The sequence below is a fragment of the Hyperoodon ampullatus genome, assembly GCF_949752795.1.
Source record: "Hyperoodon ampullatus genome assembly, chromosome: 17".
In the NCBI taxonomy this organism is placed as follows: Eukaryota; Metazoa; Chordata; class Mammalia; order Artiodactyla; family Ziphiidae; genus Hyperoodon; species Hyperoodon ampullatus.
In genome coordinates this window covers 7,925,275-9,078,707 of record NC_136930.1, presented here as the reverse complement: position 1 = coordinate 9,078,707, position 1,153,433 = coordinate 7,925,275, and the positions used below count along the sequence as shown (strand labels likewise).

Genomic DNA, 1,153,433 nt, shown 5'->3' with positions numbered 1-1,153,433 from the left:
ACATTCCCCTTTCCTAGTCATGCCAAGAGCAGGTATCTGACAACTAAAGACAGCCCCTGTACCCCAGAGACCACTAAAATTACTCAAACTGGCCAATCCTAAGCATGCTTACCCTGCCTTGCCGTGCTTTTCCCTGCAGAAACCCCAGTAAAGGCTTTTACCCCTGCTTTCCCCTCACTCCTCTGCCTCCTGGATGGCCCCGGTGCTTCCTTGTGTGGCCCTGCATGGCTTGTGATGCTTCTAGGGAACTGTGAGTAAAAACTTCTTCCTTCATGACAGTCATCTCCATGTCTTCATGTCTTGCCATGCGAGATTAAAACAAATCTAAGGACTTTTAAAACACATGCCTAGTGTGTTCAAGGAGCAGCAAGAAGGCCAGTGTGGCTGGAGCAAAGAAAGTAAGGGGATTAGGATGAGGAGAGAAAATGGGAGAAGGAAACAAAGGAGTAAGTCATGTAGAGCCTTAGATACAGTTATAAGAATGTTAGCTCTTCTGCCAGGTGAAATAAAGAGCCAGTGAGAGATTTGAAACAGAAGAATGACATGATTTGACTTAAATTTCAACATGATCAGTCTGGCTGCTATGTTGATAATAGACTAAATGGTAGCAAGGGCAAAAGCAGGGAAATAACTTGGGGATTTTTTACAATAAACTAGGCAAGAGGTGTTGGTGCCCTGGACCAGGATGGTTGTAGGGGAGATAGCAAAATATAGTTGAACTCTGGATATAAATTCTTTTGAAGGTAAAGTCAGTAGAATTTGCTGATGGATTGATGTGGGTGTGAAAGAGAGAAAAGTCATAGATGACTGCAAGGTTTGGGGCATGTAAAACTATAAAAATGTGATTGCCATTTACTTAAAAGGTAAAAAACTGCAGGAGGAGCATATTTGGGGTGGGGACGTGGGTCACAAATTAGGAATTCATGTTAAATTTGAGATGCCTAATTAATTATGTTTAAACATAATTAATTTTATGATTAACTTGCAGCGAGCAGCAATAGGTACAAGTATATCTTAGGTAAAGAATGATAAAGTAATTTCCCATGTGAGTGAGGCTCACATGGCGAGAAACTGAGGGTGACCTCCAGCCAACAGCCAGCTAGGAACTGAGGCCCTGATTCCAACAGTTCAAAGGAACTGAATCCTGCCAACAAGCCTGTGCAGGACACACATCCTTCACCAGTCAAGCCTTCAGATGAGACCCTAGTCTCTGCTGACACCTTTATTGCAGCCTCATGAAAAATCCTAAATTACAGGATCCAGCCATGCTGTGTCCATATTCCTGACCCACAGAAACTGTAAGATAATACATGTGTATTGTTTTAAGCTGCTGATTTGGGGATAATTTGTTATGCAGCAATAAATAACAAATACAAGATCATTAGAATGAATGTATACATAAGAGAGAACTGGGGTTTGGCCCTGGGCTCACCACTGTTCAGAAGTCAGGAAGGTAAAGAGGAAGGTACAAGGGGTTGGAGGACACTCAGGGAAGTAGAAGGGGAACAAAGAGACGGGAAGACAAAGGGGTCAGCGAAGAGGGGGAAGTGATCAACCAGTAAATGCTATTGATGAGTCAAGTGAGATGAGGGCTGAGAATGTGTCGCTGAATGCTGAGAAAATACAGTGATACTATAAAAAGAATAGGGCAAAAAACATATTTAAAAACTTAACTTCTTTTATAAAGATAGCCAAAATTTCACAGATGGGGTTTCCTTTAAGTCAGATATAGCTCTATCTATTCCTGCTCTGCCGCAGTTGATCATAAAATTCTAACACTGAAAAAGAATTTAGCGACTTTCAACTTCAAATGTCTCTTGCATCGATGAGCACAGTGAGCTAAGTAAATTATTCAAGGTCACGTAGTTAACTAATAGAGGAGTTAGGAATCAAAATGAGAGCAAAGATTCTTGACCTACTGATCTTTCTGCTACATCACATTCCTTCTTCGATTTCCTAGTGCAAGGTGGATGATTAAAAATCCTAAAATGCTGTATAGCAATATTAAGTATAGCTAACCTTTCTTACCCGAAATCTGGTTTATTTGTGCTCTCCTGTGTTTAAAAGTTTGTAAACATCTTATTAAGAGCAAGTCTGTGGGCTATTCTTTAAACCATTGAAAGAATCAACATGTAAAAGACACAGGGATACTGATGTGGGAGGTGGCAGAATTTAAATTAAAAGCTCAGTAAAGCCAATAAAATTATTTTAGTTAAGACAACTGCCAATGATCGCACTATTTTAATGAACATTCTACAAAGTTAGTCTTTAACACATAAAATAATTTGCTTCAGAACATTTTTCAGAAATCATTACCTTGCTTATTTAATTATTACTCTTGTTTCCATTGTATTAAAATATTGGCTCCATGAGAGTGAGGATCTTACATGTCCTGCTCACTTCTGTTTCTGGGAACATATAACTGTCCCTGGAAACCAGTAGAAAGTAAGATATATTTGAAGGATGAATGAATGTTTGAACTGGGCCTTGAAGAACATTAGTGGAGGCATGTAAAGCAGAAGAAAAGCCATGGACACGGGCCTGGAAGCATAAGAGTTCCTCACATGTTTGAGGATGGGGAGGGGCTCTGGTCCCTGGACAGTGGATGATTGAAAGAAAATGATGGGAAACGTTAGAGTGGAGCCAGCTCACATGATTCTTGAATGACCGGTGAAGAGTTCTGGCCTCCATCTTGAAAATTCAGAGGACCCTCCAGAGATTATTGTTAGGAAGAATGATAAACATCTTGAAACCTGAATTTTAGAGAGGACTTGTATTTCCGTGTGGACGAGAAGTTGAGAATGAGACAGGAAGGAGGACAATTTATTAGAATAATTTGGATTGGTTTTTAAAAACATGTCATCTGTGTGCTTGAGCTACAACCATGATCAAGATATTTGCCCTCAGGGAAATGACAGTCCAGTGGGAAGGCAAACGCATAAGCAAGCTACTGCAGCTCAGGGTCATGAGTATAATAGATGGAGAAAACCCAGAATGTGGTGGGTGCATAAAAAGGATTCTGAGCTCAACTTTAGTTGCAAGTGACATCTATTGTGATGGCAAAAATATGAGAAGTATCAGCAGTGTAGGGGGGTGGTCTAGGAAAAGAAAAGAGCATAGCCCAGGAACAAAAGGGCTACTGTCCCAGAGGCAAGAAATGATGCTCCCTGGACACACAAAGCAAGAAGGCAGTAAGGGCCATTCAAACCACAGGAGCATAAAGATTCTGTTAGTGCACACACCAGTGGGGAGGGCATAGAATATTTCCAGAACCCCGTAACTTTCTTACAGGCCCTTTCCCCAGTCTGAATGTTGCATCCCCACTCCCATGCCTGCCCCCAAAGGTAACCATTATTCTTACTTTCATCATCACAGGTTAGTTTTGCCTATTCTTAAATTTCACATGAGTGGAGAGGCCACAACAGTGAGAGGCCCACGTACCACAAAAAAAAAAAAAAAGTTATATACCTAGTACTACTTAATTAATAATAGCTCTACCAATGGTTGTACACTTTGCTTTCATTACTAGCAGATATATCAAGATTTGCACATAGAATACCACAAAGGTGGATTTAGATATGGTGTTAAAAGTTAAGCAAAGGAAAAAAGAAAACTAGTCGAGAAGAGGCAGCAGTGAAGTGAAAATACTATTGCTAATATTTTATGAAAAATTTAGAAAGACAAGATTTTGTAAATACCAAAAAGACAACCAATAAAGATCTTGTTTCTTCCATCTGACTAATCTGGGAGCAGCAGAGAATATCGTTCATTTTAACCATCTTAAAAAAATGATCTTATAATATTGCCATCTGTTGGCATATGACAGATACAGCAATCCAACAATGCAGATAATGAGGCAAAAATACAGAAAATAAGGGACAGATGTGAAAAACTCACACACTCATTTGGCTTAGCGTTTCACTTCTGTAATCTCCGAAGCCTTCCCAGTGACACAAATCTAATTCCTGGATGCAATATCTTGAAATGTTGTGCTGTGCAGCAAGCAGTGTGCCCGTGACTTACTGAAGGTCCACCCATTCCAACACATCATGTGTTCCCTCATCAATATTGGGACTCTTCTATCCAAAACTCCGTTTCTGTCATCAAGGGAGGGTCCGTGTAGGTATACATAGGTGTATATTACACTGAATGTATTTATCCATCCTTCTAAAACTTGGTCTCACTGGCGTTTGAAGTTAACTGTGACAAGAAATGCAAAAAAGGCTCTCATCCATGTGTTCTACACACCATTGTGAGATCATTCACATTTTTGATTGGCAGAGAAAAAATGAAAAGTCATAAAAATATTAACCAATTCCTGCATAGTGTATAAATCTGTTCATTTAAACACCAAATCTCCTTTTTACCCTTTTAAAATTTTGGACCATAAGTTGCCTATTCAAAAATGTTTAGTTTAAAATGTGATGAAATAGGGACTTCCCCAGCAGTCCAGTGGTTAAAACTCTGCGCTCCTCGTCGGGGAACTAATATACTGCATGCCATACGATGCAACCAAAAAAAAATATAATGTGATGAAATAAATATTTAATTATTTCACAGCACTTGCTGCACCCTTGCCAGAGCATCACAGCTTGCAGAGGTCCCCGACCAGGGCTTGAACCTGGGCCCTGGAAGTGAAACTGCCGAGTCCTAACCACTGGACAACCAGGGAATCCCCGCCAAACACTTTCTATACACCTTCACTGTTGAAGCAATGTTGTAAAGCTCAGTGTTTCCCAATATGGAGCCCACAAACCACAGGGAGTCCTCAGCTGCATTTTTTTCCTTTCCCCAGCTTTATTGAGATATAATTGACAACATTCTGTAAGTTTAAGATGTATAAGGTGATGATTTGATATACATATATCTTGTGAAATGATTCCCACTCTAAAGTTAGTTGACACATCCATCATCCCACATAGTTACTATTTTCTGGGTGCAGTGAGAACACTTATGATCTACTCTCTCAGGGGGGACCTACAAGGTGGAAGAGTAAGACGTGGAGATCACCTTCCTCCCCACAAATACATCAGAAATACACGTGGAACAACTCCTACAGAACACCTACTGAACGCTGGCAGAAGACCTCAGACCTCCCAAAAGGCAAGAAACTCCCCATGTACCCGGGTAGGGCAAAAGAAAAAAGAATAAACAGAGACAAAAGAATAGGGACGGGACCTGCACCAGTGGGAGGGAGCCATGAAGGAGGAAAGGTTTCCACACACTAGGAGCCCCTTCACTGGCCGAGATGGGGGGTGGGCAGGGGGAAGCTTCAGAGCCACGGAGGAGAGCGCAGCAACAGGGCTGCAGAGGGCAAAGCGGAGAGATTCCCGCACAGAGGATCGGTGCCGACCGGCACTCGCCAGCCCGAGACGCTTGTCTGCTCCCCCGCCGGGGCGGGCGGGGCTGGGAGCTGAGGCTCGGGCTTCGGAGGTCAGATCCCAGGGAGAGGACTGTGGTTGGCAGCGTGAACACAGCCTGAAGGGGTTAGTGCACCACGGCTGGCCGGGAGGGAGTCTGGGGAAAAGTCTGGACCTGCCAAAGAGGCAAGAAACCATTGTTCCAGGGTGCACAAGGAGAGGGGATTAAGAGCGCCGCTTAAAGGAGCTCCAGAGATGGGCGTGAGCCGCGGCTGTCAGCGTGGACCCCAGAGACGGGCATGAGATGCTAAGGCTGCTGCTGCCGCCACCGAGAAGCCTGTGTGCGAGCACAGGTCACTAACCCCACCTCCCCTCCTGGGAGCCTGTGCAGCCTGCCACTGCCAGGGTCCCATGATGCAGGGACAACTTCCCCGGGAGAACGCACGGCGCGCCTCGGGCTGGTGCAACGTCACGCCGCCCTCTGCTGCCGTAGGCTCGCCCCGCATCCGTACCCCTCCCTCCCCCCGGCCTGAGTGAGCCAGAGACCCGGAATCAGCCGCACCATTAACCCCCTCCTGTCTGAGCGAAGAACAGACGCCCTCAGGTGACCTACACGCAGAGGCGGGGCCAAATCCAAAGCTGAACCCCGGGAGCTGTGAGAACAAAGAAGAGAAAGGGAAATCTCTCCCAGCAGCCTCAGGAGCAGCGGATTAGATCTCCACAATCAACTTGATGTACCCTGCATCTGTGGAACACCTGAATAGACAACAAATCATCCCAAAGGCAGTGGACTTAGGGAGCAACTGTAGACTTGGGGTTTGCTTTCTGCATCTAATTTTTTTTGTGATTTTATGTTTATCCTAGTTTAGCATTTAAAGCTTATTATCATTGGTAATTTCTTTATTGATTTGGTTGCTCTCTTGCTTTTATATATATATATATATATTTTTTCTTTTTTCTCTTTTTTGACTGTGTATATGTATGCCTCTTTGTGTGATTTTGTGTGTATAGGTTTGCTTTTACCATTTGTCCTAGGGTTCTGTCTGTCTGTTTTTTCTTTGTTTTAGTATAGTTTTTAGTTTTTGTTATCATTGGTAGATTTGTTTATTGCTTTGGTTGCTCTCTTCTTTCTCTTTCTTTTATTACTTTTTATTTTTTTATTTTAATCATATTTTTAAATAACTTTCTTTTATTTATTTTTCTTTCTTTTTCCTAACTTTTCTTCTGAGCTGTGTGGCTGACAGGGTCTTGGTGCTCTGGCCGGGTGTCAGGCCTGAGCCTCTGAGGTGGGAGAGCCAAGTTCAGGACATTGGTCCTCCCAGCCCCACAAAATATCAGATGGCAAAAGCTCTCCCAGAGATCTCCATCTCAAGACTAAGACCCAGCTCCACTCAACGACCAGCAAGCTCCAGTGCTGGATGCCCCATGCCAAACAACTAGCAAGACAGGAACACAACCCCACCCACTAGCTGAGATGCTGACTAAAATCATAATAAGTTCACAGAAAACCCAAAACACACCACCAGACGCAGTGCTGCCCACCAGAAAGACAATATCCAGCCTCATCCACCAGAACACAGGCACCAGTCCCCTCCATCAGGAAGCCTACACAACCCACTGAACCAACCTTAGCCACTGGGGTCAGACACCAAAAACAACGGGAACTACGAACCTGCAGCCCGCAAAAAGGAGACCCCAAACACAGTACGTTAAGCAAAATGAGAAGACAGAGAAATACACAGCAGTTGAAGGAGCAAGGTAAAAACTCACCAGACCAAACATATGAAGAGGAAATAAGCAGTCTACCTGAAAAAGACTTCAGAGTAATGCTAGTAAAGGTGATCCAAAATCTTGGAAATAGAATGGATAAAATACAAGAAACGTTTAACAAGGACCTAGAAGAACTAAAGAGCAAACAAACAATGATGAACAACACCATAAATGAAATTAAATATTCTCTAGAAGGAATCAATAGCAGAATAACTGAGGCAGAAGAACGGATAAGTGACCTGGAAGATAAAATAGTGGAAATAACTACCGCAGAGCAGAATAAAGAAAAAAGAATAAAAAGAACTGAGGCACTCTCAGAGACCTCTGGGACAACATTAAATGCACCAATATTCAACTTACAGGGGTCCCAGAAGAAGAAGAGAAAAAGAAAGGGTCTGAGAAAATATTTGAAGAGATTATAGTTGAAAACTTCCCTAATATGGGAAAGGAAATAGTCAATCAAGTCCAGGAAGCACAGAGAGTCCCATACAGGATAAATCCAAAGAGAAACATGCTTAGACACATATTTATCAAACTATCAAAAATTAAATACAAAGAAAAAATATTAAAAGCAGCAAGGGAAAAGCAACAAATAACATATAACGGATCCCCATAAGGTTAACAGCTGATCTTCCAGCAGAAATTCTGCAAAAACGTAGGGTGTGGCAGAACATATTTAAAGTGATGAAAGGGAAAAGCCTACAACCAATATTACTCTACCCAGCAAGGATCTCATTCAGATTTGATGGAGAAATTGAAAACTTTACAGACAAGCAAAAGCTAAGAGAATTCCTCACTGCCAAGCCAGCTTTAAAGTAGCAGGATACAAAATTAATGCACAGAAATCTCTTGCATTCCTATACACTAATTATGAAAAATCTGAAAGAGAAATTAAGGAAACACTCCCATTTACCACTGCAACAAAAAGAATAAAATACTTAGGAATAACCTACCTAAGGAGACAAAAGATCTGTATGCAGAAAACTATAAGACACTGATGAAAGAAATTAAAGATGATAACAAACAGATGGAGAGATATACAATGTTCTTGGATTGGAAGAATCAACATTGTGAAAATGACTATACTACCCAAGGCAATCTACAGATTCAGTGCAATCCCTATCAAACTACCAATGGCATTTTTCATAGAACTAGAACAAAAAATTTCACAATTTGTATGGAAACACAAAAGACCCCGAATAGCCAAAGCAATCTTGAGAAAGAAAAACGGAGCTGGAGGAATCAGGCTCCTGGACCTCAGACTCTACTACAAAGCTACAGTAATCAGACAGTATGGTACTGGCACAAAAACAGAAATATAGATCTATGGAACAGGATAGAAAGCCCAGAGATAAACCCAGGCACATATGGTCACCTTATCTTCTTTTTTAAATATTTATTTATCTTTGGCTGCGTTGGGTCTTTGTTGCTGTGCACAGGCTTTCTCTACTTGCGGTGAGCGGGGGCTACTCTTCATTGCAGTGCAGGAGCTTCTCATTGTGGTGGATTCTCCTGTTGTGGAGCACGGGTTCTAGGCACGCAGGCTTCAGTAGTTGTGGCGTGCAAGCTCAGTAGTTGTGGCTCATGGGCTTTAGAGTGCAGGCTCAGTAGTTGTGGCACATGGGCTTAGCTGCTCCGCAGCATGTGAGATCTTCCTGGACCAGGGCTCGAACCCCTGTCCCCTGCATTGGCAGGCGGATTCTTAACCACTGCACCACCAGGGAAGTCCCTGTGGTCACCTTATCTTTGATAAAGGAGGCAAAAATATACAATGGAGAAAAGACAGCCTCTTCAATAAGTGGTGCTGGGAAAACTGGACAGCTACATGTAAAAGAATGAAATTAGAACACTTCCTAACGCCATACACAAAAATAAACTCAAAATGGATTAAAGACCTAAATGTAAGGCCAGACACTATCAAACTGTTAGAGGAAAACAGGCAGAACACTCTATGACATAAATCACAGCAAGATCTTTTTTGACCCACCTCCTAGAGAAATGGAAATAAAAACAAAAATAAACAAATGGAACCTAATGAAACTTAAGAGCTTTTGCAGAGCAAAGGAAACCATAAACAAGACGAAAAGACAACCCTCAAAATGGGAGAAAATATTTGCAAACAAAGCAACTGACAAAGGATTAATCTCCAGAATATACACACAGCTCATGCAGCTCAATATCAAAAAAACAACCCAATCCAAAAATGGACAGAAGACTTAAATAGACATTTCTCCAAAGAAGATATATAGATTGTCAACAAACACATGAAAGGATGCTCAAACACATGACAGGATGCTCAAACACATGAAAGGATGCTCATCATTAGAGAAATGCAAATCAAAACTACAATGAGGTATCACCTCACACCAGTCAGAATGACCATCATCAAAAAATCTACAAACAATAAATGCTGGAGAGGGTGTGGAGAAAAGGGAGCCCTCTTGCACTGTTGGTGGGAATGTAAGTTGATAGAGCCACTATGGAGAACAGTATGGAGGTTCCTTAAAAAAATGAAAATAGAACTACCATACGACCCAGCAATCCCACTACTGGGCATATACCCTGAGAAAACCATAATTCAAAAAGAGTCATGTACCACAATGTTCATTGCAGCTCTATTTACAATAGCCAGGACATGGAAGCAACAGAACATGGAAGCAACCATCAACAGATGAATAGATAAAGAAGATGTGGCACATATATACAATGGAATATTACTCAGCCATAAAAAGAAACGAAATTGAATTATTTGTAGTGAGGTGGATGGACCTAGAGACTGTCATACAGAGTGAAGTAAGTCAGAAAGAGAGAAATACCGTACGCTAACACATATATATATGGAATCTAAAAAAAAAAAAAAAAAAAAAAGGTCCTGAGGAACCTAGGGGCAGGACAGGAATAAAGATGCAGACGTAGAGAATGGACTTGAGGACATGGGGACGGGGAAGGGTAAGCTGGGACAAAGTGAGAGAGTGGCATGGACATATATACACTACCAAATGTAAAATAGATAGCTAGTGGGAAGCAGCCGCATAGCACAAGGAGATCAGCTCCGTGCTTTGTGACCACCTAGAGGGGTGGGATGGGGAGGGTGGGAGGGAGACGCAAGAGGGAGGGCATATAGGGATATATGTATACGTATAGCTGATTCACTTTGTGATATAGCAGAAACTAACACACCATTGTAAAGCAATTATACTCCAATAAAGATGTTTAAAAAAAAGTCTACTCAGAAACTCTCAAGTATATAATACAGTATTGTTAAGTATAGTCACCATGCTGTACATTCATTATATGCCCAGAACTTATTCATCTTATAACTGTATTTGACCAACATCTCCCATTTTCCCTACTCCCCGGCCCCTGGCGACACCAATCTATTCTCTGTTTTGACGAGTTTTGTTTTTGTTTTTTTTTTTGGATTCCACATATAAGTAAGACCATACAGTATTTGTTGTTCTCTGTCTGACTTATTTCATTTAGCATAATGACCTCAAGTTTCATCCGTGTTGTCACAAATGACAGGATTTCCTTCTTTTTAAGGCTGAATAATATTCTACTGCATTATTACAGTGTATGTATCAGATTTTCTTTATCCATAGGTACTTAGGTTGTTTCCATACTTTGACTATTTTGAATAATGCTGCAATGAACATGGGATTGCAAATACCTCTTCAAAACAGTGATTTCCTTTCCTTTGGATATATACCTAGAAGTGGGGTTGCTGGACAGCTCTATTTTAAGTTTTTTGACAAACCTTCATACTGTTTTCCGTAGTAGCTGAACCAGTTTACATTCCCACCAACAGTGCAGGTAGCTTCCCTTTTTTTCCACATCCTCACTCAGCTGTATTCTTGATAGCATGAGGATTCCTAACAGAACATATAAATTTTGTGCCTCTGTTAATAGTCTTTCAAAAAGAAATAAAAGCATATTTTCCATGATATGGATAACAACCTTATAACCTAATAGGAGCAAGAAACCCTATTTTTCCTTTAAAAGGATCTGTCCATTATGAAAATTTGAGAACATTGGTAAAGTACCTACCTTAGCATTTGTTTTTATGAATGTGTCAGTACCAAGTTGCTTTGCATCAAAGCCTAATGTAAAATCAACAGAAGTGAACTTAATCTGGAAATCCTGCTTTTTAGCCAAATGACATCAAGAGCTGCAAGACAAAAGGCTTTACAGCAATTCATAGGGAGAAAAGTGGCAGAATTAAACTATCACAGGGCTTGTGATAGGAGAGTTGTGCTGATCACAAAAGCTTTTACAGCTTTGGTCATCGGCACCGTATTCACACGGGAAAGAGTAAAGCAACAATATGTCTCCTATACTATCTAACATATACTTAATCTTCAGCTTGTGGAAATTTACAACATTGAAGAAAAACAATTCACATCCATAATAAGGAGCCGAGAATCTTCTCCCCCAGCCTCCCACACATTAAAAGGGTTAGTGCTGTTCTCAAGCTTGAGAAAGACTTGTGTCAATGTTAGGACCACACCTTTGGGACATACCAGCCTGGTTTCCCCCAGGCTCTGGCTCTCCCCAGCTGTTTGATGTAACGGAAGTTCCTCAACCCCAGTAAACCTGCTCTCCACTTGTAAATGGGAATAACAAGAAACCACCCTATAGCTCATCAGGATGAAACGCCATCGTTTGTTTAAATCACATGTGTTTATAAAAGACACAACATGGAGCTGATTAAGAGCAAGATCTCAATATGTTTTCATTAGTTATTTTTCTTATTATTGATTCCTCACAATGAAGTGTCAAGGTAGAAATTATGGAGCCTATTTTACAAGTGATGAAACTGAGACTTAGGAATTTCTAGTAACTGTTACACAGCCAGGAACTGGTCTGGGGGCTCTGGAGCCTGGAATCTGTCCGTTCTACCACACCGCCCCTCAGGCAGTAGCCCAAGAATTCTCACGCTGTGGCTGAAGGTTCATGGGCCCAGCCAACGGCAGCGCCACCAGCTAGAGCTTCCTGTCCTTTGTTACTAGAATCTGGGCCAAGACTTCTGACCATGGTGAGCAAAGTTTACCAGACACGCGATTACCAGTGATAATCTTAGCGATCGCAGCTCCGAGAACAAGACAGAAGTGACTGTTGTCGTGAAAGATAAAAGCTCTTCCTCCACCTCCCCCTCAGCTTCCTCGGGCTCCAGGAACCACGAGCAGAGTGGCAACGTCTCACCTCCCTTCAATCCGATGGCACTGAGATAAGGAAGCATGAACACCCAACATATGTTTCCTGTTCCTGCCAGAGAATTTTCCTTGTTATCTATTCCAGTTAGAGGCTTTGTGGTTTCCATTACCAGAGTAAAAGTAAATCAGTGTGGGGTTTTTCTGTTTCTTTTTTGGAGGGGGAGGGGGAAACCTTTTCTATACCTTGATGTGCCCTCAGAAATCAACTGCAGAAGCAAATGGATGGAAGAATTGGGCGTGTAATGAATGCGGTGGCTCCCACGTCAGACATGACACAGTATTCTCTACACAACAGGGAAATAAAGCTCTCTAGACTATTAAAGGTGACACTCCTGTAGTAACAGTCAATCCTTTTTATTTCTTGTCATTAAATGTGCTCTACATCAGTATAATATGTAATCATCGTCCATGAAATGGATGTCTTTAGACTGACTTAGTTTCAGCGAAGGAGAAATCACAGATTTGTGATGTGGAGGTATTAACGGTGATGAGGGGGAGGAGGATGGTGTGGGGTTCTTGAAATGTCCTCCTTTGAAGAACCAAAGGCAGAGGATCTAAAAAGGCCTTGAGCACAATCAGCGAGCAGGGACTCCACAGTCATTTTTTAAGATAAACCCTTGCAACATTATCTTTTACCTTCATCCAGTTTCTGAAGGGTTCCTGTTAGAGACCTGAGACACAGTATGGACTGGGAGTCCCATAACCATAAACACTCGCCTTTGCTCCCATGGACACACGGAAGCTGGAGGCTCGCCAGGGTCATGAGGTCCATGCAATGATCCCTTCCTCTGATGGTACCCTGCTCCTACCCACGGTGTCAGGTTCAGCTTCCTAGAAGGTAAGTCACAGCTCCGTGACACATTCAGTCCCTATTTATGTGAGCCTGTGTCATGCCAGGTGCTGGGAAAGGCATATGAAGGGTACAAGTCCCAAGGAGCTTGCAGTCGGTTGAACTGGGCTCTGCACTAGCATGTGGTAGGTGTCACAGTAGGATTAAGTGTGAGGATGGACCAGCAGGGTCCTTCCCAGGTGCTGTGGAAATGGAGCTGAAGAAAGAGCTTTTGTCCTCTCCTAATATGGGCTCTGAAATGGGAACCTAAGAGCTGCCAGCAGTCATACTGAAAAGGCCAGGAAACACTTGGCTGGAATAAAGCCAATATACGAAGAGAAATCAGGACAAGTGATTGAGGCAAAGTCCAATGCACTAGAGTCCCTGATTCCAGGTGTCCAGGACTTGGTCACCTAATCCTATGAATTCCCCATTTTGGCCTAAGCAAGTTCAAATGTGGTTTCTGTTCAATATGAATTTGCAACCGAAGAGTGCTGGACAATGTAAGTGACAAGTGGGCCCAGCAGGGCATCCAAGTCGGTATATTCAGCAGGCAGCTGGCTGGGTGCAAGGTTCAAAAATAGAATCTAGGGGCCTTCCCTGGTGGCGCAGTGGTTAAGAGTCCGCCTGCCGATGCAGGGGACACGGGTTCGTGCCTCAGTCTGGGAAGATCCCACATGCCGCGGAGCGGCTGGGCCCGTGAGCCATGGCCGCTGAGCCTGCGAGTCCGGAGCCTGTGCTCTGCAACGGGAGAAGCCACAATAGTGAGAGGCCCGCGTACCACAAAAAAAAAAAAAAATAGAATCTAGGATAGAAATATTGGTTCAGGAGTCATTAGCCTATAAAAGGTAACTAACTTCATGAGAGCAAAAAAGATCTTCTGGAAAGAAGATATAGAGTAAAAAGATAAGAGGACATAAAACCAAACTTCAGGAAACAGAACTATTTAATGGACAAAGAAAGATGAACTAGAAAGGAGATGAGAAAGTGAGCCAGACCCCAGGTGGCCTCTTGGAGATGACCGTTTCACTGAGGAGGGCGAATGGGACCACCAGCTTGAAGCATCCTGGCTTGGCCGGGAGGCAGATGCCACGGCAGATTTTCCACAATACTGTCAGGTGGCAGGGGTGCCCCAGGGTGGAGAGGTAACACCTGCTGCCTAGCAAGCAGTGAGTTCTTGGGTCTTCTCTGCGGGTGTAGTGAGTGGTCCAGGCTGGGGTGGAGAACACAAGGGTTTCTTGATGCTTTGGGTGAGTGTGGGAGACATTTCTGTCTTGGTTTTCTGCAAGTTCCATGAAAATGGTTCTCTTCAAAGCCCATTGTATCTGTCTGTCATGGTTTCCGTCTGTCTTATAAGCAAGTCATTCCTTTATTTGGCATCTTGAACGTCCCAGCCATTAAAAACCCCATGTTCTCTGCACTGTTTGGCCAGCATAATAGCTGGCAACGATTCAAAGCAAAGAGTTTTTAACCTGACGGCGTGGAATGGATAAATGAGGGTAGGTCCTTTGGTATGTACTCCAAGCACTGTATTGCTATTTTCTATAAAACAACCCATAAGTCTTTAACCTTTAGAGAAAAAGAAAAAGGTTAGTGTTTGGGGGGAAAGTGACCTCTTCATTAAGTCAATATGTCTGAGCTGAGTATGTTTTAATAAACCTTCTGATTTTTCTTGAGGAAAAAAAAAAAAAAGACTACCAAGCACTTGAGTAAAAGCAATTCCAGAGACATATAATCAATATTCCCCTCATCAGGAGTGAAGTGATGGAGAAAGATGGGGAAGAAACTGAGGAGGGTAACGGGAACAAGATGGTTCTAGAGTTACTCTGATTCTACGACTAGTCATGCAGCTTTGGGCAGGTTGTTTAACTGTACTGAGCCTCGGCCTTCTTATCTATAAAAACACGAAAGGTAGACTGTAATTGTGAGCTCCAGGCACGCCACACCTTTTGCAGAGGTCTTGATGATTATTCAGATGGACTGACCAGGTTAGTAAACCCACCCACTCAGGGACCTCTCAAAACTTCCACTGAGACTTCCTAAAATCCTTTTGCATAAGTCCAACTAGGCTTCCTTTAAAAAAAAAAAAAATGGTTGGACTTCCCTGGCGGTCCAGTGGTTAAGACTCCATGCGCAGGTTTCATCCCTGGTCGGGGAACTAAGATCCCGCATGCTGCGTGGCACGGCCAAAAAAAAAATGGTGACAAGGACTTTGGGATCTGTGGTCGGTTCTGGAAACTTCAGCGATCCTACATTGCAGATGCCCTCAGCCCCTGAAGGGAAGGTGGGGTGAATTCCCCCTTAGGGGATACTGTGGTGTGTGCGCCCGGATACCCTCCTTAGGACTGGAGCACATCTCCGTGCTGAGAGCTTTGGTGGCAGGCAGCACTCAGCTCCATGCCCACCCAGAGATTGCTCCTAGTTAAGGAGAAGCACGTTCCCGAGGTCACACTTCCCCACACAGTCTGCATCCGATAACTGGCTGGTGGTTATAAAGGCCAGAAGGCCGTCCCTACCTCAGAGCCCAGCTCTGCTGCCTTCACCAACCTCCCCACCTCCCGCCACACAGGGATTGATTCCGAGGGTCCACCCCGGAGAACCTCCTGCATCCAAATCTCCATCCAGAGCCTGTTTCCTAGGAAACCCCAGCTGAGTCACCAATATTTAGAAAGTATATTGCTGGGCTCCCCTGGTGGTGCAGTGGTTAAGAATCTGCCTGCCAATGCAGGGGGCACGGGTTCGAGCCCTGCTCCGGGAAGATCCCACATGCTGTGGAGCAACTAAGCCCTTGTGCCACAACTACTGAGCCTGCACTTTAGAGCCCGCGGGCCACAGCTACTGAAGCCCGCGTGCCTAGAGCCCGTGCTCCGCAACAAGATAAGGCATTGCAATGAGAAGCCCGCGCAGCACAACTAGAGAAAGCCTGCACATAACAATGAAGACCCAACGCAGCCAAAAATAAATAAATAATTTTAAAAATTAAAAAAAAAAGAAAGTATATTGCTGATGAGAAGGAAATGCAGACAGACAGGCGTTAGGAGTGAGTTATTGTCTAATGTGATCCCAGATATTTAGGGCACACAAGAAGAACTTCTGAGTGGTATTTTTCAAGTGCACCCTGGCCCACTCTCAGGAGACTTAAAACCTGAAAAGCCCAGCACCCCTTTGGAGGACCTAGTACCAAATTTGTGTGAGTGAAAGGGGTCATAATGGACAAATTTCCAGTTCTGAGTCCTGGGGATGTAATGCACAGCATGGCGACTATAGTTAATAATACTGTAATGTGTATTTGAAAGTTACTAGAAGAGTGGATCTTAAAAGTTCTTATCACACACACAAAAAATATATAACCATGTGTGGTGCTGGATGTTAACTAGACTTGCGGTTCATTTTGCAATGTATACAGATATCGAATCATTATGTTGTACCTCTGAAACTGATACAATGTTATATGTCAATTATATCTCAATTTTTAAAAATCTGTAAACTGAAGCAGAGGGTCTGCTCCCAACTGGCCCTGGTTGGAGCCACAAGTCTCTCAAGCCGAGAGTGACCCTGGAGGCAACAGTAGAGTCACTTACCTGTCACTGAGAACAAAAGTGCCACCCGGGGACCGGCCAGGGACCCTGAGGAGAGCAGGTGAGGGCTGGGGCTTGAGGGAGTGTGGCAGACGTTGGTGACATCAGCGTCCACCCATGGGCAGGATGCCTAAGGTGACTTTCCTGCACGCGGGGGCCCCATTCCACCTATGGCCAATAAGGAGAAGCACAATGTATATACTGATACTTCCTCAAACTGAGGCAACTTGCTTCTACACAAAGATTCTTGGGGGAAAAAAAATCCATTATCCTAAATAGCTGAAAAATAATTTACTTTTTATTCTTTTTTTAAAATTTAGGTGATTTACAGCTGTAGTTGATTTACTAGTATTATGCTAGCTTCAGGTGTACAGCTTCAGATTCTTTTCCATTATAGGTTATTACAAGATACTGAATATAGTTCCCTGTGCCATACAGTAAACCCTTATTGTTTATCTATTTTATACATAGTAGTGCGTATCTGTTAATCCCATACTCCTAATTTATCCCTCCCCCAATAATTTAGTTTTTTACCGTAGTTTCTGGGGGGAAGAATATCAAAACCTTGGGAAGTCCTCTTCGCCCATTTCGTCACCTTTGCACCCCCGGCCTCTCGCCTCTAGTCCAGCTCCTGCCTCTTGAGCTCGGGGTGCTTCCTTCTCCCTCCTGTTCCTTCACCCTCTCTGTGCCTTTCTTTTCCCTGCCAGTGGCTCCCTAACCTCTCAAATATACCTCGCTGCACCCTCTCACGCTTCCCCAGTCTGTGCGTGTGTGTATGTGTTTGGGGGGGAGAGACACCTTACCTGTCACCCCAAGGCATGGGACAGGAGGTCCTGGCCTTTTACTGCTTGTGACACAGGGTCTTTCCTTCCTCACAGAATCTCAGCAGCAGCTTTGCTTACATTCCTGTCATACTAGATGTACTACATTTAAAGCTGTCCTTTATTTCAAAATTACAACCTCTTTACCTTTTGGTTGTTAAAATGTCATACCTTTTATTAAATGATGGTAACAGTAGATGGTAGTGTTTTGTTTTTTTTTTAAGTACTTGGCTAAATAAAAGGTCTGCAACCTTATATCAGCCTTCAAAACTTTCTTTACATTTTACAAGTCCACTAAATCCAAGACTCTTGGAATCATTATAGTAAAACAATATGCACACCTGAAACTAATAATTTTATGTCAGTTATACTTCATTCAAAGAAAAAGACAATATGCAGAGAAAGAACACAAAGCAGAAAGAAGGAACCACTGGGGACTGTCAGTCTGCAAAACGTTGACTGCTATCCCCCTTGGAAGAAGAATTTGAGGAAAGATTAAAAAGAACAGAAAGGAGCAAGGGGGTTAGGAACATCCCAGGCAATATATGAGGGCTCTTTGCATACATTTGCATACATGATAACATGTAGGTGTTCACACCCCGACATTACTGATGCTGAAACAGGTTCAGAGAGCCTAAGGAAGGTGCTCAAGACAACCCAGCAGGGGGTGGCCCAGCGGTGTGGAGTTCCCCTGGTAGTGGGGACAAGAGGGACATCCCTGATGAGCAGCTGGATTTTAGATACAGTGGAACTGCTGACTAGGTCCTAGGACACAGTATATACGACCCCCCAACAAAGAGCGGGGAGCAGAAAGTCTGCCCTGTCTATCCTCTAAGGACACACAGGGACATTCTTCTGAGATAGAAATCAGTTGGAGGGCCTCAGATATGGAGCCAAGCAAAAAAGGAATTATCATCCTTAACTGACTAAATCATCTACTCACATCCACATAGAGTCACACGGAAATTTAATTCCCTGCCCACCAAGTGTTTCTGCTGTGTTCTCACACTCAGACCTTTGCCTCAAGTTATCAATAGCTTTTCTTCCCTCTCTTTCTTTTTAACTGAGCTAACTCCACCACTGCATCCTGACAGTATAATTAGCGCTAGCCTTGGGAGAGGAATTGTTCTGCATTAAAAAATAAGTATTGTAGACAGATACTTTTAGATCTTCTTGCATGGCTGAGGAAGAATCAGTACTGAGTATGAATCAAGACAAGTCAAAGAACAAAGGAAAAGGAACACTAATGAATTCTCAGATGTGCTGGAAACCTGTTAAGTCACAGGTTTGACAGTAGATGTGGAGTTAAGTGATTTTTAATTTTTTTAATTGTAATTTCAAGTTGAATATAATCCAAGAATGCTGTCTGTCATTTCACAAAACCTCACTGATGGTTACACAGGAGGGACACAGTAACTCCTACCAAAGGGATTCCCTTAGGAATCAATCTTCTAAGAGCTTGAGACAGAGGTGATCCTCCATAAAATTATGCATCTATTTTCCTCCATGTTTTTCAAACTGATCTGTTTATGTTGGTCAGGAGAGCCAAATCGTCATCTAGGAAAGTAAGAAAGAGTTAGAGAAGTATTTCCTGAACAAATATTTTAATATCTTTCTGTAATATCTGAACTTATACATAAATCAGTCTACCAGCTCTATCAATCACAAAATGAGAGAGGTTACAGGAAAATGCTCGGTCGACTATTCAGAACTCCTTTGATGTGATATATTATTATTGTCATTATTATTGCTACTTCTGCCATAACCATATTTGAATTTGGTATTGAAACGTATAATAAAATAAACACTAATTCAGACTAACTGGGAGAGAACAGCCTAAATCATACACTGGGTTATTAAAATGTAGTGTTATTATCATAAAGTCTGCAGTCTAACTTAAAGCTCCTGCTAACAAGTGCAACCAAATACAGTTTTGTCTGTTCTACTTCAAGATAAGAACCATTTGTACTTGAAATTACACATTTATATGCTATAATGAATGTGATAGATTCTTTAAAAAAGAATCTATCCTGTTAATTATTGTAAACATGTCTATATATTAAAACCTCATTAATCCAGGCTTCCAGTAATTCAGAGTTTAATCTCATTTTCCCTATGCCAAAATGAAATATACCTTTCTCTCAAGATAATGTAAAGGTATATTTCAGTAGAGCACAAGCTGAATTAGTAAAATTTTAAAATATATTCTCTGAAAGAGATTTTATTTGAAAGGCTTTCAAAATCCTGCATTGCTGCCATCTGGTGGCCAAAGTGGTTCTCTACAATAATTTTAAAATTAAAACTACCTGTATAGAAACATAACAATTTGAACTCTACCAATATGGGTATGCTGTTGCAGATGTAAATATCTTGCCATAAAGTAAGTGCAAGTAGGGATTTAGATAATTACCTGTAAAAACGCCCATTTATATTTGTGATATGCCCAAAGAAATTCTTCAAACATGTTCTGTAGTGGATTGTTAATTGCTGTACAGAGCAAGGTCCCTGCCTATGAATACAACCCCAAAACAATGAGGAATAGTCTCTGTAAAGGCCGCTTCATGTTCTTTTTTTAGCATAATATAGAGTTTTTAACAGTTCATGGGGTTTTGAGTTCTATTGCCATAGATTCAAGCTGTACCAGGTACTGCTACTTATTAGCTAAGTGACTTTTGGTAAATAACATAGTTGCTCTATACGCTCTGTACCTCATTTTCTCATCTGCAAAATGGGGACAATTGCATTTATCTTTCAGTTTTGTTGTGCGGATTCACTACGGATATTATAAGCGTATAATTAATGGTAGCAATTACTAGCATTTCTGTCCTAAATGGCAACACAGATGAGACTCAAGGAGAGAGCAGACTTCTTGTTTGGACTCTAACCCTAAATTTTCAGTCAGTTTCTACCTAAAGTGCAAACCGATCGCCAACTTTCTACCCTTCCCGTGTAAACACTTAGGAGGAGTTTCTTCGTAACTGTGACTCTGGCCTCTTGAAAGGCAAATATTTCTTGGTATTCTCAAATAGCCAAGACTATAAGGAATCCACACTCAAACATGGGGAAAATGGGAAACAGCCACTGAATTCAACCTACACTTTTAAACTACTTCCTTAAAGGGCAGAGTTCTCAGCCGAAGGCACTGCTCCCCATGACCAGCGTAGAGGGACGTTCTGATTCTGATAATTCGCCACCTGTCTGAGCATCCTGAAGCAGAAGAGGGCACCATCTGGACATCCAACTGTTACCCCCTGCTATGCCCTCAAAGAGGTAATTTGCTGCCCCCTTCCCCCCACCAGGCCTCCCTGTTCTCCCAGAGCGAACATTGACTCATCAGATCTGGTTTCCGAAAGGACTTGACTCAGATGTTTAGCCTTAGGTTGTTATCTCTGTGTTAAGATGCTTTGGTAGCAGGAAAACAGCATGAGAGGTTTAATCGTATTGATGTAGCACAACCAGCAACTGCATAACCCCACCCAGGACCACCTGGCCAGGCTCAACCCTCCAAGCCCACACACCAACTTTCATTAAGTGTCATATATATGCTTGTGTGGCTCATGGGCTGGGTGATAAAGATTGGTCAGAAATCAGTAAGTAAAGACATAGTTTTTATTTTCAAGAAACATCGTGTCCACCTTGGAGAACCCAGTAGTAATAAGGGAAATACTAAAAAATTGCCTTAATATAATGCAAAGAGTGCATGGTCCTTTGCAACAAGGAGAAGGAAGAGATCAGAGCACACCGACATGATTCTAATCTCTGAGTGTCTCTCACTCACAGTAAGCGTGATTATCAGACCTCAGCACTCTTCCGTCTGCCATGTAGTTCATCCTGTAGTCTACTTGGCCCCCCCAAAAGTTAAATAGCTAAATCACTTAAAGAATCTTTTCTTGGGCTTCTCTGGTGACGCAGTGGTTAAGAATCCGCCTGCCAATGCAAGGGACATGGGTTCAATCCCTGGTCCGGGAAGATCCCACATGCCTCGGAGCAACTAAGCCCGCAAGCCACAACTACTGAACCTGCGTGCCACAACTACTGAAGCCCGTGCGCCTAGAGCCCATGCTCTTCAACAAGGGAAGCCACCACAGTGAGAAGCCCACGCACCACAACGAAGAGTAGCCCTCGCTCGCTGCAACTAGAGAAAGCCCACACGCAGCAACAAAGACCCAACACAGCCAAAAAGAAATGAATTAATTTATTAAGTAGGAAAAAAATGTTTAAAAAGAATCTTTCTTGATCAACAGTTACTATGTACATGGAGCCTCTGAAACAATCCAGCATCATATCCTTATTCCAGAGGTGTGTGAACAGAAATTGCTTTATAAATTTCAGTTAATAAGCTTGAAAACAAACTAGAGAGGGATTAATGCACAATTCAGATTTGTCATAATCAACCCCTAGATGTGAGAGTCTAGACAGGCAATAATAAAGATTAACAATCTTATCAGGATTATGAGGCAGCGAATTATTGGAAAAGATATCTTTGATTTATTATAGTCATCAAAGGAATTATTTCAGAGCTGTAGAAAATGATGTAAGTCAAACTCCAGAAGAGACAGAGTCAATTGTTAACCACTAAAATGACTTGTTTCTTGGTATCTCAAAAATTATCTGAAAACACAACAAGGAAATTAATTTTGTCTATCTTGGAAAGAAGGATATGTAGCCAAGTTATCAGCACATATTTATAAGAGCCTGAGCTACATCAGAGCACATCATGTCTTTTGACATAATTGAATGAGTACATAGGAGTACCAGAGTAATAATAATCTATTTACACCTTAACAAAGCACTCATGATGAAAATCCATGAAAGGTCTACAAATATATGGATAAAGGAACTAAAGATGAAAATCCATGAAAGGTCTACAAATATATGGATAAAGGAACTAAAGATGACATAGTAATTAACAAATTGGTTTCTAGAAAAGCTTAGATAAATAACAGTACTGTTTCTTGTTACCTTTCTTCTTGAGTTCCAAATGGCCACACAAGGATTTTGGGTGCATCCCAACTTCATAAGCGAAAAGGTTTGTCTCAGAGCACCTACATTCTGAAAGCATGTGACATAGAAAAGAAAAGATGTCGTGGAGAAAGAGAGGTGCACTGAGGGGGAAAATTGTGGAAAGCTCTGGACACAGCACAGAGAATTCAGGAAAGTCAGATTGTGAGGGAGACTCACTCTCCTAGTTGACTGTCACTTTGCCATATCCTGCAGGACACCACTAAGTCATATAAATACCCTGAGTTTGTTCCTTCAGCCTATCATGCCACTCATTCTCAATGGTTGAGACCATATGCCCCACTTTGGTTACTATAAGCATTAGAATGTGAGTTCCATTAGGGCAGAGGTCTTGTATGTTTTATCAACTGCTCTATCCCTAGTGCTTAGAAAAGTGCTCAATACATAGCTGTTGAATGGATGGTAAATATGATCAATAAACTCACTGAAATAATCTGTCTGATGGGTCTAAGATAAATACTAACTCAGTAGCTTTTCTCTGCAGAAATAATAGCACTTACAAATACAAATTGAAAAAATATTCCATTCACAGAAGTGACAAAAACTACAAAGCAGTAACAATACAAGAACAGCAGAGATATGAAGAATAACAGTACAAATATTACTAAAGACATAAACCAAAATTGGAACAAATGCAAAGATATAACATAGTTGCATAGGAAGACAATAATAATAATGTCAATTCTCCCAAAAGTAATAATGTAAATCAATGTAATTCTAAGTATCCCAAAAGAATCTTTTATTTCATTAGGATCATCTTGAATTTCATATGGAAGAATAAATATCTGAAATAGCCAAGAAAACTATTTAAAAATCTAATGACAATGGGAGATGTACTGTAAAGCCACTGTAATAAAATCATTATGGTATTGACATGAAAATATATTAAAAATAATAAATCAGTGGAATAATATAGACAATCCAGAAATAGATCCCAGTGTATATGTCACAAAGGGATACATTAATTTCATGAGTAATGAACTGATTCATTTCAAAAGTGTAATGGCATAGCCAGTGCTCCATAAGGAGAATGTAAAAGTGGGTGGGCCTTTATTTACACTATATACAAAGTCATCTCCAGGTGTATACAAGAGTTATCTGTATAAATAAATAAGATAAATGAAAATGTTTGAAGAAAATGTAAGAGACTGCATATATAATCTAGGTATGGAGAAAATTTATTAACCAAGTGAGAAAAACTGAAATCTGAAAGAAAGAAACAAATAAACTAGACAGGGAATGAGGAAGGGAGGAAAAGAAGATTTGACAATACAATTTTTTTCATTAGGGTGAAAGTGTCGTAAACAAAATCAATAGATGCACAGGCAAGCAGTGCTTTGGGGGGGGAAGTCACAACTTTGAAGATTGACAAAGTGTTATCATCTGTAATGTGTGAAAAGTGCCTCCAAAACAATGTGCAATAACATGGGAAAAGTTATAAAAATAGGCAGTTCACAGAAAAGCAAATCTGAGTGACCAGCACACACACAAAACGATTTCAGATTCACTAGTAGTCAAGTAAATGCAAAAAAATAAAAAACTGGGCTTCCCTGGTGGCGCAGTGGTTGAGGGTCCGCCTGCCGATGCAGGGGACGCGGGTTCATGCCCCGGTCCGGGAGGATCCCCCATGCCGCGGAGTGGCTGGGCCTGTGAGCCATGGCCGCTGAGCCTGCGCGTCCGGAGCCTATGCTCCGCAGCGGGAGAGGCCACAGCAGTGAGAGGCCCGCGTATTGCAAAAAAAAATAAATAAATAAATAAAATAAAAATAAAAAACTAAAATGTAACAATGAGATATCACATCCAGCAAAAATTAAAGTGCAATAAATGCCTACTACTGACAAGAATGTAGGGGGAAAGGAGACTCATACTACTAGGTGAAATGTAAATTTTATAGTCTTTCTGGAAAACAATCTGGCAACACCTAATAAAATTTAATAGACTTACCCCCTTTGATGGGAGCAATTCTACTGGTAATCTATCACATAAAAATAAAGGCACCTAAAAATATCTACAGCTATGTTTTTTGCAGTACTGTCGATATGGTCACAAACTACAAGCAAAGTGGCTGTCTATCAATCTGGGGGATGCTTGAATATATTAAGATAAAATTACATCATGAAATAATTTGCATCACTTAAAACAATGGTTAGAATGATACTACATACTTGCAGAGATTTCCTTGAAGTTTTCTTGAGTGAGAAAAAGAAAACACATAAAAGTAGGAATAATATAATGCCATTTTTAAAGAGAACTGAAAAATGGCCTTCTGTGTGTATACATGTGCGTACAGAAGTGTATCTATATGTAGCTTGTTTATAATTATAGAGCATGGAGTAAAACACATTCATAAGGGGTAAGGTCTGCCTGATTTAGGGAGGAGCAAAGGAGAGAAGCAAGAAGAGGCAAACAAAGGAGAAAAACATGTTACAGCCTCCCCAGATTATGATGTGATTCCATTTAAGCAGTTACATTAAATTATTTACATATATATGTGTGTGCAGACATATAAAGAAACATTACAGCCTCCCCAGATTATGATATGATTCCATTTAAGCAGTTACATTCAATTATATATATATGTATATATATATGTGTGCATACATATAAAGAAAAACATTTAATTAAAAAAATTAAAAAGTGAGAAAGGGAAAGAGGAAGAGAGGAGAAGATGGGAGGGGTAGAGGAGGGGAGAAGGAGAGGGAGAGACGGGGAGACAGAAGAAATTGGCTTCGGTGACCAGCCTTTTCAGACTTACATCACATCAACTACTTCACTTACTAGTGACTTAAGACTCAACCTTGACTGCCTTCAACAATATCAGATATTTAAACATCTTAGTCCAAAATGGGAGTGCATTTTTAGTTTTTGTAATTTTTCTTTTCTTTATCCTTCCCTCCTCCACTTCTTCCTTTTTTAAAAACAAGAACAACCCATTGCCAATGTTGAACATCGCCTCCATGGCTCAGAATCTTACCTGACTACGTTGAAATCTTTTAAGCCAATGTGCCTACAGACTGATTTTCTAAGCTTTTTGTGGTATGTATGAAATCTCAGATAATCTATTGATGAGAGGCTTCTCCTAAAAGCAGAACTACCCAGCTCCAAGAAAAGCTCGCTTCTGCAAAACAACAACAAAAGCTTCCATGTCTTCTGAGTTATAAAAGACAAGAGGCTATGTTTCCAACACAGAAGAAACAGTTTCTGAAACACCTTAATAAATCTCAGTAATTGTTAGCACACCATCAAGTCAAGCAGAAAACAAAGAAGGATATCAGTTTCTCAAAAGATCAAGGTCAATAAAATTGGTTCCAGCAACCATTCAACAATTTATAATGAGATCAAACTTGTCACCAAATATCTTGGGAAAGTAATTACAGTGGATGTACTTTGAGGCTATGGGTTAGCATAAGGCGTCACCGAGGAATTAAGAATGATGAGAGTATTAAAGGTTTAGAGAACAATGGACGAGGAACACGAATACCAGGGAAGGAGGTTTTAACACAGACATCGAGTCTGCAGACGAAAATTAACTGGAATTCAGGTTAGTATCATTCAAATAATCTATGTCCATTAAAATTTTATATTCAGCCCTCATCTCATCATTCATTCAAGCTGCCTCCCTCATCTTTTCTCTGCTTTAGCAAGAGTTGAGGACTCGACTAATACTAACCCCAGCTTCTTTTTGTTGAGCCCCTCTTCTAATAGAATCACACTTCCTATCGTATCTCAGTTAAGCATACTTGCAAGTTTGTGAAATAGGTATTTATTTCACCATGTTAAGATGAGGAGACGGACGCTTGGAGAGGTACAGAGAATACGATCAAGGTCAAACAGCTAGTAAGTGCCACAGCAGGGATTCACAGCCATGGCCAGCTTCAAAACCCGTGCTTTTTCTGCTCCACTGTCATGTGTCTCTTGTTAAGTCAATGTTGTCCTGGAGACAGCCTAACACAGAGAACCCACCATATTCACAGCCATACTCTAGCTTGGAGTCACTGACTCGGTATTATTCGTACAAGGCCATTGTGGCTGTTAACATCTGTGGGATGGATCTGAAGACGTAACTGCCCACCCCCATCAGTTCATCTTCCTTAGACACTCATCTAGTAGGAAGACACTTGGTCCATCTGCCCCAGTCAGTGAATGGCACCCCACCCTTTCCCTACCAGCCACTGTCAATATCTCAGACTCCCAGGACTTATAGGCAAGTGACCTCAGGGAATTAGTCACGACCCAACTCCATATTATCTTTTCTTGGGGAAAAAAATATACATTTCCTCCTCCTAAGCTCAGAAAATTTCATGGGAAGAAGAATATTAAGGCTAATGGGTAATTAAAATAAATTTACAGAATCTTATCCCAGAGAACATCGTGGATTGTGGAGTTCTGAGATTCTATGAGCTAGAGGTCTCCAGGCCAACATGCTCACTTTGCAGCTGAGGAAACAGGGCTCAAAGAGGTGACATGACAAAAGCTCCTCAGTGGTGCAGCCCTGCCTACCTTTCCAACCCTAGCCCACGCCCCTCTGCCATCCGTCACGTGCCAGAGCAGAGCAGCTAAGTGCAATGGACAGATTGCATGTTTCTCTTCCTCCATTTCCTCGTTTTCGAAACAGGGATAGTTCACCTTTTGGTCCTTCAACACATCCTTACTGAGATTCAACAATACTAAGAACTTTCTAGCCAACCTCACAGGGTTTATATGAGGATTACTTCATTAGAATTGATTAACGAGGCTTAAATTCCATGTACAATGAACAATTCTTAGCCTGGTGAGTGCTATATATATAGTAACTTCTCTGTAAGTTATTAGTATTATTATTTCCTTATCTCACCACTACATCTTTGTACATGCTGCCCTGTCTGCTTGAAATGCCCTTCCCCAGCTTATTCATTCTTCAGGCCTCAAAATATCACCTCCTCTGTAAAGCCTTTCTTTTTTACCAGAACAGTACAGTAACTGGTTTCCTTCTCCTCCTCTGGGCTCTCTTTGTGCATACATCAATTATAGAAATATTATAATACTTTGTCCTGTATCTGTCTTCCCCCATCTCCACTAGACACTGAGTTCCTTGAAGGCAAATGGGGATGGTGTCTTATTCATAGCAGAAGCGCCAACATTTAGTGCAATAGCAAGGACAAAATCGCTTCTCCGTACACGGATGCTGAAGAAGTGAATGGCCTGCCTGAACTTTTAGAGTCAGTTGGTCATAGAACCAGAGATCCTGGTCCCCGATCCTGCCGCTTGTGCTTGTCTCTCTACCACGCTGCTTCTCTGCATCACTGGGGAAAGGGGCCACAATATGGTGGTGTCAAGGTACCACAGAGCAGCCAGTGCTTCTCAACAGGCCTACGTCAGTCTGGGTCCAATCAGGAGACAGAATCTACACAGCAATTTAAGCAGGGGAAGTTTAACATGAAGTTTAACATAACTACACTATGACTTAAGAAAACTATATAAGACAGAGTACCCGAGGGAAGACAAACATAGGAGGTGGTCCCCTCCCCAAGGCTGGGGTCCAGATCTCAGTGGAGAAGGAAGAGTTTCAGGCCACTAGTTGGCAGACAGATTTGTGGGCCCACAATCACAGGGCAAACAGGAAGCAGCCTGTGTGACACAAGCAAGCTGTGGCTGGTGGGCATGCCCACGGGTGTGCAAGGGGGGAGGGGCACCAGTGCAGGTAAGAGGTCTCCAGTGCCTAACGTTTACATCAGGAGAGCTGCAGGAGACAAACCAGAGACAGAGGGAGCAGGCACGCAGAGGGAGGTGGGGTGCCAGTGTGGGCAGAGGGCCTAGGGTGCAGTGTCTGTGATCATTAGTCCAGGCCAGGGATGCAGGATCGTCAGAGGACCATGCGTTCTGGACTCATGGCTGGGGCAGAACACCAGTGGCGTTCTCACACCCACACTGCTGACGGACAGGGTGGCACCAGAACCAACACAAAAGCCCATTCCTCCTGCAAACTCCTTCTGCTGCCCTCTATGAGAAAGCTTAATATGCTCACTATAAAAGAAAAATGTTTAAAGTTGGCCTGTCCATTATGACAGAGTAGATATTGAAAGATGAATTTGGAGCTGACGGGCAATAAATTGATCACTGGCACAAAGTCTAAATGGAAAGTTCAGAGTGCAATAACTGCTTATGCTAATTTTTTGAAGTCCATGAAATTGCCAGTCAAAAGTGAACAACAGGTTGGAGCTGAGGAATAATGAGATAATACAGATAAAGGTGTAGTACAAAATATACCTTCAACTAATATTTTTACCTAATTCCCTTAATATTATTATAAAAGTTTGCTAGATGAGTGATCTATTGCTGTGTATCAAATTTTGCAAAAATTAGCAGCTTAAAACAACATGTACTTATTTGCTCATAGTTTCTGTGCATCAGGAATCTGGGCCCAGCCTGATATGGTCCTGTGTCAGAGTCTCTCACAAGGCTTCAATCAAGGTGTCACCTTGGGCTGCGGTCTCACCTGAAGGCTCAACTGGGGAAGGTTTGCTTCCAAGCTCACTGCAATGGTTGTTGGCAGGACTTGTTCCTCAACAACTGTTGGACTGAGGGCCTCAGCTTTTTAAAGGTGATGGGCTTGAGGCTACCCTCAGCTGCTCCCCACATGGGTCTCTCCAGCTTGTTTCGTCAAAGCAAGCCCATGAGAGGAGCCAAAGAGAGTGCAAGCAAGACAGAAGTCACAGTCTATTATAACCTCATTTTGGAAGTGATGCTCCTCACCTTTGCCATTTTCTGCTCATTAGGAGCAAGTATCAAGTCCAGCTCACACCTAAAGGGAGGAGCTCCCACAAGGACAGGAATACCAGGAGGTGGGGTAATTGCAAGCTCTGTCAGAAGTTGTCTGCCACATTGCCTTTTGCTCTTCACCTCTCACTGTTTTTCCTTAAGAATGTAAAATTAATGCATGAAATTATATTGTTTAAAATCCCTATTAGAAATCTAACTATGTTACTCTGATGGGATAACATATTTAAAAGATCTTTGGTAATGCAGGAAATGAACACAAAATTTTTTTAAAAATGCTTTACGATTGAGGCGCTGGCTACCAATCACAAAATCTTCCTCAATTTAGACAAGTTCAGCCATTTGAAACCAATTTTGAAATGTTTCAAGATTAATCCCTAAATTAATACATTGTGCAGTCATACACACTTGTAAGTTCTTTCTCAAAAGTTTAATTAGACATTCTAATTTTATATTTATTGTATTCATAGCTACCCCAAATAATTGACTACAAAGCACAATTATCATAGTGAAAGAGTATTTGTTAAGCATTCAGTTTTGTCCACCAGTGTCCATATACACATGTAAGGGTCTTACATTCTAACAGTTTACATTCTAGAAGATTTGACCCTGATGTGACTAAACATAGCTATGGCAGCGGTAACAGAGTCTTATATTGCACTTTCTTAGATATTCACAGCACTCTTGCAGGACCAAGACATCCTGCACTGATAGGACTTCCTCTTAAATGGGAAAGTTAAATGATAAATATATAAACAAGTAAGTGCTAAAAAGGAAATCAACATGGTTATGTAATAACTGACAGAGGTTAGCTTATATAGAGTGGTCAAGAAAGGCCTTTTTGAAAAGGTGATCTTTAACCAAAGATGTAAAGAATGAGAATGAATTAGACTTCCAAAGAGCTGGAGAAAAGTGTTCCTGGCAGAAAAATGTAAGTACAAAGACCCTCTGTGGCAAAGGGTATCTGCTTGGAAGCAGATTCTTTCCTAGCTGACCCTCCAGATGAGAGCCCAGCCCTGACCCACACCTTGACTGCCGTTTCATGAGAGACCCTGGAGCAGAAGATGCAGCTAAGCCATGCCAGGTAGCTGATACAAAGAAACTATGAATAATAAATATGTATTATTTTAAGCTACCAAGTTTGTAGTAATTTGTTACCCAGAAATAGATAACTAAGGTAGGGCCTGTCTGCATAATGCCATCATTGCAGTGACACTCAGTCCCCTGAAGGGAGAGAGATTTACTTCATGTCTCAGGTCACCTACTGGTGGCAAATAACTTGAGAATTCACATACTCCTCTTGTGGTACCATAAATATCTATTGAAGCCCCAGCCAGGTAAAGGCAATTGATCTTGATCTCCTTAGGCCAAAGGCATTTCAAGAAAGGAATCAGCAATATCCTAGATGACATTTCAGGTGCCACCAGTTTTGATACACTACATCTGGGTTAGCCAGGGCTATAACAACTGAATTCAGTGGCAATAATCCACCTGAAGTGTCCAGTCTCCATTAGCCTTTTCAATGGCCACACTGAACTGTTACAAAGAATTACATCTCTCAATACCTCTGTTGCCTTAAAGTCCTTAATCATGGCTTTGAATATGTTTATTTCTAGATAGTACTTCTATATCACTTTTGTTGCATAACATGGATGGAACCGGAAGCCTAGTTAGTGCCTTCATCCCACTATCATCCTTCTACAAGCAATTCCTCTCCATTGGGAAAACCCTCTTATGCTTTATAAGCATTATCAGCAATGAGAGCAACAATGGTGCCTCACAGGGGTGAGACAGCCCCATCCAGTTAATGACAGTGTTATTAAAAGACAGTCACTTCCTTTCCACATTTCACTCCTATTGTCAAATCCAGCCAATTGAATGAGTGGCACTCAACCCCACAAAAGAACCTGAGAAGATAGACAAAAGAGCCATCAAAGTTTGTACCCCCAGCCCTTCCATTCTATCCCATTGTACCCTCAATGGAGTATAAGGTCTTCAGTTCCTTCTAGGGTCAGAGAGTTCCTTCTACGGTCAGTTCCTTCTTGGTCTCACCCTTAGCCTACCTTTTCCTTATAGGCTGTTAAAGCAGGACACAGGAATGCAAGGTCAGGCAGCTCCCTGATCAGTTCTCTCCAGTAGCTGGAGGTCAAGTACCATGGAGGAATCTGGCTCTAAAGAGGCACTTTCTGTTTCAGTTAGGTGGACAGCTGCCTCCTGGGACCCACTTCCCCCAGTTGCTATATGGGCCAAATTTCTCCAAAGCTCACCCCCTCCATCTCTCCTTGGGAAACTCCTGTTAATCCATCACCATATTGCCTTATGGCTGGGTTCCTTTGAAGGGGGGCTGGTTTTAGTCCCATTCTTGGGTTTTGATTCAGATTACAGAGCCAGTGCTTCATGTGGAGGGTGGGAAGGTCAGTCGTTGTCCTGGGCAGAGATCACAGCCTCCAGCATGGGGACTCCAATACCAGCAGCAAAACCAGTGGAGTTCTCCACACTGAGGGGCCGAGTTTGAGAACTCATCAACCATTCTGTAGGAATGGGGCTTGTTATTCGAGGTGCCTTTTTTGTCCATTGTGCAGCTAGTCAGGGAAACCTGTAGGTCTCGTGCTTTGAAGAGCTTACTCCATGGCATTTTCAGGGATTTATCAGCCTGGAGGAGGTCTCCCTGTGTTGGCCATGACATAGTCACTGAAACAGAAATCCAAAGCCTTTCTGTGGAGCATGATTCTGTTCCAACTAAATCATTTGCATAATGGCTCAAGGCATTGGCCACGAGTGAGACAGCCTAGTTACTGCCAGTCACCCTCTTACAACAGAACCTTCCCTTTTCTCTTGTCAGACACACTGGCTGAGTTTCTAAGAGTTTCCTGCTAAGAAATATCTCCTTTAACTTCTCTCAAAAACTCAATAATTTCTTTCTTAGTTCCTCTTTCGCCACTGATACCTTTTCACTTACAGCTAAAAGGAACCCACTGGAACTTTTTATTCCGCCTGGCAATCCCGTTACCCAAAATGTGTTGTAAGCATGACTCTGCCACTTACCAGGTGTGTGATATGGGGCAAAGATATTTCATCTCTTGTAGTTTGAATTTCCTCACCACAGTAATAAGGATATCGATGGCATCCTTGCAAAGATGTTGAGAGAGCTATAGTGAATGCATGCATTAAGCTCTAACCACAAGTTCATTAGGTGTATTTTCTATTTTCCATATTTTTCTTTTGGTCACACGGCTTGCGGGATCTTAGTCCCCCGACCAGGGATCAAACCTGGGCCCCCCTGCAGTGGAAGTGCAGAGTCCTAACCACTGGACCGCCAGGGAAGTCCCCTATTTTCCATACTTTTGCAGATGAAGAATGCGGCCTGCTAGATCAGTAAACAAAGGATGTTGCGGCCATCAAGCCATCAGCCATTGTAGCTCCCCTGACTGTGCACCCTGAAGGGATTCAGGATGGGTGGAAAGAGGATACTGGCCCTAGATGGCTAAGGTGCAGATCAAAGGAATGGTTTCAGTGAGCCCAGGCTCTTGCATCTTCCCGTACAGAGAAAAGCGCTAACTCATTAACTTGAGATGCCTGGGTTTCTTTAATAAACAGTCATCTTTTGATGTTCCGATTGCCTGGTTTTTTCTGCCCAAACTCCTGCACGTCCTGGCTCCTCCCTGACCTCTTTGGAGGAGTCTCTCAGAGCCATCTGAGAGGATGTCTTCCAGAAAGTCTGCTGAATAAAACATAATTTTCAACTTATAGGTCGTACATTTTTTTTCAGTCGACACTATCAACTTTCTGCCAAGTTTTCAGCCACAGGTAACTTGGGTCACCTCTTCTCCAACCTCCAATGACAATTTTTCTCTCTGTCCTTCCAGGTCTCACTAACAATCCCCTTGAGTCCCTTCTAGATTCTACCCGTCCCAAAGCCAAATCCATAGGTCCTAAGTTTTTGTGATAGACTGTAATCAGGAGGGGAATGAGACTGAAATTATTTAGAGGTTTCCCTTGGACATTGGGATGGATTGGACTTTCTCTCCATGTAGTGTCATGTGGTCTCTCCAGGGTGGCCAGATTTTTTATATGGCAACTTAGGGCTCCCCAAAATGAAGCTTCCAGACCTTAATGCTTGGATCCACATAGGCAAGTGCCACTTGAGCTGCCTTCTGTTGGTGAAGCAGTCACAGGACAGGACAGATTCCAGGGGAAGAGAAACTCTAACTCCCAATCAGGGGCATGACAAAGGAACTGTGGCCATTTTTTTTTCATCCCAAATAGGCTTATTGAAGAGGTACTTTCGGAAGTATCTCCTCCCAGGTGTATAACTTGGCATCTTGACTTGATTGGCAAAAGTTTTGGCCGTGGTGATCTGGGAGAATCATCTGACCTCTTTGTTGAGCTCCGGGCTCTTGCTAGAGCAATGCACTTCATTAAGAACAGATTTTGCTACTGCTATTTTATGCAGACACATTTTCACGGACTCATTTCCTGGGATAACAATCTTAGCTATCAAGAAAAAGAGACCTTTAATTTGTTCTTGGCATCGGGGGTGGGGAGGTCGGTTTAAAACAGATTAAAAACAGAAGATAACACAACACGTCTCTTGTTGCTGATAAAAAGCAAAGTGTCAAAAGAAACAAAGCTGAAACCAAGCACACTTCCAGCTTGTTGCTGAAAGGAACTAAAGGAGACGGGCAGCACTGAATTTTTATAGGAGATATTTCTGACATGTATTTCACTCACCTGGATACATCACCTTATCACATTCATGCAGTACCATGTTCCAGAAACATCTTCTAAATAAGTGAACTCTGCCAGTAGCATTTCTATCTTTATGGAACAATCAAGTTGATCTGTGGTTCTTGCCACCTAAATGTTTCCCAAGAAGCAAAAGAAAATGTTTGATTATACCTCATTAAGCAAAATGACATAAAATTAGATGCTTGGGAAGATTATCAGACTTGGGCAAAAATCATGGATTCATTCATTCATTCAAACATTTGCATTGACAAGATGCTGCCGCAGGACAAATGCTACTTACAATTTCAAAAGAAGGCATCATAAAAAGCAGTATGGGCGAAGTGCCTTTAAAGACAGGTCACTCATAAGAGGGGGTGACACTGTTAAAATTGTGAAACCACCCACTATCCCTGATGCAGGCTGGTGCTGCCCTCAGGAGCAACTCAGCTTAACTGCTCTTCTCTGCTCCATGCCAGCCACACAAAACTCACACCATCGGTAGTAGAAACTACCTATATAGTTGAGTTGAGAATGCCAAATTTTCAGGCTGAGTTTCCTATAACTGTGCTCTTCCTAATATAGCGCCTGGATGTCACCACTGGATTCACCTTGGAGGTAAGCCACTAAAGGACCACGGGACACATGGCGGCAGGCTTTGGTATGAAGCCACAATCAAGACTGTCCATCCAAATATCTAGCTGAGAGACAGCACAGCTTGAAGTGAATGAGACACAGCACAGGTAAAATTCGATACAGAAGTCTAGAGAATGATGTCATGCCACGGAAGAAAAACCTGTGTAAAAAGCATTACTACTTTTATTTGACAAAGTAGCAAGGCTATGAGAATGGAGAAAACAATCTCCATTCTCTAAAAAGTCCCCGTTACCTCTTATCGGACACCTGTATCTGCCTGTCATCAGATGAGCTTTCGCATAAATTCACTCCGCCCCTCACAACCATCTTGCAAAATGGCATCTATATTCCCACTTCTACGGTGAAGGAACTCAGGCTAAAGGAGAATAAATGTGTTGTCCAATATCACACGGCAGGTAAAGGTTGAGCCATGATTTTCCCCAGTTCTGCCTGACATCAGAACCCCTTCTGGTTCTAGTGTACAATCCACCCCAAGCAGAGAGGAGGATTCCAACTGGGTGACCGCAGAGGAACACCATCTAAAGCAGACCCAGGGGTACGTGAAAGGCTTCAGGGAGACACTGATGCTGTGATTCAATCTGGGAAGGTCAGTAGACTTAGTCATTTGTTTGTTTTTTAATTTTTATTTTATCTCGGAGTGTAGTTGATTAACAATGTTGTGTTAGTTTCAGGTGTACAGCAAAGGGATTCAGTTATACATATTCATGTATCTATTCTTTTTCAAATTCTTCTCCCATTTAGGTTGTTACAGAATATTGAGTATAGTGCCCTGTGCCATACAGTAGGTCCTTGTTGGTTATCTATTTTAATGCTCTTTTTTTTTTTTACTAAATTTATTTATTTATTTTTGGCTGCATTGGGTCTTCGTTGCTGCATGCAGGCTTTCTCTAGTTGCGGCGAGCAGGGGGCTACTCTTCATTGCACTGTGCCGGCTTCTCATTGCGGTGGCCTCTCTTGTTGTGGAGCATGGGCTCTAGGTGCGTGGGCTTCAGTAGTTGTAGCACGCGGGCTCAGTAGTTGTGGCTCATGAGCTCTCGAGCGCAGGCTCAGTAGCTGTGGTGCACGGGCTTAGTTGCTCCACGGCATGTGGGATCTTCCCGGACCAGGGCTGGAACCCGTGTCCCCTGCATGGGCAGGCGGATTCTTAACCGCTGCATCACCAGGGAAGCCTGTTTTAAATATAGCGGTGTGTATATGTCAATCCCAAAATCCCAATCTGTCCGTCACCCCCCCTTCCCCTTTCATCTGCATTTAAATTATGTTCTTAATTACAAGTATAAGCTCTCGGCAGATAGTTCAAACCAAAGAAAGTTATAAGACAAAAAGCAAAGCCTCTCCTCCTTCCTCCTCCACACCCAGAAAGCCTAGCACCATGCTTCAGAAGTCGCCATTGTTATGAATGTCCTGTGTATATTTCAAAAATCTTCAGCTATAAAATCCTTTTAAATTTGCTTAAATTATGTATTAAAATTATATGTGAATCTTTTATTTCAATTAAAACTCATGGTACAAATCATATGTGCCGTGAGTTTTTTTAATTTAAGAAAATTCATCACCATCTTCTCACATCAGCATTAACGGCTACCTAGTGTTTCATTGTTAGGAATTCCACCATTTACTCTTTAGGCAATGTTTCCATTGTTTAGTTTGCTATTACAAACAACACTGCACGGAGTATCCCCACGTCCCCACACCTTTTTTTAGGCACTTATGCACAAAAGGAGAAATTCCTAGAGGAGGAATTCCAAGCTGTGTTGAAAAAATGAAGACGATGGCTGAAGTGGGGAGGGTGGGCTAGGAGTGGGGAGAGCTCCGAAGCTGAGGGTCCAGTTAGGGGGCACAGGGCCAGCAGGGACCAGGGCCAGCAGGCCGCAGGGCCATGGAGAGCAGGAGTAAATCATACACATGGGCGTGACCTAAAGACGATTGTGGAGAAAGGCCCGAAACAAACTTTTCCCACCTCCCTCCCCGTCACCCATCCACACACTGCACATGCCACCCACGCATGCACACAGCGTGTCTCGTCTAGGTCAACCGTGCCTCCTCATAAGGAGGGTGTTTCACAAACGCTGTGAATTTCAAGCCTTTCAGGTCTCATACCATACAAGCAATCCCTGTAAGACTCTGAGGCCCAATAGAAGTCTCCGGGAAGCCAGACAAAAACACAAGTTAGGACAGTGGCTTGTAGAACAGCTGATCCTGATGACCCAGATTTACACTAATGGAGTAGATTCATTTCTAAGATTACCACTGTAAAATTACCATGACTTTCCTTATACCAATTACCTTTACAGGAGTTTGGGGAATGATCAAGAATGGAACGGGGCCAGATGATAGAAAAAAAAAAAAAACTAATTTTTTGCAATCCTCCAAAGTGCATATGTATCCTCCAATATATTCAAACTTTACCTGTCTGTTGACAATTGAGAAAATCTAAGTCAAAATATTATAGTTTAAAGAAAAACCTCAACCAGGGCAATGGAAAATGTAATCAAACCTCAATAGCTCCCTCTGCTGTCATTTTATGTAATTAAAAAATTTTTTTGTTTTATTTTGTAATTGCTCAATTACAAACCACATTAAGCTGGGCAGTACAGAAGTCAGTTGATAAAATCCTTACTACTTTATCTGAAATTGGAAGCATCACCCCTGTATCATGAATACGGATTCTCTTATGGTGGAACATTTTTCTATACGGTAGAGGTATTAGGGTAACTTAAAGACGTAGCTACATTTCTGAAGTGATATATATGTTTCAATAACAAGGAAACATCAATCTCTAAAAATTAGACTCATTTTTTAAAACAAAACTTTTAACAATTCACTTGTCTAGATGGCGTTGGCCCTCTGAAAGCTGAAGAGCCCACCCATGGCTTTGAAAAGGGTGTGGAAGATCTACAGTTTGAATGCAGAGAAGGAGACAAGCACCAGGCCAATTAGGGGAAAAAACAGGTTCTTCTACTTGAGGAGCCAGCACGGCAGGAGAGAGGAGAGGAGGGAGCCAGTGCTGACGCACCCTGGAGGCTACAGGATGCCCCGCAGTGCGCATTCTCACTGAAGGCCCCAAACAAGTCTGAGCAAGGATTTTTCTCACTTTACAAACAAGAAAACAGAGGCGTTTAATTGTTTGGTTGGTCAACAGCTATGGAGAAGGTGTGGGCACAGGTTTCGAAGCATTTGGCTTTGAAGTGGGAGCTAGAAACTCTGGGCTGGGAAGTCCTCCTTCTGTGATTCACTGGGACCCTGGGAAAGTCGTAGCATCGCAGCCTGTCTCTTCCTCTATAAACTGAAAGATGCGAGTCAGTGGCCTCCCCGGTCCTTCCCAGAACTCTTAACCATCGCAGGGCCAGTCACACTCTATTCCCCCACTTTATCGGACCCAGACAAAATCCAGCGTAAATGACAATCAAAGGCAATTTTGGAAAAAAAGAAGGAAAGGAGGGAGGGAGGGAGGGAAGCTGGCGGATTTCAAAAGAGCAGGCAAGTAGAATACTTGAGATGGAATGGAGATATGGTCAGGCAGTCAACATGTCCCTTGGTAAGGAAAATGAAAGTCACATGGCTTTTTTTCAAACAATAATTAGCAGCAGCAACTTTTTCCTACTCTTTGCATCACCAGTTCATAGACTGACTTCTGGATCTCAAGCAACGAAGGCCACCATCGCAGATCAATAGCAAAGGCTCCATCCATCCCAAACCAGGAGCAGATGGGAGGCGTCAATGCCTCATTCAACCAGTAGCTACAGAGCAGCTTATGTGCCAAAGTCCCTTCCCTCCGAATCTCACAGTTTACAAAGCCATACATAAGGGGCTTCCCTGGTGGCTCAGTGGTTAAGAATCCGCCTGTCAATGCAGGGGACACGGGTTCAAGCCCTAGTCCGGGAAGATCCCACATGCCGCGAAGCAACTAAGTCCGTGTGCCACAACTAGAGAGCCCACGAGCCACAACCACTGAAGCCCGCGCACCTAGAGCCCGTGCTCCGCAACAAGAGAAGCCACCGCAATGAGAAGCCCGCGCACCGCACGAAGAGTAGCCCCCGCTCGCCGCAACTAGAGAAAGCCCGCGCGCAGCAACGAAGACCCAACGCAGCCAAAACTAAATAAACTATTGCCTTAAAATTTTTTTTTTTAATTTCAAAAAGAAAAAAGCGATACACGAACACTTCTGGATGAGTGCTAGGAAGAGGGCAGAGGGTAAGAGAATGGAGTGGCCGAGTAACTGATTCAGCTGTGGTGACCGGGGACGTCCTCTCTGAGGAAGTAAACCTAGCGGAGCCCCGTAGAAGAGAGCAAATATCTGACCCGGGCAGAGGACGGAAGAACTCGGAAGTGGGAATGAAACTGAAGTCTGTGGGAAGAACGCAAGCCAGTGTGGCTGGAGCACGGGGCCAGGGCAGAAGGAAGGAGCTGGAAGCTGAGGCCGGAGGGCAGTCCGGGCTGGTTAAGGACACGAGCAGGACGGCCGACCCGGACGGGAGAGAAACACAGCTGAGCAAAGTGGGCAGGGGAACCTCTCCTCGCCTGCCGTTGTCCCTGCGTTTGTCACCACCGCCTCTGCTTGCAGCTTGGTAAGTTAAAGCAGCGGTGCGGTGCGGAGAGAAGAGCAGAGGAAAAAGGAAGCGAGAGGATGCTGAGCGGGTCAGGACAGGCCAGGAGGACCAAGGATAAGAGCAAACGTTCCCCTGCAGATATCCCCACACAAACCCCTTACAAGTACAGATCAAAACTAATGTGAGCGTTAAACCACTCATGTTCTTATTTCTGTAGGCAATAAAGCAGCGGGTAGGCTAAGGAAATGATATGAAGTTACAGGAAAAAAGTTCAGCATTAACTAAAAGCTATGAATCAATAGGTCCCTTGTAACAAAGATGTTAACCGAGATGGGTGTTGGACTTTCTGTTAGTAGATCACGAAGGAAAAAGACTGGTGTGTGTCTGTAGGAAGGTGGGGGGCTGTGTACCCGTGAATGGCGGAGAGTTTCCCAATGAGACCCAAAAGATCTTAGGACAGCCATTCACACAGGGGACCACGAACACCATGCAGTCCACCAACAGTGTCCACAGAGCCGTGGTTCCCAGAGGGCGTCTGCAGTGACAAGTTTATACTCAGAATCATACCAGGACTTTTCACTCTCATTCTCTCCTGAGTGTTCAGTCCAGTTCTCCAGAGGATTACATACACAAGAAAGAGGAAACTCCAGCTGCTATTAAATAAAACAATAAGCGCTTCAAAATTTTTCAGTTTTAGTTTCCAGTAGGGTAAATATCGATAAAACCCACATGAACAAAATCTCTTTGGGTTACTCAATCATTTCAGGGTAACGGGGTCCTGAGACTAAAGAGTTTGGGAACTGCTGCCCAAGCTGTTAATAAATTTGAGATTATTAATATTATATATTATTGTATTATAAACATGATGGAAATGTTACAAGTATGATATTGATTGGTGATAATTTTATTATTAATACATTAGGGGAGTTCCATTAAGACTAGATACCAGGACCATAGATCCAAGCATCAAAACCATCCAAGAACCACTGTGAGGCAGTAATCTGTCTAGCATTGGGCCTGTGCAACACTCCTGAATGATGTAAAAACAGATCTACATTGATGAAACATTGGAGGCTTTCCTTTAAAACAGTGAAAGTTGCGCTTTCATTGTGAATGGATGTTTCCTCACCAAACTAAACACAGGAACTGAAGGGGAAGAGGCTGTGTCTATATGTGAAAGAAACTCAGCATTAATGTCTTTTGTTGTATCTGAACCTTTGTCAGAAAGCTGTTTAAAATGTCTTCTGTGAAATCTCTTTTTAATCTGGTTGAAAATAAATACAGATGCAAATAAGTAGTTTATTTCTACACACACACACACACACACACACACACTCACATACACACATATGCTACTAATATTCATTCCTTTGGTTTTTCATTGGGTTTTAACACATGACCTTTCAACTATTGCCTGGAAAGCTGAAGAAATTTGAAAAATAAAAATTAAAAAAAAAAAAGGAAGAACAAAACCAAAGAAACAAGCCAAGGCTACATAACTCTAAGACAGGTACTGAATAGCTAACTTCCTCTTTCTCAGGCCTTTTTTTTTCCCCTTATTAAAGGAGTAATGGCAGGGGTGGGAGGGGGAGGACCATCCATTTACATAAGCTCTGTGCCTTTCCAAAAGAGGAATGGTTTGACTCAAGACTTGACATGGTTTCAGTTGGCTTTAAATTTAGATACAAGAAATTATTAGTGGGTACATTTCTTCTCTCCAACATTTCATACAGAAAACATTGCTCATAGTTTAGATATTTGAAATAAATATGTAAGTGCTGGCACATTATATTTTCCAAGTGGTATGAATACTTCTCTTTATTACATTTATTTGCAAAGATATCCTAGCAGCTTATTATTACACGTGGACACATGTAGTCATGTTAAGCTATTTAATGCAGAAGGAAAAAAGTTTTGGGACTTTAAAAATAATTTAGGTTAAAACTTTAAAATAAAGTGTTAAATAATGAAAGAGATGTCAGTTAACAAGTAGATTCATAAGTGATACAAACAAACTTTGCACATTTTAATTTAAAACACAAATACTTCAGGAATTCCCTGGAGGTCCAGTGGTCAGAACTCTGCGCTTTCACTGCTGATGGCCCGGGGTTCGATCCCTGGTTGGGGAACTAGTATCCCACAAGGATTTGATTTAGGGCCAAGACTTCTCTGAATAAGAATCATGTCTTTCTTCTGTGAACCATACCTCACCTCTAAGGCACCATCTAACATTTCCCACTGGAGTGAGAACTGAAAATACACTTGCAAACTACACGCAAATTCTACATTTTAATGATTTTCCTGCCAAGTTTTTACGTTTTCTGATCTATACCTAATTAGACAACTCACTTTTATCAGGTATTTCCAAAGAAGTCAATTTAGTTTTCATAGCAACAACTATCAATCACATTTTATCAGTTTATGTATTTAAATCTCATAATAAAAGAAATAAGTACAACTGGAATAAACAAGCTTAGAAAGAACCACAGATGACACTGGTAAGCATACATACATGGGCAAACTAGAAAACAGCTCTGAGATGCAAGTGCTAACTGTGCTGTAAGCACTGGGTGCTTTACAGAGGAAACAAAGTCAGTGACTGCAGCAAGCCCAAGCAGAACAAGCTTAATATACTGGAGCTTTAATATTAGCATGCAACCGTATTATGTTGAAGCTTTATTTGTAAACTTTTTACCTCGAAATATAATCTTGAATATATACTAGTTGGAACTACTGTCTGTCAAATACCTCTTCCTTGTAAAGTTGAAATATGGAGGTAACACATCCATATAGTGTTTCCATTTTGAATTGTTACTAAATATTCATAGTGAGTTCTTATAACTTACTAATACACTTAAGTGGCATTAATATCAAGGGACATTTGTAACAAGCAAAGCAAAAAAATTCTTGATCTAATTTTCATCTTTGGCTTAATTTTCTTCTATTTTTCATAGATTTTCTTGTTATTCCTCCTATTTGCTTTCCTTTTGGTCTAATTTGCCTTTGGTTTTGCCACCTGCTCAGCTCTAGCAGGATAAACTATGTCATTTGATTTTTTTTAAATAAATTTATTTTATTTTTGGCTGCATTGGGTCTTCGTTGCTGCGAGCGGGCTTTCTCTAGTTGAAGCGAGCGGGGGCTACTCTTGGTTGCGGTGCGCGGGCTTCTTATTGCGGTGGCTTCTCTTGTTGTGGAGCACGGGCTCTAGGCACAAGGGCTTCACAAGTGGTGGCACATGGGCTCAGTAATTGTGGTGCATGGGCTTAATTGCTCCACGGCATGTGGGATCTTCCCAGACCAGGGCTCGAACCCGTGTCCCCTGCATTGGCAGGAGGATTCTTAACCACTGCACCATCAGGGAAGCCCCTCATCTGATTTTACGTACTTTGAAAAAGCATGGCTGACAGTCACTGAAAACCCCGGAAGTCAAAAGTTGCAAAAAACGAAGATAAATGATAATTTAACAAAGCTTTATTCAGGTAGTGCCTTTTCTCAGGATCTCAATCATATAATATGAACTGAAAGTAATCAACTTTCTACAACCTCTATACTGCATCTAAGCAGTAAAGATTACCGTAATAAATATTCAATGGTAAACAATAAATTCTAAATTTTCCATAAGAAACAAAAGAGGAGAGCCAGTTAACAATCGGAAGGCTTGCCATAGGCTCAAGGTTTGTGCTCACCACTTCCTATTACTTCGTTTAATCGTTATAGGCTCCATTCTCATTCATCTTTTTTAACTGATGAAGAAATCTAGGCTTGGAGCCTAGTGGATCCAGATTCCATTACAGGTTTATCAGCCTCCAAAGTCCATGCTCCCGGCCAGAATATTATGCAGTAGCCTCAGAAGTATTTTAAAAGCATTCCATCAAAAAACAGAGGCAGAGCTATTTAGATCACCTTTTAAAGGAATGCATCTTTCTAACCATAATATACTGTTTAACTCCTATCTTTGGTTTTTCAATCCAGGCAACTTTGAATGACTATCTGTTCTTACCTATACTCGTTAAGATCAGGCTATTTGGCCATCATCTAAATTTTCTCTCCTGATAAACCTTCAATCCCTTTACTAAAATCTCCACACACAATTAGAATCCATTCAGGCAGAGGGTATGAGTCTCTATTAGAATTCCTCCAAAATCCAACTATTCCGCTGAGAAATGAGGAAAGAGTGGGAAGGGAGGGAAGTTCTAAAGAGATAAAAGCAAAAAGGATGCACAAGCCTGCCAGGATGAGACTATGTTCTAGTAAAACAGATTCCTGTATCCCTCTTTACAAATACAAAGATAAGGGAGAGCATAGTTGCCTACTCAAGTGTGTACTGTGACTTCCTTCCAAAGTACAGTGTGGAAAGGAGGGGAAAGGGGTGGCTTCATAATGGAGAAACGTGACACCACCAGAGCCAAGTGGTCAGTCAACATCAACAGGCATATGTTGGTGGTATGCATCCTTGACATGATGTGATGGAAACGGCAACTTTACCTATGTGGTCTTCCTCCCAAAAACTCACAACCCCATCTAATCATAAGAAAGATACAAGATAAATTCCAAAGGAGTACTCTACAAAATATCTGACCACTACTCAATACTGTCAAGGTCATCAAAACCAAGTCTGAGAAACCATCGCAGCCAAGAGGAACCTCAGGAGACGTGACAACTAAAAGTCACGTGAATCTATCCTTGACGGCGTCCTGAACCAGAATAAGGACAATTTGGTTAAAAAAAAAAAAAAAATCTGAAAAAAAAATAAGGGATCAATATTGGTCCATTAATTACAACGTATGTACCGGACTAATGTGAGATGTTAAGAAGAGAGGAAGCTGGGTGCGAGGTATATGGGGACTCTCTGTACTGTCTTCCCGATTTTTCTCTACAACTGTTCTAAAAAATAGTCTCTTTGGAAAAAAAAAAAAAAGGATAATGTAAAACGGCAGTAGAATTAAAAAAACAAACAAACTTGGACTGGATTTCTTTGGGACACACATTCTCTTGATTCTTTTTACCAACACTGTGGAAAAGATGAAGATTTTGAACCACTAGACTTCAAAACTCACTAAAGGGAAGTAATAGTTATCTTTTATCAGAGTCAATGAATAAAATACAATTGGAGGTATTCAGTACTTACAAAGAATGACTATCACAAATTTCACTGGTTTCCAAACTTATTTTAAAAAGAACATTCATTATTGCTAGAATAAGCCTACAAAGCTATATACATCATAAAAGTATAAAAATTCAGAACTGCAGAGAACCTAAGATGCATTCTATGCCAATCTCCTGAATTTACCAAGTGCACTAACAACAAGGGAAGTGATCTGTTCAGTGTCAATCCACCAGTTAGAAGTAACTATGTAAGTCTGGTCTTTCCAACTCCCAATTCTAAGATCTTCCCCTATACAGTAATTCCATTCTGGTTACAGATGTGTCAGAAATAGCCAATGATGTTTTCAAATGACATTCAGATATTTAAACCTCTAAGTGTGTTCTATGTAAGGGGTATTCTTTGAAGCGGCCCGGGGTGGCAGGCCTGTGTTTCGGCCCCCAGTGTTTCCAACTCTGCACTCACATCTTCCTTGTACACTGACTTTTATAAAGACAGTTTTCAGTTACATTTAGTTCCAATGTTATACAAGTAACTCAAAATGTGGAGTAGAAAAGTTCTGAATTTAGTGCACAATTTATAAACAAAGTGTATTTAAACTGCCACTGCTACCTGTGGGTGATCTACAGGGGAGTTCTGCCCGTCACTGTCATTGCACCAAGAGAAATGAGGACAGAATACACATCAAGATTACACAATGACAAGTACAAGTGACCCTTGAAAAACACAGGGGTTTAGGGGTGCTGACCCTCCACGACATACAACTTAAAGTCGGCCCTACTCACACACGGTCCCTCCACATCCGAGGTTCCTCTGCATCCAAGGATTCAGTCAACCTCAGACTGTGCAGTACTGTGGTATTTACTACTGGAAAAAGTCTGTGTACAAGTGGACCCATGTAGTTCAAACCTGTGTTCACGGATCAACTGTTCTGTGATTAGAAAGCAAATGACCTTGAATTGCTCAGTTAACGTCTAACTGCAAGAATATTTTAGTTCCTAGACTACAATTACTAAATCTAATGTCACTAAGCAAGATAAAGCAAAGCCAGTAAGAATTAGGGTCCCAACTAAAAATGAGTAGCCTCAAATATAAGTACACTGAAGAGATGCAAACCCTCTTTAGGGAGATGATGCTGCAATGCGGGGCATCTGGGGTGCCTGTAAAACTGTGCCCTGATCGCAGGCTAACAGTGTTGTATGCAGCACAAAACTAAAACTCTTTGGTTTCCCCCACCTGAACGAGTGCCTTAGAGAGCCCAGCAATGATTATCAACGCACCATTCAGAGTCACCCCGATCCCATCTCCACAAGCTCTATCCAGCCCAAAGGATAACGTACACACTATTAAAAAGCATTCCTTGGTACCAAGAATGGGGGATTAGGGTTATGAGACAGCTGGTGCCAAGACTTCCTCCTATTAAATAAGCCTCTTTCTCTTTTGCTCTAAGTTTAGCGTTAAGAGCATGTAATTCAATGAGCTCACTGGAGTGGATAAAGATTAGGATAAACTGTGATCCTTCCTCTCTCTAACTTCCCCACTTAATTTCAAATGGCCAACTAAATCGAATGACATAATCTATTTGTACTTGAAAGGTATGTCAATCAGGAAATTCATAACAGAGTTGACAAGAATGGTACGTTTTCTGGAAGGCAATCTGTATTTATAAAGATAAAATGGAAAGAACACAGATATGAGTGAACAATTTTTATTGAAACCCTCAAAGATTAAAGAGGACCAAATGGTGAGTTTGGGTACCATAACAGAAAATCTCACCTAACTGTACCATCATTCACAGGAATGAACAAACCCAAACACGACAAAATTTAAATTCTCATGTAATTGCTACAAGTGAATGTAAATGAACTAATCATTTTATCATAACCTTTCTTTAATCATATGAAAAAGAAGGGAATTTACATGGCATAACAAAAGATATGCAAAACTTAATGAAACACAATTCTCTTAAAGTTCTCAAACTTATTTTTATAGGATGCAGAATGCACTTGAAATGATTAAATGACTTAAGCTGATTCTTTTTTTTATTGCAAACTGTTTTAACATCAGCTTAACCCCCATGCATGGTATTCAAAAAGAACACAGCTTTTGAATTAGAAAGATCACTTAAGTTAAAACGAGGATTGAACTTAGGAAAAGGCTGGGGTTTCTTCTGAAAGGAATCTTCAAGTACCAATATGTATAGAGAAAGAATACTAATTTTGGTTACATTTTCCCCCTTACTGTTAAATATACAAACTATATAATACCTTTCAAAATAAAACACCCACATAAGATAACTTTAATTAAGAAACATTCAAACCAGATCTTGGAAAAACATTAAGCAAGAAATTTACTGGGCCGATAATGTCTTAATTTGTGATCACTCAAAACACTGGATCGGTCTCCTGCTCTAAGAGCCCAGTTTCTCTCCCTCTTGGTCCCTACAGTTAAGAAACCTTCCATTAGTTGTGCTACTGAGACAACCTCTGATCATCTCACTTAGAGGAAAAACACTTTGCTGTACACTGACAGGCCAAGGAGGGAGAGGGAGCAGGCGCTCTGAAGAAAATTTACACGAGGAAAAAAAGCAATTTACCAATTGGAAAGTTTTGTTTTGCCTTGTTTTTTCCCCAAAGGAATGCTGCACCCATTTCACTTAATATTAGAAGTCCAGGGTAAAGGCACTGGGATGTAGTCCTCACCGTGAGCAGACTACTGAGTTACACCTGACATTTCTGAGTCTGCTACTGCAATCAGCCTGCTTGCTGAGTGTTTCCGTGACACCTCTTACACAGAAACCTAATGTAAATTAAACAAGTTTCAATCCGTGTAGAATGTAACTAGTTTTATAAAAATATTCAGAGTTGCTAATAAAGCACCAAGAAGAAGAGAACCTCAGAGAGAAGACTCAGATCCTTTCCACAAGGTCACCCCTGGACAGTTTTCTGTAACAGGACCTCCCGAGTGACAGTGGTCCCCTCTGACATATCCTACCTATATAACCCTAGGGATGTAGAACGTTGCTGTGGTGACTATACCCAAATGCCAATTTTCATTACAAATAGTTACGAGACATGTTACAAGATTTCATGGCTTACTCTTAAAAAAGGTAAAATAGGTGCAATTTTCCTTTAAGAAAGTCTTTATTTTGTAATATACTATTAACATTTTGATGTTCCCTTCAGTAAACACTGATAACTATCCTGGGACTACCAAAGCACTGTGAAGTAGCTACAATTTAGCTACAAATACTGTATTGGTTTTCACTTGAATACAGTATTTGTACATTTTAAGAAAACATTGTACAAAAAAAAACACAAATGAAAGCCTCAAAGAAATATCTGTCACTAAATTTCTGAATCAAAGTGACCAAAGACCATAGTAAATGAAAACATTTCTAAACATGATGTAAACATAAGTGGAGTAATGCAAAACATCAAGGTACTCAAATCTACTGTATTGCTATTTTCATCCTTAACAAATCTTTCTACATAGCTTTCTCCTTTTGGAACAGTAATATAAGGGGCAGTACATTATTTCATAACCATGTGCCATCAAATCAGTTAATACAGATGTTTGACACATAATTATACAAAATCAATTTGTTTCAAGATACAAAATTAATGTTGATATGTAATTAATGAAAAAAATAAGATGTTAAAAAGATAACTATAAGAATACCCAGATATATGCTGAAATTCCCATTTATATAGATCTGATCAATAAAACATCAACACATTCACTTAGATACTGATTTAATCCATGGATCAAGGCCATATTTTCAAATATTTTAAGGATGCCAGGACACTGCAAAAGCTGGAGAAAGGAGTTGAGGAACAATATATGCTTGCTAAACAAGAACTATGTTTATTTAGCTAGTGAATACCTAGAGTAATAAATTTTTTACTTCATGATAGCAATCAGGCTCGCAAACACCCAGAAATAGGAATTAAGGGTTTTAAATGTAGTTATAAAGGTCATAAAAAGTCTGATTAGACTGAGGTACATTACTCAAAATTTTGAAATTCATTAAGTGGTAGCAAACAAAATAATTCCTCAGACAAATGCACATTTTTCAGTCTACATATTATTGGGGGGAGGAGGGGGGAGAAGAATGTGCATTAACTGGTGAAATCCACCAAGCTGCATATCAATATTCTGTTACACCAAACAGTTTGAAGACAAGGGAAATGTTCTAATATAATCTCAGATTATGTTTCATTTGGCTAAAATAGAGCATAAGGTTGCTTTGCCATATTAAAAGTTTACTACAATAATTTTCACATAAACATTTAGACTTGAACTCCAGGACTAAATATGGCATGATTATTTTGCTTTTCATCTGTCAAATAGCTAGAAATTGACAATTTAAAAACTACAACAAAGAAAAAGTTGAAGCAGTGTGACTCTTACATCATTGAACCACTTCTAATGGTTAACTGTTAGTATTTAACAAATTCAAAGAGTTAATGAATCCTTGCATTCATTCAGTCTTCTGTGCCTTAGCTAGGATGCATAATTACAAAAGACAGCAGATACTGGTAAAAGCTTCAGGACAGAAAGTGCTTGACGAAGTTACAGTTCTCAAGTGTGTTTGGTGAGAGTATAAGGGCAGATGCGCTGATGAAAACCATTACAAGAAGAGTCAGTTCTGTGTTAGAGTTCAAAGATGTCACCTTAAGCAGAAAAAAGCTTTAATAACGTCTTCTTTGACTTATTAGGCATTTCCAGAGTCTACATCATTAGTGTTGTATAATTCTAACAGGACATCTTCATATGGTTATTGTTTGTTTCTATTTCTCTCCTGAAAGAAAAGCACAAAGACCTTTAACAAAACACTATCATTATTTAATGATTTAAACTATATGCATTTATAATGTAAACCATCTCCATAAGAAGTTCTTCAAATACTAATTTTCAAGTAATTAGCTAAAGACGATTTACTATTACCTATACACACCTTAGTGGGATTACCACAAACTATTTTAAAATAAAGAAGTCCAAACACAAAGACCTAGTTCAGGAGATTATAGGTCCTCTCCACAGCTCTGTTTTCCCACAGAATTTTGTTTAGGTGAGACGATTACAATAATGTCTTTCTAGCCCTTTCAATGAGTTTTTGATGGTGAGGTATCAAATAGACCAGAAGTCCTCTGAAGCAATTTGAAAACTATTGGCCGAGGTAGGGTTAGGAGGAAAGGAAAAGAGTTGCATTAAACTGCATTAAATTAAGCTTTCACTATTAACTTAAAAAAAAAAAAAAACTGAATCACAAGCTTCCTCCATATCCTACTCTCAGATTCAGCATAATTTTTCACATGAAGAAATATTAATAATACTTATTATTATAATTTCTTTTAAGAAAGCAGAAACCCCTTGAACCGAAGTTAAGCTGAGTGATGTTTTCATGATGTTTATTAACCAAATTATCCACATGTAATACTTATCCTTGATAAAAAGGATGACTAGCACTCTGCATGCCTATCGAGTGAATGCATTACGTAGTTTGTTTGTGCCATCTGTTTTAATGTGTCCTTCACTGGTTCTCATACTTCAGCAAGCAACAGAATCACCTGGATGGCTGTGGAAACACTCACTATTGGGCCCCAAAGGTCTGAAGCTGAACTTGTGAGCCTGCAGTTCTAACAAGTTCAAGGTGATCCTAACACTGCTGGTCCAAGGACCACACTGAAAGCCACTTGTGTCTAACACATTATAAGACTCTCTATTTGTGGTTTCACTACTCCCACTTTTCCATAAGTAACACATGCTCCATAATAAATATGTATATACATTGCCAATGGTCAAATTAATGTCCCATCCCCTGTGACACCATCAGAAAACTGTATTTTAAATTCCAAAGAGGGCACTTCCCTGGTGGGGCAGTGGTTAAGAACCCGCCTGCTAATGCAGGGGACATGGGGTTCAAGCCCTGGTCCAGGAAGATCCCACATGCCGCGGAGCAACTAAGCCCCTGTGCCACAATTACTGAGCTTGCACTCTAGAGCCCTCGAGCCACAACTACTGAAGCCTGCGCGCCTAGAGCCCGTGCTCCACAACAAGAGAAGTCACCGCAATGAGAAGCCCGCGCACCACAATGAAGAGTATTCCCCGCTCGCTCGCTGCAACTAGAGAAAGCCCGGGCGCAGCAACAAAGACCCAATGCAGCAATCAATCAATCAATCAATTTATAAAAATAAATTCCAAAGAGAACTTTAAGTTCTTTGTTACTAAAGTCCTTTCTTGGGGCTTCCCTGGTGGCGCAGTGGTTGAGAGCCCGCCTACCGATGCAGGGGACACGGGTTCGTGACCCGGTCCGGGAAGATCCCACATGCCGCGGAGCGGCTAGGCCCGTGAGCCATGGCCGCTGAGCCTGCGCGTCCGGAGCCTGTGCTCCGCAACGGGAGAGGCCACAACAGTGAGAGGCCCGCGTACTGCAAAAAAAAATAAATAAATAAAATAAAGTCCTTTCTTTTTCATCTTTATATATTCCTAGAACTAGAATAACAGTATTTAATACAGAAAGCTAACAAATAAATGCCCTACTATACGATAACTACAAATTAATTATTTCATACACCCATAAGCATCAGTGAGATATTCCTAAAGAAAAAAACAAAAATGAAAACAGACACAGAGCCAGCTAATTAATCATGTTTCAAAAGGATAAACAAAAACAAAAATCCAACAACATAAATAAAGGGAAAAAAAGACAAAAAAAGAATTTGGAACCAGGAAGCTGTAGTCTAATTTTACAAAGGCCCTAAAGCTTTTAAAAAACCAGCCTAAACATAAAGGAAATTTATTTCTCAGCTGAAGGAAACAGATTTGTATGAGAAATGTTGAAGCCTGCTTTAATTAGCTGGATATAACGCACGGTATTACAGATGAAGCAAAAAGTGGTAACAGCTCACTGCTTATTCCTCCCCATGAAAGGACTGATCAAAACTAGAGAAATTCATCAACTCCATGAAAAGCCCCAAAACTACAGAAAAAAAGGGCAATACTACTTAAGGATAAGCTAGACAAAGAGAGGTTTAACCTGAGGGAGATGATTAGGTACATGAATGAGGACCCTGTTTTATTTAAACAGAAGTTAGAGATGCTGTTTCAGTTTGAACTGTAATCAACTATGGCACCTTTAACTGAATCGATAAAATATATAGATTAAATCTATGTACATAATGCATAACTTCTAACTCAGTGGACAGGAAAAGAGGAAAAGTTTCAAAACTCCTTGCCTGTGGTAGGACGGGAAAGGAGGGAGGGGGAGCTTGAAAGATCTAGGTGAATTAGAAAGCACAAAATATAAAATGGCAGAAATACACATTTATAACATTCATACACTTTTATCAAGCAATCAAAAAATGGAGGTTCATTAACGAAAACACAAAGGAGCTCAAAATTAAAAAAAGAAAAATCTAGGTTCACATGATTTACAGGAAATTAACCCTAAACACAAGGACACAGAAAGCTTAAAAACAAGCCAAATGAAGACTTAGTCAACTATATTAATATCAGATAAAGTGGATTCGAAGGCAAAAACCACTGAGGCAAAAACCGCTACATACTGAGTAAGAAACATTTTTTATAAACAGCTGTAACAGTATTAAACTAAAAATACAACTTTACATATATTAAAAGTTTTCAGAATTACAAAGAAAACCTGACAGGTTCCTAATTATAGCAGGAGAATTTAACACATTTCTCTTAGTAATTGATAAAGCAGACAAGTTAGTGAAAATAAAGATTGAATATACAGAATACAGAAAACTGAGCCAAATAATCACAGGGTACACAATGAACCACCACAGAAAGGAACTATATGCCAGACCAGAAAACCAATCTAAATACCAAAGAGTCAGTATCATACATATCACATTTTCTGACATCAATTATAACAGCAAAACAGGTAACAAACAAAATCTTACCACATTTGGAAAATCTAAAACACATTTCTAAAAGTCTCCCCAAAAAACATAATAAAAATTCAAAATTTTTTACACCAGTACAATATACTAAATCTAATAAGCCCTGAAAAATAAAATTAGAAATTTACATGTATAGAATTTAAAAAAACCTTTTTTTAAAGCTGAAAAATAATGAGCTCATCATCCAACTCAATATGTTAGCAAATAAGTAGCATTGAGTCCCCCAAAGTAAAATGAATGAAATAAGACAGCAGGAGAAAATAATGAAACAGAAAACAAAGATAAAGAGAGCCTAAGAGAACAAAAATAAAAACTGGTGTCTGGGGGGGTAAAAGAAGCTGACAAAAGAAAAATCTCTGGAAAGGCTGATTTAAAAAAAAGAAATGAAGCATAAATAATATCGTGAAGACTCACACAGCTAAAAATAATTAAAATACTATTAATGCCAATGTGAAAAAAAGCTTAAAACAAAACAGCTTCCTAAAAATAAAATTTATCAAAACAAATTCAAGAATACAAAGAAAACTTGAAGACTTATAATAACTTAAGAACTTTAACCAACAATTAAAAATCTACCCCAAAGAAAAACTCCCAGGCTCATGTGGTTTCACAAGAATTCTGTACTTATACCAACTGTTCCAGAGACTAGAAAAAGGAGTATTTCCTGATGTATCTTGAGGTTGGCAACACTTGGATACTACCTTCAGAAAAGCAGGAGAAAACTGAGTCCAGTCTCACTTGTCACAGAAGGACCTCTTAAGGGCTGTTCTGATGGTAACGGAGTGCATAGAGGGGCAAAAGTAGAAGCCGGAAGGCCAGTAAGGAGGCCAGCACAACCATCATCCAGTACAATAATAATAATGGAGGATGGAGAGCTAGTGGAAAGTGTTTAGATTCTGGATCTATTCTGAAAGCAGAGCCAACAAGACTTACTGATAGACTGGTTAGCTATGGAGTGTGAAAGAGAAATATTGCGAATTAGCCCAGTATTATTGGCCTAAACTGGAAGGGCGGACAGTGGTGCCCTCTACAAAGAGGGAGAAGGAAGACTCTAACACATGCTTGATCTTTCTGCATGACCACACTATAATAAAGAACTACTTGAAAAAGATTCCAGGGCCCACATTTGCATCTGATGCTTTACTGTGTGTCAAGTTTAAGAAAAGAATAGATGCAGTCTAATAATATAAAAACTATTCATCTGTACCAAAGATCAAATAACCTCAAAGTGTACTATAAAATGGAAGAGTTAGGAAGAAGGTCAAATAGTGAAAACGGTAGAGGACAGTCATAAACGTGTTAGTTTAGGTGGTCCAAATGAGAGTAAAATCAGGGTTCTAAGACTTAAGACTAATTCATGCTTTGAGCTGTGATTTAGTTTTGGAAAAATAACATCACTCATCACACTAAATTTTTTGTTTATGTGCAGTTTTATTTTGGGTTTAGAGTTTTCACTTAATTTTATGTTTAAGTGATACAAGTAATAAAATTACAAGAAAAAAAGCATAAAGATCAAAAAGAAATAAAACGGTCTCTATTAGCAGATGATATGATCTGTTAGGCAGAAAATCCTAAGGATGTTCTATTAGAACTACTAGAACTAATAAGTGAATTTAGCAAGGTCACACAATATAGGACATTCCTATTGATATAAAATTGTAGCAAACAACTGGGAAGACTGAAAATACAAATTACATTCACAATAGCAGTAAAAATTATATAAAATACTTAGAAACAAATTCAGTAAGAGCCATGTGGTTTTCAACAGTGAAAACTACAAAATTTTACTGAGAGAAATTATGTCTGTCTCTCCAAGACCTCTGAGTTCTACAAAGAAAGGGTTATTGGGGCTTCCCTGGTGGTGCAGCGGTTAAGAATCCGCCTGCCAACGCGGGGGACATGGGCTCGAGCCCTGGTCCGGGAAGATTCCCACGTGCCACGGAGCAACTAAGCCCGTGCGCCACAACTACTGAGCCTGAGCTCTAGAGCTGCGAACCACAACTACTGAGGCCTTGCGCCACAACTACTGAAGCCTGCGTGCCTAGAGCTCGTGCTCCACAACAAGAGAAGCCACCGCAATGAGAAGCCCACGCACCTCAACGAAGAGTAGCCCCCGCTCGTGGCAACTAGAGAAAGCCCGCACACAGCAATGAAGACCCAACACAGCCAAAAATAAATAAATGAAATAAATAAATTTTAAAAAGAAGAAGAGCTATTTATCTTAAGTGGCTTCCTGGTAACCTTTAATATTTATCTGTTGAATGAATAAGGGAACAGTTAAGAAAAGAACACGCAGGCTCTAAATATATGGTGATAAAGGTTGACTAGAACACAAGACATATGCTAGAATTCTCAGTGGGGGGTGGGAGGAGCGGGATGTCACTACTCTGGAACCTAGTAACAAGTTCTTAAAGCCAAGCAAAGGAATCAATATGCAACCGTATTTTGGAGTGAGATTTTGGACCCTTTATGATAAAATGAAAGTAATAAAATTATTATACTCCAGATTGTTGTTCACAAGTGGAACTGTCCACTTGTAGCTTTTTTACATCCTAGGTATATATATATATATATTACATATACTACACACACACACACACACACACACACACACACACACATATAGTATATATCCTGCAGGGAATTGGTTCCAGGACCCCAGTGGATATCAAAATCCGAGGATGCTGAAGGCCCTTAAAGCTGGCCCCCTGTATCCACAGGTTCCATATCTGCAGGTTCATATCTGTGGATATGGACGGCTGACTGTAATCATGCATTTGTTGCTAAAGAAAAATAAATAACGGAAATACCATTCAATTTAAGGATGACTGTTCACACCATAATCGATGTGAAACAAATCTCTCCCAAAGATCTATGATTAACCCAATAATCCATCTCCTAAAAACTCATAAATTTCTTTATCAACATTGGAACTTAACATAGCCACTATTAACTCTCCTATGGGGTGCCAAGATAAATCTGAGGGGGAAAAAATCAATGTTATAAAATGCTAATTGAAGTACCTCTTTTCCCAATTCTGGCTTATAAAGAATTATTTACTAAGCTCAGAACAGAGTATTACTACAACAAAAACAGAATCATCTTGATTATTCAAATATCACTCAATGTCTTATCATAGAATTACTCACTTAAATACGTAATATAAGTTTATTCTGTCAACTGTGATACATCCTGGGCCAAAAACTGTTTTCCAGAGAAATATTCTTTAAATTTTACAGTGAAGATGAAAGGAAAAGCAAGATTTTATACACTGAATTTGTTTCTGTTCATCATAATCAACTCACAAATAGACAACTACAATTGTAGAAGAGTTTACTGTAAGGTCATCAGATAGAGACTTCAACCATCTTGATCCTAAGAACTGCAATCTGATTAATGGGAAAGCATTCAACTAAATGTTCCACTTGAGAAAAAAGAAGTATAGAACTGTCAGGAAAATGCTCACTGCTAACAACAGCAACTACTACTAAAATAACTACAACTGAAGTAATTTCTTGTATATTAGCACAAACTTGATTACTCTGAGACAGAACTAAACATCACCTCATCTCAGAATCAAAATTATTCCAATTGTGAAAAAAATTATATCAGGGACTAAACTTTACTCTTTGGAAAGGCTCAATGACACAAAATAGCACAAATGACTAAAATACACAGATGATTCTGGAAAATAAAACTATTTAATAAGGATTTTATTACAGTTATGCCTTAAGTTCATCTCAAAGTTACAGGTACCTGAAAACACTAATTGTTCCTATATGGAATTTAAAAAGCTATTAAACTAAAAATCTCACCTCAGACTGTTTACTGATCAATAAGGATTTATAAGAATGAAAGAATACAGTAGAAGCTAAATGATGCACGTTCAGTACAACAAAGGTAAAATTTCAGTAAAAGGTTATCTAAATAGTCAAAAGTAGACTCTACGGCTATGTAGACTACTCGAATTTATACTGGACATAATATACTCAAGACATTAGCAGTTTTTTGTTTTCTTTATTTTCCAATCAAACTAGCTTTATCGTTAGAATACGTACAATTGCAAGTTAAAGTAAAAAAGTAAAGCTCCCCTATCCTCCTCTAGTCTGTTCTATTTCAACTTCCTCTGATAGGTTACCACTATGGACTTTAAGTGGCATGCTAATATATACATTTCTTGACTTGTCAACTCAGACACCATCAATTCCCATTGTATATGATGAGCAATTTATCACAGTGAACGTTATATATTCTCCTCTTCCCCCTCCCTACAATAGAACTCACTCTATCTTTAGTTCTGGTGACTGTCCTTATGACGTCGCCCACTACGCGCCAAGCATTAGGTGCTAAGGATTCAGCAAAGAACAAAGCAAGTCCTGCTCTCACAGAGCATCTCCAAGGTCAGTGCTTCCCAACTGAGGGCTCCTGTCGTTTGTCTAAGACCACAGTGCCATTTAGCAGACGGAGGCTTACAGCCCTGAGGTCCACTGTATACAATGAGAACCTTCTGACTCAAAATGCATACGGAGTCCCTACTGATGGTTCTAGTATAACCAGCTACCAGACGTTCTCCTTCTTGAATTCCTTTTTCATTCTGCTGAAATACCTCAAGTTTCTCATGAAGGATATGTAGCTAAGCTCTTGTACACCTGAACTCTTTATTTTGCACTCCTCCCTCACAGATATTATTCGACACTCATCTTTTTTTTTTTTTTGCGGTACGCGGGCCTCTCACTGTTGTGGCCTCTCCCGTTGCGGAGCACAGGCTCCGGACGCGCAGGCTCAGTGGCCATGGCTCACGGGCCCAGCCGCTCCGCGGCATGTGGGATCTTCCCGGACCGGGGCACGAACCCGTGTCCCCTGCATTGGCAGGCGGACTCTCAACCACTGCGCCACCAGGGAAGCCCGACACTCATCTTTAAGAACGTAATTCTATGCCCCATTCCCCTATACTACAAAATATGATTTTATATGTGTCCAGAGTTGTAGATGACAGAATTCTGGTAACAGTCTGACTCTCCTTCCTGTGTAGCTTACCTACAGGCCTTTTGCTCGGAACACTTGTCTCTTTCTCGTATCTTTTTTATCTTTTACAACTTTAACTAATCCTGCTGGTTACTCAGTGAGCCCGTCATTCTGAAAACATGTATCTTTTGGCTCCGGAAACTTTTCCTTAGTCGCTCTTCCCGCCAGCTGTTTCCTCCTGTTCTCTTCTTAAAGCCTCCTTTAGACATAGTGGACCTCCTTCCCACCACATCTTTCACGCCTTATATTTTCCATCTCTATTTTTCCACATTTGGAAATTTCTGATTTGAAATTCCAGATGATTAACTGGACCTAAAACATTAACATTTTATTAATCCACTTGCTTAAAAAGAAACATTTTTAAAAACTGCTGACAATCCTGTTTCTCATTTCTAAGAACATTTTCTGGTTTCCTTTTCTTTTTACATGTGAATCCTAACAAATCAAATTTTGTTGTATAAATTACCTTCTGCTCTCTGAAATACCTATTTCTTTTAGAGGATTTGTCTTGGTTTTTTCATCAAGCTTGATTTTAATCAAATATATCAAAATTATGTGTTCAAATCTAAGATTGAGGAACTATACAAACACTGCAATAACTGGCATGGATTTTTCCTGCAGTTTTAAGTTTCACGACTACCCCTCAGTCTAAGATAGAGAGCCTGACTTTCCAAGTTTTATATGAACAGACAGGATATGTCTGGTCAGCTCCTCCATAGGCTGCTGTACTGGCAAAGCAAGCGGGGGAATTCCTCCTCTGCTAAAATAACCAGAAAAGGGGCAAGAAAACAGTCAATAAAAAAGACCCAGCAATGACAAGATGGAATTGGCTTTTTTAAAACTTCTTTTCTGCTATCACAAATAGGCTGAAGAACTTAAAGAGAAAAATGAACACAGTAAGAAGAGAAATGAAAGAAAGCTACAGTAACCACAACTAAATGTAAAATTTTAAACTACAAAACTTCTATTAAAGAGTATACAAAAAAATTTTTCCACACTTGGGGAAGGCAAAGATTTGAAGTCAGGTTAGTATAAGCCTTCTAAAATAGTTCTTATTCAAGACTGTTTTGGTTATTCTTTTTTGTTTGTTTGTTTGTTTTGTTTTGGTTATTCTAATCTTAGCCTGGATCTTATACTACAAAAAAAAGTTAAAAAAAAAAAAAAAGGCTTAAAGGACACTGGACCAACTGACAGAATATCATGCTTACATGAGAGAATATCCTTATTCTTAGGAAATATATACGATACTTTTTTGGGGTAAAGAGCCATGACATATGAAACGTACTCTCGAATTGCTCAAAAAAACCATAAAGCAAGCATTTTTCCTGCTGATTGCATTTGAGTTGTTCCCTGTTATTTACTAGTATCAACTGAGCTCCTAAGAACATTCTTATATGTATTCTGGGGTATGCGCGAAGTTTCTCTTAGGTATAGATATATATCCTGGAGGACAACTGCTGAATTACAAGGTACTGAAACATTCAGCTTTGTAAGAAAATGCAGAACTACCCACCCACATGGCTGTATCAATTCGATGCTCCCACCTGCAATTATATAAGACGTTTTGTTGTTGTACAGTCTCTCCAATACTTGCTATTATCAAATTTCTTAATTTTTCCAAATGAGTGGATACAAAATATTTTCTCATTATAGTCTTGATCTGCATTTCCTGAATTATTATTAAGACTGAATATCTTTCTACACTTATTACCCATATTTATTTCCTCTCTCATGAAAGGATTATCCGTATCTTTTGCCCATCTTTGTAGTGGATTATTTTTTTCTTAAACTGATTCACAGGAGTTCTTTAAATGCTCTTGACAACTGTCTCCGGTCACTTATGTTCAAATTCCTCCCAGTTCCTAACATGTCTTTTTACTTTCTTTAAAGCATCTTTTGATGAACAGATTTTAATCTAGGCAAATTTTTATCGATCTTTTCTTTTATAAGTAGTGCCATTTTTTGTCTTGCTTAAGAACCCCTACTTTACCCAAGGTCTCTGAAGGATGTGCACCTGGGAAAATGTGACCTCGACATATCAGGAGCTTTGAGGAATTTCAGCTGAATACAAGACAGATGGGGTCACGTTAAAACATAATGACTTGCAACTCCTTTTACTTAAGAAAGAAAAAAGGCATAACCAGTGAAGGAAATCCTAGCAAAACACCACTAATTTGTCCTTTTTGATGGAGCCAAGGAGGACCTAGAATAGACAGGAGGCACATCCTTCATCACTGGGATGCCAAGAGTATTTGAAAGTAGTTTTGCTGGAAAGCCAAAGTGCAAACACAAGCGTACCTAAGAGGAAATCTACAAATGAATACCTACAATTTCTGCCTGGACAAGGACTTAACAGCTCCAGAAAGAAAACGGCAAGAACACTTGATATCCCAAATGCCAAACAGTTAATAAGCAGGGGAAAAGGTTTCCTGACATGATGGTTTCAAACTCAAAGGAAAGTCAGATTTTACCGACTAGCATGTCCACTGCACTGGCTCTCCCTTCTTACTCTTCACAGGTTGATGAATCACTTAACTGGTAAAGTCAACATACATCATGGCTCTCCCATCTCCACATTTGCAATGGAAAGAGAATATGCAACTAACACCAAGCATTAAAGCACACACACAAAAACAAACCTATCTGGGGGCAAATACCTGATCCGGATGATTCTCTGCCTGGTTTAACGGTGACAGGACAAAAAAAAAAAAAAAAAAAAAAAAAGAAAAGCAAAGAGTCTTAAAATATTTTTTCAGAAAAAAAGGATACTAACAAAACTATAATGAGTTCAGATAGACACTGGGGAAAGATAAAATACAAAGGGGAAAGAAAAGATAGATTGGGGGGAATACTGTACCCTGATAGTGGTGGTTACACAAATCTACAAATGTGTTACAATTCACAGAACTGTACAGCCCAAAAAAGTGACTTTCACCGTATGATTAAAAAAAATTTTTTAAAGGATATATACACAAATATTTATAGGAGCTTTATTTACATTCTTCAAATCTGAAAGCAACCAGATGTCCTTCAAAGAATGAATGGTTAACAAACTGGTAAATCCATACAATGGAAAGACAGAATTAAAAGGAACAAAGAACTGATACACAAAGCAACATAAACTGCAAGGACATCGTGCTGAGTACAAGACTCCAGTGTTAAAAGATTACACATTGTAATTTCATTCATGTGAAATTATGGAAAATGCCTTATATAGAGAGAGATCAGATCAGTCAATTACTTACTAGTGGAGGGGAGCATGTGACTAGAAAGAGGCAGCAAAAGGTAATTGACAACTTTACTGCATGTTAATTTAAAAAAAGAAAGAAATTAAAGAAGGTATGTAAGAGGAAGGAATTTAAAAATGGTAATGACAGGAAGCAGAAATACGCTTTCAACAGTCATCTTTGTGCTCAATAAAATCAAGGTGAGAATGGCCAAGAAGGGGAAAAAAAAAAAAATCAAGGTGGACAAGGGATTCAGGTTAAGAAAACAACAGGTGTGAAGGGAGAACTAGATGTGGTAATGTAAGCAAACTAACACTGTCACTGAAAAATACAAAACCTCACAAATCACTGAACCAACACAAAGCAAATCAAATCAATGACATGGAAATTCAATTTTGAGGAACTCTCCAAACACAAAGAAAAATAATGAAGGTAAGAACCAATGGCATTCAAGGACAAAGATTCAATATATTTTTTGACATTGCTAGGAAAAAGAAAAAAACAAATTTGGCCTACAGATGAAGGAATACGGAAAATTGTAAGGGACCCATACTGTGCACATTCCATATACATGTTCACATAGCAAGAATAAATTTTGTGCACACAGACAGAAATAGTTATTTCCAAAGAAAGAAAATTTAGGCTGGCCCCAGACTTCTCCATAATATAAAACTATAAATAATAGACTATAAATAGAAAACTATAAAACAAAGCCTGAATGAAAAGACTGTGACCCAAGATTTCTATATCCAATAAAACTGTTGTTCACATATCATGGCCAAAGAAAGGCATTTTCGGGATTTAGAAGCGCTTAATAAATATATTACATCAAATTACTCTTCCTAAAAAAAAAAAAAAAAGATGATGGTAATAAAACAAGCTAGGCTCCAAATTAAAATGTCAAAGGTGGGTTCAGACACATTATAAAAAGACTGGCAGTAAGCCATGAAACAATTTAAATGTAAAAATTTTAAGTTTAAAAATATAAAGTTTAAATCATTGTTGTATATATGATTATAAAACATAAATAATTCCTGAGACAATTATATAATAAAAAAAATAAAACTAAGATAAATTTTCAGACTGGGTAGAGGAGAAGTGTGGGAAGATGTACAAGGTGACCTGTCCTGGTGATGGGAGAAAAGAAAAGAATCATTTCTCCTGATTCACTATTTGTAAAGGCACTTACAGTGGGACAATCTACTCAACTGCTGAGCTCAAAAACTCAGAAGGTACTCTTGATCCTCCTTTTTCCCTCACTTCCCACATTTAACCTGGAGATAACTCAATTATATTCAGCAATTCACTGGAAAGGTTGAGCAGGGCCTTTAAGAGTCATACGTGTATTATTCCAAAGCAAAGTTTCTAACAATTCAGTGCAGCAATCACTAGCACCAGAATCACCTGAGGTGCCTGTAACACTACCAGGTTCCTTATCAAATATATCAGATTTTCCTTGAGTGGGTCTCAAGAAGCTGCATTTTCAGGGAGCACCCTGATATTTATATGCCATAAGGTTTGGTAGGATCATTATTTCAACATTACTCAGCAACGAGGATTGTTATTTCAAACAGTTCCCTCTTCTGTACAGACTAAAAAGCCACAGGATACTCAGGCTCACACACACAGAAACGCATCACTGATGTTTTACATACAGATAAAGTTGAAGTTCGTGCTTTATCTTAATTTCTACATAGAAGTTTTCCATAGTAACCAACATAATTTACTGGAGAAGATTCTAACTTAAGCCCTGCTTCATTTGAAATTTAAAAGTATTGTCTATGGAAAAATCTGCTAGTTGCCTATTCCATCCATTCTCTTTCCCTCCTAAAAATAGGACTCTGCAATTTACTTTTGTAGCTTGGAACAGAAAATATTCCTCAGCCTGTCCTGCTCTATGGGCTCTGTGATCAAATCCCGGCCAACCTGATGCAAGTATAAACAGTGTGTAACTTCAGGATACATCTCCCTTAAGAGTCTCACAGTGGGCAAATAACAGAATTAGAAATCAAATTCTGCAGAGTTTTAAGTCCACTTCTCAATTCTAAGCTGCCTTCCTATAAAGTCAAATCCTTACTATATTTTGTACAAGTGCTTTAAGTGTACAAGTTATGAACATGCCTCAGGAATCTTGGGGGAAAATATCTATTTATCATAAATACAAAATGTGTAGCACTCAAACATTTATTTAAAAGCTGTTTGTCTCAAACTCCAAATACATTTTCCCATAAAATTAAAGTCTAAGATTAGCGACTAGAATCCCTAGCCAGTTCTTAAGTCGGCTTAATTACAAATGCAGAACCCCTTTATCAGGGGTCTGATAAAGAATAAAGACCTTTATCACCGGAGGAGTATGAATAGGCAGGAAGCAGATTCTGAGTAAGGGTTTTACCCTTGGAAAGGCATCCGAGGCCTTCACGGGGTTCTGCAGAGTTCTGTTTCTTAAGCTACGTGGTTGGTTGCCTTCAGAGTAAAGTTCTTAAACTCAGAATGTAATATTAAGAGGCATTAAAGATGTCCATCCATACACACCACCCCAATAAAAAGACCCTACACACAAAAATTGCTGTACTCTTACCCTACGCATGGCTTCCTCCTCTTCTTGACGCTTTTCATAATGTGCAAAGTCATCAAAGATTGAGGTGGTGTGCTTGAAAGTAGCAATTATTTTAAGCACTTGCTTAGCTTTTTCTAGGGGTACCTCTTGGGTGTCCCTTGAATTGGTAACTGGTTTGTTGTCATTATTTTCTAAGCGAATATGCCGTAACTGGTTATTGGGAACATCTTTGACAAAGATCCATTTAACTTCAAATTTGCCCTTCCACTTATCCTGAGACCAGACACCGGCATACGCGTTATAGTCCACAACAGACTTCATCTCAGCCACTCCACAAAAATGTCCACTGCCATTCACGCTGAAGAGCAAATAGAGTGGGCCCTTCCCATTCAGGGAACGGTAAGCGGCATCCAAACGCTTATTACCATGCTCAGTACTACACCAGATAGAGTACTTAATGGAACGGTGTATGTCATCCTCAGAATAGCTTTTAATTATAAACACCCGTCCGTTCTTCAGGTTCCAGTCAAAGTCTTTGGGATTGTAGTTGTTTATGGCCTTTAGCTTTTCCAGCACTGGATGCACTTCTACACTTGAAGGTGAAGCACTGGCAGGAACAACACCTAAACCAAAGTTTTCCCCTCCCCCTCCACTGTTCTGGTGGAAGCCCGCCCCCCTGTTCCGAGGGGCGAGCCAGCGATTCTGCAGCGGCTGCGGCTGCGGCGGCGCTTGGTGAGGCTGGGCCTGTGGCTGCGCTCCCGGCTGCGGCTGTGGCTGCGGCTGCGGCGGGGGCAGCTGGCCTTGCACCAATGGTGGCGGCTGAATTAACGGCTGAGGCTGCTGGACTAGAGTCTGAGGAGGCAGAACTGGTTGGGCTGCTGGAGCCTTTACCACTGACCCCTTTTCATCCCAAGTTCCAATATTCATGTTGTGTTTTATAGGAGGTGGTGGCACGGCGGAGCCCCCAATCCCCACGCTGCCCTTGGGTTTGAGTTTCGGTTGAGGTTTGGCAGGCTTTCTGGCAATGGCAGCCCAGGAGGTTGGCTTAGGCGCTGCGCTGCTAACGGGGGGCACACTATTGGCTGCAATGCTAGTCATACCACTGCTGCTCAAAGCTGTTCCTACAGTTTTTGTCACTGCGGCTGTCAGGTCACCACCAATTTTCAGTCCAGTCATGCCTTGCTCAATACTGCTAATGCCAGGCACCTTACTCAAAGTATCATTGCCAAATCCAGCCTGTCCATCAGTAATAGCTCTCCCAAGAGAACTAGGTGGATAGCCGTAACTGCTACTATAAGCAGAACTTTGTGTTGATTGTCCCTGAGATCCACTTGTCCCCCATGTAGAGAAATCAGCATTACCAGGAAAAAAGTTAAATCCATGTTGACCAAGAAATGGAGGGGTATTTCCTAATGCCCCAGGCTGACTAAACACACCATCTGGTATATAATGATGTTCTCCATTACTCATTTGTCCATAGGTTGTCAGATATGGCATAGGTTGGTCTCCAGCTGTGGACCATGCTGCTTCCCCAAGAGAATATGGAAATCCAATGGATGGCGCATAGTAACTAGGCATGTATGGATCTGACATTGGTGGATAGCTGTTATTCTGGAAAACAAAAGATCACAATCAGGACAGAAATAAGATTGGGGGGAGAGAAACATCTGAAAGAGTAAAATCAAATAGTTTTAAATAAATGGAAAACAGATGCACCTGTTCCAGGTAAAGTTAAAATTTCAAATCCAGTTTTATCAAGGAAAAACTTTACTAATGACTCTTTTTATTTTATCTGTAATGAAAGTACAGGGTATTTTTTTGCGGGGGTAGGTGGGTGGGGGGATATGGTGGGGATTATTTTTGTTTAAGAGCCAGATCCTCTGCGCACGATTTAAAAATACTCTAATTTTTACAAAAAGCTGATTTATAAAGTTTGCAGAAACAATGATTGTTAGCTTTATTTTTAGCAACTGATGAACAAAAAATTTATGTGCAAGGGTTAAAGAAACTTGGAAACTATGCCCAATAACAGAGGAACTACAGTGTATCTCTACGATGGAATCCAGTTCAGCAATTAAATTCTGTACTTTCATAAAGAAAAACTAGAATAGAGAAATGTTCACACTCTGAGAGGAAAAACAAAAAAAGATTCAAGATTATACTTAGAGCATGATCCATATTTGTTTGTTTTGTTTTGCCTTGCTCATTTTGAAAAAGAAGACAAAATCCTAATGGTTTCTTAATGGTTGGTTACAGGTGCCTATTTTCTAAATTTTACATAACAAATTTATCACCTTCCTGATCAGAATTTTAATTTAGAAATAGTAAGTTCCTATCATTTTTCCAGAATTCCTGTAATTAAATTGGCCTTTATTTTGAATAAAATTAATCATCCATTTAGTGATTTGCCAAAAATCAAAGCTTATTAAAGAAAAAAACTCAGTCAAATTTGTTACTAGCCAATGTAAAAAATAAAATATTCTACAGATTTCTTTTGAAAGTAGGTTTCTTATGCCAAAAATATGTCTGATACAGCCGGCCCTCCAATCCACAGGTTCTGCATCCGTAGATTCAACCAACCATGGAGCGAAAATATTCAGGAAGAAAAAAATTTCCATAAAGTTCCAAAAAGCAAAACTTGAATATGCCACACGGGCAACTACTTACATAGCACTTACATTGTATTTGGTATTATAAGTAATCTAGAGGTGATCTGAAGTATACAGGGGGATGTGCATGTTATATGCAAATACTACGCCATTTTATATACAGGACTTGAGCATCTGTGGATTTTGGTATCAGCGGGGGTCCTGAAACCAATCCCCTAGGCACACCAAGGGACAACTGTAATACATTTTCACTCTATGATTTAGGTGTGATTTTTAAAGCTTTGGACAGAGCTTCAGAATTTGTAAAATTAAGCAAGATGAAAAAACTAAGCTAATATCTAGTCAAGACAATTTGTATTCCCCTCCCAAGGGTCAAAACCATTTTGAAGGCTGATTATTCATTTTATCTACATAGACATTCTAAGTTCCCTGGAGCAAAGTGGAGAATGCAATGGAGCAAAGTGCAAAATGGAGCAAACCCATTCCAGTTTTTTTTGGCTGTTACTCTCTTGGGATTATTCTGCCACTGCTTTCCCATTCAACAAAGTATATAAATATGTGACAATTACATCATAGATACTACCTGGAATTCATTTTATTTTTTTAAAGGCCTATTATTGAAAACTAAAATGCTTTACTATTACTATTAAGTTACTTGTGACATACCTTACAACTATTAAAGCTGTCCACTGTCCATAAGAAAGCTAATTTCATATTTTGCCTTTTGAAAGGACTCTCATATAATTAAATGAAAATGACAAGAGAATCAAATAAAGGCTGCATTTAAGTTAATAATTAAGACATAGATTTACTGAGTGTTTTCAGTAAAACTTGAACTTAAAAATAAAAAACAACTGTGTCAGCATTATTTAAAGAAAAAAAATGACTTTAAACACATTTGATATTAAGTATATTCCACTGTATTCAAAACTGGAAATATATGTGTCAACCATTTACTAATTTAGTTGAACATATTCTCTAACTATATTGGATAATTATTAACCATATTTGAAAATATATTCAAAGAATGCTCGCAATATTAGTATGAAGGAAATGAAGCCTGAGGGAAGCTCAAAGTCACCAACAGTGGTTTTCAAAGAAAAAACAAAATTCTTGAAGAAATTAATAATGAGTAAGCTTCAGTAGCCATGGATATACACACACACACCTGTTTATAATTAAATCACCAAATTATTTATTGAAAGTAAAAGTATTCATAGTACTTCATACTGAAGTCACTGTTGAGAAAGTCCAAAAATTTAGCCAATATTAATGAACATACACAATCAAGATATTTTTAATTTTTAAATTTTTTGAAGTTATTAAAGGTTTCCCTTTATTACTTTTTTAACCACTTACTGAATGCGTACATTGTGAAAAATACTGATATAAAATATTCATTCTAAAAGAAAACCTACAGTTAAAGAGACACATTGCACAGGGAAGTGAATATATTCCACATGAGGGAATAAGGAAGCTGAGTTGAATATGGAGGTAATCAGTTTCAGTTTCAAAGTTTTAATTTAGAACGTTGGCATTGAAATCTGGACTTAGTAAGTCTTTACCTGGATGTGGGAGTGGAAAAACAGACAAGGTGGAAAATTTTTAAGTTCATTCATCATGATAAAGTGTTGGCAACATTACACTCGTAACTTATGTTGAATATTCTTACTTCACCCTCACAAATGCTGAATTTTGCACAACAGTTACACATCAGGTTCCTAATTTGTCTATATCCATCATATGATTCAGGGATCAGCAAACTAAAGAGCCAAAGAGCAAATATTTTAAGCTCTGCAAGCCAAATACGGTATCCGGTTGCAGTCACATATTCATCTTCTTTTTAACGACCCTTTAGAAAGCTGCTAGCTCAAGGGTTTCCTCAAAGAAAACAAGTTTTGGTCCCTGGGTCACAGTCTGTCAACCCAGTTTTAATAGATTATCTAATATATACTGATTCCTATTTAAAAAAAAGCCCCCCCAAGCTATATTATTAGATTAAATGGGTAAGAAAATTTCACCAATTCTGCCACTTCTGGGGCTGGAGCAGGTCCACACCCTTTTGCTGTGGGGCCTTCTATTAAATATCTTTTCAATTATTTTTTAAATCATGGGTTTTACTACTTCACCCCTAAACTACTGATTTTGTCAAAACGGTAAGTTTAAATTACTTTAAAATGTGCTCCATTAATCACAAGGCCTTGTCAAACAGTCAGCTCAAGCTAATGAGCAGAGATGCACTGCTGTCCCTACCTGACTACAGAGCTATCCACAGTGCTTCTATGCTACCAACCTAGAATCCTTGAGTACACTGGATAAATGGCCTGCTTTCTCCAGTTTATCAAACAATGCTATTTATTCCTCAGCTTTACGAAAGTAACTTAAGCAGTCTCCTTCCAAAAGGCAAGGGTTTTGGTTTGGGTTCTAGTAAGAACAAAGTTGTAGGAAACTACTGAAGTTTAAAAAAGTAAGATATGGTCAACACATTTTGTATGAGCAGAGCTTCGATTATAATTGGAAATATTTTTAAACGTTTTGCTAAATGTAAGATACGTTTTTAATTGCTAGCTAAGTGGAAGGAAGGGGAACACAATCTCCACCTACTGATGATGGAGAACAGAAACTCAAAACCTTCCTTCACCTGTTACGTCAAACCCGGTACAACGAGGTACAAGCAATTTAACCGTTTATGTCCAAATAATCACTTTAAAATAGTGTATTCATAATTCTCAAATTGGTAGTAGTGAAATTTTACTTTGTTGTTTAAAGATATATAACCTTTAACAAAGTGAAATGAAATGTTGGGCATTTCCCTCTTACTCAAAAAACTAATTGAAAAGGGGAAAATAACAATAGGTACACATAAAAAACTATATATAATAATCAATGGATATAATTAAACATACTTGTAAAGTAACAGATCCACAAACCCCTTACCTAGAGCATAAACTCAGAAACGCAACCTGAAGGTGGATGTGAAGCCACGAGGTAACTAAATTCTAATCCCAACCCAGGACTTATCAGCTGTGTGAAGCCAATATCAAGTTACTTAAAACTTGAGTTTTCTCGAATATTAAAAAGAAATAATGTACCTAGGACACACTAAATATTCAATCAACAGTCGTTATTCCCTACTTTTGCGGTTTCTATGTCAGTGATCATCAGATCATTTAATTTCTCTAACCCTGTTTCTTCGTCGGTAAAATGGGAAAATACCTGCTGCTCTAATCAATTACATACCTTTAAAAATCTAGTTGTTAACTGCAAAGTGCTATACTGAAGTATAGGAGTTAATCTTGTTTTAATTTGAAAACTAAAATATAGAAAAGATGAAAAATTCTTCCTTTGAATTTCAAAATCATTTGTAATTATCATTTCTTAGCCTTGTGAGTCAGGTCAATTGTTTTTCTATTATCTCAAAGAAAACTGGAACAACACTAAGAAAAAATTCATGATTACTGTTCTGACCTGAGGACACTTTAATACAACTCAATTATAACTGAGTCTTTCAGTTATAGTAACTTAATACCTATTTTTACTTCATAAATATCCAAACTTCCAAGAAAGAACATTGTACAATGTCGTAGAAATTCAATAAAAAATGGTTGAGGTATTATTCACCAAAAACAGCACGTCTGCATAGAAAAAAGGAAACTGTTTTCCATTAAGAACCTGAGGTACTTCAAACCCCAGAACTAACTACTAGATTACAAAAAGTTAAGTGAAGTGTAATATACTTTTAATGTTTATGTACATTTTCTTCTATTATTTTAAAAATATTATTGTACTTCTCAAAAAGTAAAATACATGCATATTTAATCACAGAGATGTCATAAGAAAAAATGTATCATACATTATACTCAATTAACATGAATATTTCATCAACCATACTTCTTCATTCCCTAATTCTAGTAGTTAACCTAATCTACTTATTTAATAAATACTTAATGAATGCCTACTACATGCCAGATACAGTGCCAGTCAACCTAGAATCAACCTAGAATCCTTGAGTACACTGGATAACCTAGAAAATAAGATAAAGAACATGGAGAAAATTAGATAAAGAACACGGTCTCTGACCTGGAGCACTTCACAGGTCTAGCAGGGAAGACATATTTACCCTGCAATTTGATAGGTATTGTTACAGAAATAAGAACAAAGCAAAACAAAAACTCTAGTACAAAGAGGAGGGGGCAAGTAACTGGAAAATCAGAAGACTTCATGAAGTGACAGACATGAGAGTCTGCGTGTGTACATCATACATATAAATGGAAAGCTTGAGATCATGCAAGAAAATATTTAGAAAATACTTATATTTTCAGAAAATAATAAGTCCTATTCTCTAAATAAGTTACATGGATAAAGTTGACCAAAGATGAGGCAGGGAGGGAAGTGGAGCCATTTTAAGGGCACTCATATAATGAATATATCCACTGTGGTGAAGCTTTGATAAGTCTTTAACGTGACGACGGCAGCAGACTTGGACTGTAAGAGGACTGCTGAGCGGCAATATGGAATTACCAGTTCAGAAATCATTCCAACAGCAGAGCTAATGAAAACCTCACCTAAGGGCAGTAGTAACACGGACAGAAAAAAATCTGTTACTGTCTTAGTTCTCTATACCTCTTCTCTGATAAGCATGGCTCGGAATTTATTTCCCCATATATACAAGCAGACCAATTCAAACTTCATTTTTTTCAATTTATCATTCAAATTTGTATGCACAAATTACACAGCATCTTGAACAGTACCAATTAAACCTGAATTTTTAATCAACTTAATCGTCAGATTATTCCGAGGAACTATAGAGAACTAATTTTAAGTCCTGAAGGACATAGGTTTACTTTTTAAATTACTATGAAAATTATTCCCTGAGAAATTGAGCATGAGAAAATAGAATATGCTGCCACAGAAGTAAAAGGCCAACAACCTGTTTTAAAACATCCCTGGGTTTGATTTGATTTAGATCTAAGCATATAAAACAAACATTAAAAACTTTTCTAGACTAAAGAATATCATTTTTATTATTTATAATATTAAAATCAGATGAAGGGATTTAATTTTAAAGACATCCTGTATATTAGTTGAAAAAATTTTTAATTAACCAATTATTTCAGCTAGGTCAGTACAAGAAACAAATACTTGCATAACTTTACATCTGAAAATAATTACTTTAGATATTTCATCAATAAATCCACTTTTCAATAGTGTACTTTAAAAGGTCAATTTGTAAAAACTTTTCTATTTTAGCTAAGTAACTACGATAAATTTAAATTCTGTACAGCTTACCTTTAAGATTTCAGATAATTTTCAATTCTGCTCTCCAATAAACCCAGTTTTCAATATTCTATAGTGTTAGTATTCTTTAAAAGGTAAATATGTATCCTGGTTAGACAATTATTTTTAGTTATTACAGAAAGATAACTGCTGAAAACCTATTCATCAGCACTGGTAAGGAGAGGGAGTTAAAATATAGCCGTACTGATATCAAACTTTAAGACTTCTCTTTAAAGAGCACATAACATTGATTCTAACATCAGTAAGTGATTTAATTAATATAAAGTATAAGACCTTCCATTTAAACATCACATTAAAACAAACCTTTTATAGATGTTTTTGCCCCAACACAAGGAAACTTTTATGATTCAATTTAAAAACTGGGTTCACTAAGGTAAATGCCCTTATAGTCTTAAAAAATAATGACTTTCCAACACTTTATGTGAAATCTTATGCAGAATTACAACATATAAAACACATGAAAAGCAAAGCACAGCTCTGGCTGCTGCACGGGTAGGATCCAGGTTACCCTCCCCAGGTCTCCCCTAGGCAGACCTGAAGCATCTCTGTGGAATGCCAAAAAACCAATCTTCTAAGCCCCTGTGACAAATAAATTATGAAACATCTGTTACCAAATAAAATGAGAAGATTCTCACAGGTAGCAATTCTCAAACATTTATAATCCATTAAAATTTCTTGAAAATAGAGTTTGAACATGTCAGTCAGAGAATATTCATACCATACCCCTGTCTTAGAAATTCATTTTACATTAAAATACAAAAAGTATAAAATCAAGTAGCAAAAAATAATTATGTAAACCAAATAAATTTCCCAAACTTATTTGATCATGGAGATCTTTTTAGGAAAATATCTACTACACCTCATTATATCAGAATTCCTCAAAAAAAGTTGGTAACACTGCCATAGGATGTTAACTGAGATTACTGTATGGGACCAAATAGAACAGAATATATTTCTTTTAAAACTTGCACTACACTTCATAACAAATGATCTTGCCCTATTTTCCAGTGATATATTCTTTCACAACCTTTAGGTGGAAAGTAAATTTGTTATTGAGATCATAAAGGTAGATTACATAAGAAGGAAATGAACTTTTTCATTTTTTTTAAAGTAGCCTAACTTTCATAGATTTTTATCACCCATTTTTATTCTTTATTATTTATTTATTCCCTCCCAACATATGCTATGGATGTAGATCAACAGATAGTAGGGGGTGGTTAAAGAGAAATAAATGTAGATCAGGTTGAACATAACCATGGCTCTCCAAAGTCCTAAAAATAACTGTACATTCCACAAATTGGAAACTACTCGTTTTTCAAGTTTTCTCTGCAACTGCAAAGTTCTGTAACAATATTTGGTTCCTTATTCTTTTATAAGTTAAAAAAAACTAGGTTAAGATTTCAAGGTACATTTTTCATGTCTTTTTATAAGCAAAACAACAAAGCAGTTTCATTCCAGAATGTTCTCTCTAAAGAAACTGTTTAATAATGAAAGTTTTTTTAATTTATTTCTAGTAGTGACATTTTTATTAACAAACAGAAAGAGATGCAGAATTGGTATACAGAGACGAAGAAATACCATTCTTTTTTGTCAATGTTTAAATCTAAATTATTCCTATATACAAAGTCACAAGATTATTTGTGAAAAATTCAAACACAGAAGAACCTAAAAAGCGACCAGTTATTTGATTTGATGAAATTCTCCATGCCTACAATATATAAGCAAGTGTGTTTATAATATCTTTAATTCTATTTCCTATGCTACCAGGTTACATACCAGGTTATATTAAAACTTTAATTATACTAACCAAAAATTTCAGGCACAAACTAGTCCTCTCCTACAAACTTCTAGCTAATTAAACCTTATAATCTGCTTTAGCTATGAAGATATGGCAGCAGCATTAAAAGATTAAATTCAACAGTCAAAAAAAACAATCTAACCACAATATATACAAATGTTCATCTTCATATCTCTGTATTTCATAATCCAGTTTCAGCCATCTCCAATTTCCAAAGAACTCTCTTGTGCCAAAAGCCTGCAGCTGCTATTCACTATTATGTAGGCACACTAGGTTAATTCATGTTAGGGTTCGCCTCATTCAACTAAAATACCTACTTTAAAAAATCAATTAATACTAACGTAAGTTTAATTTCCTAAATATGTGACTGTCACACTTACCTGATTTGTCTGGCTACTCAAGTATGGCTCAAAATCATCATCATTTACAGCATCTTTTTGATGAATCGAACCGTTTTGTACTGAAACTAAAAAATATGTTTGTATTAGATGCACTGTAATTATCTTTATGAAACTCACAAAATAACCTAATATTTTCAATATTTTTCAAATCAAATAGGAAACTTATCCTGGGTTCTTTGTTCTTTTCATTTAAAACCCCCTTTAGGATTAACTTAATTTTGGATATAAATATTTATGTGCCACCAAAAACTTACAAATCTTGTATATATAAGCCCAAGATTACATAAATACAAAGTATATATATACTTCTCATTACTAAAAACATAACATAAATATCCCAATTTCAACACTGTAGTAAGCAGTTAAATTAAAATGTTGGAAGGGTTTGCTAATGCTATATTTGAATCTAAAATAACCACTTTAAGCAGTGCTATTGACAAGATAGATTTCTCAACGTTCTCTACCTTTGTTAAATCACTTTACTACTCAGTCCAATAAAAGTAAATAAATAACCTCGTTTGGTAACCGACGTTAAAATAAATATCTTAAATGTCTCCAAAGAAAGTGGCTAAAATTCACTTGAAGCAATATCACAATAAATAAATATTATCATAAAAAAATCTAAATAAAAAGGGCCTTTACTCTAAACAAAAAATAATGAAGACTTTCACAAGAAAGTATAAATAAAACTAAGACACTAAAGATAACCATGATTACTCTTGCAACATACGAGAAAACCAGTCAAGTGTGATTTATAATGCCGTATTTGTTCAGAGATCACTTCCATAAATGCTCTATATAAAGCTATTGTTCTGCACACTGTCTCAGTGCTTTTGAGCACAGACTCAAGGTAAAAAGATCCTGGGTTTGAATCCCAAGTCCAACACGGAGAAGCTGGGGGATCTCTAGTTAGTAACTTAGCCTGTCTAACTCTGACTACTTCTCTATTCAAGGAGGTTATTAATAGTACCTAGCTCATCTCATCTGAGTATTCAATGACAGTATTTAATAATCTTGGATATTATTATCACATAAAATATTACAAGATCCAAACAGGACTAAAAATTACTTTAGGACCACATAAACAAGCTTATGACTAATCGACTAATCTCTTGGAAACAAAAAAAAAGCCCCTCAACACCTGAAGATTTGTTGCTTAAAAATACAGTATTTTTAAATACAATACTTAAATATAAAATATTATAAATTAAGGTTAGGAGCAATGGATTTACGTTGTGTGTTCTTCTATAATATCATAACATCTTTATTTTCCCTAATCATTCCAATGAGTTCAGAAACATAAATGAAATATACAAGTTGACAGAGTCATGGGAGCAAAAATAGGTAAAATCCCTTAGTTCTTTGCCACCCACTGAGTAGCAATGATCACTCAAAAAAATACTATTCTGTGAAGCCTTCAAAGTAGACCTCTCATGATTCTACACTGCCCCTCAGAGACTACAAGAGAAACCTCAAGGTCACCGTGATCCTGGCTCCACTGAGGTGGCTTAACTGCATTTGATAAGGAATGCATCAATGCCAGAGTTGAGCTCAATGTGCTCCCCAGAATTTAAATATGTAACAGCCACTAGAAACAAAATTAAAGCGGAGGGTACCTTAGGTTATTTCAGGTGGGCTAATCATTTCAGCCCAAGAGATTCTAACATATCTGTTCTCCTCTACCACTCCTCTATCAAGGATAGTTATGCCTGGTCTATTACCTCCTGAAAAGTAATCCTTCACTACGTGCCTGGACTGGTACATATTTGTCACTGTTACGTGCGTATTTGACAGTATCTGAAACAGCTACCCATTTCAAAATTACAACTATTATCTCTTGTATTCATTAGATTATCAGTTTAGTCCACACTGCTGTAACAGTAAAAAAGTACCTACTTAAGAGTTATCCAAATATATATTATACTGCTCTTACTCATCCGCTCTATTCTATCTTTCCTTCTAATTCTAAGAGACTGAGACTAAGAAAATATTCTCCTACACTAAGTAATTACAGTCTATAGTCATTTATAATGATGCATTAAAATGTCTAAGTCCTAAAAGATTATTCAAGGACTATGTCAATCTAAGGAAAAAATGTTTTATTTTGTTTTAAGTATTTCACGCATACTGATAAGCAATGTGCATCAAATTAGAATCTGAATAAGAAGCTAGCCCTAGAGTTTCAGAAGCACACCTTTCTTAAAGAAATTCAGTTGTCTTAAAGACTTCAGGTTTTGAACATTACTTAATGACAATCAAATGTCTTGGAGACTGAAAGCCACTAAATAGTAATGAAATCCAAGCTAGTCCCATAGTCTGTACAAGTTCTTCAGGGAAAAAAGAACGGATGACTTACATGATTCTTCGCCTGTTTCCTCTGCTCTATGAAGCAGAGTCAAATCAAGATAGAACATGGGCCTTAGGAGCCAGGTGATTCTTTGCTCTGGTCCTGACTACATCAAGTTAGGAAAGTCAACAGATCTGTGCATCATGTTTTCCCACCTACAAAAACAGCGACAATACCATATACCCTCTATCTCCTTATAGGAATGTTTTGAGGATTAATCAAATGAAGCCTAAAATAACAGTAAAGTGCTTTGCAGTCATTTCCCGAGGGGTTGGGGTAGGGTGGGGAGAGGATACAAAAGATATTGCCAAAATACAAGGCATTTTCCGCTACTTTTCTGAAACGCTAAAAGATAGCCAAATTCAGCCTAATTCTTTTAAACTGCAGTACCAAACACTGACTATGTCCCTCTGTCGGGACGGACAGGTGAGGAGAAGAGGGAAAAGATAAATTCCTTTCCATGTATTTGACTATTTGTAAACTTAAGGGGTAGGAGGAAGCAGGCAGCAAGGCCTGAGGCTACTAGAAGCGTGGGATCTGACACTTTTATCTGTGGTGCCTGCAGGGAAAGGAATGGTACACTTGTATTCCAGCAAGCAAAAATTCCACTTGTTAGATAAATAAAAGTGATATGAAGTCAGTTTTAAATTATGGGCCAACAGGTACATAACTATCCTTAAATTTCTACTATCCTTCAGTACTACCCTGGCCAAGGATAAAAGAGTTCTAATATTTAACATAGGGACAATCTATTAAAAAGAATTCAAACTTATAAACAAGTAAACCTAGAAGTATTACTTATACTACAAAAGCATTTTTGCCTTACAAAGAGACTGATATAGAATTCCTTTTAAATTTTTGCTCCTTTAGTGCATTTAAGGACATACAGAAAAATACTTAGTAGAAAATCAAAGACACTGAAGCCAGGTGTTGGGCTAATGCTGTCAACTTATTAAGAAAGGAAATACACAGTCCCTGAAATCATTTTAAGTCAACTAAAAAGGATTATGCTTTCAGAATTCTGATAATTCCTCAGGGGCATGCCTTTTTCATGAGGTTGATAAGTTCTGAATTCAAGTTTAATACTCATATTCTTAGGACACCGGGACTGTAGTTCAAGAAAAATCACTTTGCTTTCTGCTTCATAAAAGTAAACAGAAACATTATAAAACAATTTTACTAGCTTGAAAACCAAGTCAACTAAGGCAGATTAGTTTTTCTTAAACTCACATATAGCTACTTGTACCAGTTCACTGGAGCTGCTGCCTTTTCCTTGTAATTCTCAGGGGCATAAAAATACAAGCCATGTGTATGTGTATTTGTACACTTGCAGCATCTACCGATTTAAAGCAGCTTAACTGATTACCAATACTTTTAGGCCAATAGAATTTCTCCCTCCTGCCAGGTCTTAGGCAATAGTCTTCCTGCACCTTAACAATAAATAGATGAGGCGAGGCAGCAATTAGCATGGCTACTAGAGCAACGGACTGTTTTAACTACAACAACCCTCATAACATACAATAGGATTTATGGCTAGAACTGTTACTTTTCTTTTACAGAGAGAGGGGAAATTCTGACCCAAAGGTGCAATGTGTTCAAGCTCACTTGGCAAGTCAGCAGTATGAGAACACAGGTCTCCTAGGAATCCTAGTCCATTGTTCTATCCATGGATGAAATTATGAACTGAAGAGGAAGGGGGAAAGTAAGAAAAATTTCTTGGAATAAACAACTATCCAAATAAATACTTTGTATGTGTGTCTAAATACATCTAACAGAGGTGATACAAATGGATTAAAAAAAATTTTACTAACCAATAAATATTTGTAGTTGATACACAATTTTGTTTATAGAAAATTTATATCTCTGATATCAAAGATGTCATGAGGACATACCTAAGTGAAATAACTGTCATAAATCAAACGTACAGTAATACAGTAATGGTTTACAATGCTGTAGATACTCTATTTTGTTTTGTCAAACAAGTACTTCATAGAACTTGCACTTACCTTAAAGCAGGTAACACAAAACACTTAGCATTTCAAATAGCCTTGCAAAGTGCCACCTCCCCACAGATCTAGGATAAAATAATTTATGCTAGGCAATAATGACCACAGATTGCACATATGTCCAAGTCTATATACTTCCTAATGGGCAGACTAACAAAAAAAGAAATTAATGGATCATTCTTTTTAGATTTACAAATAAATTTTTAAAAACTCACTTAAAATAAACCAACAATATCAAATTCTGAGCTTTGTGCTTACGCCACAGAAGATAATTCTAAAATTAAAATTAAATTCTAAAATTTAAAATTGCTGTTTATATACATCTTTAATCAAAATAAAGCAATGAATCTGTTACCTAATACGATGCCATATAACTGGTATGTAAAACTTCTCAAAAAAATTGTACTACAACTCAAAAGAAAATTAAGCTGTGCGTACAGAACCCACGCCTTTCAAATGTGCAATAGCTAATAAAAACCTTAAGAACATAAGGAGCACCAATAAAAGACATTAAACTTTACATCTAAAAGGCTACTGTAGATCTTACTTGGTAGGCAATACTTCACTACAGAAATAAGAAACTGGAAGCATAATTCTATTTAGTCTGATTTCAAGCCCTATTGCAAAATGTAATAAATACATAGTTCACTGTAATGTTATTTAATTGGCGCCGTCCCAAGAAAGCAGTTATTGTTCTACACTTACTAATGTCACATGATTAATGTCATGTTTCAGTCAGCTGACTGTATGGCTCCATATTAATAAACACAAACCACACTCATTTTTTTAAAATGCTTGACTTTCAGCAGTACTTTTTTTTTTCTTTTTGCTAAAGAGTAAATCATATAATCCTGGCAGGACCCTCACAAATTATTTCCTTCCCAATCCTTTCTAAAGTACCATATTGAGTCAAACCTCGCAAGACTACAGAGCAAGATGACATGCCTGTTCCGTTCTGATCCCTAACGGGCTATTGCCTCAATGGGACCGACTTCAACAGAACCAGTGACTAACCGTACAATTTCCACTACTGGAACACAGAATTCTATGTGGGCTGCGCGTTCCACGTAAACCAGACAAGGAAGAAAATGTCCACTTATCTACATACATTGGGAGAATCTGTGGCAGAAGTCACGTAATACAGACTGTAAAATTAAAGAAATGTCACTACATTCATAACAATACCTCTTTAAGTGAAATACAAGCTAATAAAACTGTTCCTCGTATCACTTTGGTTTCTATAAAAGTGGCTTCTAAGCAAGGACCTACCAAACTTTCGGACAGCATTTGGCTGCCTTAGCCGAGACGAACTGTTTCTCTAATCCTACATTTCAAAAAAACAAAAACAAAACAAAAACAAAATATCAAAACCAAAAAGGCCTTCACATAGTTTAGAAGTAACATCAAACCAACAATGAGAAATAAAGGTAAAAAAATATCCGAACTCACCTTTATTTCCTTGTCCTTTAGGTCTCTGTGTAGCAAGATGAAAGATGTGGTAATAAGGAAAAATAAAAAAAAAAAGGGAAGAGAGGAAAAGCGTGTTAATCAGAGACGTTATCCGAGACAAGTTATTTTAAACAATCCGCGTAGGAGTGAAACCCACCACATCCTCCATCGCCACCGACCGCCCACCCATGCCGGGACTTAGCCCTCCGACCCGCCACTCGGAAGCCGTCCCCAGCACTCGCCCGGGGTCAGCCCCACTTCTGCCGCCCGCAGGACGCGTCCGAAGGCCCCGGAGCGCAGTCCTGCCTCCACCCTCTGCGGCCCCCGCGGCCGCCCGCCTGGACCGCAGGCTCCGCGGCCCGGGCGCACGCCCCGGCTCGGGCGGCGGGACCGCAGCCAGTCCTGCCCGGGGCACCGTTACGGGCCCGGCGGCGACGGGGAGGAGCCGGAGCCCCACGCGAGGGTGGAGCTCCGGGTCTCGGGCCTTCGCCGAGCCTGCGGCCTCTGCTCCCTCACCTGATCCACGCTAGTGGCTGACATTCTTCACCGCAACCCGAGAGCTGCTGCTGCTACCGCCGCCGCCGCCGCCGCCGCCTGGGCCTCTCCCCGTGCACTCACAGCAGTTGGCTGCCGCCCTCAGCCGAGAGGCTCTTCCAGCCGCCGCCGCTCGCTAAGAAGCCAGAAAGCGGGCCTCGCACTCGGGAGTCGGTGGAAGGGGCCCGTCTCTTCCGCTTGCACGCTCTCCTCCCCTCTCGCTCTCCGCTTCTCGGGTCCACAATGGCGGACAGGCTCCCTAGTCTCACTTCCGCTCTGAGCCTCCCTGACCTTCCGCTCTCCACTCTGACGTCCGCGTTCACCTCGCTCTTCCTCCCCCACCCTCCCGCCACAGGCCTTGGCTCCGCCTCCGCACCCTCACGTGATCTGAGACGGGCCCGAGCGGCCGACCTCTCGGCGCATGCGCCGCGTACAGAGGGCGCTTGTGCGGCTGCGAGCGCCAGCTTTATGGGGCGGTTCGGCAGCTTTCTTCTTTCCCGCTTGGAGGCGGCAGGGCGCGCATCGGTCGGCGGCAGCAGAGGGGAGCCGGGCAGAAGCCGGAGTCTTGTCTCATTCTGGGAGGGAAGTGGGCGTGGGCGGCAGGCGGGGGCTGCCCGGGATTGTAGAGCCCGGCCGGCGGCGCCCTCCCGGCGGCGGAGTGAACGTTGTTGGGGTAGGAGCGCCGCGGCGGCAGCCGCGCCCACCCCTAGGTGATCGAGCCGCGGCGGCCAGGCCTCTACCGCGGCCGCCCGAGGCCGTCCAAGGCCACGTGGGCGGCGGGATGAGTCGGCGGCCCTCGGGACGGAGTTGCTGGGCGAACCGCACGTGCAGCGAAAGTGGCTGGGTTGCGGCTCCGGGCGCCGACACTTAAAAGCACATAGGAGGTGCCCCGGCAAGTGTTCGTTCTCTCCAAACCCCAGGAGCATGGTAGGAATAACTCACATTAACCGTCACCTCTGAAGTCAGACTTTACCCTCCCCTAACGTTGATTTTGATGAATGAATAAAGTTACCTTGGGAAAAGTAAGCACAGTTGCAGGACGTTTTTTCAGTCCTAAAAGGACAGAAGTTTAAAGGTTCAAGAGAAACTGGTAAAGTTACTTTTCTGCAAATTGGCAAAACCAAAGGAGCTGATTTACAACATTTTGAATGGTTCGTTGAAACAACGTCTTTGCAATAAAGGCAAAGATTTCTTAGAGTCTATGTAAAGAAATAACTTAAATGGCCAAATCCTTACTTTACTTAAAAGCCATCGGATAAGTGATAGTTTATAAAATATAAAATTGCTAAGTTATAGGATTGACTTTGTGTTTAACAATGCAACAATATTTTAGAAGCAATGAATAGAAGTTAATCTTATCTCGAGAGTCCAGTGTTTCATATACATCACCAAGAGGCATTTTGCAGGTCTGCTTCGCTCCCCAGGCTCTCCCATTTTGCCACAAGTCCCAAGTGGGACTCTGCCTGATTCTCAGCTCAGGCTGAATGCTTTTGCAATTTCCCAGGACCGCCCTGCCCCACCCTACCCCACCCTTCCAGTTGCTGCTCTTAATCTCTACAGTCTGTCCATCCTCCCTCCTTACAGACCTTAGCCTGAAAGAGTTTGCTACTACAGTACCTGTTATGAGTGGGGAAACAAACGGAGGGTATGCAAGAGGAAGCATGTGAAATCTTACAGGCTTTGCCTTCCAACCTTGACTATCTTAGTTAAAAAGCATGGCTTTGGGATCCAAACCAATCTGAGTTTGAATTACAGCTGGGCTAGATACATTAGTTGTATAACTTTGGGAAAGTCACTGAACCTTTCTAAGCCTTAGTTTCCCCATGAGTAAAATAAGGTCAGGGGCTTCCCTGGTGGCGCAGTGGTTGAGAGTCCGCCTGCCGATGCAGGGGACACGGGTTCGTGTCCCGGTCCGGGAAGATCCCACATGCCGCGGAGCAGCTGGGACCCTGAGCCATGGCCGCTGAGCCTGCGCGTCCGGAGCCTGTGCTCCGCAACGGGAGAGGCCACAACAGTGAGAGGCCCGCGTACCGCAAAAAAAAAAAAAAAAAAAAAAAAAAAAAAAAAAAAAAAAGAAAGGTCAGATACGGATAATTCCTGGCAGAGCTTAAGCCCTCAAGAAGCAGTGGCTCTACGGGGCTAGTTTCTGGTTCCTTTGCTAAAGAATTCCCAGGATGTGGTAATAGCTTACATTTATTCATCACTACATGTCAGGCACTGTAATAATCATTAAAATCCTCAGTGCATCGTTGGGCATTAAGTGCTGTTAACAAAAACTGACACACAATGAAGTTAAGAAAAGTGCCTCAACACAGCTGATCACTGAGAGCCAGGATTTGAACACAGGCAGTTTGGCTCCAGAGCTTGTACTGTAGCCACCATATAATGCTGCCTAATGACATGTTCTGGTGAGTTTCTGTTCTCTTTCTGTCCCCCAACAAACTCCTTCCTTCCATATTATCCTAACTAGCCTGGAGATCTGAAGTCGCAGAATGCAGCACTACCTACCATGAGATGTGGCCCATTTAATATTAAATATGTTTTAAGTACCTGTGGGAACTACCTCAGATCCTCCCCACTGCCTCCAGAAGTGTGCAGACTCTAGCTGTAGAGTCTAGATTCTAGACAGTGCTTCACTTGCACAGGGCCGCAGGCATCTCAGCCTCCTGGTGAATACCCGCTCTGGTCACAGCTTGGAAAGGAAAGGCAGGCTGGATTTCAGCCCCCTTTCACCCCTCAGCCACCTTGCTGCCTTTATCCAGTGAGCTTCCACTCTGCACAGCGGTAATCGTGGGCCCTGCACTTCTGCATTGACTCTTTGTATCCGTTCCAGTTAGGTTCAGCTGCAGGTGATAGCAAGTCCAAGATAACGGGAACTTAAGACAGGTCAGTTTTTCTTTCATACAAAAGAGGTTTTGGAGGGGCTTCCCTGGTGGCGCAGTGGTTGAGAATCCGCCTGCCAATGCAGGGCACATGGGTTCGATCCCTGGTCTGGGAAGATCCCGCATGCCACGGAGCAACTAATCTCGTGTGCCACAACTACTGAGCCTGCGCTCTAGAGCCCACGAACCACAACTACTGAGCCCGCATGCCACAACTACCGAAGCCCACACGCCTAGAGCCCGTGCTCCACAACAAGAGAAGCCACTGCAATGAGAAGCCCGCACACGGCAACAAAGAGTAGCCCCCGCTCACCTCAACTAGAGAAAGCCTGTGTGCAGCAATGAAGACCCAACGCAGCCAAAAATAAAATTAAATAAATAAATTGAAAAAAAATTGGTCTGGAGGTAGTCAGTCCAGGGCTTGGGCTGCTGTCACAGAGTCAGGTATTGGGCTTCTTACAGCCTGTTTCGCCACCATCCTCATGATAACACTTCCACCTGGGGTCCAAGATGACTGTTCAACTTCCAGCCATCATAGTCATTCCTACCAGCAGAAAGCAAGGTGAAGAAAGGCACCTTTCTCCCCTTTAAGGACATTTTGTAGAAATTGCATTTCCCACTTCTGCCTGTCTCCTAACTAGGACACAGTCTTAACGAAAATACCAACTTAAGCAAACTTGGAGGATATATTTTGATGTATTCTGGTTGGCCATGTGCTCAGTTAAAAATCAAAGTTTACTACTAAGGAAGAAGGTGACAGTGGATAGTGAGAGACAAATTATAATAAACTGTGTGCATAGTAATTACCCAGATTCACTTCCTCACCTAGCAGCATTTAAACTTCTCTTTGAATTTTTGCCAATATTTAAGACAATTTCTAAGGCTTTTTGTTATCATTAAGTAACATAGTATAAGTGAAACAAGCATGGAAAATTCAATGTGAGGGTTGATTGATGCATTTTTAGAAGGAAGGAATCCTTAAATATGCTTAAGGTAAAACTAATAGCTGAGCAGAACAGTGAATAAACCCCTCCTCCCACCAAAAAGGAAAGTAAACCTGCTTTGAAAGAGAAAAGTCAACAACTTTTTTTCATTCTTGTGTCTACTACAGAGAAATTTACAATGACAGGAAGAAACAGAAAACATCAAGTAGCCCTAAGGTTTCTGTAAACCGGTGTTTTCCAGAGCGTTTCCCTAGTAACAGCATCTCTGGGGAACTTAATACAAATGCAAATTCTCAGGACCCACTGTATTTACCAAATCAGAAACTGGGTGGGGAACTTCTTTATTTTGAAATAATTGTAGATTAACAGAAATGTTGCAAAGATAGTACAGAGAATTCCTTTGTACCCTTCACCCAGCTTTCCCTAATGTTCACAAATTACTTAACCAGGTATATTTATCAAAACTAGGAAATTGAAATTGTTGCAGTACTATTACCTACAGACTATCCGAATTTCCAATTTTTTCACTAACGTTCTTTTTCTTTGTCTCCCCCAGTTTTTGAGTTTCTTTGTCTTTTTTTGTCTCATGGCCTTGACACTTTGGAAGAGTACTGGGCAGATATTTTTAGAACGAACCTCAAATTGAGTTTTTCTGATGTTTCCTTCCTCACAACTAGGTGGGGCTCGTGGATTTAGGGGAACAATACCAAAGGTGAGATGCCTTTCTTATCACATCATGACAGGGGGCATGTGACATCAATATGACCTGCCACCGATCATGTTAATCTTGGTCATTTGGCTAAAGTGATGTCTGCCAGGTTTTCCATGGCAAAATTACTATTTTCCACTTTCTATACTATAGTCTTGGGAGGTGAGTCAGGAAATCCAGCCCACAGGCAAGGAGAAGGGAATTAAAGCTCCACCTCCTGGAGTATTTAGAATTCTTGTGCAGGGAAGGTTTGTCCTTTCTTCCATATTTATTTATATCACTATGGACTCATGGATATTTATTCTTTGGGTTATAATCCAGTACTGTTGTAATTTATTTAGTTGCTCAGATTGTTCCAAGCTTTGTCCACTGGGAGATCAGATTGATTTTTGCCATACCCCTGTTCTTTTTTTCCCCCCCCAAGCACTTCACTTTGGAGCACAACAACTAGTTGATTCATTCTAATGTTTACTACAGGGAAATTTACAATGACAAGGAAAAGGCAACAGAAAACATCAAGTAGCCATAAGATCTCCCTAAAGCATCTCAAAGTATGGTCCTGGGATAACAGCATCATTGCTACCTGGGGGTTTGTTAGAAATGCAAATTCTCCAGGGCTCCACCCCATAGTTACAAAATCAGAAACTGTGGGCTTGGGTCCCAACAAGCTATATTTTATCAAGCTCAACAGGTGATTCTGAGGCACACTAAAGTTTTAGAACCACTGCACCTAAGTTTCCCCAAAGATCCAGGTCAAAAACCTACCCAAAGAACCCATAAATTCTGTTACTAGCCTTGGTGAAAGAGTTTCTGAAAAACTTCTGGTTATTTGCATTAAAAATAAAGCAGACAAGACATGGACAGATATTTCACCAAAGAGGATATACAGATGGCAAATGAGCATGTGAAAAGATGTTCAATGTCTTTTGCCATTAGAGAAATGCAAATTAAAATCACAGTGACATATCACTACACACCTATCAGAATGACTAAAATGAAGTGACCAAATGCTTGCAAGGTTGTAGAGAAACTGCATCACCCTTACACCGCCGGTGGGACTTATGGATAACAGTTTCTTTCCTATAAAAGTAAGCATGCAACCACCAATGATAGTTGGATTCTTGAGCACTTACCCCAAAGAAACAAAAACTTGTGGTTGGCTACATAATGGCTTTGCCGTGAGGCCCACATCCTAACGCGTAGAATTTGTGAGTATGGTACCTTATATGGCAAAAGGGTCTTTGCAGTTGTGATTAAGTTAATGATCTTGACATGGAGAGATTATTTTGGATGGTTCAAGTGGGCCCAATATAATCAGAAGGGCCTTTATAAGAGGGAGGCAGAAGGGCCAGAGTCAGAAGATCTTGTGATGTTTTAAGCAACACTTGGAATGCCGCCACGAGCCAAGGAACGCCAGCCAACTCTGGAAAGAAAAGGCAGGGATCAGATTCGCCCCTAGAATTTCCAGAAGGAACTCAGACTTTTTTTTTTTTTTTTTTGGCCATACCCCATGGCATGAGGAACTTCCCTGACTAGGGATCAAACCCTTGCCCCCTGCATTGGAAGCTCCGAGTCTTAACCACTAGACCACCAGGGAAGCCTGGAACTCAGGCTTCTGATCTCCACAACTGCAAGATAGTAAATTTGAGGTTTTTAAATTAAGTGTGTGGTAATTTATTACAGCCACAATAGGAAACGAATGCACTTTTGTGGCACAAAAACCTGTACGCATATTTTTATAACAGCTTTATTCATAATAGCCCAAAACTGGAAACAACCTAGGTGTCCTTCAGTGGGTGAATGGTTAAACATTCTGTGCTATGTCCACACCTGGAATACTAGTCGGTAATAAAAGGGAAGGAACTGCTGACAGACAAAACAACTTGAGTCTTATGCTGAGTGAAAAAAGCCAGTCCTGAAAGTTTACATACTATGTGATTCCATTTATATAACATTCTTGAAATGACAAAATTATAGAAGAAGGACAGATTAGTGGTTCCCAGGGGGTTAAGGAAGATTTGGGGGCAAAAGAGAAGTGGGTATGGTTGTAAAAAGGCAACGGGAGGGATCCTCCTGTTGATGGAAAGTTCTATCCTGACCGTATGGACATCATCCTCCTGGTTGTGACATTGCTCTGTAGCTCTGCAAGATGTTCCCATTGTGGGGAACTGGGTAGAGAGTATACTGTGTCTTCTGGATGATTTCTTACAGCGTATATGAGTGTACAATTATCTCAAGATAAAAATGAAGCAGACAGGAAAAAATGACATGCCTCTTACTAAATGAGATGATGTACAAAGGATTATTACAATTTATCTTATTTTTGAGGACTAAAGATATGGAAAACTGGCTTAATGTTAAATGAAGAGGGAGGAGCTAATCAATATGGTTCCAATCTTTCTGTTTATGTGTAAAAAGACTGAGAAGAAATCAATCAAAATGTTAACTCTATCAATTTATGGGGTTAGTTCCTTCTTTGTAACTTTGTTTTCCAGATTTTTTACTCTTACAGTTTTAAAGAGTTAACAAGAATTTACCTATAAGATAGTTATGGATGAAATGGTATATGTCTGGGACTTGTGTCCAAATAATCCAGCTAGAGAGAGAGGAGGAGGAAACGAGACTGGCTGTTGTTGAGTCTGGGTCCTAGGTACCTGGGGGTCCGTTTACTATTCTCCCTCTTTCAGTTTTCTGTAATAAAATTTTAAAAGAAGAGTTACCTTATCTTTGTTGTTGTTGTTCATTAAAAACAAGCAAATGTACAGTCGATTCTCTTTATTCTTGGTAGTTAGGTTCTATGAAGTCTCGGGGAAACTGAATTAGCAAACAATGAGCCGTGGCTCCCAGGGAATCACAGGGTTAGGTTCCTGCAGGCCTCTAATCATGACATTTTTGTCAGCCAATCAGAACATAACCTTGTTTTATTTTTATTTAGTTATTTATTTTTTTAAAATATATTTCTTTTTGGCTGCATTGGGTCTTGGTTGCTGCGCGCGGGCTTTCTCTGGTTGCAGAGAGCGGGCACTACTCTTCGTTGCTGCACGCAGGCTTTCTCTAGTTGTGGCGAGCAGGGGCTACTCTTGCTTGCGGCGCGGGTTTCTCATTGCCGTGGCTTCTCTTGTTGCGGAGCACGGGCTCTGAGCGCGCAGGCTCAGTAGTTGTGGCTCGTGGGCTCTAGAGCACAGGCTCGGTAGTTGCAGTGCACAGGCTTAGTTGCTCCGCAGCATGTGTGGGATCTTCTCGGACCAGGGCTCGAACTCGTGTCCCCTGCATTGGCTGGCGGATTCTTAACCACTGCGCCACCAGGGAGGTCCCTAACCTTGTCTTATTTATGTTCCATATATACTGTTGATTCATTAACATTGAACTCAGGGCCAACAGCACTGAACTCATGCCTGAACAGAGTTATCTAATGCGCGTATTTTCTCCTTAGGGCACATCACAGCCTTCTTGCACTTAGGGACACTAGATAGCATTCAGCGCTACAGGTAGGGGCCATTTTAAACAGCAAGATCAGCAACAAAAAGCACAAAAATGTGATAATCGGCACTTTAAATAGACTACAAAAATGATGTACGTATACAGTATGCGAGCTGAAACCAGAAGAGAGTGTGTAGCCGTGTCAGACCTCAGCGGGGAGCGTGTGCCTCCCTTAGCAAATCAGATGCCCCCAATCTGCCCATGTGTATGCCCACCATCTCAAAACTGCTGGAATATTGATCTGAGGGTTACAAATAATTTTTTAAATTTAATTTATTTATTTATACAGCAGGTTCTTATTAGTCATCCATTTTATACACATCAGTGTACACATGTCAATCCCAATCGCCCGATTGATCCCACCCCCCACCGCTTTCCCCCCACAGATACATTTTAAGTAGGCGTATCTGCAAATACAGAATTCAGGAATAATAAGCGTCAACGAGTTAAAGTGACAAGTATAATGATTGACACAATATAAGTGATAATTAAGTGTTCCTTTCTCTTTTTGTAGGTACAGACGAAGATGCTGAATTATTCAATAAAATTTGATATGAGTACTGTGGTTCTCATGTAAGTGAGTTACGTTAGTGAGTTAAATATATTAGAAAGTAATGTGCAGATGAAACAAATGTCATCTGTAGTTGGTTATAAGTGGTGGTGGGGTTATAGAAAGTTGGACATAACCTCCCAGCCCGTGAGAAAATGAGATTTAAACGTTTGAAAATTACAACATTTGGGGGAGTTCCCTGGTGGTCTAGTGGTTAAGATTCGGCCCTTTCACTGCCGTGGTCTGGGTTCAATCCCTTGTCAGGGAACTGAGATCCCGCAAGCCATGAAGTGCGGCCAAAATAAATAAAGTTACAACATTTTTGTCAATACTAAATCCACCATAAGCTGCAAGACTCACTACATGCTATTAAATGAGATTTGTGCTTCCCTGAATTTCACAAATGCGTCAAGTAAAATACTTTAAAAGGAAAACTATTCACTTTAATGTGAAAATGCTGAAGAATTTCAGTTTTATTCTGTTTTTTCCAAAGTGATTTTTTTAAATCAGGAACTTCAAATGGAAAATATTGATGTTTCTGATAAATCTAGCATAATGAAATTAGATTTAGGTTGTAAAAGAGTACAAAAAGACAATGCTTGCAAATGTCATTCAAAAGTCAGAAAAATCACTGGATCTTTAAAATGCTAAATATGTTCATTAGATCTTGTTTACTAAAACTAAGTGTATAAAGCTGAAACTTTACACTAAAAGACCTCTTTTTTGGTAAAAATATTGTTTCCCATTAATCAACAAATACTGAATGTCTTCTGTAATTGATGCACTTTCTGAGGCATTTTGGGGGATGCAAATCAGACATTGCCCTTATCCTCTAAAGAACTTTCCTAGTTATGAAGATAAAACCTGCCCTTATCACCTCAGTTGGATAGTGGCTTACAATTTTCAGGAATGTTTTTGCATCTATTCTTAAATGAGCACGTCTCAATCCTCTGAGGCAGGACAGTTAGGATGTAATCCATTCATAAGAGAAGAAAGCTAGACTTAGGTTGTAACAGTACGTGAAAATGATAGAACTGGAATTAGAACATAGACCTTTCAGATGGTTAGGCCAGTCTTCTAATCAAGTTTTAGGCAATTTTTTTAGGAAAGTCTCTGCTTTTTCCAAAAGAGTAAAACTCATGTGCCAAGTGCCATAGGAGTTTTACAAGATCAACAGAGGTTGCAGAGTGGAAGGCATTTACATGGGCAGTGAAGAAAAGTCTAGGTAGCGGGAAAGCAGTGAGCAGAGCGTGGAAGCCGGAACTCGGCGGTGGCATCAGGTGATGGGGGAAGAGGGGCGAGAATCCTGGATGTGCTGACTTGTGAAAAAGGGCTGATTCCCAGGCCACCTTAGGACTCTGATGGAAAACTCCACTTACTCTCACCCTCTCCCTTCCCCACTCCCAGTAGTGCAACGGGACTAGACCAGAGAGTGCTGTCCCGGGGTCCCTGGATCATGGCTGGTGAGAGATGAGTTACCACGGGCTTCAGCCCAGGGTGGATGTGGAAATAAGTAACTGCCTTCCCCGCCAACTCCAAACCCGAGGGAGTGCCCTTCTCCATCGTAGGTGTGGTGGCCACTGTCTCAGGCAGCAGGCGGGACAGTCCTTAGGCAAGAAGAGGATCAGGTGCCTCAGGCGCAGGATGCGGAGGCCAGAGGGCCAGTGCGGAAACCGGCTCTTCCTGCCGCTGCAGGAGTGGCCCTCCGTCGGTAAAGGGAGCGGTGATACGTGGGTGATGGCAGTGGTCCACACGTGTGAATAGAGAGTTACAGACTCGATGGCTGCAGATGGGATGGCTTCCTTAAGTACCCACAGCACAGGCAGTTGGGGGTCACAGCTCCTAATTCCGTAGGGGGTGCTCAGTATGGTGACCCCTCCTGATCTTACAGGCAGGGCGCACTTGTTGGAACCGTCATTTCATTTGTGCAGGATTCTCTGCGTACAACGCCTTGTTTGTTTGGGCTGCTGTAACAAAGTACCACAGACTGGTAGCCTATACGTGTGTACAGGAGCGAAATGTATTTCTCACAGTTCTGGAGGCTGGAAGTCCTCCAACTGCCGACACAATTGCATTCCAGCTAGGGCCCTCTTTCCGGTGCATGGCCTGCAGCTTCGCCGTGTCTCCACGTGGCAATAGGGGCAGGGATCTATGTGGGGTCTCTTTTTTTTGTTTTTTTGTGTTTTTTTTGTGGTACACGGGCCTCTCACTGCTGTGGCCTCTCCCACTGCGGAGCACAGGCTACGGACGCGCTACGGCTCTGTGGCCATGGCTCACGGGCCCAGTCGCTCCACGGCACGTGGGATCCTCCCGGACCGGGGCACGAACCCGTGTCCCCTGCATCGGCAGGCGGACTCTCAACCACTGCGCCACCAGGGAAGCCCTATGTGGGGTCTCTTTTATCATAACACTAGTCTCCTCTCAAAGGCCCACACTTCCTAATACCATCACATCAGGCATTAGGAATTCAACATACGAACTTCGGGGGGACCCAAACATTCAGACCACAGCATGCCCTTCACCTGTTAACATTTTTTTATTCTTAAGTCCCCACCGTTACTTTTCCCCATAACATCTCCAGTCCCACCCGTCAAGATTAATTGTCCCCTCCTCCAACCCCCAGAGTACTTTTTAAACAATAAATTATCATTATCAGCCTGACTCATAAGTACAATTAATTGAGTGCCCGTTACCTGGCTGATGTGTGCTGGGTCATTTACATGTGTTATATAACTTAGCCCTCACTGCAGTATATCTCCATGTGGCACATGAGACAGCTGGCAATGGAAATTTTAAGTCACTTGCTTCAAGTAATTGGGCTAGTCATATATTGGTTTGTAAGGTGCCAATAAACACCGTCACGCTGGTTAGTAATGGTGCAACAAGAACTCGGGTGACGAGGACTCTGGAGTAGAGACTGCCAAGGAAGGCTTCCTAAGGTCAGCTAGGCGTATACAAGTAGTTAAGAGGGCAGGCTCTGGGGAAGGCCCACCTGAGTGTGCATCTCGGCTTTTGCATTTACTAGCTCTGTGGCCTGTGGCTAATTCCTCACTGCCTCTTCTGTGCTTGCCTCTTAGGGTACTTGGAAAAATTAAATGAGAGATAATTCTATGGAGTGCTTGGCACTGTCCTTGGCAGATAGTAAACATTCAGTAAACATCAGCAGTTATCATTATCATCATCATCATTATTATTAAATATTAAAAGGTACCAAGATGTGTGGCAAGAGCTCCAGAATTTTACTAAGAACATCTGGATTCATGTCCCAAGTCTGCCTCTTTAGAAAGCCTGTCTTAAACAAGTATTTAACATTCTCCATTCTAATTTCTTAATTTTCAAAATGAGAAAAACATACTAGGGTTCTTTTGAGAGCTAAATGAGAAATCACACCCAAGAGTACTTGGTGAAACTATCAAGTGCTTCACAAATATGTTGTATCAATAGTATTTATTATGAACTAATCTTTAAATATTTTGCAGCATTTTATACACTGCTTGCACACTTAGGTTTAAAAACGTTACTAAATCCAAAAGTATGTGGCTAATGATGAAAAATATGAGATATTTACTAGTATCTTTGTTCTTCGCACTTTATGAGATGCTGATGGCCAGTTGTTAGTTCACTGTATACACAATAGTGTCTCTGCTGTTTAAAGTACTTAGGACATTCTTACTGTAGGTTGAATTATGTCCCCTAAAAGATAAGTCCTAACTGCTAGTACCTCAGAATTTGGAAGTCGGGCCATTGCCGATATAATTAGTTAGAAAGAGGTCGGAGTAGAGTGAGCCCACACTCCAGTACAATTGGTGTCTCTTATAAGAGGAGACCTGGGGAGAAGGCCCCGTGATGCAGGGGGCACAGGCAGAAGTGATGCAGCTTCAACCCGAGGCCTGGTAAGGATTGCCAGCAGACCGCCAGAAACTAGGGAGAGGCAGGAGGGATTCTCCCTTATGGGTTTCAGAAGGAGCACAGCCCCACGGACACCTCGTTTTTGGACTTCCAGCCTCCGGAACTGTGAGACAAAAGAATTCTGTTGTTTTGAGCCGCCCAGACTGTGGTACTTTGTTACAGCAGGGCTAGGAAGCCAATATAATACCTTATGAATCACTTTCAAGAATGTTCGATAATCTTAATTTTTAAAAAATAAGAGAGTTACTTTGGAGAGTTAAAGAACCATAAAGTGGAAAAGAATAAAATACTATCTTAGACCAATACTATTCATGAGTCGAAAAATCTATGAGAGGCAACGAAAAATAATAAGAACGCATGGGTTTTTCAGTCATATGTGTCTGGCTTCAAATTCTTGCCAAGCCACCTAATAGCTGTGTGAACTTTAGTTAAAACGTACTCAGTTTCCTAATTTAAAAAATGGAATCATCAAGCCTATGTCACAGGGTTGTTGAGAAGCGTTTTTCCAGCACCTGAGGCCAAGCAGGGACTCTGGCACATGGTAATTCTGAGTAGACGCCAGGGGATGTCCTGTCCAACAGCCTGGTGGTTGTAATTTACCACAATCTCAGATTAAGAATATGTAAATAATCCCTACATTCCCCTTTAGTGACTCGTCACAGATATTCCATTCAGGAGTCAAATTTTTACTTGTGAATATGAAGCAGAACAGTGATTTTACAGTATCTGTCAGTATTCATCCAACCCTCTCTCCTCTTTCTCAACATTTCCTTTTTTTTTTTCACGTAAAAAGAATTTAATCACATCTTCATTTGTAATTAAAAAACTGGAAACAGCTTACACATCTGATAGAAGCAGGTCATTTATATTGTACAATATGCAACTTATTTGAACAATAATATGGGACTATATGACATGGTATTGTGATATGTATATATATTTACACATTCATATGAATATATGTAGCAAATACACATATATTTAGGATACAACTAGAACACATACAGCCTAAAATAGCATTGAGGCCTTTATTTGAACAATTAAAAACAACTGTGTTTTCATTCGAGAGAAGCCATTGTAGGGGTAAAGAAGTAGAATTCAAGAAGAGCTTCAAGAAGGCTTTAACATCTGGAATCAGATGTCATGATTTCAGAAAGGTTAATACTCCCAAGTCGACGCTTGTTATAAATTGTCCAGTCTCAACATTTCCTTTTGTCTTCTTGGTCCTTTATCCATTTTAAAGCAGCACCTAGGCGCTTCTGTTTGTACTCAGGGAAGGAATGTAGCTATGTGGGGGGGGTGGGGGTTGTGCTGGCCTTTGAGTTTCAAGGATAAAAACTAATGAATTAATAGACAAAAGGCTGGGGAGGGAGCACCAAAACGATTACAGCTTCCCCGCCTTCTTCCACAGTCTCTCGACAGCCTCAAACAAGAATCCCCAAGGCTGAGAGGGGTCCTGAGTGTCCAAATGAGAGGCGCCTGGGAGGGTCCCAGAGAAGACCACTCTCCCTGCCCAGTGAAGAGTCAGCACCTCCCAGGTAGGGTGGAGGTCCCAGAGCCAGCAGTTCCAAGCTTCAGCTCTGGGGGAGACCCCTGGGCGTTCGCGGGACCCAGAGGGAGCGGCTGCCTGGAGCAGAATGAGTCCCACTCATCCTTGGGAACGAGACCCAAGGATGGAGGCAGAGAAGAGCAATCCTAACTCACACGAGTCGTGGGATAGGAAAAAGACAGTCTCCAGGGCAACCTGCTTGGCCTAATCCAAAAGGTCCAGGTGGGGAATTGATATCTCAAGTGATCGGGGGTCCAGATGACATTGAAGAGAAATGAGCTTCATCTCAATATCTCGGCTTTATGCAAATATTAGGGGAAAAGAGGGGAAGCTACTGAATTGACCAAGACAAAATTTTTGCCAGCCTTGGAAAAGAAATTGAATGGTAGTAGTTCTACAATTTCTATGTGTACATTTCACGCACATAGGAGTTTGTAGACGGAGATTCTGGCCTAATATACCTGATTCATCAGTTTGAACTATAAAGCTCAATTTAATCCAATCAATGTTTTTTGAGTGCCTGCCATGTGGCAGGCAGTGTTCTAGCCCACATGATGTCTACTGTCCAGTTGGGGTGGTGGGTACTAAAAAGTAATTGCAAGTCAAATAAATGTTACCAAAAGGGAAGTTCGTAGAATCACATAGCAGAAGAATTTAGACTATATAGCGGTGTGGTAAATGCCTCCTTGAGAAAATTACGCTTAAGCTGAAACATGAGAAATTAGAAGGAATACGCCCAAGGTGAAATGTAATCAGGAGAAGAGTGGTAGAGGGAAAAAAGGGAGAGCCTGTTTCAGAACTGCGAGTGACAGGCGGCTCGGTTGGGGCCTAGAGGGCAGAGGGAAGGATATTAGTGCTTCAGCTCAAAAAAGTTTTTAGATTTTTATGATATTATTTCTTTGCTAGGTAAGTTGGCTGGAAAATCAGATAATGCAGCATACTTAGGTCTAAAACCAGGGGGAAAGTCTAGCCATCATTTAAAGTAGCATTCTATCATAATGCCCCAAATTCACTTGAAATGACTGATAGTTCTAGAGTAAAAATATTTTCACTCCTACACCCTATGCCTATTTCTAGACATTATCTGTAGTTTCATAACTGTGTCCAGATGGAGGTTCTCTTAAGGTCGTAAAGACTGTGTGCTCTTGTAATTATGTCACTATCTTCCCAACATGTTATGGTGTTTACAAGTGTAAATGAATTCAGAACTTTATACCACTTCCACTGGAACTCAGTACATTTCAAATGTTCTTTTGATCAGAATCTGATCATTTATTTCACTTCCGGGTTGGCAGTCTTCAACAGCACATTTGTTGTGTTACATCTGTGTGGGCTGGAAATTTACAACTTAAAATGCATGCCTGCATTAAACTACTATTATAAACAGTGGCTTCAACGAGGGTATGCATCCTGTAGTATTTGCTGAATTAATTTATCCTGCATTTGACTTTTGATTCGGCCCACTTGTGGTTACCTTACAAAGCATCCACACCCTTCTTCTTTTTTTTTTTTTTGCGGTACGCGGGCTTCTCACTGTTGTGGCCTCTCCCGTTGCGGAGCACAGGCTCCGGACGCGCAGGCTCAGCGGCCATGGCTCACGGGCCCAGCCGCTCCGCGGCATGTGGGATCTTCCCGGACTGGGGCACAAACCCGTGTCCCCTGCACCGGCAGGCGGACTCTCAACCACTGCGCCACCAGGGAAGCCCCAAGAAGAATTTTTATACCAGTAATAAAATAATTTAAAATTATTTTTTATATTACACTTGCTTGTCTATATTTTATAATGTACATAATTTATAAGTATATAAATATAATTAGAAGTATCCTTGAACAAATCACTAAGTCTCTCTGGATTCCTATATTCTCATCTGTAAAATAAATGGTTTTGCTTCCATAATCTGTTTAACTTGCTTGAAAATTATTTGATTTTATAATTCTATGCCTAGAGATTCCTTTTTGGCCTGTACATCTACATCTTTTAAATGATACTATCATCAGGATTCTTTCACATGTTTAAAAACGTTAAAGACTGGACTTCCCTGGCAGTCCAGTGGTTAAGACTCTGTGCTTCCACTGCAGGGGGCCTGGGTTCTATCCCTCGTCGGGGAGCTAAGATCCTGCATGCTGTGCGGTGTGGCTAAAAGATAAAAATAAAAAATAAAATTTAAAAAAATCATAAAAAAATTAAAGACCTATATTTTCTTTGTAATTCAGACAGCTCAATTCCCCCTGCCAGAGGTCAATCCCAAAGTTACAGAAGTATCACTTGAAGTAAAAATTAATTCTTTTCCCCCCACTGGGGAATATTGGTGAAAAGACCCGTTCGATAGCACCACTAGCACCACTACAACTGGGGAATGAGAAGAGGGATTTTCTTAAGACAGTGGGGAAAAAAAAAGGAAAGAAAAAAAAATCAGACATGGGGAATGACAGAGGAATTTATTTCGAAGAAAGGAATGACAGAACCTGGTGATAGGTTGGGTATAAGGGACTTTGTAGAGAGAAGAGTTAAAGGTAATTTAGGGGATTCTAGCTTTGGAGACTAGGAGAAAGACAGTATTATGAATAGATTTATGAACATATTAAAAGGATGCCGGTTTGTGACAGGAGAATATTGAGCACAGTTGCAAAAGTTAAATTCGAAGTAATTTTGGTACATCCAGTTATGATTTTTCTCTCCTTTTTTAATTAAAAAATAAATCGCAGATTATGGGAAAAATAGATGAATGTCCCTAATGGATAAAGAGCATGTACAAATCAATAGAAATAAAAATACATTTCCAATAGAAAAATGGGCAAAGACAATGGCCAGCGATTCACCAAAGAAGACACCTAAATGACAAATAAATGTGAAAAATGCTCAACCACATAAACCATTTAAAGACTGTGAAATTAAATTAATAATTTAATTTAGTATAGATTATCAGGATAGACTTTAGCCGTAATAATGTTGCTTCTTTGGAGATATGGTTCTTTTCTCTTACAGAATTAGATTTGCATGTGCTTACAATGTACTTCAGAGCTGTGACTCTGTGCTCTGGCTCGTGGAAGTGAGAGCCTGAAACGGAGAGAGAGGCAGGCAGCCTGGCTGGAGCAAAGCAGGTTGACGTGACGTAACAGGTGGTCCGGAAACGTGATGAGAAGAGCTGAGAGTTGGAGGGATTAATGATGACTACATCAAGTGACAAAGATAATCTTTTACAAATTGAAGTGATAGATCTCGTTTCTGAAGATGAAGAAAAAGTGAGATATATCTTCCTAAGCCAGCTCTCCAGGAATCCATTAACACAGTAATCCCAGCATATCTGGAGGAGTTGAGGAAGCACCAGATAAATACTGAAAAGCATGAAAGGTGCACAATCTTAGGTACATGAGTACAGAAGATAAAGTTTGTCATGTACACTCATATCCAAGAAATGGAATTTGGCTTGAAAATCCTAGAGGATGCCCTAAGAATTCATAAGAGAATGATAGATCCTGTTAAAGAAAAAAACATCGGGAGAAACAGCAGAATTTCTCCAACTCTATTTGGAATCTATAGAAGAAATTAAGGAACAAAACAATGATGAAGAAACAATTTCACCAGCTTCAGGACTTGTGGCGTATTTTATGACAAGTCTTAACTTCGTAATAAGTAGTTGCAGTTAATTTTCCTTCTTATACTGCTGATTATTTATATGTCTTTAGTGACTACCTGCTATTCTAACTGAATGAAGCTTAGAATTCTAGGAAGGCCTCCTCATTTTTCAGGCTGAAATTTCTGAAGCCATGCTAACGTACTACATAGAGTGAAATTTCAGGGCCTAAAGCTCTTAATTATATATGCTTTGAAAAGAAATTTTTAAAAGAATTCTAATGAGAATCTGAACCTGACTTTCACTGTACTTTCTTGGATCATCTATCTCCTTGGAGAGGTAGTAACCTTCATTCAGAGCAATGTTTTATTAGGATTCTCAATTGTCAAAGAGGGCGTCAGACTTCTGAATCGTTTGATAACGTGTGAGTCTATATTTAAATGACAACACAGAAAATCTATAGTTCAGGTAATGGTCAAGCATAAAATATTAACTCACTGTTTGCTGAGATGTTATCAATGTCCTAGCTGAGAGAAGAAATGTTTTGGGAAGACTGACTGGAGAACTTAATGCTCTATAGTGATGCTGTGGTGTGCCGTCCAGACCCCCTGTAGGACTGCGGTGCTCATTTCCACCTCTGCCCACACTCACGGCTGCTGATGGCTCATGGTCCCCTCCAGGAACTGCCTTCAGCGGAAGCCGCTTTGCCCGAGGTCACACCACCTCCCTGAGACAGCTTGCAGCAGTTACTGGTTGTGGTGGGGCACAGACCTCCTTCTCTCATCTCTGAAGCTCCCTCTGGGGCTGACCGAGGCTTCTCCAGCAGCCGCATCGTGGTTCAAATTCTGCCAGCTTTACATCCCCAGTGGTCGTTCAGGTGCTGCTCGTGAGTACAATCCTTAAAAAATCTCCGGCATGCAGATTGCCCCCTCAAATGCTATCTCCAGAGAACCTGAACTAAGATGTACTCCAAATATTCCTTCAGATATTTCAACTCAATCCCTGGGTCGAGCTAGATATTAAGAAAGGTGGCTTTCTTGGTAATTTAATATCAGCCAGCGTAGAATCGCTTAGTTTAATTTGCATGGAGGGGTCTTTCATCTGCCTTTGAGGAGTGATGCTATAAAGAATATACAGCTCTGTGAAGCTTGTCATTATTTATTCTCTAAACTATCATTATTTCTACGATTTCATTTCTAGGGAGTTTATCCTAAAGAAATAATTTGACTTGCACGCAAAGCTAAATAAAGATAAAGATGAACAGTGTATAATAAGGGAATATTGGAAACTATATAAATATACACCATATATTCATTATTTAAGTTTTAAAAACACATGTAACAATATAAATAATCTCATTTTTAAATGCCCTAAATATGTTCATAGATGAAGTTACCTGAAATTTGTCAAAACAGATCATGACATTAGATGTAGATATAGTAATTACCTACATAGATGTAAAAGTTGCAGTTACATCATTCTTACAACTCCATAAAATTATATATATTTGACTCATTTAATTTTAGATTCTAATGTATATAAAAATTGAACATTTTCTTGAATAGATATGTTAATTTTTAAACAAATTTTACTAATGTTGTTTGTAATAAAGGAGTTTTAAGGTTTAGGGGACTTCTCTGGTGGTCCAGTGGTTAAGAATCCACCTTCCAATGCAGGGGACGCGGATTTGATCCCTGGTCAGGGAACTGAGGTCCACGTGCCACAGGGCAACTAACACGCCACAGCTACTGAGCCTGCGCACTCTAGAACACGCATGCCACAACCAGAGAGCCTGCGCACCGCAACTACTGAGAAGCCCACCACCGCAACGAAAGATCCCGCATGCCACAACGAAGATCCCATGTGCCACAACTAAGACCCGACGTAGCCAAATAAATAAATAAATAAATAAGTATATTTTTTAAAAAGTTTAGCTGTGATAGCCAGTTATTCTAATAACCATAAAATGAATTTCTGGCACAACTGAATTATTTTATATCTATTTAGTTTGTATCAACAAACTTAAATATTTAGTATTCATCATCTCTGTATATAATATTTTTTAACATCTTTATTGGAGTATAATTGCTTTACAATGTTGTGTTAGTTTCTGCTGTATAACAAAGTGAATCAGCTAGATGTATACATATATCCCCATATCCCCTCCCTCTGGTGTCGCCCTGCCACCCTCCCTATCCCACCCCTCTAGGTGGTCACAAAGCACCGAGCTGATCTCCCTGTGCTATGCGGCTGCTTCCCACTAGCTATCTATTTTACATTTGGTACTGTATATATGTCCATGCCACTCTCTCACTTTGTCCCAGCTTACTATTTTATCTACACTGTCATTTATTCCTATCAACCTTGCAGATTCAACTTTATTCCCATTTTACTGAGAAGAAATTGACCTTCAAAGAATTTTAGTACTAGCCTGAGGTTGAATAACTAGTTCATGGAATTGTTCAGACTCAAGCTCAAGGCTAACTTTTTCAAATTTTTTGCTCTTACTAATCTTCCAAAGTAGAGGCTCAATTTACGTGTATTTTTAGTGGATTCATCGTGAAACAATGTTACAGATTGTGATATTGTGATTTATAATAAATATATAGTTTGGTCTTTGTCCAGGGTTCTTGGCTTCTAACTGCCAAAACCCTTGGAATTTCTTGAGTGATAAGAGCAATGGGAACATCTTTTGTTCTATTTGGTCTCTTGGCCTCAGTTCCTGAAATTGCTTCAGAGCCATAAAAGTGGAATGGGTGTCTTGTTACTCATAACAGGGCTCTTTCAGCCACAACTGAGTTTATGTCAATGAGGTGACTCTTGGAAATCACCTGGAGATGGGAGTGCTGGTCAGGAGAATCAACCATGAATAAATCATGGAACTTTCACTCCCGCGCCGATTTCCAAGGAGGAGAGGCTGGAGGTTGAATCAATCACTGATATCAATAATTTAATCAATGATGCCTGTGTAATGAAGTCTTCATAAAACCCCCCAAAAGGAGGAGGTGCAGAGAGCTTCCAGGTTGGTGAACCAGATCGCTTCCATGTACCACAGTGCTGACCCCAAACTCCAGGAGGGCAGAGCTCCTTTGCGTGGGACCTCTCCCTATGTATCTCTTCATCTGGCTATTGATAAGCATCTTTTAACATCCTTTGTAATAAATTGGTAGCCTACTGAGTAAACTAGTTTCCTGAGTTCTGCGAACCACTCTAGCAAATTAATCAAATCTGAAGAGAGGGTCAAGGGAACCTCTTATTTACAGCCAGTCAGTCAGAAGCACAGGTAACAACTTGGACTTATGATTGGCGTCTGAAGAGGAGGGTGGTCTTGTGGGACTGAGCCCTTAACCTGAGGATCCTGATGCTGTGTCCAGGTAGATATGCCAGAACTGAGCTGAATTGCAGGACACTCAGGTGGTGTCCAAGATTGCTTTTTTTTTTTTTTTTTTTTTGCTGTACGCTGGCCTCTCACTGCTGTGGCCTCTTCCGTTGCGGAGCACAGGCTCCGGATGCGCAGGCTCAGCGGCCATGGCTCACGGGCCCAGCCGCTCCGCGGCATGTGGGATCCTCCCGGACCGGGGCATGAACCCGCGTCCCCTGCATGGGCAGGCGGACTCTCAACCACTGCGCCACCAGGGAAGCCCCAAGATTGCTTTTTGGTGGAGGGGAAAAACCCACACATAGAATTGGTGACCAGAATTATTATATAGATAAATATTTAATAGCTTGATGTAACCAAAGAAGCGTTAAATGAAACCAGTACAAATATATAAACTCTATTTTAAAATATCAATATATATACAGACATAGAAAAAATGTTAAAATGATATACATTCTTGAATGGTGGAATTATGAATGACCCTTATCCTAGTATACTTTTTCTTAGTTTTGTAATACGCATAAGATGAGTATGTCGAAATTATAACTAGAAAAATTGGATTTTTAGTTATAAATATAAAGCTGCTTCTTATTTTTAAAGGGAGCATATCAGTCTCCCAGATAACTTTAGGATGTGCAATTTGTGTTGAGCTTACTTTTAATGAATCCTGGTTCACTTTACATTTTTCCTTGTTTCCAAGACTGTAGAAAAACCAACTGATTTCTTCTAAAGTTCCACTAGGTGGTGCTACAGTGGAATTAATCATGGCTTTTTTTTTTTTTTCTTTTCTTTAATCCACTAGCTCTCAAACTTTAGATCCTGTTTTGGAATTCCAGGCACTATTCATTTCCCCCAGTCAATCTCTTCATGGTGCCATTACCAATTAACAGAAACAAATCACCTCGCTGCAACTCTAGTGCTGATTTAATGTGATATTATGGAGGTGACATCTATTAAATATGATAGAAAATACATTGATTTATGCTGAATGATAATATAAGCAATGGTCTGTTGTAAACATTAAACAGACATATATCCAACCTTGATAACCATGAGTGCTTGGAGATAACTGGAGGTATCTGTACCATATTTTGTGAACCACTAATTTACAATACAGTACGTTAAGAAATTTGGATTGTTAATTTTCCAATTACCAGTCATTCTCAACTTTCAGATCTTGAGCTACAGTAATCCAAAATAATGGCATACTGATGATTAAATCCATGCTATTATGTATGGCATTTAGAGCAGTCTGTGCAAAGGTCATAAGTGTTCTGGCCCAGAGGTCCTTTATTGATGAGGCTCGGTAAATTTCTCCTTTTGCTGCACTTTTGTCCCCCAGCGATCTTTCTGGCTTATGGCTTCAGACATCACAAAATTATCTGATTCTAATAATATATGCTCTTTAGCTTTTTTTCCTGGTAATTTTGTCAATAAATGTCATGAGTTGTAATACTGTGCCATTAGAAAGATTTAGCAAAAATATGTCACAATTCATTACTTGTAAATAAATTTATGTAGTAAAAAGAAAAACCCCATTTTTTTTTCCTGTGTAGGGAAAAACCCAGTTCTTCCCTACTGTGTGTTTCTCTCCTGTGTGTCTCCTTTCCCACTCTCATCAAACACTTCACACCTGACACTTCTGGTCACGAAATGTGGGTCTTTCCCCCAATAACAAAAAGCAAGTCTTTTGGGATGCCAGCTGGGCTTCCTACGATTTAACTAAATTCTAATCCTATTGACCTGGAGGTAGGTCACATCCCATAGGTTAAGGACTCAATCCCATAAGACTTCCCTCAACACACACTCACAGTCACACACTTCAGATGCCAGTCACAAGCCCAGGTTCTCACCCGTGCTCCTGACCAAACTGGATATAAATCAGACGTCCATTCAACCCCCTCGTCAGCTTCCATTAATTTGCTAGAGCAGCTCACAGAACTCAGGGAAACACTTACTTACATTTACCATTTTACTAGGGGGTATGATAAATGATACAGGTGAACAGCCAGATGAAGAGATAGACAGGGTGAGGTCTGGGAGGGTCCCAAGCCCAGGAGCTTCTATCTTCATGGAGTTGGGGTGCATCACCCTCCCGGTGTGGATGTGTTCCTCCACCTGGAAGCTCTCCGAAGCCCCTCCCATTGGGATTTTATGGAGGCTTCCTCACATAGGCATGGTCAATTATTAACACCATTTCCAGCCCCTCTCCCCTCTCTGGAGGATGATGGATGGAGCTGAAATTCCAAACTTCTCACCAGGAGCCCACTCAGACTCACCTCCACAGAACAAAAGGTGCTTCTAGTGCCCTTATCACTCAGGAAGTTTCAAACATTTTAGGAGCCTTGCACCAGTGATGGGGTCAAAGACAAATATTAGAACAATAGGTGCTCCTAGTATTCTTATCACTTAAGAAATTACAAGGGTTTGGGGAGCTCTGTGCCAGGAACCCGGGGCAGAGGCATACATATATTTTTTTCTATAATCTAACACGTAGTGTCTATAAAAGATTGATGTGGTAAACTAAATAATGACCTCAAAATGTCCACATTCTAATCCCTGGAATCTGTGAATGTTATTTTATATGGCAAAAGGGACTTTACAGTTGTGATTAAATTAAGGATCTTGAGACGCGGAGAATATCCTGGATTTTCTGGGTGGGCTTGATGTAATTACAAGTCCTTATAAGAAGGACACAGGAGGAGTCAGTGGCAGAGGAGAAGGCCACGTGACTATGGAAGCAGAGATTGGAGTGATGTGCTTTGAAGATGAAGGAAGGGGCCACAAGCCAAAGAATACAGGCTAGAAGCCGAAAAATGCAAGGAAGTGAATTCTCTTTTAAGAACCTCCAAAATAATGCAGCTCTGCAAACACCCTGACTTTAGCTCAGTAAAACTGATTTTGGACTTCTGGCCTCCAGAAATGTAAGAAAATAAATTTGCATTGTTTTAGGCCATTAAGTTTGCAGCAGTTTGTTATAACAGCGATAGGAAATTAAAATATTGATAGTTGTATATCTGATTCTTGCTCAATTACCTACCCTTATTAATATAGCATTGTTGCATCTATTTTGAAATCCTAACCTGCCTACTTTATTGTAATACAAACATTGTAATACATTGCAAAAAAAATATGTGCTACTTCTCATGGATTTAATAACTAGTTCAATTTTTCTGGAAGAAGGTTTAGCAACATGTATCAAGATATTTTAAAATGTTCATACCCTTTGACCCAATAATGCTAGATATCTCAGGAAATAACCATAATTACATAGATTTTATACAAGAGTGGGCATTGTAAGAATATAACCAATATTAGAGGAGATATTAATAAAAGAGAAAAAACAAACAAAATAAATACCCTGCTTTCAGTAATGAATAAAATAGTGTGGCAGAAGGTTGACAAGAAGTAGAAGACTTGAATATATTATAGCTCAAATAGACAAATAGACATCAATAAAACACTCCACCCAACAATAGCAGAATATACATTCTTCTCAAGTACACATGGACTATTCTCCTGGATAGACCACATGTTAGTCCACAAAACAGGTATCAATAAATTAAGAATATTGAAATCATAGCAAATTAACTTCTCTAACCATAATGGAACCAAAATAGAAATCAATAACAAAGGGAAAACTGAAAATTTTACAAATCTGTAGAAATTAAACAACACACTCCTAAACAACCAATGGGTCAAAGGAGAAACCATGAAAGGAATTAGAAAATACTTCGAGATGAATGAAAACTAAAACACAACATACCAAAATGTATGGAATGTCTTGAAAGCAGTGTTCAGAGGGAAATTTATAGCTATAAATGCTTACATTAAGAAAAGCAGAAAGATCTAAAATCAGTAATCAAACTTTCCACCATAAGGAACTGTTGTTCTAAGGAACTGCTGTTCTAGGAAAAAAAAAAAAAAAAAACAGCAAATTAAACTCAAAGGTAGCAGAAGGAAGGGAATTATAAAGATTAGAGTGAAGATAAATAAAATCGAAAATAGAAAAACAGTAGGGCTTCCCTGGTGGCACAGTGGTTGAGAGTCTGCCTGCCTATGCGGGGGACACGGGTTCGAGCCCTGGTCTGGGAAGATCCCACATGCCCCGGAGCAACTGGGCCCGTGAGCCACAACTACTGAGCCTGCGCATCTGGAGCCTGTGCTCCGCAACAAGAGAGGCCGCGATAGTGAGAGGCCCGTGCACCGCAATGAAGAGTGCTCCCCGCTCGCCGCAACTAGAGAAAGCCCTCACACAGAAACGAAGACCCAACGCTGCCAAAAATGAATGAATAAATAATTAATTAATTTTTAAAAAAAAAGAAAAAGAAAAGAAACGTATGGGATTGCAGTTTTTAAAGTATATTCGACAGCCTAGATAAGGTTTGTCCTGAAATGAAACACAGGCGTCATTCATCACATTGATCATCATATAGTAAATATTAGAATACACAAGAATCATAATTTGAAGCTATGATAATATGTTCATAAATCTTTTGCTCAGTTCTGATCATAAGTATTTTCATTTTAAAAATATCAATTTTGGGGGCAATAAATTTGAATTCTTAGATTATTTTCTAATGTTCAAGGCATGTACTACCTGTGTCCATAGGAAAAATAAAATACTCAGAACTTGAATAAATGATATTATACTTACATATATTTTTTCAAGAATAATATTGGTCAATAGCAGGATTTGGAATTTTCAAACTGTTACTATTTCTATTAGCTTAAAAGTTTTTTTCAAATTCCATGTCTGGGTAATGTAATCTATCTACAACAAAAAGCAATTTAATATACTATTAATTTAGAGTCAGTTTCTAAAAGGAGAATGACAGATCCCCAACATTTGTGGCCCTAGAGTCTAGAAGAATTTCTGGCACATAGTAGGTGCTCAACTGTTTACTGAATGAGAGACAGTCGAATCCAAAAATGTTAAATCTGTGATTGCCAGTTGTATACTTAAAACTCTAAAGCATGCAACTCCCATAGCTCCAACTCTGCCCTGTTTTTAAATAAAAATTAGGTCATATCGTATTAATACCTGAATCTTCCCTTCCCGCAAAAAGTCCTCCCTCCAACCAGGTATTTCAGAGAGGCCCAGGCAGGTACCACACACACTCACAGATCAGGGGCGGCTATCCTCACTGTCTCTCTACTGGCTCAACCAGACAATCGCTTCTTCAAGCACTCTGCCTGAGAGTCTGGTACCCACACCCCCAGGGTGTGCTCTGGGCACATTCTCCTTGCCACGGTCCCAGCCTCTCATGGATAGCACAGCACGGCCAGCCCGCCAGGGGCCGGAGCCAGGAGGATGCCTCCTGTCCCATTTGTTACGTCCAGTTAGAGGGACCCCACAGCAGAGCCTTGGGGCTTTAACTTTTAAATATTTAGTGAGAAATCTTGGAGCTCACCACCCCCAAAATGAACATTCTTTTATGTAGATCTTTGTACTCTTAAGCAATTATTTCCTCAGAATAAGTCTCTGGGTTGAACTGCATGTCCTCTTTTTTTTTTTTCTTTTTTTTCCCCAGGGCATTTTTCAGGGCATTTTTTTTTCAGGAATGTGGATTGCCAAACGATCTGGAGAGGTTGTGCCATTTTACCCTCCCACCAGAAACTTAGGTTGATTTCCTAATGCTTTTATCAGCAATCATTTACATCTTCCTTTTTAATCAATTCCAACTAGATATATTCAAAATAGTACTTAACTGGTTTTTTAAATTTTTTTATTACAGCTTACGCAAGCTTCTTAGAGATGCATGAATATCAAGTTTTACAGAAATACATTTTGGAAACATTTGAATTATGAAAATTCGAATTTCATGTAGTACAAACTGAAGCAAATACTATCTGAAGCACTATTTGAACTTGGTTAATTTGCATAACTGATTGCCAGAACTAACTCACAGGGCAAGGCTAAGTAAACACTCTCTGGAGTTGGTTTTTGGTTATTTACAATGCTGGGTAGTGTACTAAAGGCCACCATCAAGTAAACTGACTGTGGGTACCTGATTGCCTCGTCCCTTCTAAAAACTTCATATACAGACATTTACTCCTGTTTCCAGAATGAGGCCACCTATATAAATAATTTTCATGTAACAAGAATATTATGTATTAACATTTATCTATGAAACAAGACAAATTAGCTTTCTTTTTTTCCTATTCTTAATCTGATGTTAAATAATAACTGTAGGAAAGGAAATGGCTTCCTTCATATAAAACTCCTTTCTCAGGACTTCCCTGGTGGCACAGTGGTTAAGAATCTGCCTGAAAGATCAGATCAGAAATAAATGAAAAAGAAATGAAGGAAACGATAGCAAAGATCAACCAAACTAAAAGCTGGTTCTTTGAGAAGATAAACAAAATTGACAAACCATTAGCCAGACTCATCAAGAAAAGAAGGGAGAAGACTCAAATCAGTAGAATTAGAAATGAAAAAGGAGAAGTAACAACTGACACTGCAGAAATACAAAAGATCATGAGAGATTACTATAAGCAACTCTATGCCAATAAAATGGACAACCTGGAAGAAATGGACAAATTCTTAGAAATGCACAACCTACCAAGACTGACTCAGGAATAAATAGAAAATATGAATAGACCAATCACAAGCACTGAAATTGAAACTGTGATTAAAAATCTTCCATCAAACAAAAGCCCAGGACCAGATGGCTTCACAGGCGAATTCTATCAAACATTTAGAGAAGAGCTAACACCCATCCTTCTCAAACTCTTCCAAACAATATCAGAGGAAGGAACACTCCCAAACTCATTCTACGAGGCCACCATCACCTTGATACCAAAACCAGGCAAGGATGTCACAAAGAAAGAAAACTACAGGCCAATATCACTGATGAACATAGATGCAAAAATCCTCAACAAAATACTAGCAAACAGAATCCAACAGCACATTAAAAGGATCATACACCATGATCAAGTGGGGTTTATTCCAGGAATGCAAGGATTCTTCAATATACGCAAATCAATCAATGTGATACACCATATTAACAAGTTGAAGGAGAAAAACCATATGATCATCTCAATAGATGCAGAGAAAGCTTTCGACAAAATTCAACACCCATTTATGATAAAAACCCTGCAGAAAGTAGGCATAGAGGGAACTTTCCTCAACATAATAAAGGCCATATATGACAAACCCACAGCCAACATTGTCCTCAATGGTGAAAAACTGAAACCATTTCCACTAAGATCAGGAACAAGACAAGGCTGCCCACTCTCACCACTCTTATTCAACCTAGTTTTGGAAGTTTTAGCCACAGCAATCAGAGAAGAAAAGGAAATAAAAGGAATCCAAATTGGAAAAGAAGAAGTAAAGCTGTCACTGTTTGCAGATGACATGATACTATACATAGAGAATCCTAAAGATGCTACCGAAAAACTACTAGAGCTAATCAATGAATTTGGTAAAGTAGCAGGATACAAAATTAATGCACAGAAATCTCTGGCATTCCTGTACACTAATGATGAAAAATCTGAAAATGAAATCAAGAAAACACTCCCATTTACCATTGCAACAAAAAGAATAAAATATCTAGGAATAAACCTACCTAAGGAGACAAAAGACCTGTATGCAGAAAATTATAAGACACTGATGAAAGAAATTAAAGATGATATAAATAGATGGAGAGATATACCATGCTCCTGGATTGGAAGAATCAATATTGTGAAAATGACTCTACTACCCAAAGCAATCTACAGATTCAATGCAATCCCTATCAAACTACCACTGGCATTTTTCACAGAAGTAGAACAAAAAATTTCAAAATTTGTTTGGAAAAACAAAAGACCCCGAATAGCCAAAGCAATCTTGAGAACGAAAAACGGAGCTGGAGGAATCAGGCTGCCTGACTTCAGACTATACTACAAAGCTACAGTAATTAAGACAGTGTGGTACTGGCATAAAAACAGAAAGATAGATCAGTGGATCAGGATAGAAAGCCCAGAGATAAACCCACGTACATATGGCCAACTTATCTTTGATAAAGGAGGCAGGAATGTACAGTGGAGAAAGGACAGCCTCTTCAATAAGTGGTGCTGGGAAAACTGGACAGGGACATGTAAAAGTATGAGATTAGATCATTCCCTAACACCATACACAAAAATAAGCTCAAAATGGATTAAAGACCTAAATGTAAGGCCAGAAACTATCAAACTCTTAGAGGAAAACATAGGTAGAACACTCTATGACATAAATCACAGCAAGATCCTTTTGGACCCACCTCCTAGAGAAATGGAAATAAAAACAAAGATAAACAAATGGGACCTAATGAAACTTCAAAGCTTTTGCACAGCAAAGGAAACCATAAACAAGACCAAAAGACAGCCCTCAGAATGGGAGAAAATATTTGCAAATGAAGCAACTGACAAAGGATTAATCTCCAAAATTTATAAACAGCTCATGCAGCTCAATAGCAAAAAAACAAACAACCCAATCCAAAAATGGGCAGAAGACTTAAATAGGCATTTCTCCAAAGAAGATATACAGACTGCCAACAAACACATGAAAGAATGCTCAACATCATTAATCATTAGAGAAATGCAAATCAAAACTACAATGAGATATCATCTCACACCAGTCAGAATGGCCATCATCAAGAAATCTAGAAACAATAAATGCTGGAGAGGGTGTGGAGAAAAGGGAACACTCTTGCACTGCTGGTGGGAATGTGAATTGGTACAGCCACTATGGAGAACAGTATGGAGGTTCCTTAAAAAACTACAAATAGAACTACCATATGACCCAGCAATCCCACTACTAGGCATATACCCTGAGAAAACCATAATTCAAAAAGAGACATGTACCAAAATGTTCATTGCAGCTCTATTCACAATAGCCCGGAGCTGGAAACAACCTAAGTGTCCATCATCGGATGAATGGATAAAGAAGATGTGGCACATATATACAATGGAATATTACTCAGCCATAAAAAGAAACGAAACTGAGCTATTTGTAATGAGGTGGATAGACCTAGAGTCTGTCATACAGAGTGAAGTAAGTCAGAAAGAGAAAGACAAATACCGTATGCTAACACATATATATGGAATTTAAAAAAAAAAAAAATGTCATGAAGAACCTAGGGATAAAACGGGAATAAAGACACAGACCTACTTGAGAATGGACTTGAGGATATAGGGAAGGGGAAGGGTAAGCTGTGACAAAGGGAAAGAGAGGCATGGACATATATACACTAGCAAACGTAAGGTAGATAGATAGTGGGAAGCAGCCGCAGAGCACAGGGAGATCAGCTCGGTGCTTTGTGACAGCCTGGAGGGGTGGGATGGGGAGGGTGGGAGGGAGGGAGATGCATGAGGGAGGGGATGTGGGAACAGATGTATATGTATGACTGATTCACTTTGTTATAAAGCAGAAACTAATAAAAAAATAAAATAAAAAAAAAAAAAAAGAATCTGCCTGCCAATGCAGGGGACACGGGTTCGAGCCCTGGTCCGGGAAGATCCCACATGCCATGGAGCAACTGGGCCTGTGAGACACAACTACTGAGCCTGAGTGCCACAACTACTGAAGCCTGCGTGCCTAGAGCCCATGCTCCGCAACAAGAGAAGCCACTGCAATGAGAAGCCCGCGCACCGCAATGAAGAGTAGCCCCTGCTCACCGTAACTAGAGAAAGCCCGCGTGCAGCAACAAAGACCCAACGCAGCCAAAACTAACTAAATAAATAAATTTATAAAAATAAATAAATAAATAAATAAAACTCCTTTCTCAATTGTCATTCTGCTGTTGTCAACCTGCTGGCTGGGGCTGGGAGACCACTATAAGAAGCAGCTTCTCATCGTGTTAATTAAACATACCATGGGCTATGTAGATGTAACTACTTATGTTCATTTTACTTTTCTACCTTATAGAAGCACTTTCACAACAAAGATTTTTACATTTCCCAATGGATATTATGTTAGCCATATAGATGCTGTCACTGAAAATATTACAGGAGAGAAAGCAAATTTTAGGTAGATGAAGTTTATACCTAAGATAGTATGTAACCCAGTTCTTTCATTTTTTAGATAAGGAAAATAGTTTGAACAATTCTCTGTCACTTAAGTTTTGAAATAAGCTGTTTTAGCTTAGTGATTCCAAAGTAACGTTTCACGTGACCTTGTACAGTGGCTACACACAGAAGGCACTTTATAATTATTTGTAAAATGAATTACTGCTGCTGGAAGATGTTTAAATGATTTCTCTCAAAAAGACTGCCAATGAACACTCTATGACATAAATCACAGCAAGATCCTTTTTGACCCACCTCCTAGAGAAATGGAAATAAAAACAAAAATAAACAAATGGGACCTAATGAAACTTAAAAGCTTTTGCACAGCAAAGGAAACCATAAACAAGACGAAAAGACAACCCTCAGAATGGGAGAAAATATTTGCAAATGAAGCAACTGACAAAGGATTAATCTTCAAAATATACAAGCAGCTCAGGCAGCTCAATATCAAAAAAACAAACATCCCAATCCAAAAATGGGCAGAAGAGCTAAATAGACATTTCTCCAAAGATGATATACAGATTGCCAACAAACACATGAAAGAATGTTCAACATCATTAATCATTAGAGACATGCAAATCAAAACTACAATGAGATATCATCTCACACCGGTCAGAATGGCCATCATCAAAAAATCTACAAACAATAAATGCTGGAGAGGGTGTGGAGAAAAGGGAACCCTCTTGCACTGTTGGCGGGAAGGTAAATTGATACAGCCACTATGGAGAACAGTATGGAGCTTCCTTAAAAAACTAAAAATAGAATTACCATATGACCCAGCAATCCCGCTACTGGGCATATACCTTGAGAAAACCATAATTCAAAAAGAGTCATGTATCACAATGTTCATTGCAGCTCTATTTACAATAGCCAGGACATGGAAGCAATCTAAGAGTCCATCGACAGATGAATGGATAAAGAAGATGTGTCACATATATACAATGGAATATTACTCAGCCATTAAAAGAAACGAAATTGAGTTATTTGTAGTGAGGTGGATGGACCTAGAGTCTGTCATACAGAGTGAAGTAAGTCAGAAAGAGAAAAACAAATACCGTACGCTAACACATATATATGGAATCTTAAAAAAAATGGTTCTTAAGAACCTAGGGGCAGGACAGGAATAAAGACGCAGACATAGAGAATGGACTTGAGGACTCAGGGAGGGGGCAGGGTAAGCTGGGACAAAGTGAGAGAGTGGCATGGACATATATACAGTACCAAATGTAAAATAGATAGCTAGTGGGAAGCAGCCGCATAGCACAGGGAGATCAGCTCGGTGCTTTGTGACCACCTAGAGGGGTTGGATAGGGAGGGTGGCAGGGCGACACCAGAGGGAGGGGATATGGGGATATATGTATACATCTAGCTGATCCACTTTGTTATACAGCAGAAACTAACATGCCATTGTAAAGCAATTATACTCCAATAAAGATGTTTAAAAAAAAAAAAGAATGCATGGACAATGGGGTCCTACTGTATAACACAGGGAACTTTATACATGTGTATATAAAACTGAATCACTTTGCTGTACAGCAGAAATTAGCACAACATTGTAAATCAACTGTTCTTCAATAAAATTTTAAAAAATGTTAAAAAATTAAAATAAAATAAACTCTCTGAATATGAAAAAAAAAACATTAAGAGCTTAGTATGATCCTTGTCACGTGGTTAGTGAGTGTGTATGTCTATGTAATATAAAATCCCGTCTAAGGTACATGGGGATCATCTGTTCTGCATCGCGACAGTATTGAACTGAGGCAAGTGATTTCTCAAGGAGAAGGTGGGTTGAAGTTAGGATCTCAGTGTTAGTCAGCCTTTTATCATCTATATTATTTATCATACTTATAACTTGCACCTGAAATTGGTGACTTTACTAGGAAACAGAGCCACGTGGTCCAAGGTTATTAGCCAGCATTCCTGAAAGATCTGATGGTTCTTTCAACCCACTGTGGTTTGCAAGTCCGTTCTTGTAAGTCTCTTTGATGAAATGAGGTTTAGGGTAACCCCAATAGCCTAAAACTCCAATTATAAATCTAGAGCCAAATAATCGTACACTTATGAATGATTGAACTGATACATATTTTCTTATGTATATTTTTCCACACACAAAAAAGTTTGCACCAGTATTTTATCTTCAGATTGCTTCCACGTCATGCACACCCCCTCTGCAAGTCTTCATGCTTGCCTTTTTGCGGCATGCAAGCAACATCTACTGTGTCACAACCATGGCCTGAACAATAGCAATTGTAGGAAGCCATTTACATGTATACCAATTTCAGAGATGAAAAATGTGGAAAAATGTGTGCCTCAGAAGGAATGAAATGAGGGTCAGGGACTTGGGCTAGAATTAGGTGTCAGTATTGAAGGTCACAAGGGCAGTAATCAGAAGAGACTACATGTGATCCTGAGATAAATTCATTTGGCGACGTGGGTAGCAAAGTAGCAGACACAAAATTAGCTGATTTAAATTAGTAATCAGTTCAGTTAGAACTCAGTGACAGAGTCACAAGGCAAAGAATGTGTGTGAGCATTTTGGCATGTTGAAGCAAAAAAATTAATAATGACATATAATATACATAAGTATATATTAAATACATGTAATATACGTAATGAATCTGACAATGAACAGATCTTGAACAAACATAAGGATGCTCTTTTGATACCCTGCATCTGTAGTTACTACAACGCACTTTCACATATATTATTTCATTTGACTTGACCCAATGGTCAACATCCCAATGAGGTAATCGAAGGAACCCCTTTCAGAGAGGAGCCAGGCACTTCCTCAGAGTCATGTCTGGTGGCAAACAGAGTCAGAGACCAACTCTGGCTTTCTGACTCCAAAGCCCAAGTCCTTTTCCCTCACCACAGGGACGACTGTGTTGTCTGTTATCACTGAATATGAGAAGCAGTGTGTGCTTGGGGTCTGTGAGTCCAGATAAGCCAAAGATATGCACCTGAGTAAGTAGATGTATTCTAGGATTCATTTCTGGCTATTGGACTTTCAATGTAATCAAGGTCAAATACCTTGTCCCAGAGGGAGTAGTCTAAAGGATCACATGTTCCTAAAATGCCAGTGGCTCAGGTAGGCAGATCCCTCAGGTAGGCAGATCCATAATGCAAGAATGGGGTTTGGTCATCTTGCCCAGCACTCAGGAGCTGAGTGGCATTAGATTTCACAGCAATAACCTCTTGAGACCCAATTTCCTCATTCCTAAATAGGGATAATATTACCCACAGTGCAGCACTGTGGTGAAATTAAAGTTAAGGTATGTAAAATACTGAGCAGAGTATCTGGAAAAATGATAAATATTAGTAATATTTAATATTTACTCAATGGTTTTATTTTTACTCATGACAGCTACATTGACCCAATCAGTCAATTCTATATTAAGATAATCTGGTTTCCACAATTTAAATTCATGTGAGAAATAATTGCACATTTGAGGCAAAATAGCATGGTGGTTAAGTGTATGGACTCAATCATAAACAATCTTAAGTGGACTGACTGCTAGCTGTGTGATTTTAGGCAAGTTACTTAACTCCTCTCTTCCTTGGTTTCCTCAATTATAACATGGGAGTAACAGAACCTACCTCATAGGATTGTGGTGAAAATTAAATGAGTTAATATTTGTAAAGAGCTTAGAATATTGTTTGGCACACAGAAAGGAAGTCTAAGTCTTTGTTTAAACAAATAAACTTTCATCTAGGCTTTAGCACATGTAATTTTCAAATGAATGACTGATGCCAGTATAAGGGATAATATTCCTAACAAGAGGAACAAATTTTTGCTTTTAGTAGCCCGCGTGATCCTTAATGTGTGGCTACAGAAGTGTTTGCATGGTTCAAAAATGGACCAGTAAGTACCCAGTTTACACTCTCAGTCCACAGTCCACAGATGTGGGGATACTTGATTGAGGGGGAAGCTAGGTCCTTCTGGGACATTCCCTGTTCTGCAATAGGTGTATAATACGAATCTTTCCCCCAGATCAAGCCCAGAGGGACCTGAAGCTATCTATCAGAGTAACAGAGCAATGGAGGAAAGGGACCACGTTGAGCTTCTAAGGGCTCCCAGATATTATGAAGCTAATCCCCAGAGCCCCAAAATACCTCTATGGTTTCCATCAGAACGAGGCTTATGGAGATGAGTGATAGATGAAGTCTTGACCTGAGTTTATTTTAGTGAATCTGATGGGCTAGAAGACTGATCCTATGGTCATTTCCTCACTCGCAGAATAGATAATGGGAATAAACATATTTGGCATCTGGTCATATCGGTCATGACCCATGGAGTACGTGCTATTTTAGTAGAAAGAGCCAAAAAGAAGCCCTCGAAATGGACCACCTCGCTCTCTCTCCCCACCCCACCCCCCAATGCCAATCTCCCGTATTATCTCCAAGGTAGTAACCCAGAAGCAGGACCACATCCCTAGGTAACTGCAGAAATTGGGGCTATTTAACTTGCTCCTTCAGTTAACAAAAGCCAAATGGTTCTTAGAAGGTGACTGTGAATTATTACAAACGTGATCAGGTGGTGATGCCAGTTATAGCTGAGGTTCCAAGATGTGGTTTCTTGACAGGAGCAAATAAACATTGTGCTATTGACCTAAGAAAAAGGGCTCTCCAAGTTCCTACCAGTGAAGATAATCAGAAGCAGGTTGCCTTTAGGCAGCTGGGATCCAGATCTTACCCCGGGGCTGTGCAAACTCTCCTGCTTTCTTACTTCATCCAGACGCCTTGATTGTCTTAATATGCCACACTGGTTGGTCAGACAGAGTTCTGACCAGAAACAGATGGCACACTCAAATTGGATAATTTAGGATATAGTTTAATAAAGGGACTATTTACAACAGCAAAGAGGTGGAAAACAAAGTCGTTACCACCGTCAGGTTTGGTACTGGTTTAGTGTCCACCCCAAATTCATGTCCTTCCCAGAACTCAGAACGTGACCTTATTTGGAAATAGGAGAGGACAAATAAACTCCTGTATTAAACTGGTCGCATAACCCCACAGAAAAAAGCATTTCTTAAGTGAATTTAAAATGCAAGTTTTTTTTGTTTTGTTTTGCGGTACGCGGGCCTCTCACTATTGTGACCTCTCCCGTTGCGGAGCACAGGCTATGGACACGCAGGCTCAGCGGCCATGGCTCACGGGCTCAGTCGCTCCGCGGCATGTGGGATCTTCCCGGACCGGGGCACGAACCCGTGTCCCCTGCATCGGCAGGCGGACTCTGGCAGGTGGACTCTCAACCACTGCACCACCAGGGAAGCCCCATAAAATGCAAGTATTTTGACTATATATCCCTAATAAGATATAGTTGGAAAAAAAAAGATATAGTTGGGTTTTTAATATTCACCTTTATTGATTTTATCCTGTACACACAATGTGTTTTGGGTCAGAAACAGAGTTCTTACTAAATATTTACAGTAAATTAAGTGGGTTGGTTCCCCTTGTCCCAGTCCTTGACCCCAGGGCAACTTGATGAATACTAAAGGATAATTTTCCTACATGAGTGGCCAAACACCCCTACTAAGGAGTGTTGAGGAAAAATGATTTATCTTTGCATAAAAGGAGGTTGTCCTCCACCCCTCCTAAAAGGGTCTCCTCCTTAGACCTCCAGACCTTTGGTATGTAAATAAAATCTCCCCAGGAGCCAAAGAGATCTACTCCCTTTGATTCTCAGCTTCTACTATTTAGAGCTGTCTCCTCATTCTGGGATAGCCATTCCAGTCTTCCTGGCACCGTGGGGACTTAACCTAGGGACTGAGATGTGGTCATCTGGCTTTCTCCAGGAGATTAGAGAAGTCTTCCTATCCTTTCAGGTCAGAGCAATTAACTAGACACACTGCTACATAATCTAATCCTCGTGGTATGTAAAGATGTTTCTGTGAGTCTAGGTCTTTTTATAGAAACACTAAGCAATCCAGGAAAGTTTAATTTCCCCACAGACATATCCTAAGGACAAAAAGGACCACAAGGAAATCTTTAACAGCATTCAGTGATCTTATTTTTAACAGTATTATCGATACTGCCAATTTTAAACTTTTACATGTAAATTATATGATTAAAACATATAAGCATGTCAATATCAATAAGTGGTAAGATTTCGAGTGTAAGAAAACAGGGTTACAAATATAAAATCAAAGATCAGTAACACCATGACAGTCTTAAGTTTGGGAAAAATAGGTCTGAACTCATGATGCATTTTCTGCTTTAAAAAAATGCACTTTCTGGTTCTGTTCACTAAAGACACCTAGAAACCAAGACACTCCAGTAGAAATGAGCAAGAATGGGAGCGCCTTTGTGCCTGTCCAATCACCATCTGCCCCCCATGGGGACCCACTATGCAGGTTTCTGATACACAGTACTTCTGCCAGGTTTTATGCTTGTTATCGATGGAACAATCCAGCATGAACTTTTCTGTGCCTGCCTTCTTTAACTCTACCTATGTTTGTGAGATGCATCCATGCTGTGTGTGGTTGGTTTGTTCATTCTCATTATATAGAGTGCTTGAGTGTCTGAATATACCAAAATGTATTCATCCCCCCCTATTGTTGATGGACAGTTTCGAGAAATGGAATATTTCCTGCCATATCAATAAGCAAAGGATTTCACAGTCATCAGCAATTGCAGCCCTCCAGCGTGAGTCGGTGAGCTCTGAGTAGACTCAGGAAGGAAAGAATACCTGCCATCTAGCAGCCATCAGACTGCAGCCACTCCCTACGGTGAGCCCTGAGGAAACTCAGGATGTGAAAATACAGGATACTGACCCCGGATAGCTCAGGTGCGTATCAAAGGAATGATTTCAGTGAGACCAGACTCTTGCATCTTCCCATACATAGAAAAGCGCTAAATTCCTTAACTTGGGATATCTGGTTTTCTTTAATTTACAATAATCTTTTGATGTTCCTGACGACCTGCCCTTTGTTGCAAAACTTCTGTATAACCTGGCTCCCCTCTCGCCTTGTCTCCTCGGAGAGTTTTCTCAGGGTTACTTGAGATGCTGCCTCCTGGGCTTGAAGTCCTAAAAATTCTCTCCAAATGAAACATAACTCTCACCTTCTAGTTTGTGAATAATTTTTTAAGTCCACAGTTTCATTGCTTCCAACTTGGGATACAACAAATAGAGCTCCTACAAACATTGTTTTACATTTTTTTTGTTGAACATATGGTACTTTTTGTTGAACATATGTATTCTACATATATAGACACGTTTTGTTACACCCAAGTTATACATATGAATATATGTGCACATACATAGAAGTGAAACTGCTGGTCATAAGGCATGAATATTTTCAGCTTTAGTAAATACTGCCAACCAGTTAATGAGAACAGTCAAGCATTTATCTTACCTTTCCCATAAAAACTAAATTTCAAGTTAACGAAATAGTTGATAAGGGCAAGTTCCTATTCACAGAAAGTTTCTTTCTAATAAATTAGGAGAGAATGGTAAGATAGAAAATGACCATTTTGCAATCCCTATTAAAGTAATGGGCCTAAGCAAAGATTGTCATCAGCAAATGCAAAACCACTGGGTAAAAGGGAAAAGGAAAACTTTAAAATGGATGGATTGGGGTGACAGCATCTAAACCAGCTAATCCATCAGTACTGTAAACCAAATGGACCACACAGATATTATGCAAAGAAGATGCAAAGATCCAAGGAAGAGTCACCTCATGAAATAGTCTTCCCAGAGAAAGACTAGCTAAATCTAATCAAACATCTAGATCTACTTATTGTAAACCCATCTAACACCGTTCAGAATAGAGAAGCGCCTGTCAAGGGCCACTATCAAGTCTCTTTCAGACACCTAAGGACTGGAAAATTACTGAAGACAAAAAGTTACAGATTATCAGCACATCCTGTCGAAGCACAGCCAGCGCAGATACAGCTGTGGACCAGAACAGATGTGAACCACCTCTCCTTGCTGCACCTTGCTCTTTGAAGCCCAATGAAAGACTCAAAGCCCCACCATTTGGGGTCAACGCCACTCTGTGCGTCTGGCCCCTTTCCTCCCTTGGAAAGTGAATAAAAACTTTCTTTTCTTCCCTTGTTAATACTTCTGTGAATTCTTTCACAACCCACATCGACTCACCTAACACTTATCATAAGAAATGCAGGGGAAAGAGGAACAATTCAATGATACCACAAAAAAGCAATCCACCACATCTAGACTGTGGTAAATCCTAAGGAATACTGACCTGGTTACTCCAACAAACTATTTAAGTTAAAAAAAAAAAAAAAGAGGAGAGCTACTTTTTACACTTAGGCTAACCAACCAAATGCAGTGTGTGCATTTAGGCGTATCCTAATTTGAATAGATTAAAAGGGGGTATTTTTGAGACAAGCAGGGAAATTTGAATATAGACAGGGTATTAGATGATATTGGGGAATTGTTGCTAATTATTTTAGGTGTGAAAAATGGTATTTTGATAATGTAATAGAAAGAAAAAAATGCACATTTAAGTATTTACCAGGAAAATGATTCTTTAAAATGTAGGTAATATTTAAAATATTACAGTTTATTAAAAAAGCAGAGGAGGGCTTCCCTGGTGGTGCAGTGATTAAGAACGCACCTGCCAATTCAGGGGGCACGGATTTGAGCTCTGGTCCGGGAAGATCCCACATGCCGTGGAGCAACTAAGCCTGTGCGCCACAACTACTGAGGCTGCTCAGCCCCTGCTCGCCACAACTAGAGAAAGCCCGCATGCAGCAACAAAGACCCAACGCAGCAAAAATATAAATAAATAAATAAAAGCAGAGGAGACAGATAAAACAAGACTGGCAAAATCTCATTGATTGCTGCAGCAGGTTGTTCATTAGTGTTCGCTAGTAGTCTCTTTTTGTTTAAAATTTTCCACCATAAATATTACTTTAAACATTTTTAAATAAATTTACATCATTGCAAGTGATGTAGGATAAAATTGTGCTTCAGGGGAAAACTGTGCACTGTATGGACTCCACAGCACTCCCTCTGAATTATCTGATTCTGATTCTATCTAGGTTATTTCACAGCCCCATAAATTATAGCTCACTGATGGCAATGACAGCTATCTAAGGGCATGCAAATTCTGCCCTACCTGGTAGAGTTTCAATTGGCCTCCTTCCTACACGGTGGAAGAAGTTCATTTTGTCTCCATTTGCACATTCATTTCAACATCCTTTACTCCACGTAAATGTGTGCTATTTTGATTTCTCCTTTGAGCCTCATAACATCTGCCTGGTTCCCTGCTTACAAGTTAAATAAAAAATCCTTAACACACGTTCATTTTTATACCTGTATGAGAGTCATAATTGTACCTTTTTGGAAGTTATCTCTTAATGATAATAAATAGTATTTATGTCTTTCTTGTGAAGCTGAAAGTAAAATAATTGGTAGACTTATGAATTATTACATGTTAATAAATAGTTGCTAAATAATTTCAGAGTAAACTGTAAGTTAGTTGTACAAATATTAACTAATTTTCCTTCCATTTTTTGGTTTCATTTCCTTATGCCACTAGTTCCAGAAACCCCTCTGGAACCTTTGTATCTGAGGCCTGGATGTATGTGCAGGAAGCAGGTGAGCTTGCCAGAGCAACATATGAGTGAAGACACTTCAAAACAAAGAGTGAGTAACATCTCCAGAAAACTCATGCCAGGCATTCTAAAATGTTTTTTCGGATCTAAGATACATTGTTGAAAGACAGAAGGATGGTCTGCATTACTTAGCAAAACTGTCTGTTTAGGTCTTCTGCCCATTTTTGGATTGGATTGTTTGTTTTTTTGATATTGAGCTCCATGAGCTGTTTGTATATTTTGGAGATTAATCCTTTGTCTGTTGTTTCATTTGTAAATATTTTCTCCCATTCTGAGGGTTGTCTTTTCATCTTGTTTATGGTTTCCTTTGCTGTGCAAAAGCTTTTAAGTTTAATTAGGTCCCATTTGTTTATTTTTGTTTTTATTTTCATTACTCTAGGAGGTGGGTCAAAAAAGATCTTGCTGTGATTTATGTCATAGAGTGTTCTGCCTATGTTTTCCTCTAAGAGTTTTATAGTGTCTGGTCTTACATTTAGGTCTTTAATCCATTTGGAGTTTATTTTTGTGTATGGTGTTAGATAGTGTTCTAATTTCATTCTTTGACATGTAGCTGTCCAGTTTTCCCAGCACCACTTATTGAAGAGGCTGTCTTTTCTCCATTGTATGTTCTTGCCTCTTTTGTCATAAATTAGGTGACCATATGTGTGTGGGGCTGTCTCTGGTCTTTCTATCCTGTACCATTGATCTATATTTCTGGGGTTTTTTTTGCCAGTACCATACTGTCTTGATTACTGTAGCTTTGTAATATAGTCTGAAGTCAGGGAGTCTGATTCCTCCAGCTCCGTTTTTCTTTCTCAAGATTGCAATAGACATTTCACCAAAGAAGACATACAGATGGCCAAGAAGCACATGAAAAGATGCTCAACATCACTAATTATTAGAGAACTGCAAGTCAAAACTATAAAGAGGTATCACCTCACACCGGTCAGAATGGCCATTATCAAAAAATCTAGAAAAAATAAATGCTGGAAAGGGTGTGGTGAAAAGGGAACCCTCTTGCACTATTGGTGGGAATGTAAGTTGATACAACCACTTTGGAGAACAGTATGGAGGTTCCTTTAAAAACTAAAAATAGAACTACCATATGACCCAGGAGTCCCACTACTGGGCATATACCCTGAGAAAACCATAATTCAAAAAGACACATGCACCCCAATGTTCATTGCAGCACTATTTACAATAGCCAGGACATGGAAGCAACCTAAATGTCCATTGACAGATGAATGGATAAAGAAGATGTGGCACATATATACAATGGAATATTACTCAGCCGTAAAAAGAAATGAAATAGAGTTATTTGTATACAGAGTGAAGTAAGTCAGAAAGAGAAAAACAAATACCATATGCTAACACATATATATGGAATCTAAAAAAAATGGTATTGATGAACCTAGTGGCTGGGCAGGAATAAAGATGTAGACATAGAGAATGGACTTGAGGACATGGAGGGGGGTGGGGGAAGCTGGGGTGAAGTGAGAGTAGCAGCAACATATATACACTACCAAATGTAAAACAGATAGCTAGTGGGAAGAAACAACATAGCACAGGGAGATCAGCTGGGTGCTTTGTGACCACCTAGAGGGGTGGGATAGGGAGGGTGGGAGGGAGACAAAAGAAGGAGGGGATATGGGAATATACATATGCATATGACTGATTCACAATGTTGTACAACAGAAACTAACACAGTACTGTGAAGCAATTATACTCCAATAAAGATCTATAAAAAGAAAGTAATCAAGATTTCCTGTAGGAGTCTACCACTTCTCCATCTATTTTTCTTTCTCTTTTCCTTTTTCTTCAATGGTACTAACTGTAGGCACTGGAACTACTTCACATTTTGGTCACAGATATGCCCCGCTACCACTGTACCTCTTGGCTATTAGGAGCCGTCTCTGGGCTCTGGGCTCCATGTTGGTAACATTTTCACTGAGATTAATGGTTATCAATCAAAATCAATCAATAAGTATTCTTTTGTGCTTATCTTATAAGAGTTTTACCAGTGCAGACCTAGCGAAATTGGACTCCACACCCCATATAGCTCACTTCCAAAAAAGGATGCTATAGCCATGATACTATAGCTATGTCCATGACCTCTCACCGAACTTTTTGGGTTTTTTTTGGCCACGCTAAATGGCTTGCAGGATCTTAGTTCCCCGACCAGGGATCGAACCCACGCCCCCTTTATTGGGAGCATGGAGTCTTAACCACTGGACTGCCAGGGAAGTCCCTCTCACTAACCTTTCTGCCTTATTTCAAAATAGCAGATGCTAATTACTAAGAACAGGTAGAAAAATGTGTTTAAAAAAATTGAAAGAGAAGAAAATATGCTATATATACTCTTTCTTCTACTAGAGAAGACTGGCTTCCCTTGTAGTTCTCATTAGTCAGGGCTCCAGGTAAGGCTTTGCACAGTCTACACCTTTTGGCTAGTACTTTCTTCCTGATCTCCCCATCTCGCCCTCACCTGGCATACTTTCCCAATGCATCCACTAAGCCCAAGCAAATATCCCCTCTTTATGAAGCCTTCCCAGATGCCCTAGGCAGAGTCAGGAAGGCTTCCTCTGTGTTCTCTACAGCACTTTCTCTTTACCTCTTTCATGACAGTTTTCATGTTGAATTGTAAGCCTTTACTCCAATAGCTTTCCCTCTCACTCCAAGTAAAAATCAAAGCTTGGAATCTCTAGCCCTCATTTAAGTAAGTACCATAGCTTATTTACTGGATTCTGATGATTTATTCCACTGGCTTCCCAAGCCTGCTCCACCCGTCCCCCGCCCCGCCCCCAACCCTGGTCCAGGCTATCCCTGGTCCAGCCTCCTCACCCCTTGCAGGTGTTGATTCAAACATCACTGTAGGTGCTATCCTTCTTCACAGTTTTATGCTTCCCCAGAGCACTTATCACCACCTCTCATATTGTTTTATCGCTTATTTATCTCATTCCTTGTCTATCTCCCTCCACAAGAATCAAAGCCCCCAAGAAGAGGGTTTTCTCTGTTTTGTTTGCTGGTGGACTCTCAGTACCTGGAACAAGTTCTGGACACAGAAGCTGCTCAATAACTATTCTTTTCATGAATGAAATGGCAGTCTCTCTCACCTGCCACTAGACATCTTAAAGGCAAAGATTTGGTTTTATTTGTGCGATTCTAGTATTTACCTGTCGCATACCATATATTCAATAATAATTCGTCTCATGGGTTCCCCCTTGGGGAAACAGGTCAACTCTGGGATAGGACAGAGATCAAGAAAAGACCAATTTAACGACCTTTCTGGCTTCCACATCACTTTCCTGCTCCGTCTTCATTACCCAGGATCACTTAGATGAGGTCACATAAGGACTCTGGACTCTCTGTTGAGGGACTAGACATGGTGGTGAAGCATAACAGAGGAAGTATAGAGTGTTTAGAAAGATTTGGTTTTGGCACTTACTAGTCATTTATTGGTATATGTCACTAACAGAGTAAAGTGCCAAGAACTGAGAAGACTTTGCCTGGATTGGGAGGAAGGGGAAAAGCAGTGAGTCAGTGAAGGTGCCATTTTGGGATGTGTATTTTGGAAACCACTGTTGTAACACAGTTTGAGGCGAGGACTCAGTGTGAAGCCTTAATGGAAGGGGTAGGGAGAGGGGTTCCGCGGCGAGTCTGCCACCGAGATGTGAAGTGGTGGTTCTAAGGCTCCTTCCATCTCTGGGACAAGGAGGGAAGGAAGAAAGGGAGGGAGGGGGGAAGGAAAGGAAGGAAGGGAGGGAGGAAGGGAGGGAGGAAAGGAAGGAAGGGAGGGAGGGAGAGAGGAAGGAAGGGAGGAAAGAGGGAGGGAGGGAGGAAGGGAAGGAGGAAAGGAAGGAAGGGAGGGAGAGAGGAAGGAAGGGAGGGAGGGAGAGAGGAAGGAAGGGAGGGAGGGAGGAAAAGGAAAGGAGGGAGGGAGGGAGGGAGGGAGGGGAAAAAGCTAAGTACTCTAGCAAACTATTCTTAAAACAGCCAACCAATCACAATCAACTGAGGCAAACAAACCTTGTCATCTTCCCCTTGACGTCGAGCACCAGTGCCTTCCTTACTGGGCATGCTTGGGTTCCGACCTGCCTGAGCTTGCAGAGCGCTGAGCACGTCGGGGCTGCCACGTGGTTCGCGTGAGGAGCGGCCGGGCTCACCCCTGCAGGCGGGGCGGGCGGGGGGCGTGCGCGGGCTGCCCGCAGAGGAGGGGCGGAGGCGGGCCCGAGCTCTCCGCGGCGCCCGGGCCGCGGCGGGAGCGGGGCGGCGGGCATGGCGGAGGCGCGGCCGGGGCCGGCGGCGGGGGCGCAGCTCAACGGGCTGCCCGACCACTCGCCGCTGCTGCAGCCCAGCCTGGCCGAGCTGCGGCGCCGGGCCGGGGAGGCGGGCGCTCGGCCGGCGCGGCGGCCGCTCAGCGACGCCTTCCTGCTGCGGTTCCTGCGCGCCCGGGACTTCGATCTGGACCTGGCCTGGCGGGTAAGGGGTTCTCCCCGCCGGGCCGCACCCGGGGGACGGGCCGGGAAGCCGCGGCTGGGCCCGGACCCTCGCCGACGCCCGGCTCGCCGGCCGGACCTCGGCGGGGACGCGGCCCGAGCGCACCGCGCGGCGGGAGCGGGAGCTCTGAGGATTCCCGCGCTGGTCCTTGCAGTTTCTCTGGGTTGTGGAAACGGGAAACCTAGAAAAACGCTGGAGCCTCCTAGGGAGAGGGCCTATTTGACCCCAAGCACTGGAACTCTGCCCTGCACGAGTCTCCCGAACGTATAAAGTTTGGGGGAAATGCCTCACTCTCCGCGGCAGAGCGGGTGAGATAAAAGAAAATGACAGCTGAAAAGTGGGAAGCCTAGAGTTATTCCATCTTAGCAGGTAACTCGACGTTTGGTGGGGGAAATGAAATTGCCAGTAAAACTGAAGATCCAAAGCCAAATCCTAGCAAAAGAGTATTATTAATAGTAACACTGAAGTGTCAAGACGGTAAAGCAGTCCAGAGTGTTTTGAGTGGGAGGATGGGGATGAGGCGCTTCTTTTTTTTTGCGGTACGCGGGCTTCTCCCTGTTGTGGCCTCTCCCGTTGCGGAGCACAGGCTCCGGACGCGCAGGCTCAGCGGCCATGGCTCACGGGCCCAGCTGCTCCGCGGCATGTGGGATCTTCCCGGACCTGGGCACGAACCCGTGTCCCCTGCATCGGCAGGCGGACCCTCAACCACTGCGCCACCAAGCAAGCCCGGCGCTTCTTTTGTGGCTCCAGGTGTGTTATTACAGCTGGTTGAGAGCAGGGTGGTGGGAAGACAGGAATCAGAAAGAGGGGTACGACCTTGAGTTCTGGCACTTTGGACTCAGCATCCTCACCTGTTAAATAACGGTGAAAGGGCCTCCCGCGATGACTGGTTTCCAGGACTGAATATTAACCAGTTTAACGGAACAGGACGTACCCAGCACAGGGCCTGGCACTTAGGAAGCGCTCTGCAGTTGAACTTGATCTAGCCCTTTCTCCAAGTGGCTCGCTCAGTGTCACACGGCGAGCTGGGAGGCAGAGGAAGTATTATAGTGCAGAGTCCCAGCTGTCTCAGTATGAGGATTTTTGTTGTTGGTAACTAATTTTTAATTGGAAAAGTAAGAAGTACAGACGGTAAAAAAATAATAATCCATAAATAGTAAAGAATGCAAAGTAAGTTCCTAAAAGTAACTTTCTAAGGGAAAAAATTCCTCACCCCAGACCTTAGCTTGCCAGCCTCCTACCCAGTGGCAGTTACTGTTACCTGCCTCTTACCTTTCCAGGTGTAATCTACAGTCGCACAAGCATATGTATGTGTTTTAAATTTTGCCTTTTTAACATAATTTATCATAGAGATGAATCTGTTTCAGCATGTGTCTTATTCTTTTGGGGGCTGTGTACTATTGCATTGTCTCAATTTCTTATATTAAAATGTATTAACCAGTCTCCTGTATTGGACATAGGAATTGTCATCAGACATTGGCAATGCTGCTGTGCATGCTGTTCATTCCTTCATTCAATGATTATTTTTTGAATTTCTACAATTTGCTTGGCAGTTCACAAAACACAGAAACCGAGACAAATAGGGTTTCTTCCACATCAGCTGGGTATTCTAGTATGTCTTTGTCATTGTATCAATACAAAAATAGGAAAATCCTTATAGGGTAAGTTGAACTTGCACAATTGCTGGATGAAATGCAATGTGCATTTTCAGTGTCGATGAATAGACCAACTGTCCTCCAAAGTGTTTGCACTTATTTTATCACTTCTATATTATCAATACGTAATGGTGTCTTTCCCCGTATTATCACCCATGCTGTGTCACCAACCTTTATGATCTGTGTGTCAACCTGCTAGGAACTGTTTCTCATTATTTTAATAATAATGAGGAACTGGTTCTCATTATTATTATAATATGCATTTATTTAATTACAAGTGAGGTTAATCATCTTTCATATATTTAACATTTAAAAATTCCTTTCTAATTAACTGCTTGTTTTGCTATTTTCTTCCACGTTGTTTACATAAAATATAAAACATCTTATTCATATCTTCATGTATTAAAGAAAATAGGCTGTTGTCCTAGTTTGTGGTTCGTCTTTTGGCATCGTTAATGCTATTTTCTTTCTGTGAAGAATTTTAAAGTTTTTATGTAATCAAATGTATTGATTTGATTGTTCTGTGATTGCTTCTAGTTTCATAAGCTCTTCCCTTCTGCAAAATTTTCTCTAGTAATTTATGACTTCTCTTTTTTATGTTGGAGTTGTCGATCTACTGGACTTCATTTTGACATTAAGAATGAAATAGGAGCCTACCTATTTCTTTTCTTTTATCAGATGGCTACTAAGGTGTCCTCATACTTACTCAGCAGCTACTAGATATGAAGACACAATCTCAGGTCCAATGAAAAGTGTAGCTCTAATGGGGCGTTAAACATTTATAGGTAACTAACAATTACAAGTGTATAATTTACAGATTTCATTTTGGTTACTTTAAAAAAATTTTTTTTTTAAGTTTTATTTTATTTTTGGCTGCGTTGTGTCTTCGTTGCTGCGCGCGGGCTTTTCTCTGGTTGCGGAGCACCGGCTTCTCATTGCGGCAGCTTCTCTTGTTGCGGAGCACAGGCTCTAGGTGCACAGGCTCAGTACTTGTGGCGCATGGGCTTAGTTGCTCCGTGGCATGTGGGATCTTCCCAGACCAGGGCTCGAACCCATGTCCCCTGCATTGGCAAGCAGATTCTTAACCACCAGGGAAGTCCCCATTTTGGTTACTTTTTTAAAGTAATGTCTACTATGTATAAAATAGATAACTAATGAGAACCTACTGTATAGCACAGGGAACTCTACTGTTATCTGTGGTGACCTAAATGAGAAGGAAATCTAAAGAAGAGTGGATATATGTGTATGTATAATTGATTCACTTTGCTGTACAGTAGAAACTAACACAACATTGTAAAGCAACTTTACTCCAATTAAAAAAAGTAATGTCTAAATAGAAGATGAAATAAAATTTACCTCCATCCTCTGTGTTGTATATTTTTTTCCTGTATTATTTATTTTCCTGAATTGTTTTCATTGCATCATGTCTTTGAGGAGCTGGCTAGCAGGACTGTGTCCAAATCTACTGGATAGGAATCAAGTTTCTGTGAACCCTTTGCCCTATTTTTCTGCCAACTTGAAAAAGGGACAGTTAAGAGTATGAAACTGTTTTTTTTTCATTTTCCTCCACAGAGGCAGTTAATTCAGTTTACACTCCTTTATTTAAAATATGAAAGCCCTATCGTTTTAGTGTATGAAGAAACCTTGATAAGTCCCTCAGTTTTAATGAAGTTTCTCATTATTCTAGTTTTTGTATTTGAAGTTATAACAAATTAGTGACTTTGGTGAATTCTAATAGCTTTGGGAGTGCCAGCTACTTTGGTAAGTAGTGTTTACATGGATTATCTCATTATTTTCTCATTTTAGAAGGAACTGAGATGTAACGAGTAAGTAACTGTCCTAAATCGCCGTTATCAAGGGGTAGAGCAAGAATTTGAACTTGAGCTGAACTCAGGGGAGCCTGCACTCTCAAGTGAGCTGTACTTGCCGCATCTGTTTAAAACAACCAACCGTTAACCTCTGTCTGTTCTATATATTCTTGTGAATATACAGAATCTTATCTTTCACAAGTGAATATTCCTCCTTATATTTTTGCTCTATGTGATACGTTTTTTATTCTTTAATTATTTTTATAGTTTTCCCAAATACTTCAATGTTTTCAAAATTCCACTGACGCTCCCTGCTCATTTCCCACTAAATGCAGCTTCTTTTGTAAAATTCACCGAATCAAGTGTCAGTTTCAGACTCCGCTCTGCTTCTGGTAGCTACTACCCTGAAACAAATGTGTAATTTCTTCCAGTTTAGTTTTCTTACCAATAAAATGGGGTAACAATAGTTACCTCTTAGAATGGTCGAGAGCAGGAATTGAAATGATGCCATTAAACCCCAGAAAAGTGGCACAAATATGGTTGTAATTTTGTTGGAAAGTACACAAAAAATGTAAGGAGAAATCTACTCTGTTACAAAGCAGAGTTAAAATAAGCTGTAACTTTTTATATTTGTTTATTGCTAGTGGCGGTACAAAACAGGTGCCTTTCGGTAATGAATATTCACCCGCAGGCAGTTTTTTTTCTGCTGTGCACTTTATGTGGTTTGTTGGAGAATTGCTGGGTAGCAGTTTACGTCATTTACATAATTTATTTATGTCAACCAGACTTTTGAATTTATCAGTGGAAAAGTAATAATCAAAGATCCAGGTGTAGAGCCTTCAGTTTGCAAAAGTCAAGTGTCAAAAGTATGAGGGCAATTTGTGCATTTTTATCAAAGTCATTTTTTTCAAGCACGTGGATCCAGCTGGTTTAATCATGTATTAATTTATTCTTTCATTCAACACATTTACCTATCTCCTAAGTGCCCAGCACTCTGCAGAGACCAATAAGCTGAGGAACCTGCCTCTATTCCCTAAAAGATCCCTTTAAAAAAAAATTTTTTTTTAAATTTATTTTTGGCTGCGTTGGGTCCTCGTTGCTGCGCGGGCTTTCTTTTAGTTGCGGCGAACGGGGGCTACTCTTCGTTGCAGTACGCGGGCTTCTCATTGCGGTGGCTTCTCTTATTGCGGAGCACGGGCTCTAGGTGTCTGGGCTCCAGGAGTTGTGGTGCATGGGCTCAGTAGTTGTGGCTCATGGACGCTAGAGCACAGGCTCAGTAGTTGTGGCGCACGGGCTTAGTTGCTCCGTGACATGTGGGATCTTCCCAGACCAGGGCTTGAACCCGTGTCCCCTGCATTGGTAGGTGGATTCTTAACCACTGTGCCACCAGGGAAGCCCCAAAACGATCCCTGTTAATGAAGCTATAACTTTTATTATTCCATGGGAAAATAAAATTGTTATTTCTGTATTGGAGCTCCTATGCTGCTTCTGGTGTTTTGCTTGAATTAGAATTAAAAGGACTAGTTTTCCATCCGAGGGAACTATGAAAAAAGTAATGAACATTAAAAATGCTAGTAACACTTATTCTGATGCCCCCTAAGACAGGAGAAGGAAGAGAAATTCATCTTATAGAAGAGAATGAATATGTCAGGATCTACAAGGTGTCTTTTGTTCTTACTGCTTTTGGAATCTGCTATTTAGGTCACCAATTATTTCTTTGTTGGCAAATTTACTGACTTCTTTTCTTTCTAGCCTCTCTGTTGCATTTAACTCTTAGTAACATTCTCATTTTTTTTAACAGTTAGGGAAAGTTTCTTCAATGCGGAAATGACAGGGAGAAAGAAAGAGAAAGAGAGGGAAACAGTATCAGAGAGAAAGAAGTGAGGAGTAGACCAGCACAGATGCCTTTCCCTCCCTTCTGTACATTGTGGTGCCAGTTCTCCTGTGGTCCAACCAGATCCTCTCTTCCTCCAGCCACTCCCAGCCGTTGACCTCCCCCATGGCTTGGAATTTCACCCTTTACTTGGTTTTTTAAACTTGTTTTTGCAGTTTCTCCTCCAGATCATGACTACTTCATGATTACAGTTCTCGTGTTCATTCCAGTGACTCTCAAATGCAAAATTTGTCCTTTCCTTTCATCTGAACTTTGATTCCACGTTGCTAATAGATCTCTTTAAACTCAAAACAGATATATTGTCGTTTTAGAAAAACCGAGAATGCTGAAAATCATGGAAAGGTAAATTGAAATATAATAAATTTTAACTGTGTAATTTGATGTCAGTATTCTCCACAATACACTGACAATGTTTGTATTATTTGTAAATGCAGAGTAACCATTAGTGGGTTTTTTTTTGGAAAAAAAAAAAAGAAAATGCGGTGCTTTCAAACCATATTTTGCCAAGACCTAATATCCAGACAGACTGTTCCACAGGCTCTCCGAGGGCATACCACCGTTAACAAAGTCGATTTTTGTTGTTTTCTGTTAGTACGGTATAGAAATGTTCCTTTGTATCTTTTTTCTAGGAGAAAAAATAAAAACCAAAAATGTTTAGTTATCTTTAATATAAACCTGCACTAAAAACTCGGATGAGCAATTAATCTAAATAACTTTCCCTATTAAGAGAACAGCAAGGCTGACTACCACTCCTTATGCCCAGGTATGCTTTACTCAGAACCCTGCAAGACACATGTTGAGAAAACATGACTCCGCGGTTAAGTACATGCCAAGACCAAATGGGTAGTAGGTGGTGGAGTCAAGGTTTTCCTGAAGCAGCAGCAGCCTGTGTGCGAATCAAGCTCTTCACTACATAGCATGGCCTGTATGATCCAGTTGTCACCAGCCGGTGAGGTCCGAAGAGAGCAGGGATTTTATTCTGCCCACTGCTATACCTCAAGGGCCTCACTAAGTGTGTGGAACGTTGCAGATGCTCAAAAACATTTGTAGAGTTAATTCATCCGACTGATTCCTTTTCTTCCTTATTCACAAAGACTAAAATGTGGATGTTTCAGCCTTCTATTGCTAAGTAACAAACCAACCCCAAATTTAGTGGCTTAAACCACGGCTGTTTATTGTAATGTGCCACTTTGGGCAGGGCTCAGCGGGGATGGTTCGTCTGTGCTCCGCATTGCATGAGATGAGACCATGGCTGAGGTCAGGCTATCTGAGATGGCCTCTCGTTGTCCAGGGCCTCTCTCTGCAGAGATTCATTATTTAATAATCCTACGTGGTGTCTGGATCCCAAAAAGCAAAAAGAGAAGGTCTCAGGCTTCTTAACCAAGCACGGTGTCACTTCCATCAAAGCGAGACACGAGGCCAGCTCAGCTTCAAGAGGAAGGAATCAAATGGACTCCACCTGCTGGTGGAAGGAATGACATGCACACCAGGAGGGGAGGCATCGTTGACAGCTATCTTTGGGAGACTCTTTACCACAGGAGACAAATAAAAATTCCTCAACTTTGAATTTGTGACTAACTCCTATCAACTGAGATCCTGCATGAAGTGTGCTTTTAGCTTTTACAGCTAAAAAGATACCCCAGGTTAGAATCCTGACATAATACATGGCGAGGGCCCTACATAATGCCAAGGCTTTCCTATCGCTCTTAGAAAATGCTTACCATGTATGCTATCTGTAGATAAGTTTTATTTTATTTTCCAGTTACTAAAAAACTACTATAAGTGGAGAGCAGAATGTCCAGAAATAAGTGCAGATCTCCATCCTAGAAGCATTCTTGGCCTTCTGAAGGCCGGCTACGTCGGCGTCCTGAGAGCCCGAGACCCCACTGGCAGCAAAGTTCTGATTTACAGAATTGGTAGGTCACACACAGCACTTCCTCTTTTTTATTTTTCTTGACCGCCATATCGGAAGCTTCCATGAGTTCATATTTAAGAATTTAGCTTTTTAGGTTTTAACTTGGGTTTCATTTAGTCTTTAATAAATTTTTTTTTTTCAATTTTAATTTTTTATATTTTCTTGGCTGCACTGTGTGGCATGTGGAATCTTAGTCCCCCAACCAGGGATTGAACCCACGTGCCTTGCATTGGAAACCTGGAGTCTGAACCACTGGACTGCCAGGGATGTCCCTCATTTAGTCTTTAAGGTCCCCCAAATATAATAAAACTGGACATTGTGAGAAAATTATCCAAAACCAATGAAAATCCTACTTCTATTCTTCCACACAGTTAACTATATAAAATAAGAGGAAAAGAAAACAGAGAAGAGAAATAGGTGGAAAAGGTAAAAAACATCAAGGTAAAGTGTTTCAAAAATTCAAATAAGAATTCTGAACCATAATAATACAAGCTCCACGAGAGCATAGATTTTGTCTGTGTTCTGTTCGCTGAGGTTTCCCAAGCACCGAAACCAGGGCGTGGCACATGGTAGGTATTTATGAGACATTTTTGGAGTGAGTGACAGTGAACGGTGGTTGGGTCCTGCCCCAGGCTGAGGAGCGAGGGGCTCACTCTCCAGGCGGAGGAAGGGGCCGTGGGAAGCAGCACCCAGGCAAGCGTTAAAGAACCCTTGTTCCACGTTCCCCTCTTTCTTTTCACTGCTTCCTCTTTTCACCCCTAGGTCTTCCTAGTGTTTCCTGGAGGCTGGAAACCTATAGCTTCTGCCCCTCCCTTCGACCTGTGTGTGATTAAAAATGGCACAAAACAGAGGATTCACACTGTCCCCAGCATCCTTTCCTGGCCCGGTTGGAATGACAAAGATAACCAACATTTCATGAGCAGAATCTTATGAATTATCCTCTTACAGAAACGTTCACATCTGTAAATATTCTAGGGAACTTAAAGATATTTATAGATTTGCTTTTCCTGCCTGCTTATAGATAAGATACCTGCCTATAACTCAGCCCTTGGCTGTCTTGCAAGAAGATCCTGCATTTAGTTCTTGAAAAGGTAGCAGAAGACTAAGAAGAATGATTCTGTTTTTCTGCTCCAGCTTCTGCGTCAAATACAACTGGGTTAATCGTGACGTCGTTGTCTGTAAACCAGACGTGACAAGTGCTCTTCTGCCCTGTCGTTGCCTCACCGGTGTTATAGGAAGTTGCATGAGGTTCCCGAGTTCCTGAGGAGTAGAGTTGCCAGATTCAGTGAAGTATCTGTGTTTTATGTAGCAAGTGAAACTGTTTTATAAAAACTACAGTGTCCAGTTACATTTGAATTTCAGGTAAACAACAAATAATTTTTTTTAGTATGAATGGGGCATACTTAGACTAAAAAAATATATCCAGTTTATCTGAAATTCAGCTTTAATTGGGCTTCTTATATTTTATCTGGCAACCCTACTCAGGGGTCCCAGGAGCACAAGAAGGAAACCTACAGGTGATTCCTTCTGCGAGTATCCTGGCTCTGCACGCCTGGCTGGAGGTTTTTTGGGGTTTGCTCATGTTAAGAAGTAAAAATGAGACCTTAATAGTGAAAAAGCAAATGTGCTACTTTGATCAGAAACACCTTAAATAATAGAAGTCAACAGTCTTCTATTGTTTAGCGAGGGCCTCTTTTTTTTTTAACATCTTTATTGGAGTATAACTGCTTTACAATGGTGTGTTAGTTTCTGCTTTATAACAAAGTGAATCAGCTATACTATACACACAACCCCATATCTCCTCCCTCTTGCATCTCCCTCCCACCCTCCCTATCCCACCCCTCTAGGTGGTAAAAAAGCACCGAGCTGATCTCCCTGTAGCGAGGGCCTCTTGCAGTTATTAATTTATAAGTGTACTGTTTAACTCAAAGAGATTTTAAAATCAAGAAAACATATCAGTTTAGTGACGGTCAGGCAGGAGAGTATGCAGCAAATCTTCTGAGTGTTATGTAGACTAACATGTTACTCCAGGGCGGAAGGAGAAACTCAGAAGAGTTTTATGAGTAAAATGAAAGAATAGGATAAATTTATATTTATAAATTTTCTAAATTTAATTCAATTAATGGGAGGAACTAAAAAAAGGAAATCTGTGGTAGAGCTTTTTGGGTAGAACGTCAGCATAACTCCTTCCCTGGTACCATCTCTGTGCAGTGTAAGCAGTGAGAATGCAGAGAACCTTTTCCTCCAGTCCAGCAGGACAACCCAAGGTGAAACTAAATGTTTGCCATTATTGGCCTATAAGCCAAAGGATTTAATTTTATGCCTTTTGAGACTCACTACTGTACTACAGCAGCAAAAGTAAAATTTAGCAGCGAGCATTAAGTTTTGACTGGCTTGGTTCTCAGGAACACAGGTTCTAGGGCATGCTGCCTGGGTCGGAATCCCAGCTCTGCTACGTCTAACAACATGGAAAGCTGTGCAGCTATAATTCCACCTTCTCATCTGTCAAATGGGCATAGCAGAAACTTTCCTCATAGGGTTGCTGTGAGCATTAAATCTTGCAATACAGTATATATAAAATATAATTAGAAAATTACCTGGTATGTACTAAGCACTCAATAAATGTTAGATAGTTGCTGGAGAAGGAATTAAGAATGTACAGCAATTTTTTCTTTTGCCTTAAAGGAGCTTAGAGTCTAGACCAGCAATGTCCAGTAGAACTTTCTATGATGGTGAAATTGTTCTCAGTAGCTACTAGCCGCATGTAGCTGTTGAGCACTTGAAATGTGGCTTGCAACTAAGAAGCTGAATTTTTATTTTATTTACTGTTAATTATTTTGAATGTTAATTAATTTAAATTTACATAGCCACATATGGCTAATGGCTACTATTTGGACAGCACAAGTCTAGACAACTATGCTGGTGGGCTCAGAAATTTAGGTCAGTCACTATTTTCTGAACTGCAGACTTTCAGTCATTCTGTTTATATTTTGCACCATTGTAGCTTTCAGCCAGTGTCTGAAGTCATACAGTATACGTGAACTGGTTTATCCATGGATTGATTATTCAAATTCTTACCAGGAATCTGAGGCTTTTAAAAATAAAGGGCAATTCCATTGTACCTTTCTAGGAATACCTCTAATTATCCCTTCTCTTTCTTCATCTCTAGATTTTTCCTTGCTATTACACACTATCCATTAACATTTAGATCTGTTAGGATCAGCCATCCAAAAGCTCCTTAATCCCGTAAGACCCTCCAGCCTCCACCCTAGCCGTCTCCCCACACCTCTCATTCTCAGCCACATTTTTAGAGTTAGTTATGTTCACCATCCACATTTTCTCACAGGTCCTCTCAACGCCCCCTGGTCTGGTTTCACTGCCACCTCTCTGGTGAAATGACCTTAGCAAATCATCGGTGACCTTTCCACCAAATCTAATGGATGTGTTTAGTGCTATTTCACTTGACCTCTTTACATAGCAAACCTCTTCCTCTTTTTTGAGGTATCTGCCTCCCTTCTCTGATGCCACATTCTCCTAGTGTTTTCCTCCAACTTAACTGTTTCTTCTTAGTCTCCTTTGCTGGCACTATGTATTCTACTGTAAATTCCAAAATTCTTTAGGACATTGGCCTCAGCCTCCTCTTCTTAAGCTACTTACCTCTCTACCATAACAGAGAGAAACATAAGTCCATGGTACTCCCTGCTATAGACCTATAAGCACAGAAACTCTGAGATTTGTATCTTCACCCCCATTATCTCTTTGTCCCCAAAGCTCCGTACGACCAGTTCCCTATCTCAGCTGTATCCGACTGGACATCTCACAGTCACCGTTCTAAAGTGTTCAAAACTGCCCATGATCCTTCCTTCCTAAACACTTTTCTTGCAGTGTTTCCTATCTCAACAAATGGTACCACCATTCTACCCAGTTGTTCAAGCCAGAAACTTTGGTATTTTTAGAATTTTACCATTCCTTAGTCATGAATCTTTTTTTTTTTTAACCCTTCATCTTGTTAGGTATTGCATGAACCTTGTAATCTGAAAATTTGCATCTTTGTCCAGCTTTGGAACAATTTTCTCTTCTGTTACTATTCCTTTCTCCTCTGTTCACTATTCTCTGTATTTTTGCCTTCCAGAACTCTAATGAGTTGGATTTTGAAACTTCTGGATCTAGCTGCATGTCTGTTAACTTTTTATTCATACATATTGACTCCTGGGTCTTCTGTGTTGAGACTGAGAGACTTCCTCAGCTTATGTTCCAAACTATTATTCACTCGTTGGCTGTGTCTTTTCTGACATTTATCCCATCAACTGAGATTTGCTTGAAGTGTCATCTTTTTATTTCCAACATCTCAACTGATTCTTTTTCATAATAGGCTGTTCTTATGACAATAGCCTACGGTGTCTTTTTTTCCTCACTGAAACAATTTTGTTTCTTTTAATGTTTCTTGCTTTATTAGCTGTTTCCTTCCGTTTTAGTGCCTTTGTCTACTGAGTTTGGATCCTCTCTTCTTTGTGTGTCTGTGTCTTTAAAATTATTAAAATTCTTCGTGGTTGAATATCTTTTTTAAAGATCACCTGCTTGCCTATCCATTACTGTCAATTTTGCATGACGTGGCCTGCCCCAGGACTGGTGGGGGAGGGGAGAGGACAAGAACTCAGTAGCTCCTCTTCTTAGCACAGGTATTCCTTGTTTTTCCTGGGTGCGGGGAGCTGGCTACCCGAGTGCTTCCCTGACTCGGCTTTCCGAGCGCACACTTCTGTTCTAGCCTATATGGACGTGCCTCTCCTACACGCTGCTCGTCACGGAGGGTGTCAGAGAGACCCACCTGCCTGTCTACTCCTCGCGCATTTCCCTTAGCGGCAGCCTCTGTGGTTACGATGGGGCCGTAGCTATTCTTCATAATCCAGAGCCTTGCTTTTCCCATTTGCAATACCTTCGAGCGTGGAGCATACCCAGAGGCATTCCCACCTTCAGCCACAGCTCCATCCTGCATATTTTGGGCTGTAGTTTCCTCTGGCCATCAAATCCAGGCTGCATTTATTCTCTTATTTTCTCCATGCTCTTAAGAATCTGTTCTTTGCTAGGGATTGGAGGGAGGGAGGGAGGGAGACACAGGCACATGTTCTTGGACCACCAATTTGATCTGTTACTCAATTCATGATCTTTGTACGTGTTTTATTTCTATTGATCCTTTAAGTCTAAAAAGAATTCGTTTCCTTTTGTAAATCTTTCTGATTCTTTACACAGTGCTGAGATATGATTTTTTACATTTTTTTTTTTTTTAGCACACTGGGACCCAAAAGTTTTCACAGCTTATGATGTGTTTCGTGTAAGTCTAATCACATCCGAGCTTATTGTACAGGAGGTAGAAACACAACGGAATGGAATCAAGGCTGTCTTTGATTTGGAAGGCTGGCAGTTTTCTCATGCTTTTCAAATTACTCCATCCGTAGCCAAGAAGATTGCTGCTGTTCTTACAGTAAGTGTGTATTTTAACTGTTTGGGATAATACTTCCAAATAAGAGATACAAATTTAGTTATACGTTAAAGAGAAGGGATAGTACATTTATTAGAAAATTAAATAAAATTTTAGAAATGATACATAGAATTCAATAACGGTAAGAGGAAGTAAAGTGTTATGAATTTAAAAAGAAAGAATGTTGCAACAAACTGTGAAAATATGTTCAAAATTTCTAACCACAGAATTCATATATTTAAACAATAATGTGGTGATTTTATCTTTCAGTCACTAAAATTTTCTTCCTAAATTAAAAATTGACTCAAAAAATAATATTTATAACAATGATACAACAAAATGTCATGTAGGTTTTGGTTGGTATAGATTGATACAGTTCTTTCCGGGAAAAAAAAAAAAAAGTTTTAAAAATGGCCATCATCTTTGACCCAGTAATCCTGCTTTTGGAAACCTAGCCAAGGAATAATCTTAAATATAGCAAAGACTTTGTGTAGAATAATAATAGCTTACTGTGTGCCAGGTATTTTGCTAAGTGTTTCAAGTGCATTACCACTTAATGGCTACACCAAAGCTTATGACATATGACTATTAATTTTTCCACTTTACAAATTATTTTACTATGTCAGAGAGGTGACATAGCAATGCCCAAGCATACACATTTTGTCAGCAGTGAAACAGGGATTCCAATCTAGGATATCTGAAGATAAAAGCTGTACTTAGAACCACCATTGCTTCTATTCGTAAAGATAGTTACTATAGCATCAATTTTTTAAAAATAAATTTATTTATTTTATTTATTTTTGGCTGTGTTGGGTCTTCGTTGCTGCGTGTGGGCTTTCTCTAGTTGCAGCAAGCGGGGCCTACTCTTCGTTGCGGTGCACGGGCTTCTCTTTGCGGTGGCTTCTCTCGTTGTGGAGCACGGGCTGTCGGTGCACGGGCTCAGTAGTTGTGGCGCATGGGCTTAGTTGCTCTGCGGCATGTGGGATCTTCCCGGACCAGGGATCGAACCCATGTCCTCTGCATTGGCAGGTGGATTCTCAGCCACTGCACCACCAGGAAAGCCCCCTATAGCATCAATTTTTATAGAAGAAAATTAGAAACAGCTTATTTGTCCAGAAATAGGAAAAGGGTTACTTAAATAATGGTACATCCATTTGATGGATTATAGCATCAATATTAAAGCTCACAATGTTTACAAAAATTGTATTATGTCAGTGAAACAAAACGGGGTGCAAATTATTTAGAGAGCATATTAGCAATTATGTTTAAAATAAAATTATTCATAGAAAGAACCTGAAAGGAAAAGTCACAATTGATAACACATCTCTAAAAGCTATGTGCAGAAAAAAAAAAAAAAAAAAGTTTTGCATGAAAGAAACTTGGCAGGAAAAATCTCTATATTAACAACACATCTTTGGGTAGGGAAACTACTGATGAGGTTTTTCTTTGAACCCTTAACATTTTAAACCTTAGAAAAAAGCCGATATTACTTTGATGTGAAAGACTTATACCCGTGTCAAAAGTTTAAAAGTGTGTGTTTATTGTACTATTCTTTCAAATTTTACGAAAGTTTGATTTTTCTTCCTCAAAATAAAAATTTGAGGGGAAAGGTTAAATATCCAAATGACTCATTGATTTTTCAAAAGCACATTTATATGTGATTGGGGAAGATATTTTCTGTGTCCTGCTTATGAAAGATGCAGGTATTTCTTAAAATACTTTGCCTAAACTACAAGGTGAAACCTTTTTAGAGACCTTTTCTTAATCTAGGGACAGTGAACTATAAAGCAGGCTATTGTGTTGATGGAATAATTTTGAAAATAAAATCACACTTTAGGTGTTGCTGTAAGTTTAGCAAGTGTTCAAAGAAGGGGCTTGTCGATAGGATTACATATTGATTTATGCTTTGTTATTAACAAGACATTTTCTTTATTTTCAAAGGATTCCTTTCCATTAAAAGTTCGTGGTATCCATCTGATAAATGAGCCAATAATTTTCCATGCTGTCTTTTCCATGGTTAAACCATTTCTGACTGAAAAAATTAAGGAACGGGTAAGTAAAATATATCCAAGTCACTATTCTTCTGTACCAAATGTTCCACTCCTTTGTTATTTAAAACTTGCTCTCTTATTTCCACCCCTCCCCACAACACACACAGCATTGTCCCAGTGTTTTGAATATTTATCTAACAACCCAACTACTTTTATAAAATTTCTTTTTAGTTTTGAAAAATCAAGTTAGTGAGGCTGTGGAAAAACTGGACCTCTAACACATGGCTGGTGAAACTGCAAAATGATATATTCCCTATAGGGGGCAGTGTGGTCATAGTTATCAAAATTACAGCCTTCACATTTCTGGGATTTTTATCCTACAGATATACATGCTCATAAACAAAATTACATATACAAGGGGATTCATTGTAGCAAAATATTGGAAACCACCCAGTTTTCATCATGAGGGAACTGGTTAAATAAACTGTGATGAATCTACACAATGGAACACAGTCAGATTTGCAGGATGTATTGTGAAGGGAAATAAGAACATGCAGAATAGTGTTTATACTATCTTTTGTATAAAAAGGGAAGAAATCAGAATCTATAGTTATATTCGCATAAAAGTTATTTTTAAAGGATATGCAAGGAAACAACCAAAGTGGTTACCTGTATGGAACAAAAGAGAGGTATGGATGGGGTAGCTGAGGATATGGTTGGGAGGAAGACATCTCACTATGGATCTTTTATCTTGTTTTGATTTCTAGCCGTGTGAATGTATTATCTATGTAAATAATAAATATGCTTAAATTAGACATGTGTAACTGAAAACCATAGTACCCAAGGTATGTGACTTAATGTCATGTTAGTTAAAGCAAATAGATTTGATGTTGTTTTTTTTTAATTTATTTATTTTATTGATTTATTTTTGGCTGCGTTGGGTCTTCGTTGCGGTGCGCGGGCTTCTCATTGCGGTGGCTTCTCTTGTTGCAGAGCATGGGCTCTAGGCATGTGGGCTTCAGTAGTTGTGTCATGCGGGCTCAGTAGTTGTGGCTTGCAGGCTCAGTAGTTGTGGCTTGCTGGCTCTAGAGCACAGGCTCAGCAATTGTGGCGCACGGGCTTAGTTGCTCCACGGCGTGTGGGATCTTCCCGGACCAGGGATTGAACCCGTGTCCCCTGCATTGGCAGGAGGATTCTCAACCACTGCGCCACCAGGGAAGCCCGATTTGATGTTTTTTTACCTATCTTGCGGAGTCTTATCTCAGGTGAATATCTAATATTACTTGGGATTTTTCAAGTGTTGACAATAGAGTGTGAGTTCCCAAACTGGCAACCACTCTTCTGCATGAATCTGTAGAGGATAATTTTTAGAGCATTTATTTAGACAAACGTTGGCAACATCTAATGCATGAACACAAACAGGTTTTAAAGGCTTTGACAATTTAAGTCTCAAAAACTATTTAAATAGAAATACTGGTAATGTGAGTGATAATAGCATATTTGGAATGTTACAAAGTATATTCTTTCATACTAAGAAAATGTAACATCTTGCATCTGGTCAGAAAATGATGACCCTAGAGCTTCTTTTGAGGTTTTCCAGTAGGTATTTCTGTCTGTCTTCAAGAAGAACCGCCCCTATGGAAGATTCTTTTATTCTTATAAAAGCCGGGTTCTTTTGTTTATTCTTTTTTTCCTCTCTTCAGTATAGCTTGACAATCGCTGGCCATCTTCTGTTGAATGCTGACAGACATAAAAATAAGTATTTCTATTTTGGGTTATATTCTGGACCAAAAAACGAATACAACAATAAACTGAACCTAATAAACAGGAGAACATGAGCAAGAAGAGAAGAAAAATTTTAAATTGAGAAGTGAAGCATTTCAATGAAAGTTAATTGACATGAAACAGACTTGCCAAAATGGGGAGGGCAGGGAGGACCAAATCTAGCCACTTTCTCTCTTTAAACATTTTGGCAGTACTCTATGAATGATTTTATTTCTCCCTTCCTGAAGAGATAGTTGAATTTCTTTTCAATTAGCTGGTAATATTTTAAACATTTCAGAAAAAAATCAAGGATTGGGACTGCAAGGTTCCTGAGTGCAAAAAACTTGTTTCATTCATCTTTCAGTCTTCATATCCTAAGCACATAGTAGGTGCTTATTAAATGATTGTTGAATGTACAGATGAATCCTAGCAGATGAATAAAGATATTTATGTATTTATTTTTAACAAGATGTGCTTTTAATCAAAGGTTCCAAGTCTTTATTTTAACTTCAGGACATTATATGATCAATTTTTATAGTTTAAAATGTTCAAAAATTTAAAGTTCTCAACCATCATAATTTCTCTTAATTTTTTATTAGCCAAGACTATCTGTCAACTGTACCACATAAATTATTCCCTGCGTACCTGATTGTGTGCTCAAATATATGCTTTTATTTAATATGAACTAATAAAAGGAAGAACATTTTTATCATCTACAGAACCATCCCAGGATATTCGATCTTTTGCTAAGAATCGCCTGTACATTAGGGAATAGAATGTATAAAATGATTTTATTTAGAGTTTTAAAAATCTACTTTTGAAAGAAAAAAGAATAGCTTTTTGTAAATATTGTATAGTTATAAGGATGCAAATATAAGAAAACAGTAAGATGATCAGATTCATAAGCAGTACAATCTAAACATAAGTAAAATTATTAGCTTCATAAGCAGAGGAATAAATGATGTATCAATAGTATCTATACATGCACTCCTATCTTACAAGTGATGAGAGCACCTTATCTTACAGTGTTGATTTTCCATTGGAAATGCATCTGATATACTGAGAGGCAGAGGGCATACCTTCTAAAACATTTTGGCTGTTTCAGATTCATATGCATGGGAACAATTACAAACAAAGGTTACTTCAGCATTTCCCAGACATTCTTCCAGTGGAATACGGTGGTGAAGAATACTCCATGGAGGACATTTGTCAGGAGTGGACAAATTTTATAATGAAGTCTGAAAATTATCTCAGCAGCATTTCACAGACCGTTAAAGGAGAAGTTATTTAATGTGAAAGACTTCCTAATTAAAAATACATGAGTAAGATCCTACCTGGTTATATGAATGAAAGAAAAAGAATTATTAAACTAATGCTTTTCCGATTTTTTTCAATGTAAAAATCTTCTAACTTGAGCAACATGGGTATTTGGGAAATTTCTTTACTTTTTAAATATCTTTTCTTTACCTTTAAAGTAATTAAATATTATTATACCTTAAAAGCATAAAAGAGGTTCCTGATTTTTGCACTTGGAAGAAAGTTATCTCTAAAGTATCTTTTCATGCGCACTTTGGTGTGTTTCTCAAAAGTTTTATTTTAAACAATTTTTCTGGTCACACTGGTTTGATTATAAATGAATAAATAGTCCACTGAAAAGAAATATTAGCACAAATCAACTGATTATAAAAATCTATTCATACTCATTTTGGGTGCGTGTCAGATAGACTATAATTCAGATTAAAATCTGAATACAGTTTTATATAGTTATTTCTGTGGGCCAGCAAGGTAGTTCACCTCAGGGAAATTCTATTTTACCATATTTGCACAATAGAAACTTTTGATTGAAGGGTCTGTATGCCATAAACTCTTATGTGTAGCATCAATAGGTCTCTATGAAATTATTCATGTTGATACAGTTAACTACATAGAGATTCAGAGGTGGAATAATATTTGGTTGCCGTATACGTGGACTCTATTTTTAATTGAACAGTAACACAACTACACAAGGGAAAGGAAATGTTTACATTTTAAAATCACTGTCAACTACATCTGGAACTTTTCAGATTATGCATGAAGAAATTTGGGTTTTACTGTATTATCAGAACATTCTAGCCAAATCCTACAATTCATATTTACTTTAAAAAAAATCAGGAGTTAAAATGTGCTGTTTGTACTGTAGCTATGTTAAAGCATATTTCATTTATTGAGAAAGATATGTCAATATAGCTTTCAACTTATAACAATTTTTATAGTATTTTATAATTTTTAAATTTTATTTTAAACTTAAAAATGAAAGAACACAGTGTACAAAATTTGTTAAACATTTTTTAGCTTAGTTGGGTTTCAACATTAATCATACAATAGTAACTTTGTGAAAGAATATGTAAAGGGTGTTTTTCTTTATAAGAAAATTATTCTAATCAGATGAGCTGAAACTTATGATTCTCTGTACATATATCTGTGAAAAACTGAAAGTGTGAATGTTCTTTAGAGAATGTGTTTGATTTTGATTTAGCATTGGGAAGGTAACTTTACATTATAAATTTAATTTAAAATATTAGATCATGCCTGTTTTCTAAAAAATGTTAAAATCTTCTTTACAAAATCATACAATTTAAAATTGTATAATTAAAAATGACAGCAGAATAAAACTATTTTAAAAGTATAAATAATAGCAACAACAAAAAGTTCTAGTTTACCCAACTTTTATTCCTAGAAGGTTTACATCACAAAGTTCCACTTCATTCACATTTGGGTGCTTAAAACACTTTCTTCGGACTCTGTGAAGGAATGATTACTTTAGCACAAGAATAAAGGATAGTATTTTAAAATGTCTTTTAAATATGATTCATTGATGATGTTACTAACAGTAAATAGAATTAAAATAAGTCAATCAATAGAAGTACATTTCATAATAGGACGTTGAATTTTTTATGAAATGCAGCGATTCACTGAAGAACATTAAAAGAACAATGTAAAATGAACAGGCAGTTTTATAAGGTGGCAAGATAAATAACTATTGAATTGTCTCTATTACTTTACTGTAATTGCACCAGAGGTGCCTTTTAAAAGATTAACTCTAACATGTGCTCATTGTGTTACTGAACTGCCCGATAATTTGTTTTAATATTGTTCAAAACAAAATAAAGACCTTTCACACAAACTATAGCTGTTTGTTTTTCATTTTTAAGTATGAATATTAGGCATTCTTTTTCAAAAACTGCTTTTCCTTACAGAAGAGGTTAAGAAAACAGTATCGCATCTAGTTGTCCATTACAAAAACGCCAGTGTTTTCTTTAAACGTTTCAATTGCAGACTGGCTTTCCTGCTGCTCAGTTCAATACCATCTTCCCCTGTCTTCTTGTGCTGAAAGGGACCCAAAATTAACTTCATAAAACTAAGCCATGCATACTTCAGAAGTTAAAACTTCTAAGTGAGAAAAGCCAGAGTGTGTCACTAAATCAGATAATTGGATTCTGAAACTGCTATGAGCCCAGATCATGATTTCATTTGTCAAATTATGTTTTCCGGGCTTCCCTGGTGGCGCAGCGGTTGAGAGTCCGCCTGCCGATGCAGGGGACACGGGTTCGTGCCCCGGTCCGGGAAGATCCCACATGCCGCGGAGCGGCTGGGCCCGTGAGCCATGGCCGCTGAGCCTGCGTGTCCGGAGCCTGTGCTCCGCAACGGGAGAGGCCACAACAGTGAGGCCCGCGTACCGCAAAAAAAAAAAAAAAAAAATTATGTTTTTCTTACAGAAATAACACTTAAGTCCTAGAGCTAAAAATATCTTTGTCTCCCACCTAAATTAAGCCAGTAGCTCACGAAACAGGTCAAACATACAGACAAACTCAAAACTCAACAAACTAGTAAGGTGGTGGTGTCTGAAACACTCCTTCCTGGCCTATGTGTTGAATTTTGCCCCACCTGGATGCTGTGGAGGAATTACAAGTTACAAAGATTAAACCAGAAAGATGGCAGTAAAATGAGGATCGGCAGCAGTGCGTCCCCACTAATGTCTGGCTGGCAAGGGCACATCCCATCCTTCTCCCTCCCCCACAGCGAGCACTTGATTGACTGCTCGCCTCTTCTCTATCCAAGTCAAGCATATCAGTCTATTAAATATCTACTTTTGATAACACTGTACATTGAATTAAGTACTATAGTGAATAGAAAAACTAATTGGATGCTACCTAGACGAGAGAAAATACTTATCTAAAAGAGCCAGGTAGGACTTCCCAGGTGGCACAGCGGTTAAGAATCCGCCTGCCAGGGGCTTCCCTGGTGGCGCACTGGTTGAGAGTCTGCCTGCCAGTGCAGGGGACATGGGTTCGAGCCCTGGTCTGGGAAGATCCCACATGCCGCGGAGCAACTGGGCCCGTGAGCCACAACTACTGAGCCTGAGCGTCTGGAGCCTGTGCTCCGCAACAGGAGAGGCCGCGACAGTGAGAGGCCCGCGCACCGTGATGAAGAGTGGCCCCCACTCGCTGCAACTGGAGAGAGCCCTCGCACAGAAACGAAGACCCAACACACCCCAAAATAAAAAAAATAAAAAAATAAAAAAAATCCACCTGCCAATGCAGGGGACATGGGTTCTAGCCCCGGTCTGGGAAGATCCCACATGCCACGGAGCAACTAAGCCCGTACACCACAACTACTGAGCCTGCACTCTAGAGCCCGCGAGCCACAACTACTGAGCCCGCATGCCGCAACTACTGAAGCCCGCATGCCTAGAGCCTGTGCTCCGCAACAGGAGAAGCCACCGCAATGAGAAGCCCACACACCACAACAGAGAGTAGCCCCTGCTCGCTGCAACTAGAGAAAGCCCGTGCGCAGCAAAGAAGACCCAACGCAGCCAAAAATTAATTAATTAATTAAAAAATAAATGGATATTTAAGGGAAAAAAATACTAAAATAGCCAGGTAAAGTGCAGTACAGGTTCCTCCTGGTATCTGAGAGTACAGCTTTCCTACCAAACCTTGCTTAAGCCAAAATGGGGTAACACTAACGGATGCACAAAATAAAGAGAGAAAGCACAGGTGCTCATAGACACAGTTCAAAGCTATGGATGCTGGATGCTGAGATGCTAAGTGTGGTTCCAGGAAGGAGCCTGGCAGTGTCACTCTCACTGCTCTGGGTGGTGCCGCCTCTATAATGGCAAAGCAAACACTGAGCGCTATTTTGGCTTTTAGCCTTTTTTGTAAAAGCAAAAATCCTTGTGGGATTTCTTTCGGTTAGTGAAAACAGGTACTAATGTAGGTTTTTGCAAAAGTGAAGTGGTGTAAAGCAGCCTTTCGAAAAGCAGCGGATACCTGTATAGTGTAAGAATCTTTAGAGTGGTTGCAATAAAGTGCTTTAGGAGTTTACCAGAAGGAAAGATCATTTCCACCTGGGGATCTAGAGGATGTGTTTTTAGCGGAGGTACTATTTGAAGCACAGCCTTTAAGAAGAATGGACTCCCCCAGAAAGCAATCAGAAGTGAGGAGAGGGAGGCTAGTCCAGGCAAAGAAATGGCATGAGCAGAGACTCAGAGATCAGAAAGAGTAGGTCACGTCTGAGAAATCGCACGTAGGCCTATATTTTTGGAGGGAGGGCAATGCTACAGGAGTGTGGGCCTTCTGTCTAGAAGGATGCTTGGGAAACAAAATATGGGAAGCCTTGAATGTCAGCTGAAGGGCACTCAAATGTATGAATTGCTTATTTTGTGCCAGACCCTATATTAGATTCACATACATGTCATTCAATCTTTGCGGAAAAAAAGAAGTAAGTGGCATTATGCCTGTTTTTACAGAAGAGAACTCAACTCTGAAAGTGTCCATTCCTTGCTCAGAATCACAGGGCTAGTAAATGCCAGAATCATACTGAACTCGGCTGGCCTAGCTGTAAAGTCCACGCTCTCTGCAACACCACCATGTTCTAATAGACCCAATTCCACAGGCCACAGGGCTCAATGGCCACCAGATTCTATCAGTCCTACCTGCAAATATCTGACCATGACCCATTTCTAAGGCTAATCATCTCTCATCCTACCTGCTGTCATAGCCTCTCTTGTTAGACTACCAGCTTCTCACTGGTCCTGCCTTTATATACCCCTCCACTGCTGGAGTTATTTTTCTGCAAGATTTCATTCTCTGAACTTTTGGCAGAGCAACACTGCATGCGGGTAAATTACTAATTGGCACCTGAGGCCCTTCACGATGAGGCCCAATCTGTTTTTCCATCCTTAAATCGCAGGACTCCTAACCCCACGTATACGCTAGGCACACCAACCTTTTTTTTTTTTTTTATTGCAGTATAATTGTTTTACAGTGTTGTGTTAGTTTCTACTGTACAGTGGAGTTCCCTGTGTTATACAGCAGGTTCTCATTATCTGTTTTATACATATTAGTGTATACATGTCAATCCCAATATCCCAGTTCATCCCACCCTTCCCTTCCCCCCTTGGTGTCCCTTTGTTCTCTACATCTGTGTCTCTATTTCTAGGCACACCAACCTTTTCCAAAAATACCACCCTTTCTACACAAGACCTCTCAGAATCAGCAGCAAGGGGAAGGGGCAAGGGAGATGAAGTGTGTGTATTTTGTATTCTGGCCAAAATTCCTCAGAAATTACTCTAATCCCTACATTGTTCTGAGACAAGTTATGTTTGTTTGACAAGATCAACAAACACAGACCTTTCTCTTCTGCCCAGACCTGCTGACAAAGTCTCCAATTTCCTGCTCTATGTCTCATTAGTAATTAGCTATGATTAGAACGACTTATCATGACTGGTTAGGCAAGGTTAGACCCCTTTGTCCTCCTGAAACTTGTTAACTGCGGAGAAAGACATTTCCTGTTCAGATACCTGACAGACTTCTGCTTGCAGAACAACCCCCAGAAGCCACTGCTCACCCCTTTCCATGAAGGTCTAAGGCAAAACCTCCTGAGTGAAACACCCTGACAGTCAGATCCGGGGAGCTGTCTATATTGCAACAGCCAGAATAATCAACCTCTTTACTTGTCCAGTTTTTGTTGTTGATAGAAGCCACCCAATATTCCCTGACAGGTAGGCAGGTGCCCCGTCTGGAGTCAACAGAGAAGTTCTAAGGTTGTGAGCAACTGTTTTACCTCAGCTTGACTCAGCCCCTGGCCACAGGAATGTTATACAGAACTGATGTGTCTGGGCCTCCCTTGGCTGACTCTGACCTCACTCAATCAATGTGTCAGACTAACTTTACTCCTGCACACCCAACACACATATACACACAGTACAGCACCAATGAAGAAGACAACAATTGAAATAAAAAATACACTGGAAGAAATCAACAGGAGATTAGATGATATGGAGGAATGGATCAGTGACTGGGGACCACACAAGCTGAACAGAAAATAGAAAAAAGAATTTTTAAAATGAGGATATTTTAAGAGACCTCTGGGACAATGTCAAGCATACTAACATTCTCATTATAGGAGTTCCAGAGGGAGATGAGAAAGAGAAAGGGGCAGGAAACTTATTTGAATAAATAATAGGTGAAAAATTCCTTAACCTGGGGAAAAAAACAGACATCTAAGTCCAGGAAGCAAAGAGAGTCCCAAACAGATGAACCAAAAGAGGTCTACACCAAGACACATTATAGTTAAATAGCAAAAATTAAATATAAAGAGAGAATCTTAAAAGCACCAAGAGAAAAGCAACTACTTACACACAAGGGAACTCCCGTAAGACTATCAGCTGACTTCTCAGCAGAAACTTTGCAGGCCAGAAGGGAGTAGCATGCTATATTCAAAGTGATGAAAGGAAAAAAACCTACAGCAAGAATACTCTACCCAGCAAAGTTATCATTCAGATTTGAAGGAGAGATGAAGAGTTTTACAGACAAGCCAAAGCTAAAAGTGTTCAGCATTACTAAAGCAGCTTTACAAGAAATGTTAAAGAGAATTCTCTAAGTGGAAAAGAAAAGGCTACAACTAGAAATATAAAAATTATGAAAGGAAAAAATCTCATTGGTAAAGGCATAATACATTCAAGGTTTAGATCAACTACTTATAAAATTAGTAAGAACATTAAAAGACAAAAGGAGTAAAATCATCTATATTCACAATAAGTAGTGAAATAATACACAGAACAAAAAGAGGTAAAATTTGACTTCAAATACATTAAAAGTCGGGGGAGGGAGTAAAAAGGTAGTGTTGTTATAATGAGTTCAAACTTAAGAGATCAATTTAAAATAATTATATATATATAATTCATATATCTATATAATATATAATCATATATATGTTTATATATGTGTAATTTATACAATAATATAATTATATGTATATATGTGTGTGTGTGTTTATATATAAACTTTATGGTAACCACAAAATGAAAACTTACAGATACACAAAAAAGAGAAAGGAATCCAAACATAACCGTGACATAGTCATCAAATTATAAGAGAAGAAAGCAAAAGAAGAAGGAACAAAAAATATACAAAAAACAACCAGAAAACAATTTAAAAATGGCAATAAGTACCTACCTATCAATAATAACTTCATTGTAAATGGATTAAATGCTGCAATCAAAAGTCACAGAGTGGCTGCATGGATAAAAAATCAAGACTCGGGCTTCCCTGGTGGCACAGTGGTTGAGAGTCCGCCTGCCGATGCAGGGGACGTGGGTTCGTGCCCTGGTCCGGGAAGATCCCACAAGCTGCGGAACAACTAAGCCCGTGTGCCACAACTACTGAGCCCACGTGCCACAACTACTGCAGCCCGTGTGCCTAGAGCCTGTGCTCCGCAACAAAGAGAAGCCACCACAATGAGAAGCCCGCACACTGCAACAAAGAGTAGCCCTTGCTCGCCACGACTAGAGAAAAGCCCGCACACAGCAACTAAGACCCAACGCAGCCAATAAATTAATTAATTTAAAAAAAAGGATGAATCAGGAAGAAACAGAAAATATGAACAGACCAATTACCAGTAATGAGATTGACTCAGTAATAATAAAACTCCCCCAAAACAAAAGTCCCGGGCCAGGTAGCTTCACAGGTGAATTCTACAAAACATTTAAAGAAGAGTTAGGTCCTTCTCAAATTATTCCAAAAAAATTGAAGAGGAAGGAACACCTCCAAACTCATTCTATGATGGATTAAAGGCTCAAATATAAGATCTGAAGCCATAAAACTCCTAGAAGAACATACACCACCACTGCACCACCAGGGAAGTCCCTGTTATTTATTAAAAGAAATTTAACTCTGTTTATAAGCAGCTCCAAGTTATTAATTTTCATGCATCATAATTATCTATTAATTATACAATTTTTCATTATTTTATTGATAATGATGTAAGTTGCACGTAATAATTCACTATTACAAAAAATGCTACAAAGAACATACTTGTATATATTTAGTCACACATGCAAGCCTTTTTCTAGGGTACATACCTAAGTCTAAAAAGTGTTTGTGTTACAGAATATGTGCATCTTCACCTTTACCAGATATTGTCTAATTGCTCTCAAAAACAGTTGTAATACTTTACAATTCTACCAGCAGTGTTAAGAGAATTCTAATTTCTCTATACCCTTGACTTAGGTTCACATTGTTGTCATTCTGATGGATGTGACATATTATCTTGTCTTTAATCTGCATTTCCCTGATGACTAGTGAAGGTCTGATTTGTCTTTTCATATTCTTTTCCAATTTTTCTATTAGGTTGTTTTTCTTCCTTGTTGATTTTAGTTCTTCAGTATGTGCTAGAAATGAACACTTATGAAATTCTGTATTTTGTAAATATACCTTCCAAGTTTGTGCCTTATCTTTAATTTACTTAGTTACATGGAAGTTTTCAAATTATAACATCATTAAATCTACGATTTTTTTCCACTACGATGTCTTTTTTAAAAATATAATGTTGGGCTTCCCTGGTGGCGCAGTGGTTGAGAGTCTGCCTGCCGATGCAGGGGACGCGGGTTCGTGCCCCGGTCCGGGAAGATCCCACATGCCACGGAGCGGCTGGGCCCGTGAGCCATGGCCGCTGAGCCTGCGCGTCCGGAGCCTGTGCTCCGCAACGGGAGAAGCCACAACAGTGAGAGGCCCACGTACCGCAAAAAATAAATAAATGAATAAATAAATAAATAAAGTATAATGTTGTATGAAATCCTTCTGACCACCGAAGTCATGAACATACACGCCTATATTTTCTTATCAAAGTATAATATTTTGCCTTTTACATTTACATCTTTACTCACCTGGAGTTTTTGTATTTTTGCCAGGTAATACTTTAATTTTTTCCTACGTGGAGAGTCAATTTCTCCAGTACCACAAATTCACACTTACAAAGGTTCTGTTCAATTGTGTTCAAAACCAGCTGAGAATGTGGGGCCTTTCACAACATCTTTAACCGCACCCATGGAGCTTATCACTCATCATGCCCTTCTACAGCAGCATTATTTTCTTGCCAAACCAGACTACATATTGCATTCACTCTTCTTGAAATACGTTCTCTTCACAAGTCTGGTTCTCTTTTTTCCTTACTAAGTTGTAAACTTATGAAAACAGACATTGTCCAATTCGTCTTTGCATCCTCCATACTTGGCATTGAGTTGATTTTCAAACACTCTTCAATTTTATTCCGAATTTGACCCTTATAGGTGGGAACGCTCACCTAGTATAAGCCATATCTTTACATTTTGGTTTTCACGCAGAAAGAAAAAGCTGTCTTTCTTCTACTTTCCCACCAAAAGATGCCTAGTGTTTCTAAATCTCTTTAAAATTTTAAACAGAAACCTCAAAAGACTTCTAATGACTAGGAACCCAACTCATCCTTTCTGCCCCGTTTGTAGGACAGTCTGCGCTTGGGGTCAACAGCGAAGTTAGGAGGCACCGTCTGCGGGCCTGGCCTGGCCTTGCCCCTTTGCCGCGATGCCAGCAGTGGGCCGACGCAGTTCGGAGCTGGGGCGATGCGTCCGTGGACGTGTTCGCATCCATCGTCCTTCCCTCGTCTTCCCGTCGTATCGTCCATAAGCCTCGACCCTGAACACAAATGGCGAGATGTGGAAATTACCTCCCAAGTCACCGTCCATCCTTGTATGGAACGCTGGGGTGTCAAACTTGGCTGCCAGCCTTCCTAAAGACGATTTTAGCAGCTCCCGACGATTTTAGGCAGGAGCTGCCGATGGCGCAAAGTTCTCAGGCGACTTCTAGAACCTCTCGTCAGCTTCCCCTGCTGCCAGGTTACCATTTCGGTCAGGCAGAGACCCTGCGGTTCCCCTTCGACCGCTGGACCGGGCGCCCCAGTTAGTTCTCGGTGACTTAAGGTCACGTCGAGAAAACAACTGAAAGAGCAGATTCGAGGACGCGGAGACCGCCCCTTGCCCACCCGGCACTTTCCCGAGTCTCCGCAGGCGCGGCGGGGCAGGGCGGGGTCGGGGTCGCAGAAGCAGCACCAGCGGCAGCGGCGGCAGCGGCGGCAGCGCCTTGATGGGGCGAGCGGGACCTCTGGTACCCAGGAGCCGCCCGGCGCCGCCCCGCGGCAGCCGCGCGCACGCGCCGGGACAGCTTTTTCCCATAGGCCCCTGCGGCGGAGCACCGCCCTCGCCCTAATCCCCGGTTCGGCCAGGAGTCAGCGGTTGAGTTACTTGGCTGAGCGCCGGCAGTGCCTTTGAAAGGCGGCGGGAGGCGGCGAGCGCGATGGCGAGCTTGGGTCTTCTGCTGAGAGTGCTGGTCCTGGTCCTGGTCCTGTGCGGGGCGGCGAGCCTTGGGCTGTCCGCTCCTCCCGCCCCCACCTCCAAGAAGCCCATCATCGGTGAGGAGGAGGCGGGGGCCGGGGGCCGGGACCGCGGTGGGCGCTTCCAGCAGCTGTGCTCTGGCGGCTACGTCCTGTCCTGGAAGACCCAAGTTCAGGGTTAGGATGTGTGCCTTCCTGTGTAGCACAGGGGCCAAGCCATCATTTGGATCGTGCTGAAATATAGCTAATTAATGCCTCGTTGATTTCCTCAACTCCAAGGCTCTTAAAATTGGAAGGGAGGAAGGTGCACTGTGAAGAATGCTGCGGATGGTTTTCTTGTTTGTACTTAGCTAGGAATTTCTACTGATCAGATGGATTCTGTACATGCATTATCTTTACTAAAATTTCACTGGCAGGGGGCGCATTTCGAGGAACGATGCATTATAACGTATAAAAATCGAATTGGCTAGATAATCAAGAAATAATGGTATACCTTGGTCTTTGTCATCTCCAGCAGAGGAGGCCAGCAGCGGCTGGTGTGATCCTAATGGCAATTCTATTCGGTGTTAAAGTGAAGCATGTCATTTTTCGTTTTCGACAAATGTATGTTTTAAAAAGAGAGTAAAATCAATTTGCATTGCCAGAATAGACATTTGATACTGGGCAGGGGAAAGCAACCCAGGAGAAATCAGCCCGGATTTTAAATTTGCAGAAAGTAACTTGTGTGTGGACAGTTAAGATGGTCTCATTTTAGCTGTAGTGTTATGCTTTTCGTATTGTTTTTTGTGTGTTTCCCCCCTCCCGAAGATGGGCACTGTATTGTGTAACTAAATAGAAAGTAGATGGGCATTTTTTCATGTATTTATTGGTAGTGCCCAGTTTTCAAATGTGTTGTGTATCAGTATTTGGAACTCGGAATGCCTTATTTTATAAGCTACTTAAAACAGTGGTTAGACTCGCCCAGGGGAATTAACTCAAAGTGTAATCGCATGTAGTGTGCTGGGAACTGTGGGTGCAGAGGGGAGGGAAAAAGGAAGGAAGAGGAGTGGTTGGTTTCCCTTTGCTAGAAACAGTGGTTTCTAGGAAACAAGTCCAGGGTCAAATACAGAAAAAGTAAGGAAGCTTTTGGTTTACCCTGATCAGTTAAGACAACATAGTTAACTGAACACCTGTGTGCAAGGCACTGAGTTAGAAGTGCAGAGGATTCCAAGAAAAGAAGCCGCGAAATTCATGAGATGGCCTCAAAGTATGGGTAGAATTTTGGTCCCATTTTGAGGGGCGGGAATATAGCCGAGCTCTTGTCCCAGGATGGAGAGGGGGCGGGGGAGAAGTTGGTGGAACTTACCTGCTCTAATGTACTTTCCTCCTTTCTGGTACCTTGTGTCCACATGTCCCCTGCCCGCCTTTGTGGCACCTCATCCCTGCCTGCCCTGTAACCACTGCATTTCCTATGACACTCCCTAATTCTTTCCCTGCCAAATTGTTATTGTCCTTAATAAGGGCGATCTGACCGCTCCCTGAGGAGAAAAGCAGTCTTACTGAACAAAGTTTGGCATGTGGCATAGATGTTAACTGAGTGCCTGATGAATGCCAGTTGTTGTAAGAAGCTGGGGATACAGGTGACTGACTGATAAGGACGGCCCTGCCTGTCAGGTGGCCTACAGAGACACTGAAGGTGTTCCAAGTGGTGAAGTAGTGAGCGGTACAGGCACAGGTATCCTCTCCGGAGAGATGTGTTTTGATGTGTCCTGGATGCCAGTGCTGTGCTGGGGCTGAGGTTTCAGGGGTAAGAGGCAGCCAGAGTGGTAGGTGGGCCCGAGCATCAGGGTCTGTAGAGTATGTGAAAGTTTAGGAGCCCATCGAAGTGCTCAAGCAAGGAGGTACCCCCTGCTGCTTTGATCTCTCTCTCTCTCTCTCTCTCTGATTTCCTTTCCTGTCACTTTGTCCCCTTGCCAATACAGGACTCTAGTCACAGGCACTCCTTGCCGTGGGTCAGGCACAGAGCTGACTCGGGGTCTTTGCACTTGCTATCCCTCACCCTGGAACCGTCTTCCTCCAGATATCCACATGTGGCTGACTCCCTCACCTCTCTGAAGTCCTGCCGACAGTGTCATGTTCTGCCTTCTGAGAGAGGACTTGCCTGGCCACCGCCTTTAAGAGACTTTCTTCTCTCCTATAGACTGGAACTTACCCAATCCTTCCTTCCCCAAACACACACCTTCTGCTGCTGCTTTACTTTTCTTCTCGGCTCTTACCACCAGCCGTCACACTATTGTTTACCCTTTTGATCTTGTTTACTGTGCTTCCTCTCTTCTCTCCCTTCTGCACACTAGAGTTAAAGCCCACAAAGCAGGGATTCGGTTTGTTCAGTTCACTCATGTGTCCCCAGCACCTAGTTCAGTGCCTGGTATATAGTGTGATTCAGTAATATATGCCAAAACAGTGAATGGTGATACCATCAGATTTCTTTCCATGTGGAGAACTGGTTGGAGTTGGAAGGCAGTTGTTTAAGAAAGGATGCAGAGAGACCTTTTAAGGGGCTATTATAATAGTCTGGGGTCGGGGGGACGCAAGATATTAGTTGCTTGGATTAAGGTGGTGTGGATGACGTTGGAGAGATATGGATAGAAGATATTTTCACTCCTTTACTTTGTTGTCAAGGAAACGATGTGCCTTAGAGTGTGTGTGTGGGAAGGGAGAGGCCTCCTTCTAGACTGAAGGATCTGTACTCTGAAGTTGATTCTAGCTTTTGTGAAAAAGGCTGGTGCTATTGTAGACCTACTTTGGGGGCTTATTTGGCCTCCCTAACGAGGCAAGAGAGAAGGCTACTTAAAACTCAGATCAGCCTCCACTACTCCTTCCCCAAATTCTATAGATGTGCTTTCAGGAGAAGCTTCATATTTAATTCTGTGAATTAAATGAGTAGAGTAGTGACATTTCTAGGGTGATGTGTTTCCGTTTCTGAGCAGGAAAAAAGGAAATTGCTTGAAACTGAAACTTTTTTTTTTTTTTTTTGTAATTTAGGAATATTAATGCAAAGGTGCCGTAGTGAGAACATGAAAATCCTGGGAAAATACTATATTGCTGCATCCTATGTAAAGTATCTGGAGTCCGCAGGTGCGAGAGTTGTACCCATAAGGTATGATTCGATATTTTTTACACTGAGTAATAAAACCTACAACTGCTGTTTTATCTCTAAAATTATCTTTTATCTCTAAAATGAATGCTTTCTCTCCTATGATCACGTCATTCAAGTGTGTTAACATCACACCTGATTTTTGTCACAACATCTAATGCTTAGGACTCTCTCATTAAGTCGTTTAAAGTGTGAAGCTCTGTGCGTCTATGATATCGTTAGACGTGTGGCATATGTATTAGACAGAGAATGAAATGAGTGACCTTTACCCCCAGAAAAGGTGATCCTCATCAGACATCGTGAAAGTAATGGAGTGAAAGCACCTACAGCTTCACCAGCTTCATCCCGTAATATTAGGATAAGGAAACACTTAGGGAATCAAGGAGTGTTCTAGAAGAGGACTTTTAAAACACCTTTGCGCTCTACTCTGGAAGTTTGGAAATGACTAATACAGCAGTGTTGCGTCAATATAAAGTACAGGTATTGCAGTTTTAAAGGAGGTGCATTATCTTTGTGGTATAATGACCTAGAATAATAAAATGATTCATGTCATATTCATGACATGACATAATAATAAATGATGCATGTCATTTTGATTTGGAAAGAGTTGAATTTTTTAACAAAAACCTTGTAAGCATTGATATTATCTTATCATCCAAAATTAGTTCTATTTTAGGGTCTTCCAGCACCCTCACCTAATCCATTATAAGTGATTTCACACACAAAACACAACTGTTTGCTCTGGGCAACTTGTTTTTGTAAATAATTTCGCATTAAAAAATTGTAACAAAGAAAAGTACTGCTCAAAAAGAACATTAATACTAAAAATGCAAATATTACAGTTTTGAGAATGGTTCCACCAAATGGTTTTATGTTTAGATTCATAAGGATTGTCTTTTTGCTTGATCTTTTACATTTAACTGTCTCTACTCCAAGATGAACGTTCGCTTTTGACATGAGTCTTCAGTTTTTTAGTAGCAGGTCTAATTTTTCAAATGAAATCTTATTTGGAACCCAGATAACAGCAGCATTTTAGAGCTGAGGCAGAGGCTCTGGACAGTCCTTAGGACAGTGTTGCAAAGTTTTGATCCTGGAAGCTTTTTCTGCAAGCTCTTCTTTTAGGACATAGTGCTGATAACACAGTGGGAGGTGGAGAGTAAAAAGGCAGGTAGGCCAGTTCAGAGGTGGCTGCTAGGTGTGAGTAGGCTAGGTGTGAAGTGAGAAGGGCTTGGCTTAGAGCAGTGGTTGTAGGATCAATGGGTAAATATTCTTTAAAAAAATCAATAAGACCTGACGAGTAATAGAATGAAAGGGCACAGGGAGGAATAGATGAGAATGACAGAAGTTTTGAAATGGGAAATTTTGAAACTAGGGAAGTTTTGAAACTGATGATTTGTAGAATACTGGGACTTAAGACTGAGATACTGAAAACGTGACTGTCAGCATTCCGGTTAATTTCCAGCTTGGGTTCCCCAAGTTCACTTGAAGGTATATTGCTCAGAATTAGAATCATGTGATCCTATAACAACAATGTAACGCATGGCAGCTAAATTCCCAGAGGAACCTGCAGAGGATTGCCTAATGTAGAATGAGACAAGTGATCACACCGATAACATTGGGTTCATTTCTGAATTTCGGATGCTGGGGACCAACTTCTGTAGTGTAGAAGGGAAAAGGAGGAGGATGGGAGACCTAATCCTGGAGCAGTTGAAGAAGTTTGTCTCTGGTGTCCTTCCTCCTTCTGTCTGCTGCCTTCGCCCTCAGGTGCCCGGTGCACTCAGGTTATGATGGTCTTCCGCCACAGGACTAGTGAGACCCACAGAGTGTCCCTCACCTGAGAGCTGGCATGTGGCTGCCCACAGGCTGCTCTTGGCTTAAAAATGTGTTTCATTCACACAGTGCTTAAAATATGTACAAATCAGAAGACTTGGTAAAAGTCTGAATTTTTGGCTTCCTTTTTTCTTTCTTTTTTTTTTTTTTTTGCGGTACGCGGGCCTCTCACTCTTGTGGCCTCTCCCGTTGCGGAGCACAGGCTCCGGACGCGCAGGCTCAGCGGCCATGGCTCACGGGCCCAGCCGCTCCGAGGCATGTGGGATCTTCCCGGACCGGGGCACGAACCCGTGTCCCCTGCATTGGCAGGTAGACTCTCAACCACTGCGCCACCAGGGAAGCCCGTCTTCCTTCTTTTTTGAAGGCAATTATCTGGAGCTCATTTTAAATGGAGCACGTGCTCTCCGTTGGCAACAGTGCCTGTCACTCCTTTTCACGTTGCTGAAGCTGTGTCATTTGCCCTCATTACCAGACTTTCGCTGTTTTCTTTAAAAAGAACGTATTGAGAGGGTCTTTTGTTTCAAGAAAGTCTGATAACATGGAAGCACCATCTGTGTTCAAAGAATGTGACCTGGTCTGTTTTGCCTGCAAGGCCTCTGAGGCGCTTAAGTTTATGACACCCCCTGCCCCCAACCAACAGTTAAGCCCCTTAATAGTGATAAACAGGGCCCGAAAATTCAGTCATGGACAATGGGGGAGCCATTTACTTAGAATGACTGAAGTGACTGGGGGCAGGCTGCATGGCTAGCTGGTAGGAGCTCCTGGAGCGCAGCCGAGCGATCTGAATCCATTCTGGTTCCTCATGGTGGTAGTTGGCCCTCTGGTTTAAATATCCATGGGGAAGATTCTGGGTCCCTGCTGGTTCCTTCTTTGTTGACACAATCTGGGGAGATTGAACTGGCAGAATACTGGGACTCACATTTCATCTTCCTGTCACTTCCCAAGTCACGGCCACCTGCCCATTTATCCTCCATTTAAGATAGTGGTAAGCACCGTTGCAGTGTCACCCACTGCTTTGTGGCTCTCTGCCAGAGGAGGATTATTATGAATTTCTGAACAGCACAGCTTATTTGGGCTTAGAGGAGAGCCTAGAGGAGTTTTCTGGCAAAGCACAGCTATGTTCTGGGCATCATAGGTATCTCCTTAATAATGGGAGAAGTGTCCTAACGCCCTCTAAAACTTTCCTGTGGGGCAGAAATGGACTGTGGTTGATATTTGCCTATTTCTTTTTCGGCAGGTTGAGAAGGCATTATGCCTTTTTATTCTCTTATACAACCAGAAGACTGCTAAACGTAGAACAGATCTTGCAGGAATTCGTAAATAGGATGCTCTTTTCCCTCGTTCTTTCATTCTGTCAAACTTCTGGAAGAGTAACCTGTCTTACTGTGACATAATTCAAGGTTGTAGCTAGTTGTCACAGACTAATCCCATGGGTTTTCTCTGGAGAAGGGAAAAAAATCATCAATAACGTGGTGATTGTTAGGAAAGCCTTACCAGATGTTTGATGAAGGGAACTTCAGAATAATTACCTGGGCAAATTAGGCCCATCTATAGGGACCTGCATGCAGTCTGTACCACCTAGATCTGAACTCTTCTGACTTGTGAATACACAGTAGTTCCGAGACCTTTGCAGTTGGCGGTAGGGGTGGGTTGAAGCAGGAACTTGGCATTTATATTTTTTGCCAAAGCTTCCTGTAGTTAAGATAGGTACGCTAATAAATTTCTCAGTCTTTACTTAAAACTACGGAATATCCTTACCTTTCTTTTTTTTATCTTGGCTAGCAGAGAAATTACTGGTACCCAAATCTCGTAGTCTTTAATGTTTTGCATATTAACACGTACCTCACAATATCAAATTACATTAGACCAGAGGAAAACATGTTTACTTGTCTGATTAGCAAAACAAGGCTATAAGTATGTGGCTTTCACGTAGTTTGAAAAAAAATGCCTCTAGGAAGGCAGAGAGGTGATGTAGTCCAGTATTTAAGAATTATTTTTCACCCGGCTTTTAAAAATTAATGTGGTGACTTCATTTAGAGGCTTACTTTTCTTCTTAAGTTTTGGAAATGGATGTTTTGTAATTATTTTTATTGTTTTCAGGCTTGATCTTAAAGATGAAGAGTATGAAAAGCTTTTCAAATCTATTAATGGGTAAGTTGGCAACATTGGTTTAATATGGTCTAAGCAATGCAAAGAAGTACATATAAATTTAATACATGATTCTATGTAGCTATCTTACAGTGGTGTAATATTAGTTTTCTGAGTTGAGAGGTGCGGAAGTCCTGCAGAGAAAAGGCAGGTTAAGAAATAAATGTTACACAGTAGACAACATACAATTTTTTTTAATGTGCGACATAATCTTTATTCTTTTAATGCTTGTCTTAAATGTTTTGAAGCCACTTCGTGGCATACTGCTTGCTTAGGGGATGTATAAGTCTTAAGAATGAGAATATTAATTGGTTATTTTTCAGAAGGTGACTTGGATAGAACTTGGAAAAAAGTTTTATATCCTCCAGCTTCTTCGCAAAATATATGATTGCTTAGCTCGCAGGGAAAAAAAACCCTCTTAATCATATGAAAAAATGTGCAACATTACTCACAATTAGAGGAAAGCTAATTATAGCAATTAAAAACCATCAAGTCAGCAAAGAGCAGAAAATGTGCTCGTGTTCTGTGGTGAGGCTGTGAGGAAACAGTGTTCTTATCCTTTACTTACGGGAGTTGTTGATCCAAATAATCAATAAACAATTATTAAGGAATAGAAGAGAGTTTTATTCTAGCCAAATGGAGGACTATAGCCCAGGAAGAAAGTGCTCTGGAAAAACACGGTTTTATATCTTGACAGAGCGAAGAACGTACATCAAACACAACAGGGGTACATTCCTTCAAGGTTTTGACAGACAGATTAGCACATATACAGCGAGTCAGCATGACCTTGGTGTCTGGTCTTTGAAGGACTACTAGCATGGGCATCATAGGAAGGGGAGACATTTATCCCTGTCTTCAAAGTGGACTTATTTTGAAACTTCTGGATAATGCATTATTTTCTTAGTGGTTAAAACAGTTGTACAGCACTTGTTTGATGCACCATAAGATAGGCTGTTCTAGTTAGCGTAAAGTTCAAGCCAAATCATGTGTAAGCCAGGATGATGTCCCCATACCTCAATAGGTGAAAATTTCTTCCATCAGGGTGTAAGTTATATAGTCTTTTGGGGGCAGTTTTTTTTTGGTGTTTGTTTGTTTGTTTGTTTTTTGTGGTACACAGGCCTCTCACTGCTGTGGCCTCTCCCGTTGCGGAGCACAGGCTCCCGACGCGCAGACTCAGTGGCCATGGCTCACGGGCCTAGCCGCTCCGCGGCATGTGGGATCTTCCCGGACCGGGGCACGAACCCGTGTCCCTTGCATCAACAGGCGGACTCTCAACCACTGTGCCACCAGGGAAGCCCTTGGGGGCAGTTTTACAGTATCTATTGAAATTTAAAATGCGCATACCATATGACCCAGGAAATCCTTCAGAAGGAATTTTATTTTACAAATATAATCACCCCTTTTAATATATACACACTACTATATATAAAATAGATAACCAACAGGGACCTACTGTATAGCACAGGGAACATACTCAATATTTTATAATAACCTATAAGGGAAAGTAATCTGAAAAAGGATATATATACATACATATACATACATATATGTATAAAAAAAAAGAATCACTTTGCTGTATACCTGAAACTAACACAACATTGTAAATCAACTATACTTCAGTAAAAAAAATAAAATAAAACAGAAAGAAAAATATAAGCCCCCCTTATGTGAAGACTTAGGCCCAAACATATGCATTGTAGAATTGTTTGAAATACTTCTGATTTAGAAGCCATCCAACAGTCCATCAGTTGGGAATTGGATAAAAAAATAGCCTATATGCATATAATAGAATATTATGCACAGGTTAAGAATGAGGCTACCTATAGATGTTGCCCTGAATCACTATTGTTCTGTGAACCATGTGATAAGCAAGGCACATAGTGGTGTGTATAGTATACTACCATTTACTTTTGTTTTTAAAGTTGGGGTGAGGAGATATGTATAACATATATGAGGTCAACATAACAAATTTTAATGGTGGTAATTTCTTTCTTCCTTCTTTTTTTTTAGAGAACACCCATCTTTTTAAAAATTAATTAATTAATTATTTTTGTTGCAATGAGTCTTAGTTGCAGCAGGTGGGCTCCTTAGTTGTGGCTTTGTAGGCTCCTTAGTTGTGGCATTCAAACTCTTAGTTGCAGCATGCATGTGGGATCTAGTTCCCCAACCAGGGATCAAACACACGTTCCCTGCATTGGAAGGCAGATTCTTAACCACTGAGCCACCAGGGAAGTCCCATAATGGTGGTTATTTCTGATCAGGAGTGGGATGGAGGGAGTCTATTTTACTGTAAAGCTTTTATAAAAAGAACTTTTAAAAAATTTTAGAAAACTGTTCATTTATTACTTTTTTTTTTTTTAAAGCTATGTTCAAAACAGTCATTTGTATTCACCTCAGTTTGGATCAGTAAACATTTACAGTAAAGTTAGTTCAATTTAGTGAAACATTTACAATGCCTGTTATATGCAGTGTACTTTGGCATGGACAAAGATAAATAAGTCCAGGAGAGAGTATATGGTAGAACCTCAAAAATATACAGCAGGCAACGAACAGGACTCTAATGCCACTTCAGAAACACCTTTACTGAGCCTTGTATGCAGTTTTTATTTTGGGGGCGGCAGGGCTTGCAGAGATGAAAAGGCAGAGCCTTGCTTTGAAGGAGTTTGTCAACCGAGAGGGACAGTCAAGTTTTACTTTATGAATGGACTTTGAGATTAAACATACCAAGTTTGTTCAGAGGCAGCTTTTTAAATACTGAGTCAGTGAAAAGGGAGAACTGCTAATGAGTCTTCATTAAGCCACTTTAAACTGTAGGATTTTCTGCTTGGTTTTGTGGCAGATGTTCTGCCTTATAGTTTATATATTTCCTACTAGACCATGATCCTACTAACAGCAAAAATTACCCATCTTTGTCTCTGTGGGCTAATACCTATTACTGAATGAACACAGTCTCAAAAGTGATATTTCACATATCTCAAATTCATATTTAAGTATTTTCAAAAATTTTAATATATTTAATCCAACCTTTGTAATCTCTTTTGAATATCCTTAGTTACTTTAAGAGCTTTTTAGAGTTAGTTTAAAAAGTTGATATGAAAACATAAATATTTTTCTATCTCTCTCCTTTATGGGTAGAGTAAAATAAAGTCAAATGTTTGTGACTCTCCCCTTTTTTTTCCTAGAATTTTTTTAGAATGGTAATTGTGTTCTTTTTCAAATTTTTCTAACACTATTCTTATTTCTGAAGAGATTTCAGGGTAATAATAATACATTTAAAATTCCATGGATATTTAATTCTAGCCTACTTTATTTTTATGACTAGTTTGTTCTTTATTGTTAAAACAGATTTTTTTTTGAGCTAAGCCTGACTCATGATTATGGACCTGCAATTGATTTTGGCATCTCTGATCATCTTAATTTAAACCTAGCTATACTTGGAATTTTATTTCTACTTGATTTCTAGCTGTGTGTACTCTCCTCCCTTCCCCCCATTTATTTTACTTTAATTTATCCACACTCTATTTCAAAAATAAACTTGTTTATCCAAGAGGTTTCGTAGAATATGCACAAATGCATTGTTAACTGCAATAGTTTACAAATGGGTGGGATTGTAAATATTTTGTATTTTCTTTTTGCCTAATTTTTCTCATTTTCTCTAATGATCTTGCTGCTTATGTAATAAGGAAAAGTTGTTTTAAAATAAAAAGATTGTTTATTTTCTGGGAGTGGGGAGGGGTTGAAATGCACCCTGTTTGATGTTGTTTCAGGATCCTTTTCCCTGGAGGAAGTGTTAACCTCATGAAGTCAGGTTACGCCCGCGTGGCCAAAATATTTTACAAGTTGGCCATACAGGTAAACCTCAGTTATTTCTTATTATTCCAGGTTAGTTTTTGTAATTTTCCACGAGGATAATTCTTTTTTTAAGCACGTGGTAATACTTCCTGCACAATTACCCTAGTCTCGTCACACCTTTAACTTTTTTATTTTTATTTATTTATTTTTTTTGCGGTACGCGGGCCTCTCACTGTTGTGGCCTCTCCCGTTGCGGAGCACAGGCTCCGGACGCGCAGGCTCAGCGGCTATGGCTCACGGGCCCAGCCGCTCCGCGGCATGTGGGATCTTCCCGGACCAGGGCACGAACCTGTGTCCCCTGCATCGGCAGGCGGACTCTCAACCACTGCGCCACCAGGGAAGCCCACACCTTTAACTTTTGCAGTGCCTGTTCTTTTCCAGCCAGTGGCAGCTCTTGCCCATTTTCTCTGTGCTTCATTTAATTCTGGGCTCCAGGGAGCCTTCAGAGCCCTGCTGGCCGGCCCTCTCTGTTTGAGCTCATTAACGTGAACCAGGCCCTCATGGTGGCTGAGTAAGCTGTCTTCATTATGTACTGGGCATTGTTCATGTGTTGTGTTTTTGTTTTTGTTTTTTTAATTATTTTTTTTGGCTGCATTGGGTCTTTGTTGTTGCGTGCGGGCTTTCTCTAGTCATGGTGAGTGGGGCTACTCTTCATTGCCATGCGTGGGCTTCTCAGCGCGGTAGCTTCTCTTGTTACAGAGCACGGGCTCTGGGCACGTGGGCTTCAGTAGTTGTGGCATGCGGGCTCAGTAGTTGTGGCTCGTGGGCTCTAGAACGCAGCCTCAGTAGTTGTGGCGCACGGGCTTAGTTGCTCCGCGGCATGTAGGATCGTCCTGGAGTCCCCAGGGCTCGAACCCGTGTCCCCTGCATTGGCAGGCATATTCTTAACCACTGTGCCATCAGGGAAGTCCCTGTTCATGTGTTGTTAATTCTCATCTCCTCTCTGTGCAGTGACTTGCAGAGCCTCTCGATTCCTTTTTATTCTCCTAAAAAGACTGCTCCTGCCTTTGCACCATAGCTCAGACCCTGGCTATTTCTCCCCTGAACTGTTAACAGCAATTTTCTAACTAATCTTGCTGGCCCTACTATCTCCCCCAACCTTAAATATTTCCCTAAGAAGCTGCTTTTAGCATATGAGATGCTTGTTTGAAAACTTTTAATGGCTTGGCTCGATGACCTGTAGCCTTTTATAGTCTTTGAGTCAAGATATATAGTGTGTCCACAGCTCACCTTTCCCAGACTTTGCTTGAGCAGGTAATTGCAGCCAGGCTGGTATTTCCAGCACATACTCTGTGTCCTCCTACTTTCAGATCTGCTTAGGATGTTTCTTTCTACCCCGTCCCTAATTTGTGCCTTAGCCAGCTTTTCAGGGAAGCCCAGAGACAGAATATCTTGAAGTTAGCTGTTCATGTCTCATCAGATTGCATGGTTCTGACTCCCTTCAAGGCATTCCTTATTTCATATCATATGGTTCCATGTACTTAGTACATGCTCAGTGGATATTTTTTGGAAAAACTAGTGAACAAAATTGAAATTTTATAACATGAGTGATTTAAAATGCATTTGGAAAGCATATATATGAACATTATAAAGCCACTCTTCCTTTGCATATAGAGACTCATGTAACTGGCTTGTTCAATTAAAAAAAAAAAAAAAGGAGCCACCTAACCCATAAGACCCAAAGGCCTATTTAAAAAAATGTAATTAGGGCTTCCCTGGTGGCACAGTGGTTAAGAACCTGCCAACACAGATTCGAGCCCTGGTCCAGGAAGATCCCACATGCTGCGGAGCAACTAAGCCCGTGTGCCACAACTACTGAGCCCACGTGCCACAGCTACTGAAGCCCACGTGCCTAGAGCCCGTGCTCCGCAACAAAGAGTAGCCCCTGCTCACCATAGCTAGAGAAAGCCTGTGCGCAGCAACGAAGACCCAACACAGCCAAAAATAATAAATAAATAAAAATAAGTAAATTTTTAAAAATGTAATTAGCTACTTGAAGATTTCAAAGCAAAGAAAAAAGCTTAGCAACCTTGAACTTCCATTTAGCTGTAGCCACTGGGGTCCACAGGCCCTGATGAAGAAGCCCTGAGAAGTGATTTCTGTGAGATCTATTCGGTTTCACTCTGTGTCCTTTGCTCTGCTGATCACAATAAACAAAAGACGTGGTCCCAGCAAGTGGGGATTTAACATTTAGTTCAGAAATCAAATTTGGTGCGCATATGGAAACAGAGAACAGTTCAACCCTCTTTTGTGTTTACTGTAAGTGAATGCAGTAAGACCCTTCAACATAACATATACAAATTCTAACTTCTAAAAATAAAATTTTCCAGACTTGCATATAAAAGTATTAAAATCCTATCTTGAGATAGGAAGTATAGGAATTAATGCTGTTCTATATTTTTCTCATTGAAGAGCAGAAAAAAGCTCCCTAACAATTTCCTCATTTAAAATGAGTTACTGTTAGGTTATATTTTACAGTCTATGCAGGAAAACCACTGCTTTTAGAAAAGTTACAAAACCCATTTTTGTAACTATCGGCACATATGGGTTTAATCTTTGGTTAATCAGAAAATTCAGTCGCTGGAATGCTTCTCCCCCAGTCACACTGGTTGTTGTGATTTCCTCTGAAGAAACCCAGTACATTTGTACTTTTTTAGTTGACAACTTTTACTCTCTGAAATTTTATTTTACTTTTGCTTGCCGACTGTTCCTTTCCTTCCAGATCATGGCTTTTACCTGATTTAAATCTGATTAGCTGAAGTTGGTATAATGCAGCTGTTACTATAAATTCTGAGATAATGGAGGAAAGACTTCCATTCAGAGTATGTTCAAAACTGGACAGTCCTTTAAAGCAACAAGATTTGTAGAAAATGTATAAATAGGCATTTACCTGGCATTATCTTTGATATTTACAGTCCCTGAATGTTACATGTGTTGTTTGGTAGTTGACTGGCAAATGTCTGTATCTTTCCCAGCACAACTGAGTTTGGATAGTTTGGTTAATTAAACCTGAACTATTATGTGGGAGCTTGATCTAAGAGAAATTAGGTGATATCCTACTGATAGAAGAGAAAGTGATAGCCTACTACTCTTGATCCTGGAAAACTCCTTAGAAATCCATGTATACCTCAGGTGCCAATCTTGTATGACAAACCAAATGTATAATTTTTATTTTGAAAAGTTTGAGTAAGCTTAGTTTTCTCTTTATTCTGCACAGGGTTTTGATAAAGGAGACTATTTTCCCACGTGGGGGACCTGCCTTGGATTTGAAGAGCTTACGTATCTGGTCAGTGGAGAGAGCTTATTAACCCTCACAGATACTGTTGGAATTAAAATGCCACTGAACTTCACTAGAGGTAAGAATTCTCTTTTGATCCTTAAAAAAATATTAACTGGGCAGGATTAGTAAGTTGCAAATATCAGAGTAAAAAAATGTTCATAACATTTGTTAATTTTTAAATTATTTACACAGGCTGAAGATGTGAATGATCACTTTTCGTACTGAGTTATAAAGTTGGCGTAAGGAATTTTGAACGTTGATAACTTATTGCTTCTAGTGACGTCAGGACAGTGCATGATTAAAAACTCTAAAATCAGACTTGGTTTTGAGTCCTAGCTTTGTCACTTCTGCCTTGGGGAATCATTTAACCTCTCTTAGCTTTAATTTCCTGATTTGTAAAAGCGTTTACCTCTTAGGATTTTTTTGTGAGGATTAAATAAGATAATGTTTTCCAGGTACTCTGATAAGCACTTTAGATATTACTCTAATAAATGTTAGCTATTATTATTATAGTCAGCATTTTTCCCTTGGCTGTGTACTCTGTTCCGATCCCAGCTAGGGTGCACTGCAATTCCATTCTAGTACTGACAACCTGGAGTTAGCACAGACTCCAGTTAGAGGTTATCTCCTTGACTAGACTGCCCTTATGTCTGATACCAGCCATGAGTCACACCCCCAGTCCACCCATACGTCTGATCAGCTGGCCATGAATCTTGGGATTCCCACAATCCCCCTCAGGTCTAATAATTAACTGGAATGACTCTCAGAACTCAGGAAAGTGCTATGTTTGCAATAAAGAGTTTGACTGTAAAGGATCCACATGGGACAAGGTCTGTGAGGGAATATAGAACTCCTTGCCCTCTCCCTGTTGAGTCAGGGCACGTCACCCTCCTGACACATCAATATGTTCACCAACCCTGTAGCCCCGGTGAGCTTTGGTCCTCAGAGTTTTTATCGGGACTTTATTGTGAAGGCATGGTTGATTAAATCATCGGCCATGTTATTGAACTCAATCTCCAGTCCTTGTCTCATCCCTGGAGATCAGGCTAGCTCAAAGTCAGACCTACTCTAGAAGTCCAATGCATGTCCATTGCACTACATAGCCAGGTAAAGTCAGACCTGCTATAATCACGTGGTTAGTTTTTCTGATAACCAGCCTCATCCTGAAGCTGTCCAGGGGCCACCTTGTGTCACCTCATTAGCATTACAAAGACACACCTATCAGTCAGGAGATTCCAAGGGTTTAAAAGCTCCCAGTCAGGAACCCAGGACCAAGACCAGACAAATTCTTTATTTACCAATCTGTGTAAATAGATAATGATTCTTGTAGGTTACTTGATTTCTGAATCATCAGAATTGAATGCTACCAACCACTCCTGTTCTCATAAGGATTTTGGATAGAAAGTAGTAGTTGTTATACATAGAATCTATAAAATGCTCTATACTTTTCAAAGCTCTTTCTCACATTATCTCACTTAATTACTGCAAGAATCCTGTGGGAGGTGTATGTATTAGGTCAGTCTCTTTTGGTTGTATGTGGTTAAAACCGAGTTTATACAAAAAAAGGAATGAAATCCGCTGAAGTAAGGTATCAGCGGATTTTTATTATGTGGGGCTCTGGGATTCTAATGGAAGCCATTGCATCGTGAATGAGGGGTTCATTTAGGGACAGCTGGCATTAGGGCCTTGAACACCATCAGGATTTTCTTAACCCTTTGCTGGTGTATGTCTGTGTCAGACTCCAGAGCCTTCATTGAGGTAAATTGCTTCTTTTGATCTATTTAGTGAGTAGAATTATCTTGGCCTGGTTAGTGTTTTTTCCTACATTGTTGGTATTTTTAACCGTTTAAGTCCCAGATACCTTTGAAAATGTGTTAAAAGTTCTGGGTCATTTCCTGAGTAAACAAATATATACACATATGGAAAATTACCTCTGTTTCAGTGCCGTCTAGAGAACTCATTTCAAAATGCTCTGCTTACTCTATGACCAGCCTGCTCATTATCCCGTCTGAAGAATTTCGGTTATTCATGTTACAATTCTAGAAGAAAAGTACTTAAGTATGGAACATATTTGGAATTGTGTGTTAAACTTATTTTGTGCTTGACTAGAATACTTCTGTGGAAACGATATGTTTGCATATTATTTAGTCATCTTGATTATGTCTTAACAATGGCCTCTCTCTGGCTGTAGATCAGTGACTTCAATGGATTGTATGTTTTTTGTGTTTAAATTATTTCTTTTTATGCTTAAATTATTTCAGGTCCACTGCAGAGCAGAATGTTCCAGAATTTTCCTGCTGACTTGTTGCTGTCATTAGCAAGAGAACCTCTGACTGCAAATTTCCACATGTGGAGCCTCTCTGTGAAGGTATCACATTAATAACACAATGAAATTAATGCATTTAGATTTACTACAGAAGTAATTATTTTGTTCTTATTTTTGTACTTTAGAATTTTACAATGAATGAAAAGTTAAAGGCGTTTTTCAATATATTAACTACAAATACAGATGGCTATATTGAGTTTATTTCAACAATGGAAGGTATGTATCACTGCAGATGTACACTTTATTTTACTTATTATATTTATTAATTTTGATTTTATAGTTCTCTTATGAATAAGATCATGTTACTTTGGGGACTGAAGTTAGAAGTTAGGGCATTTTTGGAGACAGGAGACCTGTTTTGCCCATGTTCCAAATCAGTTGTGGTTTACCTGGGTCACCTTCTATGATAGGGTGATGAAACAGGGAAGTGAAGAGTAAGGGGAGAGTGGATGAAGAAATAAATGGAGAAAGTGATTTCTGTTTCTAGCAATACTGCAGATTAAGTACGTGCTGCAGACAACGCAAAAAGTGTGATTGACATACGGAAAAATATCTTCCTAAGTAAATACATTGATGAAGTGACAGTAAGGGTATTCAGGCCCCAAACCTCAGGAGGTAAGTGGAGTGTTTAAACCAGCCTTATTACTGAGTCAGGAGCGCTTGAGATGAAGCCCAGGAGCCCCCTCCCTGGAGAGCACCCCCATGGAGCAGGACTCGGAAGGCTGGACCCTCAGTGAATCCTGCCTGCAGAACTGCAGGGAGAGTTTGCCATCCTGAACCGTAGCGCTAAGGGGGTGGGCTGGTAAATCGGTAAGCCTCGAGTGTTTTCATGACAGGCCGGTCTAGTGTGGCCCGCGCTATACTAACTGGGAAGTTCGGCACATCTTAAGTCAAAAAGTGTGTTTGAAGTTATCTCGGACTGATAGTGCCTCAACGTGCGTGGCAGAAACAAATATCAGTAGTGCTCTCTGGAGGAACCTGCATTTATCCGGGACTTTTAAGAAGTTTCCTTATGAAGTTTTAAGGAAAGTGATTGGTTCACTGCCAAAACATCACAAGTGCACAAGGAAGCAAAATACCATGAATGAGAGCTTGCAGAAGCAGTAGGTGGTCTTTCAGCTGGTGAGACTGATTGGCGCTACTGGCAAGGCCCGAGCACTGGACTGGAATTAACTGGGATGAAGCGGAAGTAGTTCACGCTATTCACAGGTTGTGGCCATGTCGCTGGCTCTCTTTTTGGGGGAGGTCAGATGTCTGAAGGTTCAGAAACCACCTCCCCGGAATTCTGGGAAGGCTGATGAATCCAGTCTGAAGTGAACCACTCTGAACGTATCTCTCTAACCCTGTCCCCTCCTGTATTTCTTACTTGAGTTGACAGCGTTGTCATTCACCACATCATCTAGTGTGGGCTGCCCTCATCCTCCACATCTAAGAAGTCCATGCCACTTTCTACTTCCCAAATCTTTCTTGGGAATTCTTCTTCCCAAATCTCTCTATTCCTCCTGTCCGACTTCAGCATAAACCACCTGCCACCTGTGTTGCCGCAGGAGCTCCTAACTGTTGCACAAACCTGCCTTCCAGCTGGTCACCAGCAATGCCCCGAGATTCCAGTCTGACCACATTGCTTGGGGAGAAAGCTCCTCAGTGGCTCTTCAGCACTTGGAGGGTGGAGTCTGGATTTCCCAGTCATTTACTCATGGTCTCCCCCGCCTTCATCGCTAGCCTGGATTCCATGCACCCTGTTCAGTGCACACAGCCCTCCACAGAGCAGCACTTCTTGCCCCTGTGCTTTTTCTTATGTTCTTTCCTCTCCTCTGAAAAGCTTTCCTTCCTCCACATTCCCTTCTGCTGATGACCTCTTAGCTAGCTTTAAGAGCTCAGGTCAGTGGGCAGCTCCTGGAGCCCATCCCTGCCCGTTATCCTTTCTCTCCACATCCTCAGTGCTCCTGCTTTATACTTGCTCTGCACATCCTAGGAATGTCTCTTTGCACTTACTTGCTCATGTTCTATCTTTCCTCCTAGGCTAAGAGCTCACTGAGAGCTGGGACTCTGTCATTCTTTGTGTTTCCAGGACTTTATGGAAATCTCAGTAGATGTTGAATAGATGAGTAATTATTTAAATGAAAGAGTTTTGGCTTGGAAATTAGGGAATAGGACTTCATGTTGGTTCTGTTCCTGGCTGTGTCATCATACCAGGCTCATTTGAAATTTTTATCTTCGGAAAGTTTTCTGACACCTACTGGATAGAAACACTTGAGATGCTCCTATTTGCACATTTCCTTCCTGTTCTTGATATTTTGTTCTAAATTAGTGAGCCAGGGCATGATTCCTAGAGTTGTCAGGAGCCTGCATTGATCTTTTATTGACGCAGTTTACAAAAAAAGAGTAAATCTCAACTTGTTTCTGAATGTCAGTGTGTATCTCTGTCCTATCCATTCATCTATCTATATATCTATCTGAAAAATCTTTATTACAATTTATCACTTAGGGTATTTCTTTTTTTAAATAAATTTAATTAATTAATTTATTTATGTATGTCTGTGTTGGGTCTTTGTTGCTGCACGCAGGCTTTCTCTAGTTGCGGCGAGCGGGGGCTACTCTTCGTTGTGGTGCGCGGGCTTCTCATTGCGGTGGCTTCTCTTGTTGCGGAGCACGAGCTCTAGGCACGTGGGCTTCAGTAGTTGCGGTGCGTGGGCTCAGTAGTTGTGCCTCTTGGGCTTTAGAGCACAGGCTCAGTAGTTGTAGCGCACGGGCTTCGTTGCTCCGCGGCATGTGGGATCTTCCCGGACCAGGGCTTGAACCTGTGTCCCCTGCATTGGCAGGCAGATTCTTAACCACTGCGCCACCACTTAGGGTATTTCTTATTCTAAATAATACTTCTCGTATCTCAAAGAAATACATTAGAAGATCTGCCTTTCAGTTACCTATGTGTAACAGTTAATTTCCTGGTCATCCCGCCCACGGGTCTCCTGCTGGTGGCATCACATGTGGTTCAAGACAGAGAAAGAGAGTACGTCACAAAGAAGGAGGGAGGGGGGCAGGGGCGCAGTGGGGAGGGTTGGAGTAGAGTGACCGGAGCTGCTTGCTGGTAGGTTGTTTCCTCTTGTGAATCTAGACTGAAGAAGCCTAGGATAAAATAGGCTTCCTTCTTCTGACGTGATCTCTCTCAGCAGAATCTCATGGGATATGAGGACAGTGCCCTTTTCCCTAGATATCTCTACTTTTGGATAATTCATTTCTCTAAGTATCTCCCCATGGTAGTCAGGGTTATAATTTCAAAGCAAAAATAATAGAGGGAGGATTTTCTTTTCAATTAAAATGAGGAAAGGCATATGTGAAGAGAAAAAGAGATGAGTATAGATATTTCTCAGAAGGTAAATATTATACATATTTTTTTTTTAATTATGGAATTTTAAAACCATATTTAGAAGTAGAGAGAGTAAGATAATGATCCCCTGGGTACCTTTTTCTAATTTCAACAACTATCACATTTATGTGGCCATTCTTGTTTCATATCTGTTTTCTCCTCATACCAGCTTAGGTTTTGGAGTAAATCCTAGGGATCGTATCATTTTTGTATATAAAGATATTTAAGAATTCTAAAAATAAGTGAAATACATTACCAAAAGTCTTCCACACCAAATTTAAACTTTTAAAAACTATTTAAAAATTGGCAGCATGAAACCATGAACCTTTCCATAGACTGAGAGAGAGAGACACAGTTTAGCCTGAGACTTACGTAAAAGGACACTAAAGATGCTGGCGTAGTTCATGCTCATGTGAATGTCATTATAGGAGGGGATGAAAATGCGGTATGAAGTGGGGGGAAGAGAGTTGTAGAAGAAACTTGTGACCAATCAGATGTGCACTTGACTGTTAAGCTGGGATATATTCAAAGTCTCAGTTATTTCTCTCTACTCTGATCACCTAGTAAAGGGAATCAGGTTTCAAATTATAAAAGGTTATAAGTCAGTGAAATATTGTATTGTGAACTTTCACATTGACTATTAACTGAAATTGTTTGTGTCTGAGAGAATGCACAGTTTAATTTTGTCTGACATTGGGTGTTATAAAAATAATGTTTTACACGGGATGTAAAACATAATTTAATTGTAAGTAACATCCCAGACCATTGTTACTACTTAATACTCACCAGTCTATGTTCTTTGTGCAGGATACCAGTATCCAGTATATGGTGTCCAGTGGCATCCAGAGAAAGCTCCTTATGAGTGGGGAAACTTAAAAGGCATTTCTCATGCACCTAATGCTGTGAGGGCTGCATTTTATTTAGCAGAGTTCTTTGTGGCTGAAGGTAATACGGGGCAGGGGTTATAATTTTGTCACCCTAGTGTGGTTTTGAAGGAAATTGCCCTCATCTGAACTTCTGTGTACTTTTACTCTATAAATGTTCTGTAGGTTTAACTTTTAAAAAAACTAATTCATTTGAAGGCCCTGAAATTGAGATATTAGTCATTCAAATCAAACCAGGACAGTTATTTCAGTTAACAGTACTGTACAGTCTAAAGTGGGCTGATTTCCTGAACAACAGCATAAAGATTGTTTTGTTTTGTTTCCTTGAGTGCTTTTTTTTTTAGATTCCCCTCCAATTACTCTTTTTAGGGATAATGATTTAATTATGACATTCTCTGAGAATTAGATCTTACTTTTCCAAGACAATTATGTAAATTGACTCTATACTCATCAGTCTGTGGCTTTAAGGCTGCCTATCTGTCGGTATCGGCACACTGGAGAAAGTTAATACGCTTTGCCTGCTTTTTCATGATGAAAACACAGGCACAGTCATGCTATGTTATGTTTGTGGGTAAACTGAGAATTTGGTTATAGATGCTTGAGCTTTAGTTGAGTGATATGGGTGTAAGACAGAGCTACGAACACAACTTTCAAGGGATAGGGCGTCACTCTGGCAAGTCGCGGCCCCGGGAGGATTTCCCTGAGCTTTGTTTGCATCCTCTCTTCACGCTTGCCCTGAGGTTTTATCAACCCTCCGTCCACACTCGCAGGTAAAGTGCTTCCTCCTGAGTTCACTGTGGTTTAGAATTGTGCTCCGTTGAATGGGTCGTTTCATTACAAAAGCCCCAAATTAAAAAACAGTTCTCCCATGTGTAGTGTTAGCCCCAAGAAACATCTTCATGTCGTGTGTGTAGGAGTAAGTGAGAACAGCAGGGGGCGGAGCAAGGCTCTCTGCAGCAGTGTCACAGGAACGGCTACGTGGCCTTCATTGTCCAACATCCCTCTTTCTAAAAATGCCACGGAAGCCCGTATTTACTTTATTTTGACTTTAGGGTAAAGTCTGAGCCCTCACACCTGAAGTTTAGCCGTGCGACTTCTTTGTGCCTCCTTGCTTTTCAGATTTCTGCCTTACCTGGGGGAGATGCCTCCCTTCTCCCCCACCTCAGCTTTGCCAGTGTCTCCATCCTCTTGAAGTGTCTTCCTGATTAGCCTATAAAAACTTCTGTGTGGTGACTAGACAAGACTTCTTGAGCGTTAGGACCTTGCCTTGTGGATGTCGCCATCCCCAGGCCCTGCATCAAGCCATGCACACAGTAGGCGCCTAGTAGACATTTGAATGAAGGGGGAGTGAGCACCACGTGGGGTCTGGTGCGGGGTAGGCACGGCTGCTGTCAGGAAGGCTGTACTGCAAATCAGGTGCTGCTTCATTTGGGGGAAATTTGGTAAGACGTTTCTCCTTTTTGCTGGTATTATCCCACTTAATAATGCTGATTATAGGAAGAAATATTTTAAAGTAGCCTTTTGAAAATTGTATCCTATCTTTTTAAAAATTAGCGCTTTCTTTTTCTTGCAGCTCGGAAAAACAATCACCATTTTGAATCCGATGTTGAAGAGGGCAAAGCACTAATTTATCAGTACCGTCCAGTTTATACTGGGAACATTTCTTCGTTTCAGCAAAGTTATATATTTGATTGAAAGCCTTCAGTGTGTTAACAGAGAAATTTTGATTAACTCCATGATTAAACTGTTGTAATAACTTGTTACTCATGATGATAATAGAAGGCCACAGAGATTCCGTTTCTATGATGTGACTGGCTCTGATTCTTCATTCAGTACTTTTGACTATTTATATCACATTTGATAATCAGTCAGTGAGACAGATACATAATCTGAGTGTTTTTCATGGAAAAGCTTTCTTTTATCTGAAGATTAGAAAAAAATAAATTTATTGAAAATACAGATATTTTATTTTTTCTAACTGATTGATTCTGGAAGTACGTACCACTCCCTACCCATCCACCTGCCTCATCCTTGCTGAAGACTCTTTATTTTTTTATTAATTTTTATTGAGTTATAATTAACGTACAACATTATGTGAGTTTTAGGTGTGCAACATAGCGATTTGATATTTGTATACATTATAAAATGATCATCACAATAAGTGCAGTTAATGTCACCGTAGGAGATTGTTACCGTGTCATTGACTGTTTTTTCTCTGTGTATATTACATCTTCAGGACTTAACTCATTTTGTAACTGGAAGTTTATATCTCTTAATCCCCTTTACCTACTCTGCCCTACCCCCTGCCTTTCTCCCCTCTGGCGACCACCTGTTCATTCTCTGTATCTATGACTGTTTCTGTTTAGATGTGTTTGTTCATTTGTTTTATTTTTTAGATCACACATATAACTAAAATCATTCAGTATTTGTCTTTCTCTGTCTGACTTACTTCACTTAGAATAATACCCTCCAGATCCATCTATGTTGCCACAAATGGCAAGATTTCATTCTTTTTTTATAGCTGAATAATATTCCAGTGTGTGTGTGAATACATAATGGGATGTATACGTATATATGGAATATATGTACATACATATGTACATATGTTTGTATATATGTATATTTATTGGGTTGGCCAAAAAGTGCCTTCAGTTTTTAAGTAAAAATAAAAGACACATTTTTCATTTTCACCAAGAACTTTATTGAACAACATATTCACCCTTTTATTCCACTACCTTCTGCCATTTTTCAGGCAACTTCATAATTCCATCTTCCCAGAACATTTTACCTTTTTGAGCAAAGAACTGTTCCAGGTACCTTTTACAATCTTCTGGGGAATTGAAATTTTTTTCTATTAAGAGAATTTTGTGAAGACCTAAATAAATGGAAATCCGAAGGTGCAATGCCCGGTGAGTAAGTACGGCAGATGAATCAGAACTTCCCAGCCAAGCTGTAACAGTTTTTGCCTGGTCATCAAAGAAACATGCGGTCTTGCATTATCCTGATGGAAGATTACACGTTTTCTGTTGACTAATTCTGGGTGCTTTTCATTGAGTGCTGCTTTCAGTTGGTCTAATTGGGAGCAGTACTTGGAGTTAATCGTTTGGTTTTCCGGAAGGAGCTCGTAATAGAGGACTCCCTTCCAGTCCCACCATATACACAACATCACCTTCTTTGGATGGAGACCAGCCTTTGGTGTGGTGGGTGGTGGTTTACTTCACTTGCCCCATTATCTCTTCCGTTCCACATTGTTGTACAGTATCCACTTTTCATCGCCCACCACAATTTGTTTTAAAAACGGAACATTTTTCTTAACGTTTAAGTAGAGAATCACATGCGGAAATATGGTCGAGAAGGGTTTTTTCCGTTTAGCTTAAGTGGAACTCAGACATCAAAACAACATAACCAAGCGGGTGCAAATGATTTTCAGCCGTTGATTTGGATATTTTGAGTATGTCGGCTATCTCCCACGTGGTATAACATTGATTGTTCTCAGTTTAATGTCTCGACTTGATCGCTATCAACTTCAACTGGTCTACCTGACCGTGGAGCATCATCCACTGAGAAATCTCCAGCACAAAACTTCGCAAACCGCTTTTGACATGTTCGATCAGTCACAGCACCTTCTCCATACATTGCACAAATCTTTTTTTTTGCGTTTCAGTTGCGTTTTTACCTTTCTTGAAATAATAAAGCATAATATGCCGAAATGTTTTTTTCTTCCATATTCAATATTAAAATGGCTACACAAAAATTTGCCAATTTTGCTGTTTTTTTTTAATGCACTTTGATATGACAGCTGTCACGTTAAGAATCTAATAAAATTGTTTTGAATGATGTTGAAGACAACTAAGTGCTACTAGAGCCATCATAGGCAGAAAACCAAACAAACATTTTGGCCAACCCCAATATATGTATATGTGTATATGTGTATATATATATATATATATATATATACATACACACACTGCATCTTCACTCATTCATCTATCCATAGACACTTAGGTTGCTTCTGTATCTTGGCTATTGTAAATAATGCTGCAGTGAACATGGGTACATAAATCTTTTCAAATTAGTGACCTTTGTTTTCTTCAGATAAATACCCAGGAGTGGAACTGCTGGATCATATGGTGGTTCTAATTGTAGTTTTCTGAGGAAACTCCATCCTGTTTTCCACAGCGACTCCACCAGTTTACATTCCCACCAACAGTGCATGAGGGTTCTTTTTTCTGCACATCCTCACCAACACTTGTTCTTTCTTGTCTTTTTGAAAACAGCCATTTTGACAGGTGTGCGGTGGTATCCCACTTGGTTTTGATTTGCATTTCCCTGATGATGAGTGATGTTGAGCATCTTTTCATGTGCCTGGTGGCCATCTGTATGTCTGAAGACACTTTAAATCCTATCTCTAGTTCACTGTGATATATTCCTCCTCTGAGTCTCTGGAGTAGTGTGGTGCGCGCGTGTGTGTGTGTGTGCGTACACACACATATTTCTGTTTCAGCTCTGCAGTTAAAGTGCACTCCTCTTGAAAGCAGAGTGTGTGCTTTTATCTCCCACAATGTTCAGCACAGTAGGTCTGTAATGTTTGTGATCATTTGTGAATGTATTTTCTTCCATGGAAAATAATTTGAATGCTGTCGTATATTTACCTGGTTATATTTTAATATAGTTCTCAATCTGTGTTTCCCTCTTCCACCCCTCACCATCCCATATACCCTCACAAACACTGAAACGTAGGCATTCCTTGGGGACAACCAAACAGAAGAGAGGATTTTTTGAGCTGTTTCTGACACCGTGTAGGTATCTGCTGTCCTTATTCTTCCAGAGATGCTGCTGGAGAAGGGAACATGGGAAACAGAGTGATTGGGCAAGATGCTGGAGGAGACTAGGCACGATTTTATGTACAGAAAGATAGGAGCAATAATTTGAAGACACTGAGGTAAACTGTACACTTTGGGCAGTAAGGCCAAACAGAACATAAAAATCAAAGGGGGTTAACACACTTAATCAGTTGAAAGACCTTAACGGGAGTGCGGCAGATTTCGTTTTTGTCTATGAGCACGAAGATTCCTTGTTAAGTCTTGACGGATGTGCTGTTTCTGGCTAATTTCATGTCTTTCACCAAGAGAAAAAGGTAGTGACACTGTTCTTACACTGCCCGGGCTCTTCCCAGCCCGTCTGTTGCAATGTTGTAGATGTTCTTGTCTCTGAAGTTCCCTAGTAGCCCCGAATCCCAACGGTATCATTACTCACAGTGCTGAATCATCCATCCTCCTGCCCGTGAATGCTGGCTTCTCATTGCTCCCAAGGATTCTCACTGTGCTCCACCGATCATGGCCGCAAATGGCCATCTTTTTTCTTCTTCACTCATGCTAAGTTTTCCATTTTTGCCAACCATGTGGTTTTTTTAAAGTCTTTTCGCTGGAAGCACTTTATTCCAAGAATGGAATCTCTTGCAAAGTTGGCAACACCCCTGCCTTCCCCACGCCACCATGCAGAGGCTCAGCAGGCAGCCCGAGGGCCAGTGAGGAGGGCTTCCCATTCGGGCAAGGCGTGCCTGTCCCTGGTCAGCTTGGCTGGAGTCGGACCCAGGGCAGCCGGACGTCGCTACATCAGCGGAGCCAAGCGAGGACGTGCCTTAGAAGCGCCTGTTGATGTTACGGACCAAGTCAGGAAGTCCCGGGAGGGAGACGGGCGACCACGGCCAGGAGACCGCCTGACGCGCGGGGTAGCCTGGGGGTAGGGCGCCAGCGGCCGGAGGCCCGAAGGCCGAGAGATGGGTGTTGCCACCCCACCGCCTTTGCGTGTGTAAACCGGCGGCGACACTAGCTGGAGAAGTAGAGCCCATACGCGGGCCCACGTGGGGCTCAAGCCCAGGGGTTAGCAGATCTCCCGTTGCCCAGATCCCTGAGCCTGTCCTGTGCCCATCATGAGAGTCACTTAGCACCAGCATGTCAAGGGACTTCCCTGGTGGTCCAGTGGTTAACACTCGGCGTTTCCAATGCAGGGGATGCAGGTTCGATCCCCGGTCAGGAAACTAAGATTCCGCATGCCGCGCGGTATGGCCGCCCCAAAATAAAAAAGAATCAGCATGTCAACAACACTGTTCTCGCCAGGTGGCCCTCCTGGAGCTGTCCCGTCGGCATGAATCCCAGAGCTGCCCAGGGCATCTTGCTGAGCCCAAGGATGCTGGGCAGCACCTGGAAGGGGAGAAGTGGGAGGCGGGACCCGTGCAGCTCAGGCCAGGCTCGGAGTGGCCTGCCCGCGCGGCCCTGCCCTGGCTGGCTTGTCCCCACCGGCGGCTGGGGCAGTGCTTATGAAACGCTGAGGTGCGTGCCTCCTGGGACCGGGGCCCGCACAGGACCAGCTCCAGGCGTGGGGTACCCAGCCCAGAGAGCACTTCTGCCCTTGGCCAGTCTCAGGCACTGGAAAGGGGCTTAGGCAGCTTGGAGGAAGGTACTCCACAGCGTGGAGACCCCTGATGGGCCAGGTCTGAGCAGGGGCTCCGCTTGCCCGAGCCTAAGGGTGATACTGCCTAGCTCAGGGCGGGCCCAGTGACAGCTGCAGCTGGGAGGGTAAACGCTAAGAAGTACTAGAAGGTTTGTTTCTGAGCACAAAGTATGGGTGCCACACTGCCTACCGCGCTCGAAGAAGACATCCCTTACTGTGCCGGCGCTGTTGCCTTGAACCAGTTGGTGGTTCCAGTCAGCTCCCCCTGTTCCTGGGGTTGGCTTGTCAGCTGAAGCTCATTTGTTACCACTCTTGGTGTCGAGCAGTGCTTTCCAAACTTATCTGCATCAGAATCACCAAGATCTAGGGATCTTGTTAAAATGCAGCTTGTGACTCAATAGGTCTGGGGTTGAGCCTGAAGATGTGCACTTCTAACCACCTCCCAGGTGACGATGATGCTACCGGCCACTGAGTCCCACTTGGAGGATCAAGGATCCAGACCTTGACGCAGGAGAGGAGCAGACGCTGACAAAGTGTGAGTGCGGGAACGTGTGTGGATTAGGAAAAGGGAGAAGGAAACAAAAGGAGGCAGGAGTGGGTACATCTGGGGCTTCCTTATAAGTAAGAGACGCCAATGTGCTCCCAACAGCTGCCAAAGTTCTTCCAGCGTTTCCCATTTCCTTTCCCTCGTGGAGCATCTCCAATGGAACGGGAATGTGGGATTTGAAGGACAGGCCCAGTCCCTCATTTCTATTCGAATAGGCCAGCTCTTTCTGACTGCCCACAAGTTGCGTAACTTGTAGCCTGGCACGCGACGTTTCAGGAAGGGATGTTGACTGTCTCCATTTCCAGCTGCAGAGTGGGAAAGTCCTCAGCACCTCATCAGGGTGAGTGTCCGCGGTTAGGACGGTCCTGTAGCTTCTAAAAGCACAGTGATAACTCGCACTAAAGTATTTAGGCCCAGTACCTGGCACATAGTAGGCCTTCAGTAAGTGCCCCTCCCTCCTCTGCAGTAATGGGCAGCCCTACATATATGCTGGGAGCCTCTACCTTGCTATCAGAATAGCAAGAAAATCTTTCTCATGTGGGAAGAATTAGGAGAAAAAATCTTTTGCTCCTTAGAAACAGAAACCTTGTTATTATTTAGCTTGTAGTTTTATTGCACTTAACAAATTTCCTTCTAAAATGAACAAAGTTTTTATTCCATATAACATTTTCATTCTCATAGTTTAAAATTAAATGGAACTATTTTGCAGTAATGAATCAGGAACACTAGATGTCAGGAGAGAATCAGCTAACCTGATGTTGAACAGGTGTTTACGTTCAACCGTTCAGGATAGTAGATTTTATTTATTTCTTTTTCTTTTTTTTATTAATTGAAGTGTAGTTGATTTACACTGTTGTGCTAATCTCTGCTGTACAGCAAGTGACTGCTGTACAGCAAAGTGACTCCGTTATACACATATATCCATTGTTTTTTTCATATTCTTTTCCATTATGGTTTATCACAGGATATTGAGTATAGTTCCCTGTGCTATACAGTAGGACCTTGTTTTTTATCCATTCTAAATGTAATAGTTAGAATAGTCGATTTTATGTAGCTCATGATTCTGTGGGTCTGCTGGGCAGTCCTTTGGTCTGGGCAGGTAGTGAGTTAACACCCAGGTGCCCTGCCTGAGACCCAGGTCCTTCTGAAGCAAGCCTATGAGGCACTGAATGCATTGAGAGGGGATTAATTAGATAAAACAGTCACGTCTCCCAGACTTTACCAGCTGGTCTCCTGTAGGAGATGGACCTTGTCAATCAGCCTGGCCTAAGCTCCTGGTTGCCTCTCAGATCTTTGTGATTGTCTAAGCCACTGTCTTTTTCCTTAGTGGCTTCTAGTAGTCACAGGTGTGTCAAGACTGTCAGTGTACCAAAGGGGAGGGTTGCAGTCAGCACCTATAATGCAGGCTGATTAAAAACCAGACCCTCAGGCAGCAGCTGGGAAAGTATGTAGTCAAACCCCTTCCAGGGAGAAATTGGGAGGGGGCATTTTGTCTCCTCTCTCTGTGCCAACAAGTGTTTTGCCACAGAGCATGCTCCTGCATCTGTTTGTTTGTTTGTTTTTTGCCGTGCCATGCGGCTTGCGGGATCTTAGTTCCCTGACCAGGGATTGAACCGGGCCCTCGGCAGTGAAAGCATGGAGTCCTAACCACTGGACTGCCAGGGAAGTCCCTGCATCTGTTTAAAAACTGCTATAGTCCTTTGGGACTTGTGAATGCAAGCCTGTTGGTTCTCAGGGGTTAGGACAATTGAAGCCTGCCCCTTGGTCGACAGTCATAATGTTGGGGTGCTAGATGTGTGGACAGCTCCTTCCAGGGAGATACTGTTGTATTGCTGGAGTGATCCAGAGGGAGAAAGCGGGGGAAGTGCACATCAGCTCTCTGGGGCAGATCACAGTCAGCACCTAGATGCATGACAGTCAGAAACAAGACTCTCAGGCGGCAGCTTATAAAGGATGCAGTTAAGTCCCTTCCGGAGCTGGATGTTTCTGTCTGCTCGCTCTGCACTGAGCCCTAGGGGATAGCCAAGTTGAGGGCACGTGCGCCCACTAACAACTCTTCTTCGTTTGCTATAGTACTGTAGGGCTTGTGAATGCAAGCCCTGTTGGCTTTCAGAGCTAAGTGATTTGGGGGCCCTCCCTCAGGAGGCAGCCTTCAAAGTTGGGGCGTCAATCCAAACCTTTTGCTCCTCACGGAGCAGCTGGGAGTTGGGGGGTCCCTTCCAATTGTATGGTGCTGTGCGGGGTTTGGGGTTATTGTAAGTGTGTCTCGGCCTTTCCTACCCGTTTTGATGTGGATGTTCTCTGTTTGCCACTGTGTAGGAGTCACTCAGCTAGTTTCTGGCTTTCTCTCAGAGGGAATTGCTCCGTGTGTAGCTGTTTATTAGGTGTGTCTGTGGGAGGAGAGAAATTCAGGAGCTTCTTATGTTGCCACCTTGGTCTGGACCTAGATTTTTTTCTTTTGATATTTATCTCTTTCTTTAAGCCTAGAAAATCCTTTCCTCTTTTTAATGTTTTCTTCATCTTTTTTTCCCCTGATTTTCTGTGGTATAACTTTTAAACTCTGTAATGCAAATCAAAATCCATTTTACAGCATGGTGTGGAGTTAGCAGCTAATTTTTTTTTGCGGTACGCGGGCCTCTCACTGCTGTGACCTCTCCCGTTGCGGAGCACAGGCTCCGGACGCGCAGGCTCAGCGGCCATGGCTCACGGGCCCAGCCGCTCCGCGGCATGTGGGATCTTCCCGGACCGGGACACGAACCCACGTCCCCTGCATTGGTAGGCGGACTCTCAACCACTGCACCACCAGGGAAGCCTGCTAATTTTTATTCTATATTTACAACCAGCTTTTCTAGCATCATCATCAAATAATCATCTCCTTCCCTACTTATTTACAATGCTGTCTATAGAATATACTAAATGTTGGTAAATGCTGTTTTGTATTATTTTGTTTCCTTAATTTCTGCTTATTTTTATACCAGTAGTACTAATTTAATTATAATGGCTTTGTAATATATTTTAATATACGGTCAATCCTTTTTATTGTTTTCTTTAAAGAATTTGTTTTGATATCCTTTCCCTTTTATGTGTTAAATGAATTTGAGGATTGATAAAAACTCACAGCTTTTCAGTGTTTAGCTTTTTTCATAAAGCAATATATAATGCATCTTTTTTTTTAAGTTGGTAATTTCAACTTTTCTTTTTTTTTTAAAATTAGTTTCTGCTTTATAACAAGGTGAATCAGTCATACATATACATCTGTTCCCATATCCCTTCCCTCTTGCGTCTCCCTCCCTCCCACCCTCCCCATCCCACCCCTCCAGGTGGTCACAAAGCACCGAGCTGATCTCCCTGTGCTGTGCGGCTGCTTCCCACTAGCTATCTACCTTACGTTTGGTAGTGTATATATGTCCATGCCTCTCTCTCGCTTTGTCACAGCTTACCCTTCCCCCTCCCCATATCCTCAAGTCCACTCTCAAGTAAGTCTGTGTCTTTATTCCTGTCTTACCCATAGGTTCTTCATGACATTTTTTTTCTTAAATTCCATATATATGTGTTAGCATACGGTATTTGTCTTTCTCTTTCTGACTTACTTCACTCTGTATGACAGACTCTAGGTCTATCCACCTCATTACAAATAGCTCAATTTCGTTTCTTTTTATGGCTGAGTAATAGTCCATTGTATATATGTGCCACATCTTCTTTATCCATTCATCCGATGATGGACACTTAGGTTGTTTCCATCTCCGGGCTATTGTGAATAGAGCTGCAATGAACATTTTGGTACATGACTCTTTTTGAATTATGGTTTTCTCAGGGTATATGCCTAGTAGTGGGATTGCTGGGTCATATGGTAGTTCTATTTGTAGTTTTTTTTTTTTTTGCAGTATGCGGGCCTCTCACTGTTGTGGCCTCTCCTGTTGCGGAGCACAGGCTCCGGACACGCAGGCTCAGCGGCCATGGCTCACGGGCCCAGCCGCCCCTCGGCATGTGGGATCTTCCCGGACCGGGGCGCGAACCCGTGTCCCCTGCATCGGCAGGCGGACTCTCAACCACTGCACCACCAGGGAAGCCCCTATTTGTAGTTTTTTAAGGAACCTCCATACTGTTCTCCATAGAGGCTGTACCAATTCACATTCCCACCAGCAGTGCAAGAGTGTTCCCTTTTCTCCACACCCTCTCCAGCATTTATTGTTTCTAGATTTTTTGATGATGGCCATTCTGACTGGTGTGAGATGATATCTCATTGTAGTTTTGATTTGCATTTCTCTAATGATTAATGATGTTGAGCATTCTGCAACCAAGATTACTCTACCCAGCAAGGATCTCATTCAGATTTGATGGAGAAATTAAAACGTTTACAGACAAGCAAAAGCTGAGAGAGTTCAGCACCACCAAACCAGCTTTACAACAAATACTAAAGGAACTTCTCTAAGCAAGAAACACAACAGAAGGAAAATACCTACAATAACGAACCCAAAACAATTAAGGAAATGGGAATAGGAACATACATATCGATAATTACCTTAAATGTAAATGGACTAAATGCTCCCACCAAAAGACACAGATTGGCTGAATGGATACAAAAACAAGACCCATATATATGCTGTCTACAAGAGACCCACTTCAGACATAGAGACACATACAGATTGAAAGTAAGGGGATGGAAAAAGATATTCCATGCAAATGGAAATCAAAAGAAAGCTGGAGTAGCAATTCTTATCTCAGAAAAAAATAGACGTTAAAATAAAGAGTATTAGAAGAGACAAAGGGGCTTCCCTGGTGGCGCAGTGGTTGAGAGTCTGCCTGCTGATGCAGGGGACACGGGTTTGTGCCCCGGTCTGGGAGGATCCCACATGCCGCGGAGTGGCTGGGCCCGTGAGCCATGGCCGCTGAGCCTGCGCGTCCGGAGCCTGTGCTCCGCAACGGGTGAGGCCACAACAGTGAGAGGCCCGCGTACAGCAAAAAAAAAAAAAAAAAAAAAAAAAAAGAAGAGACAAAGAAGGACACTACATAATGATCAAGGGATCGATCCAAGAAGAAGATATAACAATTGTAAATATTTATGCACCCAACATAGGAGCACCTCAATACATAAGGCAAATACTAACAGCCATAAAAGGGGAAATAGACAGTAACACACTCATAGTAGGGGACTTCAACACCCCACTTTCACCAATGGACAGATCATCCAAAATGAAAATAAATAAGGAAACACAAGATTTAAATGATACATTAAACAAGATGGACTTAATTGATATTTATAGGACATTCCATCCAAAAACAACAGAATACACATTTTTCTCAAGTGCTCATGGAACATTCTCCAGGATAGATCATATCTTGGGTCACAAATCAAGCCTTGGTAAATTTAAGAAAATTGAAATTGTATGAAGTATCTTTTCCGACCACAATGCTATGAGACTAGACAGCAATTACAGGAAAAGATCTGTAAAAAACATAATGCACCTTTTATATCTCTTAACTGAGTTTTATAGTTTCACATATGTTTCTTATTAAGATTTTTCTTAGCTATTTCCTTGTCTATTTCTATTCCTCAATGGAGTTTATTAATCTACTTTCTTAAATGGAAATCTTTAAACATATGTCCCTTAAATTCATCAGAATAGGATGTATTTTTTAAATTTTGATAGGATTTTGTTTTTTTCTTGTGGGTGTGGTGAGGACTTGGCTTACTGGCATTCCACTGACATTTGTGAATTTTGTGCCTGTTCTTCTTACTGAGCCATTTGTTAATTCTAGTAACTTTTTAATTGATTCCTAAAGGCTGATCATATTTTATTATGTAATATATGTATACATAAATATCTATAATTATATATCATGCATAAATATAATATAGTAGGATTATTAACTCACATTTTCTTTTTATACATATATGCATTTTCCACATTCTATGTGATGATCCTTTCCTAGAAATAAAGACTGGAATGTGCATGTTAAAGTAAGGAGGGCTGAATCATTTGGATATTTAAATGGTGCAATTAAAGTAGCATGGTTAAGGTTTACAGACTCCTACTTTGCATAAATAAAAGCATGAATAAAAGCATTAGAAGTGACGGAGTGATCACAGTATGTAGTTTTCTGGTTGGCATCATCCCAAACCAGCTATTTAGAGGTAGGATCAGATGTGTGTGGATTATTGCTGCTCTGGTACTACAATTAGGCTTTTATCTATTTTTCGCTTTCAAACAGAAAGGTCTGACAAACTATGTAGTGCCTTCAAGGCCTCTTGAAAGCCACACAAATGATGCCCTTGTGTTGAACTGTAATTTAAAGAAAGAACTGATGCTGTGCTAGTGAACTTGTGTCAAGATATTACAGCTCAGGTCTCATCACTTCTCATTAAGGCCTTGAGAATTCTATGAACCTTGCCAGTCTCTACCTTGGGTCATTTTAACATGTTTCCATTCCAAAGTCTGGCTGCTAATTTTGATTTTTTTTTTCCCTCTGTAGGAGTCCCTGAATAGTTATGGCATAAAGTCATTTACTTTCCCCTTCATAATAGAAAATTTCTGTTTTAGAAACTTTTTATTTTGAAATAATTTGTCTTAACAGAAAACTTGCAATTATTGTACAAAGAATTCCTGTATATCCTTCACACAGATTACCCAGTTGTTAACATTTTACACATCTGCATTATCATTCTCTCTTTCTCTGCTTTGTGTATGTGTGTGTGTGCATGTATGTATATACACGCACACACACACATTCTTTTTTAACTATATGAGATTAAATAGCAGGTGTGTTGCCTTTTAACCCTAAATACGTCAATGTATAATTCCTAAAAACAGGAAATTTTTTTACATAATAATGTATAATTATCAATATCAACAGACTTTATTAAAATGTTGCCAGTTGTCCTGCTATTGTTCTCTATAGCAAATGAAAAAAAAACGGGGGGTCTGGGATCTAATCCAGAATCACATGCTGCATGCAGTTGTCATGTCTTCTTAGTCTCCTTTAATCTGTTCCTCAGTCTTTGACTTTCATGACCTTGAACTTGTGAAGACTGTAGGCGAGTTGTTTTGTGGAAGCTTTCTTTAATCTTAAAAATCCTAAACCTTCAACTAATTCCAAAGGCATGACCTTTAATTTGCAATTGAGTTCTTGTTATCTTAATTTTCCCAGATGTAACCTGAAGACATTTACCTCCTAATTATGATAAAAGAAGTCAATGTACAAGGGCAGAAACATGGGGAGGGAATTGACATTTGCTGGGCACCTGCAAAGTCCCTGGACTGGGTAGCTGATATACATTTCATTTAATTAGCACATCCATCATGTAGCATAAATTATTATTATTATCGCTACTACCCACATTTTGCAAATGAGGAAACAGATACTCAGAGATTGTAACCTGCTCATAAGTAAGATAATGCTGAGAGGAACACTGAATGTAGGCATAGAACCACAATCCTTAGAAAGGTGAACAAATCGCCAAGTAAAAGGGGAATTCAGGGGCTTCCCTGGTGGCGCAGTGGTTGAGAGTCTGCCTGCTAATGCAGGGGACACGGGTTCGAGCCCTGGTCTGGGAGGATCCCACATGCCGCGGAGCAACTGGGCCCGTGAGCCACAACTACTGAGCCTGCGTGTTTGGAGCCTGTGCTCTGCAACGAAAGAGGCCGCGACAGTGAGAGGACCGCGCACCACAATGAAGAGTGGCCCCCGCTTGCCACAACTAGAGAAAGCCCTTGCACAGAAACGAAGACCCGGCACAGCCAAAAATAAATAAATTAATTAATAAAACTCTTACCCCCAACATCTAAAAAAAAAATTCTTTTTCTTTAAGTTAGCAATCTAAAAAAAAAAAGGGGGGGAATTCAGGGCTTCCCTGGTGGTGCAGTGGTTGAGAGTCTGCCTGCCGATGCAGGGGACGCGGGTTCGTGCCCCAGTCCGGGAAGATCCCACATGCCGCGGAGTGGCTGGGCCTGTGAGCCATGGCCGCTGAGCCTGCGTGTCCAGAGCCTGTGCTCCACAACGGGAGAGGCCACAACAGTGAGAGGCCCGTGTACCGCAAAAAAAAAAAAAAAAAAAGGGAAATTCAGTGGATGTCATCATATGAGTGTTTAATTTTTCAAATTCAACTACACATAACCAGCAAAAAAAAAAAAAAAACCCCAAAAAACAAACAAAAAAATACCAAGCACAAAAAAAACTGTAATGATGAAAAAAATCGCAGGGTGACAGCTCAATCCCTCCTCTGTGAAGACCTCTAACAACTAACTCATCTGATTGGCACCCACAGAATCCAACCACCCCTGACCAATTGTTGCCATCACTTCTGTGGTCACAGCCACTCCCACTTCTCACCTGGAATATTGCAACAGTCTCCTCACCTGTCACTTGTTTCTGCTTCTGCTCTCCCAATTGTCTCTTCTCAACAAAGGAGCCAGAGAGATTCTTCTGTATCATTTTTTTTTAAAGTTTGCATGTAAGTGATATCATATATCTGTCTGTCTCTGTCTGGGTTATTTCACTTAGTGTGATCATTTCCAGGCCCATCCATGTGGCTGCAAATGGCATTATTTCCTTCTTTTTTATGGCTGAGTAGTATGCCACTGTATATATGTACCACATCTTCTTTATCCATTCCTCTGTCCAGAATGATTCTTTAGAAACCTGGGTCCCATCATATTACTCTTCTGCTCAGAACTCTTTGGCTACTTCCTAAATCATGCAGAGTAACAGCTGACCTTGTGCACCGGCCTCTGAGGTCTCAGGGATCTGGCATCATCTCCATCCTTCCCGCCCTTCCTCACTCCTACAGCCAGCTGTGCCAGCCTCCTTCCTGGGTCTCCCCCTCCCAGCCGCTTCCACACCTGACCTTTGCCCCTGTGCTCCCAGTCTGAAATGCCCTTCCCCACAGAGCTGCTGGCTCACGCCCTACCTTCCTTCCTCCCTTCCAGTCTCTGCTTAAATGTCACCATCTGAACGAGCCTTTCGCGATCACTCTACATAAAACTCTCGTCCTGGCGCTGCCTCCTCGCTTTCCCTGCTTTCTTTGTTTCCACAGCACAGAAAATGATCCGATGTAGTTTTATGTACTTGCTCACGTCATTTTTCTCCGCCGTATCACCTAGAACATCACCTAGAACGTACATGACGGTGAGGACTATGTTATCCTTTGTCACTGTGTGTGGTTGGTGCCGATTAAATAACCAGTGAAGAGCTGTGTGTTCAATGCTGAAAAACTCCTGACAGGGCTCAACTTAGGTGTACAATTCCCAAGTACTGGACTTCAGGGGTGAATTACAGTATTTTAAATGGAGATTTTGACTATACTTAACTTGTGCTTTATGCACTCACTTTACAACTTCATCCCTTGAATAAGAGTTGACTCCACTATAGAAGACCATGGCTGTGCGACCTCTTTCATAAAATAAATAACAAAAACCTGGCAACCCAAAGGTCTTTAAAGCCTCTGACGACAATTAGTAAGTAAGTGCTGGTGTTAAGGGCCTCAAGCATCCGATATACTTAAAAAATGTACTAGGCTCATAGTTTCAATTTTAATAATTCAACCCCCAAAACATGAGGCTTTCTTTTTTATTTTGAATTTTTGAATTTTATTTTATTTATTTTTTATACAGCAGGTTCTTATTAGTTATCTATTTTATACATATTGGTGTATACATGTCAATCCCAATCTCCCAATTTATCCCACCACCACAACCACTCTACTTTCCCCCCTTGGTGTCCATATGTTTGTTCAAAACATGAGGCTTTCTTGCTTTCAACTCAAAACCCTTGTCAGCCCAGCACCATACACAGAAAGGAACATAAATCTGACTCCATAAAGCCCTGAGGAGTAATAGGTCTTCAGGTGGAGTTTTCATTTTATTTTTTTATGAGGCTATGGAGGCGGGGGCGATTGCATGGTCACAAACACACTAAGATTTCCTACCACTCTCTGTAGACACCGTGCATCATTAAAGCTCCTTAGTTACTCCAATTTCCTTCCCTTTCTGCTCCTGCAAGCTCTCCCGGACCTTGCCCTCTTCCTCCTCGGTCACCCGTCCTGTCCCCAGTCTTCTTTCTTCCATGTGTCTCATGACATTTGTAGATCAGTCATGACTAATGTCGATCAATGTAGCTTTTCTTGGTTTTCTTGGCAACAGTCTGCTTCCACGCTGAGCACCACAAAGGGTGAGAAGTGGGAAGGAGGGTTTTCCTCTCCCTCAGACACAGGCTGAGCTCCTCCATCGCTGGTAGCACAGTGAATTCTCTCTCCTTCTTAGCTGAGTTCAGTGCCCCTGGCTCTTGCCCTGCAGCCTGCACCATTTGAATGAACTCCCGAAGAGCACGGAGGACAAACATCTGAAAGATCCACTGCCCATGATTAAGCATGCAGCAGGCTGTGCCTTTGCCACGCCCATCTAACTGTGGTTCATTTGTTTAATATTAAAATACTCTCAAATCTACATAAGCCATCTGCTTTTCCTCCACGTTCACTGAACCCTGATGCATTAAGCATCTGTAACACTATTTCTCTTTATGTCATTAAAAATGGGTGGGTGTTAATGTAAATACCAATTGGAAAGCTTGAGTTGTTTCTCAGATTTTTCAATCATGCTGTTTGCTGTATTATTATTGTGGGTTAGTCTACTTTTGGCACAATTTCACAGTGTCATCAAAGTCCTCCTCTAATACTTAGATCCCAAAGGAAAGATTTAATGGCCACAGTTAACACCCCAGTGACGTGGGTTTAATATTATGGTTCACCTGTTTTTGCTGTTTACTTTCCTGAGCTTCAGCCAAACTAAAGAAACTATGAAAACAGAGTCCAATTGCCCGTGAAAGAAAATGCCACCTTCCTCGGTAAAAAGAAAACCTGGATTCTTCTAGGTTGGTGCCTTAGGGAGGGACTCGGCACTTGGTGCAGAAGGAAATGCAGACCCCGCGGCTTCTCTGTTCTTCCCCACGTGATGCCCGAGTCACACTGGCTTCAAGGACAAGTCCTGCCCTGGAACGTTCTCACTCAAAGGAAGAGCTGTAGCCCGTGGCACGGCTGGTTTAAGATCAAAACATTTTGTTTATTTATTACCAACTTGAATTTTCCTGAACAGATTATAAAAGGAAAGTCTAGAGTTCCGGAGTTTGGAGGTAGGGCCTGGGTGGGGTGTGTGGGTGGGGCTTAGTCCCAGCCCGGCTGTAGGGGGTCTCAGAGGGGGTCTCCGAGTGTAGAGGTGGGGCCCTGGGTAGGGGTGTAGGGGTGGGTCTTGGGCTCTGCGTGCAGGACGGAGGCTCCCAGGGCAGAGGATGAGGCCCGGGAACCCAACAGGCTTCCCAGTGCCTGGTGGCCCCGTTCCCTTCCGGTCCTTCACGCCCATCCCCCACCATCTCCCCCAGGGTCTCCCCCGTCCCCGCTGGACCCCTAACCGCGGGTGGGTCCCGCTGGGTGTAGGAACTCCTGCCCTCCCCCAGCCACCCCGCAGGGGTGCAGGTCCCTGAGGTCCGGCCTTTACTTGTGCTCCCTTTTCCATCCCTCCCACTCCCTCAGGACCCGCACGGCTGGAGGGGGCCTCGGTGGGCAGAGGGTCAGGCCCGGGATCTCAGCAGGTTCCCAGGGGCCCAAGTGGGCAGTGGAAACCTGGCCACGCTCCCTTTTGATCCTCTGCCCTCCCAGTGGTTCCCCAGGTTCCCCGCGTGGGTGTGGGATCCCTTCCCCTCCCCCAGCCGCCCCTCAGGGGCGCCAGTCCCCTCCCTCCTCCACTCCTCCTCCCCCTTCACACCCCCCACGCCCCACGTCCTACCTGGTCTCTGGGGGTTCCTCCTGTCCCCTTAGGTGTCCGTGGTCCCCCACTGGTGCCTGGTAGGTGCCCTAGTTGTGAGGAGATGGGAATTCCGAGTCCTTCTAGCACAGCATCTTGACTCCGCCCGGAAAATACTTTTTGAAAGCAAACTTAATGAAGTCATTTCTACATCATCTGGAAGCAGAACTATCTTTTATGATTGAATTTCTACGTCCAACACATTGACCAATGTCGGGGATTATTATGTGTCATGGTGAGATGAACAAGCACGCACCTTGCTCTGCGTGGGCCTAGGTGTATCCTCAAAGGATCAAATGAAATTAAATTTCAGCCTAAGTAAGAGGCGTCATGCAGTGCCTTGTCCTTCACCAGCCATTTTGGTTTTTGAAGATGCATGCAGTTCCTAGTATTTGCTGGTATGTGTTACCCATAGAGGTAGCATTGGAGACGACTTGACTTACCCATGGGACCCAATGCCCTTCAGTGGTTTCCCGCTGGCTGCAACCCCCACTTGCACTGACCTACAAGGCTCTGAATCTGGCTACTCCTGCCTGCTCCCCCCCTCCCAGCCTTTTCTCATGTCTCTCTTCCACACTCACTGCACTCCAGCCACGGCGGGTTCCGTTCAGTTCCTTGCTGGCATCCACCTCTTTCCCGACTATAGTCTTTGCACTTGCAATGAAATCAGAGGTGTCACCTGGCCACTCTGTCCAAGATAGGGCCTCATTCCATGTCCTTCCCTCTCTACCACGTCATTCTGTTTGTGTTTTCAAGGCACTTATCATAATCTGAATTTATTTTTAATGTGTTCATTGGCTTTCTTGAAGTTTACATACCATGTGATTATTGGGTTTGTCTTTGCTCATCAAGACGTGAGCTCCTTGAGGGCTGCTAGAGACCAAGTCCCTGGAACTGTTCCTTAGTCTTTAGGAAATTTTATAATTGCAAATGACTATTGGTCAGCAGTTCTTCACCTTCTCTGGTGAGAAAGATAACTCCCCAGACAAACACTGGTAAATGTTAGCTGAAGTCCCATAGTGCTGGAGCAAGGATCTAGCTGGCTCCCCATACTGTAACCATTCAAGACACAGAGAATCATAATGTGAACCCCTTGAAAGGAGGAATCGTGTCTGTTTGGCTCAAGGCTAACGCCAGTGTCCGGCCCAGAGCCTGGCACGTTATAGACGTTCAATATCTCCTTGTCGAAAGACAGTAAATAAAACTGCAGTAAGATCCTTCTTCTGGGTGAACCTGGAGGATCTCAGAGGATGGAAGAGGTGCCAGAAGACTGAAAATGGGCCATCAGTGTGAGAATCTTCAAGTGGAGGGAAGTAGATTTCACAAATCTTAAACTGATGAACTTAGTGAAAAATCCCAAGTAAGACACTAAGATATGACTTATAAAAATCTTGTAAAAACCAAGTGTGGTCTTTAAGAACTAATATCAATTCAGGTCAGATATATTATTTCTTCTTCATAAAATTAATACATTAGACTACACTAGAGAGATAGGAAAGTGAAGAATCTGGGTTTCAGAATGGTAGTCTATCTAAAAGTAGTGCATCCTCCCAGATTCTACGGAGGCATTTGAGGACTGGCTGATGGGAATAACGGGATAATTTGGCAATAATCACTGTCTAACGTGCCTTATTCAACAATTTGTAGCCTCTGGATAAAAAAAATGGTTGAGCATCTGTAAGTCACATGAATTTGAGGAGAATAACCAATAGTTTGGTTTAAAAAACCAGAATTTAAAATGATATAATCATATTGAAATGATTGGCTGAATCTAACAAATTAACTTTAATAGGAGTCAGTGTAAGTACCTGAGATTGAATCCAATAAACCTATTGGACAGATGCAGGATGGGGAGTTCCCACTTAAAATTAGGAGCATATAGGGCGGAAAACCTCAACCTTATGGCTCTAGGTGATAGAAGAATTAGTGGGGTAATTACAGGGTAATATGACTGCCAGAAAAGCTAACGTGATTCATATTTATAAAGCACTCATAAAACTCACAATGTAGTAGGTGTAGTTAGGGCTCCACATGTAATTATGGAAGCAGGATCAAAGTTCTTAGAGTATAGAGAGACCGATTCTGCCTTGTAGATTTGGAATCTTCCACATAGTAAGTGCTACATAATTGTAAGTCGAGTGGGTTTTTAGTGGAATAACGTTTGACTTGAGTCTTGAAGATTGAGTAAAATATATCTAGCGTTCAAGACAATAGGAGCATTCTACAATACTTACAGAAGAGGACTCCCATGAGAAAGCAGGGGAAATGTTTGGACAAAAGCATGAAAGAGACATGGAAAAGGGAATAGTAAGAGGCGAGGCTGGTACTGTCGTTTGGGTCAGATAATGGAAGATCTTACATACTAAGCTTAGGAGTTTGGATTTGTTTTTTTATTCCATTTTACGATTTTAAGTAGGGTGATAAAACAACGCTCAGATTTGTTATTTTAGAAATATATTGAAAGCAGAGTTTGTAGGGAAAGGTGGAAGGTCTAAGCTCCATTTGGAGGCTGTTAAATTAGAAGATGATGAGGGCCAGAACTAAGGCAGTGAGAGTGGGATTGGGGAGGGGGGCGCTAAGAGATGATATTTGAGTTATTTTCACACATGTGAAAAACAGCAAAAAAATAAAATTCAACATATGCTTAGAGTAGGGAAAGGATATATGCTAGTCTGTTGTTTAAATTCGTAGCCATGATTAGACTATAGGAATAGCTTATCAATACATGATTTCTATGTGTCCAGCTAGGCATAGGCATTCAAATGCCCATTTGAGGGAAAAGGCAATAAGATTAGCAATTAAAATTTTTCTTCATTTTGCTTGTAAGTCCTTGGGTGCTCTGAGGCTAGACTATATTCCAATTTTTCTTGATAAATGGAAAAGGGGAAAAACTTATTATGTTTTAGGTTGTTGTGCTTGCATCTCTAAGGGTAGAATCTGGGTTATACCACTGAAACAAGCCCCCTGCCCCCGCATTTTAAATAAACTTACTTTTAGAATTACAGAAATATTGCAAAAGTAGAGTTCCCATGAACCCCATCACCCCTCCTTCTTTTTCTTAGGGATGAACCCACTGTGAGCTGCTAGTCAGTTGGTTCAAGACAAATTCATTCACTGTTCTTGGGGAAGCCTGATTTGGGGACAGAATCCCAGGGCACAGGCTTCAGGCCAGGTGTTTAGTACTCTGCTAAATTGTGTAAATAACAGTATTCTCTTAAATAATCTCTGTGGAGATTACTCTGATGTTAAGGAGATTTTACTCCCTGATTGGGGTGAGGTGAAGGTGTTTTTGCTAACCCGACCCAGAAACAGTGCAGAAATCAACAGTGGGTGGGTCTCCCTGGAGGAAGGAGGGAGCAGGCGGGAGTTTAAGAAGGGAGGGGCCGGCAGAGACCACCCCTCCCCCGTGAAGGTGAACTCAGAACGACTCCAGGCCTGCTGGTACCTGACATGCACTTAAAAAAAAAAAAATTAATTGATTATTTAATTTATTTTTGGCTGTGCTCGGTCTTCATTGCTGCGTTTGGGTTTTCTCTAGTGGTCCGCGGGCTTCTCATTGCAGTGGCTCCTCTTGCGGCAGATCACGGGCTCTAGGTGTGTGGGCTTCAGTAGTTGTGGCACGTGGCCTCAGTAGCTGTGGCTCACGGGCTCTAGGGCTTAGTTGCTCCGCGGCACGTGGGATCTTCCCGGACCAGGGCTCGAACCCATGTTCCCTGCATTGGCAGGTGGGTTCTTAACCACTGCGCCACCAGGAAAGTCCCTGAGATGCACTTTTAAGCTTTTCCTTTCTGGGGTGGAATCTGCTTATTTATCATCAAAGCTTAGTAAAATTTATTAGTTACAAAGGTTTGTTTCGCTTTGCTTGGGAAATAAAAGGAGAGCCCGAGGTCCTGCTTTGGAGAGAGGTTGCCTGGAGTGGACTGCAGGGACGAGAAGTTACTAGAAAGTTAGAGTCACTGGCAGAGCGGCCCAGAGCAGCTGTCTGCAGGGAGCCCACCCAGGTATCACCTGCGTGGATTGGAGGAACATTTGAACACTCCCCAGAGATGCTCAGAAATTTGTGAAGAGATTGGTTTCCTATAGTCATGTAGCCTGAGATGTAACTTTTATTTGTGTGTGAAATAGAGGGCTTTTCTAATTTTACTATAACAAATACACATTGGAATGGGGAAAAAACTTATTAAAAACAGTAGTCATCTTTTACTTCAATGTACATTTTTATTCGTAATTGAAAAGAATAGTCTATTATACTGCTAATTTATTGTAAGTGTACCCAAAGCAAAAGGTCCATAGAGGCATAAAAAATGTATGTGATTTCTATTAAATAACACTTTCTGGTCACTTTAGAATATGAGTATAATATACAGATATTATATGCACAAAAAATGTAAAAAGGAACTGTGAAAACAAGTCTTGTTACCAGTTTGTATAAGAAAAAAGACATTTCTTTTTCACAGGCTACCAACATCACATACGATGGTTCCTAACAGAATTCGACTTTTTCAGTTGATTCACCTGGTAGCTCAAATACGTGTAAGAAAAGAAGTTAATATACAATGAAGTCACTACACTTTGTTAGGGGGCAGTAGAAATTCATACTGGTACAAAATATTATTCAAGATTTTTACATGAAGCTGTAGTGTTGAGATTGAGACACATCTTGGTTGGCAAGTAATCTAAGAATCGTTCACGATTGAAAGTTTTGTTTAAAATGACATTTGTTAGTAAAAATGTTAAAGGTTAAAAACATGTAGAAATACACAGGCCATGTCCTTCTGTCCTGTTACCAGTAGATCCTTGCCTTTGTAGAGTGAAATGCTTTAAGTACTTCCAATATTTTCCATAAGATGGCAGAGTTGCTACTACAAATGTGAGAGCAAACTAACTTTCATTCTGTTGGTCACAGTGACAAAAAGACTTAGAGGCATTCCCACCATTTAAATACTGCTACCCCGCTTTCAATAAATAATAATAACAATATTGAGTTTGTTAGAAACAATACCAAAGAAATAATGACACGTCGTGTAATCCCGGCAACTTATGCCATCTTGCATGGGGATTGCTTTCATCATCGCACTGCTCCTGTACTGAGTCCCCTTACTTGTCTGCTCTGGGTTTTATTTTAAAGTGATCCATCAAATTAGACCAGGGGTCCCCACCCCCCATGCTGCGGACTGGTACTGGTCCGCGGCCCGTTCAGAACCGGGCCACACAGCAGGAGGCGAGCGGGCAGGCGAGTGAGCGAAGCTTCAGCTGCCGCTCCTCATCGCCCCCCATCTCTCGCATTAGCGCCTGAGCCATCTCCCCCCCACTCCACCCACGACCCATCCGCGGAAAAACTGTCTTCCACGAAACCGGTCTGCGGTGCCAAAAAGGTTGAGGATCTCTGGACTAGACCCTGTGCACCACCCTCGGGTCATCAGAGGTGGAACAAGAAAATGTCTGTTGATAATCACGTGAGTGAGTAGTGGCCACGATTGCTTTTGATTGCGAGGAGCTTTGAATGTGAATTCAGAGGCGCTTCAGACTTGCTTTGGCTTGTCTGGGATGGGTGACTGCAGTTCTGGCATTTGTTATTCGGGTCCTGAGCGGTAGGGGGCTCATTTTGTCCATTCGCCCTTTCAGCCAGAGTCACAACAGAAAAGATGGTACAGGTTTGGCCAGATGGACGGGGCAGCCTCTGGCCTAGCGAGACCTGGGTATCATAGAGTGAACAGATGTCGTTTCTAGAGGCGGAACCCAAGGAAAGCAACTTATTGACCACCTGAAAGCTACTAAGATTTCTCCTGTAAACTTCTCAGGGCAAAGGTGTGATTTGTTTCTGTCACTCCCCCAGCTTCTGGCACAAAGTAGATGCTCACTGTTTGCTGAATCACTGGGAGAGAGAGAGAGGTTGTGAATGGGCTCTCCTTCCTCCTCCTGGGGTTGCTGGGGCCCAGAATCTGGAGGAAGGAAGGCCCTAGCCTCTCCCTTCAGGACCTGGCTTGTACAGAGCCACAGGTTCAGGGTGGTGCGGTTAATACTCCACAACCGACTGTGAGCTCCTTGTGGGCAAACCCCTTACATCTCTAGTGCCTGCCAAGCCCCTCACACACAGCAGGCGCTGAGCAGGGTGTTTTGAAAGGAAGCAGCAGCAGCCGTAGCTAGACACCAGGGTGGGGGGATGCTGGCACACAGTGTGGCTTCAAGACGGTCATTTAATCCCGTCTCCCTGGAGGAGCTGGTGTACCAAACGTTAGTGTGGTCCCCACCTGCACGGAAACTTCAAGACCAGCAGTATCTTCTGGATATTGTCAGTTTTACACATCCAAGTGCAAATCAGACTTATCCATGAATGAAGAAGTAACTACACATTCGAGTTTGCTGTAAGCTGCTATTATCAGGAAAGAAGAGATTTCTTTTCATAGAACGCTGATAGGCCAAGAATGCGCCAGGAAGAAGTCTGTTTTCACAGAGGAGGAGGGTAACACTTCCCATGGAAAAAGCATGCTGCACTCATGCTTGCTGCAAAGGCTTCCCTTGTCTGTGAAACATACCAGGACTTTGATATCTTTGCAACTGAAAAAATCAGAGCATTCTACTAGAAGAGATAATTTGGCAACTACAAGATGGAGAAAAATTTATCGAAGGGGAAAATTCCAGAGAACTAATGCCAAAAACCACAATCTTGAAAACCTATTCATTTTTTCCCCCGAGAGAGCATCTCACTAGAACATGACTCCTATTCAGAATATTCAGGGAATGTCTTTGCTATTACTGATACTTTAACTTTTAAAATACCTAAGCATCTTTATTTTAATCATTTTGGATGGTTAGTTTTCCAGAATCAATTTTATGTACCCAATTATTTAAGAAGAGTTTATTCACCACAGAGCCAAAGTATAAAGTTGTGCAGGTTATACAGGGCACAGCAATGCCACATTTAAAGGGTTTCCATTCGAATGATAGACATTGAAGATCTGGATGGTTATTTGAACATTTTTCCAGTAGATGCTGAAGTGTCTAATTTAAATAAAAATCGATAATTTAATTTTAGGACAAATGAAAGGACCGTATCTTGATTAAGGGGTTCCTGTTCCTAATTTACAGTAAATGTTTTTATTGATAATCTGGATTTATCATTATATGAGTAAGATGCCGTCCTTTGAAGCAATACAATGTTACCCACAGGCTCTACTAAGTATATTCCTTCCCACCTTAAATGTCTCCAGACAACTGTGCTATAGATTTTTATATTAGTTTTCTTTCCCTGTTCTTTTAGTTAGGGAGAGTATGTTAAATTATTGTAAGTATTCCTGCATATTGAAAGTATTCCAATCTAATTTTCTGCTTTTTAGTCTGTCATGTGATTGACAATAATATCATTAAGATCATAAGAATTGTGTGCAAATTAAGAGTTAATAGGATTGAAACAGAGGGTTGAAGAACTTTTCTATGGGAAAAACTCAGGAGTTTCAGAGTGTGGACTTTATAACATTTATTGGGCTAGTCAAAGACCTTTTCTGTTTGTTCCTTGGTTCTCAGTTCTGTTGTGGGTAGAGGTTGCCAGGAAGCAGAGTTCTTGTCACATATAAGGGAGTCTCAGAAAAGTTTGAAAGGTAAGCACTACTGAGAAGACAATGTTTTCTTGTCTTTCTACCTACAATTGCAGAAATTCCTTAGTGTTTTCAGATTGGGAAGGTCTCAGGGGGAGTTCTCACCTATACTTTGCTACCATGGGATGAGAAATAACTATTATTCGGAAAGAGAATAAAACATGCATTTAGACAATTAATACTTTCCACTTCAGATGTTCCCCTAAGGACTTAGAAGTATTTTGAAGTGTTAACACCCAAATTCCCTTTGAGTTCTATAGGAGGAAATTGGAATATCTATGTCTTTACGAGAAAACAAGACGTAGCCTTATTACAGGTGTCACCGATGCTAATAATACTCTGTGCTGTTAGCATCCATCATACGGCATCTTAGATTTGCAGGGAAACTTTAATGAAAACGCTCCACTTTCTTAAGAGGTTTTAATTATCATGCGGCCCCATATTTACAGATATGGAAATGTGAAGATCAGGTAGACTAAAATCAAGGAGGGTTGACAGCCATGGGCCCTGAAACAAAAGAGGAAAGAATAAAACAGGATCAGAAGTCCTCCTGCTCGACCCTCCCCCGAAACATCCTTCTCGACAAAGATTAATGGGACCAATGTGACTCAGACTCAGAACTTTAGAGCCAAGTCTTTGCAGGCCTAGAGCACGAACAGAACTTTCCAGAGGGTCAAGCAATTTTGATTTCTGGGTGAACTTGAGATATTTGAGTAATGAATGGCTTTTCTCTGTGATGTTAAAATAATCCAAAGATCAAGCAGGTGATTTTTTTCTTAATTCGCCACACTAAACAAGTGGTTTAAAAATAATAAATAAAATGGAATTAACAAGCTTTGCTTGCCCTATTAAAAACAAGTTAAGCATGCCACGTGAATTGCCCCAAATTCCATTCTCTAAAATTACTTAACTTGGTGCTCTATAGATTATATTTTGCTTTAAAATGTTTAGCACAGGAAACTAATTTTCTTATTTCGAGTGATGGCAAAAATGAAAAGCTATAGAAGGACCTAAATAAATATTTACAGGTGTTGGTTGAATAAATGGGTTAAATGGGACAGTTTAGAATAATAAACACCCTGGACAATGCAAAGAGGGGTCTGCACAACACAATGCAAGTTAAGATGAGGGAACCAGAAAGCAAATTACCATTCACACATAGAATACTCTAGTTGTACCATCATGATCTGAGTGCAGTAGGAATGTTGCAATGGTGAGGCTGTTGATTTCACTTTACATAGGAGACCCAAGAAAACTATTTTGTAAAAGTGCATTCAATGAGTGCTGTTTTAGGTTTAAAAGACATTTAAGATAACAGAAGTGCAAGAGAGCAATTCCCTTTAAAAAAAAAAAGAGGTTTAAAAGAAATGAAATTATGGGAGGCAGTTAAAAGATGACTTGAAGCAATTATTTACAAAATCACTTCCTCAGGAGTAAAAGTCTTGAGAAGAGACTGATTATCTGGTAATTAATAGTAAACTATCTGCTGGCTGACAAAAAAGCATGAGAAGGCTCGACTGGAGCAGATAGGAGTATGTTTAAATCACGAGTCAAGAAAGAAGAAGGCAGGAAGGACTGAGCTGTTCTGTCTTTAGGAAGCAAAGAGCAGTGATCTGAGGTCTGCGATGGTTTTTTGTCCTGAGAAGGCAAAGTGGTAAGAGGCAAGCCCACTGGACAGGACTTTCTGACGCTCAGATCCAGGAAGGGGGGGGGGAAGGGAGGAGCCACCAGCAGGAACCCAGGGGAAAACAATCATAAGACTGCAGTCAACAGCCAAGGGATGGGTCAGTCCAGACTCGTGACAGCTGATGGCCACCAAATGCAGAGAAAAGAAGGCTGGACCAAAAGCTTGCCCAGCAGACCGATGGGACGAGGGACAAGCCTTTGCAGCTACCAGCCTCTGTCTCCTCATCTCTGAACCAAGTGAACCAATTGTTGAGGTCCTTTCAACTCTACAATCTTGCAGAGAAGGAACACGTTGTCCCAGGCATCTTCCTTCTTTTAATTCTCGCTCCGAAAAATAATGTTACACTATTTATCCTTCAGGGAAATGGCCCACAATGGTGCATTTTAACAATGTGATTTTAGAAAAGGATGTACTTAGTGAAGTTTGTGTGTAGATGTGTGTGTACAGCATGGATAAGTCACCCAATCTTATCTCAATGATCAGTGTCAGCTGCCAGATTTGCAGGCACCAGGTGCAAGGAGAATATAACCAACACTTTTCAGTGATGAAAATCACTTCATGAGATATTGTTTAATGAGTAACACCTGGAAGGTTTCTAGCTCTGTTGCTCTGGCTCTGTCTCCCTTTCACTCTCTCTCTCTCTCTCTCTCTCTCTCACACACACACACACACACACACACTCACAGAGCCTAGGAGGAATATACGATAAAATCTAATTACAAAAGCAGGTTACGATTTCCCTCAATTGTATGTTTTCTTAGAGAAACATACTATCAAGTAGTTTAAAATACACCCTCCCCTCCGTATCCACGGGTTTCCACATCCACGGATCTGGGGTGTTGGTGGGGGGAGGTGACTGTTTTCATTGTTTGCGCCGCTTTATTTAAGGGACTTGAGCATGGAGGATTTTGGTTTCCCTGAGGACTCCCAGAACCAATTTCTCACGGATACAAAGGGACGACTATACTCGTTTACCTCTAGCCAATATTATGTTCTTAAAGAAAAACAGATGAAAGGAAACACAAGTCTAACTTTTACTGAGAGAAAATAACAGAAAAGGACCATATACTTTTCACTTGAAAGTCCTTCCCCACCTCCCTAAGCACTGATGTCCATACATATTTGTTGAATTGAATGAAAAGAAAATAATGACACTACTGATCAATTCAGAAGAAAAGAGTTGGAGTTATGACCACAGAAGGATTAATGTACTTTTGTAGCAGAACAGTGAGAATCAAGCAATACATTAGATTGGTGCTTGAATTTTCAGTTCAAGTTTCAGAGAAGGAAAGTTAAAATATACTCTGCAGAATTATGGGAAACATTGAAGTATCTTGTGTCATAGATTTACATTTTTCTTTCTCAAAAGAAAGGCAGAAAGATGAGGTAGAAATTCTCATTTCACAGAGGTGATAATCAAGTCCTCACAGTATTGAAGAATATATGTATTTTTCTATAACGTATTATAATTAAAGTAAATAAAAACATTATTCCAAAAAATCATGCCCACTAGTTTGAACCTTGTGGCAGAGACTGCTAAGCATTCTTCAATATACATTTCCCTTTCTTACTAAGAAATGAAGCCCTTAGATTTTAGATGGGTACAAGGCCACCATGAATCAGGACTACAATTTCCAGCTTTCCTTGTAATTAAATTGGGGGTGAACCAAGTAGTGTGTGCAACTTGTGAGACACATCCTTAAATGAAAGAAGCACCCTTCTCTGTCCCTTTTTCCTCCTTTTTAGCTGGAATACAAAAGCAATGGCTAGAACTTTGGCAGCCATCTTGAATCATGATCTTGAGAATGGCAGGACACATAGTGAAGCAAGACAGAAGGAGCCTGGGTCCCTGTCTCTAGGGAACCCAAATCCACCTCTTTGCTATCTCCAGAATTTTGAAATATGAAGAGACATAGACCTGTATCTTATTTAAGCCACTGTCATTTTTCTGTTCTGCCACTTGTAGGTAATTCTAATCCTAACGAATATAGACTGACGACGTTGTCTGCCAAAGCAATTCTATGAGAATAACTAGATAGATTATTGGTTTCTTCAAACTGTTTTTAAAATCTTAACTCTGGAGAGCAAAGGAAAAGCATGCCCTAAATGGAAAATGGTCCAATGTTTTCAGTTACTCAAAGAAACGAGAACAATAACCCCAAGTTAAGGATTGATATGTCCAAATCCAAGTTAGGTAGAATTTCATATTTGAATTCTTCCCTCCTTCCTCCCTCCCTCCTTTCCTTTCTCTTTCTTTTCTCCTTTCCTCCTCCTTTCTTTCCTTCCTCTCTTATTTCTCCTTCTTCTTTTTATTTCATTTAGTTCTCAGGTTCAAGCCAAAGCATATTTTGGATTCTTCACATATTTCATTTAAAATGTTTAGTATTTAATGTGCTACTTGCTCTTTATATGCTTGCAAGTCTAAGGAAGATGATTCATTTATCACCTGACACCAAACTTTTCTACAAATATCAATATTTAAGAAGCTTTCCTACCTTCTAGAAACGGCATTTTTTCCTTAGCTCTCAATAAAGAAATTAAGCTTTTTCAGGATGAAAAGAGAAATGCTGCCCACAAATTGTGAATTTTTTGAGAATTCTGGTTTTTGAAGAATTCTTTATTAATAAATACATTCTTCTAATATTTAAGATATATCTGCTCCCTTTCTGCACTACACACTATGCAGTTACATGAGTAGTGATTCCCTGTATTAGCTTAACTTTTGGGCATAATATCCTTGAGTTATGGGCCTATTTATTACGAGTATTTGAGCAGCGTTCATAGGTAGACTATCTATCAACCAAAGATTACAGATGACCCTTAAATGGGAGGAAACAAGAAAAACAGACATTCAAGGTTTCTAAGTTTGAAAAGATCAATTATTGGTATTGTTTCCCACTTAATTCAGTTATCCATTGAAAGCAACTACTACCTTGGGCTAAAAGGTCAAGTCAGAACATTTGAATTCTAATCAACTGTAAAAGTTCTCCTAGTTACCTACTACAGTGACTCAGAAATGATAAGCAAGTATTTCCTTTAAGAAATAATTAGCCAGAATGTTTACACCATAGTGAATCCACATTCTGGGACACTATACATTTTTAAATTAGGTATGAAATGAAGATCTGTTTATTCTTGGCAAGAGTCCTTTCTAATTTGCAAAGATTGAAAAGAGCAATTTTGGTTTTCACTTGCTTCTCAATTTAGCAGTCACGATGGTTCTCTCCAGATTTGCACTGTACATTTCAGCTGATGTTGATGAAGACAAATTCCTCTCAATCACGAGCATCCCATCCATTAAGTCAGACAGATGGCAGCCCTGCCATATTTTGTTAGATCCAGCCTCTTGAAGCTGGCTGCTTCCCTTATTTAGGTCTATAGGAAATAGCAAGGCTTATTTTTCTGGAGGAAAAAAGAAAGAAGGGTGCTAGGCAGGATGTCAAGTTATCTTCAAAACAAGTGAGGCAATAGCCCCTCAGATTGGAGTGATATGGACATAACCTTTTGTTTCAGGGTTACATACCCTCACACTCTACGGCAGGTGGAAGGCTAAGATACTTGTGGATGTACTAGCTTAGAGCTTTTCCTAAGAGACGTTCTCGATTTCTCTGATCTAGGCTGTTCCACACCCCAGTATGTATTCTGTCCCTTGGGAATTCTCTAACTAACCCTCTCAACCACTATAATTCCATTGCTTAACTTTTGCTGCTTTGAAGGTAATCCCAGCTGCCTGTGACTGACCAAGATAGAAGACACGGCCTGGGGCAGGGTTGGGCAGGGTTCACAAGGCACAATGCCAGGATGGTTCAAGGAGGAAAAATCCTGTGGTTTGGGGCTTCCCCAGTGGCGCAGTGGTTGAGAGTCTGCCTCCCAATTCAGGGGACATGGGTTCGTGCCCCGGTCCGGGAAGATCCCACATGCTGTGGAGTGGCTGGGCCCGTGAGCCATGGCTGCTGAGCCTGCGCATCCGGAGCCTGTGCTCCGCAACGGGAGAGGCCACAGCAGTGAGAAGCCTGCGTACCTCAAGAAAACAAACAAACAAACAAACCTTGTGGTTTTAACTTTCCTGTATCCATTCCAGTCAGCACTAGGGGCTCATGGGCACTGGGGGACCCATCTCCAGCTTAATCGGGACAACTTCTGAGGAGAGCGCTTGAACCTGGAGTTGGACCATCTTTTAGGATGAGGAGATCGTAGCAAATGAATACAGGCTAAATATACGAGTTGCTCTGACCAGACACACACTTGCATACAGAGAAGCCAAGATTCAGCAAGAGTGTAGATATAGTGAACATGTTTTTGTCGAAAACCCTGCTGCGTGATGCACGGTGCAGCGTGCATTCCCTAAAACAGGAGGCAAAAGCTGCAAAACCTGGAAGCTCTCACTTCCAAGAGGCGGCAAGCTGGACAGTGCTGTGTTGGAATTACCCAGATCAAGCGGTGGCTGCTGAGTGTTAACTGCACAAGCCTATGCTTCTTTTCATCCCTTGGTCTTAAGTAAGCAGAACCTCTAAAGACTGGCCAGGAAGAGGAGAGGCAGGGAGGGCCCCAGTGGGAGGCAGAGGAGATGGGAGATCTATCTGACTTGTTTCTGATGAGTGGCAAATTTTCTGGAACTTTAGAATTACCATTATGGATTGCTGGGATTGGGGATTGAAACAGTTATAACTTAAATGAAGAAAGATTAAAAACTAAAAACACACGTACCATATTAAGTAGTTGCCTATATTGAATATCCATAGAAAGATCACTAATGTGAGGATTTCCTCCTCAAATCTGCGGTTAGACAAGATCTAGGACTCTGCGGTGCATTGTAGAGGTATGTTCAAATTTATACGAAGGTAAAACAGCAACACTAGTTAGTGTGGTACTGTTTTGTGAAGTGTTTACTGTGTTTTGTTTGTGTGTGTGTGTGTGTGTGTGTGTGTGTAATGAAATGACAGTTTAAAATATTTAAATGTTATTTATACTCTTCTGTCTTACTGATTTTCTACATTTTTTATATGCTATTAGTTTTCTCCATAATAATATGTATTCGTCTTGGAATTTGAATGTAAAAGTTATTTTTAAATTAAGAAATGCAGTGTTTAGTGTATACTATTTCTAATCTCTTAAATATGGGCAATTTTTTCAAGCTACTTTTTAGAAAACTTGGAAGAGTTTGGGGTTTGCATGGGCTTTTCACAGCACTTGAATGGGTAACAAGAGGTCCAGACAGGATCCAACTTGTTGTTCTGACATGACAGTGGTAACTGCCTCTTTCCATTGTGGCATGCTTCATTCACAGTTTACACGGTATTTTTTATATTTTCAGCTAATCCTCACCTTACCCTTGGGAGGTAGGGATTGTTGTTCTACTTTACAGATGAGGAAATCTCCAGGACCGAGATGTCTAACACTGCCCAAGACCACAGTGGTGGGCTGGGGACCCAACCCTCTCCCCCTTTTGCCCTCCGGCTTCTCCTTCCTTCGGTCATAGCCTGTGCCCTCTGTATACAGCAGGGCTCTGGACAAATCACCAAATCCCCTAGGCTCCACCCCCAACTGTACAAGCCGGCTTGGACTGGCCCTTCTCCCCAGTCCCTGCTACCTCCTCTACATTTTGAATTTGGGTTTATTCAGTGGAATGAAAAGTGATGGGATTCACTGAGTGTCAGCTGACTGACAGGGCACAGCCCAGAGGCTGTGAGTACAGTAGGCCTCCGGAAAGCCCACGGTGTCTGTCATGAACTGAAAGGAACCAGGGTCGACTTTATCGCATAAATTCTGATTCTTAAAAGAATCTTATAAAATATATGGGCTTCAAAGGAGAAGAAGGAAAAAAAAAACCTCTACACATACAAAAAATTGGACACAGTTTAAGATGGTTTGTAGACTGACTTAGAGATGTATGGGCCACGTTAACTTCTGGATTAAATGCTGCATGTAGACACAATTTCGGGCCCTATAGGAGGCCTCATCTTGGTTGTTACACAAAGTGAACAAAGCTTATTTTGTTATGGGAAATAATAATTGAAAGATATGAAGGAAAAAACTGTGAGATGTTTTCAACAGTCCTTTTCCCGTGGAATATTGTTTCCCATATTACTTTCTTGGTTCTTGGGATGGGGGAGGAGAAAGAAAAGTTGATTCAGAACAAATATAAACATCTTCTTTAGAAGTATTATAGAGAATCCCACACTAGTTTAATACTTTTTGGAATATCTTAAGAGCAACATTCCTGATCACAGATTTATGGTTGTGATTTCTGTCCCATAAACCTATAAGCTGTATATTTAGGTCTGACGCCAGTGTCAGGACTGGGATAAAGGGTAGAAAATCTGAACCTCAGAGATACCAGATTCCCTCCAAATGGGAAAGGTGTTCTACTGGTCATTTCACCCTTTCATATGCCCATGATATATATTTTTTCAGAACATAGGAAGAACAAGATATCATGCATGCATCTGAACATTTAGATTGCCATAAGATGATTCTGGGTTTTGGAAAGTCGAGAACAAAGGAGGACTCTCTATTTTGTCTGTGGTGTTGAAAAAATGATCTGTACTCAGTCTGAAAGCCCCATCCACTACCTGTACCCATTTATCAGCTGTCACCGCATCTAACTTCCTGCCGAGGAACCCCAGGTAACATCCTCTATGAGAACTCCCATCAGGCCTGAGACCACCGCAGTCAGCAATGGGGACTTGACATCTCAACGACACAAACCCACATTTCTCTTAGAACTGACTGTGGAAGGCTTTCACAGAATGTTTTTCATTTTGCATGCCTCACATTAAATATTGTTAAAAGATTAAAAACCAATTTTGGGGTACAATTTACAAGTATTCATATAAGAAGGAAATGACTAAAAAAACACCCACCCACGCACCTACAACTCATCTAGCGAACGATGCTAATAACACATAGGCTGTGCCTGGAGAACTCTGTGACTCGTGGGAAAGCGGGGAGGTGCAGTCCATCCTCTGGAAGAAAGTGAGACGTGTCAATGCAGAGAGGTGCTGTCATTGGTGCTTCGCTTCCTAAGTCAAGTTCAGCAGCCGCATATTCAGAGTCAGCGTCATTACTTATTTCGACCTGAAACAGAAAGGATGAAGGGCTTTAAAAGACTTCAAAATTGAAAACTAAATTTCCTTTTTATTCATCCAGGCTTTTCAAAAGGCAAAATGTGCCTTGTGCTCTCTGTGCCCGTGGCTGTAGCAATAAGCAAGCAAAACACCTGGGCTCCCTGCTTTTCAGACCAGGGTGGGGCAAGCAGGTGTAAACGTCAGAGGGGAGGACTTGTGGTTTCCTGGGAAAGACGTGCCAGCCACATAGCAAATGGGGAGTGATGTAAAGGTATTGCCTTTGGTGGCCTTGGGGTAAAGATGACAGGGTAGTATTATGTCTGCGAACTGCTAGCTACAGCCCTAGCCTAACCTTCCTATAGCCTTCTGTTGGTTGACTGCTGAAGAACCATCCAGGTCTGGCTTTCATACCACCTATGACCCTTACATACATCCCACCCTGTGATGGTTAATTTTATGTGTCCATTTGGCTAGGCCATAGTACCCAGATATTTGGTCAAACACCAGTCTAAAAGTCACTGTGAAGGTATCTTTCTTTTTTTGTTCTTTAGAAGAGATTAACATTTATATCAATAGTCTGAGTAAAGTAGACTCCCTCCATAATGTGGGTGGGTCATGTTCAATCAGTTGGAAGGCGTTAAGAGAAAAGACTGAGGTCGCCAGAGGAAGAAGGAATTCTGCCTCCAGACTGCCCTTGGACTCCAGATGCAATGTCAACTCTTCTGGGGTCTCTAGTCTGCCTGCCTACCCTGCAGATTTGGACTTGCCTGCCCCATGATCACATGAGCAGATTTCTTAAAATCTCTTTCTCTCAACACACACACCCTATTGGTTCTGTTTCTCTGGAATACACACTCTCATCTCCAGTCATTCTTGTCTCCACACATTTGACAGAGACTCTGTGCATCTTCCTGACTCCATACCAGCCGGTAAGCCTTTGGAAGGTGAGGGCTTTGGCTCTAGCACCTTCGTACAGTATCAACCTCAACACAGTGTCTGCTATATGGTTGGCACCTAATAAATATTTGTTGGATACTCTTGTTTCTCTCCTGTTAAAAGTCTTAGCTGATCCAAACCTATTCATCTCTGAGGTTCAGTTGAAATCTCTCCTCCATGAAGATTCCACTTCTACCGCAGCCGTGTTGTTTTCTCATCCTGCTAATGGCAACTCTTATGCTATCAGCTGGACCCCATGTGTAGCGAATGGCTTTCAGCTTCACAACTAGTTGTGCACTGATTGTTTCACTCAGGTATGTAAGTTTTTTCCTGCCAACTAAATTATAAGCAGGGTGCCAGTGGAGACGGTGTTTCATACTTATTTTATATCCCCATCCAGCAATTCTCTTCCATTAACTCAGTTCAATGACTCTAAGGCTTGGAATGGAGTTTTTCATCATAATTTGAAACAGCTGAAAAAAATGTTCAACTTCCCAGTTTTACTTTTTGGAAGCCACTCTTCTCCCTGTAAATTCTGTCCCCTCCTCACCCCTCAGGGGTGGGAGCCCTGCAGTTGTCTCCTTATCACTTATTACACTTTCTCTGCTCTCCTATTTCTCTACATTCTGAAAGACGTAGCCCAAATGTCTAGCCCTTTGACCCCACTGAGTTGAACAAGGATTTAAATGGAAAGATAAAGGGATGAGATTATAAAGGTGGGATTTTTATAGTTTTATATAACCTTTTAGTCTGAAGGAAGATTCAAGTTGTGGAAGTTTATTCATCCGTCCAACAGGTGACTCTTCTAGAATGGGATAAGGCAGCAGGGGAAGGCATTTTCTTTCTTTGTTAGTGATAATATTGGTGGGCGTCGGGGGAACGTCTAGGTACCCACTACATTTATCTTTCATGTCACCTCTACTTATAGCTGCTATTTTCTGCTTTGGGGCTTTAGCAACATGGATTGGAAAAGCTGTGAAGTAGGCTGAGCCTGTCCCTATGATGCCAGGTAGGAATGCTGGAGTGTTACTTCAGGCATTGGGAAATACGTCTGCAAGGAGTTTTCTAAGAAGACAATGAAGCAACTGTGAGAGGAGGCATTGAAAGGAAAGCTTATTGACCACTCTGCCTTAGGTTTTATTAACAGATGGATTTTTTAAAAGTCAAACATACACACACAGAAGTAAAGAGAATGGTATTATGAATCCCTATGTTCTCACTGTCCAGCTTCAACTAAAATAAAAATTATTTAAGTAAGTTTCATGTAGTCACCACAACTCTATTATTTATTTTTTGGCTAGAGTATTAAAAGCAAATCCTAGACATCATGCCTTGTGTGTCACTCATCAGCACATCTCAGTGATGATTCCCTAACTCGGTGATTCTTCCTAGCCAGGGACATTTACCAGTTGTTTGCCACAATTTGGCCGTGTGTGTGTGTGTGTGTGCACGCGTGTGTGTGCACGCCCGCTACTGGTGTCTAGTGGGCAGAGGCCAAGGATGTTGCTAAATATTCCAAAATGCACAGGACAGCCCGTACTACAAAGAATTATCTGGGTCCAGAGTTAACAGTGCTGAGGTCCAGAAACTCTGCTCAAGTGATAAAAATTTTTTCTTCTTTGGTAAAATCTATTTATTAGCATATCTATCAAAATAGGCAATAATTCCTTAATATCATTTACTATCCAGTCCATATTTGCATTTCCCCAATTGTCTAAAAGCATCTCATTACAGTTGGTTTGTTGAAACCAGAATCCAAACAAGGTAAACACACTGTATTTGACTAGTATGTCTCTTAAATCCCTTTTAAGTGGTAAGTCCCCCCCCCGGCTTCTTTTTTCATTTGCCCTGTACTATTTCCCACATTCTAGAGTGGCTGATTGCTTCCTTGTGGTGAGATTTAACTTACTGTGTTATTCTTGTATTTTCTACACTTTCAGTCCAAGATCAGTCAGCCCAAGATAGTTCATAGATGGTGCTATCTTGTTGCATCACCTCTGGAGACATAGAATGTCTAGTTATCACTCTTTTAATGATGGATCAATTAGTCTGGGTAGAAGAGTTTGAGTTTTGGGATCCTTAAGATCATTTTTTTTGGCAGATTTTGTAGATATGTTGGCAGTTACCTGAGGGTGCCTACCCTCGAGGCAGAATGAAATCAAATGATAAGATAGTGTTGTTATTTCAAAGTGTGTCTCCTGATAGGCCCGTCATTGTCTCTTTTTCTATTGCTTTTTTAAGTCTCTCTGTCACTTCCAGTGTGTGTGTGTGTGTGTGTGTGTGTGTGTGTGTGTGCTTGACTCTGTGCTTTGTACATTCTTTATTATGTCTTGTTTCTTCCCAGAACCTGTCATAACATGAGGATTATATATATTTTTGATGTAACTATAAAATGAAAAATATATATTAAATATAAAATTTGGTTTATCTTCATTACCTTTAAGTTTAAAATCAGTGTATACTTTCTCTTAGGAACAGGTGTGAATGAAGTTACTTTTACTTATGCTGATGAGTCTTTTTCGGGGGGAGATGCTCCGTATCTCCACACCACTACCGAAATCTATTTTCTTCTCATTGACATCAATGACAAGTACTGAGAAGGATCCTGAGATTCTGGGAAAGACAGGAATTGACAGCTTCCCTGGGGGGGCACCGTTCAGATACGAGCTTTCTCATTTTGGGAAAGGCTCTATGTGCTTCAGAAGGCAGCATGAGGACCGGGGTCCTCAAGGCTCTGGGGGCAGTGCGTGAGGTCATGTGTCAAACGAGAGGGTCTTTGTGTCCCCAGTGAGGATGACTGACCCTCAGTCGTGGAGGCCCTCTTGCGTGTGGCCGGCTGCACAGTTGGTGGCCTCGTTCCATCCTAGCAAGGACAGTGGTGCATGAACTGGCCAGTGTAGGGATGAGTCAGAACTGCGGGAACCATATAAACACAGCCATCTCACTGCTACTTGGTCAAATAGCTGCACATTAGGTGTGTTCTTACATTGTCCCTAAAATAGTATAATCATTTCCTAGGATGGATCAAAAAGTCATGAATGCCAGTGACAAAGGGAAGGCTCCCCAAAGCCAGGGAGAGCGGTGAGCCCTAAGTGCCGCCCCCTTTGAGCTAAGTAAGGCAGGCAGGCAGGGAAGCTGCCTCTCCTTTGGGGCCACTAAGAGGGCACTGAGTGCTATACAGCTGCAGTGCTCCGCATGCTTGAGGCATCCCGGAGAGTTAATGCCTCTGTAAGTGCCCATCTTTCCAGGGACTGATGGTTGCCCTCAGGCAACAGAACTGCACACTCAGTAATGGGAAAAGTGAGCCGCCATCCTATGAGCAGGTCACAGACACCTGGCTTTGCGTGCCACAGGGACAGACACATAGATAGATGAATAGGAAGGTGTGAAAGCCAATCAAGGACAAATGAAAGCAGGATATAGCCAGAGAGCTATCATTTTATTAGTCTTCAGGCGGCTGGTCAAGAAATGGAAGAGGGGCTTCCCTGGTGGCGCAGTGGTTCAGAGTCTGCCTGCTGATGCAGGGGACGCGGGTTCGTGCCCCGGTCCAGGAAGATCCCACATGCCGCGGAGCGGCTGGGCCCGTGAGCCATGGCCGCTGAGCCTGCGCGTCCAGAGCCTGTGCTCCGCAACGGGAGAGGCCACAACAGTGAGAGGCCCGCGTACCGCAAAAAAAAAAAAAAAAAAAAAAAAAAAAAGGAAATGGAGGAGGCATGGGGTAAATGATGGTTCCCCATTGGTGTTTATTGGTTGTTAAATCAGGGTTTCAAAGCACATCATTCTCACCTCCCCATCTCCCACACACACCCACACACATCCCTCTGATTTGTCCTCCTGGCTGGTTTTTAATGTAGATTTTGTACATGCAAAATGGCCTGGCACCAACTTGTAAGGATACTGATACAAAACACCCGTTCTCAGGAAAGAGCGGAGATGGATGTGACCATGTCTGGTTCCGTCCAGCAGCCCGATCGTCAGAGGCGGATGCCCTCTGAGTCTGTGCTGTGAGGGGTGGAGGTACAGTGGAGCTGACAGCAGTGCCAGCCTGAAATGGGAGGCAGCTGCATCTGTGTTCCGGTACTTGGTTGCAATAGCACACACTCCATCAGCGGTGACCACAGAGCATGTAACAATTTTTGTGAAGAAGCATTAGCCTCCTGCAAAGGCAATCAGACAAGTCAAGATACCAGAGAAAAGTCAAGTTCTCATTTGGAAACCTTAGAAAAAGATTGGCTAAAAGTAACAGGAGAAGCTTTTTTCATCACGTCTTTCTTAACTGCAGTCACAGGGTGTCTTCCTCATGGAAATTTCTAACATCATCAGATCTCTCTACTTCTCTTGTGAATCTCAGTTCTGAGATTCCACTGCTGTCTTTCTTTGATAAACTGCCTTGGTCTAATTATTTTTATGTGAAGAGTTACTGCTACATGCAGCTTAATTGTCCCACCACCCAGTGGCTAACGATTATGATGATTTTGACAAAACTTAAAGTAATTCAGTTGCTCGCTCTGACATCATTCCCTGAATATCTGTATCTCTTTCAGAGCTGCATGGATTTATGCCAAGCTATGCTTCTTCCTGAGAGGTAAACCTGCTTCTGTTAGTCCTCTCCCTTTGGGGCAGCTGCTACTTCCACCATGAACTGCTGCGGAGGTGTCCTCTTCACAGCCACTGATGACCAGGTGAGCAACCCTTGCCCTGACCCTTTCCCCATTGTGAAAGGGGATGTAGGAGCAGCAACGGAGGGGACCCTGGCAGAGAAGCAGGATGTACTTATGTTGAGAGTTACAGCTCCCTCATTCGCCGTCATGGCAAGACAATGGTCCCCAGAACAGGCTCCCCTTGACCCGTGTGTCACGTATCCCCAAGCCAGACCCAGATGACCATCACTGGAAGCATCTCCGTAGCCTTAGGCCTAAAGGATTCCATTGTTTAGATGGTGCAGCAATGGCTGTGGAGGGTCTCAGAGCATCCCCACCGGGAGCCAAGTTTCCTTCTCGGCTTAAACATCTGCTTCCTTGTAGGTTTGCTGACTTTATGTGAGAACTGTGGTGAAGGCCAGATTAGATATGCACAACTTTCAATTTGATCCTCTGCAGAGTGGCCCAAAAAATGAGCCTCCATGCAGGGGACATTCATCTTCTTCTTCTTCTTTTGATAAACTCTTCATCGTCTTTCCAACATCAGCTCAGGCATCCTCTCCCAGTGGTGCCTTCTCTCCCCAAGTGAGAAGTAAAGGTTCCCTCTTCTGCAAAAAAATTGCCTTGGGGACGTTGTTTTGTATCTACTTATTTCTATGTAGGTCTCCTCTACTAGATCATTCGCGGCTGGAGGTCAAGCTCAAGTATTACTCATCTTTGTATCTCCAGCCCAGGGCCTGGCACACATGTTGTGAGTGATCAACAAACAGTTGTAAATGGAAGCAAACCAATTTATGTAACCAGTGGGTCTTGATAGCTTGGTGCCATTACTTTTTTTTTTAATTTAAATATAGCTGATTTACAATGTTGTGTTAGTTTTAGGCATACGGCAAAGTGATTCAGATATACACCCACGCGTGCACACACACATATGTATATATCCCTTTTCAGATTCTTTTCCATTATACATTATTACAAGATATTGAATACGGTTCCCTGTGTTATACAGTAGGTCCTTATTGCTTATCTGTTGTATATATAGTCGTGTGTATCTGTTAATCCCAAACTCCTAATTTACCCCTCACTCCCTTTCCCCTTTGGTAACCATAAGTTTATTTTCTGTGTCTGAGTCTGTTTCTGTTTTGTAAATAAGTTCATTTGTTGATGCTGGTACTTTAAAGAGAGACAAAGCGTGAAAGACCAAATCCACGTGTGAACTGCCTCACATCACATCACCCCAGTGCACATATTCACACCCAGTTGGACTGTGGGCCCTGGAAAAGTGCACTTTATGGTTGCGAGCAATGACACAATCAAACACAAGAGTGAGGGCTCCCTGTACAAGTCTGCAGTGACTGTAACCACCCATGTGGAGTTGAAAGTTATCCATCTATGTCCATGTTCCCGGGAATATGATAAAGATTTTCCCAATCCCCTTCAAAAAGTGGCTTCTTCATAAACCTGGCTTTGTATTCCATGGAAATTAGAGCCTTAACGAAGGTTAAAAGCCAGGGTTCATGCCCCCTCTAACGATTTATTTCAGAAGATTGGCTTTTCCTCCAGTCTTGCTGGTACAATGGATGTGGCATCCCTGAACTGGTTACAATGGAATCCAATACAAAGGCTTTATTAAAAGAAATCAAGCAGGCTGGTTGACGCCAACTGGATAAACTCTGCCATATTTGCATTCCTGAGGGGAGCACCCACTGACCTCTTAAATTGTTTCATGCACAATGATTTTTAATTTGGGTTTAGTTTGATCTTGCAGATTCCTGCTCCCTCCATGGTTGAAAGGCATTCCATATTCATCTGACATAATGATATGCATCATCTATCAAAGCAGAAACTTGTTCTCTTGCTTTCTGCAGCCTGTAGTTGATGCCACATTCAGCTGAAAAGGTGTGGGAGGTCAGCAGTGAACAGGGTAGTTGAGAAAGCCCTTTGGTGCAACTAGAGATGATCATGCTAAGTGAAGTAAGTCAGAAAGAGAAAGATAAATACCATCTGATATCACTTGTATGTGGAATCTAAAATACGACACAAATGAACCTATCTATGAAACAGAAACAGACTCATAGACTACTGGGCATATACCCTGAGAAAACCATAATTCAAAAAGAGTCATGGACCAAAATGTTCATAGCAGCCCTATTTACAATAGCCCGGAGATGGAAACAACCTAATTGTCCATCATCGGATGAATGGATAAAGAAGATGTGGCACATATATACAATGGAATATTACTCAGCCATAAAAAGAAATGAAATTGAGCTATTTGTAATGAGGTGGATGGACCTAGAGTCTGTCATACAGAGTGAAGTAAGTCAGAAAGAGAAAGACAAATACTGTATGCTGACACATATATATGGAATTTAAGAAAAAAAATGTCATGAAGAACATAGAGGTAAGACAGGAATAAAGACACAGACCTACTAGAGAATGGACTTGAGGATATGGGGAGGGGGAAGGGTAAGCTGTGACCAAGTGAAAGAGCGGCATGGACATATATATACTACCAAACGTAAGGTAGATAGCTAGTGGGAAGCAGCCGCATAGCACAGGGAGATCAGCTCGGTGCTTTCTGACCACCTGGAGGGGTGGGATAGGGAGGGTGGGAGGGAGACACAAAAGGGAGGGGATATGGGAACAGATGTATATGTATAACTGATTAAATTTGTTATAAAGCAAAAATAAATAAATAAATAAATAAATAAATATAGTCAATTTGAGTTTTGTAAAAAAAATAAAAATAAAAATAAAAAAATAAAATAAAATACGACACAAATGAACCTATCTATGAAACAGAAACAGACTCGTAGACATAGAGAACACACTTGTGGTTGCCAAGGGGGAGGGGGGTGGGGGAGGGATGGACTGGGAGTTGGGGGTTGGTAGATGCAAACTATTACATTTAGAATGGATAAACAACAAGGTCCTACTGTATAGCACAGGGAACTATATTCAATATCCTGTGATAAACCATAATGGAAAAGAATATTAAAAAAGAATGCATATATGGGTATAACTGAGTCCCTTTGCTGTACAGCAGAGATTGATACAACATTGTAAATTAACTATACTTCAAAAAAAAAAAAAAAAAAGAAAGCCCTTTGAGGAGGGAGTGGAGTTGATCAAAGCCTTTTAGGTAAACTTACCAGGACGTTTCATGTGTTCTGGATTCACAGAGATTGAAGGGACTTTAGGAAACAGAGACAGAAGTCACTTGCCTCTGGGCCATGCCACAGGGCACCCTTTTCAGGCACATGGATACACAAGTGTCATTCAAGAAAGGAGATTCCATTACCATCAGTAATCAATTGCCATTTTTAAATAACCTCCCCTAATAGTAAGATCTTTCTGACATCTGACCAACATCTTTCATATTGCAATTTCTCTGCTGAGTTATATTTTTCACAGTGGAGATGAAAGACATCATTCATCATCCTCTTTTCACATAACAAATATATAGAAGACTCTCTAAGTCACCGCTAGGCATTGTTTCAGTTCTTTTCTCACTTCCAGTTGCTCTGATCATCTTTGTTATTGTTGCAATCCCTGCCAAGTTCCCCACATCCACAGATACCCACTTCTGGAGTCGATCATTTGTGAACACTCAGTAGCATGAGTAATGAGGTGACGGCTGCTTGGTCCTGGAACGTTATATAGGGTGAATGTTTTTCCAGATTCGGTTGGCTTTAAGAAACCAATGTTTAAACATCTCTCCTGTGACAGGCACAGTGCTGATTTGTGTAGCCTGTGAACTATGTTTCCTTCAGCTCATTCTGCTGGAATCAAGTTAATTCCACATGGGGAGGTGGAGGAGCCAGTGCAGGTTCCTCAGGGCTTCCATCCCCAAAGAAGCTGGGGAAGGGGGTGCAGATTTGGGCAGGAACCACTGTGGCAAAGAGGCAGCTGATGAAGACTTTCATGCGTGTTTCTTACACCAGTGACTGTTGTCCAAATTTCCTCTGTCTCCATGAAATTACAGACCACTGGGCCAAAAGAATCAGAAGGTCATCTGAGCAGGTCCACAATGTCATGTTGAGGGAAAGATCCCAGCTCCATTACTGACTACTTGAGAGACTTTGGGAAGGTTGTCTATCATCTATGAGCCTCAGGTTCCTTATGTATAGAATGGACTACTAATTAGTACATTACAGTAGTTCCATGAGGATGAAGTGAGATAATATACGCAAAGGGCACATGATATCTATTATTTTATACAGTTGTCTATTTGCTACTTAGAGTTTTCTAGGAATGGAGTCATGGTATCTATTTTCTTGTTTTCTAGTATTTTATCAATCAAGTGACCATGATTCCTTCCTTATACTCAACTGAAATCTATCCAGTTTGAGGTGTTTTTGTTGTAGTTGTTGACTTCCTTCTGGTTAGTCAAATATTTGAGTACTAGGCACAGTCATGGGCAACTTTACAGATGCTCTACATACCTTATCCCATTGAATCCATCCTCCCTCCTCCACCTATGAAACTATAGTCCAGGTGACAGAACCAAGTCTCAGAGACTTCAAGGGAGGCCCCTGGGACCACACAGATAGAGCCTGGATCCCAACCTAGTCTTTCTTCCCTTTTCCCTCTGCTCTGTTGCCCCCAAGACACATATTAAGTTTCTCTTTTGTAGACTAAATCATCCTTTTTTCCCTTCAACTTGGCAATCAACTACTGATAAGAAAAATAAAATAAAACTATCACTCTAGAAACATAAACCATGGTACCGACTTCAAATCCTTTTTGGAATGAACAATAATAATGATAATGTTGGGTTACATGTGAAAGGTGTGTTTCAAATATGAGTGGAAAATTAAACCAATGATTAGTAGTGGTAGGTCCAAATTATTTCAGGTTTGGTTAGTTTTGGCCAAGTTAGAAGGATTAATATTTTCCATCTCATCACACCTTTACTTACAGATGAACAGGCTTTAACTCAACATGATCCTGGTAGTAGGAGTGTGCATCAAGTCCACCTATGAAATCAACTGAAAATACAACATAGCCCAATATGAATAAATGTGCAAACTCATATGATACTAGGTGATTTAAAAAGAACACATAAAAATAATATTAACAAAAATATCTACCTATCACAAAAATGGAAGAATGTGTATTTAAGATAAAGACTGTTCAAAATATTATCAGTGGTCAAAAAATGGGGAAATTTTAAGAAACACACATAGAACTTGGGATCTTAGTGACTGAAAAATCACAGTTGTTACTGGCTTTAGTGACAAATGAAGTAACATTAAATAACATTAGATTTTAAATAATGTGTTTGTCCTTAGGCATACAGATATGCCCTTTCCCCCTATATATCAAAAGATATACCTTTTCTTCTTGTTGCCAGAATCCATTTTTTTTCTTAAGAATATTTATTGCATCATTAGAAAGACCTTTGAGAAGTCACAAAATCTATGTCCTTGCCTTCTGTCCTCAAGCCTTTCCTGACAAATAAGCACCTGCATTTTGTTGGGTCCCCTAATTTTCTTTCCTTTTTTGGCCATGCCATGCGGGCTTTTAGTTTTCTGACCAGGGATTGAACCCATGCCACCAGCATTAGGAGCACAGAGTCAACCACTGGGCTGCCAGGGAAGTCCCTAAGCATCTGCATTTTGCAGAGGAGGTTTCGACTTCTCTCTGGTGGTGTGGTACTTGCCTCACAGTCTGTATAGACTCACTATTTTTGGTAATATTCTTTCTAATTTCTTTCTGTTTTGATCAAAACCTCAATCTTTCTTTTCCAAACCTAATGTCTACAGCTAATCTTAGTTCATTTCTCCTGTTGTTGTTGTTTTTTTTGTCATAGTCCATTAAAAATATTAATTAGGTCATATCAAGCTCTGGTTATACTACAGCACTCTAACATTAACAGGTATGTGGGCATATAGGAACACTGAACTCTGTGTCTGTGTGTTTAGGTACACAGCACGTGAATATTATATTATATCCTCCAATCAAGACAGGCATACTAGTGAACTGTGATTTAGAGAGAGATGAATTAGCCTAGAAGTTCTAGTTGAGTCTTGACCTACTCTGACTTGCTCTATCCTTCCATCTCCACTGAAGGAGGTGAGGTGAAGCTTCACCAGATCACTGTGTACACATGAGCTTTGGAGTCCTCTGGGGCTCACAACAACCAGGTGACAAGGGACCATTTCCAGGTAATACCCCTGGAGACCAGAGGAGCCTGAGGCCCATCCTTTCCCTACCAAGTCACATAGGTTACCTGGATACAACCTCAAGGAGAGAAGCAGTGAGAGGGGAGTCAATGTGAGACACTAAAAAGATTTTCCCAGAGAGAATGAGCAGTGCCTAAAGGGGCCATTTAGTCAGACTGGATTAAGTTTTTATTAGATTAGATATTTAATCAAATATCAACTTCCTTACATTGTTGACCAATGGGTGGGAATTTAGAAGAAAGATCACTTGAACAATTAAGATCATTGACTAAAAGTTGAATGATCCTATAATTTATAGGGCACTTTTGGAAGTTAAAGGGGTGTTAAAATAAACAAAAGTATAAATATATACATTTGTGAATAAAATTATTCAATTGAAAAATTATATTGAAAATAAAATTATTTATAAAAATAAAGATTTAAAATGAATACCTGTATTCGTTAAAGCAAAATAAAAAGAAAGCTTCTTTACAATTATCGTGTGAACGTTAAAATGGAACATTAACAGAATGATTATTTTTGATATATATTCATGTACTGCAATGAATCTGCTCCTTAGCCCATCTCTGTCTCTAATATACCAAACCACTGATATTTTGGGGAAAATATATACATAATATATAGTTTTTTCAATATGGTTTTATTATTTTCATAAATTTATTTACAATCCTATTCAAAATTTCTTTTTATGATTAGTAAATTTGAAATTGTTGATACCTTAATTGACTGTAAATCACAGTATATATTTTTTACTCTATTTGCTTTATTGTTTGCTGTTTCTCTTCCATATACATCTAGATTGACATGTATTCACACATACACACACAAATAATATATATACATAACAGTTTTCTGAATGATTCAAGAGTAAGTTATTTGCATAAAGCCCTTCATTCCCAAATATTTCAGTGAGCATTTCCTCTAAATAACAATATTCTCTTACATTTACACAGTAGCGTTTTCAACTTCAGGAAATGTAATACTGATACAATATTTTTCTCTAAGCAAACAACAATATGCCAATTTTTTAGTTGACCTAATAATTTCCTATGTAGCATTAACTATTTTAACTGTGGAAATATCTTCCGTATAGGTGCTGCTAAATGCCAAGCAAGTTTGCTAAAGAGAGGACAAGTGCAATATAGTTTAGTCCAAATACCTCCCCAGCACTGTTATTTTACATCCACTCAGCACATCTTTCCTTGCCAAAAATGTTACAGGACACAATACTTAAATTGTATCTATTTATGATTCTTTGTAGAGCTTCTCACAAATCAACTTCTTTTCATTTTGGTGCAGAATATAAATTTGTTGAATAAAACACAGGAGCTCTGCCAAAAGAGTCTTTTCTCAGGTTAAGAAATTTCAGAAGGAAATTATAAAATTGAAAACTAAATTTTGTATAACCTTTAAACACTAATTTGTCCAGTTTGCTTGCTTTTGTGAGGATAAATTTCAGTGTTTTCCTTTTTTATAAGCTTTCATTTATTGCCATTTACTAAAAGCTTCAAAAGATGATTTGGGGGTGCTTTGTTTGATTTAATAACTTGATTTAATAATTTGATTTAAATTCCTTAACTGATCTTGAATGCAGGGCAGCTAAAATGTAGAAGAGTCATTTATGAAGTGCTCACAGTCATTGTAGGGAACTTAGATTAATTTACAAAGCAGTTCTTTAAAGGCTGAAATAATTCTACCTCTGACTGATGAAGAGCAGCAAAGAGAGAAAATGTATTCTGTCATCCTGAAGTGGTTTCTGTTTGTTTGCTTGTTTGTTTTCAACATCAACCTCATTACAAAAATATTCTCAGAGAAATGCAAACCAAAACCACAGTGAGATGCTACTTTATACCCACTAAAATAGCTATAATAAAAAAATCAGATAATAACAAATGTTGGTAAGGATGTGGAGAAATTGGACACCATGCACTGCTGGTGGAAAGGTAAAATGGTGCAACCACTTTGGAAGACAGTTAGGCATTTCTTAAAAGGGTAAATCTAGTTACCATATGACCCAGTAGTTCCACTCCTAGCTATATACTCGAGAGAAATGGAAACATACGTCCACACAAAAATTTGTACACAAATGTTTATAACAGCATTATTCATAATATCCAAAAGGTGGAAAAAGTATTGTAGTTTATTTACCCTAATGTGGGTGTGTGTGTGTATATATGTAAATTTTGGGAACTAGACAAGACTACCGAAAGAGTAACTATTAAGGAGGAATCATTGAAAAGTAGGTAATTAAGAAAGTGAAAACATCAAGAATCCTTTATGGATGGAACACAGCAATGTGGCCTCTTGACAAGAGAAGCCTGATGTTTCCATATTAGAAAAATAGTTTTTTATGCACACACCAGAGTAGGAAGATAGTTGAAGTAAAGTGGTAAATTGAAATGCAAATGGAGGGCAAGTTTATAGACTCTGAAAGTGTTTTTAAAATGATGCTTTAAAAAATGAAGCTTTTTTTTTTGTTTTTTTTTTTAAGATGACTTAACAAAATACTTGAAAACAACTCAGTAGGAAAGACCTTCATCTTTTACGTTTGCAGAAAGGTAGTTATATCACATTGTTAAGAAAGTGAAGCAACTGCGCATTCTAAAAGTCACTGTAATGAGAAAGATGTGAGAAGAAGATGCTGAATTTAAGGAGTTTCTCCAGTAGAAATAAGGAGATGAATTTCAATGAAACCTGGGAAGTAGCAGAAGAGGCATGGATGGGTTTTCAGAAGTATTAGAAAAGGAGGTTTAGAAAGGAAGCACCCACGGATTCTGCAGTCATTACAGTGAGAACACCACATAAGGGTCTTTGCCAGAAGAGTGCCTTGGAAGGGGCGGGGAAGACAGAAGGAGGGGGCGGGCACAGCTTGGTGGGTGACCTGCAGGATAATTGAGTTGAATTCAATATACTCCGGTTATTAAAGTCTTAAAATGTAGAACAAAAAACTTAGCACAATTAACACCTGGCATCAACGGTGCAGAAAAGCCAGTTATGCAGAGCATTGCCCCCTTCATCTGTTCTCGGAAACTGAGGTGTTACAATAAAAGATCCCTCAGGGAGAGACTGCAGCCAGGAAACCCCATTGTTTGCAGTCCTTTCAAACGTATTTCCTGTGCCAACTTCCACTTGGAAGAAATGATGTTACTTGGAATGGAATATCTTTGTGGTTACTCACTCTCACCACTGCAAAAACCTGTCAAGGGTTCTCTCCGACCTGGAGGAATTGCAAAGGTACTCTCGATTTACAGCATCATCTTACTGTCCAAATACAGACTTGTTACCACTTGTAAGAGATGCACAACCCACTGCAAGTTTTCTGTTTGACTACAGGTGACTTTCGGTCATCAGTCAAGTTTCCAACAGATAACTCAGTGCTACTGACGCAGTGCCTCACTCAGACATTGCAAACCTGATTGACACCGAAAGCAACACAGGCCATTTCCAGTGAGGAACTCAACCTATCATTTATGTCCCAGGTTTAACTATTGTATATTTACCAAAGAATGAACCAGAGGACAGGCCTCTTGTTTCTGATCCAGCTTTGTTGCATGCAGCCTTGTCTCTGAATTGGGAAACGCAGAGATACTGTACCATTGCATTTAGCTCAGAGAAATGAAAAGATTTGGGAAGATGGGGACCAATTAACATATTTATTCTTAACCTACTTCCTGCTCTATCACTGTTCCTGCAAGGTGGTTATGAGACTATTCTAATAAGCATTTATTGTATAGGTTGCCAACAATAATGTCTTAAGGAAGCGCTGCTCAGGACTTTTAAAGAACTCCAATATGGGGACCGTTATGTTGTGATTTACTTGTTCTGTGATATGCGTTCATAAGAGAAAAGCTGGGGTAGAGGTTCGACATCAACTGAGTTCACAAAGAGGGGCCCTTAAAGGACCTCAGGGAGGATTTTGCAGCACCCCACAGATAATGAGGGCTTTTAGGAGAGACCCGCTATTTCCGAGGTAGCTGGCAACTGAACTCTGCCTGTGTTACTAGGGAATGAGCTAGTCCACAGCATCACTAACTTGCTGCTATCTCCTGTCTGAAGAATCTGAGCTTTCAGAGGGCATGACCCGTGTGCCAAACTGCAGGCCACGGTCGGGCTGCTCACATCACACCAAGGGGTGCCCTGATGGGTCTGCTGGGCCCGGGGAACGTGAAACGCTGCTGATGCCAAGAGGAGCTGCTTGAGGCTGTGCTGCCACCTGCCCCAAATAACTTTAGGAGCTGTAAGAGCCGTTAAAGAGGCAGACGACACCCCAAGGGCAACGCTTATGGATGCTCATTATTGTTTCAAATCTCCTCCACCTTGCAGAAAGCACAGGAAACTGCAGAAGGGAAGGACGTGGGACCAATGAGATGCTCAGGGAGATGTCAGTCCCAGCCGGAAGAGCAGAGGCCGCAGTCCCAGAGGCTGCCTTGTCTGGATCAGAGTTTTCCAACATGTTTACCTCTTCCTGCCTGGTAACAGCAATGCAAAATGGACTCTTCTCACTTCATCTAGTCCCCCTCAGGCATAAGTACTGATGTAGCTCATAAAAACGGATATAGCTCAATGACCTGATGGCAGTTTGGTCTGGAAAACACTGAGAGCCATCACTGGGAGAGTCTGGAGGGTCTGGAAGCAACCCTCGGTCTGTCTGGGAGTCCAAGCTCCTCCTCATCCTGGGCGGATGTAAGGACTCCCCAAATGGTGTGTGGGTAAGTGTAATTTAAGGTGGCCAATTCCAAGAGCCTTATTCCAAAATTTATGTGTCCTGAGAAGGTACCTGTGGCTATTCTGGTCCTGGGTTCTCTCATCCTCTTCCACAATTGTCTTCTTTCCACTTTACTGAAAGGCATCCATCTCAACCATCTGAATAGGCACTTATCTTTTTGAACTACTCACGTAAAAGCCCCTAGTGCACTAAACAAAATGACAGTTTTAATTTCTTGTGATGGATGACAAAGTAATGGCTACTAATGACAAGGTAGGTGGTTTCCAATTTTTGCTTCCAAAATAATTGAAGGAGAACATAACTGATTTATCAGTTGTAGTACTTTAAAAATAATTTTTGATAATGGATCAGTATGTATTGTACTTTTTGACATATATTTCAGCTACTTTATCTATAATTTCATTCCTTCCCATTTGTCCTATCTCTTTTCCTCCTTTATTTTTTCTCTTTTGTATTTATTGCTCTTTACCATGCTGTATTATACATTTTACTTTAAAAATATCTTATTTGATGTCTGACCCCCTTCACTACAATTTAAGTTTTATGAGACAAGAATTTTTGTCTGATTTTGTCTGATTTTGTTCAGTTCTATATCCCCAGCACCTAGAACAGTGCCTGGTACAAGATAAGTCCTCAAAACTATTTGGGGAAAGAAGGAATTAAAACAATTGAGTGACATTGCTGTAATCAATTTCCTCCCATTCTCATTTTTTTTTCTGTGAAAGTACCTGTGGTAACCTATTGCATTCCAGCAAAACTAATTGAAACAAAACAACTCTGTCCATTTTATTAAGAGGTACCCTTCCAATGAATATTTCATTTTATGTTTAAGACTTGTTCATCAATATCTGTAATACATTTATGTTTGCTCAGTCACGTTGGTAGACAATAATTGCAATTATTGCAATTGCATCTAAAGAAGAACTTTAACACTTAAAATCTGGTCACAGGAAAATATTAAATTTTTATTCATGGGAATAAATCTAAAAAATTTGCAAGTTCTCTGCCCTGAATACAAGAAAATATCTTGACGGAAATTAAAGATGTCTTAAACAAATGGAAGAATATAAAACATTCATGGATTGTGAGACTCAATATTGTAAAGACACCAGTTAATTTGTGGATCAGTTAATCTATGGATTCAAAGAAATCTCAGTAAAAAAATTTCAGCAGTTTAATCAAAATGCTGATTCTAAAATGTATGTAAAAAGGCAAAGACTGAAGATTAGTTAATAATCTTGAAGAACAAACCATGAAATTTCCTAATTAAGATTTAAGATTGATAACTGGACTACACAAACTAAGGAGTTTTGTACACTAAAAGGCACCACTGAGAATGAAATTTCAATCTATAAATGATTTTTCATTGCAGAAATGTAAGGGTAGACTAAAAAAAACCTTTTAGAAACAAATATATAACATTAGGACGGAAGTTTATGGGTGAAGAGGAACGGAAGTACAAGGTCAACAGAAAATGGAACAATTTAAAATTTCAACTATTAACTAATGCTTGTTTAGGTGCCTTTAAAATGAATAATTAAGGATATTAAATTGCTATGACATCGAGATTATGTGGGATACGTTCAAGAGTAATGCCTCCGTTTTATTATTAAATACTGTAGTGATTTTGTGATGGGTCAACGTATCTAAGCTGGAATTGCATTGTTTCCTGACTTCCCCTCTCTCTGTGGGTCTGAGTCAGGGTTGGCCACACAAGACATTAGTGTGAGACGTGGAAGACTGATGGGAACAACAGTTATCATGCTCAGGAAGGTGATCTAGGGCCCAGGCCCCTCTGGACTTGTCCACGGAGTGAGGACAGCCAAGATCAAGACATGTTTGACAACTGAGACCGTGATAGGACCCTTGCACAGCTCAGTGGATGCTGGCAGGAAAGATGGGAAAAGACAGGGCTGCCGAGCCCTGCCCCTGACAGCCGTATCAGCACATCCACCTTCACCTCAGAATCAGTCCTGGGAGGAGGACAGCCTTCCCTGTGCTGACACCTGATGTGGCTGAGAAATCAGTGAAGTGGCTGAGGTTTCCTGGAAGTGACCACCATGAGAAGAAATGCTAAATCTCGTTTTGGGAAAAAAAGGGAAGGTACATTTTTGCTTCTTAAAGATCATACCCACAACATTTGCCAGATCATATTCTGTTACATTTTATTGAACCAGACTTTAATCATGACAGATTATTGATTAGAATTTCATCGTATAGCCATACAGAACAGCTATTAAAGGTCAACAGTTTTTTGGGGGGAGGGGCATTGTTTTCACAGTTGTGTAGTATTTGAATCGCATCCTAAAATTCTGTTATTCTCATGACAATATTCACATATTGAGTACTTGCTAAGAAGACATTTGACTTGGAGCAAGATCGCTGGGTGTGTTACATATGCCTGTCCACATCCAATTAAATTTTACTGGGCTAGCCCGTTATTTTTCTTACATCATGCAAGTAATTTATATTCTTACTCAATATTTAAATATGAATGCTTTAGTTTTAACCTAGTGAGTGCACAATTTATCTTTCTTTACCTATTTATGAAGAATTTCATTGCTATCCTTGTCGGCACAGCTGGGTGTTTGAAAGCATACGGATTTTGGTCCCTGAAATATCTGGATCAAATATTAGTTCCACTTCTTGCAGGCTGTGAGCTGGGAAAACTCTCAGTGTACTCGTCTGTACAATGAATACAATGACTGCCTGCCAGGGTGTGGACGCCCTAGGTGAGATAAAAGCCTTGGAGTGCATGCAGCAGACTACAGGCTGCTATTGATTTATTCACACATTTATCTTATTCCGATGACACATTCCCATCAACTACTGATTTCCAAAATTTCAAAACCTTTGTTTATCTTAGGATAACAATGGTTTGTGAGAATTCCAGCATTCTATTCCCCCCTTCCCCAGAAGAGAATCTGTCCTTGGGGAACTTGTATTGAGCTTGCTTCTAGCCTGATTTTCTCATATTTGGAAAGAGTAGCTAGTCTGGAGGAGGGAGGATTGATTAGTCCATCACGTTTTGAAGGCTGAGGTTTCACCTTCTCTGAGTGTTTTTTATTCTGGAAAATTAAGATTCACCATATAAGGACACGGCAAGGAAGAAAGTAAAGCTCAAGGGAGGCAGAATTTTCAGAGTTCAGTGTCACGTGGGATTGTGGCTCTCCCTCTGTCCAGGGGTGGTGCTGGGCACTCCCTGAGCACGTGTCCAGCCCATATAACCCGCCCAGTGCACCCGTGACCCGCCTGAGTGCACACGGAACACCTTTTTTTTTTTTTTTTTTTGGCTGCATTGGGTCTTTTTAGTTTAGTTTTGTTTTTTTTATTAGTTTCTGCTTTATAACAAAGTGAATCAGTCATACATATACATCTGTTCCCACATCCCTTCCCTCATGCATCTCCCTCCCTCCCACCCTCCCCATCCCACCCCTCCAGGCAGTCAAAAAGCACCCAGCTGATCTCCCTGTGCTCTGCGGCTGCTTCCCACTAGCTATCTACCTTACGTTTGGTAGTGTATATATGTCCATGCCTCTCTTTCGCTTTGTCACAGCTTACCCTTCCCCCTCCCCATATCCTCAAGTCCATTCTCAAGTAGGTCTGTGTCTTTATTCCTGTCTTACCCCTAGGTTCTTCATGACATTTTTTCCCTTAAATTCCATATATATGTGTCAGCATACAGTATTTGTCTTTCTCTTTCTGACTTACTTCACTCTGTATGACAGACTCTAGGTCCATCCACCTCATTACAAATAGCTCAATTTCATTTCTTTTTATGGCTGAGTAATATTCCATTGTATATATGTGCCACATCTTCTTTATCCATTCATCCGATGATGGACACTTAGGTTGTTTCCATCTCCGGGCTATTGTAAATAGGGCTGCTATGAACATTTTGGTACATGTCTCTTTTTGAATTATGGTTTTCTCAGGGTATATGCCCAGTAGTGGGATTGCTGGGTCATATGGTAGTTCTATTTGTAGTTTTTTAAGGAACCTCCATACCATTCTCCATAGTGGCTGTACCAATTCACATTCCCACCAGCAGTGCAAGAGTGTTCCCTTTTTTCCACACCCTCTCCAGCATTTATTGTTTCTAGATTTCTTGATGCTGGCCATTCTGACTGGTGTGAGATGATATCTCATTGTAGTTTTGATTTGCATTTCTCTAATGAGTAAAGATGTTGAGCATCCTTTCATGTGTTTGCTGGCAGTCTGTATATCTTCTGTGGAGAAATGTCTATTTAAGTCTTCTGCCCATTTTTGGATTGGGTTGTTTGTTTTTTTGTTATTGAGCTGCATGAGCTGCTTATAAATTTTGGAGATTAATCCTTTGTCAGTTGCTTCATTTGCAAATATTTTCTCCCATTCTGAGGGTTGTCTTTTGGTCTTCTTTATGGTTTCCTTTGCTGTGCAAAAGCTTTGAAGTTTCATTAGGTCCCATGTGTTTATTTTTGTCTTTATTTCCATTTCTCTAGGAGGTGGGTCAAAAAGGATCTTGCTGTGATTTATGTCATAGAGTGTTCTGCCTATGTTTTCCTCTAAGAGTTTTAGAGTGTCTGGCCTTACATTTAGGTCTTTAATCCATTTTGAGCTTATTTTTGTGTATGGTGTTAGGGAGTGATCTAATCTCATACTTTTACATGTCCCTGTCCAGTTTTCCCAGCACCACTTATTGAAGAGACTGTCCTTTCTCCACTGTACATTCCTGCCTCCTTTATCAAAGATAAGGTGACCATATGTCCGTGGGTTTATCTCTGGGCTTTCTATCCTGTTCCATTGATCTATCTTTCTGTTTTTGTGCCAGTACCATACTGTCTTGATTACTGTAGCTTTGTAGTATAGTCTGAAGTCAGGGAGCCTGATTCCTCCAGCTCCATTTTTCGTTCTTAAGATTGTTTTGGCTATTCGGGGTCTTTTGTTTTTCCATACAAATTGTGAAATTGTTTGTTCTAGTTCTGTGAAAAATGCCAGTGGTCGTTTGATAGGGATTGCATTGAATCCGTAGATTGCTTTGGGTAGTAGAGTCATTTTCACAATGTTGATTCTTCCAATCCAAGAACATGGTACATCTCTCCATCTATTTGTATCATCTTTAATTTCTTTCATCGGTGTCTTATAATTTTCTGCATACAGGTCTTTTGTCTCCTTAGGTAGGTTTATTCCTAGATATTTTATTCTTTTTGTTGCAATGGTAAATGGGAGTGTTTCCTTGATTTCACTTTCAGATTTTTCATCATTAGTATATAGGAATGCCAGAGATTTCTGTGCATTAATTTTGTATCCTGCTACTTTACCAAATTCATTGATTAGCTCTAGTAGTTTTCTGGTAGCATCTTTAGGATTCTCTATGCATGGTATCATGTCATCTGCAAACAGTGACAGCTTTACTTCTTCTTTTCCGATTTGGATCCCTTTATTTCCTTTTCTTCTCTGATTGCTGTGGCTAAAACTTCCAAAACTATGTTGAATAAGAGTGGTGAGAGTGGGCAACCTTGTCTTGTTCCTGATCTCAGTGGAAATGGTTTCAGTTTTTCACCATTGAGCACGATGCTGGCTGTGGGTTTGTCATATATGGCCTTTATTATGTTGAGGAAAGTTCCCTCTATGCCTACTTTCTGCAGGGTTTTTATCATAAATGGGTGTTGAATTTTGTCGAAAGCTTTCTCTGCATCTATTGAGATGATCATATGGTTTTTCTCCTTCAATTTGTTAATATGGTGTATCACGTTGATTGATTTGCGTATATTGAAGAATCCTTGCATTCCTGGAATAAACCCCACTTGATCATGGTGTATGATCCTTTTAATGTGCTGTTGGATTCTGTTTGCTAGTATTTTGTTGAGGATTTTTGCATCTATGTTCATCAGTGATATTGGCCTGTAGTTTTCTTTCTTTGTGACATCCTTGTCTGGTTTTGGTATCAAGGTGATGGTGGCCCCGTAGAATGAGTTTGGGAGTGTTCCTCCCTCTGCTATATTTTGGAAGAGTTTGAGAAGGATAGGTGTTAGCTCTTCTCTAAATGCTTGATAGAATTCGCCTGTGAAGCCATCTGGTCCTGGGCTTTTGTTTGTTGGAAGATTTTTTATCACAGTTTCAATTTCAGTGCTTGTGATTGGTCTGTTCATATTTTCTATTTCTTCCTGATTCAGTCTTGGCAGGTTGCGCATTTCTAAGAATTTGTCCATTTCTTCCAGGTTGTCCATTTTATTGGCGTAGAGTTGCTTATAGTAATCTCTCATGATCTTTTTGTATTTCTGCAGTGTCAGTTGTTACTTCTCCTTTTTCATTTCTAATTCTATTGATTTGAGTAGTCTCCCTTTTTTTCTTGATGAGTCTGGCTAATGGTTTATCAATTTTGTTTATCTTCTCAAAGAACCAGCTTTTAGTTTGATTGATCTTTGCTATCGTTTCCTTCATTTCTTTTTCATTTATTTCTGATCTGATTTTTATGATTTCTTGCCTTCTGCTAACTTTGGGATGTTTTTGTTCTTCTTTCTCTAATTGCTTTAGGTGCAAGGTTAGGTTGTTTATTCGAGATGTTTCCTGTTTCTTAAGGTGGGATTGTATTGCTATAAACTTCCCTCTTAGAACTGCTTTTGCTGCATCCCATAGGTTTTGAGTTGTCGTGTCTCCATTGTCATTTGTTTCTAGGTATTTTTAAATTTCCTCTTTGATTTCTTCAGTGATCACTTCATTATTAAGTAGTGTATTGTTTAGCCTCCATGTGTTTGTATTTTTTACAGCTGTTTTCCTGTAATTGATATCTAGTCTCATAGCATTGTGGTCAGAAAAGATACTTGATACAATTTCAATTTTCTTAAATTTACCAAGGCTTGATTTGTGACCCAAGATATGATCTATCCTGGAGAATGTTCCATGAGCACTTGAGAAAAATGTGTATTCTGTTGTTTTTGGATGGAATGTCCTATAAATATCAATTAAGTCCATCTTGTTTAATGTATCATTTAAAGCTTGTGTTTCCTTATTTATTTTCATTTTGGATGATCTGTCCATTGGTGAAAGTGGGGTGTTAAAGTCCCCTACTATGATTGTGTTACTGTCAATTTCTCCTTTTATGCCTGTTAGTATTTGCCTTATGTATTGAGGTGCTCCTGCGTTCGGTGCATTAATATTTACAATTGTTATATCTTCTTCTTGGATCGATCCCTTGATCATTATGTAGTGTCCTTATTTGTCTCTTCTAGTAGTCTTTATTTTAAAGTCTATTTTGTCTGATATGAGAATTGCTACTCCAGCTTTCTTTTGGTTTCCATTTGCATGGAATATCTTTTTCCATTCCCTTACTTTCAGTGTGTATGTGTCTCTAGGTCTGAAGTGGGTCTCTTGTAGACAGCATATATATGGGTCTTGTTTTTGTATCCATTCAGCCAATCTGTGTCTTTTGGTGGGAGCATTTATTCCATTTACATTTAAGGTAATTATCGATATGTATGTTCCTATTCCCATTTCCTTAATTGTTTTCGGTTCGTTATTGTAGGTCTTTTCCTTCTGTTGTGTTTCTTGCCTAGAGAAGTTCCTTTAGCATTTGTTTTAAAGCTGGTTTGGTGGTGCTGAACTCTCTCAGCTTTTGCTTGTCTGTAAACGTTTTAATTTCTCCATCAAATCTGAATGAGATCCTTGCTGGGTAATCTTGGTTGCAGGTTTTTCTCCTTCATCACTTTAATTATGTCCTGCCACTCCCTTCTGGCTTGTAGAGTTTCTGCTGAGAGATCAGCTGTTATCCTGATGGGGATTCCCTTGTGTGTTATTTGTTGTTTTTGCCTTGCTGCTTTTAATATGATTTGTGTTTAATTTTTGACAGTTTGATTAATATGTGTTTTGGAGTATTTCTCCTTGGATTTATTCTGTATGGGACTCTCTGTGCGTCCTGGACTTGATTAACTATTTCCTTTCCCATATTAGGGAAGTTTTCAACTATAATCTCTTCAAATATTTTCTCAGTCCCTTTCTTTTTCTCTTCTTCTTCTGGAACGCCTATAATTCGAATGTTGGTGCGTTTAATGTTGTCCCAGAGGTCTCTGAGACTGTCCTCTGTTCTTTTCATTCTTTTTTCTTTATTTTGCTCTCCAGCAGTTATTTCCACTATTTTATCTTCCACCTCACTTATCCGTTCTTCTGCCTCAGTTATTCTGCTATTGATGCCATCTAGAGTATTTTTTATTTCATTTATTGTGTTTTTAATCAATGCTTGATTCATCTTTAATTCTTCTAGGTCCTTGTTAACTGTTTCTTGCATTTTGCCTATTCTATTTCCAAGATTTTGGATCTTGGAAATAGGATCTTGGATCATCTCTACCATCATTATTCTGAATTCTTTTTCAGGTAGACTGCCTATTACCTCTTCATTTGTTAGGTCTGGTGGGTTTTTATCTTGCTCCTTCTCCTGCTGTGTGTTTTTCTGTCTTCTCATTTTGCTTATGTTAGTGTGTTTGGGGTCTCCTTTTTGCAGGCTGCAGATTCGTAGTTCCCGTTGTTTTTGGTGTCTGTCCCCAGTGGCTAAGGTTGGTTTAGTGGGTTGTGTAGGCTTCCTGGTGGAGGGGACTAGTGCCTGTGTTCTGGTGGATGAGGCTGGATCTTGTCTTTCTGGTGGGCAGGTCCACGTCTGGTGGTGTGTTTTAGGGTGTCTGCGGACTTTTTATGATTTTAGGCCACCTCTCTGCTAATGGGTGGCGTTGTGTTCCTGTCTTGCTAGTTGTTTGGCATAGGGTGTCCAGCACTGTAGCTTGCTGGTCGTTGAGTGAAGCTGGGTGCTGGTGTTGAGATGGAGATCTCTGGAAGATTTTCGCCGTTCGATATTATGTGGAGCTGGGAGGTCTCTTGTGGACCAGTGTCCTGAGGTTGGCTCTCCCACCTCAGAGGCACAGCACTGACTCCTGGCTCCTCAATTTGGGATGATTTGTTGTCTATTCATGTATTCCACAGATGCAGAGTACATCAAGTTGATTATGGAGCTTTAATCCGCTGCTTCTGAGGCTGCTGGGAGAGGTTTCCCTTTCTCTTCTTTGTTCTCACAGCTCCTGGGTCTCAGCTTTGGATTTGGCCCCGCCTCTGCGTGTAGGTCGCCGGAGGGCGTCTGTTCTTCGCTCAGACAGGACAGGGTTAAAGGAGCAGCCTCTTCCGGGACTCTGGCTCACTCAGGCCGGGCGGGAGGGAGGGGCACGGAGTGCGGGGCGAGCCTGCAGCGGCAGAGGTCGGCGTGACGTTGCACCAGCCCGAGGCGCGCCGTGCGTTCTCCCAGGGAAGCCGCCCCTGGATCCCGGGACCCCGGCAGTGGCGGGCTGCACAGGCTCCCGGAAGGGCGGTGTGGACAGTGACCTGCGCTCGCACACAGGCTTCTTGGCGGCGGCAGCAGCAGCCCCAGCGTCCCACGCCCGTCACTGGGCTCCGCGCTTTCAGCCGCGACTCGCGCCCGTCTGTGGAGCCCCTTTAAGCAGCGCTCTTAATCCCCTCTCCTCGCGCACCAGGAAACCAAGAGGGAAGAAAAAGTCTCTTGCCTCTTCGGCAGCTCCAGACTTTTTCCCGGACTCCCTCCCGGCTAGCTGTGGCACATTAGCCCCCTTCAGGCTGAGTTCTTGCCGCCAGCCCCAGTCCTCTCCCTGCGCTCTGACCGAAGCCCGAGCCTCAGCTTCCAGCGCCGCCCACCCCGGCGGGCGAGCAGACAAGCCTCTCGGGCTGGTGAGTGCCGCTCGGCACCGATCCTCTGTGCGGGAATCTCTCCGCTTTGCCCTACCCAGGTATGTGGGGAGTTTCTTGCCTTTTGGGAGGTCTGGGGTCTTCTGCCAGCGTTCAGTAGGTGTTCTGTAGGAGTTGTTCCACGTGTAGCTGTATTTCTGGTGTATCCGTGGGGAGGAAGGTGATCTCCGCGTCTTACTCTTCCGCCATCTTACCCGGAAGTTGCATTGGGTCTTTGTTGCCGCCCGCGGGCTTTCTCTAGTTGCAGCGAGCGGGGGCTACTCTTCCTTGCGTTGCGTGGGCTTCTCATTGCAGTGGCTTCTCTTGTTTCGGAGCACTGGCTCTAGGTGCGCGGGCTTAGTAGTTGTGGCTCGGGGGCTCAGTAGTTGTGGCTCACGGGCTCTAGAGCGCAGGCTCAGTAGTTGTGGCGCACGGGTTTAGTTACTCTGCGGCATGTGGGATCTTCCCTGACCAGGGCTTGAACCCGTGTTCCCTGCACTGGCAGGTGGATTCTTAACCACTGCGCCACCAGGGAAGTCTGCACACGTGACACACTTGATCACCATTTTTTTAAAAGCTTTTAACTGCCATTGTTTTTATTCTCTAGTCCTTTCCCCCCACAGTAGCACAAATACTGAGGGAAGATCTCTCTCTTTTTTTCTTGGTATTTCAAGTCACTCCGTGGGATTCTTTGTAGGTAATATATCCCTTTTATGCAAAGTGCACAGAGTGATTTTTCCTAATGCTTTCAGTGTTATTCCTTTAGATGCAGGGATGCACTTATTCTAGTTATTCTGTAAGAATCCCATGGACCGTCTCTAGTATTTTGTCTTTGATTCTTGCAAGGGGGAACCTGGTTATAGTGTCCTTACAGGGTCCTTTGATAAGAAAGCATCTGCCACCGTGGCTTCTTTCCTCACTCTTAGTCACTAGAGTTGTATCACCTCTATAAAGATGCCTCTGACATACCAGTTCCCAGCATCCTACTTCCTCAATACACGCATACACTTTTTTTTTTTTTGCGGTACACGGGCCTCTCACTGTTGTGGCCTCTCCCGTTTTGGAGCACAGGCTCCGGATGCGCAGGCTCAGCGGCCATGGCTCAGGGGCCCAGCTGCTCCGCGGCATGTGGGATCTTCCCAGACCGGGGCACGAACCCATGTCCCCTGCATCGGCAGGCGGACTCTCAACCACTGCGCCACTAGGGAAGCCCCACACATACACTTTTTAGTTTTGATTTTCTCATATTCAGAAAGAAAGGAGCTAGGTTCTCTTTTTTTTTCTTTCTTATTTGTGTTTTCATCTTTAACAGTGTATTTTCTATTCCCTTTAAAGTTACTCAGCTTTTTTAAAGTGACACAAATTGTGCTATTTTCCTATTGTAGACATACTCTTAACCCTTTGCTTAATCTTCATCACTAATTTGGTGGAATGGCTGTTTACTCTTCTCAACTACAATTTGGCTTTCCTGAAGTCTCTTTCAAAGTTTTTGTAATTTTTCTATTACTATCTGCTCAGAATCACTGGTGGATTTGTGTCACTACTGCTGGGCTCATTCAGAGGAACATTTTATTCTAGAGAAAACAAGATTTTTAAAAATTCTGAAAACACCTCCCTTTTCTATTTTTGGAGCTCCCTTTTCATTTTTATTTGGCTGAATTTCCAGCTTTTGTTTCTCTCATGGGTCCAGATCTCTGGAAGCAGATGTTCCCATAATCAGTGCTGACAGTTTCTTCCCACTTTAAAATTTTCTAAGAGTAGATAATATTTAAATAATGGCATAATGAATTTCTAAAATCTCTTTGGGGTCAATAAAGCAGAATAGAATGGCTGAGAGGAAAAATATTGCTTAAAAATGTAAGGACTAAAAACAGTTCTAAGAATCTGTCTAAACAGATATAATTTTTCCCTTATGTAATACATTTTTTCTCAGTTATCCAATTTTTTCCCAATATATTTTTATCATTCTCATTTAAATCTAGCTAATGTTCTACTTTGCTCGATAAATCAAGTGACAAATACTTGTTGACTTTGAAGTCTCTCTATAATTCATTTTTACTGTCTGCTTCTACAATTTTGAAAATTTCCCCTTTGAATATTCTTTTTTCTTTTTAAAAAATAGCCTCTATTATTACTTTTGGTTTTCCCATTTCTAGGGCAGACTCCATCCCAAAAATGCCATTTCTTCTGAGATCATTTTATAAATTCTTTTCCCTTTCTATGAATTACTGTTCAAAGAAAATTGAATCTGATTGTATTCTTCCCAAGATTAAATCCACTCATTGATTGCATGTCATCTAGCAGAGTGTCCCAGCTGGAGAGGCCTGAGTAGGGTGTGGGTGTGCACGTACACACTTGCTGAGCAAGCCTTGGGGTAGCTAGCCCTTTGGGGTGGTCTTTTATTGCTCGGAAAAAGTAATTTATTTACCACAGAGTGCCTTATAAATGTTAACTTTCCCTATAAGTGCCAAGATATAAAATAGGTTGGGACTCACTGGTGTTAAGACAGAATCCAAGGTCCCTCAAAGACTGACCCCGCTGTTCACTTAGTGAACTGAACATACCCCACTACTCATCACTTCCTGAGTATCCCATGGTTTTCCCAAGCTTTTTTGACATACTTTTTTTTTTTTTTTTTAAAGATTTTGTTTATTTATTTATTTTTTAATATGCCGTCTTATTTATTTATTTAGGCTATGTTGGGTCTTCGTTTCTGTGCAAGGGCTTTCTCTAGTTGTGGCAAGCGGGGGCCACTCTTCATCGCGGTGCCTGGGCCTCTCACTATCGCAACCTCTCTTGTTGCGGAGCACAGGCTCCAGACGCGCAGGCTCAGTAGTTGTGGCTCACGGGCCTAGTTGCTCCGCGGCATGTGGGATCTTCCCTGACCAGGGCTCGAACCCATGTCCCCTGCATTGGCAGGCAGATTCTCAACCACTGCGCCACCAGGGAAGCCCTTGACATACTTTTGCCAGTATTTAAAATGCGTTTCCTTTGTTCCCTTCCTCATGATGTAATATTCTTCATATAAGACCATGTTCTCATGCTCTGAGCAGCCATGCTTGGTGCCCTGACACACAGTTAGCCTCTGCTTATTTTTTTTGTGCTTCCAATTCACTTTATACAGACCATTATCTGCACTTTACTCTTCCATAATTATTTATATGCCTTGCTCACTTATTAGAATGTAAGATTTCCTGGGAAAGGGACCAAGTCTTATTCATTTCTGTATCCTTGTGGGTCTAATACACAGAAGTCTTTCAATAACTGTTTCTTGAATGAATGAATCAAATCAATACAGGATTAGCTGTTTAAACATGTTTAAAGCCCTAAAATTAATCACTAACATGCTGGAACTGGACTATACTTTTGGATATGGACAGGTTAATGACCTCAGACAAGAAGAGATTTGGGAGAAATGCTGAATCCAATCAAGCATTTAAATATCTACAAGAATTGGCAACCTACCTAGAATATAGAAAGAACACAGAATTCCGTCAGGAGCTATGGTTGAAAGAAGTCAGTGTAATGTCAACAAAGCATATGAGTCATGTGGGAAGACATTAAAATGTTTTAAAGGGTTAGTGAGTATAAAACCAACCAGAAAGAGACTCTTAATCGGAGTAAAGTCTTGTGTCTACTCAAGTCTAACGTCATCTGTGTCCTGATGCTGTGGGCGGCTGAATTAATCACATTTGAAGGGTATGGAATAAGATCTCCTCTTACTCCACCAACTATTTCAAAAAGCTCTGAAAATCCATTCGTGGAAAGTGAGAATCCCCTTGGAATTGAGGTCCTGCTTCCCAGCTGAAAATCCCTTAACATATAGCAAACTCAAATTGCTTGAGTTGCTTATTTGTTGGAGAAATAAATTTCAATATTTATTTCAACATTGTGGCTCCATCATTTTAAACATGTGGCTTCCAAAGCTTCTATGTTGGTCTGTATCCAACAGGCAGAAAGAGGAAGAGCATGGAGAACCACATGTGGAAGTGATGTGGGTGCTAGGCCTGGAAATGGGCATGTCCCTTCTGCTCACATTCCATGATCTGGAGTTCAATGTCATGGGACACCTAACTGCAGGGAGCCTGGAAGATGCAGCCCAGCTGTGTGTTGGAAAAAGAACACACAAATGGCAAAGACCTGGCCAATCTCTGACACAAGCATGTACATTCAAGCTTTGCAGTTGACTGAACTGTATGTAGCAAAGAAAGCTGTTCTCTGAGTACACCATTAACTCTAATCTGGACTTTTTGTTCTTATAATCAAAGAGAGAGGAGAGAAAAAAAAAAGAGCAAGTGAGTGAGAGAGCGCAAGCTCCTGTTTCCTCCTCTGAGGAAAAATGTGGACAAAACTGAAAGGCTAGTTAGGTATAAAATTTAGAATTAATTTACTTTGTGCCTCATACACCTTAGAAGGAGAGACAAATGCTTTTACTTCTCTCCTACTTTATCTTCATGTTGGCATCCAAGTTATTGGTACTCCCAAATACCTCACTTAGACCAGTTTCAAATATTGCTCCCAGAAAGAACATGAAATTATTCTTTTTTAGTCAGTAAAATGCTTAGTATAAAACACATGAAGGGACTTCCCTGGTGGTCCAGTGGTAAAGAATCCGCCTTCCAATGCAAGGGAATGCAGGTTCGATCCCTGGTCAGGGAACTAAGATCCCACATGCCACGGGGCAACTAAGCCCATGCGCCACAACTACTGAGTTCGTGCGCCTCAACTAGAGCCCATGTGCTGCAAACTACAGAGTCCACGCGCCCTGGAGCCCTAGTGCCACAACTAGAGAAGAGAAGACCTGCACGCCACAACTAGAGAGAAGCCCGTGCACCAAAATGAAGAGGCTGCGTGCCTCAATGAAGATCCCACGTGCCGCAACCAAGACCTGATGCAGTCAAAACTGAATTAAAAAAATAATAATAATAAATAGATCTTTAAAAAAAATAAAGCACACGAAGATGAGTGTTCTATATATGCCTCTTAGTGTTGGTTACTTGCATGACATTTCTTCAAAGGAATTATAAAATCTGACTTCCATTACATATTTGGTCCAAGAGTATAGCTCTTGAGAATATTGTGTGCCATTTTGCTATCTAAGAGGGATGAACATCTGTTTCATTGTTTGGTCTTACTTTAAAATGCCTCTGTTTCATTGATCTTACTTAAAATGCTTTAGTGTAACAGTGAGAGTATAAGCTATATACTGGGGATGGCAAGTTAACATTTTAAGGACTTAATGATAAAACATCACTCCAAAAGCAGCCAGGGTCAGTACTTCAATATGTGTTACCTATGTTTGCATCAGAAATCTGCTTAATTTGCATGAGGATAATAGAAAAAAATTTTAATTGGTAAAATAAGTGCTCTTTGGGACTTCACTGTTGTCGCAGTGGTTAAGCCCCGCGTTCCCAATACAGGGGGCCCAGATTCGATCCCTGGTCAGGGAACTAGATCCCACATGCATGACACAGCTAAGAGTTGGCATGCCACAACTAAGGAGCCCACGTGCCGCAACTAAGACCTCCTGCAACCAAATAAATAAATATATATTTTTAAACAAAAAGTGCTGTTCAAGAGATGGGACTGCCTGGGAAAACTCAAGAGATAGGGTTGCTTGGAAGCCAGAAGGGAGCAGTCAACAGTGACCTAAGTCACCCATTACAATGAAGCCCGGTAAGATCTAAGTGAACTTGACAATTAGGAGGTCATGGCTGGCCTTCGAGAGAGCACTTTCAGTGATAATATAGGACAGAAAGCCCAACGACAGAAGCCCAACAGCCGCGGCCTGACAGTGGATAGGAGGCGAGAAAGTTACACTGTCAGTCTGGACTATTTTGTAGAAAAGTCTAGATGTGGAGGGAAGAAGTGTGAGAGACAGGGAAGCTCAGTGTATACCGGGTGGGGAAACAGGGTAATTTCTTTTGTTTTGTTTTTAAACTTCTGTGGCTTTATTCATAAACTGAGGGAAAAGGGCCAATGAGAGGAAGAAACTGGGAGAGAGAAGGGAAAAAGAGATAAAGTTAGGGTGGCAGAAAGAGAATCATTAATGAAGCAGGCCCCTGAATACGTGGGAAGGATGGACAGAAAAGCCACAGAAGCCCGTGGACAGAGTGAAGGCCTCCTCTTATGTCAGGAAGGAGAACATCATGGATAAATATGGACAGTTCCGATGGGAGAGAGACCCTAGGAGCTTGTGGGCACCCATGCCTACTGGCTTTCCTGTTCTTTGCTGTAGAGTCTTAGCGGGAGAGTCTCAGCGCTGGGCGGGCAGAACAGAGGAGGACAAGGGTGCGAGGATCACGTCACCTCTCTGGGCTTCATGTCCTCATTGCTAAAGTGAGAGTAAGGACTCCAAAGGCTCAGGGTAGGGAGCACTCATACTGCAGTTTTAAGGGACCCAGAGCAGACACAGACTCAGAATGGCTGAGAGGAGGGGGGAGAGGTGGCCGGCGCACGTGCACACGTGTGACCTCATGGGGCTGCCTCAAGGCCAGTTGGTGCAGCACGTTCTTCTCTGCAGCTCAGGGCCGGCTGGAGAGACGAGGGCTCAGCCTACCCCTGTGGGGCGAGCAGAACAGCTCAGTGTGAGGATTGAGAAGGGGGTGTGTGGTGGGCGTTGCGATAGGGATATTGAATTTAGAATTAAAATGGAAACACACAGACCCTGTCGGAACGCTGTTAGCTGCTATCTCGCTTGGGCTCCTAAATGTTCCCACTAATAACCCACAATAAAACCATTGCCCAGGATCCACATAAAATCCTCACAGCCCATTATTTTTTTGTCACTGCATTTAGGGTGCCGTGAGGATGTGATTTTTTTTTTTAATGTTGAGCCTTCTTTTTATTTATTTATTTGTATTTTTGGCTGTGTTGGGTCTTCGTTTCTGTGCGAGGGCTTTTTCTAGTTGTGACAAGCGGGGGCCACTCTTCATCGCAGTGCACGGGCCTCTCACTGTCGCGGCCTCTCTTGTTGTGGAGCACAAGCTCCAGACACGCAGGCTCAGTCGTTGTGGCTCACGGGCCTAGTTGCTCCGCGGCATGTGGGATCCTCCCAGACCAGGGCTCGACCCCGTGTCCCCTGCATTAGCAGGCAGACTCTCAACCACTGTGCCACCACGGAAGCCCCTTCTTGAGCAAAGGGCATGCCACACAGCTTGGGGCTGTTGGTAACCAAGAGAACCTGACAGCTCCGACCTGTCTGACCAGGGATGGAGGGAGGTGAGATTATGTCTCCTTCAAGCTAACAGGCATCTGTGTAGAGCGCTTGCTTTAAGGGGTGAGGCTGATGCTTCATAATCCCTGGGCTGCTAATCTGGATCAGAGAGATCGAGATGTTCTGAATAGCTGCCTATATTTACCATTTGTAAATGAATGAAGGAAATGTGATGCACTTGATGGTACCTTGAGATAACCCCCAGCTCTGGGCGCCATCTACAGGGCTGTGGTGTTCGAGCTGAGTGCCTTGGGGATCCCCCAAGGGGTGATTCCATTTGTTAATGGGCGCAGACCTAGATATTGGCAGAGTGACGACCACCTTCATTTAAATAATTTCTAACATACAGTTTCAAGTGGGAACACAGAAAATTAAACCCCCTCTGGGGTGTCGGTGTTCTCTGCTTGTTGGTGCCAACTTTCTGTCAAAACAGGCCACAATTAGTAGCCAATGAAAACTTCCAGGAAATGTAAGTGTACAAACCATTTATACCTTATTGCAAATTAGTCAGATTTTTTTTCTATAGTGCAAGGAATGGGAAATTTAAATTTTCATAAGGTGTGAGGACAGAGATATGAGAGATAATGTAATGACATGAGAGCATTTTCCTTGCTATGTGTTTTGTACATATTTGCACAGAATTTCACATCTTATTTGTATGACAAATATTTACTGATTTCTTATGATGTTCCAGAAACTGAACCAGGTCCTTGGATCCCAGGGTGGGCAGGGTATGATCCCCATGCTCTACAAGCATGTGGGGAACACAGTTAATTAAAAAATAAATTGAGCCCAGGTTCAGAGGGTCTACTGAGGCATGGGGAAGAGGGTGTCCTGGGGAAGAATGTTGAAGAACACGTACTTGAAGGGAGGTGACCGTGTCTCATCTGGTGACTGAATAGATGTGGGAGGTGAGGAAGAGTCAAGGAATGTGCCCAAGGTTCTAGCTTGTTTGAAGAATGGTCATTCATATAAATGGAGACAGAGAATAGAAACGGAAGAATTCTCCCCCACCTCTGCCAATGGAACTGCTAACCAACCTTCCGAGTCCATTTGCTTGCACAGTTCTTCATTCAATACTCACTCGTTATCTATTGTACAGAGTGCCCATTATGTCAGGAAATGGACAAGGCCCTGGGGATATCATGACTTTTAAAAATTACAGTTGTGTTAAATGTTTCCAAGGAAAATGCAGTGTGCAATGAAACCATATAAGAGTATATCCTGGGTGCCCTCAACTAGCCTGGGGACGGTGAGAGGGAAGTGGCTAAATTGGGGAGAGACAGTTAAGCTGAGATCGGAAGGATGTATATAAGTTAGTGAGTCAACAGAGGGAGGAACGGGCTTGGTGAATGTAGGAAAACAGATGTAGCTGGAGATGAGGAAGTGAGGAGGGAAGAAAATACGGCTGTGGATAGTCCCTAGTTAGGTTGAAATATAGGGGTTCTGGGTTGGAGAGACACGACCGTCTGGGTTCCACTTCACCATGAGGTTAGCTGACTTTGGAGCTTGTTCTAGTAAAACGGCTTCTCTAGTCTCCATGGAAAGTTCCCCTCTTGAGTCACTGGTTTGGGTACTTTGGTGTTTATGACATTCTTCTTGAGAGATACTGTCTTCTTTTCATCTTTGATGAGGTATAATTGACAAAACTGTAATATACTTAAAGTTTACAACATGGTGATTTGATATATGTATACATCGTGAAAGGATGCCTACCATGGACTTAATTAACACAGTCGTTACGGAGACAGACTGTCTTGCTAACCTGCCCAAGGACTGGAATCCTCTCTGAACCAGAGCACTATAGTTAGAACCCTATTCTGTGCGGCCTGACCTTCCCATGTGTGGGGCTGGCTTAGGTCTCCACCCTGTTGGACCCAACTTTTTGACCGTACGTCTGTCCCCTTGGCCGTATTTTGCATTTGAGTTCACTCTATGGTGCATCTATCTTCCAAGTCTCTGTTGCCTCCCTGATGTCTTGTCCAGCAGTCCATAAACTCAAGCTCTTGCTCTAATGTGGTATAGTGGAGGTTTACTCCATCTCCCTATATCTGTTTTTCTTTTTAAATATTTTTTAATGTGGACCATTTTTAAAGTCTTTATTGAATTTGTTACAATATTGCATCTGTTTTACGTTTTGGCTTTTTGGCCCTGAGGCATGTGGGATCCTAGCTTCCCGGTCAGGGATCTAACCCACACCCCCTGAATTAGAAGGCGAAGTCATAACCACTGGACTGCCAGGGAAGTCCCCATCTCCCTATATCTTGACCTTCAAAATTACTAAAAATCCATCTGATTATGCTAAAGAGATGCAGGACCTCCATTTGTTAAACATAAATATTTGTAAGTTGGATGAATGTGGTCAAAAGGTACAAACTTCTAGTTATAAGATAAATATAATAAATACTAAGGGTGTAATAACATGATTAATATAATTAACACTGCTGTATGTTTTATATGAAAGTTAAGAGAATAAATTCTAAGAGTTCTCATCACAAGGAAAACTTTTTTTTCTTTTCTTTTGTTTCTACATGCAATGATGGATGTTCACTAAACTTATTCTGGTAATCATTTCATGATTTATGTAAGTCAAATCATTATGCTGTACACATTAAACTTATACAGTACTGTATGTCAATTATATCTCAATAAAACTGAAAGAAAAAAATTGTAAATGTACCAAGCATCTCACTAAATTCTGAACATAATCCTAACACTTCATCAAATTTGAGAACCTTGTAATTTTGAAATCCATTTTGAAAAATGAGTTGCTGGGCCAAGAGAATTTACTAATAAAATAAACTTAACTATCATTTAAAAATATTTTTATTATTTTATTTTTGGCCACGAGATGCGGCTTGCAGGATCTTAGTTCCCCAACCGGGGATCGAATCAGGGCCCCTGGCAGTGAAGGCACTGAGTCCTAACCACTGGACAGCCAGGGAGTTCCCTCAACAATCACTTTTTTAATTAGATGCTATGTGCAAGGCATTTTCTAGGATCTAGAGTTATATCTGGGAACATAAAGATTCTGACTGCAGAGATTTTGTATTCTAGTAGGAAGGTTAGGTAGTAATTTTGTAGCTGTTTGGCAGAGTTATTGGGACATGCTTCAGGCTCTAAATCTAAGCTGTGGTGAGGAGAGCTGTAACTCACCAGATTGTTACCAAAAGAAATATATACTCTCTGAGAACCAGTAGATTCTTCATGACTTATTGGACCAGTACTATGACTCCTTTGAAATATTGGCTGTGACCACGGGATCATCCTTACCTGGGTCTCCTGTATTTCTCCATCCTTGACTCTCACAAATTTCTCCTGTCCCTCCACCCTTGTATGGTCAGGCCACCCAAGATGGCTGTTCTCTTGCTCTCTGTACATCCCCTGCTGGACCAGTCCCTGCTTCACCTACCCCCTACCCACACGACTGACCTTCCTTCTGAATCATAGAGCTTAATCAGTAAATGCCGGTGTACTTGCCCCCGACCCCTGTTAGTAATTGTTCTAATCTTTATATCAAAATGTCTCCACTATGTTAGTTTGTCAAAGGGGCGGTGAGGGGAGTGCTTTTCTGCTGTTTGCCCTGGTAACCAATGAGTCAACCTGATAGTGGGGTGTCACTCCAGGTCCCTTTCTGCTTCAGACGTGTAAGATCCCCCATTCATTAAACCATTGATGTCTCTGTTGCTGACTCTGGGCTCTTTCTTCTGTCTTGAGGCTGGGCCTCAAGGGGTCAAATGGTTGTATAAAGAGCTATTTTGAGATTTTTCCATGTAAAATGTTGAACCCACATCTGGGGAGTTCATTTCCTTTTCAAAAACGAATGCTTAGGATTTTCGATGTACATTTCTCCTGCCAATCAACATATACAGCCCAGGCTGGCCTTTGTGAGCCCGACAGACATCCCATTCGCAGTTTGCAACCTAATATCAGAAGAAGTAGGGCTAGCAACAGCTCCTCTGAAAAAGCCTGGCAACATTTATACAGGTTAATACTATTTTTCAGTATTTTTTGCCTCCCCTCTACACTTCCTTGAATTAAAAATGTTCTTTTTCGTAAATCTGACAAGGCACTAACAAGCCCACAAGTTCATTTCAGCAGTAGATGGCTCACACACAAGATGTTGACTTTTTTTATGGTTATTTTTTATTTCATTTTTTTAACATCTTTATTGGAGTATAATTGCTTTACAATGGTGTGTTAGTTTCTGCTTTATAACAAAGTGAATCAGCTAAACATATATCCCCATATCTCCTCCCTCTTGCATCTCCCTCCTTCCCACCCTCCTATCCCACCCCTCTAGGTGGTCACAAAGCACCGAGCTGATCTCCCTGTGCTATGCAGCTGCTTCCCACTAGCTATCTATTTTACATTTGGTAGTACATATATGTCCATGCCACTCTCTCGCTTTGTCACACCTTACCCTTCCCCCTCCCCGTGTCCTCAAGTCCGTTCTCTATGTTGACATGTTTTTACGACTACAGGTTCTAAATAGCCTGGTCCCACAAAAGTGTTCACAGAGATTGATAGATTTTAAAAAAGGAAATAAAAAATGAAATATATATAAATAGGCTTTTTCATTAGAATGAATGATGAAAAGTATTGACCCTACCTAGCAGTACTCTTGCTTTTGTGAGCTTTTTATTTCATTGTCTTTGACCTGAAATCATAGTCTTTATAGGAAATGGCTAAAGAGGCTGAAAGGTAACTAAGAAGATGGGTGGCTGGAAATAAATGTTTCCTCAAGCATTTATTACCCTTCAGAAATGTCCATCAGCTGAAATGTTACGCCCATAGAACCACTTAAGCAGTGCAGAGGAGAGAAGCAGGTAGTTATTAATTTTTAAGGCTGGCTGACAGCTTTCAGTCCAAGAAAGGCTTAACTTTGCATTTTGAATAAGGCAGAGATTTTCATTAGTTAGAATAGAAATCGAAATGATAAACGATATATTGTCTGCCAAAATACTGTGACATTACATTATCTACTTGCAGTTACCTTTCAGAAGAAGCTTTCCAGAAGCATACTTAGATAAATTGGAAGGCTACCAGTATTATTTTCTTATTTTATGTTTAAATTTTGGAAACACAATTCAAAGGACACATCTTCTTGACTGTGGGTTGGTAAGGGCAGTTCATTTTTACACCCGAAACCCAAGTGTTGGCACAAATTTTACTAGTATATGAGATCATTGCAATTTGTTTCAGACATTTCTTTTTGCTCACATCTGCCTTCTGAAGACTCTAGGACAATTTAATTAAAATTGCACTTTGATTCCTACTGCTTTCAATAAAAAATATAAAATTACCCTCACTTGAGAACTATCAGACTAAAAGATTTGTGATTGCTTTCTACTGTCATCTTGCTCCCTGCTGATTATCATGTCAGGCTGGTCTAGGGCGTGTTTACTTTGTTTTGAGCACCCAAGACCCTTTTGGCTCTAAGTACTATTTGAATTGATGGTGACATAACTACTTTATACAGATGTCTCTTGGTAACTTAAGGTAGGGCCCTAATAACAAACAGTACAATTAAACCATTAATAGAATAGGCTGCTAGCAGGTGCTTCAATGCTGGTTTGATGGGCATTGAAATAGCTGATTCAGAGGTTTCTATAGAAAAACTTAAGCTAGTTAAAGACTCTAAAATCAATAAAACTACGATATCTGCCAGTAGCAATCTGATCCATATACACTGACATTATTTCTCTTAAAAAGGCTGATAGAAGGTCAAAAATCTTTTACCCAATTTGGATGAGCCTTTTATTTTGCATGACATTTTGCATTTCCAAGTTTTGCTTAAAATCACAAGCTTTAAGGAAAAGCCCTTTATATATTTATTCTACTAGATAAAAGAAGATTATTGATTAATCTACCTGTCCTCACACAATAAAATGGGGATGAAACATTAGCATCATTTGAGAACCTCTAATCGGTTCGGTGAGGAGAAGAAACAGGATCATTTTGGTACCTACTCAAAAGTACTTTATAAGGTATTCAGCTGGGATTTATCAATCAGTGTATCATTTTGGGGGAAGTATTTATTCAGCACCAATTCTAATAATTTTTTTTCGTTTTCAATTCCAGTTAAAATTGTTCTTGCTCAACCGGTTGTTTTTTCGCTGTCAGGCTGTCTTAGCTGTGAGTTGGAAGCATGCTGCTGATTTTTTGTACATTAACTTTGTCAAATTGTGGAGCTACTAAATGGAACACCTGAAAATGTACTTTTTGAAGTTAACCTCATAGTCAAAAGTATTGTCATTACAACAGCACTTTTGAAATGTCAGAAACTTTCCAGCTCATCTAGCATTAAAAAACAAAACAAAACAAAACAAAGCCCCAAGCAAGCACAAAAGAGATGATGTGGTACGTTTGCGTGTTTTCACTGCCTGATGAGTTTAATCTCAAGGTCTAATATTTCTGCCAGTTGGTTAAATAAATCCTCATTGTTAACTGGATTCCAGTTCATACACCATGCACTGTACCTATTTGTTGGCAAGCACTCATCAGACCCTTTTGGAGTTGTGTTCTATAAAGAAGTTGTAATGGCTAGCTAGACACTTATCCTCATTTTTTTAAGAGTCAACTTTGCAACCCAGAGAGTATCTGCAGTGGTATAACCAAATCCCTGGGACGGTTGGGTATGATTTGTTTATCTAATAATTTATTATTTTTTTAAATTAAATTTTTCTTTGGTATTACATGAACCCATAATGGAGTGGTGCCAAGAAGTGCCTTAGACATTAGCAGCCGCTCCATGAATGCCACTCGTTAACCTATGTTGCTAAACCTCTACCCCCATAACTTTGGGTAATATGTCTTTTTTTTTTTTTTTTTTTTAGTGTTCTGCTAAAATGTGACCACTTAGCTTTTTATCATTCCATTAATTCTTTTTCAGCATCTCTCTCTCTCTCTTTTTTTTTACATCTTGCATTGAAGGTTGTCACTTTTAGTTTTCTCAGTATTTTATGTAGTTTATGTATGTGTAGTTCTTGGTAGACTGTGTTATTGTATTGATGTTATTGCTATTAGTCAGATTACAAAATTCTGCAGCCAGCATACTTACAATTAGTGATGGATAAAACAACCCCAATTTTCTACTCAGAGAAACGTTTAGGTCTCTGATGAAAAGTTACTAAAATGAAACAACAGCCATCTGTAGGTGTCCCTGTCTCTGAGCATCCTCCCACACGACTTGGATTGAGAGTTTCAATACTTAGTGCCATCTTGTTTGTGTGCAGTATAGTTTGTAAGTGTTTGATTGTAACTTTACTATGCTGATTTTAATCATTTAAAATTCCAAATATAAAAGATTTCATGGTCCTGTAATGATTAGTTTTGGAAGCTATATCTCAGATAAAATAAACCCACAGGTAGGTAGAATAATACTTACAGGTGTCCTCTTCTTCCATGAAAATACTGATCACATAACAGGCATACACAAAACCAACCAACTGCAAAGGAGAAAAAAATATCTTAAAAACCTAGGACAGATGTCCATAATTAAAAAGCCTATGTAACCAATAGACAAAGAATACACAGTATTGTCGTCTATGAATTTGTAATAGAAAAAAATCTTAAACGCTATTTAAATGTTTTAAAATAATAGCCGTGATTTTAAAGAACCTTTTCATTTCTACTTAGGTTTAATAGCTTTCTAAAGTAGTACACAGAAATGGGAAAAAAATTGCAGATATTTCACTTAGATTTTGATTTGTGATTTACAGTTCTTATATTGCAAAATCACCACAGGTTATTCAGAACATCTATTTCTAAGTTTTGACTATTTGTAGAGCAATTTGTAGCAACTCTCATTATTACTACAACTATTTTAATGTTTAATTACCACAAAGGGAATCAAAATATGTTCACTGTAAATTAAATACCAATCATTTACTTAATTGTGGCAAATGCTCTGAGAATGTAAATTCTATTTGAATACTAAATTGTTTTGTTAATTATACACTGCCAGCCACAAACAGCAGATATATTGTTCTTCTTTCTTGACTGCTCCCCCTTTTTTCCTGCATCCCCTCCCTTTCCTGATTAGTAACTATCTGAATCTGTCCTTTGGAACTCAGGGAATGTTTAAGAGACTGAAACCTTTTTCCTACTAGGAAACAGGGACACGAAAAGGCTTTTGTACCCAAGGGGGCCTCACAGGGTCCTGCTTGGTTTCAAAGGCAGGGATGTGTATATGCGCCCATAGTCCAGGGGTAAGGCCTTCTGAAGAGAGCTGGCTGTGCTATTCTGGAGCAGGACCCTACCCAAGAGAACAATATTCCTTTGAGTTCTTCTGCAGCCACATCATACAGGGGGGCTCCTGTTCCCTCATGGGATATTGCTAGTACTTTAGTAACACATGAAGTCCTAACATGTAGCCCTGGTGAGGCTACCAGAGTCAAGCCACATGTTAGATATTGTTAAAGGCTGGGTTTTCTTAGGATTTTAGAAAATAGATAGATAGACAGATAGAAAGAAAGAAATAGGAGTAATATTTTCTCCTTATGCTCCTATGGATTATCTTGTTCATTCCTTTTAATACATGTGTTCTACTTTGGATTCCTTTATGTACCTCATTAGATTTATATAACCTACTGTGGAGAATTGACTTTGAAGATGACCCTTTTGCTTGAAGAGCAGTGCAATGAGTTCAGCTGACATGAGTCCTAGTGATAGAAACAGGCAGATCAGATATCTTTTGAACCCTAAAGAGCTAGACCAAGTGACAGCCAAACAAATCAAGAGTTTCTCTGTATGCAGTGTGACTAGGATGGCGGATACTTTGGGTCTCTTCTACTCACTTTGCAAGGAGAAGGGTAGTAGAAGAATGGATGAATCATGTTACAACAGAAAAATGTCTGAACTAGTTTTGTTACTTTTGTTACAGACCAACATTTAGATACTGCAGTGTTTATCTTGGACGTTGCTTATTGAATAGTTAGGCCACAGATGCTTGATAGCTTACGTAGTTCAATCATTTTTCCCCTACAGCAAACTCAGCTAAGTTAAATCTCACAAATCATTATTTTTCCATCTAAGTAGGTGAAAGATAAGCAAACTGTTTTGATTGAGTGCTGTAGAACTTTTCTAGTATAAAGCTAAGGCCTTCATGATACCTCAATACTACAATGAATATTATTTTTCTACTTTCCTAATAGGCTATACATCTCTACAAAAAAATCTATTTACACCTTTATGCTGATTTGAAGTAGAATAAATTATTATTTTGTCTTCATTGATACCTTTTGAGATGACAATGATGCCTAAAGTGTATATTAGCATATTATTAGCCTCTTTGACAGGGAACATATTTTGGTGTCTTCTAACATTAGCTCATTCCATTTGATATGCTGGGTCCATCGGCATTTACTGGTTGGTTCATTGGCATTTACTGGAAGAAAGTCCAGAGGATTGATGAGAAGGGTCCTTGAGAGCAAACTCGGTGAACTCAATGCTAAAACACTGTTTTCATACATCAATATGTAGAGTTAATTTGATGGGGTTGAAAAAAATCCCATCCTGATAGAGAGATTTTAACTTGAAAATGAAGTCTACCCCACCCTTCTCTGGTTTGCCTTCCAGCTGTTACAAGAGACCTGGAAAATAGTAACTGCTAATGACTGTTCCATAAATTGCTTAGTTATATATTTATACATTTAAAGGAACAAATCTAAGCAACCTCTAGGGACTCTTTTTAATACAAAATAAAAATTTATTTTTTTGCAAGAAACTTTTTAATTATTCCAATACAAGTTTCCTTCCAGGCTAAACAAAAAGGGGTTGACCAGATGGCTAACACTGAAGGACAAATGCAAGTTATTTAGTCCTGATTCCATCATTTGAGTAAGTGCAGTTGAAATTTAGGGAGAGGTTTGGGGTTAGGATGAGACATTGAGCAAGTTAGAAGGACTGCATAAGAAGATGATTATAGATGTACTTTTATAAAGGCAAAAGGAGCAAACTCAACTGAATAATTTTTCAAAAAAATGTTTTTAGGGCTTCCGTGGTGGCGTAGTGGTTGAGAGTCCGCCTGCCGATGCAGGGGACGTGGGTTCGTGCCCCGGTCCGGGAGGGTCCCACATGCCGCGGAGCGGCTGGGCCCGTGAGCCATGGCCGCTGAACCTGCGCGTCCGGAGCCTGTGCTCCACAACGGGAGAGGCCACAACAGTGAGAGTCCCGCGTACTGAAAAAAAAAAATGTTTTTACTTAAGTTTTAGTTATTTTGTATTTCTTCCCTGTGTTTTAGGACCATGGATTATTTTAAAATTATTGGGTTAACTGTGTTTCTGAAAAGATTGTCTATATACTGAAGATAATTCATTGATAGATTTATTTCTCTTTTTCCAAATGAGTCTTTTTCTTTTTTAAATAAATTTATTTATTTGTGGCTGCGTTGGGTCTTTGTTGCTGCGTGTGGGCTTTTCTCTAGTTGTGTTGAGCCGGAGCCACCCTTTCTTGCGGTTTGTGGGCTTCTCATTGCGGTGGCTTCTCTTGTTGCAGAGCACGGGCTCTAGGCACACCGGCCTCAGTAGCTGTGGCTCGTGGGCTACAGAGTGCAGGCTCAGTAGTTGTGACTCATGGGCCTAGTTGCTCTGCCACATGTGGGATCCTACTAGACCAGGGCTCGAACCCGTGTCCCCTGAATTGGCAGGCAGATTCTCAGCCACTGCGCTAACAGGGAAGCCCCCAAATGAGTCTTCTGACAAATAGAAAGTAAGATCAGCCTCTTAGTTATAGTGATACCACACTATCCTTCCCTATTCAGTGAATTATTTTTTATTAATGAAATGTGAGAACACCCAGTTTTTAAAGAACAGAGCAGTGCATAGCAACAGAAAATTTGTCATATCCAATTGTTTACTAATGGATCTTAATAATATCTTGAGAGATGTAAAGAAAGGAATTTTGGCTAAGTAACTGAAATATGCAATACCATTAACCAGAAACAATAAGATAAAGACATGCCATATTAGACATATTAGATCATTGTCCAGGCCTTCAAACAGAACTTGTCAGACATAATCTCAATATTATAACAAATGAATTAACTAAAATATATCCTTTTAATTTTGCTTTATTGACTGGCATACTAATAAAATATTTATTCCCAAAATTACTTTTGCTATCATGATTAACCAAATGACTGTTTAACTAATAATGTTATTCTCATGAGAACATGTCTAGACATCATGTTAATCACTTATTTGTAGAAGCTGACTGTTGTATAGTTCTTGGTTTCCCAGAACATGAGTTGAAATAGTCCCTGTGGCTTTCTGCTTATCTCCAAGAAATGGAATAAAATGCATTCTCGCCAATAGTGAAGACACATAAAATAAATAATATCAGGATAATAATCCTGATTATTTCTGCTTTAAATAAACCTTTGAGTCACTCGTTTTAAAGACACCTCTTTTCCATTAAAAACATCCATCTCTATAGTTGTAACATTTAAATGATTTTCTCCTCCATATTGTAAATTCTGACTGCATAAATTCCACCTGTTTCAATATATTAAATGGATGTAAATGGCATAAGACTAGATTCCAACACCATTTTTTTTTTTTGATGAAGGGATTGATTAGTTTTTGCAAGTAAGATTTGTATATGAGATTGATTTGTTTTGGCCTGCGGGCCTTGTAGAAGGATTGACAGGATTAGGTTTCTCACATGCAGATACTAGGATGACAACAATCCATTGTCTGTGTGTCCTGCTAATTGTGGGTCTTGGTAAAAATGAGTCATCTCTACAAGCCTGAGTGTCTTAAGGGATCAGTTTTAGGTGAAGTGGATGGGTGAGAAAAGCTCATTTAGGGAACTCAGAGAGAAGAGCTTTTTCAGACCTAGCCTTAGGGTGAGAGAACTGAGGGGTCTGAGGGAAGCCAAAAGGATTCTTGAACAATAATAACTCCCCAATACTTTCCCAAATTTCCCAGCATTCATACCAACATTTAAGCCCTAAAGCTTAAGAGAATCCCTAAGGAATGACAGAAGTTTCTCTATTTAACACAGGTTCTAAACAGCTCTTTGTTAGTCATCTCTTCCTCAAGTCCACAATGACTTTATAAAAACCTTGGCCATATATATGTGCTAGCATATTTGTTTCTGACGAACCTAAGAGCAGGACAGGAATAAAGATGCAGATGTAGAGAATGGACTTGAGGACACGGGGAGGGAGAAGGGTAAGCTGGGACGAGGTGAGAGAGTAGCACTGACATATATACACTAAATATTTCATATTTATATATGAAATGTAAAATAGATAGCTAGTGGGAAGCAGCCGCATAGCACAGGGAGATCAGCTTGGTGCTTTGTGACCACCTAAAGGGGTGGGATAGGGAGGGTGGGAGGGAGATGAAAGAGGGAGGGGATATGGGGATATATGTATACATATAGCTGATTCACTTTGTTATACAGCAGCAACTAACACAACAATGTAAAGCAACTATACTCCAATAAAGATGTTAAAAAAAAAAAAAAAAAGGAGAAAGATGGAGGAAAAAAATAGTCTTGGCCAAAGCTGGCCCTATTGGAGGCAGGCAGGCAGAGACTGACCCGCTTTGCTCTGTGTAGGACTTTGTCCCTATTGAAGTCATTAAGTTGGACACTTGTGAGCAGAAAGCTTCTGCATGTAATTTATTTGGGTTAAGGTGTTAAGTTACTTATAAAAGGAAGCATAGCTACCTAATGTCAAGAATGTGCAGGGTTTGGGATTTTACTCTACTTTATAAGCTAGCAAGTTAGCCTGTTACTCTTTCATGGGTGCTGGACCAGAGACCAAGGACTTTATTGCTCATGGCACAGAAGCCAGCACAAGCTTCACACCTCTTTGTTGTATTCCCCATGCCCCTTGGGCCATGATGGACCCCTGCACGTATAGTGGGTTGTGTTGAGGAGAGGAATATTGAGTTACTTTTTTTTAATTGGAATATAATTGCTTTACAATGTTGTGTTAGTTTCTGCTGTACGATGAAGTGAGTTAGCTCTATGTATACATATAGCCCCTTCCTCTTAGGCCTCCCCATCCCCCAATCCCACCCATCTTAAAGCATTAGTCTAAATAAAAAAAAAAGACAAACAATAGAAAAATGAGCAAAGAACGTAAATATCTAAGCTATACAGAAAGAAAGAAAACTAATAAACTGTGGAATGATGTCATACATCAGTCATAAATTAAATGCACATTAAGAGTACAAGGAAACTATGTTATCACCAAATTTGCAACATTCTTTTTTTTTTTTTTTGTGGGTGTGTGTTAGCAAAAGTGGTCAGATAGATATTCTTGTATACTACGTTTGGAAGAAAAAGTTGGCAAAAAAGTTATACTCTTTCACCCAGTAATTTTACCTCTAAAAACCCATCACACAGAAATATTTTAAAAATCTCTATAGTGATTATTATTTTTTTTTGAGTTACTTTTCTAGCAAGAGGAAGCAAGACTACTCTTTGTCAGGGGTGGGATGGGGGAGACGTTACCTCATCCCTAAGGGTTGCTAGTTGAAAACACAACCCTGAGAAATGGTTCAGGCAAAGAGTGATGATAAATTTGGAGGTCATCAGTGTATCTATAGATAGTATTTAAAGCCATGTGACTGGATTAGATCACTAAGGAAGTGAGTGAAGGGAGAGAAGAGGTCCAGGGAATAAGTCCTGGAACATATTACATTTAGGGGTTGGAGAGAAGTTAACTCACCAGCAAGAGACAGAAAAGGACTGACCCAAGGGATACAGAGATACAAGAAAGCCAGGGCTATTGGCCGCATCCAAGGCCTCTGATAGGTCAAGGACAACGAGCACTGTGTTACTGAGGGCTGGGCTGGGTAAAGTGGAGGAAATGGGAGACCCTGACAGAAGTGGTTTTGATGGAGGGTGGGGCAAAAATCTGATGAGACTGGGTTCAGGAGGAAATAGGATGTCAACGATTGTTTCAAGGAGTTTGCCTAAAAGGAGAGTAGAGAAAGGGACAGCAGCTAGAGAAAGATGTGAGGTCGATGGGGATTTTTGTTTTTGTTTTGAAAAGTGGGCATTACTACAACATGTTTGTTTTCTGATGGGGATAAACTCTTTTTTTAATCATAATTCACAATTTGGGGCCATGGAGACCAAAGAATCTCTCGCCTGTCCAAGCACACATGCACTTTTTATGTCTCCAAGCCCTCTCTAATCCTGCTTCAACCTGGCTTTCGAGGCTTATCCCCCACTCTTCTCTGCCATAGCCTGTGCTCCAACTCCCCACACATTCCTCATTCTCTGCCTGCCCACCAACCCCTGACCCGTTCTCATATCTCTGCTTGCCCATCCTCTAAGTCCTGAGGTTAATGGCACTTTCTTTGATCTCTCCAGTGGATACGCCTCTAGTTTGAACTGTCTCAGAACTTTGTTCTTATATCTCCAGTGGCGGTTCCCAGCATTGCTTTGTATCATAGCTATGTGTGCACTTCCCAGTAGACACTTGAAGGCAGGAACCCTCGGAGAGAGCTGATAGAATGGCCACATCCTCTGAGAGTCCTGACCTGGTTCCTTCAGGAAGAGGATCTGCTCCTTCCCTTACTTTGGCATGGCCTCATGTACCACGCTGAAGGCACATTTCACATGATTATACAATCTGTCTGCATGTTTGTCTCCACCACCAGGCTCTGGAGAGAACTTTTTGTCAACTCAACTTTGCATTTCGGACACATTGCCTGGTACAAAGAAGGTACTCATTAAATGTTTATGAATGAATAAATGATGAGAAGTGCTGTATTGCAAAGCAAATTGGGGGCAGGGAAACCAGTATGGCTGAAATAAGGCTGAAACCAGTATGGCTGAAATAACACAATTCCAGCATGTTAGCAACGCTGAAATTCCCACAGGGTTCCCGGGTCACTCAGCCAACATAAAAGCCAGCTCTGCTCACCACAGCAGTAGCTTTCGTATTGAGTTGATAAGTTCCACAGATTTTTGCTGTTTTGCTTTGATACCATCTGGGTCATGCAATAAACACGAGAACAAGCCAATGATTGTACCACGTTAGACAGATGGATGTATCATAAACATGTAGAAAGAAAAGGGATTTTAGGGATATTAGTCTATTTCCACTTATGAATTAACTATTGGTTGATTTTACATGAAACCAAACATTTGAAGTACATTAAAAGTAGCTACAGGTATCCCTGAATACTGGGGAGAGGAGAAATAATATGATGGAATAAGAATTTTCTAGCCAGTTTACTGAAGCGATCAGTGGTTTTCATAAGGAATGCTGGTGCTCCAATCCTCACTGCAAGTCTGAATGCAGCCTGCCCTCTTGTCAGGTCAGGATGACAAACAGAATGTCCAGGCACATGACACATGGTTACTGATTTGGGAACCTTCTGACTCCCTCTTTTAGAAGGGGTGTGGGCTCAGCTTTGTGCAATGGCTCACCCTCTGTACTGGATGGGACAGCAGGCATATCCTTCCTTCCTAGGTAGATACTTAAAAACTCCGAGACTGAAGAACAGGCTGCAAGTGGACAGTCTCATCACACAGAGCTGTGTGGACACGTTTCTTTCTCTATGACTTCCAGGAGGGCTTCTTCGTGCAACTGTCACCCATGTCTATCTGTTTTCTCCTGTGTGCCCAGCAGAACAAAAGTCTGGGAACTTAGGATCCTCAGGGGAGGAGGTCCCCGGAGGGACTGGCTTCTTATTTATTCGGATGACTCTAGGGAGAGTATCTTCAGAATCCTAGTAATTCCTAACCTATTTGTTTTTTAATCAAGCTGCTCACACTTATCCTTCAGGAATCCAGAATTTGTTATGTCGGTTTATGGAAGTGTCCTATGCCAAGTGAAGCCTGAAATTATTTGAAGACATTTGGTTCACTCTCCTAAGAGTCCCACTGGCACCCTGGGCTCCAAATGAATCAATGAATATGGAAATAAGTTGTTTTCTCTACGATGACCATAAAAATATACACTGGCAACAGCATCACATTACTTTGGGCTTTGGGGATTTATTGCCCTTATGTGTATGAGAAGCACTTGTGTAGACAGTCAAAATGGAAAACAAATGGTTTGCTGGCTTCAACCAAGGAAGATAAGCTTTTTAATGACATGCTTTTATGATGCAGACACTCTGCACAAGCCAGCTCAGCAATCTACAGAGGACACACAAGTTACTCTGACTTGCAAAAAACTTTGTTCTCAGTGCATTTCTGGTGTCAAGTCATTGAGGAATAAGAGCATTGTTCAAACAGGACAAACAAACAAACAAGTCTATTTAGGTAACTCATATCTGGGACCTTTCTAAGTGTCCACTGCCAAGCTTGATGATTCTTCAATGGCATCATGTAAATAGTTTGGTAGGGTCATAGTACCTGAGTGTTACGAGGTAATTTGAAGAAAAATGTTTCTATTAAGAAAAATGTCTTCTAGTTTTTACCCATTTTACAATCTTAAACATAAACCTAAAAGTCAATTTGTAAATGTGTGAGATGCACGTAAATGTAGCTTGGAGATAAAGAGTTGCTTTTGTGATGGTGTTGGCATGTGGTGGGTAGGGTCTTGGGTGAGCATATATGGGGACTTACTCCAGGTCACATCGAGCTCTGACCCCTCCATACCTGATCCTCTACATGGAGTCAGGTCTAGGGAACTGGAGTAAAATCTGGGCTTGGGCACCCACTCAGACCCACCTCAACTTCTCTGTTCCATCTTGAGCTGTTGACTTCACTCCCTAGCAACTCAGACCTCTAGTTCTGATGACTCATTTTGAATCTGTTCTTTGGCTTACTAGAGCATGTTGACTCTTCTTGTGCCTCTCAGGGTCAAGGGTGGGCACCCTCAGTGTCTCAGGAGAGACATTCCTGCCAATACGCCCTCAAATCCAGCTTGCCACTGGACCACACAACCCGACAGTGGGACGTCCATCTCCAAATCTTACGTATTGAGAACGGAGGTCCCCAGAGCACTCACTGAAAGGCAGTGGATGGCAGAGGGGCCGTGCTCTGAGCCCCATCTTAGGTAGCCAGGCACTGCCCCAGGGCATACAGATCTGTGTGTCTGTCCACTGCCACCCGCTTCCCACTGAGGAGCTGGCTCAGTCAGCAAGGGAGTCGTTGAGAGGATATTAACAAACGGCAATGTCTGGAGCCCTATCGGTTGAGGACACTGCTCCCACCATCCAGGGACAGTCATGCAACCTCCGTAGACTTCTCAACCCCTTGTTGCAGATGGAGTTCTATGTGGATATATAGACTTTACAGATCTTAGGAGAACCCAAGAGAAAAACATGCATTCCTCTGCTTGGATGATCTGTGGAATTTAAGGGGAGACATTTTGCAAAATAAAAGTCTACTTGTCTGTAATCAAGTGGGGTTTTCACAGGTTTCTTAATTCGTTTGAGGGATGTATTTGAAAGTCCCATCTAGTGACATGTGGCAGGAGCTGTGATCCGCTTGGCTGAATTAGTACATGGAATCAATTCCACCTAATTCCCTTCTTGAACAGGAGACCGAATGAGACTGTGGTCTAGTTCTGAGAAGGCCCCAGGGTGTTCTTTGTGAGCAACTGGCTGCAGTACCAGTGCACCAGCCTTTGTAACTATTGAACCTTTGAGGGAAGCAGAGGTGTAGCCTAGGATCTGCCCGGACTTCACTGTTCTGCAGCAGATCACCCATCCTCCATTCAGGGCCAAGGCGGGGGAGGATCCCATGTCATGGACCGCCTGACCTCTCCCGATGGTCTCCGTGATGAGGACTGCCACCTTGCCTGTGTGCAGTTCCTGCACCCTCCTTGGTTCTGAGCCTCTGTATCTCTTTTCTCGTGACTTCTAGAACAACTTCAGGGTCCCTGGGACCAATGATCTCCTTTGAAGGGATTCCGGGAGTTCCATTTAATGCTTGGGGAATCCACAAGAGGCAACTCTTGCTTCTGGTGTTGCTCCAGTGTATCCGGTTGTCAGGAGGGGTTTCAGCCTTGTTCCCGGAATCCAGTGCTTATCTTACAGTTAATGGTTATGCTGGTTGAGAGTCCAGCTTTGTGGTTGGAGAGATCTCAGTCCAAATACTGGCTTTGCCACTACTATCTGAGCAACCTTTGGCAAGGTATTTGACCTCTCTGAGCCTCAGTTTCCTCATATATAAAATGGGGAACATGATCATATTAAATACTTCATTGATTATTGTGAGGGTTACTGAGCTAGTGGATGTTTAGTGCTTAGCACAGGGCTTAGCAGGACACTATAGGTCCATTGATTCATTAAGCCCTTATATCTTTAAGAGCCAAGTTCTATCATCATCTTCATTCTATGAAGGAGAAAACTGAGGCACAGAGGTTAATCAATTTGTCCCCAAACCACTTAGGTAGGAAGTTACACTCTGACTCTGTAGCCCATGATGTTGACCTCTCTCCTTACTGCTGCTGTATATACAGCTCTTCTACAATCTAAAGCTGCATTTACTCGGCAAAACAGTTACAAACTCCTTTATACTATAATCTCAAGATTTTTCTTTTTTAAAAATTTATTTATTTATTTATTTATTTATTTATTTATTTATTTATTTATTTATTTTTGGCTGTGTTGGGTCTTCGTTGCTGCGTGCGGGCTTTCTTTGGTTGCAGTGAGCGGGGACTACTCTTTGTTGTGGTGCGCGGGCTTCTCATTGCACTGGCTTCTCGTTGCAGAGCATGGGTTCTAGGGTGCGCGGGCTTCAGTAGTTGCAGTGAGCGGGCTCTAGAGGGCAGGCTCAGTAGTTGTGGTGCATGGGCTTAGTTGCTCCCAGCATGTGGGATCTTCCTGGACGAGGGATCGAACCTGTGTCCCCTGCATTGGCAGGCAGATTCTTAACCACTGCGCCACCAGGGAAGTCCCAAGAGTTTTTTCATAGTAATCTTACATGGGATTAAGTACTATCCAGGTGTTCACGCACCACATGCTCTGTTCTTTTAAAATGATGATTTAAACTTTCCAAAGCATTTAAAAAGCCTGAGAAGTACAAGATTTGAGTCAAAAGCATAAAATAGTTCCAAGATGCTTGTGTCTAATAATCTGGAGTTTTTAGACTTTACTTTTAGTTTTACTAGATACTTTTCCAATACAATGAGCAACAGTCATCATTATTCCTTATAATATGTTGAAATCATTAGAAAGGAGGCGGTTTTCACTAATGTTATCCATTTTCTTATTGTCCAAACTAAGAGTTTTTTCCTAAGATGGCTTTGGAATGATCCCAGAACTATAAGGCTGTGATATTTCCTTTCAAATTCTACTGCCTGTCAGGGTCCAGGCAAATTCATTATTATTGGAGTTTAATTGATTGCTAAATGTTTTGTTGAAATTCAGGTGCACCATGTATTTAGATCCAGGCACAGTCTAGCAATCATTACTGAAAATGCAACAAGGTTAATTCACTATGATCTACTCTTAGAGAGTCTGTGTTGACCTCTAGGGGTTCTATCATTTTTGTTACTAAGAGTCCTTAAATAATGTGTTTAAGAATCTATTCCATTGTAGGATGGTGGAAGGATGGAGTTTTCTTTCTCTATAATTTGTGAAATTCATCTTTCAAGAAATGAGACAGTTGCCCAGGTCCAAGAAGGAAAACTTAAAGAACCACCCAAGCAGCAATCTTGGTTCTTTACCTTTGATAAAAGTGAGTTGCATGATTTATGGGACTGAGCTCTGAGTTGTACAAGCCACACTAAAGCTGTTGCAATCCAAATATCTCAAACAGAGCCATGTGCTACCAGGGGGGTCAGTGGGATTCTCATAGGAGCAGCTGTTCCCGTGGTGCCAAAGCTGGCTCTCGGCAACCTTTGTTGTCCCCAGTTGGCATTTTCAAGGTAGATATCTCAAGCCCAATCGTCAACCTCCCTCAAAGTGCAGAATGTTTACATGTAACCATATTCCAGAAAGGGAATTTGGGAGTTGGAGTGTTAATCAAAAATGATATTTGGGTTGGGTAAGAGGGGTCGGACTGAAAGAAAGTAGTTCTAAAACTATTTTTTCAACTAACGTTTTTGGATTAAAATATTTTACTTCAAGAACCAGTGAAATTTCTAGATGCTTTAAACTGTACCCACAAAAATCCTAAGTAAAAAATAGGGGATATTTTTTGTAGTTGTGGGTGAAAATAAATGGCACCTCTGCTTGTATATCAGGTGTTTAAAAATGAGAATAGTTGACAATAACTCTGACTATTGGTTTCTTGTTCCAGTTATCGGACTGAAACTGTTTTGCTGTATGGACATCCCAGGAGAAAGGCATTAAGGGTTGGTTCAGTGGTAGTTAAAGCTGGTCTCCCTACTCTTCTCTGAGAAGTAGAAACTGTGTGGGAAGAAGCTTTGGTGTCACATAAACTCAGCGGGAGAGAATAGTGTTCAACGAGCTTTAAAAATATGGCATCTTAAAAGGGTTCTCGAGGCATCTCTCTCAGCATCACTGACAAAAAGTATATGTTCCCTACCGGGTTTGATAGCTTTCTACTTTTCCACATGATGGGAGCTGAGCTGAGAGAATGATCTTATTCACTGTAGAGAATTCTAGAGAATATCTGAATGGGCATATATTACAGAGCTATTGCTAGGTAATAATCTGATACTTCAAGACAGATGATATCTCCTTATATTTTATGGTGCATGTTTCTATTTCATTAGAAGAAGAGACCTATGTAACCATTTGTGGTGACATTTGAGTATTTACTAGGTACTTGGTGCTAAGTTCTCCAGAATTTAACTCTCCCAACGTATTTGTAAGGTGAGTAGTAGTATCTATTTTTTTGTGGGTGAGGAAATGAAGGATCAGAATAACTAGTTTCAGTTTACATAGCTAATTAGTAGTGGAATCAGGAATCAAGTGTACGTCATCAGTCTACAAAGTCCATGTCTTTGACGTAGTTTAGAATGTCTCCATATTCACCGAGCAAGACCTGAGACAGTGAAGACTTGGGTTTCATTAGAGCTTCTCCACTGAGAAGGCACTGTGCATGGCAAGTGGCTCATGCTGCCCTCCCAACGGCCCTAGGCTCCCAACCATCTTGCTCACTGATGGACCAAACCAAGCCCGACCCTGTATCACTTCTTCTCCTTCTCCTTTTTTTGCTCCTCCTCTTGGGTCACAAAGTAGAGCAGAACTATAGTGCTCATGCCTTATAAATATGAACAAATGAACTGGGACTTCCCTGGTGGCTCAGTGATTGAGAATCTGCCTGCCAGTGCAGGGGACATGGGTTCGATCCCTGGTCCTGGAAGATCCCAAATGGCACGGAGCAACTAAGCTCGTGCGCCACAACTCCTGAAGCCTGCGCACCTAGGCTGGTGCTCCACAATGAGAGAAGCCACCACAAAGAGAAGCCCACATACCACGCATCACAACGAAGAGTAGCCCCTGCTCGCCACAACTAGAGAAAGCAGGCGCACAGCAGCAAAGACCCAATACAACCAAAAAAACCCAAAAAGAACAAATGAATTTTAACTTCCTCAGCTTCAACTGTGGCTTCATCTTCCTCCTCAAGCTTACCCCCAGCCTCAGCCTGGACTTCAGCTTCATTTCCAGAACCTAGCAAATTCCACGTTAATGTTTTGCTCACGATCTTCAGGAATTCTTCTACATAACATCAAATCCTGACAGCTGCGAGATCCCTTTAAGCCCATCTTGGCAAATCAGTTTATCTTTTCATTCACAGTTTCCCATCTCTTCAAATGAGGAGAATACATTAATGGACTGTTTCCATAGACTATTCCTACAATAAACATTTATTTTTATTTTTTGCGGTACGTGGGCCTCTCACTGTCATGGCCTCTCCCGTTGCGGAGCACAGGCTCCAGACGGGCAGGCTCAGCGGCCATGGCTCACGGGCCCAGCCGCTCTGCGGCATGTGGGATCCTCCTGGACCGGGACACGAACCCGTGTCCCCTGCATCGGCAGGCGGACTCTCAACCACTGCACCACCAGGGAAGCCCCCTTCATTCTTTCTTAATGCATTTGAGGATAAGGAGTCTTTCCTCTTTAAAGGATCACTCCCGTCTCTCTAATGTTTTTTCTTATCTTGATTTTACAAAGATCTTTCTTTTGCTCTTTTGAGTTTGCTCTTTTGAGACATTGTCTCCAATATCTCCTTTTCACAGACTCTTTTCCTTCTGCCTTCAAAAATGTTCAGTTCTCCCTTATCTTACAAAAGTGTCACTTGATTCTCTCATGTCTTTACAGCTTCTTCCTTCTACGCATGAACGTCTGAAATGAATGTTGTTATCAGCTGCCTGCTTTCCTCTGCTTTTCATTCCTTCCTTAATTCACTGCCATTTGGCTTCTGGCCCTACTCTTCTGCTGAGATTGCTCTTGGAAAGGTTAGCAGTGTACATTTTTTCAAATCGAATGGTTGCTTTCTTTCTTTTTTTTTTTTTTTTTTTTGCGGTACGCGGGCCTCTCACTGTTGTGGCCTCTCCCGTTGCGGAGCACAGGCTCCGGATGCACAGGCTCAGCGGCCATGGCTCATGGGCCCAGCTGCTCCGCGGCCATGGCTCACAGGCCCAGCCGCTCCACGGCATGTGGGATCTTCCCGGACCGGGGCACGAACCCATGTCCCCTGCATCGGCAGGCTGACTCTCAACCACTGCGCCACCAAGGAAGCCCTCGAATGGCCTTTTTATCCATCAAAATTCACACAGAATCAGAGTCGACATGAAGCTCCAACTGGACTGTGAGTATTAGATTCTGCCAGGCCTCCCCATCTCTATCCCACCTGCCTCTGGACTTCAGCGGCCCCAGCGCCTAGAAGCAATGCTTGCTGTGCTGACAGTGGACCGAAAGGCTAGGTCAATGGTGGGGCTTAGCAATGAATTCCTTTCTGACAGCAGCAGCATGGTCCTATGTGGGTGTGATGTTGAACGGCCCTTGTGTCAAAGGGGACAAGCTGGGACAATCCAGGCTTGGCACAAATGTAGGGTAGGAAAAATCTGCCTGGGATCTGGGGAAGGAAGGACTGGCTCCAAAACAAACTTCAGGAGAGAGTCAAAGTCAGCTGGGATCCTGGCTCTAGTCCCTAGCCGAGGTTGTCCCGATTCAAGAGAGGAAAGCGAGCCAGGATCCAGCTTCGGGGTAGTGATACATTCTCAGAGCTCTTGGTTTTAAGGATGGAAAACAAGTGCAGTGCATTTAAGGAGAGTGAAGGAGACTGGAAGCAAAGGCAGCTCCAGATGAAAGGAGATACAGAAACCAGGGAGAGAGGCAGCTGGGGTTGAAAGCCACCTTCCTTCCAGTTGAGGAGAGGGAAGCGTGGGGATTCGAGGAAAGAATCCAGCCCGAGAAATTAGGACAAAATAACCAAGCATGCTGGCTGATGGCACAGTTAGGAATAGATCAGGAAGGACGTGTTCCCCTGCATCCATGGCTTCTCTTTCTGCAGTTTCAGTTACCCTCAGTCAACTGTAGTCTGAAAATATTACATGGAAAATTCCAGAAATAAACAATCCATCAGTTTTAAGTTGCTCCCTGTTTGGAGTAGCGTGGTGAATTCTCATGCCATCCCACTTTGACCCTCCCGGGATGTGAATCATCCCTTTGTTCATCATGTCCTGCTAGTTAGTCATTTAGTAGCTGACGTGGTTATCAGATGACCAGTGTTTGTGTTAAAGTAATCCTTATTCTACTTAGTGATGGCCCCAAAATGCACGAGTAGTGACGTTGGCAGTTTGGATATGCCAAAGACAAGTGGTGAAGTGCTTCCTTTAAGTGAAAAGGTGAAAGTTCTTGACTTAAGGAAAGAAAAAAAGGCCATATGCTGAGGTTGCTAAGATCCATTGTAAGAACAAATTGGTGAAATTGTGAAGAAGGAGAAAGGAATTCGTGCTAGTTGCACTGTTGTGCCTCACACTGCAAAAGTTATGGCCACAGTGAGTGATAAGTGCTTAGTTAAGAGGGAAAAGGCATTACATTTGTACAATAAGATATTTTGAGAGAGAAACAGAGAGAGGGAGGCTACATTCACACACATTTTATTACAATATATTGTTATAAATGTTCTACTTTATTATTGCTGTTGATAATCTCTTACTGTGCCTAATTTATAAATTAATTATCATAGATATGTATGTATAGGAAAAAACATAGTACTATATATAAAGGCTTTGGTCTATCTGTGGTTTCAGGCATCCACTAGGGGTCTTGGAATTTGTCCCCTGAGGATAAGGGGGGACTACTGTATACAGCCTGATGCTCACACTGGCCCTGGTTACTCATCTAAGGATATGGAATTACTCCCAGACCCTAACAGTGAGTTGGGAGAGGGCTCCTAATATATTACTAGGCTTGCATCTCACTAAGCTGGGACTTTACAAGGGCTGAGGGCATGCACTGCCTCTCAAACTCAAATGGCCATACATATTACCTGGGATCTTGTTAATTTGCAAATTCCAATTGAGTTGATTTGAGGTGGGGCCTGAGATCCTGCATTTCTAGCAAGCTCCCAGGTGGTATTGCTGTTGCTGGTCTATAGGCAGCTCTTTGAACAGCAAGGAGGGCAGGAAGCAATTGTTGTTATGAGCATTTGGGGTAGGACAGAGCCTGTCATTGAAAGAAATCAGCGCCTGATTTCGTCCTTTGGTTTTGGTCCTACTAAAATCTAACCAATGTGGCCAATAGAGTCAAAGCAATGCGGGTATGGATAGCGTGCCACCGTTTGTTTAAAAAAATTGGGGAGAGGGAATGCACATGGGCATTCCCTTGTATGCTGTCCTGGGTTGCTAGTTGCCTATTCAATATGCGTTGCTCCTTTGTTCTTTATTATTAGAATCCCTAAGTTTGGGAGTGGCAAAGCGCCTGGCTTAAAATCTACCTCCTCTGACAAGGCTAGTCAACTAGATGTGATATGCAGCTTTCCAAAAGCTCTTTGAAGGGAGCTGACTGCTGGGAGGCACGCCCTTTTGTTATTCCTTCCTCTTGGCTGGAATGTTGACGTGATAGATTTCACTCTAGCCACCATATTGTGATCATGAGGGGATTTTCAGGAAGAAAACGGAATGATCTGAAATCAGAATGATGAGAAAGGAAATATTAAAAGAGCCTGATTCTCTGGTGACCATGGAGCCACCATTGTAGGCCTGCTGTGCCTGCATCCAGATCCCTCTCAGATGAGAGTCAAACACATCTCTATCTTCTACATAACTAATACTTGGCCTTTCTTCTATACGTAGCTAAATTCAATTATAGGCTGGTATTATATGTATGTAATATTTCTGGAAGCTTATCCACAGAATTGATATCAGCTGTTGCCACTGGAGAGGGGAACTGATCCACCCTGGTTTAAGGGCTGGGAGGAAAATTTAAATTTTACAGTATTCCCTTGTGTCCTTTTCAGAGTTTTCATTCTTAGATAATAATAACAACTAACAACTGCAAATAAAAGGGGGAAGGGGAGGGTGGGATGAATTGGGAGATGAGGATGGACATATCTACATGACCATGTGTAAAATAGACAGCTAGTGGGAAGCAGCTATAAAGCACGGGAAGCTCAGCTCAGTGCTCTGTGATGACCTAGATGGGTGGGATGGGGGGGGTGGGGAGTGTGGGAGGGAGGTCCAAGAGGAAGGAGATATAGGCATACATATAGCCGATTCACTTCATTGTACAGCAGAAACTGACACAACATTGTAAAGCACTTCTACTCCAATAAAAAAAATAAACAAACCATAACAACAAAACACAAACAAAAAAGCAAACAAGTGAAACAGAAACAATAGTAATGTGAGAACCGAATTCTGTGAGTGTTCATGAAAAACATATTTTGAAGTTCAGTCTCTGTTTTCACATACTTTGAGTGATATTTTCTTTTCATTAAAGATGAAAGTGGACCCAGCTGCATTATATGAACTTAATCACATATTTGTACATGAATGGAAGTTAGGATGCATAACTGACTTTCAACCCAACTCATTTTCTAACTTGCCTTCTGCAGAATTTTACATCAGGATTGCTATCCAAATAATTAAAGCTCCAGCATTTCTCTCACTGAAATCAGATCTCCAAGATTTTGAATTCATATTTGTGATTGATAACAAGTGAATAAATGGCTAAGGAAGAAATCTATTTTAAAGTATGTGTCTTTGTTTGTTGGGTATTGACACAATTTAATCTATCTAATGCAGTGTTGGATTTTCCTTGGGAGTGCCATCTTACGGCAAATATCTTAGGAGGCACAAATCTTTATGTATGATCAAAATGCAATTAATCAAGATCATTCAAGATTTTTCTGCTTACACAAACACCTCCACTTGCCTTCCAAGGCTCTGTTCTACTACAAAGTCAATCTTCTCTCTTCTGGTTGGGGAAAATTTCTCCTCTTTTACCCAAACATTCCATACTTTCTCATCATTCCAACCCGTTGATCACGGATATTTCCAGTGTCTGGGTGGCTGCCTCCTTTCTAAACCTTTCCCTGTTGTATATGTCTTTATGTATACACATGCATACACACAAACACACACACACACACACACATTTAGGAAGTAACTCATCAGTAAACATCACAGCTCTCCCTGACTTCCCCAGGCCACACTGAATCACTAGAGGAAACATCTACTCAATATTCTGTAATAACCTATATGGGAGAAGAATCCAAAAAAGGATATATATATCTATATATCTATAACTGATTCACTTTGCAGTACATCTGAAACTAATACAATGTTGTAAATCAACTATACTCCAATAAAAAAAAAAAACTGGTGTCCTTTGGCTTCAGTCCACAGATATGCTTTATTTTGTTCATGTGTTATTTTCTTAAAATGTTAAGATGGTTGCCAAAAATAAAATATTATTTTGGAAGATGTCACAAAAAGTTTCAAATATCTAGTTTTCCTTAAAAGAATTGGACCTGTAGTTCTGCATGTCACCAGTCTGCTCAAACTGAACAGCTGCTGCTCTTTAAAACAGAGCAGTCTCAAATTTTCCAGAGTATCTCCACATCCTATTGACTGACTTCTGAGACATTTGAGTCTTTCCTCTTATCTTGTGATCCTTAAAAGGGGGACATGAAAGCTCGAGTGGGGAGGGGACCTGAGCGAGTGGATCTGAGCACAAAATTCTATGCAAACATTTGCAAGTATCTGCGTTTGTCTGGAGAGAGTCCACTGCCTCAAGCACACTTAGAACTATGTCCTGCTTGTACTAGAGCCCAGCACTGATTGCTTCTGTGTGAAATAATTACACAAGTTATTTTCTTCTTATTAAGCCAACTGTTTACACTAACGTACAATTTAAAAGTGGAATGGAGTCTACTGAGTATTAGAAGTCCCCCCTTTATTTTGTATGCCAGGTAACTGATCTACAAAGCTACTTATCACTGCCTAACACATCTTATTACCATTCCTTTACCATTTTATGCTTGTATGTTTCAACTTTCCAAATTAATGACAGACTCCTGGAGGGAGGGGTGTCATCTACTATTTATTTCTGGAAGCTAATAGAAGACCATATATATATATCAATAAATAAGTACTTAAATTTTTTTTTACCAAAAAAACTGGGGTTTTGACATGAGAGAATCTTTTCCTCCTAATCGTTAAGATTTCCTTCCTTTACATTTGAATTTATGGTCACTTGCATTAGAATGGCACACCTGGCTTTGTTTATTTATTTTCTTTGGCAGTATATTTGTGTCTATGTTTTCAAGTGTATAATTTGAGCATTTCACCAGGGGGCTAATAACTGCGTCCTGGAAAGTGTAAAGATAAATCTTATTCACAAGTCATTAGATCAAGAGACATTTTCTCACATCAGTTAGTATGGCGATAGTTTTTAAAAGGTCTGTCTGCTTCCCCCCATGGTGCTAATGTGAAGTGAAGTTAATCAAAGACTAGAAAGGAAGCATATTTGGAAGGAGATTTTGCAGACATCATTTGAAATGTTAACCTTTCTATGTAAGGCTCTGACTATGAAATAATTTTATCTTGAGTACCGTGCTGCTTCCTTCCTTTTTTTCTGTTTTTTTTTTTTTTTTTTAATTCTGAAAGGTTTTACCTTACATGATACCTAGAGATGTCTCTTCTCAGAAAAGGAATTAAATGATTGTGTAACAAAGAACTACTAAAATATATTTAATCCTTGTTAAAATGGATAAAAGTCACCTATGGAATCTGTTGTAACCTTTACCTCACACATATTCACCAGCCCTAGTCTTGTTATTTTTGCTTTTGCTACAATTTTGATCCTGTGAATAGAAGGATTTTAAGCCTGTTTCCACTTACTGATGGATTCTCAAATAATTTTCAGCCCGGATTTTCCTGACATCCTTTCTCTGCTATTTCCTTCAATTAATAATATCGATGTGTGTCAAGATGGAGAGAGGAAGGGAGAGGGAAGGAAGAGGAAGAAGAAGAGGAAGAGGAAGGAGGCTGGGAAGAGTGGGGTGTAGAGAAAGAGAGGGAGGGAGGGAGAGAGGGATGTGTGTCGAGACGGAAACCATGTCAGAGGGCTTTGCTAGGAATTTTTTTGCATTTTAGGAAAAGCAAAGTCACCATGCAAAATGACCAAATAAGGATGAAATTTTGTCTCTGCTTAAAAAAATAAATAGGAAGAGTATTTCAGATAGTTAACAGTGGCATCAAACTGGCTCTATTTGTCCCCCCACTTCCCCCTCTCTGCTCGTTGGCTTCCAGAAGGGTCCAGCGTCACCGTGTTCTTCCACGTTGCTCCCTAGTCCCAGATGCCTCGTTGGCATTAAAGAGAAAAATCACAGCCCTCTGGTGGTCTTCAAAGGATAAAATATTAAAGGGATAAAGCCATCTAATGATCTTAAAGGGCTTATAAAGGTTGCAAAATGGCACATTACCTGGCCGTGGGGAAGCGCTTTATCTAGTGATGACAGAGGTGACATGATCCAGACTGAACACTCCAAAACGGTGGCACGCACTTCCCTTCTGGGTGAGCAGGCCAGCCCTGCTGGGAGGGGAACCTCAAATCCAGTCTCCCTAGTTGGTGAGCGTGCAAGCACGTACATGCTGAGAGCATGGACACCCGAAGGACTCTCCAGTTAGAGGAGAAGAAAACTCAACTGACGAGTTAGAATGATAACTGTCTATGCTTGAATACATTTCTGAACTGGTGGCTTCTTCTATACTATTGTTCAGGGGCACGGGCAGAAATTAAACACTCTGCTTGTGGGCAGAAAAACGACCTTCCAATAAATTGGAAAATAGCTCATGGAACATACATAAGTTGTAAGGAAGAACTGGTCTGAGTAGCAAGTTTCCACTCGCATCCTGGGTGTGGGCAGTGGGCTTGAGTGAGGAAACTACCTACAGGACATATCCTTTCATCGTTGTGCAAATTAACTAACAAAAGGAAAATCAGAAACAGAGAACTATCCGTGCTCATTTGCTAGAGATCTGTTTGTTGGTCAGTATTCTTATTTGCTGTCAGAGCTTAAACATGTTTCAATAATCCCCTTTGAAGAGCAGTGTTTTAAAAAGTTTAGTAACATTGGCCTGCTATCTTTCTAAGGGGGCTTATTAAAAGATTTTAGTCTGCTTCAGATCAATGGATTCAAGAAGGATAATGTGGATTCCAACAGCTAGAACTGTCAGCTAAGCTGAAGATCTATTTATGTTTAAAATAAATTATTCTTACAGCCACTGAAACATACCACACTTTAATTGGGAAGGTGAATATATAGTGCATATTAATATATATTTTCAGCTAAAATCTTATTGAAGGAAACGAAATTATTTTAGTTTTCATTATGCCATTCCATTGTGGTTTCCCAAGATGAAACTAGAAATATTAATGATGCATTTTTCTCCTTTCAAACCCAAACCTGATTAAAAGTCACCCTACACTCATACCAGTGCCAGACCTTTGCTCCCCAAGTGCTCCTCTCTGAATCCTGGTCACTGCTCAAAGCCGATCCCAAGTGGTTTGCTATGAAAGCTTCCTGAGTTTACCTTGGACTTCCCTGAAATTTCAAATCATGCCTTTTCTGAGTCTCCAAGAATTCTGGTGCCAATTCCAATGTCTAGGTTTCCCCCCATGCCACTACGCAATTCTCCAACATCAGCTGGGTGTCCTACAGTTCAACTCAATTCTGACATATCTACGTGGAGACACCATCAAATCCCACAGGTTAAGTAAGGGCTCAGTCCCACAAGACTGCCCCTCGTCCTCACCCCTGGTCAGATGCCAATCACAAGTCCAGGTCATTAGTTGTGCTCTGACCAACTAGCTATGCATTGGAGGTTCCAATGACCCCTCTCTTTGGGTTTGATTAATTTGCTAGAGCTCCTCACAGAATTCAGAGAAACACTTTACTTACCAGACCATCTGTTTATTATAAAAGGATATAACTCAGCTATAGCCAGATGGAAAAGATGCATATGGTAAGGTATGGGGAAAGGGCATGGAACTTCCATGCTTTCTTCAAGTGTGCCACTCTCCCCAAATCACGATGTGTTCAAAAACCTGAAAGCTTTCTGGATCCCATCCTTTTGGGGTTTTGTGGAAGCTTCATTACATAGACATGGTTGATTAAATCATTGGTTATTGGTGATTGATTCAAGCTCCAGCCCCTCTCCCCACCCTGGAGGTCTGGGGAGGGGGGGTCTGAAATTCTAATTCTAATCACATGGTTGCTTCTCTTGGCAACCAACTCATCCTTGGCTGCAGTCCAAAGCTCACCTCATAACATAATAAAAGACAATTTTATCACTCATCACTTAGGAAATTCCAAGGGTTTTAGGAGCTCTGTGTCAAAAAAGGGGAAGACCAAATACATATTTCTCATTAATCACAGTATCACAGTCTCAAATGACATACCACTTTATTTGCTCTGCTTAATTTCCAAGAACCAGAACAAATTCCCCCTTTTTCTTGGGTACTTTTTAAACCATTAAAAAAGATATTTATACAAAAGTGCATATCAGAGCTCAATAATGGCTAGATTTTATCAGTAGGAAGTGATGGCTCTCTCCTAGATAGAACCACAGGATTTACTATTTGCATCCCTAATTTATCACCATCATATACTGCCTTATCTTGGTGTCTTTTGTAGGACCTCTTTTTTTTTTCTTTTGGCCGTGCTGCGTGGCTTGTGGGATCTTAGTTTCCCGACCAGGGATGGAACCCACAACCCCTGCGCTGGAAGTGGGGAGTCTTAACCACTGGACTGCCAGGGAAGTCCTGAAGGACCTTTTCTAATGTTCCACAGGATTTTAAATTTTTATCTTGTAGTCACTTTATCTTATTTTTCTGTGTAGCTTTGTGCCTATTCCATTGTTGGCACACCACATTTGTCTAATAAATTCATGCTAAAAAATTGAATATAGTTTTCTGGAACCCCTCGGATGACTGCAACAAAAGATAAGAAGGGTTCATTCAAAACTTGCTTGTTGGCAAAACAATAGACAAATAGATCAATGGAACAGAACAGAGTGCCCAGAAATAGACCCACATAAATTTGGTCAACTGATCTTTGACAAAGAAGTGAAGGTACAGCAAAGAGAGTGTTTTCAACAAATGATGTTGGAAAAATTGGACATCCACATGCAAAAAACAAAAAACAAAGAAAAGAAAAGAATATACTCTTCACAAAAATTAACTCAAAATAGGTCATATATCTAAGTATAAAACACAAAACTAGAAAACTAGAAAATAACATAGGAGAAAATCTAGATGACCTTGGACATGGTAATGTCTTGGTAGATCCAACATCAAAGGCACAGTCCATTAGAAAAATAATTGATGAGAGGAACTACATTAAAATTAAAATTTTCTGTTATGTAAAACACACTGTCAGGAGAATGAGTAGACAAACCATAGACTTGTGAAGAAAATATTTCTTCAGACTTCTTCAGACTTGTGGAGAAAATATTTGCAAAAGACATATCTGATAAAGGACTGTAAGCCTTTATCAAAGGCTACTTTATCAAAGTATACAAAAAACTTTTAAAACTCAGCAATATGAAAATGAACAATCCCATTGAAAAAAAGGCCAAAGACCTGAACAGACATCTCACAAAAGAAGATACACGGTTGGCAAATAAGCATATAAAAAGATGGTCAACAGCATATGTTGTTAGGGGATTTCAAATTAAAACAACAATGAGATAGCATGACACAACTATTAGAATGGCCAAAATCCAGAACTCTGACAACCCTAAATAACAACGAGGATGAGAAGCGACAGGAATTCCGGTTGCTGGTGGGACTGCAAAATGGTGCCCTTTGGAAACAGTTTGGCGATTTCTTATGAAACCAAACATACTCTTACCATTTCATCCTACTTTGGGTATTTAAGAGGTGGTGAAAACATGTCCACACAAAAAACCTGCATGTGGATATTTATATCAGCTTTATTCCCAAACTTGGAAGCAACCGAGATGTCCTTTAGTAGGTGAATGTGGTACATTCAGACAATGGAACAGTATTCAGCACTAAAAATAAATGGGTTGTAAAAGCCATGAAAAGCCATGAAGGAACCTTAAACGCATATTCCTAAGTGAAAGACGTCAATCTGAAAAACTATATCCTGTATGATTCCAACTATGTGAAATTCTGGAAAATGCACAACTATGGAGTTGATAAAAGGGTCACTGGTCGCCAGGGATTAGTGGGGAGGGAGGGATGAATAGATAGAGCACAGAGGATTTTTAGGGCAGTGAAACTATTCTGTATTTTATATATATATATATATATATGTTATGATGGATACATGTTATACATCTGTTAAAACTCACAGAATGTACAACTCCAAGAGTGAACACTAATGTACACTATGGACTTTGTATGATTATTATGTGTCAATGTAGGTTCATCAATTGTAACAAATGGACCAATCTGATGTGAGGGTCTTTTTAAAAATTAATTAATAAACTGCTTTTTAAGAACATTTTTAAGTTCACAGCAACACCCAGCAGAAAGGACAGAGAGTTCCCATATACCACAGGCATGGGGTTTTGATAGTGGGGGTCTGTGCATATGTAGAGGCAGGGGGTATATGGGAACCTATACTTATTAGGAGGCAGGGGGTATATGGGAACTCTCTGTAGATCCTGTTCAGTTTTGCTGTGAACCTAATAAGGTCTATTAAAAAAAAACTTATTTAGAAAAACAGATCAAATTTTTGTTTACCAGAAAGGGGGAGTGGGGGAGTGAATTGGATGAAGGTGGTTAAAAGGTACAAATTGCCAGTTAAAAGATAAGTAAGTTCTGGGGATGTAATGTATGTACAGTATGATGACTATGGTTAACACTGCTGTGTGGTGTATTTGAAAGTTGCTAAGAGAGTAGATCCTAAAAGTTCTCATCATAATAAAAAAACAATTTTTTGTGTGTGTCTATATGAGATGATGGATGTTAACTATTATTTATTGTGGTAATCATTTTACAGTATATATGAGTCAAGTTATTCTGCTGTACACCTTAAACAATGCTGCATGTCAATTATATCTCAATAAAACTGAAACCAAAAAAAGTCTATTAAAAAGTCAATATGATGTATAAATTAAATATGCAGATTAAACCAAATACAGAAATGATTTTCCATGTGACGCTTCAGTTGAATTTGAAATTAACAGTCTAGCTCTGGCACCTGGACCTTTAGCCATGCCCCTCACTTCTGGTGTTCAGTAGATTTTGGATTCCGTCAATTTACAAGTAGGACAAAGTAACTTGGAACAGGAGTCTCCAAGCTGATGGCCCCATGGGGAGAATCCCCAAGCCACCTACATCCTGCTTTGTCTTTATTGTAAAATGGAAGGACCTGGGGAAGGTTGTGTGTGTGTGTATAAAACCATAAGTAAATCTTTAAAAACTCCTGTCTTGAAGAAAAATGGATCAATCTATTTAAATCTAAGTGTGCAGTTACTGAAGGAAATTTCATGTCTCTGTGTTCCTCTACCTTCTCTCTCCCCAAAATCTGATATAAAAATATATAAGTCCCTTCATTCCACACTAAACTCTGGGTCAAGACCTGGCAAGAGGAGAGGATGCTGGACTTTAAGTGAACACTCTTTATGTCAGGGAGTTGATGGTAGGGTTTTTCAGAAAGGCTCTCCATCTATTGATGTCTTGGGCAATCTGGTTGGAAGCACTGGGTGATCTCAAGGAACTGTGTGAATTCAGTTGCTTTGTCTCACTGAGAGGGCTTCAGTGAGGTGGCAAAATGTCCAGAATTCTGGGTTCATGTCCCAGCTTCTGCTCTGGATGTGTGGCTAGGGACAAGTTCCTCTCTCTCTGTGTCTGTTTCTCCCTCTAAAAACGAGGGTAATAATACTAATATCTAGCCCACGAATGGAATTTCCATTTGGATTAACTGAATTATTATAAGTAAAGGGATTATGTAGTGTCTGGCACAGGGGAAGCATTACATATGCATCTTAGTAGGGCCTGAAGATCTAGGACTGTGGGAAGCCTCCAGAGTTTAAGGAGCTTTTGTGACATCTGCCTGTGGACAGGGTTACAGTTCTCTGGGCGATGGGATGGACCTGACACCAAACTGACCCGCAGGAAAGGCTGCTGACCTCCCAGGGAACGGCCTTCTCTGCTCAGTGGAAGCCGGACGGGTTATTCACAGGGCCATGCCCGGCACTGAGCCCCCTCACGTGGGCCCTCTGTAGGCGGCCCCACACCGATGTCTAGGTCAACAGCAGCAACGGCAGAGGTCAAGTTCTCAAGAGTAGCAGTAGTAACTGTGGATCGGGCTAAGCTGAGGTGCTTCAGTGCTTAATGCCTCTGCCACCAGCAAGACTCTCACGTCAGACAAGGAGAAATGCACAGTTAGGTTTTGCTTTTTCCGGGAGGATATATTAACTGCTAAGAAAAGAGTTATTTGATTAACGAAGGTATTATCTCCATTGGGATTTTATAGGTTGAATTCTTGTACAGAAAGAAATGTAAACCTAACAAAGCAAATATATTCTTCCCTTCAAATATCTAATCCATTTATGGCCGTACTAAAAAAGCCTCTCAGCATTCTGAAACACCAGAAAAAAAAAACAAAAAACAAAAAACAAACGGGAAGGTTGATATAAAGCAAATTATTGAACGATCCTTGGTTGAAATGCAAAGTCTCCCATTAGATCTTTGTATCTTTCTTTATGTTGACACCATCATTTAACTGAAAAATAAACCTTCTCCCATTTGTTCATTGGCAAAAAAGTATCTGATTACTTTATAAAATATAAAGTATAAAAGTATCTGATTTGGGTAGGACTAACTGATCATTTTAACATAAAAATTTTTAACTAGAGAGTGAGGAGTCTGACTCTAGGTAGAATCCTAGGTGTGCTCTTTCAGGCCCAGGCACAAGTGATGATAAAGTCCTTACCTGCCAGGTGTCAGGGAAAGCTGCCCCGCCCACCGCCCAGGCTTGGTACTTGGCTGGGCACTGCGTCTCTGAAGGGAGTTCCAGGCAGGGACTCAGTGCTCCCCCATCCCAGCCCTGCTCTTCCTAGATGCCTTCATTTGGAGGCCTGATTATTAGGCAGCTCTCAACAGAGGGCTTTCTCAGATGCTTCTGCTGAGACCACCCTATGGGGGATGAAGACACTTTTCTCTAGCCTGTTTCAAGTTCAACACCTTTTCACTTCTAGTCTTCCCCGCTCCTTTCCCCTGACCCCCAGGACTATAGAATGGCAGGAGTCTTTGGTTTGGGGCTCCCTTGGAAGTGAGATGATTCCCCCCCACTCCTTGTTTACACTGATACATCTCACCCTCACACTGGTCCCATTTGGCAGGGGGTGGGAAATGGGACATGGGGCGGGGAGCCAGCACATCCTTCCTGGCTTCTTGCTCACATGATCACAGTAAGTGACTGAAGTCTTGACTGGTACTTTCCATTTTCGGATCCTCATGTTATTGACCACTCAGACACCTGGGAGCTGGGCCCTCTCTCCTGACAGGGGGCACATCTGGACTCTTGGCAGTCACTCCCTCCCCTCCGAGAAATACACCTTCTGTCCACAGTGCCATTGGGCAGTGGCACCCCTTTCTTACTCAGTCAGAAAACAAAAGCACACAATGGTGCCCCATCGCTCAAACCCACCTGTCAGCTCTGCTGCCCAATGCTCGGTCAGGAGGGGACCTGAACGTGAGTGTCCACCTGGACGTTCCTGGATTTGCATTTTCGGCTGCGCTGCTGTGAGGAGGCCCTGTCTGCTGGGCATGAACCCCATGTACCCCAGGTATGTACCCACTGGGGTCTCCTGGCCTCCCAGAGGTTTAGGATACTTGGCTCAGAACTGAGGCAAGCACTAAGTCCTCCTGTGATCTCAGCAAACCTCTCGCCCTACCTCTCATCCGTGTTCTAGTTATATGTTTTTAAAGCTAGATATTTTTACTCTCCCTTCGAAATTAACTTGCCTCGTGGATAAAGCACAGCCAAGGTAGCCTAGAGGTGGTACAGATCTCTGTTTCCTCATCATTTTCCCCAAGAGAACTGGTGAAAATGGTAATTTTACTGACGGTCTAAGGGATCCCACAATGGATCTCATCCTGTGCCTTCCAGCACCTCTAGCTGTTCCCAGGCTCCACCCCCTCCAAAAGCCCAGCTCTCTCCTGCGACCCTGTCACACTGTCCCCCGGGCTTGACCCTGGGAAGGACAGCCACTGCTGGTGCAGAACAGCTGCCCCAGACCCAGGCTTTCCCTGTTCTGGGAAGTCTGGGGAATAACACGGCCTTCATCTCATTATGTTTATTTGCTGAGCTCTCCTTGGCCACTCCTTGAAAGAAAAAAAAGTAAATATTATGCCATTAGGGTAAAGCGAGTCTTCTTCTGTTGCCTTTAGCATATAGAATCATTCCAAAGCAAAGGGCTGTTCCAGAAAATTTCCCTCTGAGGAAACTTGTTACAAACAAAAGCCAGTCTTTGACTCTCATCTTCCCAGTATGAATTTTGTTGTGGTAAAGGAAGACAAATCTAAAAATCAACCTTTTTCCTGTAACCACTTTTCTAAAGCTAATTAGTCAGAGCAGATGGCCTCAGTTGGTGATTTCCATTCTTTCCAACCTCCAAAGAATATTTCTTTAAAAAATCCTATTAAAATGTTTCTTTTTCTTTTTGTTCGCTTACCTTGTTATCTTAAAATAAGTTTCTACTCTGCCTTTTAACCCTCTTTTTTTTTTTTTTTTGCCTTTTAAACCTTTTAAATTAAAAGAATTCTACTTGGGCTTCCCTGGTGGCGCAGTGGTTGAGAGTCTGCCTGCCGATGCAGGGGACACAGGTTCGTGCCCTGGTCCGAGAGGATCCCACATGCTGCAGAGCGGCTGGGCCCATGAGCCATGGCCGCTGAGCCTGCGCGTCCGGAGCCTGTGCTCCGCAACGGGAGAGGCCACAACAGTGAGAGGCCTGTGTACCGCAAAAACAAAAACTAAAACTAAAAACAAAACAAAACGAAAATAGAATTCTACTTAATGTCAATTCTCTAGGTGGGTCCTACTTAAGTTCATTCCTTAGGTTCGATGTCATTCATCTTCCTTCTAAATTAATTTTCCCATTGAAAAAATGCCACCAAAACCCAATAATTTTATTTTTCTTTCTCAAAAGTATTTTTGTAAAAAGTTAAAAACAGCTTCTCTTTAGAATAGACATGTCTTTTCCAAAACATTCTTAGCCAAGGCCATTTCCGAGGGCACGCAGACCAAGGCACACCACCCTTCCATTCTATCCTTTCCATGATCTGGTTATATTTCTCTCATCCTCACCCATTTCTTTCATATGCTCCATTCCCATCAATAGTCTGTTGTCAGAAAGCTACAGGGGCAAGGAGGAAAAAAAATCTAATCTTTTAGATCTTTTTACATTTTGCTTCAATTTTTTACTTTTTTCCCCCATCTCCACTGTGGGCAGCTGTGGGAAAGGTCTGAATACTAATCAGGAGATGGCTTTGTGCAGCTGTAGATCCATCACTAGAAGTCTATGGGCAGGTTATGGAAACATTACCAATGTTGTTGTCATAAGGCAGAGCACGTGATGACAGTCCTATCAACACTCACTCACGTATTTAGACCTTGAGCCTCTCAGGGTTTATCAGTGTTGAAGGCATGCAGTTTTCCCTTACTAAGTTTTTCAGGATATGAGACTTGAATAGTGGTGTTCAAAAGGAAGCCTTCACACAGATGATAACACTGCCGTGATCACAAAAGGGTCCCAAAGCACAGGTAGGACTCAGGGCACTGGATGAATCAAAGTCACAGCACCGTGGTATCATCAATACATTATTTTATGTCTGAAAACAAACCAGGTGTGGGGTTAATCCAAGCAAAAATTCTCTTTTGTCTAAAACATCTTGCTATTTCGGTATACACTGTTTCTGCCTGAATGATTGAGATAAATACCTCCTTGGTCCCCTTCCCTTTGCTAGTAAAGTCCTAGCTTGTAATGGAAGCAAATACTGGGTCATGGGGAAAAAATGAAAACGAACCAAGAATGAATGAAAAGGAAACATGAAAAGAAAAAATACTCTGCCATCAGTATGATAAAATGATTTTTGCTTTCATTAAAAGTTTAAAGTTCTTAGGCTGCACCGTAGAGGATCATTTAAAACTGTTGCAAAGCTCAAGCGTTCGTAATTTGGCTTTTTTTCTTGCGAGAACATCTGTTTCCTTTTCTAATAGTCATATTTCTCTTCTTTTTTTCCTTTAAAGATGCTTTTCAATCTCCAGACACCCTGGTCTTTTTTTTTTTTTTTTTTTTAATAAATTTATTTATTTATTTATTTTGGCTGCGTTGCGTCTTCGTTGCTGCACGAGGGTTTTCTCTAGTTGCAGCGAGCTGGGGCTACTCTTCCTTGCGGTGCGTGGGCTTCTTATTGTGGTGGCTTCTCTTGTTGTGGAGCACGGGCTCTAGGTGCAAGGGCTTCACAAGTTGTGGCACATGGGCTCAGTAATTGTGGGGAATGGGCTTAATTGCTCCACGGCATGTGGGATCTTCCCGGACCAGGGCTCGAACCTGTGTCCCCTGCATTGGTGGGCGGATTCTTAACCACTGCACCACCAGGGAAGTCCCCGGCCTGGTCTTTTAATGCATTCTAGTCAGAACCACTATCTTCTTTTCAGAATGGCATGAGAATAGTGTACAAGGTCTCCTGTCAGTTTAATGATTTAGTTGATTTGTAGATCTGTCTTAAAACCATTTATGCTTTCACTGCTGGATGTACTACATTTCTCTGTGCATGTGTTTGTGAATTTATGTATAGATTTTCAGTGTAAATATACTCATACATGTACAACCAAGGGATCGATTTCATTTTGGGATATGGCTCAAGGAGAAGCTTTTTATTCTATGCTTTTGAACTGTGAGTGGAGCATGGTTATTAAAAGGATGTAATATGCTGTTTTAAATATCTCAGTTCAACATCAGGCTATCGGATTTGTCATTATCAACTAACATTTCTTGCTACTGGCAGTGCACTTTAGTATGAAATTTATTATGGTGACTCATTATTCCTGGACTCTGAGAGTTTCCTGCCTAACTTGACTGTGGGGCTACAGGCTACTCAGAAAATAGCCGTCAGGGATGTAGGGTCTGTATTAGTGGAGGCTGGGCTGCAGGTTCCCATTTGAATAACAGCCAGCTGCTGGCCAGTCAATTCTCAATTCTCTCCTCTATCTCTTATTTTCTTGCGGAACTTTCTGGTGTGTCTAATTTTGGTTTAGTATTTAGTATGCTTATGAGTAAAAATAATGACTATAGTAATTATCAGGTATTGATGATAACTTTGTTCTAGGCACGATGTTGAGAACTTTTATACATGAAAGTCTTTTTTAATAAAATTAAAGAGTAATAAATTACTTTCTTTGATTTACCTCTTCCTTAATTTGAGAGATGTTTGGTGTGAAGGATTGAAGGGTTTGGATTCTCTAGTATGGTTACATACATACACATGCACACACATGCACAGGAACACACTTACATGCACACATGTGGATACACACACAGCTACACAAAACACATGCACACACACATACACACATACATATGCACAATATGGGCACTTAAACGTGGAATTTTTCACTCCTGTATTTTTGGATGGTAAAGCAACCATTTTTAAGCTCTTTTTAGAGTTTATGGAGAGAATAACTTGGGCCACCTTTCCTCCTGATCTGAGACCCCAAACTTGTATTATCTGACTTCTCCTTGGAGTAGCCGTATTCTTTTCAGTCTCTGTGTTATTTCTTGTGTCTATAATTTTTCCATTTCTTCAAGTCATTGACTTGTGTCCTATCTTGCCTAAAACCTATATATCACCTCAATATTATCTTCTCCAATTCCAAAATGATTTTCAGGGACCTTTAAAAACTCTTGACTGTATTTTATTTAGAACTAAGACTTTTTTCATGATTTTCAGCACCCGTTTGCCTGAAAGAAGGGGAACTCAGATATTATAACAAATGCTAAATATTTCCTTTCTTTCTTCCCTGAAAATGCCTTAAATTATTTTTCACTTGAACCTTTCAAGTTTTTAATGTCGGATCCTCTTTTCAGTAAACATGTTTTCTTTAGTGTCTTTAATATTCAACATTAAAATATTTTAATTTTTACTTCATCTTAACTACAGAGAATGATTTCCTAAGTGAGTTTGTTATGATCTCATTCATTGCTTCTATAGCATATTTTCTTTTTTGCTTTTGTGCAAATTACTATGTTCTTTCTAGAACCAAACTGCTTCACACCCTGTCACTTTTGTGGAAAGTTTCTTCTTCCCTTTGACTATGTTTTACATGAGGCATTGGCTCTGTCCTATAAATCGGAAGCCAAATCATATTTTTTAATGCCTTAAAATACAAAGGGGCAGCTGTCTAGTTTTATTAATATTGTTTTCATAATTTGATTCCTGACAGTATATTCACTTTTTGGCAATCAGTATCAGTAGCCAAATTGAACCGCGGATCAAACAGATTGTTGTAAATACAAGACAGTAAGTGTAGAAATTTGGTTAGGACAAGCACATCTTCACACTGCAAGGAAACAATTGGAGCCCTGAATGTACCATACGGCTATCAAGAGAGTTCATCTGTTTCACAAGGGACATCAGAGAATAAATGAAAAAAATGTTCCCTGTCAGCTCCTTCATGTCACATTGAGATGAATCTGTCTTTATTCTTTCACTCATTTAAACTTATTTTAGGATATGAAGTGAAGGCTTCTGATTCAAACCTCTTCATGGTTTAATCTTAAAATCATTCACAGTATCAAACACTGATTAGATGTCAAACTGCTAATGAAAAAAAGCAAAATAGTTTCTTAGAAACAAATAGGCTAATATCCTAGTATAATCAGAAATTACAAAATAGCATTAAAGTTATACTACTTGGAAAGAATGAAGATGCCATTTCTTTTACAGTCACTAAGTTGACTCCTTTCAAGCAATACAATGAATTCTCACAATATTTTAAAAATGATGCAAACTGAAAACTTGTAGGAGGTTGTTTTCATGCTGGTCTAACAGATCCCCCCCCCAGTAACTCCCTGTGTAGGACCCTAGCCAAGGGAAATATCCCTTTCTGGGGTGTCACTGTTGGCTCCCCTAGGCAGGTACAGTCTGAGGTGAAGTAGAGGCCAAAGGATTAGAGTCCATAGTGAGACACAGGGAACTGTAATCCCAGCAGATAATTGTGAAAGTGGAGCTTTGACAGAGTCACTAAGACATGGTGGGGAGACGGGGTGGGTGTATCATTGCTCCCGGCAAGGCTAAGGAGAAAGGTACAAACTACACACCAAAGCACTAAGCCCCCACAAAGAAGAAGCTGGGATGCTAGCTTTGGTGCAGGAGAGGAGGGAGGCTCAACATGCAAGAGGGCTGAAGCCCAGGTAAGCATCTCAGAAAGCTTTGGGGGAGAGGGAAGCTCAGAACAAGACCTCAAGCAGGTTTCTTCTCTCTGGAGGCAGCCCAAAGGTTGACCCAGCCCACCCTGCTCCCCCATCCATCATTTCTGACCTACATCCTCACCGCCAGGGCACCATCTCATCTTCTCATGAGGCCTCTGTGTCTGCGTCTGCATCTGGGTCATGTCTTGGCACATTTAGGCCTCCCGTGGTGGGGGAAGGGAGAGGTGTCACATTGGCTAACATAACAACCTATGCCCTGCCTCCAAGTAACCTGCTTTCCTTGTGTCATTTATGTGGATGAAGATGCTGAGTGGGAAGCTGTAGATACAGTTTGGTGCCATAAAAGAAAAAGCCGGAAACCTCAGGTGAACCACGAGGTTACTCGGGAGCTGGATTTTGTGTTCCTGGAACAGACAATTTTGGAAAGCTCCCAAAAGCTTGATGAAGTTGTTTTCCTACCAGCTTTGTAGCCAGCTAGTCCAAGGTAGGCATGAAATGGGCAAGCAAATCTGGTTTCTTGTCTCAGGACTTTTGTGGGGTTTACTGTTAGTCAATTAGCATCCTTGGATGTGTTTGCTCCCTGGCCTTAGAATGGTCTGGTGGCAGAGGGCAGTTGGTGCTTAAAAGGAACAAGGATGGGGCTTCCCTGGTGGCGCAGTGGTTGAGGGTCTGCCTGCTGATGCAGAGGACGCAGGTTCGTGCCCTGGTCCGGGAAGATCCCACATGCCGCAGAGCGGCTGGGCCCATGAGCCATGGCCACTGAGCCTGTGCGTCCGGAGCCTGTGCTACACGACGGGAGAGGCCACAAGAGTGAGAGGCCCGTGTACCGCAAAAAAAAAAAAGTAACAAGGATGAAATTGGTGATTAACATGGCAAGGGATGTTCTGGGGGTGGAGGATGGGTGTGCTTGGAGAGGCCAGCATGATTTTCTCTGTCAGATGCTATAAATTAAAGGTGCAGCTCTAAGTACAGTCAGTTCTGCTATAACGCTTGCTTTGAAAATATGTGATTGATGTATTTGGGAATAATTTTAAAGTAATGCAAGTTTTGCATTTGCTTATGCATGACTTTGTCCATGAGAAAAATAAGCAAACAGAAAGCTGCACCCAGCTGAACTGAGCTGTGTAGGAAACCACAAAATTCACACATGAACACACCACCAGCATCTCCCAGCTACCTTGGTTTACCACATGCGTTATGAACCAAGCTCATCCGCTTCTGAGTTACAATTTTCCATCAAATTTCAGGTACGTTTTCTCTTCACAATAAGTCTCAGGCTGCAACCCTTCTGTCACCCACTTTCACAAGCAAACTGCAGATCTTTTTCTTTCAAGGTAAAATACCATATTTATTGTAATATTTACCTATTTCTTAGACATTTAATATGTGCAGAACTGTGCTACCATCTGAATAGCTTCATATCTTTTCATATGTCATTGATGAAGTTTTTAACTGTTTTTTCCCTGACTCCATTTCCCCCATAAATCCTGTGGTTTTTCTTATACAATTTTTTAGGGACATATCTATCTCTTCAGAGCAGAACTGACGTGACATTTGGTTTATCCACTAATGTGATTGGGATGGATTATAAAGGGTTTGGAAAAGATATCTGCGGTTGCATTCTGGGATTCTGATAGAGGAGTCCTTCAAGTCCATCCCTCTTGATGACATGAATATAGATTTCTCAGTAGCCACAGAAGGAGGATGTTTTCCTAACACCATCGTGAAGAATATAATAGACACCAATGTGCCTGATGAGCAAGACAGGCACAGGGTGGAGGTGATGGAGGGTGATGATTTGAGGTGTGGAGACCTCACTGATAGTTAGCGCTCTCCTGGGCTAGCTTTTTGCTGCTCCAAGGTGAACAGAGACAGTCTAGCTGGGGCTGTAAAATGGACAAATTCTGCATGCATTGCAGGCAACTGGGCAGCTGGGGGCCTTCAGAAATTAAATTCTAAGAGATTTAAAATTGTCTTTCTCAAATATCATATGGTATCGCTTATATGTGGAATCTAAAAAAGAAAAATACAAATGAACTTATTTACAAAATGGAAACAGACTCACAGACTTAGAGAGCAAACTTATAGTTACCAGAGGGGAAGGGTGCAGGGAGGGATAGTTTGGGACTGACATGTACACACTGCTGTATTTAAAATAGATAACCAACAAAGACCTACCATAAAAAGAAATAAAATAAAATAAATTAAAAGATATTGTCTTTCTGTTTCTGTGCTTTGGGAAGGTACTGGCTCTGGCAGTAAGGGCAGAAGAGGGCCAGTAAATAAATCAGCTCTTGGCTGACTTGTGTGTGTCATTGAGGTTCTGTTGGTCTGTGCTAATGGCTAATGGGTCGTTTGGCTCCCACCAGAAAGCGCCGCCAGCATTTCATGAATTGATGGTGAGGGTTTGATAAAAGACAGCTCATTCTCCCACGTGACGCAGTTAGACTCCACAGAGCTGATATTCAGATGGAGACAGTTCTGTTACAGTCTTCCTCATGGGCTTCACAGCTTTCCCTTCTTCACTCCCTCCCAGGAGTTGCTGTCCACAGTAACAAACAAGTCACACGTCTGGGTTGTTTAATGTTGACTTAATGTTAAATTGGTCTATGCATGGCCTAACTCCTTTATTTTATTATTTTATTTTATTAATTTTATTTATTTTTTCACCACACCGCGGGACATGTGGGGTCTTAGTTCCCTGACCAGTGATCGAACACGCGCCCCCTGCAGTGGAAGCTCGAAGTCTTAAACACTGGACCACCAAGGAAGACCCATAACTCTTCAATTTTTTTTTTTTTTTTTTTTTTTTTTGCAGTACATGGGCCTCTCACTGTTGTGGCCTCTCCCTTTGCGGAGCACAGGCTCCGGACGCGCAGGCTCAGCAGCCATGGCTCACGGGCCCAGCCGCTCCGCGGCACGTGGGATCTTCCCGGACCGGGGCACGAACCCGTGTCCCCTGCAACGGTAGGCGGACTCTCAACCACTGTGCCACCAGGGAAGCCCCTGGAATCTCTTGTAACACTGACCAGGGACTGAGATTCTTTGGATATTGGGTTCATGGTGATGTCACCCAACTGAAGGAATTATCCAATCATTACACAGCATGCTGGGTGTATGAATATGGCCACCTGTTGAACAACAGTCTATGTCCATGTTGAACTAAAGCAGCACTTTGAGGATCCCCAGCAACTGAGGCTTCCAACTTTGCCATGTGCCCAAACAACTTGCTCCAGGACCCCCGGCCGAAGCCATCACTGACCAAGGCACATGTTTATGTTTATGCTGAAGTCAGAAGAGTCCTCAGAATTCTTAGACACAAGGCTGTCTAGGAAATCACTCCCAATAGATGAGTTTTCATGCAAGATGAACCCTATCTGCCCTGCCCATGTTAGGCTTTGAGTAGGCACTTGGCATAATGCCCATCCTGAAATAGGCCAGGCTAATGACTCAGTTCCAGGAAAGCTCCAGTGTCTCTATAGAAGAAAAATCATCTGGGTGGAGTATCCAGGTTCTCGTCTTGGGTGTATGGATTGAAGGTTGTCTAAGTGTTGGTGTGAGTCGTGTGCAAGAACACAAGTCATCTTGGACAGCTGCGCCTAGTTAGCTGCAACCCAAGGTCAAGTGGTTTGGCCTCGCCCACTGGGCATCAGAGAAATTCTTCTGACAGTTTTGCACTGTAGACAACTGACCTCAAGTCAACAGGTAAGTAAATGTGGGCAAGCACCATGGGCTATCCCCGGTGCCTATTCAAACATCTCCAGGGTTTACCAGGAACTTATTCAGCAGGAAGATGCAGGAGTGAGCCTATCATAGTGAATCAGAGATTCTCTCTGCGGGGGCTGAGCCAGGTCCTTACAAAGGGCCTTGGTTCAAGTTCTTGATTGGCTGTTAGTGTAAATTATTTGCAATGTTAAAATAAAGTAGAAGCGGGCTTCCCTGGTGGTGCAATGGTTGAGAGTCCGCCTGCCGATGCAGGAGACGCGGGTTCGTGCCCCGGTCCGGGAAGATCCCACATGCCGCGGAGTGGCTGGGCCCGTGAGCCATGGCCGCTGAGCCTGTGCGTCCGGAGCCTGTGCTCCGCAATGGGAGAGGCCACAGCAGTGAGAAGCCCATGTACCGCAAAAAAAATAATAATAATAATAAAAAATAAAGTAGAAGCAAGGGAAGAAAAGGCAATTTGGCGATGATGGAGCCTGACACCTTGTGTACGCTATCTTCTTAATCTTCTCAACACCCCCATGAGGCAGGTGGTATGATTTCATTTTACAGGTTGGAAGAGTGAAGCCTAGAGGGACTGTGTACCCTGCCTGAGGTCACAAGTAAGAAGGGGCAGAAATGAGATCACATTTAAGTGTGCCAGAGCCCTTCCTCACTCCTCATGGCATCACGGACCATACACCTATGCTGTTGGGAAAGAAGCCACAGCTTTCCTAACACACATATTTTTTTAAAATCATTTTTATTTTATTTTTTAGCCGCGCCATGCGGCATGTGGGATCTTAGTTCCCAAACCAGGGAACGAACCCGCAACCCCTGCAATGGAAAGGCAGAGTCTTAACTGCTGGACCACCAGGGAAGTCCCTTCCTATCACGTTTTGCTTTTTGCAAAATTTAAAAAGCTTCTTATTGTTTCAGGTTTCTACTCTACAGCCAGCATTTAAGCAGACTGATGAGAGTCTGCCGTTCGTAATAATTCTGACGTTTCTGAGGTCTTCCCTCTTATTCCCCTCAACACACAGATGTTCACTCAAAATGAAAAAGCAAAATGGCAACAAATGTCAAGTGTAACAGTGATTCTTTCAGACAAAGCACCAAGAGAGCAAAGCTATTAAAAATTTCATTCTCCTCTGCCTTTCCATTTCCTGGGCTGCATCCTCTGTGCTACTGAAATCAGCACCATTGGATGCAGCATCTACTACTGCTACCTGGGACACAGCACTGTCTCTGTAAACGTGAATCTAACTGCAAATGTGTCTCTGTAAACGTAAATGTAAATGTGGGTCTCTGTAAATGTGAGACCCACAAATAGCTTGTTTAGTATTGGAGGCTGGTGGGAAAGATCTAGTAAATTCTGTATTATTATTCATAAAGAAAGGGGGCAGGGATAGGAACATAAAAACTCATTATCTTTAAAGTAATTTAAACTTATATGTTTATTTATTTGAATTTGGTTAAATTTAACTAGACTCCTCCCAGTTAAGTAATATTTTAGTTGAAGTAAGGGTATAGGAAAAGTTAACTGAAATAAGAAAATCTTGCTCTTTAAAAGGGAAATGAACTTCCTCTTAAGTTAGAAAATAAACAGCAAGAAAATGATGCTTTGCTATGTACATTTCACGTTTCATCATTGGCATCACTTAGTAAACTATGCACACTAACACATAATTAAATCATGCCATCCAGTACTGAAAAAGTAGCATAAGAATGATGCTCTTCTTTAAAATCTGAATTAAAATATGTGAATCAAATCAACGCTTCATTTGTAAAAATAGAAAAGTTGAACCACTTGTTACACTTCTTATGCTTCTGATAAATCTTGCCCTGGTTATCTAGTCATTGATTTCTAAGAAAATTCACTTGTCAAAGCTCTTTTAGTTTATGCCTGTTAGGCATTCATCATTTACTGACCTGAAAACACACAGGCTTTCTCTCCTCACCCTTTATATATCACTTTACCAGTTTTGATCTTTCTTCTTCTTTGATAGCTGTGTGATCATGTATGGATTTTTTAAACATCTTTATTGGAGTATAATTGCTTTACGATGGTGTGTTAGTTTCTGCTGTATAACAAAGTGAATCAGTTATACATATGTATATGTTCCCATATTTCTTCCCTCTTGCATCTCCCTCCCTCCCACCCTCCCAATCCCCACCCCTCTAGGTGGTCACAAAGCACCGAGCTGATCTCCCTGTGCTATGTGGCTGTTTCCCACTAGCTATCTATTTTACATTTGGTAGTGTATATATGTCCATGCCACTCTCTCACTTTGTCACAGCTTACCCTTCCCCCTCCCCATATCCTCAAGTCCATTCTCTAGTAGGTCTGTGTCTTTATTCCCATCTTGGCCCTAGGTTCTTCATGACTTTTTTTTTTCAGATTCCATAAATATGTGTTAGCATACGGTATTTGTTTTGCTCTTTCTGACTTACTTCAGTCTGTGTGACAGACTCAAGGTCCATCCACCTCACTACAAAGAACTCAATTTTGTTTCTTTTTATGGGTGAGTAATATTCCATTGTATATATGCGCCACATCTTCTTTATCCATTCATCTGTTGATGGACACTTAGGTTGCTCCCATGTCCTGGCTATTGTAAATAGAGCTGCAATAAACATCATGGTACATGACTCTTTTTGAATTATGGTTTTCTCAGGGTATATGCCCAGTAGTGGGATTGCTGGGTCGTATGGTAGTTCTATTTGTAGTTTTTAAAGGAACCTCCATACTGTTCTCCATAGTGGCTGTATCAAGTTACATTCCCACCAACATTGCAAGAGGGTTCCCTTTTCTCCACACCCTCTCCAGCATTTATTGTTTGTAGATTTTTTGATGATGGCCATTCTGACTGGTGTGAGATGATATCTCATTGTAGTTTTGATTTGCATTTCTCTAATGATTAATGATGTTGAACATTCTTTCATGTGTTTGTTGGCAATCTGTATATCTTCTTTGGAGAAATGTCTATTTCAGTCTTCTTCCCATTTTTGGATTGGGTTGTTTTTTTTTTTTTTGATATTGAGCTGCATGCATTGCTTGTATATTTTGCAGATTAATCCTTTGTCAGTTGCTTCACTTGCAAATATTTTCTCCCATTCTGAGGGTTGTCTTTTTGTCTTCTTTATAGTTTCCTTTGCTGTGGAAAAGCTTTTAAGTTTCATTAGGTCCCATTTGTTTATTTTTGTTTTTCTTTCCACTTCTCTAGGAGGTGGGTCACAAAGGATCTTGCTGTGATTTATGTCATAGAGTGTTCTGCCTATGTTTTCCTCTAAGAGTTTTAGAGTGTCTGGCCTTACATTTAGGTCTTTAATCCATTTTGAGTTTATTTTTGTGTACGGTGTTAGGGAGTGTTCTAATTTCATTCTTTTACATGTAGCTGTCCAGTTTTCCCAGCACCACATATTGAAGAGGCTGTCTTTTCTCCATTGTATATTCTTGCCTCCTTTATCAAAGATAAGGTGATCATATGTGCATGGGTTTATCTCTGGGCTTTCTATCCTGTTCCATTGATCTATATTTCTGTTTTAGTGCCAGTACCATACTGTCTTGATTACTGTAGTTGTGTAGTATAGTCTGAAGTCTGTGAGCCTGATTCCTCCAGCTCCATTTTTCTTTCTCAAGATTGCTTTGGCTATTCGGGGTCTTTTGTGTTTCCATACAAATTGTGAAATTTTTTGTTCTAGTTCTGTGAAAAATGCCAGTGGTCGTTTGATAGGGATTGCATTGAATCTGTAGATTACTTTGGGTAGTAGAGTTATTTTCACAATGTTGATTCTTCCCATCCAAGAACATGGTATATCTCTCCATCTATTTGGATCATCTTTAATTTCTTTCATCAGTGTCTTATAATTTTCTGCATACAGGTCTTTTGTCTCCTCAGGTAGGTTTATTGTTAGATATCATATTCTTTTTGTTGCCATGGTAAATGGGAGTGTTTTCTTAATTTCACTTTCAGATTTTTCATCATTATTGCATAGGAATGCAAGAGATTTCTGTGCATCAATTTTGTATCCTGCTACTTTACCAAATTTGTTGATTAGCTCTAGTAGTTTTCTGGTAGCATCTTTAGGATTCTCTATGTATAGTATCATGTCATCTGTAAACAGTGACAGCTTTACTTCCTCTTTTCCAATTTGGATTCCTTTTATTTCTTTTTCTTCTCTGATTGCTGTGACTAAAACTTCCAAAACTAGGTTGAATAATAGTGGTGAGAGTGGACAACCTTGTCTTGTTCCTGATCTTAGTGGAAATGCTTTCAGTTTTTCACCATTGAGGACGATGTTGGCTGTGGGTTTGTCGTATATGGCCTTTATTATGTTGAGGAAGGCTCCCTCTATGCCTACTTTCTGGAGGGATTTTCATAAATGGGTGTTGAATTTTATCGAAAGCTTTCTCTGCATCTATTGAGATGATCATATGGTTTTTCTCCTTCAATTTGTTATATGGTGTATCACATTGATTGATTTGTGTATATTGAAGAATCCTTACATTGCTGGGATAAACCCCACTTGATCATGGTGTATGATCCTTTTAATGTGCTGTGGGATTCTGTTTGCTAGTATTTTGTTGAGGATTTTTGCATCTATGTTCATCAGTGATATTGGCCTGTGGTTTTCTTTCTTTGTGACATCTTTGTCTGGTTTTGGTATCAAGGTGATGGTGGCCTCATAGAATGAGTTTGGAAGTGTTCCTCCCTCTGCTATATTTTGGACGAGTTTGAGAAGGATAGGTGTTAGATCTTCTCTAAATGTTTGATAGAATTCGCCTGTGAAGCCATCTGGTCCTGGGATTTGTTTTTTGGAAGATTTTTAATCACAGTTTCAATTTCAGTGCTTGTGATTGGTCTGTTCATATTTTCTATTTCTTCCTGGTTCAGTCTCAGAAGGTTGTGCATTCCTAAGAATTTGTCCATTTCTTCCAGGTTGTCCATTTTATTGGCATAGAGTTGCTTGTAGTAATCTCTCATGATCCTTTGTATTTATGCAGTGTCAGTTGTTACTTCTCCTTTTTCATTTCTAATTCTGTTAATTTGAGTCTTCTCCCTTTTTTTCTTGATGAGTCTGACTAATGGTTCATCAATTTTATTTATCTTCTCAAAGAACAACCTTTTAGTTTCACTGATCTTTGCTATCATTTCCTTCATTTCTTTTTCATTTATTTCTGATCTGATCTTTATGATTTCTTTCCTTCTGCTAACTTTGGGGTGTTTTTGTTCTTCTTTCTCTAATTGCTTTGGGTGCAATGTTAGGTCGTTTATTTGAGACGTTTCTGGTTTCTTAAGGTAGGATTGTATTGCTATAAACTTCCCTCTTAGAACTGCTTTTGCTGCATCCCATTGGTTTTGTGTTGTCGTGTTTTCATTGTCATTTGTTTCTAGGTATTTTTTGATTTCCTCTTTGATTTCTTCAGTGATCTCTTGGTTACTAAGTAGTGTATTGTTTAGCCTCCATGTGTTTGTATTTTTTACAGATTTTTTTCCTGTAATTGATATCTAGTCCTATAGCATTGTGGTCGGAAAAGATACTTGATATGATTTCAGTTTTCTTAAATTTACCAAGGCTTGACTTGTGACCCAAGATATGATCTATCCTGGAGAATGTTCCATGAGCACTTGAGAAGAATGTGTATTCTGCTGTTTTTGGATGGAATGTCCTATAAATATCAATTAAGTCCATCTTGTTTAATGTATCATTTAAAGCTTGTGTTTCCTTATTTATTTTCATTTTGGATGATCTGTCCATTGGTGAAAGTGGGGTGTTGAAGTCCCCTACTATGAGTGTGTTACTGTCGATTTCCCCTTTTATGGCTGTTAGTATTTGCCATATGTATTGAGGTGCTCCTGCGTTGGGTGCATAAATATTTACAATTGTTATATCTTCTTCTTGGATCGATCCCTTGATCATTATGTAGTGTCCTTCTTTGTCTCTTGTAATAGTCTTTATTTTAAAGTCTATTTTGTCTGATATGAGAATTGTTACTCCAGCTTTTTTTTGATTTCCATTTGCGTGGAATATCTTTTTCCATTCCTTCACTTTCAATCTGTATGTGTCCCTAGGTCTGTAGTGGGTCTCTTGTAGACAGCATAAATACAGGTCTTGTTTTTGTATCCATTCAGCCAGTCTATGTCTTTTGGTTGGAGCATTTAATCCATTTACATTTAAGGTAATTATTGATATGTATGTTCCTATTACCATTTTCTTAATTGTTTTGGGTTTGTTATTGTAGGTCTTTTCCTTCTCTTGTGTTTCCTGTCTAGAGTAGTTCCTTTAGCATTTGTTGTAAAGCTGGTTTGGTGGTGCTGAATTCTCTTAGCTTTTGCTTGTCTGTAAAGGTTTTAATTTCTCCATCAAATCTGAATGAGATCCTTGCTGGGTAGAGTAATCTTGGTTGCAGGTCTTTCTCTTTCATCACTTTAAATATGTCCTGTCACTCCCTTCTGGCTTGCAGAGTTCCTGCTGAAAGATCAGCTGTTAACCTTATGGGGATTCCCTTGTGTGTTATTTGTTGTTTTTCCCTTGCTGCTTTTAATATTTTTTCTTTGTATTTAATTTGTGATAGTTTGGTTAATATGTGTCTTGGTGTGTTTCTCCTTGGATTTATCCTGTGAGGGACTCTCTGTGCTTCCTGGACTTGATTAACTATTTCCTTTCCCATATTAGGGAAGTTTTCAACTATAATCTCTTTAAATACTTTCTCAGTCCCTTTCTTTTTCTCTTTTTCTTCTGGGACCCCTATAATTCGAATGTTGGTGCATCTAATGTCCCAGAGGTCTCTGAGACTGTCCTCAATTCTTTTCATTCTTTTTCCTTTATTCTGCTCTGCAGTAGTTATTTCCACTACTTTATCTTCCAGGCCACTTATCCGTTCTTCTGCCTCAGTTATTCTGCTATTGATCCCCAGAGAATTTTTAATTTCATTTATTGTGTTGTTCATCACTGTTTGTTTGCTTTTTAGTTCTTCCAGGTCCTTGTTAAACGTTTCTTGTATTTTCTCTATTCTATTTCTAAGATTTTGGATCATCTTTACTATCCTTATTCTGAATTCTTTTTCAGGTAGACTGCCTATTTTCTCTTCATTTGTTAGGTCTGGTGGGTTTTTGCCTTGCTCCTTCATCTGCTGTGTGTTTTTCTGTCTTCTCATTTTGCTTAACTTACTGTGTTTGGGGTCTCCTTTTTGCAGGCTGCAGGTTTGTAGTTCCCATTGTTTTTGGTACCTGTCCCAAGTGGCTAAGGTTGGTTCAGCGGTTTGTGTAGGCTTCCTGGTGGAGGGTACTAGTGCCTGTGTTCTGGTGGATGAGGCTCGATCTTGTCTTTCTGGTGGGCAGGTCCACATCTGGTGGTGTGTTTTGGGGTGTCTGTGGCCTTATTATGATTTTAGGCAGACTCTCTGCTAATGGATGGGGTTGTGTTCCTCTCTTGCCAGTTGTTTGGCACAGGGTGTCCAGCACTGTAGCTTGCTGGTCGTTGAGTGAAGCTGGGTGCTGGTGTTGAGATGGAGATCTCTGGGAGATTTTCACCATTTGATATTACATGGAGCTGGGAGGTCTCTTGTGGACCAGTGTCCTGAAGTTGGCTCTCCCACCTCAGAGGCACAGCACCGACTCCTGGCTGGAGCACCAAGAGTGTTTCATCCACACAGCTCAGAATAAAAGGAGAAAAGAAAGAAAGAAAGAAAGAATGAAGATAAAATAAAATAACATAAAGTAGAATAAAATAAAGCTATTAAAATAAAAAATAATAGTTATTAAGAAAAAAAAATTTTTAAGTAAAAAAACCAAAAAAACATGGACAGACAGAAACCTAGGACAAATGGTAAAAGCAAAGCTATAGAGACAAAATCACACACAGAAGCATACATAAACACTCTCAAAAAGAGAAAAAGGGGAAATATATATATATATATATATATATATATATATATATATATATATATATATATATAGTTGCTCCCAAAGTCCACCTGCTCAATTTGCGATGATTCGTTGTCTATTCAGGTATTCCACAGATGCAGGGTACATCAAGTTGATTGTGGAGCTTTAATCTGCTGCTCCTGAGGCTGCTGGGAGAGATTTTCCTTTCTCTTCTTTGTTCGCACAGGTCCCTGGGCTCAGCTTTGGATCTGGCCCCGCCTCTGCGTGTAAGTCGCCTGAGGGCGTCTTTTCTTCGCTCAGACAGGACGGGGTTAAAGGAGCAGCTGCTTCGGGGGCTCTGGTTCACTCAGGTCAGGGGGAGGGAGGGGTACGGATGCGGGGTGAGCCTGCGGCGGCAGAGGCCGGCGTGACTTTGCACCTGCCTGAGGGCGCCGTGCGCTCTCCAGGGGAAGCTGTCCCTGGATCCCGGGACCCCGGCAGTGGCGGGCTGCACAGCCTCCCCGGAAGGCGGGTGTGGATAGTGACCTGCGCTCGCACACAGGCCTCTTGGTGGCGGCAGCAGCAGCCTTAGCGTCTCATGCCCGTCTCTGCGGTCCGCGCTGTTATCCGTGGCTCGTGCCCGTCTCTGGAGCTCCTTTAAGCGGTGCTTTTAATGCCTTCTCCTCGCGCACCCCGAAACAATGGTCTCTTGCCTCTTAGTTCCAGACTTTTCCCCGGACTCCCTCCCGGCCAGCTGTGGTGCACTAACCCCTTCACGCTGTGTTCACGCCGCCAGCCCCAGTCCTCTCCCTGCGCTCCGACTGAAACCCGATACCCGAGCCTCAGCTCCCAGCCCCGCCCGCCCCGGCGGCCGAGCAGACAAGCCTCTCGGGCTGGTGAGTGCCGGTCGGCCCCGATCCTCTGTGCGGGAATCTCTCCGCTTTGCCCTCCGCACCCCTGTGGCTGCGCTCTCTTCCATGGCTCCGAAGCTTTCCCCCTCCGCCACCCGCAGTCTCCGCCCGTGAAGGGGCTCCTAGTGTGTGGAAACCTTTCCTCTTTCACAGCCCCCTCCCACTGGTGCAGCTCCCGTCCCTATTCTTTTGTCTCTGTTTATTCTGTTTTCTTTTGCCCTACACAGGTACGTGGGGGAGTTCCTTGCCTTTTGGGAGGTCTGAGGTCTTCTGCCAGCGTTCCCTAGGTGTTCTGTAGGAGTTGTTCCACGTGTAGATGTATTTCTGATGTATCCGTGGGGAGGAAGGTGATCTCCGCGTCTTACTCTTCCGCCATCTTGAAGCTCCTCCCATGTATGGATTTTTTTGTGTGTGTGTGTTTGGTACGCGGGCCTCTCACTGTTGTGGCCTCTCCCGTTGCGGAGCACAGGCTCCGGACGCGCAGGCCCAGCGGCCATGGCTCACGGGCCCAGCCGCTCCGCGGCACGTGGGATCCTCCCAGACCGGGGCACGAACCCGTGTGCCCTGCATCGGCAGGCAGACTCTCAACCACTGCGCCACCAGGGAAGCCCACACCTGATAAATCTGAAGTCAGAGGGAATCAAAATAGTATCTGGGGAGGGCAATGCAGTGAGGATCTTCTTATGACACAAAAAGTTCCTCTCCTTCATTGTTGGCTTAAAAGTAAATATTTTCTTGTACCTTGATTTCCCATTTTGTTGCCAGCACTAACCTAAAGCTCAAGTAAGTCTCTGAAATGCACACAGTTAATCTGAAGTTTTCTGAAAGGAATCTGAAATCCCTACCGTCCCCAGAAATAAATCTTCCTGCTTGGACATGAGAACAGACCATTTCGAAGGAGTTATTTTATTCTGTGGATACACTCACTTTCTCTCCAGGTTTACCTGCAATAACCCTGGAGAGCTTCTCCATTATGCCTTCCGTAAATAATGGAATCATGTCTTTTAAAAGCTCAAGGCAGAAATGTGAATAAATTGAGCTGCAAAAAAAATCTCTCAGGCCAAGGATGCCCTGTCAGATCAGCGGGGCCAGAGATCTGCACATTTGAGGCACTTAAGCTGATGTTTCAGCTTTTGCCCTGGCAGTTACGTTTACTACACGATTAATTTAGCATACAAATAGCCTTTTATTGTGAAGTTGCAAAGTGCCTCAAAGCACTCCTTGGTTACAGGTTTTAGGGCCTTTCCCATAAAGTTTGGGACCCCAAACGACTAATGAGATCGTCTTCCAGCTTTCTCACTTCTCGTGTGGCATTTCATTTGGGCAATGAGGAAAGGTCATGCACAACAGTAAACACGGGAGTGAGGCCGCGGGGCTGAGGGCTCCCTCCTACAGCTGCTGCTCAATTCGGGAGACACAGGGTAGGACAAATCCTGAAAAAACACCCTGTTAGTTTCCTATTGCTGCTGTAGCAAATGATCACTTAGTCACTTACAGCAACACAAATTTGTCTTCTTACAGTTCGGGAAGTCAGAAGTCCAAGATGAGTTTCCCGGGCTAAACCAGGGTGTTGAGAGGGCTTCGGTCCTTCCTGAAGGCTCTGGAGGAGAGTCCGTTTCCCTGCCTTTTCCAGCTTCTAGACCCTCCATGTATTCCTGGCTGGGCCCCCTTCCATCTTCAGAGCAGCATCGGCATGTTGAACTTTCACTTCTCATCTCTCCCCTCTTCCACTTTTTTTTTTTTTTTTTTTTTTTTTTTTTTGCGGTACGCGGGCCTCTCACTGCTGTGGCCTCTCCCATTGCGGAGCACAGGCTCTGGACGCGCAGGCTCAACGGCCATGGCTCACGGGCCCAGTCGCTCCGTGGCATGTGGGATCTTTGCGGACCGGGGTACGAACCCGTGTCCCCTGCATCGGCAGATGGGCTCTCAACCCCTGCGCCACCAGGGAAGCCCTATTTTTTTTTAAATATAGGCAAAAAACCTGTAAGATCTTTAGCTAGAATAGTCTGTCAGGCTTGGCATATGTTAGATTGGTTAAAAAGAAAAAGACAACGGAGAGTTCATAAATAAGGGAGTTAAAGTCAATGAAAGATGAAGAATTCTTGTTATTAAGCCTTTAGAAGGGGGAAAGATGTAGAGTCAAAAGCAACATGACATAGAAAGGGCCTTGCTGTCAGATTCTGCCTGATAGAGATGGGAGTGGATACATTTTGGAAGGGGATGAAATTACGTCAGAAACATCTGCTTTCTGCAGTGCTCAGGTGTGGAGCCGGGTCCCTATAACCCCTGTACGTAGGAGCAAGGGGAAGCCCGCCATGCATGTTGAAATTCCCCCCTAGTTATCCGAAGTTAAGAACGTTAATGACAAGTCGTTCATTTTCTTGTCACTCATTTCTTCCTTCGAGGAGTACAACCTATCCTCAGGAACACAAATATTGCCTGGTTCAAGCTGAAGGACAATGTATAGTTACATTTTACTCAAATGACTGGAAATTGGTGTCTCAAATGCAAAGTTTATTCCCTTGGATATGTGCAAATATTTTGTGCAAATTAAATATGTGATGGTTTTTCTATCTCTTATGCCTAATAATTATGTCTTTTTATGAGGAAGTTAAAATTTTTTTTTTTTTATATAGGAGCATAGTTGATTAACAATGGTGTGTTAGTTTCAGGTGTACAGCAAAGTGATTCAGTTATACATATACATGTATCTATTCTTTTGGGAGTTTGGGATTGACATGTACACACTGCTATATTTAAAAGAGATAACCAACAAGGACCTACTGTACAGCACAGGGAACACTGCTCAGTATTTGGTAATAATCTAAATGGGGAAAGAATTTGCAATCATATCTTATAAATGCAAAATCTTTCATATATATAGAGAGAGTCAACCACTACTCCACCAACCAGTACCCCCATCTGCTATGTCTTAAAGGATTGGTTTTCTCTGGTTAAAATTTATATAGACCATACTTGGGGGCAGAATAACATTTACACATCTAATAAGACAATTATGGAATAATGTGGGGGTTAACCTAGCTACATAATTCTATTTATTTCTATTTTCCATTCTTATTAAGTTTACACTAAATCCACAAGTCTCTTTCTAAAAGTCCCAGCTGTCTTCCTTAGCATTTAGAGAAGCACTCTGAACGTTGCCTTCACATCCATTTTGATATCATTATACATTTCTAAATCCTAGGATTTAACTACTTCCTCCATATACTTTTTATTTTCCTAATAAGCTTCTAAGAATCAAGAGGGCTTTTCCTTACTTTTATCTCTCATTAGCTCTTAGGCTGTACTTTGCACATAGTAGACATTTAATGAAGACAGACTATGCAGCCCAACCAATTTAAAAAATTTAAGTTCGAGGTCTCTGTTGACATCAACCCCCCAAGCATCCTGCAGTTCCCTACAACAGGATTCCCTCTGGTGAGGGGGGCATATTGGATCGTGTTTAAGGTAAATTGCTCTTGTAATTTCAAATTGTTTTTGGCACAAGAGACAAAGTGAATTAGCTCAGTGTCTTTTGTTTCTCCTTAACCATGAAGCATATTGAATTTAGAAAGATTGTGTGAATATTATTTGATAGTACATTACACTTTGTCGAATCTAGCTACTCCAAAAGTTGTTCTGTTATAAATCAGTAGACAGATGGAAAATACAAAATCCTGAGCTACAAACTTGAAACAGAAATACCGTTCTCTGGTCACCAAAACGCCACGATGTTTGCATACCATAGTACAATGCTGTACACATTGTTTCCATATTCAGATAAAAATTTTCCACCAAACAATTAAAAATCACTTTGAGATAACTCTAAAATCTTACTGGAATTTTCAGGCAGGGGGAGGCGATTCTTTAAATTGCCTGATACCGATTGAGGGGGTCTTTCCCATGCATCTATATTATGAACATCCACAGCTCACTTCAGCAACTGTTATCATTATTAAATCATGAATTGTCGATTCAAACATGTCATGAAGTAATGTTTTAATCTTAAATGGAGATGGTGTTATGTTCTGTATCTCATGAAGATGCACAGAATCAATCAACTTCAAACATCTTAAATAAATTGCAAATTTGTGAAGACAGAAAGAAGATATCATTCATTAAAAATAAATGCCAGTTCATTATACACAATGTCATTTACAAGGTCCTAACAGTGGGGAAGCTGGTTACTCCTTGCTAATATTTTCTTAGAAAACAGATAGTGGAATCTTGCATGAATGTCAAACGGAGGCAGGACTGTGAGTCTAAACTCTTCTGTGAGTGAATTTGACAGAAATTGCGTTTACTCCCTTTAGTGATAAATGTACCTGTCACACTTCAACTTTCCAGGCAAACTCGTTTTTTGTTTACTAAAAGGTTTAGCTTTCACTCTCTGCTCAACTCTTCATACAGATATTAGTGCCTTAGCGGCTTCCCTGGTGGTGCAGTGGTTGAGAGTCCACCTGTCGATGCAGGGGACACGGATTCGTGCCCCGGTCCAGGAAGATCCCACATGCCGCGGAGCGGCTGGGCCCGTGAGCCATGGCTGCTGGGACCTGTGCGTCCAGAGCCTGTGCTCCGCAACGGGAGAGGCCACAACAGTGAGAGGCCCGCGTACCGCAAAAAAAAAAAAAAATGTTGTGTCGGGTGACTTATAGCTATGGCCCCAAATCCAAAAGTAAATACAGGAAAGACAAGAAAAATATTAGTTTGTGAACGTATCTCTAGAAATTTGCTATGTTCGGTCATTAATCATAGATCCTTTCCATTTCGGTTTTCTGGCACCCACTCTGAACACCTTGAAGTTCAAATCTATGTCTAATAATAGAATTATGGCTCCTCCTTTGATAGATGTTTTTGCTTTTAGTAATTGGAACACAATCATGGTTTCTTAAATTTATTCATTTCCCACTTCATTTCAAAGTCAATTTGAAGCAGATGTGGCAAATTAAAAAAAAAGTCTCTATCTTTCATTTTGTGATGGAAGATGGGAAGCACGTCTTCCAAGAGTCTACTTTACACAGGAATAGCTTTAATGAACAAAAAAATGAGGATTTATAAAAGAAAGATAGGTGATTATAGTTTTTAACTGGGTTTTCTTTTCAATATATATGTATATATATGAAATCACTAAACTATGAAGAACAAAAACAAATTAGCTTTGTTACTTTTCTTCTATATTGTCATTCTTCCTCTTCCTCCTCTTCCTCTTTTCCTTCTTTTTCTTCCCCTCCCTCACCTTCTCCCCATCCCCCCTCCTCATCTTTCTTCCTCCTGTTCTTCTTTATTATCATCATCATTACTATTAATTTGTCAAAACTCATTAAATGATAGGGCTTAAATACCCTATCAATATGATGTGGCCATTTAATAAATGTCAGTATTCCTACCCATTCCCTGCAATACACCTGGTCTTATTTTCCCTTATTTTCACATGCATTTAGAATCTATGCTCTGCTGTGCTCTTGTCTTTCGAACAAGCTTACTTCAGTAACCTCTCTGCCTGGTTTGCTTGTAGCAATTTTCTTTCTCATTGACTTTCTTTATCTTTTCTGATAATGACATGGGACATCACCCCCCAGTCCAGCTATTCCCAATTAATTTTTTCAGTGTGTCTGAATTGTTGGGAGTCCAACATTAGGATGCACTAGAATCACATGGGTGGCTTGTAAAAGATGTGTGTTTCTGGATTCCCACTTCAAGAGATTCTTTTTCAGTAGGTTTGGCAAGGGGTGGGGACTTGCTTTTTCACAAAACTTCAGACCATTCTGATGCAGGTTCTCGAGGTTGGCACATTAATAAACTCTGCAATAAGTCAATGACTCGTGACTGCGAGGCCTGTGTTTTCCTGAGGAACTCTCTCAGTTATCTATTACTATATAACAAATCTCTCCAACACTTAACAGCTTAAAGCAACCACAGTAATTAATTTTGCTCACCAATCTGCAATTTGGTGGCAGAGGGTGGCAGTCTTGTCTCTGACCCTGTGATATCAGCTGAAGTGGTTTGCTTACAGCTGGATATCCACTTCCAGCATGGCTCACTCACATGGCTGGCAAGTGGTTGCTGGATGTCAGTCAGGAGCCTTGGTTTCTTTCCACATGGGATTCTCCATGGAGCTGCTTGGGCTTCCCCACAGGATGGTGTCTGGGTTCCAAGAGTGAGTGTTCCAAGAAAAAGTGAGTGGAAGCTTCCAGTCTCTTAAGATCTGGCCCCAAAAGTTGACACAAAACCATTACCTCTGTATTCTATTTGTCATAGCAGTGAAAGGGCTCTCTCAGATTTAAGGGGAGGGGACAAAGACCCCACCTCTTGGTGGGAAAGTGTCAAAGAAGTTTTGACTATTTTCAGTCTGTCATAGTAACTTGATTATTTCAGACTGTGATCACTAAAAGGGAATTTAGAGGTAAAAGGTGGATGGTGAACCACTGGGGCTGAAAGAGAATGTATTAGAACTTCATTATATATTTTGATTACTTTTTAAGGTATATTATCATACAGTATAGTGTATTTTTTTGCTTTTGATATACAGTTATATGAAGTTTAATACATGAATAGATTTATATAGCCACCACTGCAATCAAAATACAGAACAGTTTTATCATCTTAAAACACTCTCTTATGCTATCCCTTTATAATTACACCCTTACCTCACTCCTGGCAAACACTGATTAATTTTCTATGACAATAGTCTCCTCTTTTTGAGAATGTCAAATAAATGGAATAACAGAGTGATACCTTTTGAAACTGACTTCTCACAATGTATCTGAGAATCATCTAAGTTGTTGCATGTATCAGTTGTTTGTTCCTTTTTACTACTGAGTAGCATTGCATTGTATCAATACACTAGTTGGCTTATCTATTCACCTGTTGAAGGACATTTAGGTTGTTTCTAGCTTTCAGCTCTCACAAATAAAATTGCTATGGACATTCATGTATAGAACTTCATTATATTTTAACTCATGCATTAAAAGTACATACATGTGAGGTATGTTTAAAAATGGGCACAATGTATTGGTACAGTAATACATGTTTATAATTTACATATAAGTTGTGTGCAAATTCTCCTTAACTTAATGGCAAGGGTATGTGATCAAAAAGTCTGGGGACTGTGTCGCTAATGGTTGAAGCAGGGGGATAGATGCATGTACATTCAACTCTTTTGTTTTAATACTTACATAATATAAATTTTTAAAAGGTTTGCAAACCTCTCTCTGGCCCACCGGACTCATGTGATGGGTGAATAGCTGAGCCTCGGGGGTATCATGGACTTGAGCAGATGGCAGAGAGACACCCGGGTCTTCTGCCTCTTTCCAATGTGTCATGCAGCCGATTTAGGTGAACTAACAAATTACATAAAGATTTTAAGTAACTATATATATTCTCACATTCTAATATTTGGTAACCACATATTTGGATAACTTGATGGATACTTAAAAAAACCACACATGAGAGCAAATCGAGGTCAGTGGCACAACTCTTGTTCCATCTTTGTTCTTTTTTTTTTTTTTCCTGGCACACTAGACATGTGCACGGCAGAGAAAGCAAATTAGCAGGCTTGTGAAAACTGAAAGTCCCCACTCTCTTTGCCTGGTGTGTGAGGAGATCCTATTTCTTCTTAGCCTTTTGTTACTAACCCCAGCAACTAGTAGAAAAACAATGGATATAGACCCTAGCAGGGGTATGACTCTGCTACCCTGATGCAAAGGAGCTTAATTTGTAGGAAACCAGCACGTGCCATGCTGTGACTTCTTTATTGTCACTGGTTTGGGTTGGGAAATTGTTTACATACTATTTATTGTTATTTATTTATCTATTATTTCCCTGGAATTTTTGCTGTAAAAGGAAAATTAAACCATCCAGATCAGCTTAGCTTGGCTAAAACCTACCAAATGACAGTTCTTTCCCTTCCACACTTAGACTTTGATGATCCATCAAAGATAAAGGAGGAGGGGCTTCCCTGGTGGCACAGTGGTTGAGAGTCCACCTGCCAATGCAGGGGACACGGGTTCGTGCCCCGGTCCGGGAAGATCCCACATGCCGTGGAGCAGCTGGGCCCGTGAGCCATGGCCGCTGAGCCTGCGCATCCGGAGCCTGTGCTCCATCGCAACGGGAGAGGCCACAACAGTGAGAGGCCCGCGTACCACAAAAAAAAAAAAAAAAAAAAAAAAGATAAAGGGGGAAAACTGAGACTAGGGATAGAGTTGTAGCCAGCCCAGCCAAGGAACCCAGATGTGAAGCACATGACTATAGTTCCTTACAATTCAGCAAGTCTCAGCTAGTCAAGTTCTCACTTACTTCCTCTGTTTCCCTAGCCATGGTACTAGGAGAGCATTGTATTTCCAATAAATAATGTATAATTAATTTGCATTTCCAAAAGCATGGTACCCTTCACATATAATTAATTGTCTTCTCTGTACCAAAACAGCAGGGGCTAATGAGATCAGGTTTTTGTCTTGGAGCAATCAGTTCCTGTTATTTGGCAATTATTTCATGCTTAGGGGATGCAACTCAATTTCTCTGGGTTCATACGTTTAAAAGCAAACTTATTACTATGGAGCAGATAGAATTCTTCTACATGGGAAGTCTTATTTAACAAAGAGAAAAAGGACCCTTGCTCTAAGGAAATTTTACTATGTACTGCCTTAGAGGACTTCATAATTCTGAGTTAAGTAGAATACCGAGGTCAGTGGAGCGGCTGCTCACATTGTTGAGTATGGCTTTGCTGCTATTGTAATAAATACTCAATACTGAGTTGCCTACTCAAGAGAGTTTAAATGAATAGAAGTTTGTCCTTTTTATTCCTTAGACAAGATTTTTACGTTTATACCCACACGTACATTTACACACATACTTGTTAGAGATGAATAAGCTCTTATTGTAATACCTATTTTGTTCATGCCTTATGGCCTCAACTTTCGAGGTCTTTTCGATGATGCACTGTTCCCTTAAGTTAGGAAATGAGGCTAGAGTAACAGAGGTCACTGAAGTGCAGAGCCCATTCAACCTGATGATTGCAGATGAGCAGAGGAGGGGTTTGAGTTGGTGGCATGGTGATGATCCAGGGGGCGGAGGTCCGAACCAGGAGCATGCATTTTTTTTTTTTTTTTTTTTTGCGGTATGCGGGCCTCTCACCATTGTGGCCTCTCCTGTTGTGGAGCACAGGCTCCGGACGCGCAGGCTCAGCGGCCATGGCTCACGGGCCCAGCCACTCCGCGGCATGTGGGATCTTCCCGGACCAGGGCATGAACCCGCGTCCCCTGCATCAGCAGGCGGACTCTCAACCACTGCGCCACCAGGGAAGCCCACGGAGCACGCATTTTGACGTAAGGTGAAGCATTTGCCATAACTCACCCTCAGTGTTACTGATATGCCTGTAAAAGGTTTTTTCTTCATTGTTTTTTGAGGCGTGACTGCTGCCGTGCCCTTCATTACCTCAGTCCCTACCTTCCTGTGACTGATGGGGCTGCCTGAAACTGACCAGCAGTCAGGGGCCATAAGCCAGCAGGTATGATGGCTTTACCCTCTGTAGGAGTACCATGGAATGACGGAGCTCCGTCACCTCACACGTCCCAACAACATGATTTCCACACCTGGCTGCACATGAGGGCTCCCTGGGGAGCTTTTCACACAGAGCTCTCTGGACCTCATTTCATACCCAGTTGTGAAATCTCTAGAGAGCAAGACCCAGAGACTCAACAATCTTTTAAAACATTCCTGGGTAATTCTGATTGGCAGCTTTGTTGACCATTGTTTCAATCAGTTTGTTTAACAGGTTCAAATAGAGGTATGTGTAAAGATCACACACAGACACACACACACACACACACACATTATTATAACTAATTAAACTACTGGATCACTTTTAATCTAGTGGATTTTATATCATGATAGCATCCGAGCACCTTTTGTACGCAGACTATAGAGATTAGAGACACAACAATATTCTCAGTTTCTCCATAGTAGCTCAACAGGATGTACATACTGTAGGATGGATTTGCCTCAACCCCCTTTAAATCTGTAAAAAAGGCCCTTATCATCTCTACCTAAATATATGTCTAGTAAAACTGAAAAATGCATAGGAATTATAAGTAAGATCACTCAGCTTGATAAAGTTTGCAGATTATTTTGGGGAAAAATCTACTTCCTTATGTGTATTTCAGAACTCCCTTAAATTTGCTAAGACTCATGAACTGTTTCATGCTTTGGAGGAGACAGTGTAAGGAGGGGATGGGAGTCCATGCGCTTGGTTCTAATCTTACATCTTTGTTATGCCATGTGGGAGACCTTGAGAAAGTCACAATCTCCTTTCTTGTTTGTTTGTTTGTTTGTTTTTCATTTGGGTCGCTTGGTCAAATCATCTCTAAAGTATCTTTGGGCTCTATATTCTGTGATGATAATCATCTATGAAGCAACTGTCAGAACTGTGTTGTCCTCTGTCCTACTGGTGTTTACCATTTAGGTAGGTGGCATTACACCTCCTTGAGATCATAAGTGACCTGTAGCATCAGAAGCCAACTGGTTAGTGCCAAGCAGAGGTTTCTAAGATCGTAGGGAAGGTTGATGAGGGAAGGCCTTGCGGTAGAATTAGAACTGGGTCAGGGCCAGAAAAAGAGGATTTAAATAGGTAAAAAGAGTGGTGAGGGTGGACTTCCCTGGTGGCGCAGTGGTTAAGAATCTGCCTGCCAATGCAGGGGACTTGGGTTCGAGCCCTGGTCCGGGAAGATCCCACATGCCGCAGAGTAGCTAAGCCCACGAGCCCCAACTACTGAGCCTGCATGCCACAGCTACTGAAGCCCACGTGCCTAGAGCCCGTGCTCTGCAACAAGACAAGCCACCGCAATGAGAAGCCCGTGCACCGCAAAGAAGAGTAGCCCCTGCTCGCCACAACTAGAGAAAGCCCGTGCACAGCAACAAAGACCCAACACAGCCAAAAATAAATAAATAAAAATAAATAAATTTATATATATATTTAAAAAAAGAGTGGTGAGGGCATTCCAGGCCAAGTGGGAAGCTGGGAAGTTGGAATATACAAGCACCGCACTCAAGCTTTCCATCCCCCCATGAAAGAGCGACTGAATCTCTCCATGAAGTAAAACTCTCTCTTTTTCATTCCCAAAGCATGTTGCAACTACTATTATTATGGTGCTTGCCATGATTTTTTTTTCTTGTATGTTTTTTTCTTCCCTTAGACCACAGGATCATCTTCCATTCACCTTTACATTGTCAAGATATCATGTATCTGGTAGATTGAGTACCTGTAAAGTATGTTACACGAATGGATAGAGGAGATGATGAGAACGCTGGGGACGTGAGGCTGGTGGAGTCCAAGTTGTGGCCCATCACTCAGGTCCCCACGGGGGACAGAGCACTCATTCTCCAAGCGACTGGGAGTGTTGGTTGTCGATGGCTCTTTACTCAATCGCTTTTGGGAAATTTCTCTCAGCTGAAGAAAGCTGTCTCATCCAGGTCAGGGAGGGGTCCATATCCAATGGCTGGTCAATGCAGCAATAAAAAATCTCAGCCTCCTTCCCTTAAAGTGAGCAATTTTGAAGGGCTCTGACAGCTCCAGAGCTCCCTGGGGGATTAGGTGACGTCTCTGTGAGATTTCACTGCGGTTCACCTCTCCCTCTGTTCAGTCCCACTTGCTCACTTCACCCTGTCTGCATCCTAAGAACACACCCCATTAAACTTCCAGGTGCAAATTTCCACCTCAGAGTCTGTTTCTCACGGAATCCAATCTAAGACAGCCAGTGTGGGAGTTTAATTTTTGCTACTACAGAGGATAAGGTCAGAACAACCCTGGCTTGAGCCTAAATGACGGTTTTGTGGGAATTAGAAGGAGTTGCCCTGACTCATCTATCAGAAAATAATGTCCCTGAATATACAAACCTATGTGATTATAAAGGTGGGAGGCACTCCCACAGTTGAGTGGTGCTTTAAGACGGAAAGTGGCAGCCTTGAAGTGGAAAGTTAGATTTGTGCTAGATCATGAAGGGTTTTACTAATCAGTTTGTGGATTTTTATCTTCTCAATGCTACACTCTCATTTTTGCTGAAGTTCAAGGGTAGTAATATGATGCTGGCTTTTAAACCAAATTTAAGTAATGGTTCTTTTCATAGATGGCTATGTTTGAATTTGCTATCAGGCTTCACTTCCATAGCATTCTTGAAATATATCCTTGTGAGTTTTCTATTCAGCATTATATGCAATTTATTTGTACTTAGCATTACAATGTCAAGGGGGAAATGATTTATGGTTGCTTGTGCATCTGTATATTTGTTCGCTGGGGAATATCTTCAGCAGAAGGGTGCATCTTCTAAATATGGTCCCTGGGACTTCTCAGGCTACGTGTGACATCGTAATAACTTGAACGCTTAGCCCAAGTACGGCAAGAATAATGTGACGCAGTACTCTGCGATGTGTGTGCAGAAAAAGAGTTGAGAATCATTTCCCAATTTGGTTCCAATGTAAGCCTTTCTTAGAGTCCCCTAGATTAGTTAATTTTATCCTGTGATTCATTCCTTATAATACTAAACCACACAAAACCAGCATGTATGTTACACACATGCAAGTCAGGTCATTAAGGTAAAATGCTTTATAGATTAACATAAAATTTACCTCATGTTAATGCTTTTATTGAAACAATCTTGTCATGCTAAAGAATCAAATGCTTTCTAATTCTGTACTTTTCTCAATGGAATATTTTGATGTCTTTAACTCAGAATCCTTCAAATATTTTTTCCCCTTCCAGTGAGAGGAAATAAATTATGACCCACCATCAAGAAGATAAAATCAGCAATAGAACAACCACTATAGATCAGTTGGTACCTTTTTCTTTTGACAATATGCTTCACTTTGATAAGGATTTGGCCACCTTCCTCAACCCAATTTAAGCTTCACAGAGGATCAGAAACTAGTAATGAGAAACTGGATTTTCACCGTTGCATCCTGAAGGGATTTTTTTTTCCAGCCCTAATCTGTAGCTTTGGTCATCAGCCTCTGTATAATGGCTTTTAAACTGCAAGGCTACAGCCACATTGCACCAAAAAGTACAGCTTCTGTGGGTTTCCCTTTCTAATGTACAGTAAATAAGAAATTCATTTTTATCTTAAGTTTCCCCTTTCAATAACATTGTGTCACTTAGTAAGATCCATTTATGGGCACATGCATGCAAGGACCTGGCACTGTGGATTTCTTAGGAATCTTCTACCTGTTGTGTCCTTCAAATGAGATGAAGATGGGAGCTCAAGAAGGACATTTTTAGCAATCAAATACATTACCTTTTACCATCTACACTAATATTGATGTGCTGAACATGTGGATCAGGCATAGAGGTATGTGTCTTTCACTTTAATATATAATTTAGAGATTCATGACCACTTCAAAAATAATGATGTGCTTCAAAATGAGACAGGAAGCAGTACTATCTCTCCAATTTTGTTTCTTGTTCAAAAAGTCCACCTCATACCACATAAGATTACCTATTACACTGATGGAAAGCACCAGCCAGTAATCCAACTGCTATTTCTCCTTCTAAGGTTACAACCTTTCTGGACAGAAACTTTTTCCAGTGATGAGAAAGACATTTAAGTGTTTGAGTATTAAATGTGAACTTTGGTATGGAGACAAGACCTCAATCTCGATAGAGTGGAAGAGGAAATAAAAACACAAACAAAAGAGAAAATAAAATCCACCACTGCCCTGTCTCCATCCTAATGGATCATGAAGCATAAAACTTTGCCACAGCTTATCACCTGCTTGGCAGTTAGATATTTGAGAGTTGACTTTGCCAGTTATAAAATAAAACATTTACTATCAACAGAGAGGGGAAACACATACTACTAGGCAACAGTTGATATCATTCTTACTTCAACTGTCATTTGACAGAAACCAAAAGCTCAAACTCTGTAACTCATTATTACAAAAGATAATTTAGGCTTTGAATTTTGTAAGAGTATCAAGGTAAAATGCAATCCGCATTAATTAAAATACTCCTGCTTATAATTATGCCTATGACAGGTTTAAGAGAACAAAAACTACCAGGAAACACATATTGCAAAGATAATTAAACAAATAAAGGCGCTGTAGATTCAGATTGCTTCAAATTATTTAGCTAAATATGCACGTTCTTGTTTATGTTTGTTTACTGAGAGTTTCTTCTTCACAGATTGTTACACCCCGATATAATATTCTTCCATTGTCAAGCACTTCCTCAGGTCTCACCCACTCCATGGAGCTTCCCTGAAATTGATATCATTTTGCTGTAATTCTCTCTCTCACCTCCGGCTGTTGCTTTTTAACCTGCCCTTCCTTCATTCCCACGTTAGTTCGTGGGTTCACCAGAGTCTGCCTTTGATCATGTCTTCTTGTTCTACCTACACATTCTTCCTGGGCGTGGAATACCTTTCACTTCAATGAAAAGAGGATAACTAACCTCTGATCCTAAGCTGTCATCCTCAGTGCTGCCTGGATGTCCTGTGGACCTTCACAGCAAGCGTGTCTAATCCTGCACCCCTCATGCCCTCCCTCCCCAACCTGTTCTAAGTTCTGTATCCTCTATCTTGTTTAATGATGCTACTATCAACTGAGTCATTCTTCTCTCTCCCCTTTCTTCCGCTGAGACTCCAAATCTTAATTGAATCTGTCTCAGCCAAAGCATTCACTTTCATTCCCAAGGCTGTGTTCAGGCTCTCGTCATCTCTTGTCTAGACCATTTCAACAGCTTCCTCCTTTAAAAAAATTTTTTTTAATTTATTTTTGGCTGTGTTGGGTCTTCTTTGCTGCACACAGGCTTTTCCTAGTTGCAGCGAGCAGGGGCTACCCTTCTTTGTAGTGCACAGGCTTCTCACTGCGGTGGCTTCTCCTGTTGCGGAGCTTGGGCTCTAGGCGTGCGGGCTCAGTAGTTGTGGCGCACGGGCTTAGTTGCTCCGCGGCATGTGGGATCTTCCTGGACCAGGGCTCGAACCCGTGTCGCCTACATTGGCAGGTGGATTCTTAACCACTGTGCCACCAGGGAAGTCCCAACATCTTCCCCTTTTTGATGTTGCTGTTTCCAGATCACTCCCCCTTTATCCCACACTCCACATCTTTATCTTATAACTACAAAACAAATACGACTCTGTTATTCCCCCATTTCAAACCTCCATTGGCCCTCCATTTCCTACAGGATTAAATACAAATTTGTACGTCTGGAAAAATTGGTTAGTTAGGAAGTACCCTCAGCCGTATGGTTACTATCTTTCAGCTTCATAACCCCAACCTCTTGCCTTGGTTTCCTTTCTACTCCTGGCTCCAGCCAATATTTTCCTAAGGTAATTTTTTTTTAATCAATACTGTTTCCCCTGCCTGGTCCTTTCCTTCATCTAGCAGGTCCTCCCCCAAACTTTAATATTTTTCCTCATTTAAAAAAAATAAAATTTGTTTACTGAGACTATTTGAAGCTTATTTTTTATATTTATAAAATTTTTTGCAAGCTTTTGGGTAGAAAGTTTTCAAATCCTATCAGCTTATTCTCAGTGTCAAAAGTATGGGCCAAGGGGCTTCCCTGGTGGCGCAGTGGTTGAGAGTCCGCCTACCGATGCAGGGGACGCGGGTTCGTGCCCCGGTCTGGGAAGATCCCACATACCGCGGAGCGGCTGGGCCTGTGAGCCATGGCCACTGAGCCTGCGCGTCCGGAGCCTGTGCGTCCGGAGCCTGTGCTCTGGAACGGGAGAGGCCACAACAGTGAGAGGCCCGCATACCGCAAAAAAAAAAAAAAAGTATGGGCCTACAATTTCAGAGCTGATAAAAATCTTTCATAAGTCCAACAGTAATGGAGATAAAGAGATCTTGTCCCCAGTAATTTCTCTGAAAAAAATTCCATCTTCATCCAGTCCATAGAGGAAGTACAAATTGCTCCAATAAATTCTTTTCTCCCCCAATGCCATGACTGTTACCAATGCCACAGAATACAGAAGACCATAACCCAAAAGAAGGAAATATGACTACTGTGACTGAAAAATTAATCAATGCTGTCTATGATTCAGAATAAATTAAAATGAAGATTAGGTGCTAAATGTTCTGTTATGTAAAGTGGTGATGATTAAGCAATATATCTTACTATTATGGAAATTTCCAAACATAGAATTAGCATAGGGAGAATAGTATAAATGAATTCTCATTCATATCAACCAACATCAACAGTAACTTTTTGTCAATTATGAGTAATTTATCACCTGCAATTATTTTTCTGGCTTATTTTAATGCAAATCCGTCATCTGGGATTGTTTTATTTGTGATTGTTTTATTTGTGAACATTTCAATTTTTAACTCAAACATACAAGATTTTTAAAAATCTTAACAATGATACCATTATATTACCTAATAAAATTAGCAACAATTCCTTAACTGCCATTGCTATTAACAATATTATATCCTTATTCATATTATTATTAAATCATTATTAACAATAATTTCTTACTATTCCATCCAATCTGTTTTCAAATATCTTCAACTGTCCCATATATATATCTTTTACAGTTGTTTTATTCAAATGAGGACTACATATTAAATTTGCCTGATATGTTTCTTAAATGCCTTTTAATCTATATTCACTTAGCTTTCTTTTTGTTTATATCACTTATTTGTTGAAGAAATTAGACCATATATTACACAGAATTTTTCACATTCTATATACTAATAATGAATATGTGGAAACCAAAATTTGAAAATACAGTTACAATCATTAAGAAAATAAAATACTTATGTGTAAATTAACAAAATATGTATAGGGATCTGTATGCTGAAAATTACAAAATGCCAAGGAAAGAAATCAAAGGAGCTCTAAACAGTGAAGAGACATATCATGTTCATACAGACCCAACAAAGTAAAGATATCATTTCTTCCTAAATTGATCTATATATTTAATGTGATTCCTAATAAGATTCTAGCAACTATCTTATAGTCATAGACAAGCTTATTTTAAAATTTATGCAGAAATACACAGGCCCTGGGATAGGTAAAACAATCCTATAAAAGAACAAAGTGGGAAGAAGCATTCTATCCGCTACTAAGTCCTCCTATATAGTTATAGCAATCAAGAAAGTATGATATTGATGAAGAGATTGATACATGGACCAGTGGAACAGAATACAGAGTTCAGAAATAGACTCACAGAAAGATGTCCAACTGATTTTAGACAAAGGTGCAAAAGCAATTTAATGGAGAAAGATGGCCATTTGTACAAATGGTGCTGGAAGTAACCACAGGCAAAAATTATTCTTGACCTAAATCTCACACCTTATTCAAAAAATTAACTCAACAGGGATTATGGAATTAATGTAAAATGTAAAACTATAAAACTTATAGAAAAGAGTGTAGGAAAAAGTCTTTGGAGTCTATGGCGATGCAAAGACTGAGACTTGACACCAAATATATGATCCATAAAAGAAAAAAGTTGATAAACTGGACCTTGTGAACAGTCAAAGTTTTGCTCTGTGAAAGGCCCAGTTAAGAGGATGAAGAGATAAGCTATGGACCAAGAGAAAATATCTGCAAGTTACATATTCAACAAAGAAGCTGTATCTGGAATCTATAAAGAGCTGTCAAAATTCAATAGTAAAAATTGCAAACAATCCAATTAAAAATTGGGCAAAAGACATGAACAGACATTTCACTGAAGAGGATATACAGATGGCAAATATGTGCATGAAAAATTATTCAACAGCTTTAACCATCAGGGACCTGCAAATTAAAACCATGAGATTTTTTGATATACCTATAAGAGTGGTTAAAATAAAAAACAGTGACAACACCGAATGCTGGTGAGGATGCAGAGAAACTAGATTAGGCATACATTGCCAGTAGGAATGTACAATAGTACAGCCACTCTGGAAAACAATTTGGTAGTTTCATTAAAAACTATATATACAACTACCACACAACCCAGCAATTACACTCTTGAGCATTTATCCCAGAGAAATGAAAACTATGGCCACACAAAATCCTGTACACAAGTATGCACAATAGCTTTCTTTGTAACAGCCAAAAGCTGCAAACAATCTGGATATCTTTCCACAGGCAAATGATTAAACAAAGTGTGATATATCCTTAGCAAGGAATACTACTACGACAGCAATGGAAAGGAATAATTGATATATGCAACTACTTGGATAAGTCTACAGGGAATTAAGCTCAGTGAGAAAAAGCCAATCCCAAACCTTTACATACTTTATGAGTTCATTTATATAACATTTTTGAAATAACAGTATTGTAGAAATGGAGAACAGATTAGTGATTGCCAGAGATCAGGTACTGAGGTGGAGAAGAGCGGCAGAGGGGGGAGAGAAGTGGGTGAACGTTAGAAAAGAGCAATAGGAGGGATGCTTGCGGCGACGAAAATTCTCTGTATCTTGACTGTAACGATATCGATATCCTGGTTGTGATAATATTGTTGTGCAAGATATAGTTCCCATTGGGGGAAACTAGCTAAAGGTATACAGGCTCTTTCTTTATAATTTCTTATGACTGTATGTAAATCTACACTTATCTTAAAATTTAAAAGTTTAATTAAAAATGTAAAGAAGAAACTAAGGATAATCTTTTTTTTTTTTTTTTTGCGGTCCACGGGCCTCTCACTGTTGTGGCCTCTCCCGTTGCGGAGCACAGGCTCCGGACGCGCAAGCTCAGCGGCTATGGCTCACGGGCCCAGCCACTCCGCGGCAATGTGGGACCTTCCCGGACCGGGGCACAAACCCGTGTCCCCTGCATCGGCAGGTGGACTCTCAACCACTGCACCACCAGGGAAGCCCAGTATAATCTTTAATGGGAGAAAATATATATGCACTTTCCAAGTGAGCAGCAAATAAACACATAGATACATACATAAGTAGAACCAGGAGTATTTAGAACTATCAAGTTAACAAAAGTCAGGAGAAGAGAAAAAAGAAAGCAAAAATCCATACCTACCTACCTAGACACATACACACCTACCTACATGCATATACACACAGTATGGTAAATAAAAACATAAAATAAAAACATCAAAGTTTGTCCAATATATAGAAATGCATTTAGCTCACATATTAAAAGACAGATATCTCCTTCGGATTTCACATTTCCTAAGCGAAAAAACGGAATGACTTGTGTGTGTGTTCTCAAAGCAAATTGGATTCAGGGTCCAGACTGAAACCCAGTCCCCCTAATTCCCATGCTCGCATGCTATAAATAAAAAAAAAGAACCACTTTTATTCCAGAAATGACCTACTTCACCAAATATCTCCCATTAGACTTGCTGGCCTGCCTGGTGATATCCTCAAATCATAAAAGAAGAGAAATGTGCCTGAAAATCGAATTACATTTTTCTCTGGCGTAAAGGCGCTTCTGTATTTCAAAGGTCATTTATTTTTCCAGTTTTCCATTTTTCAGTTTCTCAGCATGTGACCGTGGGAACCTCCCCTGATCTGAAACTCACAAACATAATTACTCAAGCAAGCAGCTGACTCTTCTAAAAGCGAAGTCTCTTTCCCTGCCCTCAGGGCAGGTTGGGGCTTTCTGATCCTTGAACTTAGGGAGCTGACTTTCACCTTGGACTTCCTGAGGAAGACACCATAAATGATGTGTTCACTAAATGAGAGTGACCAAGGGCTCTGGATTTTAATTAGTCTATTTCCTTTCACTGTTATAAAAATAAGTGAAGGGATACAAAATAACTTTATTAATTGTAGACGCAGCTAGACTAGTTTGGAATCTCAAGACATAGGTTTGCAGCCCAGGAATGCCAGTTCTTAGCTGTGTGATCAACAGTAAATATTTGGCCACTCCAGGCTTCAGTTTCTTCATCTGTAAAATTTGGAGCTATTAAAATTTGCTAAGATTGTGAGATGCAGTGAAACGGGAAAGCCTCTAGCCTTTGATAGGCATTGAATGCATTTTTTTAAAATTGAATCTGAATTATTTTGAAAAGACTTAAATATAGTAGTAGTGGAACTACTTAATTACCTATAAGATTGTTTCCCCATGAAAATTTCAGGCCAGGTATTTCCTTTGTACATACACTTTTCTGGGAATACTTATCAAACCAGTGTGATTAATAACATCCGACAGTTACAAGAGACAATAGAAGATGGTATGCTGAGGGAAATAACTGTCGACTTAGGATAACTGTTGAGCTAAACTATGATTATAGAATATAGCTGAAAGACATTCAGACCAATGAAACCAGAGTTTACTGTTCACGAGCTCTATGAAAGAACTGCTAAGGCATATACTTCATCTCCTTCAAGGGTAACTGAACCTAGAACAAAGGGGGGTTATATGCAAGCAGCAGTAGTGATCAAGGAAATTGATAAGCAGGTGCAAATATCAAAATAAGCATCGTTTATCCCAAGGGAAAACTTGGGGGCGGGGAAAGCAGCTGCTATAAAAATATTAGTCACTAAGTTGTGGTCTTTATAAATAAGGTGGGGCTTCCCTGGTGGCGCAGTGGTTGGGAGTCCGCCTGCCGATGCAGGGGACACGGGTTCATGCCCCGGTCCGGGAGGATCCCACATGCCTCGGAGCGGCTGGGCCCGTGGGCCATGGCCGCTGGGCCTGCACGTCCGGAGCCTGTGCTCCGCAACGGGAGAGGCCACAAGAGTGAGAGGCCCGCATACAGCCAAAAAAAAAAAAAGCTATATAAATAAGGTGGACCTAAAACACTAGACAAAAGTATATGGAAAATGAGAGGGGGATGTCTGGAATTAAAGTGTCAAGGACTTTATGTCCTTATTGTGTTCAAAAGGAAGATAAAAACATAAACTTAGATTTTTAAATCAAGTACATATGTGAATCTTTAAGGGTAACTACTGAAAGACCAGAAAAAGATACATATCTCTTTAACTAGCAGAAGGGAAGTGATGAGAATAAAGAAAATTGATGAATCTCACAAAAAAGCAGGAAAGTAGTAGAAGCAAGGGGAAAGCATGGTGAATTGAAGGCACAAAACAAGAAATTTTAAAAATCTATAATCTTTACACTGCAATTCTTTATTCATTAACTAGATAAAAACTATGAGAAGAAGATTATTCATCCACTTTAGGACAATGGCTACTGATGGAAAAAGTGGGAGAAAAAGGTGCTTTGGTGATATCTGCAAAGTTTTATTTTAAAATATCCAAAACAAAAAATGGCAAAATGTTAATACTTGTTCAATTTGGGTACAAAGGTCTCTGTTATATTACTTTCTGTTAATTTGAAATATAAGACAGTAAAAAATCCATAAATTATATATGTTCACAAGGGCATAGGTGTACAAATTAACAAAAAGAAAATCTATCCTTTGTTGCAAAAAAGTTTAATAAACTAAATGCTAGATTTATAAAATAGTAAAAGAGTAATATGCATCGTGGGGAAGTCCTAGTCATGATTTTGGAAAGGTAATCCATGTGGCCCCTTTGCTTGCTACCTATTCCCTCCGTCCTTCAGAGGCTAGGCAATGGCCCCTGTCTAATGTCTGCTTGGTTTAATGTAGACAATGGGAAATAAGCAAGATATTGTTCTGGTGATTTCTGAAAGATAGTACAGTGCTCCTGAAATTCTCCAGAGTTAACTGATACTGGAGAAAAACCCAGAACGTCCCAGCACTGCATGTCTTTTGACCTATGTCTTGATTTCCAGTTCAGTTTACTGGGAATTCTTTTAGGAACAGACCTGATTTTATAATAGAATTCAGTACTAAAATGGACTTCCATCGCAATAGTTAAGTGGTAGGGTGGTAGGCTTCCCTGTTGATCAAAGTTTGGTCTCAATCCACAGCCCTGGTTACGAGTAGCGCCTAGAAGAGGGCCTCACATAAACACCCTCCTACGTGCAGATGTGTAATCATCAGAATCAATTACTGGCATAGACCAAATGATAGTCTAGTTATGTGTACAGAACAGCAACCTAACTTTATGTAGGAAATAAGCCCCAAACAGACTGCCGTTCTTTTGGATCCACGGGTAGTAGGTTTTGCATTCCTCCTCCTCACTGCATCCTTCCCCCAGACCTCCACATGCAGTTCTGCTCCCTTCCCAGTCCCCACATCCATTTAAATCTTAAATTAAGATTTAAATCTTAAATCTTAAATTAATCCATTTAAATTTAAATTAAGAACAGCACTTAACCAACCCATATCCCAACCTCGAAGCAGTTCTGCTCACCAGGCCCTGATGTGCTATCGCACCTCCAGCTCCTTTGGCAGCTGCCTTGGTTGGTCTTCATTAGAGCCCAGTTCTTGCATCCCAGTTAGTGGCTGGGCCATGCCCTCTAGTAGATTTATTTTCTTGATGTCTCCTTTCAACATTTTTGGCACTCTTCCTACTTCTAAATTCTCAATCGCTATGTGTATTAGCATTCTAGGGCGGCTGTCACACAGCACCACAAACTGAACGGCTGAAACAACAGAAACTTATGGTCTCATAGTTCTGGAAGCTAGAAGTCTGAGATAAAGGTGTCTGTGGGGTCAGGCTCCCTCTGAAGACACCAGAGAAGGATGTGTTCCAGGCCTCTCTCTTCCCTTCTGATCAGTCCATGGCTAAGGGCAACATTAAGTCCATCCTTCACGTGTTCTTCCTGTGTACAGGGCTGCCTCCAGATTCCACCTGTTTATAATAACCCCAATCATATGATATTTTAAAATAAAACTTTGCAGATATCACCAAAGCACCTTTTTCTCCCACTTTTTCCATCAGTAGCCATTGTCCTAAAGTGGATGAATAATCTTCTTCTCATAGTTTTTATCTAGTTAATGAATAAAGAATTGCAGTGTAAAGATTATAGATTTTTAAAATTTCTTGTTTTGTGCCTTCAATTCACCATGCTTTCCCCTTGCTTCTACTACTTTCCTGCTTTTTTGTGAGATTCATCAATTTTCTTTATTCTCATCACTTCCCTTCTGCTAGTTAAAGAGATATGTATCTTTTTCTGGTCTTTCAGTAGTTACCCTTAAAGATTCACATATGTACTTGATTTAAAAATCTAAGTTTATGTTTTTATCTTCCTTTTGAACACAATCACAGGGGCCCATGCTACTCCAGTCTGACCTTATGTTATCTAATTATATCTGCATGACCCTATTTCCAAATAAGGTCAACCTTCTGAAGTACTGGCAGTTAGGGCTTCACTGCATGAAGCTGTGGAGGACAAGATTCCACATGTACCAACACTACGGCTTCTCTGACTTCTTGAAACACTGTTAGTCATTTACATCTTGTTTCATCCATTCCTTTGTTCATTTATTCATTCAACTGATATTTATTGAAAGCTCACCATAGGTCAGACACTCTGCCAGGCATCAGAAGAAACAAACGAGGCAAAGAGAGTGAAAGAGACATAGGTGACTAATGGAGGAGCACTCATGTTGGAGTCTTCAATACAAGGTTAAAGAGGATGACCCATTTCTCCCAAGACTGTTTTAACTGGTCAAGCTCTGCCAGGTTTTTTTTTTTTTTTTAAGAGCCATAGTTCCATTTATTATCCAGCAAACAATAGGAGGACCAGAAGAGTGGCCCACCCCGGACACTCTTCCAAGATCTGCCAGATTTTGATAGAACCATTCACTTAACTTACACAGCTACAGATTTCCTAAAAGTGTCTGTTACTCAATTTACTGGTGACCAAGGAGTCTGTTATACTGATTTCACCATTTGTGATTTGTAAACTATGTTTTCCTGAGCTTTGGGTAGACCAGAAGGCTCATTTATTTAAGTTTTAGGCCTGGCAGATCCATTTACCATGCTGTTGCTTAACTATAAAAGAGATTTTTGATAAAGAACAGTGAGAAAATGCCTCCTGAGGAAGGATCCTTCTTTGAAACAAAATGTTCTGCCTTTTCCAGAGAATAAAGAGCAAGCCCAATGAAAAATCCAGAAGAAACAATAAGTAGAAGATATTGTCATCCAACTCCTGTTACATCACAGTGGAGCTTTCAGTCTGTAAACAAACTGCATTGGAGAGCACACTATTCTCTCTATAAATGACCCCGAGTGACCTTATGAATAAACTCTTCCTTTGCTGGGAGGATCAGCCTGTTGGGGGAAGTCACACCTTGCTAAAGGGCTGTTTCCAGAATGACAGCCTGTCCAGTGATGCCCTTAAATTCCTGTTGGGTTCAATGCATGTGTGTGTGTGTGTGTGTGTGTGTGTGTGTGTGTGTGTGTGTAGTGAAGTAAGAACTAGAGTTCTTCCATCTGAATAATTCTGCTTCTTTTCTACTAAATTAAATCCCACAGTGCTCAGTAACCTGAACACACTTGTTCCTCTTCACAGCACAAGATAGGCTGCAAATCGAGATCTCTGGATACATTTAGGCATCATTGGCCTCCATGTAAGGAATTCAGATTGGTTGTCTGCTATTGGATAAGTGCCATGCATCATGTGTGTATTTGTGCAGGATAATCATCTGGTCAAATCGAGCAGCTTTGTCCAGAGACTGGGGGCAGTATCTGTCATCCACTGATGACTTTAAAATCACTAGGGACATCTAATTTGGTGAGCCTCAAACCAAAGGTGGAGAATTAAAGACAGTCATGTGCATGTTGTTGGACAAACCAACACACTTTTTGAAAGAGTTGGAGGCTAGGTTGGGGTCTGGATATTTGGTGGATTTCTAAAGAACCATAAATTTCAAGGTTAGGGTCATTTATACATACACACGTGCACGCACTGATATATATATATATATATATATATATATATATATATATATATATATATATATGTATACATATTTTAAAATGCAAAAAATAAATATTAATTTCAACCGAAAACAAGACTTGCTGATGTGGTTAAAGTGAGTTCATTAATATTGATTTTCTGGGCCTAAAGATGTTTTAGGTGACCAATATTAACATGGGGTGGAGTGATGAATATACACCAAACGTATTTTTAAATATTCACAGTGTTCCAGGCTACTACCTGTGCCATCTAATTAAATTACAAAGATGTGAAAATATTAAGTTTTTAATTCCCTTTTAACTTCATTTTAGAGCTGAAAAAACAAAGACTTAGAGAAGTCCAGGCACCTCTAACTGAAGGTTCTACAGCTAGTGAATTCTGGAGCTGAGATCCGAACTTAAGACCACCTGGTTCTAAAATGGGTGGGGACTTTTTCCACCACATAACGCTGCTTTCAAATCTCTTTTAAACATGAGGTCCACAGACACCCAAGGGATTTGTGGATGGAGTTCAGGCGGTCCATGAACATGGTGGGAAAAATTACATCTTTCTTTTTGCTAACCTCTAACTGAATGCTAGCACTTATTTAAATTATAATTGTTTACAACAAACCTTAGGAGTATTAGCTCTTGTTTTTGTTTGATTTTACACTTATGAGGAAGGGAAAGAATAGGGAAGAGATTTGAATAGTGGACAAGGTGAAGCAAAAGGGTGACCACCTTGGTGACAGGAATCCAGGTTATACTTATTTGTAGCCTCTAAGTAAGTGGTACTCATACACGTTTGAGAATCAGAACTACCTTTAGAGTTCGTTAAATACACACATTCCTGGACCTTGCTCTCCTGAAGTTTTGACACAGAGGCAAATTCTGGTCATCTGCACCATGATATACACGCAGAAGGTACACAATGAGGGCTGAAGGGGATTGATGGATGGAAAGATGGATGGATGGATAGACGGATGGATGGACGGATAACTACTTGAATGAATGAAGGAAAAAAGACAGTAAAAGAGGAAGCAGGAGCAAAGAGCCAGTGAGCCTGCTGGCCGCAGCCAAGTGCTGTGTTCTCGAGGTCTCACTGCCTGTCACTGTCTCTGTCCCCACAGTCCCTCTGTTGAGGACCTACTCTGCATTTCCACAGAGTTAGAGTTTTCTTAATGCTGGAAAGACAAATTATTATGGCATCTTAGGGACACAGGCAACTGTCAGAAAGTCTCACATTACTGGCAACTCTCCCCCAGATAAATAACAACTATAGAAGATGAAGAAGAAAGAAAATGAGGCTAAGGGGAGGGTTGACATTGAAGAGACCTCCATTTCTCCTGCTTACCAACTTTCGATTTCCTTTCCTGACACTTCACTCACCTCAAGAAACACTTTCAGAGATGTAAGCCCAGTATTTTAGGTATACTTGTCGGGGGAGGGGGCTATAGATTTTCCTGAGAGTAGCTTCAGGTTTGAGGACTATTTTCTAAGTATTGTTACTGAGTTCCGTTTTTGCCTGATGACATTTTATTTATTAAGAGCATTTATCAGTGGAAGTTGAATGGATTTTTCTTGTACTTATACACCACATCGGAAGTGAAAAAGGAATTTTCTATGACATTTGTCTCATGCTCTATTTTATATTTATTGGAGCCAGACTAGAATCTACACATGTTAAAAATAATCACTTCATTATGAGGCCATTTCTTGCCAGTGAAGCCACCTTACTTCCTGCAGAGAAATAATATTCTACGTGCGCAAAGGCTGCTGATGGTGGCAAAAAAAAAAATACCTCATAAGAGATGATAAGAAAAAAAGAGCAAAGCTACTGACAGCACTGCAGCTCACTTGTTTTCCTGGTAGCTATTGGACTTATAAGAGAGACTCTTTGTTTTAAAAATAAAAAAGTAGATATTCAAGTATGTCTAAAATCGTAGGTAAAAGGAATGACTCTCAACTATTGCTTATACACTTAAAAGGATTTAGTTAATAAAACAGGGCATCATGCTGTTGCTACTTAATCGGTGATATTTTCCTTCCCTCGGGCTCAAACTCCAGCAAGGATAGGAATTATTGAACCCCAAAACGTCAGGTGAGATGAGGATTATGGATATTCTGGGTAATGATACTGAGCACACATTGGTTAGATATTCCTAGAGCTGACAATGAAAAGGTAGAGGTTAGGTCCTCTCAGATCTCTGGAACCAGCTGCCAGACACTCACCCAACTTTACCAGGGAAATGAGAAGCTGTACCCACACTGGCTGCCACTAACTGCCACGCTATTCCCATCATCACAGATAACCTGCAGGTGGGGAGTGGCCCCAAGGAGAGACAGAGAGCCAGCCTATACCCTGGCTTGTGACCTACAGCCTAGCAACAAAAGAGGGGCTGAGCCAATGAGATTCATTCTCTTAGAACTTCAAAACATGGGCACATTCTCAGTCGCTGGAGAGAGCTGAGGCCAGAGGGCTGTGATTTGGAGTTGGGCTGGGGGTGCCATGTCTGTAGTAAGTTGAAGGCATGAAGGAGTGGAAACTATGAGTAAGCCGAGGAAGTCAATGGCCACAGGAGAAGAAGTGGGATGGGTCAGCAGGAAGGACGGCGATGCCATGGCCGGGGCAGAGTCGGGGCCACATCTATTTATTTTCCATGGTGTTTAGCCAAGCCCAGCTCTCCTTGGACTCCTGGGAGAGCTACTCTTGTTTCTCCTCAGTCAACCATCCTTATCTGAAAAACATCAAGGGGGCCTCTTTTTCTCACAAGCAAATGTGTCAAGTTAGACAAACTCACTTCAAAATGCCAAAGCTGAAGGCTCCACAGATGAGTTTTAGGAGTCTGAATCTCTGAAATTCCAATACAGGTTGCTCTGCTCTCTGAAAGCAGAGCATGCCTAGGAAACCCTTCGTAAGCTGAAAAGGCATAAAGCGGAGAAGCAATGACCTTAGGACACATCTTGATAACGGGGGCACAAAATAAACTGCGATAAAGCACTGATGCTCACAGACACATTTCAAAGCTCTGGCTGCTGGATGCTGAGATGCTGAATGTGGTTCCTGGGGAACGAGCTCGACGGTGCCGCTGCCTCTATGACAGCTTGCTGCAAAACAAACGCTATTTTCGATTTTCACCTTTTTTAGAAAAAGCAAAAATCCTCCTCGGATTCCTTTTAATTAGTGAAACCTAATGTAGGTCTTTTGAAACAGTGAATTGGCATAAAGCAAACTTTCGAAAAGCAGGGGATACTTGTGTTTGACTTTAAAGAAAATGTTTATTGAAGTATAGTTGATTGACAATGTATTCAACTTTTGATCTACAAAGCTGTCAATTGCATGCTGTTCATCCTGATACTGTGTTGTTTGTGTACCACCTTGGGCATGCATAGAATACTTAGCCCAGCACCTTTGAGTTCCTTACCTTCTACCATTTTTCCTACTGAATCTTAAGCTCAGATAGATCATTATGCTTCCCTGAACCATGCTGTTTCATGTTTTCATAAAAGTGTTTATGTCATTCCCTCTAATTGGAATACTATTCCCTAACTTTTCAACCTGTTGAACTTTCAACTTTTCAAGACTTATTTCAAATGCTAGCTTATCTGTGAAACTTACCCTGATTTCATTAGATTTCATAGATCCTTTCTTCATTCCACTCTCCCACAATACCTAGTTCTCATGTGCCACACTAAACTACTCTCCTCTATTAAAAGTTTGTCTAAAAGGCTACCTAAAAGGCCGTGAGGTCCTTGAGAACAAGGACCATGTTTTTTAATTTCCATTTCTGGCACAAACCAGTACTCTGTAAATGTGTACTTTTATTTCTTTTTTCGGCTGCGCCAAGTGGCATGTGGCATCTTAGTTCCCCGACCAGGAATCGAGCCCAGGCCCCCTGCAGTGGAAGCGCAGAGTGCCAGGGAAATCCCAATGTGTGCTTTTAATTAAGCTAAGAGAACTGAAATTTTAGAAGATGATCCCAAACAACTAAAAAATTCAAAAATCAAAAGGCACTTATCACGTGGTAACATCACATATATCATACCCCACCACTTACATGTGGAATGAAATAAGCTTGGAAAAATCTAAATAAACAACAATATTTTGAAATTTAAAGCACTAGACACAACTTATATCCAATATTTCCAGTCAAATAATTGTCGAACATAATGATTGAATTATAGCCAAGAAAATGAGTAGTCTTCCCTTTGGAATAACAACTCAGTTTCCTTGCAAATGTATCTATCCTTCCTTCAAGAGTTTGAGGATAGTTTAAAGTAACTTGTTTATTCTGAAATCCATTGAAAATATTGGCTTGGAATGGACTCTGGGGAAAAAGTAGAGACATTAACTTTTTTTAAGTAGAGAAGTTAATGATTAGATTTGCATTTTAGAACCATGTAGAAAATAGCCCAAAGAGACTTCAGGCAGGAAGACTCGTTAAGGAACTGTTCAGAGTCTAAATTAAGGCAGTGGCTGTGCAGAAGGGGAAGGGAAGACCAGGAGAGATATTTACAAGTATTCACAGTAAAGCACCAAATTTTCATATACAAAGGTAGGTATAATCAACAATATTTACTTTCAAGGCCTTTTGGTAAAGTAATGCTGTTAATTTTTCTGGAATTTGTATTATGAATAAGGACAATAGTTTTCTCACAGAGAAGCCTTCAATCTTTGTAATGAGTGAAAGTCAAAACAGCTACTTAAAATGAGCTATTCTTACCATGAGGAACAGCCATTTACACTGTTAGGAGTTCTCTATTAAAGGAAAATGTCAACACATTTTCCACTGTAACAGCTAGGGAACTAGGGATATATGGATAGTACCAAGAATCTTTCATTTGGAAGTAGCATCATTGTATCCATTTTCTAGAAAGTCAGATATTCATGTTTTGCTCATAAACAACAACAAAATAACTGGTATAAGTCAGGGTGTATACGGAATTTGTTCTAATGGACCAAGTACAAATAATATGTCTTAGTCTACACACTGAAGAATTTTTTTTTTAAACCCTGGAGGTATAGAGTCAAAGCAAATTCAACAATATTTAAATAGCATCGAGAATTTTGATTTTCAAAAGAATCTGAGTTGTTGGCAAATACCTTTGAAAGACCCTACATAATAACACAATTTAAAATTGTAGTTTAAAATGTGGGCTGATTCTCAATTCAGTACCAAGTGATTTGCAAAAATATATACCTACTTGCTCAAGACAGAAAATGTGGTGTCATTATTAGTTCCTTTCTTTTCTCTTTCTTCCCCATGTCCAAACAAGCATTAAGATCTATTCATCCTACACTTTTAGTGGCCTTTTCATCCCCACTGCCATGTGGAAGATTGTAACACTGGCCACATTATTTTGCAACTCTTTCATTAAGAGGTGGAACCTATTTCCCCGTTCTTTGAATCTGGGTTGGTTTTGTGACTCCCTTTGGCCAGTGGAATACTTTAGAAGTGAGGTTTGAGCTAATAAGTCCAAAACTAGGACTCAAGAGACCTTGCAGTTTTTGCTAGCATCCTCTTGGAACCCTGTGACTGCCATGAGAAGAAGACCCATTTAATCCTCACAATGACATTCGAGAGGTAGGTACTACTGTTGTCCCCACTTTAAAGATGAAGAACCTGGAGCACAGTGAGGGTAAGTAACTTGGCTGAGGTTATAGACCTCATCATTGGTCATCTAGACCAATCACTGCCTAGAATTCAAACCCAGGTATTCTGACTCCAGAACCTACCCTCTTAGCAGAGATAAGTGCTCTGGTCAACCAAGGATGACTAGAATCTCCTTGCTATTGGTGACAGGAGGAGTATGCACCTATCACTTTAGGTAACACTGATCAGAGTTGCAATTACTTGTTCAAAACTATGTCTTTCTCAAGTGTAGCGATAACAGGACCATGCCCTCCTATTCTTTGTGTATCCCCAGTGCTTGGAAATGTACCAGACATAGAGCACATGTTTGAGAGAATTATTTCCCTTTTAGAATTCCTGCATTAAAGGTCCTAATCTTTGAATTCACAAGTAGCCTCTGAGCTTCCACTTCAACTGTTAATAAAAATGTTCATGGGGCTTCCCTGGTGGCGCAGTGGTTGAGAGTCCGCCTGCCGATGCAGGGGACACGGGTTCGTGCCCCGGTCCGGGAGGATCCCACATGCCGTGGAGTGGCTGGGCCCGTGAGCCATGGCCACTGAGCCTGCACGTCCGGAGCCTGTGCTCCGCAACGGGAGAGGCCACAACGGTGAGAGGCCCGCGTACCAAAAAAAAAAAAAATGTTCATGGACTATTCACACACACACACACACACACACACACACATGCAGACAAGGAGCCCATTGGTCACTGCCTATTGGTACTCACTCATTGTCATACCAACACAGCAAGAAAAATAAATGGTGTATTGATGTGCAGTTTTGAGAAGGTATCATAACTTTTTAAAACAAGAGGATGGCAGTATTTATTTATTGTTTTCCTCTTTGCTCTGGTTGCCAAGGAAGTTCATAATTATCACATTTAGTTATTGCAGATTTTCTCAGCCAGCGGATTTTGATCTCTCTCTCTGATTTTGGATTGTTTTCTTTGTTTTATCAATAGCTGTTTTTGGTCCTTTTAGTTTTGTGCTTTTATTATTAGCAGCCTAAATCTTTTTGGGAGTAGACAGGATATGAAAAGATCTGCAAAACCAGAAGTGGTATATTTTTGGTTTTTGTTTGTTCAACACATATAGCACATAGAATTGGAAATGGAGTATATTCATTGCTTAAGTGATGCCATGCCTTTCAAAGAAAGAATTAGTTTATCTCCTCCAAGGCACAGTGGAGGAATAACATTATGTAATGTATACAGATACAGAATCATTTAAAAATGTTTTTCCCCCCTCTTTCTCCTTTTGTTCTTACGTTTGGTCTCTTCATAAAGGGTTAATCCTTCTTCCCAACCAACAAAGGTAAGTCTGTTAACCCGTGGGTTCCTCATTGTCCTGCTTCGGGTCGGGTTGGAGAGCAGCTGTGGGTCTGAGAGCTCACCCACTGAAGCACATGCTCGTGACTGCCCTCCAGGAGCGTGCCCCTGACGACTGCATTCAGACTGTACACATGTACCAAGCACAGGCCAGCCTTTAACATATTAAGAAGTAACCAAATCATCAGGGTTTCATACTTCACTGGCACCATGCAGGTTAAGGACCTTTCGCAGAGGGTAAAAGCTTATGCTGCTTTCTTTAGTTCAGCAATAAATATTTATAGGGTTACCAGCCCATTGTCAATGGAATAACCAAATGCATTCTAATGCAAAACTGCAGGCTGCTTATCTAGCTGTTTGACAGAATGCAATTACACGACCAATTCTCTTTTTTGTGCCCTTCTGTTACTGCTCCCTGGATCATACATGATGGACCCTCAGTAGGTGGTTTTTTATTTTCAACTTTTCCAAGCATTCATGGTAAACAAGGTTAGACACATCCACTATTGCAGGCTATCCCATAAGTACTGGAATATACATTATTCTGTTTATGACCTGATATGAAAATATTTTTCACTATCACAGCAAATCTTACTTAAATCATCTATAGCTAATTAATTGTCTTTGCTTCCAGTAAGAGGCAGAATCTTTGATGATCTATGTATAATAATATTATATGAAATACCTACCATTTATGTAACACTTTTCTCAGAGAAGTTCCATATGTCCTGTGAATCTTGGGCTAACTTATCTTTATGGGCATGCTGGTACTTGTGATATTATTATCAGCTAAACTTTACTGAATGCATATTATGGGCCAATCACTGTGCTTGGTTCCTTATATGTATTATCTCCAAGTCTTGCAATTACCCAATAGAAAAGACACCATTACTATCTTTACAGATGAAGAAGTGGAACTTCTTAAAGTTTATCCAGGATATGGTAGCAACAGAATTCCAGTCCAGGTATGTTTCTTTCTACCACTGATGAAAAACTGATAGGATGAGGGTTGAATTAATTCTCATAGGATCCAGCAGCAAAGATTATGCACTTTTAAATAAGTAATTCAATGTGCATCCTTCCATATGAGTAGATGAGTAATGAGGCGGAACTTGGCCAATCTCTGTGATCCTATTTGATACCACCCACCCTGGGAAACAGGTGGCAATCCCTTAGGAGTACTGGGTTGGGGCAGGGTTTTACTACAGTGCCTTAATAACCTCCAAGCTGCCCCTCCCCCAATATACAAAAATGGAGGGTACTTAAAAATATATTGTTCCAGGTGGGATAAAAATGATTCAGTACTATAATGTTAAATGCAATTATTCTTAATCATTTATTCACTCCACAAACATAGAAAGTTTTTTTTTTTTTTTTTTTTTTTGTGGTATGCGGGCCTCTCACTGCTGTGGCCTCTCCTGTTGCGGAGCACAGGCTCCGGACGCACAGGCTCAGCGGCCATGGCTCACGGGCCCAGCCGCTCCGCGGCATGTGGGATCCTCCCGGACCGGGGCATGAACCCGTGTCCCCTGCATCGGCAGGCAGACTCTCAACCACTGTGCCACCAGGGAAGCCCGAAAGTTTTAATTATGATTTTCATATGTCTAGTGTAAGTATCTCTGCAAAATCCCTTTAATTTGTAGTGTCTATCTCCATTCCTGTGCATACATTTGGAGGTACTAAATTTTCTCTCGTGATGGGGGAGCTCTTGAGTTCAGCCCTTTTCTCTTTCTTGAGGCATGTAGAGGTGGGGACGAGAGAGCCAGGCTTCCTGCAGGACGCAGGCATTGTCTGCTCTCTGTCACTTAATTCAGTCCTGGTCCCATGGGAGCCCAGAGTGTCCAGCTGTAAGGGTACCTAATTTGGGAAGCAAGGATTAGAAAGCCCATTTAGTTGCCCTATTTAAAGCCATGCTCTTCAACTGGATTTATGAGGGATAAAGCTCATATTCAGATTTCCATCTGTCTGTTTCCTGTATTGTATTCCTGTTTGATTTTAAATTTAAAAAAGGGAGCGATGTATTATCTAAAAAATTCTCTAAAAATAAGATAATATCTCTATTCATTGCAGTATTAATTTTAGCAGGAAAGGAAAACAAGAAAAGACTGGACGTTTATATGTTAACTAGCTTTGCATTCCTGGCATAAACCCCCCTTGGTCATAGTATATGATACTTTTTAAAAAACAGCTTTATTGAGATATAAATCCCATAGCATACCATTCACCCATTTAAAGTGTACAATTCAGTGAGTTTTAGTATATTCACAGAGCTGTGCAAATATTACCCCAATCTAATTTTAGAACATACACTTCAGTCCAAACGCACAAGAGGAGGAGATTATGCAAGGGCATAAATAGAAAGAGAGAATTATTGGGGTTCACCTTAGGCTCCATCTATCACACAGAGAAAGGTCACCGGGGACCTCGGTGGTCACTTCCTCTGTGGCGGGAGGTTGGAAAGATGTAAATTAGGAGGATTTTCAGAGGATGACTGAATCTCTAACCTGTTTAGTGGAATCACCAGCACTCTTAATTCACCAGGCTAGAGACAATGAGATTTTAGAAATTTTGGATTTGATGACATAGAAAAGGCTCATTGCACTGGGGTAAGAGAGGCACTATAGGATCCTGAAGGTGATTTTTTACGTGGAAGAAGGCAGTACAATGACTTATTGAGGAAATAATGAGTTGAGATGGAAGCCCTGGCTTTTTAGATGGTCTCTATAAAAGCTTCTTAGACTGGGACTGTTTGGATCAACTTTTTTGGAAAAACTAGCTTGTCCATTCATTGGTGATTTTTTTTTAATATTGAATTAATTGGGTTGAATGAACTGAATTAACTGAATGTTTTGGGTATTGTGTAGACAGAATTTCAGTCTTGGATGTTGATAGGAGTGGAAACAATGGGAGTTGAAAGGGCATTGAAATGTCTTAGCATCTCTTGATACTTTGAATTGGATTCATCACCACAAAATTTATTACTTCTTCAGTTACTTGTCTGGATAATCAGGGCATATAACTGTGTCCACAAAACCTGGATGCTCTAATTAGTGCCTGGCATGAACTTTTGAACTTGTTTTATTTAATTTTTTCATTAAAAATTTTATTTGCAATAAAAAGCTTTCCCTAGACAAGAAAATTTTCTATTTGATCACTGGACTAAACAGTGGATTCTAAGGGTGAGTGATGAAATCTAAGTTGAAACATTAAGAAATGAAAAAAAGAGTGGGTTTTGGACATACAGATGTGCTTTTATTTTCAAGAGTGTCAATATCCTGACCTGAAGGGAATTCCAATTAAAAAGGCTAATTTATCATAGGTGCTCACAACTTTGCGGTGAAAAAACTTTGAATGTGTTAAAATCACACACAATAATGGTGTTTTAAATCCACTTTTTATCCTGAAAGATCTGAATTCGATTTGATTGTAAAAACAGGCACCAAGAACCTAAACTTCATGATACACTTAAGTAGCAAGCTGTGGCATTCTCCCTAATTTAAAAAAAATTTTAAATTTAAAAAGGATATTAAATTTCTTGATACTTCTTTATGGACACTAATGACAAAGAAGCCGTCACATCTACTGTCACGATCAGTCCGCCTTCCCAAAGCCTGGGTGGGAGCAGATTCTGTGGGAACAGACTCTGCTTTGGGCTGAAAGTGGACTCACAAAACTGCCACTCCCTTTGGACACCTGTCCTTGTCTCAGCCCGAAGTCCAAGACCACTTCTGTGATAGAACTCAGGGTAGGGGAAAGCATCCCTGCTGGATGACCGTAACTTCTGCTTCTTTCCAGATGACACCTCATGGGGCAGAGAGCTTCCTAGGTCTCAGGCAGAAATACCTCATGTGTAGCTTCACAAGGAAGAGGTGGAGCCAGAGTTTGCATTAGGCGTAAAGGATCATGGCTAACACACCTGCAACTGCGGCTAATGCAAACACGGGATCCTGTCAGCAAAGCACCAGCCAAAAATGTCCGTGATGGCCTAAAGATTGTAGGAGATGGGCTGGAAAGTCATCTTGTAGTAACAAACCAGAAGAGCTGGATGTGAGCAGGGAGTAGATACTCTATGATATTCAGGAGGCAGAACTAGTGTCAATAGATGCAAGTTCCAACATAATGGATTGTGGAGCTACAGGCAAAAGTTCATTTTTAAAGCTTAGAGCAGTCCAATAATGGATGGAGCTGCCTGGACAGGTAATGAGCTGCATGTTCAAGCGGAGGCTGCATCACCACTCGTCAGGGATGCCACAGATTCGCACTGGCCAGTAGAAATACAGAGCGAGCTGCATACACGATTGTAAATTGTTTAGTAGCCAATAGCAAGCCAGGGTCGGGCTGGTTTGGGTATGACTTGATCTAGGACTACATCTGCCTGTCTCTTTCTGTCTCTGTACGTGTCCCTCTTTCTTACAGTTATTTTTGCCTCAGGTAGTTCCCTCTCCTTACAGTGGCTGCCTACATCTGCAAATGCACACCCTCCTAATTCAGCAGTCTTGAAGGGAAGAATTGATATTTCTTAAAAGTTGAGAATTGTTGAAATGAGTCCCAGTGATCAGCTTCCCTCATATGATTATCTCTGAACCCATCACTGGGTCCAGGGGGAGGAATATACTGATGACAATACCTGGGTCTCACGTCCAACCCTGGAGCTGGAGGGTCTGGGGTCAGCCCTGCCCTACCAGAGCCCACCTTCCCCATGCAGAGGATAAGAGTGGGTGTGTGGCTCTCTAACTACAGAGTAGTTGAGGTGCTGTTATCAAAGCTTGGGGGTGTGGGAGCTGGCAAGCCAAGACAATAGATGTCCGCTCTTCCTGCCTCTGTCCAACAGATGTCGGACACAGAAATCTCACAATATGAAGCTTCTGACTTATACGAAATTGTAAAACAGATGAGCAAACTTTGCAAATTGACTCTTTAGAACTCTAGTATCCTTCCAAGCATATACTAAATGATACATTTTTATTTAATATTAATACACTTCTATTAATATTGCCTTTTGTTTTATGTATGAACAAAGTATCCTCGATAAGCACAGTAGTTTTGGGATATATCAGAGCCGAGTTTGATGCTCTCTCCCCAAACACTGACCACAGGAAATTAGACTAGATATTTATTTCATGTCCTGGTGTGTTCATATGTAAATTAGAGATAATAAGGTCTACTTTGTATTACTCTTGAAAAGATTACACAAGATAATACTTCAAAGGACAATGCCAGGCACATAGTATACACCCAGTAAATGATAGCTATGATTTCTTTTATTATTATCATTGGCTTTAAAATCCTTTACAGCCAAGCCTTACAACATGGTTTTCTATTTATTTGGATTAGTTCAACTGATTAATTAAAGCTGTTGTGTATCCTGAAGATTTTAATTGTTCATATTTCATTGTCTGCATGTCTTCCTGATTATCTTTGCTACAAAGTAATAATTATGGATTGCCAATATTGCCTTGATTTTTATAGAAACCAGTTTTAAACGAAAGAGCTATTTACATTAATCAATTTAAATAGAGAACACCACTTCCTCGTGGCTTTCTTGCTATCAATTTTACTTGTAGTCAAATGTGAATGGCTAATACTGCACTAATTGCTTTAAGTCATGAAATGACAAAAGAAATGTGAACCATTAGAACGGCAGGGTTTTCTAATCTGAGAAAGCATAACTTCTACTTCTAGATGATGCTTCTTTTAGGCTGACTATGTAAGTCTTGTGATACTTCTGGAAATATTTCTCTATTAAAACTATTTTTAAAAATCTATGTTTGATTCCCATTATTTCTTATGTCGAGAAGAGATAAAATTTACCAGTGGAACAAAATTCCCAGACTCTCTCATCTCGGTAACTAGTAGCATCATCTACCCCACGGCTCAAATCCAAACCCCAAGCTCCATCCTTATTTCTTCCTTTTCCTCATGTGCCACTGCTTCTCTTCCTGCAAGAACCATCATCTAGACATTTCTATCTCTATTGCTACCACCCAAGTCCAAGCCATCATCTTCTCCCGTGCAATCTGTTGCAAGAGCCTACAAATTAGTTTCTTTTCTTCCACTCTTATTCTCCTCCAATCCATTCTCTAAGCAGCTCCAGAGTTGCTCTTCTAAATATAGATCATGCCACTCTCCTGATTGAAACACAGTAATATCTTCCCAGCATTTTATAATCCAGCTCAATTTCTGTACCATGTCTTCTTTTAACCTCTACCAACTTCTCTGATTTCATCTTTCATCACTCTCTCCCGTATTGTCTAAGTTCCAGCCATGTGAATCTTTCTGTTTCCTTTGGAATATTCCTAGACCCACACTTTAAATGACTTCTTTTGTGTCTCTGCTCAAATGCCACTTCCTAGGATAAGCCTTCTCTGATAAGTATTGAATAAACCAATTTGATCATTTACAGTCACTAAGTCCTTTTTTTGAAGAGATATTTAGAGGAAGTCAAGGGCCAAAGTTTTTCTCTCTCACAAACTTACTACCTAAAAGCAAGCAAGTCTCAGTACAAACTCTGCCACACACATACCAATATTTATTAGCAAATAGCACAAAAGTAGTCACAAAACCTGTTCTGCAAGCTCAATGAAGTCCCAGCTTTCTGTTTTTGGGGGGCATCTGAAAAGCTGCTTCCAACAACATTCTAGCAGCAAGATGCAGCCTTGTTTTGAGTTGGAGTCAGGCAGCAGAGTCCTCAAGTATCTGAACAAAGGGCTGGTGTGAACCCACACTCTAGAGCCCTGTTCCCCAGCGTGTAGGGCCAGTAGACTCACATGCTGTGTGTGTGCAAAGCAGCATGAGTGCTTGAAGAATATTTCTAGCCAAGGCACATAACTTGAGAACCATTCATTTCACCAATAAAGCAACATTTCTATTATCAAGTATGCTAAATAAACCCTGTCTGGTGTTGATTAGAGAAGAGAGGCTGACGGCTTTTGGAAGCGGCCTCTGACACGTGGGCTTTTGTTTAGGGTCGACCCTGGATTACGGTGCTGGAAGTGGGAACCCACCAGACAGAACCACCTCTAGCCCCGCCCCCAGTGTGTGTAGTAACACTAATACACGTACATAGCATGCATGCTATACTGTGCTAAGGTGAATTACAGACAGCACAACACACTCCAACTCACCCCTTCACAGCACAGTGTATTTCTCCTTCATATGACTTTCGAGTCTCTGCCATCGGCTGGCTTAGCTTTGCTTCCCTGTATGAATGTCTTACAAGTCAGTCATTTGCAATAAGACATTGAGAGCCTGTTATGTCCAAGGCATGTTGCTAAGCTCTTGAGGTGAAAAAAAAAGCAAAAAAAAATTGTTTTTCCTTTTTTATGCTAGAACAAATCTACTAGGAAAAATAGGAAAACAAAAACAAAACAAAACAAAACAAAACTAGAAAGTGAGCAACGGTAGAAAATAGTAGCCGTAAAGCGCTAAATGCTATCTGACCTGGTCCGTTCCCAGTCAGCCATCCCTCCACCCTCATCACCAGGCCCCAAGGCTTCATGCTTCCCGGCATTGACCAGATTTTCTGATTGCCAGGAAACATTCTTTTACTTTCCTCTTCAAATTAAAATGAAACACACTCATAGTTTTTTTATTATGCGATATACTGAATGAAATAACTTAGATGTACCCCCAATGAGCCTCTACTCATGACTCCTCTCTTTCTGTAATGTTATTGCAATTTTACTTGTCAATTGGGCTCAAAATCTGAGTGTTACCTTTGCGATTTCCCTTTCTGTTGCTTTCTTATCTAATCAGTGACCAAGTTCTCCTGACTTGATCTCTCTCCCTTCTGTTTCTTTTTTTTTAATAATTTTATTTTTTTAATTGAAGTATAGGTGATTTACGATGTTGTGCTAATCTCTGCTGTGCAGCAAAGTGACTCAGTTATATATATATAGACATTCTTTTTTTTAAATACTCTTTTCCTTTATGGTTCATCACAGGATATTGAATACAGTTCCTTGTGCTCTACAGTAGGACCTTGTTGTTTATCCATTCTATATATAATAGTTTACATCTGCTCATCCCACACTCCCACTCCTTCCCTCCCCCACCCCTTCTGTTTCTTTAGTGTCATTGGCCTCACTCTATTCTAGCTCAGGCTTCATTATCTCTCAGCTGCCTGCACGGCTGTTCTCCCAGCTCTGTGTCTCCTGAACTCAAGGCTACAACCGCTACCTAATTCACCTTTCTTAAGCACATTTCTCATTATGATACCCCCTTGGCGAAGAGCATTCAATGGATCCCTGCCTTGACTAAATTAAACGTTAAAATTTAGAAAGTTTCAACACTAAAAACAGTTCCTGTGTTTAGATTTTCAGAACAATCTATTCCCTGAAGGTTCTGTATAATTAAATTTGCAAGGCATTATATTGATAAGTTTTCACAAAAATAAACATGTATATGAAAGCTAAAAATTCAGATGATAATCTTGATGCTTTGGCCACAAGGTGCTGTTTTCACTTTTCATCTGTTATTTGGCTTGGAGATGTTTCTGACTGCTGGGTAAAGAGAATATAAGTTTAAAAAAAATCACCTTGCGCTTGTATTGTTTTACAATCTGTAGAAAAATGAATGTGAATGATCATGTATTTACTAATGACACTAGAGTGTTAAAATCTGAGGAGCCTTCTTAGAACTTTCCAGGACCATATTTTAAGTGCAGAATGCCAACACCCTTAACAAAATGACTGCTATTGTTTAGCCCTGAATGCTACAAAAATACAAAATAAGCCCATGTTTTCAAAAATTCATACATATTGGGATTCTTGTGAATTCTTTTGGATAATTTTGTCTCTAATTTTCCATTCCCAGTCACTTATTGCCATGGGGAGGCTATACTGATTGAACGAGCAAGAGAGGGTAGTTCTTTATCACAACAGGTAATTAGGTTTTAAAAATACAGATGTACCTTAAAAATGTTAAGAGCAAGAACAGAGTCAGGATTCAGCATGTGTCCAAATCTAAACTTGTTTGTTCTCTCTGTCAGAGCAGCTCTTCCCCCAGCTGCCATGTGGATGCAGACCCCTCTGCCCTCTTGGGCTTTATCTCCTTTGCCTCCCCTCACTGCTAAGTCTCAGTAATGTTTTTTAAATCTATCCTTCAATTTCCATTCTTACTGACACTTCCTAACTTTCCCTTAAGCCAGTATTTCCCAAAGTGTTTCCTCTAGAAAATTGTTTGGGAATGCAGTAGTTTTCTAGATTAAAAAACATTTTCAGTTGCACTTTGAAATAATTTCAGACTTACAGAAAAATTGAAAACAATTCTCCAAAGAATTCCCGTATACCCTTCACCCTGATTCTTCAAATGTTAGCATCTTAATACATAGCCATAGTACAGTGATAAACATCAGGAAATTTAACATTGGTACAACACTATTGTTTAATTCATAGACTTTACTCAATTTCCAACTGTGCCACAAAGATCTTTTTTATTTTGGTCTAGCATCACACGTTTCATTTCATTGTCATGTTTCCTCAGTCTTCTTTAATCTGGAAGAGTCCCTCAAGTCTTTGTTTCTCATGATTGTTTTTTTTTTTAAACAGAAGGATTTCTCAAACTTTAATATGCTCATTTTCACTGTGAATCTCCAAGGAGTGGACATAACATGACATCAGTCAAACTTAGGTCACCATGGAATCTTTCTCAAGGTTCAATTTGTCGGACAGGTGTTCCAAGGACACTCTGGGACATACGGGTCCAGACTATGATAGACTATCCTGATATGTGTTCCTGCGGATGTGAGCCATCCTACACACAACTATCAGAATAGCCTCCCTAGTTCAGAGTTGTGTGTACATCATGACCTGCCTATAAACCCAAAATAGCTTGATTTCACTTAGGGTAAAGTCCCAAAGCCTTAACTTGGCATTCAAATTCCTCACCCCAAAGTTTCTTTCCAACTTAAGCCACTGCATCCGTGCACATCCTCTTTTCTCAAGTCAAAGTGAACTACCCACCGTTCCCCTGGCTTCTTATTTTATTTCCCTACTTAATGCTGTTCCTTCTGTCTGGAACACATGTGAGAAGTTGCCAAAGGTTCCCTTTGTTGTAGGATTCAGCTGCAGCCATGGGAACTCTGAACCTTGGTTTCTTCTGAGCTTGCCTTTGACCAGTTGTAATAAGAATCAATCAAAACCCCTGCATGTCTGGACCTCTCTTTGGCCAAGGCAGCTCTGTTTCCTGGGATTGTGAACTCCAGAAGGAGTTTCTCTACCTTCTCATTAGGACAATCAACCTACTGCTTTTTTTTTCTTTCCTGAATGTCTCCATTTTTGCACTTTGTGATATGCTTTAACATATAGTTTTTATGTATCCCGAGGTAATTAATTTTCAGAATTCTTAATTCTCCCTGTGGTGGCATGATTGAAAACTACTGTAAGCCCACCAGTAACTCATTTCAGATGTCCTTGAAATTCAAATCCCTCCTCTCATGCCCAAAGCTCCTAGCACAGTGCTTTGTATAATGTAGGGGCTTCATGGGTATGTTTTTTTGAATGAACGATACACTGCCTGTTTTCATTTAGAAAGAATACAAAAAGTGACGTAAGATTTTCTTTAGCGAATTTATACGCAATTTGGTCTTCTAAAGGAAAAGGGTAAATGTTTTTGAATTAACTTTTGTTATTATGGAAACTGCTTTTTTTCAACCCAATAATTATTCCTACCTAGGGCTAAAGAGGAAACCTCTGCCAACATCTGAATGACATTAAATTACCCTAAGTAAAGCATTACTAAAATTACCTTTCTGGTTTCTAATTTCCCCATTAAGCATACAGTCACAATGTTTGCCCTGATTAATTATTAAACATAACTCAGATTTCCTGTATTAATGGTTTTGTGCTAGATATGATTTCTAATTAAGCTTTGCGTTTCTCTGATAAAATCGTATTTAAGTCTACCAAATGTCATAACTCACTTTTGCATTTAATAATCAATGTTTGGCAGATTATTTGAAACTAGTAGAGCAGTAATAATTTATGAAGACCTGCAAACATGTCTGGGATAATCATGAGCATTTGAAAACTGTACGAATTTGTGGTTGGAAACATATGTGTCTGTGATGACTGATTAACATACAGAATAAAATCCAGTCATACACATACTATTAAGGAGAATGTTATGGTATAAGAGGATATGAATTTTAAATGTTTGCGTGTTTTAAGTTGCTCAAACCCATAGACGCCGTTTACAAGTGATAGACAACATTAGTGCTGTGTTAGATTTATGTAAGACCAAACATCTAAGTGCTGAGAATTGCTATCTGAAACCCAGATGTTTCCAAAACAAGGATATATATGTAGACAAAACAGATGGTGAATTGCCTAAGTTCCACTTAGGGTTTTATCAGTGGGCAGGTGAGGGCCTTCTACATATGAATTGTAAATCTGAAATTTTTGCTAAATATTGTACATGTATCTATAACAGATAGAAGTATTAAAAGTAACTATATGATAGAATATTTTTCAGCCATAAAAAGAAATGAAATTCTGATACATGCTACATGGATGAACCTTGAAAACATGCTAAATGAAAGAAGCCAGACAACAAAGAAACCACATATTATATCATTTCATTTATATGGAATGTCCAGAATAGGCACACCTAAAGAGAAAGAAAGTAGATTAGCTGTTGCTTAGGGTTGGAGAGAAAGAGGGGATAGGTAGTGATAGTCAAAGGGTATAGTTTTTTTTCAGGTGATGAATATCTTCTAAAATTGACTATGGTGATGGTTACACAGATCTGTGAATATACTGAAAATTACTGAATTGTATGCTTTAAATGGGTGAATTGCATGGTATATGAATTGTATTTCAATAAAGCCTTCAAAAATGTATGCACATTTCAAAGACAGAGAATATATACTGCATAGACATGAACACTGAGAAAGAAATGACTTAAAATCACAGTTCACCAAACAGACACTTTCAAACCCAAACAATTTTATTAACCAGATATACTCTGGTTCCTGAACATAAAGGTGTCTGCCAAACCCTTTCTAGTATCATTGGCACGGCAGTTCTTCCTCGACAATCACAAATTCTATTCAATATTTTGATGGTCCAATAAATGATTCCTTTACAGAACTTTAGATAAAAACGGATGATTCGTTTTCTGAGGCTGGAATTGAATAGAGAGACCAGAGTTTGTGCAGAGGAGTAACTGATCTAAATACTTGATCCTTCTTGGTAGTGCTCAGAAATTGCCCCAAATTTGATGCGAGCAGAAATCATCCATTTCCTACAAAAATGGATTATTTGGGACAGGATGAATGGGGGAAGAATTTAGGGCAGGAGAGGTTGATGATGATTTCCTTCCTCTTAACTAGCACCTGGAATGCCCCAGCAAGCAAGCAAGATAAAAGAGTCGATATACTTAGCATTTTATAAGTGTTGGAATCCTCCATTTTTTTTTAACAACAAAAAGGTGGTTAGGAGATGTTTTCCAGAGTGAAATGAAACATTTTGAACTGTTCATTCCACAAATCTTTTAGCTATCAAATAATTATTAATTGCTCTCTGTTACTTTAAAAACTGCCACGTAAAACCCATCAACACAGCAGGAGATTCCCCACCTTACAGCCCTGAGAGAGGTTACCAGTAATCTCAGCTAAGGGCAGGAAGGAAATTGGAGGTTCTCTTTCCAATGTCAGGAGGACGGTCAATGAAGCGGTCAAGACCAGGCACCCTGGAGACCACATGCCTGGGTGTCAGCTCCAGCTTCACTCACTCGCAAGCTGTGTGACTTTGGGCAAATTAGTGAACCTCTTTGTGTGTCTCACTTTCACATTTGAAAATAAATAAAATAATACCTACTTGTTGGGTCATTTTGAGCATTAAATGAGTTCATATTTGCAAAGCACTCAGAGTAGCTCCAAGCACATACTAACAGTTTGTTAAATAAATGAAATGTTAACTCAGAAATAAGACCTAAAAGAAACCCACTTTTAATTATATTTGCATTTTTGGAGGGGTACAATTGATAGCAATTGGAACTTATTTCATAAGCTTACTTCTTGACTTGCATTCTTACACTGTGTGAGTGTATATTACTGAATTAGCAATAGTATTATCCGCTCCTGTGACCATGCTATTTACTCTAAGCAGATGGAATAGATATTCACACAGTCTTTTGAGGATAAAGATTCTGTGGGATACCTTGTGGTCTAATGTTACTGTTCACCCTTCTCTACTGAGTTTTAATTTATCTTTAAGCTGAAGATGTCTGATATGAAAGACAGAAAACAGGGATGAATGCTGATGATGGGACTAGATAGATGCAATGCAAAGAACACAGGCATGACAGAAAACCAATTCTCACGGCACTCTGATGCCCAGCTCTGACCATGGTGACAGCCTCCAAAGACATTAAAGAATGAGACTTGTCACCTATCAGATATGAATGAAAATATCTTGACAGTGAGGGTTCAAGACTATATATATGTAAAACTAGCCCCAAACAGTTGTAGATAAGGTGAGTTTCAAGTGATGTAGATAAGGTGAGTTTTAAAGGTTTAGAGATTAGGATTTGTCTACTAGTTATAAAAATGAGTTCCTTTAAAATATACATATCTTGTTTAATAGTTAACATGAGTATATGGGTCTATTTACCCACAAATAATGAATCCTGAAAATTAAAAAAGGCCTTAAATTGCATATTCATTATTACTGACCTACTGACCTCAGAACTGGGCAGTCCACTGAAATGGAATATCTAGTAATAACGAAGATTTAAGTGTACCTCCAAATAATTAAATAAAAATTATGAGATTTGCAAATGTTTCATAATCTAAGAAAAACAATCATAACACCTCTTCTACACAAATCATGCAATGATGAAACACATGAATTATTAATGAAAATGTGATACACATGTAAAACCATTTTTGGGGAAAACACACACTTAATTCTACATCTTTTTTTGCATCTTACCTCTCCTCCTTGATTGCTTATTTAAATCACAAATACCTTTCCATGTCTTATATATGGTGTTTAAAATTAACATAATGATTGTTACTACCTAATTATCATGTTAGTACATTGTAAATTGCTGTACTATGTCTTTAATAGTATATGTTTAGACATAGCTAGCTAGGTTTGCTATCATAAATCACAGTAAAAAAAAAAAAACCATAGTGCAGGTAGCTCTTTGTTTCTGTTGAATCATTTCCTTGGGAGAAACTTCATTGAGTGAGGTTACAGGGCCAAAAGGTAGGGACATTTAGTGGTCCTTGCAGTAAAGAATGCTTTTTCCAATAAGCAAGTAATAATTTATTATTAATGCTATATGTTATTATTTTTAAAATTTGCTAAGTTAGTGAAATAATTTTTCAAATTAATTTGCATGTATCAAGTTGCTATCAAGAATAATCATATATTATACCTTTATAATTTGGATTTTCTCTCATGTGATTACATTTATTCATATTCTTCATAGACTTAATTATTAAATGTGTATGTTATTATTATTCATTTAAAAGATTTCATCAGGTCTATGGATAATGACCCTTTGTCTGTCATATGTGATGCAAATATAACTTTTAGCCACTTGTTTTATTTTAGATTTGTAAGATATCATGTTCAGATTTTTGGTAATTAAATGTGTAAAGTAGAGTATGGCAGAATGAGATTAAAGGATAATGGAGATTTTTGCAACCAGAAATATTTTATCCATATTCTCTTGTAGAAAAAGGAAATGCTGTGTTTTGGGCTGTAGTATTTAATTTCATATACTGTATATGTTTCCTCGTTAAATCTGTGGTGTTACATTTCCAGAGTGAGAATCCAAAGTCATCTGAAAATATGTACAGTACAGTGCTTGGAATTTAAGTGGACATAATTTTAAATTTTCACCACAAACTGTTTTGATACTCTCCTTAATGGGAGCAAAGCAACAAAGATAAGCTAAACTCTCAAAATAAAGAACACATGGATGTGGAAGAACAAATTCAAAGGTAGAGTTATGGTCTTGGAGCAGACTGACTTTCCTTTTCCCTGCACCTGGTACCCTCACCAATCCAAACATCTGCATCAGAAATAATTTTCAAGGCATATTTTCTGTTTAGGTTCTCTTTACCAAATGGTATGAAACAAAATCAAGACATAGCCACATTAAATTATGTACAATGTTTAAAAATCATGCATTCTGGGGCTTCCCTGGTGGCGCAGTGGTTGAGAGTCCGCCTGCCGATGCAGGGGACAAGGGTTCGTGCCCCGGTCCGGGAAGATCCCACATGCCGTGGAGCGGCTGGGCCCATGAGCCATGGCCACTGAGCTTGCGCGTCCGGAGCCTGTGCTCCACAACGGGAGAGGCCACAACAGTGAGAGGCCCGCGTACCACACACACACACACAAAAATCATGCATTCTGTGGATTGTAAAACTAAAATGCAGAGAATTTATACAACAATTTACTGAACAACTCTGAGTGAGTGGCTTACTCTGAGCTGGGTACAGCCCTAGGTATTACGGATACAGGGTGAATAAGGGATTATGATCAGAGCCCTCAGGAGCCTCCAACTGGTCTTTAACTGGTTACTTCAAACCTTGTTTCATTGTAGTGACTCTGAGACTCTCCACGAAAATCTGAAACACATTCAGTTAGCCAAATGCTCTTGAGAGGCATAGGTAGGAAAGAATTCTAGGAAACCAGAATGAGGAAAATAGATACATATTAAATAAAGTTCAGTCCTCAGAATAGAAATTTATGATTTCATGTCCCATGAAGATCATAGGAATGACATTTTTCATGCAGGAAACAGGTGTCAGATATGGGATTAATGAACTAAGGTTTCAGTACATAGAGCATCGCCAGGATGTATCCCTCTAGTCTTTGAAGAAGGACCAGCCCAGGTAGGGCAGGGACAGGCAAAGAGCAATTGTAGTAACAACAGCAGCGTTAGCAACACAGAGCTATTGAGTGCTTCGTTGCCAAGCACTGCAGAATATCTTGCCTACATCCCCTCCATTTGCCAGATGAAGGGAATCTTCTCTCTGGCTTCAGCATTTTGTCTGTGCATTCACCCCTGCCAGTTTTTGATCGATGGATTCTTCCTGTTGTGTTTACCCACGTCAGACGTTGGAAGTGTTCATTGGTCATTTATTCATTCACTAAATACTTGGTGCCATCACTCTGCTAGTGACTGGGACCACGGAAATGAACAAGGGAAAAAAGGACACTATACCAGCCTTCAAGGAACTTTCTTTCCAGAAGGTAGACAGACCAGAGACTCAATGACTATAAAACAGTGTGCTCACATGGCAGGCCATCTGGTAGAGCCTGGGGATGAATGAGCCGTATAGGTCTACGAAATGTTCTCAGTGACACATGCACAGTTATTTAGTATAACATGTGTGGAAAAAATTATAAAATATATGATTATAATACACAATTGACATTATATTATACTATATATTATATATTATGTTAGATATATTGTATGTTATATATATCCAAAATCATTATATTTAGGTGAGCTAACAATCCAAATGTCCATCAATAGGGGACCATTAAAATAAACAATGAAACACTGATGCGCTGATATGGAAACAGCTCCAAAATATATAAGTAAAAAAATGGAAAGTCTCAGAAGAATGCATATCATATGCTGTTTTTTGTGAGGGGCAGATAAGAATATAGAGTCACATTTTCTTATATTTGCCTAAAGACACTTTGGAGTCATATGCATGACACCAAACAAACAAACAAAACAAAACGGGTTGGGTTGCCCGATGGGGAGCAGAGATGAGGGACCCAGGCAAATGGGGACACAAGGGAAGGAGGGAGGATTTTCACCATACACATTTTTATGTTTCTGAATTAAGTGAATGTATTGTCTATTTTAAAAAATTCAATTAACATATCCTGGAACTTTTGGAGGAAAGATGTCTACTTGTGGACCGTGGCTGGTGGATGAAGAGCTGGGGGTGGAGGACCCATTCCCAGCAGAGTGCTGCAGGCTGGGCTGCAGGCTCGCTTGCCAACAGGTCACGTTCTGCATGGGTGGCGGCTGGGCTCCTGTCGGGGAGGGTCAGGAGACCAGGGTGGGAATCAAGCAGGGCAGGTCCTGAGGGCCTCAGCGGACAAGGTGCAAATTCGGATTTCATCTCGAAGATGATGGGAATCACTGAGGGTGATCAGAAGGAAAGTGAGTAATCACATTTACACTTTCGTATCGTGTCTCCAGGAGCAAAGTGCAGGCATGACACTGGCAGGGCAGGGAGACTAATACTCAGGAGGTGACTGGCCGTGCTTCAGGTGAGGAGGCAGAACAGAGGAACCCAGGCAGGGCCGGCGAGGTGGAGGTCCCGCAGCCTTGATCCCGGCTGCTGCCTTTGACTCGTCATCCCCTCCTAAATTAAACGGGCTCCTCCGCTCAAACTGCCCACAGCCTTTCCTGGGATTCCACTTGATCTTCAACTTGGTGTCCCTCACAATTGGCAGGAGGCCTCGGGGAGAGCTGAGTGGGGTGCGGATGCTCTCAGAGCCTGTGGGACTGTCCTGTTAGGACCCTATTCCTTCTTCCTGAGCTCTTCTGTTTCTGTCTGTTTGTTTCCAGCAAGCTTGTACACATTTCCTGTTGAATGCTTATGACTGGGATTTCATTTCTTCCAGTTCCAAGCCCTGCTGTTACGCGGGACAATCATACAGGTGGTGTCCACCATCAGAGCTGTATCCACAGGTAAGTCACTCAAACACTGCCCTCTCAACTTGCCAGAGAACTGCTGCCCTGAAACCCCTCTCCACCATGCTGGCCACCCTTGCCGGCCCCTCCCTGTGTCCTTCTAGATATTCCTGGGCCTTCAGCCATTATAGGGGTAACCCCTGGGGCAGCAGGGCCTATGGGACCCTGCCTCATCTCAAAGCCCTTTGCCTGTTTGCTTCGTTGTTGCCCATGCAGGGGCTGTTAAATCTTGCAACTGTTACTTTTTCTTTTTCCACTAATAAGACACCTCAGCACATGCTAAGCATCTCAGCGCACGCTAAACAACTGATACAGGAAGTATTCCCATATCATCGGATTTAAAAAAATCACAGTTCTAATCATTGTAGACATATTCGTATGAAATAAGTGGAAAATACAAGAAAATTATATGCAATCAACCACAACAATAATACATAATTTGATCGTTGTGAAACAAAGTCAGGATATATTTCATTTTAACATAAAAAGAAAAAATATTGAAGATCTTGTCTGGCAGGTATATTATACAAGAAAAGTCAGAGATCAGCAACTTATATTTTTACTGCTGGAAGGCTGAACAGGATAATGAGGACTCTGTATGCCTGTGGACAGCTTTGAACGTTCGCTAAACAAATATGCTGAGGAATTAATTTATAAGTGACAAGTACTTATAGGTGGCAACATACACTTTATTTTGTACTTTTCTCTAAAGTAGGTTTTTAATGTTAGTTCAGCTTCTTATCATATAAATACTTTCACCTTGCTGTTCATTTGAATTGGAGTTACTATGGAGAAATGACTTTTTGATTCTACAGCATTCTACTGCATTATAAAAACTTGGAAATCATGCCATCATGACACAATTTTCATGGCTTAGCAATTTTCTATGAATTTTTTTAAGGAGGGGAATCTGTTCACACATGAAGGATTCTAGAAAAATGTTTCAGTGTTACAAAATTTAGTAAGAACCTTTAGAACCTAGGACATGATGATAGAGTACTCTTTCACCTTAAAATAGTCTGAAACATTTTAAAAGAAAATTTGTCTCCATGTTTTTTTTTTAATTCAGAGATTTTTTTTTTTTTTTTTTTTTTTTTTTTTTTTTTGCTATATGCGGGCCTCTCAGTGTTGTGGCCTCTCCTGTTGTGGAGCACGGGCTCTGGACGCGCAGGCTCAGCGGCCATGGCTCACGGGCCCAGCCGCTCCACGGCATGTGGGATCTTCCCAGACCAGGGCACGAACCCGTGTCCCCTGCATCGGCAGGCGGACTCCCAACCACTGCGCCACCAGGGAAGCCCTAATTCAGAGATTTAAACATATACAGTTTGCCACAATTTCATATGTTACTGCCAGGAGAGTAAAGAAAGGCCAGAGAATAGGGAAAGATTGATAAACACATATTGACAAGTGACAGCATATAGAAACCAAGAATAATCAGATTCCCTGTTACATCTCTGAAAGAAAATTCCTTAGCATTGAGGTCCAACCTCTTTCTTTGAATTTAGGGTAGAATTTGCCTTTCATTGAACTAGAACACTAAAAGATCTTTGAAGTTTTTTATTCTAGTCTTTAGTCTTTCTAGAAAATTATAATTCAAATATGCCCTAAACCACTATTTTAAACCTTGACATATGCAGGTTAAAGAGTAATAGTTAATAAATTATGTAAAGGCGGGTAAGACTGCTACATTGGTGGCTCCAAATGAGCCATGTCTCCTGATACTCTCACCTTTCTAGAGGCCCCTCCCACAATGATGCTGGGCTTGGTCACATGACTTGCTGTAGCCAATGGGACAACAGTAGACATTACTCTCAAGTAGAGGCTTGATAAATGCTTGCATGTTGGGCTTCTCTTTTTGGAACCCAGCAGCCTGGCTGTAAGAAAGTCTGTCAAGTTTTCTTCAAAAAGAGAAGCCATGTGGAGGAGAATGTGGGTCAACAGCCAGCACCAGACATATGAGTGAGGACTTCTAGAATATTCTAACCACAGCAGAGCTCCTGGTGGAAGGTTCATGTGAGTGACCTGGCTAGTACCATGTGAAGAAGAGCAACCCAACTGAGCCCTGCCCAAATTCCTGAGCCACAGAACTCTAAGCAACACACTGATACTGTTTTAAGTAATTACAGTTTGGAGCAGTTTGTTACACAGCAGTAGATAACAGATACAGCAAGTGTTAGCAGGGACGCCTAAAGTTCTTTCTGGAAATAATTCCAAGGTACATTCTTCATTGACATACACCTCATACTCCTGTCATCTATTTATTTATTATTGAGCCTGTCTTTCTCATTCTGACTCTAACTCTAACCAGCTGGATAGAAGAACTGAGATGGCTGGTTCATGTGAAAAGCGTTGTGAGAACGGCTTTATTGTATATTGACTCAAACAAAATGCCAAGTCCTTGTTGGATCTCAAAGAAACAGCATTCTTGAAGATGGTATATATCTTAAATTAATTCCACTCCACAGCATGATCAAACTGTGCCTGGGACAGTCTGGTGGAAAGAAAATGTCTTTAAGGAATTCCTAGCACATAAGCCTTCTGTGGTCCAATCAAACCATTGCCTCTCTGTTTCTCTATATGGAACTTTATCCTCACAACAAATTTCAGGCATCAAAATGTGTAGGACTCTCTGGAGGAATTTGTTTTCTTAAGAAATAATTATTTGAAATACGAGGTTTATTAGATTGAGAAAGACGTCGGGTGTATTTGCATCCTTCTTTCTTTGGAACTAACATGACTTAATAAAAGAATGCATTAGAAGTAGTTGCAGCAGTAGAAGTATATTAGGAGAAGAGCCCACAGTAGTGAATGGGCAGTGCACCACTTCTGGGGGATGGTGGTACTATTCCACTGAATTGTGGGGATTGTATCTCAAGTTAGAAACCACCTCAATGAACTAGTTCTAGAAACAAAGTGTCTGGATACCAAGAGGAAAAAGATGTCACCTGCCATTAAGCATAACTACTGTTAGCATCATCGTTGCTATTTCCATTGTTTAAAGGATGTTCTCTGTGTGCTTATCTACAGCATTATCTGCCGGTGGCGGGGGGGGTATGGATGGAAAGTTTAGATATAAAATGCCATTAAAGAGAGTCCTGATCGGACAATGATACAAACGTGATACTTACAGAGAGTAGTATTTGGACGGCACTGTGGATGACCTCCAGGTACTGGAAGTCGACGATGCAGCCGGTGACGGAGACATACGTGTAATCGTCCACCATGCCGTGGGCTGACGGGGGCAGCACTCTTCGGACACAGCCAGGCCCATGTTCCCGCCACCACGACCGGTGTACAGAGATGTTGAATGTCATTAGATCTGTATCCTAGGATATAAGGAGACAAGAGAGCAAAAGGAGACAATCATAGTGCATCACATCTTTGATTTTCACCTTAGGACGAATTCAGGATGAATGAAATTGTTGAAATGGTTTAAATTTCAAGTAAAAAGTGACAAAAGACAAAGTTAATATTGGTGACATGTATCACATGGCTAAATGAAATAGCTCATTTTTCACATCGGTTATAGTTATTCAATGTGGTGATATAATTCTTTGAATAATAACATTTCAAGGTTAGCACACATCAAAAATCCAGAGATGACATGTTTAATTAAAAGTTCCTATGTTTATTTAAAAATTATATTGTGCACATTGAAATTTTCTTCTGTATTTTCTTGTTGCTCCATTGCCATTGGCATCACCATCATGCGCTAACATTTATTGAGAGATTTTTTTTTTTTTTTTGCGGTACACGGGCCTCTCACTGCTGTGACCTCTCTCGTTGCGGAGCACAGGCTCCGGACACACAGGCTCAGCGGCCATGGCTCACGGGCCCAGCCGCTCTGCGGCATGTGGGATCTTCCCAGACCGGGGCACGAACCCGTGTCCCCTGCATCGGCAGGCAGACTCTCAACCACTGCGCCACCAGGGAAGCCCTTACTCTGCTTTTAATCACTTCTCCAGACTCCTTGTTTTTCTTCCCCTCACACTCCATGCTCTAGCCATACTGAGCTTCCTTCTGTTCCCCAAATGAACAGTTCTGTCTAACCTGTTGGTCTTCACACATCCTGTTCCATCTTCATAGAATATTGTTTTTCACTCTCACCCTTCATCTTCTTCCCCTATCACTAAAATCAACACCTCCCCATCCTGGTTACCTGGTAACTCCTATTTATTTTCAGATTTAGGCAGAGATATTGACTTCCTTGGGAAAGTCATCACTGTTCCCTGGAAATTCATCCATAGGAAGTCTGGGCAATAAAAGCCTTCTATGTTCTCCCGAGTGCCTTGTCCTTTCACGTAATTTTATATCTTTGTTTGGGTGGGGATGACACATTATTTTTTTTATAATCAACTTGCTGACTCACATGGCAGATTATGAACCAACTATGATCTGCACTGCTTTCCAAATGCCAAGCTCACAGTAACAGCTCAATTTTTTAAGTCGAATGAACGAGCCTAGCTACTGGATTTTTTTTGCGGTACGCGGGCCTCTCACTGTTGTGACCTCTCCCGTTGCGGAGCACAGGCTCTGGACATGCAGGCTCAGTGGCCATGGCTCATGGGCCTAGCTGCTCCAAGGCATGTGGGCTCTTCCCAGACCGGGGCACGAACCCGTATCCCCTGCATCGGCAGGCGGACTCTCAACCACTGCGCCACCAGGGAAGCCCGCTACTGGATTTTTTGAGGCACAAACTCAATTAAGAATTGAGAAAACCTTAGAAAACCCCAGAAGGTCACTGAACATCCATTATTGCTAGTGGGAGTGTGAATTTGTGCAGCCACTTTGAAAAAAGTTTTGTATATCGACTGCAGCTAGATAAATGTATGCCTTACGACCTAGTGGTCCCACTCTTGAGTATGAATGCATTATCAAATGCATTTCTTAAGAAAGGTAAGTATGGAGAGAATCAGCCATCTTTCTCATGTGTTTATTAAAATAACTGAGACACTATGCAAAACAAGGAGGAAAAGAACCATGGTCAAAGATTGAATTTCTTTCCAAAACCGTTGGATGCCGTGGAAGGAACCAAATGAACACCCCCAGTTTTCTAATAATGACTTTAAAGAAATTACTAGTCCCATTAGAGGAAATAATATAAATGAAGCCCACCTCTTGCAGGGCCACCTTGAAGGGCGGTAGGGGAAAGACAGCGAGAAATTTTAAAAAGTCTGCAATTTGCAGGAAGACTTTTGTTTTTCTTTTAAAAGTCAACCTCCCCTTCTCTTATCCGTGTTTGCTTTGTAGTTGTCCATTCATTAGCCATGTCTTGTTTTATGCTGATTTGCTTTTTCTTAAAAATCCATATGTGTGCACTTTTTTTTAATCAATATGCACAGCACTTTTCTAGAAGGACATACTTAGTAGTGGCTTCCTCTGGGGGAGAGGCGTTGAAGGTTTGGGGTAGGAGATTTACTTTTTGTTCTAAGTCTTTTGTATTGTTTGAAGTTATTACTGTGTATATATACAGTAGTGCCTTTTTAATTAAAATGTTTTTACGTGTAAGTTACCCTTAAAAAAACATGTTACCAGTTTTATTTTTTGAATTTTTTTTATAGAGCAGGTTTTTATTAGCTATCTATTTTATACATATTAGTGCATATAGGTCAATCCCAAATCTCCTAATTCATCCCCACTTTTGATGTGCATCAGGTCCATAGGGCAGAACCAGGTATGTCCCTGCAAAAACAGCCTTTCAAAGCTGAGCATTTGTGCATAGAATGCAACAACATTTCAATGCAATGGAAAAAACCATTTCATGCCAGTGATGCCTCAAATCTTATTTGTGAAAGTATAATGTACATTCCCAGATATTGACATTTATGGTATGTAATTGCTGCACCTGATGACACTAAGATTTGCCTACAGATGATTTTTTAACAATAAGTGTACATGCTGCTGTAATCTATGAATTTTAAACACCTGTAGTTTACTTAGCTAATTACCAAGCCCGCTCAACACATCTGGCTTCTCTGTCTTTGTGTTAATCAATAACTATTTGATTACAATGTTATGCCTTTTATGCTAATTGGGATTTTGAGACCATAAAATGGTGCTACCTTTGTGTTTCATGCCTGTACTAATGTGTTATATTTAGAGTTTGTTGTATTCAGAATTCATGCTGCATGTGCATGTATGCACACATTTTACTTCATTTGCCCAACAGAAGTGTTTCTATTCAATCTGTTTTTTGCCAAGTTTACTGTCTGAAAAGAAAATCCTTGCTTATTTTAAAATTTTGGTTGGAAAATTCCTTGTTTGAGAAAAATAGATGTTTGTTTTAATCTGGTAGGATTCTTTAAAAAAAAAAAAAGGAAAAGTCATATGATCCTTTTAGTTGTTCCCTTTTTGAAAGGTAGCCGGATAAATAAAATAATACTGGTATTTTTGATCTGTGGATGTAGCTGCTGGTGTGGTTTAAAACCCTCTGCAAAAGAAGACTGTTTTTTCTCAGTTGCTTCCTTTGCTCTAATAATCGTGAAGGCTGGAAAGAGGTCTGATTAATTGCAAACTTGGATGTGGTAAAAACCTCTCTGGCAGGTTCTTATCTCTCACTATCAATCTCAAGTTTCAGAGTAACCATCTTGGAAGGCTTGCAGGAGGGAGCCTCTTGGGATCTGGAAATTCCAGAGACAAGGGTTCAAATGCAGAGTTGGATTTCTATTGTAGCAGCTCGGTGTGTATATGTGCGCACATGTGTTCAGGGGGAAGGGGGGCTATTCACTTTGCTGTGGGGCAGGCGCTGAACTGAGAATAAAAGCCCACATCTGCCCACGGTATTAATTTTGAGAGTTCTGTCTCTCTTTGTCTCCACAGATCCCCTAATATGACTGATAAGTAATCACACCAAGTATGGAGATGCTTCATGTCAGCATTAGCTCTCTGCCTTTCGTCTAAACAAGATTAAGTGTCATTAGCCAGATATTCCATAAATATATAAGGCCCAGTGGCCACAAAGGACATTGTTTATTTTATTACTATTAATTCTTTAGGGGGGGAATGATATTTAAGGTCATTTTTTTAACCCCATGGCTGAGTCATGGGGTTTTCTTTCCTAGTGTCCTAAGGAGTTCAGGGTGCTTCCAAACTATTAATTAATTCATATTATAAAGTGAATTCTTACTAGCAATGATTAATCCCAGTAATTTTAATTCCCCTAAATGAAGTAAAGACCACTTTTAGCTCTTCCTTAGAGTTGAATTGGAAGCTTTCCAAAGAATATTTGAATCCTTTTCAATTTGCAGGTCATGGGGAGACATATTAACTTCTGGTTGTCCTTACAGATAGCAGCTACTCTTAAAATATCCAACTTGTCCAAAAGCACACTTAGCTATACTTTCCCTAAGTACCTAGATGAATACACACACTATTATCCAAAGTAGAAAACCTCTTCCCTTTGACATTTCTGCAGCTGGCCACCAAACAACCCTCTTGCCATGAGCTGGGATTATTTCTGTGGGGCAACTTACCAGATGGCATCTTCAATGGGTGTCGGGTAGTTATTGTAGCTACATCGTCTGTAGTGTCTACAGTGGCAACAATGCCTGTCTATGCTCTGCCCAAGGAGACTTCAAACAGTGTAGGTTTCCTCCTTATAAATAAGATAGTCCTACTGTACATATAGATGATTATAAATTTAAACGTCTCATTAGGTCACAAGATCTTCTCTGAGAATGAATGCATAAGTTTTTCCTGGCTCATCTCTTTAACAGAAATGTTATTTATAGTCATTGTTCTGTATTCATCATAGTGCAAAAATCTCATATTTTCTTCATTAGCACCTTGTAATCTAAAAGTATACAATCTATATTAATTATAATATATTGGTGAATGCAGAACAAAGGTATTTAGAACTACTTTAATTCAGAGCCATTTATGTAGAAAGTGACTCACACAGTCTGATATAGTTTTCCTTTAAGAATGATGCTTTGAGCATTTTGTCAACCAATGACAAGGCGTGAGGGCATCTTATTGTTATTTAAGAATAAGCTTTGTGCATTGGGAGCTCCGTGCATACTGAAGGGCATGGTGCAGGGGCCACAGTTTGGGGACATGGAGGGTGGGTCCAATCAGTAACCAGAATATACCCCCAACTTGTGATAATTTTTTGCCAGGTCAATTCTTGCATCAGATGGAAATATATTCAGAAGATTAGAGAGTGTCAACCAACCCACAGCATTAGTGTTGGTGATGGTTGAAATTTACCTGTCAGACAAAGCATAAGACAAATGGATTATTTGTGGACATACTGCTGAGAATGAACTGAGAACAAAGCCAGATGCTCAGAGTCACACACAACAAAAACTAGACAAGGGCTTCCCTGGTGGTGCAGTGGTTGAGAGTCCGCCTGCCGATGCAGGGGACGCGGGTTCGTGCCCCGGTCTGGGAAGATCCCACATGCTGTGGAGCGGCTGGGCCCATGAGCCATGGCCGCTGAGCCTGCACGTCCAGAGCCTGTGCTCCGCAAAGGGAGAGGTCACAACAGTGAGAGGCCTGCATAGTGCAAAAAAAAAAAAAAAACCAAACAAACCACAACTAGACAAGCTCTCAGCTGATTGTAGGACAGTGATTCTTAGGACTTGGTCATCCCAGAGCTTTTCAAAGCTTCTCATGTGTATGAAAGTGTCAAAAGTTAGTTCCCCAGAGAATGCAACCAGGCTTGTGGTCAATGCAAAGCTGCCAATGAACATTATTAAAGAACTTTATCGACAAGAATAGGGTCCATTTTTAGAGTGCAAGTTACTTCTGATGGTTCTTGGATTTTTAACGGTGTGATGGCAGATCCTCCCTAACTTTCTACCGCACCCATGCTCCCGACTCTACCCTCTGCCACCCATGCCTCTTGTCCCACCACTAGGAGAAGCAGAATGATGTGCAGGAGACTGTAGGGGGCTTGACTTATACAGGAAAGATAGATTCCCAACAAGCCTTCTCTGACCGAAGCTTCCACGTCATACACAGGTTAAACATAGCACTGCAAAAATCCCGAGGGCGATCCTATGTCTAATATTTATTGGAAGGCAGTCATAATATTCTGATCTTTCTGGACTTATGAGGTGGGAGTGGCAGCAGCAATGTCTACTTAATGACATTTGTCTATTGTCTTTGTCCAGACTTGGACACAGCCAGTTCATATTCAATAGTACACCTGCTTTTCTCTGCTAATGTGAGTCCAGCTTTGTAATGAGAGTACTCTATGAACTCAGCATCCTACCTGCACCAAGAAGCAAAATGCTAGCCAGTGGAGAAGCTACCACTATTGGCAAAGCTTTGTGTCTTCTTCCTGCTCTTTGACCCTTTTCACATTGTAGTTTAATTTATCTTTTTATGGCTTACCTTACTCTCTGATTTTATGTTTCTCAAGACCTGGCATGGATTCATTTTTGTGAACACAGTGCCAGACATAGAGTGAGTATGTAATAAATGTTCATTGAAGGAATTATTTGTTCTTAAATAAAATAAATAATACACACTACTATATATAAAATAGATAACCAACAAGGACCTACTGTATAGCACAGAGAACTATACTCAATATTTTGTAATAACTTGTAAGGGAAAAGAATCTGAAAAAAATAGGTATATATGTATGCATAACTGAATCACTTTGCTGCACATCTGAAACTAACACAACATTGTAAATCAACTCTACTTCAATAAAAAAAAGAAAATATAAAAAAAATACACACACTTTAAAATCAAATGGTGAATTCTGAATGTATTAAAGAGTTAAACATAAAATATAAACCATAAAAGAATTAGAAGGAAAAATATGAATATTTATCTTAGGGTGAGGAAGTACTATACAAACAAAAATAGCAAAGGAAGAAAACAAAAAAAATTATGTAGAATAGACATGATAAGTTTGCTTTAGACAGCAGCTAATAAGAAGGAGAATTGGCATTGGAATAAAGAATTGACTGCCTTGCACCTGTGTTATGCTAGGGTACTTTGAAAAATGGTTTCGCCGCAATTGAATATTTTCAACTACATGTTAAAAGGAATAATATCCATGTAAATTACATGTGTTTATGCAGATAAATTGGTTTAATACATTGAGGAAAAATGCTGCGTGAGTTAAACAAGATGCTTTAAAATGTCTTTTAAAAATTTATCAAGGAATAATTGGTTTGACCATATTTTTCAGAGTTTAGTCAACTAGCCTGGTGTCCTTTAGGTGTGATCCCCGTACTAGGGAATTACTTATTTGTAAAGTATGTACAGTTTTTCACTCCACAAGGATGTAACAAGAAAACGTTCTTCTATTTAACCACAAGCCCATATTTTGCTGAGGTTGTTTTACAAGTAGTATGCCATACTAACCAAAAAAAATCCCCAATCGTAGGTTTAAGGAGTCTAAGAGATAATGGATAGAAAGCCATGTTTTGGAAAAGCCATAAACTTTATTCTTATACCTGTAATTTTTGCCATCTGATTCACCATCATGAAGATTCTGGGGGGTAAATCACTGTTTTTCTAGTAAATTTAAAAGGTTTGGAGTTCTATTTACAAATCTCATTTTCTATACTCATACAGAAATGCATATTTATAAGAAAGTAATAAAACTAAATACTTCTTTAATAAGAATCTTAATCTGAATATGTAACTATTGACAGTTTTAAATTAACTTAATGAACTCAGAATCTGAAATTGGCTCTTGATCAAATTAGCTGGATAATGGTTATTCATCATTTGGTATTGTAAAAATACAACTTTAATTACAATGAATTATATGACAAAACAAAACACAGCTTTAGTTTTTTTTTAAAAAAGACTTGTACTACGATTTCAATCTTATTAGGCAGAAGTCACTAACTGATGAAGCAAAGAGTAAAGCATAGACAGACATAAAAATCCCATTTCAAATTCGAGAAGCTTAATGTGTTATAGGGACTATGCTCATACTTCTAGGAAAATGACTCAGTGAAGTATTTCCAAAATAAATACTTTAGCTAGAAAACGAATATTCTTTCTATAGGTAAGTGTGACCATTTAACAATTCAAGCCACAGAATGTCTGACTGAATTGTGGCCTCTTCACATTTAAATTTCTGGGCGTGACACTATTTTCAGTTGTAGTAGTCAGACCCTCATTTGTAGTAAAACTCAGTGCTATCTATCTCCTGATCAAGTGTTCTTTTGCTACGGCAATTTTAAAGTAGAACTGAAACTATAATAAAACTGTGGATATAGCCTCCTTGCTAATTTTGCATATTAGACATATCTTCAATAGCAGGTGTTAATTTCTAGGTAAATTCTGGTTGGGCTTCTTTTTTAATTAATTAATTAATTAATTAATTAATTAATTAACTTATTTTTGGCTGCATTGGATCTTCGCTGCTGTGTGCATGCTCTCTCCAGTTGTGGCGAGCAGGAGCTACTCCTCGTTGTGGTGCGTGGGCCTCTCATGGAGGTGGCTTCTCTTGTGGAACATGGGCTCTAGAGCACAGGCTCACTAGTTGTGGCGCACGGGCTTAGTTGCTCTGTGGCATATGGGATCCTCCTGGACCAGGGATTGAACCTGTGTTGCCTTCACTGGCAGGCAGATTCTCAACCACTGCACCACCAGGGAAGTCCCTTGGTTGGGCTTCTTGAAAGATGAGTCCTAACAGCTGCTATTCTCTAAGTGTTTTTCTGAGAATTCCAGTTTCCAGGCCAAAGGGAGCAATTCCCCACGTGTCTGTGAGTGTTCTGATGCCAGCTCTTTAGAATGATATTAATCTCTATGCCACAGATTCATGTATTTTTTAATCTACTTCAAGAAAAAAAGGATATAACGGCCCATTAGGAAACATTAAATCCTAATCATTTCGTTAATGTTCTCGCTAATATGTGTTCTATAAAGTTGCTCACTTTTATAACTAAGATTCTAGTGTCACGGTTTAATGAGCAACATAGCTTCTAAGGTTGTGCAACTGCCATCAATCCATTATCAGGAAAGGACTGATCTGTCGTCCTAGCAGATGGATCAGAAGTCCTGTAGGGGTAAATTAACCCCCATTCTTTATTGCTGTGTCCTACAGATTCACAGAGCATTCCTACATATGATCATATTTGATTCTTTTTTTTTTTTTTTTTTGCAGTACACGGGCCTCTCACCTCTGTGGCCTCTCCCGTTGTGGAGCACAGGCTCTGGACGCGCAGGCTCAGCGGCCATGGCTCACGGGCCCAGCTGCTCTGCGGCATGTGGGATCCTCCCGGACCGGGGCACAAACCCGCGTCCCCCGTATCGGCAGGCGGACTCTCAACCACTGCGCCACCAGGGAAGCCCCTCATATTTGATTCTTAAATCCAGTCAGGAGGATGTATATTATTATTCTTATTTGTTTGAAGGGCCTGGCAGGGAAGCACAGCATCTTTTGTATCATTGACCAGAAAGAGCTGTGGGATGGGATCTCTTCTTATTGGGAAGGTCATTGGCTGTCTGTGCAGCTTCTGGAGGGGTGCAGTGGGGGCACTGACATGCACACACTCAGTCACAATGACCCTGGGTTACCTAGTTCCGATTTTTGGATGAGGAGTCAGTGTTTCAACCAAACAGCAGTTACATGGCAGAGGAAGGTGGCAAACTCAGGTTGCTGACTTGCTCCTTGTCTTTTTCATTACATCTTATGCCAAGTTCCTTGGAGGCACCAATGCTAACAGCCTCTACATCATATTCACAGTAGATGAGAAGGGTTGTTGAGCCTGTCTCTTTATGCCCCATCCCTTCCTGGCCCTGGCCTCAGGGAAGGTGACTACCCTCAGCTCTGGGGCATCCTGACTGTTGTCTACGGTAAACCTGTTGTCCTATTAGGTGGCTGTTCAAGGCAAAGGCTTGAAACCCAACTCCCATAAGGCAGATGTGGGAAAAAAGTCTGCTACAGGACTGAACATTTTTTCATTTCTCTGAAGCCACTGTAATTGCTTTTTTCTGGACATTGTCACAGTAGCATAACCAGAAAAACAACAACCATAATAGTTAACACGTACGTAGCACTTACAATGTGCCAGCCATGGTTCTTAGCATTTTATGTATTTTAACTGACTTAATCCTCGCAACAGCTCCTGGGGTAGGTGATGTTATTCTGCTGACCGTGTAGATGAGAAAAAGGAAAACAGGCACCCAGTTATGAAGCCTGGAACAGCTGCAGACTTCCTGCTTCCAGTCCTAAATCAATACTGCAACATTGTCATTCTCAGTTACAATTGAATATACTTGGTCTCATTCTTGGTATAAGTAATTTGCTTAAATTGATAGCCAGTAAGAAGCAGACCTAATTTTGGAAGCCAGACCAAAGTTGCAAAACAGACATAGTAATAACCTGGGTCTTTGATGACATCACTGCATCATCAACCAATCTTGAGACCTGCTCTACTTCTGGGCTTTGGGATGCGAGATGCTAGATGTCCTTAATGCCTATGGCACTTTGAGTCAGAGTTTCTGTTACTCCCAGCATAATAATGGTCCCAAAGGATCCAAGAGTCATATTTTAGCACTGACTATGGATGCAGCTACCTGGGTTTGAATTTGGCCTTGTGATTTTGGGTCAGTTATTTTTTTTTTCTCTCTGAGGGAAAGTATCCTTCCCCTTTTTCATTTGTAAAATGGGAATGATCAAAGAAATTTGGTAGTTTTCTTTCCAATTAATTTTTTCTCTTAAAATAATATACATGTGATATAAAAGATAAAACAATTACTAAACACTTTTAAAGAAAAAAGCAGTCATTTCTATTTTATGAGTTAAAGCTATCATAGCATGTTGTTTTTCTTTAAAAAATTATATACACTAAAAAATAATACTGTCGTCGTTTATGTAAAGATTTACTCCTTCAATAAACCAGGCTGAATACGAACTTCATACTTTTTTATAAGTGAAAACAAATTATAGTCTGTGCAAACTGTTACATAAAAAATGCCATACTATTTTACAAGCAATTGGTCTATTTCTGAAACGAAAAATGGAGACATTTCTGGCAAATTATATTGCTTGCTGAACCATAAACTTGTATAGATCAAATATCCAAGTATAAAAGTTAAATATCTAATACTATACCCCGAAGCAAATATACTATCTGGATAAACTGAAACTGTGATCTGTAAAAGTCTTGGGGTTTAAGTATAATTCTGGTTGAAATAAACATTAATAATAACCACCTGATTCTAAAATAATTCCAAATACATTACAATTAGCTTTCTAGTCCTCTCAGAAACTGATGAAGCTTTCTATAGAAGCAATAAACTATAACTCCATTTGCATTATTAAATTTAGTAATAGAATGAGGGCTTCTATATATCAAAGTCTTATTTACTGACACATATAAACCATAGAACTGTTTACTTCAGTCTTTGGGAGTTAACAAATTTTAACCTAACAAGTTTCATTTAGGGGATATTCCTACTAATTGAATAATATCCAATTCATAATAGACATGTAACCAAATGCAAACATTAATCTCAGTAATTCTTAGTGACATTGTGCTTTCTCAATAAATATCTGTTGAATAGATAAGAACACAGGAGTAGATAAAACGCCCATTCAAACTATTAAATTTCTCCATTGCAGATGTTTACCTAGGGAGCTATATCTATATGTTGCATTATTAGAGAAGAAGAGAGATATTTAGTTATATTAATTTGTCAAATACATAAATCTCTAGTATGGGAAAAGGCTGTAGTACTATGTTTTGGATGTATTTAAAGTCTTCATCTATTCAATTCTACAAATACCAGGTCAATGTCTTTTGTGCAAGACATTGTTATATGCTATGAGAGAATCAAAATGAAAATTATACCATCTTGGTCTCTTATTAAGATGGGATACTGAAAACACTCTTACAAAAACTATAGTATAAAGGGATATATATTAAAGACATAATCCACAAGGACGGGGAAAACGTGAGAGGAGGTAAAGGGCACACAGTTTTGAAAGGCAGAAGCAAATGGATGAGTGGGAACCAACGTCAGTAGGGAAAGATAGGGACAGACCCAAGTTACACTTGCAGAGTCATAAAAAGCATCAGTTACTTCTGGAGTGGAGGTAAAGAGGATGGTTCTGAAATTAGCAGCCTGGTTAGAATCTGTCTGAGAACCAGTTAGACCTCTGATGTCTTCTGCCCCTCTTCTACGTGTCCGTCCTCCCCCCCCGGCCAAAGTCTGGAGTTGTATTCACTAGAGAGGGAAAAGGGAGGCTCTTGATCTGTCGAATGCTACATATAGCTGAGGGTGGATGTACCATGCTGACAACGTGGGGATTCATGATTGGATGCATGCCAAATAAGGAATGCAAAGACCTCAGCCTCTGTCCCTAACTGGTTCTCAGGAGGCTGGCTCCTTGATCCCTCTCCTCTAGATAGAAATTGGAAGATTTTTTTTCCTGAGGAATTTGGTCTATTTCAAAGCAGAAAAGGCAAAGACACTGACACTTGGAGTTCCCGAACAAATGGTCCACACAGGTCAATTCACAGTGTAGCTCATAGCTGAGAAGACCCATGACGTGCTCAGCAGAGCCAATTAAGTTTTAAAGCCCTCACACGTTATCATGCACGGAAAGCCAAGGATGAGAAAAATCTGAGGAAAGGCTCTCAAAAATAAAGACTCAAACTAACAGACAGAAAAAAAAAAAAGGCAAGCAACTTTGAGAAAACAGATTATGCAGGGAGAAAAAAAATCTACAAAACAAAACAATTAGGAACATGTATAAACCCCAAATAGGATACTATTAATGCAGGACACCCAAATTTTTAAAAAGAGCATTTGAAATTAGAAACATAATAGCACACCTGGAAATTAAGTAGAAGGGTTGGAAGATAAAGTTTTAAGAAATCTCCCTGAAAGTAGAGTAAAAAGACAAATGAATGGAAAATAGAGAAAAGGCAAGAAGCTAGAAGACTGATCCAGAATACGCAATGTTTGAGTGATAGAATTTCCCATTAGAACATGGAGGACACACAGCATGGAGGCGAGAAAATTAGCCACAAATGATTTAAGAACATTTCCCCAAAATACAGGTCATAAGTTTCTAGAAAGAAAGGGCCTGCTAAATGTTCTGCATGAGATGCCTTGTTAGTGAAGAGTCTCACATTTCCCAGAACTCATCCATTGCCGGGTCTAAAGACCTCTCAGAATGCCTTGAGCCAGACCACGATTTAACTCTCAGTGCCTTAAAATATGAAAGACTAAATCCAGGAACTCTGGGTGGTAATTTAATTGAAGAATAACAAAGCAATATAAGAAAACTCCCTGGACAGTCTCATATTATTTAATAAGCCCCTTAAAGATAAACAGGAGGGGGGAATTTTTCAATAATGTCATATTCATGCAACTTTTTAGAACATTCATCATCAAAATGCGATGTACCTTCTGGGCTGTTAACGTCTATGAAAACGGTGTTTGTGGTTCCAAATGGTGCCAGGTGCTGCTGGTGAAAAATGAATAATTCTTAAAGTCTTTCATACCATTTGACCAAATCATCGTTCTCAGCCACAAACGAGCCATACGATATGTTCTTCAGAATTTTCAGACCCTTTAACTTTGAACTCAAACTAAAACCTTCCCTAAGCAAAGCATTTAAAAAAAAAAAGAGTAGCAAGGATAATCCCTGTTTAACTTCCTAGATTCCTTCCATTTATCTTCTATTCTCAACGATTATTTAATTAATCCCCACTTTTGCAAGTTATGTTCTAGCTGCTAAGAGTATACAGAAATAAAGGAGAATTCTTGGTCAAGATGGTGGTTTGCAACAAATATAAATGCACTTTCGTTCCCTCCTAAAGCCACTAGAACAGTCCTAAGAGTTTTAAGAAAAGCACACAGGTACGCAAGGATGAAGTCAGGCTTTACCTTCTAGGAGCGAGGCTAGGAGACTCTCTTTTGGGATATCTGACAGCTGGAGAGCAAAGCCAAATCCACCCTAATATGAAGGAGGTGGCCAAGAAGACTCATGGAATTCGTGGAGATTTTGAGCAATCCCTCCCTGAAGACAGGGGACAGAGACCACGGCAAACAGGGGAAAACAAATGAAGTGCTTGGAAGAAACAGACACCCTAGTGGTAAAGATGGCTCTCTTTCTCCAGAAAAAAAGACTGTCATTCATATCCACAGAAAGCAGAGAGAAAAGTATCATAACTATGAAGTAAGATGAAGATTTTGTAAAAAAAAAATGATCTTTTGGGTACTTAAAATATTATGGTGTAAATAAAAAGCTCAGTTAGAAATGTTAGACAATAAAGTTAAAGAACTCTTCCAGAGAAACGCCAAAGAAGTTTAAAAAATTGGTCAAGAAAGGAAAAGTGTATGTATTTCACCACATCTTATCTGCAAATACCATTTTTATAGCCATACTAAACACTGAATAAGAAAAATAATAAGAACAAACAAAACAAAATTCACCTTGCTCATTTGCAAGAGTAGATATGAAAGCCTATATTTAATGATTATCTTGCTGAAATGGTCTGTTGATCTTAAAATTCTAAATTAGAACATGATTTTTTTAAAAAGAAAATGAGAATTTGCTTCAGAGAATACCTAGTGAAAGATGACAAAAACGGTAGACATTATGAGATTAAGCAAATTGTCTTAGTTAACTGTGGTTTTAGGTAATATACTTTTAATAAATTAAAGTAAGGAATGTATGTACTGCTTGCAAGGTAGAGGAAATTAAATTCAGTAGCTCTGTCATGGAACAATACCCCTATCCCCCCAGCCCAGAAAATAATGAGCTTCTTTGGAATATATTACCCTAATGGAGCTCATTCCCATGATGCTATGGAATGAAAGGAATGAAATATTGGTGCAAATGTAGGCAATCATTAATACTGACAATGTGACTCAGTGAAGCAGAACTCCCTGTCGTTTTTACTTTTAATTCTTCTATTATTATATGGCTTCAATGAAGTTTACATTGATATTTTGCAGAGGTCTTAATAGTTCTTAAATTTGACTTAGGAATCAAAACGAAACAACCAGCTAAGCTTTCCAAGAACAAAATTTTGGAAACAAAACTTTAAATGTTGCTAAGTGGGTTCTACAACAACAGAACCATTTAAGAGACCGATTTAAACTCAAACCACCTAGAATTTTCAAAAATGGATCTGTGGCTAAAGATAGAACGTAGGCGACAATTTACAAGTCTTTAAAGTGCTGGCCCCTGACTCTAACTTGCAAAATGTAAATCATCTAGAAAACTCCAAAAACCATGTTTGGCTCAGTCACTGGTGTTCCTCCTTGGTAATACAAATAAAATAATTATTAGTTTGATCAGGAAGCGAATTGTCCACAGGCACTTTGTCTTTCTATACACACTATCTACATAAGAATCTAACTTTCGGACTTCCCTGGTTGTCCAGTGGTTAAGACTGCCCACTTCCAAAGCAGGGGGTGTGGGTCTGATCCCTGGTGGGGGAACTAAGATCCCACATGCCAAATGGCATGGCCAAAAAAAAAAATCAAGATCAAAATAACCAAATATTTGCTTCTAAAATGTCCACAATTTCCAGATTAAAATATTTTCCAATGCATTTGACACCCCTCCCCCATTTTTGGAGAACATTGTAATTGTATGGCCTCCTGTCTTAAACTGAATGATTTCTGAGTGGAATGATATCAATAATATTGGTTTAGAAGTTGTATTTTTATGTCACATGTAATACACAGATGACATATTCAAAGTCTGAAATGAGTATAGGCAGCCATGACAGAACTGAAAATTGCATCATTGGATTTGATGTTCTACATTCATTCAACTTTCAACATTCTTTGGTTGCAGGCCTCCAAGTGCAAAGACATTGTGGAGATGACCCAGAGGAGCGTGGACCTGAAGATGCTTTTCATCTAGACATGAAGACAAGCATGTAAAGAACCCGATCATCTAACACAGCAGAATGGAGAAAGCTCTACAATGGGCACACAAGCATACATGGCTGCCGTTCACCCATAGGGTGCTTACGTGGAATTTGAAGAAAAAGATGCACCTCTGGATGGCTGCAGCTCTGTGCATCCTGGGAACACGGGGGAAAGTGGAGACCATTGCATTCAGCCCCATAAGTTACTGCTTTGGAACTGCAACATCAGTTCCAAATGGGCACAGACGGGGAGCCTTCCTGGAAGAGGTGGCATTTGGCTTTGGAAGAAAGGGTGGCATCTCAATCGGTAGAGAAGCCTGGGAAGTACAGTCTGTTTCTCACTCTGGCCCTTTTCTCAGTGATGGAAACAGGGATCCGAGACTCATTTTGAAGAAAGCTCATTTGAGCAGCGGAGGTGAATGTACCTGTCACATCATCCTTTCCACATGGCACCCTGCTGCATAGGACTCTGCCAGTTTAGTGCCCCCATTTATTTCCTCAATACTGAAAATAGGATTTTACTTTTATTTCTACATAGATGGAGCACAGGAGGGATAGTAAATCGCCCATCTGTGGGGAGTTTCACTTGATCCACATTTAACTGCCCGGCAAGTTTTTCAGCTGTCTGTCCATTTGAAGGAGCCCCTGTGTTTCCACAACCCATGAAACATGTAACGACTAAATTTGAGATTTTTCTAATTGAGAGTTAGAAAGCATGACTAAAGCATACGTGACCATAGTAAACTGTTGGGTCTAGGCTGGGCATTTTTGACAAATGGCTGGTTATGTGTAGTGAAGAAGTGAACATTAGACACAGTACCAAACGGCGACTCCATTGGTCTGATGCCATGTTTTTAAACACCCAGATGGCCAAATCCTCACATCCATGGCATGAGAGCAGCAATATGAATCAAAATAAGAGAAAGGATTCTGGGACCCAAAAGTGGTTACACTACAGTGATAAAAGGCTTACAACCTAAGCAACACATGGGGATTAATAAAAGGTAAATCTGGCTGGATTTAATGCTGACCTTCAATGAAATAATTTACTTTCCAGCAATCACAGGTGGGTTTATAGGGGAAAAGACTAGCTATGTATAATTTTACGGCTAAGAGAAAGGATCAAAATGCAAACATAATCTTTAGAATGAATTTGTTTCTGGCCAAGAGTACCACGGAGCAGTTAGGGTCCATAAAGTAAATGGATGGAAGACAATGGTATAAAAATATAATTTTTTTAGTTTGGAAAATATGGTCTGACTGATGATGATTTTTTTAAATTTTGCCTGTGACAGAGAAAGTCTACCATCTTCAAACTATGTTTGGTGAAGAATCAATCAACAATACATAAAACAACAAAACAGTTAATGGATTATTGCTTAAAAATGTGGTGAGGCCAGTTTCTTTTTTTTTTACAAAAAATACTGGGTAAACACTGGTGCTTCAGATCATATCTTTGAGATTTTTACACAGAACTTGTTATTTTTACATCTCTGCCTTCTTTGCCAAAGGTGCTGATTAATAGGTGATTCAAGGTTTAAAAAATGCATGTCTACCAACTTGACCATTCTGACTGAATTAGGGGCTGACTGGGGAAAGAGATTATATTTCTGGGAGCCTGTACAGTATTTCATAGTTCATAAAACACTTCCACATTTGAGTGAAATTATCCTGAGGCAATTCTGGAAAATATCATTTCTCCATTTTTTAGCTCAGGGAGCTGCAATGCAGGTTGTAACAACGTGACTCCAAGCACCAGCATTTAAGCTGTAGACTCGTGCACCTTCTCTGAATTATCAAGTAAGTTCAAACCAAAAATAAGCTACTTCAGAGATTTCTTCTCCCTTCCCCTCCACCCCACACTTTCTCCAGTTGACTGTTTAGCATCATAGAGCAGTGGACTAAACTATCTACTCATTCTGAATTTCAAAATCACCAGCGAGCAATTAAATAACCAAGTTTCTTTTTCAAAAAAATCTGCTCTAAAAATGTCAAGATACTAAGTAATAATTCATAGATTACCCATGTTTCCATTCTGCATAGTGGATAACTTTGAGTAGCATAAAATCTGTGAATTTACCTTTCTGTGGTATCCTACCACAAAGACCACAGTTCCTGACTAACTAATCATAATTTTGGGTATGTTAATAACATCCAAGCAAATTTAAAGATCTTCCTTTAACAATACCCAATTAAAGGATAAGGCTGGGGCTTCCCTGGTGGCGCAGTGGTTGAGAGTCTGCCTGCCGATGCAAGGGATGCGGGTTCGTGCCCCGGTCTGGGAAGATCCCACATGCCGCGGAGCAGCTGGGCCCGTGAGCCAAGGCCGCTGAGCCTGCGCGTCCAGAGCCTGTGCTCCACAACGGGAGAGGCCACAACAGTGAGAGGCCCGCATACCGCAAAAAAAAAAAAAAAAAGGACAAGGCTGAATAAACCATGGAAAAAGGTTAGACAAAGACCTTAAGTTCAACTTACAGACCCCTCCTTCTCCTACCGTTCCTCCGTCCCCCAACAAAACTAGGAAAGTAGGTGGAAGAGAAGCAGATATTTAGAAGCATTCGCTATGCAAAGCTTCCCAATTAGTTACAGCAACAATTATTTCATCAGAAGTTCCACAATATCAAAAGCAGTTTATTTCATTAGCACTAATTCCATTTTGAAGGGCAAAGCCAATTAAAGACTTTTAATTGAGCATCATTCATGGTTTAATAGAGATTCTCAATGTAACTGATTTAGAATTAAAAGTATAATTATAGAGAAATCCAGCAACGTGCTTTATAAGAATGAAATTAGTATTTTCCTTGAACTTGTTTGACCTTTTTTCAACAGCTTTTGTGAGGTTATTTCAAATTTCTAATTTTCAAAAAGTAGGAAGCAAAATTGTGAAAACGATTTTAGTATAAATTATTAAGAAGTGGTGTGTAAATATCCTGAGGAAGGTCACAAGGAATCCAGCATGTGTCTCATAATAAGAACATCTGGATTTATTTCTCTGATTAGGTTCACAGATGGAGAATAGATGGAAATAGTCATTCAGGACTAGTTCTTAAACTGGCAAAATCTTAGGCAATATCCTTATTCTTTAGGTAGAAAGAAATCTGAACAACAGATAAGTGGCTTAGAAACTACTTACATCATAGTCCCTCAATGGCCCTCATTAATAAATTGATGTCAATCACAAGGGAGGTTTCTGGGGAAGTGTTGCAGGGTTTCATCTTTTTATCTGTCCTCTTCAGCATTTTTCCAATTACTTACATTTCTTATGTAAAGAGACGGAGGGCAGACTCCCCCCACTCCATTTATAGTTGACGTTAACTTCATGATTAGTAAGTATGCTGAATCAAAACTCTCTTCACATAATGTAGCCATGGGCTGAAAGCTACCAAGTTCCTGTTTAATTGGAAAAATATAAGGTCCTACACTTGGCTGTACACAGAGGGGAATATGTAGCCAAAGAGTCTCAGGAATTTGATTCAATAGGAATTCCATATGTCATTAATATAGCCTTAAGAAAAAAGAAAAAACAAAACCCAAACATGCTCCTAGGCTGAATTAGTAACAGCAAAACATCTAGAAGTGAGAGGATGGCTGTGCTCTGCCCTGTGCTGCACTCAATTCCGGATGTCACTCGGTAAGAGGAGACAGAAGGGCTCAGGTGACAGATGAACACGAACTTAGGTTGTGTCTCACACACAACCTGTGTCTCACAATTGTGTCTTACAATTGAACTTAGGTCAATTATGAGACAGCTCATTGTTTATCCTGGGTCAGAATAGACTAAGCACTTGAGTGGAACATGAAAACTCTCTTCAAATATTTCAGGGTTGGATATTTAGAAATGAGGTTTAAGAAAAGCACTTAACCTTTTTTTTCCCTTCTAATGAGCATAATCACACTATTCTATTGACTCTACCTGTGAAAAGTGGGAAGTTTTTTTCACCATTTTTACCTTGTCCTTTCTATTGTCTTTCCATTTCCCAGTTTATATTGATTTAATGTGTTATTTTAGATCCAATTTAGGGTTAAATTAATTTATTACATTATTTGAGTGTTTGAGATGAATCAACGAACAAAATGGACAACGATCTCTGCCTTTGAGGACTATATGTTCTAGCATTTGGGAGGTGCTAGAGGTTGGGAGGAGGGGAGAGACAACAGCAACAACAAAACCTTAATAAATAAGCAAATTATTAAGTATGTTAGAAAGTGAAGAATGCTATAAAAAAGAAAAAACAGAGTTTATTGGGGGTGGAGGAAGTTTACAATTTTAAATAAGGGGCGACGAGGACATTTCTCATTAAGAAAGTGGTACCTGAGACAGTCTTAGGAAGGGGAGGCAGAGAGACATGAGAATAACTCTTGGAAGAAAATACCAGGCAGAGGAAACAGCATGTGCAAAGGCCCTGAGGCAGGCAGGTTCCCAGCCCAGGGAACACAAAGATGCTAGTGTGACTAGAGCGGGGGGCAAGTAGTAGGACAGAGGATGAGGATAGAGAGGTCATGAGGAGGTCAGGAGGAATGTTTCTAAAGCTCAGGCAGGGCCCTGTAGGCTGCTGTAAGGACTTGGTTCTTACTCCACATGGAAAAAGGAGCCATGCAGAGTCCTGAGCAGAGGGCTGCCAGGACCTCTGGTTTAAAAGGATCACTCTGGCTACAGTTTTGAAAACAGACTGTAGAGGGGCAAGTGTGAAGAGATTCAGACCAAGTCTCTTCCATTTATTCCTTAGTAAAGTAAAATGGAAGCAATTTAACAGCGCCATTTTGCATTGGCTGTATATTTTTTTAAAAATTTTACTAGGAAAAAATGTAACAGAACATGTCACAAAGAAATCATTGAACTATATGACTGGAAGAAACCTTGAGAAATAATCTTTTCTACCTTGCCTCAATCAGATAGCCTCCCAGTCAATGATTTCAGACATGTATGAATCTGTTTTACCTTAGAATACTTCTAGTAAAAGAAATTTCACAGTGCCTTATAATCCATACTCCAAAACTTCACAGATGTCTCTGTCAGAAATGCCTGCCTTATGTCAAATAAGAATTCTTCATTCTATAAATTACAATTTTTTATCTCTCTCTCTCTCTCTGAAAATGGGAACTTCTTAAAACAAAGAACACTATATGTAGAATCAAAAATCCAGATTTCTAAAACCAGGATTCTAATCACAGTGGCACACCATGTAACCTTTGTCAGATCACTTTGTTTCTATGTATAAATAAAGTAACAGATGTAGACCTTCCTTTAGCTCCTAGGAAGAAATGAGCTCTATAAGTCTAAGACATAATTAGAATCATTGTTGGTATTCTTCTCATTAGGAATGGAGAATTAATCCAATCCCTTACTAGGATTTTAACTCAGCAAGATGGTGTATGCTGCCTATAGATATGAAATCTTCAGGGAGCATTGAGTCATTAATTGAGTCTGGAGAAAAAAAAACACTCTGAATTCACCAAAAGCTTTTAATCCAGATTTAGATTCATTCTTACTCTATTACAATGAGTGACCTTTAAGGAAGAAATCCTGACAGTAATTTAAAAGAAGTTTAACAGAACAGTTCAATATAGTTAACACAGACTCCCTTTAAAAAATATACTTCAGGTGTTACAGTGATGAAAATTAGATACTTAACTGAGTGAAAATTTACTTGATGACCATTAAAATTTAAAATGCAGTAGCTCAGTTTCCCAATTTAAAAAATACATATAATTTAAAAATACTCCCTTGGTTTGGAACCATTTTTCTTAAGGTGCCAGCAATAGCTAACATCGTGAACAGCATTGAATCCACGTTGATCATATCTGAAATAGAGTTCAGCTTCCCTCCTGCTTTCCTAGGGATTGTTATTAAAATCATTCATTCTTAGCCCCAGGCTCAGTTTTGTATTTATTGTCATTATTGCTTCCACCCTCCCAAGCCCTCACTGAGTACCGTGGATTCCATTTTCAGAGATGCCCGATATTCTTTGCTCTATGGCCATTGACCATTTCCCGCTTCACCTCATTACTCACCAGCCTGGATTATCTCAGTGCCCTCCTAACTGGTCCCTCGCATATGGCTTCCTCTCTAATTCATTCTCCATGCTGTTTCTGTACTTATTTTCTTAAAGCTTTGCTCTTATTTTTGGTTCAAGTTATCACTGAACCTTCACCAGATGACATGCACTGTATCAGGTGCTGGTGATGCGGATGTAAATAAGACTTGGTCCTTTCACTTGTGGAAACTGCAGTTAAGCTTGGCAGAGAGACATGCCAGGAAGCAATTTTAACACAGTATGACTAGTGAAACATGAGCATGTGCTACGGCAACAGGAGGAAGGGGTCGAGGCTGCCTAAAGTGAGAGGCTTTAGGAAAGTCGTCAGACAGGAGAAAGTAATATGAAATCTGTGTACAGAGTGACAAGTGGGCTTGCACCAGGCAGACACAGGGAAAGCTAATTCTCAGCAGAGAGAACAATATTTGCAGGAGGCATGGAGATAGGAAATACAGCAAGTTTGAATATCTCTAACTCTTCTCAGTTTGCCAGGCTACGGGATGTGAGCTAAGAAAGGTAGAAGAATTGACAACAGAGTTTGGGCAGGAACCTTTCTAGAGTGGATTTTATGTAGCAGGTAGGCGATTTAGACTTTATTTTGTGCTTCACAGATACTGGAAGTGATGTGGTAATATTTGGTTTTAGGTAGATGACTCTGGAAAGTGTTCTACTCATTTCCTGGATGGATCAGGAACCGGCAGCAAGGAGATGAGTTAGTCTCTTGCCAGAGTCCAGGGAAGAGCTGATTAGGGCAGAGGGTTGGTGGGAAAAGGCCCTGTTACACAGTCTGTAATGTGGAGGGTTTTTAGTTCTGTTTTCTAGGATTGGTTAGATAAGCCAAAGTCATTGCCTATGTCCATATAAATGACATTTGCTCTTTACCTGAAGTACATTGGCCTCCTGTTTCCCCTAGGCCCATGATTTTAAAATTTTTTTTAAAATATTTATTTGTTTATTTATTTATTTATTTATAGAACTGAAGAACACATTTAAAAAACTAAAAATAGAGCTACCATATGGTCCCACAGGCCCATATTTTTTAATTGGGTTCTTCAGGGCCTTAAGATTAGTTAGAGGTCCTTCGGGGGTCTTGCAGGAGGTGCTTAGAAGGAAAGGGTGAGAAACCAAAAGGCGAAGTCCTTGCACCTCTACCCCATACTTCAGTAAAGCCAGCTCTGCTTTTATTTGTTTTATGTGTGAAGTTCCACATAGGATTTTGCTTGAAGAAAGCTATCTAAACAACTTTGCTCAATGTAGTGGGTAGGGCCTATGCAGTTTTAGCATTCATTTAGTACTGACATCAGGCTTGGAGGAATAACCATTTTGTGCCAGGATGTAGAGAAAGGCTGGGCTGAGCCTTTGTTGTGACCATAGAGAAATACTATATACCATATGACTGTAGGTCACGTGAAGATGAGATTTCTGAGACCAAGAGTATGTAAAGGTCACAAGTCACATTGGAAAGCTTGTTCCTTCCAGTCTTTCCAGATAACACACCTGCCTCTTGTCATGGGGTACAAATTCTTATGTTGCAGGGGGCAGGTTATGGAATGCTTCAAAGAGATATAAGGTGTTTTACTTAAATATCATTTGATCAAGATACCATTATGGGGGGCTTCCCCAGGTGCAGTGGTTGGGGGTCCGCCTGCCGATGCAGGGGTCACGGGTTCATGCCCCGGTCCGGGAAGATCCCACATGCCACGGAGCGGCTGGGCCCGTGAGCCATGGCCGCTGAGCCTGCGCGTCCAGAGCCTGTGCTCCGCAATGGGAGAGGCCACAACAGTGAGAGGCCCGCGTACCGCAAAAAAAAAAAAAAATAGATACCATTATGACATCAATAAAATCTTCTTCACACTAAAATTAGGTGAGCTGAATTATCTCTCTCCTTCCTACATAACTTGGAGAACCCATGGAACCACTGCCACAGCTGATAAATGGAGCATTCTAGTACTGATACTAAGAAATATAATTGATGGGACCGAAGACTAAATGTGAGACATGAGGGGGAGAAAGAATGTTCAGGTCTCTCCTGAGCTTCTGGCTTGTGCATCTAATGGATAACAGTGGTCTTTAACCAAAAGAATACACAAGAAAATGAGAAGCATAGAAAGGAAGACGTTAAGATTCAGTTGGAGACCAGTTGAGCTGGACATGTGTGAGCAGCACCCGGGATGCAGTTTGATAAATGAGCCCAGAGCTCAAGAGAGAGTCTGGGAGGGGTCCAGATCTGGGAGTCATCAGTACGGCATTAGTGGAAATTAACAAAGTGGATGAAATTGCTGAGGGGCTGTTTTTGAATGAGAAGAGAAGGCTAAGGATGGATTGCTGGGTGGCCCCAAATTAAGGGAGGACACAGAAAGAGAGCTCATGACTAAAACTGAGGAATAAACGTGAGATAAATGAGAAATAAACCAGGAAAGAGTCATTATCATTAAACCCACTGGAAAAGAGAGTTTTAAGAACGAAAAAATGGCGATAAGTGTTAAATTCTGCAAACAAGCATCCTCTGCTATAATTCTTTGTGCCTTCAACTGATCATAGAACAAGGCTCTACTTCTTAGTGTGGAATGGAAATCCCTTCCAAATCTCATTTCTAATCCCTTTTCCCACAAACCCCCAGTATTCTTCTGTGCTTGCAAACACGAAATCTTTGTTCTAATAGCAGTCCTCTTTGCCCTTTATGAAATATGTTTTGTGCTTTTCTCATATTGCTCTTTATACATGGAATCTTCTTACATATTATCTTTGCCAATTGGCTCCTACTAATCCTTGAAGTTTGTGGTGGCTTGACTGCAAAAACGGTCCCTGTTTCTAAGCTCCTGGAATATGACTTTGAAGATGCTTGGTTCTTGAATCTGGATGGCTTCTGGACCCACTCTTGCCAACAAAATGAGCCATGTGAAGCATGCCAGTTCTGAGCCTAGGCTTCAAGTAGCCTTAAGAGTTTTCATTTTCTCCCTTGCAACCCTGCCGTGACTTGAGAAAAAGCCCAGGATGATCTTCTGGAAGATGTCAGACCATGTGAAGGAGAGTCAAGGTCATCACAGGCCAGCTGCCAGCAGTGCAGTCATGGAACATGTGAGAGAACTCAGCTAGGATAAGTGGAGCTGCCTGCCTGACACAGAGCTGATCACAGATGCATGAATATTTCTAAATGAGCCAGAAGACCTGCAGGCTGACCTTTAGACTCATGAGCAATAATAAATGTTTATTATTTTATGGCACTGTTTTAATGACTTGTTATGCAGCAACAGCTGACTGATACAGTGATCTAGCTCATGTCTCATCAGTTCTGTGAACCCTGCCTTGATGAATCTTGCTAGGAAAACAAAGTGAAAAACAAAAGCAAAGTACAGTTGAACCTTGAGCAACACAGGTTTGAATGGCATGGGTCCACTTGTACATGGATTTTTTCCAATAAATACATTAGAAAAATTTTTGGAGATTTTCGACAATTTGGAAAACCTTGCAGATGAACTGCACAGGCTAGAAATATTGGAAAAATTAAGAAAAATTTGGTTATATCATAAATGCATAAAATACATGTAGGTACTAGTCTATCCTTACCTAGGCATAAGGTGAATGGTATTTAATATAAAATTGATGTTAGTTTTTTTACTGTTTTATAAGTTTGCTTTCAAAGAATTATATTATTGTACAGTATGCCTTTCTCTCTTGTAACTGGAGAAACTGCGTATCAGCCTATCATCACAGGTGTTATTTGTCTGTTTGTTTTGAGTAACAATGTTTCCAATACTGTATTATGAATATGACTGTAATATTGAACTGTGTGCTGTAAAAATTTTATAACTATTCTCTCATTAGCGTACAGACAGGCTACCATAAAGCAATCATACTGCTACTTCTTCATATCAGTGCATGAATCATTACACCTGTAAATATTTTTTCACATTATCTTTTTATTTCTGATGCCTAGTGTTAGTAATAGTTATAACATCTGCAGCGTTTTGTGTCATATAAGACAATATTATGTAGGTACCGACAGACAGATGAGTCATTTTGTATTATCTATGTGTACATACAGTACAGTACTGTAATGTATTTTCTCTTCCTTATGATTTTCATAGTAACATTTTCTTTTCTCTAGCTTACTTTATTATAAAGGTACAGTATACAATACATATACAAAATTAATAGTGTTAATCAACTATTCACATTATGGGTAAGGCTTCTGGTCAGCAGTAGGCTATTAGTAGTTAAGTTTTGGGGGAGTTAAAAGTGACAAGGGTGGATTTTTGTCTGCACCGGGGTCAGCGCCCCCAGCCCTCACCTTGTTCAAGGGTCAACTGTGGTATCTTTCCTTTGATAGAGGCAAGTGGCCTAAAATGAAGTGATACAGGAAGATAGGACCCAGAATATGCAGGGCCTGATGGACTTGTTAAGAATCTGACAATTTAACATTCTCAAATACACCAAATGTTGTTTCTTTCCTCCTTTGGATAATACCCCAAAACCAACCAACAAAAAAATCTTAAACTTCAGTTTAAGGTTAAGAAGTTTTGAAATCTGGGGACAGTTGGAAATCTCCCTGAAGATATTCAAGAGCCCTCTATTTCCTTTCTCTCCCACCCACCATGGTGGGAGTCCCCATCACTGCATCAGCCTCCACTCCAGACTCTGCTTGTTTTCCTGAATTTGGAACATGCTTAGAATCAGAGACAATGGAATGAGCATATCTCACCCTCTTTCTGGGGTTACCTTCCAGAGTGGAGGCACTTAAGACCCTCCAAGATTCGCTTGAGTTGGTCTCTTTACAATAACACCTGCCTCTGTGCCGAAAACACTTCCACGAAGGAGGAGATAACGTGTAAATCCAGGTAGAGAAGCTACTTAGCTTCAAGCGCTTCTTATGAAAAAACACTGAACTACATACTCGAAACCATGGAACTCTAAGCCATGTGAAAGTTTTCGAAGGCCTCTGGAAGTTGGATGACTTGATCCTCTTTGACAGACGGGCAGGGATTGTGTGTCTGATACCTTCCCGTCTGAGAGCTGGGGAACACATCGTTATCTTCATAATTTAGTCCACGGCTTCTAGTTAGGATCCCAATATCAGGGAACACAACGGAAACGGGTGACGCCATTAACCTAGTGTCTCTGTGCCAGAGACGCTGTTCCCTGAAGCTCATAACTTTGCACCTTTCAGAGTGCAGCTTATTCAGACAAACCCAAGCAGCTGCTGCCTCAGTGGAACGTTTGGCTCGTGTGAAATGCGCACAGCTGTCAGGGAAAACCTTCTCGGTGCTGCAGACAGAGAAGAGAACTGGCTGGGAGCGCCTCTGTCACAGGCCTGGGTTCCTCCCCACCCAGCTTCTGGACAACTGTCTACACGCCAGTGCTGCCAGCCAGGCGGCCTGAGACAGAGACAGACACTTCCGCGGAGGCGTGGATGCTGAATACCTCATGCTTTTCAGTGATGCATTTGGAAAACTTCCCAGACTGTACATCTGCCTTGGCATAAAAGCTTGTATTTCAGAGGAGGCTTTCAAGGGAGACAGTGAGAACAGCCACATCTACTCACGGAGGGAGGGTGACATTTCTTCCCTCTTTCAGGGACAAATGCCTGCCTTGTCATGCCCTGCCCCCGTCGTTGTAGCTGCTGGTGAATGTGTGTGGCCAGGAAGGGCCCACTTGGTTCACGAGCCCCGCTGGGGGAAACCCTGAGATTGGTGCTACTGCCCAGCCAGCTCCTAAGGAGCAGGTACTTGGGATGGGCAGAGGGGATTGCAAGGAGGACCAAGGCCAAGGAGCCTTTTTCACTCTGTCTTCCTCATCGCCTCGTAGTATCTGTCTTCCCTCTTTTGTCTTTGCTTTTCAGTGTGGAGACAGGTAATCAGATGCCAATGAGCTTCTTTTGATATCACTGGAGGAAATTGAGATTTATGTATCATAACTTTCCTAAGGGAACGTACAGGCCCAGCTAGTACTTTGTAAATCTCTTTAGTGGGTTAGTCATCTTACTCTGTGATGACATCTCACATTTATATTCAAATGTATATAATTTCAGGGTCAAAAAAGACAAAGACACAAAAGAAGAAATTCTGGTAGGCGTGTAGGAATTCTGGGCACCTGGGTGGGCTGAGTAGGAATATCTGAACATACTTTAAAATGTGCTCTTCTGATATAAAGGTAGAGTGAGCTCCAAGGAGGTCTATTTTACAAAGAAAGAGAGAGTCTTTAAAAAAAACAAGCACATAATCTACTTAGGTTTTAAAACCAGGTGTATTGGGATGACATTGTTCACTGAATGGACATTTATGGGTTTGTAAATGGACTAAATTAATGGTTTGGGAACTTCTGATGGGGTCAAATCCATGGCTGCCTAAAAGACAAAATGTACAGACAATGTCCAAGTGCACATTCTTCTTAAAACTGGAAGAAAAATGAAAGATGTGAGATGCGATCAGGCCGATGGCTTAAACGCTGGCATGTGCTTGGGGAGGGGCTTGCCCTCTGGGCGCTGTGTCTGTGATGAGGGCACACAGCCAGCTGGACAGAACATCCATGAGACTGGAGGCGTTTATATCCGGTGTCTACACAGAAGGGACGATACACATCACTTTTGGTCACTTCCCAAGAACGGCAAGTCTAGTGAAGAGGAGAAACTTAGAACCCCTATCTAGATAGTTTATAAATAACTTTAAAATAAGTTCCTGCAAGGAACTAGATTATAGTTCCTGTTAAAATGTATTTTCCTCCTCAACATTACAGAAGCAACCATAATAGCCAATAAAAAGTGGTACATACAATGTGCCAACTATAAAAGGGATGCAGGTTTGCAATTGTTACTTGATATGTTTAAAGGGACTTAAAAACACGAAAAGGAATTTTAAACAATATGAATTATTATTAGGCTTAACTTAAGGATCTTTTAATGTTCCATATTTTAATAGGAAAAACTAAGCCATCTCATAACCATGCTATCTGAAGAATGGATGACAACATTGAAATGTTTATTCTTGAGATAAGAAGACTTTTTAGGGAAAGATAATACATTAGGCTTGTGTGTGTGTGTGTGTGTGTGTGTGCGTGCGTGTGTGTGTGTGTAACTGAAAATGGACTTGTTCTTCATGATTCCCTTTATACATGTTCTCTAAGTACCCTGGTGTTTTCTTTCATAGCACTTTTAACATTTCTAACTAGATGTTTATTTTGGATACATTAATCTCCTTAAGACAAGGTATGCATTTCTTTTATCTCTGCTATGTTACCAGTGTCTAGTTCACAGTTTGAAATAAGAGAAATGCTCAATGAATATTTTACCAGTGAATGAATGAATGTGTTTTGACCATTATTGGACAGAAATAATATTCATCAAACATCTACCATGACAAACACTATACCAGGTAATTATGCCTATTTATCTCATTTAATCTTCCCTATGATTCTGAAAGATAGATATCATCAGCTCCATTCTATAGATGAAGAAATTGAAGCTTGCTGAGATTATGTGAACCATCTCTGTCTGTTTGGGTCCAAGGCCACTGTTGCTTGGACAATGGTGGACATTCTCTGCCACTGCCCATAATAAAAACAGATGCCAGCTCAGTGTAAGGCTGGCCTTTCTAAGAAGTCTGGCAATTCTGGGATGCACTCTCTTATGAGGAACCGAATTCTCTGTCACTGGAATTATGGAGTCTGCTTGACCATCTGTCAGGAACATATAATAGAGAAGATGGGAAAGGAAGTTGAATTAGAAAACCTCTAATGTTCCTCTCAATGCTCAAACTTTAATTTACTGTCTAGCCATATGCTGAAGTGGCAAGAATAATACAGTTCTTCCTTCCATTTGGCACTTCTCCCTTTTTCTTTTCCTTTTAAAGCAGATGGCTACTATTGTGCTTGTTGCCCCAGGAGATGGATGTACAGAACAACAACCAGAAAGTCTGCTGTCTTTTGGCTTTTCGATTACAAAAGCCCAAGCCTTCAGGGGAAGCTGGAAGCTTAGGGGCACAGATGAAATATTTCAGAGATAGATTAAAAAAAAAGAAAAAGATGACAGCTCCCCCACTGGTTTGAAAAAGATAATCTGGACTGGTGAATTAGAATTAGATAAACAAAGTGTAGACTGTTTCATGACCAGCAAGGTATTTTTACTTGATGCTTCAGAGAAAGAGGTGCCCTTTAGCTTCCTTCTTGGGTAGAGCCACGTGGAAGCAGAATCACCCCAGAAAGGGTTTGAGGGGCTTCAGAATACAAGACGCCACACCTGTTTTCAGGTAAAACCCTGGGCAGAGAGAAGAACCCAGAAAAATGTTGTCTGGAATGAGTGTCCAGGCATAGTAGCCAGAGAAGGCACTGGGGACCCCAGGATGAAAGGGACATGCCCCCAAGCAGGACCTTGGCTTTTCAGAATCCCACCCCCTTCCTCACCTAAGCTCAGACACAACTCTGGGGAAGGGAAGGAAGCCTGCAGGGACAAGAGGAATGAAAAAGGGGGCTTAAAGGTTTCTTCTAAAACCTAAAGCCTCATCAAACCAAAGCTTGAAGATTTCTTTTTAATCCCTTACTTGTCATTCCTGTGTTTTTCTGTTGCTTTTAGTTGAAATGAAAACACACACATTCCTCCAATGAGAATAGTTGAGTGTGTGTGTTTGGAATCATTCAAATGTGATCTTGTGATGGAATGCACGCTTTCAAGGGGTTACTTGTTTATTTTGAGAGACTATCTTCATCCATTTTCCATTAGCTCTCTAGTCTTAAAATCTAGGTTAGGAGACATATAAAAATTGCACCTCTGTTTACCGCAGAGGTAATGGTTAGTGAAGCAGAAGTGGTGGACAGCACGTCTCTATTCCTTTCTCGGATAACATGCCTTTTCTGTAGGTTGAACAGAGTTTGTCATGTCAGGGTCCTTTGTGAAATGGACACCAAAGCTGCAAGAGATATAACGGGGCGGGGGTGGAGTGGGCATGTCTGTGAAAGGAGAGGTGCCCAGGCAGGGGAAGCGGCATGGGAGCTCGGTCCACAGCGCAGGTCTGACCCTTTGGAAAGCAGAAAGGGAAGGAGGAGGGCTGCATAGGAGTGTCCGTGGACACTGCACTGCACACGGCAGTGCAGCTCTGAACAAAGGCTCATAAGGCTGTAGAGACTGTCTGTTAAAGCGGGGCTTCATCAGCCAGAAAGGACCCAGCTCCCGCACTTCCACTGTGCTTAGAGATGGGTTGGGAGCAGCCTGGGGACAGTGTGGCCATGGGGGATGCTGCAGGGGTGACAGCTGGAGGCTGTCGGCTAAGTGGCTTCTTTAAGGCAGACTTTCTTTTGAAAGGAGCTTTGAGGGGCTCACCATCCCAGCTTCCACAACCACCACGGTTCATTTTTTAAATGGAATGAATTCTTAGAATAGTGTGGATCTGGACATGGAGCAGTAGGTTCATGAGGAGAGTTCTGGAGAAAGGAAACCGAAAAGGTGATGGGATTGTAATAGAGACGAGAAGCGTCTGGTTTAAGTGAGCAGCTGAGCATCTGAAAACATGTTATCCTGAAGATGCAGCAGTCATGCTGTTGGGATGACTCAGTTCCCATCACCCCACTAGATAGAGAGCCTTACCTCTTCATATATAGGTGTCCCCTGCTTTTCAAAGGTTCATTTGATGCCATTTTGCTTTTTATGAAAGACCTACATTAGTACCTGTTTTCACTAACCAAAAGATACCCGAGGAAGATTTTCACTTTTAGGAAAAAAAGCAAAAATAGCGTTGTGTTTGTTTCGCAGTGACCTGAGCCATTGTAAAGGCAGTGGGCACCCTGAGCAGTGAGCGGGACCCTGCCAAGCCAAGCTCCTTCCTGGGAACCACACTTGGCATCTCAGCATCCAGCTGCCAGAGCTTTGAAGCATGTCTGTGAGCATCTGTGCTTTATCTTGATGTATTTTGAGCATCTGTTGGCAAGATGTGTCCTAAGGTCATTGCTTCTTCACTTTACAGCATTTCGGCTTATGAAAGATTTCCTAGGAAGCCTCTACTTTTGGATAGCGGGGGAACCTGTATAGAGTTTTGCAGATATCCTTTATATAGATTCCATTAGCAGCCCAGTTAAACCTCTCAGGGCAAGTGTCTGAATGCCACTGTGACTGTATATAGCAGTGAAGCTTAGAAAAAAATAAACTTCCCCACTTGACTAAAAGGATAAGCAAAGAGAAATTAATGTTCTTGAACTTGCTTTGTTAAAAGGCAAGAAGGAGGGAAGTCTTAGTGATTTATTTAAAGTAATTGTTATTGATTAATTTTCAAAAGTGAGTGAACCAAAGAGGTGCTTCAGATGTAAAGAATTAGAGCTTATTAAATTCAATTTCCTCTGTTGTGAGGAATAGAAAGTTAATGAAACTGAATAAAAAAGGAGGGTACTTTGTAAGCCAGTGACTAAAAATGAGGATTGAAGACTTTTTAATACGATTTTTTTTCTAAACCAAATGGCATAATTATAGAGACTAACTAGGAAATCTCACCCAAGTCTCAGTATTCGTGAGTCTATTTTGCTCCCTTGAGCTTTGGCAAGTGTAAGCTCTATATTCCCCAGATGGAGAGGGTATTAAAATCTTTCCCACCTGTTGTCATAAATCTCACTAATGATGGACCTAGGCTTGTCTGGGAGGGAAACCCTCACTGGAGGGTTTACAGCAACCTAACACACTGGTACCAGTCTTTCCAGTATATTCAAACTTGAGGATGTTAAGTGCAGAGCAGGATGTTGTCTTCCTGACCCTCCCGAGAACAAGGTATTTACAGGTAACCCTACATTCCCCTCTCATAGAGCTTCCAGCTGGGGAACAAGCTACCCCCATCCAGTTTTTCTGGAGGTGCTTGCTCCACAGAATTCGCTTTATACTCCTGCTACCACCAACACCCAGTTAACAAGATAATGGGAATGGAGAATTACCACTTTTTTCAGGAGAGCAGAGATTAGAAGGGATGGGGAAAGGGGTACTTTGCTTCCCTAAATCTGAGGAAGGAAAGTTCCAAGGAAATACCTCTTTAAAGATGGATGCGCCTACAAGAATTGAAGGTTGACAATTCTTTCTTTGTCGGGGAGGAGAACACGGGGGAGAGATAGCATGGTGGGTGCTGTCAACAGAGCTGGGTCCCAGACCACCTTCCTCCTCTTTCCCCTTGACCACCCTGAGTTCCCAGTTCTTGAAATGGATCCTGGACCTACCTGTGGGGCTCAGGTTGGCAATGGATGGTAGATGAGATTGGGAACTACCACACAGACTGCGGGGGAATTAGGGTAAAGCTGCCAGTGGGGGCTGGTCAGGAGATGCAGTCACATCTCGCATGTTCCATGCCTAGGGGGTCTGCTAAGGAGTGGGACCCTTATCAGTGAGGCTCGTTAGAGACACACCATCCATCCTTGTCACAGACTATGTACAAGCCACATCAGCAGTGTGACTATCCAAAAAGGAAATGCAACGTCACCCCAGGCAGTCCACAGAGAGCCCTCTCGTCTGTACCTCTTCTCCCTAATCCATCCTCTGTGTGATACACATGGGAGAGAGTCTCCTGAGAGCCAGACCAAAACCCCTTCCACTCCATGTCATGGAGGGCAGGGCAGAAATGGAGAAAAGAGTTATAAAGTGTTTATGAGACTCTGACTTTTAAGAACTCTACATGTCTGATTTAATCACTAAATAAAACTGAAAAGTTAAAGATTCTAACCATGATTTTATTATGGGCTCACTGAACAAGTAGAAAAGACAGGATTCAACAGAGCACGTTCAGGACAATAATTGACAAATAAGAGTTTTATTTTTATATCCCAACACATCTTTTTCTTAATAAACCAGTTACTTATTGTAGATAAAGGATTAACAATACCCATTCTCCCGCTGCTTAAGAAACTGACCTTTGGCAACTCTCTCTGTCCTCCTGGTAACTTGGTAAAGATAAGATGTACGGATGACATTGTGAAGCCACAATGAGTATGAGAAAAAGTGACCCACGATTGACAAATTACATCTGGACTGGGATTATATGTTATACATGCTGATGAGAAGCCAGAACTTTTGGCTTTCCCGAGTAAGCGCCATGCTCTGACTGGGGAATCTAGAAGTTATGTCTATGGGGGGTGCTACAAAAGACATGAGATTCCCTGATGTATGAAGCTTTTAAGCCAGTGCAGCTCCTGGACCTGTTTGATGTAAAACTCCTGCTGAATGGATTATTTCAAGAACTCTCAGGAAGAAGAATACCTGACATTGACTATCAACAAGCTCTGCTTCCTGCCTAGATTCTTCTAAGTGCTGGTGCCAAGTGTGGTCTACGATGGTCTTGAGTCAAAATGTTTAGTTGAACATAAGAAGACTCTCCATGGGTTTGCTCCCATATAAAAGTGGTTGAAAAAATTGCAGGCACAACAGAGCAACTGGGAGAAGATTTGTAAGCACCACTATGCATGTCTTTAGGGTGTCCTCGGGGAATCACATCTACTGTTTAGTGGTTCCCCATCGCTCCCAGTGAGGGGCAGAAATTCTCCCTTCTTCTTCCCAACCTCCCACGCATAGCCCAGCATTTTCTTGTGTTGATTCCTAACCTTTGTTTGCTTTTTGCTCCTTGTTCTTTGCCATTTTAAATAAAAATTGCTAATATTTTTGGGGGGAGCTGACTCTATTCCACATACTTTTCTTAAGTACTTTATCAGCATTATTTCATTTCATTTCATCCTCACAACAAACTATGAAGTGGGTTGATAATCCTCATTATAAAGACCAAGATAAGTTTAAATAACTTCTCAGGATCATCCAATTATTAAGCCATATAGCTGTGATCTAAGCATGTCATCCAGGAGGTGATTTAAAATCACATTCTAATGATATAGAAGAATCTTTGATTTTCCCTTGGTAGCTTATATGAGTAAACTTATTTATAGAACAAATATGTAAAAATACATGTTCTAATATTATTTTTGAAAGTCCATCTTCCCCAACTTCCACTCTCCTCATCACTTCTAGTGGAAAAGAAAAAAATTGTCCATATAGTGTGTTTTTCCTTATACGATTCAAAAATAGTTTTAATGACAAACCATTATTGGAAAGGTGGAAGAAATGAAAATTGAAAGGCCACTGTTGTGTGAATAAGAGGTAAATTAACTAAGTATCAGCTCTATGTCTAGGACACCCTAGAAGAGACCATGAACCTTGAAGGAAGACCAATTACATGAAATTGAAACTTTTTCCTTAGGAAGGGAAGGGGAATGTGAAAGTTCATTTGCTAGAATCCCTCATCCAATAATGGCAAAGTTCTCCCTAACACACAGCTGATCCAGTTGAGGCACCACTGCAACCACATATGCAATTTTGAAATTATTCACCTTTTATCCATTTTTTAAAAAAATGAGCATTCAGAGCAAGTACAGCTCACTGGGAAAGTGTCTGCATTGAATATCTTGAAGAGTTGTTCTTTCAGAAATAGAATGATTTAGGTGTGGTATGCCATGATTCAAGACCAAGGGGCTAAATAATTACCAAAAAAAGCTTTTCTCCTTTATTGAAAGGAGAAAAGTTCTAGTTCTATCTTCATATTTTATATGTTCATGTTTAGTTGCTCCCGTTTCAAAAAAAAGCTTGGGAGATCTCTGCAATGTGTATGATATTATTCAATTCATTAAAAACATTTACTTGTCTTTCTAACTAAGTCCCAATTATTATAGGGACTTTAATATTAATTATAATTAGAAAATTAGTTATAATTGAATGAAAATTACCCTGGAAAATTTATATAATTAAATGGATAATTATTTACCTGGAATTATTTAATATGGTGAAGCATTTTTGCAAAGAGACAGTAAGGCATATAAAACCCCAGCCATCAAAAGTTTTAGCTCAAATCACACATTATATGTTACTTTACTGAATGTCAGGGTTCAAGAGATTGGAAAATTCTATCACAAAACGTCAGAGTTCTGCAGAATATGCCCAATGAAATAATGAAAGTATGTTTGTCCCACTGTGGGTATTGGATATGCTGAATTCCACAGTATTTTTGAAAATTTGACCTCTTTTTTTGCCTAAATAGAGAAGGAAAGGAAAGTGAAAGGAAGAGCAATAGCCAGAATCCTTTCTAAGCCAATCATGTCTCTTGACAATTCAGGGTGATTTTTGATATCTATATTAGTTTCCTATGCCTGCCATAACAAATTACCACAATTTGAGTGGTTTAAAATAACACAAATTTATTATCTCACAGTTCTGTGGGTCAGAAGACCAGATGGGCTTGGCTGGGAACTTGGCTTAGAGACTCACAAGGCTGAAATCGAGGAATCAGCATTCCTTACTGGAGGCTCTGAGGAGCTTCCAAGCTCATTCAGGATGGTGACAGAATGCAGTTCCTTGTGGTTGTAGGACTGAGGTCCAAGTTAGCTTTCTGGCTGTGGGCCGGGAGTGGTTCTCAGCCTCTAGGGGCTACTACGTTCCCTGGCTTATGGTCTGCATCTTCAGAATCAAGTCTGTGTCATGCTTTGAATCTCTCTGACCTTCCCTTCTGCCTCATCTTACTGACCTCTTTTCCCAGTGGAAGGCAGTTCTCTGCTTTTAAGCATTCATGTGATTAACTAAGGTCCACCAGGAAATCCACCTATTTTACCATCCTTAACCTTAATTACATCTGTAAAGTCCTTTTGCCATGGAAGGTAATATATTTACATGCTCCAGGGGTTAGGGCCTGAACATCTTTAAGGGCTATTCTGTTATTAAGAATTGGCCATAGCTCAGTCCTGTTGTGTCTCACCTCTGCCAGATGCGTCCTCTAACCTCCACCTGCTTACTCTGGATGCGTCCTGTAGCCTTTGCTTACTTCTGTATAGGAAGCATACGATGATTCTTCTCAGAAATGTCCTGTTTCCAAGATCCCCATTCTTACTGAATCCTTGGGCCTACTCTTCTGCAGCTTTATGTTGCCCCTTAAGTTCTGACAGATGATCTCTTCCCTGCTATTTGCCTGGATGTTGGAATGTCTGATATTCGCAGTCCTCTGCCCTGTCCTGGGTGGGCAGCATGGCTTCCAGATTTGTCTGTCCCAATCTGGAATCTCCAAATATGTCTTTCTGGAAGGTCTCAAGTCTTTCCATAATTTCTCTGGTTTTGGCCTGAGCTCCTCATCCTTTACCATGAGGCCCTGTTGCTCTCGGTTTGTTTTGTTTTTTTAATATTTATTAAGAGCTAAAAATAGAGCTACCATGTGATCCTGCAATCCCACTGCTGGGTGTATATCTGGAGAAAACCATAATTTGAAAAGATACATGCACCCCATTGTCCACTGCAGCACTGTTTACAATTGCCAAGACTTGGAAGCAACCTAAATGTCCATTGACAGATGAATGGATAAAGAAGATGTGGTATATATACACAACAGAATATTACTCAGCCATAAAAAGAATGAAATAATGCCATTTGCAGCAACATAGGTGGACCTAGAGATTGTTATACTAAGTGAAGTAAGTCAGACAGAGAAAGACAAGTATCATGTGATATCGCTTATATGTGGAATCTAAAAAAAATTATACAAATGAACTTTTTTACAAAACAGAAATAGACTCACAGACATAGAAAACGAACTTATGGTTACCAAAGGGAAAGGGTGGGGAGAGGGATAAATTAGGAGTTTGTGATTAAAATATACACAATACTTTATAGAAAATAGATAACCATCAAGTACCTACCGTATAGCACAGGGAACTATACTCAATATCTTGTAATAACTTATAACGGAAGAGAATGTAAAAAAAAGAATATATATATATATATATGTATTACTGAATCACTTTGCTGTACACCTGAAACTAACACAACATTGTAAATCAACTATATTTCAATAAAAATTTTGAAGAAGAGCTATCACTTGGTATAGAATGTTACTAAAATGTCCTCTCTCTGTTCCAGCATTTATTCACTAGAAATATGACACATTTATTACCTATGGTTTAAGCCAGTATCCATGTGTTATGTGATGAATCACAACACAAACTCAAAATTATTTTTCACAAATCTCTATACCTAGGTTAATAGAAAAAAAGATTATGTATCCTGGATCAACTATTTTCTCGACACTTTTGATAAATTATTGAATGATGATACAGTACACTGAGGATATTGTTAATACTCCTGAAATGACTGGGCTGCAGAATATTCATCTTGGTAATTTGAGTCATTCTAATAAATGAACTGTATTAATATTGTAGCAATCTACTTCATAATTAGTTATTATGCAACTGGGGGCTAACTGGGTATTGGGAGGAATGGAGTAGTCACTGTCAAATCTCTTACTAGGGTATTTCAAATATTGTGTGACTTCATAAGCTCAAAGTACAAATATTTATTTTATGTCTACTGAGTGCGATTCGTGGCAATACAGACCTGGATTTTTTCCCTCAAGGCACTTATAGCCTTTTAGAGGAGGTAGCAGGTACCCCAATTCCTGGAATTCAAAGTAAAGAGAAATGAAGCCCTAACAAAGGCACAGATGAAGCATTAAAGAAACTGAGCACAGAAAAAAATGACTCCACTAACAAGAAACATACACACACTACTGTTTATAAAACAAATAACTAATAAGGACCTACTGTATAGCACGGGGAGCTCTACTCAGTACTCTGCAATGGCCTATATGGGAAAAGAATCTAAAAAAGAGTGGAGATATGTATATGTATAACTGATTCACTTTGCTGTACACTCGAAACTAACACAACATTGTAAATCAACTATACTCCAATAAAAAAAAAATACATAGTACCTAGTTTAGGATAGACATTTAATAGGTGCTAATGAATGTATGGAGCCCCTCATTTGATTTGAATCTTGGTATATTTCAAAGAGGATGGAACCAGCAGTCCATCAAATGAAGAAATGCAAACCAAAGCACAGTGACAATAAAAGTTCTAGTTACGGTGTTTACCTCTATGGTTTATATCTCTGTCAACTGGATCATTGTCATCCGCATCTCTCTTTCTCACCCTGGTCTCTGTTACTTAGTCTTATCCCCCGTCTCCTCTCCCCTCCCCACCCAGCACACATGGACTCAGGAAATTTCATCCATCTCTAGCAGAAAACAAAACATGGTGACCATTTTCTTCTTTCCACTTCTACCGTGATCATCTCAGATGAGCACCCATCCCTTATGCCTGGTCTATCGCAAACTGGGCCCTTGACCTTCATGTTTTACTCCTCCATATCTCCTGCTGCCACTTAACCCCCTCATCGTACAACTCCAAACTTGTCATTCTCAGCATTAAAGCTATTTAATATTTCCTGACTACAATCTGGTCCTTACCCTGGCTTTCAAGGGCTCTGTGATCTGATTAAACCCACGGCCCCCCTATATTTCCCTCTAGTTTTGTACACAATCCCTCTAACCCCAGCTTAGCTAGGCTACTTGCTATGCGTTGCTTTCCTGCTCTGCTCACACTCTTCCCTGTTTGGGGGATGCCTTTTCTCATTGCTGTTCCCTATCACTTCCTATATGTAGAAACTCACCCATCCTTGAACAGTCACCATTTTAGCTCCTAGAAAGCTCCTTCCTTACCTCCTAGAAGTGCTTTTTGTCCACATTGGATCCATTTAACTTTTTCTGCACTTTTCACACTGTCTCACAGTACAGTTAAAAGTAGTCTTGAAGCTCCTTGAGGGAAGAGTATGTGATTTTTTTTTTCATTTTATGTCCTCATGATGGTTACCTAACAAATGATCAGTAATGGTTTAATGAATGGATTATTGTCACCTGGCTCCTCCCTGTTTTATTTCTCTGCAGAAAATTCATTTACTATTTGATCTTCTCTAGTTGGTTGGTTGGTTAAATGAATTTCCCAACCCCAGAGAGGAGGCTTTATTTGAGAGACCTCATTAAGTCTTTTTTGTTACTAAAACTTCAACGCCCAGGATCATGTCTGGCATGCCCTAGACACTCAGGAAGTAAGTGATGAGTAAATGAACAAATCAATAAAACTGAAAATTTAGGAGATAATTTTGGTGTCTTCATACACAAAATACCAGGTATTTTTTACAAGCTTTTTGGATAGCTCTGATGAGTTTCCTGCTGGTTGAGTCTGTCATTTTAGGTTGACTGGGATACTTTGGTTTTGGGGGCCACCGTTTAGGGGTACAGACAGCTTTTTTTGCAGATTTACTAGCAGTAGTAAAGAACTTGGCCTCTGGCTTTTTGGGAGTCTGTCTTGGATCTTTTTTCTCCAGCGAAGAGTTTCTTTAGTGATTCATAATTACTTTGATACACCAGAAAGACACTTCCAAAGTATTTGTAGACTCAGTATTCTTATATTTCCAGGCTACTTGTTATATTTACCATTGACAGTTAATTATTATGAAACATGGACATTCTAAGAGTTTCTAGATGATGCTGAGGTTTGAGAGATAGGTAATTCTCTGCTAAAGTTTCCTACTGCCTGAAATATTCTAACAGGATCATTGCTAACATGCTCCTTTTTTATTCTCAAGAATAAGATGTTCCTAAAAAAAAAAGAATAAGACATTCCTCCATGAGAGAGACCACTTAGAGATCTCCTATATGGTAAAGAGTACACTTGGAATCTGTATGGAAACTATAAACTCTAAAGAGGTGAAAGTTACTTTCCACCGGCAGCTGGAAATAATGGAGTTCTCCAACTCTAATCTCAGACAGACTTGGGCTTGAATCCTGGCTCAAACACTAGCTGAGTGCACTTGAACAATTTATTCCAACTCTTGTCTATAAAATGGGAGTAACAGTGGTCCAGTTTCAGGGGGCTGTGGTGAGGACTAAGTGAGATATTGCACAGAGGTACTAGTGACAACTCATATTTCTTATATGCCCTGCAGTCGGCTCCGTGTTTAATGCGGATTGCCCCCACTTAACCTTCACAATAGCCCTTAAAGTCAGTACTATTATCCTTATTTTTTAGTTGGAGAAACTGAGGCACAGAGAGTTGCCTGAGACCTAGTAAGTCCTTAATAAATATATATTGCTAATTATCTGTGTTGATGGATGTGTACTATTAGCATATATTTTAATCGAATTATATATTTCTTAGCATATATAATTTGATTAAAATGTATGCTAATAGCAATAGCTTAATGAGCATTACATTTCACCTGATGCTTTAACACTTTATAGGGTCATACTAATTTAATCATCACAGTATGCCTGTGTGATGTGATTATTGCCCCCATTTTGCAGATGAGGAAACTGAGGCTTAAAAAGTTTGTCATGTGTCTGAGGTCCCACAGATATAAATTGGTAAAAGCCAATAGTTAAAGCCAGTCTGTGTGAGTTCAGAGCAGGTATGAGTAACCCTAACTTTACTACAGCCTCCAGCCCAGCTCCTAATACCTCTGGAAGTTTCATATAAAAACATAAAAGGAAATGGGTCTTAGGAGCAGCACTATGGGTGCGTTAGTTTCCTATGGTCGCTGTAACAAATCACCACAAATTAGGTGGCTTGAAGCAAGAGGATTTATTCTCCCAGAGTTCCAGAGGTCAGATGTGTGAAATCAAGATGTTGGCAATTTGCCCTCCAGAGGCCCTAGGGAATGATCTATTTCTTGCCTCTTCCAGCTCTGGTGGCTGCCAACATTCCTTGGCTTGTGGCTGCTTCACTCTGATCTTCAAGACAAAAATCTTCAAAGTTCTCTCTGCTCTGTCTTCTCACTGCCTTCTCCTCCATGCATGTATAATCTTCCTCTGCCTGTCTTTTTTTAACTAAAGACACATGCGATGGTGTCAGGACCCACCTGGATAACTCAGAAAAACGTCCATCTCAAGATCCTTAATCACTTTTGCAAAGACTTTATCATATAAGGTAAGATTCAAAGTTTCCAGGGATTAGACCTGGGATCTATGGGGACACCATTCAGCCCACTAGAGTGGGGAATATTTCATCAAATCCATGAATCCACTGGTGGTGACATCCATTATTATTTTATGTACCAATAATGGGAAAAATACCCAACATGAGCAGTCTACTTAGGAGACCCCCTAACATAAAACGTAGATAACAACTATACCCTCAGTGTAGATATAATCCAGAAAAAAAATCCACCACACAGAAGAAAGGAGAAGGGCATCTTGCTTATCTCAACCTTGGCAGTGGGTGGAGGGAGGAGAAGGACTCTCTGAGAATTTGAGCCCAGGTGATACTCAGGGGGATCTAGTGTCTTGTGGTCATGCTCAAGGTCGGTGGTCCATCTCTAAGTGCAGTGACATGGCTGTGGATGAGTCCGGGTCCTCAGAGATGCACGTCTGTGCCTTCTAACTAGAGGAGCAGAAGTGCTGGCTGAGGGTGAGAGTAATTTAGACCAGAGGGTAATTACTATCCATTGTGGCATCAAGACCAGCACAGCTATGGGGGCTGTAGTTTATATCACTAACCTTTCTTTTATAAATTCCCAAGAAATGAGGCTGCCCCAAATCCTGGAGGAGCCAGTCCCACATCAGGTAAACATACATGAATCCATGGGCCCTAAGCGCACAGGAGGGGACTGTAGTGCATGCTGCAGTATGACACCCAGGTCCCCCCTTGATGACCAGGGCACTCTTGTGGCTCCCAGTTCAGTATTCTTCCAGGAACTGCCCTCTCTGGAAGGAAGTAGCATCACCCAGGGTTATGCCCCCTCCCCATATCCAATGCACCATGTCGGGGTACAGAGCTCAGCCTCCTTGCCTCCAGGGACACTTTGAAGGCTTATCCCAGCTTCAGAGTTCACCCTGGGCTGGTGTGAGGCCACGACTGCTGCTGTATGGCCTCTCAGCATCCCTCTCCTAACACTTCTTCCTTCTTTCTCCTACAGGTCCCGAGAGCACACCTCAGTGGTCCTTCAGCAGGTAATGTCCACCTCAGAGTCTGTTTCCCAGGGACTCTTACTCATGGAATATTTGAAAAATACAGAAACAAGCAAACAAACAGACCAGAAAACAAGAATACAAAAGCCCCAGGCTTTGTTCATCTGTGCACCGTATTTAAAGGCTGTTTGACCTGAACGACCCCACCACTGGGCAACAGATAGGTAAACTGTGTACAACTCAGTCATAAAGTTAGAGATCTTTCGAGTTTTAAAATCTTTGCTAATTTGATTGGACCCACCAGATTGCAGATCTTTAAGTATCTGTTCCCTTCTAATCTAACAGCACGTTCTTTGGAGTCAGGCACTTCTGGGTATAAATTCTTGTCCTTCTACTTGCTAACTACACATCCTTGCATAGTGACTTAGTGTCTCTGAGCTTCTGTAAAGTGGGGAGGGAGGTTACCGAGCTACCTCACGAGACTGCTGAGAACATTAGGTTAAGTATCCTCTGTGCTAAACCCTGGCGCTCTGTCTGGCATGGAAGAGGCAATTTCTGAGTGTAAGTTCCTCTTCCAGTCCCCATGAGGGTGTCTGAAAACCTCCTCTCATGCTGGCAGTCTCTGCTCCTGAGAATTATTTCAATAGAATAGCAGGAAATGTATTCTTTGTGGGCAGGTACTTTCAATAAATAAAGCTAACATACAGAGTAATAGGAAGAAAAATGGCAAAGAAATCCTCTCTTTTCTAATTTAAAAAAAGAATTCAAAATCAGAGTCCGTATGTTATTACTAGAAGGCACGGTTGGTCTGACTGTGGTCAACCGACCGAGACTCAGATGGCATGAACCACCCTCCCTGCACTGCCACCACCATGGGAACCTCGTATCAGGCCACTGTCACCTGCCCCACCAGCATGCCTGCTCCCATCTCAGAGGCATGGCTTTGCCTGGTGGTCCTGAGATCACCTGGCAGCTTTTGATGAGCTAGGGAGGCGACGATTAGCTGCCGGTCCAGTTCATTTGCTTTCTGCCATGTTGAAATCTTAGAATCCCCGACCCTCAAAGTCCACACAGAACTTCCACAGGTGTCTGGCACAGCACTGGTGATGGTGGTTTCAACCTGGCTGCTCTTCCAAGGCGACCCTGCCCATTGTCTGCATAAATCAGGTCACCATGAATTTTGGCAGGATTTCTGGAGCCTTAGAAAAAAAATGCATATGCTCTTCCAGAATTGAAAGGTTGTAAGAAAAAATATTAACTCTGATTTGTAATAAATGATTAATTTTTTTGTGAATATCTATCAAGGTGATCTGGAAATACGGGTATATTGATCATGCAAAAGAGCCGAATTCAGTGATATTTGGCCCAAGGCTTCTGAAAAGTTTAACAGAATTGACACAAGAAAAAAAATCTCGTTACAGATAGAAAAAAATCACTTTTCATTTTTGCAGTGCCATGAAGTTGGCTAAGCTTTTTTGCATATACTAATGTGCACGATAATCATTTAAGATAGGTAGGTTATGTATTCTTAGCCTTGTTTCACAAATGAACAGACTGAAACTCAGAAACATTAACATGAAACATAAATTAACTTCTCATTCTCAGACAAAAGCTGGGCAAAGACCGCACTGATTCCTGGAGTTTCCAGGAAGCCTGTATAGAAGCTGCGTGTGGAGCCTGTATGTCGTACAGCTTAGTCTAGGGTGTGGACAGGAGAGTTCGGGGCGGGAGAACTGGATGCTGGAAGCGCTTTTCCTCCTACTTTATTATAATTCTCCTTATCTGGAGGTTTTGTAACTGGCCAGGCTCTCACGGAAAGGCACAGCAAGAACATTCGCTGCTTCTACTCTGTGAAGTGAGTATCAGTGTTAAAGATTCTAACAATCTCACATGGTTATAACCTAACAAGCCTCTTCCCTTCATATATTCTCTCATTGAGGTATCATCCAGAGCTGAACTCATTTCCCATTTACAGCTGCCTTGTTGGGCATCTCCACCTGGATGCCTGGCTGGTACTGAAAACTGATCCCGTCCAAATGGAATTAGTTACCATCCCCATCAAACTCTTTCCCTCTACGTGTTAAGCAAACTAATTGCAAGACACCAGACTAACTGCAATCAAATAGTTAATTCTTTGCTTCCTGCCATCTTTTATCTTTTGTGTTTCTGATGACTGTGACCCCTTTGTGTTGCCCTGACCCCAAACACAATACTTAAGAGACATTCACTTAATTAATGCGAATTGGAGCAAGGCTAGGTACAAGAAGCTTCATTAATAAGGGGAGCTTGACACACAGACATATAAAGGGAGATGTCTACCAAAAGGGCGCTGAAACTATAAAGAAGGTAACAGTAATGCCTGCTTCTGATGAGATAAGCAATGACTTCCCAAAGGAGGGACACCTGAGCAGGTTCTTGCATCTTTGTTCACTAGGCAGACGGTCAAGGGGGGGAAATTTCAGCTGAAGAGTCAGCACGAGCCATGGCACAGGCCTTAAAGAGCCTGGCATATCTGGGGAGTTTTGAGTTCTTTCATATCAACTGGATGAAGCGAGAGACAGGTAGGGATCAAAGCGTAGGAATCTGCATGTGTTTGCTAAGTGGGGCGGAAGTTTTCTGTAGACCAGTGATCAGTCCTGGCTTCACAAACTACACAGGAGAATCACATGGAGCACTTTGTATAAATAACAAAGACTCCACCCAATTACACTCCCAAACACACACACATATAAGAGATTTATCTGTTCCATCTTTTTGGTCCCTTCCTGTGACTTGCCAAGAAGGAAGAAGGAAGGGACCGAAAAGATGGAACAGACAAAGTATATCTACCTAGCGTCTTGCACCCTCAAAAAAACTCCATAGTGACAGGGGGACCAGTTATCTGAGCATGTCACTCTTTTGCTTAAAACTAGTAATCACCTGTAAATCACCGCTGGCACTGTAAAAAACAATCAATTCCAAGGCTTCAGGGGCAGGATTAAATCAATCTCTCTCTCTTGCACCTCAGTCCAATGGTACTGTTTCCTATTCCTTCAACATTCTCTTTACTTTTTGGCTTGGCTCATATTTTTTTCCTAGTAGAAGACGTTTCCTTAATCTCTGTTTACAAAAATCTCTCCCATTTTTCTTCCAGGGTTGGCTCACATGACGCCTCTTCTGCAAAGCCTCCCTTGATTCTCCAACCTCCTTGTAGATTTCATAGCATCTTTTTAACAAACATTTATAATTTTCTAACATCTTCTCTGTAACCATCATCTAACACCATCTAACATGCTGTCAGATCATATCATTATTGATGTTGGTGCATAATTGGCCTTATTGCAAATCAAAATGATGTCATCACTGTATTTTACCATACATTCTGCTCTACAAGAACTTGCCCACTCCAGGCATAGACTACAGAAAATAAATGAACAATTTATAGATAATTTATAAATAAATTAATAATTTCCAATAAAATTTGAAATAATGAATTGAGTTTTTATTATCTCTATGTATGAAGAATTTTGCTTAACAGTTTTTTTTTTTTTTTTTTTTTTTTTTTTTTTTTGCGGTACACGGGCCTCTCACTGCCGTGGCCTCTCCCGTTGCAGAGCACAGGCTCCAGACGTGCAGGCCCAGAGGCCATGGCCCACGGGCCCAGCCACTCCGCGGCATGCGGGATCCTCCCGGACCGGGGCACGAACCCGCGTCCCCCGCATCGGCAGGCGGACTCCCAACCACTGCGCCACCAGGGAAGCCCTGCTTAACAGTTTTAATAATAAAATTAATAATGAATTGGAGAAAATATAAGACTCATCTTAATATTCTCCCATGGCTATTAGATGTGTAAAGACCACTGATGTTGGCATCAGACAAATATGGAGCTGATACCATTTCATCATTTACCAGTTGTTTGACTTTGAATAAGTTGCTAGCTCTCTTTGAAAATTAGTCTTTTTCTGTAAAATTAGACTTGGCCTTGGTACAAAGTGATGGATGGTGTGGATGAACTTTGTACCACACATTTACATGTCGTTCTTGTTCTTAATTTGCAATGGCAAGATGAGGGAGGATGATTGGACGCTTGTTGGTTGCCTATGCTTTGTCTTTTTCTCCCTTTCCTCTTTCCCAATAGCTGCTTTTGGGGATTCATGTGATTTTGGAGTAGCTGAACCCACCATTGCACTGGGATGGAACACATGAGCTAGAGAGGCCAATCAGCACATTTCATAACTCTGGCTATGGTGATTGGTTTGCATAGCCATGTGATCTAATCCAGTTGAGTCAGACAATCTCAGTTCTTCTTCTTGGAATTGTGAGACAAAGGCATGTTACTTTCTTTTAGATGATGTGGGGTATGGCTGTCAGACCATGGACTACTACAGCCATTCTTTTCTACCATGAGGGAAGCCGTCCTGAAGAAAACACCATGAAAGGGGGGAAAACTAAGCAGAGTTAGAACTCCAGTAATATTACAGACCCAAGGATCAAACTGTGCCTGAAGCCTGACCCACATGCAACATCTCAGTTATAAAAGTCAATGAATTCTTTCTTCTTACTCAGGTCAGTTAAGTTTTATGTTACTTGCAAAACAAAGGGCCCCGACACAGAAAAGTACACTGGTGTGTCATCATAAATAATTTTTCTTTTGTCAACTTTTAAAATAAAACCCTGAAAAGAATACATACAATTATAAACCACGGAGCTTCCTAGTATTAATATTTCACAGAAAAAAAATAGTGTTTTCATTGTTTCCAAATGATTCTACCCCACTTAAGCAACTCGCTGATGTTATTCGGAAGAGATTTTTATGGTGCTTACTCGTCTGTATTCGAAAGTGAATAAAATCGTGGCACTCAATTTTCAGTTTTAAGCACCTAAGTCTTAAACTATTTCCAAGAGCACTTAAAAGAGGTAACAGAAAGTTCTTGGGCATAAGTAGATTTTGTTAAAGCAAAAAACTGTCAGGCAGGCTTTCAAAAGTCTCAACTTGTCAAGAGAGATATAAGAGGCATTCTTATCTGGTCTCATCCTGGGTGATGTGTCTGCCTCACAAACTTAAAAGTTGCAAGTGTGTGCGCATGAAGACAGCATACTAAAACAGCTTTTAAAAGATGAGAGTCTAGAAGAAAACAATATGAATTTATTGAAAGCCACTAGCTCTAGCTCCCCTTTTACAGGAAAACATCTATCATGCCACTCTTTCTCCATACAAATAATTGTAAATGTTCAATGCTGGAGGACTGGGACAAACATGTACTTACTTGGGCTTTGCTTTTCCACTTTTTAAAAAAATATGACATTCAGAATCATGGCATCAATATATAAGATGCTTTGTCATAAGCAAGATAAAGCAAATCTAGCTACTTGAGTAAGACAGATTTATCTGGCAAGATATTTGTGTGTGTGCATTAGCAGATGTGGGGTTTCCCAGAAATGGTGGGAGACTCGGGACTAGCCTTAGAAACAGGTGGAAACCGAGAAAACTACAGAGGGACAAAAATCAGGGAATAGGACCCACAGTTTCCATATTTTAACTTGTCTAGAAGCCCATCACTGGGATTTAAAAATCTATAACTGTTCCCTCCTGACAGGATGATACATAAGAGCAGAAAGGTCGATTTCCAAAAGAAAATTGAGGCACTATTAAGAAGGGACCACCTCCTGGCTAGCTAAAGCAGCACACGTTTTCACTACAGTATCTATAGATCCAGGGATGCTGAGGCAAAGTCCTGCCTCTTCAGATAGACACAGAATGCCAAAGGAGTTGACAGCATGGTAACGGCACTGTGTTTTGTGTCAGAAGTCTAAAGCACTGGGTCCAGTAATATATAACTCAAGGATAAAATGCCAGTGTTCTCTAAGGCACAAAGATTGAACAGTAGCAGTTCCTTAAAGGGAATGTTTATGGTTAGATATTCTTTATATTGCAGATGGAGGAAAATGCTTGTGGACACCAGTCCTGTTGTTCTGTCATTTAAACAGATTGAGACAGAGAAAGACAAATATCGTATGATATTGTTTATATGTGGAATCTAAAAAAAATGATACAAATGAACTTATTTACAAAACAGAAATAGACTCACAGACATAGAAAACAAACACGGTTATCAAAGGGGAAAGTGGCAGGGAGGGATAGATTATAAGTTTGGCATTAAAATACACAGACTATATGGAGTAGATAACCAACAAGGACCTGCTGTACAGCACAGGGAACTATACTCAATATTTTGTAATAACTACAATGGAAAAGAATCGAAAAAAGGATAGATATACACGTATGTGTATTGGGGTGGCCAAAAAGTTCATTCGGGTTTTTCCGCGACATCTTACAGGAAAACCCAAGCGAAATTTTTGTGTATATATATATACACACACACACATAACTGAATCACTTTGATTAAACCTGAAACTAACACAACATTGTAGATCAACTACATTTCAATAAAAGTTAAAAAAACATATAAAGTACATACACAAAAAATAAAGAGATGGAACCACTAACATCACACACACGTAATAAAGAACGGCTGTCCTAAAAGCGAACGGCTGGCTTCTTTAACATTGAACAAGAAAGGGGGTGGAGGGCTTTTGCAAGTCTTCATTCCCTATCTCTCTCCTCAGCAAAGGTAGGTTTTTGTTTTTTTTGTGTGTGTGTATCTAGTGTAGAACCTGATTCTAATTATGTTGCTTTTGCTTGTTTGTATTATTTAAGGATGGCTGAAAACACGGATTTCATTCGTAGACTAAACTTTGGTGGACAAAAGCATAGGGAGTTTGCTTCCATTATAGTTAAGTAGGACAAAACTGACTGTAAGAAGAGGACAGGAAAATAGATCATTGTTTTTTATCAAGTGCCTCTCCAGTAGCTGATTTCCTTAACATGCAGAAGAACACACAGACGAGGCAACTGCACTTTCCTTCAGAGCAGGTACTTGTAAAGGTAATGCACTAACGCGATCTACATCTCAGTGAGATCTAAATACTCAGTGAGTTTCTGACAGTCCCATTTGTCACAATACTACTCTTACCCGTGTCACCAAACTACAGCCTTTCTAATGAGTCAAAGGGAAGGAAAGGTGAATACACTGTGGAGCCACTTAGGTACTGTGAAGAACTTTGCAATGTATGCCTTTTCCTCTCCTTTCTCTTGCTGTGTAGCCGGCATGATTGTATACTATGTGCAACTTCATCTGATGAAATACATTTCCCTAAAATGGAAGAAGAAAGGAATTTAGAAAATGTATCATTTTGGTCCTCTTGGGAGCAGATCCTGAGATAAAGTTAGGAGTGCAAGAGGTTTATTAGGGGTTCATGTCTGTGAAGATAAAAGAGGTAAGGGCAGGACTGAGCAGGGGAAGACTTCAGACTGAAATGCAGATCTCATAAAGTCTTGGCCAATGGAACAGGGAGCTCTAAAGCAAGACTTGCCCATTGGAGTTCTGCATTGGGCAGAAATGGCCAATGTTAATGTCCCAGTCATGCTCAGTCACTGGCTGGGGGCTCCCTGGAGTGAGTGAGACCTTGGCTTTAAAGATGAAGCAAATCTTGCAGGAGACTATCAGCTTACAGAGCTCCTTGCAGATAGACAGCAAGTGCTTTCTTGAAAGGAATTTAGAAAGATAGACCTTCTTGATTGCCATAGAATAGAAAATGGTTAGTCTAGAATTAGATAAATGTTTAAGTTCCAGTGATCGAAGTTAAAGAATAAGTGTCACCTATTGACTCTTAACCTATTTTCATTTTTATGACTTACTATCAAGGAGCACAGTCCTAAATTTGTAGGCAAGGGAAGTGAAAACAATTAGTTATAGTAACTGTTCTATTAAAGGAGAGCATTTATAGATTTTCTGTAAACCAAGTAAAAATTACACAAACACTGTCTTAGTTTGGACTGTTATAACAGAATACTATAGACTGGGTGTTTTAAACAACAAACATTTATTTCTCACAGTTCTGGAGGCTTGGAAGTCCAAGATCAAGCTGCCAGGAGATTCAGTGCCTGGTGAGGGCACTCGAGCTGATCTGCAGAAAACTATCTTCTCCTGGTACTTTTATGTGGCCAAAAGCAGAGAGAGATCATCTCTCTTGTATGCCTCTTTTTATAAGGACACTAATCCCATTCATGAGGGCTCCACCCTCATGACCTCATTACATCCCAAAGGCCCCAGCTCCTAATAATATCACATTAGGGATTTAGGCTTCAACATATGAATTTTGCGTGGGCACAGACATTCAACCTATAGCAAACATTTAAAAAACCAAGAAATACAGATATATAAAAAATTTAAAAAGTGTATTCTCACAATCTCTTTTGCCCTCACCTTCCTTTACACAGATTTATTTTTATGTAAATTGCTTAAGTATATCAATAGTGTCATCTGGTGTTGACCTAGTCATTTTCATACCAGAAGTCTTACTGCAGATTGTTAAACTGATGTGTGGAATCTTGAATAAACATAATTTCAGCTACCATATCATCCAGGAAGACTGTGCACATAGTATAATGGAAATGACATACAGAAAGTGAGAAGATTTCAGCTCTGGTCTTGAGTTTTCTTCTTACAGTTAATATCTAAATTCTAAGTTTCAAAAAATAACTTACTTTCTGTGAATAATTCCATTGTGGATTTTATTTTATCAGTATGATATGATTTTATCAGTGGGCAATACCAGAAGTTTAAAAAAGTCTTTAATGATATCCCTCCATTGATTCAACAAGTACTTGCTGAGTGCAGACTCTGGCTAGGCACAGCCCTAGGCATAGGGGATTCAAAGCAAACTCCAGGCCTTCTTGGGGTTTAGTCACCAAGAAAACACAGATACAATCTGTGATAGATGTAAGTGCTGTGAAGAAAGATGAATAGTGCCAAGAGGATAGAGGATGCCAACATGATAGTGTGTGTGTGTGTGTGTGTGTGTGTGTGTGTGTGTGTAGACTTGGATTTTAGACAGGGTGGTGAAAGTCATCTTCTAATAGAGAAGAAGGTGTCAAAGGAGAGATCTAGATCGTGCACAAGTGACAGAGACAATGTAGGGGCAGAAGGGACAGCCAGGGTAAAACTCTGGGGCAGGAGTGAGCTGAGCTTCTTGGAGGAACCCTTGATGGTACGTATGGTTGGATCACTGTGAAACAGCTGGTCAGAGAGCCATAACTGAGCCAGGAAGCCTACACAAAGAATGATCTATGAAACTCAAAAATATACCCCATTCAACTAAGACCAAAGGTATTCTCAGTTTACTTTCATTGTAGCCAAACGACCAAGATGCCCATGTCCATTCCAAAGCCATCCTGCCACCCAGAAGCATGACAGAATTAGAAGTGAAAAGAGACAGTGTTCTTAAACCATTTGAATAAATGATTTTGGCAAACTTTACTAAAACATCTCGTGAACACGTTGCTAGGACCCCTCCTGGCACCTTGGAAGGGGCCTGGGCAGTGAGGGGCCCTGAAACTTAAGCTTCATTTCCTCTATGGTAAATCCTCTTTTGGGTGAGAGTCACAATTTGGTATGTCCTTTTTTATTTTTTTAACTTGGTGGTAGAGAAAATAATAACTAAATAAGTGGTAAGCCCTAAAAGAACTTCAGACTCATAGAAGGAAATCTCTGAGCACATCTGAAGAGGAGCAAGAGGAAAATAAAGGGTCTATTTTTAGGGCATGTTAGGCTTCAAATGTTTTACTCTAGTGCTTCTCAAACTGACATGTACATGTGGACCTGGGGGTCTTGTTAAAAGGCAGACTTTTGACTGAATAGTTCTGGGGCAGAGCCTGAGAACCTGCATTTCTAACAAGTTCCTAGGTGTCCCTAGTGCCAGTCTTAAGATCATATTTAGAGTCGCAAGATCTTAGTAGTAGTTCAAGTGGTGATTTCAAGTTTCTAGAATTAAAAGGAGAGTTGAGGTTTAGAGATCTTGGGTATCATCAGCATGAGATCATCTAAGTAGTAAAGGTAGTCAGAGACGAGAAAAGGGCCCAGGACTGAACTTCAGGGCACACTGGTGTTTAGAGCATCCTTTCTTAACTGGAGTTCCTCATATAAACCATGGAACACAGAAAATTATTTCAGTGGCTATTTTCTCCATTCCAAGGATGGCATGTAACTAATCCATTGTAGATGTATAAAGGAGAGGTTACATCAATGAATGCCTTTGGCCATCAGGGCTTTGTGCTCAGGAGAACTCCAGCTGAGGGATCATGACTTCAAATATAAGAAAAGGAGAAATGATCCATTACCGGAGACTGAGATGGACTGGCTGGGAGGGTAGAGTAATATGAGGAGCCTAGCGCTTCACGGAAACTCAGTTAGAAAAATGGGTCAAGATGAAGGAGTGATCAACTACATGAAAAGTTGTTAAGAGATCAAAGAAAATGAGAACAGATCATTGATTATCGTCCTCTCCTCCTACAAAGCAGGCTGTGCTGACCTTGACAAGAGCAGTTTCAGAGAGAGGAAGATAGAAGGTTTGATTTGAGAGGGTTCAGGAGAGAATGGAAAGTAAAGAAGTTATCATGGTGACTGCGAACACTCATTTTTTAAATAAAGAGTGAAGAAATGGGCTCTAGCTGGACCCCAAATGGGAAGGGATAGGGAAGATTTTTTTTTTTTAAATGGGACCTATTATAGCATTTTTTGGCAGGCTAATCAAAATGGTCTAAGAGAGAGGAAAAGTTGAGGCATCTGAAGTGAGAAGTGACAATCTTAGGAGTAAATGCTTCTTCTAGGATAGAGGGGATAGGATAGATAGGATAGGATAGAGGGAATAGGATAGATAGGCTAGGACAGAGGGGATAGGATAGATAGGCTAGGACAGAGGGGATAGGATAGATAGGCTAGGACAGAGGGGATAGGATAGATAGGCTAGGATAGAGGGGATAGGACAGATAGGCTAGGACAGAGGGGATAGGATAGATAGGCTAGGACAGAGGGGATAAGATAGATAGGTTAGGACAGAGGGGATAGGATAGATAGGCTAGGACAGAGGGGATAGGACAGATAGGCTAGGACAGAGGGGATAGGATAGATAGGATAGGATAGAGGGGATAGGACAGATAGGCTAGGATAGAGGGGATAGGATAGATAGGCTAGGATAGAGGGGATAGGCTAGGACAGAGGGGATAGGACAGATAGGCTAGGACAGAGGGGATAGGACAGATAGGCTAGGACAGAGGGGATAGGATAGATAGGATAGGATAGAGGGGATAGGACAGATAGGCTAGGATAGAGGGGATAGGATAGATAGGCTAGGATAGAGGGGATAGGATAGATAGGCTAGGACAGAGGGGATAGGACAGATAGGCTAGGACAGAGGGGATAGGATAGATAGGCTAGGACAGAGGGGATAGGACAGATAGGCTAGGACAGAGGGGATAGGATAGATAGGATAGGATAGAGGGGATAGGACAGATAGGCTAGGATAGAGGGGATAGGATAGATAGGCTAGGATAGAGGGGATAGGCTAGGACAGAGGGGATAGGACAGATAGGCTAGGACAGAGGGGATAGGATAGATAGGCTAGGACAGAGGGGATAGGATAGATAGGATAGGATAGAGGGGATAGGACAGATAGGCTAGGATAGAGGGGATAGGATAGATAGGCTAGGACAGAGGGGATAGGACAGATAGGCTAGGACAGAGGGGATAGGATAGATAGGCTAGGACAGAGGGGATAGGATAGATAGGCTAGGACAGAGGGGATAGGATAGATAGGATAGGATAGAGGGGATAGGACAGATAGGACAGAGGGGATAGGACAGATAGGATAGGATAGAGGGGATAGGATAGATAGGCTAGGACAGAGGGGATAGGATAGATAGGCTAGGACAGAGGGGATAGGACAGATAGGCTAGGACAGACGGGATAGGATAGATAGGCTAGGACAGAGGGGATAGGATAGATAGGCTAGGACAGAGGGGATAGGACAGATAGGCTAGGACAGAGGGGATAGGATAGATAGGATAGGATAGAGGGGATAGGACAGATAGGCTAGGATAGAGGGGATAGGATAGATAGGCTAGGATAGAGGGGATAGGCTAGGACAGAGGGGATAGGACAGATAGGCTAGGACAGAGGGGATAGGACAGATAGGCTAGGACAGAGGGGATAGGATAGATAGGCTAGGACAGAGGGGATAGGATAGATAGGATAGGATAGAGGGGATAGGATAGATAGGCTAGGACAGAGGGGATAGGATAGATAGGCTAGGACAGAGGGGATAGGATAGATAGGATAGGATAGAGGGGATAGGACAGATAGGACAGAGGGGATAGGACAGATAGGATAGGATAGAGGGGATAGGATAGATAGGCTAGGACAGAGGGGATAGGATAGATAGGCTAGGACAGAGGGGATAGGACAGATAGGCTAGGACAGACGGGATAGGATAGATAGGCTAGGACAGAGGGGATAGGATAGATAGGCTAGGACAGAGGGGATAGGACAGATAGGCTAGGACAGAGGGGATAGGATAGATAGGATAGGATAGAGGGGATAGGACAGATAGGCTAGGATAGAGGGGATAGGATAGATAGGATAGGATAGAGGGGATAGGCTAGGACAGAGGGGATAGGACAGATAGGCTAGGACAGAGGGGATAGGACAGATAGGCTAGGACAGAGGGGATAGGATAGATAGGCTAGGACAGAGGGGATAGGATAGATAGGATAGGATAGAGGGGATAGGACAGATAGGCTAGGATAGAGGGGATAGGATAGATAGGCTAGGACAGAGGGGATAGGACAGATAGGCTAGGACAGAGGGGATAGGATAGATAGGCTAGGACAGAGGGGATAGGACAGATAGGCTAGGACAGAGGGGATAGGATAGATAGGCTAGGACAGAGGGGATAGGATAGATAGGCTAGGACAGAGGGGATAGGATAGATAGGATAAGATAGAGGGGATAGGATAGATAGGCTAGGACAGAGGGGATAGGATAGATAGGCTAGGATAGAGGGGATAGGACAGAGGGGATAGGACAGATAGGCTAGGACAGAGGGGATAGGATAGATAGGCTAGGACAGAGGGGATAGGATAGGACAGAGGGGATAGGACAGATAGGCTAGGACAGAGGGGATAGGATAGATAGGCTAGGACAGAGGGGATAGGATAGATAGGATAGGACAGACGGGATAGGACAGATAGGCTAGGACCGAGGGGATAGGACAGATAGGCTAGGATAGAGGGGATAGGACAGACAGGATGGGATAGAGGAGATAGCGGGGATAGAGGATGGAGGAGTTGGCCTTTCAGAGAGCGTGGCACATGCAGCAGTAGAGGAGGCCGAATATATGGGCTCAGGGGTAGGGCCCAGATGTATGGAAAGAAATAGTGAAAATACCAGCAGAGGACAGATATCCTCACAAAGTCCTCATTTTTCTACCCTCTGCCATAGCCTTTAAGGCCATGTATGCAGCTCCATACTTTCAATTCATTCATTTAGCAAACACTCAAGGAGGACTGGCCATTTGGGTGTCCAACACTGTTGTTTTACCTGGTTGACTGGTTTTGTCCACAGAGCCTTTTTTTTCCCTTTTCTATTAATGTTCAACTGGGTTCACTGAGGCTGTTTTGTGAGCTTATTGGAAAAGAACAGGCAGATAATATCATGTAGAAAGCACCGGTTAAGGTTAAGATGTGGAAGCCCGGGTTTTGGGATTGTTGCTCTGGGGGAACATCTCCCCTATCCTTTACAGGGGGTCGTCTTAAAATCGTCAGGAGTATGTGACATAATAAAGCGGGGTATTTGGAGGTAGTCGTAGGTCGCATAATGTCGCCCTGCCCCAGCACCATCTACTTCCCAGCCGCTCTGGTTAGGAGACTCTTGGATGCCCTTGACCCTTCCTTCGGCTCTTTACTAACATATCCCATCCATACTGTCCATTGAACCTTTACCAAGGTCTCTTGTGTCTGATCCACATTTTCACTTCTGAACCTTCCTCTGCATCTCAGCCCCTCAGAATTTACTGCCCAAATTTCTGCGACAGCCAAGAAGCCTCTCTGTGGCTTCAAACTACTCCTTACTCTTTTTTTCCAAAATCACAGGCCAGATCTGCCACTCTCCTTCCCCCCAAAACTGCCATTTAAAGAAAGCCTGAACTCCATGTGACATTTGGAGCCTGCAAATCTGACAGTTTCAACTTCATCTCTTTTCCCATCCATCAAATCACCCTCTGCTTGAACCACACGGAATTACCTGCCATGCATGCTCTTTCTTGTACCTTCTCATGCTCTTTTATGCCTTCACGTCTCCTATTCTATTTTTCAAGTCTGAAATATAACACACTCATATCTTGGCCTTGCAAGTTATTTCAAGGATTCATCAAAAATTCTATATTCTTGGCAAAGCCTTCTGGATGATTTCAAGTCATAATGAATTGCTCTTTCATCTACTTCCCCATAGAAGTTATCCTGTACAGCCATCCCAGTACTAGCTTACATCTTGTGGTAGATACAGACTTGTCTATGTTTATTTCCCATACTTGATTATTAATCCTTGCAGAGAAGGACAGTATTTATTCATCACTGAATCTGCTGAGCACATTCATACAAAGTCTCCCAAAGTGCTTTGCCTGTAGTAGGTGTCCAAAGAAGTTTGCATGAATGCACCAACCAATCTATTAAATATTTCATAAAAAGTGAAATAAAAACAACTTTGGGCCATTCACCAGATTGTAAATGTTACAAGGGCGGAACTTTTTATTAACTTTTTTATTCCCAGCACAAAGGACAAAGCATAACTCCATACGAATTTGTTGTATGAATGATTCAAAAGAGTCTAAGGATCAATGTATATCAGGTCCATCTGACGGTTAAAGGGAAAGGATGACTCCTGTGAGAAAAGCAATAAAACAAAAATACCTTCCAAACAAAAGGGGAAAAAAAACACAGTAGACTTGTGGAGTCAGTTGCAGCTGGATTGGCAATGACTGGGATGCCCAAGAGAAGCACACGTTCGAAAGAAACTGAGGAAGAGGCTGTACATCATCTCAGGCTGGGAGGGGGTTACAGACATGATGAGAATGTTGACAGGAAATCGGAACTGAGATACTTTTGTCCACCCCTGTTTTAGATTGTCTGGAAAGACTGAGGAGCAAAGGCTGCAATTTGTAGAAACAGCAGCTCAGAGCATGCGGGCAGGGAGGGGGCTGGATTAATGCCCCTCAGCCAGCCTGGGCTCCTGTGTAGCACAGAAAGCACCAGAAATTACAGTTTCTTGTGGGGTAAGGGGCAGCTGGAGAGCTGGGAGACTCAGATGGGCTCATTCTGGCACCAGCTAAGCGACCCTGGATCCAAGGGCTGATGGATGGGCCCCTCAGGATTCACACAAATGACTTTGGCAGGTGAATTGTACTAGTCAGAGCTGGAGAGGGGCCTGCTCAGCAGTGGCGATGCCGGGCTCCCCAGGAGCGGGGCTTGGATGAGTGAGCACACAGGGAGTTACAGCAGCCGGGCCTGAGCAGAAACACAGGCGGGACACCATGGTTAAGGCGGATGCACCGATCTCAGCAGAGACCAGCCGGAGGACAGCCAGGATCAAGGGGCCGGTGCAGGGGACCAGCCAGCACCTCGCACCAGGCCAGCCTCCCTCCCCCAAACCGCCATCTGGACATCAAGAGGATGAGGGGCTTCCCCTTCAGTCAGCAACCACCTGGGGGAGAAACAGGCCTCCTAAGGGTGAAGCTGCATCAGTGGACATTTAGCCAAGAGCGCTGATCTCGACTGAAATAAACCGAGGGGCTGCTAGGTTTGCACCTGCACCACCTCCGTGGTCCCGCCCAGGGAAGTGGAGGCTGGTGAGCAGCAGATCACAAGAGAAAATCAAAGGCACTGATTTATTTGTTCTTATGAACCCAGTGTGTTAACACTGCAAACTGTCAACTTGGAGGCCCAGGGGCCATGAGAAGAGCAGCTTCAGACGGAAACCAAATGGTGGCCTGCGGCTCAGACAGAAAAGGGCACCACTGTCCTCAACGGTCATAAGGGCTCAGGATTGCCAAGCCTGACTGGGCAAGGGTGGAGGAGAGAAAACCGTGGAAGGTCCAGATCACAGCACAAGCCTGCTGACCCAGGGAGGAAAGCTAACCGACCTGGAGGAAGGGTGCCCGTGCTTCCCGTCTGCTGTCAACGAACTGAATAATGAAAGTGTGTTTCTGCTACGATCCTAAACTTCAGAGCTCTAATTTTCCTATGTTGCCTCTGCTGAGTATCCAGAAATGTACTAGAAGGTGGCAGAAGTACTTTGTGCACGTCGGCCAGGCTGTTCCGAAGTGTTCAGTGAGGGTGTTACTTTGCCAGAGCCAGGTGGGGAGAGGGAAGTCCCCAGCTGCCCAGAGGAGCCCCGTGCACAGCCCGACCCGGGCCAGCTGACCTGGCAGCGCTGTCTCCCGGTCTCCCCTCTTCTACCTTTGGCTGCGGGATGCGGACACTGGAGGGCGTGGAGAAAGCCCTCGAGGGACGGGTCTCCAGAGCATCTGAGTGACTATTTACTACGCGTGCTCACATCCAGAATTGGGTTAAGACTCTGAACTTTTCATCTCTAACCACCTTTGATAGATTCCTTTCTTTTGTGAATAAAGTATAGTTGATCATTTTGCCTCTAGTCCTGGACTATGTGATGCCTTTAATCATTTCACTAGCAGTTTTGATGTCACATTCGCCGGATACATTAAAGCTTCCATAATGCCTTCCAATAAAGTTTTCCAGGTCATCATCTCTACTAATGTAAGGCAAAGCATAATTAGGTTCTTTACTTTTCTAAGAAAGGAAAGAAACAAGGTTTAGTTTTTAAATGCATAATGTACAATTTGCATGTGGACACCTCACTATCCATATACTTAATTATAGATTATAAAATTAATGGTGTGTTCTGTGGTGTTTCCTTCTGAATCTGCTCCAGATAGCCTATGTGAATCTTCACTACATCTTTGTGAGGTGTGGCCATAAGGTCAATTATTTTGTTTCAATAGAAAGAAAAGAAGGAAAGTGGTTTGTCCAAGGTCAGTTACCAAATTAGCACTGGGACCCTGCATAAAGCTCAGTCTCATGATTCCTGCTTCTGTGCTCAATCAGGAAATCTTCTTGCCCCCAAACCATGGAGTGGCTCCAGTTCAGCTAAGAAGGCGGACCCCCCCCCTGAGGTGCTTGGCCAGCCAGAGAGCATGCAGCCCACTGCAGGGCCAAATCTATCCTCACCCTTGGGCCAGAAAGCAGCATCACTAAATAGGTTACAGGACCAAAAAGAAGCAGCGCCCCATCTCCATCCAGCACAGCAGAGCGTGCTGGAGAACCTCAGTCTCAGAAACGCTTTCTCATCATGACAATAGCAAAAGCAGAGGTGCAATGCACCCATGAGTCACATTAATCAATTTAAAATGGAGAGTTTTACATGCAAGGCCCTCAGGTATTTCCCACGTAACATCCAGATTCATCCTTACGAAACATCGTGAGGTACACACAATCAGCCTAACACACAGCTGGCAGGTGCCAGAGGCAGGACCTGAGCTCAGATCTAACTTCATCTCCACTGGTAGAGCAGGAGGCACGTGAAGGTGAGCCCTTCAGAGCAGGTCACTGACAGTCATGGGGAAAGGAGAGACAAACCCGAGGAAGTCATCTCAGAAGCAGGCTCAGCAGGGACCAGGAGATGGAGTGGAATGCGTGTCCCTGTGTTACTATGGTACTAATTTAATGTCATGACCTTGACATAGTCAAGCCCAGTGTCAAAGTGATTCCATGGACATATGAATGGTTTCTGACGGAATGGACACTTGGAGGGTGAAAAAGGATGAATTCCGTGTTGGGGAGGGGTTCAGGAACATTCCTCTCAGGTAGGCTGGTCCTCTCACTTTTTATCACTCCTTCCTCCCCAACACTGCTCCATGTTATGAGTCTTGAATAACCCCTGCATTCCAGATACACACTTCAGTGTAAATATGTAGAACATTCTGGCACTTAAAAACATATCCACCGCAAAGTAGGACAGGTTAGAATTACAGTGTAGCCTGGAGGCACAAGGGAGAGAAATGAGTAGGTAATACTTCACTTCCTGAAGTTCCAGGGAATAGTTTACCAGCCAATTGCTGTAGAAGGAGGAGAAAATTACTAACCAAATCAACAAATGCACAGGCTAGAAAACAAATGATTTCAGCACTACTTCAAAAACCCATGTTTCATCAGTGAAAAATCACCGAATGGAAGGGAAGCTATGAATACTGTACTTATTTTAAACACTTAATATATGACTCGATAGCTTCATGGGATGATATATCCATTTATTCACAAGTGAACCATCAAATTATCTGAATGGGTAAGCCTCATTTACATATAATACGCCAAGCAGTGACAAATTAGAACTCTGAGCATCTACTGCCTCAGTTCTCCAGTGATATACTCAATTAATTTCTTTCCAGATAAAGCAAACAAATAAACGAAACGACTGTTTCCAAAGTTTACTGAAGAATCTTGCACTACATCCTCAAGACCAAATTAAGTTTTTGCCAGAGGATGGTGTGTCTTGTGTATGATGTTCGCCTTGCAACTGTCACTGGTCTGGGCATCTAATAAGAATCCTTTAGGGCTTCCCTGGTGGTGCAGTGGTTAAGAGCCCACCTGCCGATGCAGGGGACACGGGTTCGTGCCCCAGTCCGGGAAGATCCCACATGCTGCGGAGCAGCTGGCCCCGTGAGCCATGGCCGCTGAGCCTGCGTGTCCGGAGCCTGTGCTCCACAGCGGGAGAGGCCACAACGGTGAGAGGCCCACGTAGCGCAAAAAAAAAAAAAAAGAATCCTTTAACGCAGGGGAAGATTGAGAGGCTGTCACAAATGTACCCCCAAGTCAGCTCCAGAGAACTGGATCTTTGCAGTTGTATCACAATTTTGTGAGAATACACTCCCGGAATGCTACACAGAGCACATTCAGATTTAATTCCAAAGCCAAACACAAGTGCTTGGAATTCTTCATGCCTGGGCTGACCTTCATTAATGCAAAGAATGAAAAGCTGATGATAAACAAAAAGGCACATGGACGGCTGAGATAAACCAAGAGATCTGCGTTCTCTTCTGTCATTCTGTTTTCCTTTGTCCTTTTGGTTATTTGAATGTTTACACAGTTTTCTCCATTTGTTCCACTTAATGACTGCTGAGGCAAGGAGTCAATAGTTTTATCCCAGTTCCTCAAATGAGGAACCTCAAATTCTGAGACACAGACTTGGCCAACGTCAGGCCAGAAGGGGTGAAAGATAGAATAGATGGCAGCACTTGTGTGTCCTCCTGCAGGGCTGCTTCTACTGTACCATCTCCATGGTATATTTCACAGAAGGCACCAACTGTGGGTACCATTCATTCATTCAACAAGTATTTGCTGAGAACTCATTGCGAGCAGGTAACTGTTTTATATTTTAGGTACTGTGGACAGAATAATGAGCAGCGTACAGATCCCGCCTCCACGATACGAACGGGTTGGTAATGCAACATGTAAACCATGAAGGTTTCTTCTTTTACTTCTTTCAGCTTTCTACCCTTAGGAGAAATGAACAATTAGGGGATGGGCTTTGAATGTAAAAGAGGATAAAAGGAGGGCTTCCCTGGTGGTGCAGTGGTTGAGAGTACGCCTGCCGATGCAGGGGACGCGGGTTCGGCTCCGGTCCGGGAAGATCCCACATGCCGCGGAGTGGCTGGGCCCGTGAGCCATGGCCGCTGAGCCTGCGTGTCCGGAGCCTGTGCTCCGCAACGGGAGAGGCCACAGCAGTGAGAGGCCCGCGTACCGCAAAAAAAAAAAAAAAAAAGGATAAAAGGAGGATTACTTGCTTATTTGTGGGAGTCCCAGTTTCCTGTTACTGAGAATTAACTGTGGGCACACAGATGTGCTTTGCTTCTTTTATAATGCATACGTAAAATGGATCCAAATGAATATAATTAAATGTAGAGTATTGACCAACCAGTTTATTAAAGTGAATATTATTGAATACATGCTATACTACATTATTTCAGTTTCTAAAATGGATTCTGACATCTTAAGAGGTTTCATTGCACACCTTTGAAATATTTACAAAACTGTTCTGAGCCGTTGATAAATAATAGCAAATTTCAGACATGCTTAGATAGCTATTTTGAAAGATAGAATTCCATATGTAGGCAGACCTTTAAAACAGTGTGAGAGTTGAAATATTTTAGGTACTGTTTCTAGCCTGAACAAAATAGCTGAAACATGAAAGTTATAAACACAATAAACTGCAATATAGCTTCATATACTGGAAACTGACCTTTCTAATGCTTGAGTTTAGAAAACACAAAGTATACCCCTCCTTTAAAAAAAAAAGGATTCATTTACACAAATGGATTTTTAATAAAATTGTCAATTATTTGCTAATATGTTCATTTACTAGCCGCTTCCATTGTCTTTCCTTACTTGTAAGTTTCTTTATCTGCCCTGAACAGTCCTAGCTGGAGGCAACCTCAGAAATACAGAACTCTATTTCAAGCTTCTCTTTAAAATAAGAAAAAATTGATAAGGGCTATGTTTAAAAAAGAGCTGTTAGGAAGAATGAGAACTATATTTAATTTGGGGAGTGGCTGGGCTAGACATTTTAGAGTAACCTGAAAAACACTCTTATGCCAATTCACAAATTCATAGCCTGAAATAACATTCTTTGGGGAAGGATAATATTTAAATATAAATGTCATTTACAAAGTGAGGTTCTAATTTATGAGGCTGGTTGCCCTGAGTCACAGAAGAACCTCAAACATAGGATTTTATAATTCTATGACCCTTACTTACTTTGTGTCTTCAGCTGGCTAAATGTTTCTTGATATATGAAAGAAGAGCTGCTGAAATTCTGCAAGCCATAAAAGTATTCTCAGGCTCAAAAATCTATGTCCTGATTTTCAAGGCTGAGATCAGAACAAGTTGCTGAATCAGATTTTTAAATTGGAAAACAGGGAGTGTAATGGAGAATCAATTGTAGCCATGGTTCAAAACCAGCTCTGGATGGGTCCTGCTGCTTTGCATGGCAGCAAGGCCACTGCTCATAGGAAGCAGCCTCTGTCAGGTCGGCTCTTGGCTGCCAGCTGCTCCCTGAGACCCTCCGCCTGGAGCCATTCCTCTGGTCCCTTGGGCAGACAGAGCTATGGGGCTTGGCCAGAGAAGGTGACTTTTGTTTCATTTTACTTGCAGATTCAAAGGAAAGGGGGCCTATTTCATTTCCAACACAATCTTTCCAAGATAGCGATTGTTTCAGTGTTCCTAACTTCCCATACCCAATATTTGGAATGAAAATATATGGAAAAGAAATTTTATTGACTCTTACTGGGTTCTTTATTTCTGCCATAGTGTTTTTGATTTCCAAGAACTCAGCTTTGTTTTCTGCATTTTTTAAGCACCTTGTTCTTGTTCTGGTGTTGCAAAATCTTTTCTTATTTCATTTAGAATATTAAGATAGTGGGTTTTTTCTCCACTGTGTTTAACTTTGTTTTGTTTTTGTTTTTTTGCACAGTCTATGCTTCTAGAAGTTTATTTTATTTATGCTTTGTTTTGGTCACTATCCTTCACTTTAAAGGCTTTCTTTAGGTATCTGTCATCCTTAGGCTGTCTGTTCATGATTATGAGTGAGGGATTAAAACAATGATACAACCACTGAATCCATAGGAAGGGCTTGTCAATTTTGAGCTTCTCTGTGGTGATTTGGTTTGTATATGTTCCCAACTAATAACATAATCATGTTCTTTTCTTGTAAAAGAATACTGAACTAAGTGTATGTCTTGATCATACAAACAACAAATCAAACTCCATCCTACCCCAATGGACCAGTAGGGCTGGTGGAGCCCCGTGTGCTACTGGCCAACCACTTACACTTCCAGATTCAGTGCCAAGTCTCTTCCTCTGTAAAACCTGCTCTAATTTCATCCTGCCCCACAGACCCAGACAAAATTAATTGCATCTTCCTTGGTGCTTTCAGGACACCTTGTATAGTTCTTTATTTTGGGACCTGTAATTTTTGTAATAACTTCCTTATGTATCCCCTTAAAATCTAGGTCTTTTCAACTTTTAAACCCCAATACCTGGATCAGTACCTGCTATGGACTGAATTGTGTCCCATCCTAAAATTCATACATTAATGGCTTAAACCTTAACGTGATAGTATTTGGAGATGGGGCCTTTGGGAAATAATTATGTTTAATTATGTTTAAATGAGGTCATGGGATGGGGCCCTCATGATGGAATTAGTGCCCTTATAAGAATAGATGTCAGAGATCTTGCACTCTCTCTCTCTCTCTCTCTCTCTCTCTCTCTCTGTTATCTAAGGATACACCAAGAAGGTGACTGTCTAAAAGCCAGGAAGAGGCACTCATCAGAACCTGACCATGCTGACACCCTGATTGTGGACTTTTTAGCCTCCAGAACTGTGAGAAAACAAATTTCTGTTGTTTAAGCCACCCAGTCTATGGTATCTTGTTAAGGCAGCCTAAGCTAACTAATACAGTATCTAACCCAGAAGAAAATTCGTAACAATCCTGGATAAACCAAGGTGGGACTATTGCTCTGGACATAAATTCATAATGACAATAGGGAATTTGGTTCAGTGTGCCAAAGTGAAGAATATCACATTCCTGCTTTCCTGAGTTCTGTTCTTTCAGTCTCTTTTTATAAATGGGTAGTAGTTCAGAGCATGGTTTGCATATCAGACCCAAGTTTTGGCCTGGCTCTGACACTTACTAGTGGCAGACCATGAGCAATTTATCTGTGGTTGTTTCCTTCCCTGTAAAACAGGAGCAATGAGTGTATCTACCTCAAAGGGTTGTTTGGACAATGGAAGGTAGAGGGCTTAGAAAAGCTCTGGCAGAAATTATTGTCTCAAAAATGGTAGTTGTAGCTCCCACCTACCCATACCATTACACCAGGGGGCATTTTAACCAGCAACCAGAGAATCAGCATATAGTAGACTATTTAAACCTGGTTTATCCCAAATAATCTGCCTTCTTAAAACTCTCCTCAGAAACATTTTTGTTAATTGTCTGACTGAAAGGGAGACTAGATATTTTTCATGCTTTCTTTTTAATCCTAATATTCTGAGAATGAGAAGCTTTTCCTATTCTTCTGAAAAAGGTTATATTTCTTCTGAGAACAAACGGTTCAGTCCATCTGTCTGGCAGTGCTTCACCAAAGCTGCCGGAGAGTTAGTAGGAGGAGAGCCTTTAGGTGGTGTTAACTGACCCGTCTAAATTCTTTTTTCTTTAAATTGAAGTATAGTTGATTTACAATGTTGTGTTAATTACTGATGTACAGCAAAGTGACTCAGTTATACATACATATATACATATATATATATATGTATACACATTCTTTTTTTATATTCTTTTCCACTATGGTTTATCACCAGATATTGAATATAGTTCCCTGTGCTATACAGTAGGACCTTGTTGTCCATCCATTCTATATATAATAGTTTGCATCTGCTAAACCCAAACTCCTACTTCATCCCTCCCCCACCCCCCTTCCCCTTTGGCAACCACAAGTCTGTTCTCTATGGTTGTGAATCTGTTTCTGTTTCATAGATAGGTTCCTTTGTGTCCTAATTTAGATTTCACACATAAGTGATATCACATGGTACTAGTCTAAATTCCAGCTTCTCTTAAGAGACAGTTTAGACTGTTAGTTTAACATCGAAGGCCAAAAGTTCTATATGGAGATAATTCCATATAAAGTACTGAATGACATTACTGAGCTGCCATGAAATTTGCCAAGTAATATTCCTCCCAAACCTTCCACAAGGGCAACAATCCTCTGCCAATGACACTTAATGAGGTGAATACTAGACAGTTATGCAAATTGTTCCAATACGAGACTTGAAAATTGTTATTCCTCTTTAATTCCTTGGGTGTCTCTCTTTAGCAATTCAAACCATAAGAAGGCATTTTAAAGAAGATGTGGCACCTTTTTTATCATGCAAATATGAATATAAAATGTGAATAAAAATTAAATTATAACTTGAAGAAAAAGAACATGTATCAGCGTTATTCTGAAAAAAAAATCCACTTTTCCCAAGGGGGAATAATCTTGCAAATGTATTCTCTTTTCCTTTCAAAAACGATGTTTTTTTTTTTGCAGGTACTGGTGTGAAATCAGAATTAATTCAAATGAAGGTTTATTAGAAAATACACATCTTTTGGCATTCTCTGGATTTTTTTTTTTTTTTTTGCGATACACGGACCTCTCACTGTTGTGGCCTCTCCTGTTGCGGAGCACAGGCTCCGGACGTGCAGGCTCAGCGGCCATGGCTCATGGGCCCAGCCGCTCCGCAGCATGTGGGATCCTCCCAGACCGGGGCACGAACCCGTGTCCCCTGCATCGGCAGGCAGACTCTCAACCACTGCACCACCAGGGAAGCCCTCTCTGGGTTTTTAAAACAATTTGAAAGGTTTAATTAAGATCCTACAAAAGATACGTGAGGCAGCACACCTGTTCCCTCCAGGAGGTCCAGAGCAGCATGGCTCTAAACCCTAAGATTGTTTGTGGTGTCATTTCTGCTTTCTGCCATGGGTTCTCTAAAGATTTAGCTTGACTTTCTCCATCCTTTCTCGAGTAGATGAAACTGTGTTTCAACGGTTGAGGAAAGAGGATGAAGAGGCAGAAAGAAGGTCCCGACTTCTGCCAGCGCCGCTCCACTGAAACCATCCTCACTGAAGTTACCAATAATCTTTGTCATCAAATCCATTAAATCTAATGGATCCTCTTCTGCTTCTGTAGCAATCAGGTGTCTTTTGGTTACCAAAACAATTGACAGAAAACAATTCAAACTGACTTCAGAAAAATAAAAGGGCATTTGTTGCTCACAAACTGTAAAAATCCCAGGCTTCTGGTTGTTCCAGTGAAATTCCTGGCATGGAGTCCCATTGGCCTGGTTGGCTCACAGGCCATCCCTGTGCTCAGGGAGATCACATGCTGATTGTTTGCACCTAGGCCACGTACTGACCCTGGAAACCAGACAGTGGGGTTCACTCAACCCAAACCAAGTGAGCCAAGAGTAAGGGAGGCATGGTTCCCACAGGAAAACCAAAGTACACAACTGGAAGCACAGGGAATCCGCATATCCCCACTTCAATGTTCACTGTATTTGTGTGGACAAAATATCTGACACTGATGACCCCTCCGGTAATATGGCCTTTCTTGCTGGCTTTGACATTGCTTGCTTTACCCACTTCTGCTACTCCTTCTCCGGCTCCTCCAAAGAACATGTCTGGCCCAGTCCCATCCCAAACTGTCCAGGACATCAGTTACTTGCTCTGATTCCTCCCTGAAGGAAATCCATTTTGACTCACCCTATTCTATCATTTACAAAATTCCATCTGCTAATGCCATTGCTTCACGTCCTAACACCATCCTCTGTCCAGCCTCTCCCAGGGGTACTGACCGAGGTGCGGAAAAGCCTCCATCACGTCCATTACTACAGGGACTGGAAGCTCCAGCACTGAGGCTTGACTGGACTAACCCCATGGACGCTCTGGCTTCCCCAAGAAGTCCCCAGAAGGACTGAGGGGCTCTTTTGCAGCCTTACAGCTTGACAGCCAGGGGAACAGGTCCACAGGATCTCTCAGGAGATGTGTCCCATGACAAAGCCCCCCTCTGTGTCTCCTATGAAGCTAACGACATAAGGCACCGCTGTGTGTTTGCTTTCCTGATTTTCCTACTTCACTCCTATTTTCTCTTATTCTTACCATCCCGCTATGGCATCCTCTCCCCCCAGTAACAGGTTAGCATGTAGCTTTACTTTGGGCTTTGCTTCTTCGGACACCTGGGTTAGGACACAAGACCGTCTTTCTCTGATCAAGGCACATTTATGGTATAGGGTATCTCCTAGGCCACTTCATTTCTCACAACACACATGCTTCTGGGGAGACATCACCCACTCCCGTGATTTCAATCACCAACTATAGTCTGATGACTCTCAGGTCTCCATCTCCATCCTGAGCTCCAGCTCCATGGAGCCAGCTCTTACTGGACACTTCTCCTTGGAAGGTTTACAGGTATTTCCAACTCAACACACCCCAAACTTATCCCCGTGCCAAACCTAAACTGCTCTTCCCTTGACATTTCCTTTCCTGGTGAATGAGACCACCATGGGCCTAAACCAGAAACCTTTAGTCACCGTGATACCTCACTCCCTCTTACCCCTCACTACTCACATCCACTCTCCCACCAGGCCCTGACAATTCTATCTTTTAAATACACTTCAGCCGCAAAGACTTCATTCCATCTCTACTCTATAAGCTCTCCCAGCCACCCTCCTACCTTGCCTGCATTCCTCCAGTTCATTTTCTATAGAGCTGTCCCTTTGTTTATTTTAATTTTTTCCAAACTGTATTGACATACAGTTGACCTATAACATTGTGTAAGTTTACTGTGTACAATGTGTTGATTTGACACACTTATATACTGCAAAATGATTACCAGGTGGGTGCTGTGAGATGGGGGAAATGGGGAGATACGGGTCAAAGAGAACAAACTTCCAGTTAGAGCAAGAATAAGAGCAGATTTTGAGACCTTTAAAACATTGACCTCGAAGGCTTTCTCATACCGAGACTCCTGATCAATGGAAGCTGTGCGATAATAAATTTTTGTTGTTTTAAGCTGCTAAGTTTGCGGTAATTTGTTAAACTAACAATATAAAACTAATATGTACTTCAATTAAAAAAAGGCTTTCTGTTATTTCAGGTAAAAAGTCCTTAATGAGGCTTCCTCTGACCTTGATGCCTTATGCCCTACCTTTATCTTCAGGTTCATTTCTTGCCTCTCAGCAATCTAGGAGCTTAAGGCTTCAGCCCCTTTGAATTTTTATTTTCTCATGGCTCCACATCATCTCTGACCTCTATGCCTGCACATAAACTGTTTTCACTGCTTCTTCATCTAGCAAACTTCTACTCATCCTTCAGATCTCAGCCTAAGCATCACTTCCTCCTGGAAGCCCTCCTTTCTTTCTACCCTTTCCCCAGTCCAGGTCAGCGCCTATCGCACCTGCACATTTGCTGTCCCAGCACTTATGGTGCTGAATCAGACATACCCTTTAATTCTTTTCTCTCTAAAAAGAGGCAGGTCCTCTATTTACTTTGCTGATAATTGCTTTCCTCAGAACCTGGTCCAGTGGCTGGTTTAAAAATACTCCTAACGTATAAGCACCCTTATAAGTAGTTTTGCTACCTTGCATTTTGTGTCAAGTCCCAGAACAGCCAGTGTTTTCTCCTCAGAATTATAGACAACTGTTGAGTGCAGTCTTGCCTATGCAAACTTTTTCAACAGCTTTCCTTACAGATCCTAATTGATGGTATTAACATGATTTTAAATACATATGTTCTAAGGTAGAATATATTATTGACTAGTTCTAAGAAATAACACCATATAGACATGAATGTGTCTGTTATTATATATTGCAAAGTTTGTCTTTCTGTCTTACAGATTAAAAAACCCAGTCTTGATTAGCAGATGCAAACTTTTATATATAGGATGGATAAACAACAAGGTCCTACTGTATAGCACAGAGAACTATATTCAATATCCTGTGATAAACCATAGTGGAAAAGAATATAAAAAAGAATGTATATATATGTATAACTGTATCACTTTGCTGTACAGCAGAAATTAACACAACATTGTAAATCAACTATACTTCAATAAAATTAAAAGAAAAGTCTTAAAGAATTGATTTCACAGCAAATGAGTAAATTAAGCACTCATCAGCATTGCTTGCCAGGGACTATGTACAGGGAAATAGGGCTACAAGACACCTTTTTATTCATTTATGCCTCTTTGAGCTGATATTCATGGCTATTTTCCCCCGTGGCTCTCAATCTTGGAGTTTTTACTTTGTGATTGACCTAACCTATTGTACCTTTAATAATATTTTTTTCATTATTATAATTTTTGCTTGTGTGTGTTTTTATTTTATTCCCCACTACTTTATGTGATCACATGCATTATATTATTGCTCTGTTTCCAGTTTATTAACTGTTGAATAGAAGTTACTGATGGCAATTTTTAGGGCTATAAAATGTAATATGGGCCCATATCATAAATGGGAATTTTTAAATAGAATAGATTTCCAAAGAAATCAACTTTATGTAAAAGCTAAGCCTGTTCAAAATGGATACATACAATGGCTTATTATACACATTAGGAACATATAAATTAACCTCCACATTTTATGGTCAGAACAAGCTATTACAGGATCAGTCAGAGCATTTTTATGTCTAAGCATATTATCTCCTACATTAGTTTTCTTTAGTATCTTAAATGACTTTTGGAGCTGGGTGAATGAATGAAAAGGCTTCATAAGCACAGATTCAAAACCTAACACAGTGCACTGTTTTTCAGTTTCATATGGAAGTATAAAAATACATGATTAGTAGGAGTGAATTAGGTGTCTAAAAAAATCACCTTCTAAGCCTTATTTGATTAAACCTTTGAATTGAGTTGAGCATGGGGGTTGGGAGGTTAAAGCTGTCGAAGAGGCTGGGAAGAGTTGCAGTGCTGGCTCCATCATGCAGACTCCCGAGAAGCCCCGGCCAGACCAGGTCTTCTGGATGTTTCCAGATATGAGTGCCTCATACCAGAGACCTTTTTGCAGAGAAAAGCAACAGATGGCAGTTTGTCTCCCTCTTAGGCACCACACCCCACCCACATCTAGAATCTCATTATTATTTAAGGATGTGGATCCCTCTGACCTGGGGTGGAAGGCTTCACCCTGCTCTTCAGTTAGTAAGGGCTTCCTCTGAGGACCTGACAGGGAAACAGAGCTGTGCCCCATTTCTACCGTTCAGATATAAGTATCGAAACTCACACCAGATGCTCTGGAGGCTGTAACTATAATCTGTGATTAAAACATTTATTTCTTGCATTTTTCCCTTAAAAAAAAAAAAAGAAAGACCAACAATCCCCAGTTAGTCAACATACCTGCATCTAATTTCCTAACAGAATGAGAAAAACGCCCTTTGATTTTTAAGCCACTGCAACTGACATATGTGAGAGTGTCTGTGTGTATTCTCTATATATAATATGCTTCATCCCCAGAGTTTTTGGTATGTATTTCAAAGTAAGGTTTCAAGATTTAATTATAAAGCAGAAAACCACTTTTGAGAACAGTAATACTTCTGGAAAGTCGAATATTAATTTCATGTAAATGGGTCCTCAGATTAACTAGGAAATACTTCCGAAAATTGTTTTAGGGGCTAAACAGTTGAGATAACTTGAGCCTCGGATGATTTGCATCACAAAGTTGCACTCCTGGCAAGAGCAGTAGTTGAGAATAGAAACCCCAGAATATCTTTAATTGTCTAAAGCAGAGCTGGTGCTCAGCAGTAATGATGCCCTTTACTTAATAACCCAGAAAAATGCTATTTAAGAAATGCGGGTCTTTGAACTTTCAGAGAACCCATCACTTCGTATAAATTTGGTTAACTCTTTTATCTTCAATCTAGTGTGATTTAAAAAATAAATAAATTTATTTATTTATTTATGGCTGCGTTGGGTCTTGGTTGCTGTGCGTGGGCTTTCTCTAGTTGTGGCGAGCGGGGGCTACTCTTCGTTGCGGTGCGCGGGTTCTCATCGCGGTGGCTTCTCTTGTTGCGGAGCACGGGCTCTAGGCGCGTGGGCTTCAGTAGTTGTGGCACAGGGCTCAGTAGTTGCGGCGCGTGGGCTCTAGAGCACAGGCTCAGTAGTTGTGGTGCACGGGCTTAGTCTCTCCGTGGCATGTGGGATCTTCCCGGACCAGGGCTTGAACCCGTGTCCCCTGCATTGGCAGGGGGATTCTTAACCACTGTGCCACCAGGGAAGTCCCCAGTGTGATTTTTGATTTTAAAAAGGGTGGGGGGAGGATTTAAAATACTGGGTGCGTTTGTGGTTGTGTAGAAAAACTCTTTACATCCTGGTTATTTTTAAGATATTTATCCTCATTCATCTTAAATAAAACCTCAGAAAAGCCAAATGTGTCCCTGCTGTTACCCTTTTCCAAAAACAGCATGTCTTCATTACATTTAAGAGGATAAATAAACAGTGTCATTTATATTTATATTACCTGGTAAGATTTTTTACTCCTTAAAAACCAAAAAAATTAGAGTAAAAATTTCAGGTAAATGGAAGTTTTTGGGTTAAATTTGTCCAGAGCATGAACATGAAGTATCATCAAAGAATTGCAGTTCAGCTTCACCCTCCTTATTTTTGTGCTATCCACAGCTCTGTGACCTGAAACCACTGAGCAGTGGCTCACTATTAAGAAGTCCCCCAAGCTCTATTCTTATACCCTTGGCTTCTCCTGCTCTGTGGTTCTTAATTGGTATTGGAATCAGACCATCGTGAGACTGCTATGATTTGCCTTAGGTGAATGATAAGCTAATGAAGCAAAGTTAGAGACATTTCCCACAAGTAATGTTTGCTATATAATCCCCTATGCATGTTCCTTTAACCTACCTAATGAGAAAAATGCAACAAAATTCACATGTGCCAGACATGATACAGCTATGGATGGTGTGCCTGCATACAAAACTACAGATTTGAAGGCAGATAACTAACTGCATAAACAATTAATTATGCCAACAAATTAATCAGTAATCAGTTATGACTCATCTGTTTTGTGCTTGACACTCTGCTATGTGCTTCAGGCGATAAAGAATAAAGAACTTCCAAACGCATATTAATTTCTGAAGAACCATTTAGAAAACCAAAAGATCTTCAGAAAGAAAATGCTAAAATCAATACTTATAATCAATATGCAGCATTACTTAGCTTTCAGTCATAACCAAAAAGAACTAATCTATAATCATCCTTTCCATAGACTTCATAATGTGAACATTTGATTCACTTAATTTTAAAAGGTTCCTAAAAGTCATAATTCTGAATTTCTAGGAAATGTGGGGGATAGGTGTATAGTAAGATATAAGGATCAATAGAGAGATTAAATAGGGATTTATTCTTCTGGAAGTCTAAAAATGTCATTTTGAAATTTTTTTCTTTCTTCTAGCTTTCTTTCAAAAAAGCCTAGCCGTACTCCTTAACCAAAATGTGTGCTTGATGTGCATTGACTCCTTGTTAGAGATGAGAGTATAAAAGCTTGCATTTCATCAATCAGGGTCCCAAAGGGAAAGAGTTGGCAAACACTCACATCAGGATAGTTTGAGGTGGTCTAGGGTTTGCAGAGGGAGTAATTACAAGACAGTGGCAAGGTCTATGAGAACTACAAAGGACAGTGTAGGAACCGAGCACCAGCAGGGTCAGTGGAGGAGTTGAACCTCTCAGACCTGAATAGACTGGGGAAGTGAGAGCTTAGCCAGGGGGATGGAGCCAAGGACAATAACGGCATGAAGTGAAGGGACACTGCCAGCTTGAGACGGCCTGAGATGGTCTCATAAGGTGGAGCCCAGGAGAATAAAATCCCTGCCTTCACTCTCCTCCTTCCCTTCCACTGTCTACCGGGTCTCTTCATTTGTTACAATGGAATATTACTCAGCCATAAAAAAAGAATGAAATAATGCCATTTGCAGCAACATGGATGGACCTAGAGATTGTCATACTGAGCGAAGTAAGACAGAGAAAGACAAATACCATATGATATCACTTACATGTGAAATCTAAAAAAATGATGCAAACAAACTTATTCACAAAACAGAGATAGACCCACAGACATAGAAAATAAACTATGGTTACCAAAGGGACAAAGTGGGGAAGGGATAAGTTAGGAGTTTGGGATTAACATATACACACAACTATATATAAAATAGATAATCAACAAGGATTTACTGTATAGAACAGCGAACTATACTCAATATTTTGAAATAACCTATAATGGAAAAGAATGTGAAAAAGATTATGTATGTACATATATATGCATATAGATAGATAGATAGACAGGTAGATAGATAGATAGATAATTGAATCACTTTGCTGTACACCTGAAACTAACACAACATTGTAAATCAACTATACTTCAATTAGAAAAAAAGCAATTGGAACCCAGAGAGCATGAAAGTCCTTCACTAGAACCTATACAAATGTAGTCTCGGTATTTATGGGAAGGAGAGGGTAGAAAGTGGAAGTGGAAAGTCAAATGCAGGGTAAATGTATTGCATTGAAAGAAGTTTTGCATCACTATGACTAATCCATTAGAACAATGAGAGATCTAACAACTTACCTATAAAGCGAGGAACAGTTCTTTCTCATAGGTGGAAAGGCATGCCTAGTAATGTTTGGAGTGCTGATGAAAGGATTCCCTAGGTGGACGATGAGCAACAAAGGCAAATACCCGACAGCACACACAACGTGCCTTCTGAAGCAGTGTTTATCTGGGGAGCAGTTGTGTAGGTCCCCCTCTGCCCACTGCACATAGAGACCCACAGGGCAGTCAGATTTGGGGAGGGGCCCCTGGCCTTGGGTCTGGGGTTAATAAAATGCACAATTGGGAAGCCAATAGCAACTCTCCTAGCAGAGTCAGGGGCAGGGTCTAAGCTTGACTCGTGCAGCTCATATGATGCGGGGGTCCTTGGCCCAATCCTCCACATTATCATTCTGCAAGGACTGATTGCCTTGGACACTCAGCTCTAGCTAGTTTTTTTGGAGTCTTGCAGGATGCAACTCCTCTGGGAGACCAGCCTGCAGGGAACCAGTCTTGGATAAGTTAAGCTTTACCTCTGTAGGTAATGTTTTTGTGTGTTCACTTCCTAACTGACGATATAGGATTTCTGTTCCTACCACATCAAAGTTTTAAAGTGATATTTTAGCTTTATAGAATCATCTTGGATATACCAGAATTTTAAAAGTCTTGTGCATGTAAATCACAGTACTAGCTCGAACTGAATAAATTTGGTCAAGCTATTTCATTTTTCTGGTGCTCAGTTACCATAAACAAAGACGAGGGGCTGCAAAAGGTGATCTCAGAGGGTTCTTTCAGCACAAACATTCTTTCATGTCTGTTTACTTCCAGAACACAGAAGAATGCTCTGAAAACTACGACCTGAACAACACTTCCGAAGGTGACCATTCTGTGCTTAATAATGTATAAATTTTAGATAATGTCAGGAATTTTTTACTTTACCCTATCTTGTTATGATAGAAGATGCATACCTCCTTTTGAATTCACTAACAAATCTTTGTGTTTACGTTATGAACATACCGAGTTAATTGAGGCAAATGGTGATGTGGATCTTCTAAATCAGCTTCATGTAGGGATGGTGTGAAAAGGAGGAAGGAATGTGCCTACGGAAAGCTCAGCCTTCTTTGACTTATAAGTAACACGACTTTTGATAAACTTCTTACTTTCTCTGCAGGAAAGTGACTAAGGGGAAATCTACTAAAGAAAAGAGATTAACTTTTTTAAAGATAATTATTAAGGTATGAATTCAGCGGGATACATTTGCTTCACCAGAAAAAAGCAAAGAGGTGTAAATTCATTATTTTGTTTACATTGTGCATTATATTGTTTGGCATCGTACCAATAGACCAAGAAAGAGGAAGTCACATCATAAAAATGAAGCTGTCCTTTGGGAACCTGGCAGGCAGAGTTCAGCACCAACATTACCCAATTTGAAATAAAATTAGAAGCCTAAAAAGCAATATTTTAAAAAATAACTACTTTATGGGTTTGCAAATTGTTACCGTAATAAATGTAAAAAAAAGATATTGTCCTTGTGTAACGAACTGTACCTACTAGCATCCTATAGAAATATGTTTGGTTGAGAAACAGAATTCTGACTGAGGTTTCAATGACAGTTCTGCTGTTATGTAAAATGGTCACATTTTGGAAGTTTACTAGTGACAAACTGGTTCCTCTTTCAATAATTAGATTTAAAGTTATTATCTCAGGGTAGATGGGTAAATGAATACTTTATTTTTCTTCACAGTTTTGAAGTTTTCAACAATCACCATGTATTACCTTTATTATAACAAAGGGATCATTTTTCCCCAGAGTACAGTATGGTTGCTGGTCTGATTTGTTTCATCTATGTCTCTCCTGGCAGGTTTCATCCTAACATTTTCAGAACATATTAACTGATGATACACCATTTTACTGGACATTCAACAAGGGCCTCTTCTATTTATTTTCACATGAGATTAAAACATGGATAGAATATCTGAAATTTATCTTAGCCAAATGCATTCTAGAATTAAGTGGAAATAACTCCTCAGAGAGAAGACTATAATAATTTAAAAGATTTGTAGCCTAGAAGAAAGCTCTACCTAAATTTTTCTGTTACCTGTCCCCATACACATTTTCATGAAAATAATTCTGTGATTTATATGTTAAAAAGTAAGTGATTCAGATAAGCAACCCCTTCCTGGACTTACATCTTGCTTTATCAATGGTGTATTTAACATATTGAGTCATATTTTACTGCCCAAGAAACATTTCCCTCTGATTAGGAATTTAGAGCCGGATTAGGATTAGGCTTCTGAAAAACACCAATGCATTTTTCCTGAATGGCAGTTGTGATTTGTTTGTTGTGATTACCTTTGGGAATGCCTTTGTGATTTGTTTGTTGTGATTATATATTTCATGTTTAATTTCTTAGCTGCAATTGACATGGAAGAATCAGCCTGTATTAAGCAGAGTCCAGCTTTCCTGACAAGTTCCCAAAAACCTTTCTGTTCCTTAGGTCTGTGTTTACCCACCAGAAATATAGCAATATAGCATGCCTTTATTTATAAAAATTAAAGCAATTATTAAAATTTTCATATACTTTGCAAAGCTTTCTGTTAGCACAATTACTTAACCTGACTTGGGAGGTTCTCTTATCCTGTGTAAGAGAGCTTAAGAAACTTTGGTGGCTTGTGTATCACCTGAGCATCTTGTTAAGGTGCAGATTCTAGTTCAATAGGTCTGGGGTGAGGCCAAGACTTTGCATTTCTAATAAGCTCTCAGGTAATGCTGATGTGCTGGTGCAAGGACCACACTTTAAGAAGTGAAAAAATATGAACGAGGCATTTCTATTCTACTTCTAGGGCATAGCCTGTGACTTCTGCTACCATAACACTGAGGGTCAGAAATTATTGAGGTTAAAGAATTTGAGTACCACAATGTGACTGAAAGGAACTGGCCCTAGTTTTCAGCTGCAAAGAAAGAAACTATAAACAGACATCTCACACTGGAAGTCCCTCTGGCTCTAGATAAGTTGGATAAGCAGAGGACATATCTAAATGGCTGTGGGACTTGGACCCACACGGGTGTGCTTAGAGGGCTTCCACTGGCTAAGCAGACCCTGTGTTGGCCAAGCTGAGGGTGTGCAGAGGAGAAGTAGTGATGATTTATATAAGCATGTATGTTAACAAGGTACAGGGCAAAGGGAAGGTGCTAGAAACCTTTCCTGAAGTGTTTCATTCAGCTTATTGCATCTTAAGTTCTACACATGATTATGAGAAGAAGTTTCCTTGTGGAAGAGCCCAGAGCTTATGGAACACCCAACCTCCATCACTGTTTTTGGAACTACATGAACTATGCACCTCTGCGCTTACAGGATTCTGGTAGTGGGGGGACATGAAAACTGTATTGGGGTTCAGGGAAGGAAAAGATCGTATACAATTGTGAGATCAGGGTTGAATCTGTAACATTAGGAAGAGGCTAAGATTATCGAATTAAGTCTTGAGAAAAAGAAACAGGTCAGCAATATGAATAGGTGTTGGCATTTTTGGCATTTGGGGTGCAGGAGACTCAAATACACTCTGCAGCTCTGTGCCTGTGTAATAGTTAGTTATTCCGCTATTAAATCTATTCCTCCAAGGAACAGAGACCTTCAGATCATAAAGTCATCTTGGCAGCTTTGAGGATGGCCAATATGGCTACAGAAGAGTCTGAAAGGTGGAAATAAGTTACATGTTGATGAGCTTTTGTTTGCCTCTCTGTGTCTCTCATTTCCAATGACTGTTTCCTGCCACCAGCCCCTGATTTGTAGCATGTAACTTTCATATGTAGAGGGCTGGTCCATGGCCAAGGATTAAGAGGAAGAATGGAGAAAAGTGTTTTTTTTTTAAAATGATAAATGTGGGGAAAATACTGGAGATTTTTTTTTTTTTTGGTACGCAGGCCTCTCGCTGTTGTGGTCTCTCCCACTGCGGAGCAAAGGCTCCGGACGTGCAGGCTCAGCGGCCATGGCTCACGGGGCCCAGCCGCTCCACGGCATGTGGGATCTTCCCGGACCAGGGCACGAACCTGTGTCCCCTGCATCGGCAGGTGGACTCTCAACCACTGCGCCACCAGGGAAGCCCTGGAGATGGGTTTTTATTCAAAACGAATCTTTCTCCTACCATCGTTTTATAAAAATTCCTCTAAGGAGCTTGCAGACCTTATCCGGATGGGTCAATCATATACATTTTCCAGGGTCTGTGACTAGGAGTCAAACACTCTAAGGACACTCATATTTTGATGAAGCCATCTTTTCAGATTCTTACGTATTTCCACAAAGTAGCAATAGAACATATTATTAGTATACTGTCCTGTGAGCTGTCCTAGCTTTAGAAAGTTAATGGAAGCCCCCAGAGTTAGCAAATCTACTGGCTATTCCTTTTGGACTAGATAAGGAACTGCCATAATTACATTGCTATGCCTTTCCAGGATGCTGTTTATAATGTGTGATAGGCAGAGAGGGTCAACATAAAGTGGGTGGCATACTTCACCTCATGGAAACCTGTGTGTTCTTGCATTTTCCTGTGTGTTCTTATTCTTTAGCTCCCCTTGTGCAGGCCAGAAGGACCTCATCCCCAGGCCCCTGACATTGGAGGCGACCAGCCAGCTGCTGGTCCACAGTACTATTTGCACCATCATTATGCATCTTGACTGTCTAGAATGAATTAATGACAAATATGCCCAGGACTTACAGTACTTCTCCTTTGAAGGACAAAGTTGGCCTGAAAGTCTGTTTAGGCTCATCTAACAAGTGGTTCCAGGGGATTGAGGATTCCTTGAGATGGAACACTAAAGGCAGATAAGAACATTCTCTGGAGAAGCCTCCTAATTGCTTAGTTTCCTCATTTTGTTTCTGTGCAGGAAACTCCAGACTGAGAAAGCTCTTCATTTCTCGGCAGTAATCTGATTAGGGCCTTTGTACTGGAGTTTTCCTGTGGGGCAGAAGAAGAGCAGAAATCACCTGCTCCAGCAGGATGTGCAGACAGGGGCAGCTCATTCACATGCACATCCTCATGCACAGGTGCTGTGTTTCTTCCACACCTTGGTTGGTCCATATAATAAAGGAATATTGCAGTGAACTCTTTGAGCAGCCTCGGGGGTGCTCTTCAAAGACTCCAGGCGATGAAAAGGAAGACAAGGTCTTTCGGTTAAATACTGAACTTTATTAATTAGAGGAAACCATTTGTTTTATGCCCGGTTATGTCTGGCCTTAGCTTTTGTTATTTCACAAAGTTTTGTACTACAATCATGAACTTGAAACCATACTTTTCTAAAACATCCTAAATATTTTAGAGGATAGATGTTGATATGTGTATAAAATGAAAAACAGTTATATTTTTGTATAACATGAGGAAGGTTACTTCATTACAAAGGAGCAAAAAATTCAACTTTAAACATTTATAATTAGGAGAGTATAGTGCAGATAGAGTGCATGATAGAGTGAGCGTTGCTGACTATTGTGTATTTTTCAAATATCAATTTATCATCACTAATTACTATCATTATAGAGTATGAACAGAAGATTAATGGGGATTTCTGAGTTCTCTAATGAGGTTCTTTGTAGCAAAATTTATATCAGTGACATGATTTCCTTCTGTTAGGGTATCAGTATAATTAATTCAGTTCTCTAATTATGAGGAAAGCCCTAAATAGAGATAAAAGTTTCATCAATGGAAGTATGCCCACTAAAATGCTATCCTAGACATAGCTGCAATTCACAATGAATGATTTGTCTCAAAGTGGAGAACTTCACGTTCAGATTGAGACTTTTATTTTCTGGGAACTGCCATGGATGTGAATTTGCAAGTTCAACATTGTTCAGAGATTTGTTTTCTAAATGTGCAATTTACTATGGTAAATTTCATCATTTGAGGGTACAAGGAGAGACTTGCTTTAGTGTCCATTTCTAATTACTGTGAATAAAGTGCATTAGGAAAATTCTAACAGGAGCTATTGCTGTACAAGACTTGTGTGTGTGTGTGTGTGTGTTTCTTCACTGTGAACTGTGTCTATAATTTTTGGAAGCTGTTAAAAATGACAATTTTTCTTTCTTGAATCATTCATCATGAAACAATGATATAGAATATTTTAAAGTTTGCTGCACCACAGATTAGAAAATGAATATTGTAAATAAGTTCATTACTAATAGGACTGGAAATTTGGCCTTCCCCAACCACAGTTCTCAATTTCCATCTATTTCTGAATCTGTAAGAAGGAATAAAATGGCCAGAAGTGTTTTCTTTTTTATTTTTATTGCCAGCTAGAATCATCCTCAGCTTGTACCACTTCGATCTGAGTTCCTTATCACAGCTTCAATGCTGAGCGTGGTGCACACACCTCACGTTCCTGGTTCATCTGCATGCGGTTCTGTTCTGTGTAGACAGGACAGTCGGCCCTCAGATATTTTCTCTTGCATTTTCCCAAATGGTAGTATGGCTTCTGCTAACATTCCATCACTGATTAGTATCACTAAGAAATTACAGTGTGGGAATATGATTCAACTTTCCGAGGTGGTTCCCAAAGGTAAGTCTGTCCACATGTGCTGTGCAGAGGGACGTCCCCGTGGTCACCATCTGGGGGACAAGGAGACCTTCCTTCAAGAACCACCAGCTCTAACTTTGGGGTTTTTATCTCAAACTTTAATTAATGTAGTCTCAGAATTTCTTCATATGCATAAATATTTCATACTACAATTTGTGGGAATCACAGAGTAAAAAAATATATGATTGCAAGAGGTTGTAACTTAGAGACAATCTCATGTAGCTTGTCGTGTATTTAAACATTTAAAAATAGCTTTCAAATGCTTCCTCCTTTTGCTTTACTGTTTGTATCCTCGATTTATTTATTTTTATCTCTTGATGCCTTCAATGCCTAAGGTCTCCAGAGAAGGTGTTTTGTTTGTCTCTAGACTCTCACGGTTGAGTCAGAGCCACCTGACCCACCAGGTAACTGGAATCCCCAGGTTCTCTCTGTTCAGTCTGAATTCTTTTTATCTTTGGCTTCTGAGCTGAGATTCTACTTAATATAGCACTTCGACTTTCTTCTTTCCTCTTTCCCTCTCCCTTTTCCTGCTCTTGTTTCTCCCCACATGTCCATCATGCTGTCCTAAGGCCAGTTACAGCAGCCCTTCCATTCTCGCTTGGTTTATGCAGTAACTCCATTCACACCCCCTTTGCTCCTTCAAAGCTCGGTCCTTTCCCTCCCACTCTCCCTGGTGTCTCCCTACCAGGGACCACCTCTTCCCATCTCTGGCAGGTGCAGCCACTGCTTTCCTTGGGCAATATCTGTAGAGAAGAAAAGCACTTGCCTATGTAATTACATTTCTAATTCCTTGGTTTCAGTTAAGCATACATTCCTAAATCCACCCTAATTTCTTTTGTTGAGAGAGGAGAGAGGAGGGAGGGTCCCAGCTCCATCAGTAAAGACTCAGTCCTCCTGGCCTTACAGCCTGCACTGCGCTACACAGTGTTGGCTGCACTCTCGAAGATGCTGAGGGACAGAGAAGGGAGGTGACCTTGAATGACAGCTGCCTCTTCTCGGGAGGCTCACACCTTCCCCATAACCTCTCACATTTGGACGAGGTAAGGGCAGGTCTGAGTGGGTTTCTACTGGGCAGGGTTCCCGCCGGTGCCCCCTGGTTGGCTGCTGTCCTGGGCCAGGCACATCTGTCTCCAATCTCATAGCTGAAATTGAGGGTCACGTGGCAGAAAGTAGGTCAAAGACAAGCTGCACTTTTGGCGTTTCTGTTCTCAGGACCCTGGCGCACGGCAGGCGTTTCCTGGACTTCCCACTGTCTGCACTCCATCCCTCTGTTGTCTGTGGTGCCTCTACCTTCACACACTGACACCTATCCCGCGGGGCTCTTGCACGGATTAGAAATAGCACAGGCAAGACTCGGACACTCAGTCAGTGACCACTGTTACTGCTACTGCTTTTTCTCTCTCAATGAGTCTTCCCCACTGCAAGAAACATGGGATGTGAGACAGTCAGGACTACAGCTGTGGACACGGAACCCTCACCCGTGATGACAAGACTACCGAGGTACTAGGTGTTGAAATGGTTGGGAACCTCAGGACCCTGCTGTGCTGGGGCGTGCAGGTATCAACAGTGATGTGAAAGGAACAGTCAGGTGGAACTCCCTGTGGGGGAAGGTCAAGGGGAGAAAATGAAAGATTCGGCCAAGGCCAGTTTGTGAGGGACTCTGAGTATCGTGTCAAATATTTTGATGTTTCTTCTGAAAGCTGCGAGAAACCACTGATGGGTTACAAACACAGGAGTGACAGGACCAACTTTTCATTTCAGGAATCTTATTCTGGTATCAGGACGTTGTAGGCAGGAGAGAATGGGGAGGGTATAGAGCAGTGTTTCATGTTTCTGGATTAGTTTTCAGGTGTAGGGTGGCATCCCTCATCAAGGTACAGGATATCAGAGAAGCAGCAGGATGGGGGAGGGCAACGCAGAGTCAAGACATCACAGAGCAGTGTAGAGGATAAAATGCTCCAACAGGGCTTCCCTAGTGGCGCAGTGGTTGAGGGTCTGCCTGCCGATGCAGGGGACACGGGTTCGTGCCCCGGTCCGGGAGGATCCCACATGCCGCGGAGCGGCTGGGCCCGTGAGCCATGGCCGCTGAGCCTGCGTGTCCAGAGCCTGTGCTGTGCAACGGGAGAGGCCACAGCAGTGAGAGGCCCGCGTACCGCAAAAAAAAAAAAAAAAAAAATGCTCCGACACATTCGGAGATCCCCATAGAGAGGTCAGGAAAGATGTCCCTCTGGGGACATGGAATTTAAAAAGAGCTGGAGAGAGTGTGTTCAAAAGTTTCCAGTGCTACAGAAAATTCCAGTAAAAAGGGACCCAACAGGAGCTGACTTGAGATGGCAAAGAGAGGTCGTTGGTGACCTCTGGAGGGCAGTGCCACTCGAAATGCCAGGTACCTTCCTTCTGGGGACTACGTGGGAGGTCTGGAAGTGGAGACCGTGAAAACAAATTTGTCCTTCTAGAAACTTGGCTGTGAAAGACAGATAGAGCCCGGATGTAAAGGAAAGTTGCCCTTCTCTTAATATGGGAGACAAGGCTTGAAGCTTCAGGCTTGTTTACATGATAAAAAGAAGGATCCAGCAGTGGAGGGAGACACATGAAGTAAAGATGCGATTTCTAGGGGAAGCAGAAGGTGCTGGGCGGAAGAGCACCTCTTTCTTTGAGTCAGAGAGAAAAAGTGATTACAGAGAGAGAGAGAGAGAAGGTAAGTGGAGGAAAGTCACAACTCTTTGCCTCTATTTCTACTTTGAAATAAAAAGCAATGACACCTGCAGAGCTGGGGGTGATGAGGGTTGGGTTTGAGACTTGAATAAAGTAAGGGAGACAGAAGTACTGGGATGGAGGAGGTACCGTGTTCTGGATACACCTCATCACAGTGTTGGTGACTTGCTGACTATATTTGGAAAAATCTAGAAAAATACTTTTCTTTAGGGTCAGGTCTTCCATCAGTCTTTGAGAAGGAAAGCTTCATTATTACATGATTATGAAGTGCTACTTTTAATGAAGTCTCTGTTCTCCAACACTAATTAGGTTAAATCCCATTATAATTGTCTGCCGAATGGCTTACACCTCATTTTACTGCAAAACATCATTTATATTCAGAGGGAAGAAAGGCCATCCTACAGTGTGTTTCTACAGTTCAGACTCTACCTCTTGCTTAAACAATTATCTAATGTAATTACATTATAGTTATTAGTATGCACCTCTTAAAGAATCCAAAATGAATCCAACTCTTGGGTGCAGACCCATACATAAATCTCAGAAACTCATATGTCTAATGAAAAGGAGTGAATGTGAAATACTTTAATTAGTATTTTCCAGTCTAAAAGAATATGTGTTGCCCCCAAATTCCTGGGTCTATCACAGTCCAGTACTTAGAATTTCTTTTATATTACTGGACTGTGATAGACCCAGGAATTTGGGGGCAATAAATATAATAAATTTATATTGAACTATTTGTTCTCCCTCAATCCTTCCCAATCAATGGAAAACATATATTTAACTACTTAGTCTATGTATGTTGTTGCATAGTAATGATGTCTAATATTTATTGAGTGCCTACTATGTGCCAGCATTGTTCTAGGTGATTTTACTAGTATCATCTCATTTCACCTTCCTGGCAATCTTATGACGTAGGTGCTATCATCAAGAGGATGAGGATATTATTTCACTGTGTTTGTGGCTATCTCCCTACCACCTATAACAGTGTATGGCACACAGTAAGTGTACAAAACATATTTACTCAATAAATGAAACTCCGTTTGACAGGTGAGGAAACTGAGCCTTAGAGATGCTAAATAACTTACCTTATAGCCTGAGGTTGGAGCAAATTAAATGAGCAGATATAAGAAGAGCACTTAAAATAGGGTAGTGGTCAGGATGAAATACATTCATACATATGAGTTGTTAGGACAGGGCCTGGAAGCTAATAACGTTGTCCGGGTTATTTGCCGACATTACTAGAGCTATCCGTTTACTTTGCATCTTCCCCTCATGACTAGGCAAGGCCCTACTCTTTCTGTACTGCCAGCCTTGCGCCAGTTTCTTACATAAAGTAGGTCATGTACAAACATGTTGGAGGGAAAAAATGTCTTCAAATACTGTAGATATTTTTGAGAGATTAATGAATCATTTGTTTAAATAAAAGTAAAATGAATTTAAGTCACACATTCAACATTCATTCAATAAACATGTATCAAGTATTACTCCTACCCAGGTCCTCTGCTGGGTGTTTGGAATACAATGTTGAAGAAAGACAAAAAGGACAGTCCCTGACATCGCAGAAGTTGCCATCTGGGGAGGGGTGAGTTAATAATATATGCCTTTTTTTTTTTTTTACAGTCTTGACTGGGAAGTTGCCTAAAACCATGACTTATGCATGAGAAAACTATAAAAACTTCTTGACAACTGGAACACAAATTAAAGTGCTAACAGTGATTAAAAGCATGACCTCTTCAAAAACATTAAGAACATAGCATATGTATAGATTAGAGGTAAATAAAACGCGGAGGAAAGGATGACTACTTATTAATGATGAGAATAACAGAACAGCCTAGAAGACTCACTTAAAATGATTTAGCATTGCATAGTAAGAAGAAAAAGTCCACAATCCAAAAATTAAACATTGAGATGGGAAATGAAAAAAAAAAAACAAACTGGTTGTGAAAAAATTGGTTAGATAATGGGCTAATTTGTCCAGAAACATCCTATTTTCAAATACAGGTGATGACAAAATGTGCAAAATTTGCTATGCAGACCATGTGTAAACCCAGTGGGGGAAAACATTAGTGCATCAATCATGTATCTTCTCGTGTAGCCACATATACGAGCACTTCACTCCACATGGAGATGATGACACTTTAGCATCTCACTGACAAGAGCTTAGATTTAGGCCCAGTCTCCTCTCCAGGCCCTGCTACTCCTGAGACGTTTCCTAAAGCTGCCGTGTGAGATAGCTTTATAGTCTCCATCAAGTCCTTTGACCTTCGTGGCCTTCAGCATCCCCATCTGTGAAGCAGAATCATGACCTAGCTCACTGTGCATTTAGAGATAGCCCACAGTGCTTCAGAGGGCAGGATGCTTTTATGGATGTGGGAAGCTATGGTAATAATGCACCCTGTATATTGAGTGCCCTGTAGAAGGCATATTGTTCGTACGATCTTATTTCATCCTTTCATGGCCTGTGAAGTGGGTGCTATTATTCTATTTTTAATCTTTTTTTTTTTTTTTTTTTTTTTTTTTTTTTTTTTTTTTTGCGGTACGTGGGCCTCTCACTGCTGTGGCCTCTCCCATTGCAGAGCACAGGCTCCGGACGCGCAGGCTCAGCGGCCATGGCTCACGGGCCCAGCCACTCCGTGGCATGTGGGATCCTCCCAGACCGGGACACGAACCTGCGTCCCCTGCATTGGCAGGCGGATTCTCAACCACTGCGCCACCAGGGAAGCCCCAAGGGTGCTATTATGCTCAAGGATGAGGAGACTGTGTCTCTGTGGGACTCAGGACCTTGTCCAAGTGCTCACGGCTGCTCAGCAACTGGAATGACCTTTCTACCTCCAGAGTTTACTTCCTGTCTTCCGGGCCCTGCTACCTCCTACAAAATGGGTCTTTCTTTCAAACCTCCATGAAACCAGCATCCTAAGGATGACAATAGATGCACCCTTTCCCATCTCTATTTTACCAGAGCTGTGACTTCTTCATAAATAAGGAGATTTTTAAACTTGTAAAGAGTTGTGAAAAGACAAGCTGTTGTAATGACTGCAATCACGAGCATATCTTTATCTTGATGAGCCGTTCTATCAGGGACTGCATCCGCTTCACTTCAAAGCACGTGAAAGTAGCAGAATTCCACTATCTTCCTCTCTGGACCCCTTCTCATCCCAGCCCCCGAGTTCTCCATATGCTTCAGGAAATACACTCTTCCCATCACCCCTTCCAGAGGTCAGCGAAAGCTCCCCATCACCCAGCATCCCTGGTCCCAGCCACGCCTACGGGGAAAGCAGCCTGATGGCCTCTTGAAGTAATTCACAACAGCCTAGCCTACCAATAACTGCCAGAGCAGCCCAACCTGCCCAGGACACAGGCATTTTAATCACTGAATCAGTGAAACAATAATAGCTAGCATTCGCACAGGGCAATGGTGCTTACAAATACATTTAAAGCATATTTAATTCTGTGAGGTGCTGTTATCCATATTTCTCAAATAGAGAAACTAAGTTTTAGAGAGAGTGATTGTCACAGAGTCATTCTGCTGCTAAGTGGCAGGGCCACCACCGCAGAGCTTCTCATTCATGATTGCACATCCTGGCCATTAGCACTCACAGCTGCTCACAGACACTGGCTTTCTTTTTCTTTCTTTTTTTTTTTTTTTACATCTTTATTGGAGTATAATTGCTTTACAATGGTGTGTTAGTTTCTGCTTTATAACAAAGTGAATCAGTTATACATATACATATGTTCCCATATATCTTCCCTCTTGCGTCTCCCTCCCACCCTCCCTATCCCACCCCTCTAGGTGGACACAAAGCACCGAGCTGATCTCCCTGTGCTATGCGGCTGCTTCCCACTAGCTATCTATTTTACGTTTGGTAGTGTATATAGGTCCATGCCACTCTCTCACTTCGTCCCAGCTTACCCTTCCCCCTCCCCATATCCTCAAGTCCATTCTCTAGTAGGTCTGTGTCTTTATTCCTGTCTTATCCCTAGGTTCTTCATGACATTTTTCTCCTTATATTCCATATATATGTGTTAGCATACGGTATTTGTCTTTCTCTTGGCTTTCTTTTGAGGAGGATAAACTTCCTCCTTGGCTCTCCCCTAGTTCTGGCCACCAGCACATCCTTCCTTGGATCCACCGCATGGACAAATCATTCAGTTAGCGATGTGGCAAACCTTCAGAAACTTGCTAACTATTGCCCTGTATTTCAGTGACATGTTGAACAGAGTTAATTGCTACATTTGGCAACATAGAAGTGAGAGTGGATGACTTACTGTCTGAAATGAGTACTTCTGGAAAAATGCTTTCAGCCAAAGTGTATTATTTTTTCACTGCTTCATTTAATGTGTGGTGGGTACCATTTTTGGTGCTTTACATACAGTAGGTCATTTAATGCTTATGTTCACCCTAAGAGGAAGAGGCTATTATTATGTGCATTTTATAGATGAGAGCACTGAGGTACGGTGAGGTAACTTGTCAGAGAGCCAGTGGCTGGAGGTGACATGCAAACCTCAGGAGTGTGTCCCCAGAGCCCTGGCCTTTAGACTCGATGCCCTACTCCCGGTCTCCCAGGACCTCCCTCCTTCCCTGGGGAATCCTGCAGAGGCTGGTATCAAATGAGAGTACCAGCAGCTATGTGCAGACAGGACATCTGACATTCCACCATGACCTTGTGCTTCTGAGGCTTTCTCGGCATCTGTGCCCCAAAGGCCACTTGACGTGTTTGCTCAGTAAGAACAATCTCTGGAATCTTCATTGATCTGAATTCAACCTCTCCATTTGTCAGAATCATTGAGCCCAGCATAAAATATGAGTTTATATTAAGAACAAAGAAATCCATTTCTGCATTTCCATCTAAATGAGGCTTCTCTCCATGGAAATCAATGGAAGTTGAGTGGCTCTGAAGGGCCTGCCTGAGATGTACTAATAGAATCACTGGGTGCCCCTTCTACTTATTGTGTTGCAAGCAGGAAACTCTGGGAGGTGCCCATACCCCAGTGGAGAGGGTAGAGTTGGGAGCTAATGAACACAGAAATACCTCAAGGGCTAGTGAGCTAGAAAATTAGCCTTCCTCCAAATTAAGCAAACCACAAGGATGGGACTCATGAGCTGTGGTCCTTGTGCAAACTATTTAAATCTTCAGTGCTTCAGTTTCCTTGTCACAGGGTTGCTGTTTGGATTCTGTTGCATTAATACATGTAAAATGTTTGTAACAATGTTTGACATTAATGTAAAAAATGTTCAATAACTTAGATTTGTCTTTGCTGCTGACTTCCCTAAGTGGATACATAATGTAAAGAGTGATAAAATAGTGGTCATGGCTCAAAAGAAATCCACAAGAGGAAGGGGGGACGATATGGTAATTTCCAATTCCTTCTCACCCTTCAACTCCCTTGTCATTTGTCACCTCTTCCTAGGAGCCCTTCTCAATTCCTTAGGCAAACTGAAGTGCTCCTCCTCCTGTAATCACATGCTGTTTATTTCTCCATCAGAGTAATTGTCAAACTTACAACCCGATGAGGCAGGAATTATTACTGTCCCCATTTTCAGATGAGGAAACTGAAGTCAGATGTTAAGCAATCTGCCTGAGTCACAGAGTTTGTACATGGTGGAGACAGGACTCCTCAAATGGAATAGAAATACAGTGACTGGGCGACCAACAAGGGCTTAATTTCCAAAATATACAAACAGCTCATAAAATTCAATAACAAAAAAACCAAACAACCCAATTGAAAAATGGGCAGAAGACCTAAATAGACAGTTCTCCAAAGGAGACATACAGATGGCCAACAGGCACATGAAAATATGCTCATTATTGCAAATTATTAGAGAAATGTAAATCAAAACAACAATGAGGTATCACCTAACATCAGTCAGAATGGCCATCATCAAAAAGTCTACAAACAATAAATGCTGGAGAGGGTGTGGAGAAAAGGGAACCCTCCTATACTGTTGGTGGGAACGTAAATTGGTGCAGCCATTATGGAGAACAGTATGGAGGTTCCTCAAAATACTAAAAATAGAGTTGCCAAATGATCCAGCAATCCCACTCCTGGGCATATACCCAGACAAAACTACAATTTGAAATGATACACATACCCCTATGTTTATAGCAGCACAGTAGCCAAGACATGGAAGCAACCTAAATGTCCATCAACAGATGAATGGATAAAGACGATGTGGTATATGTATACAAGGGGATATTACTCAGCCATAAAAAGAATGAAATAATGCCATTTGCAGCAACATGGATGGACCTAGAGATTATCATACTACGTGAAGTAAGTCAGAAAGAGAAAGACAAATGCCATATGATACCACTTATACATGGAATCTAAAATATGACACAAAGGAACATATCTACAAAACGGAAACAGACTCACAGACATAGAGAACAGACTTGTGGTTGCCCAAGGGACAGGGCGGTAGAAGAGGGAAGGATTGGGAGTCTGGGATTAGCAGATGCAAACTATTATATATAGAATGGATAAATAACAAGGTCCTACTGTATAGCACAGGGAACTATATTCAATATCCTGTGATAAACCGCAATGGAAAAGAATATGAAAAAGAATATATATATGTATAACTGAGTCACTCTGTTGTATAGCAGAAATTAACACAACATTGTAAATCAACTATACTTCAATAAAATTAAAAAATAAAATAGTTTTAAAATTTAAAAGAGAAATACAGTGATTGGTTTTATATAACTCACTGTAGCACAGTGCCTAATTAGCTTTGAATCAGAAAAATCCAAGCGGGAGTCCAGGTTTCACCATTTCTTAGCCATACGACCTTGAGCAAACTCTAGTTTCTGTTAAATGTGAATCATGATGTCTACCCCTTGGGACTCTTGCGAGAATTAAATGAGAAGCACACGCCAAGAACCAGTAGGAACTAATTAATTGAAGCTTTTATTAGAACTATCTACTAGGTCTAGACCTTGATCCTAGCTTTATAACTTCAACACAATGTCCAGCATGTCATGGGTGCTGATGAACGAATGGATGGATGGAAGAATGAGGCATGAAGGATTAAGTCGGGCTGAGAATATTATGCTCAAATATCACAACAAAGTAATGCTATCTATCAGTTGCTCAGACCATGGTTAGTGTTGTTATTTTAATATGAATATATGTTCTGCTGGACATTCATAGAGTAATGAAGGTAGGAGAAATCATACAAATATAAAAGTTAGACATAGCTATAAACTTTATAAATGGCTGTATTGATTGGTTAATGTTTCTAGGTACTTAATGTCTGTACAAATGTATGATAGTTCTTTCTAATCATAATATCCATTTGCACTTACATTACATTATCTAGAAGCACGTATTCATTTTGTTACTGAAAAATCTACCATCAACCATTTATACTCCATAATATTTTTATTATGACTATTGTTCCTCAAATAAGAACCCGGTCATTTGGCATATGTTGATCGTCCATATAAATTTAAAGTGGGGTGAAATTTTTTCTGGCATCGTTGATCTCATAGGAGAACAAGAACATCCTCCATCATCTGCCAGGCCTGTGACAAAAATAAGGGGCCCCTTATTACCTCATTGCTGTTGGTTTTGAGGAATACCCCATTACTATTATCCAGACAGAAATATGGAGATTTGCTTCTCCCTACAGCTAATGGTCTCAGACACTGGACTTTCTTTTCCTTTCTATGCCTCTGTCTCTAGAGAAACACTTTTTTCTCTCTCTCTTTTTCTTTTCCTCTCTTCTGGAGCCTTTGGACCCTTTGCATAGCTTACAGCCAACAGAAGTTTCCTATACTTTCATCATTCTGTTGTATATTTTCTGCTTAAGAAAGGAAAGCTAGATTTCCCCCAGGAGTCTAGCTCAACACCTGGCAAATAATGATATTCAAAAAATATTTATCAAATAAATAAACGGACCACTCTCTGTGATATCTTACCTATTCTAATTTAATAAGTTTCTTTAATGTGGAACTTTTCAAAACCCTTAATAAATAATTGTACATTGTAAATTCAATGAGTTAAATATAGTACACAGCATTTCCAAAACTTGTTTTACCATGAAAAATTTTCCCCACAAAATCCTTTGTAGTATTATAGGTAATGAAGTCTGGACAACCAAATACGGAAAGTATTGCATTGGCTTTTAATTTACACCTCATTGTTTCCTAAAATTCAAGGTCAGCAGAGACCTGTAGTGTTCACTGAATATTCATGAGGTCCCTGCATCTCCAGTACTCCCCTGTTGTTGGGTCAGGGCCAATGATTGCAACTGGCACATAGGAATGTGAGAGCAAGTAATGTGCCATTTCTATTCCAAGGCACTTGAAAGTCGATGGGTCTCTTTCATCTTTCCCTTCCTTTGCTGGGGCTAGTCTGGAAGTCAACTGTTGAGATGATGACCTAACAAGTTGAAGGGAATCTCCAACTCACCAGATGTAGAAGACCACCTGCCAACTTACATCAGGGCTTGTGGTGAGCAAGAAATGTACTTTTGGAAGCAACCTAAGTGTCCATCGACAGAGGAATGGATAAAGAAGGTGTGGTACATATATACAATGGAATATTACTCAGCCATTAAACAGAATGAAGTAATGCCATTTGCAGCCCCATGGATGGACCTAGAGATTGTCATACTGAGTGAAGGAAGTCAGAGAGAGAAAGAGAAATATCGTATGATATCACTTATATGTGGAATCTAAAGAGAAATGATACAAATGAACTTATTTACAAAACAGAAACAGACTCACAGACTTAGAGAACAAACTTATGATTGGGGGGGGTGGGAACGATAGGGGGAAAGGATAGTTTGGGAGTTTGGGATTGACATGTACACACTGCTATATCTAAAATGAATAACCAACAAGGACCTACTGTAGAGCACAGGGAACTCTGCTCAATATTCTGTAACAACCTAAATGGGAAAAGAATTTGAAAAAGAATAGATACATGTATATGTACAACTGAATCACTTTGCTGTACACCTGAAACTATCACAACATTGTTAGTCAACTACAATCCAATATAAAATAAAAAGTTAAAAAAAGAAAACAAAAAAGGAATAATACATAAAAATGTACATGTTGAATATTTACAAAACATTTTATATAATGAAAATATATAGAAAATTAAAACAGTAAAAAAAAAAAAAGGAACTATTTACTCTGAGACCATCAGTCCCAAAGCATATTGATAATTTCAGTTACAAAGTCAATAAGGGGAGAGAGGTTAAAAAAACAAGTGTGTTTATAAATGTTGTGAGCCCAGATCCGTGAATCTTCCTCATTTCTCTTCTCCAGGATGTGCTACATCTGATGTCTTTCTGTCTTCTACTGAGTCTTTTGATCCTGGTTCAGAACCTGCTCACCTAAATGGCATTCTTAGAGATTATTATCCACTTTCAAATCTAGACATCTATGTTAATCCATCTGGATTATAAACAAATACATGCATACTGTTTTAGTTAAGACTTCCTTAGGGAGGAAAATGCCATAGTGGTTATATATACAAATTTTATTTCTAGGGAAGAGTCTCCTGATTTTAGGTTGTTTGATAGTATTTGAATGCAGCTGTCAATATTAGCACTAAGATGATATTCTTTTTTTTTTCTTTTCTTCTTTTTATCCAGCATTTTATTGATTTTTTATGGAATGAAAGATTCTTTAAATTCTATAGTGCTTTACAAGTTTCAAAAGTTTAGGTCGATATTCTCTGTAAACAGACAGAGAAAAAACACGTGGAAAAAAGGAAGAGGAAGACAAGTGGTTTTAGCAGATGAAAGACCTCAAGAGTTCAGCAGTAGGAATAAAGGGAGAGGAGTAAAATGATGAATGCGCATTCTGGACTAGATCTTTGGAGAAGGACTGACAGGAAGAGGGGTCAGTTGAGATCCCTTGTCTCAACTGGTTCAACTGGACGGTAGTTTATCCTCAGTTAATAGGCAATTATGCCTTTCTTCTCCTAGTCTCACTTCATCCATGAATTTCTGGACTCAACACTCAAAAAAAAAAAGTTAACTCACTGTTAGTATATTAATTCAATCTTACACAAGGAATAAAATTACAGCTAAATTAATGAACTCAAAATGGGTCGCTGACTTAAATATAAAACACAAAACTGTGAAATGTTTAGTGAAATAAAAGTCCTATTTTATGGCAAAATAAGAAAAATTTAAACGCAAAAATTCTTCTCTGCCCTTCGGACTCCTCTCTCCCCACACTGTGCATTGTGTGTCTGCATTATGCGTTGACCAGACCTCCTCCATCAGCAGGAATACCTGCTCAACCATAAAGAGCAACATCTCCCAGCATCAGCAAGACAGCTCCTTAAAAAACAACATTCCTTCTTGATCTTTTAATGGGTCATATGACCCACCCCACATGACACTTAAATCTGGATTATGTAAACTGTCAATAATACATCACTTGATGTACAGCCCTCTGTCTCAAAAAACTTACATAACTGTGCTTTGATCTCTAATGGGCAGAACAGTTCTCAGTGCTTTCTGAGATGCTCCTCCCAGGTTATAATCCTCAAATTCGGCTTGAATAAAATTTTCCAATTCTTTCTTAGATGTATTGATTAATTTTTCATCAACAGTTTGAAAAAGAAGAAAATCTTCAGGATCTAGGGCTACCAAAGAGTTCTTAGACTTGACAGCCACAGTATTATCCATAAAAAGAAAAAATTGATAAATTGGATCTCATCAAAATTAAAAACCTTTGCTCTGTTACAGAGTCTGCTAAGAGGAATAAGACAAAGCTACAGACTGGGAGAAAAAATTTGCAAACCACATATCTGACAAAGAACTAGTAACCAGAATATATAAAGAAGTCTCAAGGTTTAATATTTTAAAAAACCCAATAAATCCAATTAGAAAATGGGCAAAAGACATGGAGAGATATTTCACCAACAGTAAATAAGCACATGAAAAGATATTCAGCACCATTAGCCATTAAGGAAATGCACATTAAAACCGGGAGATCTCACTATACACCTTCCAGAATGACTAAAATAAGTAACAGTGACAACACCAAATGCTGGTGAATATGCAGAGAAACTAGATCATTCATACATTGATAGTGGGCAGTAAAATGGTAGTCACACTAGAAAACAGTTTGACAGTTTTATATGAAACTAAAGATGTAACTACCAAATGATCTAGCAACTACACACCTGGACATCTATCCCAGAAAAATGAAAACATATTCACAAAACACCTGTACACAAAAGTTCATAGAAGCTTCACTCATGATAGCCAAGAGTTGGAAACAACCCAGATATCTGCCATTATGTGAATGGTTAAACAAACTGGCACATCCATATCATGGAATACAGACTCAGTAATAAAAAAGAATCAACAATTGATACATGTAACAACTTGGATGAATCTCCAGAGAATTATGCTGGATGAAAAGTTACATACTGGGTGATTCCATTTATATAACATTCTTGAAATAACAAAACAAAAGAAATAGAGCACAGATAAGTGGTTGCCAGACATGAATGATGGGAGGGAAGTGTATCTATAAAAGGGTACCATGAGGGATCTTGTGGTGATGGAAATACTCTTTATGTGAATGAACAAATGTGAATATCTTGGCTGCGACATTGTACCAACAGTTTTGCAAGATGTTACCACAGGAGGCATAGGGCAAAGAATACACAGGCTCTCTCTGCATCATTTCTTACAATTCTATCGCCTCTACATTGTCTTCAAAGAAAAATTCAACAAAACATGGTTTTCCAAGGATACTATTACATAGGAAAATGCTCTTATTATAACGTGAAAAAGCAAAATATGAAAATATAGTTTAAGTAATGACAAATTTAGAGAGTGTATCTATTTATATATGTGCTGAGTTATGTATATACTATGTACAAATGCATATGCACAAACACAAAATCTATATTTATGCCGAGCTTAACAAATGGGAATACAGAAAGGCAATGATTAGTAGAAGGGGGGATAGATAGATTTTTTCTTCATTATAATTCAGTACCTTTTTCAGTTTTAAAAAAATATTTATATGTTACATTCATCATCAGCAACAACAGAACAAACCAGCTTAAGCCATGACCACCCGTTCAACTCATACTTCAAAACTTCAGACCTTTCCTAGCAGGGTATCAGAAGAAATGGGGAATTATTGAAAATCTGGATCTGATATCAAATAAATTATCCTTTCCCACTCTCCAAACTGATGACTGTTATAATTAATGGGCTAATTTAACTGCAAATCTTCAAGTCAGTAATATTAATTAAAAAGAAGACATGTAAATGACCTTCTGAAAGGGACTTATCTCTTAATTTGCCCACAAATGAGCATTTGCGATTACTTCTTTTTTTTTTTTTTTTTTTTGCAGTACGTGGGCCTCTCACTGCTGTGGCCTCTTCCTTTGCAGAGCACAGGCTCCGGACGCGCAGGCTAAGCGGCCATGGCTCACAGGCCCAGCCACTCCGCAGCATGTGGGATCTTCCCGGACCGGGGCACGAACCTGTGTCCCCTGCATCGGCAGGTGGACTCTCAACCACTGTGCCACCAGGGAAGCCCAGCAATTACTTCTTAATCAATACCAGGAAGCTGGCTAGAATTAATGCCAGGCCTCTGAGTTTCAGCCACTTTTAAGAGCACTCAAGATCACCGCACGCAGAATGTTCAAGGCTGGCCCTATGTTATCCTTTAATTTACCTGACCTTTCAGGCAGTGAGTGAATTTAAGGCCTTCCATAGGCTTGGCCTGAATAACTGGCAACTTTCATTATTTTAATCATTGATCAAAAGCTTTGGGAAATGTCAGCCTTTCCTATGCCATTGTTTAATATATTAATAAGATCATTAATATCTTCCTTTGCTGAGAAAAGGGTCTGATACAAAAAAAACTGGTAGGAGGATGGCGGTGAATGGGAATGGATAAAACTTTATTTTTATTTCCAAAAAAATTGGAGTTACTTCCTCACTACCTTTCTTCTTGCATTTAGTTATAGCATAAATGGTGGCTAGCAGGTTTCTAAGAATCGACACCTAGAGGCAAAATGCATTGGCTTCTTATGTGAGATCTGGGTCTAAAGTCATCATAGAAGGTGAAAATCAAATAAACATATTCCAAATGACCCCTGGCATCCCTTAAATTGTCCAGAAAGACTTGTTAATATACATTTGTATATAATGCATCCCTGTAGCTTTTCCTTTCAGGGTTAGCCCTAGGTTAGTTCACTTTCTTTCTCAAGGATGTTGTCAACTACTGTGGTTTTTTGCACATCTTAACAAGCATTTTGTAAGCAGCTTTTGGCAGAAAAGAGCTCTCTGCAGGAGGCCCCTTTGTCTGTCACTAACCTTAAACCAGGCACCCCACCATGCTCGACTCATCTCTGGCCCTAGCACACCTTTCAAATCTTTTGATCACACAATACCTTGCCTAATCTGTTGGTTCTTTCCATAGATCAAAGAAGTAGAAATGAGGAATAAGTAATTAACAGATGGTCAGACCTCTTCCGTAGCTTCCCCATCAGTAAAAGGGGGAACAAACTGTGTGAACAAGATAGCATCTAAAGAAAGTTCAGGAAGACTAAACAAGCCTGCACACAAGCCTGCATGCAGTGGGGGATGGCAACTCTGACCCCCCATCTCAGACTTAACTGAGATTACTTCCCTTCTTCCCTTGAAAACTTTCATGGCTGAGCACTGAGTCCATTGTTGTCCCAGATTGCTGGCATTCTGATTAAAAGCAACTTTCCTTTCTACCAACTTCTGCCAGTATTGATTTTTTTAAAGCGGGGAGCAGCCAGATCCGATTCGGTTAATGATTTCACCAATTTGTCAACAGAAAGACCCTTAAAAGCATTGCCATGTATTGTCAGTACCTTTTGCCCATAGGCATCAGCTGTTCCAGGCTTGAATGTTTCCATTTCCATTCCCTTGAAAATATGTGACTCAGTATGGGAATTGCCAAATTGAACTCAGCTAAGGTAAATAAATACCTGCAACTACCTGATGGCACTGCAACATCTGTCCACCACAGCAGCATCTTCACCGGGTACAGTTTCCTGCTTAAATTAGTACACGGTTTCTCCAAGTTGGAGGCTGAGGTCTAACAAACAACATTAGCACCAAATCGGAATGTTTATTAACTCAACAGCATCACTGTAGAAAAAAGTGTAGAATATCTATTTTATTGATTATCATTTTTCTAATGAAGGGAAAAGCAATGCTGAATAAATAAGTGGGAAAAAATTTAAAAAGACAAGTCACTGTAAGTAATTGTCCTCTGCCAGAGAGGCTATCACAACAATTGCACCAGTTTTCAGACACAGCTGGATGGAGCAGTAGCTTTGAGCAGTAGCAGCAGTAGCTTTGAGCAGTAGCTGGCAGAGATAGAATTTAAAGCTCTCCCACACACCACCTCTGATCCTTTAGCAAATTCTGCCAGTTCTGATTTCCAACTGTAAGTCAGTTCTGATTACTCTGCCCTCTGTCACTGCCACCACCCTAGTCCAAGCTACCTTTATTTCTTACCTGGACCACCAGAATCATCTCTCTATGGGTCCTCTTGCTTCTATTCTTGTTTCCTATAGGACAGTCACACCAATTTTTGATCCTGTCATTCTACACTCAAACTTCTATCGGGTTCCCATTACATTGAGGCCAAATCCAAATTCCTACCATGGCCTATGAGGTTCCTACAGGATCTTGCCCCTACTCAGCTCTCCATACTCACAGCCAGTTAGGGACACAACACAGCATCCCTGCTATTTGTTGTACACACTGAGCATCCTTCCACCTTCGGGACCTGGCATCCTCCCATATCTTTGCATGACTTGCTCCTGTCTTCTACTTGGGCCTCTTACCTCCATCTTCCCATGAAGTCACCCTCTATCCCCTTATCCTGCCTTTTTTTCTCTTGATAGCACTTAACAGATGATATCATGTCATGTATTTATTTGTTTATATATTATGTCTCTTTCACTACAATTAAAGCTCCCTGAGAGCAGGTTCTTTTCATCCCCCAGTTATATTCTCAGCACCTACAATAATACCTGGCACAGAGAAGATGCTCAACTCATTTGTTGCATTAAAATGTCTGATTCCAAAGCTGAGAAAAGAAAATTCTTAAGAAAGTTGGGACTTCTTTTAAAGAAAATTTCTAAAACAGACCATCTCTTGAAAAATATGTAGAAAATGAACGTTTTCCAGTAAGCATTATGCCTCTGGTGCATTTATACCAGCATTATTTCTTGCCTTACATGCCTGACAAAGTGTTTTGATGACTGCTGTCATGTTTTGTAAAGCCTCTTGAGTTACTTGAAGGAAAACACAATATAAATGCAATGTAATAAACCACCTCTCTGTTTGGTACTCATAATAAAGTACATGAGGCTTTTGATGATTTAGTGAAAAATAAAGTAGGCAGTTTCTAAAGGTAAAGAAATAGATCAAGTCAAAAATCATTATACTCTGATCCAAGCATCAAGGGGCCTTAGTGGGTAAACCTATCACGATTTAGAACTTGGAAATTCATTTCCTGATGTTTTCAACAATGGTGAAAGCCTCCTACATGCGAGGCATTCTGTTAGCTGCCACCATTATTATACCCCAGTCTAATCTTTAGTCAAACAGATAAAACATTGATTTTATTGTCTACAAAGCTAGCTCTAAATGAGCCAACATTTTTTCCCCTTCTGAAAGTATACATATATTTTACATTAAAAATACTATAGACAAAGAACGAACAATGAAACTGTATGATTTAATTGGTTACAGTCACCCAAAGCCAAGATTGTGTAAGTAATTAAAAACTTACGTGTTTGCCAAGAGTGTTTTTCTACTGCCTTAGATATCAAGACGGTAAGTCTGCCGAGCCACTGAAGAGCTCTGTCAGTCTTCAGTGTAATGTCTTAAAAGTTGTCCACTCATGTGGACTTTAATTTTACTGATTAAAAAAAAGAAAGGCTTCTGGGTAAAGCCAGAGTTGTGGTCTAATACTAATCTCTAGCTATTATACAGTTTGAGTCTTGGCTTTTATGGTAAATTTCTAACATCCTATATTTTGCTTTTAATATTGGATAGAGAAGGTAAAAAAATAATTTATCAAGTGGTCATCTTGTTTTCTCCTTTTGGGAAAAACATGTGGGAAGAAATGATTAAAGGAAACACAAAAGCTGCCATCAATTTGTAAGAGTTTATAGACCCAGCCAGATGGGCAAACAGAGAAAGAGTGGAAAGAAGAAGGAAGAAGGTATTTGTCTTAGTTTTCAGATTGATTTTGTTGCTAACAATGACACACATTGACTTGGTTCTCATTTGGAAAACTGAACTCATTTAAAAATATAGTTACTATTGACACCTGTGATTTCAGAAGAGGAATTACAATTACAATCCTGATTTGCAATGTTTAAGCTTGCTAGGAATCTTTGGAGAAGTTGATAACGTAAACATTGAGTATAAATTTTGAAGTATATCAAAAGTCCATTTTTTGGTAGTGCTCCAAAAATGATCAATCATACGTTATCCTTTGTTGTATTTAAATTATGAGATGCTGTATATGATGCATGTCCTTCCTATAGAAGTTATCCTTCAGGATACCTTACGGTATCAAATTCCACTGGGGGCTAAGGTTTCCTTCATTTTACTTTTTTACGAATTCAAATATGAAGAAATTATTGTTACTGACATAATTCCAACAGGGAAAAGAAGTGGAAAGAAATTACACTAATAAAAATGGGATTTTCCTTTAATCAGCTTCTTATGAATAGCAAAGTAAACTTCTGGTACAGGATGAAAGTGATTATACCCCCAGAAGGCACAGGACTAAAGAAATATAGAGACAATGATTTCTTCTCCGAGAAAGAAAGCCCATCACCATGCTTTCTCAGGGACAAGTGCATTAGGGCACTGGCTGATGCAAAGGTGCTTAATGGTCCTAGAGCAGGTGCATCACCCTCTCTGACAGCGCTCATTTGCATATGCACATTTAATCCCAGCAGGAGGTGTGCATTGAGGGGTCCCCCAGAGCAGAAATATAGACAATCTCAGATAAAAGCAGGTCTTCATAAACTTTATAACCTCATTCCAAACTCCAGTTGTCAGTGAACAGCTTTCCAGATTGACATCTTAAATCAAGAAAATGTCACACATGTACAGTAACTGGCCTAATCTTTTCTGTAAATTGCTGCTTGCGGTTTTCAAAAACGTAGTAAATTGCTGGCAATTGACAATGTGTCTCCCTGCTCGGCTAACTTCACTTCTGCCCAGTTAACAAATCAGTCTTAAATTATTCATCAGATCACCCAATGTCTAGGCTCTTCTGACTGTCATTGATTTCAGGGACCAGTAGCCTGTCTGTCTTTTATACTAAAGTGAAATTCATACCATGTTCTCGGCATATAAGATTAGTTGTATGTAGCAAATAATAATTACACTCTTTGTCTCAGGATCTCACTTAAGGGTGAGCACAGCTCACTACACAATCAGTGCCTCTGCTGTTCTCTGCTGCCCAGAAGCAGGACAGAGCATCTTCTCACACTAATACTTAAAATAGTCTTAATGCACCCCGATACTTCAAATACACAGAGGAAGTGTTTTCTCTATTAATTCTAGAATTAAGGACAAGCACAAAATGACGAATTATACTTATAAGCTAAAACATAGATGGTTCATGTAGAAATGATGCCTTTAAACCATCGCACATTGTTCTGGAAACAGGGTCAAATCAACTCTCCAGACAGCTCAACCAAATTGAATATTTGTTGCTAAAATAAGTGTGGGGATCGAGTGCTTGTTCTGAAAGGACTTCTTAACTCAAGGCCATTTTTCTTTCAGTAGCACACAGAGGATTTTGCAGGAAGCATGTTTGCCCTTCCTTGAAATACTTTTTGAATCAGTTACTGGCCCTAAGCTAAATAGTGCAGTTGTGCAGTGAAACACTCGTATATTTGAGAAGCACATTTGTCTATTTATGCTCAGGGAAATTAATGCCAGACCATCTCAAAAGGACCTCCAGCATTCTGGCATTTTCTCCCAACTGTTCCTAAACATATTTCCAGCCACTGGTAGTCATGATCTGTACCTCGAAAGCTCCCTTGTTTAGAGCATGTCCTTATGTGACCACCTCCCAAGGGTAGTGACCTTGACTCTGATGCATGTAACCCCATGGAGTTCTCTCTCCAATATATGCTGGCCAGAAGAGAGTCTGGAGAAAAAATACAGGATGGAGGTAGGTGGATTGATGAAAATTCATTATAGGGAATTAAAAACAAAGTAGCAACTGAAAGCACTTTTCTGGTGGATGGTAGGTCAATAACAGCATTTGTGTTTTAAAGGTCAACATGGTACTTGTAATGCTGTTCTTTACTGAGTGTGTCTTCCTGTCTTCTTTAGGAAACCCTCCCTGATCCCGGTGATGCTATGTTCTCTGTTCTAGGGTATCAGAGGCCTTTTTCCTTCATCATCATAACACTGGTTACATTTTCTTGTTTTTACCTATTTAATGTCTGTCTTTCCTATGGCATAGAACATTTTATGAGGCAGGAACTGGATGTAGCCCTACTACCTGGCACATTGCTTTGAACCCCCCCAATATGAAAGAAATCTGCGTGGGCAACACAGGGCTGATACAAAAGCTCCACAGCGTTAGGGTCCCAGGTTCCTTTTTTCATTTTACTCAATTATTCGTCCTCATGGTGGACATGGTTGAGATCTCAACCTCGACCTCCTTAAGGTTACCTCATAGTCCCAAATGGTTGGCACCGCTGTGGTAGCAGAATAGTGGTCCCCAAAGATGTTCATGTCTTGACCCTCAGAACCTGTGAATACGGTACCCTGCATGGCAAAGGGACTTTATAGAGGTGGTTAAAGTGAAGGACCTTGATATGCCGAGAGAAGCCTCTGTTATGCAGGTGGGTCCAATCTAATCACCGGAGTCCCTAAAAGTGGAGAACGTTTCCCGGCTGCAGAAAATCAGAGAGACGGCAGCATAAGAAGGTTTGGGCTGCCATCTCTGGCTTTGAAGACAGGAAGGAGTGTGGGCAGCCTCTAGAAGCTGGAAAATGAAAGAAAACAGATTCTCCCCCCAGAGCCTCCAGAAAGGAACACGGCCCTGCTGACACCTTGATGTTATTTTAATTTTTCCCAGTTATATTGAGCTATAATTGACATACACTATTGTATATGTATATATTGCAAAGTGATTACCACGGTAAGTTTCATTAACATCCACCCCTTCACATAGTTCCAAATTTTTTTGTGATTAGAAATTTTAAGATCTATTCTCCTAGAAACTTCCAAATATACAATACAATATTGTTAACTATAGTCACCATGATGTATATTACATCCCCAGAACTTATTCATCTTATAATTGGAAGTTTGTACCTCCTGACCACCTTCATCCATGTTTCCAACCCCTCACGCCCTGCCTCTGGAATCCACGAATGTGTTCTATCTGTGAGTTTGTTTTTTTAGATTCCACATGTAAGTGGTATTACTCAGTATTAGTCTTTCTCTGTCTTACTTATTTCACTTAGCATAAGGCCCTCAAGGACCATCCATGTCCCCCCAAATGGCAGGATTTCCTTTTTCTTCGTGGCTGAGTGATCTTCCTATAAAATACCACTTTTTCTTTAACCATTAATCTGATGATGGACACTTAGGTTGTTTCCATGTCTTGGCTATTGCAAATAATGCTGCAATGAACATGGGGGTGCAGATATCTTTTCAAGAAAGTGATTTAATTTCCTCTGGGTAAATACCCAGAAAGAGAATTGCTAGATCATATGGTAGTTCTATTTTTAATTTTTTGAGGACCCTCCATACACTTTTCCATAGTGGCTGTCTCACACCTTGATTTTAGACCATTGAGACTCATGTCTGATTTTTGATCTATAGAAGAAGGGTAAGATTTGTATTCTTTTAAATGTAAGATTTGTATTCTACAAGTCACTAAGTTTGGGCATGCTTCTAAACTGAATTAGCTTTTTTTTTCTTTGCGGTACGCGGGCCTCTCACTGTTGTGGCCTCTCCCGTTGCGGAGCACAGGCTCCAGACGCGCAGGCTCAGCGGCCATGGCGCACGGGCCCAGCCGCTCCGCGGCATGTGGGATCCTCCTGGACCGGGGCACGAACCCGTGTGCCCTGCATTGGCAGGCAGATTCTTAACCACTGCGCCACCAGGGAAGCCCTGAATTAGCTTTTAAGTAGCCTTTTCAGAAGCCTTCACAATTCTTCTGCTTATATCTTAATGGCCAGAACTTAGATGATCACACCTGTTCATATAAAGGCAAAGGAAATAGTTTTTTAGCACTTGCACCTCAGACAGGTAGATTTCCCCTGACTCTTGACCAGAAGGAGGGGGAATAGATAATGGAAGATAGCTAGAAATTTCTGCCATCATTTGTTTAATGAAAGAGTGATTAGATGGATGTAGTTGAACACCTACAAAGTTAGGAAAGTGATATGATTTTCATAGAAAGTTATATTTCCCATTTATAAATTAATTTAGCAAATGGATAGTCTTCCTTTTCTTTTAAGTTAGCTAAATTTCATTCCATTTTGTCCCTCCCCATCTAACTTTAATCTTAGAAATATATGATTTTAAAGTTCCCATGCTTTCAGGTAATTAAGAACTACCAATATTCAGATTCCATAAATAAGTTCTCAGAGACCTTGAACCATACCAGCTTCTGCAAGAATAGAGTAGAATTACTTTTTTAATGTCTTCATTTGTTTTCTCAGCTTCATTTCTTATCTGACTGTGAAATATTCCATCTAGTTTCTGAAATAGGCTGAGAGTTCCCAGGAAAAAGCCAAATTTTTAAGGAGTCTAGATCGCTGGATGCTTCGATGTGCTGATTTTAACAGGGAAGCACACTGACAATTCTAATAAACACAACTGAATATTGTTGCTGTACTTCTCCTGTTGTTCCCAAGTCAGAAAACAGGCAAAGGGGGATCAACGCTGAGGGCTTCCAAGGGGTGGCGGAGGGCTTCCCGAATCCTGGACACTCAGACACTTCCTGTGTCCCTCTCCCCTTTAATTACATCACCCTGTGCTTCTGTTCGGTGGTCTGTGCTGGGACCAGCCCGTTCTGCCTCATCTTTGGGGCAGTCTTTGCTCCAGGCACTTTTCCTCCGTTTTCCTCTCTGTCGGCCCTCAAACAGGACATGGGGGTCTGGAATGGCTCCTGTTTCCGGCCTCTCTAACCTGGGCAGGTCCATCCTCGGCCGCCATGCCAGTCAGACCAGCTGGTGGGCAGACATGACTTGTAAGGAGCTTCACACCAAACGGCATCTCCTTACAAGGACTTCTAAGTTGTCATTCCATCAGCATCTCCCTGCGTCAAGAGAAAGCAAAACACATCTCCATTCCTGCTTCCCATCCCTGACACTAAACTTCTGGCCGATCATTTTCAGTTTTCACATCATTCCCGGCGACTCTGACTGATTTCATCAACCTTCAGTTCTCCCTGAATTCTCAAGCTTATCCTTTCTGAGCCAGGGATCCAGAAGTCTCATGCTGGGGCAGCCAGTGGTCCAGCACTGGGGTTCCCGCAGCTGCTGTAACCAGCCACATCACAGGCTGGATGCACAGATACTTTTAGGGCCATCTATGTTCAAGGCTCTAACCCAGATCAGTCTGAAGCCTCAGGCCCATAATTCCTCATGACATCACAGCCACCCAGTGGCTCAAAGAGAAACTTTCTCTGAGCAAAGAGAACTTCTGAGATATGATTATTGTTATCTGTGATTTCCCTCCTGCCACTCTCACAGACTACATAGGAAAATTTGATGTAAAGCATTCAAATGACTTGCGTTTGCCTCGCTCTGACAGTAGTTGTTGAGTAACTGTTATCCTAGGCCCCTCTGTTCCTGCAGGACCCTCCAGCTTAATCTTCATCAGTTATAATTTGACTATGTGGTGCTATTTTATTTCGCAGTGGTATATGCTGTTATTATGGTTTAAAAAAGTAAATAAATGCAACTAAATGTGTTTATTTGTCTCTATAATTTTATGAACCGTTGCAATTGTCACCACTGTGTCACCAGGGAAGCCCCGGGATTGCATTCTTAATTGATGTTTCACAACAAAGAGACTGTGTCTTCAGAACAAACTAATTAACATCACAAAAAAATCCAATGTCTTGGGCTTCCCTGGTGGCGCAGTGGTTGAGAGTCCGCCTGCCGATGCAGGGGACACGGGTTCGTGCCCCGGTCTGGGAAGGTCCCACGTGCCGCGGAGCGGCTGGGCCCGTGAGCCATGGCCACTGAGCCTGCACGTCCAGAGCCTGTGCTCCGCAGCGGGAGAGGCCACAACAGCGAGAGGCCCGTGTACAGGAAAAAAAAAAAAAAAATCCAAAGTCTTAACGGCATTTACTCATGTTCTATTCGTACTACATATTGTTCTAAAATGATCTTATGTTCAACTGACTGCATCAAAAATTTTGCAGTAGCTTCTTTAAATTGCCTTAAAAACACAGCAAAGCATTTGGATATAAGCTATAAAGTGTGGTTTCTCTGCATATTCCAAAATTAAAAAAAAATAATGCTTGCATGGAAATGTAGCAGCCAAGTTCCATGCAGAATGGCTTAATGTTATATAAACAGTGGCTTAACAAACTTACATCTATTGGAATAATTATAGATTTATTAAAAATATTGTTTTACTAAACTTAGTGGAAGAATTAGCCAATTTGGAGATTGTCACATCAGCAGCCGCTGTTACGAGTGGCTAGAAAAGACTAAGGCTGGCATGAGGTCAAGAATCTCGGCAAACTCCACCATCAACTCAAGGTTGGTTATAGAAGTTGACTACGTCCTGTCTTTTCTCCCTGAGGAGTGGAGTCAAGAGAAGGGAGGAGAGAGAGGTATGTAAAGGCTGTAAGCATGGTCAGCTTTGGTGAGAGGAGAACAGGTTTGAATCAGACAGGAGACTAATTTTTAATGACCAAACTTGTACACAGAATCTGTTACCCAGTGTGATAATGAATGGGAATAGGGTTGGAGATGAAATAGTTTGGAGACAGCTTATTCAAAGAAAGAAAACTATTTCATGATTATAATCCACTGAGTCGAGACAATAACTCAGTTATTCAATTATATATATATATATATATATATATATTCAATTATATTTGCATTGGCTTTGTTCAATGACTCTCATTCTGCAGCAATAGAGTTACTCTTGATTGAATAATACATCCATCTGCTCTTTTGAAAAAACTATTTGAACCTCTACAGAAGGACATAAGATTATCACACAAACTTGTGATTAAAAACTCCAAACACCACCCAGGCCGCAGCAATTACTTAGTTCATTGTGGTTTCTGCATGTCATTGGACTATAATGTAGCAGCAAATTGGATTTTTTTAGCAAAGGTTTTCAAAATGTTTGTATTTGATGAAATCTATGAAAATATAATACTGAGTTTAAATGTGCTTATAATTTTCTTTACTGTGGAAAAGAAGCTACAGGGAAAACAATGATCTTACCATACAAAGAACACTGAAGATGCTATTTTCAGAAGTTATGCTCACTTAGACCAAGGCCAAGGGAAAAAGTATAGTTTAAGTCCTTTGGAATAAGGAATACATAACTATATTTACACAGCTTTGCTACTTTTTTTTTTAAATAAAAGAACATAATTGCATCATTTAGGTAAAGGACTGTGTAGGAAACAATAAACATTTGCAAGCTTTTGGGTCTCATTTTGATTTAATGCCCAGAAGCAGATTGTGATGGTTCTTCCTTTATAAATTTTTAATAACTAGATAGATGTCCACCATCACTTCCAATCTCCCATTCCCCCAGTCAATATTACAGACAAAAGCATTCTTTCAGGATAGCAGGATAAATATATACCAATATATTAGTTCAGAACATAAAATATTTTGTTATTCCAGTGAACTGAAAGTTTAAGCATTTTTCCAAAGATTCTCATTGATACAGATATGCTATTTACCCATGATACAATAAAAAGGATATCATTCTTGTAGTTTCAAAAGTAGGCATAGTTTTACTGGGTTTCTTGGATGCTACTCCTATATCATTTGCTGATACATTATTCTCAAATACAGACATTTTGTATCCTAGCTTCAGCCCTCCATAAATATCACAGCTCAAGGTTCTTTCTGAAAAATGTCTGAGGAAAAAATCATCAAAAGGAAAGGATAAATGCAAGTTTAATACTCATTGCTAGATTCAGCAAGTTGTATTTACATAAAGAAAGAAATGCACTATGCATCACTTATTTAGTTTGAAACTGCCCACAGAAAAAGAATTCTTTGAAACATAAAAATATTTAGAATGTTTGTTAAGAATAATGGATGGATTGTAAGCAGCTGAAGGGGATTAGGAGTTCTGTTTCCTATGCAATAATTTCTACACGGAACTCTGAATTGCCTAAACGTTTCCTACTTGAAAGTGCCTGCCCAAAGCCAAAGTTAGTGGAAGAATCCAACCTTGAAGGAAAATGAATCGTGATCAAGAAAGAGATTTTTCCTAGTAAGTACAGAGGAGCAACCCAGGCTAGATAACAAGAATGAGGCTCGAAAAAGAAGAATGATCTCATTGACCCTGCCATACTGCTCAGGTGAAATATTCAACTGAAGAGTCTCACAAGAGAAGAGAACCCTTGTGAGTGAATGGTGATGATTTAAGTCAAAAAAAGGATAAGAAAGTGCTATTATTGCCATTTGGGGAAATGGCTTTAATTTCTTTCTTTTTTTTCACATCTTTATTGGAGTACAGTTGCTTTACAATGTTGTTAGTTTCTGCTATACAACAAAGTGAATCAGTATACATATATCCCCATATTCCCTCCCTCTTGCGTCTCCATCCCACCCTCCCTACCCCACCCCTCTAGGTGGTCACAAAGCACCGAGCTGATCTCCCTGTGCTATGCGGCTGCTTCCCACTAGCTATCTATTTTACATTTGGTAGTGTATATATGTCCATGCCACTCTCTCACTTCGTCCCAGCTTACCCTTCCCCCTCCCCATGTCCCCAAGTCCATTCTCTATGTCTGCATCTTTATTCCTGTCCTGCCCCTAGGTTCATCAGAACCTTTTTTTTTTTTTTTTAGATTCCATATATATGTGTTAGCATACAGTATTTGTTTTTCTCTTTCTGACTTACTTCACTCTGTATGACAGAGTCTAGGTCCATCCACCTCACTACAAATAACTCAATTTTCTTTTATGGCTGAGTAATATTCCATTGTATATATGTGCCACATCTTCTTTATCTATTCATCTGTCAATGGGCACTTAGGTTGCTTCCATGTCCTGGCTATTGTAAATAGTGCTGTAGTGAACATTGGGGTGCATGTGTCTTTTTGAATTATGGTTTTCTCAGGGTATATGCCCAGTAGTGGGATTGCTGGGTCATATGGTAGTTCTATTTTTAGTTTTTTTAGGAACCTCCATACCGTTCTCCATAGTGGCTGTATCAATTAAATTTCTTTAAGAATCAAAATACCCACAAATCAGGTACTATGAAAAAAGTGCAGTCATTAAGACATGATACAGAGAAACAAATATAGGTAGTTTTCCTTTTGTGCAAAGGCAACGTGAACGCCAGTACAGAGGAGAAATCAGGAAGGGTTAGTCCCAGGCTTCCTGCCTAAGTTTTAGAAAACCCCTGATCAAAGCTCATGATTAATATAAGTCTACAGAGAATTTCTGTACATTCATTTTTTATGTCTAAATTATGCTCATGCACCATCACACACAGTCAGAATTCTAGGAAAATGTGACACACTGAAAATTCTCTAGGATCAGTAATGTGTAAGTTCCATACATCTCTCAGGAAAAGTCAATTAGAAGAAATATTAGCGTAAAGTTTCTACAATTTGGAGTCATCAAAAAGATGCCATAAGGCATCAGCTTAATTTGGGGGGGATTAAAAACAAGTACAACTTGACTTCTCAATGTAACTTGTCTTTCAGTAGCTTTAAATGTAGCAAATGAGTTGGGTTTTCATATTTACATTCTGAATGGATTCCTAGGAAGAAAAAAATGATTTCAAGTCTTGGGACTTCCAAAGCAGCAATAACTTATTAATTGTACCTGTGGTGATCTTAAAGTACAGCATGAAAAACAGTCTTAGTGCCTCCAAAGATGCATAAAGTCCTTCCAAGGGGAGCAGGAGGGACAGCAGGAGAATCTAGCTGCAGAAGCGTCTCAAAAACGCTATTTACATGTTGAAGGAAAGGGTTGAATTAATCGTGTTACAGCTGTGAAGTTAATATGCAGATCTGAGGTCCTATCACAAGGGACTGTTACATACTTTTTAAACAAGTCACGCAGTCCCACATTTTCTTCCCTTTTACAGCTCTTGCATAGTAATAAATATATGTCCCACAGGTTTGCAGAATGAGGATCATGATGTCTGTTAATTTCTCAATAATAATAAAGATGATGATGTTGATTGGCAATTATAAAAACCACTTTTTACTGAAACCTCACAATGTGCCAAGATCCTTTCTAAGTTCTTTGTATGAATCATCTTACTTAATTCTTTCAACAATCCAGTAAAACTAGTGCTGTGGTCTTCCTCACTTTGCAGAAAAGGAAACTGAGGCTCCAGCAGATTATGAAAGTGCAGGCACTTTTGGTCACCTACCTGCAGTCATCCTCAACCTCACCATACATGCACACGTTCCCATTTCCTTCAAGTTCTGGAAGGTCTGGGGAGAATCAGGACCTTCAAGACCACAGTGACAAAAGTATGATGCCAAGCTGATGGGCAGATAACAGCAAAGGGAAATATCTGAAGGTTGTGATCAAGAGTCCCCATAATAGGCCAGATGTATGGTTGCTCATGTCCAGGCGAGTACACTGTTAACAAGAATGGCTCAGTAGTGCCTGTCATTGGAATAACACCCGAATCCATAGAGATGTTGTGGAAATTAATCTGAATCCGGTCTTTTGAGAAAGATTCACCATTTTAGAATGGACCTTTTGGGCAAAAATCAAAGTAGAGGGAGGCTTCTATTAATCTATCCAAGTGGGTAATTCCAAGAAATGCCTTCATGAACTAGCAGGAGATAGAGGGCTCTAGAAAGTTAGTATATAAACTAGCACACGTGGATGAGGAATATCTTATGAAACGGGGTACAACCTGGAAAAAATGGCAGAGGTGCTTGGGTTTATCAAGGGTCCTTAGCTCTGCTCTAGTTTTCAGAATAGATTCCCTACAGGCTGGAATTGAGGCTTACCTGTGGCTAGCCAGGGAGAGGTTACCAGCCTTTGAAACAGTAAATAGAGACCAACAGAAAATCTTTAGGATGCTCCTTTTGGAGTCATCTATCCTATTTATGATCTAGAATACTTGGTTGACTGCTTAATGGCATTTGAACAGGTAATAAAATGAGTAACTGGGACCACTATACCCATGTTTTTAAACTTTGAACCCAAAGAAACGAGAAAAAAAAATCCTTGACATGCACATTGATATTAGAAAAGCAGTTACAAGAAACAGTTCACAAAGGTTACCTTGAGCCGTGGAGGGAAATCAGCCTTTGGGGAACAAATCAACGCTACTATTATTATAGTTTTTAAAAATTAAAAAAAAATCACATCACAGGATTATTTTGCAGCTTACCTGAGTTACCATATTTGGTAACAATGCGAAACACCAAACAAACCCTGATTACTATCTTTATTGGTGAAGCTGGTCCTGTTTTTATATTTCACAGAGACTTTCGGGGTTCAGTGCTTTGCCTAAGGGTCCATAGTTTATAAGCCCTAAAGACAAGATTTGAATCCAAGACTTATGATTTGAAATTCAGTCCTCTTTCAACACACTATGATGCCAATTCCATGGAACAAATTTCCTCTGGTCTAATTTATTCCAAACCAATTAATAGAGAAAGAGATAAAAGATGATTTCCACCCAGTGAAATAAAAGTATGACTTAAAATGACCAATCAAATCATGAGTAACAAAATGCTATGGGTTGAAAAATGCTATGCTTAACTTATTATCCATAATTATTTTATTCATAAAATTGCATTTTAAAATTACTGTATAATCTGCATGTTACAGATGATAACTGGGCACTGATTTAAGTACTTTCTTCTGTCTTAGAAATTAGGTAGAGGTAAAGGTAGATGTTGGTGCATTTGTATGTAACTCAGAAATGTCATTTCTGGTTCCTGAATACATTTGCCAATGTGAGAAAATGATGACAAGCTCTAATTATAAATTTATTATAGTGTAGAACAAAGAGTAAACACCTCTGGAGGTTCTGGAGAAAACCCTTCAGGGATATTTGCTGCTTGGCTAAATCAAAAATTCTTTGTTAGCGTATGGACTTCAGTGGAGCCTAACAATTCTAAAAGTCTCTGTGTTGGTCAAGGCAAATTTTCTAAGATCTAAACCACAAATGCTACTTAAAGAAAATTTGAGACTATCATACAACAGTAGAATGTTTGCACAAATACAATTGATAACAAGAAATCTAAAAGATAGATTACAGTTTTCTTATTCTTTTTGTAATTATACTGTTAGGTTTCTTCTCTACAATTTCAAGTGGGAACTGTGCTGGCTTATGAGAAAAATGCTTAAGAAACATAACTAGAAACTTAACCCCAGATGCTCTTCCATTTGGATGATAATCAAAAGATGATTCTGCAAGAGTCATAATGAAAATTATGTGCTTTGTTGACGTGAGTTCTAGACAGAAATAATATTTGTATCATGTTGCATCAAGACAATTCTTTTCTGATCAGGATTTCACAATAGGAATCACTGCACTGATGTATTTAGTTGTCAGTAATCGTATGCTCCATTTACTATAATGAGGATTTCCTTCTCTGACAAACTTTATTTTTCCAGAATTAATATTCAAGCAAAGATAGCAATTTGCTATTCATATTTGTTACATTTACATCTTAGTCAATCCCTTTTCCCATTTTAAACACAAGAATGTTCAAAACCATTTTTCACTTAACATATGGGGCTGTGGTCACTGGGACATTAAACCTTTTTAAACTGGACATGAGGATACACTGGTAGTTGAGTTCCACGACAGCTTAACAAACGAAGTCATAAGGCCATTGTTTCAGAGTTTCATTGTATTAACATGTTCCCAAGGTTATTCTTTCTAATGGTATCCGAACTCTTTTTTGATTAGTATCCCATTTGTAATGTTGCTTAGATTACTATATATACTTAGTATTCCATTTCTAATGTTGCTTAGATTACTATGTATACTTAGTATTCCATTACTAATGTTGCTTAGATTACTATATATACTTAGTATTCCATTTGTAATGTTGCTTAGATTACTGTATACATATATATAGTATTAGTATTCCATTTGTAATGTTACTTAGATTATTTATTAGTGTATTCTTTTTAAAAGTGTACTTTAAAAGCATGATGGACTTACCTTAGAGAGCCCACCTACTTCCAAATAGAAGCAGATAATGAAAACATTCCAGGTGACCCAGAGGGCAGTCCATACTGTATACTGGAAAGAAAGGGTGGGGGGAAGAAAGATAAGAAAAATGTGGAGATGAAAGGCATGCATACTAAATGAATCGATAACAAAAATGTCAATAAGTGTGTCTTCTGGGAAGAAACAGGGCACGCTCAGAAAAGAATGCTCCTTATGTGGTCCCCTAAGGTCTCTAGAAATTAAAAATCCAATAGTTTCTACTGCTTTAAGTAGATGCCAATAAAACCAGACTTATTTTTACAGTGCTTTGCTGGCTTGCAGATGCAAGTTAAATCCAAGCGCTGATTTGATTCGTTTTCTGACCACCAGCTTTTCCAAGGGACACAATTATGCAAATTTTCTGGGGGCTATCTATCTATCTATCTAGCTAGCTAGCTTTTAGTTACAATAATAAATCATCAAAGGTTTAGGAATGTTAGTCAAAACCCTTCACTTCCATATCCCTGAATGAGGATCATGTTTGAAAATGGATGTATGGAGTAAAATTAACAACCTTTCAACTGTTGGACTATTTTATTGAGTGGAGTGTATGCCCCTAATATAATTATAGAATATAATGTGATTATGTAAAATATTTTTTAAAAGCACACAAGTTCTAATTATGGTAGGATTAATAAGTAAATCCTACTTATTAATGAGTAGGATTAAGAGTGAGCAAATAAGCAACATATTTCCGTAATGGGGAAATACCTTCCAATCACAGCCAAAAAACTCTAAACATGCCAGGCTTATTGATTAATTGGTTTTATTAATGTATTATGTATTAGGAAATGCCTTCCTCAAGAGTATTAGTCAGACTGAATTAAGGTAGCCTTAGATCAAGACTCATCAATAGAGAGGTCTTAGGGCTCTATTCATCCAGGCACTTTCTTAGGCAGACAAAGACACTGAGGTCTGGAAAACTGACGTATAGGAAGGCTTGGATGACTCAGGATGGAACTTACCATGGCAACACAATGAGCGGATCAAATACAATGGTTTGCTCATTCATTTCATTGTACTGCAAAAATCTATGAATTCGTAACGTCTTAAACAGGTATACTAATTAAATTATTGCTTTCTATTGTTAAATTAAGATAAATGTTGAAATAACTTATTAGCTATTGTTAAATTAAGATAAATATTGAAATAATTTATTAGCTTCTTCTATGCTCTGCCAAATAATGGACTTATGAATTTTAAACACTGTATAAAATAGCCATGATCTTATTACAAACCTTATCAGAAGCTTTTAAACTTTTTCTAAAATTCAATTTACATTTTGTATCTTTGTCATTTATGATTTTTTTAAAGAATAATACATTTTAGAAAAAGAATAATACATTTATAATAATGAGTTAAGGCTCCAAAATCACTGGAAATTTAGAGGAGTTGGAAAATATGTTAAAAAGTTAACATAAGTTAAAACATAAATTTAGGCTTTTGGTCATTGCCGATATTGTTGACCTGATACCTTCTGCTGGCAAGGCCTTCTAGTGTGAGTGGGTTTAGATGTTCCCTTAAAAATGCACCAAATGCATTGAAATGCATTTTTCTGAACCACAAAATATTCCCATGAATATTCAAGATAGCTAATCTACATTCTCAATGTATACTTTTTGCAAACTGATAAAGTCACAATAACCACAACACATTTTAAAGATGTTGCTAATCAGATGGCATCTGGTATCTGATATTTTTCATTCTAAATAAATATAATTATGGGTACATTTGAGTGACAGAGTAGTGCTGACCACTAATTCAGGAGGAAAAAGCCAGTGATAAAGGTTAAGGGAAGGACATAAAATAAAGCAAGACTAAAGTAAGAAAATGAATTGAATTAACTGTAAAACCACATGATTCTTAATTATTAGGACTGCAAGCCTAAACCCATAAGTATTATTTTAGAAAAGTAAATCAACTCATAGTTATAAAAAATACATAATAAAAAATTCTACTTAAAATCATAGCACAAACTTAGTGACTGAAGTGTATTCTGATCCCTCATAAGTTGTATTATTGATGTCACTTTCAAACATTCAAAGATAAAATGATCAGGCTGAGTAGATTCCAACCGTCAGCTCCGAAATTCCTAACAAGAGTTACTCCGCTGCTTTCTGTGTTCCTGGTACTGTGATAAGCTCTTTACACAGATTAAGTCATCTAGCCCTCACATTAATACCAAGGTAGAGAGGAAATCATCTGATCACCCAGTTAGTGTCAGAGTTGGGAGAGGCACTCTGGCAGTTTGACTCCAGGGCTGGGGTGCTTGGGCATTACATGATAGTCTTCATTTTAAAAGATCTTAGGAAAAGGACTACAGATTAATTTGCAAGTTAACACTTCCCCAAATTCTGCAATTTATCAAATAACCAATTGATCAGATTACGTTTACCAAAAATTCATTCATTCATATATATTCTATAACTGGTTATGTTTTTGAAATGATTTCTTTTGTATTTTGCTATTAATGTGTCCTATGTTATATAAATACATAGCTTTTTAAAAAGCAATATTGTAAGTTTCTTTATTCTAATACACTGGTTTGTTGAGAACAAAGAATACCTGTACGGTTGAATTTTGGATTGTTATGAGATGGAAACCATATACCTCAATGTGCACCTGAGACTCAAGTCTGCACACAGAGGTAAGAGGAAAGGATTTCTAGCAACATGAATAACACATCCAAAGGAATTTTGCCTAAGCAGAAAGTATTAGAACCACATATGGTATAAGACATTGACTATCCTCCCTCTCTTCTTTTTGATGTGGGTTAATTTATTTATAATGCAATTGAAACTAGAATAAAAAAAAGAGGTAAACTACATTTTTAACAAATACCATTTGGTTATCATGGAGTATGCCTACAAGCTCAGACAGCCACACAGATATACTTGAAGTATAGAAAACTTAACTTCTCAAAGTAAAAAAAAAAAAAATCACTCTGTATAATTATCTATCCATCTATTTACCCATCATCTATCTATCTAAATATAATCTATCAACCTATTTATCTATCCTACTTTGCTTATGCTCAGTACACATATTTTAAATCCTAATTTAATTAGACAATGCCCATAAAAATGGAAAAACATCTATGTGCTCTCTGTGGCTTCCTGGATATTGCATAGTTTTATGAAGATATTTCAGCATTTTTTAATTGAAATGAACTTTAGCAGTCTCCCAGCCTATTTCTTTCTCATTGAGCAATTAGTCCATAACATAAATTATTTTTACTTTCTGAGCTTATTTGTTTTCCAATTACCAGGAAGGTCACTCATTCATTCATTCATTTACATGTGTATCAATCAGATACAATATTATACTCAATATGTTAGATTCACTACAAAAAAATGTAGGTTCCTTGCTCACTCATTGTTCTAATAGTTTCTGGAGTTTAGTATTCATGTCCAGGGGGAAATAAACCTGAGCCACTGAATGGAAACCTAACACTCTTAACTGCCATGTTGAGCGATAACTCTGGAGGGAGATTTATGATGACATAGTAGGGATATTTCCCTGTATAACAATTCAAATGAAGGCAAGTTGCAGTTCTTTGGATGTGGACATTTGTATAAAAGTCCAAATAACTAACTTATGGGCCTAGCATACTTACTTGGCTTTCTTTTTTTAATTTTTAAAGAAAGGAAGCTTTGAGTTACTTTTAATTCCAATGTTAATCTTTATTCAAAAACTGTCAAGTTAGCTAATATTTCTGCATTTAAATTAATGTAAAACCACTTGATTAAATTATTATCCATGATATAATAAAGATTTAAATAACTGTAGTGCAGAATCTCTTTCTAGAATTTGTAAGTAAGATTTTAAAATATTTGACATAGGAGCAAAGCAGACAGGAGTAAACAGCTGATTCCAGAACACTACTTTTTATGACTGTTAAATATGACTTAACCCACACTCTGCTTCATTTTGTCTAGAGCCAAGGAAACACAAAATGTGTTTCAAATGCTATGATTACACTTGGCATCCCTAATGTATATATTCCACCTTGTACCTTAGCTAAAATAAATTTTAATCAGCGAAAGAGCACCATATGACAAAGTTGGTTTTATATTCTAAAAATAAATGTAGAAATAGTAAATTGTACCTTCTCAGCACTGATGGTAACCAAAGGGGAATTATCTCTCTTTCATTTTGTGATTTGGGTGAATTTTTCTAACAGTTTTTGCCATGGGACCTCCTCAAGACAGTGTCAGGGGCCCACAGTGTTATATTTATTAGAAAAAAAATAAGTCAAGGAATAAGTCAGCTAATGGTAGGTGCAGGCAGAGCAGCACATACTATTTTATCTTATAAATCCTGGTGTTCAGATTGAAAGAAGCAAGGCAGTAAGGCCAGCTTCTTTTGCAGAACTATTGTTGCCATGTTCTGAGATAAGAAATCACCGTCTAGTCCATCCAGTAAAATAATTTCATCCAATAACCTTTAATTAATTTATTATTTGTTTAATCAAGTATTAAGCATCTTTAAAGGCCCATGCACATCAGGATAACTTAGAATACAGCCATGGACAGGCACCATCTACCTGCCAGGAGGACACTCTTTTTTTGTAAATTTTTATTGGAGTATAGCTACTTTACAATGCTGTGTTAGTTTCTACTGTACAGCAAAGTGAATCAGCTATACGTATACATATACAGGAGGACACTGTTGAATGAGATGAGACGGGCCTGGAAGCAAGGATGGCAACCGTGTAGAGAGATAGGATAGAGTCACCAGGATCTACGGGTGCAGAGAGGAAGAGGCACTTAGCCTGGAGGGGGGATGGCCAGAGAAGGCTCTTAAAGGTGACTATTCAGTTCAAGAATTATTATGGGATCTCTCTATTATACATCTTCTGCAGATTCAGAGGGATCTCTCCATTATACATCTACTGGCACAACGTGCTCCTTTTTAACACTTGTGACAGTTGCAATTTAACGTTTATGTGGATGATTATCTGATAAAACCCACTTGCCCTCCCTAGACTGTAAGGTAAGTATCCAGGAGGACAGAAAACACATCTGTCTGTATTTGCTCACCTTGTTCCCCGCACTGAACACAATGCCACATACAGTGTAGAAACCCAATAAATAGGAATGAATATGTAAAAGAAAAACGGAAGGAAGAAAGTTAAGAAAAAACAGATATCAGGGAAGAAGGAGGGGGAGAAAGGAAGGAAGGAAGTAGGGATTTTGAGATGAGTTTGGTCAAGTGGGGCAGCCCAGAATATTCTTAGGTTTTGTCCTGCTACGTGTTAGTGAAGGGTTTTAAGCCAGCGATTTAGAAAAAGCACAAGGGACACGTTAACAGGGAGGAAGGTGAAGGCAAGCAGGAAGTCCATGTGCAGGAAGGAGACTGCAAAGCCTCAACCAAGGCAGGAGCTGTGTGAAGAGTGTGTACAGCTAATATGGAGGGTAAAAGCAGTAGGACTAGATCCGTCACTAACGTGTACAGACAGCTTCATCCCATAAAAGCCACTGGCTTCACAGTCACCTGGCATATTGTGCTTCAGCAGAAAACAACATCATACAATGACAAGTCTGTATAAGTTAAAGTGCTCTGTGTTCAAAGCAACAAACTAGAACATAGAATCCAATAATAGTTTGCTATTATGCATATTAAAGTCTCTTGAGCTGCAAGTCCACCTCTGTGAAACACCTTTTTAGTAGATCACACAGTGGCTTAGCAGAGGCTATCTTTCAGGGAAGAAGAGTAAAGCAGGGATTGTTTAGTCACTGCAGTCAGCTGAGTGACAGAAATGTTCCAATGTGCCTGGAGCAGCAATCTTGAGGGCAGCGTCTGTGCTGTGGGCTGGTTACCTTCACCTCTGTGTGATATGATGAAAGATACCCAAAAGCCAATTTTGAGATGCAAACAGAGAATTGAGGCACTTATAGAAAAATTTATAACTTTTTTCTTTTTGATAGGTGTGAATGGATTAAACCAAAATGCAAAGATGGCATATTTTTAAGTCTATAGTTTTCTTCTAGTGAGGCAATCATCGCATTACAAGAAAATATTCACTAATTCTACTGAACATTGTATATTTATTCAGGCTCAATGAGCATTTTAGAGTATGTCACCCCTCATTACAATTCCTTATACATGCTTGGTATTTCTGACAACCTTCTTATACATGTAGCCCAAAATATTCCCCTCTTTTTACATTGAAGAAATCTATTACTGGAAATAACTTCCAGTCAACTGCGGAGCACAGAATATCCCTTATTAAATTTCCCTACAATGGAGGGTGTGTTGACCATGTATGTCACAGTTTGGAGTATGGATTTATGTTTCAAATTTATCTTACCAAAGTGGAGAAATGTTCAGTAATATACAGCATGCAATACCTTAAAGGGTGAGTACTAAATAAATGCACATGCCTTTGTAATGTCCTATGTCCATTAAAATTAAACTGTATTATTGCTATCAGTTAGTAAACAGTTATGGCTAGGTCGGTTTGCTTTTTAGGGTTAGTGACATATGCCATTGACATGATAGTTAAGGTACAACTATATCTCATCTAACATCAAGACCACATCCAGTCCTACTCCATCCAAACCACATCTTAAATTTCCTTGTGAAACTTGATTTCAATTACACTGTGAGTCTCACTATGCATCTCACGCTTACAGTCACGTTGCTTTGCTTTCATTGTAAACATTCACTGAGTCTTCTTCTTTCTCACAGGTAATCATCTCTCCACAGAATTCAGTAATGAAGGCCAGAATGGCCAAGCCACGTTATATCAAAGGGAACAACTAAAATGATTTCCTTCTTCTCCTAACAGTTTTGCAGTGTTTATATGAAAAGACATGGTAACAATAAGACTTACCACCACGATATAGCGAGGTCTGTACTGAATGGTTCCAAATAAACCCAATATGACGACTATTATATGTAGAAAATTTCCAAGGATGGGCGCCCATTGGAAGCCGAGGAAGTCAAAGATCTGCCTCTCTAATGCTGCGAGCTGCAACAAAGCATAGAGAGCCCATGAGCATCTAACCCAAGCACCAGCAGACCATTTTAATCTTGGTTTCACAGCTGGAGAAGGCTGCAGTCAATTTGAATCGCAGCTATGGACACGATCGTCACTAAGATTGTGGTGCCCATTTCATGTACTGCTTTACACAACTTCTCTCAGAAAATATACTAAGATAACTTTGAGTATTATGACTTCAAGTATTCATAGACTTGGAGAGCTAGAGATATACTCCTGAAATCATTTTCTATAGTAGCAAATCCAGGCAACATTTTATGATATCATATTTTATCATATTAACTTATCATTATTTTTAGTAAATTATTGGCTTAGTATAACCCACTCGGAACAGTAACTCCAGGCTTGCAATGCTAGGACTATTATTATTTTGGAAAAAAACAAAAACAATAACAAAAACTACCCATCTGTGCCTTCCTGTGTGAAACATGAATTATCAAATCTTCTGTTCTTTTTTTTTTCCTTTCTTTAGATTGTCATTGATTATAATGACTAACCACTTTTTCAAAATGAAGCTTATTTACTCTGGGCTTACTTACTTACTTACATTAATGATAATAACTCCTTCTTCAAAATGAGCTTACTTATTTACTGTAGTCCCGATCTAAAACTAGAGTTACATAGTTCCTTTGAACCATATTTTATTGAGATAATATATTAAATGAATTTTATATAGTCCAGTGAATGCCAACAATGTCATTACCATGTACAAGTGATATTTATTGCATTTTATATCTAAAAATTTTATAATTCTGCCTGCTGTATTTGGACACAAATCTTACACGTTTCAAGCATTTTTCTACATTTACTTTGATAAAATAGTATTTCTAAGAAACTGATCCCACGATTAACCATACTGCCAGCAAAAGAAACTGCAGATTTGAAATGAAAATGGTACCCTAGGTATTTTTCTAGTTATGTGGCAGGTGTATGCCTGAATAGCTTTAATTTCCTTGGACATAAAGAAATGTCCTCTATCCAGTAAGCTGAATTTACCTTGGTTTAGATTCACCTTCAGTAAGCTGTGGAGGAGAAGAGAAACGAGCAAATACCTAAAGGCAACCACTCCGAACCACATTCATTTCATGGGTGTTTCCTGATCATCAAGTGATTTGTCACCATTCCCTCCACTCACAAAGTGGAAGATGCACAGAAATGGCTAAAACACAAAATAATCAGAGCAAGGTAAGAAGCAGCACGGTGTTTTCAACCCCCTGTTTCTCTCTGCTCGTGACTCTAATTAGTTCCCAGGAACCTTTCCCTAAAAACGCAGCATTTTATTTATTGGCCCATCAGTGATGTACATATGCAGTGTTTTATGTCCAACAGGATGGATGTGCTCAGAAAAAACCAAAAAAATCCTGAAGAGAAGCTGTGGACAATTCATCCTGAAAAGCAACCCTATTTTAAAGCTGTCGTGCATCACAAAAACCTTTAAAGTGGACTTTTCAAAGAGAGAAAAACCCATTTTCTTTTCTGTCAGAAGATGCATGGATAGCATTCTCCTTTATGATATTAAAGAAAACACACACAATGAAAGGGAAGCCGAACTAACACCACTGATTAGAAAATCTGCATTCTCTATTGGAGGCACCCCGTCTCTCTACTTATTGATATTCATTCTCTGATAACTTAAAATGGATTTATAGTGACTTGAAATAAAAGCACAAATAAAAGGCCATAAACAAACAACAAACAGACGGGAAGAGACCATATCAAGGATCGGGCAAGAGGCAGCTAAAACAACTATACAAACCATGAAAGCTAGATTTGAGTATTGTATTTTAAAAGTCAGCTAACAATGACAAAAGGCCCTTCAAAAGTAAACAAAGTACCACTGCATTTGGTATTAATTACTTTATCTAATTTCCACCTTCAGCTATTAAGTCATTTAGTTTAGAGGCAAATATATTCTCTCTCAATGTCATCATTAGTGATACCACTTTTTGCCTTAGAGCTTGATATTAATAATGATGACCTAGAGCCACAGAATGAAATTAAATAATATCCAGGTGCTTTGCTAACTCAAAAAAAGCATGAATATATTTTAAAAACATCTCTGTCAAAATGGTCTTATCAGTGATGTGCTCAAGCTGCTGCAGCTAGCCAGGGAGCATGGATCAGGTACATCTTTTTCCAACTCTACAGTCAGTGACTTCAAGTTTTGGGAACTTGACATTGGCCATTATATTTACAACATGGACATCAGGAAATGCTAAAAAAAAAAAAACAAGGTCTTGTTTATTTGTTATGAGAGCCTATGGTAAAATATTTATCTCTACACCACTGAATATGGCACCTAGAAAATAGTGGTTCTAATTCAGGAGAGCAGTGAAAGGCAGAGTGATCAAATGTGTGATGCAGCATCAAAGGGAAACATCTGGTCCAGATGAAAGTGGAGGATGGAGGGCTCTGTGGAGACGCCATAGCAAAGAAGAGAATGAACGAGACATTGGAAGAACTTGAGGTTTAAATAAAGGGAGAGAGTTCAAGAAAACAAAAAGGCAAGGAGACACTCAGAGAAAGCAAAATTAACCGTCACCAGTTTAAAACAGAACAGGAAGCAGTGGCCTAAAGAACAATAGGTTCATTTCTAAGTAAAAGGTCAAGTAGGTAAGACTCTGGGAGTTATAAGAATATGATGGAAAAGAATATGTATCTTTTCCTAACAAGTTAAAAAACGAAGGCAACCAGAATCTTAATAAAAAGGAAGAGTAGAAGGGAGAAGAAGGAAGGAAGGAAGGAAGGAAGGAAGGAAGGAAGGAAGGAAGGAAGGAAGGAAGGAAGGAAGGAAGGAGACCAAACCATTGATGCAAGGAAAGTATGGTTCAAAAATACTAACAAAAAAAATGCTAACAGGGCTTCCCTGGTGGCGCAGTGGTAGAGAGTCCGCCTGCCAATGCAGGGGACGCGAGTTTGTGCCCCAGCCTGGGAAGATCCCACATGCCGTGGAGCGGCTGGGCCCGTGAGCCATGGCCGCTGAGCCTGCACGTCCGGAGCCTGTGCTCTGCAACGGGGGAGGCCACGACAGTGAGAGGCCCGCGTATCGCAAAAAAAAAAAAAAAAAAAAAAAAAAGCTAACAAAATTAAAATTGGGCATGACTTTGAATGTAAATATGAAGAGGCCATTGAAACATTCTCCCTGAGTGGCATGGGGATGGCAACACTGGAACTGTAAGGACAGAAATGTAACCCTAGATCATACTTGGGCTGCATGAAAATTATCCCACACCCATTATAATGGGAATGTTGCTTATTGGCTTGTAACTTTCAGAATCCAATTGTAGAAAGCTTGGAAGTCTTCATTATGATTAGGGAACAAAATGTAAGTATAATCTGACCATATAAAGTATATCTAACAGAACTTGGGAGAGACTGAATGTTCTATATAAATTCGTGAGTATGGCAAGGGAAAGGGGCAGTGTTCTCAAATTCTTCCTGGAGGGTCAGGCATTTCCTTTTATCAGGCTCCAAGGTGAAAATATTTCCTATAAATATATGAATCATTAACTACATCCTATATTAACCACACATACTCCCAATAGCTCAAGAAGTGTCCCTATTTCCTTAGTACGCCCAAGCAACAGAGATAGAGACAAACAGGGGCACCTTTAAAATGCAGTAACTTTCTTATCGATCCATATATTATGTTTAATGCTTCACACAGTGTTTTGCCTAAAAGCTCATAATTATTACAAATTGTGAAAATTTATTTACACTTAATTAAAGAGCTATAAAAACTCTAGGTGACCAAACATTTTCCTGGTCATTTACCTAGGTTGGATCTACACAATATGCTCCTGTCCAAACAGAAGCTGGGTAAGAATGCTCATTCCTAAGAAGTGAGTACACGTGGAGGTTGAACTTCACGGTGAGCTGCCTTTTCCTTCCACTCCCCTGGGACTTTTCTCTGCTCACTAGAATCGGACACAATTAAAAAAGATCAAAACAGGGTTACTCATGTTAGTGCAATCGTAGGAAAGTATTTAATCAAACCATGGTTTCCGAAAAGACTGTGAAATTAAAGCATACTGTGTGACTGATACTCTCTTCTATATAACCTGTACTCTAGGAATTCATGAGGTAAGTATTTTATAACCATGAAGGACTGAATCTTTCCTTAAAGAGGGAATTTCAAAGCTCTAACATTCCTATTGGCTAAATTGATCCCAGGTCATTTCAAATAACTTTTGGGCATTAGAGGAGGTTTCTTTACGCCTGGAAAGTCTGTGTAGCCCTCAGCCCATCATCCTTGCTTCGTTTGCTCTAGAATCTCATAGCTACTCAATCCCAGTGGACTTTTCATGCTTGAGGTTGATGATGCCAAACTTCTGTGTTCATAGACGTGGCCTAGGCCAAATTATGATCTTGTATTTTAAGCCATAATTTGTGAATATTTTTTCATGGCTCTAAAAAAATAAATAGAAGGATCTCTACTTATAGAGATGTGCCACAAAAAGTCCTAATAACTTGCAGATTTACCACTACATTAAAGCAGGTGCTATTTTAGAGAAGTTTCTCTTGTCTATAGACAGAGATAACCAAGCCTTAGGGTGTTCACAGACTTCGATGGATCCAGGAACTCTAGATATGGCCTGTTCATGATTTGGTTTATCCAGTAAAGATAGCAATTGTGTTAAGGGCTTCACAGTTTCTGCATGATTTTGTACTATTTTTGGTAGCAGTGTTAGAAGGCAAAGTCTATTATTCCAGTGAAACCAGTAACCAATCATTTAGTGAAATGAATAAAGTCTAACTAATCAAGTCTAACAGACCCTTCCCAGTGGCCTGAATGACCACGAGTGCATATGTAGCTGGGGGAGGTGGAACCATAGGGTTTGGAGGAGGAGTACTTTCCTTGATGCCAAGTGCGATTGTTGAAGTTTGTTCCTTGAATTAGCTTTACTCAGCAATTGTCTCCAGAACATCTGAAAAGGCTTCTTGACTTCTATGTATTTTGAGTCCCTGTATTTCAAGGAAATTGAATAGACATTTCCTACCCTTACAATTCAATCATGAGGATAGAAGCTACTTGGTCATGGAAACAATTTTTGGAAATCAGAAAACAATCACATGTTGTGATGCTAACTATGTTTTGAAGAAATAAGCAGCTGTGGGTAACATATCAAGGAAAGTTTCCTGTTTAAAAAGGAACAGATATTGCACCGCACATGGACAGATTTATGGAGGCTGATGAGCTGAAAGAGGCATGTGAAGGGCATTTAAGAACTACAAATTCACTTGGGAAAGTTCTTTAGTATATTTCATGCATCGAGTCATATCAACTAGTAGAATGACAACTATTTCACCAACTTCTTAGTATGTCAGAGAATAGGCTACCGATTTTTTTGTGTGTGTGTGTGTGTGGTACACGAGCCTCTCACTGTTGTGGCCTCTCCCATTGCAGAGCACAGGCTCCGGATGCGCAGGCCCAGCGGCCATGGCTCACGGGCCCAGCCACTCCGCGGCATGTGGGATCTTCCCGGACCGGGGCACGAACCCATGTCCCCTGCATCGGCAGGCGGACTCTCAACCACTGCGCCACCAGGGAAGCCCAAGCTACCGAATTTTAAAAAGTGCTCTAAAGCCCAAGAGAATAATAATACTATGAGTGGGACATTATTTAACACTTACATTTTTCCATATTTATTAATCTAACTTGATGCTAAAAAAACAAGATAAATATTATTATCTTTATACAAAGAAGCTCAGAACAATCAGCTAATTAGCATCAGAGAGCAGACTAGCATCTTTATGTCCTGATCCTATGTTATTTCGACCCTACTACCCTGAAATCATGCAATAAAATGCACACTGTTTAATGAGGTTAATTCTGAAATAAGCTCCATCACAAGAGATAGAAATAATATAGGAAACATAGTGGGCTGTTTCATGATTTAGTCTTCCTTCCTCCTACCCCTAAATTTCTAAGTGGAGCAATCCCTCTCTCTGTTTGTCAGAAGAGGCAAGTTGCATTTTTCAGAAACTTACTTTCTGTGCTATCTTAGGCAAGCTTCAGTTTCTTCATCAAAGGTAGATAATAGTAATCTTACAGTTAAATATTAGGATATGCACGTCAAGCACTTTTGATGGTGATCAATAAATGCTAACAGTTGTGTATTAGTTTACTGCTGCTCTTTGAATGCACTACCAAATTACTCAAACTTATAGAAGTATACTACCTTCTGTAGTTCAGAAGCCGAAACAAAGATGGGTTTTATTGTACTAAAAGCAAGGTCTTGGGAGGCAGGGCTACCATCCTTCTGAACTCTCCAAGGGATATTTCTTTCCCTTGTTTTCCAGCTGCTAGAAGCTGCCCACATTCCTTGGCCCTCTTCCTTCATCTTCAAAGCCAGCAACCATGGGTCAAGTCCTCATGCTGCCATCCCTCTAGTGCCTTCTTGTCTACCTCCCTTTTCCACTTATAAAGACTCTTGTGATTGATTACGTCGGGCTTTCCTGGATAATTCTGAAAAATCTCTCCATTTTAACCACAGCTGAATACTTAATTCCATCTGTGACCTTAATTCCCCTTTGCTATGTAAGGAGATGTACTCATAGGATCCAGTGATTAGGACGTGGACATCTTTGGGGGCCAATATTCTGCCTACCACACAATTGTTATTTCCGGCCCTCTCAATTCTACCTTTCTCAGGGATGGGACCCTGATGTGTGGTGGAGGTGTGTACACATCTCAGCCAGGCCCTGACCCATCGAGGAAGAGCCCAGAGCTTTCCCTAACCCTCTCTCAGCCCCAGAAAACCGTATCTGAGATAGTGTGATTCCAGCTCCTGCTATGTCCAACTCCATTGCCAAAGTCACCAGAACTTCTCTCAAAGCTTCCTGCATCCATAGGAAGATTTCTTTCCAGAAAAATTCACTGAAGTAGCATTATAATTCAAAAATTGTGATACAGGTATTAGAATTTTGATGTAAAGAAATAGAGCTTTAAATCCACAAAAGTATCTATATAAAGCTCTGTCAACAAGGCATAATGGAAAAAAAGATAAATGTTCTCAGTATATATACTAGGGCATATATCATATATCCTAGTAATACCTTATTTGAAATAAAAAGATAATGAATAAGTCCTTATTCGTGCCTAGATAAAGTCGCTTTCATGTCAATAATCACTTGGGCTATGTCTAGTGATACTTAATGATCAATAGTAACACTCAGCACTTATATAGAAGTTTTTATTCTCAAGCCACTCTCTGATAATAACTGAGTTCAGGATACTCTGACTTTTTCAAGAAGAATTAATTGAAAGAGAATTTGTAGTTTTTGGTCTCTCTAGAGCCCAGAGTCTGCTTTGAGGGGCAGGCATTGCAAAAATCACATGATACCAGATCATTTTAGGAAGTGAGATCTTACATACATATTATTAAAGTAATGATTAATGAATTCAATGTGGAAAGACTAAAGAGGCAAACAAAAAAGTTTTAAAATACTTTTGATCCAATCATTAGAATATCATCAGCGATTTCTTTTCAGGTATGGAAGCCTTCTCCTCTCTATCTGTGGATATGTGCACAAAAGGTCAAGTGCTTTTCAATTTAGGTTAAACTAAATATAATCAGGATAACTGAAATAATAGGTAAGGACTGGGCAAAAAGCTTCCTAGAAGGAAACTTAAAAGGCCACTAACAATAACTTTTGGGTTACTCACTGTTAGGGATTATTTTAATAACTACTGTTCTCATATCAACCCAGTGAGCTTAACTAAATACACAAAGTTTCAAACTGTGGTTTAATTAAGGGAAATGAGGCTCTTAAAATTGAATAAACTTTCAAAATATTTCCTTTGGCAGCACACAGTCTGAAAAAAAGATTCTTACATTTTACCAACTGGTTCTTGTCAAGAGAGGGGTTTTCATACTTGTTTGCTAGCCCTGCAGACACTGATAAGAGACATAGACGAACCATGCCATAAAGAAACGGGGCGGGGCTTCCCTGGTTGCGCAGTGCTTGAGAGTCCGCCTGCCGATGCAGGGGACACGGGTTCGTGCCCCGGTCTGGGAAGATCCCACATCGGCTGGGCCCGTGAGCCATGGCCGCTGAGCCTGCGCGTCCGGAGCCCGTGCTCCGCAATGGGAGAGGCCACAACAGTGAGAGGCCCGCGTACCGAAAAAAAAAAAAGAAGAAGAAAAAAAAAGAAACGGGGCGGTGAGCACTCTTCATACTAAGTCAGTCATGCTCTGGGTAAGAATTTCACAAAAATTAGGCAGAAGGGAATAATCTGTTAGTATTTGTTTGAAGATGTCCCTTGATCTCTAAATGGGGTGATTACATCATTTGATTCAGCTTCTAAGTATCCTTCCCCTGCCAGAAATTCTCCTCCAGCCAAACTCCTCCAACTTTGCCAAGCAGAAGCTGACCTTAAAAAATGCAGTTCCAGTTCATGAATAGCTCAAGCCAGGAAGAAGGCAACTATTTCAGCAAAAGCCCAAAGTGCCAGTTTGTTACAGAACAGTTTTTGAAGATTAAATTTCAACCCTCCAGTGGAGCCATAATGGATCCAAGAACACTAAAGTTGAACCCCTCGGCTGGGTGACCTATACAAACAGCTGGCAGGAACACGCCTGCTGTGGCATTTAAGATTCCCATGGAGGTTTTACTTAAATGGAAACCCAGCATGAGAAGACAGAGAGAAGGTTATGGGACGAAAGTTTCTCTAAGGGCCTTTTCACATTTTTATTTGTAGTAGAGACCACCTGCAAAATTCCTTCTCTAAAGAATTCCTTTAAAGTATACATTTTCAAAAAAAATAATAAACTATACATTTTCAGCAAGAACTAGATTTTTCACTTGGGAAGGAAATTAAATGTTTCTTCTTTGGAAACTAATATGGAAAAAACTTGAACATGCCAAAGTATTTATGCTATAAAGAAGACATTCTCACTTGAAAAATTAGAATGTACAATAGACATTTAAGTAATAATCAGTTCATGGTGTTAACGTAGGTGAACTTCAACTGTCTATTTTTCTTTTGATGGTTCTCTTTGTCTTTCTCTTTGTAGAGAAAGGCAGTTCACTACGTAGCAGCTGCTTGAGTGTCCTGTTGCTGTCCATACCCTGGGAAAGATGCTGACAATGCAGCAAACCACTGACCGTGGAGCATGTCTCTAATTGCAGAGCTAGTGAAAACCTTAGACAATGATTGAGGTGTTTCTGGTGTTAAACTTGCATTTTATTTTTTTCTTCACAGTTATCACTAACCAACAGCTATGATCTAATTTGGTGACATAGTCTTCATCAACTTGATATGGGTGTCTGATCTTCAGACTCTCAGGGGACAAACTGAATTAATCACTTTTCAACCATGCTTATACTTTTTGGACATTAAAATGTTTCTCAAAGGACCAGGAAGCTTGATTAGCCTCTTGGTTTGCAGTTTTTTAGATTATAAGTGTATAAACCAACTACATGAATTAGAACCTGTCAATATTATCTGTCTTCTGGTCCCTCTTCTAGTGACAGGGGTTGAATGAGTGTTAATTTTATGAGCTACACTGATCGAACAGAGATACACCGCCAACATCCTGAGCTTTCATCTCAGACACACTCATTCCCTTGCTTCTAGTGAAGATCCATATTTGTAAATTTCTTTATAAGGATAATGCTTTTTCCTGTAATTTTATGTGCAATAAGTATAATTACTGTTCCATATGGCAGTGCTATTAATGATACAGAAGAACATATTTATGATGCCAGGCCAAGAACCAGGAAGATTTCAAACTGAATGAAAAAAGACAAACAATAGATGTCATTACCAAGAGGAGAGAGACGTTAAAATTATTTGACAATTGGGCTTCCCTAGTGGCGCAGTGGTTGAGAGTCCGCCTGCCAATGAAGGGGACACGGGTTCATGCCCCAGTCTGGGAAGATGCCACATGCCGTGGAGCGGCTGGGCCCGTGAGCCATGGCCACTGAGCCTGCATGTCCAGAGCCTGTGCTCCACAACGGGAGAGGCCACAACAGTGAGAGGCCCACGTACCACACACACACACACACACAAAAATTATTTGACACTATAGATAAATCAAAATGGAATTCTAATAAATGTTCAAATAATCTACAGGAAAGCAGGAAAAGAAAATAAGGAAATGAAAAAAGTGTGAACAGAAAATACAAAATAAAATGTCAGATTTTAATCCTTAATATATCATGAATCACATTAAATGTAAATGGTCTAAATACACCAATTAAAAGATAGAAATGGGAAGAATGGATTAAAAAACATGACCTATCTGTATGCCATCTATAAGAAACTCACATTAAAAAAATGACATAAGCATATGACTCAGCTTATCATTTTCAATTCAGCCTGAGAATCTTTGTCTTTTATTGTCCAATTATGTTTATTGTGATTAAAGACATATGTGTATTTGTTTCTATTACCCTTGCTTTGTATTTCTTTTTCTTGCCATTTCTAGATTTTATTTCTACTTTTATCCCTTCTTTTGAAATGACCAGTTTTTTCCCATTCCATGTTATCCCCTTATTAGTTTCAAGTATATTAGTTTCAAGGCTTTATTACTTTTATTTAAATAATCACCCTAGACTTGTTAGCATATATACATATGTTATCAGTGTCTAAAGTTAATCATCATCTTACCCTTTTTCTCAAACAATACAATCTTAGAACACTATAATTCCCTCAATAGGTATTTTTCACATATATTTTTCTATCTTGAATTATTATTGTTATTGTTTTATTCAGTCAATGTTTGTATCTGATTTACCTACATATATAACCACTTCTTGCTCATCCTTTCTTCTTGTTTCTCAGACCTTCCCTCCGGGAAAACTTCTTTTTCCTGAAGAATATACTTTTATTTTTTTTTTTTTTTTTTTTTTTTTTTTTTTTTTTTTTTTTTTTTTTTTTTTTTTTTTGCGGTACGCGGGCCTCTCACTGTTGTGGCCTCTCCCGTTGCGGAGCACAGGCTCTGGATGCGCAGGCTCAGCGGCCATGGCTCACGGGCCCAGCCGCTCCGCGGCATATGGGATCCTCCCAGACCGGGGCACGAACCCGTATCCCCTGCATCAGCAGGCGGACTCTCAACCACTGCGCCACCAGGGAGGCCCTATACTTTTAAATTAGTTAAATTGAGGGTCTCCTGGTGGCAAATTCTTTCCATTTGTCTTCACTTGAAAGTATCTTTATTTTACTCAAACACTTAAAAACATTTCTCATTAAATCTATTTTACTTTCTGCACAATAAAAAATGTGCTGGATCCCAATGGTGTTAGTAAGAAGTGGGGTCTTGTTTCATGATGTTTCCTCTGAAGGCAATGTCTTCTTCCCATCCCTCCAATAGATTTAAAAATCTCTCTATGTTCTTGAAGTTTTTTTTAATACGTATTTTTTAAATTTTATTTTATTTTATTTTATTTCTTTTTGGCTGCGTTGGGTCTTCGTTGATGCACACGAGTTTTCTCTAGTTGGGGCAAGTGGGGGCTACTCTTCGTTGTGGTGTGCAGCCTTCTCACTGCAGTGGCTTCTCTTGTTGTGGAGCACGGGCTCTAGGTGCACGGGCTTCAATAGTGGCATGTGGGCTAAGTAGCTGTGGCTTGAGGGCTCTAGAGTGCAGGCTCAGTATTTGTGGTGCATGGGCTTAGTTGCTCCATGCAGCATGTGGGATCTTCCCGGACCAGGGCTTGAACCCGTGTCCCCTGAATTGGCAGGTGGATTTGTAACCACCACGTCACCAGAGAAGCCCTGTTCTTGAAGTTTTGATGATTGACTATGATGTATCTTTGTGTGAATGCTTTTAATTTATCTTTCTTGGTAAATTTTGGTCTTCCAGCATCTAATGATTGATGCTTTTTATTTGTTCTGGGAAATATTCAGCTAAAATTCTCTTCAAATAGTTACACTTGTTTTATTCTGCCTCTCTTTTTTCCCTTCCAGAACTCCATTCAGGCACATAGACTTCTCATTCCATCTTCCTGTCTCTTAATCTTCTATATTTTCTAACTCTTGTTTTTCTGAATTGTATTCTGTATAATGTCCTCACAAAATATTTTCCCATTAATTATTTTTCTCCACTCTTCCAAATCTGGTAAACCCACTCACTGAGTTTTTAAAAATTAATATTATATATATATATATATTTTTTCTGTTAATTCTATTTGATTTTTTCAAATATGCTTAGTCATTGTGCTCTTTCCTTACCTAAAACCTCTCTTTCATTTCTTTGAGCATGTTACTTCATGCTTATCTCATGTTCTGTCCCTGACTGATATCTTTGTGAGTTTGATTCAGCTATTTGATTATTCATTGCTTTATGGGTATGGCCCCTTGGTTCTTTGGATATTCTGAATTGTTGGTTGTGAATTTAGGTCCTTGGAACTTTATCTTTTAGAAAGTTTGTGATTTATTTTGAAGGCAGATAACCTCCAAAAGGAATTTTATTTCCTTTTGGATTTTCATTTGTATTTGCCAGGTGCCTGGAGACACTAATAGCCTACTACCACCACTTTAACTTAAATTCTTTACTTATATATTCTCTGGATCTCTCAAGTGATGTGAATTTAGCTTACAAATCTGTGTGAGGACTAATCTATTTTTGTGAATACTGAGGAGACATTTTAACTTTTTTCCACCTAGTAGCAAGGTTGGAGGAAGACAGTTCTGCTTGTCTTTAGGGGATGAGTCTGGGTCTACCTCTCACCTTCACTTTGAAGCTGTAGATGTGTGGGGTTCCAGCTTTATGAGAAGGGTCTTCTATTAGACTCCCAGCTTGGGCAGTCCTTTGGGATTTGTCTCTTCTTCCCCATTCTTTGAGCTTTGAAAATAAAGCTCAAGTTTAGAAGAATTTAGTGTCTTGTTAACTCACTGATGCAACTAAAACATCTTTTAAATCTGAAATTTCCAGTTGTTTTTAACAGCAGTGATGTTCAGGGAAATTATTCTACCATTCTTCCAGAAATACATCTTCCAAAGATGTTTCTGATCTCAAGTAATATATTGTCTCTATTACATGTTCCTCTCATGGAATTTAAAAAGGTCTTACTTCAAGGAAACAAAATTCCACTGATATGCTTTATTAGGAAACTGATGACATAGGTCATCTCTGTATTTTGAGGCCAAGTGGGAACTTATACTTATCTAGTTCTCCATCAAGCAGTATTATTGTTTAATGCTAAACATCAGAACAAATAAAAGAAGAAATCCTCTTTGGTAATAGTGATTAAAATTTCATTTTTCATTATTAAATTACGCATTTTTAGAAACTCATGAATCAGGCTTTGTTAAGTGGAAAAAATACTGCACGCTCTTTCTCATCATGTAAATATTAGAGGGCAAAACAGTCTGTGGCATAAGATATAATATGTTAGTAATCCAGGGCCTGGGTCAGCTTATATTTGTATCAGATAGCATACATACAAAGAGTATAGCAGTGTTTTGCATAATGTATCTGTACAATAAATATTTGTCAAAAAAGATTCTCTTTTCTTTAGAAAAAGAAAAGAGACTTGTTTGAGAGAGAGAACTTGCAGTGAAAATATCTGGTGGGAAATCTTGCTTTAAATCATGATAGATTGAGTAAATAAAATGGGCATTTACTTGAGTTGGAGGAAATAAGGGAAATGGTTTGACAAGCAGACTGAGGGGGTAACTCCTGAGCTGGGAAACACAGACATGAATCATGTAACCATTTGCATGGTAGATTTCTGCATTAATGTGATGAAAATGGTAGTGCAAGCCTGATTATTCTTCCCTAAATTATTGAATTCTACACAACTTTTACATAGAAGGAGACTTGGAGTTTTTATTTCTTTGTCTCCAATACAACCAGCACCATCTGTTTTTCCTCTTATAGCCATCTCGCCATGGCAACACATCTTGATTTACCAGCAAGACTGCAATTGTATGGCCAACTACATATAACTCTGTACTGCCAACCATGAATATAGCAATTTTCTTTTTCTACCTTGGCTTTCAGAGTCCCCCTCCAGTGGCTGCATTGCTGCATTTTAGGGCACATCACAAGAGGAAAGAGTGTTGTTTAGTGAAAGGTGCCTTTTATCCCAGCAGCTGTCTCAGGGCTAGAAGGTCTCCAGCCGTTCTTTTGTGAAAGTTAAGACCTGGCTGGTAACTAAAAGTGTACATACTTGTCAAGAGCATTAGCTGAGACTTCAATGTATCAAACCAGACAAAAGAGAAGCAGGAGAGCTGGCATTACGTTCAGAAATAGCACGTTCCTTTTTCACTTGGTCCACCTTGTGCCATTCCCGAATGGCGTGACGGTTTAATGAGACTTGGATGCTTCTTTAGTCATTGAACAGTGACATCCTTAACAACGGAAATGTGAATGAATTGCTCATCAAGATTGGACTTTCTTTCATCTCTATGGTTTAACTAAGAAGAGCTCGCAGGCGCTGCATTGTGACAGATCGCCAGTGCAAAGAAATCATTAAACTCTTCATCAGGGGATTATTAGATGCATGTTGTGAGCAGCTTGGAAAAATTATAAACCGGTATTTTTCCAGTGGAAATCTGGAATCAGGATATTATCCTTATTCTAATAAGTACTAAATTAATCAGAATAAGTCTTCAAATAAGCAAGAAAAGGAAGACATATTGAGAAAGTAAAACAGAAAATACTAGAACTGAGTGTGATATGTTATAATGTAGGTCAAACAATGTTCAGCAAGGTCCTCACTCTGTATTACCTCGACAATTGTGTCTGTGGCTCTATAATATTTAGTACATGTTGAATTCAATAGTTTTATTTTGGGTAAATGAATGATGTCCTGGATCAAGGCATAGGGAACCCGAGGGAAAGACCCATCTCCTCAACTATTTTGGTATTTTGCAGGTAGTAGAGCTGATTGAAAACATTTGCAAAGAAATGTGATCAAAAAGATAGTTTTTCCACCGAAACAGAGTAAAGGTATAGCAAGTCTTTCCAAGAGAGATGTTACTCAAGCCAAAGATGCAGGATCAAATAAAATGTACATGTCAAGCAATATCTCTGATATCAACATTTGTCTACCAATATTTCAAGAATAAACATACTCTGAACATTTCCCACCTGACTTCTGCATCCAAACGTCTTCTTGCTGAAACTACTGGAAAAGTGATGGGTTGGTTTTTACAATGATGTACCTCTGTTGTCTCTGAAGGCAACTCAACTTACAAACTTACTTCCAAAGGTCTCAAAACACCTGTTCAAATGTAAAAGTTTTCTGTCCTCTCTGACCTTTGTAGCATGAGTTAAAAGTTTGTAAGTCAGAAGCAAGCCCTATTCCAGCACCAAACACTCAATGCAATACTAATTTCTCTTGGTTTTTAAGATTCTTCTCTTTTATAATAATTACTAAGGCACACATATAGGCATCATTCCCACAGCTCCTTTGATTTTCCTCTTTGTCATGGTTCAACTGCACTGATATTTGGAAACTAACTAGTCCGTGGCTTAAACAACAACAAAACAAAAACCCTACGGCCATATAACACTCTGCTCAAATTACAGAAGCCTGAACAAAACAGAAACCTGAGCTGGAGTGAAGTTAGGGACCCTAGAGACTCATCCTTTGCCTTTCCTTCCTCCATCCCACGCCCCCATCCACCAGGGAGGAGCACCATTTGAAAAATACTAAAGTAGATGATGAAATTATATTCACACAGTCCAGGATAGCCACCGATAGAAGTTTTCTCTTCTTTAAATCATCATTCACTATGGGGCTTTGCGTAAACAACCCAATTTAAAAACGTTTGTCCTCTACTCTATGTCAAGGACTAAGTATGGGGCCAAAGTCCACCCAAAGCCCACAGTCAAGTTGAGGAGATTGGCAAATAAATCAGCCATACAAATACTGCAGAACAGTGAAGGGGAGGAATATGAGAGTGACAGAGGTCGTATTGGAGACTCCCAGCAGATCATCAGTAGCTCCGAAGTACTTCTGGGACAACAGAGTCAGGATTTATAAATAAAATAAGGAATTTACATTGTTCTCCTTGGCCAGCCAAAGATACATTTGACCTGTTCTTGTGCAAACTCACTCTCCTCCCCATCTTCCATACAAAGGAGATACTATTCTAAGAATCTGTAAAAATCCCTTACAATGTATAGCACATCTAGTTTTATAGGAACACATTAAATGCACCAAAGTCTTTTTATTTGTGGAAAATGCAATGCTCGTTTTTGCCTCAGAGAAGTTTAATAAATATGACTTTTACCTTGAGAACCTTACTCTTTGAAAATTATTTCTGCTCTCCATCTCTTGATAAACATTGTTTAAAGGAACTGTACAGAATGTCTCAAAATCTAAATTCAATTCAGCCAATGTCAGTGACGTTCCAGGGACCAATTTAGGCAATGCCAGAGATTAAAATACAAAAGGTGAGAAATCATTGTTTTCTTATATGGGCTTTAGAACCTAGTAGGAGTCATAAGTCAAGTTCCTAAATGATGGAGCAGAATGAGATGAATGATGTAAGATAGGTGAAAACCAAGTGCTGTCCGAGTTCAGGAAGGAGATGGAATTACAGCTTCTTGAGTGTTGTCCACAGTTTTCAGAGGAAAAGGGGGAATTGGTATGAAAATGAAAGGGTAAACACCTTTTAAAGGCCGTGGATTGACAGCAAATAGTGAATCATAGGAGAATGAGAAATATTTATCAACAGAAGTTACATGATTGGAGATACGAGAAAAGGGCAATCAATGTGGACACGCAAACTATAATCCTAAGAGTTTCTAGTAACTTGCTGGTTTTCCACACTAGTTCCTACCTCACTACTAATAGCATTTGCTCCTGCTTCAATTCATATATTCATTCTTTCAATGAAAACACATTAAGGCACATGATAGGCTCCAGAGGTACAAGGTGAGCAAAAGGAGACTCTTCTCATGAATGCTGCACTTCTAGAAACATGAGGATGACACAACGTAAACGTGCAGATGTGAGTGTATGTATGCATTTGTACATGTAAATATAATCTCTCAAATATTTGAATAAATTAATTTAAAGACATTTATCTAGAAGTACAGATCAATTTAAGGGAGAAGAAAGAGTCAGAGATAAAGAGATAGAGATAGAAACTGGTAGGGGAAAACTGGGAGAAAGAGACAAGAAGAGGGTCCATCTGGATAAAGGAAAGGAATCAACAGGTTAGTCTAACAAAAAGAGACTTTGTTCATCATCAGTCAAACTATTTCAACACAGACTCATGTTGTCAAATTTCTGAACAAAATTTTTCCTTCTCAGGTGAAAACGCAAAAGGTTAAAGTGACCATATCAGCTGCTAGCTGGTTTTACCTAGTAACATTATTTTCAAGCTTAAAGGTTGTAGGCAGAAAGATGAAGGGACATACCTGTTACTGAGGCTAGATTTTATGTAAGATGAAAACAAAGACATGATTTTACTGGGTTTGACCCTGAGAAAACCATAATTCAAAAAGAGTCATGTACCACAATGTTCATTGCAGCACTATTTACAATAACCAGGACATGGAAGTAACCTAAGTGTCCATCGACAGATGAATGGATAAAGAAGATGTGACACATATATACAATGGAATATTACTCAGCCATAAAAAGAAGTGAAATTGAGTTATTTGTATTGAGGCAGATGGACCTAGACTCTGTCATACAGAGTGAAGCAAGTCAGAAAGAGAAAAACAAATACCGTATGCTAACACTTATATATGGAATCTTAAAAAAAAAAAAAAAAGGTTCTGATGAACCTAGGGGCAGGACAGGAATAAAGATGCAGACGTAGAGAATGGACTTGAAGACACGGGGAGGAGGAATTGTAAGGGGGGATGAAGTGATAGAGTGGCATGGACATATATACACTACCAAATGTAAAATAGATAGCTAGTGGGGAGCAGCCGCATAGCACAGGGAGATCAGCTCAGTGCTTTGTGTCCCCCTAGAGGGGTGGGATAGGGAGGGTGGGAGGGAGATGCAAGAGGGAGGAGATATGGGGATATATGTATACCTATAGCTGATTCACTTTGTTATACAGCAGAAACTAACAGAACATTGTAAAGCAATTATATTAATAAAGATGTTAAAAATAAATTAGAAAAAAAAACCTTAGGTAGTACAGAGGCCAAAAGAAAAGGAGGGCACTGGGGAACAGACTACCAAATTGGATTGAAAGATGTGGGAGTTTTGCTGCACTTCATTTGATAAAGGGAATTCCTAACAGCTTTTTTACTGAGTGTCTGGATGAGGACAAGAGCTCTTCCTTAAGGGCCCTATACGTTTCATCAAACTTTAGGGAATGCTATAAAGTTTACAAGAAAAATGAGAGCATTAACATAAGCTATAAAAATTTCACTCTTATAGTTAATGAAATGTTTTCAAAATCTGTTTAAGTTCTCCAAAAGGAGTCTTAGGTAGAGTGGACTTTTGCAATTAAATACGTGGAGGGAAGCACAAATAATGTCTAATAATAGTAAAATATTACTCTTGTGGTTTCTTTTTTCCTATAATTTGTTGGAAACTGTGTCATAGGAAAGGAATACTTTTTAAGAGGAAGTTAAATCATCTATAATCTACATCTTGACTAGCTTACAGTTCTCTTTCCCACGTTCCTTTCTGTTATTTGTCTATTATTTGTGTATATTAAAAATTGTAAACACACAAAAGTGCATGGTTACATCCAGGTTTTTTCACTTAACATAGTATAAAATTTTCATGTTGTTAGAGTTGTTGCAACCATAATTTCCCCAGGTACATTTTATTCCACCAGGGTGACATGCCATAATTTACTTTATATTTTTATTCCAATGGGAATTTTTTTCACTAACATGCATTGAGCACGGGTGCCAGTTACTCTGGGAAGCACGTGGATCCAGGGATGAACGGGATGCAGAGCTGGTCCTGGTGCAGCGCGAGGACCCCAAGCAGAGGGGCGCCAGGGTGCTCTGATGGCAGTGACCTCCCGCTGGAGGCAAGGGCTGAACTGAGTCCTGACAGGGGTAACAGATTGGAAACTGTAAAACTACTTCCTCAGCATTACCTTCCTTAACAAATGTTCCCAAGTCCTGCATATGTAGTTCAGCAAAATGTGAACTATGTTTCAAATAGTAAAAGGCTGAACATATTTTCAGCTCATTTATTAAAGCTCAACTTTAACTGTAGCAGGTTTACTTTGCAAACTCATGAGGCATAAAGGGATTATCAGAGAAATGGGAATCACCTTTTGGTCGCTGCAGAAATTCAATTTCTGTTCACGTACGTCCAGGTTAAGAGCATGGGAGTGGATGGTTGGTACAAGATGTACAACCCAAGGGATCACAAACCAACGGAGGTTGTGTTTTATCTTCAGCTTTAATTAAAAGATTTAGAACCCAAGACTTCGTATATTCAAAGTGTGGGATGTGGACCCACAGTATCAGCAGCACCCGTGAGTGAGTACTGGTGAGTACTGCAGAATCCCAGGTCTCACCATGAGCTACAGAATCTGAACCCACATTTTTTTTTTTTTTTTTTTTTTTGCGATACGCGGGCCTCTCACTGTTGTGGCCTCTCCTGTTGCGGAGCACAGGCTCCGGACGCGCAGGCTCAGCGGCCATGGCTCACGGGCCCAGCCGCTCCGCGGCATGTGGGGTCCTCCGGGACCGGGGCACGAACCCGTGTCCCCTGCATCGGCAGGCGGACTCTCAACCACTGTGCCACCAGGGAAGGCCTGAACCCACATTTTAACATGATTCCCAGGGGACTTGGGTGCACATTCAAATCCAAGAAGCAGCGCCTTAGAGACCACCTTCCTCGCTACCGACTGACACGCAGCGTGCTAATCCCCGTGGCCATGGAAACAGTCAACCCGGGACTCTCCTTGCAGCTTGAAGCCCAGTGATAGCTGACCCTTCATACCGGGTTTGCTTGTGGGTGATCAGAGAAGCAGTTCTGTCACGTGTTTAGACCATCACTGAGCTGGTGGCCAGGGGCCTTGAGATTCTACAAGCATTTTAAAGCCAATCCAAACAGTAGAAATGTAATCACTAAAGTCATGAAACGCAGCCTTCTGTTCTCACCACCAGCCTAGTGGCCTCTGAGTTTTCCCTTCCGATGAGAAATGAATAAATAGGAAAAAGCCCCTGATTGTCAACTGAGGCTGCCATAGGCCAGGGACTTATTTTTACTAAGTATTAATGATATGCCTCCTGGGAATTCCCCAGCAGTCCAGTGGTTAGGACTCCACGCTTCCACAGGTTCGATTCCTGGTCCACATGCCATGCAGTGCGACAATAAACAAACAAACAAACAAACAAATAAAATGCCTCCTGATACAACGTTCTTTTAGTTACCTTTGCTTTTGGCAAACACATACAGGAGAAAAGCGAACCTCTGAGGCCCGGAGGGAAGAAGATATGGTCCCATGTTAATAACCCACCAGGAGCTACCAGAGGGAGATAAACCAACGGAGACCTCTCCAAGGACGGGGGTGAAGTCACCATGCAACCAGTGTTAGAAAATTCAGGCAACTCCGATCATTAAGGACACTAGCAAGTCACTCAAAATGTATCTGATCATAGCAGCTGCTGGTGCCATCGTGGGGCACAACTGTAACTCATTAACAACCTCACCCTCGTCTGACTTCTTCAAACGAGTCCCTCAATCCATCTTTAGACCTTAGATACCAATGATGAAAAGGGATGTCTCTGATGGAGGCTCAGCTGCACCAGATCTTCACAAATCCACTTTCCTCCCAGGCATCAAACACGAGATAATAGAATATTCATTGTTCATTTAAAACCATATGCTCCATTGGCACAAATCCCATCGTTCAATATTTAAAGCTGTGGTGGATCCCCTGACATCCGCTGTCAGAATCCTCAGCAAGGATGTTTAAGTAACGGCAAGACTTAAACATCTACTATTGTATTTCCTTTTGTTACCTTTTCCAATGTTTTATAAGCTTATGTTTAAATAGAATGAAATTATAGAAAATTTTTCACCCAGAGGCAATCCAGAGACTTCTGATTTAAAAATAGTGTCTGGTTCATACTCATGACACGGCCTTTTCGAATTCATACAGTGATTATGATGAAGACACCAAAACAGTGAAAATTCAGAGAAGTGCAACACAGACGAAGGGCCAAGTACAGAATCTGGGAGAAATAATCACTGGTACAACTGGGTCCAAAAGCACAACTAGTACCCATTTGTGCTTTGTTATTTGGAAACCATGCAAACCTGCAATTGTGGATATAGATACCTAGATGCTACTACTTGCAATCACCTCAGTATCTCACCATGTGCTCCTGAGATCCGAAATGCAAGATTCAAAGCAACTCTGAAACTAGCTTCTGCTTTCTCAGGTAGACAATGTAAAGCATCAGCTTTGCCACCATCAGTGCTTTTTCCTACATCCATTCCAACTACCATGCTCAGAAAATGACTGGGATTGCACTATGAGTGGTCTGATGAAGGTCTCTTGTACCTTATCCTCTAATTCTGAGATGGATATGGGCATGAGAGTAATGCATTAACCTGCTGTAGACAAAAGTAGGAATAGGACAAGCCCTGGAAGCAGTGCATGCTGGGGAATGTAGTTTTTCTACATAGATTGTCAGCCATCCAGCAGCAAATAGCCTGTCTGCTTGCAAAAAATCAGGTTTGGATGAGTGTTTATACTCAAGGAAATATACATTAAAATAATAATTAGTAATTTGGATTGCTCAGATTGACAAAACTTTTAAAGACTGACAATATTCAGTATTGGTGAGGCTGTGGAGAAACAGGCATGTTTATATATTTTTGGTATAATTTATACTGCCTTTTTGGAAAATAATTGGACTTCCACTAATTGGATAAATATTCATATATCCTTTGATTGGATAATTTTACTTCTAGGAATCTATCTGACTAAAAAGACATTTTGCTCACATATGCAAAATGCTTTGTGTATATAGAGATACACACAGCAGTGTTGAGTATAATAGTACAAAAACTGGAAACAAAGTTAAGTGCCTGTCATTTGAGAAATTTTTACATAAATTATTGCATATCAATCCCATAAGGTCATTAGAAAGAATAAGATAGATTATATTCACTTAGTTAAAAGATGTGCTCAGTGCAAATGACCTAATTTAAAAAGTAAGTTGTGGAATAGTATCTGTGTTATAGTTTTATTTAAGTAAGAAATTTTAAAGGTTGGTGTATGCACCTATTTATTTTAGTTTGCCTAATCTTTGGATCTTAGGAAATGTGTGCTTTATATAAATGTTATAAATAGTGTAATGCATGGGGGGTGTGGGAAAATATACAACCAACTTTAAAGAAGCTAAACCTTGAGGAACCTTATTTCAGGGAAAGATAAGGCTGAAAAAGGAATCCTAATTATTTGTGCTTTATAACTCTATGTATCTATATTTTTCAAATGAGCCTTTAATACTTTTGTGATGAAAAATAAAAAATAACACCTTAAGGAAATATAAAAGTATAAAGTTTTAAAGTGGTTATGTCTGAATATTCAGATTCTGGGTTTAAATTTCTTAAATATTTCTGTATTTTCGAAATTTTCTATAGTGAAAACATCATAACATTATAATCACAAAACGAATCTTTTAAATTTAGCATGGCAATTTTGTTTCTTTCATTATAGTAAAGAAGAAAAAATAACTTGGAAAAAAGCACACAAATATTAACAGTAATTCCCTTTGGTTAATGACACCCAGGATAATTTTTTTGGTGTGCTCCTATTTCACTGCAATTAAGACATTTTCTATATGTTATAGTTTTGCACTGATAAAAAATAAAAACAAAAAATAAATGAAAAACTTCAAAACTCTGGGAGATGCAGGCCAAAACAGTTATGAATTACCAGACACCTAAAATGGAAGGAATGTCAAAATGGAAAAAATAATTAAATTCAGGAAACCAGTCTGAGATGTCCAGTTTTCTGTGTACCAAGGATGTTACATATTGGCAAAGACTTTGCCGAAGTATCTAATTAAAGAGCCTATATAAAGCAGATAAAAGATTAGCATTTTCTCTGGTTGCTAAAAGTATGGTGCCCAGGAACTGTCCCATTCTAGACCAATGTGACAGACAATTCTGGGCATTTATGGCCATGCATGCTCAAGCCCCATCTGCGATTCTACTAATCCCAATAGGGCTCTGCAACGTTGTTAACGGTGTCTCCTATGGGGTCCTCAGAGGCAGTGCCACCTCTGAGCCACTGTTTATATAGAAACTGAAGGCATGGTCCATAGAGTGAAGTTTCTAGAATTCTCCTACATGCTCCTTCTGGAATGGGCATGGAAGGAAAATGACTGATCTCTAAATTTTCTAGACATTAAAGGAGCCGGGTGGACCAAAGGAAGGCTAGAGGCCTGGAATGCTAGCAAAAGCCAGCAGGCGACAAACTGGTTGAGAAAAATGACACGAGTGTGGAACTAGCAGCATCACTGGTAATCTCAGGTAACAAGATGGTTTGCTACAGAAGAAAGCAGGCTGATGGCCACACAGAAACTTTTCTTCTAATGTATGTCTTTGCTGAAGAGATCACCCACTCAAGTATGAGTCATCTCACAGACACTCTCAATGGTGAGAGTAAAAACTTGCCTGTTTAACTACATGCAAAATATTACATGATGCTTAGGTGTATACACTTACTGAAAATAAATAGGAAAACAAAGGACAGAGGAAGTAACACTGGAAAGGTGCGTGAAGAACATTTAACTATTTGTTGAGGGTTCTTTCTAAAGTTTGGTATTGGGTGTATGGGTATATACAATAAAATTTTTTAAACATAATTCCATGTACTTTGAATATTGCAAAAAACATTGAAAATTAAAGCACTTAGACTCCAGATCCCCTCCTTCACTCCATGCAGCAGAATGATTGTCCCTTCTCAATTCTGGTAGAAGATGAAACATTTATCCTTTGGAGATGATGACAAAATTTAGACTGGGTATGGGTAACACAAAGTCTTATCAGTGGCAAGGCTCCTGTAAAGAAAACCAGAGGTCTGAAAATCCACAAACCTGATATTACAAACTACCACTTCCCTAGTTTTCTTCCCAAGTGGGGTCTCAGAACAGTGGGAGCTGGGGCTTCACTCTCTGGCCAAGAGTCTCTCTGAGGGATTTGACCAGACCAAGAGAAAAGATCCAGCAATGCAGCCATCTGGGTCTTCCCCCAGGGCAACAATCTGGCCCGATAACTTTATAGTCAAGTCCACAGGCAGTAAGACCCACCCACATGCCTGGAGATGTGTATTAGCTTGCTGTTAAGTATAAGCAGGCAGTCAAAGATCATAACACATTTTTAACATAAAAGACTTCAAAACATTTAAAAAAGTAACTCAGAAGAAAGAAGCAGCATAGAGAAAAGAAAAGTCCACAGTCACAATATGAAACAACCCAAACCTATCATTTATATTCTTAGAGATAGAGAAGAAGATAACATTTATAAAGCAAGAATAGGATGCACTAAGGAAGCAGCACTAGCAACATAAAAAAGAACTGTCAGAAATTTAAAAACAGAGCAGTAATAGAAAACTAGGTAAGATAAATCTGAGAAAATATCTCAGAGAATATAATTAAAAATAGGACAATAGGAGAAGAAGGATGAGAGATACAATATCTAAATAATAAGAATTCCCAAAGAAACAACAACAAAAAACCCAAAGTAATTTAATAAAATTTCTCAGAGCTCAAGAACAAGTTTCCAGATGAGAGATTCTCCTCTCCAATCAAGGGCTCAGCAAAATGGATGAAAATTACCCTAACAAGCTACATCATTATGACATTTCAGAACACTGGCTAGAAAAAGAAGGTTCTATTCTTCTTCTTTTTTGGGGGGAGGGAAGATTATATAAATACACAAAGGATGTAAGCTCACAATGCCATTGGACTTCAAGTTCATTTATGTTGTCAGAAATGACAGGAATTTCATGGCAATACACACTCTGAAACCACTTTCTTTTGGAACTCTATTTAAGATTTATTGTATAGGAAAAAAAGACAACTATAAAGTTACTTCATAATAGGAACTACCTCTGCCAATGACATGTTTAGTGATCAAGCCAGGCCTACAATTTTCTGAAGTTCCTCAGGGCTCTGTTTTCCCGTCACTTCTCCCTGTGCTCTGACACCTGCTTTCCGTCAGTGGAAGCAGCTCCTGGCGGAGACCCTGGACTCAGGGAGGCTGGGCTGTAATCACAGTTGCCATCACTACGAGGTGCGGTACAAAGACCACATAGCTCTGTCCTTGAACTTGGCTTCTCTAAGGTTGTGTCAAAAAGTGAAAATTATCCTGCACTTCAGCACATGCATTGTTGAGTAGGAGTAGCTTTCAAAAGCAACCTGATCAAAGGTGCCCCAGAAAGCAGAAGTCAACTCTCAAAGTTACCAGCTTCACTTCATAGCGACTAGACTCTTGCACATTTTCAAACAGGATTTATCTTCTGAGATTCCTAAGAAAGTCATAACTACAGTCGTCCCTCAGTATCCAAGGGGGATCAGTTCCAGGACCCCTGCCCATGGGATCAAGTAGTAATGTAGTATTTACTGGAAAAAAAAATTCACATATAAGATGACCCGCACAGTTCAAACCCATGTGGTTCAAGGGTCAATCGAGTCTCTATGAAACTGCACACTAACGCTCAAAGGAATTGCTGATTGAGAGCTGTTGGATGAAAAATATAAAAGAGGGAAACTGATGAGAGCATTGCTGGATATAATAAGATGCAATTAGGGAGAAGTGGCCAGGAGTATATGAAGCCAAACTAAGAAAAAGAGAGTCTTCCTTGTGAGTGAGACTGGAGAAGAATTTGTTTCTAATCGAAGCCTTCTTATTACTCGTGGCACCTTAAAAAGATGCTGAGCACTTTACAGCAGTGGCAGCACCAAGGGTGAGATGCTTTTAGAGCCCCAAGAACTTCTACTGGTTTCCTCTCCCAGCCGACATAAACAGAGAACTAGGTAAGTGGAGAAGAACCATATAGACCATAAACAAAGGTATCTTTTAAAAACAGTTTGCCGGTACACTCTAAGTAAAATGAGTGTATTTACTTGACAAATAGAACTTCAAAACAAACTCCTTATCTCTTCCTTCCAAGTAGCTTGTTGTCCCTGGGCCTCAGTTCTATAAAAATTCTGAAGCAGCCCCGGACATACTAGCATTTTGTCTCCATTTGAAATGTGCCCTACCCAGAATTTATTCTAAAGTACAGGCATAAGGTAACGATTCACCTTTTCTTTCTCTTTCCTGAAATGCTGTAGTGCTTATTGCAAAACCCAGCTTTTGAGTGTGTGCTGCCATGTATGCATGTCCTTGTTCCCGAATGAGACGGGCCCCCCTTCTGATGATTACTGCTTGGACCTTCTCTCTCCTGCTGGGAAGGCAGAACTCAGCGACACTGAACTAAGTTCACAGATCACATTTCTTCCTCTGTGAGCATCGGGAATATTATTGGAATATAGGCTGAGAATGGTTTGGACTGTATATAAAATGTATTTCAGTTTGGGAGAAATGAACGGAGGTTTATTGCCACTATTCCAACATCACTTAAGAGAATGTGAGCAAGTTACCTCTCTAAACTCTGCTTCATTTGTCAAAAGAATTTAATTCAGGGGACAAGAAAAAGTAGCGACTGTTTCAAGAGGGTTTTATAGGTTCTTCCAGAGACAGTTTCAGGGTCACAGAACCTGTTCCTGCCATGTTTCTCCAGGCCTGGCCAGATGTGTCCATGGATCCACCACTTAGAACATCCAGGAAACACCCACTGCTGTTCTACTGGTCCCCTTATCCAATTTCTACCAAGAATATGCTAACAGCAAAAGCAATTCAGTAAATCCAACTGATTAGGTTCCATAACAGGACATATATTAACATCATTGTTAAATTTATGCTCGACATGCTAAGTGTTTAATAACTGTTCTGTATGTTTATGTCTTAAATATATATATATATATATATTTCAGCTCTAGTGGGGAAAGCAACTGGATCATGCTTCCCTTCTCTTCTTCAGTTAGAAACCTGGCAACGTGGGTGTTTGCAGCCTCGCTTTCTGAAGGCGTTATAATGATAAATTGATTTTTAAATGAAATTTACTCTTAATATGTTATAAACATTTTTTTTTTGCTTTATAACAAATTTAATCAGTTATACATATACATATGTTCCCATATCCCCTCCCTTTTGCGTCTCCCTCCCACCCTCCCTATCCCACCCCTCCAGGCGGTCACAAAGCACCGAGTTGATCTCCCTGTGCTCTGTGGCTGCTTCCCACTATCTATCTACCTTACGTTTGGTAGTGTATATATGTCCATGCCTCTCTTTCACTTTGTCTCAACTTACCCTTCCCCCTACCCATATCCTCAAGTCCATTCTCTAGTAGGTCTGTGTCTTTATTCCTGTCTTACCCCTATGTTCTTCATGACATTTTTTTTCTTAAATTCCATATATATGTGTCAGCATACAGTATTTGTCTTTCTCTTTCTGACTTACTTCACTCTGTATGACAGACTCTAGGTCCATCCACCTCATTACAAATAGCTCAATTTCATTTCTTTTTATGGCTGAGTAATATTCCATTGTATATATGTGCCACATCTTCTTTACCCATTCATCCGATGATGGACACTTAGGTTGTTTCCATCTCCGGGCTATTGTAAATAGGGCTGCTATGAACATTTTGGTACATGTCTCTTTTTGAATTATGGTTTTCTCAGGGTATATGCCCAGTAGTGGGATTGCTGGGCCATATGGTAGTTCTATTTGTAGTTTTTTGAGGAACCTCCATACTGTTCTCCATAGTGGCTGTACCAATTCACATTCCCACTAGCAGTGCAAGAGTGTTCCCTTTTCTTCACACCCTCTCCAGCATTTATTGTTTGTAGATTTTTTGATGATGGCCATTCTGACTGGTGTGAGATGATATCTCATTGTAGTTTTGATTTGCATTTCTCTAATGATTAATGATGTTGAGCGTTCTTTCATGTGTTTGTTGGCAGTCTGTATATCTTCTTTGGAGAAATGTCTAGGTCTTCTGCCCATTTTTGGATTGGGTTGTTTGTTTTTTTGTTATTGAGCTGCATGAACTGCTTGTAAATTTTGGAGATTAATCCTTTGTCAGTTGCTTCATTTGCAAATACTTTCTCCCATTCTGAGGGTTGTCTTTTGGTCTTGTTTATGGTTTCCTTTGCTGTGCAAAAGCTTTGAAGTTTCATTAGGTCCCATTTGTTTATTTTTGTTTTTATTTCCATTTCTCTAGGAGGTGGGTCAAAAAAGATCTTGCTGAGAATTATGTCATAGAGTGTTCTGCCTATGTTTTCCTCTAGGAGTTTGATAGTTTCTGGCCTTACATTTAGGTCTTTAATCCATTTTGAGCTTATTTTTGTGTATGGTGTTAGGGAGTGATCTAATCTCATACGTTTACATGTACCTGTCCAGTTTTCTCAGCACCACTTATTGAAGAGGCTGTCCTTTCTCCACTGTACATTCCTGCCTCCTTTATCAAAGATAAGTTGACCATATGTGCGTGGGTTTATCTCTGGGCTTTCTATCCTGTTCCATTGATCTATATCTCTGTTTTTGTGCCAGTACCATACTGTCTTGATTACTGTAGCTTTGTAGTATAGTCTGAAGTCAGGGAGCCTGATGCCTCCAGCTCCATTTTTCGTTCTCAAGATTGCTTTGGCTATTCGGGGTCTTTTGTGTTTCCATACAAATTGTGAAATTTTTTGTTCTAGTTCTGTGAAAAATGCCAGTGGTAGTTTGATAGGGATTGCATTGAATCCGTAGATTGCTTTGGGTAGTAGAGTCATTTTCACAATGTTGATTCTTCCAATCCAAGAACATGGTACATCTCTCCATCTATTTGTATCATCTTTAATTTCTTTCATCAGTGTCTTATAATTTTCTGCATACAGGTCTTTTGTCTCCTTAGGTAGGTTTATTCCTAGATATTTTATTCTTTTTGTTGCAATGGTAAATGGGAGTGTTTCCTTGATTTCACTTTCAGATTTTTCATCATTAGTGTATAGGAATGCCAGAGATTTCTGTGCATTAATTTTGTATCCTGCAACTTTACCAAATTCATTGATTAGCTCTAGTAGGTTTCTGGTAGCATCTTTAGGATTCTCTATGTATAGTATCATGTCATCTGCAAACAGTGACAGCTTTACTTCTTCTTTTCCAATTTGGATTCCTTTTATTTCCTTTTCTTCTCTGATTGCTGTGGCTAAAACTTCCAAAACTAGGTTGAATAAGAGTGGTGAGAGTGGGCAACCTTGTCTTGTTCCTGATCTTAGTGGAAATGGTTTCAGTTTTTCACCATTGAGGACGATGTTGGCTGTGGGTTTGTCATATATGGCCTTTATTATGTTGAGGAAAGTTCCCTCTATGCCTACTTTCTGCAGGGTTTTCATCATAAATGGGTGTTGAATTTTCTCGAAAGCTTTCTCTGCATCTATTGAGATGATCATATGGTTTTTCTCCTTCAATTTGTTAATATGGTGTATCACGTTGATTGATTTGCGTATATTGAAGAATCCTTGCATTCCTGGAATAAACCCCACTTGATCATGGTGTATGATCCTTTTAATGTGCTGTTGGATTCTGTTTGCTAGTATTTTGTTGAGGATTTTTGCATCTATGTTCATCAGTGATATTGGCCTGTAGTTTTCTTTCTTTGTGACATCCTTGTCTGGTTTTGGTATCAAGGTGATGGTGGCCTCATAGAATGAGTTTGGGAGTGTTCCTCCCTCTGCTATATTTTGGAAGAGTTTGAGAAGGATAGGTGTTAGCTCTTCTCTAAATGCTTGATAGAATTCGCCTGTGAAGCCATCTGGTCCTGGGCTTTTGTTTGTTGGAAGATTTTTTATCACAGTTTCAATTTCAGTGCTTGTGATTGGTCTGTTCATATTTTCTATTTCTTCCTGATTCAGTCTTGGCAGGTTGTGCATTTCTAAGAATTTGTCCATTTTTCCAGGTTGTCCATTTTATTGGCATAGAGTTGCTTGTAGTAATCTCTCATGATCTTTTGTATTTCTGCAGTGTCAGTTGTTACTTCTCCTTTTTCATTTCTAATTCTATTGAGTCTTCTCCCTTTTTTTCTTGATGAGTCTGGCTAATGGTTTATCAATTTTGTTTATCTTCTCAAAGAACCAGCTTTTAGTTTGATTGATCTTTGCTATCGTTTCCTTCATTTCTTTTTCATTTATTTCTGATCTGATTTTTATGATTTCTTTCCTTCTGCTAACTTTGGGATGTTTTTGTTCTTCTTTCTCTAATTGCTTTAGGTGCAAGGTTAGGTTGTTTATTCGAGATGTTTCCTGTTTCTTAAGGTGGGATTGTATTGCTATAAACTTCCCTCTTAGAACTGCTTTTGCTGCATCCCATAGGTTTTGGGTCGTCGTGTCTCCATTGTCATTTGTTTCTAGGTATTTTTAAATTTCCTCTTTGATTTCTTCAGTGATCACTTCGTTGTTAAGTAGTGTATTGTTTAGCCTCCATGTGTTTGTATTTTTTACAGCTCTTTTCCTGTAATTGATATCTAGTCTCATAGCATTGTGGTCAGAAAAGATACTTGATACAATTTCGATTTTCTTAAATTTACCAAGGCTTGATTTGTGACCCAAGATATTATCTATCCTGGAGAATGTTCCATGAGCACTTGAGAAAAATGTGTATTCTGTTGTTTTTGGATGGAATGTCCTATAAATATCAATTAAGTCCATCTTGTTTAATGTATCATTTAAAGCTTGTGTTTCTTTATTTATTTTCATTTTGGATGATCTGTCCATTGGTTAAAGTGGGGTGTTAATGTCCCCTACTATGATTGTGTTACTGTCAATTTCTCCTTTTATGGCTATTAGTATTTGCCTTATGTATTGAGGTGCTCCTATGTTGGGGGCATAGATATTTACAATTGTTATATCTTCTTCTTGGATCGATCCCTTGATCATTATGTAGTGTCCTTCTTTGTCTCTTCTAGTAGTCTTTATTTTAAAGTCTATTTTGTCTGATATGAGAATTGCTACTCCAGCTTTCTTTTGGTTTCCATTTGCATGGAATATCTTTTTCCATCCCCTTACTTTCAGTCTGTATGTGTCTCTAGGTCTGAAGTGGGTCTCTTGTAGACAGCATATATATGGGTCTTGTTTTTGTATCCATTCAGCCAATCTGTGTCTTTTGGTGGGAGCATTTAGTCCATTTACATTTAAGGTAATTATCGATATGTATGTTCCTATTACCATTTTCTTAATTGTTTTGGGTTCGTTATTGTAGGTCTTTTCCTTCATTGTGTTTCTTGCCTAGAGAAGTTCCTTTAGCATTTGTTGTAAAGCTGGTTTGGTGGTGCTAAACTCTCTCAGCTTTTGCTTGTCTGTAAACGTTTTAATTTCTCCATCAAATCTGAATGACATCCTTGCTGGGTAGAGTAATCTTGGTTGCAGGTTTTTCTCCTTCATCACTTTAATTATGTCCTGCCACTCCCTTCTGGCTTGTAGAGTTTCTGCTGAGAGATCAGCTGTTATCCTGATGGGGATTCCCTTGTGTGTTATTTGTTGTTTTTGCCTTGCTGCTTTTAATATGATTTCTTTGTGTTTAATTTTTGACAGTTTGATTAATATGTGTCTTGGAGTATTTCTCCTTGGATTTATTCTGTATGGGACTCTCTGTGCCTCCTGGACTTGATTAACTATTTCCTTTCCCATTTTAGGGAAGTTTTCAACTATAATCTCTTCAAATATTTTCTCAGTCCCTTTCTTTTTCTCTTCTTCTTCTGGAACCCCTATAATTCGAATGTTGGTGCGTTTAATGTTGTCCCAGAGGTCTCTGAGACTGTCCTCTGTTCTTTTCATTCTTTTTTCTTTATTTTGCTCTGCATCAGTTATTTCCACTATTTTATCTTCCACCTCACTTATCCGTTCTTCTGCCTCAGTTATTCTGCTATTGATCCCATCTAGAGTATTTTTTATTTCATTTATTGTGTTTTTAATCGATGCTTGATTCATCTTTAGTTCTTCTAGGTCCTTGTTAACCGTTTCTTGCATTTTGTCTATTCTATTTCCAAGATTTTCGATCTTGGAAATAGAATCTTGGATCATCTTTACCATCATTATTCTGAATTCTTTTTCAGGTAGACTGCCTATTACCTCTTCATTTGTTAGGTCTGGTGGGTTTTTATCTTGCTCCTTCTCCTGCTGTGTGTTTTTCTGTCTTCTCATTTTGCTTATGTTACTGTGTTTGGGGTCTCCTTTTTGCAGGCTGCAGGTTCGTAGTTCCCGTTGTTTTTGGGGTCTGTCCCCAGTGGCTAAGGTTGGTTTAGTGGGTTGTGTAGGCTTCCTGGTGGAGGGGACTAGTGCCTGTGTTCTGGTGGATGAGGCTCGATCTTGTCTTTCTGGTGGGCAGGTCCACGTCTGGTGGTGTGTTTTGGGGTGTCTGCGGACTTTTTATGATTTTAGGCCACCTCTCTGCTAATGGGTGGCGTTGTGTTCCTGTCTTGCTAGTTGTTTGGCATAGGGTGTCCAGCACTGTAGCTTGCTGGTCGTTGAGTGAAGCTGGGTGCTGGTGTTGAGATGGAGATCTCTGGAAGATTTTCGCCGTTTGATATCATGTGGAGCTGGGAGGTGTCTTGTGGACCAGTGTCCTGAAGTTGGCTCTCCCACCTCAGAGGCACAGCACTGACTCCTGGCTCCTCAATTTGGGATGATTTGTTGTCTATTCATGTATTCCAGAGATGCAGGATACATCAAGTTGATTGTGGAGCTTTAATCCGCTGCTTCTGTGGCTGCTGGGAGAGGTTTCCCTTTCTCTTCTTTGTTCTCACAGCTCCTGGGTCTCAGCTTTGGATTTGGCCCCGCCTCTGCGTGTAGGTCGCCGGAGGGCATCTGTTCTTCACTCAGACAGGACGGGGTTAAAGGAGCAGCCTCTTCGGGGACTCTGGCTCACTCAGGCCGGGCGGGAGGGAGGGGCACGGAGTGCGGGGCGAGCCTGCAGCGGCAGAGGCCGGCGTGACGTTGCACCAGCCCGAGGCGCGCCGTGCGTTCTCCCAGGGAAGCCGCCCCTGGATCCCGGGACCCCGGCAGTGGCGGGCTGCACAGGCTCCCGGAAGGGTGGTGTGGACAGTGACCTGTGCTCGCACACAGGCTTCTTGGTGGCGGCAGCAGCAGCCCCAGCATCCCACGCCCGTCACTGGGCTCCGCGCTTTCAGTCGCGACTCGCGCCCGTCTGTGGAGCCCCTTTAAGCAGCGCTCTTAATCCCCTCTCCTCACTCACCAGGAAACCAAGAGGGAAGAAAAATTCTCTTGCCTCTTTGGCAGCTCCAGAGTTTTCCCGGACTCCCTCCCGGCTAGCTGTGGCACATTAGCCCCCTTCAGGCTGAGTTCTCACCGCCAGCCCCAGTCCTCTCCCTGCGCTCTGACCGAAGCCCGAGCCTCAGCTTCCAGCGCCGCCCGCCCCGGCGGGCGAGCAGAGAAGCCTCTCGGGCTGGTGAGTGCCGCTCGGCACCGATCCTCTGTGCGGGAATCTCTCCGCTTTGCCCTACCCAGGTATGTGGGGAGTTTCTTGCCTTTTGGGAGGTCTGGGGTCTTCTGCCAGCGTTCAGTAGGTGTTCTGTAGGAGTTGTTCCACGTGTAGCTGTATTTCTGGTGTATCCGTAGGGAGGAAGGTGATCTCCGCGTCTTACTCTTCTGCCATCTTACCCGGAAGTCCCGCAATCATAAACATTCTTTATCATGTTCCAAATGGCTCCACTTATAGGAATGTTCCCAAAATACTTAGGGACATTTTCTTGAAAATATTAATGCATGTCCAAGAGAACTTAATTCATATATATATATATATATATATATATAGAGAGAGAGAGAGAGAGAGAGAGAGAGAGAGAGAGAGAAAGAGAGAGAGAGAGAGGTAGATATAGATTTACAGATTCATAGATATGTGTGTCTATACCTGTGTAGTCACATGACATATGTCATATGACTTGTATATGATGGAAGCAGCACATACACTGGGACATATGTTACTAGTACTTCAATAAGATGAGCAGTAGTATGGATTTAATTCAGTGCTCATTTGTTAGCTCTATCAATTTTGGATGCAAAGAGGAATCACTCAGTGTTAACTGAATGGTGGTAACGACTCCATAAAGACAGTCCAATTCCAAGTATTATAAATAATGCTACTCGTAAACAAAGCATGCACACAATCAAATCAATTTGAATTTCAATATACAGCTGCAATGAGTGTAATGTTATTCTTCTAGCTGTGTTTCACAAGCTGCTTATGAATACTTCCTTTGGGACCATTTTGTGGTACTTTCAGAAAATCAGAATACATACAAAGAAAGAAACAACAAATGGAATGTTATTACATCTCTGCCAGGAAGAAAGAAGAATTTTCCTGTCAGGGAGAGGCAGCCATGTGGAAATAGAAAAACAGAGGTTATCTGTTAGACCAGTGGTTCTCAAAGTGTGGTCCAGGAGCCATAGCATCAACAAATGGAAATGCTTCTAACTTCTGTGAGAAATAGAAATGCCTTGGTCCTGCCCCATTCTTGGGTGGTGCCCAGCACCCTGTGGTGGCAAAAGCCCTCCAGGTAATCCTATATGCTAAAGTATGAACACCGCTGTGTCAGGCTACCAGTGATAAGAAACAGCTGATGATTTTTACAGTTCACATGTGAGACTCGTCCTATGTCAGTTTTAGGGGGTTGAAAAAAATACATTTAATTATGAGCAAAGTGACATAATTTCCAAATACTAAATGAAGGGTGGATTGGGGTGATTTCATAACTCAGCAATCTCCACACGGTGAAAGAGGAGCTGCACTACAGAGTCCGGCCAGAGGGGGCGCTGTTCTACTTATTAGTGTTCCTGTTGGCGGGTCTTTCTTTAAAGGGGTCCGCTGTTCCACCCCACCTGGCCTGGGTCGCACTAACCTTCAAAGGAAGCAACTCCTCCTGTATTCGGTTGTTGTTTAGCTTGGAGCCGAGCTTCCTGAGCACACCCATTTGAACACACATATTGGAATCAGCCTACTAAGGGGGCAGAGCTTTCATTTCATGACCATGGTGCTTAATAGAGTGGCAGAGGCAAGGCAAGAAAGTCATCGGAGAATAAAGAGAGCCGCAGGAAACTCAGGAGCTGGGCCAAGCTCCACCCACCTTTCTCATTTTCATGAAGTTGCCGTGGCGATGATGATGCCCCCTGAGGGCACAGACCATCATTGCTGGGGGACCAGCAGGGCCCTCTAAGGACCCCTCGCTCTCCAGCGCGCTCCTGTTCTCAATTTCAATCTGCCGTTTTTCTTTCGTGTCTAAAACCTTGCAAATTTAGATGATATTACAGAATAGCTATTATCATAACTTTGTTCTCCACAGTTTCGTGGTGGAGGAGTTCTGTTTGCTGAGTCCAGAGAGAAAAGACTTAAAAGATCTAGGCATAAGGGGCAGAGAGGGTGGGAGAGGGATGGAGGGGGAGTTTGGGATTAGCAGATGCCAACTATTATATATAGAATGGTTAAAGAAGGTCCTACTGTATATAGCACAGGGAACTATATTCAATATCTTGGGATAAACCATAATGGAAAAGAATATGAAAAGAGAAGATACATATGTGTATATATGTGTGTGTGTGTGTAACTGAATCACTTTGCTGTACAGCAGAAATTAACACAACGTTTTAAATCAACTGTATTTCAATAAAATAAATTTTTAAAAATCTAGGCATAATTACCATTCGTGGGAATATAATGTGAACTACTGATGTATACATATGGATTTTTTCTCTATATATAAGTAATGATCAGGGTCTCAAGGAAAAGGGAAAACAATTTAAAAGTTTAAGAAGCTCCAAAAAATCATCTATAAGGGAAAAAAGCTGTGGAGAGAAGGAGATTTTACTGAGGTTTCAAAATGGAGAAACTCTGTCCCCCAAATGTAATTATGTTCCTCACAGAATGGTTCCCCTCATCCAAACATCCTGAAACACTTGTTTGGGAGGTGGAATCTGAAGATGACCATATAAGGGCCTCCCAGCTCAGGGGGCTAAGGTGACACCAAGCTAAATGAGAAAATAGGAGAATTTTTTTTTTTTTTTTGGTGTCACCATACGGAATTCCAATCTAATTTTTCCAATTTGTTCCACTGCAGCTGGGCCATGCTATAACATACTAACAGTTGTTAACAGTTCTAGTTATTACAGGTTAAAATTCCATCATTTTACATTTTTTTCCCTTGAGATAATCACACTTTAACAGGGTATAAGTTACATTTTCTGTGGAGCCTTTCCTGAACAAACTATAAATTGCAGCTCCCTTGCCACACTCCTCTTTTATTTCCTGTTTCTTTTCTCCTACGGCACATTTCATCACTCCAAAATTACATATTTTATGTTTTTATTTGAATTATTTTTTGTCTCCCCCACTAGCATGTCAGAGATTTTTGTTTGGTCAACTGTTGTATCCACAATGCTAGGAGAGTGAGTGACACAGGGTAGACGCTGAAATATTTGTTGAAAGAATAAATAAATGAATATTCTAGGTGGTGATAATTCCTAGAACTAAATGTTGACTCAACTGTGCTAGAATGTAAAGCATTGAACACAATGGTGATATGGGATGTGAAGTAGGAGTTTTCATACACAGGCCCTCAAATCTCACTACCTCCATCAATTTGGACACTTTACATAGAACGAGGAGACTCCAGAAACTGCTGGGGAGAGCTGCCACAGTCAGGCTACTTTAGTAAAATTCCTCGCAGAATAGAATTGAAAGGCAGAGCCAGACCACTAAGTGATTACAACCATACTGACTTCTAATTGGACTCACTACCAAAATATTTCCAATATGGTGTTCATCCAGAGATGCTGAAATGCTGACACAAACACACACACTACAAAGCTATGTATCATCACAAAACCAATGCAAAATGCTGAGCCTGCCTGCCAGGGATGCTAATTCTTCAAAAGATTAGCTTCCTAGCTCTATGAAAACATGGATAATTATAGCATGATGTTTATTATGCTGTAGCTAGCAAAGCACACATTCATTATAATGCAGTTTTCTCCCCTTGGGGCTTCAGTGCAAATATAGACGTTATACTTTGGACAGGATCATGAAGGCACAGAGCCTCAGTCTGGGGGATTAAGCAGGGGATGCTTGGCAGAGCTGACTGCAGCCTGGGCACGGGTGAGTGGCTTTGTCTCTCTGCCAGGCCTTGATGTCACCTCCTGATGCCACGAGGCTGGACTTCCCCTTCAGCTAACAGCCATGATCAGCGTGATGACAAGATACATGTGAGATGATCATCTCATTTCTCAAGGATGTTACTGACAAACAAGAGTTAATAGAGCCCGACTGAGCCGTGATCACAAAAGAAAGCATCAGATCAGGTGCGTTAACCAAAGAACAGCTGCCACAGATAGAAGAACGTGTCCACTGGGGCTCACAAGTAAATTCTAAATGACAGAGTGTTTCCCCAGACATGTGGAGGTGAGGTGTCTTCAGTCCCTGCTTCATTACTGTCATCTGAGGGGACTGAGCAGTCATGAAGACCCTCGGCAGGATGCACAGCATGCAGGGCTGATCCAGACTTCCAGGAGGAAGTGCAATTTGTGCAGCTGAGAGCAGCACTCCCACCAGGAAGGTGGGCAGTGATGCACGTGCCCAGCCGTTCAGAATCTGGCTATTTCCCTTCAATCTGTCTGCTCCTCTCCAATCAGACCAGGATAAAATGATATAAAGTGCAGGCACTCTCAATCTATGACTTATTTCCTCTTCATTCCTGAAGTGTTCTGAACAATTACTATACAAACTAGGAAGTTTTTGGTTGCAAATAAATGAAGAGCCAATTCAGACTGGGGTAGACAACATGGAATGTACTGGCCCCATAATTGAAAAATCATGTCAGCCAGGCTTCATGGATGCTGTTATGTATTGGCTCAGAGGGTCACCAGGAGCCTGTTATTTGGCACCCTGCAATTCTGCCTTCAACAGAGCCTAAGTGCCTTCCTATTACAAGATGGGTCCAGGAGGATGAGCTTCGGGAAGGAGAGAGGGAGAGAGAGATCACGATGTGAATGTCACTCAAGTACGGATGTTAGGCAGAGGGAGAGTGAAGGTATAGATTAGATGCCGGGACGGGGGCAGCCAAACGTCCACTACAGCAACCATAACGCTGGCATTAGAGAGTCCTTATGGAAGTCCTTTATGTTACATTTATTCTACAAAAAATATACCAGTAAATGTGTCCTATGTAGAGACAGAGAAAGAGAGAGAGGAGATGAGAGGGAGTGGGGAGATATTAAGAAAGAGAGAAGATTTTAGTCTACAGAGAAGGGAGAGAAGCCATAGATCAGGGTCCACCCACCGTGACCCAGTCCCATCACCTCTTGGACTGGAAGCTGGGGAGTCAAGGATAGTGTTTATCTTCTCTTTAGAATTCATCCAGTAGTTTTCTTCTTTCCATAAAATCACACAGATAGATATAACGGCCAAGAAAGAATGGATACATTTTCCCCATGTGTGCACACACACGCACACACATGCACACTCCCCAACACCAAAAATCCCTTTACTGAATCCTTCATATTTCATATTGATATCATCAAGTCAAATCTCAGACCCACAAGAATCCCAAGGATTCATTATACTCTTGACATTTCTGGAGCAGTATTACACACAAAAACGCTTCTGATTGATGTTTATTATTGGATCCTGACTGGATTGGAGAGGTACACATACTAATACATTTTCTAAAACATTAGTTCTTAACCCGTCCATAGCATTTACCAAAGAGCAAACATTCTTCACAACTGAAATACAGGGAAGGAAACTGAGGCTCAGTGAATTAACTCCCAAATATATAGTAAATGATCTGCCAATTACAATATATAGGGATTGTGTCTCCAGAAACTTCCAGAACAGTCAGAAACTCAAAACTTTACCTTGCTGTTTCAAATGGGATGCTTTATCCCCATTATTATTTTGTAAAGATATAGTTTGGTCAAATGTGTGCATGGAGGAACATTATAAGGAAAGGTTTTATGAAATTCTCTACTATAGTTAGGGACAAATGCTCTAGTAATTGATGTCCATTGTATTACATAACGACTCCTCTGAAGATGCTATGGGATTCCTTGGTGGAGACTGCACTTCTTGACATCTGGCTTTATTTTATCCTCCATACTCTGTAAATTTCTAACTGTTGATATTTTCCTCTTTGCTTTGACCAGTGGAAGCTGTGGAAGCTATGACCACACAACCACACCTGTGACCTGCCATGGCTATACTGCAAAACAAAATGGCAAAATAAACTTGTGCTTGGCACATTTTTCTTTTCCTTCTCATGTCCTCTCTCCAACCAAATATTCCAACAAATTCATGTAGTGTTAATATTTGTATTTTCAGGAGATGTCTCAAATCCCTTTGGATGAAGTGAAAGAATAAACGAGTGAAAGAAACAAAGCAAAAGTGAGTAAAAAATTCTTTCCCACCAGCTTTGAGTACAATCTCGATCTGAAGCTCTGATCTTGCTTTTTAAACTACCTTCTGGATATTTTCCAGTTAAATGACCTACAACTGACTCAAAAATCTAAAATAAAACCCATCATTTTCCTCACAAAAAAGTCTCCTCCTTCTGATATCCCATCAAAATGTGTTTTGATTATTTTTGTGATGTAAATAATTATTCGTATTATAATTAATGGTAGGATGTTGGGAAAGGGGACTCCACCTCCATAATCTCCATTCATCTCCTTACAACACTACAAAATACTATTATTTAATATAGAAATTGGATTCTTTTCCTTAGTCTCATTTCAAATGTGGATAATAGATTGTTTAGCATGCATTTTAAGTGTCTAGATGTGATACGGACCCTATGCTCTGTGCTAGGAATACACAATCAGATGGACACAACCCCTGCCCCCTAAGAAATGTAAGCAATCTGGGCATCACCTTTGACTCTTTCATTCCCTCACCCTACATGTTTCGTCACCAAACATAATCGAGTCTTCTTCTGCATTGTCCTGTGGGACCCTTCTTCTATTCTTGCACAGCCATCATTGTTTACAGTTCTTTCATCTTATTTTTAGACCACTGTGATCTCTTCCTCACTTATTTCTCTAAATCTTGGCCCCAATCCTGTCATCCTTCTTTCTGCCCACTACTCCCAGATACCTCTTGGCCGTCTCTCTCCTGCTTCAGGTAGCTCTACTTCCCCATCTTAAGGTACAGCCTTTTACAAGCACCAGTTCAACGCTCCTGCTCCCACAGCAGCCTCTGCCATGCTCCATCACTTCCATTTCCCAGCAGGACCGCATCTCCTGCTTCAGAGAGAAGGAGAAGCCTCAGATTCCTGTCACCCCCACCTTCCCCCAGCTCACCCCTTGCAGGATGCCTATTTCTCTCATCTACCCATCCTTCATCCCTTCCTCTCAACGGGGAGTAAAATGTGCTCGTTGATTCTTCCTGAATCCCAAGTCAGTATAGATTATATGTGCTTTGGCAAAGTCTACTTTGGCAGCCCTGACGGATAGAAGGAATAACACTGCTAAGATTCCTTTTGAGAAAGGAACAGAGAAGATTGGCAAATATGATCACTGTGGTCACACCTACAGTAGGAGCGTGTTTACTGTGGGAAACTAGCTTCTGCGATTAATCTATGGTGAAAACATTTAGACCTGACCTAAGTTAAATAGAGAGATTTAATTAAAGAGTCTTGAAACCACTCACTCGGGTCAAGTTTAGAGGTAAAATCAATGTAATTTAATTTTCGATGGAGAAAATATGGGCTGGAAGATACATTAGATTAAATATAACTTTCAATTTTTTATATGGTCAAAGATGGAGGGACTCTTCCAGTGAAACTTTTGATATAAATCCCTCTGATTAGCACCAAATCCCATCCCATCTGAAAGAGGAGTAAGAAGCAGGTGTAAAGAACAGAAGAGAAAGAGGCAATTACCCCCATGGAATGCCTTGGCAGGTTTACCAGGAACAAGGGCTCCTTCCGACGTTGTCATTTTCCTCCAGTTATGAAATTGCTTCTTCTTCTACTGCCGCCTCCTCCTCCCACTACTCAATATTTGTTTCCCTTGAAATGTCAATTTTGAAAAGGTTACAATTCACTCTTAAGTATGCATCCCTGAGTAAGCATTTGAAAAAAATGCAATCAGATCTCATTAAGGGGTTCTGGGACAGAATTCTTGGTACACAACTCCCCAAGCAAGCTAATGTCAGTGTAGCTGAGGGCGCGCAGTAGGAATTATACAGCTGTTGCTAATCGAAGAAATTTACATAGAATCATCTACCCTTTGAGGGTCTCTCCACACACACACCCCCCGTCGCCCCACCACAGTAGCCTCTGTAAAGGATGAAGTGACAGAGCAATAGACGGTTCTGTGTGGGCTCTCTCTGACGGGTCCTTCGGTAAAATCATTCCTTACGTGCAACGAATACATCTTTAATACAACCATTTACATCACCAAACAAATGCAGCTATTAAACCACAATATCTCAGCAATTCTCTGAAGGCCTGTATTCATTTCATAAAATCTGAAGATATACTCAGGAATGAGAGTAAACAAGTAACCTGCACGGGATGGACAGAGTACCCTTAAGAATGAAGAGTGAAAAAATAGCACAACTGTTCAGTTTAAAACCTTTGCAAAGAAAGCAAAACAAATTTGAAAAGTTCTGGATAGCTACCTTAGAAGGATGGGGGTATGCCTGGAGATTTCCAATAAATGAAGAATGCCATGGGGGTTAATTGATGTCAGTAGTGCAAGGCTGAGAAAGCCACTCACTGTGGATGGAAGACAAATAATTTGTTCCTTTCAGGGTTATTTTCTGAATGACCTGTGTTGATTCCCAATCAGCAGACAGAATTAGTTAGCACTGCCCACGTGTCCCTTCAGGGCCTGCTGACTTTTCAATCCACTGCCATTTGGTTGAATTATTCCCTAAATGAATCAATCACTAATTCATAATTAGATCCAATGACAGCATCAATCTCTGTAGTGGAAACTTTGGAAATGACAACGTGAGTCTTAAGACAAATCAGAGACATAGCACGATTGTTAGGCTTAAAACCAGTTGAATCTTGGCTTAAAATCTTGGTCAAGATACATCAGCTAGATTTTTGAGAAGTTTGGTGTGATGAACCGAATACTTCTTTTGTTCATTTATCCTTGTTTTTCATATACATACACAGTGACTGTTCTAGTGCAGTAGGATCTATCAATGTCATTGACATAAAACATCTTGTCCTCATTTCTATGTTATAGAGAATATTATATGAAGGAACTATTGTTACTTTAAGGCCAGATCATTATCCTCGAGGACCAAAGCCATACATGAGAAATTCCTTGTGGCTATGCTAAGACTTTCTAAAATAATGGACTATAAAATAGTAAGGCTAGCCAAGCCAGCTGGATTTCTAACTCATCCTCCTCTCTGTGAGGCTTGGAGAAGTCTCGGTCTCTGAAGTAATGTTATTGGCATCACATTGCTTCTTTGAATCCTTGCCCCACTGCACACTCCAGTACAGCTGACCGTACATGTACGTGTGTGAAACAAAGTAGTATGGATGTATTACTCCCTTACCCTCTGCCGATGTGCAGAGCCCTGGTGTCACTTTGTCATAACCCAGAGATCTCATGGGAAGGCTGTGACAACCAGGGTGTGAGCCTTTCCATTTCCCTTTCCCTGGATCAGGAAAATATCTCCCCATCCTAAATATTTTGATTTCTGGTATGCAACAGTCAATACCAGTGGGTTATTTAATTACTCTCTCTCACAAGTTTGCCTAGCTATTCCCTTCTCGCTGCACTGCCTTACTTTGTATCTGTTTAGGTGAGTCTAATGGATACTAAGGAATGCGGTCAATACTGAGAAGCATGGTTGCTGTGCTATTGGGATCAAAGGGCCAGTTCTCCCCAGCCCTCTCTCACCAAACACAGTATGGAGATGAATACAGGTCTCATGTGTGAATATGATTAGATCTTACCGCTGAACAAATCCTAGACCACTGCCTTTCCAGGCTCTTTGCTTCCTATTCACTCTCAGCCCCACAAGGGGATGAGGGTAGCCATGCAACTTGAATGTCATTGCCACCACTGCTTCCTAACAATTGTCTGATCTAGGGAACACTTGCCTAATCTCAAGCAAAACATGGAGAACTTCTTGTCCTACATTCAAAATGTTTTAACAGCAATTATGGCACATAAGAATTCAGACTTCCCCGGACCAAGAAATAAAACAATTTAGGGAAAACTTTAACTAAAATCTTATCTAGGAATAAAGATTTTGATGACATCAGCTTGAGATGTTTTCCGGTTTTAGAATCCTATTTTCTTGAATTGACAACCCCTAAGGACTCTGTGTTAATGAGTCTTCTGAGATAAATTGGAACTGATGTTGTGGAGAATTGGAGGCTGCAATCCAGGTCTCGATCCTATCTGCTCTTTCTGTCAATCATTCAGCTACACTGCCAACAGTTAAAGCAACTCAAGATGACTTGCAAGTGAGGTCAAGGGGCTTGCTCTCTGCATTTCATTCAACATGGACACATCCTTGGCCTCAGCCGTCTTCTGCAAACGGTTTAAAGGGGATGTATGTGTGCCTCTCAGACACACACATGAGACTTACTGCCCATTTACCGTAATCATACTTATGGTGATAGAAGGACTCCTCCACAACTCCAGAACTTTCCTGCTTTCATAGCTAAGCACTGGCTCAATGATTCACACACTCCCAGGCAAGAAAAAAAAGTTAGAAAATTCTACAGAACCAGTTATGTAATCACAAAGATTAATCGTTCTTCCAAAAACAACATTTAAAAACAGCTGGTGTGTGGCCTCTCTACCCACTGGTTATCTCAGAATCACGGAATCAGAGCAGGGAGAAACGTTGAGAGAACAATCCCTCAGTCCTTAAGGAAGACTGTGGCTAAATCATCCCAGACAGAAGTACATTTGCCCTAATTTTAATGAGCTCCAGGGACAGAGCTCTTAAAACTTTCTATTCTGAATAGAGAGAAATCTTTTCTTACAGCTAAACAATCTCTTCCTTTAGAGCTGAAGTCTATTCATGGTGTCTGGCTATTGTTTGAGATGGAGAAGGAAATCTCCAACAATTTTTATATCATGCACTATTTCCACACAAATGGAAATAGGTTCCATCCTTGAGGACTCTATTTTCCCAAAACCTTAAAAATATTAAAATAGTTTAGAGACATTCACTTGCTTCTCAAAGTTTTCTCTATTTCTTCTTAGCCCTTAAGTCCAGACTTAGGTATTATTTTCCAGTAAAGTCTAACCAGATCTGAATAAAATAACAAGTCTCTGTGTTGCCTAGAATGTTGGCCCCTAGTGTACTTGAAATGTGGCGAGTGTGACTGAGAAACAGAATTTTTAATTTTATTTAATTGTACTCAATTTAAATTTAGATCTAAAGACTGGTATTGGCTACAGTGTTTGGAAGACTTGACATATGTGTGGGACAACTTGGGTTTGTGAATCTCCTTTCTCAAATGTAAATTTTTTGACATAAATAACATTCAAGTATTGCTGATGAAAATTTAGCACCCGCTTTGAGATATCTTTCAGTGTATAATACACAAAGAACTGGGGAGACTTTAAAAGAATTTAAGTATCTCATTAATATTTTTATATTAATTACATGTTGAAAGTATAATATTTTGTATATAGTGGATGCTATGGACTGAATATTTGTGTCCCCCCCACCAAAATTTGTATATATTGAAGCCCTAATCTCCAGTGTGATGGTATTTGGAGGAAGGGCCTTTGAAAGGTTATTAGGTTGTGAGGGTGGAGCTCTCGCCATGACCCAACCTGGCTCAGACTTCCAGCCTTCAGAGCTATGAGAAATAAATGTCTGTTGTTTAAGCCAATAAGTCCGTGGTATTTTATTATGGCAACCAGAGCTGACTGAGATACTGGGTTAAATAAAATATATTATCAAAATTAATTTTACCTTTTTTTCTTTTACTATTTTTTAACCTAACCGATCACAATCCTGAAAATAATCCCTTAACAAGAGTTCTATCTCTTATTATATTTCCTCTCATAAGCTTCATCAATCTGCAGGATTAAAAGGTTGAGAGAGGAGGGACTTCCTTGGTGGCACAGTGGTTAAGAATCTGCCTGTCAATGCAGGGGACATGGGCTCGAGCCCTGGCCGGGAAGATCCCACATGCCGCGGAGCAACTAAGCACATGCACCACAACTACTGAGCCTGCACTCTAGAGCCCATGAGCCACAACTACTGAGCCCACGAGCCACAACTACTGAAGCCCATGCACCTAGAGCCCGTGCTCCGTGACAAGAGAAGCCACCGCTCGCCACAACTAGAGAAAGCCTGAACACAAGACACGAAGACCCAACGCAGCCAAAAATAAATAAATAAAAAATTAAAAAAAGGTTGAGAGAGGAAAGGAAGGAAGTCAGAAGGGCAGGACTTATGTTGTGCCACAAAGTCATGAACAGAAGAAGCCAAAGGAAGAGGATTTAAGGTTGCCTCCGTGGTCTCAGCACCCCAGCTAGGTACAAATCTAAGGACATCTAATGTACACAAACAAGTTCGTTTGAAGGTTTTTTGGTTTTGTTAGTCTTGTTTCAGATTTTGCATATGATAGATGTGAAGTAGGAATCCGCAAAAATGGGGGGAAAGCTGACAACAGAGTGTTACACATCCTCAGTCGTCCAGTTGGTCTGGGAAAGCCTTGGATGGCTTGGGTGCAGAGCGCTGGGCTGGGTTACATGTGGTGGAACGTGTGTGTACAGGACGGGGCTGGAGACAAACACCAAAGTCACAGAGGGAAGAGGTCCTGGCAATTTGAAAATTTAGGAAGCTATATTGAATGCAACTGGCTATGAAAATATTAGCAGTATTATGACTTGGAAACAACTTTTTAAAGTATTACCTCCTGGATTAGAGCTGAGAAAGGTCCCATCACCAGACCCAGCTCTGTCCAGGAAGAGAGATGACCGACCATGCAGAGATACCCACAGATGGTGAATTTTGAGGGATTGGTGTTCACTTCTATCACCTTGTGTTAAAAGCTGCTTTTTATTTCATCTTGGAACCCCTTTCAGGTGTCTTTTAATGATACCAAAAGAACATGCTCTGTGTGTACCCACTGTGATTATAGGCATTAATATTGTACATGTTCTCATGTATTCTGATCTTCCAAGAAAGTAAAATGTGTAATGATCAGCGGCTTTTCTTTGATGTGATGTGTATTCATGACAGTATAATTTTAAGGGTCAGAAAAGTGAATCTGGCCTGTTCTTACAAAGAAACTCCCAGGAGGATGAAAGCAGAAGACATGAGATTTCTGCTTGCAGATCTTTTAATGAACCATCCTAAGAATTTTAGCAAGTCACCTTTCCCCTCCAACTCTTCCTCGACATTTTGAATACTAACTTTTGTTATTATTTTATTACTTTATTTATTTATTTATTTATGGATGGATGGATGGATGGATGGATGGCTGCACTGGGTCTTCGTTGCAGTGTGCGGGCTTCTTATCATGGTGGCTTCGCTTGTCGTGGATCGTGGGCTCCAGGCTCGCGGGCTTCAGTAGTTTTGGCACACGGGCTCAGTAGTTGTGGTTGTGGTGCATGGGCTTCGTTGCTGAGTGGCATGTGGGATCTTCCAGGACCAGGGATCGAACCCATGTCCCCTTTATTGGCAGGCAGATTCTTAACCACTGAGCCACCAGGGAAGTCTCATTGCATTTGTTTTTAATATGCTAACACTGCCAGGAATTTCATCTCACTAATATTAGAGGTTCCCTGAAGGCAGGGACTGTGTCCTCGACTTCTCTTGTGTTTCCCAAGTCCTGGTACAAAGCTCTATATGAAATATTATGGAGTGTTTTTTTTTTTTACCTTTAGGAAAAATATGTCCACCTTACACATTGTTAAAGCTGTTAAATATTAGAACTTGCATGTTAAAATGAGTTTGAGAGATTTCCAAGTAAATCCCTTCATGGTAGAACTGACAAAGCTGGGACCCGGGCATTAACGTCACTTCTAAATCCTGTAGCTAGTTAGCAGAAAACTGCAGCTAGAATCCAAGTCACAAAAAGATTTGCTTCTTTATGCTGTTTTAGCAACAGTAGAGATAATTTAGGTGGACATTTAAGAGGAACTCAAATACACAGACAAAAATATTTTCAAGTCTCTCCTTTTAACTTTAAACAGCTGTGTTTTAAAAAGTAATTTTTTACTGTGTTTTAAGAAAAACAATTTTAAATCTTTTGATTACTAATGTTCTTGATGCCAAAAGTTATATAAAACCGAATATTTAATACACAATGAAATCGTATATCTTTAATACCCAGCATCACTTAGAGAGCAACTACTGTGTGCCAGACACTGTGCTAAATACTTCACATGCATTATCTCATTTAATCCTCCAACATCCCAGGAGGAAGGCATTAATGTTACTGATACTTTGCAATGAGGAAGCTGATACACAGAGACATTATCTAAAGAGTGCAAACTCCACAGTCACCTGTTTCAATGATGAAATCAACTGGGCACCTGCAGGTGCTGAATTATACTTGAGTCTTCATGTTTGCTCCCACAGTCAACTCATGTAGCTGAATATGACCAGTGTGGTGAACTCATGCTGTGGCATTTCCATGCCATTTGACGTGGAAGATAGAGATATTAATATAGATATAGGTATAGATGTAGACATGGATATATTTCTCCTAGATAGTTCTCCTGTGTAATGAAATTCTGAAAAGCAAACATTAAAAATAGACCCATTGTAAACAAACTGTTGACCACAGGAGAACTTAAAATCCATTTCAGGAGAACTTAAAATCCATGACCCCGAGAGAACAGAGTGTATACAACACAACAGAGTGTATACAACACCGTGTATTCAACGGTTGATGAGTAGAAATTAAAAGTAATCACTTTTACCCAAAGCTTCTGATTACTGATGAAATACAGTCATACATCATTCTCTTCCCCTCCAGTGTCAATGAAAAGCTGTGAGTTCCAGATTATGTGGCTACAGAAAGGTGAAGACTCAGCTTGCCTGTATCACTTCACAACTGTACGCAGAACAACTGTCCCAAAGAATTGCTTAGACCTGCAGCTGACTTTGCTTAATAAGAAATAAACCTTCAGAATCTGGGGATATTTCTTAGTATGATGCATCTCAGACTATTCTTAATTAATACTCATGGCAGTTTCTGAAAGTAAGTTTGTTAGAATAACAACTGCCCTTGTGACGGAGCATTATCTTATTTAATGCTGAAGATAGAAGAATGTTACTGCCACAATCTAAAAGTCATAACTGACCTCTGCAATCAGAGGAAAGAAATGGCTACAATAATTCACTCATCTATTCAATCACTATTTTTGTACTAATTTTGAAAAAAAACCTCACAAATAATTTTAGCATTAAAGTAGAACTTAATGATGGATTAGATGGGATGGTGAAAAAGAAGATAGTATTGGAAGGAAATCAGTAGAGGATTTATGACGAAATGTCTGGATGGAGCTGAAAGTGGTACCAAGCAATAAAATGCAGGAGACTGAAGGGGAAGGCATTTGGGGTGTGAGATGGAGATCAAATTCTCAGTTGGGGAGACATGAAATTTTATATGAAAGAGACTTCCAAAATGGAAATGTAAAATTGGCAGCTTGGTACACATTTGCAGCTGATTCTCAAAAGAAAGATTTGGACTACAGATACAGATTTATAATAGCAATAAAATTAGTCAGTATCTAGGAATTCAGGGAACCAAGAACCCGTAAGATTTGTACAGAGCATAATTTTAAAACTCCGTTAGAGGACATCAACCGCATGTAAATAAAAAAAGAAATATACTTTGTTAATCGATGGATGTTTTCACATTTTAAAAATCTTTATTTTTCTCAAGTGTATCTTCAAGTTTGACACAATGCCAAATTGGCAGAAAAAGCTTTTTGAGAATCTTGGAAAACTTACTTAAAAGTAATGTGAAGTGTAGGCTGTTTTGACAAAAAAGGCAAAAACAAGGGTCTTACTTTATCATACATGAAGACACATTTCAAAGTAATAAGCAGAGGTATGATACTGCTACAAGATAGAGAACCCTGAAAATACTGCACAATTATGTTAACTTGAAATATGATCATGCTGGCACCAGTAATTAATTGTGAAAAGGTAGATTGTTTAGCAGAAGATATTGGGGGAAAAATTGCATACCAATCAAAGAAAAAACCCTCTGAATCCTAACCTTATACCACACAGAAAGAAGATCAAGATGAGTTAGAAAGGTGATTTTGATTAGAAATGGATGGTGGAGGGTGGAACTATAATTTAATTTAAGAATGTATAGATTCATGGGAGCCGGAGGAAGATGGCGGAAGAGTAAGACGCGGAGATCACCTTCCTCCCCACAGATACATCAGAAATTCATCTACACGTGGAACAACTCCAACAGAACACCTACTGAACGCTGACAGAAGACCTCAGACCCCCCAAAAGGCAAGAAACTCCCCACATACCTGGGTAGGTCAAAAGAAAAAAAGAATAAACAGAGACAATAGGATATGGACGGGACCTGCACCAGTGGGAGGGAGCCGTGAAGGAGGGAAGGTTTCTACACACTACAAGCCCCTTCGAGGGCGGAGACTGCAGGTGGCGGAGGGGGAAAGCTTCGGAGTAGCGGAGGAGAGCACAGCAACAAGGGTGTGGAGGGCAAAGCAGAGAGATTTTGGCACAGAGGATCGGTGCCCTCAGGCACACACCAGCCCGAGAGACTTGTCTGCTCGGCCGCCAGGGCGGGCGGGGCTGGGAGCTGAGGCTCGGGTATCGGCTTTCAGTCGGAGCGCAGGGAGAGGTCTGGGGCTGGCGGCAGGAAGAGACCCTGAAGGGGTTAGTGCTAGCCCGGAGGGAGTCCGGGGAAAGGGTCTGGAGCTACCGGAGAGGCAAGAGACTTTTTTCCCTTTTGTTGCCTGGTGCGCGAGGAGAGGGCATTCCCCTCCCTCCCCTCTGCCTGAGTGAGCCAGAGCCCCCGAATCAGCGGCTCCTTTAAACCCGTCCTGTCTGAGCGAAGAACGGACGCCCTCCGGCGACCTACGCGCACAGGCGGGGCCAGGTCCAAGGCTGAGACCCGGGAGCTGTGAGAGCAGAGACAGGGAAATCTCTCTGTGCAGCCTCCGAGGCAGCGGATTAAAGCTCCACGGTCCATTTGATGTGCCCTGCGTCTGTGGAGTGCATGAATGGACAGCGAATCATCCCAAATTGAGGAAGTGGACCTTGAGGACAAGATTTAAGACTTTCCCCCCCTTTTTTTTCCTCTTTTTACAACGAATTATCTCAAATTAAGGAGGTGGACTTAGCAAGATTTCAGACTTTTCGCCCTTTTCCTCTTTTTACAACGAATTATCCCAAATCGAGGAGGTGGACTTGGAGAGCAAGATTTTTGATTTTTCCCCCTGCTCTCTTTTTGTGAATGTGTATGTGTAATCTTCTGTGTAAGATTCTCTCTGTATAGCTTTGCTTCCACCATATGTCCCAGGGTTCTTTCGGTCCGTGTTTTTTTTCAATAATTACTTTTTAATTTTAATAACGCTACTATATTTCATACTTTATTCTATTTTACTTTACCTGCTCTTTCTTTTTTTCCTCCCTTCCCTTCCTCCCTCCCTCCCTCCGCTCCTCCTTTCCTTCTTTCTTTTTCTTTCCTCCATCCCTCCCTCCCTCCCACCCTTCTTCTTTCCACTTTCTTTTTCTTTCCTTCCTCCCTCCCTCCCTCCCTCCTGTCTTTCTTTCTTTCTTTCCTCCCTCCCTCCCTCCCTCTCTTCTTCCATTCACTCTTCCTTTTGCTTTCATTCCTCCCTCCCTCCCTCCTTTCTTTCCTTTCTTTCCATCCTTCCTCCCTCCCTCCTTTCTTTCTTTCTTCCTTCCTTACTTCCCTTCTTCCTTTCTTTCAATCTCTCTTTCTTTCTTCTACTAATTATTTCTTTCTACTTTTTCTCACTGTTATTCTGAGCCGGGTGGATGAAAGGCTCTTGGTGCTGCATCCAGGAGTTAGTGCTGTGCCTCTGAAGTGGGAGAGCCAACTTCAGGACACGGGTCCACAAGAGACCTCCCAGCTCCACATAATATCAAGCAGCGAAAATCTCCCAGGGATCTCCATCTCAACACCAGCACCCAGCTTCAGTCAACGACCAGCAAGCTACAGTGCTGGTCACCCTATGCCAAGCAACTAGCAAGGCAGGAACACAACCCCACCCATTAGCAGAGAGGATACCTAAAAACATAATAAGGCCACAGGCACCCCAAAACACACCAACAGACGTGGACCTGTCCACCAGAAAGACAAGATCGAGCTTCAACCACCAGAACACAGGCATTAGTCCCCCCCACCAGGAAGCCTACACAACCTACTGAAACAACCTTAGCCACGGGGGACAGACACCAAAAACAACGGGAACTACGAATCTGCAGCCTGCAAAAAGGAGACCCCAAACACAGTAACATAAGCAAAATGAGAAAGCAGAAAAACACACAGCAGGTGAAGGAGCAAGATAAAAACCTACCAGACCTAACAAATGAAGAGGTAATAGGCAGTCTACCTGAAAAAGAATTCAGAATAATGATAGTAAAGCTGATCCAAGATTCTATTTCCCAGATCCAAAATATTGGAAATAGAATAGACAATATGCAAGAAACAGTTAACAAGGACCTAGAAGAACTAAAGATGAATCAAGCATCGATTAAAAACACAATAAATGAAATGAAAAATACTCTAGATGGGATCAATAGCAGAATAACTGAGGCAGAAGAACGGATAAGTGAAGTGGAAGATAAAATAGTGGAAATAACTGATGCAGAGCAAAATAAAGAAAAAAGAATGAAAAGAACAGAGGACAGTCTCAGAGACCTCTGGGACAACATTAAACGCACCAACATTCGAATTATAGGGGTTCCAGAAGAAGAAGAGAAAAAGAAAGGGACTGAGAAAATATTTGAAGAGATTATAGTTGAAAACTTCCCTAAAATGGGAAAGGAAATAGTTAATCAAGTCCAGGAGGCACAGAGAGTCCCATACAGAATAAATCCAAGAAGAAATACGCCAAGACACATATTAATCAAACTGTCAAAAATTAAACACAAAGAAATCATATTAAAAGCAGCAAGGGAAAAACAACAAATAACACACAAGGGAATCCCCATCAGGTTAACAGCTGATCTCTCAGCAGAAACTCTACAAGCCAGAAGGGAGTGGCAGGACATAATTAAAGTGATGAAGGAGAGAAACCTGCAACCAAGATTACTCTACCCAGCAAGGATCTCATTCAGATTTGATGGAGAAATTAAAACCTTTAAAGACAAGCAAAAGCTGAGAGAGTTCAGCACCACCAAACCAGCTTTACAACAAATGCTAAAGGAACTTCTCTAGGCAAGAAACACAACAGAAGGACTATACCTACAATAACGAACCCAAAGCCATTAAGGAAATGGGAATAGGAACATACATATCAATAATTACCTTAAATGTAAATGGACTAAATGCTCCCACCAAAAGACACAGAGTGGCTGAATGGATACAAAAACAAGACCCATATATATGCTGTCTACAAGAGACCCACTTCAGACCTAGAGACACATACAGATTGAAAGTAAGGGGATGGAAAAAGATATTCCATGCAAATGGAAATCAAAAGAAAGCTGGAGTAGCAATTCTTATATCAGACAAAATAGACTTTAAAATAAAGACTATTAGAAGAGACAAAGAAGGACACTACATAACGATAAAGGGATTGATCCAAGAAGAAGATATAACAATTGTAAATATTTATGCACCCAACATAGGAGCACCTCAATACATAAGGCAAATACTAACAGCCATAAAAGGGGAAATCGACAGTAACACAATCATAGTAGGGGACTTTAACATCCCACTTTCACCAATGGACAGATCATCCAAAATGAAAATAAATAAGGAAACACAAGCTTTAAATGATACATTAAACAAGATGGACTTAATTGATATTTATAGGACATTCCACCCAAAAACAACAGAATACACATTTTTCTCAAGTGCTCATGGAACATTCTCCAGGATAGATCATATCTTGGGTCACAAATCAAGCCTTGGTAAATTTAAGAAAATTGAAATTGTATCAAGTATCTTTTCCGACCACAATGCTATGAGACTAGACATCAATTACAGGAAAAGATCTGTAAAAAATACAAACACATGGAGGCTAAACAATACACTGCTCAATAATGAAGTGATCACTGAAGAAATCAAAGAGGAAATTAAGAAATACTTAGAAACAAATGACAATGGAGACACGACGACCCAAAACCTATGGGACGCAGCAAAAGCAGTTCTAAGGGGGAAGTTTATAGCAATACAATCCCACCTTAAGAAACAGGAAACATTTCGAGTAAACAACCTGACCCTGCACCTAAAGCAATTAGAGAAAGAAGAACAAAAAAACCCCAAAGTTAGCAGAAGGAAAGAAATCATAAAGATCAGATCAGAAATAAATGAAAAAGAAATGAAGGAAACGATAGCAAAGATCAACCAAACTAAAAGCTGGTTCTTTGAGAAGATAAACAAAATTGACAAACCATTAGCCAGACTCATCAAGAAAAGAAGGGAGAAGACTCAAATCAGTAGAATTAGAAATGAAAAAGGAGAAGTAACAACTGACACTGCAGAAATACAAAAGATCATGAGAGATTACTATAAGCAACTCTATGCCAATAAAATGGACAACCTGGAAGAAATGGACAAATTCTTAGAAATGCACAACCTACCAAGACTGACTCAGGAAGAAATAGAAAATATGAATAGACCAATCACAAGCACTGAAATTGAAACTGTGATTAAAAATCTTCCATCAAACAAAAGCCCAGGACCAGATGGCTTCACAGGCGAATTCTATCAAACATTTAGAGAAGAGCTAACACCCATCCTTCTCAAACTCTTCCAAACAATATCAGAGGAAGGAACACTCCCAAACTCATTCTACGAGGCCACCATCACCTTGATACCAAAACCAGGCAAGGATGTCACAAAGAAAGAAAACTACAGGCCAATATCACTGATGAACATAGATGCAAAAATCCTCAACAAAATACTAACAAACAGAATCCAACAGCACATTAAAAGGATCATACACCATGATCAAGTGGGGTTTATTCCAGGAATGCAAGGATTCTTCAATATACGCAAATCAATCAATGTGATACACCATATTAACAAGTTGAAGGAGAAAAACCATATGATCATCTCAATAGATGCAGAGAAAGCTTTCGACAAAATTCAACACCCATTTATGATAAAAACCCTGCAGAAAGTAGGCATAGAGGGAACTTTCCTCAACATAATAAAGGCCATATATGACAAACCCACAGCCAACATCGTCCTCAATGGTGAAAAACTGAAACCATTTCCACTAAGATCAGGAACAAGACAAGGCTGCCCACTCTCACCACTCTTATTCAACCTAGTTTTGGAAGTTTTAGCCACAGCAATCAGAGAAGAAAAGGAAATAAAAGGAATCCAAATTGGAAAAGAAGAAGTAAAGCTGTCACTGTTTGCAGATGACATGATACTATACATAGAGAATCCTAAAGATGCTACCGAAAAACTACTAGAGCTAATCAATGAATTTGGTAAAGTAGCAGGATACAAAATTAATGCACAGAAATCTCTGGCATTCCTGTACACTAATGATGAAAAATCTGAAAATGAAATCAAGAAAACACTCCCATTTACCATTGCAACAAAAAGAATAAAATATCTAGGAATAAACCTACCTAAGGAGACAAAAGACCTGTATGCAGAAAATTATAAGACACTGATGAAAGAAATTAAAGATGATATAAATAGATGGAGAGATATACCATGCTCCTGGATTGGAAGAATCAATGTTGTGAAAATGACTCTACTACCCAAAGCAATCTACAGATTCAATGCAATCCCTATCAAACTACCACTGGCATTTTTCACAGAAGTAGAACAAAAAATTTCAAAATTTGTTAGGAAAAACAAAAGACCCCGAATAGCCAAAGCAATCTTGAGAACGAAAAACGGAGCTGGAGGAATCAGGCTGCCTGACTTCAGACTATACTACAAAGCTACAGTAATTAAGACAGTGTGGTACTGGCATAAAAACAGAAAGATAGATCAGTGGATCAGGATAGAAAGCCCAGAGATAAACCCACGCACATATGGCCAACTTATCTTTGATAAAGGAGGCAGGAATGTACAGTGGAGAAAGGACAGCCTCTTCAATAAGTGGTGCTGGGAAAACTGGACAGGGACATGTAAAAGTATGAGATTAGATCATTCCCTAACACCATACACAAAAATAAGCTCAAAATGGATTAAAGACCTAAATGTAATGCCAGACACCATCAAACTCTTAGAGGAAAACATAGGTAGAACACTCTATGACATAAATCACAGCAAGATCCTTTTGGACCCACCTCCTAGAGAAATGGAAATAAAAACAAAGATAAACAAATGGGACCTAATGAAACTTCAAAGCTTTTGCACAGCAAAGGAAACCATAAACAAGACCAAAAGACAACCCTCAGAATGGGAGAAAGTATTTGCAAATGAAGCAACTGACAAAGGATTAATCTCCAAAATTTATAAACAGCTCATGCAGCTCAATAGCAAAAAAACAAACAACCCAATCCAAAAATGGGCAGAAGACTTAAATAGGCATTTCTCCAAAGAAGATATACAGACTGCCAACAAACACATGAAAGAATGCTCAACATCATTAATCATTAGAGAAATGCAAATCAAAACTACAATGAGATATCATCTCACACCAGTCAGAATGGCCATCATCAAGAAATCTAGAAACAATAAATGCTGGAGAGGGTGTGGAGAAAAGGGAACACTCTTGCACTGCTGGTGGGAATGTGAATTGGTACAGCCACTATGGAGAACAGTATGGAGGTTCCTTAAAAAACTAAAAATAGAACTACCATATGACCCAGCAATCCCACTACTAGGCATATACCCTGAGAAAACCATAATTCAAAAAGAGACATGTACCAAAATGTTCATTGCAGCTCTATTCACAATAGCCCGGAGCTGGAAACAACCTAAGTGTCCATCATCGGATGAATGGATAAAGAAGATGTGGCACATATATACAATGGAATATTACTCAGCCATAAAAAGGAACGAAACTGAGCTATTTGTAATGAGGTGGATAGACCTAGAGTCTGTCATACAGAGTGAAGTAAGTCAGAAAGAGAAAGACAAATACCGTATGCTAACACATATATATGGAATTTAAAAAAAAAAAATGTCATGAAGAACCTAGGGGTAAAACGGGAATAAAGACACAGACCTACTTGAGAATGGACTTGAGGATATGGGGAAGGGGAAGGGTAAGCTGTGACAAAGGGAAAGAGAGGCATGGACATATATACACTACCAAACGTAAGGTAGATAGATAGTGGGAAGCAGCCGCAGAGCACAGGGAGATCAGCTCGGTGCTTTGTGACCGCCTGGAGGGGTGGGATGGGGAGGGTGGGAGGGAGGGAGATGCATGAGGGAGGGGATGTGGGAACAGATGTATATGTATGACTGATTCACTTTGTTATAAAGCAGAAACTAATAAAAAAAAAAAAAAGAAAAGAATGTATAGAACATTTGAGACTCACAAATGTACAAACTATATTTCAAAAAAATTGAAGGACATTCAGCAGAGGGTATCTTAGACAAAGTTGACAGATACATCATAGATTGGGAAAGATTTACAGGATCTAAAATAAGCAAGGGGCAATATCTTAAAAATATAAGGAAACTCCTACAAATCAAGAAGAAGAAAGGCAACCCCAAAGAAAATGCAAGCAAATGACATAAATAGGTGATTCATAGTAAAATCCAAAGAGCTAACAAATATATGAAGAACCGTTCAACCTCATTAGCAATCTAATAAATGCAAATTAAAACAAGATATGACTTCTCTTCCATTGGATTGACAAAAATTTGAAAGTCCAAATAATATCAAGTGTCGGTGAAAATGTGGGGAAACAGAAGACCATGAGGAATTTTGGTGAGATTATAAATTAATGACTTTTCTGGAAAGCAATATGACAATACTTGGTGCAGTTGATTATTTGTGTAACCTGTGATTACATCCACCCTTGGATGGATAGATAGATATACATTGATGTGTATATACATGGTGTATATATACATGATGTATATATACACATACTTATATCTTGACAAAAGGGAATATGTATAAGGATACTCAGCATAGTATTATTTTGGCATGGAAGAGATATGGGCAATTTAGGAGAGGGGAAGTAAAATATGCAAGGTTTATGCTATGGAACTTAGAAAATTATTAGAGGTACATACAGCACTGGCATAGATTTTTAAAAATCTGTTGAACAGAAAAAAAAATATTAAGAATCAGAATGACCCTTTGGCACGGTTTTGTTTTCTTTAAACTTAGCATGATTTTGTTTTCTTGAAAACATGCACAGATAAAAACAATATTGCAATGGTATATTCATACTCAAGGATCCATCCAATTTAAGGATACTCTATGTAAAAAGAAAGTAAGCTACTATTATTAGTAAATCAGTGAACCAGCATGTAATTCAAATTATACTTAACCCAATGGAGCAGACCCAACTCACTACACAAACACAATTTCTGATGAAATACAGAGAAACCTATGTGTAGCGTCAGCTATATTCCAATAGGGAGATTTGGTTTAGGAAAGCAATACTTGAAAATTCAGAATACAGAAATACAAATGGATGTTGTAGTGTTGTATCAGGGTCATAACTATTCTCATGCCTTGCCCCTAGAAAATCTGAGTGGAGGGACTGATGAGCATGAGCTGACGTGACAGAATGCAGCTTTGCAAATGCATTGCCTGAACTTACATCGCATTTCATTGTAGTAAACAGCATTAGTAATTTTTTTCCTAGAAAAATAGGAAGCATCTCTTTATCATAATGCATTACTACTATTTATACACGTGAGGCTAGACAGGGCTTCTGTCTTCTAGGAATGTAAATGCTTTGACAAGAGATTATTTTTCCCAAAAATTGTGTTCTAAAGGAAATGTACATGATGCCAACTGAGCTGTCTAATTCAGTTTCTTTCAACATTTTATATTATGTTTTTTCAAAAATGGACTTATGATGCCAGTAGGAAAGCAAATACCGTTATAAACTCTTTTACTTAGTGTGTTTCCCATACACCCTGTTGCCATATTTTTTTGGTGTGGTTAAATTTATTTGTTTCTAAATACTTGTTGGCAAGCTCGTTATTTGTCACTTGCTGGTAATGTACCATCTGTTCAGAGAAAATGAAAAACATGATAAATAAAAGTTTTCCTGATCGGAAAGGAAAGCCAAGATGAGGCTGAAACTGAGGATTTACCTGAGCTTAAAAATGTGGTTACATAAATACACACCCCAGGTGAGAGGCATGGTTTTATTTGTAGCAGCAGCTCAGATGCAAACAGTAGGACTAACACTCAGTTTGTTCATTGCACATGAAGGAGATTTCCCAGCACCAGTCACTGCAGTGTGGACACTGCCCTTTAGGACCTGTGTCTGTGGGAGTCCTGCAAAGTGCCTATTCCCCCAATGCAGCTTCTAGATGAAAGGATGAGCAAGTATAAGATTGGAATTTGAGATCAAGGGAGGCGATTTGGAGGATTAAAAAGCAGAAATGAATATCAACCTGAAACAGAACTGATTCTAAAGTTGAAAAAGAAGTCAGAGGGATCTAAAAACCCCAAATTCTTTAAAACCAGGGAAAACATGGTCACATATTTGAAGGGGTCCTGTTTCTTTGGTCAGATCACAGGAGGCAGAAATGAGAACATGTTTCCAGGTTTTGTTAAATATTTAAAAGAGAAGATTGGGTAAAAGAAATGAGCTAAGAGCATTAGTGAGAAGAGCTGGTTGGGAGTATTGGGGTTAGCTGGCTAGGGCAATAGACTCCTTCCAAACCTAAAATCTCCTATTGATAGCTCCAAATTCATCAGCCTGTTAGTCACAATAGTTCATTCATTAAATCAATCATCCATCAATCGTTTTAATAACTTTCATAGATGAGAACGCTTCAAGGTACTGGGATATCATGTCAAATCAAGATTGTCTCAGTTCTCCAGAATTTCATGGTATAACATAGAAAGTCAATTCACCCATTCATTTTTGCTAAGAGAGTTATACCTACTGAGCATTACACCTTTGCCAGGCACCATGCAAGACACTGGGAATATAAGCACGAGCAAAAGACACCCAAGTGATACATTCACAGAGATGACTATTTAGACGGGGAAAGAGATATTAATTAAAGAATCATAAAAACAGTTCCCTGGTCATAAACAAAGACAAGCACCATGAATGAGAGGGACAAGGCTCTCTTGAAGACATGGACATGAATATTAAGAAAGGCTTCCCCAGGGTTGTGGTTCTTGAGCTGTGATCAGACAGATGAATAGAAGTTAGTTCGGTGGAGATTGAGAAGATAACATTCCAAGCAAAGGAAAGAAAAGTTTTAAAGATTCTGTGAAGGGAGAGGATGGCCTGGACCTTTTGAATAAATGAAAGAAGGCCAGTGGGATTTGGATAGAGAGAGTAAGAGGGGGGCAAATGTGCATCAAGGCTGGAGAGGGACCCCTTGCATGTCTTCGTATGAAGTGTAAGGACCTTTGTCCATCTCCTGAGAATAACAGGAAATCTTTGAAAAGCTTTAAAGCAGAGAACTGTCACCATACTACTTTTGTCTGGAAAAGATCATTTCACTTCAGCATAAAGCACAGTTTGGAGAGCCCACAGGATACAAGGAGATTAAAAAGAAGACTTCTCCAGTGATCTGGGTGGGAGCCAATAGTGGCCTGGGGCGGGCAGGTTACAGTGGCCTTGGAGAGACTTAGGAAATCATTGGTCACTGAATCAGTGACTAAATATAGTGAAATAAGCACTAGAAAAGGTGAACTGAGCAAACTAGGACCCCAGAGGAGTGACAGGAATTAGACTGCAAGACAGCATCATGAAAGAAATGCCTCTTACATGAAGTTACGAGTGAAGCGTTATGCGTTGACCCAAAGCAAGGGGAGGATGTGGTATTTCAGGGCTTGCAGAGAGCAAAAGGGGAGACACAGAGGCTGAGGTGGGTGTGGCGAGCCAGACCAAAGGTGGAAAGAACACTCAAAAGTTTGTGCCGGAGGCTTTCGAGCAGTACGTGTAAACCTGGCAAGTTTATGTGGGTTCCATCAGGAGAGGTGAGACAAGGAAAGAAACTGGACCATTTACCTGGGAAACAGGGGCGGAGGGCGGTTGGTGTACCAGCAAATTACATTGACGAGAAGCAGATACTTTTTTTTTTTTTTTTGCGGTACGTGGGCCTCTCACTGTTGTGGCCTCTCGCGTTGCGGAGCACAGGCTCCGGACGCGCAGGCTCAGCGGCCATGGCTTACGGGCCCAGCTGCTCCGTGGCACGTGGGATCTTCCCGGACCGGGACACGAACCCGTGTCCCCTGCATCGGCAGACGGACTCTCAACCACTGTGCCACCAGGGAAGCCCCTTCTTCCTCATTCTTTTTCTTCTTATTCCTCTCTGCTTCCTCCTCCTCTCCCCCCTTCTTGTTAATAAGCCTTGTTTTTGTAAGGGGTTCAGTCGCAAATGGTCTAAGACAATCACAGCAAATCCATTTGTCTTTCCAGCGATTGATCTAGATGGGAGGTGTCAAGGCAAAGTGGCAAAAAGAGCCAAAGTCCTGAGGATGATGGCGTGAAAGAAGAGAAGACCAGGTCCTTGAGGACACAGCTGGACCTGAGCAAATCCTAGGACCAACCACCTCCAGGTTCTCACAGAATAAACCCCGCATGTCTGAAAGCATTTCTAACAGACATAATAGCTAACCGTTGTTTCTTATACAAACTCCATTTTGTGTCCATTTCCCCCTTTATTCAGTTTAGCTCCTCTTGCAAGAGATCCTTTAAAACCTTCATATATCCCAAATCAACCCAAATTTCAAGGCCCTATTAAGTATCACTTTCCATCACATGGTTTTCTCTCTTCTTCCCAGTCATAAGGAATTACTTCTCTTCCCCCATCCCTCAACCATCTATTTCTCTTCCTGTAGATCTCTTTGACCATTTACAAGATAGGTATTTATGTACTTGTCCTATGTCCCTTGCTGGACCTCAGTTTGCTCAAGGGCAAGATCCATGTCCAAATTAATTTCATTTCCCAACACCTGATACATTGTTTTGTCCAGAGAAGGTCCTTAGAAGTGACTTAATAAAATATCTGAGTTTCAATATGAATGAAGCTGGTAATAGAGGTATACGGATAATGTAATATTTAGGAGAGTTATGATAAGAAAGAAAATTCCTAGTAGAATAATCAAAGTCAGAAGAGAGAGTTAATAGCAATTTCAGACACAGCTTCACGGCAAAGGGCATATTACTGGAATTGTGGACCCGTATCTCATGGCAATGTAATCGTGATCTTACACTTCTGGCACCTGGATGCTCATGGCGCTTAGAGATAAGAATGCAACCACTCCTGCATTTCACTAATAGCCCAGAGATCAGGAAAACCAACCCCAAGGCTGTTTTTGTTAAGCCAGGTACAGGCAACATGGGCAATAAAGGAAGGAAGCATATGGAGCACAGACCTAAGTGAAAGTGACAGACAAAGGATGTAAAGAGCAAGGGCCACAAACCTCACTGAATAGGACGCTTCACCCGGACAGATGGCACGGTGGGTGGTCAGAGTTATTCTGAGACAGTGAAACAGGGTCGGAGGTACAAACTATAAAGTGAGGTGAAGGATAAGAAGAGATGCGTCTCTAAATGCTTTCCTCAGCCTTTGACGAAGCTTTTCTTGACAAAACCCCGCTGTACTCCCCTCCCGTTTTCCTCTGATCAGTGCTCTATCATTCGTGTTGATCCTGCACTCATTTTAGCAAAGTCCTTTAGCTGTCCTTCCCTTGTGCCGGGTATTTTTGCTCCTCCCGCAAGGCTCTAAGCTAGACCCTATGAAGAAAGCTGTCTCCCTCCTAAAGACGGTACAGAACTGTGTGTTCCTGGAGGGAGCCGTGCATGACTGTGGAGAGAAGAAGTGAATGAATTCCCCCAAATCCCGTCTTTAAAAGCCTATCGAGGGGCTTCCCTGGTGGCGCAGTGGTTGGGAGTCTGCCTGCCGATGCAGGGGACACAGGTTCGTGCCCCGGTCCGGGAGGATCCCACATGCCGCAGAGCGGCTGGGCCCGTGAGCCATGGCGCTGAGCCTGCGCGTCCGGAGTCTGTGCTCCGCAACGGGAGAGGCCACACAGTGAGAGACCCGCGTATCGCAAAACAAACAAACAAACAAACAAAAAACCTATCGAATTGTGCAGAGGCACAAAGGGGCATTGGAGTCCCCATGACGATAATTGTCTCTTTCCCTTTCTGGGTGTTTATTAGTGTGGTTACTTTGTGAAAATTCATTTCATTATACACTTACGATCAGTATATATTTCTGAATGTACGTTATACTTCAGAGCCACAGCCCAGCTGCCAGTGTATGGGGTGAAAGGAAACCAGTGGCCATGCCTCGGCTTGGAGGAGCTAGAAAGCAAAGGAAGAATCCAAAAGTGATGTCCAAGGTGGAGAGAGGAGGGGCAAAAGAGGGGCAAAAGTAAAGGACTGAAAACCGAGCTTGGCCTGGAATGATTCTGCTTTATTATCTGTAAGAATGACCTTGTCCTTGTGCTTTGCCTTTGCATTGTGGGAAGGCCTCACTGCTCTCTAATCAAAATCTCCCCACATTTTCAAGACCTGCTTTCTCCCTGGCCCAGTGCACACCTTTCAATGATTATAGGGAAAGAGGCATACAAGAAATTATTTCCTAGAAACAATACTGTATCACCTTCCCTATAGAGGCCCCATCACTACATTATGACAGATGTCTGTTTTAGCTGAGTTTGAAAAACCACACAACAAGATGTGTTTCAGCACTTATACTGTGGAGAGAAAACATGGCTCTTTTGGGCACCAATGATGCACAAGCAGAATCTCCCCAAAGGTCACCAGATACACTCTCAGCCCCCATCTCTTTCTACATGTCCTCTTGGCACACCCTCCTCTCTCACTGGCCCTTGCAGTGGGCAGCCGGGTACAGGCATGTTTACCTTTACAGACCCGACATGGAACAGCTGAATCATTTGTTACAACTGGGGGGATGTGGAAGCACGTTTGTAACAGAAAGGAAGAGAGAGTCACATTAATAATTCCTCCTCCATCCATCCTGGGACACTGTTTTTAAAAAAGAGACAAAGAAGGAAAGAAATGATGGCAACTTTGTAATTCTCGACCAGTGGCATATAATGTTAACACTTCTGGGAAGGTGATGGCTTCAGTAGAAAGCCTTGGAAGGACCTGGGAGTGGGCATCAGGTGACAACAGCGGTAGGAGGGGCTATTCTGACAGGCATGTCAGCCATGTCTACATGATTCATATTAGGTTGACTGGGAAGAATATCCTCAAACAACTCTTGGCTAGAGGAGAAAAAGTGAAACATGATTCTCTTAGTGAATAAGTATTTACTGAGTGTCTACTGTGTGCAGAACTAGATAGTTGCTGAGGTACTGATTACATTGGTTTCTGATAAATCCCAGCAAGTAGCTCAGAATCCACAAGCAGCATATTATGCTTTGTTCACATTCCAGACTCAGATCAGAAATCCTCATCCATCTGGTTGTACCCACAATATCCAAGATTGTTTCAATTTTGTAAAGTGAAGCCGACAAATACATAATAGAAATATTTTTTCTAACTGCTCACACACTTTGGAAAACAATTGGAGATTATTCATACAGTGCAAAATTATCTTTATTCAAAAGATCACATGAAGCAGCGTGTTCACATCAAACACATTTTACATTCGCAATAAACACAAGTCATTTATGCAAGAGCTTCCCTGGGTTGGTAGATATTTTTATGGCTTCATTTTGCTTCCGTCAAAGAAATGGAATAGATGCTTTTAACCTTTTATCAATTCCACATCAGGTGAAGAGAAGGGAAATGCAAAGCCTTAGAAAGAGGTCGGGGAGGAGGAGAGGGACCTCCAATGTCCCCTATAAAGGAAACAGATTCAGACATGGTCGCCCCAGACACCCTCTTTAATTTCTAATTTTATAAAGCAGAAAACAATATGTATGTCCTAAGTCACACATGCACACATATCCCTACACAATTACCCATGGATTCTAAGGAAATGCAGCTTTATTTATTTTTTTAGGGAAAGGGTCCAGAATTACATCATGCAATTTTCTCCTTTGAACAGGTAGCTGGGGGAGTCACAATCGCCACTGTAAAATAGCACATGTCTGTAAGATGGTATGGCAGGCAGAAAAACGCGCCCCCCCTCCAACCCAAATGATTATTGTATGTATTACTTTGTAGGACAAAAAAAAAAAAAAAACCTTGCAGATGTGATTAAATTAAAGATGTTAAAATGAGATTAGCCTGGATTATCCAGGTGTGCCCAATCTAATCATATGCATCCTTAAAAGCAGAGGGTCTTTGCCAGCTATAGTCAGAGGGACATGTGACTATGTAATAATGACTGGAGAGATGCAATGCTCCTTAGGCTTTAAAGAGGGGGGCACAAGCCAAGGAATACGGGTGGTTTCTAGAAGCTGGAAAAAGCAAAGGAACAAATTCTGCCCTAGAGGGACTTCCCTGGTGGCACAGTGGTTAAGAACCTGCCTGCCAACGCAGGGGACATGGGTTCGAGCCCTGGTCCGGGAAGATCCCACATGCCACGGAGCAACTAAGCCCATGCTCCACAACTACAGAGCCTGTGCTCTAGAGCCCGTGAGCCACAACTACTGAGCCCACGTGCCACAACTACTGAAGCCCGCGTGCCTAGAGCCCGTGCTCTGCAACAAGAAAAGCCACCGCAATGAGAAGCCCGCACACCAGAATGAAGAGTAGCCCCTGCTCACCACAACTAGAGCAAGCCCACACACAGCAACGAAGACCCAATGCAGCCAAAAATAAATACATAAATAAATAAATGAATAAATAATAAATAAATAAATTTATTTAAAAGAAAAAAATTCTGCCCTAGAGTCTCCATAAAGCAACCAAGTTCTGCAGCACCTTGATTTTAGCCCAGTGAGACCTGTATAGGACTTTGAACCTACAGAGCTGTTAAGATAATACATTTGGTTACTTTAAGCCATTATTTTGGGGTAATTTGTTACCACAGCAATAGAAAGCTGATACATGTGGGCTGGCAAATAAGGGTTTGCTGGTGTTAATGTCTCAAATAAATGCACAGAACCATTTTGACTAAGATGTCAGTGATATTATTGGAGGTGGGTCTAGCTATATTTGGTAAAAAGACTGACAGAGGGGGGCGTGGGAGGGAAGGGATATGGGAATGGGTGTATATGTATAACTGATTCACTTTGTTATAAAGCAGAAACTAATATAAAAAAAGACAAAATCAGGTCAAAGGGCTTGATTTCAATAACCATTTAGCAAGTCCTTATTATGTAGTAGGGAATGTTCATTTCTTTTCAATAGTAATTAATTGTCATATAAGGCTATGCTTCTATTTTTATTACAAAAGCATTGTTGAGGGCCTTACCCTTGACTTCACTCAATAGACCCTAAATAATACAAGTGGGCAATTTCTCTCAGAGTTTAGAACCAGCAGAAATGTTGCTCCTCAGAGAAAACTGTTGCGTATATGCTTCTAAGATCATCTCAAGGGTATGACTTACTCCCACAAATTGTTTTTGTGAGTAGGAGCCAGATCTGTCTTGTTCTTGGTTGCTTTTCAGTACATAGGTGCTAGGTACAAGGGATTCACCCGACATTATTTGTGAAGGGAATGAATTAAGGACTAACTCTTGACGAGGTTTTGCGCATGGCCTTTATTGCCCTATTGACCTTATTCTTGGCAGAACTGCTTTTCTTGGTTCTTCCTTTACCATTTTTTATTTATTTTCTCCAGCTTCATTATATTTGTCTTGTCTGCTCTCAAAGGACTTAGCTTGTGGGGAAAAAGAATACTTGCATACTAACTACAGTAGAATGAAAAAGCACTAAACAGATATTCAAGTGTTACAGGAACCAAAAAGAGGAAGTGGCTAAAAGTCAGTGTCATTTTGTTCAGGGAAGAAGGGCTTTTACAGAGGAGTATCATTAACACAGACAGTTATTTGGGGGACACTGAATCATCTGGTGTTGCAAGAGCATAAGCTAGTGGGAGAGGAATCTGGAAAAGACAGTAGAATAACACTGTAAAGGACAACGCCAGCTAAGCTAAGGGATTACGGCATTATACCATAGGCAACAAGGAGCTACTGAAGGGTTCTGAGAAGACTCACCTGTTTATTTCTGTGTTTCAGGAAAACAAAACCAAGTAAAACAAAACTCTGATGACAATATAATGGATAGTTTCGAGAAATGGAACAGACATCAACTTGAACTTTATTTCAACAATCCAAGAAACAAATAGTAAGCACCAAAACATAGATAGCTGGGAATAGATTCGAGGGAAGCTAAAGAAGTAGAATCAACATGACGTGACCAGGGATTGGAATGAGGATTGGGATAGAGGGGAAGAGAAAATGACTCTGGGATGATGACATTTGGATTAAAAGCAATAGGAATGCAAGAAGAAAAAGAGGCATTGAAGAGAAGGTAATAATGCTGCATATCTCCTATATATTGAATGACAACCATTTGCCCGGTTTTGTTTTAGCCATTTTATACTCACAGTTATTCTGTAAAGTAGGTTCTACAGCCTTCTTTTTATAGCTGCACAAAGAGTTTTGGTATCTTCTCCAAGATACCAAATTAAGAGCCAGAAATCAAACCCGGGTCTATTCGGGCACAAAAGTCATGCTCTTTATGCTATTCTTCACAGTCCAGGTTCACTTTGGACACACTGAACTTGAAAGCCAAAAGAATGTCCACACACAGAAAGTTGTTGCAGATGTGCCCGTGGTGCCCAAGAGAGTAACTGGGGCATGAGATTTCAAGTCATCTGAAGGTAGATGGTGGCTGGGGAAGCATCTGAGGGAATTTAGGGAGGACACATGGGAACAGAGAAGACCAAGGATGTTGCTCTTAAAGGGTAGCTGGAGAAAGAGGAAGTCAGAAGGGGAAACTAAGAACTAGAATAAGTGAGAAATGAATGGGGAGAGCATAGCATCACAGGAGTTGAGGGGGCATGTCCATAAGGAGTGAGGGTGAGAAACAGAAAGGGGCCACTGGATTTTGCAAAGGGGAATCCATCAGGGGCTCTGCCAACACAGCATCGCGTCAATCATCAGGTACTGGGACAGCCCAGAAGCAAGACTGCAGGGTTGGGGGGTAAGAAGTAGTGAAGAAATAAAACCTGTTCTTCATGACATTTAGCAATGACAGGAAGACTTGAGATAGAACAGAGGATGTAGGAACAAGAAGAGAAAGATACGGTATTTTTTTTGTATATTTTCCTGTCTATAGGAAGGTTTCTTTGGGTATAACAAGGCAGTGGAGAGGGAAGACTATGAATATATTAGAAGGAGACGGGTTTTCCTCGCTGCCTTGGGAGATTATCTGGTGCCGGTGGGAATGATGATGCTAAATGCTGGACTACATCCCTCTGAAGGCCACCTGCTGTGTCCGCATGGGTTGCTACAGGATGGACTGCAGACAGAGCTCTGGGCAGCTCTATGGCACATCTAGAAAATGAGGACTATTCAAACCCTCTTTAACTTAAACATGATATCCAACTAGGTTATATCGGTATTTAAAACGCATCCACTGAGAAAAACGCTGTGTCTCAGACATGAATCATCACTTAACATAGTTATATCGTTAGTAAATACCAAGGATAGTTCCTCAAGTTTATGATTTTATTTTGCATACAGAAAGTAGCACTGATTTGAATACTTACACACAGGAAGTGTTAAGTCCAGCGGCTTCTGTTTGCTACAGAAATTGATTTCAGCTTTTAAGTGAGCAATCATCAAACAAATATTTAGAGTACCACAGGAAGAAGATCTGCCAAAGTCTAGCCCCGGCGTACAGAATGCACAACAGCGAGAACGCACATTCTGCATAATGGCCAGACATCAGGGGTGGAGAGAGTAGAATACAGTCTGACTCCACAAGAGGAGCTACAAGAGCAATAAAGGCTTAGAATCAGCAACAAACATGAGTGATGAGGAGACCCATAAAAGACACCAGCCAGTAGAAAGCTTTGTCACTTGGAGGGAGTTGGGAAAACAAATGAAAATTAGCAAAAGAAGCATGTGGGCCCTGAAGAGAAAGCCTGAAAGGAAAACATTCCATGCTGCATCCTAGATTACTTTGTCCCTAGAAGAGCAATTTTAAAAAGATAGAAGGGGGCTTCCCTGGTGGCGCAGTGGTTGAGAGTCCGCCTGCCGATGCAGGGGACATGGGTTCGTGCCCCGGTCCGGGAAGATCCCACATGCCGCGGAGTGGCTGGGCCTGTGAGCCATGGCCGCTGAGCCTGCATGTCCGGAGCCTGTGCTCCGCAACGGGAGAGGCCACAGCAGTGAGAGGCCCGCGTACTACAAAAAAAAGAAAAAAAGAGAGAGAGAGAGAAGGAATTCCCTGTGATCCAGTGGTTAGGACTCAGCTTTCACTGCTGAGGGCCAGGGTTCAATCCCTGGTGGGGGAATTAAGATCCCACAAGGCGCAGGACAGACTCAGGAGGATTCAGTAGGGCGATGGAGTGAGGGCAGGGCTGGGTCCTCCAAGAGCCACTCATGGAAAGTCAGGGTATGATGTCTTCCTCTGCATCCCATTCTTTCATATATTCAATACATGTTTACCCTGTATTCATGAAACAATACTAGGAAAGTTGGGAGTGATACAATTATGTCATAAATGATCTTTGCCTTCCCCAAATTCTCAGTTCAGTCTAGCTCTAGTTGGAAACAGTCAAAAAATACCATAAATGGAATAGCTAGGACAAAAGGAACATGTGTAAGAGTCTGTTTATATGTATGTAATCAGCATAACAGAAGAAAACTGGATATAGTCTCAGATTTTCTGAAAACCGAAGTGTTTTCCTTTGGTTTGGTATAGCAAACCCCACTTCCTCCCTTGTGGCGGCCTGGGAGTCATCCGCTGCTTCCAGGATGAACGCTTATCTGGACATTCCCTTCCTGGGCTTCTGCCTTCTCTGGTTCTCTCTGATGACCTCCCTTCCCCTCCACATCCAAACTCATCTGCCTCCACCCTGACATCAAACACAGCCTATTCGTCAAGGTCCAACTCCTGGGTCGTTTCCTTGACCAAATCCTCCCCACTGTGGTGTCCTTCTCTTTACCCCTTCCCACTGGTACGTGGTGCCACAGAGGTAACATCTAATTCTCTTCTGATCATTTCTTACATTTTACAATATAGTCTGACATTTTTCTACTGGGATCGAAACCCACGTAGCATTTGTCCTGAGTTAAGGAAGACATGATAAATGTCATTATCTAAAGCTTTCAACTACTGAAATAAATCTCCAAGAAAGCTGATAAGATTCAAAGAGCATAGGATTAGATCCGTAATATTTGGGTTCAAATCCAGACTCTGACACCAACTCACCATGTGCTCTAAAATAGGACATTAACCTTGCTGAGGCTCAGATTGCTCATCTGCAAAACAGGGTTGAGGATGACAGAGTTCTCTGGCACTTCAAAATCCCCAGGCCCTGCGACCTTGCTCAGTGACAAGCCGTACACATATTCAGACCCATCCAGACACACTTCCATGAAGTGTTCACTGACGTTAGTGTCAACCTTCAAACGTTAAGTCTGATCTTCCTCTTGAAATAAATCATTAGTTCTCCCCTCCTGTTATCAGTTCTTAGAAGATGCTTCAACCATGATAAGACATAATAAAAAGGAAGATTAATTGGTGAACTGAAAAATCCTTGCAGTGACAAGGACACAAAAAAGAAAAAAAAAAAAGAGAGAGAGGAAAAAAAAAAAAAAGACCAGAGAGACACTGCATTGTTTTGCAGTCCTTGTTTATCTCAGGTTTCAAGGTTTTATTAGTGGGATGACCAGCTTACATCTTTAAAAATACACTAAATTGTTAATAAAGAGAAATATATGTCCTACTCTTGTTATTAACTAACCTTGATTAAAGCACCTATTTATAGTGACTTTCAACCCCTTGGGAGACATGATGCTACAACCTCTGCCACTTTATTTGCCCTCCCAGTGATACACGAAATATCATTTTCTTCTATTTTTATGAAGTTAACATAAATAAAATTTAATTTTGCTTGAGTGCATTAAATGAAACACCTCTCAAATAAATTTGAGATACTGTGAGGATTGCAAAATTGGATTTGGGAATCATTCAATGACATTCTGTCTTGAGAGGCAGCAAAAAGGAACAGAAAATCCAGCTTCTATCTTCAGAAAGTGTGATACTTGCCCCTCACTTTCACCAAGGGCTCATCATGGGCCAGGGAATATCTTTTCATACTTATAGCAGCCCTTCACATAGATGCCACTACTACTTCCATCCTAGTTTTGTTTAGGACAATCACGTGGCACAGTCTGACATATGCTACAGAATATGTATCAACAAGGAACCCTTTCCTGGGGTTCACTAGAGAATCTGAATTGATAAAAGTGGGAGAACATAGAATAAAAAGGATTATGGGAGGAAATCAACTTCCTACAAAAGATGACATTTGACTCAGTCTTGAAACTGTTATTAGATACAAATAAATGGTATTAAGTGGGAAGGACATTCCAGAAAAAAAAGAATAGTGTACGGCTAGGGAAGTCCTATCACAGTAATGATCACGTCTGTACTTTGCTTGCTCCATGTCAGTTGTCCCCACTACGCTACAAGATTCATCAACTCTGAGACTCCACCTTGCTTCAAGCTACAATTCCAAGTCCTAGTATATGTAATACAAGTTGAATGAAGGGAAATACATGTACCACTTAGTAGACTGAGTTATTGGCCCAGTTCTTTATTCATCATAAAGACCTTTGCCATGTACATTTTCAGTTCTTCCCTAAAGTGGTAGGCTGTGCTTCATCACTCTGTTATGGACTGAATGTTTGTGTTCTCTCCAAATTCATATGTTGACACCCTAACCCCCAATGTGATGGTATCTGGACATGGGGCTTTGGGGAGGTAATTAAATTAAGATCAGGTCATGAGGGTGGGACCCTCATGATGGGATTAGTGATGTTATAAGAAGAGAGAGATCTCTCTTTCCAGGCATAGGCATGGAGGAAAGGCCCCGTGAGCACACAGTGAGAAGGATGCTATCTACAAGCTAGGAAGAGAGCTCTGACCAAGAACTGAATCTGCCTGTGCCTTGATCTTGAACTTCCCAGCCTCTAGACCTGTGAAAAATAAATGTCTGCTGTTTAAGCCACCCAGTCTATGGTATTTTGTTATGGCAGCCTGAGTTGACTAAGACACACTCACTGACTGTGTACTTAGCCATGTGATTTGCTTCGGCCAATGAGATTACACCAGATGTGATCTAAGCAGAGGCTTGAGAGGTCCTTGCTTTTCCTCCTGTGCTTCTGCTGGTACCACAAGGAACATGCAGCACAGTGCATAAGATGATGAGAGCTGAAGAGGCAGTTAGACTAATATAACAAGGTGGAGGCATTATGATGCTGTATGTGTGAGAGAGTGGAGCTGGAAGTAGGAATAAGGTGAAGACGAAGCAGTTGAGGGATAGTCTTCATAATCAAATTGAAAAGTTTACATTTCAAGAGGAGGTCTGAGGAGAAAAGCAATTCCATTATACAATCTTTACAATGGAGTTGAGTAAGATAAACCCAAAACTAAAGATGACAGAAATAAAGCATTCTCCAGACCAGTTCCGCCCTCCCCAATAACAAGTGCTGAAATCTGCTATATTTATGTCCTTTTTTTTTTTTGACAAAGCAACCAGGGATCTTGTTTTACAATGTGTTATATAACAACCCTGGCTAAATATTATTCTCAATGTAGCCCAAAGGCTTGATAATTACCAACCTTCCTTACTTGTGATAGTAGCCTACAGTTATAATCAGTGTACATCTGTTACACACACACACACACACACACACACCCCTGGCAATGTTCTAAAAACCAAATAAAATGAACTAAGCAATGAGAGGATTTGAATGCATGAATGCCAAGTAAGGCAGCTTACCCACCTTCCCTTTAACCACTCAGCCACTGCAATAGTAGGTGCCAGCAGCTTTGCTAATGTTAATCCAAAATTTTTTGTAGCTAATAAGCTCAATCTGGCAATGCCAGAAACTCAGTCTGAAGAAATCAGTAAACTAAATTCCCTACGGCTGGGAACTCAGAGAATCATAAATGTCCAGGGGCACTGGAATCAAAACTCCAACTGCACAGCACAAGACTCCTGGATTTCAACATCAAGTTCAAATTTGGTTCTCAGCGCATTTATCAGGGATATTTGGGGCCTATGCTAGATACTTAGGGTCCTCTCTTAATTGGAATTGGCCTCTGGGAAATAGGATGCTGGTCTTTAGTGTGTCTCCACTGAAAAGAGGTCTGGAACCAAGCAGGGACTAGTGGGGTTGGAAGTGAATTATAGGATTAGTAGACCATTTTCTACTCTTATTATAAGAGTTTATTCTAAATTAAATTATCTGTAAGGCAACAGACACTGCTAGGAGCTTAAAGGAAAATTCAGGGTAGATCTAGAAGTCACTGCCCACATATCTCGTATCTCACAGAACTTTGCATCAATAATTATTGTTTTTATCATGAAAATAGAATATATATCCTATCTTCCACTATCAGTTTTCAAGTTTACAACTGAGACAGACATTCTATGTTTAGTAGTTCATTTTGCTATAATTTGTCATTCTCTCTTTCCCTCAAATTCTACACTTTTATAACTAAAAACTATTGAATTACATATTTTGAAAGTTTTTTCTTTTTGTAATAGCTGTCAGAAAGCACTTCACACACTTTGAATTTTGTAACGGTAAGACATAAAGAATTTATTTTAGCCTAAAGCAGAAGAAATAACTTTTTTAGATTATCAGCTCTTTAGTTGGCAGCTGTATCATTAGGGGAAATGTCTTTTTTTTAAGACCTTGAACTTCAATGCCTTGTTAATTGCAAAACTCGTTAAGTGTTCAGAAATGACATTATTCTCTAAAGCTCATACCCATTAAGTAAAGCATACCCATTGTAGTTACTAAGATACTAGGAAATCACTGCACCAGTGAGGAAGCAGGAAAGTAGGAGGCCACAGACCGAAATTAAAACATTCCCAGTAAGAAACTAATTGCATAAACAATACAGAGAGAATGAAACTTCTGCTTCCCCCAAAAGGAGCTAAAGTCAGTCCAATCTATTCTAATCATGTTGTACAGCCCATTTTAGCTCTGCTTTTCTGAAGGAGGGTCTCCAGTAGCCTTTCAGAACTCTTCCCATATCCCCTGACACCACTGAAACCTACCCTTCCCATTATCCCTATCAGGAGGTCTGCTGAATAAATGTATATGCACGAGTAATGAATGAATGGATTAATACAAGCTTGGAACAAGCAACACAAGTAGACTTTCTACTAAACTTGTTCCAGCAGTTTTGTGTGTCTACCGGAACCAGGGGGCAAGATGGTAGTCTATGAAATTCCTTTCTCTACAATACTGCTCCTTCCCCTGCAGCTCTCTCCATCTCTGATCACCCAGCAAGGAGGCTCTGGACAAGCCCTGAAACTCAGCACTTTCAACATCATTCAGGCAGAACAGAAGTAAAGACCTGAAGCTCACTGGAGTTTTTTTGTGTTTTCGTTTTTGTTTTTGCGGTACGCGGGCCTCTCTGCTGTGGACTCTCCCGTTGCGGAGCACAGGCTCCGGACGCACAGGCTCAGCGGCCATGGCTCACGGGCCCAGCCGCCTGGTGGCATGTGGGATCTTTCCGGACCGGGGCACGAACCCGTGTCCCCTGCATTGGCAGGCGGACTCTCAACCACTGTGCCACCAGGGAAGCCCTGGAGTTATTAAAACATGTGATTTTCTCCCATATGGTGAAGCTATGGTAAGAATTGTGGCTATATCAGATTTTTATGCCCCTTGGGAGGCAGTATAAGAGGAGCATTATTAGTAGTCTAATTTAGAACAGCTTATTTCTTGTGTGTATTTATAGTTTTCTGCTTTTCCTTGTATGTTTAGAGATTATAAGCAGCAAGTACATCATTAAAAGCTGTTAAATTAAAAGGGCATAATGATTTTAATAAAAGCATATAACCACGAATTATACTTACAAAGAAAAGCTTCCCCAAACTCAATGTTCAGTTACTAGACTGACAATTTCTTGCTTAGACCAATTTAATGGGGTAAACTCTGCCTTAACTGTGCTGTGGGGTGAGCCCTGGGCTGGGGTGGGCACAGCTGGGCTCCATTGCTAAAAAGCTTCCGGGATTAACTATGCAGAACAGCATGGAGGTTCCTTAAAAAACTAAAAATAGTACTACCATACGACACAGCAATCCCACTACTGGGCATATACCCTGAGAAAACCATAATTCAAAAAGAGTCATGTACCACAATGTTCATTGCAGCTCTATTTACAATAGCCAGGACATGGAAGCAACCTAAGTGTCCATCGACAGATGAAGGGATAAAGAAGTTGTGGTACATATATACAATGGAATATTACTCAGCCATAAAAAGAAATGAAATTGAGTTATTTGTAGTGAGATGGATGGACCTAGAGTCTGTCTATCATACAGAGTGAAGTAAGTCAGAAAGAGAAAAACAAATACCATATGCTAACACATATATATGGAATCTAAAAGAAAATAAAAACCGTTCTGAAGAACCTAAAGGCAGGACAGGAATAAAGACGCAGACGTAGAGAATGGACCTGAGGACACGGGGAGGGGGAAGGGTAAGCTGGGACGAAGTGAGAGAGTGGCATGGACATATATACACTACCAAATGTAAAATAGATAGCTAGTGGGAAGCAGCTGCATAGCACAGGGAGATCAGCTCGGTGCTTTGTGACCACTTAGAGTAGTGGGATAGGGAGGGTGGGAGGGAGCCGCAAGAGGGAGGGGATATGGGGATATATGTATACGTATAGCTGATTCACTTTGCTATACAGCAGAAACTAACACACCATTGTAAAGCAATTATACTCCAATAAAGATGTTAAAAAATAAAGAGCTTCCAGGCTTGGAAGTCAGCCCTTGGGTTAACCTATTAGCTGTGTGACCTTGGGCGAATTACCTCATTCTTATGAATCTCAATTCTCTTATCTACAAGTTAGGACTCTTAGTTCATAGAGCTGTTGAGATATTAAGTAATGTGGGTAAACAGCTTAGTACAGTACAAGATAAGTCAGTAAATGATAGTAAAAATATCTATACTTTGAGTGCTTCAGCTAACTTTTTTCCATTTATTAAAAAAATCTAAAACCCTTTTTGTCCCACAAGAATATATTTTAATATATTTTTACATATTCTCTGTTTAATTATTCCCTACTTTTTTATCCCCCATAACTTTTACAGTACTGATCAAATGAATTTATTGAAAAAAGCCAAGTTAGCACTAAAGAGATGTACCTGTGTAATTCTCAAACATAGTGCTGATTTTTAACATTTAGTTAATAGTCTGTGCTCATTTATTTATCTCTAGTGCTCAACCATTGATTTCTTTTCCTTTTGCTGGTATAGTGTCTATTTTTCTGACTATATATCAATGCTCTTATTCTATTAATTTCAATCCTTCTTTCAAACCTATCCTTAATTTTTGATTCAAAAACACTTAATAAAGATTTACATAGCTTACACATAATTGGGCATGAAACAGTTACAGCAAAACTGCAGTGCAGCAAGCAGACAGTTTTAACTACAGCTGCTGTAGCAAAATATGATAATGAATAGTGAGGGATAGGAAGTAACCACAGAATAAAGGGTTTCTGATAATGGAGGGAGAGATTTCCACGTAGACCTCAGACCAGACGTTGCTCTTTCCCCCCAAAATTGCTACCAATTAAATTACTGATAGCATTTTCTGTTACTCACATGCAGCTGCAAAAAGCATAATTGCAAAATTGGTAGAAAATGGTGCTTCTAACATTTTCACAGATTTGTAAAGTAACAAGTCAGAACATTTAAACTAGTTACTACAATAGAACAATAGTTGGAAGGTATGTGTTCAGACTAAAATTTGAGCAATTGCAGATAGAGCTGAGTAACATCTTGAGATTATTATGTTTAGCTCTGATATAAGGAAGAAAACAATTCAATAAGGTGGGGCATGGGCCATATATACAGTACCTGGTAAGACAAGAAGAAAATGAGGACCACAGAAGACTCACTCCATCCCTGAGGTACTGGTTCATAGATTTGAGGTGGAGCTTGGACAACTATATTTACAGAGTTTCACAGGTCATTCAGGTATAGGGCTAAGTCCAAGTGGTACCAAATTCCATCATTATACTTATTAAACAAATACTACACTCCACTTCTGGAGAGAAGCAACTTGTCACATTTTTTGTTGAACACCACCATGGACCACTAAGATCTACTAAAATCCCTGATGTATTCCTGTCTTTATTCTTTCCGTCTTAGCTGAACTTCTTGGGAAAGTTTTCTATAATTTTCCATGTCCTCTCTTCACCTACCATTCTTCACTCAAGCTATTGCAATGCATCTTCTATATTCACAACTCCAGTTAAACCGTTCTCACTAAGATCATTCATGACTTTCTTAATGAATAAATCTAATGAATGTTTTTAGTCTCCAATTTTTTGTCTTCTCCCTTTAGAACTAACTGACATTGTTGATTACAACCTCTTTAAAACAGTCACATTCTTTTCATTTATTTAGTTAGTTAGTTTTGGCTGCGTTGGGTCTTCTTTGCTGTGCGCGGGCTTTCTGTAGTTGTGGTGAGCGGGAGCTACTCTTCATTGTGGTGCGCGGGCTTCTCATTGCGGTGGCTTCTCTTGTGGTGGAGCACGGGCTCTAGGTGCGCGGGCTTCCGTAGTTGTGGTTTGTGGGCTCAGTAGTTGTGGATCACGGGCTCTAGAGCTCTAGAGCTCAGGCTCAGTAGTTGTGGCACACGGGCTTAGTTGCTCCGCAGCATGTGGGATCTTCCCGGACCAGGGCTCGAACCCGTGTCCCCTGAGTTGGCAGGCAGATTCTTAACCACTGTGCCACCAGGGAAGCCCTAAAGAGTCACATTCTTTTATCTCGTCTTTTGGCCTCCTCCAGGAGCTTCTCCTCTTCCTGCAGTTTAATATATGGTACTCACTAGGGTCCTATTCTTAGTCCCCTGATCTTCCCACCCTAGGTGCTTTTCCTAACTAATCAAAGAAATGGGGATAATACTCAGAAAATTCTCATTAGCCTAGACTTTTATTTTCTACATTCACTCAAATAGGACTTAATATCCAAGGTGGAACCACCTCCACCATCCTTTCCCTCCCACACATGACACCTGCTCTCTTTCCCTTTTGTTTAAGTGATTTTCAGTGCTTTTTAAATTTTATGCAGACTGCAGTTAACTGCTAATATTGGTGTCATTAAATCCATAGAGGCCATGATTTCTGTTTGCCTCTTTCAAGAAATAAAAAGAGGAAAAAAGTGTAGGATAAGTCTTTCAAAAGACAATTCAGATGTGGTGGTTAGTTTGAGAAAGCAAGGGAAGCCCCTGTATATAGTTACTTCCAAAACATCTAACTTATGAATAGGTAGGAAAGAAAAGAAATGTAGGCCACATGGGCAAAGGCTAGAACAACAGCTGGCCATTGGTCTTTAGGATCCATCTGTGCTGTGCTTGTAATTTCAGTTGTCTGATAATGATGTAATGATACATTGCCAGTGGACAGGCTAAGCAGTCCATTTCTTAGGACTACTGTGACATTTATAATAAACCTTTCTATACAATTTGGGAAGTGTGATCTTATGACTTTTTTTTTTGGATATTTACTATTTCTTCTTCCTTGTGGAAGGTAGGGAATATGTGAGTGTTCAGTTACCCTCTAAAGATGCTTGTTCATCAATGTTGGTTCTTAGTAAGAAGTTCAGAAAATGAGAAAGGGCATAGTGACAATCCACAGTCCCAATATAATACTATTAGTCACGATTTATTGTGTGTTTATTTTATGCTGGCCCTACACATGCATCTCTTGATTCTTACAACAACCCTGAGAGAAAGCCATTGTTATCCCATATTTTCATTAAAAAATAATATAAGTGAGCTTCAGAGAGGTTGAATAACTTGTCCAAGGTCAGGCAACTAACAATGACTCACCAAAGCACAATTTTAATTCCAGTCTGTTTGACTCCACAGTCCTTGTTCTTACTACTGTGACTTGATATACTGCCTCTCCCAACATACAGCTGTGATCTGATTGATGGGATGGGCATTCCTTTTGCACCCAGGGGTCAGCTTTACACTTTGTGAAGCACATGTAAACATTCGTGGAGTTCTGTTTTTCAGTGAGTTAACACATTCTCATATTCCTAAACTTCTGCATGAGTACTTATTCTTACTACTTCCTATGTAGTAAGAATAAGTACTCATGCAGAAGTTTAGGAGGCCCATTTCTTTTTTTTTTTTTTTTTTGAGGGAATACCAACCTTTATTTACACTTGGGTTCAAGTTCAGAACTGCCATCTTAGTATAGCAAGGCAAAAAAAAGCACAGATCCTGAGACCAAGGGTCAGAATCCAACACACGCGTATTAACTGTGTGACAACCAGCAAATGTTAGCCAGTTTCTTCAGTAAAGTGGGAAGAGTGTCACCTCAGCTTCCAGCGGTTGTTACAGCTGCTTCTGCCCCAGCTGCCACCCCAGGCACTGTCCTGCAGGCAGCTGGGCTGGGAGAACATGGGTCTTCCCTTCCCACCTGATCTTCTGAAGATGGTTTCTATTAACCATTCTGAATCCTTGAAGTATATAATGTGATTGCTTCATCCCTTATTGTCTCCTGTATTTCTTATCATGCTTCCCTCTCAGAGGAGAGTCATGTAAATTGCTACTGTATCAACCAGAGAAGTAGAACCAGCAGAAGATACTATATTAAGAGATTTAGTGCAGAGAACTGGCAATTGGGAGGCTCAGATCAGCAAATCTGAAATCATGAGGACAGGCCATCATGAAGGGGAGGTTATGACCCACGGATAGGCAGGGGTACAAGTGCAATTTCTTCTCTTGGGGAAGCCTAACTCTGCTTTTAAAGGCTTTCAACTGATTAAATAAAGCTTACCCAGATTATCTAGGATAATCTCTCTTACTTAAAGTCAACTGACTAGGAACTTTAATCACATCTACAAAACATCACCACGGTGACACCAAGATTAGTGTTTGAATAACTAGGGACTGTACCTTGCCACATTGACACATGGGAAAGATTATCACAGCTGCTATGACCACTTTTAATATGAATAAATAATATTTATCATACAACTTTATATATTTTCAACTTATTTAACATCTGATCCTCAAAAAACTCTGAGGAAATTAGATTAGGGTTTATTGTGCCCAATTTACAAAAGAGAAAACTGAGGCCCAGATAACTTGAATTTATCTAGGGTCACACATGGAAATGATGGAGTCGGACCTGAAGCCAGATTGTTGGTTGATGGGTTACCCTTGCCATCACACCCTGATGTAGGTCAACTGATCCAATTATTCACCAAAGGCACCGGGCAATATTAATGATGGGATGATGCTAGAATTTCAATTTGCAAGGTAGGAATGTTCTGTCTCAGACAACAATGATAAGTTATTTTAAATTCAGTGTATCATGCACTTGGTTTATTGACTGCCTAACTGACATTTGTGATGGGCAAAGAACATAATTAAAATAAATGCAAAGTCACAGCTCTTTTGAATATGGTAAGTGTTTTGTCTTCATTTTTCAAACTTGTTATATCTTAGAACCTACCTGTCATAAAGTTTAATATATCGTTTTAAAAATCTCCATTATTCAGATATTAAAAGCAAGGCACAGGGACCTACAAAGACCTTCAGGGACCCTCCAAGTGTTCATTCACTCTCAGACACCTGCCTACATAACATGTAACAGAGAACTGATGAGGTTAATATGTTTCTATCTATCATTTAAAGGTTTACATCATTTTAAAGATTTCAGGATATATTTTTAAATTTAATGCTATGAATACACAATTCAAGATTTAGATAAATGTATGTTTAGCTTTTAAATTTTCAAATCAAATAAACTGATGATTGTCATATAATAAATAAAAATAATAGCTAGCATTTATTGAACTCTTAGCCTGTCTGCCATTTTGCTAGAATAATATATCATTTAACCTTCCTGACAAACTTAGGTGGCAAGGATGGTTTGAGGGAGGTTAAGGATGCACAGCTGCTAAGCAGCAGCGTCACAGGTTGAACCAAGGTCTAACTCACTCCAGGCCCTCAGTTCTTAGCCCCCCTAACTAACTACCTCTCTGATTAATGCAGCCTTACACACAGATACTCCGCAAAATCTCAGGCCTTACACTGATTTTGTTTTGCTCACAGTAAGTAGTCTACTGTTCTTTTTCTTCCATTAGCAGCAGCCTTACCAGGTATCCTTAGTGCCCTCCACCCACCCCATTATTCCAGGCTAACCAGAAGCCCACACACTGATAACTTTCACCACAAGCTTTCCCACGAAATGAAAACAGGATTCCCAGTAAATAGCAACATATAATAGTCCTTACCTCACTTATTCATTCTTTCATGATAAGTATTTACTGAGAGGACGTGCTACCCTTTGAGGTAGGCAATGGTAAAGATGGAAAAGAAAAAATTTCTGCTCTCAAAGAATTTGTTGTCTATTGGGGTGGGGCAATGGGACAACTATATAAAACAATGAGTCAAGTGTCATGACAAAGGAGCATACAGGTGCTGTGAAATCACAGGGAAGTTGACACTCAGCTCATCCCTGAAGGCTAGGTCAGAATTAGGAAGAAGAAATAAGAAACACCTTCAAAGCACGGAGAACAGTATGTACAGTGGCACCAAGATAAGGTAGAGTCTGAAATGTTTCCAGAACACTGAGATGTTCTCTGTGGGTGAGCAAGCAAAAGCAGGTAAGGAGGTGGTACCCTTGGGACAAGAGGAGGTCCGGCTAAAACTTGGTTGGGTTATTATTGCCAAATTTGTTGCAGCATTGGATTCCATTCAGCCAAAGTGACCTAACTTTATAAATGTCAGTTTAAAGATACAGTGCTTAAGCTCAGAAAAATAAATATTAGATTTTAAGGTAAAACATTGCTAACAATGAAATGAACCAATAAATCTCCCCAGTGGTCCAGCTGCCTTCCTAGAAATGTAATAAGCTACCAAAGTGAAGTTCTCACATTGAATGACATCAAGACTCCTCAAGAGATTCACAGATATTTGTCATTTTTCTGGTATATGCCTCCAAATTCTATTCCCACATGTAATTTGTCGCTGGCAATGGAACTGGCTTAAATGCAGTTGTTATAAAAAATGACAATGGGCACATTTCAAAAGAATGTGATGGGTTTACAAGACGTGCAGTGACAATGGGACTGCATGACACTACAATGAATAGCATCAGAATAATCCTCTTCACCGAGTCAGTTTATTAGGCTGTCATGTGTATTGTGTGATCATATGTGACAATGCAGGTATTCAAAACTCTTGAAAAAAATGAAGTTTCAAATGAGAGTATCACTAAAACACGAGGCAGTAAAGTAGCCATTGAGCCAACTTGGAAACTCACTTGTGTCTTTTTGGGATAATACCATTATTTGAATTACAACATGACATGCTGCCTCCGCCTCTAAAAACATACCGTTTCATTAGGATTCATACAAAAAAAAAAAAGAAGAGTGAAACTTCATTTTCGAAATCAGTGCCTCCATGCCCCAAATGTCCATGTGCCCATTGCCCTTGTCTCTTTGCTTCCATGTATAGGACTTCCTCTAGACCTCCCCAAACTCTGCCATCCATGAGCAGTGCACGGCTGTCCTTTTGCCACTGAGTGACCCCTGGAATTCTGAGTTCTTGATTACAAGAGAAGCACAGATTCTTTCGGTTTCTTAGCACCACGCATGCCATTTTGGCCACCAAACTCAGCATCTCAGGAAACCCGCTTTGCTCTCCAATTCATCAGTGCCCCACAGCTGGTGACGGCCCAAGCTATGTGGGAAGCCGGTAGGGGTAATTAGTACCTTCTGTGATATTTTCAGTGCCTTGCCTTTTATTTTGATGATGATGAATTCTCTGGCCTGACCTGGTCTAGGAATTGAGTTTCACAGTTATTGGTCCAATTGAAAGAAAGAAAGTAAAGGTGTGAGAGGTGTTAGTGCTTGTGACGTCCAGGCCGGGTCTACATGAGACGAATGATTTTGTCAACCTGCTGCATCCATTTCCTTTGCATCATCAGATATCTAAACAGCAGCAAGGCAACTTCCAAAACCATTACCGACCCTATGTTCAACGGCCCCCTCCCCACGCCTTTCACTCTTCCACAATGCAGCCTTTCCTCAGAAAGAGCATGCAGAATGAAGCTGTTGCCAGTCACCGTTTACCGAGCCTTAAGACAATCTACTGAAGCAGTAAGAAGAGCCCGAGAACGGTGCTGGGAAGATGAATAATGTCTTTCCCACTTTTCCCATCCATGGTGTGCATTGGCAGTTTTCTCTGTGTGCTTATGAAACTGTAATAAAGGATATTACTTTTGCACATGGCCTTAGGTCGAAGATAGCACAACAAAAACCAAATGCAAGTGAGAAAGACATCGCACTCAGCTTGTGCTGAGCTGTGCTTCCAAGCTTAATTTGAGTGATATTTCAAATGACCATGAGGGGATATTCCAAATATTTAATACGTTAACTGTCTGAGCACCAAAGAGTCAGATGAAAGAATTTACACACCCCCAAATTTAAAAGAAGATGCAGGAGGAGGAAGAGGATGGGAATAAGAAGAGGAAGAAAGAAAGAAGGAAACCCTATGACCCTGAGCTCAGCATGCCATGAATGAACGCCTTATACAACTTTTCATCTTTGAGACCAACAGATTCTGACTTATGGAGGTTTCCTTTCTTCTTGGCTCCAAGGTCGACCTCCCCTTCCTGGAACTCTCTCCTCTCACAGCATCCTTTATCAGGCTCCGCTGAGGCTCCACTGGTCTGACTTTCTCGGTCTCCTTTGCTGGCTCATTTTATTCTGCCCCTTAAATGTTGGTGCCCCCTAGGACTCTATCCTCAGCATTGTTTCTTCCCGCTTTGCTTGTGTGATCAAATCCTCTCTCCTAGCTTTACCTGTATACCCACAATTTCCCAAATTTTCTTTCATCTCCATCCCTGGTCTTACTCCTAAGCTGACACTCTCATTTGTACTGCATACTTTCAGCTAAAAAGCCTATGACTACTTCGTAATTAACATTGACTTATTGTCATCCCTCAGCCCCACCCTCTACCCATATTTCAGAAGTCAGTTAATGCATTATCAATCCCCTGCTCACTCAAGCTAAAACGCTTTCCTTCAGGCTTCATATCGGATCTGTCATTAAATCTCTCAAGTCGACCTCCAGAATCACTCACAAATCCATTCTCTCTTCTCTTTTCCCAGGGCTATTGCCTTGTTTAGATCTGAGTCTCTTTTCCCTGAACAAATGCTACAGTCTCTTAAAGGATCTCTATAGGTCCGCACTCTTGTCCTTTCAAGCCATCCTCCGTACCGCTGCTCTATGTGACACAAAGTCATAGAGTGACATTCCCATCAGTCCATTGTGTTCTTGGTTTCATACTTTTCCCGAATAAAGCTCAAACTTCTTGACACAGAATTAAAAGGTCCTTAAAAAGCTGACCGCGAGGGGCTTCCCTGGTGGCGCAGTGGTTGAGAGTCTGCCTGCCGATGCACGGGACACGGGTTCGTGCCCCGGTCCGCGAAGATCCCACATGCCGCGGAGCAGCTGGGCCTGTGAGCCATGGCCGCTGAGCCTGCGCGTCCAGAGCCTGTGCTCTGCGGCGGGAGAGGCCACAGCAGTGAGAGGCCCGCGTACCGCAAAAAAAAAAAAAAAAAAAGCTGACCCCGATATGTATAACTTAACCTCTATTGCCAGCCTTCTAGTTTAGCAGACAACAGAGTGAACACATAATAAACATCTGCCTAATGAATGAATTATTTTTAAACAGGATTTGATACATTTGTGCTATTAGAATGTTATTTCCTCTCGGTGTGGAGACAAGGGACCCCTCCTACACTTGGTGGGAACGTAAATTGGCGTAGCCACTATGGAAAACTGTATGGATATTCCTTAAAAAACTAAAAACAGAGTTACCATATGATCCAGCAATCCCACTCCTGTGTATATATCTGGAAAAGACAAAAACTAATTTGAAAAGATACATGCACCCCAATGTTTATAGCAGCACTATTTACAATAGCCAAGACACGGAAGCAACTTAAGTGTCCATTTACAGATGAAGATGGATAAAGAAGATATGGTACATATATACAATGGAATATTACTCAGCCATTAAAAAGAATGAAATAATGCCATTTGCAGCTACGTAGATGAACCTAGAGATTATCACACTAAGTGAAGTTAGAGAGAGAAAGACAAATATTATATGATATCACTTATATGTGGAATCTACAAAATAACACAAATGAACTTTTTTACAAAACAGAAACAGACTCACAGACACAGAAAGCAAACTTATGGTTATCAAAGGGGAAAGGGGGAGGGAAAAATTAGGAGTTTGGGATGAACAGATACACACGACTGTATATAAAATCAACAAACAGCAAGGATTTACTGTATAGCACAGGGAACTATACTCAATACCTTGTAGTAACCTCTAATGGAAAAGAATTGGAAAAAATACATATGTGTAACTGAATCATTTTGCTGTATACCAGAAACTAAAACAATATGGTAAATCAACTGTACTTCAATTTTTAACATGTTATTTCCTCTCTATGTGGTAAAAACAAATAAAAATAATCGAATGTGTCTGACCTGAAATTATACATATACACCCCACGTAGATTTCCAAAGCCTCTTAGGAATGGAGTTTAAGAAAATACATCTCAGAGTTGACCAATAGATTCTCACTTCCACCATTACCAGTGCTTCCCTCTAGGGTTTTTGTCCCCATTCACATGTTGCAGGGACTGAACAAGCAAGCAGGAGTTGCCTGGGCTGCACATTCACTATGACAAAGGACCCAACCCTGGGAAAGCCAAGGCCACATCTTCTGCTGGCCCAGGGGCTCTGCCTGGCAGGGACTATTCAGTTCTTGTTGGGTCAAAAGAAATAAATAGGTCTTAATATATAATGTGGTGAGTCTAGTAGAGTTGTGCACAGGATTTGTCCTGGGTGGATGGGAGGAGCTGTTGTCACTAAGTCCGTGGCACAGTAAGTGCCTGTCCACACATAAATGCAGTCCCGGTGCCAAGGCCACTGCCGACGCTGCCCAAACAATGGCTGGGTCTGGCTGCTTGTGACTGGAGGTCCCTTAGCTTTGGTTGTTTCTATGGATTTCTAGATGACCTTTAGTAAAGCTCTCCCATACATTTTCATTCTTTTTTATTCCATCATTTATGAAACCAATGGACATTTACCAAATGCTACCACAGAACTGCCTCTGTGCCAGTTGATGGGCATGTAAAGTTTGGCTCTCAAGCAGCTCACAGTTCTAGCTGGAGTGGCAGGAATAAATGGATAGTTAGTATATCATGGGTTACGTCCAATGACAGAGTCATGCACTGGAATTACGTCTATATGAGATGAACACATCACCCAACCTGGGACCTTCTTAGAGAAAGTGCCAGCTGAGAGGTGTCTTAGTGGATAAGTAAGAGGTGGCTGGGGAAAAGGGAGAAAGCATGGAGGTCAGAAGTAGGATGGTACATGCAAGGAATTACAAGCAATTCGGTGTGGCTGGAGCATCAGGTATGAGAGAAGGACACAGTAGAGGATGTTTTGAACAATTATTAACATCATTGGGTTAGAAGAAGTTAAACGTGAATATGAATACCTACATCAAGGAAGAATTTAGCTTTACCTGTCACAAAATCACTCAATAAATTGAAATGCCAATGATATCATGGTTATAAATATGAAAAGCATGACAGATGTTGGGTTTTTAAGTGATTACACCCAGGCATCCAGATCTCACAGTAACTGTCAGTCCATGAGGGCAGGGCTGTTCATGTTCTCTTGGGATTAGTGACTTCTCCGTCAGGGTCCCCTCTCCTGCCTCTTTCCAGGTCCCTGGGGAATCATTCCATTCTGCTCATTCCTCAATTTTGTCTCTGTAAATTCTGCACTCTATAGACACTGAGAAGCATCCCCCGCCCCCCTGCACCTGGGGGCTATTCCTCATCACTATTCAGGGGACTCCAGAAGTCCATGACTTTGGTGTCTAGCTTCAAAGAAAACCTCAAAGTTATTCAAGAAATGGTTTTTCTGGGTACAATTCAGAGCTGTCATTTAAATAGAAACCCAGGGCTTTTCTCAACAAGCCCTGAGGCATCCATCCTCTGGGACCATTTTAAAAGTGTCTCGGGCTGACTTCTCCTCTCGTTGGGGGACTTCGGGAAATCCCAACTCTGTCCTCTGACTTCTATATCCAAACAGGAATAAAAATTTAATTACTTCTTCCCCAACTTCATCTTGAAAACAAACACTGTCACATGGAAAACTGTGAGTGACTGAATTCCCGTTTAAATTCCTGTGAAGAGAGATGCTACATGAAAACAAAGTGTTACTTAAAAAACAAAACAAAAAAACTTTGATTCAAAAGAATATCAAGCTAAATTCTAGAATATTCTGGGGAAATAGCAAGATTTTCTTCATTGTCTCTCTTCATTCCTTTTCCTTTACCATTCTCCCTGTTTCCTTGCTATTTAGAATTCCACTAGGGGCAACTGGGACAGAAACATGCTGACCAACACTGCACCAAATGAAGCTTGTGAAATAACATTTCTAAGGTTGATTTGCTTCTGAAAGTTTACTCGGGGTCCCTGAGGGGTAGAATATTCCTTATCTTATCTTTTCTCCTAAGTCATCACAATCAGGATCAGAGAGACAACAGACACATTTTGTCTCTTGTCTCACTTTTGAATAAGGTTCTTGTTGAGTGCATCCAGTTTGTCCAGAACCATCTTAGTCCCTACCTGGCACTCCCTTCTCCTCAGCAACCAAAATTGATCTGCTATTCTCAAGACTAAGGACAATGTGGGATGAGTGCAGACTTGACAAGACGGTCCAAGCAGTCCCAAAGGTGACTCAGGATGTCTCATCCAAGACAACACAAACGTGGTGGAGAGAGTGGGGACTTTGGAGCTAGGATCCGGGTTCAGATTCAGACCTCACCACACAGGCTCTGTGTGAATCTGGGCAAGTTGATTTCTCTCTGCATCACTTTCTTCACCTGTAGAACGTGTGGCATCACCTACCTTGCAGTGTTGTTTTTGAGGATTAAATGAGACAATATATGTAGACTCTGGGATGGAATGGGTGCTTAATAAACTATAGTTCTAATAATAGCAATAATAAAATTAATATATAAAGATTTAGATCAGTTCCTTTGAGGACACTCACATCTAGGAATTCATTATTAGACTGCTCAGATTCAGAGAACAATCAGCCTAAGTAACACATCAAGTCCAACACGACATCTTATGGCCTCTTATGACCGCAGAGGCCAGCACCTGCAGACCACACTAGACGTACAGTAAGAAACAGAAACAGAGGATTAGAAGATGAAGCAGTGGGGGGCCCTGTCTGAAGCCAGACCTGTCAGATCCCAGGGTCCATGCAGTAAACCTCCACTCCGTGTGCTCTACCTGAGGGTGCTCCATTCTCTGAGAACCTCCTGGGCATCCAGTACCGTGGCCCCCTCACACCACCACACCCAGCACACTGCCTGGCAGTGGTATGAATATTAGCGGACCAACACTGTTCTTAATCCTGTTGTGCTTTAGAAGTATTCAGGGAGCCCACCACACCCCTCCACCTTTGATACTCTGGCCTATTTCATATGGTGTATGGCCCAGGAAATAAGTATTTTTTAAAACCTTTCCCATTGATTTTAAAGGACTACCAGGTTGAGAAGTCCTGTGGGAAAGTGCTTTGATATTAATAATAAAGATGATTAATAATAAACATGAAAACACTAATACTGGTATGTATCGAAAGTTTACTACATGATGCTCATGATGCTAAGTGCATGGTTACACAACTTGCCAGTGGTAAGATTCAGGATAGGCAGTTAGGTCTGAGTGACTTCAATGCTTATAGTTTTAACCAGGACCACACATGTGTCTTGTGTTAGTTTTATATTTGATGGGCCATCCATATGGTAGGGCTAAAAATTAACGTACCACATGATTTTACTTTCTTCCAGGGTAATGTACAGCTATTTTAGCAGTGGCTACTGGAGCTTGTGACCTTGGCTTTGTATAAAGGCATCATAGGGTGGTGGTTAAAAGCATGCATGCGTGGACTCTGGGCCTGGATAACATTTGTTCAAATACTGGCCCTTCCACTAACCAACTGAATAGCTGGCTCTCCTAGTTACCATTTGCTTAACTTCTCTGTTCCTCATTTTCTCATCAGTAAAATGGGAATAATAATAATAACAATAATAATAGTACCTTACAGAGTTCATTAAACTACTACACATGAATAGTGCTTAGAACAGTGTCTGGCATATCGTAAGAGCTATATACGTTTTGGGTTTTTTTTTTCCATCATTATATACCTGAGGCAATGCCCAATGGTGGGAATTTCCGGAATCATGGAAGCCTGTTGGGGAGACACTTTTGGATGGTTAGCTCTTTGCCACAGTTCTCGGATCATGCTACGTTTGTGGCCATTTGGTTCTGAATCTTTAGCTCACACGGTGAATGATGTGTGTTAGCGATTCTCATCAGGGAGAGGGGGATGGTGCTACCTTCTAAGGAGAACTCAGGAATGTGGGGGGCATTTTTACAAGGAAAAGGGGAAGGAAAGGGGAAGCCCTGCTCATAGGTAGTGGGTACAAACCATGATTATTTCCTGTTGCATTCAGGGGAGAACTGCCCCACTCCAAACGGCAATAACATCCAACTGAGGAACATTTAGGAAGCAGGACACAGTCCAGGGTGATGGTCTAGAAAAGATTTTATCATAAAGTCAGAGAGAAAAGGACAATTGTAAGTTTCCTTTAAACTTGAAAGTGAGGGGGAGACTATTTGGAGAGTAAAAGTGGCAGCTGAGGGAAATCGGTTCTGCTGGGCAGGAAAGAGACCCCTGCAGGGGTAGAGTCTGAAGACTCCCACACAATATTTAGTCTAAAAATTCAGGGCCCCAGGCTGCAGGTAGGACACATTAAAAAAAAAACTATACTATAATTATTATTGTGTCAGAATATATAAGCTTATGAACAGAGAATAGAAAGAATAAAGTAAAAACAAACACACGTTTAAAAAGTATTAGGGTAATAGGACTATGTATGATTTTTCTTTCTTTTAAGAGTAAAATCATTGTGAGAAAATCCATAAATGAAAAATTGACAAACATATAATGACTTTTTAACCATAGTGGTGAGAATGAAGCTAGTGTTAAAAATAGACAGTCTTGGACTGGAGAGCAACCCAAGAATGGAGATAAAACACAAGCAAAAATATGGCCCAAGCTTCCTCCTTTTTAAATAAAGGAACCTGTTTTTGGAAGTATTAGGTACAAATACTAATACCTTATATTTTTGACTTGTCCTTCTAATTACTCTAACACACTTTTATATCTTTTCATATATGAGAGCTTTTAGAGTTCATAATTCTCTAAAGAATTAAGTTACCCCCTCTTGATTTCATAATTTCCACAGTAATGACACAATTTAGAGTGGGTGGATACATCTGTGGCTGTGTTACTTCTAAATTTCAAATTCAACTTTTGTTTAGTTGGAGGCATCCTTTGATTAAGATAGAATCTGCCCTGACTGGAAATCTTACACAATTTAACCATATTTCTAGTTACATATAACTTTCATTTCTGAATTATTATTTATGGGCCATAAAACTGGCTGCTTATAATGAGAAAAAAAATCACTCTCCTACCCACGCATTTAAAACACTCTGAGCAGATTTTACCCTATTGAATTTGGTATCATACATGCCATAGATAATACAAAGTACACACTCAGAAACAACATTTCTAATATTGATGTCTTTGATTTGCATTGTTTCCTTCAGTGGTGATATTTTCCTGTATGTGATACTCTCTAAAACTTTAAGTATCTGGCTTTGACCTGTTTGCATTTTAAGTTGAATTACTTATAGTAATGAACCTGGAGTTCTCTTTTCAAACATCTCAGGAGTTTTTCTATCTTTTATTTGAAATGGCATTTTCTTCCCCTGGTGGTAAGTTAACTATTCTGCAATTTGCTGTACTTTCACCTACTGTCCTTCTTCTGCTTCATTTATTACAAAGCCACTTTTTTCTTTCTCCAAAGCACACAGTATATGGATGCATTTTATGAGCTATCTTTTTTCCTATGGAACCATTTTTGTTTCAGGTCTCAGGAGCATCTTAGTTCTAAAATAGAATGATCACAAAAACCTGGTTATTTCCTGTCCTTTCTCTTATTATATTACCCACAAAGTACAATAAAACAGAACATTCATCCATTTATCCTTTCTGCTTTTCAATTTCAGATTTTATCAGTGCAATAAAAAGTATTATGTTGAGGGTTTTTGTTCCTTTTTTCTTTTGTGTTTTCTATTTAAGATGGCTCTATTATAAAAATAACCTGTTATTTATGTATCGATTTTAGCTCATAGAAGTTAGTTTCCTAGGTACGAATAAGGTTCTGGAAACTATTTAATATACATATTATCTTTTCTAACATTTCCTTAATCTCCTGTATTTTGGAGGTGAGCCTGTTTCTCTGCCCTCGTTCTCAGAATGTCATTCCTCTTTTTCTCAACTTCCAGTCTGCATTATACTTCAGTGGGAGTCACAGCAATTGTTTCTGCTTTACTGCTGAATCCCTCTTTCCCATTTTCTTTCTCTGTGGAATGTTCTAGGTCCTAAAGTATACACCTCCCAGAAGCCCCCTTCACACAATAAAGCAAGCGCCCTTATCTCCTAGAAATACGATTTCTCTCCCCTGAGGAAGCTCAATATATGGAAGTATAAAAGGGAGAGGCATAAGAACTGTCCTGTTGTGAGAATTGTTTCCTGGGCTCTGTGGCCATGATGAGAGCCGCAGTGTCCTCGAGAGCCATGAAATCAATGAGAAGAACAGCCTGTGATGCTCCTTCCCTAGTTGCCTCTGCAGTGGCCACACAAAGAGACAGCCCACAGCCCTCATTCAACCCATCACCGGGCAGAGGATGTGCTGTTGTCACTGTCCTTGGCAAAGGACTCCAAAAGATGCTGGAGTGTGTGTGTGTGTGTGTGTGTAAATGAGTGTGAATCTAAGCCCATCCCTGCCCTCATCCCAGTCCTGGCAAGGAGCCTGCGCTCTCACGCTGCTCACCTCTGTGTGTATTTCCCCACATGATGGATACTCAACATTTTTCACCAGCTGTTTCCTCCCCACATGAACATTTCCTGCACTGACTTTCCCTCTGCCCAGGAGATCTGTAATCGTTTCCTCGCATTGCTCTTGTACCTCTCCTATGTTTTCCCCAATCAGAGCCGCCTCCGTATTTGCAATCAAACCACAAATCTTTCCATCCTATAGTCACAGCATACTCCCTCTCCTCTCCTTTCCCTTTGTCTTGGTGTACTGATCCATTTTAGAATTCCTGTGATCACTTTAGAGTGTCAGAGAAAAGCAGAATATTATTCATGAAACAAGAGACAGGGACAAACAGATAGAGGCAAAAAAAAAAAACTAATAAATTACCTAAAATGTTGTATTTGGGGGAGGGTACAATGGCTTTTGAATTACTGTAGAAACAGACACTAACTATACAACATGTACGTGATTCCAACAATCCTTCAACAGCAAAGATACATGGCTGTAGTCTATGCTTCCACGATAAGAGTTTCAAACAATGTGTAGACTCAATTTTTCTCAATTCCATCTGAATAAGGTAGACAATTTACTACCCTGCCACTTCTCTCTGTGTTTCCACATATCTATTTCTCAGTGACAACATGCCTATGAAATAAGAGCCATGGTTATAAAATTCCAAGCCTCTTAACTTGATCATGGAATAGAGCAGCAAAATGCTTCACATTGGTCTTAGTACGAGCCGAACCTGAAACTGTGAGCCACAAACTATAATGATAATAAACAGCTACTGAGTACGTACCATGTCCCAGATATTTTTCCAGATAACTGACATCTTTTGTTTCATTTTATTCATCACAACTTCAAGAAGAAGGTGTTATTACAGAGCAGGACTCGTGGTGAGTCTGAGTGATTTGCTCAAGTTCACAAAGATAGACCCCTTGGATCTGACCTGACCACACTTCACGCTCTTGTTCTTAACCCCTACTCTCTACTATGATTTATGTTGATTAGTTAAAAAGTTTGTTCATGTTCTTTAGCAATAATTTTGGTCCTTTTAAGTCTACATGAGTTTTCATAGGGCCCTCAGATGGCATCAACCAGGGAGCCCATCCCAAACAAGGCACCGGAAGGTGTGACTCTGGGGGTGGGCAGTGCCGGAAGCGGGGTGCGAGCTCACTCTCACCATGGAATATGAGATCTTTGTGAACTTCCAGGACTTAATGAAGAGGCGAAGTGAAACGGGACTGGAGAGAAGAGAACACGATTACCGATGGGGCTGTCAAACATGAGTGCTCCCCAAAATCACCCATGGGAGCTTGTTAAACATACATGTGTCCCAATCTACCCCCAGCCATGTAGTTTCAGGATCTTTAAGGTGGAGCCTGGGAGTCCAAAATTTCACAAGCAGAGTGGCTAGAAGAAAGGAGCTGAGGAGTACAGGGTTTCTTTGGGGTAAAATATATTTTTTTCCTATTCTAATTACTTTTATTTTTTATTTATTTTTTTTTAATTAATTTTTATTGGAACACTGATTTACAGTGTTGTGTTAGTTTTAGGTGTACAGCAAAGTGAATCAGTTATACATATACATATATCCACTCTTTTTTAGATTCTTCTCCCATATAGGTCATTACAGAGTATTGAGTAGAGTTCCCTGTGCTATACAGTAGGTCCTTATTAGTTATCTATTTTATATACAGTAGTGTGTATATGTCAATCCCAGTCTCCCAGTTTATCCCTCCCCTCACTTCCCCCTTGGTAACCATAGTTTGTTTTCTACATCTGTGACTCTATTTCTGTTTTGTAAATAAGTTCATTTGTACCATTTTTTTTAGATTCCACATATAAGCGATATCATATGATATTTGTCTTTCTCTATCTTACTTCACTTAGTATGACAATCTATAGGTTCATCCATGCTGCAGATGGCATTATTTCATTCTTTTTTATAGCTGAGTAATATTCCACTGTATATATATGTACCACATCTTTACTCATTCATCTGTTGATGGACTCTTAGGTTGCTTCCATGTCCTGGCTATTGTAAACAGTGCTGCAGTGAATACTGGGGTGCGTGCATCTTTTCGAATTATGGTTTCCTCTGGATCTATGCCCAGGACTGGGATTGCTGGACCATATGGTAGCTCTATTTCTAATTTTTTAAGGAACCTCCATACTATTCTCCATAGTGGTTGCAGCAATTTATATTCCCACCAACCATGCAAGAGTGTTCCCTTTTCTCCACACCCTCTCCAGCGTTTATCGTTTGTAGACTCTTTGATCATGGCCATTCTGACAGGTGTGAGGTGATACCTCATTGTAGTTTTGATTTGCATTTCTCTAATAATTAGTGATGTTGAGCATCTTTTCATGTAATATTTAAAAATTAGGTTACCGTGATGGTTGAAAAACTCTTTAAATATTCAATACTAAGAAATATTGAATTGTATCCTTTAGGTGGGTGAACTCTATGGCACATAAATTGTATCTCAACAAAGCTGTTGAAAAAAAAGCTTATGGGCAAAACTGACCACACAGGCACAGCCTTTCAGGCAAGTCCCTGTGACTACAGCTCACAGAGGCCCACAAAGAACAGAGCTAGAATGGATCGGTTCTCCGAGCTGGAAGTGGCGTGGTTTTCTCATTCACTTCAGATAACTGAAGTAGTTTATGACAAAGACAGAAAACATACTTAGAAAACAAACTTAGAAAAACATAGAAAACAAACTTACGGTTACCAAAGGGTAGAAGGGGGATAAATTAGGAGTTTGGGACCAACAGATACACACTATTATACATAAAATAGATAACAAGGATTTACTGTATAGCACAGGGAACTATATTCAATATTTTGTAATAACCTATAAGGGAAAAGAATCTGAAAAAGAATATATATATATACACTCACACACACACATATATATGTATAACTGAGTCACTTTGCTGTACACCTGAAACTAACACAACATTGTAAATCAACTAAAGTTCAAGTTAAAAAAAGTAGTTTAGGGCTTCCCTGGTGGCACAGTGGTTACGAATCCGCCTGCCAATGCAGGAGACACAGGTTCGAGCCCTGGTCCGGGAAGATACCACATGCCACGGAGCAACTAAGCCCATGTGCCACAACTACTGAGGCCGTGTGCCACAACTACTGAAGTTGTGCACCTAGAGCCCATGCTCCACAACAAGAGAAGCCACCTCAATGAGAAGCCTGTGCACCGCAATGAAGAGTGGACCCACTCATCGCAACTAGAGAAAGCCCACATGCTGCAACTAGAGAAAGCCCACACGCAGCAACAAAGATCCAACACAGCCAAAAATAAATAAATAAATAAATAAATAAATAAATAAATAAACCAAAGCTGAGATTTAAAAAAAAAAAAAAAAAGTAGTTTATGACAAAGATAGAGATCTCCAAAGGGAAACATGGTCTCTATTCTCTTTTTGGTTCTTTCTATTCTTTGTTCCTTCTTTCCATTTTACTTTTTTCTGGAGAGGATTCAAGTAAATGAGTATGTTTTAATATCTTGTCTACTGGCTTTTTTTAGCTATGCCTCTTTTCATTATTTTTATAATCATCCCTCTAAGAATTACAGCATGCATTCTTAATATATCATGATCAACCCTTAATTCATATGATATGTTTTCTTTCTTTCTAATGTAAGATATTTTAACTGACTTTTTAAAAATTTAAAAGAGAAAATAATCTTTTATATTTACCCTTTATTTTTTCCCTTATCAAGGTTCTTTATTCCTTATTGTAGATATAAGTTTCCATGTGGTACCATTTCCCTTCAGCATGAAAAACTCTAGCATTTTTGATAGTGTGAGTCTGCCAACAACCATTTCTCTCATCTTTTGTTTATCTGAAAATATTTTTATTTAACCATAATTTTGGAAATTTTTTTATTGTATATAGAATTCCAGGTTGACAGTATTATATAGTTTTTGTGTTACAGCATTCAAAGGTTTTGTTCTTTTTTTTTTTTTGCCTCCATTATTTCTTACAATGTCATATTATTATTCCCTGTAGGTATTCTTTTTTCTGGCTCCAAAATCATGAGGTCTTTCTCCACTTTCCATCCCAGCTCCCAGCCTCTGCTTACTCAGCAAAACTCCCAAAGAGGGAATAACTAGATGGAGAAGATTACTTAGTGTTTGGATTGGCATTAGATTAAAATATAACATGCCAGCCCAAAGACCCACCCAGCATTTACTGGTTTCTGCTGGTCCCAGCAAAGATAGTTCTTCTCTGGCTGGTGGCCTCCTTCACAGCCTCAGAAACTGGTCTCACATCCATCAGCTTCTCTGGTATTATATCTTTAACATTCTTTTGTGTTCACAATTCTTCAATGTCTTTAAAAAATTTTGACTATTTTTGTTTGTATGTTGGCCTCGTGATTTCTGGCTTTTAACACATGAATGAAGATCTTGCACATCCTTCTGTATCCAAACTGGAAGTGGAACTCCTCTCTGTTTCCAAGGAGCTTAAAATCTGACTGAAGACATACAACAGGACTAGGTTGGAAATGCCAGGTGGTAAGTGAATGATAAGAAGAATCAATCCCCCAAGAGTTCAGAGGAGGAAGTAGCGTTGCCAGATACAGTATGGGACATTCAGCTAAACTTGAATTTCAGATATACAAGATATAAAATTTTAGTAAAAGTATATCCCAAGTATTGCATGGGTTATAATTATATTGAAAAATATCCCTTGTTTATCTGAAATTCAACTTTAACTGGACATCTTGTATTTTTCCTAAATTTGTCCCTAAGAGGGAAGGGCCACTAAGAGGAGAAAAAAGGCTCTAGAAGCAAGTAAAACTTGAGTCAGGTTGTTAAGAAGGGCTGAAATGATCAAAAATTGCCGCATAATGTATATGCAGATAAGTACTGGGAGAAATGATCAGAGAAATGTGTCAGGTTCAAAACCCCGGAGGATTCTGAATGCCAGTCTCAGAACAATGGACTCTATTTTGCTGGCAAAGATGAATAAAAAAGATTCTCTGTAAGTCTCTCATTTTTGACCTCTTTAAAGGTAACAGTAGTAATAAGAATCAATTTTATGGTATAGGTCTTCCACAGCAAAGCCCTTTTCCAATTTTATAGGGCTTTTTGCTTCAAAAAGATCCCATTTTCCTTTTTACATTTTTCCTTAGGTTTTTACAGCCTTCATTTGTTCAGGTATAAGAAATGATGATGGCTCTACCTTCAGAAATGTGATTTTCTATTGCTGTCAAATAAATGAAAATCTAGATCATGTAGAAATTGACAAATGCCAAACAATGGACTTTTAACCAGGTTTATGTGAAGCATCTTGCTATACTTCAATGCACAATTACAAATCATCCTTTCAAGCTCTTCAGAATCTCAGCCTGGCCAAGAGCTAATTAACTGCTCTGACGGTGGGAAGTTACGGCAACATAAGGCACAGTTTCTGAATGACTGTAAGGTATTTAATTTGAATAAAAGGAGAATTAAAAAGCAGCGGTGAGCAAGAGCGGTAGCAGATAGAGAATGCCTACATTAAAGATTTCTGTTTGGTTTTAAAATCATCCCCCGGAAATTTACATTGGGATGAATGCTTTAAAGCGTGAGACAGCCTTCCACAGCAGACAGTATGTGACAGAAGCAGACAGTGACTTTGTGTTGGTGCAGCTCTCCCAGCAGGGATTGATTGATGTTTGGTCCTTGAGCATTTTTCCTGCTTCTGATCGGGGACAGAACATGAACAATGATGCCCGGTTCTTAGTGTCATGGTCAGAACAGCTAAGCTTCCCCTAACGTGTGTAACCTAACCAAGTGACTGCTGCATCCTAACTGATTTGTGGGATATATGCATCATCTAAGAAGTGCCCTCGTCATTAATTTGTAGCTGTTTTCAGTCACTGTCCAGTCTCACCCTCCACCCCAATCCTCCTTCCAGGTCTGAGAAGTGGCAACAGAGATGGGAGTTTTTCTTAGGTCCCTTCTGGGAGAGCCGCTCAAATAACTACAGCTGAAGTCTTCTGGCTGTTTCTGTCTCTTCTGTATTTTACCGCCAATTATGCTTACCTTAACAAGTGGAGAGGAAAATAACTTTTTTGAGGTGCCAAGAACTTTCACGTGTTATTCTATTTATTTCTTACAAGACTATCACGAGGGTAGCACTATTCCTATTTTCAAGGTAAAGAAACGAAGTCTCAGAGCTTTACTGTCTTGCCCATCATTCAAACTCAGATGGGATCTGACACCAAGCGTATCTGCTTCCCACCTGACCACACAGGTTCACCACGTAGCCTTGCCTTTCTTCTAGAATCTTCAGCTCCAGTTCTCTTTGTAGCTAATCCCTGATTTGACTCCAATTTCATGTGGCATTAAGGGTCCCTAGAACAACTTCCTTCCCGCCCAAAGGTTGAGTCCTATCTGTAACAGAGTCCACCTCATCCCAGAAATGGGGTGGAGTTGTCCTTATCAGCGCCCTAAATGCCCAAGATTTCCAGGCGCTTCCCCAACGCCCAGTGCCTTAGAGTAGAAAGTACTATTTACGTCATAGCCATAGGAGTCCTTCTGCTACCCAGGGATTTGATAATTTTTTACAGCTAGTTTTCCAACTCATATGGATTTCCTTCCCCGGGGGGCAGATAAGTGTACACATCAAAGATTTTTTTTTTACCAGTAACTCTAATGTTTTATGATACACAAGAGATTTTCCTCTTCTAAATAATATCCTGCAACTTTTCATGGAACTTAATTCTAACAGAACTTATGAAACATTCCAAGTGTATTTAAAAGTATAAGAAAAATATAACATCTACATAGTTATCACCAAGACTGAACAGATGTTAACACATTGCAATTTGCTCTAGATCATTCTTTTAAAGAAATACAATGTTACAGACATTGCTAAAATGCTAATTTCATCCTGTACCTCTTCCTCTCTAGAAGTATCCACTCTCCTGAAGTTGGTGTGGATCATTTCCGAGCACAGTTTTGAACTTCTATAATATAAATAAATTCATCAATAAATAATATGTGTGTGAGTTTTAAAGATTTATGTAATTGCAATCCAACTGCACATATTTTTTATGGCTTGTTTTTCTTCCACTTTTTATGGGTGTCTATCCAAGGGAAACTTGATGAGCTCAAGGAGATATGCACAAGGATTTTCACTTAATCACTGTATGCTAGTAAAACAAAAAATGAAAACAACCCAATTGTCCCTCTCCTGTGCAATGTTTACATAAATGTGATTTATGGAATGGGATGCTATCAGTGCTATCCAGCAGTTAAAATGGATCAACAAGATCTACACATCTTTATAGAACTTTTCTTTTTTTTTTTCAAAATGCATTTACGACAAGGAAAGCACTGAATATAAAGTGAGTTTTTACAATAGTAGGGTTTTTTTGCTTCTGTTTAAGATTGATCCCTTGATAATATAAAATATTGAATGATTTAGTACATAAAAATTCTTAGTGTTACCACTGGTGAGAAAAAAAAAATGTTTCAGTATTTTCTTTATCTAAACCTCTGCTCTGTCTTCAGCTCATGTGTCCATGCCTGTAATGCAGACAGCAAAAAGATGCAGGATTTTGACACTAAAGTAAGTCAACATGTTAGCAAACTCTCATTCAGTCCCTGTCATTGACGCCACTAAAAACTCAGCATAAAGGAAGTCTACCTTTCATTCTTAATAAATCGGTCCCCTTTACTGTATTTGTGTACGGCAATCAGATCAGTGATGTTGTTCAGAGGCTTGGTCTTTCTTGCTATCTGGTCTTATCAAGTTGGTTCCGAAAAGGCTTTAGATGACTCATTTGTATGCAGACCAGAATTTCCAAACTGGCAGCTCGATTGACCACAACATTCAAACTGCCATATATAAATGACAGTAAATTACTACCTGTATTACCTCCAGACTATTAAAGCTACAGTGGTATGAGAATAATGCATGTGTGCACTTGCGACCGTCAGTAGGGAACCAATCAATAAAACAATATTGCTCTATATTTCAGCAAAGCAGAGGTCTGATAAGGTAATGGTAGCCTGAAACATGTTAATAAATATATTTAGCAAAACCTCTGTTAGTGAAGATGAGGCTGCTATGAACTGGGAGATCTGGAAAGCATGCTGGGACCACTGCAGCTCAGAGCTGGAATTCTACTGGAAACTTTATTGTGGTTGAACCTAGAAGGGAAGAGAGGTGTGAGTCAGAGAGTAAGTACTGAGCGATCTGATTGAGTTGCTGAGGCAAAACAGCAAAGCTCTGACCGGCCTGAATAGGTCAGGTCGTCCTGCCGTAGGCCTTCCTTGTTCATGGCGATCTTCTTAGTGAGCTTATTGTGGCAATAGGTTTGCAATTTGTCATAAAATTATGGGATTAAGGTTCCTTTCTCCTGCCAGATGCTTAGTTGGATAGAAGGGACTGTGCCTCTCTTGTGGATTACATATTCCCAGGGCCAAGCAAAGCTCTTCGAACACATAATATACAATCATAAGAACATTTAAAGGGGTAAGAGGGGAGAGTCCCAATTTAGAGGTCCTATTTGGCACCAGTCTTGATAAGGCAAGTCTTCCCTGTGTCTCCATCCCACCTCTGACCAATCCAGCAGGGCCAGTGAGTCATAATTCCAGAGGAGCCACAGAGTGGAGTTCAGAACACAGGTCTGGCTTCAGGCCACTTGGTCCATGTTCAACAGTATTATTCACCTGCTGTGTGACTTTGAGCGAGTTACTTAGCTTTCGTAAGCCTCCGCTTTCCCATCTTTAAAATGGAAAAGGTTTCACACATTGTTTTTAAGGATGAAGATAATTCAGGCATTGCTTAGTGTATAGTACCTGCTCAAAACATCACTTCTATTATGACCATTATTATTTATTATTCGAGATTAGAATTCATTTGAAAGGAATAGGGCTGATAGAAAATAAGAGCGCGTGACACAACATCCAGCCATTGGTACTGGTTTAGGATGGCATTCCAGACTCAGGGATGTGAAGTCTCAGATGGAATCACTAGCATGTTTCAGAAAACAACCCAGATTTATGGTCGAGGCCAACAGAGAGGTGATGGGCTGGGAGAGGATGATGAAGTTCTAGGCCTTCAAGGCTTGAGAAAAAGCAACAGAACACAGAGTTGGATGAGAGTAAGTTTGATTATTGGGAAGAATGCAGAAATCCAACAGATATCCACTAGGTGCTGGCATTAGGGCTGCCTTACTCAGAATTAGTGATCTAATTTTGAGATGCTGGCAAAGAGAGAGGAAACAAGTCAGGAGTTGACATTCATTCTGATGGTGCCAATTACTACAGGAAAGCTTATCTAGAGACATAAGTATGACATTAAGCAGAACTGAACTTTTAAGGATGTTGGAAAAGGGGACTGATGGCCATATACTTATTATACTTTTATTGAAATTAAATCATAACAAAATAGGGACCAATGTGGATAAACACAGGCATACCTCAGAGATATTGTAGATGCAGATCACCACAATAAAGCAAATATTGCAATAAAGTAAGTCACACAGTTTTTTGCTTTTTTGGTTTCCCAGTGCATATAAAAGTTATATTTATACTATGCTGTACTCTTCAGTGTGCAACAGCAGTATGTCTAAAAATATGTGTTTACCTTAATATGAGCCATCATATGAGACTTCAGTGAGTCTTAATGTTTGTGCTGATGGGGGGGTCTTGCCTCAACGTTGATGGCTGCTGACTGATCAGGGCGGTGGCTGTTAAAGGTTGAGTATGGAGGTTCCTTAAAAAACTAAAAATAGAGTTACCATATGATCTAGTGATCCCACTCCTGGGCATATATCCAGAGAAAACTCTAATTCGAAAAGATACATGGACCCCAATGTTTACTGCAGCACTATTTACAATAGCCAAGACATGGAAGCAACCTAAGTGTCCATCAACAGATGAATGGATAAAGAAGATGTGGTACATATATACAATGGAATATTACTCAGCCATAAAAAAGAATAATGCCATTTGCAGCAACATGAATAGACCTAGAGATTATCATACTAAGTGAAGTAAGCCAGACAAAGACAAATATTATATATCACTTACATGTGGAACCTAACAAAAATGATACAAATGAACTTATTTACAAAACAGAAATAGACTCACAGACATAGAAAACAAACTTATGGTTACCAAAGGGGAAAGGGAGGAATAAATTAGGAGTTTGGGATTAACATATACACACTGCTAAATATAAAATAGATAACCCAACAAGGACCTATTTTATAGTACAGAGAACTAAAATCAATATCTTGTATTGGGTGGGCCAAAAGGTTCGTTCAGTTTTTTCCGTAAGATGGCTCTAGTAACGCTTAGTTGTCTTTAACTTCATTCGAAACAATTTTGTTAGATTGTATATGACAGCTGTCATCTCCATGCATTTAAAAAAAGACATCAAAATTGGTAAATTTTTGTGTAGCCATTTTAATATTGAAGCTGGAAGAAAAAAGCATTTTCAGCATATTATGCTTTATTATTTCAAGAAAGGTAAAAATGCTACTGAAATGGAAAAAAAATTTGTGCAGTGTATGGAGAAGGTGCTGTGACTGATAGAACTTGTCAAAAGTGGTTTGCGAAGTTTCGTGCTACAGCTTTCTCGCTGGATGATGCTCCACGGTCAGGCAGACCAGTTGAAGTTGATAGCCATCAACTTGAAACAATAATTGAGAACAATCAATGTTATACCATGTTGGAGATAGCCGACATACTCAAAATATGCAAATCAAGCATTGAAAATCATTTGCACCAGCTTGGTTATGTTAATTGCTTTGATGTTTGGGTTCCACATAAGTTAAGTGAAAAAAACCTTCTTGACCACATGCGATTCTCTACTCAAACGTAATGAAAACGTTCCATTTTCAAAACAAACTGTGATGGGGCAATGAAAAGTAGATACTGTACAACAATGTGGGATGGACGAGATCGCGGGGCAAGAGAAATGAACCACCACCAACCCCACCAAAGGCCGGTCTTCATCCAAAGAAGGTGATGTTGGGTACGTGGTGGGATTGGAAGGGAGTCCTCTATTACGAGCTCCTTATGGAAAACCAAATGCTTAATTCCACAAGTACTGCTCCCGATTAGACCAACTGAAAGCAGCACTCGACGAAAAGCATCCAGAATTAGTCAACAGAAAATGCATAATCTTCCATCAGGATAACATGTTTCTTTGATGACCAGGCAAAAACTGTTACAGGTTGGCTGGGAAGTTCTGATTCATCCACTGTATTCACCAGACATTGCACTTTTGGATTTCCATTTATTTTGTCTTTACAAAATTCTCTTAATGGAAAAAAATTTCGATTCCCTGGAAGACTGTAAAAGGTACCTGGAACAGTTCTTTGCTCAAAAAGATAAAAAGTTCTGGGAAGATGGAATTATGAAGTTGCCTGAAAAATGGCAGAAGTAGTAGAACAAAAGGGTGAATACGTTGTTCAATGAAGTTCTTGGTGAAAATCATAAATGTGTCTTTTACTTTTACTTAAAAAACCGAAGGCACTTTTTGGCCCATCCAATAATAATCTATAAGGGAAGAGACTCTAGAAAAGAATATATATATAACTGAATCACTTTGCTGTACACCTGAAACTAACACAACATTGTAAATCAACCATACTTCAATGAAGAAAAAAGGAAAAATAAAAAATAAAAGCAGCACTTTGGAAAGATTAAAAAAAAAAGAATCACTGACATCTGTAATTTTGTCCAGGAATTGCCAATACAAGTGACATCTGCTGGCATGTCCAAATTCTGCATCCTTTGTCCAACCTCAAGGAGTAATCCCTGCGTTCTTTCCTGGTGACCCCATATATGGCCTCAAGATGCTTCGTAATACAGGGCAGTGGCCTCTTCTAACCAAACTGGTATGGCATTAAAGAGAGGACCTACTTGCCTTAACTGATCTAGATTAACTAACCCCTTAATACTGAAATGAGAAAACTGAAGCCTAATGAGGCGAAACCACTTTCCTTTTAAAATCCCAGAGCCCGCTATTGCACCTCTCCTGGTTAGTATATTTCACCTCCTCTATTCATGATCCTCCTTTCTATTTCTATCCAATTAACCTTATTTTTACATAAAATATATTTAGGCAAAGTATCAGATATTAAATAAGTTAATTAGTTAGATGATCTTTCTTGAAATCACATGACTAGTTGTTCAAAGACCCAGGACTCTGGGAAGACACTGAGTACTTGTGGCTGAATCCATTGACCATGTAAGAAAAGACAAATAGGAGAAAAATGTTGAGTAAACTCAAAAATAAAAGCTCTTTTCAATGAAGGAGACGTAATATTTGTGCATCACAGTGACTTTCCTTGATGTAAACAATGTCATGGAAATAAAAAGACATAAACACAACCTACTTTAGCAGCTTTTAAGAGAGATCTGGACCATCCAAATTATCTTCCCCCAAAGTCTTGTAAATTCTCAACAGTAAAAATAATAATTAATGAAATGGGTAATGCTTTATTGTAACTTCCATATTGACTTCAGATAAATTTGCAATAGGGACAATTGCGATTTTGTATCAAGTACTTATTACATACACTGATCAAAAGGAAACACCAATTTGTAAGGTTTCAGGATAATTTAAACTGCTTACAGGAGTTTAGAGTGTACCTTAGTTTTCATAAGATTGTTGATTATGGCTGTGATTTTTTTGCTACAAAATCCCTGGTTAGGAATTCTCTAATTTTTTCTTTTCTAGGAAAGTATATGACCTATTTTTTTTCCTGATACAGTTTCTAAGAAACACATGGAGGTAATAGGAAGAAAGCACTGCCTAGAATCTGACTTGTATGTGCTGAGTTGTAAGGAAGCAAGAGCCAGCTTTCCAGACGTAACACACAAGTGTAAAGGCCCTGAGGCAGGAATGAGTTAGGTACCTTTTAGGAATAAAAATGCACCTCCTATGGTTGCTGAACTGTAGACCTGGAGAGCAGGGGAGAGGTCAGAGACAGGTCAAGTGGGGTCTTGTAGGTTAGGAGTTGGACTGGAATGTCAGCCCCATGGGAAGTCACTGGGGGAGCTAAGCAAGCAAATGAATGATTTGATTAACCTTTTAAAGTGACAGTATCTTTTTTCTTTGAATTAGTGTTATTTAAGTAAATCATTTAAGTAAACTCAGGACAGGGATTGTTTCCGATTCATTTCTGACACCTCCGTATCATCCAGTTCATAGGCTAAGAATAAATGTGCACAAAATGCATAAGATTGAATGGCTTACTGAATGAAGAAATGAATACAGAGGAAGAACTATCAATGTGGATAGAGTCCAAAACACATCCTGAAGCAATTCTGGCTACATCTAAGTCTGAGTGGATAGGAAACCACTTTAAAATAGCATGCATGGGGCTTCCCTGGTGGCGCAGTGGTTGAGAGTCCGCCTGCCGATGCAGGAGACATGGGTTCGTGCCCCGGTCTGGGGGAGCGGCTAGGCCCGTGAGCCATGGTCACTGAGCCTGCGCGTCCGGAGCCTGTGCTCCGCAACAGGAGAGGCCATAACAGTGAGAGGCCCGCGTACCGCACAAATAAATAAGTAAATTAAATTAAATTAAATAGTATGCATGTATGATTTATTGTTGAAGATGTAATTAGTCCCTGAATGTTTTCCTTCTTTAAAAGTTCGTTTATTCTGTAGTTGTTGTGTTAACATTCTTGTTTTATTTAAGTGTGTTCTTGCTGATTAGCATGCATTTATGTAGCCAGGATAATTAGGGTGAATTACATCAATTTGGAAAGGTTAAGTTCTAGTAATTATACATTTGCAATTTAGAGTATAAATCTGATGATGGTATATTACTTGCAGTGCATACGATAACGGCAATTTAAGAAAGATGTTAACTTAAGAGTCCAGGATATTGTTGACTTAAGCAATCTATTGAGTCTATAAAAATGTTTGAGTTTGAACATTCTAAAAAAAAGCAAGCTGTAAATTGATACCTTCCCATTTTATAGTTGAAAATGCTATGTTGTGTCTGTCTTTAAAATGTTTTCCAATGGGGAGAAAGCTATTTAGAAGACTACGTTAGAAAATGGAAAGTCCTTCTAACATGCTAAACTCAGTACATTGAAATAGCCATTCTATCTTCACATTTGAGCTATAGTCCCAGGTAGTTTTGCAAACAAATTTTAAGTTGCACTATTAAAAAGCACTATGATGAATAATTCACAGGTACATCTTTATTTCAAGTATATTTAAGCATGTAGAATGTCATTGATATCAAGAAAGATTCTAACTCTGATGCTTTTCAGAGTCAGCACTGAATAACTGGAAAGTTTAGTTGACAATAAACTATTTGCTTTCCAAAAATAGTTATACCTGAAGATCCTCCTGACCCATCATGGGGGACTTTTCTTATATTACAGGATTTAGAATACCATCAGGATAGATCTGTGAACATCTTTAAATAGAACATTCTAACTAGCATTTCAGATAAACTCTTTAGCATTACACTAACGAGCATTAAAATGTTTTTGGGACTTCTTTGGTGGCACAGTGGTTAAGAATCCGCCTGTCAGTGCAGGGGACATGGGTTCAAGCCCTGGTCTGGGAAGATCCCACATGTCGCTGAGCAACTAAGCCTGTGCGCCACAACTACTGAGCCTGCACTCTAGAGCTCGTGAGCCACAACTACCTAGCCTGTGTGCCGCAACTACTAAAGCCCGTGAGCCTAGAGGCTGTGCTCTGCAACAAGAGAAGCCAACGCAATGAGAAGCCCACGCACCGCAACGAAGAGTAGCTCCCACTTGACGCAACTAGACAAAGCCCGCGTACAGCAACAAAGACCCAATGCAGCCAAAAATAAATAAATAAATAAATAAACAAACAAATAAAAAGAATGTTTTTGAGCAAGGACAAGAAAAAAAGGAAGGCCCACACAGTGATTGATTTTTTTAATGTTATTTTATGAATAAAATACTAGTAATTACTCTTTTTAACTTTCTTCTGTGTGAATCCAAATGCACACATACATGTACATTTATACCTAGAGAGATGATACTTTAATAATTATTTGATAAAATGTGCTATTATCAAGAGTAATTCTCCTGACTTCATGATGTAAGAGGAGTCAAGGGATGCACCAGCTTTGCCAGTTTTAATTTGAGAATACTTTCTGAATACTGCACCTTTCATTGATTTATTTTTGAATAAACTTTATTTTGGAATAATTGAAGATTAACAGAAAGGTCACAAAAATAGTACAGAGAGTTCCCATATACCTCTTACTTTTTCCTTTTTGTCCTGGGATATGGAGACATAGATAGGTAGCTAGCTAGCTAGCTAGATGGATAGATAGATAGATAGATAGATAGATACAAATACACACAAAGCAAGGGAAAGATCACATATAAATGAAAGAATTTAGAGACAAAGGATCAGCTCTAGGCGCGAGGAGAATGAGCCAATCACCAAGAATTAATATAGTTTTCCATATTATGACATAGTTTTTACATATCACAAAATTCAGTTCAAAGACACGAGTTTTAATTTCCTTCAACAGCGCCTTGGTATGTTTTAGGATATGTCTACTAGCTTCCATGACAGGACTTAAAAAGCACTAAGTTACAATATTCTAATGTAGACCATAATAGGAATGCTGTGTTTCTGCTAAGTAGCTCTGTTTGGCAAGATGGAGTGCATTGATTTTCAATATTTTCCAAGGTAACATCAATGCTAATTGCTAATAAACCTTATACTCTGCCTAAAACAGATTTTAAATTTGCTGGATTCTACTAAACTGAATTTTAATGGACCAAACTCACTTTCATTGCACATTTGGTTGTTCCTACTTATACAGAAACATTTATTAGCTCTGAGCAGAATTACAAAAATGAATAAAAATGTCATTTTCTCTTTAAGGAGCTCAAAATTCTAAAAGAAGAAACAGAAAGAAAGATCAAACAAGATTCAATAAGAGACTTAATATGAGATGTGCTGTAAGATTTGAGCCCTCAAAAGCCTGTGGGAGACTTGAGAACACATGGGGTTGGGAGAAACAGCCTTTAGATTCTGGGAATGACTGGAATGTTCTGGGCACTCAGTAATATGAGAGTAGGTCATTGTATGAAAAGAAAAAGGAGTGAACCAAGATTTGTAAAGCCGCCATATGGAGTGCCTATGCCCTGTGAAGAGGCTAGCTGTCAAATGCATGGGCAATGTTTCAGAAGCATCAGAAAGACCTTCCTTCTGACAAATGCATGTTGTTCTACAAAGACAAAGACCTGGAACACTGTCCACCCCAGCTGCTTTTCCAAATCAAGATGACCAAAAGGACATGCTTTCTTCCCAACCTTCCCAGTGACAGCTGGTTCAGGGTCTGGCACTAAATTACCAACAGCCATTATTCACACCATGGAAGAGTTGGGTCAATGACCTCCAAGGTCAACCACCCATCACGCTCCAGTCTCGTTTCCTTGGACAGATATGTTTTGACATGTTTGTATTTTTAAAAGCCTTATTCCTTTTTGATAAACATGACTCCACTTAACATGATCCTTTACACACACTTCCTCTCTGTAATTTTTCTGACTCCTTAGGTTTCGCAAATAAGTTTTTGTAGAGCTAGCCCTAGGTGTAAGCAATCAAGTCAAGAGGCTGAATACAAGACACGGGCTCTCTCAGAAACAGCAGCCTCGACTAAGCAGCTGAAGAACACAGAAAGATTAATCTTGACACAGACTTGCAGATACGCAGACAGGAAGATGACAATATGCTTTGAGTTTTCCGCTGTAGTGCTGTAATTTTTGTTTCTACACGAACAAACTAGAGCATTTGAAGACCAGATTACATTAACCATTCCCCTCTGGGACCTACCTATAGACACAATCCAAGCCAAAGAGACAGAAAATCTGTAGGTAATCAATAGTGAGCCTCTGACAGTGTGGCGGCTTAGGTAATTTTGGCCACGTGCCTATTTTATCCGCCTGGGAAAGACTTGAATAAATCTTCCCTGAATAAAAATTAACTGGGTATAAGCAGGTGTTAATGACCATGGTAAGAAAAAGCAATTTACAATATATGACAGACCCAAATTGTTTCAGATTATATCCACAAATGACTAATTTAATATACTAAGAGCCACTGGTGTAAATTTGAATCAATGATAAACTGTGCCTAAATCATGCTTTACTCAATACTTCTTTAATCAATCATTATCTACCTAGAAAAAAGACCTCACAGCTAGAAAAAAAAAAGAAAATAGATTTTCCAAAGAAATTAGGGTCTTGAGAAGTGGAAAAATAAGATTATAAACCACAAGTGGAAATCATTGTGTGCTCAATTACATTAAAGTCACACACTCATATACCTCAATAAAGCTGAAATTTAAAAAAAGAAACATTAGACAAACTACTCCATCCCCCCCAAAAGTCACATGATCATAGCTGAAGAAGACTTCAAAGTCAGCATGCCCATCCTCCAACAGATTGAAAGATTCTGCTCTAACACCCATCACTGCAAGTGGATTATCTCACCTCTGAAACCAGTATAAGAGAACTCGATACTTTGCAAGGGAGCTCACTGTGCTCATGTGTGAACATTCTTATTTAATTTTAAGTTCTCCTGCCTAGATACAGATCTCATCTTCTGTGTGTTTTTGCTGTATTTTCCTGGGCATGGTGAATGAGTTGCATTATTCTACTGAGTGGACCATATTGGTGTTCAAACATTCTTAACTAGTAATTGAGGTATCCTGGAAAATAAAGTAAGCATGTGCATGTGTAAATTGGGTTGGCCAAAAAGCTCGTTCGGGTTTTTTTCCATAACATCTTATGGATAAAACCCAAATGAAGTTTTTGGCCAACCAATAAGTATGTGTAACAAGTAGTGTCCTACTAAATAGCAGTGTCATCTTCACACCCCTTTAGCTTTTCCAACCTCAGATATTCTGCCCAGCAAATGAGAGGTCATTTCTGAAGCTTTCTAGACTGCTTCCAGTTGTAATGTCCTATGAATCTGAATACTGTTTAATTAAGTTTAAAACACTTTCCTATCAAGATCTCCGTAAGGTGTGGAAAAGAACCCCTTTGGTAATTAGGAGACTAACCAAAATATAAAAAATAACACATTTTTTTAAAGTCTCAAGAATACTTGACTGTGAATGATGTTAAGTAATCTATTTCTACTGTTTGAAACACTCAGTTTTTAGGATTCTACAAAATGTTTTTATGGCAGATTTTAGCACAGATCTTCCCATCAAACATCCACCAAATAGCATGAGTCTAGAAACAGATTGCTCACATGGTGCTTATTACCACTTTGCATTTTCTGGATGAGTTGTTGTCCAACTGGCTAAGTTAACTGCTGCTTGAAATGTTCGGAGAGCACTAATCGATGCCGAAAGATGGCAGATGACATGGATATTGGGATTTCATCATGCATCACTTTGACATGTGTTTGAACCCAATTTTTGTTTTGCAAACTCAACAACTTCTACCTTACCTTCTTGCCTAGTTTCATTTCTACCTTTCTTTGTAAATTATCAGATATAAGTCGTGACCTAACTAGTCAAAGGTCAGTTGAAATACCTACCACTTTGGAGAAAGAGAGAATTAATAATGTCATTCTGGGTCTTGAAATGTATATGAGAGAGAGAAAGAGAGAGGGAGAGGGAGAATAAAATGTGCTCAGGATGGGATTGGTGAGGGAAACACACAGAACTCAATGTCTTCTTCAAATGCTATTTAGAAATATTTATTTCCTTCATGTAGTAGCAATACACATGTTATTTAGAAAATTTATAGCAAATTTTGGTTTGCTTGTCTTCTGAAAAATTCATAAGAACATTCATACTTCTGAGAATTCCGGCCTAATTTCTACATAAGCTATCTATCTAATCTATAAATCTATAATCGTACATTATGCATGCTTTGGATAATCATCTAAATAATCACAGATTGACTTGGGGAATCCTTTGAGGCTCATCACACTGCTTTCTTTGATATCCATGTCGGAATGGCCATTGGATTCTTAAATTAAGCAGACTGTTTTCAAGGGAAGATGATCCAATGGCAAAAGATTGGATTTTAGTTAATTGTATTTTATGATAAGCTTACTGTATTTAAAATTACTGTAGCATAGTCATGAATGACAGCTGCCTCTGCTCCAAATAAATGTAATCCAAACTACTTTGAAGAAAAAATCATAATTCTATTTAATATTTTCAAAATTGATGTCAAGACATAACTTACCCTCACTCTACACTGCATAAATACCATCTATATGACCTCTGGAGAAATATCACTATATCTCTCACTGTTCACTGCATGTATTTCCTCATCAACAAGGTGGATTAATCATCTCTACCTACTCTTTTATTGGTTTTCCATAACATCTGATGGATAAACCGGAATGAACTTTTTGGCCAATCCAATACAAAGTTGTCATGATGCGCTTTCAAAGTATACAACACCAAAATAATATGACATTCTTCAAAATAGCTGTAATTATTTAGGAATTGGATCAACATTTCTTCTGCAGGGATTCAAGGTTCTAGTTTCTGATGCTGAATTATGTTGTATACATATGAGATGGCACCCCAGGAGAGACTAGTAGCCAAGACTCTGGAGCCACACTGACTGGGCTCCATCTCCTAGCTCTGCAGTGAACTCCCTGTGTGACCCGAACAGGCTACTCAACCTTTCTGAGCCTCAGTTCTTTACTGGTAAAGTGTGCATAATAACAGCATCTCCTTGCAGGGTTATTTTAAAGCTTAAATGAGTCATTATTTAAAGTGCTTAATGCAGTGCCTGACACATAGCAAGCCCCTATAGACCTAATAATTATTACCACTAAATTGATTAAATGGCATTTGCTTTAGAGAAGCAAGCCTAAGGCAACTCTTGTCCTGTTGTAGAATATTTTCACAGGTTTGAGATGTTATTGAAGACAGGATTACAGCACTTACTCCTCTAATTCTCCTGGGTTTGGGAAAGCCATACTCTTTGCCCTTCTACTTTCCTACCTCACCTGTGCCCTCACACTAAATCTCATCCTCAGTCCACGTAAGTGGATATTTTTGAAACAATGTGGATGTTAAGACCAAATCAGCCACCTGCTTTGAATGTTGGAGATTAAGATTCAGGATAATTCAAATATCATTCCCTTCAAACATCATTCAGATGATTTTAATAAATCCAGGTGATTTTCATGTTTCCTGTGCTCTTGAGAGTCCTTAAATGAAGTTCTAGCAAATAGTGAAGGTGAGCTAGAATTTCATTAACTCACGCAGTCCTAGTAGCAGTAAAAAGATATTTGTTGAAACTAAAGATTGCAATGCTACTGATAACAACAATACACCTTGGTCATGTAATTTATGAAGATGGTGACTGCAGATTTAGAGGAGTTTTTAAAGTACAATTTGATACACTAAAGTAAGTTTTAGCCTCAGGTTTTCATTTGTAAGGTTACAACATTCTTCGTGAATTAACCAAGGATGGCAAAGTGGAGGGAAAGAAAAGAATGAAATAAAAACAGAGCAACAAATCAGTCGTCAAAGGCACAACAAAATTATCCCCTCCATCCCATCAAGGTTACAAGAACTATAAATGAACATTAAAACACACTAGTCACCTGAACAGAAAGAATATTGAAATTAAAAATACATTATTTTGCTTTTGCCTGAGGCTCTTCTTAGTGTGGATACACATTTATCTTCTTGTAAAATTCCTTTCAGTCAGAGCCATTTATATCCACTATTGACAGAGAGCAAACCCAATAAGGAAGGACCACATATGGGCAGCTCTCCTTGTGGTCTATGCCATGTGATGGTTTACTATGCCTTATTAAATTTCAATAAAAAGTTTTTTCTGACAATTCAGTAAGGCATAAACTCATCAAGAAGTAAAGGGAGGAGGTGGGAGACCCTTGGCAGTTGTTCCCTTTCTAAACTATAAACAAGCCTTATGGTATTTTAATACTTAAAACTCACTTATTCTGAAGACATATTCTACCTCTCTCAATCATGTATACATGACCCAAAGGCTGGAACAGAAGGAAAAACGAAACAGAACTCAAATGCATGTCAAAGTTTATTGTTAGTTTTATGACAGAACTCAGTGAAATCTAAGAGAGCAGAGACTGTAGCTATATTCGACATAAATGGACAAATCTGCCCTAAAAACCCCAGCATAGGGCTATGTATGTGAAACAGATCATTTAGACAGTGCTGAGTGCTCCATGGGCTCTAAATATTTTATGTCCTCCCCATTTGTGAATGCTTCCAGTCAAATACAGATATAGAGTGGAACACAGCAGATTGATGTTCTGGAAATCGGGCGCAGATTTAATAGACTACAGGTAGAGTAAGCCTGGCTTCTAATCTTAGGTTTGTTTTCATGCACTTAGAATCTCATGAAGTATTTGTCAACATAGTCCTGTGAAGACTTGGAAAAGGATGCAGAGGAGCAGATCCCATACTTTTTAAAGCACTGCTTCTAAAGACCAGTTGCTTTTCACTTAAATGAAGCTGTCTAACCCCAGATACTTTTGAGATTTCTGGTGCACTTTAAATATTCAGGTTCTTACAAAGATCACAATACAAACATCTTCACATGGTAAACTTTTGAGTTAGCAAGTATAAAGCCTATAAGAGAAGACAGACAGATAACACAGTTTGAAAAATCCCAAGATAACATCTGCTCCTTCAACAGATATTGGATAGGACAATTTTAAGGTCAAACTAGGAACTGTGCTCTAATTGTCAATAGCACCAAAGAAGAAAGAAACGTGGAAAAACTGATTAAATGGAGTTTGGGGATTTTCTGTGCATTAAAAAAAAATCCATACTACATTATATCCCTTATAACCAACATTTTTCTTAATTTTAGGACTCCTTCATTTGGTACCACGACCTGACCTGACCCAGAAAAAAACTATGTACAGCTTTTATCCTCCTTGTGAGAATTCTGACACAGTCCCCTGCAGAAATACTGTGTTTGATTACGGAGTCTAAGACTTCACCAGGGTTTGTACAAAATTTATAGAATATGTGTCATATCACATTTCTGAAACCTGAAAAGTTCTGAATTCTGAAACACATCTCACCCTAAGCATTTTGGATGAGGGACTGTGGATCTCTAGTAAAGTCAAACACTTTAATAAGATCTTTCAGGAAGCTTAAAGAGGTGATCATGACCCAGTGCCATTATTTACCAATATATGTTCATCTACAAAGAATCTCCAATAGAATTAACAGGTAAATTCTGAAAAATAATAAGATAGTTCTGGAAAGTTCTCAGATATGAGATCAACATTCAAAATTTCTTCTACATAAGGAATAACTAAATAAAAAATAAAATAAAAAATAAGATATTATTCAAATAGGCAAAAAGACAATAAAATATCTAGGGATTATTGTAATCATGTATAAAGAATGCATAAGACATTGTACAGAAAATTTTTTATTGTAAAACATTATTAACTCTACTAAAAGATATAAAAGATCTGAATAAATGGAGAGTTATACTCTGCTCACTGAGAGACAACTTCACATTGTAAAGGTGTTAAATTTTATCACACATTTAAAATAAAGGGGTAGTGACTCATCTAATATATGAAGACATACAAAAAAGAAAAAAAAAACAAAATATAATAAAATACCATAGCTATAGCAGTAAAAAGAGTATGGAGCTTAATTATCTCTTAGAATCAGTAACTTTATGCGCTACTTCTTCAACAAAGAATAAAAACCTTAGCCCTTTGCTTGAACCAATGAGACCTAGACTGTATTCAAAACTTAATGACAAGCAAGAGGTAAACAGAAATAGAAACAGAATAGAAAGCAGACAAACCAAGCTGAGTTTGTTGACAACTTATCCCCAGATGAGGCCTCAGAAATGGAGAAGGTTACATGGCAACAGTTGACGGGCTCAGCCTCAGGGATGATTCTGAGAGCAAAGTTTGCACGGGTCATGAGAGTTCTGAAATAAGTCAGGATATTTGGAACAGAAGTTTTGTGCAAATATTTATCACCTCACATGTAACAAACTCTTGTGATAGCCACAAAGTGATCTGCTTGCCTCTGGCACCCCATAGCCAGATATATCTTCCTGGAACGCTGCATGTCAGGAGAATAAGAATGTCTGAGGGAAAAGATAGTTCACTGCTGTCTTTATTTCACAGTCCTTAGCTCTCTCTTGATGAAAAAAAGGAGTGTGTAGTCACTAGAAAGTTATTGAGGAGCAAGGGAATTATTATTATAACTATGACTATAACTATATATATATAGTTATAGTCATAGTTATATATATTTATATTAATATAGTTATAGTTATATATAACATTTTATGTGTATAGCCTTATATATGTACAATTATATACACAGTTTATTATATAAAAAAATATATATATAAAGTATATATATATTCATACATTTGAGCATGGACATGGATGTAGGTTGCAGGGAAAGTAGCAGCAGAAGAAGCCTACAGATGAAGGAGACATGGTGACAATGAAAGGAGATGGAAAGGACTGGATGGAGAGCAGTGTGAGACAATGACCAAGGACAAGAGGTGGGAATCTTATTTCCTAAGACAGAGTGAAAGTGACACTCTTGTCAAGATACTGGTTCAACTGATTCTTCTGACTGATATCTACTGACAAAAATGTTGTCTTGTAAGCTGCAAACCTTGTCTGAATCTTGACCAGCTTTTCATCTTCAGTGAAGGTTGGACAAGGATCCTTTGATTGACATTAATTTCTGAACGAGACCAAAGAAGTCATAAAATTCACAACTGAAGGGCACCTTTAGTGGGGCTGGATTTTGTTCCAGTGTTTACCTTCTGGGTCCTTTCGGTGTGCAGTATGGAAGGTAATTAAAGACTAACAAATCGATACTGGAAATAATGATGTTTTCCTAATTCAGGAACTGCCCTGACCTTGGACTTGAATGAAGGAGTAAATAAAATGCACATTTCAGTAAAGGCAGTGCATCCGATCTCGGTTACAAAGTGAGAGGCAGGATTCAATGAAAAAGTGGGTCCTGAACTTCTTTCCATTAAAATCAACATCCAAGTGTAAGCAAAAAAGCCTTTCTTCTCATATTAATATCTGCTTCCCAACAGAGTAAGTAAAACAACAAAAACTACCATAAACTGAGATTGGAACAATAGCTGATCCCATGCAGTAAAGTAAAATGCTTCCCCTTGTACAAGCACATGTTCATAATTCAACAGCAAACAAACAAACAAACAAAAATGTTTCTCCGTTGACCACACCTCATGTTTGGTGGCAATGGTTGTTCTATGCAAAGAACTGAGGAAACTGTGAAAATAGAACATCTTTGATAACATCTTCCTGCAAATGTTCGGAACACCCAGCATTTGATTCCATGCGGCCAAGTACAAATGTTAACGATTCTGCCTTACACTGGGTGGAGCACTGAGACTTCCAAGTCTGACACAGAGAGTAACGTGAGGGGGAGCAGTCTGCGTGCTGGATGCATTTTTTCACTCAGGATGAATGCTGAAGTGCGGAGACACTTGAAGGAAATCTATTCCTTAGCCAAAATGATGCTGGTGTTTGTCATTTGCTTTCTTGCTTCCAGGCTCAGACACCTGCTAAGTTTGATCTTTTTAAGCACTGAAAAGCATGGGCTGGCGGGGATCAAACTTATACTAACAGAGAAGTAGAGGCTGCATGGTACTTGTCTTAACTGTCTCCTAAGATGTGGCACCTCCCTTACAGTTTGTGAACTGAGAGTGTCCTTCACAGAGTCTTCTTTGCAGTGTGGAAAAGGTCCGCATTTCATAATCCAGAGGAGCTGGGTTCTCATCCTGGTGCGTCACCCGCCAGCTGTGCAAATGTGGACCACAGCCAGAATGATCATTTACTTTGCACATCACTCTCCCCTGCTTAAGATCTTTCAAGAGCTCCCTAGTGACCCTTGGACAAAGCCTAATATCCTTAATTAACTTGGCCTAGAAGGTCCTGCATGACTGGCCTTGCCCACCTTTCCAGTCTAAACCTGGGTGACACCACTGCTTGCCATCCATCCTCCAGCTACACTGGCCTCTTTCATTCCCTGCTCTGACACCCAAGGATCAGCAACTTTGGGGCTCTCAGCCATCCTGAGCACAGATATTGGCATTTTCATGGTGGCTGCTCCTGACACTGGCCTCAAGGGCATCATTGATAAGTGGGCGCCAAGGAGAGAGATGATATGGTAGGTGACCTGAGGTGACTCTGGGTGACGGACTGATCTGTCAGCTATTAGACTCACTGGTGTATGTGTAGGTCACAAAGGGGAAGTGGGCCTCACAGCAATTTTAATTGAGCATAAATGTAACTGTCACCCTATTTGTGAACACGGCTCACTTTTGATTTTAGAGCACTGATTCCCATTGCAAAGTATAGCTAAAGAAAAAGAGAATGAAAATTGATTTTATCTATTCCTTCAACTAAGGATTGGACCATTACCTATGGAAAGATACACAAGAAAAATGTGAAACTTGCACAGAGAAGGGGCTGAAAAGAAGGGAAGTGAGGGAAGCAGGGGTGACAGAGTAGCAGAAAGGAGGGACATGGAGCCATGTGTGGCCACCCCTCCTGCAAGATGCCCTGTATTACCCCCACCATGCACCTGCTCAAGGGATCCACAATGTATTTTCAAATTAGGGGGCATTATATACAACAATGATTGGTATATGGTTATTAAAGAAAATTTGGAAAATTAGGAACATGGGAAGATTAAAAAATAATGACCCAAGGTCCTTGCACAGTAAACCAAATAATGATAAACCTCTGCCGTGTTTTCTTCTAGCCTTTTTTGACATATGTGGTTTTTAGACTTATTTTTAGGTTTTAACAAAGTTGACAGCTTACTCATTTTACAGCAGTTTCCCAAGCTATCATACATCTTTCCTAGACTTCAATTTAAATAGCAATATTTATTCTATCAGGAAGAAAGAACATGTATTTACCCACCATCCCTACTTGGATATTAAAGTCCTTTCCAGTGTTTTACATATAAAAATAGTCATCATACATTTCTAAGTTCACAGGATATAAGAATTACCTGAGGACGCCCAAAATGTTGTCTTTACTGTTTCAGTGGCTCCCATAACTTAGAATTTCAGGGACCCTTCCTTGCATAGGAAGACAGGAGGACATAGCCTGTAGCATCAATAAGTCATTTTAAGTCACTGCTAGAAGTGACAGAAAAGCACTGCCCGGTTGTCAGTCAACACTGCAGGATATCCACGTTCACAGCTAAAATGGAGCCTGTGTATAAAGAAAACATCTCAATATTCTGCTATTTGTGTGTATCTGTAGGCATGAAGGAATTTATTTTGCAAAGAAAACTTTTCTTTCTTTAACTAAGAGTGTTAAAGCTTCATTTCTACTCAGAAGAAATTTTGTAACTATTCCTTAAGGGAAGTATAACTAAGTCAGCCATACCTATTTTCTTGTCTTGGTGGCTGTTCTGTGAGATATTATAGGTCATTAATGATCAATGGTTTTTCATATGCTTTTAGCATCTTCTGCCAAAAGAAAGCTATTCTACTTCTGTCCATACTAATAATATTGAAAATTTCACATCTTATAATAGCAATTTGGAATTATACACCTCTTCTTTCTAATTCATTTGCCTCCATTGTAACATTGTGAAATGAAACTTAAAGTGATTAGAAAAACAATATATTGAAGATTCTAAAACAATCTTTCATTTACTTTGGTATATTTTATTTAGATTTAAATATAATTATTAATTCATTTTAATATGCATCCCTCTTTTTTGGTGTGTCCCACACATCAAAATTACATTTCTTTCTACTTTGCAGGGATCTTAATTTCTTAATTCTGATTGTACCAAATCTGGTACTTTTAAGAAATGTGAAAAATTCTAATTGCCAAGTCAAATGGCACCAGTTCAGTAGCCTGTGACATCACCATTCATTATACAGTGAGGTATATTTCTGATGATTTACTATTTTTATGAAAAGCTGTTTGACATTTATATCATTGTTATTTTAGGAAACTGGTCAACATGTGAGAACTCCTAATTAAGTGACCAAACTAAGATTTCTGAAAAAGGATACTGTCTCCAATTTCTATGTGTTAATATAATTGCTTTATTGAGTATTTAACAACTAATAACAAAGAAGATGAAGACTGGAATCTATCGATGGTTAAGTAAAGATTCTGCATTCATTAAGCTGGTGCTAGATAGCCTCATCCACCAGAGGGCAGACAGCAAAAGCAAGAACTACAATCCTGCAGCCTGTGAAATGAAAACCACATTCACAGAAAGATAGACAAAATGAAAATGTAAGGGACTATGTACCAGATGAAAGAACAATATAAAACCCCAGAAAAACAACTAAATAAAGTGGAGATAGGAAACCTTCCATAAAACCAATTCATAATAATGACAGTGAAGATGATCCAGGGCCTCAAAAAAAGAATGGAGGCAAAGATGGGGAAAATGAAAGAAATGTCTAACAAAGACGTAGAAGAATTAAAGAACAAACACCTAGAAGAATTAAAGAACAAACAAACAGAGGTGAACAATACAGTAACTGAAATGAAAACTACACTAGAAGGAATCAATAGCAGAATAACTGAGGCATAACAATGGATAAGTGAGCTAGAAGACAGAATAGTGGAATTCACTGCCATGGAACAGAATAAAGAAAAAAGAATGAAAAGAAATAAAGACATCCTAAGAGACCTCTGGGGCAACATTAAATGCACCAACATTCGCATTATAGGGGTCCCAGAAGGAGAAGAGAGAGAGAAAGGACACAAGAAAATATTTGAAGAGATTATAGTCGAAAACATCCCTAACATGGGAAAGGAAATAGTCACCCAAGTCCAAGAAGCTCAGAGAGTCCCAGGCAGGATAAACCCAAGGAGAAACATGCCAAGACACATAGTAATCAAACTGACAAAAATTAAAGACAAAGAAAACTTATTGAAAGCAACAAGGGAAAAACAACAAATAACATACAAGGGAACTTCCATAATGTTAACAGCTGATTTCTCTGCAGAAACTCTACAAGCCAGAAGGGAGTGGCACGATATATTTAAAGTGATGAAAGGGAAGAACCTACAACCAAGATTACTCTACCTGGCAAGGATCTCATTCAGATTCGACAAAGAAATCAAAAGCTTTACAGACAAGAAAAAAATAAGAGAATTCAGCAACACCAAACCAGCTCTGTAACAAATGCTAAAGGAACTTCTCTAAGTGGGAAACACAAGAGAAGAAAAGGACCTATAACAACAACCAATAACAATTAAGAAAATGGTAATAGGAACATATATATCGATAATTACCTTAAATGTGAATGGATTAAATGCTCCAACCAAAAGACACAGGCTCACTGAATGGATACAAAAACAAGACCCATATATATGCTGTCTACAAGAGACCCACTTCAGACCTAGAGACACATACAGACTGAAAGTGAGGGGATGGAAAAAGATATTCCATGCAAATGGAAATCAAAAGAAAGCTGGAGCAGCAATTCTCGTATCAGACAAAATAGACTTCAAAACAAAGACTAGTACAAGAAACAAAGAAGGACATTACATAATGATCAAGTGATCAATCCAAGAAAAAGATATAACAATTGTAAATATTTATGCACCCAACATAGGAACGCCTCAATACATAAGGCAAATGGTAACAGCCATAAAAGGGGAAATCGACAGTAACACAATAATAGTAGGGGACTTTAACACGCCACTTTCACCAATGGACAGATCATCCAAAATGGAAATAAATAAGGAAACACAAGCTGTAAATGACACATTAAACAAGATGGACTTAATTGATATTTATAGGACATTCCATCCAAAAACAACAGAAAACACTTTCTTCTCAAGTGCTCATGGAACATTCTCCAGGATAGAGCATATCTTGGGTCACAACTCAAGCTCTGGTAAATTTAAGAAAACTGAAATTGTATCAAGTATCTTTTCCGACCACAACACTATGAGACTAGATATCAATTACAGGAAAAAAAACTGTAAAAAATACAAACACATGGAGGCTAAACAATACGCTACTAAATAACAAAGAGATAACTGAGGAAAGCAAAGAGGAAATCAGAAAACACCTAGAAACAAATGACAATGAAAACACGACAACCCAAAACCTATGGGATGCAGCAAAAGCAGTCCTAAGAGGGAAGTTTACAGCAATACAATCCTACCACAAGAAACAAGAAACATCTCAAATAAACAACCTAACCTTACACCTAAAGCAATTAGAGAAATAAGAACAAAAAACCCCCAAAATTAGCAGAAGGAAATAAATCATAAGGATCAGATCAGAAATAAATGAAATAGAAACAAAGAAAACAATAGCAAAGGTCACTAAAACTAAAAGCTGGTTCTTTGAGAAGATAAAAAAATTGATAAACCATTAGGCAGACTCATCAAGAAAAAAAGGGAGAAGACTCAAATAAACAGAATTAGAAATGAAAAAGGAGAAGTAACAACTGACACTGCAGAAATACAAAAGATCATCAGAGATTACTACAAGCAACTCTATGCCAATAAAATGGACAACCTGGAAGAAATGGACAAATACTTAGAAAAGCACAACCTCCTGAGGTTGAACCAAGAAGAAACAGAAAATATAAACAGACCAATCACAAGCACTGAAATTGAAATTGTGATTTAAAATCTTCCAACAAACAAAAGCCCAGGACCAGATGGCTTCACAGGTGAATTCTATCGAACATTTAGAGAAGAGCTAACACCTATATTTCTCAAACTCTTCCAAAATATAGCAGAGAGAGGAACACTCCCAAACTCATTCTATGAGGCCACAATCACCCTGATATCAAAACCAGACAAAGATGTCACAAAGAAAAAAAATGACAGGCCAATATCACTGATGAACATAGGTGCAAATATCCTCAACAAAATACTGGCAAACAGAATTCAACAGCACATTAAAAGGATCATACACCATGATCAAGTGGGGTTTATCCCAAGAATGTAAGGATTCTTCAATATATGCAAATCAATCTATGTGATACACCATATTAACAAATTGAAGAATAAAAACCATATGATCATCTCAATAGATGCAGAAAAATCTTTTGACAAAATTCAACACGAATTTATGATAAAAACCCTCCAGAAAGTAGGCATAGAGGGACCTTACCTCAACAAAATAAAGGCCATATATGACAAACCCACAGCCCACATCGTCCTCAATGGTGAAAAACTGAAACCACTGTCTGCAGATGACAAGATACTATACATAGAGAATCCTAAAGATGCTACCAGAAAACTACTAGAGCTAATCAATGAATTTGGTAAAGTAGCAGGATACAAAATTAATGCAGAGAAATCTCTTGCATTCTTATACATTAATGATGAAAAATCTGAAAGAGAAATTAAGAAAACACTCCCATTTACCACTGCAACAAAAAGAATAAAATACCTAGGAATAAACCTACCTAAGGAGACAAAAGACCTTTATGCAGAAAACTATAAGACACTGATGAAAGAAATTAAAGATGATACAAACAGATTGAGAGATATACCATGTTCTTGGATTGGAAAAATCAACATTGTGAAAATGACTCTACTATCCAAAGCAATCTACAGATTCAATGAAATCCCTATCAAGCTACCAATGGCATTTTTCACAGAACTAGAACAAAGAATTTCACAATTTGTATGGAAACACAAAGGACCCTGAATATCCAAAGCAATCTTGAGAAAGAAAAACGGAGCTGGAGGAATCAAGTTCCTGGACTTCAGACTATACTACAAATCTATAGTAATCAAGGCAGTATGGTACTGGCACAAAACCATAAATATAGATCAATGGAACAGGATAGAAAGCCCAGAGATAAACCCACACACATATGGTCACCTTATCTTTGATAAAGGAGGCAAGAATATACAATGGAGAAAAGACAGCCTCTTCAATAAGGGGTGCTGGGAAAACTGGACAGTTACATGTAAAAGAATGAAATTAGAACACTCCCTAACACCATACACAAAAATAAACTTGAAATGGACTAAAGACCTAAATGTAAGGCCAGACACTATAAAACTCTTAGAGGAAAACATAGGCAGAACAGTGTGGCATAAATCACAGCCAGATTTTTCTGACCCACTTCCTAGAGAAATGGAAATAAAAACAAAAATAAACAAATGGGACCTAATGAAAAGCTTTGGCACAGCAAAGTAACCTATAAACAAGACAAAAGGACAACCCTCAGAATGGGATAAAATATTTGCAAATGAATCAGTGGATAAAGGATTAATCTCCAAAATATATAAACACCTCATGCAGCTCTGTATCAAAAAAACAAACAAACCCAATCAAAAAATGTGCAGAAGACCTAAGTAGACATTTCTCCACAGAAGACATACAGATGGCCAAGAGGCACATAAAAAGCTGCTCAACATCACTAATTATTAGAGAAATGCAAATCAAAACTACAATGAGGTATCACCTCACACCAGTCAAAATGGGCATCATCAGAAAATCTACAAACAGCAAATGCTGTAGAGGGTGTGGAGAAAAGGGAACACTCTTGCACTGTTGGTGGGAATGTAAGTTGATAACAGCCACTATGGAGAACAGTATGGAGGTGCCTTAAAAAACTAAAAATAGAATTACCATAAGACCCAGCAATCCCACTACTGGGCATATACCCTGAGAAAACCATAATTCAAAAAGACACATGCACCCCAATGTTCATTGCAGCACTATTTACAATAGCCAGGACATGGAAGCAACCTAAGTGCCCATCGACAGACGAATGGATAAAGAAGTTGTGGTACATATATACAATGGAATATTACTCAGCCATAAAATGGGTCATTTTATGATCAAATTGGGTCATTTGTAGAGACATGGATGGACCTAGAGAGTGTCATACAGAGTAAACTAAGTCAGAAAGAGAAAAACAAATATCGTTTATTAATGCATATATGTGGAATCAAGAAAAATGGTACAGATGAACTGGTTTGCAAGGCAGAAATAGAGACACAGATGCAGAGAACAAACATATGGACACCAAGTGGGGAATGCATGGAGCGAGGGTGGAGGTGGGATGAATTGGGAGATTGGAATTGACACATATACATTAATATGTATAAAATAGATAACTAATAAGAACCTGCTGTATATAAAATAAAATAAAATTCAAAAAAAATAAAACACTTATATGTGTAGAAAAAAGAAAAAGCTGGTGCTCACAGCTGTTTTATAACCACTTAATATGACAAAAGTAATGTAATGGCTTTATTCTCTCTCACTTGAAGTCTCCATATTAAATACTATTTTAATAAATAAAAGATGTCTGTATGGTTTAGACTCTTCTCAGAAAATACCTTTATGTAAAATTCGCAGCCCTGCATTCAGCTCTACTCAAGAGTGAAAAAGAAACTTCACCTGACTGCCTTAGTAAGAATAAAGCTAGTAAGACTTGGGGTAAATTATGAGTGAAAGAAGACTTTTAAAGAACTATTTTGGCACTTTAAAATCTCCATTTATCAGTGAGGATGGGGAGATACTGTCTCTTCCACATACCCTCTGGTGGACCTGTGAGATACGTAATATCTGAAGGGCAATTTGATGATCTACTACATTGTAGTTTAAAAATGTTCATATGCTCTGACCCAGCAATTTCTCTTTAGGAATTTATCTTGAAGAAAACAAATCAAAGCAAGCAAAAAGATTTACATCTAAGAATATTTATCCCAGTGTTTCTTTACAATATTAAAACACTAAAGGGACTTCTCTGGCAGCCCAGTGGTTAAGGCTCCACGCTTCCAATGCGGGGGGTGAGGGTTCAATCCCTGGTCAGGGAACTAAGATCCCATACGCTGTGTGGCTTGCCCAAAAAATAAAAATAAAAAAATTAACTTCATGCTTTTGCTCTGTCTGGGTCGGTTACTCTCTAGACTTAAAATTAAATTAAATTAAATTAAATTAAAAAGTGAACTTTAGCTTTGGGCCACTTACATGTACTTATATATGGACACATCTAATTAAAATTTAGCATAGTTACTTTTAGCAATAACTCCCTTTCAGTGGAGTTCTAAGGGATTAAAATTATTTGACTTCACATGTCTACTTGACTCTTTTTATTTTTTATATGATTCATTTGTCCAGCAATTCAGTCCCTCACGTCATAACACTGTCAGCATGTGGTTTTTGGTAAAGGTGAAAATAAAGGAAGCTGTGCTGGAGAGATTTTTTTTGTGTCTACAACCTTTAGTTGTCAGAATCTGATGCTGCTGCGAACCAGAAAAGCCCAGGAGAAACTGCCTTTAACCATCAGGAAGCCTAGACCTGGTGGCCAGTAAGGTCCCGACACTTCCAGTAGCTGAAGGTGGCCATAAAAGACAGCACACCCTAGGGTAGAATTTCAAAGCCTGAACTGTCGTACTTCAGCAGCTGGAGGTATTAGAGATGACCGAAAATTGTCAATTTATCAGAAATCTCCCCTTTCCTTCTCCTCCCTTCTTTCTCCCTGTCCCCGTCCTCCATCATCCATCTGCCCCTCAGAGCCCAGTGTCTTCAGGCATTCTCCTAGCTAATGCTTGCTATTGGGAAAGAGAGTATCTTGACGTGTAAGAATAACTGATGTATATCAAAGCTCCTTCAGTGTTAATATGTGTTCTATGAAAAATCAGGGAAACGAGAGGTATTTAATGGTTGGCTTGCTTATTTATTTATTTATTTATTTATGTATTTTTAACATCTTTATTGGAGCATAATTGCTTTACAATGGTGTGTTAGTTTCTGCTTTATAACAAAGTGAATCAGCTATACATATAAATATATCCCCATATCTCCTCATTTATTTTTTAACCACCGGATTTCTAAGTTCCTTAATACACATGTGTATAGTTCATTTTCAAGAAAGGTCTATAGACTGAATGCTTCCCAAATTTAATCATCATGTAACCATTTTAATCACAAAACATATTCAGGACTCAGGCTTTCCAAAAGATCTTTTTGAAATTCCTAAGCCTAAATCCAGTGATATTTCCTTTTAGGTAGAGTCTGGAGCCTTTATGGAAAGGAATGACTTGATCATGATGTAATTTGTTTCTTTACCTGTATCAAGTGCAGGGACAGAGACTTGGAGGAGAAGTGGTCCTTTCCTAAAATTTTCCTCAAATATCCATCTCTGGGTCTTTATCTTAAGATAAACCCTGGTTCTGATAAAGCAGAACACTCCTACCCCTGAGCAGGACCTACTCAGGGCTGAAAAGCTCAGGGCTGCATTTCCAGCTACTTCCAATGTCACTGCATCCAGTTGTTGTTCCCTGACTGCTCCCCATGGGAGGAGAGCCCCATCTTTTGCATTCTCCTCCGGCACTTGCCCATCCCTTTCTTCCTTGTTTCACTGTTTTCTTTCTCACCTTGTGAAATCTGAGAGCAGAGTCCTTCACTGACTCACCTCGGTAGCATCCTGCAAAATGCCTTTTGCATCTTGGATTCCACTTAAGTATTGTTGAATGAAAAAAAATGAAAGAAATACAGTTGAGATATTCATGACTCAGTGGGAACAACAGGGTCTAAATCCTGCTCTATTTTGAGACTCAGCTCAAGTGTCAGCTCCCTAAGGACACCATTTCTGACTTTCTTAAGAAGAATAGAGGTCTGCTATAACGTCAACAAAAATCTCTAGCAGAAGACTTACCCAGGGTGTAATTATTAAGTATTTTATGTGCATTTCCTTCACTGGATCTTACCCTATTCATGTTGGTGTGGTCCGAATCAAGCTCACACAGACTATAAGCTCCATGAGGACAGAGGGCATATCTGTCTTGCTTGTATTTGTGTCACCAGGACTCAGCATAGACTCTTGTATTTGGTAAATACTCAAAAAAGATATGATGCATGAGTGAATCGAAGATTAAAAACCAAAGGCACAAAAGGATGACAGGATGTTAAGGGACAGATTCCATGCCCTTGCTTGACTTTTATGTTCATTAAAGACTTAGTTTCAAAAACCACAAAAGGGAGAAGCTATCGATATTTCCATCAAGGGAAATTTTAACTCCTCTTAATCCAATTAATTTTGTTAATTCAGTTTAATGTCAAATGAAATTTAAAGTAATAACCCCCAAATTTGGGACTTGCTTAGAGAAAAATCCCTGTCATCTTATAAAGAAAAAGTATAATAGATATCGAAATTTCCATTTCTAATAGCACTTTTTAAAATGGTTTCATTGCAGTTCGGTTTAAGAAACCACTGTACAATGCAAATAAAGTTACCCAAATCTGTGAAGACTGTATTTACTGTTAACTTTGCTCACATTTTTTTCTAGTAATTTAAGAGGTGGATACTTAGAATTATATTTTTATTTTACTAATATCTATAGCTACTTTGCTATCTGCATTTTTTAAGCCTTATTGTTTAAGCAGCAAAACTGAGAAAGCATAGAGATTTCCCATATACCTTTTGCCCTTATACATGCATAGCCGCCTACCTTATTGACATTCACTACAGAATGGTGCATTTGTTACAACTCATGAACCTATTGTTTTTTTCCCCTTCTTAACCCATTCTATGAGCTGATCATTCCTGTTCCCCACCTCCTACCAAGACACTGTCAATAACCTGAGCTAATAAACCAAATATTTATTAGAAATTGATGCTTCTACTCAGAGATGGCCCACACACCTGTGATCTAAAATTTCGCAGGAAATGCCCTTTAATAACTACATTTTCAGTTGTATTGAGCTGAAATCAATAAGATTTTATTTGAATACAGAAGTCCCCCAAATAGTCAAATTACTCCTAAAAGGGCCAGAACATTTATTAAACGTTCACAAACATAAAATGTTCTGTCAAAGTAATTAATTGAGGATTTCATTAATTACTTTGGAATTAAGAAGGCAACAAACCACTCAGTGGTTAGTGGGCTGTCAAATGCTTCTGAATGAGACAGATTCATTTCACTGGTTTAGAAGGTACCAAGTCACTAGAGAAAACATCAGGGCATGGGTGTAATGGATACTGCTGAGCACTGATCAAATATGAAAGCACCATTTTGGGATCAGTAGGATTGAGGTAGTGTGGAATGCATGGTGATCTTCTAAATGACAAGTCACATTCCAAGGGACAACACAGTCTCCTGTTCTCAGACTCATTACTGTATGTTGAAGTGCATGAGAAGCAAATGTTTGGAGCAAATATGAAATCGACATTCAAAATTCAATTCACATGGTCCAGGCTAAGGAGCTTAAACTTGGATGTATTCTCTCTTTGATAAAGCATTATACTTTGGAGAGGCTATTTCCCTTTTGACACAGCCCTCAGGAAAGATCAAAGGCAGTATGAAAAAATATGTGTGCGATATTATGACAGACATCAAATATCATGCTAATGTACAGTTTCTGTCACAGATTAACTTGATGCATAAGCCCTTAAGTCACATCAGTATCACAGGGGGTTTCTAGGTTACAAATCTAAACCACTCCTCAGTCCTCTCTTCTAACATAGAATTAGTTCATTAAAGTGATTGTCTAGTTGTAAGGAAATAATTTCCCTGTTTCTTGAAGTTCCTCCAAGTGACGAAAGAGCTCTTAGGCTAAGTTTTCCTTTGACTGGAAAGGCAGTACTCAGCTGGGAAATTAAACAAAACCCTCCTGCAGGGATTTCTAGTCTCTGATAAGTTCAGAATTGTGTGGAACCATCATAATGATCCCATTTTCCTTTAGTATTCTTACAACATCAGAGACCTTCTTTGCGTGTTTTTTATGGATTATTTTGAGTGATTTGCCTATCTTGCAGGGACAAGCAAATTGAGGAGACTATAAAGGGAAATGATCAAATTAGAATCTTTTTGAGGATAAAACCATGTAGTCAGCTATTTGGTTCTCCATTAGTTTTCTACTACTTATTTCTTTTGCTAAAAATTATTCTCTCTCATATACATAAATATCTAAAGGGCTTTGACACGGAATAACTACATGTCAGTTATAGTTAAATTGGGTGGATATAGTTCTTAGAGCCAGTTAATTAACTTTTTCCTTTTCATATGCTTTTCTTTTGGTGGTTTTTAGAGCATCTCAAGCAGATAATTAAGCATTCTCTAAGGCACTTTTACAGTCCTTGCTACCATCGATTGCTAACAAGACTTAGCAGAAAATAAATCACCTTTTTTTTTTTAGGCTACATGAAAACTTTTTTTAAAATCCTTTGTTATTTTAGAATACAAGAAAATCAATTGCTACAGCAATAAGGCTTGTCAGATACAAGCCTTGACTAAGAACAAACACAAAGATGTTATTTGTTTCATTTTGTGATAGTTTAATCTATTTGTTAAAAGACTCTTTTACCTAAAATTATGATTGTTTCCCCACTATTCACCTCTCTGAATTCACAATTTCAAGTACAATATTAGTTTATTTTTGGTCACATATCTTAGTCAATTTAACATAAATCAGTTCAGTCAGAGTTTGGGGCAAATTACAGAATATAGTTAACAGAAATAAAATGCTATTAATATGTTTATTTTGAATATAAGGTGTATTTAACTAAGAGAGTGGAGATACAAGTGAAAAACCAGAGATGCACCTTAATTCTTTATGTTCTTCGTAAAATACATTTAGAGAGTTAGCTTTCATGTTTTCAGAACATCCATTTTCAAGGAATACAGCCTGATTAAAGGTGAGAATTAGAGTAACCCAACCAGGAATCACTCTTTGACTCAGATTGTCTTTGGATATGACATAAGAAAACTAACCTAATGAAAGAAAGAGTGCTTTCCAAGGAATATTAACATACAATGCAAAGTCAAAAACAAGTTTGTAAAATGTTAAGAGTGCTTTATCTCCCTTTCTTTCTAACACCAACTTTCCCCTGAATCATATTTCTGTGCCATTTCTCAGTAAACCAGGTTCACGCCACGTGGACTCATTCTGTGCCCTCTGCCTGTGCTGGGTCTACAATACCCTACTAATTATCCAATATCCACATGGACTTCCATCCCTTCCATGATTCTTCCCCGGCTGCCCCTCTCCAAACAAGTATTTAAAACCCTATTGCTATATTTTAATTTGAGACAGTTTCTTCAATCTACCCTCTTACTTCAGAAATATACCCACTCTTAAAAGCATAGTTTCCATTTTGACTTCTTTTAAGGACATATTTAAGAATGGATCAAGTCTTCTACATCTGTGACTCTATTTCTGTTTGTAAATAAGTTCATTTGTACCATTTTTAGATTCCATATATAAGTGATATCATGTGATATTTGTCTTTGTCTGACTTCACTCAGTATGACAATCTCTAGGTCCATCCATGTTGCTGCAAATGGCATTATTTTCTACTTTTTTTATGGCTGAGAAATATTCCATTGTATATATATGTACCACATCTTCTTTATCCATTCTGATTACCATGGAAGAGAGTGGTGTGGGGGAAGGGATAAATTGGGAGATTGGGACTGGCATATACACACGACTACATATAAAACAGATAACTAATAAGGACCTACCGTACAGCACAGGGAACTCTACTCAATACTCTGTAATGCCCTATATGGGAAAAGAATTGAAAAATAGAGTGGATATAAAACAAACAAAAAAGAATGGCTCATTTACCAGCACAGCTGCAGCACACACGCTGGAGTGTGCTGGACATGATGGCTATGCCACTGTGAAAGCCTGATGCCTTCGGCTCCACAGGAGTGCATTAACAAACAAAGGTAGCCAAAGGTACATTCTCCACAATGAATGAGTTCTTCTGAGAAAACACATGGAAAATCTTTCTCTGGGAGGCAGAACCAAAGGCAGCAAGCTCTCCACACAGAGACATTCTCTGTGCATAGAAAAATCTACCGATACATCATCTCTGTATTAATGACATTGTTAGCAGTAGTTATCTTGTACCTAGTAATTATCAGTGTCAGGATACATATCACCTCAATTCTTCTTCAGAAAACTCTTTAAACTATTATTATCTACACTTCAGATGTGAAAATTGAAGCTGACGAACAACAAGGGACTTTTCCCAGCCAAGCAAGGGAGTGAGGATTGGAGCCCACTTCAGAATCTCAGGGATCTTTGCCTGTCAGCCATGTTGCCTTTCCACTACTCTTCCACCGGTTTATAGCAGAGCCTTGTAACAATCTGGAGAGGTCTAGGACATTTCCAGTTTTTGAGGACCTTAAAATATATTTTTTCAGTGTCCCTCAAAACCAGATTTCAAAAAATTATGATATACTTAAACTTACATTTAATATGTGAATAATTTTGACGTAATTATTTGCAGATATCATTTGACATATCATTTGCAGATATCAAAAAACTACAGTTACAGCATTCCTGGATTAATAAATAACTGGGCTAAATGGCCATCTTGACCTCCCTTTGTTGATGAATAGAAACATCCCCAGTAGCTCTCAGCAAACAAGGGTGCATATCACCTCTATAGGTACCACCTCATTCAAAAGTCTCAAGCTCAGGAATATCTTTATGACCTACAGGTGCTTTCTGAGGATCCATTATTGTATTTATTACCCATGCTCCACTTTATGTACGTAGCGGCCCGAGCTAACTGACATCAGCAGAGTATAATTTCTTCTCACCAAAGTCAGCAGCTTCTGAAATAACATCTTAACATGAATACATCTCACAAAGAACAGAACACAACAACAAACAAACTGGAAAGCAAACCAAGGAAAGCTAAAGTCAGAATTGTTTCTATGCTTCAGTGTTGCTTCTACAGAATGTCTCCGTGAAATATTCACTTGAGGCTGTTTTACTAAAGCTCTTAATTAATGAAAGGCACTCCACTCAACCATATACAAAGAAACAAGGAGAAAATGGAGCAAGCTGGGAAAAGTACTGCAGGTACACAAACTCTCTAAAGAGCAAGTAGTCAATCAGAAGTGCTGTACTGTAAAGGAAATGTGTTTTGAAAAGGTAATATTCCCATATGCAAAAGGCCATCATAAAGCTAAATGTGTCTATCACTGTGGCAATGGTTATTAACCACCGCTGACTTTTCATAAACACCTCATCAGTTTAAGATTAGAGTTTGACCATCAAAAATGTGGATTCTCGCTCTAAATTCATGTTCTGAAATAATTAGCTTTTAAAAGTTTCACCTTACCTCATTGATTGGTGGAGCTCTTTTTTAGTAATAGGCTCACTTAAAGAAGTTAACTAGGGTTTCTTAACAAATATCCATGATCAAATTTCTCAAGTATACATTTTATCCTTATGAAATTGTAAACTGGGATAATTAAGTCAGTGTACTGTCTCCAATGGTAGATTCACTGTTCTCATCACTATCCTTTCTAAATGGACCAGACTTTCATTTTAGAACCCAAAGACTTGATCAGATAGTGACCTGACATTTCCAATCTAATTAAATGCTCCTGATGATTTTTCATGATAATGCAAGTAAATTTTTGGAGAATATGCATAGCTGTGGTAGAGATGGTATTATCCACGTCAGAGATGGAAAATAAGTTGAACACCTGTACTAACTCCTGTAAGTGTCTCCTCAAGACCTGTTTTGGAAAACTTCTGAGATAACATTCATTTTCAATGAGAAAGATAAGTAATGTCTCACATGAGTGCAAGATGGGAGAGATGGGACATTTGCCATGTGTTCGCCATTTGTGATTTTTTTAGGTCACCAAGGTAGGGCATTCATAATCAAATTAAAAATGTAAGACTCCACCAGAGTGCCAACCGAATCCCGATAGGTGATATTTTGTTCTTAAATTCTTCTCAAAGTTACTAGGGACCTTAAATGCTTGGCCTTGCATTCAGAATACTTTTCACATTCCAATTCTGTCACTGTGTTCCATGGTCATACCAAGGGAAAGACTCATAACCTTAAAAATCAATTACAGTATTGTTCATTCAAACCATATTGTTTTGTTAGGAAAGACAGCATAGAGAAAGAATTCTCATCATTTAAAAAATTTATTTCTTTAAATATTTAATGATGTATTTCATTCAACATTCCAAGGAAACAAAATACATAACCTTACTATATGACATTTTGCCCTAAAACAAAATACCTTACGTATCTCAGTTTTCTCTAGTTCTTTATTATCTTCATTATCTAAATGTTATCTTTAAAACTGGAGTAAGGAACTCATCATACTCTGACTAGCCAAACAGCAATACCTATAAAATCATGGCTATAACAATAGAGCTTAATGCAGATTCCTATCTATCATGGCCCTTTTCTGTACCGCTCTGTGTGGCAGTGAAGAGTTGAGTTCTAGAAGCCTGATTTTGAACCTCAGCTTCCCCACATACTAACTACATGACTTCATAGCTTTATTCAATTAATCTGTATCTCTGTTTTCCCTATGTCCAAGAATGGGACATTAGTATTGTGTCATGGGGTTCTTATAAGGATTATAGTATGTAAATATAAATCATATTGTCAGCATCTAACACACACTTGTTAATAAATGATGAGGAACTGCAGTCTAGTTTCCTGTGGAGAGTAGATTCACACCCCAAGGCAGGTGCAGAGGAGAGATGGACTCCCGCTGAGAGCCAAAGTCTCCTGCAGCCTTTTCCGTTGATACAGAAAAATAAACATGTGCACCCCAGGCACATGGTGTATGGTCTTTTCCAAATAGGCTACTTCTTCAAAGAGCTAACCCATGGGCTTTAGAGTCTCCTCCTGCTTCACCTACCACATACACACTTAGACTCTACTTATGAAAAACACTCATACACTTAAGACTGAGAGACAGCTGCATCCTCACTCATAGCTAAATGATGGAACTATTTCAGAGCTTATTTAACTCTCGGTATAATGAGGAAAGATAGCCATGGGAAATTTAATATCTTTATATTTAAAACTTTGTAAGGGGCTTCCCTGGTGGCGCAGTGGTTAGGAGTCCACCTGCCAGTAAGGAGACGCGGGTTCGAGCCCTGGTCCGGGAAGATCTCACATGCCTCGAGGCAGTTAAGCCCATGCACCATAACTACTGAGCCTGTGCTCTGGAGCCTGCGAGCCACAACTACTGAGCCCACGTGCTGCAACTACTGAAGCCTGTAGGCCTAGAGCCCATGCACCACAATGAAGAGTAGCTCCCGCTCACCGCAACTAGAGAAAGCCTGCACGCAGCAACCAAGACTCAACACAGCCAAAAACAAATAAATTTAAAAATATTTTAATAAAATAAAATTTTAAAACCTTTGTAAGAATAATTTTTTAGAGTAAGAATAAAAAGATCATTCAAATCAACTTTATTAAAACATATACTAGTTTAAACATAAAAAACCCTTTTTTCATACCATATTTTCCTGCTTTTGAAGATTATGAATTGCATACAAAATGCACAACACCTTCTTTTTTTTTTTTTTTTTACTATTTAAAGGAGAATTTTTTTTGAATTTTATTTATTTATTTTTTATACAGCAGGTTCTTATTAGTTATCTATTTTATACATATTAGTGTATATAACAACATCTTCTGAATGGAACTAACTGCTCATCAACTTTCATGAACCTGGAATACAGCCACCCTGTAAATTCTAATTCCAAATGTTAAATACATCTTTAATCTTTAATAGAACTTGTCAAAACTTCTCATTTTTCTTGCTTTTGACTTGTCAAAATGCAATTCTTTTGACAACTGTCAAGTTTTATAATTTTGTTTTTGATCAGTCCAATAGATTTTTCACTTCTACATTATCCAGTTCCTTTTCGCCACTTTTGTATACATGCCATACACACTGAATCAGAACTCTAAGAATGGCACCCAGCAATCTGTGAAATATTAGAGGGACTCCCATTAAAACTAAGAACACAATTTGGAGGGTGGCCAGTGCCATAGCTATTTACAACCATTTTGGAAATTCTGGCTAGTGTTTTAAGGCATGTGACAGAAATAAGAGATTGAGTTTCTTTCACGGAAAAGATAGAATGTGAAATCAAGACAACTGACTGAGAAACTATTCCAATTAATATGGTGGTTCAATAAAATGTCATGTAAAAGATGGATGCATAATAACCAATAGCATTTCCTGCAAGAGTTTTATTGGAAGAAAAATTTGATTCCCAGTAGTAATAAAAATATAAAATATTAAAAACTATTATAAGGGCTTCCCTGGTGGCACAGTGATTGGGAGTCCGCCTGCCGATGCAGGGGACGCGGGTTCATGCCCTGGTCCGGGAGGATCCCGCATGCCACGGAGTGGCTGGGCCCGTGGGCCGTGGCCGCTGGGCCTGCGCGTCCGGAGCCTGTGCTCCACGGCGGGAGAGGCCACAGCAGTGAGAGGCACGCGTGCCGCAAAAAAAAAAAAAAAAAAACTATTATAAAAGAAATATGCTCGATTTACATTTTAAAACTCCAAGTCTTTAATAAGACATTAAAGAAGATTTGAATAGAATATAGATCCATCCTTGTAAATAAAATGACAGAATATTACAAATCAACCAACCCTTCCAAAGTTAGCTTAACATTTTAATACAACTCCAATCAAAAGTAAATTAGTTGTTTAAAATTTTAACCCCCAAAATCTAAGAGAACAAATAAGTAAGAAACACTAGTGCCAAGTATTAAGTAAACATTTATTATTCCATTAAGGTAGAAAACCTATAGAGTGTGAGACTCAAGCCAAAACTAAAGAACAACCCCAAGAGTGATAGTGACACTATTTAATCTGGTAAGTCACCCATTCAGAATGGATCTTGCTAGAATATTCCCATACTCAGAATATCCTGGCTAAATGCCAATTATGGAGAGTACAACAAAATAGAATAGATAATCCTTAAAGTAATGCTAGACTGTATAAGAATATAACATAAAAATTTTAATATAATGTTAAATAGATAAATTATTTTAAAAATAGTAAAGAAAATTAGCTAATAATTTATTTTAAAAAAGACTCAAGCTGAATATTTCTCTTCTCAGCATTTTCAAAAAACAAAGGCCAAAAAATTTTTTAAACCCTCTGCAGATAAAAAAAAAATAGAATTACAAGTGATATGAACAAATAAATGGAAAGATAGTCCATGTTCATGGATGGAAAGAATATTATTAAAATGTCCATACTACCAAAGCAATCTACAGATTCAATGAAATTCTTATTAAAATACCAATGGCATATTTCATAGAACTAGAACAAATAATCCCCAAACTTGTATGGAACCACAAATGACCCTGAATAGACAAAACAATCTTAAGAAAGAAGAACAAAGTTGGAGGTATCATGCACCCTGACTTCAAACCATACTACAAAGCTATAGTAATCAGAACAGTATGATAATGACACAAAAATAGACATTACTCAAAGAAAAAGAATAGAGAGCCCACAAGTAAACCCACACATGTATAGTCAATTAATCTATGGCAAAGGAGGCAAAAATATACAGCGGGTAAAGGACAGTATCTTCAATAAGTAGTGCTGGAAAAACTGAACAGCTACATGTAAAAGAATGAAAATAAGACCATTTTCTCAAACCATGTACAAAAGTACACTCAAAATGGATTAAAGACTGAAATGTAAGACCTGAAACCTAAAACTCCTAGAAGAAACATTGGCAGTACATATAGTCTTTGAAATCACTCTTAGCAATATTCGTTGAATCTGACTCTTCAGGCAATGGCAACAAAAGGAAAAATAAATAAATGGGTCCACATCAAATAGAACCATCAACAAAACAAAAAGGCAACCTACTAAATGGTAGAAGATATTTGCAAATGATATGCCCGATAAGGACTTAATATCCAAGATATATAAAGAACTCATAAAGCTCAATACAAAAAACAAGCAAACAAACAATCCAATTTAAAAATGGGCAGAAGATCTGAGTAGGCATTTTTCCAAAGAAGAAATACAGATGGCCAACAAGCACATGAAAAGATGCTCAACATCACTAATCATCAAGGAAATACAAATCAAAACCACAATGAGATACCACCTCATACCTGTTAGAACAGCTATCATCAAAAAGACAAGAAATAACAAATGTTGTCAAGGATGTAGAGAAAAGGGAATCCTTGTGCACTGTTGGTAGGCATATAAATTGATGCAGCCACTATGGAAAAACAGTATGGAGGTTCCTCAAAAAATTAAAAATAGAACTGCAATACCATCCAGCAATTCCACTCCTGGCTATTTATCCAAAGACAATGAAAACACTAATTTGAAAAGATATATGCACCCCCAATGTGCATAGCAGCATTATTTACAATAGCCAAGATATGTAAGCATCTTGAGTGTCCCCCAACAGATGAATGAATAAAGAAGATGTGCTCTGTGTGTGTGTGTGCATATAATGGAATATTTCTTGGCCATAAAAAAGAATAAAATCTTGTCATTTGCTACAATAGGGATCGACCCAGAGGGTATTATGCTAATATAACAAAACAGCAATAGACTCACAGAGAACAAATTAGTTGTTGCTAGATGGGAAGGGGTTGGTGGGATGGGTGAAGTAGGTGAAGGGGATTAAGAGGTATAACCTACCAGTTATAAAATAAATGAGTCACAGGCATGTAATGTACAGCACAGAGGATACAGTCAATAACATAATAACTTTGGAGCATAATCTACAAAAATATTGAATCACTATGTTGTACACCTGAAACTAATATAATATTGTAAGAATTTTAAATATTTTAAATATTTAATTAAAATTGTATTCAATAAAAAATAAAAATAATTAAAAACATTAACTCATTACAAAACTTTTTAAAAGATTATAAGTGAGGGGCTTCCCTGGTGGCACAGTGGTTGAGAGTCCACCTGCCGATGCAGGGGACACAGGTTCGTGACCCAGTCTGGGAAGATCTCACATGCCGCGGAGCGGCTGGGCCTGTGAGCCATGGCTGCTGAGCCTGCGCGTCCAGAGCCTGTGCTCTGCAATGGGAGAGGCCACAACAGTGAGAGGCCCGCGTACCGCAAAAAAAAAAAAAGGAATTGTAAGTGAAAGTTAAAATTTAAAATAAATCCTAGGGACTTCCCTGGTGGTGCAGTTGTTAAGAATCCACCTGTCAATACAGGGGACATGGGTTGGAGCCCTGGTCTGGGAAGATCCCACATGCCACAGAGCAACTAAGCCCGTGTGCCACAACTATTGAGCCTGTACTCTAGAGCCCGCAAGCCACAACTACTGAGCCCGCATGCCACAACTGCTGAAGCCCACACACCTAGAGCCTGTGCTGCACAACGAGAAGCCACCGCAATGAGAAGCCCACGCACCGCAACCAGAGAAAAGCCTGTGCACAGCAACAAAGACCCAATGCTGCCAAAAATAAATAAATAAAATTTAAAAAATAAAATAAAATAAGGTAAATCCTAGAAATAAATATTGATGAATATTATAACTGATCTTGAGGAAGGGGAAAACTTCCTAAGAGGAATGAAAATGTTATCATAGATGTTTGACAACATAGCTTGTAAAGTTCCAATAAAACAAAAATGATAAAATACTTGAATGAATGTGGTAGTCAATAATTAATAGTTTTTAACAAAAATCTTACAAAAAACTAATCCAATGAAAAAATTAGCAGAGGGCACTAATGTGTGATTCACAGGAGAAACTATATAAATGTATGGAAAAAATGTCAACCTCACCAGTAACACGTTGCAAATTTAAGATTCTCGGTATGGCAGAGACAGGTAGTTCTTCAAAACTGTTCTATTTTCCCTCAATTAATTCCTAGTTTCTAACTGGGTTTAGAAGTGACCGAAATAAACACTGTATCTTCCAATTTCTCTAGCAAGGTTTGGCCAGGTGTCTACGTTCTCATTAATGGGATAGGTACAGAAGTTTTGTAAGCAAACTCTACATTGTATCCTTTTCACTTTCCTCCATCTTGCTGTTTGGAACATGGTGGTCGTCGTGATGTGCCAATACGATCTCACACCAAGTGGATGGGAGCAAAACACTGTGATGGAGAAACACAGTAACAGCAGCAAGGGTCTTTGGAAAACCTTCTGAAGAACCCACCCATCAGACAGGAAGGGACCTCCTCTGCTTACCATGGAACATTAAATAAGAGGAAAGATCAACTTCTCCCCCAATTCATATGTTGAAATCCTTAACCCCCAAGGTGGCAGTATTAAGGTGTGGGGCCTTTGGGAATCTGAGGGCACCTTGATTCTGGACTCCCAGCCTCCAGAACTGTGAGAAATAAATTTATGCTGTATATAAGCTACCCAGTTTGTGGTATTTTTGCTATAGTAGCCTGAATGGACTAAGACAGTCAGGGATTACAGCAACAGCAATTTGGTCAACTAAATTACAATAAAGGAACATGTATCATATTTACAAGTAAAAATATTGAAAGATCACTTGAAATTTATTTTTCATTAAAGTTTGCCCAGAAAAACACATATGAAACAATAAAGTTGTCTAATTTATTTGCATGATTACATATAAATTTGTGAAAAATATGGTTCCTCTTTTCAAATGTAGAATCAGAGACGGGAATTAGTAGTCTCTAATTAGCAGGAGGAAGAAAATTCTTAAATACTTGTTGTGCTTAAAGATTTTTGTTTAGATCAGTGGAAATTCATTACAACTACTTTTAGATCTAAAAAATGGTGTAAATCGTATCTCAGTGTGTAAATAAGACATTTTTTAATATAATACTTTAAAATTATAATCACAGGTTCTATCACAGATCCTGTGTTTGAGCAAATTTTATAGCCCAGAAATTAGGAAACAACAGCCTTATAATGTAAATTAAAATTAGGAGTTTGCGATTAACAGACACACACTACTATATATAAAACAGATAAACAACAAGGACCTACTGTACAGCACAGGGAACTCTACTCAGTATCTTGTAATGACTTATAATGGAAAAGAATCTGAAAAAGAATATATACATATGAAACTGAGTCACTTTGCTGTACACCTGAAACTAACACAATATTGTAAATTAACTATACTTTAATTTTTTAAAAAGGTTAAAAAAAGACATAAGAGAAATACCAAAAAAAAGTATTTTAAAGTAAGAGTGATTAGTATTTGACTTATTTTTTTATGGGAAAGAAAGTTTTAGCCTTATACTTTATATCTTAGCAACTTATAGTCTTATTTTCCTAGGTTTTGAAAACAAATCTTAGACATCATATAAATTTTAAGGTAGTTCTTAAATTTACAGAGGGTCCCTCTGAAAAGCTCACACACAGTTCATATAGCAGACACTAATTCTAGTGAGGCACAGTCCTTCTCATTTCAAGATGTTGAAAATATATTCAATGAAATTATTTACAAGCCTTATATATTTATTTGTTGCCCATATCAAGTCAAGAAGCATTTAATGAATATGTTGTGTGTGCTTAGCCATGCGTTGGGTATTGAGGAGAGAGACTAAATATAAGTCTGGCTTCCCTAAGAAAGATGTTGGAACAATATTTCACTAAACATTTGTGGTGACTAAGATAAATTATCCTTGGTTTTACTGTAGTGAGCAATATTGATCGAAGAACTTATTGGAGAAAGGAGACTCATAAATTTCGAACAACTGGATACGGGTTCAAAATAACTTACAGTCAAGTAATAACTCGTATGGTATAAATTATTAATACTTTGTTAGTTAAGAGAAGGGAGAAATTAGTGAGCTTGTAAAGGGAGAAAGCCTCATCAAGAGTACTTGAATTTAGACTTAAAATATGAACATGATTAAGGGAGGGAGGAAGGGTAGAGGTTGTAGCTGGGAAGAGCACAAGAGAAATCCATTAAGACAGAGGTGGGCTTGGGGAGGGGGTGAGGGGGGGTGTGGCCAGGATATGTGGAAGGTAAACTTGGGTGCTCCATGAGCAACAGATGAAAGAGCTGTAATAGGAGTGAAATATATTAGTTGATTAACATGTTTTAACCAAATATTGGGGTGGCCAAAAAATTCGTTCGGTTAGTGAACACGGTGTTCAATAAAATTCTTGGTGAAAACGAAAAATGCGTCTTTTATTTTTACTTAAAACCAAACGAACTTTTTGGCCAACCCAATACATATTAGTGATCTGATCTGTGTTATACTTTAGAGCCATGAGGGAATATGCAAATGCGCCTAGAAGCAGCCATGAGGTAATTAACCTGAGGTGGGAAAAATCAGCAAACAACCTGGCCAAGGAAATAAAACTGACTGAGGGAAATAACTGAGGCCATAGCAGACATACATACCACGTGTAATAAACAAAGAAAGCCACATCTAAGGTTTGAGAGTAGCTTTAGGAGTGCAAAAAAAAAAAAAAAAGAGGTTGGAAGATTCTTGTACTTCTGTGACCAAATAAAAATGATTAACAGTAGCAGTCAGACTTAGATGGCCCTCAAAGATCCCAGCCCCCTGGTACTCACATCTTTGTGTAATCTCCTCCCCTTGACTACAGGCTAGACTAGTGATGCTTCTAATCGACAGGATAAGGCAAAGGTGATGGGATATCAATTCTGTGGTTAAGACCCACAAGACTGTGACTTCTGTCTTAGCACATTCTCTCCCTTGCTGGCCGTGATGGATGCTATGAATGGTTAAGGGTAGGGAAGTTTAGTGGTGAGTGAGGGGAGGGGAGTTCTTACGAATGTGCATAATTGTATGTTCAAGACTCACCATATAGCACTCCCCTGAATGAATGATGTAATGGCTCAGTGCTAGTCAGAGAGATAAATGGCTAGTCAAATGGAAATCTTTCTTTACATATAGTTTTTTCTTTAGCTTCTTTTCACAAAACTCAGAAGCACGTTTTTTTTTAATTTTTGCTAGTAGGACTAGTATTTCAGTTATGAATTAGTCCCAATTTTTATATTTTGCCTCCACAGAAAGGGCTCAGTACTATTTTTCCCCTTTTGTTTGGACAGAATATAATTCAGACATGCTAACCTATATTTCAAAAGAGAACACTCGTGTGGTCTGTCAGGCTAGTCATTCTTTCTAGCCAGGGTTTTCAGAAGTTACACTTTATTCTTTGATAGTTTACTTTATTTAGGTATTTCTACTTGTCTTCTTTTTGCATAATACATGTATTTCTCTGAGATAAACATTTTAGAATAGAAATACATAATGTCTGTCCATTCTTTACTTTTTTCCCTATTCTTTTAAAAATATTCATAGAAATCCTATTATGTACAAGGTGCTGTGGGCGAAGGCATATCCAGTAGGGAAATCATGATTATTTCAAAATAAGATCAAAACCAAGATTTGAGACTCTATAAACAATTGATCCAGATAACTCACATTTTGGGGAATGTATTTGTAATCATTTTCCCCCATCTTTGCAAGTATATTAATGAAATAATTTGATTCTTTTCTTTGTATTCAGTTATATAAACCAAATTTACTGAAATATACGTGTGTATAGTTGGGGAATAGAAGGCACCCACTTGTAGCCGGCAGCTGGGGCCTCACTTGTGTTTATCACCAAGTGTTTGCATGGTGCCTGGCACAAAGTAAGCACTGAGCAAATATTTACTGAATAGAACAGAGTAGGATAAAATTGATATTTGGCTCTTAGACTTTACTATTTGTAATTTATGTATTTAAATGTCTATGAAATTTACCATTGCAAACCGATTCCATATTAATAATGCCCACATACAAGTTAGCAATGTGCAATACTTACAAAATTAACTTTTGTGTTCCTTCCCTTTTTTTTTTTTTAAGAGAAAGATGATCTGATTTTCTTTTAATATTTATTTGACTGTACTGGGGCTTAGTTGCTCTTTATTTGACTGCGCCGGGTCTTAGTCGCTCTTTAGTTGTGGCATGCGGGATCTAGTTCCCTGATCAGGGATCGAACCTGGGCCCTCTGCTTTGGGAGCGAGGAGTCTCAACCGCTGGACCACGAGGGAAGTCCCTGCATTCTTTCCCTTTTACAGCTGTATCTTATTGAGTTTGTTTTTATCTCACTTATACCTGTGATTCCCCAATGACCAGCTTCTGAAAACAAGAATGTTCTTGTTTGTATGTGAATAATTTATTCACATTTTGCTCCACCCATCAATTTTATTGACATTGAAATGTGGCATAATGTCAGGCATATTGTTATTAATAGTAAAGCTGTGTTAAACTAGGACAGAAGTCCGCTTTGCATTAATAAAAGTCCTTATCAATGCAAAATATTTTCACATTATCAAAATCAGCTATGCAGAAATGTAAAGATGGTTCTCCAGGATGCAAGAACTTGAGTTCACTGGAATGTAAGTATTTCTGGGGCTGCTGTAAAACTTTTGTTGAATATACTGACCTAGCAGATTTATAAACTTGAAGTAATCATTCTATTTCTGGTCTAGCAGCTGTGAAAATTAATTAAATCACACTGGAAAACGTAGGAAATGTCTATAATTTTTTCTTCATTTACTTCCCTAAATAAACGAAAAAGAAATAACCAACTTGAGGCTATATTTACAAAGATAATATCATAGGGTTATTAAAAAGAGAGTAATCCAAATAACTTTTAATATTAAGATTTGTTATTGCACTTCACAAAGGGCTTTAGAGAAATAATGAAATGTGGATTCTGCTAAAACATTCAGGGTTCATCTGTAAAATAATGTATTTGTATAAATGGCCCATAAACAGAAATGTCACTGGTACTTACATTAATCAGTCTATACTTTTCAACATTTTAATTTTGGATTTGTGCAAATAACCATAGCTTAGATCCCCTTTGTAATTTCTGAGCAAACTGTTACACACTTAGAAATACTCCTGTGGTAATTTTTTCTCATACCCTTAACCTTATACAAGGAGAAGTAGACTACAAAGACAAATATTTACGAACAAGACAATACAAAGCCAGGATTATTACAGTTGTTAGTTTAGTCAATGTTTTTGTTGGTTTACGATCTGATCTTGTCTGAATATTTAACTTGTTTGAGTCTGCGTGCAATTTAAGCCACATGACCGTGCCATTCTCATCATCTCTGTCGTCCACCCTCCCTGCCTTTTCCCTCATTTACTGAAGACTCTACTATTGGTCCCTAGTCTTCCACCCCACCCAAGTGCTGCCATCATCTGGGTAATTTCAGTGACTGTGGAATGGCCCACTTGACGTGGTGGTTCCATGGACCATCTCTGGACCGACCCCTTCTCCACCTTGGGCTGTTGGGAAGCCCACAGCTCTGCTGACTGTGCCACCATGGAGTCCTGCTCCACCTCTTTACAGGGACTCCATCATTCTCTGGCTCCCTATGCTTTCTCTGTATCTACAGTTGATACTTCTAGTCATTCTCCATAGAAGAGCCAATTCGTAGAAAAGATAGCATCCTCCATACAGGAACTCTCTCAACTGACCCGCCTTCATTATGATCTCACCTTTTCCCTTCACTCCTGAATGAACAGAAGGAATCTTGCTCATCTGAGATGGCCCAGCTACATCTGCCTGGGGTCCCATCCTCTCCTGGCTGTTCAGGAACCTTGTCTTACTTATTATCCCTCTCTCTCCTCTATCATCCACTCGCTCCACTATATTAGACCTTTTCTTTAGCTTTTAATAATGCTAAAAAAAAAATCTCTCACATTTGAGACAGTTCGTATTTCCTCTGTACTTGAAGCACCTTAAATGATATTTCTATGCTTACTTTCTCCATATCTTCACCTCCCTTCCATGCTGCAAGTCACTGAAATCTGGATTTTCTGGATCATCATTCATTTAGACAGTCGACAGATACTGTTTGAGAGCTGACTATGCAGGAGGCACTGTTCTAGGTGCTGGAATAGAGCCGCTAATGAGATACACACCTTCCCAGTCTCCAGAATCTTATGGGAAGCCCCTTTCAGAGATAACATAATTCATTTACATTTTCTTCCAGGCTTACCATACTCTCCATTCTCCCTTTTTTATACAATTACACCTGTCTAAATAAATCTCAGAAATAAATACATATTTCATGTAATAAGTTCATCTTATCTTCTGAAAAAAAATAATTTAAACACCTCCAAGCAATAGGAACAAAAAATAGAGTAGCTTTATCCCATATAAACTGTGACTATAATTTCTTTCTTTTTTTTTTTTTTTTTTTTTTTTGGCCACGCCGATTGGCTTATGGGATCTTAGTTCCCTAACCAGGGATTGAACCCGGGCCCTCGGCAGTGAGCTCTCAGAGTCCTAACCACTGGACAGCCAGGGGATTCCCGTGACTATAATTTCTTATGTTAAACAGCATAACCAATTCTGACCTTCAAGAAGATACATTAGAAATCGCTGAGAAATCAAAATAAAGATAATAATAAATAAAACAGCACAGTGTCAGCTCTTTCTGCTAAGTGAGCATGCTTCAGCTTATTTCTCCAAGGTGCCAGGAGCAAATTACTACTTATGTGAAACTGAAGAATTTGAAATAATCTTTCTATTGAACCTTGGATATTTTTTATTTTAATTGTTACCATTTCCATCTGGAAATCTTCAAATTACTATCCTATACCTTCAGTTCTGTCATTCCACTGATACCAGAGATTCAACAGCTCGCACAAAATCTGCCTGAGGTTTGGAAGGGCAGTGACCTTGCAGAACTGTGAAAGCTCTAGCTTCAAACATTGCTTGCTTATGTTGATGTTTTGGTTTAGATTTGCCCTTATGTTTACTTAATGTCGAGGTGTATATGTGGAAAATGATAAATAAGGATGGAATGCCATTTCAGTTTACATCCATCTGCACAAATAGAGGGCAGTATACTCACCATCTAACTCTGCAACTATTACTCTGTTTCCCAAAACTTTCTGGGTTGTGTGTTTCCCACACGTAAGATCTTTTTGCTTCCATCGCCGTCTTCCTGTTTGCCTTTCTTCCTGCCTTTGCCACAGCAGCAAGGACACGGCTGAGCTGACGGATGCTGGCAGACACCCCATAACAGGCTAGAGACTTAGGATATGACTGTAAACCAGGAACTGTAGATGCCCATTATAAACGTAGGTACTGAGAGTTAGCTTTATATAAAATTTATCAGCCATTTTCCAAGGACTGAAGGGGGCAGGTACTGTGATCTAGTGGACAGAGAACTAATTGGGAGTCAAGCGACCTGGTTCCACTCTGAGCTCCATGATAGCTGTGCTCTGCGACTCAGAGCAATTCACCACATCACTCTATTTCAACTGTGCTCCCTGTAAATTCGATATACTACTTGTCACCTCCAACCCTCCACAGAATTTGAAGATCTAAATGAGTTATTGCCTGTAGAGTTCTTTGTGCTCCTGAGGGAAAAAAAGGTAGCTACTTCAAGATATAAATGCTTTAATTTAAACAAAATAACCCCAGTACCCTCATAACCTCGCTCTGCAAAACAACAAAAGGTGAGTTTTAGAAGCTTTGGGGTTTTTTTTTAAGGAAATAGGTAATTAAAGACACAGATGGGATACTAAGTTTTATTTTCTCCTCTAATGAAATGTCAGATGGTAGCAAGGATCAGTATCTTTGGAGCAACAGGGGCAATGGCATCCCTATGAAACTCTAAAATAGTCAAGATTGTGAAGGACACCACTGATCATAGAAATGCCACTTCTGAGCTGGGAGTTTTAAGATGAATCCTCTAGAAAACTCCAAAGAGTACCTCAAATATCCCAATACTCAAAATAATATTTAGTGGGCATCTGTTGTGCACTCCATCAGATTGCCAGAAACTGTAAATATATTACTGCCTGTTCAAGGGCTCCATCCTCTCTCCCTGAATAAGCTGAGGTTAAAGCAGCTGAAGCATTACAGTCAATCAGCGTAGAAAATGCTGAAGGAAATCATTCTAACCTGGTGCCCAGGAAACAAAGTCACATTAGGAAGGTTCTCTGAATGGTAGATGGGGACATTTTCCTGATGGTAACCAACACAAGAGCAGTCATAGGGGCAAAATAAATGAAGGGCTTGTTCTGGGAGTACAGTGTAAACTAATTTGGCTTAATTTCTCGTAGAACAGATAAAGTACCACTAAACATGGAGGACTTAAAGTAGGTTCTAAAAAAATAAACAAAATAAAGTAGGTTCTCACTAAATTCTTGCTAATATCATAAATCAAAATGTAAGTTACACCCTTAAGAGAATTTTAAAAAGGTGAGATTTATATTGTTAAAGAATAGTTTATATCCAGGACAAATAAATGATGCTGAACTTTTAACTTGAAGAGTCTACTCCAGTCCCGTTCCACAGAAATGTAATATGAACCACATACGTAATTTTAAGTGTCCTCGTAGGAATATTAAAAAAGTAAAAAGAAATAGGTGATGTTAATTTTATTAACATATTCTATTTAACTCAATATATCCAAAATATTATCATTTCAACATGGAATCAACATAAAAAGTGTTAATGAGATAGTTTCCATTCTTTTTCACACTAAGTCTTTGAAATCTGATATATTTTATCTCAAGTTGGATATTAAAATTTCACTCATTGAAGTGAAAAACAGCCCTACCAAAATGGTACAAAGTTAGGTTAAATGGAAAAATTTAACAAAGTTATGTTAAATGGAAAAATTTGATTGTTTTTAAATTTTAATTAAGATCAACTAAAACTAAAAATTCAGTCCCTCAGTTTTACTAGTCATAATTCAAGTGCTCAGTGGCCACATGTGGCTTGTGGCTACTACAGTGGACCATACAGACTTAGCCCCCAGAGTCTTATCTTTTTCAATAAAAGCATATTTCTTCTCCTGATCACGCATCACACTATTTGTTCTCTATTACATACAAATTTAGTCCCAATCACTCTCATCCTTTAGAAAGAAAGGAGACAGCAGATAGATTAGCTTAATCTGTAGTAATACTCCAGATTATGTGTGTATGTGTATGTGTTCATTGCCCAATTCAAAATACTTGTATTCTAACATGGAGAGTGGAACGAAACTAGAGTCGCTGTGATTTCATTCATATCCATCACCTACTGCCTTGGGCTGCCTCAGGCTCTTCATCCAATATGAAGCCCACAGCAGAAGCCAGAGGGAAGGCGGGATTGAACCCATCTGAGTGGGCCTTCTGGTAACCAGAGATCCACTCCTGGAGTATCATTACACACTTGACTTCTCCTATAATCTGAGGTTTCAGTGGTGACTCTTGCAGTGACTAGTGAAATTCTAGCGATGTTCCAATTAACACATCTTTCTTTTTTTAAACATTTTACTAAGAAGAGGAAGATGATAAATGTGCCACATCATAAAGAAACTAAACAAAAATATGTAAGTGGACTAGCATTTTAAAATATAAACAGGTAATTTATTTAAGTGTGTTTCTAAAATTTGTCGCCTCCGATTCTCATGGCCTTTCCACTCTTCAAAGTAGACCTTGAAGCTGAGGTGTAGCTCCTCAGAGAAAGAGAGAATGCAAATACAATCAAATGTTCACTTTTGACCTAAAATAAGCCTCCATACCCATAGCAAACAAAAGGTAAAGCTAATGCATTAAATTATAATAATTAAGTTTTTCTGAATTTCCAAAGTATTAAGAACATAAAGGACTTGGAGGAGGTGAGAATTCACGTTGGCAGAAGAAACCCTTTTCCTGCTCAGAGGAGACGAATTCTGCCAGCAGAGGGGTAGATAGTCTGGGTCAGTTTTTCCCATCCCTGTACATTCTCCTCATCACACCCAGAGGTGGATGCTATTTTCCCTTCCTCTGAATCTAAACTAGTTTGATGGCTTGCTTTGACGATGGATTGCTACAAACACATGGTCAACATGAAGAAGGCCTGGTAGCTTCAGTTGTCACTCTTTTGGATACCTGAGCGGTCATATAAAGCAGTTGGGCTACATTGATGGGGAGTCTGTGTGAGAGAGTGGTCCAGCTAGGCCTCAGCTGTTCCAGTCAGCCCCACTGACAGCAGAGATGTGAATACAATTTTATTGGGTCAGTCAGCCTGACTTGAGGCTCCAGATGACCATAGTCATGTAAAGGACCTCAGGAAAGACCAGCAGAAAACCAGTCCAGATTGCTGAATCATGGGCAAATAAATGATTGTTGTTTTAAGCCACTAGTTTGGGATGGTTTGTTACAGAGCAATAGATAACTGACACAAGCAGGCAGCTGAGTATAGGCAGGCAAGAGACTTAGCTAATGGCAGAGGTTTCTGAGAAGGCATCTCTTATCTTAACACTCCTCTAGGAAGAGGCCCAGTGTGTGGTGTGGATGAGAATCAAGGAAGCCCTATATAGATTGTCCTTTTGGAGAAGAGGTAACTGATTGGTGATGAGACCTATGTTGGATCTGTGGGTGAAGACTAAAACAGTAAGCTTCCTGGGAAAGACTCCAAAAGCAGAATAGTGAAGCATCAGCCTAAAGGAAAAGATGGCCAGACATGTCCATACTGAGAGGACTTAAAACAATCTTCTGAACTTTCTATAGCCTCAGCGGAGGTAGGGAGGTGCCCACGACTCCAACAGGTGTGTAGATGTGGTCTGGATCATCGAACTTCTCCAGCAGTGGATGCAATAAAGATTGGGATGGGTTAGCAAAGATCAGCAGCTCCAAAATACCATTCTGAATGTCAGAAGAGGCTGCAGGATAACCACAGACCAATGACCTTCTCTCCAAAGGCCATGAACCACAGTTCTAAGCTTCCCAGCTCCACACTGGAATTTAGATGCCACCAGAGGGAGAAGTGGGAGTGTGGGGGAGGTAGGGAAGGGGGATGAGAACTCAGAACTGGTTGAGTTTAAACCCTGAATTGATTAAAAATTACCAAATTTGCCAGTCTCATCCAGAAGTGATATCAAAGGGAATAGGGACTTGGATTCTGAAGCTTAACATTTATAAAAAATAATGTTGCATTCCTTGGCCACTTGAATGTGTGACTACTGCATATATACTGCCTTTATCTCTAGTCTGTGAATTGTTTGCCCCTGCCCTATTACATATTTGTCTGTGACTTTTATAAGATCTGGGAAATAGCATCTTTTCATACACGGTGAACAAGAGGTTAATCTTGGCAGCTTTAGTAAAGTATTACCAATATATTTTGTTGATATTTTCCCACTCTTCTGGAGTAATATTCCATAACTTCTACATACTTTTAATGGTTTTACATTATTTTATAAAAATTGTAAGAAATTAAAGACTATGTCGGTCCATTATGTTGTTAGGATGTGCATGCAAGCGTGTGTGTGCATGTGTGTGTGTGTTGGCACGTGTGTGTGCTCTCCCACATATACTAAGGCCTGTGTTGCTTATCTAGCTGTGACTGTAGCATATATGCATCAGTAAGGTAACTTTTAATGTTTTTATGCCCTTCCATAAACAGTAACTTTTATAGCATCTTTTTTTTTTTACAAGCGTCTAGGATACCAGTAAAGTGTGAATCCTTAAATTGCTTATCATTATTAAAAAATGGAAAGACAGTTACCACAAATAGTAATATTTAATTCACAAGGATATTTTTCTCACCCCAAAAGTATGTGTAAGACCAAATGACACCGTATTGAAACAATTCCTAGTGAGACAAGGGTTTCCTCAAATGCCCACAATGGAGTATCACATGATACTACAAAAGAAAACCCTCTGGTTCCTTCAAGAAAATAGTAAGTGTGCATTACTCTGGTGTCACTTCCTAGCTAATAATGCTTAAGGTACGTTCTCTATGAACTATGAACTCAGATTCTACCGAAACAGAATATAGGGTTCTGCACTGTAATAACCTTTCTTCACCTTTTACTCAACATTTTCTGCCAAAATTCAACATCTTTGCACATGGTCAATGTGAAGATTCATGCTGCTGCTGCAGTTGAGGAGGCTGGTGCTGAATATGAAATCAAGTTTTCTTATCTCCAAATCAAATTCTTTATTTCTAGTATTTTCGAAGAATGTAGTGAGAATGTTTTTATTTAAATCTAGTCTGCAGGTTTTAAATAACAACACATACGAATTACGATGAGGAAAATGGAAAGACAATTACCAAAAATAGCTGTTCCTCTGTTCATCTTACCAAACAGATGCAACACTCTGACAGCTAATCAACCTAGGTTTTATTTTTTTTTCCTGCTATATCTGTCCGGTTCCTGGAGGACCTATTAATTTTAATGGTTTGCTGGACTCCCATTTAATGGTTCAATGAATATAATACATTTGTGCTTTTCTTTGCATAATGAAGTGGCCAAGTAAGCAAGATAATGTTTTTGAAGTTATGTAGCTCAAGACAATTCAAATATTGCAACTTCCCATTATAATTGTAAAACTAATCCAAATTCTATCCTTAAATTTGAAAACTAGCTCTAAAAGTGAGCTTCACTTGACTACAAAAATATCCATCAAATTATACACATTTTTTAAAAGTTGTGTTAGCAAAATGTTCTTTATGATTGTGCAAAAAATTTATTTCTCTATGTTACATGTTTATTTAGTTTTGAATTACTCTGGCATCAGGTAATTGCCAATAAACTTAACTACTGTGCAGAGTAAAAATATTCAGTAGTAACTACTTTCAAAAGTATAGAGTTGCGGGCTTCCCTGGTGGCGCAGTGGTTGAGAATCCGCCTGCCGATGCAGGGGACATGGGTTCGTGCCCCGGTCCGGAAGATCCCACATGCCGCGGAGCGGCTAGACCCGTGAGCCATGGCCGCTGAGCCTGCACGTCCGGAGCCTGTGCTCCACAACGGGAGAGGCCACAACAGTGAGAGGCCCGCGTACCGCAAAAAAAAAAAAAAAAAAAAGTATAGAGTTGTCCTACAAATTTTCTCATAGGCTTATTCTATCAGAATTTTGAACTATTTGGCAGTTCTGATATTTTATCAGTCTTAATTTTTTTTCTACTAAATATTTTTTAGGGTTTGAATTAGAACTTTCTCAAGTTGTCTAGTGATTTTTTATGATTGTTGTTGTTACTAAGAGAGGGTCAGAGATTAATATGCTAAAAAGAAATTATCTCGGGCCAGAACGATCCAGAGAACAATTTCACTCCACAAAACATGAGAAAATGTTTGTGATTTTTCTGACACTATGTATTTTTCCCCAATGAATCCAGTATTTCACACACACACACACACACACACACACACACACACACACACTCATCTTCATACTGCATTGAACAATGTGTGGCATTAAAAACTTGCCTATAGCCATACTTCCCATTGTAATCTGCAAGTTAAATCTCAAAGATTGGCACTTGCTCTTATTTTTATCATTGCTTTATTTTCACTAAAACCTATTTTAAAGTCATATTTATATACATTTCACTTCTTATCCATACGATTTCCTGATTTTCCTACTTTGTTCCATTTCAGCATATCTTTTCTCCCTTCACTGTGTCCAAATTACCTTTCTGCATATTAAAGGCTGACTTCCCTTTTCTTTAGTTCTCAGCTTTCATGGTCATCCTTTTTATTTAATGTTGTCACCTGGTTTTGACATTATTCCACATACTGAATTTGATCGTTATTTCCATCAACCAAGTTCACATCATTTCTTGCAAGTCTCTTCTAAACGAATGTTATAAACAAAGCCACCTCTTTGACCATTAAGGCTGTGACAGAGACCTGGCCTCCCCAGAGCAGCCCAGGAAAGTTCCAATGGTGCCAGGAGAAAAAGATGCACGCACCTGCACAGACAACTGTTGTTTCCAGACTGGCTATCCCCGCAGCAGCTATAAAGGCAAATCAGGTTCCCCTTAGACTGAACTGAATTCCATTATTCACACACACAAAAAAAAAACTAGGCAAAATAACATTATCTAAGAGAAGTCATTACTGCTACTGTGCAATAAATGATACTCAAGCAGCCTAGAAACTTAACTGCATTCCCCTCAAATACTAAACTATATCAGGAACCATTTAATAAACAGTTATTCTCCTTTCTTTGCATCTCTTTTCCTTGATATCCACCTGTATGTATTTCTACGTCCAGATATGCTATACAAATTTACTCCGTTTCCCTTGTCTGCAAATATGTTTATTGTAAGATATCAGGAAGAGGAATGAGATAACTATCCAGGGGTATTAAGCCCTTTCTATTCCCTAAAAAGAGGGCAGCCCAGAGCATCTCTCAGCTTGGCATGGCTGCGGCTGCCCTGGGATGGCTAGACAGGGTCTCATCACCAGGCCCTCTCATTTCTGCCTTGGCCTTGCTATGGAAGTTATCTCTACCAGCATCTCTTTTCCCTCAGTGAAGTGCTGGGAGGAGCATTTCTACCTTTATTTCTCCCTGTTTCTCTTCTGCACAGGAAAACGAATCAAACGCCAGGTGAGAGCCTGCATTCTGGGGGCCGGGTTTCTTTACTAGGCGGAGGTAAGGTGTTAAAGTGCAGGACTCATGCCTGTTGTGAGATTGTGGATCTGATTCTTCTGTGGATGAAACTGCGCTCTGGTTGGGGGGTTCTGTGTGGCCAGTTTCCATGTAGCAACCCCCCATCCCTGCCAGCTAGAGTCCCTTCAGGCAGACTATCTGCCTTTGGTGGTTTCTCTACCAAGGCTAAGCAGGGGAGGCCAATATGGGCTGTACCTGCAGGCCTGCTCTAGTTTTGTTCCCAGTTCTACTGGAGAAGTCTATTTTAGAGGGATAAGGCACTAGTCTGGCCCATTAAGCAAGCTGATAACCCAATTGCTCCCTTGATCACGGAGGTTTTGGTCAACTAGAGATTTCCTTACAATTGGAAGGAGCAGACCATGGCAAGGGGAGGCATGCCTTATGCCCTACAGCATGCTCAGCATAATGGACAGCTGGTCAATCTGGCTTAAATCTCAATTTGGAGACAAGATACTCGGGAAAGCTGTGCAAACTCATTGAGCTCTGGTGTCTTTATTTTAAAGTTAGGATAATGCAACCTTGATGGCTGTTTTAAAAATTAATTTAGAGAATGATTGTCAAGTGCCTGAAGTAGAACTTGGTGTGCAAGACAATGGCCAGGATTTGATCAAAGGAGCTAATTAGGTGTGAACTGCAATTAGTCCACTTATGCTCGAAGATTTGCCTCAAACGCTTGGGTTTTTGGTTGCCACATATTACTTCATTGGGCCTGAATAGAAAATAGCTAAGCATTATAAATAATTTTTTCTTCAATTTTTTTTCAAAATCATGAAATAAATCCATGCCCCATACACAATGTTCAACTGGAAGTGGCTATATTTATAATGAACAAACATAAAGCAATCTGGCATGTTTTATATATTAGGAATGATCGATATAAATTATTCCATTTGAAAAAAAAACAAAGAAACGTCAGGGGCCCAAAGTACACTTATAAAAGCAAAGGCATTTTATTCAACATCTAAAACCTTCACAATAATATTTATAATGTAGATGCTGATTCACAGAAGCTGATGTTACATACTGTTTTAGGCCCACATGAGTAAGTTAAGGTCTATAACAATTTCAAAGCAAACATTTTGGGAAATTATTAAATATTTTTAAAAGTTAGTGTTCTATGATAAGAGGTAATAATTTATTCTGATACTCCAGAATGTCATTAAATATCAAGGCATCTGAGTTAAATTTACCCAGGCTAAATATACCATGCCTGATGGAAGAATATTTGGAAAGCAATTTTTTATTTACATAAAAGAGAAATCTTTTTGTTGCCAGATATTTACCTGGGCAACAAGAAACCATAAGCAGAGTTATTGCTTCTCCTTTCTCAGGATAAGAAAGGAAAGCACATGGAACAAACAGTATGCTGAAAATTATAACTACTACCAACCTTACTATAGCTACATGGAATTTTAGAATAAAAATCACTGCAGATTTAATTGAGCCCAATGCCTTCATTTTACAGATATGGAAACTGGTGAAGTGACTTGCCCAGGCTACCACAGCAGCACCCAAATAAATGCCAAACTGGGGAACAGTATCACAACAGACAGGTTTTTGCATTTTTCTCCTCCTAATTGGGGTAGGATCATACTGAAGAGGAATGAAGGTGATGATGAGCAAATGTGATCTATTTATTCATCTCTGTCCTCCATAAAATAATGGGTCCTTTCTGAATGTAAGCGCCAATGCTGAAGGTAAGATGAACCACTTCACTTACTATACACAGTAGTTTAATGAAGGCTGCAGACATAAGCTGACAGTGATTCATTCAGAGGTCAAAAATGGCAGACTGCATGGTGACTCTACCACGAGCATATTTTTATTTCATCCACTCCATGTTTGGGACAAAAATCTCAGCAAAAATAATAAATCTAGTATTCTGGCTTTATTGAAAAATCACATGGGCCCTTAAACAAACGATGGCATATATATACAATCCATTTCATCCATGTTGGTTCTCACAGAAACCTGTATGAATCTCAAATGCATTATGCTGAGTGAAAGAACCAGACCAAAAAAGGATGCATACTGTAGACTCCATTTATATGCCATTCTGGAAAAGACAAAGGTTGAGAGACAGAGGACATATCAGTTGTCACCAGAGGTTAGGTGTAGGAGAAGGTCTGACTACAAAGGGACAACACAAGGGAATTTTGTGGGGGAATGGAACAATTCTGTATTTTGACTGTTGTTGTGGCTATATGACACTAAACACCTGTCACAACTCACAGAACTGTAATCAAAAAGACTGAATTTTATTGCATGTGGACTAAACCATAATTTTAAAGATACTCTCTCTTCTCAGTGTTAATTATGGAATTGTGCAGAACCGAGGGAGCTGAAGTTAGAAGGATCTGGATTATTTATATTCTGGATCTGCATTTTACTATCTGAATGATTTAAATAAATAACATAATGTTTCCGAGCCTCAGTTTAGAATACGTAAATGGAAATAATAATACCCATTTTAGGTTTCCATGCTTCATCTGTGAAATGAAGCAACTAATACTCGCCAGAGTTATGGCTGAGAGTTAAGTGAGATAATATCTGTAGAAGGCCTGGCACAAAGCAAGTACTCAAGAAAGGGAAATGAAGATGGTATATATGTTCAGATGATGATAATGATAATGATGATGGAAACGACGGTCTCCATTAGAGGAACACTATTTCGGAAGAATTTATGCCTCTAGGAAACTGGTAGTATTCTCAGAGTTCTGATTCTAAATATAGATTGTGTCAATATGTCCTCCTGAAAGATCCTGCATCCCACTGGTAATGAGACTTCCAACAAATGGAAGCTTCCAGGATGAATGAATTCAGCAGATGTATATTAGGCACTTACTACATACAAAACACTGTCAAACGTGTGTTCTATGTAGTAATTGCATTTATAATTTCTAAAAGGTCTCTTACAACAAACTACAGTGATATCTTATAAGATATCTATAGACCTTGGGCTTATCCTTGATATAGGAAGTCCCTCTGTAACCCTACTTGTTACCTCTGAGGTCATCCTTTGGGATCTGCAGGCTCCGAGTCCTAAAGCTTTGCAGAATTCTGGAGCCTTTGCACCTATGACTATGACTTTTCAGTGAAAGCTATTTATATTATTTTTGGTTCCTTTACTTACATTAAATCCTTAAAATCAAGAAAATCATCTAAAGTCACTGAATCTTTGGATGACTGACGTTCAAAATACTAAATATGGTCCTAGCTCACACCTGAATGCATTATAGTCCCAAGAGATAAAGGACAATCCTTCACCACTGGGGCCAGAAGGGGTCTCCAGTTCCCCTGTCCTCCCTAACAAAGGAACTTCTCAGCTTAATACTGATGGAGTTTAACTGGAAGTTAGAAGAGGGAATGATCAATCTGCACATGCAGATCTGTAAAAATAGTATTAAAATATTCATGTCTAGGGGAGAACTCATGACTATGTATGTATTCACTGATACTAACCAACTATCATACCTTGGAAAGAGCACTGAGCTAGGAGTCAGGAGACTGGGCTCTAGTCCTGCTGCAGATCAAATCTCTCCCTTCCATCCATCAGAGACCTAGACTGGAGTCAGTCCATTTAATTTAACTCTTTATATAACTGGCCATGTCACCTACTTTGAGGCAGGCATGGAGAAACGATGTACCTTTATATTGTCAAACAACATCTCATTTCCTTGTTCTATTTAATTTACAAAGTATTTTTCCCTTAATATAAATAAAGCACCATCCTAGTCAAACAATATTTTGTAAACCTAAAGGATTAGATATTTGACTCCTGGGGGCTGTGAAGGAAATGGTAGAAGGGGCATCCTTGTATGAAGTGGTTTCATGCATGCTTGAAGCTTTAGGCAGAGAGTAAATTTCAGCGTGAGTGTGATTGGCAAGATAAAAATGTCTTGCTGAATGGGGAGAAAATGGATTTCAGCATTCTTAAGGGTTCTCCGACAAAGAAAAAGTAAGTAAAAGATTTAACTACAGGAAAAACTGTCAATGCCAAGGGGAAGAAAAAGCAAACTGAAGTTTCAAACATTCAGAAATGATAAAGGGTCTTGTAAAGAAAGTATGGAAACAGTACTTTATTCACCTTTATGATTCTAGAAAATGTAACACGGAATAAAGCATAAATAATTTACATTTTAATTGCAAAACCAAGTAATTGATATTTTTGAAAAACAGGGATACTCAAAAGTAGTTCACAGTGGGTTTTTTTCAATAGGCCCCATAAGAAGTAAATTATAAAGTCCCCATTTGTGCCTCACAGGAAAAAAAAATCCATTACCATTTGCTTTTTATTGGTCTAATAGTTCTTCAGAACGGCTTACAACTGAGCTTATATTTCACACATGAACGTTTGATTGAGCTCACCTGTTGTGATCTGCTTTAAGTGCCCACATTTCAGGAGCAGCTGTAGATTGCTGAAACCAAGGCTTTTACTATAATGTTTTAAAATAATTGAGGGAGCTTTTCCTTTGTTCCGCTCTCACTTTCTCTCACTTGAATGTTAAACAGAAATTACTCAAGTTTGGAAACTCGGGGGGGCGTTGTTGATAATGGAAGCCTGCTTAATCTCCCAGAGTTGAGACTGCCTCTCCTACCCGTTTCTCATGACAAGGCTCTGCTGAGACCAGCACCGGAGCTACCAGCCTTGTCCACGGCCACCATTGTCGAAGCCACGACTCAGCAGCTGGGGTTGTGAGGGCCTTGGGTGTTAATGACCAGTGCTGGCAAGGGGGGCATGCACCTCCTGGGTTGTCGATCAACCAGAAGATGTGAGAGCCCTAGGATGTTCTAGCCCATATTCCCATTATCATCTGGCAGGGGAAAGAGATGGAAAACCACATCATCAAAAGTGGTAACTAAGGGCTTCCCTGGTGGCGCAGTGGTTGAGAGTCCGCCTGCCGATGCAGGGGACACGGGTTCGTGCCCTGGTCTGGGAAGATCCCACATGCCAGGGAGTGGCTGGGCCCGTGAGCCATGGCCGCTGGGGCTGCGCGTCCGGAGCCTGTGCTCCGCAACGGGAGAGGCCACAGCAGTGCGAGGCCCGCGTACCGGAAAAAAAAAAAAAAAGTGGTAACTGAGAGAAACAACTGCACTTACGGCAAAAGCGAAAGTCAAGAGGTCCAAGTGGTTGCCTCGGTTATCGTACTGAGGCACGCGAGTGAGTTCATTTAGCTTGTGAAAGTGAAAAATATTTATTAATTTAAAAATCTTCTCATGACATCCTAGCTCGAATTGAAGGCTACGTTGTCTGTTTTTCATTCTTCAGTCAGAAGTCTACCTAAGCCATTTCCAACAAAAACATTTTGTCATGTTTTTAAACCATGTTAACATACTAGTTACCAGACTCCTTTACAAATAATATTACTATTTAACAACGTTTGCTGTCAAGACACTTTTCCCTAAACATAGTTAACTGCCCCAGACAGTGAGATATAATGGAAGGAAGTGCACACAGACTCAAGTCCTAGTTCAATCAACTGATGAGGCCTGCTGGGGTCCCATTACCCTCAACTGTATTGTAGGAGTGTCAGCTTGAGGAGATAACCTGCAGAAGAGTACCTGGTGGAAAATCTGTGCCAAAGGAAATACAAGTTATCTCTATGCACGCTACACTGAGTCCATCACTTTATGTTCTCTACTCCATAAGGCAGTAATATAGAACAGCTTATTAATACCCATCATGTACTGGGAAATGGCTGCCATTTTTGGTCTTCTCTTTTCTTACCCCTAATGTTGCATGTGTACGTGCAGAGCCCGTGAAAACTAAAACCACACTTTCCTTAATAATAGAACAAAATTTTTAAAAGAAACAGCTGTTAGACTGAAAATGGTTCTGAGAAATGAAGCATTTAGAAGAAAAATGTCTTTAATAATGTTTAAAAGCCTAAATAAGGAATTTGGAAGGTTTGTTTTCAAGGAAGGATAAAGGATAGAGGGAAAAGTTGTGTTTATGTATAGGTAACCATGCCTTTTTTAATATATTCATGCAACATTTAACAAATATTTAGAATATGCTAATCAGGTGCCTAAAGGTAAATTTTTTTTGGGTGGGGAGGGAGTTTGGGGTTGGTACATGCAAACTATTACATATAGAATGGATGAACAGCAAGGTCCTAATGTACAGCACAGGGAACTATATTGAATAGCCTGTGATAAACCATAATGGAAAAGAATATTAAAAAAGAATGGATATATGTGTATAACTGAGTCATGTGCTGTACAGCAGAGATTGGTGCAACATTGTAAATCAACTATACATCAATAAAAGAAATTGAAAAGAAAGAAACTATACTTTCTTATTTGTGTGTTTGTATGTGGAGATGTATGTGTGTTTGAGAGAGAGAAAAAGAGACAGAGGGGAATTTTTTAAAGAGAAGAGTGTATATGTTCTCAGTAATTAACATTGTTTCATTGCAGAAATGAAAATTCACAACTAATTAAATGCTAATTAGGTAGTAAAATGTGTTTTTATTCTATTGTTAATTTTCCATTGCATTAAGCTTCTCATCAAAACTTATGTTTATATATTAAAGTTTTCTAATGATAGAACATCATGAAAAAGGTTTAGAAAGCTGTATCTGCATAAAATGTAGGTCTTCCTACAGGCTTATTATTTTGTGCTTTATAGAGAAATACATATATGTGTGTGTATATATATATATATATATATACACACACACACATATATATATAAAATCAAGTATAAAAGTAGCCATTGTGACTTAAATGAGTATCTTCCACAAAGAAACTATTCTAGATAAGAGAATAAGATTAGATACTAATTTACCAATAACTAGAGAAAAATGTTTTATATTTTCTACCGAAATTATCTTAGAACTGCATCAAAATGCCCTTTTACTTAAAGAATACAGTGTAAACATATTAGCATTTGAAAGCACCATAATACAATCTCACTCATCCTTCCATACATAACTGCTGCCTTCCCTGTCAGCTTCCGAAGAATAAAGTATTTAAGTCATTTTATACTCCCAACATCTCCCAGGAGCTTGGCACATGGTAGATGCTCAGTAAGTGTGTCCGGAACCAAACAGGTCTCACAGGTTTACTCACTATACTCCACTGCAACCTATGTATTTTCCCCTGGATATTTACGATCTCAAGATTTTTGTCAACCAGAAAAGGCCATTTTCCTTTTTCTCTATTTCAATTCAATCTGATTTTAAACACGGACTCAAATATCACGTCCCTAGTAAAGCTGACCAACCGAAACTCTTCTAAACATCCACTGACTGCACCGACTTTTCAGGACAAAATTGTCGTCACAACCAGGTCCAGTTTAGTAGTGCAACAGGACAGTCAAAGCCAGGTCTGAGTTAGTAGCGCACCACGACAGTACAGGGAATGTCAGGACCTTCTAAAAAGTCCGTCGAGGTGGATCCTAGGCTGGACCTGTGAGTACAGGAGGGAGACTGAGAGGCAGTTATCACAGCTTCACACTTGAAGACATGAGTCTGCATCTTGATCAGCCCACAGGGAAAAGGTCACGGGGAGCATCACAGATGGGCTGGGATGCAGGGTGGTCTCTGACAGTGGCAGGAGGTATCACTTGGGTGTCTCTATCACAGAAAAGCTAGTTTTCGAGAGTGGGGATTCTGTACCTTGGTACACCAGTGGGCAGAAGATAGCACTAAGGTATGACAAGCCAGGAACAGAGTGGATGGAGATGCAAGGTGGGTCTGGGCCCTTTGGGAGAGACCATGAAAAGGCTATGTTCAGGATGAAGGTGGTAAAAGAGCCCGAAGAGTTTAGGTTGTCAGGGAAGGCCCTTCTGCACAGATGACCATTTCTCAATTCCATATAAAAGGTTAGTTGTTAAAATCCTACTAACACCTTGTAGTGTTTCCTGTACACTGAGCCTCCAAGGATGGAGAACACTTAGATGCAAGAGAAAGGCAAGAGAAGGGTCCTGCTTCTGGGTGACTCCCTCTAAGACAACCTGGATACATAAAATAAAATGAATAAAACAACAGTATCATTTTAGGATGAGGCCCGCATACCAACAAGCATATAAAACTCAAATTTATCTATCAAACTATAAGAAAGTACATCCCTGGTTAAATAACGTCTAACTCTGGCTCCTTAATTTTGACACATGTGTGATGTGAATATCTACCACCAGATAAATGTCTAAAGATATTCATTCAGCTGACAGCTTTCTCCTCCTTCAAGTAGATAATCATATATTTTGTTAGAAACATGAAAAGGAAATATAATAGTACCAAAGTTCAGAGAAAATAATGAACTAACCCGCTATCTATTTAAAAAAAGAATACTATTAAAACAAGATACATCTATTAATGACATTTTATGTCTTTTTAGAGAAATAATAGTAAGAATTAATAATGCACCTTCAGTATATAACTAAATATTATTTAAAGCTTATACGTGTATACAATATAAATACATTTTTTCTTTTTCTTTTTAAGCAGTTGTTTACATATGTAAAGGGAAAAGACTCAAACCCAGATCTACAGTCTTCATAAATTCTTTGCTCTAATCTACTGGGTCCCATCGCTAATCAGTATGCCTTTTTTCAACCCCAGAAAATCTAATCAGAGTGGAAAAGTATTTTATGTTGATTGGATAAAGCCAGAACTAAGTTATAGCTTTGATACATGTTTCTATCATCAAATATTAAAGAATAGGAAAAAAGAAAAACAGAAAAACAAAGATATTTTGATAAACCTTTGTCAAAGAAGCAAAAGGGAGCCTAGTGTGCAAGAAATAAAGGGGGGGTAAATAAATCCCTGAAGATAATTTACCATAGGAATCAGGAGGAAAGTTTAGAAACTTCTTTAGCATCCTCACTAGTGCCCAAAAAGAATAGGCAAAAATTAAAAACAACAGCATGCAATATAATGGAGATGTGTGAAATAAGGAATGAATTCAAGTGTATTAAAAATTACTACAAAACACAAAAGCTGAGTTAAAATCCACATTGGAGAGCAGAAATTTACATTTCAGAATTTACATTGCAGAAAATAAAATCAAGGATCTGGAGCACATGGAAAGCTCTCCCAGAATTCAGAAGAAAAGCCAAAGATGTTAAAACAAGAAAACCATGGTAAGTATGGAGGGCAGAAAACAGCGATCTAACCTATAGATTGAAGCTGTCCCTGAGGAAGAAGCAATAATTGAAGTAGAAGTCATAATAAAAGAAAATGGAACTAAGTTTTTTTTTATAAATTTATTTATTTTATTTATTTATTTTTGGTTGCATTGGGTCTTCGTTGCTGCCCACAGACTTTCTCTAGTTGAGGCAAGCAGGGCCTGCTCTTCGTTGGGGTGCAAGGGCTTCTCACTGCAGTGGCTTCTCCTGTTGTGGAGCACGGGCTCTAGGCATGTGGGCATCAGTAGTTGTGGCACAAGTGCTCAGTAGTTGTGGCTCACAGGCTGTAGAGCACAGGCTCAGTAGTTGTGGTGCACGGGCTTAGTTGCTCCGTGGCATGTGGGATCTTCCTGGACCAGGGCTCGAACCCATGTCCCCTGCATTGGCAGGTGGATTCTTAACCACTGCACCACCAGGGAAGTCCGGAACTAAGTTTTTTATTTTAGAAATCAACAAAAACGTTCTCATTATGCATGTAAGCACTAATTTCATTCCAGCCAAAAAACAGCAGAAAGCGACCTATAATTAGATGAATCTTAAAAGGACAAAGGAAGGAAAAATAAGATAAAATAAAATACAGTACAAAGAAAGACAAGGGGAAGAGGAGGAATGAAGGGAGAAAGAGAAAAAGAGGAAGAGAGAGAATCAGGAAAATAAGGCTGCTTCAAAACAACGACAACAACAACAAATAACAAAATATGTTGTCTGGATTTGGCTTTCCTGGAGCATTAAATTCAGAAGGACAGAAGCATAATGTTGCCAGAGCCTTGTGAACAAGATGGCGTGGCAGCTCCATCATTACTAGTGTATTAAAGCAACAGCAGGGTAATAAACCACATTATATTATGGCTCAGGACATATCACATTTACATGCTCCTGTTTACAAATGTTCTTTAAGGTTTAATACAGGCAATCTTGAAAAAAACAAATCTACAACTCAGGCCTCAGATAAGACTCGATTGGTGAGTCTACCTTAACCAGGTTTAAGTCTCAGAGGAAATAATTCCAAGGTGCTTTGGGCAGCCTGGGACAGCTGGACTCTGCAAAACTTCTGCAGCTTTTCTTCTGAATCTGTTGCACTACCAGTCACACACACAAAAAAATGAGTCGCTTAAACCACATTCTTGCCCGTGGTTCAAATAAAATGTTTTGTAATTTTAATGATTATTTATTACAATAGGTAGTGTTGGTTCCATTCTTGGTAATATTCCTTAGCTAATATTGAACATGGTGTTAGGAGAATTATTAGTCAAAAAGGCTCTATTTTCCTTTCATAAAAGTAAAGTTGTTACAGAAATCAACATTGCTGAGGTACTTAAGGAATATATATATTTTTTACAAAACTGTTGAATGACATATGTCAATTTTTCTTTACACTGAAGACTAATAATTCACCCAGTAACAAATATTTTTGTATCCTCAATCGAAAATATGTGAATGTTCCTGAATTCTGTTTAAAATCAATATATGATGTATAGTCATAACCATGAGTAATGACATTCAAAGAAAAACAGGATAGTAAGGAAATGCATTAAAATGTAAAAAGCTAATTGTAGCCTTCCATAAATAATAAAGCTACAGGCAATATTTTTCTTCCTGAGTTTTCTTTATCTTCTTTTTTAATGAGTACACTCTTATTGAATATTTTTTTAAAATATGTAAAGCAAATATGCAAATGCTCAAGCTCACACTACTCAGATAAATGCAAATTAAATCAACAATGAGATACCACTTCATACTCAAAAGATAAACACAAATATATCATCAGAAAGTACTGAGTGATGGTATAGCAATAAGCACTCTGTGATCCTGCAGGGAGAAGTCACAAATTGCAACCTTAGAACTTGGTAAATTTGAAGTTTTGTGCTTATGTGATTTGTCTGCTTCATTCCTATAAGCTTAGAGAAATTCTTGTAGCGTGTGTACACGGAAATATATATCAAATGGTTTATTTCAACAGAGTTTGTAAGAATGAAAACCAGAAACAATATAGATGTCCATTCTTCTATATAGAATAATGTATAGAACTTAAAATAAGCAAACTAGAGTTTCATGCGTCAATATGTATAAATCTCAAAAATATTAGGTTCAGAAGAAAAAGCGATAGTAGTGTTATACAGCACATAATTAAATTTTACATACTAATATTTAAATAAAGCTTAAATATGCAAAACAATACCATATTATTTATGGGTCCATAAATATAAAGCATGAAAAGATTACCAAGAAAAATAAACACCAAATGCCGCCATGTGAAGGATGGGAGAGAATGGGTATAGCAAGAAATACATGGGTGTTTCATTTTTTTCTCTATATTTTTCTGTGTGCCTGAAAAAATATCAAAATAATAATAATGCACTATAAAAAGATCAAACCTTTTTAAACAACCCTCTCAATTATAAAATGAAGAAAAATGATTTGAAAAACAAGGTATCTAGATTTTGACTGATTTTTAGATGCCATCTATTTTGATTCTTCACCCTCTGACATCTTTAGAGAGTTACACACGAGTTCTCTGTTAGATCTGATCTTTTAACAACAAATCACCTTTAAGCTCTAGTGATTTGTCTGGAAGGGCAGCTTGGACAATGACTCTGCAAACCAAGGTTTTGAACACGTGTACATTTTAATTAACTGAAGCAAGAAAAACTTCAGTGAACTATGGAATTGAAATATCCCATAGATAATAAAACTAATCAGGATGGGAAGAATAGAAGAGTAAAATTTCCTGTAATGATTTTGAAACTCCATAGAGGAGAGAAACCACTGTATGGAAATGATGAAGTCTATCATGCAAGCTGCTACCCTTAAAAATAAATAAAATCCAGGGACTTCCCTGGTGGTGCAGTGGTTAAGAAGCCACCTGCCAATGCAGGGGACACGGATTTGAGACCTGGTCTGGGAAGATCCCACATGCTGCGGAGCAACTAAGCCCGTGTAGCAACAACTACTGAGCCTGTACTCTAGAGCCCGCGAGCCACAACTACTGAGCCCGCGTGCCTAGAGCCTGTGCTCTGCAACAAGAGAAGCACTGCAATGAGAAGCCCGTGCACCGCAACAAACAGTAGCCCCCGCCCTCCGCTGCAGCTAGAGAAAGCCCATGCGCACCAATGAAGACCCAACGTAACCAAAAATAAATAAATTTTAAAAATAAATAAATAAATAAATAAAATCCAAACTCTAGATTCCTAGAGGAGAACACAGGCAGAATACTCTTTGGCATAAATTGCCGCAATATTTTTTTTGATCCATCTCTTAAAGTAAAGGAAATAAAAGCAAAAATAAACAAATGGGACCTAATTAAACTTCTGGCTGTTTTTGTAGTTCCTCCCTCTTCCTTTCTTCTTTTTCTCTCTTCCCTTGTGTTTTGGTGGTTTTCTTTAGTGTTGTATTCAGATTCCTTTCTCATTTCCTTTTGTTTATTTACTGTAAGTTATTTCCTTGTGGTTACTGTGAGGTTCACATATAACATCCTATGTAAATAGTAGCCTGTTTTAAGTTGGTAGCAACGTAAACCTGAACATATTCCAAATCTTGATTCTTTTACCCCCATTCCCAAAGTTTATACTTTCCACAACACATTTTCCGTCTTTTTGTTTCATGCATCCCTAATTATGGTAATTTTAGTTAATTTTACCACTTTTCTCTTTCAACCTTCATGCTTGCTTTATAAGTGATCGATTCACTACCTTTATTATATATTTACCTTTTCTAGTGAGATTTTTGCTTTCATATGTTTTCTTATTATAAATTAGGCCATTTCTTTTCAGCTTAAAATAGTCCCTTTAACATTTCTTGTAGGGCTGGTTTAGTGGTGATGAACTCTAGCTTTTACTTATGTAGGAAATTCTTGATCTCACCTTCAGTTCTGAACGATAACCTTGCTGGGTGGAGAATTCTTGGTTGAAAGGCTTTGTTTTTGTTTTTGTTTTTCCTTTCAACACTTTGAATATGTCATGCCAGTCCATTCTGGCATGCACACTTCCTGCTGAAAAATCTGTGGATAGCCTTTTGGGGTTACCCTTATATGTAACAAGTTTTTTTTTTTTTTCCTTTTTCTGTTTCTAGGATTTTCTCTTTAACTTTTTTTTTAATTGTTCTGTGTCTTTTTTTAAATTTATTTTTAATTTATTTTTAAGTTTTTGGCTGTGCCACACAGCATGTGGGATATTAGTTCCCAGACCAGGGATCGAACATGCACCGTCTGCAGTGGAAGCACAGAGTCTTAACCACTGGACCTCCAGGGAAGTCCCTCTTTAACTTTCAACATTCTAATTATAATGTGTCTTGGTGTGGTTCTCCTTGGGTTCATTTTATTTTTAGATCTCTGGGCTTCCCAGATGTGGAAGTCTGTTTCCTTCCCCAGATTAGGAAAGTTTTCAGCCACTATTTCTTCAAATAATTTTTGTGACCCTTTTGCTTTCTTCTCTTTCTGAGGCCCCTATAACGTGAAGTTTTTCCACTTGATGTTGTCCTGACAGTCCCTTAAGGTGTCTTTACCTTTTTAAATTTTTTTTCATTTTGCTGCTCTGAGTTCCGTTTTTTTTCTCTTCCAGCTTCATGACTCATTCTTCTACCTATCCTATCTGCTGATGAGCCCCTCTAGTTCAGTTCTGTTCAGTTATAAGTTCTACTGGTACTTATATCTTCTGTCTCTTTGTTGAAGTTCTCCCTGTGTTCATCCATTCTTCTGAGTTCAGTGAGCATGTTTCTGACAATTACTTTAAACTCTCTATCGGATAGACTGCCTAGCTCTGTTTCATTTAGTTCTTTCTCTGAGGTTTTGTCTTCTTCTTCCATTTGGAACATATACCTCTGTCTCCTAATTTTGCCTAAGTCTCTGTGTTTGTTTCTGTGTATTAGGTGAATCAGCTACCTTTCCCAGTGTCGAAGGGTGACCTTCTTTAGGAGATGCCTGTAAGGTTCAGCGGCACAGTCCCACCCAGCTGTCAAAGCCAGGTGCTCAAGGGATGTTCCTTATGTGGGCTGCATGTGCTTTCCTGATACGGTCGGGCCACTGCTGCTGCTGCAACACACTGGTGGACAGCGCTGGCCCCTGGACTAGCTGTGGGGTCTGCCTGAGATGGCTGCATGTGTTGGTGGGTGGATCTATTGCTCGGCTGGCTGTAAGGCTCAGCCAAGGCACAGGGGTGGACAGGGCTCTCAGCGGGTTGTACCCACTGGCACTAACAGGTTAGAGGGAGAATTTGAAAGTGACGCCCACCAGCATCGGTGTGAGCAAGGCAGCCTGAGATCACAGAAATGGCTCCTGCCTGTGGCTCTGTCCCTGGGGAACATCCCAACTGGTTCCTGCCTCTCCAGCAGATGCTTCAAGATTAGTATAACTGGACCCCCTTCACCTACTGTCCATGTGCTTTTCAATCTGGTGTTTTTGCACTGGTTTGGGGATCAAGTCAATCTGGGTGTGGGCCCTTTAAGAGGGAGTTTTTCATCCACTGCAGTCCAGTGATTTTCCTGGACATACCCTCTGTTGGTTTCCAAGGCCAGGTGTTTAGAGGGCTCACCTCTCCTGGGCAGGATTTCTGGGTTGGAGTGCCTGGTGGAGCTAGAATCCCTGGAAAAGATCTGTATTTTTGTGATCCTTTCTGCCTGTGGGTTACAGTGGCTGGGATGTGTTTTTTTCCTTGGTGAGACTCTCCCTCTGCCTCTCCTACCTGTCTGGATGCTGCTCTTTTACCCTTTGTTGTGGAGGCCCTGTGCATCACTTTTCAAATCCCTTTCTGAGGGAATTATTCCATATGTAGTTGTAGATTTGTTGTGTCAATGGCAAGAGGTGAGTTCGAGATCTGTCTACACTGTCATCTTGAGACCTCTCTCCTATAAAATTTCCAAGTTATAGAAGTTAAATGATTTGGGAAAAAAAAAACTTTTACAGAAGTTTTATAATTATCTTTAAGGCATTGCTCTAAGTCTTGATTTGCTAATTGACTTTTTGTATGTTAATAGGCCTGAATCTATTAATATACACATTAAGTAATGCCCTAATTTGCTTTAGTGCTTTCATTTAATGGAACTACAACAGAGCACATACAGAAAACTATTCATTCATTCATTAACATGCCCAATAAACATTCACTTTTCCTTATACTCCAATGGGTTTTAAAGAAAAAGATATGTAAAAAATTTTAAACTCACATAAACCTCTAGAGAAGGAAAATCAAATGAGAAATATCCTCTGGGTAACTGTTCCCCATTATTATGGCATACTGCATCATTCTACATAAGTTTTTTTTTAATTTCTAATCTGTATTGAAAAATAGATAATAAGCATTAATTAGACACCTTTCTAATTTCAGACTAGCAATTCATTTCCTCTGCTTGAAAAAAAAGAAAACTATGTCTTTCAAATAGAACTAGTCATTGAGATAGTAGATTCTCCAATAGACTTTATGATAAATGTTGGCTTGCCCAGAAGTTAGCTGGTGGACCAGACACAAAACAATTTTCCTCTAATCCCTGGCGTATTTGTTTGATGACTCCAGGCAGAAATGATATCTCCTTTCTCTGACAGGTTAAGGCACTTGAAACATATAGTTTTGTATTGTAATTTTTGAATAATATATTTTATCTAACCTAATGATAATCATTAACATTTGAGTAGCACTTTTGGAATATACTGTCTCATGGCTGATGACATGTTCATTTGATGGGGCAGTACTACAGCTTCACCCAAATCTTCAAAGAGAAGAACAGCTACAAGGACAACATCAAACAAAGTCCAGTGTGTTAAGGAGGCAGACTGAATGCTCATCGTCCCAGACAGTTAGGTAGCATCCACTGGTCCCACTATGAGGGCTCAGGCAAGACAGAATTGGAACTGTAGATGAAAAAAGCTAGAGGAAGACACGTTCTAGAAAGTGACCTCCTCATCATGCTGACTCACTGTCAAGAGAAACAGAAGTCCTGGAGGATACCTTAGGTGTGCACAGAGGCAGTCCCAAGAGATGAATGGGAACAGCATCACCAAGCATGTGCTCTAGGGCACTTTGCCATCAGAAGTTCTTCTTCAGAACAGAACTCAGTTATTACTGCGTCTTCCAGAGCTTTGCCTCCCTCTGCACATATCTTTATTCATACTCTTTCCTTCCCACCCTCCTACACTATTCCTTTATCTGAATGTAACTTATGGTGTTTTTCCACTTTTTTTTTTGTACTCTATGCTTTTTTCTTCTGCTCTGCAGTTTCTCCTGCCTGTTATTCATGCAGTTTCCAAAGCCTCATGGGTTTCTCCACCCAGCTGGGAAACTGTCCCTGAGTTTGACACATAGCCTCTCTCTGCAGCTGCCGCTCCCTCATCAAGCATTGTCTGCGCTCGTTGTTTGGTGCTATGTTCCATTCTCCTGGTTTCTGGAATTGACATAGAAGATCTGGAAACTATCTGGCATGAGTTGATAGATAGATAGATGCCCAGCTCTTTAAAAACCAGAAACCATTATGAATGCGTCCCTCAAATTCCTGCCTCGTGTTCCTATTGTTTTCTAAATTATGTCCTATTACTTGATAGTGATTCTTATAACATACCCCCTTGCTCAGCCCTTGGTGCTCATTCATTCGCTCACTCTATATACACTGAAATCCTCTGCTGCAGCACAGCTTGTACTAGGTGCTAGAGCAAATCTCAGTCATCAAGGACTATATGGTCCAGTGGGAGAAGCAGACCAAAAGATGACTAAGCTACAGTGCATTGCAAAAGGGGCCTGGGCGGGTAGTACGGAATGTGCATTTGGCCCATCTTGGAGGGCCTAGGAATGCCTCCTGGAAGAAAAGACATGGAAGCGAAGACCTAAAGGAAGAACAGGAGTTTTCAAGGCTAATGGAAGGAAGTGAGCAGTATAGGCAGAGGAAAGCACATGCACCAAGCCCAGAGGCAGAAAGAAACATTCACAAGACTGCTCGTTACTGTCGTTGCTGGGAATGGCAGAGGAAATCTTATCTTTAAACACTTAACTCTTCACTGCTAACTTCACATTACATCAATTTAAAATAAACAAGTACATACTAACGTTAAGAATATGAATCATGGGCTTCCCTGGTGGCACAGTGGTTAAGAATCCGCCTGCCAATGCCGGGAACACGGGTTCGAGCCCTGGCCCAGAGCAACTAAGTCCATGTGCCACAACTACTGAGCCTGTGCTCTAGAGCCTGCGAGCCACAACTACTGAGCCCGCGTGCCACAACTACTGAGCCCGTGAGCCACAACTACTGAAGCCCATGCGCCTAGAGCCCGTGCTCCACAGCAAGAGAAGCCACCAGAAGGAGAAGCCTGCGCACCGCAACCAAGAGTAGCCCCTGCTCACACAACTAGAGAAAGCCTGTGTGAAGGAACGAAGACCCAACACAGCCAAAAATAAATATATTAAATTTAAAAAAAAGAATATGAACCATTAAGCACATATTTGTATTAAGAATATGAGTCATTAGGTACAACATTTAATAAAATCATGGACCTGGAAGGATTTTCAATAATTCATTTGTCTCAACTCCCTAAAAATTTTGAGTCAGTAACAGTTATTCTCTGTTTAAAACTATAGTGAAAAAGAAAATGGGCCACTATAGACTAAATAAATAACTTCTTTAACTTCATTCATTCATTTAATCATTGTACACATACTTAATGAGTTCCTACCATTGCTAAGCACTTCTCTCAAGATGCTTACTATGCTAGTAGAGGGAAGAAAAGACCAACTCTAAAACCAGTAAATAACTAAATACATCATGAAGCACTTCAAATATAAACGTTACAGGCAAAGCAGTGCAAATGATCATAAACCTAAGATGAAGTCACATAAAAAATTTCATTTACTGAAAATGCCGCTGAAAGCAAACCAACACTAAAAATTCTTTCTAACAGATGGCATTTGTTATATTTCCTTTACAACTTTCTAAATAACCACAAGTCACAGATTCACTTTCTAGAGTTGGACTCAGTTTATTAGGGATAGCAAGCAATCATGGTAGACTGGTGAGAAGCAGCAGCTTGCAGGGGTTCCGTGCTCTGGCTAATTTAGAGACCAGCTATAATCCTCATTCTGGCTTTTTTTTTTTTTTTTTTTTTTTTTTTTTTTGCGGTATGCAGGCCTCTCACCGTTGTGGCCTCTCCCGTTGCGCCTCTCCCGTTGCGGAGCACAGGTTCCGGACGCGCAGGCTCAGCGGCCACAGCTCACGGGCACAGCCGCTCCGTGGCACATGGGATCTTCCCAGACCGGGACACGAACCCGTGTCCCCTGCATCGGCAGGCGGACTCTCAACCACTGCGCCACCAGGGAAGCCCTGGCATTTTCTAACTGGATGAAATTCAGGAGGTTACTTAACCTTATATGAATCTCATTCCTTTTTTAATAATATGAAGATACAAATTATAATAATGTTAGTACAAACTTGTTGGGTTGTTTTGAGGCTGAATATGAGTTAATTCATGTTAAGCTCTTAGAGCAATGCCTGGCCTGCTAGCTCCCTGCATTATAATCCATTAAGAGAACAGTGAAGACCCTTGCTGTTCAGAACCACCACGAAGTTTAGGAACTATTTCTGCCTTCCGTGCTCTCAATGGCTATCATAGAAGAGCTCTTTACTGCTCTAAATGGTAAAAAGCTGGTTTCTTTTTAGACAAGTCTACCTGGTTATGTCCAGATAGCAATTTTCTTTGAGATTAAATAGTCAGGGGTTAAGCACAAGCTGCTTGGGAACCTCCACCAGTAAGCAGCCTGTCCACGTGTTGATCCCACAGGCAGATGCTCGGTTGTTCACACAATGAACCACAGCTGCTCAGTGCGATAGATGCCCCGAGACTCCATCATCTGGAGAGACACATCCTCCACTCCTTCCTGGCTGCATCCCCACCGGAGTCGCTGGAAAGGGCTCCAGGACAAGAGCATCTGCAGTGAGGCTGCACTGTGCCCAGGTGAGCTTTCGGATGTGGGTGCCTCTGAAGAGCAGCGCGTCTCACAGACCCGTCACAGCGACGTCCCTCGGGACCGAAGAGCTTGACATCAGGGCTGCTCCTCCTTTGCCATTTGCATCGTAAGACCTTTGGAATCAGCCTCTGTCCCCTCAACCAGGAACGTTACCGCCAAGCTCCATGTAGCCTTTGCACAAGGAACAAAATGAAGGCATACGTGGCTTTCCCGTCGCTGCCCCGACGACAACGCAGGGCAGTGGCACCTTCAGAGGAGAGTGTGCAGGGGTGTCTTCCTCCCACAAACTACGTGTGTTACCCAGAGCAGGAGCATCCGTGAGAGTTTATAAGTGAGGAGGAGGCTCGCTGCCCCTCTGCTTCCCAAGAGAAGACAGGCCTCATCCTGCTACCCTGCAACTTGTAGAATTATGGGGACACCGGTCAGTGGATGACAGCCACGGGCCCTCTTGACGGGGTGGAGCTTGGCGAATTTATTCTCTATCTGTCCTTCCCCTCTGGACCAAAGAGAGGCAGCAACCCTGGGGAAGTGTCTCTGCTCTGCAGGTCCAAATCTCCCTTCTGATCCAGTGGTCCACCGACTAGCCTGGAGATCAGGAAGGGTTAGTATGTCCACTTCGCTTGCTGACAGATATAAACTATACAGTCCAATAGCCGGGTATCAGGTAAAAAACAAAAAGTGATCTTTTGATCTCTCTCTGTGTCTATGTCTTAATTGTTTTCAAACCAGATAAATAGAAAAAACAGAAAGGATGATATTTACTGATCTTCTCTGAAATCCCAACACTTAGTTCTTTAAGAAAAATAATGTTTAAATGTAAGAATCTTATCTAAAGTACATGGGAATTAGTAAAAGACTTTAAAAGCATAGCTAAGAAAAAGGAAACTCCCCCTAGAAATTGTCCTTGCACCTTTTGTTGTTGTTGTTTGTTTGTTTGCTTAGCTTTTACCTATATAAACCAATGAACTCTGTAAGCCTGAAGAAAATAATACAATAACATGTAAGTTATTATATTACATTTGTTAGTAAATCTGAGAAAATAAATGGAATAAGGTAGTAACACAAGCAATTGACTTTATCACTTAAGGCATGGCTTAAGTTTAGCAACACAAATGCTGAAGACATCTTTTCTTTAATTCACTGTTAAAGGACAATTTGTGTCTGAGGATCCCGAGATGCACTGTGTGAAGAGATTCCGGCTTCCGCAGTGCTCATCTCTCAAAAATTACATATTCTACCACTCATATCTAAGGGAACATGTTTAATTTTTTGAACTAAGGCATAAAAATGCAAATGTGAGCTTATTCATATCTATACTTAGATCTAATGGAATAAAACTTCTTCTTTTGGCTTACGTAGCATTTTGTACCTTATCAACCACCATTCAAATGCATTAAATGGCTCTAATAATGATGCACAATTGACCTGTCCAGTACTTCAGCATTCCTAATCATGTCTAATTTCAGTCTGAAAAGGAAGAACAGTCTAATTATCAAACTACTATCTTCAGGTCCTTTGAGTATTAAAAAAAAAAAAAGTCAAAGAACATTAATTAGCTTCAACTCTCAATCTTAGAAACTTACATACTTCTTGGGGAAACTGTCAGTGACACAATTCCAGCCTTTCCTCCACAGGTGTGCCTGAGATATTAGCAACACCTAGGCTTGATAAGTTAGATAGACTTTTCCACCTATTACCCTCATAGTATGAATCTGTAATGTACTCCAGTGTTCCCTCTTAAAGTGTCAACCAAAGCTAGAAACCTAGTGTTTAATTAGTCCATGTGCTACGTCAAAGAACAAATAGCCTGATGACCTTCATATGTGTCAAAGAAAAAGAGTGGGTCATACATCATCATCTAAGAACAGTTTTAAATAGAGAGCATTGGGCTGGCCGAAAAGTTCGTTCGAGTTCTCTGTAAGATGCTGTGAAAAACCCGAACGAACTTTTTGGCCAACCCAATAGAACTCAAAAATAATACAACTTATTAGCATTTTAAGAGTGTAGACTATCCCTTAATTTCTGAGGAACTCAAACCCCTCTCTTTTTCTTGTAAACTCTGCTGACAGTTAACTAGAATTGGGGGGCAATGTCCAGGAGAGGAGAGAGGTGAGGATGGAGAGAATAGAGCATTTCCTGAAACATATTTAGGAGTTTGGGCATTATTTTTCAGGTTTGCCTTTCTTAGAGCAGTAACAGATGTTTTGCCAAACGAAAGAATTTAATTACCAAATACTCTGGGAATATAAGGTTATTTGGGAAAACAAAGAGATGTCTTTATCCCAGGACTTCTAAGAGCCTTTTACACGCAAATGAGCAATTTTTCAGCAACAAGAATTTTAAATATACTCTATAGAATTTCTAATTTTCTTTTTACCATCAAATTCTTTTTTAAGAGGACACTTCTTTTTTTTTTTTTTTTTTTTTGCTGTACGTGGGCCTCTCACTGTCGTGGCCTCTCCCATTGTGGAGCACAGGCTCCGGACGCACAGGCTCAGCGGCCATGGCTCACGGGCCCAGCCGCTCTGCGGCATGTGGGATCTTCCCGGACCGGGGCACGAACCCATGTCCCCTGCATCGGCAGGCGGACTCTCAACCACTGTGCCACCAGGGAAGCCCGAGGACACTTTTTTATAGAACTTGGTATCATAAAACGCACTTGAAGTACAACTTCAGGCAAATGGGAGACATTTAGAGATTTTAATCCTAGGAGTGACATGGTTTGATGTGCTTTAAAGATAAGAGTGCTCCTGCAAGGTGGTCATGGAGCCTGTCAAGACAAGATCGGAATGAAGGCAGCAGTACTTAGGAAGAGAGAAGCATACAGACTAGGATCTACCTAAGAGAAGAAAATTGGCAGGACTTGGCAATTAGTTTGATAAGGGGGTAGATGAAAGATGTTTCCCGATTTTGAAGTTTCGATGCCTGGGTGAATACAGTGCCAACAATCTATTAATAGATGGAGAATAATAGAGAAAGAGCAGCATGAGCAAATGCACAAGCACATGTAAATTACGGTTTACAAACTTCTTTCACACTCGTTACTTTGTCCAACACTCATAACAACCCTAAGACATAAGCAGTATACACAGTTTTTTGTATTTTAATGATGAGGAAAATGGGATCAGAATTTCAAATTACTCTACAAAACTAAGCTAAAAACACACGTATAACAAGGCGAGGATTCTCCTCCACCCCTTATATCATCTCTCAGTAAAGAGAAAATGTTTCTATGTTCCATCTCTGATGGTTCAGGGCTCTATCTAACTGTGTTTTGAAGAAACTGCGTTAGCCTGAAATGTTCTCCACCAATTCTGGTTGAGATGCTTCTGGAGCTCAGCTGAGTAAACTGATAAACAGGGGGGCCAAGAACTATAACCTGGATTTAGGATTAATGCTTAGGATTATGTCCTCACCCTGCCACTGTTGGCAGTTACTGTAGACCAGGTTTTAACATATCGCTTTGAAAAGTCATATGGTGTTGCTACATTTTAGAGATCATGACATAACTACATACATACATACCTACAGCATGGATGTAAAAAGAACTTTCCTAATAGATTTATAGCTTGATATAAAATATAGTGGCAACATCATACACAGAAACAAACCTATTGAATTTTTAAAAACATATGAATGTAGAAATGATGGACATAAAATACTGCATTAGATGACCCCAAAGTGGCTCTAAATGTTGAAATACATGTGAAGAATCTGAATGACATTGTTTTAGGAAATGAGAGAAAAAAAGCAGCTTTACTAATACACTATATAATTGCATATGTGGCTTTAAGTATATATGAGTAATTAAAATTATAAATTTAGAATTAAAAATAAGCCACAGGCTTTCACCTACATCTCTAAGAGTTAGACATTTAGACTGGCCAAAAATACTAGTTCCTCTTATTGAGAAAGTGGGAGAATCATCTTTTATACTGACTTGCCTTTTATTCAGGCTTCTTTGACATTTGGATCCTGTCCACTCTTCACTACCACCCTGTTCCATTGACTCAAGAGATGCCTGATTAATCCTATCAAAGCTGAAATTGGCAAGCCAATGCTGACTTTGAAAGCAAGAGAGGCTGTAAAGTAATGTAGAATTAGGAGTGACATATACAGTACTGACCTTCTCAACTGTGTCACGAAGATTTCAAAGTTTGCTTCTGAAATTGGGAGAAACAAGGCTTCCAGAAAATGAAAGAATGTATGTGCTGTGACTTGGGGTGTTTATGGGGAAATAGTATGGTGGTGTGAAAAAAGCCCTAGGCTTGAAAACAGCCTTGTGGTCTTCTACCTGTGACTCATTTCTGTTAGGAGACAAACCTCCATGGATCTCTTGCATTTCTGCACATCTTGACAGTGAGACACTGACTGCCCTTTTTCCTGGACTGTATTTTCAAAGGTGTTTGGCTAGCAAGTAGCCTTGGAGGGTGGAGACAGTATCTCCCTCCAGAGAAAAGGGCAGGCAGATTTATTCCCCTGTATAATAAAGATAAATCTCCTTGTAGAGGGAAGGACAGACATGCTTTCTGCCCACTTGAAAAGATTCAGAGACCCTAAGCTCAGGGTTCTCCTCCTTGAATGTGACCCACTGCGTGTGCGTGTGTCAGATGGACACGGCTATGTCCCTCTGTGGGACCAGGGACCAAGGGATTGGTGCACAGATGCTGACACACTGGCTATGGTCACCCCTGTAACAACCTATCTTCCATCTCTGACCCAGGAGTCTTGGGTCTCCTACCAGCATCCATGTAACTGTGACAAGCTAACTTGCTAGTTTGCGAGTAGAGTGAAATCTCAGACACTTCACAGTTCTCGAAATTCTAAACATTCCTTCCTTTACTTGTCTAGAATAAAAACAGCTTGGGCTAGATGATCTTTGGTGTCCTTTCCAGCTCAACGAGTACATATGATTTATATTAAGAACAGAAGTAGCTTTGGCAACGACGGTACTTCTGTTTTATGTTTTCATTGTTTAATAATTCTTGAGGTTGTTTTTCCAAAAGAATTCCACATCTAATGCTTTGAGTTTTATACGTTTCCTCTTTCCTTAAAACAAAGCAAAACAAAAAACCAACAAACAAAAAAAAAAAACAGTGACCTGCAGGCTTTCCATTTACTTTTCAAAACACAACCTGATCTAATCAGTTAAAACTTCAGCCCTTAAACATCTTGGATTGAACTGTGATCAATCTCTTCTCAGACCCCTCATGCACACTCACTTCCTTTCAGAAGCCATTCAAATACAGCTTTAGTTTTGAAGGTTCTCCCAGCAGCTGAAAATGTCTACTAACATCATACCTCTGACATCTTAAACCAGTTGGTCTATTTTATATATAAAGTTTGTATTTGTGGCTGTTTTAATTCCAGTGATGTTAGCCACAAGAAAATGTTATTCTCCACATGTGATAAGAAAAAGTATTCATTCATGTCTGACAAAAATTTCTCTATAAGAGCAGGAAATTTGTGCATGCATTAATAAATGATTATTGAGTTCCTACTATGTGCCAGGCACTGAAATAGATTTTATGATATAAAAATTAACAAAATATGATTACTGCCATTATAAAGTGTCCAGTAAAACAGAAAAGTCTATAATCTGGTGATATCTCTTATAGCCTCAATGTCATTAGAAAAGAGATAATACACCATTCATATGTTAAAATTTTTTGAATAATAGCTGAATGAATGAATACATGGGTACTGAATGAAGAAATATAAGTATGCAAACTGAGGAGAATCCAGGCTATGCATCAAACACATGCCTTGGCAGCCTAGGGATTTCTGAACCTATTTCAGATGAGTAGTGTTAATGAAAACTCATTTCTTTGCAGAAAGTAGAATTTAAATTCTAATTGCATTAAAATCCCTGAGCTAATATTTCATACTAAGAATGCACATAGAAACTATTAAACTAGACTTAAACTAACCCTGTCTTAGGGAAGACTTTTTTTTTTTAACTTTTGTAAAGCGGGCAAAGTTTTGCCTGAGACACAATTAACCCTTGTCACCTATTCTTAAACTGATGCCACAGGCCTACCTGAGGTTGAACTCCACACTGAGGCTTTGAAGGCTTTACTCTTAAAGACATAGACTACACTACATCCAGGGATTAGGCTGTTGATCTGATTTGATTGCTGATCAAGCAATAAGAAGGCAGATGAGCTCATTCTTCCTGTTGGTACAGACCCCTAAGTCATCAACCTGCCTGACTGTACTGAGAAGGGTAGGTCTGGGTCTCCGAAGCTGGAATACGGTTATTATGATGCAGGGGGTGTTTCTTAAGGCTGAACCTTTGAGATTTTTATCATTAATTTATTCACTCAACAATTCTTAATGTGGTGCCTATGTCTTGGGAACCAGCACCTAGGAAGAAAAGTAGTGGAGGGTTACAAAGATGAACGGTGTCTTCATGGACCCGAGGGATCTGTAGTGCAGAAGGGAGAAAGGCAGGGATCACCATGAACGTGACAAGCCATGTCCTCGTGGCGGTCGGGTGCTCAGTTGAGGTTCAGAGGGTGTAAAGTCATCTCCAGAAATAAGAAGCAACTGTTTTCTATCTGCTTCTTCAAGATCTAGATCAAATGTCAGTTACCTTTAATGTTGGGAGAAGTGAGGCCATTTAAGAGGGTGATGTTCAGCTTAATTCTTTTCCCTCAAGACTCCTCCAGAGTGTCTGACTGGCTCGCCCATTTTTCAGCCTCCTTTTCTGCCCGTCTTTGGTACTGCATCCATTTACTCCATAACTCCTGGGGAGGCAGGGGAGACACTGCCCTACAAGCACTTTAAGTTTAATAGGTTGGAATCAGTGTAGGTGAATAAAATGTTCCATGTGCTATGGGACAAATGTGTGTAGGATACAGAAGCCAGTTGTCATTTCTATCAGGGGCTGTTGGAAAAGCTTTAGAGGGCATCTTGATGAGAGCAGTGAGAGAAGAGCAGATGCTCACCGCCCAGGCAGGCAGACGAGAAAGAAGAGGTGAAGCTCAGCAGCATGAGGGTTGAAATCGAGGCCTCTCGGCACCTACGGCCCCACCTTTACCTGCCTTCTCTAAAAATCCCTGCTCTGGTAGAAGTCTGACTTGTTCCAACAGCATAATTCTGTGTTCCCAAGATGTCCTCTCTCCCACTCTTCCTGAAACTTTGGTTTCCATCAAACTCCCTGCCTGATAAGCCTTACCAGCCTTCATACCTGGTCTTGGACCAAGCCAGCAGCTTCATCCCTATTGATTCATCCATAACTTGTACTGACCCAGCCCGGGAGGGAGTTCTCTGTCTCCATCCCGGAACGTGACTTCTGCAACCCTGCTTCTTCCATGGTTGCCCAGGACTCCTGCATAGTATCTCAAAATAAATATGTCTTTACATAAATCACTTTATATAAGTTTATTACAAAATAAATTACTTTTTGGTGATGATACTTCCTCTTGGAATCATAAATTGTAAAGGGTTGAAAGGTACTTTTCAACAGAAATTAACATGTAATGGGCATTTGGTAAACCACAAAAACTGTTCCGGGCAATTTCATAGTTTTCATATTACTTGGTTGTTCTAACATCTCTTCAGTTTAAGAACTATGATTTACATTCTATAAATCAGACACCTGAGGATGGGGAAGTGATAATTTTCCCAAAGTAACACAGCTAATAAGTGTCACTGAGTCAGGGTTCCACCTCCAGTCTCTCTAGCTCTAAGATACTTCTCAAATGCCTCTGTGTGATCACCTTCAGTGATGACAAAGCTTATTACTCTCTACGGTAACATATTTTGATATTTTTATGATGATTAAAATATAATGACATATTCAGTGCTAAAAATAAATGAGCTATCAAACCATGAGAAGACACGGAGGAACTTTAAATGCAAATTATTAAGTGAAAAAACCCAATCTAAGGTATATACATATGCTTCTCACTCTATGACATTCTGGAAAAACTAAAACTATGGAGACAATCAAAAGATCACTCGTTGCTGGGCCGGTGGGGGAAGAGATGAACAGGCAGAGCACAGAGGAATTTTAGGGCATAAACGCTCTGTATGATATTAAAATGATAGATATAGGCCATTATACATTTGTCCAAACCCATAGAATGTACAATACTAAGAGTGAACCCTAAAGTAAACCACAGACTTCGAGTGATTATGATGTGTTAGTGTAAGTTTATCCTTGGTAAAAAATCATACCATTCTGGTGAGTAATGTTGATAGTGGGTGAGGCTATGAATGTGTGGGTGCTGGTCTTTTAGAGCAATTTTAGATTTACAACAAACAAAAACAAACAAAATATATACGACATAAAATTTACCATTTTAAGTGTACAGATCAGTGGCATTAAGTACATTCACACTGTTATGCAACTATCACCACTGTCCATCTCTAGAACTTTTTCAACTTCCCAAACTGAAACTCTGCACCCAGTAAACAATAACTTCCCACTCTCCTTTCTCCCCCTGCCTCTGCAAACCCTCATTTTGCTTTCTGTCTCTGTGAATTTGACTATTCTAGGTACCTCATATAAGTCGCATCATATAGTATTTGTTCTTTCGTGCATGGCTAGTTTCATTCAGCATAATGTTTTCAGGTTCATCCATTTTGCAGCCTGTGTCAGAATTTTATTCCTTTTTAAGGAAAATTTAATAATATTCCATTGTGTGTATATGCCACATTTTGTTATCCATCCCTCTGTCAGAGGACATATGGATTGTTTCTACTTCTTGGCTATCATGAATAATGCCGCTGTGAACATAGGTGTACAAGTATGTCTTGGAGACCTCACTTTCAATTCCTCCAATTCTATTGGAATTGCTATATGGCGATTCTGTTTAATTTTTCTGAGGAACCAACATATTGCTTTCCACAGCTGCCAAACCATTTCACATTCCTACCAGCCAGGTACAAGAGTTCCATAAGGCGACATATTTTGGACCACCAAACTTAAATGTAAATAACAATTTGTCCGGAAAAGTGGATCCCTTGCCAACACACAACTCCAAACCTCAAAGGAGTAAGAACGTTGAGGGTGAGTGTATCTTCAGATCCTGGGAGAAGTGGGAGGTGGGTATGGGACAGGGATCTAGCCAGAGAAGATCCTGATATATGTAGGTTGACTCTTTGGAACTAGGGTGAATTGAACAGTTGTCTTCTGGATGGAACTTGCCTTCAAGGAGGCATTCACATCTCATGCAGGGACTTCCATAAGCTGGTAGCTGACCCGGACCTGCTTCTTCTCCAAGATACATCCTGCTAGTTTTCTCATGTATTTGATCCTCCTGGGACCCAGGACTGTCCCAATCACATATGTGGCTTTAGTGTTCGTACCCACATCAAGTTTCAATCTCTGCTTCTCCAATCACACTTTTCCTAAAGCTTTATCTCTTCCCCAACTTTACCTAAGTCTTATGTTTGGAGCCAGCTTTATCCACTAAGCATATCCTGCTTTCTACCAATTGAACAAACTGCAGCCTGTCTTCTCTAACATCCATGCCCAGTTCTAATCTTTTCTGTCTAGTTAGGTTTTTGTCCAAACCTAGGCTTTAACTTCACTGAATTCATTTCCTGCTCCAAAGTCAGCAGTCTCAACTCCTTGCCTCTCTAAAGCAGACGTTTTGCTCCAACACTTCCCAGTGGTATCAAGTATTTAAAAATTTCATTGCTGTACCTCCACACGAAGACACCTGGACCCTCCAGGTAATTTGGAGGCACCACCTTGTGCACATAGCTTCATTTGCACACAAAAAAAAACATGGCAAAAAATACAATGATGTATTTTAAGAAATAAAATGAGAAATTTTGAGAAATCTTATGAGGCTTGGGGAATACTCAAGACTCTTTCTTTGTCCATATAGAGTTACATATAAAGTGATTACTACTAGAATTACCAATTCTAGTTCAGGTGTGTTTCTGTAATAGCTTGTTCAAGGATTACGTAGCCATCACTTCTGCTAGACTAAAACTGAAACATCTGACAACAGAAGGGACTTATCTAAAAGCCAGATATAACAGGGATACTTCTTGTCCCTGTTGAATGGGATGCATGGGATTTACCTCATATTTCTTGGTCAGTTCTACTTCTTGGATGAGCAATGAGTAAATACATTTATTGTTCATGTACTTGAATACAATCATCATGCTTAATCGTTTCCAGACTAATATCTCAAACTACTTCAAAAGTTTGTCATACAACATGGTTTTCAGTATCCTCAAGTGAGGACCTTCTAGTTTATTAGGGCTTATCTTAAAAGCTGGATCCTGCAGATGAGTAATGCTCAGTGGAGAGTTTTAATCTCAGCACTGCATGCCTGTAGAGCAATCAAAGATTCTGTTACCTATTTTTAGAAGCCAGAGACACAACTGGTTCCCATACAAACTGTGAGCGACTGAAACCTCTGACTATTTGTACATTAATGTTGTTAAATATATATTCCCTTATTCTATGTTCAGGCGGTTGATTTCTATATGTATATTATCTTGCCTGTTTCTTTCCATCATGCAAGCCAACAGAAATACTTTTCAATTTTAGTAATGTCACTAAATTTATCTGCAATGCCTAAAAGACTGTGTCATCTTCAAATATGATAAGCATGCTTTCTGGGATGAGCAGCCTTACAGAAAAAAGAATATAGTTTAAGTTGGTTGACTTGGTTTTATTGAACCCATGAGGTGTCCTAGTGATTACTACATTCTTTTAAAAGTAGTCATCTTCTGTTCCATGACATTAGCCCTGTGCTGGAGATTAATAGTATAATAATTCACAGTTGCTTGAATTTATCTTTTCCTCAATTTTGGAAATTAGGATCAAAATTGTCTATCTCTGGCAGCCTAGTATGTTTGTAGTCAAAAATTTCTAAAAAAAAATACTGACAGTGAATCTAAAAGCATATCTTCAAACCCTTTTAAGAACTAACAATTCTTCTGTTTGAGATTTGACTTAAACAACCAAACGCTTTCTCACCGTCTGATCCTCTATGGGAACAATGAAGAGTCTCTTTCTTCCAATTTAAAGTTCATTCTCTTACTTGGACAACAGGAAGAAATGAAGAGTAAGTGCTTCTTGCTTTCTCGGTGTCATTCCGTAGCCTCATACTTATCTACCCAGAAATGGACCTATCACATCCTTCTTGTTATTCTTGTTCCAACAAGCTTTGCAAAAATACTTCTTAAGTTTTTGAACATTTTTCAAAACATCCCACCATTGTAGGCTTTAGATTATCGGCCATGATATTTACATGTTTATTCCTCTTTTTTTTTTCAGAATCCGAATTTAGTTATTTATGCACCTCTCCTTTGATATTTTTTTATGTGCATCTCCTTTCAAAAGGTTTGTTTAACAGGGATCTAGTTATATTCCCACTGAAATTTTTACTCTTTGATTTTCATTAGGATCACCTGTAAGTGTACAGTCAGGATTTGTATTTTGAAAGTCTCTTACCATTCGCAGATAATCTGTCTTTTTAGAATCTTTGAACACGGGAATGAATCTCTTTTTCTAAAATTTTCTACTATCTTTTTTAGAAAAGGTAGGATTCAGATCTGGAGATGTCCAACATTTATATTTCTCTCCACTGTGACTTCTAAGTTAATAGCATCATGGGCTCCTGAAGTTCCCACAAGATCTAAAGCTCCAATACATTTTCCTCTTTGGATAGAATTAATTCAACAAAAGCTCCTATCTTCTTTCATAGAAATGCAATTTTAAGTTATGCAGGATATAGACAAGCCAAGTACTCTGCTTTTAGTGAATTGAATTTACAGGAGAAATCTTCACATTAAAATCCTCCATTACTACTCTACTCTCCAGAACCAGCTTAGCATTTATATTGGAAAGCATCACATGTAACTATATCTGTCCATGGCAGATATTTGTGCTGGTTCTTCAGGACTGGATGCTATCATCCACTCATTCACTTCTCTAAAGGTCCTCAGTTCTCCTGATTATCACTCATCATTAGTTTTCTTAGCTTGACCATAATAAATGAAAGGTAAACTGGGGATGTGATATCATTCATTTATTCCTAGAATAAGGTTACTTGTACAGTTATTGTGCCCATTAAAAATACTGAGTAAATGGTCATTGAACTATTATACCCCATGATTTCCCTGAATCATGGAAAACTCAGTCTAAGTCTTATGGTCTACAAGGGCCCTGATGATTCTGCAGTGATCTGCTAACATAGCATAACATGACTCAGATCCACCTTTCTGGGGGCATGTAGAGGCCCAGTTCCTGTTACATCAAAGTAGAAGCCTCTGGCAGACTCAGCCATAGTCAAGTTTTGCCATTTCCTTACCTTCTAAAGCTTTGGGGGTTAATTTTTGACGTTCAAAATAAGAGAACTAATCACACTTCACAAGACTCACTCACTTGTTCTGTATGTATATAATTTTAAAGCATTTGGAATGTACATGTGATTAAATATATCCAAGATCATTTTATCACAAATTAGTTTAAAAGTTAGTTTAAGAGCTGAATAAAGTTTAAAACTCACTGAAATTTCTTATTTTATTGCCTCATATGGTACACTACACAATTCCAAATTTTTTAGTTTTAACAGCTTTCTACCTGTTTAGCAAACTGGAAAACTGAACTTAGTCAACACATACAGGCAACTGAGTTGCAGGATAAAAAAAATACAGCAATTAGAACGATAAAATACTTATTAGATGATACAGTGCACCCCTTCCCACTGCCAACTCAAAAGAAAAGCAAAGTATAGAGAAGAGAAAATACAATGCACCATTCTCTATTAAAAGCCACGTATAAATGTTAAACTTTCTAGCTGAAAATAATTCAGACACAGAGAGTGATCTAATGTTCTCATTTTAAAATGCCTTTTGATGGTTCTTCCACCTTGTGCCAAGACTGAATCAGGAAGAAATAGAAAATATGAACAGACCAATCACAAGCACTGAAATGGAAACTGTGATAAAAAATCTTCCAACAAACAAAAGCCCAGGACCAGATGGCTTCACAGGCGAATTCTATCAAGCATTTAGAGAAGAGCTAACACCTATCCTTCTCAAACTCTTCCAAAATATAGCAGAGGGAGGAACACTCCCAAACTCATTCTACGAGGCCACCATCACCTTGATACCAAAACCAGACAAGGATGTCACAAAGAAAGAAAACTACAGGCCAATATCACTGATGAACATAGATGCAAAAATCCTCAACAAAATACTAGCAAACAGAATCCAACAGCACATTAAAAGGATCATACACCATGATCAAGTGGGGTTTATTCCAGGAATGCAAGGATTCTTCAATATACGCAAATCAATCAACGTGATACACCATATTAACAAATTGAAGGAGAAAAACCATATGATCATCTCAATGGATGCAGAGAAAGCTTTCAACAAAATTCAACACCCATTTATGATAAAAACCCTGAAGAAAGTAGGCATAGAGGGAACTTTCCTCAACATAATAAAGGCCATATATGACAAACCCACAGCCAGCATTGTCCTCAATGGTGAAAAACTGAAACCATTTCCACTAAGATCAGGAACAAGACAAGGTTGCCCACTCTCACCACTCTTATTCAACATAGTTTTGGAAGTTTTAGCCACAGCAATCAGAGAAGAAAAGGAAATAAAAGGAATCCAAATCAGAAAAGAAGAAGTAAAGCTGTAACTGTTTGCAGATGACATGATACTATACATAGAGAATCCTAAAGATGCTACCAGAAAACTACTAGAGCTAATCAATGAATTTGGTAAAGTAGCAGGATACAAAATTAACGCACAGAAATCTCTGGCATTCCTATATACTAATGATGAAAAATCTGAAAGTGAAATCAAGGAAACACTCCCATTTACCATTGCAACAAAAAGAATAAAATATCTAGGAATAAACCTACCTAAGGAGACAAAAGACCTGTATACAGAAAATTATAAGACACTGATGAAAGAAATTAAAGATGATGCAAATAGATGGAGAGATGTACCATGTTCTTGGATTGGAAGAATCAACATTGTGAAAATGACTCTACTACCCAAAGCAATCTACAGATTCAATGCAATCCCTATCAAACTACCACTGGCATTTTTCACAGAACTAGAACAAAAAATTTCACAATTTGTATGGAAACACAAAAGACCCTGAATAGCCAAAGCAATCTTGAGAACGAAAAATGGAGCTGGAGGCATCAGGCTCCCTGACTTCAGACTATACTACAAAGCTACAGTAATCAAGACAGTGTGGTACTGGCACAAAAACAGAAAGATAGATCAATGGAACAGGATAGAAAGCCCAGAGATAAACCCACGCACATATGGTCAACTTATCTTTGATAAAGGAGGCAGGAATGTACAGTGGAGAAAGGACAGTCTCTTCAATAAGTGGTGCTGGGAAAACTGGACAGGAACATGTAAAAGTATGAGATTAGATCACTCCCTAACACCATACACATAAATAAGCTCAAAATGGATTAAAGACCTAAATGTAAGGCCAGACACTATCAAACTCTTAGAGGAAAACATAGGCAGAACACTCTATGACATAAATCACAGCAAGATCCTTTTTGACCCACCTCCTAGAGTAATGGAAAGAAAGACAAAAATAAACAAATGGGACCTAATGAAACTTCAAAGCTTTTGCACAGCAAAGGAAACCATAAACAAGCCCAAAGGCAACCCTCAGAATGGGAGAAAATATTTGCAAATGAAGCAACTGACAAAGGATTAATCTCCAAAATTTATAAGCAGCTCATGCAGCTCAATAACAAAAAAACAAACAACCCAATCCAAAAATGGGCAGAAGACCTAAATAGACATTTCTCCACAGAAGATATACAGACTGCCAACAAACACATGAAAGGATGCTCAACATCTTTACTCATTAGAGAAATGCAAATCAAAACTACAATGAGATATCATCTCACACCAGTCAGAATGGCCATCATCAAAAAATCTAGAAACAATAAATGCTGGAGAGGGTGTGGAGAAAAGGGAACACTCTTGCACTGCTGGTGGGAATGTGAATTGGTACAGCTACTATGGAGAATGGTATGGAGGTTCCTTAAAAAACTACAAATATAAGTATCATATGACCCAGCAATCCCACTACTGGGCATATACCCTGAGAAAACCATAATTCAAAAAGAGACATGTACCAAAATGTTCATTGCAGCCCTATTTACAATAGCCCGGAGATGGAAACAACCTAAGTGTCCATCATCGGATGAATGGATAAAGAAGATGTGGCACATATATACAATGGAATATTACTCAGCCATAAAAAGAAACGAAATTGAGCTATTTGTAATGAGGTGGATGGACCTAGAGTCTGTCATACAGAGTGAAGTATGTCAGAAAGAGAAAGACAAATACTGTATGCTGACACATATATACGGAGTTTAAGAAAAAAAATGTCATGAAGAACCTAGGGGTAAGACAGGAATAAAGACACAGATCTACTAGAGAATGGACTTGAGGATATGGGGAGGGGGAAGGGTAAGCTGTGACAAAGCGAAAGAGCGGCATGGACATATATACACTACCAAACGTAAGGTAGATAGCTAGTGGGAAGCAGCCGCATAGCACAGGGAGATCAGCTCAGTGCTTTGTGACTGCCTGGAGGGGTGGGATAGGGAGGGTGGGAGGGAGATGCAAAAGGGAGGGGATATGGGAACATATGTATATGTATAACTGATTAAATTTGTTAAAAAAAAAGCCTACGTATAAATGTTAAACTTTCTAGCTGAAAATAATTCAGACACAGAGAGTGATCTAATGTTCTCATTCTAAAATGCCTTTTGATGGTTCTTCCACCTTGTGTAGAGAACTTAAAAACACCACAAGCATGAGCATTGTTGTGATGATAATAATTCAAAATATAGACATCTAGAAAGATGGTGCACACTTATGCACTTATGTATAATATATGTACATAATGTTCATAAGTACATCATGTGCTTATGTACAATAAATTTGCCATTTACATCAACTGTTCTAAGTAGAAGTCAAAGAGATTGGTCTACTTGATATTTAATGTGCTTATAAACTCATCTCAAAAAGTGCTTTACTTGGTTTTTAGGGGAGTCCATCAAGATTCAACATGGAATGATAAAGGGGTCAAGTCATTAAGAAGATATAACAATTGTAAATATATAAACACTCAGGTTGGAGGACTTAAATATGATAAGCATATACTAACAGAGCTGAAGGGACAAAGAGACAGCACCACAATAATAGAAAGGGACTTCAATAACCCTTTCAGCATTGGATAGATCATCCAGACAGAAAACCAGCAAGACAATGTTGGACTTGAACCATACTTTAGACAAAATCGACCTAACAGACATATAGAACATTCAAACCACCGGCAACAGAACACACAATCTTCTCAAGTCCACAAGGAACATTCTCTAAAATAGATCATACAATAGGCCGCCAAACAAGTCTTGGCAAATATAAGAAGGCCGAAATCATACCAAGTATCATTTCCAACCACACTGGTATCAAACTAAAAATTAACCAGAGGAAAGCTGGAAAATATATGCATATGTGGAAACTAAACAATACACTCCTGAAAACCCATGGGTCAAGAAGTAATCAAAAAGAAAATCAATGTATTTCTTGAAAAGAGTAAAAATAGAAACACAACATACCAAAACCTATGGGATGTTGCAAAAGCAGTTTTTAGAGGGAAGTTTATAGCAATAAATGCATATATTAATAAAAAAGAAAGATCTCAAATAAACAACCTTATTTTATATCCCAAGGAACCAGGAAAAAAAAAACAACACTAAGCCCAAAATTAGCAGAAGGGAGGAAATAATATAGATCAGAGTGGAAATAAATGAAATAAAGTGCAGTAAAACAATAGAAAAGATCAACAAAACTAAGGGCTGTTTTTTTAAATAAATAAAATTGACAAACATTTAGTTAGACTAGCTAAGAAAAGGAAAGACTCAAATAAATAAAATGAAAGAGGAGACATTACAACTGGTACCACAGAAATAACAAAGGATCAAAACAGACTACTGTGAGAAATTATTTGCCAACAAACTGGATGACCTAGAAGAAATGGAGAAATTCTTGAACACATGCAACCTTCCAAGACTGAATCATGAAGAAATAGAAATCCCGACAGTCCAATACCAAGTAAGGGGATTGAATCAGTAATCAAAAAGTTTCCAACAACAACAACAAAAAACTTGGTCCAGATGGTTTCACAGGTGAATTTAACCAAGCATTTAAAGAAGAATGCCAATCCTTTTCAAATTCCTTTAAAAGACTGAAAAGGAAGGAACATTCCTAAATTCATTTTATGAGGCCAGCATCATGCCAATACCAAAGCCAGATAAGGACACTACAAGAAAAGAAAACCACAGGCAATATCCCTGATAAATAGGCAAAAATTCTCAAAAATATACTAGCAAATCAAATTCAATAGCACATTAAAAGAATCATACACAATGATCAAGTGAAGTTTATTCCTGGGATGCAAGGATGTTCCAGCATGCAAAAATCTATCAATGTGATACCCCACATTAATAGAGTAAAAGATGAAAATCACAATCTTCTCAACAGATGCATAAAAGGCATTTGACAAAATTAAACATACTATCATGATAAAAGTTCTCAACAAGTTTCATATAGAAGGAACATATCCCAACATAATAAAGGCTAGATATGACAAGGGTACATCATACTCAACAGTGAAAGGTTCAGAGCTTTTCCTCTAAGATAGGGAACAAGGGAAGGGTGTTCACTCTCACCATTTTTATTCAACATAGTATTGGAAGTCCTAGTCAGAGCAATTAGGCAAGAAAAAGAAATAAAGCGTATCCAGTTTGTAAAGGAAGAAGTAAAATTGTCTGTTTGCGTATGATATGATCTTATATACAGAAAATCCTAAAAGCTCCACTAAATATCTATTAAAACTAGTAAACAAATTCAGTAACATCGCAGGACGTAAAGTTAACATACAGAAGTCAGTTGTGTTTCTAGACACTAACAATAAAATATCTGAAAAAGAGGGGCTTCCCTGGTGGCGCAGTGGTTGAGGGTCTGCCTGCCGATGCAGGGGATGTGGGTTCGTGCCCCGGTCCAGGAGGATCCCACATGCCGCGGAGCGGCTGGGCCCGTGAGCCATGGCCGCTGAGCCTGCGCATCCGGAGCCTGTGCTCCACAGCGGGAGAGGCCACGACAGTGAGAGGCCCACATACCGCAAAAAAAAAAAAAAAAAAAAAAAATCTGAAAAAGAAACAAAGAAAATGAACCCTTTTACAGTAGCATCATAAATACTGAAGCTGTTATATGTCAACTGTATCTCAATAAAACTAAAAGAAAGAAAACAATAAAATACTTAAGAATGAATTTAACCAAGGAGATAAAAGATATGTACATTGAAAACTATAAGACTTTGATGAAAAATATTGAAGAAGACACAAACACATGTAAAGACATCTCACTTTCATGGGTTGAAAGACTTAATTTTTTAAAATATCCATACTACACAAAGTTGTCTACAGATTCAGTGCAATCCCTCTCAAAATCTGAATGGCATTTTTCACAGAAATAGAAAAACTTTCCTAAAATCTGTATAGCCAAAGTAACCCTGAGAAAAAAGAATAAAGCTTGAGGCATCAAACTTCTTAATTTCAAACTATATTACTATAGTTTAATAACTATAATAATCCAGCCAGTATGGTATTAAAAACAGACATGTAAACCGATGAAATAGGACCAAGAAGTCAGAAATAAGTCCTCACATATATAAACTAATATTTTGACAAGGAAGCCAAAAGTATTCAACAAGGAAAGGCTACTGTCTTCAATAAATGGTGTTGGGAAAACTAGATAATCACATGCAAAGCAATAAAACTGGATCCCCATCTTACACCAGTTACACAAATCAGCTCAAAATAGATTAAAGTCTTAAATATAAGACCTGAAACCATAAAACTACTAGAAGTAAAACAGGGGAAAATCTCCTTAACATTGGTCTTGGCAATAATTTTTTGAATATGACACCAAAAGCACAATCAACAAAAGCAATAATCAACAAGTGTGACTAACAAACTGAAAAGCTTCTGCCCAAGAAATGAAACAATCAACAAAATGAAAAAGCAACCTACAACATGGGAGAAAATATTTGCTAACCACATATTTGTAAACCATATATCTGAGGGAATGTTCAAATCCAAAACACATGAACTCATACAACTCAATAATAAAAAACAAATCAATGAAAAAATGGGCAGAGGAACCAAATAGACATTTTTCAAAACAAGACATACAAATGGTCAACAGGTACATGAAAAGATGTTCAACATCACTAATTATAAGAGAAATGCAAATCAAAACCACGATGAAATGTCACCTCACACCTGTTAGAATAACTGTGATCAAGAAAACAAGGGGTAGGTGTCGGCAAGGATGTGGAGAAAATGAAGCCCTTGTGCATTGTTGGGGTGAATGTAAATTAGTGCAACCACTATGGAAAACAGTATAGAGGTTCCCCAAAAAAATTAAAAATAGAAGGACCATATGATCTAGCAATCCAAATTCTGGGTATTTATCCAAAGGAACTGAAAACAGAATATCCAAGAGTATCTGCACTCCCATATTTATTACAATATCACTCACAATATTCAAGATATGGACATAACTTAAATATCCATCAGTGGTACAATGGAATATTACTCAGCCATGAGAAAGAAGGAAATCTTGCCATTTGCAACAACATGGATGGTCCTTGAGGGCATTATGCTGAGCGAGATAGGTCAGATGGAGAAAGATAAATCCTGTATGATATCCCTTGTATGTGTAATCTAAAAAAAAAAATGAACTTGCATAAGGAGAGAGTAGAATGGTGGTTACCAGGGGCTGGAGGGGTGAGGAAATTGAGGAGATGTTAGTCAAAGAGCAGTTTAAAAATGAATAAATTCTGTGAATCCAATGCACAGCATTGTGACAAGTTACCCATACTGTATTATATACCTGAAGGTTGCTAAAGACTAGATCTCAAATGTTCTCACCACAGAAGAAAATGATAATTATGTGACATGATGCAGGTGTTAAGTAAAGCTATGGTAATAATCATACTGTAATATATAAGTGTATCACATCGACACATTTTACACTTTAAACTTACACAGTGTTATATGTCAAATATATCTCACTTTTTTTTTACCATATGGGGATATATGTATCTCAATTTAAAAACAAAAAAAGAAAAGAAAGAGTAAAACTTACAGCAGATAGAAAGCCAATGTTCTAGAAAATAGCATAGGGTGGAAAAGTGAGGGTAGGGTATTGGTATGAAGAGGCTCAAGGACCCAGCACTAATACAGGTATAGGGACTGCCTGGGTTTTGGTCAAAGAGAAAAGTGAGAGGATGCTCTAGGAGGTGCTAGGGTCCAAGTGCTTGCCCTGGCTTGGAGGGTAGAAGATGGAGCTGGAAAAACTTGGGTCCCAGAAGAAAAAAAAAATGATGATAGTAGGTTTACATATATAAATGAGAGAGTAATGTTTTATCAGGAAAATAATTTGTCACCTGAGTAAAGAGGATGTTATGCAAAAATAATAACTATTCAAATAATGCTATCTCTATGCCTGGCAGTGTTCTGCATGATTTACAAATATTAGTTCCATTAATCCTCACAACAATCTTAAACAGTAGGCACTATTATTATCACCGTTTTGCAGATGAAGAGGTGAGGCAAAGTGAGGTTAAGTTGCCCAGGGTAGTCCAAGAGTTAAGTCACAAAACCAGGATTTGCATGTAGTCAGTTGGTCTTTGGACTAGGTACCCTTGTGCAGGTTGCCAAATGATTTTCTAAAAGATTAAGAATAATAACTAATGTTATTTGTACTCTGAGATAATAATGATAATAAAGGAAATAGAATATATAGCAGCTATAAAATTGAAAATAACATTCTGCAATTGTATTTTCCACTCCAAGTTCTTCTCATCAGATTTGCTTTCTACAAGTATATTCTCAGTTTCTCCTCCACAGGTCTATTACTGGAACATTAGCAGTTATATTAAAGTCTGCCTTGCTCCATTTTTCTAACATCTACCATGACTCCCCCTGGATTCTAAGAAAGCAAATCGTAACCTCTCAAGGGCAGTTCTTTCTGTGACTGATGGTCTCACCCAACTTTTGACATTATTAACATATTTTCACAGAACATTATAAAGAGTGTGGGCAGCTGTGCCATGCTGGCTGTGGCTGCTGTGATAACTCTCTTACATTCAGTACATCAATGAAAAAGCAGCCCTGTTACTCCGAGTCACCAGAAGAGAAACATCAAGAGCTCTGAGAGTTCCTTTATGTAGAAGTCTCAGCCTTCCCCATACGGGAGGCAACCTGGTGCCCAGCAGTATGTGACCAGGTGATAGTCAAAATGCATTAACAGACTCAGGAAGCAAGAAACCAAGTATTTTTGTCACAGAGGAAAAGCTTGATTTAAAAGGATTTTACTGCATTGGTCTTTGTCAATATAATCTGTATCAGAAGAAAACCAAATATGTTCCACACTTTATTATGAATATATAGGCATTTATATAAGATGGTGAACAGTTCTGAGTGCCAATAAAAGAATATATTTCCACTTTTCCAAAACAAACAAAAAATTTTTTTTCTTTTCTTTCTTTCTTTCTTCCTTTCATTTTTTTTTTTTTGTTTGTTTTGCTTCAGAGTTGAGAGATTGTGAGGAGTGATATTTATTACGTTTTGAAATTTTGAAATTCAAGCCACAGTAATAGAAGGAGGCAGAGAGGCAGATACCTCTTTTGCTTTGTATCCTCCTTTTACACAAATATTGAAAACAACTATTTTTCTCTAGTGGGAAAAAATACAGATATGAATCGTTTCCCCAAAATGATAGAATGGATTAAAATTTGGATTGAGAGTTGGAAGACCTGAATAGTAGTCTTGACTTCAAACATTTATTTCTAAATAACTTACAGTTTAATAGCTTTTAATAAAAACTTGCATACCAAAAAAAGGGTTAAACAGGAAATCAGTAAATAACATAGAGTATAAAGGGAGAAAATTTCCTTAACCTGTTCCATCTAACTGAGTGTCCTGGGCACAAAGTGAAAAGGAAAACATGATGAATCTCATAGGTCACTATTGCTAAAGGAAAGCCTACCAATTCTTGACAACAGAAGCTGTTTCTGGTTTTTGTTTTGTTTTGTTTTGTTTCCTGGTCCTAAATTTTAGAAAGAATTTTTTCTTGTGTATCTTTATATAAAAAGGCATCAAGTTAGACTCTTTAGAAAATGCAAAAGCTCTGGGTAAAGGTTAAAGGTATTTTCTTGAACTGTACTTGAGTGAAGGTAATTTTGCAGAGAGTTAATCCACTGGAGGTCAAGTCAATTGCTTTGGATGCTCTACCTTGATGGAAGGAGTGACCAGATAGCTCCAGGACCTCTTCTGCTTTTTAGTCAATAAATCAGGGATTCTGATTAGATTAAATTATTAAATTATTATTTCTAGGATTAATTTCATTTAGACTTGCCATTATTGTTAACATGCCATCCAAACCCAGAAGGCCACGGTATAGGAATTCCCATCATCTTCTTTTTGTCATAAAATTAACATTACAAACATATTTGAAATCAAATTATGTGCTTTAAGAGACAGGGTCTCCCATAGTACTTGAAAAATAATGCCTGTTGAATTAGTAAGTGAACACAAATATTTCAAAGTTCCAACTGCCACTTTTATACTTTGCCTTTAAAAGGCTCGGATTAATGGATAACAAGTGAACTGTCTGTATGTCCTGTGAATTCTAAAATAAACAACACAGAAATCATGCTGTAGCCAATACTAGTTCCAAGGGTAATCTAATAGCACCAAAATACATGCTGCAATTTCTAGATAAATAAGAAAGTAGTTAAAAGTAAAAAAAGTAATTAAAAATTAAAAAAATTATATTTTAATGGATAGTGAAGGTGACCAAAATATGCCACCCCAAAATATGCCTCTTTGGCATATTGATTATATTGAGCTGGTTATTTTTAAGAAACAGCAGACACAGGAGAAGTTCTGAAAACTGAGTAGAAGTTACTCTTTTTTAAGAGACATTCACACTTATAAGGGAGATCTCCATCCTTAAGCCTGTCTCCTCTGTACCAAGAAGAGAAGGAAATTTCGATAAACTCTTATCAATGGAGAAAGCAATGACTTAAAACTGCATAACAATCTTACTATTATTTACTGTGCTTTTCTGGGTAACCTTCCATAACTAGCATCCTCCCCTCTCTCAACCAACATCTTCTTTTGTCTTTAGCTGCAGATGTCATTTAAGGACTCGGCTCATGTCCCTTCAGAGAGGAAGGTAAAGATTTCACCTTGTCTCTTCCTTTCCAAATTAGCTTAGCAGGAGAAAATATTTGTGTAATTAAGCTGGCTAAAATTGAATGGTTATTATAATTTTCTTTCATCTGCTAAAAAGACAAAGTTTAATTGTACTATTAGTCTACTCCTGATAAGCAATTATGAAGAATTTTTCTTTATTTTTTAAGTAATCTGCCTAGGATGCAAAGATTTTGTGTCTTACCAAAATAATTTCCTGTGCTTCATGTTGTCTTTATGAGGTCTTTGATTACTTCAAAAAGAACTCAGTCTTCTCCATATTAAAAAAGCTAATTTTTGCTCACAATTATGTAACTTCCTGTATTTACCTTTAAAATCTTTTGTCACTTTGGTTAAATAGATAACTAAGTATTGCTTCATAATAATCTGTGATCCTATTTAGGCAAGTGTCCAAAACCTTTGACATTTTTGATAAACTTCCCCAAATTCTAAATGAAGTCTTTTTTACCTTGAACTAACTTTGGGATTTTCCAGAAGGTGCCTGGAACATCTCAAAAGATTTGTTCTCTCTCCTTATAAAGGAGAGATGTTAAACTAATCAGGCTTATTTGATATGTGAAATTACATTGGAAGTATTGGTAAACAAGAAATAATACCAAGCCTTCCTTATGTTCTATTTGTATGTTAGTGCTCCAGAAATTATATAACATTACTAGAAATCTGATATGTCCTGGTATAACGTTATCACTTGTAATTCTAGTTATTAACTTAAAATGTCATGTTACAGAAATAAGCAAATTTCCTTTTCAGTAGCATTATAATGAACTCTCATAAGACCTTTAACGATGGCCATTTTTGAGTCTTTTTGTCATTTACAGAAGTTATTGTTTTACTCTGCTCTTTTGCAAATGTGTTTCATCTTCAGAGATTCATGGAAAGGACTCTGACGAGTACAGGTTTCTGATAACTTTAAGATCATACCATTAAACTGGGTAAGAATTTACAGAACTCAAAGGAAAAACTGGATTCATAAAATTACTAACAAGATTAAGATCAAGAAGAATTAATTACATGGATTGAACAAATTCATGAGAATGACTATAATTTTTATGATTTTTTGTGTTTGAAAAACTGCTGCTTCTTTAATGCTTTGTTTTTCCAGATTTAAGGAAATCTTTTCTTTTAATCTCTCTCTCTATGACTTACAGAAATCTGGTAAAGTATATCCTTGTGAACAATGATGAAACAACTTTTCTCCCTACTTGATCCGTCCAGAATTTGGAAACTCTTAGTGAGTGAGTATTCCTATTATCGTGATAAATAAGAATCTGTTCTTCTTATAACAGGACACAATTGGAAACATTGTTTATGTTTCCATGGCTTCCATAGGAATGTCATAATTGAGAATGATATGAATAGACTCAGGTATAATCAGACAGCTCTAAGGAACTAAGATTGGCTTTATGGACCTGAGGCAGGAGATAGATGGGCTCCAGGTTAAGCATTTACAACTGGCCTCCTGTTCATACCTCCTGGGGTGAGAAGAAGATGAGCTCCAGGCCCCAGGCCAGACGTTCATTACCAGCCCCTTGTTTACATTTCCTGAGGCAAGAGACAAACAGGCTCCAGGACTACATATTTATAAGCGGACTCCTGTCTATAATTTTAGACAGGAGATATAAGAAACAGCAGCAGGAATAGGGTACATGACCAGACATTGGGCACTTTTATGGCAGGGACAGAGAGGGGCTAAACCCTGTTAAAAGATCAAGAGGTCATACATTTCCCATCCTTGGGGCAAGGAAGACACTACACATACGCAAAAGCCTTCACAGGGTCAAAAAGGCAGGGGATGCCAGACCATAGTAAGTCTTGCTATCTTCCTCCTAGAGGCCTTTGCAATGAAATCCATCTTGACTGTGAGGTGTGTGCGCACTCAGGGGATGGTCCAGAGGCAAATTAGCCATGGGGTCAAAACAATACTATTGGCCAAGAGGAAGAGAAAGACCCGGAAGACAGCCCCCTTAAAAAGGATTTAAACTTCCCAAAGGTGCGTCTCTCTTGCTTGAGTTCACCCCTGTGTCTTTCTGCACATACTCTGCTTTTCTAAGAAACACTTACTTTCTTCTATACCTTCCGTCACCTTGTCAGATTCTTCCTTTCAATGTAGACAAAGGACTGGGGATGTGGATTCTGGCTGCTGGCCCCATGGTCTAGTGGTTAAGATACTGGTTTCCATCCAAGAGACCTGGGTTCGATTCTTGGTCAGGGAGCTAAGATTTTGCTTCCAGCTATTGCTCACTGCTGCTTGCTGCAAGCTGCCATTTACTGCCATCTGCATCCGAAATCAGACCCAACAAAGTCCCTTGGAAGAACAGCTTGGTACCTTGCTCACAAGGGTCACAGCAGCCTCATCATGTGAGTAAGGAAGGTCACTTCCTCGCAGACTCAGAAACCTCAGGATATTTGGGGAACCTTGAGAAGAGAGGATTTTACCCAAATTTATAGTTATTGCAGGTGAAGTTTAATTTTGAGGTCTTGACTTGTCTTCCTAGCTTCAAGGCTTTTACAAGTCCCAATCTAAGATTCTTTATGAAAAGTTCTGGCAAAGGAGATTTAAAAAAACCCAATGATCAATCATTATTCTTGCTGCATTTATATAAATGATCAGGCCAACTTTATTGAAACTAGACTTAGTTTGCAAACAAATTAGTGTTAGTGTAATTATCTTTGATAGAAATGATTTTATAGAGAAAAATTATGTTTCAGCAGAAACCATAATACACCTTCATGTATGTCACATTCTAGTCCTGTTCATTGTTTTTGAGGTTTTGTTATTTTCCTGTAACTGGATTGAATCCTGAATTCTTCTAGTTTCCTCAAATAATATGGCGAAAACTCTCCAACCTAATATTTCCAATTTTCTCTCTTTTGACTTGGAATACTATGAATAAGAACTGCCCTTTTCCCCGAAATCCTGCAAATGAATTTGAACAACTTAATATAAACTTCAGAGAAGTCACAGCAATAGATCATGTTTAGACAACAAGCATCTTCATGCTTGTTGCTGTGTGGGAAACTCACCTGGGCATATATCCAGAAAAGACAAAAACTCTAATTCGAAAAGATTCATGCACCCCAAAGTTCATAGCAGCACTATTTACAATAGCCAAGACATGGAAGCAACCTAAGTGTCCATCAGCAGATGAATGGATAAAGAAGATGTAGCATATATATATACAATGGTATATTAGCCATAAAAAAAGAAGTGAAATATTGTCATTTGCAGCAACATGGATGGACCTAGAGATTATCATACTAAGTAAGTCAGACAGAGAAAGACAAATATTATATGATATCACTTATATGTGGACTCTCAAAAACAATACAAATGAACCTACTTTCAAAGCAAAAACAGACTCACAGACATAGAAAACAAACTTACAGTTACCAAAGGGGAAGGAGGGAGGGAGGGATAAATTAGGAGTATGGGATTAACAGATACACAACACCATATATAAAATAAACAAGGATTTACTGTATAACACATGGAACTATATTCGAGATCTTCTAATAACCTACAATATAAAAAAACCTATAATGGAAAAAGAATCTGAAAAATTATTACGTGTGTGTGTGTGTATGTATATACACACACACATACATCTTTCCAAGTCACTTTGCTATACACCTGAAACTAACACAACATTGTAGATCAACTATACTTCCATTAATAAAAAAGATGGCCACAAGATATCTGACACCCTTTCCTATTAAGACTGTCTATCCATTAAGGGTTGTGTCTTTTCCCTTCAACCTGGGAAGGGAGGTCTGTGATTGTACTGACCAGTGAAAATGGCAGAAATGAGGATGTGGCGCCCGTTTCCTGGACCTAAACCTCACGAGGCTGGAAGCTCCCACTTCCTGTCTCTGGAACACTCTCTAGGAGCTGAGTTTCCACGTGAGAAGTTGGACTCCCTTGCTGGAGAAACCATGGAGAAAGGCCTTACAACTACCGAGAGATGGGGAGAAGCCCTCCTGAGCCCTCCCTTCAAGCCATCTTCATGAAAATAAAAGGCCTGCATAGGGAGCCTTCTTGGATATTACAGACCAGGTGTTGTCAAACTATGGCCCACAGCGCAGATGCCTGATTTGTAAATAAAATGTTATTAGAACATGACCACAGTCATTTATTTTCATAATGCCTGTAGTTTCTTCCACATTTCAGCAGCAGGGTTGAGAAGCTGTCCTATAAAATATGTCCCACAAAGCCTAAAATATTTACTGTTTGGCCCTTCACAAAAAATGTTTGTTCACCCCTATTCTAGAACATCCCAGACACCTCCAAATGACCACGGATGACACCATCCAGAGCAGAAGAATCTCTCAGCCAAGCTGTCTGTATTTCTAATCTACAAAAATCATGGAGTATAATAAAATGGTTGTTGTCTTAAGCCACTTGTTTTAGGACAAATTTTTAATGCAATAATAGAAAGTTGGAACATACTTCATTACCTGGAAGTGTGATGTTATTGTATAAAACCTATGACATGTGTCGATGGCTTTGGAATCAGGCAGTGGACAGAAGCTGGAAGGGCTTCAAGGAGAATGTTAGCGGAAAGAAAGACTTTTAAAGGGAGTGTTAGTAAAAGTTGCAAGAGCCTTGAAAAGACTACTGGTGAAGCCTTGAGGGACAATGAAAATACGCTATTGGAGGCTGGAGAACACAGAACTCTTTTATTGTATGGGCAGAAAGGTCAGCATTAGTGTCATGTGTGATAATGAAGAAAACAGAAAAGGAACTGAATGAATTTGTGAACCAGGCAGAGAAGATTAACAGGCAGAACAGAGAAAGTGCCAACAGGCTTTTAGCTGCCGAGGGTAAGATATGAGAAGAGAGATGAACTAAAGGAGGAATTGTTGAGTTTGTGAGTGGGATTTACAGAAATAACGGAGCCAGGGCTGCCTGGGTATGAAAATAAAACTATTTTTCATCCCAGTCTCTCCCAGCAATAGACTCGCAAACTCAGAAATGGCCTCAGGACAAAGGTTAAAACCAGGCTGCTGCCTATAAAACTTGCCATGGGGTAAATAAGCTCACAGGTGTTTCTTTGTTCAAAGAATCTGAGGGCAAGTCTAATAGGGCTTCTAATAACATTAAGGGCTATATACATCTTAGACCCTCTCTGCCAGGAAAGAAGGCTTCTATGAATCTAAGGATGTGCTTGATAAACTCTTTCAACTAGATAAAAAGGCTTCTTTGCATCATAAATAATCTATGGCCAGAAGCTGGACAACAGTCCTTCCATAGAAAGTCACCCCTCTCCCCTTAAACCTGAGGATGCCCTGTAACTATACATACCAACAGAATATGGTGGAAGCTGTACTGTGCCAATTTGGGGACCTGGCGCTTAAGAAACTGAAAGTTTCTTGTTCCTGTCTCTTGGGTTACTTACTCTTGAAGCCCCAAAATACCACGTAAGACCTCCAACTACTCTGCTCAAGAAAGCACATGAAAAGGTCCTGAACTCACAGCCTTCTGGCTTGAATGAAGCCATCTTTGACCCTCCAGCAGAGACACTAGCTGTGGAGAACCATGGATGCCACATGGAGAACTGCCCAGCCAAACCCTGCCTAAGTTTTGACCAAAAAATCCTGAAGTATAATGAAATGGGTGTTGTTTTACAGCATTCAGGTTTGAGGTGATTTGTGATATAGAAATAGATAATAAACCTACATTTCATATTGGTACTAAAAATACACAGTTATAATTTCAACATACTCAACCTTCAAACTCATTGAGTTTTGAAATCTATGGTATCTGTTTTGGGTTGAATCGTCTCTCCCCAAAACATATATGGAAATCTTAACTCCCAGAGCTTGTGAATCTGACCTTATTTCAAATAGGGTCTTTGCAGATGTAATCAAATTTAGATGAAGTCCTACTGGATTAAGGTGGGCCCTACTGGTGTCCTTAGAAGAAGAAGAGGGAAAATTGAGCACAGACATACAGGAGAAAAGGCTATGGGAAGATGGAGGTAGAAATTGAAGTGATGCCTATTTAAGCCAAGGAATGCCAAAGATTACCAGCAGCCACCAAAAGTAAAGAAGGAATCCTCCCTTAGAGCCTTCAGAGAGGACATGGCCTTGCCAACATTGATTCTGGACTTCTAGCTTCCAGAACTGTGAGAGAATAAATTTCCGTTGTTTTAAGATGCCTGATTTGTGGCACTTTGTTACTCCAGCCCTGGGGGACTAATATAGCCTCCTCTGGCAGGTGGTATAGAGTACAATTTACATGTCTATTCCAAATACCACTGATAGCATACAACACATCTTCTGGAATGTTATCGGTATGGGGTGATAATCTTCACGTGGCCCGGCACATATAAATTCCAAATATTTAGGCTAGTTCTCCATATTGTGTCAATGCTCTTCTTTATATATTGATTCTTGAAGTCATAGGGTTGACATAGTCATCCAGCCCTCCAGTTCTCCTGGCCTTTCAAAATCACTTAATGGCTTATAGACCTTACACCTAAGGAAGAGAAAGAGCCATAAAAAGGGACTAAAAAACATCTAAGGAGGCAATGCCATTACTTGCCAGCAGTTTGGTGATGGATAACTGTAATTATTCTCCAAAATGGGATTTGGAAATTTTCGATGGCTTTTAGTGACTCATTCTAAATACTTTCAAATAATGATACTTGAGCCCAAAGCCATAGGTAAAGCATTTAATGATGTACATTCGTGTCTCTATCAAGACTTCAGAATGCCTATCACTCTAAGAACAGGAGGAAAGTTTCTGCTGCTTAGTTTTACTGAATGATAATACATATAGCTAAGAAAAATGATATATCAAGTTAGTGCTTAGTAAGTGTTCTTCCAAAGTGGTTGTTTATACCTGGCTTCAGGAAAAGACCAAATAAATGTGACTATCACAGGATTTCAGTAAGGGCATCCACAGTATTTCTTAAATGACATTAAACCTCCCTTAAGTAGCCCCTGGTACACCTATGCAGAATGCAGAATTATTGCTTTATTATTATTAAAATGCATGTTATATTTCCAGATTGTATTCATTTGGCCAATGGGACCTGCACTATAATGAGTTAGTGCCAGATTCACCTGAGCTATAAAAATAAGTAACAACTACATGATAATCTTTTGATGTATGGCCAAGGATCATTTAATTTGTAGAGTCATAAAAAGGTGAAACTAACCACAAATTCAAAAATGCCAGTGAGTACTTGAAGGAAATATCCTTTAGGGACAGGTAACTAGTTTTTTTATACAATAAAAAAATTAATTTCTTAGGAGATAAGTTGATAGTAAAATGACATATTTCTATACTAGTGTAATGGGAAAGCTGAAAATATTTTTAGGGGTATTAGCTTGTGCATTTTCAAAAACCATCTTGTAAATTGTACTAGAAAAACTTTTTATAAAGAAACTAATAAACAAAAACCAAAACAGAAACATCGCATCATGGCAAATAGATGAAGCAGAGGTTTGTGACTACAGACCTAGGTAGACAGTGCAGCTCATTCATAGATTAGCAGGGGTCCTTAAGTCACCATATCTTCTCAGGCTTCAGTCTCCTTGTATACAGAATGAAAGGATATTACTGCCTATGTCACTAAATCATTATGAAGAAAAATGAGGAAAGTGTATGGAAATTTTCCTTGTAAATTGCAAGCCATTATACAGATGTTATGTTATTCATTGGTCTAGTTGAGAAAGTCACCCCAAATTACATTCATGTATATTCTCTTTAACTTGAGGCTTTGAAATTTCAGTTACAATTTAGTTTATGTTTAATTCTTTCTGATGATGAGTTTTTGTTTTTACTCAAAATATAAACTCAGAAAACACCAAACCCGTCACTTATTAACAATGGATATGTATAAGAGAAATACTAAGTTCTCCTGGAGGTCTAAAGCAATATGCTGTTAAAACATTCTTACTGACCTTTAACAAAGTCTGTTAGGCAGAAACAAGGGGTTAAGAATTTAATGGACTGGGAAACATTTTATTTCTGAAGCATTTATGATTTCACAAATTCCCTTTTCAAAGTCTTTTTAACAGCTCTGACATGAGGCTCCACTGAAGTTTCAGAGGAATGTAGACAGGTTGAAAGGCGTGCAAGTAAAAAGGCTTCCTATTAGAATCAAAATGGAAATAACGCCTTAATTGTTCCCTTCAAATTCATATCATGATCAGTCAGAGCATGTTTCTGCCCAGGTCATCCAGTGCGGGAGTTCCCCTGACTTCAAAGAAATCTCCTCTGAGGGAAGACATCAGCTGAATCATATCTGAAGACAGAGTTAAACATGAAAATAAAAGGACTTTTTATCATTCTAAAAGAACTCTTCCAAAGCACTGTTTAATGGGTCTTTCACAAGCAAAGACAAAGATACACAATAACCTATGGGTCCTGGAGCTATAAACTAGTTGTTAAAAGTCCAGTTGGGAGATATTGGCCCCTAATGCTCATTAACTCACTTTCCAGCTCATCCAGGATAAAAATCAAACTCCTTCCTAGAGCTGATAAGAAAGAATTATTCAAGCTTTCCCAACTCTTAAAGCAGAGCACAGGCTTCCTATGCTCAGTGCTTTCTTCTTTGGATGGTAATGACATCTTTCAGAAAAACAAATGAAATGTTTGAATGCAGTACCCTTTCTAGCCATTCAGCCATTTCACACTCCTTTATTGTCTATTTTATGCCAGATCCCATGTAGACTGTACCAGGCACATGAGGGATGGTTCCTGCCTTCAAGTTCACCAACCACTAGGAGAGACTGTCATGTGAATCACAAATTACTGTAGAGGGGGGTAGGACCTGGCATAGATGGGAGACAGAGATACCAGCTTGTGTGTCCAAGAAGAGGTGACACATAAGCTGGGTCTTCTTGGACATGTAGGAGTTAGCTGGGGAGGGTAGGGAAGGGAGTCCAAGGAGAGAGCAGGTGTGAAGGGGCACAAAGCACCCCCGTACTTTAACAGGGCTGTGCAGAGGGCTTTGGAAGGGGGAGAGAGAGTGGGATAGAGGAGGCTGGAGAAGTGATCAAAGAGCTTTGTGTCCAACCGGAGTTTGAACTGTGACCTGAGTGACATAGGGAAGCAGTGGCACATGTCTGAGCAGGTGGGAGGATGCTCCTGGAGTGTGTGAGTGTGTGAGTGTGTGTGTGTGTGTGTGTGTGTGAATAGCAGGAGTACAGAGAATTAAAGAAGGTCTGGTTGGGAGCAGAACGGTTAGGAAGCCATCACAGTAACCTAACCGAGGGAAGAGGTGCTCAAGTGTTGACTTCACGCTAGTGGGTAAACCGGGGAAGGGCACACTAAAAAGGAATATTTCGGGCATTAGAAACAAATGAAATCTGGTTGCTAATAAGGAAAAAGGAACTGTTTTCCAATGATTTCCAGATTTCCATCTTGAGCAACTGGATCATCAGTGGTATCTATCACCTGAGACCGCTGTACTCAAGGAGGAGCAGGTGTGACTTAGTTTCCTGGTTCTTCATATAGAAAGTGAAAGGCAAATATGCCTAATTATAGATGTCACCATCAGCTGCCAACTCTAACTTCTCCACATGTCTCAAATCCAACCTCCTCTCGTCCTCTGCACGACCTTCCATGAAGCTCCCACCATCACTTCCTGTTCCTGTGCCAGCCTCTCCTTGACTCTGGGCTTACCCTGCCTTGTGCTCTGAATTGTACCCATGTTCCTGCCTAAAGATCTGCAGTGGCTGCCCTAGGACTTCAGGACCAAAGTCAAACTCCTTCCCATAGCATCCTGTTCCTTCTGAACTGTTACCTGCTCACCTCTCCTACATCATTTTTCTTCACTCCCAAACAAACCCTATTGCTGGGAACCACTTTCCTTGCTTCTCTGCCCTGGGCCTCTGATCACCCTCTTCCTCCTGTCTGCAACACTCTGCCTCTCCTGCTCAGTGCTTTGCTCTGGCTGTCCCTCGTTCTCCTCCGTTTAGCCTCAGGATTAGGCATCGCTTCTTCAGCTGCTCCTGGTCCCCAGGACTGGGAGGTGCTGGCCTCATATCTACCTTTGGTTTTGCACTAAATCAGCACAGCACTAGTTTTTCTGGACTAGAAACTTCTTGAAGGCAGGGACAGTGTCTTGTTCATCGGTGTGCCTCTGTATTAGTTAATCTATTGCTGTTTAAAAAGTTGTCCCATATGTTTCAGGGTAAAAGAACAAACACACTTGACACTTGACCGAGTTCGAGAGGATCCAGCTGGCAGCTCCCTCACATGACAGCTGGTAGGAGGCTACAGTTCCTCATCACGTGGGTCACTCCAGAGAGCTGCTGAGGACATGGTTTCCTCAAGAGTGACCCAAGAGATATAAAGCCCAAGACAGAAGCCACAGTCTTTTACGACCTAATCTCAGAAGTGACACGCCACAATTTCTGCAATATTCTACTGGTCACACAGGCCAACCCTGGTGCCATGTGGGAGGGGACTATACCAAAGTGTGAATACCAGGAGGCACGAATCATTGCAGGCGATCTTGAAACTCTCAGTCTCCAAAACACAGCCCCAAGATTAGCCCATAAGAGGTACTAACAGATATCTGAGGATTAATGAATAAATGAATGAACAAATAAAAGGTAAATAAGTTTAGGCAAAGTTCTGGGCTAATTACTCTGGATTTTTATCTTTTTAACATATTTTTCTGTTAAAAAAGGGTATGCCATAATCTCTGGGATGTTAAGGCCTTCTTTTGCATAAGATACCTCGCACAATGAGGACTGGTTTAATGGCATATGGTTATTTATTCCCAGAAGGCTGAGTGGACAGGAAAAGCTCTGTGAGATAATATTCACATTATCTCTTTACATCTTGAACAGGGAAAAAAAGAAATATTGCTACCCATAGATTCTCATGCTTTACTTCTAATAGGACTTGTCTTATTATGGGTATTTTGATCCATTTAAGCTGATTAAAAGGTAAAAGAAAACAATGTCTGAAACAGCAGGTTCATTAAGCAAGAAAATGAGAACCATAAACAAGGCAAAGGATATTAAACTATTTTACTTTTCATTTAACTTGTGAATTCTGTAGAAGGCAATGCTGAGCTTAGTGAGAGGTAATTCAAAAACTAAATTATTTTAATAATAGACTGGTCTCCTGACACTATTTTCTAGCTGTACTGCACTAAATGTCATTTAATTTTTCTAATCAATGTTTAGCCCACAGGTACAACTGACAGGCAGTTCTCTATCTGCCTGTAAATAAAATAAGCTGGCATGATAAATTAATACACAATGCGACACTGTACTATGATGGTGATGTGCTAACTGAACCAATAAGAAAAAATTCATTATTAAGGTAATTGTTTTAAAGTAACAAACATTTATCTTAAAAGAGCTACATAAGGAAAACTACAAAATGCTGTTGAAAGAAATTAAAGAAGATATAAATAAATGCAAAGATATCCCATGTTCATGGACTGGAAGACTTAATATTGTTAAAATGTCCAAAGCAATCTACAGCTTCAATGCAATCCCTATAAAAATCCCAATGACTTTTTTTGCAGAAACAGAAAAATTTATACTAAAATTTATATGGAATTTGAAGTGACCTTGAATAGCCAAAACAATATTGAAAAAGCACAGAGTTGGAAGACTCACATTTTCTGATTTACAAACTTACTATAAAGCTACAGTAATCAAAATAGAGTTGTACTGGCATAAAGGCAGACACATAGACCAACAGAATAGACTAGAGAGTCCAGAAGCAAACCCTCACGTATATGGTCAAATGATTTTCAGTAAGGATGTTAAGCCCATTCAATGGGGGAAAAGACAGTCTTTTCAACAAATAGTGCTGGGAAAACTGAATATCCACTTGCAAAAGAAAGAAATTGGACCCTCACCTAACACCATACACAAAAATTAACCCAAAAACCTAATGCAAGAACTAAAACTACAACATTCTTAGAAGAAAACACAGGGTAAGAGGTTTATGATGTTGGATTTGGCAATGATTTCTTAGATATGACAGCAAAGGCACTGGCAACAGAAGAAAAAATAAGTGTTCATCAGCAAATGAATGGATAAGCAAAATGTGGTCTATACATACAATGGATAGAATTAATCAGCCTTAAAAAAGAAGGAAGTTCTGACATATGCTACTACATGGACGAACCTTGAGGACATTATACTTAGTGAAATAAGCCACTCATAAAAGGACAGATACTGTATTCTTCCACTTACAAAAGATACCTAGAATCGTCAAAATCAGAGACAGAAAGTATAATGGTGCTTGCCAGAGGATGGCAAGGAGGGACATGGGAGCTACTGCTTAATACTGTACTATAGTTTTGCAAGATGCTATCATTGAAGGAAACTGGGTAGACTATACCTGAGATCTCTATGTATTACCTCTTATAATTGCATGTGAATCTACAATGATTCAAAATAAAAATTTAAATTAATATTAAAAAAAGAATGTTTAAAATTTGTAGTTTATTTATTGGGTGTTAATATACACATATCTGATAAAATTTTCACTCATTAATTTAACAGCATTTATTCCAAATATACAATATGCTGGTTCCCATGGAGCTTATGTTATTTTTAAAACAAATTTTAGTATCGTAAGGTGAAGACTAAAATTCCCACAACTGTCCTACTGAGAGAAGTTCATAGCCTAGCTAACACTGTGACGCTATATCTAATAAACTACATTTTGTGTTCAGAAAATAGATTGTGTGATGGAGGAACAAATTATTTAGAGGCTACATTATATAAATGTCATGTGGCAACAATTTTTCTCAAGATAGTAAAAGTATATGCATTACGTTTTTTTGAACCAACTCCATCTGAATTCATTTTCATGTGAAAGTTGAAAATATCCATTATATCCTACATACCTGAATAACTAGGGATCAGTGTAAAGTGACACTTCTTTTTATAGTTTATCTTTTTTTTCTAGACCAGTAAAGGACATAAAGGTCCAAGATATACAAGCTTGCAGCCAAGAGAGAGAAGAACCAATTTACTACTTTGGACTATCAGCAAAATACAAAGCTACATTTCATTGTCCTGGATGGGAAGCTGTGACTTATGAAATGTTAATCTTCAAAGATCCCATTCCTTTACTAGTGAGCAATCAAGAAGGTTCAAATGTGCCTGGTTATTCTGTTGACTTGCTGGGAATTTAGTGTTGTCTTTCTGCTTTTCCAGTTTTTTGGGAGTTTGGGGGTTTTTTGTTTTTGTTTTGTTTTGGTTTAACTTAAGGCCATTTAAAGGAGACTGGCATTTAAAATTTTAGTTCTCCCTTGTAATAAAAGTTTCCTGAAAAAATACTCATTATATAACAACTGAGAAAATAGCTCATCTCTAATATACATGTTATTAATCCAACATTGTTATCAAATCAATCTCATTTTGAATTACTGATAGAAAGATCAGTTTGAATTAGTGAAAGAAGATTATGTAATAAGACATTCTAATGTAATTTTATTACTCACAGGTATATTTTTTAGATTGTAAACATTTTGAATGCAAAGGTTTTTATTTAGAGACCCAGCTGAGCCAGTTTAACAAAAGTTTATGCCCCCCCCTTTTTGTTTAATAGACTTTATTTTTTGGAGCAGTTTTAGGTTTACAGACATATGAGTGGAAATTACGAAGTTCCCATATACCCCGACTTTGCCTCTCCACCCCAGTTTTCCCTGTTACTAACATCTCTCATTTGTGTGGTATGCTTGCAGCAATGGATGAACCTATACTAATTTATTGTTAGCTAAAGTCCATAGTTTACATTAGTGTTCATTCTTGGTGTTGTTCATTCTGTGAGGTTTGACAAATGCACGATGACATTATAGGATGATACAGAAGAGTCTCACTGCCCGAAAAATCCCCTGTGCTCCTCTTATTCATCCCTCCTCCCTCCCAACCCCCCAAACCCTGGTAGCCAGTGATCTTCTTACTGTGTCTATAGCTCTGCCTTGTCCAGAATGCCAGAGTCGGAATCACATCATTTGTAGCCGTTTCAAATGGACTTTTTTCACTCAGCAATATGTATTCAAGGTTCCTCCGTGTCTTTTAGTAGTTTGACGGCTCTTTTATTTTTATTACTGAATAACATTCCACTGTACAAATGTGCCACAATTTGTTCATCCATTCCCCTATTGAAGGACACCTTGGTGAATTCCAGGTTTTGACAATTATGAATAAAGCTGCTATAAACATTCGTGTGCAGGGTTTTGCAGGGGCATAAGTTTTAAATTCATTTGGTTAAATACCAAAAAGTGTGATTGCCGAGTCATACAATAAGAGTATGTTTAATTTTGTAAGAAACCACCAAACTGTCTGCCAAAGCAGCTGTACCATTTTCCATTCCCACCAGCAATGAGAGTTCTTGTTTCACATCCTCACCAGCATTTCCGGTTGTCAGTATTATTTGCAATTCCCTGATGACCTGTGATGCTCAGCATCTTTTCATATGTTTATTTTCCATCTGTATAACATCTTTGGTGAGGTGTCTGTTCAGATCTTTTGCCCATTTTTTAAATTGGGTTGTTTGTTTTCTTATTGTTGCGTTTTAAGAGTTCTTTGTATATTTTGGATACCAACCCTTTATCAGGTATATCTTTTGCAAACATTTTCTCCCCATCTGTGCTGTGATCCATTTTTACTAGCTTAACTAATTTGCTCATTCATCTTTATATGACCTTCAAAACTTAGAAGGCTCCTCATTTAGTATTTATTCAGCAAGTGTTTGAAGATGCCCATTTAAAGAGCTTTCCCGCTATAATATGGGTTTTTCATGAAAATATTTGTTTTGTGTGGGTACATTTTCAAATATCCTACAGTAATCATTGAGAATAAATGCTGATATATTTCCACCCACCCTCCAAAAACAAAATTTGAGTTTACTTGTAACAGAGGGAAACTTGATGAAAATATATCAATCCACTTTCAAGACTGCCACTCGTTTCACAGAGTTACTTGCATTTCGAGTTAAGAAGACTCATCTTCTAACTGGACGCCAGCCACCAGTGCAAAAAGATTTAACCATAACATTGCTGCACTAGACCAAGCTGGGCACATCGGTGACTCCTGCCCTCCCCAAGCTAATCATGCCTGCTTCTTTCAGATACATTTACATTTTAGACATTGGAAGTAGGTTACCCGCTCATTCCAATAGCCTAAGATAAACAATCTTTTAAAAGTACTTCCCTTGCTAAATCAACCCCAATGAAGTATTACGGATAGTCAGGTCACTCCAACAAAGTTAAAGATCATTCATCTCTTAGCATTTGCAACAAATCGTGAAGAATCCCTGAGGCTACCCTGGAAATTGAGGTCAAACATTTAATAGATGAGTCCTGGGCAGAAAGTCTTCTGAATGAGTGTAACAGAAATGTCTAAAATACTACTACTCAGGCCATTATGTTTACATCACAATTTGTGTGTGTAGCACTCTGGAAAATTGACTATGTAAAAGCTTTCTATGAATTCCATTTTCTATAGTGATTTCCCTCCTAGTGTCTTTTTAAAACAATTGGAACAGTTAAGCAGGGGTTGTTACTTAGAGAACATGTGCTAAAACAGATCTACTCTCCTTGTCAGAAAAAAGGAATGTGTCCTAAACGATTCCTGTGTCTTAAAACTCTATTGTCTTCCTCTGTGATCTATTTACACAAAACATCAGGCTAGTCTATCCCCAGCAAGGTCCTACAAGCTGAGGACAGCTAGAGAAAACAAGCAAGCTGGGAGAATCATCTTACCTGCAGCTTACATGAGCTAGGGCTCTCAAGATTTAACCTCCTGAAACAAAGATTTTTTTCTTCACAAGAGAATTTTGGGTTCAGTGTTCATGACTAGAGATCCTTGTCACACAAGAGTTTGCTAGCATTAATACAGTGTAAAATGCATATTAAAAATAGCTGCTGCAAAGGAAGCAGTGTTTTGATTATTGGCAAATATGTTATTTGGCAAGACATAACCATCACAGGGCACCTTGAATGGACAGGGTTCTTTGTAACTAAAGACTGTCTATCAAAGAAAGTTCCAGATTCTAATGTAACACAAGTTGGGGGCTGGGGTAACACTTAGATCCTACTTCTGCCAAAGAGGAAGAAGTATATGGTACAGGCTTGCATTGCAGCTGGAGCCAGGTAATGATCATTGACTGGAGGATCCTTTTCACAAGAAGCAGTGCCTTCCTATCAATAGAGTTAAGGCTGTTGCCAGGGAACCACTAATCTAAAGTCAAGGACAGGAGTCTGGTCACTTCACAAGTCTTGGGGCTCTTATTATAGCAAAAAGGAGGCCTTTTCACTTGTTCAACAATAAGACCCAACTGAAGGCCTGGAAAATGGCACCCTCAAGCAACACTGACCACCACCAGGGCCAGACTGTGACACTGGATTAGGTCAGCAGAATAATTTAACACAGCAGGAGCACTTTTCTGGGGTGCTATTGAATACTGAAACATCCAAAATTTGCCTAGCAATCGAGAAATTAAAATTTTTCATCCACTTTTGCCACATATACTTGATTCAGTATTGTATCACATGCAGAATATTTTAAATCTTCCCTTAATTCATGGTCTTATTCTGAATGCCTGTATAGGAACTTGAGAGAGAGTTTTTCTGAAGGTGGATGTACCCACTAAAGGATGCTTAAAAATCAGTCTTACCTCAAGAGACAATTAGCAGAAGCAATTCTGATAAAAACGCATGCATACATTTTATTGCAGGTCTTTGGGGGGTTTTTTTGTTTGGTTTTTTTTTTTTGCGGTACGCGGGCCTCTCACTGTTGTGGCCTCTCCCATTGCGGAGCACAGGCTCCAGACACGCAGGCTCAGCGGCCATGGTTCACGGGCCCAGCCGCTCCGTGGCATGTGGGATCTTCCCGTACCGGGGCGCGAACCCGTGTCCCCTGAATTGGCAGGCGGACTCTCAGCCACTGCATCACCAGGGAAGCCCCTATTGCAGGTCTTTTTAACTGGAAACACTTTTGTGTCTCTCCTCTGTGCCACAGACGGGGTTTCTCTTATTGGCAGCAGTATCTCCAGGGCTTTGTTCACAGTATCCCCTACAAACGTTTTACAAATGAATAAATAAGTGAACAAAAGGGTATGGAAATTCAGAACCATAAGTAGCCTGATATGTGGTCTGCATGTGGGCTTACAGCACTGTGAACAGTTGTGCTAATGTCTATATCCTTTTACAAAAGGTGCCAGAATGCTTATAGCACAGTTTCTGAAAAGACAATCTTTTATGCTTTTAGGAACCTGTGAGTGAAACAGGTTGAAATTCCCCCAAATAGAAAAGCCTTTTCATGCATTCAGCCCACTGTGTCGATCAATCCCATCAGTAATATCTACTATTCCCCCTTGAGCTCCTTATAATTAATACCAGCTTTTTCAAAACTGCTGACATTTATGCCCTGAGCACTTGCGCTTCCAAAGAAACATTCTGACTTACATCACAGGGAAGTTTATATGCCAGTTATGTATCAACACCTGCACTGTCATTTTCCTCCAGCTTCCAGAATAAAGGGAAAAAAAATCTGAAGGCTAAATAAGTACCTACAATAAAAGTACTGTTATTTCAAAGACACAACTCTCATTATTTAAATGACTTGGATCCATGAGCTAACTTCATTCAACCTGTAGAACTGATTTCCTGAAGGACAGTCCCCATTACCTGTTTAATCAATGATAGGAAAAACTTGAGAGAGTTCACCCACGTTAGTGTTTCACAACAATTTCACGGATTAAAGCCCACATCCATAATTAGCTTAGCATAGAGACAGAGGAAAAGTAAGTGGTTCTTGTTTCTTTGCTGGAAACATAGTTGGTAACAGGATGGGGGATGGTAGGAGCTAATTTGAAGGCAATAGGTTCCCAGGTCAGCTCTTTACTCACTAGAGACCCATTTTCATACATCCCCCCAAATACCGACCAGCAACCATTCACTCCTCCTGAAAATCAGAGACAGAATAATGTGAGACAATTCATTTGGAAGATTTGAATATTCAGCTTCAAATCCTCAGATTTCTTCTAGTAGTTTCCTGGAGATCACAGTCCTTGCACTTATAAACCCAGAACATCTCCCATCTCCCACCTTTTCAAGTGCATGTGCAAAAGGAATGTGGGGAAGCAGGTGGGGAGGGTGGGATCCTTGCATAATTTACCTCCTCTTTCTTTCCCAAAGTTGATTTCATCCTGCTGTATGATTAAGAAGATTTCAGGGGGGTGGTTCATTCAATCCACAGACACTCAGAATCTATAGTGATCATCAATGTTTTTTGTTTATATAACCCTAATTTTTTTTCCTTCAAACCCTCACATATTTCTATGTATCTGACATCTAAAAAGATTGAATAGTTGCAAAAGATGTAATTTTCACCATACTATCATTAATTACATTTTAAAATAAAACTGCTACATTAGTCTTTTAAATATATCCTTCAAATCTAAATCCTACAGTGAATCCACCAGCATCTACTATGACACATATGTACAATCATGTCTTTAAGAGTCAGAAATTTTACGTAGCTTCTTTCTGTCTTTGAACTCATAATGACATTTCACATCCCCCAAAGAATTTCATTCTCATGTATAAACATTTTTTTTCTTAAAACTTCCATTCAAACTACTTTACTTCTTTGCAAAAATCTGTCTATAATTAAGACTTTTATTTTCTGTCACTATCATTCTTTCTGTCAATACTCACATCAGTATTTGAATGTTCCTTTCTTTGGCCCTCCACTGGTTTTTACTTCTTGGAACCACACAGGACAGTGAAGTTAGGGATGGGTAAGAGGTAAGCCTGTATTTTGCAGAGTGGGAGGGTGGAATTTGAGAACAGGGATGTGGGAAAGGGAGCCCATTCCCACCACAGGCATATTTCAGGCTGATCACTTTTATGGAAGATTGAATGGAAGTTAAGGATCTGGAAACTGATCCTCCTGAAAGTCTTGGTGTGCCATGTGCCCTGGTTGGCACGCCCATCCTTGTCTGGAAAAAACCACCAAACTAAGAGCTCACTGACACCAAGAACCTCACTTGGGTTTGAACCAGCCTGGAAAATGCCCTGGACAGAAGGGTCACCTGGCCCCCACATTTATGCCTCTTTGCCCCATCAGCCCGCAGGTCATCCAGATGGCCTCCTGGAGGAGGGGACTCCTCTCCCACTTCTTGGCCTCCCACTCGAATGGGGTCTCAAGTACTGAAATGATCATGGGGTTGGGAGTCAGACAGACATGAGATGAAAGCATAGATCTGCCACCTGTTATCAGAATGAACTTAGTCAAGCTAATTAAATCTCTGGGCCCTAGTTTCCTCACCTTATAAATGAAGCTAGTAATACCTGACTTTTGTGAGGATTAAACGAGTTGAAGTACTGAGCACAGTGCACACAACACACCTGTTTGCTTTGCCCCTTTCTACCCTCCCCCACAGGTTGTTATTCAGCATCCTTATCTGCTCATCTCCCATCTCCTAACCAAAATATACACATTTTAGTCAGTTCTACCTTAAAGTTAGGATATAAAATGGCAGGAAACAAATGCTGCATTTTCTACATGTTTACATGTTTTGTTTGGTTTTTATTTGTCTTGGTTAAGTTTTTTAAATTAGCTGTCAAAACATACATCTAAGCAATAATTCTTCAAGGGCTGAGATTTCGGGTACAGCCCTGTAGGGAGATGAATCTGAGGCAAGAAAGAGCCTCTCCATTGCCCAGAAATTGTATTGTATTGGTTGTTCCTGACTCAGTCCAGGTGTTGGGTGGCCTTGACTATCATCTGGATTGACCACTGAAGTCCTCGGGGCCTTGAGGGAAACAGACCTATTCTTCCGAGTGATCCTAGGGTCACCATCATTGCCTACACCCACCCCCAGCTTCTGAGCAAGGTCTGCAGCAGAGGGGTCATATACCTGGTTGATGCCAAGTCTCATACATACAGCTTAGTTCCATTTCAGACGAGAGCCGACTCTAGGTCTGTGTGGATCTGATTACACAAGCCTTAAGAACGGGCAAACAGAACCAGCTCCTGTGCTTATTAAGTGTTTGATCAAATACTCCAAGTAATGGCAATACCCACTTCTACTTTGATCCTCAGCATCTTATAGACTAATCAGCTTACAAGCTAATAAATAAAAAATAATAATAAAAATAAGGAGAAAGTCCCAAGTACTCTAGCACCTACCACAGAGTAGGAATATTTATGTTACAGAAATACTTTCTAAATACTTTCTAAACACACTAAACCTCATATAAAGTTGTTCTTTTCCACAACTCTAGAATTAATATCTACAATTTGCTTTGCGATCTTTTAAATATAGGTGTCTTCCCTGTCCTTTAGTTTTCTTCCTAACTAAATAGCTTTGAAAGGTCATGTGGAATTTAAATACTATCGAAAATAGCCAACATTTTGCTTTTAGTTATATGGAATTGAATCCAACCCCATCTACTCTCTTCTTTAAGTCTTGAAGTACATTTTTTTTAAGTTTAACATTCACTTAAAGTTTCCTTCCCCTTTCAACATACAATTGTCTCTCATACAAAGGCATTCTGTAAGACAATATAAAGAAAGTAATCTGAAAAAAAGTATAGCCTATTTTATTTTACAAACACAGCAAACAAGTTACACTACTAAGTCACCAGGCTGACACTGCACCAATGATCATTTTCCATTTTATAGAAATATCACCTTTAGAATTTTTCTTCATGTATCAAGGTTTATGAAATTAATTGACAGTTGAGGTATAATGCAAAATATATAGTACCAAGCAGAACTGTGGGATATAGACAAGTTTCGGGGATATCCATTCTGTTTTAGAGCTGTAGCTTAAGCCCTGCTTGGAATTTTGTGGGATCTACTAATACATCAAAAGTTTCATTACAAACAGTCGAGGCTGCTTCAAAGAACTAAGAGTACTTGACCTTCCTGCTAAATTATGAGGCAGGACATTTTTCTGTTTCAGACAATACAAAAAATCTGAATGATCATACTTATCTACATTTAATTGAAACATCATACAAATACACAACTTGAAGGATTTAAAGCCCCATGGTTGGATTCTCTGGAGGTAACAGACTCCAGGATTTGGGAGATTACAGGTCTAGGACTAGCATTCATATCACAAACAAGTCTAGGATTTTTGTCTTGGAGTATGACTTAGAGCCTGTTAACTAGCAACTTCATAGAGTGTGCCCTGACTCCCGTGAGTGATGGTTTCATCCTCTGCCACGAATTAGAATTAAGTAAATTTGCAGCTCCTGGCTTTCAAACACTTCTGAATGTGACTTGTATCCACATTATCAAAATAGGAAGTATTTAGGCAGAGCAGTTTTCCTTCTTAATAAGCATAAGATACTTTTTACGGGCATATATGATTTAGAAACTCAAATCAAAGTTTTTCAGCAATTTAAATCTTTTTTCTTTTAAATGTTACCCTTGCAACCTCTTGAATCATGCTTAAATAGATTTGTTTCAATTTGGACATATAACAGATGTGCAAATACTATGATTTTTAAAACTCAAATTCTAAATTTAAATGAACACCATTTTTATAAAGCAAAGCAACTTTTGGTATATGGCTTGAGCACAGCTTCATAATGGATGGATATTTGGGGTTTTAAAATGATAAAATTTTTTCTTTAGATAAAACACCAAAATGTTTTCTAACCAGTCTGAATCATACTAACTTTCAAGAAAACCTGGAGCAAATGACAATGTCCTTTTAAATTTCAATATATGATTGATTAGATGATTGATTCACTTTTCCACGAGTGAGGCAAAATAATATCTATTTTATTATGAAGGTAAACAAAGTACCTCCTGCCATTTGTCAATGGGCTATACAGGTAGACTTTCAGCTGTGAAATGCAAGATTTCTCAGCAGATCTGCAGTTTCTATTTCCAAATCTCCCATGCACTTGCTTATTTCCCTGCTTCTGCTAATGGGATCTTTCTTTTTACAGAAGTTGGCTTATCACCTAGGCTCAAGCTCTTTGAATTACAAGACTCTTGCTTCTCATTTGTTGCCTATAGTCAACTGATCGTCAAGTTCTATTGATTTTATTTCCACCACAAACCATGAGGATGACCTTTCATGCAGAGTACAATTACTCTAGTTGACCATTCTCATATCTCTTCCAAAGATGTTGCAATATACCCATAAGTGTCCTGCATCCAGACTTGCTTTTGGCAGAATAATCTTCCTAGAATACAGCTCTTGATTATGGCCTTCTCTGACACAACTTCAAACTCTTCACGTTGCCATGTGAATTTAACTTTCAATTCCTTAACTCAAAATTAAGGCTCTCCGGTCTTCCCTGGTGGCGCAGTGGTTGAGAATCTGCCTGCCAATGCAGGGGACATGGGTTCGAGCCCTGGTCTGGGAAGATCCCACATGCCGCGGAGCAACTAGGCCCGTGAGCCACAACTACTGAGCCTGCGTGTCTGGAGCCTGTGCTCCATGACAAGAGAGGCCACGATAGTGAGAGGCCCACGCACCACGATGAAGAGTGGCCCCCGCCTGCCTCAACTAGAGAAAGCCCTCGCACAGACACGAAGACCCAACATAGCCAAAATAAATTAATTAATTAATTTTTAAAAAATGCTGTCACTTTATATGTGTATGTAAAAGCTGTAAATGAGAAAAATCATAAATCTAAACAGACTCTCAGATAGATTTTCAAGTATTTAAAAAAAATTAAGGCTCTCCCTAGTCCGTGACTCAGCCGTCTTCACAACCACACTTACCCTGCACCCCACTTAGAAGGAAGTACAAATCATTCCTCACAAACACCAAGTCTGAAGTTATCATATTGTCCTCAGACATGGAGACCGAGGAAAGCTGGGTGGCTGAGGGGTCTGTCAGGTGAACAAGCCTTTGAGGTACAGCTGAAGAGACCACTCGGAGTTATCTCCAGAAAAAAAAGTAAATATCAAAAAAGTATACTTTTCTTTAAATAATTTTCAGAACAACTAGCTTCTCCCACAGCTATCTGTGGAGACAAGCTTTGGCTCTGGTGTCAACCTAACTCTCCAGCCAAACCTGCCTCACCTGTTCATTCAGGACCACAGCTCCTAACTCAGCGCTAGGTTCTCCTGACCTGTTACACTTACCTCTAAGTCTGAGCACCTCGGTCAGCTCTGACCAGCTCTGGTCGCCTTACTCTGTCTTCCCCCCGGCCCTGCCTTAACCCGGCTGTGCTGATGCACGTCTCCATCCAATTTAAATTAAGTTAATTCAGTCTTACTGCACAACCTAACACCACACACCTTACCCCAGAACACTCCGGCTGGAAGTGCTCTCTTCTCACCTATAAAAACACTTTGTACAATTCACATAACATTTCTCACGTTCTGCCTAGAGTTATTTTTTCTTGTTTTTTTTTCTACATGTTTAATAGCACAACTTAAGGCCAAGACTTACGTTTTTTGCTTCTTCTACAAAACCCCAAATGGTGCTTGCACGCAAGAGAAGCCTAATACATACTTGTGCAGTTAAATGGAATTTGTGTCATAAATGAAAAATATATTTAACTGTATATTTTCTTATGTGCCTCTTTTTCCTACAAGATTATAAGGGCTTTTCTCCCCAAGTACTTAGTAGTGTCGGGCACACAGGAGTGCTCAGAAAAAATTGCATGTGGAAGGGAGGAGAAGAGAGAAGAAAAATAAACAAGGAAGGAAGAAGGGGAGATAAAGAGATGGATGGATGGAAGGAAGGAAGGAAGGAAGGGGGGAAGGGAGGGAGGAAGGGAGGGAGGGGATAAAGGAGAAAAAGAGGAAACAGAGCGAGAGAACATGTTTCTACATGAAATTTTGGCTTGTTGATCTCACTGAATTTCAGGAAAATAAACCTATTTGTGCAGCACTTTTAATAGAATAGAGTGAATTAAAACATAAGGGGAAAAAGCTGTTTCTTTTAAAATGATTAGGTAAGAGAGCCTTTAAAATGGAATGGCATGCGGCTGGCCAGTGTGTCACCAGGAGAAGCAGCTGTTCAGCTACCCAAGGTCTCGTGCGACTGGGGGTGGGGACAGCAGATTGACAAGGACAGGCCCTCAGGTCGAGAGGCTCAGCAATGCAAACCATGTCTCAGGAGGGTATTCAAACCACCAAGTGCACAAAAATCAAAGTGGTAGAATTAGGATGCAACTGGACTCTTCTAATGTACACTGAGAAATAAAACTGTGGCAGAACTGATGAGGTCATGAGCAGCACACGCTCTCCCTGTGGACACACCTGCATGGAGTATCCAACATTAAGGTTAATATTTCTTGGTGGGTGCTAGGATCAGAACCAGGCAAGTTCGCTACAGGATTTGAAAGGGTGATAGCATTAGTCTAGGATGGTTTGCAGTGTCTATCACCTCGGTGGTCATTCATCCTGAACGTGGAATTCTATCACCTGGCTCTTTGGCCAAACATATCACTCCACTAAAACCATCAGTTACTGACCGATCAGTGTCAAAATTTTGACACTCTGACTCTTCTTTTTCTATGTTCTACTGCTGACCAATACGTCTCTCCACTCCCCTCCCCCCATACACACACTTCCTTCTGATGATTGACACAGATACCCCCTTTCTTTAGCTTATGAATATATTCAGTCAGGTATCTCTCTGGCTGGGAAAAACTATCTCATTAAGGTTTTCACAGCTCTGCTCTTTCTTATTGCATTCTGCTTTAATAGTTCAACTATCAGGACTGTCTTATTGCTATTAATTCTAAATTCCTGGGAGATACCCAATTATTACGCACTTCCATGTGCAGCAAGAGGTATAAAAGTCTTCCTTTCAAAAACTCCTTCAAGATGTTTGAAGGTGGTCGAAAGGTACAAACTTCCACTTATAAAATAAATAAGTCTTGAGGATGTAATATACAGCATGGTGATTGCAGTTAACAATATTGTATTGTAGGGCTTCCCTGGTGGTGCAGTGGTTGAGAGTCTGCCTGCCAATGCGGGGGACACAGGTTCGGGCTCTGGTCCGGGAAGATCCCACATGCTGCGGAGCAGCTAAGCCCGTGCGCCACAACTACTGACCCTGCGCTCTAGAGCCCGTGAGCCACAACTACTGAGCCCGCGAGCCACAACTACTGAAGCCCGCGCACCTAGAGCCCGTGCTCTGCAACAAGAGAAGCCACTGCAATGAGAAGACCGTGCACCGCAGCAAAAAGTAGCCCCCGCTCGCCACAGCTAGAGAAAGCCCACACGCAGCCACGAAGACCCAACACAGCCAAAAATAAATAAATAAAATACGTAAATTTATTTTTAAAATATATTGTATATTTGAAAGTTCCTAAGAGAGTAGATCTTGAAAAATGGTAACTGTGTGGTGATGGATGTTAGCTAGACCTATTGCAGTGATCTTTTCACAATATATACGTATATTGAATCATTATGTTGTACACCTGAGACTAACATGTTATACGTCAATTGTAGCTCATTTTAAAAAAAGAACTTGACAAAAAATTATAAAATTTAGTTCTCTCCCCAAATACTAAAATTCAGTAATACACATAGTAAGAAAACAGTAAGACATTTAACAAATGCAAAGGAAAAGTACAGGCAGAACTGAATCAACGGCAGTTATAAACTAAATCTTTTAACAATGTAACAGTTTAAAACTAATAAAGGAAAAGAAAGTTCAGTCAAAGTATTTGACTACAAATAAAAATTCCAAGAGAGATATTAATAGTTCAGGGAAGAAGAATATACTGAAAGTGCAGGGTTAGGTTTAGGGTCACCATCCGCTGCTCTGCTCTGATGCCTTACTCTGAGCACTATCCAACCTGCTTCCCCAGAACCCAGGGAAATGTCTGGGACATTAGATAGCAGAGCAGGGAGATCTCAGGGCTCAGAGGCCAAATTCCCCATTCACCAATGCAACGGATGAGAATGAATCAAGGTCCTCAAACCTAATAAGATATCCAAGCATCACAAATTCTGGGAACCCAGATGGAGACGGTGGGTGGAGAACAGCCTTTCATTCTTTTTCATCCACAGGTTAGTGCCCATGGACCCGAGAAGGTGGGCCTGGTGACACCTTCATGCTTAGACCTTGGGGAGAATCACAGGATGCTCAACAGGCATTTTTAAGGGACATGCAGAGAAAGAGGATTGGCTTCCATTGTCTCTAGAAAGAAAGTCAAAACTTGCCCTTTAAAAACTAGTGGTGTCTAGGAATGAATTTGTCAATAAGAAACAACAAAGTCAGTGGACACTCTGTGAGCTGTACTGGTACATGTTTATTCTAATTAATAACTGTATCCTGCACCGAGATGAGTTTTTTTAAGGTAGTTGCAGTTTTTGCAACGTCCTCTTGCCAAAATTACATCTGCATACATTATGGAATGCCCTAACTCAAATTCTATTTTCTCCTTTAAAACCCAATTTCTGCCAAATGATCTGTAACCATTAAAGCTTTAAAGTCATATTTAATAGAAATATCCGTTTTCAAGACAGTTATCAACAATTAAAACAGCAATAAAGATGTATTTGTTAACTCTGAGGGTTGAAAGATTAAAAAATACTTTAAATTTTGTATAATCAAGGGTGAATGATATGGTAAATATGGTAAATACTATTCTAAGAACAGCCTGTTTACAGAGAAATTGTTCTGTGCCAGGCAATGTGCTCTCTCCTTTACAGACCCTGAAAAGGGTCTGGTCCTTGAAACACTCCAAAATTTTTTCACTTTACTGACCCAAAGTCACATGGCAAATGAGGCTTAGAACTTGAGATTTAACCACATTTCCTTCCCATATTTCGCTCTTTCACGATAACTGAGACTTCCCAAAGCAAGGTTCGGGCCACCAAGAAAGGATGTTCTTGTGATTTATAAGTAGCTTCTGCTGACCTATTGGATATCCATATGCCAAGGATGCAAACAAAGCAGGATGCTGTGACTCTAGGCAAGTTAGAACAGAGGCAGATGCTTTCCTATGGCATCCAGTGGCACTTAAACTCCTTGTATGTGAAACGATTAAATCCAGAATATTAGTCCCAGAGTGGTTATGTCATCAGCCCAGGGCCCAGGTCATTTAGCAACAGTGAGACTAGTCACATACCTGCTGGCTCTCAGTTCCTTGTTCTTCCTTCATTCTATTTGCATAGTTCCATTTCAGCAAATACGTGGTAAGTGTCCACCTGTGCTAGGTAAATCAGCTTTGAAGACTCAATTATGCATTAGAAAATAACTTCTCTGGCACGGTATTAAAACAAAGTGATCTGGAGCTCTATCAAGCTACACGGCCTCCTCTGTCCCCTGACGGGAACTGGCAGAGTGCTGATAACTTCCTGCATTGGTTTCCTTCCTGCTGCATTACATGCTTCAGCAGATGGATTTGGACACATACACAAGTCCTCAGCCATGCATTTTCACGTCATCCCCTAGGATGTATTTCTGTAGATGACTACACTTGTCCTATTCCAATTTAAATAGAAAAAACAGTGACTTGCCCAGGATCCCATGGCTGGTTGGGGACAAGATGAAGTCTGTTCCATTTTCTACTTCCCTGCTCCTGGCAGCTTCTTAAAAAGACAGCTCTAAGCACATTTTATTGAAAAATAAGAAATTAGAAAAAGATTATTAGATACTCCCTTGAAAATTAAACCTCTAAAATTGTAACAACTTTCACAATTCTATGTTGGTTATTTTTATTCTATAGATTTATAATCCTGTAACTAAAATTAAAACATTAAGTTTTGTGTTTTAGATGCTGTATTTCTTTTATTAATCAGGCAATATTTTCAATATGTATTTTAAAAGATTCTGCAATCCCAACAATTTGGAATTTGAAATTATCTTACTTTTCAAGTTAAAACTTTTGAAAAATAAGTTGATTCCAACCTAAGATGTATTATATCTGACTTGAGAGAAAGCAGTCAACGGGAGTGCCTGTCAAGGCTCTTCTTTGATAAGTCAACTATATTTTCTCATAGCTTCCAAATTATGTATGCAAGTCCCTTCACCATATTAAGCTACAATTTCCAAAAGGGCCCTCGTTTTAAGGCGATCTATTCTGCAATAAGCATTATCTGGTCCGGATAAAGCTCACTTGGGTCCCTGGAAGTGTAGTTAGGTGTTAGCAAACACTTTCTTTTTTGCAGGGGGAGAAACTTATAAAAAATGAGTGGACTAAAAATTGGATCCTCTGTCACTGGCTGTTTTTCAAGAGTCCTGTGACCACTTCAGCAAACTGGAACAGGGAGCCATGCTCACAGTGGTGTGCTTCCAAAGTCACTAGTCTCATCCCGGGATCATTCAACATTTTCGCACATCTCATTTTAATTGTCACAGAATCCGTGACCAAAGAGCACAGCTGTTTTCAAAAGAAACAGTGAATCAACCACCGGAGAACACATTTCCCCAACTGTCACTGACCTGTTTGAATTCTATGCCTTGTTTTTAATAGTCCTGAGGAGTCCAAAACCATGACCAGGGCACAAAACTTCACTGCACGCTCCCTCAACCCACTGGAGTTCAGGCAGGCAGCTCAAGTGATTTGCAACATGAACTTGTCACAACGCCACTGCTCCTTCAGAGGTACAAGTGGGAGGGGCTAACAGCCCACACCTCTTTGTAATATCACTGTTGTAAAAAGAAGCCCCAGGGACGGTGAGCAACACAAAACATGAATCTTCTGACAAAGATGCCCTAGATAATACTTTATTATGATCAGATTAAACCAGACCATCATTATTTTTTCCTACTGCATTTGTTTACTAAGAAGAAAATAAACTCTGTGACATGTTCTCTGGAGACCTACCGTTAGCTTTCCTCACCCCTGAAACAATGCAGAGGACAGGACTCACATCTTTAGGCAGCGAATATTCACTGAGTACTTTCTGTGCACCTGGCACTAGGACAAAAGCCAGAAATCGCCATCAAACCTCCAATGGACATACTGACATCCCTGAGGGTCTCAAACTTGGGCTACTCTGTTACTCTAACAGAGCACACGGTTGGTTGGTTAACATGATATTTTAAAATCCATGTTTATGTTTTCCTTGTTATTGATACAGCTTCTAAAGAGAAGCAAAAGAGAAACAGAGCTTTTGTGGGATGGACTTTCATTACTTTTCTGCTTAGCACCTAGAAATAATGCCTAGTCTTTGAAATACGACCTGTAGATTTCACTTTGATAAAAAGGACTGCAAAAGAAGTTGGGAACCCAGCTGAGGTAAGAAGAAAGGTTGCTTTTATCCATGTGGTTTAGGGGAGTAGAAGGGACTAGTGCAAAGGATAGAAACTGCTTTCTTCCTAATGAATAGGTGACCCACATGAATGCCCTCGGTCTCCCCACTTGGCAAACCTGACATAGAAACACCGCCAAGTTATGCCGCCATGAATAGCTTCGTTTGAGAATTCTGAGCATGGCAAGGGGCCGTTCTTGAACATGTTTTTATTCATCATGGAAGCCTTGTAGGCTAATTAGGCAAGCGAGAACACTCAGACTCAGGAAGGAGTGGTATTCAGGCTGTTTTTAGGATAGCTTGTGGGAGCAGCTGTTGAAAACCACAGTGAGGCAGCACTACAACCCTACAGGAGAGGAGGTGAGAAGGACTATGGATGGAGATGTACCTGGACGTTTGAGAGTGAGCAGTTACTATAGTTCAGGCCTGACTTTCATTCAGTATGTGAGAAGCTGTTAGTGACACAGGACTTAAAGTGATTCATTAGGAATCAGAACAACCACTTTGAGAAATGAGAATGCATACTCTTCAGAACAAGAAAATAATTCCCCTGAAAGTTGTATGGGTCTAGCTAAATTGCAGAGTCCAAGTGTGTATCAGCAACAAACTACACAACAGGGTTATTTTCTTCACATCATTCAAAACCGGAGTGCAAGTGGAAGGCTAGACTGATTCAGGGTTAATGATTTGTAGGGTAGCCATAGCAGATTGGTAAAGGGCACTGAAATGGCGGATGAAGGAAGCGTTGAACTCTGGATTCACGGGAAATGTAGAAATGGAAAACTTTCCAAAATGAGTAAATAAATTGGGAGAGAAAGAAGGCGATGAGGGATGTGACACGGATATCTCGATGAGGTTGAGAAGCAGGGGTGGTGCGAGTTGGGGTTGAGGGAACAGAACATAAGACTTTAGAGCCTGGGCAGTTCCTGGCAACACTCAGGATGTGATTAAGACCCAGGATGACCGTCAGGAGTGGCGTCAGTCCCTGGAGAAGGATATCTTTGCCATCCTTCATAAAGTAAGAACTCAAGCCTCCCAGGGTTTCCAACAAGGAGAACGGTGGTGAGGACCAGGGCAGTCAGCCCTGATGGCCCTGACACGTGTTCCCCTGTAGGGTTCTCCGAGTGACTTCTGCTGCCACACTGCCTCTAAACTCTTCTTCCCTCACATCTCTGGACCAAGTGAAGACACTTAAGTTAATTATGTCTGGCTCTGTTGAGACCAGTTCTGAAATAGTAAGATTCTATTAACGACTTAGTGAGACAAAAGGGAAATTGATAGAGTAACATGAAAACTGGATACTCGGGCTTCCCTTGTTGCACAGCAGTTAAGAATCCAGCTGCCAATGCAGGGACACATGTTTGAGCCCTGATCTGGGAAGACAACACATGCCGTGGAGCAACTAAGCTCATGAGCCACAACTACTGAGCCTGTGTTCTAGAGCCCGCGAGCTGCAACTATTGAAGCCCACGCGCCTAGAGCCCGTGCTCCACAACAAGAGAAGCCACCACAATGAGAAGCCCACGCACCACAACAAAGAGTAGCCCCCTCTCGCCACACCTAGAGAAAGCCCGGGCGAGCAACGAAGACCCAAGGCAGCGAAAAACTAAATAAATTAAATAAATAGATAAATTCAAAAAGAAAAAGAAAACTGGATACTCTTTTTTTCTTTTTCCTTCGTTTTCTGCTTTATTTTTTATATGATTTCAGCATGCCAGCTTGGTTCCCCCTACATGGAGACCTTCCTGTCTCATTCCCTGCTCCAAGCAAGTCATTTAGACTCCCTACACCTTGGTTCCCTCACCTAAAAATATGGTGAAGCCTTTCAGATCTACTCCACATGACTTGTGAGAATCAACTCAATAAGATGAATTCTAAAGCACATAGAAGCTTTTATTGTTACATGTGCACTACGTTATTGCTAATTTATATTATCTCCCATTAAAATAGCTTCATAAAGTATAATCTTTACATTAAAGTGTACTTGTGGCTTTTACTTCCTGGAAGACATGGTAGATAAGCTCTAATTTTATCAAATCTATATTGAGCAATACAAACTCATTTCTTCTGCAGTTTACACACTTTCCCAAAGTGCAAGTCTTCGGCCATCTGTCCTCCCCCCACTCTCAGTGTGAAGTGTTCCTGCTGGAGAAATAAGCTGTCCAGAAATCTGGCCATAGTCACTGTTGTCACCATCACCATTGTCATCACTGTCAGAGCCTAGAATAATAGCTAACACATTTAAAAGAAAAACCATAAATCTTGACCATAGTGAGAGAGAGAGCTCAGACTAACTTACACAGATGTGCAGTAGAACAGTATCAAAGTGGGCAGCACTTTTAGAAGCCTTAATTCTTAATTACAGGATCCCCCAAGTGCACCAGGGAGTATTTTAAATATCTGAGTCACCAAAAAGGAAGAAGAGTAGCAGCCTAGTTTCATATTCCTTAGGACTCAAAATCCTAATTAACATGGAACATCAAAGCTTTTATCCATTTCAATACCCAGTTCCCCTCTTTAAACTAGTATTTCAGTGTGACATTGAGATTTCAAGTTTTCCCTTTCAACCTGTATTTTTTTGGATAATGTCACTGGTCACAGATGTAACCAAGCCCAAGAATCATGAAGCACCACCCACCTCCCTATTTGACTGGCATTTCTCATTGCAAAATATGCTATGCTTTTGACACACACCACTTCTTTTCTGGAAACGTCTATTGAAAGAGATGGGAAAGCAATTCCTTGAAAGTCAGCAGCTGAAAAGGTCTATTCACAATAATGTATATATAAATGTGCACATTCTCGTATATTGAACATTATCAGAAAATAATGATAATTTTGTCAGTAAAGTATATAGATTCTCAACATATAGCTCCCAAGGCACTCCAAATCCAGATTACTATTTATGTAAAAGAGTCTTTTTCCCCATTCCTGAAGCCATTATGTATATTTTCAGTGCTGTCTTAAGTTTTCTCGAAAGGGAAAGCCATTGACCACATGCACACATCACGTCTAAAGTACATCATTAACTGCTTGTCCATTCAAAGCAGAAACCCTTCTCCGCCTCTCACACGCTACTGCTCTAGTACCATCACTCTAACCCCAGGCCTGTCTCGGGTGTGCCCAGAGCAGGCAAGCAGCAAACACCTGCAAAGTGAATAAAAACATGAGTGAAGTTTCTTCACTCTTTACTTTGCCCCTTGAGCCGTCTAGCCCTTTCCTCCTCCCCTTTGATTTTGTGTAACCTTATCTCCAAGCTCGCTAATCTGAAATCAGTCTTCCTTTCTGCCACCCAAATTCCCTCCTGGATTTCACCTCTCCCCGACTCTCCACTCTGGCATTTAGGCCTAGGCTCACATACTTAGTTTCTGGATTAATTTGTATTCCAAAAAAAAGCTCAGCCCAGCTCCTTGACCTGCAGACGCCACTTACCCCATCGCCCAGCACCCAGAAGGATCCCATGACCTGTGGGAAACATGACGAGGGGGAAAGAGATACATAGTAGATGGAGCTAGAGTTCATTTCTACCATTTTCTTCTATTCAGACAAGCTGAACAACACTGAAGATATAGGACGGTTGACAAAAATAAATAAAAAGCAGATTGTGGGGTTGGTCTTCACACAGGAGCATAATTAGACGGGCGTATTACATGGTAGCTGGCACTGAAAAAAGGATGCTACGTATGTAAAAAGAAGGACTAAAAGGGACACTAACAATAATGAGATTATACACTGGATGGCACTCTACAAGAAAATCCTAAATAAAATAATCCATATTATATCATAGAATATTAGTTCAAATGAAAATCAAAATAATTATCGTCAGTGCTAAAAGTGTATTTCACAACTTATATCACCCATTCCTAAGATATCACTTGTATTTTCTTGCATAACAAAGTATCTATTCCAAAATGATACTTACCATGATATTCCAGTGGGAAATATTAGATTTCTGTGTACAGTAGAATCTTTTAGAATACACAAAAATAATTTTTAAAACTTTATGATTTTTTCTTTCCTTATTACTTTTGGAATACATGAACATCTTCAAATTCTTCTTTTAAACTTTCTAAGCTTATTCTTAATTTTATTTTTTATTTTTTATTTTTTATTTTTATTTTTTTTTGCGGTACGCGGGCCTCTCACTGTTGTGGCCTCTCCCGTTGCGGAGCACAGGCTCCGGATGCGCAGGCTCAGCGGCCATGGCTCACGGGCCCAGCCGCTCCACGGCATGTGGGATCTTCCCGGACCGGGGCACGAACCCGTATCCCCTGCATCGGCAGGCGGACTCTCTACCACTGCGCCACCAGGGAAGCCCAAATTTTAGAAACTATAAAATGACAACAAAAATTTTTTTCAAACAGTAAAAATAAAGCATCCCATTGTCTTTACACAACTTTTATAATGTGTGCATATTCCCTTCTTGTGTTTTTAGACATCTTTTTACCTCATGATAACAGCACGTGCAATTTGTGCCTTGCATTTTCATTTATCACTGTACATCTAGCATTTTTCTATGTGGCTACCTAATTTTCTTTATTGTTATTTTAAAAGACTGCCTGTTTTTCTATCATGAAGATATTTTACAATTTATTTGAGTATCCCCTTGATTGATAGTTGTCTTATTTGCAGGTTTTAAGGAATGCCATGATGGACAGCTTTAAGCACTACTTTATTGGGTTTTAACAATTCTATTTTTAATTTTATGAACTCATTTTTTAAAACCCTTCATTATATTGTTGCAAATATTTCCTTAATCTTTTGCTTGCCTTTTCAGTTTTTGTCACTCAGTTTTTACCCTTCATGTTACCATAGATCCTTTCCTTTGTGATTTCCCAATCTTAAAAAATAGAGAATTTTACTCCTAAAGAAACTGACAACTTAAGGTGAGGTTTTATGTTCATCCTTACCTAAATTTCTAATCAGTTATTGCAATACCACTTACTAAGTAATTCTCCTTCTCTTCATTGTTTTGTAATGATTTCTTCAATAACCATTAACTTCTAAAGTATGAAGAAATATTTCTGGGAAAACTGTTTTGTTTCATAGGTCTATTTTTTGTGCCCAAACCAGAAAACTCTATAAATTAATTTGCCTTTTAGCACGTCTATACTAGTTATAGAGATGTTCCTCTTAAATAACGTTTAAATTTTTTTAAAAATGTTTACTGTTTTCTTCAAATGAACTTTAGAATAATTTCTTTGAATTTACAGTTTCCTCTTTAGATTTTTAATTTCATTAAACATATGAATTAGACTGCAGAGAATTCATACTTTTATACATTGAATATTTTTTAAATAAAGCAATGACCTGTCTCTTCGTGTACTAAAATCTTTATTCTTCATGAGGTTTGGTGGTCTTCTGTTCATCGGCCTACACAATATCTATTAAGTTTACTATCATAATGTACATTTTATTTGCTTATAATATGCTCTTCTTCTCATTATAATTTGCACTTGGTAATGGTTAGTATATTAAGGGAACTTCAAAATCTAAGTGAGAAAAACCAGAAGTACACACTTAAGGAATATGTAACAATTCAGTGAACAAAAAATGCCCAGCTTTCCGACCCACTGCAACCTCTCTGCTCCACCAAAAATGTTCCTTGCTAGCTGACTGTGAATTCTTTAAACCTTTTAAATTATTTATATGAAAAATATGTTTTGCCATTTTTCCCATCTGATGTTAAAATTTTAAATTTAAGATAAACTCTAAAAATCACAATAACAACTTATTTTAGCTGAATAGGATACTTTTTAAGCTCCTTTTATTTATCCCATCTGTAATATTTTTGTTTCATGACTGATTTGTTTTTAATTACTAGAACTATATATTTTAAAGATGGTAATTAAGTTAAAATTGACCATGATTTTTATTTTTTATAATTAGAAATTAAACTTTTGACTGAAGTCTGTCTTTGCATTTCCATTCAACTGGATAATCTCATTGCAATCCATACCTACCTTTATCAAATTATGTTCCACAGATAGAGATAAGTGACATATCAGTAGGATTATAATTTCATTTGTTGCTTCTCCTTCAATTTAATTTTGTTAATACATCTGTTCCAAAAAAGGGTTCTTCTTGTCTATTTTGAATTAAAATAATACAGTTATGTTTCATGTTATTATAAATATTTTTTTCATGCTTATTGCATGGCCACCTCTCAGGAGAGATTCTCTCCACCCCTGCCAACTGACAGACACACAAACACCACCCTCCCACGACACGCCTGCAAACTCAGGTCTGACTGGATGATATAAATGAAGCCTCCAGTCAACAGCAATAACATGTCATAGCCGCTACATGATGCGAAAATCACTTAGCCACTCAGATCCTACCAACGACAGGGAAACGATTTTTCTTCTGATTATGATTTTGGACACAGATAGCACCCCCATTCCTCAGATTTCTAATTGAAAACTTCTAGATCAATATTAAAATTCAAAGTCGCACATTTTTAGCTAAAAATATGCCACAACATTGATAACAAAATACAGTGTTTCTTTCTAAATGAGGAGAATTGTGGCAAAGGCAACAACATCAAGGCCTTCTCCATCTACATATTGTTCAATTGGTGTTATATTTCCAAGAGTAATTTAAAAAAGCTTCTTTCACTACACCAAACATGGACACAGCCATAAAAGGCTGTTAAATAAAGGAAGCAAAAAGACTTGGGGTAATACACAGAGAGACTTTCCTTTTTGAATGACCATCAACTCCTAAATTCACAGTGTTTCTCTCTAATTATCTTGAACATAGATCCTATCCATACATGAAAAAGTGTAATGATAAAATAAATTTCATTTAAGTTAAACCTTTCTGTGAAGGGGGGAAATGTTCAAGGGAACTGAACTTCAATCCTGAGCTCTCCATCTGAGGAGCCTTTATTCCAGCAAGAGGACAGAACACAGTCTCCCTGGGAAGCAGATGTGTCAACAGTGGAAGAGTGTTTTGAAGCCTGTGGTCAGGGCTGTCTTTCTGGCACGGGCCACTGAACCACACAGTCAAGGCTCCATTTACTGTAAAATAGGTCTACGACAGTGCTCCCGTCTGAGCCCCCATCACACTAAAACCTCTGATCCACAGAATCACGGAGGTTCTGAAAGCCATGGTGGGAGAGAAGAGAGGTTTTCTCTTTACACATAGTTTTCTCACTAATTCCAGAAACAAACAAACAAAAAACCAAATGCATAAAAAAGTGAACAACGATAGAAGAGCAAAACATTTTTCACAATGTAAAAATATTTTAATAACAAGAGAGAACCGACCAAACCAAAACACATATTCAACCTTGTTAGCAACAGAACGTCAGTACCCAGACACTGGTTGCTTAGCTGTACCAGACAGCGTGGGTGGCTTAACTCCTTTACGCGGAGAAGCTATGTCTTAGAAATACAGGGAAAATGTTATCTTTCTATCTCTAAATTTCTTCTCATTTATTCATTCACTTGACAAAAAGCTTCTGAGTACCTACTCTATGTCAGAGACTCTGAGTGATAGGGAGATAGCCATGAGAAAGCAGAGATGGTCCCCTTTGCACATGGATTTCTCAAGGTCTTGGAGGTACAAGCAACACACTCAATAAATATCTAGCTGCAAGTTATGATAAATGTCATGAAGGAAAAAAATAACAGTGATAACTGGAGGAACAAATTCAGGTTAGAAAGTAAGAGAAGTTGTCTTTAGAAAAAGTGACATTACACCGATTCCTAAAAGAAAAGGGATGGTCACCTGCATAGTTAACTTAGGAACAGCAGCAAGTGGGATGGCACTGGGTAGAAAGGGCATGAGACTTTGAGGGACAGAAAAAAGGCCAGTGTGACTGCAGCAAAGCAGAGAGAGGGAGGTCAGGCTTGAGAGGGAGGCAGGGGTCAGACAGTCTGGGCTGTAGACTGGGGCTCACCATCTTAACGGTGGTGGGAAGTTGTTGGCAGAATTGATACGGAGGTGGGTCAGAATCAGATCTGAGCTATTGCTTGAAAGAACCCCGTGGCTGCCAAGTGGAGAATGAGGGGAGGCACAGCAGTCTACTCAGCAGGTGACTACAGTGGTCCAGAAAGAGGAAGTAGCACATTACCCACTGGTGGTCTTGGTGATGGAGAAAAGCAAATACAGTCAAGAGCTATTTGGGGATAGAACCTGAAAGACTTGGAAATGCATCAGGTATGAGAGGTGAGGGAAAGTGTGAGGCCCTCAGGTCTCTGTAATAAGCAGCTGGATGGAAATAGGGGCCAGAGGTGGAAAAATGGTCAAAGAGGTTATAAGGAGGAGGGGACCTAGGGCTATGCTTTGGAATTCTTATGTCAGGGCGGCCAGTGAGGAAGAGGGCAACGGGCCATGTGGATTGGGAGCACAGAGATCCGGGCTAGAGATGTGAACTGAGGATCTGTTGGTGTGTAGAAGCCATGTAAAGAGGGGAAAGTGGGTGAAAACTGCCCTGGGCAAGAGATAAATAGAGACGGCTGCCACGCAGGACAGATCCCTACGGTGGGTTAGCATGTGGACGCTGCATGTAGCAATCTTGCAAGGAAAGGAAGCGAAAATTAGCCCTAGAGAAGTGAATAAAACAGGGTGTTGAAGGAAAATGGCCCGGTGCAGCAAATGCTACTGAAGGGTGAAGAGAGTTGAAGAATGAAAGGTAAGTATTAGGTTCAGCAATAAGGAAGCCGTACACAAGAGCCATTTCAGTAGAAAATCACGGGTGGAAACATGTTGGTGTGGGTTGAAGAGTAAACTGGAATAAAGTGAAGATAAGGTATAAATATATGCAGAAATAGCTTGTGTATAAGAGTATCTGAAAAGTATTCTTATAAGGTAGAACATAGGACTCTGTGCTTTTTTTTTTTTAAGATGGGAGATAAAAGGCATATGTGTTCATCAGGAGGAATGATGCAGTAGAAAAGAGACAATTCAAGAGAGAGAGAATGGGCCCACCTAAGAAGCCACGAGTCAAGAGTTACAAACAGAAATAGAGTCCCAGATGTAGAAAACAAACTTATGGTCACCAGGGGGGAACGGTAGGGAAGGGATAAATCGGGAGATTGGGATTGACATACACACACTACTACATATAAACTAGATTACTAATAAGGACCTACCGTAGAGCACAGGGAACTCTACTCAAGACCCTGTAATGGCCTATATGGGAATAGAATCTAAAAAAGAGTGGATATAGGTATATGTACAACTGATTCACTTTGCCGTACACCTGAATCTAACACAACGTTTTAAATCAACTGTATGCCAATAAACATTTTTTTAATTAAAAAAATAAAAGAATAGATGAGGCAGCCTTAGGAAGGTGGGCTAATGGGTGGAGAGGAGAGAACAGTGATTGATGGATGGCGGGGAGATGAGGGAAAGCCTATCTGATGGCTCCTGTTTGCTCACCTGGTCAGAGTATGGGACTAGTGACAGTGAGAGGTGGGGCAGAGGAAGAGATAGAACAGCCCAGAAAGTTTCAAGAAGGTGGAGAAATGTGTGGAAGTCACTGAGTTTGGAAAGTCAGAGAAAGTTGAAGACCCAGTGGAAATCAGTGATAATTTATAGCAGCGCCAACACACCCGGTTTCCAGAATTCCCCTCTATTTATTCTCTAAATTAAAGCATTTCTAACCTACCCAGGCACTTGGCCATGAATGTTTGGGGTCACCCTTGACCTTCTGCATGTACTTCCAAACTGCGCATCAACCCTGCACATTCCAACTCCAGACCCCTCCCCCCCCGCCTTGGTCCCCTGGCCATTGACCTTATTCAGTCCTCATCATCGCCTGGAAAGAAAACTGCTGTCACTTGCAGGTTTCCATCCTCCAGGGTCTCTTCTCTTGACCTCTTTCCACAATCCCACTACTTTACTCACCACACCCCTGGCACTGCTCACTGCAGCACTGGCTCATTCCCATGCCCCTTTGTTGACTCTTTGTTTTTTCCTGGAATTCCTTTTCTCCTTTCAGGCAAAGCTAATTTACTCCCTCATCTGCAGTCCTGGCACTTTGATGTCCAGCTCCCCGTTAGACTGTGAGTCTCTCAAAGGAAGACAGTGTCTGTTTGCCTCTGTGTCACCAAGGTCCAGCAGAAAGGACCAATGACACAGTTTTCAGGGCCCGGTGCAAAATGAAAATGTAGGCCCCTTGTTAAAAAATTGTTAAGAATTTCAAAATGGTAATTGTCTGGAGTTACAGTAAGTGTGGGACCCTAAGCACGGGGCCCTGAGCAACTGCACAAGTTACACACCCATGAAGCCACCTACCAGCAAAGTACCTGAAAGACATCAAGTGTTCATTAAATCACTGATGCATAAATACAGAATTTAATAAGAGATTAGTAAATGTAGATATAATCACTGATTAAGTAAGGCTGTACTATGATAAATAGAGCACTAGATTTGGTCTCTGATACTAACTGGCTGTCTGATCTTGGGTAACTTCCTTGACCTTCACGTTCCTAATCTCTAAAACAAGAGGACAGGATTAGACAGCTTCTCAGCCACACTTTTAAAATCCTAGAATTTGTAAATGTGCTCAGGCCTCCACTCAGTCTGACAATCTCTCTTACTAGCAAAGAAAAAAAAAGATAGAAGATACTAATGAATTTCAGAATATCCAGGTGATTCTCTTTATTTATAAACTCAGTATCTATGAGGGCCTTTAAGGGTCTCACTTGAACAACATGAGAATTTTAAGTGAATGCTATAGAAAATTAGTAAAATTGGGAATCAGTAACTAAACAAGAAGGATCAAAAAACAAAGCTCAGGTAGACAAGTAGAGACATGATTCAATTTGTGCAACACTCCTGTTTTCTGAGTGCTTACGATGAACTTCACAGGGTGCCAGCTCCTAAGGATTCAAAGGCAAACAATTCCACATCCTGAGCTCAAGAAATCTGCAGTCCGTGTATTTCTGCACATCTGGACAGACATGGGTAATGTGGGTCTTTTCCCTTCCCAGGCTTTGTACCTCTATATGCACATAACAATAAGGAAACAACCAATGCAGAGCAGTGGTTAAGCCACTTCTTGGCTTGGACATGCTACATATTCCCCAGAAGACTTAATTTTCTCCTCTATAAGATGTGGTAAATATCAGTACCTTCCTTGTAGAACTGATTTAAAAACTGGATGAGAAAAAGACTGCAATGTACATTGCACCAAACAAGTGTTAGTTTATATTTTTCCTGTATTCACTAGGCACAGGTGAATTAATAACCATAGAAAAGCTATTTGAAAAGCTCACTAGAAATGTTCCTGAGATCTGCTTTCTACTTGATCCATGATCTAGGCTGGCCAACTCGATTACCCACAATTAAACCAACTTCTGTTCTCTCGGCCTGAGCATGCTGGTTCTCTGGGTTAATTTCATAGCGCTCTGTTCTATTTTACATAGAGCCAGAGTTAGTTAAAAGAAAGCAAGAAAAAAGTTTCCTTAATTAACTCTCTAAATATATTTTGAGCAAATATGACCCTCAAAAGTATCTTCAATTTTCCTAATAAATCTTCCTCATCAATATCAGTTTCTCCCCACATCAAAGAAAACTCTCTATTCATGAAATTTTGACTAAAGTGGTAATGACTATCTAAACAAAGCAACATAACTGAATATTTCTTATCTTCCAATTTTGGTTTATTCCCACCCCCTCAGAAAATAAAAACAAAAGCAAAAAAACCCCATTTTTACAAGGAAGAAGATAAAACTCACTGGTTGTAACAAAATGGTACCCCTGTCCTCCCTGGTATTTGAAAACTATGCCTATAAAGTTACTGAATTCTGACAGGTAACATCAGACATCTTCTAGCAAAATGTGCTCTTAGGACATATATGGTTTTTTAGAAAGTGTTTTTCAAACTAAAGAAAGCTTATAAAGATTAATAATTCTAAAGATTTGGAAAGTCAGAAAAATGAAAAAAAAAGTTTTATTATTACCTGCGGACCTGTGCTATATTCTAAACACTTGCACATTTTCAACAAAAGAGAGAAGAGATTAAATATTTAAGGGACACTTATAATGCTGGAAAAATATTTTTTCCAAACAAGCATAGAGTCTGTCTAGAGTTTGTCTATGTAAGGGACACTTACAATGCTGGAAAAATATTTTTTCCTAACAAGCATATTAAAACATATAACACACTCTTGTTGTGATTATTCTTATGAATATAAAGATGGACAATGTTGAAAATATAAACTGATGATTATTAGCTTATTTTTTAATCCAAGAATATCTTCAGGAAGCTACTTTAATAAACCTCAAAGGATTCTGTAATTATTTTGTTCCACTAAATTATAGTGGTAAATAGTATTTAATTTTGTTACATCAAATAGTGTTTGAACTAAGGGAAAGATTAGTGGGTGGGGAGGTTAACCATTTTATTGTAATGGAATCCAGAGGGAGAAATCTTATGACTGAACAGGAATAAATCCATTACAGTCATTTCACTTCAAAATGTTGATTAGAGGGGCTTCCCTGGTGGCGCAGTGGTTGAGAGTCCACCTGCCGATTCAGGGGACACGGGTTCGTGCCCCAGTCCGGGAAGATCCCACATGCCGTGGAGTGGCTAGGCCCGTGAGCCACGGCCACTGAGCCTGCGCGTCCGGAGCCTGTGCTCCACAATGGGAGAGGCCACAACAGTGAGAGGCCCGCATACCGCAAAAAAAAAAAAAAAAAAAAAAAAAATGTTGATTAGGAGTCTCGATGTCATTAAAGTACAAATTCAATCTAGAAAGACAAAAAGGTAGATGAAAGGCATCTTATTTTTAAAAATACGAAGCTATTGTAATAAGTCACATGTATTTAGATACAGTCTAGTTCCCCTAATTGATGAAATGGCCTTTCTACAGCAATGGGACACCAAAGGAACATATTTATTTTCTCTCCTCTCAATGCAGATTTGCAAATTTACAGGTCCAACACAGTTAGACTTGTAAACTTACAACTCTAGCACCAAAGTGTGAAAATTCAAGTTTTCAATCACTTGAAACAAATCTTGTCCTTTCTTGCTCTTTTGATGATGTTAACTGAACTATGTAGGATGAAAGCTGATTAAATTATGGTTCTCAGGGAGCTGACAATCTAGTGTGTGGACAGGAATATACACCTCAAGGCAGAATATGACACCACCCAAGGCACTGTGGAAGCATGAAGGAAGCAGAAAGATTTATTTTCGTAGGAGGATTTGAGAAGGTTTGGTTGAAGAGCAGTTATATTGTCTTGATAGGCTATTGATGGGTGAGGATGGGAAGAAGAGAAGGAGGTCATTAGGCGAGGAAACAGATGAAAACGAGGACGCACAGGTCATGCCCAGGCTGAGCAAGCCAGCGTGGTCAGCTGGAGCACAAACAGCAGGCATGTGGTGTATGTCCTTCATGGCAGGAAGTGGGCAGTAAGACGGTGTTGGGTGGGTGGTGTTCAAGGGTGGTAGAGAACAGCAACCAGTTAGAATCTGACTATGGAAGGATGCTAAGAATTTGTACCTGTTTTTTGGGCAGTGGAAGCCCACCAGAAGGATTTCAATAGATGGGTAATGAGGGAATAAGTAGGAATTTCTGTCCCACTGGAATACACTGAAGCTACTCTTTCAGTCTTTTGTGTAAGATGTTTTCTGAAAAGAGATCTGCAGGAAATTTCAAAACGTTCCCCAGTAAACTTTCTAAAATGAAACCTAACATATTTCCAAGTATCTATAACCCAAGTGCAGATAAATGCTATTGATTTGTTTCCATAGTTCCCCCATGAAAGCTCCCAAGTGTCTTAATCTTGTACTGAAATGAACTGGTTTCTGTCCAGTTAAGAACATAAATCAGGTTCCTAACCCACCCACCACTGAAGGCCAGCTTTGCCTCTTCATGTCAGGATTGTTTCTTTAGTCAGAAACAACGACTAGCTGGGTTGTAGGTACTTGTTAGAGAATCACGGACTGAGTGGTGCTGGGAACTTGCCAAGAATACTGATATTTGAAAATGACACTTTAATAGGAATCCATTCACTTAAATTGTACAAGTTCTATCATATTAAATTGTAATATAAATAGAGGATTCCTAGACAGCATTATCTCTGGTCCACAGAGAATCCCTTCATTAAAATATGGTGCCTTATTGTGCCTTCTACCTTTGAGAGAGGGTATATGAGAACTGTTCATTTAAAAATATTTCTGTATCATCTTTCATACAAATAGAAAGAAAACATAGTCAAGGGTACTGAGCATTATATTTCATCACTTCTTTACATGAAGCTTGCTTAGATAAATTTTATATTCTTTTTACTTTCAAGGTAAGGGTTATGTGCTGTTTTGTCAGAAACGAAATCTTGAACAATTTATTACAAAGGCAATAGTGTGCTGAATTTAGGAAGCTCAGAGTCAAATTAAAGGTCTAATGATAACATTCTGTTGCAGATATCTGGTGTGATCACTTCCTTTCCCCAAACCCTCTTTGTTCAGTGGGGGAGGAGGGGAGGATAAATTAGGAGTTTGGGATTACGATACACACACTACTATATATAAAATAGATAATCAACAAGGACTTACTGTATAGCAGAGAGCTCTACTCAATATTCTGTAATAACCTATATGGGAAAAGAATCTGAAAAAGAATAGATATATGTATATGTATGTGTATAACTGAATCACTTTGCTACACCTGAAACTAACACAACATTGTAAATCAACTATACTCCAATATAAAATGAAAAATTTTTCCAATATATTTTAAAAAATCTTTGCTTTATTTTAGATTCAATTTGATTTAATAAACATCTATGGAGTATCTACAATATACCAAGAACTTGGGTAGACATTTGGGATGCAGATATAAATAAGTATCTTGCACTGAAAAAATATGTAAGCTACCCCAAGTCCTGTAATGGAAGAATGTACATCACAAATAAATATGCCCACATGCAGAATATACAGCTTTAATCTTCTAGGAGAAAAGTTGTGTTTAATTTAGCCTTTCTTTTTTTTTTCAATATACAAGTATAGAAAATTGAATTGATAAATCATGTAAAATCCTAAGTGAAGAAAAACTACAATTGCTTTCAAGCTTCCTGGTCCAGATATTTCCATTAGGACTGTGTGTTACCCTCGTCTATCAACTCCAGAGGAAAAGGGACTCAACAGGGATGGAATCTGAAGGCCCTCAGATGTCAAGTTTCACCCACAATTCAGGAGGTGGCATCAAAAACGGGCAATGGGGTCAAACAGTGGTGTCACACAGAGAGCTCTAAAAGCCACTTGGAGGGGAACCCCAAATCCTACTGCAGAGCCTGGCCAGGGACAGGAGAGGAGAAACCAGGATGGAGCTCAGGGAACCTCTGATGAACTGCTCCCCATAATGTGCTCCAGCCTCGGCTGGTTTAGGGTCAGCCTCTTAAACTCTAATTCTCATTCCAGGGACACATTCAAAGAATGCCACAGCTCCTGATAATGGGGTACCCCAAAGCCAACATTTCCAAAAAGACGCAGATGCTGTGTTTGTAGGTGAGCGCAACATACATTTGTGTATTCTCTCAACTTTCCTCCATACCACAGAATATACAACTCAGCAGAAACATTATTTTGCCAAGATTTCATAGCCAGCAACTTCAGATCAATGGCTTAGAAGGCATACATTCTCGATTTTACAGTGATTTTTTCTTCTCCAATGAATATGTATATTTTAGTGGCTTTAGCATTTGTGAAGCCTGGGATATATCAGGAGAAAGATTAAAGGAGAAGTTTTATGACGTGTATTGAAGGGTCCTAGGACAGTGTCTCTTTATTTTCCAGAAATAGTAATATACTTGAAATTATAGAGTCATTCTAGTGCATTCCCGGACTGTGTTGCTGTGTTGCTACTTTTCATTAAAAAGAATCTGAAAACTAAAAGGTCAGTTTCTCCGCCAGCTTGCTCACAGATGCACGTCTAAACCACTGAACTCGGATGTCACTGAAGCCATTTGTACCAAACTTACCTAGGAATTCTTATTGGCTTACATTTAAATAATTACATATGTGGGATGTTCCAGTTTTAGAGTTTATTTCTGCATCTCACTTATACCACATTCACGTTTTACCTTTTTCCTCTTGTTGAAATTCTACCCACGGTGCATCATTACCTCTGGGTCTTGAATAAGCCATACTCTCTGAAACTAAGCACCACACATCCGCCATCTTAACCGGAACAGCAAGGACAGCACCAAAGAAAGTAGAAAAAGACTGAATGTCCCTCACTGCCACCAATGTCTTCCCCTAAGTCCTATTCACATGGGTTACAATGACCAATAAATTAGACAACTTCCTAGAGTCCCACAAACATAATTTTCTCAGCCAGCCAGCACCAGTGCCATGTTGGTTCACTCCACCCCAGCAGAGACCCCCTTTTTATACCCTTTCAGGGACTACCCTTTCCGGTATGAAACACATCCAGAAGTCGAGGAGGCAGGTGGCATTGCAGTTTCTCCACTTACAAGAATAGTATTTTCAAACTTTAATTTTCTATGTCATCTTCATAATTCTTGCTACTTTTGTGCTGCCTGTTGTACAGTTTCTCTTTAAATCAACACTATTAAAAATAGATCAATGTAAATAAATAAATAAATAAATAAATAAATAGAATAAAAATAGATAAATGTATCTCCAAAGGCATCAAAGAGTTTCATGGGCCTGTTATATTGTTTTCAAAAGTACATAAATACAACATTTCTTAAATAAAATATTTGCCCACATATCACAAAAAAATGTAGACTATTATAAGTCAGGCTTGCAATTAAGCACTTTCCAATCTTTAACTAAAATTGCAGGTGTAAGCATAAATACCATTAGTTAATTTGAAAATTCAGGAAACAAAAGCATTGCTGATTACTGGTTTTAGGAAGGTATTTAATGAGCGCGGCTTCTATTTGGTGTAGCTTCAGCAGCTCTGGTTTGAGCCGTATCATCAGTTCGCTTCCCTTTCTTAGCAAGCTGCAAAGCCATTGAGGCACCCCAGGCATCTTCCTTAAGCAGGTCTGTGTCCATGTATATATATTCTGTCAAACTACTTGACTAATGAAGTTTTGAAACTCTAAGGCGGGGGTGGGGGGGTTATGTGTGCATATTCCCTACAGCCAGAAATCCTCAGAACAAAAGGAAAGTCAGACCTTGAAAGGAAAATAGTCTAATTACCTGTTTTTCAGGAGTCCAAGAGAAACTTATTAGTGATCAACTGGTCAGTACAGAGAATGGACATAATAAGATGGAAGAAATGGTCTCCACACCAACATGCTTTCTAATGAAAGGTCAAAATGCAGAGCTGACTTAAGGGTACTGACAGTGTAATGTCTACAGTCATGAAAATGAGGCACTAGGAAAGCTAATTAGCAGGTACCTGCAACACGTAAAGATAATTTTTATTAAATGAGAAAGACACACAAAATTCAGACCTTTAAAGTATTAAGAGGGAATCTACAACTGAACACGTAAACGTATTTTTGATTGAAGAAACATTTATACCCAGTGAAATGCAAAGATCTTATTTACACACTTCAATGAATTTTGACAAATGTAGACACCCCTTTAGCTAACGATCCAATGGAGACACAGAAATTTTCACCATTCCAGAAAGTTCCCAACTGCCACGTTCCAGTCACTCCTCCCCCACCCTTAAGGAACCACCATCCTGTCTATCACTATAAAAGTTCTTGAACTTAAATATATTATACAGTAAGAACGTCCATGTTTTCTTCTAGAAGATTATGTCTGTCTTTCTCACATTAATAGTATTTTTGAAACTCACTTATGTTACTGAGTGCATCAGTAGTTCATTCAGAAACTTCGGGATATTTGGGTTGTTTGCAGTTTGCGGACATTATGAATAAAGCTACTATGACAATTGTGTACAAGCTTTTGTCCTGACACGTATTTCTGCTGTGTAAATATCTCGAAGTGGAATTCTGGAGTGCAGTAAGGATATGTTTAAGTTTCTGAGAAGCTGCCAGTTTCCCAGTTTACATTCTGCCAACGATGTCAGAGTGTTCCAGGTACTCCACATCCTCACCACCATTTGTGTTGTCACTCTTTTAATGGGTCAGAAATAGTATTTGGTTGTGATTTTAACTTGCATTTTCCTGATGAACAATAACTGGGAGAATATTTTCATATGCTTACTGTCATTTGTATCTGTCCCTGTGTGCTTGTCTCTTCAACCTCTTTGTCCATAAATTCGTCTTTTTGTCTTTTAATTATTGTTTTGTATTAGTTCTTAAAATATTCTAAACACAAGTCCGTTGTCAGGAAGGTGTAATGCACATATTTTCTACAACGTTTGTCTTGTCTTTTCATTTGCAAAGTTTGTCTTGGGATGAATGGAAGTTTTTCATCTGATGAAGTACAATTTATCAGTTCTTTTCTTTTTTCTTTTCTATAATGTCTTTGCCTATTCCAAGGTTGCAATGCTATTCTCTTATGTTTCCTTCTAGAAAGTTAGGAGTTCAGCTTTTATGTTTATGATACATCTCAAATTAATTTCTGGGAATGGAATTAAATAGGGATCAAAATTCATATTTTTCCATATGTCTATCCAGTATTCAGCACCTCTGTTGAAAAGATTTTCTTTACTCCCTTGAATTGCCTTGGTGCCTTTGTCAAAACTTAATTACACGCAGGTCTACTGTGCACTCCTTATGTTCCTGTTCTCTATGTGTCTGCCTTTATGTCAAGCCACACTGTATCGATTATTGGAGGTTTACAATAAATCTTGAAATCAGGTAGCAGGAGTCCTCCAACCTTGTTCTTTACCATGATTGCTCTGGATATCTGGGTGCTTTACATCCCATTTACATTTTAGAAACAGCTTGTCAATTTGTTTAAAAATAATTAAGATTTTTGATTGGCATTATATTGAATCTATATTATGCAATTTTTGAGTGTACTGTCTTATAAATATCGTTCGTGTCTGTTGATTACTGAGAGTTGCTGAAATTGCTGATTATGAATTTATCTATATTCCCCTATAGTTCTGTTGGTTTTGCTTAATATATTTTGAAATTCTGTTAATATTTGATTGCATATTAGGATTTTTTTAATGGATCCTTTTATATTTATTTTAAAAATGTTCTCCTTTGTGATTGGCAATACCCTTTTTCTGATTTCCATTTTGCTTAATACTCATAAAGCACACTAACTTTTTGATGCTTGTTGTTGGCAAAGTACATCTATCCCCATCTTTGATTTTTTTTTTTTTTTTTTTTTTTTGTCTGCACCATGTGGCTTGCCAGACACGGGATCTTAGCTCCCTGATGGGGGATCAAACCCAGGGTCCCTGCAGTGGAAATGTGGAGTCCTAACCACTGGACAGCCAGGGAATTCCCCTCATCTTTGATCTTTAATTGCATATATCAGGATTTTGATTTTTTTAAATCCAGTCTGCTAATACACAGCTTTTATTTGGAATGTTTAATCAATTTATATTTGATGCAATTATTGATTTGTTTGGGATTTTCCATTGTATAATAGTATATTTGCTAATTTGTCAGTTAGGATTTTTATATTATTGTTCTTCCTCTCTTGCTTTTTCTAGGGTCATTATCATAATTATTTCTAATTTTATTATCTCTGCTGGCTTCCAAGCTACAACTATCTTTTATGTTTTTTGTAGGAATTACAATATGCATCCTTTACTTATCACAGACTACTTAGAAATTAATATTGTAATACTTGCTGTAAAATATAAGACTTTTACAGCAATACAACTCCATTATTTATGCCGTCTCTTTTTCACATATCTTACATCCATATGTGATGTAATACGCATAATACAATCCCATTATTTTCATTTTCGTTGCCTTTGAAAGAAATAAAGGAAAAATATTTATCCAGCTATTTGTAATTTCTGATGCTATTCTTTGCTATTTGTGGCCCAGCCCACAGCCAATGTCTTGAGTCGTAACTTCATCAACTCCTCATTTCCCACTGTGCATCTTTCCGTCTCTGTTACCTGCTCCACAAATTTCAGCCCTGGCCTCAAATACCTGCGTCCTCGTATCTGCAACACCCCTGCTGTCTGGGTGGGCTCCAGACCCTGCTTCTCATTCAGAAAGTACCTTGTAGAGCCTCCCTTTTCTCAAGGTTATAGCCCTGCGCTGCCTGTTGTCCAATGCCTGAGAAACTGCCTCATCTCTTCTGTCCAGCATTACAGTTGTTTACGTCAAAAGAGAAAATTCAATACCACTTATTTCATCTGCCAGAAGCAAAAGTCTACAGATAATTAAAGGAGGATTTTAAAAATAAATAAAGTGAACTTTATTTAAGGATATATCCTAAATCCATGTTAACTTACCTTAATCCTTCCTATAAAACAAACAAAATTAATCCCCTTGCTTTGGATTTCTAATTGGGAAAACAGCTTTGTATAGTACATTTCATCTGAACTTTAAAGATGACTATATATGAAAAGTTTCCAGGGAAGATGATAAATTTTTATGCCACACGAGCTACATCACATAAAGGATAATGACTCATCTTCCTTTCCAATAGGAGGTCAGTCACTACCCACAGCCCACAGCCCACAGACCCACAGAGGGAGTGCCTGCAACACCGGGCAGCCCAGAAGGCTCAGTGTGTGAGTGACAGACACTAGCGGTCATCAATAACTCCTGTCCACTCACATGCCTGTACATCACCACAAACCTGCCCAGGTCTAAGTTTAAATTTGGAGTAAACCAGATGTTCAAAAATACAAATCTCTTTCTGTTCATTTACAAACTAGAAATTACTACACAGATTCAGAATATATCCTAAGGAAAAGGTATCTTGTTTATATAATATTCTATCCAATAACTGTTGACAGGTTCATTAAAAACTTAGCTGAAACACACTGGTTTTTTAATAACAAATTTATATTATATTCAAGAGTATTGTTCCTTGATTTCAAAAGTAGTTTGATTGGGGCATTTTCTGAAAAGGGCATTTTATACATCATTATTAAAATTGAAATTCACTGTTCAATAAAATTTAGCTATCATTAGCAATTAATTAAATTATACAGATCAAAAGAAAAAAAGTCAAAGATCATAGGAATAGAATCTTTTGTGGTAAAAGTATGGAGTATTAGGAAAAAGAAAATTCAGAAAAGTAATGAGAAAATATGCATTTTATTCACTATTGCATAGAAATATTCATTGAATTCTAAAGCATAGAAATATTAGCTGAATTCTAAAAAGAGAGTCAAAACAATTATTTTATTGTGATGATTGACTTGAACAAATTGAAACTATTCCTAATGAAAAAAGCATTGAAAATTACCATTCTCATTAATTTGAGCATGACTGCGAGTAATGATAAATTCCTGGCCTTTTAATTTTAACTTTCCTCAGCAGTCTATTAAATATTGCCTGAAAGAAACAGACGAACTAATAAATTGGGAAATTTGCCAACCTAATACCAAAAAAAGTGATTTTAATAGCAAAACCGAATATGCAGGTAAATATAAAATTAATCTGAAGCATATACATACTTTATAGCACACCATCTCTCATTTTTACAACTGGTCACTAGGATAGAGCTTGAGGTAATTAGAAGTACAATAATTGCTTCATTTCTAGTTTTTCTTCTTAAGTCCAGCGATGTTGCCTAGCAATGCAGAGCCTTGTCACCACTCAAAAATACTTCTCTTTAATTACTAATTTAAAAAATAAAAATCAGAACTGACATAATAGACCTACATACTAGTAACCTACCATTCTCTCAAATCTGAATTTCTTCCCTACATTTCCAACGTATTGGATCTTACTTAAACCCAAGAAAAAGACACCCTGATTTTATACACAGCTAATTTATAGCCTCAAATACTTTATCTTTCTTCAGCATCTAAAAAGTCATGGAAAATCCAAGAAGAAAATGATTAGTAAGCTTCAAATTCCGCAGAGTGAATATTGTTCAATGTATATTGTTCAATATATATTCAACACTAAAATAATTAAAAGGCTCACATCATGGTAATATTCACAGAAATAGTGTTCTGATAATAGAATTATATTAGAAACATTATAATACTACAAAAATTGTACATTGTGATTCCCTACATTTTACTAAATAATACTTTAAATATAAATTATAAAAGGTTCTCCTTCTCCTTTAACATAAATAATATTTGACTTTTACAGCACTTAGATTTACTCTATTCTTCATCAAAACTGGTCTTTAAACTGGAAAAGGCAGGATTCATGTAATTTTAAAAAAGAAATTGAAGTAAGTCTATGACTATGGAATTAATGGGCTTACAACTTGAGGAAAATGCCAGAAAAAACTCAGAATTATATACTCTCTTACTTCTACTCTTTTTGAATCAAGATGGAAAATGAAATAATATACCAAACACCTTAAAAGAAAATTAAACTCAAGAAATAACATAAAGCAGCCAGAGACTCCCCCCAAACACACACACACACACACACACACACACACACAGCCTCAGAGCATTCAAGTCTCAGGCCCAACTGAATATTACCATAGTGCAGAATCCCAAAGTGTTGTATTATCACAGCTGACTCACAGCAATCATAGATCATAGATAGCACCCAACTTCACTAATGATTAGTGAAAGATACTAAAGATTCTCTTTGAAAATTCTAGCCAGACTCCTCTGAGCCTGCTTCCTGAATAGCCCCGTCAACCTTGGCCTACAAGGACTGAACAAACACTAACACAGTTTCTAACAGCTCAAGGCTGCATCCCAAGGATGACCCTAACTCCCCTTAAAGTGCCTGCCTGAGAAAACTCAAGGCTGCCCAAAGAGTTTAGTGTTTGTTCCAGCTGACGCCTGAAAACAGGGCCCCTGTCTCCAGGGTCTGTGGGAGGGTAGGAGCCAAATCACAAGCACCAGTTAACAAACCCTTCACATGGACCAACCATCCCTTCCCATTTTTTGTAACTTTTCACTTCCCTAACTCTACGGAGCCCCCGTTCACCCCCTCCCTGTATCCTCATTCTCCCTTTAAAATCCCCCATCACCTCCTTACAAATCCAAGTTAAGCTCAGTTCCCCTGGACTCATTTCCCTACTGCAATAGCATGTCCCCAACTAAAATCCGTCCTTACTGCTTTAACTAGCATGGGGCTTGTTTAGCAGTCCAAGTAACAACAGACACACTTGCAATAATGAAGAAAGCCTGAACTATCACAGCTTCAAAAAATTCTTTTTCCCAAAAGGGATGCAAGTCAGCTTCAGAGTAACAGATGCGTGTCACTATGTGTCTAATGCAAGTTATCTCAGAAAAAAAAGTTGAGGGTCCTCTTAGTTTTTATATTTCCTTCCTTGTGTGGATGAAAAACTCACATGACTAACTTCCACTCTCTGGCCACCTGTATCACATAAATTCCAGGTTTGTTTATTTATAAGAAGTAATCAAGACAGAAAGAGAATACTCTATTAAAGACAATCTTAGATATGGGCTTCTTAGATTATCTTTCTGTTACTAAATCTCCTTGGAATGTCTGCAGGATATCTAGTGGAGGTCAGCAGTGGCCCATGGCGTCCTTGAGAAGGAGGAAGGGCACTAAGACCACTGTTAACTCTTTCCTTCCCACAGAGGGTTCTAACAGACCCTTAACTGTGACCTCAGAACCACAGTCAGAAGTCTGTGCCGTCATGCTACAATGGCATGAAAACCCCACTTGGGCAAATATCTCAAAAGGAGCGGGTACAGGGGTGGGACTGATCAGATTTCCTCTCTTCCCGGCAAACTGTAAGAATATATGAGTAAACAGATGATTTACTAAAAGCCAGTTTTATATGAGCAATATTAGTTTTGTCGGCATTAATGGAGTGGCATGGCAAGAACCTGTAATAGACATACATCTTGATTTCAGGAAGAAAATACACACAACCCTCTCATGATTCTTGTAAAGAAAAGAATATTGTGCTGCATACCAGAATTTTGGTGTGGTTTCATGAATTAGTTGATGATTAAACTATGGTAATCAAACGTTTATCACTTAGACCACTAATCATCTTGAGCTAACTAGTTATGTGGTTAGGGTCTCTTTTTGGCTTTATTCCATGCAAGGTGTCTGTTTTGGTCTGAAGAATAGCTAGATAAAAGCAAAAAAGTGATGTATTAGGTGATACAGAGTATAAAAGAATCTAATTTTTATTGGATAAGAGAACTTGAATAACGAGAATTCAAGAGGTTCTCAGCTGATTGGAAAGACTGGCTGAAATCAATACAATGATATGAACAGACATAAAAAAAAGTACCACATTTGGATTTTAATCAAACTATTCTTTATGTACAGAGCAGGGATTGGCAAACTGTGGCTCAGCAGCCAAAACTATCCCACCACCTGTTTCTGTAAATAAAATGTAATTGAAACACAACCACACCCGTGGATCTATGTCATGTCCACGACTGCTTTCGGGCTACAAAGGCAGAGTCCAGTAGTTGCCACAGAGATCAGCTGGACTGAGAAGCCTAAAGGATTTATTATCTGGTTCTTTACCGAATAGTATGCTAACCCCTGGTACAGAATGATGGACATTCTGATTGTCAGTGGCTGATGTGAAGCTTTGAATTGTTCATGGACAATCAGCTGATAAAGATCAAAAAAAGATAAATGCAATCTGAGGTTGCATTAATAGAAATAACAGTAACAGCTGTAACCAAGTCGTAAGCTAGTCGCCGTCACTAATGCTACAGGTGCTCTTTACGCTGCACGGTCAAGCCACAGATGGAAGACGGGGTCAAGTTCCAAATGCCGCACCTTAACAAGGACCAAGAAAACTTTCCTCAGGCTCACACCCTGAGGAAAGTCACCAGGATGGGGAAGGTCAGTAAATGTGTCATAGGAATAACATCAGAGGAAGCTGGCAGGTCTCTCCATTCCTTTGAAGGACAGCACAGATACCAATGGGTCGAAGTTTCAAGGTTTCAGCTAAACATAAGGAAATCTCATTCTGAATGCTACATGTCCAACAAGATATCTGGTTCCTTGAGGGAGTGATGACTTCCGTGTCTTTAAGCCTCCTTTCCAAGAACTCAGATGGAGACTCAGTGCTTCTCAGTGGGACACAACTTATTACTTTAGGCAACACTTTCTCATCGGGCAGGACTTCCTGTTTGCTGAAGGCTCATCTCTGCACTTTGGGGACCTTGGTATGGCAATATGGAAGGTCTGGCTACCTTGAAGTTTAGGGTGACTTGTGAAATAATTTATTCTTACTGTTCTTTTGAAAATTTGTGAAAAACTTAAAAATTGGTCTCAAAAACCTAACTAATATTTTTAGATGTCACTCATAAGAACATGGATATTTCTCCTATTTTCTTAGCATCAAACATGAAACATATTCAGAGCATTCTCTCTGAAAATGTTTTTGAAGTATTTCGGGTTGCTTTAGTTTTAGTTAGAAGCAATGCAGAGTCAAAGCCTCAAATTATAAATCTCAGTGGATGTTTCTGCCAGGATTGGAATGCAGCTTGGATAAGATTTACTGTGACTTAAACTTTCAACAGAATAGCTCATGACAGCAAGATATGTCCACAAATGAGGTTTTTTTTAATTACAATCAACTCTTTGACTTGTTTGTTTTTACTATTGTCTTTAAGCCCAAGATTTGTGGCAGACCCAGAGACTGGGAGTTTTAGAAAGAAAGCTTTACATTGGACTGACTCAGGGAGAAAACTGAGAATAGCCTGGTTGTGTTATCTGGGATAAAGTAGCAGGTTGTGTGTAAGAGCTGAGGCAACTACATAAACCCCAGCTCTGGCCTGGTAGCACTGGGAGGTGTGCGGGATAGCATGAGCTAAGAATTTCCATTATACTTTATCCAGGTAAATAATGTAACGTTTTCATAGTACTCTATTTTCATGTAGTAAAGAATTACCAATGGTTGTATTTGAATGCTTTCAGGATACTAAGGCTTCTATGGGTCCATTGGTGCGATAGCACTAGAAAGGACAGAGGATATTTTTCCTTTTTTTTTTTTTTCCCGGTACGCGGGCCTCTCACTGTTGTGGCCTCTCCCGTTGTGGAGCACAGGCTCCGGACGCGCAGGCTCAGCCGCCATGGCTCACAGGCCCAGCCACTCCGCAGCATGTGGGATCTTCCCGGACCGGGGCACAAACCCGCGTCCCCTGAATCAGCAGGCGGACTCTCAAACCACTGCGCCACCAGGGAGGCCCTCCTTTTTTTTTTTTTTTAATGATGTTTTAGAGCTCATCTACCACAATCCCTTTCTTCTGAGAAGAGAGAACTGATTTCAGCTCTCCTGTTTCTTCAGAGGGCCACCTGGGATGCTGAGCTCCTGCGGCGGTCAGCTCTCTCCTCCCCCAGACTTAGGGAAGAGTCCACAAGGCTGTGTGGGGAGCCCAAGGCCAGCTTGCCTCCCCACCATGTTTGGAGGTTAGGGTAGCTACTTGCACAGCTCAGCCAAGCAGTGCACAGAAAGGTATGGCTAACAGCAGAGGCAGTGACTGGTGGTTAAAGGCTAGAAAAGAGTCTGCCCTCCAGCCAGCCTTGGGCAGAACAATGGGATCCGAGTGTTCAGATGGAAGAAGTGCTCCGTGAATGATTTTAGTAAAAGTGAATAAAGGAGGGATTGAATGGATAGACTTCTGGAGTGGAAGGTGACCCTCGAGTCAGGTTGTTCAATCATTTTCCTTGGGAATCCCCACAACATGCCATTTTATGTGGTTCTTCACCCAGGCCAGTATTGCACCCTTCCACTTGCTTGCGGCATTTGGACCTGTGTGATGACGTTTTGGTTGTCACCGTGATGAGAGCAGTAGGGTGGCTGAGGTGCTACTGGCACTCACATTATGTTCTCAAAGGAAAAATTTGGTATTTGGGTTACCAAACAATGGAGAAAAGCAGGAGGCCCTCCACATGAACTAAAGTAAAATTAATTAAACTGTTTTTCATTACTTGTACTTCAACATAAATTATTACTTTTATTTTACTTAATCTAAAGTGCATAGAAATTTTTAGAAGATAGATGGGCTAATTTTGCTCAAAAAGTTTTCTTTTTATGATTTCTCATGAAATGGTGAATCTGATGAGGATGTTTAATTATACACTGTGTACTTGCTGGGGTTTTCCATCCAAAGGCAGAGTCAGCAACATGAACGAGATAATCAAATGCCACACAAGTCAAAGTTGCTGATCTGAAGTAACTTACAACTGAGTATAATTGACAATGTATGGCTGTGATAAGAAAAACATACCTTAAGGTGGACCCACATAGTTTGATAAGTGCTAAAATCTTCAGAAATGTGATAATAAAATCTACACATTTGGGCATTAAAGATGAATATTCCAAAGCTTGTTTTTACAGCCCTGTACACTTTGCTATGATGTATGCATTAACTAGAACAGACTATCACCTGCAAAAAGGAGCATGGTCAAAGATAATTAGGATTGTATGCCAGGCTCAGCAATAGAATGACAAAAATTGGACCGCTCCAGAGATATACTGTCTCATCTTTCTCAAAGCAATTTTCTAGGGAATTGGAATATGAGAAACTGTAAGATCGAGGGAGAATTCCATAAACTGGGCAATTTTCAGTTTACCGAAGAACTCTGTTGTAAAGAAGTGCTTGAACGTTGGTTGTGTGGTCCTCTTTAGAGTTGAAGATGGTTTTTGAAAGGCCAAGAAAACCTAGGTAAGCCACAAAGCTGCTGATAAATAGTACCGCGATATTAGTAAAGTTTCAAGCTATACTTATCCACCAAGGAGAGAGGTTTTATTGACCAGTGGTCTTCTAGATGGCAGAATTAACAGAGAATACATCTGTCTACATATTATATCCAATCCCATGACAATAGAGGTGGCCTTTGACCCCTGGGGCAGTAATGACAGTGACAGATGATGTATAGGGGATGCTTTTCAGACAACAGCAAAGAGGGTTTACATTTTTGTGACCACATAAGAAAAAAGTGTAGACCCATGTGCCAGAAATTAAATTAACTGCACATAGAAATGTTAAGACGTTTCACATTACCTATTTGAAAGAGGGCATCACTCAAGTCAGTCTCCCTGGGTCAGACTTTCCCAGGTTTCTGATATTGTGTACACCCCATGGGCAGCAAATCAAAATAGGCTTTGTAACAGAGTAGAAAGAACCTGGGTCTAGACCTTCATGATGCAGAGCTTGATTCTCAGCTCTGTTTTACCTCCCAGTGATGTGATCTTGGGCAAGATACTTAGCTTCTCTAGATCTCATTTTCCCTATTTGTAAACTAGGGATAACACTGGCTATATGCAGGGTGGTTGTATGAAATACAAAGAATTACATAAAATACCAAGCATAAGAGTCTATAAAGTTGAACTATGATCATACCTCCTTACTTATTGCAACATTGCCAGTGGTTATGTCATTTTCTGATAATTTTAGGTCTTCAGAGGAAGGCACAGAGAGCATTCTCTTGTTCTTCTTGTCAACAGAACTCTGGCTCTGCTCATGCAGTGAGGTGTCCTGCCTGGAGGATGGGTCTTGGTGAACTAGGCCATGACAGTTCTGCACTGATTGGTCCAGAGAAGGCAGGTGACCCAATTAAATATGCAGAGAAATCTGGAAAAAATTTTCCTTCCAGATGAAAAGAGAGCTGTGAAAGAGGAAAGGCTCTTTTCTATCTGTCCATTTCCTTCCTGAGTTGAATAATTTCATGTGAATATTTTCATGAGGCTTAGAACTGCAGAAAGCATATGTAACTAGAGTAGACAAGACCAAGAGAATCCCAGAAACACCACGTAGAGCCCTAATGCTGTTGAATTGATAATCCGACCCCAGCAGCGAGCTCTCTCTGGATTTCTTGTTACGTGAGATTTATTAATAAACAGTCAGTGCTTCTCAAACACTCTTTAATAAAGGACATTTCTTTTTTTAATTTTCAATCCGTTGAGGACAAAACCTTTTCTAAAATTCAATAAAAAATTCCTAAGATAATGGTCATCCACATGAATGTCAGGACAAATTCAAATTGCTACAAATGGGTCTAAATGCTGACTTAATTACTTAGCTCCTCACAGGTCAGAAATGAAATTTATGTATTGATACCCGTCTATGGATCACATTTTGAGTAGCACCGGTTTAACCAATTTTTACCTGGGTGCGTTGCTTCCTGCAAGCAAAAGCAACCTGATGATACTGAAGATAACCCATTCACCCAGAATTCGACATATATCTATTGAGCAACTCCTGTGCATAAATCAGAGTACAGGCACGGTGAAGAATACAAAAACAAGGATGGCACGAACCTTTCCATTCCTACAAAGGGGGAAATATACACAAATAATAAAAAATAAACCAAAGAATGATAGCAATATGGGATATTGGCCCAGAGTAGTAATTCAGAGAAGATAACCATCTTCAAATATAAAACATATTCATGTGAATGTAGCATAGTATCTGCCAACAGAATCAGGACAAATAACTAGGGAGAAACATACAAAACCACCAATATTTTATCTAAAAACACTAAAATTTCACCAGGGTTTACTGATTTAGGAATCTATTTTTAAAAAGTGGGTAAGTTTTCCATATATAGAAAAACTCTATGTAGGAAAATCGAATTGAGTGATTTGTTCTATTGCTACAATTTGGAGTCATATCTATACGAACCAAAATTTCAACTGTGGAACACAATTAGCACGTTGTATTTATTATTTGTTATAATTCAAAAACCAGAGTTGTTATACTTTTGAAAATAATACAATATAGTTAAAATATGCTTCCTTTAAACATAGTTTTTGTACAAGGGCAATGATAGATGCAGTTGGATACTTCAACTCTTAAGTGGGATGTGTACTACAATTTTCAAATGTCCCCTTAAAAGACACAGCATGTAAGATTAACTCTTTCATGCTATGTTTCTCTTTGAATGTGTTTGAAGTTTTGATAACATCTATTTAAAATTACCATTTTTATTTCATATGTGTGTATACTTCTACAGGGATTTGCCATCACTTAGCAAGAAGGTACACATGTGAAGTGAAGCATCTTAATTTTTAAATTGGAAAATCCCTAGCAAGAATTTTAATAAACAGAAATTTAACAATTTTAGTAAATAAAAATAAATTAAAAATCTAGATTTTAATAAATCTAGAACCACTTCACACTTTCTAAACTAGCAGTTTTAAGATTTGTTTCAACAGTAGAAACTCTCTTGTTACCAAGGCTATTGCCCCAGAATCATACCCCTGCCTCTCCCTCTAATGGAAACCAATTACTCTTATCTAAGTTTCAGGAGGAAGCTGCAAAGAGAAAAAAACAAGAACTGTTTAGAACCAACTAGGCCCAAGAGAGCAGATTTGACTTCCAGTAGACCTTGAGCCTCATTATAAGCTCATTGTAAGACTAAGTGACACAACCACCAGTGCCATGACAGTTTACAATTGCCATAACAACAGCTGGAAAAGCCCATACAAAGACTAAAAAGGAGAGCTTCATCAGTTCTGGGTCCAAACCACACCCATGTTACTGGATAATGCATGAATATTCCTCCAACTCTGTCCACTTCCCTCCATTTTACCTCGACTCTCCTATATATTTGGTGCCTCCAGCCGAACTGGATTGAGAAATTAATTTCCAAACTAGGTTCCTGCTTCTCCATCCTTTGGCTGTTGAATAAAGCTTGTGCTGTCCCAGTCTCAGCACAAGTTTCCTTAATGACTGTGGGAATCTGATGACTCCAAAGCTGGTCCGGTCAACCAACTCAGTAACGCTTTCTCAAATAAAGTCTTATTTAGACTTTAGAGTTTTATAAAACAGAATCTTAACTGTTCTGCTTAAAATGCTACGAGCCTCCATTTCCTACAGAAGATCAGGATTGGAGTCCAGGGCCCCTTGCTTGGTATTCCCTTCTTTCTCCCTTCTGAGGATCCTAGCGACACTGGGACTCTCCAACTCCTTAGGAAACCTCAGAATCTGTGTGACAGGGACACACCAGTGCAATGGCGTGCTTTTTAATGTGCACATCTTGTTATTCCCTCTCTTGAAGAAGGTGAGGTGGATTGTTTTGTCACCAGAAAACTCCATTTTTATTAGTATTTCTCATTATTTTAGATACTGCTAATGTTCCACGTGGTTTGACCTTCTACTTTGTCTACAATAATACTGAGCATAAATTACTAACTCTCGATTATATCAGTTAATCTTATAGAAATTCGTTGACACTAGGCCACCAACCTTCACACTTTGTTCTGATATCACTGTTCCAGAAAGCGTCCCTGAGTCCCCTCTCAGGACGGGTTAGATGCCCACTCAGGACCCCGGAGCTTCTAGGGCTTAGTTCTGTACCACAGCACATTACATTAACAGTATCTATTTACTTAATTGTCTTTGGTCATGAGACTATAAAGTTCTCAGGACAAGGTTGATTTTTAAATTCATCTCATAGAGAGTCACAAATACAGTTTGGACAGTAATAAAGAAAAATGATTTCAAACGTTTGGAAAGGTAATGTTACTATTAACCTCACTCCTACCGCAAGCATTAGTCAAAAAATCTCCCACATATATTGTAACAGTTACTCATGTGATAATCCTCTGTGCTTCAGACATTTACTGTGACTAAACTATGTTTTGTTATCATATATGCCACACTCCACTGAGGGAGGACCATGTGTGCCCTATTCAGTCAGTATCTGGCACTAGGCAGGATACATGGTTAGCCCTCAGGAACTACCCTTGCAGAAATTCACAAACAAATGAATGGATGGATGGTGAATGAATGAATGGATGAATATAATGGTTTCTGAAATTTAGTTCAGTTCTATCTAGTCACAATTCCCTGCTGTGATTCCATAGATGAGACTCCAAAAAGCCCCACAAATAATCATGTTGGTGGAAGTGAATTAATTTTAAGTGCTACAAGCATATCAAATGGGAATAATAAAGTTCAAAATTAGCACTCAGGAAAAATATGTGCTACTATACAACATATTATTAACCTTTCAAACTCACTTTTCTCTACACAAAGTTAAGAGAAGGTAGAAAACAAATTAAGATACGAAAGGCAGAAGGAAAGAGAGAGAGAGAAGAGTGAACAAAGAATGAAGGGAGACAGGGAGAAGGGAGAGAAAGAAAGAATAAGGTCCCTTTCAAATCGAGAAGAACTCATTCTAAATCAGTTCTGTGGGGCATGGAATACCCTGAGAAATATGTCCCTGGGGTGATGTTTATTTTCAGTGCAGTCATAAATGATACATGCAGGAATTACATCACATATTTGAACCCACTAAGTTTCAGATCCTTAAAATCTCAAGCCAAACTGAGAGGGCATCATCCAATATTATAAGTTCGGACTTGTTTGAAATTTCCTCGGGCCTTCAAATCTGAAGCCACCTGATGCAACCAAAAAAGTTTAGTCAATGTAGAGCTTCCCAAAGACTCTAATTTCGAGAGTTACAAGTTTAAGTGTGAATAAGAGAAGGGAACTGGCTCAAAGACATGATTAAAATATTAAAAACGTTTTGCATCATATTTAAATGAAATGACTACTTCAAATGTACAATTATAAAAATAAACAAATGTGAAAAATATTTGCTTTGCAAGTATCAGGTACCTATTGTGTGTCTATCAATGTTTACTGAAAGCTGCATGGTTTATTTTTCTGCTTCCAACAATTGATGTGTGATGGTTTATTTTATGTGTTAATTTGACTATACTAAGGGATGCCCAGAGAGTTGATAAAATATTACTTCTACTACAAGCCAATATCCCTGATGAATACAAATGCAAAAATTCTCAATAAAATACTTGCAAACCAAATTCAGCAGCACATTAAAAGGACCACTCACCATGATAAAATGGGATTTATCTTTGGGACACAAGGATGTTTCAACATATGCAAATCAATGTGATAAACCACATTAATGGAATAAAAGAAAAGAATCATACAATCATCTCAGCAAACACAGAAAAAGGATTTGACAAAATTCAACATCCATTCAGGATAAAAAAAAAAACTCTTTAACAAAATAAGGCACAGAAGGAACATATCTCAACACAATAAAGGCCATATATAACAAGCCCACAGCTAACATCATACTCAATAATGAAAAATTGAAAGCTTTTCCTGTAAGATCAGGAACAAAACAGGGTGCCCCCTCTCACTGCTCCTATTCCTCACAGTACTGGAAGTCCTAGCTGGGCAATCGGACAAGAAAAAGAAATAAAAGGCTGAGAATTGAAAAAGAAGATGTAAAATTGTCTCTATTTTCAGATGACATAATCTTATATAGAAAAAATCTTAAAGACTCAACTAAAAAACTGTTAGATCTAATCAATGAATTCACTAAAGTTGCAAGATACAAAATTAACATGCAAAAATCAATACTATTTCTATACACTAACATGGATTTTATGAAAAAGAAAGAATTTACAATAGTATCAAAGATAATAAAATACTTGGGAATAAATTTAACCAAGTAGGTGAAAGACCTCTACTCTGAAAACTACAAATTTTTCCAAAAAATCAAAGGAGACACAAATAAACGGAAAGACATCCCACATTCATGGATTGGAAGAATTAATATTCTTCAAATGTCAATACTACCAAAGCCATGTATAGATTCAATACAATCCCTATCAAGATTCCAAAGGCATTTTCTACAGACATAGAAAAAAAAAAAAAACTCCTAAAATTTATATGGAACCAAAAAGACCTTGAATAGTCAAAGAAATCCCAAGGAAGGACAAAGCAGGAGGCATTACACTTACTGATTTCAAGCTATACTATATAGCTACAGTAAACAAAACCATATGGTACAAGCATAATACCAAACAGATCAATGAAACAAAATGAAGAGCCCAGAAGTAAACACAGGTATATACAGTCAACTCATATTTGACAAGGGAGCCAAGAATACTCAATGGAGAAAATACAATCTCGTCAATAAATGGTGCTGGGAAAACTGGATATTTACATGTAAAAGAATAAAACTTGACTCCTATCTTACACCACTCACAAAAATTAACTCCAAATACATTAAAGACTTAAATGTAAGACCTGAAACCATGAAACTCCTTGAAATGGGTCTTGGCAATGACTTTTTGGTTATAACATCTAAAGCACAAGCAACAAAATCAAAAATAATCAAGTGCGGCTGTATCAAACTATCAATAAAAAGCTTCTGCACAGCAAAAGAAATATCAACAAAGTGAAAAGACAATCTACAAAATGGGAAAAAAATTACAAACCATATATCTGATAAGGAATGAATATCCAAAATATATTTTAAAAAACACATACACTTCAACAGCCAAAAAAAAAAAAAAAACCAACTAACCCAATTAAAAAATAAGGTAAGGACCTGAATAGACATTTTTCCGAAGAAGATATACAAAAGGCCAACAGATATCTGAAAAGTTGCTCAACATCACTAGTCGTTAGGGATGCAAATTAAAACCACACTGAGATATCACCTCACACCTGTTAAAATGGTCATCATCAAAAAGACAAGAGATAACAAACACTGGTATGGATGTGGAGGAAAAGGAACCCTCACACACTGTTGATGGGATTGTAAACTAGTATAGCCACTATGGAGAACAATATGGAGGTTCCCCCCAAAATTAAAAATAGAACTACCATATGATCCAGCAATTCTACTTCTGGGAATATATCTAAAAGGAAACAAAAACACAAACTCAAAAGGATATCTGCACCCCCATGTTCACAATGTTCACAGCTGCATTATTAACAATAGCTAAGACATGGAAACAACCCACGTGTCCACTGAAGGATGAATGATGAATGAATAAAGAAGTTTTTATAGATATCTCACAAAATATGTTATATATTATATAATACACATTACATATATATTACATGTTTTTAATATATATACACACACATATTCCAGCCATAAGAAGTGAGGAAATCTTACCATTGGCAACAACATGGACAGACCTGGAGGGTATTATGTTAAGTGAAACAAGTCAGACGGAGAAAGACATACTGTATGATCACACTTATATGTGGAATCTAAAAAATGAACAAACTGATAGAAAAAGAGGTCAAATGTGAGATTACCAGAGGTGGAGGAGGGTTGAGGGCGATTGGAGGAAGGTGGTCAAAAGGCACAAACTTCCAGTTATAAGGTAAATAAGTACTAGGGGTGTAATGTACAACATGATGGCTACAGTTAACACTGCTGTATGATATACAGGAAAGTTGTTTAGACAGTCAATCCTAAGAGTTCCCATCACAAAAAGAACATCTTTTTTTTTCTTTTTTTCTTTTCTTTATGTTGTATCTATATGACCTGATGACTATTAGCTGAAACTTTTGCTACAATCACTTCACAATATATGTCAATTAAACCACCATGATGTACACCTTAAACTTATACAGTAGCGTATGTCATTTAATCCTCAATAAAACTGGAAAAAAGCATTATTTCTAGGCATGCCCAAGAGGGTGTCTCTAACAAGAGATCAGCATTTGGATCAGTCGACTGACTAAAGAAGCTCGCCCTCAGGAATGCTGGTGGGCATCATCCAATCTGTTGATGACCTGAACAGAACAAAAGGGCTGAGGAAGGGAGAATCTGCTCTCACTGTCTGAGCTGGAACATCTATCTTCTGCCCGTGGACATCAGCCCTCCTGGTTCTCCAGCTTGCAGACAGCAGGCGGGGACTTCTCAGCCTCCATAATCACATAAATCAATTCCTATAATAAATCTCCTCATATACACATATAATAGGATATACGTCTACATATCATCATGGTTCTATTTCTCTGGAGAACACTGACTAATACAGGCTGAATCTATCCTTTTAGACAAAAGCAGCCTCAATCTATTCTATTCTTTAAATCATCATAGAAACAATTTCCAAAATCTTCTTCTAGTAAACTTCATAACACATCTTGTTCAGACAAAAGTGTTTACAGAATTTGATCACGCCTGCCATTTTATAGAAGAGAATAATTATAGAGTAGTCACCGCCATGGTTTTACTATGGAGAGAAAAGCAAATGGAGCGGTAGAAAGAAACATGCATCTACTCTCACGCTCCAGGTAGTAACTGTAAACAATGATTTGGGAAGTAAGCAGTTAAGAATTGATCACTTGCACACCTAAATTAACGTCAAACTCATTTTCTGTAATGGCACCTTTTATGCACCTGTTTTATCCACTGTTTGCTGCCAAAAGGTGCAAGTTTCTGATAGCACCTTTCTCATATGTCAAGGAAGTGGCCGTTTTGGAAATTTCACACAGCTCCTTTCTCAGCTACATGGGTGGGAAAGGCCAGATCATAAAACACTGCTCCAGGTGGCCTCTGAGAGCATCCGTAAGCATGTCACACTCACAAAAATACAACTGAGGAGAGAATTCATGGCATGACACAGGCAGATGGTGGTCACAGGAGCAGCGGCACAGACACCAGTAAGTTGTCATTTTACTGTCACAATGGACAGCTGAACAGATAGCGCTGCAGCTGGGGTCTGCAGAGGGAGGGTCTCCGGGATGCAAGTCGGTATGTCAACCTCAGTGTCTGCATCTTTCTCTGTAGTAAGAGACTGATGCAGGAAGCACAAGTAACAGATGTAACTAAATGTGGTGTAAGTTAACATCAATTGCGTCTTATTATATGGACAGGCCCAGTGCAATTATACAGGCTAGAAGCACGAGTTGGCAGTTGTCAGATCTTGGGAAGCACCAAGAAAGCTTGAGAATCAAGTGGGTAAAGGCGAACAAGGGACCACTCTTCTAAGGTGTCCAAGTTTCTCTAGTCAGTCATCTTGCTGTATTATTATCTTTCATTCTCTGTACTTCTGAGAAAAGAGTTTTATGTACGTGATTTAAAGACTTAATGGCAATAAACTGAAGAGCTGAAAATGACATACATACTATTCTAATGGTCAACATTGGCTCAATAACTGAGGTGGGTCAGAATAGGCAGAGTAGGACAGTGATTCCAGGGATGAAGGAAACACAGACTGAAGCAGGAGGAGGTTGCGGGGAGGAGGGAATTTTCCTTTCAACATTCTGAATCAGTTCCTTGTGATGCTAATAATCTACCATTAGGCTAAACAATCCAAATGCCTTCATTTTTCCTTCTGAATTATTTCCAAATTAGCATTCCCTTTACGTCGGACTGTACATTTCTCAAAATATTTCACTGAGAAATATGAAACTATCACATCCTTTGGCTTAAATATATCTGATCAAAGCTGACAAGACGGGATTGCAACATATCATGCTTACATTTACGCATTTCAATATTCACTGGTTAAAGAATATTACACTGCTGATCCGTCTTTTGTCTGTCGTTTATTACTGTTCAGATCTTTATCTCCAGGACTTTCTTGCAAATTGTTACTATTGCACATAATGGAGTTTATACATGAGTATGTAGTTTAATCCTGTCAAAAACACCATTTCCCCTATACTGGAATGTGATAGAAAAAAAAAATAAGTCCAAATACCAGGAACTCCCAGAAATGTCCAAGGATTTTATTCCTCGGGCTTAGAGATGAAGCTTATGAAGTTTGCCATGATTTGCTGCACTATCTTTCCACTCACACATACTTCAGTCTGGACAACCTATCTCTAATGTCATCTAACTTTCTGCTGCTATCTTGAGTTCAGTTATATCACATTAAATGTTGTCCTTATAGCACTAATCCTGCGTCCGGTTGTGACCCGCCCCCATAAGGCAAGCCTCCTGTACTCATTTGAGCACCTTGGAGAAAATCGTGGCTACACAGCAGCTAACCATCCAGAGTGTAATTCTGATGCCTGTGGGATAATGGTTCTCTGTTGCTTTTCCTTTCACTTTGGGTCACGGAAAGCACATAGGCATTGCAGGTGAAGTAGGACCCAAATCTAAATTTCAGATTACCTCCTAATTAAATATAATGGAAAATACACATTGACTAAAGAAGTGTATTTCTATTCATAAAAAAAGAGCTTTTAACTACCATTCTCCTAAGGACATTTTAAACCTTTCATTGGTATTAGTAATCAACATTGCAAAATCAAATTAAATTTTATGATGACTAAAAATATAAGAAATATAAACTTTAGATGTCTGAAAATGTTTAATATAATTATCTCTTCAGCTTAGGTACAGTCCTCTAAAATATGCAAATAATATTATTTCTTCAATATAATGGGACAAAAGTAAAGCGTCTTGAATTAGAATCCATGCATATTTTTAACTACTAAACTACTTTGTCATTAATAAAGAAAAATATACTAAGAAAATCAATAGTTTGTACTTGTGTTGTCTTGAAAGAAAATCGAGCTATTATTTATATCTTAAATTCCCCAAAACCTCTGCGCTCCAATAAAAGTATCATCAGTAGTGAAGGAGTAAAAAAGTATGCATAAAGACACTTTAGGACTAGTCAAACTAACATATTAATAATAGATGACCAGCGCTCCTCTGTATGATATAGTCTGTGAAATGTTACAAAACGTTGTCTCCTTGTGAAACGCTTCAACAGAACCCCGTGTGTGAAGGACAGATCCCTCAGGACAACTCCGTCTGTATTGCCAACCACAGTTCTGTTTTAGATGAAAAGGCTGTGAGGGAATCTTCACAGGTTTCCTAATGGTTCAGTGGCTTCATCTAATGCTCTCCCCTAATTGGCCCTGCATTCAAGACACTCGGTCAATGATGCAGTATTTAGATCTTTGACAATCACACACTCCCAGGCCAGGGAAGAGTTTCCCATCAGAGAGCAAAAAGGATTCGTGGCTTCAAGTCTTACGGACAGAGAGAGAACAGTTGTTAGTTGAGGTCCCGATGGTATTAGAAGATTCTATCTGGACAGTGAAAGCATTGTCAGAAGTGGTTCATCTGTTGAAGAAAGTAGAGCATGCAAAAACTGTAGGATATTTGGTCTGCATAAACCTTACCTTTCATTCTTTTGTTTCAGGATAAATTGGGGTGCCTCCTGAGAGACTCTAAAAATACACATCCATCATGAGGAAAGCTACCTTCTACAAACAGAAATGGAAGAATAAAGAAGGCTGCTTCAAAGAGCTACAATGCCACTTCTTATTACTTAAGTCACTTGGATCGTAGTTTAAAATCACATTTTATATAAAGAAACTACTTGCTTAAATAACTACTCTTTCCAAGAGGTTTGGCCTGAGCCCAGAGAAACAACTCTCTCTTTTAATCCAGTCTTAAGGTAACACACGCAAAAATCTGTTATCTGCATTTCTACATTTCTGATGGCTTAAGCCATATCCTGACATGATTTCAATATACAGCATAATGTCTCCACATTTCAGTTTTCTCATCTGTAAATAGGAAAATATTAATATCTGGAAGAATGAAACAAGGGAACTGAGGGGGCAATAGGATTTTATTCCATATTGTAACAATGATTACTTTTTAAAATTCAGAAAATAAATTTTATGAGCCAAATATCTTTTAGTGTGCTCCCAAATAAATCACCTTCTCACAGCCTCCTGCAAGATTGAATGTTTAGTATTTCAATGTGGGGACAATGGAAAAACTGAAGCGCATCCCAAGCCTGGAAAAACCAGACATGGTGTCAGAGGGTATGTTGGTCTTCCTGCCACTGATTACTTGACATCCCCGTGGAAGGAGCTTTGGGGACCAACGAGTAGGCAAGTGGGGCAGCTGGGCGTGGGCGTAAGTCCTTCTTCCCTCACAGGAATCAAGCAACACCCATTAGGCAGAAAGGACTTTCCTCTCAGTGTGGGATTCTAGAGTCTAGTCAGTCACCTAGAAGTGAAACGATGATCAACTCTGGATCATTTAGTCACAAATCAGTTATCAACTCCAATGTGTAGGGAGGTCCGAAAGCTATTATACAAAAGGAGTTAATACTGGAATTCTTGAAAATAAAAACTTCTCCATTATGTTTATACAATTTTGCAGATGCACTCAAAAGCAATAAATAAAACATTTAGGTTAGGAAATACACTTTCTATTCACGCATTAATTAGTTACATTAAGGGCTTTATAAATCAGCTCCTGTATGTCCAAGGAAGAAAATCTGCTTTCTTCTGATGAAAGCCCCATCTCAGTGGCGGCTGGTAAATCATGAGTGACTCGCTCTGAGGAGTGAGAGGAAGCCCTGACTGGAGTTTGCATATCTTTATGACATGAACACTTCCACCATAATAGATTTTTAGCTACCAATATGATGCCACTGGATGCAGAGTTGGAAGGCGATGCTGAGCAGCGTACTGTTGCATAGAATTTCTACCCCACAGACACCATAGATGTAAAATCACCCCTGGAGCACCAATAACAGTGCAATGCAGTAAAATAATTAGGAAGGGTTGAGACTGGGATATTTATTACTTCGGATTTTAATATAATTTAAAATGTATGCAATTAATGCTTCATAAGGGCTGTGTTTAACAAGTGGCTCACAGAATTTCTGGAAACATAGCAGTAAATTCTCCCCGGTTGGTACGAGCTGGCCCTAGTACATCACTGCCTTCATCTGCAGATAAAAGGCAAATGTACAGAAGAGAGAACAGAAATCGAAGCACAAGAAATTCAATTAAAATATAAGGAGGACTTGGCTACTAGTGAAAATGTCCATTCTCAGAGATATTTAAGAATCGACAGCAGGGTCTTCGGTATTGAAGATTCATGCTTTGACCTGCTGCAGTGCTAAAGACGGGTCTAGATCATTTCTTAAAGACCCCTCAAATCTAAGATATGGTACGTCTCATCAATTATAATTTGAAAGAGCTCCCTCATCAATAATTTATATTTTAAATACAAATGGATAATGAGTTGCCATTAACGAGAATTTTATATTTCCCATTATCTTAATTATGATCAGTCACAGCTAGTTATCAGCACAGGAAATGCAACTGGAAAGCAGAGCATTCCACTTTGTACTTTAATTAACAGATTTAACCAATCAACCTCTGTAGCCTGGCGCTTCCCACACGCAAGCACTTATTATACTACATGTGAATCAATACCGAAGTATAACCACGGTCTCTAATGACTGCAATAGAGAGAAACTGTCAGAAATATATTTATGACTTATCATCACATCCATTGAGCTCTTATCTCTTACGAGAATCTGATTGCTACAAACCTATTCCAATACCTCTTGTTAATAAAGGAGCGAGGCCTCTGTATGAAACCATTCTTAACACGAGTACCTGTGGACAGAGTGGAGAGAAGAAACTCAAACATTTAATCCTACTTAATGATTCAGGAATACAATTCATCAGCAAAGCCATTCTAAGGAGTGGTCCTCTAGGCAGAAAAAAAAAAAAAAGAAAGAAAGAAACCTAGAAAAACAGAACAAGATCATTAACATGGGCACGATCTTGCCCTCCCTTCATTTAACAAAGGACCGTCTAATTCTTGCAATCAGAGTCCTTGTCGGTATCCCCAGCCCGGCTGCCCACCGGTCTTCAGCCTCATCTCCCGTCCCAATAGACAGATGCTTCTCCTCCAAATCTAGGAACTGGGGATTCTCTTACAAGAGTCCAACAGAATAGCAATCTGCTAGTTCAAGGATTTCACCTTCCCTAACTCCGTGATTAAGCAAGACTCAAGGAGTTCCCCAGATTTTTTTTTTACTATGCCCATCTTTAAATATCTATTCTCCAATCCTCTACCTAGACCTACGTAGAATCTAAAAAAGAGTGGATATATGTGTATGTGTAACCGATTCACTTTGCTGTACAGCAGAAACTAACACAACATTGTAAAGCAACTCCACTCCAATAAAAATTAATAATAAAAAAAGGAATGTCCCATTAAAGGATATTTAGGGCCTATCTCCTGTTTTATTTTAGTATCTGCCAAATATATCAAATTAAAAATGTAAATTCGATAGTTTGTGCTATGTGTCATTTGCCTGTTCTACCATTTAACTGGCATTTTGAATACCAATCATTGACAGACGAAGCGTTATCTTTTAGTCTAATGTTACATTCTGTAGTAAATGAGTGAAAGATTCACACACATTAACATCAATTAGTGTTAATGGGGATTAAAAGCATGAATTTTTGATGCACCTAAGAAAGAAGGTCCACTTTAACCTTATCAAGGATTTGCCAAATAGTCTCCCTAAAATTGACATTCAAAATGCCTTCAAAATTGTTTGAAAAATCTTTTCCCAAAATTAATGTTAAAATTTCTCTGCAGTGTAACATAAGTATTACAAGAAAATCAAAACAAGCAATTCAAAAGATAATCATTTGTGGTTTTCTTTTTAACCTTCTCATTTTTTGTCTAAATTACTATAAATGTTAACTTACCTATGAATCAGCTTTACTTTCAGAATGATTAATACATTTATTATCCTATTCCATATTATCTCCACAATGATATTAGACACCTAACTTTCAAAATGCAACACTACAAGGCACCCAATTCTGCAGCCCCGTTCCAGGGTGCCCCTCCCAGCAAGCGGATCAAGTGTTGGATTTCTGCCTAACACACCACACCTGTGTGCCACACACACCCTCATATTAATGCTCTGATCAGATACGCTCTGCTTATCTTCCTGGGTCCCTCCATTTGGCTGGTCATCTGTTTGTTCCCTTTTTCTTCTCAGCACTATTACTGCTTCATTCACTGGGACCTTGGGAAGAAGGGAAGGTAGATGCTTCTGTGGTTTGTCATCTTGTTGTGAAAGCCCTCAAATTTTCTGTTTTCTGTTCTGATTTTTATTTTTATCTTTAATGAGTAATTTTTGTTAAGCACTTGAAATCCTGCTTTCGAATGCGAGACGTACTTCACCTGATGAAAACATGTGCTTAAGAAAACTGTCAAAATATACACAAATATATCTGCTTTATTTTCTGCTCACATATACAAACGTTTGCAAAGAAACTGCAGAGTTTATATTAATATGTCTCTAATGCCAAAATCTTAAGTAATATTAACTCAAAATTTCTTAGGCTTACATTCGAAATTCTTCCTTTATATAATCTGGATAATTGTTCAAATGTTTCCCAGAGACCTAAAGTATATACATTGTAAAATTGGTGAGAGAAAGGTGAAAAAATATGGACAGAGCAGCTCATTTTTTAAAATAGAAAGTACTATTGAAGTTCTGGGGAGAGAAAGCAATTTATTTTTCAACATCTTATGATCAGGATTATCCTCTTAGAGGAAAAACAAACTAGGCAAAACAAATATCCACATGGAAGTGACCAGAATGAAAATGATTTTATTAAAACTGGGGACCATTTTTTAAAAAAATCAATAGCACTTGATATTTTATGAAGAATAAAATAACACAAGTATATATAAATATTTCCATTTCAGTGAACTTTGTGCATTTCCATTTTCTCAGTTTTACCACTTTGAGTCCTGGTTTCCATCCTGTTCTCATCTATCTTTATGCGCTCTCTCTCTCTTTTATTCTTTTTTTTTTTAACATCTTTATTGGAGTATAACTGCTTTACAATGTTGTGTTAGTTTCTGCTGTATAACAAAGTGAATCAGCTATACATATACATATATCCCCATATCCCCTCCCTCTTGCGTCTCCCTCCCTCCCACCCTCCCTATCCCACTCCTCTAGGTGGTCACAAAGCACCGAGCTGATCTCCCTGTATGCTCTCTCTCTTGACTGATCTCCTCCAAGGCTTTAAATACCAGTATTGGACATGGTGCCCAAGTCTGAATATTTGGTCCAAAGTTGTCCTCTGAGTTCCAAGCTCAGATACCTGACAGCTACTTGGCCTTAGGTGTCAGAATCTTAAAGTGTCTCAAAGAGAACCCTTCTGTCTCCAAACACTCCTGGCTCCGCCTTCACACCCACAACACCCAATTTCCCCACTTTCAGTAAAAAGCACTGCAATTCAAGTCTGTTAAACAAAATGTGCGGGTCAACCCCTCAGCAAGTCCTAGGCTTTTACTCCTAAATCGTGTCCCAAGTCCATCCTTTCCCCATCTGTCCTGATTCGAATTCCCACATGTGTCTGATTCAAATTCTCCCCTGCTCAGAATAACAGAAGAAGATCCTGGCTTCCGTTTCTTCTCTTGTTTCTCTCTAGTCTATCCTCTACTCAGCAATGAGAGTATTTTGAAACACAAGTCGCTGGACACCAGGACTCTGTTTAAGATGCTCCAGTGGATTCGCATTGCTCTTTGAAGGAAGTCCGGTGCCACCGCAGGTGTCCAGTGCCATTTCACCGCATGCACTCCATCCCATGCTGTGCCCTCGCCACACCAGACTCCTGTCACATCTAGAAACGTTCAAGGCCCTTTCAAAACTGGAGGCTTTGCACATTTGGTTTCCTCTCCTTAGAAGTGTTCCCCTCCCTCTGCAGGACTGAGAAGTCTTCCTGACCACCCCAGCGAAGACCACCCCTCCCTACTTCTCTGTGTATATTACACTTTCATCTCCTTAATGGCACTTCATACTTGTAATTAGGTAATCTTTGTTTACATATTTATTGGCAGCGCTTCTGCCCTCAGATATAAACTCCAAAAGAGCAGGCCTACATCTGAATAGCTCACACCTGTATTCCCAGTGCTTGGGACTCTATGAATAATTGTTGAATGTTGTTGATTATTTCAAGTACAGGAAGCAAAGAACACAGTAAAGAGAGTGAAGATTCAAATCTGAACCCTGGTTCCATCGTTTACCAGCTGGATAGTCTTGGCCATGTCACTTAAACTCTCTACCTCAATTTCTAAATCTCTAAAATGAATGGTTGTGAGAACTACATGATTTCAAAAGTATCTACAGCAATGCCTGGCACAGAAAAAAAAAAAAAAAAAACTCAATGAAGTTTAGCTATTCATTTATGCATTAATTTATTCTCCAAGTATTTACTGAGTGCTTGCCCTTTGCAGGGTGTAGTGTAAAATTCTGTGAGTAAATCAGTCTTTACCACTTGTGGACTTGAAATCCAGTAAAAGAAACAGCATGTACACAAAGAGATAAACACAAAGAAAGTTTGCTAAGGGCTGCTGTAAACAAGTAGCACAAACTGAGTGGCTTAAAACACAGAAATTCTATTGTATTACAGTTCTGAGGCTAGAAGTTTAATATGAAGGTGTTGGCAAGGTTGTTTCCTTCTGAGGGCTTTGAGAGAGATCCTGTTCCATTCCTCTCGCCCAGCTTCTGGTGGTTCGCTGGCAATCTCTGGCTTTTCTTGGCTTGTGGAAGTATCATCCTATTCTTCCTTTCACATGGCGTTCTTCATGTGTGCATGCCTGTGTCCACATTTCCCTTTTATATAAGGATACTCAACTAATTACACCTGCAATTGTCCTTTTTCCATATAAGGTCAGGTTCTGAGCTATTGGGGGTTAGGACTTCAACATAAGAATTTGGGGGGAACACAATTCAACCCATAAGACTATAAGAATATAACATTTCTTAAGCAAATTCAATACTCTGTACACTTAAATAACAAGAGAGCTGTAAATGGATTTGGATTTCTAGAAAATTGGCTAATGCAGAATATTGTAATGATTTCAACACCAATCACGTCATAACTAAAGTCTCATTATTAGCCAAAATTTTAATTTCTCTTTTTCTAAGTTTCATAAGATGAACCAGAGTATTTAAATATAGAAAACTAATAGAAACTAAATGATTACAAATTATATTTTTCAGCAGAAGAGAAAAAGCTATTAAAATTAAAAACATCTTAAAACAAAAGCATCAGTACATCTACATAGTAAAATAAATGTATCTGCATCCACTGCCAGATATCTATGATAAGTGAGGGGTACCCTTCATAAAACTTTGTTTAAAAACATGTTACCACAACAACAACACCATCATTCAGACCCTCTCAACACAGTTTATCTCAGCATCATAGTGTCACAGGTGATCACAAGATGGTTTGAATGTGGAGTGGAGAGAAAGTTAACTGATTTTCACTGTGAGAAAAAAATTACTAGTTTTATTTCATTTGACAGGATGTTCTCTAAAATAAAAACAGAGTCCATCTAGGTGTTAAGAGCTGCTTGTTTTCTATAAATCCTCTAAAGATTTCTGTTACTGTGGATATGTAAAGTAAGAGTTTGGGATTTTTAGGCCTCATAGGAATATGGTGGTAACCTGTCCATAAAGTGATGCAAGGTGCAATAAATCTCCCCTGGTAATAACCATATCCGGGGACAAAGTTGCCCCCTGTGATGTTGAGAAGACATCTAAAGCTCTGTGGGAGCAATCCCTGCCAAGCTAAGTTCAACATTTCACTGAGGCCATTCTGAGAAAGTGGCTCAGAAATGCATGTGGAAGAAATTTTAGACTGAAAAGCATGCCATTAAGACTCATTTAAATGTGGCAACCAAAAACAATTTACTAAAAGCATATGATCAAGTGTTTCACACGTATATAATAACAGAATACACATTATTCTGAAACAAGAAAAATCAAAAGTAGCCTTACAAAAATGTGTCTAAAGTTCTTGGATGACTTGATGAATCTGTTACCTGGTGATGAACTGCTTTTTCAGAAAAGATTTACTTTACACAGTTTTCTATAGGCACGCACTCACGCTCTTCACATTCTCTCCAAGCTCATTTAGCAGAATTAAGAATGTGAATGCGGAATCTGAGGCAAACACACAAATGTGCTCGAGGGTAGAAGCACAGTAACATGCGAGGTGGCCAGAGCAGTGCAGTGAAGGAAGCAGAAAGAACAGTGAGATTTTGCAAAGCAAAGCGCATCCAAATACACGAGCCTCAAAATGGTAAACTCTCTCCAATGATGTCCCCAATCTGGGGAGGAGGGAGGTCGGATGAAGTGTGAATGAGATGATAAAAACCTTTCATTTGTTTCTTCAACTTTAAGCAGGAGTTAATGGACCATCTTTTAATGGTCCGCACAGTGACTTAGTCATCAGCACGCAGATTCTCTTCAGCAAACGTGTCCTCCGAATACCATTCCCCTTCAACACCCGCACTTATTTGTTGCTTCATAACCCCCATCTTCCAACAGTTGGTGGGAGCAGAAAGAAACATGAAAGGGAAAAAAATGACAGCTGGTTTCAGTGGAAAGAACAAGAGATCTGGGAGTCCTACCCAGGGGCCTGCTGGAGGAGGCTGACACCAGATCAGAAAGTTAGACTTTTAGGATTTTATGAGCCAGTGGTAAAACACAACCATTATTTTAAAATAAGTAATAAAAACTTTAAATTGTATTAAAAACAGAGGGACTAAATATTAAAAACACATCCTTTCCTCATTATTTTACTGTCTTCCTTTTTCTATGCTTCTGAGGTTATTTATGCTTATTTTATCTGTATGATGGAAATGCTATGTAATGTTGTACTTCAAATTGGCCAAGGTGGGAGTATTTACACCACAGAAATTGGCAAATGCTAAAAATCAGGGTATAACATTGTTTTGTTGATCGTCTAGACTTTAAAAAGTGATGGAAAACTTTTTTCTAGTAATGTGTATTCAACCTAAAATGTGTCATGTCATTATATTGCCAATAGCACAAAAGAATTGAGGCAATCCCAAAAAATGGCCAAAAGACTAAATAGACATTTTTCTAAAGAAGACATATAGATGGCCAATAGGCACATGAAAAGCTGCTCTACATCACTAATTATCAGAGAAACGCAAATCAAAACTACAACAAAGTATCACCTCACATGGTTCAGAAAGGCCATCATCAAAAAGTCTACAAATAATAAAAGCTGGAAAGGGTGTGGAGAAAAGGGATCCTGCTACACTGTTGGTGGGAATGTAAATTGGTACAGCCGCTATGGAGAACAGTATGGAGGCTCCTTAAAAAAATAATAATAGATTTACCATATGATCCATCAATCCCATCGGTGGGCATATATCCAGAAAAAATGAAAACTCTAATTCGAAAAGATACACGCACCCCAATGTTCACAGCAGTCCTATTTACAATAGCCAAGACATGGAAGCATCCCAAGTATCCATCAACAGATGAATGGATAAAGAAGATGTGGTACATAAATACAATGGAATATTACTCAGCCATAAAAAAGAATAAAATATTGCCATTTGCAGCAACACGGATGGACCTAGAGATCATCTAACTAAGTGAAGTCAGACAAAGACAAATATTATATGATATCACTTATACGTGGAATCTAAAAAAATAATACAAATCAACTTATTTACAAAACAGAAACAGACAGACATAGAAAACAAACTTATGGTTACCAAAGGGGGCCGGGGAGGAGGAGGGATAAATTAGAGGAGTATGGGATTAACAGATACACACTACTATGTATAAAATAGATAAACAGCAAGGATTTACTGTACAGCACAGGGAACTATATTCAACACCTTGTAATAACCTATAATGGAAAAGAATCTGAAGCTGTACACCTGAAACCAACACAGTACTGTAAATCACCTATAGTTAAATTTAAAAAAAATTGAGGAAATAATTTTCCAGTACTTGAAAACTATTACCCAATTCCGCAAAGAATCTGCTCATATGTTGGAGGAGGTCATGGAGAGGACCCGACCTCCAGTTGACTCTCGAGCTGGACCCGGGCAATGAGAGGCTCCCCACTCCCTCCCAGTCCTCGAATATATGTCCTGCCCACCATTCCCTCAGTCGGGGCTGTTTCAAGGATGCAGCCTGGACAGAGCAATGTGTTGTTGAGACCATCTGGACGGTAGACATGACTGAACCCAAAAAGGCTTCTAAATAAACTGAAGATGCTGGCTGCTGTGGGCGGGGCGGAGAGCAACTCATCTTGCGGCCCTGTCCAAGACAAACCTTGTAAATTTTCTTGCAAATTAAACCTGCCGCCTACCAATCAGGAGTTGCCTGCCTCTTCTGCCCCTCCATGGCCTCGGGCTATGGGGGGCCAGTCTAGAATTCCACCTGGGTTCGAACCAATATCACGTCATCGATGGAGTGAAGTTACAATACCGACTTCCTGGTTTCACTTTCCTATTCCTCCTCAAAGGAAATAAAAATATTAACTAGCATTTATGTCAGAACTACAGAACCAAGAGTTCATCAAGTTCATCAAACTAAAGAGATTCTGCCAGAATTAATCAGTTATGTAGAATTTACAATAAAGAGTACTGCGTATTTTATTATTATTATTTGTCAAAGTGACTGCTACACATCCTTATATATATATGTAAGATTTATAATGTATTATGTAACAACGTAAAATATACATATATGTTTTGTTTTGTCCGAGATCCAATTATTAAGGGTTTACCATCACTCGGCTGTCTCTACCATCCAAAACCTATTGATTTGAAGAAGTTGTTTAACTCTACAAGCATCAGCTTCCTCATCTGCAAACTTGTGAAATGGGTGCCTTCCTCAGAGGATAATTTTAGGGGTAAAATAAAATAATCTTCATGCAAAAACCCGGTATGGATCGCAAATGTTAATTACCATCATCCATTCAGCTGTATGTTTTCTCTCCTAATACGAGCTCTTCTAAGGACTCGCAGGGTTTACAAAGATGAACAGTGTTTGATCCTTATCCTCAGGCTGCTTACAGTCTAGTAATGTGGAAATCACTAAAATAATGTAAGGGGATGAAATGTGTTCCAACAGAGGAAAAAGCAACCTACCGTGCAATTAAAGGAAAAGAAGGGATTGGTCTTTACCTGGAGCACCACGGAAGACTCCATAGAGAAGGTGGAATTCTGAGATAAGCTTTGAAGAGTAAGTTGCATTTCTATCAGTGGAGAAGGTGTATGTGGAAAATGCAGGCATTCGAGGCTGACACATGAAACACCAAACACATCACCATCACAAGTATTACACCCTCAGCTAAGGAAATCATAACTGCATTGATAAATCTGCTGCATCAAAAACCCTTCCATGTTACTTCCACATAAAACAGAAAGGATTATGCTACTATAGATTATACAATCCAGTGTGCCCATCTACAATTTTGCATATTCAAAGGTTGACTAAATATTTATTGTTTTCCCAGCTTATAAGCCACGTCCACTTCTAATAACCAAAGTGTAAATTATCCTCTGACCTTCTCTCCTGAATGAAAAAATTCATGTTCCAGTGAATTTTCAAATTATTTTTCAAGGAAACTCTATAAAATACATCCTATTGTTACATAGGACAAAAGGGACTGTTCCATAGATTTAAAGAAAAGTAGTCACTGATTCCAGATCTATAAATATATAAATTATGCACACATTATGTAAACAATGAAGAGCGCCTCTAAAGTGAGGGTTTAATGGGAGAGTAAAACACGGAAGAGAAAAGCGAAGCCTTTTCAAACATTCGTGGGTACAAGGACTGACTATTAAAGAAAGAGCATTATTTTATCCCTCAGTTAATGAGTCTTGCAAGGGTTGACATGACTTGGTCAAACTCACCGAAAACCTTTTTCCTCTTGCTAGTCAAAATATGCCAGCCAATGTTTGTGACTTTAAAAAACAACACTTGGAAGAAAGCTTGACAGAGCATCTACAGAGTCTGTATTAACTGTAGTAGAAGAGCGATGTCTATTAATCTCTCACACACAAGTCTCCCACGTAAGGTCTGTGGCCTTGACCTCAAGCGACTATGAAATAGACCGCAGGCCCGGTCTAGGTCCCAACAGGACATATGTCAAGATAAGCATTCGCTCCCCACTGAAAGCCCTATCGCTCTCCACTCTTCCCATTCCATGCACTTCCCGGCAAGCCACCACGCCTTCTCTCCCTGATGACAGCTGTCAGTCTGTCGCTGTCTGAACACGCAACACTTTTACAAAATCTAAAGAGAAACTGGAAAGGCAGGGGCTGAAACACTCTGTTGAAAAACACACAGCGCGACCTCCTTCCTGGAGATCCAAGACTCCTCAATCATCCCCTTTCAACCGCAGGAGGGAAGAACCGCCTCTTAACTAAGACTTGGAGCTCGCCCCGTCTCCTCGGACCTGGGCATTCCCACGCACCTTGTTACACAACGTAACTGGAAACCATCCCGAGAAGAGAGAGCCCACAAAACCCTGTGAAACTTCAGCGGGAGTGCGGAGGTGCTAAAGCCAGCCGGCCAACCCAGGGGCGGGGAAGTCGCTCACTCCCCCGGCGCCCGGGCAGCAGCCCCTGGACCCCGTGGCGACGTCCGGCGGGGGCGCGTGAACCCCCGTGCCCGGGGCCGCGGGGAGACCGCGCCCTCCCGCAGGGCGACCCGGTGAGTGCCCGAGGCGGGGAGGCAGTGCGAGGGGAGCGGCGGGGAGGGTGGGAGCCGGCGGGAGCTCAGGGCTCGTCCGCCCGCCAGCCCCGCGCCCGGAGCTCCGGCTCCGCGGAGGGAGCCGGCGAGGCCGGTCCCGGGGCAGGAACTCACCAGCTGCAGCGCGCAGAGGCCGATGAGCGCACAGCGCCCGGTGCAGCAGCCCATGGTGCCCGCGTTGTCCGAGCGGCGCGCGCCGCCAGAGGTCCGCGTCGTCCGGCGCCGCTGCCTCCGGACTCCCGAGCAGCCCCCGCCCGGCGCTCGCCCGGCCCGGCCCAGGCTCCACAGCCCCGCGGCCGCCGCTCGCAGCTCTCGGGGCCGGGCTCGCGCGCCGCCTTTGTTAGTTTCCCGGGCGGGCAGAGGTCAGGACGGCGCGCACGACCCGAGCGTCTGGCGGGGGTCCCTGCCGCCCGCTGTGCAGGTCTGCTTCTTGGGGAGGGGGGGCCGGGCGGTCGGGGCGGGGGCGGAAGGGAGGCTACAGATGGTGAGTGGGTGGAAGTCTGTTTAGGGGAGGGGAGTGTGTAGGAGGTGGGCGTCTGAAAAGTGGAGAGGGCCGCGTGTGTGCGTGCGTGTGTGTGCGTGTGCGTGTGGCGGGAAGGGATGAATGGAAGGGAGTGCCGGGGGGAGGGTCGGCCTGTCTTGTTTGCAGTCTGGAGAGGGAGGACGAAGAGGAGAGAATGAGAAGGCGAATGAATATGAATGAGCGTGAACGGGGGCGTCCGCGGGCGCTGGAGACCCTCGGCGGCGGGTGGAACTGCGGAGACCCGGGCGCGGCTTTCTCGCTGGGGGCTGTGCTGGGTGTCGCAAAGGTGGTCGAGGCGGGTGCGAAGGAGGGGACCGGGTTCGGCTGAGGTGCCCCGGAGGCGGAGAGGGTGGGAGTGGAGACGGCGTGGTGCCCGTGGGAGACGGGCCCGGAGGCGAGAATCCGAGGGCGGGCGAGCGCGGCGGAGCGCGGGCCGAGCTCCGAGACGGCGGGCTGCGAGCGCGGGCGCGTCCGCTCGGCCGGCGCTGGGCGCGCGGCTCCGGGGTCTCGGGGCCAGGGTCGCCCCTGCCGCTGCGGCCGGCTGCCCGGAGGGCGCCCCTGCCGGAGTCTCAGGGGGAGAGTTGACCGAGCGCGAGGAGGTGCGCCGGCCGGGAGCGCGGGGATGGAGCGGGACGCCGCGAGGAGACCTGGCTTAGGTTTTCTCCACTGAAATGCTGTTAGAGATCGTCACCAGGCGTGAAAGGAGAGGACGCGTGGCTTTTTCTAGGAATGGAGAATGTTTCCTGGGTGAGGATAAATATGATTTCTCCCTAGAGAGGATGAAATTGTTTGGAAGGGGCTTGGAAATAAGACCTGGTCCCGGATGGTTAAGATCCAGGACAAACTCTCCATGAATCCCAAGGAGGCTCTCTCGCTCTCTCTCACCTAATAGATTAGAGCGGAGGAGTTCTGCGGAGGATTCAGTTTCTTCAGGCTCGGTGTCAGATTTCATGGGCACGTTTGCTGTACCTGGTGGAACAACGCACGGGGCTCGCGCACCTGAAGAGCAGGAACAAGCCTCCCGGCCAGTTGTCTCAAGAGGTTTTCTGCGGATCTTGGCACTGAAACCCCGTTCTAACCCACTGCGGCCCTCCTGGGTCCTTAGTGGTAGGTTAGTGAGAAAAGGAGAGAGATCTGTGTTTTTAAAAATTCACTCCGTGCAGGGAAACTCTGCTCAAGGCAATCCTTCACACATTACAGGGAGTTTTGTTTTTATTTGTTTTGAAATTAACTGGCTCTTTCTAAACCGTTCCTTCAGGACTAAGGTTTATAACTTAAAACAGAGTTCCCAGGACAATTGTTGCATGATGTCTTTGAAATACTAGTAGGGACACACGGAATAGTCTGAATATTTGGGTCAATGAAGGGGTCAAGAACACAAGTTGTTAGATTCCACCTCTGTCCATTGTCTGGGAGAAGGGGACTAATAGAGGCAGGTTTTTTTTTTTTTAAACCCAACCTTTAAGACATCAGAGATCATGAGGGCATGCTTCTTTTATGCACAATAAACATAACCGTCACCATGCATGATGAATGAAAACAACAGGAAAAAATAGACCCTGACAGATAGGTAATTTAGCATATAGAAAAGGACAGCACAGAAAGTTCCAGGCCACTGACCCCTCTGAAAGCTGTAGGAGGCAGCTGAAGAGGGAGAGAACATGAACTAGTCTACCTACAACTTCCAGAAATGATCACAGCCTCTTCACCATCAGGGACTGTGATGAATGATGATCCTAAACATAATGGCTCTTCTTTCCCTCCACATTTACATACGTTTACCCCAGTATCCTTTTTTCATCGTTTTATTTATTTTTTAGGAAGTACCAAATTTGCAGCTAAGATGCACTGGGTCCTTGCCAGGCACCAGGCTAAGTGCTTTATGTGTATTCATTTATTAAACCCTCACAACAGCCTGTGAAACGGGTGCTATGAGTATCCCCAGTGCAAAGATGTGGACATGGGAACAGGGCATCCCGCGGCTACTGAACGGATGAAGAGGAACTCAAAGCCAGGTCGTCTGACTCAAGAGCTCCTTGATGTACGTGTTCACCATACTGCCTTTAAATCTTAGGATGCGAGTGACACCTGCACTGGCACTGACTGCTCCCCATTGGGAAGCAGGCATAGTAATTTGCATTTACCCCATCTTCAGAGTCAGTGCCACTCACGTGGTGTGAACCAGGGAACCAGGAGGGTCCCCCTATACCTTTCCCTTTCCCACTGCCCTCTCTACTGATAGACCCAGATTGGCGTTTCTTCCTTGTACAGTTAAAGACAGTTGAAAAATGCATTTGGCTTTGAAAGAGAGGAAGAGGAAAGACTCAGAGATGGCACAGTGCGAGTAATAAGTCTAGAAAGTGTGTGAAACTACCTCTGTTTTTCTCTTCGGTCTCTCATTCCTTTTCTAAATTGAATTCCACTGTGAACTAAAAATCTTCCTCCCTTCCTTCTTTGTTTCCTTTCTTCCTCAGCGCTGCCCTCAAATATTTCTTTCTTCCTTTCTTAATTGCTTATTATGTCAAAGGCTATGCTAGCTGCCAAGTTTGCAGAGCTAAGTGATGTACTCCCTCTCCTCCCCCAAAGGCTTGGAGGTGGGAAGGGAAAGCAGAAGGTCAATGAAGCAGGGCCCACTTGGCACCGAGCGCTGTCACTAAGGGAATTACCTGTCTCTTGGGGAGGGGAGAGGAGAGGAGAAGAGAGTAGACAGTGACTGAGCAATGGACACAGTGGGGCCCAGGGAGGATTTTGGAAAAGTTATTAATGAAGAAGTAATCATCTAAGGAACAACTAATCCAATGTATGGTTGGTTGTGTCATTCCTCACTGTAGAATCTCAGACAAGTCACTTTGCTTCCCTCCGAGTCCTCATTTTCCTGTGTAAAGCGGGCGTGATGTATGACTTGCCCCATGGGAATAAGCCTGACATTTCTTCTTCATCCGCCACCTGCATGTGTCTTGCTCCCTCACCTCACGTCACATCCCATAGAGGCCTTTCCTGACCACGCCATCGGATTTAACACCCCAGTCAGTCTATTGCATTTTCAATCAAAACATTGCTTTGTTTATAATTTCCCATCTCCCCCACTCAAAAACAATGCTGTTTCTCTAGTGCTTATAACAATAGTTAAACTCAACATTTGCTGAATTAAAAAAGATAACGTGCACATTTTTAGCATAACACTTTGCACACAGTATTGACTATATACATATACACACATATATGTAGAATACAGTAAGTATGAAACGTATACGTATACACAGGCAGACATACCCTAATGACATCAGAGTCTATGGGTGTTCTTCTTTCTTCTTTTTATTTCTCAGTTTCTTGGTAAAATTTATTTTGAGAAACTCCAGCCCTGTCCCCCTTAAAGCTGAGAGAGAAGCAAAATATCTATGCACAGGAAGAGCAAGATAACTGAGTTAAGAGCATGTCCCTAGAGACCAGACTCAGAAGTGCAGATGTCTAGATTTCACAGGACTTCAAATACTAAGATTTGAGACACCAGCTTGAAGGAATTAAAGTTCCTCCTTAATTATTTCACGGCATTTTTTTTTTTTTTTTTTTTTTGCGGTATGCGGGCCTCTCACTGTTGTGGCCTCTCCCGTTGCGGAGCACAGGCTCCGGACGCACAGGCTCAGCCGCCATGGCTCACGGGCCCAGCCGCTCCGCGGCATGTGGGACCTTCCCGGACCGGGGCACGAACCCGTGTCCCCTGCATCAGCAGGCGGACTCTTAACCACTGCGCCATCAGGGAAGCCCATTATTTCACTGCTTTTTTTAAAAAAAAATGTTTTTGAAGACTTCCAGGTCTGCATTTTTGTTTGAATGAAATAGTGTGCAGTTTGATCAAGTGTTCTTCTATCTCCATTGAGAAAAGTTCCCAAACGTGCCACTAAATGTGTGTTTGTTTCCCTGGTGCCTGCTTGATGGTGGGCCCTTCTTGGCACCTTTTTTGAGCAAGAAAATCTAAATCCTCCACACATCCTCCTGCAACTAGCTTAACTTCATGAATATCCGACAGGCATTGTAATGACAGGATGGCTGCTCAGATAAGGTTCACCCTGGAGCAGAATGTGGAGACCTACAAGCGGAGCGTGCGAAGCACGGCGGTAAAAGCTGGGGTACATCAGTGTGCTGTCCAATGCCTGCTGAGGCCACAGTCAGTTCTAGCTGAACTAATTCACTTGTTATGCATAGCAATGAATGTCCCAGAGTACTGGGGACACGGGAGAGAGATACTTCTTGCTATTATAAGCACTTTACATCATAGTATTTAAAAGTGACCGGGACTTCCCTGGTGGCACAGTGGTTAAGAATCCACCTGCCAGTGCAGGGCACACAGGTTCATGCCCTGGTCCAGGAAGATCCCACATGCCACGGAGCAGCTAAGCCCGTGCGCCACAACTACTGAGCCTGCGCTCTAGAGCCCGCGAGTCACAACTACCGAGCCTGCACTCTAGAGCCCGCGAGCCACAACTACTGAAGCCCGCACGCCTAGAGCCTGTGCTCCACAACAAGAGAAGCCACCGCAATGAGAAGCCCGCGCACCGCAACTAGAGAAAGCTCGTGTACAGCAACGAAGACCCAACGCAGCCAAAAATGAAAAATATATATATATAAAATAATAATAATTAAAATAAATAAAAGTGACCCCCCCCCAAAAAGGGCTGTTTTATTAGGAAGTAAGGTGAGAAAAAAGTGGAAGATGGATAGGGGATGTGAGAGTTTTTAAGGACACCAGAAAGCCTGGAAGATTCGAGAGTTACAAAAGGAGAAAGAGCGAGGAAATTTCTTTGGAATATTTTGCTTCAAGAATTATTAGTAATAACTCGTTTTAAAATTTGAAAGGGATAGCCAAGTACCATCTTTTTACATTTCTGTTTGGGTTAAAAACTAAGCCTCAATTAATATTTACCTAGCACACACTTTAGTGGTCTAACAGCACTGATCTTGTGGCTACTATTATCATAATTAATATTGCAATGATATGCATGTAGAGTGTTTCCAATATCATGAACTGAGCCACCACTACTGACACCAGGAGTTCAGGCATTTCTCACTCACTAGTTTATTGCCAAACATTGGCGACCATTGGGGATTTCTATGCAACAAACGCTACTACACGCCTACTGTGTCAGAGCCCTCATATCAGAGACACAAACACTTCCTTTACTACCATTAAAATCTGCTCGCCTGACCTCTGCTTTTCTCAAGATTTCAGAAGATTGGATTAGACTCCTCTGCATGGTGGCTTAGCTAGACATCCAACAAAGGACGAGAGAAGGTGGCATGACTGAAAGCAAAAAAGAGAACATTAATATGAAGTCAATGAATCCCGATGCCTCCCAACTCGGTTTTTGTATGTATGTATGTGTGTATTATCTATCTATTGATACCTATCTATCTATCTATCTGTCTGTCTATTGGATTACATTGTGTTCAAAGGAAAGCAAAGATCTTTTTTTCTTTTTTTTCTCTCATTTTTAAACCAAGGATGTTAAATTTTTTATCCATTTCAGCACCATATGTGGAGAGAATATCTCTACAAGATGATGATCCTTTGCAGCAGATTTGCTCACATCTCTCTGGTTCCAGAATAGGTCCTATATTATTATATAATGTTTATCTGAGATGGTAACATTAAGGAAGGTATACGGAATCTCTATAATTTACTTTAACACCTTTTTTTTGTAAGTCTAATAATACTTAAAAATAAGTAGTTAAAAGTAAGAAACAATCATATAAAATATGCTACACATGTAACAGCAGGCATATGCAATACTGAACAGTAGCCCATCAGAAACGTAAAATCTAATATAAAGTGCATTAGCTCAGGCTAATATGAAGCAAACTATTTTTAGGTATATATAAATGATGGATTTTTTTATTTGTCCATGGTATTATAATATGCATATATGATCCCCCCAAAATATATACCAATGTGCATAAATATACATTTGTTTTAATTTTAAAATCAGTAATACAATGATTTCAAATCACAATGAACCTGCTGGTGCTTATTCCCATGTATTTTTATTCAAGAAATCTAGAGAATTTTTAAAAACCATTAAAGACAATACAATCATATAATTTCCCTTTATATTTTTGAATGGGAAAATAAGAAAATGAAATTGATAGTAGAGAAAATGAGTAGTCCTTTGTAAAATCACAGTGACATTCCAAGGCAGTCTTGAAAAGTAGAAGTGGCATTCCAGGCCACATGGCATAGATTCCCTTTGTATTTACTAGATCCCAAAGTGCCCTCAGTCAGGCTACGGTCTCACCTGAAAGAGTTACAACTCACTACATTATACATTGTATTAAATAGTGTCCTTTGACCTCTTAGGTTTGCCTAGTATGTTTTCCATAGTGGGCTTAACAGAGCAATGGTAAGGAACTGACAGATTTTGAATACAGTTGTAAATATAGCTCAGTTTTGAATATGTAATATATAAAAATAAGTTGATTAAAATAAAAATTAATTAAGGCACAGAAACCTACTCTTGGTTTTAATCAATCCTGAGTACCTGCAAACAGATCCTCAGGTGTGTAGTCAAATCAGTGGTGCTGGGACACAGTGGGAAATGCACAAAAGCAATTTTCCCAAGAAGCACATCCAGCCTAGAAAAAGTCTTGTTAAGATGGCATCCAACAGCGGGTCGTAGTAGATGCTCTGGCTGTCCCACCGCATCCCTTTGTCCTTACCATTTCGGTGCACACGGGTCCAGTTCCTCCCGGCAGCGCCTGGATGTCACATGCAGGGCAGGCTGGGGCTCCGGAGAATTTCCACCTCCCAGGAGTGACTCTGGAATCCTGACTGATAGAAGTTGGAATAGAAATACTTCAGCTGCCTCGACACTTGGCGAAGATAAGTCAAAGGTGCATATTCTGTATCATTTCCCCAGCTTCCGTGGCCCTCAGGGGTAATTTGTTTCATAATTTATTGGGTTGGCCAAAATACTCGTTTGGATTTTTCTGTAACATCCTATGGAAAAACCCAGACGAAGTTTTGGGCCAACCCAGTACCTTTTATTGGCCCTTCCCCTTCTCGGTTTCACGTCCACACTCCTCTTCCGTGGTTTCCAGGGATCATCTCCCAAACAAACTGCTTGCATTTGAATTTTTATCTAAGGGTCTGTTTCCATAAAAGCCCAAAGTAAGACATGGTTACACTCACCTGGTGTCCCATTTTTGGCACTGGTACCTTGACTAAGGAATCAGTAGGATTCAACCTGGATTTTATACATGAAAACGACTTAAAGTGATTCTTTAAATCGATTTTATAAAAAAACATAAAAAGATGAGCAGGTAATGACTTATCCCACAGCATAGGATCAGAACTGCAAGAAATTTCACACAGTGGGATGCTGACATGAATTTCCCATTTCTTCCTAAGGATTTGAGTCACTCTTAGCAAGAGGTGACAAAAAGAACTGTTTTGCTCACGCCCGTATTTCTCTTCCAACGTTGCTGGGTTCTGCCCAGCTACTTCTAGATACCCTGTATAATGATGATCTCTAATGAAGTAATCTTGCCCTAGCAACAAAACTCTTATGCTAATTATTCTCAGTCTCTGCCTGTGTGTAGCTCAACATCTGTTTTCAGTACAAAGTTACCAACTCCTACATTCAGAAAAAGTCACTTCTGGCAAGGGTTACTCCTGGGTGCCTCTCATCGGTCCCTTACACCTCCTCCTTTCTCCATTTGGCAAAGCTCAGTTCTCTGTGAGCCCTCATTTTGAAGAGGAAAGGTGAGCCTTTATGTTTCTACTCTTTTTGGCAGAAAAAACAACTTCCAGATGGTGTCATACTCTGAAATGGAAGCAGAAAAATACACCTGTGATATGTGCTGTCGCTTTAACTCAGAGGTTTTACTGCTTTACTGTTTAATTCCAGTCATGTGATGACACACTGATTAATGAGCTGGGTTTTGTTTCTTAAGTCTCGTTGGAGAAAAGGCATGTCCAAGGTTGAAAGATGGAGAAAGAGGCCCATCTCAGCGACAGTTAAGCTTGAACCTTTGGGAATACACGTCAAAGCCCATTAGAAATAAAAAAGCTACCAGAAGAACACACTGTCATGCTTCTTCTGCCATAAATGCATCCTATAAACGATTGCTCTGAGCAGACAGTCTCTGTAGCGTGAACCAACCCTTCAACTGGGCATCACTGCATGTGAACATAAATGCTTTGCCCAGATTTATAGTGCTAAAGTGCTGTTATATCTTTTAATGCACTTGGTTCTCAAACTAACCACAGAGGCATCTAGAATAAGCAGGTAACACAGTGAGTCCGTGACTGTTAACCTCTTTTCCTGCCTCGTAGCCATCATTTACCATCAGTAAAACACATTATCTCTGTTAGTTAAGGCAAGTAGTGTTAGCTGCTGTAACAAACAAATCCTAAATCTTAGTGGCTTTAGACAATAAAACTTCGTCTCTGCCTCACACAAATGTTGTTGTTGTTGTTGTTTTTAATATATTTATTTATTTATTTTTGGCTGCGTTGGGTCTTTGTCGCTGTGCGCGGGGTCCCTCTAGCTGCGGCGAGGGGGGGCTACTCTTCGCTGCGGTGCGCGGGCTTCTCATTGCGGCGGCTTCTCCTGCTGCAGAGCACGGGCTCCAGACACGCGGGCCTCAGTAGTTGTGGCTCACAGGCTCTGGAGCACAGGCTCAGTAGTTGTGGCGCCCAGGCTCAGTTGCTCCACGGCATGTGGGGTCTTCCTAGACCAGGGCTCGAACCCATGTCCCCTGCCTTGGCAGGCCGATTCTTAACCACGGCGCCACTAGTCAATGGGGAAGACTTTCTATGTGATTGTCCAGTGACTCAGCTTCTTCCATCTTTTGGCTTCACCCTCCTCCCGTTCAGCTGATTGAAGGGGAAAGAGTGAGAGAGGGGAGGTTTGCTTGTGGAAGGTTTTTAAGGACCAGACCTGGAAAGGAATACACAGCATGTCTGGGCTTGTTCTTTGGCCAATACTCAGCCACATGGCCATATCCAAGTTCAAGGGAGGCTGGCAAAGGTAATCTAGCTCTGGGACCACGAGGAGGAAGAAGCAGGATTTGGAGAACACATGGCACTCTCTGCCAGATAGAATACGCTGCTTCTAAGTTCCTCGTTTTGTCCTGTGACCTCCTCCACTAGAGCGCTCCCTCCGCTTCATGCACTCCCCTTCTCTAGAAAACGTTCACCCATCACGGTCCTGAGCTCAGATGTTGCCTCCTCTGAGAACCCTTCCCTGATGTGCCCATCCCCATGCTCAGTTTGGATAAGGTACCCCTTTTCTTGTTCCCTTTCCATCTTAATTATCCCCTATTATTGAATTACATGAGCTCTATTTCCTCTTCTGTCTTTGGACAGTGTGTATGAGTGACAATACATACTTGCTGAGTTCCTGAAAGAATGGAGCCCATTATTTCCCTTATACTCTCTAGTGGCACCAAAATAGCAATCCTCCAACACATACAGGACTGACTTCATAAGGATCACCTGTAGCGTTTGTTACACCTAGTCGCTTAGCACCAACCCTCAAATGATCCTCCCCGCTCCCTGCTCCCTTGGGCAGAGTATATATCAAGCTCACTCATGACTTGAGGCACCTCATGACTTGGTCATGTGACTTGCTCTGACCAGTGGAATGTGGGCAGAAGTGAAGGTGAGTCTGTTCACAACAGCTGAGCCACAACCCACTCACACAACCGTAAGCAAGAAAGCAGTGTAAGCCTCTGAGCTTTTTAGCAGTGTTTGTTGTACAGCATCACAAAAGCAAATGGTAACTCTCTCACCCTGATCGTTTTTTAATAATGGATCAGGGTGGTGCCTAGAAATCTGTATTTTAAAAGCCCCCAAGGTGCTCAGCCAGCCATGTTTCAAACTATTGTACACACTAGTCTCCTACTTAACAGCGGAAAAACCTAATATTAAGCCCATGAAGCAGGTCATCTCTTAAGACTTTATTGTCAGCCATTTCCCCAATCACTTGCCAGGGAACATGACTTCAGTTAGACTCGCAGCTGTTCTCAGGGCATGGTGAACATGGACCCTGCTGCATGGGGGATGTGGGAAGCAGAAGCAGCCTGGAGATGAGCACTGCTGCTGGACCCTGCCAGCCTCAGTGTGGGCAGTAGTGCTATATGAGCCTATATAGGACATAGGTTGGTAAAATTTCCTTCTTTCAACTTGAATTCATTGTTTCAACATAGTGTATTAAAATGGGCCAGATTACCAAATCTTAAACGATCAGTTTATTCTAAGTCATCAGATAATATAATTTAAAGGTAAAATAATTATATTTATGCACATGGTCTAGCAATAAGAGATGTGTTTAACAGTAAATAGCATAATTACTATTTCATATGTGTTTGCAAGGACTTTTTTCCCTACATACCTGGCATGTAATATGCTATTGTTGGCCATTTTTTAAAAGACGCTTCAGTGATTTTTTTATGGCTCTTTTTAGACATATAATATGACTACACATGATTTCTCCAGTGATACACATTCTCTGCTCATGAACTGAGCATTTGCAATAGGTGCAAAAGAACCTGGCTCCACGATAGCTGTTCTTACATGCTCTAGTTCAATAAGTGACAAAGGAACTTGACTTTTGCTGTTTCTTTAGCAGAGGAGGGAAAGTGTAGGGAGAAGAAATATATTCAGCTCTTTAAATGCTATATCTTATTTCCCCTATCATGGTGGTAAAGGAAGAGGAGATAGGCATAAGAACACTGAGAAATTTCTCACATCCATGAATCACAATAGGTAGGGAGATTAGAGTACTTAAAAAAAAAGTTGACAGAAAGCTTCATTTCAAGTACAGAGTTATAATCCCAAAGCACAGGCATATCGTGTCAGAATCCTCCAGGACTCCTCTAGTTTGTCACAGACAGCAATCCTGGCTCATTTTTTGTGCTTGCCCTGTTCCTAGCCTAGTTCCTAACTTTAAAAATGTTTGTTGAGGGCTTCCCTGGTGGCACAGTGGTTGAGAGTCCGCCTGCCGATGCAGGGGACACGGGTTCGTGCCCCGGTCCGGGAAGATCCCACATGCCACGGAGTGGCTGGGCCCGTGAGCCATGGCCACTGAGCCTGAGCGTCTAGAGCCTGTGCTCCGCAATGGGAGAGGCCACAAAAGTGAGAGACGCATACCGGGGGGGAAAAAAAAGTTTGTGGAATGAATGGATGGGCAAGTGGACAGTGGTGGGGAGCGGAGATTTCTTCTGAGCCCAAATCGGAATCATTGATGATGCTAATCCAAAAAGTCATGCATGTGGTTAAACAAACACTTGCTACCAGAAATTTTGCCCTTTATCCCTGTCCAAGGAGGGTCTCATGCTAGCACCATCTGCTGGGGGTTTCTTGAGATGCCCATGCAGATAAATCTTCTAGATTAGCCTGCCACTTCCTCAAAAGCTGGCTGACACTATTTCTGATCCAAGTGCTGCAGAAGATTTTTGTCTGCTGTTACCTTTTTATGGATGCCATTGAATATTTTATAGTATCGTTGGTGTTTTTAGCAAATCCTATTTTCAATATATCCTTGAAGAAACAGATATAAAGATGATCTGGTTTTAAATTCATGTATGCTTATATCTCATGCTAAGAAAAAACATTCTTCATTGAAATTGAGCAGTTTATGTAAAATGACTAAGTTACTAAGTATTTGTAAGCTAACTGAGAGGATGAGTTTTATCTAAATGCTCTGCAAAAGCATAGTGCAGGAAAAAGCACAGCCTTCTTATCATAACCAACATATGAACCTGCTATTAATGGATGTAAACTTAACTTATCCTGCAGAAAGTAGGAGTGGATCCTCTGAGCTTAACTTGAAGAAGGCAGGCAATTTTTTCTCTCATTATTACTTGGTCTAAGGCACAGAAATTCAGGCAAAATTTCCTGTCATTACTACTGAGTCTAAGGGTGGAAATAAAGGTAAATACAACAAATACCCTATAACACTTCACCATCATTTGTAATTTTAAGCATAGACATCATTAGACAATTTTAAAAAGGAAATGCAGATGGCTTAGTCCTCATATTAAAAAGCACATGATAATGCTAACTTTGGTCTTGAATGAGAAAGGAAAGCTCTGGGCACTCCAAGCAAGGTTCTAACCATAAGTCTGGCCTCAATCTTAATGTTCCTTATTTTTTTTATTGGAGTATAATTACTTTCCAATATTGCATTAGTTTATACTATACAGCAAAGTGAATCACTATATGTATTTCATTTTAATAAGTTTATTTATTTATTTATTTACTTTTGGCTGCATTGGGTCTTTGTTGCTGTGTGCAGGCTTTTCTCTAGTTGCGGCAAGCGGGGGCTACTCTTCATTGCGGTGCGTGGGCTTCTCATTGCAGTGGCTTCTCTTGTTGCGGAGCTCGGGCTCTACGCGCACGGGCTTCAGTAGTTGTGGCACGTGGGCTCAGTAGTTGTGGCTCACGGGCTCTAGAGTGCAGGCTCAGTAGTTGTGGTTCATGGGCTTAGTTGCTCGGCGGCATGTGGGATCTTCACGGACCAGGGCTCAAACCTGTGTCCCCTGCATTGGCAGGCGGATTCTCAACCACTGTGCCACCAGGGAAGCCCTATATATATTTTTTTAATACCTGGAGCAAAATCCTGGCTAATGATGTCCAGCAGCTCTGCCCAGAATACAGTCTTATGTCTAAAGTGTTTGGCTAAAGAGGGCCTGGGTTTTTCGCCCTGGTCTGAAGTTGTCAGATGGTTCTAAGCCCAGGGATGTAAGTTTCACGAGAGCAGGCCTAGTTGAATTTTACCTTTTCTACAGGAAATTAGATGTTACATTTTCTTCAGCACCGCTTTTAGGCTCCAAGCCCTTTAAGAGGCTGTATCCAGGCCAAATATGTGTGTTAGATAAGCTTTGTTCAGGCCTGAGTTATGGTGCTGTTGACTGTGAGTTAAAGGTTAATGAATCAACAATATATATGAAATAAAGTCTCTTTAAAGAGAAATACAGAGAAAACAAAACCTTGTTTTATCAGGAAAAATTTTTTTCAGCTGGGCACACAAGGACAGATTATAATGAGTTGATGTAAATAATTCAAATATTTTTTCATGTTTGGTTGACTATCAAGCCAAAATAAGCATGTCTTTGAATAAAATTTTTTGTAAAGGTTAACCAGTGCAGGACCCTGGAATTTCACCAGTTGTTACTTCCATAATACATGCTTTACAAAGTCACTGTCCTAAGCCATTTTCCTATTGGCAATTTTCTTAGGTATTTATCCTCTGGTATGCAATGTCTATTAGTGATCGCATTATGAAATCCCATCACTGTCTGCTGGAGTCCACATAGGAAATGAGACACTACCATCCTCCACAAATGGAGTCAGAGAGACCACAGGAGGAGACTCAGAAAGCAGGGACATGGTGGCAGCAAAAAACAAAGTGAGACAGAAAGGGCAGTATTTCAGTTTAAAGAAAACTAGAGAGCATCCCAAACAAGATCTATTTCTGTTGAGGGCTGCATTCAGAAAACGACCTAGAGGAGTTGGAATTTTCAAAGATGAAGGAATGCTGGCTGATATAAAGGTCCAGCTCACAATCATGGGAGGAAGTGGGGAAAAAAATTGATTGGAAGTGAAAATAGACATTAAGTAGTCAAAGAACTATGTCTCCCTAAAAATGGCAGGAATTGGGGTGGAAAAAAGAATCCATGAACGAAGCACTACAGTTCTCCCTAAATACAGAAGAGTGTGTGACCCAGAGACTGGAGATCATATCGAGTGGGCAGAGAGGTGGTGTTATAACCTGATGCCATGGGCTTTGGTACATTTTTATTTAAGAATGGAGCAGTTATTTTGGAAAAGACTTAGGGTAGATTGCTCTAGGTTCAGAAATTGGCAGGAACCTGGTGAGGTTGGAGAGCAGCTCCCCGCTTCCAGGAAGTCTTTCTCCTCATGAAAGTGTTAGGATGTGCTAGGAGAATACTAAGAAGATAAGGAAAATATAGAAGAACTTGTTCACAGTAATCTTGGATTCCACTGGGCACCGTCTAAGCGGTGAGGATAAAGAGCAAGCAGTATTTGAGGAAGTGTCCGAGGGTGGAAGAGCAGAGCCATAAAAAGTGGCCAGAGAGGTCTGACTTTTGGTTTGGGTCCCATGATTACCAAGATGAGAAGAAGGAAAGGAATTTACTAGCCAGAAAAGGTTCCTAAATTTGATATGAACATTCTAATGAACATTACCTTAATGCTAGAATTGGAGCAAATCTCAGGTATTATCAGGGTCGATGCAGAACTTCCCTCTTCGTGGCACACTAAGTGTCCCATAGCCTGGGGGACGATTTCGTCCCAGTATTGCTTGCTGAGCTGTGGTCCAGGTGTGGGTGAGGTCCTAAGGATGGTTTACAAAGCTCTTTATCGTCCATCTTCATCTCCTACTGTTCCTCCCACTGTTTCTCCCTGGCGCGACTAAATGTCCAACAAGGTTTCCCTTTCCACTACCAAGCTCCAGACGGGCACAACGCCTGTGGCCGCTTCACCTCTCCCTGGGGAATTCTTCATCAAATTCAGGCATCAGCTAAAAAGTCCACTGCCCTGTGAAGTCGTACTCACCTGCTTCTCTGCTCCCCAAGCTTCACCAAATCCCTCCTTCAAGTCTTCAGCCAAACTGAAGGTGACCTGGAGGGGCAGAATTGGATGGAATTAGACAGACATGGTGTGCCCTGAGACCCTTAAAGACATGACTGATGTTCATGTCTAATGGAAGAAGCATTAGCAAAGTTTGACTGTAAATCAACACGTAAACATATGTATCTGGGAGACGAGAGCCAGCGACGTGTTGTAAAACCTCCAGAGCCCAATTGCCTGTGCTCAAATCTTGCTCGAGCAGCTCCACGGCCTTGAGAAACTTACATTACTTCTCTTTCCTTCTCTGTAAAATGAGGATCATGATAAAAGTTTTTAACAGAGAAGTGTTATGAGACTTAAATTAGCAAAGTAATATAAAGCTGTTGGAACTGCTCCAGACCCATGGTGAATACGCAGTAAGAGGTAGGTATTATTTCGATCAGTACAATTTTTTAAATTCTCTTGACTTTAATTGAGAATTGATGTTGGATTTGGTTACATAATGTATTTTGTTTTTCCTTTGCTTTGTTCATTATTTGATATTTCTGTTTTTCTCTTCCTTTTGGAAGAATTCAAGCAATAAAAAGTAAATTAAAGAAAATCATTAGGAAACACTTTAATTTTTCCTGAGCTTAATATAGCTCATGCATCTTTTCAAATTATAATTTATTTTTTATGCTTAAGAACACAAACACACACATCATAATCATTTAGAAATAATTTTAAAGGGTTATTTAGGTGCTTATTTCATATTCTACCCATAATCTTTGAAAAAGAGATTGCAATAAAGTATTTTTAAATGGGTAAAGCAAATAAGAATATGTTTAGACAGCATGAAACTCTACTTCTTTTTCTTACCAGTTCTTGCTCTTACAAGTCTGTATGTTCTTTTATACAGGGCTTTATTCCTTGTACATCTTATTAGAAACACATGAGAATGTAAATAACGGTAGCTCTTCAGATGAAACTGCAAAGTGAAATGTATTCTGTGCTTTAGTGGAGTTTACTCCACTCTTAACATAAAATAGCAAGTGGAAGATTTCAAGACTTGAGGTCTATTTATTAACAGGCTACTTAGGACAGCACTTGTACTGTCCTTTCCTGGAAATCTTACTAACTCAACAGTAGTCAATCCATCATAGCTTCACAAAGGAGGCGATGAAAAGCATGCCTGTCTGCTGCACTTGAAATTGAAATTAGCCTGATTGGATTGCACAAACAGTCCTCTGTAGTCAGCCCTGGTTGACTTCAAAGGATTCATATGCATGGAAGAAAAAAATGCAAAGCTACAAAGAGTTGAGAATGTGGAGCAAATAATGTCATTTTTTACTTGAGGCTTAAAATAACAAGCAAAACAAAACCAAGAAAACCCAAAACCTTGCTGTTTCCAAACAATTAATTTTAAAACTGTATGTGATTAGTCTATTTGTCATTTAATAGCTACAGGTGGCTCTAAACATTACTACTGAAGTTTAAGGCAATTATCTTTAGGTACCTTTTGAAATGCATCTTGCTTTGGTAAGTGAAGAAAATACATGATATTCCTGAAATCCTGCAATGTTTATTTACCATTTACAGTGTGTGTGGCAAATATCAGTGTGTGTAGGGCCAGGCAGGAGGTGTGGTAATGGAAGCAGCGTGGATGTGGATGGGGAATGTGATGAACTTGTTTAAAGGGGCAGCCATGACTCAGCATCAGCCAACTGCTGTCTTTCAGGGAGAAGAAACAGCATTGCCTGCTCTAAAGACTGTCAAGTTTTTCCACAATTGCAGTTAATTAAGAAATTAAAACATTGTGTGGGCTAACAAAACAAACAAATGAGTCATATTTATTATATTTCATAGAGAAATCAGTTGTAAGGGTGTGTGGAGCAAAAGATGAAAAGGTAGGGTTGCTTGAAAATTAGTCACTACAAGAAATCTCTGTTTCTTCTAAGTTGCAGGAGTGAAACTGTTGCCTGAAGGTCAGTGGCAGGTACTTCAAACCTTCAGATGTCCAAGTTCAGCTTCTTAAGCAGGAGCCTAGGAGGTTGCGTTTCTGGGGCTGGGCCATTACTGCTGTTTTTGAAGCCGCCACCATGAGGACTCACACGTCAGCTGCTACAGATGTAGCTAATATTGTCATTACTTCCTGAATTATTCCCATTCCCTCCCTGTAGCCTCCATCATGGGGATCCCTCAGTGCTGCTACCGCTGCTGAAATCAGTGTTGTCACGACTTCCAGATCTGTTGCCACTGCAGCATTAATATCACTGCAGCTACCACTGAGGGCAGCTTTAGAGGAAGCAGATAGAGAGTAACTTCTCCCCTCCTCCACCAGTATGACTTTCTGTCAGGTCCACCCATTGGCAGATGACATAGAAATGATATGCCAATTTCTTTAAGGGTACATGTGCAAAATTCTCCTGAAAATATTAGAAAACTAGGTTGACCATACATATAAAAAAGCCATCAGTAATACAGAATAATGGCATTGGTTTTATCTAGTAATGCAGGAGTGCTTGAACAATAGAAATTCTTTTAATGTTATTTGCCACATTAACAGATCGAAGGAGGAAAACCATAGGATTGTCTCAGAAGATGTGAGAAAAAAACATCATAAAGTCCAATACCCATTTATGTTACAAGCTTTTTACCAACCTAGGAATAGAGGACAACTTTCTTAACCTGATGTGTTTATCTATAACAAAACCATCAACATTATCATATTTAATGTTGAAACAATATTTTCTAAAAACACTAAGAAAAGGAAAGAGATGTCTGCTGACCCTCCTTATATTTATTATTGTTCTAGAGTTCCTGGCCAGTACAGTAAGACAGGATGAAGAAATGTTATATAATCAGGAACAGAAAAAGACATAAATTGTCATTGTTTGGAGATGTTTAAATTACCCATATAAAAACCCAAGAAAATCTGTAGTTAACACTATTCAAATCAACAAGGTTTTTAGGTATAAAGTATCAAGGTAAAAAAAATCACTGAAATTTTTATAAAACAGCAGCAACTAATTAGAAAATATTATTTTTTAAATATACCATTTATATTAAACATTAAACATTAATGTACCTAAGAATTAATCCAGAGAACACATGTAAGACCTTTCACTTAATTTTATTGAGGGACATAAATACCTATATATACCTAAAAACAAACAAACAAAAAAACATGAGTATACCATGTTCATGGTTGGGAAGGCATAGAATCATAAAGATGGCAATCTATAAATTTATAGTTATTCCAATAAATACTCCACTAGTATTTTTCTTAGAACTTTATCTTAAAAGTCATATTGAAAAATCAATGGAAAGAACAAGCCAATATTATTTTATGTATAATATTCTATCAAATATTAAAACTTATTAAAATTATAATTAAAATAGCTTTCTTTGGCTTAATGATACACTAATAAAACAATGGGGGAAACTGCGTAACATCAAAAAATAGATCAATGGATATACTGAATATTTGGGACTAGTAATGAGAGTTGAGGTATGACAAATCAGTGGAAAAATCATACCATTTAATAAATGATGCTGGAATAATTGACTATCCACATATAAATAAAATCTGTATTTTGTATCATATTATGAAAATCTACTTGGGTTAAAGACTTAAATAAGAAAAGCACATCTTTAAAATATTTAAAAGTATATATAGAAAATTAACGAGTTTGGTGTAAGAAAGGGTTTATTAAACAAATACCAGAATATAGGAAGAACCAAAGAAAAGACTGATAAATTAGAGTATATGAAAATTTTAAATTCTAGGCATCCTAAATAAAGGTTAAATACCAGCCAGAAAACTGAATAAGGTATTTACAAAATATGTAACTGCAGAATATAATATCCACTGTATATCAAGGATCCCTACAAATCAATGAGGTAAGTAATTCAATAGAAAAAAAAATGGTTAAAGATTTTGACACAATATTCACAAAAGATGATAAAAAGGAATAGTGGATTGTTATGGAAATATAATTTAAAACAGCAAGGTACAATTTAACAACTATAAGACTGATCGTTGCCAGTTTGAAAATATAAAACCATGGCAGGAACTCATATACTGATAAGAGGAATTTAAATCTGTCACTTTGGAAAGTAATCTGACAATATATGGTAACATTGAAAAAAAGTATATATATAATATATTGTTATATATAAATATATATATATATTGTGTGTGTGTGTGTGTATATATATACAAACAGAAATTCCACCAGGTAAATCTTCTTCCTAGAGAAATCTCCCTAGAGAAATCCATACACATGTACAAGTACTTGAGTACTGACCAAAATCCACAATGCTAACCCTATCCCAGGACCCTCTTTTCAAACAAAGCTGTTAGGCAGATGGTTAGAAAAGTGACACTTTGTATGGACCCTGGGACATGCTGCTGCATCAGTACAGCACTGTCTGTCATGAATGACCACAACCCACCTTAGAAAGACTGTAAACACTGAGAGGCTGGAGTGCTCCCTTCCCTAAAACTGATCACTATAAATACTTGTTAACTAAACAAAGGAATGTCGTTTCTATTATTGTCATATAAATAAAGGAAAGTTATTTCTATCATCAAGTCGCAAATACTTTAACAGAGGGGAGAAAAGACCATTTTTTTTAAAACAATCTCAAAATTTTCTCCAGATTCGTCTTGCATTTTGTATGTCCAACTGCTGTATAACACCAGCTTGTTTTATTCACTGTTGGTACCATAACCCATTTAGAAATACGAAATGTCTTTATGACCACATGAGTAATTAACCAAATAAAAGGCAATATATGAGACAATTATTCCAGGGCATAACCTTATCCTTGGAGGGAAATTTGATAATAAAAGGGTTTGGATTACTTTTTTTTTTCTATTTTAAGAGTATCAAACTGATTCCCAAATAAAATCTAATGCACTAAGATAATATGGTTCAATAAAAGGAACAGCAGCCTTATGCCCTTTCTAATGAAGAAAATTAATTTCCTAGCCTATTTGAAATGTCAGAATTCACACTTAAGATTTCCATGAACTAAAATAAATAAACTAATAAAAAACAGTTAAGGGAAAAAACTGAAATAGTAGTGCTATCAAATGGATTATATAACGATTTCCATTTAATAAAGATTTTTGTATATTTTCCTAAATATAAATTCTTCAAGGAAAATAGAATGTTCTATTAACACAGGAGAAACACTCAAATGGAATAAATGATTTTCCTTTCCTCTTTTGAATAAAATAAATGTCAATTACTTGGCCCATGACACACCGAGTTAGATTGACAGAAAAAAAGAATGTGGTTAAATAGCTTCTCATTTGGTGCACTGTTTATGTATTTGGTCTTGATGATAATGCACTGAAACACAATCAATCACTGATTTTAATTTCCTTTATTGTGTTACAGACAGATGAGAAGGGAAGAGAACTGAATGAAGGAGTTGTTTAGCCAGGCTGTGCACCGTCTCTAGATCTGGATGGCACACATATCCTGCGTTCTTTGCAACCTGACTAAGCATGGCTAAGAACCTCCTCACGCAGTCCATGCAGCTCACAAAGCACTTCCCTAAGAGACGGACTTCAAAAAAGACTCACCACCTTCCTCTTTTTGTATGTGAGGGGATCATAAAGCAAAGAACCTAATTTTCATGAATCACAGAATAAAGACGTCTTATATTCTGTATGTATTATATGTTCTAAAAACAACAAGATTAGTAATAGTTGCCTTTGACACTACCAGGCATTCAATAATCAAGAGTGTAAAATAGCTAGTGGGAAGCAACCACATAGCACAGGGAGGTCAGCTCGGTGCTTTGTGACCACCTAGAGGGGTGGGATAGGGAGGGTGGGAAGGAGACGCAAGAGGGAGGAGATATGGGGATATATGTATATGTATAGCTGATTCACTTTGTTATAAAGCAGAAACTAACACACCATTGTAAAGCAACTATACTCCAATAAAGAGGTAAAAAAAAAGTGTATTTACTAATACTTTTCATTATAATACGTTGGCAATTCCTGGTTCTTTCTCCCTCTTTCTCTCTCTTTTTACCCGGACAGACATTAATAAGAATTTATAATATAAAGTGAATGAAATTATCGTGTAGAGATGAGGATAATAATTTTTTCTTCATTAAGTTGAGTATTTTCTATAGGAGCACAGTAAAACCTAAAGAAATGACCTATAATTAAAGGTTTGAAATGTCTTAAGCTTTACGTCCAACAAGAATACAATTGACCCTTGAACAACATGAGGGTTAGGGACCCTGCGACCCTCCACAGAGTCAAAAATCCGAGTATAACTTACAGTCAGCCATCCACATCCTGAGGCTCCTCCTATCCCGAGGTTCCTCTATATCCTTGATTCCACATCTGTGGATTCAAACAACACGGGACCTTGTACTGCTGTAGTATTTACTACTGAAAAAGATCGCATATTACTGGATCCATGCAGTTCAAACCCATGTTGTTCACAGGTCAACTGTACAGGATTTTTTTAAGCCTTTTATTCAGCACTCAGGTTTACTACCCAAGCACCATCCATTCTGAAATCCTTCATTTGAGAAACTGTTTCTTCAAGAAACTTCTTCAAAATGCTTGACTTTTCCTGGAAAGCCATACATATAGCCTCTTATCTTGGACATCTGTCAATATACATCAATACAACTGGTTAAAAAAAGTAACATATTTGGTGACTAAATAAGCATCCCTTCTTCCAGACAATCTCCTGTGATGCTCAAGGGGATGCAAACCCTCCCTTCTTGTCTCCCCTCCCCCAAGTTCTCCACCTCTCATGGGGCACCAAATACACAAAAGGCATTTATTTGTTTTTCTGTATCTTGTCCAGTTGACTGTGTGCTCCTTGAGAAACAGAGTCACAACTTCTCCATCCCTGTATCTCCCAGAGCCAAGGACAGTGCCTGGTATCTGAGTTTAATAAAGTGAAAAGGATAGTTGAAGAATCATTCTACTAAAATAAAATCCACTTTTATGTCCCTTGCCACTGAATCTCTGGATATTTCTGAATAGTCGAGAGCACATTTAAAACATTCCATACTGTTCTGTGTTTTGTTTTATTTTGTTTTTTCATGTGATGGCCAGTCAGGTGCGGCCACAAGAGGAAACACAGGAGAGATTTGGGAAAACAAACTCACAGGTCCCAGCACAGGATGCAGGCTCACGTGGGGAAGCCTCGGGTGATGAGTAGGCAGAAAGCAGGAGTGAGGGGAAGGGCTGGGCTAGACCTTTCCGGGGGGCTCCCAGGAAAGGCAAGGCAGGTTAAGGTGAACAGTTAAGGACTGGCTAGTTCACATACATTCAGCAGGAGCTTAGCTATGGGATGGTCCCTAGTTGCCTGGTTCCTGGCCCTGGGATAATTGAGACAGGGAGTCATTGGCTCCTGGGGTGCAGGGCCCACAGAGGAGGGCAGGCTCTGAGTTGAACAAACTTCCTGCAGCTCATACTTCAAGGACAAATGGTGGGAAAGAAAACAGCCAAGTCCAAGGTCGCAGGTACCTTCTCCACCCTCGCATGGACCCCGAATACCAGGATTAGAATGGGACTGAAACCTATTGCAATCAATAATAATAATCATAAAAGGTAGGTTCCTATAACTCCATGGAACTACTTTCCATAAATTTTCACTTAATGGAATTGAACTGAAAGTGGTTCCAAGGCATTTATAGCATTCTTATTGTCATGTGGGGACACAGTGCAAGAAGCCCCCTTAAATATCAGACCTCAAGGTCAGGGAGAGGAGAAAAACTGCCTTTGTGTTTCCTCCAGTCCTGAAACGTGGCAGTGTGCTAAGTGGCCACACTGATGGAAGACAAGAAACAAAAATATAAAACAGCAGACATTGTCCCCAGGAAAAGCAGACAGAACATGCAATAGAACAAATAACAAATGTACCTAAATGAAAAGGAAAAAAAGTTCTTTTCACTTGCTATACATAAATAGAATGAAGTAGCCAGGAAAAGAAAAGTGTACACACAGTGGAAGACACTCTATAATGTATAACATTATTCATGTATTTTCATCAGTGATACACTTCTCTTTGCCTCCATATGTCAGACAATTGTTACCCAATTAAAAATAAGAGAGTGTATAAAAAGAAAGGTAAAAACAAATATTAGTAGAATGATCACACTGCTTTGGTGGAAGTAGAAGGGCCCCAAAGATTGCTTTAAATCACCATCTCAGACCTTATGAGAGATTAAGCCTTGAAGCTCCCATTTCCTTTTCTATCTCATAAATTGGTTTGAGGAATAATGAACTACTGTTTGTGAAGCACTTATATCTTTAAATAATGACTGTAATAGGAAGGCAGATGAGGGTCGAAGGGGGAAATATTCTTTTCAGAGCGGAACAGGTTTTATCCAGTGACATCATCTCTGAGACTTTGGCTGCTTAGGCTGGGATGATATTCTGATCCCTGGACCTCATCTCTTGAGAAGCATGGAAGAGTTGTCCACCGTAACTGTCAGACATGTGTACTTGATATCTCTATCAGATCAAAGCCACCACTCAGGTCTCTTTTGGGAGACAAAGTCAAGGGTCATTTGTGCAGCCTCACACTAAAAACTGAAAATTAGTCAACTCTATCACTCCACCTGGAAGAAGAAAACTCATGGGATTTAATTTGTAGCCATGGTATAGGATGTTGAAGAAATAAAACCTATCTGGCTCCTTGGTTATCAGAAAGAAAAAACAGATAAATTGCAACTGACTAATACAGGAGTGTCAGAGGTCTCAAAACCGCCAGGGTGTTTATATTTTCTTCAATGCTCTTAACGTTAAATTAGAAAAGATACTAAATAGCATTGGAACTGATAGAGTATAGAAAGTGATATCAACAAAACTGCTCAGAAATAGAAGGAAGTCTTAGCTTTAAACGTCAAGTCCAAATTGATCTGTAGACAGAGAAAGACTCCCTCCTGGAAAAAAAAAAATTGCAGCCAAATGCTCATCAATAGAGACAAAAGATGAGACTGGCAAACTCATTACAGGGCCAGTGAAGCTGTTTGATAAACCACAGGCCAGAGACAAAGCTCTCTGTTAAAAAAGCAGTCTGGGGCTCTCCACTCAACCTGCCAACTGCAGCTAACATGAACATCTCTTAACAAGAAATGTGCAGGGGGTGGAAAAATGAAGGAGTGATTCACTGAATGAGACAGAAAGCTCCAGATCATTAAAGGCATTTCCTGCAACACCTGGAGTTGGTTATATGCCAAAGCCCAATGATGCAGCAAAAACATCTGCAATCAACTGCTCAGAAGAGATCAACATTCAGCAGACCTAAAACTTAGCAAACTATTTATTTAAAATCCTACACATCTGGGGCAGGGCAAGACTGACTGGGCTGAGGCCAATGTCATTCGTGAGAGAGATAATGAGTGCTGAATAGATCAACCATCTCTTCCTGCCAGACTGAAAACGCCCTTGCGGATGAAGCCTTGTTCAGAGGATTTGGGATTCTGCATGGGATCTAGATGTGTTGGCTTAACACGCTTAGCTCTGACTGAGTCCAAGTCTGCTGGTCTGGACAAATTGACTCCAAGCTCTTGAGAGAATGTGGGCCAGAAATCATATATGCCCAAAGATTCAAAGTAGGATAGTGCCGCTTGAAGAGAAGAATGTTTGTGAGAACCGTGGAGATGCTTCGCTAATACCTCCCATCAAGAGAACTTTCTGTGGAGGACTCACAGCGCCCAGCTGCGGCTTCCGAGTGCTCTCGGGTGCCCGTGCTGAGGCCCTGCTTCCCCCTGCTGCTCCCATCCATGACTGAGGATGGCAGGGCAGCTTGGCCAGTCTACATGTGCAGACGTGGGGCTCCTCTCACAGGCCACCCTGGCCTGGGGACTACTATCAGCTTGGTGAGCCCATCCCAGAACCGCACAGTGGTCTGAGGCTCCTTTTTCCCAGTCCTTCCTTTCCCCGCTGCTGTCACAGGAGCCACCGCCCCTGCAGGGCAGCCTAAGTCTAAAGACTCCTTTCTCCTATTCCTATCCCCTCCCTCTTTATCCTTCAGGGCACTTCCTCAACAAATTGCCTGCATGTCTAACCCTGCCTGGTCTACATAGATTTCCACTCATGGAAGAGAGGAGAGTGATTTATCAAGATGTTTGTTTAGCATTAGAAAAGCACAGCATGGATTTCATAAAAGTCGTGTGAGATTTAAATGATTTTCTCTCTCAGTAGGGTTACTAGAGTGACACATGGGGGGAAGTACAGAAGACATTTGTATTTTCACAAGGCATCTGGCGATGTCTCACTATGACTACATTTGGTCTGCGAACACCGTGCTATGACTGACCCTGACTGCACTTGTCCAGGACACTTCAGAGGGAAGGCTGTAAAGGATGCGGCGGAGTGTGGGAGAGGTGCACTCAGGGAAGACGGAGAAGACCAGGCAAAGACCCAGCAGGCTAACAGCTGCCACGCACTGGGATACTTCCAGAACATTTACAGTGCTCCCGGCAGTGTACAAAACAAAATGCATACTATGTATACAAACACATAAAACCCAAATGTCATCCTTTGGATGAGCCCATGAAAGAGATGATTTCCTCTTGTTAAGGATGAAGAAGCCAAAGCACGGGAAGCTGGTGTAGCTTGACAAAGAATGCACCATTGGTTAAGAAACAGGAACTAAACCTGGACTGTCACCCTCAAGCCCTGTGCTCACCACAACCCCTGCCTCCTGTCCCTGGGGAAGGATTTCAAGTTGAGTGTGGCCAGACTTTGATATGCACTGCGATGAACACTATGGTGGGAGAGAAGGGTCCCCTCTAAACAATGCAAGGTCACAGTTTGCAAAGAAAAAACAAAACAAAACAAAAACCTTCCGGGCCTTTTTTAACATGCAACCAGCATCATCTGCAGGGCAGTAGGTGAAAGTGCAGGAGACTGTGCTCTGGGTCTCTGGCGGCTCTCCAGGTACAAATACAGATGCCTCTGATGGGGTGGAATCTGGGCAGAGTGGCTAACAGGACAAGGTTGGGCTTGGGGAGGGTGTGGGTTAGGCCAGGCGATGACGTTACTCCTTCGTGATGCCACATCGTAGCACACGTCACATGTTCCCTTCCCAGCAACTTGGCCCACTTCTGAATTTACTTTTAATTGTGGTGGACAGTTCCACTGAAGCTCAGCCTGCTTTTGTGCTGCCAGCATCCCAACTGATCAAACACCTGCATCTTTTGTCATTATCTTGTAAGATCTTATCCAACTTAGCAGGCTCTCATTTCAGCTTAGGCTTGTATGCAGCCTAGAGATACAGAAATTTAGCAGCTCCATTAGGGAAAGGGAGCCATTGAATAATTCTGGGAGCATTCTCTCTGCTCTGAGCAGTCATGGCAAAATTGAGCTACTGTTGATTAGAGCAGCATCCTGGATAATGCACGCTTATATTGGCTTTGCACCTTGCCTTGTCTCAACAACCCTGCTTCCTCATTCCCCTGTGATCACCTCCCAAAATATAGAGGTGCTCAAATCCTTGCCACAGGCTGTCCTGTCAGGGGAACTTAAGCCAAGACAGTTGGTATAAGCAGTGATTCTAGAAAGTACTCAGAATGAGATTCTGGAGCTGGGTCTATCACAGACCATCAGCCCATTTCTGATGATTAGAGGAGGGGGTGATAATCCCTGGTGTGTTTAGCAGCACAGTTACTGAGCCATCTGTGAGGTGACTGGGATGAGGGAGAGGAGAGAAAGGTAAGCAAGCACTGGGTCCTTCAGTCGCTCTGGCAAAGGAACAGCATGGGGCAGTGGTAAATATGGTGGTGCTGGAGTGAGCTGACTTTCCCTACCTGCCCTAGAAGGCTTGAGCAAAAGAGAGAATCAGGCTCAGATTAGTCAGCTATCAACCCAGTGCAGGCAGGTGGCGACAGCCAGAAGGTCTCATAGCAACACTTAGATACTCCTCCAGACATATAGTAAAATGTGCTAAACATGCAGCCCAGAATTAGCTTAAAAGGGTGAGAACTCAATGGAAACTGAATGTATCATCTGAAGAGGTATCTTCTGCTAAAATAAGGGCCTCATTGGAAATAACAGCATCTTGAGGCCTGGGTTGGGGACTGTTCTATGTCTGCATCAAACAAAGGTACAAGTGGAATTGCCTCGCTCTCCATCACTTCCAGCGACACTCCTGCAGGATGTGTGCTGTACAGGTCGTATATCCCACAGAATTAGCAGTCCAGGGGAAAAAGAAACAGAAAACATTGCACCAAGAGACAGTAAGGGACAGTTTACACTGAAACTTATTGGGTATTTTAGACTCCTAGTTTCAGCATAGGAAGGCTTGTAGTTTTTAGTGTAATCCACTCTGCCATCAGGAGCTAAAGGGGGAATATGGCTGTGACTTGGGGACCCCCGGGGGTTCTTTGGCACTTCTATGCCTGATGCTTACTGAACAGACAATTGTAACAAACACTGCCACAAAAAGGCAAGGCAATCAAGAATGCAGACACCTCTGGGATGAAGGTCTGCGGCTCTGTACCAGGTGAGCAACGTAGTTCTGCCACAGTGCCGGATGAGGGTGAGGGATACCTAGAAGGCATGGTTGCAGAGGGAAATGATAAATTCCAATTGTCATCTGGATACCAGTTGCAGCAGGGAGGACTGTAGCTTGTTCTACTAGACCTGCCTGTATAAAACTTTTTGATAGAAATTGTAGCCAGTCCCCACCTTGAAAATGTGGTGACAGAGCGGACTTAGTGAGGGACATGACACAATCTGAAGAGTGCAGCAGGCTGGACTGGAACACATGCCACGTGGCTCATCTCAGTTTTAGCCTCGCCTGCAGTGTGGCACCTGAGCTCTGACTCACCTGGCTGTACCTCAGACACGCACAGCCTGGATCAGTGCATCGTACTCCAGGGCTTTCTGAGATGCCAACAGAGCTCTTTTGACCAGCCGCAGGCACAGCCTGAAGCCAATACCCTTGGCGGTGACCTTAAACCAATGGGTGATGAGTGTCACTGGATAAAGGCTGCAGCCTCCCGACTTTCGCAAGGACATTTCTGAGCAATGTTCTGTTCATTTCCCAGAGGTTCTGAACGAATCGCCCGATCGCCTTTAGCAGTGGCAACAATAAGGGACGCTTATATTGGCTTTCCTCCTTCTGTGTCTTTCTGTCTCCCTCCCTTCCCTTCCTCTGCTTCTTGAGTTCATCTGTCAGACAAATTACCTGTCCTAAAACCCCCTTTCAAGCTCTACTTTTAGACGAAACCAAACTAAAACACACAAAATGTCTCCAAAATCGTCATGTTTTCTGCTTTATGACAAATGTGTTCACTCCAGCTGGAGGTGTAGCTGCATTGAATACTGGATAAGGAATATTTATTATTTAGAGCCCAATAGCAGTATGAGTCTGGGGTATGTGCCAGATTTCAGATTTCTATTGCTTTGCAGAATCTTCACCTTAAAACTTGGAGATGCTGAAAATTCACAGTCCAGCCAGATGAGTTATTGCTACTGGAATTTTTAACTTGCTCAGATAACATATTTTTAGAGAAAATCTACTGCAGAGCAAAATTGGAAGCATTGGAGGGAATATACGTTACAAGCCTATCAGTTTTCACCTTTCAGATTCCCTTACGCATCCAGTTCAAGCTATCATTGATATTGCTTTGGGTCATTCCAAGTCGTCCCCAGCGAGCAGTCAGCTACTAGCTCTAACCACTCTCTAAGAAACATGAAGTTCAAGCATAGTCTAAGAGCTTAGATCAATGAGTCATGAAGAAGCTAAATGGGGTGGCTCACCTTCACAAAGCTCCCAGACCCCGAGGCAACACTGAGAAATTCTGATGGATGCTCTCCAAGGCACAGCAGTTAAAATAATACTTAGCATTTAGTGGCTTCCAGTCGCAAATTATTTACTGAAATCTGGGATATTCCATCGCCATGCTTTGAAATATGTGATATTACCCTCCTTATGCTAAATAGAGGAAAATAGGTTAAAAGTGACTTATTTAATAGTATAGTGGGCAAAAATGCAAAAATTGTAATTCAGTAGTTCCTAAATTCAGAATTATCTCCTTTGGTTGTATCAGCTTGAAGAATTCAAACCAGACTGATATTCCATCCAGGAAATGTTTTTTCTATGTGCTATTTCCTACTGTGTTCCAGAAGCAAGTGATGTCAATAGCTCTTTGAATGGGAAGCTTAGGCTTCAAGCTCTTGAGAGTGAAGGATGCTTTGTTGCACTCAACAAGCCATGGAGGTTCTGGAGAATTCAAAACCCATTGTTGAAGACAGTGAAAGAATATTTACTAATCCTTACTTATCTCAAATAGACGAAAGCAGAGGTGTGGAGTAGAAGGTGTGGATTGATACGACTTGTTGTTTGCCCACGAGTAATCCAAAATTAGGGCGCCATTCCCTTACTCTGCTGAGTTAACTAGCTTTCCACTTAGAGAGCTCATTGAAGGATTTGAGCAGAAGGAATTCATTTTTTCTACATTACAAAATTTCCTTTGCAAGATGACTAAAGTTGTATGGTTGTTAGCATACCTGACACCATGTTGGGCCCACAGGGCTCCTCCTGTCCTTACGCTGACCCTGCTCAGGACTGTACTGAATGGCAAATCACTTCTCTATCTTCAGGGGCTTTGTAGTTAATGGCTATTGTTTAATAATCATTAGGACCACATGGCCTCTATGCTCTGTTAGTCCCCAAACAATGAAGAAGACTGTAGTCCCAGTGCCCACAAGACTAGGTTCCCATTCATAAGTCTTGACTTAGGGATGCACATCCTGTTTCCAAGCATGCACCCCATACCGTAGGTTAACTCTAAAATTTATCCCAATGACCCCCCAGCAGTGCAGCTCTGAATGCGTCTCAATGGTTGTCCACCAGATCCTGGTCCCACCCTATGAGTAATTTACCCTATAATAAACTGATCCATCGATTATACGCAGCTGCCCGCCTCAGTTTTCAGTCTCAAGATAACTTCTCAGTTTGGTGGGTACTTTTCGTTCCCTCCATCCTCCAACAAAAATGAATAAATAAATTAATTAATTTTAAATTATCTTTTCACATACACATCATTTTTGAAATTCTGGGCATAGCTACATCCCAAGAAAAATAACCATTTTTTCAACATAGATAAATCTAATGAGAACTGAAGAGTTTAGAAGGAAAGAATTACACTAATATAAATTATCATAATGTTCAAAACTAAACACTGATATCTATATGCCATTTTCTTAAAAGTCTCTGGGATGCTTATTAAAAAGGCAGGTTTCTGGGGCTTCCCTGGTGGCGCAGTGGTTGAGCATCTGCCTGCTAATGCAGGGGACATGAGTTTGAGCCCTGGTCCGGGAGGATCCCACACGCCGTGGAGCGGCTAGGCCCGTGAGCCACAACTACTGAGCCTGCGCGTCTGGAGCCTGTGCTCTGCAACAAGAGAGGCCGCGATAGTGAGAGGCCTGTGCACCGCCATGAAGAGTGGCCCCCGCTTGACACAACTAGAGCCCTTGCACAGAAACGAAGACCCAACACAGCAAAAATAAATAAATTAATAAACTCCTACCCCCAACATCTTAAAAAAAAAAAAAAAAAAGGCAGGTTTCTGGACCTCATCCAGGACCACCAAATCAGAGTGTTCTAGGGTAGAGTTCAGGTATGTAAACTTCCAAACAAACTCCACTCCCACCTCCCCCTGCACCACACATAACTGAGTCCTAGGAAGTTTGGAGAAACAGAACCCTGCACACTGTACTCTGGATCTCCATGTTTGGAAAGCAGCAAGTTACATGAAGTCTGACTTATAAAAGCATACTCACGTTGGGATTTTTCTCACATACCAACAAGTCCACACATAGGTGCCTGCTGGCTTCATTCCAACAGTGCCGTGATGCCAGGGCCAGTGTCTGCAGACCCTCTGGGCCTCTTCCTCTAACTGTCCCTCAACACCAGGAACTACTGCTCAGCTCACATTTACACCCGTGTTGTGGCTCCTCAGAGGCTGCAGCCTAGGGCACGCACACAGTCATCTGGGGATGGCAGCTGTATTATCAGGGTTCTCTTTGAATGTCTCTATCTCTAATATATCTGTTAAGCTGTCTGCCTCTCATTGTATCATCTGTAGCTTTTAGACTGCACTAATAGCTGACTAATCGCTCTATTGTTTTCGATAATGAACTGGAGCATAAATTTTTCCAAGGTCTGATATCCTTTGTAGGGCTATTTCTTGAAGTCAGTATCTGAGTTTTGTTCTGACCTCAGGATGACTTTTTTTCTTCCTCTGGTAGTGTAGCCGGCCTTCAAGTTAGCCTGCTGGTTTCACGGAGCTACCCATCTCCTCTTAACAGCTTTCCATAAAAATCTCCATTGGTGTTGAAAGCAATCTCAGGCTTGAACACACCCACATTCAGTTCTAAGTAAAGCCAGTGTGTGGGGGGAGGAGCTTCGGGGCTCTGACCCGCCTCTCTCTCTGAGCAAAATCTCCGAGCCACTCTTCTCCAGCTGGAGATGGGGCACTGACCCCCTTCTTTCAAAGTGACACTCCTGATTTATGAGCAGGATGCTTGGCTGGGGGTGTCTCTCTCACCTTTGAACCCCCAGGAATGAGTGACCCAGGGGGAAGGTGATTAGGACCTGCCATGCCTACAGTAGAGGTTCTGCCCTGTAAGTGGGGGCCAGGGGAGGAAGAGCCCTAACATCTTAGGCTCACTTGGAATTTAGCCTGTGCAACATGGAGCTGGGAGATAATTAGAAATCCTGGCAGCCTATGCCTCCCGGAAAGATACCATAGCCCTGGACTAGGGGCTGTGAGGAAAGGGAGCTCTATTTTCTTACCACATCCTTCTGGGGAGTGGAGCTTCCTTCCTGCAGAGTTGAGTGGGGAGGGAGGGAGCAGGTCATGGTCAAGTGATGCCCACTCTGTTCTAACCAAGATTTAGTAGACTTTTTTATAAAAAAATATTTCTTCATTTTTTTGTATAACCTTAGCACAGTTTCCAGAGACTTTACCTTTTTTTTAAATTAATATTTGCCAGTTATGGTTGTGTTGCTGGGGAACCAGTCTGTGGAGTTTCTTACACTACTGTTCTGGAAGTCATTTCTTTTCTTGATTTCTTTAGACCTGTTAACACATTATAGAATTGACGTCTCTAACTGTGATATTAGTTGCAAGTATTTTATCCCAGTTTGTCATTTGCCTTTTTACATCACTTGGGGGTATATTGTTTTGGCATGGTATTTAGAAATAAAATTGTATGGATAAAGAAGATGTGATACACACACACACACACACACACGATGGAATATTACCCAGCCGTTAAAAAGAATGAAATAATGCCATTTGCAGCAACATGGATGGACCTAGAGAATATCATACTAATGAAGTAAATCAGAAAGAGAAAGATAAATACCATATGATATCACTTATATGTGGAATCTAAAATACAACACAAATGAACATATTTATGAAACAGAAACAGACTCACAGACATAGAGAACAGACTTGTGGTTGCCAAAGGGGAGAGGGAATTGGCAAGGGAGGTATTGGGAGTTTGGGGTTAGCAAATGCAAACTATTACATATAGGAAGGATAAAAAACAAGTTCCTACTGTAGAGCACAGGGAACTTTATTCAATATCCTGTGATAAACTGTAATGGAAAAGAATATGAAAAAGTATATATATATATATATATATATATATATATATATATGTATAACTGAGTCACTGTGCTGCACAGCAGAAATTACATCATTATAAATCAACTATACTTCAATAAAATTTTAAAAAATTGTATTTCGCTTACATAATCATTTTCTCCTTATTGGATTCTGAACCTTAGTCAGAAAAGCATTCTCCTCTCCCATGTTATAAAATAAGGGGCTCATCTCTTCCTAGTACTTGTGATTTAATTTGTACATTTAGGCCTCCAACTATCTTTAGTTTATTGAAAGTGGGTGGTGTGAGGTATAATTTCTGAATCAGCTTGTTCTAAATGGCTAATTTAGTGTTTGTTCCAAACCAATGAGTAAAAACTCCATCTTCTCACATTCTTGACATTGCACCTTTATCATTTAAATTTTTTCCACATATATTTTAGTTATTTTGGACTCCATTCTGTTTTTTTAGGTATGTCAATCTATTTATGAGCTCTTTTAATTATAGACTTCCTATTACGTTTAAAATTTTTTAAATGGTTAGCCTCCTGCAACTCAATTATTCTAATTTTTAGGGTTTCCTGGACAGTTGTGGTTTATTTTTTAATTTTTAAAATTTTAGAATTATCTTGTATGGCTCTGGACCAAGAAAATAAAATTAAACTTGTTGGATTCTGTTATCACATTACATTTATACATTAACTTGGGAAGTACTGACATTTTTCGATTGAGTTGCTCTATTCAAAACCATAGGAGGTCTGTGCATTTGATTCAGCCTAATTTCTCCGCTTTTCAGTGGCATTTTAGTTTTCCTCAATCACATCTTGCATGTGTCTTCTTAACTCTATTTCTGGGTGCTTGTCACTGTTGTTGTTGCTGTAATAAGTGGTGGTTTTCTCTTCCAACATGTCCTTATACATTGTTATTTTTGATCTATGAAAGAGCTGTTGATTTTGTATTTTAACTTTATAATCTGCTAAATTGCTGATTCTCTTATTGTTTGCACTGATTTTTTTTCACTGATTGTCTTTGGTTTTCAAGGTATGCTATTATAAAGCCTACAAATAAAATTATTTTCTCCCTTTTTTTTTTAACTGTAATACTTGGAATTATTGACTATGTCTGAAGGATTGGTCAATTCCCCCAATATAATAATAAGTAGTAGTGAGTATTATAGTAATTCTTGCCTTGTTCATGATTTTAGTGAGAATGGAAAGGATGTTTTCTTGTCAATGAAGATGCTGATGCTGATTTTTCTTCATTTTCCTGGAATAAACTCCACTTAGTCTGATGCATCTTTTTTTTATGGTATTGTTGGATTCTATTTGTTAATGATTTATTTATAACTTTTCACCAGTATCTGTGAGATTAGTCTGTAGTCTGGTTGACTGTGTAGTTGTAATTACTGCTGCAATCATTGCCAGGTTTGGCGATCACTGTCATATTTCCTTAATGAAATTTATTTGGATGTTTTCCTTATTTTATAAGCCTTGGAACAGTTTAAATAGTAATAGCATTATTGGTTCTTTGAAGGTTTGATAGAAGTCCCTGTGAAAACATAGGAATGAGGTCCTTTTTGGGGGTACAGCACTTCAATATAGTTCTCTATTTCTTCTAAGGACATTGAAATTCAAATCTCTTCTTCCTGGGATTGGTTTCAGTAAATTTTGTTTCCCTTGAAATTTACCTCTTTCATCTAAGTTTTCAAGCTGACTTACAAAGAATTGTGCAAAGTTTTCTCTCAGGAATTTATTTAAGCTCCTATAGTTTTAAAAGGTATTTTCCCTGTCATTTTTTGTTTTGTGTATTTTGTATTTCCTTCTGTTTTCTTTATTATGTTAGCTGCTGGTTTGTCTATTGGGTTGATTACTTCAAAACACCAGCTAATGTATCTCTGTATTAGTTATATTTTCTTGTTTTCTGATTTGTTAAATTTCTGCTTTTATCTTAAATCTTTTATTCTTCTGATTTTTTAATATTTATTTTGTTCCTTTTCATGCTTTATGAAGTGGATCCCCCCTTCCATTTTTGTTATTTGTATTAAGAGTCACAAATTTTCCTCTGAACATTGTTTTAATTGTATTATATAGATTCTCTTTTGTACAGCTTTAATTCTTTCTAAAAGAAATTTTTTTTTTATATTTTTCCCTTTGACTCAAGAGATGTTTATAAGGAAGTTTTTAAATTCTGGTTCTAAGGATTTCCCACCCTCTTTAAAATTTAACTTCTAGTTTAATATAACATGATCAGAAAATATTATTTGCATTATTCTTTTAAAAATATTTATCCTATTTTTATATGTTGGAGCCTATGTATCTTTACCCTAATTTTTCATTCCAATTACTTGTCTTAGCTTGCCAATATTTTGTTCAAATCTCTTATTACTGGTGGGATACTGTTTTATAAGTTTATTTCCTATAGTTTTATAAAAGTAATTTCTAAGTTATTTTTTCATTTCTATTCATAAATGCTTTATATATTCACTGCAAAATTATGGCCTTATTTATTATAAACTACCATTATACAACATTTCATACGATCCGAAACTACGGAGAAGAGTATAATTAACCCTCGCATACCTGTCACCTAAATTTAATACTTCTCCAGTCAAGACCAGTTTTATCTGTATTTCTAACCACCCCCTTGCTTCCCTGCGTTATTTTGAAGCAAATCATAAAATGAAATTGGAAAATTTCCTTTTTCTTTCTATGCTCTCAAATAGTTTGCGTAGCACTCAGATTATCAAATCTTTAAAAGTTTGTCAAAATTCCTCCTCAGAATCATCTGGATCAGGTGCTACTTTTGTAATCTACATCTTCTATCAGTCTTTCTACTTTGGTAATTGTTCTGACCTCTACTGAGGTCAGTTTTAGTGAACTGCATTTTTCCTAGAAGATCATGCATTTCATCTAGTATTTCAAACGTATTCAGACAGCTTTAGAAAACATTGCTTCTTGTGATTTCAAATGTTTTCTCTATTTTATAGTTAATTCCCTTTTTAATATCTCAATATTATAAACTTCTGCTCTTTAAAAAGCACTACTAAGAGATTCAAAAGGCAAGCTTCAGACTAGGAGAAACATTTGTAAGTAACATATATGACAAGGGAACTTTTTCCAAATATAAAATGTCAAAATAATAAAAAAACAAGCAGTCCAGTAAAGGGAAAAAAAAAAGGACAGTAATTTTGGACAGATCCACAAAGAAGATACATGAATGGCAAATAAGCACATGAGAAGAGGCTCAACATCAATTAGTCATCAAGAATTGCAAATTTAAATCACAGTGAGATACCACTTTAGAGATACTAGAATGGACAGACAAAAACAAAACAAAAATAAAAAACTCTGGTAAGAACTTGAAGCAAGCTAAACTCAAATATTGCTCATGTGAATGCAAAATGTCACAGTCACTTTGTAAAGTAAACCATCACTTACCATACGACCCAGAATCTCACTCCCAGGTGAGATTCACACAAAACCTGTACATAAAAGTTTATAGCCACTTATTCATAACCATCCCAAACTGGAACTACCCCTCATGTCCTTCAACAAGTGAATGGATTTTATAAAAGGTGGTACATTAATACAATGAAATACTTCTCAGCAATTCAAAACAAATGAACTATTGAGACACACAACAACATGGATGAATCCCAAGAAGACTTTGGTAAGCAAAAGAAGCCAGACTTAAAAGGTTATATACTGTACGATTCCATTTGTATGATACTCTGGGAGAGATAAAACTGTAAGAAAGGAGAGTGTTTCATTGGTGGCCAAGGGAGGAGACAGGAGAAGGGTTGACTGCAGAGAGCTGAGTGAGGGCTCTTGGGGGGGTGATGGAATGGTTTGTATCTTGTGATAGGAGTTGCACAAGTCTATGTAAGCACTTGTCAAGACTCATAACACCACACACCAAAAAGTGTATTCATTGTATGTAAATATAAAAAATAAAAATAAAGTGGGTAGGAAGCAGGAAGGAGTAAAGGTAAAAACAAGCACAAGGAAAAGAAAATAAACATGTTGGATGTCTTCTGTTTTTGCAACCAAATCATTCTAACACCTTCTTCAAGGTTCTCTGTGTGCCAGCAGGCTGACCTTTTTAGGCTACACCAACATGTCCCCTCACCATCAGTGTTTTGGTGGGTGTGGCCACATGGAGCCCCCATCATGGGATCAGAGGAGGGAGGAAGGTGATGCTAGGGTATAGATACATCGATTCTCCTGGCTCCTTCCCTGTGGGATCCTCCACCAATCCTCAGGACTCCACTAGTCATCTTGTCAACGTGAATCTCCCCTTGCACTTTCCAGCATTTACTTTTTCCACTGATCCCTTTTTATCTAGAAATAATAATAATTCCCACTCATACTAGCTCTAGGGAATCATGTTATCTTTGGTGGTTTCCATACCTCTTGTGAATAGTTTCATAAGTACTCCTATATTAAAATATCTCAAGTCATCCAATGTTACTTTGCCATCCACTTCATGCAGAGACCCTAACTAATGCAGTGACTAAAGACTCAGGAGAATGATTCCAGCATGTACTTGGACAGTGAGAAGGGCAGCTTGACTGGAATAAGAAGCTTGAATAAGTGAGAAATAAGATAGAAAATGTAGAGGCCATGATCAGCAAGGTCACGATACCTAAAACTAGGTTAATCTTGATTATATCAGGAAAAATGAAACCATTGGAAACTTTTGAACAGAAATTGATATTATTAAAATATTACATAATAAAGATTGACTGTAGTATGCTAGATGGATTGTATCGGGAAACGGACTTTTGATGAACAATTAAAAGGATGATATATGACATATAAGGTGAGCTACACAATTAATCATGCAGTGGAAATGACAAGCATAGAAAAATAGATCTTGGAAATGAAGTAGATACAAGACAGGAAAGAATAAGATGAGCCAAAGATGACTTTGAAATTTGAAGTCTAGGCGACTGGAAGAAGGATGATGTTATTAAAATGTGACATTTGCGGGGAGGGCAGAGTGATCTGTAAACAGAGATGGTGTTTGAAAGACAAGGAACTCACGCCCTCACATTACCATTTCAGGAATTAGCTCTGGGATGGGTATGATTTCAGCTTTAAAAAATATTTTTTCTCCCTATGTTAAAGCCAAGTCTAAAGTTAATAATCCACATGAAGACCAGCAGATGGTTCAATGTACAGTATTCAAGGAGTCTGATTCCAGGGATCACTGGGAACAGAAGCTACAATCCCAGGAACAAGATAAAATAATAATTTCTGTGACTCGACTCAGCGTAACAGGTCAGACAGACTGGTTGTTGGAGTCAGGGGAATGTTACTTGCACTGGATATGGAAAATAGAGAAACCATCCAAACTGGAAGAAATACAGACAATGAGAGCTTTTCTAGCAGAAGCTGTACTACAAAGTGGTAAGGGCAAGGGGAATCATTATACACGACAATTTATTTACTCAGTCGTTTACAGAACAGACTAAGGCTAATCACAGAGGGAAATCAGTTAGCCTGGGAAGGAGATGGCATCTAGATTCAAAGACCACAGAAGTATGTGGTGTCACTGCTCCAATTCTTGTCTCTACTTAGTAGTGATCTATATTTGGTGCAGTGTGTGGGAACCCAGCCATTTTGGGCAGACTACTGAATCTGACCTTTGGGGTACATGGTTTAATAGTAAGCTTAGGTTACTTTTGTAGTTATTAATATTCTTGCTGCAAATGTGTAATTTGGCTTGAGATTGGGACAGAAGAGAAGATGCAGGTGGAGGCGTTTTTTGAACTCAGGTGAGCGAAAGGAAGCTGCAGCGGGAATATACCCCAAACTCAGACATGTGAGGATTCCTAGGTTTTTTCCTCTTTTTTTGGTCTCATACAGACGCTACCACAATATTGGATTTAGAGAAGATGCTCACTAAATAAATGTTGAATTGAACAGGTACTAACCCAGAATAAAGGCAGTCCTACATCAAAAGGAGAATACTATTGCTTGAAAAAGGCAAAAAGTTGTAAGACTCAGGGACCCCAGAAATATGTTTAAGTTCTAAAAAATCTGATATGCTTTAGGAAGCATGAAGTGAGATCCTCAAATATATAAGGGCAAATGTCTTTTAGATAAGCGGAGCTGATACGACAAGACAATATATATATAGCTCAATAACCACTGAAGGAATAAGAAAGGGTAGGCAAACTGAAGTTACTTCCTTGCAGTTTTTAAAGAAATCCCAGTGGCGATGAAGATTAGAGTTAGAAAAGACATATCAGAGAAGGCTCAGCAAATCAGTGATTTCTTTAAGTTGAAACTGAAACAAGTACAGTGCAGTAGATCTGTTCATACACATACCTCATAAGTTTCTTTTATCATAAAATATTAAGAGTAGATATTAAAGGAGGCATTTTAATGACTGACTTAAATTCCACCATCTCCAAATGAGCAAAGGTACCATAAACAAGGAGTATGAACCATCTTCTGCGGTACATTGCTGAACTATTTCTTCCTTGGATAAGCTTCTCCAGCAGTGTTTCCCAGTGAGTGGTCAGAACTTCACGATTCAGTGTTGACAGTGAAATCTCAAGTTCACATTTTCATCATTGAATCAGAAGGCACAGGGGAATTGCTAATAGAGACTAAAAGAAACATAACCAAAAAATCTACCTGCATTTCCACAATCACTTGTTAGTTTATTAGCAAATATATATACCTATGATGCTGGATTTTTCAATTATAAAGGATATCACAGTTGTGATGTTGTGTCCTTAGGTTTTCTTCATTGTCTTTGTCCTGGAGGATTTAAGTAATAGTACATAGGGCAGTTTATTGGGGGTAACCCCCCCCAGAAAAATTAATAATACTCTACTCTTTAAAATTTATTTATTAATATATCACAAATGAATGCATAAGTATTCCTAACAATAGGTTTTATTATTGATGTTTCAACTGTGGTGGAAAAATGAATTTGTCCAGAATACATGTTGTATACATGTTATTTGTTCTTAATTTTACTGATATAAAAACTGATGCCTAAGCCACTACGGAGGTTCCTTAAAAAACTAAAAATAGAGTTACCATATGACCCAGGAATTCCACTCTTGGGTATATATCCAAAAAAGAGAAAAGCCCTAATTAGAAAAGATACATGCATCTCAATGTTCATAGCAGCACTATTTACAATAGCCAAGATATGGAAGCAACCTAGATGACCACTGACAGATGAATGGATAAAGAAGATGTGATATATCTACACAACAGAATATTACTCAGCCATAAAAAAGAATGAAATTCTGCCATTTGCAGCAACATGGATGGACCTAGATATTATCATACAAAGTGAAGTAAGTCAAAGACAAATATCACTTATATGTGGAATCTAAAAAAATGGTACAAGTGAACTGATTTACAAAATAAAAATAGATTCTGATTTACAAAATAGAAATAGATTTACAAAGACATTCCCCTTTGGTAAACTTATAGTTACCAAAGGGGAAAGGAGAGGAGGGATAAATTAGGAGTTTAAGATTAACAGATCAGACTACTATATATAAAATAGGTAAGCAACAAGGATTTACTGCATAGCACAGGGCCTACAATGGAAAAGAGTCTGAAAAAGAACATATATATATATATATACACATGTATATATATATACACACATATATATGTATATATATATATAAAACTGAATCACTTTGCTATACACCTGAAACTAACACAACATTGTAAATTAACTATACTTCAATTAGAAAAAAATAAGAAAACTGATGCCTAGCTATAAAGAGAAGCTCCCAAAGTCACAGAACAAGGTAGCTTCCATACTACTGCAGGCAATAAACTCACCCAACAGTCAAATACTCAAACTCATTTTTGACAAAATATAGATCAAGAAATAATGGTTTTTCTTTTTACCCCATCAATAACAGTAAACAATTTAGCTATATTAATGTATTTATAAGCTCACTGTAAAATGTAATGGAGCAACACCTCTCAGTATCAATATATTATAGCAGATAATAAGGGAAATTTTAAGTGGATGCATAGACAAGTATATATTCAGTTCTCTATATTTCACTAAATTATTCATCACAAAAGCTTTAACAAGTGCTTCCCCCCAGAGATGGAATAAAAAAGGAAACCTAACTGAAGGGGTATTTCATTTAAAAAATAATATACATTATATTATTTAAAGTTTATTGATAAAAATCTGAATTGGTTCTTTTCTTTAGCCTTAGAGTAGAAATTCCCTTGGGACATTTTCTCAGCTTTCCTCAAGGCTGGAAAACTTGGCTTTATATAGATTAATAACCTTAGAACTTTATCCTCAAAGAAACGTTTAATAGCCTGATGGATTGTGGTATAGCACAAGTGATTCCTATGAAGTATTATCTTTTATTTGTTTTCAGCACAGCAAAAAGGGACTTCAGATAATTGTAGTCTCCCTTCCTCAATGCAGCTTCCATTACTCTCTGAGTTTATCATGAAGAATAATGATGCTTTGATTAAAAAAGGAGTATCACTGCTGCTGCAGTCGGACCTCACCAAGGACAGGACTGCACATCTTCCTCTTACTCTTTTCCCCATAAACATGACAGAGCAATGGTACAATACATCAGATTATGACAATTGTGCAAGGACTGCTATATGTCTTCAGTTCCTCATGAAATATTCACAAAACGTTTCTAACCATTGCAATGCATATACTCATTAATCTTCAGTTTCTCTCCTTTGTAAAAAGGTAGAAATATGCTAAAAGAGGCAAAGTCTATCAGCCTTTAGCCCATCAGCCCAGAGTTATTAACCCATTAGCATGACTCTAATACGTAAGTAGAAAAAGCAACATAAAAATTTAATATATTCTATATTTCCTTCTCGTACTTTTCCATCCTCACTATAACTCTGGTTCATTTTCTTATGCCTAAGCGGACTGATGTGCAATGGTCTTCCAGCTGATTTGCCTGCTTCTCGTGTCTTGCATTTCAATCTATTCTTCACGTGCTCCAGGTAGCACTTCAGGTCTGCAATCTGCTTTCTCACTGCCCAGGGTTCCAAGCCTTTTCGGTTGTTGACTGTCTCTACCCCACCATAGGGAATATCCTCTGCCCCCCATTCTGCTTTCAGTCTCCTTAGATTTTCAGGCCATCTGGGTTTGGCTTTTTTTTGTCTTTCCCATTATTCTGGGCTTTATGTTGTTTATTGTCCAAATTATGTGATTGTGATGTGATGAGAGCCTTTCACTGATAAAACTTGGTGAGTTTCCACTGGGTTCAAGCGAATTCATCTTGCAGAAATATTTATATGAATCTGTTTAAAAATACTGGGATTTCTCATCTCTCTTTCTTTAGTCTTTAATGGTATTTCTTTCACAGTATTCCAATGCGACAATTTCTGGTACTTTTAAAGGCTAGCATTTTATATATCTTTAATCACTTTAAGCATATAAAAGGCAATTTAACTATTCATAACGTATTGTCAGAGTATTGTTGGAACACTGGAAACATTTCTGGGCAAAGTAAAGCCCATCATTCCCTAAATTGATATTGATCTTCCTTTTAAGGTTATTAGTAATATAAAGGGTTGTGAATATCTTCCATATGTGGGGTTCTACATACAACCACGACAAGTTATGTAAGTGCTGACTTAGTCATACAGTCCTGTTGTTGAGTATCTACATTTGTAAATTGTCCATATGTGACGGATCAGTCCTGCCCTTTGTGGAGAAAACAACGGGGTGATATAAATCCAATGATATAATTTTGGTTCTGACTTTACATAAACTAAGGGTACAAAACCAAGTCTGAGCAGAAACTGGCTTTTCTACTCCCTTAACCCTTTTTTCTCATCAAGCATAATTTTGAAAGCCACATAGGCACATTCATTCAACAATGTAGAATCTGCTGTTGAAAGCTACTCTGTCCCAGAGAATACACCATGCTAGATGGTATCTGTACACAGCCGTTTTATTCAGACTCTTAGGACTAGATATGCTTCTGAATGAAGAATTTTTCAAGTTTTAGAAAAGTGAAACAGTTCGTGCATCTTCTGTTACAAAATACTCCCAGGGGAACCCTAAATAGTATCCTATAATCAAACACATTAATGTGTCAGCAGTGAAAATCACGACTATTCACTTAGGAATAATGAAGTTTATAAAAGTTCTCACATCAAGGCAGACAAGGTTTTGCAGCCAAATGAGTTATAGAGACGATTTTTATCTTTTACAGCTTTTTTGGATTTTAGAGTTGTCAAGGCTTGCGGGCCTGTGGTGGTTAATGAAAACTAGAACATAGTTTCTGCCCTAAAGGAAGCCAACAAGTGTTAATATTTAGCTAGTTCGTACTGGTAGGCTCATACTGAAATTAAAATATTGAAAAGTTTTTCCACTTATTAAGTGGTCATTGTCCCAAGCCATTCAAGGACTCTTCCCTCCAACCCATCCATCTCCTGGACCTGGTACCTTCCTTGCACCTACCATAACCCAATAACTGAAGGGGAAACTCCACAGCCAACCTCGGTGGTTGGTAGGTGCCTGAGCCACCCCTCTTGTTCACAACTTTGAATACCATTCCTGAAATCACAGGATAGTGAATTTCTTCCAGGATTTTGGCAGAGAGGTTGGGAGAACTACGGAGTTCCACTTCCTCTCATTTTTAACTTTAATGGATCAGAGGTTTAGGTAAGCAGAAAGCCAATGAAATTACCTGTGACCCTAAGTCTCTACTGCTCCAAGAAGGATAACAGTCCACAAGAGGACAGCCAGGGAAGAGTGACCGTGGGAAAGAGTGTCCACCAGGATCCCTTATCAGTGGCTTTTGTAGTTATATTCAATAGATTTACCTCAGATGTAGGAAACTCCATACACAATTTTTTTTCAACAGATGTTAATTTTCAACATGGCATAATTGAAAGAGAACATGGCTTGATGAAAGACCTGTTGTTGAGAGCTTTTCCTTTTTAGAAAGAATATCCCTGAGCAAATTCCAACCTCACTAGCTTCTATTTTTCACCTTAAAAACAAGTGCCATAATTCCTATTTGATGCCAGCATGTTTGTGAAAACTGAGATGTCATATATTGCAAAACTAATACAAGACGTTATCATTTGTTTCTTTTAAGATTAAAAATGACTCTTAGAGATTCCTTTTGTTATATATTTTCCATTGAATTTGATCAGCACTGACGGCTGGTACTTATAAATGAAATGCATTGATCTGTCACCACCCTGTCCAGTTGGCCAGAGGCCAGTGACTTGAGCAGATACTAATTGGGACTTTCATTAAAAAATTGCTCCCTATTCTAATTTAGTATGACAGGCAGTAAAACATAGTAGTTAAGAGAGTGCGTTCTGGCATATGACTGCCTTATTTTAAATCCCAGCTCTGGCACTTACTAGCTGGAGCAAGTTGACTTAATCTCTTTATTCTTCAATTTCCTCACTGATAAAATAAGGATAGTAATTATACCTATCTCATAATACTGTTATAATTATTAAAAGATTTAATGAATTCATAAGGCCTAGTACACTTCCTAGCAGAGATTAAGCTTCTCCAAGTGTTGACCATTACTGGAAGGATGCTGCCACCAGGGAGAGCCCTTGTCCCAAGCTGCTACTTCTCAGTTTCTGCCATGGTCTTAACTGTGTTAGTCAGGCTGCTGCCTTAGAAGCTGATACGCATTCCGTTTCCCCAGGGCCCTGCAATTAAGGCAGCTCAGCTTGTTATCAGGGCTTCCCTGTTGTTGTCACTGCCATTGCTGCTACTGCAGCTGTTCTCTTTCTTCTTCTCCTTCCCTTTTTCCTCTTTCTCTTCCTCATTGTCCTATCCTCCTCCTCCTCCTGAAATTCATCTGAATGCATATATGTTAGTACAAAAACGTATGTAATCTGTTATTATTTTGTGCTCTTCCAACTCTAAATTCTCATGCCTATATTCTCCCAGTTTGTCTTGGTAATACGGAAATAGCTTATCGCACAAGAAAGAAAGGTCTCCAATCTCTTCAGATTTTGACTTCTTCTCCTTTTCAGACATGTCTGTTCTTATCCCCTCACGTGTCTTATACTGTGACTATTATACATCTTACTATAATCTCCACTACAATCTGAGGTGCACTCCACCAAACAAATGTCTCCCTTCCCCCAGTTCCCTACCTCCCACAAATTTGGTCACCTTTCTTAGTCTATGTCCCAGCTTGCCGACAAGCAGTCTTCAATTTGCTTTCCTATTTTCTAATGCCTATTTCGATATATACCATTTTGAAGAAATATTGTTAAGGCCAAAATATTTCAATGGCCAAGTATGAACAATCTAAGTTTATGGAGTAAAGATACTGGTACTGTAATTTTTCACATGTTAGAAAAGGTTAAGCTGGTAGGACATTCCCTACAGAGGTTTTTCTTATATCTATGTTTTAAGTCAAAACCTTAGATAATTAGCTGAATTTTAGGATAACACAAACTCAACAGCAATGTCAGTTACCCTTGCTAACTTGACTTTGCCTTAGAAACTTCGGCCTTTTTAACACCACTGCTTTGACGACCTGAAATTTGAGAGAAGAAGAATGATGAAACATACAAAGAAGAATAACTCAAGGTTTTTGTTTTCTTATTATTATTATTTGTCCTGTAGGCTTCAAGTAACAGTGGTTGCTTTTTCTTAGGCTGCCCAGCAAAGAGAGATCAGGATAAAAGCATACAAATATATGCTAACGTTGGACTGACTTCACAATCATAAGGCAATGTGATGATGGTGGCAGAAATTAGTGTAAATCATCCAGGAGCCAAGAGATGCCACAGCTTCTGGAAGCTGGTAGAAGCAAGGAACTGATTCTCCCCTAGAGCCTGCAGAAGGCACTATCTCCAACGATTGCTTGAGTTTAGCCCAGTGAAACTGATTTTGATCCTCTGACTTCCACAAATGCAAAAGAATAAACGTGTGTTAAGCCATTAAGTTTGTGGTAATTTGTTATGGCAGCAATAGGAAACTAATACATATTTTGGTACCAGAAGTGGAGTGCTGCTATAACAAATACCTAAAACATCATAAACAGAATCTTGAGCATGGGTGAAAGGAATATACTTGAAAAGAAGAGTGAAACCCTCCTCATTAGAGATTGATGATTCTATAACTCATCTGTAGAGATGCTTAAACATAGTACAGAGTAAGGCTTGGTGTCACTCTCCTATAAGGTGGACAGCTGACCCAGCAAAAAGGATATTGAGAAGTGCTAATAATATGTGATATTCAGAAGATAAATGAGGCAAATTGTATTTGTGCTAGTCCAAAAACCACACAAAATTTCAATATTCCTTTTATCCTACCTTTTTCACCTTCATTATCTAAAAATCTTCTATTTCTCCCTTCTCCCCCCTAAACTATGTACATGACCCTTTATCTCTACTTTTCTCAATCTCTATATATGTTGCATGATAATGACTTTTTAAAATGTTTTGATAAATATTGACTGGAAAATATTTATTGAGTACCTACATTGTGCTCAACAGGCCTTACATCTCTTCTTAAAAATGACTGAAATTGGGAACTTTCTCTAATTCACTCTTGATTCCACCAAAGGGTCTGAACCAGGGTGTTTTACTCATGCAGATGATAGGCAAATGTTTGCTGAATTAAAAATAAGTGAAGTTATTTTAATGTTAGCTTGTTCATGCTTGTATTTATTAACTGACAGAGATAACAGCTAAAAGTACTAAGCTTTTCTCATGAATTATATCACTTAATCTTCATGCAAATGCGTGATGTATATACTGGTATTTTTATTTTACTGTTGAAAACAACTTAGCTTTAAAAAAGTTAAATAATTTACTCAAAGTTACACAAATAGTAAGGACTCGGATCCATACTCAGCCAACTCCAGTAGCTTATTTTTTAACCACCATCTTCTCCAATCCATAAAGTATGCTGCTTGTTCACATAAACTTTTGACCTTCCACCATCAGAACCTATTACAAATGCCAAGGTCAAACATTAAATAAAAGAACCTAGAGGACAAGCAAAAAAAGGAAAGTCTTCACCTAGGAATACCCAAGTTGTGTAATCACAGATAATACAGTGATATTATGTTTTAAAAAACCTCCTGAAAAGACAGTCTCTGTTGCTGATGTCCCCTTTTGTTCTCAAGACACCAACGCGCACAGAAACTTAGGCTCAACCTGTCATCATCTGCTCAGGCATAGTGTGTTTGCTGAGATCAGCTTGGAATGCCTGTCTGTGCACATAACCTATCACCCATAAAGCCTGACCACAATTTTTCTGACTTCTTGTCATGGTTCATCTTTTGCTTTCAGTTTTGGCCATGGTGCTTATACTACTCAAAAGTGTCCTGAAGGGCTTTGCCAACACTATTTGATGAGGATCACCCAGCTTACTGAAGCACAAGCATTTTGTGGAGTTGGGGGCACTTGATTGAAAATCTCCTCTCCATCCCTGAGAAGTAATATTTTCAGTCTATTTTACTCAGACAACACTTTTTCAAATTCAGAGTGAAAGTCTGTTTCCATAGCACAGGTAATTTATTCCAGTTACTTAAGACTGAACTCTGAATCCATGTGCCATTGGTAATTTAGGATGGATATAAGGAAGAATTTCCTGAGAGTCTTATGGGTTATTAAACACTGACATGTGCTACAGAAGAAAACTGAAGGACCCTCTTCCTTCAAAGGGCTTTAACAATGGAATCAATGAACATTATCCAGTGTGGGCTAGGGTGGACCCATATGAAAGCAAGGATATGGAATAGACGGCTTCTCAAGGTAATTTACAGGGCTGGCATTCTATGATTCATGCTTTAAAATAAATGATCTGTGTTGAGAAAAATTATATCTTATCAGTATGTGAAGAAAGCAAACATAAAATATTCTAGAGGGAATGATAAGCATTTATAGTGCACTAAACCAATACTGCTGCCTTACAAGATATTTACCAAGTTTGACTGATTGCAAACGTGGCAGTGATACTACAATCTTGGGGGGGGAAACCTACAGTTTTTAATGTAGCACTTAAAACTCATTTGTTTTTCCCTCTCTGAGAATGGAGAAACTCTTTCAAAAATACATTTCTTTACTGTCTACATTCAATTAACAGGAGAGAGGTTAGAAATCTTCGAAAATGCTGTCCCTGCATTCATATTATAAAAGAAACTAAAGATATAAATGGCTCTCAAAGATTGTACCATGCTATTATTTTTAAAGTTACTCTTTTTAAAAAATAATTTATTTTTTGGCTGCATTGGGTCTTTGTTGCTGCGTGTGGGCTTGCTATAGTTATGGTGAGCGGGGGCTAATATTCGTTGCGGTGCGCAGGCTTCTCATTGCGGTGGCTTCTCTTGTTGTGGAGCACGGGCTCTAGATGCGTGGGTTTCAGTAGCTGTGGCTCGCGGGCTTTAGAGCACAGGCTCACTAATTGTGGCGCACGGGCTTAGCTGCTCCGCGGCACGTGGGATCTTCCCGGACCAGGGCTCAAACCCATGGCTCCTGCATTGGCAAGCGGATTCTTAACCACTGCACCACAAGGGAAGTCCCTGTACCATGCTATTTTTAAATGGCATATTACCTATTTATTTTTCTATACTCATAGATTATTTAGGCAGTTCTCCATTTAGCTTGGTTGTGCCGCAAATTTTCATGCTTGGGGAAATGAGAATGCATTTTTTTTTTTAACATCTTTATTGGAGTATAATTGCTTTACAATGGTGTGTTAGTTTCTGCTTTATAACAAAGTGAATCAGTTATACATATACATATGTCCCCATATCTCTTCCCTCTTACATCTCCCTCCCTCCCACCCTCGCTATCCCACACCTCTAGGTGGTCATAAAGCACTGAGCTGATCTCCCTGTGCTATGCGGCTGCTTACCACTAGCTATCTATTTTACATTTGGTAGTGTATATATGTCCATGCCACTCTCTCACTTTGTCCCGGCTTACCCTTCCCCCTCCCCATATCCTCAAGTAAATTCTCTAGTAGGTCTGTGTCTTTATTCCCGTCTTGCCTCTAGGTTCTTCATGACCATTTTTTTCCGTTAGATTCCATATGTATGTGTTAGCATACGGTATTTGTTTTTCTCTTTCTGACTTACTTCACTCTGTATGACAGACTCTAGGTCCATCCACCTCACTACAAAAAACAATTTCGTTTCTTTTTATGGCTGAGTAATATTCCATTGTATATATGTGCCACATCTTCTTTATCCATTCATCTGTCGATGGACACTTAGGTTGCTTCCATGTCCTGGCTATTGTAAATAGAGCTGCAATGAACATTTTGGTACATGACTCTTTTTGAATTATGGTTTTCTCAGGGTATATGCCCAGTAGTGGGATTGCTGGGTCATATGGTAGTTCTATTTGTAGTTTTTTAAGGAACCTCCATACTGTTCTCCATAGTGGCTGTATCAATTTACATTCCCACCAACAGTGCAAGAGGGTTCCCTTTGCTCCACACCCTCTCCAGCATTTATTGTTTCTAGATTTTTTGATGATGGCCATTCTGACCAGTGTGAGATGATATCTCATTGTAGTTTTGATTTGCATTTCTCTAATGATTAATGATGTTGAGCATTCTTTCATGTGTTTGTTGGCAATCTGTATATTTTCTTTGGAGAAATGTCTGTTTAGGTCTTCTGCCCATTTTTGGATTGGGTTGTTTGCTTTTTTGATATTGAGCTGCATGAGCTGCTTGTACACTTTGGAGATTAATCCTTTGTCAGTTGCTTCATTTGCAAATATTTTCTCCCATTCTGAGGGTTGTCTTTTTGTCATTTGTGGTTTCCTTTGTTGTGCAAAAGCCTTTAAGTTTCATTAGCTCCCATTTGTTTATTTTTGTTTTTAGTTCCATTTCTCTAGGAGGTGGGTCAAAAAGGATCTTGCTGTGATGTATGTCATAGAGTGTTCTGCCTATGTTTTCCTCTAAGAGTTTGATAGTGTCTGGCCTTACATTTAGGCCTTTAATGCATCTTGAGTTTATTTTTGCATATGGTGTTAGGGAGTGTGCTAATTTCATACTTTTACATGTACCTGTCCAGTTTCCCAGCACCACTTATTGAAGAGGCTGTCCTTTCTCCACTGTATATTCTTGCCTCCTTTATCAAAGATAAGGTGACCATATATGCGTGTTTATCTGTGGGCTTTCTATCCTGTTCCATTTATCTATATTTCTGTTTTTGTGCCAGCACCATACTGTCTTGATTACTGTAGCTTTGTAGTATAGTCTGAAGTCAGGGAGCCTGATTCCTCCAGCTCTGTTTCTCTTTCTCAAGATTGCTTTGGCTATTTGGGGTCTTTTGTGTTTCCATACAAATTGTGAAATTTTTTGTTCTAGTTCTGTGAAAAATGCCAGTGGCCATTTGATAGGGATTGCATTGAATCTGTAGATTGCTTTGGGTAGTAGAGTCATTTTCACAATGTTGATTATTCCAATCCAAGAACATGGTATATCTCTCCATCTATTTGGATCATCTTTAATTTCTTTCATCAGTCTCTTATAATTATCTGCATACAGGTCTTTTGTCTCCTTAGGTGGGTGTATTCCTAGATATTTTATTCTTTTTGTTGCAATGGTAAATGGGAGTGTTTTCTTAATTTCACTTTCAGATTTTTAATCATTAGTGCATAGGAATGCCAGAGATTTCTGTGCATTAATTTTGTATCCTGCTACTTTACCAAATTCATTGATTAGCTCTAGTAGTTTTCTGGTAGCATCTTTAGGATTCTCTATGTATAGTAAGTATCATGTCATCTGCAAACAGTGACAGCTTTACTTCTTCTTTTCCAATTTGGATTCCTTTTCTTTTTCATCTCTGATTGCTGTGGCTAAAACTTCCAAAACTATGTTGAATAATAGTGGTGAGAGTGGGCAACCTTGTCTTGTTCCTGATCTTAGTGGAAATGGTTTCAGTTTTTCACCATTGAGGATGATGTTGGCTGGGGGTTTGTCATATATGGCCTTTATTATGCTGAGGAAAGTTCCCTCTATGCCTACTTTCTGGAGGGTATTTTATCATAAATGGGTGTTATATTTTTATCATAAATGGGTGAATTTTGTCAAAAGCTTTCTCTGCATCTATTGAGATGATCATATGATTTTTATCCTTCAGTTTGTTAATATGGTGTATCACATTGATTTGCATATATTGAAGAATCATTGCACTCCTGTGATAAACCCCACTTGATCATGGCGTATGATCCTTTTAATGTGCTGTTGGATTCTGTTTGCTAGTATTTTGTTGAGGATTTTTGCATCTATGTTCATCAGTGATACTGGCCTGTCATTTTCTTTCTTTGTGACATCTTTGTCTGGTTTTGGTATAAGGGTGATGGTGGCCTCGTAGAATGAGTTTGGGAGTGTTCCTCCCTCTACTATATTTTGGAAGAGTTTGAGAAGAAGGATAGGTGTTAGCTCTTCTCTAAATGTTTGACAGAAGTCGCCTGTGAAGCCATCTGGTCCTGGGCTTTTGTTTGTTGGAAGATTTTTAATCACAGTTTCAATTTCAGTGCTTATGATTGGTCGGTTCATATTTTCTATTTCTTCCTGGTTCAGTCTTGGAAGGTTGTACATTTGTAAAAATTTGTTCATTTCTTCCAGGTTGTCCATTTTATTGGCATAGAGTTGCTTGTAGTAATCTCTCACGATTTTTTGTATTTCTGCAGGGTCACTTGTTACTTCTTCTTTTTCATTTCTGTTTCTATTGATTTGAGTCTTCTCCCTTTTTTTCTTGATGAGTCTGGCTAATGGTTTATCAATTTTGTTTATCTTCTCAAAGAACCATCTTCTGGTTTTACTGATCTTTGCTATCGTTTCCTTCATTTCTTTTCCATTTATTTCTGATCTGATCTTTATGATTTCTTTCCTTCTGCTAACTTTGGGGGGTTTTTTTTGTTCATCTTTCTCTAATTGCTTTAGGTATAAGGTTAGGTTGTTCATTTGAGATGTTTCTTGTTCCTTAAGGTAGGATTATATTGCTATAAACTTCCCTCTTAGAACTGCTTTTGCTGCATCCCATAGGTTTTGGGTCATCGTGTTTTCATTGTCATTTGTTTCTAGGTATTTTTTGATTTCCTCTTTGATTTCTTCAGTGATCTCTTGGTTGTTAAGTAATGTATTGTTTAGCCTCCATGTGTTTGTATTTTTTACAGATTTTTTCCTGTAATTGATATCTAGTCGCACAGCGTTGTAGTCAGAAAAGATACTTGATATGATTTCAATTTTCTTAAGTTTACCAAGGCTTGATTTCTGACCCAAGATATGATCTATCCTGGAGAATGTTCCATGAGCACTTGAGAAGAATGTGTATTCTGTTGTTTTTGGATGGAATGTCCTATAAATATCAATTAAGTCCATCTTGTTTAATGTATCATTTAAAGCTTTTGTTTCCTTATTTATTTTCATTTTGGATGATCTGTCCATTGGTGAAAGTGGGGTGTTAAAGTCCCCTACTATGATTGTGTTACTGCCGATTTCCCCTTTTATGGCTGTTAGTATTTGCCTTATGTATTGAGGTGCTCCTATGTTGGGTGCATAAGTATTCACAATTGTTATACCTTCTTCTTGGATTGATTCCTTTATCATTATATAGTGTCCTTCTTTGTCTCTTGAGAATGCATTTTTCTTGATCAACAGCATTGATTTATTTATTTGCCTGTTTAGCTTCCAGAAGATATTTAGTCCCATGAATAATGGTAATGTTGCTTTAATCTTAACAAAAAATGAATTAATGGGAAATAGATGCTTTGCATTCCATTTCGTCATCTTGAATATTTGAAATGAAGGAGGTAGAAGGAAATTTATGTAGAAATACTGCAAAGAATTTCTGGGCATTTTCATAGGCTTTGGTAGTTAGTATGACACTGAGTACCATTTGTAATTTCATTAACATTTTTTACTTTTTTTTTTCCTGCGGATAAGTATATCATTATTACTAATTTTTCATTTCACTTTGATGGTATTCCTTTCCATTTATTTATTAAACAAGTATGTATCAGGCACTGTGCTGGCTACTGGTATATAATAGCTATAGAAAAGATGAGGTTCTGTCTTCATGCGTTTTACAATTCACTAGAAGAGATATAGTGACAAGAAAAAGGAAGCCTAGTTACTTAGTATCAGAAAGTTTGGCAACACTTAAGAGCTGCAGGAATGTAGAAGATAAGCAACGTAGCTAAGTAATGAACTCATTGATTTAGCTAAGGGGATTTCCAGGCAGAATGCTGAAACGTTGACTATCTTCGCTATGATAAAATAGTCTAGTGTGTTATAAAACATAAAAAGAGAAGTGGAAGTTGTTCAGTTTTTAATCAGAATTTAGAGAACATGTAGAGTACCCAGTACAGTCTTTCTAGCCAGGAAAAGATTCTCAAAGTAAGAAATGGCCATAGGGCAAAAGTCAAACCCCAGACGGAAAGACTAGGTCTCTGAGAAAGACTGAAGTCAGGATGAGGCTGAAAGACTCCTTTCTCAATACTTCATAAAGATATAAGGGTGTGCCTTACAGATCCTCTTTGTTAAGAAATAGTATTTTTTAAATTTTTAAGAATTAAAAAATTTTTTTCCAAAACCTCACAGATTGCTGAAGGTGGTAAGTGGCTTTTGTCTAATGATGTGAAATATAAATCTGATGTATTAGACAACTACAAAATTTTAGGAGATATGTACTGGCTGAAAGACTGTTAATTAAAACATACACAGACAGTACAAAATGAAAAAGAAGAAAACTTTGGTATTTGGTCTCCTAACAATTTATAGACAGGAAGTTGGCTGAGAAGACTACACAGCTGCAAACCTGGTACATTTTTTATGGAAAAGGAACAGTGTCTCAGATTCATGAAGGGTGCATCCAAATATCACTGAGAATGTTTTCCAGGAATTAGGACAGAGTCCTACCCAAGAAACCAGCAACATGTAACCGTCCAGTTGCAGAATTGTTACGAAACAGTTATGTGCCTAGAATTTTCCCGCGTTTTGAAGACAGGTGTCTATTGTGGTTGCCCTAACCCTGTCTTGTATTGTATATTGAGTGTGTTGCTGTGCAGATTACTTGTTTCTTTAGTTCACAGACCTTCAGATCAAAAGGAACCATACTCAAGGAACCGCTCTTGAGGAGCCTCAGCCAAGGCTGGTCCTGATATAAATTATAAGGCTCTGGACTTTGAGATGATGTTATAATGGGATGAGACTTTGGGCATCTTGCAAGAAGTGGATCTAGTTTGCATTTTGGAGAACCACAAATAAGTTTTTGGTTTGGGCTGTAGGAGAGATGGTAGCAGAGTCTTTGGCTTTTATCTCTTTGAGAGGTTGGATCTATTTCCCTTCCCACTGAATCTACACTGGACTGAGATTCCCTTGAGCATTACGGCATGAGGGAGTGGAATGACACTATGCCTGGCCCAGGCCTAGTGAGGACTGTAAGCTTCTGCTTTGATCTCTTAAAGTTCTGAGCTGCCATTCAAAAGTGATTTCTCAGGTAGAGATACCACATGGAGGAGACCTAAGGCTACATGGGCAAGGTGAGGAGCCCAGCTGAGGTCAGCTTTGCAGACATCCTCCTTCAACTGGCACAGGCATGTGAATGAAGCTATATGGACCTTCCAGAACATTTCAGCTGAATATCACTGTGAGATGCCAGTCAATGTCAAATAGAGAAGAGCTACCCAGCCAAGTCTGCCCAAACTCTGATCCATGAAACCATTAGTTACTATGAAATGTTTTTTGTTTCAAGCTACTAAATTCTGAAGTAGTTTTGCAGTACAGCCCCCAAGAAACTGAGTTAGGAAGAACTGAGAAGTCTGAGTGGAGGGTATACATTTACAACAGTGGAAGCAGCAACTGAATTAAAGATAGAAGCTTTGGGAATCGAGAATAAGGTTAGACCTTTGGTGAGAGGGCTCAAAGACCCCAAGGCAACAAGGAATATTTATAGATTTATAATTCACATAAACAAATGGATGATGACTTAGGTCTCAAGTGGACCATATGAGTAATGAATATTGTTGCATATAAATTATGAGTGTATCATCCTTTTAAGAACTTTGAAGTGGCCATATTCCTGGATGAATTTGAGGGATGAAATAGGTGGGTCTTCGGAAGCTCAGATCCTAAAGGGTGACCTTTTCCCTGAGATTCAGACTTCTCTCAGAGGTTTTCTGACACTTGCTAAAAGTTCTTACTTAATTAATTATATCCATTCATTCAGCAATATTTGTTATACTACCTTCCTGTGCAAGTTCAGTGCAAGGTTCTGTTAGGGATACAAAGAAGGAGATTCTGTCCTTGTGCTTAAGGGAATAAAAATAGGGTAAACAGGATCAGACAAGGATTGAAATAACTCTAATGCAGCAAAGAAAATAATGATTGCTAGCATAAGATAGGGTTGACTGACCAGAGAATTTGGGAACCTAGTCAAGGAGCTCCCTAAGTTTAAGAGGCAATATCTCAGTTCCTGAATAGACTAGGGTATTCTTGGATATTCAAGGGGCCTAAATAATTCCAGCACTATTTCTGGAGCTGAAGGTGAGCCTCTAGTCTAAGAATCTAGAGAATATAATCTTAATATGAGCCTCTGGACTCCAGGTAGACCTGGAGCCCTGGCCGATACCTGACCTTTTAAATTAGCATCAGAGGGTGGACAAGGTATGCTGGACTCAAGGGCTACAAGTATGAGTGCATGGCGCTCAACCCTGTGCAACCAGTGGAAAGGAAAAGAGAACCCTACGTTCTGGAAAAAATCACATCTCAGCTAGGTTTTAGGTCTTAACTGTGCTGAAGCACTGCTGGGCTGGGAAAAAGTGGGGCAGGGAAAAATGTCCAGGTCAGACCTAGACTTGCAGGTGAGACGATAGATAGATGGAGGTAGATTTGAGGAGCCAGGGAAGCAAAGAAGTGCCTGTATAAAATGTCTTTCTGTTCTGCTTTTGGCTTCTATCCTAGCTTCCCCTTTCCTTGTTGTATACTAGGGGATTTGTTGCCTGATGCAATTATAGCCATCTCTGTCTGAAATGTAAAAATTTTCTCCATTCACGTTTCTCTGAACTCATAAAAAGATGCTCTGCCTCTTTTCTCTGGTGGCACTACTGCTAAGTTCCTGAAGAGGTTGGTCATGGAGCATCTCTCAACCCAGTGAGGACTATGCAGGGTGCTATGGGAAATGGGGGTATAATTTTATAAGACAAGTCCCTCAAAGAGCTTAAATAGAGTCAAGTAGATGAAACATTGGCATGTATAACTCTAGTACAAAGCAGACCGTAAAAACATTCCACAAAACCAAAAATATTTTAATTTCCCTTGAAAAAAGACTGGTTGCTCTTTGGCCATAGTAACAAGTAACTCTCAGACCTGGTATTAAAAAATCCCAATTGATCAACGACAACTTTGAATCAGTAATCACACTTCTGGATGCCAGGCATTTTGTGACAGTCCCATACTCCTGAAAGTATCAGCAATAGCTACGCTCCAAGAACCAACTCTTCACAGCTAGAGATTAATGCATCCCTAAAAGATTTTGCTTCTGTACATCATCACTCCTGAACCCCATGCTTCTCCAAATCCTATGTGAGATCAGCAATTGCTTTATTCAGAGAGATTGCATCTTGCAAGCACAATTTTTCTTTGTCTAATAAACAACAAATTCACCTTTCTGTTTTAGATTTTGAGTGATGATTTTTTTCTTTGACATCCCTGGTAAAACTCAATCATTATCTTTGTTTGGTGTGTTTTCCCTGGAGTCACAGGCTATCGGAAAATGAGCATCCCATGGAAACAACCTTCCCAGTCTAGACTCACTAATCATAAGTCTTTGATAATCCCATTACCAAGTATGGTGCTCTGATCTTGGGAAATAATTATGCCAGTTATCAGGATATAGATGGTATCATAGACAGAGCTTTCTCTGTAAAAGCAAGATCACAGACAGTTTTGGCAGGAGGGCTATAAGTGATAGGGCATGCCGTCTCTCACTACGGAATGTCAGAATCAAAATGGGGAAAACATAAAATGTTTACCTGAGCCTGTGAGGTGGGTGATAATCTGCCACACTCCCACCTGCCATTAATTAGAATCAGGATAGCTAGACCTCTTCTCTCTACTATATATCTTTTTCCTGTACAGCCAGAGAAGAGAGTCAAAATTCTTAAAGCATGGGGATTCATGTTTTTAAAATCTAGGCATCTAAGGAAGGAAGACTATTAAAGAGGAAAGTTAAAAGATATTAACTATTGTAATTATAATGTTAACCACTGGGAAGTATAGTCTGGGAATCATTCTAGTATAAAAATAACGGGAATTCCCTGGCAATCCAGTGGTTTTAGAACTCCGTGCTTCTTAAGATCCCACATGTGGAGCAGCAGGGCCAAAAAAACTCAACCAACCAACCAAACAACAACAAAACCTATCCTGTGCTCTAGAGATATTTGGAAAGAGAGAGTAGGGCTGGCCAAAAAGTTCGTTTGCGTTTTTCCGTAACATCTTATAGCAAAACCTGAACGAACTTTTTGGCCAGCCCAGCATGTGACTTGATAGACATCACCACGCACTGGATATGGCCGGCCTGATACAGATTAAGATGTATCATGTTTAACCAATTCTCTAATCGGTTTAATTCGATCTCATGAGAACAAAACATTTTAATTTCCCTGGAAAAAGACTGATTGTTTTCTGGCCATAGTAACAAGTAACTCCCAGATCTGATATTAAGTTTCAGATCTGGAAAAGTCCTCCAGTTTCTAGATTCTATTTTATGTGGAGGTTCATGGCAAACTGAGAAGTCAGCTGAGAAGAATGACCATATACAGCTCTCACATTTGGGGAATGTGGGTAATGAACAATGCAGATAACTATAAGGACCTATAATCCTGCAGGAGAGGGGGGTTTGGAGGGGCAGTTATACTGTGAGGGAGAGTGGAAAATATCACCCTGTAATGAGGAAGGAAGCTGGGCAGAATTGACTGAAGGAAAAATGTTCCCTTAGAGCGGGACCCAGAGTCAGATGATAAAATGGTCAGTTATCAATGCTAGGTCACTGAGACCTGTGTCCTGCAAGCTCTCCACTTAGCTTTGCAAGGACAGCAAAGTCTTGTAAAAAAATAGTTCTTTCTAAAGTCACAAGCATATCTATTAAGAAGTATACTTTTAAGACAGCTGAGGGTTAAAGTAAAAGATGAGGCAAGAATTCTTTTTGCTCTGAAATATCAAAGTCATGCTGACTTTGTGCCTTTTCATGACCTGAGAGCTCATTTCTTTTTAACACTGAATAATAGTCCATTGTCTGGACGTACCACAGTTTACTAATCCATTCACCTACTGAAGGACATCTTGGTTGCTTTCAAGTGTTGACAATTATGAATAAAGCTGTCATAAACATCTGTGTGCAGGTTTTTGTATAGACATAATTTTTCAATTCATTTGGGTAAATACCAAGGAGAACGACTACTGGATCATGTGCTAAGAGTGTGTTAGTTTTATAAGAAACTGCCAAGATGTCTTCCAAAGTGGCTGTACCATTTTGTGCTAATTTGAATTTCCCTGATGACATATGATGTTGAACATCTTTTCATATGCTTGTTTGCTACCTGTCTATCTTCTTTAGTGAGATGGCTATTAAGGGCTTTGGTCTATTTTTTAATTGGACTGTTTTATTTTCTTATGGTTGAGTTTTAAGTGTTTGTATAATTTATATAACAATCCTTTATCAGATGTGTCTTTTGCAAATATTTTTCCTAGTATGCAGCTTGTCTTCCCATCCTCTAGACATTGTCTTTCACAAAGCAGAAGTTTTAAATTTTAATGAAATTCTGCTTATTAATTATTTATTTTATGGATTATGCCTTTCGTGTAACTAAAAAGTTATCACCATGCCCAAGGTCATCGAAGTTTTCTCTTATCTTCTAGGTGTTTTACATTTAGGTCTGTGATTTATTTTGAGTTAATTTTTGTGAAAGTTGTAAGGTCTGTGTCTAGATTCTTTTTTTTTTTTTTTTTTTTTTTGCACGTGGATGTCCAGGTACCCCAAAACCATTTGTTGAAAAGACTATCTTTGCTCCATTATATCGCCTTTGCTCCTTCTTCAAAGATCTGTTGACTATATTTATGTGAGTCTATTTCTGGGCTCTCTATTCTGTTCCATTGGTTTATTTGTCTATTGTTTCACCAATACCACATTGTCTTGATTACTGTGGGTTTAGAGTAAGTCTTAAAGTCAGGTAGCCTCAGCCCTCCAACTTTGTTCTTCTCCTCAAATATTGAATTGGCTCTTCTGGCTCTTTTGCTTCTGCATATACATTTTGGGGTAAATTTTTTAAAATCCATAACATAACTTGCTGTGATTTTGACTGGAATTGCATTGAATCTATAGATCAACTAACATCTTGACAATATTGAGTCTTCCTATCCACAATTTTGCTTATTAATTATTTTATGGATTATGCCTTTGGTGTAACTAAAAAGTTATCACCATGCCCAAGGTCATCGAAGTTTTCTCTTATGTTATCTTCTAGGTAGAAAAGGCAATTTTTTAAAAACCATTGGAAAAACAGTAAATTAGGTTTGAAACAAAGACTGAAAAATATAGATGTGGACAGTAATATTTTTGGTGACTTTTTGCCTTTCTCCTTACCCCAATTATTAAAGATTAGCATGCTCTGCTTTTCCAATCAGAAAAAAATTTTTCAAAAATGTCATTGTCCTTTCATGTTGTCCACAGACAGTTTACCTCTTTTTATCATACTTGGGCTAAATATGTGCACCTAGGATGGCAGGGAAAGTGAGGGATGAGAGTCTTTCTCTATATAGCAACAACTGGTATCAGCATTTTGAAAAGCCCTCTCTTCAAAAGAGAGAGAAGTGATTCTAAGCATGGGCTTCAGGAGTCAGATGGAAACAGTCTGAGTCCCAGCTCTGCCCAGTACTCAGTATGTGACTGTGAGTGAATGATTTAACCTCCCCAACCTTCATTCAGCTCCACCACCTATGTAGTGAAGATCATAAAAGAACCTTCTTTTTGCTTTGTTGTGAAAAGTTAATGAGATGGTATGCTTGACACGGTGCCTGGTACATGACACTAGTCGATAAACTGTGCCTTTACTTTTTAAAATTCACCTCTCTTATTAACACCAAATACTCCGTGTATTCATGTAATTCATTTTGTATAAAGGTATCAAAACCCACATACTGATACAAATGCACAATGAATAATTAAGAAAGGATTATTCACCTCACTGAACAAATCACAGCAAGACTTTCTTAAATGATAAGCCACTACAATACATTTACTTTTTGTTAATAAGTAATTCCCAAGACACTTTTAATGAACACATAAATATATATATATATAAAGAGAACCAAGCAATTAAGATTTATATACATGAAGAATATACACCTCACATTTACATAATGTCAGTCATCCTCAGTAACGCTAAAGCAGTTGAACATTTTATCCAGAGCAGTGCCTTCATTCTAGATTATAATCAGCTAGCGAACAAAGGCTGTATTTAACTTGCCTTCTTCCTTGCCTTGTATTTGTACACACTACTAAAAAATATTAATGTCAACAAGCTAACTTGATATTTTCCAAAGTTTCTCAGAACTGATCTTGTTACATGAGTGTGCAATGCAGAGAAACAAAAAAAAGTCCTTTTGTGCTAGAATCTGCTCCTCCCTCCAGGTGACTCTAAGTGTCGGGGCAAAATGAGGTTGTCCTTCCTCAGGGCTGGATGGACCAGGCTGCCCAGATTTAGGGAGAAGAGCATAAGCATCCCATGGTGTAGAAAGCCTGGATGAGGAGCTGCTGGGGATCAAGAGGACACAAATAAAAGTGCTCAGCCGGTCACTGTATGGTTGATGAATAAAAGTAAAAGTGGTTCTGAGAAATGTATTCTTGACTGAAAAAAAAACATAATTCTGCTACTATTATAACCTTCCCGTTAGGAGACAAAGCAGAGGTCTTCTGCCAGAAAAATTCAAGTGAATGTAGAAGAATCAGCAGCCTCAAGTGGGAAGCAGCCGCATAGCACAGGGAGGTCAGATCAGTGCTTTGTGACCTCCTAGAGGGGTGGGATAGGGAGGGTGGGAGGGAGATGCAAGAAGGAGGGGATATGGGGATATATGTATATGTATAGCTGATTCACTTTGTTATACAGCAGAAAATAACACACCACTGTAAAGCAATTATACACCAATAAATATGTTGAAAAAAGAAAAGAATCAGCAGCCTCAGAAAGAGGGAGGGGATGTCTGCATTGTTCTTAGCCCTTCACCTCCAAGCTCCAACTGTGAGGAGGCATCATTTTCTGTACACGAAGAGGCATCTTACCTATCTAGCCCTGAAAAGATGCCCTGGAGAAAACAAAACATTGGTGTGGAATTTAAAGGGCAGTGGAAACAATAAAAAACATAAAAGGTCAATGGATCCAAAGTCTGGCAGCCAGAGCTTGCCGACCCCTCCTCACTGGCAGGGCGAGGAGACCCTTACAAAGCACACTGGGTCAGAATACAGATAGGAAAACGGTCCTTCTTTCTTGAGCACAATGATTTGTCTCAACCAAAGACCCTCATTTAGGAAAATCTTTCCTGCACTCTGCACAGTGTCTTCACTTTTTTATCAAATCATTCTTCAGGTAAAAGCTGTCACATGGAGAATGTTTGATTCCATTGGTTCTTTGAAGAAAGAATTGTTTCTTGAAGCACATCCTCTGTTAGTGGATACAAATGTCTTTAAGATTCACAGGCACAATCTTACACTGGCTAAAATCAAAAGACAGTTGCTACTTTCCTGGCACATAGGAGCTAAATGAATGAAAGTGATATGCACTCACACACATACAAACACACGAGTCGTTTTTTTTTTTTTTTCTTTCTGCAGAGTAGAGGTTCTATTCATGGAATGCAACTTATCTGTTTATATTTTCTTAGAGACCACTTCTACTTTTACAGCCCATGAAGCCCTAGCTAATATTTGCCGACCTTCTCTTTTGAGCTCTAACCACATCTTCATTCCTTTCCTTGCTCTACTTTGGATTACCTACATGAGGTGAAATAATTCACTAATTCTATGTAAAATCACATTGCATCTATTTCTGCACTTGCGTGTGAGACTGGTTGTGTTTAAGGTGCATCTATACTCAGTAAGTTAAACAAACATAAAAACCTAGAACCTTAAAAATGTCAAAATGATGTTAAAATCCATTAAAACTAACTTTAAAGTGGATGCTATTAATTTCCCATCTTTGTGATTGCATTTGTTTTTCAGTGTTACTCTGGGTCTGTGGCAAATTGTTGCTTTTGTCAAAGTACCTGTAATTCCACAGGGGAGAAAAAGAAAAGGAGAAAGAAATCGGGAGAGTTAGGAAAATGTACATAACAATGGTATATTTAGGAAAAGATGATGTAGATTGCTAACTGTTATGCACGTGCTTGTAAGATTTACTTTTGAAACACCTGTTAGATTTTGATTGTAATATTGGCATTGGAAACATTAGAAGCATACTTTTATTTCCTTAATTTTTTAGTTTGTAGGGAATATCTATTTAGTTTATTATATTTATTGTTGAAAAAGTGTGAATGAGTAATCTAATAATACATAATGGAAATTCAGAAAACAACAAAAATCTAAATATCTTAGGTATCTATAATATCTGACATAGCTCATGATAGCATAGAAAACAGGACTATTCTTAGCCTGACCCCTAGTGTTAAGTGCAAATAAGTGTGGATTCCGACAATATTAAACAAAAAAATTTGTTTCAAAAGAAACACATACCCATCGTTTTTTTCATTATAAAATAGTTCATCCTTAGTGAGTAAATACCGAGCACAGAAGCATCAATCCAAAAGAAGCTCAGAGATTAACACCTTCATTTGATAGAAGAGAAACCTGAGCCTGACAATCTTTAGGATCACAGAATTAGTCTAAATCAGTTTATGGAGTTGCATTTCAATCTTTGCACCCACTCCACTGACCATAAATCTATTTTACAACCATGGAAAAACAATCATTGGCTTTTAATCCCTGTCATCACTGTTTCCTGAGCCCTGCCATGGCTAAGATGCAGGTACAGTCACTCCTTGCCTGACTGGAAGTTGGTAGGCAACTTCAAGTTAGTCCAAGGGCACAGCAGAAAGGGCCAGAGAAAGAATTTATTCTTTATTAATCCAGTTTTGTGTTTAGAGTTGTATGACTTTTCTCCAGGCAACAGAGACAATCTTAGTAATTATCCACTTATTTACAAGACATTCCCAAATACAGCTCCTTAATTCAACCAACTCTCTCTTTTCTCTGGTAGGAAGAAATCTCTTCTTACAGCAGAAGCCCTCTGAAGCTTTCATCCATGACTTCAGGTGATAATGTTCTTGGCAGATAAAGAAGAGGAGAATTGTGAATTGTTAAAATTGCGTATTTTCCTTAAGATCTGAACATCCAGCTCTTTTGATCTCCTTTGTGCCTTTATATACTGTATATACCCCCAAATCTGCATTTTAAAAAATTTAATAATTTTCCACTTCTTTTGACCCTGAATTCAGTCAAATTATAAAAGTTTCCCAATGATGACTGGTTAGCTTTCAGCGTTGGATTATTCAACTTTGTTTCCTATATCCAAACTAATGAAGACATTTGCTTCCTAAACCAGGAGATTGTCACCAGGGTATTCTAAGATACTTTTGACAAGATGTAACCTATCAAGTTAATTTTTCAGCAGAAGTCTGAGCAGCTAATGTTCTAGTTAATACTCAATTTCCTACCTTGAGAATATTTATAAGATGATTAAAGAAAGTCATGATTAGAGGTTGCTTAATTATTATTGGTCTTAAAATGACACAATTCTCATTGTCTTGATTGTTAATTCTCTTGTCTCTTAGGGTACTGATGGAAACATTTGAATAAAAAAAGCATTTTTGGAGATATTGTTAAAATAAACTTGCAATAAAACTGAAAAATTTTTGATGGAGCAGTTGCCAGTGATGAGTGCTGTGTATACATTTGAATGTTTGCAGTGTTTAGAAAGTTTGCCAAGATTAAAGAAGAAACATACATGATAAAGATAATATTTGAGTGAATACTAACTCTCCAATGTAAACAATGGTGATTAGAATCCCCCTGTCCCTGAATCAGCTTAACTGCTATCCCTTTATCCACCCCTCCAGAGCTCCTTGATTCCTGTCTGATTTCCAAATATGGGGCCCAGCATCCTAACCATTCTATGAGCTCCTCCACTAGCATTCTGATAAATCTCCTTTGATTTTCAACATTGGTTTCTGTTGCTTGTATCCAAAATTAATCCAGGTTAGCAACATTACAGGTTAACAAGCAAAAGCTGAATTTAGTTCCAGGCAAAATAAGGCTGATAGCAATGACAATTCCTATCCATAAACCCAGAGAGGAATGTAGCACTCTATAGAACGAAGTGGCTAAATTAGTTAATTGCATTGCCACTGTGTTCATCCAAAATCAAATTCATATGAATATATATATATATGTATACATAAAATACCTCTGCTCATCCAAAATCTAATTCCTATCTATATTATAGCAAGACTATTTTGGGAGATTTGCACTGCTTCTGCCATGAAAAATAAGAGATATTGTAGACCCTAGGGTCACAAATGCCAGGCCATAGCACTCTCTGAGGCAAACATGTTTATCATAAGCAGCAGCAACACTGATACAATAAACCCATTCAATTCACAATGTGACCAAGGTCAACTGAACATGAATTTCCTGGAAGAAAATCAAAAATAAAAATAAAAATTGAGTTCTGGGACAAAAGTCTGTCTTGAGCCACCATAATAAATAGAGCTGGTCCTCTCTTGATTCCCAGGCCTGAAATAGTTCACAGACAACATGCATAAAAGGAGGCAGGAGGGACTTCAAAATGAACCCTGCAATGTATCCTTTATGTATACCCTGTGAAACTGGTCCTAACCATAATCAAAGGGTCCTAAAGCAACTTACCAGGGTAATTCTTTAATGGAATGGAAATACCAAATCTTTCAAGGGTTATCAGGCACTGTCTCAGAGCTAATCCCTGGGAACTCAAAACACTGCTGATCTATTTTCAATGTAGCTTTATTTTAAGGTGTAGACTTTCAGAGTTCTCGGCACTTGCCAGGCACCTTTATGGATCTTGAATTTCAACTTTTGTCCCAGCAGTCTGTGAACTGATTGAAGATTTTTTTCAACCTCTTAGGCTTTCAGGATCTAGGAGGAAATTCTTCCCTCCTAAAAGCCAGAATTACCTCTTGGGAGTATTTTTGTTTTCTTAGATATCACTCTCTTAGTTCTCCATAGACTTGATGGTTCTTAAATACCATTCAAAGGATTGAAAAAACTTTTGTTCATCTTCTATAGTTTCCTCTTATGTGTGTGTTGTCCGAAAGACTCTTCTGCTTTAACGTAAAACAAAACTTCTCAGGTACTATGTTGGAGTGAAAATCTTCAAGGATTTTGAGAAAAGACGGAGAAGAGGTATTTTTTTCTCAATTTTGCTTGTAAAATATGAAGAATATGAAGCAAGGTGACTATAAAGAGAAATATTTAAGGAAACTGGAGTTTATCGGGTCCTTTCTTAACTTCAATTTAACATTTCTCATTCTTAATTTCCTGTGAAATTTTTAAGTGAATATAATAAGTTTGTTTTCCCCTAAACTATTATTTTTGTCCTATTTGCTATGAGATAATTTATATTTCCACACACACAAACTGGCTGTAATTCAGAAAGAAAATACAGCCTCTATTATAATTAAATAATTTTAATGTAAATAATGTGAAGAAAGCCCCACATCATTTAGAGACCTGACCGATTCATCTGCAGGAGAATGAAATAGCAAATGGTGTTGTAAGGAACAGGTGAGAAAAAGTTGGATAGTAACACTGGAATCTCATTTCCCTGAACGTTTAAATGATTTAGGTTTTAATATTTTTCTGTTGTCCGGGATAGATCAGATGCCTCCAGGAATTTCTGATTAGTTATGTAGTTTTAATTTTCATTGTGATGACCCTGTGCTAGCCATGTCTTCTAAGCATGGATTAGGAGTCAGATTTCTCTGTAATTACTGTGATGCCACTGAAAATATGTTGATCTTTTGGACCAAGAAAATCAGTATTTGAATGACCGTGATTTTCATGGGGTAAGCAGTGTTTTCCTGAGCTGTTAAAAAAACAATGTTTGAAAAAAATAAATAAAAACAAACAAACAAAAAAACAATGTTTGATATGTCACACTGTACTTTCTTTTGAAACAGGATAAAAGAATTTGGATGACAGATCCCAAAGAAACATTAATTCCATCAGTACTTGAAATATTAATCAGGATACCTCTATAGATTAAAAGATGTGTTCAGAATGCAAAGAAAATATTGGCAGTTGATACATAAGTTGTTTATATTTAATTTAGCTTTCCTCCCCTACTTAAACTTACAGAGAATTGAGAATATAAAGGCAAAAGAAGCAGAACACAGAAAAGGGGACTTTTATCATTCTTAATTGATCAGCTAAATATTTATATGAAGTTATCAAACAACTGATTCAGAATAGCAATTTCTAAAAACAGCTTTTCTAGAAACTGAGATTCTTTACAGAAAATAATACAGAAAAACTGTATTTTAATACTACAGGTTTAGAATGTAATAATCTGGTGAGTCAGATATCTTTTATTGATTTTTATATTGCTATCTCCACTTTTAACTGCTTAAAAATCACTCAGAAGGTACAGGGGACATAGTAATATCAGAAACTGGTATATCCATGCTTTTAATCATCTATAAAGGTAAATTGGATTGAATTTGCACACTACTGTCTCTCGAAAGTTGTGTATTTGGGGATAAAATTCAACCTAAATAGTACCTTTTGTTTCGTATTGTAGAAAAATGAAAAATCACAGGTCACTAATGTAATAAACATAACTTATTTCCTCTAATTCATAATTTTCTTCCAAATTATACTCAGTTTACATTCTGTGTTTGAATTCTGCCAGCAAAGAAAGACCAGTATAAAATATAATATTTTAAGCAATATATCCTATCACAGAAAACATGGAATTTCTGCAAAAAGGGAACCACAAGGAATTGTGACTTTAGCAATGCAACTACCTTGATGCCTCAGGCATATAACATAGCAGTCAGGGCTTTAGGTGCATCATTTTAAACATACAGATTAGTGTCCAATGTCACCCTGAGAAAAATCCTTCATAAGCGAAGTTCAAAACCTACTGTCTACGGGCTTCCCTGGTGGCACGGTGGTTGAGAGTCCACCTGCCGATGCAGGGGACACGGGTTCGTGCCCCGGTCCGGGAAGATCCCACATGCCGTGGAGCGGCTGGGCCCATGAGCCATGGCCACTGAGCCTGCGCGTCTGGAGCCTGTGCTCCGCAAACGGGAGAGGGGCTACAACAGTGAGAGGCCCGCGTACGGCAAAAAAACAAAAACAAAAACAAAAAAACCTACTGTCTAATGCAGGGGTCCCCAACCCCCAGGCCATGGACCGCTACCAATCTGTGGCCTGTTAGGAAGAGGGCCTCACAGTAGGAGGTGAGCAGCAGGCGAGCGAGACAAGCTTCGAGACAAGCTTCACCTGCCGCTCCCCATTGCTCCCATTACTGCCTCACCACCACCCCTCCACCACCTTGCTCGCATCCGTGGAAAAATTGTCTTCCATGAAACTGGTCCCTGGTGCCAAAAAGCTTGGGGACCACTGGTCTAAAGAGATGCAATCTCTAGTGCAGGAGTGCTGATTCTCTAATGTGCATCTCACTGCTAGGGAGATTGAAAGAGAGAATTCAGAAGACTTTTTTCAAGTACAGTTCCTACAGTAACCCTATTTTACACTCCTCAGTCAGCCTTAAGTCCCCCCCAAATAACACCTTAACCACATGTTAATATTGTTCATGGAATACTGTTAAGTATTAAGTATTCTGTGAAAAAATGCTTGAAATATGGATAAATTCTATATTCTAGTCTCAAAACACTATTGCTTTAGAAGTTTTAGTTCATGAGATAAATAATCTGCATATTTTCTGGTCTAAAACTATTTTTAAAGTGATTAAAGCCAAAATAATTTAGAAGCCAACAAAGGACTCTTCAAACCTAAAAAAAAAAAAAAAAAGAGTTATAATTCTGACTTGTCCATTAACTTTTAGCAAGACATTATCCAAGATACTTAATCCTTTTCAGTCTCAATTTCCTCATTTGTAGAATGAAAAGGGTTGAACTTAAATATTTCTTAGGTCCCTTACACCTCTATTAATGAATTTGAGGGAGAGACCATTGAAGGAATTCCCCATATTCTGGAGAATTAAGACAGTATTGAATAGTGTCACAGTATCTGGAGTGGACCAGGGCACTGGGTCATGCCTACTTATACCTTTGTCATCAGAAGTAAAAACTGGGCCTACTTGTTTGGTGGTAGGTGTCTTCAAAAGTCTCAGTTTCATCAAGGAGGGTGCAACCAAAGCACACATGCTCCAAGAGCATTTCCTTCTCCCCCAGCTGGAATCGAGTGGCACGCTGGGACTAACAGCATGATACCTCTAGAGCTTTTACACTCTTCTCAGGGGTGAAGACAGAGCCCCGGGGCCACTCCTCTCCACTGCCCACACTCAGCGCTTCACCACCACCTACTTTGAAACAACAGAAACTAACTTTGTTCTGCTTGATTCTTCTGTCTTCAGTCACCATAAGAAGTTCCAGACCGAGGACATCAGTCACTCTCCAGTCTCTGATGGCCTCTTTTCTCTCCCCTTTTTTCCACCTCTAACTTCTGAAAAACTTCCTGTGCCCTCTGGACCTCACCTTCGATCATCAGCACATCTCCCTGCATTCTTAGCCTCTTCTCCAAATGCTCCTTTCACGTTTTGTTTTTTTAAGGAATTTATTAAATTTATTTATTTTTGGCTGCGTTGGGTCTTTGTCGCTGTGCACGAGCTTTCTCTAGTTGTGGCGAGCGGGGGCTACTCTTGGTTGTGGTGTGCGGGCTTCTCATTGCGGTGGCTTCTCTCGTTGCAGAGCACAGGCTCTAGGTGAGCGGGCTTCAGCAGGGCTTCAGCAGTTGTGGCTTGTGGGCTCTAGAGCGCAGGCTCAGTAGATGTGGCGCACGGGCTTAGTTGCTCCGCGGCATGTGGGATCTTCCCGGACCAGGGCTCGAACCCGTGTCCCCTGCATTGGCAGGCGGATTCTTAACCACGGCACCACCAGGGAAGTCCATCCTTTCATGTTCTTGATATAGCAAAGCCTGACTCTCTCCTGAGGACCTTACCTCCCCTCAACCCTCTCAAATGGTGGCTGTATTTCCTTCTACCTTGTATGTTGTGCTAGAGGGTGGGGCAGGAGGTTGAACTGCTCTTCTTACCTGTTATTTTCAAACTATTCTCCTTCCCTTCCTTCTAAAGACCTCTCAAGGTTGAACTTCATAAATCAGATAATTATTTTTATAACTTTTTTGGTTTGTTTTCTTTTATTTATTTATTTGGTCGCACCAGGTCTTAGTTGCAACAGGCGTGCTCCTTAGCTGTGGCTTGCCAGCTCCTTAGTTGCGGCATGCATGTGGGATCTAGTTCCCCAACCAGGGAACGAACCCAGGCCCCCTGCATTGGGAGTTCTGAGTCTTATCCACTGCACCACCAGAGAAGTCCCGGGTTGCTTTCTTATTTCCATTCATTTCTATTGATCCTAGACCCTAGCTCCCATCATGGACTTTCTCCTGTTTTAATTCTTGGCAATTTTGGGATACATGTATTAATCCTTCCCACACTCTGGCCTCTCAGTTGCTTGATCTCCTTTCCACAATGACTTTATGTGTCTCCTCTTCTCAGGCACTCTCATGGTCACACCCAAGATCTCATCATTACCAATAACAATACAACAAAATGGCAACCTCTGTTCAGATCCTAATCTGTGACACTAAATAAAAGGGCAATCAGGTGCCCTGCTCAACAACAGACAGGGCTAATTGTCCTGAGACACTGAGAATTCAGACTGGCCCAAACTCCTCCCCCTGCTGAAACATAAAACATGGAGCTACTGGGCATCTCTTGTCCTTGATAGAGGGAAGCAAAGATGTGTATTAAGACTATTTGTACGATTTACACCTGTGCTGTTTTAACACTAAACTATAAAAGCCATAAATGTTCTAATACAATCTGCAAGCACTGAAAAAAAAAGAAAAGAAAAAAAGGGTGATGGAAGGAGAAGACTCCTATGTCACTAAAAATTAAAAAAAAATAAAGCACACAAAATAATAGCTCTAAGTTAAATCCACTCATGGAAATAGTGATTTGAATTTACCCTTTGAAAGCAACTTAAATGAGATTGACCAGGTTAGTGTGTTCAAATTAGGGTTATGATTATCTAGGTTGTTCAAATTCAAATTTCAAATGCAAGTTATTGCCAAAATGCAAGGGATTTAGTTTACCCTAGCAAAAGAGTTCTATTTTCTAATTACAGGCTTAATGTTAAATTAGGTCCTATTTCTCTGTAGCAGCAAAGTAATCAGAGGAGAATCCCATGCCTCTATTAAACATTTACATTAGAACTGCCTAATTACACCAGGATTTGTTTGGGTAGCAGTGGCACATGTTCTGAAAGGCTGAGGAAAACACAGTCACTGTTTCATAGGAGTTGGGCATCAACTTATGACCATCTTGACATCAGAGCAGGATATGTGAGTGCATGAAATCAAGAAATGTACTGGATGCTTCTCAATATAACTCATTACAATAGATCATCTGAGCACCTGTAATGAAGGTATTTGTTCTTCATCTGCCTCAGGAAAATATTGCAATAATTCACAAAAAGAAGCCCAGAAAACTTGAAGTATTTCAAAATTCAGTGTTGTAGAAACAGAAAGCTATTTAAATTATTGTAATCAGAATTTTAATGTTGAAAAAAGATCCACATAGGCTACTTTTGTGCCAACTGGCCACACATTTCCTAAACCCTTTTTATCTTCACTTATACATGATACTTGTAATGCTATGAGATTTTACTGGTATAAGCCCTGGTGGTTCACAGTTGAATAGAAGGCACAAAGTCAGTCACTGCCCTCAAGAAGAAGTGCAGCTGGCTCTATTTCCTCTATTTCATCTCATGATGCAGTGCTCGAAGGGCTAATCGTGGGTCAGAGAAGCCAAAGAGGAAAGAATCAGGATTGTGCAGGTGACATGGTTCAGGCACAAAGAAATAAGCTCTGGATCCAGGTTTACTCCATGTCTTCTCCTGCCCCCCTGCTTGAGACCCAAGATTCCTCTATAATAAGCTCCTTTCTCAGGTTGGGGACATTCCCTCAGGCTCTCTGAACTTCCTCTGCTCAGAATATGCTTGTTCTCACCCATTTTCCTAAGAGTTTGCTCAAACCTGGATCTTCCCTCTCTGTCTAACTCTGACAAATTGGTTGGATGGTCTGCTTGATTTTCATTTGAAATCCTTCCCCACGAACCTACTCCCTGGGTGACCACCAACCCCGGGTTCCACACAGTGCAGCTCACGGACCACTGACCCCCTTGACATGCTCCCACTTCCCATTGAATCTGGCCGCATTCCTGGGACACACAGCGCACAGGGCCCTGCATTCTCAGGAAGGGGGTTCAGATAATATTTATTTGTATAAATATTTTAATGTGGGACATGTGGAGGCAAAAAGCTGGTCGTCAATAAGTTGTTAGTTGGACTAACAGTATGCAGCACTGCTTTGAGCAGAAAGTTCCTTTTCTTCTCTAAGCCCCATTAGGGTCTTTCCTACAATCTGCAGAATTCATTCTTAGCCTTTCCATCTGCAAGTACTCAGAGAGGACATCAAGGAAAATCCTAACCATTGATTTTTGTTGTTGTTGTCTTAATTTATCATCCTATGAACGGCCTCCTGTGTTTGCTTGGTTCTCTCATCATCTTTATAATCAGAGAGCTCTTTGAGATCTACAAATTTTTTTCTGGATGGTATTTTTCTGCTCCCACTCATTTTCTAGATGGTGTGGAATTAACAACCACTTCAAGTTCTTTTTAGCAAGAAGAACAGTTTTCTGTTTGGGATCTAAGTCCCAGAGTCACCACAATCAACTCCCTCAGGGCACCTGCAGCTTAAGTGGATTCCTGCCTAGTCCATTTCACAACTGTCACATCTACAGATGCACACTGAGCTGTGACACCTGTGGCCACTCGTTCATTCCACCTGCCCTTCTCTGGTCATCTGCATTCCCTCTGAGCCATGGGTTCTCTCCTGAATGTTCAATCATAAAAGGAGATTTTAATGCAAGTTCTGACCGCCCCCACCCCGCCTCACATTTTCACGTGACCTCAGTGACTGACTGTTTCTCTACTAAAGGCTGAGATGCTTTCCTGGAGAAAATGAATGTGGCAACGATCTAACTGTCAAGAAACCACCCCTCCATACCACTGACAGAGGAGAGACACGGAAGGGATGTGGCTTAATTTCCACTATGCACACGTATATCAGGGACACTTAATTTTGTATTAATTTCCCATCCTTTTACCAATATATGCAATGATTCTCAGGAAGAAGCCAACAGACATATTCAGTAAAGATGGCTTAAATATAAATATTATATTTTCCTGACTCTGGAGTTCTGTTGTATTCTATGAAGACAGTATTTCTTATCAAGTTCTAAACAAGGGTCATGACTATAGATTAAACTGAGTTTTAGGAAGTATGGAAGAGAAAAACAAGAGAAGCAAGTTTCTCTCTGAGTTGAATGGTGTCCCATACAAAATGATATGTTGACATCCTAACTCTCCTTACTTCAGCATGTGACCTTATTTGTAAATAGGATGATTGCAGATGTAATTAGGTAAGTTAACATGAAGTCATGTGGGAGCAGGGTGGGCCCCTAATCCCATATGACTGATGTTCTTATAAGAAGATGGCCATGTGAAGACAGAGACACACAGGGAGAATGCCTTGCGATGATGAAGGCAGAGATTAGAGGGATGCAGCTGCAAGCCAAGGAATGCCAAAGTTGACAGCAAACCACTAAATGCTAGGAAGAGGCAAGGAAGGATTCCCCTGTAGGTTTCAGAAAAAGTATGGACCTGCTAACAATTTGATGTCAGGCTTCTAGCCTCCAGAACTGTGAGACCATTTCCCTTGTTTTAAATGAACCAGTTTGAAGTACTTGTTATGGCAGCACTGGGGAACTAATACACTGTCCTTCTCCCTAATCCCAAAGCTGGGCCACAGCAAATGCTGCAGCGATCTGTGGTCACTGATGCAGCCTCCCTGGACTGATCTCAGGGAGGCAGCGTTGCGGGACAGAGCAACACAGAAACTGCAGGCAACAGTCCTGAGTGTGACCGCCGCGAACACCGGAGCTCCCATCCAAGTCTGGTGTTTAGGATTTGCTGAGAACCCAATGCCGGGGGAGAAGAAAAAGAGCAGCATGTCAGAGTCAGACAGATCTGGGGTCTAATCTGAGCTCTGCTGACTTCTGACTTCTTATTTTGGAAATGTTCCCGAACCATCTTGGTCTTTTGTGTCTTAAAGTTTGAAATGTAGTTAATAATGTCTGTCTTAGAAGGTTTCTATATGGTTTGAGAAATAAATATATATAAATTACCCAGAAATTGCTATTATAGTGACCCCAGAGAGTTCAAAATATTTATAATGCACAATAGAAAATGCATCAATTAACGTTGATGGACAGCTTTGTTGGAATGGTTTTCTCTAGGCCTCTACGTGGGGGACCTGGCTTCGTGGCCAGGGAGATTAGTCTCTGCTCTGTGCTAAAGCCACATACAAGGGTTGTGATTAACTCTAGAAAACTGAGAACCATTCCAGCCCTTTCTGGATTTTCCTATTTATAAAAGACTAGTGACAGTAACTATTGCCACTGGGTGCAGACTATGTGTCAGGCATTAGCGTAAGTTTTAAGTTCATTATCCTCTTTTGTTCTCATAACAAGCTCATGAAATATCATTATCCCAATTTGCAGATGACTGATTTGAAGCTGAGTTAGGTTAGGTAGCTCACGTACAGTCCAGTAGAAAGTGGTAGAGCCATGATTCTAATCCAGTTCACTCTAGCTTTTAATTACTACATTAGTCACTCTAAAATGTTTTTAGCCAGAACATCCCTTTTTATCAAAATACTATCCATGCTCTTTTTATCAAAATGTTTCCCAATTTCATTTCTCATAATATTATCTAGATCACTAATAAATAGAACAGACAAATCTAGCTGGTGTGGTTCAAGCCCAGAACTCTAGGGCCTATAGAACAAAATGAAAAGCACTCACTTTAGTGCAAGCTGCTTCTCAGAAACTTCTTTGAGAAGTATAAACTACTTGAGAAATATAAACAGGCTACATACATGTGACATTTAACATAAGGGAAACGGCAGTACTGCCCTGTCAGGGTGCCCAGTAGCCCGGACACTTTTTCCACTCTTGAGCTTAGACAGTTTAGACAAGATAATGGTGCCATTTCCAATGACAGCAGGCACCCTCTTCTCCCATCTTCCACAGAAAAAGGCAACGGGGATCACTCATTATCCAACTTGATGAGCTAACAGCAAAGAGACTGGAAGAAGCAGAACGCAGAGAAGGAGAGTTTTCAAAGCATTCTAAAAAATGTTAGACTCTGTTCTCTTAATCACATCCCTACACCCACATGCACTGAGAATTTCACAAATAATGTGAGGCAATGCAGACATTGCCCAGAAGGAGTTCCCCACCCAGGGCACCACTCAACAGATGGATTACTGCAGATTTCCAGTTGTCTGTATTAATGCACCCTATGTAGCAAAGTCCTTAGACTGATGTTACTTAGCATGACCTACTTCGGTATCTCTCTACTTTTTGTACAGTTTTCCTCCTCACTGTGTTGTTTCTTAGAAATCTATTTCAGTCTTGATTTTCATTTTCACTTCTTTTACTCGACTTCAGCTTTGCTAATATTTGATGAAACGACCTTTTTATCAACGTGGAATTTATTGATTATCCTTTGAGAATTGGAAGCAGCTACACTCAAGGCATTCAGTCCTCTGATTCTTGGTGAAGGCCAAGATGATCCAGTACTGTTCCTTTGGTGATTACATAAAGAGGTCCTTCTTTGACATCTGATGATTATAGATGTTTTGGTGATTACTTTCTAGAACTGTGTTGGTACTTGTAGTCAAAACTCTGAGCTTCCATCCTGAATGTCACTATTTGGCAGAGAATGTCAAATGATGTGAACAATTCACATGTAGATTCACTTCATCTTTTTCTCTGTAATTGGTTTAATTTAAAGTGATATAAGTAGACCAGAGGTTTAAAAAAAACATGCAAACATGGCTGAGAATGTAACTAAGAAATGAGTCAAAATTATAATCCATATGAGACACAGCTTGGAACCCCTTCCTGGGAGTCAGCTGTCCAAACATTGCTGATGCTGGTAACAGCCACATGAAGCATAGTTAAGATGTGTTAAAGCTGGAAGAAACAGAGGGAAATATCTGCCAACTGTGCATAGTAAAAACGTCTATGTTTTAACAGCTTTAGAGCTTAAGAGTTACTCGATTAATTTTAAACTTTTAAGCTAAATCTCTTGGGAAATATCAGGAGTTGCTTAAATATCATTTTCATGTACCTTGAGTGGGAATTATTCCAAAATGTTTTGCTCTACTTATTTATAATCCACATCTGCTCTGTAAACAATCATGGCTGCTTTCTTGAAAAATAAGCACCAACATGGATTCTAAAGTAACTAAATGATTTTTTTATGAGAAAATGTTACAACATGATGCAAAATGGCAAGCCTGGTTAAAGTGTTCTTAGGCCTTTTTAATTATTCTTTTACTCATGTGGAAAATTTTTTTTAACTCAGAAGGTTATTTTAATGAAATTTAAATATACTTGCTTTTTTATGAAAAAAGAATTATTAAACCCAAATTCCCAATGATTAATTCAGAATTATTAATATCTGAAAGTATAACAGCTTTACTTAAGGTTTATACTATATTTTATATAGCTTTTTATGATATATAAAATACTTCTAGGTTATAAAAATTAAAGATCCACATTATTTTTCAGGACTATACTTATTGTTTAAGCCATCTGTATTCAATATTGAAAATGAGACATGGTATTTATATCATTTTATTTGTATTTACAACTATATTTCTATTATTGAATATTAGCATTCTCATACAATTCACCCTCATAAAATGGCCATCAGAATGACAAGAATAATCAGGAAAATTGCAGTATCAGGATGACAAAATTCCCCATGATGAGGTCTTCTGTGGTGGATACAAACTGATGTTTTAGATTTATATTAATCTAAATATATTTCTGCGTATATTATGCAGAAAACAATCTATCTGCTTTGGAAGCAGGTCAACTGACATCATTCCCTACTCCCTTAACACCTCGAGCTTTTAATTTAACTTAAAAATACGTTTCTTTTCTTCCAAGAAAACCTTTGATTCCAAAACATTTGCCAGTAAAGGAGTTTCTTAACAGCACCCAAATGGAAGAATTTGTTAATCAGTCATTTTAAATTTGCTACTTGATAACATTTACGCCTACATATGTCCTCTTATTGTTATGACCCTGAGATTATTTAAACCCTCTGTCAACCTTTTCTCCACGCACAGGTAGAGTCCACTGAGCAACAGTAAGTGGGATATTCAATTATAAATGGATTACTTTCTGCCTTTAGACCTTGGCATGCATTTGTCTTCCAAGTTTGATTCCTATGATAATACAGTTGTCCCTTGGAGACTGGTTCCAGGCCCAAAGTCAGGGGATGCTCAAGTCCCTTATATAAAATGGCATAGTATCTGCATGTAACGTACACACATCCTTCCATATATTTTAAATCATCTCTAGATTACTTATAATACCTAATACAATGTAAGTGCTATTTAAATAGTTGCTGGAGCATGGCAAATTCGAGTTTTGCTTTTTGGAACTTTCTGAAAAAATTTTTCTCTGAATATTTTCAATCCTCGGTTGAATTCACAGATGAGGAAACTGTGGGCTCAGAGGGCTGACTGTATCTCAAATTATTTTCTTGGCTGTGTTATTAAATGTTTAAATAGCACTCTGAGGACACTTCTCCAATCACTAGGAATTTAAACAACTATACGATTATTTTTAAAATATTTCCAGAGACTAGATATTTTGAGTGCATTTTAAGCATTCTTCCTTTTTGTTGGACACACAAAATTGTTCTCACTGGCTTTAGTTGAAATCTATGATTTTTTAAAGTACACAAATGAAAAGAAGTACTTTAAATTTAAACAGGCCTCTAGACAAGCTAAAAATGGCTGTAATTACTTCCATTTCCCAATGGGAAAGCAGGGTCCAGAAAACATACTGAGCAGGGAAATGTGGAACCTCTCATTCTGAACCCCAGTGCTTTCCTTCCTAACTTCTGCTTTCCCCAAGTATGTTCTATGACTGGTAGCCTAGTCAATTCTTCTGGGAGGAGAAGTTGGTTTTTGCTTTGGTTGCTTGTGCTACTGGTGTCATAACCAAAAAATTGTAGCCAAACCTATGTTGAGGAGCTTTTTCCTTATGTTTTATTCTGGGAATTTTATGGTTTCAGGTCTTATGTTTAAGTCTTTATCTTGAATTAATTTTTGTAACTGGTCTAAGATAGAGATTGAATTTCATTCTTTTACATATGATTATCTAGTTTTCCCAACACCATTTATTGAAGAGACTTGCCTTTCCCCACTGAGTATTCTTGGCTCCCTTGTCATGTATTAATTCATGGTATATGTGAAGGTTTATTTTTAGACTTTCAGTTCTGTTCCATTGGACTATATGTCTGTTTTCATGCCACTAACATGCTGTTTTGATTACTATAGCTTTGTAATATAATTTGATATAAAGAGGTGTGATAGCTCCAGCTTTGTTCTTCTTTCTCAGAATTGCTTTGGCTATTTGGGGTCATCTGTGGTTCCACACAAATTTTAAGGTAGCTTTTCTATTTCTGTGAAAAATGCTGTTATAATTTTGATAGGGATTGAACTGAGTCTATAGATAGCTTTGTGTAGTATGGACATTTTCAAAGTTTAAGTTCTTCCAAGCTTTGCACATGATCGTTTCATATATTTGTGTCTTCTTCAGTTTCTTTCATCAAAGTCTTATAGTTTTAATGTAGAGATCTTTCACCTCCTTGGTTAAATTTATTCCTAAGTATTTTATTGCTTTTTCTCCCAATTTCATTGAAATATAATTGACATAATAGTATTTCATTGTTTTTGATGCTATTGTAAATGGGATTTTTTAATTTCTTTTTCAGATCTTTTGTTGTTAGCATATAGAAACACATTGATTTCTGTATGCAGGTATTATATCCTGCAACTTTACTGAATTTGTTTACTAGTTCTAATAGTTATTTTTTGTGGAGTTTTTGGAATTTTCCCTATATATAAAATCATATCATATGCAAAAAGACAATTTTGCTTCTATCTTTCCAATCTGGATGCATTTTATTGCCTTTTCTTTTGCCTAACTGCTCCACTAATTGTGTTCAGTATCTAGTATTGCTTTCAATAATATATTGTATAGGAGAGATGAGAGTGGGTACCCTTGTCTCATTCCTGATCTTAGGGGAAAAACTTTCAACCTTTCACTGTTTAGTATGATGTTAGCTGTGGGCTTGTCATAATTGGCCTTTATTACATTGAGTTACATTCCTTTTATATAACATTTGTTGAGAGTTTTTATCATGAAAGTATGTTTAATTTTGTCAAACACCTTTTTGCACCTATTGAGATGATTATGATTTTTATCTTTTATCCTATTACTGTGGTGTATCACATTAATTGATCTGTGTATGTTGGACCATCCTTGCATCCCATGGACAAATCCCACTTGACTGTGGTGTATGATCCTTTCAAAGGGCTTTGAATTTTATTTGTTAATATCTTGTTGAGAAATTTTTCCTTTCTATCCATCAGGGATGCTAGCTTGTAGTTTTCTTGCAGTGTCCTTATCTGGCTTTGGTATCAGGGTAATGCTGGAGTCATAAAATGGTGTCATTTTCAAATGACAAAATGAAATAAAAAAATAATAATATGAATATATTTACACAGATGATAAATTGAAATCATGATCAAACCATACTCACAATAACCCCAGGCTCAGATACTTTTGTCAGTGAATTCTATCAAATATTTAAGAAAGAAATAACACAAACTGTGCTTAAAATTTATAGAGAAATGCAAATAACCTAGAATATTCTAAATAAATTTTTCTTTAGAAACAAAAATGGTGGAGGACCTACACTCTCAGATTTCAAGCTGACTATAAATACAAAATAAAGTGTGGTACCAGAATAAAGATAAAGAATAGATCAATGAAACATAACAGAGTTCTCAGAAATACACCCACACCTATACAGCTTGCCAATTTTCTATGACACCAAAACAATCTCATGAAGAAAGGAAAGAATTTTCAAAACAGGCTTTTTGAACAATTGGATGTACATTCAGAAAAGCAAATTATAAAATATTTTTTATTGAAAATGGAAACACAACACTTCAAAATTTATGAGATGCAACTAAATAAGCACTTATAGAGGGAAATGTCACAGTAAAGTTTATATTAGAAAAAACTAAAACATTAAATCAATGATCTAAACTTTCATTTCAAATATCCTCATGAAAACCAACTGTGCAATCTTTTGGTCAAGAACTTGAGACCAGTCATTCAGTTGGTGTGGAAGGTAGTGTCCCAGTGACCCAAGGTCCTCAGTGAGGGAGACGGCACCTGTCCACGTGGCCAAGAATGGGGGCTCCAGAGACAGACTGATCTGGGTCTGCATCCTGGCTCTGCTGCATCAGCCCTGTCACCCTGGGCACGTGAGCTCACCTCTCTAAGCTCCAAGTCTCTTGTCTATGCAATGGGGCAGCAATATAACCAAAATCCTAATGTGTATGTGAGGATTAAATACAATAAAATATGTGTTGATTTGCAATCCTGGGAGCTTCCCCAGGTGAAATTCAAAACTGGCCACTGTACACGGAGGGCAAGGAGAAACAGAAGAAAGACAGAGAACTCCAGATTTGTAGGAGGCAGTTATAATAAGTAAGGGAACTTACATACAAGGCTTGTCTAGGACAGGTGGCCGCAAGGTTAGTAATCTCTGTCCTTACCCCACAGAATCTTAAGAGTTTATAGAGAGGCCTTAATGGGTCAGTCACATATACTGTCCACATGGTCTCACAAAGCATTGCTATCTCAAGGCTGTATCTGCTGGGATACTGAGGATGCCTGGAATTCCAGGTGAGCTTGAGCCAGTGAGGGCTGCTTTCTGAACTCAACTGAAAATGTTTTTTGTGAAGAAAAACTAAATTGCTCTACTTAAGGTTTCTGTTGCCTAGGTAAGTAGATAGTGGAAAAAAATTCTTTTATAAAAATGAAAATCACTTTTCAAAAATATTCCCAAAGGCTACACTGTTCATCATTGGTATATTTAACTCATGCACCCTATTATTTAACAGAGAAAATTATAACCTGTTAGCACAGAATTCTGAAATGTTAATTAGTTTTCCCTATGTATTTTCCAAGAACCATGTAGAGTTTTTGTACTGGCTTAGTTCTAGAAAAAAAATGTGATGTCTATTTGCTACAACAATTTTTCCAAATGGAATGCTAAAATTTTTTCCTATGAGTTACTTTGGAACATTGAAAGTGACTTTTCAGAATAATAATTTTTATCTTTTTATCTTTGATATATAAAAGCTGTAATTTTTTAAACCTTCATACTATCTCCATCTTTAATAGTTGGAGATTTCCTTTGGAACCAGGCTTTATTTCATGATTTGGAAATTTTATTTTCTTTTTCCAAGTAAATTTTTGTTCTTAAGACTTCTTCCCTAGCTATTCAAGTCCTAATGAATATGGTAAATGATCACAAACAAGCCAAACTAGAAGACCAATTTTTCCCCATATTTAACATATTATTATTTTATTCAGTCCCAACATCTTAGGGTTGGAGTTCTCTTTAAAGATTTTTCAATATGGACCATTGAAGAAGACTAATTTTTATTCACACCTAATCAGCTGCTCTTATCAAACCCTCAATCTATATATTGCTCATAAAGTGTTATTCTAAGCACTTTACACTTTATTACGTGTAACTTTCAAACAACTGCTACAGTTAAGTTGCCCTAACTTAAAATTAAGAACCCAGGACTCAGTGAACTTAAATAAATTTCTCAGTTTCTCAGTTATGTAGTCTCTGAATTGGGATTCAACCCAGTTCTGTCTGTACCTGTAGTACATAAGCTTTATCTACCATATGACTACATTGGACCTAACATGGTCCAGTCACTTACTAGCAAAGAAGTCTGTGGCCAAGTGAGAAGCCAGCTTCTCAGTTTTACTAACGGGCCACAGAAATTCCCTAAACCCACAAAGTATATGGCTCTTTGATAAAGCCAGGAAAAATGCTCCCGTAGACCTTCTAAGACAAGCCTGAAGTGAACTGATCCACTTAGATGCTGGTGGAAAAGCTGTGGCATGGCTGACCTGTCCTCTGAGAGGGTCCCAGCTGGGGGAAGAGGGCTTTCTCCCTGGAGAGTGTAAACACAAAGTCACGGAACCTGAAGCCAGTTGGGGCCACAGGGAAACAAAACCACACTGTCATGACATGCCATGACATGACTGCCTTCATGCCTTAACCCCACTCATCAGAGAAACATGGCCCAGAGAATGCTTGACGCTCACAACTCTTAACATAAGTGTAAGACTGAACTGTCCTGTGAGAAGGCATAAGAATAGAAAATAAAGATGGAAGTTTCCTCTATCTGAAACTAACTTTTGTCAGTTGGGTAGAAAATGAGAAAAGCAAGGCAATGGTTTCCCTACCTTTCCAAGTTTACTCTCAAACAGCATCTTAATTTGGATAACCTCTGCCATACGCATGAGAAATCACAGATTATTCACTTTAGGATACAGGAAGGGCTCAATGTTGGTGAAAATGTAACCCATCCCTTGACTTAATATTTCATGAATAAACATTTTTATTAAGAGGTAAATTAGAAATGCCTTTCTATATCTGCATTCATTGAATGGACATAGGGATGCATAACAGAAGAAAATTATTCAATGTCTTTGCTCTTCCAAAGAGCAAAATACCTTGTTCATTAAGTTGTTTCCTGATACAATTTCATAATTGCATGGAATCCAATTAAGTTTTCAGGCCCGTTGGGGATCACTTAAAGCAACATAGAAGTGCACTATCTTGGAGAATTAATGTTATTTTTCAAATGCTTTTTCTATGAATAAAATGGATATTCAGTTCCATCTAAGAAGAGCAATTACCTTTATAACCCCTGTAGGGATAAACACCTAGGAGCAATAGTTATCTGCCCAGTGCCATATACCTTTTGCTTTTGGGAACAGACAAGGAGAATCATTGCTGCCACCTCTAGGAAAGGCACTGAGAGGCCTGGCATCGTGATACTTTCCTGGAAAGTTATGGGGAGGCCATTTGGATGTTCTTTACACTCTGACTGTTAAAGGTATATTAGCTGAAGATATTAGTGGACAAAGGGATCGTTCATTTACATAGTTCTTATGAAAGGAGTTAAATGAATCACTAACTTGGTGATAGAAATAGGGATATAATCCAGGCTGTGAAGTAAGAATCACAGAGAGATGGTAAAATTAAGATGATACCTGGAATTGGAGAATAGGTGAAAATGAGAACAAAGAAATAAGCATAGGAAGAAGGAATTTCAATGTGAAGAAAATTTATTTGAACATAATGAAGGAGGAAGAGGAAATATTGACCATGGAGTAAAAGCAAAAGTTATGAAATCCTTTGGATAAGAAAGAAAAATACATGTGAAAGTAGGATTTCTAAAGAGACATGGAAAAATAATTTATAAAAAGAAAGAAACTACTAACTTTGAGGTATAGTTCCCCACTTTAGTTCCCCTCTTCCTTTTATAAATGAAATTTAAAAAAATACAACAGGAATATTCTTAAGGATCTAACATTTTGCTACCAAATTAGAAAGAACATCTAAAAATTTGAGATGTCACTACCTATGTGCATTTTTATATTATTTTTTGCATGTACTTTGGGTGCTGAGACAAACCAGACTTCACAATTCACTATTTTTGTAAATCTCTTTATGAAACTCAACATCAATCCCGAACAATACATAATATACTATATTATATACTATCATATACATTATAGCATAATAAATCCAATAAATCTTAAATAGGTATCATAGCTGTTGTCTTGTTAGTATCTCCATGATATAACTCTTTAAATACAGCTTCAAATAAGTTATTTCTCATTCAATTATTTGGAGAAATAAATGAAGAAAATACATAAGCATTTTGTTGAGTTTGGAATTTTGGAAAGTTTCACTTTATTTTCTTCTCTTTCAATATGACTGATTTATTTTTCACATCTGCTTAATCTAAAATCTAAACCTTACTTCAGTGTTTAAAATTTGTTAGTATATAGTCTCAGCAAAAGTTTTTTTATAAGCTATTAAAATCCTGATGTTATCACATGTTCAAGTTGAATCCTTGGAGAATGATATTTATATTTCCGCATTCATTTGACAATGGAAGAACAGTTTGCATAAGAGCTTCATTAATGCAAAACAAACTTCTTAGTTTCACATTATTTTAATATTAATAATGATATGCCTTAAAATGTCCATATTTCAGTAAATTTTAGTAAGATTGATAGGTGGAAGAAGATGTGAATGTATATTATTCATGTACAAACAAATCATTCATGTTTTTACAGAAGCTAATCTTTGGGGACCCACAGGTATCCGTATGATAAAAATGACTGAAAAGGATACATATGCAAGGGGAAAAATGACAGTAAGCTTGATTTTGTAAGTACCAAATGTTGCCAACTGAAGTGATGACATGATTAATTTTCAATATGAGATTTCATAGACAATTTGAAAAATTGCCCACTAGTCAGATTTAACAGCCAAATGATTTGCAGGGAAAAAAAAAAAAGGCAATTTTTCCCACGCTATTTTTTATGCAACAAAAAATATTTTCCATCTACTCTGTGTCCAGCTCTGTGCTAGATACAGAGATTACAAAGGTTAAGATTCAGTTTCTGATTACAAAGAAATTACAGTTACAGGAACTCATGGACTAAGTTTAAACCACTTTCTAAAACACGCACAAATAATTTTTCCTAAATTTTGGTCTACAAATTAAAAATAAGAATAAAATTATGTATAAATATTTTTGTGAAGGTGGTCATCCCTGATTGCACATTCCCCCCAAAATTCACACTGGACCCTGAAATATTTTTCATAGACATCCAAATTACTGTTTAGCTTTGTGTTTTCTAAACAATCACAATGATCCTTCTGCTTCATGTGCCTAGAGCAACAGCACCTTACCCACGGTAGGACGTGTATCAATACTGTTAAACAAACGAAATACTTAATGACTACCGAATGTTGATATTTTAACATATTCCTCCTGAGACCTTGGGAACTGATACAAAATAATTTCATTATGTAAATGTAAGGCAAATTAAAATTATCTCATATCAAAAGTAATTACTGAGAGCCCTGGCTGGTATGAATGGTCTGATTAAATCTGACCACTTTTCTTTCTGTGAAACATAATTTAGCAGATCTGCATATGAATAGAAGAGGAAAATTAAATCAATTTATTTAAAATGGAAAATTCTGGAAGAGTTCAAACTGAAATAATCTCACTAGTCAAAAAACATGTCTTCTGCAATTTGTGAAATAATTAATATATTGCAGGAGAGGGTGTCATTTGAACCAGGATTTGACTGGCACTGAGCCATTCTGTCATTCACCTGGGGTGAGTCCTGAGTGTTGGATTATAAACATTCTCAGGAACATTCACCACCAACTCTCCTATGTACCCAAATTCTGATCTTGGTGCCTCTGCAAATGTGGTTTAGTTGAAGCCTTGATAAACTCAGGTCCTGTGTTCTGATTACTGTGTAATATGATACTATTATCTACTGATTTAAAAACCCTTCTAGAGCCCTCCAGTCCCCCATGATAAAGTCCACACTCACAATATCTATATGGCCCTTGTGATCTGCCTTCCTATGTGGCACCACATTTGAGGATCGATATTGGTCATGGTGGGAATGTTTACACCTAGGAAACGGACCATGACTGGAAACGGACCATGACTACAGATCATTTTTTTTGAGAATCAGTTATTTACCAGCCCAGTAGTAATTCCACGTCACTGTTTCTGTAGTCAGCATTACTGTAAAAGGATCAAACAGTACATTTGTCCACTATGATCCCAGTACTTTATCTTGTCTTGTTCCATGTTCCTTGCCAGACTCCACTGTCCTTCACCAGCCTCAGGTAAGTTAAGACACGTCCATTCATTTCAAGTCACATTTTCAAGTCCTCCGTGATTTATGAGCTACCCAGTGTTCATACAGGTTAAAGTGCAAATATAAGTGCACTTATATTCATATTTAATATAATTAAACTCTGATTTAATTAAACTATTTCCTCAACTACTCTAAAGATACATCTTGTTGCCTTGCGCATATGATAATCTCCACCTTCAAACCATGGTTCTTACATGCTTTTCCTTAGCAGAACCCTTCACCCTCTCCTTTGTACCAAACACAGTTTTGCTCATGTTGAAGGCTCATTTCAAGTGTTTCCACTGAAGACTTCCTATTTTTAAAATTCACAGTAATTCCTCTAGTCTAACAAATGAGGCATTAATAATTTATAGTACTATACAAGATGTCACTTGACTGGAAATTATTATGTCCTAATTACTAATTGTTTTTACTTTATAAGCCTCACTTCCTCAATAAGATTGTGAGATCTTCAATCAATGGAGCTTGCTAGAGTATAACTAAAGAAAGTTTATCTTAATTATCACAAATGATAAAGAAAATGCCTTTTTGATGTCTTTTTTAGGAAAGATATAGTTATCCTTACTCTGTCCCTTGGCGCCTAAGACTTGAATGGGTACATACAAGGTATCCAATAAATACTTGTTGATTTGATATGGCAAATATGTAAATAACTTCATTACTTATATTTTTATAACATAAAAGAGAGAATGATACCCTTCACTAAAGCTTGCACTTGCCTGTAATATATGAAATGTGTATGCTATGTGAGTTCTTAGGAAGAAGAGCTCTGTATAACTTTTTTAAAAAACATAACATTGAATTGATGCTAAATATTTTCCCCCCAATCTAGGAAATAAAAATATAAGTTGCTCAAGGCCGAATTTAAGCAGTGGTTCTCAAACTTTAGCAGAATCAGCATCTCCTAGAGAGGATGTTAAACATGAAACAAGCTGCTGAGTTGAACCCCAGAGTCTCTCATTCAATAGGCCCAGGGCTGGACCTAATAATTGCACTTCTAACAAGTTTTCTGGTGATGCAGATGCTGCTGTTCCTCGGAACATACTTGGAGAACCAGTGTGTAAAGTATTCTTTCTTATAAGAAGAAAAATCAGCTGCTTTAGTCATACCTTCACCATGTTCCGAGAAGCATGATGGAGGAAGGTGAAAAAGCCCAAGGAAATAAATATTCATGATTATTTTTTTCAAGACAAGGTATTCAAACAAGGGAAGTCTAGTTTCTCAGAACTGGGAGGCAGGTTGTTCGCACTGACAAAGGAGTATTAGCGTGACCCGGATGCTTCAGCTTCAATTTGTCTACCCAGATGCCCCTGATCCAAGCCTCAGGGTCCCACACTTTCCCAATGACAATCCTCAATTTCACATGAAAAACCTGACGAGACTGTGAATCCATTCTATGTTGTAGTTCTGCAAACTTCACAACTAAAGCCTATGTTAGTTTTTCAGAAAATTTTTTCCGATGGCTTCATAAGTAAGAGGTTCTTCTAGGGCTACTACAGAAGCTCTGTTCTCTGATCATGACTTGACCTGAGAGTTTACAGAATTGAGTTTGTAAGTGTTTTTGTAAGAACCCCAGTGCAGTCAGAAAAATCCATCCCATGCCAACACGTGCTGGAAATGGCTCATATCAGCTAGCATGATGTGTGCATCTCTTCCCAACTCTGTGTTCAGTGGCACCACATTTGAGGATCGATACTGGTCATGGTGGGAATATTTACACCTAGGAAACTGACCATGACTACAGATCACTTTTTTTGAGAATCAATTATTAAACATTTACCAGCCCAGTACTAATTCCATGTCACTGTTGCTGTAGTCAACATTACTGTAAAATTCAGTGCAGAAACCTCATGGTCCCCAAGACAATTTCTTGAGAAGGCACTTCATCAAAATCAACCAAAGGTGATTACTCATAATTCTGCAGTATCCTAGGACTAATTAGCATCTCATTTCCCATTGGCAAGGAGCCTGGGATTGTGTTCAAACTCTGAGACATGAGCCAGCCAGCTCCCAAATCCCGACTTTCAGGTACTATTTCCTGGGACGACTCCTGATAAAAACTTCTATATCAGTCTATTGCCTACTCAGGAGACAAATTGCGGTAGTTATTTTAACAGAGAATTTAATACGAAGAACTGTTAACTTGTACAGAATTGTAAACTAGGTAACAATGCAAAAAAAATCCACATTAAGCCATCATGGCAATATATTTTATATTAGGTATGTTGTATACCTAAACCTATATATAGAGAAAATATCTACAACATTATCACGAGGAAAGGTAAACTGGGGGAGAAGTTGAGATTATTAACATTTAGAAGCTTGGAAAATGAGCTCCATCAAGCTGAAATGCAGATCTCAGAGAAGGGATTTGATTCTATTTGGCTAGTTCTGGTGTTTTTGAGCTTGGAGGAGGGAACCTGTGTTCTGGGACCCTAATGACCGAGGAGAGGATCATAGGGGCTGATGCTGGTGTCCATGTCATGATGTCTCAGGAGAACAGGAAAATAGGTAATACAACAATGGTATTGCAAACACATAGATAACTATGCCTGGGAATTGATTCTAGGGTACTAGACAAAGGAGAATACAATATAACATGGGGTCAGACCAAAATGATTGATGTGGGTGCACTTACTAGAACTTTTGGATTTACTGTGTTAGTGAGTGAATTTGAAAGCTTGGGTGATTATATGACTAAAACTTGGACTCAAGCATGGTCTACCTCTAAAGATGTTGAGATTCAAAACTTTCCTAGCATAATAGAGAGAAAGAAATGCAAAGGTTTAGACAATAGGAATATTAGAAACAATAAACCTGTTTCTCCAAATGTTGGAAAAACTGAACACTGTAATCAAAGAACAGGCTTTGCATATGAGTAGAATTGAATCTTTAATATTTGCAGATTCATTCTTATGCAGTGAATAATTATAAAAGTGTCATCAACTCCCAGTGTGGATATCAACTTATAATTGGGTCCAAAGCTAGGACTTCCATTTCCTAAATGAATATTTTTCTATAAAAGTGTAATTTTAATAGCCAAGTTCCAGAACTTTATTTAATTTTGTCACAATGAGTATTTTCTAACATTGCTCTGTTTTTCCCTGTAAAATGGGTATAACACTCGACTTTCAATTATCATATGCCGTATTCTTTACTCGGAAGGTGTCTCTGTCCCTCATCACTACTTCATCTAGCATCCTGTCATTCCCAGTTTTAATATCACTCCTTCAGCAAAGTCCTCCCATGTCACTTGAATTTATCCTTTATGGTTTCGACCACAATGGAAATTGATTAATGGTGATGAGTGCTTCATGTCTGTCCTCTTTATAGTCTGGTTATGAGAGCAGTGGTCATTTCTGTACTGTTAATGGCATCCCCTCAGAAGATGCTCAATACATACCTGTAGAATGGATGAATGTATATCATATAAAGCACCTGACACAAGTAGATAGGCAATAAATTGATAGTTAATGCTATATTCATCATTTGTATTTTTATATTATAATCTTTATAATTTACTGTGAAGTCTTTAATAAAAATCTGCCACGGTGTTATTTTGTGCAGTGACCTTTTTTTTTGTCCTACAGAGATCAGAGACTATAGCATAAAAATCAAAGGGCAAATTTTATCACTTCATCAGATGAATATGTTGGGTCTTATTTACCTGCAGAATTTTATAGATGTGAAACTTTTCAGAATAGAAGTTTTCCCTTTGTTCTGATGCTAGAAAAACAATGCTGATATTCTCTTTAGTTTATACTCACAGTTAAGTATTTTTTTAAACAATTCACTTTTGACTGTGGGCCAAAGTGTTAAAACATAGTGAATGATCCTCTTAGCATGTTCAGGCATACTCACTGTCTATATGGCTAGCAAACTTACCACAGAGAGTTAGAGGTCATAACTCAAAGCATCCAGGTAGCCAAGAATCATCTTTCCTCTAAACAGGAACTTTCCTACCAGCTCCCTGATCCCAGGCAGGCCATTGTCAATTTGTTTATGCCTATGGACACTCATCTGGTATCTACCTGGCCAGATCAGTATTTGCAAAAGGTGAAGTAATTCCTGTAGGAATAACTCCCTTAGAATCCTTAACTCCTACTCCAAAGGACTCATACAAAGGTGCCATGAAAGAAACTGATAGCCCATGACCTTGCTCTTTGGAAAAGTAAAGGCATTTGGGTAACATTGCCCCATATATTCTGAGGCAGAGTTAATTTTCTGGAGCAAATAAAAGAGCTCCCAAAAGGTTTTCTCTCCATGGGTGCCTTTTCCTCTCTCTAAATTTGCCTGTGGATATGGATATGCAGAATTTCTTTACTCAATAGCTAAGGTGTATTGAATGCGTACACTGTGCTTTATTCTTATATAAAACAATGTTTACAGTTACCTTATAACGTAACTACTATATCCCCAATTTCCAAAATAGCTATTATCCCCAATTTCTAAATGAGAAAACTGAGGCACAGCAAAGTTAAATCAATTATAACTCATATGTTCTGCAACGAGTAACTGATGAAACTGAGATTTAAATGAAGCTGGTCCAACCCAGAACATCCACTCTTCACTGGTATGTAACACGGCTGGAGAAAAGAGTGGTGATGAGTGGGAATTTACCTTTCTCTCTGATGTGTATATTTATATAAATAGAAAATATATGAATTTATTTGACTAGTCAAAGACATGCCATGTTCTCCCTATGCAGATCAAACAACAATAGAATGGCCTGAGATGAGGGATGCTCGGGAGGACTTAATGAATGAGGTGAGCTTGAACAGTGAATGTGCTCACGAGGCAGAGGTGGTGCGGTGCAGAGAGACTGACAAAGAGCCGCCAAGTGGAGGAACAGCTAGGCAAAGGCATGAAGGTGTGAAGCAGCATGTGCTCCCACCAAACAGCCAGTGCCAGGATGCCGACTGTGGGGAACAGTTCTCTAGCTGTCGGCTTCACTTCTCTTCTTCAGGTGCCTTCTGCTTCCCGTGCCTAGATTTTAAAGGCTGGGGCACAGGCATCATCCACCATGTGTCACTTTTTTTAATCAAAATTTCCCAGGGAGGGACAGATTACTCTAGACAAGTGTCTGTTGAATGAATAAACGGTTGCATTCAAGTGTAGGGATTGCCAGGTTAAATAAGAAAGAAGAAAAATGGGGAATTAAAAAGTCTGTTCTTGATCTGGTTTGAAGACAGCTAAAGAGACATTTCTACTTTGTTTAAATGTTTTCGTATTCCCGATTATAAAAATTTCTTCTAAATATGCTGACATTTTTATTCAATCGGCTAGAATGCTCACTAGAAATAAGATCATGAATTAATATAAATGCATCAAATAGTCCACTCCTGTAGTTAAATGCAGCTTGTACATAATTCAAAATAAAAATATTAATAAACACTTTTTTTCTGTGGCAACCATATTCTTTTCTATGTCTGGAGCTCGGGCCAAACTAATTTGTGCTGAATTTATTGAGATATAAAATTTACAGTAATCAATATTTTGTTTAAACTCGTAAGTGAAACACTCTTAATTTCATGTATGTAAGCTGATTGACAGACTTAAACAGAACAAATTAAAACAAATGGCATCTTTGTGTTTGCTCTAATTCCAGCTTGTGTCTGAAAGCATTATTGCTATAGCAATTGATTTTATCATACTCAAAAATAACAGATTTTCAAAAATATTCTATTAACCTGAAAAGATTAAATTACTTTCTGCTGTCTTATTAGCAATCAGATGTAATAAGGACTGTGAAAGTGCCTTAGAGAATGCTTCATTATCTTTTGTGAGATCCTCTGAGAACAAATGAAAGAGAGGCATGTAAAAACAAAAGTTAATTAACTTGTCCTAGGAACTCTACACATCCAATTAAAGTATAAATAAAATATTGTTAACTTACCATAGGTTGTTTATGATAATTTATGCAAGAATAAAAATAAGCAATAAAAAACATTTTAGAACCAGTTACCTTACTCAACCTGGTTCTCTTAAAAGGTATGTCTTCTAGTTTGATAATTTCTCTTTATTTTCCCCTTAAATTATTCCTCCTTAGAAGATGGTCAAAGGACCCAAAATAATCCACAGGAATGCACGAAATGGACTCTGACCTTGCAAAGGTGTTCAGGGAAAACAGAATCATGATGGAAGTTAATTGCAAGTCTGGAATCTTCACAAACTGCTGGCTACATATCCCTCTAGACATTTTATTTAATTTCCCAACTCAGTCTTACCTTCTGGGTAGAAGAAGAACTCAGCCAAGGTCCTCTTCAATCATTTTCAGGTCCTTAAACAAGAAATTGGGGAGTATTTTTAAAAATTACCCATTACTATAAAATTATTTTAGTGAACTACTATGTAAGATGAAAGGGTTTTCACCCAAAATACTCTCCATGACACTGATGTGAGTTAAGGAAGGGCCTATACTTCAAAGTAACCTGGAAAAGACACCATACATTAGCAAACATTTTATGCCTTATTACAGTATATTTTGTCCTGTCGTCTCTGATCTTTTCATGAGGAATAGCCTAACTGAAGTGTATTGCATTTTTAAAATTACCTGCTTTTCCTAGACCATGTGATTTGAATATGGAGTTTATATCATCATCAAAGATTAGATTACATCCCAACATCAGCATGCAGCAATGAATCTAAGAAATAGTGTATTATGTCCCTTGATGTTACTATCTAGAAGACTACACTGCTCAGCACTCATATGCCCACCATGCTTTCATACTTCATCAGGGCTCAGTACTAACCACTACTCTATGCCTTAAGTCTCATTTGATGACTTGGTCCATGTTGAACTGGGGAATTAAATCCCTCTCACTCAGAGACATGCAAGAGACCACTTACCGCTCTTACAGCAGAGTGGTACAACCCCAAGTGGAATAATACTTAATTTACAATTCCACAGAACCTTTTATATTTGCAAGAGTTTAACAAATACTGTAGTCCTGATTTCTACATCTAGCTAGAAGGCAAAAAAACACTCACAAGTTCTGATTGTAATAATGAGAATAAGCCAGAGAAGCTGTAAAATCACAGTAAGCCGTGTTGGAGTAACCAGTATCAAAATTTGCCTCCTGGCATAAACAACCAGGAAAACAATTCGACACAATATATGAAACAGTTGACTGCACACGTTGGACAACAGGCAGTGCAGGGCTGTGATCCTTGGAAAATTAAAACTAACAAAGAAGCTTATGTGTTGCCCCAAGGTTCTTCATGGAGGCACCTTCAAAATCAGCTTATAAGAGCAGACCATGGAGATTTTGATGAATTAAGAGACAGACATTGCATTTTGATGAGGCCCTAGCAGCCAAAATTTTAAGGACAGAGTATTGGAGAGGAGGGAGCTATGCAGAGAAAGAGCTCTAGAAATTTGCATAGCGCCACCTGAATGTGTGGCTGAACATTAATTTGTTCATGTGTAGCATAAATACCCTGAAGCCAGGCTAAGATATACTTTTAATTATAAGATAAACAATTCCTAGAGATCACCCAGAACTGTAAGATGTTCAAGTTACAACCTGCCATAGAAGAGATGCCTCAGTGAACAATCAGGGTACTCAGGGTAGTTTGATCAAAGACAAAAGGAGATGGAATGGAATGGGAAGATTTCAGGAGGTTTGGCCATAACACTGAAATTAGAAGAAAGACATCCACTGAGACTTTTCGTAAGTACATTGTCGCTTATGCCTCAAGTTCTGCTTCACTTCACTAAGGTAACCTTGAGTACGTATCACACCATCTGTCCAGGAGAACGTTTCCATTCAATGAGACTTGTGGCCCTTATTCTTCTAGTCCTTTTATCTGTCACTTTCACTGTTGCTGTGCTCCATATGCTCTCTTCCTTTATGGTCTATATCGTGTATCCCTGACTGCACAAAAATAGTTGTGTGTTTGGTATTTTTGATCTATGGGCTCTTAGTGAAATGCAGCAATGGTTGCAATTTCATACCGAAGCAGTTTAAGCATCCAAGGAACAGAGACATAATATAATCACCAGGCAGCCATGAGGCACAGGCCACAATTGCAAAGACATGTCATGTACCTTGACCTGGGTCTTCTGATTTTGGTTTCTTTTATAGTAATTTCTTCCTTATTGTAATTTTCCTAAATATCATATTGTCTATTTTTCCTCTATTACTAGGCTTTTCATATAGAGACATTTTGAGGCATATCATCTTGGGCATTTTAGTCATTCGCTCACTAAATCAGTATTTATGGAGCAACTGCAATGGGGAAAGCAGTATGTTAGACACTGGAAATATGCACATAATTTATACATGGACTCTGCCTTCATGTGTCTTACTGTCTACAACAGGAGTCAGGACATTTACATAAATGCCTTTGTTTTAAGTATGCAAAAGATTTACAAAGAAGAGATACGGATATTCAGAAAAGGAATAGATTCTTTTGGATTGGATGAAGGAAAAACTTCATAATGGGACTGACATTTAAAACAGGCGTTCTCATGTTGCTTTGAATTTGGATATTGAAGTTTAAGGAAAAGAACACTCTGGGAACACAGGACAGTATGAATAAAGGGAAAGATGGACTTACCATGGAGTTTGTAGAGGGAACAGCAAATAGATTACAAGATAGAAATACTTTTAGCTATAAGAAACAGGAAACCTTTCTAAACAGTGATTTAAACATAAGAATATTTGTAGAATACTTAAGGGAGCCTTAAGACAGAACAGCTCAAGGTAAGTTTCTTGATTCAGGCATATCCTGAAAGACCCAGACCATCTGTTTCCATCCTTCCATTCTTGCATCATTACCATGTTGGCCTTTATCCTTGACCTTCCCCCTTTATCTCATTTTTTAGAATTAAACTGCACGTCCATGTCTAGACCATGGGGAGGAAGGAGACGAAATGACAAATGCCATTCTGATTCCTTCTCTGAAGCACTGTTGTTTCCCCAGAAAAAGACAGAGTTGGAAAAATAAAAGAGGCTATGGTGGTGGATAGGTAATCTGATAGGCAGCTGGCAGTGTCTGCCAGACTTCCTTTGGCTTCACTTTGGGTTTTCAATGTTTACAGGGATACACTGGGTGAAAACTTAGGAACTGTGTTTTGAGACCAATCCATATTGTTCAATCCAGTGGTCATAGTTCAGCCCTCCACTCCCCTGACCTCTTTTGACCCTTTTAACTCTCCTTCCTTCTTAAGCTCTCATGTCACCCCCTTTTCCCATGTTTCCCTTCTTCCTCTTTAGTTGCTCCTTCTCCATGTACTTGGCTGGTGCTCTTCCGCTCCTCACAAAAATGTCAAGGTTCCTGGTTTCTCTCCCAGGTCCTTGCCTCTTCTCACTAGTCCAAATGAAATTCATGTGCCATCTTATATATGTTTGCCGCTATATTGCTTCTAAATCTCTAGCACAAGCCTCAAACTGTTCTTCCAGCTTTTATACTTATTTTTTTTAGAGAGAGATTGTTAACTTTGTTTATTTGTTTATTTGGCTGCGCCAGGTCTTACTTGCCGCGTGCGGGATCTTCATTGCGGCATGCGGGATCTTTTAGTTGCATCCTGCGGGCTCTTGGCTGCGGCATGCGGGATCTAGTTCCCCGACCGGGGATCGAACCTGGGCCCCCCTTGCTCGGAGTTCCAACTGCTGGACCACCAGGCAAGTCCCTGTATTTATTTTTGACTTTGGGGTCCCTCCAATCCGTTTTACACCTTCTGCTTTCACCCACATTGCCTCTACCTGGAATACTATGTTCCTTCGCATTTTTGTGTGGTAAATTAATTCTCATTCAGGCTATAGTTCAAGTGACATTCCTTTCGAGATGTTTTCTTATATTCTCATGTTGATTCTCCTCCTCTGTGCTATCTGATGCTCTGATTTTTTCACTGTAGCCATTCTTTTAGAGACAACTTATCTTCAAAGCTACTATAATCTCTCTATGCTTCCATCATTTCCCACAAAAATCACTGCAATAGCTTCCTCGTTAATCTCTTTACATCAATTTTGGCCATCCTACAAACTTCCTGATTCTCTAACAGAATGGTCTTTTCTAAGCACAGATTAGATGATGGCTTTATGTTATTTAAGAACTTTCAGCTTTCCTGTTATCCTTAGGATAAAGACCAAGTCACCTCATGGCCAGGCCTGTGCTCCCCTCTCCAAACTTATCTCACATCTTCTGTCTCTTGATCTTTGTTCCATAATCCTGGGGACCTTCTTTCATTTTCCCCAAAGTGCCACACCTCCTTCCTGCTGATACAGGGTTTCCACAAATGCTCCTTCCTTTCTCCACTTTTACCGGACAAACTCATCCATATGATCACAGCTCAGGGATCACTTGCTAAGACCATTCCTTAGCCTTTCAGTTATGTGTTTTTGTAGAGCCTTATTCCATTCTTCCCTTGTGCTTATCTTTGAAATGATACACCTGTTTGTGTGATTATTTGATTAATATCTTTCCCTCTCTGAACAGTGGTCCCAGAAGAGTAGCCTTGCTCATCTTTGTATTTACAGCGTCTCCCACAGTTAGTGACATCTATTACATGTTGATAAACATAATGCTTGTTTTATAAATTTATGAAGTAAATTAGCCAATAAATGATTGGAATTTCTATTTTACTCTATGAAATTCAGGACCTTGCCCTGTACTTACACCGTAAGTTATTGGTGCATTATAGAATTAAGGAATGAATTAGGGGGACTTTAAGGAATTTGGTTTCTCTGTTCTCTCTTAGTTTGACTTGGTTTTCACTGTGTCATCCTAGTTAAACCAGAACTACATTTCTTGGTCCTTCTTGTTTATACGTGTCCAAGTTTGAGTTGTCCATGGAGAAATTAGTGTGAAATCTGGAAGGCAGACGTTCAGCAGCAGAGAGTACTCTCTGATGCCAATGGGTTTCAGCTTCTTCTCATCCTCCTTCATTTTGCTTCCAGTAATTCTCGCAGCTGCAGTCCCTGCTTACCCACAGCAGCGCCAGGCCACTCACCAGACATTTGGCTTCAGATCCACAGGAGCTGCCCCTGGAACTTGGCACCAGCACTCCTTGTACCTCTTCGGCAGTGGGTTGTGCCTGGATTGTCAGATCAATGGTTGTGACCACTCTCATGCTCCAACCCGCACTGCAGATCTCACTTTCCACTTATACGTGAAGTTTAATTTCTATAGTCAATATCTCATCCCCCATAATACATAGTTCTTGTGCTTCCCAACTGAACCCAGACTGATACAGAATCTGGTAACTGGAAATAAGATGTTCCTGTAACAAAGGTCAGAAACATGTGGCAATGGCTTTGGGACATTGCCAATAACAAGGAGAGTGGAAAGAAGTGTATTTTTTAAATTGCTGTAGGCTGAAGAAAAGGGGATTCGTTTTTGCATTGGTGGAGCAATTAACTAGACTTCTACCTGCAGTAAGATGAAATATAGAAAATGATTTTGTGGATCTGGCTAAAGAAATTTCCCAGCAGAATAGTTAAAGCATCAATTGGCTTCTTACAGTGGCATACTGTAAGGTATTGCAACAGAGTTATGAGAAAAATAAATAGGCAGTTTTCAAGCAAAATTTACAGAATATATTTCTAACACAGAATTTCTTGGCTTGGAAATTAAAGTTGTTTTCACACTCAACCTCTCCTGCCAGCAAAAGATTCTCAAATAAGTAATGTCCTCAGGGTTGGGACCTTCCTGGTCGTGCAGTGGTTAAGACTCCACGCTCCCAATGCTGGGGGCCCGGGTTCGATCCCTGGTACGGGAACTAGATCCCACATGCAATCTGCAACTAAGGAGCCCACGTGCCACAGCTAAGACCCGACGCAACCAAATAAATAAATAAATTTTTAAAATGTCCGCAGGGTAAAGAACAAATCCAAAATGTTGAGAGAAAAATGTGGCCTCTAGGTCAATATCAAACCAAGGGTAAGGCTGTAAGATCCTTCTGTTAAGACGTCAGAATGTTGTAAGATGATGCTTCATAGACCCTCTCGGCCAGTGTTACGCTGATATTGGTTGACGTTAACTCATGAGACCTGACTGTGTGTCTCTCTTTCCAGCCAGCTTTCCATGACTTCATGTTAGTACCTTTACATCAGCCATGGGGGATTATTTCCACCACAGGAATGGGTAAAACTAGAAATCAGTCCCCTCTCTTCCCCCCCAGAGAAGTGCTTGTCAAACATTTAGCCTTACACTACCGCTCCTGGAGATAATAAGGATGCGAGAGTACCCTCTTACACCGCTCTGACTCTCAATCCATAACAGAGAAGCAGCTGCCTCAAGGAAACTTTTTCTTTCAAAAATACTTTTCTTTTTATTTTGAGATAATTGGAGTTAACAAGAAATTGTAAAAAAAAAAAAAAAAAATATGGAGAGATCCTGCATTCCTTTTACCCAGTTTCCCCAGTGGTACCTATAACTTGCAAACCTGTAGAAGCATATGACAACCAGGATACTGACATTACTGTGTTCAAGACACAGAGCAGGTCCATCACCACTGGATCCCTCATATTGCCCTTTTGTAGCCACATTCACCTCTCTCCCTTTACTCCTCACAACTCCTTCCATAAACCCTGTCCACCACCAACCTATTCTCCATTTCTAAAATTTTATCATTTCTTGAATCTTACATAAATGGAATTACACAGTATAGAGCCTTTGAGTTTTGAATTTTTTCACTAAGCATAATTCTCAATTGCATCTATCAATGGTTTGTTCCTTTTCATTGTGAAACAGTATTCCATGGCATGGGTATACCACAGTTTGGTTAACCATTTACCCATTGCAGGACATATGGGTTGTTTCCAGTTTGGGGCTGTTAGAAATAAAGTTGCTATGAATATCTGTGTACAGGTTTTTGTGTGAAGCTTCTGGGTCGTATGGCAGTCGTATGGTTATGTATGTACAAAAGTATCAAACTACTTTGCAGAGTGGTTGTTACCATTTTATATTCCCAACAGCAAAGTATGATTGACTCAGTTCCTTTGCATCCTTGACAGCATTTGGTACTATCACTAATTTTTACTTTAGCCATTCCAATGGGTGTGTACAGACATCATACTGTAGTTTTAATTTGTATTTCCCTAATGGCTAATTATGGCGAAATTCTGTTCATGTGCTTATTTGCCATCTATATATTCTCTGGTAAAATGTCTGTTCATGTCTTTTGCCTATTTTCTAATTGGATTCTTTGATTACTTTTACTGTTGAATTTTGAGAGTTTTTCTTGTCTGGCCATGCTGCATGGCTTGCTGGATCTTAGTTCCCTAACCAGGGATTGAACCCCAGCCCTAGCAGTGGAAGTGCCGAGTCCTAACCACTGGACCACCAGGGAATTCCCGAGAGTTCTTGATATAGTCTAGATATGAGTCCTTTAACACATATGTAGCTTTCAAATATTTTCACCCAGTCTGCAGCTTATCTTTTTATCCTCTCTGCAAGGTCTTTCATAGAGAAATATATATTTTTAAAATTTTGACAAAAATCTTACTAATTTTCCCTTATGTTCATTTCTAAAATATTTATAGTTTTACACCTGACATTTCACAGTATAATGTATTTTGACTTAATTTTTGTATAATGTGTATGAGTTTTTTTAATTAAAAGAATTTGATCCACAACTCCCAAAAATTTTTTAACAGAGATTTATCTAATTAGACTAAAATGAACATAGGGAGTGCAAAGTAAAAAAGAGGCTTCTGAACTCTGACATTTCTAAGAGCAGGAAGTGCACTGATATAATTGTTTAACTGAAAATATTGCTTATTTTTTATGGAAGGGAATGATGACTATGAAAGTGGACCAAGATCCCTGAGAGAGGATTCAAGAACAGGGGAATTCTAATGCCAGGGACCAGAACTCAGCTCTAACCAAGTAACAGTCTCTGACCCTGGATTAGGGGCTCTAGAAATATTTCCCTTGTGGGATGGTAACAGAGTTAATATAAACTAGTCATGAGCCACCACATGGAAAACAGGAGGATGAGAGACTATCTTGGGTATTCTAGCCTCAGATGATTTCCCCACCGCATGCAGTGCATATGCATACAGTTGCAGTTGCCATGATGCTACCCTGCAACACATGAGGGTCATACAGCTGAGCCCATGCAATCCATAAAATCATGAGAAATTATAACTTGGTGCTGCCTTAAAAGCCACCGTATTATGTAGTGGTTATACCACAGACAACTGAAACAAAGATATTATTTAATTGTACCTTTTAATTTTTTCAATCTCATCCATGATTCTGTAATCCCACTATTACATTTGTCTAATTTTGTGCCTAAAAACCACAGGCAAGAAGGCACTTCTCAGCTATACTATGAGTTTAAATCCTAAACTGCAGGAGTATACCAGAGTTGTTTATACAAGAAAATCTTCACTCTGCAATGAATAGCCTGTGCTTTCGGTCACAGAGTTTATATTTGAGCTGCTGCTTCAATTACACCTGTGGAGTTTATTTGTGTAGCCACACATTTAGTTTTGGTTAATTATTGACTGTAAACTTATTCTGACTTTCTTTTTCTCGCTAAGAAAATTTTTATTTATCAGCATTTTAAGTTTCACTTTCTCTGAACACATAGTACATTACCAGCAATTACTTAGAAATAAGTAAATTTTTAAAAGCTTGTGGCAGCAAGGTGTGTAAAATATCATTATGAAGTGACTTTATCACATCGTTGGTTCCTATTGACATCATGTAAGCTATTACAGGAAATGCAAAATATTAAAAGAAACTGATTTGGATGGCATATCTCCTTTCTAAGACAATTAATGGCGGAAACTAATCTTCTTTTGTTAATGCATTGGTACACATGGACAAAAGTACTGCTATTTAGCCTTGTATGAATAGGTATAATGCATTATGATTAACAGATGTCTCATAACTCCCCAAGAGAAAAATAGGTAATTTATTGCAACCAATTGTAATCCAGATTTCTTTAACACTTCTACAAAATTACATTCTATCACATCAGCTCACACAGCATCAAACTTACCAGAGGAAGGAAACAACTACATTTACATTTAAAATGAATTATTTTTAGTGCACTTGTAGGTAGAAGATGTGGTGTACATCCATTTGAACTTCTCTATTCTGTATTTTTAAGATACTGCCTTTTCTCTATTAGAATTTAGCTAAAGGTACACATAGCTTGCTCCAGAGATTACTCAATTTACTTGTATAATGAGACTGGGTAGAGCCATGTCATCCAATTAAACTAATAACTTACATTCTATCCTGTCTCATAGACCCACCTGTATTAACAGATTAAATTGTTTGCATAGTACATCCATTAAAATACAAGCTCTTGAAGGGCGAGTATCTGTGTATCTTATATGCCTAGGCACCAAATAGGGATTTAATAAATTTTTAATTAATTAAAATGCTTAGTATTGATTGACTGGTAAATTTTAATTCACTGAGAACAATAACTTGAGTGATCTTTAATTGTGCACTAATATTTGTATTGAGTGTATTAAGGTAAAATAGAAACAGGAGGTCTGGCAGTGTTAGTGATTATCATTTGTACTACTCTTATGCTAACATACTGATCAATTGTGTTGTTTATCGCTTTCTGCTAACTATTTATTGACCATACTACCAGCCTTTGTTCTCTGAGATATTCCACTTTATGTGTTTGAAATATTGTACATTGTCTGAGCCTTGTCCTCCTGCTAAACAGATGGCTAAGAAATCTCTCTACCTCTTTATGTTCCTTGATACAACTAACCACAAAGAAGCACTCTGCTCTCCTTTACTCAGAGGTAACACCCATCTCCAACCCGCCTCGTGACTCCCATAAGACTCACTGGCCAGCCTTCTTCATGATCACCTTGTTTAGTTGCCTCTGTAAGACCCCAAGTTTTCTCCTTCCTCGAGGCATTCTACATTAAGAAATACATTTCCTAATGCAATAGCCTGCATAAAATGTTCCCCTTAATTGTGTAATACATTCTGTCTTTCATGTGAGAGATGCCTTGGAATAGAAATACATGATTAGGATAAAATAAACAAGATAAGTAAAATAAAAATATTTACTACTATATTAACAGATAGAATTCTATTTTAAATTAAACACACACACACACACAATGCAGGTATTCAATAACATATCTTAGAGAGAAAAGTGAAATTCAACAAGTTATTGGGTTAAAGTAATCTCTGTAATAGAATATTGTTTTCTGTGTTTTTACATAGTTCATTATTGCAATGAGGATGAGTACAATAATAACCAGTTATCTAAATGTAGGGAAATACTTTAAACTGTTTGGGTAGTGTTTTCATTTCCTAGTGCTGCTCTAACAAAGTGTCACAAAATTAGTGGTTAAAAAACCACAAATTTTCTATCTAACAGTTCTAGACATCAGAAGTCCAAAATGGGTCTCACTGACTAAAATCAAGGAGTCAATAGGGGTGCGTTTCTTAATCTGTCTTCTCGCCCTTTCCAACTTCTAGGGGATGCCTCCTCTCCTTGGCTTATGACCCCCTTCTGCCATTTTTAAAATCAGCAACATTGCAGCACTATTTACAGTAGCCAGGACATGGAAGCAACCTAAGTGTCCATCAACAGAAGAATGGATAAAGAAGATGTACATATGTACAATGGAATATTACTCAGCCATAAAAAATAACAAAATACTGCCATTTACAGCGACATGGATGGACACAGAGATTGTCATACTCAGTGAAGTATGTTAGACAGAGAAAGACAAATATCATATATTATGGCTTATATGTGGAATCTTAAAAAATGGTACAAATGAACCTATTCACAAAAATAAAAAATTGAGTCACAGTTGCAGAAAACAACCTTATGGTTACCGAGGGGGAAGTGGGGGGGAGGGATAAATTGGGAGATTGGGATTGACATATACACACGACTATATATAAAACAGATAACTAATAAGGACCTACTCTATAGCACAGGGAACTCTATTCAATACTCTGTAATGACCTATATGGGAATAGAACCTAAAAAAAAGCGGATATATGTATAAGGGATTCACTTTGCTGTACAGCAGAGACTAACACAACACTGTAAGTCAACTATACTCCGATTTTAAAAATTAATTAAAAAAAGAAAAGAAAAACACTAATTCAAAAATAAAATAAAACAAAATCAGCAACAGTGAGTTGAGTTCTTATCACGTCACACCACTCTGACCTCCTCCCCCACTTTCTTTTTTCACTTTAAAAGACCCCTGTGATTATACTGGGCCGAACTGTACAATCAAAGATAGTATCTCCATCTTAAGGTCCGCTTATGAACAACCTTAATTCCCCTTCATCATACATAACATATTCGCAGGGTGTAGAGATTAGCATTTGAACATCTTCAGGCAGCTATTATTCAGCCAACCACAGATAATATGTTCATGCTTTACCCTAAGTAGAAATAAATTCTTCTGGCAGAAGCGGTCTTAGGAAAATGGGGCTGTAGATGAGGTTTCTCTGCTCGTGTCTGAGATCTTTTTCTTTCCTTTACCCAGGCCTGCTCCTGCCCCATCTATGCCTCTTGCCCAGCCACTATCTCTTTGCCCCCTTATTCCTCTGCACAAACCCGTTCTCAGGAAAGGTTCTGATGAATTCAGTCCTAGGACAGGACTGAAGCCATTAGTCCAATTCATTATAGATCTTCATATGTTTATAGTTTAACAGATGCTAACATGTCTAATTTCAGAGGAAGCATTTTGCTGGTGGAGGTGCATTTCAGAACTGTGAGACTGTGCTGTGTACAAAGCCATCCAATCACAAGGATTGTGCTCCTGTTAAAGTTCCACTAGGAAAGAGAGACTTCAATTTTGGAACTCAGTAACGGCATAAACAAATGATTGTCTTAGCTGCTTACCTTAATCTAGTCCCCAAATCTCCATGAGGCACAGAAAACAAAATAAAACAAAAACTCTTTAAAAATGCATAGGCAATGAAGTCAATCCTCCTCACATAGGTCTTCTTAAAATTAGGTCACCTAGAAAGAAGATAAAAATTATTAACTACAGAAATAAAAGAGAGAACATTATTATGGATCCTAAATATCAAAAGGATAATAAACAAGTACTATGAACTAAATGATATTTTATTAAATTCAACAACTTAAATGAAATAAATTTTAGAAAGATACAAGTTTTCAAGCTCATTGATGAGGAAATAAAGAAATATGAGTAGCCAAATGTCTACTAAATAATGAATTCATAATTGTAAACAGTCCCATATAGAAAATTTCCAGACCAGAGAGGTTTCTTGGTGAATGTTCCCAAGAAAGAAGAAAGAATACCAATAATACATAAAACCTTTCAAAAAAAGTATAAAAACTCTTTCCTACCCATTTTAAGAGAGTAGCATTATCCTGATATCAAAGCATTGAGGCATTACAAGAAAAAAAAAAACTACAGACAGTATCTTTCAAGAATGTAGATGCAAAATTCCATAATGAAATGTTAGCAAATCATATCTATTACTATTATAGATGATAATGATGCCGTAATGATGGATATCCACATGTAAAATAATGAAATTGGACCCTAATCTCACAACATATATAAAAATTAACTTAAAATTTATTAAATATCTAAATGCAATGGAAAAACTATAAAACTCTCAGAAGAAAGCAAAGGACTAAATCTGCATAACATCAGATTTAGCAATAGATTCTTAGACACGATGCTAAAGCATAAACAACAAAGAAAAATAGACAAAAAAATAGACAATTTCATCAAAATTTAAAACTTTTGTGCTTCAAAGGATATGATCCAACAAATGAAATGCCAACCAATAATAAAAAATACTTGCAAATCATTATATATCTAATGAGGAATTTATTTCTTGAATATATAAAGAACTCTTACAAATGCAAATGCAAATCAAAATTACAATGAGGTATGACATCACAACCACTAAGATGGCTATAATCAAAAAGAGATAATTACAGATTTTGGTGAGGATGTGGAGAAATCAGAACTGTCATACACTGTTGGTCAGAATATAAAATGGTGCAGCCATTTTGAAAAAGAGTCTGGCCATTTTTCAAATTGCAAACATGGAATTAAATATGATCCAGCAATTCCACTCCTAGCAATATACCTAGAGTAATGAAAACATATGTCCACACAAGAACTTGTTCAGGAATATTTATAGCAGCATTATTACTCATGATAGCCAAAAAGGTGGAATAATCCAAATGTCCATCAACTGATTAATGAATAAGCAAAATGTGGTATATTAATATCATGGAACATTCTTTGCTTATATGGATGAATCCTGAAATCATCACGCTTGGTGAAAGAAGCCAGTCACAAAACATGAAAATTTTATAATTTATATAAAATATTCAGAATAGGCAAATCTACAGAAACAAAAAGTAGATTAGTGGTTGCTTAGGTATGGGAAGATAGAAGGATAGGAGAGCAACAGCTAAAGGTTGCAGGTTTCTTTTTGAGATGATAGAAATGTAGAATTGATGTGGTGATTGTTGCACGCTTCTGTGACTATAAAAAAATTGACCTGTATACTTTAAAACAGATGATTTGTATGATATGTGAATTATATCTAAATAAAGCTGGTGACTGCAAGCTTTTCCCAGCTGCTGTCTGAGGATCCAGCTTATAACCAGCCTGCGTTTTAAAGCTGACTGGGATCCTTCCTGGAGCCCAAAAGAGCCAGTGGGCACTCCCTCAACTGTCTCCCTCTTCCTTGCTCCAACAATAGGACCAAGTCTCCAGCTTCTCCCTAGAAAGAGCTTGTCCACACATCTAGCACCCTAAGTATAACGGCTGCCAGCTGAGCAACTGTCACCGAGCTCTTGGTTCTGACAGGGCTCAGCACTGATGTGTCCCCTGAGACCACATGAAAAAAAAGGCAGTTCTAGTTGGATGTAAAAGTGGTCCCAGCAACTATACCTGCTGGATCAGCACAGATTAAGTGGGCAAAAATACCCAGCACCTAGGTTTCTCCCTGATAGGGGCTAGACTGCATAGCTAACCTCCTGACTTTTCCAGCTGTTACCTGAAGATCAGACTTTAAAGTAGCCTGCACTGGGGAGCTGAAGGGGAAGGCAATTATTATTCTTTCAGGAGCCAGAAGAGGCATATGGGCAATGTACCACTGGAACACCTACAGGTTCTGGCACACTCTCAAACATTGGGAGCCACTAAAGACAAAGACAGCTGCTTTCAAAATCACCAAGGTTTGAGAAGCAACCAGGAGTTTGGGCCAGGCTGATTGACAAGGTTCATCTCATACAAGAGGCCAGTCTGTCAATACTGAGAGAGGTAACCCTTTGATCTAATGCAGATAAACCAACCCAAAGAGTCAAGGAATATGAATAAACATGGGGAATATGTTCCAAAGAAAAGAACAAGATAAATCTTCAGAAACTGACAATAATGAAGTGGAGATGTGATTTACCTGATAGAGAATTTAAAACAATGGTCATAAAGATGCTTGCTAAGGTCAGGATAGCAAGGCATGAACAAAGTGAGAATGCACCAGTCAGAATGGCCATCATCAAAAAATCTACAAACCATAAATGCTGGAGAGGAAGTGGAGAAAAGGGAACCTTCCTGCACTGTTGGTGGGAATGTAAATTGATACAGCCACTGTGGAGAACAGTATGGAGGTTCCTTAAAAAGCTAAAATAGAATTACCATATGACTCAGCAATCCCACTACTGGTCACATACCCAGAGAAAACCATAACTCAAAAAGACACATGCACCCCAATGTTCACTGCAGCACTATTTACAATAGCCAGGTCATGGAAGCAACCTAGATGCCCACTGACAGACGAATGGTTAAAGAAGATGTGGTACATATATACAATGGAATATTACTCAGCCATAAAAAGGAACAAAATTGGGTCATTTGTAGAGACATGGATGGACCTAGAGACTGTCAGACAGAGTGAAGTAAGTCAGAAAAACAAATAGCATACATTAACGTATATATGTGGAATCTAGAAAAATGTTACAGATGAACCTGTTTGCAAGGCAGAAATAGAGACACAGATGTAGAGAACAAATGAATGGACACCAAGGGGGGAAAGGGAGGATGGGATGAATTGGGAGATTGGATTCACATATATACACTAACTAATATGTATAAAATAGATAGCAAATAAAAACCTGCTGTATAGTACAGGGAACTCTACTTCACTTAGCCGTACAGTAGAAACTAACACAACATTGTAAAACAACTATATCCCAATTTAAAAAAACAGTCCCAAGTAGAAATTATAGAGCTGAAAAATAAAATTAAAAATTCAATAGAGATATTCAACAGTAGACTAGAACAGCAGAAGAAAGGATCAGTGAACTCGAATACAGGGCAGTAGAAATCATCTAATCAGATGAGGAAAAAAGAAAGAAAAAAAGAAAGGAAGGAAGGAAGAAAGGAAGGAAGGAAGGAAAAGAAAGAAAGAAAAAGAAAGAAAGAAAAAAGAGAAAGAAAGAAAGAAAGGAAGGAAGGAAGGAAGGAAGGAAGAAAGGAGAAATAAAGAAAAAGAAAGAAAGAAAGAATGAAAAGAAAGAAAAACAGTGAAGATAGTTTAAGGGACTTATGGGACCCCATTGAATGGACCAATATACATATTATAGGTGTCCCAAAAAGAGAAGGGAAAGAGATAGGAACAGAAAGCTTTTTCAAAGAAATAATGGCTGAAAACTTCCTTAACCTGGGGAAAGAAACAGACATCAGATCCAGGAAGTCCAAAAAGTATCAAGAGGAATCCAAAGAAACCCACACCAAGACTGCTCTCTTCATTTATCTTATTGTTTTGTCTTTTATTATGCATGAATTGTTTTAGGTGACCTTTTATTTTTGTTTTTATTTCAATTCACATCAAATGTATCTTTGAGGTATTTATGGAATAGATTTTTGGATGAGAGAGAGAGAGAGAGAGGGAGGAAGGGAGGGAGGGAGGGAGGGAGAGGGAGAGATTTCCTCCGTAAAGAATACAGATCTCCTAGTAGGTTTCATTATTTAGAGTCTTTTTCACTATGCACTTTTGGTCTAACACTCTAAAATGGAATGTTACCCACACATGTTCTAACAGAACAGGAAATTTTTCTTACTTGTTTGAAAATTTTACCTTGACTGTTTTGTCCTACATGACAGCTTTAAAATAATGTTGCTTTCAGACTTTAAAATAATGTTGCTTTCAGACTGTATTACCTGTAACTGTCCTTCTGGGATCTATTTTTCTGAGCACAGCACTTGTGTTAGTACCTTCAGGCTACACATGTATCAAGAAGTAAATGGCTGCACTTTTAGTGGGCTGTTCATGGCAACTAATTAGGGTCAGAGATAAATAGGGAAATGGAAGGCTGCCCATTTATTTACATTACTCTGATCATTTTGCTTTTTGGCCATTTCTATGTATCTTTCAATATGTGGATGCAGGAGATTGTGACAAGTCACTTAATAATTAGGAGATACCCATGAAATGAATGTGGTTCTGCTGTGGTTGTCTTCAGGCACTTGCTCTTTTCTTTTCTCCTCCACAGCTTACTGAAGGTGCATCTTAACCAAGAGAGATTCGGCTTCCGGGATGGACATTTCTTTTGTCAGCGGAGATTAAAGCTAACCAATCCAAACAGCTGCCATGAATATCTGGTGATATCCTTCAGGTGCCGTTTTTATTTCTAATCTGTTGCTTCTACTGTTATCAGTATAACTAATCACTGCCTTACTTTGTTGGAATTATTATTTCATCAGGGGAAATCTAGGAAGGGGGGAAATGCCTGAAATATATCAGATAGTACCCTAATATAGCAGGTGGTACTATAAAAGACTATAAAAATTATACAGATAAAGAATATAAAACTTATACATAATAATGATCCTGGTAGTCACTGAACTTCATGAAATTCAGTTGCATCATCGTAAATTACATAAATTATATAAATGCATATTTTAGTACATCTTAAAATTGCTTAACAATGTTATATATATAGCAAAAATGGACTAATACTGACAATACAGCCAAAACTCTCATGGCTCTGTAATTTGCATTTGACTATTCCAAAATAGTTTTTTACTTTTTAAGAGAAATTAGGACCTACTGAATAGAACAGGGAACTCCACTCAACACTCTGGAATGCCCTATATGGGAAAAGAATCTTAAAAAAGAGTGGATATATGTATATGTATAACTGATTCACTTTGCTGTACACCTGAAACTACACAATATTGTAAATCAACTACACTCCACAAAATTTTTTTTTAAAAGGAGAAAGTACCTTGTAAAGGTTAGGTCTCCACAAAATGTATTTCAAAGGGATTACTTTCCTCCAGTTTGAACCATAGTTTGAGGACATAGTAAGTCATAAGGAAGCTTTATAGTTTTTTTTTTTCACATGCACACACTGTATTTTATTTTTACAAGAGATAGAGATAAACTGACACCAAGCACTGTAAATGGATGACCACAACAAAAGCAACAATGATTGCAATTACCAAACACGAAACACACTCATACTATGTCATAATATTGACATTCAGTCCAGTAATCCTCCACTGTAACAGGAAGCTTTGTTTTTAACAAGTGGTTAGCTCTCATCAAAATTGCCATTCTTTTGAGAAAAAAAAATGTGTATTTGCACCCAGGGAGATGATAATGTGCAATAATTTCCTCCACAAAGCCTTGGCTCTGTTATTGTAAGCCTGAAATTACTGTTCAGAAAGTATAATAAGCCAATCATTTTATCAAGCATGGTAGGAAATTTAAATCATAAGTCTTCCCAGATTTTGCTAGTGTGGACAACTTAAATATATATTTCTCCATATAGCTCTAACATCTATTTAACACTTGAAATCATAATCCTCACAAGATCCTCGGCACATCCTGAGAGAAGTTGCATGAAATTGTTTATGAATTTGGTAACAAACATCTATTAATATGGTGCCATAATATGAAACTGAACATTCAGACCTCACTAGCTGTTCCAGTTATTATGATTGTGAAATTGAGGGGCTTAAGCAACCATTTATTATGCTCACAAATCTGGTTGTAAGACATTCAGTCAGGGCCCTGTGGAGATGGCTCTCCTCTCTGCTCTGTGATGTCTGGGGTCTCAGTTGGAAGACGCAAAGGCTGGAAAACAGGGCTTTCGAAGGCTCACTTACACATACATCTGGCAGCTAATGCAGGCTGTTGGCCAAGACCTTAGCTGGTGCTGTCAATCAGAACTCGTGTAAGTCCCCCTGTGTGGCCTGGTTTCTTCACAACATGTGGTGGGTCCACGGGAAAACGTCCAAAGCCCGGGAGGAGCCAGGTGGAAGTTATGTGACCAGCTGTGACCTAGCCTCTAGTTCCTGAATTCTGTCATTTTCTCCTTGTCGAGGCAGCCATAGCTCTAATTTCAAGGGGAGGGGAATTTGAAGCCACCTCTTGATGGGGGATGGCAAGGTTCTGGAAAAAGATATGGGACAAGAAATACTCTGTGATCATTTTTGGAAACTGTAATCTGCCACTTTAACCACGAAAGAAATATCAAAATAGTGTGAGTGTACATAAATTAAACACTACTAGATTGTTGTGGGTTTTTTTTTTTTAATTGAAATTTTCAGCTCTTTAAGGGGCATAGCTTTGATTTCCTTGACTTCCACTGGGCTCCTATTACTGGTAATTTTCTACATATAATAGTTGCTGCATGGGTTTGTTTAGAATAGTCAGAATAGTTCTTAACACATTGTGACTGGAAGTGTCTTAGATTTACCATGTCTTTTCATAAAAACACTGCTGAATTGTTACAGGAAGATTAAAGAAAAAAATTGTTATTCACTTTGACATCTTAAGATTATTGTTCTAGAACTCAAGTATTAAATTATATTGAGAAAGGACTGCCTGCAAGGAGGATAACAAGGGCTTGCACACATTGAATAATTCACAGTGAGAACAAAACACAGAACACCAAGCATATAATGGCACAGTTGATCTCACACCACATCTGAGTTCAAGGTTTGCCCAGGGAATTTAAAGTGGAGTCTGACCAGAATCAGAGGACAGGTTTTGGCCATGCAAGAAGAAATGAACATGGTGATGATGAGAATGTTAATTATAAGTGTGAAAACCCTAAAAACCTATTTAAAATCATTCCTGTTTGAAGATTGAAAAGAGCAATGTAATTCAAATTATAATTAATTTAGTAAATTACAAATATGTATATTGAATTTATTTTTGATATATCCAGAAAAAATTTCATCCTATATATTATTGGATATTTCTCCAAATCATTAAGTTAACTTGGGGAGAAAAAAAGAAAACACAAAAACTCTGTATTCTAACTCTTCCAAATATGATTGATATATTACCCTACTCTGGGCCAATATAAAGGCTGTGTACTATAAACCACAATCTAATAAGTTATTTATTGTACTTAATTTCATTTTCTATAAAGACAGTTTTTATAATCACTTGTGCAAAAAAATGTACAAAAGAGCAAGTGCTATAGGTAAATGTAAATAAATTCTCAATGAAACTATTTAACCATACGGTACTCAGTTTGGTTATGGAATTACTGAGTGTTTGCTCTTCTTTCTCTGGTTTCCTAAGGGGAAAGATTAGATGATTGGTTTTATATATTTCTTCTTTTCCAATATATGCATTTACTGTTATAAATTTCCTTCTAAGCACTGCTTTTCCTGTACCCCACATATTTTGATGTTTTTAAAAAATTTTTCGTGAGTTTAAAATGTTTAAATTTTTTCTTGAGAATTTGTCTCAACCTATGTGTTATTTAGAAGTGTGTTGTGTTCATTAAACAAGGAGGCCATTAGACCAAGGTGGCTCTAATGCCTTGGTAGCTACATAAGCCACAGTCAATGCACTAGAATCTGAGAAAATGAAAACTTAAGAACAATCATAGACAGCCAACCAGGCTTTCCCAAATAAAGAAATGTCTTACGCTACAGCCAATCAAAAATTTCCTTGCTTTGCTTCCTTGTCTTCTCTATAAAAATCTCTCCTCTAGTTCTGTGGGTGGAGGACTCCTAACAACTTTGGGTTTGACACTGCCCAACTGGAATCAATGTATGCTCAAATAAACTCTTGGAAATTTTAATGTGCCTCAGTTTATCTTTTAAGAGTTGCTTAATTTCCAAATACTGGTGGGGGTTGGTTAATAGCTACCTTTCTATTACTGATTTCTAGAGTAATTCCACTCTGGTTTAAAAATACACTAAGTATGATTTTTTGTTCATTTAAATTTGTTAAGTGTGTTTCATGGTCCAGAATATGGACTATTTTGGTGAATGTTCTATGCAAGCTTGGGGAAAATGTATATTCTCCTGCTACTGGACAGAGTATTCTAGAAATGTTCATTACATCAAGTTGACTTGAGAATACTGTTCAGGTCATCTATATCTTTACACATTTTCAGCCTTCTTGATATATCAATTACTGACAGGTGTTAAAATATCCAACAATAAAATATAATTGTCCATTTCTCCCTTCAGTTCTGTCAGTTTTTGCCTTATGAATTCTGGGGTTCTCTAGTAATTAAGATATTCTCTAATATAAAAAGAGCCATTAATAAAAACCAATTAATGTGTCACAACAGATTTACAGGTTTGATTGGAAGGCTTTCCTTCATTATGGAAATCTGTCATTAATTTATTCATTCTCATCCTATTCATTAAAGTTTCATGGCATTTTTTAGTCAATATTTTCACCATATGATCCACAGAAAGTATATTTTCTACTTTCATAAAATGGATTGAGAAAATAACCTTTACTTAAGTCTGAATATCTGTTTTTAGAACTAGCTTTCTATCAGGACTCTGAAAGTGCTGCCACTGTCTCTAGTCCTGACAATTTATTAGTGTAATTTATTGTAATATTAAGGGTGGCCTCGCAAAAAATTTGCATGTTATTTGTTATGAAATGAGAATACTTAGAAAATAGTAATGAAGTCAGCATTAAGGATAGTGTTATATTTTCAGGCCAGCAAGACAATTTAAAAATTAATTTTACTGGCAGGTACTGAAAGTGGTAGAAACTACTGGACTCTGAAATTTGAAATATCTTAGTGGACCTTTAAAGAGCACGGTTTTCTGAGTGTTCCCTGTCTTTCTTCCCAGAAGATTTAAACTTACTGACATTTTTGTTATTGACCTATTTTGTATATATGCCTTCCATCCCCACATTTTTCTTCTCTCTTTCTATTTTTGTCTTGTGTACAGTCACCAGGAATGTTATTATCTATTTTGATCGGGAAGTATGTAGTCTCTCTACGGCAAGTTTATTATGCTGTTTATCATACTATTGGTATGAAAAAGTACACTTACAAATTATTATGACACACATTATTGTTAATGTAACAATCAAGATAATATTTTAAAGGAAATGCTGATTTAAATAGTAAATAATGACTTTGGAAATATGTAAACATAACAAAACTTCAAAACAATAGCCTTATGTTTTTGTTTTTCACGCTGAAGTGGGACTTGGCTTCCAGTGTATCTTCATGTACATTTTTAGATAAGTAACATCAGCATGAACACAACGCCAAATGATTGAGTGAAACATTGTTTTAAACATTCTTGTTGTAAAAGCACAAAAGGGGTTGACTAAGCATGTTAATGCAACAACATACAGAGCAAATCGGTTTCACGGTTTGAATAAATCCTGAAAAGTATATATATCACAAAGGATGGCATCTCTGCATGTCTAAGTGGAACACTTATTTAGAAATAACTGAATGTTTTATTGTGGTGATTCATATTTTGAATTCCTGATCCGATAGCAGACAGTCGCCCAGAGTCACCCTTATGTCACTGGTAAAGCCCATTCACAATTCCTGGGAAATAAAAACAGAATCTAATAAAATAAAGTCTAAGCTTTCCTTTTTTCTCCTTTGTGCTTAGTCTAGTTTCACTTGCTCATAGGGTGCCGCATGCATGGCCCTGCACCTGGTGCTTAGGACCAGAGTTCCTAGTATGAAACGGCTGCACCCCACACTTCAGCTAGGAGGACCACGTGCAGAGATGCTGCGCCCAACACTTTGATCCGGAGTGCCGGGAGCAGCACATCTGTACTGGGCCCGCAAGAACTCTGTCCCCCTCCCCACTGACAAGAGCCGTAGAAGGTAACCCTCACCCCAAAGGCCTTTCGGGGAGTGCTACCTACCGAGGCTTCACTCTCACAGAAGGTCAGAAAAGCCTACCCCGGGAAAGGAAAGAAGCCATCTGCAGCCTTGCCCCTCCTCAAACGAGAAGACAGCTTAGGTGTTTCCTGGGGAGGGCCGGGTTTTGCCACATCTGGATGCATAACTCAATAGTTAGACCTCCATATGAAAAGTTGAAAGGAAAGGGTGATAATCCTTTTGAATGGAATTCAGAATGCAAAGGCGCCTTCCAAGAATGAAAGAATTACTTCGGGCCCCTGCCCCTGCCCTCCCAGATTTAGCTAAACTCTTTGATCTTCACATTCATGAAAGACGGGGAAGCGCCCTTGGGGTATTAGCTCAAAAACTAGGGCCCCTAACTGGGGCAGGTTGCTTATTTCTCTAAATAATTAGATCAAACAGCTAGGGGGTGGCCTCCTTGCCTGTGGGCAGTAGCAGCTACTCCCCCTGCTAAAAGAGCCTGAAAAGTTAACATCTGGTCAGCCAGTCCCTACATGGACCCCACACAGGGTTTAGGCTTTAGTAGGTTCTAAGGGAAGAGAATGGTTATCCCCTGAAGGGCAATTCAATTTCAGGCTATGCTTTTAGACAATGGCTACTATAAAAACCTAATGCTAAAAGCATGCTAAATCCTGCCACCCTGCTACACACAGAAACGGGGCCCCCGGAGCATGACTGTATAGAAACCATACACACGATCTATTCCAGTTGCCCAAACCTAGGAAGTGAGCTTCTCCCAAACACTGAAGAGGAAGGTTCACGGACAGGAGCAGTTTTATGAGACAGGGAAAAGGGCTGGTGGGATAAGCAGTAACCTCCCAGACCCAAGTCACAGAAGCAAGAAGCCTCCTCCCAGGGACTTCTGCCCAGAAGTCTCAGCCGACAGCCCTCACCCGAGCCTTAGAGCTCAGGACAGGGAAGATCTTAAATGTTTACACAGACTCTGGTGTGCATACGCTGTCCCAGAGGTACACACAGCTATCTGGAAGGAAAGAGGGATGCTTACTGCGGAGAACAAACACACGAGGCATGGCTAAGCATACTGAAGCCCTTAGAAGCAGTGCAGCTTCCAAAAGAGGTGGCAGCAATTCATTGTAAAGGTCGCCAAAAGGGGGGTGCAGAGATAATAAAGAGAAACAACAAGGTGGACGCAACCGCCAAAAGGGCTGGCCCTAGAACCAGTAACTTGGTAACCACCCCTCAAACCTTGAAGACCAGAACCCTGCAATCATTCCCCAATCTATACAAAGGAAGAATTAGGCAGAGCCTGAAAATTGGGCTTCAACAGAGATTTAGGAAGCCATGGGTGACTAGTTAATGAACGTGGGCGATACTTCTTTTCCCAAACTGCAGCTTGTCCAGCCGTCAGGGAGGCTCATCAAGGAACTCACTACAGAAGGGAAACCCTATGTAATTGGTCAGTTGAGATCACGGCAACTCCTGGCATGAAAAGGATAATCAGTTGGATCGTTGAGGGATGCTCCATCTGCACAATGAACCACCGCAACACCAGACCCTCCAGGGGTCCCCAGATAAGGTCCATTCAAACCGGAGGGACATATCCTGGGGAAGACTGGCAGACTGATTTCACTGTCATGCAGAGTATGACACATTTCACTGTCATGCAGAGTAGTATACATTTTCTGGGTGGATAGAAGCATTTCCTGCTAGAACTGAAATGGCAGCTGAAGTGGCTAAGGCATTACTAAAAGAAACAACCCCCAGGTTTGGGTTCCCAGGATCCCTACAAAGCAATCATAGTCCAGCATTTGTGTCTCAAGTGGTTAAGGGAGATAATGAGTGAGTGCCCCGGGCATAAAATGGAACTTGCACTCCGCCTGGAGACCCCCATCATTGGGGAAAGTAGAGAGGTCCAATCAGACCTTGAAATGGGCCTTAGCTGAGCTACGTCAGAAAACTCAAGACAACTGGATTAAGTTAGCTCTGATTGCCTTGCTCTGCATGCGGTTAGCCCCAAGGGATAAGTTAAAGTGAAGTGCCTTTGAACTCCTGTATGGTAGGCCCACTCCCCAAGCCTGAGCGAAGGGACATCTTAACCCCTTTGAAAGGCAACAACTCAAGTCGCCCTCCAGGTAGGAGAAATCATGAAAGCCCTCACTGCAGCGCTTTGAGCCCTGAGCAACTCAAGTCGCCCTCCAGGTAGGAGAAATCACGAAAGCCCTCACTGCAGGGCTTTGAGCCCTGAGCCCCTCCAGCCAGGAGACTGGGTGCACCTAACAACCTGGAAAACCCACAGCCCGCAGGGCCCGCTCCCTGCTAAGTGGGGCGGACCCCACTCAGCGGTCCTAACCACCCGTTCCGCTCTGAAGTCGCAGGGGTCACTCCATGGGTGCTTCACACTTGAGGGAAGAGGCCCCCCCGAGCCCCAACCTCCGGTGAGACAACTTGGGGCCAACAGCCCCCTTGACTGCTCCCTCTGACCTGAAGCTTCTCTTCTGAAAAACAACCAGAGTGCGACCAGGGCACACTCAGACCACATCAGGGCACACTCGCCTACAGGATGACGACCTAGAGACCTGCATTTTTAGGAAAAGTCTGACACGTGACCACTATTGTCTTGTTGACATTTGGACCCTGCATCCTAAATTGTCCCGGGTCCTTTGTCTCCAAAAGTTAGACAAATAACTGGTGGCTGCTCAGGGAGATGAAGAGTCAGGGCCGAGTCCTGATGACAACCAGACACCCCTAAAGGCGGCTGGGAGAAGTCCTGCACCTCCACTCAGGGTTACAACGATGCCTGAAATCAGCAAGAAGCAGTCACAGAGGACGGACCTGCGCCCTCACTGCCCCTCAGCAATGAAGAGCAGGACAAAAGGCAGAGGAGGGTCACGTCACCAGCCCAACCCATGAACAATTCCCAGGAAATAAAAACAGAAAGTGGGCAATAAAATCAAGTCTAACCTTTTTTCTTTCTCCTTTGTGCTTTGTCTACCTGCCCTTGCTCGGAGGGTGCCGCGTGCAGAGGCCTCACACCAAGCCCTTCAGACCAGAGTTCCTGGTGCAAAATGGTAGCCCCGACACCTCAGCTCCGCGGGAACCTGCAGAAGCGCCGGAGAGATACAACGATTCAAGATGGCGGCGGCCAGAGCAGCTAAGCCCGGACGCCACAGCTACTGAGCATGCGCGCCTAGAGCCTGTGCTCCGCTCGGGAGGGTCGGCAATCCTTTCACAACTGTTATGTCAGCTGCTCAAATGTCAGCGAAGTACAAGCTTCTCATGACTCCTGCAGAAGCAGGATTTGATTGCCTTCCAGATACAAGAGCAGCCTGTGCTGAATTTTGATTTAAGTGATTTAAGTATTTTCTTGTACACAGTATAATTTGTCATTGTAATGAACCTAAACAGTATGATTAAATAAAAAGCCATATCTATGTTTTAAATTTATTTCCAACTATAGTCTTCAAATGCATGCTGTTGCTTTAAGTCACTCTCGAAGATTTCTGAGTACCTTATGGTTTAGATCTTAGAAAATCTGCCTTGACCAGCACAGATCCTTATAGAATAACTCTAACAAAAACTCCAGTGAGGCCCATTTTGTAAAAAAGGCGTTGATTCAGTTAAGCAGTAAAATATCCCCGGAGGATTTCCTCTAAAACCCTCAGAGGTGGTTTCTGTTTGTTCTACATTATAATCACTGTATAGTTAGAACCTGTCACCACATCTCCCATCAATGGATATATCCATGGACCATACAGTGCGTTTCCTACACTAAGTTCAATACCTGTAAACTATATTTCTCTTTTATAATGTGTTATTTTATTAATTGCCCAACAGTATTCTATCATGCATATTATAAAATAATTTGAACTTTACAAATAAAATCATTATGTACACTGTTTTCTGCTTATTTCAATCAATTTTGCATCTTGTAATTTGAATTTGCTTTATTTCCTTCTACGTAACCTAATTTGAGATAGATTGTAACTTAGATAGGGAAGGTACATCCTGTGGAATTGGCAGCATGCAGCCTGTTTTTCTGCTAGGATTAAGTTCCTCATGGTCACTCCCATTTCCCTGAGATGTTGTCCCTCTTCCAGTCACTTCCTATGTTGTATCAGACACCACAAACACAGGACCATTGGGCATAGCAGACACTTACTGAAGACTTGAGATAAAAGAGAGCAGGATTGCACATTATGAATGAGAATTTGACCCAAACATTAGACATCATGATCTTTGACCTTGATCATGGGAATTTATCATTGGTCATTTTTTCCTCTGTCACCATTTTAGTTGCCCTCTTTCAGCATCTCTCTGATTTCATATTTATAGTTGAACTGTATTGAACAGGTCTTTACAAATATAATTGGATAACTACATTAATATATTTTCTCTGCCATTTTTATGTCATACTACATTCTCCCTCCAATCAACATTTTGGAATAAACAATTTTTTAAATAAAATTAAATGCTTTATCCATGTAATTAGCTTGCTGCATAGTTTCAATTCAGGAGTATAAATATGAAATGATTATATTTTCTCCGATATCTCCTTTCCTAACTAACTCTTCTGTGTTAGATTCCCTGTCTCAGTTTCTTAGTACATCATGCTTATTTAGCTGTTAAAACTTGGTGGTGGGCTTCCCTGGTGGCGCAGTGGTTGAGAGTCCGCCTGCCGATGCAGGGGATACGGGTTCGTGCCCCGGTCTGGGAAGATCCCACATGCCGCAGAGCGGCTGGGCCCGTGAGCCATGGCCGCTGAGCCTGCGCGTCCGGAGCCTGTGCTCTGCAGCGGGAGTGGCCGCAACAGTGAGAGGCCCGCGTGCCGCAAAAAAAAAAAAAAAAAAACTTGGTGGTTAAATATTTGTCTCATGTCTGCTCCCTGGCCAAGCAAACCACACTTGTGGCTTGTGGCTTGAGGGTTTCCTCGCCTACCCACACTTCCTCCCCCAGACTTTGCCAGCTGGGCAGGGGGCAGGATGGAGCAGTGGGTGCTCATCTGAGCCAGACTGAAGTTGGAGGGAGCTTGGGAGGTGATCCTGCTCGCACTCAGGTTCTCTGATGTCCCTGGGGCTCTTCTGATGTGATGGTCTCCAAATTTATGCACTTTGCTCACATGCATCAATAAAAACAACATTTCTTTCTTAATAAATCTATAATTATTTCAATATATGACAGTTAGGTCACTGTTTGCAGAAGTTAAACCATTGAGAGTAGGCTATGGCTGCTAAACATCAAGTGAAGGCAGTGCTGTGCTCCAGAGAAAACCACCTTCCTAGTGTCTAGTGCAATGTGTTCCTGTGCCTTTCGAAAGGCAATTCATACAGGTGGAATTCTTGATGGAGCTTATATAATATAAGGTCATTCTAAAAGAACAATGTGTAGAACAAATAGAACACCAGTAAATGCCTTTAAGATTGTGGACTCTCTTGCTGTGATGTTAATTCATGTATTTAATGGATACACTCCTACTCTTATAGTTGAGAAATTTCAATTAAAACGAAAATCCAAATGAAGAATTTTAGGCGACATCTGCAATGTCTCATAAGATTACAAAAGGGAACACAATAAACATGTTGATTTGCATGTCACATTGTTTTTCTTAACACAAGGCAATTTATGCCTTCAAGTAGTTTGACACAATAGAAAAGAATACCACCACAAAATTAAATAACTGATGAACAGTTAGCTAAAGGGCCTTGTAGGAACAGAGCTTACAATACAATTATGCAACTCTACTTTCTGAAATATTACAAAGGAAAAAAGAGAGTCATTGAATTGCTATACAAATTTGCCGCTGTAACTCATTTGACAAGAGTCACACACTTATAGGCAGATCTAAAAAATTTCTCTTTGGGGCTTTCCTGGTGGCACAGTGGTTGAGAGTCCACCTGACGATGCAGGGGACATGGGTTCGTGCCCCAGTCCGGGAAGATCCCACATGCCGCGGAGTGGCTGGGCCTGCGAGCCATGGCTGTTGAGCCTGTGTGTCCACAACGGGAGAGGCCCCTCCCTGTGCTCCGCAACGGGAAAGGCCACAACAGTGAGAGGCCCACATACCACAAAAAAAAAAAAAAACCCAAAAAACTTCTCTTTGCACAGAGACAGTTTGCTATTGATACATGAGAAATTGTGGGTAAAGGCTTTAGAGTGGCCTTGACCAGGAGAGGCACCAGGGTACTTGTGCATTTGATTTGTGGTTTGACTGGTGTGGCAGTGTCAGAACATCCACAAGAGACTAGGTCTCCCACACTGAAGGAGAAAGGCTGAGAATGAAGGGGAAGCAGAATGATGAGGAAATCAAACCAATTATGTTGGGGAAGATGGAAAAAGGATTGGCTGAAGCCTGAGCAGCCAGCTTGGACCATAAAGTAACCTGGAGCAGACAAGTCATTGGTTAGGATAACAGAACAGAAAGATGGCAGGAGAGCCTGGGATCTTCTGTCTCTGTGAAGCTGTGACATCATATCCAGACTGACTCGCTATTGGATGTCTTGTATATGAGAGAATATCTTGTAAGCCATGGTTTTGGGGCTTTTCTGTGGTGCACCATCCAACCTAACACAAACCAATACATCTAAATTTTAATTTAGAACGTATGAGCACGACAATCAGAACATTAGAATACACCAGATAGTCTGCTTCTGTCGTCATGAAATTTTCTATGTAATGGAAAGCATAGACAATTTAGTAAATAATAATGATAGAATGTGAAAGTGTTATAATAAGGGAATTCTCTTGGAATTCTGAGTACATAAAGCAGGAGTGTTAAAACCAAAGATGAGCAAAGGTCTCCCAGAGGAAAACATGATGAGTTTATAAGTTACTGTGTTTAAGAACCAAGAGAGGGCTTCCCTGGTGGCACAGTGGTTAAGAATCCACCCGCCAACACAGGGGACATGGGTTTGAGCCCTGGTCCAGCATGATCCCACATGCCACGGAGCAACTACGTCCGTGCGCCACAACTACTGAGCCTGCGCTCTAGAGCTTGCAAGCCACAACTACTGAGCCCACATGCCTAGAGCCCGTGCTCCGCAACAAGAGAAGCCACCGCAGTGAGAAGCCCACGCACATCCCCAGTCTCGGCAAGCCCGAGCGCAGCAACGAAGACCCAATGCAGCCAAAAATAAATATATTTTAAAAAAAGAACCAAGAGAATACAGCCTTAATAATTCATATTTGATGCTGATATTCACATATGAGGACAATGTTTATGACCAACCACATGTAGGAAAAGCCGTTTTTTTCCTATCCCTTGTGATGGATTTGTGTTGATCTGTCCATCTCCATCCTACACTTTTTTTCCAGATTCTTCTTTTACCTGTAGTTATACTTGTGACTGCATACGATCATGCATCAGAATGTGGATCACTGTCCTTCCAAGGTGGTCTTGAAGAGAAATTCTCTAAACAAAACTGCAGAGTTACAATGTTATAGACCAGAGCAACTGTGACATGCTTCTTGCTGGGGATCCTTCTAAGGTGCCCTGCAGTTAATCTTGTTGAGCAAATATAGATAAATGTGCTTCTCAAATATAAGACTCCTTTATAGCCCCTGTGTATTATTTAGCTTAGAGCCAGTATTGATCAAAAGCACGTTTCAAGGAAGGGTAAATATGCTTCTGGAAAAATCCCCTTAAAAAAGTATACTGCTAGAAAAAATAGTGTTAAGAAGTCTTTTCAGAACAAAGTGCTATATCCCTAAACTTATTTTAGGAACAAAATTCTATTTGAGCTATTTGAGATAATCTAGCCCTGTTCCTAGAACAATGTGCAATGGTATAATAGCACGATTTCCTAATGGGCCGTCTGATGTTTTAGGTTGTACATATAATTAATCATTTTAGTTTTGCCCTATAATGATACAATTAATGGAGAACAAACTCCTCTGTGTTTGAAACATTAGGAGGCACTGTTAGTCTGAGAAAACAGCCTGCTCTACTTCTGAGCAGCATAGGACAGCAGAAGCCCTGCGTAGTGACTTGTGCCCAACATTAACTGAGATACTGAAACAGGAGCTGTAGTTATTTTTCCTGCTTATGGTTTTAATTTTACATTGGAAGACAATAGAAACAACCGGGTGGAAAATTTCACCTCAGTATAAAAGATAGAATTCCAGGTCCCTAAAATCAATGACTGTCAATCAGAACACAGACATTGGGTGATCTGATGAATAATTTAAGACTGATTTGTTAACTGGGCAGAAGTGAAGTTAGCCATGCAGGGAGACACATTGTCAATTGCTAGCAATTTACTATGTTTTTGAAAACCACAGGCAGCAATTTACAGAAAAGATTAGGCCAGTTACTGTACATGTGTGACATTTTCTTGATTTAAGCTGTCAATCTGGAAAGCTGTTCACTGACAGCTGGAGTTGGAATGAGGTTATAACGTTTATGAAGAACTGCTTTTACCTGAGAATGTCTATATTTCTGCCTGGGGGACCCCTGAATGCACACCTCCTGCAAATGAGCGCTGTCAGAGAGGGTGAGTCACCTGCTCTGGGACCATTAAGCACCTTCGCATCACTCAGTGCTCTAATGCACTTGTCCCTTAGAAAGCATGGTGATGGGCTTTGTTTCTTAGAGCTGATATTGTTTCAAAGAAAACACTATAAATGCATTTTATTTAGCTTAAGCCATCTCAATAGATATAATTACTTTAATCCTGCACCAGAATTCTTTTTTTTTTTTCAGTTGTTTTCAAAAGAATATGGTATGAGCAAAGTAGAAAATTACCCCCTGGACACCACAGTAATAATTGCTGCAGGTAAGATCCACTGATGTATGATAAAATTAATGGGCAAACCTTTAAGGAGAAACAGGTTACCTGCATAATCTCAAAGTGTCTACCTCCAAACATTTACTAATTACTTTGTAGGTTTTAACCTATGTCCACAAATTTCTTTATATTCCCCTCCACTTCAGGAGGTGAAAGTCAATTTTCCTTCCTATCAGTATGGACTGGACTTAATGACGTGCTTCCAAAGAACAGAACATGAAAAGGGGGAAATGGTAACTTTACAGTAGAGAAATCTTATCAGACAGAACCTTAACCAAACGACTCAGGTTAGTGTCACCAAAGACAAGCCATGTTGGTATAAGGTAGCTCCTGATATGATATGATGAGCAGGGCACTTCACCTCTGTGATATCCTTCCCCCAAATTCATAATCCTAGTCTAATTACGAGGAAACATCAGAAAAACCCAAATGAAGGACATTCTACAAAATATCCAATGTTCTTCAAAAGTCTCTATGCCACGTTCATAAAAAATCAAGTAAAGATTTAAAAAACTGTCCCAGATTGGAGGTGCAACTAAGTTAACTAAATAAAACTTGGTATCTTAGGTTGGATCCTGGAACCAAAAAAATTAAAACAGGTATTAGTGGAAAAATTGGTTCAATACAAATAAAGTCTCTAGCTTTGTTAATAGAATTTTACCAATATTATTTTAGTTTGATAAAGGTATCATAGTTATGAAAGTTGTTAACATCAGTAGAAACTGAGTGAAGGTATATGAGAATCCTCTGTAAAACCTTTGAAACTTGCTCTGTATCTAAAACTATTTCAGTACAAAAAGTGAAAAAAAAAATAAAAAGAAGAAAATGGTCAATGGACTTTATATGTGGCACTAAGTTCCCCAAAAGATAAGTCCTAACACTCAATGTCTCAGAATGTGACCCTATTGGAAATAGGATCCTTACAAGACGTAATCAGTTAAGATGGGGTTATAGTGAAGTAGGGTGGGGCCTTATTTAATGGGACTAGTGTCCTTTTAAGAAGGCACACAGACATACACACGCAAGGGACAAGGGGCAGAGATGAGAGTGCTGCAGTTTCAAGCCAAGGGACACGAGGACTACTGACCTCCACAGGAAGCTAGGAAGTTGCAATGAAGTTTCTTTTCCCTCACAGGTTTCAGCGGGAGCATAGCTCTGCAGACACCTTGATTTTGGACTTTCCAACCTCCAGAATTGTGAGACTTTTTTATTGTTTTAAAGCATCCAGTTTGTGGTACTTTGTTTCATTAGGAAACTAATACAGTTGCGAACTAGAGTATGTTTCATTAGGAAACTAATACAGTTGCAAAACTAGAGTAAACTTCTGAACTCATTTTTTATTAGCATGAACTATTTTGATCTGTTTCTATTGATATTAAAGTTTTCTTTGAATTTTAAAGAAGCTACATTGCCAGTAGAAATTGTAAACTACAAGATTTCCTGAAGGTGCTGGCTACTCAAAGAGCATTTATGGGACAAAGATTTCATAATTCAAATGCAATTGGGGGTACAACCTGGTTTTGATGATTTCTCTGTGCTTTAGAATAAAATACATTTAGTATACATTTCTAAATTTATTCTCAGGGTTTACATTAATTTATTAAATTCTTCAATATTTCCCAGGAAGTTTAAACCTTGTAAACCAGGGTGCTTATTATAATTCCTATGCTGAAATTGCATATGCCAATTAACATTTAAAATACAAGCTGAAGTTTTGTTTTCCATATGAGAAACAAGTCAACATGTCCTCCTTGTTTAGCAGCAAACTATATCTGAACATTGACACTTACAACTTCTTCTGTATTATACCTTTTACCATTCAACTCTGATACTTTGCTTCCATCCTTCTTTTCCTCTAACTTTTTTCTCCAAAGGGAAAAGAAAGAAGACTGTTTAAAAAATTACTTTTTTATCTTTGATCTCAATTTTCAGAGTTAGATGTAAAATGGTTAGATTTGATGGTAGAAGTTAAACACTGAAGTAATTTGTGAATAGAAATTATTATTCAGCAATTATCCTGAGTCTAGTCAGGTTTTTTTTTTTTAATTTGTGATTGCAAAAGACACAGTTATTTGTTTAAAACAAATCAGCAGAGTTGACATTACACTGTACAAAGTAAGTGGACAGACAACATGAATATGAATGGACTGGGGATTTTTGGTCTACTTTTAAAATACTATTTTGAAGACTGACAAATTCAGCTCTAAACTACCTCAGCTCTCATTTTTATTTTGTCATGTAAGGCTTATCATGACAGAATTCAGATTTTACATTACTGACATACTCTTACATTAGGTAAGAACTCACCATGATTTTGGAATGGCAAGTGGCAATTTCATTCAATTTTTCCCTTTAACTTAATAATATAATATCAAGCATCTACAATGATAGCTAACAAAGCTTATATTTCCATTCCCTTAAGCTTTTTTAGTCCCTTAAAATAGCAAGTATATTCAAAATCATTACAAATAGAAAAGTATTCTAAAATTCTGTATACATACCTTACTTTGGAGACTAACTGGTTAAATCATATGCTTTTATTGTGTATACTTTCCTTAAAAATTTAGAGTAGCCATAATGTAAAAAAAAAAAGTTATTTCAGAGGGGTAGTGTTGGCTTATTTAGAGACAACCTGAGCCTCTTCCATGCCTAATTTCTTAACCTTCCAAATCCTACTTAGGCATCACTTTACCTGTGCCTACCTGTATGTCGAATCTGATTATGCTATGCTCTGGCAAAGGTTGACTCACTGCCTCTGACCAGCTGCTCTGCCTCTGCAGGTAGGTTCAATGTCCTATTGGTCTTTATAATCTTGGGACATATCAAGTGGTTGGCACAGAGAGGACATCTAATAAAGTCAGAATCATATCTTAAAATTATATGCCAAATGTATAACGTGGTTATACAATCTTGGGTATAGAAGCATAGAACATGAAAAAGACAAGCACAGTGTCATTCTTAGAACATCTTGGAAAAGCTACTTATATTTCATGCCCAGGGGACTGAGGTTCTTCATCAGATGGTCTTTCAGATAATGCTTCTTTTCTCAGACGCAATACCCTTCATCTTAAAAACAAGCTATCATATAAAATTTTTAAATGTACATTTGAGTACATTTAGTCTTCACATTTTATATATATGTATGTTTGTGCACGTGTGTGTACAGTTTAATATATTATTAGCCTTTTTTTTCTAATGAAATTCCCATTACTGATGAACTTTTAGGAAACACGAGTGTTCCCCCAAAATCCATTGTAAAGTGCTGAGCCAGGGCCTAAAATGACACCTAGCTTCCTTTTGAGTACACCAAAGTGAATTTTAAAGTGCTTTATTCTTTTCAGTTCTGTAAGTCTGAAAATATATCCTATTAGATTGAAACAGAATTTGAAGAGGCAAGTATGCACAGATACAGTTTAGGTGCGAAATTCTTAATTAGGAAATAGGATTTAATTGGCCCGGAAGGCTTATGACAGAGAGAATAAATTCACAGCCTTATTGGGATGTAAATTCTACTAAAATTTAATTAAAACACATCCTTGTCAGTTTTTTCCTATCCGAGGGGAAATGTTTCATTTCTTTCTCATCCTGCAGTGGGAGGCCCAGGACCTGAGGCAGAATGGCCCTCAGCCACAGGCGCAGAGCAGGGCAGCTCCTGAAGGATCCTCAGATGGTATGCACCAAGGCTGCAAAACGTAGGGTAGGAGCGCGGCTTGGGAGCCTTCCTCTCCTAATTTCAAATTCTCATTCTGCCACCTAATAGCTGGGTGTCTGAGCAAGTTACCTAACTTCCCTGAGCTTCAGTTTCTGCTTCTGTAAGAATTAGTTCAAACCTCACAGGACTGCTGTGGGCACCACTCTTCAAGGGATAAAGTTTATTATATAGCAAATCTTTGTTGTTTTTGTTTTACAATATTTGAGAAATTAAAAATAAAATCATTTCTGAGTATATACATTCCTACTCTTCCTATTCGCCATGTAATTGTCTCTTTGATTATTTATTCTTTGTTTCTACTACCACTTCCATTTCTCATCATTCCAGGGAAATGAACGCCCTAATCAACGCTAGACTTCTATTTTGAAAACCTCACATTTTTGGATGGGGGTTCCAAGCGTAAAAAAATCGAATCTACATCCATAGTCCTGACTTTTCTCTGAAGTCCCATATTTCTTGCAATGGGAAAAACAGCAATGCTTGAATTCCTTGTCATCAATGAAAATTAAGTGGCCACTTGCATCATCTCTAGCTTTGCTGTTTTCCATCTGCCCTCTGCCTTTGAACAATTCGAACCAGCTGTGAGCTCTTTGGGAACAGGGACTGCTGCTTTCATCTCTGTCCATACAACCTGAGCTCAGTGGTAGGGGTCAATAAATAGTTGTCAAATAAGAGAGTGAATGAATGATTGAAGAATGAAGAGTTTTTCTGGTCAAAAAGGGTAATGACAATGGGTAAAGAAGGGAAATAAAACTAATAATCAAAGGTATCGCTAACTGTTTTCCTCTTTAGATAAAAAAAAAAAATTGGGGCTGGGGGATTGTGATTGGGAATGCCAAGTTTTCAATTCTATTAATAATTAACTTATCTCTAGTACCCATTTCTCAATCTGTGACATAGCTATCCCCCAAATATTTTATATCATCACAAGGGTTTCTTGAGATGACCTCAAGAAATAGACATATAGGGTTTACCTATTTCAAAAATTCCAGACTCAAATAAGTCAGCATCTAAAGGGACATAAAAATACACATGCTCGGGCTTCCCTGGTGGAGCAGTGGTTGAGAGTCCGCCTGCCGATGCAGGGGACACGGGTTCATGCCCCGGTCTGGGAAGATCCCACATGCCATGGAACGGCTGGGTCCGTAAGCTATGGCCGCTGAGCCTGTGTGTCTGGAGGTCGTGCTCTGCAACGGGAGAGGCCACAACAGTGAGAGGCCCACGTACCGCAAAAAAAAAAAAAAAAAAAAAAAAAAAAAGAATACACATGTTCGTGCACTGACTCAAACACAAACACACATGAGCCACCATCTTACCCATCGTGATGCTCTCCTTCCTTGCCAACCAGTACTAGAGTAAATATCTTCCTGCCTATGAAAGATGAAATATGCAGTAAAGATCAGCTTTTAAAATATAAATCGCTCAGAAATGTTGACATCATGTCCTTATAAGTTCTAAGAAAAAAATCTTAGCCTAAATACAAAGTGCTCTCTTTAAGACCAAGTTTAAGTATATGTAGATCGAGCATATGTAAATTGAATATATGTAAATATTCGATGTAAATTGAGTATATCTGTATCTGCCTTATGGTGCCTTGGCCTCTTTTGTTCCCATTCACCTCCAAAATTGCCAACTGAGACATTGAAATACTAAAGAGAAAGCAATTCTAGGAGATAAAATAAAAATAAAAATTCTAGGAGATAAAATAACCTAAATGGGAAAAGTGTTTGAAAACGAATAGATACATGTATATGTATAACTGAATCACTTTGCTGTATACCTGAAACTAACACAACATTGTTAATCAACTAGACTCCAATATAAAATAAAATTTTTTTTTAATTTTTAAAAAGGGAGATGGTTATTGTGTTGCCTGTGTCCTGTTGTACGCACGTGTGTGTCCCTGTATTTCTCCCTTTGCTTCTCCCTGTGTCCAAACCTGCTGTGCTATCTTGTATCAGTTCTGTGAGACTCTACCCATAGGGTTACACACACACACACTCAAAGATCCTTTCTCACAAACAAATGCCTTTTGCTCAAGTTAGAGCTAATTTCTGTTATTTGTGACAAAGGACTCTAATTGATACTGATGTCAAGAGTCTAAATTTTACAGAAAAGGAAATAACCAAAATCCAAGGGGTATGTGCATCACCCAGTCCTCAAAAGTTGAACATTCACAATTAAGTTAGTGAATAATGAAAGTGTGGTATGACCAGTGATATAGAGTAAAAGTGTTCATGCAGGGTCTTAGGATACCTTTTCATTGACACTTTTACCTTTATATGAAATACTTTACTGTGCCTTGTTCATTCTCAGAAGATTTGAAATGTACGTGGGACAGGTAGAAAAAGCTCAACCCAATTTGCTTAACACCAAATGCCCTCAGGCTTCTTCTCATCCTATTGTATCCGATGAACTGGAGTTTTTTCTTTTCTCTTTCTTTCTTTCTTTCTTTCTTTTTTTTTTTTTTTAGAGCTTATCTGGCAACTTGGTACTTTTAAGAAATCTATTTATGCCCAAGAACATTCTTTTATTTCCTTCAGCTGCTCTTCACAATGGTTTAACATTAAACTGTGTAAAACTGAAATTTTAGTGCCAAGATTATATTGATTTGATGTTACAGATAAGTAAGCATTTGTGATACTAGAAGATTGTTTAGCATGTTTTCCAAAAACATCGTTTCCAGTGAAATTGTAGCATTAAAAATGGATGTGGGCTTAGAAATTTCAATCACCTCTGAACGATTGTATTTAAAAAAATAAAGAAAATAAATATCTACTCATAATAAAGCACCATTAAGTGAATTATACAGTATACTTCTGCATTAGCATGCTGCAAACAAATAAACAAAAAAATCAACTCTCCTGACCTAAACAATATATAAAAATGCATTAGCTGGTATAACTGAGATGTGCAGATATGGCTTGATCCTTGTTATTGGGGATTTGTCTCTGTGTCTTTCTAATTGTCTTAGCTCTTCCTTTCTTTCTTCTGGTGTTACTAAAAACAGCTGCTACAGCCCCAGGCCTCACATCTGTACCCTGTATCACTCGGATGAGAGTAATGTGTCTGTGTCATCCCACAGTTCTAAGCAAAAGTTTGGAGATTCACTCCAATTCAATTGAATTAAATCATACGTCTACCCCTGGATCAGTCACTATAGCCAGAGTAATGAGATGCACTGCTTGGCTAATCCTATCTTATTTGTTCTACATGGAAAATATATTTTAATCTTATATTTCTTATTTTTAAAATTTCTTTAAAAGATAAAAGATTACTTAAAGCAAAAATAATAACCATGTTTTGTAGGATTTATGAATGAGATGTAGAAGAAGTAAAATAATGGACAGCAGTAGCACAAAGCTTGAGATGCGTAAACGGAAGAAGACTGTGAAATGGTATAAAGTAGTATAATTTTTTGAAGGTAGACTTTGATAAGTTACAAATGTACTTTTTAAATCTTAGTAAATAAAAACAAATAAAGGGGTCCATCTAATGGGGCAATGGTGGAGGTGAAAGTGATCATAAAAATATTCAGGTAACTGGGTAAATACCCTGAGAAAACTGGAATTCAAAAAGAGACATATACCACAATGTTCATTGCAACACTGTGTGCAATAGACAGGACATGGAAGTGTCCATTGACAGATGAATGGGTGAAGAAGATCTGGCACATATATACAATGGAATATTACTTAGTCATAAAAAGAAACAGAATTGAGTTATTTGTAGTCAGGTGGATGGACCTAGAGTCTGTCATACAGAGTGAAGTAAGATAGAAAGAGAAAAACAAATACCGTATGCTGACACATATATATGGAATCTAAAAAAAAAAAAAATGGTTCTGAAGAACCTAGGGGCAGGACAGGAATAAAGACACAGACATAGAGAATGGACTTGAGGACACGGGGAGGGGGAAGGGTAAGCTGGGACAAAATGTGAGAGTGGCATGTACATATATATACTACCAAATGTAAAATAGCTAGCTAGTGGGAAGCAGCCACATAGCACAGGGAGATCAGCTCGGTGCTTTGTGACCACCTAGAGGGGTGGGATAGGGAGGATGGGAGGGAGACGCAAGAGGGAGGGGATATGGGGATATATGTATATGTATAGCTGATTCACTTTGTTATAAAGCAGAAACTAACACACCATTGTAAAGCAATTTTACTCCAATAAAGATGTTTAAAAAAAATAAAGTAGGCAAATTGAATATTTTTTTTTAAAAAGTTAATTGTTGGGACTTCCCTGGTGGCTCAGTGGTTAAGAATCCGCCTGCCAATGCAGGGGACATGGGTTCAATCCCTGGTCTGGGAAGATCCCACATGCCGCAGAGCAACTAAGCATGTGCACCACATCTGCTGAGCCTGCACATCTAAAGCCCGTGAGCCACAACTACTGAAGCCCATGCGCCTAGAGCCTGGGCTCCGCAACAAGAGAAGCCACCGCAATGAGAAGCCTGCACACCACAACGATGAGTAGCCCCCACTCGCCACAACTAGAGAAAGCCCGCATGCAGCAATGAAGACCCAATGCAGCCAAAAATTAATTAATTAATTTTTTAAAAAAGATGTAGATTTAAAACCAACCGTACCTACACTAACAGACATGATTTACACATTCCAATGAAAAGATTTAATATATGACATAGATATGAGATTTGAGATACGACAGAGATTTGTCATCTTGGATAAAAAGCAACACTCAAATACATACTTCTTTTTTTCAAGAAACCCACTTAAAATGTAAAGACATAGGATAAATTAAAAGCAAAGGGTTGAGAAAATATATACAAGGCGAATACTCACCATAAGAAAGCTGCAGTGTGTATATTAATATCAGACAAAGCTGATTTCAGAACAAGGAATATCATAAGTAAAAAATAGGGTGTTTCATACGTGAAATAAAAACTGTCAGAAATCAAAGGAGACAAATCCACAATTTTACTTGGAGATTTCAATAACACTCTCTCCATAACTGATAGAACAAGTCAAGAGGAAATCAGTGAAGACAAAAAGGCCAGAACAATATGATCAACAAACTTTACCCAACGTAACTGATTTCACAGTACACTCCACCCAGCTATTTTCTTTTCAAGTTCATGTAGAATATTCACTGAGAGATTCTATTCTGGACATTCAAAGAAGTCTCAGTAAGTTTAAGAAGATAAAAATCATGCCAAGTATGTTTTCTACACAAAAGAGAAATAAACTAGAAATCAGTAAGTTTATCTGAAAAATCCCCAATATTTGGAAATTCGACAATATCCTAAATATTATGATTCATGAGTCAAAGAAGAAATCAGAAGAGAAATAAATATTTTTAAATTAATGAAAATGAAAACACAACATACCACAATTTGTGAAAAGTAGGTAAAGCAATGCTTGAAGGAAATTGAGAGTATTCAATGCCTATATTGGAATAGAAGAAGTCCCTCAAATCAATAGTCCACTTTAAGAAGCTAGAGGAAAAAAGAAGTAAATTATACCTAACATAAACAGAAGGAAAGAAATAATGAAGAGAAGCATGACAATAATTATTCAGTAAAACATAAGGGTGTACCATTTTGCTGTAACTTTTACTGTGACTCTCAGTTTATATGACATGATATGTTACCTGTTGTCTGGGGATATTTTTTTTTCATGTTATTCTTTAGTGTCTTAAATTATTTGATCAATGAAGCAAAATTAAAAACACTTATTGGATAGTTGTGGTCCTTAATATATAAGGAAGATCTTTGTAAACTGAAAAGCACAATAAAATGTGAAATGATTATTTTTGGCTATCTGTAACAATAGCCTAATGGTCACCACTAGTAATTGAAATTCTGTGCATTCTAAATTATTCAGAATTCTGCATTCTTTTTAATTATCAATAAATCAATATTTCCATATCAGTGTGATGGACGTTGTTATGGAATGAATGGAATGAATGTTTGTGTCCCCCCCAAATTCATACATTGAAGCCCTAACCCCCAGTGTTTATCTCTTTCTCTGGACCTCTCTGAGTTAATGTCACAGCCACTCTCCTGCTCCCAGAGGCTGGGATAATTCAAGTGTTGAGATGAAGTCACAACACGGGTGAAGGTAATTAGGCTTTCGCTGTAGTCCGTTTGGTATTGGGTAACTCTGTTCGAGATGCTCAGAGAGCTGTGAGCCTCAGAACTGACGAATGTGAGAAAGCCTCCTACCATCTTAAGAAAAGTGCTCAAATGAGCCCATTTTGTGGCTAATGCATTTTCCGTGTCTCCCAGGTCCCCCGTGCTGACTCAGTCACACTAATGGTAGCTTTTATCCCCTTTTCCACTGTACACCGTGTATTGCCTTGACAGGTGGTAACGCCGAGCACATTTTATTTTCCCTGTAGTTACGTTCAGATGTACATCTGGGCCTTGTTATTTTGGTTTTGGTTTTAAATGAGAGAGGAGACAATTTGTTTGACTTTTTTTCCTTTTGCCTTGAATAATAGCTTTATTTGCTTTAAAGTACCCACACACAAAAAGTACTTTTTCCTGCTGCTCAGGGGAAACTATACTCGGAGGAAGAATCCCATGCAAGAGAGGAGTTTCTCAGATATCCACATGGGGACAGAAATCGGGAGTTTGCATTTCTTAATTGCCTCTTTCATGCCAGCCTCAGTACTTACCACCCGGGCCCTTTGGTTCTTAATCTTCTGCCTACGAGACTTCGGGACTGGGTTCCTAAAACCTGCTGTAGAGCTCCTCCCCAATGGAAGGGCCCATAGTGCTTGCCTGAGTCTCCCTGACAGCTGCACTGGGTCTTTGATTTCCCTGACTCACTATATGCCAGCCTCCTCCTGTCCCATCACATTCTTGGCCATGGTCCCTCAAAGGCTGACCTGTCTATCCAAGCTTTAAATTTTGCAAATAAAATTGCACGATCTCATGCCCTTGAGTTGATTTTTATCAACAACACTGTAATTGAAAGTGGGGTCCAGCTGCTCACTGCCCAAAAGCCAATAAAGAGTCAAGGTTGGTGGATAGGAAAGTTTGCTTTATTTTGGATGCTGGCAACCAGGGGAAGGGCGGACTCTTGTCCAAAGGCCAACTCCCCCTACGGCCAATCAGGGGGCAAGAGCTTTTATAGACAGAGGATGGGGGCTCCATGCTGAAACAGCACAGTCAGCTCTGACAGTCATCTTGAAATTGGTCATGCGGTGGTCTGATCAGCATTCTCTTGATTGTTTTAGGTACAGTTAATCTTCAGTTCCAGGGTCAGTTTGTTTCCATTTCCTTGAGGCCAGTTCTCAGAATTGTGGCAGCTTGTGTCATGACTACAGTCTGCTCATCACGTAGTTAACTTCTTCCACCTGGTGAGGGTTTCAGTATCTATAAGACAGCTCACAGGATATGGCTCAGAATCTTATCTGTAGCCCTTGAGGAGGAATTAAAGGTCCTTGAGTTTGCTTAATGACTAAACTGTTATTATTTAGTCTTATTGGACTGTTTTCCTTTGCTTCTGCATTTTCTCACTTCTCTGATTAAACTTATTCTTCGGCTAAAGTTTTTCTGCAGACAAAAGGCAGGCGGAGGACGTGGGAGGCAAGGACCACAGGGTCCCGGTCCGTTTCAATACCACCAGTGATTCAGTGAGCATGAGCTTGATATTTCAAGTAGAAAAATATGAGTCAAATATTTGTTAGTGTCATAGGTCATGCATGTCCCATGGAAACAAGACACTGAGGCAGACATTTGCTGCAGGAAGTTGATTGGGAAGTGCTTTCAGAATTAACACCCCTGAGGGATGAAGGAAGTAGAATTGATCAGACAGAATGTGTTGGGTTTTTATTGCTGCCATAACAAACTGACTTTAAAATAACTATATTTTTTGTTTTTAAAATATAATATATAACATATAAATTATCTACTTAGGACCTCGGAAACAATTGTTGTTAGATAAATTGCAGCTATTATGATAGGACATACTGTGGTGTAATCCCAATTGTTTACTTGGCTTTTCTGCTAAATAACTGTAACTTACAGGACAAGATACTATATCATCCATCATTTTATGCTTAGCTCCCAGAACTGTACCTGGCATGAAGCAGTCTGCTTAATGCTTGTTGATTGGGTAGTTTTTTGATCAAGTGGCTAACTGAATGCATGAATGAATGATTTCATTTCCAGTTCTTTCTTCTTTTTTTTTTTTTTTTTTGCGGTACGCGGGCCTCTCACTGTTGTGGCCTCTCCCGCTACGGAGCACAGTCTCCAGACGCGCAGGCTCAGCGGCCATGGCTCACGGGCCCAGCCGCTCCGCAGCATGTGGGATCTTCCCAGACCGGGGCACGAACCTGCGTCCCCTGCATCGGCAGACTCTCAACCACTGCGTCACCAGGGAAGCCCTATAATTATTAATCTTGAAGAATGTTATACCTTCTTACAGATAAATTGATATTTATATTTGAAGAATTAATGGCTTTGAATTTGCATACTATTCCCCATGTAATTATTTAGGAACTTGTAAATATAAGAATGCCAGCTCACAGATAATTTGGGAAACTCATTTATCAAAGTTCTTACTAAACATCAAATAAAATTGTTCTAGTGTATGAAGGCACTAACCATTACTTCCTGAAATTACAGGTTTAGGATTTCTTTCATTCACTCAATTATTAATTCACTTAACACATTTTGTTTGAGCACTTGGGATGTGCTAGGCAGTGGGACATAGCAGTGAAAAAGACAGACAAAATTACTACTCAAATGATGTCTACCTTCTGATGGAGGGACACAGCCATTCAACAAAACAATCAATGAGAAAATACAAGATAAACAATAAATTTCTGCAGAGTTAAAACAGAGAGGGAACCAGATGGCAGCAGTCATTTATTACACCCTTACTGACTTTTATTAATTATCATGAAGAACTAACACAGGTAAACCATAAACTTTGTCCCCTAAAAGCTTATATTCTAGCAGTTTACTAGAGTATAAGCAATTTATGAACAATTTAAGAATAACGTATGGGTGTAAAGTGTCCCATGAGACAATTGTGGATAAAGTTTAGAGAGGACGAATGTCAGAGAAATTGCTTCCAAAAATGAGGACAAGGAGAGGAAGCTTTATGGGAATAAAAGAGCCTTGCACGTGAATCTTGAAGTACGGGTAGGATTCCATAGGGAGATAATGATAAGAGGATGAGAAGAGATTCAGTAAAATCAATGGGTGTGAGCCCAGTGACAGAGGAGAAGTGTTGAGAAGGGAAGGCAGTCTTGTTGGATGGAGTGTAGAGAGTGACTGGAGATTGGTGGGGATGTAGCAGAACCACAGAGGAAATATCCCGAAATTTTATTTGCATTGTTCCATTTGACTAGATGGTCAGTATAAATTCCCTCTCCCAAGGTCAAATATTTCAAGTTTCAAATCAACTGATGGCTTCAATATATCCAACAATATTTAAGTGTCTAGTCTAGAAAAGGCATCTTTCTGAATGCCTGAAATGTCTCTTAGTTTCTTCTCAATTTCTTTATGATTTACCTGTGATATTGCTGTTATTTCTGTGACATTATAATAGACCAGGTGTCAGTAATCTTTTTCTAAAGGGTGAGATATAACTATAAATATTTTAGATTTTGTAGGTCCTATAGTCTCTGCCACAACTACTGGACTCTGTCCTAGTAGCATGAAAGAAGCCATAGACGGTACATAAATAAATCAGTGTAGCCATGTTCCAATAAAACTTTATTCATAAAAGTAGGCAGCTGGCCTGCCAATCTCTGAAACAGACTGGAAACTTGTGAAGGCAGAATCCATGTCTGTTCCCTTGCAGTGCAGTGATTTTATGCCATGGATACATTACAAATATTTGTAAATTGAAGAAAGTCACATAATACTTCACATCATCTTTTAAGAAACTTTTAGCAGCGTCTTCTGAACTCTTTCATTTAAACATAATAACCAGTCACCAAATGGCTGATTAAATGAGCTGTTGATCCAGCTCATTTATTAAAATCACCTAAGTAACTAGACCGACTATTTTGTAGCCCACTCATTTCTGACATGTTAACAGTAATTATTAGTGTAACTGCAAAGTAATTCAACTATTTATTCAAAAAATATTTTATAATTAGTTGACCTAAATGGTGTATGCTTTTGTTTTCCTATTCATTCAGACATGAGAAATTTGGAAAATAATTGAGTTTGTATTATCATATCATCATAATATACAAATATTTGCTTAAAGTTTATTTAATAAATGTGTCAAAAATTCTGCTTAGTAATAGTGGTAAAGGATGGGAGACTGGGGCCAGAACCATAGAAACTAAAGTGTAGCTTGAGAAAGCAGGGAGACTTCAGAGAAGGAGACCTTCCTGAAAGGCATTTTGGGAGATCCCAGGATGGGGACCATATGTTCAGAAGCCATTCTGACCAACTAGGACTGGGCAAGGACATATATCAGATATGCTAATGTCCAGGCAGACTGTAGGAAAGAGATCAGAACCAGAAGCTAGCGGGCTCTTTTGTACATTTGGATCTTTTATCTCCCTCTTATGAGAAAAGCACAATAGCAACTATTGGCTTTAAAGAAGAAAAAGGGGGGAAAACAAGGATTTAAAAAATGACATGGTTTAGCATTTCAAAACTATGTCTGCCACTTCATCATGTGGCAAGAAAGTAAAATGTTCTAATGCAATTTCCTTTGCCCTCTTCTCTATAATACATCCCTGACAAATGGTCAGTCTGGGTCTGTTATTTCAGTGATGTTTCCATCACTGCAGTTACCTGTGAGAGAATGGATTCTAGAACAGTTAGATTTCTCAGGAAGTTAGTCCTTGTATTGGGTCATCGTGACATGACAGGAGGCGTATGGACTTTAGGCTTAAATAAACAGAGATTGTTCAAATAAAGGCTCCTGTCTCTTGCCAACTCTGTGCCTTGCAGAGGAATAATGAGAAACTGGGGGCTGTTGATTAAAGATTAAGGTGTGACAGCCTGAAGTTCTCTTTGACAGCCTACAGAGGCTGTTATCCCCAACAGAGATAAGCAACAAGCAGATCTAACAGAATCAACTGCAGAGCCCCAGAGATACATGCTCTGTCATTTGGTAAAGGACATTGCAGGGAATCGTGGGGTCCTGAAACAAGGAATGAGGTCATCGGATGACTCCTGAAAGCACCGCTCAAGCCTCAGAGTTTTCAGTCATGACCCACTCTTATCTACAGATTAATGTTCAATTAATTAATTAGATCCTTTAATTAACTGAAGAATCCCTATCAAACTCCCAGATGCTTTTTTGCAGAAATAGACAAACTGATCCTAAAATTCATATGGAAATGCTAGGGATCCAGAGCAACCAAAAGAATCTTGAAAAGAAAAACAAAGTTGGAGGACTTATACTTCTCAATTTCAAAACTTATTAAAAAGTCACAATAATAAAGACAACATAGTACTGGCATACAGATAGACATTCAGTTCAAAAAAATAGAACTGCGAGTCCCGAAACAACTGTAGTCACCCGTGTCCCCTGCATCGGCAGGCGGACTCTCAACCACTGCGCCACCAGGGAAGCCCAACACTATACAGTTTTTGCACCAGACAGCAGTGCATAGTTTGAGTAGCGCTGGTATAAACAAACACCTCAGCATTTTAGAATTCTTCCACCAAAGGAGAGAGAGAGCTGGGTATTCACCTGCAGCTCCGGAGGATTACTGGTTATAGAGAGACAAGGAGAATCTGGCGGTGTTAATTTCCTGGCACTTCCATTCTGCTGTGTTTATCCAGGCAGCCCAGTCCTCAGGGGCTCCTGAAAAAGTCCTCAGAGCCAGAAGGACAGAGCATGCCAGAAGGATGGGATGGTGGGCTTTGAGAACTTGGGCATCTGGCACACGACTTATTGCTGGGTATGGGAACTCTCTGTGCCCGCGTGCAGAGCGAGAGAGTTAGTGACTCTGGAAACAGTGTTCAATGACAGGTGGACAGTTGGGGGATAAATACTCAGCTCCACGATGTCACTGTGAGGCATGTTCTCCGCCATCCCCCTTGGGTGAGTGTGTTGTACATCCTCCTCCTAATCTGTCATGACAGTGATTCAGGCTAAAAGCACTGGATTTAAATGGTTGGTGAGCAAGAACTCTGAAAGGGCATGACATAAACACTCTGCCTGCAACTCGAGTTGTACACGTGATCGGGATTTTAAAGGTTTACGTGTGCTGGACAAAGCGCTATAAAGGATTTTCCTTTCCTCCCAGGTTTACTTTTCAACCATAAACCCTAAATAAACAAACTACCTGTTCAGGGGAAAAAAAAAAAGCCCTTAGCAAAATGCATTACATTTGTGCATTTTATATGTAACATGTTTTCTTTATTAGTTAAACGTGAAATGTACTATCTACACTTTCTACTTATAATTACATATCTTGCTAGATCTAGAATTAAAAGAAAGAAAAAAGTTCTGGATGCAAGAAAGTTTACCCTACCACGTAAACATCATCTAACATATTTGTTTTTCTTTCTTTCTTTTTCTTTCTTTTTTTAAAGTCTCCTGGAAGGTTATAGTTCTCTCCTTGTTGCTATGGCTCAAGGTGTCCTGGTCACACGCACAAAGTAGATCCCTAGTGCTATGGAAAGTTAAAAAGACTTTGTTAGCCTATCCGTACAAACCCAAAGCTTTATGGTGATATCAGTTAACATGAGTTTGAATCAGGAACTTCGTCTCCTTTGCGGCATGTTTAACCACGTTAAGATAGTCAGAGTAGGGCTTCCCTGGTGGTGCAAGTGGTTGAGAGTCCGCCTGCCGATGCAGGGGACACGGGTTCGTGCCCCGGTCCGGGAGGATCACACGTGCCGCAGAGTGGCTGGGCCCGTGGGCCATGGCCGCTGAGCCTGCGCGTCTGGAGCCTGTGCTCCGCAGCAGTGAGAGGCCCACGTACCGCAAAAAAAAAAAGAATAGTAAGAGTAGTATCGAATGCTAACACGAAGAAGAGTGAGTTAACGTTTTTCCGTCGCTGTTTCCAGTGCTTTTCAAGCAACAGTCATCTTCGTGGCCTAGGTTCCCTAGAAAACAAAGCCTGAAACACAACTTCATACGCGAACATGTTTTGAGAGGACCTCGATCTCAGGGAAGCAGAGTTCACTGGAGTAAAAGCCCACGGAGGAAGGAGGGTGAGCACAGAGAGCACAGTACTGAACGACGAGGCTTGGTGACAAGGGGAGTGTTTACTCTTGTCCTCAGAGAGACTGTACGAAACTATGCCGTTTTCAAATTGTATTCCAGAGGATGTTAGAGGAATTATCCACTTCTTCCATCTCCTATTGGTCGAGCTCTCCTGGGGAGCAGTAACTTCTCTGCACCTCCTGTCCAATCAGATCCTTCAGAGCCTCCAGCCTCCGCAGCATCAGGGATGCTCCAGTGGAAGAGCCGAGAGAAAAAGCCCTGTCAGGGCCCTTTAGAGCGTGAGTGTTGTTGGGTTAGGAGAAGCTGCCCCAGAACACACCCGGGTCTGCAGGGCGATGGCTGCCCCAGTGACAAGGAGGCCACGCCCCTGACAGCAGGACTAGCCACTGCAGGGACCTCTCCGCCCAGAAAGCAAAGCTCATGCCTTAGTCCAGTGTGGAGCACCTACGGATTCGAGCATAGTATAGACTTATCTCCCACTTATCTTCAGGCACACACCTAACAGCCATGGTCAAGTTCATCTGTAAGGCTCAGTGTATTATTATTGAGACCATGAAGAAATACATTAATTTATAATTTAGTAAAGAAATCACTAACCCACTCCTGGAAATCAATCTGAAGAAATTCTATGGATCAACCCATTTTTAATATTATCTATATAAAAGCAGGGGAGATTTTTAATATTATCTATATAATATTTAATAATATTATTATTAAATAATATTATTTAATATTATCTATATAACAGGTGTAAATAATTGACCATAAGGAATTAGTTAAATAAATGATGATGCATCTCCTTGAAGGATTATTATCTCATATTACTTCATTTTTAAAAGGACAATTATTTTTAAATATTGCAAAATGGAGAAAATACTAATGACATAATGTTGAGTTAGAAAAGCAGAATGCCACATTTTCAAATTGTGATTCAAAATTGTGTTGGTCAGAAACATAAGGTAGATAGCTAGTGAGAAGCAGCTGCATAGCACAGGGAGATCAGCTCGGTGCTTTGTGACCACCTGGAGGGGTGGGATAGGGAGGGTGGGAGGGAGACGCAAAAGGGAGGGGATATGGGAACATATGTATATGTATAACTGATTAAATTTGTTATAAAGCAAAAAAATAATAATAATAATATGTATAGTTAAAAAAATTTTTTTTAAAGTGATCTGATAGAGTATTAGATGACATACATGACCATAGTCCATTGTTTTCTGATTCAATGACATAAGGGAGTAAAGTGAAAAATTAATAATTATACATTTTTTAATTAGGAGAATAGAAACACTAAATTTCTTGTAGAAATAAGCCCAAAGAGTCCTCGTGTCAGCACTGCTCCTCTTAAAAGACCGTGATGCTGTAATACCAATGGATAATCTGGGAGACAACCAGCTGTCAGTAAAATAGATTTTACCAAGACAAGGACAATAGGTTGCTTATTAGCAGTGAGAAATCAGTAGTCTTTTAGAAGTGTACACTTCGGAAAGTGTGAGATATATAATAAAAAAAACAAAAAAAAAAACCAAAATTGTGTTGGTCAGGAGAGGCTAATTGCACAGCAGTAAAAAACAATCTAAACATCTCAATGGTTTAAGACAATAGAAGTTTGTTTCCTGTTCACAAGTCGTCTGCTGCATGTTTGGGAGGTTCTCTGGGCCACTGTCCCGTGTATTGCCCATCATTCTTTTTTTTTTTTTTTTTTTTTCTTTTTTTATTAGTTTCTGCTTTATAACAAAGTGAATCAGTCATACATATACATCTGTTCCCACATCCCCTCCCTCATGCATCTCCCTCCCTCCCACCCTCCCCTGCCCATCATTCTTGATCCATCTTATTCTCCATCTTTGATGGAGGCGGGATGAATGACATCCTTCCCTGAACCACCAGGCTACCCAGTCATTAGAGTTTCTGACTGTTCTGTAAACGCAGGACTATTCTACTGTTTCTGATTCTACAATCAGAAATCATCCGATGTGTCAAGGTCAAACATCAGGCAAGCCAGCATCTAGAGAACAAGCAAAAAGAAAGGAGGTCTTGCCCTGCAATGACTCACAGTAGTTCGGGGAGCTGGGCTCAGGCCGGGCTTGTCTGCTCGGACACAGAGTGCCTGCTGAGATTGGCTTGGAATGCCTGTCTGTGTGCCTGACCCATCACCGTGACAGCACAACTACAATGTGTCTGACTCTGGGTCCTAGTTCATCTTGTGCTGTCAGTTTCAGTCCTGGTGCTAGTATTGCTCATGAGAGTCCAAGAGGGTTACATCTCAGATCATTTGATGACAACTGTCCAGCTTACTGCAGCACAAACACTTTGTGGAGTTGGGCACACTTGATTGAAAATCTCTTGCTCCAGCCCAGGGAGGCTATATTTTCAGTTTATTTCACGTAGACTGCCCATCCTCAGATCCTACGTGGATATCTGTTTTGCTTGAAAAGGTCATTTATTCCAGTTATTCAGGATTGCAACTAAAAATCTATGCACCATTGGTAATTTAATATGGATATAAGAAAAATTTTCTGAGAATCTTACAGATTATTAAACACTAAAATGGGCTTCTGAAGAAAATTGTAGGATATCTCCATGCCAAGTTCTTTGGTTCTCTGTGGAGCCAGGGGAACTACTTCTCAAGGTGCTTCCCAGGCCTGCGATTTTATGATAGGGACCATAAAATCAATATTCTAAGTTGAGGAAAATTACATCTTACCAGTCGTGAAGAAAAATCTGCAGTATTCTAGATTAGCATTTATCATGCACTAAGCAAGTGTTGCTTCCTTAGCAAAGAAAGAAATGTACCCAGGTTCTTTGACTGCAAAGATTGCAGAAATGCAGCACACTTGGAAAAAAGTTTAATACACGGAGCATTTAGTATAACATTAAATGTGGCAAAGATGGGGAAAGTTTTTCCTTAAAGGAAATCATAGTAAATTCCAAGCGTAATCCTAACTACATCCTTGGTTAACAGAAAAACTATAGTTAAAAAATCATTCAAGGGGGTAGAGTTAAGTTAATACTATAAAAAAGCATGAATATATAAATAGACTGGCAAATATCATGACATACGGTTTTTGAACATAATTAAATTATACTCAAAATAATTCAGTGATAGGGCAGAATGTCAAATTAATATAAAGGAATCAACAGCCTCTGACACAGAAATCATAACCAGTTAGAAGATATAATATTAGAAAAAGTCCCATTTCCAATAGCAAAATAAAGTATAAAATACTTAGGAATAAACTGAACAAGAAACTTGCAAAACCTATGTAAGGCAAACTTTAAAACATCCCTAAAGTAGACAAAAGGAGGCCTGAACAAAACGAAAAGCATCATTTGCTCTTGAGATAGGATAACTTAATACATGGTTAAAATGTTATTTCTCCCTCAATTGATTTATAAAACTAAGGTGATCAAAAAATAAATAAATAACAGGCATTTTTTGGAGCTACACAAGCCAACACCAAAGTTCATAATGAAAAATAAAATGCAAGAGTAGCTACGATGACACTGAAAAATAAAAACTATGATGAAGTATATCCCACATGAAGACATCCTTAGAAGCCCCTATAGTTAAAACAGTGTGGTCTTGGCCCCTGAATAAACTGATGGACCAGTGGAATAGAACACAATCTGAAAATTGACCCAAGAACAAATGGAAAATTAATAAATGATAAAGACTATCTCAAATCACAAGGGCAAAAAAGTTTTAAAAGCCATTTGAAAGAAGATAAAATTGGATTCTTACCTCACACTGTATACAATAATAAATTCCAACTGATCTGAGTTATAGCAGTTGCCTGTGGGAAGAATCAAGGATAGCACTTCCTGGGAGAGGGATGGGGAGAACGAAGTGTGCAGACACGAAGCCACATGACTTTGCACGAGGTATGAGTAAGCCTGCAAACACCAGCAGATAACCAAGAGCTCTAGGAAGATTGAGGCAACAGAACTGATCACGTGTTCCTCTTGGACTTTAGGTCAATGCCACATGTCTTGTACATCAGCCACATTTCAACCTTGACCCAGAGGTTTGCTTGGATGCACATGCCCTGTTGAGTTAGAAAGAGTGCCTAGGAATATGGTAAGTTCAGGCAAAGGAGATGTATTCTTCATTAGCACAGAAAGAAAATTCTAATTTTGGATAGATTGATGATAGGTAGCTAGCTAGCTAGATAGATAGATAATGGATGGATGGACGGATAGATAGACAAATACATAAATACATGCAGACATACACACCCACTCAGAGACCCACACAATCAACCACAAACACCTTGCAAATATCTTAGATTTTTCTGGCTTCTTTTCCACTTTTAGACTCCCCTTCATTTGTATTTAATACAATTTCATTTATATAAGCATTTACAGTATAGGAGGATTACACCGTACAATATGACCCAGACCCTGCATTTTGGGATTCTTGGCTCACTTTGAAAGTTCAGTGATATTAATGGTTCACCTGGGAGACTTAACATATGGAAAGGAATTTCTTAAACATCTTTCACATTCACTGATGAAATGATATAATGTCTGGTGATTATTTCAAAATAATCCAGGTGGTGTTATAAATGAAACAAGATTGGCCATGAGCTGGTAACTGTTGGAACTGGGTGATAGGTACATGGGACTTCATTTTCCTATTCTTCCTGCTTTAGTATTTGCTTGACATTTTTAACAATAAAAACCTTTTTAATGAAAAGAAACATGTTTTATAAAATTGAAAAAAAATTGTTGTCCCATTTTCCGCTTAGAGACCATCATGTCCTGTGTTTTTATCCAAATGTTTCACGGGTTTATGAGGCTCTGGTAGTCCATAATCAAGAGGCAACATTTTCTCTTGTTACAGAAAACACTCTATTGTTTTTGATGACAGGGTGTACATTATCCACTTTGACCTCTGCATTGTAAGAGGTAGCACCCTGGTCTATAGGGCTTGGTCCAAACTCCACAGCTCAGTTTTATTTGAAAATTGCAGTTATAGACTATGTATGTTCTCTGAGGAAATGAAGTGAATTTTACACGTTGATTGCAAAAGGGGAGCACACCTGTGACATGCTAAATGTGTACTTGGAACGATCTTTCCTGTGTCAAACCTCCTGACATGCTCTGAGGGGCAGAGACTCATCAGAATGCATTCTCGCTGTTCTCATCATCAATGCCCAGAAATGGTCCCCAGCTGGGCGTTGAGGGTCAAGCTGACTGTGACACAACTGAGCTGGCAGAGTTCTTCTGTGCTGGTCGGCTTTCCAAACACAGCCACCAATTCCCCCTGAATGTACAATTAATGTTCCTTCCCTACTCTTGGCCCCATTGATGAAGAAAAGACTTCTCCTTATATTCACCCATCGTCTTTTAAATCTTTTAAAGAATTTCTATTGATGATGCAACTCTGCCCATTTTGAAAACATGACGATGAAACAGCATCTTGTTTTTAATAAAATGCTCATTGAGTAAGTTTTATCCTGTGTCTGAAAGCCTATTAGAAAAGCTTAAAAGGTAAATATCTTCATTGTGTTGCTATTGACAACAAGATAATTATTTTTTAAAAATTTTCCAGTCTTTGAGTTGGTGGCAGTGATTCACTTGGAGGCCCACACTGGTTTTCCTGGCCTGTGAGAGTGATGGTTCCCACACTCTGCTCCCAGACTGTGCCCTTTAGAACACTTCTCACCACACTGCTGAAACAATAACAGTGTGTTTGTTCTAAATGACAAAAAAAAAGGACCCTGTAGGACCTAATGTCCAACCATCAGGTGTTCCCAGCTCCCTAATCCAATATTTCTGCTGTTAAATTTCCCACTTGATGCTAGAAATTTACAACTGAGCAAGAATAACTTTTGCTCTGGTCTAGTGGAGTTTTTTCACAGTAAACAGGTCACTTTATTTTTCAAAATTATGTGATATTCTCATTGATTTAAGTTAAATGAAGTCAAAAGACTTCATTTAAAAAAACTCATGTCTCAATATCCACAGTACCTATAATTTGGCTGATTTTAGAATCTTTACACAAGGTAAGGCAATGGCAACAGAAGTTTGGACACGACTGGAAAAAATACAGCTATTCTTTGTCTGACCCCTACTGTTCGCCACAAGTAAGTGTAGCGTCAGAAAATACCAAAGGGAAAATTTGGCAGTTACTTTTAAAACATGGTGTTTCGTTTCATTCAGAACAAGAATTTGAAAAGGGTTCCAGAATAATAATTCACCTTCACAAAACTATATACTAAGCACAGAAACACAAACATACAAGGAACCTTAGATATTTTCAAATTCAGCCTTTGCCTCTGATAGACAGGAAATCTGAGAAAGACTCTTCTCAGGGTCATGAGCACAGTTTGAATTGGTTGTCAGGGCCCCACTTCTTTCTCCCTCACTCCACTTGTCTCTAATCTGTTTTACAAGAGCAGAAAGATGATCTTTGGGTTTTCAAAGCTTCCCACCACCACCTAACCTGCACCTGGAACAGCATCACCATCATCCCCAGGAGAAGCGATGACACACACAAGGACCACTCCCCTTCCCGAGAAACCAGTGCTGGCTCCTGCCTGAGGCCGTGAGGACAAACAGACGGTACTCAAGCAAAGTGAAAGACAGAGATGGGCACAGAATTCCATCTCTCTTAGCCCAACCCTAGTGCACACTTTTCTGCTTTCCTTATGTCGAACTGAAGTAATTGCCTAGTAATGGTCCACCTCAACCGCGATTTATATGACCCTCCTTCTTGAGGTAGAACTTCTTACAATTCAACCAATTATGTTTTCTTTGCCATTTTCTCTGCTTGTGGATAATCTCTCCTTGTAGCTGGAAGCCTTCTAATGATTTGCATGGAACGTCACACTATGTGAAATTATCAACCAGTGGCTTATATTTTCCTCCATGGCTTCAGAAACAGAAAGGGAGCACATGTTCCGTTGCTTTTGCTTGTTTGTTTGTTTTCAGTTCTTTGTTGGATTTTTTTCTCAGATGACATGCAGCATCCATAAGTTTTGGTCTCTTTGCTCCTCCTTACCATCCTCGATTTAATTCTGCACATCTGCTTTCTTAAAACCTACTTCATTCAAATATTCCTCCTCTTCACTGAATGTTGAACTCAGCCTGTTCTTAGATGTTTTCCCAAAGGTGTGTGTCTAGTTTTAGATCTTCAAATAACTCAACTTTGTTTCCAAATTAATAAGAATATTTGTCCTAATTAATTTCTCTAATTCTAAACCAGGAAATTGTCTCTCAGGCGTTTTAAGATACTTTCAACAAGACATGACCTTTCAGATTGGTAGTTTAGCAGAAGTCTACATAGCTAGTGGCCCAATTACACTCAGTTCTTTCATTGGGAATATTGCTAAGTGGCTCAAAGAAGGTCACACTTGAAGATAGGATAATTATTCATCTCTGCTCTATTACGTCTCTACTAGCCTGAATATTTGGAATAGAAAAAGTCTTTTTAGAAATAATGGAAACTACTTTTACTAAAACTCTTCAAATACTTTGCAGGATATATGTACATTTAAGTTTGTTTGCTGTGTTTGGAAGTCTGTCAGGATCAAAAGCAGTAAATAAATGCTAGGAGTAATCATGTCTAAGAGGAGACCTACTTCTTAACCATACACCATACTGGACTCTGACATCTCTGTCCCTGTCTCAGCACCACTGTCACCCCTTCTGCCCAGCCTTTCTGGGTTTCCTGATCTCAGCCTGTGGTCCAGTCCCGCATCATTTGTATGAGCTCCTCCAATGGAATTCTGATACATCCCTCTTTTTGTTCAGAGATAATTCTATTGATTACATCCAAAAACCCTACCTGATACAGAAATTATTTTTAAAGAGTGAGTTGTAGACAACAGGTTCTCAAAGAAATAGGGGGAAATTTGGAACTAGTCATCTGTCTAAATATAAAGCAGAAGGCAGTGAAATTCCCAGTAATAAACCCACAGGGGAATGTAGAACTTCCTAAAGTGGCTGCAAAAACTACAGTTTCCCCAAATCAAGTTCTTTTGGGAGAAAGGCTTTGGGTGGCTGGACTGTTGCTGACCTGAAGAGAGCATGCAACATGTTAGAACTTCAGACTGTCAAAAGTCAAGTAGCAGCCATTTAAGTAAAAGAAGCAAAGTGGGCGTGGGCATTCTAGTAAACAGCAGGGAGCCATATGGCAACCACCTGGGCTGAGCGTAGCAATACTGATGATGCTCAGCTGAGGATTTCCTGGAACCAACATACGCATCAGCAGCCCAAAAGGGTCCTACTTTGTTTGTAGGACCATAATATATTGGTTTGTTAGTTTAAAGACTTTTTCTGCTCATTTAATAAGAAATTACCTGCTTTGTAATTATGGCAGAGAAAAACTTATTCCTAGCCTTCCCTGAGTAATCAATCATTATTCTCATCTTGAATATAGAAGAGTTTTATTGCTAATAATTAAATCATGAGTGCATCTGTACTATAAAGACTATGAAGGAACTTTCATATTTATTCTGTGACTTTGTAGTTTACATCAGTTTCATGTGTACATATATCCATGCATGGTTACTCCTTCACCAAAAATATTTACATATTGTATAACTTGCTAAAATCTTCTTTGAATGTTTTAAACTTTTAAAATTACTCTGAGAAACCCAAGCTTATTTCACCTTTGAACAATAACATAAATTCTAAAAGGAATCCAAAGTTTCTTGTGAAAGAATTTGGGGTCTTCTGATTTTAAAGAAATGGCTTCTGTGAAAATGAAAAAGGACTTTCCAAGCCAATGAGTACAAAGTCCACTTTTATCATGTGAAGCAGCTTCCAACACCACAAGGTTCTGTCAACAAGCAGTGCAACCCGGTATCGGACTATGGTGTGGAACAGAGTAAAAAAGATGTGTCCACAATATCTGATCTTGAAAAGGTCGGGGAGAATTAGGTCTATTCTTCAATTTCTTCACTTCTTCCCAGATCAAAAATGTATTTTCTAAAATCTAAACATATTTTCTAAAATCTATAACCAACTTTATTGAGATATAATTCACATTCAATAAAATGCACTCATAATACATGTACAATTCAGACAGTTTAGAAAAATGCCTATGTCTATTTATCAACCAGTATAAACAAGATATAAAACATTTCCAGCACCCCAGAAAGTTTCTTATGACACTCTGCAGTCACTCCCCTCCTATCCCAGGCCTCAGGAAAACACAGATCTGTTTTCTGTTACTAACAGATTGTATTTAAAATTAGAACTTAAATACTGAATGAGAAATAAGTAATTGTATAAGGCCAGCTCTGTGAAGGACAGTGGACATTTGTTACCACTCATTTAAGAAACCAAGACTGATATCCTAAAATAACCCTCATAAACATGCCCAGCTGAGTGAGTATGCATTGTATTAGTGTTACTACTCAAGGTGCCCGCCCACAGTGTCTGCTACCACTCCATTTCAAAAGACATACAGGGGGCTTCCCTGGTGGCGCAGTGGTTGAGAGTCTGCCTGCCTTTGCAGGGGACACGGGTTCGTGCCCCGGTCTGGGAAGATCCCACATGCCGCGGAGCGGCTGGGCCCGTGAGCCATGGCCGCTGAGCCTGCGCGTCCGGAGCCTGTGCTCCGCAACGGGAGAGGCCACAGCAGTGAGAGGCCCGCGTACCGCAAAAAAAAAAAAAAAGACATACAGATTTACAAGTAGGGGCTTAGGAACTTTTATAGCAGTTTGAGACTGCCATGTTATCCAGCTACATTATCACTTTTCATAGAAGTTCCATTTTACTGTATTTTGTAGAAGTACTGGTCAGCAGCAGGGTGGGAATTTAAAAACAAAACAAAAGCTGGTACTTTACCACAATCAGAGAAGTACTCCTCAGGCTTCCAGTGGTTTGGTTTTCCTCCTTCTGTTCTTTGTGAAATGGCTTTTAGGCTTTTAAAAGATATACACTGAGGGGGCTTCCGGGGGCTTCCCTGGGGCTTCCCTGGTGGCGCTAGTGGTTGAGAGTCCGCCTGCCGATGCAGGGGACGCGGGTTCGTGCCCCGGTCCGGGAAGATCCCACATGCCGCCGAGCGGCTGGGCCCGTGAGCCATGGCTGCTGAGCCTGCGCGTCCGGAGCCTGTGCTCCACAACGGGAGAGGCCACAACAGTGAGAGGCCTACGTACCGCAAAGAAAAAAAAAGATATGCACTGAATCTAATGCTGGAAATATATGAGTATTTGTCAAGATTTTAAAAATATGTAAGTTGAGAAAGAAATCCTCAGTGACTCACCTAGAATTAAACCAAAACAAGCATCCAAACAAGGGAAAAGTCATTCATAACGAAAAGCTGAGGAAATCACTGCTGCCCATTGGTTGATTTAAGCTAATGATGCAAGTAGCCATTAGTTCAACTAATGGTAATGAATCTTCCGATGAGCAATTTAGTGAAAATGTCCTCAATGCTCCCATTCTGCAAAAGGCTCAGAAGTTAAAAAAAAAAAAGGTATTTATTTTCTAAATTAATGGTGAAGAGATCATTGAGTAAAAGCAATATATAAGGATATTCTTTAGAAATAATAACTAATAAATTATTCTTAAAATTGCTAATATCTTGTGTCTTATAAAATGATATACTAATATTGGCGGACACATATAGCACATTTTATGTCAGGTACTGTTCAAAGTGTTTGACATATATTATTTCAATTAACCTTCATGCCAACCCTATGAGGTCATCGCTATTATCACCATTTTACAGATGAAGAAACTAATGAAGAAGCTGAGTGACTTGCCAGTGTTGCACAGCTACTTCATAGCCAAGCTGGGTTTTAAACCCAGGTAGTGTGGCTCCCAAGTTTACATGCCTAACCTCTGTGTTTGCCGTCTCTCTGCTATTGAGAAGCATAGCTTTCACCACAGAAGCCATTGAATGAGGCAGCTAGAAAAAGAGAAGTACATCAGTGTTCTAACTAAGGCATTTTCCCACAAATTTGTCCTATCATTCAATAAGTGAAGGCATTGAGCATTAACTTCCTTTTCTTTCCTAGAAAATTTTCCTGGTGGCATTTGCTAATCATGCCAGGTTTATCTAATGTCATAATAATCAACTGAAAAACTAAAGAAAAAATAAATCACAAACCAACTGGCATTTTAATGAGGTTAGACAACTATTTATTTTTCCTGCTTAAATAACCATCTATTTTGAGTGCTATCAAGCTGTGGTCTACTTTGATGACGGCCTAAAGCCTGATCCAAAAGTAAATGCTAATATGAGACTGCTGATATTATGCTTTATTTCTGATGAAGCAAGGTGCCAGTCATGATTGAATTTCTTCTCTTATTTTATGTCTCTCTGGATCCAAGCACCACATACCCTCTATACATTTAATATAAATGATGCTGCCTTTTGGTCATATTACAGAAATCCTATGGAAGTTTTAAGTCTGGAAGAGTTTGAGGGAGAACATCTACAGAATTCAGATTTTTTCATGATGTTTCCACTAAAACAAGATTGATTACTTCTGCCACTGATCTAAATGAGATGTTTAGCTTTTGACATTGTATATATTTGTGTGTCCATTTCCATCAATTCAACAACTAGACTCAAAAACAGCATTCAAATATATTAGCACCAAAGAAACTACGTCTTCCCAGAGTTTTCCATAGTGACAAATGCCTCTTATGAAAATTCCAGGTTAGATTCCCCTTAAAGTTAAAGCAGTCACTTGATAAAAAGAAAAGTATAAAACCTTACCTCACACTTTTCTGAGGTTGATTCACAGGCTAATGTGTAAGTTCTTCTCTATCCAACATGAATGTAACACAGATGCAAATTTTGAATTAGAAAGAAAGTAAATTTGGGGATTAAAAAGAAAGATTATCTGAAAAATCCATTCATTTCACTTGAAGAGCATCATTAAACATGTACTATATACTGTAATAAAAGTATATTGTTATTTTCCACACAAGGATTTTTCTATTTGAATAACGGCAAAGCATAAAATGTAAATTTCAAAACATTTACATCTGAAAGCACGATACATGTCCTTGGTAAAAGCAACAAGAGAATTTTTGTACACCAGATTAGTTCCATTAGCATTTTAATTCTGACAGTTGAAGAGTCCCAATTTATCAGCTGAGATAGTCAAAGCTGGCCAGAAAGCAATTTCTTCCAAAATGAACAGAAATATCGCGTGAAAACAATGGATGCTAAAATATAAGAACTGGCGTGGGACATGTCAGTAGTGGTTTGGAGTATCACATACACTACTGTATATTTTAGCTTTGATTTTTTAAATATAGGAATGACAAAGGCTGTGTTTCTCTCACTGCAGTTACCACCAACGGTGAAAGCATTAAAATGTTTAGACATTTCTTTTTTTTTGCGGTACGCGGGCCTCTCACCACTGTGGCCTCTCCCGTTGCGGAGCACAGGCTCTGGACGCGCAGGCCCACCGGCCATGGCTCACGGGCCCAGCCGCTCCGTGGCACGTGGGATCCTCCCAGACCGGGGCACGAACCCACGTCCACCTGCATCGGTAGGCGGACTCTCCACCACTGCGCCACCAGGGAAGCCCATAAAATGTTTAGACTTTTCTTAAAGAGGCAATCATTCATCAGACATCCTTAAAGAAATTTTCTGTCCTCAAATTTGCCTCTGTATTTACTGAGTGAATACTATGTGTCAGCCACTGTACTAGCTTACTGTAGACAGAATGGTAAACAAGATATGGTGCCTGTGTCTCAAGACAAACAAGTAAAAGGCTAATATTTATATGATTTAATCATCTATACATACAAAGTTTGACTAAATGTGTCTATAAAAACAACAGCACATTATTTGAATAGCTTCTGTCTGGGAAAGGATCAAAGAATATTATTTTTCATTTTTTATTAAAGAAAAATTATTTTTAAATCATAGCTTTAAAAAGTAAGATTAAAAAGAAGTGCTCCAAAAACCATAAAAGAAGTCTTGAGAATGAAATGTCTACGGTCTTTGAAAAGCTCTGACATATTCATGGAAATCTAGAAAGCCACATGCATGTGTAAGTCTGTGGACATGTCAAGGAAAGACATGAGAAAACCCTAATATTTCCCCTCTGGCTGACCTTGAGATTATTTGAAAGCAGGAACAAAAGCTAAGGCACAGTTGTAAACTGCCATTTAAGGCATGCCTTAGCACACATGCAGATTCCCTTGGCAAAGATAGGAAACAATGATTCAAAGCATTTAAGGAAATTTCTGGCCAGTCATTAGCTGACCAGTAAGTTAACCAAGCAGAGATTTCAGTGGTTCCACATAACAAAGGTTACGGATTTTACAGAATTAGCTCAGAAAACTCAGTAAACAAAGAGCAACAACAAAAAGTGATGATAAGGCTGGAGTCTAATTTCCAGAAAATTCAATGTACAGTGAATTTCAGCAATATAACTATCCTAATGCTTCAGGGATAAAGAGGAAGCTCCTGAAATCCTAAAATGCATACTTTTCTACTCCACAGCACCACACTATGCCTTGATTAGCCAAGGAACTAAACTCATTATGCCTTTTTTTCCTCCTTGACATTTACAACTAGAAGCCTGAGGCTCCAGCCATCCCTCATCCATCCCCCAGTCCCCAATCCCTGAGAGACTCTGTACGGTCCCTTTTCTTTCTCCTTCTCTCACCTCTCTGCATCTCTAATTCCAGAAATCCTTCCACTGTGCTCTTCAGAACTCACCACCCATCATCAGCAAGATCCTCCGTATTTTCAACCTTGTCCCTAAATGTTCCTTTCACCTTCTTTATAGAACAAAAGCCTGGCTCTCCCCAAAGACGCCACCTTCCCTGTAATCCTCTCAAGAAATGGCTCTTTTTCTCCCACCGTCCTTGTACGGTTCCACTGAAAGGCAGAGTAGATATCTTCCTTCTTTCTCCTTCCCACTCTTATTCTCCTTCCCTTTTCTCCAAAACTTTCCGGCTTTGAAGATCATGTGATAAAAAGAACACTGTTTGTAAGTCCTCATGGATCCCCAGATCATTATCCTACATTTCTTGATGACTTTAGCTCACTTTAGATCATTCTCCCATAAGACTGAGATTCCCTTCTGAAAATTCTTGGAAATTGCCATTTATAGCAGCCTGATCTCTCAATGTCTCTTTTTTTCTTAACTTTTAATTTTATCTCAGAGTAGAGTTGATTAACAATGTTGTGTTAGTTACAAGGGTACAATAAAGTGGTTCAGTTATACAAATACATGTATCTATTCTTTTTCAAATTCTTTTCCCATTTAGGTTGTTACATAATACTGAGCAGAGTTCCCTGTGCTCTACAGTAGGTCCTTGTTGGTTATCCATTTTAGATATAGCCGTGCGTACACGTCACTCTCGGTGTCTTGATCTCTTCTCTACAATGATCTCGCCCACTCCCTGAACCTCAGCCTCTCCCTCCTGTGGTGATGTCCCAGGTCTGTCATTACCAGTAGCTGTAGAACAGGACGGCAGCTCCTGCTCAGCTCTCAGCCTGCAGCCCCACATATATGAGAAGAGAGCTTCCCTGGTCATCAACAAAAGCCCCGACAGCAATGCCTTGGAATAAATGACCAGGGACTTGGAGACACTTATCTGGCCAAACCTGCTTCTTCTACTTGAAAAATAAAAGATGAAGGGTCTTTTTGTTCTATATGGAGAGGCTCACATGAAGATGAACATCGGTACCTATTTGTATTATTTGTATCATCATTGCTCTCTTAAATAAATGAAATACATCAACTGTAGAGTATCCACTCACATTCCCCACAGTGTCATTTAAATAAACCAATCAGCCAACCAACCAATCTAAATAAATAAATAAGCCGGAAGGAGTGGGAGATCCCAGTGTAAACAAACAAAAAAATTGCAGTTCCCTCCATAAAGTCAAGTCTGGCACTTGGTGATTTAGATTTACTTTTTGTAAACAGTCCACATGAGATGGACTTAGTGTGTTACCCTAAGGTAGAGTTACGATTTTCTAGCTTAATTTGATTTCAGTTCTGAATATGTCATTATCAAAATGCAAGGGACTGAGTTTGCCCTAGCAGAAGAGCACTTTCACTAATTACAGGCTTAATGTGAAATTAGGTCCTATTTCTCTGCAGCAGCAAAATAATCAGAGGAGAATCCCATGCCTCTGTTAAACATTTACATTAGAACTGCCTAATTATGCCAGGATTTGTTTGGGTAGCACTGGCAGATGTTCTGAAAGGCTGTGGAAAACGCAGTTGCTGTTTCATAGGAAATGGGCACCCACTTAAGACCATCCTGATTCTATAGCAGGGTACATGAGTGCACATGTAGATGAAAAAATGTACCAGGTTTTTTTTCGATATAATTCAGTAAAGTGGATCATCTGAACACCTGTAAGGAAGCTATTTGTTCTCCATCTGCCTCAGGAAAATATTGCAAGTGTTCCCGTGGAAGTCCACTAAACTTGGATATTTCCACAATTGAGTGTTATGGAAGAAGGTGATATAAATTATTACAATCAGAGTTTTAATCTTATTTTTAAAAAGTAATAAACCCCCTTGAATTTCCATAGTGCCAGCTGACAGTACATTTTCCAAGACTTCTTTATGCACCATAAGGCATGAGATTTGAGAGACTATGAGATGGTGCTTGTTTTAAGCCCTGGTGTTTTGTAGCTGAGTGGGTGGCACCCTGCCAGCCATCTCTGCCGAACAAAGGAGTGAACAGAGCTGGCTCTGTTTTCTGTTTTTCCTCCCATACTGGTGTACTTGGGTGGGGGGATGGTAAACTGTGGGCCAGACAAGTGACAGATGGCATATGTGCCCCACTGAGACTTGCCAGTGCAGGAGGCTCTTCCTTCCCACCATGCTCAGGAGCTGCCATGGCTCCACATACAAGTAAGACTGCTCCAGGAAAGCTTGCTTGAATGGACAAGCTTGGCACTAACCCTGAGTCTGGCAGATTGCCTGAAGGACCACGATATGACTTACCACAGTTCTGGGTCATCACTGGACATTTCCTTTCTCTAGGAGGTATTCCAGAACAATAACACTGCTTGCCACTAGTGCCAAGAACTCCCAGCACTGACTTTTCCTTTCTTTGAAGTCAGATTATTCCTGAAAAAAGAAAAATTAAGTTTAAGAGAAGAATAAAGAAAAATTTAAGTTTAAGGGAAGAATAAAATTCTCCCTTACAGGCAGTTTTGGGAAAAATCCGATGACGTAATCCTGCTTCCCTTCCAACCTATTGTACCTTCCCATGTCACTGGCTTTCTACTGCCATCCTTCCCCTCAAGCTCTGCCCATCCTACCCCACCCAGATCCTGCTTCTCTGATTTTATAGGTAAGAAAGAAAAAACTCCTTGAAGACAGTGGCTGATCGGTTCCCAGCATCTAGCACAATGCCAGAATATAATAGATATGTAATAAATGCTTATTGAATAAGTTCAGAAAGTGCTATATGATATCAAGAAAATAAGGAGAAAGAAACAGGACTGTTTATGTAACATAACGTATATCCCCCAAAGAAACAAGCCATATTAAAACAAAAGCTCCTGCAAAAAACCCAAAAAAACAAAAAAACAAAAGCTCCATGTATTAAATGTCCACACTCCTCTTCAGTGTTTGTTGTTTTTCCCACCAAAAGGTAGAGCCTATTTCTCCACCCTCCTTGAATCTGGACTGACTTTGTAAGTGTCGTTGACCCATAGAACATAAGGTAAGGTACATCCTATCCATTACAAAACCTAGTCCTTAAAAGATTTTGCAGATTCTGCTCTTGTTCGCTCAGAAGCCTGAAGCCGGTACATTCTGAAGAAGCTGGATATAGCCTCCGGGGGATGAGAGGCCACTTGGAGGAGAGCCAAGTTGCTCTAGTCAACAGCCAATGCCAACTGCCAGATGCGTGAGTGAGGCCAGCTTGAGTGAGGCCCCGGTCGAGCCATCCACAATCAGCAAAAGAACCACCCAGATTGCAAACTAGTAGAACCGCAAGAAATAATCAGTCATTGTTGCCTTGTTGGGGGTCAGCTGCCCAGCAAGAGATCCCTGAAACCCTCCGTGCTGTCCTGGTCATCAGTACCTCTCCTCCCACCGCAAGGGTCTGGAGCCTAGGGTCCTCGGTAACAAGGCTGTAGCTACTTTCTTGAGTTCAGGGTACTCCTCAGGGTCCCCCAACCAGCCCCTGCTCGGAATCCACTTGCTCTCATCTATTTTCCTAGGATCCTGTACCTTTGCCCCATACCAGGAGCTTCTCTCCTTATCTCGCTCTCTCCAACAAATAAATCTGTTGAATGGTCTGCTTGGTTTTCATTTGAAATTTTTCCTTGTGAACCTACTACTTGGGTCACCCCACCTGAATTCCATGGAAGACCCCACACCTCATTGAACCTGACCAGATTCCTGGGACACACAATGCCCAGGACTCTACTTCTTCAGGAAGGGGGTTCTTCAGATCAATGCTTTAAGTTTTTTATATTTTAATATAAAAATATATATTTGTGTGTGTGTGTGTGTGTGGTACACGGGCCTCTCACTGTTGTGGCCTCTCCCATTGCAGAGCACAGGCTCCGAACGCGCAGGCTCAGCGGCCATGGCTCACGGGCCCAGCCGCTCCGCGGCATCTTCCCGGACTGGGGCACAAACCCGTGTCCCCTGCATTGGCAGGCAGACTCTCAACCACTGCGCCACCAGGGAAGCCCCATATTTATTGTGTTTATATCTTTTTCTGCCATTTCCATTACCAACCTCTACTGAGCATTAAGTTGATTTTACAAGAAAACTTAGAAGTCTTATCTTTTTTTTTTTTTATTAGTTTCTGCTTTATAACAAAGTGAATCAGTCATACATATACATCTGTTCTCACATCCCTTCCCTCATGCATCTCCCTCCCTCCCACCCTCCCCATCCCACCCCTCCAGGCGGTCACAAAGCACCAAGCTGATCTCCCTGTGCTCTGCGGCTGCTTCCCACTATCTATCTACCTTACGTTTGGTAATGTATATATGTCCATGCCTCTCTTTCGCTTTGTCACAGCTTACCCTTCCCCCTCCCCATATCCTCAAGTCCATTCTCAAGTAGGTCTGTGTCTTTATTCCCGTTTTACCCCTAGGTTCTTCATGACATTTTTTTTTAATTCCATATATATGTGTTAGCATACGGTATTTGTCTTTCTCTTTCTGACTTACTTCACTCTGTATGACAGACTCTAGGTCTATCCACCTCATTACAAATAGCTCAGTTTCGTTTCTTTTTATGGCTGAGTAATATTCCATTGTATAAGATCCTTTTGGACCCACCTCCTAGAGAAATGGAAATAAAAACAAAGATAAACAAATGGGACCTAATGAAACTTCAAAGCTTTTGCACAGCAAAGGAAACCATAAACAAGACCAAAAGACAACCCTCAGAATGGGAGAAAATATTTGCAAATGAAGCAACTGACAAAGGATTAATCTCCAAAATTTATAAACAGCTCATGCAGCTCAATAGCAAAAAAACAAACAACCCAATCCAAAAATGGGCAGAAGACTTAAATAGGCATTTCTCCAAAGAAGATATACAGACTGCCAACAAACACATGAAAGAATGCTCAACATCATTAATCATTAGAGAAATGCAAATCAAAACTACAATGAGATATCATCTCACACCAGTCAGAATGGCCATCATCAAGAAATCTAGAAACAATAAATGCTGGAGAGGGTGTGGAGAAAAGGGAACACTCTTGCACTGCTGGTGGGAATGTGAATTGGTACAGCTACTATGGAGAACAGTATGGAGGTTCCTTAAAAAACTACAAATAGAACTACCATATGACCCAGCAATCCCACTACTAGGCATATACCCTGAGAAAACCATAATTCAAAAAGAGACATGTACCAAAATGTTCATTGCAGCTCTATTCACAATAGCCCGGAGCTGGAAACAACCTAAGTGTCCATCATCGGATGAATGGATAAAGAAGATGTGGCACATATATACAATGGAATATTACTCAGCCATAAAAAGAAGTCTTATCTTAATAGGTTTCCTTTCTACTAGTTACTATTTCTTCACAAATATATATGCTTATTCAAACTATTGCATATAAGTAATACATTTCTATTAAAATCCCTAGTAGAGCAATCTTCAGGGTCAGGATAACCATATGTCCATTAGAGGTGCTTAGTGGACTTCAAACTTATTTGTCTTGGGGTGCAGTCTACTGAAGCCATTCTCATCTCGAGCTTTCACTTTTTTTTAATACTTTTAAAATATATCTCCTGTCTTCAAAAATACTGGATCTGTATTAGTTTCCTATTTCTGTTTTAACAAGTTACCACAAAGTTAGTGGCTCAAAACAAGACAAATTTATAATTTTATAGTTCTGGAGGTCAGACGTCAGAAATGAATTTTACGGGGTTAAAATCCACATGTTGGCAAAGCCATAGTTTTTTGTGGTAGCTCTAGGGGAGAATCTGGATTTTTGCCTTCTCTGGCTTCTAGAGGCCCCCTGGCTTGTGGCCCCTTCTTGCATTTTCAAAGGGCATCACTCCAGGGAATTCCCTGGCGGTCCAGTGGTTAGGACTCTGCACTTTCACTGCTGGGGGCCTGGGTTCGATCCCTGTCAGGAAACAAAGACCCCTACATATATACCCAAAATGATGGAGAAGAGGCATTCAAACAAAAACTTATATATTGTTCATAACGGCACTACTTACAATAGCCAAAACCTGGAAGTAACCAAAATGTCTATCAATGGATGAATGTATAAACAAAATGTGTATCCATACAATAGAATATTATTCAGTCATCAAAAGGAATGAAGTATTGACACATGCTACAGGATGGATGGCTGAACCTTGAAAACATTATGCTAAGTGAAAGAAGCTAGATGCAAAAGACTACGTGTTGCATGTACATGTATTTGAAATATTCAGAATAAGCAAATCCAAGAAGACAGAAAGAAGCTTAGTGGTCGCCAGGAGCTTGAGGGAGTGGGGATGGAGATTGACTGCTTAATGGGTAAGCGATTTCCATTTGGGGCGACAAAAAATTCTGAAACTGGACAGTGGTGATAGTCGCACAACATTGTGAATGTACTTTATGCCACTGAACTATACATGTTAAAATCGTAAAAATGGTAAATTGTATGTTTTGTGTATTTTACCACAATTTGAAAACCTAAGTAGAAATGATTCCTGATTCATGTCTTTCAAAGTTTCTTTTTATACATATGACACACTTGTATCTCCTTGTTCTTATACACTTAGATATTTTCAAACCCTAAGTCAATCTCTCCTCCACACCTAAGCCGAGTTTACTCAGCAGCCTGTAGATGGGATATTCAAGTGTGAAATGGGCTGTTTTCAGCTTCTAGAAATTCACATGAAGAAGGTTTTCAAGTCTGATTTCTGTAATAACACCCACATCTTTTTCTTCTACCGTGAGTCATTAAATGTTTAAATGACATTCTAACAAAACATCCCAAATCATCCTGAATGTTCATATCTGACTAATCGGCATTTTTTTTAAAGATTAAGAGAGACTGTGTATTTGGAGATCATTTTTAAAGAGTCTTCCTTTTCTTAGACACAAGCAGCCGTTCTGAACTGACCTTGGGAGAGAATTGCCAATCCAACAATTTGCATATGTAATGTTTGCCAATGCACTGCACTTCCTTCAGGAGTAAAGCAGCTCCTTGAAAAGCTGGCCTTTTATCTGCTAGCAAAGTTTATAGATTATAAAATTACCATTTTGCTTTTATTAAGATTGGATAAAAAGGGATTCTGTGTAAGATGTACTGCTGAAAAATAATGTTCGATCTTATGTGTATTATAACACAACCTGCGTAAACCCAGTTGGCCCAATAGACCTCTGAAGTATTTAACAAATAGTGTGATTATCTCCATTTCACCAAGGAGACAGTACAGCCCAGGGGAAGCAAAGAAAGTCCAAATGTCCAGCTTCCAACACCAGGGCTTGAATTCAAAAGAACACTGCTTCCAACATGTATTCTGTGAACATCAGCCTCATCCGGTTTGTTTTTGTAAGTAAAAGTTTCCAGAATAAATTAAACTTAGAAAATACTGAACAGTATATCCTGCTTTTGAAGCTTGGGCACTCATATGAACATATTAAAGGCCCTGAGAATTCCTGCAGTGGAGAAACTTGTTAGATGTTGTTTAGCTTAGCACATGTTTGCTTCTAGATTTCATTATTCCATGTAATGCTGTTTGTATCCTACAGAAAACTCTTAATATAAGATACTCTAAAGGACTCATTAGAATTTCATGTACACACTGGTACTTAGTTTTATCTTACCCTTGAGAATTAGCCCATAGGCAGTAATATGGTCTAGGGTATTGTAGAACCCTGAAGCTCATCTTTACACAGCCCCCAAATAATGTGCTATCTTCTGCCAATTATGATTATAAACAAGTGAATTACTTAATATCGAGTATAAGAATCATATTGCCATCATTAAATTCTACCACTACTTATACATTTATTGGAGAGAGCAGGTGTCCATAAAAGCAAGAAAAGGAACAAATGCCCATTCTTCACAGGATCCTCGTGGGTCATATGATAATGATTTGAAGAGCTACTGCCAGAAAGCATGTGCTAGGAGTCATGTTCACTGACCAGGAGTTCTGTTGGGGCCTGGGGACAAGGGCAACTCCTACTCTGAGACTGACCTGCAGACACTCAAGGGAAATGGCTGGCTCAGGGTATCAAGTGAGAAGAGCAGGTGTCTTAATCCTCTTCTGCAGCAAAGGCTCAAGTTTTCCCATGTCTGTGAGATCAAGACCCTACCCTGGATAGAGCAGCATCTCCGTCACGCTGGCAGAGGCTGGCAGCAAAGGGAGAGGTCTGGAGGGCAGTGCATGCGAGGGACTGTGTGACACAGAGCACACCTCTCACACCACTGGATGCTCACTCCCTATGCCTCTTAATTTCTCTAATTGAAATCTACAAGTAATCGGTCATGGTAAAAAACAAACAAACAAAAACAACCCACTAGACCATCTTTACCAAGGATCACCAACAAATCAACTTTACTGTTTCACAGTTGTCTGCACAAAAGGAAGCGTGCAGCTTTCTGACCTAACACTCAGCAGTAGCAATTGGCTTCCTCCAAGGCTCATGCAGGTAGAGATGAGTATTGTAAGTAAACACAAGCATGTGGACACAGTTGGAATCACATTTAAATTGCATGGCAAACTGCTATGGACTACTAAACAGCAGCACCAACCAAAATGAATTATTCTTTAAGACTTTTGAAATTAGGTATTGATGATAATTTGATTTTATTTAAAGTATCCCCAAAAATAAGAAAAAGAAAAATACTAATGCATGCAATAAAGTGAAATAAAATACCCATAGCTCCCAAAAGTTGCTTTAAGATATCCCAGGGTACCACAGTGAATTCACAGGGCTTTTGCAGGATATTTTAAATGTTCGAGGGAAACAGTGCTACTCAAATCTGCCAGTCACCCTGCAAACTATTAGCTAGAGTTCGTTCATATTTTCAGTATTCGATTGTGCCACCTTTCTGTAGACCCTATCATATCTTTGCAAAGCTATGTTTTCTGTAGTCGCTAGGACAAAAGGCAAATGCCTCAACAAAAATCAATGTGGAACAGAAAATGAGGGTGGAAGTGTCCAATCCGATTCCCAGCTAGTTGTGAATGCTTCTGACTGTGCAGTCACCAGCGAGAACAGGAATCACTTCTTATCCATCTTTGCGCAACGTCCAGCAGGAATGCAATGCCTTGCATGAGGCAGGTCCTCCCTAACTATTTGTGACATGTTACTATTGGATAAATACAACAGAAAGTAGCACATCACTACAGAGCAAAGTACTTATTACATTGTGTATACAACAGTGGTGAATGTGTTTTTGGAAAGCAGAGCCTGCGCTAAGGAATCTGTGGTAAAACCCATTTTGTTCCTATGGGACGAAGCAAGAAAATCCACGTCATCTTTTCTGACCCATCTGAGATGCCCTTTAGGCCCCAGGGTTCCTCAGACAGCTACAATAATGTGTGCAAAATAGTTTCATAAGTGAAGGAGGAAAGGCATCACCGAATCAACGTTAAGAATAGGACGGGGACTTCCCCGGAGGTACAGTGGTTAGGAATCTGCCTGCCAATGCAGGGGACATGGGTTCGATCCCTGATCCCGGAAGATCCCACATGCCTAGGAGCAACTAAGCCCGTGCACTACAACTACTGAGCCTGTGTGCCTAGAGCCCATGCTCTGCAACAAGAGAAGCCACTGCAATGAGAAGCCTGTGCACTGCAACAAAGAGTAGCCCCTGCTCGCTGCAACTAGAGAAAGCCCGCATGCAGCAATGAAGGCCCAATGCAGCCAAAAAAAAAAAACAAAAAAAACCCAAAAAAACAAAGAATAGGATAAAGGAGTCACTAAATGTTCACATGTTCCAAATGTCCTGTGTCCCAGGAAAAAAGAGAGGTGGTGTGAGAGACAGGAAATGAGTAAAAAATGAGAGTCGCAGAGACCCCACTGTGAGAGGGGAAGGATGGGAGGGGAAGGGACTTTGTTAAAAAGTAAAGCTGTGTGTGTGTGGCTTCAGGAGCCACACCAGGGCTGGTCTGGGAAGGAAGGCTGACCAAGAGGAAAGCAGCACCTGGGCTGAGACTGCGGCGGTTCAGGAGGGGAAAGAACTCAACACAGCCCCGTTCAGGATGGGAGGGCAGAGGATCTGGCCATGCTGTCACCATGATCGTTGTTCCCCAAATGTGCTAAGAAAAAGACCACGGTAGGCGCGGGAAGGGGGTTTAGCTAGTAGCGGAGGGAGGTCTCTTTCATTGTATACATATTTGTATGCATTTCCTTGTGTTCTAAACAGATACCTAGCATCAAACACTTAACATCACAACATTATTGCTGACAAGAAAGAGGACGGAGGAAGCTACCTTGTTACCCACCAGACACACACTGCCGAGACCGCAGGCACGCCCCGGAGCTACTAAGTGCGTGAGCTGGTGAAGACATTAGGTAAATATTGGAGAAACAGTGTTTATGACGGCTCCCCAAGAAAGTGGCCCTGGCCTTTCTCAAATTTTGCAGGACCTTGTTATACAAATTCTTGTAATGTTGCAAAGGCCTAACTTTGGGGGAAAAGAACTTGTTTGCTGGTGCATGTAGATAGGAGAGCAGTTGCTTTGAAAAATGTGAAGGGAGCAAGATAAACATTTCATGCCCAGGCATGCACAGGTTAGAGCTCCCCAGCTGTAAGGGGAAAGGAGAGTCCACAGGTGTGTGTAGTAGTAATATCAGGCTGCTGTATATTACGAACACCTAACGTGGCACAGGTCTAACAGGGAAAAAACCCGTTCTTTAATCATAAATTGCATCATTTTATGCCTGGTTGTTCCTTTTACCACAAGGAAGAAAAGAGTTTGCATTCATTAGAGTAAGTTTACCATTCTAAAGGAAGAATAATATTTTTATCATTTTCTTCCCTAAAGCAGGAGCTTCAGAAAAATTTTTAAAAGAGTAATATTTTCTGTTATTATTTCGCCACACTGTTTTTTCTCGATTTTCAAAGTATTTCCTGTTTTTAGTGCTGTAATCCACTTATATCCTCCTCAGGGAAAAACATGATCAAGGAATATTTCTTGGTAAATGCTCTGAATTTATTCCAGCTTGTTTTGTAATAAAAAACATTCTGGAACATGTTAGTTGGTAGAAATGAAGCAAAGATGGTAGAAACAAGCTTTTTTAACAAGACCTTATTTCACACGTAGAACATGTTGAAATGCTACCAAGATGGGAAATCAAAACAGAACTGAGTGTTAAGAGTTATTGAGAAGAACACTCTGTGTGTGTGTGTGTGTGTGTGTGTGTGTGTGTGTGTGTGTGTGTGTGTGTGTGTAGAAAAAGAGAGCTGTCCTTACTCACTTTAAAAATGCGCAATTTCTTTTGGAACTAGAAAGCAATATTGATTTAGAGTATTCTCATTTACCACTGAATAATTTTCCCCAAAGATCAGAAAACAATGCAATAGAAGATTTGTTGATATAATTAATTATAATACTACTGAATTAATAAACTACAAATAAACCCATGTCTCTATGGATGCAAGTGTGATCTATTGAACACAAATATATCCTAACAGTACCCCCAGCTCCAAATCCAAATGTATGCAAAAATTAAAAGCAACAGCTACCTATAATATTTACAATCTAACTTCAGAATTCACTCAAGAATTGGCCTAGCGTATAAAGGAAAGTCGTAAAACATGATAGGACCCATCATTGCCAGTGTGAGGCATATATAGAAGACATCAGAACACAAGGTTGAAAATGGTTTGTTCTAAAATGGGATCATAAATGAAGGGCGCAGGAGGTGAGAAGACAGAGATCACTGGGCCAGAGGGCAATTGAGAAGACTTCATGGAAGAAGTGGCAGCTGATATGGACCATGAGAAGTAAGAAGTGCAGAGATAAGTAGGAAGGGGAGAAAGAGCTTCTAGACAGAGGAACCAGAATAAGCAAAGCAACAAAGAGAGAAAAACATGGGATGTACAGCCTTCAGGAAAATGAAATCGGTTTGGAAAAAGCCAGTGTATATGAAGGAAATTACTCATAACAGCTAAAATATGCCAGAAACGGTTACATTTTATATAAAGTATATCATTTAATCCTCACCACAATCCTCTGAGGTGGGTAGTATTTTATCACGATGTTAAAATGAGGGAATTAGAGCATTAGGGGGATTAAGAAACTTGTCTGAGTTTCTCCAGGTGGGAAGGGACACAGCTGATGTTCAAACCCAGGAAGTACGAGTTCAGAGCCTGTATTCTTAACTGAGGCATCATATTTTACCCCAAACGGAACTCAGCACCTCCTGCCCTAGTTGTGTTTCTCCTCCTGGAGAAGAGTGCATCTCATTTCAGTGTTTTAAGCTGCATCCATCCACCCAGGGGCTGACGCCAGAAGTCAGGCACCGTCTTGACCCCTTCTCCCTTCACCTCCACATCCCATCAATGGCCTAACCTGGGCTTGTTCAGCTCCGTAGAGCTCTCAAGACCTCCGCACTTCTCTCTATCTCCCCACCTCTCCTATAGTCCTGGTCACCCACTACGGCTCCCCCGGGCTGATGAACAGCCTCCTATGTGGCCCCTCAGCCTCCAGTCTTGCTTCCCTCTGAGCAATGGTCCTCAAAATGTGGTCCAAGACCAGGGATTCAGCATCCCCTGGGAGCTTGTTAGAAATGCAGATTCTTAGGCTCTCCTCCGATCTACTCAGAGGTGGGATTCAGCAATGGGGGTTCTAACAAGCCCTCCAAAGGATTCTGGCACACACTGAAATTTGAGGTCCACTCCCTCAAGTCATCTGTCTCTACACTGCAACCTGGGCACACCTCCAACTACAAATTAGATCAATCCCTTTCTTGTGCTGATTAATTTTCACACAATTTCAACTTAGATGCTGTTTCTTTGGAGAAATCACCCTCTACTCAATCCATGGGGGTTCCCTGTGCATCCGCCCTCGACCCCCATACTTCCCGATCAGAGCACTTATCATACTTGATTAGAATTGCTTATCTGTCTGTCTCTCTCTCTTAGCTGCACACTCTAGAAAGGCAGGGATGGAGTTTGTTTGCCTTGCTCATCACACATCCCCAGCACTTAATCACTTGTGAAGGAGAGGGAGGGGAGGGAGGGAGGGAGGGAAGGGAGAAAAAAAAAAGAATGGATGAAATGACAGCTAAGGTCCTGTTCTAGAAATCCTGAATGTCAGGTTACCAAGTTAGGAGTTCAATAGATAATGCAGCGTCCTTCAAAGTTTCTGAGCCGGAGGCTAGGAGTGGGGAAAGGTTGAAATGCTCAAACCACAAGCAGAGGATGACTCATGGTGCAGAGGACGGATTGGGCAGGGTAAAGGAAGAAGGAGAACAGAGAAGTCCTCCAAAGGAAGACAGTGAGGGCCTGAATGGGTTTTACGGGAAAAGGAACAGAACTGGACCAGTGTTACTTGGCTTTGGATTATCTGACCAGAGCAACCCAGAGGTGATACAACCTGGAAAATGCTGATGATTCAAATCCAAATGAATAAAAAGATGGTGACACTATTAGCAAAAAAAACCAATAAGTGTGGAAGTTAACTAAGTTCTGACTGAAGGAATGATGACCTTAGGGGTGGGTCACACTCAAGGTAACTGGTAACTGTGGGTTATCTGGATAGAAAGGTTGGGTGTAAATGTGGAGGTGATGGCCTCAGGAGGAAGAGAAGCCTAAAGAGGCAGGCTTGGGAGGCATCTGTAGAGAGTTCAGGGTGGAAGCCACAGAGAACCTGGCGCTGGTGATGGCTAGTGATGTAGGGAAGGTGAAGGAAAGACCTGTTATTTGTGGGGTGGGAAGGGGGGCAGACTTCTTAAGAATCATTATCAACACACATAAAAGTAAAGAAAAAACAAAATTGTCAACCCACCAATTAAAAAATTCGTTGGAGTAGGTAGTATTTTCTACCTCAGTTCCACTCCCCTGGGTAAATAACACCGACGTGCCTACTGGGTATCCTCTCCAGCCTTTCCTTTGCTTATTCATACGGAGCCTAAGGCTCCCCTTGGGGTACATTCCCATCTCAAAAATCCATACCCTGTCAATTCATTCTCCAGCAACATTTAACAAATACTAGAGGGAAAATGGATTTCTGAGCTCAGAAGCATACAAACCCATAGTTATGATTGCATAGAGGGAAACATATATGCACTGAATTTATTAGGACTGAAGTACCTTGTTAAAATGTAGCTTTTTAAAATCATACACTCAAATATTCAAATGCAAGTTTTTAATGGAGGAAAATAATTATAAGCATTAAATTAATTATGCATTTAAATACTTCAGGTGGTTGATTTAATATGCAGTTTGGGTTACTTTACTTTCCTATAAATATTCAAAATAAAAAATAATTACCCTAGAAGTCTATAAAAGCTTTTATGAATTTAGCCTGTCCAGTGGAGGTATAGCGTTATCAGTATCCAGTGTGGACACTTGGATCATTAGCGTAGACCCCACTCCAGCAATCAGGAGAACTGACTTATAAATCAGCTTTTTGAACCATATAGACAGAGAAGAACCATAAAGAACATTTTTGACTCATTCTGATCATCTCTAAACCTTTGTAGTCACAACATAGCATCCATGGGAATAGTAAACTTCAAAAGAAAAGAGTACTTATTGATTCTGCAAGTAAGATGAGTGGCTAATGTCTGTCCTTCTATTAGAATGTAAGTTCCATGAGGATGGTTTTATGTTGTCTTTTTTCCTATTGTGTCCCTAGACTTTAGTAGCATTATACAGAGTAGATGATCAATACCAGTGGGAGGAAACAGGGATGGAAAGAGGTAGAAAGGGAGCGGGGGAGGGAGGGAAAAAGGGAAAGAGAGATGGAGGGAGGAAGCCTCCCCATTTGGACCAACTATGAAAACCAGACCATGTCAGACTACATTCAGGTACATAAGGTACATTTCTTGTGTGTGTGTGTGTGTTTTAATTTTATTGGATTACAGTTGATTTACAATGTTTTGTTAGTTTCAGGTGTACAGCAATGTGATTCAGTTATACATATACATATATTCATTCTTTTCAGATTCTTTTCTCATGTAGGTTATCACAGAACATTGAGTAGAGTTCCCTGTGCTATACAGTAGGTCCTTGTTGGTGGTTACTCACCCTCTTCATATTTTCTTTTAAAGATGAGGAAGAAAGAAACTTCTGATTCCCTGGAAGCATTCCTTCCTGGCCTGGCATCACCAGGGAGTTATGCTTGGCCTGCTCTTTGTAGGGTACCTTCCCAAAAATTATTTTCAAAATTATAAAGTCAGCCACTTCATATTTTTTAAGCATCTGACCAAGGATCTCATTTATTTTTCCACTCTATGATGAACAGACTATCTCAGTTATGAAGATACTTAAAATACTAAAATTTTCCTTGGCAGAGCAAAAGTTGGGTTAAATTTCATATCTACCATACTTATTTTAGGAAGATAAGAATGTTCCCATCTAGATATTATTGTAACTACCTTGGTGAAAACTTTCCTCAATAATCTGAGCCACTTTCCTATAAATGTTATTTTGAAAAGTATATGGCCATTTACAAAGCACTTTTAAATATATTTTCCGAACAATCATGGGAGAAAATAGGAAATCCCATTCTACAGATTAGAAAATTGAGGCTGAAAAGTATTTAATAACATACTTAAAGTTACAGAGCTTGGAAGAGGAGGAACAGGTATATGAACTGTGATCTATCTGCTTCTTCCAATCAGCTAGCTGACTCAGAGAAAAAAGAATTTTTTTTCTATTATTCATATTTAATTCATAAACCAAGGCAAGCATCTTGCCACTAGCTCTCATTTTCTAATCTCTCACTAGGTTAATATAGAAAACACTAGCTCTGTAGGAATGGATTAAATTCTCACAGGAGAGACTGCTCAATGTGTTTAAAAATGACACGAACCATCAATACGTCTGCTTCAATTACCTAAGCATCTAAAATATCTTTTCTGTGTGTTTCAGAATGCACAGCTGTCAAACTGCTCCATCCATTTTATTTGTCTTGAAATTAGTATTTGTGTATCTTTCCATTGCTGATGCCTCCCTGTGATCTTCTAGACTGAAGTTGCCTTCAGAAGAGACAAAATATAAATGTAAGTCATAGTATTCAAAAGCAGGAAATGGCCAAAAGCAATCATTTGAAAACACACAACAAAAAGTAGCAGTTGATGATTCTTAGAAAGTCAACTTGTTTCAAACATGAGGAACTTTTTTTCAAAATGACCAGGAGTAAGGCAACAAGTTCAGAGTGTTTGAATATCTTGAGGAAAAGGAATCTTTCTTAGTTATTCTTTCAAAGAATAACTTGGTCTTTGTGTAGTGTTTTGGATTTGGCCATTCTAATAGGTGTGTAGTAATATCTCATTGTTGTTTCAATTTGCATTTCCCTGATGACATATAATGTTGAGCCTCTTTTCATATGCTTACTTGTCATCTGTATATTTTCTTTGGTGAAGTGTCTGCTCAGGTCTTTGGCCCATTTTTTTAATCAGGTTGTTTGTGTTCTTATTGTTGAGGTTTAAGAGTTCTCTGTATGTTTCAGAAAACAATCCTTTATCAGATATGTATTTGCAAATATTTTTTCTGTCCTAATCTTCAATCTTTCAGCAGTGTCTTTTGAAGAGCAGAAGTTTTTAATTTTAATGAAGTCCAGCTTATCAATTATTTCTTTCATAGATTGTGCCTTTGATGTTGTATCTAAAAAGTCATCACTATACTCAAGGTCATCTAGATTTTTTTCCATAGTGCTGAGGGATACCAGGATATGCCACCCCAAAGTATGCTTCTTTAGTATATGGATTATTTTGAGCTAAAGGCCACTGAAAACTATGAGATGCAAGAAAAGTTCTAAAAATTGGGCACAAGTTTTCCTTTTGTAAAGTAAATTTACATTTATAAAGAAAATTTCCATTTGAGAAGTCTTCCTCTCCCTTAGTAGGAGAAGGAGAACTCAACAATTCTTTTTTTTTTTTTTTTTTTGATGAAGACACAAAAAGAGAAAAATCCATTTATTTATTTGTGCCTTTTAATGACATTCTCTGTGTCCATTCCAAGAATAAGACAACCACACCAGGCCAAGCAAACATGGACACAGAGTTATAATGCTCCTTTACGTGCTAAGTACACAGCAGCAATTTTATGTGGCCTTGAACTTTCATCAAATCTGTTTCCGGGTGCTGTCAATTCCACCTTTAAAAAGCACTACTGTACATCAGCAAAAATACATGACTCAAAATATGTAACAGGATTGCTTAGTGGAACAAGAGATATCATTCCCTGAAAAGTACAGTAAAAAGTCACAGAAAGTCATATGTAATATTTAAATATCTTATTAATTGTTAAGTAAATAGAACATCTATCTTGGAACTTCATGTTAAATGAAGGTAAGGTTAACCTACCTTTGCCCACGCTCTTCACTAGAAGGAATCAAGAGCAGAGTAACTGAGGCAGAAGAACGGATAAGTGACCTGGAAGACAGAATGGTGGAATTCACTGCTGCAGAGCAGATTAAAGAAAAAAGAATGAAAAGAAATGAAGACAGCCTAAGAGACCTCTGGGACAACATTAAACGCAACAACATTCTCATTATAGGGGTCCCAGAAGGAGAAGAGAGAGAGAAAGGACTGGAGAAAATATTTGAAGAGATTATAGTCGAAAACTTCCCTAACATGGGAAAGGAAATAGCCACCCAAGTCCAGGAAGTGCAGCGAGTCCCATACAGGATAAACCCAAGAAGAAACATGCCGAGACACGTAGTAATCAAGTTGGCAAAAATTAAAGACAAAGAAAAATTATTGAAAGCAGCAAGGGAAAAACAAAAAATAACATCCAAGGGAACTCCCATAAAGTTAACAGCTGATTTCTCAGCAGAAACTGTACAAGCCAGAAGGGAGTGGCATGATATACTTAAAGTGATGAAAGGGAAGAACCTACAACCAAGATTACTCTGCCCAGCAAGGATCTCATTCATATTCGATGGAGAAATCAAAAGCCTTACAGACAAGCAAAAGCTAAGAGAATTCAGCACCACCAAACCAGCTCTACAACAAATGCTAAAGGAACTTCTCTAAGTGGGAAACAATTCTTATCAACGGAAAAATGGCACCTACTTAAATCTGCATAACAAACTTTGCTAAACAACCCTTGTTTCCCATACTTTTCCTGGTCACCTTCCCAGAACCTATCCTGCCCAGATGCCCCAAATGTCTTTTCTTTTGTTTTGGTCTAAGCTGATATATAAATCCAAGTTCTAACCATCCCTTTGAGCTTCTCATCTCTGGATATTCCTATGTGTAAACTCATGCAAATAAACTTCTGTTTTTTTCTTTTATTAATCTGTCTCTGGTCTTTCTCATTTACAGGAACTCAGCTAGAGAAGCTTAGATGGGTAGAAGAAAAGATTTTTTTCCTCCCCTGCAGGGTTTAATTTTGAGGACCTGCTTTCCAATGTACCCGGTGACCAAAAATGAATTACGCAACTTCACTGAAACTCTTCATTTTAAAATGGAGAATATTATTTATATGCATGTGAGACTAAATGAGGTGATGAACATGAGGAGTCTGGTACATTAAAAAGTAAGAACTTTAATATTTAAGGGTTTTAAATGCACCAAGAATATCATTATGTAACCATGCAGAAAGCAGGAACCAACCCTAAAGAGACTTAATACCAAAATCATTTCCACTTCACCCTGTTTTCTGTGTAGCATGAGAAAATGCTAGCTGAAGCTAACCTGAGACTTGCAAACAGGGACCCCGTCCTTAACAGCTGTGAGGCCTTGGGAAAGTAGAGTAATCTCTCATGCCTCAGTTTCCTTGTCTGTATGGGGTAAGCAGTAGTTTCTAGCACCTGGAATTGTGAGTAAAAAATGAATTAACACAGAAGAGGTCCTGGCACATAGCAAGGGGTCATGGAAGGTTAGTAAAAATTATTGTTGCTCTTGTTGTTTTTGTTTGCCAACTGCAGGCCTGTCTGAGCTGTAAGTACTAGAAGCTTCTGGTTGACGTCTCCTGCTGTTCACTTTCTGTCAGCCTTTCTGAATCTGTGTCTTTGCCTCAACTAGACATAATACGAGGCTCAAATGTGAGTGTGGGTGTATTTTGATTTGTACTTTATTTATGCATAAATAACAATTTATTGCACAATTTCTTGCTTCTGTTTCTGCAATGAGTTATAATTCCTTTCTGCTTCTCTCTACTCACTCACGTTCCCTTCCCTTTCCTCATCCTTACTTCCCCACCCCTGCCAAAGTCACACCAAACTTAGCTGAAATGGCTTTTGGTTGTGAATTATCTGTGCTGGATCAATAGCTTTCAATGGAACAAAAACGTTTCCTACCTCCCTGAAAGTTCACTTTGCTTTTGTTCCTATACTCATTGCATTGTTAAGAAAACAATCTCATTTTAAGATTAAATTTACTTGCAGAGATATTCAAAACAGCCAAATTTGATAAGTTCTCAAAACCAACATCAATTTGGCATTTCCAGTCATGAAAAAAAAAAAAGCAATATTACCAATTCTGTAGTAGCTTATAGTCTTTAACTAAAAAAACAAACAAAAAGCCCCAAAAAACAAACAAACAAAACAGACATCACAGACAATATAGAATTGTTAAAAGTGCAGGTTTGAACCCTGACCTGCTACTATTAGCTCCGTGACATTGAGCAAATCACTTGACATCTCTGAGCTTCAGTTACCCTAGCTATAAAGTGAGGATAATAATGGGTACCTTTAGTGCTGTCGTGAAGATTAAATGCAATAATTGCCTTGAAATGCTTAGTACACAGGCTGGTCTTATGAAATACTAACAACTAATTTTAAGTCAAATGATTTTAACTTTCAGTTGTCACTTTTAAATACATCTGAACTTTGAAATGTACCAAAGCTTTTCTAAAAATCTTTATTTAATTCCTCAGCTATTTGTACAACATAGGTAGTTTTGTTCTAAACTATTTCACGTGAAATAGTCTCTCTTGTTTGTGCGTATGAGCCATTTGATCTGGGAGCTGGTGTCTCCCTGAACTAGGGCAAGGATTTTGAGCCCTATTATCATGCATGACCAGTAACAGATGAAAGTAGCTTTTATTTTTCTTTCTGAAACTTAATACAAACTGACAGACCATAAGCAGCCATTTCTGCCTCCGTGTCAGTTTGGAGGAGCACACCACACTTCCTGACCTCCCCCTGACCCGAGTTCTTTGCCATCCCTCTGGGCACAAATGGAAATTCACTCCCCGGCTCACAACCCTTCAGTCTCTTTGCTTTCCCTCCTAGATCTGCTAAATAAAAAGTGGCAGACTTCCAGGTCCCTCTCAAAACATTGTATAGTGCTTGATTGTTAAAAAAAGAAAAAGAGAAGGAAAGAAAGGAAGGAAGGAAAGAAGGAAGGAAGGAAGGAAGAAAGGAAGAAAGAAAGAAAGAAAGAAAGAAAGAAAGAGAAAGAAAGGAGGCTACACATGATTCCTGCCTCTGAGAAGTAGCTGTTAGGGCCACCATGCGGTGCAGCATGGGGTACACAACTCTGGAAAGGGGCAGCTAGGATGACTCCAAATTTGGTTGAGGTGAGTGGACCCCTAAGATGCATCTAATTTTTCCATTGTCATGTGGCTACTGAGCTGATCATGTGGAAGAGAAACTTTCAGTTCAGTCTTAGATAAACTTCTTGGAAATTGTGTCAACTTGGGCAAATTTTACATGATAGGCAGTAGTGAAGATAGGACCTGCTTTCATCTGATAATGTTTGTAAAATATCCTCTGGGGACTTAACAAAAAGATGTCTTATTTTTTTCAAAATTCAGAATATTAAAGACAATTAGATAAAAAGATGAATGTTGAATGTCTCCAAATCTGCTCTAAAATTTGCCTCTTTGGTGTTAAATTGTATCTAGCATTTCCAGTGTAACTCTGAATTCCGTATGGAATTAAGCATAACCGATGTTTTGTGTGTTCAGAAGCCATGTGCCCTACCTGAAAATTTCTAAAATCCAGTTATTCTTTTTTATTATTAGAAGAATAATTAGAGTAGGGTTGCCAGACTTAGCAAATAAAAATACAGAACTCTTGTATTCTGAAATTCAAATTTAATCAAGGGTCCTGTATTTTACACAGTGACCTTAAGTTAGAGAAAATTTTTAAAAATAAAAAATAAATTAAAAATAAAAATGGTAATGATCACATAGACGGAGGCTGGGCAGGGGCTGGTGTCAGATTCATTGACATCAAGAGATCAGCACATGAGGCAGCACAGAGATACTGGACCCTGATTCTGCAGATCAGAGATAAGCAAATAGAACCAAGAAACTCATTTTAATACAGACAATAAACCTTTATAAACAATAAAGATTTAATACCTATAATTAACAAAATGCTTAAAAATTTACAAGGACACACCAGTGATATATTAGAAAAATTGAAAAGTGTTATGAAGTAAAGTTCAACAAGTCCAAATGGCTTGAGTGAAATAAATGGGAAAATGCAGAAAAGTCATTTATTGTTATACCCCTCAGGATGACACTGCAAGTGCCCAACTAGAAAAGTGACAGCATTTTTCTCCATTTTAAATGGCTTTCAGTGGATTATGAGGATCCATATGCAGCCTGAGACGGCTTGTTTCAAGATTATTTGAGAAGAACCAAGAAGGTATCCTGTTTCAACCCCAGCTGATATAATGCAATTCAATTCTAGCCCTAAGCGCCTGGAATTAGTGCAGACTCCACAAGTTAAAATCTCGGTCCTCCACATGAATATCCCACCTCAGACACCAGTCAAAATGTCAAGGGGTCCCCAAGCCATCTGCACTCTGGCCCACTGGCTACAAATTTGGAGGTTCCTACAACTTCCATCAGTTTCAGTTATTCACTAGATTAACTTGCAGAATTCAAGAAAGAGTTATACTTCTTATCACAGTTTTATTATAAAGGACACAACTCACAAACAGCCAAATAATGAATCACATAGGTCTGGGAAGGTCCCAAATATGAAACTTTGTGCCTTCTTATGAAATCATGGTGTATCAATTTCCCAGCACATCTACGTGTTCACCAACTAGGAAGCTTCACTGAGCTTCAGTGTTCAGAGTTGTTACCGGGATTTCATTGATTGATTAAATCATTGGCCACACGATTGAACTCAATCTCCAGCCACCTTCCCTTCCCCAAGGGTGAGGCAGCTGGAAGTCCCAACCCTCTCATCTGTACTTGGTCTTTTTGGTGACCAGCTCCCATCCTGAATATATCTAGGGGCAGGCCGTGAATTACCTCATTAGCATAAACTCAGGCATGATCCCAGGGCCTCGTGAATAACAAAGACACTTCTACTACTTGAGAAATTCCAAAGGTTTCACAAGTTACATGCCAGGAAGTCACGACAAAGACTGGATAAATTCTTTATTATACAATAAAGGGTGAGAAATAAGAGTAAGCGTTTGAAAAGGTAAAGTACTCTAGATAATTGTTTTTCAAAATTGAGGACCCATTCATGAGTAGTAAAAATGATTTACTCTACTGGGAGCCAGTATTACTTTTAATAGAATATAGAATAAGATAGGATAGGATAGGATAGAAAATATTAAAACAGCAGTCCCAGGGCTTCCCAGGCTTCCCTGGTGGCGCAGTGGTTGAGAATCTGCCTACCAATGCAGGGGACACGGGCTCGAGCCCTGGTCTGGGAAGATCTCACATGCCGCAGAGCAACTGGGCCCGTGATCCACAACTACTGAGCCTGTGCGTCTGGAGCCTGTGCTCCGCAACAAGAGAGGCCGCGATAGTGAGAAGCCCGCGCACCGCGATGAGGAGTGGCCCCCGCTCGCTGCAACTAGAGAAAGCCCTCGAACAGAAACGAAGACCCAACACAGGCAAAAATCAATATACATAAAAAAACAGTGGTCCCCAACATTTTTAGTATCAGAGACTGGTTTCCTGGAAGACAATTTTTCCATGGAAAGGCGGGCAGTGCAGGAGGATGTTTCGGCCGTTAATGCGAGCGATGGGGCTTCGCTCGCCCTCCGCTCACCTCCTGCTGTGCAGCCGCGTTCCCGACAGGCCATGGCCCAGTAGGGGTCCGCGGCCTGGGAGTTGGCGACCCCTGTATTAAAGTATATCATCTATAGTAAGGAGAACTGTTATTTTCTGAAATTTTGCTTTAGATAGATATAGATATACAGCTAAATATAGATCTAGTCCATTAGACATATATACACAGACATGCACATACATGTACATTTATATAGACATAAAATGGATTTTTACTGTGGTTTAAGGTCAAAAATATTTAAGACCAGTGTCCCAGATGGACAGAGAACATTTTCAGATATTTTTAAGGTGTCAGGTGAGTTGCAGCATCATTTTACCCATGCTCTATTTTTAGTTTATCAGTTACTTTTAGGACTTCAATAAACATTTTATTTAGCATACAAGCTATTTGAAAATAACTCAGCCCATAGGATGATGAATCGCACTTATTTCTCTTGTTTAAAGCAAACACTTACTACATTATCTATGTTAATTTTTTTTTTTTAACTATCCAGTCACCTAGCTGAAAGTTGTAAATTCACCCTGCTCCATGGAAATGTGGCCATTCAACCATCAGAATAAGAAAATTGCAGCCAGGAAGTCTCCCAAGAAAGGGTTCCTATTGAATTATGGTGCTGCTGTGAAATACATTTCCATATTTCCTGCATCAACTGAATCCCTTTCACAACTGCTTGGTCCATGGGAACATTACTTCATATACATGAATTTGAGGTTTTCTTTATGGCTGAGTATATGATCAATTTTTATGTTTTATGTTTACAGAGGAAATACACATACTCTTTTTTTTAATATAGTTGATTTACAATGTTGTGTTAATTTCTGCTGTACAGCAAAGTGATTCAGTTTTATATATATACATATATACATATATTTTTTATATTCTTTTCCATTATGGTTTACCATAGGATACTGAATTTAGTTCTCTGTGCTACACAGTAGGACCTTGCTGTTTATCCATTCCCTATATAACATGTATTTTTGTTAGAAGCAGAACTCCAAAAAGTCTACTAGGTCCAACTTATTATTTCTGTTGTTTAGTTCTTCTATTTACTTGCTCATTTTTGTCTGCTTGGCCTTCAACTGTTAGGAGAGGTGAGTTGGAATCTCCCATTATGGTGGTGAATTTCTCAATGTCTTCCTACTGTTGTGTCAGTTTTTGCCTCACATATTTTGCAGGTCTTACTAGGTGCTTAATGGCTTGAACATTTTCTCATTATGCAATTACAGTCTTCATCTCTTTATCCTAAAATCTCTGTTAATATGAAGCACCCACTCTCTTTTAGTTCGTATCTTCCTGACAGGTTTTTAACATCCTTTACCTTCAACCTTTGTATCCAATATGCCTAGGTGTGTCTTTTGTAAACAGCATCTGTCAATATTTGTTTTTTAACTGGCATGTTTAGTTCATTTGCTCTTATGTGATAACTGACATATATTTCTATCTACCACCTTTATCTATTACTGCAGTTTGTCCCTCACTTTTTCTGTGATTCATTTTAATCAGCCCCAAAAGACAAGAATTTTAGTGAGGAGTTTTGCACGGCAAGGTGTTTAAAGCCTTTACTTTACATGCCTGAGAATATTTATTTCATGCCCTCAGATTTAAATGACAGTTGCATCAATATAACATTCATATGTTCTAAGTTTTTTTTCCTCAATTCTTCAAAGCTTTTAAAACACTACTCCACTCTCTATAGACATCTGATTTTTGTTCTTCTATAGTCTTCTCTTTATATATGTGGGTTTTAGAATTTCCTTTGTCTTTGGTGTGATTAAATTTTACTATAAGCTGTGGATGTTTTCCCTTATCTCTTCTCTTTAGTATTCTATGTGTCTTTACAATCTAATGCCTATTTGCTTTTTAAAAATTAATTCTGCAAAAGTTATTTATTATTTATAAATACATGAATAAAATAAAAATTTTAAAGGTATTTGTTTATTATTTCTTCAAATATTTCTTTAAATATTTCTTCCTCTCCATTTTTAATTTTTGTCTCTTTCTGGGACTCCTATTAGTTAGATATTCTACTTCTATCTTCCATATCCCATAACTTTTATTTTATAATATTTATTTCTTTGCACTTTCATCTCTTCTGGGAGATTTTCCAAGTCTGGTGCTCCAATTCACTAATTCATTCCTTGGCTGTATCCATTCTGTTACTCTTCACACTGATGTGTGCTTTATTAAAAGTAAAATTGTGGAAACAGCAAATATTTCTGCTTGGTTCTCATTCTCTTTTTCTTATTGCTAATAATCTTCCTGATCTCATTTTTCGTGCTTATTAGGCTGCATTTAAATTCTTGGTCCGTCTGTTCTGAGAGTTCTACCTCTTATAGAAACTGTAACAGTATGTTTTTCTTTGAAATGCTCCTCTATAGTCTTGTTACGTTGTTGAATGAGCTCTTGTTTGCCCTGAACCTACAGGGCAGTGCATCAGACAAGACCCCAGAGAACGTGAACTTTGTGAGCTCGGAGGAAGAGGGGATGGGTCCTGCATGGAGGGCCACAACCAGGAACCCACGTCACTCAATCAGCCCTCCTGCCTCAAAACAACTCAGCTCAGCTTCTTCACCCTTACTAGCCCCACGCATTCCAGCCACTGCCAGTAGTTGGTGCCTGGGACCCTCTCTAGATGATCATTCCCCACCTGGTGGCTTTGGAGGGACAGAGGAGAGCGGGGAGAGCACTGCCCATAGTCAGTCCCCACTTGTTTTTCTCAATTCTTAAGCATGAGACATTCAAGCTGCCCTGATTTTCCTCCAAAAGACCCTTGAGCCAGAGCTCTAGGTTTCTGCAGGTGGCCGGGCTGACACTGTCTGGCCCGAGGCATAGCAAGAAGAACAAAAGCAGAACTCCACGGCGTCCTTCCTGTTTTATCCTCACACCATATCAGCATCATCACTGTCGGCTACCGCTCACCCAGCCTCTCCCCACCACACACACCCCAGTTTTGCTCCAACCTGTAATTTCTTAGGTTTTTTTGTGCTGTTTTCCTTCCATCATTCCTCCAGGGTTGACCTCTTTTGGGGGATACAGGGAAATCAGCACTTTGTAGAAACCAGAAACTGACCACTCTAGTTCCTTAACACAGCCAAATGAAAGTGTACACATTCGGGCCTCCCTGGTGGCGCAGTGGTTGAGAGTCCGCCTGCCGATGCAGGGGATACGGGTTCGTGCCCCGGTCTGGGAGGATCCCATGTGCCGCGGAGCGGCTGGGCCCGTGAGCCATGGCTGCTGAGCCTGCGCGTCCGGAGCCTGTGCTCCGCAACGGGAGAGGCCACAACAGTGAGAGAGGCCCGCGTACCGCAAAAAAAAAAAAAAAAAAAAAGAAAGTGTACACATTCTTTTGTGCACAAGCACAGTGTAACAACCCCCCCCCCCCCGGAGTTGTCTGGGGCCAGTAGAAGAGGGCAGGGAAAGTAGGGGAGAGAACCCCCAGTGATTCTCAGCCCAGGATACTCAGCAGGAGGTTTTGTTATAAGATTGGAAACTTCAAGGAGCCTCTTGAATGGGGGTGCTGAGAACATGTATTTGAAAAGAATCAGTGTTGGCCCAGTAAAATTTTAAGGACCTACCATTTGTTGAGACATTTAACTTTCTTTATGTAAGTACTTACTGGGTATGCTTCCTTATTTTAGGAGCATATAGAAAGGAAGAGCAAAGCAAATTTTTCTTTTTTTTTCTTTTTAGGCAATGCAGATCTTCAGAAGGCATTTGGTTCCACAGGTCTGCAGCTTCCGGGATGCTTGGGTCACGCTTCAGTTTACCAAGGACAGTGGGAGCCATGGCAACAGATGAAATTCATGAGAGAATAAGAGAAGAGAAGATGGAGGCTGGAACAGTAGAGGAAGCCACCACAAAAAGCAGATGGAGAGGAGGAGCCCCTGAAAGAATTGGGGAGCAGCGAGAGGAAAAAGCAAAACCATGAGCAGGGGGATTTGAGAAGCCAGGGAAATCAAGTGTTTCACAAAGAACAACCGCGGTGTCTAATACCCTGGTCAGGTCAAGTACAACCAGGGATGATGTATCCTTGATTTTAGGAGCAAGGAGTTTATGGAATTCAAAATGCTAGAAGCAGAAAGCAAAATTGAATTAGGGATGAACTGATAGTGAAGGAGAGAGCCGGTATGAGCAACTGTTCCAAGAAGTTTGGTTGTAAAGTGGAGGGTATTGGAGGAAATGAGAGACGTTTTCTGTATTAAAGAACTGAGCATGTTCAAATGACTAAGACAACAGATCTCAACCATGGCCAGGAAGTAACACCACCTGGGAAGCTTTGATACATGCCTGTGGCTACACCCTGCCCACGGATATTCTGATTTAATTAGTCTGAAGTGAGGCTGAGGCATCAGTTTTTTTGAAAGCAACCTAGGTGAGTTCAATGCAGCCATATTTGGAGCCACTGGTCTAAGGGAAGGACCCAAGTGAGAAGGAAAGAGGGAAAATATAAGAGAGAAAAAAGATGGGAATTCCCTGGTGGTCCAGTGGTTAGGACTTGGTGCTTTCACTGCCGGGGCTCGGGGAACTAAGATCCCACAAGCCAAGAGGCGTGGCCAAAAAAAAAAGAGAGAAGGAAAAATGATAACCACTGGAGTGAACGGGGCTCAGGCCGGGCAGAGGAGTTGGCCTTCAACAGGAGGGACATTTCTTCTGTTGGGGAAAGAGAAAAGGAGGAAGGATGGGTTCAGAAGTCGGCAAGGGCACGGCTGAGATGGGGAAGGAAGCCCAGGAGTTCCTGTGTGTCAGGCTGCATTTTCTTTGTGAAGTAGGAAGACAAGCCATCTGCTGAGGGGTCTGGGGAGTAGTTGGAGAGGAGATTAAGGACAGAAGAGAAGGGTTGGAAAGGTCGCTACAGCAGGAGCCTGGAACAGAATTTCTGACCTTGCTGAGGACCCGTAGGAGGCTGTGGTGGAAGCAGTCTATGCTCTTAGGTGACTTTCTCTGGCAGTGTTAAGACTCCAGGTTTTCTTAGACTGGCCAAGTGGACATTTATAGTTACATGGTTCATGATTGAGAGGCCAAGGGACATAAAGGAAAAAGTGCAGATAAAGGGAGTTACAGGTGTGGCTTGCAGAATCTGGGGAAGATAGAAAAGGAATTGAAGAGACAAGAGGGCTGGTGGGAAGAAAGTAAAAAGTTCAATAGACTGGAAAGATCAATGAGATTGAAAAGGAAAGGAGCAAGAGAAGCTGAGTCATGAAAGGGGAAGATAGCAATGTTGTCATCAGAGTAGATGTTGGAGTTTGAGTCTTCAGATGTGCACAGAGCTGGATGATGACCAGGTCTGGGTATCGCCAAGAGTGTGTATGGCTGAGGCAATATAGGAGAAAAAGCACCAGAACTTTCCATTTTCCAGAGTACCCACTTTCCCAAATATTTCAATTAAGTCTTACTTATAATTTATATCTATGGTTTATAATTATACTATAAATAGTATAAATAAATATACACTATATACAATATATAAATATAGTTATATATTATAACTATAGTTTGCCCAGTATATTTTTGAAAACATAATAGGGAGGAAAAAAAGGAAAAAATGTATATACAGATAAAAAGGACTAGATGATCATAAACCAAAATGTTAACAGTAAGATCATGGTTAATTTTTTTTCTTTTATTTTGTCCAAAAGTCAAATAGTTCTATAATTAGAAAAGACAATACATTTTATATTTTTATTTTTTATTTTTTTTGTGGTACGCAGGCCTCTCACTGTTGTGGCCTCTCCCATTGTGGAGCACGGGCTCCGGACGCGCAGACTCAGCGGCCATGGCTCATGGGCCCAGCCGCTCCGCCGCATGTGGGATCTTCCCGGACCTGGGCATGAACCCGTGTCCCCTGCATCTGCAGGTGGACTCTCAACCACTGTGCCACCAGGGAAGTCCCATTTTATATTTTGAAAGAAAATGGTTTACCCTAAACGAACTTTGGTCTTTCAAGTTGTATTAGTCTGGAAAGGAAGTAATATTCTGAACTATGGAATATAGTGCCATGTATTGGTACAGAGAACCTAATGCAAAGAGTAACTGCAATGAGTCACTTTCTTTCCTGCATGTTTTAACCTGTGAGATAGCAATCAGGCCTAATTATTTGGATTTATAAATATTTACTCTCAAGACAAGTTCCTTATGTTGATAATGTTGACTTAGTAAATGCAAGTTGACATTGATATATAACCAGACTTCCTCTTTTGTAGGTTAGGTATTCTCCTGAAAGAACTTCTGGGAAGAGAGCAAGAAGAAAGCAGCAAAGAAGCGCTTCTCTGACTACCCAGTTTTAACCTGCACCCCCTTCAACAAACACACACACATTTCCTGTTCCCCTTTCAACCTCGCTTTCCTCCCTAGCACTTAATCTGTGCCACAGGAATGTGTGAAATCTGATATACAACATACACACAAGTATTCGTGTATCTTTGGTATAGATTAATTCAGAAATTCTGATTTACCTGGTCTGTGGTAGGATGTGAGTGTTGCTATTTTTTGAGGGTCCCAAGGTGATTCTTCCCTGTAGCCAGGACTCCACATCATCAACTCAGTTAAATCGAAATGGAATTTTGGGAGGCTTGCTTCCTTGTTCCATGACTACCAAGACGTTCTCTGGGCTGTTAACATTCCTGTCACTTTTGGTCCCAGCCTGCTTGTTCAATTTCCTGATACACAAATTTTTAGTGTCTGCCTTTTTGTCTCTCCTTGAAGAACTTTAAGTGTACTAACCAAGTAAAAATGAAGAAAATAGATGCCTACGGTCCTTTGAAAAATGATTAAGTAAAGGGCAAATCACATCTCTTAGGTACTTCAAAAAGGCAAAATGAAAGAAGTGCCTTTGATGGAAAAGTTACACCTGTAAGAATTTGTCAAGGGCTGCTTGAAAATGTTTAATGGTGAGCACCGGGCCACAGCTGGCAAGAGTGCCATAATGAGATTGAACAGAAGCCCGGTAGCCACAGCTGGCAGAGATCACAGAGGGCTGCTGTAAGGAAGTTCATCAGGGATTATGAAACAGCAGCTGGCAGGGCTACAGGTGAAACCAACTCAGATGACATAAACTTTACATAAAAAAATCACTTTCTCAACTGGCATCATCTTTTCTTTTTTTTTCAAGTTTTGCTTTTGAAATAATTATGGACTTATAGGAAATTGCGAAGATAATACAGAGAGGTTCCATGTACCTTTCACTCAATTGCCCTGGATGGCTGCATCCTGTGTAACTACAGTCCAATATCAAACCCAGGAAACTGGCATTGGTACCAGGTGTGTGTAGAGTTCTATGCCATTTTTATCATATGTATACTTTCATGTACCATCACTACAATTGAGATATAGAAATATCCCATCATTTTCATTTCTCCGGGTTAAATGCCCAGGAGTGTGGTTGCTAGGTCTTCCCAGTGGATTGATCTTTCTATCCTTATGGTCCTCTCTGTACCTGGTAATTCTCTTTGCTCTCAAGTCGGCTTTATCTGCTTTCTTCTGACTCATGTTTGCTTGATATATCTTTTCCCACTCTTTTACCTTTAGCCTATCTATATTGTTATAGTTGAACTGAATGCATTATAGACAGCATATAATTGTGTCATTTTTTAACACAAAGAAAAATTAATAGACTTTATCTTTTTAGAGGTTTTAGTTTGATGGGAAAATCTTGCAATTCCCCTGTTATTAACATCCTGCCTTAAATGTTCCAAATTGGAACATTTGTTACAATTGATAAACCAATATTGATACATTATTATTAACAAAAGTTCATCATTTACATTAGGGGTCACTTCTGTGTTGTACATTCTATGGTTTTGACAAATACACAATGTCATGTCCCCGCCATTCCAGTGTCATGCAAATAGTTTCACTGCCTGAAAAATCTCCTGTGCTCCACCCACTCATTCCTCCCCCAACCCCAAATCCTCAACAACCACTGATCATTTTACTGTCTCTATAATTTTGCCTTTTCCAGGATGTCACATATTTGGAATCATACAGCCTTTTCAGATTGGCTTCCTCTACTTAGCAATATGCATTTAAGATTCCTCCATGTCTTTTTACAGCTTTAGTGGCTCATTTTTTTTAACATTGAATAGTATTCTATTATATGACTATATTACAGTTTGTTTATTCATTCACATGTTGAAGCCGTTCACATGAATCACCCCAGCAGGATTACCCCAGTGTCCTGAGACTAATGCCCTGCATGCCATGTCCTGTACTTCCAAGGGGCAAGGAAGCCTCAGGCTGATCCAAGACAAGAAATGGGACTAGAATCTCTAACCAAGCCCACCAGGCTCTTCCACAGATGCTACCTCCTTTCTAATGTCTGCTTATTCTAAATGTCTATGAAAGGCAGGACACACATTATCCACATACTCATTCATTTATTCCATAAATATTTATTGAGCACCTACTAAGTGCCACATGTTGTAGGTGTTGGAGGGACTGCAGAAATAAAGCAAATTCTCTGCTCTCCTGGAGCTTATATTCCCATGTTGGGAGATAGATAATGAATAAATACACAAGAAGAAAGATACACACATATATAGTGTAATGTTATGGCAATGAATACCATGGTGAAAAGTAAAGCTGGACAAGAAAGTAGAGATTGCCAGGGTGAAAGGTCACAGATGTGTTGGGGAAGGGCTCTTTGTGGTGGCAACCTCTGAATAGAGACCTAAGAAAGATAGGAGAGGGGCCTTATAGACCTGCAGGCAAGTGCAAAGGCCCTGAGGTAGGATCATGTTTGTCATTTTTAGAAAAGCCAACCAGAGTGAGTGAGCAGGGGAGGAGAGAAAGTCAGGGGGGAAGCCAGGAACTGGATCACGTGTGGCTTTAGAGGCCATGAACAGGATACTGATTTATTCTAAACCAGGTAGAAAGCTCCTGAAGGCTTTTTGTTATTTGCCTCGATCTGGCTTATACTTTCTGACAGTCACCCAGGAGGCTGCAGCGGGTACTTTCTGTGGAGGGTGCCTGCAGAAACTGGAACACCACCTTCCAGGAGATGCTGGTAGTTTAAGAAGGACTAGCTGTGGTAGACTTGGTTGAGAAGACCTGTGATACGGAATCCATGTCCAATTTAGAGCCGGAAGAATTTGCCGATGAATTAAATGAGCAATGTGAAAAAAACAGGAGCACGCAGGTAGATGCTGAGTTTAGAGCCTGGGCAATTGGGTGAACCATGGTGCCATTTTCTGAAATAGACAACACTGAGGGAGGAGAAGATCTCTAATGAGAAATCAAGAAGCTCTGATGTAGCAGATGCTTGACCTTAACATTTTTTTGAGGTAAGTAGAGGACTTTCAGGAATCCCCCAAATTCATAAATACCACCATAACCTATGATTTTTCCCATAAAATACAGTATAATGGCCTCTTCTTTTTGGTCCCTTAAAGATCTCTCTCTTGCTTGAGTTATGGCTGAGGCCAGAGAATTCTCTTGAAATGTCATAAATGTCCTTTTCTTATTGCTCCATAAGACCACAAAGTGTACCCATTCAGGGTGTGACTGTTCCACACTAAAATTTGACATTGCACTCTAGTTTATCCAGAAATTTTAATTTTTAGCTAAGGATTTTTGTAGGCATTTCACTTCCATTATCAGCATTAGCCGTAGTTTCTTTTTTGGCCACTTTTCAAAATGAAATAGAATTGGTTTTACCTCACTAGGTGCAAATTGGTTTCTGAATATGGGACGATGACTCAGCTTAAGAAAGCCAAGTCACAACAAGATTGCTAAGTGAGCTAGGAGCATCTCTCAGAAGCTAAGTAGATCATTCAGTAACATCAGCTTGCCTATACCTAATATATTCAACTGTATGAATCAGTAAAATTTGAAATTCTTTCAAGTTATAAACTAGTTTTCTGTTTAAACCTCACAGATGAGTAAAACCATGAATTTAAAATCCAAGAATGTTTAAGTTGATCACATCCAGTTTCGGCTAATTTGTTTTACATCCCGTATGCTATCCATGAAACTGTACGCTCTGAGACTTCTCCCCTTATGCCCTGTGGTAATGCAAAGCTTCCCCTGCTTACTTTTAAGAATTTGTTAAGACCTCAATAAAGCTTTAGATATCCTAAAGAAAATATGTTTGAACGGAAACAGAAAGACTTTGGTTCAAGTTCTCCCTCAACCATGTACAAACAGTGTGACCTCTGGAAATTTGCTTAGCTTCTCTGAGCATGTTTCTCCGTCTTTCAGTGGGGATAATCACACCTACTGTGTGAGGTGTTTGAAAATGGCCCGGAGTAAGTGCCTGTGGTGGTCATGGAGAGGCACCATGCAGACGGCCCTTCAAGAGATGCAGCCGTGAGGAGGTCGGTGTGCCAGGGCTCTGGCTGCCACACCTTTGGATTTGCTGTGGCATTTACATAGAGGCTGTTCCTCCCACGCCAAGACATGGCAGGGCTATTAGCGCTGGGCCGTTCGATGTCTAAAGGTCAAATCCTGCTGCCGATTCCCATTGGCCTGGCTGAGATTTTTCTCAGAGCTGCTCTGAACAACCTATGACTATTTCTACCCAGTCGTCTTTCCTTTTCTGTCTCCACGCACAAGGGTCAGATTGCATCACAGGCTGAAGGAGCTCCCTGTCTCCACCTGCTCTCTAGCCCTTCATCCCTCACACGTGTTTCCCTCAATACACCTCTTGCATGTCTGATTGGGTCTTAGTGTCTGTCTCTCGTGGGACCCTAACTGACATGCAACCTTTAATGGAGACAAGTAGGACCTTGGACAGGGGTCCTGAGTGGTCCCGCATTTCTTCTCAGCAGGACATAGACCACATGCCTGCTTCTCTGAAAGGTTACTTGTGAACAGCTAGTTCAACATTAGCCATGAAAATTTCTGTTCCATAACTGCTCTTAACTTATGACCTCCAAAGCACATATATCAACTTCCCAGCATGGTTTTATCTGTTCTCTTCAGAATTCTCAACTCCACCTTTGTGTCAGGTCCATTATCACCCCACCCAACCCCATCCCATTGCTATTCCAGCTCCTTAAAACTTCCAAGCTCCTGGAAATACATATACAGATAACCTCAGGAATTGGCTCATAATCCCCCTATATTAACATTACCAAGGAAACAAGAACTCAACTGTGCAACTACCCAGACTGCCTCCAAGTTTGGGTCATAATCATTAGTGTAGCATGGAGGGCAAAGCTTGTACTCTAGAGCCAGCCTGCCAGGGTGCAGGTCTTGAACCTGCCACTTATTAGACATGTGGTCCTGACTATGAGAGTGTGACTTTGAGTAGTTGGTACCTCAATTCCTTTGTTTTGTAAAAATCAGCTAACAATCACATAGTGAATGTTCATTCCTCATCAATGTCTGCTATTATATGTATAACCATAAAATGTTTTTCCAATAAACTAGGACGCTTTTATGAATTTGATTTCTAAATATGGATTTGGTTTTAGAGAATAAAGTTAAAGTTAAGGGATTGTGTTTCCTACATCTGTTCATTTATATAAGTTTTGCAGTAGTAGTTAAGCCATATCAGAGTGCATAGTGCCTGAACATAAGTAGTTCACTAACAACAAATTAGCCTTCATAGATTGTAATGGTTGGATGGTAGGAAAAAAGAATTAAAGAGAAAATGCAGAATAAATGGAAAGAAAGAAAGCTAGACAATAGAATAACATCCAGGACCAAGGAGTAAAGATGAGGTTTCAATGTAGCAGGATCTTTATTTCTCAGTCTGTGATGCAAAGTAGCAGAAAGAACAGTAGAATGGCTGTAAGGCAGTGTTTCTCAACATTTTCTAATAGCTTTACTGAAGTGTAAATATATTAAAACCTGCATTTATTTAATATATACAATTTCATGAGTTTTGACTTAATATCCATGAAACCACCACAGTGAAGTCAACTTTTAAAAAAAACGATTGTCCCCTACCCTGTGAGAAGCCTTTTTAGATATTTTTCTGTAACCGTCCCTCCACCCCATGAAAATTTAATACCACAGATATGTGTTTATGTAGTATGGCCCTTTGGATTTGACCACTGTAATATCTAAAAGTTTTTTGCCCCCAGGAACCAATTTCCGCCCCCCCCATTGGAGGCAACACTGCCCTTGCTGAGAAGGTATGCTGTAAGGCGCCCTGAGTTCTAGTCCTGTGTTAACTGATCATTCAGCCTTTGCAAATCACTCTCACTTGTTGAGACTCAATTTTCTCATTTGTAAAACGAAGAGGTTGAACAATATGCTCTTGAAGACATCTGCAGCCCTGGAGTCCTGACTTCTCTGTGGTTCGCATGGACCCCCGGTAGCTGACCCATCCTGCCCTCCCTGCCTTCTTGTCTACCCATCTTTTCAGGCAGAAGAAGAAGGCAGCACACTCTGTTGTGATTGTCAGTGTGTATGCCACTCTCCCTCCAAAACCACACAAGCTCCTTTAAGACCAGGTCCATGAGCATTTGGTATAGTAACTGGCAGGAAATGGGCACTCGGTTGACTCTGTAGAATGGGCTGCACAGTGTACGTACAGGTGGAAGTACATGAAATCACCAACATTAGACCTTTTTGACATCAAAATATAGGCTAACTCAGGCACTAGGGAATTAAATGACACCTGCTTTGTACTGTAGCTCCCAGGGTAGTATCTGGCATTTCAAGAGGTCAAGAAATGTTTAAAGAAAGAAAGAAAGTTCACAGTGAGACAAAAACAAAGAAGTCATACTTTTACCAATTTTATATTTCTTCAAAAGTGCCTAGTAACGCTTAGCTAGCAGATTATTTTCCCCTAGATCCAGCAGGTTAGTTAATGAGCTTGGCCAAAGTTGGGCATATAGGGATATTGCTATTGCAAAATTGTATGCTCTTTATCGTATAAATCTGTCATAAAAAATGAAAGGGAAACAATTGCCTACATTTGTAAAGCACTTTCTAGTTTCCAAGGGATTTTCTCATTAAGTATCTCATTGCAGGCTCCAGAAAAGTTTCATCTAGTGCAAAAGGCAGTCAAACTAAGTAAATCCATTGAACCAGTAATTGGATCCTTCCACTGTCAACCACATGTTTATCTTATGTAGATGTCTTAAGCATTATCTTCACAGACTAGTTGAGAATATTCACGGTTGCCATGGATACAAGATGCCATTTCTCATCCTCAGCCATCAACCCTGTGAATAGACTAATAAAATGCAAGAAACCAGTCCCACTAGCATCTCCCAAGGCTTAACATCACAGAAAGCAAGAGGTAAAAGGATCTTTATCTGTCCGTGCAGTTATTCTTAACCTTAGGTACATGAATCCCTAAAATTGACTAGAAAACTTTATGGCTGTGAGAATGTTTCTTATGAAATTCCATAGCTTTCATCAGATGATGAAGGTGGACAGGCTTCATGATGACAGGCTACCATTTACATATGAGATAATGGAGCCTGGAGAGGCCAAGGGAATTTCTTGGGGTTCCACAGCACTAGTTAGAGGCAGAACTGGACTTGTGGCACTCCTAGTTAAATGTTCTTTTCCCTTGTCACTCAAATGTCTTCAGGAGCCATAAATTTTTGACTACAGTCAGGGAATAGATATATCTGTGTGTTTCAGAATTAGAATATGAAAGGGTCTTGCACAAGCCTGTCTCGTTTATCCTAAGGTTCCAGCCTTTAATTGGGATGAGTTAGCATTTCCTCAATTACACAATCTCAGCAGTAAAGTATACAGAAAATGATTCATTTCACAAGGTGAAATTTGGTGGGTACACATTAAAATTTTGAACAGAACTGTTAATATTCTGTGATTATAGATGAACACATTCAGTCTCCTTGTAAATGGTTAGGGCCGATGCCATTATTTAAGAATTAAGAAACTGGGAGCAAATCTCATTTGTAACCTGAACAGCTTTAACTCGTACAAAAAGCATCAATGAAGATGGTGAAAAAGCTTATTCATGTAAATGTCAAGGACAAAATTTTAAAAGGCCACAATGCCAAAGTTACAAGTGAGAAGATAAGAAATGTTAGTAGAATTTGGGAAATAAGATTTCCCTTAGTTTTTGAATGTGAGAAGTTTCTCAAATTATCTGAATAGTACTTTAAAAAAATGTAGTTATCTCATCAATATCCTTAAAACTAGTCATTTAAGTAGTACTTTAAAAATATAGTTATCTTTTATAAGATAACTATATAGTTAACTATATAACAGTTTATAACTATAAAATACAGTATAAACTACACAGTTTATAACTATAAAAATATAACTATATTTTATAACTACATTTTTAAAAAATATAGTTATCTTATAAAAAATATATTTTTCTTAGTCTAAGGACAATCAATTAATTGGACGCCTAACTTATGTAAGAATAAGGAAACAGTTGTTGCTGTTTACAAAAAAGGAGCATTTTCCACCTCATCTGTCCTTGACCCTTTATTCTGGCCCCTTCCTCCACGCAGATCTTCAGATGCCATATTTTGTCCTCCCATCAAAATTAGCTTTCAAGAAAAAGGTCACAATACTAAAAGATAAAGCCCTGACAATATTGTCAATGTCTATATGGCAAACTGCCCAAATCTCAAAAACTGCAGGGAAATAAAGCCCCTGAAGCATGTGTTACTCTATCAGCAAATGTCCAAATCTTTTCTGGCCTGTACAGTTCCGAAAATAGCAGGATGTGGATCCAAGGAACTGAAGCACCCGCTTCAAAATGAAGGACACAGTGAGTGCGTTTGCTGCTCACCAGACAGCCAACTAAGTTCCCCCAAGTGTCGTCGGAAGTCCAGCTCCCCATTCTTCCAAAGCCTTCGAGGTCACCCAGGAGGGGACCACGGAGAGAGGAAGGCCTTGGATGCCAAGATTCCCCATCTCCAGGAGAGCGCAATGGGGATGCAGAGGTGGACCAGAGGCTCTGGCCTCGGGACTCCGGAGGCCCCGTCCCTGTTATCTTAGAAGAAAAGGACTGATAGTGGCTGTGGCCCAAAGATCCACAGGTGAAGACGTGAACCTTGGAGACCCTCTTTATAGCACTTCTAACTGCACGGGGCTCTCTGAGTGGGATGGGGAAGTAAGCAAATGGCGGGGGAGGGACAGACGCCGCGTGGGGAAACCATCCCTCAGTCACCGTCACGGGACTGATTCCGCAAAGGGTAGGGAAGATGCTACTTCCCTCTCCAGGTTCTGGCTCCAGCCTTTGGCCGTCTAGGAGACAACTGAAAACTGTTCAGAGCAGCTGCAGAATTACGGCCTTGGGGACTGGTAATCCTTTTGGAGCATGGAAGCTTAGAGAAGGTATCACAAAATGCTGTTCCATTAGCCCCCAGTGACCCGACGGCCAGCCTACTATGTGTAGGGCCCTGTGGTCCAGTGTAGAGATGGGAACACAACATGATTACAACCTGCTTACGGTGACGACGGAAAGAAACCCCCCTCCACTCCTGCTAGAATAACTGAGAAGAGGGATACCTGGCCTGGAGTGAGGGCTTCTAAGTGGGGAGAGCAATGGGCCCCAGAGATGGATTGCATCAGTCATGCTTCCCTGGCACTGCTGACTGCTGTAAGGCTCCGTGCCCCTGACTCCCAGTAGAAAGTATTTTTGGCCTGGCATGGCGCCTTATTTATTTGCAGAGCTGTTATTCTATAAGATCTGAGCCAGAGGGAGGCCAGGTTTTTGCCAGTCATGCTGAATCTGCCATCTTTCCACCCTTCCACCTTGTATTTTTACTCGGTGTCCCAAGTGTGGGTCCAGGAGGAAGGGCTTTCGGTTGCTCTGTGGAGATTCTTCCCAATAACTCCAGGACTTTTCACCTGCTCTCTAAGCCTCAGCCATGGAAAGCACTTTAGCTCTGAGTCCACAGCATCTCCCAGGCTGAGAGTATCTAGGCCTGTTTTGTTGACAGGCCGGGGAGAAAAGGCCAGGGGGTAAGGGAGCAGCTGGCACCCACACTCTGCATGCCCCCCTTTTCCTGTGTGCCAACATCTGCAGCAGAGTGAATGGCGGTTATCCTTGCACCATCACGGGCAGCTCTGAAGGGGGAGGGTCCCTGGAGAATAGCAGAAAAGGAAGAGGCAGGGGGACCTCCCACATCTTTCCTTGATGCTTTGAGGCAAGTGATGGTAAGAGAGTAGGGGGGGACGTCACATCACTTCGCGACGGTCACCCTTCCTCTACAACTGCCTGTACACACAGCCGAAATTAGACTTGAATAAGCGTAATGCAGTAAGCATTGCTGCTTATAAGATCTGCTTCTTCTGAGAACCTGAATTTGAGTCGAATGAGTCTAGTGATAGAGCTTTAATACTTGAAGTGATCCTTTTAACTTGAGACTTGGCTTTCCTTTTTTAAGGATTAGTTGAAAACCTGAACTGACAGTACACAATAACCTATGTGAGATTGACCAAATTCTTTTTTTTTTTTTTTTTTTTTGCAGTACGCGGGCCTCTCACTGTTGTGGCCTCTCCCATTGCGGAGCACAGGCTCTGGACGTGCAGGCTCAGCGGCCATGGCTCACGGGCCCAGCCGCTCTGCGGCATGTGGGATCCTCCCAGACCGGGGCACGAACCCGTGTCCCCTGCATCGGCAGGCGGACTCTCAACCACTGTGCCACCAGGGAAGCCCTACATCTTCTTATATGAATTCATTCTATGTATTTATGATACAGATACTAGCCAGGTTTATTTTTTCTCTAGTAATATAAAGTCAAGCTGTTTGATGAAAATGGCAGTTTATTTACTTGTTGAGATACAACTCATACGGGAATAATTGCTTTGGGAACCCTTTGAGTACAGAATGCTTTAAAAGTGTTCTTGTATTTACCAACATGGCCCTCACTGCAACACATTCTACTAATGTAAAATGAAAACACACAACTGAATCATCACGATCAGTTGAAATTCATTTTTTCTACTAGAGAAGAATTTACTATGAAAAATAAAAACAGGGAAATACTCATTTTTAGTTTGTAATAATAAAATTTCATTTAGGAAGACTGCTTACAAATGAGAGCCACTTTCTAGGAAGCAGGTAAAATGCGAGTTTAAAACAGTGTTCTAGTAGGTATACATAAGTCTAGAAATACTTAATTTGGAAAGCATTTAACTGGAGGTTGCGAAGGGTCAACACGAGGGGAAAAAAACCAACTAGGACAAATCTTGTCCTCAGGTTCTCACTTGCAAATCCCAGTGGTGAAGCCAATGGAAAGTTTATGGAAATATCTGAAAGGCACATTTGGCCTAGTTCAAAAGCTCTCTTAAATTAGTATTTTAATACATTGTCCTAGTTAAGTCTTGTCTTTATGATCCTTTTAACATTGCTTCACCCAGGGTCCATTCATAGCTTACTCAGAAATCACAAAAATGAGGATGGGCTAACAAGAGACCTTTGACCTTTTGTTTACTTTTGGAGGTAACTTGACTTCCTCATCTTCGCCATCCCAGTGCTGAGAAAAGGCCCTATGTAAAAAGATTCATGGATCCAAGGTAAGCTTTGTGTTTTTTAACGCTCAGAAAAAGGGAAGTAAAAACAGATGTAAAATATATAATACTGGTACTTAGCTTGGGAGAGTTTAGTCCCTGAAACTAAATTGTGTGTAACTGACAGTATCTAATGTCATGAATATTGTTATAAGTTTTATTGTATAATGCTGAGTATATAAATGTCATTGTAACTGTTTATTGCATTAGAAGGAGGAAGTCAGGAAACCTCTAACTTCCTGTGATCTGTATTTACAAAGCTTCTATTTTGTCCTGGTACTAAGATACACAGCTATGTATCTTCTCAATGGTACCAAATTTGGTTTCTGGAAATGCAGGAGCAAAACATCACCTCACGACATTGTGGAGTCAGTTACCAATGAAACTTGATTTCCTCAGAGAGGTAGACCTTGTTAAGCACCCACCATCAGGTTTTTTTTTCAGACCTATCTTTGCAGGTAGGACCAAAGCAGTTTCTGGGAGAAATCTGCTAAGAGAAGAAGGAGGCGGCGAGACATTCTCTGCTCAAGACTAAGCCTTGTCCTGGAAGGATAATTTGGACCATACACTCTGGAGCCAGATGGACCGAGTTCACATCCCTGCTCCATCATTTACGAGCTCTGTGATATCCTTACTTTACGTAACCTCTCTGGGCCTGAGTTACCTCATCCTTAAAAAAGGTACACAATGAAAGGGTTTTGTCAGAATTTGAGTTCAAATATCTTGAGCATTGTTTTCTCAACTTAGTTCTCATTATGATTTTATATTAAGTTCTTTCACTTAGATTTGTCTCTTAGCCCAGCTCTCCCCTCCCATTGATAAGGGGGCCTGTATGGGGAAAAGCTGTGTGAAGGCAGAAGGAGACGGTAAGCTAAAAGCTGAAAGAGCTGCTTTAGTAAAAACTCTGTGAGCTTCCCTGCCCTGCCCCGCTCTACCTTGGTAACTATCTAGCATTATTTCACAAAAAGGAGAGAGAGGCCTTCTCCTCATGATGCAACACAACCCTCAGTGGGCTTCTGTGAATCAGAAGAGGCAGATGGGGCCAGGGACCAGCCAATGCAGGGTGGCAGGGCTAGAGAAGAGGAATAAAAGCAGATGCCACTCTGCAACCATGTCTCTAGTTCCTCCGCCCTCTCGAGACACTCCCAGGCGGTGCTCGGAAACATGGTCAAGAATTGGGGCAAGGTGTTAAACAGTTACCAGAAACGTATCAAATCACCAAGCATGTCTGGCTTCTCTGTTACGCACCAGGCATTGTGCTGGCAATTGGCGACACTAAAAGATGATGACGACGTCCCTGACCTCAAATCCCCGTCTGGCTCATCCAGGGACCCATATATTTTTAAGACCGTGTGTGGAATTCAGAAACAGCTGAAGGCCCAGGAAATCTGCGACTGCATGGGGGACCCACAGTTGGCGACATCAAGGGAAGAGAAACGTAGACGGTAGCTCGGAGGAGAGAGATTTCAGACAGAGGGTGCCCTGCAGGGCAAGAAAATGAATTTTTGCTTTACATTTACATTTGCACCTCTTAACTAAGATCGTCTGAAAATGTTGATGGCACAAACGAAGTGTGAAGTCCTGCTTTAAAACCGAACAGATCAACTGCTTATAGCTTAAGCATTTAATTAGTCCTAACATCACCATTTCAGAAATGTCCTAACATTAATACTGACGAAATACAATTTTTTTCGCAAGAAGGGGTGTTGCATCCCTTGGCGTCTGTGTGCACAGGGACGTGGGACATGAACAGAATTCCAGGTGAAAGGCCAGGAGGAGGTGGGCTCTGTCCAGACGTTGCACACGTGTCGCCCGTCCCGCCCCCGCGCCCCGCCCCATCCCGATCCCGATCCCGATCGTACAGGGTCCGCCAACGCTCGCGAGAGCCCTCTCGCCTTCCACGTCTGCCACGTTCCAAAGGACCGGGACAGACTGGAAAGTCGAAAGCAGCTCGCGCTCGCAGGCTGCTGCGTCGCGCCAGAACAGCCCTAAATCTGTAGGGGGTGGGGGAGCGCGGCCGGGTTCCGTCCCCCTCATAGGAACCCTTGTGATTGGCTTCATGTCCCGTCACTCAGCTTTCCGCGGGCGGGGAGGGGGCGGGGCTCAGGCGAGAAGGGGCGTGGCCTAGGGGCGGGAGAGCGGCGCGCTCTCGCGTCGGGAGGGCAGTCACCGGCTCGGCGCACGCGAGGGCCGGGCGCGCGCAGGAGGCACGCGGGCCAAAGTCCTCAGAGGCGCTGCGGGCGGTGCCGAGACACCCGTGCGGCTGTAGAAGCCGCAGCCTGCACCCGCTGCAGCGTCCGCCGCAGTCAGCGCGCCCCGCGCCGCCCGCGTCCCCCACGCCCTGAGGGAGCCCCCCCACCCCTCGCCTGCTCCAGCGGTGCGCGCCATGGCCCCGCGCAAGAATGCCAAGGGCGGCGGCGGCAACAGCAGCAGCAGCAGCAGTTCCAGCAGCCCGAGCAGCTGCACCAGCGGCGGCAGCAGCAGCGCCGGGGCCCGGAAAGGTCAGAGGCGCTACGGGGCCGGGGTCCGGGTCCGGGGTCCGGGTCCGGCCCTGGGGATGGGGCCCGGGCGGCGGGCGCTGCGGGTCCACCGCCCCAGATGCCGCGGAGCGTCCCCTCCATCCTCCGCGTCGTTCCTCATTTGGCCGCGGGGCGGAGGCCGCGCTCGGTGGGTCTGGCGGGCGGGCTGGAGGGGCCGGGCCGAGCGGGGTCCGCGGCCTCGGGTTGGTCACGCCGGGGAGCCCCTTCCCGGCGGATCCTTCACCTGCAGTGCGCAGCCGAGATGGAGATCGTATTGATCTACTCTTTCTTGGCTTGCCGTGTAATTGGTGATGGGAGTAAGAGAAACTGTTTACCTTTGCCGTGCATATTTTGGGGAGTTTGGAAATGAGCCAAAGTTAGAGAAAATAAGTTCCTGCCAAACCAGCAGCTTTTAAGAGCAACTCAAAGGAGAATATTCTATGAGGGCTGCAGGGGTGAGTGTGTGGGAGTGATCTGAATGTTCTCGAAGATTATCTTAGATATTTTTGCTTTTATGTAGCTTTCTTATGGTGCGAATACTGGGCGAGCTTCTCTGTTTTTTCCCTTTGTCTTTTAAAAACATCTATTGGATATTCACCTTTCTCTTCCATGTGCTTATCCAGGAAAGAGGGAGAACAGATGTTTTAAATCTGTTTCATCTCATATTTCAGTGGTTCTCGGTTTCTTTTATACTTCCTTTGACTCATATTTAGGATATTGAAACTGCAATACACATGTGTATTGAATGTGAGCTGTAAACTTTCTTTTTTGAAATGATTTTAGATTCTTTGTTTCCTGAGGTCTACAAGTAATGTATTTATATGTATCAAGAAAGTCAATCAGAATACTATAGTCATACTTTAAAGAACTGTTTTTTAAATGGCACTTACCACCATCCGACATTATTTATTTTCACATGTATTGCCTTGCTGTCTCACTCACTCCTTCTTGTTCACCCCTATTCCCAATTCCTAGAGTGGGTCTGGCCCTTAATAGTTGCTCAATACATTATTTCATTAGTGGATGAATAAATTTAAATGGTAGTGCAATTAAAATCATTGCATAAATTTACACTCTGAGAACTAATATTTGCAGAGAAAAAGTACAGTTTGAATTTGAAAACAAGCATGTTAATTTACCTCTGGCGTAAGTAAAAGTTTGTGTTCCTTTGCCACTTGCCCTTAAATGCCAGTCAGTTGACTTAAACAGGCAGACGGGTAGATGCACTGTCTCAGGCAGCTCTGGCTCCCCTTGTTAAAGTTTCTAAATGAGAAGAGCCCATTGGGCAGCTTAAGCACCAAGCAGAGAAAGCTGATAAACAAGACTTTAATGTTAATTGTTTTCAAAAGTTTTCTGTAGCTGTTTACAAGGAAAGCACATCTTTGTTCCATTTTGTCCTTTGCAGTCGTGGGTAGAGTGGGTTAACTATATCCGAAGCAGTTGCTTCATTATATGGCCTGTTGTTGGTGGGAATTAGTATTAGGAAGTGTGTATTATATTCCCACCCCCAGTGGTTCAAGAACGAAACCAGTTTTAACAGGTAGGTAATACATTTAGGAAATGTTAGGACCTAAATGAATATATTCCAACTTTCATATTCAGGCATTTTAGAGCAAGTTCTGTCTGTATTTGAGGACCTACAGCCTTTTAAGTATTTTACACATCGATTCTATAATTGTCATGAAACAGACATAGTGTATAAAAGAGAACATGTAAAAGAGAGAAGTATCTATTACCAGAAAAATCCCCAAACAGAGAGTTGGTATTGGAGTGTTGCGTGTTACATAATGAGCATTCTTTTTCCGCAGCTGCTTTTTGAGTAAATGGTGAGTTCTCACTGTGTGCCAGGTAGAAGGCACTGAAGATGGTGAGGAGGATTCTCTCAGTTGTAAGCAGTTACACTGCAGTGTGAAAGTTTGATTCTTTTTATATTGGTTTCTTATAGTAGGGTATACCGGAAAGATCGAGCCACTTCTCTTTTGTTGCTGTGTTTATTGGGTCACTGATGTGTAGACATTGATGCCCAGGTCAATCCCATGTGCTGGGGAAATCATAGAAGCTGAAGAAATTTTAGCTGTGGTGTTACCGTGAGGCCCAGAAAGCTTGTCTGGCTCATTAAAGGTTATGTACTTCTTGGAAACCCAACTAGTTAATCCAAGACTAAACCCAGGTTTTCTCTTATTCGATCATTATATTATAGTACTGGACTTTAGGTTCTCTAATTTTATAAGATTTTATGGAAATCTTAAAGTAGATTATCTTTTAAGTTTCCTTCTGGTTCTCTGTGGCATATTACACCTAGTTATTTAAGAAAAGTATTCTTTTTGTCATAACACTGATTAACTTTTCTTTTACTAAAATTATGTGTGAAACAGTATATTTGAAAATCTTAGTTTGAGAAGAAGTACATGGGCTGAAATAGTGTGTTTTTTGAGATGTTTTGTATTGAGAGTTTGAAGTTGATGATGACGTTGGTCACATTAAACATTATTATTTCTTAAATTTGTGCATGAAAGTACAGTGGAAAAAGGACCCAGTCCTTTGAAGCATGCATTTTAGGGAAAATGTGATTATCTGGACTTCTGTTTATGTTGGTGGTCATTTTTTTCAAAAGTGCTTTGAAACTGTGACTTTGGGGATTTACATAACACTTGGATTTTTAAAGCAGGTGTCTGTTTTTTGTTTAACTCTTCAACTTAAATTGAGAACATTAAATGTCTAGTTTTTTGCAGAGCTCAGTTTTACCTTTTCCAGTTTTATTCTTTAAAATATATAAGAAACATGAGTAAATTGGACATTTTAACTTGCATATAAAATCTTGACTTGCATGGCCAGTTGAGGCCCAGGGAAACCTCTTTCAGATTTATTGATTTGAAAATCTTGGTTAAAAAGAATAATGATGTGCTTTGGGACTTATTTTGTAGTTACAAACACTGGTATGTATAATGTTTTTGTTTAGCTTTTCCCTTTGGAGTATCAATCAGTCTTTCCCTGTAGCTTCTAACTTGCTACAGGAGTGGAAACATCTGACTGTTTATTTTGTCTAATAGTGTCGTGCTACTACATCATGCTTTACCGGTAGGTGTCACTGTAGAACAATTTTTCCTCTTTCAATTTGAAGCTTCAGGTTATGTAACACCAACTAGTTTTTAAAATTTAATCAGCCCTGTACATACTCAAAACCATTGATGGACATCTACTTACAAAATGCTCAGCCACTGCTGTTTAATTCTCTAAAAAATCTCTAACAAAAGGTTTTGGATTTAGGAGTAAGAGTTGGCCCCTAGCAGTCTTATTTCTTTAGGCTTACTGTATTCAGAATTCAGTGCATTGATAGACTGTAAAATTTATACATTTGCAGATATTTGATGGGTGTTAATCACAATTCTTTGCCTTCCTTTTTCCTTTCAGCATTTCTTAGACTACTTAGTAATTAACAGATACAATACATTGCTGATGGCTGCCGTGAATGAGGAGGCCTTAGTGAAATTCCCTTTCTTTAGCCAGAGAATGTCAGTTAGGGCCAGTTGTTTAATCCTCCACTAGCCATTCTAGAATGAAAACATAGGAGCACCATAATTCTTCCACTGTAAGAACTGTGTGCTGTTTTGTGTTCAGATGAACAGCGTTTTGACCACCTGGCCAGATTGTATGAAACCAAGGGCTAAAAAATGTTCTGAGGGAATTCTTGAACACAATTTTCACAACCTGTTTTTGGCTTAGGAAGTAAAAGGAGAGTTCCATACTTTAGCTTTGCTCTAAAATCGTGTGTCTCAGAGAGATTACTAGGAAATGAGCAGTTCTGATTTTCAGCAGATTACCAACAGGGTACGTTGGATAAAGGATCATGTGGGCTGTCCACTCTATTTTTAGTTAGTATTGGAAATTTAGCCCCTGCGTTCTCTGATCCCAGTAGAATAAACCTTATTTTCTCCAGAAAAACAATGCAATGTAGTTTGGGAAAGTCTGATGACCTGGATTCGTATCCATTTAAGAACCGTGTGGCAGGTCACTCAAAATTTCTAATCCTGGTCTCCAACGGAAAGAATTATTCAGAGTTGTGATAGCCCTAAAATCAATTTTACATGCCTTCCTGTTCCTCAGATTTTTCATTAAAGTACCTCTAATGGTAAAGGTGAGTATAAAATTTTGGAGAATATATAAGGCTGTAGAGCGAAGCAGGCTACTGCATGCTTGAAACTGTTTTAGGATTTATTTAAACAAATCATTTTCTGTTATATTGTGTAGCATCTGTTTAAGTGAAGTGGATGTTCTAGAGGGCATGTTTGTACTGGGCTCTGAGTATCACTTGACACATTTCTGCCTTCCTCTGCGGGTGTAAGTATCCCATCTGCACATCACCCTTCAAGTTGCTGATTTACCCTCTAACCCCTCCCAGATCTGTGTTGTCTTGTGTTACTGGAGCTCAGATATATTTCAATCTTTTGATGCTACTCGTGCGCACTGTTTTAATATCATGAAAATATGCAACTTAGTTTATGTCTTGGGTACTTCTGCATCTCCCACATGGTTTGACTTCATTCTGTACTAAGATACAGAACATTTTAAAATTCACTTCCCTTTAATAAATCCTGTATGTACATAGAACCCTTTCGCAGTTTACCCAGATCTCTGGGGAAAGCCTCAGCCATCTGTCAGGAGACGTGAGTGTGCTCAGGCTGGCTCTTGTGTTTCAGTATCTGCTGCCCCAGCATCCGTGCCTGTTAGGATGTTCATTTCTTCCTTCTCTTCATCTCTGTGTGCCACTGTAGGGGCACCTATTCCAGAGGCGAGCGCTTTAGCCATTTCACTTCCTGGTAGTGCTGGGAGCCAAGGTATTTCCTCATCAGTCGTTATTATTTTTTAATGAGAGTGCTTCAGGCATTTGGTCTGCATTTAATATTTGTTTTTCAAGGGTGTGTCTTGTTTACCTCTGGCTGATGGGGCTATCTTTTAATGGCAAATCAGTGAGTGTAATTTAGTTCTCATCAGATTGATGACACCTGAGGACAGATTTGCTGTAGATAACCTGTTAGACTCAAAGGAAATTTTGAGCTTACTTGGTGAATAAATCTTTTTTTTTACGTCTTTATTGGAGTATAATTGCTTTACAATGGTGTGTTAGTTTCTGCTTTATAACAAAGTGAATCAGTTACACATATACATATGTCCCCATATCTCTCCCCTCTTGCGTCTCCCTCCCTCCCACCCTCCCTATCCCACCCCTCTAGGTGGTCACAAAGCACCGAGCTGATCTCCCTGTGCTAATCTCCCTGTGCTATGCGGCTGCTTCCCACTAGCTATCTATTTTACATTTGGTAGTGTATGTATGTCCATGCCACTCTCTCACTTTGTCCCAGCTTACCCTTCCCCCTCCCTGTGTCCTCAAGTCCATTCTCTATGTCTGCGTCTTTATTCCTGTCTTGCCCCTAGGTGCTTCAGAACCAACCTTTTTTTTTTTTTTTTTTAGATTCCATATATATGTGTTAGCATATGGTGTTTGTTTTTCTCTTTCCGGCTTACTTCACTCTGTATGACAGACTCTGGGTCCATCCACCTCACTACAAATAACTCAATTTTGTTTCTTTTTATGGCTGAGTAATATTCCATTGCATATATGTGCCACATCTTCTTTATCCATTCATCTGATGATGGACACTTAGGTTGCTTCCATGTCCTGGCTCTTGTAAATAGAGCTGCAATGAACATTGTGGTACATGACTCTTTTTGAATTATGGTTTTCTCAGGGTATATGCCCAGTAGTGGGATTGCTGGGTCATATGGTAGTTCTATTTGTAGTTTTTTAAGGAACCTCCATACGCTTCTCCATAGTGGCTGTATCAATTACATTCCCACCAAGAGTGCAAGAGGGTTCCCTTTTCTCCACACCCTCTCCAGCATTTTTACTTGGTGAATAAATCTTTAGAAAAGATAGTCACAGAAGATCTTTGGAAGGACCGGGGCTGTGCTTTGGCCCCTGCGAGTTCCGGGTGGCTTGCCTAGTCGTTCTGGCTGTAGTACGACTGCTCTCATGTGCCGTAGAGGCTCTCTGTGCTCTAACGCAGGTGGGACTGGGGGTGGTGGGCGGGAGGGTGTCTGGTTAGAGTGGAAACCATTATTGCTGTACTTGGAGAGGTGCCAGCGTTTCTCTCCTGCATGTGTTCCTACCGATTTAACCCTGTGACTCATTCTGTGTGGAAGCCAGCAAGCAACAGTCTTAATTTTGAGTAAGAAAATATGACTTGAGAAAATAATTTTACTCTATCACCAGTATTGTATAGCTGCCATTTCTCATATCTTATATAGGTTTCACAGCCTTTGCTGTCATTCCCTAGTGCAGACTCGGTGCTGTCTTGTTGTTCTCTTCTGTCTCTAACTTCTGGTTCTTGTTTATTATATTGCTAATATACAGTTTCTCACGCTGTCTTTCACACTGTTTTAATTCAGTTTTCCTGAATTGGTCTCCTGGAAAATCTTTGATTGGTCTTAGGTTCACAGGTAAATTTTATTTAGAAGTTAATTTCTTTCCCTTACATGAAAATAAAAATCTGTGTTGTGAGTGTTTATTGAAAGAATACCTAACATTTAACGTATCCATTCTTTGAATCAAGTCAATTTGAATAAGATGGCTGTCATTTACTGAATTTTATAAAGTATTTATAAATTGTTTCATGCTTTTTGCTTTTTGGTAGCGTGCCATCTCTCTAACTTTCAGAATACAAATATTTCTATGTGCTGTTCTTTAAAACTGTATCTATTTGAAATATTACATATTAAGACGTTTACAGAGATATAAAGAGCAATGCAGTGGTTACCACGTATCCACCATACAGATGAGGAAGTAAAATGTTAGCAAATTCTTGGTTTCTCCTGTCCTGTATTATCCCTTTCCAACCGCTCTTAAATATTTTGTGATAATCATTGTCATGCATTTCTTTGCAATATGTAATATATGTTGTGTAATGTTATGTTGCATATTATATATTGTATATCCATTTGCATAAAATATATCTGCTGTTAAATGCCATATATACGAAAATTGCTTAGGAAGTATATCTATATCCCTATGTATAGAAACATAAATATATACATATATACATACATACATATACACTTGTTTAGCACATGTTAAAAGTTTTATGAATAGGTTCACACTTGGCACATTAATTCGACACTGTTTGAGATTGTACCAAACTGGCTGTTTGTTTTCATATATATAGTTCTTCACTGTATGAATGTGCTACTTTTTCTTTAGCCATTTTGGAGTCCAAGACCACTTTGTTTTCATTTTTCTTCTTTCAAAAACTGCTGCCCTTAACACTCTTAGAGCTCTTTCAAAAACTGCTGCTCTGGACACTCTTAGAGCTATCCATCCTATACATGTCTAAGTGTTTTTCTAGAGCAGCGGTCCCCAACCTTTTTGGCACCAGGGACCGGTTTCATGGAAGACAATTTCCACAGACACTCGGTGCGGGGGCAGGGGGATGGTTTCGGGATGATTCAAGCACGTTACATTTATTTTGCACTTTATTTCTATCATTATTACATTGTAATATATAATGAGATAATTATACAACTCACCATAATGCAGAATCAGTGGGAGCCCTGAGCTTGTTTTCTCACAACTAGATGGTCCCATCAGGGGTGACGGGAGACAGTGACACCTGAAGTGTGTTGCTTGTGTCTAGTCTACTCCGTGATCTCGTTTTGGTCTCTGTCACTGCAGAAAACCGTTCTGCACAAAGATAGGACACTGGAAATGGAAGCGTGCTTTTCAGTGCTTACGTGGCAATCTCAGGATATTCCGTCTTGACTTTAATCCAGACGTATGGAGATTTGAAGTTGTCTCAAACATACCTTTAAGGCCACCATCATTTGTGATCTCAAGCAGTTGATCCTCTTCTAGCATGGAAGTCTGTTCACCTGGCTTATTCACAAAGGGGATGCGGATCCATTCCTTCCCAGTTCGGGGGTCTTTTGTGGTTGGGAAGTAATGCTCAAAGTCTTTTGAAAGCTGAGATAGGGGATCATACACCAGCTGGAAGAAAGAAGGCCCTGGCTCAGTCTCTTTCAAAATCTCTGCTGATGTTTGAAACATGTCAAAAATCCCATCGTTCACTCGTCGCCCCTATAATTCCAGTTTGGCTTTGAATGCAGCCACTTTATCTGCCAACTTGAGCACAGTTGTCTTTCTCCCCTGAAGTGACAGATTGAGTCCGTTGAGCAGGTGGAATATGTCACACAAGTAAGCAAGTTTTGCGACCCATTCTGTGTCACTGAAATGTGCTGCCAGTGGTGACTGTTTTTCTAAAAGAAATCTCTAGAGTGTCTCTCGTAACTCAGAAACTCTGGCCAGTGATCTACCTTTAGAAAGCCACGTCACTTCTGTGTAAAAGAGAAGACGTGTGTGTTCTGTGTCCATCTCCTCACAGAGCTGCGCAAACAGACGTGCAGTTAAGGGCATGTACTTTAATGGAGCTGATAATTTTAATCACATCCTGCAAAACGTTGTTAAGTTCAGGTGACATTTTTCAGCCTGCCAACATTTCTCTATGGATGACACAGTGCGTAGACTCACATTCAGAAGCTACTTCTTTGACCCGAGTAGTGAAACCAGAAAGCCGTCCAGTCATGGCAGCCGCTGTCTGTGCATATACCGACACAAAATGACCAGTTCAGTTTTCCTGATATGTAATCATTCAAAGACTTGAGTAGTTCTGCAGCTGTGGTGTTGGTTAGCAACAGAAGTGCACATAACATGTCCTCGTGCACATCCTCCTGAAAAATATATCATACAAAATCAAGCATTGTTGCCTTGTTGTCAACATCAGTAGACTCGTCAACCTGGATTGCGTACCACGGTGACTCATTAATCCTCTCGAACAATTGTGTCTCAGTATCCTCTGCTATTTCATCAATTCGTCTAGTTATGGTGCTAGCTGAAAGAGGAACACGTGCCACCTGTTGAACTGCAGCCTTTCCTGAAAGTTCACGACAAACGTCCTTAGCAGCAGGCAGGATCAACTCTTCACCAAAGTAAAGGGCTTCTTAGCTTTAGCAGTGCGGTTAGCCGCTAAGAATGATGCTCTCTGTGCAGACGCTGAGAGCATGAAGTAGTGGCTGTTAATAATTGCTTCCGTTCTTCGTGTTCACATTTTTTTCTTTTGAAAAACTCCAGAGGCTTGTCTTTTAATGCACGGTGCTTGGTCTCCATTGGCGAAGCAGTTCTGAAGGTTTCATGGCTTCGTTGGATAGCAGGTCACCACGTATTATACAAAGCAGGCTTGGAGAATGTGAATCACCTGTTGCAATGAACCCGTAATTTAAGTAGGACTCTTGGTATTTTCTTTTAAATGCAGCTTTCTCTCTGTTGGCAGTCTTAGAGTCTTCTGCTGTCTCATCATTGGGTCTTTCCCCCTTTTCAAAGAAGTTCTCCAGTGACGTTTGTTTTTTACTGATTTTGGCGAGGGTTAGCTGGTGGGCTTACCAAAACTGTGACTGAGACAAGTGCACGGCGTGGGAAAGAGGCGAGGATGGAAGCGGTAAATAAAGTAACGGGCAGGCTACGTGCGGACTAAAATAAGTGTCGGATTCTGACTTAGAGCCTGCCACCAGATGCAGCTGTACAGTTGAAGTACATCAACTCACTTGCCACTATAAAGCTTGCCACCAGATGCGGCTTAATTGTCACTTGTTACTCACTGATAGGGTTTTTTTTTTTTTTTTATAAATTTATTTATTTATTTACTTATTTATTATTGGCTGCATTGGGTCTTCATTGCTGTGCGCGGTCTTTCTCTAGCTGCGGCGAGCGGGCTTCTCATTGCGGTGGCTTCTCTTGTTGCGGAGCACGGGCTCTAGGTGGGTGGGTTTCAGTAGTTGTGGCTCGCAGGCTCTAGAGCACAAGCTCAGTAGTTGTGGCGCACGGGCTTAGTTGCTCTGCGGCATGTGGGATCTTCCTGGACCAGGGCTCAAACCCATGTCCGCTGCATTGGCAGGCGGATTCTCAACCACTGTGCCAGCAGGGAAGCCCACTGATAGGGTTTTGATATGAATCTGCGAGCAGTTGATTTATTATGGTCTCTGTGCAGTCAAACCTCTCTGCTAATGATAATCTGTATTTGCAGCCGCTCCCCAGCGCCAGCATCACCGCCTCAGCTCTGCCTCAGATCATCAGGCGTTAGATTCTCATAAGGAGCCTGTGACCGAGATCCCTCGCCTGCGCAGTTCACAGTCACCGCTGATCTGACAGGAGGCGGAGCTCAGGCAGTAACTTGAGCGATGGGGAGCGGTCGTAAAACAGGCCACGGACCAGTACTGGTCTGTGACCCCCAGGGTTTGGGGACCCCTGTTCTAGAGCATAATTTAAGATTGGAATTGTTGGGTCATAGAAAATACACATATTAAACTTTACTAGGTATTACCCTTTTTTCACCCCAAAATGGTTATATCAGTTTACACTCCCACCCCCCGTGAATATAGCTACCTGTATGGTGCAACCATATTACCAACGCTCAGTAACCTTTAATATTGCTATTGCCAGTTTTTAGTGGGTGTGAAGTAGCATTTTGTGTTTTAAACTTGCATTTACCTCGTCACCAGTGAGGTTACCAGTGAGGATAACTATTTGAGTTTCCTTTTCTGTGAATTGTTTACATATAACCTATATTTTTTAGGTTTTTTAATTTTAATTTTTGATTTGTAGAATTTCTTTCTTTATCCTGAACCATCTGATTGTGTGATAAAGGGCTTCTTCCAGTCTGTGATTCTTCACATTGTCATTTTCTGTGGTATATTTTGTTGAACAGAATTTTTAGATTTTTAATATATGGATAATAGCATTTTTCTATTTTCTACTTTATGGTTTGTGCTTTATTTAAGACATCTTTTCTAACAGATCATAAAACATTTTCTACTTATTTCTATAAAATATCTTAAATTTTGCCTTTCACGTTTAGGTGTCTAAACTATGGGGTGTAGATATTATTGCATGTATTGTGAGGTAGGGATCGGATTCAATATTTTTAAAGAATGGATAATGAAAATTTCCTGTACCATTAATTGACGTGTCTTCTTTCTACACTAATCTGCTGTATCACCTCTTGTGTGTAGATACCTGTGGCTCTGTTTTGTTCCTGGCATGTGGAATTGGGCAAGTCCTTGTGCCCTGTCTTTTTCATCATTATCCTAGATGTTTTTGGAAATTTCCTTGCCTGTGTCCTTTTAGAATCTGCTCAGAGTTAATTGTCATGAGAAAATTTCAGGATTTTGACTGGGATTGTATTGAATTTATAGAACAGTTTGGGACAAATACACATTTATAATAGAGTCTTCCTGTACATGAACATAGTGTAACTTCCTACTTATTTCAGTCTTACAATGAATTGTTATAATTTTATCCAAAAGTGATATGCCTCTTTTATTAGATTTAACCTAAGTACTTTATTACTTTATGTTTTTTTAAACTAACATTTTATTAGGAAAAATTAAAAATATACACCAAAGCTAAAAGAATTGTATGATGATCCCATCCAGATTTTACAGTGGTTAACATTTCATATATTTGCTTTATATCATACTCATCAATTAATCTATTCTTTCATGCATTTCAAAGTAAGATGTAGACATCAGTATACCTCATTCCTCAACATGTATGCATGCCTGTTATCAGAGCTCAACATTTGTTATGGTCCCCTGCCCCCTTCCCCCACTGAGGTAATATTATCATACAGTAAATTGCACAAATCTTAGTGTATGATTTGAGGAGTCTGTGTAAATGTATACATCTGTGTAACCCAACCTAAGATGAAGAATATTTCCATGATTCCAGGAAATTCTCTCAACCCTCTTCATTGCTACCACCTCAGCCCTCAAAGGCAAGCAAGCAACCATTGTGCTAACTTTTCTCACTGTAGATTGGTATTGTCTGTTCTAGAACTTCATTTTGTAAGTACTTTTTGTGTAAGCCTTCTTTGACTCAGCATATTTTTGAGGCTCATCCATGTTGCTGGTATGAGTGCCTTGTTCCTTTTCATTGCCAAGTAGTTCATTGTGTGACCATAGCACAACGTGCGATCCATTCTTTTATTGATGTACACTTGACCTTTTCCTAGTTTGGACTAATATGAAGAAAAGTCTATGAATATTGTAATATTGGAGATGTATTTTTTCTTTTTTTGGTGGACATATTTCTTCATTTCTCTTGAGCAAATACCCAGGAGAGGAATTAATGGGTTATAGGGTAGGTGTATATTTAGTTTTATTAAAAAAATAAAAATAAAAACCTGCCAAAGTGTTTCCAGAGTGGTTTTACAATTTAATTTAACTCTTACCAACACTGTGTGGGAGTTTTAGTTGTTCTATATCTACCAACATTTGGGGTTGTCAGTCTTCTTAATTTTAGCCATTCTGGTGGGTGTTCAGTGGCTTCTCATTGTAGTTTAAAATTGTCTTTCCCTGATGACTATGATGTCATGTACTTTTTCCTGTGCTTATTGGCCATATACATTGTTATCTTCCTTTGTGAAGTTTCTGTTTAGGTTTTTTTGCCCATTTTTATTGCTTTTCTGTCCTTTTGTTATTGAGCTGGAATTTTTATATATTCTAGGTAGAAGTTTTTTCAGGTATATATATTGCAAATATTTTTCCCAGTCTATAGCTTGCCTTTTCCTTTTTTCAATAAAATATTTTGAAGAGCGAGTATTTTTAATGTTGATTTTTTTTTATGGTTTTGTTTTCTGTATCTTGTCTAATAAGCTTTTCCTATTCCCAAGTCACAAAGCTATCCTCCCATATTTTCTTCTAGAAATTTTGTAGTTTTAGTGTTTAGGTCTATGATCCATCCCAAGTCAATTTTGGATTAGTTTTTTGTTTTTCCCTATGGTATCCCGTTGTTATGGCACCATTTGTTGAAAAGACTTGGCTTTCATCATCGGATTGCTTTTGGTGCCTTTGTCAAAAACCATATGACAATATAATTGTAGACCTATGTCTGCACTCTCTATTTTCTGGCACTTTCAGATTTATTTGATTATTTTATGGGTTTTAGTTACTCTGTCTATTTAGTTGTTAACCAGTAAATACACTTGGAGGCCTTGAGGGCTGACATAGGTCTAAGATACAGTTACTGATGACCTCTGTGGTACTAGTAGATTTATGTGTGAAACAGAATTATCCTTTTGCTCTGTAAGGTTATGTAGAGTAGGACATTTTTAAGGTGAAATTAATGTATGTGAAGGTGCAAAGCTTATAAGCAACTTGTATTTATTTTTTCTTCTAGAGGTAGTGCAGTATTTGTGTTAATAATTCAGCTGTTGGAATGGTCTTGTGCTCGGTGAGACATTTGAGATGATGAATAAGGATAGAATGAGATTGAGTAAGACAGAGCGCTGCTCACCAGCTTAAGTAAGTACTGATTTGGAATAAATTACGCACATTCAAGACCTTCCCTCTCCCTGGCCCCTCAACAATGCCTTGCAGGCTCTCTGTGGTTTCTTAGCTGATGTTTACCAGTGTTTTCAGCCCCAGCTATTCAACTTTCTGAGCTCAGGACCTACTACTTTCCATTCAGTTCTGGCATGTGGCTTCCTCCCGTTGTGCAGGGAAACCACAGGACATCCTGAGGAGTACTCGTCGCTTCATTGGTGGGTGGGGTTGGCCTTTGAGTTGCATGGCATTGGGGGGGCAACTGACGTGAGGCTGATGAGCAGACACGGTCTAGGACCTATGGTGGCTGCAAAAGCCAGTCCAGTTGAGAATCTCAGCAAGCTGTTGCTCTGCTTTGGGCGTGAAAGTAGCCACCAACTGAAGTAGGTCTTGAATGCGTAGTTCAGTAAAGCTCCTTTTCTTTCTTCAGACTGAGGAGCCAGCCCAGCGGGGTGGTGGGTGAGTGAAGATGAGCCAGCACCACAGTTAGGATTTAAAATCTTGGCAGTCACAGCTCTCCTGGACCTTCAGCCCCCACCCACCTAAGAGGGAAGCCAAGGCTATGGTCGGAGTCCTGGGTCTCTCTCGAGGACCCTTAGTGGACACCACTTTCTCAGAGACCTGAACCGTCACTTACCTTCTCCCTGAGAACTCTCCGCCATCCCCTCCCACAGCCTGGACCCCCTTCTTTCGTTAGTTTTTCTCCTTAAATGAAAAACAAAACAGAAGACACAAAGATCTTGTACTCTCCCTCCTCTAACCAGCCAGATACTGCGAATGAGTAGTACGGCTCCTTGCCTTCTCTCCTTCAGGTCTTTCTGGAATCAGCAGAGAGTCGTTCCAAATCCACTGGGCTCTTCTTGTTTCTTTTCTTTATCTGCTCCCTGCAGGATAGCCTTCCCGAGGATTCTTTGCTTGGCACGGTTCTAATCCCATGCCACACACTCTCCACTTAATAACAGTAGTGACAGAGGAAAAACATAGCACCTGTTACTGACTGCTAACTATGTGTCAGACACTGTGTACTTCTTTATATGTCAGCACTGAATTCTCACAGTAATCCTCTAAATTCCCTTTTTGTCGATGAAGAAATGGAAGCTTAGATCAGTTTGCCGAAGATCATGGAGCTCGTAAACATCGGAGCTGGAGTCAAGATCCCAATTCTGACTCCAGAGCTCCTTTAGTTGAATGTTTTAGATCTCGGTAGTTGTTGCTTAGATTACTCACAACTGGTCCTATTTCATCCTTCTGTCATTGTCCTCTCCATTAATAGGAAGTTAGATCATGTCCCTTCCTTATTTGAAAACCTTGAGTAGTTCCCCCGGGTACTCAAGGTGTAGTTTAGATTTCTTAGCACCATCTAGGAGGCACTTCACGGTCTTGCCTCTCTTACCCTCTCTCGCCATTCTCAGCCTTGCTCTCTTTATATTTATATTAATTAAGCCATATTTAATTGCTCTCTGCATGTGCACTTGCTGTTTCTCCCGTGGCAGCTCCTCTCTTTCTCTTTCCCTATGTGGCTCCTGTACGTCCTTCAAGATGCATCTCCTCCATCAGTTCTTACTCTCCCTTCATCGTCTCCCCAGAGACTGGGTTTTGCAACCCACTTCCCCCTCCCCCAGCACGAGCTTCTGTAGCGCCCTCTGCAGTCAACTGTTTCAGCATCCTCATTGATTCACGGGTTCCTTCAGCAGATGAAAGTGTGACCCAATCACTGACAACAAAATATCAGACTGAACTGGACCCAAGTACTAGCGCCGCCCCTCAGTTTTAACCTTTAGTACGTCAACAAACCTCTCGAAGCATCTAGATAGTTCTCCATCTTTCAAATGGAGATAATACTACTCATATCATACTTATGAAGATCGGCTGCAAAGTGACACCTAGTAAGCGTTTCCTAACTACACTTATTCTGTATGGGTGATACCACCACGACCAAAACAGACATTTTCTTTTGTACCGTGGTGATCTGTTTTCTTTCATTCTTGCTTGATTGTAAGGGCAGCTCTGTGTTAGGAACAGACATCAGGCGCAAACTCCCGTAAAGAGTTTAGGAATTGGTTTCATTTGAAAAGATGTGATGTGATCATACCAAATGTGGTAGGATCAGTGGCTCAAAATGTCCTCAGGGCACGTGCCCTCTCAGTGCAGGTGTCTGCCCTCCTGAGGCTGGCTCCTCCGGGATTCAGGATTGCAGCCGGTGGCCGTTGGCATTGCTTGCTTCCCTGTTCACTTTCAGCAGAAGAAGGGGGCTTTTTCTCTTTTGCTTAGAGCAGGGCTCCTCGGCTCAGTCCTACCTGTCTCACCATCGCTGGCTGCCGAGGGGTTGCCACAGTTGTTCTGATCAGGGGGCAGCGTTGTGGTCACGTGATCATGTTATTACATTTTTGTTTTGATTTCTTTTCAACTGATTTAAGAAGTGAAAACCATTCTTAGCTCCTGGTTCATACGAAAATAGGAGGTGGGTCACAGTTTACTCACCCTGGTCTAGAGTAATTGTTAGGGTTGGGAGAGTTACTCCTAATGTTTGGTGTAGGTAAACACCATGTTTCGTTTTCTTTTTATCTCCAAGGCTTAAATGATTGGGTGTAGTAGGTGCTCAGTAAATATTAGAATGAACAAATACAGGGAAAAGTCTTACTTCCCTCTCATAGATCAAAAGGGCACTGAGAGTATATAGGCTGTGTTTTTGTGTCTCCTACACTGCCTTGAATGTAATAAGTGCTCCAAAATTATGTGTTGTGTAGGTGGATTTTTTTTTTTTTAGGTTTATGGTATGGGCCATAAGACAGATCACGAAGTCCTCTTGATGTTTATAAGTGTTGGAGCTAAAGAAATAAAAATTATTAAGATGTGGAGAATTGTTTAAATCGATCAAGTCCTTGCTGGTAGTTTCAACATTGTAGTACTTAGGCCAGTAGGAAGCATTCAGAGTTTGTACACTCTGATTGGGAGGAGGGTTGGACCAAAGCAGGCATTTATTTGTTCTGAATTTTGTGAAATTAGAAAAGCTCTGCTTACTTTGCAAGATTTTGATTTCCCCTCACTTTATTCTTAAATATGACTCATACATAGACTAAAATTATTTATGTGAATACCGAAATACTGCTAAGTTTTTGTTCCCTTTATTTTTCGGTTTTGACTTTTAAAATTCTTTTGTAAGAATTATCAATATTTCCTTCTTGACTTAAGATTAAAGTTTGTCAATTTCAATTAAAAAATAAAAAAATATGAACAATGCTAACATTTATAAAGAAGATTGTCCCTCGAAATGCTGTATATCTTTAAATTCAAGAGGATGGTTCTTCCCAAGTGATTATTTTCATCCACATTGTCCCATATACTCTTTTCTTTTTAACATTTTTATTGGAGTATAATTGCTTTACAATGGTGTGCTAGTTTCTGCTTAATAACAAAGTGAATCAGCTAGACATATACATATATGCCCATATCTCCTCCCTCTTGCATCCATATACTCTTTTACCCTAATATAGTACTTACCAAAATGAATTTTTAATTTATTTTTATTTGTTTTTCTCCTCCACTGGACTGTAAGCTAAGTGGCCTCTCTTGTTCATTGCTCTAGTGCAGGGCAGGGATTTCAAGAGTATTTGTCGAATGAATGCATATTCAGGTGCATGGAGAAAACTGTGGAAGCCTTTTAAAATTTACCATCCTGTGATTTTGATTACTTTGTGTCTTAAAATCTTTACATTAGCTTATAAAGCTGAGAGAAGCTTATTCTGATGATCCGACTTACATGTTGAGCAGAATGTTCTATTTAGAACAAGACTTTTATCCAAGATGGTATTACAAATATTTAGCCACTGCTAGGGAAGGGACCCCAGTCAGGACAGCACCTGTAAAACATACCTATGCTGTATAGCTGATTCACTTTGTTATAAAGCAGAAACTATCACACCATTGTAAAGCAATTATACTCCAATAAAGATGTTTAAAAAAAACAAAAAAAAGCATACCTGTGCTTTCTGCCTGAACATTAGCTTCTCGGGAACTGGCATAAAGCTTTGAGACTTCAGCCTTTTTAGCCGGTCAGATTTCATTGGGTCATACTCCTAGGAACTTTGGCAGCAGCCTAGCTGGGTTATTCTGGAACACAGCCAAGAGACCAGCATTTGCAACAGTTTGCTGCAGTGCAGCCTGAGCGCAGGATCGCAAGCGGGGTGTATGGTGACTTTTGTTCCCGGTGACCTCAGCCAGAGAGGGAGGTTGTGAGTTTGGTGAAGCTGGAGCTGAGGCAGGGGTCAGGGAGGGAGGTTAGGGTAAAACTGAGTCAGTGAGAGCCGAGTTAGGGGCACCTGAACAGAACAGGTGGCGACATTGACCGTCACTGTGGTTTTGAACTGGGGCAGGATTGGGAGGAAAGGGACAGACTTGGGGTGTGGGGCAGGGCAGCCGAGTCGACGAAGCCGATGAGGTTCTAGCTGGACCTGCCCTGGCCATTCCTGTCCCTCACCCAGAGCCAGACTGTGGTCCAGTTTTGTTTTCAGAATACTCCATATATGTTATATTTGCTTTACCGTCTAGATGGCCCCCCAAATATTTATATTTGCATTGTTTTTTTGTGGGAATACCATGTAAATTGTCCAGTGAAGTTAATGAGTTTTACTATGTCCCGGGTCCTGTGCTCCGTGGGAAGGGGATACATCAGTGAAACCTAACACCAGCCTCTGGGAAGGTCACTGCCTCGTGGGCTGCAGAGCAGTAAATACTCCGATGAACGAAGTGTGCGTGGTTCAGGGAGCAGGGAAAGGAAGACTTAAATGCGAACCAGCTAAGGCTTTTCAGGACTCTCAAAACTACAGCCCCAGCTAGCGTCTTCTGGGCAGTTAAACTCTGTGGAATCACGGAAATTAGAAGAGGTGACAAAGACACTCAAGGGACAAATGGCCCATTTGTATTAAAGAAAGAAAAGTAGATTCAGGGCAACTCTAAACTGATGTCTCATGACAATCCTAGGCAAATTCTAGAATTAAAAATTTTAGGGTGGGAGGGAGGAAGATGCAAGAGGGAGGAGATATGGGCATATATGTATATGTATAGCCGATTCACTTTGTTATAAAGCAGAAACTAACACACCATTGTAAAGCAATTACACTCCAATAAAGATGTTTAAAAAAAAAGAAGCAAAGATTTTATTTTTCAGTGTATAGAAAAGACACTGCAGGTTTACTAAGTGTAGGTTCTCACTGTGCATTTTGATAAGCTTTCTGGACAAGTGATCAGGATACAATCTTGTAACTTTTCCTGACTTCACCAAGGTGTTCAACACCATCTCTGAGAATCCCCCTGGGCCTCGGATGGTAAAGCATCTGTCTTGTGACAGAGTGTGGATCACAGCTGACTGCAGCACTGGACCCACAGAGCGCTGATTTCATGGGTTGATGTCAGTTTTCAGAGCGTCCGGCCCAGTTAATGTCTCTTAAAGTAGTGTGTGGCACAGAGGTGAGGGCGGTTAGTCCCGGGAGGGAAAGAGACACCACGCAGGCAGCCTGGCTGGGAAGGCGGACTTTGACATGGTTGCACACTTCTGCAAAATGAACTGCTTGCTGAGGATAAGCTGGGACAGGCTTGAAGCAGTCGGTGTATTTTCCAGAAGGCTTAGTGTTTTGTTTTGTTGGGGTTGGGTTTTTTCATCGCTCGCGGTCTCAGAGGGTGCTACCCGCTTGATGTGTCTGACAAGGACTCCCCTTGCACGGGAGTGTAATCGGCGGCCCGGTGAGGGAGGGGAACGTCCCGCCCTGTGTAGGGCGGGCTGCATCCGGAATTGTAGGGATTGCATACTGCGGGGGTGGGGGGGTGGGGGGTGGAGGCGGCGGGGTGTGGGGAGCGCCTTTCCGATGAGGCCCTGGGCCGAGGGTGTCGTGTTAGCCCGGTGTCGGAGGGGTGAGCACCCTGGGACGCTGGCCCCCATGGAGTCCTCCCTGCGCCCCCGTCAGCAGGCTGCAGAGGAGTTAGGCTTGTACTCCCAGGTGAGCGGGAGGCACAGCTCAGGGCATTCGGCGGAAACGTCCAGCCAGCAGATGGAGGTCTGTGAGCAGAACTTGCCTGGAGGAGACCGTTTCCCCTTTGGTTTGTCATAGTTGGAGGCTAGAGGCAGAATCGGTGTTCTTTTCATTACTGCTGGGTTTAGGACTGGCTCGATCCTTGATTTCTCTTATTTATTTATTTATTCCTCTTATTTATTTTTAAATCAGTTTAATTTTGTTTTTATTTTTATCCAACCTTTTGTTTTGAAACTTTTAAACCTATTTAACAGCAAAAAGATTTGTACATTGAAAGGCTCGTGTACTCTTCCTGGATTTACCAGCTGCTGGCAATTGGTCACGTTTGCTCTCTTTGTGTATCTCCCTCCCTCCCTCGCTTCCTTCCTTCCTTCCTTCGTCTCTGTCTCTGTCTCTCTCTCTTTGGAACCTCTTTGAATGTAACCTGTTAGTCATGACATTTTAACCAGCTTAACTACTACATCCTTCGCCATGCATCTCCTAAGCACACAGTAGGGTTCTCAGACCTAAGGAATGCAACAGCGATGCGGTATTATCTAACTGCACTCCCTGTTGAGATTCCTCTAAGAGTCTCCAGAAGCACCCTTAAAACTTGAAGTTTTGAAATTTTAAACTTTTTTACTTATCCAGAATCCAATCATGAATTAACCTGGGAGATGTTTAACATTTCAGATTTTTAGCCCTTACCCTCTGGAGTATCTGATTCTTTAGGACTAGAATGGGCCCGGAAATCTGGATTTCCCCAGCTTTTTAGTGTGAAAAAATTCAAACCTTCAAGACAGTTATGGGAAAATTCGTTTAGATTCACCAGTTGTTTTGATGCCTTTGCCTTTTCTGTTGGTCTCTCTAGACACACACACACACCATTTTATTTATTTATTCACTTTGCTGCTGAACCACTTAATTAAATCATGATACTCTACCCCTGAATTCTTCAGCATGTTTTTCCTAAGAGCAAGGATATGCTGCTCCATAACCACAATGTAATTATCACACGCAGAAAGTTTAACACCACTCACAGCACTGGTAACTAAAGTCCGTAGTCAAATCTTCCTCATTTACTCCAATGGTGCCCTTGAAACAGCCACCTTCACCTTTGAATTGTCGGTCTCTCTTTTATTTAAAGATTTTTTTTATTATTAAAATAGATTTTCTCCCACAAAGTCTCATGAGTAAACCAGATGCCTTTCCTCTAAAATATGTTGCTTTTTGTGATATTCTGTAGCTCTTACGAGGTATGCATAAGGTGAAAATCACAGTAAAGAGACACTTTTTGATTCCTTCCTTTACAACAGACCAGTAATTTAAATGTATGAGTCATGAGAAGTTGGGGGAAAACATGCCGATAAAAACACAAGTACACTGGTTTTTGAAAGAAGACGTTGAAGTCTTGGCAGGGCTATTGGGTGGCAGAGGCACTAGATTTATTCCATCCAGTCGAATTTGAGGGGAACATAACTAGCTGGGAAACTTTTTGTGACTCATGGGAGCTAATGAAAATAGTCCTTAAAGTAATCAAAGTTATCTTGCTTTTCCTCTGTGATGTCTGCCGCTAACAGACATTGAGTTGACATCCTGGACTTTGATTTCATGACTGTCCTTTTCACTGGCACAGTGCTTGAGCCAGTTGACATGGCTTCTGTGAATGGTTGTGTCACAGGTCCAGTGATTGTGTAAAAGTGCTGAAGTAGACATCATACTTCAGGATGTAAAGCATGGACACGCTGTCAAGGTTCAACATTTTCCAATTTGGTGATATATTTAAAAAATTTATAAAATTAATACATTTTTATGACATTTCAAGAACAGGCAAAACTAACCTACGGTGAAGAAAAAGCAGAACAGTGGGGCTGTCCCTGTATTTGGGGTTGGTGTGGAATGTGGATGGTAAGGGCAATGAGAGCACTTAGGGGTGGCCTTAGTGTTCTGTGTCTTGATAGGGATTTGGGTTACACAGTATATATTTTTGTGAAAGCTCAGGGAACGTACACTTAAAATTAGGGCATTTCATTTTATGTAACTTGTATGTAAAAATGATAAATATTGGACTGTGGTTTATGATATAGAAGCTAAAGTACTTAGGGGAAGTGTGTTAATGTCTATAATTTATTTTGAAATGTATTAGACATATAAAATGGATTAACGGATGGATATGGAGGGATGAATAGACATGCCATAAGCCAGATAATAAAATGTCAGTTGTAGCATCTGGGTGATGCATACACGGATATCCTACGTAAAATTCTTTCACCTTTGTTGTGTGTTGGAGCTTTTTGTAATAAAATATTTTGAAAATATTCATGCATTGTTTTCTGAATCCTATGAAATAGCCATTTTTGTGGGCTCCGTACGGTCAAATACTGGCCGTTTTTTATGGGTCAGCCCACATTTTGTGGTTGCTTTATTTAGCAGGCTTAGTCTGGCAGGGAATCAGCATGAAGCTTCGTTTTCCTCCAGTCATTGTGGTTAGTCGGACTAGATTAATCTCTGGGTAGCAGAGGCTCTTGACCGTCCCTGGGACAGATTCCTTAACACCCTAGTCACTCTCCATTTCTAAAAGTCTGTCTGCTTTAAATGAGATCTCGTTTTCAGTGCAGAATTTCTCGTCTCCCGTTGGCAGGAGGGCAGGAGGACCTGCAGTGGGCAGGTGGTGTTTGCGTCCTCTCCACGTGGTCTGCTTTGGGGCAGCTCCCTTCTCGCCTCTTCCAGGCTCTAGCTTGTCAGGGGTGCTAGGGAAGGGAGGGGGAGAGAGGGAAAGGCCTCTGGCCCCTCGCTGGTCCCTATCGGAGTCTCCTGCTAGTTGATAAGATCACCTGGCCTCCATTGCCCACAAGTGACAGGCGCCCAAACGCTTCCTCTGTGAGTTCTTTGGAAGGCCTGGTGGGACCTTCCCAGGGTATACGATGTCTTCCAGCCCTCCTGGGCATCCACTCCTGGCCGAGCACCTCACCCTCTCTTGCTCTGGGAAGTCACATGCCTGGCAGTCAACGCTTTTGGGAGAGATGCTGGCGAGATGGTACAAACCCCTGTTCTCCCTTGCTGCCCTCTTCGGGCCAGGGGAAGCTGACACCTTGCGGGGGTGCAGACTTCTTGGTAGCCGCTGCCTTTCCTCTGCAGCCGTTCCTCCCTGGTTTTCCCCGCTCCTGATCAGCTCTGCTGCGGGCGGGCCAGTCCCCAGGGCTGCCATCGCTTCAGACCAGCTGGCCACAAATTTGAAGGTCCTTCCCAGCCACCCTCAGGCTTGATAATTCCTGGGAATGACTCAGAATTCAGGAAAGTGCTCTGTTGATCACTGCAGTTGCCTTACAGTGAAAGGATACAAATTAGAACTAGCTAAAGGACAAGACTCAGGACAAAGTTGGAAGGTTCCACACACAGAGCTCCCATCGTCCTCAGGGACAGAAGTATTGCCTAATATGCACGGAGTAAGATACTAGGGGAGCCCATCCGAGCCTTTGGTACCCAGAGGTACTTACTGGGGCTCCATCACGTGCTGCGAGCGTGGCTGCCGTTAAGCGATACAGCCACACATCCTGTCCCAAAGCTTCATTGTAAATCACATTGTTAGACTGTCCGGTGACCAAAGCCCCCAAGCAAACAAATCACTCCTGTCAGGCAGGACATGCCAGGGACCTCCAAGCAGGCAAGGGCAAAAGCCAGAGCTCAAGTTTAATTCTTCACTATGCAATTCACAATTGCAGCTATTCTTGCTTTTTATTATTTTTAAAATCAGGTTCATTATTATTAATTTATTTAGCAAAGCGTTGTTGGCTGTCCCCCAAAAATGTAGTATGATGCGTAATTGCATCAGCTTTGTGCCCTATAAGTTTTTAAGACCCATATGCTTTGTAATTTACGTGTGAATTTTCCCTATATTTTGTGCAAATGCTTTTATTTACTCGCCGTCTTCCCGCCCTATTTGCATCTATACTTTGTTGTAAACGCTGAATTCTTTTGCCCTAGAAAGTGGGGACTGGTGGGAAGGATGGGGACTGGTGGGGACCCCATCTTTTGCTGTCTAGATGGGTTAAGGTGGAAGTGGGACGCAGCAGCAAATTGGTGGTGGTCACACATGAAGGCTTTGTGACCTAGTCTCATTGCCTTGGAATTAGAGCTAAAAGGGTAGGCTAGGCTTTTCTGTTGTTTTTAGTTTTGAAAAAAAGAACTTTTTGTTGTTGTTGTTGTTTTTTAGCAACTTTTCAGCTCACCACCTCAGTTTCTGAATGGACACCACAACTTACTTTTTTGTTTTTAAAAATACATTTTTCCACTCCAGGTTCAGCAGGAGACTGTCTGAATTTCAATACCATGCTAATAGTCGACCACACAGATGAATGATTGACTAGGTTGGGGGTGTTTTTTCCTGTGAGACTAAGTCTTCTTTCTTTATTAAATTCTCTGTAGAAGGAATAACGGAGTTTAAAGAAGTATCTCATTAGGCCTGGCGTGGGCTTTTGGAATTACCTCCCATTTCTATTATGTTTTTAGCTTCTTACCGGTGGAGTTTTGGCCCATCACAGATTCATAAGGTGGGGTTGATGGACCCATGTTCCAATTCAGGTGTTCCCTTCTGCAGTGAATCAGAGGTGATACAGACAGAGGCACAAGCTAGGGCAGTGGTTCCCCAGCTTGGGGTTCCAAAGAATAATAAAGATTCCAAAAAATATCTGGAGGCTGATTTAGATAGCTGTTGCTCATATTTCTCTTTCCCTTATTTATCCTGATACGAATGGAGATGGCCTTCTCAGCTTTGTTTTACTAAATTCTAAAACCCACAGCAGCCCCTTGTCACTCCTCTAGCCACTCATGCCTTTTCCACACAGGACCATTCAGGAGAGGTGTTAGGAGCGTGAGGTGTCTGGCTGTTGGACCTGATGAATGGGCTAAAACACCTCCTTCGTGCTCAGGCCTTCTTATGTTCAAGCTGGGTGTCATTCACCCAAGATTGATCAATGAGGAATTTATCTGACACAGAGCAATGAAGACTTGGTTCTGGACCGATTTGGGTTCATCACCAGTATTTGGGAAGCCCTGGGCTTCTTTTTTGAAATATCTCATTCTTAATGATTTATAGGTCTTTTCCTCTTATGAATGAATTTTAGGATCATTAAATTCCTGGAGATGAGGAAACCTGAAGTGACCTGGCATTTGTTGGACCATTTTTCGTGTCCCTTTGCTCTCTTATTTCTGAAGTGTAGGCAGGAAGAGGTTTGATTACTCATACAATATCAAGGACTTGAGAAAGAATTTACCTACTTATTTAACCATTAGGTGCAGGGCAAATGTACATTAATGAACAAGGCAGGTTCAGTCCCTGGCTTCATGAAACTTGCATTCTGGAGTTAGAAAGAGTTTAAGAAATTAATTATTGTAGTTGTCTAATTACCAATGAAAGAACACTCTGAAGAAGTACATTCTACAATGAAAGTGTATTAGAAACTGTTTCCATTTGAGCCAAGTGGGAGGAGATAGCTAGGCTGGGACCACAGTGCTGCCATCCCAGGAAGAGGGAATGGCGGGTGCAGAGAGCCTGAGACTGGAAAGAGCACGGTGAGTTTTTTGTGGCTGGAGTATCGACAGCTTGGGGAAAGGGCACGAAACTAAAGCCAGAGTGATAGACTGCGGCCGTGTTGAGTAGGGTCTTCAAGGCCACATTGTAGATTTTAATATTATCCTAAGAATACTGTAAAGCCATTGAGGGATTTTTAACAGGGTAGTGATACAATCAGATTTAAAAAATTATTCTGGCTGCTGTGTGGGGCACTAAAGGTTATGTTAAGGTATTGTAGTCATCTAGGAAATGATGCTAACTTGGATTTAGATGATGTAGGAAAGAGGCAGAAATATGGGTCATTTGAGACAATTTCCCACTTTTTCATGGCATGGTGCATACAAAAGAAATTTTTAAAAATATCATGCTGGGGTCCATATAGGCAAGGATGACCCAAGTACTGAGGAGAATTCACATCTTGGCATAGTTGTTAGGATGGTAGTGCTAGGAGAGCTGCAGGGATATTTCAGCAAGAACGAAGATGTGATTAGGAAGGTGAGTTAGGTTGGGTTTGTGGTAAGGTCCGTGGTGAGAATGTAAGGACTAGTGTGGGTATAGAATGGAAGGGAACAAGGTTACTGGATGGATGAAGAAATGAAGGAAAGAGAACCTGACACGTTGGCCACACAGCTGGACATGAAATCCCATGGTTATGGCTGGGATCGAGGTGAAGAAGGTTTCACTGAGGGGAGAGGTCACTGCGCACGGGTGAGGACAGTGATGGGGAAGGTGGAGGGTAGTATAATTGGACAGCATGGACCTTGGGGGGACAGGGTTCTGTTGTTTTTTTCTTTTTTAGGTGGTAAGGAATGATGGTCTGGAACTCGGTAAAAGCAAGAGCTCCTTTCGCCTGCGCCAGACCCGGAGAATTAGGGATGGCTAGTGCAGGCAGTAGTGCAGGGATTCTCTTTCTGTGTGGCCCCTAGACCAGCAGCACCAGATTACCTGGGAGCTTATTGGAAATACACATTCTCAGGCCCCTCTGCAGACCTACAGAATCACAAACTCTGGGGTGGGCTCAGCATCTGTTTTGACCAGTCCTCCAGGTGACTCTAAAGTTTGAGCAGCACTTTTGATTGGGTGATTGGGGGAGTGGAGGGAGTCATCACTGTCACCCCATGAGAACTCTGATGGGTTTTCACCTGGTCAGTTTTGGAGGCAGGGAGAGCGCTGGACTCCGTGGACATAGATCTTGACTCTTGTGGTCTACAGTGGTGTCAGGTTGAGAGTAATAGTCTCAGAGCACATTGCAGAAGTTTGGTCTTTGCTTGGACCTAGGAGTTTGCTATTAGTTTCAGCAGCTACTACAAGGAATAGTTAATACTACTGTGGTTCTCTTTGCTAGGGTTTTAAAAATATGATAGCAATATGCAAATTTTATTTATTTAAAAGCTTTTATAGGGCTTCCTGGGTGGCGCAGTGGTTGGGGTTCCGCCTGCCAATGCAGGGGACACGGGTTCGTGCCCCAGTCCGGGAGGATCCCCCATGCCGCAGAGCGGCTGGGCCCATGAGCCATGGCCTCTGAGCCTGCGCGTCCGGAGCCTGTGTTCCGCAACGGGAGAGGCCACAACAGTGAGAGGCCTGTGTGCCACACACACACACAAAAAAGTTTTTATAAACATTTCCCATCATAAAAATGAATTGTTATTATAAGAAATAGTTACTTGCAAATCAGGATTTCTTTTTCCTGAAGCACTGTGATGGATTAAATATTATTTCAGAGAGATTCATTCATCCTAATCGCCCTATCCAGAATAACAGGTATGCCATTATTGCAGAATTGAGGAGGGAAGAGATTTGATTGAAATAACTGTAAAATTGTTGTAAAAAACAAAGGAGTAGGTTAACTCTAGGATGTGTGAATATGTGTGATAAAGATTTGTGGAGGAGGAATAATTGGAGCTGTGTGGAAGGAGCCTCAGTGGTGAGGCATACCCATACTTAGTAGCTGTGATTCTTGTCTCAGTTCAGTGTTTGGCCCCAGACCCAGAATTTAGGGTGCCGCTGGCCTTGTACAGGCCCATAAAGGGAAAGAGGAAACCCTAGCAGCCCCTGCAGTCTTGGTGGCAGGCTAGGATCATGAAAAGAGCTGTGACTTGGAGATGAGGAGACCTATGCACGAGTCCAGGTGGATTCAATCAAAATGTGTTGCATGCATGACTTCAACAAATATTTGCACACCTCATTTGTGCCAAGACACTTTTTATGGGCAAGGAAATCGAGGCCCAGAAGTTTTATGACTTCCCTCAAATCAAAGATAATGCAGCAGCTGGAATTGAATCCAGGTCTCCTAAGTCTGAAGCAGGCTACCTGCCATGTAAGTGTGGTGGCTTGGTTTCCAGTGCTCCCAAGAAGGGCCTCTTGTCACATTCCCTCTCCCTCCGAAAACAACAAAAGAAGCTTCTGAAATATTTGTCTAGTAAACTTGTGTGCTGGTTGGTCATCTATCTTAAACCCCTGTCAACAGATGATTCATTCTTCAACATTTTAGCAGGCGCCGACTTCAGTGGGACAGATCTTGAGGAAAGGAATGGCTCTTGGTCAGAACACCTAAGACCCTGGTCAGTTTTGATTAGTTGTCCCAGCTGCCCTGTTCACTGTGCCCCAGCTCTGAGCCATCAAATATTGGTACCTTAGGTTGCTGACTCCTTTTCAGAACATTTAACTGTTTCATTTGCATGTGAGGCATTGTTCGACTGAAAAAATTAAGACTCATAAAGAACTTTGAAAGGTTGCTGCCTCACTCTGGATACAATTTGTGCTAGATTAATTTAGTGTAACGGATCAGAGCTCTGATGAATTCTGTGAGCTGCCAATCTTAAATCAGTGGATAAATTGAGCTGGTTGTATTTCCCCAAAGAGAATATTTGGAGAGGGGACTGGAGGGAAGGTGAAGAAAATCAGAACGCGGTTGTACAGTGGCTTTCCAGTTCCCTGAGATAGTGTTTCCTAGATGATACTCTTACTGATGAAGAGTTCCTGCTTTCCCTGTCTCGTCACTCCATGCTTCCTTCACAGCTCTCTCTCTCTCCTTCTCTAGGGAAACATTTTTGTTTTTGGGGGGCCATGCCACTCGGCTTGCGGGATCTTAGTTTCCTGACCAGGGATCAAACCCGGGCCCCCGCAGGGAAAGCACCAAGTCCTAACCACGGAAAACCCTAGGGAAAACGTTTTTGATTGTTGCTTTAGTTTTGCTGTTGAGGGAATTAGTCTGGGGATGGTAATGCCTGTGAATCAGAATTCTAAAGCATTAATCCATTTCTTACCATTTAGGGTTCTGTTTCATTCAAACAAACTATGTAATGGACTTTTCATATAGGCATTTGATTAGATTCCAAAGGGTCAATTCAAGCTGTTGCAGGGCCTGGGACCCACATTTTACAGCAAGACTTGTTTCAGTTTTGAATGATTTGGTACTTGTGCTAAAACCATTCAAGACTGATTCCCAAAGCACCCAAACTGGCAGTGCATTTGTTCCATTTTTTTTTCAGCATGCCTGATATTTTTTAGGGTTTGGAACTGGGGGATAGGACCAACCCAGAAAGGGATCCCAGCAGTGGGAGAAAGGCTGTCTGACTGTTAGCAGAGAGAGTATTTCAGCCTGAGTGATTAGCAGTATTTGGCCATGAGGAAGAGGCCTCTAAAAATAACTGGTGAGCAGAGTTTGCAGTCAGGTCCAATTTCAGTTCTAGAGGCCTTGCCCAAGGAGCTGTTGGCCAGTCCACAGCTCTAGTAACGAAGGGCCTGTGGTGTGCCTGATACCTGCTCATAGGGCTTTGGTTTTTTTCTTCCATATATATTATTAATGGATTGAAGAAATCAAAATGGCAGAAGGTAAAGGTATATTTTTATTGTTTGGGTTAAAAGTGACTTGGGATCTAGCCGACAGTTTTTAGCTTGGTTTTCAGTTGTGCACTGTTCAAATATTTTTGGCTAAGTGCTTTGACTGCATCTTCTACGTTTTCTATTTTGAACTTCTGGAGACCTCGATATTTCAAAATAGTTTAATGTTTCATGGACTAATCTGTCTGTAATATGAATATTAAGTTTTAGTGTCTTAACTTAGAGTATCTTTTATTGTATCGTACTACCAGAGACCACATTTTACAAACTTCAGAAAAATAAACATGTGGTCTCTCTTGGTCTTTAGACGTTAATTACAGTGAACTTAAAGAATTGTGTGCGTTCAGATCTCATGTAAAATTATAGGAAACTTAAGGGCTTTATAAGTCCCTTCTTGTATTAATGAGCACACTTAGTTGGCTCAAGCAGAGACTTACCATATGTGGAAATGGACCTAATTTTTGTGAAGCAGGCAATAAATGCAAAGAAAAGACATTGGGATTTTATTTTGTTTTTCAAATCAAATCATTAACCTTCAAGTGCTCTTTAATGATGTGTTGATTTACATTTTTGTATGTGTTTGTTTTTGCTTTTCTTTGTAAGTTAAGATTGTCTTTTCATTTAATTGAAGGCAAGCTATATTGGCTCATTATATTGAAAATGTATTTAAGAAAAATAAAATAGACATATTAAAGACTGCTTCCAACTCTCAGCTGCCCGAGCAGCCGCTGGAAGGATTCTATTATTAGTATAGAGAGTATGAGTATCTCTGCTTTGAACACTGTTTTAAATAAATGGTTAGAATGGCTTACTTGACTTTTCTGATAAAGTGGCTCGTGGAGCTGTGAAGAAGAATATGAGATATCTATCGGACTTTCAGTTCTTTTAGAAGGCATTTCTCCTCTTCTGCATGGATTCCTTAACGTACATCGTGAGGCAAAGTCAGCTGTTACTTCTGACCCACTTTTAACAGTTCATGGCTCCTAAAGGGTGACATTTTGTGATGTAGAAAAATTATCAGTTTGATGAATTGCTTTTATGGTTTTTTAAAACTTTAAATGAATAGAATTTGTGTATAAATATGAACTCACCAGCATAATGCTTACCAAATCTCATAAATGGTTATTTGTAATTCACTTAGTTGTACTTCCAGTTAAGTAACTGACTAGTGCTCAGGTGCTGGGGGTGCATCTTCTATTTTCCCTTTTCTAACCAAATAAATAAAATTTCCGATGGTCCCTAGCCCAGTCTTCATTTTGGGGAGACTCATTCCATTGATCACCATGGTAATTTTCTGTGTTTGGTAGTATGTGAGAGTGTTTTCTGACTTATGGGTCAACGTGGAAAAAAAATGAATCACATAGTTCTTGCCATATTCTTAACCCTCATTAAAAAAAAATCTTTTTGATTAATCCCTGGGACTATAGGTTGACTATGGAGCCAGAAATGAAAGGAAAATTCTTAGATTTATTCTGATTTTAGAAAAGAGGGACAACTACTAGATGTTCTTCCAGAATATGTTTGGAACACAGTACTGGTTTCAGGTGTGCTTGGGGAGTTTTAAACTCTCTCAAAGGGTTTATCTTACTCTGCTTTTTTCAGTTTAGTTGGACAGAAACTGATCTGCCCTTTGGGACTAGGTACACCATATTTACAAAGTGACATATCAAGAGTGTGCTATTTAGTGTCAATTAAAAAGTTTCCCCTAGGGCTTCCCTGGTGGCGCAGTGGTTGAGAGTCTGCCTGCCGATGCAGGGGACACGGGTTCGTGCCCCGGTCCGGGAGGATCCCACGTGCCGTGGAGCGGCTGGGCCCGTGAGCCACGGCCGCTGAGCCTGCGCGTCCGGAGCCTGTGCTCCGCAACGGGAGAGGCCACAACAGTGAGAGGCCCGCGTACCGCAAAAAAAGAAAAACAAAAAAAAAAGGCTTTGGCTACATTTATGATCTCTTTAAGTTGTTGATATGCTCAGAACTTTGAAGGAGGTTATATTTAGGTCGTTTAGATAAAGAACTTGGAAGGAATACACATATCAATTTTTATTTTAAAAAAATCGCTAGCCCATTAGTAGTTTATTTCTTTCGTTACTTAGAAGTTAGGGTCATACATATGTGGTATTGAGGCTAAGCATAGTCTTTTCCATTTTAAAAATCTTTATTTTGTGTAACATGATTTAAGAATTTAAGTGAAAACTATTGATAGTTTTGAAGTGATTTACCATTGGAAGTACTCTCAAATTCCTGGAGAAATATTTCAGTGAAAAGAGGTTCAGTAAAGTGTTTTCTTCTTATATAATGACATTGTCCGTCTGTTTTATTTTTTTAACAGAGACAAAGCATGGAGGACACAAGAATGGGAGGAAAGGAGGACTTTCTGGAAGTTCGTTTTTCACGTGGTTTATGGTCATTGCGTTGCTCGGAGTCTGGACATCGGTAGCCGTGGTCTGGTTTGATCTTGTTGATTACGAGGAAGTGCTAGGTAAGGATATTCATATTGTTTCTTATTGGTGCTGTCAATTCTGTAGCCTCTCAGTGGTTCTCAGTAGGGAAGGAACAAAAGGGGGTGTTATCAGGGTTACCTTGCTGTGGTACTTTCAACTTCTTTGAACATGATCTGTCATAGAAAAAAATAAGCTTTATATTGTCTATATATCACTCCAAAAAGCTTTAACAGTACGTACTCTTGCAACATGCAGTACTCTATAATTTCTATTCTATTTTGTTGTATTATGAATTTTTAAAATACTGGTCAGGAGCCACTGAATTTATTTAAGGACCCATGAATGGATCATAATAAACACAATTTGCAAGACCCCGCCTTAAAGAGAGCATTTCCAAGCACACGCCTCTGTGTCCTTGTTGGAGCTGTTGTGTGTGGATGTGAGTGTGTGTGTGCGTGCACGTGCATGTGTAGGTGTGGCCTGTAGGATGTTCTGAGGAAGTTGCTGTGTTATTTCTGATAGTTGTCTTCCTTTCCTCTCAATTTCCTTTTCTCTCCCCATAATCACTGCAGTTTTTCACAGTTTTTTACATTAATGATTCTTCATAATTTTTGGAGTCATACTTTTTTTGTTGTTTCACCTGACCAAGTCTCCTTTTGTAATTGAGATAAAATTCAATACTGTAAATATGTACAGTTCACTGTTTTTTAACATATAATTTTGTGCTGTCGTCATTATTAATTTCAGAATATTTCCGTCCCCCCTTCTTCTTGTCTCCTGGCAAGCACTAATACCCTCGGTGTATTTGCCTATCCCAGACATTTCATATACATGGAATCATACAATACGTGGCCCTTTGTGTCTGTTGTTTTGCGCTTAGTGTAATGTTTTCAAGGTTTGGTACTTACTCCATTTTATGGATGAATTATGTTCCATCATATGGATTCATCACATTTTGCTCATCCATTCATCATTGATGGACATAGGGGTTATTTCCACTTTTTGGCTGTTGTGAGTAAATGGCCTTCCTTTCTAATAATCCAGCGAAAGATGTGGACCTTTTCACTGAAAAAAATGCACACTTTTCTCTGTATGTACAGTGTCGCAGAGAAAATGCCCTCCCTTCCATAGACCGTTCTGCACTTTTGCTTTACTTATTAGATTATAGCCAGCCGTCTTTCTGGGGGGAAAGGCAAAGAATAACAAAACACATGTAATCTGCCTTTTGTTAAAGCTTCTTATTTTTATTATTGTACTTCGAGGAAGGTGTCTCCGAGTAGATTGGTAAGAGTGATAGAGGAAGAATTTTAGTTTGGAGATGAACTTCTGAGTAGATCTGTGCTTTTGTTAACTTATGTTGATGATGTTGCGAAGCAAAGTCTATTAGACAAAAGAAGAGATTTAAAAGATGTGTACATTTAAGCTCAAGTAACAATTTTCGTGTTTTTGTATGCATGCAGCCAAAGCAAAGGACTTCCGTTATAACTTATCAGAGGTACTTCAAGGTAGGCAATTGGAGATGCATTTTAAGTCTACTTGTGTTAGTCTCTAAAACCTCATCCTTGGGCTACTATTTTAGTTCATCCTTGAGCTACTATTTTAGTTATCACCTGCATCAGAGAATGTAAGTGGTAGGACCAATTTTCCCTCTTAAATTTGTGAGAAAGTATAGTATTTTCTATCTTTTTATTGTTATTTGAACTCTGTGCTATACGTAGCCTCAACTGCAGACCAACGCTTTTCACTTATATTTTCTTAGCTATAGAAATGATAACTTCCTTATCTCTACATTATTATTGTTATTGTCATTTTCAACGTGTATGTGCTTTGTCAATCAGACTTCTACATAGCAGGTTAACAATATTTTCCTAAGTGGAACAAGGGCTCTGGGAGGGTCCAGGTTGGTCATAGCAACTCTGCTCACAAAGCTCTTCCTGCTGTTGTGCAATGTTTTAACTTCCTTTTTTTTTTTTAACATCTTTACTGGAGTTAACTTAGTTTTTATTAAAAAATGGTGGCAGTAAGGAGGGAAAGTGGCAGGTGGTGGTGGTGGTGGGATGAACTGGGAGATTGGAATTGACATACATACACTAACGTGTATAAAATAGATAACGAATAAGAACCTGCTGTATAAAAAATAAATAAAATTCTAAAATTCAAAAAAAATAAGTAAAAATAAAAATAAAAGCATTGCTTAAACAAACAAACAAAAATGGTGGCAGTGCTGCCAACTGGTCTTTTAGTACTGATGCTGTATTTGTAAATGTGGTTTAAATATTGCTATTTAAAATATTTTTGTTTAAAATGTTAAATTAATAAGTCTCTTCACAGCCATTGTCCAATGATGAATTATAAACTGTGTTGATTTTAGGATGTTTTTAGGGAACTGAATGTATTTGACTTATATTTGAAATGCTGAACAGTGCTCTGAGATGATAAAGTTAAAATACACATTTACTATTCTTGAAGGAGGAAGTCTCTGCTAGTATTGTCTTCTCAGCTTGTCTGTTCTAAGCCTTATTTTTTTTCTTAGTAGTAGGTGGCCAGTGCTAATTACATATTTAAGTAGGATAAGTGTAAGTTTTCCTTTGTAGTTTCAAAAAGCCAGTTTTACATACTTTATTTCCAGAAGTCTGTTTTTAAAGGTTGATTCATGATGCTTCTGTCATAAATCATTATTATGAAACGTAAAATTAATCATCCTCTTATTTTTAGTACTTATACTCGATGTTAATTATATGTGGTCTTTATTTGAGGCTCAGTGTGTGTTCTTTTGTTTTGAATATTAATGGTGCGAGGAACTTCTGTACTTTAGAAACATTAAATTTCATGTAACTTAGAAATGGATCTGTAGTATTCCTTATATATGTTGAAAATTTTACCTAAAATATTTTTAGCAGTAAAGTTAAAAAAAACTATCCTGAAATGATTAAATCTCAGGGTATTGTTAAGCCCTTAAAGAAAATATTATCTGAGTTATACTTCTTAGATTTGTTAGGTGAATATTTCCTCAATCTCTAAGTGAACTGCCTTCATTTTTAAGTGAGATTATCGTTAGCACGGCTTTTAAGGATGCAAGGAGCAAAGAGTTGCATTGATTGGTTGCATTAATGGCCGATATGCAGGACTGTAAGAAATAGTAACACCTTATTAAATTTGTTTTTCCTTTTGTTCCCATATCCGTCTTTCCTTCCCCTCTTGTAGGAAAACTGGGAATCTATGATGCTGATGGTGATGGAGATTTTGATGTAGATGATGCCAAAGTTTTATTAGGCAAGTACACATTTTTTTTTTTTTTAATTAGTGGTGCTAAAATGTTGGAAGCAAAATAATATCGGGTTGGCCAAATGAACCTTTTGGCCAACCCAGTATTTTAGGTTTAGTAATGTTTGTGTCAGTCATTTCCATTTTATGAAAGATATTTTCCCACTTAAATCATTTATTTCATTCTTGTTGGGATGTTGAATGGCTTAATTATTTTTCTATAAACTCTCACATTTCAATTTACTGTTACAAATGGATAAGTATGTAGCTCCTGCACAGATATTATAAGTAATATAATTTCATATGTGTTTTTAGATTTAAAGCACTTTATATTCTGAACTTAACATTTGAACATGTAGATAATGTCCTAGTCTGTTTTCACATGTGGTAATGGTGACCATTCTTTAGCATCATTTGACATAATTCAACATCCATTTGAAAATGTAAATTTCTGAAGGCTTACATAAATTCATTCTGAAATAAAATAGTGGTAGTAAACATCTTATAATGTCCTATGACTATTTGAAAGGTAACATTAAAATATAAACTAGTAGTCTTTGGCCAGGTTTCTTGATTAAGTCTTGGACCCTTCTCTTTTATAAACAGAATTACCCGTCTTTATCATTGAGTTTTTTTTATAATAAAGATGTGATATTCCTTCATTTAATTTTAAAATACTCTCATACTAGAAAGGATGGTGCTAATTTTAATATGCAAATTTTATATGATCTGGCCTGGTGAGATATTATTTCTGCTTGTTAAACAGCATCCTTTCCTTTGTTTTACTATGTAGCGTAATATGCATTAAAACATTTTATACTAAAGTCATTAGAAAAATAACAAATATGGCAAGGTTTACATACTAAGCTTAATAGAATAATGGCACAGATTCTCCCTAGACACACAATTTTGTGTATATTTTATGGATATGAAAAAAATGGGAGATACATCTGTATTGAAATGTAATAAAACTTAATTTTGACATTGCTTTCTTGTTACTGCTCAGTGAGAACTATATTTGCTACTTAACAGTGAAAGCTTCCTATACCCATGAAATTTCTTTTCCTGTCTTAACCGTAATAGAATTTTTTATATAATTTTGTCATTATATACCTAAATTTGGGTTTCTATAAATATGGTAAATTCTCAGAAGACTATAATCCTAGGCATGCGTACGAAAGAAGATTATATAGACCTTATTTCAGAATGATGCTAATTTGCTTGCCTATAAATGGTTTATTACTTCATTTTGTTACTTTTCTTTAAATGACAGATTCTGAATAGAAAAGCTTTTTATTTAAAAAATAACTTCATGTGAGCCGTTTCCTCATTTTTAGAAATAATATTACTTATCTACTGTATTTTGTTGATTTTTTTAAGGGGGGAGGTGCTTAAAATCAGCTATCTGGTCTGTCAGGAAATGTCAACTATTGAAAATTAAAACATGTTACTTCTACAGCACACATTGATTTCTATTGCAAACTTACATTAATAACTTGATTTTTAGTATTTTAGATTTCAAACATTTATTCCCCTTAATATTTTTAAGCAACCGTTAAGAGTTTAATGAATTGTAATTTAGAACATTGCTATTTGTGGGTAGCCACGTATGTGGTATGGGCAAATGGTAACTTGTTCCTTTTGCAAGAATCATATACTTGGAGACAGAACTCAGTTGGTGAATCTGAGTGTTCATTTGGTAATTTGACTATTAAATGCCCAAAGGCTAAGATAAACTATTTTACCATGTGTATGTACAAATTCGCAGTTGGCTTGTGGTTTGGTAAAGATGAAAGAAACTAATGTAAGCTGTTTGTCCTCTGACCTTATTCTGTAGTGTTTGAATTCTCTGCATGAAATACAACCTTGATGGGAACTGAATTTTATGACTAAGGTTCTTTTCTACTTTGTGAGGTTATTGTAGCCTAGTTGTGCCTCTATTACTGGTGGATGGTTGCAAGAACCAGGTGAAATTCTGGCCTTGCTGGGCTCTGTATGTTCAGGGAGAGATTATGGGGGAGCAGATTCAGTGAGTACGTACCCCAAAAGGAGCCAGATCTCTAGGGTACGTTCTCATCGGAGAAGCAGTTCAAGGGTAAGGGCCTTGGATTAAGGCAGAGGGAATCCCTGGGGAGGGATGAAAGTAGAAAGTTGGAGATTGGGTGAGAGCTTGGCAGGGCAGGTGTGGTAATAGCTATGCTGAACTTCCATAGGTTTGGATTTATCTCATTAGTATTTCTTTCTGGAGTTTTAAATTTGCATATATCTAAATTTGATCAATTTGAGGAAATGTACACATTCATGTTTACATTTCTTTTACATTTCAAAGTTTGCTTTTCTTATGAACTATAAAGAGAATGAAATATGTGAGTAAATCAAGATCAGTAGTCATCATTAATTTTATTATTTCTGGCCATGGCCCTTACAATATACTTTGAAAATATTCTAAGCCTGGTCTTGTTTACATTCCTTCCTACTTTTGTGGCCAAATTATCTAAAATAAAATGTCCTTGATTTTGGTTTGGATGATTGAAAGCTACATTGTCTCATAATGTAGTCTTTGAAAACTTGTTTTCCAAATAAATCAATAGGAAAGAGGACTAAATTCTGAGTAACATTTTCTTAGAGTAACACCACCTGTGGATTACATAGCTTTTGCCCTGTGACTGGCATCTAGCTGGCATCAGGTATGGCCAGAGAACAAAAGGGAAGGCAATCCCTAGAGCCTTGACAAACATTTGTAGACTTGACAGATGCCTGAGTGAGCAGGAGGGAAGGGAGGGCTGGATCTTGCCCAAAGGCAGGCACATGCTGCTCTCTGGTTCAGGCCTTCTCTTAGAGGTTAAGGAATTATAAATCCAAAACATATTTTCTTTTTCTCTTTGGACTAGTACTTTTGTCTTAAGAACCACAAAAATGTTGCATAGTTGGGTAATCAGTTTTGCTCAAATACTTTTGCATATTTGTTGCATACTTCATCCTGTCATGCTGAAGGGTGGTAAAGTTTTATATTTTATACTTGGAAGTACTTGTATTAGAAAATGGAGAAAAAGAAAAATGTTTATTCTAAATATACAGCTGTAGAGTTTTTGGACAAGAAGAAGAAATAGTGTTATTCCCACAGGGGCTTGGGTGGGAATACAGATCTCTGTTCACAGCACTTGTCAACTGTTCAATTCAGTGAAGAAACATGCTGGGTTGGTCAAAAAATAATTTAAATACCTACTGAAGTTTGTGGGGTTTTCCCCCCCCAATGCATGAAGAATGGCACAATGTAGTTCTTCTATGGACTAATGTGGGGAAAATTCACTATAATCTTTAACATTAAACTAGTTGTCTTATTATTATCCCTTACCTGCCAATCTTGATTGCTGTGTGGACAAATTCTGTGTTGTCAAAGCCAGAAATACCAGATTAGGTGGTTATAATCCGAAAAGCTCTAAAATCATAGAAGTGCATATTTCTTACAGCCTGTCTTTTTTTTTTTTTTTTTCTCCTCAAAATTATGGAACTTACTGTATAGAACTTGACAGTTCTATTGGTGGACTTTGATACCTACTGGACCCAAGAGACCAGTCTTACCCAAAGCCAAGTTCCTCACAGGAAAAAAACAAATGATAAAAACGATATATACACTGCTTTCTTTCCATATGGGGGTCTGGGATCTTTGCAGTAGAAGCTAGTTTCGTGAGCTGATAGGGAGAGAACTCTGGAATGTTCCTGTTGCAGGTGACTGGCCTTGATCACATCTCATATTGGTATGCTGAGCGAATTGTTATTAATAGCTGACTCTTATTATTGGTCAGAATGACAGGACCACAAGTCAGTAACCAGAGCGTTATAAAGCTAACATTTTCTAGTTTTAAAATTTAAGTTGTTTATCTGGTATAATTTGAGCACGTTGGTGCGCATCTGTGGAGGCTGAACAGTTACCCTGCTAGTCATATTAATTCCAGAGTTTCCTAAACTAACTCCAGCTCCTAAAGGGAAAAGTTTGAGGAAATGAACATTTCTATCTTCATTGAATATTTATTGATATATGTAAATGTTTGTATAATCAACTCTCGATAATATCTGGGTTCTACATGAGCAAGTGTGGGGCTTGTCGGAAGTGTCTTTTTATCCTCATACTACTTTTGCTCACTTTTCCCGTTGAAGTTGGTCAGTCTATTTTGGCTGATTCAATTTTGTGGTATTTTTGGCTCTCAATTCTCTGATGAGAGAAAGGCAAACCCGGTTAGGGGCCGGTAGGAAGGCTGAGGATTGGTCAAATCGCTTTTCCTTCAGTCCATATGATTGAGAGTTGATTGTAAGGTGTGCATCTTAACCGATTTCTTTATTTTCCAAACTTTTCTGTAAACTTCCTTGACCATGATGCACATCCTTTTTGAGATCACTCTTCCTCAACTTCTTTTTTCCACCTAACTGCTCTCCTTATTTTCTCTTTCTCTCTTCCTTTATTCTTATGTAGGCCTGACCAAAGATGGCAGTAATGAAAATATTGATTCTCTTGAGGAAGTCCTTAATATTTTAGCAGAGGAAAGTTCAGATTGGTTTTATGGTTTCCTCTCATTTCTCTATGATATAATGACTCCTTTTGAAATGCTAGAAGAAGAAGAAGAAGAAAGCGAGACCACAGATGGTGTTGATGGTACGTCACAGAATGAAGGGGTTCAGGGAAAGACTTGTGTCATCTTGGATTTACATAACCAGTAACTTTGATGCAGGGACTGAAGTCACTGGCTTGTGAACCCCCCGAAGCAATCTCCTTTTTCTTTCTTTCCTTTGCTCATCCAGGGCTTAACATGCAGTGGGGCAGCTGTGATCGGACAATACAAGGCAACTGTGTGATCTTTTCCCCAGTACAGCGCCTAGCTAGTCCCTTGCTTGGCTTTCCCACTTGAGGAAAGCGGTACCCCTCATTCTCCTACTGGTCCACAAAGTGCATTGAGAATGATGTTCTTGGTAGTATAATTGGTTTCTGTATCGTTTTGTTTCAACTCATGTACTCGCTGAACTAAATTCAGAAACTTAATCGCCAATTGTTTTGTGATTAACCCTTGCTGCTTGTCCTTCTAACACGCTATTCATTAAGATGATTATAGTGGAATTAATTATAAAAATATTTCTAGCATGATTCATAAATTCAGTGCTTCTCTGTTGATCTTTAACATGACTGATGTGTAAAATGATGGTTCTTTAAAAGGCTGATTTTTTTTTTAATTGTAATTTGTTTAGGTTGATTTGTCAGACAGGTTAATACAAATTTCAGTGTAAAATTCTGTATTAATGGTGCTTTTAAAATAATTTGAAAATAACCTCATGTTTTTGCCTTAGGGTAGTTCAGTTACTGTATTCAGATAGTAGTGTGTCTGAATCTTTCTGTCTGTGAAAGCAAAATTTATTTTTAATTTCATTTCCAAATAGACATCCAGAGAAAGTAATTTGTATTTTTTTTTAAAGGAGGCATATTACACAGGAAGGAACATGTGAATATGTTATCTTAAATAATGTTGTACATATTAAAATTATTCATCCTAAATAACGGTCTTTTTCCATTTTTTCCTGTGTTACCTTATTAATTGGCCATCAACTTTGGCTTAGGTATAATATGATTTTTATATTTGTAAATTAAATTTATTAAAGTGGTAATTCTTTTTAGGAGAATCAATTTTTGCTGTTAGAAAACCTTAAAAACACCTGTGAATCAATTCATTTAAAATGAGTTTGTTTCAGTGATAGCAAAAACAATTGTATTAGACATATGTAACATGCATTTCTTAAAATGATATTTCATTCATTTCCCACCTCAAACAAAGCTCTTATAGCTTAAGAGCGATAAGATCCAAGACCTTTGATTTCTTTTACCCTTTTTGGGAGTGGTGTTTCATGTTTTTACATCTCTTTGAGCCTCTGTGAAACTTAGCCTAGCTTTGGTTCTTTATAGAGCTTAAAATTGGAAAATATTTGCATTTTTAAACATTTTATTTAACTATGATAATTTCTACTTTTCAAATATTTATTCTTATTTTTCCCATTTAATCAAGTTGCTTTCAGAAAGTAGATTATTCACCCATTTTTTCAGAAGGGAATATGACAAATTTAATTTCTTTTTTAGAGCTCGCTCTTGCTGTCAAAATGAGAGCCTGAAAGTAAAAGTCTCGAATCAGAACCCTGGAAGCACATCAACTTCCCCCTTGACTCAGCATTTACATGTGTCGGGAAAACTGTCCAATTTGCTAATCTTATTTTGAAAAAGCATTATTCAGTAGCTACTTTTGGAAATAGATACACGTGTTGTACATTGGACAGTGATCTCCTAATGCTTAAATAACTGTTATAACCCTAGTTTGTCTTTTCCTGATTATTCAGGGACTATGTTTCATTCTGTTAATGTTTCTGACAGTCAAAAGCTTCTGATTTTGGAATGTTAATATTTTGGAACAAATGAGTATGATTTAATAATGTTCTTTCTGAAAGCTTATGCAGTCTTTGCCTGTATTTATCATGTCTTCCACTTTGAATCTGAGTACTGTGACATATCAGAGTTCATTAGGTTTAAATTCAAAAGCAGTCTTAGGCCTCACTCAGAGAAATTCTCTTAGACAGATGTCTTGAGATTTGTTTTTTAAGCCAGTCTTGTTTCTTCATGCTTCATTGTTACTAACCCTAGAAGATGTTTGATCAGTTCATGAGAAGTAAATAATTAAATTTGTGTGTTAAAAATGTTTGGAATCATTAATTTCTCATCAGGCTCTGCTTTTTTGTCATGCTACTAATGCACATTTTATGTACAGAAATTAATTATGCTGTATTCTTGTAAGTGAAAAATAAGGATGTGAGATTATAATTTGCCATTTCTTTGGTATCCCTTCTGATCAGCCCTTTTGAAAAGCCTCTGATGAAGGTAAAATCCAGGTAGCTGGTGAACCCCTGACTTCTGTGACTGCCTTCAACTTGTGCCTAAGGCTTGCTTTGGTGAGAAAATAAAGTTATTTGCAAAACTGGTATAGAGTACTTTGAAGCTGACCAAAGTTGCTTTGCTTACATTTTATTTATTATGTATGTTACAATTCTTAATCTTCTAAGGCTTTATTGTGTAATTTTCTGTTCGATCATAGAAATATTTTCCTAGCTTGTGTCTTTTAAGCTTAGGAACTTAGTTAAAAAGGCAAACATGTCATCTGTATGTTTGAATGTTTATTTATGGTGAATTTTACATTGTACTGTATTTACTCTGCATTTCCAGAACCAAAGGCACTTTGAGGAATGTTCTCTGAGTTCCGATGGCCTTGTCTCCCCCGAGATGCCCTTCCTCAGACAAAACTGCTGTTTGTCCAATTGAAAAGGCGCTGGGTTCTCTGGAATTTGGCACCAAAACAAGGAAGTGGCACTCAGGGGACTTCTTTTCTGCACTTTAGTTTCTTTCAGCTCTTACTTGCCCTCGGATGTGAGGGATGAGGTGTAAGTCAGTTGGAGAGGTGTCTTCTGGGTGCTGATCTTATTAAATCCCTGAGGCCCAGCTGCCGGCTCACTGCGTCATGCAGATGCCTCGGGCATAATGCGCTGGGTGATATCCTGCTTTTTCACCTTGTACTTGATTCTTTATTCTAGAAATTACCTCCCTGGCTTATAGAGCTGTATCCAGACGCATAAGAAAAACTGTTTTTTCTGCTTGAATTCTGGCGTGTTTTCATTTACAGTTAGCTAGACAGGGCAAAATGTTTCCTCGTTTGGCCTGATGTTTATAACTTTGGAGTATTAGTCAAGGCAGATAGAAGCATAGACAGTTATGAATTTGAACACCTGGCAATTATACCTTTGGGGGCTTGATACTCAGCAACCCTTTCGAAATCAGATTCTGGTCTCTAAAACAAGTAGAACGTTCTCTGTGTTTTGAGCTGTGGAAATTTCTTTGATCACCGTGCATATATGGAGCACTTTGATAAAATCCAGGGATGCAGACTTTATTATCGCAAGTCGATGGACGGAACCCTGTGCTGAATTCTCTGCCGGTTATTTGTTGCGATAACTCTGTAATACACAGGAGTAGATATTAACTAAATTGTGAACTGTCTGAAGTTGGGAGTCAGGTTAGGCTGCATTTGAATCCCTCTTCAAAGCTGAGCCCCACATAGGGTATTTATTAAATATTTGCTGGGGTTAGCCCTGGTGAGTGAGAAGGTCAGGAGTTACCTATTGCATAATAAAATGCTGATTTTTTTAAAACAGCTTAAATAAGTGAAAACAATTATTGGATGTATTTTGTTTTCCAAGAAAAATGACACTTTGAAGTTCAGACAATAAACTGACCTATGCTAGCTGAGGTCTTCACGTGATCTTTCTGCTATCTCATTCGTATTTGTGTCTGGATTTTATCTTTATTGAAGCTCTCAGTCTCTGGATGTAATCCCTTCTTAAACTTTTTAGTCTTTCAGTCCTCTGATGTTCTGATCTTCCCTCATCCCAGAAGGCTGGAAGGTTTGTAGCTTCCTTTTTTCAAAAAATTGTTATGCCATCTATTTAAAAATAAAAAGGAAAATGGTGTAGTGTCTTGACTTGCGTTTTGCCAAGACTAGACTTATGTTCTAGAGCAAGTCTGCCTAGCTTACAGAATCCTCTCTTAGGCGTTCAGGGCCTCGTCTGTAGTCAATGTTGAAATAAATTATGATGCTTCTTACGGGCAGGAGGCAGCTTCGAAACTGAGGCTCAGAGTGACTCATTGGTCTCACCAGGGATGGTGGGAGTGACTGGGATGACCTAAGTATGATATGATACTCAGCCGACCAATTCTGTGACCAACTTCCTGAAAGCCTGCAGCAGCTATAGTACTTGGGTTTCTGTAATGGAGCCAGTCTTCTAAAATTGTGGTGAAACTGCAGGTCCAACGGTGATTCAGCGTTTTAATTACACACGGAACATTTCACTTTGAAAATGTGTGTGGGATAGTGGCCCTGAGGCAGTTGCCACAATAATGTTAATTACCTTTAGACAACTCCCTCAGGCTCTAAGGGAGGTATATAAGACTTGCTTTTTCCAAATTTCTGTATAAGGATTACCAAATAGTCAACTTAGCTATTAAGAGTAATCACCTTAAAACCATCAGAATAAACATACAGGGCAAAAAAGAAGTAAACAACATGGTGATAACTTTTTTTTTTTTTTTTTTTTGCCATTCTCTTTGACCGTAGCCACATCCTAATGGCTTGGGTTCCATTATCATTTCTCTACTCTGCACAGCATTTCTTTACTCTGAGAAGTTTTTTGAATCGTTGTTTCCTCTCTCATTGGTCATTTTTTTAGCAGCTGACCTTTACCCTGTGTCTGCACCTCCTGCTTCTGGCCTCCTCCTTTCTCTCCCGCTGACTCAGTTTCTCTACCCTTAGACATGCCTTTGTTTCCTAGCCCTCAAAACATACGAATGCAGATCAAATTCTTCAAACTCTTATTCCTTTTCTGCCCATTGAGAATCTTGGGAAACCCCATAGATGATCAGTTTTTTTCTAAGGAGGGAAGAGAGGCCGTGATGAGCAACCCTGGGGTTTTGCTCACCCTTCTTTCTACCTGTTTTCTCAGTGTAACGTGACCGCCCCTTATACTCCTTGTAAAACTGTATATGGGACATTTACTAACAAACAGAATTCAGTAGTGTCCTCATCCTAACGCTTTGTTCATTCCTTCCTTTCTACAACTGCTACTTTGACTTTTAGAATCCTGCATTTTCTATTCATTCATTCATTCATTCCCTGCATTTTCTTGACTCTCCCCCCTTTTTTTGTTACTTACAGGCTCCTGTATTACCTTCTGTTTTCCAAGTGCTGTGCTTTCATGTTTATACTCTTTCCTTCAGAGACTGAATATGATGATTCTTGTTTAAATTATTAGTTCAGCCTTTGTCATGTCAAAAATATTGGAAAATGATTCAATATATTCTTTAAGTTCAGAAAAGACAGCTTAGGTTGATACTTTGGAATTATATATAGTACAGTGGCACATTGTTAATTTGTATCACTTTAGGGATTTATACCCAAACTGGAAAAGTTTTAAATCAAGTACTTATTATATTTTCATGTTTCTAATCAACTAATCTGATGTTGATCTAATATGTTGGCTTATTTATGTTAACGCTAACCTTTTCATCAGTGTAGCTCTTTTGACTATATCATAATAGTGGAGGGGTAGGGGGATAGTCTGATTCCCACCATTCTGCTTTTTAAGGGAAAATCCAGGCCTCGCCAGTCAAGAACGTGCAGGAATCAGGAGGGGACATTAGCATCATTAAAAGTGTATTCTAATGCGTTATGCTAATTTCTTTTGCACATTGGATAATACCCATGTATTTAAAAGTTGTCATTATAAGAATAAGTTTGACATTTTACCTAAATAAACTTTCTTGGGGAGTGGTCCAAGATAGCATTCGGTATTACACGGTGGTATGCTGTTTTTGCTAGAGTTTAAGAAAGAATTGGGCTTTGTCTGTGAAAAATAGTTGTTAGACACACACACTGGTTTTGGTTATGTATGCATATCAAGTAACTGGATAGATACAGATAGCCACATGGAACAGTTAATTCACATTTCTGTTTTTAATGTAGTCATTGGTAAGATATACTAATACTTTTTTTCCAGAATGACAATGATGATATCTCAACCAAAATAAATTGCCATTCTCAAATGAAATGTCTCATTTGATGGAAACAAATTGCCATGAACAGAGAGAGAGGGAAAGAGGTTTAGGAGTGGAGGGTGATTCAAACAACAGAATAGGAGTAAAAAAATCTCATACTGCAAGTGGGAGTGTGATTATGGTTTTGAGAAACACACAGAGGGGGTTCCACAGTTTCCAGCAGGAATATGTGAAATATGAAAGGGCTTAGGGGCTTTCTTGGGACACTTCAGACCTTAGTTGTAGGGTGACAGGTTGTGCATGGTGCTGCCTCCACAGGGGATGAGCAGAAATCACCCTACCTTCTACCCTGGTGTCCCCAGGAAATGGATTGGCAACCTGGAACGCCACTTTGGAAAGTTTGCTGATACGCGAGTGTAAAATAACATTTATGTGACCAGGAGATAGAATTGGGAACATCATTTGGTTGGGATGCTAAGTACAGGCTGGTTGGAAAAAGTGTACGGCGAGGTATATGGTACTGATATTTGTTAGAAGGTTAAACATAAACACATTATCAGAACTTTCATTTGCCTAGAGAAGAAATAGAAAGCCTTTGCAGAGTTTTTAGATGAAGAGTAAAAAAGTTGGTATATACCTCCATAATAGTATAATTCTTATTTATGTAATTTTTTATAAAGAAAGTTTGAAACTATGGGAGAAAAGCCATGATTATTCAGACAGTAAAGAGTAAAATTCTATCAAAATATGCTGTCCTTCTTTTGAGTGGCAGTGATAATTGAGTAGGGAAATAAGGTCCCAAGGTCCTTTCACCCCTGGTGCTTGTAATTGATCATCTGTGTCCAAGCAGAAGTCCACTGACATCCAGGTACCACTGAGAGGGAAATGCCATTTCCTGTGGTAATTAGACATCTCTAAAGCCAACAATGCTTTCAGACCTAAGGCAGGTTGTGGAGTTGATTAAATCAGTGATGTTTTTAAAATGCATTTTTCGGTTATAGGTAGTGAAAGTAAGGTTCTAAAATGACATATGAATGATAGATATTTGTATGTTGCAGGAGTGTATTTTTTTAATGGTGAATTTAAGTAAATTTGTTTAATAGTCAATTTATAAACTATAAAATAGTTTAAATTGTCAATTTAAATATTTAAACTATTTTATAGATACTTATTTTTTAATTATCTTAATATTTTCTGTTTGTAACATATTTTCATCTTGTAAACACCAACAGAAGGACCTGGTGGGGTAGCAAAGAGAAAAACCAAGGCTAAAGGTATTTTCTATTTTTCACATTAGCCTTGAGTGAATCAAGTTTAATGCTTGAAAATGCATGACAGTTTATAGATAATGTTTTGTAGATGCAGCTACTAATGCTAAACATTATTGCTTTTTGGTTTTGGGTGCACCTTTGGTTGTAAGTAGTTTTATCAAGGTTTCATTAAAGAGTTTTCTGCCTCGGGCCTATAATTTTAAGTAATTTCCTTTTTCAGATTATCAAAACCTCGGAACAGTCTTTAAACCACACATTAAATTTACAGTATACACATCCTATCTACCTTCTAAAACCTTTCTTTAGTCTAAATTTTTTAGTTACTGTCGGAAATAAAGATGAGTTCATCAATGATTGATTTCCTTTTTCCAAAAGCTCTGATGATGCTGTCTTAGAGCACAATAAAAGCTAGTGGGACCAAACTTGTAGTCTTCAGTAAAATGAAAACAGATTTCATTATGCCGGTATAGAATTTGCTGTGTTTGATATTTTGATTCATTAAAAATTATTACACCTGTCAACCATTCTGTATAGGCTAACAGCTTATTATTGCAGCCTTATTTTATATTCCTTTGGTTTTTCTTGTTCACTTGTAAAGATTTCTATCCTTTAGGGAGGGGGCATGGGGAAAGTGCATGCTTTTCTTTATAAACCTGTAATAGTCTTTTGTGTTCAAGTGCTTGGCACATGGTATGTAGTTTGATTTTGGTGAAACATTAACAGGTGAGACTTTTGCTATGTGATTTACAGGGTTTTGTGATTTCTATTTTAACTTTAAGGTTAGGAAGTTTTAATGTTTTAACTTTGATATCCCGCCTGAATAATTCCCGGGAAGAAAAACAGAATTTTTACCATTTTATTCTTATGTAAGTAATTATGAAATAAATGACCAATAAAGTATAATTTGACTCCTTGATCTAGAGAGGCAAATTCAACATTAAAGATTTAATATTTTAAAAACTGTGTGCAGAGTAAGACTTGTCAGCATTGCACCAGCATTCCGCTCTTGCAGTGTTGCGTATCTATGTTACTCTGAACGGCGTTGAAGAAGAATGAGGACTTTGAGGATGGTTGATGATTTATGAATTCTATTCTGTATTTTTACAAGGTTTTAATAAAATTGTCAGGAAGAATCGAATAACATTTTGTACTCTGTGAGTTTTACATGATTCTGATGGGCAGAAACATCTTCCACGTTTTATTATATTAAAGAAATCTTTCTCTTTTTTGTTTCTGCTTAAATGCTACATTATACAGTAAACACCTTGCTTCTCTTATGATTTCTTAATGGGGAATCAAGAAGGTGAAATTCAAAGCTTTTGCTAGCAGCACTGTTCAACTTTATTTAAAGCAAGTTGAAAGCAGCACCTCACGTGAGATTTGGAATCACCTGTATATTCCATTTAATTGTTCTCTCTTCTGTGAGCATGGACAGCATAGATGTTGGCTTGGAGTGGCTCTACGTAAAATAATGGGAAATATACTTAAAGGAATACTGATTTCATAATGTTGAACAGAAGCAGAAAAGAAGTTCTCCTTGTCGTCTTAGACACTGTAGATAACAAACTTAAAATTTTGTCCTCATATGGAAATTATATTTTTCTAAACTAAGAAAATTAAATGGTATTTAACTTTCCATTTGTGCATTATATTTGTTTCCAAGGGATGCAAGCACAGATACTTTAAGGACATACTTTTTTTGTTAGAGCTAAAGACTTTTAAATTATCTTTGTACAAATACTTGCAAGCTATGGAAAATTTATTCCTGCGTTGTCAGTGTTCCTTTAATTATGTTGTCATAGCTGTGATATGTGAGTTGTTAACACTCTGTGTAAAGTGCTGCCTTTATGGCTGGACTCATTTTATTAATATTGCATGTTAACCTGGTTTTGAGGCAAATCATACTATATTGCCAGCTGGAAAAATGATGGCAAATTTCTAGCATTTCTTTTATAGCTGATACTTTATAGAGGTTTGCATCTGTTTTTAGCCAATTTAAAACTAGTGGATGAAAGTCACTTTTTGAATGATCATTTCATGTGTGTGGGGAGATAGAAAAAAAGACAATACTTTTGCACTAAGCTGCTGTCTATGAATTAAGAGATGACTTTCAATAAACATTTTTCCCTTTAATTGGAAAACCGGAAAGTTAAAGAACTCACTAAAGAAGAGCTCAAGAAGGAAAAAGAGAAGCTTGAGTCAAGGAAGGAAAGTAAACATGAAGAGAGAAAAAGGAGCAAGAAACAAAAAGAGGATGACCGGAAGGAAAAGAAAATTGCGGATTCAGTTGTTTCCAGGAAAGAGTCTCCTAGGGTTAAAAAGGACAAAGAAAAAGAGAAGGCGGGACTAGGTAAAGGTACTAAAACCAAGGAAAATAGGAAAAAATCAACAAATATCAAGGATATTTCTGCTAAAGTGGCACCCAAAGACAAAGATGATAGAAAGGAAGGGAGAAGTTCTGCCAAACAGGCACACTTAGCAAAGGGAAGCAACCAGAAGAGAAAGAACTAAAGCTGCAGCAGCATCCCAGGAAATGGTGATATTCTTCATCATGATTTGCTGCCGAAGGGCATGGAAAACTTGGTATTCCTCTGGTTGGGGAAGTTGTGTCATTTAGCCATTGACTATATTTATTGGTGCTCAGCCAAGTAAATTCTTTGAAATTGAGGTACCTGTCTCATGCTTCGAAATTTAAAAGATGAAGCTTTAAAAAAATATGTAATAAAAATATGATGTAATAACGTCTATTTCTATTAACTTATTGATCGTGTACCAGGTAAACGTATATGTATAATATGAATTGTAATGATTTATTACTACAGAATATTTTCACTGGAGTTCAGCAAGAATATTAAAATTTTAAATAGTGTTTATATGCAGAGTGATTTGTAAGTTTCAGGAATGATAAATACTCAGGTAGGTAGGAGGTTGTCTTCTTCTCTGTTAGCTGTTGCTTTTCTTCCCTCCTTCGCCTTCCTGCTTTCCTGCTTCCCATTCCTCTTCAACTACCCTTTTCCTTCTCCACTTCCTTTCTCCGCTTCCTTTCTCCATCCCCCAGCTCTTCCCAGGGCATCTCCTCGGGCTCTTGTGAAGTTGCCGGCGTGTCTCCCTCCCCAGGCCCAGCCAGCACCATCCCCCTCCCCGCCCCCCCTCTCTGGGGGCTGCTCCTTCCTCAGGCTCTTCCCCATTCAACTCCTTTTCATCTCTCCTCCCGGGTCTTTTACCATCTCCTTTACCTCCTTTTTCACCCCCCTGTGCTGCCTCACTCCTCACCCCTCCTCACCCTACCTCTCCCGTTCCAACCATCCCTCCCCGACCTTCTCCTGTTGCCCAGTCAATACTTAGTGTTCACGGCATTCTGAGAATTCTGGAAACAGTCCTGGAGAAGAGAATTTTATGTAGAAGAACAATTTTAGAATGCTTATTTATGACATCTTTACAGACTCAGACTAGTTATAGAAAGGCTTTAATTATTTCAAATTAGGATATACTTTCATTTTATATCACACAATTTTTCAGTTATATTGGTGGAATGGCATATATTTTTCATATTTGATTGTATCATACTTGTTTACCGTTTCTGAGGAGCTGCAAATTTGAGATCAAAATTGAGTTCAGAAAACATTTAATAAAATGAAATTTCTATAAGAAATATATTTCTACAAATGGTTTGTGCTGTTCTACATGAAGTCTAAGTTCTGTAACCATGACTGCTGGTGAAATTCAGTTACTGAATTTGAGAAGAATAACCTGATTTGTTGTAACTGAATCATAAGTGCTGCCACAAAATTTTTATTTTATTTTTAAAATAATTCTTCACCTTTTTCTTTGAAGAGCCTTTAAAAACAGAGATTTTGGCCCAATTAAAGATATTTCAAATCAGAAATGAGTAAGCGTTAAGTGCAAAATTTTCTAAAAGTATTGTTTTTTGTTTTTTTAATATGCTGGCACCTTTTACTGCTTAAAATCAAACACCTGTACATTTAGTTGACAAAAATTCCAACAGACATAATAAAATTATCCCGCAAGGGGGCAGGCCTAGAGAATATCTAGTCTAATATCTCTAATCCAATCCTATCATTCTGTTGTTTAAAAACTGAGTCCCAAAGAAATTGTCACATGGGTTAACTTGGGGCTTCATATGTTGATCAGTCTGGATTTTATTATTTTTATAGTTTGATTTTAGGAGCACAGTAAACCACAGTGAATCTTATGGCTCATTTGGTGGCAAATACAGGGGCACTGGCTTGAGGGGAATAGATCCCAAGTACAGACCTGTAATCAGCTGTTTCTTCCTAGCTCTCTTCTCCAATCTTGACTCTGCTGATTTCTACTTGACTTTATTCTATATGGAGGTGCTACCACTTGATGAGGAGGGTGGCCCTCGGGGGCCCCAGACACATTTTTCTAGTTTAGCCATCCTTGTACAAAGATGCAGTTTTCTGGGCTGGCCCTGGGAGAAAAGTCCTGGGAGATTCTGGCTGTCTTGGTTAGGCCTGGAAGCATCTGTGACCGTTCCTGTAGTCGGGGACAGGCTGGCTCCTGTGCACAAAGCTTTGGGTGTGGGTTGAGGGGTTCCTTCTCAAACCACATGAAATGCTTCCTGCAGGAAAGAGTTTCTGGGAGAAGAAGAGGGAGACTCTGAGACCTGGACAGAAGGAGAAGCAAAACTATATCCACCGACCACATAAAATTGCAATGTTTAAAAAATATATCCTGATGTTCGGTCTTGCTCAGATAAATAGATTGAGCTTTTAAATTTAGGTATCAAATTTTAAGTGTTAATTTCGGTACCGATGACTTTTTTTTTTCTCCCTTGTAGAGAGGGGCAGCAGATTATAATGACCTTTACTGAGGGCATTCTAGTAATTTTTACCTTGGTTTTTGAAGCACAGTCAGTGGCTGTGGGGCATAAAGTACGTAAATGCTAAATTCTAAGAAATTAGTGAAAAAAATTTAGACTAACCCTAATCAGCGTAAGCATATAAACATTATCTGTTGCGATTTAAGAAAGCACCTGGAAATATTTTAGTTCTATCATTGAGTTTCCCTTTGAATAGCAACTCAAGAATTGAATTGAAACTCCTGTCCTAAACTATTAAAAATGTTTCAAGAGCTCTTGAGAACTGGGAATTGGCTTACTTTCTTTTTTTTCTTTCCTTCCATTTTCTTCAGTAAATAAAGGTTTCAACTGAATTTTATTGAAGTTGACGTGACACTTGACTCAGATGCATTGACCCTTACTGTTCACCTAAAAAACTTAGTGGAAATATGCTTTTTGGTCATGATTAATGGGTTAAAATTATGCTTGCTTTCTCAGTTTTACTTACTTTTTTATTCGGTATGTAGTTATTTCTATATTCTGCTGCTTCATATTGTTATGTAAGGATAATTAAAACCAGAAAGGTCACCTTTTTGAAATGTCAACTAAAAACAGGGACAAAAATTATATAACTTGAAGTAGTTGGGAGTCAGAAAAAGTCCTGAAAAGTGAAAATTAAATACTGAGTATAAATGTATTTTGTTATATCACTAACATTACTTAAGCTACACTAAGAGATGATACATAGAATTCTAAAAAGTGACATTCTTGGCATCATTTTCCTTTGTATGGTAACATTTCCCATGTGAGTAGCAGTCATCGTAAAGACGGTCAGTTTTACAAAAATATTTGAGAGCTTATCAGTTTTTCCAGGAATCTATTATCCTGTAGTGTTCAGAATACTTTCTTTGGAAGAACTTTATATTCATTGATATTTTCCCTTCAGTTGTGATTTGTAATTTCTGTGTTTCACTGGTTAATGGCTTTGTGTGTGAATTTCAGTTATTTCTAACATTGCTTGTAATCAACTATTTGCAATCTTATTTTTTTCAAGATTTTCAGTTTTACTTTATGGATGATTTGCATTGTGTATAGGTGGTCCAACAGCATTTCAAAATGAGGGAGAGACTGGTAAAGAAATTGACATAAATCTGTTAGCATGAAAGTTTGAATTAATCCCGGGGAATTAATTCTGCCAGAGATTGGCTCATAGAGAGTATTTTGAAATGTTATGGCCTGTGTAGTCATCCAACTTTGTAACTTCAGAGGTTCTCATAATGATTACTTGGGTAATAAGGACTCCCTGTATATACTTCCATTAGAAAACAAAGAAAGATAGCAAACAAGTATGATTTTAAATGTTAATGGTTTGGGAATTCCCTGGCAGTCCAGTGGTTAGGACTCTGTGCTTCACTGCAGGGGGCACGGGTTCCATCCCTGGATGGGGAAGTGAGGTCCCACATGCCGCACGGCCAAAGGAAACAAAATTTTTTTAGTGATTTAAGTTAACTGTAAATGTCATTTTCCATGAAATGGGTCTGCTGATTTAGTCTGTGTCTCCAGACTTTTATTCCTTTCTCCTGTGTCTTCCACTGTTCCTTCTGTTAATGCCCATTGGTAACAGTTCTCCAAATCGGTTACTCAGTTCACTATAAAATGCATCTTGGAAATGCTGGTTTTTCTTTCCTTTCCCTCGAGGTGGTTATGCATGAGTGGCTGGTACGTTGTTAGCACTCGTGCGTCCCTTTCTTTTGTCAGAATAATGGTAATAATTCTACCAAGTTGTTTCAGTCATTTGTTAAAAGTTTGGAAGCACTGTGGCTATGATTCCCACTCCTTTTATCAACAGATTGTGAGACAAATAGTTAAGCTCTTTATTCTTTGTAACTAATGTATCATTGTAAAATGGGTGTACTGGGTCCTACTTTGTTTTACTGAGATCATTGAGCGGACAAATAAAAGTAATTCTAGGGCTTCCCTGGTGGTGCAGTGGTTGAGAGTCCACCTGCCGATGCAGGGGACACGGGTTTGTGCCCCGGTCCGGGAAGATCCCACATGCCATGGAGTGGCTGGGCCCGTCAGCCATGGCCACTGAGCCTGTGCGTCCAGAGCCTGTGCTCCGCAACAGGAGAGGCCACAACAGTGAGAGGCCCGCCTACCGCAGAAAAAAAGAAAAAAAAAAGTAATTCTTAATGTTACATATGTATAAAACTGCAAGAATGCTTAGTTATTTAAAGGATACTGCTACAACATGGAAACACAAGATGTGAAATGTAAAAGCTAGAAAAAAGTTACGAAGAAATAAAGTGTAGTCTTAAGTATATGGTATAATTGAGACATTTCATACCCAGTCTAAGTGTGAAAAACTTATTTATAAGTTTGCTTTGTACCTAGAACACATTTTTCCATAGAAGCGATTTTATGGTCTTTAGAGGTTTTCTATCCAGTCCACAAAAACCTATTCAATTCCTAATTTCCAGTTCTGCAAGTCTCAGTGTAACTATGTTTCTATGGAAAAAGCATTCATCATTCTTCCTCAGGACATTAGGAACACGTTTAGCTTTACTTCTAAGTATTTTCCAGAATTCTTTTGGTTACATGTGTGAATCCATTCCAATTAGCTTACGTGGACCAAAAACATTGATTGGCTCACATGACCGTAAAGCCCAGGGGTAGTTGTGGTTTTTGTCTTTTGGTTATGCTAGCTCTGGGTGCTCAGACAGTGGTCTGGACCTCTCTCTCCATCTTTGGGCTCTCTTAGGAGGTGGCCTTCCTTCTCAGGCCTTCCTTCTCTGGAGTCCCCTGTGCCCATATTTATTCCTAATTCTTACAGAATGGGGGATGGGGTAACCAAGCTGTGACTGCAAGACCAAGGGCATGTGAGTGCCACCCTTAAAGCTGGGGTGATGGAGAACCAGTCCCTCAATGAAATTAGTGCGCTTTTACCGGGAGAAGGGGGGCTAGGTGCGGGGCAGGCCGCACGGTGAATATTTATGCCCTGTATTTCATCCGCACCAAAGGCAGGCACTTTCTGGAATTGTTTTCCCCTTCTCTCCTCCTCACCCCATGCCTCCTGCTGCCGCCCAGATATGAAGGGTTGAATGGGATGAGCCTGAATGGGTACCTCAGAGTTAGAGCCCTGGGAATAGAGAGAACTCATCCCAACCCTTGGTCAACAATAACTTCAGGCAGTTAGAGGAATGTACGAGAATATTGCCATTTGATAAATCCTGCCATTTAGTTATCAGGTGAATTAGGTTTATGTTGTTAAGCTCTTTACATTTTCCCCTGGTTCTGTCTAAAGAGAAAGTGTTTGTTCTTAGGAAACTGAAGGGTGAGTATTACATAGCAGACCCAGAAGGCTTATTCTCATGCAAATCTTGTTTGGGGTACTTGGAAAAAATCCTCAGTAACAATCTTTAGTGTCAGGCCCTACCTTCTCCATTTGCCCGAGGATAAAACCACATGAACTAGATGTTTATTACTGGTTTTGGATGTCATTTTTACGTAGAAATCAATTTCTGCAAAAGCTTCCATTTTCTAAGCCCTACAGAGCAGAAAATCATCTATTTTTCTTTGTTCTCATTTCATACCTCATTTGATTTCACTTCATGTATGTATTTATCACTCTTTATTAGCATCTATACATCATAGAGGTCTATCACTTCTTCCTTGCCTCAAATATTTCTTCTCTAAGAGATTAGAGGAAGGCATATACTTAAAGTTTCTGTGTTGTGTTTTTTTTTGCTTTTTTTGTTTGTTTGTTTTTGCGGTACGCGGGCCTCTCACTGTTGTGGCCTCTCCCGTTGTGGAGCACAGGCTCCGGACGCGCAGGCTCAGCGGCCATGGCTCACGGGCCCAGCCACTCCACAGCATGTGGGATCTTCCCGGACCAGGGCACAAACCCGTGTCCCCTGCATCGGCAGGCGGACTCTCAACCACTGCGCCACCAGGGAAGCCCTCTGTGTTGTTTTTGATAATGAAATAAAGACCCACATGCTGTGTCATCTCTATTTCCCATTTATTGATTCGTTGAAGAAATATTCAGAGTATCTGCAGTGTATTGGGGGCTCTTCTAGGCCCTGCGGATACAGTCCCTACAGTGAAATGCTCTGAGATAAACAAGGGATGGAGAAAAAATAAACTGGACTGTTGCCTGTCCTGCCCACCTCCTGTCTGCGTACAACATGCTCCCACCCTGTGGTGGGCTGCCTTCTGCCTCTCTTGCAGTATCCAGCTAAGTCATCACATCTGTCCTCACGTTCTCTGATCCTCCCAGGTGGCTGGATTGTGTGCCTCGCAATTATCATGCTCTTCACTTTGCTTCATTCTGGGACTTTGTTATTAGACTATGATTTATGTCCAGTACCTATCATAGTAACTGACATTAACAGGCATTCAATGGATGTTTATTGAATGGTTAACATATAAAGTAGGTAATTAAAATATATTTCAGGTCTGTATACACTGTTAGTAATATTAGAAAGGTGAAAAATGTTTAAAAAAAATTTTTAAGGAAAAACCCAGAAGCTTTTTCAGTAATTGTTTTAACCACCTTGTAAGTTGCCTTAAGCTTTGTTCATGTTGTTGTGTGTATGTGTGCAAGGCAGGCGGGAGGGAGAGGTAGATTTGTTTCTTTAGAAGAAATAAAGGAAAACATTAACTGATGGGGAAAATGTGTATTTTCTGGGTTTAAATTATCTCATTTAATTCTTAAAAGCCTTCTAATGAGTTACTGTTTTATCCGCTTTCCATACTCGTGGAGACCAAAGTTGTAGCAGTGGTAGTGTGTTCAAGATGGGATTCAAATGGAATTCAGAGGCAGCCCTCTTGGCTGACGTTCCTAAGCTCCTACACATGGTCTCCTGTTGTGAGATGTTAAACTGAGTCCACTCCAACCCCATCTTTGTGGAGTCCGTCCATTGTTCCTGAACCAGGCTCTTAGGAATCTTTTTGGCAGTGTTTAATTCTTTTGAGATTTATGTCATCCTCTTCTGAAGCCTGTCTGTCCACCTTGGGTCATGTGAAAATGATTTGAATCTGGAATGGCTCTTACTGTATGTCAGGGAAGCTGTTGTAGTTCCTGGCAGTAGGGCTGCTCTTGGGATACCTGCCAGGATTGTACCTGCTGATTATACAAGTCAAGCAACAACAGCAGGGATTAGCATGGCCAATTAGTACGTGTTCCTTTGTGGTTTATTGATTTCCCAGAATATTTCTCAAGTTTCGTGTACCAGTTAGGGTTGTTCTTGGGGTGTATTGATTTATACCCCAGTCTAGCATGTTAGACTGCTTGCATCTGTGACAGCAGCAGCCCTGAGCACTTCCCTGCATGAATCCCAGCAGCTGGAGTAACCTGCATGGATAAGATCAAACTTTTAATTCCTCTGTATGCCACTGAATTAGTAAATCAAAGATTGAGAAACTAGTTTTTAAAATGTCTTAACTTTTATGGGCTAAGATTATGAGAGCCTATGAAGCATCATAGTATGTATATAATCCTTCCTGGCCCACATTTTGTTGAGAAAGCAGTTTGTATATGATTCTTATGAAAAGTGAATCCTTCACTCTCATTCAGAGTAAGAGCCGGGTGTCTGGGACCTTTCTTTCTTTCTTTTTTTTTTTAAAGATTTTTTTTTTTTTTGATGTGGACCATTTTTAAAGTCTTCATTGAATTTGTTACAATATTGCTTCTGTTATATATGTTTTTGGTTGTTTGGCTGCAAGGCATGTGGGATCTTAGCTCCCTGACCGGGGATTGAACCCGCACCCCCTGCATTGGAAGGCAAAGTCTTAACCACTGGCCTGCCAGGGAAGTCCCATGTCCAGGACCTGTCTGATCCTCAGGCCCGTGCTCTCCAGCTGTGTTGGCCACCTGGGTGTTCTTCACTCCCATCACCCTCCCTGCTGAGGAGTTTTGTACTTGCTGGTCCAGAGCTTTATCTGGAGACTCTTCCCTGGTGTAAGTCACAGGGCCACATCCCTGATGTCCTTCAGGATTCTGTTCCAGTCTTTTCGGCGAATCCTTTCCTCATCAGTTCATTGTAAATAGTCCTGCCCCCTTTCCCTAAGGGCCTGCCACTTTCCCCATGTGGTATACTCTAAAGAGTTCATGTTTCTTATCTTTTTAACTGATCCCTTCCTATGGCGGGTAGGGGTTTTGTGTGTTGCTTTTCTATAGAAAAATGCTTTGCCTTAGTGGGTGCTAAATATTTGTTGAATGAATGAATGTAATATGCAATTTAGTAACTTTTGAAATGTTATGTATTTATGGGAAGAAAATCCACTTATTCTTTCCTGTTATGGTCAGGTGTAGCTGGGTAGTAGTGAATGAAGTAAGCTGATATTGGGCTAGAGTAATTGTATCAGGTAGTTAAATTTGCTATGAATGGTTGATTTAAAGTGCTCATTTCATTTACTTTTTATAACTTACTCCATTTTTAATTACAATTGGAAGAAAATTTATACACTTATTAAACGTAAACATTTAAAAAATTTTTTCCTAATTTGTCTCATGTTCTCAAAGAACTAAAAACAAGGTATGTTTTAAGGGAACTAGTTGGTTTTCCAAATCATGCAGGAGCTGTCGTGGTTGATGTGCAACGTTCATTCAACCCTAGATAATTACTGTCAAACCACTGTGGTCATCCTGCTGCTCTTGCCAGTTTAGGAATAGAAGTGGGTTCTGGTTCTGACTATTAAAACTGAAAGGGAAGAATGGTGAGAAGTTCCAGAAAAGATTTCCTCAAGCCTAAGAGAAGCAGAACAAGAGGTGGTCCTTTGCTTCTGGACATCATCTTGTCTGAAAGAGGAGCTTGCAGCTGGGAGAGCCTGGATTGCCACCCTGAAGACTAAGCCAGGGCTGAGAGCCAGCCAACCTGCTGTTAAATAATAAATTTCCCTCTTGCTCAAGCCAGTGTGAGTCGGTGTTTTGTTGTTTGCAGCCACATCAGCATCAGAACCGATACATTCATTTCATAACCTGATTTTGAAGGTTTATTTCAGAGCTGTATCCTTGCCATGTGTACCTCATAATAAATCCAATTTGAAAACCTTTCCTTTGCCTTATTTTATTTTTCTTGTTTAATTTTTGTTTACTTTTTGCCTAAAATCTTGTATGAGACATGGATTTACCACTATTTCCTGGGGAATACTTCATGGATTCATGGATTAAAATGGACTTGGGTAACAGAAAAAATTTTGGAGACATCACAGTAAAAGCTTCCACATGGGTTATCAAAACAATAAGAATTATTCTAAAATGTGTTTTTGTTAAATATTAGGAAGTTTATAAGGGTCTGGGGAAAGAGATGTGTTAATGTGATCTTCAGCTTCTTTGAAGTTTACAAAATAGTTTATTTTTGCACTGATTTCACCTCTGGAAAATAGCTGTGACCAGGTATTAGTACATTTACAATTCAGCTGCTGCTTTGGACAGAAAAGAAAACTACTCAATATTTTCTCTTGTTATGCGCTTTTGCTTTCTCCTGTTGTTTTTCACGTTTTACAATGTCAAGTTTAGAGACAAATAACTCCCAGCTAATTTAGAGAAAGCTGTTTATTAGGGGCATTGTGGGTCTGAATATTGATGTGCTAGTTGTTTTCAAGCACTTTTAGGATCAAAATTTTTTTCAAATGAAACTTTTCTCGGAACCCAGTAAGAACGGGATTTTCAGGCAGCTTAAATCTTTATTGTTTGATGGGGGAATATATTACTGCTTATTGAACCCATGGAGCACAGTTTTGAAAGCCTGCTACAGATGGGATTAGTGAAGAATGACCCTGTAATTTTTCATCCAAACTGAGATGCTTTTGAGAGTGAAGTCATTATACCAGGACAAAAGACAAACCAGACCGTCCGGGCAAATTAGGCTTGTGGTACTGAAATGGTGGATGCTGCTAGAGCACAAATAGGCATCTCGTTGGTCAATAGTAGCAGGGAAATTGATGTGGGTCCGCCTTGCCTCCTCTACAGCCCTAAGCCTCGCTGGTGCAGCTATAGCCTTGGCCCTGCAGAGAGTCTGTAGCCCTTTAAAGAGCAGAGCAGTCACACACGGGGTGTGCTCAGCCCTTTTGCCGCCGTTTATTGAGCACCTGCTATGTACCAGGTGTTTTCTGAGATGCTGAGAGTGCAAAGATAAATGACTTGATTCTGAAGACTCATTCAGCAAAACTTGGCCGTAAGTCCATACCTGTTCCAGTACCAGTTAAGAGACGTAAGCATGGCTTATTTAAGTGGAAAAGGGTATGGGAATGTTCAGCCCTGAATTTGGAATTTGAAATGAGATGTTTTAATAAGCCTTCATCCCTTACCCCCATGCGCTGAAAGTGAACTACAGTTAGGATCTGTGCCTATTTGTGTATGCGTTCTCAGGAATCTATAGTTAGGAGTAGAAGACGACTCTATGTATTGGTGTTTGTTTTCTAACATTAGGTTTTTTGGGTAAGTCATATCAGAAATAAGTAACTAGAGGAAATGTAAATGATGAGGTGGGATCTCGTGAATCTGTTTCAGTGTCTTTTTAGGATTTGGGAGAGGATGGTGGGAGGGTGTTTTTGTCAGTGGGAGAAAAATGAAGAGCTATAGAAAAGGGAACAATAAGGGAAAATATAAAGAACCAAAAAAGAAGAGTAAGTGATATTGAAGTGAGGATGTTCCAGACTGCAATAGGACATCTCCAGTGAGTTGTATAGAAGCTGCTTAAGATTGGAAAAGGCCTCTCAGTTCTCTCCTGACCTTTGCATTCTAGCTACTGACATGCAGAACACATGCTCCTTAGTAGCTCCTCTTGGTACAGGATTCTCGGTGGGGTAGCGAAGAGCCCAGGGTTTGGTAAATGGAATCGTCAGGCTCATGACAGTCTAATTTAGTTTTCTACATAGTTGTATTTAATTGAGGATGTATTTTAATGTGCTACATATAAAATATCAAAGAAGTAGCAGTATAATCGATTTTAGACCAGCATTGACTTTAAAAAATCATCTTTCCTGTTAATTTACCCTGATGTCTTATTTTCCTTAAGACAAAAAGGGAAAAACATAACTTTTTTTCCATATTTTTATGGAATAATATTGCTCATAAATGTTACCTTTAGAAGATTGTACATAGTGACTTATGTATTATTTCCTCTCATATTTAACTATACTTTTCAAGAAGAAGAATTAATTATATATAAATCAAAACGTGGAGTGCATGCAAATAACAGTAGAAGGTTTTAGAGTATCTTAATTATCTTATTGCTGAATTCGGAGTCCAAGAGTTAGAAGTTAATTAGTCACTTACGAACACGAGAGGAGATTGAACTCATACTGGATTTCTTTTGGCAAGTTCAGATGTGACTTTTTATTTTATTTTGCTTATTGTTTTTGTGACTATTTTAGAGATTTGTGAATATTCAAACAATGATTTATTATTATTTTTTAAATGAAAAGTTAATTTAAGCAAAGAGATGTTAAAGGCCCAGGTGAAGTTAAAGAACAAACTATTTTCCTACTTCAGTTTTTAAGCATATCAACATTTTCATGTAATATAAAGTCTTGGAAACTTCGAATTACTGGCCGTATTGATGAAGTGTTTGGAAACATTATTTTACTTGGTTTAACATGTCAAAAATTTTTTAAAAAAGAAAGAAAACCTTAAGTTAACTTTGTGAATAAAAATGCAGGCCTTAAAGAAAGATCTGCACCAAAGCCAACAGTCCCGCCAGAAGAGGCCGAGCCGTACCCTTGGCTGGAGGATCAGGTTCTGGAGGGGCCAGGTAAGCTTTCCTCTAATTCTCACTGGATCACCTCAGCTGCCAGGTATCCCAGGTAGCAGTTTCCACAGTCATGTTTTACCCATAATTTTGTTTCACAATGTTTGCAGAATAATGAAATGCTTTCTCTTCTTGTCTTCTGAAATTTTATAGTGAACTCTGTTCTTTTCTAGAAAAAGTTTATACAGGATCGTTTTAATTTTTGAGATCCAGAATCCAAGGCACAGGAGGTTTCTCCTTGTCTGAACATAGTTAGAAACATTGTGAACTAAATGCTATGTTTCTTGATTCCAAGTCCAGGACTACTGTGCCATATTACATTGAAAGTACAATTACACACGTACTGTACACTAGTTCTGTCACATTATTTAATAGAGTAGGTCTACTGTGTTTCCAGTCGTTTTAATATGAGTCTCCTGTCTACAACAAAAGACTTCTCAGGCCTCCGTGTGATCCTCTGTGAAGCCTGTTTTACATCTACCTGAATTCATAGCTCATTTCAAGTATTTCCTCAGTCACTCAAGGGCCTGTGACCCATAGGATGAAAACTCCTGAAGTCTCTTAATAAATTGGTAAATGAAATTTGGTTCCATTACTATCATTTCCTATTCGTGCTTTGATTTTTGTTGCAAAGTACTATTTAATTTCTGTACATTTTTCATTTACCCAGTAGTTCTCAAAAGTTTGGTTTCATTTTGCCACCTATTGGAAGTGTTAGGTATGACACTGCATATTTACTGGCAACTTTATTACTGAGTCCAGATGGTATCAGTACTTGGGCTGACTTTATCACTAGGTACTGGTGAATACTGTTTGATTTACCTTCCTTCCTTTTAATAAAAATAATATGTTGCTCTTATTTTTTGTTGTTGCTCAAATAATCCCAGGAGAATTTCCTGTCTCTCTCCCATTCCTGTAGAATTGCTGTAATCATACCATGGCTTCAGAGCAAGAGTGATTTTTTTCTTTTTTTTTTTTAAGTTTTATAATTTGAATGTATATTTGGACTTAGCACCTCAGTTTTACTTTGTACTAGATTAATCTATAATTTTAAAAAATCTTGTTTTTCAAAGCTGGTACTTACTCCGAAATGTACTATTTGCTTTCTCTCCTCCTTTTTTTATTCTTTGTTCATATTACTCTTTGCATATTACTGATAACTTGTCCTCCTAAGTCCTTCAGTTTGTTATCACCTCATATCCTTTTCAGCTTCTTGGTGATATTTGATTTAGTTTAAATGTTGCCTTCTCAACCTTCCTCTACCTAGGTCTTTACCTTCTGTCTTCTCTGACTATCCACCTATTCTATAAACAGAGGTACATATCTTTCATTAAAATACAATGAAATAACGACCCCTTTGATCCCTACAGTTCTCTCCATCTGTCCTCCAGTCTCTCTCCTTGTTGTACTAGCTACACTTTTGAAAGAAGAATTTGCAGTTGCTTTTTTGCCTTATTTACACTTAGTCTTTAACTCAGTGCAGCCTGGGTTTTTTTTTTTTTTTTTCTTTTTCTTTTTTTTTTGCCTTTACTCAACTTCCCCAGGGGAAAGGAGGGCATCAGAGACGCGTGGAAAGATTAAACAGCATGGCGCAGTCACCAAGTTCTAAGCCAGTGCTGGCAGCAGATGATTTTAGAGAGGCATGTGAAGGCTAGATTGTGGAGGTCTTGCATTTCCTTCTGGGGCTTCAAGGAACTTAGATTTTCATCTGTTCAGACAAAAGAAGCCATTAAAGGTTTAAGCAGAGGAACAGAGTGCCAATCTCTACTTCTCTTTCCTCACGTTATATTTTCTGTGGCTGGTGCTGTCAGCAGTTGTAAAACTGGGAACTCTGCTAGGAAGCTATCGTGGGCATTGTGTGAGGGAAGAACAGAGATTGGGAAGGTCTCCTATAATTCTGTGAGAATATGTATAAAAGTAGTTTGTGAAATATAAACATCTATAAAAATAGAAGGCACTCTGTGCTTTAGAAATGGTTTTGTAGTATAATTAGCATAGTAGAGTCTTACACACACTTTTTTCAACCTGAAGTTCAGATTAACTTATTCTGTTTTTGTCACTGAAGATTAGTTTGTCAGTATAACTGATGTCGTTGGCATTATCTCATTTGATGGCATTCATGATACTAAGTCTGGTGCTACTTCTATTTAGTGAACATAGATGATGTCAGACAGAAAATTTATAATAGTGTCAATGTAATTATAGCTTCTTTTTGTTGTATGATATTGCAATAAGCCTGATAATCCGGTAAGCACCAGAGTGTAGTCGCAATGTCATTACCAATGTTGTTCACGTCTGTAATTTACATTATGACAGATGTGACTGTCAGATGAGGTTCTCCAAAGCTGAGAGGTTTGTCTTGTAAGGTCTTCTACTCACGCTTCCTGACACCTTCTGGGAGCGGGCAGCCAACCATCCCAGCCCTCATACCAGCCAGGGAGCCCTTTCTCCTGACTATCGGGAAGGACAGTGGTTGACCATGTACTTTAATTTTATTGACCTCTTCTTCCACATTTTATCTTTATTCCCAGTACTTCCTTTTCTGAAAGCTTTGCCCTTCCCATTTGCTTTTTCTATTGTTAGTGTGAATTTTGTTAACTAGAAACTGAAATAATTTTGCTCTGAATGAGGGTTTTTTTTTAAAGAGAAATCTGAACCCAAGTTAGTTTCCTATGTTTTAAAATCTTATGAAGTTGTTTAGCATTTATATCTGCTGTCAAAATAAACCCAACTTTAAATATCTACCATATTTGCCAACATAAAAAAAAGGGCTAAGCTGATAGGAAAAGGGTACATGGTTGCTTAGTCCAATATATTCATTTTAATGTGTATATGTGGAGGCCATATTTCATGTTCTACATTAATGTCTAGATTTTTTCTACTTAGTTATGTTTTAATTATTTTAGGGCCTCAGAATATTGAGGATGAAGTACAAGAACAAGTTCAGTCACTTCTTGAGGAAACGGTATACGCAGAACATGGTATGAATTAAAATCTATGTTTCATGCATTACTAAAATAATGGTTAATTACCTAAAATGACTTGGACATTATTTTGATATTTAAATAATAGTTAAGTGGGCTTTTACAAAAGCTATTGGAGGACAAGTATTTCTAAAATAACACTACACTCATTTTATTTTACCCCATTTTATTGTTAAGAGAATAAGCAAACAGAGACCAGTGATACATCAAGAACAAATACATCAGCAACTGGGCGGAGGGGAATGGAACAGAACCAAGCGAGCTGTAATGGGCTCTCCTGGAGCTGTCTTCAGCCCTCAAATTATACTGAATGCTTGGGTGGCCGCCAAAGCAAAAAAGGGGAAACTTTAAGTTATGTAGGTCATATTACTAGAGAAGTAAACATGCTATTTACTTAAAGAATCTAAAAAGTTTCTTATGTTAAGTTCTGTACAGAGAATATTAAATGATACTATAGAAACCAGTGTTTTTAAGATTTTATAAGACTGTTTCTTGAAGCATCTGTTGATAAAAGCACAGAATATAACCCCAAAATGTAACAGAAGGATTTTGAAGAGGGCTGAACACATGGTATCCTCATACTTCTAGCGGTTTGGTGTGAGCTGAAGGTAGTCCTAGAGGGAAAAAATAATGTTTCTTAAAAACAAATAATTCCCTATCATTTAACTTGGGCTTTTACAGGCCAGCTAAAGTATCTTATTCCGTCTTAGGTATTTTGGGGTTAAATGTAAAGCATCCCATCCAGCTCCATCTGTGCTCCTTTGGGGAGACCAGCTTTGGCTGCGTTGTAGGTTTTGGCCCTGGGCTGCTAGGGGTCTAGGAGCCTGTGTCCTTTTATTACCAGTTTCTTCTCAGCTAGAAAAGCTACTTCACCTGAGCATATCTGCCTGTATAAGTAAACACAGGCTTTCCCTTCCTATATCTTTTTTTTATTTTAACCTAACACAAGGATGATGCAATCTCAATACATGATTGATTTCAACATGTTGAGGTAAGTGCTGGGATGGTGAAACACATGATGCTATGTGGGGTTAGCAGAGGCTTCCTGGAGAAAATGACTTACTGATTTAGGAGCTGGAGAATGGTGTGGTGCTTTGCCAGGCGAATGCTATTAGTAAAGAGTAATGTTTAAGCAAAGGGCATGGCATGTGTGAAAGTCCAGAGGTCAAAAGGGTCTGAACGGAGGTGGAGAGATGAAGGGAAGGATGTTTTTACTTGATTCTAAGAGGAGTTGGAACCATTGGAGGGTGTGAAGGAGTGTTGTGTCTTCTGTCGGTGTGAGAAATAAGGTGAAGGAGATGGTAGCAGGGAGATCAGGTGGGAGGTGGTACCGGTGACCCAAGTGAGTCGAGATGGTTGGTCAAACTAAATTTCACCAAAGGTTCCAAAGGTAGGGGAAGAGGGAAGTGAAGGGTGTGGTAGGCATTTCGGTGGGTGGGTGCAGGATGCCAGACAGAGGAGAGAGGAATCCAGGCTAGCACTGGATTGTGTTCCTTGGACCTCTTCTTTATCAAGACTTTCTCCTTAGAAAATCACAGGCCATGACTTTAAATATGATTTAAATATTAAATATTGCTTCTGAATATGTATCTACAGCCCTCATCGCTCATCTAAGCTCCTGGATTGTCTAACTGCATATTCTTATCTCTATTTGTATGTTTTATGGGTATCTCAGACTTAAAATGTTCCTAAAACTGAATTCTTGATTCCTCTCCATGTCACAGCTTGCCTGCTCACCTGCAAAAATGTTTTATTCTAGTCTTTAGTTAATGGTCTCCCTATCCACTTAGTTGCTTAAGCTAGCATCCTGGGAGTTTTCCTTGATTTCTCTGTCCTCTTCTCCCCTCATATGTAATCCATCAGCCGATCCCTTCATCTTTGCCTCCAAAACGTATTTTGACTTCTGCCGTGTGTCAGCTACCACCATCCCCTCTTCCCATCCACTTGGGCCCCTGTTTCTATCTTTGCTTCTCTGCACCCCCTGTTTGATGTGGCCGAGCCCACTGTGCCTCGTCTGGGCCTGGTCTCTCTCTCCCCTTGGTCACTTTTCTCTAGCTCAACTGGCCTTCCCTTTTTGCTTTGCCATTGCCAGACCTGTCCCTACCGTGGGGCCTTTAACATGCTCTCTCTTCTGTTAGTGTGTGCGTGTGTGTGTTCCAGTCTTCACATCTTATCAGACCAAACTTGGCCTCCCTGACACCGTCTCTAGAGTAGCCTCTCTGTCCCTGTTATTCTGTATTTCATTGTCAGGTTTGGGTCCTGCAGTTGCATTTATTAGAGGTGTGGCTTTAGTCAAGTTCCTCAAGCCCCTCATCCTTCAAAGGGGGATAATTGCTACCTCATAGGGTTGGTGCAGCAGCTGCAAGAAGGCATGGCAGTGCTTCCGGTGAGGTCTAGCAAACTCTCAGGAGACTGTTTTCCTCATGGCAGTCCGTCCCTGGGCTGTGGAGACTCACAGACAGTGTACGGTGCTCAATTCATTTCCCTATGAGAGCAGGGGCTTCCGTTGAGTAGATGGCTGACAGAGCTCAGTCCCGCTCACGTAAAAACTGTAAAATTAGACTGAGTAAATGAGAGTAAGGGAAAAGGAGCATGGCAAGAAGAAAAGAAGAAAAAGAGTTGGACGGTTAGTGACAGGAAGAATTGGTGATTGGTTTGCTGAGAAGCAGAAAACCTCAAATGAGGGGAAACAAGATAGCAGGCTGTGATGAGAAGACAGAAGACAAACAAATAGTATCAACATCAAAGGGCCTAATAGTCCAATAACACCTGAGAGCATCACTGGGCCACACCAGAAGTAAAGTGACGAAGGACACTGTCCTGCAGTTTGGTGGTGGGGGGGTAGCTCAGCCGCAGTAGAAGTAGTAGTGTTGTTATTACTGAGATGATGATGGTCAAAATATTAACGACAGCAGAAGCAGCACAGCAACAATAAAACCTAAATACTTATTACGGGCCAGGCTTTTTTCTACTCACAACAATGCTGTGAGTAGGTACTCTTATTGTTTCTTTTTTATGGAAGAGAAATCTTAGGCATGGAGTCATTAAGTAACTTTCCCAGGGTCACACAGCTGGTCTAGAGACAGACCTAGATCTGGAGTCAGATATTCCAGATTGCATACACCTAGTGCAATACTGCACTGCACACCTAAGTCTGGTTCCCTTGAGTTCTCTCGTTTAATGCTACATCCAGAGCATCCTCTGCTTGAGGCCATGGCAAGTTACTACTGGGAGAATGTCTTACACCACAATGACAAGCTAACCCATGTGGCAGTGGAGTAATGCAGCGTGTCCAACATCTACACAAGAGAAGCAGAATGGTTCAGTGTATCGTGAAAGTCTCAGAAGAGAAAATGAGCATCTTAGTATAACTTAAGGGCTAAACATAGGAACCTTCAGAAGCAAAGTATAATGCAGCTGAACCAATGCGGATGACCTGGCATACAGTTTAGCTGGTGGCCTGCTGTTCTTTGTAATAGAATATTTGCAGAGAGTTACTTAAGATTGTTACGTGGAATTTTACGTCAGTTCTCAGTGGAAGGTTGCAAGGTGACCTTTCCTCTGACCTAGTGATAATTGAAGAGGCAAATACAGTAAGAATTCTGAATTCATTTATTCACTTATTAAATACGTATTGAGAACTTCCTATGGCTAGTCATTCCCCCAGGGGCTGGGCGTACATAGTCACCAAAATATGTGAGGTCCCTGTCCTTGGTGAGTTTATGTTCTAGTGAGAGAAGACCTGTTACCCCCTCGGGTGGACTAGCCCTTGGCCAGAGAGAGGACGGAGTTTCAGTATGCGCAGTGGCCCAGAAAAGGGGCAGGGCATGCCGAGCAGCTGAAGTGGGTGTGTGGCAGCCTTTCAGATGGGGCGTCTGTGTCTGTGTTGGCTGCTGCCTGGGGCCCTTGCTATTGACCTGTGTCACTTTGTTCATTATCATTGTTCAAGGAGAGAACCTGCACCAAGAACAGGATGGACCAGCAGGAGAACTGCAGCCCGAAGATGGTATCTTTGCAGGAAGTGATACCGATGGTAGATATGAACCTGTGGGAACTGGAGCAGTTCATGAAGGTAGAACACATGTTTTTGGTTTCAGAATAAAACACAATAGGTAATTTGTAATTACGATTATTGAAGTTTTCTTAAACACCTTTAAAACCAATATTTAGCTTTTATCTAAAGTTTTTTTTTAAGTTGAAGCTGAAAACTTCAGTTAAAATCAGTCTTTTCCCTAAAATAAATAGATATCCCAATTTTTTAATTCAGAGTACGTTAGGGGAAATTCTAAGGATATATACATTTCTTATAGGATGTAAGTGAAATCCTTCAGCACATTTACTTTTACTGTACTCTCCTTCCTAGAGTACCATTTGTTGTAAGAAATTCAAATAACTGATGAAATATTGACCTTGATAATCTATCACAGGCTCTTGTTCTAAAATAAACTCTATAACTACAGTGGGTAGAATACAGTTCATAGCCTAGGCATTGGCAAACTTTTTCTGTAAACGGCCAGCCGGTCAATATCTTAGACTTTGCAGACCATGCAACCTCTGTCCCAACTACTCATCTCTGCTACCACGGTGCAAAAGCAGCCCTGGACAATGTCTAATTGGATAAGTGTAGCCGTGTTCCAGTAAAATTTTAATTAGAAAGTCAGGAGGCAGGCCCAGTGTAGACTACATATGGACCACAGTTTGCTGACATCTGGGTATATCAATCTTTTAAATTAAATGCTGGTTATTTAAATATCCGTTGAGTAGTTTACTTTGTATTATTTGCAATAGGCAAGTCAGAATTACTGCTATTCACTACTGACATATAGAAGAATTTTTATTCGTATACTTACCGCTCTGCTTTGATGTGAGGCTGCCATGATTATTTGGAGCCCTGCTGAATTAAGTCCACATGCTTTGTTCTTTTGGTATCTATTCTCTGTACTCTTTTCTTAAAGTAGTCCTTTAAAACCTTAGTGGTTTTAAGCCACAAGTTTTGTACTCTGACTGATTTTTGTCATTTTATTTAAAAGATATAACTGATACCATTTTATACTTAAAATGAGTACTAAGGGAACCTTGTTTATTTAAGAGGGAGGTTTTACTTCTAAAGAGTGATACAGGAAAACAAGCCTATGCTGAAACCAGGGGGAGTGGTTGATGGCACCAACACAAAGTAACCAGTTACACAATGCACCCTGCTATGTAGTAATCGTCAGAGTCTGTAGGACCCATGTAACCACACAGCACCACCGGCCGCAGAGGGTCTAGACTGGAGGTGCCTGGTAGGGTTCAAGGGTTAGCTCAGCCTAAGTGGAGTTCAGAGAGCCGGACAGAATGGTAAGAAACAGGCGGTAGATCGGATCCGCTAGTCAAGGTAGGAAGGTCTGGAGCCATAGCGTCGTGGATTCAGAGAGACAACCTCTTAGGAACATGATCCACTAAGATGGGCTGGTATCCCACCACACCACTTCCGATCGTGGCTGCATCTTAGTATCCCCCGGGGAGCTTTTAAAAGAGTTCCGGTGACCCACCCTGATCAAAGTGAATCAGAGTGTTTGGGGTATGGGGCCCCCAAAATGGACGATTGTAAAAGCTCCCCAGGGGATACACAATTGCTGCCAGCGTTAAGCCCAGGTATGGTTGGGCTGTTTCCTGTCTCCTGGGCCTCCCCTCACTTCCTGCTCTGCTGTGTCTGCGCAGGTTAAGGCTTGTGCTCAGAGCCAGTGGGAATCAGGCAGAACACACAGGACTCGTCCCGGCCACGTAAGAATTGAGAGGTCAGGTAGCCTCAGAAAATGCAGTTGGTAAATGGTTGCAAGGACTATTTTAAAGCATAAACATTATGGAAATGTTAAGTATGTCTACTTCTCACAATATTTAATATATTGGGGAACTACTTGAGAAGCAAACAGCTCCTAATGTATGAATGAATGTATTTCCAAAAGCTTACATTGATGCCTGTTGTTGAGAAAATGCACTTTTCCATAGAAATAACGTTAAAAGTGATGGTTTGGTTTCCATACGAACCTACAGAATTGTATATAATACATAATTTGGGGGAGAAAATGTAAGTTCAAAATGCTTTTGAATTTGTGTTTGATTCCAGTTGGATTGTGCATTGAAAATAGGCATTTACAGACTAGCTTTTGAACTTTAGACCTTTAGTTATCATGCATATCATGACTTCTATGGGAAAAACATTTCTAAGTTCTGAGTAGAAATGCTGATGAAATGATTTCCACAATTCCCCGGAATCTCTTGCTGTTTCCCATCTTCAGCCAGGATAGCTCAGGAAGATTGACAGTTGCTCAGAATTTTGGTGTCCTAGATGCTGCTTACACAAAAAATTTCAGTTAAGACCCTCAAAGAATCTGAAACATAAGGCATTTGATATTTTTGAGGTTAGGAGTTATAGATTGGGAGTAGGAAGAAACACTTCTAAAAAGTTCATAAATTGAAGAAACCTTATTTTCTGACCTAATTTTTAATTGGGACATAGATTCAGTTTGAACATAAAAGTTGCTTGTTAAAAGTCTTCAGAAATTAGGACTTCCCTGGTGGCGCAGTGGTTAAGAATCCGCCTGTCAGTGCAGGGGACATGGGTTCGAGCCCTGGTCCGGGAGGATCCCATGTGCCGCGAAGCAGCTAAGCCCGTGTGCCACAACTACTGAGGCTGCGCTCTAGAGCCCGCGAGCCACAACTACTGAAGCCTGCATGCCTAGAGCCCGTGCTCCGCAATAAGAGAAGCCACCGCAATGAGAAACCCGCTCACCGCAGCGAAAAGTAGCCCCTGCTCGCCGCAACTAGAGGAAGCCCACGTGCAGCAACAAGGACCCAATGCAGCCAAAAAATAAATTAAAAAAAAAAAGTCTTCAGAAATTAAAAATATTTATACTCCATGTGGCTGTTAAATAACAAGGGTCACATGAGTGGCAGCACTTTGCCATCAGCGGTATGTGGGTGAAGGTATCAACCCATTTACCTTTTAGCTCCCCAAACGTATAAAGGCTCTGGGTTCTTCCTTTGTGTTCTCCTGTGGAGACAATGTGCTTTTGTTCTAGAAAATGGCAGGAGTGTCTAGAAAATAGAACAGCACAGTGGAATGTGATAGGGACATAGCTTTGTCACCACGGTGTTACTCTGTCTAAATCTTTCTCCCTCTTTAGCCCACTTTATAGTATTTGTCAACCTCGTGGGGTTGTTAGGTGGATCATATAAGAGAATGTGTGAGACGTTTCTAAGCGTAGTTCTAGTGAAAGATAAAGTGTTTAGCAGACATTTAATTGGTATTTTCATGTTTTATTTTAATAGTCATTTGCTTTCAAAATAAAATCAATGATATTCATTCAGAATATACATATACAATATATAAACATACCATTTTATGAAAGTAACAATATTTATTTAATGTTATTTTTTTCAGAAACTGAAGATAGCTACCATGTAGAAGAGACAGGTGAGATTTTAATTTAATACTATTATTTTTTGCTTAGAATGAGTCTTTTCCTATAAAAGAGCATCATGAGAAAGAGAGATAACATTATTTATTAATTTTAATATATTTTATATCAAATATCACATAATACATAGTTAATAATTATTATATAATACATATTATATCACAGGTTTACATATGTGTGTGTGTATGTATGTATGTGCATACACACACATGCATATATATATGAATATAGTTTTTGTGCTTTTTTAAAATTTTTTAATTTTTTATTTCATTTATTTATTTATTTATGGTTGTGTTGGCTCCTCGTTTCTGTGCAAGGGCTTTCTCTAGTTGCGGCAAGTGGGGGCCACTCCTCATCGCGGTGCGCGGGCCTCTCACTATCGCGGCCTCTCTTGTTGCGGAGCACAGGCTCCAGATGCGCAGGCTCAGTAATTGTGGCTCACGGGGCTAGTTGCTCCGCGGCATGTGGGATCCTCCCAGGCCAGGGCTCGAACCCATGTCCCCTGCATTGGCAGGCAGATTCTCAACCACTGCGCCACAAGGGAAGCCCAGTTTTTGTGCTTTTGAAGTCTACTTCCTGAGGATAAGTTCCCAGTAGTGGGATTATTAGGTCAAAAGATAATGTGGGAGTTTGGGATTAGCAGATGCAAACCAGTATATATAGGATGGATAAAGAACAAGGTCCTACTGTATAGCAAAGGGAACTATATTCAATATCCTGTGATAAACCATAGTGGAAAAGAATACAAAAAAGAATGTATATATATGTATAACTGAATCACTTTGCTGTACAGCAGAAATTAACACAATATTGTAAACCAGCTATACGTCAATAAAAATAAATTAAATAAAATAGGAAAAAATAAAAAGAAAGATAAGAGAACAAAAGATACACTACTCTATACAAAGTAGGTAACTAATAAGAACCTACTGTAGAGCACAGGGAACTCTACTCAATACTCTGTAATGACCTCTATGGGGAAAGAATCTAAAAAAAAGAGTGGATATATGTATACGTATAACTGATTCACTTTGCTGTACAGCAGAAGCTAACACAGCATTGTATTGGGTTGGTCAAAAAGTTTGTTTGGGTTTTTTCATAAGATGTTACGAAGAACCTGAACTATAAATCAACTCTACACTCCAATAAAAATTGATTAAAAAAAGAAAAAAAAAGATACTGTATAATTGCATGTTTTGTAGTCTTAAATTAGCAAGTTAGTGAATGGTCAAAATTGTGTATTGTCACATGTCACGTGTCCCCAGAAGGTATGACCACACTGGAGATGGACACACCATCTTCCCATAAGCCTGTGTTGTTGGCCGGTTTTTCTTCCAGTGTTGGAATAGATCCCTCTTTCTGTGCTTGAGGACCACAGGATATTGTTGGCTGGCATTTAGGACCTATATTATTTCAACAGTAGGCACCTGTAAACACTAGAATTACATTGCAGTCTGGGGGTACTCAGGTGTTGAGTCCAAGCTGTGGGCTGGAAATGTGTGTCCTCGCTCAGGCTTACTCAGGCAAGTGCCTGCTGGGTGCCTGGGAGGAGGGTTCACCTGCACTGCTCTCGCTGTGTGTCTGCCTCACTTTTTGTTTTGTGAATATAGTTGAATTTGCATAAGCTAAATGAGACTATAGCTCCACAATTTTGTGGTTCAATTACACTGATGATGGAGACTTTCTTATTTACCTTTGTATTTGGCATTTAGCACAGTTAGTACCTGTTTGTTTCATGAATAAATGTAAGTTTGAGCATCATTTTGATTTGATTTCTCTCTTGACTAGAAATTGTGCTTGTCTTGTTTTAACTATCAAGTGTAATCCTTTTCTGAGACATATTTGTAATTTCCTAATTGTTTCCTAATTTATAGCTTCACCAGCCTACAGTCAGGATATGGAAGACATGATATATGAACAGGAAAATCCAGGTTCGTGATAATGTTTTTGTTTGAGGCAGTGGCCAAGGTCATTTTCAACCAAGGTTAATGATTTACTCTGATACAACATAGAAATCTCTTTATAATACTCAGTCATTTGGGGCTGCCCATATATTATATACATTTCTGAATATAGTTTAATATTACATGAAGAAATGGGGGAAAAGGGGATGTGTTTTTCAGACCACTGTTGGGATTTTGATCTTTGTAGAGAGGACACTGGAAAGAATATTTGGAAATGAACGAGGCAGTATGATTTAGTAGAGCCAGACTGGGTACAAACCCTAGTTCTGCTCCTTCCTATCTTTGTGACTGGAGAGAAAATAATGGAATGTTATTCAGCTTAAATTTTATTAAATAAGGATAATACTGTCTGTCTTACACATTTGTGAGGTTTAGAATTAATTTGTAAATATTTTAGAATAGTGTCTAGCAATGTGTTTGGTTTGTTCAGATTTGTCAAAAATGTATGTTTTTTCTTTATAGATTCCAGTGAACCATTGGTAGATGATGCTGGAAGAAAGTATCAAGAAGCAGGTATGGACGTTTTCATTAGACGTTAAACATACTTCCAGCTCTATGGCTGCAATGCTCTGTTAACCTGGTGACTTTTCTTTCGATGGGTGAAAGACATAATTTTAACACCTAATACAAGACTTTCTGCTTTGCAACAAAATTAGATTATTCAAAGAACATCAGGCTTTCATATTTCATCTCATCTACCACCACCTCACAACAAAAGAGGATATTAATTCCTAATGTTTCTTTTGAATGTCTTGCTTTATGCCAATCTGAGGAATTTTTTTTGTTTTTGACAACAGTGCCTCAGTTTTATTTATATTATTTTATTTTATTTTTTACCGACTTTATGGGAGTGTAATTCCTTTACAATGGTGTGTTAGGTTCTGCTGTATAACAAAGTGAATCAGCTATACATATACATATATCCCCATATCCCCTGCCTCTTCTGTCTCCCTCCCACCCTCCCCATCCCACCCCTCTAGGTGGTCACAGAGCACCGAGCTGATCTCCCTGTGCTATGCGGCTGCTTCCCACTAGCTATCTATTTTATATTTGGTAGTGTATATATGTCCATGCCACTCTCTCACTTTGTCCCAGCTTACCCTTCCCCCTCCCCGTGTCCTCAAGTCCATTCCCTATGTCTGTGTCTGTATTCCTGTCCTGCCCATAGGTTCTTCAGAACCTTTTTTTTTTAAATTTAGATTCCATATATGTGTTAGCATACGGTATTTGTTTTTCTCTTTCTGACTTACTTCACTCCGTATGACAGTCCCTAGGTCCATCCACCTCACTACAAATAACTCAATTTCATTTGTTTTTATGGCTGAGTAATATTGCATTGTATATATATATGCCACATCTTCTTTATCCATTCATCTGTCGATGGACACTTAGGTTGCTTCCATGTCCTGGCTATCGTAAATCGAGCTGCAATGAACATTGTGGTACTTGACTCTTTTTGAATTATGGTTTTCTCAGGGTATATGCCCAGTAGTGGAATTGCTGAGTCATATGGTAGTTCTATTTAGTTTTTTAAGGAACCTCCATACTGTTCTCCATAGTGGCTGTATCAATTTACATTCCCACCGACAGTGCAAGAGGGATCCCTTTTCTCCACACCCTCTCCAGCATTTATTGTTTGTAGATTTTTTGATGATGGCCATTCTGACTGGTGTGAGGTGATACCTCATTGTAATTTTGATTTGCATTTCTCTGATGATTAGTGATGTTGAGCATCCTTTCATGTGTTTGTTGGCAATGTGTATATTTTCTTTGGAGAAATGTCTGTTTAGATCTTCTACCCATTTTTGGATTGGGTTGTTTGTTTTTTTATTAATTAATTAATTAATTATTTTTTGGCTGTGTTGGGTCTTCGTTTCTGTGCGAGGGCTTTCTCTAGTTGTGGCAAGTGGGGGCCACTCTTCATCGCCTTGCGCGGGCCTCTCACTATCACGACCTCGCAGCCTCTCTTGTTGTGGAGCACAGGCTCCAGATGCGCAGGCTCAGTAATTGTGGCTTACGGGCCCAGTTGTTCTGCGGCATGTGGGATCTTCCCAGACCAGGGCTCGAACCCGTGTCCCCTGCATCGGCAGGCAGACTCTCAACCACTGCGCCACCAGGGAAGCCCCTGGTTTTTTTTTTTTGATATTGAGCTGCATGAGCTGCTTGTATATTTGGGGGATTAATCCTCTGTCAGTTGCTTCATTTGCAAATATTTTCTCCCATTCAGAGGGTTGTCTTTTTGTCTTGTTTATGGTATCCTTTGCTGTGCAAAAGCTTTTAAGTTTCATTAGGTCCTATTTGTTTATTTTTGTTTTTATTTGCATTTCTCTAGGAGGTAGGTCATAAAGGATCTTGCTGTGATTTATGTCATAGAATGCTCTGCCTATGTTTTCCTCTAAGAGTTTTATAGTGTCTGGCCTTACATTTAGGCCTTTAATCCATTTTGAGTTTATTTTTGTGTATGGTGTTAGGGCTTGTTCTAATTTCATTCTTTTACATGTAGCTGTCCAGTTTTCCCAGCACCACTTATTGAAGAGGCTGTCTTTTATCCATTGTATATTCTTGCCTCCTTTATCAATCATAAGGTGACCATATGTTCATGGGTTTATCTCTGGGCTTTCTATCCTGTTCTACTGATCTATATTTCTGTTTTTATGCCAGTACCATATTGTTTTGATTACTGTAGATTTGTAGTATAGTCTGAAGTCAGGGAGCCTGATTCCTCCAGCTCCGTTTTTCGTTCTCAAGATTGCTTTGGCTATTCGGGATCTTTTGTTTTTCCATACAAATTGTGAAAAATTTTTTTCCTAGTTCTGTGGAAAATGCCGTTGGTAGTTTGATAGGGATTGCATTGAATCTGTAGATTGCTTTGGGTAGTATAGTCATTTTCACAATGTTGATTATTACAATCCAAGAACGTGGTATATCTCTCCATCTGTTTGTATCATCTTTAATTTCTTTCATCAGTGTCTTATAGTTTTCTGCATACAGGTCTTTTGTCTCCTTAGGTAGGTTTATTCCTAGGTATTTTATTCTTTTTGTTGCAATGGTAAATGGGAGTGTTTCCTTAATTTCTCTTTCAGATTTTTCATCATTAGTGTATAGGAATGCAAGAGATTTCTGTGCATTAATTTTGTATCCTGCTACTTTACCAAACTCATTGATTAGCTCTAGTCATTTTCTGGTAGCATCTTTAGGATTCTCTATGTATGGTATCATGTCATCTGCAAACAGTGACAGCTTTACTTCTTCTTCTCCGATTTGGATTCCTTTTATTTCTTTTTCTTCTCTGACTGCTGTGGCTAAAACTTCCAAAACTATGTTGAATAATAGTGGTGAGAGTGGACAGCCTTGTCTTGTTCCTTATCCTAGGGCAAATGGTTTCAGTTTTTCACCATTGAGAGCTATGTTGGCTGTGGGTTTGTCATATATGGCCTTTATTATGTTGAGGTAAGTGCCCTCTATGCCCACTCTCTGGAGGGTTTTTATCATTAATGGGTGTTGAATTTTGTCAAAAGTTTTCTGCATCTATTGAGATGATCATATGGTTTTTCTGTTTCATTTTGTTAACATGGTTTATCACATCAATTGATTTGCACATATTGAGGAATCCTTGCATTCCTGGGATAAACCCCACTTGATCATGATGTCTGATCCTTTTAATGTGCTGTTGGATTCTGTTTGCTAGTATTTTGTTGAGGATTTTTGCATCTATGTTCATCAGTGATGTTGGCCTATAGTTTTCTTTTTTTGTGACATCTTGGTCTGGTTTTGGTATCAGGGTGATGGTGGCCTTGTAGAATGAGTTTGGGAGTGTTCCTCCCTCTGCTATATTTCGGAAGAGTTTGAGAAGGATAGGTGTTAGCTCTTTAAATGTTTGATAAAATTCGCCTGTGAAGCCATGTGGTCCTTGGCTTTTGTTTGTTGGGAGATTTTTAATCACAGTTTCAATTTCAGTGCTTGTGATTGGTCTGTTTATATTTTCTATTTCTTCCTGGTTCAGTCTCAAAAGGTTGTGCATTTCTAAGAATTTGACCGTTTATTCCAGGTTGTCCATTTTATTGGCATAGAGTTGCTTGCAGTAACCTCTCATGATCCTTTTCATTTCTGCAGTATCTACTGTTACTTCTCCTTTTACATTTCTAACTCTTTTGATTTGAGTCTTCTCCCTTTTTTTCTTGATGAGTTTGGGTAATGGTTTATCAATTTTGTTTAACTTCTCAACGAACCATCTTTTGGTTTTATTGATCTTTGCTATTGTTTCCTTCATTTCTTTTTCTTTTATTTCTGATCTAATGTTTATGATTTCTTTCCTTCTGCTAACTTTGGCTTTTTTTGTTCTTCTTTCTCTAATTGCTTTAGGTGTAAGGTTGGGTTGTTTATTTGAGATGTTTCTTGTTTCTTGAGGTAGGATTGTATTGCTATAAACTTCCCTCTTAGAACTGCTTTTTCTGCATCCCATCGGTTTTGGGTCATCGTGTTTTCATTGTCATTTGTTTCTAGGTATTTTTTGATTTCCTCTTTGATTTCTTCAGTGATCTCTTGGTTATTTAGTAGTGTGTTATTTAGCCTGTATGTGTTTGTATTTTTCACAGTTTTTTTCCTGTAATTGATATGTAGTCTCATAGCATTTGGGTCGGAAAAGATACTTGGTACGATTACAATTTTCTTAAATTTACCAAGGCTTGATTTGTGATCCAAGATATGATCTATCCTGGAGAATGTTCCATGAGCACTTGAGAAGAAAATATATTCTGTTGTTTTTGGATGGAATGTCCTATGAATATCAATTAAATCCATCTTGTTTAGTGTATCATTTTAAGCTTGTGTTTCCTTATTTATTTTCATTTTGGATGATCTGTCTATTGATGAAAGTGGGGTGTTAAAGTCCCTTACTACTATTGTGTTACTGTCAATTTCCCCTTATATGGCTCTTGGCATTTGCCTTATGTATTGAGGTGCTCCTGTTGGGTGCATAAATATTTGCAACTGTTGTATCTTCTTCTTGGATTGATCCCTTGATCATTATGTAGTGTCCTTCTTTGTCTCTTGTAACATTCTGTAACTTAAAGTCTATTTTGTCTGATATGAGAATTGCTACTCCAGCTTTCTTTTGATTTCCATTTGCATAGAATATCTTTTTCCATCCCCTCACTTTCAGTCTGTATGTGTCTCTAGGTCTGAAGTGGGTCTCTGTAGACAGCATATATATATGGGTCTTGTTTTTGTATTCATTCAGCTAGTCTGTGTCTTTTGGTTGGAGCATTTAATCCATTTACATTAACAGTAATTATCAATATGTATGTTCCTATTACCATTTTCTTAATTGTTTTGGGTTTGTTATTGTAGGTCTTTACCTTGTCTTGTGTTTCCTGCCTAGAGAAGTTCCTTTAGTATTTGTTGTAAAGCTGGTTTGGTGGTGCTGAATTGTCTTAGCTTTTGCTTGTCTGTAAAGCTTTTAATTTCTCGGTTGAATCTTAATGAGATCCTTGCTGAGTAGGGTAATCTTGGTTGTAGGTTTTTCCCTTTCATCGCTTTAAATATGTCCTGCTACACCCTTCTGGCTTGCAGAGTTTCTGCTGAGAAGTCAGCTGTTAACCTTATGGGGATTCCCTTGTATGTTTTTTGTTGTTTTTCCCTGTTGCTTTTAATATATTTTCTTTTTATTTAATTTTTGGTAGTTTGATTAATATGTGTCTTGGCGTGTTTCTCCTTGGATTTATCCTGTATGGGACTGTCTGTGCTTCCCGGACTTGACTGACTATTTCCTTCCCCATATTAGGGAAGTTTTCAACTATAATCTCTTGAGATATTTTCTCAGTCCTTTTCTTTTTCTCTTCTTCTTCTGGGACCCCTGTAATTTGAATGTTAGTGCGTTTAATGTTGTCCCAGAGGTCTCTGAGACTGTCCTCAATTCTTTTCATTCTTTTTTCTTTATTCTGCTCTTCAGTAGTTATTTCCACTATTTTATCTTCCAGGTCACTTATCCATTCTTCTGCCTCTGTTATTCTGCTCTTGATTCCTTCTAGAGAGTTTTTAATTTCATTTATTGCATTGTTCATCATTGTTTGTTTGGTCTTTACTTCTTCTAGATCCTTGTTAAACGTTTCTTGTATTTTCTTCAATCTATTTCCAGGATTTGGATCATTTTTACTATCATTACTCTGAATTCTTTTTCAGGTAGACTGCCTGTTTCTGGTTCATATGTTTTGTCTGGTTGGTTTTCATTTTGCTCCTTCATCTGCTGTGTATTTCTCTGTCTTCTCATTTTGCTTAACTTAACTGCATTTGGGGTCTCCTTTTCACAGGCTGCAGGTTTGTAGTTCCTCTTGTTTTTGATGTCTGCCCCCAGTGGGTAATGTTGGTTCAGTGGGTTGTTTAGGCTTCCTGGTGGAGGGAACTGGTGCCTGTGTTCTGGTGGATGAGGCTGGATCTTGTCTTTCTGGTGGGCAGAACTATGTCCGGTGGTGTGTTTTGGGGTGTTTGTGACCTTATTATGATTTTAGGCAACCTCTCTGCTGATGGGTGGGGTTGTGTTCCTGTCTTGCTAGTTGATTGGCACAGGGTGTCCAGCACTGTAGCTTGCTGGTCGTTGAGTTGAGCTGTGTCTTAGCGTTGAGATGGAGATCTCTGGGAGAGCTTTCCCCGTTTGACATTACATGGGGCCAGGAGGTCTCTGGTGGACCAATGTCCTGAACTCGGCTTTTCCACGTAAGAGGCTTAGGCCTGCCACCTGCCCTGAGCACCAAGAACCCGTCAGCCACATGGCTCAGAAGAAAAGGGAGGAAAAAAATAAAATAAATAAAGTTATTAAAATAAAAAATAAATAAAAAAATATTTAAGAAAATTAAAAAGTAATTTAAAAAAAGAAAAGAAAGAAGAGAGGAACCAAACCAATAAACAAATCCACCAATGATAACAAGCATTAAAAGCTATACTAAAAAAACACACAAAAAAACAGACAGACAGAACCTTTGGAGAAATGGTAAAAGCAAAGCTATACAGACAAAGTCACACAAAGAAGCATACACATACACACTCACAAAAAGAGAAAAAGGAAAAGAAAACTACAAAAAAAAAAGGAAGAGGGCAACCAAATCAGTAAACAAATCTATCAGTGATAATAAACTCTAAATACTAAACTAAGATAAACATAAAACCAGAAGCAAATTAGATGCAGAAAGAAAACCCCAAGTCTCCAGTTGCTGCCAAAGTCCATTGCCTCAATTTTGGAATGATTCGTTGTCTATTCAGGTATTCCACAGAAGCAGGTACATCAAGTTGATTGTGGAGCTTTAATCTGCTGCTCCTGAGGCTGCCGGGAGAGATTTCCCTTTGTCTTCTTTGTTTGCACAGCTCCTGGGGCTCAGCTTTGGATTTGGACCTGCCTCTGCGTATAGTTCTCCTGAGGGCATCAGTTCTTCGCTCAGACAGGACGGGGTTAAAGGAGCAGCTGCTTCCGGGGCTCTGGCTCACGCAGGCGGGGGGAAGGGAGGGGCACGGATGCAGGGCAAGCCTGCGGCGGCAGAGGGCGGCGTGACGTTGCAGCAGCCTGAGGCGTGCCATGCGTTCTCCCGGGGAAGTTGTCCCTGGATCCCGGGACCCCGGCAGTGGCGGGCTGCACAGCTCCTGGGTGGGGAGGTGTGGATAGTGACCTGTGCTTGCACATAGACTTCTTGGTGGCAGCAGCAGCAGCCTTAGCGTTTCATGCCCATCTCTGGGGTCCATGCTGATAGCCGCGGCTCACGCCCGTCTCTGGAGCTCGTTTAGGTGGTGCTCTGAGTCCCCTCTCCTCACGCACCCCCGAAACAATGGTCTCTTGCCTCTTAGGCAGCTCCAGACTTTTCCCTGGACTCCCTCCCGGCTAGCTGTGGCACGCTAGCCCCCTTCAGGCTGTGTTCACGCAGCCAACCCCAGTCCTCTCCCTGGGGTCTGACCTCCGAAGCCCGAGCCTCAGTTCCCAGTCCCCGCCTGCCCCGGCGGGGTAGCAGACAAGCCTCTCGGGCTGGTGAGTGCCGGTCAGCACTGATCCTCTGTGCGGGAATCTCTCCGCTTTGCCCTGTGCACCCCTGTTGCTGTGCTCTCCTCCGTGGCTCTGAAGCTTACCCCCTCCGCCCCCCCGTCTCCGCCAGTGATGGGGCTCCTAGTGTGTGGACACTTTTCCTCCTTCACAGCTCCCTCCCAGAGGGGCAGGTCCCGTCCCAAATCTTTTGTCTGTTTTTTCTTTTTCTTTTTTTTTTTTTTTTTTGCCCTATGCAGTCTCATGGGGAGTTTCTTGCCTTTTGGGAAGTCTGAGGTCTTCTGTCAGCGTTCAGTAGGTGTTCGGTAGAAGTTGTTCCACATGTAGATGTATTTGTGATGTACTTGTGGGGAGGAAGGTGATCTCCACATCTTACTTCTCCGCCATCTTGAAGGTCCCCCCGCCAATCTGAGGAAATTTTATGAAAATAATTTACCTGCCCTTTCCTCTTGTTTTTTGGCCAGAGGCATTTCTCACTGATTGTTCAAACATTAATATTTAAAGGAACAGAATTCTGTATTTGAGATTAAGTTGTGTTTTTTAGCTAAGCAGTTACACAGAATGACTCAGGTAATATTGTAATAAGCAATACTTATTAAATAAGTGATACTTATTTTGGTTTTACTCTCTTTTTTGCAGATGACATCACCTACCAGGCATATGATGAGCAAGGTCTGAAAATGCTTCTTGACCTTAAGTTACCTACTTGTTTTAAAATCTACTCAAGAGTTTTGACTGTGACGTATGGAGAGTAGTATTTTAGCTATAAATATTATACCATAACTTAAAACATCCAAATGAATGGGTAGTTCTCAAAGAGTTTACTTGGGGAGATTGTCTACCTAATCCAGTGGTTCTGCCATTGCCTAAATTGTTTCTTAAATTCTTTGCAAGGTGCCTTAGGAAGTGGTTACAAATTATTCAAGAAAACACATCTCATTACTTTACAGTCATAGCTCTCTTTTAATGAAAAAGAAGTCCCATGCTTGAAAGACTACTTTAGTCAGAGTTTAACTACTCTAGCTGCTTCTGCAGATTAATTTTAGTTAAATAAAGATGACTGATCTGCCAGCATGGAGAAAGGTGTAGCAGAACTTCATTCAGGGCTTCAAGGCAGCATAAAGAAAATAGTTCTGGCCTCAGATTCTGATTTAGACAGTTAGAGCTCCTCTTGTTGCCCCAGCACTTCTCATGCTGTTTTATTAAACTCCGTGAAGTAGATTATGTTTTCACTACTTCCCAGATGAAAGAAGTAGGGTTCAGAGAATGTAAGTAATTTTGCATAAGTCCACATGACTAGGAAATTATAAAATAGCAATGGTGGGTCGTTTTTATTCTAATATCTTCAAAGATGACTCTGTAGAAGGAAAGAAGCCCATTGGGTATAACTGTCTGTGAAACAAGAAGGATGAAGAAATGTGTAGTGCTTGAGTCAGATATGGAGGACTTCCTATGTGCTGGATGGTTTTAGGGCTTGACATTCAGTTATGAATAATATAGAGTCTCTACTTGCAAAAAATTTGTGGTCTCATGTCAGCTGGTGAATCTCAAGTGAAGAAAATTAGGAAGGGCTGCATGTAGATCTAAGATGCTGATTTATTCATCATGTGATTTTAAAATTTTAGACCCTACCAAGATCACCATCCACAGTGGCTGTTCCTAATGGGATATGAAGGATCCCATTGGAGGAATCCTGCAGTCTATCTCTAGGGACTAGTATTTTTTTTTATAACTTGGCCACTACAATTGAATTTAGATTTTTTTTTTCAATTTTGAATTTGAAGGAGAAAATAGGAATTTGGAATTTAAAAGTTGCACGTAGATGTGGGATTTGAGATAGTTTTCTAATTTCTGCCGGTCACTGTGGTGTTTTTCTAAATATGCTGGAAAGAACATGTTTGGAATGCAAACTGCAGACTAGATCTAGAGAATTTAAAAATCAAATTTGCAGGAAGTGTAAAATTAGATAAAATGCTAAAAAAGATGTTGTGAAAGTAAAGATATTTTCATAGGAAGAATGTCATAATAAATATAATTTAAAATGTCAACAGGGTAAAAATATGACCTGAGGGGTCATCAAGTTTTGATGAGATACTTTGAATTACCTTGTTATAGAACATAAACTTTTTCAAATCAAATAGATCTAAGAGAACAAAGGATTCTTCATTATGTGCTGAAAAGATACCTTTGTGCAGTTCAGGAACCCAGATGGGGAAACCAAGTGACCAAATATATATATATTATATACACACACACATATATATATACATATATATATTATGTATATATATATATACACACACGCACACACACACACATATATATATAAAGCTGTAAGTCGGGTGAAAAGAAAACCGTTTTTCAGTCGGAGAACAGAGTATATTCTGTATTAAACGTTCCAAATTGTAGGACCTGGAAAACATAAAGCTTGTTAAGGCTGTAGAGGGAACCGGCTTTCCACATAAAAAATGTCCTGGAAAGCATTAAGCCTACATTGGAAACACCTGGCAAATGACAGTACAGTCTTACCATCTAATTGATTTATTTATTCACACACTGCATATACTACATATGTATCACGTAGCCTGTGTCCAAAATGTAGGACACTGGGGCAGTTCCAGTGAAGAACACACATGGCTCGTATTCTCATGGACTGTGTATTTTAGCAGCAGGGTAGAAATTATACAAATCGTTTTAGTTTAGTATTCAGTTACAATTACATTAAGTACTGATAAGAATGAGTGTAGTGTACAACAAGAGTATAAAGTGGCCCTACCTAGTTTGTGGACCAGGGAAGGCTGAAGTATGAGCTGAAGAGTAGAACAATTGACAAGGCCAGGGGAAAGGATGCTGGAGCGTAGAATGAAGATGCTGATGGGGAGATGTGTCTGGAGTGCTGAGCATAAGAGAGACTGGGGCTGAGACTGTGAGATGGTCTGGATCCAGAGGTCAAGGACGTTCATCTTCACCTTGGGACACTTTTCTAGGGCAGTGCATTTTGTAAGGATTGATCTGTCTACAACGTAGCAAATAGATTGGAGAGACAAGAGTAGATGTGGGGAGGGAATTCCTTGGTGGTCCAATGGTTAGGATTCCACACTTCCACTGCAGGGAAGCTAAGAATTCCACAAGCTGCGCCACGCAGCTAAAAAAAAAAAAAAAAAATGTAGATGTGGGGAGACCAGTTAGGTTACTGCAGTTATCCAAACTTGATCTTTGCTGAGTCACATCTCTGCCAAACGAGGCATCAGAGATGAGTTTCAAGAAAGGCATGTTCAGCCATGTCCTGGGCTGCTGAGGACCCACCCAAGTGAGCACTGAAGACCTTCCTTGGACCTCGTGCTATGGAGGCCTCACCGGTAACCTTGGCAAGAACTGTTTGCAGTGGACAGAAGTTGGACAGAGATGATAGTGGTTTCAACCAGGGTGGTGGCAGTGAAGGTGAATGGAAGTGGACAGAGCTGAGAAGTAGAAGATAAAGTTGGCGGGGATGGATGTGCAAGTGTAGCTGGGGAGAGAGAGCAAGGTGTCGGGAACCACATCCACTGTTGTGCTTATGCCCCCAGTGGTTGGGGTGCTTTTTCCTAAAACGGTGAGACTGGAAAACAGGCTTGGGGCCAGAAGGTCACGAGTACAGTCTGTACATCCTGATAGTGCCTGTTGAGCCATCCAAGGGGAGATACCCAGTTAGCTGATGGATGGTGTTTGGATCTCAGAAGTCTATTCGTAGCTGAGGTTGAGAATCATCAGAATATGCATTGTGATTGAAGCCAAAGGCTGACATCATTTAAGGAGAGAGGAGAGAGCAGGAATAGAGGAGGATCTATGGCTGGACTTTGACGAAAAGCAACATTTAATGCCTGGTAAGAAAAAGGTGATGTGATGAAGGTGGGGAAGGCGAAAGGAAAGACTCAAAGGAGAGTACGGTCACGTTGGAGTCCAAGGACAAGAGTGCTTGTAAAGGAAGGAGCTGCTAGGAGACCTGATACAGTAAAGGCAGGAAGTGTCCATGGGGTTAAATGAGTGCTCATGGGAGGTCTTAGGGGAGCATTTTCAGGGATGTGATCAGGGCCGGAAGACAGACTGGAGTGGGTTGAGGAGAGGAAGTGAGGAGACAACATGTGCAAATGACTCTGAAGAAATTAGATTGTGAAATGGAGGAAGGAGAGGGCAGGGAGAACCTATGATGGAGAAGAATCTGAAAAAGTATATACACACACACACACACACATACATGTATAACTGAATCACTTTGCTATCCATCTGAAACATTGTAAATCAACTATACTTCAATAAAAAATAAAGGACATAATAAATAAATGAATTAAAGTAACAACAAAAAGAAAAGACTTGTTTGTTTATTTGTTTTTCAGTTGATAGACTTGAGCATATTAAATGCAGGCACCGTTCAGGGTGACAGAGTGCGCAAACATTCACTGCTCCTTTGTCTTTCAGATGCCACCAAAAGGATAGAAAGTGATCTGTTAAAAATTATCCCCTGCTCTACTGGAGCCCTAGTAATAATATCTGAAACACAGTAGATGTTCAAATTTTTTTCTTTATTAAATGAACAAGGAGAATATATTTGTAACTGTGCTAGGAAAACAACACAGTTTGCTCTTAGGGTAGCAGAAATTTTCAGGCATTTTGGAAGATGGAAAAATAGGGATCAGGCTGACTAGGAAAGCAGTGAGCCAGCCAGGATGAGGGGAGACGGCAGCCGAGACAAGGGTCTCCTTTGCAGTGGAGCAGAGAGAGATGAGCCTGGACTGTGGTTAAGGTAGTGGATTAAGACCTGCCCGCAGAACCCTCTCTCTCAGGGACTGGAGGCAGGCCATTTGCCCCGGGTGAAAGGTCCGAGCATTGCTCCCTAAGCAAAATAGAGAGTCTGCCTGGTAAAAACTTGGACCCAGAGTGATAAGCGGGTTGAGCCCCGGTGACTCAGAGCCTCCACTACAGTCACGAAGCAAATAAAAAAATGAAATTCATTATCACTCCGGGGTAAACAGATTACTGGATCCAGGTAAAAAGTGACTGGGGAGGAACTTTAATTTTCCCCATTTTACAAGAAGGAAGCATATATAATTGCTCCTCTGGCTAAAAGTGGCTGCCCTGCAATTTGAATCCAGGCCTGTTTTACTCCATACCAAACTCTCCCCAACTCTGTAACCTGCCGCTTCCCAGTGACTGAGACCCAGAGGTTCAAAGATAAATTAGACATTGAACCATACCACAAATGTTGTGTTTTAATGGGAGTTATACGGTGCTAAAGGATTATTTTTTCTGTGTACTTTGCAGCATTTGAGCCATTGGAAAATGAAGGGACACAAAGTTCAGGTAAGATATTTGTCTAAGCAGGTGTTTCCTGCAAGTCAGCTCCCCTTGTATTTGTGAAAATGAATATAGCTTGTGGAACAAAGGCTCCATAGCACAGGGAGATCAGCTCGGCGCTTTGGGACCACCTAGAGGGGTGGGATAGGGAAGGTGGGAAGGAGGCTCATGAGGGAGGGGATATGGGGATATATGTATACATATAGCTGGTTCACTTTGTTATACAGCAGAAACTAACACAACATTGTAAAGCATTTATACTCCAAAAAAGATAGATTTAGTCAGAAATACAAGACATTCTCAAGTCACCAAGGAAGTAACTGGATCATGTTGACATGTTTATTCCCTGTTTATGGTGTAAGTTTTATGTCAGCAGGGATAATACCAGCCTATTGATGTATTCTTTGAATATAATTTAGAAATTAAAGTTGATATTCTAGTGAGTGTCTCTATGAGAAGCCCCAATCTAAAAAGAGCCAAATTTAGGTCTGAGTGGAAATGTTCATTTAAGGACCTAGTGAAGATGAGTTAATGTAAGACATGTTTGCTTTTTTTTAGATAAAGCTGTAGATGACTCAAACACAATTTTAGAAGGTAAGTTAATTTTATAGACATGGTTTTACTTTTTATATTAAAATTATGTTCATTTCTTCAGTAAGCACTTATTACACCTTACTATTAGCTGTCTTTACAGTGCTCAGGGGCTAGGAGTGAATAAGAGAGTTGGAATTCTGTTTTCACTGCAGCTGGAACTCTAGTGGCCAAAGAGATGATGAAGTAATGAAAGATTATGCGAAGTGCAGTGATGGAGATAAAACCAGGATCGTATAGTAGAAAGTAACTTGTTAGGGTGAGGAGGGCCACCCTAAATAGGAGGAGGTGGTCTTGTGAGAAGGAGTTATCCATGGGCAGAGGTGGGTTGAAATGGTAGGAGTGTAAATCGATACAGCCACTATGGAAAACAGTATGGAGTTTCCTTAAAAAACTAGAAATAGAACTGCCGTATGACCCAGCAATCCCACTACTGGGCATATACCCTGAGAAAACCATAATTCAAAAAGAGACATGAACCACAATGTTCATAGTTGCGTCCTTTACATTGTTACTCAGCTGGAAAAAACTTTTTTTGAACCTGAAGGATTTGTTTCAGAAAAATAAAACCTGTTACATATATTACATAGTGGTGCTTCGACACGACTTAGATTTCTGTAGTTCATAACAGTTTGCAAAGCTCGTTCCCATATACTGTTTCCATTGTTTCTCACCATAGGCACTGAAGAGGAGGCTGGGTAAATAGCATTGTACTTACTTTACAAATGAAGGGCTGAGAGCCTGAGGTGAGGTCAGGTGGCTGCCCGGGTTCCAGCTAGAGTGGCTGGGCTGGTCTTCAACCCAGCGTTGGGGCCGGCAGTTGACCCTGGAGTCTGTGTGCTCACAAGGAACATGTCATGGGGAATTTTGCTCATGAGATAATCTTAGAATTGATTTATGAGCCACTAATTGTAAGTTTTCAGATTAAATGTTACTGCTTCTGAGCTTGGTTAGACAGAGTACAGTCAACTGAATTGGAGAAGGTGGGGAGGGGGAAGGGGAGAGGAAGAGAGGGGATGCTAGAACTTCCCTCATTGTCCACTTCACTGCTGGGAGAGACCCCAGCACAGGAGCTGTGGGCCGCTCTGTCTAAGCTGATCATCCGTGGAGCAGGCTGGATGGCACTCAGGTTTTCTCCCACCTCCTATTACTCAGTTCTCTATGGAAAATATCACTGAGTCTGTTTTCTTATTCAATTAGAATTAGAAAATGGAAACTCAGAATCCCTAGAAAGAACTTCATCCAACCCAACCCACATATATTGTTTTATATAAAAGAACTAACCACACAATATGCAACTTGGCTTTGCCTTTTTTGTATTAGAAATACAGTTTTTCTGAAACCATTTCCTCTAAGATCAGGAACAAGACAGGGCTGCCCACTCTCACCACTATTATTCAACATAGTTTTGGAAGTTTTAGCCACAGCAGTCAGAGAAGAAAAAGAAATAAAAGGAATCCAAATCGGAGAAGAAGAAGTAAAGCTGTCACTGTTTGCAGATGATGTGATACCATACATAGAGAATCCTAAAGATGCTACCAGAAAATGACTAGAGCTAATCAATGAGTTTGGTAAAGTAGCAGGATACAAAATTAATGCACAGAAATCTCTTTCATTCCTATACACTAATGGTGAAAAATCTGAAAGGGAAATTAAGGAAACACTCCCATTTACCATTGCAACAAAAAGAATAAAATACCTAGGAATAAACCTACCTAAGGAGACAAAAGACCTGTATGCAGAAAACTATAAGACACTGATGAAAGAAGTTAAAAATGATACAAACAGATGGAGAGATATACCACGTTCTTGGATTGGAAGAATCAACATTGTGAAAATGACTATACTACCCAAAGCAATCTACAGATTCAACGCAATCCCTATCAAACTACCAATGGCAGTTTTCAGAGAACTAGAACAAAAAATTTCACAATTTGTATGGAAACACAAAAGACCCCGAATAGCCAAAGCAATCTTGAGAACGAAAAACAGAGCTGGAGGAATCAGGCTCCCTAACTTCAGACTATACTACAAAGCTACAGTAATCAAGACAGTATGGTACTGGCACAAAAACAGAAATATAGATCAGTGGAACAGGATAGAAAGCCCAGAGATAAACCCACACACATATGGTCACCTTATGATTGATAAAGGAGGCAAGAATATACAATGGAGAAAAGACAGGCTGTTCAGTAAGTGGTGCTGGGAAAACTGGACAGCTACATGTAAAAGAATGAAGTTAGGGCTTCCCTGGTGACACAGTGGTTGAGAGTCCGCCTGCTGATGCAGGGGACACAGGTTCATGCCCCAGTCCGGGAAGATCCCACATGTGGAGTGGCTAGGCCCGTGAGCCATGGCCGCTGAGCCTGCGCGTCCAGAGCCTGTGCTCCGCAACAGGAGAGGCCACAACAGTGAGAGGCCCGCGTACCGCAAAAAAAAAAAAAAAAAAAAAGAATGAAATTAGAACAGTCCCTAACACCATACACAAAAATAAACTCAAAATGGATTAAAGACCTAAATGTAAGGCCAGACACTATAAAATTCTTAGAGGAAAATATAGGCAGAACATTCTGTGACATAAATCACAGCAAGATCCTTTTTGACCAACCTCCTAGAGAAATGGAACTAAAAACAAAAATAAACAAATGGGACCTAATGAAACCTAAAAGCTTTTGCACAGCAAAGGAAACCATAAACAAGACGAAAAGACAACCCTCTGAATGGGAGAAAATATTTGCAAATGAAGCAACTGACAAAGGATTAATCCCTCAAATATACAAGCAGCTCATGCAGCTCAATATCAAAAAAACAAACAACCCAATCCAAAAATGGGTAGAAGACCTAAACAGACATTTCTCCAAAGAAAATATACAGATTGTCAACAAACACATGAAAGGATGCTCAACATCACTAATCATTAGAGAAATGCAAATCAAAACTACAATGAGCTATCACCTCACACTGGTCAGAATGGCCATCATCAAAAAATCTACAAACAATAAATGCTGGAGAGGGTGTGGAGAAAAGGGAACCCTCTTGCACTGTTGGTGGGAATGTAAATGGGTACAGCCACTATGGAGAACAGTATGGGGGTTCCTTAAAAAACTAAATAGAACTACCATATGACTCAGCAATCCCACTACTGGGCATATACCCTGAGAAAACCATAATTCAAAAAGAGTCACGTACCACAATGTTCATTGCAGCTCTGTTTACTATAGCCAGGACATGGGAGCAACCTAAGTGTCCATCGACAGATGAATGGATAAAGAAGATGTGGCATATATATACAGTGCAATATTACTCATCCATAAAAAGAAACGAAATTGAGTTATTTGTAGTGAGGTGGATGGACCTAGAGACTGTCATACAGAGTGAAGTAAGTCAGAAAGAGAAAAACAAATACCATATGCTAACACATATATATGGAATCTAAAAGAAAAAAGGTTCTGAAGAACCTATGGGCAGGACAGGAATACAGACTCAGACATAGAGAATGGACTTGAGGACACAGGGAGGGAGAAGGTAAGCTGGGACGAAGTGAGAGAGTAGCATTGACATATATACACACTACCAAATGTAAAATAGATAGCTAGTGGGAAGCAGCCGCACAGCACAGGGAGATCAGCTCGGTGCTCTGTGACCACCTAGAGGGGTGGGATGGGGAGGGTGGGAGGGAGATGCAAGAGGGAGGAGATATGGGGACATATGTATATATATAGCTGATTCACTTTGTTATACAGCAGCAGAAACTAACACACCATTGTAAAGTATTTATAGTCCAGTAAAAATGTTAAAAAAAATCATTAGGGATGAACTGCAAAAAAAATACAGTTTTTCCTAAGCCTTTTAATCAGCCAGTAGAGGGCGTAACAGAGGCTGGTCAGGGAATTCCTTCTGCTGGGCAGTGGGGCTCTGGATTGTACGCCTCTGGCACAACCTGCAGTTTCTATGTTCCTGCGGCACTTGAGTGGACAGTGAGAGGAGACTTGTCATCTTCACTCGCCCACCAAACTTCTCTTCCTTTGTCTTCCCCCATCTTGGCTGGTTGCATCAATAAGTCCTTGGCTTCCCAAACCAGAAATGTGGGTGTTGTCTCCTCTCCCCCTCTCTCTATAGCTAATCCCAAGTCCTGTTGGATCGTCTACTTAAACATTTCTCAAATTCCTTCTTTCCTCTGAAGCTCTAGTAATGTAGCTCATCAACTTCTTGGACAATGGCAGTAGCCTTCTAGCCAGTATTCTTAACTCCATGCTTGTCCCCTTCAAATCCATCTTTCACAGCGTCACTAGGGTGATCTCTTCAGAAGTACACATATGGCTGTGTCAGTCCTGTGCTTAAACCCTTCTCTGTCAGTAAGGTTGCTTTCTGCTGCAGGTAACAGAAAACTGAATTTGAATTGGCTTAAGCAGTAAAGAGACGGGGCAGATCATTGGGGGCCTTGGAGGACCTAGGAAGGAATTTGGATTTTTTTCTAAGTACAGTGAGAATCTATGGAAATACTTGTGAGATATGACATAATCTGATCTATGTTTTGAAAGATTACTTGTACTCTTGGAGAATGGATTGGATGGACCGAGAAGGGAAGCAAGGGACCACCCTGTTAGGAAATTATTGTGTCTTAATCCAGAGAAGGGATCATGGTGGCCTGGAGGAAGACTGTGAAGTGGAAATGGAGGGGAAAGTTTTAAACTTGAAATGTATTTTAGAATTACAACTGATGGAACTTTCTGATGGTTGTGAAGTAAAGAGGAATCAAGGGGGCCTTTGGTTTGATTTGAATAACTGTTGGATGTTAGGGCTGTTTACTGAGAAGAAATGACTTTCTTTCCTGGTTTAGGGAAGAAAATCAAAGATTCCATATTAGATATTTTATGTTCAGGAATTATGTGAGATACCCAGGTGGAGGTGTCAAGTAGGGAGTTGGATATGCCAATCTGAGCTAGATGAGTGAGATCTGAGGTGGATATGAATGCTTGAGAGCCATCACCATGGAGATGGTGTCAGTTCCATGGAAATAGATCATTTTGGAGGTGAGTGCAGCGGGAGTAGACCAGCAGTTCCAGGAATGAGCTCTAAGGAATCCCAATATTGTGAGGTTTGAGGGAGCATGCATAGCCAGTGAGACAGGAGGAAAACCAGCAGGGAAAGATGGTAAAGAGCAGAAGGAAGGAAGGAAGAGTATGTTCTGTGATACTGCCATTGGAATTTCAGGACTTGTGAAGCATCGATCGCATTTGGCAATGTGGAGAATGTCGGTGATCTTAGCAAAAGCTATTTGAGTAAATTGATGGGGGTCAAAACCATACTGCAGTGGGTTTACAAAGTCCTGGAGTAAGACAGAGTAGGTAGCCTGTATCAATAGGCAAAACTTTCAGGTTGTGCTAATATAACGAATTATTTCTTTTAAAAAATCTTCTTGTTATATCATTACCAAAATACATTTCAGATAAGTTTGTTAAATGTACATGTTTTTCAGAATAAATTTGGATGAAAATTTATCACAATAATAATGCCTCTCTTAGTATAACATCAGGGATGAAGATAACAACGGATGTGGTAATACTTTATGATGCATACAAGTTTTTCAAATATACCTAAAATGACAAAAGTAAAAGAAATTCTGAGAAAAATATTGGTCAAGTTGGTAAAGCGCTAACATGTCTCTAGATTATTAAGAACCAAATAAATAGGCAAAGCATTAACAAGCCAGTCACAACACAGAAAGCTAGTAAACATTCATGGCTCTGCCACTAGAAGAAGGAACTCTTCCAGAAGCTTAACAGGGATCAGGGAGAATATGTGTGATATTCTTCTGTTTCCTTTTTACTTTTATCTAAAATATTTCCAGCTGTTTTGAGCATGTATCATTCTTAAAAGTAGAAGCAAAGTAATGCAAGAAGAAAAATGATTAAAATAGCTGCATAAATATTTTGAGTTTTAGAAAATGCTAATAAAAATTCCTCCGTTTGACCAAAGCCTGTTAAAAATCTTGAGCAAAGGGAAAGCAGATACAATCTTACATCTCGATTACGGTAATGTTACAGGGGTTGTTAGGGATGAAGATGTAAACATGTGATGTAATTTTATAGAGTGAATCAGGTCAATATATCATATCACTGTTGAGTGGTGAGGCTTACAGTTTCCTTAGTTGTAAGTAGGTTGAAGTAGCCAAGGAAAAAGACTAGATGTTAACATTCATATCCACATTTCTGGCTAGTTTTAGAATATGTTACCTTGAGTATTATTTTTCAAAAACAACTTTATTAAAGATAGTGATATATTTTTAAGATTCTGTTTCAATTTAACTTTTTGTGCCATTAACAAGAAATGAGGTGCTTTAAATGTCTTTCCTCAGCTTCCGTATCAAGTCTGATGCAAAATTGTGGTGAAAACTTGGGTTTTAGTTCATATCTCCTTTGCCAGACTGAGTTTTGAGGTCAGTCAGTTAGGCAGATAATGTTTTAAAGCCTGTAGTTCGGGACAGTTGAGAAATATACAACATTTTACGAAGTTATAGCTAATTTTTCTTTGTTGGGATGGTGGAAAAACCTAATGTTTTATGATAATTGCAATTGAACACCGAAAAAGTCTGTAAAAATGATCACTGTAACTTAAAGATCAGTGGTCTGTATTTTAAATACTGGTCAGCAATCTGTAATGCAGTGTTTTATGATTTATTTATTTTAGAGATGCACGTGCCCCCTGCAGAGAAACAGCGAGAAGTACCACCAGGTATGGCATTTTGTCAGATGTATTGCTTTTTCCTTTTTTGTTTAATTTAAAAGATGCTGCTGATACACTAGATGGAATAACTCTATGAAGAGTAGCATTCCCGAGGGAGGAGGATTAATTATACCTAAATTCAAAAAGAAAATGTTCTGTGTTTTCGTCAGTTGAGCCAAAGTAATGGGAAATAGACATCAGACTGCGTCTAGTACATATTTGTTGAGCTAGAATTTGAGGAGTATTCATGATCAAAGTACTGTATGATTGTTGCCATTATAGATGGTGATAGTAGTGGAAGTTAGGTAGGCTTTTTTTTTTGATTGACAGGCTATTTGATGGAGGATGTGGAATCAGACTTGCCTTCGGATAAAAGTTTAATAGTGTTTAAATTAGTGACATTAGTCCTCCTCCTCCCCCTGTCTTCCCCGAGAGCACCCTTGTGCCCTGCGTGACCCGGGCAGTGCTTCCTGCCAGCCCACTGTGTTACACCCGTCCCTCTGCTTTTCCCTCCCTTGCCCTGTATGTCCCTTTCATCATCAGTGAGTTTAAACTCATCATCAATGAGTTCAACCAAGGCCTGTGCTTTCAAATGCGTTTTAGAGATGACATTAACCATACGTGCAGTCAGAAATTAACATAGAAACCTCTCGCTTTCAAAGTGGGAAAAAAATGTTTCATTAGGAGAGGATTTTCCAACACCTCTTTCCCAAATGTATTTCTTCTTGTTTCTCTGTTTTATTTCCATTTGTTTTCTTTCTGTGTCATTTATTGGTTCAATTTTTACTCACATTTTTCACATTATGCTTAATGTGAATTCTGTAGCAATGATGTACATTCATATTACTGATTTTGGTAGAAATAATTGTGCCTTCCAAAATTTATTGAAATACTAAACTTCAAGAGGAAAAAAACCTTTTATAATCAAAGAGTGTTTTTAGTTACACCACAGCTCATATTTGCTTATTTAACAGTTGGGATGTTTTAGATTTTGATAGTTGTTGTATGTTGTGCATTTAAAATATATACGAATACTAAAGGAACTGCATTGTTGGTATTGTGATATGAGTGAGAAAAGAAATCCATGGAGAAATTGATCTTTTACAAGATGACTACTGGGCATATGTGTATATTTTGTGTTTAGGAGAGATGCACAGAGCAAGGAAGGTTGATGTTTCTGTCCTGCTTTTGTAATTTCCTCTTCGTTGTTGAGCAGTGCTTCACAGAGTGCCTTGTTTCTAACCTGAGGATTCAGGGCAGGTTACTGGATTTGCATCTTGATTACTATCCATTCCTCTAAAGAAAATCGTTTTATAAGTATTCCTAAAAGTAACGAGTTTCTACAACACTGACTTTTTTCTAGTTAAAGTTGATATTTTTTAATATTTACCTGACTTGAATGAAGGTATGAAACGTAATAATATTTTCTGACCAAAAGGTTCTGTGCTTCTACTTTGGTGTTTTTAAATGAAGCCCAAGAATTTCCTTGGAACATAAATACAAAATACTAAGTGGCTGGGGGGCTGGAATAAGGTGCTTTTTTTGGATGAGATGTTTAACAGCTGAAGTAAGTGAAAATGAAGATTTGATTCATATGCATACTTCCTGACACATAATGAGCTCCCAGTAAATGGTGGCGTGGCTCTCATTGTTTAGCAATTAATTAGCCTGATCTCTGAGGTGGATCAAGAGAAGCTAAATTCTGAAAGACCTGATCAAGGAGTTGTAACCTGTCAGTTGTAATGCATTTGTCTTACATTCTGGTGTCATAAAAATTTGAGTGATGCACCCCATGGCTGTAGTTTGACCTTTACCAAAGAGGATATGAGGCGGAGAGTCAGCAATAATTATTTGTAATGATTGCACTGGGTTTGCTTATTTCCTATTCTCTTCTTAGTCTTACTTTATATTACATTTTTTAAATTATTCAATCTTACAAAAGAATAATATTCATAAATCAGTCTATTTTGTACAATAAGGTGACTGCTTTTGCAACAGTGTTGAATTATGTGATGCAGGAACTGAGGAAACAATCGTGGGACCCATTTCCTCACTACCTTTCAATCTTTAAAATTCCTTATTCAGTGGAAAACGCAAACTGAGGCCCTCTGCAAAATGCTGGATATCGTTTTTGCCTGGCCCTCAGAATCTAACTGATGATTACTTTGCCTTCCCCGATCTTTCTATGACTAGGTTATACAATCTTAATATTGCGTATTAAAGTTTCTAATAACATACTTATCGCTGCAATAATCCCATGGGGTGGGAGTTGTCTTAATTTACTATTGTATCCAGCCACCTACCAGGAGACAGAGAGTGCTAACTTTTCTTAAGCATTATGTATGTCATGCTATTCTAGACACACCCATGAATTAACTCCCTTAGTAAATATTTCCAGTAGCCCAAGAGGTAGACATGCTGTTATCTCCATTTTATAGATGAGAAAACTGAGGCACAGCAAGGCAGAGGAACCTGTCTGACGTCTCAGAGCCGACAAGTGGAGAGCTGAGTTTGATTGTTGCATTTTGGCTCCAGAGTTCACACACTCAGCTTCTGTGCTCTAGAGGATTTCACATAAATGAAGGCCTAAAAGCTGATGCGTTTTGAGAGCCGTTTTGATGTGATAAAAGCAGAGATATTGTATTCTTTGGCATCTTTTTCTTAACATGCATTAGCACTTCACTTACGACTCAGAAATGTTGAAGATTAATTATGATTCATTGTGGAAGTTAGTTGTCCAATAATTTAAACTTTGCCATCTTTTGTTTATATTTATAAGTGCTTTGCTGGCATACTTTTGGCAAGGATGTAAAAAGTCAATCCTAAGAACTGATCATTCTAATATCAATTAGAAGTCAATCATTTTCAATCTGTGTTTTTTTAAAAAATTGATTTTGGAATCTCTGCTCCTTTAGTGGGTTTTCACCTTTGTCCTCAAAGTCATATTTTTACTTGAAATCATACAGCATATTTCTAGCAATATGACAGCATAAACATACATAGCACAAATTGAATGGCTTATGAAGGAATCGCTTAGGAAATTAAATTTCCTGCCGAGCAGTACTTTAAGGCCATTTGACTAACTGGGTCCTTTAACGATTTTTCTGTCATGGCATGCCAGAAAAAAAACTTAACAGTTATGTCTTGTGATGATAATCATGCTATTTGAAATGAAGATATGTGAGCCTCTGTGTTTCTGGGTAGGTCTCCTTGCTCTTGTCTCTCTGCAAATGGAGATAACATTTGTAACTCATCTCACGTTTGAATATTCTAGCAGTGGTGATGGTTTCACTCCGTTGCATCTGTCCAGAGCTGTCACCCATGACTCCCCTGTCACCCAGCATTTTCTAACACTGACCAATAAGACGCACAACCAGCTTTAGGCTGTCAGCACTAGAGGTCTTAGCTTACTCATATCATTGTTACTGATTTGATCATTCATCTGTTCAAGAAATACATATCAAGCAACTCCTATGGTACAGGCTCTGCCCCGGACAGTGAAGACACACAGTGAACAATACAGTCCCTGTCTTGTAGCGGTTCACAGACCTGTGGGTGTACAGCTGGGGACAGCAACCAATACGGCGCCATTAACTTCTCAGAGTGGTACACAGGGCAGCACCCAGAGGAGGGGGAACTAACCCAACTTCGGGGCCCGGAGTGCAAGCGTGAGGCAGGGCCTCCCACGTGTGGTCGTGCTGGAGCGGAGCCTTGAGGAGCCGCTGGAAGTGAAGGAGCTGGCACGTCGGGGGTGGGCACGGCAAGTGCTTGCAGCACAAAGACCAAGGTGGTGTGCCAGGTACAGGTGTTAAGAAGACAGTGTGGATGGGCAGGCGGCGCTTCTCGGAGGATCCCGTAAATGATGTTTGCGAATTTGAACGTGGGCCTGAAAGTGCAGGGAAGCAGCAGAAAAATTCCAAGCCTAGGAGTCGTGTGATCAGATCCAGATTTGAACAGAGGAGGTCCTGTGAGGAGGTGGAGACCAGTCAGGGGGCAGATGTGTTCGTCTAAGCAGAGGTGGTGGGACCTGGAACTGGTGGCAGGGATGCAGAGTGGGGATGGATTTCACAGACCTTGGAGGTGGAGGTAATTTGGTGGGAGGGGCTGGTTGAGGGGGAAGAGTCGAGCTTGATTCCTGTGCTTCTGGCTTGAATGGATAATGATGGAACCTTAATGGGGATACAGAAGGCGGGAGGAACAGAGGGTAGCAGAGACCACTGGCCTGAATTTGGAGATGCTGGGTTTGCAACTTGGTGGACTGCTTCTGAGTGGAGACTTATTCTTTTTTTTTTTTTTTTTTTTTTTTTTTGCGGTATGTGGGCCTTGCGCTGTTGTGGCCTCTCCCGTTGCGGAGCACAGACTCTGGACGCGCAGGTTCAACGGCCATGGCTCACGGGCCCAGCCGCTCCGCGGCATGTGGGATCTTCCCGGACCGGGGCACGAACCCGTGTCCCTTGCATCGGCAGGCGGACTCTCAACCACTGCGCCACCAGGGAAGCCCTGGAGACTTATTCTTATATGTAGGGGCATAATTTCAGTCATTCAAAATTGTAACTGAGCTTTTACGTTATCTGCCTTGTTATCAGTACTCATACTTTGAATACGTTCCCATGGTCTCCAGGATTTTTGATTGCACAGGTTACAGAAATGCTTATTCCTCACAGTCCAGCTAATGGTTAAATTCTAAGAGGACCTGAGGTCAAACCCATCTTTTAAAACTCTTTCTGTTGAGGTGTAATTTACACACAGGGCGGTGCTCACATGTTGAGGGTACAGTTTGATGGACTTGTACGTGTGATACATTCTTGTACCCACTACACAGAGTTCTTCCAGCCCCTGGAGGTCTCTCCCTCTCCCCTCCCCCAGTAACGCGCCCACAAATGATAACTACTGTTCTGACCTGTGTCATCATAGATCGATCTGCCCATCTTTGAATTTGATTGAATAGAACCGCAAGTAAACACACACATATACATATATACACTTTTTTTGTGACTGGTTTCTGTTGCTCATCATTATGACTGAGTTTCATCCACTTTGATATTTATAGTTATTGGTTTTATCACTGCTATTTACTGTAATATTCCATTTAAAAATTCCATTCTATGTTATGGCTGCAGGGGCTGTTTCTAGTTTGGGGCTGTTATGAAGAAAGCGATGTGAATATTCTTATACATGTCTTTTGGTAGACAAACATTCATTTCTGTTGGATGCACCAAAGTATACATATAATTTCCAGTTACTTCTCATTAGCACCAAATAAGTCTGCTTACCTAAAAATTTCTGTTTACACACACACACACGTATGCACACATGTAGACAGATACATAGGGAAGGAAGGAAGAGAGGGAGGGAGGGAGGAAGGAAGGAAGGATCACAATCCAGCTTTAGAAATTATATCAAACTTTGACTGGGCCTTTATGTGCACAAACTCCTTTTTTACTCTAATTGTAACATAGATCCAATGCTGTGGTAGTAAAATAAATCAGACACTAGAGTTCGGAATAAGAAAATATTTGTTGAAAGTTGGACAGGAATGAATTTTACTTCTTTTAAAATACTGTATACTTTTTTTACCAACCACTTATACCTTCAATAACATTAAAATTGATATAAGATTATTAAAGTCACATATTTTAACTGCAGCTTACAGTATCCTGTTGCCCCTTGAAAATCCTTCCTATATTTGTGTTTCAAATGCCATCCTAGATTCCCTCCCCTCTACTGCATTTCTTTTTAATACAGTGAAAACATGGATGGGAGAAATTTAATGCTTGTATTTCTCAAAAGAATGACATTTTTAAATTCCGTTGTAATTCTCAGATGCTCTAGAGAACCTCTGATTTTCATTAGCTTTGCAACGAAAGTAGTAAGAACTACTTTCATAGTAGTAGGTCCCCCAGGGACTACTCTAGGTAGTGAATCATTCTGTTACCCTGTTGCTGTTAAAAACAACAACAATACAAAAAAAAAAAAAGCATTTACTTCTGTTGGTGGGTTTTTTAAAAGTAGAGTAAAAATGAAGCAGTTTCACAGTCTATGTCTAGTTGGTCCTTTAATTTAGATTTCCCCTTATTTTTGCAGATACTTAAAGCTTCAGAAAGGCTGCCCCTACCACCACAGGAGGACCAGTTTACCCATACGCTGCAAAAGATGGCTGGGATAGATCTTGTGAAGTAATTTCTGAGCAGACCAAGATCTTTGGGAATGAACACTAAAGATGTTTTGAATGAACCATGGTCCACTGGCATTTTAGTGTATTTTTTTTTAGAAACAAAAAATCACATGTGATGTTACATTCCTGCATGTCCTTTTCTGATAGCCTTAGTGGATCCATTGGATTTCTTTTCTTTTTCCTTTTGTGACACAGCTTTTAGTCTTACCTGCATTTATGTGTTTTTCAGACAATAGTTAATAATCGTATTGATGATGTAGCAGCATTTGTCATGGCAGGGTTTTAATATCTCTTATCCGTAATTAACACTATGTTGGGCTGACTTGTATACACTGTGTGAAACATGATTTAAAACCACTAAGAGTGTCTTAAAGACACTGATGGGGTCATTATTAGCTGTGAAGATTTGCGTTGTATATATCTGCAGCAATACCTTTATAAAAAATTGCTACATTAGCTTCAAGTATTCAGGGTAAAACTCAACATTTAAGATTCCTGTAGCTTTTAGCTTGTTAATTAGAAAAATTTTTAATTTCAATAAAAGTTTAAATTATCATGGTTAATTTATTTTTCAAAATAAGGGGGGAAAATTATTGTTAGGACGCAGGGGAAAGGAATGGCCTGTTATATCACGCAAAAATGCTTTTCCGCACCTCGGAGTGATTGTAGAATAGCTGTAGTCCCGTGAGTATTTGTTTAAATTTTACAAAGTCTCTTATCAATTACTGGTGCATAACGTAAAGGTTGTTCTGCCTTTGGCTGGTTAAGTAACGCCCGTACAACGCCGAAGCCTGCTCTGTGTATAAAAGTCCACAGGGCCTCTGGCTGGGTGATGTAGGGTGTGTGAAAAGTGCTCACAAGCCAGAGGCCCGCTGCTGTTTGACAATGAGCCTTTTCCTTTCCACACTGAAGCATTTCTTCTATTTTTAGTGTGAGTAATTTGTGGCTCAGAAATAGCTGCCGTGATGAAAATACTCATTTGTTAGAAAAAAAAGGTAGCTACACCCTCATTTTGAAAGGACCCTGAGCTATAAAAAAAAAAACAAAACTCTAAGAAGTGGTTTCATTTATGTGTCCGGGGAGCTCTTGATCATGTTCACATTGTTTTAAGATAAAGTGACATTTTTTTCTGCTTTTAGGGTTAAAATCAAAGGGATTTTATATTTTTATCATTAGAGGTCATCGGTACAATGTAGTAAGTTATGCTGAACCGTAGTGTAGTGAAACCCAAAGTCTTATGTTAGTAAAGAAGCAATAATTTTCTAAATCTGTGATCTGGGTAATACAGAGTTGCTACTCAGAATCTCATAAAGGTCTTACTCCGTATTCTGAATTATAGAACACTACTTTTTATAAAGCCATATTTTTTTAGGGAAACTTAGGAGTGACATAGAACAGATAAATGCGTAGAATAAATTTTGCTGGATTTTTGTATATAATCATCTCTAGAACTCTGGACATTGAGGATTTTGAGGATTCATTATGCTGTGGTCAACTTCAAATAACTTTCTAATTCCAAATATCTCAATGAATGAGCCTTGTCTTTACAGATATATGCCAAGCTGGGCAACATCAATGGATTTTCTAAAAATAATGTAATCGTCTTCTGTTGAATGTTATTTGAGTGCAATAAAATGCAGAATTCTTCTCTACATTGTCATTATTTTGAAGTATATTATTTTTTGTTTTGTTACATGACAAAATTCGTTCATTTTATACTTACTAGTATTTTAGAATATTACAGCATTTTTGATGACTAAAAGCACAAAGGTGTACCTTCAACCTCTTTCTTAACCTATTTCTAGTAGGTAATGTTTATTTATTTTGTTTAACATTTACTATTATGCTACATTTTGGGGAGCAGAATGAAAATGAAATAGCCCCTGCATCCATCCTGTGTAGGTTTTTTTTTTTTTTTTTTTTTGTGGTACGCGGGCCTCTCACTGTTGTGGCCTCTCCCGTTGTGGAGCACAGGCTCCGGACATGCAGGCTCAGCGGCCATGGCTCACGGGCCCAGCCGCTCCGCGGCATGTGGGATCTTCCCAGACCGGGGCACGAACCCGCGTCCCCTGCATCAGCAGGCAGACTCTCAACCACTGCGCCACCAGGGAAGCCCTAGAGTTCCCTTTTATGTATGGACTGCCCACTGTTGGAATATACAGAGCATGACTAACGTAGTATTGTTGTAGAGTGTGGCCTTCTGAATCGGTCTTAATTGTTCTGCAACCCCTGGCAAGATTCCTTACCCTCTCTAAGCCAGTTGCCTGATCTACAGAATTAAAATTACCTTTCAGAGCTGATCGAGTTAAATGGGATCATCTGCATTGTTTAGAACAATGCCTGGCAGACAGTTAAATTTTAATAAATCCTTTTCCTTTTTGGCGCATCGAGGGCCATTTGAGGTCTCGCAGGGAAGCCTATGTGGAAAGAGTAAAGTAAAGCAAAGTCACACTTTATTCTACTGCAGATTTCTATTCTACTAGCAGAATGCTAGTGAGGTAAGCTGGATCTCTTAGAAAACTTTACCTAAGCTAAATTTAAGCACTGAAAACCCGAGAAGCTAAAATTCCCTGCTCTGTGTGTTTTCCACACCCAAACACGAGTCTCAGATCTCAGCATGCTGATGTGAGGTAGGGCAGAAGAGGACCCAGCCGAGAGCTTTCGCCCCGGGGCCGGAATGGTTGGACTAGGCCTTCTTAGGGCAGCCTCTCGCCTGCCCTGGGTATTGCATTGCAGGAGATACAAACACGGCGGCCCTGATTCCTGGGAGCGCACCTGGCCAGGGCCCTCCCACACCTATTTAAAAGGTGACCAGTTCAATCCACTCCTCCTTCCTTGGTTTTCCCCCAGGGGCAGGAAGATTTGTGGAGAGCCCTAAACTTTTCTTCATGACCAGCACCTACCCGTCTTCTCTAGTCAACTTAGAATCTTGCATTTTATGCTTGATTTTTAAAATTACACTAACCATGTGTCAGGTAACAGATTACTGGGAGTTGTGGAGACTCCCAGCCCTCCTGCAGGCATTGCTGGTACCGCAGAGAGAGCTCCTTGGAGATCGAGATGTTTGATGCTCTTCTTCTATCCTGTATCCCTGATGCCTACAAGAGTGCAGCTTACTAACTGATGTACTGCCTGTACTGATAAGGAGCGTATATTAATAAGATCAGAAATTCTAGAAAGTTCAGTAGTGATCTAGAAGTCTTTTTATTTTATATCCTCATACCTCCTGCAGCACTGGCTAGTGTGTATACAGCCATCGTTATAAAACCCACTCTTTGCAAAAGTCAAGACCTGCACTTCTCTTTCCCTTCGTTTCCCATGCAACAAAAGTAGAGGCTGGCACAGGAGAAAGAACATATGCTTTGGGCTGGTGTGCACCACTGACCTTGAGGACTTGGACCCTCTACTGTCTCAGCGTCCGCTTCCTCCTCTGCACGAAGAAGGAGATAAGACCTTCTGCAGAGGGTGTCGGGAGACAAGAGACGTGCCTTGTGCTTGGCACCAAGCTGGCACACTTTAGTCAGTTTGCTTCCTCTCGCCTGGGGTCTCAAAGGAGAAAGACACTTGATGGATAAAAATCCCCCTTGCATCAGGAGCCTGCCTCAGACTTACTTCTCACCTCCAAAAAAATGAAATGGTTTATATGAATGAATGTGGGAAACTGGGGATGAAAAAATCCAATGATCATGACTGCAACCCTGAACGCACCCTGCACGGCACCCGCACCCTCTCACATCTACTCTGGGGAAAGGATGGAATCTATGACATTTAAAAAATTAAATTATTTATTTTTGGCTGTGTTGGGTCTTCATTACTGCACATGGGCTTTCTCTAGTTGCGGCGAGCGGGGGCTGCTCTTCGTTGTAGTGTGTGGGCTTCTCATTGCGGTGGCTTCTCTTGTGGAGCATGGACTCTAGGCATGCGGGCTTCAGTAGTTGTGGCACATGGGCTCAGTAGTTGTGGCTCACAGGCTCTAGAGCGCAGCCTCAGTAGTTGTGGTGCGCGGGCTTCGCTGCTCCGCGACGTGGGATCTTCCCGGACCAGGGCTCGAACCCGTGTTTCCTGCATTGGCAGGTGGATTCTTAACCACTGCGCCACCAGGGAAGTCCCTGGAATCTATGATTTTTTTTAATCAATCTCCCAACTTCTGCCCCATCCCCACTGGAACTCACGCATACACAGCATTCCTAGGAATTCTCAAAGACTAGATAAGTACCTACTGGGACAGAAATTAACTGGTCTACCTTGAAAATTAACTAGATCCTACTAAACAAAAGGCCAGATAGGAGGTTATAAATGCAGAAATGAGCTTGTTTACAGTCAGGTCATGTGCTGTAGTTCCCTGTCTGTGGTGGATGTTCTTCGGCCTGTCCAGGTTCTTGGTGGGTTTCGCTGTGCTCGGCAGCCCCATCCATTGGTGGAGAGACACTAGCTGTGATTAACTTAGTGAGAGGCTGATACAGCCTCTCCTCAGCAGGTGAGCTATAGCACACCTGCGCTCAGTGTGGGCATCCCCAGTGGGTCACCTGTGGATGTATGAAGTCCTTGAGGAGTGAGGCTGGTGTTCCCGGTAGGGTGGCATGCTGCATTCCTTTAAAGCACACAGTGCCTGTTATAAAGTAGTATATGGCTTTAGGAGACAATAAAAATATTGGACAGGCCTTGAGGAGGGCTTCTCCTGACCCAGTTTGCACCCACAGGGGCACTTACTGTTGGTGGAGATGACCGCCCCCCCACCGCCAGGAACATAGACCAGGAACATTCAGCCTGGTGTCCAATACCTACTTACTGCTCGGCAACTTTTATAAGTTATTCAGATGCTTAATATTTTATAACAAATCGCAAGTGTAAAGAATTCAGGATTTAGGAAAATTGAATTGTTTGCCCAGAAATATTTTTCTTTTTTTTTAAATTGAAGGGTAATTAATTTACAATGTTTTGTTAGTTCCAGGTATACAACAAAGTGCTTCAGTCATATATATATATATATATATATATATATATATATATATATATATATATATATATATATAATTTTTCAGATTCTTTTCCATTGTAGGTTATTACAACATATTGAATATAATTCCCTGTGCTGTACAGTAGGTTCTTGTTGTTTATCTGTTTTATATACAGGAGTGTGTATCTCTTAATCCCAGAAATATTGTTCTTAAACGATATTTATTTGAATTCATTTAAAGATAGTCCTGTAATTTGAGATATTGAATCATGACTCTCACAGTACTTATTTTGCTTTGTCTTTTCAGAAACAAATAAGAAAACAGATGATCCAGAAAAAAAGGAAAAAGGTGAGATTATCAAATCAAAAACGTTTCAAGTATACGTAGGGAAAAGTTATTGTATCAATACTATCCATGAATAACATGATTTTATTTTATATCACTAGTTAAAATAAATTGCTAGTGAGTTGATTATTTCAATGATTTTATCAACAGACATTAATATTCTACATAAACATTAAAAGCTAAGGCTCTGGAGAGAGGTTGGCTTCTAATCCTGGTTTTGTCATTCACTGTACATGCATCTTGAGAATTACTTAGCCTCTGTGCCAGTTTCCTCTTCTGTGTTATGGGAATAATAATAATAGTACCAACTTCCAGGAACTGTTTCCACAATAGTAATTAAATGAAAATATATGTGAAGTTCTTAAAGCAGTGTCTAGTGCAGGGAACGCACTTAGAAATGTTAATTATTATTGTCACCTTTGTTGACACCTGTGCTAAGTAGAGAGATCCAAAGATTATTAGAACGTGTTCTTTTTTCAAGGAACTCTGAATTGTTGGAAAGAAAGGCATGCAAACAGTTACATCCATATAGAAAACGTCATCTCTGCCTTCTGAGAACTTGTTACAGAGGCATTCTAATAAATTTAAGAATGGCGTAGAATTTTAATTCAACTCTCACAAAGGTCGTTAGAATGAGGAGCTATTAAATTTGTAGTTAAATTTATAAATATTTTATGGATGATCATAGAATAGTGTTTATACTTTTAGAGTCAGTTGAATGATAAAATCGTCAATGATTAAACATTATTGGAGTTTCAGGCATGGCTTTAATTTGTAGTGATAAAAGCAGTGTTTACACTTAAAAGATACCGTTCGAGTAAGGTCCAAGATCTTACTTACTCAGTATGTAAATACTCCTTGAGTATATGGAGTTACTGGCCTGTGGCCATTATTTTATAGCCCTTAGGCTGGGAACCAAGCATTTAGCTCATGCATTTTTTTTTCTGACTGGTTGTTTTTAATTTTATATTAAAGTGATATACAGGTCTAATTTTTAAAGTGTGACTTCTACAGAAAAACAATATTCTTCTACCCTACTACCCCCTATCCATGAGTCCCATCCCAACATTTTTAGTTGCTTCTTCTAGTACTTCCCTACGCATTTCTTTTTTTTTAATTGAAATACAGTTGATTTACAATGTTGTGTTAATTTCTGCTGTACAGCAAAGTGATTCAGTTATACATTTATATATATTGTTTTTTAAAATAGTCTTTTCCATTATGGTTTATCATAGGATATTGAATATAGTTCTCTGTGCTCTACAGTAGGACTTTGTTGTTTATTCATTCCATATATAATAGCTTAAATCTGCTAACCCCAACCTACCAATTCATCCCTCCCCCTACCCCCTTTCCCTTGGCAACCACAAGTCTGTTCTTTATGTCCGTGAGTCTGTTTCTGTTTCATAGATAGGTTCATTTGTGTCATAGTTTAGATTCCACTTTTAAGTGCTATCATATGGTATTGGTCTTTCTCTTTGTGACTTCACTTAGTATGATCATCTCTAGTTGCATCCATGTTGCTGCAAATGGCATTATTTCCTTCTTTTGTATGGCTGAGTAGTATTCCCTTGTATATATGCACTACTCCATTGTACATATCTACTACATCTTTATCCATATATCTGTCAATGGACATTTAGGTTGTTTACACCTACGCATTTCTAAATAACTTCTGAATGCCGCCATTTTCTCCTCCATATTGGAAACCGTTGGCTGGCTTTTATGTATAGATGACTGGGGTTTCACCTGATCATCTGCTCACACAAGCTCTCCATGCTGCCTTACCTCCCCCATCTTCCACTATATTCATGGCTTACTCTGTTGGGTAGTGATGAGTACTAAGGAGAAAAGACAAAGCAGAGAGGAGGGTATCAGCAGCTTTGGATAGAACTGATCACTTCCTGTCCTCCGGAACACTTCCTTCCCTTGGCCTGCAAGATGCCACAGTCTTCTGACTTTCCTCCTATCTCTACTGTTTGCTTTTTCCCAGCCTCTTTGGGTGGTTGCTCCTTTTCGCCCTGACCGTCGAGCATTGGAGGCTCCAGGATCAGTCCTCAGAGTGTTTCTCCATCTACACACACTCCCTTGATGAGCCCATCAAATCTCATGGCTTTAAATATGTCTTTACACCAAAGACTACTGTTTTAACTGCAGGCTGGGTCTCTTCCCTGAACTCTAGACAGGTATGTCCAGCTGTCTACCTGATGGCTACCTGGTGCCCTCAGTTGGGTATCAAATAATCGCAACAAACTTAAAAAGTATAAAACAGAACTCCTGACCTTCCCCCTGAAAACACACTCCTCCTACAAATCTTCTCTTTCCTACCTCCCTGTCATTCCATCAGCAAACCCTCTCCTCTCTTCCGAATGGATCCCGAATCCAGCTACTTCCTGCCACCTTCCCCTGTCTACCACCTGGGTCCCAGCTGCTACCATCTCTTGCCTGATTATTTCACTTGCCTCCTAACTGGCCTTGCTTTGTCTCTATAGTCTTTCTCAATTCAGTAGCCACAGTGACCGTTTTCAAACCTAAGTTGTATCATGTTGCTCACATGCCTCCAGCCTCTTGACATCTTCCGCAGGGTAAAACCGAAGTCCTTTCCAGTGGTTTACAGGCCTCACACATAGGGTTCTCACTCTCAGAAGGTCTCTGAGGAGGTTAATGATGTGCTCAAGGCCACTGTGGGAAGACTTGGCTAAGAGCACTCCAAGCAGAGAACAGTCTGTGCAAAGATCCTGAGGCGGGAGTGAAGGCCTGAGAAGCTGGAGCACCCCTAACAAGCTGAGAGTGTGTGCAGGGCAGTTGGAGAGAAAGTCAGGGGCCAGACCATGGCAGAGTCAGGATTGGTTTCTTCATGCAGTGGGACACCATGCCCAGCCCATGCAAGTGCCCATGCAGAGCAGAGCCTTTCCACTTCACACTCTGACTGGTTTGCTTCCGGGAGGCTCACTCCAGCACCTTCTTGCAGAGATAGAGACGGGAGGGTGGGTTGTGGAGGTCACTTATTGCCGACATAAACAGGGACAAACCGTGCTCCAGACGCCGTGCACAGCGTTCCTGTGACCTCAGGCTGCTCACTCTGCAGGGCTCCGTTTCCTCCCTGGGGCTGTGTGTCCCTCTGCACTGCCCGGTTCCCTCTGGTGCCCTTTGCACAGCTTTACCCTCCCGGGGTTCTGAGCCTAAAGCGATCTTTCCAGTGGCCTGGGAGGTGGGCTCCCTTGGCTATTTCTTCTTGGAACCTGTGGAGAGAATCCGCAGCAGCTTCACCTGATCGGCTTCTCACTCTCCATCATGTAGAACTTATATTAATACCTATATCAGTACCAACCGAGGGATGTTGGCAACTGAAGTCTTTTATTGATTGTGACATCCAGGAAGAGTCTTAGGATTAAAAGACATAATGAATCAATGTTACCCCAGATTCACTGAAAATCCTATTTGAGCAAATTGTCAGCTTTGAGAATTCCATCATTTTTTACTCAGATAGATTCATACAGTGCTGTTAACTGGGAGGGCAGAGGGAAGGGGAAATATTCCATTTCTGGAATATGTGGTAAAAAAAATTGAATGTTTTAATAGCCAGACATTAATTTCATAATAATAGAAATGGAGATTTTTTAAAAATGGTACTTGTAAATTTGTCTCAGGATGAACCATTAGGTTGTCTAATTTTCTACTGTGTTATCTCCCTCAAGTTCTTTATCAAAGGACCACAGATGAGAGGGGGAAGATATTATTTTTACTTAGACTTAATAATTATATGATCCTTTTCTTTTAGAGAATCAGGTTTAGTATATTTTGATAGAGTCATAGGTTTGGAATAGGGCTAATTCCCAAACAGGCCCTCTTTGGAGATGCCAGCTTCTTAAATTGAATCAGTTTATTTACATCTGTTTTAGCTAAAATTGCTGTATCAGTTTCTCCCCACTGGATGTCATCTTTTCCCACACATTCCATATTCCACAGCCACAGAATGGAATTGTGAGTAACAAAGTAATGCAACACAAAAATGGCTTATGAAATGCCCAGTTCAAACAGTTATTTTTATTCATCCATTTATTAAGAACATATTGAGTACCTGCTATGTGCCAGGCCCTGTTTTAGGCACTGGGGCGAAAACATTCAATAAAAACAAAGTCCCAGTTCTCGTGGTACTTATAACTTATATTTTAGTGTATGTGTATGTGTATGTAGGGAAGTATATAATGTTAAAGAAAGAGAATATAATATGCAGTGATAAGTATGAAAAGGAATATGAAACAGGAAGAGTACAGAGAATGACAGTGGGCTGGGGTGTTGCTCTGTTGATAGGCCTCTTGGACAGTGACATTTGGAGATGCAAGATGCAAGGGCATGAGCTCTGCAGCCGCCTGGGAGAAGTGAGTTCCAAGGGTGGAATATGAATATGAAAAACATGTTCATAGTCCCTCGGGGATGTGTGCTTAGCTCGTGTGAGGATTAGTGGGGAGGCTAGTGTGGCACGTGAGGAATATGAAGGGAGAGAGAGAGGAGGGGTGAGATCAGAGATCTCAAGTGAGATGGGAAACCATTGGGAGATTCTGAGAAGGTTGATATGATCTGCTTTATGTTTCAAAAGGCTCATTCTGGATGCAGGGATGCAAAATTGGAAGCAGGGAGGCCACTTAGAAGATGCTTGCAGTGGTCCGGTCATGAGATGGTGACACCTGGGATTAGGATGTGGGGTAGATGTGGTGAGCAGTGGTTAGATTCTGCATATATTCCCATGTGAGGTCTATAGGATTTGCTAATGGTTAGGATATGTGGTATGAGAGAAAGGAGTCAAAAGTGACTTCTTAAAAAGCTGTCTGTTAACAAATTCATTGAACGTTAAAAGTATGCAGTGTGTTACTGATTTAGTACATGTCAAATGTCAGTTTAGAACAGGATTTGTGAGCCTTTAAAGAAATTTGAGGAGCAACAGAATATACCCATGCCTGCAAAAAGGGAATGTGCTTTTGCATGTGTTTGTATGTCTCTCTGTGTGTGTTAGATAAAATTGCTTCTGGATCAGGGTCTTTTCCAGAAACTCCCCTTTGATTTAGACTAATATTTAATGTCCCACTACATTATTCATTACAATTAAGGATTTGCTTACTACTATATTTTGTGAACGTCTTTAAGAAGGCATTTAAAGATTTCCTGGTTACTCTTTGTGTTCTTTTAAAAGTAATAGTGCCTCAACAAAACACCAGATGGCACTAGAAAACAAGTCACATTTACACTAACAAATGACATTTTTTATGCAACTTAGAGAAAAGAAAAGGCTGGGATGGCTATATTACTGCCCTTAAATCAGCTTAATGCAACCAGTACCTCATATGGATATTTCTGAGTTTTCTGTGATCATAAGGAAAATAGAGAGCCAACAAGGGCAATAATCAAGCCTAATTAAGAAGTTTTCATGTTTTTAAAATATCAATATGTCTATCTCTATGGAATTTTTCCTGGGATTCTTACAACTGTATATAACATATTTGAGCAAAAATGGAGAACATTGCCCTGAGGATTAAAAACTAGACTCCTTACGGCAGCACCTAAAGCATCTCGGGATCTGGCTCCTGCTTATGTCTTTCCTCTGTTCAAAATGCGCTTCCTTGACTCCCCATTTCACAGGCACAAACTCCTGTTCCTCAGAACTGAGCTTAGCCATGACCTCTGCCAGGAAGCCTTCCCTGACTACACCCCCATCTCCTACCCCAGGCTAGAAGATGTACTTCTCTCTGTTCCCAAGAAACGGGACATGTATTTCAGATTTTTGACATGTATTTTGAGTTTTCCCCTTAATTTTTAGACACACACACAAAAAACTTCTTAAGGGTGGGAACCATGACCTCCTCCACCTTTGTATTAGTCAAGGTTCTCCAGAGAAAGAGAACCAATAGTGTGAGTGTGTGTGTGTGTGTGTGTGTGTGTGTGTGTGTGTGTGTGTGTGTGTTTAGAAAGGAACACAGACACAGAGAGATGTAATTTAGGGAACTGGCTCGTGACATTGTACAGGCAGCAAGTCTAAAATCTGCAGGGCAGGCAGGCAGGCAAACTGGAGACCCAGAAGAGAGTTGATGTTATAGCTCAAGGCCAAAGACATTCTGGAGGCAGAATTCCCTCTTTCTTGGGGGTGGGAGGGGTGTCAGTCTTTTTCTTTGGGTCTCCAACTGATTGGATGAGGCCCACTGACATTATGGAGAAAAATCTGCTTTACTCAAAGTCGACTGATTGAAATGTTAGTCTCATCTAAAAAGTATCTTCTCCTCTAAAAAAATACCTTCACAGCAACATCCAGATAAGTTTGACCAAATACCTGGGTATCATAGCCTGGTTAATTTGATGCATAAAATTAACCATTACATCTCTCCAGTGGCAATTAACCATTACATAGTAGGAGCTGAATAAAACAGTCGTAGGGCTTCCCTGGTGGCGCAGTGGTTGAGAGTCCGCCTGCTGATGCAGGGGACGCGGGTTTGTGCCCCGGTCCGGGAGGATCCCACATGCCGTGGAGCGGCTGGGCCCGTGAGCCATGGCCGCTGGGCCTGTGCGTCTGGAGCCTGTGCTCCTCAGCGGGAGAGGCCACAACAGTGAGAGGCCCACATACAGCAAAAAAAAAAAAAAAACAGTTGTAGTATGAAAAAAATGTGGTTAATTCCATTTCCTTTGATTGCCTCTTCATCTGATGGTGATAATATGAGACGCAAATAGCCTACATGGTGGGAAGCGAGAATTATAAACAGAATATCCAAGTATGAATGAACTTTGTGTCTACAATGTACTATATCTCAAGTTATTTTCACATAGTTTCTCATGTAATCCTTATCAAAAAGATCTTGTGAATTAAGCATTTTTTAGCCATTATTTCAAGTATTTTTCTTTTCTTCTTTCTCTCTTCACTACTTCTGGTGTTCCAATTAGTTACATGTTGGACTGCATGATACTGTCCCACAGGTTTTGAACCTTCGTTCATTTTTTCCTATGTGCTGCATAATTTCTATTGCTTTTATCTTTAAGTTCAGTGATTCTTTCTTTTGCCATTTCAAATCTGCTGTTGAGTCCATCTAGTTAAAATTTCATTCCAGCTACTGTTCTTTTCACCTCTAGATTTCCAATTGCTTCTTTTTTATAGTTTCCATTTCACTGTCAAGATTTTGTATCCGTTCACTCATTAATACCTTGTTTTTCTGTAATTCTTTGTATTCATTTATAATCACTGATTTGAAGTGTTTTTCTAATAAACCTGATATTTGGGCACACTCAAAGGCAGTTGCTATTGACTGCTTTTTTGTATCCTGATTATGAGTCAGAAGAGTCCTTTTCCTTTGCATGTCTAGTAATTTTTGGTCAAAAGCTGGACTGTGTATGTTATATGTTGTAGCAACTCTGGAATTTGTTTTGCTTTTTCTGGGAGTTGTTGGTGTCTAGTACACAGTCAATTTGCTTGGGCTCAAACGGAAAAAATCTGTCTCCCCTGCAGTAGGAAGCAGTTACTGCCTCTGCTCAGGGTTTTTGGCTTCTAACTGCTGTTTTTAAATCTAGCCCTCTGGTGGGTGGCGGTCGAGGTGCCCTGTGCCTGCATAATTTACTGGTCTGCTGAAGATTTGGGCAGGATTCATACTCCGATTTCGGGGCTTGCTTCTGAGAGTTCCTTTTGCATGCGGGATTCCCCGTCTAAGTTTCCGGTTGCTTTGCCAGCGCTACCTTCTGCGCAAGTTATATCTCAAGCCAGGAGGACATCTATTTTCTGCTACTCAAACTGTGTGTGTATTGAGAAATGTATTCAGGCAAGACACAGCAAACTTACAGACTTCACCAGAAGCAGTTATGATTTTTGTTTTTTGTTTTTTGCGGTACGCGGGCCTTCCACTGTTGTGGCCTCTCCCGTTGCGGAGCGCAGGCTCTGGACACACAGGCTTAGCAGTCATGGTTCACGGGCCCAGCTGCCCTGCGGTATGGGGGATCTTCCCGAACCGGGGCACGAACTCGCGTCCCCTGCATCGACAGGCGGACTCTCAACCATTGCGCCACCAGGGAAGCCCGGCAGTTATGTTTTTTGAAGATCGATTTCTGCCGTAGTTTGCCACCGTGAAGACCCCCAATGATTCTTGCCTCCTAGCATTCATGCGTCTCTGTAGTCCTCTCTTCACTGAATAGGGCGAATCTGTGTGACCCAGAGGGTATTGCAGAAATGACAGAGTGTGACTTCCAGGGCTAGGTCGTAACAGACATTGCAGCTTCTACCTTGCTTTCCTTTGGATACTTGCTCTGGGGGAAACCAGTTGCCGTGTTATGAGAATACACAAGCAGCCCTTTAGGCAGGTCTGTGGAGTGAGGAACTTGTGTAAGATAATACATGTTTATGGTGGTTGTCAGCTGCTAAGTTTGGCGGTAGTGTGCTTTGCAGTCATGTATAACGAATGCGTCCTCTTCGAGTTTCTGCTTGCTTTTTCACCAGCCTCCCTGGGGTTACCCATGAAGATGGAGAGTTAACCATCAGCCAGGGATTTGGGCAGAGTTTACTCTCAGGATCTCAGTCCTTCTGTGGCTCTCCTGCTTCCAACATTTCTCCTTTAAATTTCTATCTGCTCTGTCGCTCTGAATGCCGCCATCCACGCCCCTCAGTGAGGAAGGACACTGCCCATGCAAGACAACCACAAACTCATCATTCTTACCCAATGTAGAAACCATCTTTCAAGAATAAACTCTTCTATTTTTAAGTTTCTCCCTGTCTTTAGTCATGTTCGAGTGCCTTCAAATCATTGTTTTAATGTGTCGGCGATATTTCATTGATTTAATGAGTGAAATATAGAATACGAACACTCTGAATATGGAAGAAGCTGGATATCTCCAACCCATTCTGGATTCCCTTACTGTGAACTGCCTCTTCGTATTTTAGTTTAAAAATTTTTTCTTGTTGATTTTCAGTGGTTTCATTTGTATTACTGATATTAACCCCTTGTTGGATTTTGTATTACCAAAATATTTTCCCAATTGGTTTTTAATCTATTAACTTCGTGTACAATGCCTTACGGGTACATAATGGTTGGGATAAATGAGTGTATGAATGAATACGTGAGAGAATGGTGTTCTCTGGTCTGCTTTGGTACTTTGAACAGGTCTAACAATATCACTGTGCTTTCATATACTTTGCTATTATAAAATAATAAAGTATGTACAAAAACATTGGACAGCCTTGATTCAGATGACTTTGTTTTTGGGAGCTTGGGATGAGTGAGGCAAAGAATAAATTCTTCCAGCAAAGAATTTATTCATGATCTTATTGAGATAAGAACTGTAGTTTCTGACACCTGTCATCAAGCTTCAATTATTTGGTCTCTTAGGGTCCTTTTCATTGATGTACATGGGCTTGACCAAGTCATCACTGCCTTGAACTCAGTTCCTGCACCGTCAGTGTATGTAGGTCTTCTGTCTTTTAGCTGTCAATTGGAGGTGCTTTGGTTCATTGTCTTTAGCAGTCCCTAAAACACTGTAAGTTTTTCATTATTGGTACCACAACCCATTTAGATGTAGCGTAGGTTGGTGGTTCAGTTCAGGCCACACCACTATGGCTTCAGAATTTTCCCTTAACGTAGAAGAGCAATGTAGCAATAACACACTTAAGCCAACTCAGGGCAAAGCTTTGAAAAAACAATCTCCCTCCCACCCTTGCAGCTGTGAAAAGACTTTATGAGATAACTGCTGTTAGAGATTTATTATAGTCATTACATTCAACAGCTACAGTAGTGGTAGTGGTGCCTAAAATACCAGCAGTTATTGTCTGATTACTTCTCCAGATAAGTTAATTATAGGAGATTTCTGACTCTTATACAAGTCTGATTTAGAGAGAAGTTTAATTACAGCAATTTTAGTGATTTCAATAAGCTCAGCATATATTACCAGTCTCAGCAAGTGAAGTAGAGGTTTTTAGCTGTGTTGAAATACACATTTGCTTTGTTTTTATTTTTCATTTCATGATTTTTAACTGTATTGTAGTACAAGTGATAATTCAGGCACCTGTTTCCACCAGAGTGGATCTTCAGTCAGATACACCACAGGGCAATAATAGCAAATTCTTTGTTATCTTTTTTTTTTTTTTTTTTTGGCGGTACGCGGGCCTCTCACTGTTGTGGCCTCTCCCGTTGCGGAGCACAGGCTCCGGACGTGCAGGCTCAGCGGCCATGGCTCATGGGCCCAGCCTCTCCGCGGCATGTGGGATCTTCCCGGACCGGGGCACGAACCCGTGTCCCCTGCATCGGCAGGCGGACTCTCAACCACTGCGCCACCAGGGAAGCCCCCTACAAATTCTTTGTTATCTTTAAAATCCCATTCTAATGTTTCCCATTGAACACTCAACATTTTACAATGCTCATTTCTGTAATAATTGTGACAACATGAGCAGGGAAGAAAAATAGGTTTCTTAAGGAAAAAATCAGATATTAGTGTGTTTTAAAATTATCATTAGGATCTAAATTTTCTTTTAGCTGATGGGAAATGAGACTCTGAATCAGAATAATCCATTTTCTGTGTATTAACACATTGTCTATTGGTATCCCGAAGCATATTAAAGGGTGACATATTAGCTACATATGCCCAAGCTAGCTTAAAATTAAGCTTTCAAAAAATGTGCCGTAAAAAGACAGTGCTGTTGGTAGTTGAATATATTCATTTACTTAAACAAGACTTCAAATTGGAGAGTGCCTTAGTTTGAAAAATGTATTACTGAAAATTATCTCAGTCTGATTACAGAGTCCTTCCTCACAGCATTTTTCATTCTTCTGATATAATGGTGAATTGTACTGACATTTACAGCAGTAATTCTTGCCATATGTGTATATTTTTCATTAAAAAATCAAATATGTGTTGACAACAGAAAGTATTAGTAATAGTGAAAATAAATCAAATCCTTTCTGTTTCAGTTTGGGTGATTTGATTACATTCTGCCTGGGAAGCTGGTCTATTTATCCCTAACACCATGTCAGTCGTGCTTTTCTCCTTTGCTAGAATGTTCTTTCTACTTTATCTACTTAGATCCTACAGCCCTTTGCTGTTATTGAGGCTGCTCAGCAGTGGCACGGAGCAGCATGGGAGTGGCTGGAGCCTAAGGTCAGGCAGACACTCAAGAAAGTCAGGCACAGGCAGCAGGTGGTGTCGGAAGGCCATCCAGTAGGCAACAGGCAGATATGTCTTAGGAATGGGGAGAAGCCACTGACTATCACAGGGATTCGGGAAAAGACCACAAGAAAGGCTGGGAGTGGGAGGATGTTTGCTGACAAAGTATTTTCACATAGAGGAGGAGCACTGAAATTCTCCAGAGGCCCTGGCGTAGGGTAGAGCCCACCACCAGCCCTGCCATGGACTCTTAGGTCCAGGGTGATGGCAGCAGGGCACGAGGTTGGTGCAGGGACATCAGCGACACTCGAGGTTTATCAGCTGCCTTAATGCTTTTATTTAACCCCCACTGTCCTCCTCGCCCTCCATCTAGGACATTGGAAGCTGGTATATGGATAATGAACTGCTACTGAAACCAGGGAGGCACCTAGACACAACTGGCTTCCGTGTAGGCACCGGTGTATAATGCAGCATTTCTCAGCCCCGCCTCCATGGTAGAGTCACATGTGGGAGTTTTCAGAAAACGCCCTGGGTCCCACTCCCAGATACTGTGATTTCCTGGCTCTGGAACACAGTCATTATAATGAGCAGTCATGTTGAGAACTACTAGGTAAGGCATGCTGATTACCTGGTCAGCTTGGTCTGTGCACCAGGATCCTCTTGACTAAAACTCTTTCATTGGGTCCACTTGGTTCTGATACCATTCCTTGATTATATTTGAATCCAATTTGAAGGGACTCTTTAATAAAATATAAAGACAACAAAAGGATCATCTCAGAGGAGCTGAACCTATACTATGGAAAGCACTATCGTTAAGTTTATTAAACAGCTCTCCTAAAGATAAATATACAAGCCACAAATGGTAAGCAGGCCCCTGCACCAGCGGTGCAGGTCTGAGAACCAGCTGCTTCCTCACTGTGGCATTGGTAGGATACTGAGCTGGGCAAGGTGTCTGTGTCTGAATTTGGCTCTGGACCCTTCTCTTTCGCGGCTCATGTCCTGTCTCATCTGCGAACCCTCTTCTCACCTCACATGGGCCCATCCCTTTGCTAAACCTGGCACATTTAAATCGGGACTAAGAGAAAAATATTAATGAATTCTCAGTCGCCGTCTGCCCACACTCAAACTTCAGGTATTAAAGGACAATGACACCTTCCTAAGTCTAGCTTTTTCTGTTACCTTAGTTACTATCGCACTGATGTCAGCAAATATTGGAAGCAACTTCAGCCCTTCCAACGCTACACAGATGCCACCTGGGAAGACACTGACTGCCTCTCTGGCCTTTGACTAGGAGAGACCCACTTCCAGGCAGACTGTGCTCAAGCCTTCTGGCCCTACTGTCCTCTTCCTCCACCTGCAGCAGCCAGGGGCAGAAACTGCTCTCTTTGGGATTTTTGCTGTTTAACTCATTTAACCCTCATCATGTGCAGGTTATAAAACATCTGGGGAGGGGCGTCCCTGGTGGCACAGTGGTTGAGAGTCCGCCTGCCGATGTAGGGGATGCGGGTTCGTGCCCCGGTCCGGGAGGATCCCACATGCCACAGAGCGGCTGGGCCCGTGAGCCATGGCCGCTGAGCCTGTGCATCCGGAGCCTGTGCTCCACAACGAGTGAGGCCACAACAGTGAGAGGCCCGCGTACTGCAAAAAAAAAAAAAATCTGGGGACCTAAGACATATCATTGACTGAAGATATGTTCCTATATGGGATGAAGATGTTTGGGGAAAAATATAAACCTAATACTAGAGAGCAAATATATTCCACTATTTTGACTCATGTTTTGCCCTCTCCTGATGGGGCCCAGCTGTGCTTTACACACAGAAGCTGCTCAGCCTTGTACGGTTCACTGCCGTGGGCGCATTCTTGGATGGCCAGGGAGAACTTTCTAAAAACTCTTTTCTCTTAAAGTCATAAAAAAAAATCACTGAGGTAGTTAAAGGAATCTATTCCATACATCCTCGAAGTTGTTCACTACTAGAGATATTAATCATTTAAGGCAAATGTGCAGCAACTTATATTGTAAATTCTAAACTTATTTCAAATCCTAAGTACATTTGTCTACTTGATTATGGTAGAATCAGAGAACACTGATTTTGCCTTTGAGTTAATTTTTAAGAAGTCAGCTCATGTGGATGAAGGGAGTATGGGTAGGAATTGCATATATCCTAATACATTTCTTCTACCGGAGATTCACTTGTGTTAGGTGAAGGTGTAGTCCCGGTCCACCCCTATGTGTGTTGACTTCTTAAAGAACGAGCGTGGGAACTGAGGCAAGGGACAACAGCTTCTAGTTAAGAGGGATGATTCATTAAATTAACCAAACAAACAGCTTTGTTTGTTTGCCATGCTCTGTGGAGTGCCCTGAAAATAAAGCAAATAAAATAAAGCAAACAATATAAGGAGGCAGAGGGTATGAGCAAAACGCAGTGGGAGCACCAAGGAGTGAATAACTCACTGCTGGGGGTGGGAGGGGAGGGTGGAGAGAACTGACGTCTTCACAGAGGGTGATGTTTGGGCTGGTCCTCAGCGAACCAGGGGTGTATCCGTTCAGTTCTCTTTGCATAGACCTGAGAATTCAGATACCTAAGTTTTTTTTTTCTTTCTTTCTTTCTTTTTTTGCGGTACGTGGGCCTCTCACTGCTGTGGCCTCTCCCGTTGTGGAGCACAGGCTCCGGACGCACAGGCTCAGCGGCCATGGCTCACGGGCCCAGCCGCTCCGCAGCATGTGGGATCTTCCCGGACCGGGGCACGAACTCGCCTCCCCTGCATTGGCAGGCGGACTCTCAACCACTGCGCCACCAGGGAAGCCCAACCTAAGTATTTTTAATGACAGGGATGATGGGTTAAGAAAAACAACTCCTAGGTGTTTCTGCATACAGCCAGCTCATCTTAACTCCAAGAGCAGTGCTACTAGGGTATCACAGTAATGCTGTCTATGAAACAGTTGACATTGATTAGAGTCCCATTTTGAAACTCTTGACAACTACCACTTTGGGGGAAAATTATCATAATTCTTTTTTTTTTTTTTAATATCCAGTGATTTTTAAAGTACTTTCCTTTGTTTCTTCAATACCATTGATGGTACCTTTTGTTTATTCCTTTCCTGGTTCACCAAATAGATTAAATTAGAGCCTATTTCTAGAACTATTTATGTATTATTTATCTGGAGCCTTCAGGGTCAGTTAGCTGCCATGATTATATAATATCAACTCTGCTCAAGGTGGAAGTAGCATTAATTGCAAATTATAGCTTCTGCATAAAACTAATGAACTTGGGTGAGCTTTTTATTTTGTTGCCTTGTCACTTTGATTCATACTGCCTCTTGCTTTTTAACTGCTTCCATGAACCCCGTGTGCTTTCCTTCTGCCTCGGGTGTTAAAGCTTTGGAAAACACTGCTTTGGAAAACAGCTAACTAAAAAAGCTAAATACTTAAGGGATTTATTATAAAACTCAATCGTGCCATTAATTGCTGGGGTAAAATAATGTATTCAGCAGGGAAGCAAGTTCCTGCTTCTCCTGTGTGTCTGCTTGATTGTGCTATTGGTAGCTCACTCTTTAATTAAACGTGTCCAAAGATAGGATCAGCTAAAGTGTGTACTGTATAAATAGTTTTCATTCCCAGTTTGCAAGTTTAAAACCCTGGTAAAAAGATCTTGCCATCTGTTAAAACCCAAAACATGCAGTGTGCCGTTGCATAAAAATAAGCTACACGTTATTCATAAAAAGGATCACAACATAGATCCTATCTTTCAGGCTGACAGTCATCTGTCATGTTTTAGAATGTCACCACCTTCTAAGTGACAGCATGCTGAGAAGTGCATTCTGTTAAAAAAACATGATCATCTAGAAACACAGTGAAATTAGTAGATTCATTTTTATTCAGGTGAAGATAGATTTGGATCTAAGTTCTACTGGTGAGAAATTACAGCTTTTTTCTTTGATATTGGCAAATGAAATTATTTCTAAGAGTTTTATTTTCAAATCTTCTTTTCCCCTAAAATTTAACCGTTTCATTTAGCCAGGAAATTGGCTCTCTCCCTGCACTGCCGTTCCCTCAGCCCTGTGACAGCTTCCCCTCAGACTCTTACAATCACATCCACTTTTTTTTTTTATCGAAGTATAGTTGATTTATAATGTTGTATTAGTTTCAGGTGTACAACACAGTGATTCAGTTTCATATATATATATATATATATATATATATATATTCATTTTTAGATTATTTTTCCATATAGGTTATTACAAAATATTGAATATAGTTCCCTGTGCTCTACAGTAGGTCCTTGTTGGTTCTCTGTTTTATATATAGTCGTGTGTGTCTGTTCATCCCAAACTCCTAATTTATCCTGACCCCCCTTCCCCTTTGGTAACCATAAGTTTGTTTTCTGTGTCTGTGAGTCTATTTCTGTTTTGTAAATAAGTTCATTTGTATCTTTTTTTTTTTTTTTAGATTCCACCTATAAGTGGTATCATATGATATTTGTCTTTCTCTCTCTGGCTTACTTCACATACTATGGTAATCTGTGTCCCTCCATGTTGCTGCAAATGGCCTTATTTCATTCTTTTTTTGTGGCTGAGTAATATTCCAGTGTGTGTGTGTGTGTGTGTGTGTATACCACATCTTCTTTATCCATTCATCTGTCCCTGGACATTTAGGTTGCTTCCGTGTCTTGGCTATTGTGAATAGTGCTGCTACGAACATTGTATTGCATGTATCTTTTCCAGTTGTGGTTTTCTCTGGATATATGCCCAGGAGTGAGGTTGCAGGATCATATGGGAGCTCTGTTTTTAGCTTAGGAACCTTCATACTGTTCTCCATAGTGGCTACACCAATTTACATTCCCATTAACAGCATAGGAGGGTTCCCTTCTCTCCACAATCACTTCTTCTTATACTCTTTGCCTTTCCACTTATATGTATTCACGACAAGAGAAACTTCCTAAAACGCAGGTTATTTATGATCCTTCATTAAAACCATCAGTAACCATCGCCTGTGGAACAGAGTCTGAATTCCTCAGACCACTGTTCAAGAAACTCCATAATCTGACTCTGAGCCTTCTGTGCAGCCTTGATCCTCACTATTCCTCACCCAGAGCCCTGTGACATTCCACCAGACCTCCCGCAGATCCCTGACGGTCCTCGTTCAGGTTTCCACCTCCATATTTTCCTCTTTCTGTGGAAGATTTTTCTCTGCTTCTGTCTCATACCAAGTTATATCTGTGCTTCAAGACTCAGCTGAACACCAAATTCTTCCTTAATTCTTACCTTACTGTTCCTAGTAGCAGTAATACCTTGCTTCTTTGTGTTCCCAAAGTATTTTATAATTCTTATTTTGCCTAATAATTTTCAGTATTCTATTCTAGTCATTAATTTACTTTTTTTTTTTTTACTTTCTAATGTCAATTATTTGAGAATAGAGATTTTTTTCTTAGTCTTTTCAAGCTGCTGTAACAAAAATACCGTAAACTGTGTGGATTAAAAGAAATTTATTTCTCATAGTCCTGGAGGCAGGGGAGTCCAGGGTCAAAGCACATGCAGATTTGGCATCTCGTAAGAAGTCTGGTTTGTGGCTGGCAGCTTTTTGCTGTGTTCTTACTTGATAGAAAGGACTAGGGGACTCTGTGGAGTCTTTTTTTACGAAGCACTAACCCCATTCATGAATGGGGCCTTCATGACCCAATCACCTCCAAAGCGCCCCACCTCCTAACACCATTACCTGGGCAGTTAGGATTTCAACATATGAGTTTTAGGGAGACAAAAACATTCAATATATAGCAGGATTACCTACAGTTCATTTTTGTATCCCCTTCATTAGCCAGCATAATACCTTGTGAGGTACTTCATAAATGTTTGTCAAGGTAGTTTGAAAACTGATGTACACATTCCTCTAAAGAATCCATAATAACCAGAGGAGACCTTCAAGATGGCGGAGGAGTAAGACCTTCAAGATGGCGGAGGATAAGACGCGGAGATCACCTTCCTCCCCACAAATACATCAGAAATACAGCCACACGTGGAACAACTCCTACAGAACACATACTGAACGCTGGCAGAAGACCTCAGACCTCCCAAAAGGCAAGAAACTCCCCACGTACCTGGGTAGGGCAAAAGAAAAAAGAAAAAACAGAGACAAAAGGATAGGGACGGGACCTGCACCAGTGGGAGGGAGCCGTGAAGGAGGAAAGGTTTCCACACACTAGGAGCCCCTTCGCGGGCGGAGACTGCGGGTGGCGGAGGGGGAAGCTTTGGAGCCGCGGAGGAGAGCGCAGCCACAGGGGTGCAGAGGGCAAAGCGGTGAGATTCCCACACAGAGGATGGGATGCTAAGGCCGCTGCTGTCGCCACCAAGAAGCCTGTGTGCAAGCACAGGTCACTATCCACACCTCCCTTCCGGGGAGCCTGTGCAGCCCGCCACTACCAGGGTCCTGTGACCCAGGGACAACTTCCCCGGGAGAGCACACGGCGCGCCTCAGGCTGGTGCAACGTCACGCCGCCCTCTGCCGCCTCAGGCTCGCCCCGCATCCGTGCCCCTACCCCCCCCCCCCCCCGGCTTGAGTGAGGCAGAGTCCCCGAAGCTGCTGCTCCTTTAACCGCGTCCTGTCTGAGCGAAGAACAGACGTCCTCCGGCGACCTACACGCAGAGGCGGGGCCAAATCCAAAGCTGAGACCCGGGAGCTGTGAGAACAAAGAAGAGAAAGGGAAATCTCTCCCAGCAGTCTCAGGAGCAGCGGATTAAAGCTCCACAATCAACTTGATGTACCTGCATCGCTGGAATACATGAATAGACGAAGAATCATCCCAAATTGAGGCAGTGCACTTTGTGTGATTTTGTTTGTACAGATTTGATTTTACCATTTGTCCTGTGATTCTGTCTGTCCATTTTTTTTTTTTTTTAGTATGGTTTTTAGCCCCTGTTATCATTTGTGGATTTGTTTCTTGGTTTCATTGCTCTCTTCTTTCTTTCTTTCTTTCATTTTTTAATTACTTTTTAATTTTTAATATTTTTTTAATTTTTCTATTTTTTAATAACTTTATTTTATTTTATTCTTCCTCTCTTTCTTTGTTTCTTTCTTTTCTTTTCTTTCTTTCTTTCTCCCTTTTCTTCTGAGCTGTGTGACTGACAGGGTCTTGGTGCTCTGACTGAGTGTCAGGCCTGTGCCTCTGAGGTGGGAGAGCCCAGTTCAGGACATTGGTCCACCAGAGACCTCCTGGCTCCAGGTACTATCAAATGGCGAAAGCTCTCCCAGAGATCTCCATATCAACACTAAGACCCAGCTCCAATCAATGACCAGCAAGCTACAGTGCTGGACACCCCAAAACACACCACCAGATGCAGTCCTGCCCACCAGAAACACAAGATCCAGCCTCATCCACCAGAGCACAGGCACCAGTCCCCTCCACCAGGAAGCGTACACAACCCACTGAACCAACCTTACCCACTGGGGGCAGACACCAAAAACAACGGGAACTACGAACCTGCAGCGTGAGAAAAGGAGACCCCAAATGCAGTAAGTTAAGCAAAAGGAGAAGACAGAGAAATACACAGCAGATGAAGGAGCAAACTAAAAACCTACCAGACCAAACAAATGAAGAGGAAATAGGCAGTCTACCTGAAAAAGAATTCAGAGTAATGCTAGTAAAGGTGATCCAAAATCTTGGAAATAGAATGGAGAAAATACAAGAAACATTTAACAAGGACTTAGAAGAACTAAAGAGCAAACAAACAATGATGAACAACACAATAAATGAAATTAAAACTTCTCTAGAAGGAATCAAGAGCAGAATAACTGAGGCAGAAGAATGGATAAGTGACCTGAAAGATAAAATAGTGGAAATAACTACTGCAGAGCAGAATAAAGAAAAAAGAATGAAAAGAACTGAGGATAGTCTCAAAGACCTCTGGGATAACATTAAATGCACCAACATTCGAATTATAGGGGTTCCAGAAGAAGAAGAGAAAAAGAAAGGACTGAGAAAATATTTGTAGAGATTATAGTTGAAAACTTCCCTAATATGGGGAAGGAAATAGTCAAGTCCAGGAAGCACAGAGAGTCCCATACAGGATAAATCCAAGGACAAACACGCCAAGACACATATTAATCAAACTACCAAAAATTAAATACAAAGAAACAATATTAAAAGCAACAAGGGAGGGCTTCCCTGGTGGCACAGTGGTTGAGAGTCCGCCTGCCGATGCAGGGGACACGGGTTCGTGCCCCGGTCCGGGAAGACCCCACATGCCACAGAGCGGCTGGGCCCGTGAGCCATGGCCGCTGAGCCTGCGCGTCTGGAGCCTGTGCTCCGCAACGGGAGAGGCCACAACAGTGAGAGGCCTGCCTACCGCAAAAAAAAAAAAAAAAGAAAAGAAAAAATTAACAGAAGTTGGTAGCTACTTTTCTAAAATACTTTTTATGCCTCTCTGCCTTTTTAAATTGTACGCCGCCCACAGTTTACCTTTCTTTGGTGATTAGAGACTGTCATGCCCATATTAATGAACATCAGTTATTGTGCAGACATACCTTTTGGGGCTGTTGAAGTACATAGCACTGTTTACCTGTACACAATTTGACCCATATTGGAATGCTATTTGAGCTGGGTTCATTTCTGATGTCTTTCTTACTTCAGTCTGTTGGCTTTTACATCCTGCTACTGAGTGTATATCTGATTCAAGCAACCCTCACTTCTTCTTTCTAATATACTTATAATAAGGTAAAGGTGCTAGCCTCTAGAACGAGAAGATCAAGATTGTTAGAATTGTATCTAAAATAAAATTGGGGGAAGGTGGCTATTCTCTCATGGAACAGTGAACATGGAGATGAAATTCTTAATGTCTGAATTAGCTGTTGGTAAGCCTGTGGACTGCCTTGGCACTGAAGGGGTTTCTGTTATGTATAGAAAAGACATCACTTAGCATCTCTGAAATTTCTAATTTAACATATGGGGTCACATCTGTTAAAGGATTATTACCCTAGAAGGGGAGTGATGTATAAGTTATTAAAATAACCCTATGGGGAGACAGCAGACTACATTTAATAAACTGGAATACTTGCTGGATCCATTGACTGCTCCCAGCTGAATCCCACATTATTTCAATACAGGGGGCAGAGGAAAACAGTTGCCCTTTATGTAATGTTTACTGTGTTGTATTAGTTAGTGTCTCTCAGCAGAAAAACATTTATGTTAACTGTGTGGTTTAAGTGTTGAGTATTGAACTCCTGCTGGCATGTAGTTGATATTTGACTCAGGAGAACAAAAGTCCATTATTCCTTAGCTGTAGGAAGATAGGAAGGGTCCACCTTTCTTCTTCCTTCCAATCATCAGTAAAGGCTGGCGAGTAAGACAGTCTCCCCTGAGTTGCCAAGATTTACCTCTTCTCCCCCTACTATATACCTGCAAGGCGGATATATCACATTAGAGGAAGTGGGCTCAGAAGGGTCTCTGTTTGGATCAAACACATTAATTTTCCTTTTTCACAGTGATAACACAAAGACTCCCGCCAGAAGCACTTCTGTGGCTGTCTGCTGATTGGGTTTCCCAACAGCCAATAACATGACCCACTATCAATATGAAAGCAGATTTATTTCAGACCCTCGTGTGAAGCATAGCAATAGAATACCTTGCACAATTCCCACTTGTAAGTGAAAGAGAAAAGAACGGAGAGCTCCCACCAGCATCCCTGCCTGTGCTTTGGAGGAGCATTGGTGGATCTGGGCTTGCTTTCCCTGTACCCAGCAGGAGGAATTTCATCAAAAACCCTAGGACTGGATTCTTGAAATCTTGAATGTTTCACTCTGTTGTTTCCTTCTTTTTTGTTATTTGCCTTAATTTATAGATTTCCTCACTGCCAGACAAATTTAGCGTGGAGGTTTTTTTTCTTTTACTGAAATCTATCACTGATTTTAAAAAGAAAAGCAAAATTAACTTCCATTTGTAACATAGGAAGATTAAAATATGTAGTGGGGTCTGTCGTGGTTTAACTGCTAGTTAACATGAATAATATTGAAATTAGCATTACATGATTATTTCAAAGCTTCAGGCTGTATCTCAGATATAGAGCACATTTTTCTTCAATGACTTATTTTGGTCTTACTCTTCCTTCTTAAATCATTTTGCTCTTTAGATTATTTTTTATCCAATTCCACCTTTGGATACCTATAACAGAAAGCAACCCTTCATGTTTTATGTGGTCCTGCTTGAAAATGCAGTAGGGTTTAGGGAGCAAAGGGAGTACAAATGGGGCCCCATAGCTCCTTAGTCCTTTGTTGACCCAGGAAATACAAACAGGATGTAGGAATGGTTTGGCAAAGTTTTTAGTTGTCCAAAATCTCTGCCAGAGAAATGTTTGACTGTAGAGCAAATCTGGTATCTTTAAAAAATTAGTTCCTCAAACGTTTACTAATAAGGTAGGTCATATATATCTCCCATTTAATTAAAGAGCAGAATTTTAAAGGAAATGAAAATAAGGTATTATAGACAGAAGTCATGATTAATATTTATATGATATTTTATGTTCCTTTATGGTTGGTAGGTAGGGGTCAGACATTATTCCTGTTTCATGGAAGTGAGACTAAGCAAGTCACCTAAGAAAGGCAGAAGTGAGGCTCACACCCTGGCCTCCAGACTCCATACCCTGTGACCTTCCTGCTAAGCCACATGTCTCTGTGTAATGTGTACATGCTGGGTCTTTGAGACACAAAATGAAGGGAAATCTCTGTGATTATTTAACTGCCTTTATCCTCTGAGACAAGTAGTACAAAGTTCTGCTACTTCCTTACACAACATAATACTTATACTAATACTTAATTCCACTCTGTCATCACTCTCCAAACATGCAGGCACACCCTGGTGTCTGAACTTTTGGGCCAGATGCCAGGTTTACAACAAAATGTTGTCAAAAGCATAGACACTGGAGTCAAGACAACCCCCAGCTCCCATCTTGGCTCCTACCGTTGACAATTTGTGCAGCCTGGGTGAGTTGCACATGTCTAGCAGGGTAAGTGATCAATGAATGTCAACTATTATTATCAGCAAATAATTTGACAAGGCACTAAGCAGAGACTCAGAACATAAAAAGCAAGCTGCTTAGTGTAGTTTTTATGTTCTACTAAAATCAGCTGAACTTTGCAGTCCAAACACTTACTAGCTAGTTGTGTCTAATCTTCTGCCATTGTGTTTTAAATTCTGAATATATGGAAAAACTAGAATGGAATAAGAAATAAGTATCGGTGTTCTCTATAAAATCTTCAGTGGAGATTGTCTCGCACTTACCTTGTGTCTTTCTCTTACCTTCCTCCTCCGTCCCCTCTTTTGTTGTCTGTTGACACTTTTTGGATTAGACCCTCTTTATAAAGCACGCTATTCTCATTCTCAATTCATTCTCTATTTTGGGTGCTTACAATTTTCCGATTGTTTTTTAAATAACTGATACGCCTAAGTTACAGATTGACATGGATATCCCCTTCTGGAATATCTTTTTTTTTAATTGAGTTATAATTAACATATAATATTACTTTCAGGCGTACAACATAGTGATTTGATATTTTTTATACATTATGAAATGATCACCACGATAAATTCAGTTACCATCTGTCACCATAAAAGTTGTTGCAATATTATTGACTATATTCGCTATGTGACATTCCATTCCTGTTACTTATTTATTTTATAGATGGAAGTTTGTCCTCTTCCCCTTTTTCAGCCACCCCCTAACTCCCTCCCCTCTGGCGACCACCAGTTTGTTCTCTGTATCTGTGAGTCTGTTTCTATCTTATTTTGTTTGTTCATTTGTTTTGTTTTTCAGATTCCACATATAAGTGAAATCATATGGTATTTGCCCTTCTGTATCTGACTTATTTCACTTAGCATAACACCCTCTAGGTCCATCCATGTTGTAGCACATGGCAAGATTTCATGGGATATTCTGATTCATTCGTGCTTGCATGTATTTATATACATTCAGAAACATTTATTGAAGACTTTTCATGGGACAGACCATGTGCTGTGCTGGAAATAAATTATGGGGAAGACACAGTTCTTTCCTCACAAAAATTAACAATCCAGCAGTATGGGGGGTGGCGTGGGGAAGAGAGTGTACATCATATATAACCACATGGCCAACTTAAACACAGCCTGAAACTTTGCTATTTCTAGAAACAAAGTGTTGTATGAGCACAGAGGAGAAAGTTTTGTTGTTGTTTTTTTTTCACGAGGATGTCTTTATATGACTTGATAGAGGAAATAGCATTTAAACTAGGTCTTGAAGGTTGAAAGAGAGTATTCTTTGGTAGAAATAGAAGGAAGGGTTTTCCAAGCTCCCACACCCAACCACCACCAAAAAAAAAAAAAAAAACACCATGAGAAAAGTCACGGAAGTGTCACAAGTTCATGTGAAATTTGAGAGTCTGTGTAAAGGAAATGTAAAGTGCTTTACAGGTAAGTAACAGGAGGTGAAGATAGAGTGGCTAGGAGCCAGTTTGTCAAAGGCAGTAAAGCTGGTTCCAGGAAACAACTGTGAAAGGCTTACTTCAAGATGTACGTATTTTTCTTGACTAAATACAGCGTTTCAGATAGGTTTTGAGTTGGTGGGAGAAGCTCTCATTTTCTCTCTCTCTTCCTCCCAGTAAAGTTAATTTAAGGTCCTTAATCAGCTTACAGTGTTGTATCAAAAGCAGATGGCAGCCCCGGGCAGAGCAGCTGGTCTGGCCCTCAGCGTGGGAATCTTGAATCCGCCTCTGGCTGGGGCGTGGGGCTACAGCTGTCCACTCTGTGTCTTGCATGTTTTCAAAAGCCCCATTCTTGCTGCGCCACCTCTTACAGTTGGGGTGTACATCCTCTCCCTACAAAACTAAAACTCCCTGAACATGCATTTCAGACCTCTTCTGGCTCTTAAAGCAGGTTCAGTGTCACTAAGGCCACGTACCCATATGTGGGGAAAAAGCAAGTCAGTGGCCGGGGTCCCTGAGCAATACCTCCACCACTGTGAGCTTTCCAAAATTCTGGAAAGCCTAGATTCCTATAATAAGGACATATATATTGCACCAAACCATAGCATCCAAGCAGGAGGAGATTTTTAGAAAAATAAAGAAAAATAACTAATGGTGAAAACACAATGTCCCAAACTTGTGATTGATTTACAAAATAAATACTCTTTCCTCTGCTGGGAATGCTGCTTCTATCTGGGTCTATACTTAAGTCCTCGATTTCCCCAGAAAGCTTTCCCTCCCCCTTCCCAAAAAGATTAGCACCACTCCTGGTCCACCCTTATAATTACCCTCATTCCTCTAAGCATTCATTATCCATTTACAGCTTTCTCCCCAGTAAGACTGTAGCCTCCTTGAGGAATGTTCTGTTGAATCCCCAGCACTTAGCACAATCCTTGAAACATGGTGGCTTTTTAGCAAGTAGTTGAATGAATGAATGAACCAGCGAAAAACATGGGTCTCAGTCCAAAGCCTGGGGCCCCCTCCACTGCTTACAGAGTCACACACAGAAGAGCAGCAATGGTTTCCTATACTTCAAGAGTAGTCAAATTTTTTTAAAAAAATAAAAATTAAAAGTAGGGTGCTTGGAGGGTGGAATGAATGATAAGAAAGAGACAGGAGCAGAAAAGGTAGCTGGGATATTAAATAAGGAGAGAATTTTTCTTCCTTTTTTCTTTTCTTTTTTTTTTTTTTTTGCGGTACGCGGGCCTCTCACTGTTGTAGCCTCTCCCGTTGCTAAGCACAGGCCCCGGACGCGCAGGCTCAGCGGCCATGGCTCACGGGCCCAGCCGCTCCGTGGCATGTGGGATCCTCGCGGACCGGGACACGAACCCGTGTCCTCTGCATCGGTAGGCAGACTCTCAACCACTGCGCCACCAGGGAAGCCCCTTCCTTTTTTCTTATATTTTCAGGGAGGAGCCTCTTAAGCATAGTTGAATTTGAGTAAGTTCACATAACTCCTGATAGGTTCATGGTTGGCGGGGGAGAGCTCAAAATCAGATTTCATTTTATTTTTGAAAGAACGATGTTTTTATGCCCAAATGCTTCTCATACTGATATACCTATGATAAGCGTCTTCATTGATTTTATTTTTTGTTTGTTTGTTTTTTTGGCCGTGCTGCTCGGCTTGTGGGATCTTAGTTCCCCAGCCAGGGATCGAGTCCTGGCCCTCCGCAGTGAGAGCTCGGAGTCCTAACCACTGGACCTCCAGGGAATTCCCAAGAGTCTTCATTGAGAATCATGTGACTTGTCTCTTCCTTATAACTTTTTTGTCAAGTCAGGTATTGAGGTGTAATTTACATATGGTAAAATCCACTTTCTGTGGTGTGTAGTTTTGACATATGCATTGACATCTAGTTACAATTTCTCCACCACAATTAAAATCTAGAACTTTGTATCTCAGAATTCTCTTGTGCCCTTTGGAGTCAACCCCTTTTCCCACCTCCAGCCTCTGAAACCACTAATCTGTTTTTTTTTTTTTTTTTTTTTTTTTGTGGTACGTGGGCCTCTCACTGTTGTGGCCTCTCCCGTTGTGGAGCACAGGCTCCACACGCGCAAGCTCAGCGGCCATGGCTCACGGGCCCAGCCGCTCCGCGGCATGTGGGATCTTCCCAGACCGGGGCACGAACCCGTGTCCCCTGCATCAGCAGGCGGACTCTCAACCACTGCGCCACCAGGGAAGCCCATGAAACCACTCTTCTGTTTTCTTTCCCAACAGTTTATCCTTTTCTAAAATGCTGTGTAAAGGGAATCATCCAGTTAGTAGCTTTATGAACTTGGCCTCTTTCACCTAACGTGATGCATCTGAGAGGGATCCACATTGTTGCATGTATTCATATCATGGCTGAGTAGCGTTGCGTTGTATGGCTCTGCCATACACTGTCTGTCCGTCCACCAGGTGATGGCGTTTGGATTTTTTCTACCTGTGGCTGTTACAGTGCTTCAGTGAATGCGTGCATATGAGTCTCTGTGTGGACATGTGTCATCATTTCTCTTGGGCAGAGAGCCAGAGGCAGGATTACTTGGACGGCATGCGAAGGAGTTTAGTGTTTATTTTATGTGCTTGGGGGATCCGTGGCGATGGGGTAACACGGACAGATTGTGTTTCAGGAAGATCCTGAGGACAATGTAGAGAGAGAACAGACTGGAAGCAGGGGGACAGGTCCGGAAAGTTGCTTTTCTGTCTACCTTATGGCAGACATTGCAGCCTCCATCACTCATCATCAGAGTGTGTCGGGGACATAGAGAGATGCAAAGATTCTGTGTCTGTTTTCATTGGCGGTCACCTTCTCCTCATGTATGTACCATGGTATGAAAACATCTTCTTCCATGGACCAAGTGGAGAGGAAAGGGAGTCAACATTTAATTTTTATATAATCTACATGTGTATTGTTAGTCTTTTTTCATGCCTTTAATTATTCTTTTATTTCCCTTCTTTTCCATTTCACTTGCTCTTAATGTTTCAACCACGGCAAGGGAAGTCAGGATTTGAAATGTAATGGGTCACTTTTTTTTCTTTCTTTGTGGTTTTGGAAAAGGACCAACTACTTGTAATGGCAGTGACCAAAAAGAAAAGTTCAAAGTTTTATAAAACATAAACATCTGCTTCCTAAACCATTAAAAAAAATCCAAATTCAACAAAATTAACAACCCATGGCAATACTCCTAGGTCTACTTTGAAAGATTATTAACATGATTTAAATCAACTGAAAATTAGAAGTGCAGGATTTGTTCAGAGACCTTAAGAGAACCATTTGCAGAAGAAGAAACTGAGGCCCAAAGAGCCTGAGACACTTTGCTCCATCCTGTCACGAGCCCTGAAACCCCACTCCTGTTTCTGCAATAAGACCACATGTTTCCCCAGAACAAGAAGGAACAGATCTGTGTTTTTTTACAATTGGAAAAATTGCCTTAGGCTTTTTATACACTTAAAAATAAAAATAGTCATGATAGGAATAAACTTGAATTTCAAAGAGAGGAGCAATATTAGCAGCTATTAAATAGGAAGGTTTGTGAAAAGAAATTTTATGGGACAAAGTCATTTCTCTTGGTAATGAGCGCTTTGAGATTTTTAATATTCTATTTTTCGTGATAATACTGAAATATGTTGACCCTGAGTACACCATGGCTATTTAACAAACATATTTTAATGTTAACTATATATTTTGGATGTCCTAAGCTGCCAATAGTTTTTTTTTTTTCCCCCTGTAAATAAACCTCATGTTAACTTTGACAGTGGAACATGGGAGATGTGCTTGGGAAAAGTGCGGATGCCAGCAGTAACCCTCTGCTCAGGTGCTCGCCAGGCTTTCCTGGTCCCGCTGTCGTCCTGCTGACAGACACTTCTGCAAAACCAAAGCGAGCAATTGAGAGACATAAGTTAGTGCTGGGTGACACGGCACTAACTTCCACCATTTATAAATCCCCATCTCAGCCAAATGTCGATTCGTTTCCCATGCCCTCAGCACGTATGCTAACATATCATGGCATGCTGTTGAATCTGCCCACTAGTCACTATTTTTTCAGTCTCTGCTTTAGACATATTTTTCAACAATAAGGGGCCTTGGGGCTTGCGGGGAGGAGAAGAGAAAGGTGGAATAAATAAAAGAGAATACCAATTTTTTTAAATATATAAGGAATGATATATGTACCACATCTTCTTTATCCATTCCTCGGTCAATGGACATTTAGGTTGCTTCCATGTCCTGGCTATTGTAAATAGTGCTGCAATGAACATTGGGGCACATGTATGTATCTTTTCAAATTATGATTTTCTCCAGGTATATGCCTAGGAGTTATATACAGTGGAATATTACTCAGCCATAAAAAAGAACAAAATAATTCCATTTGCAGCAAATGGATGGACCTAGAGATTGTCATACTGAGTGAAGCAAGTCAGATACAGAAAGACAAATATCATATGGTATCACTTATATGTGGAATCTAAAAATAGGGTACCAATGAACTTATTTACAAAACAGAAGTAGAGTCACAGGTGTAGAAAACAAACTTATGGTTACCAAGGGGGAAGGGGTGAAGGGATAAACTGGGAGATTGGGATTGACACATACACACGACTATATATAAAATAGGTAACTAATAAGAACCTACTGTTTAGCACAGGGAACTCCACTCAATACTCTGTAATGGCCTATATGGGAAAAGAATCTAAAAAAAGAGTGGATATATGTATATGTATCACCAATTCACTTTGCTCGACACCTGAAACTAACACAACATTGTAAATCAAGTCTACTCCAAGTAACATTGAAACTGTATTATATACAAGGAATGAAGTGAAAAAAGTGATCAAAGTGTCAGCTTTATTACTGATAAAAGTCGAATTGAAGAATGGGACTTAAATGAGCAGGAATGGTAGGTTTCATAATCTTGAACCCAAGAATTGGACATACCCGCCCACTCCAGGCTGTGGAGAGCACCCCTCGTTCCACCCTGTGGGTGGGGACCCCTCCCTGCAGGATGTGGCATCCGCTCAGCGCATTGGTGGTACACGTCCTGGGGGAAGGGAAGGGGCGGGACTGAGCTACACAAGCTTGTTGCTTCCCCCTAACTCGGTGATCAGATAAGTCACACCGCCTCCCCTGTGGGGAGAGGCAGGAGGCGAAGATCCTTAGGAAACTTCCCTCTTTTTGGAAGCCATTCAGGTGGGAAATGTAGATGGGGGAGGGGAGGTGTCGGAGGACGGACGGAACGAAACGTGCCGACTGAACTGAGAAGGCATCTTGAGGCCGAACAGCGAGGCAGGAAGCCCCGTGTAATCAGTGGATCAATTTATTACAGGGTAACTTACTCACAGGGTGGGATAGGGCAGAAAATGATCTGGAAGCATTCGCAGAGGCTATGGCCACTGGGACAATTAGATCGTTAACCTGGGGTATGGGGTGCTTGGAAATACGGCGTGTATTCCTAAGTCAAGATTTATGAGTGGGTAACTAGTCTTGTGGGCGCCCGGAATGCACCAGCAAAGGTCTTCAGCATTGTTTGGAGACTAACAGAGCATAGAGGCCACCTGGTCCTAATGATGATGAAGCAATATCTATTAACTCTAAAGCCCCTGACAACAGAGAAGTGATTCACTGCACAGTACAGTCCTGGGTAGTGTCAGTGGAAGGACAGGAGAAACTGTCAGGGCCCAAGATGGCATCGGATATGCTAACAGCCATACGGGAGGTGTCAAGGGACTGACCCCTTTGAAACCTCAGTAGCCACATCTGTGAAGTTAAGTTCCCCATGTCCAAGAGGTTGAGAGAATAAAAGGAGTTATGGCCTGGAGACCGGCACACAGTGAGTGCTAAAAAAAAAATAGTAGCGATTACTTTCAGTCTTTGGATAATTCCTCACGTTCCTTCTTCTTTACTCTGGTCACAAACTGACCAGGTTTGTTATTTGGAAACAGATGAATACAGCGCCATCCTCTGAAATAGGGCAAATCCGAGACAGAACAGATTTGTGAGCAGTAGCGAATTTCACTTTGGATCTGAGCTTGAAGCCTCTGTGTCCATAGGCACTTGGATTTATGATTTTTGTATTTCAGGAGAAAATTAACTCGTTAACATGTAGCTCAGTTTGGTAATTAAACCGTGGAAGCCCTTTAGAGCCTGAAGACTGACCCTAATGAGCACAGCATGCTGGGGAGACAGGAGGAAAACCAGGAGAGCGGGCAACACAGAAGTCAAGGCAAGGGACCCTTTCAGGAAGGAGGGAGGAGTCCACCGTGTCCGGTGCTGCAGGGGGGCCAGGTTGGATGGGAGAAAAAGGAACAGGGGGACTTGCAGAGATGGCCATAAGCATTATTAGCTCTCAAGTACGGAGCATTTACTGTATGTTGACCACTGTGCTAGTTGCCCACGTGCAATGTTATTTAATTCTCAGAAACACTACCCCATGTTATAGATTAGGGAAGTGAGAGTCGGAAAAGTCTACCACGAGCTTGGCTTAGGTCACAGAGCTGGGACAGGACAGAGCTGGGACTCAGGCCCCTGCCATCTGACTCTTAACCACTGAGGCTCCTTCCTTCTGGACGACTCGCTTTTGCCCCCGTGGTGGGTGGGGACAAGAGCCCTGTGGGTGGAAAGGGAGCCTTGAGGGAGGGGAGGGGCGAGAGGATGGCAAGTAGGGGTGGGGAGGCTGAGGTTTGTCCTGGTTGGTTGGTTTGCTGGCTTTAGGATGGTGGAGACTTCAGCACTAGGAAACGTGGACAGGGGCTCAGAGGAAAGCCAGAGTGAGGAGACCTGCGGAGGAGGCGATGGAGACAGCAGAGTGCGGGCCTGTGGGGCAGGGCGGGGAGTGACCTTAGGAAGGAGAACCCCTCCTCCTGCACCTGGGGACACAGCACAAGGAACTGAATGTGTTGGTTTAATGTCAGAGCATTAAGGAAGTTCTCCTCTGACTGTTCTCATTTCTCTCTACCTGGAACGTCCGGCTTACCCTTCAAGGTCACACCTGGTCATGCTCTGAGCCCTGAGACAGGATTATCTGCTCTGGGTCCACCCCACAGGCCCTGCCAGGTGCGCACCAGCAGGCCCCAACCCTCCCCTGCTGGTCGTGACTTCAGGCTGAGTCAGCAGGAGGAGATTCAGGTTGCATCAAAGACATGGTGCCACTCTGCAGGGGCTTATGGTTTGAAAAGGGACCAGGATAAGTACATAAAAGTCCCATATAATAGGAGGAAGAACCACAAAAAGAAAAGAAAGCCATATGCATGGTGCTGAGGACTTCAGTCGTGTGATAGAGAGAGAAAACAGCACTTCTGTGAGTGATGTGTGGAGTGAGTGTGGTTTTCAGCTGGTTGTTGAAGGAGGGGCGTGTTTTCAACTGACAAGGAAGAAGCCATTTTACTTGGAGAAAGTAGCCTCAGAAATGGCAGAAAGCTTATTTGGGGAGTGAGGGGTGGTCCCATCTGCCTAAAGTATGGAATATGCTGGAATTTAGGTCCAGGATGCAATGGAAGGGTCTTGAGCCCTAGACTAAGAAATCCTGCTCACTTGAGTCCCTCGAGAGTAATTTCCTACTTTTATCTGATCATGAAACATTGTGGGTGTGTTCAAAGACAGTTGTAAGCAGCCTTTGGGGCTTAGCCAAGGAGTTGATCCTAAGAGTTTAGAAATCATACCTACCATTTTCATTCCAGAAATTAGGTCACTATCCTGAGAGTTTCAGGACACCAGAATGCACCCAGTCTCCCAAGAACACCTTCGAGCATTTGAGAAAAAGGGCCCTGACCGTCTCCCTGTGGTTTGGCAGTTACTGACTGGGTCATCCTGGGGGTTGGGAGAGCCGTGTGGGAAGCTGAGCCAGGAGTGTGCTTGGTTCTCCACTTACAGGCTCAGGACCAATGCTAGGTTTCTTACTACTTTTGTAAATCACTATTTTCAAGAACTATTTCTAGACAAAAACATAAAATAAAAATTAAAAACCTCTTTTTTTCTTTCAGTGAAGAAGAAGAAGCCTAAACTCTTAAATAAATTTGATAAGACTATTAAAGCTGAACTCGATGCTGCAGAGAAACTCCGTAAACGAGTAGGTGGTTGTTTTGCTTTTCGCAGGAACTTGCGATGGTTTCTTTGTTAAATAAACTCAGCCATTACTCTTGATTTGTTTTTAGAAAAAACTGTAAGAGAAACAACCTTTGAATAGAGTGGATTTTTCCCCAGGCACATCAGCATTTCACGTGAAGTGAATCAAATGAAAAGAAAAACAGCAGCTGTAATGGCCAAATAGAAATAGAACCTTACCGTCAGGCCAGCAGACTTGGGTGTCAGGCCCTCCCACCACAGTCTACTTTGGTAGCTTTGGGCAGGTCACTTAGTCATTCTGAGCCTCCGTTTCCTTATTTTAAAAAATGAGACTAATACGTGCTCTCCCTACTTCCTACTTGGTCTTTCCCAATGAGATAAGAGATTAAAAAAGAAGCATCAGTACTGTCAAGTACCATACAAGTAGCGGTTTTCATTTTAAAGCAACTCGATGCAGAAAGAAAACATAGGTTAGTCCAATACTCTTAGGATACTTACTGTTAAGGTGAAATGATATTAGATTTAAGATTCTTCTCACTTGGGGTTAACCTCACGCACCTCCAGTTTCCAGGGTGACTGATGTTTTGCTTTGTCATCAGTTAATTTGAAATATTATTTGCATTTGTTTCTGGATATTACAGTTTTTGAAAAGTCAATTAACACTAGATTGAAGTTATCTGTTCTCTTAACTCCATCATACTCATGGAATTGTTGGGCCAAATATTTATTATAATGTATTTAATGGCATCTTCACTTAGTCATCTACAGGCATACCTCATTTTACTGTGCTTCACTTTATTGTGCTTCATGGATATTGCGTTTTTTACAAATTGAGGGTTTGTGACAGCCCTGTATCAAACAAGTCTATTGGTGCCATTTTTCCAACAGCATTTGCGTGCTTCGGGTCTCTCTGTCACATTTTGGTAATTCTCGAAATAATTTCAAACCCTCCACCAGCAAAAAGCTTATAACTTGCTGAAGGCTCAGATGATTAACATTTTTTAGCAATAAAGTATTTTTAAATAAGGTATGTGCATTGTTTTTCTAAACATAATGCTATTGCACACTTAATAGACTATAATATAATGTAAACATAACTTTTATATGCACTGGAAACCAAAACATTCCTGTGACTCACTCTATTGTGGTATTCACTTTATCGTGGTGGTCTGGACCCAAACTTGCAAGATCTCTGAGGTCTGCCTGTAGTTGTTTCTCATGAAAATTTCTTTCTCTACTCTGTACTTGAATTTGTACTTGCATTTTAAACTATTACTCATTAGTTTTCCTGTAATGTGGTTTTTAATCAGTAGACATTAGCTGAAAAAAAAAAGGAATAAGGGGACTGTCATAGGTAAGGAACAACAATAAAAACACCCGAGTTAGGCACTGAAGTGGGACAAGAATGTGCTTCCCCCCATATTTATTGGAAAAGTCCCAACAAGCATGGCGACGTCTGTAACTAGCATTAGACAAGGTTCCCAAACCAAAGCCTGGCTCACCCTGGTCAGCAGCTGATACAAATGTAGTAACTCCAAAGAATATTGCAGCAAAGTCTTTGTTCACTAAATTAACATCGAATGATTTCTGTGTCTATCTTGTTTAACTTTATAAAATGCAGCCATCTACTATTTGTTGAAAATTTGCATTTCTTAATAGAAACGAAGCAGGAATCTTCTTTTTCTATTACCTTGTTTGGCATTCTCCACTTTCTCTGTGCTACATGCCCTTGATGAAAATGGATGCCTATTTCACAGGTGACTTTAGGAATAAAGAACAAACAAACAGCTTTAGAGAAGGATTTTTATGTAATTATAATGAATAGTAGAGAAGGGCTCAGTTATCAAGGGGCAGCTAAGTCAGTGAAACATAAAAATGCTGGAAAAATCCGTGGGGTATTCTCCAGTTCTCGCTTATTTGGAGAAATTTTGATGCTTTCTTCAAGGAGCACCATGGATCTATAACAGTGGTAAATGAAGGAGGAAGAAGAGCCCACAGAGGCAGTTCTTGCTTCTGAAACAGCAGGGAGCCATGTTATTGACTGAGTCATCAGCGTAATTACATTTTTTAGGGTTGTTTTTATAGCTGGTAGTTTCAAATAGTGCAACCGACTCTACTGGGATTGCTATGTCCATAAGGCAGCAATGGTCAGAGGAGGCCTGATCTCAGGCCACACCCGTGTTTCAGAAACTATGTGACATGAAAGTACGAGGTCACTTTAGTTTTCCTGCAGAAATGCATGGATCATATTTTAATCATCAATTTTTTTTTTTTTTTTGCCGTACGCGGGCCTCTCACTGCTGTGGCCTCTCCCGTTGCAGAGCACCGGCTCCGGACATGCAGGCTCAGCGGCCACGGCTGGCGGGCCCAGCCGCTCCGCGGCATGTGGGATCTTTCCGGACCGGGGCACGAACCTGCGTCCCCTGCATCGGCAGGCGGACTCCCAACCACTGCGCCACCAGGGAAGCCCAATCATCAATTTGTTAAAATAGTATTTATTGCTTAAAACTCCTCCTTATGCCCCAGAAGAAGGATTTGAAATGATACACTGAAATATTTGTTCATCTGTTGGAATTAGTTTTTATTATTGTATCATAAGTGGAGAAAAAGAGAGAAAGAAAGGAAAACTTAATAAAGTCAGAATAAGTGCGACACATGGAAGTTCACACCACAGGCTCTAAACGGGGTTGGGAAAGAAGTAAACTGCGTTCAGAGCAAGGAAGGGGTGTGGATCACACTGTCGGATGGATAGTAGTCCTCAGAACAGCTGTTCTGCACCAAGTCCAGAGAGGAACCTTACACCATAGATCTTCAAAAAAGGCCCAGTGATGGACGGCACAGTCTCCTCCCTAGTGTCACGCCCGCGGGTTCTACGTGACCTCCATGGGGTGTGTCTTAATGTCCTTCAGCGCAGCCCGCTGGCCTCATACCAAAACGGGGGGGTGGGGTGGCGGGTGGGGTGAGGCAAGTACATGTCTCTCTAGTGAACTGTCTTGGTCCTGGGATAAAATATAAGCTGTGTTGAAGAACAGATGGTTTTCAGGCAGTTCTTCGTGAGCACTCTATCTTGTGGTTGAGTTTTTTAAGAAGAATTGCGTAATAGTATCAGGAGCTATATTCTCCAGCAGGAACCTGGGGAAGGGAAGTTTTTTTCAGACTAAAAAGCAAACACGTTAACTTTGCCAGACAGCTGAGGTGAGGGCAGGGCTGATGGTCCCTTAGGAAAGGCACAGAGCATCTGTGTTAAGGGATCCAAAGGATGCCTACGACAGAGCCAACGTGTTCCATTATTTTTATAACCTTGATGGCCAACTAAGGGAGTGTTAAGCTGGAAAAAATACTTTTGCAGAGTTGTTATGAATATTGTTAATCCTATGGTTTAAATCTGGAAATGGTGCATTCAGCATGATTTTCACAAAAATAGCCTCAATATTTGCAATTTAAGTTGTGTAAGTCATATGATAGGCTAAAAATAATCCGTCCAGAGATATCTGTGTCCTAATCCCTGGAACCTGTACGTGTTACTGTGTTTGGAGAAAGGGTCTTTGCAGATATGATTAAGTTAAGGGTCTTGAGATGGGGGATTATCCTGGGTTATCCAGTTGGGCCCAAAATTCAATCACATGTTTCCATATAAGAGAGAGGCAGGGGGAAATCTGACACAGACCGAACAGGAGAAGGCACACACAGGAGAAGGCAATGGGAAGACAAAGTGGAGATCGGGGTGATGTCAGGAAATGCTGTCGTGAGGCCAGGAGCAGATTCTCCCCTAGAGCCTCTGGAGAAAGAACGGCCCTGCCCACATCTCGATTTCAGCCCCAGTGAAACTGATTTTGGACTTCTGTTCTCCGGAACCGTGAGCGAATGAATTTCTGTTCTCTTAAGCCACAAAGTTTGTGGTCATTTGTTACAGCAGCCTGAGGAAACTCATACAGGTTAGTTAGAAGAAAGTCACACGGAGAAGGATATTTAACATGAATTCTTCATCCCTTACAATCACTCATGGAAGAAATAAAATGGTGGTTTTAGAAACTGCTATCCAAAATATACAAAAAACTCATAAAATTCAATGATAAGAAAAACAACCCGGGCTTCCCTGGTGGCGCAGTGGTTGAGAGTCTGCCTGCCGATGCAGGGGACATGGGTTTGTGCCCCAGTCCGGGAAGATCCCACATGCTGTGGAGTGGCTGGGCCCGTGAGCCATGGCCACTGAGCCTGCGCATCCGGAGCCTGTGCTCCGCAACGGGAGAGGCCACAACAGTGAGAGGCCCACATACCTCAAAAAAAAAAAAAAGAAAAAAAAGAAAAACAACTCAGTTTAAAAATGGGCCAAAGACCTTAAAAGACAACTCACCCAAGAAGATATTCAGGTGGCAGATAAGCATATGAAAAGATGCTCCACCTCATATGTTATGAAATGCAATTTAAAACAAAATGGATATTACTACACACCTATTAGAAAGCCCAAAATCTGGAACGCTGACACCACCAAATGCTGATGAGGATGTGGAGCAATGGAAACTCTCACTCATTGCTGGTAGGGATGCACAGTAGTACAACCACTTCGGAAGACAGTTTGGCGGGTTTCTTACAAAACTAAGCATACTCGTAGCATACAATCTGGAAATCTTGCTCCTTGGTATTTATCCAAAGGAGTTGAAAACTTAGGTTCTCACAAAAACCTGCACATGGATGTTCATAGCAGCTTTCATAATTGCCAAAACCTGAAAGCAGCCAAGATGTCCTTCAGTAAATGAATGGATGGATAAACTGGGGTACGTCTAGACAATGAAATCTGATTCAGCACGAAACAGAAATGATCTCTCAAGCCATGAAAAGATAGGGAGGAAGCTTAAATTCATATTACTAAGTGAAAGAAGCCAATCTGAACAGGCTACATACTGTATGATTCCAACTATATGACTTTCTGGAAAATGCAAAACTATGGAGACAGTGGATTCATGTCCTTATACATTTGTCCAAACCCATAGAATGTACAACACCAAGAGTGAACCCTAACGTAAACTATGGACTTTGGGTGATTTCAGTGTGTCACTGTAGGTTCATCAGTCGTAACAAATGTACCACTGTTCTGAGCGAAGTTGATTATGGGGGGAGGCCGTGCACGTGGAGGGTCAGGAGGTATGTGAGGAAGCTCTATACTTTCCTCTCAATTTTGCTGCAAACCTAAAACTGCTCTAAAAGAATAAAGCTTTTAAAAAAGTTAATATCGTGAGAGACACAGCATATTTTAAATAGCGATACAATGATTTCTGACAATAAATATAACTTAGAGAATATGTTCCTGACTTGATTTATCTCAGCCTTCAAGTCCTCATTCTCTTTGCATTAACCTGTCCATCAGATAAGAGACTTACCTGGGGCACGCTTTATTGTCTCATGTGGGCTCACACATCCTCCCCACGCTAAGATAGTAATAATCATAATAGCTACCATTTTTCATTGCTTTCCATGCGCTCTGCAGCATCTATAAGCATTTTATATATGTTATCAGATTTGACCTTCCAAGCAGCCCAACAAAGTGATCAAGTACCCTCATTGTACCCATGTCACAGACGAGGCATATAAGGCAAGGTCGTAAGTAACTTGCCAGGAGTCACACGCCTCCTAAGTGATGGAGCCCAGGGTCTAGCCAGTCACTCTGGCTCTGGAGCCTGCACTCATGACCACTCCTCTGTGCCTATACTGTCTCCCAGACCCTCAGCGCCACTGATGGGCATGGAACAGGGAATAAGAAACCTCCTTCTTCCATGATTTTGAGGAACTTTAATATGGATATTGCCTGGCTCTATTTAGTCAAGTTGTGGAGAAGTAGGTATCAGTAACGATCAGGTAGTACTGTATGGTTTGCTGAGCCCAGCCACGTCTGAGGGGTAAACTCTGTTGCTGTGAAAACTCACTCAGTGAGGGTGACAACGGACAAACCACAGTGAGCTTGCATTTATGCATGGAGTGAATGGATTTACGGATTGATAGGCAGCTGAAGTGGTGGTAAAGTTCAACTCAGAAAATCCATCTCCGTCGCACGGTTCCAATATTCTGACGCGCTGCCTTCCATTAGACACCAGGGGATGTGTGTTTCTCCTTGTGGATGGACTGCGAGGGGGAGAGGGTGCCTCACCCCCGTGCCAAGACCCTCAGCAAGCTTACCTGTTACGCATCCCCCATTTCCGCTTGCACAGTGGTGGTCAGAGACCTACCACAGGTGCTTGGACCAGCTTCTTAAGGGCCCGCGTGGTCTTTGGGGGGAGGGAGGGTCACATGACAAGGAAGCAGTGGGGCGCCCCAGCAACCCAGTGAGCCACATCAACCCTCATGTTCAACGGGTGACAATGTCGGCGGCCAAGTGGCCCTGTCATCCTGCGTGCTTATTCCCTGCCGACGGTGCCCTGCTCATTGCGGACCCCAGGCATTCCTGCTGCTAGCAGTATGCTTCCCCCAACTGAAATCCTGAACTTTTTAAAGAGTGCATGTGGGAACTGTACATATAGAGACAAAATGCAATTTCTCTGTTTTTCTTTTTTTAATTTTTATTGGACTAGAGTTGATTTACAATGTTGTGTTAGTTTCGGGTGCACAGCGAAGTGAATCAGCTATACATATACATGTATCCACTCTTTTCTTTTCAGATTCTTTTCCCATAGAGACTATTACAGAGTATTGAGTAGAGTTCCCTGCGCCATACAGCAGGTTCTTATTAGTTATCTATCTTATATATAGTAGTGTGTGCAATATCTTTAACAATGACTCATAGTACATCATTTGCCAGGTATCTGCCTTAAAAACTAAAGCGTATTTATGTTCATTTCTAGTTTTTTGTTTGTCATACTGCAGTTAATTATTTAGAATCTTAGGATAAAATTGTCTTAAACTCAGAAAGGAGTCCAGGAAATTTTGACAAAATTACTTGATGAATATTAAATAGCTATATTGAATAACATTATGCATTTGAATTTATTGTATGTATATAATTGCCTCTTCCTAACAGGGGAAAATTGAGGAAGCAGTGCATGCGTTTGAAGAACTGGTTCAGAAGTACCCTCAGAGTCCAGGAGCACGATATGGGAAAGCAAAGGTATGCTAAAACCTTGCTACTTAGGACACTGTTTTGATGTCCTTATGCTCTGTATAATTGGATTTTCAAACCCAGTATTTGCATTTTATTTTTCCTTTCTAACGTGTATAGAGAATCAATTTCTCATGCATATACATAAATTCAAGCAAGAAATACAGTTTTAAATAAGACAATTAATTATTGCTATTTTGTATCGTGAATTTAGTAACATTTTTTGCTCCCCCTCCATCTGGCTTCTCTCCGGTTTTGAAAAGAAAATAAAGAATAACACTTTTGTCACTGATTTCCCATCACCCTCACGTTTGTTCCATTTAGACCCACCACCTAGTTTTTACTTCAGGCTCCTTAGAGGTTTAAGAACCTCATTTTATCACTAGAGGTTGCAAAGTGTACTTAGAAAAGACTTTTAAAATATAAAGTGGGGTGGACTTTGTTCTCTGTGTGGTTTCTGTCAGCTGACTCATTTCTTATCCCTTACCTTCTCCCCAGCGCCTTCCCCGCCTTCTCCTTTCTTTCTTTTTTTCTTTTTAATTAATTAATTTATTTACTTTTGGCTGCATTGGGTCTTCGTTGGGTTGCACAGGCTTCTCATTACAGTGGCTTCTCTTGTTGTGGAGCACGGGCTCTAGGCTCGAGGGCTTTAGTAGTTGTGGCTCTCGGGCTCTAGAGCGCAGGCTCAGTAGTTGTGGCGCACGGGCTTAGTTGCTCCGCGGCATGTGGGATCTTCCCGGACCAGGGCTCGAACCCGTGTCCCCCGCATTGGCAGGCGGATTCTCAACCACTACCTTCTCCTTTCTTATTGGACTTTCTCCATCTTCCAGCTCCTCAATTCATGAAGCTTTTCCACGTCCTTCTGTAGCTGGGAAGCCCTCCGTGGGCCACATTGTGTTTTAGGTCCTGGGATTTATCATGAAGAACACTCTCGAGGTCTGTGTCCTTGTGGAGCTTATATTCCAATGGAAGATATTTTAAAAGTTTCTTACTCAAGTTTTTTTGTAGTGAAGAAAGGCCACTCTGTGGCAGGCCCTATTCTAGGCACTGCAGGCACGGCCATCAACAAAGCACATGGTGTTTTCATTGTAATGGAGAAGACAGTGCATGAGACATAGAAGAAAGTCTCTTGCTTGCTACTGGATACTTTGTCAGGAGACAAAAATAAAGAAGAGCACAGCCATAGGATGTGTGAGGGGGTTGAAATTTTGGATAGGGTGGAAGGAAAATATCTCACAGAGGAGGTGATGTTTGAGCAAACCCCTGGAAGTCTTTATAAATAAATATATATTTAAAGAATATTAGAAGGGTTAAAAACAAATGTATTAGAACATCTTACATGATAATACATGCCATAGAGAAAAGAAGGTCATGGAATAAAGAACGTGTTATTATGATTTTTTGTTTGTAGGTGGTGTGATTGAGAGTGACACAGCAACACTTACGATGATAAAGTGATCAGCAAAGGCCTCCCTAGGGAGGTGACAAGTGGCTGAAACATGTCAAGGTCGAGGAAGGAGCTGTCCAGGCAGAGGGGAGAGCAGGGGCAAAGGCCGTGATGCAGGGAATCGGCCTTGGCTTGGTTGGAAGGACAGGAGCAGGGGCGTGCTGAGGGAGGTGACACGGGCAGGCGGGACCAGGGCCTCTCAGGTTGTATTCTCTGTGCGCTGGGGGCCCTTGGAGGGTTTGTGCGTGGGTGTGCCCGTCTGGTTGGTTTTTTTTTTTTTTTTTTTTTTTTGCGGTACGCGGGCCTCTCACTGTTGTGGCCTCTCCCGTTGTGGAGCACAGGCTCCGGACGCACAGGCTCAGCGGCCATGGCTCACGGGTCCAGCCGCTCCGCGGCATGTGGGATCCTCCCGGACCGGGGCACAAACCCGTGTCCCCTGCATCGGCAGGCGGACTCTCAACCACTGCGCCACCAGGGAAGCCCTGGTTGTTTTTTTTAATAACGATCACTTTGGTTGCTTGGTGGAGAATGGTTTCTGGTGGCACAAGTAGAAGCCAGAAGAATAGGAGACCATTGCAGGTGCCCTCGAGATGCGCTGGCTCAGACTGTGGTCGTGGCCATGGAGATGGAGCAGTGGACAAGAGCAGAGCTGAGAAGTCTTGATGATTAGATGTAAGGGTCAGAGAGAAGACTCGAGGGTGACTTCGGGTTTTCCGCGCCATGCGGCTTGCTGGGTTCCAGACCAAGGATGGAAACCAGGCCCCCTGCAGTGGAAGCACGGAGTCCTAACCGCTGGACTGCCAGGGAATTCCCGACTTCAGGGTTTTTGGTTAAGCCATCTAAGGAGAGGATAGTGCCAGGTTCTGACCAGGAAGACTGGTGGAGGAACAGGTTTGGGGAGGTACAAAATCAAGCATTCGCATTTGGTCCTGTGAAGTTTGAGATGCCCATTAGAGATGCAAGTGCACATGTCAAATAGACCGTCGGAGATATGTAGTCTGGAACTCTGGGTAAAAGCCAGGGCTGATGTACAAATGTCAGGCAGTAAAGCTCCTCCAGCCCTGCCTGGGGGGATGAGACTGTCAGCCCTGCTGGGAAATGGCAGATGCGGAGCTGCAGAAATTCTCCAGACGCAGGAGAAGCTGACAACAGCCCTTTGGAGGGGGCAGTGCTGTCACTTGTGGGTGACACTCACACGGAAACTAACACATCTGGAGATGAAACGAGTGTGCTTTGCTCTGGACTAAAGGTGGCAACCACTCGAAATCCAGATGCTCAGATTCTTCCTATCTCCCCCTTAAAAGCTTATTAATTAAATTTGTATTAATTCCGTTTTAATAAATTAAAGTTGTGAAAATTTAATGCAAAGAAGTTCCTTTTATCCATGGTGCAATACAGACTAGGTTTAGCAGACAGCAACTGTATCATTTCTATAAATTAATTTGGTCAGTAATCCTCCAAAATTGCTAAATTGTATTGCTTTTAAGCAAGAGAGAATATATTTATTACCAAAAGATGGTGCCTATTCAAATAAGTGATGTGCTTTGCCACTAGTCCCGGCAGCCATTTGATTAAGGAAAAGCATATTAACTCGAAAGAATAATGATTGGGCCAAATGCTCACCATGGCAAAAATGTTTCATGCTTTAGAATTTTTCCTTATATGTGATGTTAATTGAGGGTACCCAAGTCTAAATAAATGCAATACTTTTTGCACGTGGCACTTGCTGTATTTATACCCTTATTTACGGTCAGAATTTGAGATGTATGCCTCAGCAATATTTTTTATCTCTAAACTATTATGCTACAAGGTGTTATCAATATTAACATTAAGGCAAAATATAAGCATGATACATTAAATTTTAATAGAATAATTTTAAAGAAAGCTTAAATTTGTAGGAGTTTTAAAAATAAAAGTTCAACAGAAGACGGATTTTGTAAGGAGGAGTACGTGATGACTTTTTCGTTCTTTGTTAGCAGATTAAGCAATTACTTTGGAATATCCCAACAAATTTTTCAAATTCAGCAACATTAAGTTAAATAGAAACTACAGTATCCATCATTTCTAAAGTAGCACTGGGGTTTCCCTGGTGGTGCAGTGGTTGAGAATCCGCCTGCCAGTGCAGGGCACACGGGTTCGAGCCCTGGTCCGGGAAGATCCCACATGCCATGGAGCAGCTAGGTCCGTGCGCAACAACTACTGAGCCTGCACTCTAGATCCTGTGAGCCACAACTACTGAAACCCGCATGCCCTAGAGCCCATGCTCCGCAACAAGAGAAGCCACCGCAATGAGAAGCCCGCGCACCGCAACGAAGAGTAGCCCCCGCTCGCAGCAAGTAGAGAAAGCCCGCACGCAGCAACAAAGACCCAACACAGCCAATAAATAAATAAATAAATAATAAAATACATGGGAAAAAAAGTAGCACTGATAGTGTCTTATTCTTTGGATTACTGTGAAAATCAATTTTGACCAAGTTCCTTGAACATCAGACACAAAATTATGAGCTCAATTCATTTTATTATCTTACACAAACCATTAATGCCTCTCAGGCAGAAAATGCCACATCTCAAGCATCTGCAGGCATCTTCCTGCCACAAATAGGAAGGTTGGATGGGGAATTCGTTTGAATCAACAAAAGGCTTTCTGATGTTAATGTCCTGTAGCAAATGCTCAGTTTCAGGGCAAATCCTTTATCTACAGATGCTAAACTAATCAATATCAATCAATTTTGATATTCAAAGCAAAGCCTATCAGTTTTATTTAAGAGACTTTGAAGAATTATGTACTGTTTTAACACTGATATTAAAATTCCATTTCCGGAAGTTCTAAAATGTTTATACTTCATTAAAATGAAGGACCTTGAGGATGGAGGAGGGAAAGGAACAAGGCATGTAGTTGTATCATCTGTCTTTCATTTCAGATTGAGTTTAGTTAAGATATTTGTTCCCCTCTATATAGAGAATGATGTCTCGGTTGACATTTACCCTTGAACTAACCTTGAAGAGACCCTCCAGGTCCGGGATCTGTTCGGTAGCTTGAGGAGGCTACCAGATGAAGAAGGTGAACAAGATGGTCTCCGAAGGGCTCTCTCAGCTCTAGGACTCTGGCATTCTGTGATGTCATCTATGAACGACCATGTTTGGGGGAGTTAACTCACCATAGCCAGACTCACAAGAAACTGATGCTTAAACAGAAAAGCCAGTGTATGAACATACAGAAGGCCATGCAGGCAGGGTGACCAATACAGGACATTGACATTGGACTTCCTCTCCTGGTAGATAAGTCTACTCTGGAGACCATTTGCAGATATGAACAGATTGTTGTATATTCTGAAGCTTTTTTTTTTCCTGTCAAGCACAGGTGAATTGCCCATTTCTAATCTAGAGATTTTCATCCTATCCATTTTCCTTTATCATAAATCCATCCACTGTCCGTCACCACTGATTCAATTCCAGCCCTTATCATCCTGGGAAACTTACCCTTATCAGTACATATTAACAGGTTCTTTCTTTGATGTGGTATTTTCTGAAAAGCTTCCCACAGGTGTCTTACTTTATCAATTTGTGCTGATTCTTGTTAGTTTTTCATTTTGGGGTGGAGGAGGGATGGATCATTTCCTTACTGTGTCCTCAAGTTGTGGAGTTAGACTTTGTTTTGTTTCTGCAGGCATCTACATACTGCCTACAGCACACACTTTGTTTTAACAAGGTAAACATGTTAAATGGGATATTCTGAGAAAAAAATTATACATGCTACTTTTAGCATCTATATCGTTTTTTCCTCAAAGGGTAAGCTTCAAATTGTAGTCTACTAAATCTGATGAGATTTTTGTTTTGTTTTGTTTTTTTGCGGTACGCGGGCCTCTCACTGCCGTGGCCTCTCCCGTTGCGGAGCACAGGCTCCGGACGCGCAGGCTCAGCAGCCATGGCTCACGGGCCCAGCCGCTCCGCGGCATGTGGGATCTTCCCAGGCCGGGGCACGAACCCGCGTCCCCTGCATCGGCAGGCGGACTCTCAACCACTGCGCCACCAGGGAAGCCCCGTCTGATGAGGTTTTGATGGCCCTTTTACAGTTCGCCCCTCTCTTCCTACCGCTAGTATTTCAGTCCCTGTTCTCGTGGCTGTTAGCGTGGATGAACTGCTCTGGTCCTTTTCCCATCCCCTCTCACCTGCTGAAGGACATCATTCTAATTTTTGTGTCCCCTGCGTCATCAGATTTCTGCCCTCTACTGGGTCTTTTTCATCAGCTTAGAAACATGGTGTAATATTTCTCATTGTTAAAAAACACACCCTTGTCTCCACATTACCCTCCAATTACTGGCCCATTTTTCTGCTCCCCTTTACGACGAAACTCCTTGAAAGAGGTGTGTTCACCTCCTTCCCTCCTGTTTTCTCTTGAGCCTCTCAGCTACGGGTCCCCAGCAGCCCCATGGGAATGCTCTTGCTGGGACCCTCAGAGGCATCGCATTGTCCCCAATCCAGAGTGATCTAGTTTCAGTGCTCCTCTTGTTCAACCTGACAGCCACTTCTGATACAATTGATCACTTCCTCTTGATACCTTTTGTCACTTGTCCTCCAGAATACCACTTTTTAAATTGTTATTTTCTTCTCTCTTCCTTCCATCCTTTTTGCTGGTCCTATCCTGGTCCTTTCTGACCTCTGATGACCTTGAAATCTTGCAGCTCTTTAGAGTTCTGTTCTTGGACCTCTTCTTTGCTCTGTCTACACTCACAGCTGCATCTAGCTTCTTAGCTCTAAGTACCCTCTCTATCCTCCATGATTCCCCAGTGTTTCTCTCACTCTGACTTCTCTCCTGAACCCCAGACACATATAGGCACCTTTCTTTCCATATCTCCACTTGGGTACCTAATAGACATTGGGGCTTAAATTTGTCCACCACTGAACTCCTGATCCCATATCCCTACAGACCTGCTTCTTTCTGCTCTAGCTTCCCATTCTCAGGAATGACAGTTCCAGCTGGTCCCTGCTCAAGCCAAAAATGTTGAATTCATCCTTGACTTCTCTCTCCCTTTCTCTTATACTCTACATTCAGACCATCTGCAAGTCTGCTGGCTTTGACTTTCAAAATGTACCTGTAATCCGACCACCTCTTAACCACCTCATTACTGCTACCCTAGTCCAAGTTGCCATCACCCCTTGTCTTGATTCCTGCCTGAATGTCCTAACTGGGATCTCCACTTTTCCCTTTACCCACCTCTGTCTATTCTTCACATCACTGCCAGGGTCCTTTCGACTCATACAGGAGATCACATCAAAAGCCCTCAGTGTCGGGCTTCCCTGGTGGCGCAGTGGTTGAGAGTCCGCCTGCCGATGCAGGGGACATGGGTTCGTGCCCCGGTCCGGGAAGATCCCACATGCCGTGGAGCGGCTGGGCCTGTGAGCCATGGCCGCTGAGCCTGTGCGTCCGGAGCCTGTGCTCCGCAACAGGAGAGGCCACAACAGTGAGAGGCCCGCGTACCACAAAAAAAAAAACCCTCAGTGTCTTTCCTTCTCGTGTAGAGTTAGTGTAGTAGGATTGGCAGTGGCTTACTATAGGCTCTTCATTACCCGATGCCCCACCCTGGCTTACTATAGGCTCTTCAATACCCGATGCCCCACCCCCCATCAGTCTCCTCCGAGCTCCCCTTCAATGTACCAGCCTTTCCTCTATTCCTCACTTCTGCCTTGGGGCCCTTGCATGTGCTGTTCTCTCTGCCTGGAATGTTCTTCTCCCAGGTGTTTTCGTGCCTCACTACTTTCAGGTCATCTCTGATCATCCCGATTAAACTAGCATCCTCCCTGCCACCCCACTCTCCGTACACAGAAGCCTACATTATTTTTATCCACAGCACTTACGGCCACAAGACACATGATACTTTTATTTGTATATTGACTTTCCCTTCTAGAACGAAGCAGAATGAGAAAAGGGCTTTGTCTGTTTTGTTCAATTTGTCTGCCACCTGTCTGGAACAGAATATAGTTGTTGAAGGAATGAATGAACCCAGGAATAACCTAGTGAAAGAACAGGAACTGTGGACTGGAGTTCTGTCTATTAATGATGTATTACAGGATATAAATTCCATCAGCCCTCACATATATTAGTCTTGCTTTTATGATAGTCTTTCTCATCTGTAGCTTAGTAGCTCATTTTTCTTCATATTATTAAAATAACATGCTACGTTGCTTTCCTTTATTTTTTTAATCCTTGACAAAAAGAAAATTTGAATTTGTCTTGAATTACTTTTGAAGCATGTCCCAAAGTCAACTTTTCATAAATAGTTTGAGCAACTGCAAATACAGCTTGTCCTGGGACATTTCTCCCTTCCTCTAGTGTGAAGATGATTTGGCTGAGATGAAGCGGAGCAATGAGATTCTGCGCAGGGCCATCAAGACCTACCAAGAGGCGGCCAGCCTGCCTGACGTCCCCGCAGACCTGGTGAAGCTGAGCTTGAAGCGGCGGTCAGACAGACAGCAATTTCTAGGTGAAATGGAGTAAGAATCCGTTCAGTGGCAATCAATGGCGTGCTTTTATCTGGAAAAAACCTGCAGGCTGTGTATACTTTTAGAAGAGTTTAGTTACATGGAAGGAAACTTGAGTTTTATAACTAATTTCAGGCAACTTCTCTGATTGTGTCAGACTGAAAGAGTAATCCTTCTTAATTACAAAGATGCACATGGTACTTTGCCACTTACCCACCCCACACACACACACTTTAAGGAGGAGGCAAATGACATTCTGAGAGGTTGGATATGTTGCCTAAGGAATCATAGCTAATAAATTAAAAGGTCTGCAGTCAGAAACTTCCTGTCATGCCAAATTCTTCTTTTCTCTCTTAACAATAACCAGCTGATTCATGGTGGCTGAAATCATCAGTGCAACAGTTTTTATAGAGGAATGTTAGGAGTTCTAAGCACTCCAAAAATTTTACCTGTAAGTTTTGACTCTATACTAAAGAAGATGATAGAAAAAAAATTTTTTAATCACTAAGTAAATTTGCAAATGCTTTGAAAAGAGCAGCATAAAGCATCCTTTCTAACTGACCCAGGATCCCAGTGCCAAAGGCAAGGGAGACTCCCTGTACCCTAACTTCATTATAACCAGGCCAGCGATTGGTTCTCTCTCACCTAAAACGCCATCGGTAAGCCAGGAGGGAAGAATCTAAGCCATGTGTCACCCCTAAGGTGGGTTCTCTGCTGGCTGGATAAGTTATGTAGACCAATTATCTCGATTACACTAGGAAATGCTCATAAAAGTAATACTCAAAGTCAACTGAACTTTATATCAAGGATAAGAATTAAAGGTAGTTGTGTTGCTTTGGTAGATGACTAAAATCTGTGACAGGAGTAGAACCTAAGCGGTGATTGGGAACTAGAAGAAATGGTCTTATTCTAGAAGAATGGACTTATATTCATAAGGGCCAGTCCTGGGGAAGGAAAACCTACAGCACACACACAGGATGGAAAAGGCAAGGCTGGGGCTCCATGGAGGCGCTCGCCGTGGGTGCAAAATCCGTGTCACTGAGTTGTCCTCTCTCCTAGGGCTCTGACATGGCTTGCTTAGCACTGTGGAGTTTTTACATGAATTTTGATTTTTTAAAACACGTATAGAATATGCATCTTGGTGACTGAATTTTTGGTGCCCTCTTAAACTTTGCCTCTCTTCCCTCACCCTATTCCTGGCCCAGAGGAAGGACAGCCCACCGGTAGATTTAACCTTCTTTGGAAACAGTCCTTCGGTCTTTGAATATAGTCTTTCCTCCAAATGAGAATGAGACAAGTTCACCAGAGGAGGGGACTCGCGTGCAGAGTAGGTGGTGAAGTCCCTTGCGATTCCAAGCGGAAGGGGCGGGGAGGACATGGCAGCAGGACGGACTCTCACCTGGGCCTTTGTCCTCTGTTGTTTATCTGTTGTATATATAGTGGTGTGTATATGTTAACCCCGAACTCCTAGTTTATCTCCTGCCCTTTCCTCTTTGGTAACCATAAACTTGTGGTCCAACAGGGGAAGTTTAAAAGCAGCAGAAAAGTGAGTCCAAGTGGGGCAGCTGGGGGAGGAGGGGTACAGAGAGGTAAAGTCAGATTTATTAGTGAGGGAATGAAAGGCTGAGCAAACCATCCCAGACTGGCGAGGAATGGGGAGCGGCCCGTTGGGTGAGTTGGTGGTGTTTTATACCAAACCGTTTTTCTGTTACTGGAGCAACCAACTGCATTAGCTTGTGGATGGTCCTACCAGGTCTTGGCTGATTTTCAGTTTGTGGTCAGCAAAGCCCTGTAGGTAATTCATGTTGTCACGTGGACTCTCAGTTTGCACATTTTCCCTTGTACAATTTGTCTTTACAACTGTGGTGAGGAGTGACGACAGGTGGCTCCTGAAATCTTCAAGGTCCATCCAACAACCTTAAAAACGACCTGAGCTATTTTGTAATGAGGTGGGTAGACTTAGAGTCTGTCATACAGAGTGAAGTAAGTCAGAAAGAGAAAGACAAATACCGTATGCTAACACATATATATGGAATTTAAAAAAAAAATGTCATGAAGAACCTAGGGGTAAAACGGGAATAAAGACACAGACCTACTTGAGAATGGACTTGAGGATATGGGGAGGGGGAAGGGTAAGCTGTGACAAAGTGAGAGAGAGGCATGGACGTATATACACTACCAAACGTGAGGTAGATAGATAGTGGGAAGCAGCCGCAGAGCACGGGGAGATCAGCTCGGTGCTTTGTGACCGCCTGGAGGGGTGGGATGGGGAGGGTGGGAGGGAGGGAGGGAGATGCATGAGGGAAGGGATGTGGGAACGGATGTATATGTATGACTGATTCACTTTGTTATAAAGCAGAAACTAATACAAAATAATAATAATAATAAAAAAAAAACCGACCTGAAGCTGGGTTTTCATGACTCGTGTGTGCATGTTCCCCTATTGTCCACCAGAGGGTCCCCTAATACTGGATGATGTCTCCTTTGCTCCAGGACTAGGTCATTCCTGAGAGAAGGGGACAGCATAGTACTCTTACTGGCCTGTTCTGTATTCCTAATTTTAATTAAAATAAATCAAAAATATCCCAGTAAACATTTTTTAATAAGGAACTGGTAACTAACTTAAGAGGGAATTTGACATAAAAGGGTAAATGCTAACACATTTAGAAAATAGAAGTGTCTTTAAAGGATTTATAACCAGCATTATATTCAGTATCTATTTAGGGAAGTAACTGATGCCTTTGCAGCTGCAGGATGAAATTCTAATGGGTACTTAGCCATCAGTGTATAGAATCAGATTTAAGCTGGTCCTCAGGCTCTGTTGAGTAGTCTCTTATGATTTGCAGTCTCAATACAGAGGTGTACAGAATCTGTTTTTATTTATAAATTTTTTTCTTTCCACCAATCAGGTCACATGAGAGGTTCCCTGCTTACTCTGCAGAAATTAGTTGAACTGTTTCCTGATGATACTTCCTTAAAGAATGACCTTGGAGTGGGGTACCTCTTGATAGGAGATAATGATAGTGCCAAGAAGATTTATGAAGAGGTAAGCAAGCAGCAATTTGCTGCTAACAATTAATCAAATTATTTTGAACATGCAGTTCTAATGTTATTTGTAAATTGCATTTAATATGCCTAATCGCTCAATCTCTTTAAGTTAAATCAAATCTGTCTTATTATAGTTGACATATCCTAAATTTTTTCATCTCCCTTTTGTTTTCCACTTCATCAGAAGATTTTAAATTTTAGTTAACACTTGGTACATCAAAACCTTCAACCTATAATTGTGATCTTTTTAAAACTTATATATTGATATTTATCAGTCCACAAGCAGCCTTTCTAAAAGTGTTCTTTATGATAGGAAAAGGAACTGAAAAGCTTATGAGCTTAGACTCATGAACTTAAAAACACATAATCTTGTACGTTTTTCACTAAAAGACCAAACTAGAGAGAGACTACAGAACGCAAGCCTTTTTGAGCACATGGAATAAATGACTCACCTTTCAGAGGGCATTGACTACCTGATCTTCTAGCAAGGATTCCTTTAAAAGGATGTCTGCCTTATCATGGATGCTCTAATGAATAACTGCTAAGTCACAAGTAACTATATAATCTAGAAAACTAGGACTCCTTCAAGCAATGAGGGACGTTATTTGGTACAAGTTAAAACAGGATAACAAATGAACTTTGAAGCTGGAGCAAGTTAATGCCTCTGTGAAAGAAAGATGAACACATTTACTTGTTATTCTTTACTTTAGGCCTCGGGATCAGTGGTTTTCAGGCTGGTGCACTTTGCATCAAAATGTCCCTACTCAGTAGAGACAATATGATTCCTTCTTTTTTTTTTTTTTTTTTTTGCGATACGCGGGCCTCTCACTGTCGCAGCCTCTCCCGTTGCGGAGCACAGGCTCCGGACGCACAGGCTCAGCGGCCATGGCCCACGGGCCCAGCCGCTCCGCCGCATGTGGGATCTTCCCGGACCGGGGCACGAACCCGCGTCCCCTGCATTGGCAGGAGGACTCTCAACTACTGCGCCACCAGGGAAGCCCTCCTTCTATTTTTAAAATGCTGTCAGGTATAGTGATTTCATACTCAGTCTCGAGACTGGGTCCACCCACAAAGGGGTGCTTTCCTCCTTTTATTGCCTTTGGTCCCATAATTGGGAATCACTGGATTTAGGAGCAGTTGTCTTTTGACCTTTGTCCTGACTTTTACATTTTCTGAGAGAGCAGAAGTAAGACCTTTGCTGTTTGTAGCATCTCTAATATCTATTCAGAGTGGGTTGAGCTTACAGTGTTGAAAATTTGTGCCCCGTGCTAAAGTACCTGTTACAGGTCATAAAATAAGTCCCTACGGGGCCTTGTATTTGCTCATGGCTGAGTGCCCTGCCTTGTAAAGTTTGGCTAAAGGAAACATCATGTATCTCAGTGATCCAGGAACATATGAATATAAGAACTGTCAAACTATATCAGACATACCCATTATTCTGCCACGGTCACAAGGCACAGAGATGAAATATAGAATTTCTCCCTTCCTCCCTCCCTCCCTCCCTCCCTCCCTCCCTCCCTCCCTCCGTTCCTTCCTTCCCAAAAACCATGATCAAGTGTCTACAGGGTGTCAAGCACATCTGAGGTTAGGGCAGGATCTGAAAGCATCCTGGTTTCTTTCACCCACTATGGATTTGTCCTTCTCCAGCTTTTCAAGACCTTCCTTAAATATATTCCTTCTTTTCACCTGGTACTAAATCTCAACTATATGAAACATTTTACTTCATTTTGAAAAATAAAACGTACCTGCTGTTGTTTATACATTTGAAATCATAACCTCATCGGAATAAACATAACAGGATGCAGAAAGTCTAAATTACAGCCTTATTATACAACCGAGTGAGTTTCTTTTTGAAGAAGCATCGCTAAACTGAAAATAAGTGTGGGGTTTGCCTGTTGTTCCCTCCTCTGACTGCTAAGTTAATAAGGTCAATAAACTGAATCTGATAGATTCTCTTTCCTTTGCTAAAGTTTATTCTGATATGTTTATGTCTCAGTCAAAGATCATTTTCAGCAAACGGATATTGTTATTTTATATTTATCTTCATGTCGATTTTTATCTTTGAGTAAATTTATGAAAATCATTGATCGTTCCCTTTCTGGGTTTTGTTTGTTTGTTTGTTTTGCTGCTTTTAGTTTCAACAAAGACTGACCCACACACACTTGCTTGGGAAATGGTAGTTAAGGAGACAAACACAGAGTATGCCGTCATGGAGTTACAATCTGGTACCAAGTCACTAATCTTGGTTAATTTTAACTTCCTCGATATCTTTCAAATCCCCTCCCTTTTTAACTCAGGCCCCATCATCTCTTGCCTAAAGTAGGATAGATCCACTCTGTCCAGGCTTGTTCTCCTATGATCTTCATCAACACAAAATGCCAATCCTACCTCCCACCCTTGGCTTCAGCTCTTGTAGTGGTTCCCACTGCCCACAGCAGTGATCTTCAAACATGTTCCATTGCATCCCCTTGCAGTAAAAACTGTTCAAGCAAAAACTTGTGATATGTATGTTTATGTGTTTATATATTATGTCTTTGTATATATGTACTAATCTGTGATGTACATTGTGAAAGGTCCACATTCTCAAATAGGTCTTAAGATGAAATGAAATATTTCAAATACTTTTAAAATTTCATTTAACTGCCAACATTTTTTTAACTCACACTGAAAAATTGATATTTTAGTAATGTCCACGTGCAATACTATTTATGATTATATGATTTTTTAGTCCTGGTAGTGTGTCCTGCAGAGTTAGTGCTGGAACTAGAAATGTCAGCTCTGCCAGTTTGTTGTTGTCTGTGCTTTGTGTGTGTGTGTGTGTGTTTTTGTATGTGTGTGTATATGTAAAGAGAGAGAGAGAGAATCTGTGTAACATTTTTAGTGTTAATCTCAATTTGGTTTCCTTAGAAATCTTCATTTTCTGAGGGTTTGTTGATTACAAGTAGATAATACAACCTGTGCATCCATTATGCACCTCATGTAAACAGCAGTAAGCACAGTGGGTGACCATAAAGAATCAAGCCTGGAGGGCAGCCCTGTCGGTCACTCTGGGTCCTGATCGCCCACCCTCTCCTCACAGCAGCAGGTGTATGAGTGGGACGTGGGACTGTCCACCATGCAGATGAGAGGAGAGCCCTGGAGCAGTTGCACAGTCCATATTATATTTCAGAGACAGATATGGGTAGAGCATTTGTCATTTCTTTCCACTCCCCCCGAGGATTATCTTGTACGTGATACTGAACAGGACCTTCCGTGGTTTGCCTCCTGTCCTTTTCTCCAGTCTCACTGCCTTTGCTGTTCCTGGCCCACTATTCCTTTTTATTCACTTTCTCCTGTGCCTTGAACGCCTCCCCCAAAGTCCCCCACCTTCCTTTTCCCTGGTGAACTCCTATTCATCCCTAAATACCTTTTAGCACTCGCCCCTGCCACACCCACCCTAGAGTGAGCTAGGTGCCCGTCCTCTGTACCCCTGCGTGCCTCACCCCTGTCGCTGTGCTTACACTTACCACGGTGCATTGCTGTGGTCTGCTTGTGAGTCTGTCGCCTTCTCCTGACTGAGAGCTTCCTGAGAAAAGAGAGTATATCTCATTTATGTTGATGTGTCCAGAGCCTAGAAAAGTTCTGTGTGTTCTAAAATAGCTAGTAAATTAATACGTTTGCTCATTACTTGAGATGATGGCTGTGTCTACAGTAAACAGAAATGTCATCTGTGTAGCTGCAATAATTGTAATAATTCCTTCATAGTTGTGCTACCAGAAATGTGATCAGCCTCAGTACAGTTCAGTTCCAGAAGTGTTTACTGAGCTCTTGCTCAGCACCTGACTCAGTAACAGCGCCGTGGAAAGTGCAGCAGAGGCAGAGTCTGGGCTCTCAGAGATCTAGCTGGGGAGTCGAGCCCGGCACGCACCCATCCGTTCACTTAGTACAGAGTTCTCCACGACCTGCCACGTGCCCAGCACTGCTCCAGGCACTGGGGGTCAGCAGTGAGTGCAACAGACAAAATCCCTGCAGAGTTTCCATCTGTGTGGAGGAAATCCAAGTAAAATAAGTCAGATGGTGAGGAGTGCTATGAAGAAAAAGGAGTCTCACCATAAACAAGTTAGAAAGCGATAGTGATGCAGCTGGAGGGTCTGTTTTATATCAGGTGATTCGGCTTAGGCTTCACTGAGATGCTAACCTTTGAGCAAGGATTTCATCACAGTAAGGGAGTGGGCCATCTGGATGTCTGGGAGAAGACGGTTTGAGGCAAAGGAGTACTGTGTGTGCAAAGGTCCTGAGGCAGGGGTGCCTTTGGCCTTCTACGCAGCAGCAAGGAGTCCAGGGTGCCTCAGAGTGGCTGATGGGGGTGGATAGGAGAGGAGGCCAGAGAAGTAGAGAGGCCCAGCCCAAGGGAGGTCTTAGAGACTGTTCCTAGAACTTGGTCTTACTCTGAGTGAAATCGAATCCCTTTGGGTTTTGCATAGAGGAGGGATAAAATCTGACTTAGGATTTAGTGTGTCCTTTCAGGACCCACGTGGAGAATGGGTTACAGGAGAGTGGGGCTGGGGTTCAGAGGGTCGGCAGTTAGGCGGCTCCTGTAAGAAGGTAGCAGAGAGACGATAGACTTGGACCAGGATGGCAGCAGTGGAGGAAGTGACAAGGAGTTTGATTCTGAACATATTGTGATGGTATCATTGTCTGGATTTGCTAGTGGATGAGGTACAGGCGCAGGTGCAAGATGGAAAACACTAAAATATTGGCAGGGTGCACTGTGGACTCACCAAGAGTATGGGGTCCCTGCCCAGCACACTTACTCCTTCTGTGTAAAAGATCCCATGACTCCCTTTTCCTACTCAGGCTCAAGGATGAAGAGAAGCTGTAGGATATTCATCTTTTCTCTACATGCGTTCAACTCAAACCTTCTTCATCCTTCACTTTTGGTCTGTAAATTAGTTTGTCTAAGCAGCTTCACAAGTTGAATGTTGTTTTGGTTTCTCACTGCTAATATTTAATTTAGAGGCATTTTGCATAATTTATCTTTAATCATAGTAAAGGTATACGATAATAAACAATGATCTGATTTATATTAAATATTTACCTGGGTTTTATCACAGAATATTGGATTTGGTCACCACTTTATCCTCAGTCCTTAAAATAGTCTGGGTGTTCAAGAAATTTATGATGGATCATGATATATTTTGAATGCAAATCTAAATTTTCTCGTAATTAAGGCAATGTATAAAGCATGTACATAAAGAAATGTATAATAACCATTTGGAGTTGACTTCAAGTAAAGCTAATTTAAAGCAGTTTTTCCTGATCACTAAAAAAATACTGAAGTCATGAAATTGACAGAGGTTTTGCTGATTTGCATTGTTAAAGCAATGCTTTAATGGTCATTGCCTTTTTATTCATTTCTTCATTCTTGGAGAACATTTTGAATTGAGGGGAAATGGGGCCATTTAAGCCTAATGTATTACAATGAGACAAAACACTAGAGCATTTTAAGCTGTAACATCATAGTCCAGTCCAAATACTGTACAGCAAAACTAATTAAAATTTGTTTTGATGGTCATTTGTAGAATTCATAGTCCATCACAATAGCTTTTTGTTTTCTTTGAGTTTAGGTTCTGAATGTGGCGCCTAATGACGGTTTTGCTAAAGTGCATTATGGCTTTATTCTGAAGGCACAGAACAAGATCGCTGAGAGCATCCCCTATCTAAAGGTAACTCCCTCCCTTCCTCTGTTTTCCTCTTCTGATCCCTTTGAGTCATTTGGACACCCTTGATTATATATTGTAGATTGATTGGCATGCACTGCTGACTCTTTTCAATGCTAAAATGTACACCCTTGGACCATGACATCCACAGACAGTGTGGACCTTCAGCATAATCAAGAGTATCAGAGGTAGAAGTACCAACCATGTGAGCAGAGACTATTTGGAAAAAATTTTATGAAGAAATTCCTAAAACTGCAGTTGTTATTAGTTGATAAAATATTTTAAAATATGGACAATGTGTTAAGTGTTACTTTTACAATTTAATTATACATTGAAATGACTTTGAACAGGGCTCACGGAAACCTTTACAAAGAGAGGTAACAAATGCAGACTGAATAGGTCAAATCCCCAAGAGCCTAATTGCTTTAAAGACTCAGATTAAAATATGCTATCATTTTTTTCTCACATAAAAATTGAAGTTCACCAGAATCACATTTGGTCTGGCTCAGGGGTCTCCAACAGAACTTACTGCCACAAAGGAAATGGTCTTTATTTTTATCCTCTAATATGGTAGCCACTAGCCACATGTGACTCTTGAGCATCTAAAATGTGGCTGGTGTGACTGAGGAACTGAATTTTTTATTTTAATTGTAATTTAAATAGTAACACTAGCTAGTAGCTACCATATCAGCCAGGTAGCTGATTGACTACTTGTGAACTTTAAGTAGCACTTTTGTGATCCACCTTTGTGATCTCTTTCTTTCACATGACTTTGATCCGAGATCCCAAATAGTGACCCACTGATTGCAAGTAGCTTGCATGTTCTATTTGACCAGCATAATTCTCTTAAAAACAATTTTAATTGCTTGCCTTAGTTGAAAATCTGAACATTTTATGTAATCATGCAGATTTCTGGTGTCTCTGGAAAGTTCACATGTGACCCACATCTCAGCACAGGAGCTGAGCAATGGTGTCCCCTTGAGGTGGGCATGCACCCCTCAGTCTGTCTTGGCTGTCACTGGGCCTCTGCAACCTGCCTGTTCCCTACCGTGACCCTGTGGGCCTGTGGGTTTTTCTGATTTGAAGTGTTCCCCTTAGGTTTCCTTTCATATAATAAGGACCTAACAGTACTCTCCTGGCTCAGAGATGAGGAAGTGGAGGGCAGGGTTCGTTAGTTAATGAGCAAGGACGTTTATTTGAGTGTCAGTCAGTCAAGAGCCAAGTTCACAGCTCTCCTCTCATGAGTGATGCTTCTGTTCCATGCTGCCATTTTCCAACATTATGCAAATAAAATTTCTTCTGAGTAAAAGATAATGGGCTTCTTGTGAAAAGGCCTCAAAGATGCAGTTTTTTAGACATTTAAATATGTTGTATCTTCATCCTTCTTTTACTTTTCTAAATTCATTCTCTTGCTTTAATATTTTCTCTCTTTCTTATTTTTACATAAATTTAAATTTCAGTTCTTTTGTGGACAGTGGGGATGGAAATCAGCTAAGTGTTTTAGGATAGGAAGTGTTTAATAAAATTAAAGATTCCAACTGGCTTTAATCCTGTTGTATGTTCTGTCAAAGATTTCACTGAAAAGTGAGGATACATTTGTTTTGAGTGGAAAAAAAATATTACTTGCAGTTGGGTCTCTATCATTTCAAACATCTATGAGCAACTAAACATTTTGGTTCAGGGATAAAAAAGCCTCTAGGTGACATATGGTCAGATTTGGAGAGCAAAATAAATGTGATAGAAACTCAGACAAAGAAATTCTTTGAGATATTGAAATGCGATTGCTCCTGCAGAGACAGTTCACAAAGCGTCATACTGACTTTATGGGGTATTCCACTGTTAATTGATGATGAATATATTGTTAAGTTGAACTTTATCGCCTCCTTTTGGCTTTGCATTGTAAATGTTGACCAGTAACCTAATTGCCAAACTTTAATATTGAGGTGATTTTCTGACTCTTAGAAAACATTAAGTACATCAGTGAATTAAATCTGGTATTTAATTCTTTCATAAATACTGACACTGTCCTTTCTACAGGAAGGAATAGAATCTGGGGATCCTGGCACTGATGATGGGCGATTTTATTTCCACCTGGGGGATGCCATGCAAAGAGTTGGAAACAAAGAGGTAATGCATTCGTGAAGTTTTTGTTCTCTTTAACAGAAGATAGAGGAGGGGGAACGTATTTCTATGAGAGAGTTACAGTTGAAAAATATGTGTTAAGCATAAACTTTTGAAGGTGGTGATTTAAACTTTTTGTAACAACCTAACAATTCCTACTAAATCCTATAAAGAATTTTGGGGATTTGACTTTTATAATTTCTTTAAAGAAAGTATCTGAATAATCATGAGTGGCCTCTTAATTAGTGTGCCTGTGTGTATATCTGTGTGTGTATCTATAGAGATAGATATTGCCTTGAAGAAATATTTTTAAAATTATGAAATGAAAAGATGTGTTTGAAATATTTAAAATATTTTTGAGATAATTTTACAGTTTGCCTAGGTTTATTTTTATTTTATTTTGGAATTTAAAAAGTAGTTATTTTTAGGGCTTCCCTGGTGCGCAGTGGTTGAGAGTCCGCCTGCCGATGCAGGGGACACGGGTTCATGCTCCGGTCTGGGAAGATCCCACATGCCACGGAGCGGCTGGGCCTGTGAACCATGGCCACTGAGCCTGCGCGTCCGGAGCCTGTGCTCCGCAACGGGAGAGGCCACAGCAGTGAGAGGCCCGCGTACCGCAAAAAAAAAAAAAGTAGTTATTTTTAGAATGAAGTCTTTATTCAACTGATTCCTAGGCACACTGAACCCAGTAGTTAATTGTGTAATTTACCTTCCAAAATATTTATTGCCAAGTTGAAGATGAATACCTATAGCTATAATAATGACTGGTATTGACACAGAAAATATAGTAGCTAAAGCAAATCACATGTTTTCTTTGTGATTATTCCTTTTTTTCTGAGTACAGTGTCAGCTTCTTTAAACATAACATTTGGTCATTAATCATGACATCATACTATGTAAATTCCCAAACTCTCACCCTCCACTGTGGTTCCCACAACATTGCTGGGCTGTCCTTCACCATCGCATGGCTCTAGGCTGGGCTGTCCTTAGAGTCAGGGATCAAGGGCTGTAGTGAGTCCTTGGTTCTTTGTAACCATGCATTCCATATATGTAATAAAGTGACATCTAAGGATAACATAGGTTCGGGTTTCTAAAATTAATAAGAACATGGGACCATTTGGACAATTGAGGGTTCACTGGAGCAAGGGGTTTTGTGATGGGGTAATTGCCAGCTAGTGACAGGAACCAATTTTGGGTAACAGAAATTTGGATAATTGACACTGTTTTCTTTATACATTTCTATGTATCTATACCTTTCCCCCTCTGACCTACCAGTCAATCAACTGGAATAGAATGAGAAATGAGAGACAAAGAGAAAGAAGGGAGAAGAAATTGCTGAGTAGTACTTTTGTGTTCCTTCATTCTTTTAAGATGCAAATGCCTGGTACCTCCTTTGAATTAGAGGGATAAGAAAGACTTTGCTACAGTATCTAACACTTGATAAGTGTTCCTATGTGATTGCTATAAATGTAATTGTCACTAATTAATTTACCTTTCAACATCTCATGGTCCAGGACAAAGGCAGATAAAAGAAGTCTGTGATTTATTCTCACATCTTAGATGAAAACAGCCCTTACTTCAAGGGCAAAGAATTCACCACCACACATTGTTAAGGGCTTGGGATTTGAACCTATGGGGTTGTTCTATCAGCTTAATTATCATTAAGATGCAAAGAACAGCACAGTTCTTGAATTTAAAAGCTCACAAAGATTCATCCTTATAGGAGAAACAAGCCTATAGAAATCCCACGTTAGCATATTCTCCATATTAGATGTTGAATCTGAGTTGACTCTGGTGCTCTGAGTTTTCATACCGGGAAGCAACCCTCCTTCGTGCCCTTAAACTCTACTCCAGGAACGAAAGGAGAAGCAATCCCACAGCCTCTGTGCTGCAGAAGCTGACAATAAAGTAGTTTTGGCTTTTCTCACGGGATCATTTCGTATGGGCAGGAAGCGGGAGAAAGACCAATCATGATACTCTTGTAGCAGTTCAGCCTCAGCTTTTCCCAGAATTTCTGTAACTCCCAAATCCACGTTCGAGCTCTGGTCTCCTACTCAAAGTCCACAATCTACTGCCTGCCTAGTTTCTCCACACGATGCCGCAGTGGCAGCTCACTTGTTCTCCTCTAAACCACGTTTCTTCCTGGGTTCTGGCTCTCACTGGATGGCATTGCCAACTCCCAGGATCCAGACTTGAATCAGCTTAGCTCCTCCCTTTCCTGTGACAAGCCCCCTCCTCACTCCAGTCCGGTCAGGTCAGTCAGCTTCTTTGGATGTCTGGCGACCATCTCATCTTCCCTCTTGCTTGGTCGGTGTTCTAATTCCAGCCTTTGTTACCGTCCACCTCTGTGTTGGCTGCAAGAACCTGGTTGTCATTTCCTGCTTTAGTCTTACTTTCTTCCAGGCATCTTGGGCTCAAGAAGCCCATGGTGCAAAATAGGGATAAAGCCCTCTTCCCAAATGATGGCATTCATGGTTCTCCCAGGCCAGTTGAACCACCTGTTCTCATCACAAGTGTGTGTCCCATGTCCCCCTGTGCACCACGCTCCAGGCAGAACAGGCTCTGGCTGGGGTCACGTACCACGGGCCCCAAACGTGGCCTGGGCTTTTCTGAGTTAGACTCTCTTGACATACTATTTCTATGTAGTTATGTAGTGAGTGTGTGTGTGTGTGTGTGTGTGTGTGTAAACTATACCTGGTATTAATTTAAAGTATAGCAGACATTGATATAGACCATATTTAACAAGGTGCCCAGGTATGCTTTCTGTCTATTTTAGTATTCCTGTAAAGAGGACATTTTCAGAGGATTCTAACAACTTGATCATGGATTTTCTAGCAACTTTTATTGTGAGGTAGTCTAGATGTTTAAAAAAAAAAAAAAAAAAAGCAGTCTGGCTGAATTCATTGGGTCCCTTATATAATTGAAGGTATCGTTGAAGATGATTTTTTTAAATTTCAAATATATCATTTCACAGTTTTGTTTCTCTAAAAGTTAAATGGCAGAGGGTATAAAACCAAGGGCCCTGTTTGATGCACTTTGAGTGTCAGAAAAGCTCTTATGGGCAGTTAAACATGCCCCTGTAAGCAAAGTCTCTTGCCCAGACATTCAGCCTGGTGAGTGTTAAGGCCAAGACTGAAATCTAAGACTCCTAACTCCTGAACTAGAGTTATAAGTTTTTCTATAATATGTATATTAATATAATATGATAATAATGTAATATATTTTCCTATAATAATTTCTTTCTCACTACTCTAACAATATGCCTAGTCCTTAAAATGAATTGTTGATGATTAAAAATCTAATGGACTGTAAGAGTTTCCAAAAATCATCTGTTGTAATTAGTAATGTTGTTTAACACTGAAAATTATAGGAAACAAAATCCTAAATTTAAATTGGACAAAAATAACTGAAATTATCAATTTAATTTCAAAGGTAAAATGCTATATTTTTTGAAATCAAAGAACCGTGAGCCGTTTTTAAAGAAATTACTTTATGGTTACCACTTACATGTATTTCAAGGAAAACATATAAGTGATTAGTATATACATTCTTAATTTGAGATATTATTGAGAAAGATAATTAAGTAAGAAGATCCCTTGTTATAGTTTTTTTTTTTTTAATGATACAAAGATAGAAGGAAAGAGGAATAAATTGCCAATAAATTGCCCTGGGTGATAATTCAACATATTTAGTCTTTTTAAATCTCAGATTGAGCATTTGTAAAATGGAGCTATTTGGGGTTATTGGAAAGATCAAATGAAATTATGCATGCACAAGCCAGTAGTAAGCTGAAAAGTGTTACTGAAAATAGGAGTGGTTCTGCTATCACACTTGATTTTTCTAAAGAAGGAAATTTTGACTTATGAATTTTAAGAGACTTAAAAGTTATTATTTCTTACATCTAAAGTAAGATGGGGTTTTATGAAGATATTCTTCTATCTTCTTACTCTGCTTGATATTAACTGCCTGTTTTCACTGATCAAAATGTGTATTTGAAATCACTTCAAAAGTAATCATTAGATCAGAATTAAAATAATGGAGGGGATACCATTAGGCACACTCCTAGAACCGTCTTCCAGTCTAAAGACAGTGGGGTGAGCACAGTGCAGGAGGCATGTGGGGAGGGCCCCTGGGAGAGGTTATGGTTCCGGCGTCCTTTGAAGGGCACGTGTGGAGCTGCAGACTGCAGCCAGCTGTCCCTGAAAAGCCTAGTTAGTCTTCTTGGAGGCAAGTTGTATCATGTTACAGCTAGCCTACAACCGCAATGTTATCCCTTATGGCAGGAAAAAAAAATACTAGGAACAAAAATTCCCTTCTAAAAAAATCTAATGCGGGCTTTCACTCTATTTACTGCTAACTCAGAATAATATTTTCTTTTGGTCTGCTTTTTTTTTTTTTTTTTTTTTGCGGTACACGGGCCTCTCCCGTTGCAGAGCATAGGCTCCGGACGCACAGGCTCAGTGGCCATGGCTCATGGGCCCAGCCGCTCCGCGGCATGTGGGACCTTCCCGGACCGGGACACGAACCCGTGTCCCCTGCATCGGCAGGCGGACTCCCAACAACTGTGCCTCCAGGGAAGCCCCGGTCTGCTTCTTTAATGGAGGATTTATACTTCGTTACCTTGGGGCAGCCTTCTTCATGTGGACGTAAGAAGACTGTTCATGTTGCTGTCCGGGAATTCCCTGGTGGTCCAGTGGTTAGGACTCCCCGCTTCCACTGCACGGGGCACAGCTTCAATCCGTGGTCAGGGAACTAAGATCCAGCATGCCGCCAGGCGTGGCCAAAAAAAAAAAACAAGGAAGTTGCTGTCCTTCTTAACATCCCAATTCAGTAAATACGAAAATCACACTCCTTTCCTTTGAAAGGAAACACAGACTTTAAGAAATGAAAGCTAAAATATTAACATAGTCCCCTTTTGTGTCTTAAATGATTTATCCACTCAACAAAGTCCTAGATTCTGCTGGACACTCCGGGGAGACCGGTGAGTGCAGTGGAGTCCTGTGTTCAGAGAGCTTTCAGCCTAGGAGTGAAAATAAAAAACACACATTTATTTAAAATAATAGGTCATAATCAGAGACCCAATCAAATAACAGTATTTTTGCCAGTGTAACAGATTTGGGCACCTGACTAGCAAGCTCTTTATTTAAAAGTCAGACCTTGTTTTTAGGGACTTTAATTGTAAAATTAGTAAAACTCCTTCGTTTGGAGTTCAGTCTTTCTGATCTCTTCCAGGCATATAAGTGGTACGAGCTTGGGCACCAGAGAGGCCACTTTGCATCTGTGTGGCAGCGCTCACTCTACAACGTTCATGGACTGAAAGCCCAGCCGTGGTGGACCCCCAAGGAAACGGGCTACACGGAATTAGTGAAGGTGAGTGTTAATTTTGTCGAGTCCTTGTCTGTCTCGTCCTCTAAGTTCAAAGACGGCTTCTCATGGAAAGGAATGTCAGGGAAGAGAGAGATTTTCTTTCCAGTGGCATTTGCAGAAAATACGGCAAAAAGGATCTTCATCCCATCAGCCAAGAGTTCAGGTGAGATGGTGAAGAAAGAAATGTGTTGAAGAATAGATCTCAACTATTTTGGCTTTAGGACCCCTTTGCACTACTCTTAAAACTTATTGAGCACTCCAAGGAGTTTTGTGTGTGTGTGTTGGGGGATTATATGTGTCAATATAATTTTTAGAAATTAAAACTGAAAGGAAATTTAATCTTTTAAATGACTTCTATGAAAATAAAATAAGAACTCCATTACATGTTAACATCAATAAGTTTAAAAAATACATTTTCAAAGCAAAAAAAGTGAAATGAGAAGATGGGAATTGTTGTGTATTTTTACAAACCTCTTTGGTGTCTGGCCTCATGGAAGACAGGAGGGTTCTCACCACTCTTTCACCCGTAAGTCCAGAAGCGTCCTGAGTGCAGGAGCTTCTGCCCTCATGGAACTGGGGTACACAGCCTCCTGGCCTGTGGACAAGCTCACCCACCCAAAAGCACATCAAATCTTGTGGTTCAAGAGATTTATAGAGCTTAATCTGCAGCACCCATGTCCATTCCCAGTGGTGGGTGGGCTGGAAGTTCCAGCCTTCTAATCACCTGGTCTTTCTGGTGACCAGCCCCATCCTGAGGCTATCTGGGGCCCCATGCTAAGTCGTTTTATTAGCATAAATTCAAGTGTGCTCAAAAGGGATCCTTATGAATGACAAAAGTCACTCCAGTTATTCAGGAAATTTCATGGGTTTTGGGAGGTTTATGCCGGGAACTGGAAACAAAGACCAGATATATTTCTTTTTTTCTTTTTTTTGCTTTGTTTATTTTGTTTTTGGATGGGAGGACTATAAATGAATGTATAGGTAAGTACATAAATAAATGTTTTACCTTCAGTTTCAGTATCACAATTTGTTTCAGTATTCCCAGGGTAAAAATGTGATGAAAATATGCCCATAACAACAAATTATAATAAAAACATAATTGTGTATATGCAAATTAATTAATAAACGGTACTTTCTGAAGCAATTTCTAAGCAATACCACATTACACCCCATAACTTAATGACTTTAGCTTTAAGTTGTTAAACGAGTGATGAAGAACGGTTGGCTTTCTCATTTTGGCTTTCTCATTTTTTTTTTATTAGATATATTTCTTATATTATCCGAAGCCACCCTCTGGGTTTTGAGCGCACATCCCTTCTAACAAAAGAATCCTAACAGTTAACAGACATGGGCACATTGCTAGATCTCATTCAGTCATTAATAATAATGAGTCCAGTCCATTCTCACATTATATGAAAGTACCTCCCAGGGCGAGGCCACTCAGGTTGTCAGGCCTCCGTTCGATCTCATAAATTCCAAAAGTAGGAGTGGTCTTGGCAACATATGGCTTTACCCTTTCAGACATCTGGTGTAGCTGAGCTAAGAGACAACATCTTGCCCTGAGCCTCTTCGAGGTGTTAATGTAATATTGGAGTTCCCTCATTACATACCCTATTTATTCATCCTCTTACCTTCAGCTATTATTTCTCCTTTTCTTCATTTATACCCTAACTTTTCCACCCTTGGAAAGGATATTAAGTTTGGCCACTGTGCTGGTCTGGATTGCAGGCAGCTGTACTAGTCTAGCAAATACCTCCTCTCAGCTCACTCCCATTCAGGTGGGGTAGGGTTACCCAGGGGCAAAACTCGTGGGCTGTTTGTCCCACCAGGCAGTATAGCTACACTCACTCATCTGAGAGAGGTGAGAAGGGAAAAGCAAGAGTGACAAAATATTGATAATTTTGGAATCTAGGTGATGGATATATAGAGGATTCTTATACTCTTTTCTCTACCTTGAAGTATATGCTTTACATTTTTCATAATTTTTTTTGTTAAAGAACATCTTGTTCTTTAAGTCCTATAAGACTTCACTGATCAATTTCGTTTACTTGGGGAAAAGAAATTTTCAATGAGGTTTCAATAAACTTATATTAAATGAGTCTTCCCAGACCATGTTTATTCTGTATTTTATTATAAGATCAGAATACAAAAATCAGTTGTATTTCTTTACACTAGCAAAAAAAAAAAAAAAAACCCACTCCCAAAATGAAATTACGAAAACAATACCATTTGCAGTAGCTTCAAAAAAGAATATAAGATACTGTATTAGCTTGATATACCTTCAGTAGCAAAGTATCACAAACTAATTGTCTTACAGTTCTGGAGGCTATAATTCCAAGATCAAGGTGTCAGCTGGGTTGCTTCCTTCCAGGGGCTGTAAGAGAATCTGTTCCATCCCTCTCTCCCAGCTTCTGGTGGTCTTCTGGCAACCTTTGGAGTTCTGTGACCTATAAATTTCTGCCATCATCTTCACATGGCATTGTCCCTGTTTGTGTATCTGTCTCTGAATTTTCCCTTTTTATAAAGGACACCCTTTGTAAAAGACACCAGTCATATTGGATTAGGGCCCACCCTAATGTCTTAATTTTAACTTTATTACCTCTGTGAAGACCCTATCTCCAAAAAGGGTCACATCCTGAGGTACTGGGGGAGTAAGACTCAACATGTAAATTTGGGGATCATCATCCAACTCTTCAAAGATACTTAAGAATAAATCTTACAAAGAAGTGCAAGACGTACACTGAAAACTATGAAATTGTATTGGAGGAAATTTCAAACCTCTAAAGAAATGGAAACACATTCCATGTTTATGGACCAGAAAACTTGATATTAAGATAGCAGTATTTCCCAAGTTGATCTAAACTTTCAACACAATCTCTATCAAAATTCCACATGGCTTTTTTTTCTTTTATGGAAATTGACAAACGGATCCTAAGATTCGAATGAAAACACAAGGGACCAAGAATAGCCAAAACAATTTTGAGAAAGAACAAAGTTAGAGAACTTAGACTTGCCAGTTTCAAAACTTACTACATACAAATTAAAGTAATCAAGACAGTGGTATAGTTCCATAAGGATGGACATAGAGATCAGTGGAATAAGAATTGAAAGTACAGAAATAAACCCTTACATTTATGATTAACTGATTTTTGACAAAGGTGCCAAGACAATGCAAAGGGGAAAAAACTGTCTTTTTCACAGGTGGTCCTGGGACAATTGGATATCCAAATGCAAAAAAATAAAGCTACCTCATACTATACATAAAAACAAACTCAAAATGGATATAGACCTAAATGTAAGAGATAAAACTATAAAACTTGTAGAAGAAAACATAGAAGCATTCATAACATTACTGAGTTAGGCAATGGTTTTCTTGGGTTGACACTGAAAGTACAAGTGACAAAAGACAAAATAAATTAGATTTCATCAAAACTTAAACTTTTGTGCTTCAAAGGGCATGATCAATAAAGTGAAAGTAAAATCCATAGAATGTGAGGTAATATTTGCAAGTCATATATCTAACATATGTATATATGATATAATAAGAACTCTGAATACAATAAGAACTCTGATAACTCAATATAGAGACAGATAACTGGGTTAAAAAATGGGGAAAGATTTGAACAGACACTTATTCAAAGAAGATAATGAACGGCTGAGAAGCCTATGTAAAGATGATCGATGACATTTGTCATTAGGGAAATGCAAATCAAAACCACAATATGATACCATTAGCCCTCACTGGGATGGCTACAACAAAAAAGATGAACATTAACAAGTGGTAGCAAGTATGTGGAGAGACTGGAACCCTGGAACTCTGCTGGTGGGGATGCAGAGGGGTGCAGCCACTTTGGAAAACGATTTGGCAGTTCCTCAAAATGTTAAACACAGAGTTAAGGCCCAGCAATTCTTCTCCTAGGTATATACCCAAGAGAAATGCAAACATAGGTTCATACAAAAATGTGTCCCTGAATGTTCTTAGTAGCATTATTCATAATAGAAAAAATGTGGCCAGTCACCCAAAGGTCCATCTAAATGATGAATGAAAGAATAAACAGAATGTAGTATATTACACAATGGCAATAAAAAAGGAAGAAGTGCCAAGATCCATGGTACAGCATGGATGAACCACGTGTTACATGATTCTATCTATATGAACTGTCCAGAAGGCAAATCAACAGAGAGAGGAAGGGGTGAGAACCAGGGACTGAGGAGAGGCCCTGAGGTAGAGCACCTGCTCGTGAGTAAGGAGTTCCTTTCTGGTGTGATGAAAATGTTCTAAAATTAGATACTGTTGATGGCTCACAAGGCTGTGAATACACTAAAAACCACTGAATTGTAAAAAGTTAATTGAGTGCATTTTATGGTATGTGCGTTCTGTCTCAATAAATCTGTTAAAAATTGGGAAACTGTGATATGTATGTTGTGGTTCAAGTGTGTTGAAAACTAAACAGGTATCTGGGGGTTGATGAAGAACACCTAACTTAACCATCAGTGAGGCGGTACAGTGAGGCAGGTTAGAGCGTCTGCTCCATAGCCATAGTGCCTGGTTTTGTTGGTTTGTCTGTTTTGTTTGGTTTTCCACGAAAGTATAATTGATCTACAATATTATGTTAGTGTCAGGTATATAACATCATGATTCAGTATTTTTACAGTTTGTACTCCATTAGGAGTTATTACAAGATAATGGCTATAGTTCCCTGTGCTATAGAGTATATCCTTGTTCCTCATCTGTTTTATACATAGTGGTTTGTATCTCTTAATCCCATACCCCTCTCTTACCTCTCCTCCTTCCCTTCTCCCCACTGGTAACCACTAGTTTGTTTTCTGTATCTGTGAGTCTGTTTCTGTTTTGTTATATTCATTTGTTTGCTTTACTTTTTATATTCCACATGTAAGTGATAACGTAGAGTATTTATCTTTCTCTGTCTGACTTATTTCACTCTGCATAATACTCTCTAGGTCCATGCACGTTGCTGCAAATGGCAGAATTTCATTCTTTTTTATGGCTGAGTAATATTCCATTCTCTCTACATATATATATATATATATATATATATATATATATATATATATATATATATATACCACATCCTCTTTATCCATTCGGCTGTGGATGGCAATACAGTGAAGCAGTTTAGAGCATTGGCTCTGTAGCCACACTGCCTGGTTTTGAATTTTTGGTCTCATTCCTTACTAGCTATGTGACATTGAGCATCACTTCTTCATGCTTCCGTTTCATTATCTGCAAAGTGCCTATGGAAATAGTGCTTGTTCCATGGCTGTTTATTTAATAAGTAAGTAGGAAGTGCTCAATAAACATTAGTTATTGTTATCATTTATAATTTTAATTTATGTGTTACCTTGTTTTCATAGGAAAATATTTTCTAGTTTCTAAAAAATGAGTCAGAAAGCAAATTTTGAAATTTTATATATTATTGAAATAATAACATAACAGCTATCACGTATTAAATGCCTATTTGTAATAATTGTGATGAGCACTTTTGTATGTAATACTTCTCATCTTTACAACAACTCTTCAAGATAGGTGTCATTGTACCCACTTATGTTTGAGTAAGTAAGGATTAGAGAAACTAAGAAATTTGCCCAAGGCCCTACATTTAATAGGTCAGGGCTGGGATTGGAACTGAGGCCTCCTTTTCCTCAAGTCCGTGCCTTCACTGGTATCTCACGATGCCCTCAAAGTTACTGAGGTCTGCCCTTATGTCTCATGTTATTCTCCTTCTAGCCAATTAAATCTTTATTTCAAAATTCTCTTTCTCTGGGCTTGATTTCAGCCCCGTCTGTTTTAAGCTCTGCTTCATCTAAGAAGAGAAAAAGCAAGTCCTGGGCGTTAATCACAGGGTCCCCAGCAGCATAGAATCTCAGAGTGTGTGACAGCTGTGGGTTGTGATTGTAAAGTTAGCTTTACTTTACTAACTACCTTGATTTGCAGAAATGTTAATATTGTATATGTTATGACTTAAAAAAAAGTAATTTCGGGTGACCACTCACCAGTAGCGAGTATGACAAGGCAGAACTTTCTGTGTGAGGAACCCAGGGCCCAGAACCACTTAGCTGACACACACTTGCACATCAAGATTTTTTTCCATTTTCAAATGACAGATTTGACTGTTATGAATCATGAATCATCACCCAGGCATTCATATTGTAAGGTGGAAACCTTCTAGATGGGGTAGCTGCCATGTTTGGCCAAAATCCTTTTAGAATAATGACCCAGATCTGGCCCTTATGTAATGATTAACTGCCATGCATAGCACATTTTCATTTAAATTATTTTCATTGTATGTTCCAGTGAGCTGTAGAGTGCAATTTTCTTGAAGCCACGGGACAATGTTCAGTAAAATGTTATCATCTGTGTTTTTCCATTTTGTTGAATTGTCATTGTTTCCCCTTATTGTGTAGCTTGCAATTTGGCAATTCTGTGCACTGGGGGTGTTAAGAGGCTGTGCAACTCAATGAAAAAAATTTAGAGAAAAATATCCCAGTAGAGTTTTCTCTTTTAGGCATATGTTCATTAAAATTGAGTACTTTTTTTGCCCAAATAACAAATATGAAAGCCCTAAGTGTTTTGGGGGTGTTTAACATAGTAATTGAAACAAAAATAGATTAATGTTTTTGCTAGGTTATAAATAGAAAAGGGAAAAGAAATCTCTTCCAGTGAGAGGAAAGCCATCATACTTAAGAATTTTGCTGTTCTTCTTTTTGAGATTAGCTTTTTGATCCAAATTATTCCATGGCTAATTTAGATGTAAACATGCATGCATTGAAACCACTGTAGTAACACGGAGAACACAACGGCCAATAGCAACTGAAAACCATAGTTCAAGATAACCCTTTTCTGTTTTTTTCCCTGCTACCTAACTCTGCACTCATCACTGGGAAAAAGGGAAACTCTTGCATGCTTTTTCTGAGGTTTTCACAGCATTTGCTCTGATAGAAGCTTATAGCATCACAGATAAGTTTTCCCTCCTCATACGGTAGCTTTATTACAGTTGGAGAAGCGCCCAGTAAAACTTGCCAGTGTTGTGACACAGTGCGTAAGAATGATTGATTGAATGATACTCTTCCTGGCATTTTCTCTCAGACTCTGGCTTTTATTAATTAAGAAACCCGTTGTGTATGAATAATGCCACCTGGACAAAAATAGGACTTATACAGGAGTGAATTCGTGGTTCAGCGTTTGTATCTGTGTGATTAAATATTTGAATATTTTCACTGAACTGCTTTTGAAATGAATTGGATTGAGACAGAAGCAAAAATGTCAGACTTACAGTGGAATTAAGATATAAAGTAAGAGGATTATCAATTTTATAGAAAAGTAAGTATCATACTATAAAGAAGTGCTGAAAGCAGTTTCTTAAGATTAACGTAATAGTTTAATCCTATTTTTCTAAATCAGACTTTCGTCTTTTGGATTCCAATGATACTTTCACTAAAAATGACAACAGGAGTCCAGAGAATTTACAGAATTCGATGGTTATGTGATTTAAAAGTGAACTTTAGAAGCAGGTTAGTTTTGCTCTCTGCTCTGACACCTTGAGGAAGTCATTTCATCCATCTGGGCCTCGGTTTCTTTCTCTCCAAATGCAAAATAATTGCCTCAGTTCCTCCTCTCCTACAAGGTGCAAAAACAGAACAAAACACAGCAAAACGCCACCATCATGGATGTTCCCGTGTGTGTTTAAGTGTGAGCCCTTAATAAGAGCTGACACTCTGCTACGATTATAGGAGGGTCTAAGATGCCAGTTATGGCAACATATCAAAAGGGTGAAATATTAGAAATTCTTTGAATTATTTCAAACTAAAAGGTCATTTTCTTTCTCAAAGCAAAATTGATGAGTTTTCAATATTTGTCAGTTTTTTTAAAAATGCCTAAAAATTGCCTTTCTCTCTGGTCCACCTCGGGAGCTTGCAGTACAGTGTTTGACTTACAGACCCGGGCACTACACTGCAAGCTGCATCTGTAGGTTAGTACGCCATTTGCAGTTCCAAAATTTTTGATCAAGTAGTGTTACAAAAAGCGGCATCTGGCTGCTCACCGCTCAAGAGCTGGCATGCGGGGATGGGGGTGAGGAGAGGGCGAAGTGTGTGGAGGCGGACTCCTGTCCAAAGGACATCCAGGGGGCAAGAGCTTTCACAGGTGCAGGAAGGGGCTCGGCGCAGAAACAGCACAGGCAGCTCTGGCAGTCATCCTGAAATTGGTCGTAGGAGGTCTGACAAGCTCATCTTGATTGTTTTAACTACAGTTAATCTTCAGTTCCGGGGTCGGTTTGTTCCCATTTCCTTGAGGCTAATTCTCGGAATTGTGGCAGCTCATGTCATGGCTACAGTCTGCTCATGATGTAGTTAATTTCTTCCACCCGGTGAGGGTTTCAGTATCTACAAGACAGCTCACAGGACAGGACTCAGAATCTTATCTGTAGCCCTTGAGGAGGAATTAAAGGTCCTTGACTTTGCTTACTGACTAAACTGTTATTGTTTTGTCCTGTTTGACTGCTTTTCTTTGCTTCTGCATTTTCTCACCTCTCTGATTGATCTTATTCTTTGGCTAAGTTTTTCCACAGACAAAAGGCAGGCGGAGGACGTGGGGGTCAAGGACCACAGGGTCATGCTCCGTTTCAGTAGGTCACGATCTATATCTTGATATACATACACACCGATCGATGCATGTGCACATACACATTATAGATAACTTGCTTATCTGTTTATCAAGTGGTTTATTTTATATATCAACAGAAAGTCTCTGTCAGACTTGCAGCCCCTTGAGATTAGGGGCTTTGGGGTTTTTACTCCCTCCTGACCTAGCCCGCTGCACCGTTCCCTGTGGGTAGAGCAGGGAAGGGACGACAGAAGTTTATTTCCCCTTTTACCTTCCTCTGACTGAGAATGTTGGCTGGCGTCCCTGCCAGTCTGGGCTAGAGTACAGGAATGTGGGTCTCCTTTGCACTCTTGTGTCCTTGAAGCCCTCAGGCTGGCTGCTTCTCCTGGCAATCTGGGCTATCTTTTTGCCTTTCTCCTAGGAGAAGAAACCCCATTTCTCCCACTCTTTAGAAAGAGCAAAATTCAGTCCTCCAAGACTCTTCTCTTGCCCTGTGCTGCGTACTTCCTGCTATCCTTTCCCTTCAGTAAGGATACGAGAGGCTGTATATACTAAGCGGCAATGGCCAGACCACTTATAAAAATAGAACCTTGACCTACAATCTGCAACAGCCTGCCAGGGAAACTAACCCCTTTTCTACAATAAATAAACCAGGAAGCCAGCCTACTGTAAATCAGACTGGCAGGAAGCCAGATTACTATCTCCAGTGGCAATCCAGAAAGCTAAACAATAACTTCTATAGCATTCTGCCCCAAATGGCCAGGACTTGATTAATAACTGACAGCTTTCCTAGTTTTTGTCCCTGCTTCCAACTTAGGACCAACCAGAGAAAGTCAAATATGCTCCGCTAACCACTCACTAGAACACCCAGCTTCTAGTCAGCCTGCCTACAGCTTCCCCAGGCCAACAGCCTCCAATCAGGGCACCCCTGAATCCTTCTCTTTTTTCACTAGAAAGTTTTCCCACGTCTCTGCCGAAACACTGGTGATGGTGGCAGACCCCCTTGCTTGTCTGAATAAATAGGCTTTGCTTTTCTCATTTGGTTGGTCCTTGTTTATTTCCACGATAAGAAATGTCAGATGTTTTCCTTCATTTTTATATTCAAACTTGAAAAACAGGAGGTCTGATTAAAATGCACTAGGACCAGCAAGAGATTGCTCCTTCAGTGCTACTAATTTCCCTAGAGATTTTATTAAAATCAGTTTGCTGTGAGAGCATTGCACGCGCTGTGGTGTTCGCTTGGATTTCATAACTTCAGCTCAGTGCTCAGGAGGATGCCCCTCTACCTGGTATATTCTTTCTAAGGCAGAGGACACTGCTACCTATGTCTTCTCATCACAGTGTAAAGTATAGGCATGTTTTAGCGAAGATTTAAGTAAACTGACTTTAAAAAATCAGATCTATAATTCCTAAAATAATTAACTATAGCCAGCATGTTCTTAGATAATTAGGTAAAAATGGTATATATTTTAGTAATGCACCACTATTATCAATTTGTTCTAACTCCAATTTAATGCGTAAACTTGGCCTGGAATAGTCTTCGACCACATGCCTTCTCTTAATTTAAAATCAGAACCTTTCAAAGTACATGCACATCTCTGGGACTTCTCAGTTGCCAATGTCTATATTTTCTCAATTCCCTTTTTTCTTAACAGCTAATCATACACAGTTACTTACCTAATCTTGCTTATATTAACCTGAGCTCTGTGAATTCTTGTATTATGGTTTGTTCACATGTTAAAAGCGTAACTCTTCCTGACTTTTTCCATGACTATGCTTTATTTTGCTGCTATAGACTTACTTGATTCCTGATCCCTTCCCATCTGCTATTTGCTTTCTTAGCTGGATCTAGTTCTAACCTGAACCTGCATTAGTGTTACAAGTTACTTGTGTCCCCTCAAGAATTATATATTGAATTCCTAATCCCGTTAGTACCTCTGGATATGACTGTACTTGGAGATGGGGCCTTTAAAGAGGTAAAGTTAAAATGAGGTCATTAGGGTGGGCCCTAATCTAATATGACTAGTGTCCTTATAAGAAAAGAAAATTTGGACACACAGGGGTGTATGCACACACAGAGGAAAGACCATGTAAGAACATAGAAGGTGGCCATCTACAAGCCAGGGAGAGAGGATTCAAAAGACACCAGACCTGCTGACACCTTGATCTTGAACTTCCAGCCTCCAGAATTGTGAGGCAATGCATTTCTGTTGTTTAAGTCACTCAGTCTGTGGGATTTTGTTATGGCAGCCCTAGCAAACTAATGCATTAGTGACTTTCCTTACTTAGCAATCTGCAACATTTCCTAACTGCCTAAGCAAAAATGTTTCTCTGAATGGGACTACTTTCCTCCATAGAAGAAGATATTTAAAGCTCAGTTGGATGAATTCTGTTTGATTTAGGACAAAATTAAAGTGATTTTATATCAAGCTTCAAGCATCATAATCAATTTTATCATCATCAGAGCACATCATGGAATTGGGGGGATACCAACTGTGATGCAAGGAAAGTGTATAGGCCAAGAGGCGAAGAGAAATTAGTTAACAATAAATCAATATGTGGATTACCAGAGTTTAGCTTAAAATGTAAGCTATAATGCTGAGAATTCTTTCTTCTCTCTTGCTACTACCTTTCTTTCATATGAAACATCATTGCTTTGGTGATCTTTTGCAGACATATTTGAGGGACTAGTAAAGGCTTTTGCAGGCCAATAGGATTTTGTTTCAAAACTTCACTAGAAGGTTGAATTATATATTACAATATCCTTCTAGTTTAAGAGAAAAGAAGGTAAGTGGTCGAAAATAATCAGCTGTTAGAGCTGTCTAGAAAATATGAATGAGGAAGGGTTAAGCAAAACTGTACACATTCATTTACCACCTCCCACATGAAACCTCACATAAATGGCAGTAAAATAATAAAAATGGTATAAACCCACAAGTTAAAAAAAAAAAAGAAAAACAGGAGGGAGACAATAACAGATGAACAATGTCAGCATGTTTTTTGGAAATGGAAAAGAGAAGTAGCTAACTTAACAGATCCAAGAAAGCTGAGATGGAAGTAAGTAATTACAGAGGGACTTCCCAAAAGAAGAAACTTGCTACTATAGCAGTTAAAGAAAGTGCGTGGCCTCCAAAAATAGGGTTGTCTATCCTGACATTTTAGGGTGCCCTGTGAAAACACTAGTTTGACAATACACCCATCAGTGAGGCCTGTCAGTCATAGGCCCTGCCCTTTCCCATAGCATTTCCTATCAATAACTCAGTTCTATAGGACTTGCACCCAAGGATCACCACACATTGGAGAGACCCCTCAACATGAAAGAAAATAAAACAAAAATGGAAAGAATGCTGTAGTTCAGGGGAAACAAAATTGGGGGAGCAAATGCCAACTTAATATCTCTAATATACTCAAAGCAATAAGAGAAGAGAGTGTAGCCATGAAAAAAGAATAGGATGCTATAAAAAGGAACAGTCAAAGACACAGGACTCTCAGAAATTTAAAAATGTGATTTGCAGAAATAAGAATTTAATAGCACTATTGGAAGCTAAGTCAAGGGAATCTCCCAAAAGAAAAAAGACAAAAATGGAAATAGAAAAGTTTTGAAAATTAGAGACTCAATTTAACATGTCTAATGTACAAACAAAAAAATTTCCAGGAAGAATAGGAAAAAAAGATGGAGAAGAAATTATTAAAGAAATAATACTATATAGTCTAGAATTGAAAAATGTGAGTTTCCATATTGAGGGGAGCACTAAGTGTTCAGCACTTAAAGTAACGTACGTTTCCATAAAATTTCAGGAAACCAGAAATAAAAAGAAGATCTTAAAATTCTCATCATTATCATCATAGCTCTATCCATATATAGCACAGTTACTTTTAGCACATTTAATCTTCTTATAGACTCCTGAGGGAAGTAGTAGTATTTTATGCTCTTTATAAGTGAGGACTCTAAGGCACAAGGTGGTTAAGTAACTTGCCCGATAACACACAGCTAATAAGTGGCACAGTCAGATTTTCAAACCAGGCAGCCTGGCTCCCATGTTTTACACCCCTAACCACTACACTGTATCGACTTTTATAAAGCTTCTAGGGGGAAAAGAAAAAAAAGAATCCAAAAGGCATCAGATTTCCCAACAGCAGCACTAAATGTTATATAACGCAATGGATCAATGCTTTCAAAAGTCTGTGTAGAAATTATTTACTACCTAGAATTCTGTACATAGTCAAGCCTTCAATCAAGTGTAAGAATAGCTTCAGATAAGTCAGAAAGACAAAGACCAATACCATGTGATATCACTTATATGCGGAATCTATAAAACAACACAAATGAACATATGTACGAAACAGAAAGAGACTCAAAGACACAGAAAACAGACTTGTGGTTGCCAAGGCGGAGGGGGTATAGGGGAGGGATGGATTGGGAGTTTGGGATTAGCAGATGCAAACTATTAGATATAGGATGGATAAACAACAAGGTCCTACTGTAGAGCACAGGGAAATGTATTCAATATCTTGTGATAAACCACAAAGGAAAAGAATATATATACACATATATATATATATATATATATACACACACACACGTATAACTGAATCACTTTGCTGTACAGAAGAAATTAATAAAACATTGTAAATACTTCAATAAATTTTTTTTAAAAGAATAGCTTCAGACATTTTTAGAAATTCAGTTTTACCTGTGGTGTGTCCTTTCTCAAGAACACAGATAATCCTTTATCCAGATTAGAATCTAATAATTAGGGAGGCTCATGCTGGGCAGGGGTCAAGAGAAGCTCCCTGATGACAGTTGTCCAGCAGGCCCAGACACCGACCAGTTCAGAGCAGAGCAAGGCAGGTGGCTACTGGAGGGTTATCTTCAGAGAAAGAAAGTAATAGCTTATATGATGTTTTTGGCAAAGCGTAGAATAGTATAAGAGATTTTACGGCACTCTTGCAGGGCTATAAAGAAGAAACAGTGATAAGAGCATTACAAAATTAAGCCAAAGAAAAGGAGGCAGACTTTATAAATGCTGCATGTGAAATGAAGTGTAATTGTTACAACTCAGTAAAACCCAAATGTGAGTTTACCCAGATGTATGAAAGGTTTGTGACATGAGCTGAACTGCTAGATGGAGAAGAGGGAAAAGAAGACATCAAATTGTTAACTTGTTCCCTTCCCTGACAGAAAATGAGGGATCAAGTCTAGAATTAATAAATCAGGAGGTAGCAATATAAACATATTATTTAGGTAGAAGCGGGCAAATATGAGAAAAAAATATTTAAAGGAATTAGTTGGGGGTTGGACTCCGGGAAAAACTTGAGTAAGATACTGCTGCTTTCATTATAAGACTTGTAGTAATATTTGACTTTAAAAAAAATGTGTATGTCTTAATTGAATGAAAGGAAATAGTAAGGGAAATTGTTAAGAATTAGTCTGCTCCTCTAAAGCCTTTCTGCAAGAAATCAGTTTTAGGAGAAGCCTTTAAAAACAGGACTTAGGGCTTCCCTGGTGGCACAGTGGTTGAGAGTCCGCCTGCCGATGCAGGGGACACGGGTTCGTGCCCCGGTCCGGGAGGATCCCACATGCCGTGGAGTGGCTGGGCCCGTGAGCCATGGCCGCTGAGCCTGCGCGTCCGGAGCCTGTGCTCTGCAACGGGAGAGGCCACAACAGTGAGAGGCCCGCGTACCACAAAAAAAAAATAAAAATAAAAAAAATAGGACTTAATCTGATGTGGAAGAGAAAAGTGTGCCATCCAAGCGGGGTGCGCAGAATATCTGGGAAAGGAGGAAGTGGCCCTGAACTGGAGGGAGGGTGTGGGTTGAGGAGAGCTGGCGCACAGTTTGGGATTGATGAGGCTTGAAACTGGGAAGTCCATCTATAGATGACTGGAGCGCCAAATATAGCTGAGGTTTAACTGAGAGGCGAGTGCTGATGACGGGTTTATGAGGCCATGAGGCACTGTGAAAACCAGCATATCTGTTTTCTAAAGCCTGTGTAGCCAGAAGAAGAAACGTGAATCAGAAGCTGTTGTCTTCTGGGCAACCAACTCAGATACTAACCCTATGAGTTTCTCTTTTCAGTTTCATGAAATGAGTGAATTTAGGGTCAAGGAAGTAATAGGTCAAATGAAACCTTTAAAGATGTAGGCATGGCGCGCTCTGTGTGAGCCTTCAAGTTCCTGTTGGAATTTCCTGAAAAGCGGAGTTTTTTGCCAAGTCAGACGACTACTAATGTTACTGTAGAGAAAGTACATTTCTTCTCGCTTTCTCCTTCCTCCTCCTACCCCTACCCCCATCCCCCCTCCCTTTCTCTCTCTCTCACGAGCACACATGTAATTAGGTTTGGTCTTTAATCCCCTGTAACCATGTGAATTTTTTTACAGTGCAGTTCATTGGTTTGTGCTTGAAAATGCCATTCCCCGGTCCCATTCCAGATTTCTCCCTGATGCCCATAAAAGAGACCCTGCCATGTCTTTCCGAAGCTGAAAAACACCCCCAAGCAGAGTCCTTACTTTAGTAGAAAAAATGTTTCTGTTGGACACGTAGGGGATCGTGATGGTTGTGATCTTTGTGTCTTTCATCATGTCACCAGGTAGAACTGGTGTGATCTGGTTAGCCCAGTTTTCCCCAGTTGTCAGTGTGCGCCTCCTTTGAGACGCACCCAGTTCCCAGCTAGGGACACCTTGTTCCACCAGTATGTGTCCAGTGTGTGCCCTGTAAGTCACAGGAGACGGGGACCCACGGCCGCTCTGCTGCCCCAGAGGGGTGCAGGGCCCCGAGCCCACCGCAGCCTGGCACCCTCCTCTGACAGGTGCCCCGGGGATAATCAGGGGGCACCGCAGAGCTGGTTCTGGTGCTAGATTGTGAGACCTTAGGCTCAGTCACCGGCCCAAGTCCTCTGTCATCCCTAAAGTGGAAAAGTCTCCACTGCACTCACAGCACAGACACTTCCAGCTGTCAAATTCCACGACAAACTACTGAACTCTAAAGAGGAAATGCGGAGTGGCTGTTTCATGATGAAAATTAACGTCCGTGCAGTGTCTGCTCAGCACTGAGCATACTGAGCAGGTCGGTGGCACGGCCGCAAGAGTGTTCCCAGTTTGGGACCGACTGGGAGACCCTGCATCTGTTTGCTCCTTTCAGCCAGACTGTCCTCCAGCACCCCTGCGACACGTGTAACAAAGGCAAACAAGAAAGTTTTTTTAAAAAGTCATCACTATTCCAGGAAAAGTCCCTCTGCAGCGATACTTCCCTGGGGGTACCCTGGGGAGAGGGGTGCAGAAGGGGGCAGGAACGACATTTCATATGTAAAAGACAGCCTGCCCTTAAAGAAAATTTAAACATTTTATTTAGTGATGCAGTCACTTGAACATTTTCCCTAGGGCTTTGTGCCTTATTTTAGGAACAAAAGATCAGCTCTTTCCAAAGATGCCCCTAAAATCAGCTTTCAAAAGAGATGAAAGTAGCCACTAAAATACTGGGAGGGCAGAGGGTGAGAGCCTGCCTGCCATATCAGGCACTGATAACCTCATTGGAAAAGTAATTTCAAGTGTTAGAGAGGTAATTCTCCCCTGTCTTTGTGGCAGTTGAACAAGAATTAGATTTATCTAACAACTTGAATAAGTTACAGTAGCTGCGGGTTATGTTGGCAGTTTAGGTACATTTGGGGAGATGCATCTGGGGTGCATTCTCTTTCCTTTCCATGATCTTGGGATTCTTGAGAAAACCATGGTCTTCTCTCACTCTGGGGACCTGCCTAAGTGAGGGGTTTTGAGTATCTCTTAATTGCAATGCAGTCTTTGACTTGCTATTTATGAATTACCTTCTTGGGATGAAATAATATTGAAATTGTTACCAAACCAGGTTCGTTTACTAGGTTCACAGCAGCAAAGAAAGGATTTATTCACAGGCAGCCAAGGGAGGAGACGGGAGAACCAGTCTCAGATCTGCCTCCCTGAAGGCAAGGAGCTTGAGATATTTATGGGATAAAGAAGTAGGGTGATCTTAGGGGTTCGGAAAGGTGATTGGACGTAGGGAAAAGGTGAGGTAATCAGTGGTCTGCCCAAGGTGTTTCTAAGTTACATGCTTCTTCATGGAATGTATATGTAAAAACGGAGGGACTTCCCTGGTGGTCCAGTGTTTAAGACTCCATGCTCCCGATGCAGGGGGCACAGGTTCGATCCCTGGTCGGGGAACTAAGATCCCACATGCTGCATGGCATGGCCTAGAAAAAAAAAATTTTTTTTTTTTACATCTTTCTTGGAGTATAATTGCTTAACAATGGTGTATTAGTTTCTGCTTTACAACAAAATGAATCAGCCATACACACACACACACGCTCCCATAACCCCTCCCTCTTGTGTCTCCCCTGCACCCTCCCCATCCCACCCCTCCAGGCGGTCACAAAGCACCGAGCTGATCTCCCTGTGCCATGCGGCCGCTTCCCACTAGCTATCTACCTTACGTTTGGTAGTGTATATATGTCCATGCCTCTCTTTTGCTTTGTCTCAGCTTACCCTTCCCCCTCCCCATATCCTCAAGTCCATTCTCTATTAGGTCTGTGTCTTTATTCCTGTCTTACCCCTAGCTTCATTACATTTTTTTTCTTCTTAAATTCCATATATATGTGTTAGCATATGGTATTTGTTTTTCTCTTTCTGACTTACTTCACTCTGTATGACAGACTCTAGGTCTATCCACCTCATTACAAATAGCTCAATTTTGTTTCTTTTTATGGCTGAGTAATATTCCATTGTATATATGTGCCACATCTTCTTTATCCATTCATCCGATGATGGACACTTAGGTTGTTTCCATCTCCGGGCTATTGTAAATAGGGCTGCTATGAACATTTTGGTACATGACTCTTTTTGAATTATGGTTTTCTCACGGTATACGCCCAGTAGTCGGATTGCTGGGTCATATGGTAGCTCTATTTGTAGTTTTTTAAGGAACCTCCATACTGTTCTCAATAGTGGCTGTATCAATTCACATTCCCACCAGCAGTGCAAGAGTGTTCCCTTTTTTCCACACCCTCTCCAGCATTTATTGTTTCTAGATTTTTTGATGATGGCCATTCAGACTGGTGTGAGATGATATCTCATTGTAGTTTTGATTTGCATTTCTCTAATGATTAAAGATGTTGAGCATTCTTTCATGTGTTTGTTGGCAGTCTGTATATCTTCTTTGGAGAAATGTCTATTTAGGTCTTCTGCCCATTTTTGGATTGGGTTGTTTGTTTTTTTGTTATTGAGCTGCATGAGCTGCTTATAAATTTTGGAGATTAATCCTTTGTCAGTTGCTTCATTAGCAAATATTTTCTCCCATACTGAGGGTTGTCTTTTGGTCTTGTTTATGGTTTCCTTTGCTGTGCAAAAGCTTTGAAGTTTCATTAGGTCCTATTTCTTTATTTTTGTCTTTATTTGCATTTCTCTAGGAGGTGGGCCCAAAAGGATCTTGCTGTGATTTATGTCATAGAGTGTTCTGCCTATGTTTTCCTATAAGAGTTTGATAGTTTCTGGCCTTACATTTAGGTCTTTAATCCATTTTGAGTTTATTTTTGTGCACGGTGTTAGGGACTGATCTAATCTCATACTTTTACATGTCCCTGTCCAGTTTTCCCAGCACCACTTATTGAAGAGGCTGTCCTTTCTCCACTGTACATTCCTGCCTCCTTTATCAAAGATAAGGTGACCATATGTGCGTGGGTTTATCTCCGGGTTTTCTATCCTGTTCCATTGATCTATCTTTCTGTTTTTGTGCCAGTACCATACTGTCTTGATTACTGTAGCTTTGTAGTATAGTCTGAAGTCAGGGAGCCTGATTCCTCCAGCTCCATTTTTCGTTCTCAAGATTGCTTTGGCTATTCGGGGTCTTTTGTGTTTCCATACAAATTGTGAAATTTTTTGTTCTAGTTCTGTGAAAAATGCCAGTGGTAGTTTGATGGGGATTGCATTGAATCTGTAGATTGCTTTGGGTAAGAGAGTCATTTTCACAATGTTGATTCTTCCAATCCAAGAACATGGTACATCTCTCCATCTATTTGTATCATCTTTAATTTCTTTCATCAGTGTCTTATAATTTTCTGCATACAGGTCTTTTGTCTCCTTAGGTAGGTTTATTCCTAGATATTTTATTCTTTTTGTTGCAGTGGTAAATGGGAGTGTTTCCTTGATTTCACTTTCAGATTTTTCATCATTAGTATATAGGAATGCCAGAGATTTCTGTGCATTAATTTTGTATCCTGTAATTTTGTATTACCAAATTCATTGATTAGCTCTAGTAGTTTTCTGGTAGCATCTTTAGGATTCTCTATGTATAGTATCATGTCATCTGCAAACAGTGAGAGCTTTACTTCTTCTTTTCCAATTTGGATTCCTTTTCTTTCCTTTTCTTCTCTGATTGCTGTGGCTAAAACTTCCAAAACTATGTTGAATAAGAGTGGTGAGAGTGGGCAACCTTGTCTTGTTCCTGATCTTCGTGGAAACGGTTTCAGTTTTTCACCATTGAGGACAATGTTGGCTGTGGGCTTGTCATATATGGCCTTTATTATGTTGAGGAAAGTTCCCTCTATGCCTACTTTCTGCAGGGTTTTTATCATAAATGGGTGTTGAATTTTGTCGAAAGCTTTCTCTGCATCTATTGAGATGATCATATGGTTTTTCTCCTTCAATTTGTTAATATGGTGTTTCATGTTGATTGATTTGCGTATATTGAAGAATCCTTGCATTCCTGGAATAAACCGCACTTGGTCATGGTGTATGATCCTTTTAATGTGCTGTTGGATTCTGTTTGCTAGTATTTTGTTGAGGATTTTTGCATCTATGTTCATCAGTGATATTGGCCTGTAGTTTTCTTTCTTTGTGACATCCTTGTCTGGTTTTGGTATCAAGGTGATGGTGGCCTCGTAGAATGAGTTTGGGAGTGTTCCTCCCTCTGCTATATTTTGGAAGAGTTTGAGAAGGATAGGTGTTAGCTCTTCTCTAAATGTTTGATAGAATTCGCCTGTGAAGCCATCTGGTCCTGGGCTTTTGTTTGATGGAAGATTTTTAATCACAGTTTCAATTTCAGTGTTTGTGATTGGTCTGTTCATATTTTCTATTTCTTCCCGATTCAGTCTTGGCAGGTTGTGCATTTCTAAGAATTTGTCCATTTCTTCCAGGTTGTCCATTTTATTGGCATAGAGTTGCTTGTAGTAATCTCTCATGATCTTATGTATTTCTGCAGTGTCAGTTGTTACTTCTCCTTTTTCATTTCTAATTCTATTGATTTGAGTCTTCTCCCTTTTTTTCTTGATGAGTCTGGATAATGGTTTATCAATTTTGTTTATCTTCTCAAAGAACCAGCTTTTAGTTTTATTGATCTTTGCTATCGTTTCCTTCATTTCTTTTTCATTTATTTCTGATCTGATTTTTATGATTTCTTTCCTTCTGCTAACTTTGGGGTGTTTTTGTTCTTCTTTCTCTAATTGCTTTAGGCACAAGGTTAGGTTGTTTTTTTGAGATGTTTCCTGTTTCTTAAGGTGGGATTGTATTGCTATAAACTTCCCTCTTAGAACTGCTTTTGCTGCATCCCATAGGTTTTGGGTCATCATGTCTCCATTATCATTTGTTTCTAGGTACTTTTTTATTTCCTCTTTGATTTCTTCCGTGATCACTTCGTTATTAAGTAGTGTATTGTTTAGCCTCCATGTGTTTGTATTTTTTACAGATCTTTTCCTGTAATTGATGTCTAGTCTCATAGCATTGTGGTTGGAAAAGATACTTGATACAATTTCAATTTTCTTAAATTTACCAAGGCTTGATTTGTGACCCAAGATATGATCTATCCTGGAGAATGTTCCATGAGCACTTGAGAAAAATGTGTATTCTGTTGTTTTTGGATGGAATGTCCTATAAATATCAATTAAGTCCATCTTGTTTAATGTATCATTTAAAGCTTGTGTTTCCTTATTTATTTTCATTTTGGATGATCTGTCCATTGGTGAAAGTGGGGTGTTAAAGTCCCCTACTATGATTGTGTTACTGTCGATTTCTCCTTTTATGGCTGTTAGTATTTGCCTTATGTATTGAGGTGCTCCTATGTTGGGTGCATAAATATTTACAATTGTTATATCTTCTTCTTGGATCGATCCCTTGATCATCATGTAGTGTCCTTCTTTGTCTCTTCTAGTAGTCTTTATTTTAAAGTCTATTTTGTCTGATATGAGAATTGCTACTCCAGCTTTCTTTTGGTTTCCATTTGCATGGAATATCTTTTTCCATCCCCTTACTTTTAGTCTGTATGTGTCTCTAGGTCTGAAGTGGGTCTCTTGTAGACAGCATATATATGGGTCTTGTTTTTGTATCCATTCAGCCAATCTGTGTCTTTTGGTGGGAGCATTTCGTCCATTTACATTTAAGGTAATTATCAATATATATGTTCCTATTCCCATTTTCTTAATTGTTTTTGGTTCGTTATTGTAGGTTGTTTCATTCTGTTGTGTTTCTTGCCTAGAGAAGTTCCTTTAGCATGTGTTGTAAAGCTGGTTTGGTGGTGCTGAACTCTCTCAGCTTTTGCTTGTCTGTAAAGTTTTTAATTTCTCCATCAAATCTGAATGAGATCCTTGCTGGGTAGAGTCATCTTGGCTGCAGGTTTTTCTCCTTCATCACTTTAAATATGTCCTGCCACTCCCTTCTGGCTTGCAGAGTTTCTGCTGAAAGATCAGCTGTTAACCTTATGGGGATTCCCTTGTGTGTTATTTGTTGTTTTTCCCTTGCTGCTTTTAATATGTTTTCTTTGTATTTAATTTTTGACAGTTTGATTAATATATGTCTTGGCGTATTTCTCCTTGGATTTATCCTGTATGGGACTCTCTGTGCCTCCTGGACTTGATTAACTATTTCCTTTCCCATATTAGGGAAGTTTTCAACTATAATCTCTTCAAATATTTTCTCAGTCCCTTTCTTTTTCTCTTCTTCTGGAACCCCTATAATTCGAATGTTGGTGCATTTAATGTTGTCCCAGAGGTCTCTGAGACTGTCCTCAGTTCTTTTCATTCTTTTTTCTTTCTTCTGCTCTGCAGTAGTTATTTCCACTATTTTATCTTCCACCTCACTTATCCGTTCTTCTGCCTCAGTTATTCTGCTATTGATCCCATCTAGAGTATTTTTCATTTCATTTATTGTGTTTCTAATCATTTGATTCATCTTTAGTTCTTCTAGGTCCTTGTTAACTGTTTCTTGCATTTTGTCTATTCTATTTCTAAGATTTTGGATCATCTTTACTGTCATTATTCTGAATTCTTTTTCAGGTAGACTGCCTATTTCCTCTTCATTTGTTAGGTCTGGTGGGTTTTTATCTTGCTGCTTCTCCTGCTGTGTGTTTTTCTGTCTTCTCATTTTGCTTATCTTACTGTGTTTGGGGTCTCCTTTTTGCAGGCTGCAGGTTTGTAGTTCCCCTTGTTTTTGGTGTCTGTCCCCAGTGGCTAAGGTTTGTTCAGTGGGTTGTGTAGGCTTCCTGTTGGAGGGGACTAGTGCCTGTGTTCTGGTGGATGAGGCTGGATCTTGTCTTTTTGGTGGGCAGGTCCACGTCTGGTGGTGTGTTTTGGGGTGTCTGTGGACTTTTGTGATTTTAGGCAGCCTCTCTGCTAATGGGTGGCACTGTGTTCCTGTCTTGCTAGTTGTTTGGCATAGGGTGTCCAGTACTGTAGCTTGCTTGTCGTTGAGTGAAGCTGTGTGCTGGTGTTGAGATGGAGATCTCTGGAAGATTTTCGCCGTCTGATATTATGTGGAGCTGGGAGGTGTCTTGTGGACCAGTGTCCTGAAGTTGGCTCTCCCACCTCAGAGGCACAGCACTGACTCCTGGCTCCTCAGTTTGGGATAATTCGTTGTCTATTCATGTATTCCACAGATGCAGGGTACATCAAGTTGATTGCGGGGCTTTAATCCGCTGCTCCTGTGGCTGCTGGGAGAGATTTCCCTTTCTCTTCTTTGTTCTCACAGCTCCCGGGTCTCAGCTTCGGATCTGGCCCCGCCTCTGCGTGTAGGTCCCCGGAGGGCGTCTGTTCTTCGCTCAGACAGGACAGGGTTAAAGGAGCAGCCGCTTCGGGGGCTCTGTCTCACTCAGGCCAGGGGAGGGAGGGGCAGGGAGGCGGGGCGAGCCTGCGGCGGAAGAGGCCGGCGTGACGTTGCACCAGCCCGAGGCGCGCTATGCGCTCTCCCGGGGAAGCCGTCCGTGGATCTTGGGACCCTGGCAGTGGCGGGCTGCACAGACTCCCCGGAAGGGGGGCATGGACAGTGACTGCGTTCGCACACAGGCGTCTTGGCGGCGGCAGCAGTAGCCCCAGAGTCCCACGCCCGTCTCTGGGGTCCGCGCTGATCGGCGCGGCTCGCGCCCGTCTCTGGAGCTCCTTTAAGCAGCGCTCTGAATCCCCTCTCCTCACGCACCAGGAAACAAAGAAGTAAGAAGAAGTCTCTTGCCTCTTCGTCAGGTCCAGACTTTTTCCCGGGCTCCCTCCCGGCTAGCTGTGGTGCATTAGCCCCTTCAGGCTGAGTTCTCGCCGCCAGCCCCAGTCCTCTCCCTGCGCTCCCACCGAAACCCGAAACCCGAGCCTCAGCTCCCAGCCCCGCCCGCCTCGGCGGCCGAGCAGACAAGCCTCTCGGGCTGGTGAGTGCCGCTCGGCACCGATCCTCTGTGCGGGAATCTCTCCGCTTTGCCCTACCCAGGTACGTGGGGAGTTTCTTGCCTTTTGGGGGGTCTGAGGTCTTCTGCCAGCGTTCAGTGGGTGTTCTGTAGGAGTTGTTCCACGTGTAGCTGTATTTGTGGTGTATCTGTGGGGAGGAAGGTGATTTCCGCGTCTTACTCTTCCGCCATCTTCCCCGGAAGTCCTAGAAAAAAAAATTCTTTTAATAAAACAAAATAAATAGATAAAATAAAATAAAAATGGAGGCACTTAGCATGATCTGAGTGTGCAGGTTTTGGTCCTCGACATCAAACGGTCATTCATCAGACACCTATACAGGCCCAGTTTTAGGGTCAGTGGTCCCAACCAGCCTTAGCCAGCTGGAGCTTGAACTAGACACAGCTGACTCCAAGTGCCTGGAAAACAACTCAGGCAAACGTCATATTGTTTAGGCTACATGAAGCTTGGAGGGTATGCAATTTGCAAGAAAATAATTAAGGCGAGCATGGGTAGTAAAGTAGCCTGCAAGCAGATATAGAGCAAACTATAAGACAAACTCAAGAATTTCTGTTAGTCACCAAGTTTCTGTTAACCCAATGGGGCAGTTTCAGGATGGCTTTTTTAACTCTATGGGGCATGGTTTCAAGATTATTTGTGGACAGATGGTCCACACCAGCAGAGAGCAGGGTGATGATAAGAGCAGCTCTAGATACTGACACAAATCAGTGGGTGGGTTTCACAGAAATATAAAATCAATTGGTGCAGCTACTGTGGAAAACAATATGGAGGGTCCTCAAAAAATGAAAAATAGAACTACCAAATGGCCCAGTAATCTCATTACTGGGTCTATATCCAGAGAAATGCAAATATAATTCAAAATAAAATATTTTGAGATATCTGCACTTCTGCTTTCATTGTACCCTTATCCACAATAACCAAGATATAGAAACAACCTAAGTGTCCATCAATAGATGAATGGATAAGGAAGATGTAAGACACACACACACACACACACACACACGCACACGCACAATGGAACACTATTCAGCCGTGAGCAAAGAAATGCTGCCATTTGTGACTTGGACGGACCTTGAGGGCACAAGTGAGATAAGCCAGACACAGAAAGACAAACACTGTATGGTATTACTTACAATGTGGAATCTCAATTAAAAAAAAAAAAGTAAAACTCATAGAAACAGAGAGTGGAGAAGTGGTTGGCAGGGGCTGGAGGCGAAGGAAGTAGGGAGAGGTTTGGGTAAAGGGTACAAACTAACAGCTATACGATGGATAAGGTCTAAGGATCTGATGTATAACATTGCGACCGTAGTTGATAACACCGTATTGTATAATTGAAATTTGCTAAGAGAATAGAAGTAAAATATTCTCACTCCCAAAATATCAAATAAATAAATATGTGAGGTGATAAATGTGTTAATTAATAAGGTGGGGGATTCCTTTCACAATGTATATGCATATCAAATTACCACGATCTACATTTTAAATATCTTACAATTTTATATGTTCATTAAGCCTCAAAGCTGAATTGTTTTTAAAAAGAAATGTCAATAGACTCAAAGTAGCAAGGGGGAAAAAAGCGGTATAAAATCAGTATCTAATCTTAAAATCTACCGCTTGCCCTAGAATACTGGAATATACCTAATGTGGTCACACTATGTCACAAGTGTTCCCTGGGTTTGGCTGAAGTTGGTACCGTGTCTTCACACAAATCTCTGAGGGTATCTGTCTTTGGTGGAGTCCTCTGCTTGTGCCGTCTTCCTGGCTCCTTCTCGGTTTTCCTACATTGAATCGTTAATTCATAAAGCACGGGTTGGTAAAAACACTTTACACCTTCTCTTGTGCTTTGCTCCACCCAGTAATTGGTCATCCAGCCTTCTCTTGAATACTTCAAAAGTATTCAAGTGCCCTGTTTTATAAGGCAACTCGGTCCATTTTCAGAGCACGCTAATTGTTGCTTCCATTTTTTGTATGTGTTTGTAACTCATCAGCTTTACTTCCTTGCTCTTGAGCCCTGATTCTCGTTGCAATAATCTATTGTGTTCTTCGCTATCCGGGTACCCGTAGACTCCACGACCGCATCCACTTCCCATGCAATGTAGAAATGTTTGAAATTATTATTGTTTCAAAATCCTGGTTTCCATGTGTAACCTAGCCTCTTTCATGCCATGTTTATTCTTTTCTCCTGGTAGCACTTCCTCCTAGGCGGCCACTCCGGATGCTTGCCCTGGCCTGCTGTCCCCCATGGCACCCACCCCTCTGCCATCCCCACTGCTCATCAGTATCGCTGTGCAGTGAGGTCTCCCAGGAGGAGAGCCTGTCCTTCTCCTCCCATGGGATCTACCCGCACCAGCCAGGCACTTACTGACAGAGCCTAAGGCACCCTCAAAGTGAGAAGTCAAAGAAATGTTTTTGTTTGGCTGAATTCTAAACACGAGGACATTTATTGGCTTTATTTTGCTACTAATTTTACAACACATCACATGCTCCAATGGACATTTTTCCAATGTTCTTGAAAGTTCAATTAATATTTACCACGTTGAATGGCATCTTTATGAGGACCTCTATTGGGAGGTGGAATTAAGTCTGTGATTTGTATTCCAGTTTGGATGCTGGAGTGTCACATGGACTGTACGGCAGGGTCCTGATGTAATAATGATCAACAAGATCGGTCCTCTTGGTTGGTTAGGGTCTGTGAAAAAAACGACCTTTAGGCAAACTTGAAAACAAATTATAGATAGAATTGCTCTCGGCGGTTCCTGGGAATTATTGAAATGTTTATGCTGCAAAGGCACTTGGTTCTGAAAAATAATTATTAGGTGGGTTTTTTTACACCCTTGACAAGAGGTCCTAGAGGAAATTGAAATAAGTAATCTAGATGAGAGGGAACGTTTCATTACTTATTAATCAGACAAACAAAAAGCTGAACGTCACTATAAGGTGTTTTACCAGGCATATTTTCAGTCCAGTAAAACCAGAATCTTCCCTCTAGTCCTTAGAAAGAAACTGGAAGTTAATCCGAGATGAAGGCCTTGCCGTGATGGATAGAGCCCAGGGCCTGTTTCTGCCTGAAGATGAGAACCTGAGGGAAAAGGGCGACTGGAGCCAGTTTACACTGTGGCAGCAAGGTGAGCGTGCTACTTCCAGATCATTCTCTGCAACCTGGGGGCACTCTGGCAATACCTCCCAGAGCTAGGGTTCCCTGACTTAAAGGAAAGTACCTGGGAAACTCAGATTATGAAAATTTATTTGTTGCTTCTTGAAACTATATAGGAACATTCATTTGTGTGTGTGTGTGTGTGTGTGCATGTAAATATATGGGTGTGTATATGCATGTGTGTATTTAGATAAATATATATATGTTGTATTTTGATTTTCCTCGTCTTTCCTGTTAAATGATATGTTACAAAGAGTAACCCTACTGTACAGACATAACGGAAGAGCCCACCATGTGCTCATCGATGCCTTAGAGAGGAGCTTTCCTGAGCCTCTTTTGCTCCTGTACCTTGGAGACGATGTTGCGTGCCAAAATGATACCACCACGGTGAGAGCCGTTAGGGGTGATGACAAGCCAGAGTGACAAGTCAATAATAACTAGTGTCTGAGCTCATCAAGCATAGGAAGAGGGCTTCCCTGGTGGCGCAGTGGTTGAGAGTCTGCCTGCCGATGCAGGGGACACGGGTTCATGCCCCGGTCCGGGAAGATCCCACATGCCACGGAGCGGCTGGGCCTGTGAGCCGTGGCCGCTGGGCCTGCGCGTCCGGAGCCTGTGCTCCACAATGGGAGAGGCCACAGCAGTAAGAGGCCCATGTACCGCAAAAAAAAAAAAAAAAAAAAGAATAGGAAGAGGTTCACAGTCAACCTGATATTCCTTGAGCTGAACCCAGGCCCAGGTACACAGACAGGGCCCCCATCTGTGTGCGTCCAATGAGTTAATGTATCAATCTGTCCTCAAAATGAGAAGCACTGAATTTTATCTTTAACGCTCTCTCCAACTCTCTTCTGGAAAATTCAAGTTAACCTGGGTTAACGGTAGCTGAACAAAAGTAAATCCATTTTGAAGACTGGACAGCATGTGTCACACATCTTTAGCTGCAGAAAATAAATTGAGAGGATGATAAGCAGTTGGTTTATATTATGGGACAAATAGCACTGTTGTTTATGTCGGTATGCTTTCAGAATACTAAGATTTACACGTCAGAGAAAGAAGAACGACTTCAGTAATATTTTCAGGGAAATGTCCAACAGAAGAGACATCACATGATTTCAAGTGACTGTGTCAGCTTTTTGCCAACAAGATTTTTTTAAATAGAGCCGTAATGAGGTCAATATGTGAACAACATGCTAATTTTGTCTATTGGCATCTCACTAAATGAGTCAATTCTGTTAGCCTTAAGCATTCACCAGTTCATCTGATGGCTCCGTTCCATCAACATCCTCATGCTTCATAGAAGTTACTGGGCTTCCTACACTAAGTCTTCAGAATAGTATGCATCCTGGCAGTAATTTCTGGAAACCATAGGCTCTGCTAAAAGCACATGCCTTAATAAGGTTGAAATATGCAAAACATTATAGGGCATATAAAAGTGTTAAACAAGAAAGGAAATAAATAATGGAGACAATTTCATTGGGGGCAACCTTTTGACTTTTAAGGTTTTTGTGTATTTAAAAAAATTTTTTAACGGTAGCACAGTACATATAACTTAAAATTTACCACCTCAACTGTTTTCAAGTGTACATTCAGTGGGGTCACGTATATTCATATTTTCACGCAACCAATCTCTAGAACTGAGTTCCATCTTGCAAAACTCAAACTCTGTACCCATTAACAACACTCCCCATTGCCCTCCCCCAGCCCTTGGCAACCACCGTTGCACTTTCTGTTTCTATGAATTTACTACTTCAGACACCTCATAGAAGTGGAATCATACAATATTTGTTAACTTATAAATTTTCATATATTTTGATTTTACCTGATTTTCCATGAATTAGAGTAATTTCTTAAAATATTTTTTACTTCCTTGATCTTTGTTAAATTGTTCTTCCCACTGAATGGAATTTGCATGTTCTTTTTTTTCTCTCTCCTTAAGTTTGACAGAGTGATCTAGTATGTTCTTTAAAAACCTCAAATTATATCTCACCTTATTTTGAGTTTTTTCTAATTCCTGCTTTTATATTTTTCTTCCTCCTCATGTTCTTTTTGTTGTTTATTTTATCCGTTTTTTTTGAACTTTTCAATCAGAACTTCTTAGTAAATTTATTTTCATTCTTTCATCTTCATTAATAAAAGCACTTAAGGCTATGGACTGATCTCTGGATTTAGCTTTGGATACTTTCCTTAAGCTATAGTTTATATTTTCATTTGTATTATTCCCCCCAGAAACGACTTCATTTTTATCTCAGTTTCCATTTCGATTCAAAATAATTTAGAAGTGTGTGTATGTGTTTTATCAGTATCTGTTTTCCAGTCAGTTGCAGTCAATTAAATAGAAATTAATTTCTAGTTTTATTTTATGATCATAAGATAATACAACTCCCATAGTTGCTCTTTTAAGAAGTTTCATTAAGGTTCTTTGTGGTCTTTTGTTTGTGGTTCCAGGCTTCTGGGAGGAACCCAGTAACTGTTTTCTGGAATCAAATTTCACAGTTTAAAGAATTTTGAAGGCAGCTAGTATTGTAGCTTGCATAGAAGCATGGTGGCACCCCTGAAGGCAGATGCCCTGTTGGCCTGGAGACAGAGGGGAGGGAATCCTGCAGCAGGAGGGGTCAGGAGGATGAGGGGAGGGAGATGGCAGGGTCGTTTCTTAGCCACACTGAGAGCTCAGATTCAGACAAGAGGCCCATGAGGACCTGACTTGTGAAGACTTAGAGGTTGTCTAGCCTAGTTAGGAAAGGATGCTGCTGGGTTCTTGAAGGCCTTGAAGCTGTGGCTGCAAGCTTCATTTCTATCCATATGTAAGTGGGAATCATGGAAGTTCTCTAAGTAACCCAGTCATTTCTGAAGTATATTTATTCCTTTTTAAATGATCAACGTTTTTGAGTTGGAGAAAAAAAAAAAAGACTGAATCAACAAATATACATAACTAATTTTTCCCCACAGATGTTTTCAAATTGCTGTGTGACTGTTACAGAACATCTGTTTTGCTCGTTTATTGTTATAACGATGAACGCTAAAACATAGTGTTAACAAATACGCCACACACGCACAGTCATTCTTTCTTCCAGAGCCCACGGGAGATGGTGCTCACCCATCCCAGTACCCTTTCTGGATGAGCTCAAGCTGACCCTCTGAATCCTGCTTAGCACAGTGTTTTAGGTAGCCACTGTCAACTGATAGAGTTGTCATGCAAGATGAACCTATTGTCATCCCAGCAGTAAAGCCTTGAGACTTCAGAGAGATACAACCCAGAGCCTTTAAAAATCTCACCTCCATGAATATCCCTCATAAAGTGTATTCTTCACATGTAGATGAAATATTCAGTTGATTCTTTCAGATTTGCATTGGCAGTTAGATCTCTTTCTGGGGCTATTTTTCCCAAAGAAACAACGTTTATCACTTCTTGAAAGTTACTTTAAACTGTGGGAGAAATAATAAATTAAAAACAAAACCACACCGAGTTCAGCTGCTGGGCAGTTTTCTCCTCCATGGAATGGTTTGTTCTGCACGGTTATGTTCAAATCCAAGACGCAGCATAGTGAAAATCATGCTTTAAAGCATAGCCTTTGGAGACTCAGGATCCCGAGGTGGGGTCCTGGCTGCACCACTTGTTAGTGTGTGATGTGGGCTTGTTCCTGACTCTCTGAGCCTCAGATTCCTCAGCTGAAAAATGATGGTGAAAATAGTGCCTCGAGTATGGGGTTGTGACCAGGATTGGTGAGCAAAGGTCTGACATACAGATAAATAATAGCGATACTAGTTTTTATTACATAATAAGCATACATTATGTAACAGTAATGGAGACATCCTTAGGTCGCCGTTAAGAACATGGACTCTGGGTCCAGTTGGACTGGAATTCCCGCTCTGCCACTGACCGTGTGACCTCTCCGCGCCTCGCTTCCTCTTCTATAAAATACTATTCTAATAGCGTCCCCCTCCCTGGTGCTTTAGGCATCAGGTGAGTGGTCCCTGGCCCATGCTGAGCACCATGGAAGTGTAGTCGCGTTCCTAAACCCTCCCGATCACATGTGAATAGTTAAAACTGCCAACGGCAATCCACGAATGATAAGATTCTCCTACAGAGAATCCGTGTTTACAGACTAGAAAAGATTTATGTGGCTACATGGCTAGAGATGTTCTGTAATTCACTTCTCACCAAGCGGCAATCCTAGTGACCCAATCTGTTAGGTTCCCCATTTATTAGCTATCATTCGGGTAAGACACACGTGTTCTCCAAGTGACATGTGCTCAGCCCTCACCACTGTGCCCGTGGGAAATCCAGACACCTCTGGCTGCTCCTCAAGGCCCCAGGCTTCACCTAGCTGCTGCCTGAACGCACAGAACCCACAACTGGTACTACTGCTAAGTTATCCCCAGATCCTGCATTTACGACGGCATGGGAAGCTAGGGCTTGAACATTCTTTATGAAGTCGTATACAAGAATCTGTTGGTTCAAACTGACATTATCGTTAAACTCATATTCAGTTAGTAACTAAAAACAGCAACTACCATTTTACTCAAGAGACAGATTACTTAGGAAAAACAAATACAGAAGTTGTTTTCTAAAATATCAAGGTCCATTTGATTGAGGAGACTGCCGTTAGGGTACATTCCTTGTTAACTCTCATTTTATTCTCAGTATATGATTATCTTAGGACACAACTAACATTAATTAAATAAAGTTGAACTCAGCTTAGATGTATCAGTACCTTGTAGGAATCCTGAATAGGGAATTACAATGTCTCTACCTTTAAAAAAAAAAACATTGTTTTCCTCCTCCGTGACAGCAAATGATGCTGTACCTTCCTGAGCACATCTTTCAAGATATGATTAAGAAACAGTGATTTTGTCGATGGTGAAGGAATTTGCATAGTCCAGGGTGCTTTAGACTATGTCCCAAAATCTGTGTTCTTGACCAGTCCCTCAGAGAAACCCCCATCTCTCAGAGACCTCCTCCCCTCTTCACTGAAATCCTATTCTTATCAGCACATAAAAGATGAGCTGTACATTGGAAAATACATTAAATTTCAATGAAAACTAATGTGTGAGTTATTAGAATATAGTCCTAGAAAATGCACTTTTAGGTCAGAAGTGTAACATAAGCTATTTTCCTTCCTCGGGGGCTGGGGGGTGGATTCGTTTACTGTGGCTGCTATAACAATGACCATAAATGTCGTGGCTTAAGATAACTCAGATGTTTTACCTTTACAGTTCTGGGTCTCACTGAGCTAAAGTCCAAGTGCCATCAAGGCTGCATTCACTTTAGAGGCTGCCCCCATTCCTTGGCTTGTGGTCCCCTTCCGTCTTTGGAACCCGCAATAGCCAGTCAAGTCTTTCTCATTCTATATCACTCTGGCACTGACTCCCTCTTCTACATAGAGACCCTGTGATTACACTGGGCCCATCCAGTTCATCCACGGTAATCTCCTTCTTTAAAGGTCAACTGATTAGTAATCTCCATGTCACCTGCAACCTTAATTTTCCCTTGCCACGTAACATAACATATTCACGAGTTCCTGGGCTTAGGCTGTGGTCGTCTTTGGGAGGGAGCCATATTCTGCCTGCCACAGGGGGAAAAATAAGTATTCAGCACATGCCTTGTCCTTTAGACATCCTTAGTCAAATACGGTGAGTCCAAGGCTGGGTGGAGAGTTCTGGTCCTTGCTGCGCCGGTCACTGTTTATTGGAACAGGACACTATGTCTTCTTGTGTTTACTGGGCCTTCTCATTCTTACAGTGAGGAGGACAATATAGATTGTATATGGTCAAAGCGGGATGAGTTAAAGCTTGACTGTGATTCGTTTCTAACAGTGGTTTTATCATTTATTGTTCTAGGAAGGAAAAATGAAAATGCCTGTAAAGGAGCTCCTAAAACCTGTTCTTTACTAGATAAATTCCCCGAGACGACAGGATGCAGAAGAGGACAGGTACCAAGAATGTCTTCTGGGCTGGGAAGAACACAGTCAGTTATTAGGGGAATAACTGGGAATGCTGATGTTTATTTCCTTTGACCCACTGAAGGCCTCTTTTTTCACTTGCTTTTTAATAAAACATAATTTCATGCCCTCGACGACAGCATGGAGGGTGGGAAATGTTCAGTGTTTATAGCTTTGTGGAAAATGGGAGTCCTTATTTTTAGTTCCTTCACAAAGAAATAAGACGAGAATATAAATTCTGAGTTCCGCAAAGGCACTAATCTAAATTGACAGTAATTTTGTACTTATAGCAGTTCTCCCACACCTTGGTAAATGGATGAACAGGGTGGTACATTTTCTGTGCAGATCAAATATTCCGTCATGCACCCGGGAACCCACGTGTGGCCGCACACGGGACCCACGAACTGCAGGCTCCGAATGCACCTGGGCTTGGTGATTCCCAAGGAAGGCTGCAAGATCCGATGTGCCAATGAGACCAAGTATGTTTCCTCCCATCACTTTCTCTCTTACTCGTTACCTCTGAGGATGGATGTTCGTTATGACAAAGCTGTGCTCAGTTGGATTATTTCTCTTTCTTTGTAACTGAAGTGGGTGGTATTACTCCAACTTCTTAGTCCGTGTCCCACCTCTGTGCTTTCCGTTGGTCTGGAGGTACTCCCCAATTCTAGGGCTGCCCTCCTTAATCATTTCTCCCCAGAGCATTCTTGTCTGATTGCTGAGCCTTCTTGCTTCTCTTTCTAGATGGACAGACTTGCATTCAGTCAGCTAACTTGTACTAAACCCTACACATATTACACATTGTGTTCATTGCTTTACACCTTGAACTATGCATCAATACAAAGAGTCTCCTTCCTGAAGAAAACACCCTGTGATATTTATATGTCTTGCTCTAGAGGACACAGCATGGTGCAATGGACGTGGCTGCCTTTTCAAATCACAGCTGTGCCAACTAATCCTGTGTAACCTTGGCCAGTCACTTAATCCCCTGCAGCCTCAGCCTGCTTACTTATAAAATCGGCAACGTTGCTATCTGCTTTGCAGGATTGTTGTCCAGATTAAACGAAATAATGCCTACAAGGCACTTAGCCCGGGTACCGGCCTGAGAAGGGACATGGTGAATGTTAGGGCAACTTCTTTTGATGCCTTTGACTGTCCTGATCCTATTACTCTCTTCCCCTGGAATGCCCGCCTTTTCACTCATCCAAAATAAACCTATTACTAAGATCCAATTTTGTTCCTAAAAAGGAACCTCTCCTTTGACTTCTTAGAGTATTTACAGGGTATATTCTCAGTGATCCTGCTCTTTATTTCCATTGCTTTTTATTAATTGGTGTATATTGGTCTAATCTCTGGGACTGAGCTGTAAGCGCCTGGAGGGCAGAAACCGAGTTGTCTTCTCACACATGTATCATGGCCCTTGGTGGAGGTCTGCGGGAGGGGTGCTCAGGAGTATACTGGTCGTTCGTTTGGCTATTGAGACACCTGCCTGCCCCGGGCCTGGGGCAGCAGCCCACCGTGCCGTGAGGGATTCTGAGATGACTCACATGGGGGTCTTCCCCCACCAGAGGTGTCCAGTCAGGGAGAAAACACAGCTCGAAAGTCGTGAGTCATAAGAGAGGCTCAGGCAAGGATGCTGCAGGTGGCCAGTGGGCAGGCAGCTCATTTGTGCTGAGAATTGGGAAACTTGACAGTGGTGGCTTTTAAAGACAGGACGGATTTGGACATTAAAAACTGGAAGAGAGGGGCACTCGAGGCTGAAAGAACAGCATCAGCATAGGCACGGAAGCCAAAACTTACCAGCCACGTGTGCGGAATATGGAGTGCTTTCAGCAACCAAGAGTGTGGGATACTGTTAAGAGGTAAACTGACCTGTAAATTTTTCCAGAATTTATTTGAACATATATGATTTGAATCAGGCAGCGCCAAACCAAAGGTGGTTAGGAGCGCTCCACCTGCAGGAGCTGGGGGCCAGGTTTTTATAGAGGAGATGCTGAAGCAATTAAGGGAACTATTTGACTGGTTGTAGTGTAAGTGGTTGCCTTATTTGGGAAAGGCTGCTGGCTATTTGTGATTGGTTGTTCTTAAGTTTCACTTTCTCAGATTCCAGTGAATTGACTCTGGTGTAGGTTTTGCTTTGCCACGAGGCTACCAAGGCATTAGAACACCTCCGTCTAATGGCCTCCTTGTTTCGTTACTTTAACATACGGAATAAGGTTGGAAAGTGAGAGAGTGGATTAGAAGCTAAATCATGGAAGGCTTTGAATACAAACTAGTGAGATCAGATCTCTTTCAGGAAAGCGTTCTGGAAACCCTGGGTGTGTCCGATGGGGCGTTTGGGAAGAACGGTTAACGGACTGCCACGGTAGCCCACCCCAGAAGAGCAGGGACTGGGATCCTGGAAAGAAAGGGAGAGTAAAGAACAGAGGCAGGAGATGTGATGAAGATTGACTCAAGTGAATCTCGAGTGTGTGGGGCAGGGGAGGGGTGTCCGTGATGATGCGGCAGTTTCCATTTTGGTCAGTAGCCGGGTGTTGATGCTTTAGCAAATGCTGAGAGCTTGGGAGGCATGAGGCAGGTTAGGGGAACAGATCATGAGTCCGGTCTTCATATTATTTGTTTAAGTTGCTGTTGGAACACAGGAGTGGAAATATCCAGGAGTCTACTGGATAGTGAGGTCTGGAGCTCAGGGGAGAAGTCAAGTCGAAACATAAAGGTTTTAGAAGCAGGCTTATCGGGAGGCTCTAGAGGAAACTTGAGAGTCCATGGCCACATCGACATTTTGGAGGCAGAAAAAGGAAAGAGAGCCAAGAAGGAGCTGGGGCAGCAGAGGGCAGAGCTGGAAGAGCCAGGAGGGGGAATCAGAGATGGCCAGACCGGGCGAAGTTTCTTCCAAGATGGAATGGAGCTCACCCAGCCTTGCTGAACTCCGTTCGGGTCTACAGGGTCTCTCTGCCAAAGAGGAGAGGGGTAGGGGACCCAGGGAGAACAGAGGGGAGGTGGGGGTGTGCTGGGGAAGGCAGAGTTTGACGAGGTCAGCTCCTTGGAGGTCAAATAAGAATCACAGGGGCCGTGAAGATGGAGAAGAGCTTCAGACCTAATTTAACTATCCTAACTTAGGGTCTTGAACTGAAGTTGGGAATGTGATTAGGGGAACTGTCAGCACCCGCCAGAAGTCGGGAAGGGCTGTAAGCCCAGCCCTGCGGCTCACTTGTAGGGTGACCTTGAATAAGAACATTGACTGGGCAGCCCCTCCGTTCCCACTGGGCTAAAAGCCAGCCTCTTTCAGGTGGCCGTAAGTAGCTGCTAACAATACTTTGCCGATAGTATAGTTTACAAATTCACAGTGATTATTACAAAGCACTTGCCAACACCCCGCCTCTCGTTGGGCTAGGGCGGCGGGGTTTTGCGGAGGACGGATGGTTTCACGCTGTCTGGTCCCCAGGGAGCTTTGAAGCATCAGTGCCTTTCCTCCCCCTCCTCATTGCTGGTCAGCGTCCTTCCCCGTGTCCCTCCCGTGGTACTTGTTTTATGTTGCATTACATTCTCATCCTTCATAATCCTTAACTCCAGGGTGGCTGGGTCAGGCTAAGTGTTTCATTACAAAAAGAGTGTTTTTCATGAGAGAAATGGGTCAATGAAATTAAAGCACTGTGCCATGCTTCTAGTGAAAATGGCTAGAGAGCTGGATAGCAGAGTCAGTTTATAAACTCTGAGGACAGCATATGAAATCTGTATGTAATATGGAATCATATGTAATATGAAATCTGGGAAGTTTTACACTGTTATGATGGAAGCACTATTAGTGTGGAAACAGAGGCACACATACCAGGAAATCGGGCTTCCTTGCTATAGGCAAGTGGAAGCAATTTTTCAGAGCCTCTCGACTTTTGAAGGAGTAGCAATGTGTGCCTTGTAGTTCTCAGGTATTAATCACCACACTGTGATTCCTGCTAGCAGGCGTGCGTGTTGGTTAAAGGTTCCATCACTGCAAAACATAGCACGGCTCTTTTTATCTGAAGATGAGCTTGAAGGTGTGCAGCTGTCTATCTCAATAAGTAAAAGGATCATTTAAAATGAATAAATGCTTTCCGATGACAAAACTGATGCATGCCCCTGCTGCATCATTTGTGAAACACAGAGAAGCATGATAAAGAAAGTAAATATTAGTTTTGATTTCGGTACTCAGAGATATTGCTCAGACGCTTCTCACGGCCTATATAATGTATATTCATGACGAGGAAGCACGTAGTGATAATATACATTGTGCTTACTATGTGTCAGGCACGGTTCGAAGCACTCTGCATACCTTCACGACAACCCCACGTAACTGGGAGTATTAAAATCTCTACGTTTCAGCTGAGGAGACTGATGTATAAATAGGCTGAGTAGGTCACTCAGCTTAGCAAGTGTCGATATTTGTATCAGGGTCCTAGGGCTGCCGTAACAAATTAACACAATCTGGATGACTTAAAACAACAGAAATTTATTCTCTCACCATTTTGGAGGCCAGAAGTCTGAAATCAAGGTATGGTCAGGGTTGGTTCCTTCTGGAGGCTCCGAGGGGGAATCCCTGTCCCCTGACTCTCTCCTGGCTTCCGGTGGCCGCGGGCTCTCCTTGCTGCGTCCTGGCTCGTAGGCCCATCACTGCAATCTCTGCTCCTGTCATCATGTCACCTTCTCCCTCCGTCTTCTGCCCGTCTTCTTTTCCAAAGGCGCTTACTGTGGACCTCCCTGGAGGTCCAGTGGTTGAGGCTCCGCACTTCCAATGCTGGGGGCATGGGTTCTATCCCTGGTCGGGGAACTAAGATCCTACATGCTGGGGGTGTGGCCAAAAAAATAAGCAAATAAATAATTAAAGACGCTTACTGGATTTAGGGCCCAACCTAACCTGGAATGATCTCACCACAAGCCCTTTAACTTAATTGCAACTGCAAAGACCCTTTTTTCCAAATCAGGTTCTATCCACAGCTTCCAGGGGGACATACTTCTGGGGTTGAGGGCCACCATTCAGCCCACTACAGTGTTGGAACCAAGGTTCCATGCCAGACAGTTTGGCTGGAAAGTTTGTGCTTCTAGCCTCAATGCCATAGACCCACTTATATATAGGTTTGGGGGCTTTTTGAGTTTTGTTGTTGTTCACAAGGTTAGGATCATGCTGTACTTATAAGGTGACCACTTTGAATGCTGGTTTTTGTTTCCAGACATCAGGGTAACAAGTAGAGAAGGCTGCTGGGGTGTCTCCATCTCTGGGGGTTTGTTTGTGTCCCCCTCGACAGGCCATGCTTTGCAGTCAGTAAAATGAGCTCATTAGCGATCTTGAGTCAGAGCTGAATGAACTTGAGTCAGTGGATAAACAGGCCACCGCTGGCAAGTGGGAATAATTGTTAGCCTCACAGAGTGGCCAAGGTGTGTGAGCTTTGGGTGATCCCAGAGACAAATTCTTTCTTCTGAGTCTCCACGAGGGCTTCTGGTACATGCTGGAACCATACCAAGGGAAAGACAGGTGACCGTGCAGCTCTCCTGGAGACCCAGCCTCATTGCCTGTGAATCGCTGGCCTGAAACGTGGCACGGGACCTATATGTAGCCAGAAAAGCATATGTTGGCAAGAGTGTCAGCAACAGACTGAAGAAATGAATGGGCAATAAGTCATTTAATTCCTCTTTATATGGTTGTAGAAATAATGACCTTTTCCCACACACCTCAAGTATTCTATAGTATATTTTTTCATTACTGTTTCAAGTTTCCTATCAGGAAGATTGTGTGGAAGGCATGCTAAAATATTAACAGTCAAAGAGAGACCGTTTTTTTTAATCCACCGTGAATTGTTCATAGACAGTATTTGTTATGTTTTCATAAAGTGTCCAAGAAGATAGTTTAAATTTTGTCTCATCACATTATAGAAGCTGTGAATTACCAAGTCACTGGGAACCAAATATTTTTGCCTCTTCTTCCTTTTTTGGGGAGAAGGGGGGATTGTTTTTTGGTTTTTTTAGTCATTTCCCTGAAGTCATAGATGTTCTGTTCCACAAAATATACCCGTCTTCCATTCAAATTGTAATGTGACCTTTCCACATTACCTTATCCACCATTCAAGCCTGCCCACCTGGGACTGTAGGGCCAAAAATGTCACTTTTAACTGGATGGCATGCTTCCCTTAAGGTTTGTTGTTAAATAGTAACGTTTCACGCTCTTTCTTCTTTTACTTAAGCAATTTGGAGAATTAAAAACACCAATAAAGTTTCTTTACCCCTGTCCTGGTTAGCATGGGTGTCTACGGCTATTCATACACACAGATGAATATCTATGTCTCAACAGGGAACAGCACTTCCCACATTGAAAACAGATTGTGTCCAAACATTTGTTCATTGAACTGATGGTTGAGAATTTGGAAAGTTGAGATCCATTTTGCTATGGCAGTAATAAATGATGTGGAGGTTTCTGGGCCAGCCCCTAAAAGCCTCCTAACTCATGGTCTTTGTTAATAGGGCTCTAGCACCAGTGACTATTGGTTTTTTTAACTTTTTATTTTATATTGGAGAATAGTTGGTTAACAATGTTGTATTAGTTTCAGGTGTACAGCAAAGTGATTCAGTTATACATATACACGTATCTGTTCTTTATAATAATGTTTCTATGGGAAAACAGATCCTGAGTTTTCACTTCAGATTTTAACATCCTGTATCTTCATGAAGGTAAGTGAAGAGCACCAAAGTCTCATGACCTGGGTTCAAATCCTGGCTTCCCCTCTTATGAAGTGTAACTTTAGACAACTTGCATGGCCTCACTAAGCCTCAATTTCCTCATCTGTAAAATGGGAAGAATAGAAATATGTCTTGGTGTAGTTCTGAGCATTAAAGTGATCGTATAAATACATTCAGAACTGTATTTACAGAGTGTATGTGGTAAGCATGCTCAGTATTTTGGGCTTTTATTGTGCTCGTCTCTGATTGCTGCAGAAATGGGGACTCCTGCCCCTTACCTTCCAGGGAGTGAGACCAAGCACTCCTGTACTGTCGGAGGTGGTCCTTGGAACCTACAGTGCGCACTCTGGCGGGGATGAGGGTGGGTGCTCTAAGGAGACAGGAAGGAGGGGGAAACGGGAAGTGGAGGGTGTGCAGGGCCAGGGCTGGTGAAGGAATGGATCAGGTACAGAGGGGGGCTGTGATTTGATAGGCCTGGGGCTGGGAGGGATGCTGAGGCAGGGGGGCACAGCAGGGCACAGCGGATGGCCACCCCCTCCATTTCCCCTTGTGGTCCCATGCCGCCACCCTGGAGAGGGGCCAGGGGCATCCCAGCTCTGTGGCCTCGGGAGGTTTCCTCTCCCTCTTCCCTTTCTTTGTCCTCCCTTTTTGGCTTTCTTAGCGATGTTACAGAGCCCTCTGCTACTGGGTAACCGAGGACCAAGAGGAGGAAGTCAAAGGCTGTTACAGAGGCAGCGCAGGGGCTGCACAGCAGAGCTGAAGCCCCAGGCCCACTTAGAGGGGAGAGAATCCCCGCGGCAGCCTGGCTGGAACGAGTCCCCCCAGGAGGAGTGGAGAGAGATACTAGGGTGCATATATACAGAACCTGTTGGGAAAAGAGCTTCTTTATAATTTAGCCATCTTTTATTGAAATTACTATTTTGACATCCAACAAAATAGCAAATACCGTACCCATTTCTCAGATGACAGTTTGTGAAATGTATCCTGTAAAATGCAATATGAAGACTAAAGTCCTAGCCAACAGCTTGGCTCAGAGAATTAAGAGAATTTCAGAGCTGAAAGAAGCCCTGGAGGCCCTCTTGTCCTCCTCCATCATTGCACAAATGGGGAAACTGAGGCCCACAGGTGACATGCTTATCACAGCCACATGGCTAGTTAGCAGTGGTCAGAACAAGAACACAGGTGTCCTAGCTTCCAGAAAAATGCTTTATCCTGATAGATAGATAGATAGATAGACAGACAGACAAAGAAGGTATGTGCATGTGTATTTCTGTATTAGGAGGAGAGAAAAAAGAGGAAGTGGCAATAATGCAGTTTTATAGTACGCGGGCCTCTCACTGTTGTGGCCTCTCCCACTGCGGAGCACAGGCTCCGGACGCGCAGGCCCAGCGGCCATGGCTCACGGGCCCAGCCGCTCAGCGGCACGTGGGATCCTCCCGGACCGGGGCACGAACCCGTGTCCCCTGCATCGGCAGGCGGACTCCCAACCACTGCGCCACCAGGGAAGCCCAATAATGCAGTTTTAATTTCAATTCCAGGATGTGCCAGGATTTCCAGTGCAGTCAGAAACTGAGGGATTTCAATGGATCAGAATTAATAAGAGCTGTGTTAAAGTAGCCTGATTCCTGAGCCCTTTGACCCTTTTCTGTACTCCAGTGAGCCTGTTTAAATTCCTTACAGGCCACCTCAGCATAGCAGCTATAGGCGCTGAGAATGTTTCCTAGAACCGTGATCTTGAGCTAGAGGTTTGGCTGCAGTGAAGCCAGTCTAGTGCCTTTCTGCTTCCTCCACAGAATCACGGTGTCACCTCAGGCATCCGAACTGGCTTCCATGTGATTCCTTTGCTGAAAAATTAGAACCGCGTCAGTTGTCTACCTCAGAACCTTTTAGCAAAGATCACTGAGATATAATCTATAAAGTTTTCGGGTGGAAAACTCTATAAGCACATAGCATCATTATTTAGCATTATTAATGGTGATGGTAATTCTATGACAAAATTATAGTTATTAGGCTTTCGCTGCCACCATTATACCATTATCATTAATTATAATAACCTGAGAAATTGAGGAATTACACAATTTTGGTTTATCTTGTGACCAGATATTATTCTATCTTTTGGCAAACCAGGGAGAGACGGTCTTCTCGTAACAGTAAGAAATGCTCAAATTAAGCTGAGGTAGCCATCTGGGGATGGGGTGCAGCTCCCCACCGCCATCCTGCCTTTCTGGACCCTCGGAGGAAGACTGGGTGAGCACCTCCAGGAAGACTTCTTTCCAAGGCTGCTCTGAAAATCTTTTCTCCAGAGGGTCCTTCCCTTGTCATAATTTGAGCATAACTTAAATGTATGTGGTGGAGATGTGCTCTCAGAGCGAGTGGCCTGAAAACTAGTTTCTTTGCATTGCAGTGAGTGTCTTTGTTTTTCACTTGGAAGAGACGTAAGACCTTTGACATCTTTGAGCTCTGTCTCTGTTTGTTCTGGAAAACCTTCATCCTTTCCCAGACAGGTGACACATCTCTTGTTGAACTCAAGTCACTTTAGTCTGCATGTCACTTGGATGGAGTTTTATTGTCCTTCCCAATTAGGGCTGCACTTTTAGTCATTCTCGCTCTCATAAGTGATTGAAAGACATCATTTTTTACCTATTCAGAAGGTATCTACATTTAAGAATCTACAATAAGTAATTGAGTATCTTTACCGTTTTCTGGGAAAGTGTCTGAAAGAAAATAGAAAGGCAAGTATAAATCTAATAGAATTTTATGGCCCTAATGGAATCCAGCCCCTTGGAATACCTCCCAGATTTCATGTTTAAAAACTTGTTTAACCAGTGGTTTACACTAGTCCATATTTGACCCAAAATATCTGCAAAGCCACAACCCAGTGCTAACTTAAGTTCCACCTTTACAGGCACTGGTATGTCATGAATGAACCAGCGCTAAAAGCTTTTCCCAATTTATAAGGACTTTAAGTTAATGAGTGGAATGCTTAAGATTTTTCTCACATCCAGCATTCCTAAATCTTTGGCTTTCTTATACTTACCGTAATGTAGTGAAAAATGTGATTTTGTGCAAACTTAGAATGTTCAATTTAGTTGTCGTAATTACTTCCAGTACTTTAAGTAGGTTCTAGACTCTCTACCACTCAGAAAACGTTGAGAATCACTTGTCATTGCCGCACCAAGCGTATGTCACAGATTCTCTTAGGGAGTTTTGTTGTTGGACCCCCTGGGAAGTTTTCAGTCTTCTCAAATAGAGGCAGATTACTCATAAGGAGTGATGCCAAAGTAATTTTGAATTTTCTGTATGAATTTGACTACTCTAGGTGCTGCATGTAAGTGGAATCATACAGTATTTGCCCTTGCATGAGTGGCTAATTTCACTTAGCATGATGGCCCAAAGGTTCATCCGTGTTGTAGCATTGTCAGAATTTCCTTCTAAGGCTGAGGAATATTCCCTTGTATGTATAGACCACATTTGTTTATCCATTCATCTGTCAGTGGACACTGGCGTTGCTTCCACCTTCTGGCTACTGTGAGGAATGCTGCTGTGAACATGGATGTACTGTTTTTTTCTTTTGCATGCCCTTCCCTGCTTGTCTTCTGCCTGTACTGTAGGCTTGTCACTGACATTGCTTAGTCCCACCAATAACAAGACCAAGGAAGTGACCACCAAACTGTATAAGCTAGGGATCATGTTGCTTCTTTTTTCTTGTCATTTTTTTCTTTTCTTAACTTTGCTTTTCTTTTCGAATTTGACTTTGCATGGTAATGAATACATAGTCTGTCATTTGCCTCTGAGTCTATATATTTTTGTCCTTCGTTACACTTGGATGGGACTCCAGTAGACCCTGACCCTTCAGAGGAATTGGATCAAAGAGCCAAGCAACTCATGTATTGAGTGCAAGACTTTAGGGTAGGCGGGATCTCCCCTGCGGTCCAGCGGTTAGGACTGCGTGCTTCCACTAATGGGGGCGTGGGCCCCATCCCTGGTCAGGGAGCTAAGGTCCCACAGGCTGTGCGGCGCAGCCAAAAAATAAAAATAAACAATAAACTCGCAATTGCACAACACTGTGAATCCACTGTACCTCAGTTAAAACAAAGGCATCAGGGTAGGTGTGTGAGGCAGCGCGGGAGGTGGGGCTGGGGAGAGAATGGGTAACAGGGCAGAGGATCGGTTCCCAGCTTCAAGGACCTTGTAACTTGCAGATATTTGTTACTTTAAATTATTTGGAAATTTTAGTGTCAGATTCATTAATATGTCTGCGACAAATTTGTCTCCCACTTCACTGCCTTCCAACTCAGGACATTTGGCAATGACTGGAGACTTTTTTTTTTTTTTTTTTTTTGGCTGCGTTGGGTCGTCGTTGCTGCGCATGGGCTTTCTCTAGTTGTGGCAAGCGGGGGCTACTCTTCATTGAGGAGTGCGGGCTTCTCATTGCAGTGGCTTCTCTTGTTGCGGAGCACAGGCTCTCGGTGCGCAGGCTTCAGTAGTTGTGGCATGCGGGCTCAGTAGTTGTGGCTTGTGGGCTCAGTAGTTGTGGCTTGCGAGCTCTAGAGCACAGGCTCAGTAGTTGTGGCACACGAGCTCAGTAGTTGTGGCGCACAGGCTTAGTTGCTCTATGGCATGTGGGATCTTCCCGGACAAGGGGTGGAACCCGTGTCCCCTGCATTGGCAGGCAGATTCCTAACCACTGCGCCACCAGGGAAGCCCAGGAGACATTTTTGATTGTCACAGCTGGTAAGGGCGTGCTACTAGTATCTAGCAGAGACCAGAGGTGCTGCGAAACGTCTCACAGAGCACAGGACAGCCCCCCCACAAAACAAAGCATTACCTGGCAAAAATGTCAGTATTGCCAAGGTTGAGAAAGCTTGCCATGTGTAACATTATCTAATTTAATATTGATTAATCACCAGGTAATGAACATAAAAAGACAAATCATTTCCCTAAGGAAAACTTCCTTATGATAATGCAATAACTTGAAATCAAGCTAGCGTTTTCCTCCTATAATTTTAATTATTAGCTAATCCAGGAAGTAAGATTTTAAATACTTGAGAGGAATTTTGATATCTAGAAAAAATTTCCTAGTAAAAATTTCATTTCAGAAACATAACTTAGCATTTACCATATTGACAATTAATACCTATTTGAAAAAGAAGAAAACATTAGCATAAATAATAAACTTTCCTTGGGATTGAAAGGCATTGTATGATTGCCCCCTGCATTTTACTCTCTCGACTGCCTTATTTAGACTAACACCATATTTAGATCTTAGCTCCTATACAGAGCTATCAGCCCTAAAGGATGTTTTGCAGCGTTCATTTAAAATATTCCATGGATAACCCACTTGCACAGTGTATAACATTAGAAGTATAAACAATCTGCCCTTTCATAAAATGGAACTTTAACAAATGGAATGGGTTGAAAAGAGAATCATTTAGAGATGCACAGACACCATGCCTATGGGACATCAAAATGCCTGAGACCCAGTCACTGTCTGTACTTCCACACCGATCTCTGAAATGCCAGGGAGGATACCATGGAGCCATTGACTGGGAGGTCACCTTGGGAATGAGCCACTGGGGCACACTTGTGAGTGCTCACCCGACTAGACAAGCCTTGCCTAGGTTTGTACCAAGAATAAGTTTACCCTTATCACCAGTCTCCTGCCTTGTGTATACCTTCAGTGCTGAGCATGCAAGTTGATGTTCATGGTAAGAATCCTGAAATTCTTTCTTAATCACCGAGGAAAGAACACATCCTGTGTTTCACTTACCTGGTCCTACTGCACAGGTTATCATGAGAGAGGCTTCCTGAGCACAGACGTGGATTGATCCTCAGGCATCTGAATCACAAGCTTCCATGCTTTTCTGTTCCAGGACATGGGAGGAAGGCAAGGTGCTCATCTTTGATGACTCCTTTGAGCATGAGGTGTGGCAGGACGCCACGTCTTTCCGGCTGATCTTCATCGTGGATGTGTGGCACCCCGAGCTGACACCCCACCAGAGACGCAGCCTTCCTGCGATTTAGCATTTTGCGCAGGCTCAGGACACGCTGGAGAGAGGCTGCCTTTCTGGTTCAGTCACCTTGGATGTGGGCACAGACGTTCAAACACCACAGCCCTTAATTCCCTTGATTTGCAGCCTGAAAAATTCTAAACCTCCTCCGAGGGTTGGATGACACTAAAGGGAATATATGCCTCGCTGCAATTCTGTTAGAAAATACCTGCGGTTTTTCATCCATGACAGCCCCCATCTGATGCCTGTATTCCAGGTGAACCCATGATAGCTTCTACCTTGCCAGCCAAAGATATTTTTTCCACTGAGAAGAGGCGAAATGTGTGTAAATGAGAGTATATGTAGAAACTGTGAATGGATTGCTTTAGTTTGTAATTTTTCTATGCAATTATATTTTTCTAGGGTAGCAGGATGATTTTGT

At 40.0% G+C, this 1,153,433-nt stretch overlaps 5 protein-coding genes across 9 annotated transcripts; 3 read left to right on the top strand and 2 right to left on the bottom strand.

Moving 5' to 3' along the window:
• Positions 1-62,908: 62,908 nt before the first annotated feature.
• Positions 62,909-75,645, bottom strand: YTHDF3 (YTH N6-methyladenosine RNA binding protein F3; the record flags this gene model as incomplete). Its single annotated transcript, XM_079722188.1, is given in 5 exon segments — positions 62,909-62,956; positions 62,959-62,961; positions 63,147-64,736; positions 73,211-73,296; positions 75,588-75,645. Coding segments are annotated over 5 exon segments (1,785 nt in total).
• Positions 75,646-124,409: 48,764 nt separating this feature from the next.
• On the top strand, positions 124,410-142,319 carry TTPA (alpha tocopherol transfer protein; the record flags this gene model as incomplete). The annotated part of the gene is made up of 3 exons (XM_079722605.1): positions 124,410-124,613; positions 131,751-131,904; positions 142,240-142,319. 3 exons carry the CDS (start codon positions 124,410-124,412, stop codon positions 142,317-142,319), a joined length of 438 nt encoding a protein of 145 aa, XP_079578731.1.
• A 10,463-nt stretch (positions 142,320-152,782) lies between these two features.
• On the top strand, positions 152,783-175,504 carry GGH (gamma-glutamyl hydrolase; the record flags this gene model as incomplete). Its single annotated transcript, XM_079722472.1, has 9 exons — positions 152,783-152,897; positions 155,844-155,958; positions 159,886-159,936; positions 163,701-163,785; positions 167,003-167,141; positions 169,327-169,433; positions 169,517-169,607; positions 173,566-173,703; positions 175,216-175,504. The coding sequence occupies 9 exons, from the start codon at positions 152,783-152,785 to the stop codon at positions 175,335-175,337; spliced, it is 963 nt and encodes a 320-aa protein (XP_079578598.1). The 3' UTR covers positions 175,338-175,504.
• A 43,775-nt stretch (positions 175,505-219,279) lies between these two features.
• On the bottom strand, positions 219,280-744,483 carry NKAIN3 (sodium/potassium transporting ATPase interacting 3; the record flags this gene model as incomplete). Its single annotated transcript, XM_079722331.1, has 6 exons — positions 219,280-219,353; positions 249,582-249,642; positions 348,872-349,069; positions 462,135-462,215; positions 469,021-469,158; positions 744,430-744,483. The coding sequence occupies 6 exons, from the start codon at positions 744,481-744,483 to the stop codon at positions 219,280-219,282; spliced, it is 606 nt and encodes a 201-aa protein (XP_079578457.1).
• A 194,461-nt stretch (positions 744,484-938,944) lies between these two features.
• Positions 938,945-1,153,025, top strand: ASPH (aspartate beta-hydroxylase; the record flags this gene model as incomplete). 5 transcript variants are annotated; one of them, XM_079722787.1, is made up of 27 exons in its annotated part: positions 938,945-939,436; positions 970,626-970,775; positions 972,198-972,242; positions 973,942-974,010; positions 1,000,387-1,000,479; positions 1,003,383-1,003,457; positions 1,007,410-1,007,532; positions 1,010,884-1,010,916; positions 1,012,633-1,012,665; positions 1,012,795-1,012,851; positions 1,013,347-1,013,397; positions 1,021,544-1,021,576; positions 1,026,203-1,026,241; positions 1,026,794-1,026,829; positions 1,033,517-1,033,561; positions 1,044,992-1,045,033; positions 1,076,579-1,076,664; positions 1,083,670-1,083,756; positions 1,091,526-1,091,676; positions 1,094,584-1,094,720; positions 1,100,329-1,100,427; positions 1,102,459-1,102,548; positions 1,107,775-1,107,912; positions 1,134,199-1,134,334; positions 1,140,199-1,140,290; positions 1,140,645-1,140,778; positions 1,152,875-1,153,025. In XM_079722787.1, exons 1-27 carry the CDS (start codon positions 939,322-939,324, stop codon positions 1,153,023-1,153,025), a joined length of 2,340 nt encoding a protein of 779 aa, XP_079578913.1. In that variant the 5' UTR covers positions 938,945-939,321. The 5 variants fall into 5 exon arrangements, with proteins under 5 accessions (XP_079578913.1, XP_079578910.1, XP_079578911.1 ...); XM_079722784.1 differs by lacking the exons at positions 972,198-972,242; positions 1,000,387-1,000,479; positions 1,003,383-1,003,457; ... (7 more) ...; positions 1,026,794-1,026,829; positions 1,033,517-1,033,561; XM_079722785.1 differs by lacking the exons at positions 972,198-972,242; positions 1,000,387-1,000,479; positions 1,003,383-1,003,457; ... (8 more) ...; positions 1,033,517-1,033,561; positions 1,044,992-1,045,033.
• Between the last annotated feature and the right edge of the window lie 408 nt (positions 1,153,026-1,153,433).